Source organism: Pan troglodytes, chromosome 11 (assembly GCF_028858775.2).
Source record: "Pan troglodytes isolate AG18354 chromosome 11, NHGRI_mPanTro3-v2.0_pri, whole genome shotgun sequence".
Lineage (NCBI taxonomy): Eukaryota > Metazoa > Chordata > Mammalia > Primates > Hominidae > Pan > Pan troglodytes.
Genome location: NC_072409.2, coordinates 73,424,986 through 74,578,418, shown reverse-complemented (window position 1 = coordinate 74,578,418; position 1,153,433 = coordinate 73,424,986). Strand labels below are relative to the sequence as shown.

The following is a 1,153,433-nucleotide window of genomic DNA, read 5'->3' as shown; positions in this document are numbered from 1 at the left end:
GGGATGAAAAAAGATATTCTATGTGAATGGAAACCAAAAATGAACAGGAGTAGCCATTCTTATACAAAACAAAATAGATTTCAAGACAAAATCTGCAAGAAGAAACAAAGAAGGTCATTATTTAATGACAAAGGGGTCAATTCAGTAAGAGGCTATAACAATTATAAATATATATGCACCCAACACTGGAGCACACAGATATATAAACTGAGTATTATTAGAGCTAAAGAGAGAGATAGACTCCTATACAATAACAGCTGGAGACTTCAACGCTCCACTTGCAGCATTGGACAGATAATCCAAACAGAAAATTAACAAAGAAACATCAGGCTTAATCTGCATTTAATCTGACCAAATGGAGCTAATACATATTTACAGAACATTTTATCCAGTGGCTGCAGAATACATATTTTCAGCACATGGATCATTCTCAAGGATAGACCATACGTTAGGCCATAAAACAAGTCTTTAAAATTTCAAAAAAAAAATTGAAATCATATCAAGTATCTTATCTAACCACAATAAAACTAGAAATCAATAATAAGAGGAACTTTGGAAACTGTACAAACACATGGAAATTAAATACTATGCTCCTGAATGACCAGTGGGTCAATTAAGAAATTAAGAAGGAAATTGAAAATTTTCTTGAAACAAATGAAAAGGGAAACCTATCAAAATCCACGGGATGCAGTAAATGCAGTACTAAGAGGAAAGTCTATAGTAATAAGCACCTACATCAAAGAAGTAAAAAAACTGAAAATAAACAACCTAACAATGTATCTTTAAAAACTAAAAAGCAAGAGCAAATCAAATCCAAAATCAGAAGAAAAGAAATAAAGATCAGAATAGAAATAAATGAAGTTGAAACTACAACAAATATAAAAGATCAATGAAACAAAAAGTTGTTTTTTTGAAAAGATAAACAAAACCAACAAACCTTTAGCCAGACTAAGAAAAAAAGAGAAGAGCCAAATAAAATCAGAGATGAAAAAGGAGACATTACAACCAATACTGCAGAAATCCAAAGGATCATTAGAGAATATTATGAGAAACTATATGCCAGTAAGTTGGAAAACCTACATAGAAGAAATCGATAAATTCCTAGACACATACAACCTGCCAAGATTGAACTATGAAGAAAACCAAAACCTGAACAGAGCTATAACAAGTAATGATTTAAAACAATCAAGCAGAATTTAAAACAACATAAGCCATAATAAAAAGTCTTCCAGCAAAGAAGAGCCCAGGACTCAATTACTTCATTGCTGAATTTTACCAAACATTTAAAAAACTAATACCAATCCTACTCAATCTATCCTAAAAAATAGAGGAGAGGGGAATATTTCTAAACTCATTCTATGAGGCCAGTATTACCCTAGACAATGACACATCAAAAAAAGAAAGCTACAAATCAATATCCCTGATGAACACTGATGAAAAAACCCTCAACAAAGTATTACCAAACTGAATTCACCAATACATTAAAAAAATCATTCATCATGATTATGTGGAATTTATCCTAGGGATGCAAGGATGATTCCACATATGCAAATTAATAAACATGATACATTATATCAACAGAATGAAAGACAAAAACAATATGATCATTTCAGTTGATGCTGAGAAAGCATTTGATAAAATTCAACATCCCTTTATGATAAAATCCCTCAAAACACTGGGTATAGAAGTAACATACCTTAACAAAAGAAAAGCCATATAAAGCAGACCCATAGCTTGTATTACTGAATGGGAAAAACTGAAAGCCTTTCCTCTGAGGTCTGGAGCAAGACAAAGATGCCCACTTTCACCACTGTTAATTCTACATAGTAACTGGAGGTCTTAGCTGGAGCAATTAGACAAGAGAAAGAAATAAAGGTGATTCAAAACGGAAAGGAAGAAGTCAAATTACCTTTGTTTGCAGATGATATAAATCTTATATTTGGAAAAACCTAAAGACTTCACCAAAAAAATATTAGAACTGATAAACAAAGTAAAGTTACAGGGTGCAAAATCAAATGCAAAAATCAGTACCACTTCTATATGTCAACAGTGAACAATCTGGAAAAGAAATCAAGAAAATAACTTTATTTACAATAGGTACAAATTAAATACCTAGCAGTAAACTTAACCAAATAAATAAAAGATCTCTACAATGAAAAGTAGAAAACATTGATGAAAGAAATTGAAGAGGACACCAAAAACTGGAAAGATATTTTCTGTTCATGGATTAGAAGAATCAATATTGTTAAAATGTTCATACTACCCAAAGCAATCTACAGATTCAATGCAATCCCTATCAAAAATACCAATCACATTCTTCACAGAAATGGAAAAAAAAACATAAAATGTATATGGTACCACAAAAGACCTGGAATAGCCAAAGCTATCTTGAGCAAAAAGAATAAAACTGAAAGAATCACATTACCTGACTTCAAATTATACTACAAAGCTACGGTAACCAAAACAGCATGATACTACATAAAAACAGACACATAGACCCATGGAACAGAATAGAGAACCCAGAAACAAATCCATACTTCTACAGTGAACTCAATTTCAACAAAAGTGGCAAGAACATACATTAGAGAAAGGACAGCCTCTTCAATAAATGATGCTGGGAAAACTGGATATCCATAGGCAGAAGGAGGACCTCTATCTAGGCTTCTATCTCTCTCCATATACAAAAATTAAAATGGATTAAAGGCTTAAATCTAAGACCTGAAACTACTAAAAGAAAACATTGGGGAAACTCTTCAGGACATCAGACTGGGCAAAGATTTCTTGAGTAATACCCACAAGCACAGGCAACCAAAACAAAAATTGACAAATGAGATCACATCAAGTTAAAAAGCTTCTGCACAACAATGGAAACAATCAACAATGTGAAGAGATAACCTGCAGAATGGAAGAAAATATTTGACGACTATTCATTTGACTAGGGATTAATAACCAGACTATCCATTTGACAAGGGAATAATAACCAGGAGCTCAAACAACTCTATAGAAAAAAAAAATCTAATAACCCAATTAAAAATGGGCAAAAGATCTGAATAGACATTTCTCTAAAGAAGACATAAAATGGTAAAGTGTATTTGAAAAGGTGCTCAACATCATTGATCATCAGAGAAATGCAAATCAAAACCATAATGAGATATAATCTCACTCCAGTTAAGTGGCTTTTATCCAAGACAGGCAATAACACATGCTGGAGAGGATGTGGAGTAAAGGGAACCCTCATATGCTGTTGGTGAGAATGTAAATTAGTACGATCAATATGGAAAACGGCCTGGAGGTTCCTCAAAAAAACTAAAAATAGAGCTGCAATATGATCCAGCAATCCCACTGCTAGTTATATACCCAAAAGAAAGTAAATCAGTATATCAAAGGGATATCTGCATTCTCATGTTTATTACAGCACTTATGTTTATTATAGTCACAATAGCCAAGATTTGGAAGCAACCTAAGTGTCCATCAACAGATGAATGGATAAAGAAAATGTGGTACATATACACAATGGAGTACTATTCAGCCATAAAAAAGAATGAGATCCTGCTCATTTGCAATGACATGGATGGATCTAGAGGTCATTATGTTAAGAGAAATAAGCCAGGCACAGAAAGACAAACTTATTTGTGGGTGCTAAAATATTTAAAACAATTGAAGTCATGGAGATGGAGAGTAGAAAGATGTTTACCAGAGGCTGGGAAGGGTAGTGGGCAGGGGGAGGGAAACCAGTGGGGATGGTTAATTGGTATGAAAATATAGGTAGATAGAATGACACTACCTAGTTGATAACACAACAGGGTGACTACAGTTCAACAATAATTTATTGTACCTTTAAAAATAACTAAAAGAGTATAATTGGATTGTTTGTAACACAAAGAAGGAATAAATGCTTGAGGTAATGAATACCCCCATTTACCTGTTATGTGATTATTATGCATTATATGCCTGTATCCAAATATCTCATGTACCTCATAAACATATACACCTACTATGCGCCCACAAAAATTAAAAAGAGACTATGAATGAAAAGCAGGAACACATGGGTTGTATTGCTGTGGACAGAAAAAGTCATGTTTTGTATGATGCTGACAAGTCATGAGTCACTGGGTACACCCAGGAAGATAATAAGTTTCCAGAGGCAAGAAAGCACTTGGGGAGAGAAAACTGCTTCTGCCTTAGCCTGGCTAATTAGTTTGCTAGAAAGGCAGGCACATTATCCCGCCTGGGAGTCCAACAGCTGTGCATGTCTCACTCTACCTTCTGAGCGGGCGGTAATGACCACAAGGCTGGCTGACATCAGGGACTGGTCAAGAAAACAAGTTCTGGGGCCTCTGGGACCAGCGCTCCATTGTCTTCATTCCCCAAAGCTCATGTCTGGCATGCACAACACAGCCAGAAACTAAGTTAAGCTCTGGAGAAGGCCCCAAGGTTGAAATTGTGGGAAGAATTTGGATTGACCTGCAGAAAACAATGAATGAACAAAAGGTACAATGGGAGTCTAATATCTCTGTCTATAGAAGAACAAGTTTACATATTTGTAAAAATATATATATTATTATTATTATTTAATCAACTCCCCCTATAACATGTTTGTGGTTGATTGGTTGGTTGGTTGGTTGGTTGGTTGGTTAGTTGGTTTGTCGGTTTGGGTTTGGTTTTTACTTCTTTGGACCTAACCAAGGATGTGTCATATTCACATCATTAACAGTGAATATGACAAATGGACAGGAAAGACAGACAAGCAGAATGTGAAAGAGTCCTGCCCTCCCCTCGAGCCTGCCCATTCAGCCCCTCACCACCACTGAGATTCACAGCTGCAAACCAAGCAGCATGGAACCTTTCAGAAGGAGCGTGTCTACCCAATGGCGTCAGACTCTAGCAGTTATACACATTTAATTTTACGCATTTAAGAGAGGCTTGACATGGGCTGAAGAGAGGAGCTCTGGGGATGTGAGAAAATCTCCTGGGGGTCCCGGAGAGAGGGATATAGAGGAAGCTCAGAGTTTGAAAGAGGGGCAAGAGAGAAGGAGGCTTTCCAAAGCTCAGAGAGGCTGGAATAAACTCCTCATCATCACAACACTTTAGAAAGCCAGGAGGACCAAGTAGAAGAGACTAAGAAGGACATGGTCAGAGTTAGTCAGGAACTGAGAAAATGTACTGCTTCGAGTAGAGGGCACCCCAAGAAGAGCCAGGAACAGCTTCATCATGATGTTTGAGAATTTTTTTAAATTAATTTCATTTTTTTCTTCAGCCTACTTCAGTTTAATGAGAATTTTTTTAAAAAAAACAGAAATGTATTCTCTCATAATTCTGGAGACCAGAATTTTTTTAACAGTTTTCAGTTTGAGAATTTTTCACAGTTAAAATTAAGAGTTGGCAGAATGCAATATGGTATCCTACTATATCCTGGAGCAGAAAAAGAACATTAATGGAAAAACTGGTGAAATCCAAATAAAGTCTAGCATTTAGTTAATAGTAAGGTGCCAATGTTAGTTTCTTAGTTTGGACACATGTACTAAGGTAATAAGATGTTAACATTGGAGGAGGCTGGGTAAAAGATATTGGGGACTCTATACTATGCTTGCAACTTTTCCGTAAATCTAAAATTATTCCAAAATTAAGTTATTTTAAAAATTAATCTTTGGCATTTTTAATGGTTAAACACCAAAGTTATCTGATAAACATTCCAAGAAAAATTTATTCATAGCCTCTTAAGTCTTACTTTCAACACATCAAAGGGTTCTGGAATATTTGTACTGACATACAAAACCAATCATCTTGTTACAGAAACTCAAATACTTTTCTGGTAAACTTCTCACCTCTACTACTCCAACTAAAATTCTAACATCCTGTGGTAGACTGCAAAAATGGCCATAATTCTTCACCCCTCCCTATATCCACACCCTTTGCAATGTGACTTAGAAATTATAGAGATTGGTTGCACAATGATGTGAATGTGCTTAACACCAGTGGATTGTACACTTAGAAATGGTTAGGGTGGTACTTTCTTTTTTTTTTTTTTTTTTTTTTGCGGCAGAGTCTCACTCTATTATCCAGGCTGGAATGCAGTGGCGCAATCTCGACTCACTGCAACCTCCTCCTCCTGGGTTCAAGCGATTCTCCTGCCTCAGCCTCCCAGAGCGTTACATCTTATGTTATATGTATTTTATGACCAGTTTAGAAAGAAAAAAAGGCTTACTGATACATACATACTCTCTGTTCAGCACTCTCACCCTTTTTCACCCAAACTTAACTTCACAACAGGAAGATTTTGCTCTAAATTCTCAGAAGAAATTTCTGCTGATACCAGCTTCTGGTTTAAAATAGAAAAAAAGGAATACATAAAATTTTCCTCTACCATTGTATACACTACCTTGATCTCAAGAAATTAAAGTTATTCTGGAAGCATCCCCCCTCATTTATTTCACCACTCTCAGGAAACCATGCCTCTACAGAAACGTCTTTACTACAAACTCCTAGATGATGTCTTTTCTCTCTCCTCTTTTGCACAAACACCTCCTTTAAACCTCACCAGTGATCTCACGGTGGAAAGCCAAAAATCATACTGAATTCTAAAAGACTGATTAAATGCAGCCTTTACTAAAGCTCAAATAAAAGTATGCTTGTACAATCCGCCAACACTCCAGCTCTGTGTAGTGGAGTGTGTCATGGAGTCACATTCCCAGAAACACCAACCATTTTTAAAAAAAAAGAAAGCAAATTTTGAAAAAGCACTAAAATCTTCATGAGTTTTTAAACTCAAAGGCTAAAGGATTCACAGGTTCCAGGGATCTATACACACATATACATACATATATACACACACATATATATGTGTATATAGATACACATATATATACACACATGTGTATATGTGTGTTTACATATATGTATAAAGACTAAAGGTCCCAGGAGGAGGAGAGTGAATTTTTTTTTTTTTTTGAGACAGAGTCTCACTCTGTTGCCCAGGCTGGAGTGCAATGGCATGAACTCAGCTCACTGCAAGCTCCACCTCCCAGGTTCACGCCATTCTCCTGCCTCAGCCTCCCGAGTAGCTGGGACTACAGGTGCCCGCCACCACGCCTGGCTAATTTTTTGTATTTTTAGTAGAGACAGGGTTTCACTGTGTTAGCCAGGATGGTCTCGATCTCCTGACCTCAGGCAGCAAAACATCTTTAAAATCTGTTCTCTCCATTTTTGTCTTGTCTTCCCCACAAATGGCAGTTCTCAAATCCCAAACAAAAACTTCTTGGATATTCCCAAGCAGCATTTCATCTCCAACTCTATCCATTTCCAGATATGTTCTTTTTTCTTTTTCCAATAGTTGGGGCTTTTGTTTGTATGTTTGCTTTTACCTTTTCCAGTATGAATCTTATGGTCTTACCTGTTGCTTCTGCTCTTTCTGCTCAGATTGTAAAATAAGGCCCAGGAGGGAAAGACAGGCAGAGGAAATTGTCCAAGGGCCAAAGCTCCAGTTTTCTTTTTTGAGGAGATGGAGGCTGTGCTTCCATGTGCACAAATAACTTTAGTCCCTGTATGCCCTGACTAAAAATTGATTCTAAGAAAGTAGACATATAGAGGAAAATGGATAAACAACTTAAGCTTCATGGTTCATGTGAAAAAACTTTTAGATAAGAGTTACATTTAAACTGTACCAAATCTATTTCCCAGAAAGTGTGGTTGTTAAGAAAAAAGCCCAAATGAGCATAATTAAAGGTGTTTTCAATGGAGCAGGGCTTGACATTTCTCATCCCACACAGAAGAAAATGAATAGTGGTGCTGTCACCATTCAAAAACAACGATTTCTGGCACTTGTTCAATCAGATTCTCACCTTCTGATTGCAACAACACACAACCTCCTTTCTGCACCCAAGGTGGCAGGAAAACCTCTTTCCTTGACACACCCAAAGGGGCAAGACACACCCAAAGGCCCTTCTAGAGAAGAGGCCAGCTGTTTTACAATACTTTGTAGGCTATACTGGCTGCATAAACTTTTTTCATTTGATTGGAAATGGCAGTTGATCTCATTTTATACATTAAAATAATTCCTCAGGAGATGATGTCTGCCACCTATGCCACTCTCCAAACCACATTTTTAGCCTCTTCCTGTATGCTGCAGTTATTGAGAGCAACTAATGCTTCCCTAAACCAGAGTACACCAACCTGTGTCCCACCAAATGGATTGAAGCCTCAAAAACTATTGAGCTGCCTCCAACTCAATGGCCTGGGCTGCCTCCGGCTTTGAAAAGCTGTCCACTTATCCCAGGGTACCTCATAAATCCTACCTTTTTTTCAAGTGCCATCACTTTCCAAAAGTTTATAAGCACTGCCCTTTACATACTGTTTTTGGGCTCAGCTGCCCCTTCTGTCTGGAAAACCTTTTTATCTCTGTGATTTACACCCATCTGATTTCCTCCTCCAGGAACTCTTCCCTCATTTGACCTAACCCACTATTTGGTACGTCTCCTCTATGCTCTGAAATACCCCCTACCTCCTACGCCTAGATTCCACATACATGCGTAGAATTATCTGTAGCCACTAATAAGTAATTCCCCTACTGGATATTGCTTTGAGGACAAAGTCATCATAACTGTTGCTACTCTACTCTTAAACGAAGTGAGGCTGAGTTTTTCAATAAGCTTCTGTTGACCATCTTCTCCATCTAGGGAAAACCTGTATTCTTCAAGGCACCACTTAGGTCTCACCTTGCTGACAGCCTTTCTGGCTTGATCTCAGCTCCAGTGAGAGCCAAGCTGTGGTGCTTTGTGCATGCTCCATCATGGCACTGCATGCACTGTGTTCTAGTTTGATGTGCCTATCTTTCCCTCTCATTAGACTGCAGCCTCATTGGCACCAGCACTATGTCTTATTTATAGTTGAATATCCAACACCTAGCAGTGCCTGGAATAGAGAAGCCTCTAAATGAACACTCTCTTTCCCAAGAAGATCAACCATAATTCTAGATAAATCACCAGGAAGTGAAGACATGTCAACATTTTTGCTGCTTTTATAAACCCTTAAAACAAATTTCTCGCTCCATGCTCTAAACCAGTGGTTCTCAACTGCAGAGTACATCAATATCACCTACAGAGCTTGTTTAAACAGGTTGCTGGACCCCATGCCCAGAGATTCTGATTTATTGATCTGAGGTGGGGTCCAGGAATTTGCCTTTCTAACAAGCTTCCAGATGATCCCGAGGCTGCAAGTCCAAGAATTACATTTTGAGTAGCTCTGCACATAGCAAGCCATTGGATAATGCAAACAGATCTCTCCTGTGTCTTATCAAATGCATACATCTGATACTGGACTGAATGAATAATCTCAAAGAGAAACTTACCATATAGTGATTACATATTCTAGGTCAGAAGGAAAATACTCTGTTTTCCACCCAGTATTCTTATCAGTTTTTGTTGCTGTTGTTTTTATCACATGGTCCAAAGGGAATTAACAATCAACTGGTACCTACTATGAAAGAGAGCTGGGTACAGAGTTGAAGAATGCAACCCTGAGGTCAGACTCCCTGATACCAAATCCTGGCTCAGCTTAATCTCTGTGCTCCAGCCTTCTCTTCTGTAAATTGGGACTTCTCTTACATGGATGCTGTGAAGCTTCAATAAGTTTATACATGCAAAGTTTATACAATGTCTGGCACATAGTGCTAAAAAAGCATTAGCTTTCAGCATCACTCATACTCTTAAACATTACTGTTTTTATGCACATTATCTAATTTAATCTTCACCACAACTCTATAAACAGCTTGCCTATGGTCATACAATTAAAAAGAGCTAAAAATGGAATAGAAATCAAGGTTTTGATTCCAAAATTCATGGAATTGTTTTCTAACTCCTTCATATGTGTGACGGCTTCTTAAAAGGCAGCTTCTTGGGTCCCATCTGACTGCCCAGATTCTAATCCTAGTACACGGGGGATGCAGAAGTCAGCATTTTAAATCGGCACACCAAGGAATTCTGCATCTGATGCTGGTGGTCTAGGGATATTTTCCATACACTGCCTGCCTTGCAAGATGAATGTTAGAATTAGCAAGAACAAGTGCAGGACAGAGCTTTAGAAACTAAATACTGAAAAAATGTCTATTATTATTATGGAATTAAATTGTTTTTCCTCAAATGTTAGAGCTATATAAAAATAAAGAAGAAATCAGGTTAGAATACAGTTGTATGGCCAGGTGCAGTGGCTCACGCCTGTAATCCCAGCAGTTTGGGAGGCCAAGGCAGGTGGATCACCTGAGGTCAGGAGTTCGAGATCAGCCTGGCCAACATGGTGAAACCCCATCTCTACTAAAAATACAAAAAATTAGCTGGGAATGGTGGTGGGCACCTGTAATCCCAGCTACTTGGAAGACTGAGGCAGGAGAATAGCTTGAACCCAGGAGGTGGATGTTGCAGTGAGCTGAGATCGCACCATTGCCCTCCAGCCTGGGCGACAACAGTAAGACTCCATCTCAAGAAAAAAAAAAAAAATACAGTTGTATTAGTCTGTTCTCACACTGCTATAGAGAACTGCCAGAGACTGAGTAATTTATAAAGGGAAGAGGTTTAATTGACCCAGTTCCGCATGGCTAGGGAGGCCTTAGGAAACTTACAATCATGGCGGAAGTAGAAGCAAACACATCCTTCTTCACATGGCAGCAGGAGAGAGAAATGCTGAGCAAAGGTGAGGGAAAGCCCCTTATAAAATTATCAGGTCTTGTGAGAACTCACTCACTATCACACGAACAACATGAGGGTAATCACCCCCATGATTCAATTACCTCCCATGAGGTCCTTCCCACGACAGACACATGGGGATTATGAGAACTACAGTTCAAGATGAGATTTGGGTGGGGACACAGCCAAGCCATATCAACAGTGGAGAACTAAAAGCTATTGCTTAATTTGACCAGATAAATGAAAACTAAAATTCTGTGGAATCAAATGATTTCACAAAGATTAAGAACTCGGTTTCGAAGGCCAGGCGCGGTGGCTCACGCCTGTAATCCCAGCACTTTGGGAGGCTGAGGAGGGCAGATCATGAGGTCAGGAGATCGAGACCATCCTGGCTAACACGCTGAAACTCCGTCTCTATTAAAAATGCAAAAAATTAGCCGGGCATGGTGGCGGGCGCCTGTAATCCCAGCTACTCAGGAGGCTGAGGCAGGAGAATGGCGTGAACCTGGGAGGCGGCACTTGTAGTGAGCCGAGATTGTGCCACTGCACTCCAGCCTGGGCGACAGAGCGAGACTCCATCTCAAAAAAAAAAAAAAAAGAACTCAGTTTCTAGAGTAAGATAGACTTAAATGTCACCCTCAATTCTGTTTCTTACTACTGTGTGATATTGGGCAACTTATTTTACCTCTCTGAGCCTCAGTTTGCTCATTCGTAAAACAGAATATCTACCTCAGAGGATTGTAGTTAATACTAAGTGAAATAATGCCTGTGAAGTACCTAACCCTGGGTCTGGAACAGAATAGATTCTCAATAAGCTGTGCCTTTGTTATTCCTATAAACACCCATAGCCAGTTAACAGGAGTTGCACAGGAAAGGGAGGATGTTGTATTTGAAAACAGAACAGCTTTATCCACTGATATTAAAAGGTAAAGAAAATGACAGTATTTTAAAATGTAACCCTACTTAGGAATGTTTAGTGTTTACCATTTTCCCTCGCATGTGTGTAAATCTCTGCAGCACCACATCTGTGTAAGACCTGAGAAACATGATTAGTGTGTGCCCTAAGAGGCTCTTCCCAAAAGAGCTCTTCATGGTCCCCAGAGTCTAAAGCAGAAATGGACATTGGCACTTGCTCAGCAACTGCAGAGAAATGAGAAACCTTCTGAGAAAGTGTTTTCACTCACTGTGGCTTTCTCCTCAGTAAATAGCCCCTTCCCACAACCATTACAAACCCATACATTCTAAAATGTCTCATAAATCACTAGAAAGATCCTGACTCCAGTGTCTCCTTTCTATGGACACAGGGAAATAACAGGAATGAAAGAACCGTTAAACAAGAGCACTCACTTGCCCCTGTTTGGTTAACACTGTCCATAAGCAAATTCTGAATCCAGGATTCGTGTATGTGTTTCTTTGGAAAACAGAAATGCAGAAGTAAAAATTAATTCTAAATGCTTAAAAAGCATGAGTTGAAATTGCCTAAACATTATATGCTTCTGGCGTGTCATGAAAGTGATCTGGCGTGACATAATTCTTAGAAAACACTCCAATGCAGACAGAACAGAAATGCACTACTTGAAAAGAAGACAAAGAATTGTATTGTGAGATCAGCTCTTCTGTCAAGTGAGTAGGTGGGGCTGTTCATTGGGTACAAAGTATTCAGTTAGCCCTAATATTCTAGAATTCTAAGATTATTTACTCATATATATCTATGTATGTGTGTACACAGATACACATGTACATATATAAATATTACCTGGTTCCAGGTGTATGATAGAATGGTGTGATACTACTTTAAACACACCAGAATTATTTTTTTTATTTTTATAATTTCAACTTTTATTTTAGATTCGGAAGTACATGTGCAGGTCTGTTACCTGGGTATATTGTGTGATGCTGAGGTTTGGGATACAATTGACCCCGTCACCCAGGTACTGAGCATAGCACCTGATACTTTTTCACCCCTGCCTCCCTCCCCCTCCCCAGTGTCTATCGTTGCCATCTTTATGTCCATAAGTACCTACTCTTTAGTTCCCACTTATAAGTGAGAACATGAGCACACCAGAATTCTCTTTCCTTAGCATTAAGTTTATTCATAAACACCAAGATGTTTCTTACCAAATGGAAAAAGGAAATTATTTAAAAATAAAACTACCTCCAAGAAGTATCATAGTATTTTGTTAGGTTAAAGGTTAGGCTAAAATCCTGAAAATGCTGTCATTGTGGAACTCGGAAAATGTTACCAGGTTTTTAAAATTACATTTAATATGTCACGCAATTTATACAAAGTCTTGCCTTGGAAACAGGGGGGAATAGGTTCTAGGACCTACCCCCAATACCAAAAAGTGATGCTCAAGTTCCTTATGTAAAATGAGAAAGTATGCGCATGCTCCCGTATACTTGAAATCATCTTTAGATTACTTATATACACAATACAGTGTAATGCTATGCGCATAGTTGTTATACTATATTAGTTTTTATTTACATTATTTTTACTTTTGCATTGTCAGCTCTCCCCACTGCCCCCCGGAATATTTTCCATCAGCTGTTGGTTAAGCAAGAGATGGAGACCCACCCATGCAGAGAGCTGATTTGTACTTATATTTTGTGTGTGGAATTTGTTGTGCTTTTTTATTTTTAAAGGAGATATCCCTCTTGTAAAACTACACAAAGAAGTCCAAAATTGGAAGTGTAAACGGAACAAAAAGGGGAAGAGAGCTCGGAATCCGCCTTCCAAAAAGGCACACAGACCGTTTATCCATTAAATCTCAGGTTGTCGCAGCTTCCTAAACAAGCCCTTTCTTCTTCCTCACAGCCCCCTAACCCCAACCCCACCCTCTGTCATCGTTCAATAAATAAAAGCTTTTTTTTTTTTTTTTAACCTATGAAAGGGGACTGGCACCGCTGTCCAGGCGCCCGACTCTTCCACCTGCTCCCACGGAACTGCGCTCAGGCCTGGCCTCTCGCAGATCGCCCTCCCGCGGCCACGAGCCCCGGGGGAAGGTGACACTTCTCCCTCCTTCTTCCCCTCCTCACTGTCTGCAACATTAAAAGAAGAAAAAACAAAGGGGGTCGGGGGGGAAGCACAAGGGATCCCCTCGTGAATGGCGTCCCGGTGGCAGGTCTCTTTCTGAGCTGCGGTAAACATCCCAGTGGAAAGCGCCAGCCCCGGGGGTCTCCCACAGAAACCTGCACTCATTCCCAGGCAGAACAGGCAGCTGGACTTGGAAATGACAGGAAAACAGAAGCTGTAACTAGGCGAGTCAAGAAGTCATCTTTTCCTGCGAACTGGAAACTGCACAGCACAATCCCAGTGGTTCCCAGGGACAATGGGACGCTCACAGAACGTCCTTCTCATCCTGCACGGCTGACAGAGCCCCTGCCTGGTGCCCGGCACAGGGGCGGGGGGGAACTAAAGTGAATATCACCAGTTTTCCAGTTAAAAGCGCCTCCTATTTAGGTTTACAGATTTACTAGCCAAAAGACACTTTCAATTTGTCCTGTGCACTTTTGTGCTCTGTGGTCAACCTTAATGTTGAATCGACTGCCTGCCCCTGTCTCCCCACCTAGCTTCATTCCGATGAGATGAGTGTACAAAGAGGAGCTAGACAATAATTTTAATATCTATTTTAATGTTTGTATTAACCCAAGAGAAACACAAAATAAACCTTTAATAGGGGGCGGGGGAGAGAGTTCATTCCCAAGGCAAATATCGTGCCAAAGTTCTGACCTGTACAGGTGCCTAAGCATTTGCTGCCAGAGGTACTTTCTGGAAAAAAAAAAAGAAGAAGAAGAAAGAAGAAAGAAAGAGGAGGAGGAAAAAGAGGAGGAGAAGGAAGAGGAGGAGGAGAAACCTACAAAACAAATACAAGTTAGCTGTAGTCTCTCTTAGAAGATAAATGGCACAAAATCTTCATTTTATATTTTGCACATTTCCCCCTGAATCCTTCTATAATCCCAAACTTCTCAGCAAACCAAACATTTGAACAAGAATATGATAATGAACCATCATTTCTTAATGTGGGAAGCTGGTTTTGTTTATGAATATGCACAGAACATCCTTGCCCTGGGAGATGCTTGTGTCTGAAATGTTTAGTGAGAGCTAACCAGGTCTTTGGGCCGGCCTGACTTGGTGCAAATAAAATTTGAACTCCATGTGTACACAGGCTTAAGAAGAGAATTTAAAAAAAAAAATGTACTGTTGTGTTCCAGATGGATTTGGAACCTTCTTTACATTCCTGATTATCCAAACTTTATGTTTTCTGGAATATGCCTGATACATGAATGGCGAAGGTTTGCAAGATGATTTCAAATGTTAGGACTGGAAGGAACCTGAGAAAATTATCCATTAAGCCAACATTCTCACCTTTGCAATCAGGGAACCAACATCCTGAGAGTCTGCGACTTGAAACTAAATGCGTAATATATAAACAACCCTTAAAGACAGGGAAAGCCTGGAAGCCACCATTCAGGTCTAACTAGACAGTAGCAGCACAACCACGTAAAAATCCTCTCGGCAGTCCTCCTTCCACATTGACAGGGAGGAGGCTACCCGAGAGCCCTATGTCTATATAAAGCATCGCACTGCAGAGTCCCTCCCTGATCCTTGCTCTCTTCTTGAATACTTGCCCTTCAGTCTTCTAATGAGGCCCTTCTAGGTGGGAGCAGAGGACTAAAGCACTAGGATGCTGTGGTTCAGGCAGTCTCATATGCACCATATACACAATGTGCACTTAACCCTCTTAACCTGCAAGAGGTAGGAAGCTTTGTTTGAGTGTTAGTAATATATTTGGCACCAGTAATGAGAGGAGAACTGAGAATGGGTAATGAAGAGTAAACTCGAATCAAAGCAAAAGCAAGCTGTCTCTTCCTCTCTTGCAGGCATAAGCTTGCTCATGAGCAACATGAAGGGGAAGGGGGAGAGAGAGACCACAAAAGGGGAGGCTTCTCCAGTGGAGTTCCATTTATTTTTTTTTACAAAGGTTAAAAGGGCTTCTTTTGAAACGGAGGCCTAGAATTTAAACCTCTACACCAAAAAAGACATGACATTATCTGAAGATATTGCCTAGTAACCCATTGTGCAATCAATATTCACCTAAAAGAGGTGAGTTTTCTCTCCAAAATAAGTATTTTTATTTTTGTTTTTGAGACGGAGTCTAGCTCTGTCACCAGGCTGGAGTGCAGTGGCCCAATCTTGTCTCACTGCAACCTCCGCCTCCCACGTTCAAGCAATTCTCCTGCCTCAGCCTCCTAAGTAGCTGGGATTACAGGCATGTGCCACCACACCCAGCCAATTTTTATATTTTTAGTAGAGACGGGGTTTCACCATGTTAGCCAGGATGATCTTGATCTCCTGACCTCATGATCTATCCACCTCAGCCTCCCAAAGTGCTGGGATTACAGGCGTGAGCCACCGTGCCCGGCCAGAACTAAGTATTTTTAATGTAGATTATTTTGGTTTAGCTAATGAGAAGAATTAGAACTCATCAAAAAATGTTGGTTTCAACAGACTTTTTGTTGATCTCTACTAAGATTCTTTGTTCAGAAATTTGGACTCCTGTTGCACCAGGAAATCTTTGGTTTCTGAGAAGCAGAACAATATTTACCTGGTTTGAAGCTGTGGGTGAGGTTTCTTTTCCTCAAATGAGGCCAGTGTTTCTTAGCCTGTAACACCCTAAATCTCATAAGAACTTGCCACCAGACCCCTCCTCTACTCATCCTTTCTCTTCTCTTCTTCTGGGCGGACCTGGCTGCTGGTCCTGGTTGTTTTCCTAATGAAGCCAGCTGTATTAAGGCACAGCTTAAAGGAGTCTACTTTTGTAATTTGCACTGTCTCAAACTAATTATTATACTTAAATCATCTAGAAGTGTGATTTATTCATTCACTTTTTAAAGCCATTGACTGTGCTGATGAGCAAAGTGGAAATTAGTAAAATTTCCCTGTACGTCACATCAGTTCTCTGTTAATCCATGTTCTGAGAAAATTAAGAATAATAAACTTTTATCTAAGCACCTCAAATGTTACATCCTAGGGCAGTTACAAAGCAGAGGGATTGATCAACCATATGAATCAAAGGCAAAGACTGTGAAAAGTTCAAAATTAATAATGTGTTCTCTTTGAGCGGAAAATCTATCTCTTTTCGAGCATTAGTCATTAAATTGTACATTTCTGATTTTGCTAATAAGAGTTCAATTATATTTGAAATATAGATTAATTATCCTAAAAGCATTAATCAATTTGGCAAGGACACCTCAACAATGATGCAGTCTCTTTATTCCTTCAATATTCCATCATAGTATGATGTAATCTCTTTATTGCTTCCCCCATAATCGTAATCAAGTTATTGATACAAACGATTCTTCCCTTCAGTTAATTCGAATAGAACATTTCTCTAGTACTTTCAGTTGATAGGATGGTAAATAATTTTTAGACTGAAAGTTGAAGTGGATTGATTAGAAGCAATTTTTTCTGTTTTGCACAATAAAAAGATGAACTACATGGTTCGCCAAGCCAATTTGCAGAGCAACCTCTTCTCTCTAATTGCTGCCAGACTAATGTAGTAGAAGCCGAGTCCTAGGAAGTAGAGAAATCCATTTACCCAGCCATGACATTTAAGTAGCAAACACAAGTAGTGGATTTTTCCATTATCCTTCATTTCAACCCTGCTACATTCCACCTGTGACCCTTATGCGCTGAGGGCAATGTGCTTTCATACAATTTGGTAACTCTAATAAGGGTCCACTTCAAAATGTTTGAAAGCAGGCTAAAAACATTTTTTAGAAAAGCATAATTAAGTTCATAACCAATCTCACTAATTTCTGATAATGTATTGAAAAGCCAAATTATTTGATAAATGCTCTAATAAATGTACATCTTACCAGAGGAAAAATACCATGTTTTCTCTATCACAAATAGCTCCCTGTTCACCAGTAGTCCCAGCACAGTTCTTTTACTTTGTGTCAGACTTTCAACAGCAAGAAGCAGGCAAGTTTTCTGAAAACCACAGGGGCTCCATTGCTGTATGCCCTTCCCAAAAGAAACAGGAAGGCCTCTTTAAATAAAATCCATATTGAAATTCATATCAAGAAAAAAAAATTCTGTACTTTTATTTTTTACAAATCTCCTAAGACATGTGAGTCTCAGCCAGAGTTTCCTCAGGTAAATTATTATCAAACTGAAATACAGAAACTCCCAGGGATATGTCTTTTCTGTGGTATGTTCACCATCCTTCCTACTGCAAGTACTTGGAATGGAGTAGATGGCCCATAATGTTTGCTGAATGCATCATTAGGGTAAGCCTGGTAAAAGTTAAAACCTTAAAAAATGCTTGTTTCGAAATAAAAACAGAGTAGTAGGAATGTTATAACATGCTACAGAGTACACATTATATTACAGGTAAAATAATAATCAAAGGTGTAGAAAGTAAAATCCATTGTTAATCTTTTTTTTTTTTTTTCCAAAATAAGGAATGGAGCGGTCTGGTAGTACATGAAGGGAAAAGTACACCTCCCACTGGGAGAAGTCAAATTTACCCCTCAGCAATGTGGCAGTAAATGGTTTTTTGTGTGCTGTTGTTTTTGTTTGTTTGTTTTTAGATAGGGTTTCACTCTCTTGTCCATCTGGAGTGCAGTGGTACAATTTCAGCTCACTGCAATGTTGGCCTCCCAGGTTCAGGTGATCCTCCCACCTCAGCCTCCAGAGTAGCAGGACTACAGGCCTGTGCCACCACATCCAGCTAGTCTTTGTATTTTTTGTGGAGACAGGGTTTCGCCATATTGCCCAGGCTGGTCTCTAACTCCTGAACTCAAGTGATCCTCCGACTTTGGCCTCCCAAAGTGCTAGGATTACAGGTGTGAGCCATCACACCCAGCTGCAATGGTTCCTTTCAGGCTAAATAATTCCCTTTAGGTCAAATTCATTTGCCTCATTCAAGTGTATTGAGACTGTACTTATGAAACCTGGTGCCTATCATAATCCCAAAAAACAAAACCCTAAATATAAAGATTGAAATCCTGAAAGCCGAATTCTGGGGAAGGGATTACTGCATTTTCAGTTGTATGCAGGATAGTTGCTTCATGTTAGTTTCATCACATTAGGTGAAATTATTACTTTATGTGTTAGTCTGTTCTTGCATTGCAATAAATACCTAAGCCTGGGTAATTTATAAAGAAAAGATATTTTAAAAAAAACATGTTTGCTGAATGAAGGATGCATGTTTACAGGGTGCTTCCACTTTAAGGGTGGGGAGAAGACCAAAACAGTATTTTTTTTTCCTTTGAGACGGAGTGCAGTGGCACGATCTCGGGTCACTGCAACCTCTGCCTCCCAGGTTCAAGTGATCCTGCTGGCTCAGCCTCCCAAGTAGCTGAAATTACAGGCAACACGCTACCACACCCAGCTGATTTTTATATTTTTTAGTAGAGACAGCATTTCACCATGTTGGCCAGGCTGGTCTCAAACTTCTGACCTCAGGTGATCTGCCCACCTCAGCCTCCCAAAGTGCTGAGATTACAAGCATGAGCCACCACACTGGGCCCCAAAACAGTATTTTTAAATGAAGCAAAGTCAGTTTTATTTCACTTCCCCCCACAAAAAAGGAGTTACTCTTGACCTCTAAAAAAAATAAAGCAACTAAAAGAATTTAAGATTTGTACCTCTGATTGAAATTTCTTCAGTAATTCATCACCACCACACTTGAAACCAATGCAACACATTCACTTCAGAGTTGAATTCAGAAGCCGATGCCACAAAAAGCCTGAAGTATAGCATCTTCAGTTTCAAACAACCCTGTGCAATACCACAAAAACAGAGGACAGTCCTTGCAGAATATGTTTTCTGAAAACTAAATGTTTTACCCCTTTATTTTGTTGCTTGCTTAAATTGCTTTGATAAGAGATTTATCTGCTAGAGAACTTTCTGATATATATTTAATCGCCTGGATATTAAAAGTATCAAGTTGAAAGTTACAGAGAAAAATGCTAACCTTACTTCTTAATGGACAGCAGTCCACCTAGTCAACAATATCCTTTAAATACAAGTATATTTAAAATTAGGTATGCCAGTCTCAGGCTGAAAACAAGTTTAAAATCATGTAACACAAGCATTAAGCTTCTTCTTGACAAAGTAGTGATGTGAACTGACAACATTTAGATACTGCGATTGTTTCTGCAAAGTAATTTCTACAAGGAGGGGAACTGTCTTGGTAAGATGAATACAACTATTTTCTCAGATGAGATAATTTGACATTAACAAGGCCTGGTTCTTTCACATTCATCTTAGTGCTTCAGGTTCTGAAAACTACTTTAAAGATGCCCAGATGTTTTTCCTAGAGATCAGACACAGCTGCATAACTTTTCATCATCAACAAAATCAGAGGCAGTAGGAGGAAAGTGTTAGGAACACAGGCATCAGAGCCACACAAGCTGGGTTCAAGGAATACTTCTGCCATGGACTAGCTGTGTCACTTAGGGCACGATAATTAAACTCTCTGAGCCTCATCTGTAAATAGGCAGAGCAGGGAATCTGAGGATTAAGTGGGATAAAACATGTCAAATATTTAGCATAGTGGACATATCATGAATGATTACTGTTGTTATTATCACACAGCAAAACCCTGCATGGGACGAAGAGCTAGAATCTTACATTTAGGCCTCAAAAGGCATAATGCTCCCAGTTGGAACCACAGCTATTTTTCCTCCTCAAAATCTTTTTCAGAATATGGCAAGATTTAAATAAATAACTAATTAAACAGTCACCTGTTTCTGAAATTTTTTCATTGTCCTTTGGCTTCTGCCCTTGTCTCAATTATTTCTAGATTGCCTCTTTTTCGAAGAAGTTTGTTGCATACTCTAGAGAAACATTTATTTTAAGTCCAAACCAAATGTAATTAGTAAAATAATCTTCACATCATATCACACATTCCAAGTCAAATGTTCAAATTATTCTATTTGGCCTATGCCTCTTTGGCAGATAATTGAGAAATGACTGCTATAGCAGTACAGACATTCAGGATTAAAATGTGTGTACTATCCATTCAAATGAGACAATACCTACCTCTTTAAGACAAAGTCACGCCGGGCACGGTGGCTCACGCCTGTAATCCCAACACTTTGGGAGGCCAAGGCGGGCGGATCACGAGGTCAGGACATCGAGACCACAGTGAAACCCCGTCTCCACTAAAAATACAAAAAATTAGCCGGGCGCAGTGGCGGGCGCCTTGTAGTCCCAGCTACTCGGGAGGCTCAGGCAGGAGAATGGCGTGAACCCGGGAGGCGGAGCTTGCAGTGAGCCGAGATTGCGCCACTGCACTTCAGCCTGGGCGACGGAGCGAGACTCCGTCTCGAAAACAAAAAAAAAAGTCACATCACCAGAAATACTCATAACTACTTTAAACTGGGTCATTCCCACTAGTAAGTTAACATACCTATAAAAAGCTGCTTCTATTAAAATGTGGGGTTGTGAGGGGTTTTTTCCCAGTTTAAGATGCTATGCAACTGGAACCTTAGAGAAAAGGTGAATTTTGTATAAGAAAATAAAAACAGAGAGAAAGAAGATGAAAAGTATAGAGAAAAGGAACCACTGAAGATGAAACAGAGAGAAAAGAAGGCTAGCTTATGCCTAGGCCTGACGGTGACCATAAATTCAAGGCATCTCAGGTGGGAGGAGTAGCAGGCATCCTTCAACAAACTGTACCTGGCTGCTGAACAATGCTGAGTAATATCCAGGAGCTGTACATCAAAGTAAAATAAGTCCCAGAAGTCCAGGTCCCAGAAGGGTTGTTTCTTTCTTTCTTTCTTCCTTTTTTTTTTTTTTTTTTTGGAGACGGAGTCTTCCTCTGTCAACCCAGGCTGGAGTGCGGCGGCACGATCTCGGTTCACTGCAACTTCCGCCTCCTGGATTCAAGCGATTCTCCTGCCTCAGCCTCCCCAGTAGCTGGGATTATAGGTTCCTGCCACCACGCCCCGCCATGTTGGCGAGGCTGGTCTCAAATTCTAGGCCTCAGTTGATCCACCCGCCTCGGCCTCCCAAAGTGCTGGGATTACAGGTGTGAGCCACTGCACACGGTCAAAAAGCATTCTTGATTATAAATTGTGCCAAGAGAATTTAAATATATTCAGTGACTATAGTCTAGGGATTTACAATAAAAGACTTACTTTACAATTGAAGCTATATAATGTAAATTAAATAATAACTGTGAAGGTTCTGTGTGAAGTGCAGCCACACAAGTGTATTGTTCTTTTTTGGCATGCATTACAATGTAAAAAATGTAGAAAGTGACATAGAGGATGAATGGGCTGTTCGGGTTGGGGAAGATGGACTGAACTATTTTTTCCTAATGAACATAATCAGCTTTCAGCTGGGTAAAAAAGCCCCACAAGTGTTCAGGCTATTAAATGATTCTCACCAACCACCTGGTCATGATACAGCTAATGAGTGAGCGGTAAAGACTCAAGGAACTGTGAGTCAAATTACAAAGTTTCATTAAAATGTTTCTCCACGTGTCTTCAATTATTTAGATCCAATCTAATCTTCCTTCAAAATTAAAGTCTGGGGTTCAAGCTAATTTATGTTACTGAACTTTTAAAAATAGATGTTCTTTCTACCTGTATGTACCATCATGAGAAAGGGCATGGTATGTTTCCACGGCACTGTTGTTGAAACACAACCATTTTTCTAAACTTATTACAATAACATGCAATGGAAAGAGCATTACTGGAGCATTGTCCCTGAAAAGTGACATTTAGAAACCCTCGAAATTACCTTCTTCCCCACTGTCCTGCCTCTCCGCTTCTGTAACTGCATCTTCAGCAGCTGTAGCCAAGCTCCCTTTCATTTCTCCTAAACCCCATGGCAAGTTGGACACAGACAAAGTGAAGACTCTAGGTCAAAGTTGGAGAGAATGACAATAGATATTCAGCTTCTTGGATAATTATTACAGAACTGTCCCTAAATCTGGAATGTCAGGGGCCATTCAAGAAATAACCCATCTATGACATAAAAACTATCTATCGGGTACTATGCTTATTACCTGGGTGACAAAATAATCTGTATACTAAACCCTGTGACACACAATTTACCTATGTAACAAACCTGCACCTGTACCCCTGAACCTAAAATACAAGTTAAAAACAAAAAGAGGCTGGGCACGGTGTATTATTATAATAATAATACTTTTTGACATTATGATTTTTTTAATGATGAAGCTGTTTTTAAAAAACATACCAAAAGCAAAGTCCTGGCTCACAATATAAACTTAAAAGACAATGACTCTTATAGTCACATAGGAAATAATGGTTAAGTTTAATGAACGAAATAAAGCAAGGTAGTTGAGACTGTTCAATATATGCAATTCTATACATTTGTTAACAAATTTAATTATTTTGATGAATAAGTGAGCTGTGAAAGAGCTGCCTTGTAATGATTGCGATATTTAATTGATCCAGCTTGAACTAAGAGGACAAGGCTGAAACACTGCATCAAAACAGAAGCTTCACTGAGGTAACTTAATGTGCACTGAGCTTTGTCGCCTGAAAAGAAGAATAAAAGAACTTTAATCTTAACTGTCTACTCCAGAAAAGCATTCTGAATGACGTGGGACCAACTAGGGAAATTCATGTCTAATGCTGCTGCTGCTGTTGCTAAAAAGCTTCTGTACAGCAAAGAAAACAATTGACAAAGTGAAGAGATGCCCTACAGAATGGGAGAAAATATTTGCAAACTATGTATCTGACAAAGCATTAATAACAAGAATATAAGAGGAATTCAATTTGACAGCAAAAAAAAAAAGAATTTGATTATAAAACAATGGGCAAGACATCTGAATAGATATTTCTCAAAAGAAGACATATAGTCAACAAGTAGATGAAAAAATGTTAATCGTCAGGGAAATGCAAATCAAAACCACAATGAAATATTATCTTACCTGAGTTTAAATGGCTATTACCAAAAAAACAGAAAATAACAAATGCTGGCAACAATGTGGAGAAAAGGAACTCGTATACACTGTTGATGGGAATGTCAATTAGTACAGCAACTATGAAAACAGTTTGGAGATTCCTCAAAAAACCTAAAAAGAGAATGCAATCCCATTGCTGGATATATATGCAAAAGAGAGGAAATTAGTATATCAAAGAGATATCTTCACTCCCATAGTTATTACAGCACTATTTACAATAGCCAAGATAATGGAATCAACCTACATATCCATCAACGAATGTATAAAGTAAATTAGGTATAGATACACAATGGAATATTATTCAGCCATAAAAGAAATGAAATGCTGTCATTTGCAGCAAGATGAATGGAATTGGAGGATATTATGTTAAGTGAAATAAGCCAGCATAGAAGAATAAATATTGCATGTTCTCACTCATATGTGAGAGCTTAAAAAAGTCAATCTCATGGTGGTGGAGATTAGAATGGTGGGTACTGGAGGCTGGAAAGGAAGGAGGAGGAAGATGAAGAGATGTTGGTAAATGGGTAAGAAAATATAGTTAGATAAAAGGAGTAAGTTCTAGTATTCAAGAGCACAGTAGGGTGACTATTATTAACTATAATTTACTATATATTTCTTCTATATTTCAAATAGCTAGAGGAGAAAATTAGGAATATTCCCAACAGAAAGAAATTATAAATGTTTGAGGTGATGGAGATTTCAATTACCCTTTGATCATTACACATTGTATGCATGTATCAAAATATTACATATATTCCATAAGTGTATACGACCATTATGTATGAATTTTTAAAAAATACAAACAATATACAAAAACATAAAGTGAAAAGTGGCATACTCAACCCGTTCCCATCACCACTCCCACAGGTAATCATTCTTATTACTTTCTTATAATCCTTCTGAAGTTTCTTTATGCATTTAGAAACAAATGTGAATATATATGTTTATTTACTTCTCTTTTCCCACAAAAGGTTGCATAATATATAGTCTTCTGCACTTTTTTTGCTGAAGAATGCAATTACTTGTGTACAAGTTTTATTTTGCCTGTTTATAGTCATACTTCCAATTGAGAAACCTCCATATTAGGATGTTCATTCTCCAAAAAATTAATCTATATAAATTCAGGCAATTCTACTCAAAATCTCAACAATAGTTTTTGTAGACTATGACCAACTGATTTTAAAGTTCATCTTGCTCTCCCTGGTGTGAAAATATACTATAAAACTACAGTAATTAAAACAGTATGCTACTGATAAAGAGACAGACTGATGGGTAAGAATATAAAGTCCTCCCAGCCTGGGCAACGTGTTGAAACCCCATCTCTACAAAAAATACACAAAAAAATTAGCCAGGCATGGTGATGCGTGCCTATAGTCCCAGCTACTCAAGAGGCTGAGATAGCAGAATGGCTTAAACCTGGGAGGCAGAGGTTGCAGTGAGCTGGGCTCACGCCACTGCACTCCAGAGCGAGACTGTGTCAAAAAATAAATAAATAAATAAATAAAAAGAAGAAAAATTAGGCTGTTATCTAATATCAAACATAAAGATAAGTTATTTTATCAATTGTATTAAAGATGTCAGTATTGTAAACATATATACAGGTATACCTCTTTTTGTTTGTTTGTTTGTTTTTGAGACAGGTTCTCACTCTGTTACCCAGGCTGGTGTGCAGTGTTGCAATCATGGCTCAGTGCAGCCTCAACTTCCCAGGTTCAAGCAATCCTCCTCCTGAGTAGCTGGGACCACAGGTGTGTGCCACTGTGCCCTGCTAATTTTTTTATTTTTTTGTAGAGACGGGGTCTGACTATGTTGCCGAGATTGCTCTCAAACTCCTAGGATCAAGTGATCCTCTTGTACCCACCCCATACCTCATTTTATTGTGTTTCACTTTATTGCACTTTGCAGATACTGCATTTTTTTTTATAAATTAAAGGTTTGTAACAACCCTTCATTAAACAAATCTGTTGGTGCCATTTTTCCAACAGCATGTGCTCACTTCATGTCTCTGTGTCACATTTTGGTAATTCTCACAATATTTCAAAGTTTTTTATTATTATATCTGTTATAGTGATCTGTGGTCCATGATCTTTGGTGTTACTATTGTAATTGGTTTGGGGCACCATAAATGACACCCATATAAGACTACAAACTGTCTGTTCAGACTGCTCCACCAACCAGCCATCTTCTCATCTCTCTCCCTCTCTCCTTGAGCCTCCCTTTCCTCGAGACACAATAATATTGAAATAGGCCAATTTGTAATCCTGCAATTGTCTCTAAGTTCAAGTGAAAAGAAGAGTTGCATGTCTCTCACTTGAAATCAAAAGCTAAAAATGATTAAGCTGACTGAGGTTAGCATGTCAAAAACCAAAAGAAATTGAAAGCTAGGTCTCTTGTACCAAACAGTTGCCCAAGTTGTGAATGCAAAAGAAAAGTTATTGAAGGAAATTAAAAGTGCTGTTTCAGTGATAGCACACAAATGATAGGAAAGCAAAACAGCCTTATTTCTGATATGGAGAAAGCTGTAGTGATTTCTATAGAAAATCAAACCAGCCACAATATTTCCTTAAGCCAAAGCCTAATGCAGAGAAACGCCCTAACTCTCTTCAATAATATGAATGCTGAGAAAGGTGAGGAAGCTGCAGTAGAAAAGTAGGAATTCAGCAGATGTTGGGTTCATGAGGTTTAAGGAAAGAAGCCATTTCCATAACATAAAAGTCAAGGTGGGGAGTGGGTGTAAAAAACAAAAAAGTGCAAGGTGAGGCAGCAACTGCTGATGGAGAAGCTGCAGCAAGTTATCCAGAAGATCTAGCTAGGATCACTGATGAAGGTGGCTACACTAAACAACAGATTTTCAAAGTAGACAAAAGTCTTCTATTGGAAGATGCAATCTAGGACTTTCATAACTAGAGAGGGGAAGTCAAGGACTGGCTTCAAAGCTTCAAAGGACAGGCTGACCCTCTTGTTAGAGAATCATGCCACCAGTGAATTTAAGTTGAATCCAATGCTCATTTACCATCCCAAAATCCTAGGACCCTTAAGAATTATGCTAAATTGGCCAGGCGCAGTGGCTCACGCCTGTAATCCCAGCACTTTGGGAGGCCAAGGCGGGTGGATCACCTGGGGTTAGGAGTTCAAGACCAGCCTGGCCAACATGGTGAAACCCCATCTCTACTAAAAATACAAAAATTAGCTGGGCATGGTGGCAGCCACCTGTAATCCCAGCTACTCGGGAAGCTGGGGCAGGAGAATCGCTTGAACCCAGGAGGTGGAGGTTGCAGTGAGCTGTGATGGTGCCATTGTACTCCAGCCTTGGCAACAAGCGAAACTCTGTCTCAAAAAATAAATAAGTAAATAAAAATAAAAGAGTTATGCTAAATCTACTCTGCCTGTGCTCTATAAATGGAATAACAAAGCCCAGATGACAGCACATCTGTTGGCATCACAGTTTACTAAATATTTTAAGTCCACTGTTGGGACCTGCTCCTCAGAAAAAAAAAAAAAAGATTATTTTCAAAATATTTCGGCTTATTGGCAATGCACCTGGTCACCCAAGAGCTCTGATACAGATGTATAAGGAGATTAATGTTGTCATGCCTGCTAATACCACATCTACTCTGTAGCCCATGGATCAAGGAGTGATTTTTACTTTCAAGTCTTATTATTTAAGAAATATATTTCATAAGGCTCTAGTGGACTTAGATAGTGATTCCTCTGATGGATCTGAGCAAAGTAAATTGAAAACTTTCTGGAAACGATTCACCATTCTCAATGCCATTAAGAACATTCGTGATTCATGGGAGGAGGTCAAAATATGAATATTAACAGGAGTTTGGAGAAAGTTCATTCCAACTCTTATGGATGACCTTGAGGGATTCAAGGCCTCAGTGTAGGAAGGAACTGCATATGTAGTAAAAATAGCAAGAGAACTAGAATTAGAAGAGAAGCCTGAAGATGTAACTAAATTGCTGAAACCTTATGATAAAACTTGAAAGGATGAAGACTCACTTCTTTGGATGAGCAAAGAAAGTACTTTCTTGAGGTGGAATGATGAAGGTGCTGTGAACATTGTTGAAATGACAACAAATAATTTAGAATATTACATCAACTTAGTTGATAAAGCAGCAGCAGGGTTTGAGAGGATTGACTCCAATTTTGAAAGAATTTCTACTGTGAGTGAAATGTTATCAAACAGAATTGCATGCTAGAGAAATCTTTCTTGAAAGGAAGAGCAGACTGATGCAGCAAACTTCATTGTTATTTTAAGAAGTTGCCACAGCCACCCCAACCTTCAGCAACCACTACCCTGATCTGTCAGCCGCCATCAACACTGAGGCAAGATCCTCCACCAGCAAAAAGATTACAGTCCACTAAAGGCTCAGATGATTGTTAGCCTCATGCATGCATTTTTATGCAGAAGGAAACTAGGAGAATATATTTGTAAGCTTGTGGCAAGGAAGATTTTCTTAAGCCAAATGTGAAAAAAATGAAAGATTGGTAGACTTGCTTCCAAAAACAGAAAAACTTAACCACAAAAGACATAAACCAAGTTTTTAGGACAAGTGAGAAACAGGGAGAAAACATTTATAACATGATGGCCTCCCTCATCACTTCTATTCAAGTCCTAGCTAGAGCAATCAGGCAAGAGAAAGTAATAAAATGCATCCAAATAGGAAGAGAGGACGTCAAACTATCTCTGTTCACAGACAACATGATTCTATACCTAGAAAACCCCCATAGTCTCTGCCCAAAAGCTCCTTCAGCTGATAAACAACTTCAGCAAAGTTGCAGGATATAAAATCAATGTATAAAAATCACTGGCATTCCTGTACACCAACAAGCCAAACCAAGAGCCAAATCAGGAAGGCAATCCCATTCACAATTGCCACATACACACACGCCTGCAAAACAAACAAACAAAAATAAACCTAGGAATACAGCTAACCATAGAGGTGAAAGAGCTCTACCATGAGAATTACAAAACACTGACCAAAGAAATCAGAGAAGACACAAAAAATGAAAAATCCCATGCTCATGGATATGAAGAATCAGTATTATTAAAATGGCTATACTGCCCAAAGCAATTTATAGATTCCGTACTTTCCTATCAGACAAGTCCATTCTTCACAGAACTATTTTAAAGAAAGGCTATTTTAAAACTTATATGGAACCAAAAAAGAGCCCAAATAGCCAAAGCAATCCTAAGCAAAAAGAACAAAGCTGGAGGCATCACATTACCTGACTTCAAACTACGCTACTAGGCTATGGTAACCAAAACAACATGTTACTAGTACAAAAACAGGCACATAGACTAATGGAACAGAATAGAGAGCCCAGAAATAAGCCTCACATCTACAACCATCTGATCTTCGACAAAGCTGACAAAAACAAGCAATGGGGAAAAGACTCTCTATTCAAGTGGGATCTCATTAAACTTAAGAGCTTCTGCACAGCAAAAGAAACTAACAACAAAGTAAACAGACAACCTAAAGAGTGGAAGAAAATATATGCAAACTATGCATCTGATGAAGGTCTAATACCCAGCATCTATAAGGAACTTAAATAAATTTACAAGAGAAAAACAATCCCATTAAAAAGTGGGCAAAGGACATGAACAGACACTTCTCAAAAGAAGACATGCATGCAGCCAAGAAGGATATGAAAAAAGCTCAATATCACTAATTATTAGAGAAATGCAAATCAAAACAATGAGATATCATCTCACACCAGTCAGAATGGCTATTAAAAAGCCAAAAATAACAGATGCTGGAAAGGTTCCAGAGAAAAGGGAACACTTATACACTGTTGGTGGGAGTGTAAATTAGTTCAACCATTGTGGAAAGCAGTATGGTGATTCCTCAAAGAGCTAAAAGCAGCTGATCCAGCAATCCTATTACTGGGTGTATCCCCCGGAATATAAAGCATTCTACCATAAAGGCACATGCATGCAAATGTTCATTGCAGCACTATTAACAAAAGCAAAGACATGGAATCAACCTAAATGCCCATCAGTGACAGATTGGATAAAGAAAATATGGTACATATACATCATGGAATATTATGCATCAATAAAAAACAACAAGATCATGTCTTTTGTGGAAACATGGATGGAGTTGGAGGCTACCATCCTTTGCAAACTAACGCAGGAACAGAAAACCAAATATTGCATATTCTCACTTATAAGTGGGACTTAGTGATAAGAACACATGCACACAAAGAAGGAAACAACAGACACTGGGGTCTACTTGATGGGGGAGGGTGGGAAGGTAGAAGAGGAGCAGAAAAGATAACTATTGGGTACTTGGCTTAACACCGGGGTGATGAAATAGTATATACAACAAACCCCTGTGACACATTTACCTATGTAACAAACCTTCATATGTACCCCCGAACCTAAAATAAACGTTTATTTAAAATAACATGTATAGGTAATCACTGTACAAAGGTCAGAATCACTACCTGAGGCCCGAATATCAGCACAAGATAGTGCCTGAAACAGTCATAAGAAGAGGCCCCATTCCCCCATTCTTTCCGCCCAAGTGGAGGTTTCCAGTTTAGGTAAATAAAGGGATTGTGGCAGGTGGGGGGGAACATGTATAGCAAAAGATTATTATTCCAAAAGTAAGTTAATATTCCAGAATATAAAAGATACAAATGGCTTAGTAAATATATGAAAAATGCTCACTCTTACTCGGAATCAGTGAAACGTACATTGAGAGATCAAATGAATAGCACTTTCTTTACCCATTAGATTATGAAAATTTTTTAGAGGTTTAAAATAGCTGGTAATTTTGAAAATGCTTCCACAAATGTTCAAAGTGGAATGAAGAATTTTGTTGCAGTATTATTTGTAATAATAAAAAGTCAAACAATATGTATGTCTGTAAAGAAAGGAATAGTTAAATAAACTTCAAATATCAACATAACGGAATCTCAAATAGCAATTTTTAGGTAGATTTAGACCCTGCTAAACATGGAAAGTTCTCCAAATGTACACTTAAGTGAAAAAAGTAACTTACAGAATACTATATACAGCATGATAATTTGTGCATATATATATATATGATTCTACATGAGCATTCAAACGTAAATGTGTAGAAAATTAAATATCTCAAAGGATACACACCAAACCAATAGATACAGTGTTTCTTTCTTTTTTTTTTTTTTTTTTTTTTTTTTGCCAAAGAGAGAAGTGAAATGACCTCACAGGAGGAAAGGTTAAAAAGGAGATATCTTCTTTATATAATTTATACCCCTTGACTTTTTATAAGAATGTATAAGGTATTACATGTACAAATAAAAAGTATACGTTGACATTTTTTAGGAAGTGCAAAGGAATATAACTTGCATGCATATTTTCAAAAGACAAAAGGCAGATTGGGAAAAATATTTGTAACATAAATTAAAAATGGGATTAATACTGTTCATACGCAAATAATACCTATACATCAATTTTAAAAAGAAGCCCAATAAAAACATTTAAAAAAAGAAGAAAAAGAAATCAGTAGGCTGGGTGCGGTGGCTCATGCCTATAATCCCAGCACTTTGGGAGGCTGAAGCAGGTGGAACACCTGAGGTCAGGAGTTCAAGACCAGCCTGACCAACATGGTGAAACCCTGTCTCTACTAAGAATACAAAAAATTAGCTGGGCATGGTAGCAGGTGCCTGTAATCCCAGCTACGCAGGAGGATGACACAGGAGAATCGCTTGAACCCAGGAGGCAAACATTGCAGTGAGCTGAGATCGCACCACTGCACTCTAGCCTGGACAACAAGAGTGAAACTCCGTCTCGAAAAAAAGGAAGGAAGGAAGAGAGTGAGGGAGGGTGGGAGGGAGGGAGAATTAGTAATAGAGTGGCACAGAAAAACTCACAAGAGAATAACTATAACCAAAAAGGGGCAGGGAAATGGGAAAAAAAAGAATCACTGTAAATGGCAAATAAGTGTAGTATATTTAAAAAAAAAAAGTCTTATGAGTGATAAGAAAAAAGACTTATAGGGTTAAATTTCCCCAGACCAAATTACCCAAAGGTAATGAAGTTTAAAATGATGAGAAGCCACCAAGCATCCCATAGGAGCAGATGACAAATCAGGACCATCAGGAAATGTTTAAAAAAATGATCTTCCAAGAAATTAGGATTTATGGAGAAGAGGTGAGAAGCAGCAGCCAGGAGCAGCTTCAGAAAGAAGATGTCAGAGAGAGTAGGGGTAAACGAGATAAACTCTTCTGTGTGTTAGCTATATTCTTGGCTCCATTTTGTTGATTCTATTCTTGTTTTCCTTTCTTATTTCACTCCGGTTTTCATAGGCCATTTTGTTGTATTTTATTCATCTTGTAAACTGCCTTTCATGTCTGGAACATTTTTGAGAACAGATCATCAAATGAATGGATGATTTATTCATCAAATGGTCAAATGAATGAATGGTTGAATATATTGTGACTGTTTTCAAGAAAAGAAAGGTCCTTGAAGTAATCTAGAAGGATGAGAATACCAGACATTCTGAGTAAAATCTACTTTAGAATCACTGCACAATAACCTAGGCCTCAGATTCCCAGAGAAGGGGATGTATGAGGATTAAGTGTTATACCAAGCACTTAAAGGAGTGCTGGTCCTATGTCAGCAGAACTCATAGCACTGTTAAAATACATAGTATACCAAAATATTATTATAAGGGAGGTTTTATTATTTATTTTATAAGGATAGGCTACCTGCTATAGCAAATGAAAAAAAATGTATAATGGCCCAGATTCAATAGAAGTTTATTTCTTGCTCATGGAAACAGTACTGAGCAAGTGAATAACTTGGCAGAATAGTGATTCAGGGAACTCAAGCTCATAGAGTCATAACATCCTCAACAAGTGGCTTCCAAGGTTGCCCTGGGAATCGCAACATTCCAACCAGCCATTAGGAGAAAAAAGCAAGGTACATGTGGGAGGTTTTTATGAACCAAGCTGGAAGTAGTATGTATCAATTTTGAATAAAACTCAGGCATGTGACCAAACCTAACTGTACAAAGGGCACATAGTCTAGCCCAGAATGAAGAGGAGAACAAGGACTCGGGTGAGTCCCTAGTCTTTCCTGCCATACACCTAAAGTGAGACTTAAATAAGGGACCTCAATAAATTCTAAGCTCCATCCTGTGATTCTCCTTCTCAGGAACCTGGGAAAATGTACCAAACACCTCTTCAAGAATTACTTCGGTGGTTGGGCACAGTGACTCACGCCTGTAATCCCAGCACTTTGGGAGGCTGAGATGGGTGGATCACCTGAGGTTGGGAGTTTGAGACCAGCCTGACCAATATGGTGAAACCTCGTCTCTACTAAAAATACAAAAAAAATTAGCCGGGTGTGGTGGCATGTGTCTGTAATCCCAGCTACCTGGGAGGCTGAGGCAGGAGAATCGTTTGAACCAGGGAGGTGGAGGTTGCAGTGAGCCAAGATCATGCCACTGCACTCCAGCTTGGGCAACAGAGTGAGACTCTGTCTCACCAAAAAAATAAATAATAATAAAATAAAATAAAATTCCTTTGGTAATAAATTCCAGATGAGAATTCCATCTCCCAAAACTCCACTATTAGAGGCTTTTTCAGAGAAGTCTCCTATTCCAATATAGAAGAAGGAAAGGGAGGAAAAAAAGCTTACCCCTGCAGTATATTTTAAGAGAGTCACTGCGGTCTTCAGGGGAAATCAGAGATGAAAGGTTGACTGTGCTTGTAAATAGGGAAGATTTTTCTGTGTGGCCTTGTGCATTGTTGGAGAGAATGTCATGCTGATGTCAATCTTTGTTAAGCCACTGATCAATCCTTTGCAGAGGCACATTTTTTAAAAATATTACTTCTATTGTTCACTGTGCCTTGCTCTGGTAAGGCTATTTCCACTCTGAGTAGGAGATAAAAGAACAGCTGCACCACATCTCTTAACCATGAAACTTACCAGGCACCCATTTTGCTAAAAAGAAAAAATCAATTTTTAGTTTTACAAGGGAGAAATAAAGCCCATTTAAAAGAAAATGTTTAGAATGTCTATTTGAATGCAAATTGAACTACAGCATTTACATGTGTCAATTAAAGTCCCTCCAAGAATTTTCTTAAAATATTACCATTTGCTCATGTGAACTTTTTATTTTAAAGAAAGAGACTCACAATTAAAAATTGTTCTGAATATCATGGCAGTTGCTATAAAAAGGTAGCTCATTATTAGCTCTGGTAACGTTTGACTTGAGGGACTAATTTATTTTCAGCATGAAAAACATGATGGCTCCTTTACCCATCCAAGAAAGGTCAAGACTTTCAACTCAATGTGACCTCCCGTGATTTTATCCTGCTTCCACCCACCCCAGACAGAAGAGCCAAGTTGAGCAGTGATTGCCTGCCACCCACAACACAATCTAAGAATATTAAAGAACTAACATTTGCTGAGGACCTACAGTGATGCCAATCATTTTCTTCTTCGGCTTATGTCTGTCAGCTTCCACAGTTACCCTACAGAGAGGGAAATGGGTAAACATTATTGTTCGATTCTACAGATGAGGAAACAGGCTCAAAAGAATACCAATTTACCCTCAGCCTTACAATGAGTAAATTGTTAAGTTCACAATTCAAAGCCAAGTGGATGTTATTCCAAAACCCACAGCCCTCATTGCTCTTCCAAGCTAGCTCACATATGTCCAGGTCAGCTAGGCTCTTCCTAGTCAGATGCTCTTTCCTGCCTTCATGGAGGCCAAGTGCTCTTGGGGTTGTACTGCAAGTAGTGGGTCCTTTTCAGTGGAGTGACTTTTGTAGGAAAGAAAAAACAGCAACAACTGACCCTGCAAAGAAACTCTACCTAAAAACCGACATCATGTAATTTGCCTGGCCAGCCCTTTAAGGCTGTCCATCCCCTCTTCCAATCAGGAAAAGTTCCCGTGTTATTTTATTATACCCAGATGGATATGATTGGCCTTACTAGATGTACAAGACAGTATGAGAGGATTCAAGGAAAGTCTGCCTACTCACACCCACCACTTACCTCTCCCCAAAAGCTTCCTACATCTGCTCACTGATCCCAGAAATTACTTTAACAGACGATCAAGCCTTTAGTTCACAATTAGAGAGAATGATAGTAGAAGGGATATGAGGTAAGGGAGGCCAGTTACCTTAAATTCACACAAAAACTGCACCAGACAATAGCAAATCTTTTTGTATACAATTCTGACATAAGAAGAGGAACATTGACAAATAACACAACAGCATGCTGCTGCCGTTGATTTTTATCTAGACCATGACAGACATCACTAATGGAACCCAGCCCAATTTCCCTCTGAGCTTAGACACAACAATCACCTCAACATAGCACTCTAATCATAGTTGATACATATGATTAGACCCAATATACCCATTCCAGGAATAAAGGGATGCAGGAATCCTTCTGCATGAGGAAGTGCATAAAGTGTCATGAGGTTGGCAAAGGCTGTGGAAGGAAAAGGGTGTGTTCTCCATGGTGCATTTAACCAACTTCCCAATTTTGTTTGGGATCAGTAACCCAAGATTCACAACACTGCTCACAGAAGGCATCATTGGCAGGTAAATTGTAAGAGTGCAAATGCTGGTGGGGAAGGGTAAGTGTTGCCTCCTTCCTGAGCTGCTTCTGTAACAGCCCAGCTACCATTACCATTGGAATAAAACCAATAGGTCACAAGTATTCATATGTTTACCACAAAGACTGCTGTGATCGTAAATTACCTACCTTGGAACCTCAAAGACAAAACTAAAGAGTTACATATAAGACTGCCAGTTCCAGCCCAGCGTGGTGGCTCATGCCTATAATCCTAGCACTTTGGGAGGCTGAGGCGGGTGGATCACAAGGTCAGGAGATCGAGACCATCCTGGCTAACATAGTGAAACCCCGTCTCTACTAAAAATACAAAAAAAATTAGCCAGGCTTGGTGGTGGGCGCCTCCCAGCTACTCGGGAGGCTAAGGCAGGAGAATGGCGTGAACCTGGGAGGCGGAGCTTGCAGTGAGCTGAGATCACGCCACTGCACTCCAGCCTGGGCGACAGAGCAAAACTCCATCTCAAAAAAAAAAAAAAAGTGCCAGTTCCAGGTAAAATTGAATAAGCCCACTCTACTCTGTCTCACCCACTCGATAAAAATATAAAACCTGGAAATAATGCCTGGAGAAGCTATTTGAGGAATCAGAAAAGTAAATAGTAGACCAGTGGGAGGACGGGTAGATGAGTTCCTGTTTTTCCACGAGTATCACTCAGCCTTGACACAAGGCAAGCCAAAACCCAGAAGTAGGTACCAGGAAATAAACGCAGACAACTCCAGGAGAAGCCTTCAAATTTTGGATAAGAATGGTACAGGAGACTCCTAATACTCAGACAAAGTGGGAGAAAGCTCCCATTTTACTTTCTTTTTTAAAAATTTTTTTTCCAAGCCAAACTGTATCCAGCTTTATTAAAGATACTTTTCATAAATAATCATGGTATTTCAGGCAGGATGGGAGCAGACAATCATTAACAATATACAACAATTTTCAAACTCCCTTCTTCCATGGACTACCAAAAGTTGGAAACCCACTATAAAACCCAATGAATTAGCGGGGCAGTAGTAGTGTGCACCTGTAATCCCAGCTACCCAGGAGGCTGAGGCAGGAGGATCACTCGAGCCTGGGAGGCAGAGGTCAAGATCGCACCACTGCACTCCAGTCTGGGTGACAGAGTGAGACCCTCAAAAAAAAACAAAAAAAACAATGAAGTCTTCATCTGATGCTCTGAACAGAGAAACTTTAGAGGTTTAGAGTGAGGATTGACATTTCACATTTAGCATGTTGTTTAAAAACTTTTCACAAGCCAATCCTGGCTTTCAGGAAGTGAAATGAAAACGGCAGAATTTATCCGAAGATCCAGTCTAGAAATGGAACCCCTGCTCTTTTGAGGGGTGCCATCTCAGTGGCATCACTGGAAAGTCCAGATTGCCTGACACACTGGTAACCAATTATTTGGGGTCAGGTCCCAACAGATGTCTGGGTTTGAGGGAGTTAAGTCTATGCTGAAAGGTGGAAAGGGAGAAGAGGACATAAAAACGAATTTGTTTTTCATACCACTAGGCTTTTGTGCCAAGGTGGCCATGTGTGTCAAAGTCAGGAAATCCCTCCCTTGGGAGCCAAGAGGAAGTCTCTCAAAGCAGGCGCCTGTAGTCCCAGCTACCCGGGAGGCTGAGGCAGGAGAATGGCGTGAACCCAGGAGGCAGAGCTTGCAGTGAGCTGAGATCACGCCACTGCACTTCAGCCTGGGCGACAGAGAAAGACTCTGTCTCAAAAAAAAAAACAAAACAAAAAAAAAAATACAAAAAAACAGAACGGAAAAGTGTTCTCCCCCCATCAATCCAGCTTCAGAGACATTCCATGAGTGACACATGCCCCATCCCCCAAAAACAACAAGGAAATGTTCTGTGTGCTAACAACATAGCTTAAGAAAAAAAAAAGTAAAACAAAATTCTGCGCTTTTATAAAACTTGATTTTAAAAAATAGTATTTCAAACTGTACAGTCACCAGAAGTACACAGTAATCAAAAATGCAGACACTTCACTTGGCATCTCCAGTGCCTTCAGCTTTCTGGGCCTGCTCTGTTTGGCATCTCCATTTTCTGCAGGCTTATTCCCCTCCTTGCCAGCATCAGCTTTTCCTTTTTTCCCTTTGGGTATCTTTTCTCCCTTTTTTGCAGGGGCCTTTTTAGGCTTGGGCTCTGGCTTTGGAGGAGCAGGTTTAGCAGAGACAACCTCACAGATCTTCTCTGTGGTTTGTCCTTCACCTTGGCTTTGTCTCCTTTAGCACCCCCTTCAGCCTTCCTCTTGGGCATGGTGGTGGTGGGACATAGGCGGTATGCCGGCTTTGGTCAGTCTGGGGATTGTTGCCGCCTCTTCTTCTTCTTCCTTTTTTTTTTTAATTTTTATTTTTGTTGGCACATACTAGGTGTACATATTTATGGGGTACATCAGATATTTTGCTACAGGCATATAATGCATAATAATCACATCATGGAAAACGGGGTATCCATTTCCTCAAGGATTTATCCTTTGTGTTAAAGACAATCCAATTATACTCTTTTCGTTATTTTTAAATGTGCAATTGAATTATTTCGACGATAGTCATCTTGTGCTACAAAATACTAGGTATTATTCATTCATTCTTTCAGAGTACTTTTTCTATCCATTAGCCATCCCCACTTGCCCCCAATCCCTCACTACCCTTCCCAGCCTCTGGTCACCATCCTTCTACTCTCCATCTCCATATGTTCAATTGTTTGGTTTTTAGATCCCACAAATAAGTGAGAACATGCAATGTTTGTCTTTCTATACCTGGCTTATTTCACTTAGCATAACGACCTCCAGTTGCATCCATGTGGTTGCAAATGACAGAATCTCATTCTTTTTAATGGCTGAATAGTACTCCATTGTGTATATGTACCACATTTTCTTTATCCATTCATCTGTTGATGGAAACTTAGGTTGCTTTCAAATCTTGGCTATTGTGAACAGTGCTGCAACAAACATGGAATTGCAGATATATCTTTGATATACTGATTTCCTTTCTTTTGGGTATACACTTCTGGTATACACCCAGCAGTGGGATTGCTGGATTATATCGTAGCTCAACTTTTAGTTTTTTGAGGAACCTCCAACTTTTCCACAGAGACTATACTAGTTTACATTCCCACCAACAGTGTATGAGGGTTCCCTTTTCTCCACATCCTCTCTAGCATTTGTTATCGCCTGTATTTTGGCTATAAGCCATCTTAACAGAGATAAGATGATATCTCATTGTGGCTTGATTTGCGTTTTTTGATGATCAGTGATGTTGAGCACCTTTTCATATATCTATTTGTCATTTGTATGTCCTCTTTTGAGAAATGTCTATTGAGATCCTTTGCCCATTTTTTAAATGGGTATTAGATTTTTTCCTATAGAGTTGTTTGAGCTTCTTATATATTCTGGTTATTAACCCCCTGTCAGATGAGTAATTTGCAAATATATTCTCCCATTCTGTGGGTTGTCTCTTCATTTTGTTGATTGTTTCCTTCACTGTGCAGAAGCTGGGATCTCATTTGTCCATTTCTATTTTGGTTGCCTGTGCTTGTGGGATATTTCTCATGAAATCTTTATCCAGACCGATGTCTTGGAGAGTTTCCCCAGTGTTTTCTTTTAGCAGTTTCAGTTTCAGGTTTAACTCTTTAATCCATTTTGATAAGCCTTTAATCCATTTTGATTTGATTATTTGATTGGAATCAAAAACCTTAGAAATTTGCCTGATGTTCTATTCTACTGCAGCCAAGCTGGCACTTAAACCATAATATAAAGTCCTCCCAATCTCCCTCCTCTTTTCCATAGCAGAGGAGCCTCTCCCTGTAGCCACCACCATCAAGTTTCATTCTGCCAGGCCACCGCCGATGTTCACTTAAAACCCAAGGATTCTGCAGTCAGCTTGTGGTGAATGCTGCCAGGCCTGGGACTCACCCTTCAGGGAAGTGGGTTCCCCTCTGCTCCAGGGCAGGTCCAGAAATGCTGTCCAAGAGCCTAGGCCTGGATTCGGGGACCCCAAGAGCCCACTTGGTGCTCTACCTCACTGTGGCTGGTACCTAAGGTGTAAGACAAAGTCCCTTCACTTTTCCCTCTGCTTTTCTCAAACCAAAGGGGTCTTTCATCATAGCCACTACAGCTAGGAATGTGCTGGGTCACACCTGAAGTCAGCACATCTAGAGCCCAAGGCCCACAGCGTACTACCTGGGTATCACTGCTGGTTATTCAGGGCCCAGTTGCTCTTTGGTCAGGAGGTAATAAATCCTGCTAGGACTGGGTCCTTCCTTCAAGGCAACAGGTTCCCTTTTGGCCCAGGGTGTGTCTAGAAATGTAATCCAGGAGCTAGGGCCTGGAACAGGGCCCTCATAGCTCTGCCCAGTGCCCTCTCCTACTATGGCTGAACTGCTATCCAAGATGCAAGACAAAGTCCTCTTTATTCTTCACTCTCCACCCCTTAAGCAGAAGGAAGGAGACAATGTCATTGCTACAAGCTGCACTGCCTGGTGTTAGGGGAGGGACAGTGCAAGCGCTCCTTTAGCTGCCCTGACTGGTGTCTTCCTAGGTCACGTGCCACTTTAGTCCTGTGGCTCTGAGCCCAACCCAGCACTAGGAGTTGCCTAGGATTTGCAGTTCTTGTGTCCTAGATTGTCTTTCAAGTTTACCTATGACCCCAGAGCACTTTGGGCCCCAGTGGCAAAGCGTGCCAAGAAATTTTAGGTCCAACCAATGGGATGAGTGGTTCCCCTCTGGCTAGGTCTGATCCAAGTTCTCCCTCGGTGCACCGGCACTGGCTGAGCGCAGCACGGCTTTACTCTCTGCTATGACAAGACAGTACTGAGTTCAATGTAAAGTCCCCCAGTCACTGCTGTCCCTCCTCCAATGGCACAGACTCTCCACACTACAAGGCTGCTGCCAGGGGATGGGAGAGGCGTGGCATCAGCATTTCAAGATTTTCTCTCCTGCCCTCCTCAATGTCTCTTTCAATGATATGAAGTTAAAGACAGGTACTATGATTGCTCACCTGATTTTTGGTTCTTATGATGGTGCTTTTCTGTGTGCAGATAGTTTTTAAAATTTGGGTTCCTGTGGGTAGTAGGAAGGATGTAGGCTTGTAGTCCACCATTTTTCTCCACCCGCCTATTTTTTTTTTTCTTTTACAATCTCCACGCTATCATGTCCTGGCCACCAGGAAATCCTCCACTGGTGGCAGTAGTGGCGTTAATGGCAGCAACAGCAGCAGCAGCAGGGTCCACAGGCACCTAAAACTTTGTAGAATGGAAACTTTCTTCTCTCCTCAGAGAAGCTGTGGTCCCAAGAGGATGGATCAACTCAAACAGGAGTTGATTTTTTTCTTCTATTTCCTCCTACTGCTTAGCCCCAGATGCGGGTGCAATTATGAGACTTCTGTGGCAAACTATGATCACAAAATTCCAGCTTTCTGCCTAAAAAGACAAAAATAGGGCCAGTGAACTGGAAAGGACCACAAAGATCATAGAAAGGAAGGAGATCAGGAAAGTGACCACATGACATTGTTTATGAGCTCATGGACTCACTCTCAAACTACACATGTGGGATATCATAGACTTGAGAACTAAACTATAGGATAGACCACTGCTCAGGTCCCAGATTGACCAATGGATGGTGCACACATGAGACAGATTCAAATAGCACTTCAAAACCTTTGAAAGCAGAACTGACATTGAAACCATAACCCACAGAAGAAAGGTCAGAACTTACAGCCTGTATCCAAATGAGTGAATTGCCTACTAAAGCAAGAAGACCAACATTATCCATAGGATTTAAACAAGACCTGGAGTCTCATAACATATTATCATATTATTCAAAATTTCCAGGATATAATCCAAAAGTAATAAGCATATAAAGAATCAGGAAAATCTCAACTTAAGTAACAAAACATGATTAACAGACACAAACATCAAGATTACACACATATTGCAAGTATCTGAGAGAGATTATAATGCAGCTAATGCAAAAGTGCTCCAAGAAGTATGGCAAACACTCTTAAAGCAAACAGAAAGATAGAAAATCTCAGCAAAAAAAAATAGAAAATAGAAAGAAGAACCAAATAGAAATTTTGGGGCTAATAAATACAATAGCCAAAATTTTAAAACTCACTGAAAGAGCTTAATAGCAAATAAAGATGACAGATGAATGCATCAGTGAACTTGAAGATAGATCAATAGAAATTGTTCAACAATAGAAAGAAAAAAAATTAAAAATATAATTGAGTGGAGCCTCTGTGACCTAAGGTGCTATACCAAAAAGCCTAACATCTGTGTTATAGGAATCTCATCAGGAAAGGAAAAAGGGTGTGGGGCTAAAAAAATATTTAAAGAAATAACAGCTAAAAATTTACTACCTTTGGTGAAAGACGTAAAACATAAAACTTACAGATTTGAGAACCAGTAAGCCCCAGCCCCAAAAGAAATACATGCCCAAATACATCATAATCGAATTGCTGAAAACAAAACACTAGGCCAGGCGGGATGGCTCACACCTATAATGCCAGCACTTTGGGAGGCTGAGGCGGGTGGATCACCTGAGGTCAGGAGTTCGAGACCAGCCTGGCCAACATGGCAAAACTCTATCTCTACTAAAAATACAAAAATTAGCTGGGCGTGGTGGCATGCACCTGTAGTCCCAGCTTCTTGGGAGGCTGAAGCAGGAGAATCACTTGAACCCGAACCCGGGAGGCAGAGGTTGCATTGAGCCAAGATTGCACCACTGCACTCCAGCCGTCAAAAAAAAAAAAAAAAAAAACCTAAAGACAAGGACAACAGTGCATTACTTATAGGTGAATAATGATTCAAATAATTCCAGATTTCTCACTGGAAACCATGGAGGCCAGAAGTAAAATGACATTTTTTTTTTTTTGAGAGGGAGTCTCCCTCTGTTGCCCAGGCTGGAGTGCAGTGGTGCAATCTCAGCTCACTGCAAGCTCCGCCTCCTGGGTTCACGCCATTCTCCTGCCTTAGCCTCCCAAGTAGCTGGGACTACAGGCGCCCGCCACCACGCCCGGCTAATTTTTTTTGTGTGTATTTTTAGTAAAGACGGGGTTTCACCGTGTCAGCCAGGATGGTCTCGATCTCCTGACCTCGTGATCCACCCACCTCGGCCTCCCAAAGTGCTGGGATTATAGGCGTGAGCCACCGCACCCGGCCCAGTAAAATGACATTTTTTACAGTGCTGAAAGAAAATAGTTGTCAACACAGAGTGAAATATCCAGTGAAAATATCCTTCAGAAATGACAGGTTTTTTAAAAAATAAATAAATAAATAAAGGACATCTCAGGCAAGAAAAACCATGAGAATTTACTGTCAACAGACCTACTCTAAAAGAAGTGCTAAAAGAAATTCTTTAGACAGAAGGAAAATGATACCACAAGGAAATGTGGAAGATTAAGAATGAAGAAAGAGCAACAGAAATGTTAAATATCTGGTTAAGTATAATAGACAAATCTCCTCTTGAGGTCTTTAAAATATGTGTGACAACCAAAAGCAAAAGTTACAACAATATCTGATGAGGTTTTTATTGTATGTAAATGTATTAGATAAGACAACTATGACATAGATTGTGGAAAATAAAGAGATGCATATGGTGGCAAGATTCTACATTTCACTTTGTGCCGGGGTCCCTACAACCACACTCAGGTTCACTGATTTGCTAGAAAGATTCACAGAACTCAGAAAAGCTGTTAATGATCATGGTTACGGCTTATTACAGCAAAAGGATACAGATAAAATCAGCAAAGGTAAAAAATGCATGGGGCAGAGTTCAGGAGAAACCAAGAGCAAGCTTCCAGTTGTCTTCTTAATTTTCCCCACAATGATGTGTGAAAACACATATGGCTGACTGCCAACCAGTGCCAGGATTTGGTGTCCAGGATTTGTTTTGGGGGTTGGCCACATAGGCATGAAACATCCATATGACAAACCTTACTCAGTCTCCAGCTTCTACAGAGGTCAAACGGATACAACATGGACAAGGCCCCAGTCATAAATCACATTGTTGGCATAAACTATCTGGCAAGGCCCAAGGCCCAGGTATACAAAGATACTTCTATCAAACAGGATATTCAAAGGGCTTAGAGATTACCTCCCAGAAGCTGGTCAAAGGCCAGTCCTTTTTTGGGAATGTTCAGGCCTTGAACATTCCAAGCCTGCTGAATTAATCCTTTACTGAACATACTTGAAGAGGTATAATATTGATTCTAAGTAGAATGTAATGAGTTACGTTATTATATATTATTATGATGTTATTATAATCCCTAGATCAACTACTAAAAAGAAATACCAAAAAACGGTCAAAGACAAAATGAACAAATTAAATAGAATACTAAAATTTGTTCAACTATCCCCAGAAAAGAAGCTGAAAGGGAAATAGAGAAATAAAAATCAGAGGAAAAACAGAACACATATAATAAAATGGTAGGTTCAAATTTAGATATTTCAATAATTACATGTAAATGCTAAATTAAGTGTAAATGTTCTAACTATATCAATTAAAAGACAGAGATCAGAATGGATATAAATGGATTTAGAAGTCAATAAAAACATGAGATCACATGTTGCCTACAAGAAATGCACCACAAATATAAAGATATAGGTATGTTAAGTAAAATAATGGAAAGAATATACCATTCAAACACGAATTAAAAGAAAGCTGGCATGGCGTTATTAGTAACAGACAAAGTAAATGTTAGAGCCAGGGATAAAGAGACATTATACAATGATAAAAGGGTCAGTTCATCAAAAACACATAACAATCCTAAATGTGTATGCACCTAACAACAAAGCAGGCTGGACGCAGTGGCTCACACCTATAATCCTAGCACTTTGGGAAGCCAAGGTGGGCAGATCACCTGAGCTCAGGAGTTTGAGACAACCCTGGGCAACGTGACAAAACCCCATCTCCATGAAAAATACAAAAATTAGCCAGGCGTGGTGGTGCACACCTGTAGTCTCAGCTACTTGGGGGGCTAAGGGCAGGAGGATCACTTGAGCCTGGGAAGTTGAGGCTGCAGTGAGCTGTGTTCACACCACTGCACTCCAGCCTGGGTGACAAAGTGAGACCTTGTCACAAAACAAACAAACGAACAAGTAAAAAACATAAAGCTTCATGAACTAAAAAGTGAGAGAACTAAAAGAAGAAATAGATACATCCAAAATTATAATTGGAGACTTCTATACTTCTCTCTCGCTAAACAACAGAACTAGTAGATATAAAATTAGCAAGGATATAGAACAGAACAATACTATCAACCAACTAAATCTAATTTCATTATAGGACATTTCATTCGACAGGTAGATTGTACATTTTTTTCAGATACTTATGAAACATTCACCAAGACAGAGTGTATCCTATAGATTTCAAAGAGTTGAATCATGCAAAGTATGTTCCCTGACTGTAATGGAATTAAACTAGAAATCAATAATAGGAAGATAACAGGAAAATCTACAAAACACTTGGAAATTAAACAATATACTTCTAAATAATCCATGGGTCAAAGCGGAGTTATCAAGGGAAATTAGAAAATATTTTTAACTGAATAAAATAAAACTACAATATATCAAAAATTATGGAATGAAATTAAAGGAGAGCTTAGAGGGAAATTTAAAGCATTAAATGCTCACATTAAGAAAGAAGGTCTCAAATTAGTTCATTTAAGCTTCTACCTGGAACAAAATAAATCCAATGCAAGCACAAGGAAGAGGATAAAAAACTTAAAAGCAACAATCAATGAAACGGAAAAAAGAAAAACAGTAGAGAATATTAGTGAAACAAAGAGGTAGTTCCCTTTAAGAGATCAATACGATTGATAAGTTTCCATCAAGACTAAAAAAGAAGATCAATAAAACGGATAAACCTGATATGGTCTGGATTTGTGTCCCTGACTAAATCTCACGTAAAATTGTAATCCCCCTGTGTTGGAGGAGGAGCCTGGTGGGAGGTGATTGGATCCAGAGGGTGGATTTCCTCCTTGCTGTTCTCGGGTTAGTGAGTGAGTTCTCAGGAGATCTGGTTGTTCTAAAGTGTGTAGCACCCCCACTCTCGCTCTCTCCTCCTCCTGCTCCAGCCATGTAAGGCATGCCTCCTTCCTCTTCACCTTCCACCATGATTGAAAGTTTCTTGAGGCCTCCTCAGCCATGCGTCGTGTATAGCCTACAAAACTGTGTGAGCCAATTAAACCTTTTTTCTTTATAAATTACCCAGTCTCAGGTAGTTCTTAATAGCAATTAGAGAACAGACTAATACAAACTTCTAGCAACACTGACAAAGGAAAAAACAGAGAAGTCACAAACTACCAACTTCAGGAATAAAAAGGGTGACATACCGTAGAAATTAAAAGAATAATAAGAGGATGTTGCAAACGATTCTACACACATAAATTCAATAACAGATAAAATGGAGCACTTCTGCAAACCACAAACTAACAACTCACTAAAGATGAAATAGAAAACCTGGGGAAAATTGAATTAGGAGTTAAAAATCACCTGAAAAAGAAATCTTCAGGCTCCAGGTACTTAATTGATGAATTCTACCAAAACCATTAAAGACGAAATGGCCAGGCATGGTGTCTCACCTCTGTAATCCTAGCACTTTTGGGAGGCCGAGGCTGGCAGATCACTTGAGGTCAGGAGTTTGAGACCAGCCTGGCCAACATGGTAAAACCCTGTCTCTACTAAAAATACAAAAATTAGCTGGGAGTGGTGGCACGCACCTGTAGTCCTAGCTACTAGGGAGGCTGAGGCAGGAAGATCACTTGTAACCCAGCAGGCAGAGGTTACAGTGAGCCAAGATCGCGCCACTGCACTCCAGCCTGGGAGACAGAGCAAGACTCCATCTCAAAAAAAAAAAAAAAAAAATTAAGAAATAACACAGATTCTTTTCTCTTTTTTTTTTTCTGATGGCATCTCACTCTGTCACCCAGGTTGGAGTGCAGTGGCGCAATCTTGGCTCTCTGCAAGCTCCGCCTCCCGGGTTCACGCCACTCTCCTGCCTCAGCCTCCCAAGTAGCTGGGACTACAGGCACCCGCCACCACACCCGGCTAATTTTTTTGTATTTCTAGTAGAGACGGGGTTTCACCATGTTAGCCAGGATGGTCTGGATCTCCTGACCTTGTGATCCGCCCGCCTCGGCCTCCCAAAGTGCTGGGATTACCGGCATGAGCCACCGCGCCCGGCAAAATAATACAGATTCTAAACAAACTTTCCCAGAAAATAAAAGAGAAGGGAACACTTCCCAACTTATTTTATCAGGCCAGCATTACTCTGATACTAAGTCCAGACAAAGATATTACAAGAAAATAAAATGATATGCCTTATGAATATTTTTGCAAAAACACTCAATAAAATATTAGCAAATTTAATCCAACAAGATATAAAAAAGAATAACATACTGGTTCAATGTGCAAACATCAATCAATGTAACCCATCATTATGACATTCTAAAGAAAACCACATGATCCTATCAATGTGTGCAAAAATATCACTTGGCAAAATTCAATATTCATTCGTGATTTTAAAAACTCTCAGCAAACCGAAATAGGGTGGAACTTCCTTAACCTAATAAAAGGTATTGTCAGTGGGCTAAATTGTGTTACCCAAAAATTTATGTAATGCCCTAATCCCCAGTACCTCAGAATGTGACTGTGTTTGGAGACAGAACCTTTAAAGAGGTAACTAAATCAAAATGAGGCCGTTAGGGTGGACCCTAATCCAATCTGACTGTCGTCTCTATGAGAAGAGGAAATTTGGACAAACAGAGAAGTACCAGGGATAAGCCCGCACAGAGGAAAGACCATATAAGGATATAGCGAGAAGGAGGCCGTCCACAAGCCAGGAAGAGAAGCTCCAAAGAAAATGAACCTGCCTACACCTGGTTCTTGGACTTCTAGGCTCCAGAAATTTGAGAAACAAACTTCTGTTATTTAAGCCACTCAGTTGATGGTACTTTGTTATGGAAACCTTAGCAAACTAATACAAGTACCTACAAAATATCTACAGCTAACATTATATTTAGGGATGAAAGGCTGAATGATTTTTCTCCCAAGATCAGGAATAAAGCAAGAATGACTGCTGTCATTGCTCTAGTGCATACGAAGAGGAGAGTTCAGGTGATTTATCAAGGTAGCCCATTCCAGAGATGTTATCTCCTCAGGTCAATACCCCCCAAGACCAACTACACACACACACACACACACACACACACATACACATACACCTGTTATCTGGATGTCTTAGTTAAAACTAATTTTCACCCACAATATCAAAATAGTTGCCTCAATTCACTTTAAGTGTCCAGAAGCAGCTTGGGCATAATGAGGAAAACGGACAGGGAATCAAATTAGCAGCAGGATTATGAGGTCTGCATAAAAGAAAACTTAAAAAGGAAAGAAGAATTTCAGGGCACTCATATATGAAAATTACAGCCTGCACATCCCTGCAGTGTTATAAAGGGTCAGGGTGCATTTGATGGAGCTTTCTAACCATTATGTTCTCTGGTCATAATATAATATCTGTATTCTAATTAAAAAGGAGAAAAGGATGATTATTTAAAAAGCATAAAGCTTCTTAGAAACCTCAGTTTCTGGCATTTATTTGAAGGTTTCTACTCTCCCCACATATAATGTATCTGAGCAATTTAGAACTATATCTAACAGGCTCCACTTCACATCTACTCTTGCAAGAAAAGGGTTTCATGCAAAATGTGAAAATTGCAGCCGGAGCCATTATGTAAGCTACTTAACCTATAGTAGGGGAGGTCTACATGCTATATGTTGCTCTGGATTGTCATGGAAAAAAAAGGTTCAAAAGAAAATAAGGATTATGTTCTGAGGCTGTTTTTCCCTGAGGCTCTTTAAACAATGCCTCTATCTGTTCCCCATTTTCCAATTGTCTTTTCCAGAGATGTGGCAATAATTTAGTTGTATTATGTGCTGTCACTTCTGCATTAGTAAACACCAGGACCTGCTGAGTAATTACAGAATAACCTCATAATAAAATGCAGTGAAGAGCTCTAATTAAATGTTAATGTTGCTTAAAACTATCCTACTTTAAAATGAAAATTTTCCATCCATGTATCCTAATGAGTTATCAGAATGCATTACTCCCAAATAAAATGTACAAACGAGAAGGTAAACATAAAATATTACCACCAGTAGGCATGTGTGTGGAAACATTTATAATCAAAATTAATATACTACATTAAAATTACTGAAATATAAATGCATACCAAAATGCTGTAACAACAATGGGGGAAGATTTTTATGAAAGCTCATGCTTCACTTTGAAAGGGAAAAATGCCAAATTATTCTTCAGTCACGTAGTAGGCAATAGAGGTTAAAGCTACTTCTGAACATGCGACTAACACAAGTTAAACTAAGAACATCTACAACTTCTACAAAATAATAGAGCTAAAAGAAAACTCACTGTCTAATTGAGGAAACAAGGAATTCCATTTACTTTATTCTTTAAAATCTGCCAAGAAGGGGTTCCCCTCCCACATTATGTTGCTCTGCTTCTTCACCCACACATCATCCTTCTGGGCATTTAGTGTGCTGACCTAGGTAGACATGGTGAAAATCTATTACTCATAGGTATCTATACAAACCCATTACTCTTTTTGTTTTTTGTTTTTTTGAGATGGAGTCTCACTCTGTCACCCAGGCTGGAGTGCAGTGGCACAATCTTGGTTCACTGCAACCTCCACCTCCCATGTTCCAGCGATTCTCCTGCCTCAACCTCCCAAGTAGCTGGGATTACAGACGCCCACCACCACACCCAGCTAATTTTTTATAGTTTTGGTAGAGATGGGGTTTCACCACATTGGCCAGGCTGGTCTCAAACTCCTGACCCCAAGTGATCCACCCACCTCGGCCTCCCAAAGTGCTAGGATTACAGGCGTGAGCCACTGTGCCCCGCCCAACCCATTTCAATTTTCATATCACAGGAAGAAAGTCACAATCATTCCTCCTTCCTTTACATTGCCGGAATAAGCAAGCCAATCCATTTAGTCTTTGGAAAAGACCTATCCCCCAACTCTTCTGCCATTATCTGCTGAAATCTGCTATACATTCATCTCACATTTCTGTCAAACCACTTATACTGCTACTTCTCATAGGCCTAATTAATATTCTTTCATGTAATCAGTCTTAAAATACAATCACAAACCTAGTATAGTATTGCCTAAAGAATTCTGCAATATGTATTCCTGTTTTGTACTTCCTGTTAGCTTACTCTTTTTCTCCAAGATGAAAAACTAAGAAAAGTTTTATCATTGACAAATTTGAAATCTTTGTTTCCATTACCAGGCTCTTGCGTTATTAGGGATATGTGCCCACTTCAGTGACCTGAGTCCTGGATATCTCCCACACTTGACCTTCCAAGCAGTGGAATCCCTCACACCCACTTATAATACAAGCTGTTGATGCTGCTATTGATAAAGATATTTGTTTACTGCTGACTGTGATGAGATATGTTGGGACCTTTTCTTCCCAGTTTACACCAAATACATAGAAGAGGTGACTTTTCCTAGCGTTCCTCAGATTCTCTTTGGCCATGGCTATGTCTCTTTGGAACAAGACTAGATGCTCTAAGAACTTCTGCTGAACAGCTTGTACAGCCCGAGAGGAGAAGGAGGGAAGGCAAGGAGACATCCAGGGCCTGGCTGAGACATCTCATGTTCACTCCCATCACTGGGAACTTCCCATCTGTGTGCAGGGGATTGTCTGTGTCATGAAGAACCAACATGGCACTGACCACCAATCAGTCACCAGACACCACAAAGAGTTGTCGGCAAATGGCGAGACCTCCCCTGCTGCCCGTTGGAGAACAGGAAATAGATTCACTCGGCAGTTTTCAGGAGGATAATACTTCAGGACACAAGCTTTGGAGTCAGACAGACTTGAGTTTGCATCTCAGTTCTGATGCTTGCTAGTTGTGCCCCCTTGAGCAGTTTGCTTAATCTCTCTGAGCCTCCATTTCATCATCTATGCATTGAGAATAATGCTCACCTCACAAGATTATTATGAGACATAGGTGAGCAATATATGACAAGCACTTGGCATGCTGAGTGATTCAAGTATTTAATTAGTGGAAGCTGCTATTATTACTACTACCGCCTCTATTAATGGTGTCTTTCCCCGCAAGTAGCAACACCTCCTGGCTTCTATAGTAACAATGATGGTCTTACCTTGAAAAACTTTCAAGTCATCTTGGCCTCTCCCTCAGTCCCCACATCCAAAGTCACCAGGTCTTATCAATCCATCCTCTCCTTTGCATCTCCATTGCCACTCCTCTAGTTTATAGCTTCACTAACTCTCACCTTGACCTTCACTCAGTAAATGTCTATTAAAGCACCTACTGTGTGCTGGGCATGGTGTAAAATACACACATGTAAAATATCTCAAAATATGTATAATCTGGTGGTATGGCAAGGAAATACAGACATTTAGACAGGTAACCAGAATGCAAGGCCAAATGAAACAGCATGGAATATTTAGAAAGGTTTCACATACATATGATTCAACAACAACAAAAAAGATGTACAGGAAGGTTTCACAGAGGCATTGCCCCTTGAGGGGAAACTTGAACAATGAATAAAAAGAAGAAAAAAAAAGGCATTACAGTCTGAGAAAACAGCATGAGCAAACACAAGACCTCAAGAATTATGTCATGTGGAGAAAATGCTGAGTTATACAGTGGGACCAGAGTGGGTAGGGAGGACAGAGCCACAGCTGAAGTCAGAAGCAGTCCGTCAGGGGAGTGGAGCGCTTCCAATTCCCCTTCAATGTGGATTCCTCCTGCCTCAAGGTGGATTCCCCTTAAAAGTCTGCCTCCACCCCTAAAGGCTGTACAGCTATAGACAAAGTACTTACCTTCCCTGAGACTCATTTGTAAAATGCAGACAACAAAATACCTACTTCATGCTGTTCTTGAGGGGATTAAATGAAATAATGTAGGTAAAGAACTTTACACAATGCCTAGACTATAGTAGGCACTTCACAGATGGTAGTTACTGTTTTCCTAGGAAGCTGTCATGGACTGAATGTTTGTGTTTCACAAAAATGTGTATGTCAAAGCACTAACCCACAGTCTGGCTCTATTTGCAGATGGGGCCTCTATGGAACTAAGGTTAAATGAGGTCATAGGGTGTGACCCTGGAGTCTTGATTCAAAAGGATTAGCCTTTATAGAAAGAAACACCAGAGAGCTTGCTCTCTCCCTCCATGAGCACCACCAAGTAAAGGCCACATAAGCACACAGTAAGAAGGTGGCCATTTGCAAGCCATCTGCCCTCACCAGAAACTGAACTGGCCAGAACCTTGAACTTCTAGCCTCCATAACTGTGAGAAAATAAATTTCTGTTGTTTAAGCCCCAAGTCTATGGTATTTTATTATGGCAGCTCAAGCTGACTAGTACGGAGGCCTTGAATGGCATTTTAAGGGATTTATTCTTTATTTTGTGGACAATGGAGATGCCTTAAACATTTCTGAGAAGGCAAGAATTGACATTTATATCTGACTATCTGAGAGTTGAAGAGTAATGGGGATGTCCTCTTTACTGACCTCCTGCACCCTGCCCCTGCCTCTTCCCATCCATTCATGACAACCAGTCTATGATTAATATCTCCAATATGGCTCAGATGAGCTGCTCAAAATGTTGGCCTATAGAATACAGCCTGGATCCCTTAGTTTGGCATTCAAGCTGGGAAGATCAGACCCTGGCTTTTGCCACATTTGTGTCTTTGCTCAAACTGTTCCTTCCACCAATAATATTCTTTCCTACTGTTTTCAGACAGAATCCAATTTATCCTTTAAGACCAATGCCCATGCCACTTGTCTTATGATGTCTCCTCTCCACTGAACCCCTACCATTTATGCCTCTAGCATGTCATGGTGGTCAACCTCTCTATTCTAAATAATGTTGTTTATAGCTCCTCTAGTAGACTGTAATGACCTGAGGTCAATTTTTGTGGCTTTCACATTACATGGCACAGAAAAGAATTTGAAGGAGGTATGAGGGAAAATCTATAAAGCAGGAGAGAAAAACATTAGGCTTACATAGGAGAGAGACAGTCTGGAAGAGAAGAGGGTTTTTGAGAGCAAAAATTCTTATTGAAAGGAGAATTAGAGTCACTTGATGTGGGTGTGCATTGTGAAACAGATGAATTTCCCCGCACCCCAATTCCCTACAGAGTCTCCATCTCCATTATACTCCCATACATGTGAATTCTCTGAAATTCCCATGAGATACTAGATGGGAAAGATGGTTATTGGGTGACAATAATCATAATCATAGTTAACATCTGTTGAAGATATACCTGGTGCCTGGCGCTGGGCTACAGTACAGGTTTTCAGTATTCCATATGTTATGTTCTTTTTTAGTCCTGAAATGCCTGTCTTTCTGTTGGTATAATGTGGCCATTTAAGTGTTCTTTTCATCTGAAATTTTATTCAGAGATTTATCCAGAGGATTATATGCTGCATTAAAACAATGAGTTCAGTCAGGGAGCATTCATTTAGAAAGTTTCTAACCCTATCCCTCCTCTGTTTAAGACTAATATTAAGACCCTTACTTAAGACTCAGGCACTTACATCACTGTAGTTTTAATTCCAACTTTCTGGCTTACTAATGAGGAAAAACAACTTTTATTTTGATTTTGAAAACATCTATTAAATCCCTATAAAATATCTTGGTTTTTTAAAAAATACATCTGAGATAATCTTTCCCTACACATATTTTAAAAACCTTAAAACCTTTTCCTTTTTTTTAAATGTTTTATTTCCATAGGTTTTGGGGGGAATGGGTGATGTTTGGATACATAAGTTCTTTGCTGGTGATTTGTGAGATTCTGGTGCACTTATCTCCAGAGCAGTATACACTGAACCCACTTTGTAGTCTTTTATCCCTCACTCCCTTTCCACCCTTTCCCCTGAGTCACCAAAGTCCATTGTATCATTCTTATGCCTTTGCATCCTCATAGCTTAGCTCCCACTTATGAGTGAGAACATACGATGGACAAACAACTTTTTTACGTCATTAGTCATTTCTATTTGCACCCCAGTCTATCAGAGTCACTGGTGAAAACTGGCAAAGGGTGAAGGAGAACTCAGAGAGGAAGAGGCTAGGTGCCCAGGATTAACCCCAGCCCTTGGCATGGAGCCTGCCTGCCTCCCTTTTCCCAGGACCCAGTTCTGTCTCCTTCCCTCCCCTCTATTCCTCCAAGGCCAGCCCCAACCTTTCCTAAGATTTTTATTTTATCTAAAAACTTCCCAGTAATTCTACTTGGAGATACTTAAGCCAGGAGGACAAAGGATCCACAGTCACAAGCCCGGCGTACTCGCAAGTGAAACAACACCCAGAGACAAAATTTATTTTTAAATAAAATATGGAGATTTCTGGTTACATGAAATAAATATACAAATTACCAGTATTCTCAATGGGCTTCGATGTGTGCAGTTAGTAGCCATGCCCTTTGCTGAGAACTCTACTTGCATTATCTATGTCAGTCCTCATGGAGCGGGGTGCTGAATAATTACTATCTATCTCATTTAGCAATGGGAAGGGTAGGAAGTTACCCTGGGTAGATGGCACAGGACACTGAGAGTCCTGTTTTAATTTTGACACAAGGAAAAGAGATTTTGCTATATGCCCTCAGCTAGCTTAGGTAGGAAAGGGAGAATCTCCCTTCTTATTTTAATCAATATGTGACTGATTTAAAGGAGCCTCAGAGGCCTTTAGCACTAACAAGGCCCAATCTCTAGGAATTTAAGAATGACAGTGAGTCTGGCACTGTGAGGAGCCTGATGCATGATACCACTGGGGCGCTGAAAGAACACGGCTTATATCACATCTCACACCCTGCCTAGAGAAAGCCACTTTTATTCTAGGCCAAATTCCAAAGTGAACCTGGCAATGGATTTGTTATAATGTTAAAGTTAAATAAAATTGTTCCCAGTAATACAATCACTTTCCTGCTTTTGAAATCTTTATTGTTTGTTATTACAAAAGCAAATAAAACACACAGAGACTGTTGCTGTGCACACCTGCAGTTCTTATTGCAAGCTCCCCCAACCCTCCCTGAGGGCTTTCTCTAGCAGCAGAAATTAGCTCACTACTGTGCAGGGCAGGCAGGTGCTGCCAGGCTGTAAGCCAATCCCTGTTCCCCCCATAACGAATGGGAGATGGAGGGTAAATTGCCCCTCGGGTGGGACAACCTGAGGTGTGTTCTACACAGTTTTCAGAGGCCCCCAGTGGGATGCAGATCCAGTTGCCCCCAGCAGTGACCTGCTCTGAAGTAGTTTCCTTCCTTTCCCTCTCCCTTCACCTCTGTCATCAGGGCTTCCTGGGATCACCTCCCAAATAAACTACTTCTGCATAAATCACTATATACATCTGAGAAAGCCCAACTCAAGACAATTGCTGTAGTTTGAATATATATATATACATATATATGTGTGTGTATATATATATATAGTTTGTTTGTTTGTTTGTTTGTTTGTTTTGGAGATGAAGTCTCACTCTGTCACCCAGGCTGGAGTGCAGTGGTGCGATCTCGGCTCACTGCAACCTCCACCTCCTGGGTTCAAGCTATTCTCCTCCCTCAGCCTCCCGAGTAGCTGGGACTACAGGCATGTGCCACCCCACCAGGCTAGTTTTTTTTTATTTTTAGCAGAGAAGGGGTTTCACCCTATTGGCCAGGCTGGTCTCAAACTCCTGACCTTGTGATCCGCCCAACTCGGCCTCCCAAAGTGCTGGGATTACAGGCATGAGCCACTGCGCCTGGCCCAGTAGTTTGAATATTTATCCCCTCCAAAAGTCATGTTGAAACTTAATCCCCAATGTGGCAGTATTGAGATAGGGCCTTTAAGAGGTGATTGGATCATAAGGGCTCTGCCCTCATAAGTGGATTAATCCATTCATGGATGAATGGGTTAAAGGGTCAATGAATATATGGGTTACCATGGGAGTGGAATGGGTTGCTTTATAAGAAGAGGAAGAGGGACCTGAGCTCACACATTCACACGCTCATCCCTCTTGCTGTGTGATACCCTGCCCTGCCTCAGTTCAGAGTCCCCATCAGCAAGAAGTTTCTTACCAGATGTGGCCCCTCGCCCTGGGACTTCATAGCCTCCGTAACTGGAAGAAATAAATTTCTTTTCTTTATAAATTACCCAGTCCGTTTTCCATTGTTATAAGCAACATAACAATGCCCATATATGAGTTTGCTGAGGCTGCAATACCAGAGTACCACAGACTGGGTGGCTTAAACAACAGAAATTTATTTTCTCACAATTCCAGAGGCTGGAAGTCCAAGATCAAAGTGGCAGCAGGGTTATTTCTTCTGAGGCCTCACTCCTTGGCTTATAGATGGCCATCTTCTCCCCTTGTGTTTACACAGCCTTTCCTCTATTGTGTCTTTGTCCTCATCTACTCCTCTTATAAGGACACCAGTCATATTGCATTAGGGTCCACCTATATGACCTTATTTTACCTTAATTATGTGTAAAGACTCTTTCTCCAAATACAATCACATTCTGAGGTACTGGGATTAGAACTTCAGCATAGGAATTTGGGTGGGAACACAGTGCTGCCCCTAAGAGCCCAGTATAATCAAAACAAAGTTATATCAAATATTTATTGAAAACACATGCTTGTGTTGACTTCACCCAGCCAGTGAATGAGTCAAGCCTGGTAGGCTGTGGTGGGATGTTTGCTCTGAATCTGCATAGGCTTGTCTTCCAGAGACACATTTATATTCTGGTACTATAAAGCAACCATCAGCATTAAGGGAATTGCCCAGTTAGGAATTTAGCATAGATTAATCCAGGCTCCTTCATTCTAACTATTTCTACTGCCCTCTAGGGTGACCAACTCATCTTGGTTTGTCTGGGACTGTCCTGATTTTAGCAATGAAAGTCCTGCATTTCAGTACTTTTTCCGGGGCACACCAGGATGGTTGATTATCCTTAGTCTCTCATATTTGAGAAATGTGGGGATTTGGGGGAATCAGGAGTAGATAGAAAGAGAGAGAACAGATGACCATTTTGTTTGTCAGGCTGGGTTGGATTGGATGACTTCTGAAATTGTTTCCCGTTTCATTAGTATGAAGAAACAAAGATGTTATCAACTCCTTGGATATTTACCTCTGAAATTCAGTAGTTGGTGAGAAGGTGAGACCAAACATGATAAAAATAATAACTCTAGCAATATTCCAAGAGAAGCTGAAAGGAAGGTGAGAGAGCAGATAACTCCTTGGGAAAAGGTGTCCTCACACTTCCAGACAGAAGAGATCCTCTCTTCTTCTCCTGCCTCACTCACACACTCATGCTCCTCTCTGATTTCAGGTTATACTGGAAATCATCTGTTAGACTTGTCTACATGCTTCTTTTTCCTACTAGATACCAAGTTCCTTGAGAGACTGGGTCTTATTCATCATTGAAGACCCTGGCACCAAACAGGTATAAATAATTACCTTTTTTCTTCATATATTTTATTCACAATACATTGTGCTCCCAAAACCAGCATTACCTCCAGTGGGTATCAGGAGTGCCTGGAAAAGAACATTATTGAATGGGTGATCTCTTCCATAATAATCAAACTAATCCTATTACTGATAGAATTACTGATTAACAGTGCCCTTTCACCCCTTGAAGCTTAGTATTTGTGATAGATCTACACTGTGTCTTTCCATTTGATTCATGCAAGATCTACATTATTAGATTGTAGCCATTTCTCAGCCAAGAGTAATTCTGTTGCTTCAAGCTATACATCTATTCTAATAGATAGAGGTGTTTTTTGTTTTTGTTTTTTACCCAATCTTGTCTGAGGTTTTCCATTGTTTTTGCTAGATAAGTCCAACATTTATTAAGTACCCACTGAATATTTTGCATGAATACCATTGATTTATTCAAAAAAATTGTGTTGGATATTTTAGGACTAATTACAGTGGCAGTGTGGTATTATACAGAATCTCTGCCTTCAAGCAATGTCTGATCTATTGAAGGAAATGAGACATATATACATGAAAAAATAACTGATTGTGGATCTTATGTAAAGCAGTATATTTAATGTGCCAAATGAGTAACATAGAAAATAAATTCCCTGAATTATAATTATTTTGTTTGTGTTGCCAATTATACTGTGAGTATATTGAGAATATATTATTTTATAACCTCAATACCTGCTTTTAAGAAGACATCTGATTTTTAACAAGCTTCCAAGGTGATTCTTCTTTTTGTTTTTAGACAGAGTCTCCCTTTGTCACCCAGCCTGGAGTGCAGCAGTTTGATCTTGGCTCACTGCAACCTCCGCCTCCCAGTCTCAAGCAATCCACCCCCTCAGCAGCCTCCTGAGTAGCTAGGACTACAGGTGCATGCCACCATGCCCGGCTAATTTTTGTATTTTTTGTAGAGACAGGGTTCACCATGTTGCCCAAGCTGGTCTCAAAGCCCTGAGCTAAAACAATCCACCCACCTTGGCCTTCCAAAGTGTTGGGATTACAGGCGTGAACCACCACACCCAGCCTTCCCATGTGATTCTAATTATGCTGAAGTTTAAGAATCACTACTGTGGACAATAGGAAGAGATTAAAGAATTTGGGCAATAACATGGCATGATAGAGATATTTGATGAAGATTCATCTGGTGGAGTGCAAGATAGAGCAGGGTATGGAGAAACTGAAGATAGAAGAGACAGAAAGAAAGCTGACTGCATTTTTCCATGCATGAGATAATAACACCGGAACATTAGGAATAGTATGAAGGAAAGATCGGGTAGGCATGGAAAACATTGAGAAGGAGGAATCACTGAACTTGGTGACTGAGTGTTAAAGAAGAAGAGGGGGAATGAAAAATAATTTCAACATCTTTAACTTTAAAAACTGGAATAATAATAACAGTAACAGCTAACATATATTAATCACTGTGGCAGTCACTGTGGCCTGGCTGCCTCTACAACCATGCCCAACTCTCTTCTCTTATTACAGAAGCTGGAAAACTAGATCGTCACTTTCTTAGCCTCCTTCAAAGTCACGGGAGGACATGTGACTTAGTCCTGGCAATAAGATGTAGGGAGAAATCTTTTGGAAGGCTCCTGGGAACTGGGAAAGCTTTTGCTTTCCTGATGCAAGAGACAGTCGATGCCACCCCTGCCTTTCCCTCTTCTTTTTGCCTTGATCCCTGGAGCTGCAGCAGCCTGGTGACCTGTGATAGCCATGAAGATGAAAAGCTGACATGGGAAAGATGGCAGAAGGGAAACAGAAAAAGACATGCAGTCTTTGGTGGCACCACTGAACTGCTGCAGCAAGGCTGGAACTTCCCACCTCCAGAATTCTACTTATATAAGATAATTATGAGCCAGATGTGGTGGCTCATGCCTGTAATCCCAGCACTTTGGGAGGCCAAGGCAGGTGGATCACCTAAGGTCAGGAGTTTGAGACGAGCCTGACCAATATGGTGAAACCCCATCTCTACTATGTTGTGGCATGAGCCTGTAGTCCCAGCTACTCGGGAAGGCTGAGACAGAAGAATTGCTTGAACTAGGGAGACGGAGGTTGCAGTGAGCCAAGATCGCACCACTGCACTCCAGCCTGGGCGACACAGGGAGATTCCGTCTCAAAAAAAAAAAAAAAAAAAAAAAGATAATTAAATGTATTTATTGCCTAAGCTATTATTAATTGGTGTTCTGTTACTTGCAGCCTAATACAACCAAACTGATACAAGCACTGACTACATTCCAGGCATTGGCCTAAACATTTAATTCAATGCTTACAACAACTTGATGAGGGATGTGTTATTATTACAAAGAGGAGGTAAGGAGGCACCAAGAAGTCAAATAACTTATCCAAGTCCACACACCTAGTAAATAGCACAGCAGGGATTTAAAACCCAGCAGTCAGCCTCCAAAGCCCTCAATTGTAATCACTATATATACAGTTTCTCAATAATCGTGATAGCACAGATAGAAAATAAGGAAGTTGGGAACAGGTGTTAATGGCTGGAAATCCGAGTAGAAATATTCATCAAGGAGTTAGAAATGCCAAGTCTGAGGCAAAAGAATATAAAGGATATTATTTAGAATAAGGAGCCATCTGCATTAAAATAAGAGTTTATTTAGAGCCTACAGCGGTTCCAAATCCTCCTTATCTACAAGGTGAGATGAATAGAACCATAAATATATAGCATGGCCTGAATACTCTTTTGTTGACAAAATGCCTTTGACTATCCAAAAACTGGCTCCCTTGTTACTGCAAACGTTTAAATTCTGGCCTGTGAATACAGTAACATCATTTAAAGGAATGCTGTGAAGTGGGGTCCAAGGCTGCTCTCCACTCCTGGCTGCCAGGGAAGATTTTTGGCTACGCATAGCAATTCTCCATTGTAAGCCAATGCCAAACATAGCATCAATCTTCCAGCCAGCTGCCAGTTTGCAAGGCCGTGGTGACCCAACAAAGCTACCCAGAATCTGAAGTGGGCTTCCAGGGCTGTTGACCATTCTATCACCTTCAACATCAGGGCAGCCTGTCCTCAGAAATGAGAACGGATGCTGTTTACCTTTATTCCACTACTATTCCGAGTAAAAAGTGAGGCCCAAAAAGGGAGAGGGAGGGGGAAACAGATAACATTAATTCCAAATAATAAAAATAATGGTAATAAGAGCTTGCCGTTTTTGAGCACTGACCCTGTGCCAGGCTCTGTGTGGAGTGAATGCCTTTCACGGATTATCTCACTTGAAGCAAATTAATCTTGTGTCTGCTTCTATTTTAACAGACTCACAAGGTCTGTCGCCCAGGCTGGAGTACAGTGGCGCGATCTGGGCTCACTGCAAGCTCCGCCTCCCGGGTTCACGCCATTCTCCTGCCTCAGCCTCCAGAGTAGCTGGGACTACAGGCGCCCGCCACCACGCCTGGCTAATTTTTTTGTATTTTTTTAGTAGAGATGGGTTTTCACCATATTAGCCAGGATGGTCTCGATCTCCTGACCTCGTGATCCGCCCGCCTCAGCCTCCCAAAGTGCTGGGATTACAGGCGTGAGCCACCACGCCCGGCCCAGACTCACAAGGTTTCTAAAGAAAATCGTTGTTAATCACTGAAGATACTTTGGCATTTGCCAATTATTTTTGTCGTTGTTGGCTTGCTTGGGGTTTTGTTTGTTTTGCCTTCTTTATTCAAAGGCCTAACAAAGGTCAGCTGGAATATTCCACTGATGCCCATGGACACTGCAATAATTTTCAAACAAGGCTGACAACCAGAGCAATAGATCAGTCCTGTGGAAAACAGATTGGCCTACCTGGCAGAACTGAGAGGGCGATATATGAAAAAGAAACATCTATGAACTTCCTATCACCAACTTTGTCAGGTTGGTATTTACATAGTTCTAGAAATGGGGCCAGTGTAATCCTTATTAATCCAATACAAGGATATAAATGCTCAGTGGCATTGGAAAAGAACTTAAAAAGGGAAAGATGTCTACACTACAGTCTTGGTATTGGTTAGAATGTTTTGTACTTTCCTTGGTGATGAGCTGCAATTAACCCAGTTCTGATCTGGACGTGCTGATCTTCATCACAAATCACTGATGACACTGGAACAATTTCACTGTCATTAAATGCTTAAATGATGTTACAATCACCTAAACAACTAAAGTACACAAATTAAAGCTTTAATTTATAATCCTTTTGCAAAAGCACTCCTGTTAGAATTTAATTTAAGATTTCTGTAGACTCACACTCTAAGTCCAATCATTACAATTAATCCAATCTCTCTAATCAAGGATGCATGTCTTTACTTACTCTCCCTAAAAGTAATGGAGATTATAAATGAATGAATTTCATTACTGTTCATGATTTTGGTCAATTGTTCTCAGTTTCTCAGTCTGAGGTCATTTCTCTCTGGGAGGCTATTTGAAAGATAAACAACTCTATATTTAGATACTACCAACAACAATAACAACAACAACAAAAGACAAAAAATACACATCAAGCTTATTGTAGAGATAAGAATGAGACAAGCTGAGTCATCATTGAAGTGGTCAGCAGTCCAAGGCCACACATCTTTCATAATCAGCAGCTGTGAAGGGCTTTGCCAAGCCCACTGGCCAAAGGGCAAGGGGTAAGAATCGCTCACGGCCTCAGAGAAGTGGTTCCCTTGCATTAGTGGCTAAATCCAGACAGACCAGAATAAAACCTGCCAGTGAATCTGATCCAGTATTTAAAAGTGCACAAGCAGGAAAGTAGTTAGCAAGTCCCTTCATAATTCTGCAAAAGTTTATTCTTTGTCCCAAAAGAAAATGAGGAAGTGTATTCCCCCCTCCTAGACTTTAAACTCAGGATAAAGAGATACTCCTAGTGGAGTATCTGGCTCATGATGGGAGATTAGTAAATGTTTGTTGAAACTAAAATTAACTAGCATGTCCTATCATTGAATCTGCATAACAGCTTGACAGAGTAGGTATTGTTGTCCTATTCTGTAATAAAATTGAGGAATTAAGAAAGATCAGTTTGGTAACTTGTTAACAAGGAATGAAGCCAGGACTCAAACTCAGGTCTTTCTGGCTCCAAAGTTAGTGTTCTTTTCATTATGTCATGCTGCTGCAAAACACCTGCTTTGCTAACTTAAGACCCTTTCTGTTTCTTTTCTAATTATACAATGCACAACACTCTTCTATAAATGTAAAGCCCCCTTCTATTCCAATTTCCTTATTCTCTGCAGATGATCTCACTGTTCCTTTATTGAAAATGTGGTGGTGCTTCTTCTACATTAACATCACTTCCTGTCTCTTCCCTATCTTTGCTTCCTTCACTGCTGTCCCAGATTAAAAAGTGACCTTCCTCTATTTCAAGGTGAAAGCCCCTCTTTATGGCTCTTAATCTCCCCAGTCTGACCACATTTTAATACTTCTTCATTCTTTCTTCTGTGACTTCTTCCTGCCAGTGTATAAATGGTTTGATGTGCTTCCCATCTTAAAATACACACACACACACACACACACACACACACACCCCCCACCTCCACTCACCAGGCTATCCCTTGAACTACATTCCTGTCCTTCCCTCCTTCCCTTCACTACCAAGTTTCTTTTTCACAGCCTTCATCTTCTAACCATCTCATCATGTACAGAAAATACTCTCTTGATAACAATTGAAAAATCAGATCTACAGATTTTCTTAGTTTTCATTCTCCTCAGATTCTCTGCAGCAAGCCGCTACCACCAATTCTCATTTCTTCACGTGATCTTCTCCCATGATTTGTATAAAGCTGTTCACTCTCAGATCTGCCTCTCATTCTCTGACTCCTCTTTCCTCTTCTGACCCCAGAGGTAATTGATGCCTTTGGTTATGCCCAGAGCCCATTTCTCCTCTCCACATTCTCTCCTTTGGGTATTTTACTCAGTCTTTTATAACAATCTTCAGTTTTGACTAGCGCTCCAGTCCACATTTCCAACTCCTGTTAGATATTTCCATCTGCCTGTTTCCTACTGACACCCCAAACTCACTATGCTCAAAATATAGTCATAATCTTTTTTCATACATATTTATTACATTGTAAATACTATTATCTCAGTCATTATGGACAAAAATTACCATGTTAAGGTTGCAGTGTTCAATGCTACAAAGGCCAAATATTAATCATAGGAGGTCTAATAGTCAAATAGAACTCATTTTTTCTTTTGTTTAAAGATTATTTTCCAAAATTAATGCATTTTTCCAAAAGTAATGCATATGCTAAAAAGAATAATTCAAAAAATACAAAATAGTATATTACATACGTAAAAAGTAGGTTGTCTTCATCCCTGAACACCTTAAATCGAATTCTCTTCCTCAGAAGCAGTATTATTGGTTTTATCAGTGTTATCAGTTTGCTATAGAAAATGTGCCAGAAATATTCCGTGTATTTTCAAGTATATATGTATAGATGCCTGTCTTAGTTCATTTTCTGTTGCTTATAACAGAATACCTAAACCTCGGTAATTTAAAAAGAAAAGAAATATATTCCTGGCCAGGCACAGTGGCTCATGCCTGTAATCCCAACACTTTGGGAGGCCCAGGTGGGCGGATCACCTGAGGTCAGGAGTTCGAGACCAGTCTAGCCAACACGGTGAAACCCCATGTCTACTAAAAATACAAAAATTAGCCAGACATGGTGGCGGGCGCCTGTAATCCCAGCTACTTGGGAGGATGAGGCAAGAGAATCACTTGAACCTGGGAGGCAGAGGTTGCAGTGAGCCGAGATCATGCCACTGCACTCCAGCCTGGGTGACAGAGCAAGATTCTGTCAAAAGAAAGAAAGAGAGAGAGAAAGAGAGAAAGATAAAGGATTGGATTCCTTCCAGTTATGGAGGATGAGAAGTCCAAGGTAGTGTGGCTGCATCTGATGAGGGACTTCTTGCTGGTAAGGACTCTCTGTAGAGTTCCAAGGTGGTACAGGGCATCCCATGGCAAGGGGACCAAACATGCTAGCTCAGGTCTCTCTTCCTCTTATAAAGCCACCAGTCCTACTCTCATGATAACCCATAAATCCATTAATTATTTGACTTTCTCATTAGGGGGATAAGGGAGTCAGGGGAAATGTAGTGGGAGGACAAGCAGGAGTGGAACAGTCTTGGATTTTGCTAATGAGGGCTACCTGGAATAGTGTGAAGACCTCTGCAGAAAGATGCTAAAGATGTACGAACATATGTCCAAGGGATACTGAGATACTGAGGTCATCATAAGTGACCAGCCAAAGGAAGTCATTCAACCCTGTCAAGGCACCTGCAGGTGGAGATCCCCAGCAATGGATCTCTGAAGAAACCACTAAGGTGCCCCAAGGAAGTCTGATCACTACTAAATTCAGACAGACTCAGCCTAATACCTTCAAAGTCCAGGGAATAACAGTTGAGACCTTTCCTATTCCTTGCCTCTTTAACCTTGAATGTGTCAGATATCATAACTACTGGGAGCAGGGAGTAAGAGGAGGTACAGCCCAAACTAAACTAATCTTACCTGATGCATAAGCATAAACCCTCAACAAATTATTGCACGTGTGCCCCAAGACTTGTACAAGGAGGTCCATAGCAACAACATTTGTAAAAGCAAAATATGGAAACAATCTATCTGCATGTCCACGGATACATGGATCCAGAAGATATGATCTTTTCCTATAATGAAATATTATGCAGCAAAACAAATCAAGTATAGCTACATACATCAACATGGATGAATCTCAAGAATATAATGTTTAGGAGGAAGGAAAGAAGGAAACAGACGCAAACTGTACAATTCCATTTATATAAAGTTCAAAAACATGCAGCACTGAACAACATATTCTTTAAGAACATATACAGACTGGGCCGGGCGCATTGGCTCACGCCTGTAATCCCAGCACTTTGGGAGGCCGAGACAAGTGGATCACTTGAGGTCAGGAGTTTGAAACCAGCCTGGCCAACATGGCGAAACCCCATCTCTACTAAAAATACAAAAATTAGCCAGGCACGATGGTGGGCGCCTATAATCCCAGGTACTCAGGAGGCTGAAGCAGGAGAATCGCTTGAACCCGGGAGGCGGAGGCTGCAGTGGGGTGAGATCACACCATTGCTCTCCAGCCTGGGTGACAGGGCGAGACTCCATCTCAAAAAAAAAATAAATAAAAATAAAACATATACAGACTGCTACAATTAATTAAACAAGAAAGCAAGAAAATATTAAACATAAAATTCAGGGGGCTCCTTCTGAAAGAGGGAAGTGGGGTGAGGAAGGACAATGGGAATTCTAAAATGCAGGGAATGATTCTAACTCTCAAACTGTGGGGTGGGTGGAGATGCTTGTTTTTGTTTTACCATCATTCTTTAAACCTTAATAATTTTCCTCATTTGCATATAAGATGTTACCATTCACTAAAGACCTTTAATAAAAAAATCAATTTTCTACAAGATCCTGGTTTTTTCCTTTACAAATGTTTTTAACCTGTTCATTATTTAAACAAATTTTAGAAAAATATAACTATATATTTTAATTAATCTGAACATATCTTAGTTTTCTTTCATTTTCATAATCATGTGGAATATCCATAAAGTACCTAGCACAATGCCCAGCAAATGGGATCTATTTTTATTTGCCTTCAACTCACCACTTACTTGTCTTTGGGGGATTTAAAATATCCAATCCAAGAGTAGCGAGGGAATTTATTTGCTAAGTATAAGTGATTCTAGTAATACTGAGCAGCCGCAAGCCGTCTTAGGCCGTGTCAGCACAACACCCAACTGAAGCAGGAAGGCCAGAATTATCACACTACCCTTACAATGCCAGAAGTCCAGTGGGAATTATCTTCTCATCAAAGTGAGTAAGTCTGTCCTTCCTGCTTGCAGCATTTGTGTTCACCTTGACAACCTATCACTGCCTGCCTGCAACCTCCCCACTCCAGAACCCTCAGTCATTACCTTCAGCGTACTGGGTCAATGGCCATAGGTCCATTAACTGAGCACTACTCTGTGCCAGGCACTGCTGTCTCTTTTACTCACCAACATCCCACAGGGATAGTGTGTGTTAATTCTATTTTACAGAAGAAAACAGGCTCAGAAGAGATAATCTGTCCAAAACCACTGTCCGCAGCAAGTACTAGAGGCAGAATTCAAGCCCAGATCTCTCTGACTCCAAGTGCAAACTTCCCACCTGGCACCCAGCAATCTTCACCACAGGCTTCCCTTGACTATCTAATTTCCCAACCAACCCTCTTCTTTGTTAAGTAGGCAACTCTCCTTAATGCCTCCTGAATAAGTCAGCTCAATTTGTGTCTATGCTTTTCCTTATGCTATTTTCCTGCTGCAAACATCCTCTCCTCCTTTCCTCTACTCACCTAAACACAACACTTCTTTCACCTTCATTTGGAACTGCTCTCCTTGGGAAGCCTTCCTGAACCAACTCAACTCCCAAGTGGTCTCATTTTCTCAGAATCCTTTCTATCATCTAGTTGTTTTATTAACTAGACTATAGGTTCCACATGAGTCAAAATGGTACCTTCCTTTACAGCATTTTGTTTCACTTTGTTTGGGGTTCTCCAGATAGACACACCCAGTGACTGCTAAATAAATGAAGAAACCAGTGATTTGGGTACTCTACAGACACAAATATAATCCCTGGGGCAGTAGTTCCAAGAAGACTCCAAGTCTCCCTTGAGGCTTTTTAAATGTACAGATGCCAAGCTCCATTCCAACAACCTCACAAGGCAGAATCTCCCAGGACAGGGGCTGGGGAGAACTGAGTATCTATATTATTTACAGACAATTTTTACGTGCACCCTCAGATGAGAATCTTAAGCGTTGTTGCAGTTCAGGACCATGTCCATCCAGATAAACACACAAGGAATAGCCATATGAAGACAAGTGTACCAAAATGCTAAGAAATGTGTGTCTATAAGACAATCAAGAAATCTATTTTCTGATAGGCATGACTGTTCTAACAGAAAAATAAGGAAAAGGAGGAAAGGAAGAAGAGATGCAGAGAAAGGAAGGAAGGAGGGAAGGAGAGAGAAAAGAGGGGGAAAAAGAAGGGAAGGGAAGGAGAAGGGTCATAGTCTGCTTGGGCTGACACAATAAAATGCCATAGGCTGGGTGGCTTAAACAACAGAAATTTATTTTCTCACAGTTCTGGTGGCCAGAAGGTTGGGATTGGGGTGCCAGCATGATCAGTTGCTGGTAAGGGCTCTCTTCCTGGCCTGAAGATGGCTGCCTTCTTGCTATGCCCTCACATGGCAGAGGGTGTATCTCTCTCTTCCTCTTCTTATAAAGCCATCAATCCTATTGGATTTGTACCCTCACCCTTACGACCACATTTAACCTTAATTACCGCTTAAAAACCCTATATCTAATACAATCGCAATGGGGATTAGGGCTTCAACACATGAATTTTGAAGGGACATAATTCAGTCCATAGCAGAAGGGAAGAGAAGGGAAGAGAGAGAAAGGATGTGGGCTGTGACATTATGAAATTTCATAGAATCTCAAGGCAGCCCATTCTGCATTTGAGCAGTCCTGCTTGATAGGACTGCTATTTTGTGCCAAAATCCATCCCTATTACTTTAATCTCCGTGGTCCAAGCTCCTCCCTGACAGGTCTTACATGGCTAGCCTGCCCAGGGATTGCAAAGGCAAATACCTACAAGGCCAACAAGGATACCTAAATGAGTGAAGGCAGCAAGGTGTTAGACAGCAGGAAGTGGTAGGAACTCAGCTGAATTATAGAAGGGGCACCCTACCTAAAAGAGGTAGCAGATAATCATCTCCATGCAGCTTAAGCGACCATTGACAGATCCTCCCATTTATCAATAGAATTGGGATGTCTCACAATTTTTAAGTATTGACCATTGTTGTTTGTTTTGGTTTTTTGTTTTTGGTGGGGGGGTTTTAGTGCTAGTCAAGCCTAGCTTCCACAGATTAAAATCCTCAGCTCTTCGACCACTTCCTCCTTAATACAGCACCAGGCCTCTTCTGCCTATAACAAAACACCGCTTTTCTAGTGCCATTTAATTAACAACAGAAAAGTGCTTCTATTTTTTTTATTTTTTATTTTTATTTTTTCTTTTTTTCTTTTCTATTTTCTTTTTTTAATTTTATTATTATTATACTTTAAGTTTTAGGGTACATGTGCACAATGTGCAGGTTTGTTACATATGTATACATGTGCCATGTTGGTGTGCTGCACCCATTAACTCGTCATTTAGCATTAGGTACATCTCCTAGTGCTATCCCTCCCCCCTCCCCCCAGAAAAGTGCTTCTAAATGCTGCCTTCTAGTAAGAAAATCTGAGACTACCATCAGATTTCATAGTGGCTACATCACATTGTGCACACTAGGTATTTTTAATACATGCCATGGCTAAGCCATGTTTCCCCCCATCATAAACTTCTACAGTTGTATTTCTTGGACCTAAATGTAAGACTTTTAAGTTATTACCATTAAATTTACCTTAACGGTTTCTGTTGCCCTAGGCTGTCAAACACATTTTTCGGATTCTGATTCTGTCATCCAGTATATTTCCTATCTCTTCCATATTTGGTGGGAGGGAGTCCTTTCTCTACTCATTCAAACCATTGATTTAAAAAAAACTGTGGAACAAGAACGGATCACAGGGAAAGCTCTCTGACACACTACTGAACTAAAAACCACAATCTCATTAACCCATTCGATACAATCAGTCAACAAGAAATGAATCTTAATTGTTCTTGATTCTAGACTATATTATTAGCAAAGATTCTGTGAGAGAATGTGTCAAATGCCTTGCTGAACCCTAAATACAGTAAATGCATATTCCTGTTTTCTCTAGTAATCTATAACATTTCATTCGTTCATTCGACATACCTCTCAACACTTAGGATATTCACAACATTGAGCTAAACCCTGAGAATGCAGCAGTGAAGAAGACACTCAAATCCCTGAGTCCATGGAATTTACAATGTGGCAACAGAGATAGTCATTGAACAACAGTGTTCACAATTAATTATTAAATTATAATTATGATACCAAAATATTGGTGATTAAATTGTATAATGTCTAGGGGTATAGTTAAAATAAGGTTGACCGTGAGTTGATAATTATTTAAACAAAGTGACAAAAATGCAAGGACTTATTATACTATTCTCTCTACTTTTTTCTGTGTTTAAAATTTTCCATTAAAATTTTTAAATTATAGTTATAATAAGTAATATAAAAATGTATGGAGTTTTAGGAGAATACATAACAGTGAAGAGCTAAACTAACCTGATGAGGCAGAGAAGTTTTCTCTGAGGAATTGACTTTTAAGTGTAAATCGGAAGAATAAGTATGAATTATCTAAATTGAAAGGGAAATGGAAGAGAAGAAATCTTTCCAGGAAGACAGAACGGCATGTAAAAAAATTACTTTAAAGCAGGAAAGAACTGTATATGTTCAAGGAAGAAGCCCACTGTGGCTGCAGTACAGAAGGTAAAAAAGAGTTGCTTGGTTTAAGAAGTGATCAAGTAGACAGATGCCAGATTATGGGGACCATTTGAACAATGTTTTTATCCTAAGAATAATAAATATTTGCCAAACATTTCTAGTTACATGATCAGATTGGCACTTTTAGAACAGCACTGTATGTGTATATATGCTCCTATAACCAATAGTTGAACCTAGAAATCATTCATGTATATCTATGAGTGAATATATGTATATACACACACACACACATACATATTATGTCACTATACATATTATTTTGAAATTAAGTTGTATAATATATATTTATTTTTTAATGGGAAGGTAAACTTTTTAAAAAATGGTTACCTATATGGGGAGGGAGAGAAGGGGGTGATAGAGGGGAAAGAGCTAGAAACCAGACTTTTTAAATATATCTTTTTTATTCATTTGGCCTTGAAATTATGTCAGTGTATTTCATAATTATAAAATAAGTTAATTTTAAAAAATAAATCTCTAAAAGTTAAAGATAAAGTAAAATTATCTGTGTATTGCATTTGTAGCATGACCACAGAAAAGAATGTTTTCGAGTGTTTTAAAACATAATACTTTGTGAGAATTTTATGTAAATCAAAAAAAATACAAAATACATAATCCTTTAGAGGAGAGGCTTCGAGATGACTGACTAGAAGCACCTAGTACTTGCCACTTCCATGAAGAGGAAGCAAACCAGCAAGTAGATAATCACACTTCAAATAGCTTATCCAAGAGAGAGCACTGTAACTCAACTGAGAAGAGATGGGAAGCACTGGAAGCAAGGAAGGACAAAGTGAGGCAGCTTCTTTGGCCAGGATTGGCTGAGAGTCTGGAGAGGCTCCCAATGTGGGGAAAGAGTAAATGAGAGACCCCCAGAAGTCTGCATTCGTGCCACAGATGCTTATAATCCCAGCCACAGGAGATCCTCTTGGCTCTAATGGGTCCTGAGACTAACATAGGGAGCTGCCTGGAGCCCTTGCAAAGGCATGGCTCCAGAAAGAGAGCTCACGCTGAGTTCCATAAACCCCTGAGTCCTCAGCAGCTGCAGCACCCTGCCATTTTGAGAGCCCAGGACCCAGCAGACTGTGTCCTGCCCTGCTACCAGGGGTCAAGGCAGTAGCCACAGGCAGCGACTCCACCCCCACCCCCAGCAGAGGGGCAGTCACACATTTTCATGTGCCCTGAAGACAAATTCCACTGCCTGCAACCACTGCTACAGGCTGCTATGGGGCCAAAGTACCAGCAAAGTCCACACCTGCACCCCCCCACCCAGGCTGCCAGCATATAGGCTGCTTCCAGGGTAAACAACCCCGCCCTCCCCCACAGCACCACCACTGCCATCCCCTAACTGAGCATTCCAACAGCCTGGGGATCACCCTGCCCCTGCCTACCACAGCCAGCACCCTGCAGTCATCACCTGGGGGACTGAGGGCAGGTTCACCCAGTCTGGTTTGAGTTCGATTCCCTCCTCCCAGTAATCAAGTATACCATCCAGGGACCTGGGGATCACCCATCCACACTGTCTAGGGGCCTGGGATCACCCAGCCTAGTCCACCACTGGTGGCACCTGAGCACTCCACCTGGGGTCTGAGGTCCGGTCCATTCAATCTGCTGCTACCACCACAGCTGGCACCCACCTGCATATGCCACCTGCAGGTATGGGGACCAGTCAGCCGAAGCTGCCACACTCACTACCAACACCAGTGCAAACTGCTTCGGTCCCAAAGAGTTGTCTCACCACTGCTACTGCAATTGCCCACTGTTCCTGCTGCCCAGGAAGTCAACGACCTGCCCACCAACCTGACCCACTACTGCCATTTTTGGCACCCAAACAAGCCACCTCAAGGCCCAATAATTGGCTTACCTAGACCCACTAAAAATGGTGCCAGCATATACAACCCTGGGGCCCAAGGACAGGCCTGCTCAGCCCATCACTACCACCACTGAGGCCCAAAGACTGGCCCGCTTGGCATCCCAGTCCCCAGAAAATCTTCTCCATAGCCTCCACTAACCACCACGACCTAAGCCACCAAGGAAACCACAGTATCCACTGATGCTGTTGACAGCTGAAAAAATCATAGAGACTAAACGAAGTCACAGACTCAGAATCAAAGCCAAAGTGCTCTAGCCAACGAACACCATAGATATATCTTCAGGAAAAAGTGCTCCCCTGTGAAAGCAAATTTTAAACATTGGAATAAGTGACTATTATACCAGATATGCAGATAACAACATAAGAACACAGGAAACATGAAAAAGCAAGGAAACATGACACCTCCAGAGGAACACAATAATTCTCCAGCACCAGAGTATAATCCAAACAAAATTTCTGAAATCTCAAATAAAGAATTCAAAATATTGCTACTAAAGAAGCTCAGTGAAGGATTCCTGGGCAAGATGGCTGAATAAGAACAGCTCCGGTCTGCAGCTTCCACCAAGACCAATGCAGAAGGCAGGTGATTTCTTCATTTCCAACTGAGATACCTGGCTCATCTCACTGGGACTGGTTAGACAGTGGGTGCAGCCCACGGAGGGCAAGCCAAAGCAGAGTGGGGCATCACCTTACCCGGGAAGCACAAGGGGTCAGGGAACTCCCTCCCCTAGCCAAGGGAAGCCGTGAAGGACTGTGCCATGAGGGATGGTGCTATCCAGCCCAGATACTATGCTTTTCCCACGGTCTCCACAACCCACAGACCAGGAGATTCCCTGGGGTGCCTATGCCACCAGGGCCCTGGGTTTCAAGCACAAAACTGGGCCGCCATTTGGGCAAACACTGAGCTAGCTGCAGGAGTTTTTTTTTTCATACCCCAGTGGCACCTGGAATGCCAGTGAGACAGAACCATTCACTCCTCTGGAAAGGAGGCTGAAGTCAGGCAGCCAAGTGGTCTTGCTCAGCAGATCCCACCCCCACGGAGCCCAGAAAGCTAAGATCCACTGGCTTGAAATTCTCACTGCCAACATAGCAGTCTGAAGTCAACCTGGGATGCTCGAAGATGGTAGGGGGAGGGGTGTCCACCATTACTGAGGCTTGAGTAGGTGGTTTTCCCCTCACAGTATAAACAAAGCTGCCAGGAAGTTTGAACTGGGCAGCAAAGCCACTGTAGCCACACTACCTCTCTAGATTCCTCCTGTCTGGGCAGGGCATCCCTGAAAGAAAGGCAGAAGCCCCAGTCAAGGGCTTATAGCTTGAACTCCCATCTCCCTGGGACAGAGAACCTGGGGAAAGGGGTGGCCAAGGACGCAGCTTCAGCCAACTTAAACGTTCCTGCCTCCAGGCTCTGAAGACAGCAGCGGATCTCCCAGCACACCACTCGAGCTCTGCTAAGGGACAGACTGCCCCCTCAAATGGGTCCCTGACACCTGTGCCTTCTGACAGAGAGACACCTCCCAGCAGGGGTTGATAGACACCTCATACAGAAGAGCTCTGGCTGGCATCTGGTGGGTGCCTCTCTGGGATGAAGCTTCCAGAGGAAGGAGCAGGCAGCAATCTTTGCAGTTCTGCAGCCTCTGCTGGTGATACCCAGGCAAAGAGAGTCTGGAGTGGACCTCCAGCAAACTCCAGCAGACCTGCAGAAGAGGGTCCTGACTGTTAGAAGGAAAACTAACAAACAGAAAGCAATAGCATCAACATCAACAGAAAAAATGACCATGCAAAAACTCCACCTGAAGGTCACCAACAGCAAAGATCAAAGGTAGAGAAATCCACGAAGATAAGCAAAAACAGAGCAAAAAGCCTGAAAATTCCAAAAACCAGAATGCCTCTTCTCCTCCAAAGGATCACAACTTCTCGCCAGCAAGGGAACAAAACTGGAGAGAGAATGAGTTTGACGAACTGACAGAAGTAGGCTTCAGAAGGTGGGTAATAATAAACTCCTCTGAGCTAAAGGAGCGTGTTGTAACCCAATGCAAGGAAGCTAAGAACCTTGAAAAAGGTTAGAGGAATTGCTAACTAGAATAACCAGTTTAAAGAAGAATATAAATGACCTGATGGAGCTGAAAAACACAGCATGAGAACTTTGTGAAGCATATCCAAGTATCAATAGCCGAATCGATCATGCAGAAGAAAGGATACCAGAGATTGAAGATCAACTTAATGAATAAAGCGTGAAGACAAGATTAGAGAAAAAAAGAATGAAAAGGACTGAACAAAGCCTCCAAGAAATATGGGACTATGAGAAAAGACCAAACCTACGTTTGAATGGTGTACCTGAAAGTGACAGGGAGAATGGAACCAAGTTGGAAAGCACACTTCAGGATATTATCCAGGAGAAATTCCCCAACCTAGCAAGACAGGCCAACATTCAAATTTGGGAAATACAGAGAACACCACAAAGATACTCTTTGAGAAGAGCAACCCCAAGACACGTAATCATCAGATTCACCAAGGTTGAAATGTATCGGGGTACCACCCCCGATAATTCAACATTTTCTATTTTCCTAAGTGTTAGCTGGTCTGAGAAATAAAGGGAAAGAGTACAAAAGAGAAACTTTAAAGCTGGGTGTCTGGGGGAGACATTACATGTTGGCAGGTTCTGTGATGCTCCCTGAGCTGCAAAACCAGCAAGTTTTTATTACGGATTTCAAAAGGGGAGGGGTGTATGAATAGGGTGTGGGTCACAGAGATCACATGCTTTAAGGGCAATAAAATATCACAAGGCAAATGAGGGCAGAGCAAGATCACAGGACCAGGGCGAAATTAAAATTGCTAATGAAGTTTCAGGCACACATTATCATTGATAACATCTTATCAGGAGAGAGGGTTTGAGAGTAGACAACTGGTCTGTCTAAAATTTACTAGGCAGGAATTTCCTCGTCCTAATAGGCCTGGGAGCGCTACAGGAGACTGGGGCTTATATCATCCCTTAACAGCAACTGTATAAGACAGACATTCCCAGCCATTTCAGAGACCTCCCCCTAGGAACGCATTCTCTTTCTCAGGGCTGTTCCTTGCTGAGAAAAAGAATTCAGTGATATTTCTATTTGCTTTGGTAAGAAGAGAAATATGGTTCTGTTCCACCCGGCCCTCAGGCAGTCAGACCTGATGGTTATCTCCCTTGTTCCCTGAACATCGCTGTTATCCTGTTCTTTTTAATTTTTTCTTTTTTTTTTTTTTTTTTTTTTTGAGATGGAGTCTCTGTCTGTCGCCCAGGCTGGAGTGCAGTGGCACTATCTCGGCTCACTGCAAGCTCCGCCTCCCACGTTCACACAATTCTCCTGCTACAGCCTCCCTGTAGCTGGGACTACAGGCGCCTGCCACCACACCTGGCTAATTTTTTGTATTTTTAGTAGAGACAGGGTTTCACCATGTTAGCCAGGATGGTCTCGATCTCCTGATCTCGTGATCCGCCCGCTTCGGCATCCCAAAGTGCTGGGATTACAGGCGTTGAGCCACCGCACCCGGCCTCCTGTTCTTTTTTCAAGGTGCCCAAATTTCATATTGTTTAAACACACATGCTTTATGAACAATTTGTGCAGTTAACGCAATCATCACAGGGTCCTGAGGCGACATACATCCTCAGCTTACAAAGATGGCGGGATTAAGAGATTAAAGTAAAGACAGGCGTAGGAAATCACAAGAGTATTGATTGGGGAAGTGATGTCCATGAAATCTTCACAATTTATGTTTTTCTGCCATGGCTTCAGCCGGTCCCTCCGTTCAGGATCCCTGACTTCCCGCAACAGAAATGAAGGAAAAAATGTTGGCCAGGTGTGGTGGCTCAGGCCTGTAATCCCAGGACCTTGGGAGGCCAAGGCAGGTGGATCACAAGGTCAGGAGATCGAGACCATCCTGGTTAACACAGTGAAACCCTGTCTCTACTAAAAATGCAAAAAATTAGCTGGGTGTGGTGGCAGGCGCCTGTAGTCCCAGCTGCTCGGGAGGCTGAGGCAGGAGAATGGCATGAACCCAGGAGGTGGAGGTTGCAGTGAGCCGAGATCATGCCACTGCACTCCAGCCTGGGCAACAGAGCAAGACTCCATCTCAAAAAAAAAAAAAAGAAAGAAAGAAAAAAGAAAAAATGTTAAGGGCAGCCAGAGAGGAAGGTCGGGTTATCCACAAAGGAAAGCCCATCAAACTAACAGCAGATCTCTCTGCAGAAAACCTACAAGCCAGAAGAGAGCAGGGGCCAATATTCAACATTCTTAAAGAAAAGAATTTTCAACCTAGATTCTCATATCCAGCTAAATAAAACTTCATAAGGGAAGGAGAAATAAAATCCTTTACAGACAAGCAAAGGCTGAGAGATTTTGTCACCACCAGACCTGCCTTACAAGAGCTCCTGAAGGAAGCACTAAATATGGGAAGGAAAAACCAGTATCAGCTACTGCAAAAACAAACCAAAATGTAAAGACCATCAACACTATGAAAAAAACTGCATCAACTAATGGGCAAAATAACCAGCTAGCATCATAATGAAAGGATTAAATTCACACATAACAATATTAAACTTAAATGTAAATGAGCTAAATGCCCCAACTAAAAGGCACAGACTGGCAAATTGGATAAAAAGGCAAGACCCATCAGTGTGCTGTATTCAGGAGACCTATCTCATATGCAAAGACACACATAGGCTCAAAATAAAGGGATGGAGGAAGATTTACCAACCAAATGGATAGCAAAAAAAAAAAAAAAAAAAACAGGGTTGCTATCCTAGTCTCTGATAAAACAGACTTTAAACCAACAAAGATCAAAAAAGACAAAGGGCATTACATAATGGTAAAGGGATCAATGCAACAAGTAGAGCTAACTATCCTAAATATATATGCACCCAATACAGGAGCACCCAGATTCATAAAGCAAGTTCTTAAGAGACCTATAAAGAGACTTAGACTCCCACACAGTAATAGTAGGAGACTTTAACACTCCACTGTCAATATTAGACAGATTAACAAGACAGAAAATTAACAAGGATATTCAGGACTTGAACTCAGCTCTGGACCAAGTGGACATAATAGACATCTACAGAATTCTCCACCCCAGATCAACAGAATATACATTCTTCTCAGCACCACATAGTGCTTATTCTAAAATCGACCACATAATTGGAAGTAAAACACTCCTCAGCAAATGCAAAAGACAGAAATCATAAAAAAACAGTCTCTCAGACAACAGTGCAATCAAATTAGAACTCAGGATTAAGAAAATCACTCAAAACCACACAACTGCATGGAAATTGAACAACCTGCTCCTGAATGACTACTGGGTAAATAATGAAATTAAGGGAGAAATAAATAAGTTATTTGAAACCAATGAGAACAAAGACACAACGTACCAGAATCTCTGGGACACAACTAAAGCAGTGTTTAGGGGGAAATATATAGGACTAAATGCCCACAGGAGAAAGCGGGAAAGATCTAAAATCGACACGCTAATATCACGATTAAAAGAACTAGAGAAGCAAGAGCAAACAAATTCAAAAGCTAGCAGAAGACAAGAAATAACTAAGATCAGAGCAAAACTGAAGGAGATACAGATACAAAAAACCCTTCAAAAAAATCAATGAATCCAGGACCTAGTTGTTTGAAAACATTAACAAAATAGATAGACTGCTAGCCAGACTAATAAAGAAGAAAAGAGAGAGGTATCAAATAGATACAATAAAAAATGATAAAGGGGAGATCACCACTGATCCCACAGAAATACACTACCGTCAGAGAATACTATAAACACCCCTGCACATATAAACTAGAAAATCTAGAAGAAATGGATAAATTCCTGGACACATACACCCTCCCAAGAGTAAACCAGGAACAAGTCGAATCCCTGAATAAACCAATAACAAGTTCTGAAATAGAGGCAATAATTAATAGCCTACCAACCAAAAAAGCCCAGGACGAGATGGATTCACAGCCAGATTCTACCAGAGGTACAAAGAGGAGCTGGTACCATTCCTTCTGAAAGTATTTCAAACAACAGAAAAAGAGGGACCCCTCTCTAACTTATTTTATGAGGCCAGCATCATCCTGATACCAAAACCTGGCAGAGACAGAACAAAAAAAGAAAATTTCAGGTCAATATCCCTGATGAACATTGATGAGAATATCCTCAATAAAATACTGGCAAACTGAATCCAGAGGCACATTGAAAAGCTTATCCACTATGATCAAGTCGGCTTCATCCCTAGGATGCAAGGCTGGTTTAACATATGCAAATCAATAAACATAATCCATCACATAAACAGAACCAATGACAAAAACAACATGATTATCTCAATAGATGCAGAAAAGGCCTTCAATAAAACTCAACACCTCTTCATGCTAAAAACACTGAATAAACTAGGTATTGATGGAACGTATCTCAAAATATTAAGAGCTATTTATGACAAACCCACAGCCAATATCATACTGAATGGACAAAAGCTGAAAGCATTCCCTTTGAAAACCAGCACAAGAAAAGGATGCCCTGTCTCACCACTCCTATTCAACATACTGTTGGAAGTTCTGGCCAGGGCAATCAGGCAAGAGATAGAAAGGGTATTCAACTAGGAAGAGAGGAAGTCAAATTGTCTCTATTTGCAAATGACATGATTGTATATTTAGAAAACCCCATGTCTCAGCCCAAAAACTCCATAAGCTGATAAGCAACTTCAGCAAAGTCTCAGCATACAAAATCAATGTGCAAAAATCACAAGCATTCCTATACACCAATAATAGACAAACAGAGAGCCAAATCCTGAGCAAGCCAAATCCTGTAGCAATTTGCAATTGCTACAAAGAGAATAAAATACCTAGGAATGCAACTTACAATGGATGTGAAGGACCTCTTCAAGGAGAACTACAAACCACTGCTCAAGGAATTTAGAGAGGACAGAAACAAATGGAAAAACATTCCATGCTCATGGATAGGAAGAATCAATATCATGAAAATGCCCATACTGCACAAAGTAATTTATAGATTCAATGCTATTCCCATCAAGCTACCATTAACTTTCTTCACAGAATTAGAAAAAACTGCTTTAAATTTCATATGGAACCAAAAAAGAGCCCATATAGCCAAGACAATCCTAAGCAAAAAGAACAAAGCTGGAGGCATCACACTATCTAACTTCAAACTATACTATAAGTTTACAGTAACCAAAACAGCATGGTACTGGTACCAAAACAGACATATAGACCAATGGATCAGAACAGAGGCCACAGAAATAACACTACACATCTACAACCATATGATCTTTGACAAACCTGACAAAAACAAGCAATGTGGAAAGGATTCCCTGAAACTGGACCCCTTCCTTAAATCTTATAAAAAATTAATTCAAGATAGATTAAAAATTTAAACGTAAGACCTAAAACCATAAAAACCCTAGAAGAAAACCTAGGCAATACCATTCAGGACATAGGCATGGGCAAAGACTTTATGACTAAAACACCAAAAGCAATGGTAACAAAAGTCAAAATTGGCAAATGAGACTAAAGAGGTTCTGCACAGCAAAAGAAACTATCATCAGAGTGAACAGGCAACCTACAGAATGAGAAAAAAATTTTGCAATCTATCCATATGACAAAGAGCTAATATCCAGAATCTACAAGGAACTTAAACAAATTTACAAGAAAAAAACACACAACCCCATCAAAAAGTGGGCAAAGGATATGAACAGACACTTCTCAAAAGAAGACGTTTATGCGGCCAACAAACATATGAAAAAAAGCTTATCATCACTGGTCACTAGAGAAATGCAAATCAAAACCACAATGAGATACCATCTCACGTCAGTTAGAGTGGCAATCACTAAAAAGTCAGGAAACAGAGACCGGGCGCAGTGGCTCACGCCTGTAATCCCAGCACTCTGGGAGTCTGAGGCAGGTGGATCACGAGGTCAGGAGATCAAAACCATCCTGGCTAACACGGTGAAACCCCGTCTCTACTAAAAATACAAAAAATTAGCCAGGCATGGTGGCGGGTGCCTGTAGTCCCAGTTACTCGGAGGCTGAGGCAGGAGAATGTCATGAACCCTGGAAGTGGAGCTGGCAGTGAGCCGAGACCGCGCCACTGCACTCCAGCCTGGGTGACAGAGCGAGACTCCATCTCAAAAAAAAATAAAGTTAAAAAAAAAAAAAGTCAGGAAACAACAGATGCTAGAGAGGATGTGAAGAAATAGGAACACTTTTACACTGTTGGCGGGAGTGTAAGTTAGTTCAACCATTGTGGAAGACAGTGTGGCGATTCCTTAAGGATGTAGAACTAGAAGTACCATTTGACCCATCAATCCCGTTACTGGGTATATACCCAAAGGATTATAAGTCATTCTGCTATGAAGACACATGCACATGTATGTTTATTGCAGCACTATTCACAATAGCAAAGACTTGGGACCAACCCAAATGCCCATCAATGTTAGACTGAATAAAGAAAATGTGGCACATATACACCATGGAATACTATGCAGCCATAAAAAAGGATGAGTTCATGTCCTTTGCAGGGACATGGATGAAGCTGGAAACCATCATTCTCAGCAAACTAACACAGGAACAGAAAACCAAACACCACATGTTCTCACTCATAAGTGGGAGTTGAACAATGAGAATGCATGGATTCGGGGGGTGGGTGTGGCAAGCATCACACACCAGGGCCTGTCAGGGGGTGGGGGCCTGGGGGAGGGATAGCATTAGAAGAAATACCTAATGTAGATGATGGGTTGATGGGTGCAGCAAACCACCATGGCACATGTATACCTATGTAACAAACCTGCACATTCTGCACATGTACCCCAGAACTTAAAGTATAATAATAAAAAAAAGTCTCCCAACAAAGAAAAGTCCAGGACCAGATGGCTGCACTGCCAAATTCTACTAAGATTTCAAAAAAGAATTAACACCAATTTTCTTCAAACTACTTCAAAGAGTTTAAGAGGAAGAAGTTCTCGGCCAGGCGCGGTGGCTCACACCTGTAATCCCAGCATTTTGGGAGGCCCAGGAGGGCAGAGCACGAGGTCAGGAATTTGAGACCAGACTAGCCAACATTGTGAAACTCTGTCTCTCCTAAAAATACAAAAATTAGCCAGGCTTGGTGGCACACGCCTGTAGTCCCAGCTACTTGGGAGGCTGAGGCACGAGAATCGCTTGAACCTAGGAGGTGGAGGTTGTGGTGAGCCGAGATTGAGCCACTGCACTCCAGCCTGGGCAACAGAGCAAGACTCCATCTCAAAAAAAAAAAAAAAAGGGGAAGAAGTTCTCCTTAAATCATTCTATGAGGCAAGCATTACGCTGACACCGAAACCAAACAACAACAAGGACGCCAACAAAAAAACTAAAGGCCAATATCCCTGATGAACAGAAATGCAAAAATTCTCCACAAAATACTAACAAACAAAAATCAAACAGCACATTGAAAAAAAAATGCCCAAGTGGGATTTATCTTAGATATGCAAGGGTGGTTCAACACACAAAAATCAATAAATATGATACATCACATCCACAGAATAAAGGACAGCACCATATGTTTATCTCAACAGATGCAGAAAAACAATTTATAAAATTCAACGTCTTTTCATGATAAAAACTCTCAAAAACTACACATGGAAGGTGAGAGATGAGGTAGATCTATTTAAGAAAACTACACATAGAAGGAATATACCTCAACATAATAAAAGCCATGTATGACAGACCCACAGCTAGTATCATTCTGAAGAGGGGAAAACTGAAAGCCTTTCCTGTGATCTGGAACACGACAAGGATGTCCACTTTCACCAATGTTATTCAGCATAGTACTGGAAGTCATAGCTAGAGCAATCACACAAGAGAAAGAAATTAAGGTCATTCAAATTGGAAAGGAAGAAGCCAAATTATCCTTGTTTACAGATGATATGATCTTATATTTGGAAAAACCTAAAGACTCTACCAAAATACTGTTAGAACTGATAAATTCAATAAAGTTGCAGGATACAAAAGTAACACACAAAAATCAGTAGCACTTTTATATGCCAACAGTGAACAATTTGAAAAAGAAATTAAAAAGTAATCCCATTGACAATCGCCACAATAAAATTAAATACCTAGGAATTAACTGAAGAAGTGAAAGACCTCTACAAGGGAAACTATAAAACACTGATGAAAGAAATTGAAGAGTACACAAAAAATCGAAAGATTCTACATTCATGAATCAAAAGAATCAATAATGTTAAAATGTCCATACTACCCAAAGCACTCTACAGATTCAATGCAATTCCTGTCAAAGTATCAATGACATTCTTCACAGAAATAGAAGAAACAATCCTAAAATTTATATGGAATCACAAAAGACCCAGAATAGCCAAAGCTATTGCATAAAAACAGACACATAGACCAATGGAACAGAATAGAGAACCAATAAACAAATCCACACATCTACAGTGAACTCATTTTTGACAAAGGTGCCAAGAACATACATTGGAGAAAGGATAGTCTCTTCAATAAATAGTGCTGAAAAAACTGGATATCCTTATGCAGAAGAATAAAACTAGATACCTCTCTCTCACTGTATACAAAAACCAAATTAATATGGATTAAAAACTTAAATCTAAGACATCAAACTATGAAACTACTATAAGAAAATATTGGGGAAACCTTCCAGGACATTATCTAGGCAACAATTTCTTGAGTAACACCCCATAAGCACAGGCAACCAAAGACAAAATGGACAAATGAGATGGTTAAAACGCTTCTGCACAGCAAGGAAAACAAACAACAAAGTGAAGAGACAACATACAGAATGGGAGAAAATATTTGCAAACTACCCATCTAACAAGGGATTAATAACCAGAATATATAAGGAGTTCAAACTCTATAGGGAAAAATCTAATAATCCAATCGGAAGATGGGCAAAAGATTTGAATAGACATATTTTAAAAGAATGCATACAAATGGCAAACAAAAGACATATGAAACAGTGCTCAACATCAATGATCATCAAAGAAATGCAAATCAAAACTATAATGAGATATCATCTCACCCCAGTTAAAATGCCTTATACCCAAAGGACAGGCAAGAACAAATGCTGGAGAGGATGTAAAGAAAAGGGAACCCTTGTACATTGTTGATGGGAATGTAAATTAGTACAGCCACTATGGACAACCGTTTGGAGGTTCCTCACAAAACTAAAAATTGAGCTACCATGTGATCCAGCAATCCCACTGCTGGGTATACACCCAAAAGAAAGGAAATCAGTATATCGAAGAGATAGCCACACTCGTGTGTTAGTTGCAGGACTGTTTACAATAGCTAAGATTTGGAGCCAACATAAGTGTCCATCAACAGATGAATGGATAAAGAAAATGAGGTAATTACACACAATGGAGTACTATTCAACCTTAAAAAAGAATGAGATCCAGTCATTTGCAATGACTTTGATGGAACTGCATGTCTTTATGTTAAGTGAAATAAGCCAGGCACAGAAAGACAAACATCACATGTTCTCACTTACTCGTGGGATCTAAAAGTCAAAACAATTGAACTCATGGACATAGAGGGTACAGGGATGGTTATCAGAGTCTGGGAAGGGTAGTGGGGAGAGGTAGGGGAGGTGAGGATGGTTAATGGGTACAAAAAAATAGCTAGAACTAGTAAATAAGACCTACTATTTGATAGCACAACAAGGTGACTATAGTCAATAACTTAACTCTACATTTTTAAATAACTTAAGAAGGTAATTGCACTATTTGCAACTCAATGGATAAATGCTTGAGGGAATGGATACCCCATTCTTCATGATGTGCTTATTTCACATTGCACGCCTGTATCTAAACAACTCATGTACCCATAAATATATACACCTACTAGTGCCCACAAAAAATAAAAATTAAAAAATTGAAAAAATACTAAAAACAGAGCTACTATATGATCCAGCAATCCCATTGCTAGCTATATACCCAAAAGAAAAAAGATCAATATATTGAAGAGATATCTACACTCCTATGTTTGTTGCAGCACTATTCACAATAGCCAAGATTAGGATGCAAACTAAGTGTCTATCAACAGATGAATGGATAAAGAAAATGTGGTAATTATATACAATGGAGTCCTACTCAGCCATAAAAAAATGAGATCCAGTCATTTGCAACAACACAGATGGAAGTGAAGGTTATTACGTTAAGTGAAATAAGTCAGACACAGAAAAACAAATTTCGCGTGTTTTCACTTATTTCTGAGTGCTAAAAACTCAAAACAGTTGAACTCATGGAGATGGAGAGTAGAAGAATGGTTACCAGAGGCTGGGAAAGGTAATGGGGAGGCTGGGGATAAGTAGGAATAGTTAATGGGTACAAAAAAATAGTTAGAAATAATGAATAAGATTTACTATTTGACAGCACAACAGGGTGACTATAGTCATCAATAATTTAATTGTACATCGAAAAATAACTTAAAGATATAATTGGATTGTTTGTAATACAAAGAATAAATGCTTGAGGGGATGAATACTCCATTTTCCATGATGTGGTTACTGCTTATTGCATGCCTGTATCAAAGTATCTCATGTAGCTGGGTGTGATGGCGTGTGCCTGTAGTACCAGCAACTCGAGAGGCGGAGGTGGGAGTGCCACTTCAGCAGAGGAGATCAAGGCTGCAGTGAGCTGTGATTGCACCACTCCACTCCCTCCTGGGCAACAGAGCGAGACTCTTTCTCAAATAAAATAAAATAAAATAAAATAAAGGAAACTATCAGTACATTCTCATGGTATATTTTATCTTTAACAAAATTAAAGTGATTAAAACTTTCCTGCCCTTCACCCTGAAAACATCTGTAAAAACAACAATTCCTGTAGCAATGAATGTCCTCAGTGCCCATATGATATGCTCTGCATATCACTTTCCACTAAAAGAAGTAAGGGTCCCTGATAGTAATGGTCGATTCGAGGTCTGGGGCAGTAAATGTTCAAGATGAGCTTGGAGGCCAGGCGCAGTGGCTCACACCTGTAATCTCAGCACTTTGGGAGGCCAAGGCAGGTGGATCACCTGAGGTCGGGAGTTTGAGACCAGCCTGGCCAACATGGTGAAACCCCGTCTCTACTTTACTTCCACCCTCTGAGAAGGTGATTTATTACTTATGTGGGAGAACGCTCAAAATCTGGTGCTAGAATGGTAACAGTGATTTTTAAGTGTTCAAGGCATTTGCATACTGCATCTCACTTGAGACTCTCAAGACTCACCCCAACTTTACCAGTGAGAAAACTAAGGCTCAAAGAAATTAGGCAATTGTTAAGAACAAATGCCCTAAAAACCATACCCTAACAGCCCAAAACTCCCTGTGACACTGGAGCAGACCTGCCTTCTTCCAACTGACCACTTCCTCCAATATTAGCTCTGGGTCACCAGTCAGCAAAAATCCTTATTAAAAAGTTGAAAGTTGAATGTCTAATTATAGTACTGCAATTCACATTAAGGTGTGGATTTTAATAGATTGATTTTAAAAGGCATTTTAATAAACTAATTTCTTAAATCTCTGGAGTGGTAGGAAAAGGGAAAGGATTGTTTTTGTTTTGCTTCATTTTTGTTTTGTTTTTGTATTGGCATACTCAGGATGATTTCGGAGAGAAGATCTGGTCAGGATGTTCCTTCTCCATACACCTTAGCTACATTTTTACACCATTACAGAAAGGCAGGAGTCAGGAACTTGTTCCCCCTTCTGAAAGTTAGCTAACTCCAACTAAAAGCTAAAAAATACTTGATAGACTTCTTTTCCATTCCTCTTCCATTTTCTAGCTCTACTTCCCCTACCTCCACTCACAGTTAAATGTTAAAAAATTTAAAACCTCTTGAATAAATAGCTTAATAATATTTAGTGGCCAGGTGCAGTGGCTCACGCCTGTAATCCCAACACTTTGGGAGGCTGAGGCAGGCAGATCACGAGGTCAGTAGATCAAGACCATCCTGGCTAATACAGTGAAACCCTGTCTCTACTAAAAATACAAAAAATTAGCCGAGCGTGGTGGCACACACCTGTAGTCCCAGCTACTCGGGAGGCTGAGGCAGGAGAATCGCTTGAACCCGGGAGGCAGAGGTTGCAGTGAGCCGAGATCGCTCGCTCCACTGCACTCCAGCCTGGGCAACAGAGCTAGACTCCATCTAAAAAAAAAAAAAGATTAAATAAATTTGGGCTTAGAGAACTCTGTTTCATTTTATTAGCATCGAGGTCCCATAAAATTGACATAAAGAATCAGGTAATCACAGAAAACCAATAACATCAAATACATAGTTAGAGTTGATTTATATTGGGTCCTAAATGCGTTATAGATCTGCTGTCCCAAATCCCAAAGCTGCAATGAATACCAACAGCATGAATTTACAAAGACATAAACAGAGTAGTACCAAATTTACTGGATTTATTTATGGGATAGTCACCTGTCTCTCACTCCTAATTATCAGAGACAGTTCCAAAAACTTAGTATCCTGTTGTTCATTCCAACATTTGAGAAATATTTAAAATCATCATCAAGGAATATTTATAAATAATTCACAGAAGAAATACAAATGATCAGATTGACAAAGGTATTTCTTAAATGATAATATTTTGTATAAGTATTTGAGAGGTTTAGAAGTCCTGAACTCTTAAATACTACAGGTAATAATATTAACTGTAATAATTTTTTAAAGTAGTAATAGCTGCCACTGAGTACTTACTATGTGTGAGACACTATGCCAAATATTTTAAAACAATGTATTCTTCTATTATCTCCATTTTATGGATGAGGAAACTGATGCTCAAAAACATTAGGTAACATACCCAAGGTCACAAAACTAGTAGAAAAAGAAAACAGAGCAAGAAGGCAATTAGGCATGAGGTATCAAAAGCCTTCAAAATTTGTGTATATTTGGAGCCAGCAATCCTCCTTGGAGTTTATCATAAAGAAAGAATTATAGGCCAGGCACGGTGGCTCACGCCTGTAGTCCCAGCACTTTGGGAAGCCGAGGCAGGCGGATCACAAGGTCAGGAGATCAAGACCATCCTGGCTAACATGGTGAAACCCCGTCTCTACTAAAAATACAAAAAATTAGTCGGGCGTGGTGGTGGGCGCCTGCGGTCCCAGCTACTCGGGAGGCTGAGGCAGGAGAATTGCGTGAACCCAGGAGGCGGAGCTTGCAGTGAGCCGAGATCTCACTGCACTGCAGTCTGGGTGACAGAGCAAGACTCTGTCTCAAAAAAAAAGAAAGAAAGAAAGAAAGAAAGAATTATAGAAATATAATACAATTTTGGCCAGGTGCGGTAGCTCACACCTGTAATTGCAGCACTTGGGGAGGTTGGGAGTTCGAGACCAGCCTGACCAACATGGTGAAACCCTGTCTCTACTAAAAATAAAAAAAATTAGCCAGGCGTGGTGGCAAGCACTTGTAATCCCAGCTACTCAGGAGGCTGAGGCAGAATTGTTTAAACCCAGGAGGTGGAGGTTGCAGTGAGCTGAGATCGTGCCACTGTACTTTAGCCTGGGCGCAAGACAGGGAGACTCCGTCCCAAAAAAAAAAAAAAAAAACAGAAAAGAAATATACAGTTTTATTTTTACAACAATGTCCATTGTAATATTATTTATAAAAATGAGAAGTGCAAACAACCTAAAGGTCCAACAAAAACCAAATGGCTAGTTTCTGTATATCCTGCATTGATGTAACAGAACACTATGCAGCTATTTTAAATGATGGTTTAAATGTATATTTATTGGAACAGAAAATCTATTCCCACGTTACACGGAAAAAGCAAAATACAGAGAAGTACATACAGTATAAGGTTTTACTTTAAATAGCATAGGTAGAAAAAAGTTAAGAATAATATACTCCACAATGCTACATCTTGTGGTAAGATTTTAAGTGATGTATTTCTTTACTCTTATATACTTTTTAATATTTCTACAACAAAAATTAACTACCTATATAAACATTTGTTTAAAAGGTCCTAAGAAAACTCTATATACTGCCCGTGGGAATGCAAAACAATGTTATCATTTTGGAAAACTGGCATTCCTTATCAAATTAAGCACAACTGTGATATAATCCTACCATTCTACCCTTCAGTATGTACCTAAGAGAAATGAAAGTCTATGCCCACACAAATGTTTAAAGTAGCTTTATTAACAAGAGCCAAAAACTGAAAATAATTCAAATATCCATCAACAGGTGAATGGATAAACAAAATGTGGTACATCCGTACAATGGAATACTACTTAACAACAAAAAGGAATGAAATATTGATATATGCCTGGATATACAACATGCTTAACCCTCAAAATCATTATGCTAAGTGAAAGAAACCAGACACAAAAGAGTACACATTACAGACATATCTTGGAGATACTGCAGGTTCAGTTCCAGAGCACTGCAATAAAGCAAACATCACAATAAAGCAAGTCACACAAATTTGTTTCCCAGTGCTTATAAAAATTATGCTTACAGCCTGGTGCAGTGGTTTATGCCTATAATCCCAGCACTTTGAGAGACTGAGGCAGGTGGATCACTTGAGCCTAGGAGTTCGAGACCAGCCAGGGCAACATCGTGAAACCCTATCTCTACAAAAAATACAAACAATTAGCCGGGCGTGGTGATGCATGCCTGTAGTCCCAGCTACTCGGGAGGCTGAGGTGGGAGGATCACTTGAGCCTGGGAGGCAGAGGTTGCAGTGAGCCAAGATCATGCCACTGCACTCCAGCCCAGGTGACAGAGCGAGACCCTGTTCCCCAAACCCAAAAAAAACTATGTTTACATGATACTGTAGTCTATTAAGTATACAACAGCATTTGTCTTAAAAAAAATGATACCTTAATTTTTAAATACCGTATTGCTAAAAAACGCTACTGATCATCTGAGCCTTCAGCAAGCAAGTAATAATAGTTTTGCTGGTAGAGGGTCTTGCCTTGATTTTTTTTTTTTTTTTAATTTTAGAGACAGGGTTTTGCTCTGTCACCCAGGCTGGAGTGCAGTGGTATGATCATAGCTCACTGCAAGCCTCAAACTTCTGGGGCTCAAGTGATCCTCCCACATCAGGCTCCTGAGTAGCTGAGACCACAGGTGTGCACCACCATGCCCAGCTAAATTTTTATTTATTTATTTATTTGTAAAGGCAAGGTCTCCCTTTGTTGCCCACGCTGGTCTCAAACTCCAGGCCTCAAGTGATCCTCCTACGTTGGCCTGAAAAAGTGCTGGGACTACACACATGAACCACCACGCCCAGCCGTGCCTGGATGTTGATGGCTGCTGACTAATCAGGGTGGTGGCTAAGGCAATTTCTAAAATAAGACAACAATGAAGTCTGCCATATTGATTGACTCTTCCTTTCATGACAGATTTCTCTGTAGCATGCAATGCTGTTTGATAGCATTTTACTTACTGTAGAAATTCTTTCAGAATTGAAGTCAATCTTCTTAATCCCTGCCACTGCTTTATCATCTAAGTTTATGTACTGTTCTAAATCTTGTGTTATCATCTCAACCACGTTTGTAGCATCCTCACCAGAAGTAGAGTCCATCTCAAAAAATCACTTTCTTTTCTCATCCATAAAAAGTAACTCCTCACCCTTTCAAGTTTTATTATGAAATTGCAGCAATTCAGTCACGTCTTCAGTCTCCACTTCTAATTCTAGTTCTCTTGATATTTCCACCACCTCTGTAGTTCCTTCCTCCAGTGAAGTTTTGAGCCCTGCAAAGTCATCCATGAGAGTTGGAATCAACTTCTTCCAAACTCCTGTTAATGTTGATATTTTCACCTCCTCCTATGAACCATAAATGTTCTTAATGGCATCTAGAATGGTGAATCCTTTCCAGAAAATTTTCAATTTACTTTGCTCAGATCCATCAGAGGAATCACTATGTAAGGCAGCTGTAGCCTTATGAGATGTAGTTCTTAAATAATAAGACATGGCCAGGTGCGGTGGCTCATGCCTGTAATCCCAGCACTTTAAGAGGTCTAGGTGTGTGGATCACTTGAGGTCAGGAGTTCAAGACCAGCCCGGCCAACTTGGTGAAACTCTGTCTCTACTAAAAATACAAAAATTAGCCAGGTGTGGTGGCGCACGCTTATAATCCCAGCTACTCAGGGGGCTGAGGCATGAGAATCGCTTGAATCCGGGAGTCAGAGGTTGCAGTGAACCAAGATCATCCCACTGCACTCCAGCCTGGGTGACAAAGAGAGACTCTCAAATAAAAAAGATGAAGAAGAAGAAAGAAGGAAGAAGAAGGAAGAAGGAAGAAGAAGGAGAAGAAGAAGAAGGAGAAGAACAACAACAACAACAACAACAACAAAAACAACAACTTGAAAAATTAAGATCAAGGAAAAATTATTCCTTAATCCATGAGCTACAGAATGGATATTGTTTTAGCAGGCATGAAAATATTAATCTCATACATCTCCATTAGAGCTTTTGGGTGACCAGGTGCACTGTCAATGAACAGTGATATTTTGAAAAGAATATTTTTTTCTGAGGAATAGGTCTCAACAGTGGGCTTAAATTGTTTAGTAAATTATGCTGTCAATAGATGTGCTGTCATTTGGGCTTTGTTGTTCCATGTATAGAACACAGGTAGAGTAGACTTAAAATAATTCTCCTTCTTTGAGATAGAGTCTCACTGTTGCCCAGGCTGGAATGGCACAATCATGGCTCACTGCAGCCTTGGTCTCCCCAGGCTCAGGTGATCCTCCCACCTCAGTCTCCCAAGTAGCTTGGACCACAGGCACACCCACACCTGGCTAATTGTATATTTTGTAGAGACTGGTTTTCGCCATGGTACCCAGGCTGGTCTTGAACTCCTAGACTCAAGTAATCCACCCACCTCAGCCTCCCAAAATGCTGGGATTACAGGTGCGAGCCCTCACACTTGGCCAATGTAATTCTTAAGGGCTCCAGGATTTTAAACATGGTAAATGAGCATCAGCTTCAACCACATGTCACCAGTTGCATTGGCCCCTAACAATAACGTCAGCCTGTCTTTTGAAGCTTTAAAGCTAGGTGTTGACTTCTCCTCTCTAGCTTTATAAATTCTAGATAGCATCTACTTCAATTTAAGGCTGTTTTGTCTACATTGAAATTTTCTCCAGTGTAGCCACCTTTATCAGTGACCTTAGCTAGACCTTCTGGGTAATTTGCTGCAGCTTCTACATCAGCACTTGCTACTTTAGGTAGTACTTTTTAAGTTATGTCAGTATTCCATTTTATGGATATACCATATGTCGTTTATTCATTCATTCATCAGTTGATAGACACTTGAGTTACCTCCACTTTTTGGCTACTATGAATAATGCTGCTATGAACATTCATGTGCTTTGATATATAAATCATACATACTGTTTTGTCGCATTTATATGAAATTCAAGAATAGGCAAAACTAATCTACAGTGGTAGATGTCAGAAGAGTAGTTACCCAGGGGCAGGCAACTAGTGTTTACTGAAGAAAGGTACCAAAGAAATTTTCAGGAGGAATAGAAACATCACATATTTTCATGTAGGTGGAGGTCACAAAGAGGTAGGTAACTTAAAAGTCATGGAATAATGAGATACCACTTCACATCTATTAGAATAGCTATAATCAAAAAGATAATATTAATTAATTTTAATGCTTAGTAATAATTGGCCGGGTGCAGTGGCTCACGTCTGTAATCCCAGCATTTTGGGAGGCCATGGCGGGCAGATCACTTGAGGTCAGAAGTTCAACAATGGCCTGGCCAACATGGCGAAACTCTGTCTCTACTAAAAATACAAAAATTAGCTGGGCATGGTGGTGCGTGCCTGTAATCCTAGCTACTTGGGAGGCTGTAGCAGGAGGACCCCTTGTACCTGGAAGGCAGAGGTTGCAGTGAGCCAAGATCATGCCATTGCACTCCAGCCTGGGCAAAAAGAGTAAAACTCCATCTCAAAACAACAACAACAAAAAACAAAACAACAACAACAACAAAACTTAGTAATAATTGTTAGCAAAGATGTGGAGAAATGGAAATCCTTGTACATGTTAATGGGAATGTAAAATGGTGCAACCGCTCTGGAAAACAGTTTGACAGTGCCTCAAAATATTAAAAGTAGAGAACCATATGACCCAGCAATTCTCCTGGTATGTAGCGAAGAGAAATAGAAACACATGTCCACAGGAACACAATTGTTCATAGCAACATTATTCATAATAACCAAAAGTAGAAACAGTCTAAATTTTCATCAACTGATGAATGGATAAATAAAATGTGGTACATGCACAAAATGAACACTATTTGGCAACAAAAAGGAATGAAGTGTTGATACTTGCTGCAACGTGGATGAATCTCGAAAACATTACGCCAAATGAAAGAAGTCAGTCACAAAAGATGACACATTGTAAGATTTCATTCCTATGAAAGGGCCAGAATACTGTAGTGAGCCATGATGTCACCACTGCACTCTAGCCTGGGTGACCAAGCAAGACCTAGACTCAACAACAACAACAACAAAAAACAAGGGCCAAAATAGACAAATATTAAATATATGGAAAGAGCAAGTAGACCAGTGGTTCCCAAGAACTGGCAGGGTAAAGAGAAAGGGAGGACAGGAGCGACTGCTAATAGGTACCAGGTTTCTTTTAGGGTGATAAAAATTTTCTAAAATTAGACTGTGATGATAGGTATAAAAATCTTTAAATACAGGCCACACGCGGTGACTCACGCCTGTAATCCCGGCACTTTGGGAGGCCAAGGCAGGCGGATCACCTGAGGTCAGGAGTTAGAAACCAGCCTGACCAACATGGAGAAACCCCATCTCTACTAAAAATACAGAATTAGCAGGGCCTGGTGGCGCATGTCTGTAATCCCAGCTATTCGGGAGGCTGAGGCAGGAGAATTGCTTTAACCCAGGAGGCGGAGCTTGCGGTGAGCCGAGATTGCGCCATTGCACTCCAGCGTGGGCAATAAGAGGGAAACTCTGTCTCAAAAAAAAAAAAAAAATCTTTAAATATACTAAAAACCATTGAACTGTACACATTAAACAGGTGAATTTCGTGGCACGTTAATTATATCCCAATAAAGCTATTTTTATTAAGCCATTGAGCAATACATTTAAAATTTGTATATTTAAACATATGTAAATTATACTCTAAGGTATTGATCAAAAGACATATTATGAACCACTAAAAATAAAGTAAGAAGATCTAAGTAATAGAATCATGGAATTTTATGGAAGGATGAGGTCTTGGAGGTCATCTGGTCCAGTATTTTGACTGGATAAATAAGAAAACTGAAGTTTGGGGAAACATGACTTGTCTATTCTCGATGGCACAATTGAAAAGAAAGTCAAAGAGTAAATTTGATGATGGGTTGCCAGGATATATACTGAATATCCAAAAACAGGTTTCTAGTATAACATGTATAGATTGCTATATTCAAACACAGAAGTTCCAGAAAATACCCGCGCTCGCGTATATAAAGCAATATTTGTTGGAAAGTATTAACTGGTCTTCTTAGCATGGCCTGTCTGACACATTCTCTTTTATGCAAGTCCCTTAAGAATAAGACTTCAAGACTGGGCGCGGTGGCTCACGTCTGTAATCCCAGCACTTCGGGAGGCTGAGGTGGGCAGATCATGAGGTCAGGAGATCGAGACCATCCTGGCTAACACAGTGAAACCCCGTCTCTACTAAAAATACAAAAAAATTGCCAGGTGTGGTGGCGGGCGCCTGTGGTCCCAGCTACTCAGGAGGCTGAGGCAGGAGAATGGTGTGAACCCAGGAGGAAGAGCTTGCAGTGAGCCAAGATTGCACCACTACACTCCAGCCTGGGCAACAGAGCGAGACTCTGTCTCAAAAAAGAAAAGAATAAGACTTCAGTGGAAAAGGATGTAAGAACAAACATCTTTTATGTGTGCCACTTTAAACCATTCCACTTTCCCTTTCCAGTTGTTATCCATTTCTCTGGATATTGTTCTTTTCCATTGCTTCTGATTGAAAACATTTAAAAATAGTTAGAAAGAGTTCCAAAGAAGTCAAATAATATGTAGCAATTAATGACTAAATATAAGGAATGCAAAGTTGGATAATCCAGAGCAAAGATAACTTGATTCATTTTAGAATCATCTTTCAAACATAGTTAATTAGGTATATACTTAACTAAGTATTTCCTGGGTCTCTTAAAATGAAATTCTTCAGGATGCAATATTTCTGTCACCTCCTAGGATATCTGTAAATATGGCCTTAGAATTTTATACCAATAAATTTAGAGAAAAAACAAGACCATGAAGCTGTAGAGTGGATTTCCTGGGATTTATTCCCTGCTCCATCACTGAATAACTTATTTGGTTTAGAGATATCTATTAATATTTGGTCTCCTTGGGCCAATGTTCCCAACTCCGTAAAATAACATGATATAGGATTGTTCTAAAAATTAAATGAGATTTGTTTCTGTTTAAGACGATGGAAGAGCTATAAGCTTTTTGTTAGTCCCTCTGAAACTTTATTAAAATGACAGTAAAAGTTATTTTCAGGGTATAAAAGTGCAATATTGAAGAGAAAGAAAGGAAAGCCATCAGCAAACATGTGATTTTATCAAGCTTTTGGAAAACACTGAGTTTGGAGAACTGATCACTGATAAAGGAGGAACCACTACTTAGAAAATGAGTGCATAGCCAGGAGCAATGCCTATAATCCCAGCTATTTGGAAGGCTAAAGAGGGAGGATCACTTAAGGCCAGAATTCAAGACCAGCCTGGACAACATGGCAAAAGCCCGTCTCTACTAAAAATACAAAAAAATTAGCTGGGTGTGGTGTCGCATGCCTGTAAACCCAGCTACTCAGGTGGCTAAGACAGGAGAATTGCTTGAACCCTTGAGACGGAGGTTGCAGTGAACTGAGATCGCGCCACTGCACTCCAGCCTGGGCAATGGAGCCAGACTTTGTCTCAAAAAGAAAAAAAAAAATTAATAAAAATTAGCCGGGCATGGTACCCAGGAGACTGGGACAGGAGGACCCCTTGAGCCCAGGAGTTAGAGGCTGCAGTGAGCTACGATCAAACCACCACACTCCAGCCTGCGTGACTGTGTGAGTATGAGTGTGTATAAGTGGAAAAGACTCCCCAGTGGAAGAGTACACCAATCTTACCTGGAGAAACTTCAAATGCTTAGATTCAGAAAATTCAGTTAGGATGAAAAAGAGGAATGAGACCTGGGAATGAAAGCAGAGTTATTATTTAAAGCATGTGCTATGGTTTGAATGTCCCCGCAAAACTCTTGTTGAAATTTAATTGCCTGGCTGGGCACGGTGGCTCACGCATGCCTATTATCCCAGCACTTTGGGAGGCTGAGGCTGTTGACCAGCCTGGTCAACATGGTGAAACTCTGTCTTTACTAAAAATACAAACATTAGCTGGGCATGGTGGTACACGCCCGTAATCTCAACTTCTCGGGAGGCTGTGGCAGGAGAATTGCTTGAACGCAGGAGGCGGAGGTTGCAGTGAGCCAAGATCATGCCACCACACTCCAGCTCCAGCCTGGGTGATGGAGCAAGACTGTCTAAAAATAAATAAATAAAATAAAATAAATTTAAAAAAAAGAAAAAAGAAAGAAAGAAATTCAATTGTCCATGTAACAGTATTAAGAGGTGAGACTTTAACAGATGATTAGGTCATGAGGGCTCCACCTTCATGAATGAACTACTACTATTATCATGGGAGTGAATTTGTTCTCTCAGGAGTAGATTCGTAATTAGAAGGAGGGGGTTTGGCCAGATTTCCTTTCTCTGTCTTGCGTGCTCACTTCTGCTTTCCATGTTTCTGCCCTGGGATGGCCCTCACCAGATGCCAGAGCCATGCTCTTAGACTCCCTAGCCTCCAGAATTGTGAGATGAATAAACTTCTTTTCTTTACAAATTACCCAGTCTCTGGTATTCTGTTATATCAATAGAAAATGGACTAAAACAGCCTGTATAATATAGAGTATATAAAAAGCGCCCACTCCACTCCCACAAACCAGTAAGCAAAACAACCATCAAGCAGGTGATTGTTCTCCAGGCAGAAAATAATAGTAATAGGCCAGGTGCTGTGGCTGACGCCTGTAATCCCAGCACTTTGGGAGGCCGAGGCGGGCAGATCACGAGGTCAGGAGATCCAGACCATCCTGGCTAACATGGTGAAATCCCGTCTCTACTAAAAATACAAAAAATTAGCCGGGCGTGGTGGCGGACGCCTGTAGTCCCAGCTACTCTGGAGGCTGAGGCAGGAGAATGGCGGGAACTCGGGAGGCGGAGCTTGCAGTCAGCCGAGATCGCGCCACTGCACTCCAGCCTGGGCGACACAGCGGACTCCGTCTTCAAAAAAAAAAAAAAAAAAAAAAAGAAAGAGAATAATAGTAATAATAAACGTAAACACAGTTTTCTATAAAGAAGTTTATTGAACCATCTAGGAAGAATTAGGGCAGCTAAACGGGGCACTGTTGGCCAAGAAGCCCATTCAAGTATGAAAAGTTCAAAGTCAATCTTTCTATTGCTTCATTCTTTTTTTTTTTTTTTTCCCCCGAGACGGAGTCTCACTCTGTGGTGTGATCTCGACTCACTGCAACCTCCACCTCCCGGATTCAAGAGATTCTCCTGCCTCAGCCTCCCAAGTAGCTGGGACTACAGACACCTGCCACCACGCCCAGCTAATTTTTGTATTTTTAGTAGAGACAGGGTTTCACCCTGTTGGCCAGGATGGTCTCGATTTCTTGACCTCGTGATCTGCCGCCTCGGCCTCCCAAAGTGCTGGGATTACAGGCGTGAGCCACCGCACCCAGCCTATTGCCTCATTCTTACAAGTGGACAGATTATCAAAGATTGCCAGACTTTTAAGGAAAATCTGTAATGTGAATGAGAAACACAAAAGAAAAGAGAGGAATGTATTAAGAGAACTAAAGATAAATTCATAAGACAATTCATAAAACATAAAAAACTTTTTTAAAAAAAGATTAGGCTGGGCACGGTGGCTCACGCCTGTAATCCCAGCACTTTGGGAGGCCGAGGTGGGCGGATCACCTAAGGTAATCAAGAGTTCAAGACCACCCTGGTCAACATGGCGAAACCCCGTCTCTACTAAAAAAAATACAAAAATTAGCCAGGCGTGGTGGTGTGCACCTGTAATCCCAACTACTCGGGAGGCTGAGGCAGGAGAATCGCTTGAACCCGGGAGGCAGAGGTTGCAGTGAGCCAAGATCTCACCACTGAACTCCAGCCTGGTGACAGTGCAAGACTCCATAAAAAAAAAAAAAAAAAAAAAAAAAAGATTACTATGTATCCTCAAAAATATACAGAAGATACTACATTTATGAAACAAGAACCAGCTGCTATTAAATTTTTAAATATAATAATTCAATTAAATAACAAAGAGTTTTGGGAGATTAACAATTTGATGGCTGAAAAAAATAGAGGTTAGAAGGTAAGGTCAAGAAAGTCTTTCAGAAAGAAGAAACAAGACAAAAAAGTACACCAAGAAGAAAGTTAAGGCCAAGCACAGTGGCTCACACCTGTAATACCAGCACTTTGGGAGGCCAAAGTGGGAGGATCACTTGAGTCCCGGAGTTAGACCAGCCTGAGCAACATAGGGAGACCTCTATCTCTACAAATAATTTAAAAATTAGCTAAGCTTGGTGGCACATGCCCATAGTCCCAGCTACTTGGGATGCTGAGGTGGGAGGGTCACTTGAGCCCTGGATGTTGAAGCTGCAGCAAGCTGTGACTGTGCCTCTGCATTCTATCCTAGGCAACAGAGTGAGACCCAGTCTCAAAAAAAAAAGATGAAAGTTAATACACATGAAGACCAATCCAGAAGCCCAATATTTAACTAAAATGATAATTCAAGAAAAAGAAAATGAAAGGATTTTAAAATTAATAATACCAGAAAAACTCCCAGAATGATAGACTGGACTCGGGAAGCTGAGGCAGAAGAATTAATTGAACCTGGGAGGCAGAGGTTGCAGCGAGCTGATATCACGCCACTGGACTCCATCCTGGGCAACAGAGTGAGACTCCATCTCAAATAAATAAATAAATAAAAACACACAAAAATGGAAACATATTCCATTTTCATGGATTTGAAGATTTAATATTGTTAAAATGATAATACTACCCAAAGTAATTTACAGGTTCAATACAATCCCTATCAAAATTATAGTAACTGTTCTTCAAAGAAACAAAAAAAGCAATCCTAAAATTTACGTAGAACCATGAAAGACCCCCAAATAGCCAAAGCAATCCTGAGCAAAAAGAACAAAGCTGGAGGCATCACACTACCTGTCTTCAAAATATACTACTACAAAGCTACAGTAACCAAATCAGCATTGTACTGGCATACAAACAGACACACAAACAAAAGAAACAGAATAGAGAACCCAGCTATAAATTCACATATTTAGTCATTTTCAACAAAGGTGCTAAAAACATATATTGGGGAAATGATATGTTCTTCAATAAATGGTGCTGGGAAAACTGGATATTCATAAGCAGAAGAATGAAAACAGATCCCTATTTCTCACCATACACAAAAATCAAATCAAAATGGATTAAAGACTTAAATCTAAGCCAGGCGCGGTGGCTCACGCCTGTAATCTCAGCAGTTTGGGAGGTCGAGGCGGGCGGATCACAAGGTCAGGAGATCGAGACCATCCTGGCTAACACGGTGAAACCCCGTCTCTACTAAAAATACAAAAAATTAGCCAGGCAAAAGGGAAAAGGAAGGCAAGGCAAGGCAGGGCAGGGCAGGGCAAGGCAGGAAAGGGAAAGGGAAAGCAAGGCAGGACCGGGCAGGGCAGGGCAGGGCAGGAAAGGGAAAGGGAAAGCAAGGCAGGACAGGGCAGGGCAGGGCAGGGCAGGGCAGGGCAGGAAATCCCAGAAACAGTGGATCCAAGTTAAAAGAAAAATGGAAGATAGTCAAGATGAGAGTTGAGCAGCAGGCTAGAAAATACTGAGAATAGATTAAACAAATTGACTCCAAAAAAGTTATTTAATACCCAGTATCCAGATGTCCAGACATTTTTTTCTACTACCATTCTCCAATAAAAGAAGACATTACTGATTCTAGGTCTGGAGAAGGAAATATAAAAGATAAGTCTTGAGCATCTTGTAATACCAGAAAGTAAAGTACTTTAAAAAATGATAGGAGTGGCTGGGTGTGGTGGCTCACACCTGTAATCCCAGCACTTTGGGAGGCCGAGGCGGGTGGATCACTTGAGGTCAGAAGTTCTAAACCAGCCTGGTCAACATGCCAAAACCCTTCTCTACTAAAAATACAAAAATTAGCCAGGCGTGGTGGCAGGCGCCTGTAATCCCAGATACTCGGGAGGCTGAAAAACGAGAATCGCTTGAACCCAGGGGTAGAGGGGGTGGAAGTTGCAGTGAGCTGAGATTGTGCCACTGCACTCCAGCCTGGGCAACAGAGCAAGGCTCTGTCTCAGAAAAAATAAAATAAAAAATAAATGATGGGAGTATGTCAAAGGGACACAAGAACCAAGGGAAAGAAGATCCCAATTGCCAAAGCTGGAAGAATTTGAACAACAAAATTTAAAAAGTACTACTGAATTATAACCCAAATTATAAAATATATATCCATGAGTCTATATTCATATAAATGATTGAATAAATTAATTTATGAGGGAAAAGAAACAAATCTCTGTTTCAGAACAATTTCAAATAATTTATGTAGATACTCTGTCCTCAAGGAAGGAGGAACATAAATGGAACACAAACCTTCACTCCTTAAGTATAGATTACACGCAGTTACTTCCTTCCAAAGCGTTCAGTGTGGAAAGGTTGGGGGAGAGTGGAAGAATAACTTTACCGTAGAAAAACGACAAACACTATCTCATCCAGGTGATCAAGGTCAACATGAACAGTGATTAAATATGCTGATAGTATGTACCCTTGATATGATATAGTAAAAATGACACTTTACCTGTGTGGTCTTCCTCGCAGAAACCAATTAGCCAGTATCATAATGAGAAAAACATCACACAAATTCCAATAGAGGGGCATCCTACAAAGTACTTGACCAATATGCCTCAAAGCTGTCAAGGTCATCAAAAACAAGGAGAGTCTGAGAAACTGTCACAACCAAGAGGAGAGTAAGGAGACATGACAACTAAAGGTAATATAGTATCCTGGATGGGATCCTGGAAGAGAAAGACATTAGGTAAAACCTACATACACTATAGACTTTGGTTAATAATGTAGCAATATTGGATCATCAGTTGTAACAAATGTACCATACTAATGCAAGATGTTAATAATAGAGCAAACTGGGAGTAGAGTATATAAGAACTCTCTACTATCATCTCAAATTTTCTGCAAATCTAAAAAGGCTTTTTTTTTTACAGGAGGTATCTAGAAAAGTAAGAGATGCAAGAGATTTGATATTGTCCTTAAGAAGTTGGAAGAACTTAAGGATGAGAAAAAGGTGGGAATACCCCCAAAATGGACAGCAAATAACCCCCCCATCGCCCAAAAAAATCTCTACAAAAAGACTGGTAATGCCAATATACTACACATAACAACCTGTGCAATCACCAATATTTAAATAGTTGTAATAATGTGATCACTGCTTGACGTTTAACCTTTAGAATAAGCTTATAGAGGAAACAGATGTCATAAATCAGATTAATTAACAGAATGCAAACTTATTCAGTCTGATAATGTTGAAGTATGAGGAGACATTAAGCATAAAGAAAAGTTAGGAGTACTAATTAGACTATTTTGTAATATGAGTAGTCAGGAGAAATGGCCTATAGTTGTAATAAGAAATCAAAGTGTAAGTTCATCATTTCATGGTTTTGTTTGTTTGTTTGTTTGTTTTTGAGACAGAGTCTCGCTCTGTCGGCCAGGCTAGAGTGCAGTGGCACGATCTCGGCTCACTGCAACCTGTTTCCTGGGCTCAAGCAATTCTGTCTCAGCCTCCCAAGTAGCTGGGATTACAGGCGTGTGCCACCACACCCGGCTAATTTTGTATTTTTAGTAGAGACGGGGTTTCACCATGTTGGCCAGGCTGCTCTCAAACTCCTGACCCCAGGTAATCCGCCTGCCACGGCCTCCCAAAGTGTTGGGATTACAGGCACGAGCCACTGCACCCGGCCCATCATTTCATGTTTTAATAATAGACAATAAAGAAAACCAAAAAGAGTTTTGTAATGGATGGAAAAAAGAGATGCAGGAATCAAGTGAGTTAAAGCTTTATCAGAGCTAACTTGACAGGTAGAAGTCTAAATAATGGAAATTCCCGTATTATTTAAAGAATGAGGACAATCAATAGATACACTAAAAACAGACCTTAGTAGGCAACATCGGTCTCCCTGGGGAGCAGAATAGGAGTGGGACGTGGGAAACAGTGAAAAAGAGGATTGCTACTTTTTATCATGGTCTTTCTATACTATGTAATTTTGCGATTACGTTTATGTATTGCTTTGATAAAAGGATTTTAACTTTCTAAAGAAACATTCTTTGTAAAGCATTTAGCACAGTGTCTAACACTCAGCAAGGAGCTCACAACCTTGGCAAAAATTCTTGGATCCATGCATGGCACAAAAGCTTCAAATCCTACTTTGGTAGAAAACAGTAAACAGAAAACAAAGAACGCCATTTCTCTACTCACATCCCATTTCTAGCACCAATTCTAGAGTGTTTTTCCAACACCAACAACCAATTCTCTGATTCTCTGGACACAAACTGGGTGTCCAATAATTCAACTCAATACTGAATTCAATTCAATTCAATACTAACTACCTGGAGTTAAAGCAGACCCCACAGGTTAAGAGCTCAGTCTCACAGGACTGCTCCCCACATCCAAGTCCAGGCCACCTGTACTTATGACCAACTGGGTATAAATCAGGGGATCCCACAAGCCACTCCTTGGGTTCAATAATTTATTAGAACATCTCATAAAACTCAGAAAAACAATACTTAAATTTACAAGTTTATTATAAAGCAAACAATTCAGTGAAGGAGGGGTCAGAGCTTCCATGCCCTCTCCAGCTGTGCCACCCTCCCAGCACTTTGATGTATTCACCTGGAGGCTCATCAAATCTAATTATTCAAGTTTGTATACAGAGGTGATTGGGTGGGGCAGAAAGCTTCCACCTTCTAATTACTTGGACTTTCTGGTAACCAACTTGATCCTGAGGCCTTTTTGGGGCCCCACCCTAAGTCGCTTCATTAGCATAAACTCAGATGTATTCAAGAGAGGCTCCTTGTGAATAAAAAGGACACTTATGTGAGTTATTTTACAACTCTATTAATTGTAGATAACTGATAGCAATACAAAACAACTCTTGCCTTGTTCATAGTTTTTTAAAACTTTTGTAGAAATGGGGTCTCCCTATGTTGCCCAGGCTGCTCTCCAACTCCTGGCTTCAAGCAATTCTCCTGCCTTGGCATCTTAAAGTGCTGGGATTACCCATTTGAGCCACTGCACCCGGCCTTCTCTTTGGCTCATGTCTGTAATCCCAATACTTTGGGAGGCCAAGGTGAGAGGATTGCTTTATGACCAGCTTGGCACAGGGAGACCCCATCTCTACAAAAAGTAAAAATAAATTAGCCAGGTGTGGAGGTGTGTGCCTGTAGTCCCAGCTGCTCAGGAAGCTGAGGTGGGAGGATTGCTTGAGCCCAGGAATTGGAGGCCGCAGTGAGTTATGATTATGAGTTATGATTGTAACACTGCACTCCAGCCTGGGCAACAGAGTGAAATCCCATCTTCAAAAAATATATTAAATACATAAATTTAATTAATTAAAGAAAGAAGAGAAATAATCCCATATTAGGCCTTTTATCAGCCAGTGTGATGGTACCAAGTAGGATGGAAGTAATAGTAGGAGAGACAGACACAGAATTTCTAAATGGTTTGTTTTGGCTCTGCTTCATCAGTCAATTCAGAATTGTTGGTATAAACTTGTCCTTACATAACACATAAAAGTATTTGCCTTTGGTGCTGAGTAGTGCATTTCAATTAGCTAGTGACTATGAATTATAATATTAATTCTGTGGAACAGTTTATGTAAAGTAGTGTTATTCTTAATACTTTGGAAGAATTCAGTGGGGAAGTCATGAAAGCTGGGAATTTGTGGGAAGTCTTTAAATCATAGATTCTATTTTTAATTCTTAAATTTTAGAAATATATTAAATCACACACCATAAAAATCACCGCTTTAAAGTAAACAATTGAGTGGTTTTTTTTGAACACTCACAAAGTTATGCAACCATCACCACTATCTAACTCTAGAACACTTAAATCATCCCAAAAAGGAACTCTGTATCCATATCCATATCCATTTGCACAGGAGTCCTCAACCCCCAGGCCACAGACCGGTAGTGGGCCATGGCCCTTTAGGAACCCAGCAGCACAGCAGGAGGTGAAAGGTGGGAGAGCAAGCATTACCACCTGAGCTCCACCTCCTGTCAGATCGGCAGGGGCATTAAATTCTCATAGGAACTCAAACCCTATTGTGAACTGTGCATGCAAGGGATCTAGGTTGCATGCTCCTTATGATAATCTAATTAAAGCCTGATGATCTGGGTGAAACAATTTCATCCCAAAACCATCTGCCCTTCACCCCCAATCAGTGGAAAAATTGTCTTCCATAAAACCGGTTCCTGGTGGCATAAGGGTTGAGGACCACTCACCATTCATCCCCATGCCTCTGCTCCCCAGTCCCTGGCAACCACTAATCTGCTTTCTGTCTCAATGAATTTAACTGTTGTGGATATTTCGAGTTAATCTTATACTAGTGATTAACACGGTGATTAACTATTATGGATGTTATGGATATTATGTGTACGAACATTCACGTACAAGTTATTCTGTGAGCATACCCTTTCAATTCTTTTTTTTTTTTTTGAGATGCAGTCTCGCTCTGTCGTCCAGGCTGGAGTGCAGTGGCGCGATCTCGGCTCACTGCAAGCTCCACTCCCAGGTTCATGCTATTCTCCTGCCTCAGGCTCCCGAGTAGCTGGGACTACAGGCACCTGCCACCATGCCCGGCTAATTTTTTGTATTTTTAGCAGAGACGGGGTTTCACTGTGTTAGCCAGGATGGTCTCGATCTCCTGACCTCGTAATCCCAAAGTGCTGGGATTACAGGCGTTAGCCACTGAGCCCGGCCCCTTTCAATTCTTTTAGGTAAGAATGAAATTGCTGGATCACATGGTAACTCTGTTTAACTTTTTGAGGAACTGCCACACTATTTTCCAAAGTGGCTGTACCATTTCACATTCCCATCAGCATTACATGAAGGTCCCAATTTTTCCACATCCTCATCCTAATTGTCATTGTCTTCTTTTCAATTATAGCCATCCTAGTGGATATGAAGTAGTATCCCATTACAGCTTTTATTTGCATTTCCCTAATGACCAATAATCCTGAGCATCTATTCATGTGTTTACCAGCCATTTGTGTACCTTTGAAGATATAGCTATTCAAATACTTTGCCCATTTTTTAATTGAGCTATTTGTCTTTTTATTCCTGAGGTGTAGAATTTTTTCTATTCTGGATACAAGTCCCTTATCAGATAACATGATTTGCAAATATATTCTTCCATTCTGAGAGAGTTGTCATTTCATTTTCGTGATAGTGTCCTTTGATCACAATTTTTAAAAATTTTGAGGATCTCCAATCTGTTTTTCTTTGATTGCTTGTGCTATACACGTTATATCTAAGAAACCATTGCATCATCCATGGTCACAGATTTACATCTATTTTCTTGTAAAGAGTTTTATAGTTATAGTTCTTACATTTAGGTCTTTATTCCATTTTTAGCTTATTTTTGTATATAGTATGAGGTATAAATTCAACTTCATTCCTCTGCATGTGGTTACCCAGCTGTCCCAAATAACTTCAGCTCTTTATGTTTTCCTTCCTTCTTTGTGCTTAATTTGCAGTTTTTGTAACTTACTGGGATAAATGCTCAGCTTATTGATGTTTGCCCTTTATTCTTTTCTAATAAATTAAGATACGAAGTTCCCTCTAAGGACAGCTTCAGCAATATTCCATAAATTTTGATGTTTTATTATTATAATTAAAATATTTTCTAATTTTCATTGTTTTTTTTCCTTAACCCAAAGTTCCTTTAGAGTATGTTTTATAGTTTCTAATCATGTGGTGCAAAAATAATTATGGTTTCTGCATTGTTGGAATTTGCCATTTGATACTGGAATAGATCTTAAATAAATGTGGTTATGTTATACATCATTTTAATGGACATTTTTTGCTTTATTGTTTTTGCTAATGACTTATTACTTGCTGTTTATGTTGATTTTAAACTATGGAAATGATGTTAGACAAAAAGCAAATTTGAGTGATTTTCTTATCTGAGTTCAAAATGCATAGTGCCCGGCCATGGGAAGTTGACAACAACCAATTGAGAGCAATCATGGAAGCCGATCCTCCTATAACTGCCCATTTCTCCATTGGGTTGTGATGTACCACAAAAAGTGGATTTTATACAACAACCGGCGATGGCCAGCTCAGTGGTTGGACAGAGAAGAAGCTCCAAAGTACTTCCCAAAGCCAAAGTTGCACTAGAAAATGGTGATGGACACTGTTAGATGTCCTGCTGCCACTCTGATTCACTACAGGTTTCTAAACCCCAGCAAAACCCTTCCATCTGAGAAGTATGCTCAGCAAGTCAATGAGATGCACTGAAAACTGCAATGCCTGCAGCCAGCATTGGTCAACAGGAAGGGCCCAATTCTTCTCCACAACAACGCCCAGCCATACATTGCACAACCAATGCTTCAAAAATTGGACAAATTGGGCTACAAACTTTTGCCTCATCTGCCATATTCACCTGATCTCTTGCCAACCGACTACCACCTCTTCAAGCATCTCGACAACTTTTTGCAGGGAAAACTCTTCCACTCTTCCAGCAGGATGCAGAAAATTCTTTCCAAGAGTTTGTTGAATCCTGAAGCACAGATTTTTATGCTACAGGAATAAACAAACTTATTTCTCATTGGCAAAAATGTGTTGATTGTAATGGTTCCTATTTTGATCAATAAAGATGTGTTTGAGCCTAGTTATAATGATTTAAAATTGTCTGAAACCACATTACTTTTGCACCAACCTATTAAATATATGAAATGTCTAACCATTTTTTCTAGCTTACTTTAATTATGATCAGAGAATATACTCTGGATCGTTATAATCTTTTGAATCTTATTTAGACTTGTATTATGGTATAGCAGATGGTCAGTTTTTGTAAATGTTCCACATGTACAGTAAAAATGTGTACTATAGGGCCGGGTGCAGTGGCTCACACCTGTAATCCCAGCACTTTGGGAGGCCGAGGCGGGTGGATCACCTGGGGCAGGAATTCGAGACCAGCCTGACCAACATGGTGAAACCCCGTCCCTACTAAAAATACAAAAATTAGCTGGATGTGGTGGCAGGCACCTGTAATCCCAGCTACTCAGGAGGCTGAGGCAGGACAATCGCTTGAACCTGGGAGGCAGAGGTTGCAGTGAGCCAAGAATGTGCCATTGCACTCCGGCCTGGGCAACAGTGAGACTCCATCTCAAAAAAAAAAAAAAAAAAGAAGGTACCAGGCATTTGTTTTCTATAAATGTTGACTAGGTCGTTTAATTGTATTTTCTGTATCTCTGCCAACATTTTTGATTGAGTGTGTAATCTTCCTTTATGGTTGTGGATTTTCTATTTCTCCTTATAATTCTCTGATAAATTTAGAAGCTATTATTGAATTATATGTCTAGCATTGTTAAACCTTCCTTGTGAATTAGCCCTTTTATCATTAGCAACTGTTTCTCTTTACTAAGTCTTTTGACTGAAATTCTACTGTTTGATATTATTATAGCCACAGCAACTTGCTTTTGGTGTTTAGACATCTTTTTATAACCTTTCCTTTTTATCTTTCTCTATCTTTGCATTTTATGCATCTTATAAATTGGCTGTATTATTATCTTGTTTCTCTTTTATTAGAGGATTTAGCCTATTTACATTTAATGCAATTTCTAATAGATTTGCCTTTAAATTTACCACCTCACCAACCGCTTTTCCCCATATGCCACTCTTTCTTTGTTATTTCCTCTTTCCTACCTTCCTCTGGGTTGAGTGCAATTTGTTCTGTATTATCAAATTTTTGTCCCATTGGCTTGGTGGCAATACTTTTAAGATCTTAAAAATCTTTTAGAGTGGTTACTCTGAGTATTATAAAAGCATTGAATATTCGAGCTTAATATATCTGTAGGCCAGGGTTGGAAAGGAAAAATAAAAACTTTAAAAAAGAAAAAAAGTTTAATGTAAAACTACAGCTTAATCTTTTCTCAGAAAATAAGGCCATTAAAACATTTTAACTTGATTTATCCCTCTCCCAATTTATATGCTTTTTTTTCTTTTTAAAATTCAGATTCTCACTCTGTCACCCAGGCTGGGCTGCAGCGGCGTGATCTTGGCTCACTGCAACCTCCACCTCCTGAGTTCAAGCAATCCTCAAGCCTCAAGCCTCCCAAGTAGCTGGGATTACTGGCATGCACCACCATACCCAGATGATTTTTGTATTTTTAGTAGAGACAGGGTTTCACCATGTTGGCCAGGGTGGTCTGGAACTCCTGGCCTCAAGCAATCCGCCCACCTTGGTTTCCCAAAGTGCTAGGATTACAGGTGTGAGCCACTGAGCCTGGCCTGTTTTAAAATCACTATTCATTTATGCTGGGTGCAGTGGCTCATGCCTGTAATTCCAGCAACTTGGGAGGCTGAGGCAGAAGGTTCGCTCGAGGCCAGAAGCTCAATATCAGCCTGGACAACATAGTGAGACCTTGTCTCTATAAATTTTTTTTTAAACTTAGCTAGGTATGGTGTTATGCACCTGTAGTCCCAGCTACTAAGGAGGCTGAAGCGGGAAGAGCCCAAGAGTTCAAAGCTGCAGTGAGACATGATCACATCACTGTACTCCAGTCTGAGTGACAGAGTAAAACCCTGATTCCCAAAAAAAAAGAAAGAAAAACAATCACTATGCATTTAATCCATATATTTACCCTTTTAATTCATATTCCTTCTTGCATCTCCAACCTTCTATCTGGTAATGTTCTCCCTCTGCTTAAAGGCAATTTTTGTGTGTGTGCAGGATTTGTTAGGGGGAAATTCTCATTTTTCGTGTGAAATGTTTTAGTATTTTTGCTTTTTGTTTTTTGAGACAGAGTCTCACTCTGTTGCCCAGGCTGAGTGCAGTGACACAATCTCAGCCAACTGTAACTTCTGCCTCCCAGGTTCAAGCATTTCTCCTGCCTCAGCTTCCTGAGTATCCCAAGTAGCTGGGATTACAAGTGCACACCACCACATCCGACTAATTTTTGTATCTTTAGTAGAGACAGGGTTTCACCATGTTGGCCAGGTTGGTCACAAACTCCTGACCTCAAGTGATCCATGGGCCTCAGCCTCCCAAAGTGTTGGGATTACAGGTGTTAGCCACCATGTCTGGCTGAAACGTTAATTTTTCCCATTGCACCCTATTTTTAAGGACAGTTTTGCTTATTATAGACTCTAGGTTAGCAGTTATGTCATCACTTTGAAAATGTCAGTCCATTATCTTCTGATTCCCATTGTTTGTATTGAGAAGTCAGTTGTCACATTTTGGTCCTTAGAAGGTAACATACCTTATTTTTGTCACTGCTCTACAATTTTTCTTTACTTTTCAACTGTATTAGTAATATTTGTATGCGTATTTTTAAAATTTATTTTGCTTGAGGTTTGCAGAGCTTTTGAAATCTATAGCTTGATGATCTTCATGAGTTTTATGAAATTCTTAAGCATTAACTCCAAATATTCTCTACTTTGCTCTTTCTAGAACTCCAGTTGCTTAATGTTAGCCCTTCTGTTACATTGCTTTCCGGTTCTTTTCCATCCTTTTGTCTCTGTATGTATCATTCAGAATTTTTTTCTTCTGACCAAACTAATTTCACTATCCTCAGCTTTGTTTCATCTGGTTTGAAACTCATTCATCAAAAAAAAAAATTTTTTTTTTTGAGACAGAGTTCTGCTCTTGTTGCCCAGGCTGGAGTGCAATGGCACGATCTCGGCTCACCACAGCCTCCGCCTCCCAGGTTCAACTGATTCTCCTGCCTCAGCCTCCCGAGTAGCTGGGATTACAGGCATGCACCACCACCCCTGGCTAATTTTGTATTTTTAGTAGAGATGGGATTTCTCCTTGAACTCCCGACTTCAGGTGATCCGCCCGCCTTGGCCTCCCAAAGTGCTGGGATTACAGGTGTGAGCCACAGCACCCGGCCTCATCAAATTCTTAATTTTAGCTCTTGCTTTTTTGCTGTTGTTGTTGTTGTTAGAATTTCCACTTAGGCTAGGCACTGTGGCTCACACCTGCAATCCCACTACTTTGGAGGCCAAGGCAGGTAGATTGCTTGAGCTCAGGAGTTTGCGACCAGCCTAGGTAGAAATGGCAAAACCCCATTTCTACTGAAAACACGAAAAAATTATCTGGGCCTGGTGGCGCATACCTGTAGTCCCAGCTACCCAGAGACTGTGGTAGGAGGTTCGCTTGAGCCCAGGAGGTCGAGGCTGCAGTGAGCCATGATTGCACCCCTGCACTCCAGCCTGGGTGAAAAAGTAAGACCCTGTATTGAAAAAAAAAAAAAAAAATCTATTCAGTTTTTCAGTTCCCAGTTAACTAAAACTTTCAATCTTGTCTTTTTTCAAGCATACTACATTGTTATTTTTAAGTCTAAAAATAACTGAATGTCTGAGAGCTTCATGTGGTGCCTACTAACTCCAGAATTAGGTAGACTAACCCTCCAAGTCACAAGCAGTACTGGACCCAGGACAAGGGCCAACCAATTAAGACTTAAGAATGAACAAGCGAAGAACATATATGGTCAACCCTCACACCCATGGATTCAACCAACCATGGATCAGAAATATTCAAAATTAAAATGCATCTGTACTGAACATGTACAGACATTTTTTCCTTGTCATTATTCTCTAAACAATACAATATAACAACTATTTACATAGCAGTTACATTGTATTAAGCACTTTAGGAGGCAGAAGCAGGACAATTGCTTGAGGACAGGAGTTGGAGACCAGCCTGGCCAACATGGTGAGACACTATCTCTACAAAAAAAGTTTAATTAGCTGGGCATGGTGGCATACACCTGTGGTCCCAGCTACTCAGCAGGCTGACACATGAGGATCACTTGAACCCAGGAGGTCAAGGCTGAAGTAAGCTGTAATTGTGTCACTGCACTCTAGCCAGGGTGACAGAACAAGACCCTGTCTCAAAAAAAAAAAAAAAAGAATTATAAGTAAACTAGAAATTAAATTATTTAAAGTATATGGGAGTATGTGCATAGGTTATATGCAAATACTGTGCCATTTTATATCAGAAACTTGAGCATCTGGATGTTGGTGTCCGTGGAAGGTTCGAAACCAGTCCCTCAGGGATATCAAAGGACTACTGTACTCTGAAAGCAGAGTCACTCCCAAGAGAAAGAGAAAGCTCATCTGATTATGCTTTTTTCTTCCCATTTGCTACTCCCAGGAACTCTTAGGATCGTTCTGTGTTAAATTATTAGGCCGGAGATTACCGTGCAGGTAACTTTTAAGTGTCTGGTTAGCCCCACATAAGCACAGACCTATGGCTACAAATTCTCAGGGAAAAGAAGACATTTTCCCCCACCCAACCAGAATCTAAACCAAGTCATCCAAGTTTTCTGTCACTCTTTAGGCCAGATTTTTCTAATCTATTCTTTTTTTTTTTGAGATGGAGTCTCACTCTGTCACCAGGCTGGAGTGCAGTGGCACGATCTTGGCTCACTGCAGTCTCCGCCTCCCAGGTTCAAGCAATTCTCCTGCCTCAGCCTCCCGAGTAGCTGGGACTACGGTGCGCACCGCCATGCTGAGCTAATTTTTTTGTATTTTTAGTAGAGACAGGGTTTCATCATGTTGGCCAGGATGGTCTTGATCTCCTGACCTTGTGATCCGCCTGCCTCAGCCTCCCAAAGTGCTGGGATTACAGGCTTGAGCCACCACGCCCAGCCCTAATCTATTCTTTCACTAAAGAGAGCAGCTCTTTGAGATGCTGTGTATGCATAGATGTCAGGGCTTTAAGTACCATGCTATTGGAATGGATGACGGGAAATCACAAAAGATATTAGGCAACAGAAGATGATCAGATTTGATGAAATACTTACTGGAGCTACAAGTTAAACCCCTCAACCATACTGTCAAGCAGCTTATATTCCAACAGAACAATGGTTCTCAACTGGGGGCATCTCCAGCTCCAGGGACTATCTGGCAATGCCTGGAGAGATTTTTGGTTGTCACAGCTGGAAGGATGCTGCTCACATCCAGTGGGCAGAGGCCAAAGATGTTGCTAAATATTCTACAATGCACACAGGACAGCCCCATAAGACTTATCCTACCAAAAATGTAGCAGCAGAATAACAGAGAAACAAGCACAGTAAAAACACACATAATATTAGTCTGTACAACGTACAGGAGAGCATGCAAGTGGGCAGGGGAATTCATGAAACACTGTAACAGGCACCTAAAGCTTAAACTGAATTGGAAATGATTTAGGAAGGTAGGGGGATCAGGCACTATAAGCATGAGTATGAAAGTAAGAGGTATATTCTTCCACATGTTTAGTGCACTACAAATAACTCGGTACCCCTAAAACTCAGAGGCAAAGAGTAATGGGGCAAGATAAGGCTAAAAAAGAAGTCAGGGGCCAGATCACGAAAGTCCTTACTTACTCAATGAGGAGTTTGGACTTCACCCTATAAGTAATGGGGTGGGAGGAGGTTGGTATTAAAGGTTAATGAAGAGAAAACAAGAAGAAACTTATTTTCGAAAGATCACTCTGCTAACATTATGGAGTACGGTTTGAGGGCAAAATAAGATAAAAGACCAATTAGTAAACCACTGCAGTAATCCAGGCCAGAGAAGACTAGAAACAGGATGTACCAAGAACCAATATAGTAGCATAGATTGATAAAAAGTACGATAGCCAGTCTTTAATGACAATATGAAAAGAAGTTCTAATCCCAATTTTCAAGCCCCATTCACAGAGATAAGAGTATAGAAGGAGAAAATTTAATGAAAAGATAATGAAAGATAAAGCTATCCCATTCAGATCACTTATTAAAAAGCTATGCAAGTATATAGACAAGATTATTACTAGGGCATATATTAGCAATATCTGTGTCCTGGTGCTTTGAACCCTGATACAACAATGAAAATATTTTAAAATCTTTCTCTTCTACTTCTATTATCATACATCATACATGTATTTATCTTACTTCCTGATATTTCGTTACATTATTTTCAATAAAATAAAACACCAATGTATTTTGTTATTTAAGGATTTGTTTAATGTTTTAAAATTCAAAGCACTTTAAATTATTTTAAGACAAAAGATTAATAAAAACAACATTACCTTTCAAATACAACTTTATAACAGCACAGTGGAAGAATTGTAAACAGTCCCTCTTTTTTTAAAAAAAAATCAGTACTTAAAACCAAAGGAAGGCTTATATGTACAGCTAATTCAGAAAGGGAACAATGACACCTAAAGACATAGATAAATGCTTCATTTTAATCCAATAAATGTCCTACCTACTGGATCTTAATAATGATGTTTTCAATATGCCATTTAAAATAAACTATCCTTGAAAATAGTTTTAAATCATTCAATATAATCTATGAAATAGCATCTAGTTAACTAGATTACCTTAAATATACCAAATATTATAATCAGCAAAATAAAAACCAGTAAATCAATTTGTATCTGAAAGCCTGATGTTCTGATCTACTGGATTTTAATTTTTTTTCCCTAAGATTAACAATATAAACAAATCTTTTGGGTACTCAACATATTATGACAAGCTCAGGCATGTTCAGGGTGGTATGGCCATAGACAGTACCAACATATTAGAAGGAAATTACCTATTTATAATTATTAACTTTCAAAAATATGACTCACCACCGAACACCAGTACAATATTTTAGCAATCATCTTATGTGACGTGACAAGTGGAAAACAAATTTCTCAACAATAGTGGGTCACCATATTCCTCCATCTAACAGTTACTTTTAAAAAAATTAAACTTTGGAGGCCATGACGGCAGGAGTGAGAGGCCAGGAGTTTGAGACCAATCTGGGCAACATAGCAAAACTCTGTCCCTACAAAACAATAGTAGTAATAATAAATTAGCTGGGCATGGTGGTACATGCCTATAGTCCCAGCAACTCAAGAGGCTAAGGCAGGAGGATCGCTTGAGCTCAAGAGGTTGATGCAATAACCTATGATCATGCCACTGCACTCTAGCCTGGGCAACAGAGCAATACCCTGACATTAAAAAAAAAAAAAAAAGATTAACTTATTTTCAAAAGCTCCACATATAACAAACATGATTAAACACTTTAAAATTAAACTGAAATAAGCTATGAAATTTCATTTTTCCTTTTTACACAAAGTATCATAAGTAAAATTGTGAACAAATTCTAAATATTTCCTTGTTGTTTTTAATTGTTCCTAATACTATTTTAGTTTAATTATTTATTTAACCGCTTCTTTAGATTCTCAAGGTGTTCCATATTAACATCTTGTAACGCCAGTACCATTGCTTTAGACAAGGAAGGATTAAATGAAATAGTCATTAGACAGCACAAATCTATTAGATCTCTTTGACATTTCTGCAACCCTTCCAGGAACTTTTGGTATTGAAGAGGATCCTTTTTTGACTGTTTCATTTCTGGTACTGAGAACCCTATCAAGCTAGTAAGTATTTCATCCACAAAGTCTACATCTAGATATGCAGTACCATCAGACACCTTTGCAGTTATACTCCAAATACCACCAGAACCTGAGAGATTTCCAGTTAAGGTTACAATAAATGCTTTCACTTTCACTGTTGTAACTTCCTTTGGTTTGCTGGCCATTAGAACAGACAAATAGACAAAGGGTGGAGAATACAAATCCATGGCAATAGAAAGATTAATGCTATTCTCTGATGATCTTAAAGAACAACTCTGTAAATTACAATCATTTTCATTAGAAATTTGTGAACTCCTTTTCTGTACATAGTTGACCACCTCTCTATTTAATGTTTTATTATTTAAGGAATGCCCATCTGAACTGCTGGTTTGTTTTATTTTATTATCTGTCTCTAAGTTCTTTTCTTTATTTGTAAAATCATGGGCTAAGGGTACATTACAATGAACTGAAAAAATACTCCTGTTTTGGTCTCTAACAGATGGATAACCAAATGATTTGTCTTCATTAGTCATTTGTTCAGATACATTTTTTTCACTCCAATTATTGTTTCCATTTTTGCAAGTCAAAGAAAAGTTATTCGTAGTATTAGGATTATGTGAAAATCTCTCTATACTTCGATCGGCATTTCTGTTAAAAGTCAATGGTTGCAATTCCTTAGTTTCCATCTGTTCTTTCTGGACAGTTTCTTCTAAAAGCAAGGCCTCCTCCAGTGAAAAGTCATCTAATTCTCCATCCATTACATGCATAGATAGGTTTGATGGTTCCTCTTTTGGTCGTGGAGAAATAACAAATTCTGGCTCAAAATTTGACTGTCTTGTGGGAATGGTATTTGAGGAATTACCTGTGGTGAAACATCGTTCTGAGGAAGTGTCATTATTTGCTGTAAGCTCATCATTTTCATCAAGACTTGCCAAGAGTTCTTCATCAGAAGGACCTAATGCAGGATCTAGAACATCTGTAACTCTGGGAATGTTTTCGTTAGAATTGTTTGGTATGACTGAAACTACAAGATCAGGTTCCCCTATTAATCTTGCAAGTACTTTTTCTTGGGCATATTCTTCTAAAAGAGCATCTACTTCACCTCCTAACACTTTCACATTTTCTGGTTTCAATAAGAGAACACCAAGACGGAAAGATATATTTCCATAAATCAAAATTTTTGTACCTGGAGGAAGATCACTATGAAGAATTGGAATAGGCTGATATTCCATTCCCTGTATTTGTACGATTCCATCAGTTAGCTGCAGCATCAACATTCGTGAAGGCTTTGCTTCCCAAGGTTTTGGGGTTACTTGTGCTTCAGCTGTAACTAGATCATTTGTTGTATTCTTTCCTCTCAACTTCTGTATCTGGGAGTATGCAGGCTGACTTACATCAACCAAGGAATTAATCTGCAGAGCATAAAATCCATTTAATTCTCCTTTTGGAATTTCTAAAATGCCATCGGGTAAAAGAGGATGCTCCAAATCCCTCAGATCAGTAAGGAGCCACTGCTCAAACACTTGTTTATTCATTTGGGCCTGACTCAAGTTAACATTATTATTTTCTTCTTGAATCCAGTTAATACAAGCTTCCAGCCACATCGGAGGTACTTTAACATGCCATGTAGCTAAAAGCCAAGTTTCAGCCCTTAATGCAATACTAGTCACATTCATTTCTTTTAAATAAAAGAAATAATATGCATCTATTACCTGAAAACAAAAAACAAAAAAATTAGATAATTCAGTATATTTGAATACAGCTTCTGTAATTCTCTACAATGCACAGACAGGCACACCCTTTAGATTTTTCACTCTTCAGCATCTTACATGGTCGAAATTGAAACACTACACATAATCAGATGGTATAATGAGAAAATCAAAAGGTTTGAGACAGCTATACCTAGGTTTGAAAGCTGGCTCTGTCAAGTTACAAGCTATGTGACCTAATATAAAATTCTCAACTTCTATAACCAGTTTTTTCATCTATAAAATGTCAACACTACCATCTATCTTATAGGATTGTTAACAGGATCACATGAATTATATTTGTAAAGCATAATGTCAGACCTATAAAGGATATTCAGTAAACAGTAGTTACAGTAGCCTCCCTTATCTATGGGGAATATGCTCCAGTGCCCCCAGTGGATGTCTGAAACTCTAAATATTATCAAACTTAATATATACTATTTTTTTAAATCCGATAACCAACCAGCTACTAAGTGACTAAAGGGTGGGTAGCATAAACAGCATAGATATGCTGGACAAAGGGATGATTCAAGTCCAGGGTATGATTTCATCACACTATTCGGAACAGCACTAAATTTAAAACTTATGAATTATTTCTGGAATTTTCTGCTAAATATTTTCAGACCTTGGTTGACTGCAGATAACTGAAACCACAGAAAGCAAAACCACAGAGAAAGGGAGACTACTGTATAATATATTATAACTGATCTAATAATCACATTCTAATCATTTAAAATTTAGTTAAGAAACAATGTTCACTAATGTTCTTTATGTATGTGCAATAGTTCTAATTTAACTCTATTAAAACATACCACTGTGTCTGTCCATTTAGTACTTGAATATGTGGTCTAAAGATAAAATTATAACAAATAACAGCAGACTCTGAGCTGATAGATGTAAAGCATCTTATTTGTTGGGCTAAATATTTTCAAAAGTCTGGCCAGGCAAATATATAAATATTTAACTTCTGATTTTCTCAGTATGATAAAGCAGTAGAAAACAGTAAAGCCCAATCAATCATGTGTTCACAAAAGTATACTTTGTTCCTTCTACAGATGAAGATATTTATGAAGTAGAATATATTAAAGTTTTACTATGTCCATAAGAAAACTTACCACGAGGAACAGCAGCACAGGATTTGATGACAGAATTTGGAACTGGTTGTTAGTGGATTACTTGAAACCTCCACTGCTCAGAAATGGCCCTGGGAGATAAGACAAAAAGCAGTAAGAGTTATAAGATGAAGTTGTAGAAAGACTGGACTATTTTCTTAAGTGCAAGAGTTTGATGGTATGGTTCATGGGGATCAGAAACAAGCGACCATGAGAAAGTTACACATTCTCTCTAAGCCTGTTTCCTTTTCTATATACTTACCTCATAGGCTTACTGTGAAAATTAAAGAAGATAGGAGGTATAGTATTTGATGTTAAGAGTACATCTCTGGTGCTAGACTTATAAACTCTTACTTATAAACTCTGACTCTAAACAAGTTACTCAACTTCATGATATCCTACTTATCCTTATCTGATTTGTAAAACAAGAATAACAGGATTTTCCTCAGGCTTGTTATGAAGATTAGATTAATATGAAAAAAGCAGCACCTGGCACACAGCGAGAACTCAGTAAATGTATACTATTATTAGACTTACAGTGCCTACTACAGCAACTGGCAAAAAGCAGCCACTCAAAAACTATACTTATTGTTATTTTATTTATTTTATTTTATTCTATTCTATTTTATTCTATTTTATTTTACTTTTTTGAGACAGAGTCTTGCTCTGTCGCCCAGGGTGGACTGCAGTGGCGCAATCTCAGCTCACTGCAACCTCTGCCTCCCAGGTTCAATCGATTCTCCTGCCTCAGCATCCCCAGTAGCTGGGACTACAGGTGTGTGCCACCACACCTGGCTACTTTTTGTATTTTTAGTAGAGACAGGGTTTTGCCACGTTGGCCAGGCTGGTCTCAAATTCCTGACCTCAAGTGATCTGCCCACCTCAGCCTCCCAAAGTCCTGGGATTACAGGTGTGAGCAATCGCGCCCAGCCATTATTTTAGACTGAATGACCAATTCCTACACTGGATAAGTTCTACACTGCTCTGAAATTACTGAAATGAGACTTTTTTGTAGGTTCTCAAGAAAATAATATATACCTACCTGAGATTTTAGGGGTTTAAACCCTGAAAATGCTAATACAGCTCACCTTAAGCTACTGCTATAACAAAACTATTTTACATTGCATCCCCAAAAACAGCTGAAAGAAATGCAGCACATGCCTGAGAAATGGAAGGAACTAAAACTTCAGTTTATTGCTGATTCTAATGCTAGCAGTTGAACATCTTTTCATATTTCTCAGTGACATGGATTCCTTATCACTGCCTCTAAACAATTTCTCCTCTTTTGTTCTGTACTTCTGTCCTAGCACATAGTAAATGTATGTAAGTGCTTGCTACCATTAAAAATTTTTAAATGTCCCATAAAAGAAGACATAGAAGCATATAGTTCTCAGGAACCTATAAACAGTGGGTACATTATTAATTTAATTTAATGGATGATTAGAATTTAAAGGACACGGGGAAGTTAAGGTCATAATTATAGAACTGATTAATCTTTATATTAAAGAAAATGAGAGTATAAACATTTTTAAAACTATATGTAAAAAACAATGTAAAAATTCAAAAGTACAAAAAGTCTTTACTTGTTGTGAAGATAAACTATGCAGGTCAAATGAGCAGGTCTCTTTAACAAAGAAACCAAATCTCCACACCAGCTCTCTGATTTACCAAATGGAAATACTTCCTATCTTGGCTGGGCGTGGTAGCTCACGCCTGTAAACCCAGCACTCTGGGAGGCCAAGGTGGGAGGATCACTTGAGCCCAGGAGTTCAAGACCAGCCTGGGCAACAAAGCAAGATCCCATCTTTAAATTTTTTTTTTAATTAGCCTGAGCATGGTGGTGCATGCCCGTAGTCCCAGCTACTAGGGAGACTGAGGTGGGAGGATTGCTTGAGCCCAGAGGTCGAAGCTACCGTGAGCTATGACTGCACCACTGTACTCCACCTGGGCGACAGAGCAAGACCCTGTCTCTCAGAAAAAAAAAAAAATACTCCCTATCTTATTAAGAAAAGCAAAGTATAGGTGATATGGTTTGGGTCTGTGGCCCCACCCAAATCCCCAGTGTTGGAGGTAAGACCTGGTAGGAGGTGACTGAATCATGGTGATGGATTTCCCCCTCAGTGCTGCTCTCATGATAGTAAGTGCTCCTGAGATCTGGTTGTTTAAAAATGTGTGTGGCACAGACGAGGAGAAGAAGCCCCTATGCCAGTTTTCCATGTGACACCCTCCTCCCAGTGGGTGCGGAGCCCTCCTCACTCCTCTCTGACCCGCCCTATTACACAGCCCACCAGGGTCCAGGGAGGCATTTGTTCTTGCTTTGAGTCAGGAGTAACAAATAATTTCTTTCTTTTTTTTTTTTCAATTAAGGGAAAAAAAGGGCCAGGCACAGTAGTTCGTACCTGTAATCCCAGCACTTTGGGAGGCCAAGGTGGAAGGATCACCTGAGGTCGAGAGTTCGAGACCAGCCTGACCAACATGGAGAAACCCCATCTCTACTAAAAATACAAAATTAGCTGGGCGTGGTGGCGCATGCCTGTAATCCCAGCTACTCAGGAGGCTGAGGCAGGAGAATTGCCTGAACTTGGGAGGCAGAGGTTGTGGTGAGCTGAGGTTGCGCCATTGCACTCCAGCCTGGGCAACAAGAGCGAAACTCTATCTCAAAAAAAAAAAAAAAAAAAAGGAGGTGTTGGACTCACCTCTACCTTTAAAACCACCCAGAGCCCTGCCAAAAAAAAAAGGGGGGGAATCCACCTCTATCTTTAAAACCACCCAGAGCCCTGCATCCCGCCCCATGTCCTATGTTGTTGCTAATGACAATATGATGTTTACTCTGTTATTCAAAAACTATTTTTATGTAATTAATGTATGCTTTGTTTATAAATGCCTGATTTAAAAAAAAAGTGTGTGGCACCTTCTCCCTCTCTGCCTTCCCCCTGCTCTGGCCACATAAGATGCACCTGCTTTGCCTTCACTTTCACCATGATTTTAAGTTTCCTGAGGCCTCCCCAGCCTGTTCCTGTACAGCCTGCAGAACCATAAGCCAATTTAAACCTCTTTTCTTTATAAATTACCCAGTCTCAGGTATTTCTTTACAGCAGAACAAGAACGAACTAATATAATAGGATATATAGTATGCTAACTTTTGTATACAAAACAAAGGAAAATAAGCACATTATTACTTAATAAACATAAAGTACCTCTAGATGGATATACAAGAAACTAGACAAAAATTTAAATATTTAGCTACACTCAATAACAAGAGTAAGATCTTCGTGGGTCAGGAACAGATGACAAACTTAAGAGTGGTTAAGTGGGCACTAAAGCCGTGCAGCCCCCAGGAAAAGGGCACTTAGCTAAAAACAGTGTAGCTAAAGATACAAAGCTCCAGAAATCCAGCATGCCATGGATGGGACAGAAGACCAGAAACAGACTCCTTGCTGGAACTGGGCCAAAAAAAGTTCCACCCAACACCTACATGTGGCGGGAACAGAGTTACCCTGAGAATAGACAATGGGCCTGCATAACACATATAACACACGTAGTGTGGTCCAGAACTGGGCTATTCACTAAGTAAAAACCCAAATTCCTAATGAAACAGCTGACCTAGAGCTATGTCAGCCAGAGGAACAGGTGGAGTAAACTCTAAAGCCACACAAAAAGGGTAAAACACACACAGGAAAAAACAATCCAACATGAGCCTGCAAGCCAAAATTATAATATACTTTAGGAAAATTACTACCAATCAGCAGACAGAGCAAATAGAATTTACACCTGAAGACAGTTTTTTAAATGAAAAATCTTAATTTTTTTTTTATCTCTTTGAGCATACTAAATATACTTAAGTGGGACTAACATCCTAAAAGAAGAATAGAAGATAATTAAATGATCACGGGCATTTATAAAAAGAATCTACTGTAAATCTTGGAAACAGAAAATGGTCTCTAAAATTAAAATCAATAGATGGGATAAACATCCAGCTAACAACAAATGAGGAGATAACTTACGCATTAGAAATTACCTAGAACACAGTATAAAGAAAGATTAAGATATTACACGCTGGGCGCAGTGGCTCACGCCTGTAATCCCAGCACTCTGGGAGGCCGAGGTGGGTGGATCACCTGAGGTCAGGAGTTCAAGAACAGCCTGACCAATATGGTGAAACCCCGTCTCTACCAAAGATACAAAAATTAGCCGGGCGTGGTGGCATGTGCCTGTAGTCCCAGCTACTTGGGAGGCTGAGACAGAAGAATTGCTTAAAGCCGGGAGGCGGAGGTTGCAGTGATCTGAGATCGTGCTATTGCACTCTAGCCTGCGCAACAGAGTGAGACTCTTGTCTCAATTAAAAAAAAAAAAAAAAAAGATATTACACAATGAGGAAAAAAGAACTAAGAAGTAGGGAACATAGTACCAACAGTGAAATAATTGCAATTTCAGAAAGAAAAAATAGAAGAGGTGAAGGAAATGTTTTTTAAAAAGTAATGGTTGAGGCCAGGGGCAGTGGCTCATGCCTGTAATGCCAGCATTTTGGGAGGCCAAGGCAGGTGGATCATGAGGTCAGGAGTTCAAGACCACCCTGGCCAACAATGGTGAAACCCCATCTCTACTCGAAATACAAAAATCAGCTGGGCATGGTTGCACGCACCTGTAATCCCAGCTACTCGGGAGGCTTAGGCAGGAGAATGGCTTGAATCTGGGAGGCGGAGGTTGTGGTGAGCCGAGATCTCGCCACTGCACTCCAGCCTGGGTGATAGAGTGAGACTTCATCTCAAAATAAATAAATAAATAATGGTTGAAATTTTTCCAAGATATTATTTTCTAGGTTGAAAAAACTCTCTACTGCTAATCAGTATTTTTTAAATCTACACTTATACACAGTAACATGGCAAAATACAAAACATTAAGGATAAAGAAAAGTATCAGAAGACCTAACAAGCTGGATGTAAAATATAAGATAACAAAAATGTGGGAGCTAGACGTGGTGGTTCATGTCTGTAATCACAACACTTGGGAGGCCGAGATGGGCAGAACGCTTGAGCTCAGGAGTTCAAGACCAGCTTGGGCAACATGACAAAACCCCATCTCTACAAAACATACAAAAATCAGCCAGGTGTGGTGTCACCTTCTGGTGGTCCCAGCTACTTGGGAGGCTGAGGTGGTGGGAGGATCACTTGATCCCAGGAAGTATCTGGTCAATCTTTGACAATGGTGCCAAGACTCCACAATGGAAAAACGATACTCTCTTCAGCAAATGGTGTTGAGAAAACTGGACATGTCCATGTAAAAGATTAAAGATGGACGTTATCTCACACCATATACAAAAATTAACTCAAAATGGATTACAGGTCTAAAGGTAGCACCTGAAACTACAGAATTCCTAGAAGTAAACATAGGGAAAAAGCTTCATGACATTGAAATGGGCTATGATTTCTTGGATATGACACCAAAAGTACAGGTAACAAAAGCAAAAATAGACAAATGGGACTACATCAAACTGAAAAACTTCTGTGCACCAAAGGACACAATCAACAGAGTAAAAAGACAATTTATGGAATGGGAGAAAATATTTGCAAACCACATATCAGATAAGGTGTTATTACCCAGAATATGTAAAGAACTTCTCAACTTGATAATTAACAACAAAAAATAATCCAATTTGAAAATGGGCAAAGAGCTTAAATAGACATTTCTCCAAAGATATACAAGGAGCTGATAACAGTGGCTCACACTTGTAATCCCAGCACTTTGGGAGGTGGAGGCAGGTGGATCACTTGAGCCCAAGAGTTCAAGACCAGCCTGAACAACATGGTGAAACCCCATCTCTACAAAAAAAATACAAAAATTAGCCGGGCATGGTGGCGCACGCCTGTAGTCCCAGCTACTCATGAGGCTGAGGTGAGAGGACTGCTTGAAGTCAAGGCTGCAGCAAGCCATAAGTGTGCGACTGCACTCCAGTCTGGGCGACAAAGCAAGACCCTATCTTAAAAATAATAATAATAATAATAAAAAGATATACAATGGTCAACAAGCATATGAAAAGATGCTCAACATCACTAATCATAAAAGAAATACAAATCAAAACCACAATGAGATCTCATCCTCATACCTGTTAGAATTGCCAATATCAAAAAACCAGAAAATAACAAGTATTGGAGAGGATGTGGGAAAATTGAAACCCCTGTGCACTGTTAATATTATTATAAAATGGTGAAGCTACTATGGAAAACAGTATAGAGCGTCCTCAAAAAATTAAAACTAGAACTACCACATTATCCCACTTCTAGGTGTATATCCAAATGAACTGAAAACAGGATCTTGAAGAGATATCTCACAATCCACGTTTGTTGCAGCATTGCTCACATTAACGATATAGAAACAACCGAAATGTCCACTGATAGAAGGATACACAAAACATAACATATACATACCATGGAATGTTCAGTATTATAAAAGAAGTAAATCCTATTATATGCCACAACATAAATTAACCTTGAGGACATTATGCTAAGTAAAATAAGCCAATCACGAAAGGACAAATACTGCATGATTCCACTTACGTGAGGTACCTAATATAATCAAGCACATAGAAATGGAAAGTAGAATGGTGTTTGTCAAGTGTTGTGGGGAGGGAGAAATGGGTAGTTTCAGTAATGCAAGATGAAAAAGTTATAGATAACTGTTGCACAACAGTATGCACATAATTAACAATGCCATAAATTGTATTCAAAATTTGTTAAGAGTGTAATTTTTTTTTTTTTAGGCTACTCAAGTAAAGCACTGGAAATGGAGAAGGAATAAAGAAATCTATAATTGGTTGTGATCAATTAGTTGTAAACATCACTGCAATCAGACCAGTAGGTAAACTTATTTGATGTGCTTTTCACTACAATTTTAAAAAGAGAAAAAGATGGAAGAGAGAAAAAAGGAATAATAAAAGTACCCCTATTTGCCAATGACATGAATATTGATGAAGAAAATGCCAAAGAATCTACAAAAAAGCTCTATCACCTGAGTTAGCAAGATATAAGGCCAATATATAGCACAAAAGTCAATTTTACTTTTATATAATTGATCTTCATTCACAGATTCCTTATTTGCCTACTCACTAAAATTTATTTGTAATCCCAAAATCAATATTTACTGCACTCTCGTGGTCATTCATGAACATGTGCAGAGCAGTGAAAAACCTGAGTCACCCAACATGCACATTCCCAGCTGAGGTCAAAGTGATACTGTGCCTTTTTGGTTCAGGTCTCATACAATAAACAAGTCTCCTTTTAGTGCTCTACTTAGTGCCATGTTTTTATGCTTTTTTTTTTTTTTCCAGTAGTTTTGATGTTTAAAATGGTTCCCTGGCACAGTGCTCAAGTGCTACCTAGTGTACCTAAGCACAAGAAAGCTGTGATCTGTCTTGTGGAGAAAATATGTATTTTAGATAAGCTTATGCAGGCATGAGTTACAGCACTGTTGGCTGTGTAAGTTCAATGTTAATGATTCAATGATATATATTAAATGAGGTGTCTTTAAACCTTCAAATAAGGTTGCCAACTGCACAAGCAACGGACAAAACAGTGTATTTTATAATAGCACCTAAAAGGCAAACACTATGCTGAAAACTATAAATTACAGATTAAAGAAATTAAAAACAACCTAAGCAAATGGAGAGATATGGATGTGTTCATGGATTAGAAGAGTTTACCTGGTTAAGGTTTTAGTTCTCCCCAAATTCATCTATAGATTCAATGCAATTCCATTCAAATCCCCAGCAATCTTTTTATAAAAAATAACAAACTGATTCTAAAATTTATATGGAAAGGCAAAGGAACTAGAACTGCCAAGACAATTTTGAAAAAGAAAAACAAAGTTGGAGGATTCACACTATCTAACATCGACACTTCATATAAAGCTACAATAATCAACAGTGAGATGCTGACAAAAGGATTAACATACTGGAAAATAGGAAGAAAGGACAGTCTACAAATAGACACACATATATATGATCAATTGATTTTCCACAAAGTTGTAGAAGTAATTCAACAAATAAGAATTACCTCAAAATGGATCACAGAGCCAAGTGTAAACACTAAAACTACAAAATATGTATAAGAAAAGTTTGCAGAAAAAATCTTTGTGACCTTGGTTTCCTAGAAGTTTTCCTAGAAAAATGACACCAGGCTGGACGTGGTGGCTCATGCCTATAATCCTAGCACTTTGGGAGGCCAAGGTGGGAGCATCACTTGAGGACAGAAGTTCAGGAGCAACCTGGGCAACATAGCAAGACCCCATTTCTACAAAAAATTTTTAAAACAAACTCGGGTACGGTGGCATACATTTGTAGTCCCAGCAACTTGGGAGGCTAAAATGGGAGGATTCCTTGAGCCCAGGAGGTTGAGGCTATAGTCAGCCATGTTTGTGCCACTGCACCCTACCCTGGACACAAAGTGAGAACCTGTCTCTAAAAAATATTAGTTAAAAAAAAAAAAAAGAAAAATGACATCAAAAGCATGATCCATGATGCATAAAAGAAAGAAATTTAAAACGTCTGTTCTATGAAAGACACTGTTAGGAATATAAAAAGACAAGACACACACACATGCATACTAGTCTAAAAGAAACATCTAATTGACAAGAGAAATATCCTGAATATCCAAAGAATTTTTAAAATTCAGTAAGAAAACAAATATCGTCCAGGCGCAGTAGCTCAGGCCTATATTCCCAGCACTTTGGGAGGCTGAGGCAGGTGGATCACCTGAGGTCGGGAGTTCGAGACCAGCCTGACCAACGTGGTGAAACCCCGTCTCTACTAAAAATACAAAATCAGTTGGGCATGGTGGGACACGCCTGTAATCCCAGCTACTCTGGAGGTTGAGGCAAGATAATTTCTTGAACCCAGGAGGCGGGGGTTGTGGTGAGCCAAGATCGTACCATTGCACTCCAGCCTGGGCAAGAAGAGCAAAACTCCGTCTCAAAAAAATAAATAAATAAATAAATAGAAAGAAAGAAAACAAATATTAAAATGAGCAAAATACTTTTTATTGATACATAATAACCTACATATATATGGAGTACACGTGATATTCCGATACATACATACAGTGTGTAATGATCAAATCAGGGTAATTAGGATATCTATCACTTCACACATTTATCATTTCTTTCTGTAGAGAACATTCCAAACCTTCTCTTCTATTTTGAAATAATAAATTATTGTTAACTATAGCCACAATGCAGTGCTATCAAACACTAGAACTTATTCCAATTGTATTTTTTTTTTTTTAAGACAGCATTCTAGCTCTGTCGCCCAGGCTGGAGTGCAGCGGCGCTATCTCGGCTCACGGCAACCTCCGCCTCCTGACTTCAAGCGATTCTCCTGCCTCAACCTCCCAAGTAGCTGGGACTAGTCACGTACCACCACGCATGGCTAATTTTTGTATTTTTAGTAGAGACAGGGTTTCACTATGTTGGCCAGGCTGGTCTCGAACTCCTGACCTCGTGATCCGCCCACCTCAGCCTCCCATGCTGGGATTACAGGCATGAGCCACTGCGCCCGGCCTCTAACTGTATTTTTACACCCATTGACCAATCTGTCTTCCTACCCTTTGCCCCCCTACCCTTCCCAGCCTCTGGTAACCATTGTTCTACTCTCTACCTTCCCGAGATCAACTTTTTAAAAATCCCACGAGTGAGAACATGCAACATGTCCGTGCTTGGCTTATTTCACTGAACATAATGTTCTCCAGTTACATCCATGTTGCTGCAAATGACAGGATATCATTCTTTTTTATGGCTGAATAATATTCCGTGTATATATACCACATTTTCTTTATCCATTCGTCTGCTGATGGATTCAGGTTTTTCCATATCTTGGAAACTGTAAATAGTACTGTAATAAACACTGGAATGCAGATATCTCTTCAATACATTGATTTCCTTTCTTTTAGTTTATACTTTGTGGTGAAATTGCTGGATCATATGGCAGATCTATTTTTATTTTTTTGAGGAACCTCCATACTGTTTTTTACAGAGGCTACACTAATTTATATTCCCAATAAAACTGTCCTACCATTCCCCTTTCTCTTTATCCTCACAAGAATCTTTTTTATTTTTGGTTTTTTTTTTTTTTTTTGTCTTTTTGATAGCCATTTTAGCTGGGGTGAGACGATATCTCATTGTGGTTTTGATTTGCATTTCCCTGATTCACGATGTCGAATATTTTTTCATGTACCTGTTGGCCACCTGTACATCTTCTTTTGTGAAATGTCTATTCAGATCATTTGCCCATTTTAAAAATCAGATTATTTGGCTTTTTGCCATTGTTTCAGCTCCTTATATATTGTTATTAATCCCTCGTCAGATGGATATTTTGCAAATGTTTTCTCTGATTCAATAAGTTGTCTCTTTACTCTGTTGGTTATTTCCTTTGCTGTACAGAAGCTTTTTAGCTTAATATAATACCATCTATTTTTGCTTTTATTGCCTGTGCTTTTAAGTTTTTACCTCAAAAAAATCTTTGCCCAGAACAATGTCCTGAAGCATTTCCACAGTGTTTTTGCCTAGTAGTTTCACAGTTTCAGGTCTTACATTTAAGTATTTAATCCACAAAATAAGAAAGAGATTTGAAAGGATACTTCAGTCCAGGCATAGTGGCTCACACCTATAAGCCTGGCACTTTGGGAGACCAAGGCAGGAGGATCACTTGAGCCCAGGAATTAAAGACCAGCCTGGACAACATACTGAGATCTTGTCTCTACAAAAATATAAACAAAATTAGGTGGGCATGGTGGCATGTGCCTGTGGTCTCAACTACTCAGGAGGTTGAGATGGGAGGATCACTTGAGCCTGGGAGGTCAAGGCTGCAGTAAGCCAAGGTCACACCACTGCATTCAGCCTGGGTAACAGAGCAAGACCCTGTCTCAACAAAAAAACAAACAGAAGGCTAAAAGAAAAACGATATGGAAACTTCACCAAAGAAAATATGCAGATGGCAAATAAACACAGGAAAACAGTTCAATATTATTAGACATCAGGGAAATGCAAAATTAAAATCAAAGGTGATATCACTACACATATAAAATAAAAAATAACTGACAATACCAAGTACTAGAATTCTCATTGCTAGTGAGAATGCAAAATGGCACAGCCACCGTGGAAAAGAATTTGGCAGGTTTCTACAAAGGAAAACAGTTGGGCAAGGTGCAGTGGCTCATGCCTGTAATCCCAGCACTTTGAGAGGCTGAGGAGGGCAGATTGTTCGAGCCTGAGAGTTCAATACCTGCCTGAGCAACACAGCAAAACTCTGTCTCTACCAAAAATGCAAAAATTAGCTAGACATTGTGGTGCATGCCTGTAGTCCCAGCTACTCAGAAGCCTGAGGGAGGAGGATCACCTGAGCCTAGGAGGACAAGGCTGCAGTGAGATGTGATCATGCCTCTGCTCTCCAGCTTGGGCGATAGAGCAAGACCCTGTTTCAAAACAAAACAAAAGGAAAACAGTTTAGCATTTTCTTAGAAATCAAAACATACACTTACCATACAACCCAGCAATGCAACTGCAAGGTATTTACTCAAGAGAGTAAATAATTTTGACATCCATTAAAATCCTGTATGTGGCCAGGTGTGGTGGCACACACCTGTAATCCCAGCACTTGGGGAAACTGAGGTGGGAGGGTCACTTGAGGCCAGGAGTTCAAAACCAGCCTGGGCAATATCTCTATCTCTCTATCTGTTACAAAAAATTAAAAAACTGAGTGTGGTGGCACATGCCTGTAGTCCTACCTACCCAGGAGGCAGAGGTAGGAGGATCACTTGAGCCCAGGAGGTTGAGGCTGCAGTGAGCCGTGTTTGCACTACTGCACTCCAGCCTGAGTGACAGACTGAGACTCTGTCTCAAAAAAAAAACCCACCCACATGTCCTTCATTTGGTCAACGGATAAACAAACTGTGATAATATCCATACAATGGAATACTATTTAATAATAAAAATAAATTATGGACACAAGGAATAACATGCATGAATGTCAAATTCAGTATGGTAAGTAAAGGAATAATTCCATTTATATGACATTCTGGAAAAATGCAACACTATACAAACAGAAAACAGTTCAGTGGTTGCCAAAGGCTGGAAATGTGGAAAGAGGTTGACTACAAGGGGCAAAAGAAAATTTTGGGGGTGATGGAATTGTTCTATAACATGACGATGGTGGTGGTTGGTGGTTACATGACTGTTATCTGTTTATCAAAACTCAGAACTATACTCCAAAAAATATGAATTTTACTGAAGGTAAATTATACTCCAATTAAAAAACTGAAGGTAAACACCAAAAGAATAGAAATGTAACAACTAACTTTCAAACTAGCTGAGGAAAATATAAAGAAAACAATCTAAAAGAAGGCACAAAAGGAGCAGAAAAGTGATAAAAATAGAAACAATAAGAAGGCAAGCCGGACGCGGTGGCTCACGCCTGTAACCCTAGCACTTTGGGAGGCCGAGGCGGGTGGATCATCTGAGGTCAGGAGTGTGAGTCAACATGGTGAAACCCCATCTCTACTAAACATACAAAAATTAGCTGGGCGTGGTGGCACGTGCTTGTAATTCCAGCTACTCAGGAGGCTGAGGCAGAAAATCGCTTGAATCCAGGAGGCAGAGGTTGCAGTGAGCCAAGAGTTTCCCACTGCACTCCAGCATGGGTGACAGAGTGAGACTCCATCGGAAAGGGAAGGGAAGGGGAGGGGAGGGGAGGGAAGGAACCCAGCCCTGGCTCTTAGTTGCACCAATTCAATAAGGTTCCTATTTCCTCCAGTAAAATTTAAATAACACAGTGCTGGCAAATGGACCTAGTATAATTTTCAAAGGTGTTGTAAAAATGTGATGACAGACATTAGATTAAGTAAACTGAAATGAGGACAAAGTGTACTTTCAGTTGACTTTGAAACTTCAAAAGAAATGAATCAGTAAGAAAAGAAGAAAGACTGATTGGTTATGAACTGAAAAGGTCAAGGCTGGACAGAAAATAAACAAGAATGAATTTCAGAGATATTAATCCTATATTTCCCAGCAGGTACAGATGTATAAACAGAGAAATGAAGACTTTGCTGAAAATAAATTAAAACCTATTTTGTAAGACTTAAAAATTTTTTAAAGATATCAATTAAAAATGTACTTCTACATCTACAATGTTATCTAAACCTCAAAACAGTAATTTTTTGATAGAAAGAGTATTCTCATCTATTTTTGACAATGATGAAACTGAGGCATGAAGATTAAGGCATACATATCATACCCAACAGCAGACCCAGAACTAGAACATAAATTCTGCTAATCTCCATTCTTTTACCTTTTTCTGTCAACTTAAGTGGAAAGAGGAAGTAAAACCAGTCCCTTAATTCATCTATAAAACCCACTTACGTATAAAATCCACATATAAACGGCCATTCTATAAGAGTGGTTTGCTGCTACTATAATGAACAGAATTCTCAGATCTCACGTAAATAACAAGCCCATCTAATGCATTCTAAATTGTTTCATTTACAAAATCAAATGAAAGAAAAACTTAAAAATATCACCTACACCTACTATATTTATCTTTGTGATAGCTTCGACATAGTGCTGCGGTTAAGTACTACTTTTCCTTTTGCTATAACTCTACTAACATAGCACATAAAATAATTTTTACATTTTTTGAATATTACAAACTGATATTCTAAGGCTTATGTATCAGTTTATTTTTTAATTTTTTTTTAATTCCAAACTTGCTCTTCCTGGTATATGCTATTGTTTTGGTGGTTTTTTTTTGGAGTCTTGCTCTGTCGCCCAGGCTGGAGTGCAGTGGTGCAATCTCGCCTCACTGCAAACTCAGCCTGCCGGGTTCCTGCCATTCTCCTGCCTCAGCCTCCCAAGTAGCTGGGACTACAGGCTCCTGCCACTCTCCTGCCTCAGCCTCCCAAGTAGCTGGGACTACAGGCTCCTGCCACCACGCCCGGCTAATTTTTTTGTATTTTTAGTAGAGACGGGTTTCCCCGTGTTAGCCAGGATGGTCTCGATCTCCTGACCTCGTGATCCACCCGCCTCGGCCTCCCAAAGTGCTGGGATTACAGGCGTGAGCCACCGCGCCCGGCCGTATGTGCTACTGAACACCGCAAGTGGCAAAACTCCTTTCAGCCAAGAGTTGGGATGAATTCTGAAAAACACTGCTCAGTGAACCCCAACAACTAAACTGTTCCATTAAATGTGTCAGTCCTAATTAATAACTCTAAGAACCACCCTCAACTTCTGAAGCTGACATACTATAAATTTACAGTAATGTTATCATAACTGGGCAAAGAAAAAAATTCCATTGACTAAACACCCAAAAGATAACCAAGACACCTGTAAAACACAAGCAAATGTGATCAGATACTTAACACTGTACAAGCATTCCAATACAACTATTCTCAAATATTTTACCAAAAAGTCAAGAACTTTAGGGGAAATAAAATAACTGCTAACATACATCTGTTACACAGATTTCATCACTTAACAATAAAGTAGAAAGTAGGATTGATCTAGGATACGGATATAATTCCTACAACTGCATGTCTTAATTATAATAAAAAGATGATGTGTAATAGGTTATTTTTCCTACAGATTAGAAAGAGAAGCTTATTAAAATGTTTAATCAAATGGAAAAATATTATGTAAGATCTATATTATAAAGTTTAGACTGGATATTAATAATTGAGACCTTTAATAATTTGGTAAATTATATTAATGGCATCTAGTCCTTCAGATAATTCCTAAGGTTTTCATCCCTTCTTTGCTTAGGAAATTGGGTAACCATAGTCACAAGCAGGTAGAAGCAGCTCAGAGGCAGAGGTTAGCAAGGGCAGCACAAATTCCCATGTGCAAAGAACAGCTCCTGATCCTAAAGAACTCCACTGTCCAAGAAAATAATAATAAATTTGGAAAACTGTCTTTTAAATTATACATTAAGATATGTTCGGGCTGGGTGCGGTGGCTCACACCTGTAATTCCAGCACTTTGGGAGGCTGAGGCAGGTGGATCACCTGAGGTCAGGAGTTCAAGACCAGCCTGACCAACATGGAGAAGCCCGTCTCTACTAAAAATACAAAAAAATTAGCTGAGCCTGGTGGCGCATGCCTGTAATCCCAGCTACTAGGGAGGCTGAGACAGAAGAATCGTTTGAACCAAGGAGGCAGAGGTTGCAGTGAGCCGAGATTGTGCCATTGCACTACAGCCTGGGCAACAAGAACGAAACTTTGTCTCAAAAGAAAAGAAAAAAAGATGTTCAAAACTGGTAATCCCAGCACTTTGGTAGGCCAAGGCGGGTGGATCACCTGAGGTCAGGAGATCCAGACCAGCCTGACCAACATGGAGAAACCCCATCTCTACTAAAAATACAAAAAAATTAGCCGAGCTTGGTAGCACATGCCTGTAATCCCAGCTACTCGGGAGGCTGAGGCAGGAGAATCGTTTGAACCCAGGAAGCAGAGGTTGCAGTGAGCCGAGATTGCGCCACTGCACTCCAGCATAGGCAACAAGAACGAAACTCAGTCTCAAAAAAAAAAAAAAAAAAGGTATGTTCATACCATATTATCCACTTCTTTTACTTTCCAGAATTAAGGACATAATCATAAATAAGGACAAAAAAAAGCCATATATTTAAGGAGATAATATCCCCGGTACTGTGATTTGATCTTTACAAATTAAGTGAATATATTAAATTATCACATATACCCCAAAACTATGTACATCTTTTATGCATCAATAAGTAACAAAATAAATAAAGACAAAGATTTATGTGGCAGAGAGTTTACCATTGAGTTTTTATATTTTGTAAAAAACAAAATGTTCAAAATGGGAAAAAAAGTTAAATACATAGCACTACCACCATGAAATGAAAAGCTATGAAATCTTTAAAGAAACCATTTTTAAGAATTATTTAATGACAAAGAAATACATTCACATTTTGTTGGGAAAAAGAACACATATAAAATTACATACAGCTTAATCCCCATTAATTTTATAATCAGGAAAAAACATTTTTAAGAAAGCTGATTAGCATTGTATGAATGATAAACTTGGCTGACCACATTAATCTGCATTCTAGATCTGAACTGCCAGGAACTGAACAAAAGAAAATAAAGTGGGAAAATTTTATCACCTACCACGAAGGTCTAGGCATATTTGATTTACAGATTAATTTTCAGTCAGCCTCATATATTCCAATTTTTTTTTAATAAAAAGCGAGGCAGGAGTGTCATCCTTTTGGACCTTACGTGTGTCATTCTGACAATAGCTGAGACTTAAAAGCACTAACGAATATTTAAATCTACTCCACATTTCCATTATCTTCATCTAAACAATAAAGGTAAGTCTACATTTTAATTCATTGAGGATGAGTTCAAGGTAATCCTGGAATTTTTGAGAAGATACTCCGAAAATTAGGGAGGAAAAATTTATACCGTATATGACTGAAATTAGAAGAAGTAATCAGAGGAGATTTTTGTGGATCCTCCATAACCTAAAGTAAGGAAAAGACAGAAAGAGAATCTGGAACCCCATTTTGCTATGTGACCTTGGATATGTTCCTTAGCTTCTCTTAGTGCTAGTTCATTCGTTCACAAAACAAAGATAACTAACAACTTGCTCAAAGAACTCTAAAAAGTATTAAACTGCCAGCACAACGTTTAGCACACAGTGGGGAACTCAGGAAATAGTAGTTATAAATACTATTTTAAACAATAATGCAGCTGGATAGTGTACATTCTCAATTATATTAGCCCATCTAAAGTAAATCCCCCATCTAAGTAATATTGGGTCTAAATGCACTGAGTCCAAGGTGATCACTACACCATTACACCATTGTACCAATTACACAAGACTGGAGTCAATGAATGTATTGTTAAGTTCTTGAATGAACACAGGTATAAAATTATTGGGTTGAAAAGTCTTAATTTCAAACAGAGAATAAAAGGATGGAGAAAAAAGACTTTCCTGTTATTTAAAGAGCAAACCTAAAAATTAAAAAGACGTAAAGAAGAAATCAAATGGGGGAAAAATAGCAACCATCCCACAATGGCATCTAGAGGGGATGAATAATTTACACCAGTCGGGGTCCAGTCTGGACAATGAAACTGGGAGGAAGAGGCTCTTTTTTTTTTTTTTTTTTTTTTTTTTTTTTTTTTTTTTTTTTGAGACAGGGTCTCGCTCTGTCGCCCAGGCTGGAGTGCAGTGGCGCGATCTCGGCTCACTGCAAGCTCAGCCTTCCGGGTTCACGCCATTCTCCTGCCTCGGCCTCCTGAGTAGCTGGGACTACAGGCTCCTGCAACCACACCCGGCTAATTTTTTGTGTGTGTGTCTTTTTAGTAGAGACGGGGTTTCACAATGTTAGCCAGGATGGTCTCGATCTCCTGACCTTGTGGTCCGCCCGCCTCGGCCTCCCAAAGTGCTGGGATTACAGGCGTGAGCCACCGTGCCCGGCCGGAAGAGGTTCTTATATAGGGCTGCTTACTTGTGATTCCCACTCATCATTCCTTATCAAGAAAATGATGACTGCAACATAAATACTAACTTGAAAGAAAGCAGAGCATCATCATTACCGTACCGCTATTTGTGCATATTAGTGTCAGTGACATGTCTCAGGTTTTAAATGACAAACTCAATTAAATGTTGCAAATACTAACTGGCGGATTAAATCTCTATAATCCAAGTATCCTAAGCCCCTACATAAACTCATCAGTTTTGAATATTTAATAAAATTCTGAACTTTGTGTTTTAGAACTGAAATGCGAGTTAAGTTTTACCTACCCAACAAGACTATACACTCTTCATGGTGGGGACCATTTAAAAAATTATATCATCACTTAAAGAGAACTTTTATAAACTCCACAATCCCGGACATTATGTTCTAACAGCATGTATTAACGTATCCTCCCAGAATGTAAATACTGGTGTTTGTCATGAAATCCTCAGTGCGCCCTAACAAGAGTTTTCCTCTAATCAGTCAAGTAAAAGATGCTGGGTGGATGCAATCATGGCCATTTAAAAGAATGCTGGTATATATGTTTTGCAAATTACCCAAGAAGGAAACATTATAACAGGAATGAATCAGCACAAATTCATCAACACTAAAATATATGCATGTATTCGGCCAATGGTGGATTTCGCTTTATGTGCAGATTATGACATCTTTATGCTTCAAAATGAGTTTGGGATTGTGGGCGGAGGCTGGAAGGTTGACGAGTAAGGATGTGGAAAGCGGGTACTACCAGGGCTGGAGATTTCCCAGGGCTGTCACCGATTGAAAGTGACCTTATGTGCCTTAACAAAGGAAGTCATGAAAACTTGGCACAGGAGCCTTAGAAGTAAGGAACCGAATACAATGCAAGTGTGCGCTGAACCCGCTAGAACAGGAGCACGTTTGAGGGCAAGGGTTTTTGTCTGTTTTCATCACTGCCACAAGGCAGGCGCTTTGAATGGAACGTGGAGGTCTGCAACGTATTCAGCGATACGCATTCATTTTAGGAGACAAGGGCAATATATATTGCCTAAAAATTTTATCGGAATAAACTATAGCGACGACACTACAAAATACTTCCATCTCAGGTCCCATTACCCAAGAGGAAAGTCTCAGAACCGAGAGCCCTGTGAAACCGCCTGTGCCCTCTCGGCGAGAAGTTCTCCAGTACTCCCAGGCTCGCCCCGCGTTTCCCCGGCTCCCGCTCCGGCGCAAGGCAGGCCGAGAACCGCCAGCTGCGCCCCCGGGCCCGGCCTTGACTGACGGGCGCCCCGGACCATTACAAACAGCGGATTTCCGAAGCGTGGGCCCGGCCCAGCGGACGCAGACGGCCCACACTTACCGCGCCGCAGCTCGTCCCGCAGCCCACAGACCACAGCCCGGGGCGGGGTAAGGGGCTTCGGGCACGAGTGTGGGCTGTGAAAACAAGGGCATAAGTCTGGGCCGAGCACCGACCTGGGCGTCCCGCATTTTCCTCGCGCAACATCGGTCCCTGGGCAGCGCAACTGTAAGGACAGGAACCGCCGCGGCGCGCTCCCAGATCCCTTTTTGCCTCTTCCCGCCTGATTTGCCGCGCGCTCGCGCCCCTCCTCCAACCCCAAAAGACTCCTTCGGGGCTGGAAAACGCCCCTTCCCCGCCCCCTCCCTGTGCGCGTGAACTAGGCAGTTGTTAGATCTCGCGAGAGGTTCGCCCCCTAGCCGCCCCTCCCCCCAGCTAGTGAGTGCGCGAACGAGAAAGGAGGAGGGCGCTCCAGGCGACAGCACTGCAGACGCCATTATCCTCTGTTTCTCTGCTGCACCGACCTCGACGTCTTGCCTGTGTCCCACTTGTTCGCGGCCTATAGGTAATTGGAGTTATTGGAGCTTGGGTATTGCTGATTCGGGTAAGGGTTGGGGCTCCCTGAAAGGCTGCGTTGACTTTTCCCAAGCCCGGGTTTTCTCGAGCCCTTAGTGGCCTCCCAGCCCGAAGGGAGGCGCTGGCGGGAGGCGGGGTTGCCGCCTCCTCCGTCGCCTTGATTGACGTGGCCTCGGGCCAATCGCTTCGCCCTCGCACCATCGCTGAAGCCCTGGCAGCCAATAGGGCGCGACGGCGGGGAGGACGCGAGAAGGCGGGGGAGGGGAGCCTGCGCTCGTTTTCTGTCTAGCTCCGACCGGCTGAGGCGGCGCGGCAGCGGAGGGACGGCAGTCTCGCGCGGTGAGGAGCCGGGTTGGGGGAGCGGCTCGCGGAGGTGAGGGTCGGAGCCCAGTTTTTCCGCTTGAGGGAGGCGTCCTGGGAGCCGCTTTGGTGTTTGGCCGCTTCTCCGAGTGGGAACGTTGCCCGGTGTCTGTCCCCTCCCCCACCTCCGCCATTTCCCTGAGCGTGTATCCGCAGTCCGCGTTGTGGTCCTAGAGACTTGGGGATTCGTGAGGCATGTGCCTCTAGGATGAGCTGGAGCTATGTGGCACTGGGAACTAGGAACCTCGTGGAGGAAAGGAGGCCGGTGCGGGGAGAAGGTTGCGCCGCCGCTCTCTTTGTGTGAGCCCCGCCTCACCTTGGGTCTCCCGGCCCGGGGTCGGAGCTGGAGCGGCGGGGATGGAAAGGTCAGGGCTGCCTCGATGGCTTTGTCTCGGGCAGTGGGGGGAGGATGCGGGGGATGAGACCTCGGGACCGCGTGGTGGGTGGGGGAGGGGGTCGGCGCTCGGCTCCGCCTAGTAGCACGTAGTCGCCATTACGCGGGCCGCCATTTCCTGTCGGATCCGGGTGAGGAGAGGTGCGGTGCTTCTGCTGTCGACTTTCGCTTTTTCCCGTCCTGTTACCCGGCTGTTTCTGATCTCGGTACCGGGAGGCGGGGAGGGGAGGGCGCGTTGGCGCTCGGCCAGTCGAGCACATACTTAGCGGATTTTTGAGGCCTGGGGACTAGTGACTGCAGGACCCGAAGGGTGAACGGCAGGCGGCAACGTTATTCTTACAGATAAGCCCTGCTGTTTTTGCTTAAACTTTCTTATCCACATCTTCTCCCACCACACCTCAGAAATTGCGTGCTGGGCCGGAAGGATGTCGTTTCAGTTGTCGTTAGGAGAGCAATAAGTCGACCGACGGTATGGGAGAATGGGAGGCATAAATGTGCCTCGCTTGTTGGCTCTTTGCTGTCTAGCCAACCTTCTAGTAGAGGCCGCTTGTCAACTCCTAGTCCCGACAAGAGGGAAGCTTAAAAAGGCTGTTTGTAGTCCTATCGACCGTTTTGGCACGTAGACACTTTAGTTTTCGTGTTACAAGCATGATTGTTGTGTTGTACTCCCTTAAGCCTAATTTAAAATAATCCGCTAGTGACTGTTAGTTTTCAAGGGCTCCATTTGTTTCGCTGATTAATAATAGACTGGTATTATGGTAGTTTGGGTCTGGTCCTATATTAGATTTTTGGATTTATCCCTCCGGTAGATTGTTGTGGTTGTTGGATGTGTTCGCAATTGCCGTTGTATTTGTAAACTTTAGAGATGTCACATAGGATCGCTTCAAGCATGAGTCGAAAGAAATAGGAAAGCAATTGGAAGTTATAATATAAAATTAGTTTTTCCAGTGAATAAGATGCATTGTAACTTTTCATAAATGTATGCTTTGTGGATGACATTTATCTTTTCAGGCTTTTGGGAATGTGCCTTATTAAAACAATTCATTGCTGTGGTGGGACTTAATCCAGTGGCTAAAAGTTATTGTTCTAACTTAGCAAAAAATGAAACCGGGCTCCCTTGAATTTTGTATTTTTTAGGCAGTCATTTGAATTGTGAAACCCTAAAATGAAGAATCAAGTTTTAGAAACAGCTGGTTTTTTGGGTTCAAATCAGTGTTCACTGTGATCGGAAACAAATATTCAGTAATAAGAATAAACAAAAGCAAAACTGATTTGTGTTGGTTCTTATAGGCTACTGCAGCACTGGGGTGTCAGTTGTTGGTCCGACCCAGAACGCTTCAGTTCTGCTCTGCAAGGATATATAATAACTGGTACGTTCTAGAAGCAATGTCTTTTTTTTTTTTTTTTTAAACAGCTTGCTTTCCAATAAGCCAAATGTACTAGCTGCTTTATTTTTCCACAGATTGGTGTGCCCGTTTAATAAAAGAATATGGAAACTGAACAGCCAGAAGAAACCTTCCCTAACACTGAAACCAATGGTGAATTTGGTGAGAAGAAATTTTAGTTTTAACAGTATTTTTTTATCCTGTTAATAAATTGCCTTTTTCTGTTAATTATTGCCTTAGGAGTGTGTGGTGAATTTTTGGTATTACTGTTTATGTAATTCTGCGATTATCAGTAGTTACATCTTAGCTTTTATTTATGAAGTAGAAGTAACTGATTTGCATATAAAGAATTTTTCTTGCATTTTGGGATTTCAAACCCTTTGAAGTATTTTGTCGCAGTATTTTGTGTTTGGTGCATTTTACTAGATGGAAGCATAACGTTCAAGTCTGTAGCAATGCCTTTGGTCTTTTCAAAACATGCCTAAGATTAGCAACAAGTCTCTTGAAACAGAATGGAGTTACTTTGGAGACTTCGCTGCTTTCTTTGAAATCTGAACTGTTAATTTTTAGGTAAACGCCCTGCAGAAGATATGGAAGAGGAACAAGCATTTAAAAGATCTAGAAACACTGATGAGATGGTTGAATTACGCATTCTGCTTCAGAGCAAGGTATAAATTTTATTCTTGAAAATTTGAAGGTGGTTCATACTCAGGTAGAAATTAAGGTCTGGTTTGGCTTTCTAGAAAGTCAGAGTTTTAGAGATTGAAGAATATAAAACATTTGGTTCTTTCTAAACAGACTCGAAGGCTCTGGTGGTTTCCTTATTCCACTAATAGTTAAGATTAAAGCCCTTGCTGTAGTGAACCGCCACTACAGGTCAAACTAGGAGGAGAGTGTGATTCTTAAAGTGTTAATAGATTAAATCTTAATTATGTGTGGACTCCTTAGGAAACTGCTTGGTTGGCAGTTTATTGTTTGATCACAGGTCACAATATGAAGGTACCTACTAATACTAAATTAATTGACTTACTTTACCAAAGGGTGCTATAAAATCTGTGCTTAGTTTTATTTTATACTTGGTGTTATTTCTGACATTGAGTACTCCAAACTATCTAGTCCTCACAGCACTTAGAATTATATTTTGATTTTTGGTTTGGTTTTGACCTGGTCGTTTTTACAACCCCAAACAGATTTTTATTCTTATAACAAACAGGTTAGAGGATTTTTTAGCAAAATCTAAGAGCGTAGGTAGCTATTAATTTTAGGGAAAGGCAAAATAATTTTTTGTCTTTGTATCCTCTCCAGAATGCTGGGGCAGTGATTGGAAAAGGAGGCAAGAATATTAAGGCTCTCCGTACAGACGTAAGTATTAAGAGTTTAAAACTACTACACGAGCAGCTTCAGTTTATATGTCTATAGAAATTTAAAGATTTACATCCTAGAAATCATTTCATAGTTTAGCTACAAAGACATTTGTAATAATTTATTATTACAGAATTGATTTCGAAGTTATCCATTCCTGTTTTAACAAAAGCCCAGATTGAGCAGGGTGGGGGGGTGGTTTCTTTTAAACCTCTTCACATTTTAATAAGAGTCCACCAAATTATTCACTTCATCAAGCAAGATAACATCTTAATTAGAAATAGCGACAAAGTGTAAAAATCCTTGATTGCACCATTTCCTGTGTGTGAATCAATTACAGTATTACTGAAAACCATTGCAGGTGGCTGGTTAAATCCAGAAAAATTTTTTTGTTTTCTTTGGGAAGAAAAATGTCCATCTGTTCTTTAACAGCTTGCACATGGAGCACAAAGAATTTAATGTTGAGGTTGCATGATTTAAATATGGGTAAAGAATAGAGTAGGCACTTAATCTTATAATTGGGAAACTGTTCGTCAATGCCTATGATTTGTTTGAGTCTTCATTTTACAGTGGGTTGACTCTTGTGATTAGACACATTAAATGTTGGCAGTGCCAGAAGTGAGCACATTTATAGGACTTGGCTACACCAAAATTTCTAAATTTTTTTTCTCATAGTGTACACATTTCTTAATGTTTTTCTTGCTAAAAATGAGGCAAATAACTTTGTGTCGAGTACTTATTTGACAGTATTTCATTTCTCTCTTGGTCGCAGATCTTTGTATGTTCCTCTTGATTACTGTAAACTGAACTTGAAAATTTGTTTAAAATTTTACAAACTTGCCTGTTAGGATCTAGGAATGCGTTTCAAAACCTCCAGAAAACCAAACCAGTCTTATTAGTTAGGGTTTTTGGTGGTGTGGGAATTTTTGTTTTGTCTTTTATAAACCTCTCTCCTCTTAATCCAGATGTTCTGTATAATTATCTGGGTTATTAATTTCCCCATTTCCTCAAGAATTTCAGTAAACTTTGAGTCAGGTTTTGTGTCTACCCTCATGAGCCAGCCTGCTACTGAAACATCGTTTGTTTTTCTTAAAAAATAAAAAAGGCTAGAACCATCATTTGAGGTCCTTAATGTTAAGCCACAGTCAGATTTAGAGAAGTCCATTATTGTGTTAGTCTTCAGAACAACTTAAGCTTGTTTCATTGAGAGTATGAGTATAGTTTGTATTAAATTAAAATTTATTGCTTTTCCCCCTTTTCCCTCTCCTTGTTTTTTTGGCCATATATCTCCGTTGCCCATGTACTGGATCGACTTACCCCTGCGTTGCCCACCATGACGTTGGCCCATCCGCCCCTGAACGCCCATGTGAAAACCCTGGTTGGCTATGCCCAAAAATGTGCTCGTTGCCAAACGGGTACCATACTTGACAACTTCTGATTGAATGCCCATGCCCAATGCCAACATCCACGAACGCCAATGACCAATGCAGTACAATGCCAGTGTTTCAGTCCCAGACAGCAGTGGCCCCGAGCGGTATGTCCCAACAGTTTATGCCTCACTGCCTGATTAGAAAGAGAGAAATGTATTTTATTACCTGCCTTTTATATAATTAAATAGTATCCCCTTTAGACGGTGTATTGTTTTTCAAGTTTCTGTCTTATTTTCCCCATTAAGTCTTTTTGTCACTGAACTTTTACCGTGAGTTGCCCACCCAAACGATCCACTAATTTTATTTCGATGGAAGGAGCACAGCTTCAAGTGTTGCATATTTGCCGCATTGTAAATCAAATTGTTACCAAAATAGTCTCTCGCTCTGTCTTTGTGGCCCACCTTGCTTCCCAACATTGCCTGTTCATAATTTTTTCTGATGAAATGCTAACTCTGGTTCACTTTCCTTCACTTCTCATTTGTGTTGTCTTTGTTTTGTCTTGCATTTGTATTTGTTTTCTTGCAGAGCCCATTAGTGATCTAATTTCTAACTGGTATTCATAACCTTACTCCAGATACAATGTTCACCACTTGCATATTCCCCCACTTTGCCTAAGAGAAGGTGTGCCAGTTTTACCAATGTAACAGCGAGGGTATCCTTAACTCAGTGGTGGCGGGGAACATAAATATTCAACTCTGCTTCAGTTCTGGTCAGTTTATTGCCCACTTAATCTGAGCCCTTCCAAAAGCCCATTCTCTCTGTCTCTCTGCAAGTCTCCTAATATTGTTATCATGTCTGTATTGGGTATAAAACAAAATGCATGTGAGAAATCTATAAATAGGCTACTTTAAATGGGGAATATTAAATAATCATGTGTTACATCTCTGTAAAAGTTTGTATGATTTGGTGACAAACACAAAACTCATTTTTCTTTTCCGCCTTTTTTGTACTATCTGGTATTTGTGGTGTTTGACAGCATATTGAGTATCAGTGCTGATATTGAAACAATTGGAGAAATTCTGAAGAAAATCATCCCTACCTTGGAAGAGGTAGGCTCATTTTTTTTTAAATGTATTTGACAATATGAGGGGGGAATGTTTAAAGTATGTTGTATTGGGGTATGATGGGGGAGGTGGAGAGACAATGGATATGACAGTTTGTAGCAGTATCTTAACCTGCTACATAATTTTGTACATGCGTAATTTGTTTTTTTTAAAAAAAAAAAAAAACAGGCTGGCCACTCCTGGAGTAAATGTGAACTTACCTGTGGTCATGTGCTTTCATGGGTTTAGTATGTATTTTATGGGCTTTAGTTATCAGAAAGATTTTTAAAATTAGAGTATTTGTGGGAATATGTTGAAAAGGAGAATTAGTTAGATTTAGTTAGGATTTTAAGACTCTACATAATTTACTAGGTGTATATAGAGAAAAGTATTTTATGTTTTGAATCATCTTAATGTTGAATAAAGTAGTTTCTCATTATTTAATAATATAGATTTAAAATATGTTGTAGTAGCTTTACCAATATATGCGACAATAGCCTGATCACGCTAGACACTTAACCTATTACTCTTATTTTTCTACTTTCAGGGCCTGCAGTTGCCATCACCCACTGCAACCAGCCAGCTCCCGCTCGAATCTGATGCTGTGGAATGCTTAAATGTATGTCATAGTGCCATTGAACCCCACTGAAGTATGGAGCCTGGCCCATAGGATCGATTATATTTTTAACATAGTGTGCTTTTCCCATCTCTATAGAAAAAGGCTTAAAAACATGATACATGAATGGTCTTACAACTCACTGTTGACCCTGCTCCATGCTGCAGTGGGAATTAACTACATTTGCAAAGTGCTTTGCAGTCATTTTTATTATGGTGTTATTTGAATGTTAATAATAATTTTGTGGTAACAGCGACATGCTAAATGGCTGCAGTGTGGGTATGGTGTTGCAGGACCTGAAAATAAAATAGTTTTTTAAGGTGGTGCAGAATGTCCTTTTTGGGCCTGGCTATTGAGGATAATAAGCACATAACTGGTAAAGTTATTGAAATATAAATTCAGGTTGCTCACTGCAACAGTATATTATGGTTATGCTTATAGCAGATAAGTGTGTATTGGGGAATTGTTGATTTGAGACTAAAATTTTATAATTCTCCCTCTACAGTACCAACACTATAAAGGAAGTGACTTTGACTGCGAGTTGAGGCTGTTGATTCATCAGAGTCTAGCAGGAGGAATTATTGGGGTCAAAGGTGCTAAAATCAAAGAACTTCGAGAGGTAAAAAAAAAAAAAAATTCTGCCGTATTCTTTGCTGGAAAGTAAATTTTCATATAGACTTGTTTCTGTGAGCTTCTCTCGCTTCCCCTCTCAGTTCCCTCCAAAGATTGCTTATCGCAAATGACAAAAAATGTCTGGCACTGCTAGACATGTTATTTTGTCAAAATTTTTATACCATTGCAAAGCCCTGTGATAATGAAGTTTTTATATTGTGGGGGGTTAATTGTTGAATTCAAATGCAGTTTTCACTGAACCTAGGAAAGCTAATTTTCTTCTAATTATTTTTTTTTTTTTTATGATCTTACTACAGAACACTCAAACCACCATCAAGCTTTTCCAGGAATGCTGTCCTCATTCCACTGACAGAGTTGTTCTTATTGGAGGAAAACCCGATAGGGTTGTAGAGTGCATAAAGATCATCCTTGATCTTATATCTGAGGTACTTCAGAACACTTTTTGTTTACATTTGATTTTATGAAACAAAGTGATAACCTTCTGCAAAAGTAGCTTCAGAGCATTTAGTCTAATAGTCTTTATTTGCCCTTTCCCTAGCAATTTTCTATCACCTGGCTTCAGCCATCACTTTAATTTAAAAATGGTTTTGAAAAAGTGGAGAGTGGTAATTTGTTGGTGGTATTTCTATAGCCTTTGAGCCTTTGAATGAATTTCCTATAGTGTTGCTTGTGTCTTTGTAACTACGCTGCAGGGCTTCCTATCTCAGGTGCCTCAGTATGGATTACAGGCTTGCCAAGACTGATCTCTTCAGCCCTTGTTGTGAAATGTGCATTGTAGTTTGTCATGTGTAAAATGGGAGGGCTTTGTGGTTTCTTACGATCTAAGTGTAAGAGCAAGCTGTTACTTCTCCCTGTACAGGCAATAGAACTCACTTTTGTTTAGCATTTGCCAAAAGTATTGGATTTCTTTGGAATCTTTACTTTGCTACTTTTAGCATTGACATAATTCCTGTTTCTGTCTCTAGTACCTCCTGATGGGGGAATGACTTATATTTTGTTTGATGATGATGATAGAAGGATTGGTATGAAGCAGGACTCTTTTTCTTCAGTCTGTAAGTTTGTTCCATCTCTGTTTTTAGTCTCCCATCAAAGGACGTGCACAGCCTTATGATCCCAATTTTTACGATGAAACCTATGATTATGGTGGTTTTACAATGATGTTTGATGACCGTCGCGGACGCCCAGTGGGATTTCCCATGCGGGGAAGAGGTGGTTTTGACAGAATGCCTCCTGGTCGGGGTGGGCGTCCCATGCCTCCATCTAGAAGAGATTATGATGATATGAGTCCTCGTCGAGGACCACCTCCCCCTCCTCCCGGACGAGGTGGCCGGGGTGGTAGCAGAGCTCGGAATCTTCCTCTTCCTCCACCACCACCACCTAGAGGGGGGTAAGTTGTTTTTTTTTCTTCCCCCATCTATGAATTATTAACCTGCAAGAGGCTGCACTTAGTGGTAGACAAGGTAGACTTTGATTTGATATGTGTGGCATGTAAACACGTTTAGATTACAACAAGTACTATGCTTGCAGAGACCTCATGGCCTATGACAGAAGAGGGAGACCTGGAGACCGTTACGACGGCATGGTAAGAACTTTGGTTTATTACCAGTGTTGGGTATGTGAGGGTTGTCACAATGTAGTTCACGTTTTGTTGAAGGTTATAGTGATTAAAAAGTTTTTCTTACAAGTAAATTTTGTTTGGATTACTAGTTAAATCTGTTATTTGCTGCTGGAGGATTATGACTTTATTGAGCTTTGTTCCCCTCGATTACATAATTGCTGCCTATATATGTACCCTCTTGTTTTAATGTAACATGCAAATTAGGCATATTAAAAACAGCTCTATAACAAAATACAATGCGGGTTCATGTTAATGTTTTTATCTCTAACAGGTTGGTTTCAGTGCTGATGAAACTTGGGACTCTGCAATAGATACATGGAGCCCATCAGAATGGCAGATGGCTTATGAACCACAGGTTGAGTATCATAGTTGTTCGTGTGTATATCAGTGATAATTTAAGATGCTTACCTGCTCTCCAGTAAGTTTTTTATTCCCCTGAGGATACTTATTGAAAATAGGATACAGGAGGACTTTGGTTTCCTGAAGAGGGATTTTATGAGTATTAAAATACTTGAATAGTGAAGCTGGGTGCAGTGGTGCTCACTCATAATCCCAACTACAAAAGAGTCTGAGGCAGGAGGATCACTTGAGCCCGAGAGTTTGAGACCAGCCTGGGCAACATAGCAAGACTCCATTTTATTAAATGAATTTTTTTAAAGTATCGGTAGTAATTACAACGGCAAAGTAATTTTCTATTTTTTTCTTTCCGTTTTTAGGGTGGCTCCGGATATGGTAAGTTCTCTCCTTTGTGAAGTCAAACATTAATTTCATACTTTTTAAATGAACTTACTGCTCATTATTTAAATCAGATTATTCCTATGCAGGGGGTCGTGGCTCATATGGTGATCTTGGTGGACCTATTATTACTACACAAGTAACTATTCCCAAAGATGTAAGTATCTTTAATACTACCAGGAACATTTTATCACTTTTATGATTATTCCTCCTTTCTGTATATTTTTTAATTCAGAAGGTTTTAACAAAAATACACATTTAGGATTGAGGTTATGTTAATGGGCTTTAGTGAGCTGGGTTTTCAGCTGTTTGAGTCTTGTCAAGTGATCAGTGCTATTAATAAAAGTAGTTAAGTAGGTTTTGAGCCCTTAACTAACTAAGGGAAACATTAGTAAGTGTGACATAAATACATTATAACTCAAACCTTGACAGGTTTAGGGAGCATTAGATAATCAGTTAAGATTCTGAATGAATAAAATTAATAACTTCATGCTCCTTGAAAATACAGGTAGTAAATGTTAAAAGTATATCGTAAACACATACTTTTAAAAAATCTTTTCAGTTGGCTGGATCTATTATTGGCAAAGGTGGTCAGCGGATTAAACAAATCCGTCATGAGTCGGGAGCTTCGATCAAAATCGATGAGCCTTTAGAAGGATCCGAAGATCGGATCATTACCATTACAGGAACACAGGACCAGATACAGAATGCACAGTATTTGCTGCAGAACAGGTCAGTTTAAGTTTAGCTTTGTGTTAGCTTATACATACTAAAACCTTTAAAAAGCTTTTCTTCTCAATTGATTTTTTTCTTTTAGAAGCCATGGTGTCTCAACCTTTTGGGGACCTAACTTCTAAACATTCTAATAGTTTGCCTTAATTTTCTTCTGCTTTCTTACTAAAAACGAAGACATTCCATACTAATCTTGCTGGAAGAAGCCTTAACCAAGCAAACTTCTCATTTCTCTGGTGAAAACTGCTGCCAAAACCACTTGTTACAAAATTGTACAGAGCCTGTAGAAAATATAGAAGATTCATTGGATGTTGGCCTAGTTCTGTGTGGAAGACTAGTGATTTTGTTGTTTTTAGATAACTAAATCGACAACAAATCACAGTCTGCCATATGGCACAGGCCATGCCTCTACAGGACAAATGATTGGTGCTGTAAAATGCAGCATTTCACACCTTACTAGCATTCTTTGTCTTTTCTACCAAATATTAACAACTTTCAATTCCGTTTTCTTAATTCTGTTCTACTAATGTCTGATTTACTACTCATCATTTTTCTTGACACTTAACATTGCTTTAATTTGTAATTGCTAATGGTTTTTGAACTCTTCTAATTGTAATGGACATGTTTATCATTTTAATTTAGCATTGAAATTGTCTTGATGTTGATTAAGATGTTACGAGCAAAAATTCTAATTCGCGCTTTTTTTTCTTTTCTTTTATAGTGTGAAGCAGTATGCAGATGTTGAAGGATTCTAATGCAAGATATTTTTTCTTTTTTATAGTGTGAAGCAGTATTCTGGAAAGTTTTTCTAAGACTAGTGAAGAACTGAAGGAGTCCTGCATCTTTTTTTTTTTATCTGCTTCTGTTTAAAAAGCCAACATTCCTCTGCTTCATAGGTGTTCTGCATTTGAGGTGTAGTGAAATCTTTGCTGTTCACCAGATGTAATGTTTTAGTTCCTTACAAACAGGGTTGGGGGGGGGAAGGGCGTGCAAAAACTAACATTGAAATTTTGAAACAGCAGCAGAGTGAGTGGATTTTATTTTTCGTTATTGTTGGTGGTTTAAAAAATTCCCCCCATGTAATTATTGTGAACACCTTGCTTTGTGGTCACTGTAACATTTGGGGGGTGGGACAGGGAGGAAAAGTAACAATAGTCCACATGTCCCTGGCATCTGTTCAGAGCAGTGTGCAGAATGTAATGCTCTTTTGTAAGAAACGTTTTATGATTTTTAAAATAAATTTAGTGAACCTATTTTTGGTGGTCATTTTTTTTTTAAGACAGTCATTTTAAAATGGTGGCTGAATTTCCCAACCCACCCCCAAACTAAACACTAAGTTTAATTTTCAGCTCCTCTGTTGGACATATAAGTGCATCTCTTGTTGGACATAGGCAAAATAACTTGGCAAACTTAGTTCTGGTGATTTCTTGATGGTTTGGAAGTCTATTGCTGGGAAGAAATTCCATCATACATATTCATGCTTATAATAAGCTGGGGATTTTTTGTTTGTTTTTGCAAATGCTTGCCCCTACTTTTCAACAATTTTCTATGTTAGTTGTGAAGAACTAAGGTGGGGAGCAGTACTACAAGTTGAGTAATGGTATGAGTATATACCAGAATTGTGATTGGCAGCAAGTTTTATTAATCAGAATAACACTTGGTTATGGAAGTGACTAATGCTGAAAAAATTGATTATTTTTATTAGATAATTTCTCACCTATAGACTTAAACTGTCAATTTGCTCTAGTGTCTTATTAGTTAAACTTTGTAAAATATATATATACTTGTTTTTCCATTGTATGCAAATTGAAAGAAAAAGATGTACCATTTCTCTGTTGTATGTTGGATTATGTAGGAAATGTTTGTGTACAATTCAAAAAAAAAAGATGAAAAAAGTTCCTGTGGATGTTTTGTGTAGTATCTTGGCATTTGTATTGATAGTTAAAATTCACTTCCAAATAAATAAAACACCCATGATGCTAGATTTGATGTGTGCCCAATTTGAACAAGGGTTGATTGACACCTGTAAAATTTGTTGAAACGTTCCTCTTAAAAGGAAATATAGTAATCTTATATATTTTTTTGTGTGAAGTGTTTTTCTAGCATTTATAAGTGAAAGCTGGCAGGGGTGGTAGTTGGGCTCATAATTTATTAAAGTGGTAATTTAGCAAAATGAGAGCCTAGTCATCCAATTTTTTTTTTCTTATAGTCAGCCAGAGCTTTCCTCATTACCTATGAGAAATTTTGAGTGAGTTACTTGGTTCCTTTCTCTAAAATAGCTTTAGTTTGATGTTTGAGAATATCGGAGATAATGTAAAATAACTGCAGAGTATGGTTCCCGGCTCATATTCCTGAAATACTACTTATTAACCTCCAGCTGTCCAGAAAGCTTGAAAACTCTTTTTGTTTTGTTTTGTTTTTTGAGACAGTGTCTTGCTGTTTTTCCCAGGCTGGAGTGCAGTGGCATAATCTTGGCTCACTGCAACCTCCATCTTCTGGGCACAAGCAATCTTCCTGCCTCAAAACAGATGAACAACTATATAGGAAAGGAGTCATGAATGTAATTATTGAATTTAGGTCAGAGGCTTGTGTATAATAAAAGTAACAGTTGGGCAGTTCTAGAATTCATGTAAGTATTAATAGTATGAACAGAATAATGTCTTTTAAGGGAAGTAGAGTTGAGGGACATTTAGTTTGGGGAGGGGTGTAGAGTGATCTTTTGATTAACGAAGAACATGAAGTAAATGTCAAAATATTACTTAAAACTAGTGAATGCTACCTGTGGTATGGTTTCCCCAGTGTGGTTGAGTTGGGGTTGCTCAGGGTGAAATGAGCCCTTACCCCTAAAGAAAAATGACAAGGACACTTTAGTCAAATTGTTAATCCTACTGGAGGAAAGCATCCCTGGAGAGAACACTGGCTTCCAAAGCTTTTATCTGTTACCTGTAAATGAGTTATGTAACACATGGACCATTAGCTGCAAATGTTTTCATTTTTGCATTTTACAATAATTTCAGACCTTAAACACATCATTCTACTGAAGACAATGGATTGAAGAATATCTAGTATTGATATCTTTGATGTACAGCTTTGGGAGGGAGAGGGGCCTTTTGCATTGCCACTGCTATTGATTGGTAAATGGTATTTAAAATTTGGGTGAGAATTGGGACATGTTGGGAGAATTCACAAAGGGTGGGAGAAGTGAACATAAGCTCTTTAATTAAATGGAATATTGAGACAATTTTGTAAGAAGTTACTGGTGTATAATGCTGACTTAGTTTCAAAAATTTAGCCTAACTTTTTGTAAGTTAATTACCAAAATGCCAACAGACAGAAACCAAGTTGTACTAGTTATCTCAAGAATTTAAAACCTTTCCCTACTATTCAAATTTTGTTTGCCTTTGTTTTATTGTACTGAGACATATAATGTAAAATACTAAATCTGATCTAATAGCAAAGAAAATCAAACCAAACAGCAAAATTTCCTTTTAAAAAACCCTTTCATTAGTTTTAAGGTTTTTTAGTACTCAATTACTAGCGTTCCACGTGAATTAGGTAATGAATTGCTTCAGATTGCTGTGATTCGAAGTAAATTTAATTAGCCTCGGGGCAGTGGCTCACACTTGTAACCCCAGCATTTTGGGGGCCAAGGTGGACAGATGGCTTGAGCCCAAGAGTTTGAGACAGCCTGGGCAATATGGTGAAACCCCATCTCTACAAAAAATTAGCCAAGCATGGTGGCGCGTACCTGTAGTCCCAGTTAGGAGGCTTGAGGTGGGAGGATCGCCTGAGCCCGGGAAGTGGAGGCTGCAGTGAACCTTGATGGCACTACTGCACTACAGCCTGGGTGACAGACCCTGTCTCAATCCAGTAAGTTTTTTTGTTAAAGAGAACCAAAAAAAGAAGAACTTTTTTTTTTTTTAAAGATGGTCTGGCTGTGTCACCCAGGCTGGAGTGTGCAGTGGTGCTATCTCGGCTCCTGGCTCAGGCCATCCCCAGAGACCTTCCTATATTTCAGCCTGGGGCAAGAGCAGTGGGAGATGATTAATGAGAGAGCAGAAACTCCAGATGGGTTGAAAAGGACGCCAAAAGCACAAAAACAAGGCACTAGCCTCACTTCTAATTTGAAACCCTGCAAAGTGTTCCTATGACCACATGGGATAGAAAGCACAGAATTTGGCACAGAGATTATCTGAGATTACAGACACAAACACCCCACAGAATTTTCCTTTGATTCCCAGATGTCGTAAGAGGGACATCACTTGAGAACCAATGGGACTTGTGATGGGGTCATTATGGTGAAAGATAGGGTTACTGCATAGTAGCAGCTGTAAGATAAAGAGCCCAGCTAGTGGCTGGATACAGATGGCAGAATAGCAAAAGATTTGCAGTACCAGTGAAAGCCAAGGTGAGATAGTCAAGGAGAGACCACTGAATTGGGTGCCAGTTATATTAGCTTTGGCGCACACCTGTAATCCCAGCTGCTCAGGAGGCTGAGGCAGGAGAATTGCTTGAATCTGGGAGGTGGAGGTTGCAGTGAGCCAAGATCGTGCCACTGCACTCTAGCCTGGGCAACAAGAGAAAAACTCCGTCTCAAATAAAGAAAGGAAGACCAGTTTTTTCTGCTATCAGTGGGAATGGGAATTTATGAGAAAACTCACAAGGCATATCTAGGAATTTACAGACCCTGGAATTACCAAGAAACAGGAGAGTTAAGACTAATGCTATCAAACCATAAATTCTAGGTGGAGGTGATCTCACTTGGAATGGGCCTTCAGATCATTTATTCATACTTTGTGTCTCAAATTGGTACCAATTCTGCGTATAGTTCAGACTCTGGAACTCGGGATCAGGCTGACACTGCTGAGACTGCATCATGGTTTGACCAATTTTCCCTGCCCTGTGCTCCTTTCCTCATTCTGCTTCAACTGAGAGCACTCTCGAAGTGAATCAATTGCACAAAAATCCCTGGCTTAGGCTCTGCTTCTAGGACTTGATCTAACACAGTTAAGCTGAAGCTAAAGCAGAAATGTACATCACCCACATATCCTGGACTTCATTGTGATGCAGCAAATAATGAGACTGGGTTGTCTCCCTCAGAAGAGGGGGTGAGAAACTTAAGAATAACAACTGCATTATACTAGTATTTCTGAAAGTACATGAGAAAAAAATTCTTGAATGCTGAACAGCTAAAGGGTGAATTATAATGGACATCTTGTTAATACCACATCAGTTTCCCCTTTCTAATTGCACACAGTTTTCCTTGAGTTTTTCTCCATTGTACATAGGCTTGAGGAGAAAGAAATCCTGGTCCTTAACGGGTTATTTTGTCACCCCAGAGGGTGGACATTTGATTTAGGCTTGGCCAACCAGACTCTTTCTCCTGGGATTTTCAATCTTGAGGAGAATGATGCAAGCAAGCTGTAATGCTTATAGGTTTTTTTGGGTTTTTTGTTTGTTTTTTGAGACAGTCTCCCTCTGTCACCCAGGCTGCAGTACAGTGGCATCTCGGCTCACTGCAACCTCCGCCTGCCAGGTTCAAGTGATTTGCCTGCCTCAGCCTCCGGAGTAGCTGGGACTACAGAACTACAGCCGCCACACCGAGCTAATTTTTTTTTTTTTTTTTTTTTTTTTTTTTTGAGACAGAGTCTCGCTCTGTCACCCAGGCTGGAGTGCAGTGGTGTGATCTCTGCTCACTGCAAGCTCCGCCTCCCGGGTTCTCGCCATTCTCCTGCCTCAGCCTCCTGAGTAGCTGGGACTATAGGTGTCCGCCACCACGCCCGGCTAATTTTTTTGTATTTTTAGTAGAGACAGGGTTTCACCGTGTAAGCCAGGATGGTCTCCATCTCCTGACCTTGTGATCTGCCCGCCTCGGCTTCCCAAAGTGCTGGGGATTACAGGCGTGAGCCAGCGCGCCCCGCCTTTTTTTTTTTTTTTTTTTTTTTTTTTTCAGTAGAGACACGGTTTCACCATGTTGGCCAGGCTGGTCTTTTTTTTTTTTTTTCTGAGATGGAGTTTCGCTCTTGTTGCCCAGGCTGGAGTGCAATGGCGCAATCTTGGTTCACTGCAACCTCTGCCTCTGGGATTCAAGCAATTCTCCTGCCTCAGCCTCCCAAGTAGCTGGGATTACAGGCAGGCGCCACCACACCCGGCTAATTTTTGTATTTTTAGTACAGACGGGGTTTCACCATGTTGGCCAGGCTGGTCTCAAACTCCTGCCCACCTCGGCCTCCCAAAGTGCTGGGATTACAGGCGTGAGCCACCACACCCAGCACAGACTGGTCTTGAACTCCTAAACTCAGTTAATCTGCCTGCCTTGGCCTCCCAAAGTGCTAGGATTACAGGCATGAGCCACCATGCCCAGCCTATAGTTCATTTTTTAAATAGCACTAATTAGAAGACAACTTTGGGCAGTTTCTGCTCTCAAAACTCTAAAGCTGCCGGTTTTCTGTTTATGAGTCTGGTTACCCAGCCTTCTCTTCCATCGTGTGAGCTTTCTCATAACCTTTCAAAACATTCCTCTCACCGCAAAAATAATAACTGTGAGGTAATGCATTTACTAATTAGCTAGATTTAAACATTCCACAATGCAAATATACTTCAAAACATCATGTTGTACATAAGTACATATAATTTTATTTGCCAATTTTTTTTTTTTTTTTTTTTTTGGAGACAGTCTTGCTCTGTCGTCCAGGCTGGAGTGCAGTGGCGCGATACCAGCTCACTGCAACCTCCGTCTCCCAGGTTCAAGCGATTCTCCTGCCTCCGCCTCCTGAGTAGCTGGGACTACAGGCTCGTGCCACCACGCCCGGCTAATTTTTTGTATTTTTAGTAGAGACAGGGTTTCACTGTGTTAGCCAGGATGGTCTCACATCTCCTGACCTCGTGATCCGCCCACCTCAGACTCCCAAAGTGCTGAGATTACAGGCGTGAGCTACCGCACCCGGCCTTAAAAATTTTTTTTTAATTTTGCTTAGCCATTCAGTGGCTATTACATGCAGCCCTTCAATTAAAGAGGTTTATCTTATACAGGCAGCATTGCTAATTTAAGGGAGGACAGCAACAAAATAATGGATGACAGCTCTTGCTCCACCTCAGCTGCCACTGCTGCCAACCAGTTTCACTAGACCATAGTTACGCCATGTCTGGGGCTGATCAGTCATTTCCTAGAAAGTGCCAGGCTCTACCTCAAGGTTGAACAGGCAGGACAATGAGTAACATACCTGGGCTCTTTTTTTTTTTTTTTTTTTGAGATAGGATCTCACTTTGTTGCCCAGGCTGGAGTACAGTGGCAGGATCTCTCCTCACTGCAACCTTTGCCTCCCAGGTTCAAGCCATCCTCCTGCCTCAGCCTCCTGAGTAGCAGGGACTAGAGGCGCGTGCCACCATGCCCAGCTAACTTTTTTAAATTTTTTGTAGAGATGGGGTTTCACCATGTTGCCCAGGCTGGTGTTGAACTGATGGACTCAAGACAATTTGCCAGCCTCGGCCTCCTATAGTGCTGGGATTACAGGTGTTAGCCACCATGCCCAGCCCATACCTAGGGTTTCTGGCTTTTCCTTCACTTTCAGACTTGGATAAAATGCCACACCTCACAGGGATATGACTTCCTGAGTAACCACCAAAGGAGCTGGATGATGCAACCTGGAATTATGGAGGAGTTAACTCCCTGTGGGGCAAACTGTAACCAATGGGAATTTGTTTTCCTTCCTCCCAAAAACTGCCCTGAGGCAGTTTGTCCAGAAAGTTTGTCGAGAGACTTCCCCAAAGACTGTGCCAGCACTCCTACTGAGTGACTAGCTGTGTCTCTCTGAGCTCACCATGAAGCAGTGGCAGGACAATACAGTGTCCCCGTCAATGTCCACGCCCAAAGATTGCACCTCATAGATTAAATATCAGCACTTAACCCCTGCCCCAGATTCTGTTTTCAAGGGAATCCAAGTTAAATAATCCTTTGTACCTGTTTATTTTTGTACTGTTTTAAAATAATACTTAGCTCTTCCTCCTAAGTAGGAAATATTAACTTCACTAATTAAAAGCAAAATATGGGCCGGGCACAATGGCTCACGCCTGTAATACCAGCACTTTGGGAGGCCAAGGCGGGCAGATCACGAGTTCAGGAGTTCAAGACCAGTCTGGCCAACATGGTGAAACCCCATCTCTACTAAAAATACAAAAATTAGCTAGGCATGGTGGCACACGTGTGTCATCCCAAGCTACTCAGGAGGCTGAGGCAGGAGAATTGCTTGAACCCAGGAGGTGGAGGTTGCAGTGAGCTGAGATCATGCCACTGCACTGCACTCCAGCCTAGGCGACAGAGTGAGACTCTTTCTCAAAAAAAAAAAAAAAAGCAAAATATGGTTCAAAAAACTCTAACTGGTTTTGAACTGTAGCAACAATGTTAATGATATATAATGGGAAACAATAGATTTATTCCATTATAATTTAATATTTTAAATCAGAAATTGAAGTAATTAATAGGCATGGTTTTCACAGAAAGATTCCATTCTATCCCTAAGTCATATCCTATAAATAGGAAACATTCCAAACTCAGTAAGGAGAGAGTAGGAAGAGCTTTCAATGACACTAAGAAAACCAGGATAATATAAATGCCCTGCAAGCCAACGGAGAATTTCAAGGAAGTGCTCAATCTTAAATGCTAAATATGGATAAATCAAGAAGAAAAGGAACAGAAAAATTACACTGTAGTGAGCCATATCTCTTTTCTGCTATGGCTTCATGGGGATTCAGTCTGTCATTTTGTGTATATTAGAAGAAATAAAAATAAGAGATGTCTTACCTCCACAAAATCCATTTCACTTCTATGCATAACTCTTTGAGCATATATGGGAAACTATGTCCTCCCCACTAGCGATGTCTATTGTCCATCCACTGCTCTAGGCAACTTTTGCAACTTCCTCTGTTGCCCAGGCTGGAGTGCAGTGGCACGAACACAGCTCACTGCAGCCTCGACCTCTTGGGCTCAAGCGATCCTCTTGCCTCAGGCGCCTAAGAAACTGAGACTATAGGCACATGCCACCACACCTAGATAATTTTTTTAATTGTTTTTTGTACAGACAGGGTCTCACTATGTTGTTGAGGTTGGTCTCAAACTCCTGAGCTCAAATGATCAGCCCGCCTCGGCCTCCCAAAGTGCTGGGATTACAGGCATGAGCCACCACACCTGGCCGACCCTCCATTTCTTTAATGCTATAGCCTATCATAGAAAATAGAAGATATAGCAATAATCATTCCCAAGAGCTTGACATGTAATTTAGCTAATCAAAAATGATGACTCTCTTGATGACTGGAATAATCTAACTTGGATACTGTTCAAGGGGGGGAAGTTATATGGACACATCATTGATCATGTCTTCCTCCTTTGTTAACCTTTAAAATGCAAGCTTAGAGGTTATTTAGAGGTCATCACTATCTCTTCAAAAGCCTACCCCTGCAAGGCATAGTAGCTCACGCCTGTAATCCCAGCACTTTGTGAGGCCGAGGCAGGCGGATTGCTTGAGCCCAGGAGTTCGAAGCCAACCTGGGCAACACAGCAGACCCCATCTCTACAAAAAAATTAAAAATTAGCTGGGTGCAATGGTACATGCCTGTAGTCCCAGCTACTCAGGAGGATCACTTGAGCTGGGGAGGTCAAGGCTGCAGTGAGCTATGACTCCACCACTGCACTCCAGTCTGTGTGACAGAGTAAGACCCTGTTTCAAATAAATAAATAAAGCCTATGCCTACGGGGTACAGCTTCTGCCAAAGATTTATCTATCTCTATCAGGAGATAGATACCATCCTGGCTAACATCGTGAAACCCCCATCTCTACTAAAAAAATACAAAATATTAGCCGGGCATGGTGGCGGGAACCTGTAATCCCAGCTACTCGGGAGGCTGAGGCAGGAGAGAATGGCCTGAACCCGGGAGGCGGAGGTTGCAGTGAGTGGAGATCGCGCCATTGCACTCCAGCCTAGGCGACAGAGCGAGACTCCGTCTCAAAAAAAAAAAAAAACAAACAAAGCCGGGCGCGGTGGCTCATGCCTGTAATCCCAGCACTTTGGGAGGCCGAGGTGGGCAGATCACGAGGTCAGGAGATCGAGACCATCCTGGCTAACCGGGCATGGTGGCGGCTGATAGAACCGGGGCGGGGGGGGTGGGGGCTGAGGCAGGAGAATGGCGTGAACCCGGGAGGCGGAACTTGCAGTGAGCCGAGATCGGGCCACTGCACTCTAGCCTGGGCGACAGAGCGAGACTCCATCTCAAACAAAACAAAACAAAAAAACAAACTCAGGTTGCCATCAAAAGGACTGCAGCAATTCCAGGCCTTACATTCAAGGTCAATCAGGTCCAGAGGGAGCCTGAATCACTTCTGAAAATTCTCCTGGAAGAGTGAGGAAAAGCTTTTCTGCAAGCATTCTGCAAATCTTGCAACTCACTGAGGTGAACTGGGAAATATGCATAAACCTAATCCAGTTGCTGGCAAGAGGGTGATATTACCAGTCCTGACTATCCTTGAGTCTGAGGATGCTAAACTAAGCTACAAGGGAGTGCGGTTGAGAGATGGATTCCTAAACAGTATCACAGTATCTATTGGGAAGGAAAAAGCAGGAAAACCATGTTCAGTAGGTGAAGAACTCACTTTTTTTTTTTTTTTTTTTTTTGAGACAGTGGGTTGCCCAGATTGGAGTGCGGTGGTGCCATTTCAGCTCACTGCAACCTCCGCCTCCCAGGCTCAAGGGATCCTCCCACCTCAGCCTCTGGGAGTAGCTGGGACTACAGGCTCCAGCCACCTGGCTAATGTTTTCTTTTTCTTTTTCTTTTTTTTTTTTTGTAGAGACAGGGTTTTGTCATGTTGCCCAGGATGGTCTCAAATTCCTGGGCTCAAGTGATCCTTGGCCTGCTAAAGTGCTGGGATTACAGGCCTGAGTCACCACGGCCAGCCCAACTCACTTTTTGTATTCTCAGCATCTTGTAGACACACTTAAAAAAACAAAAACAAAAATCCCAGACACACACAGTTTTGATTTATCTCAACGTTGAGTGAAGGAGGCATGTTTTATTCTTGTGTATACTACTTTTAGTGCTTAAATACCTTGAACATAGGCAGGAATTTGACTTTTTGGGTGGGAGGGGGAACGGGGGGGGTCTCACTTTTTCTCACAGTCTGGAGTGCAGTGGCACAATCTCACCTCACTGGAATCTCTCTGCCTCCTGGGCTCAGATGATCCTCCCACCTCAGCCTCCCTAGTAGCTGGGACCACTGGCGCATGCCACCACACCCACCTAATTTTTTGTGTTTTGGGTAGAGACAGGGTTTCCCCATGTTGCTCAGGCTGGCCTCGAACTCATGCACTCAACTGATCCACCCACCTTGGCCTCCCAAAAAGCTGGGATTACAGGCGTGAGTCACCACATCTGGCCGGCATTTGACTTTTTTCTGTCAATAAACCTCAGTGAGAGAAAAGGGTCTAAGTTATTTACCCTTCTGGATTATTTTGCAGATTGCTAGATTTCCTTGCTAAATCAATTTGTCTCCCAAGACTTAGGTGCTGTGGTAGAAAGGAAAAATCCCAAGCCAACAGACTTACATTTCCTTAACAACTGTATTAATGTACTAGTGACTTTTTCTGGAAAAAGTATCATAGTGGAGTCCTTAAAGTTCCTTTTTCTTACCAAAATGAAGAAACTGGAGTGAAGATCTGCTTTTCTAGGGTAACAGCTGTCAAATTTAAAAGCTCCATTTGGGGCCAGGTGTGGTGGCTCATGCCTGTAATCCCAGCATTTTGGGAGGCCAAGACGGGCGGATCACCTGAGGTCAGGAGTTCGAGATCAGCCTGGCCAACATGGTGAAAACCTGTCCCTACTAAAAATACAAAACTTAGCCGGGCGTGGTGGCGGGCACCTATAATCCCAGCTACTCGGGAGGCTAAGCCAGGAGAATTGCTTGAACCCAGGAGGCAGAGGTTGCAGTGAGCCGAGACTGTGCCACTGCATTCCAGCCTGGACGACAGAGTGAGACTCCGTCTCAAAAAAAAAGCTCCATTTGGGAGGCCGAGGAGGGTGGATTACCTGAGGTCAGGAGTTTGAGACCAGCCTGGCCCACATAGGGAAACCCCATCTCTACTAAAAATACAAAAATTAGTCAGGTGTGGTGGCTGACACCTATAATCCCAGCTACTTGGGAAGCTGAGGCAGGAGAATCACTTGAACCGGGGAGGTGGAGGTTGCAGTGAGCTGAGATCATGCCACTGCACTCCAGCCTGGGCGACAGGGTGAGATTCTGTCTCAAACAAACAAATTTAAAAGCTCCGAATCCTCCAAAAATACCAAGATTTTCCTGTCGGTAACTAGAGATGGGTACTGATGATTATTTTTAATAGGTGATTTTCAAAGATGTGAACGTTATCCATGGAGATTTAAGTCTCCAAAAGGAAAAAAAATGCATACCTTTATACTAAAACTTCATCACCAGTCAAATTTGGATCATCACTAAATTGGCTTCTACACCTCTCTCCTAATATAAGGTACTTGTATAAGTTTGCAGTTGTGAGACACTTATTTCCTCATTTTTAATGTCTTCTCAGTAGGGCCACTGATATAGTTACTATTTGACTGACCAGAATGGTTGGCACTGGTGATTGGCTCATAAAGTGCCCTCGATTTAGGGGGCTCAATTATCAAAGGTTTAAATCCTAGCCCAAACCATTGCTGTGATGGGGGTTAATCAATGAACCACTCAGCTTCACTTGCAAAAGCGGGATCACAATAGCCGCTTTCGTCATGACCCAGCCTAGGTGAGATTTAGTACTTAAGTACACTGCCAGGCACACAAGGTTAATTTAACAATTTAACACATTTGTTTCCTCATCCATTTCTCCAAACCTTCCAACTAATCCTAACGTTCGTTCGGCCAAATGGGCCAGGAATTCACTTAAACAAAAACAAAAAACAAAACAAACAAAAAAACACTCCCTGGGGCTTGGGGAAGGAGGCACCGCCGCCCATGTCGCAGTCTGGGGGTGGCTCAGTCCTCAGCACCCAGATCTACGGCCATAATGCTCTTCGAGGCCAAGGAGCCCGGATGCGGGGCGTTGCCGAGGGCGTCTTGCTCAGGCTGCGGGAAAGGAGAGGGGTGGGAGCGGGGTGGGGGCATCGCGACCCAGGGCAAGGCGGCGAGTCGCCGTCTTCGAGTCCCACCTGTCCGAAGCGGGGTGAGAAAAGGCACAACATGGCAAAGCCATGCACCTCCCAGGGTGGGCAACTCACGGCCGGTGAACGCCGGACCCTTAGCAGTTTCCAGACCTTTGGAACCGGAAGCGGAGCCTGAGAGCGCGCCCGAGAGGGCGTGAACGGGACCGCTTTCCCGGAAGTGCTTGCGGCCTCTGCCCAGCGAGCTGCCCCGGGGTCTCTCCGGTTTCCTAATCAGGGCAACGCCGCGGGAGAGAACCTTTACCTTGGCTGCACTAAGTTCTCGGTGCCACTCCCTGGCAGGGCGGGACCTTGTTTAGGCCCTGTGATCGCGCGGTTCGTAGTAGCGCAAGGCGCAGAGTGGACCTTGACCCGCCTAGGGCGGGAAGAGTTTGGCCCGCCGGGTCCCAAAGGGCAGAATGGACGGGCTCCTAAATCCCAGGGAATCCTCTAAATTCATTGCAGAAAACAGTCGGGATGTGTTTATTGACAGCGGAGGCGTACGGAGGGTGGCAGAGCTGCTGCTGGCCAAGGCGGCGGGGCCAGAGCTGCGCGTGGAGGGGTGGAAAGCCCTTCATGAGCTGAACCCCAGGGCGGCCGACGAGGCCGCGATCAACTGGGTGTTCGTGACAGACACGCTCAACTTCTCCTTTTGGTCGGAGCAGGACGAGCACAAGTGTGTGGTGAGGTACAGAGGGAAAACATACAGTGGGTACTGGTCCCTGTGCGCCGCCGTCAACAGAGCCCTCGACGAAGGTTGGTGCCATACTTGCCGTCGGACCTAACGGCCTTTGAGGTTTCCATTTACTTGGGGTGTGTGTAGGGGAGTTCCAAGGAGCGGGTTGGGAGATGGAATAATGGAAAGCGAACCTGAAGTTCGTTGCAAGTCCTTATGCTTAAAATAGAAGTATGAAAAGGGGCATATTTTAGTGGAAAATGATGTTAATATTTATCATTGCAGCATAAAAGTTACAGTAGCATAAAAGTCAGTTTTATAAAGAATGCCATTTGAATGACACCTGAAGAACAAAAGGACCGATGTTATAAAGCAATTTACTCAGAATACATCTGATGTAATATTGCAATAGTTAGAAATGGGTGAATAAGTACAGATGAACAAGTAGAAAATGAGAGTTTTGCTTTAGATTTTTTATTCTTCCACTTTTGGTGCATTCCTATAACACTCATTTGGTTTCATATTAATTCCATGTTGTAAAAGCAAGGGTTTAATGCATATGGAAGTATGACATTGGTCCTCTGAATTTTATTTTTTCACTAAAGGGATACCAATAACTAGTGCCTCGTACTACGCGACAGTGACCCTGGATCAGGTTCGGAATATACTTCGTTCTGACACAGACGTTTCCATGCCTTTAGTAGAAGAGAGGCATCGGATTCTCAATGAAACCGGGAAAATTCTGCTGGAGAAGTTTGGAGGCTCTTTTCTCAACTGCGTCCGAGAAAGTGAGAATAGTGCGCAGAAGTTAATGCACCTGGTGGTTGAAAGTTTTCCTTCTTACAGAGATGTGACTCTGTTTGAGGTGAGTTGCTTCTGTTGGGGATTTTAGAAGTCTTAATCATCTCAGAGTTAACTCTTTTACTTCCAGAACTCATTTTAAGAATAAAAACTTAAATTTTTAAGTGTATTCCTTGTGGAAGAAACTAACAAAATCAAGTAGTGTTTCAAAGTCATTTCTTATGTTTTCTTTTGTTTGTTTGTTTGAGACAGAGTTTTGCTCTTGTTGCGCAGGCTGGAGTGCAATGGCGTGATCTTGGCTCACCGCAACCTCTGCCTCCCGGGTTCAAGCGATTCTCCTGCCTCAGCCTCCCGAGTAGCTTGGATTACAGGGATGCGCCACCACGCCCGGCTAATTTTATGTATTTTTAGTAGAGACGGGGTCTCACTATGTTGGCCAGGCTGGTCTCAAACTCCCGACCTCAGGTAATCCGGTCGCCTCAGCCTCCCAAAGTGTTGTGATTACAGGCGTGAACCACCACGCTGGCGTCATTTCTTTCCTTTTTTTTTTTTTTTTTTTTTTGAGACGGAGTCTCACTCTGTCACCCAGGCTAGAGTGCAGTGGCGCGATCTTGGCTCACTGCAAACTCCGCCTCCCAGGTTCAGGTGATTCACCTGCCTCAGTTTCCCGACTAGCTGGGATTACTGGTGCCCGCCACCGCGCTAGGCTAATTTTTGTATTTTTAGTAGAGACGGGGTTTCACCATGTTGGCCAGGCTGGTCTTGAATTCCTGACCTCGTGATCCACCCGCCTCGGTCTCCCAAAGTGCTGGGATTACAGGCGTGAGCCACTGTGCCGGGCCTTTTTTTTTTCTTTCCCTGAGATGGAGTCTTGCTCTGACTCCCAGGCTGGAGTGCAGTGGCACTATCTCAGCTCACTGCAACCTCCGCCTCCCGGGTTCAAGCGATTCTCCTGCCTCTGCCTCCTGAGTAGCTGGGACTACAGGCGCATGCCACCACACCTGGCTAAGTTTTTTTGTATTTTTAGTAGAGATGGAGTTTCATCTCATTTCTTATGTTTTCTAATCAATATTTCATTCTTTACTTCCTTTTTTTTTCCTTTTAAAATGTTTCAAACCTAAAAAACATGGAACCCTCCATGTAATGTTCTCCTTATGGAAAATTAAGTATTTTTAGTACTTCAAGAAGGTTACTTTATTGGTTGAAGATCAGAATGTATACTAACCTCTCCCTAATAAAAAGTATTTCTGGCCAGACTCGGTGGCTCACTCCTGTAATCCCAGCACTTTGGGAGGCCTAGGTGGGTGGATCAACTGAGGTCAGGAGCTCAAGACCAGCCTAGCAACATGGTGAAACCCCATCTCTACTAAAAATACAAAAATAAGCTGGGTATGGTTGCATGCACCTGTAGTCCCAGCTACTTAGGAGGCTGAGGCAGGAGAATCGCTTGAACCCGAGAGGTGGAGGCTGCAGTGAGCCGAGATTGCACCACTGCACTCCAGCCTAGGCGAGACAGAATTAGACTCTATCTCAAAAAAGTATTTCTTGAAAAGTTCAGTGTACTGTATATATATTTTGTGTTTTCTTTTTCATACACAGTGTACTTGAACAAATGATGATCATTTTGTTGGACCCTCACAGGCTGCACCCGGATTTTGTTTTTGTAAAATTCTTTTGGAATCTTTTGAACCTGGGAGGGGGAGGTTGCAGTGAGCCGAGATTACGCCACCGCACTCCAGCCTGGGTGACAGAGCTGGACTCCATCTCAAAAAAATAAAAGAAAAAGTAAAAGAAATTGGCTTGGTGTGGTGGCTCACACCTGTAATCCCAGCACTTTGGGGGGCCGAGGCAGGTAGATCACAAGGTCAGGAGTTCAAGACCAGCCTGGCCAACGTGATGAGACCCCTGTCTCTACTAAAAATATAAAAATTAGCCGGGTGTGGTGGTGGGTGCCTGTAATCCCAGCTACTCAGGAGGCTGAGGCAGGAGAACCACTTGAACCCAGGAGCTGGAGGTTGCAGTGAGCTGAGATCATGCCACTGCACTCCAGCCTGGACGACAAGAGCAAGACTCTATCTCAAGAAAAAAAAAAAAAAAGAATTCAATTGTATTAGTCTGTTCTCACACTGCTATAAAGAACTGCATTTCATTTATAGCACAGTGCTTTGGTTTTGCTTTGCTGAAAAGTTCAATTTTTAAAAAATGTACCAGAAAGTGGCAGTATCTTGGCTCACTACAACCTCCACCTCCTGGGTTCAAATGATTCTCCTGCCTCAGTCTCCCAAGTAGCTGGGATTACAGGCATCCGCCACCATGCCCAGCTAATTTTGTATTTTTAGTAGAAACAGGGTTTCACCATGTTGGCCAGGCTGGTCTTGAACTCCTGACCTCAAGTGATCTGCCTGCCTCAGCTTCCCAAAGTGCTGGGATTACAGGCTTGAGCCACCATGCCCAGCCAATCTGATACTTTTTTTTTTTTTTTTGAGACAGAGTCTCACTCTGTCACCCAGGCTGTAGTGCGGTGACACCATCTCTGCTCACTGCAACCTCCGCCTCCCAGGTTCAAGCGGTTCTCTGCCTCCGAGTAGCTGGGATTCCAGGCACCCACTACCACGCACAGCTAATTTTTGTATTTTTTTTTTTTTTCAGACGGAGTCTTGCTCTGTCACCCAGGCTGGAGTGCAGTGGCGCGATCTCAGCTTACTGCAAGCTCCGCCTCCTGGGTTGACGCCATTCTCCTGCCTCAGCCTCCCTCGTAGCTGGGACTACAGGCGCCCGCCACCACGCGCGGCTAATTTTTTTGTATTTTTAGTAGAGACAGGGTTTCACCGTGTTAGCCAGGATGGTCTTGATCTCCTGACCTGGTGATCCGCCCGCCTCGGCCTCAAAAGTGCTGGGATTACAGGCGTGAGCCACCGCACCTGGCCTAATTTTTGTATTTTTAGTAGAGACAGGGTTTCACCATATTGGCCAGGCTGATCTTGAACTCCTGACCCTGTGATCCACCCACCTTGGCCTCCCAAAGTTCTGGGATTACAGGCATGAGCCACAGCGCCTGACCTAATCTGATACATTTTTAAATGAAAATTGGTACAGAAACCATTTCTCATGAGTACTTGTTTCTAACATACAGTTTTACAGAAAAATCCCCAAAATGGGCTAGGCATGGTGGCTCAAGCCCATAATCCCAACACATTGGGTGGCTGAGGTAAAGGATTGCTTGAGCCCAGGAGGTCGAGACCAGCCTGGACAACACGTGAGACTCCATTTCTACAAAAAATTAAAAAACTAGCCAGGCGTGGTGGCATGCCTGTGGTTCTAGCTACTCAGCAGGCTGAGGCAGGAGGATCGCTTGAGCCCAGGAGGTGGAGGCTGCAGTGAGCTGTGATAGTTCCACTTTACTCCAGCCTGGAAGAGCAAGACCTTGTCCCCCCCAAAAAAATAAATAAAAATAAACAATTTGCACAAACTAGTCATGTGTTTTTAATGTATACCTATTTACTGAGATTATCATTCATTTTTAGACATGAACAGATTAATAAAGTTAACAATTTTTAATTTAGATAGATTTAGATCAGTGATTTCCCAACCTGGCTGTGCCCCAGAATCACTTAGGAGGCTTAAAATTCAGATATATTTCCAAAACACCACCCTCAAAGAGCCTGATGAATAGGTGAAAGAAGAGCTATTTTTTAAGCTCTTCAAGTTACTCTGATTTAGAGTAATGCAGTAACTTTGTAAAAGTTCTAATTAGCAAATTGGCTTTCTTATGACTATTACTGTTACTGTGACATACTGATAAATATAAAAAACATAAGCTTTTTGATATTTCAATAGATAACATTTTATTTTTTATTTTTAGTTTTTTTTTTGTTGTTTTTTGAGACAGAGTCTCGCTGTCACCCAGGCTGGAGTGCAATGGCGCAATCTCGGCTCACTGCAACCTCTGCCTCCCAGGTTCTAGCGATTCTCCTGCCTCAGCCTCCTGAGTTAGCTGGGATTAGAGGCGCGCACCACCACGCCAGGCTAATTTTTGTATATTAGTAGAGATGGGGTTTTACCATGTTGGCCAGGCTGGTCTCGAACTCCTGACCTCAGGTGATCCACCCGCCTTGGCCTCCCAAAGTGTTGGGATTACAGGCGTGAGCCACCATGCCAGCCTTTGTTTTTTGTTTTTTGTTTTTTGAGATGGAGTCTTGCTGGCGTGCAATGGCACAATCTCGGTTCACTGCAACCTTCGCCTCCCAAGTTGAAGCGATTCTCCCACCTCAGCTCCCGAGTAGCTGGGATTACAGGCACCCGCCATCATGCCTGGTCAATTTTTATATTTTTGTAGAGGCAGGGTTTCACCATGTTGGCCAGGCTGGTCTTGAACTCCTGACTTCAGGTGATCTGCCCACCTCGGCCTCCCTCCCAAAGTGCTGGGATTACAAGCATGAGCCACCGCACTTGGCCTATGTTGTTCTTAACTTTTGTAATCCTTGAACTTTATTCATGATAAAATTATGGAATAATTTTTTCAAAAAACTTAACTGTCCAGGTGCGATGGCTCTTTCCTGTAATCCTAGAACCTTGGGAGGCCAAGGTGGGTGGATCACTTGAGCCCAGGAGTTCAAGACCAGCCTGGGCAACATGGGGAAACCTCATCTCTGCAAAATAACAAGAAAATTAACTGGCCTTGGTGGTGAACACCTATAGTCCCAGCTATTCAGGAGGCTGAGGTGGGAGGATTGCTTGAGCACAAGGAGTTCAAGACCAGCCTGGGCAACATGGGGAAACCTCATCTCTGCAAAATAACAAGAAAATTAACTGGCCTTGGTGGTGAACACCTATAGTCCCAGCTATTCAGGAGGCTGAGGTGGGAGGATTGCTTGAGCCCAAGGAGGTCAAGGCAGCAGTGAGCCGTGATTGAGCCACTGAATTGAGCCACAGCCTAGGCGGCAGTGAGGCCCTGTCTCAAAAAAAAAAAAAAGAAAAGAAAAGAAAAGAAATTAACTCATGGTCATAGAGCTTTTTATTGACAATTATTTTATAAAGGTACGATTTAGAAAATATTTAAATCACAAAACAATATCATGAAACATGTAAGCAATTGTTATTTGGAGATCTACTAGTAGTTTTAGTGATACCAGTTAATATTTTAGAGATCCAGAATTTGATTACAAAAATCATTTGATTTCTAAAACCATAATGAGCTTACCAAGAAAATGTTTTATAGATGGCCGGGCGTGGTGGCTCATACCTGTAATCCTTGCACTTTGGGAGGCTGAGGCGGGTGGATCACAAGGTCAGGAGTTCGAGACCAGCCTGGCACACGTGGTGAAACCCTGTCTCTACTAAAAATACAAAAATTAGCCAGGCGTGGTGGCACCCGTCTGTAATCCCAGCTACTCGGGAGGCTAAGGCAGGAGAATGGCCTGAACCCGGGAGGCAGAGGTTGCAGTGAGCCGAGATTGCACCATTGCACTCCAGCCTGGGCAACAGAGCAAGACTCCGTCTCCAAAAAAAAAAAAAAAAAAAAAGGAAAATGTTTTACAGATTACTTGAATTTATTTTTGATTCCTCCCTTAAATCTTTTTGTCCTTTTTTATATTAATATATTATTATATCTATTATAATCTATTCTTTATATATACTAGTCTGCTACCATGGAAACAGCAGTGACATGATAATTTACATGTTTTCTTAGATGCTAGCACTGATTTTATTTTTATTTTTTGTTTTTTTCCATGTGGGTTGCTATGTAAGTTTGATTTCTAGTTTTTTCCATTTTGCTCTATGAATCTTGTTAAAAATAGCAGATAATGGCTTCTATCTATTATAATAAACTTGATGGTGTAGTAATTGTGTTTAATAGACATTTTTATAAGTTCAGTCTTATGTCTTGCTGGGTTTTTTTTGTTTGTTTGTTTTTGTTTTTCCCTTGAGACAGAGTTTCATTCTTGTTGCCGAGGCTGGAGTGCAATGGCGTGATCTCGGCTCATCACAACTTCCACCTCCTGGGTTCAAGTGATTCTCCTGCCTCAGCCTCCCGAGTAGCTGGGATTACAGGCATATGCCACCATGCCTGTCTAATTTTGTATTTTTTTTAGTAGAGACGGGGTTTCTCTATGTTGGTCAGGCTGGTTTCAAACTCCCAACCTCAGGTGATCCACCCGCCTCGGCCTCCCAAAGTGCTGGGATTACAGGCATGAGCCACTGCACCCAGCCATGTCTTGTGTTGTTTTATAAACTAGACTTGAACTAGAAACCTGGTTGCCATATATAAATCCAGTTTATATAGAGGAACAATTGCCAAGTTGTCATATTTAGATAGGTTTAGGAATATCGGGTGATAGCATAATGTAGGAATGTTTTAAATTGTGATTTGTTCCTTCAGCCCCTTAATTTAATTTAGAGACATTACACCATTTTCTCAGAAAATGAAAATGTATACTTGCTCTGGAAAACAAATTCTGACTTTTTTTTTTTTTTTTAGTATATATTGATCATTCTTGGGTGTGTCTCGGAGAGGGGGATTTGGCAGGGTCATAGGACAATAGTGAAGGGAAGGTCAGCAGATAAACATGTGAACAAGGGTCTCTGGTTTTCCTAGGCAGAGGACCCTGCGGCCTTCCGCAGTGTTTGTGTCCCTGGGTACTTGAGATTAGGGAGTGGTGATGACTCTTAAGGAGCATGCTGCCTTCAAGCATCTGTTTAACAAAGCACATCTTGCACCGCCCTTAATCCGTTTAACCCTGAGTGGACCCAGCACATGTTTCAGAGAGCACAGGGTTGGGGGTAAGGTTATAGATTAACAGCATCCCAAGGCAGAAGAATTTTTCTTAGTACAGAACAAAATGGAGTCTCCTATGTCTACTTCTTTCTACACGGACACAGTAACAATCCGATCCCTCTTTCCTTTCCCCACATTTCCCCCCTTTCTATTAGACAAAACCGCCATCGTCATCATGGCCCGCTCTCAATGAGCTGTTGGGCATGCCTCCCAGACGGGGTGGCGGCCGGGCAGAAGGGCTCCTCACTTCCCAGACGGGGCGGCCAGGCAGAGGCGCCCCCCACCTCCCGGACGGGGCGGTGGCCGGGCGGAGGCGCCCCCCACCTCCCTCCCCGACGGGGCGGCTGGCCGGGCGGGGGGCTGCCCCCCACCTCCCTCCCGGACGGGGCGGCCGGCCAGAGACGCTCCTCACCTCCCAGACGGGGTGGCGGTCGGGCAGAGACACTCCTCAGTTCCCAGACGGGGTTGCGGCCAGACAGAGGCGCTCCTCACATCCCAGACGGGGCGGCGGGGCAGAGGCGCTCCCCACATCTCAGATGATGGGCAGCCGGGCAGAGACGCTCCTCACTTCTTAGATGGGATGGCAGCCGGGAAGAGGCGCTCCTCACTTCCCAGACTGGGTGGCCGGGCAGAGGGGCTCCTCACATCCCAGACGATGGGCGGCCAGGCAGAGACGCTCCTCACTTCCCATACGGGGTGGCGGCTGGGCAGAGGCTGCAATCTCGGCACTTTGGGAGGCCAAGGCAGGCGGCTGGGAGGTGGAGGTTGTAGCGAGCCGAGATCATGCCACTGCACTCTAGCCTGGGCAACATTGAGCACTGAGTGAGCGAGCCTCTGTCTGCAATTCCGGCACCTCGGGAGGCCCAGGCGGGCAGATCACTCGCAGTCAGGAGCTGGAGACCAGCCTGGCCAACACGGCGAAACCCCATCTCCACCAAAAAATACAAAAACCAGTCAGGCGTGGCAGCGCGCGCCTGCAATCCCAGGCACTTGGCAGTCTGAGGCAGGAGAATCAGGCAGGGAGGTTGCAGTGAGCCGAGATGGCGGCAGTACGGTCCAGCCTCCGCTCTGCATCAGAGGGAGACCCTGGAAAGTGGGAGACGAGGGAGAGGGAGATGCAAATTCTGACTTTCTTAAATGTAGCTTTAGAAGTTTTAATTTATTTAGTATAATAAAAATAGGTCTGGATCTGTCACAATAGGCATATCTTAAGGTTAAGCAATATTAGGTTATTTCTTGTTATGACAGGGTATCATTGGCATTTTCTTAGTAAATAAAAGAATCTGTAGTGTCATCTTAAGGAATTTTTATATAGAGCCTTTCCTTAAACTTTTAATCTCGTATTTATTTGTTTATGTCATTTACAAGTTAAAATATTCTCCTCCAAGGTGGTCAGGATATATTTTGGGAGCTAGTAATATTGATAAACATTTATAAAACATTATTTAAGGTTATTACTATTGGTATTAGGACTAGTAGTTGATTGTAATTATCTATGTTTTTCCATAATCTAGGCTGATTTGCATTTGTAGATTTACAGAGTGTTTTTGGGGTGTTGTTTTTTGAGATAGAGTCTCAGTCAGTTGCCCAGGATGGAGTTTAGTGATGTGATCACAGCTCACTGCAGCCTCTACCTCAAGCAAACCCCCTGCCTCAGCCTGGTGAGTAGCTGAGACTACAGGCACGTGCCACCACGCCTGGCTAATTTAAAAAATATATATATATTTGTAGGCCAGGCATGGTGGCTCATGCCTGTAATCCCAGCACTTTGAGAGGCCAAGGCACGCGGATCGCCTGAGGTCAGGAGTTTGAGACCAGTCTGGCCAACATGGTGAAACCCCATCTCTACTGAAATATGAAAATTAGCCAGGTGTGGTGGTTGTAGAGACGGGGTTTCGCCGTGTTTTGTAGAGATGGAGTTTCATCGTTTTCCAGGCTGGTCTTGAACTTCTGGCTTCAAACAATCCTCTGGCTTTGGCCTCCCAAATTGATGGGATTACAAGTGTAAGCCACCACACTTAGCTAGAATTTTTTAGTTAAATTATAACCCACTAATGCTTGGTTAAATTTGTCTTTTCTATGTATAAATATAATTGGCTATTTTATTTTCATATTTGGACTTACATATCAACTTTGAGCATTTCCAAAATTGGTAAATATGATCATTTTCTAGCTGTTGATCAATTAATGTCTTTATAAAATAAGTTAATCATATTATCTGAAAGGAAACAGTTAAAAATGAATGTTGTGGTTCTCTTCAGACCTGAGCTTATGGATGATTATTCTTTATATGTTGCTGTATTTATTATTATTATTATTATTATTATTATTATTATTGACAGAGCCTTGCTCTGTTGCCCAGGCTGGAGTGCAGTGGTGCGATCTCGGCTCACTGCAACCTCTGCCACTCAAGTTCAAGCAATTCTTCTACCTCAGCCTCCTGAGTAGCTGAGACTACAGGTGATCGCCACCACACCCAGCTAATTTTTGTATTTTTAGTACAGACGGGGTATTACCATATTGGCCAGGCTGGTCTCGAACTCCTGACCTCGTGATCCTCCTGTCTGTCTCCCAAAGTGCTGGGATTACAGGCGTGAGCCACCATGCCTGGCCTATACTTGGCTGTATATTATACAATTAATTTGAATTATATTGCAATCAGAAAAACAGACATGTGTTTTAATTTAAGAAACTTTCAAAAGGAATGCTATCTACACATTTAACATAATAAGCCCTTGGGCCAGGCACGGTGGCTTACACCTGTAATCTCGGCACTTTGGGAGGCCGAAGCGGGCAGATCACAAGGTCAGGAGATCGAGACCATCCCGGCTAACACAGTGAAACCCCGTCTCTTCTAAAAAAATTCAAAAAATTAGCCGGGCGTGGTGACGGCGCCCGTAGTCCCAGCTACTCGGGAGGCTGAGGCAGGAGAATGGCGTGAACCCGGGAGGCGGAGCTTGCAGTGAGCCGAGATTGCACCACTGCACTCCAGCCTGGGCGACAGAGCAAGACTCCGTCTCAAAAAATAATAATAATAATAAGCCCTAGGATTATATTGCAGAAATCTGTATATCAAGTAATAGTAATGCCATTGAAAAAGAATAGTAAGTAGTATCAAGATTACATAAATTGTATTTTATGTGCCTTGAAAAATGGGAAGTGAGTTTGGAGTGATAGAAAATTTAATGTTCATTAAATCCTTTTGTTTCCTGTAAAAGATCTATGAATTTTTTTTTTTTTTTTTTTTTTTTTTTTGAGACAGGGTCTCCCTCTGTAACCCAGGCTGGAGTGCAGTGGTGTGATCACGGTTCACTGCAGGCTTGACCTCCCAGGCTCATGCGATTCTCCCACCTCACCTCCTGAGTATCTGGGACCATAGATGTGTGCCACCACGCCCGGCTAATTTTTTTTTTTTTTGTAGAGTTGGAGTTATGCCATGTTTCACAGGCTGGTCTTGAACTCCTGGGCTCAAGCAATCTGCCCACCTCAGCCTCCCAAAGTGCTGGGATTACAGGCGGGAGCCATGGTGCCCGGCCAATCTATAAATTCTTACCAACAAAGTAAGATTATTCTGCCTTTTAGAAAATGTTTCAACTGCACCTTTAAAAAATAGCATATATAAAGCTTTCAGATACTCAAATAACGTTTATATTCTCTTCATTCATCAGGGGAAAAGAGTTTCTTTTTACAAACGAGCCCAAATCCTTGTAGCAGATACGTGGAGTGTATTGGAAGGAAAAGGAGATGGCTGCTTCAAGGACATCTCCAGTATCACCATGTTTGCTGATTATAGATTACCTCAGGTTCTTGCTCATCTTGGAGCCCTGAAATACTCTGATGACCTACTGAAGAAGCTTCTCAAAGGTTTGCAACTTTAAGTCATTCTTTGTTATACTATGAATTGTTGGATCTCGGTTTAGTTTCTTTTACAAAAGGTCTCCTTTGCTTTAAAAAAAAAAGTACTATTTATTGTTCATAGTATATGTAAAAGAAAATGCAAAGACAAAATATAGAGAAAATGATTTTTCTTTTTGTTTACACTGTGAAATGTGGATATTGTAGAAAATTGTGCTATTTGAACATTATAATTTCATAGCCTAATGAAACCTAAATTTATGTTACATGAAAGCATGTAACACTGATAGTTCATCAGTTATAGTATTTGAAGAGTGTTAAGCTGAAGAGCACACTACATGGTTATATGAAGGTAGGTTGAAAGATAGGTAATATGAATTGGCTTTTGAGTGAAGAGACTCCAAGGTCTGCACTGGGATATCTTGCACAAGTCACTCACTTCCTTAGGCTTATTCGCCATTATTGGATATGATTATTGATATCAAGACTAGGAGCCTTATGATATATAAGCTTAGGTAAATTGGGTTGAAAAGTTTGTGTGAAAATTAGCTTATAACATTTCCTTGTATGAGGAAAATAATTATATGATTTTTATGTTAATTTCTCTTTTAGGTGCAAAATTTTCTGCTACTTTTTTCTTTATTTTATTTTATTTAAAAAATATGTTGCCCAGGTTGGTCTTGAATTCCTGGGCTTAAGCAGTCTTCTCACTTCAGCCTTCCAAAGTGCTGGGATTACAGGCGTGAGCCACTGCACCTGGCCTCTTTATGTTTTTTTGTTTGTTTGTTTGTTTGTTTGAGACGGAGTCTCACTCTGTTGCCCAGGCTAGAGTGCAGTGGTGCGATATTGGCTTACTGCAAGCTCCGCCTCCCAGGTTCAGGCCATTCTCCTGCCTCAGCCTCCCGAGTAGCTGGGACTACAGGCGCCCGCCACCACACCTAGCTAATTTTTTGTATTTTTAGCAGAAACGGGGTTTCACCGTGTTAGCCAGGATGGTCTCGATCTCCTGACCTTGTGATCCACCCACCTCGGCCTCCCAAAGTGCTGGGATTACAGGTGTGAGCCACCACCCCGGCCTTATGTATTTTTTAAAAGAAGTAGATTCTATGATTGAATAATTTCCTCTTGTGAAATAGATTTGAATCCCCCAGATCAGAATAACACAGAATATAAAGGTACCATTATTCCTATGGTTGGCTCTACTAGGTTTTTATGCTGCCATGGGCAATCTGTTTTGTCTTCCATTTCCTCATTTGAAAAAGAACATGCTATTTTTTGTCATCATGCCCATGTCAAGGGTCACTAATTGTTGGATACCTTTAAAAGGGACAACATTTAGCAATCAGGGCTTATTTTTCATATGGCCATATTAAGCTGCTTTTTTTTTGTTTTGTACACACTGTTCCTTCCTGTCTCTGAGTATTCTCTTACATGGTTTCCATCGTCCAGTGTTCTTTCTTTCTTTTTTTTCTTTTTTTTTGAGACGCTCTGTTGCCCAAGCTGGAGTGTGGTGGCATGATCTCGGCTCACCAGAACCTCCGCCTCCCAGGTTCAAGCCATTCTCCTGCCTCAGCCTCCTGAGTAGTTGGGATTACAGGCGCATGCCACGATGCCTGGCTAATTTTTGTATTTTGAGTAGAGACGGGGTTTCACCACACTGGTCATGCTGGTCTTGAACTCCTGACCTGATGATCCACCCTCCTCAGCCTCCCAAAGTGCTGGGATTACAGGCGTGAGCCACCACGCCCAGCTTCTTTTTTTCAATTCAAATCCTATACATCACAGAGGCTTCACTCAAATGCTGTCCTCACTTATAGTGATTTGTCTATCTCCTTCTCAGTTTTTATGGCACTTAATTGTCTCTGCTACTATGAGAAAAACCCTAGTGAGAAGGGATCATCCAGCATAGTTGTACAGAGATGTCAGAATTTTCTTCTCCCATCCATTTCAACTCCAGAGGCTCTTTTCCAATATCCACTGGCACTCATTACTGCCTCCATTTATGCCTTGCTTCTAAAAGGGTACTCTCCTATCCGTAGCTAGTTTGATACAGGGTGGACAAATTCTTTTGCCACTTAGTGCATTTAAGTAAAATTTGGATTTTGTTTTCCAAAAGGTATGTTACTGCAAAACTAGACCAAAAATAAACAAACTGTAAATGTAATGTAACAAACATAAGTATAGTGTACTCATTTTTAAAAACTACCTTAAGTGAAATCTAGGACCAGCTTAGTTTGACCAGGTGAGGTAGGACCTTCCTTAACTGGCTTCCAATGGTACTTCCAAACTTGAGGATTTGCTACATTTATATTCCTTCCCTTCTCCCCTCATCTGGGTATCTCAGGGACAACCCTTGGAAGTGCCACTTAGATTTCTGTCCACTGTCTTTAACCCATCTCTTCACCAAAGACATAGTACTTGGCCAATTATAAAGACTAACAATGCAATTTAACTAAAGTTAGCTTTTCACTGTGATTCCAGGGCCAGTTTTTAGACCAAATACCTGGGCCATATTACCTTCCCTGACTCTAATCTATGTCAGTCCACTTAAATGTCTTTTTCTGTCTGAAGTCCATGTTCTATCCCATACTGTAAGTTGCTGCATTAGTTATTACATTAGTTTCCTAGGGCTGACATAACAAATTACCACAAACTAGATGGCTTCAAGGAACAGAAATGTATTGTGTCACAGTTCTGGAGACTGGAAGTCTGAAATCAAGATGTTGGCAGGACCATCCTTCCTCTAAAGGCTCTTGGGAATAATTCTACCTTGCCTCTTTCCAGTACCTTGTGGCTCCAGCAGTCCTTGGCATTCCTTGGTTTGTAGCTGCATCACACCAATCATGGCCTTCTTATCCTTGTGTCTCCTGTCTCTTTGTATCCTCTTTTCTTCTTTTTTTTTTTTGAGACGGAGTTTTGTTCTTGTCGCCCAGTGCAATGGCGCCATCTCAGCTCACTGCAACCTCCTTCTCCTGGGTTCAAATGATTCTCCTGCCTCAGCCTCCTGGATAGCTGGGATTACAGGTGCCCACCACCATGCCTGGCTAATTTTTGTATTTTTAGTAGAGACAAGGTTTTACCATGTTGGCCAGGCTGCTCTCGAATTCCTAACCTCAGGTGATCCACCCGCCTTGGCCTCCCAAAGTGCTGGGATTACAGGCATGAGCCACCGCACCCGACCTGTATCCTCTTCTTTTCTTGCTTGCTTTCTTTTTTGTTTAGAAACAGGGTCTTACTCTGTCACCAAGGCTGGAGTGCAGTGGCATGATCATAACTCACTGCAGCTTCAAACTCCTGGGCTCAAGCGATCCTCCCTTCTCAGCCCCAGCCTCCTGAGTAGCTGGGGCTACTAGAGGTGCATACCACCATGCCTGGCTACTTTTTCCATTTTTTGTAGAGAAGGGGTCTCGCCTTTCCTTCATTGGATTTAAGGTTGATCCTAATCCAGTATGACCTCATCTTCACCTGATTACATCTGCAAAGTCCCTATTTCCAAACAAAGTCAAAGTCACAGGTACCAGGTGTTATGACTTGAATGTATCTTTTTATGAGCCACAGTTCAACCCACTACTATTATCTATTGCTGTGTAACAAATTACGCTAAAATTTAGTGGTTAAAACAACAGACATTTATGATCCTGGGTCAGGAACCTGAGTGCTGCTTAACTTTGTACCTCTGCCTCAAGGTTACAGTCCAGCCGCCAAGTGGAGCAGTGTCTTACCTGATAGCTCTACTCGGGTGGGAGCGTCTGCCTCCGTGGCCACTCTGTTGGTTGATTTGGCAGTTTTAGCAAGTTGATAGTCAAATTTGGAGGAAGTGATTAACAGCAAAACTGAAGAGGAAGGTATGGGCTTCTATGCTAGCCCCTGGGGCAAAGTAAGGAAATGGAGGAACCTGGTTAATCACTGTTTCCCCACCTGTTCCACTGACCAGTGCCTAAGCCCATGGGAGAGTTGGATGGAGGGGGCATAAGTAACACTACTTAAGGTCACAAGATATCCTGGGTACTGTGAGACTTTGTGCATGGGTGCAGTTTGGTGGCCAGAGGCCAAATACAGCTTGCAGTTGTGTTAGGTTTGGCCTGAAAAATGGCCTAGCAATTTTTAATTAGTTTCCAACACTTGAAAATTAGGAGATTTCACATAAAAATCAAACTTCCTGACTTCTCTCATAAGAAAAATATGGAAACACACAGTACCTTTGCATAGCACTATGTATACTACCTAGCTCACTACAGTTTGCATCTGGCTGCTGCATATAGACATGGGTCCATGAGTCCTACTCTAGTCTCAGTGGTAAGACACAGCCAGTGCCTACCTTGCAGGATCAGATATTCCCAAAATAAATATTTATTTATTTTGGAGATACGGTTGGTTCTGTTGCCTAGACTGGAGTGCAATGGCGTGATCTCGGCTCACTGCAACCTCTGTCTTCTGGACTCAAGCGACCCTCCCACCTCAACCTCCCGAGTAGCTAGGACTACAGGCAATACTACCATGCTGGGACTACTACTCCTGAGTAGTTGGGACTACAGGCACATACCACCATGCCTGGCTAATTTTTGTATTTTTTGTAGAGACAGGGTTTTGTCATGTTGCCCAGGCTGGTCTTGAACTCCTGAGCTCAAGTAATCCTCCCACCTCAGCCTCCCAAATTGCTAGCATTACAGAGGTGAGGCACTGCACCCAGCCTACAATAATTTTATTTCTGGTATCAAACCCAATTTTAAATTCCATCTTTTTAATAACTAGCAGTCATGGTTTTAAATTTATGGTTACCACTTACTCATTTATCAAATATTTATTGGGGAGCTAGTATGTGCAACGTGCTATGCTAGCTCCTGAGAATATTGAGACAAGCCAGATATGGCCCCTGTCTTTGTGGAATTTAACTTGTAATTTAAAATCAGTGCAAAAGTTTTGAAATGATTTAAATTACCAAAAATAAAGTCTGAGATTTACAGTTTTAAAATGAGTACCATTTAAATACTCTGTTTTGTTCTACAGGAAAGTTCAAGTAGATTATGTATCACTGACTATTAATTTTTCTTACTGCTTTTCCCCCTTGCAGGAGAAATGCTCTCGTATGGAGACAGGCAAGAGGTGGAAATCAGAGGGTGCTCGCTTTGGTGTGTTGAGCTGATCCGGGATTGTCTTCTGGAGCTTATTGAACAAAAGGGTGAAAAACCTAATGGAGAGATCAATTCCATTCTTCTGGATTATTACTTATGGGACTATGCCCATGACCATAGGGAAGATATGAAAGGAATTCCGTTTCATCGCATACGTTGCATATATTATTGACCTCAAGTGTAAACTGATCCAAAGAAAACCCCCTGCGTTTTATATCATATCATCTGTACAGTTTTGCTTTGATATTTAGAGAACATGATCGAGGTGATAGGAAATTGATTGCCCATTCTTACTTGAAAAATACTTCCTAGGCCGGGCACAGTGGCTTATGCCTGTAATCCCAGCACTGTGGGAGGCTGAGGCGGGTGGATCATCTGAGGTCAGGAGTTTGAGACCACCTGGCCAACATGGTGAAACCCCATCTCTACTAAAAATACAAAATTAGCTGGGCGTGGTGGCACGTGCCTGTAATCCCAGTTACTTGGGAGGCTGAGGCAAGAGAATCGCTTGAACTCAGAAGGTGGAGGTTGCAGTGAGGCGAGATTAGGCCATTGCACTCCAGCCTCAGCAACAAGAGTGAAACTTTGTCTCAAAAAACAACAACAACAAAACTTCCTAGGCCAGATGTGGTGGCTCATATGTATAATCTTAGCACTTTGGGAGGCCAAGGCAGGAGGATTGCTTGAGGCGAGGAGTTCAAGACCAGCCTAGGCAACATAGGGAGACCCCCATCTCTACAAAAATTTAAAAATTAGCCTAGCATGGTGGCACGCTCTGTAATCCCAAATACGCGGTAGGCTGAGGCTGAGGAGGGTGGATTGCTTGAGCCCAGGGGTTTGAGGCTGCAGTGAGCCACAGTCACGCCACTGCATTCTACCCTGGGCAACAGATGGAGACCTTGTCTCAAAAAAAAACAAATTCCTGACATCGCTATGTATTCCCAACTTTATCATTTGTCTGCCTGTTTAGTTTTGACTTATGTTTTTTTTTTTTTTCCCCCCTGTGGACATGTAGTTGACAGAAATCATGAAGGAACTTTAATATTTTATTTAAATTTCCTAAAACTAATCATGCCTTATGTGACTAATCTTCAGTGATAATATTTCATCTATTGATATATTTTCTTGAGGTGTGTAATTTTCAGTATACCTTAATCATTTGGTATAAAAAAGAGAGAGGTTTTTGATATATGAATGCTGTTCTTGTAAAAATCAATCTTGACACTTTATTTTAAACTTTTTATTGGTAATGACAGTGGGTTTTGTACATCATGATTTTCAGTTTAGGATATCTGTCTAATTTGTTTTTTCAGAGTAACTATATTGGAATTCAATAAAAATATTCAACATTTTTCTTAAACCTGGAATGGATTATTTCATTAAAATAGAATTTACCATATATAATTTTAAAAGGTTTACTGTAAGTTAGATTATTTACCTTCTGCTGCAGAACTCTCATTACCTGTCAAGTACTCATTTCCCACCACCCCCGCCACATTCCTTCTAACAGAATCTTGATTTTGTTAGGTATCTACCTTGTCTGCTTGCTGTGACTTCAGAAAAGTCAGAAAAAGATGCCCTTTTCCCAAGCACTTTACTGCCATCTGCTGGAAATTTGTCATAATAACCTTACAAATGACTGTGAGTGAGGCCTCCTGGAGTTGTGCAGTACACAACTTGCACAACCATAGTAGTGGTCCTGTGTCTATCCCTGTCCTGTGTGACTCAGGGGATGGTGATCCCATCCCCAGTTCTGGAGGTAGATCTTGTATGAATGGTTTACTATTCCTGGTCACTTTACTCTCCTTGCCTGTGATTGCTTTGATAATGGGTATATAATCTAGTTCTGGACAGTGACACTGGATGACAAGTCTGCTGGGAAGCTTCTAGAAAAGGATTCTTCACTTTTAAGAAAGAGATATAGGACAAAGTTCCCTTTTCTTCCTCTGAGCAATGCTTTTAGCATGATACCTGCTATCATGCAGGTAGCCATTTTGTGGAGCTAGAGCCCAGCTATACTTTCCATGCCTGAGCCCATCCTATCCATGGACTTCATACTTGAGATAATAAACACATTACCTTATTATTTCCAGCATCTTGAATTAGTTTTCTGTAACTTGTACCAGAAAGCATCATAACAGTTTCCAGTGTAATCTCTGGGCCTCTGCTCCTGTCACCCTTCCGGCACTTCCTGTCTTCCCTTCCCCCTTTCCCTCTTCTCCTCCCCTTTGCTTCTCTGCCCTCCTCCTTCTTCTTCCCTTCTTTCCCCTCCCCCCTCTTTTTCCTCTCCTTCTCCACTCTCTTTTTTTTTATTTTTTATTTTTTATTTTTTTAGAGATGGTCTCACTGTCACCCAGGCTGGAGCACAGTCGTGAGATCATAGCTCACTGTAACCTTGAACTCCTGGGCTCAAGCAATCCTCCCAAAGTGCTGGGACCACAGGCGCATGCCACTATATCTGGCTAATTTAAATTTTTTGTAGAGATGGGGTCTCACTATGTTGCTCAGGTTGGTCTCGAACTCCTAGGCTCAAGCAATCCTCCTGCCACTGGCCTTCCAAAGCACCGCGTTTACAGCTGTGAGCCATGGTTTCCCAGACCCAGCTGCCTTTTCTCTTCTGCCACTGAGCATAACCTGGAATCAATCCTGGATGCCTGCATTCTAATCTAGGCAGCAGGATTGAAGCAATAAAGAAGAGTAGAAAGAAAGGGTTGAAGCCAGGTGCAGTGGCTCTCTCCTATGGTCCCAGCCACTGCGTGGTGGGGAGGAACTGAGGTAGGAGGATCCCTTGAACGTAGGAGTTCATGTCCAGCCTGGGCAATGTAGCGAGATCCAGTCTCTTAAAAAAAAATAAGGAAAAAACAAAAAGAGTTGACAAGAAAGGCTCTAGTAGCCACCACATTCCATTTTAGTTTCATCTTACTAGAATTTAGTCACGTGACCACAACTAACTGCCAAGAAGGCTAGGAAAGTGGCATGTATTATGGGCATTGGATACCAGCTAAACTGTGTAGAGAGTATGGATGGGCCTGGGCACAATGGCTCATTCCTATAATCCCAGCACTTTGGGAAGCCAAAGGCGGGATGATCGCTTGAGCCCAGGAGGTCGAGGCTGCAGTGAGCAATGATCACCACTGCACTTCAACCTGGGCAACAGAGTGAGACCCAGTCTCGAGAAAAAAAAAAAGTATGGGTGGATACTGGGAAACAGCAAGAAGTTTTTGCCACCCATTACATGGATTTTATAGTTTTCTTACCTGATACAGACTAAGAGCATTAAAATAACATTTTGCCTAATGGCTTTAACAGCCATTGATGATTATTTTTCAGATCTATTATTTCATTAGGGATTGCAAAATGGTAGTGTTCTAGTTCTAACATTTTTGGTTTTTGGGGATTTGTGTGGAGATAACATCCCCCTTGGATTTCAGGGTAGTATGGGGGAACATAATTAACATGGGGCTAGCTCCTGACGTTCCAGAAGAGAATGGAATGCAGAATTAAGTTCTGAAAGTGTTTTCAGTTGTGTTGATTCATTCTGCACACCCTTTTAAAGGTAATGAAAATGTGCACAGCCTCCTGAAACTCCCTGGCACAGTCCTCCATTCAGAGAAGTCTTTTCTAATTCTTTGGTGACTCAGTTTCCTTTAGTAGCCTTTGATTTGCCATCAGTTATAAAATATTTTGTTTTGTAAACAAATTTCAATTATTTTTCTTCAGAGGCCTCCTAATGATTTGCCTCACTCTACGAACTCAAGTTGTTTAGCCAAGGCACCTTGTCAATGCTTTCCAACCAAAGTAAACAGGTTAGATTTATTACTTGTAGCATGGGGTGACTCAGTAGGAGGATTATTTGGGGCAGGGTCTAAGGAAACTGTTCTGTTGAGATTGGATACTCTCAGAAAGCAGGATCAGTTATACTATTGGCTGCTCTACCATTGACTGCTCTACGATTGACTGCCTCAAATTTTTTCTATAGGGAGGGCAGACAAGAGTAAGGATAAAGCTGTCATTGGTAAAGAAGTCAGCAGTCACTCATTTTAGTGGAGATAGGATGTTTGGGTACTTTGTACGGCACGATGCCCTTGTATTTTTCTGTGGTTAGGCAAAATTCTGAAGTGGCCTTATTTAGTCTTACTTTATCATGGTCTCTGAGTAACCTTTCTGATACAGTCTCTAAAAAAAAAAAGAAAGAAAGAAAAAAACAAAGGGTTGACAAGAAAGGCTTTGGTAGCCACCACATTCCATTTTGGTTTCATCTTACTAGGATTTAGTCACGTGACCACAACTAACTGCCAAGAAAGCTAGGAAAGTGATTATGTCCAACAGAAGACTAACTGGTATAGCTGTGGGTGCCAGGCCAGCTTTTTATCAGGGGCTGCTTTTTTTCCTTTATCAACCTTAAACTTCTCCCTAATTAGCACCAAAGCAAATTAATAGATTTCGTTTCATTCAATTCAGAAATCATGTATTGAGCTTCCTCACAGTGTCCCCTGCCCTGAAGCTGAATGGATAATGGCTTAGTCGGGCTGGCACCCCAGTCTGCCCCAGATGCGGATTTAATGACTGTATATGACTTAGGGGATCAGCTTTGAGGCAACTAGACCTTCCTTTTCCTTGCAACTCTGTGACCCGTCTTTCTTGAGGTGTGCTTGAATTTTTTTTTTTTTTTTTTTTTTTTTGCTTTAGTTTAAAATTTCCAGCTTTTTGGTGGGTGCTATAGTCAAATACAAAACCTAAACAAGTAAGGGAATTGATCTATTTGGATTTGGAAAAGCACTCCAAATCCAAAGATCAGAGTCTCTTGGCAGGGTGGTTTTACCTTAGACTTTTATAGAGAGGAGTATACAAGTTACAGGTGGAGGACTTACACGTGGGATTGTTTTGCAATCAGAAGTCTCAGTCAGTTGCCAAACAGGAAATATTTATCTCTGTGTCATGCTGGTTTTAGGTGGACAAAGAGTTCTAATAGAGAGACAAAGAATGAGGAATTGGGCTGAGCATGGTGATGCACATCTGTAATCCCACCACTTTGAGAGGCCCACACAGGAGGATCACTTGAGCCCAGGTGTTCAAGACCAGCCTAGGCAACATAGCAAGACCCCATCTCTACGAAAAAAAAAAAATTGTAAAAAAGAATGAGGAATTGAAGGGTCTGTGTCTGGTCTTGTCCCACTGGGATGGCATAATCTCCTGGGATACCATATACTATGGTGTATGCAGTTCATGGGTGACCAAATCATTGTTATGTGATGCATGCCTGTAATTTGTAAAATTCCTTGCAGGTATACAATTTATTGATTAAACAATTGGAAGTTTGGAGAAATATATTATTGTGCCATTCATCTAAATTTCTCTTTTTTCCATACACTGTGTATCTTTTCCTTTCTTTTATCCCTTTGGGTTAAGGGTGTTTTAGTTTTAAATGAAATAAATCAAACTAAAACTAGCATAGTGAAAAAGCAATTGTAGTGATCAACAAAATAAGCCCAGGGATAGAGCTGGCTTTAGCCATGATCATGTAACTAGTTACAGTCTAGGGATTAAAATGCACAAAGACCATACCTCATATTTCTTTTCTTTTCTTTCTTTCTTTTTTGAGATGGAATGTCACTCTTGTTGCCCAAGCTGGAGTGCAATGGTACGGTCTTGGCTGAGATCAGGAGAATCACTTGAACCTAGGAGACAGAGGTTGCAGCAAGCTGAGATTGCATCATTGCACTCCAGCACTCCAGCCTGCGCAATAGAGCCAGACTATGTCTCAAAAAAAAAAAAAAAAAAAAAAAAGGAAAAGAAAAAGAAAGCACTAATCCAACTTCCTGTCTGGAGACAGGACAAACCTAGGAATTCTCTCCCTTTCTTCGCCATTCCCATTTCGCCACTCTCAAGATAGACTAAGAGTCAGTTGATATAGAATACCAACCTGTATTTGGTTGCAGGAGTAGAATGCAATTATTAAGGCTCAATAGCTTTGTTCCTTTTTTAAAAAAACATAAACATGTTGCTTTGGCCGGGCGTGGTGGCTCACGCCTGTAATCCCAGCACTTTGGGAGGCCGAGGCGGGCGGATCACAAGGTCAGGAGATCAAGACCATCCTGGCTAACACGGTGAAACCCTGTCTCTACTAAAAATACAAAAAATTAGCTGGGCGTGGTGGCGGGCACCTGTAGTCCCAGCTACTTGTGAGGTTGAGGCAGGAGAATGGCGTGAACCTGGGAGGCAGAGCTTGCAGTGAGCCGAGATTGCGCCACTGCACTCCAGACTGGGTGACAAAGCGAGACTCCATCTCAAAAAAAAAAAAAAAAAAAGTGTTGCTTTGTTTTTTAGAGGCAGCGTCTCACTCTGTCACCTAAGCTGGAGTGCAGTGGTGTGATCACTGCTCACTGCAGCCTCAACCTCCTGGGCTCAAGCAATTCCCCCACCTCAATCTCCCAAGTAGCTGGGATTACAGGCGTGCACCACCATGCCTGGCTAATTTTTATTTTTTGTAGAGATAGAGTCTCACTAGGTTGCCCAGGCTGATCTCGAACTCCTGACCTCAAGTAATCCTCCTGCCTCAGCCTCCCAAAGCATGAGCCATTGTGCCCAGCCAAGGCTCAATAACTTTGACGAAGCCTGAGTCAAAGTGAGAAGAAACAAATAGGTCACAATGGTATTTAGAGAGAAGCCTAGAAATACTTTGAGAACCAAAAATAGTATTTTGAAAGCAAGTAAAAAAATATAAAAAAAACTATGAGTTCATAGTTACCCTCCTTCTACCACACACGTGCTCCAAAAAAAGAAACCGTATTGTTTGATTTTGAAGGTTGGTAGGGACCAATTTGTAATTCTGAAAATTGGTAAATAAAAAGGAAAAAAGCATTTATTCTGTTATTCCTGTACTAACTGCATTTCAGGATAACCTGATAGAGGAAAAGCTCTTCTTTATAGAACAATACCAGCTAATAAATGCAAAAAGGAATATTAGAACATTACCATTGTGCAATCCCTAACGAAATAATAGATATGGGAAATGATCCTCAATGGCTTCTAGGTAAAATGTTAATGAGGAACTTTTTTTTTTTTTTTTCCCAGACAGAGTCTCCTGTTGCCTAGGCTGGAAGTGCAGTGTGGTGCCATCTCGGCTCACTGCAACCTCCGCCTCCCAGGTTTAAGCAATTCTCTTGTCTCAGTCTCCTGAGTAGCTGGGACTACAGACATGTGCCACCACACCTGGCTAATTTTTGTATTTTTAGTAGAGATGGGGTTTCACCATGTTGGCCAGGCTGGTTTCAAACTCCTGACCTCAAGTGATCCACCCGCCTTGGCCTCCCAAGGTGCTGGGATTACAGGCATGAGCCACCATGCCCAGCCGATGAGGAACTTTTTAATGGATGGATTATACCGAAAAATATCTGTACTCATCTATAATCTTAACATCACCAAAAGCAGGATATGCAGACATTACATGCCTCCTGGTGTGTTGCAACAGGAAGTACATATGCCCATCTATGAATTATTCTTGCCAGAAGAATTGAACCTGAATCTAATCAAGAATCTAGATCTAACTTACTGGTTAACAGGAAATGTAGGAAACAGAGGAACAAGTTAAATGAAAATACAGTATATGATCAGCCAATTCTAAAGTGTGAGAAATCCTATAGGACAAATAGCAGCTAGCTTGCTTGCTTGCTTGCTTTCTTTCTTTCTTTCTTTCTTTCTTTCTTTCTTTCTTTCTTTCTTTCTTTCTCTTTCTCTCCTTCTTTCTCTTCTTTCTTTCTTTCCTTCTCTCTCTGTCTGTCTCTTTCTTCTTTTAAGACTGGGTCTCGCTCTGTCACCCAGGCTGGAATACAGTGGCATGGTCACAGTTCACTGTGGCCTCAACCTTCTGGGCTCAATTGATCCTCTCACCCTCAGCCTCCCAAGTAGCTAGGACTACAGGCACATGCTACCACAACCAGCCAGTTTGTAAATAGTTTGTAAAGACAGGGTCTCCCCTTGTTGCCCAGGCTTGTCTCAAACTCTTGGCCTCAAGCCATCTTCCCGCGTCAGCCTCCCAAAGTGCTGGGATTACAGGCAAGAGCCACCACACCCGGCCTCTTCCACTTCTTAAAAGGACACTAATTCCATCATGGGGTTCAACCCTCATGACCTCATCTAAATCTAATTACCTCCTAAAGGCCCTACCTGTAAATACTATCACATTGTGATTTAGAGTTTCAACACGAATTCTGGGGAACACAAGCATTCAATCCATAGCAATAATCCCCAAAACTGAAAGTTTCTCAAAGAGATATTTATGCATACATGTTCACAGCAGCATAATTAACAATAGCCAAAAGGTGGAAGCAACCCAAGGGACCAACAGTGGATGAATGGATAAACAATTTGTGATACATACATACAATGGAATATTAATTCAGCCTCAAAAAGAAAGGAAATTCTGATATATGTAACAACATGGATGAAACTTGAGGACATCATACTATGTGAAATAGTCACAAAAGGACTAATACTCTATGATTCCACTTCTATAACCTAGAATAGTCAAATCCATAGAGACAGAAAGTAGCATGGTGGCTGCCAGGGGTCAGGGAAAGAAGGAAATAGTGAGTTATTGTTTAACGGGTGTAGAGTTTCAGTTCTCCAAGATGAAATGAGTTCTGGATATTGGCTGTACAACAATGTGAAGGTACTTAACCATTTTATGTATGTATGTATGTATGCATGTATGTATGTATGTATTTTTGAGATGGAATCTTGCTCTGTCGCCCAGGCCGGAGTGCGGTGGCATGATCTCGGCTCACTGCAACCTCCGTCTCCCAGGTTCAAGTGATTCTCCTGCCTTCAGCCTCCTGAGTAGCTGGGATTACAGACATGCGCCACCATGTCCAGCTAATTTTGTATTTTTAGTAGAGATGGGGTTTCGCCATTTTGGCCACGTAGTCTTGAACTCCTGACCTCAGGTGATCCACCCGCCTCGGCCTCCCAAAGTGCTGGGATTACAGTGTGAGCCACCACACCCAGCCAGTACTTAACAATTTTAAAGTGTACAGCTCAGTAGTGTTAAGATAGTCAATTTTATGTTATGTACATTTTACCACAATTTTTTTAAAGGTGAGGGTAATTGTTATTGATTAAAAGAGAATTAAGGTACATATCAATCAAATGCCATATATGGTCCATGTTTGGATCCTGATTGGAGCCAATCAGCTGTAACACAAACAACAAAACTTGAGATTCATTATATAGAATACTGCAGCTCTGCTCAGCTCAGCCTCTGGGGAGGTGTGTTGACTTTGTCATCTGACAGATGGAAGCTTCAGTCTTGCCTTTGCCACTTAACCATGTAGGCTTGAGCAAGTTACTTGTTTTCTGTTTTTAAATTTTTTTATTTCCATAAACATTCATTGACTCTCTGGGATGTGCTTATTATCTATTATGTATTAGACATTGACTGTGCTCAACAATAGAGACATAAGGCCGGGCGCAGTGGCTCACGCCTGTAATACCAGCACTTTGGGAGGCCGAGGTGGGCAGATCACGAGGTCAGGAGATCGAGACCATCCTGGCTAACACGGTGAAACCCCATCTCTACTAAAAATACAAAAACATTAGCTGGGCGTGGTAGCGGGTGCCTGTAGTCCCAGCTACTTGGGAGGCTGAGGCAGGAGAATGGCATGAACCCGGGAGGCGGAGCTTGCAGCGAGCTGAGATTGTGCCACTGCACTCCAGCCTGGGCAACACAGCAAGACTCCGTCTCAAACAAACAAACAAACAAACAAACAATAGAGATATAAAGATAAATAACAGGTTGGGCACAGTGAATCACACCTCTAATCCCAGCACTCTGGGAGGCCAAGGTGGGAAGGAAGGCTTGAGACCAGGAGTTCAACACCAGCCCAGGCAACATAGAGTGACCCTATCTCTACAAAAAATTAAATTAGACCGGGCGCAGTGGCTCACGCCTGCAATCCCAGAACTTTGGGAGGCCGAGGCAGGTGTATCCTGAGGTCAGGAGTTTGAGACCAGCCTGGCCAACATGCCAAAACCCCATCTCTACTAAAAATACTGGGCATGGTGGCGGGGGCCTATAACCCCAGCTACTCAGGAGGCTGAGGCAGGAGAATCACTTGAACCCAGGAGGTGGAGGTTGCAGTGAGCTGAGATCATGCCATTGCATTCCAGCCTGGGTGACAAGAGTGAAACTCCGTCTCAGAAAAACAAAAACAAACAAACAAAAAACAAATACAAAAAAAAATAAAATATTAGCCAGGCATGGTGGTGTGCACCTGTGTCCTAGCTACTCTGGAGGCTGAAGTGGGAGGACCATTTGAGTCCAGGAGTTCAAGGTTACAATGACCTGTGATCAAACCACTACACTCCAGCCTGGACAACAGAGCAAGACCTTGTCTTTTAAAAAAGTCATAACATTTAACTCCACCATCCAGAGATGATGGTGGTTATCATTTTAGTGAATTTTGTTGAACATTTTTACATCTTATGATTTTTTATTTTAGTCTTAAAAATTATTTTATTTTACAGACAGAGTCTTGCTCTGTCACTCAGGCTGGAGTACAGTGGCTCAATCATACCTCACAGCAGCCTCCCACTCTTGGGCTCAAGCAATTCTTCTGCCTTAGCGTCCTAGGTAGCTGGCACTACAGGTGCAAGCCACTATGCCCAACTAATTGTTTTTTTCTTTCTTTCTTTCTTTCTTTTTCTTTTTTTTTTTTTTTTTTTGAGAAGGGATTCACACTGTGTTGCCCAGGCTGGTCTTGAACTCCTGTCCTCAACTGATCCTACTGCCTCGGCCTCCCAAAGTGCTGGGATTGCAGAAATGACCCACTACACCTTTGGCTTTCTTCTAATCTTCTGCCTTCTAGGTCCACATGGTCAACCTATGGTTTTGTCCAGCACCAGACTGGACAAATGTGTAAGTTAGCAATGCAGACATCATTGAAGATTTTGCAGGGGAGACAGAGGAAGGGGTTTGAATTGCACACTTCACAGCAGGAACATAAAGGCCACCACTGGGTGGGCGCGGTGGTTCACGCCTGGAATCCCAGCATTTTGGGAGGCCGAGGCAGGCAGATCATGAGGTCAGGAGTTCGAGACTAGCCTGACCAACATGGTGATACCCCGTCTCTATTAAAAATACAAAAATTAGCCAGGAGTGGAGGCGCTTGCCTGTAATCCCAGCTACTCAGGAGGCTGAGGTGGCAGAATCGCTTGAAACCGGGAGGCAGAGGTTGCAGTGAGCTGAGATTGTGCCATTGCACTCCAGCCTGGGTGACAGAGCGAGACTCTGTCTCAGTCAATCAATCAATAAATGCCTCCGTTAGCCATTCCCAGTGTCCCTGGGATTCCCTTATCAGTTATTCTCTGCCTCCTCTCTGCTTCAGCTTCTCCCAACACCACCCCCTTCCCCCATCTTCCTCATTCCTTCTCAAGAGCAGTCAAATAATTCTTCCCCTTGTCTCATATGAGCAACACCACCCTCCTCTCTGAAGCTTGGGTACCAACCAATCAGGCTTCCAAGGCTTATCTTCCACCTAGGGGCAGGCTAGCAAAGCATCTTCTCAGCAAAACTTTGTCTGTCCACATATAGATTTCCCATTCCAGCTGTTAAGGAATAGTATTCTCCATGCCATCACAGGAAGGCTTTAGGCAAAGGACAGACAGTGAGATTCATGTCCTAGATAGATCAGTGTAGAAGGTGTGGAGGGTGGATTTGTAAGTGCAAGACTGGAGACAGGGGGACTAGTTGGTAGGCTGTTGCAGTAGTCTAGGTGAGTGATTGTGAAATCTTGAACTAGAGTAGAAAGGATTTGAAATATTCAGATGTAAAACAAGCAGAATTTGGTGATTAGAATAGGGAATGGGGTGGAGGCGGGGAGGAAATAAAGGTAGCCTCCAATGAGTCCTGCCTCCTAGTATTCATACTTTCATGCAACCTGTCTCCTGAATGTGGGATAGACCCAGTGACTTGCTTCTAATGAACAGAATGTGGCAAAGGTGACGGGATATCCTGTCTACAATCAAGTTATAAGTGACTCTGACTTCTCTTTTGCTGGTTTTCTTTCCATGGCTCATCTTACATGCTCAATGTGATGCAGAGGGCCACCTGTTCAAGGAACTAAGGGGAAGGAACTGAGGGCAGCCTCTGGCTAATAGCCAGCAGGAATGTGTCCCTCAGTCCAACAACACTCAAGAACTACCACCAAACACTATAGAAGCTTGGAAACAGATTCTGCCCCAGTTGACCCTGAAATGTTCGTGGCCCTGACTGACACCTCGATTGCAACCTTGTGACAGCCCTGAAGCAGAGGATCTAGCTAACCCATGCTCAGATTTCTGACCTATAGAAGCTACGACATAAGAATTTTTTTTTTTTTTTTTTTTTTTTTTTTTTGAGACGGAGTCCTGCTCTGTTGCCAGGCTGGAGTGCAGTGGTGCAACCTTGGCTCACTGCAACCTCCGCCTCTGGGGTTCAAGCAATTATCTGCCTCAGCCTCCCAAGTAGCTGGGATTACAGGCATCTGCCACCATGCCCAGCTAATTTTTGTATTTGTAGTAGAGACGGGGTTTCACCATGTTGGCCAGGCTGGTCTTGAACTCCTGACCTCGTGATCCGCCCACCTCGGCCTCCCAAAGTGCTCAGATTACAGGTATGAGCCACTGAGCCCGGCCAAGAAATTTGTTTTAAGCCACTAAGATCTGAAGAAATAGTTCAGCAATAGATAAATAAGGTAATAGGTGTATAATAGTGTTTAGTAGATGAAAATGTCATTTTTCATCCATTTTCAGCCAGATTGTTACCTTAGACCAGAATATTTCAAATTGCAGGCTGCAATCCATTAGTAGGTCATGAAATCAATTTAAAGGGTTGTAATCAACATTAAGAAAAATTGGGCTGGGTATGGTTGCTCATGCTTGTAATCCCAGCATTTTGGGAGGCCAGGGCAGCAGGATCACTTGAGGCTAGGAGTTCAAGACCAGCCTGGGCAACACAGCAAGAATCCATCTCTACAAAAAAATAAAAAATTAGCTGAGCATGGTGGCCGGTGCCTGTATTCCCAGATACTTGGGAGGCTGAGGTGGGAGGATTGCTTGAGCCTGGAAGGTTGAGGCTGCAGTGAGTCATGATTGCACCACTGTATTCAGCCTGGGTGACAGAGTGAGACCTTGTCTCAAAAAAAAAAAAAAAAATTGAAGTAGAATAGGGCCAGGCATGGTGGCTCACTCCTGTAATTCCAGCACTTTGGGAGGCTGAGATGGGAGGATCACTTGAGGCCAGGAGTTCGAGACCAGTCTGGTCAACATAGCAAGATCCTGTCTCTAAAAAAAAGAAAAGTAGAATAGAATAAAATAAAATACATAGAACATCGCACTTAGTAAAGGTAAGTATTGTTTCCCAAAACTTTTGTTTTCATTCATTTATTATTTATTTATTTATTTATTTATTGAGATGGAGTCTCGCTCTGTCGCCAGGCTGGAGTACAGTGGTGCAATCTCGGCTCACTGCAACCTCTGCCTCCAGGATTCAAGTGATTCTCCTGCCTCAGCCTCCCGAGTAGCTGGGATTACAGGCTCGTGCCACCACACCCAGCTAATTTTTGTATTTTTATTTTTATTATTTTATTTATTTTTTTTTGAGACGGACTCTCACTCTGTTGCCCAGGCTGGAGTGCAGTGGCGTGATTTTGGCTCACTGCAACCTCTGCCTCCCGGTTTCAAGTGATTCTTCTGCCTCAGCCTCCCAAGTAGCTGGGACTACAGGCACGCACCACCACACCCAGCTAATTTTTGTATTTTTAGTAGAGAGGAGTTTCACCATGTTGGCCAGGCTGGTCTCGAACTCCTGACCTCAAGTGATCCACCTGCCTTGGCCTCCCAAAGTGCTGGGATTACAGGCATGAGCCACTGTGCCTGGCCTTGTTTTCATTTATACACATATCTGTGTATTGAGTCATGATGTCAAGGGAATTTCTGATAGTGGCTCAGTATCAATCAAATTCGAAAGCCACTGTCCTGGGCTTGCTTTTCAGATTGGGGTGATGGATTATTTCCTAGTCTTCCAAGGTTCCCCTCATGATTGGTGGAGATTGTGGTTGCCCAATTTGACCATAGGGCCAAGCAAATCCACCTGGCACCAGTTGACAGGACCCAAGCAGTATGTTTCCTTAGGAAAGCTAACATTCTCTACACTAAGTTAAGGAGCCAAAGGCAAAATGATGGCACAGAAACCACCCCCCCCCCTTTTTTTTCTCAGACGGAGTCTCACTCTGTCACCCAGGCTGGAGTGCAATGGCATGGTCTCGGGTCACTGCAATCTCCACCTCCTGGGTTCAAGCGATTCTCCCACCTCAGCCTCCTGAGTAGCTGGGACTACAGGGCCATGCCACCACGCCCGGCTAATTTTTGCATTTTTAGCAGAGACGGGGTTTCACTATGTTGGCCAGGCTGGTCTCGAACTCCTGACCTCATGATCCGCCTGCCTCAGCCTCCCAAAGTGCTGGGATTACAGGCGTGCACCACCGCCCACCCCCGTTTTTAAAGAAACCCCATTTTTAAAGTATAAAGCTTCTTTTCTCCCCGCCAGAGAAATTAAGGGAATTCATCAAACACTATAGCAACATTGAAATAATTTAAAGTGGGAGAAGAGGTATGATCTGTGGTTTCCTTAATACTTCCTTTAATACTTCCTTTCTTTCCTGGATCCAGCTTTTCTCAAAATGTGGGTGAGGGAAGATGATTTAGGGGAAAGGGGCACATATTTCTTTATTTAATTTGGTCTAGCTGTAATCTTCTGTTTGTTACTGCTTTTCTGGTAAAGTGGACTGGGCATGGATGTTTTTCTCTGTAGGACAAGCAGCCCAAAGCTGGTCTCCCATGGGACGTATGCAGAGTTCTTCAGTGGACCTGAAAGATACAGTTCCCTTAAGGAGAAGACCTAGTTCCCTTAAGAAGATCCAGCACTGGCTCAATTACTTCTGCTAATCCCAAGCCCAGCTCCTCCCACTGCCTCTTACTGATGGGGACTTATCTGCAGGAGACAGTCCTCAAGACAATCTTCATGGGGCTCAAGCTTGGGTGCCCTCCAAAGGATCCCCTGGACCATGAGCAAATCACAGCTTCTCCCCCTGCTAAACTGCAGGAACACAGGCTGCTCTACTACAGCAACATCTCAGTTGCTTCGCTCCATTCTTGAGAAGAAGATCAGCTTACTTCTTCCCCTAGTTGCTCCCACCAGAAGGCCAGGTTTCCTCTTCTAGCACATCACACAGGGTTTGCCCGTCACTCTTAGAGCCTCCTTTGACTTAGGTGGGAGGCCTCTTACTCTCCAACCCACAAGGCCCAAGACCCCTTGACTGCACTGCCGAGTCTTTCTTACAGAGACTTAAAAAAGAGATAGGATTGGAATTTGAATGGAATTAGCTTAGTCCTGCTATAAATCCTAGGGAGGAGGGGTTGGCAATGACTGGCATTCACTTTACAGTGTGGGGAACTTAAGTAACTCCTTTTCTCTAACTCTGGACTCAAGACATCAATTTGGGGACAATGGAAAATGCCCCATTCTAATGCTGTTGGGCATTTGCTGACCTCCTCTCTGCAATTGTGTGGCCTCTTGAGAACTTCTGTTGAGACTTCTGGGTATTCCTAGACTTAAATTGTTACGTACTATTAATTATTGAAGTTTTGTCAGCAGACCAGTCTGACTTACCAATTCACAGTCATGATGTGAGTTTTTGTTTGTTTTCAAAGAGTTCTAAAAATGCAACTTGGCCCTATAGTCAAATTGGGCAACCACAATCTCCACCAATCATGAGGGGAACCTTGGAAGACTAGGAAATAATCCATCACCCCAATCTGAAAAGCAAGCCCAGGACAGTGGCTTTCGAATTTGATTGATACTGAGCCACTATCAGAAATTCCCTTGACATCATGACTCAATACACAGGTATGTGTATAAATGAAATCTTAGAATTTTAAAAATTATGTATTATTTATTATTTTTTTGAGGTAGAGTCTCATTCTGTCACCCAGGCTGCAATGCCATGGTGCAACAACAGCTCACTGCAGCCTTGACCTCCCAGGCTCAAACCATTCTCCCACCTCCGCCTCCAGAGTAACTGGAACTGCAGGCATACTCAGCCACACCTGGCTAAGTTTTGATTTTTTGTAGGGATGGGGGTCTCATTATGTTGCCCAGGCTGGTCTCAAACTCCTGGGCTCAAGTGATCCTCCCAGTTCAGCCTCCCAAAGTGCTGAGATTACAGGTGTGAGCCACTGTGCCCAGACTGAATTTTTAAAATTTTAAATAATTCAGTTAAAAGAAAAAAAATAAAAACTGTAAATAAAATAGTCGGCTTTTTCCCCCCACCTTCATTCCTATATTTCATGAGAGAAGGAAGGGTTTTTGAAGATGCTTAGATTGTGCTACTAAAAACAGGAGGCATTAAAGCATTTAAAACTAAATTGGTAAAGTTAAATATTACCATACGACCCAGCAATTCCACTCTTACGTCCATACCTAAAAGACCTGAAAACAGGCTCGGCGCGGTGGCTCACGCCTATAATCCCAGCACTTTGGGAGGCCAAGGTGGGCGGATCACCTGAGGTCGGGAGTTCGAGCCCAGCCTGACCAACATGGTGAAACCCCGTCTCTACTAAAAATACAGAAAACTTAGCCAGGCGTGGTGGTGGCACATGCCTGCAATCCCAGCTACTCCAGAGGCTGAGGCAGGAGAATTGCTTGAACCCATGAGGCGGAGCTTACAGTGAGTTGAGATAGCGCCACTGCACTCCAGCCTGGGCAACAGAGCGAGACTCCATCTCAAAAAAAAAAAAAAGGAACTGAAAACAGACATCCAAATATTGTATGTGAATGTCCATAGCAGCATGGAAACAGCCCAAATGTCCACCACCAGCTGAAGAATGGATAAACAAAATGTGGTATGTCTATATCCATACAATGGAATTTTTTCAGCCCTAAAAAGTCCTGATAGGGCCGGGCAGGGTGGCTCATGCCTGTAATCCGGCAGGAGAATCGCTTGAACCCATGAGGTGGAGGTTGCGTTGAGCCTAGATGGCGCCATTGCATTCCAGCCTGGGCAATAAGAGTGAAACTCCATCTAAAGGGCCGGGCGTGGTGGCTCACGCCTGTAATGCCAGCACTTTGGAAGGCCGAGGCGGGCAGATCACGAGTTCAGGAGATCAAGACCATCCTGGCTAACACAGTGAAACAAACCCTGTCTCTACTAAAAATACAAAAAATTAGCCGGGCGTGGTGGCACGCGCCTGTAATCCCAGCTACTCGGGAGGCTGAGGCAGGAGAATCGCTTGAACCCGGGAGGTGGAGGTTGCAGAGAGCCGAGATCACGCCACTGCACTCCAGCTTGGGCGACAGAGTGCGACTCCGTCTCAAAAAAAAAAAAAAAAGAAAAAAAAAAGTGAAAGAAAAGAAGTCCTGATAGATGTTAAAACATGACTGCATCTTGAAAACATTAAGCAAAAGAAGCTAGACACAAAAGGTCATATACTGAATGATTCCATCAATAAAGAAATGCCCAGAATAGGTAAAGCTATCACAGAGTCAGAAAGTAGATTAGTGGCTGGCTGGGGTTGTGGGGAGAGGGGAACCAGAAGGAATGACTGCTAACTGGTTTGGGGATTTTCTTTTGGGGTTATGAAAATGTTTCTGAAGTATATACAGAGGTGATGGTTGCACAACACTGTGAATGCATTAAACGCCACTGAATTGTGAGTTTTAAGATGGTTTCTGTTAGGCAAGTTTTACTCAATAAAAATAAAAATAAACTGAATTGGTAGCTAAGATATTGAAACACGGTGTGGAATCGTTCTCACTCATTTCACGAACCCGTAGAAAGATGCTTGCGCTCAGGCCTCACAGACCGGTCCCAGCGCGTTGGTGGGACACAACTCGGATTTGCAGGCAAGCCCAGGGGCCGGCCCTTTACGGACTTCCTGGGGACGCAGGACTCCTGCGCGGCGGGCTTGGGGGCGTGGCCAGGATGGGGGCGGGGCCAGGACGCGGCATCCAGGAGAGGACGGGGCGGGAGGCGGGCTTCGCCGGTTGCCAGGAGAACTCGCGACAACAAAAGACGCGGACGGCGGCTGCGCGGTGTGGCAGAGCGAAGCTAAGGAGTCCGGCGCTCGCCGCCAGGGGCCTGGGCTGTCCCGAGCTGGTCAGTGCTCGGCGGGCCTGGCCGGGCGGTGCGGGGAAGTGGGGCGCCCTCCCTTCGCGGTGCCCGCCCTCCAGCCCGCCGCGCCCGCCGCGCCCGCCGCTCCCGCCGCTCCCGCGCCCCCAGCCCGCCGTTGGGACTAGTAGGCGCCGGCTTGGGGTCGGGGCTGCCGCGGGGGGGTAGCGGAGGGTGGGCGGTTGGGGCGCCAGCTAGGCCTATGGGGGCGTCCGAGGGGTCTGGGGTCGGGGCTGGGAGCCCGGCGAGCGACTAGAGGCAGAGCGCCCCTTCCGGAGGAAGTTGGGTCAGCCCTGAGGAGCGGGTCCCGGGGAACACCGATCGACCGGAACGCGGGACCCGGCCCCTCAGAGCGCACCCTGTGTTCGTCTCGTGTCGCTGCACGGCGTGAGGTGCGACGCGAGGGCCACCACCACCGAGCGCTTTGTTTTATCGCAGGCGTCTTTTTCCCATGTAGAGGTTGAAACTTGGGCGCATTTCCCACCGTAGAGGTTGAAACTTGGGCGCATTTCCTACCGTAGAGGTTGAACCTTGGGCACATTCAAGCTCGAGAGCTCCCTCCCTCGGAGGCAGGTGACTATAAAGAGCAAAGCGCCCGGATTCTTTCTTTGAAACACCTTTTAAGTAACACCTTTTAAGTTTCCAGTGTTGAAAATCCTTGTTGTTTGCCCTTCTTTACTCTTTTGTCGTCTTTACGTATTTGGGGCCTTTTCTGAGCTCCGTATGCGATTTACTGTCCATCTACTGGGAAGTTTTTTATGAAAATAATTAACAAACCACACATTTAAGACAACCACTGCTTTCTGGGAAATCAAGGGTACGGGATGGCAACGGTTTTTGGAGACACTCATTCCTGACCAGTGACATGACATGAGGGATTCAATATTTCTCTTGCCTTTGCTCAGATTTCAAAAACCCGTTGAGTATACTTAAATACGACCAGTCAATCAGATTTTGCTTTTTTAAAATCATTTATTGGCGACATAATACGTATGTTTCTGATGACTATAATTGATCAGAATCTGAAGTATAAGTGCTATGGATTGTGTAAAAACTTTATTTCTTGTATATTGATGTTTTACAAGCCCTATGTTTGTGGACCATTGTTATTGTTTGTTTGTTTTGTTTTGAGACAGGGTCTCGCTCTGTTACTCAGGCTGGAGTGCAGTGGCACACTGCAGCCTCAACCTCCCGGGCTCAAGCGATCCTCCAATCTCAGCCTCCCAAGTAGCTGGGACTACAGGTGCGTCACCACAGCCTGGCACATTCTTGTATTTTTAGTAGAGACAGGGTTTCACCATGTTGCCCAGGCTGGTCTGGAACTCGTGGGCTGAAGCAATCCACCTGCCTTGGCCTCCCAAAGTGCTGGGATTACAGGCGTGAACCGCTGTGCCCGGCCCCATTATTATTTTTTTTAATGCTTAGAATAAGTTTCAGTTGCCTTTATAACCAAATTCTTTATAGATATTACCATTAAAAACCCCAAGAAATGAGGCTGGGCATCGTGGCTCACATTTATTTTGTTTTGTTTTCAGGATCAAGGGATCCTCTCGCTTCAGCCTTCTGAGCAGCTGGGATTACAGGCGCACGCCACCAGGCCTGCCTAATTTTTGTATTTTTAGTAGAGACAGGGTTTCTCCATGTTGCCTAGGCTGGTCTCGAACTCCTGGGCTCAAGTGATCCACCCGCCCTGGCCTCCCAAAGTGCTGGGATTACAGATGTGAACCACCGTGCTGGGCCATGGTTTTTTTTTTTTTCAAGGGTAGTGAATATTATCAATTTATTGTTATTAGTGTTATTAATAAAATATTATTTCAGTCTAGTTGTCTGTGTTACTTAATGGTAATCTTCAAGACTCAGCAGCTTTTCCAAAGAACCTAACCTCACCTCAAATTCATTACTTTTCATCATCTGCACTTAAACATTGTCATAGATTACTTGTTAAATTTAGTATAAGCTTTATCCTTCCAAAACTGAACATTTGTATATAAGTTTTTATGCGAACACAATGTTTTCATTTCTCTTGGGAGTGGAATTGCTGGATCAAGTGATGGAGTGGAATTGCTGGGTCAAGAGATAACTGTATGTTTAACTTTTTGCAGAAATGTCAATCTGTTTTCCAAAGTGGCTGTACCATTTTACCTTCCCACCAATAGTGTATGAGGGTTCTAATTTCTTTATACCCTGCCAACACTTATGATCTTTTTTATTATAGCAGTGCTAGTGGATGTGGATTGGTATCTCATTTTGGTTGTTGTTTGTTTGTTTGTTTGTTTGAGACAGTCTTGGTGTATCGCCCAGGCTGGAGTGCAGTGGTTCGATCTCAGCTCACTGCAACCTCTGCCTCCTGGGTTCAAGCGATTCTCCTGCCTCAGCTTCCCTAGTAGCTGGGATTATAGGCGCCCACCACCATGCCCGTCTAATTTTTGTATTTTTAGTAGAGACGGGGTTTCACCATGTTGTTCAGGCTGGTCTCGAACTCCTGACCTCAGGTGATCCTCCCACCTCAGCCTCCCAAAATGCTGGGATTACAGGTTTGAGCCACTGCACCTGGCTAATTTTTGTATTTTAGGTAGCGATGGGGTTACACCATGTTGTCCAGGCTGGTCTTGAACTCCTGACCTCAGGTCATCCTCCCACCTCAGTCTCCTAAAATTCTGGGATTACAGGCATGAACCACTGTGCACCTGGCCTCTCATTGTGGTTTTGATTGCATTTTCCTGATAGCTAATGATGGTGAGCATCTTTTCATGTGCTCATTATTCATTTGTATATCTTCTTTAAAGAACTGCCTTTTCAGATGCTTTGCCTATTTAAAATTTTTAAAAAACTTTTTGAGTTATAATATTTATATATTCTAGTTGCAAGTTCCTTGTTAGATATATGTCTTGCAAATATTTTCTCCCATTCAGTGAGTTGTCTTTTCACTTTCTTGGTAGTTTCCTTCGAGGCACAAAGTTTTTAATTTTGATGTCGTTTTTCCTTCCCTCCCTCCCTCCTCTCCCTCCCCATCCTGGCCCCCCCCCATTTCTCTCGTTCTCTCTTTCTCTCTCTCTTTGAGACAAGTTCTTGCTCTGCTGTCCATGTTATAGTGTTGTCCACGTTATAGTGCAGTGGTGCAGATACAGCTCACTGTAACCTCCGGCTGCTGGGTTCAAGCCAATCTCCCGCCTTAGCTTCCCGAGTAGCTGAGACCACAGGTGCGTGCTACCATGCTGAGCTGATTGAAAAAAAAAATTTCTTTGTAGACATGGCGTCTCACTATGTTGCCCAGGCTGGGTCTTACTTATTTTTTAATCTATACTTCATCCTTATTTTTTGCTTTTATTATTATTTTTGTTTGACAGAATCATTGTACATGTTTATGGGGTACAGTGTGGTTTTTCAGTACATGTATACAATGTGTAATGTTCAAATTGGTATTTTTTATTTTATTGCTTTTGGTGTCATATCTGAGAAATTATTGCCAAATCCAAGGTCATAAAGAGTTACTCCTGTCTTTTAAGAGTTTTGTAGTTTTACTTCTTATGTTTAGGTCTATGGTCCATTTTTGGTTAACTTTTGTATATGATATGAGGTAGGGAGTCCAACTTCATTATTTTATCCATTGTCCCATTGCCATTTGTTGAAAAGAGTATTCTTATACTTCAGTTGAATTGTCTTGGCACCTTTGTTGAAAATTACTTGCCCATGAATGTGAGGGTTTATTTCTGGATTCTCAATTCTATTCTGTTGATCTATATGTCTGTCTTTATGCCAGTACCACACTATCATGATTACTGTTGTTTGGTTTTGAAATTAGGAAAGTGTGAGTCCTCTTACTTTGTTCTTTTTCAATATTGTTTTGGTTATTCTGTGTCTCTTGAGTTTTTCTGTGATTTTAGGATCATCTTGTCAATTTCTGCAACTAAGTCAGCTGAGATTTTGATAGGTATTGCATTGAGTCTGTAGATAATTTGGGGAATACTGACATATTAATATATCTTTCAATTCATAAACATGAGATGTTTTTTCATTTACAACTTGTGCTTTCTTCTAACAGTATTTTATAGTTTTCAGACTATATGTTTTACACATCTTTTGTTAAATTTATTTCTAAGTATTTTATTCTTTTTGATGCTATTGTAAATGGAATTGTTTTTTACATTTATTTTCAAGAGTGTTCTGCCACAGGAAGGGGAACATCACACATTGGGGCCTGTTGTGGGGTGGGGGAAGGGGGGAGGGATAGCATTAGGAGATATACCTAATGTAAATGACAAGTTAATGGGTGCAGCACACCAACATGGCACATGTATACATATGTAACAAACCTGCACGTTGTGCACATGTACCCTAGAACTTAAAGAATAATAAAATATATATATTAAAAAAAAAAAAAGTGTTCTGCCGTGCGCGGTGGCTCACGCCTGTAATCCCAGCCCTTTGGGAGGCCAAGACAGGCGCATCGCGAGGTCAGGAGATCGAGACCGTCCTGGCTAACACGGTGAAACCCCATGTCTACTAAAAATAGAAAAAATTAGCCAGGCATAGTGGCGGGTGCCTGTAGTCCCAGCTACTCCGGAGGCTGAGGCAGGAGAATGGTGTGAACCTGGGAGGTGGAGCTTGCAATGAGCCCAGATCGCACCACTGCACTCCAGCCTGAGCGACAGAGCGAGACTCCGTCTCAAAAAAAAAAAAAAAAAAAAAAAAAAAGTGTTCATTGTAAATGTAGTTACCAATTATTTGTTTATATATATTTTTAGCCAGGAAACTACAGCCAACAATTTAATTTTTAATGTATTAATTCTAGCAGAGATCTTCAGAAAAAAGTACAACATAATATTTAGAAGTAGAAAAAGTAGTTTTTCTGTTAGTTTTGATTATTTTTGAATAAAAATTTAGTTTTAAATTTATGTTGACTTACTGAAATTCTTAAAACTATTTTCATGGATTTATTTCTAATAATTGTGGCAAAGAGGAGATGCTATTTTTCAATGCATAGCTATAAAATCTAGTACTAATGTTTGTTTTTAACACATGTACAGGCTGGGCACGGTGGCTCACGCCTGTAATCCCGGCACTTGGGAGGCCGAGGCGGGCGGGTCACCTGAGGTTCGGAGTTTGAGACCAGCCTGGCCAATATGGTGAAACCCTGTCTCTACTAAAAATACAAAAATTAGCTGGGTGTGGTGTTGGGCGCCTGTAACCCCAGCTACTCGAGAGGCCTGAGGCAGGAGAATAACTTGAACCTGGTAGGCAGAGGTTGCAGAGAGCCGAGATCTCACCACTGCGTTCCAGCCTAGACTCCATCTCAAAAAACAAACAAAAAAAGTGTGTACAGTTCCTTACTTATCTCCTTGCCTTAATTTTGTAACTCCCTGGTTATTTAATATTTAAATTAATGAACTGGGAAACATTATTACTGTAGAAATAAAGGCCCAATGGAATCCCATGTACTTATCACCTAGCTTCATCATTTATCAACTCATGGACCCCACAACTAGATTATTTTGAAGCAAACCCAAGACATACTATTTTGTCTACAAATTTACGATGTATTTTACAAGACAGGTTTACTCTTTGTAACTATGTTGTATTGGAACAAAACCTGTTCTAATTGACTTTGCTTTAGAAGGTGGTTAGTTTATTGGGATACAAGGAATCAGTAATTAAATTTGCTTTTTATTTTTGTTACACAGGAATCCAGATCTTACATAAGATGGAAGTCTCTCACACTAGATACTGAACGTTAAATAGAAAATCTATTTAGTAAAATCTAAGTTGCCATGGAAGAAATACCAGTAAAAGTTGCTGTAAGAATTAGACCTCTGCTTTGCAAAGAAGCTCTTCATAATCATCAAGTTTGTGTGAGAGTTATTCCAAACAGCCAGCAAGTTATCATTGGGAGAGATAGAGTCTTCACTTTTGATTTTGTTTTTGGCAAAAATTCCACTCAAGATGAAGTTTATAACACATGTATAAAGCCCCTAGTGTTGTCACTCATTGAGGGCTATAATGCAACTGTTTTTGCCTATGGACAAACTGGATCTGGGAAGACATACACCATTGGAGGGGGCCATATTGGTAAGATTCTCATACTCTTTGACTTTTATTTGTGATGCTAGAAAGAAGCTAAAATATGACCAATACCTGACACATGGTAGGTGTTTAGCATATTGATTGAATAGTGAAGGAATGAATCATGTAATCAAATGTGATCATAAGATCATCATCTTTGAAAGATTCGTTTTTAAATATTGAAGTTTCATTAAGCAATCTAACTTAGGATTATATTTGCTTGAGGAAAGAAGTTTAAAATAGTTTTCAGTGGTCAGCCCTTGTTATTTTGAACAGAATTTAAAATAGAGATAAATGAGTTAACATGATTAGATTTTGCATTCTTTAACAAGCCAGTTGTAAATATTAAAAGTCCCGCAATCAGGACTTAGGGACCGTAGGAAAAATTTATTATGTAAAGTATCTTTTCTTTTTCATATTCTAGCCAGATTTCTTTTTTAAATTCTGAATATTTTAGGACATAATTTCTCCTGCTTATAATTATAGTTTGGAAAAGATGGAATCATAGGATCTCATACAGAGCTGAAGGGAACCTTGGAAATCATTTTAGTTAAGTGTCTGGTAATAGAGTGGGGGAATTGACAGCCAAGTCCTCTGTTAAGATTGTTTACTGTATTTATATTTTTCCACTAAAAACAAACTTTTGAGTAGTGCACATATGCATCATTGTCTAAAGTTTTAGTTAGTATTCTCTGTATGAATAGTGGCTCTCAATATTTTTCTATTTTCATATTTCACAAATGTAAAATATATGGCTTTCAGAAACTTTTTTCTCTAGCTGTTCACATATGAGCTGAAACAATAAAAAAATAAAAAGTTTTAAAAAAGAAACTTCTCTCATTAAATGCATGGATGGGAGGTGGCTCAGAGGGTGGTTGTGTAGTTTCAGGAAATCTTTATTCCAAAGATTAAAATGGAGGAGCCTTAAGAAGCCAATACTCTCCAACTAAAAGAAAAAAATCTGTATATTCTGCAGGATTAGGAGATCACAGATACTAGATTGTTTCAGCGTCTTACAATAAAAAGAATTCAGTTTTTCTAGTATAAATTGTGGCTTTTCTTTAGGATTGTAGGGTTTTTTTTTTTTGATTGGCAAATGTTTTATAATCCTAATGATCCATTATGTGCTTTATACCAATAGGAGTTATAAATGTTCAGAAGCTAGTGACTTAATTATAGCTGTCTTTTTTTTTTATTATTAAGAGACCATGAGTACTATTTTAATTTTGTAAGGGAAAAAGTTATTGAAGTTATCTATTGTCCTAACATATTTTAATTGCTCTAAAGTTCCCTCTATCAGAAGAAATAGAGGACCATTAAGAACATTTTGGATGGTGTTTTCTTTCTACTTTTTTTAAATTAAAGAAATATTTATTATAAGAAGGATTGCAAGTGATGCATAAGAAATTAAACAAGTGACAGCTCCTCTCACCCCAAAGAAATAAGTTTGATGCATATTACTCACTTGTGTAGTTTTTTGGGTTTTTGTTTGTTTAATGAGATATTATACCTGTGATTCTATAACTTTCTTTTTGCATTTAACAATGTAAAATATCATTTCAGACCAGGCGTGGTGGCTCACGCCTGTAATCCCAGCACTTTGGGAGGCCGAGGCAGGCAGATCACTTGAGGCCCGGAGTTTGAGACCAGCCTGGTCAACATGATGAAACCCTGTCTCTACTAAAAATACAAAAATTAGCTGGGCGTCGTGGCACATGCCTCTAATCCCAGCTACTTGGGAGGCTGAGGCAGAGAATCGCTTGAACCTGGGAGGCGGAGGCTGCAGTGAGCCAAGATCGTGCCACTGCACTCCAGCCTGGGCAACAGACCAAACTCTGTCTCAAAAAAAAAAAAGTTGGATTTATTTTTTGATGTTTTAGTGAGCATTTTCTGTTTCCCAGAATGTCTCTATAGGACACCAATTCTGGGTCAGCTTTTTGGTTATAGACCATGCAAATAATGTTTTCTTTTTCCCCCTCCAGTGAATATTTATTGAGCATCTGCAGTGTCTAGGTTACCGTGCTGGGCACTAGGGCAGAATGAAACTCTCTTATTTTAAAATGTATTTTACTTTATTTTAAAAACCTTTTTGTAGAGACAGTCTCACTTTGTTTTTTGTTTTTGATTTTGCTTTCAGATAGGGCCTTGCTCTGTCGCCCTGGCTGGAGTGCAGTGGCACGATCACAGCTCACTGCAGCCTCAACCTTCTGGGCTTACGAGATTCTTCCACCTTGGCCTCCTAAGTATCTGGAACTACAGGGACATATCACCACTCCCGACTAATTTTTTTTTTTTAATTTTTTGCAGAGACAGGGTTTTGCCATGTTGTCCAGGCTGGTCTTGAACACCTGAGATCAAGTGATCCGCCCTGCCTCAGTCTCCCAAAGTGCTGGGATTACAGGCGTGAACCACCACACCTGGCTTTATTTTTAAATATGATGCTTATTTAGCTAATATTCATTTTCCTGCTTTTCAGAACGTTAGAATTACCTTTACAAGGTATAGCCTTTTCCAAAAACTTTTGTGTACTCTTTAAATACCATATAATAGCTAAATGAGAGTTGTTGAGGTATAAAACTTTGCAGGTTTTCTTTTGGAAATGGTTTATTTCAGGAATATAAGACTAACATTGCAAATTTTATATTTAAATTATCAAAATACATATTGGAGCTTTATTATAAATATTTGAAATTAAGCTTTTTGATACGTCTTTTAAATTGTGCTTTGTTATCTATAGATGTGGGGAATAACTGAACTATTTCTGGTCAATTATTTATTCTGGATAATCAAGATTGCTTATGTATACTACAGTTTGAAAGGTTTAGATATTTCCTACAGGCTAGTTCCTATAAGCTCTTAAAAGGGAATCTTCCTTTGTACTGTATTAGAAGAAAACCCACAACTTAACTTTACTTGCCACATGATGGCAGTCTTGCCTCTTAAATTAGGGGAAAGGCAGCCTTCAAAGTTGATGGAAACTCGGATTTTCAGAACGATTGTTGCCAAAAACCAGAACTTTGGTAATCTTCGACTTGGAAGCAAGTTGTTTTTAAGTTTCATTTGTAAGTCAACTCTTTGTTGCTTGGAATACATTTTCCATGGAACAATGCTAAAAATGATGGGCAGTTTTCTAAATTAGCCTACAGAAACTTTTAAAGTCTCAGCTTTTCCCTCCACTTATTTTAAGTTTATCTCATACACTTTTTTTTTTTACTATTTTTACAATTGTAATAAAGTACATATAAATATAAAGATCACCAAACTTACCATTTTAACTACTTTCAAGTGTAGGTTCTGCAGCATCAAATATACTAATTGTTAATGCAATAATAACCAGTATTTCCAAGTTTTCATCACCGAAACAGAAGCTATGTACCCATTAAGCAACAGCTCTCCCCGCATTCTCTGATAATCCGTGATTTACTTTCTGTCTCTTTTAGTTTGCCTATTCTAGGTATTTCATGTAAGTGGAGGCCAGGCGTGGTGGCTCACTTCTGTAATCCCAGTACTTTGGGAGGATCACCTGAGCTCAGGAGTTTGAGATCAGCCTGGGCAACATGGTGAAACCCCATCTCTACTATAAATACAAAAAAATCAGTCAGACGTGGTGGTGTGCGCCTGTAATCCCAGCTACTGGAGGCTGAGGCGGGAGAATCACTTGAACCTGGGAGGCAGAGGCTGCAGTGAGCTGAGATCGTGCCACTGCACTCCAGTGTGGGCAACAGAGCAAGACTCTGTCTCAGAGAACGAAACAAAACCAAACACATAAAAGTGGGCCGGGTGTGGTGGCTCACGCCTGTAAGCTCAGCACTTTGGGAGGTCGAGGCGGGTGGATCATGAGGTCAGAAAATCGAGATCATCCTAGCCAACATGGTGAAACCCCATCTCTACTAAAAATACAAAAATTAGCCGTGTGTGGTGGTGGGCGCCTGTAGTGCCAGCTACTCAGGAGGCTGAGGCAGGAGAATCGCTTGAACCCAGGAGGTGGAGGTTGCAGTGAGCCAAGATGGCACCACTGCACTCCTGGGCAACATAGTGAGAGCTTGTCTCTACAAAAGCAACAAAAAAATTAGCTTGATGTGGTGGCACATGCCTGTAGTCCCAGCTACTTCAGAGGCTGAGGTGGGAGGATCGCCTGAGCCCGGGAGGTCAAGGCTGTAGTGAGCCATGATTGTGCCACTGCACTCCAGCCTGGGTGACACAGTGAGACCCTGTCTCAAAAAAGAAAAAGAAAAGAAAAAAAGAAGTGGAATCATACAGTATTTTTCCTTCTGTGTCTAGCTTCTCTCTCTTAGCATGTTATGTCACCTATCAGAACTTCATTCCTTTTTCCAAGAACATTCCATTGTATGTATATACTGTGTTTTATTTATCCATTCTTCTTTTGATGGACATTTGGTTTGCTTCCCCCTTGTAGCTCCTGTAAATAATGTTGCTGTGAACACTGATGTAGAAGTATCTGTTTGAGTCCCTCCTACGCCTATTTGTAAAGCTGCTCTAACTCCTTTTTGAAACAAGTGGGAGCAGAAATAAGTGTTTACTCATGATGTTATGGTACCGGTCTGTGTTCTGGTTTGTAGAAGCTGTGGGCTTAGATAGTGCTGGAGGAGAAGAGGTGTAGAGATGTTTCTTTCCTCATTCTTGAACTGAGGGTCTAGGCCTGGGCATAACTGGCCTTTCTGCACCTGTCTTCTGCACACATTCTCTGTTGCCATCAACTCTGGCTTACGTCCCTGTCTTTTCTTGTTGTCCCTTTCTACTCTCAAGCTCCTTGCACCTTTTCACCCCATCCAGAAATCTCAGAACAGATACACTTGGTGACGTGAAGAAATATGATACAAGAATTTTTTTTAAAAACCATTCTTGCCAACGTAAATGAATTGTGCTCCAGTGATTGGGATTCCACCCAGACCATAATAAATGATCTAAAGAGAAAGATATTTTAGTGCAAAGGACTGTGAAATAGATTGGTCTTACCTAGGGTCAGTTTCCTGCTTTTTACAGCTCTTTTCTGCTTTAGAAATTATATATCATCTAAAAGCACCAACATTTTTATAACGTGGCTCCCACTAGTAGTAGTGAATATCCAAGAGGTGGAGTGGCTTTGGGCAGGGGAAGCCCTTTGTGTAGAATGATGTTTTATGAGCCAAGGGCCACCTCTCTGGATCTGGTATTTAATGAACAGTGAATTGGGAAAGATTATGTATGTACGTACGTACGTATGTGTGTATGTATGTATGTATGTATTTAGAGAAAGGGTCTTGCTCTGTCACCTAGGCTCTGTCTCCTGGCTCACTGCAACCTCTGTCTCCCAGGCTCAAGTAATCCTCCCTTCTCAGCCTCCTAAGCAGCTGAGACCATAGGCATGCAACACGATGCCCAGCTAATTTTTTGTATTTTTTGTAGACAAGGGGTCTTGCCGTGTTGCCCAGGCTTATCTCAAACTTCTTAGCTCAAGCGATCCACCCACCTCGGCCTCCCCATGTGCTGGGATTACAGGTGTGAGCCACCACAGTATGGCCTATTTATGGAATAAAATGCCACCCCATATAGTTTTATCATTTATATTAAAATATACATTTCTACCATATCTACGTGCTTTGAAATTCACCTGTGCCACTTAATGTCTGTTTCATTCCTGGGACTTTTCAAATATATTTTCTTATTAAATCTTTTTTTTTTTTTTTTTTTTTTTTTGAGACAGTTTCCCTCTGTCGCTCAGGCTGGAGTACAGTGGCACTGTCTCAGCTCACTGCAACCTCCACCTCCCAGCTTCAAGTGATTCTCTTGCCTTAGCCACCCAAATATTTGGGATTACAGGCATGGGCCACCACACCTAGCTAGCTAATTTTTGTATTTTTAGTAGGGACAGGGTTTCACCATGTTTCCCAAGCTGGTCTTGAACTCCTGGGCTCAAGTGATCTGCCTGCCTTAGCCTCCCAAAGTCTGGGATTACAGGCATGAGCCACTGCGCTTGGCCTCTTTCAAGTCTTTTCTCAGATGTCACCTTCTGAATGATGCCCACCATGACCTTCCTATTTAAAGTTGCAAGCATCTCTCGGCTGGTAGTTACACTTCTAGTCCCCCTACCCTGCCGTATTTTTTTTCCTCCAGGTACAATTAACACTTTTTAATATGCCATATAATTCACTTATCAGTTATTCTTTTTTGCTATTGTCTGTCTTTAGCAGAATCTCACCAAGGAAGGGATTTCTTTTCTCCCTGTTTTGTTTATTGGTGGATTGCAGAGTCCTAGAAAAGTGCCTGGCACATAGTAGATACTAAATAAATATTTGTTCAATGAATACATGAATGAATTCTTGGTAAGGGGATACATGTGAAAACTTTTACTTGTTAATTTTATAGTTGTGGTTTAAAAGAGTTATAATAGCCTGGTGGTGGGCATCTGTAATCCCAGCTACTCAGGAGGCTGAGGCAGGAGAATTGCTTGAATTTGATAGTCGGAGGTTGCAGTGAGCTGAGATTGCACCACTGCGCTCCAGCCTGGGCAACAGAGCAAGACTCCGTCCCCCCGCCAAAAAAAAAAGTTATAATATATAGAAATGTAGTAAAATAAATTAACTATAAATTTGGGGTTGTAGCTTTTCTTTTGTTTTAAGTTCCAGATGTGCTTTCTTTTTCTAAATTTTCAGCTTCAGTTGTGGAGGGCCAAAAGGGTATCATTCCTCGAGCTATTCAAGAAATATTTCAAAGCATCTCTGAACATCCTAGCATTGACTTTAATGTAAAAGTATCTTATATAGAAGTGTACAAGGAAGACCTAAGAGATCTTCTAGAATTGGAGACATCCATGAAGGATCTTCACATCCGAGAAGATGAAAAAGGAAACACAGGTAAAGTAGCCCACTTAATCAGTTGCCTTCATTAGCAAACAGACATGCTTTAATGCTTTAATTAAGTTTCTGGATATATTCCAAGGAATCTTTAAAAACAGATGCAGAAGCAAAATGAATTTATTTTTACTTTTAAATTGAACAGCTTTATTATTAATCCCTCTCTCTCTTTTTTTTTTTTTTTTTTTTGAGATGGAGTCTCGCTCCATCACCCAGGCTAGAGTGTAGTGGTGCGATCGTGGCTCACTGCAACCTCTACCTCCTGGGTTCAAGTGATTCTCCTGCCTTAGCCTCCCGAGTAGCTGGTATGACAGGTGTGCACCACCATGCCTGGCTAATTTTTGTATTTTTAGTAGAGACGGGATTTCACCATGTTGGTCAGGCTGGTCTCGAACTCCTGACCTCGTGATCCGCCTGCCTCAGCCTCCCAAAGTGCTGGGATTACAGGCGTGAGCCACTGCTCCCAGCCTATTAATCTCTCTTAAATCACTCAGATGAAAAAGTAGTTCAGACTGGTTGGTAAGGTGAAGTTATTAATTTGTAATGCAAGATACTGATTTCCTATCATTGTTTCCCTCTAGACTGACTTCAGATGAGACTGTGATATAGGCTAAATTTGTTTTTGTATCTTTCTTCCTCTCAGCTCTACCATGAGATTGGAGGTGGCTTTTGCTTTAAGTGTTTATCAAAGTTGACCCAGAACTTGCCTTTCTTTTCTTTGATTTTTGTCCCAGCACACATACTTCTTCCTCTTTTTTTAAAGTTGAGAGTTTATATTTTTGTTTTTTGATATTGACATTTACCTGTTTTTTTTGTTGTGTTCCTCAAGGTCTGACTTTCTGCATTAGTAGCCTGTTAATTTCATTAACCAATACCCATTTGTTGGAAATGGGAGAAGGTTAGAATGGGAGGCTCAAACTGCAAATATTTTAAAGAATAACAATTTATGCTTTTCTGGTTTAAAAGCTAACATGTTCATCATAGAGTATTTTGAAAACAGGAAAGTATAAGGAAGAAAGTTAAAAGATTATCTTTAATCCTAGCGCCTAGAAATACCAACTTCTCTTTTTGGTGGGTTTCCTTCCAGAATTATTTTTCTATGTACATATTATTTATTTATTTATTTATTTTTGAGATGGAGTCTTGCTCTGTCACCCAGGCTGGAGTGCAGTGGCGCGATCTGGGCTCACTGCAAGCTCCGCCTCCCGGGTTCACGCCATTCTCCTGCCTCAGCCTCCCGAGTAGCTGGGACTACAGGCGCCCGCCACCATGTCCAGCTAATTTTTTGTATTTTTAGTAGAGACAGGGTTTCACCGTGTTAGCCAGGATTGTCTTGATCTCCTGACCTCGTGATCCTCCCACCTCGGCCTCCCAAAGTGCTGGGATTACAGGCATGAGCCACCGTGCCTGGCCCATATAATTTTTAAAAAATGTATACTTGCAACCCTACACACAGTTTTGCATTTTATATTTCACTTAATATTTATATTTTGAATATTTTCACATATGATTAAATATTTTTCATACTTATGACTCTTCATGTTTATATGGTAATTTGTCTTATGAATGTGTTTATAGTTATTTAATATTCCATTGTTGGACGTTTAGGCTGTTTCTAGGTTTTAACTATTATTAACAATATTGAAGTGACTATTCTTTTTTTTTTTTTTTTTTTGGAGACAGGGTCTTACCTCTGTCAGCCAGGCTGGAGTGCAGTGGCATAATCACAGCTCACTGCAGCCTAAACCTCATGAGCTCAAGTGATCCTCCTACCTCAGCCTCCCGAGTAGCTGGGACTAACAGGCGCCTGCCACCACGCCTGGCTAATTTTTGTATATTTTTGTAGAGACGGGGTTTCACCATGTTGCCCAGGCTGGTCTTGAACTCTTGGGCTCAAGAGATCTGCCTGCTTTGGCCTCCCAAAGTGCTAGAATTACAGGGGTGAGCCACCATGCCTGGCCTATTCTTGGATGTCTTCTTCCCCTAAAAACCATATTTAGTAGAATCTTCCTGGAGATCCTGCCAGAGGAGGGAATTTCCTAGCAGTTAGGAAAGTTAGGAAAGTAAGATGGCTTTAGTCATTCAAATACAGCCTACAGGAGGCAGCAAATCTTGCATCTTTATAGCCCTGTCCTGGCATTCCTGCATGGTTGAGGAAATTGTATTTGTTTTTGTTTTTTAAGAAGAAACTATATATGGTAGCTTATGGTCTTATTAGATAATTCAGTACAGTTTATCTCTTCTGGATAGAATTCAGACTGATGTTTTGAGCTCCTTTATCTTATGGAATACAATTATTGAATGTTTTCATCTTTTATTAAAGAGTTACAAAAATAATACATGCTTCTTTGTAAAATATCAAGCAGGATAGAAGTATATACACTTCACTATCACTCTTGATAAACTTGATCAAAATACTTCATATCTGATATCAATGCTGAAAAAATTTTGGAAGGATGTTACAAATGATCTTAAATTACAGTATGTCTTACATAATGTCCCACTCACAAGTAAAGTGCATTTGTTTGACATATTTCTTTAGAATCTCTGTGTGAAGCAGTGATGTCCATGCTGGCTGCCACACAATTAGTACACGTGGGAAGCTTTTTAAAAATACTGATTTCTGGGTCCTACTTCACAGGGATTCTGATTTAATTGGTCTGAGATGGTACCTGGGCATTGGCACTTTCTTTTTATAAAGCTACCAGGTGATTTGCATCTGGATTCGAGAACCATAGTGCTAACTTATAGCCTAACACTGGAAAAATTTAATGAAAGTTTTACTATGACTTACAGGACTTTAAATGAACTGGGTTGTTTAAAAAGTGTCATGATGGAAATAATGAAACTGAAATGATTATTTTTTAAAGAAATAGTGATGTGACAGTATCTGAGTAAAGAGGAATTATGGCAATATAATTTGAGCATGAAATCAGGAGCTTTTCTTCTCTGATTCAATTCCTAAGTCCACCTACTTCTCTTTGAAATATTTTTGGATATAGGCCGGGTGCGGTGGCTCACGCCTGTAATCCCAGCACTTTGGGAGGCCGAGGCAGGTGGATCACGAGGTCAGGAGATCGAGACCATCCTAGCTAACACAGTGAAACCCCATCTCTACTAAAAATACAAAAAATTAGCCAGGCGTGGTGGTGGGCGCCTGTAATCCCAGCTACTCAGGAGGCTGAGGCAGGAGAATGGTGTGAACCCGGGAGGTGGAGCTTGCAGTGAGCTGAGATTGCGCCACTGCACTCCAGCCTGGGGACAGAGCGAGACTCCATCTGAAGAAAAAAAAAAAAAAGAAATATTTTTGGATATAAACAAATAATGCGGGTAGTAAATGTAGGTTATTTTTAGTTCATTCTGCGATTGAAATAAAAACTTTTTTTTTCTTTTTTGAGTATGGTACATTATGGTGTTCAAAGTGTTTTCTTTTAATTGCCATCTCACCTGTTTACCTTGCACTCTGATGCAAGGTAAACAGATACCTGTTTTTAAAATGAATAACCAACTTTATTTGTATTGAATTTTTTACTCTTCATTGGTTATGACCTCACGATACCAAAAAACATAAAAGCTAAGGATGGCTTGATTATTAACAAAACTGAAAAAAAAAATGAATGCCTTTTAATTGATACTAATTAATTCTTCTAATCTACTGATTAACTTTTTTGAATTATATATTTGATTAATTTATAAAAGATTAATTTAGGCCAGGTGCAGTGGCTCACACCTGTTATCCCAGCACTTTGGGAGGCCAAGGCAGGTGGATCACCTGAGGTCAGGAGTTCAAGACCAGCCTGGCCAACGTGGTGAAACCCCATCTCTACTAAAAATACAAAAAAATTAGCCAGGTGTGGTAGCGCATGCCTGTAATCCCAACTACTCGGGAGGCTAAGGCAGGAGAATCACTTGAACCCGAGGTAGAGGTTGCAGTGAGCCAAGATTGTGACACTGCACTCTAGCCTGGGCAACAGGCCGAGACTCCGTCTCAAGAAAAAAAAAAAGGATTAATCTGTTAGGCTTTACAAATCAGAAGACTGGAATGAAGGGTTTTTCTTTTGTCAGTCATTTTAAGGAATTGAGTGTGACTCATGACTCAAGATAAACTAGATTGTTTTTTCAAAAAATTGTAGCTTTTAGAATATAAACATCAAAATAAGTGCTGTCTGTTAAAATAGTTTCTTTGGGAGATTATCTAAAATTATTTGATGATGTTGCTGATGTTATTGTTATTATCTGAAATGCTGTTGACTTTTTAAAAAAGGGACTATCTTGGCCAGGCTGTTTAGCAAATGGTAACTGTTAACTATACTAGGTTTTGATGAAAACTTGGCTTAAAAGCATGTTATTACTATTTTAAGTGATTGTTGGGGCCAAGGAATGCCATGTGGAGAGTGCAGGTGAAGTGATGAGTCTTTTGGAGATGGGGAATGCAGCCAGACATACAGGTACCACTCAAATGAATGAGCACTCCAGCAGATCACATGCAATTTTTACAATCAGCATTTGTCAAGTTCATAAAAATATGGAGGCAGCTGAAGATGGATCATGGTATTCCCCTCGGCATATTGTCTCAAAGTTCCACTTTGTGGATTTGGCAGGATCAGAAAGAGTAACCAAAACGGGGAATACTGGTGAACGGTTCAAAGAATCCATTCAAATCAATAGTGGATTGCTGGCTTTAGGAAATGTAATAAGCGCTCTTGGGGACCCACGCAGGAAGAGTTCACATATTCCATATAGGGATGCTAAAATTACCCGGCTTCTGAAAGATTCTCTGGGAGGCAGTGCTAAGACTGTCATGATCACATGTGTCAGCCCCTCCTCCTCGAATTTTGATGAGTCCTTAAATTCTCTCAAATATGCCAACAGAGCACGGAACATTAGAAACAAACCCACTGTAAACTTCAGCCCCGAGTCAGACCGTATAGATGAAATGGAATTTGAGATTAAATTGCTTCGAGAAGCTTTGCAAAGCCAGCAGGCTGGTGTCAGCCAAACTACCCAGATCAATCGAGAAGGGAGTCCTGATACAAATAGGATTCATTCTCTTGAGGAGCAAGTAGCTCAGCTTCAAGGAGAATGTCTGGGTTACCAGTGTTGTGTAGAAGAAGCCTTTACCTTCCTGGTTGACCTAAAAGATACTGTCAGACTAAACGAAAAGCAGCAACACAAACTGCAGGAGTGGTTTAACATGATCCAAGAGGTCAGGAAGGCTGTCCTCACCTCATTTCGAGGAATCGGAGGCACTGCAAGTCTGGAAGAAGGACCACAGCATGTTACAGTTCTCCAGCTGAAGAGAGAGCTTAAGAAATGCCAGGTACTTAGACATCACTTATTTATTTATTTATTTTATTGATACATAATAGATGTACATATTTTGGGGGTACATGTGTTAACATATTTAGACATTGTTATGGATAACTCTTTTAAGGACTAAATTTATTTGGGCAAGTAAATTCTAAGAGTGATTTTGGAATTTTAGGTTTTTTTAAAAAATGATTTATATATGGAATCCCACTTGCCTCTCTTACTTTGTTCTTTCTACCCTCCCCTTTCCTATTGCTTCCTCCTCACAATTCATACCCTTCTTGGCTCCTCCTCCTTTCTCCTTTGGTTAAAGTGTATTTTAATTTGTTATATTTATTAAATAGAACTTTGTGGACCTGGTTGTCAATTTAGAGACTGAAAATAAACTTGTTTCGGAAATAAAACTTAAGTTATCTTTTACTGAGTTTTTCTCCCTCTCTCGGTCAGTAGTTCTTGAAAGAAAAAAATACTTCATCTCTTGTGTTTGGAGTATAGGTTTTAAAAAAAACCAACAAATTAGCATATTTATTAATGTTTAAGGAATGTAGGTATATACATGTATACATGTTACATGTACGTGTATTGAGTTCAGATTTACATTTCCCCACTTTTCATTCAGAAACTGTTTATTGTGTGAAGATTGTATGTCGTGGGAATAGTGGAGGACAGGACACACCTAGTTACTGCTTGCTTGGGTGGAGTTTGCAAGCTAGTGAGCAAATGAATGGTCCTTCAGTTGTTCCTGAGACAACATGGTTCCCAGCTTCCATGGTTCTGTCCATTTTTCAAAATAGGAAAACTTAAAAAGATAGCTTTTTAGTTAAAAAGGAAATATAGTTAAGTATATTTCCTTTTTTTTAAGCTCTAAGCTTATTTCTCTATCTAGCTAGACATATTTCCTCAAAGCCTTTTTACATGTAATATTATAAAGAAGGCATTTGTATTATCCTCTGTTACAGCAGTGCTCAAGTTCTCAAACTTTTTGATCACAGGACGACTTCTTTACACTTTTAAAGCGAGATCCCTCGAAGAGCTTTTGTTTATGTGGATTATATCTATTGATATTTACTGTGTTAGAATTAAAACTGAAAAAATCTAAGCTATTTATTCATTCAAAACTAACAGTAACCCAATTCCATGTTAATATAAAGGGCATTTTTAATAAAAAATATTCTCTAACAATTTTTTTTTTTTTTGAGATGGAATCTTGCTCTCTCGCCAGGCTGGAGTGTGGTGGTGTGATCTCGGCTCACTGCAACCTCCGCCTCCCAGGTTGAAGCAATTCTCCTGCCTCAGCCTCCCGAGTATCTGGGACTATAGGCACATGCCACCATGCCCAGCTAATTTTTGTATTTTTAGTAGAGACGGGGTTTCACCATGTTGGCCAGGATGGTCTCCATCTCTTGACCTCATGATCCGCCCGCCTCGGCCTCCCAAAGTGCTGGGATTATAGGCATGAGCCACCGCACCCGGCCAACACACAAAAAAATTTTAGTAAGAGTAGAATTCCTTTACATTTTTGCAAATCTCTTTAACATCTGACCTAATAACAGGCAGTTGGATTTTCTTATCTGCTTCAGTATTCAGTTTGTTGCAATATGTTTTGGTTGAAGTTTGTAAAGAAAATTCAGCCTCATAATTGTATAGTTTGAAGGGAGAAGTATTTCACTGATTTTTTCAGATAATTGTGGATGTTCTTCTTTCCTATTATACCAAACTCAACAAGCAGAAATTTCTAGTTACTTGAAATATGAGATTTGAAACTATCTTGTTACATTAAGATCTATACATTAAAATGTACTAGTCTCAGCCAGCACAGTGGCTCATGTCTGTAATCACAGCACTTTGGGAGGCTGAGGCTGGAGGATCGTTTTGAGCCCAGGAGTTTGAAACCAGTCTGGGAAACAAAATGAGATCCCTGTTTCTACAAAAAATCAAAAAACTAGCCAGGCATGGTGGCATACGCCTGTGGTCCCACCTACTCGGGAGGCTTAGGTGGGCGGATTACTTGAGCCCAGGAGTTCAAGGCTGCAGTGAGCTATGATTGCACCACTGCACTCCAGCCTGGGTGGCAGAGTGAGACCCTGTCTCTAAAAATAAATGAATAAATAAATAATAGCATAAAGACAGGTAAGGTAATACTTTTTAAATCTTTTTTTTAGTTCTTTTTTTTTTTCTGAAAGGTAATAACTGTCTAGGTAGAGCAGGCCCTTCCTCATTAGTATAAGAAACAGGTGGAACAGGAAGTACTGGTAATTGGAAGCTTGAATGTTGGGACACATATAGGAGTTGGTTTATATAGGAGTTGTGATTATATATATATATATATATATCACAGTTTCTTTATCCATTCGTTGATTGATGGGCATTTGGTTTGGTTCCACAATTTTGCAGTTGCGAATTGTGCTGCTGTAAACATGCGTGTGCAAGTATCTTTTTTGTATAATGACTTCTTTTCTTCTGGGTAGATACCCAGTAGTGTGGGATTGCTGGATCAAATGGTAGTTCTACTTTTAGTCCTTCAAGGAATCTCCACACTGTTTTTCATAGTGGCTGTACTAGTTTACATTCCCACTAGCAGTGTAGAAGTGTTCCCTGATCACCGCATCCACACCAACATCTTATTTAGTGAGATTTTTAAAATGCCAAGCCAATATGTGGAATGAGGCTCTCGACAAATAATTTTCTGTTTGTTTCATTTAAAAACTACTTTATTATTTACATATCCCAAATGTACTTAAAAATCGGCAAATTTACTAGAAACCCAAAAGTAAAACTGTTTAATCATTTTTAGACATCTTCAAAATATATCTCTTCATAATGAAAGTGTACAAAATCAGCAAATCTGCTTCATTCAAATGCCCTAATGTATTCTTATAACCCTATATGTCAATTTGGAAAATGTGAGCTCTTTGAGTGATCCACATTAAAATCTCATAGCAGTTCTAGCAAACTTGTAAAAATCTTAGTGAAGGTACTCTAGAACCAAAACAACTAGTTTTTATATACAGGAAGTAAAAATCAGGAAAATCTTCTGTCTTCATGGTAATGAATTCCTGTGTTATAGCAATGGTAGGTTCTCTCAACTCTTTCTGCCTTTCTTAGAAAGAAATCAGAAAAAGTTGAAAATGAAAAAAAATTTATGAGATCATCAAGCTATAATCAAATCACCATTTTTGTGTTATCATATGGGGTTTCTTGATTATTTTCCGTGGTGAATGTCACTTGTGCTTTCTTTCCCCACTAGTGTGTGCTTGCTGCTGATGAAGTAGTATTTAATCAGAAGGAACTGGAGGTGAAGGAACTGAAGAATCAAGTGCAGACGATGGTACAGGAAAACAAAGGGCATGCTGTATCTTTGAAAGAAGCGCAAAAAGTGAATAGACTGCAGGTAGTTTCTTAATGCATCTAGCTCTGTAGATTTTCTTGAAATAGTACCTAACTAATCACAGTAGCATTTTAAATGATAAATGGGAACTTAAAAAAAGGATGTTCATTTGAAGAGTTCTGAACATAGGCACCTGAAAGAATTATTAGTTTTTCCTTTAAATCTGCTTAAATGGAAACATTTTTATTGTTAGCCTGACTTTGGTTTTAGAAATATAAAGATAATACCCAGGAAATTAATTTATAAATCATATCATAGTTATTTTTCCATACTTTTCTTTCCTGTTGTTTGCCAAGGTATTAGGAAATGCAATATTGTTAGGAGTTGGATGGTAAATACATAATTTAAACTTTAAAATGTATTAAATTATCCTCTTACACCTCGTGAGTGATTTGCTTTTTAACTTTGCTTACATCTTTCAAATTTTCTATCTTAGCTTTCCTATTATATTAACATGGATATGTCTACAGTATAACATAGTATGCCTCTACATATTAAACTCCCTGGCTGTGGCTTCTCCCATCACCCCAAATAGTTAATATCATTTAAAGCCTTTAGCTTCCTATCAGGGAATAACTAATGCCCCGAGAAATAATCTGATCCAGCACACATCAGATTTTGATTTTTACGTTGTTTGATTTTTGTTTTCTTTTTTAACCCTTCTAATTGTATTTTGTTGTTGTTTGTTGTTGTTGTTTTGTTTGTTTTGAGACAGGATCTCATTCTGTTGCTCAGGCTGGTGTGCACTGGCACAATCACAGCTCACTGCAGCCTCGACCTCCCAGGCTCAAGTGATCCTCCCGCCTCAGCCTCATGAGTAGCTGTGACCACAGGTGCATGCCACTGTGCCCAGCTAATTTTCTGATTTTTTTGTGGAGACAGGGTCTCACTGTGTTGCTCAAGCTGGTCTCGAACTCCTGGGCTCAGTGATCCTACCACCTCAGCTTCCCAAAGTGCTGAGATTGATTACAGGTATGAGCCACCATGCCTGGCCCTAATTGTATAATAATTTAAAAACATAAAACTAAAGTATATACAAAACAATACATATTAATCAGTGATTTATCACAGAGAGAACAGCTGGGTAACCACCACCAGGTCAAGAAATTGCTAACTGCCAGCGCCTCAAAATTTTTAGTGCCTCCTTACAATTATTATTCCTCCCTCTTCCTCAGAGAGCCACTCTCTTGACTTACATGGTAATCATTTCTTTGCTTTTCTTATGGTTTTACTATCTAAATATGTATCCTTCAACACTACAGTTTAGTTTTTGGAATTTTTATTAATTTATTCAGTATAGCTTATTCAGTATCTGGCTGCTTTTGTTGAACATTGTTATGATTCATCCACTTTTTAAGCGTAATATTTTTTTCTGTAAATTCTAATATTTTATCTGTAATGTGTGACTGTGGTTTGTTTAGTTTTATAGCTACATAGGATTTTATTGTTATGACTATACCACAATTTATTTTCTGTTCTACTGTTTGATGGACATTTGTGGCTTTCTGTGAAATTTTCTCGTGAATTTTCAGTGTCTCTCGGTGCACATGCACATATATTTCTTTCAGATTTGTGCCTAAGAGTTGAATTGCTAGGCCATAGGGTAGATATATCTTTAACTTTTGTAGGTGATACCAGATTGTTTTCCACTTTATACTCCCACCCAGCATTCTCACTATTCCATGTGAGCATTCTCACTGTTCCATATGCTTCTCAACATTTGTTATTAATTTTTAAATCTTAGCCAATCTGGTAGGCATGTAGTATCATTTTATTGTGGCTTTAGTTTGCATTTCCCTGATGACTAGTGAGGTTGAGCATTTTTTTCATATGTTTTTGGCTATTTGGATATCCTCCTTTGTGAAGTACTCATTCAAGTCTCTTGTTTGTTTTTCTATTGAGTTACCTGTCTTCTAGATTAATTTGTAGAAGTTTGTTGTATATTCTGGGTGTGAGCGCTTTGTCACTTACATGATTGCAAATAATTTTTCTGTGGCTTGCTTTTTACTCTCAGTGGTATCTTTGATGAAGAGTTCTTATTGTAATCAAATTCGTCAATCTTTTCCTTTATGGTTAATGGTATTTGTTCTCTATTTAATAAGTTTTTCCTTTCCCCAATTGTTTCCTCTGAGGATACTTTCTATATTATCTTCCAGAAGCTTTATTGTTTTGCCTTCCACATTTAGCTGTATAGTCCTCCAGGAATTGATTTCTGTGTATGGAGTAAAGTAAAGATCAAATTTCATTTTTTAAACATATAGATATTCATTTGTTCTAGCATCATTTATTGGAAACCATCTTCTCACAATTGTTTTGAGTGCTATCTTTATCATAAATCTATCTTTATCATAAATCAAGGTCCATTTGTGCATGAATCTCTTGTCTATTTCTTGGCCTTCTATTCTGTTGGTTGATTTGTATCTCCTTGAGCCAAGATCACATTTCTTGTTTATTGTAGGTTTATAGTAAGTCTAGATATTTTGTAGAGCAAGGCCTTCTGCTTTTCTTCTTCCCTCCCCACTCCCCAGATGTCTTGGTTGTTCCATATAAATCTTATTTTAATTTTTAAATTTTTAAAATAATTACTTTATTGAGATATAATTCACATACTATAGAATGCAGCCCTTCAAATATACAATTCAATGATTTTTTTATGTATTTACAGAATTGTTTAACCATCACACCATCTAATTTTAGAATATTTTTATCACCCCAAAATGAAAATGAAAATATTGTATCCACTAGCAGTCACTCCTCATTTTCCTCTTTTCCTCAGCCCCTGGCAAAAACCACTTTACTTTCTACTTCTGTGGATTTGCCTATTCTAAACATTTCAGACAACTGGAATCATACAGTAAGTGGCCTTTGTGTGTGACTTCTTTCACTTAGTATGCTATTTTCATTTATTTATTTTTCGTGGTCAAATAATTTTGTATGTTTCTGGGATACAGTGTAATGTTTTGATGTATGTATACATTATAGAAAGATTCAATCAAGTTGGTTAACATTAATTAACTAACATTGAATTACATTTATATATGTTTAGAATTAATGAACATATTTTGATTGAGTCTCCTAATCCATAAGCATGGTATTGTTCTCTATTTACTTAGATTTCCTTTATTTTTTCTCAGTAATGGCCTACATTTTTTTGTGCAGAAATATTGCAAATAATTTATAGATTTCTTTTTAGGTACTTGATTTTTTTTCTGTCACTATAAATGGAATCTTTAAAAAATTTTATTTTTCAAATTCCCTAATTGTTGGTATGTGGAACTGTACTAATTTTTAGATATTAATACATTATATATCCAGCAACCTGACTAAACTCAGTTTTTGATCAGGAGTGTCTATAGTTACCATCAGGTGGGGAGCCTTCAAAATTCCCAAGATAAATGGAAAAGATCCAAACTTTTTGGAAGTAATTTCTTTTTTTTGTTGTTTTTGAGACAGAGTCTCACTGTGTCACCCAAGATAAGAGCGCAGTGGCACAATCTCCGCTCACTGCAACCTCTGCCTCCCGGGCTCAAGCGATTCTCCTGCCTCAGTCTCCTGTATAGCTGGGATTACAGGCACCCGCTGCCACGCCTGGCTATAAACTTGTGTGTGTGTGTGTTTTTTTTTTTTTTGAGACAGAGTCTCACTCTGTCATCCAGGCTGGGGTGCAATGGCATGATCTCGGCTCACTATAACCTCTGCCTCCTAGGTTCAAGTGCTTCTCCTGCCTCCGCCTCCCTAGTAGCTGGGACTACAGGCATGCACAACCATGCCTGGCTAATTTTTTTTGTATTTTTAGTAGAGACAGGGTTTCAACATGTCAGTCAATCACTCCTGACCTCAAATGATCTACCTGCCTTGGCCTCCCAAAGTACTGGGATTACAGGCGTTAGCCACCGTGCCCAGTCTATACTTGCTTTTTAATTCTAATATTTTATCTGTAAATTCTTTTGGATTTTCATTTATAATTATGTCATCTGCAAATAGTAACAGTTTCATTTCTTCCTTTATAATCCTTTCACCTTCTGTATCTTTTTCTTCTTCTATATCTTCTATATTGTATACTTTAAATAGTTGGATTCTATAGTATGTGAATTTTGTCTCAATACAGTTACTATAAAAATACCTTCTTGTATTTGCTGGGATCTCCAATGCAGTGTTGAATACAAGTGGTGATAGAAAGCATCCTTGTCTTGTTTCCAATCATAGAGGAAAAGCTTTCAAAATTTCACTCTGAAGTATTATATTTTCTATAGGTATTTTTAATTTACCCTTTCCCAAACTAAGGAAATAACTGAGAATTTTTGTTATGAATGGATATTGATTTTTATCAAATGATTTTTCTTTATCATATGATTTTTCTTCCTTATTCTGCTAATATGGTGAGTTACACTGATTGACCTGATTTTTTTTTTTTTTTTTTCGAGGCAGAGTCTCACTGTGTCACCCAGGCTGGAGTGCAGTGGTGTGATCTCGGCTCACTGCAAGCTCTGCCTCCTGGGTTCATGCCATTCTCCTGCCTCAGCCTCCCAAGTAGCTGGGACTACAGGCGCCCGCCACCACGCCTGGCTAATTTTTTTTTTTTTTGCATTTTTAGTGGAGACGGGGTTTCACTGTGTTAGCCAGGATGGTCTTGGTCTCAATCTCCTGACCTTATGATCTGCCCACCTCAGCCTCCCAAAGTGCTGGGATTACAGGCGTGAGCCACAGTGCCCGGCCGATTGATCTGATTTTTAACCAATCTTTTATTCCTGGAATAAACCCTTTTTGTTGTTGATGTTGTGATGTACTGTTGTATTGGGGGTTCCCCAAAACCACCCTCAGATTGGATGACGTACTATGAGAACTCAATATATATTCATTCTCCTGGCTAGGATTTATTACAGTGAAAGGATGCAGAGCAAGATCAGCAAGGAAAAAGACACATGGAACAAAGTCTGGAGGAAACCAGGCACAAGCTTCCAAGACTTGTCTCTCAGCAGAGTCACAGAGGATGTGCTTAATCCCCCAGCAATGAGTTGTGACAACACCTATAAAATGTTATCTGGCGGGGAAACTAAGTAGACTCAGTGCCTATGGGTTATATTGAGGATGCGTGGGTCATGAAGGCACCCTTTGCCTAGCATGAACCAAAGTCCCAGACTACAAGGAAAGCAGGTGTACAGCATAAACCACATTGATTGTGCAAACAGTTGAGCACAGTGAGTCAGTATTATCAGAGTGTTTAAGAACACTCCCAAAATCCAAGTTCTCAGACATCTGACAACCTCATAGCAGATCTTCTAAAAGATAGCAGTCAGGTCTGCTATGTTAACTCTTCTGCACAATTGACCTAGATTTGGTTTGCTAGTGTGATGTTTATATTTGTCAGTAAGCTTGTCCTATATTTTTCTTTCTCATAGTATTCTTGTCAGATATTGTAACAAGTTATGCTGGCCTCATAATGTAGATTATTTAATTCCCCCTATACCTGGAAAGGTGTGTGAAAATTGGTATTATTTCTTTCTTAAATGTTTGGTTGAATTAGCCTGTTAAGCATTTGGGACTGGAAATTTTCTTTGGGGGTATGTTTTATGAATTAAATCATATTAGTATTTTCTTTTCCTCCAGTTTTGATAAGGTTTATTTTTCTAGGAATTTGACCATTGTATATAATTTTCAAATGTATTGGCATAAGTTTGTTTATGATAGTCTTTTATTCATTAATATCTTTATTAATGAATAAAGGGGACTGTGTAGTCACATGTCCCCTTTTTCATTCCTGATTATTTGTGCCTTCTCTCACTTTTTTTTCTTGCAGTTTCACTAGCTAGTAAAATTACCAATTCATTAGTCTCTTCAAAGAGACAATTTTTGACTTTGTTAATCCTCACTAGTGTATGTTTGTTCATTATTTCATTAGTTTGTTCACTATTTCACTAATTTCTGCCCTTTATTATTTAATTCCTTCTACTTTTGGGGTAACCTCCTGCTATCTTTTTAACATCTTTAGATGAATATTTAGTATATTGATTTTTAGCTTCTCTTCTTTGTGAGTGCAAGTCAAGATAAGCTTACATATTTCTAAGCTTATCTTGACTTGCACTCCACATTGAGCTCAGAATGTTTCCTAATTTTCATTGTGACTTTTTTTTTGACTTGTGAATAACATAGTTATTTTATTTACAGGACATGGGGGATTTATTTTTGTTTAATCAATTTTTATTGCATTGTGATCAGATAACATACTATCTCTGATTTCAGTCCTTTGAATGTATTGAAACTTGCTTTTTGGCTCAGAATAAGGCAAATGTTTGTAAATGTTACAGAGGTACTTGAGAAGAATATGCATTCTGCAGTCATTGGGCACTGTTAATCCTATTATTCAAATCTACATTTTTTACTCACCTTTGAAGTCTTTTTGTTATATCAGTAATTTATAAAGTGATGTTAAAATCTCCCACTATGACAGACCTCAACTCTGTCACCCAGGCTGGGGCACAGTGGCACGATCATGAGTCACTGCAGCCTCGACCTCCTGGGCTCAAGCAGTCCTCCCACTTCAGCCTCCTGAGTAGCTGGGGCCACAGGTGCACACTACAATGCCCTGCTAATTCTTGTATTTTTTGTAGAGAAGGGGTTCTTCACCATGTTGTCCAGGCTGCTCTCAAACTCTTGGGCTCAAGTGATCTACTGGCCTTGGCTTCCCAGCGTGCTGGGATTACAGGTGTGAGCCACTGTGCCCAGCCCTACTATAATTTTGGATTTGTCTTATTTCTCCCTGAAGTGCTGATAGTTTTTGCACTACAAATATTGAAGCTGTGTTATTAAGTGGACACAAATGTAGAATTGTTATACCATCCTGGCGAATTGCTCTTTTAATCATTTTTACCTCTTCTTATCTAATGAGTTTTGCCTTAAAGTTTACCTTGACATTACTATAGCTACACCAGCTTTCTTTTGATTAATATTTACATGGTATCTCTTTTTCTATCTTATTTTTAATCTTTCTGTGTCTATTTTAGATATGTTTCTTATAAGCAGCATATGGTTAGATAATCTTAAAATCCTTTCTGATAGTCTTTATCTTTTAATTTCATTATTCATTTATTAATTTAACATAATTACTGTTTTGGTAAAAATCCACCATTGTGCCTTTTATTTATCCTTCCTCCTCTGTGTTCCTTTTTCCCTCTTTTGGATCATTGGTTATTTTTTCTTTTTCTGTTGTTTTCTCCACTAACTTAGAAGTTATAGTTTTACTCTTTTTTTAGTGGTTATCCTAGAGAGTATACCATGCACCCTAATATTAATTGATACTTTTATCCTTTTCCCAGGCAATGTAAGAACTCCATTGAATCCTTTGATGTTGTATATTTTAATTATCTGAATACATGATTTTAAAGTAAAGTTGCATTTTTATTGCTCAGCATTTATACAATGAAAATGTAAGGTTTTTTTTCCTATTTCAACATTGTAGTACATGTGAAGTATTAAGATGAATGACTGTTTCTTATTTACATAAATTTGTGCTTGTAAAACAAAGATTGACATTAGAGCTTTCTAGATTTGATACACTTCAAAAATTTTCTTTAGAGGATACACAAAAAAAACTAAACCACATATACACAAGCACACACACATTCCTGATATACAATTTGTTCTGCCTTTGATTTCCAAGTTCTCCTTCCTCTCAGGACTATCAGTTGGCTATCTTCTATCTGTCTGCTTTTGGCTTCCTTTTTCACTAAGGCTTTCACTTCCCTGCACTTGTTACCTCCTTCTGCCTCCTTTGCTGCAAACTCTGCTGCCTACAATTCTTTCTCCACTTTTTGAACTTTCTTGTTTCTTTTTACTTCTTGGATTTCACTCAGAAAGTCCATACTTTAATAAGGATAGCTAATCAAAGTGCTTCAGGTTGGCAAAGCAACCAGTCACAGTGGATGGCGTGTTGTCTTTGAGTATTTGACTTTTGACTTTTTTGGCTGTGTTTGTTGCTCCTTACTATTAAAAAGGTTTTACCACTCAGAACAATGTTAGTTACTTGTGAACACCAGAAGGCTAGTCTCTGGATAAATGAGAATTGACTGTATTATTAAAGTAGTTATGATTTTGGTCAATGTAAAATTCATTTTTAATCATAATCTAAATGTACTGAAGTGCTCTATTTTAAAAATTTTCATCTCTCTTCTACAAAGAATGAAAAAATAATAGAACAACAACTTCTTGTGGATCAACTGAGTGAAGAACTAACAAAACTTAACCTGTCAGTGACTTCTTCAGCTAAAGAAAATTGTGGAGACGGGCCAGATGCCAGGATCCCTGAAAGGAGACCATATACTGTACCATTTGATACTCATTTGGGGCATTATATTTATATCCCATCAAGACAAGATTCCAGGAAGGTAAAGTCCAAACAATCTTTTCCTTATTTTGAGATTAAAAAAATTTTAGCCATGTGTAATATCACAGTGTATTTATACAGTCTCAGCAGATTTTTTTTGTTTGATTTTATGGAATTTTGTGTATACCTTTTCTTCTAAGCATACTTCTTTCTAATAAAAAAACTAATAAACAAGAGAATACACAGTTACATTTGGAGGGAATAGTTGGATGGAGATAATGTCCATACTTCTTCAATGTGAAAAAGGTATCCTTTGCCATATTTTCAGACATGACCAAGTTTAATATCTACATGAATTTATTTCTTCCTTTAACCACACAAAGTTGAGATGTTAGAGGATATTTATTTCAACTTGTTTGGTCTGTCATTATTTTTGAAATAATATTTATATGCTATTCAGTCTTACCAAGTAGACATAATCAAGACAATATAAATATCAATATAAATTTTAGTTTGCGTGTGGTTGGTAAATATATACACACACAGTTTTAAGAATTATCAAAGAATCTCTATTATGGAAAAGACTTAATTAGCAGATTCATGAGTTTTGGTTTAGCAGGTTCATGAATTCTGGTTTCTGTTTCCTCATTTTATGAAGGGAAATGATTTGTTCACGTGAGATCCATCTGGTTGTTACAGTCAAAGGGATAAGAAATGAAAGGCAAGTGATACATGAGCAGTGCCATGGACTTTGCATCAGGCAGCCTTGGGTGGTATGAATACTATAATAGCTCTGGACATTTGGTTTTCTTTGTAAAAAGAAATTTTAAAAGGAAATTACAATCCCAGAGAATGAAGTTGGACTCTGAACAAAGATTTTATTATTTGCTCCTTAAATAATTCCCAAACTCTCACAAGAGAAAACTAGATGCCTGCCAGTTATGGGATAAAATAGCCATGTCTAGTACGTTGTATTTGTTAGATCAGTACTTTTTGAGTTGGTTCTTCCTTAAAGAATTCCCCTCCCTCATACCCCATTGGGAGGCCACCTAAAAAACTTTATGCCCATCTATCATGATGCTGATGTGACAGATGATCTAATGAGGTGACTGACAGCAGAAGCACAAAAATCAGATATAAGATGATTTTCAGAATCAGGTAGGATTTTTTAGGAGAGAATACATGACGGGGGCCTATTGTCAAGTGATTAAATCATAAACACTGTGTGATACTCATATTCCACTATATGTTATAATTTTAACAGCTTATAATAATTTATATTGATAAATGGACTGTCTCCTCTAAGATTTTATTGCCTTTTGTGAGAAGTCATCTTGAGATTTGGTTACAGAGATGGTGCAGAGGAAATATTTTGTAATAGAAACCAGAACAAAGGTATAAAGGCAATTTCTAATTTATTGTTGTTGTTTTCCAAGGTCATTTTTTTTTTTTGAGAATTTAAAGTGCATTTCCAATAGAAGAATGTTGTACTGTAGAAAATTCCCAGGCTAGCCATACAATTTTATTTGTCCTATGACATATATTAAATATTTTTCCTAGAGCCTTAATTCAGCTATACCTAACTACCATGTATAAAGAATAAGTATATACATTGTGGTATTCAAATTAGGAATATTGCCCTGGCAGAGGGAGTGGAGACAGCTCTGGGTTTCTTCCTGTGGTAGGATTTGGATTGGAGGGGATGCAGACCTTTGGCGGCAGCACCACAGTTCTCCAGGTGTTCTGAACTGGGAAGATGGGGAAGAGGGCACATTTGTTGGGGTGTGTCTGTGCTGTGTTTAAGAGCTAGGATGTTTTCCATGCGTTCTTTTGATTTCATTTTTGAATACTGTTTTCTGTAAGTGAAGATAGAAGAGTTGTCCAGAAGAGAAGGAGCTGTGTGGATTCTGAAATAAGTATTTGTCTGTGAGGCACAACAGTATTGTTAAATTAATTTTGACCTTTGTTTGAGGGGAGCATTTTCCAGTGATTGGCTATTTTAAGAGTGCCAATCTAATAACCCCTTTAAAAGCACTTAGAGTAATAGGATAAAATTAGACTTTTAAAATATCACTTTTTTTGTTGTTGGGTGGGGGAATCACTTGCAAGGTCCACACAAGTCCACCTATGTACTCTCTGGATCGAATATTTGCTGGATTTCGAACACGAAGTCAGATGCTGTTGGGTCACATAGAAGAACAAGATGAGGTCCTCCACTGCCAATTTTCTGATAACAGTGATGATGAAGAATCAGAAGGCCAAGAGAAATCTGGAACTAGGTATGTTAAATATACACTGATTTAATAAATATTTAGAATTATATGCTGCAATAAATATAGAAGTGTAGGTTTTTTCCATTGGAGTATATCTTTTATGTTTAATAGAAGAGTAGGTAACTTTTGCTAAATGTACTATCATCTAATGTGTTATGAAAATAGTATTTGAACACAAGTCATCAGTCTTATAACTGAAAAATAATTTTGCTTTTAGAGCTTTTATAGTAATGAGATTCTAATTTTCAGAGGTTTTTTTTTTTTTTTTGATTTTCTTATTCTGCTGCCATGTTGGCAACAAACATGACTTTTCTACTGGATTCAACATGGATGGGGGGGCATCCTTTTATTTTGAGCAATATTAGTAACATTCTGTTTTTATATGTAACTAATAATTTTTTTAACATTACTTTCACTTTTCGGGGAAACTAATTTGAGGGCAGATTAGAAAACACTAACAAATAAGTTAACTTTCTGATTTTTTTTAAGATGTAGAAGTCGTTCATGGATTCAGAAGCCAGACTCTGTTTGTTCCCTTGTTGAATTGAGTGATACTCAGGATGAAACACAAAAGTCAGATTCGGAGAATGAAGGTACATAGATTTTCTTAAATAATGTAGACCTAATGGTTACAGGACACTTATCTTTTTCCTCAGTTGATAATTTAAGAAACATCCAGGAATTCTCAAAGACCAGAATTTGGTACAAATGCTTTCCTAGTTGGTAGAACTTCTTTTATGTTCTCTGTTTTACCTCTTTTACTCTTTTACTCCTTAATAAAAAAAGATTTTCTATCAATTAATTATAGCGAGAGATATAGGCTAACTCCCTCAGAATAAGGATTTTTATATTCAGACCTGAATTGATATGCTTTGTATTCCTGATGATGTTAAAATACAGCATAAATAATTGTACTAGGTGTCTACTCCTTCACTGGGACTTGTGCCTAACATCAATGATGTATTTGGCATTAGAGCCCAATTAGTGTACTGGGTGTTGGTAATGTTTTAGTACACAACTGCTAAGAATTTTTATGCATCAATAACAACATCAAAAACATTTATGAGCCATGCATAGTAGCTCATGCCTGTAATCCCAGTGCTTTGAGAGGCTGAAACGGGAGAATTGCTTGAGGCCAGGAGTTTGAGGCCAGCCTGAGCAACATAGTGAGATTGTCTCTCTACAGAAAATTAGCCGAGCATGGTGGTGTGTACCTACTCAGGAGGAAGGCTGAGGTGGGAGAATCGCTTGAGCCCAGGAGTTCGAGGCTGTATTGAGCCGAGATCACACCACTGCACTCTAGTCTAGGCGACAGAGCAAGACCCTGCCTCAAAAAAAAAAAAAAAAAAAAAAATCTACTACTACCCTATAGTTTTCACAACTTTTTTTTTTTTTTTTAGACGAAGTCTCTCCCTGTCACCCAGGCTGGAGTGCAGTGGTGCAGTGTCGGCTCATTGCAGCCTCCGCCTCCTAGGTTCAAGTGATTCTCCTGCCTCAGCCTCCCAAGTAGCTGGGACTACAGATGTGTGCCACCATACCCGGCTAATTTTTGTGTTTTTAGTAGAGATGGGGTCTCACTGTGTTGGCCAGGCTGGTCTCGAACTTCTGACCTTGTGATCCGCACACCTTAGCCTCCCAAAGTGCTGGGATTACAGGCATGAGCCACTGTGCCCAGCCGGTAGTAGGAGATTTTGTTAACTCATCTCTCTTGGTCAATGCGTGGTTGACCCACAAAAAATAAGGGAATAGGGAATATAAATAATACAAGTGCTACACTTTGAAAATATAGAGCATCTCTTTAAGAACCTATACGTGGCTTTATGAGCCAAAAATTTAAGTATAACTAAAATAAATTTCAAAATGTGGAAATAATAAAGGTAAATGCTACTCAAGCAGCCATGCTTGAGCTGTTTGTTACTGCTCTGCAACCAGGAAAAAAAACTTACGTCGGAATGTAAATGAGCTTACACTAGTTCCTTCCTTGAGAAAGTCTGGCTATGAAAAAAATGTCACCTGAACTAAAGCAGTGTGCTTAGTGACATAGTTGATTTACATTCTGGTGCAGGACAGTAACAAACAGTGCTAGACCACACTCTAAGTAGCCTGGTATAGTCTGCATTCTCCAATTACAATAAAAGTAGAAGTTGATAGGAAACAAATTCACCCCTCTCTCCATCTGGAAATTTTACACCTATCTCAAATAACTCATGTTAAAGGCAATGAAAAACTGTGTGTCTGAACCTATGGGATATTAAGAAAGAATATATACATACATGTATTAATTTGTAAGAAAATAAAAACTCTTACTGTAAGCTGGAATGCTAGAGTCCCAATTGCTGTGTATTTTTTCCCCTTTTTCCTCCCCTTCCTTTTTGTCTCTTCCACTGCCACCTCTAAATTGCTTTTGAGTCTGCTTTTCTTTTTTTAACTCTACTTCTGTTGAATATTTTACCAGCAGATAGTTTTATTTCTCCATTTTTTAAAAAAGATTTAAAGATTGATTGTCTCCAGGAGAGTCAAGAATTGAATTTGCAAAAATTAAAGAATTCAGAACGCATACTTACTGAAGCTAAACAAAAAATGAGAGAACTTACAATTAACATCAAGATGAAGGAAGATCTGATTAAAGAATTAATAAAAACAGGTAATAGTATCTTGTGAACCAGCTTAAATGAGAAAGAAAACTTCTAAAATTGCTTCTGATGTGGTAACAGTTACTTTAGTTTTTGAAGCTCAGGTCTATCCACTTAGCTTGGATTGGTGTAACAAGGTGAGTTTTTAGGCCAATATGTGGAGGTTAGTTATCAGAAGAATTTTGTTCTTTTGGGATTTCACCTCTGAATTGTTCTAACTGGTGTGAACTCTGCATTGTGCTGAAATTCTGTGGCACTTAATGTACCAGTTACAACATGTTTATTTTATTTTTTTGAAACAGGGTCTCACTCCGTCACCTAGGCTGGAGTGCAGTGGTGCAGTCATGACTCACTGCAGCCTTGACCTCTGGGGCTCAACCAATCCTCCTACCTCAGCCTCCCAAGTAGCTGGGACTACAGGCGTGTGCCACCATGCCCAGTACGCATCAGTAGTTTTTATAAATTTTTTTGGCAGTGTATTAGAATTGATAAAATATAGTATAGATATTTTATCTATAAAATAGATAAAATATAGTCCTGTTATTATTAGTTGGCAGAAGCAGCTGCTATTCAAGAGAAGTCTTCAGTGAGAGGGCATTGAAAAGTAAGCACTCACTGACAACTTTTGTTAGTCACCATCTCTGAGGATTTTTAGGAAAGCTCCAAATTGCCCTTGGTTCTAATGAGCAAGAAAAGGGTCTTTTCTGTATAAGCTCTGGTATCCTCTATTTTAAAACAACCACGTTGGGTATAACAGGCTACAAACACATGCTTGTTTAATGAGATCCATAGTAAGATAACCTTTCTGAAAGAAAGTCATTGATTCTAGTGGGTAAATATCCTCAACTTCCACAGGCAGTACCCTGAAATCTTGGGAATGGAGAAACCATTCTAGATCAGCTCCTAGATACTCCTAAGAGGGGTCAACTGGTGTTTGATCCTGCCTGTGGGGAAGCAGCATGGCCAAACTCATTTAAACATCTGGGTAACTGGAGCTAGGATGATGCATAGCACATATGTCACTAGGAATGAGAAAGGAAAAAGCTTTGGGAAAGTAGCTAAGCAGAGGATGCTTCTTAAAAAATGTCAAAAAAAAAAAAAAAACCACAAAAACTTAATGCCCTTAATGCTCTCTCACTGAAGACTTTTCTTGAATAGCAGCTACTTCTGCCAACTAATAATAACAGGACATCTATACTATATTTTATCAATTCTAATACACTGCAAAAAAAATTTATAAAAACTACTGATGCGTACTGGGCATGGTGACACACGCCTGTAGTCCCAGCTACTTGGAAGGCTGAGGTAGGAGGATTGATTCAGCCCCAGAGGTCAAGGCTGCAGTGAGTCATGATTGCACCACTGCATTCCAGCCTAGGTGACAGAGCAAGACCGTCTCAAAAAAATAAAATAAACATGTTGTAATTGGCACTGTATATTTTTTTAGTGGTTCATAAAATATTAGTGTGTTGAACAATTAATGAATAGTCCAAAATGATTTGTTAAAATATAGTAGTTGTATGTATTTTAAAGTTAGTCAAGTAATCATAGAGTCAGAGGACAGTTCACACTGCATTTAGTTAAATAACTTTTATAAAAAAATGATGAGTATTTTTGGATAGCAGTATAACCAGCTATATAAATAGTATAATAGGCTGGGCGCGGTGGCTCACGCCTGTAATCCCAGCACTTTGGGAGGCCGAGGTGGGCAGATCATTTGAGGTCAGGAGTTCGAGACCAGCCTGGCCAACATGGTGAAACCCTGTCTCTACTAAAAATACAAAAATTAGCTGGGCATGGTGGCGTGTGCCTGTAATCCCAGCTACTCAGGAGGCTGTGGCAGGAGAATTGCTGGAACCCAGGAGGCGGAGGTGGCAGTGAGCTGACATTGTACCACTGCACTCTAGCCTGGGTGACAGAGCGAGACTCTGTCTAAATAAATAAATATTATAATAAACTGTCTCTGGTGATTATTCATCCCCTGAGCTTTAGACTCCTGTTTTCTACTGCCATGAGTTTGCCAGTCTAGTTCAGGGACGGTTGCCTATTCAGAGCAAATCAAAACCAAGCTTTTAGGGTCACTGGCTGGATTTAGAATCAAAAGAGATATAGAAATATCTTTATTCTATTTTTTCTGTTCTATATATTAATAAGAAAAGAATTTAAAAGGAATTAATCTTGAATAAGTTCAGGTTAGTGAAAAAGGAGAGAGTTAGCTTTGGATGAAAAGATTCTTAAGAGACATAACAAATCAAATGTATTGTGGACCTTGTTTAGATCCTGATTTAAATAAACCAATTGTGAGACACATTTTGAGGCAATTGGGGAAGTCTGAATATGGACTGATTGGTGTTAATATTGTTAATGTGATAATGACTTTTTGGTTATGTCCATATTTTGTGTGAATGCCAATTGCAGTATGTATAAGTAAAAAGAGGAATTTAACAAAATGAAGTATGTATAGGTGAGATGAATGACATTTGGGATTGCTTTATAATATTTAAGCAAAGTAAAACAATAGGCATATTTGAAGCAGCTGTGACAAAATCTTGATAACTTTTAAATCTGGGTGATGGGGGTTCATTTTATTATTTCTTTTGTTGTATTTAAAATTTTTCATAATAATTTAAAAAAGGAATTCAAGCAGACAGATTATTGGTAGCAGGAGGCTGGAGTATACTAAGCAAGAGGACAAACAGTCACTCCAAATATCCTTCTTAACTGAGTTTGATGCCAGCAAAGCTCAACTACAAATTGAGAGGACCAGAGATGTCACTCTAAAACGCCAAACATTGAATCAGTGAGACTGACTGGCAGCAGATGGGAACAGTCATTAAGGAACTAATCATTAAGAGGCCTGATGGCAAGCTGTGTTTGATGGGGGTGGGTGGGGACAACTGGGTTTTTAATGCTATGCCTTAAATAGTATCACTGCCTGGATGGATTTTAGAGTAGAGTATTTTTATGTTTTGGATGTTTAACTTCTTTTTACATAATTTATACTAATAATTATTATTATTACGGTTAAGGTAATGATGCCAAGTCTGTAAGCAAGCAGTATTCTTTGAAAGTAACAAAGCTAGAGCATGATGCAGAACAGGCAAAAGTCGAACTAATTGAAACACAAAAGCAGCTACAGGAGCTGGAAAACAAAGATCTTTCTGATGTTGCAATGAAGGTAAAATTACAGAAAGAGTTTCGTAAAAAGATGGATGCTGCAAAGCTGAGAGTTCAGGTAATTTAAAAAATGTAATTGAGAAAACTTATTTAAGCTTTCTTGCTTCTGAGGATTCTTGTACTGAGTTAGGAAAGAAGTGGGATTCAGTTTATACCAGCAAGAGAAACTGGGTATCAACTTTTCTTTTGTAGTGTGCTGGTCGATTTACATATTTTACAATCTGGGTAGTATATTTCTTAATTCAAGAAGTATCTTCTTTCAATCATCATATCAAAAAACCACATGGTAAGAAATAAACATAACCACGAAACAGTGTTTATTTCTGAAGGACAGAGGATTAAATAATGATTAAATAATACAAATAAAACAGCTGGTACATATATGACACTTTGTAGACACTCAACAAATGGGAACTATTTCGAGATATGGTTTTCCCAAACCATAACTGATTGTCTTAAGAAAGGTTAATAACTTTGTGTACTGCAACTCATCCTTAACTTCCTAATGCCTGGTTTTAGCTTTAACTTTAGAAATAGCTACAGTTAAAAATTCTATTCTATGAGAAATATTCCATCACATGGAGATTTTGTGTGATGAAGCCATTTCCAGGTGCTTTGGAGATAGTCACAGTGCTTTGTTAGTCTGATCATAATGAACTTTCTAGGATGTGTCCTCTATTTCTTTATCTCTCATGGTCTACTGCTTTCTTTCATGTTATAGAAACATTTTTATATTTTTCCATTTTAGGTAGAGTTGTAATTAACCTATTCACAGCATTATTGTTATTATTGAACTATGCCACAGTTATTTGCTTTAAACAAAATAGATGTTTACAATATACCTCTGGTGTGCCCGGTATATTGTAATATACCAGTATATTCTGGTGTGACAGGCCAGAAAAGTCCCTCCTGGGGTTTCTAATGCCACCTCAAACATCTGGATATTTCCACTAAAAGTTGTTGCCTAAATAGTTTCTCAAGTCAACATCAAGTTAAAATAATATGACTTGAATGTTTGAACTGCTTAAAGGAGGACATAGGGTGGTTATCTATGTCACACCTTCCATTTTCCTTCAGCATAGTTATTTCCACTTTGGAATTCACCTTTCCATGCTTTGCTTCCTGCTGTATATCCTTTTCTGCTAAGAGTACTGATAAGGAAAGAAAATGAAAGGTGTAGAACTTTACCTCAAAAGAAACATCTGATACAGCAGAGGACAGAAACAAGACATAGTTTTAGAAATTTTGTACCTTTGACATATCCATGCGCTACTCATGGAGATAAGGATGATAAGGAGGATGAGGAGGACAGTAGTTACCATTTGTTGAGGGCCTATACATACCAAATGGTTTATACTGATTATTTAATCCTTTGAAGTGGGCATTTTTAGCCATTTTACAAATGTGGAAAGAAAGGTTTAGAAAGGTAAAATAACTCAGTCAGAGTCCCATAGTGGTGATGACAATACCGGTTTTCAGTTCTCTAACATATCATACTTTTTTTTTGAGGTGAAGTCTTGCTCTGTTGCCCAGGCTGGAGTGCAGTGGCATGATCTCAGCCCACTGCAGTTGCCGCCTCCCAGGCTCAAATGATCCTCTTGCCTCAGGCTCTCAAATAGCTGGGATTACAGGTGCCTGCCACCACACCCGCAAATTTTTGTATTTTTGGTAGAGACGCAGTTTCACCACATTGGCCAGGCTGGTCTCAAACTCCTGACCTCAAGTGATCCACCCGTCTCGGCCTCAGAAAGTGCTGGGATTACAGGTGTGAGTCACCACACCCAGCCATATCATGCTGTTTTAAAATTTTGAAATACTAGTATTTTTATTGGTATAAAACAGTTATTTCAATTTTTGAAACAAAACATTTTTAAATTAAAAACTTCTAAAACCTATATTTTTAATGTCTTTAGGTATATGTAGGGCATTACATCCTGCATTAATAGTTTAATGCTGACAGATGCACTTTTGAGCAACTATGAAATAAGTGCAAAAGACAATGGCAACAGTATCTCACTCTTAAGTAAGACTTTCAGGATGTACACTGATATTTTTAATATTATGTGAAAAAGACACTAAAATGCTGGTATTATCATTTTTGCTGCAGTATTGTAATTACTGTCAATTGTAAGTGGCAAAGCCAGTGTCCAAATTTAGGTACTGGAAATGGCAAAGGCCTGTGGCCTCCAAGCCAGTGGTACCCAAAGTAGTCCATCTGCCGATTGTTCTTGTTCTGTGATGAGATAAAGGTCAGTCATTGCACAGCTTCCTTGATCAAAAAAGTCTCACATGAAAACGTCAACCGAATCTAACAGTATGCTGAGGAGTGCAAATTGACAACAATGTCTGTAAACTAGCACTGGTCCACAGATCACATTTTGAGTAGCACTGCTCTAAGCAGCAGTGCCTCTTGGATACTTAGTTTAATTAAAACAAAACTTGCCTATGCTAACACTTTATTGCCAAAATAAAGGAAATAATTAATTGTGGTCTGCATAATTTATGAATGACATCCCTTTACCTTTTTTATGCCACCTAATTGGTATTTAGTGCAATGCTAATCACATTATACAAGTTTAATATATGTTTGTTTGGTCAGGACTAAATTGTAACACAAGTATTTTATATTAGTGGTGTGAACACTTTGAAAGTCTAATGCTATCTGTACGTAATTTTAGTTAGATGAGAAGGAATTTAAGATAAATGTTAAAATAGTAATTATAATGGTTGGTCACTCTCGGGGAAGATGTTATCAGCTCTGATCATCCTAACTCAGGGATTAACGATTTAGGCTATAGCTGTAGCTATAAAAACAAGAGCACAGTAGAATGCTGTGCAGCCACCTGGAACAAATCTATATGAAAAGACCTCTGAGATAAGTAGGAAAAAAGGGAGACAGTAGTCTATATAGAATACATATGCAGCTATTTGCATGCATATGCATACATTTTTTTCTGGAAGAATATTTAAGAAATTGATAATTTTGTGTTGGGAAGCAGGACAGGTAGATTAGGGGTATATGATAAGAGTGACTCTTAAAATATAAATTCAGTTTTATACTGTTTTAACTATTTTTTAAATTAAAATACTTATTAATGAAAAGCAAATCATCTGTTTCATTTTGTTTGTTGTCCACATCAGGAAGTCTCATGATTCTTTATACTTTTACATATGTGATGCAAATTATGATCGTTTCCCTAATTGCAAAAATGGAAATGTATGATAGTAAGCAATTGTTTGTGAACCTGTCAAAAATAAATGAAAATCTAGGGAAAATTTCTTCCTTTACCATAAAATGAAAAGATTAAGTTTAGTTGAGGATTGTGAGAGATTCAGTTTTTCATTTTGAAATATTCCATATGATCTCAGGTCTTGCAGAAGAAGCAACAAGATAGTAAGAAACTGGCATCACTGTCAATCCAAAATGAGAAACGTGCTAATGAACTAGAGCAGAGTGTAGATCACATGAAATATCAAAAGATAGAGCTACAAAGAAAACTACGAGAAGAAAATGAAAAAAGGAAGCAACTGGATGCAGTAATTAAGCGGGACCAGCAAAAAATCAAAGTAATATTGTCATACATTCCTGCTAAGTATAATATGAAATGTTAAACGGCTCAGAGCTAACGAATCCATGGTCTTCATTCAGTTGGCTTGTGAAGTATCTATCCTTGACCTGCCCTTCACTGCTGTCCTTATTCACTTTAAAGCTTTGTTCATCTACATAGTAAAACCTACTTATTGAATTTTGAGTACTGTCTTGAAGGCTTTGACTTCACAAAAGAAGGTACAATGATAATTTCTCTTAGTAGGATCCTAACTTTAATTGAAGCTGTCAAAAACATACATTTATAAAGCCAACTTTCTAAATAATACCTATCATTTGAATAGGATTTTCTGTTTTCAAAGTGCTTTGACATGCATTGTCCATGTGGCTACACAGAAAAAGTACCAGGTAAAGTGGTACCATTTCATTCACAGTGAGCAGAAAAATGATCAGACCTGTATGCACAGCAGTTCTAGAATAGATTGGGCTGGGGAAGAACTTAGTGGTGTCAGCCTAGGCTCTTTGACCAGGCTATCATAGGTTCAAATCCTAGCTCACTCAGTTGCTGGCTGAGAGATTTATTGAGAAAATAAATTTTCTCAAATTTCTCAAAAATTTTACCCTCTCTGAGTCTGTTTATTCTCATCTAAAATGGCCTTAATCCTACTTGTCCCACAGGGCTTTTTTGAAAAAGATGATGATGATCATAATAACAGACGCTTATCTAGTACTATGTGCCAAGCTCTGTTCCGCTGAAATGTTAAGCTGAACCCAAGGCGTGGGACATAATTGGAGATTTCCTAGATATTTTAAAAATTAAGATTTTATTTTTTTAGAGCCGTTTTAGGTTCACAGCAAAATTGAAAGGAAGGTGCAGAGATACGCCATATACTCCCTGTCCCTGCACATGTTTAGCCTCTCCTGTTATCAGTATGCCCCAGATTTCCTAGATTTTCAACAATGGATATAACCTATTTTCCGACCTTAAAAAAAAAATCACAGAATTCAGCAATGGAAGGGAACTTAAAGAGCATTTAAACCAAGTTACTCATTATTTATTATTAATTTTTAAGTTGTGGTAAAATATATATAACATAAAATTTACCATTTTAACTTTTTTTCCTTTTTTTTTTTTTGAGATGGAGTTTCACTCTTGTTGCCCAGGCTGGAGTGCAATGGTGTGATCTTGGCTCAACGCAACCTCCGCCTCCTGGGTTCAAGTGATTCTCCTGCCTCAGCCTCCTGAGTAGCTGGGATTACAGGTGTGCACCACCACGCCCGGCTAATTTTGTATTTTTAGTAGAGATGGGGTTTCTCCATGTTGGTCAGGCTGGTCTTGAACTCCCGACCTCAGGTGATCTGCCCGCCTCAGCCTCCCAAAGTGCTGGGATTACAGGTGTGAGCCACTGTGCCCAACCCATTTTAACTGTTTTTTAAGTGTATAATTCAGTGGCGTTAATTACATTCACAATCTTGTGCAACCATCACCACTATCTATTTCCAAAACATTTTCATCACTCCAGACAGACACTCTGTAATATTATGGAATAGCTCCTCATTTTCCCCTTCCCCCACCTCTTGGTAATCTCTAATCTACTTTCTCTATGAATTTGCTTATTCTAGATACTTCATATAAGTAGAATTATATAATATTTTACCTTCTGTGTCAGCCTTATTTCATTTAGCATAATATTTTCAAGGTTTGTCTACATTGCAGCATGTACAAGAACTTCATTGCCTTTTATTGCCAAGTAATATTCCATTGTATGGATATGCCACAGTTCTTTATCCATTCATCCATCAATGGACACTTGAGTTGTTTCTACCATTTGGCTATTGTGAATAATGCTGCAGTGAACACTGGCATACAAATAAGTCTCTGTTTTCAATTCCTTTGGGTATGTACCTAGGAGTAGAATTTCTGGGTTATATGGTAAATCTGTGCTTAGCTTTCTGAGAAACCACTGTTCTCCATAGCAGCAGCATCATTTTACATTTCCACCAGCAATGTGTGAATGTTCTAATTTCTCCACACTTTTGTCAACACCTGTTTCTTTCCTTTTTTTAATTATAGTCATCTGAGTAGGTATGAAGTTGTATCTCTTTTTTTTTTTGAGACAGAGTCTCTCTCTGTTGCCCAGGCTGGAGTGCAGTGGCGTGATCTCGGCTCACTGCAAGCTCCGCCTCCTGAGTTCACGCCATTCTCCTGCCTCAGCCTCCTGAGTAGCTGGGACTACAGGCACCCGCCACCACGCCCGGCTAATTTTTTGTATTTTTAGTAGAGACGGGTTTTCACTGTGTTAGCCAGGATGGATGAAGTTGTATCTCATTGTGGTTTTGGTTTGCATTTCCCTAATGACTAATGATGTTGAGCATCTTTTCATGTGCTTATTGGCTGTTCATAAATCTTCTTTGGAGAAATGTCTATTCAAGTTCTTTGTCCACATTTTAATTTGGTTCTTTGTCTTTGTTGTTGAGTTGTATGAGTTCTTTACAGATTCTGACATTAAATTCTATCAGATACGTGATTTCCAAATATTTTTTCCTATTCTGTAGGTTTTCTTTATACTTTGATAATATCCTTTGATATGCAAAAATTTTTAGTTTTGTTGAAGTCCAATTTATCTTTTTTCTTTTGTTGCTTGTGCTTTTTGGTGTCATGTCTAAGAATCCATTGCCTAAATCCAAGGTCATGAAGATTTATGTTTTCTGCTAAGAGTTTTATGGTTTTTGCTTTTATATTTAGGTCATTGGTCCATTTGGGGTCAGTTTTTGTATATGGTGTGAAGTAGTGGTCCACATTTATTCTTTTGCATGTGGAACTCCAGTTGTACCAGTACCATCTGTTGAAGAGACTGTTCTTTCCTCCATTGAATGGACTTGGCACCCTTATCAAAAATCAGCTGGAGTGGGAAATAGGGAAATGCTGATAGGGGAAACGGGGAGATGTTGGTCAAATGGTACAAAGTTGCAGTTATGTAGAATAAATAAGTCTAGAGACTTAGTGTACAGCATGATGACTATTGTATACTGGAAATTTGCTAAGAGAATGGATTTCAGGTACTCTTACCACACAAAAAAGCCAAAATGCTAACTATGTGAAGAGATAAATATGTTAGCTTGACTATAGTAATCATTTCACTGTGTATATCAAAACATCATGTTGTATACCTTACATATGTACAATTTTGTTTTTTTGAGACAGGGTCTCACTCTGTCACCCAGGCTGAAGTGCGGTGGCATGATCATAGCCCACTGCAGCCTCCAATTCCTGGGCTCAAGTGATCCACCTGCCTTAGCCTCCTAAGCAGTGGGACTACAGACGCACACCACCACACCTGGCTAATTTTTTTTTCCCTACTTTTTATAGACAGTGTCTTGCTATATTTCCCAGGCTGGTTTTGAACTCCTGGCTTCAAGTGATCCTCTGGTCTTGGCCTCCCAAAGTATTGGGATTACAGACCTGAGCCACCATGCTTGGCCCCAATTTTTATTTTTAAAAAATCAACTGGCCATAGATATATGGTTACTAAACTCTCAGTTCTATTCCATAGGTCTATATGTCTATCCTCATGCTAGTATCACACTATTTTGATTACTGTAGGTTTGTATTAAGTCTTGAAATTGGGAAGTAAGTCCTCCCACCTTGCTCTTCTTTTTCAAGATGATTTTGGCTATTCAGGGCCCCTACAGTTTTCCATGTGAATTTGAGGATGGGCCTTTCCATTTCTGCAAAAAAGGCCATTGGAATTTTGATAAGGATTGTTGAATCTCTAGATTGCTCTGAGTAGTATTGACATCTTGACAATATTAAATTTTCTTATCCACGAGCATGGGAAGTCTTTCCATTTGTTTAGGTCTTCATTAATTTCTTTCAGCAATGTCGTAATTTTTAGTGTACCAGTAGTATTTTACCTCTTTACTTAAACTTGTTCCTAGATATTCTTTTAGATGCTATTATAAATGGAATTGCTTTTTAAATTTCCTTGACACTATAAGATAACCCAGTGAAGAGTATGAGTTTAATTGCAGCTATGGAAAAGTATTCTATACTCACCTGGGATGGAGTATAGAAGTTAAGAGGGCAAAAATCAGAGCCATGAGGAACTCCCATATTTAAAAGAACTGGTAATAATAATAATGATATTCATAATAATGGTAATAATAATTATAGCAATCGTTAACATTTATTGAGATTTATATTCAGGCAATACTTTGCTAAGCATGTACGTGTCATCTTTTGTCCTTTTTTCTTATTTTCAACTTTTTTTTTCTTCTGGATTTGTCTTTAAATATCTTAGTTTTTTTCATCCTAAAAGTATCCTCCTTCAACCTTTTTCCCCTCCCTTTCTTACCTCCCCTTTGTAACCATACTTCTTGGAAAAGTTGACTGCATTTGTTTCTGTTACTTCTACTTTCATTCATTCTCTTATCCTCTCCAGCTGGCTTCTGGCTCTATCACCCACTTCACAGCTCTTGAGAAGTTCACTAGTGCTCTCTCTGTCACTAAAGTCCTTATCTTAATACTGTGCATCTAGCACAGTTCAGCACTCCCTCCGTCTTGAAGTATTTTCCCCTTGCCTTTGTGACGTTATACTTTCCTTGTTTTTTTTCTTCTCTTCCTGATTGCTTGTTCTCTGTCTTGGCTAGCTCATCCTACTCCACCAGTCCTTTTAAATATGGGAGTTCCTCATGGCTCTGGTCTCTGCCCTCTTCTATACTCCATCCTAGGTGAGTATAGGATACTTTTCCATGGCTGCAATTAAACTGAAAATTTCCAAATTTAATGCTTAATCCCAAGTCTGTTCTTTGAGCTCCAACCTCTTCCCTAGGTTGTCTTATAGATGAATTAATGATCTTCCTTACTTACCTTTCCATGATTCCCCACTCCCTGCTCCCTTCACGGGGGAAAAATGTAGTTCTCCAATGTGCCTTACATGATATATCAGTTGGGTGTGCTAGAAGTTTAGGCATCATCATTGGCTCTTGCGTCTTTCTTATGCATATCCAATGAACCATTAAAGCCTTCAGAGTATATCTTTAAAACACCATGAATCTGTCCAATTTTCATTTCTGCTGCCAACAACTTAGTCTGTTTTGTTTTAGCTCTTCTTCCAATGTGAAGATCAGGCCAGGCTGTTCAGTGTTGTGGTCTTTGGGTTTTAACTCCTCATCTCTCATAGGCCATGGCTTAAACCAGCAAGACATAGCACTCTCTAAATCCATGCTTAGGGAAAAGAAGACACTGTCTTCTTCAAAGAGTAGAAGTCTGCTGAAATGCAACTCTGCTTGTAACTCAAACTTTTACCTTCTTATCTAGTGCACTTTTTTTTTTTTTTTGAGACAAGGTCTTGCTCTGTCATCCAGGCTTGAGTGCAGTGATGTGATCATGGCTCACTGTAGCCTTGGCCTCCTGGGCTCAAGGAATCCTCCCACCTCAGCCTCCCAAGTAGCTAGGACTGCAGGCACATGCCAGCGTACCTCACACATTTTTTAATTTTTTGTAGAGATAGGGTCTTACTATGTTGCCCAGGCTGATCTCGAACTCCTGGGCTCAAGTGATCCTCCTGCCTCAGCCTCCCAAAATGCTGGGATTACAGGCATAAGCCACCACACCTTGCCACCTAGGGCACTTTTATTCCATCTTGCCACATCTCTAATTTTAGTGAAATGACCCATTTATGGGGGATATCAGGTATTCCAGAAAAAGGAACAGACTTTCCCAAAGATACATTGATGTATCCTCTACTTAATGCAAAAACAGAAAACCTGCTTACAGTTCTAAAGGATAAAATTTGCTGTCTGTTTGGAGCTAACTCTCTGAGACTCCTGTCTCTTTTCTACTTGACTAAACCATTTCCAAAGAATAGTACAACTTCTGCGTAGGTTCTCTTCAGAGCAGTAGTTCTTAACTGAGGTCCATGGATAGGCTTTGAAGAAAAGATATGAGAACTCCTGAAATTGTGGGTGGTGGTGTGATCTTAAGCTTTTTAACCACCCATTTCCTCATCTATAAAATGGATTTTATAATAGTCCCTATATCATAGGATTGTTGTGAGGGCTAAATGGGATAATTAAATAGATATAAAAAGCCTAGCACAGTGCCTGGTACACAGTTATTTCAATATGTATAACAAAGATTACAATGTAAGGAAAAAGGCACTGTCTGGAGCAACATGTGGAAGAGGGAATTAGAAGTACTCCTGTGTCCTTTTTTTTTTTTTTTTTTTGACACGGAGTCTCTCTTTGTTGCCCAGGCTGGAGTGCAGTGGCGTGATCTTGTCTCACTGCAAGCTCCGCCTCCCGGGTTCATGCCATTCTCCTGCCTCAGCCTCCCAAGTAGCTGGGACTACAGGCACTTGCCACCACACCCGGCTAATTTTTTTGTCTTTTTAATAGAGACACAGGGTTTCACGGTGTTAGCTAGGATAGTCTCGATCTCCTGACCTTGTGATCTACCCGCCTTGGCCTCCCAAAGTGCTGGGATTACAAGTGCAGTATACTTTTAAAGTGTATGTGGACAAACAGAAATAGTAGAGAGTCAACTCCAAGTATAAGGTCTCTTTATTTAAGGTAGCTTTATTTCATCATCCTGAAATGTCTAGGACTATCACAGGGGCTAAATTATAGCTATGAACTAGAACTAGGGAAGCATCAAGAACTATGGGTGGTAAACATAGAGTCCAAATTCACTCATAACTCAGATGGGTGTAACATTTTTCTTTATTTAGTCTATAGCACCTGTCTTCTTTGTGAGTGCACTTCTCTTATATCCATGTCATGATTATTGCTGGAAATATGGTGGAAACTAATCAAATGTTCTCTCTGTTCAAACCTTGTTCTAAAAATCTAAACACTTCCTTTAAATACTTCTCAGGTCTTTTGAATAAGAATGCTCAGTCTCTTAGCCTCCTCTTCCCTATGCTTCTCTCCCTAAGATGACAGCCAGTGTATGTTGTAGTTGGGTGTATAGCCTTCTTTTGTCCTATGCCTTGGAGTTGAGGATTGTGACCAGCTGGAAATTGTGCTCCCTTGTCCACCTTACCCTGCCTAATCTGCTGGCCCCTGATGATGAAACCCCTGGCTGGTATAACTCGCAGTTTGATCTTGCTTCTGGTTTAGAGCATGGGGGTGCTTTCCCTTCATCTCATCTCCCACTAGCATTATAAGCCCCTACTGAGGCTACTAGGCATTCTGTCTAGCTTGCTAGCCCAGTGGCCTGTCCTTATACCTAGTTTGGGAGCCAGTTCCCCACAGTGACTACCTACATTAGCTCTCAACTCAGGATCCATGCCACTTGAGACCAAGGAGTCCAACTGGGGTCTCTTTCCTAATTGTACCTCTCTGCTTTTTCAGCAAGGCTGGGCAATTGTATATGGGTGTGGGGCTTCTGCACTGCAGTCTGCATTTTCTCTCCTGAATAGTTTAGGAGCCCGTCTCTCCCCATTGATACCTTTACTTATCATCCCCCTTTCTGGACCAAAACTCAGACAGAGGACAATTGGGAAACAAGTCTTCCTTACTGTCTCTTTTCTCCTTTCTGCCGTTCCCAGGGCTGGAGAGCACTAGGCTTTTCTTTTACTTCCTATCAGTGCTTCTGAAATTACTTGTGGAGAAGGTATAGTTTTTATTTTGTTATAAATTTGTCACAGCCTAACACTTTTATAAAACATGAATTAGTAGAAAAGTGAAATTTAAAATATACAAATAAAAGTCCATTTAAAAAATTGTTAGAGTCATCAGACATAAAATTATTCTGTCAAATTGCTATAAAAGTATCTCAGCACTTTCGATTGTGTACTTATCCATCACAGACCAGTAACAGAGAGTATGTGAACTGGCCAGCTTTGACTCATGGCCTCCTTCCTGTCCTGCTAAGCTTTAGTGATGGACAACATCATTTCTAAACCCCTAGAAGGCACCATGAACATTGCGCCTTTTGTTTTGTTTTGTTTTGTTTTGAGACGGAGTCTCACTCTGTCACCTAGGCTAGAGTGCAGTGGCGGGATCTCAGCTCACCGTAATCTCTGCCTCTCAAGTTCAAGCGATTCTCGTGCCTCAGCCTCCTGAGTAGCTGGGAATACAGGCACACGCCCGGCTAATTTTTGTATTTTTAGTAGAGACGGGGTTTCCCCATGTTGGCCAGACTGGTCTTGAACTCCTGACCTCAGGTGATCAGCCTGCCTCGGCCTCCCAAAGTGCTGGATTACAGGCATGAGCCACCACTCCTGGCCAACATCGCACCTCTTGACTTGACCCTTAAGATGTGGATGGAGGCTGGGCGTGGTGGCTCATGCTTGTAATTCCAGCACTTTGGGAGGCTGAGGCAGGTGGATCACCTGAGGTCAGGAGTTCGAGACCAGCCTGGCCAACATGGTAAAACCCTATCTCTCCTAAAAAATAAAAAAGAAAATACAAAAATTAGCTAGGTGCGGTGGCACATGCCTATAATACCAGCTACTCAGGAGGCTGAGGCATGAGAATTACTTGAAACCTGGGAGGCGGAGGCTGCAGTGGGCCAAGATTATGCCATTGCATCCAGCCTGGGTGACAGAGTGAGACTTTATCTCGAAAAAAAAAAAAAGATGTGGATGGAAACTAAAGAAATTTGGAAAATGCACTTCATAAGACCATGATATGTCTTCCAAGTCTATTCTCATATTGCACACTCCCATTTTTGAACACTAGAAATTGAACATTACTTTTCTTTTTGCATTTCTACATAATAAATTTTAATATACTCACAGCAGATGGATGTCTTGGGTGGAGTAACTATGAAAGTAATAAGCTCAGAAAGGCAGAAGAGAATAACCCACTTATAAATTTCAGACTCATCCTTGTTATGCTAATGTGTAACACTCACGAAGAATGAAAAAAACGCTCAGTTTTGTTAGTAAATCCTAATTTTTGCAGTTGTATTGTATTGCCTCAGTAAGAGCTAACATTCCTTTCTTCTTAGATATGCTAATTATCCTGGTCTGATCACTATACGTTATATGTATTGAAATAATCACTGTGTACCTCACGAAAATGTACAATTATTATTTGTCAATTAAAAATTAAGGCTGAGCATGGTGACTTATGCCTATAATCCCAGAACTTTAGGAAGTTGAGGCTGGAGGATCACTGGAGGCCAGGAAGATCACTGGAGACTGGCCTGGGCAACATAACAAGACCCCATCTCTACAAAAAATTTAAAAAAAAAATTAGCTGGATGTGGTGGTACACACCTGTAGTCCTAGCTACTTGGGAGGCTGAGGTGAGAGGATTACTTGAGCCCAGGAGCTTGAGCTTACAGTGAGCTATGATCACGCCATTGCACTCTAGTCTAGATACAGAGTGAGACCCTATCTCTAAAAAATTTTTTTAAACAAAAAAATCCGCACATTATTTTCTTCTCAAATAGAGCCCCAACTGTCATCTACTCATTTTCTCTTTCTGTGACTAAGGAAGTAAATGTTAAGAAAATGTGGCTGGATGGCTTGAGCCCAGGAGTTTGAGGCTGTGATTGTGCCACTGCACTCCAGCCTGGATGACAGAGCGAGAGCTTGTCTCCAAAAAAAAAAAAAAAAGAAAGAAAATAATTGTCATCAGCATACTTAATGGTCAGGTGTAAAAGCAATAAGGTGTTTTCAATTTCTTTTTCTATAGGAAATACAATTAAAAACACGACAGGAAGAAGGTCTAAAACTGAAAGCTGAGGACCTTGATGCATGTAACTTGAAAAGGAGAAAATGTTCGTTTGGAAGTATAGACCATCTCCAGGTTTGTCAATTCTATTTAGTGTTTCCTGGTTTCTCTTCAATCTGATGGTTGTCTAAATAGAGGTAAACTCACACCTGTAATCCTAGCACTTTGGGATGCCGAGGTGGGTGGATCACCTGCTGTCAGGAGTTCAAGACCAGCCTGGTCAACATGGTAAAACCCCATCTCTACTAAAAGTATAAAAATTAGCCGGGCTTGGTGGCAGGCGCTTGTAATCCCAGCTACTTGGGAGGCTGAGGCAGGAGAATCGCTTGAACCCTGGAGGTGGAGGCTGCAGTGAGCCAAGACCATGCCACTGCACTCCAGACTGGGCAACAAGAGCAAAACTCCCTCTCAATAAATAGATAGGTAGATAGATAGATAGATAGAGAGATAGATAGATGTAAAAACTGGTGGACTCTGAATAAAACCTTCAAACACTAGATGCCGCCCAAATGCAAAATTTCTAGTATTTGTTTTGAAACTTTATTATTTTTCTTTTCTTAAATTTTAGATTCAGGGATACACATGCAGGTTTGTTACATGGGTATATTGTGTGATGCTAAGATTTGGGCTTCTAATAATCCTGTTGCCCAAGTAGTGAAACTTTTATTATTACAAAATTATGTTCTCATCCAGAAATGTGCTGTATTTTTTGTTTTTTCTTGCTCTCAGCAGAATCAATATATTCTTATTTCGGTAGAAATGAGTTGATTTGAATGTTGTAGAATATAAACATGAAATCCATGTTCACTGGACTGTATTTATTCCCATCTCATGAAGACGAGTATATTTTATTTTTTTTGAGACGGAGTCTCGCTCTGTCACCCAGGCTGGAGTGCTGTGGCACGATCTCAGCTCACTGCAAGCTCCGCCTCCCGGGTTCACACCATTCTCTTGCCTCAGCTTCCCAAGTAGCTGGGACCACAGGTGCCCACCACCATGCCTGGCTAATTTTTTGTATTTTTAGTAGAGACGAGGTTTCACCATGTTAGCCAGGATGGTTTCGATTTCATGATCTGCCCGCCTCGGCCTCCCAAAGTGCTGGGATTACAGGTGTGAGCCACCGCGCCCAGCTGAAGACAAGTATATTTCTAAAAATCAGAACTCTACATTCAAAGAAAACCAAATTGTATATGTACTTTATATATTAAAAAGCCATTATTTTAGTGCCACCTTTTAAAAAGAAAGTCATAATCCACAAACTAATTTTGAAGTTCAAAGAAATTGAAATTTTAAATTTTATGTAAGCAAAAAATACTGTATTTAAAATACCTAGAATGCAATTATCTCTACCTTACTTTAGAAAGATTTATTCTCTCTTCATAAATTTTACATTACATTTTCTTAGTGACATTTAATAGTGACATGGGTACATTCCCATACACACCCATTCCACCCAGAAATGTCATCACCAGTTGTAATTTTTTAGGTTTTTTCCTTTTAAGTGGAGCTTAAAAAGAATCTCTTATTCATCTTTCAAACCCCACTCACAGTTTAAGAATGTTTGTAGAATATGTTTAAGTTACTTGCTAGACTTCCTAGGATCTCCTACTGGAGTATTTAAGGATATGACAAAATTAACATTTTTATAGTTGCTCTTTCTCTTCCTAATAATTGTAGAGCTACTATAATATTTTAGGCTCCAGTGTTATCTGGACATGATAGTGCTTATAAGATTATACTATTAATATCCTGGTATTATTGGAAGACCGAATAACTATGCATCTTCTTTGTCTTGGCCATTTTGCTCTCTTTTTCTCATATATATTCACTGTCTCATTGTATGATAGATTTCCAGAAACCCTTTCTATAAGGTTCATGAAGGACTAGGAAATAATACTATATGGATTTCTTTTCCTATTTATTTGTTGTTTTGGTGGCAGTGCTTCATTACCATGTCCACTTGGTAGAGTTCCTTTTAAACAGTCATATTCCATCTATATTTATGTTTGTATTTGTTTCCGCATATCCTTAATTCAAGAGAGTACTCAGATGTTTGTTTTGGAGATCTTTTCAGCAATTTTTTATTTTTGTTTTTTTTCTTTTTTAAAAATAATTATTTGAGGTTGACAAGCTACAATGCAAATTGGCTTTCCTTCCATCCTCCATCATCTGTGTCTTCCACTGTGTGTATTCATTTATTCACTTCATTGACTGACTGAATCAGGCATTCATTCACTCATTCATTTAACATTTTATTGAATGCCTACTGTGGCCCAGGCAATATACCAGCCATGTGGATAGACGGGTAAAAACTACAGCCCCTGCAATCAATCAAGGAGCTGAAGTTGGGGAGATAGATACGTAGGGCAGCCACCAGTGTAAGTGCTGTGATGGAACTGTGCACCACTACAACAGAGTAAAAGACTCCAGCATGTTCTTAATATAGGCATAGGAAATTATCAGCCCTTTCTTCGTCAGGCTAAAAAATCCTAGACTGTTTAACATATCTGGGGAGTAAATTTTAATTCTTTATAAAACAACATAGCTACATCTTGACTAGAACTACTGATGTCTTTAGGATCTCAGATGGCTACCTGAGTTACTCTGAGTGATAGTTTTTAAATGTTCATTTAAGAGATTTCAGCCAATCTGAAATTCTATTATTACCATATAATTTTTATGGCAGAAGGAAAAACAAGTAACTTTTTTTTTAATTTTAATGTAGAAATTGGATGAGCAAAAGAAATGGTTAGATGAAGAAGTAGAGAAAGTTCTGAACCAACGCCAAGAATTAGAGGAGCTGGAAGCAGACTTAAAGAAACGGGAGGCCATAGTTTCTAAGAAGGAGGCTCTGTTACAGGAGAAGAGTCACCTGGAAAATAAGAAATTGAGATCTAGTCAGGTATTCTGTTTAATACACTACTTGATTCTGGTTGTAAACCACTCCCCACTCCCCACTAGGATGGCTATAATCAGAAAAACATAATAAGAAATGTGTGGGAGGAGGTGGAGAAATTGGGACCTTCATACACTGCTGGTGAAATTGGAAAATGGTGCAATTGCTTCGGATAACCATTTTGTAGTTCCTCAAAAGGCTAAACTTACGGATACTATGTGACCCAGTAATCTCACTCCTAGGGATGGGTGGGAGGGTGGGTGGGTGGATTAATGGATGGATGGATGGATAGATAGATAGATAGATAGATAGATAGATCTATCTCTGTATGTATTTCTCCATGAGAAATGAAAGCATGTATCCACACAAAAACTTGAACATGAACATTCATAGTAACATTATTCATAATAGCTAAAAACTGAAAACAACACAAATGTTCATCAAGTGATGAATGGATAAACTGTGATTATCCATACAATAGCGTATTATTTGACAATAGAAGGGAATGAAGTACTGATACATGCTACAACATGGATGAACCTTGAAAACCTATGTTAAGTGAAAGAAACCAGTCACAAAAGACCACCTTTGTATAATACCATTTGTATCAAGTCTCCAGAATGGGCAATTCCATTTCTGTCCAGAGACAAAAACTAGAATAGTGGTTACCTAGGGTTGGTGGGGGATTGCGGGGGAAATAGAATGCCTACTAATAGGTGTGGGGTTTCTTTTTTTTGGGGGGGGTGAATAAAATATAAAATTGATTGTGGTGATGGTTACATAACTATGAATATATGAAAAACCATTGAATTATATACTTCTTTTTTTTTTTTATTTTTTGAGACTGGAGTGCAGTGGCGCGATCTGTGCTCACTGCAACCTCTGCCTCCTGGGTTCAAGCGATTCTCCTGTATCAGCCTCCCGAGTAGCTCGGACTACAGGCGCACACCACCATGCCCAGCTAATTTTTGTATTTTTAGTAGAGACTGGGTTTCACCATATTGGTCAGACTGGTCTCGAACTTCTGACCTTGTGATCCGCCCATCTTGGCCTCCCAAAGTGCTGGAATTACAGGCATGAGCCACCATGCCCGGCCTTGAGTTATATACTTTAAATTGGTGAACTGCATGGTATGTAGATTATATCTCATTAAAGCTATTATGTTTTTTGAAAAGCCATAAAAGGGAAAAGACAGTAGAGGAGATAACAGAGGACAAAAGATTACAAAAAAAGAAAAGATGGAAAGCAAATAGATGAGAGCTTATTAACTTAGCAGAACAGAAGATGCTGCATTCCAAGTACCTAGAGAGACACAAATGAGAGCCAGGCTAAGACCCTACATATATGCTATCACCACACATCTTACCAGCTTTTTAATACCTGACTCTGAAATGTGATGGGCATTTTAGGAATGCTTTAGATGTTTTCCTTTTTTAAAAATAACAGTTTTAGAGAGATAAAATTCACATAGAACATCAAAAAGACTCAGAAATGAAGGGACCAAGATTTTCAGAAGGCAGGAGTAGCATAAAGATGAAAACAGGGCATAGTCATGAAACTATTTTTTCTCACTCTGGGACCGATTTATTTTCTGAAGATTGAACCAGGCACAGCAAAGGTTGTGATAAGTCAAAAAAACTCCAAATAGGGAATGAATGCAAGTCTGCATATGAATCGTGAAACATCTATTTCCTAATCTCTACTTGGATCTAAGAATGCTGGCAGCCAGATTTATACTTCCTAGCCGGAGATTGGCATATTTTCTGAAACATCTAAAAAGATATGAAAACTCTTAAATTTGGAAGCCCCCACTTAAATAAGTGGCCCACATATATGCTGTTACCACAAATCTTATCTGCTTTTCGATACCTGACTCTGAAATATGATCGACATTTCAGGAATGCCACTATTAAAGACAGAAAACAAAACAAAAGGAAAAAATAAACTCAGAGACATTAGAGATAGAGCAAGAAGCTGAAAAAAACTTCACAGAAATCTTAATATCCTCAATGTGGTAAAAGATGACTATCTATAAATAACTACAAGTTATTAAAAACATGAAAGAACTCTTGGAAATTAAAAGGGTTGGAGGATAGGCAGAGTGCGGTGGCTCACACCTGTAATCCCAGCACTTTGGGAGGCCAAGGCGGGCAGATCACTGGAGGTCAGGAGTTCGACACCAGCCTGACCAACATGGTGAAACCCTGTCTCTTCTAAAAATACAAAAATTAGCCAGGCGTGGTTGTGGGCACCTGTAATCCCAGGTACTTGGGAGCTGAGGCAGGAGAATCACTTGAACCTGAGAGGCAGAGGTTGCAGTGAGCCGAGACCATGCCATTGCACTCTAGTCTGGGTGACAAGAGCAAAACTCCATCTCAACAAAAAGGGTCAGAGGATAAAGTTGAGGAAATATTCCAAAAAGTAAGTAAAAATATAAGTTAATAGAAAGTAGGAGCAAAACATTTTTAATTGGCAGATAAATCCAGAAAGCCCAAGATCCAAGTAATGGGAATTCCAGAAAGATACAACAGAGAAAACAGAAAAGAGGAGAGTATCAAAGACATCATATAAAAAATTTTGTCAACACCAGTAATGTGAGGCTCTAGGCCTCTCACGTGCAGAGACACACATAGGCTCAAAATAAAGGGATGGAGGAAGATATACCAAGCAAATGGAAAACAAAAAAAGGCAGGGGTTGCAATCCTAGTCTCTGATAAAACAGACTTTAAACTAACAAAGATCAAAAGAGACAAAGAAGGCCATTACATAATGGTAAAGGGATCAATTCAACAAGAAGAGCTAACTATCCTAAATGTATATGCACCCAATACAGGGGCACCCAGATTCATAAAGCAAGTCCTTAGAGACCTACAAAGAGACTTAGACTCCCACACAATAATAATGGGAGACTTTTAACACCTCACTGTCAACATTAAGACTGATCCATGAGACAGAAAGTTAACAAGGATATCCAGGAATTGAACTCAGCTCTGCACCAAGCAGACCTAATAGACATCTACAGAACTTTCCACCCCAAATCAACACAATATACATTCTTCTCAGCACCACATCACACTTATTCCAAAATTGACCACATAGTTGGAAGTAAAGCACTCCTCAGCAAATGTAAAAGAACAGAAATTATAACAAACTGTGTCTCAGACTACAGTGCAATCAAACTAGAACTCAGGATTAAGAAACTCACTCAAAACCGCTCAACTACATGGAAACTGAACAACCTGCTCCTGAATGACTACTGGGTACCTAATGAAATGAAGGCAGAAATAAAGATGTTCTTTGAAACCAACAAGAACAAAGACACAACATACCAGAATCTCTGGGACACATTTAAAGCAGTGTGTAGAGGGAAATTTATAGCACTAAATGCCGACAAGAGAAAGCAGGAAAGATCTAAAATTAACAGCCTAACATCACAATTAAAAGAATTAGAGAAGCAAGAGCAAACACATTCAAAAGCTAGCAGAAGGCAAGAAATAACTAAGATCAGAGCAGAACTGAAGGAGATAAAGACACAGAAAACCCTTCAAAAAATCAGTGAATCAAGGAGCTGGTTTTTTGAGATCAAGAAAATTGATGGACTGCTAGTAAGACTAATAAAGAAGAAAAGAGAGAAGAATCAAATAGACGCAATAAAAAATGATAAAGGGGATATCACCACTGATCCCACAGAAATACAAACTACCATCAGAGAATACTATAAAAACCTCTATGCAAATAAACTAGAAAATCTAGAAGAAATGGATAAATTCCTGGACACATACACCCTCCCAAGACTAAACCAGGAGGAAGTTGAATCTCTGAATAGACCAATGACAGGCTCTGAAATTGAGGCAATAATTAATAGCTTACCAACCGAAAAAAGTCCAGGATCAGATGGATTCACGGCCGAATTCTACCAGAGGTACAAGGAGGAACTGGTACCATTCCTTCTGAACCTATTCCAATCAATAGAAAAAGAGGGAATCCTCCCTAACTCATTTTATGAGGCCAGCATCATCCTGATACCAAAGCCTGGCAGAGACACAACAAAAAAAGAGAATTTTAGACCAATATCCCTGATGAACATTGATGCAAAAATCCTCAATAAAATACTGGCAAACCGAATCCAGCAGCACATCAAAAAGCTTATCCACCATGAACAAGTGGGCTTCATCCCTAGGATGCAAGGCTGGTTCAACATACGCAAATCAATAAATGTAATCCAGCATATAAACAGAACCAAAGACAAAAACCACATGATTATCTCAATAGATGCAGAAAAGGCCTTTGACAAAATTCAACAGCCCTTCATGGTAAAAACTCTCAATAAATTAGGTATTGAGGGGACATATCTAAAAATAATAAGGGCTATTTATGACAAACCTACAGCCAATATCGTACTGAATGGGCAAAAACTGGAAGCATTCCCTTTGAAAACTGGCACAAGACAGGGATGCCCTCTCTCACCACTCCTATTCAACATAGTGTTGGAAGTTCTGGCCAGGGCAATCAGGCAGGAGAAAGAAATAAAGGGTATTCAGTTAGGAAAAGAGGAAGTCAAATTGTCCCTGTTTGCAAATGACATGATTGTATATCTAGAAAACCCCATCGTCTCAGCCCAAAATCTCCTTAAGCTAATAAGCAACTTCAGCAAAGTCTCAGGATACAAAATCAGTGTGCAAAAATCACAAGCATTTTTATACACCAATAACAGACAGAGAGCCCAGTCATGAGTGAACTCCCATTCACAATTGCTTCAAAGAGAATAAAATACCTAGGAATCCAACTTACAAGGGATGTGAAGGATCTCTTCAAGGAGAACTACAAACCACTGCTCAATGAAATAAAAGAGGATACAAACAAATGGAAGAACATTCCATGCTCATGGGTAGGAAGAATCAATATCGTGAAAATGGCCATACTGCCCAAGGTAATTTATAGATTCAATGCCATCCCCATCAAGCTACCAATGACTTTCTTCACAGAACTGGAAAAAACTACTTTAAAGTTCATATGGAACCAAAAAAGAGCCCGCATTGCCTAGACAATCCTAAGCCAAAAGAACAAAGCTGGAGGCATCAAGCTACCTGACTTCAAACTATGCTACAAGGCTACAGTAACCAAAACAGCATGGTACTGGTACCAAAACAGAGATATAGACCAGTGGAACAGAACAGAGCCCTCAGAAATAATACCACACATCTACAACTCTCTGATCTTTGACAAACCTGACAAAAACAAGAAATGAGGAAAGGATTCCCTATTTAACAAATGGTGCTGGGAAAACTGGCTAGCCATATGTAGAAAGCTGAAACTGGATCCCTTCCTTACATCTTATACAAAAATTAATTCAAGATGGATTAAAGACTTAAATGTTAGACCTAAAACCATAAAAACCCTAGAAGAAAACCTAGGCAATACCATTCAGGACATAGGCATGGGCAAGGACTTCATGTCTAAAACACCAAAAGCAATGGCAACAAAAGCCAAAATTGACAAATGGGATCTAATTAAACTAAAGAGCTTCTGCACAGCAAAAGAAACTACCGTCAGAGTGAACAGGCAACCTACAGAATGGGAGAAAATTTTTGCAATCTACTCATCTGACAAAGGGCTAATATCCAGAATCTACAATGAACTCAAATTTACAAGAAAAAAACAACCCCATCAACAAGTGGGCGAAGGATATGAACAGACGCTTCTCGAAAGAAGACATTTATGCAGCCAAGAGACACATGAAAAAATGCTCATCATCACTGGCCATCAGAGAAATGCAAATCAAAACCACAATGAGATACCATCTCACACCAGTTAGAATGGCAATCATTAAAAAGTCAGGAAACAACAGGTGCTGGAGAGGATGTGGAGAAATAGGAACACTTTTACACTGTTGGTGGGACTGTAAACTAGTTCAACCATTGTGGAAGACAGTGTGGTGATTCCTCAAGGATCTAGAACTAGAAATACCATTTGACCCAGCCATCCCATTACTGGGTATATACCCAAAGGATTATAAATCATGCTGCTATAAAGACACATGCACACATATGTTTATTGCGGCACTATTCACAATAGCAAGACTTGGAACCAACCCAAATGTCCAATAATGATAGACTGGATTAAGAAAATGTGGCACATACACACCGTGGAGTACTATGAAGCCATAAAAAGTGATGAGTTCATGTCCTTTGTAGGGACATGGATGAAGCTGGAAACCATCATTCTCAGCAAACTATTGCAAGGACAAAAATCCAAACACCGCATGTTCTCACTCATAGGTGGGAATTGAACAATGAGAACACTTGGACACAGGAAGGGGAACATCACACACTGGGGCCTGTTGTGGGGTGGGGGAAGGGGGGAGGGATAGCATTAGGAGATATACCTAATGTAAATGATGAGTTAATGGGTGCAGCACACCAACATGGCACATGTATACATATGTAACAAACCTGCACGTTGTGCACATGTACCCTAGAACTTAAAGTTATATATATATATATATATATATATATATATATATATATATATATATATAAAGAAATAGCCCATCAAGGGGCCAGCAAAATGAGTACCCAAAAGATATCACTGTGAAGGTTTGGATACACTGACTGAGGAAAAAAGAAGGTCCTGAAAGCGTCTAGACAAAAAAGACTACTTGTAAGTTGCAAGAATCAGAATGGCATTGGACTTCTCAGCTTTCCTCATTAGAAGTTTAAGATCTGAAGCAATCTTTAAACTCGTGAGGAAAATTAAGTCTAATAAATAATTTTCTTCTTAGCCAAACAATCAAATGTGAAGCTAGAATAAGCATTTTCAGGTAAAAAAAAAAAAAAAATCTCCCATCAAGCCTATCCAGGGAAACTACTAGAGAATGTGCTCCACAAAAATAAGGGCACAAACTATGAAAAAGGAAGACTCAGGATTCTGAAAATGTGCTCCAACATGGAAATTCTCAGGAAATACCAAAGGGAAGACCCAGGACAACTGGTCCAGTGTGGAGCAGGAGGATGGATGCTCCAGGCAAAATGTTTCCAGAAAAGAATAGATTGAAAAGATTTCCTGATAAGTTTGATCAAATGAAAAAGTGTTGAGGAATTTTATAGTTCTGTTGGAGAAGAATTAGCTATAAGGTGCAATAAAAAGTTGTATCAAAACAGAGGCATGATCATTTCACACTAGATAGTTCACCTATGAATAACAAAGTTATAATAATGAAAATGAATATTGATTTAACTAAAAACTATAATGTAACTTATATTGGGAGAATGGAGGAGGTTGGGAAGTAGAGTAGGTATAAGAGTGCTAAATCCTTATCTCCCATGATACACAGTCAGTAGACAATGTCTAAAATTGATAATGCCATTTAGAAACACGGACATAAACACCAGAAGAACCAACTGAAAAGGTTGAAGGTGGCCGTCTTGGAGTAGGATTCAATTAAAAGCATGGGGGAGGGGAATGCTTTTTTAAAATTATAAACCTCATGATAGTATGTGTCTCTATAATAAACCTTATGGTAGTATATACAAATAATTACTGTGAACAGTAATTTACAAATTACCTGAAATTTGACCATAGTGAACATCTCCATAAATCTGACCATATTTTCTGATCAGAATGAAATACGAGTAAAAACAAATTATATGTTTAAGCCAACCAATCATATGTTTAAACACACCACATCTCAACCCCTAGTAAATTGTAACATAATTCTACAATGTAGAATGTAAGCCAAGAAAGAAAAGTTCAATTTAGAAAATAAGGAAAAAGAAAAATACTGCCTCTGAAAACCTAGTCAAGGCAGTTCTTGGTAGTAAACTCAGAGTTTAAATAGACTTTTTTTTTAAAAAAGGCATTCAACTTAAGATTTTAGAAAATGAACACCCTGGTCGGGTGCAGTGTCTCACGTCTGTAATCTCAGAACTTTGGGGGGCTGAGGCGGGTGGATCACCTGAGGTCAGGAGTTCGAGACCAGCCTGGGCAACATAGTAAAACCCTGTCTCTACTAAAAATACAAAAAATTAGCTGCACATGGTGATGAGCGCCTGTAATCCCAGCAACCAGGGAGGCTGAAGCAGGAGAATCGCTTGAACCTGGGAAGCGGAGGTTGCAGTGAGCTGAGGTTGCACCACTGCACTCTAGCCTGGGGAACAAGAGCAAACCTCCATGTCAAAAACAAAAAAAGAAAATGAATACCCCCTCCCTCAAAAAAATCCATGGGAGAAAACAATAATATAAAAACTAAAAATATATTCATTTAGCAATTTTCTCTATGTTTTTCCTAATTTTTATGGATTTCTAGTAACTGTTTTTGGGGTGGCTGGTGGGTTGTATCTTTTAGGCCTTAAACACAGATAGTTTGAAAATATCAACTCGCCTGAACTTACTGGAACAAGAGTTGTCTGAAAAGAATGTGCAGCTCCAGACCAGTACAGCTGAGGAGAAAACAAAGATTTCAGAACAAGTTGAAGTCCTCCAGAAAGAAAAGGATCAGCTCCAGAAACGAAGACACAGTGTGGATGAAAAACTTAAAAATGGTAGAGTGTTATCACCTGAAGTAAGTCAGTATTCTTTGGAACTGGAGGTGCTGTATGATGGATCACTTGAGTGATTTCCTCAGTCTTTTTCACATAATCATAAATATTATCTGGTAAACTTGGTTCCTTGAGATTTTGTCAGATGTAGTGAGTTCACCTGGCACTTATTTGGCACCATAAACCACGCTGGACTAGAGACTGAGATATCCTTACATAGTGGTCCATGGACATGGCCCCTTCCTGGCACTGCCAGGCATTTGGAAACTATTACTTTCCTTGAGTATATTTGCCTCCTCAGCTGGGGTTTCACCTCTGAAATCACAGAACATAGAAAATGATTTGAGGGACTCTTCTGGAGGGCACCTGACTTTTCTCTATACATATTTCTTGAAGGATACTAGGTAATTTATTACATACAAGAGATGCCTAAGGAATTAGGGGTTTAGAAGACCCAGTGTCCATACTATGTCCAGCCAAATAGATGCACAAAATTCCAATCCCAGTAAAAGACCTTTTAGTTATAGTTACAGTTTTTTTAAAACTATAGTTTTAGTTATAGTTTTTTAAAACTATGTAGAAGATGATTCATTTATGGGCTGTCAAATTGCCCCAGACTTTGTCTTTTTTCAAAATTTTCAGTCAGTTGGCAGTGGTACCTTTACCTTACTTCATCAGAGAAAGATGAATTTTTGAATCTGAACTTCCTCTGCAAATATTTATTGTTGGTGTCTCATCATTACCAAACCAAGGGAAAATTGCTAAGAGAAGGTGAATAGCTGAGAATCACACACAGTGGTGAATCTTGTAATGTTTTAGTTTGGAGCAAGTGACAGGAAGTTATAGGGGCTAGTTAAGAAATAGGAGCAAGGATAACATTAGATTGTTGCTCACTGAGAATTGATGAAAGGATTGACTTACAAATCAATCCTTGATTGGGGGCTAAGTGGCAGTTGAAAGGAACATTATAGACCTCTGTTGCCCTGTTTTATAACTTAAGCTGGGTAGCTGTGCAGAGGAACAGAGAGCCAGGCTGTCCTCCCAAGGTATTAAATTGGAGCCCAAGGGTTATAGATTTGAAGACATGAGAGCCTAAGATACAGCAGAATTCAAATATTTAAGGAATTCTGCCTGCCTGTGACTATTACTAAGCTCTATAGAAGATAGAAGAAGCAAAAAAACAAAAACAAAAACAAAAACCCAAAGTATTATGTTTCCCTTGAGAAATTAATACTCTATTTGGGAAAACAGATAGAAATATAAGAAAACTCTAAACTCTGAAGGACATTGAAAATCAAGTTGTGGATAACGTATTACAGCTATACCTCTTACATTATTTATTCAAAGCAATGAAGTGATCATTTGGGGGAAGATTCATCAAGGCAGCCTCAGTAGATCAGAATCTTGAGCTAGATTATGAAAAACATGATATGCACTGGCAGATACAAGAAAGAAGTCCGTTTTAGACAGAACATCTTTGAAGAAGGCACAGAGATGAGAATTAACAAATTATGTTTGCAGTAGGGTAGAGTTCCATTAATATCAAGAAACATTTAGGTTTCTATTTCATGTGGGATCCTGTAACAAAAAACATTATTTACAGATTTGTGGTGAAAATATAGTATGGTGCATGATACCTATTTTGCGGCTATTCTGGACTGGGGTTTGACGGAATGATGAGCCTCCTACAACTGGTAGAGTTCTACTTACTCACATGAGCTTCTATGTACCTTTCTTCCACATGGTTGGTTCTTCTTAGTGTAGCTCTCAAGTGAGGCTCTGCTCTTATCACGATTTTAAAGCCAAGGTTAATATTCCAAATAGATCTGTCACTAGCAGATGATCGAGAACATGAGATTCTGATGTGACGACACAAGGTATCAATAAAATCTAGTTGGAATGGTTTGCTATCTTAATGTCTTTAAGCTTGTTTTGGATAATTTTCTCTTTCCACAGTAAATTAAAATATTTTTCCTAATTTTATTACTTTATGGAAATGGATAGAAAGATTTTAGATCGTTACACTAATAGAAGATTACCCAACAATTTACTACAGACAAGTCACACCGCTTTTTTTTTTTTTTTTGGTAAAATCCAGAAACTAAAATTAAAGAATACCTGAACTTTAGATTTCTAATAATACAGAGTAGTTGCTTAATAAGTAGGGAGGAAAATATAAGAACTATTATGTTTATCTTATCTTTTAAACTTTTAATTTCTCATTTTATGATGAGAACATACTTTTTTTTTTTTTTCTTTGAGATGGAGTCTCACTCTGTCACTCAGGCTGGAGTGCAGTGGTGCGATCTCGGCTCACTGCCTCCATCTCCTGGGTTCAAGCAATTCTCCTGCCTCAGCCTCCCCAGTAGCTGGGATTACAGATGTGCGCTACCATGCCCAGCTAATTTTTTTTTTTTTTTTTTTTTTTTTGAGACTGAGTCTTGCTCAGTCACCAGGCTGGAGTGCAGTGGCGCGATCTCAGCTCACTACAACCCCCGCCTGCCTGGTTCAAGCGATTCCCCTGCCTCAGCCACCTGAGTAGCTGGCACTGCAGGCACGCGCCATCATGCTTGGCTAGTTTTTTGTATTTTAGTAGAGATGGGGTTTCACCATGTTGGCCAAGATGGTCTCGATCTCCTGACCTCATGATCCACCCACCTCGGCTTCCCAAAGTGCTGGGATTACAGGTGTGAGCCACTGCGCCTGGCCTAATTTTTGTATTTTTAGTAGAGATGAGGTTTCGCCATGTTGGTCAGGCTGGTCTCGAACTCCTGACCTCAAGTGATCCACCCGCCTCAGCCTCCCAAAATGCTGGGTTTACAGGCCTTGAGCCACCACACCCTGCCGAGAACATAAAATTTACAGGGAAATCTCTGCAGTGCTTGCTCAAAAGTTGTTGTTAGTTTTTTGTTTCATTTTACTTGGTCTCTGGACCAGCAGCAACAGCATCACTTGGAGGCTTGTTAGAAATGCAGATCCTCAGGCCCCAAGTGGACCTGCTGGATCAGAATCTGAATTCTAGTGAGCTCCTGGGTACACATTAAAGTTGAAAAGCAGTGCTCTATCATAAAGCAGAGTCAACTCTTGATAACCTGTGGTTTGTATTGTGGCAAATTTTTCATCCCAGGATAGTTACTTCCCCATTGCTACGTATCTTGTCAGCCTACACCTATTGCTGAGTTAGAGGGAACTGCAAACACTGATATGCTGCAGCCTCACTGGAGCGGGCTGTCCTTGGGTTTCTATATTCACACTACCTTATATTATCTCAGTACTTCCTTAACTTAGATCCAAAACCATAGAAACTGAATTTATACGAAATTGTCCTCAGCCATGTATAAAGGCAAACTCTTCACATTTGTTTTTGATAAAATATAGTCACAGTATAAATTCAAAAGTCAAGTACAGTAAAGTCCTCACTGAACATTGTGGATAGGTTCTTGGAAATTGTGACTTTAAGAGACACCATGTACATCAGGTCCTCAAATTACATTGTTTTCCTTCAACATAGTTGCTTTTGTTACAAAGTTAATAAGAAAAAAAATTTGTTTCGTTATGTATTGTTTCTCTTAAAGTCACAGTTTCCAAGAACCTATTGATGATAAGGACTTACTCTATATTGGATAATTCACTTTTATTTGTGGCTCCTCTTATTCGTTCACCTAAGTACATTTTGGTATTTAAGGGGTTTTTTTCTTGAAAAGGTGAATATTATTTTATTCCTTATGGAGCAATTATCAAACCATCAAATTCCATATGGTTAGTGATTGCACAGAGAAATAGAATGGCTGGTGAACATTTTTCTTTAGGTAGATCAGAAATATTCACACTATTGGCCAGGCATGGTGGCTCACACCTGTAATCCCATCACTTTGGGAGGCTGAGGCAGGGAGATCACCTGAAGTCAGGAGTTCCAAGACCAGCCTGGCCAATGTGGCAAAACCCCTTCTCAACTAAAAATACAAAAATTAGCTAGGCGTGGTGGCATGCACCTGTAATCCCAGTTACTTGGGAGGCTGAGGCAGGAGAATTGCTTAAACCCAAGAGGTGGAGGTTGCAGTGAGCTGAGATCCCACCACTGCACTCCAGCCTGGATGACAAAGTGAGTGAGACCCTGTCAAAAAAAAAAAAAAAAAAAAGAAAAAGAAAGAAATATTCACATTATTTTCCTTTGGGATGTTAGGGGGAGGAGTGGAGAGAAATAACATGGGTCCTGTAACCAAGGACACATGAAACTTTTTTCTCTTCTCTCTTCATTAAGTCAACAGATATTGAGTTCAAACTATGTGATAGGTACTGTGCTAGGCAATAAGGGTGTGCAGATGGACAAGATAGTCTGCCACAGGAACTTATCGAGGTGGCCTCCACAATAGGTATGGGTATATGGAAACATATATCCAAATCTCACCAATCTGAAGTAATTCCTTACCACAGATTTGTATCACCAACATAACATGTATTTGGATAGTTCAAAGAACTGGAAGAGCTGGGCATGGTGGCGTGTACCTGTAGTCCCAGCTACTCAGGAGGGCAAGGTAGGAGGTTCGCTTGGGCCCAAGACTTTTGAGTTCAGCCTGGGCAACATAGCAAGACCCTGTGTCCAAAAAAAAAAAAAGAAAAGGAAAAAGAGAACTTGTAGGTTTTCCTACAGGGATTCATCGATCTTCTCTAGTATGTGAAAAAATACTACGTTGCCCTATTTTTAACACCTACATTTTCCTTCTAATAACATTTCATAGGAATCTTATGAAATATTTCAGATACTTAAATCCTCACTACTTTTTTATGCCATATTGTGCTTTTTTATTACTAGTTCTTAATAACTTATTCTAACATTTAGAATAAGTTATTCCCTCTAGGCAGTATATTGTTTTGATAGATCACTGAAGGGACAACAGTGAGTCTCTAGATCTCACTAGTGGAAATATTGACACACAATATGCACTTTAGGGGTTATGGAGGAGATATATGACAATACTGCTAATCCTGTGTGCTTAGGCTTTGTTCAAGTATATTCCTTGGATTAGATGATCAGCATTTGTTGTATAACCTTGGAACATTTCAGAACTCCCCTAAACTTCTGTCTTTTCCATTTTACTCCATCAGGTTTATTGTGACGGCTTAATGATTATGTTAATATGTTGTGTGTGTGTGTGTGTGTGTATGTGTGTGTATACACACATGTATACACACACTGCATTATGTGGCATAGCAAGCGCTCAAAAAACATTTTCTTAAAATCTAGTACAAGAGTGGTAATATCCATTAGACTCAAATAGTTTAGTAGGATCTGAGTATATGACAAAGTCAAAGTTATACTATTTCATTTAAAATGAGTGATTTCTGTTATATCTAGGAAGAACATGTTCTTTTCCAACTTGAAGAAGGGATTGAAGCTTTGGAAGCTGCAATTGAATACAAGAATGAAAGTATCCAGAATCGCCAGAAGTCACTTAGAGCATCATTCCATAACCTCTCTCGTGGTGAAGCAAATGTCTTGGAAAAGCTAGCTTGCCTGAGTCCTGTTGAGATTAGAGCTATTCTTTTCAGATATTTCAATAAGGTTTGTTTTTGAGGGTCAGAATATTTTTCTTATAAAGATGGGTCAAGATGCTTACATCCTATATTTATTTTGAATTTTTAAAGAAATTGAAAGGCTTAAAGATTTGATGATGTAACTACAAATTTAAGCATGATTTCTCTTTATAGAACTAAATGTTGTCATCTGAAAGCTTTGTGATTATCCAAATATGTAGGCCTAACTTTGTGAGGTTCTTAAAGTTGGAGGGCCTTTCAAAAGAAGTCCTTTTTGAAAGTTTTTAAAACCAAAGAATTTAAGTTATATTCCTTGCTCATTATTTCTTGGATGTTTTCTAGATTTGGATGTTCTACCTGGCACTCATGAAAAATCAAGGGCCCTCCAAGTTTTGATTCCCTTTCCTTCATTGCTGCAGGATAGGGGAATCTGTACTTTCTCATCATGTATGAGTTGAAATGAAGATGAAGTGGTGTATCAGTGGCAAAGATAATAGTAGATTTTATTAACTTGAATGTGCTTAAATCAATTAAAATGTATTTTTTACAGATTAGACAATTTACTGATCCAGAGATGTTTCATAGCATTGAGAACTATATCCGTCTTTTCTCTAATGTCTTTTCCACTTAAGTTATATATTACGAAGTGTTAAACAATGAGATAACTCTTCTCTGAAAAGTACATTCAATTTATGGGAATATCAGACAATTAATGAAAAATAAAACACTGATATTTTAAAATAAAGTCCTAAGGCCAGGTGCAGTGGCTCATGCCTGTAATCCCAGCACTTTGGGAGGCTGAGTCAAGAGAATCACTTGAGCCCAGAATTTGAGATCCTTTCTCTACAAAAAATACCAAAATAAGCCAGGTATGGTAGCATACACCTGTAGTCCCAGATACTTGGGAGGCTGAGGCAGGAGGATCACATGAGCCCAGGAATTTGAGTTTGTAGTGAGCTATGATCACTACTGCACTTCAGTCTGGGGCAACAGAACAACAGCCTGTCTCAAAAAAATTAAATAAAATTATAATTCTGTGAAATAAGATAAATGAAAATGTTATGCACAGCCTCCTCTTGGATAATCATCATCAGTAGTAAGCTACTGTTATTGTTATTGATGAGAGTGCATCCTATTGCTGCATGTTTGGAGGGTAGAAAGATAGTGGAGTGCTTTGACATAGATAACTTTTCTTTTTTTTTTTGAGACAGAGTCTCGCTCTATCGCCCAGGCTGGAGTGCAGTGGCGTGATCTCGGCTCAGTGCAAGCTCTGCCTCCCAGGTACACACCATTCTCCTGCCTCAGCCTCCTGAGTAGCTGGGACTACAAGTGCCCGCCACCACACCTGGCTAATTTTTTTGTATTTTTTTTTTAGTAGAGACGGGGTTTTACCGTGTTAGACAGGGATGGTCTCGATCTCCTGACCTCATGATCCGCCTGCCTCGGCCTCCCAAAGTGCTGGGATTACAGGCGTGAGCCACCGCGCCCAGCCTGATAGAGATAACTCTTTATGCTGTTCTTTTATTTTTTTTTCCCTGAGATGGAGTCTCACTCTGTTGTCCAGACTGGTGTGATCTCAGCTCACTGCAACCTCCGCCCCCCGGGTTCAAGCAATTCTCCTGCCTCAGCCTCCTGAGTAGCTAGGATCACAGGCGTGTGCTGCCATGCCCAGCTCATTTTTGTATTTTTAGTAGAGATGGGGTTTCACCATGTTGGCCAGGCTGGTCTCGAACTCCTGACCTCGTGATCCTCCCGCCTCGGCCTCCCAAAGTGCTGGGATTACAGGTGTGAGCCACGGTGCCTGGCCCTTGTGCTACTCTTAAAGCAAGGCAACCTGGCTAAGGTCAGTGGATTTTCTGATCCTGGGAACCCTTGTATTAATGATTATTTTTCTGGAGAGGTCATTAGATTATTAACAAGTTCTGTGATATAGACATTGTCTGAAGTATTTTTACTTCACATCAGCAGGGAAGAATCTAGTAGACAAAATGCATAACATGGCTGGGTGTGGTGGCTCACGCCTATAATCCCAGTGCTTTGGGACCCAAGGCAGGAGGATCACTTGAGGCCAGGAATTCAAGACCAGCTTGGGCAACATAGTGAGACCCTGTCTCTACGAAAAAATTTTTTTAAAAACTTAGCCAGGCATGATGGCATGTACCTGTGGTCCCAGCTATGTGGGAGGCTGAGGTGGGAGGATCACTTGATCTCAGGAGTTGGAAGCTGCAGTGAACTATGATTGCACCACTGCACTCCAACCTGAGGTGACAGAGTGAGACTCCATCTTAACAATAACAACAACAACAACAAAACACCCAAACTGTCACTTATTTATAACATCCATTCTGGAGTTAAAACTTGGAATTGTCTAGATGTTTCAAGAATCTTTGCCCTCTCACTATCCACTTAGACTACAGAAATAAAGTTACAGAATTATTAAATGTAAACTGCATAGATTACATTTAAGAAATTATGGAAGGGTGATTATTAGAGCAACAGTATATTAAAAATGAAAGTGTCGGCTGGGCGCGGTGGCTCACGCCTGTAATCCCAGCACTTTGGGAGGCTGAGGCAGGAAGATCACGAGGTCAGGAGATTGAGACCATCCTAGCTAACACGGTGAAACCCCATCTGTACTAAAATACAAAAAATTAGCTGGGCGTGGTGGTGGGCGCCTGTAGTCCCAGCTACTCGGGAGGCTGAGGCAGGAGAATGGCATGAACCCAGGAGGCGGAGCTTGCAGTGAGCCGAGATTGCACCACTGCACTCCAGCTTGGATGACAGAGCGAGACTCCTTCTCAAAAAAAAAAAAGAAAGAAAATGTCATCAATTCAGAATTCCAACAAATTCTTTTTTTTTGAGACGGAGTTTTGCTCTTGCACCCAGGCTGGAGTGCAATGGGGCGATCTTGGTTCCACTGCAGCCTCCGCCTCCCAGGTTCAAGCCATTCTCCTGCTTCAGCCTCCCAAGTAGCTGGGATTACAGGTGTGCACCACCACACCCAGCTAATTTTATATATTTTTTAGTAGAGACGGGGTTTTACTATGTTGGTCAGGTTGGTCTCGAACTCCTCACCTCAAGCGATCCCCCCCACCTCAGCCTCCCAAACTGCTGGGACTACAGGCGTGAGCCACTGTGCCCGGCCTGAATTCCAACAAATTCAAAAGGCTGTTAGGTTGTTTTGTGAATATGTTACAAAGCATTTGCCTAAGGACCCAATACCTGGCAGGAATCATTTACACTATGGAGATTAAGGAAATTCATCTTGAAGTAGCCTAAGAAAAGTAGATTATTATATTAGCTTATCTAAGACACACTTAACAGGTCAAAATATGTATTTGTTAGGTGGTGAATTTGCGAGAAGCTGAACGGAAACAACAGTTACATAATGAAGAAATGAAAATGAAAGTTCTGGAACGGGATAATATGGTTCGTGAATTAGAATCTGCACTGGACCATCTAAAATTGCAGTGTGACCGGAGACTGACCCTCCAGCAAAAGGAACACGAACAAAAGATGCAGTTGCTGTTACATCATTTCAAAGGTAACTTCCCCTTTTGACAGTTATGTAAGGTTGATGTGTAGGTGTGGGTACTGAAGGAAGATAGGACAGAATTTGATCACTTAAAAGCTCAACATGTTTAAATAGTTGCTACTTAGACAAGTTTTTGGGCTTTACATGTTTTGGTTGCCGCATTTTGGGACAGTTGACTTTGTTGCAGGGCTATTTGTGCTTGGAATGCCATCCCTTCTGCCTGCCTCCAGTATGCACATAAGAACTGCTACAATCCTGTCAGCTTGTTGTTGGTCTAGTTTTTATGTAGAAATGTGGGATTGATTCAGGCTTTTTGGTATACAGTTGAATTTTTTTTTATTTCCCAGGGATATAATACTATCATATTTAAGTTATTTTCCACTCACAAAATTAAAGTGATAGGTTCTGTCATATTCCTAGTTATATTTCTGGTTATAATTGTCAGTTGATTATAAAATTTTATGCATTAAAGTAATATCTTGGGTCAAAATTATACTGCCATTGATGGGCACATACCATTATCAGTGAGCAGTAGTTCGCCACCAACTCTGATAGAAAACTCTGAGAGTGATCTGGCCTCATTTTACCTAGGCATATGGCCAGTATACAAACAGCTACTATGGCAGCAAAATCATTGTTAGGTGATACTGTTACTCCTTCAATTCAGGCTGCTTAGTCTTGATTCTCATGAATCCATAGCTGAAAATAGATCAAAAGGGATCTGGAAGAAGCAACCTGAGTAAGCAGAAAATTGGAAAAATCTGTGAATTTGAGTGTTGAGGCAATTTGCTTCTAAGTTAATTCTGTCACTGGTTAATTAGCAACCAGTTGCCTAATGACAATTTCCTGGCAAGATCTCACACATCATTACATTCAAACATGCTCTCCTTACCTTAGTTTAGTTCCGAAACTGATATTTTAATATTTTTTAAAGTGACTGGGATTATACCACAAAAGTTCATGCTATAGCCAAATAAGAATATATAAAAACTTGGCCAAACATGGTGGCTCATCCCTGTAATCCCAGCACTTTGGGAGGCTGAGTCAAGAGGATTGCTTGAGCCCAGAAGTTCAAGACCAGCCTGGATAACATGGCGAAACCCCATCTCTACAAAAAATACAAAAAACTAGCCAAGCGTGGTGGCACACGCCTGTAGTCCCAGCTACTTGGGAGGCTGAGATGGGAGGATCACCTGAGTCCCAGAGGTTGAGCCTGCAGTGGCTGTGGTCACACCACTGCACTCCAGCCTGGGTGACAGAGTTAAGACCCTGTCTCAAAAAAAAAAAAAAGTAAAAAAGTCATTCATTTCTATAGATGTACAAATTGTTCATAACAAAGTTGTGGCTGGGTGCAGTGGCTCATGCCTATAATCCCAGCATTTTGGAAGGTTGTGGTGGGAGGCTTACTTGAAAGCAGCCTGGGCAGCATAGTGGGACCCCATCTGTATTAATCAAGGATCTCTAAAGGGACAGAATAGCATATATATATCATATATGCATATATGCATATATTCATATAGCATATATGATATATATATAGATAGATATATATACATATAGATATATGTATATACATATAGATATATATGTGTATATGCATATAGATATATATAGATATATACATATCTATATGTATATATACATATAGATATAGATATATACATATATAACATATATGCATATATATAGCATATATGATATATAGATATATGTAGATATATATAGATATATAGATATATATAGATATAGATATATAGATATATAGATATATATAGACATATATAGATAGATATATAGATATATAGATATATGATATATGATATATATATCATATATGATATATAGATATATCATATATATCTATATATCATATATGATATATAGATATATGTAGATATATGTAGATATATAGATATGGCATAGATGATATATAGATATATAAAATATATAGGATATATAAAATATACAGGATTTATATTATATAAATATATATATATAAATATAAAGGGGAGTTTATTAAGTATTGACTTACATGATCACAAGGTCCCACAATAGGCTGTCTGCAAGCTTGAGGAGCAAGGAAGCCAGTCCGAGTCTCAAAACTAAAGAACTTGGAGTCCGATGTTCGAGGACAGGAAGCATTCAGCATGGGAGAAAGATGTAGGCTGGGAGGCTAGGCCAGTCTCACCTTCTTATGTTTTTCTGCCTGCTTTATATTCATTGGCAGCTTATTAGATGGCGCACCAGATTGAGGTTGGATCTGCCTTCCCCAGCCCACTGACTCAAATGTTAACCTCCTTTGGCAACACCCTCACAGACACACCCAGGATCAATACTTTGCATCCTTCAATCCAGTCAAGTTAACACTCGGTATTTACTGTCACAAGTCCATCCCTTGTCAACTTGAACTCATACACATCTCCTGAGATCATACATAATCTTCAAATAAAGACAATAATAAGGTTATAATTACACCTCACATAATACAACTATCCTTCGTACAACCGGAAATGCACCAGTCCCCAACCCAAATGCTATTACATAAAGTTAACAGTACTTAAATGCTGATGTGAAGTCAATAAATCTTATGTCACATGATAAAGGAAAAAGGAAATAAAATGAAGATATTTTCTTAGTACAAGTGTATATGTGCACAAACATGTTTTTAACAAAATAAGGAGGAACTATGACAGTTACAGTCCTCGTTTCTGCGGCTGGTCACATGGTCGTAGCTGGTATTGATGACCACCTTCTTCTGCTATCCATTCTGTATTCCCTTTGCCTTTAGCAAGCAGCTCAGCAGGTTGTGGGTTTTCTTCCTAGGAGAGTGACCCAACCCTTCATTCCTGAAGGGTCTGGACCATTTTTAGTCGTGACTGGATTGGGCTGTTGTAGTTTCCAGTTGACCTTAATCACAGAGCATGGTAATACTAAGCGGCGCCCTAATGGATCTCCTGTATTTCTTGCATACTCTTCCTTACCTCTGTTATGGAGTAGTAGTCTGATTTCATCTTGATAGTCCAGGTCAGTCACCCCAGCCAACACTGTAACTCCCTTCGTAGCCTGCTGACTTAACGGTAGGTGGAGCCCAGAGTGTCCAGGTGGCAATCTTAACTTTCAGTTTAATGGAATCATTGTTGTGTCTCCTGGTGGCAGTGTTTCTTCCTCTGAAACAAAGACCTCTAGGCCAGCAGAACGTAATGTTGCGGGAACAGGAAGCAAAAATGTTGCTAATGGATCACTAGGGGTGATGGTGGGTGGTGCCACTTCCACTTCCACCCCTTGGTCCCTTGACTCGTGAATCCTGGCTATGGAAGAAACAGTACCATATACTGGATGCTGATGCAGAGCATACACAGTCTTCTGGAGAACTTTGTCCCAGCCCTGCAAAGTATTGTCATGTAATTGGCATTGTAATCGTGACTTCAAAAGGCCATTCCACCGTTCCATCAATCTAGCTGCTTCAGGATGATGGGGACCTTCATCCCGTGAATGACCAGTGAATCCCATGAGCATGAGCCCACTGCCACACTTCTTTAGCCATAAAGTGAGTAACTTGGTCAGAGGCGATGCTGTGTGGAATACCATGACAGTGGATAAGGCACTCTGTGAGTCCATGGATGGTAATCTTGGCAGAAGCATTGCGTGCAGGATAGGCAAACCCACATCCGGAGTAAGTGTCTATTCCAGTGAGGACAAACCTCTGCCCTTTCTGTCATGGAAGAGGTCCAATATAATCAACCTGCCACCAGGTAGCTCGCTGATCACCCTGAGGAATGGTGCCATATTGAGGGCTCAGTGTTGGTCTCTGCTGCTGGCAAATTGGGCACTCAGCAGTGGCCGTAGCCAGGTCAGCCTTGGTGAGTGGAAGTCCATGTTGCTGAGCCCACATCCCTGCCACCATGGCCACTTTGTTCATGGGCCCATTGGGCAATGACAGGGGTGGCTGGGGAAAGAGGCTGAGTGGTATCCACAGACTGGGTTATCGTTTCCACTTGATTATTAAAATCCTCCTCTGCTGAGGTCATCCGTTGGTGAGCACTCACTTGGGATACAAATATCTTCACAGTTTTTGACTACTCAGAGAGGTCCATCCACATACCTCTTCCCCAAAATTCTTTGTCGCCAGTTTTCCAATCATGCTTCTTCCAAGTCCCTGACCATCCAGCCAAACCACTGGCTACAGCCCATGAATTGGTATATAACCGCATATCTGGCCATTTCTCCTTCCATGCAAAGTGCACAACCAGGTGCACTGTTCAAAGTTCTGCCCACTGGGAAGATTTTCCTTCACTGGTATCCTTCAGGGATGTCCTAGAAAGGGGCTGTAGTGCCGCAGCTGTCCACTTTCAGGTGGTGCCTGCATATCATGGAGAACCGTCTGTGAACCAGGCCCTAGTCTTCTCTTCCCCAGTCAACTGATCATAGGGAACTCCCCATGAGGCCATCGGTGCAGGCTGGAGGAGAGAAGGCAGGGTGGCGAGTGGAGACCATGGGCATTTGTGCCACTTCCTCATGTAACTTATGCCTTCAGGACCTGCTTGAGCCTGATCACATATATAGCATTTCCATTTGATGATGGAATGCTGCTGTGCATGACCCACTTTATAGCTAGATAGGTCAGAAAGCACCCAGTTCATGATAGGCAGTTCAGGTCGCATGGTGACTTGATGACCCATAGTCAAACATTCAGTTTCCACCAAAGCCCAGTAACAGGCCAAGAGCTGTCTCTCAAAAGGAGAGTAGTTATCTGCAGAAGATGGCGGGGCCTTGCTCCAAAATTCTAGAGGCCTCCACTGTGATTCACTTATGGGGGCCTGGGAGAGGCTCCAAACAGCATCCCTATCTGCCACTGACACCTCAAGCACCATTCGATCTGCTGGGTCATATGTCCCAAGTGGCAGAGCAGCTTGCACAGCATCCTGGACCTATTGCAGAGCTTTCTCCTGTTGTGGACCCCATTCAAAACTGGCAGCCTTTCAGGTCACTCAATAAATGGGCCAGAGTAACACACCCAAATGAGGAATATGCTGCCTTCAAAATCCAGATAGGCCCACTAGGCATTGTGCCTCTTTCTTGGTTGTAGGAAGGGCCGAATGCAGCAACTTATCCTTCACCTTGGAAGGAATATTTCGACAGGCCCCACACCACTGGACCCCTAGAAATTTTACTGAGGTAGAAGAGTTCATCATTTTCTTTCATCACTTTGTCCACTGAACTTAGGAGCAACCAACCAGCTTCATTATGTTCCTTGGTTCTCCACATATGGTCAAATTTATTACACAGAGTCACTAAACTCCTTGCCTCTCATGAGCAGTGAATCAGGAGTGTCAAATGCATTTATTTTGCATAATTCTGTAAACAGTTCATGTCAAGGACTATCAGTGTTCTCTATACTATTAAGAGTAGAGTCCTTAGCATTTTTGGGTCTAATCAGATTAAGCAGCCAACTCCAGAAACCCCAAAACCAACAAAAGAACTCCATCCTTAATATTCTGTTCCTTTAGAGCCACTCCTGGTACCAAAACCTGTATTAGGGTTCTCTAGAGGGATAGAACTAATAGGAGATATATAGATATAGATATAGATATCTATATAAATATATATAGCTATCTATATAAATATATATAGCTATCTATATAAATATATATAGCTATCTATATAAATATCTATATGTCTCTCTCTATATATAAAGGGGAGTTTATTATTAACTTACACAATCACAAGTTCCCACAGTAGGCTGTCTACAAGCTTGAGGCACAAGGAGAGCCAGTCTGAGTCTCGAAACTGAAGAACTTGGAGTCTGATGTTTGAGGACAGGAAGCATCCAGCATGGGAGAAAGATGTAGGCTGGGAGGCTAGGTCAGTCTCGCCTTTTTCTGCCTGCTTCATATTCGCTGGCAGCTGATGAGATGGTTCCCACCAGATTAAGGGTGAGTGTGCCTTCCCCAGCCCACTGACTCAAATGTTAACCTCCTTTGGCAACACTCTCACAGACACACTCAATACTTGGCATCAATACTTGGCATCTTTCAGTCCAATCAAGTTGACGCTCAGTAGTAACCATCACACCATCTCTACCAAAAATTTAAAAAATTAAGCCAGGCATGGTGGCATGTGCCTGTGGTCCCAGCTACCCTGGAGGCTGAGGTGGGAAGATTATTTGAACCCAGGAGGTTGAAGCTGTAATGAGCCATGATTGCACCACTACACACTCTACCCTGGGCAACAGGGTGAGATGCTGTCTCAAAAATAATAGTAATAGAAAATCAAATAAAAACAAAGTTATAACTGACAATGTAAACAATTCATGAATTTTCTAATTTCAACTGAATATCAGACATAAAATTAAGTTGATTTATATGACATACTTTATGGGGATTCTGATTTATGATCTCATTAATTTTAAGTATTTTTTAAAACAAGATGATGGACTAATTTAAAATATACAAATATACTTAAACAAAATTCTACAAAACAGCCAATTGTAACCAAAGAAAATCACAAACCAGTAGGATCATTTTATAAATATGCCAGTAGGGGAGAGTAGGTCTGAAATTATGTTTTTTCTGAAGGTTAGTAAACTGGATTTCACTGGTTCAAGAGCATAACCCAATGGAGACAATGTTAGACATTCATAAATATTAATGAGAGTATTAATAAAGTTTCTAAACTTTATTACCTGTAAACTTAAAGTTTAGAAACTTTAAGTTATATTGTGGCATAAACTAGAACTTTATGCTGGATTATATTCCCTCTTCTTTTTCTGTGGTGTTTTCCTTTGTGATTTAGTCTTTATGGCCTCTTTTAACAGGTTTTGGTTTTTGTGGGGGTTTTGGCTGTATATTTCTTGGGCCTATAAATCCTAGTCATGTGACTTTTTATATAACCACAGTTCCTGATATAAACTTTACAGAAGATACTAAAGCAGCCAATGAACAGAGTTCCAAACTTGAACTTTTTATAGAAAACACCTTACTTCTGGTGTTCTAAGGATAGGTCTAGTTGGTAGCTACTGCAAAAAAATTCTTATGAAAGTGTGAGGGTTGGTAGGGGGTAGGATGGAGGTGACTAAGGGCTCTCAATCCTACTTTGGGAAATTTTACAGGCAGAAAAATCCAAATCATAGCTGAAAACAAACCCATTCAGGTAACAGATATGTGTAACATGCTTCTTATCCTTTAAATATAGTCCAGGGCCTATGTTAAAACATAATTTTGCAGCCGGACACGGTGGCTCATGTCTGTAATCCCAGCACTTTGGGAGGCCGAGGCGGGCGGATCACGAGGTCAGGAGATCAAGACCATCCTGGCTAACATGATGAAACCCCGTCTCTACTAAAAATACAAAAAAATTAGCTGGGCGTGGTGCCAGGCACCTGTAGTCCCTGCTGCTTGGGAGGCGGAGGCAGGAGAATGGTGTGAACCTGGGAGGCGGAGCTTACAGTGAGCCGAGCATATCACGCCACTGCACTCTAGCCTGGGCGACAGTGCGAGACTCCGTCTCAAAAAAAACAAACAAAAACATAATTTTGCATCATTTATTTAAAACTGATTTTAAATGCAAATTTTTGTTGTATAGAACAAGATGGAGAAGGCATTATGGAAACTTTCAAAACATATGAAGATAAAATCCAGCAGTTGGAAAAAGATCTTTATTTCTATAAGAAAACCAGCCGGGATCATAAGAAGAAACTTAAGGAACTGGTAGGGGAAGCAATTCGGCGGCAACTAGCACCATCAGAGTGTAAGACTTTTAGTGTTGTCACTCTTAACACTGTTTCTCTAGCATTTGGTGAAGTCATGCCAGCTTTGTAGTGTAGCCTTTACCAATTGACTGGGTTATTTAGGATTAGATACTTCTATTTGTCTCTGTAAACAAAAATCGTTGTCTAAGGTAGAACCACATGAGAAGTGAATGAACAAATTTATAGATGCAAAGGAAATGATCAATTATTGATTGTCTGCCATGTGCCAGGGGCTTGTAGACCTTAACTCATTTAATCCCTAAATTAACTATGTTATCTAACATAGCTGTTGTTTTCCTATTTTATAGTAAATTAAGCCTTCTGATTATCACAAAAAAAGATGTATGGTAGGTAAGAGTAAAAGTATGTATTTTTAAGATAAATCAGGTATTTTTATATATCATGAACCCTGGAAATTAAAAAATGTAATAGAACCTATTTTTGAGACAAAGATGTTTCCTTGTATAATTATATGTAGATATGTAGATTTAGTGCATTCCTAAATGAAATAACATGACAAAATATACTTTGCAAAAATAAAAAATACTATGAAGGTAATATATTGCGATGATTAAAATATACCCTCTTTAAGATAGCTGAATAGAGAGGAATCAATATTTCTAAAATAATAAAGTCTACATTTCATAAAAGAATTAGCTAATAATTTCTAATAATTCTAATAACTTCGATAATTTAAGTATGGTTTATGAAAAGTTGACTTTAAAATCTTTTAGGCACACATGTATTTTTTACCTGGAAAGAAAACTACTTAAAGATGGGCACACAAGATGTAAGAAGACCAGTGAAAAATAATATGGAGGAGCAATGAAGTGATATATGCTGAATATGTAATAGAAGTAGAATTGGCTAGGTGCGGTGGCTCATGCCTGTAATCCCAGCACTTTGGGAGGCCAAGGCAGGTGGATCACCGGAGGTTAGGAGTTCGAGACCAACCTGACCAACATGGTGAAACCCTGTCTCTATTAAAAAATACAAAATTAGCTGGGTGTGGTGGTGCATGCCTGTAATCCCAGCTACTCAGGAGGCTGAGGCAGGAGAATCGCTTGAACCCGGGAGGCGGAGGTTGCAGTGAGCTGAGATCGCAACATTGCACCCCGACCTGGGCAACAAGAGCGAAACTCTGTCTCAAAAAAAAAATGCTAACTTATATTTGTGACATTTATCATGTATAGACATTTTCAAAAATAATTCCCTTTAGCCCTCAAACTCAGGATAGGCTGGGGTCTGCTAACTCCATTTTCAGATGAGGCAATTGACGCTTAGAGAAGGCAAGTGACTTATGGACAGAACAGTAACTATAACATAGTCTAATGTCCCTCATCTTCTGACTGCTGGTTCAGTATTCCAAGATAAAAGTTGTCTGAGGATAAAGACGTGCTACAAACATACAAATCCTGCCAAAGAGATTACACTTTCTGATTCTCAGTATAGTAATACAGAGGTGTTTACTGATGTAACTCATTTACTTGAAATACTGTCTGCTATATATAGCTAAAACTTTAACTTGAAACATTACTTGCCAAAAATTAAAAAGTACACAAGTATCAAGTAAGAAACAAAATAGTCAACATAAGACCACTTTAGCTTTGAAAAAAAGTCTACTGTCAAATTTGAGGTATCTGATATTAGACATCTAGTTTGTAAATGGCCCATGTTTATGCCACCGAGTCTACTAGACATTTCTTTAAAATGACAATGTAGTATGGTGGTATACAGGTTTAAGAAATCTGGATCTTCATCCTGCTCTTTAACCAAACAAACAGACAAATCTAAAACATAGTTAATTTTGGAGAGGTGTAAAATGAGAACAACACTGTTCTGACCAATTTACCCAAGGAGTCTAGTCTTGATAATAACGTTGGAGATACTATTTCAGCTAATTTGCTATTCTATCTAGAAACATTTAAAATGCTTCTATTTTTGGCTATAAAAATAATGTATAGTCATTATAGAAAAATCTGAAAATGAAGAAAACAAATCAGTTATAATCCTACCCACATTTGAGCATAATTCTTTTCATATTTTGCCCATGCTTTAAAATATACAGTTGCAATTATATTGGGGATATAGTTTACACTATATCCTGTCTCATAATGCTACTATAATATAATGACATGAAACAAGGTTTGTTTGAATTATAAAATATAGCAATTTATATCAAACTCTGAGTTCCATAAAATGTTTTACATGCTTAATAATCAGTATCCTAGTTAATAACTATCTTGGTATTTGCTGCAGTGTTTTTTCTGTTTGTTTGTTTTTTGTTTTTGAATGGAGTTTCACTCTTGTTACCCAGGCTGGAGTGCAATGGTGCTATCTCAGCTCACTGCAGCTTCCACCTCCCAGGTTCAAACGATTCTCCTACCTCAGCCTACTCAGTAGCTGGGATTACAGGCGCCACCATCAGGCCCGGCTAATTTTTTGTATTTTTAGTAGAGACCATGTTGGCCAGGCTGGTCTCAAACTCCTGACCTCAGGTGATCCACCAACCTTGGCCTCCCAAAGTGCTGGAATTACAGGCATGAGCCACCGTGCCCGGCGATTCAGTGGGTTTTGATAGAAGACTGCCTACAAGACTTATATTTTCTTTGAATATTTTTGGCATTTTCAAATTACAGAAAAATTCATCTTTTGACTAAAATATCTTGGTCACTTGATGTTCCTCCCTCTGTTACAGTGTATATGTTTTCTAACATGAGGATAAAATCAGTTTTATATGAACCTACATTCTCTCTACTTGTATTTAAACCTATCCTTGTATCAATTTAAATCACTATAAAACTATATGTAAGGATAATAGAGTCAAAAGATCTGGGTTGGAATCCTTACTTCTTTTACTAGTTGTTTGACCTTGGGCAAATTAATCTTTCCCTAGTCGGTTCCCTCAATTATAAAATTCTGGAAGAGGGAAACTTTCTTGTGAAGAATCCAAGTGGGCTTTGGAGTGAGCCTCAACAATGAGCCTCTTTCCTTAAGATCTTTTGAAAATAAGATGCCTTACTCCTTCCCCCAGATACTGTCACCTGGGGAGCAGGATTTTTTTTTTAGAGTTGGGGTCTTGCTGTGTTGCCCAGGCTGGAGCTACCGGTAGTGGTACATTCATGGCTCACTGTAGCCTCAAACTCCTGTGCTTGAGCAATCCTCCCACCTCAGCCTCTCAAGTAGCTGGGGCTACAGGCATAAACCACCGCACCCAGCTAGGGAGCAGGATTTTTTAAAGCTTCCCAGTGACTCTGATGTACTGCAGAGTTTGGGAGCCACTGTCTGTGGTCAACTTAGTATGAGTTCCATGTACGAGGATCTAGATCATTTGCTAGTTCAGGTTATTTGATTTTGAGAGAATTTTAAAAACTAGAGAGTCAGTTGTGTTTTAAACCAGGGGTTACAAACTAGAATGCCTACCTGAACCAGAGTGAGCAGTGGGGACTGCAGCAGTCATCTAAATGGTCAGTGGCAACGGTGTTCCAGCTGCTGTTGCAATTCAGAAACTGTTAACTCTTATAGTTTTTCTAGAAAAGCTGTAAATCTATATTTTTATATGAAACTTTTCAAATTTTAAATCTTGGGTCAAGTATTACTAACATTATAGGCCAAGCAAAACATGTCTATGGGCCAGATTTGGCTTGAGAGCTGCCAATGTGCAACCTGTGTTTTAAAACTTTGTCTTGGCAGGACTGGGCCAGGTGCGGTGGCTCATGCCTGTAATCCCAGCACTTTGGGAGGCCAAGGCAGGCAGATCACCTGGGGTCAGGAGATCGAGACCATCCTGGCTAACACGGTGAAACCCCATCTCTACTAAAAATACAAAAAATTAGCCGGGCGTGGTGGCGGGCGCCTGTAGTCCCAGCTACTAGGGAGGCTGAGGCAGGAGAATGGCGTGAACCCAGGAAGCGGAGCTTGCAGTGAGCCGAGATCACGCCACTGCACTCCAACCTGGGCGACAGAGCGAGACTCCGTCTCAAAAAAAAAAAACAAAAAAAAAACTTTGTCTTTGCAGGACTGAAAGTATACTAAGCATGCATCAATATATTGAAGTTGGCATTTTTCATCGTATTAGGTCTAGTACTTGTATGCATTTCCCTTAAGCAAGTTTTTGTCTTTGCTATTAGATATTCTTTGATTTAAGAACCTCTAGCTTTGATCTCTTCACTCTAATTCCAGTGGGGTGTCCCCACCAAGGGCATATTCTCTCATCTCCATTTCGATGACAGAAATTGTGGCGCACACCCCAGAGTACATTCAGACAGGAGAACCCCACTATCATGCTGGGAGTGCCAACCAAGGCCAGATTCCCACACATATAATGCCAAGTCCCAGAGTTTTCCCTCGAGATATGGGGCAGAGCCAATATTATCCAGTGCTGGCATCACTTGGCCATGATTTAGAATTCACTAGTAGCAAGAACAGCAGAGAAAGCAGGCATGGAAAGGTACCAGAGGTGCCCAAAGCACTCTTATGTTTCCAGGGAGTACCAAACCCCCAAAAGACTATTTCTCAATTCGTTCCATGAATTAAAGTTGTGAGTTATTCACATGCAAGATGCCTATAAGTGAAATAAAAATATTCATATTCACACATCTGTTCATCTAAAATAAGTCATTTAACAAAAAAGTTGAAAAACATTATGCATATTGGGTGACAATAATGTATTTATGTTAAGATGTTTTGATTAAAATACCTAATTTTGAGGAAATAGTATCTAATTTTTTGGTTTGGGGATTACTTTTAGATCAAGAGGCTGGAGATGGAGTCCTGAAGCCAGAAGGAGGAGGCATGCTTTCAGAAGAATTAAAATGGGCATCCAGACCTGAAAGTATGAAATTAAGTGGAAGAGAAAGAGAAATGGACAGTTCAGCAAACAGCTTAAGAACACAGCCAAATCCTCAAAAGCTCTGGGAAGATATCCCAGAATTACCTTCAATTCATAGTTCTTTAGCACCCCCCAGTGGGCATATGTTAGGTAATGAGAATAAAACAGAAACAGATGATAATCAGTTTACAAAATCTCACAGTCGACTGTCATCCCAAATTCAGGTTGTGGGAAATGTGGGACGACTTCATGGTGTCACACCTGTAAAACTGTGTCGAAAAGAATTACGTCAAATTTCCGCCTTGGAACTATCATTGCGACGTTCCAGTCTTGGAGTTGGCATTGGATCAATGGCTGCTGATTCCATCGAAGTATCTAGGAAACCAAGGGACTTAAAAACTTAGACATTGAATAATAGAACTTTTAGTAGATATGTAAAAAGATTCCTTTTTCTAACCTGTTAAAAACTAAAGCTTAAGTTCACTACCTCTTTCCTCAGAATAAAGGAAGAAGGGGAGGAAGGAATCCCTAATTCTTTTATATGCTATAGATGTGTACATCTTCTATATATACTCGGGGAGTTTTAGTTTATATTCCCATAGTAATCAAACATGTTTTCCAATACTTGATAACATTTAAATATTTACATTTATAAATACGCTTAAATGTTTTTCCAGGCATATTTGAAGAATAAAACTAGTAATAGACTAAAATATCTATCAAGTATGTATTATTATATAATATAAATGTACATCATAAAAGTATGTTACAATATAACTATATTATTGTTATTCTCAAATACAAGTATATTGTTTTTTTTTTAAAAGATCCAGCTAAATCTTGCTTTTGTCAGAGGGAGTCACCTGCTGCATATGTGGGCTAAGACAACCTCTCAGCTTTATGGATTGAGGCTCATTTACAGTCCTCAGAACTCACAGAAACGGTCAGTCCTGACTTTTTAAACATGCTCACTGTTCTATTTCTGGAATTTTTTTTGGATTTTTAAAAATTTATAATGCTATCTTTTTTGTTTGCTAATATTATGCAATATAAGTTTTCATGTCTTTCCTGCTCTTACACTCAATATATCTCTCATTATGTTACTAAAATTGGGAGAAATGAATGCTGTTCCATGGAACACGGAAATTATAGAATAAAACTAAAGCATTCTAACATTTCAAGAGAAAGAACACTGGTTATGACATCTCTGGTCACATGGAGTATGTCTGTAAAGCTTGAAGTCTTGCCAAAGCATCTTTAATGATTTGATGGGCTTAAGTCTGATATTTTTTTCTATAACCTCCTTACTCAGGCTTTGCACACCGGCCAAACTACACTGGGGCTGTAAATATGTCAATGAAATTTTTACTAAAATCTCCAAGTTTTTCTGGTCAAAATTTTACTATATAATGTACAATTTAGTTTGGAATTAAGAATTAAACAGTTTGCACACCAAATGTAGTTTGTACTTTTTAACCATATTTTTCAGTTATAGGAAACATCCATTGTAATGACCTGAGGAATTATTTTGTTACTTATGTTGTTCTTTGTTACTTTTCCAAAACACTTGTAAACCGAAGTTGAGTTTCTTAAACTAATTAATGTTTTGTTGGGGGCTGTAGCAAAACCATCCTGACATGGATGCTTACTCAGAGTCACCCACTTCCTTGCTGAATCCATTTTTTCTGATGTAGTGCTGCTACAGACCTTTTCCTTTTGTCCTTTCCTCTGTTGCTGTGGATTTGATCATCTCACATAGGACCCAAACTGTCACCCTGTGCTCAAAGACTTAAGGCTTCCTTTCTCTCATTGCTAGCCCCTAGGGAGTAGAGTTTCTTGGTCTCCTTGCTAAAAACCAGTTCCTTTAGGAAACAAACCAAAACAAAACAAACTTATAAAAAGGAAAATATCTCTTAATCATGGTACTAAAATTTATTTAAATTAAATAGATTTCTGTGGACTTACCTGGGAATGAAACAATTTATAAATATTGGTCCAATGAGATACTATTTTCTAAATTTCAAAAAACTAATTTACAAACTTAACTGGGAAATTTTATTTTTACCAGGGACTGTTTGAAGTCAGATTCTGGTTTCCAGCTAATCTTCCATTTTTATAAATTTATGTATATTTATATATAAATATAAATCATACAAACCAAAGGTAAAACATACACATTATAAATATGTATAAATGCACTGACCTTTTGCCATTATTATATATATTTCATATATATATGTATATATCCTTGTACATATACAAGTATATAAGGAAATGTATTTGTATTTCCATAGGTAAAACAAGTATGTGTAAACTAATTATTTCTAACTAAGGCATAGCACATAATCTTACAAGGAACTTATAATTAGGATCTTTGTTAATAAATACATATTTATTTAAATATATTATTGCTGTGCTTTGTTGAAGGCACTGACCTTTTACCATTATATACACTTGTATATAAACACTTGTATATATATATAGTATTATATATATACTTGTATATAGATATAGGTTATACATTATACATTATTTCACTTTATATTATTTAATATCATATTTTATATCATGATATATCATTATATAGCTATAATGTATATATAGATACACTTGTATATATACATAGATATAGATATATATAATGGCCAAAGGTCAGTGCCCTTAGCAAGCACAGCAATATTTATAAATAAATATTAATGAAGATCTTAATAATAAGTTCCTTATAAGATTAAGTAATGTGCTATGCGTTATTTAGGAATAATTCATTTAAGAGTGTATTCTGATACTGGAATCCTACTTGCTCAAGAAATTAACACATACTTGTTTTACCTGTGGAAATACACATTTCCTCAAAGCCAACTCACTAATAAAGCAAGAAAATTTATATCAAAACAACAATGATTAGGTTTGACTATGCAATTGTGAGTTGATTTCTAAATAACAAAGGTATGGTGTTTTTCTCCCTTTTGGTTAAACATATATCCTTTATATATATGACATTTCATGCCACATATGCAAACACACATATAAATAACGTCGTGAATAATATATTCTGGAAATGAACCTCTGGTCATTCTAGTTTAGTCGGTGTTCTCACAAAGGAAAGAAAAAAATTAGACACCTACCCAAGGCAAGTAAAATTATTTTTTTACATATACTAATAATGATTTTACTTTTTCACATGCTTTTTCTAAACATTTTGTCACTTTATTGCCCTTTTGCATGTATATAAAATGTTTGTGGTTTTCTTTTTTTTGTTCATTATGTTCTTTTTTCCTCTTAACTGTAATAAAGCATTTGAAAGGAAAAATATTTGTAAAGTACTAGTTACTTTCCTAACTCTAGAGTGTTATAGCTAACAGACATGGAAAATTCTTTACGTTGGGAACCACAGGTGGTGAGAACATTGATGAAGGTGCTTTTGTGCTTTAATGTTTGCTTTCTTTTTGTTAATGTATTTTTTTGTCGTTGCCTCAATTCTTCATATCTTCATGAACCCAGGGTCCAAGGAGTCAGCAAAAATATGATCTTCATTAATTGTGGACTAGATTGCCACTAGCCATTGCCTTGTTCAGTCTAGGCCAGTAAAGTGAGGAATGCTTATTTGAGACTAAATTCCTTATATAGAAAAAAATAAAAGTCTTATACTAAGTTTTGGAATGACTATCAGGGAGTGAAATCCTTAGTGGGAGTTCGGTTCTGTGGTCAAAACAAATTCTCATACATTAAATGCAAGTATGACATATTTTGATCTTTCACTTATTTCCTTAGGCACCTACTCGTGACTTTAAAGCACTGGGGTATCAGTATTTGAAAGTTCAGGTAGAAAGTTACTTATGTCCACAATTCCTCTCTCAACTTCACTGGACTTTTTAAAAAAAATCATTATGTATATTTTAAACATTTAAAGTTGTAACAGATTATAGGCTGCCTTGATTAACACTGGTAATATATTCTTCTACATTTATATTTTCAAAAATTGAAAATAAAGGCGAGAATGAGATCCATTTGCAATAAGCATCTCAAAAGCATTGGGCATGTAGTACTTTTGAGCTTATGTTGGCAGAAGTACACCAAGGGTAGGGTACTGGGGAGCCTCTGCCCGATAAGGAGAAGTATTTTATCATTGTCATTGCTGCTGATAAAAGCAGGCTGACTTTTCATAGGTTTTGTTGTTTTTAAATTATCTGTAAACAATGCACCCCTTATTGCCTACACCAAGGTTGACTGCTGCGATTCCTTCCATTCCTTGGAATGTACTGCATACAAAGAGAAAGCATCAAACACTGGAATAGTGTTTGATTTTTATAATGGCTTTCATGTTGACCCCAACATGACTCCAACATGGAGGTAATTAGAACAAAGGAAATTATGAAAAGAAATCCCAGAAAAAGTTGATGTTATAATGATGGCTTTTGATATTTTGCATAGTTCTCATTTGTCTGTTTTTATATTTCCTTCTAGGAATTTCTGCAGTGAGTCAACAGAATTGGCACTATTTGAAATGCTAACAGTGTAATTTGAACCCAAATATATTGAATAAGACTTAGATATTATGTTCTACTGGTTAATTATAACACACAGCTCTATTGAGTTATCTACAGTACTTTAAGAGAAAAATACAACAATCTCATAGTCTGTTATAATGAGCAGGATCCCTATATGCCCAAGGAACAAAACCATTCACAACAGAAAAGAATAGAAAATTAAATATTTTTTAAAAATGTATACTTAATGATTCTTGGAAATTTAAAACTATCTATTAATAATTATATAACTAAAGTAGAAAAGGAATTATTTTAAAACCTTATTTGTATACTGTATTATTGTGTTTTCAAGCTTACTACAGTACTTATATAAAGCAAGGTATAATTTTTCAAGTCCAATGTGGCAAATATTGTTAGAAGTTATGTGAGCGCATGCACACGTATGTTTATTGTGGCACTATTCACAATAGCAAAGACTTGGAACCAACCCAAATGTCCAACAATGATAGACTGGATTAAGAAAATGTGGCACATATACACCATGGAATACTATGCAGCCATAAAAAATGATGAGTTCATGTCCTTTGTAGGGACATGGATGAAATTGGAAATCATCATTCTCAGTAAACTATCGCAAGGACAAAAACCAAACACCGCATGTTCTCACTCATAGGTGGGAATTAAACAATGAGAACACATGGACACAGGAAGGGGAACATCACACTCTGGGGACTGTTGTGGGGTGGGGGGATGGGGGAGGGATAGCATTAGGAGATATACCTAATGCTAAATGACGAGTTAATGGGTGCAGCACACCAGCATGGCACATGTATACATATGTAACTAACCTGCACATTGTGCACATGTACCCTAAAACTTAAAGTATAATAATAATAAAATTAAATTAAATTAAAAAAAAAAGAAGTTATGTGATCGGCCAGCCACGGTGGCTCATGCCTGTAATCCCAGCACTTTGGGAGGCTGAGGCAGGTGGATCACGAGGTCAGGAGTTCAAGACCAGCCTGGCCATGATGAAACCCCATCTCTACTAAAAATACAAAATTAACCGAGTGTGGTGGCACACACCTATAGTTCCAGCTACTCGGAAGGCTGAGGCAGGAGAACTGCTTGTACTCGTGAGGCAGAGGTTGCAGTGAGCCGAGATCACGCCATTGCATTCCAGCCTGGGCAACAGAGGGAGACTCTGTCTCAAAAAAAAAAAAAAAGTTATGTGGTCTGTCTTATTTTTAAACGAACCATTCCTTGGACCCCACGCCACACTTACCAACAACAAATCATAGGCATGTACTTACTTACCTTTCATTTCCCACAGTGATCCAGGATTCCAATAGGTCTAAGACAGATGACTGGAGTGGGAGGGAGACGGGGGAAAGAGGTTTATTTGAAAGCATTCCATAGACAAGCAAAGGATTTTCAAAAAATATTTTGAGAGAATATATTTCTCTGGCATAAGGACTGAAACTTAAATTCAACCTTTGGCTATCTCTAAACACTAAAGAATACTCTTGGTTAGTACTGACTTTGCCATTAAAAAATAACTTTTTTATACTGGTTTTTATTTTTCATACTGGTATATTTTTATACTGGTTCCTTTTCCTATGTTTACTATTCACTCAGGATATTATGAAAAGAAGCCATCCTAGATCGAATTTGAATAGAAATTGTGGAGCCATTCGATAGAGAATTACAAGAAATAGCAGTTTGTGGTAAATTCCAATGGCCTAACAACATACACTGAAGGAAAGCAGTTAGGACTTAAGTGATTTTACCTTTGAAGAACCATGAATGATATGCCAAAACAAAGAAAAAAATTGCTCTAGGCAAAATGGGATTTATTTTTGTAAAACAATGATATCTCGACTATTTTGCTTATTTTTTTTCCTCTGCTAAAATGTCCCTGAATTTGTCTACCGAAAAACCTGTGTATAAAAAAAACTTTAATTCAAGATTACAAACCAGCAGCTACTCGCCTGCCTTGAGGGGCTGGATTAATATTATTCATTTTCATTTGCGGGCTGTAGTTGCACTTCACTGTCTATCCTCTAGGAATGAAAAGGAGTGAGGAGTTATCCGAGTTCAACTAACTGATAATTTTCATAATTTATAACTATTAAAGTCAAAGTTTTGTTGTTACTTTCTAGCATGCTTTTTCTAGATGGGAATAATGGGAACAGGGCAAGGCATTTTAATACTGAGGAGTTAATCTCCTTTTGAAATTCCCATCACCTGAGAGGGTTGGATAGCATCTGAATTGTTCCATTCAAGGCCTGGGGCTAAGCCCATCTGTTTCACTAGACATTTTCCTGGCTAGCTCCAGGTGTCACCAGCTGTTAGACATGACTAGAATGACACAGGCTGTAATTTTATTAAGAGTACATTAAATGACATTTTCTAAACCAAACATCCTTTAAAAAACTATTTATGAATCACTACCCTGCATTTAATATCAAAATCATATTTTTCAAATGAAACACAAATTAGGGAAATTACTATTTTTGTTACATAGTGAATATTTTTGTTACATACCCTTGCTTTATCAAATAAATGCTTTATCAAATGAAAGCACTTTGAAAATTGAAGCATCATATATGTTTAAGATTAAATTATAAGTAAGTTTTCCATACAGTTGGATGTCAAAATGGGATAACTGTTTGGAACACATGGTTGTTTATTTTACATATATGCAAATCATAAGACATCTTCTAAACAAATTCTCAGTTTTAGTTATATATATCTTCTAAACAAATTCCCAATTTTAGTTATGTATGTTTCAACAGTATAAATAAGAGTATTCTCTGGGAAGATTAATGTGAATTCTAGCAAAAATATTTTAAAGACTTGCTGAATCTATTTTTATAGGCATAGAAGTGCTTCATGACTATTTCGTTGATTTATGAGTGAAAGAGGATGTTTTTTACTGGATCTTTGGCCACGAGTTTTTGGCTATTTATTACTTATTTTTTTAGTAACAGTTACATTTGTGAGCTATGGAACTATGGCTGGAAAATAACTTTTCTTAAAACTGATAAGAATTTTAAACTATTTTTCCCCAAAGAAACTATAAAACAAGAAGTTAATTTTTTTTGTACATGTATAGGTATATGATCAAATAAAAAGCAAATCAGTCCTCATTTAGCATCTGAGACTTTTAGCTCCTAAATACAACAAGTGTATTAAATTTAACATTACCACAGTGGCCTCTCCTTCATAAACATTCAGAAGGAAGCTCATTCCCCTTAGTTTGCAAGTATCTGCCAGTGTAAGGAACATTTTGTCTCTAGATCACAGCACCTATGACCTGAGCAGCCAAGGAAAGAGAAAGTCAAGACTTTAAGGGTAATGGAACCTGCAATCATAAGTATTCTAGTGGATTGTGAACAAATCAGAAAAGAAGAATACTAACATACAGTTTTCCTGAGTTACCTTAAGTGGTATGAGGTATTCTTAGTAAGGTTTATTACAAAATTCAGTATCTCCCATGAGAAAGGAAGCTAGGTTTAAGCATTTGATTATGTGAGTTTAGTTGGCCCTTCACCCTTCAAGACATGGGCCAGTACCGTGGGGTTTAGTTCTTATATGGGAAATAATCTGTACCTCTTCCAAAGGGTGGGCTGGTAGCTAAAGTTATTTATTTCCTGAAAATATAAAAAAATGGCATCTATATGTAAATGCTAAAATGTAAAGATGGAAATTTCTACAGGCTTTTAATTTATAGGCATTTTCCTGCTTTATATTTTCTATCAACCTTTATATTTTTGCTGATAGAGTTGAAAACTAAAAGCCCTATCCCTCAAGGAACTTATAGTCCAGTGACATTACTTATGGAGAGAGTAAAGCAGGGTAAGGAGACAGAAAATTAGGGGTGCTTTTTCAGATGGAAATATGTTTCTGAGCTCACATATATATAAAGCTGTAAGAACTACATGTAAACATACTGATCAAAAAATGCTCTTCTAATGTATGCATGCTCAAAAGAAGCAAGTATCATAAATTGTATCTGAACACAGAAATCACATCCAACCAGCTTTGATGGAAGGAGAAGAGCACTTTACAGTTTTAAGTCTTGATTTGGGTCTCTGATCAATTTTGAATTAGTTTTTGTACATGGTATGAGTTAAGGGTCCAACTTCATTATTTTGCATGCAGATATCCAGTTGTGTCAATACAATTTGTTGAAAAAAACTATTCTTTCCTCATTAAATTGTCTTCACACATTTGTTGAAAACCAATTGACCACACAGGTTTATTTCTGGACTCAATTTTATTCCACTGGTCTATATGTCTGTCCTATGACAGACCATACCACACTGTCTTGATTATGTAGTAAATTTTGAAGTCAAAGTGTGAACCCATGAACTTTGTTCTTCTTTTCCAACATTTGTTCATTATTTGGGGTCCCTTAAGTTTCCATATGAATTTTAGGACCAGTTGTCCATTTCTACAAAGAGGAAGATGGAATTTTGATAGGAATTGCATTGAATCTGTAGATCAATTTGGGGAGTACTGCCATCTTAGCAATATTCAGTCTTCCAATCCATGAACATAGGCTATCTTTCCATTCTTTTAACTGTGTTTTTTAGTTTTCAGTGTACATGTCTTACACTTCTTTGGTTTAATTTATTTCTAAATATTTTATTCTTTTTGATGCTACTGTAAGTGGAATTGTGTTCTTCATTTCATTTTCAGATGGTTCATTGCTAGTGTCAAGAAATACAACTGCTTTTTATATATTGATCACCATTTATTTTTAGTGGATAGTAAATTGGTTTAAGAACACATGCCATGAATCAAGAAACTTAGGTGGTGCTTACCCATACAAACTAATTTAATGAGCAGAAACCCCAACTACTTTTTTGTTGTTGTTGATAAAATTTTAGCTGGTTATTTTTAAGACTGTCTCTTTAGGAATTGTTTCTATTTTATTTCTAGGTTAAGGGTGGTATGAGCACAGTAGGTCATTTGGCATTTGTAGTCTGTAGTATGAGATCTTTCCTATATGTGAAACACAAAGGAATAATCCTGAGCAACCCATGTCTCTCTGTATCTTGAGAATACTTTCTATATATTCTTCAATGCTATATACTGTATTTTAAAGATTAATTATTAATCCTGACAAATTTAATTTATTGAATAAACTTCTGTGTGCTAGGTCTTCATGCTGAGTGCTAAATGCTAAAAGAAACAAAGCTTAATAAACCACAGATCCATCCACCAAGGAACATACCGCCTGTCGAGGAAAGACAGACAAGTAAATAGGCAGTTACATTTGAGTTTGTTCATTCAACAACCATCTGAATGCAAACAATGAGCCTGGCACTGTAGTGACATACCAGTGAGTAAAACAGACCCGGTCTCTGCTTTTAAGGGGCTCACAAAGTAAAGAGGAATATAATGACTCTGGTAAAAATATAGAGGGTACCGTGGGAGTATGGAGGAAGGGCATCTAACTTTTAGGGGTAAGGTAAGTGAGAACACATGGTATTTGGTATTCTGGTTCCTGCACTGATTCGTTTAGGATAATTGGCCTCCAGCTGCATCCATGTTGCTGCAAAGGACATGATTTCGTCGTTTTTTAGGGCTGTGACTATTTTTCCTGGAGGTTTTTATTCCCTTTCTTCTTCTTCTTAGTTGTTTTTTTGTTTTTGTTTTTGTTTTTTTTTGAGATGAAGTCTGGTGTTTAGTTACTATATGCAATGACCTTGGAACGATAAGAGATGGTTGGAGAGTGGAGACTTGAATTAAATTAGAGGAGGAGCTGTAGTTACCAGTAATATTACAGTGTAAGGAATGCATATGAGAATGGATAATTGAGGTACCAGAGGGTACGAGATCCTTTGAAGGGAGGTCAAGGAATTGAGACACAGTAAGGATTTTGAAATGAACATCCACATAGTTATATATATCTGTTATACATACATACATACATATATACACATACCCCTCACAAAGAATTACCGCAAGAGTGATTCCACAATAGTGTTGTAGTAGTGAGTAGTTTTGGAGAGAGTGATAGTAGCCCTAGTACTAAAATCTTTAATCTATGAGTGAGGGGTTGAATTCTTCAAATTAGGCTGCACAGGGACATCAGTGGTTTAATATGTTAAACTCTTGCAAATATCACATTTCATTAAACAGATGCTTTTACTTTTTATGTTGCTAAAGTGAGATTTCTAATTGCTTCTCTCTGACCTCTCAAATTACGATGGTAACTGCCTTCTTTTACAGGAAATGCCCATCTGTCTGTATTAAACACCAGACACATGCCAGGTTTTCCAATTTAAATGACAGTGCTTTAAAACTTGTCATAGACTACTCTGTCCTACCTCCAACGTGTATTTCAAGTAGATACATCTACAGATGCTAGCTCTGCCACATCAAACAATGCACAGTGAATGTTCAAAATCTACATTAAAAACCTCGGTTATAAAGAGCTAGATACTCTGTTTTACATGATGTGATTATTACACATTGCATGCTTGTATCAGAACATCTCATATACCCCATAAATATATACATCTACTGTGTATGCACAAAAATTAAAATTATTATTTTTGAGATGGAGTCTTGCCCGGTCAACCAGACCAGAGTGCAGTGGCACAATTTTGGCTCACTGCAACTTCTGCCTCCCTGGTTCAAGCAATTCTCCTGCCTCAGCCTCCCGAGTAGCTGGGACTACAGGTGCCCACCACCACACCTGGCTAATTTTTTGTATTTTTAGTAGAGACAGGTTTCACCGTGTTAGCCAGGATGGTCTCGATCTCCCGAGCTCGTGCTCCGCCTGCCTCGGCCTCCCAAAGTGCTGAGATTACAGGCATGAGCCACTGCGCCCGGCTCTTCCTTCTTTCTTAAGTTGCTTAGTTTTATCTCTCTCTCTCTCATTTTTCTGAGACTGGATCTCATTCTTTCACTAAGGCTGGAGTGCAGTGACGCGATGATAGCCCACTGCAGCCTCAATCTCCCAGGCTCCCACCTCAGCCTCCTGAGTAGCTGGGACTACAGATGTGCACCAGTACTCCTGGCTAATTTTTTTTTTTCTTAAGGTAGAGACACAGTCTTACAATGTTGCCTGGCCTGGTCTCAAAACTCCTGAGCTCAAGCCATCCCCCTGCCTCAGTTCCCAAAATGTTGGGATTACAGATGTGAGCCACCACACCTGGTGGTTGCTTAGTTTTCTCTATATCTATCACCATTACATCTCCGTATTTTCCACCAGAGTTGTGAAATTTTGTTCAAAAGGTTCAGACATATTAGGTAATCCATCATTTCCATTTTCTTTTCTTGGAGACATCCCTTCTAGAGCCTTCCATCCTCTAGTGTGCTCTCCAGGCCTGCTACACAGCTGACTTCCTGGAACCTCCCATCACCTTCATCTAGGGCAGGAGTGTCCAATCTTTTGGCTTTCCTGGGCCACACTGGAAGAAGAATTGTCTTGGACCACAATAAAATACACTAACAATAGCTGATGAGCTAAAAAAAAATCACAAAAAAGTATGTTTTAAGAAAGTTTACAAATTTGTGTTGGGCCACATTCAAAGTCATCCTGGGCCACACACTACGGGTTGGAAAAGCTTGTCTAGAGAATTCTCTTTGTTTTCTGCTTTGTTGGAGTTCTGGTTTACCAGATCCCATGTTTTTCTGTTTCTCTTTTTCTCTTTTGTGAGACGGACTCTCACTCTGTCACCCAGGCTGGAGTACAGAGGCATAATCTCAGCTCACTGCAGCCTCCGCCTCTCAGGTTCAAGTGATTCTCCTGCCTCCACCTCTCAAGTAGTTGGGATTACAGGCATGTGCCACCATATCGGCTATTTTTTTTTTTTTTTTTGTATTTTTGGTAAACATGAGGTTTCACCATATTGGCCAGGCTGGTCTCAAACTTCTGGCCTAAAGTGATCCACCTGCCTCAGCCTCCCAAAGTTCTGAGATTACAGGTGTGAGCCACTGTGCCCAGCCACATGTTTTTCTGTTTCTTGATATACGCCTTTACTCGGATGCAGTGCTCCTTCCAGCAGTTTCCTGAGTGAGAAGAGTATATGGAAGTTAAAATTTTTGTGAATTTCTTGATTTTGACATGTTTTCTGGCTTTCTGCACTGCTTTTATTTCCTCCAAGTTCTTTTTTTTTCTTTTTAGAGATGGAGTTTCACTCTTGTTTCCCAGGCTGGAGTGTAGTGGCATGACCTCAGCTCACTGCAACCTCTGCCTCCTGGGTTCAAGCAATTCTCCGGCTTCAGCCTCCCAAGTAGCTGGGATTACAAGTGTGTGCCACCACGCGCAGCTACTTTTTTGTATTTTTAGTAGAGATGGGGTTTCACCGTGTTGGCCAGGCTGGTCTCGAACTCCTGACCTCTGGTGACCCACCCAACTTGGCCTCCCAAAGTGCAGGGATTACACCACACCTGGCCTCTAAAGCTCTTTTTTTTCTTTTCTTGTTTGTTCATTGTAGATTCTTTTATGTAAGGAGGTTTCTTCAAATAAATGGAGATCATCAACTGTTCACCACATTTAAGAATGAGGTGATACCTGGGCATCGTGGCTCATGCCTGTAGTCCCAGCTACTTGGGAGGCTGAGGCAGGAGGATCTTTATTATTATTATTATTATTATTATTATTATACTTTAAGTTTAGGGTACATGTGCACAATGTGCAGGTTTGATACATAGGTATACATGTGCCATGTTGGTTTGCTGCACCCATCAACTCGTCATTTACATTAGGTATACCTCCGAATGCTATCCCTCCCCACAGGCGCCGGTGTGTGATGTTCCTCGCCCTGTGTCCAAATGTTCTCATTGTTCAATTCCCATCTATGAGTGAGAACATGCAGTGTTTGGTTTTCTGTCCTTGTGATAGTTTGCTGAGAATGATGGTTTCCAGCTTCATTCATGTCCCTGCAAAGGACATGAACTCATCCTTTTTATGGCTGCATAGTATTCCATGGTGTATATGTGCCACATTTTCTTAATCCAGTCTATCACTGATAGACATTTGGGTTGGTTCTAAGTCTTTGCTATCGTGAATAATGCCACAATAAACATACATGTTTGTGTGTCTTTATAGTAGCATGATTTATAATCCTTTGGGTATATACCCAATAATGGGATTGCTGGGTCAAATGGTATATCTAGTTCTAGATCCTTGAGGAATTGCCACATTGTCCTCCACAATGGTTGAACTAATTTACACAGGCAGGAGGATCATTTGAGGCCAGGAGTTTGAGGTCAGCCTGTGCAACACAGAGATACCCCATCTATGAAAAACTTGTTAAATTTGTATTATTTTTAGAGAGGGTCTCACTCTGTTAACCAGACTGGAAAGTGGTGCAATCACAGTTCACTGCAGCCTCAAACTCCTGGCTCAAATTATCCTCCAGCCTCAGCCTCCCAAGTAGCTAGGACTACAGGTGTGTACCACCAGGCCCAGCTAATTTTTTATTCTTTTTTGTAGAGATGGGATCTCACTATGTTGCCCAGGCTGGTCTTGAACTCCTGGGCTCAAGTGATCCTCTCACCTCAGCCTCCTAAACTGTTGGGATTACAGGTGTTAGCCAGTGCGCCCAGCCAAAATTTTTCAAATAAAAGAATGAGGCAATAAGATGTTGATGAGAGCCTCTGTAGGAACAATCAGGGATTACTGACTATTGGGCTGACTGTAAAAGACAGTCAACAAGCCACACTCTTCACCATGGGATCCCCAAACCTCAATATTTGGAGACCTCTTCTCTTGGAGCAGCTGGTTTTCCCCTAAGAAGCTTCCAGTCTCTTGACAGCATTCTAGGATCTGAATTTGTGAATGAAGCTGGGGGAAAGGGGTCTGCCTTATAATTTAATATGCACAACTTCACTTAATTCTGCTTTTCTGTGTAGTGAGTCATCCCTGTCTTCAGCTCTGCCTGGTGCCTAGGAGAGCTCTGAGTGAACCTCTCCAGAAAGTAAACCATCTATCTTCCGGTGAATTTGGGCAGCATGGAATGGAGTAGGGAATCTAGGGGAGGCAGGATCATTCTCTTTAGAAAACATTCACAGTGAATTCTCCTTTTTAGCCTTGTTCTCCTTCTGCTTTCGGAGAGAAAGCAGCTCTAGTTTTAGAGCCTTTCCAGGGTGCTGTGACATGGATAGGCTCACTTCTGGGTGGTTCTGCCTTCTCCCAAAAGCTGAAGTAGTCACTTTGGCGGCTTTGGTAAGTCAGTGATCACTCATCCATCTGCTTTCCATGCTTCTAAGTTTTGTTGGCATTTTATTCAGCTGGGATCTCTTTCCCTGTTTGCTTTTTCTTTATAGATTTATATCTTTTTTATTCCTTTACTGTCATTTTAATGAGATCTCTGGAGTAAGTGGAGACAAATGTGTGTTCAATGCACTATGCTTAACCAGATGTCCCCTTGCCACTGGGTCTTAACGTGTACAGATGTAATGAACATTTTCTAAGTAGGAAAAGTCCATGTATAGTTAAAGCAATTCCATAATAATTAGAAATAAGTATGATAATAGAATAACCATACCTAACTTAATGCTTATATGTACTTGCAGTCTTTAGAATGGTTGTGTGTGTGTGTGTGTGTGTGTGTAACATGTCTTATCCTCACAATAACCTCATAATTCTACCCCTAGCAGTCTGAGCCCAAAGCCCCTATCTTACATAACATGGTACATCATTTCCCAAGCTACAGGTAATCTTATTTTCAATTTATCAGGTCTTTAGCCAGTCCCTACTTACTGTTAACTTAAGCTATAACTGAAGTTTTAATTTTTTAATTTTTAATTTTAATTTTTGGCCCGGGTACTATAGCTCATGCCTGTAATCCCAGCACTTTGGGAGGCTGAGGTGGGTGGATGACTTGAGGTCAGGAGTTCGTAACTAGCCTGGCCATCATGGTGAAATCCCGGCTCTACTAAAAATACAAAAAATAGTCAGGTGTGGTGGCATGCACCTGTAGTCCCAGCTACTCGGGAGGCTGAGGCAGGAGAATCGCTTGAACCAGGGAGGTGGAAGTTGCAGTGAGCTGAGACTGCACCACTGCATTCTGGCCTGGTTGACAGAGCAAGACTCCATCTCAAAAATAATAATAATATTAATTTTTGTGCGTACACAGTAGATGTATATATTTATGGGGTATATGAGATGTTCTGATACAAGCATGCAATGTGTAATAATCACATCATGTAAAACAGAGTATCTAGCTCTTTATAACCGAGGTTTTTAATGTAGATTTTGAACATTCACTGTGCATTGTTTGATGTGGCAGAGCTAGCATCTGTAGATGTATCTACTTGAAATTCACATTGGAGGTAGGACAGAGTAGTCTATGACAAGTTTTAAAGCACTGTCATTTAAATTGGAAAACCTGGCATGTGTCTGGTGTTTAATACAGACAGATGGGCATTTCCTGTAAAAGAAGGCAGTTACCATCGTAATTTGAGAGGTCAGAGAGAAGCAATTAGAAATCTCACTTTAGCAACATAAAAAGTAAAAGCATCTGTTTAATGAAATGTGATATTTGCAAGAGTTTAACATATTAAACCACTGATGTCCCTGTGCAGCCTAATTTGAAGAATTCAACCCCTCACTCATAGATTAAAGATTTTAGTACTAGGGCTACTATCACTCTCTCCAAAACTACTCACTACTACAACACTATTGTGGAATCACTCTTGCGGTAATTCTTTGTGAGGGGTATGTGTATATATGTATGTATGTATGTATAACAGATATATATAACTATGTGGATGTTCATTTCAAAATCCTTACTGTGTCTCAATTCCTTGACCTCCCTTCAAAGGATCTCGTATCCTCTGGTACCTCAATTATCCATTCTCATATGCATTCCTTACACTGTAATATTACTGGTAACTACAGCTCCTCCTCTAATTTAATTCAAGCCTCCACTCTCCAACCATCTCTTATCGTTCCAAGGTCATTGCATATAGTAACTAAACCTCAACAATTCTTCAACCTCATCAAAAACACCAATTCAGTCACTCTACCATCTTTCCACCATTCTTCACTCCTCTCATAGCTTTACTTCTTACCACTTCTGAAATTATAAGGCCTCCTTTGCCTCTATCACCACCAACTCTGCCCTTATCTTCCCCTTATACTTGCCTGGTCAAATCTCAGTCCTGGTTGCTGCCAAAACTGCCTACTCAGTGCCTGCACATGAGCAACTGAATATGGCTAGAGAAAATTGCATAACCAAGTGGCTAGCCTCACTATAAATTCATGACCACTTATTCAATGGGGCTCTTAGTAATGCCTGGAAACTTTACCATGTTCTTTAGTCAGTTCACTCTCCCTCACTCATAAACTCTGATTTCACCTCCCTTCTCTCTTCTTTTCTCAATACTTTCCGTTAAGGACTACATTACCTAGAGTAGGCTAAACTGCTATAAAAAATAGACTGCAAAATGTTATGGCTCCAACTCAATAGAAATATATCTTGCTCACATAATTGGGTGTCCAGGTCAGTGGGTAGCTCTCCTTCATCCAGGCACCTTCTTTCTTGTGGCTCTGCCAACCCCAGAGGCTTGTGGTCATCTGCATAATTGAATCAGAGTCACCGTGTCCAGGGTCCAGCTGGCAGAAAGGAAAATGCATGAAAGAGGCACAAGTACTCTCAAAGTAAATGCCTTGGCCTGACAGTGGCAGACATAACATCTGCTCACGTTCTATAACTTAATACTTGACCATATGCAACTGAAAGAGAGGCTGAGAAAAGCAGTCTGTGTTTTCAGGGAGAAAGGGAGACTAAATTGTGATGGACAATTAGCAGTCTGCCAAAATGATCTTGCTCCTCACTTTGCTGAGAAAATAGAAGCAACTGGAAGAGAACTACTTTCTCCCACTGTCAAATCTATCTACTTATCTCGACATGTCCCATACACGTGGGAACTGGGGAAGATGGGATGGATCCCTAGACTAAACTTGACCAGAAAGGGGATCTTTCTTCCCAGGCTTTCAATGAGAACAATGTGGTCTCAAAGACCCTACTACCTAATCACAAAGTGCAAACATACCTTCTTTCCTTGTGCTTTTCAACCTCTGTGGTTTTGGATATTGTTGATCAACACTCCTTCCAGCCCTGTTTTTGTGAAACTCCAATTTACCTTGTCTTGATGATTCTGCATTACCCTATTCTCCTCCCATTTTCTTCTCCACCCCCTTTCTTTGCTGGCTTGGCTCACCTAGATCAGAGCTTCTCAAACTTTTTGATGTGACACAAATCTCTTCGGGTTCTTGTTAAGTTGAAGATGCTGGTTCAGCAGGTCTGGGGTGGAGCCTGAGATTCTGAGTTTCTAACTAACATCCTCATGTCAGTGCTGCTGGGCCACCGACCACGTTTTGAGTAGCGAGACTCTAAAGAGGGTGTTTTCCAAGATTCTGACCTTTGTTTTCTTCTTTTATCTCACAGCAATATCACTCCTAGGCTGATTATTTATGAGTCTATTTTCTAGTTCAGTCCTCTTTCCCATATTACAAAACCTTTATTTCTAACTTATTAGTGTCCATGTCTCTCTGGCTGTCTTGACAACCCTTTGAATTCTTAAAATGTCCAAATCTAAACTGATCTTCTCCCAAGAAGTAGCTCCCTCTCCTTTCCTTTGTAATTGTCTCTTTTCTCTCTTGCAATTATCTACAAACTCAAAACCTCCATTTTCTTTGATTTCTCTCTTCCTACCCACAATTAATCAATCAGTTGCCAAATTCTATAGATTCTGCATGCACATCATCTCTCAACTATGCTCTTTTAAATTCCCCTAGCTGTCCCTTTAGGTCAGACTCATCATTTTTACCTGGCCTACAGTAGATCTGTCAGTTTTTCCACCTCTAATTTCTGCTTCCCCTCACAGATAAATCACTAGCACAAAGAAAAAAAAAAACCTTCCTTTTCTTCCCCCAAACTTCTGAACCATAAAAACTCAAAATACTGAATTAAATATAAATTCATCCATTTGGTATCTTAGGCCCCATACTCCTTTGTCTTTTCTACCTCTCAACATACCCTGGAGTCTTTGGTCTTTCCCCAACACAACTTTCACTGATTCGCCTTCATATATATTCTCATGCTATCCCTTCTTGCTGTAAAACTCTCCCTGTCTCCTTCAAGGTCAATCCCAAATGCCTACTCCTTCATGCTGCCTTTCTTTCCTTATCCCCAAGACAGATATACACGGTTCTTTGATTCCCGGCAGTACTCTGTCACTTTTCACGTGGCACCTATCATGGTTTGTCTTTTATTGTCTGTTTTATCTGTTTTATTCCTTACTTCTTTGAAGGCAAAGGTATCTTCAACTCGCCTCTAACTCTGAAGCATCTTACCTGTGGGGCGTCTAATATTAGTTGAATCAGGGGGATTTATGGAGATAATGTGATGCGCTGGTAAGCTCACAGAATTGGAAGCCAGTACTGCTGGGTGCCGGCTCTGCCGTTTATTAGCTGTGAGGTTTTGGGTAAGTCACTTAACTTCGCCTGTAAAATTAGTCCACTACGACCTGATGGAGAACCAAGGGAGATAACGTTAAAGCGCCCTGCAACTCTACAGGGAACTGAGCAATGTTAGTTATTTTCCTTACAGAGATCTGATGTACTCTTGCTACTGGAATCTTGACTTGCAGGACCATCCCTACTTCATTGCCTGGAGGTCGAACCCCAAGTTGCAGGGAACCCAAGCTACCAGGTCCCACTGCCCTTTTCCACTCCAGGGCCCTCTAACCGCTCTCCGCGTCGCAGGTGATCCTGCCTTGCTGCGGGGGAGTGGCCTAGAGTCTCACTCCCTCGGGAGGCCTCCCTCCTTCCACCCGCTTGAGGAGAGCCCTTCTCTTCCCTGTGACCCCGAAGACCGTGGCGCCGCCGCCTACGTGAGGCGTTTGGACCCTGCCCGGCCCCCGTAGCTCCCCTTCTCCAGCAGGTGGTTCTGGTCCTCTCCCCCAACTCGGGCGCTCACGTCACCGGCGAACCTCTAACCAGCGCCAGCGCCGCTACCAACCGAGAAAATAAACAAACCCCCGCGCTCGGCGGACGCGCCAGGCCCCGCCCCCGCCCCCGCCCCGAGGCTCTCACGCCGCCTCCTCCGCCCGGGCTTCCCTCCACCCTCCGCCCGCCCGCCTGCTCGCAGCCGCGCTCTCCCCGCCCCTCACCGCAGCCTGCAGCCGCGCTCACCGCCGCGGTCCGCCCCGGCGCCCCGGGACCCGTTAGTGCCCAGCCTGGGGGCCGACCGCGACCCCCGCCCGGCGCGAGCCTGCCCCCAGCTCTGCCGACACTTGACCCAGACCAGTCCCAACGCCCAGTGCGGCCGCCCGGGGAGCCGCGGGAGAGGCGGCGGCGGGGGGAGGAGGGAGAGGAGGGCCGAGCCGGCGGCACGGGAGGCCCGGTGAGTACGCGGAGGCGGGCCCGCCTCGCGGGTGTCCGCTCCGGCACCCCGGAGGCGTAGGCAGCGGCTCGACAGCGCTCCCCTCGGCGCCCCGGCCTCGGGTGGCGGGGACTCGGCCTGAGGCGACGGGCCCCACTGGCCGGAGCCGCTGGGCAGAGGGCACGGGAGGGCCGCGGCCCGACGCTCGGCGCAAGGCTCGGGGCGGCGGGGAGGGACTCGCACCCGACTCCCAGGCCGGCGACCGCTGAGCCTCCCGAGACCCCGTGGGGGCCGCTCGAGTGACAGGTGCCACCGTCCCCTCCCCGCCGCTGGCGCCCGCGCTCCCTCCCGGGGAGCCGGGAGCTCGGAAATTTCTGGAGCAACGACCTGACTCGTTTTCTCCCTTTCAGGTTTTGAAGCCGCTTCTCTGCCCGAGTTAGGTTTCGCCCAGCGCAATTTCTTTCTCTATGTACTTTGCGAATAAGTTTCGGAGCATCGGTTAACAGCCTATGGGTGAAATTTGGCTTTCATTCATGAATGAGGTATAGTGAATTACTTTTTGAATATAGTGCTCCTCCTCCTCCGCCGCCAGCTATTGAAAAGTGATTTTTTTTTCCTGTTATTGTTTGGAACAGCCTTACCGAATTTTTGTCAGATCTCTAGCATTAAGGTGCTTCATAAATATTGAACAGTAACGACAAAAATAGTTTATCAAATTGGCTGATTGCCTTTTCTCTTCCTCCTCTTTTTCACTCTTTACCTTCGCCAGATTTTTCAGAGTAGATGCTAGTGCTTTCATTAGAAGAACTAATGAAAGATCGTCTGTCTTATACTAAAAAGCTGGAGACACTTTTCTTCACCATTTAGCATTGTCTGTTGTGTAGTAAATGTGCTTGGGATTGTAACTGGAATCATTTAATAAATGTGACTTGTAGCTATAAAAATATTTGAGAAGCTTTTTGGCAAATTAAAATATTAAAGATCTTCATAGAAGTCTAGATTTCTTTTCTCAACAGATTTATAACACTATAGTAGCTTCAATTCTGGAGTAAGAGCAAAACCCAGAAGTTGACCAAAAGAACCTTGTGTGAAAATAGATGTATTTTACTCGTGGGAGAATCCCTCAGGTCCTCACTGAGTACCTGCTTGTATTTTTTGTTTAACTTTTTTGGCCTGCAGAAAGTGGGAGCTGCAGATTGGAGAGGGATCTCAGTACTTAACTATGAGAAAAAAATGGAGTTTGGGGCATACCCATTGGGTTTACATCACTTACAGTAAGTGTGTTTGGAGCAGAGTTTTAGTATGCACTTCACACTTGCTGATTGTGAACCCTATTTTTTTTTTTTTTTCTTGAGGCGGAATTTTGCTCTTGTTGCCCAGGCTGGAGTATAATGGCGCGATCTCGGCTCACAGCACCTTCTGCCTTCCAGGTTCAAGCAGCTCTCCTGCCTCAGCCTCCTGAGTAGCTGGGATTACAGGCGCCTGGCTAATTTTTTTTTTTTTTTTTTTTTTTGTATTTTTAATACAGACGATGTTTCGCCTTGTTGGCCAGGCTGGTCTGGAACTCCTGACCTCATGATCTGCCCGCCTCTGCCTCCCAAAGTGCTGGGATTACAAGTGTGAGCCACCACACCTGGCCTGTGAACCCTAATTTTTAAGAAGCCAAAGTGAAAGATACTGTTTGGTTATCTGAAGAACAGAACATGAAATAACACAATTTTTTATTTCACCAGGTGTTAAATCAGTGATACTTGGTGCCATTTCATATTACGCTCAGTTAATTTCGATCTAAGTTATATTTCAGTGAGGCCACACTAATTGGCATCTACATTAATACCTTTTTTTGGTCAGGCTAATTGGTAGTGTTAATAGAAGATGGCTATCATTCATCTCATAAAAAGTAATATATTTGGTTGTTCTTGATTTAAGGATTTTATATATATATAATTGTGTGTGTGTGTGTGTGTGTGTGTGTTTGTGTGTTTTCTGAAGTTCCCTAATTGTGGTCTTCTGGACTGAGATATGGCTGCTGCTGTCTTGATTCTAGTGAGGTCATAGTGTAGAGGGATAAGGTCATAATGGCAATGTGCCTCCAAACCTTGATAGAGGCCAAGACTACCAGCCACTTAGGAATTCTTCTGCTTGGGTCGGGCTTGGTGGTGCATGCCTGTAATCCCAGCCCTTTGGGAGGCCAAGGCTGGAGTATTGCTTGAGCTCAGGAGTTTGAGATCAGCCTGGGCAACATAGTGAGACCCCATGTATACACAAAGAGAAAAAAAAAATTCTCCTGCTTGTAGCTTAGGCTATTCATTTTTAGAAGCAGTTTACTTAAGCAGCCAATGCATCCTAGTTCTCTTAAATTAACACTTTTGTTTTTCATTTTTTTGAGACAGTCTCTTGCTCTGTTGCCAGGCTGGAATGTGGTGGCGCGATCTTGGCTCACTGCAACCTCTACCTCCCTGGTTCAAGCGATTCTCCTGCCTCAGCCTCCCTAGTAGCTGGGACTACAGGCGTGCGCCACCATGCCCAGCTAGTTTTTGTATTTTTAGTAGAGATGGGGTTTCACTACGTTGGCCAGGATGGTCTCGATCTCTTGACCTTGTGATCCACCCGCCTTGGCCTCCCAAAGTGCTGGGATTACAGGCGTGAGCCACCATGCCCGGCTGGCTTAAATCAACACTTTAAAACCAGATATGCTTCCTAGACAAAATTGGTTGTGGCAATTAGTTTGTTAGAATAGTACTTACCGTAATGAAACAACTTTGAACTGCTAATAATTGCTCATGCACATCTGCGTTATGGGAATTGAGGATTGTCTATTGTGCACTTCACATATTTCTTTTTCTACTTGTAGAGCACATTTTTCACTGCATAGACAGCTGTGTACTTGAAGAATGTAAACATGAAGAAAACACTAAGTTCAATAAATGTGTCTTCTATGTGCCAGATCCTGTGGTATTTGTAAGGGATAGAAACTCTTGTCTTTCAGGATCTTGAAATCAGGATCATAGGGGCTAGGCACAACAATAAAGAGAATTTTTTTGGAGTCCATTCAATAATAGTAAGTTTAAAGTATGGAAATATTACAGAGGAGGGAATGTTTAACTTCAGGAACAGGTCAGAGAACGCTTCATAGATATGCTAGCACCTGAGCAGGATTTTGAGGAATAAATGGAAGTTTTCAGTGGAAGAGATAGATGGCATTGTAGACAAAAGAGAACAGCATAGTTAAAGATATGAACAAGTAAACTAATCGTGTGTTCAAGAAATTTCAAGTTGTTTTTTCTTGGAGTACATGCAAAATCTGAAGAAAGAGGGTTGCTAGAGAAAGCCCTACCGTATGCTATTACATTTAATAAGTCAAATAATTGGCTTTTTGGGTATGAAGTATATGTAAAATAAAGACTTTGTTATATTTTTGACATTGCTGCCATCTTTTTTTTTTCTTTTTCTTTTTTGACAAAGGGTCTCAGGCTGTAACCCAAGGTGTAGTGCAGTGGCACAATCACTGCTCACTACAGCCTCGACCCCCAGGCTCAGGTGATCCTACCACCTTAGCCTCCCAAGTAGCTGGGACCACAGTCATGCACCACTATGCCTGCTAACTGTTGTACATTTTGTAGAGAAGGGGTTTTGCCATGTTTCCCTGGCTGATCTTGAACTCCTGGACTCAAGCAATCTGCCCACCTCAGCCCTTCCAAAGTACCAGGATTACAGGTGTGAACCACCATGTGTGGCCTGCTGCCATCTTAAGTATAAATTAATAGTTTTTACTAGTGGTAGTCATTACATTATGGAAGATAGTAGAAGATATATTTATTTATGGTGAACTGCCTGCATATTGAGAATGTGTGTTTATTTCACATTTTGCCCTGAAACATTTCTGTTTTTAAAATTATCTTGTGAATTTATTTTGTCTTCCTTCAACTATACATTATCCTTGAAATTAGTTTTATGATTTATTTTATGAGATACGGTTTTGCTATGTTGCCTGGGCTGGTCCCAAACTCCTGGACTTAAGTGATCTCCTGCTTCAGTCTCCCAAGTTGCTGTAATTACAGGTGTGCACCACTGAGCCCAGATATCCTTGAAATTATTTTTAAAAGGAACTCAAAGGGAGGAGGGGAAAAATATAAATATAATAATCATTAGATTTCTGCACCAAAAACCTGATTTGTGTAGTATTTTAATAATATGTAAATGTTTAATATACAGTATTAGCCACCATATTCATAGACTAATGTATGTAACTTAATTGGCAGTCCATTGTATTTTCATTTGCATTGTATGGCTTAATTATATTTTGTGTATATAAATGTCTAAGCATAGAAGCATCTAAATTTTAAAGACCAAGTGTATTTGAAGGAGAAAAAGTATAGAGAGGGAGGGAGAAGAGCTGTGTTTGAATCTATTTATCCTAACATCTCTTAGATGTGACTGTATGTGGAGATGCAGAAGTTTAGGACACAAGACTGAAGGAATACTAACCCTAGCCATGACCTGAAGTATTGTATCTTTTAAAAGCCTAATGTTTTCCTAGTCTCCCTATTTGTTTCTTCTTATCAAGATTAAAAAAAAAGTTACAGAGGAATTCCTGGATTGCATAACATGACTATCTTTTTGAAAATTCTGAAAAATTAGTTAATGAGGGTAGTGTTCTCTTAAAAGTATGCAACATATTAGTCTTCGATAGTTGCTCTCTGTCATTTGACTTGTCTGTCACTGATGTGAATGGCCAAAGGCGTCTCATTGTCAATTCTGACCTGTAGTTGCCCTTTCTAAATTTTGACACAGGGCAAAAAAATCAATATTGTATTGATTACATTATGCTTAACTTTTTCAACTTGAGTATAGATAACCATTTTTTCTTTTTGAGGTTTTTTTTTTTTTTTTAGAACTAATATCATTGTAGAGCCGGGCATGGTGGCTCATTCCTCTAATCCCAGCACTTTGGGAGGCTGAGGTAGGAGGATTGCTTGAGCCTAGGGGTTCAAGACCAGCCTGGGCAACATGGCAAAACCCTGTCTCTGCAAAAAATTAGCCAGGCATGGTGTCACGTGCCTGTAGTCCCAGCTACTCTGGAGGCTGAGGTGGGAGAATCACCTGAGACCAGGAAGTTGAGGCTGCAGTGAGCCGTGATCCCACCACTGTTCCAGCCTTGGTGTGCGAGTAAGACCCTGTCAAAAAAAAAATACATATATATATGTGTGTATATATATATGTGTGTGTATATATATATGTGTGTGTGTATATATATGTGTATATATATGTGTGTATATATATGTGTATATATGTATATATATGTGTGTGTATGTATGTGTATATATATATGTGTATATATGTATTTATATAGTCATTGTAGAATATTTGGGGAAATAGTAAAAACTATAGAAAGGAAAATAAGCATAGTGAGTAATCCCATGCATTTCTTTCTTCATTTTGGTATGTGTATGAATAATAGACATATTTACAAATTGGGGATTATTTTCATATTAAGTTTTATTCCCTTCTTTCATTTAAAATTACATTTCCTTCTCTTCTACTTCTGAAGTACTGGTCATTGTACCTTTTGACATAGTATGTAGATTTCTGTCAAGGCTGTTGCAGTAGATGATGTGTTGATATGTTGGCTGTTTTTTTTTTTAAGTATAGCATAGCACAGATGATTGAACCCTTCCAGTTGTTTCATCTCCTATCCCCTTAGCTGCAGATTAAGTAGTGCTATTTTTTGTCTTTAATATTTACTGTTATGTAAAGTCTAATATAATGGGAAGTGGCTGCCACTGTCTTACTCTTTTTGCACTTTACCCTGATCAAACAAGGGGTCATTAAAGGGGCTTTTCCCCCTTTCCATTTTAGCTTTTCAGAAGTAACCTTCTGACAGAAGTACCCTTTCAGACATGTTAACACATAGGTTGCTGATGTGACATAGCACAGGTAGCTGCTTTACCAGAAAAATAATTTTGTCTTTTGAGTGTTTGTCATTGGTTCTTTTCTTGATTAACAGTATTTGTCATAATACTTTCTGTTTGCTTTGTGTTTGTTTTGTTACTTCTTTTCATTCATTCAAGAAACGTTTAGTATCTATTGTATGCCCACTATTTAAGATATAGTCTCAACTGTGACTCTTGGGTTTCTGGTAGATAGGTATTTTCCTTCCGTAGTATGTTATGTGTAATCTTTAGGTCTTTGACTCTTTTCAGTGGCTGACCACTCACCTACTACTCAATGCCTAAAAACTTTTTTATTTCAAAGATTAAAGCCTTAGCTTGTATAGGGGCCAGATGTTGATAAAGTTTCAAAACACTTTTCAATGGAGTCAGGCATGCTTAGTCAAATTTTTAGATAGTTTGTACCAATTCTCCTATGCCTTATAGCGCCTCATGGCACATTTCAGTCTAATAATAATAGTAAGAACACCCATAAATGCTTATATAGTCATGTGCTGCAATAACTATGTTTTGTTTTGGTCAATGATGGACATATATAAAGCGGTATTTTTATTGTACCTTTTCTTTAGATATACAAATACTTACCATTGTGTTACAGTTGCCTCCAGTACAGTCACAGGTTGTACAGATTTGTAGCCTAGAAGCAATAGGCCATACCATGTAGCCTAGGTGGATAGTAGGCTGTACCAGTTAGGCTTGTGTAAGTACCCTGTGTGATACTCATACAATGATGAAATCACCTAATGATGCATTTCTCACAACGTATCCCCATCATTAAGTGATGCTTGAGTGTATTGAATGCTTCTGGCTACTGTTCTAAGTACTTTATGTATATTAACTTATTCAGTCTTTACAGCAACTCAAGAGAGATCAAGTAGGTTGCTCAAGTACTTACGTTAAGTAGCAAGTTGGGTGTGATGGGCATTCTGGCTCCAGGTCAGTGGTCTTGTGCTGGTGCTCCCTGCCATTTGCCTTTTGCATTACTGACATAAAGAACCAGAGGCATCTCATTCTCCCAAAACTGGAAAGAGATTTAAAGGTGTCTGTACTGAACTAGATGGAAAAAAATGTGAAAAACGTTTTCGTTATAGTATAGGATAAGTAAAACATAATATAAATTTATAGGAAAGATACTAAATGTTGAATTTCTATAAAACTTCAGACTTTTCAGGGTTTCTAATGAGAGAATTGTACTTGCTTCTGTGAACATTAACTTTTCATTTTAAAATCAGTTTATCCATGAAATAAGAATATTCAGTTCCTGATCTAGACTTTTAAATAATGATTTCTTAGAATTGAGTATCCATTAAAATTTCATTTGTATGAGTAGGTAATAAAAACAAACAATTTTTATCTAAGCATTCAATAATTTACAACAGTTGGAATTATTTTTAAATAATCTAACAGCTCTTTTCATCAAAAATGTAATAGAAAATTTCTTGTGATAAAAATGAAAGGATTTGGGGCAGTTGCGGTGGCTCATGCCTGTAATCCCAGCACTTTGGGAGGCTAAGGCGGTAGGATCACTTGAGCCCAGGAGTTGGAGACCAGCTTAGGCAACATAGGGAGACCCCCATCTCTATAAAAAAATAGAAAAAATTAGCCAGGCATGGTGGCACACACCTTTAGTCCCAGCTACTCAGGAGGCTGATCTGGGAGAATCATTTTAGCCCAGGAAGTCGAGGCTGCAGTGAGCCATAATCATGTTACTGCAATCCAGCCTGGGCGACAGAGCGAGACCCTGTCTCAAAAATAAACAAATGAATAAATAAGTGAATGACAGGATTTCAAATTCAATTGACCTTTCTAATTTCAAGTGTTTAATGACAAAGCTCTAGGTGACAGAAAGCATATGCATTGTTTGAGCAGTCACCTTGCAGCTAGATTTGATGCTGCTGAAAATGCATGTCACTGGCAAATGGTTAAAAATATAATCAATATAGAGATTTAAGGCTGTTGCTTTAAGGAAACCTTGCTCACTAGATTTTGGGCTCCCCCATTCTTGACTTGCTGCTTATTCTACTGTGTGCCTTGCTGTTTAGGCACCTTGAACATAATCTTCCAACAGTTTCACAAGCCTGTCTATGATAATGGGTAGCAGTGCATTCTGCAGTTGTCTGATGAGGTAGATTACTAGGACTTGGAGCACTTCCCTTTTCATAGTTGACATAACTCCAGAGCAGCATGTGCAGGAGCTACCCACTGAGGAGCACCGGATGAGGTTTCTTGTATCTGGAAGTGACTGGAACAGAGGCTTTTACTTTTTCAGGGGTTTCCTGGCTGCCCCAAGGCCTAAGGGAAACTTTATCTAAGGATACCCTGGTAAGATAGCTCTGCCTTATGCTACAGAAAGAAAATTTCTATGAGCCTTGGAGAGATGTTTCAGAATAGACATTTATGAACATTTAATGCATGCAAATAATCCATATATGAAATTCACAGTTTTCATATCAGTCCTAGAATGGGAAGAAATTTTTTTGTGTAAGATGTAAGTCTTGATAAGGCTTCAGTAGCAATCTGAAAATCTCAGCAGCTGAAAGCAGCAAAGTTACTTTCTTGCTCAAGCTACCATGTCCACCACAGGTTAGTAAGGGGGCTTTGTTCATTGTGGTTGCAGACTTTATTAGATCTGGCTGATAGAAATTCCATCTCACTATATGCTTCTGCAATCGCAGAAGCAGGGAAAAGAGAACATGTTGAACCACACACTGACTTGTAAAGCTTTTTAAAGTTTATATTTCGCTGGCCAAAGTAAGTTACCTGGTTATGCCTGCCTTCAACAGAGAAGTGATGTATAGTATAATTCCCCTTCAGGGAGAGACAGTGAATATTTGTGAACAGTAATACAGCTGCCACTTGCAATTAATAGTCCCAACATTTAAAATTGAATATTAATGATAGTTGAACAACTATGTAGGATAATTGTACCTTGAGTGCTCAAGAAAGTAAAATTTTATATAGGATTATTATTTTTTTTTGAGAGAGAGTCTGACTCCGTTGCTCAGGCTGGAGTCAGTCGTGCAACCTCGGTTTGCTGCAATCTCTACTTCCTGGATTCAAGAGATTCTCATGCCTCAGCCTCTGGAGTAGCTGGGATTACAGGCATGCATCACTATGCCCGGCTAATTTTTTGTATTTTTAGTAGAGACAGGGTCTCACTATGTTGCCCAGGCTGGTTTCGAACTCCTGGCCTCCAGTGACCTGCCCACCTCGGCCTCCCAAAGTACTGGGATTACAGGTGTGAGCCACTGCACCCGGCCTGTAAGGTTATTTTAATAAGATATGTTGAGGTTGAAGCAGAATTCATCTTTTCCATAATATTTCTGGAATTTCTTTTCCATTTTGAAACATTTTCTCGTTTGTAGTAACTTATGAAGCATTCATTCTCATGCTTGTAGGAAAGATTGGAGCCAAAAATCTGTCACGGTTTATCAATGTGGTATCATCTCTGTACATTGTGATATTTTATCTTGATTTGCATATTTCTAGCAATTTGTCTTAACATGATACTGTAATAAAATGCTATGACTTAATGACGACTAGATGGCATCTTCAGACATCAGTTCTTACTGTGATTTTTCTTCATTGTATACCAAAAACTTGAAAGATTTCCAAATATTTTTCTGGTTACTTAAGGTGGAAGATTGAATACATACTTCTCATTTTTCTTCCCTCCTGAAAACATACAAACGATAATGTGTGGTTAGCTTTCAGAATGGATCTTAATGATCCTTACTTCTTAGTATTCACCTTTACATAGCCCTTTCCCGCAATGAATAGGGTGGACCTGTGTGATAATGTGAATATAGTAAGAAATATATATGTAACCAGTGGGATATTATGGAAATGACAGCAGTTCATTCAAATATGATCACTGTGAATCAAGGCATAGAATAGAACTATAAAGAAAAGCAAAGGAGTAAGTTATACAAAAATCAGGATACTTGTTATGTCTGGCTGGTGCAGTGGGGGAATGCAATTGGAGAGAAGCATAGGAGTCAGTTAACGTTTTGTTAACCTTTGTGCTGGCTACTTGGAGTGTTATCTTAATTTTTTCAAATTGAATACTTTATTCAGTTTTTACCTGAAACATTTCAAAATACAAATTTCTGAGTTGCCATTCTGTTAAGACAGTCTTTGTCTTTTTTAATTAGAAGAGCACTTAGTCTTCTGGTTGTTACAGGGCTTCTTAATTTGGACTTTCAGAATAAGGTTCAACAAATCTAGGTCCAGGTGGAGACTCAGCCGCTAACTTCCCAGAAAGAACTGAGGGAAGTCACATAACCAACTTAAACTCCACTTACCTTAGCTGTATAACTAAAGGATTTGGATTAGGAACTACTAGGGGACTTTTAAGATCCCTTCTAAGTCTAAATGGTTGTGGAAAAGCTGACAGCACATGGAATGAAGCTACACTGACCTATGCTTGCATGGAAACTAGTGAACTAAACATAATGTGGAAGGCATTTTGAAAAGTTTCCTTTGGTTGAGAAAATTTAAGCTCTTTATTTTTGCTGTCAGTTCTAAATCACAGTCTCTAGAATCAAACCTATGGTAGTATTTTATATATGATAAGAGTGGTATTCCGTCTTTACTCCTTTTTTTCTTGTATTGGAAGTTGGGAGTTAACATGTAGTTGGACTAAAGGTCTTTTTTTTTGTGTATCATGAAAAAATGATATTCTTTTCCACTGTAAACCATATTGATTTGGGATATTCTCTGTAACTATGTATATATTTCAGAATGATTGAGAGAGGAAGACTGTGAATTTTTAAAGTATACATGGAAAAATGAGTACATTATATCTGTGAAATCTCATATCATTTTTCTATTGTAAAATGTTATATCGTTTACTTAAATATAAAAGTATGTTATTGCTAATAGTGCTGTGGGTATTAATCCAAATTTACTAAATCCAGTGTCAGAAGAAATTTATTTTATCTACATATGGTTGTTTTAGAATCTACAACAGATTTTACTCTGTTTGTTTACCCATCTGCCTACTCTTCTGCCTCCCCACAGAAATTATTCTTGACAGAAGTATTTTAAAAGAAAAATCTTTACGATGGCCTCAGCAGTACTTAGTTCTGTTCCCACCACCGCTTCTCGTTTTGCCCTGTTACAAGTGGATAGTGGCAGTGGCTCTGATTCTGAACCTGGAAAAGGTAAAGGTCGAAATACTGGAAAGTCTCAAACTTTAGGAAGCAAGTCAACTACAAATGAGAAAAAAAGAGAGAAAAGAAGAAAAAAGAAGGAACAGCAACAGAGTGAAGCAAATGAGGTAACACAATTATTTGTGTTGTCTGCTTTCCCAGTAGATGGTAATCATCCTGAGAACAGATACTATCTTGTTCCCCTGTGTATCCATAGTACCTGTTCCACAGGTACTCTGAAAATATTACTTCAATGAATGGATGTGAATTTGTGTATATTTAAAATCAAATGTAATGATCTTTTTTTTTTTGAGACAGGGTCTCACTCTGTCACCTAGGCTGGAGTGCAGTGGGACGATCACAGTTCACTGTAGCCTCAACCTCCTAGGCTCAAGGTAGCCTCACACCTTAGCCTCCCAAGTAGCTGGGACCACAGGCACACACTGCCATGCCTGGCTAATTTTTGCATTTTTTGTAGAGATGGAGTTTTGCCATGTTGCATAGGCTGGTCTTGAACACCTGGGCTCAAGCAATCTGTTTGCCTCAGCCTCCCAAAGGGTTGGGATTACAGGCGTGAGCCACCACACCCACCCTGAACATTTTTAAAGTACGTTTTTTCTGACTGTGGAAGTTTGTGTGTTCATTGCATAAAGTTTAAAATAGGAAAGTCTTAAAAGGAAACAGGTCGCAGCCATAAAAAATGATGAGTTCATGTCCTTTGTAGGGACATGGATGAAATTGGAAACCATCATTCTCAGTAAACTATCGCAAGAACAAAAAACCAAACACCGCATATTCTCACTCATAGGTGGGAATTGAACAATGAGATCACATGGACACAGGAAGGGGAATATCACACTATGGGGACTGTGGTGGAGTGGGGGGAGGGGGGAGGGATAGCATTGGGAGATATACCTAATGCTAGATGACGAGTTAGTGGGTGCAGCGCCCCAGCATGGCACATGTATACATAGGTAACTAACCTGCACAATGTGCACATGTACCCTAAAACTTAAAAGTATAAAAAAAAAAAAAGAATGATTCAGTGTAGTTGTAGTGCTAGATATATTATATGGAATTATCAGCAGTTTACCAGTTGGTTCTTTATTAGTACTCCTGATGTCTTAAACAAAAATGAATAATTGTTTATCTTTTCTCAAAGTGTCTCATCTGTTCAGTAACAATCACAGTTTTCTCCGACAGTCTTGCATATTACTTTTTTTTAAAGTGCTTTGGTTTGATATTTCTTTCATTCATTTCTCAGAATAGAACTTAATTCTTCCCTCTTCCAAACATACACTTTTTAAATATTGAATTTCCTCAAAATATTCCATAGTTAACGCAGCCAATATCTTAGCCATCTTCCCCAATAAATCAAAAACCTCTACCAAAAGTTACATAAAATTATTCATTGTCATTTCAGCATTAGGCCATCTTTTAACCTTGGGTAATTAATATCAAATTTCTACTTGGTCAGTAATATCTCCCTTTTTTCTTCCCCATTCTCAACCGCTTTCTTGAACCTCATTCGATAACTGCTGAATTTCTTTTCTTTCTAGGATTATACTTGAAAGGAAATTGTGATTTATTCCCATTAAACTTTAAAAACATTTTGGCTTTATTTAAGCCAACATGATTCTATTTGGATTTGCTTTCTTTTTCACTACAGATCTTAATCACTTCTGTTTCTTTTATGCCCTGTGTTTCTACATTTATTTATTTTTTCTTTATTAATGCTTAAATTCTTTCCCTCCTCAGCTCCAGCACCCATTTCCCTTCCTTTTCTTGCTTCACAACCCTTCTCCTTTGGGGAAGTTATAAGATTAGAGTGAGATGACCCTCAGCTCCACTCACTAGGTTACAGGATTCATTTCTAATCCTACAGATTAGTTTTAGTCATGTGAGCCATGGTGATTTTGGTCTCTTTTTCTTTTTTGGAGGGTAGGTGGAAGAAAAGACTTTTGTGTTGCTCTGAATTGTGTGGTGTGTGCCTGTAAGAGCTAGAATTAGTATAGTCGTTTTTCTACTCTGATACAAGCTAGTCTGATGACAGTGCCACACACAGACGAGGAGAAAGTTGAGGAGATCTCAGAGAAATGAAGCAGGAGCCTTGATTAACCTGTTTATGAAGCTCATTCTACTTCCAGACTTTACAATGATGTGATCTCTGAGCTGATAAATTCTTCTACTGGAGTACAGTACAGTAGTTTCTATTACTTCCAGTATATCCTAACTGGTATATACAAATTGTAACATTTTTTTAAAAATCTAAAGTACAGTAAGCATATTGTTGGTCAGCCTAAATAACAGAGAGAGGCTCTCTTAACAGAAATGATATTTAGGAATAGGGCATTGCCATGGGAATACATGTGCCATGATAAACTATGTATGTTTAAGGAAGTACAGGAAAACAAAGGTTTTTAATAGAAAAAAATGAGAAGGATTACATAATTGTTTTGAGATAATTATCCTTGGCTACAAGGATCACACTGGTCTGAGGTTGGACAGACAGTTGCTGGGCAGATGTCTTTCCAGAAGTATTTTTTGTGTAAGGTTGTGACAGCCTTTGTGTAAGGTTGTAGTTTTTGAAGAATGTTTTGTGATAGTTTTTGTCAGGCATTTATTCATGAGAACCCTATTTTCATGGCCTTTCCTGACTCTGTTTGTTAGGATTTTTTTGTTTTTGTTTTTAACACGAGTGACTCTTGATTTCAACAGCTTTAATTTTCTCCCTTTTGATCAAGATCTTTCTCTGAAGGCATTGATGATCAGTCTTCCTGTAATTAGGTTTTGATTGTCCCTTGGTGCTGGGATGGACTGGTTTGGTCCCACATTGGAGAGGGTGATTGGTGACCAGGAATCAGTGTTAAAATTCTTCTAGCCACATTTGAGCAACAAGGGAGATTGAAGATACGGAAACAAGTGAAAAAATCCAAGCAACTGGAATACTTCAGCTGTTTGCAAGTCTGTTGACTCCACAGTCTTCCTGCAAAGCCAAAGTAGCTAACATCGTAGCAGAAGTAGCCAAAAATGAGTTTATGCGAATTTCATGTGTGGATGCTGGATTGATTCACCACTGGTGCAGCTGCTAAATAGCAAAGACCAGGAAGTGCTGCTTCAAACGGGCAGGGCTCTAGGAAACATATGTTACGATAGCCATGAGGGCAGAAGTGCAGTTGACCAAGCAGGTGGTGCACAGATTGTAATTGACCATTTAAGGTCACTGCAGTATAACAGATCCCGCCAATGAGAAGCTCTTGACTGTCTTTTGTGGCATGCTGATGAACTATAGCAATGAGAATGGTAAACAAAACTGAAAACTTGCTTTATCTCTGGGGGAAAAATTAAAAATTATCTTTACTATAGTGCAAAACAAAAATATTTGAAAAATGATGAACAAAGAATTCGTAAGTGGCATATAAAATTAATAATTAGCCAACATTAAATTTCAATGTTTCAAAAATGTAAAATGGTTAATTTACTAAATGGGACTAATTTTTGAAGGGCTGCCAGTTTTGATCAGTATCAAAAACAAAAACTCCACAGCCCTATAGTATGATTTAAGCATTCTTACTGTGAACATTTAAAAAATAAACAATATTAAAAAAAAAAAAAAAGAAACAGGTCATTTATAGATATAACCAGAGATATAACCAATTAATATTTTGGTATGTGTTTTCTGTACACATATATAAATTTATATGAATATATACATGTATGTATATATCCTTCTAATACTTAAATGAAAATGGGGTTATATAATAGACTGTTTTATAACTGGCTTTTAAAAAAAAATTAACCATGAGCGGTTTTCCATATTGGTAAATACAGATCTCTGTTATTTTAAATGAATCCACAGTTTACAATATTTAATTACATGGTTATTTCATACTTAATTTAATTGAACTCATGATAAGCATTTGGGTTGTTTCCTATTTTTTACTGTTATAGGCAAAAATCATATGACTAGTTGTTTTTGTTTTTTTGAGACGGGGTCTCACTCTTGTTACCCAGATTGGAATGCAGTAGTATGATCTCGGCTCACTACAACCTCTGCCTCCCAGGCTCAAGTGATCCTCCCACCTCAGCCTCCCAAGCAACTGGGACCACAGGCACACACCACTACGCCAGGCTAATTTTTTGTATTTTTGGTAGAGACAGGGTTTCATCATGTTGCTCAAGTGATCCACCCACCTTGGCCTCCCAAAGTGCTGGGATTATAGGTGTGAGCCACCGTGCTGGCCTCTTTTATTTTATTTTTTTTAAAGAGAAGACAGAATCTCTCTCTCTTGTCCAGGCTGGAGTTCAGTGGCATGATATAGCTCACTGTAGCCTCAAACTCCTGGGTTCAAGCAGTCCTGTTGCCTCAGCCTCCCAAGTAGCTAGGACTACAGGCAAGCACCACCACACCCAGCTAATTTTGTTTTTTTGTAGAGACAGGGTCACAGTACATTGCCCAGGCTGTTCTCAAACTCCTGGCCTCAAGCGATCCACCTGCCTCAGCTTCCCAAAGTGCTGAGATTACAGGTGTGCAACACTATTCCTGACCCTCTGTAACTCGCATTGAATGTACATTTTTATGCATTCGATGGTCTTTTTTTTTTTTTTTTTTCTTTCTGAGATGGAGTCTTCCTCTGTTGCCCGAGCTGGGTTTTAGTGCCGTGATCTCAGCTCACTGCAACCTCCTCTGCTTCCCAGGTTCAAGCAGTTCTTCTGCCTCAGCCTCTCGAGTAGCTGGGACTACAGGCACGTGCCACCACACCTGGCTAATTTTTATATTTTTAGTAGAGATGGGGTTTCACAGTGTTGGCCAGGCTGGTCTGGAACTCCTGACCTCGTGATCCGCCTGCCTCGGCCTCCCAAAGTACTGGGATTGCAGGTGTGAGCCACTGCGCCTGGCCCATTTCTTTTCTTTAGAGTAAAAACTGTATGGAAGGCCCTTTTTTCCTAGACATCCTTAGCTTTACTTATATGACCAACATTTAATATGCCCATTGTTTTTAAAAGAAATTCTGAGCTACAACTCTAGTATGTGTTTTGTTTAATAGAAGGAGCCGTTGGGTATATAAGGACCTTTCTTTTTATTATTTAATGAAAGAATAGTGTTTTATTCTCATAGTAATGTCCCAAGACTTAGAAAAAAGCCTTTTCAGTTTATTTTTTCTATTACATTTCCATCTCCATTGCTTTCTAAATATTCTTTAAAATGCTATCCACACAGTAACTTTAAAGGAAAGATACTTTCCTCACTGGATGATAACCTTTCAGAAGTCAGATCTTTCAGAACTTTTGATTGCCCACTATTTTCTTTTAGGAATTAAGATGATTTGAGGGAAACAGAAAATAAGGCAATAATGGAGTTTATATTAGAGAATAAGAAAATATAAAACAGAATGAGTGTGAAGGATCCACCCTTTCCACTTCAGCCATTTGCAGTTCTATAAGCCTTTACTTTCTGTAAAGCAAACAGTAGCCGACCTACCAGTGCTTCATTTCCAGCAGCATCTCCTTCTGAATGTCCTTTCCAAATCAGAAACCAGCTACTTACAGTGGTGTTTCTATCTTACTCCCTTTTGCAGAACAATATATTTGGTAAAAACCACAATTACTTTGCACCAACCTAATATTAACAGTTAAAATTGTTGATCCTCAGTTGAAATCCTCTTTATTAGTTTCTCAGGGCTGCCTTAAAAAAAAAAACCACAAACTTGGTGGCTTAAAACAACGGAAATTTATTTTTTCACAGTTCTGGAGTCTAGTAGAGGTTCAAATCCACAGATCAAAAGGGCCATTCTTTCTCTGAGACTCTGAGTAGAATCTTTCCATGCCTCTTCTAGCTTCTGGGTGTCAGCTGTCAATCCATGGCATTCCTTTGGCTTGCTGTGTCCTCACCCCAATCTCTGCCTATGTTGTTATGTGGCATTCTCTGTGTATCTGTGTCTTCACCTCTTTGTATAAGGATACCAGTCATATTGGATTAGGGCCCAACCTAATTCAGCATGACTTTATCTTAACTTGATTACATCTGTAAAGACCCAATTTCCAAATAAGGTCACATTCAGGGACACTTGGAGGTTAGGGCTTCAAGGTATCTTTAGGGAGGATACAATTTGTTAAAAACTTAAGACAAATTAAATTGAACACTTCAAATGTGCAAAGACCGATTCACAATTCAGCAGCCCCCAGAACCAGAATAGATTCAGAGCTACTCCTGGGCTGTCAGTTGGTCAGATAGTATTTGTGGACAGAAAACGGAAGTGAGGTACAGAAACAGCTGGACTGGTTACAGCTCCACCTTTGCCTTATTTGAACATGGTTTGACAGTTGACCACCTGTGATTGGCTAAAACTGGGCGATTGGTACAAAAGTAGGTTATAGTTTGTTTATACATTGTTAGGTTACAGTTCACTATGTATGGAGAAACTTTCAAGTTGAACTTAAAATATGTAAGGAGGCAGTGGGGGCCGGGCGCGGTGGCTCACGCCTGTAATCCCAACACTTTTGGGAGGCTGAGGTGGGCGGGATCACCTGAGGTCAGGAGTTCAAGACCAGCCTGGCCAACATGGTGAAAACCCATCTGTACTAAAAATAGAAAAAGTATCTGGGCGTGGTGGCATGTGACTGTAATCCCAGCTATTTGGGAGGCTGAGGCAGGAGAATTGCTTGAACCTGGGAGGCGGAGGTTACAGTGAGCGAGATTGCGCCACTGCATTCCAGCTGGCGACAGAGTGAGACTCTGCCAAAAAAAAAAAAACAAAAAAAAAAAACGTAAGGAGGCAGCTTTAGGCTAAACTTTTTTTTTTTTTAAACTGCTCCTTGCAGAACAGGGCTAACTCATAGGCAGTATGCTCAGTGTCTGCTGGCTAAACTTAATTTAACAAATTCAGTTCATAACAGCCTCTCAGTATTTTTCTCTCATTTCAACTACTTTGTCTCAGATTATTTTTATTGTTGGGAGTGGCTTGGCCCATACTGTTTTAGTTGATTATGTTACTTTGTGGACTAGGCCCTGTATTTTTCAGGACTAGCAAAGTAGTTGTCAGAGTTGCTTAGGCGATCTCTCACTATTTAAACTTTTAAATGTGTAAGCTTTCTGAACTGTATTGTTTTGCATTTTATTTTATTTTTATTTTTGAGACAGGGTCTCACTCTGTTGCCCAGGCTGGAGTGCAGTGGCATGATCACTGCTCACTGCAGCCTCAACCCCCCGGGCTCAGGTGATCCTCCCACCTCAGCCTCCTGGGTAGCTGGGACCACAGGTGTGTGTCACCACACCCGGCTAGTTTTTTTGTTGTTGTTGTATTTTTTGTGAAGACTGGGTTTTGCCACATTTCTGAGGCTGATCTCAATCTCCTGGGCTCAAGCAGTCCACCTGCTTCACCCTTCCAATGGGCTAAGATTAGAGGGGTGAGCCACTGAGCCCAGCTGTGTTTTGCATTTTAAAAGCACACTTGTTTTACTGTTTTCTACTCCTATAAACTTCTTTTTAGTAAAGAAGAATGATTGAAATGGTGGTATAATAGAGTATAATACATTTTTCACTTAATCATTTTATATATAGATCTACCAACATTATCTCAAATGCTGGCAAAATTAACATTCTACAAAGATTATAGAAAACACAAATAATAACTTTAGCTGTGTGAGTTAGCAAAACGAGTGGTTAGAGTAGAAGTATAAAAATATCATTGGTTTTTTTTTAATTAAAAAAATCATTAGTATCCCAGGATTGGTAAACTGAATTTAATATATTTTTTGTTTGTTTTATAGCTCAGGAATCTTGCTTTTAAGAAAATTCCCCAGAAATCCTCCCATGCTGTTTGTAACGCTCAACATGATCTTCCATTGTCAAACCCAGTACAGAAGGATTCACGAGAAGAAAATTGGCAAGAGTGGAGACAAAGAGATGAGCAGGTACAACTAAGTAAATAAAATTGCTTTTTCATTGAATTTATGGATTTTTCAGATGGCAGTGCCTCTGAATTCATGTCACCACTGTTCTGAGAAGCAATTTGTATTGGATTAATTCATATTTGTTGCTTTTAATAAGAGGTTCTGTTTTTGATCTACTGAAAAACAAAAGTGATACATTTGTTGTTTATGTTAGTTTTGACAATACGAAGCAGTTATTTTGTGGTTTTAAAAATCATCTGCCTTTTACAAATCAGGGAGAGACAGGGAAGGTAGGGGAACAGTATTAAATTATTCCAAGTAAGAAAATCACATTTGTAGGGCAGAAATCTCTTGTTAAAAATACACAGTGACTAGGCTGGGAGTGTACAGCCTACAGGTGGCTCACACCTGTAATCCCAGCAATTTGGGAGTCTGAGGCGGGTGGATGGCTTGAGCCTAGGAGTTTGAGACCACCCTGGGCCACAGAGCAAAACCCTTTGTCTACAAAAAAATAGAAAAATTAGCCGGGCATGGAGGCGCACACTTGTGGTCCCAGCTACTCAGGTGGCTGAGGTGGGAAGATCACCAGAGCTCAGGAGGTCGAGGCTGCAGTGAGCCATGATTTTGTCACTGCACTCCGGCCTGGGCAGCAGAGTGAGACCCTGTCTCATAACAAAAAACAAATAATACCCAGTGACAGTTTTGCTTAAAAAAGAAATCCTTTGGGAAACTTTACTGTTGTTTGTTTCTTTAACCTGTTTACATGATATTTTGTTCTTCTATGTCTCTATTAAATGTCATTAACAACCAAATAAAATAGATAACTCATTAAGATGAATACATATCTTTTTTGTGTGTGGAGTCCAGGAAAATAACATACTAAGCCTGGAATGTACTCTAGGAGATGCTATATGTATAGTAAGTGATGAATTATTTATTTGCCTGTCAAACTATCATTTGATGCATTCAGAATGAGTATCATTCTAGCAGATGTTAGGTCTAGTAGAGTGGCTATTTCTATCATTCTTGGGTTACCAGTTTTAAAATAAATAGACTATACTGAGTTATTCTCTTAACATAAACTATGCTAATTATAACATTTTCTTTAGGATTTTGCAGTGCCTCAGGCTCATGATTATGAGCATTAATTATTACTATAGAGCCATGCAGTAGTGCTGTTCAAATGGCAGTTCCAGGTACTGGTATACTGGATAAATCATCTTGTACTGTTTCTAGGGGTTGATTCTTTTTTTCTTATAAAATATTCATTATGACCGATTCTTGTTTACAAATATAAATGTTTTGATGATCTACTTGTTTAGCCAGTAATAGAATTTACCAGTGTCTTCATTGGAGAGAATTTCTCCCAGTGGCCTAAAGTTTACTGGAGAACTAATGAAGGAAAACTACTCAAATTTGCACCAAAATAAATTCCATGCAACATGGGAACTTGATCACAGATATCTGATTGCGTTTTCTTCTGCTCCCACTGATTGCTGCTGAAATGAGCAGGTAATGATGAAAAGGAAATAGTGTGACTTGGCCCTGATCCTATATAAGGATGCCGTTGAAGGCCCAGGAACTTTGACGAATTTCTGCTGAGTATACTACTGATGGGTCACTTAGGAAGACCTGGAACCTTATGTGGGAGACTCACTTGGAAGAAAATAATGTGTGGAAGTAGAGTAGATCTTGGGATAATTACACTGAGAGGTGAGGAAGAGATAAGGGCAAGCCTTGCAACTGATGGACAATATACTATCTGGAATCTATCTTATTATTATTAGTAGAGTAATAATAGATTTCAAAAGTAGCTACATTTACAGGGATCAGGCAATGACTATATACTAGGCAGAAAGCATACAATGTAGGGGGTGTTCTTCCTGACACAGTATAAGAAATTTCAGGGATGGAGGGCTGAGCCAGACAGAAAGCTGGACATGGAAAACTTAGCTGTTATTTGGCTGCTTATGTCAAACACGAAAGAGAAATTATGCTAAGAACAAAGTTTCCTACTCCTAAATCACCATATTGATAATGCAAATTTACATCAACTAAGCCTTAGCATACAATCTGAGAGCTAGAATTAAACACCTAACCAGATGGACAGTAGGAAAGCACTCAGTTCGCCTGTTTATGAGCAAACACTGGATCTCAGTTGATCTTGTATCAATGGAAGAAAAGTTTCTGCTACATGAAGGAAAAGAACATTGTACTTAGTGTCTGGAGTGAAAGCACACCTCGAAAAAGATTTGCTGCAGGAAATGGAAGTTTATTTTAGATAGCACCTATGTTTTGCTTTAATAAAAATCAAGAGGCTAGAACGTTTTGTAAAAGTCAAGGGGATAGTAATGTTATATAAGAAAGTAAGATAAAATAATGCACTAAAATGAAAAAGTGACAGAGAAATTAAAAGGGAGATGGGTGAATTAAAACTGACTCGGGGCCGGGTGCGGTGGCTCACACCTGTAATCCCAGCACTTTGGGAGGCCTAGGTGGGCGGATCACCTGAGGTCGGGAGTTCGAGACCAGCCTGACCAATGTGGAGAAGTCCTGTCTACTAAAAATACAAAATTAGCCAGGCGTGATGGTGCATGCCTATAATCCCAGGTACTCGGGAGACTGAGGCAGGAGAATATCTTGAGCCCAGGAGGCAGAGGTTGTGAGCCAAGATTGTGCCATTGCACTCCAGCCTGGGCAACAAGAGTGAAACTGCATCTCAAAAAAACAAAAAAAAGTGAGATGGGTGAATTTTAAAATTTAGGAAGTAAAATCATAGCAGATTAAAAACTTAATTAGAAGGACCAGAGTATCTACTAAAGAAAGCTGAGCCAATTGTGTGAAGGAAAATTTGAGATAAGTTTTGCTGATAAAATTGACATGATAGATTGGAACACTGAATTTAAATCCAACAGAGGCATAATTAATGTCCCTGAAACAAATAGAAGAGACACAGGTATTAGAGATTATGTTGATAGGCCAAGTGCAGTGGCTCATGCCTGTAATCCCAGCACTTTGGGAGGTTGAGGCAGGAATATTGCTTGAGGCCAGGAGTTTGAGACTGGCCTGGGCAACATAGTGAGACCCTAGCTCTAAAAAAAGAAAAAAGATTATTTTGATAAAATCTAAGCTTGAAAAGAACACCAAATTTAAGTCTTTTAAGAATTAGATTCTAATTTTAAGAATGAGGAATAAGGAAATAGTAGTATAAATATATACACAGGAGAAAACTGGTTGCCTACACAGGATGAAGAATCAGGCTGGCTACTTTAATCACCAGAACCAAAATGTTAGGACCAAGAATTTCACATCTAGCCTAGAAGTCATTTGTGTGATTGTGAAAGAAACACACTCAGGCCCAGTGCAGCAGGTCATTCCTGTAATCCCAGCACTTTAGGAGGCCAAGGTAGGCAGATCACTTGAGCCCAGGAGTTCGCGAGACCAGCCTAGGCAATATGGCAAATCCCCATCTCTACAAAAAAATGCAAAAATTCACTGGATGTGGTAGCGCATGCCTGTAGTCCCAGCTACTCAGGCTGCAGTGAGCCGTGATCATGCCAGTGCACTTCAGCCTGGGTGACAGAGCGAGACCCTATCTCAAAAAAAAAAAAAAAAAAAAAAAAAAAAAAGACACTCTCAGACATAACAATAACTGAGAGAGTATACCACCATTATCCTTTCTGCAAATTTTTCTGAGATGTGCTCCTGTCAATTAAAAAGAAAATCTAAATAAAGAGCACAAACAATAAAAAAACACTAGTGGTGAGTATTTAAGCTAGTTCAATAAAGAATTAACTCTAAGTAGCAGCTAACTTGTATCTATCCCAGCACACTTCATTGTGGAAAAGTGGTCTTATATTCCCTTTATTTGCTTAGATGTATATATCAAAAGATGTGTATGTTTCTTAATTGAAATGAGTGTCATGTGATACATGATGTATAAAATGATATGTAAATTATATCCCAGTAAAGCTGTTTTTAAAAAAATATGTAGGGCATGGCTTTGACTTGGTTGTATGCATAATCTTCACTTTTTTTTTTTTTTTTTTTTTTGAGATGGAGTCTCGCTCTTGTCGCCCAGACTGGAGTGCAGTGGCACAATCTCGGCTCACTGTGACCTCTGCCTCCCGGATTCAAGCGATTCTCCTACCTCAGCCTCCTGAGTAGCTGGGATTACAGGCATGTGCCACCACGCCCGGCTAGTTTTTTGTATTGTTTTTTAGTGGAGGTGGGATTTTACAGGCCAGGCTGGTCTCGAACTCCTGACCTCAGATGATCCTCTCCTCCCCACCTCCACCTACCAAAGTGCTGGGATTACAGGCGCGAGCCACCATACCCAGCCACTGTTTTTTAAAACGATTAAATCAAGATCAAGAAACATATTGTTCACCAACAGCTGTTGCCTATGAATAAATCTCTGTGTAGATGTTTTTCAGGTATAATCTGCTTTATGCATGATGCACTGATATTATTGATTCCAGTGTACCTTTTTTTAAAAGTCATGACTCAAAAAATAAGTAGAAAAATCTCTTCTTAAGGGTTTCAGTGATTAAAAGACCAAATTTTATTGTGTATTTCTTCTGTTACTGTATTGATTCAAACTCTACACATCACTGGTATTTTTCTCACTCTGAAGTGACATGTCTGTTAGTATGTGCACAATAGCAAGTTCTCTCTTACGTGACATCCTTCAGTTCATTTGATAAAGGTTTTTTTCCAATAGCTTGTTCTGGTTTTGTTTGTTTGTGAGTGTAATATTTATCATTAACTGTGTGGCTGGTATAATAAATCCCTTGGCAGTAGTTTGACTACCTGGTTTCCTTATAAGGAGTGTAAATTCAAATAAATCCATTGTATTTTTGGCTCTTTAGCAACAAAATTAATCACTTTTATGCTGGAAAGCATTACTTAGTAGTTGTTCTGGAAAGACTCCTACAGGTCCCTTGGCTTTGTTTGAAAGTGAAACAAAAACTGTGATATCTTCAGGCCACTGGTCTCACCAAGTTTCTTTCTCTCTTTTTTTTAATTTTCATATATTTTTTGAGATGGGGTCTTACTCCCATCGCCCAAGCTGGAATGCAGTGGTGTGATCATGGCTAACTGCAGCCTTGACTCCCAGGCTCAGATGATTCTCCCGCCTCAGCCTCCCAAGTAGCTGGGACTACAGGCACACTCCACCATGGCTGGCTAATTTTTTGTATTTTTAGTGGAGATGGGGTTTTGCCATGTTGTCCAGGCTGGTCTTGAACTCCTGGTCTCAAGCAGTCCACATACCTCAGCTTCCCAAAGTGCTGGGATTGTAGGCATGAGCCAACACACCCAGTCTTCTGACCAGATTTCATGACAGGTAGCTAGGAGCAAATAGATGGATGACTCAAATGAAAATTTTAAATATTCATTATCTTAATTTTCTGTTTATAACTTTCCTTTTCTGCTCCTTTTGTGACATCACTCTCATCCTAACACATACACGTTTATATTCTATATTCACTGTATTGGAGTCCTGTTAATTTCAAAATTTATTGTGTTTTTATAAGTTGCATTATTTACGGTTCTATTTTCATTACTACTTTTAATTCTTTTGTGACTCATGAACCATTTTTATTGCTTGGAGGTGTGATAAAGCATACAACAAAAATACAGACTTAGTAAATGCAAACAGCACTCAGAAGACATAAAAATACATTAGCTGAGATGAACTGAATGTGGTAATGAATGTGAATTATATATGTCATTTTTGTAGAACTCTGACAACCTTTAGAATAATTATGTTCAATAAGACTACTGTAAGATTTCTGGGAAAATAATCTTGCTTTCCAAATTACTGAAAGATATGTAGTCTACACTTTGAAAATCTAATGGGTTAGAGGACCACTATGCACTACTGCTATTAAGTCCAATCAGTTGGCTGCAAGTGTTAGATGTCTTCAGAATGGTGATCTCTTTTGTTTTATAGTAACTATATTTCCATGTTGCCTATGAGAATTGAAGACTAACTCTTCATTTGGAATTTATTTTGTTTGGATTTAAATGAGTAAAATTGTAATGGTACTTAGACTTACAAATTAATTTTTAAAAAATGTTAGTACCAAAATATTTACTGTCCTTTAGGTTTTTCATTGGTTCTTCATACTCTTTAACTGATTGAGCTATAGGTTTGCTTAAATAGAAGAAAAAATGTTTTACTACTAGATGGGGAGTAGGAGGCAATGAGGAAGTCAAGAGGAAGGGGATCTGAAGTACTCCATCTTGGACACATGTAAGTATCTTCTTGAATTCTGTAGGCATTTTAGTGCCTGCTATTTCCTCTTTTTCTTCCTTTCCTCCTACTCCCATAAATAAAAAGAAAATAATAAGGAACTTCCCATTCGCAAACTTAAACAAGGTACTTTTTTAAAAGTATGCTTTTATTGCCTGGAGCCTGTCTTATAGGCCCAGTCTCTGTCTCTGTCTCCCTCTCTCTTTTACCTATACATTTACTGATTAAGTAGATTGTCGGCTATAGTTGTAGCAGTCTTTGACAGAGAATAAAGATATGTTTAGAGAATTTTGAATCACATTTTCTTTCTCTTTTCTGATATGTGTTAGTCTTGTGCTACCATTCTCCCCGTTATCTAAGGTCAAAAACCTTATCTTTGATTCTTTCACACTTCATATTGTCAGTGTTCCAAAACTTGATCAGTCTCTTCTTTATTTTCTGCACTGCTACATTTTGGTCCAGGTACCCATATGCTGTCTGAGATTACAATGGCTTAGTCAGACACATTGATTCTAGGTTCTCATTCTTCTAATATTCCAGTTTATATCTTAAAAATTACTTTTATTTAATATTAGCATTCCTCTTTTTTCTGCCCTATAGCCTTAAATTTTAGGAAGTGTCTGGAACCTTATGCTGCCCTAACTAAGCAATCTTATTTTCTACTATTCTCCAACATGGGAGAGTAATTCTAATTCATTTGGTACTGCTCTTATGCCAGGAACTGTGCTAGGTACTTCATACATATTACAACTTTAAATCCTTAAAACTACCTTGTACAGTTGATATTCCAATGTCCTTTTTAAATGTTCTGAGATTCACAGGAGTTAATATAACTTGTTCAAAGTCACAGCTAGCATGGGTGGAATAGGAATTTAAATTATCCATTTCTGTGATCTCCCAAAGCCTGTGTTTTTTCCACATCTTTCTCTTGTAATGTTTAAAATTCACTTTTTGTCAGAATGACTTTCCTTAGTATCCCATAGTATATCTATTCTTAATATTATAACATTAACATAATGTGGCTCTTCCTGCAGTTCTATTTCTGCCTATCCAAATTGTATCTATATTTAAATACCAACTTAAAAGGATTTTTTTTCTGTATTCCTGAATCACATTTGTTGTTGATCTTCTTTTTCTCAACTTTTGTAGCTCTTTTAATGTCTTATTCTATTTCCTGTAGTTCATACACGTTAATCTTAACATCCTCAACTGGGTAGGAATTCTTCAAGGGCAAAAGCCAAATTTATGCTGCTGCTTTAAATTAAGCCCCACAGGCAGGGAGGGCACAGCCCCTAGAAGACTCTAAATGAATCCTTAGTGGCTGATTGGTCATACAATGAAATTTTTGGAAGATTTGTTCTAGTTTTCAAAAATTTAAATTTAAATCATTTTTGTCTACCTGCATTTTCTTGTATACTAGTTTGTGTTAACAATTAAAAGGTAAATTTAAAGTCTGAGCTACAATCAGAATCAGTTGCTGGGAGGGCCATATGTTTTTACTTTAAAATTTCTATTTCTATTTTCCTTTTTTTTTTGAGACGGAGTCTCGCTCTGTCGCCCAGGCTAGGGTGCAGTGGCGTGATGTTGGCTCACTGCAAGCTCCGCCTCCTGGGTTCACACCATTCTCGTGCCTCAGCCTCCCGAGTAGCTGGGACTACAGGCACCCGACACCACGTCTGGCTAATTTTTTTGTATTTTTAGTAGAGACGGGGTTTCACCGTGTTAGCCAGGATGGTCTTGATCTCCTGACCTTGTGATCTGCCTGTCTCGGCCTCCCAAAGTGCTGGGATTACAGGCATGAGCCACCACGCCTGGCCTAAAATTTCTATTTCATTCAGTTTTTATCATGCAATTAGAATGAACTGCCTTAACATTTAAATTCTGTAAGTTAATATGAAAAATAAAAATGACATCTAACAAGACTTCCAACTTCCTAACCTGTTCTGCCCACTAACTTATTTCTGGAATATCATCAGACTATGTGACATATTAGAAATAATCTCAAATGCCCTTTCTATAATTAAATGTCATCAATAGGGATTAACATTTTAGTGGCAAATTGAAAAGCTTTGTTCAGAATAAACAAGTAGTTTTGTTACTTTTTCTTTTTTTCTTTTTCTTTTTTTGAGACGGAGTCCCACTCTGTCATCTAGTCTGGAGTGCAGTGGTGCAATCTCAGCTCACTGCAACCTCCGCCTCTGGGTTCAAGCAATACTCCTGCCTCAGCCTCCCGAGTAGCTGGAACTACAGGCATGCACCACCATGCCAGGCTGTTTTTTTTTTGTTTGTTTGTTTTGTTTTGTTTTGTTTTGTTTTGTTTGTATTTTTAGTAGAGATGGGGTTTCACCATGTTGGCCAGGCTGGTCTCAAACTCCTGACCTCAGGTGATCCGCCCACCTCGTCCTCCTAAAGTGCTGGGATTATAGGCGTGAGCCACTGTGCCGGCCTAGTTTTGTTAATTTTTCTGTTGGGATGATTACTGTCCTTTAAGTTTAGTGAAACATTTTATTATCAGTTTGCCATGAGGTTAGGTGGAGAAATTGATGGAAATTTCCTTTTACCTTATAACCGTTGAATACCCATGTACATAAGTGTATATAGTAAGACTAAAAGATTAATTTATTACTTTTTCTTGCTAATTACTAGTTTAGAGTAATTCTTCAATTCTTTTCAGTTATTCCATAAAGTATGTATAATTTACACTGGGCTTAATCTGATTTTCTAGTTCTATATAGCCTTACTTACCATTTTAATTCTAATCGTATTTTTCTGCGTTCGATTGTTTTTCTGTGTAAGCTTAATCTTTTTTTCCTCTCTTTTTATTGTATCAGCATAGGATTAGATGCTTTCAAAGGGATGACTTTGCTTAGAAATGTTTAGTTCATAGTGTCTATTAAGATTTTTCTAGTTTTTAAGGTTTCTCTTTGAAACAGATCACTTCTTTTTGGAGTTGGTTTCTAGTTTAGTTTAGATTTTTAAAAATCATTAAGTAATAGAAACAATTATGATTAACTTAGACAAAAAAACTTTTTTGAAGGATACTGAGGGATTCACAGATTTGAATTAAAAACTAAATAATTAGGTCTTGAAAAAGCTGGAAACCAAGGAATTTGGGAGTGCTCAGAGGCATGAGCTAGTAGATGTCATTTTTCGAGTGTTATCATCAGATAATTAAACCCCACCTGCTTTTTCTTTGTTCTCAAAATTTAATTCCTGGGAGGAAAAAAAAGGAATTGGATCACTTGCCCCCACCTTTTGTCATTGGTGATGATAGCTTGGGTGTTTGTGTGGTATGGTAGTGCTTAGTGTACAGAATTATGCGACTGGCTGTTCTGCTGAAACCATGGGACTTTGGAATGAAGTGCACTTATTTAAAGGAATCGAGGAAGGGATTCTGGACAGATAAAAACAAGAGATGCCCACTAAATTTATGCTTTTGTTATCCTGTACACATAGACACATACATGTACACAAATCCAGGATGTTTACCCATGTCATGTTGCAGCTATCTTATATACAGCTGCAAACCCACTCACCTTATGGCCAGTAGTGGACAACTCAAAGTCGCATCCAACTACTGCAACATTCTGTTTGGCAATTAGGAAAAGTAAGTCTTGTAGAGATTAATTGGATTGGAGGGTGGTGAAAACTGGATTTTAAAAAGTTAGGTGAGATTGATTAGTGAAAAAGAGAAACAAATATATATCACAAAGAATCATTATTAGATGACTTAAAGCAACCATATAGTTTATCATTTTGAGAGTAAAAAGATGCACTATGAACAATTATTCTGTAACACCTGGCATATGCCAGGACATTTGGCAAACTTATTTTGTACCTGTGGTTTTTTCTATATTCATGAAATGGTATATTGTGTTTAATAATGCTTATTGAGTTATTTTTTAGTATTCTTATATTTTTGAGTAATAATCACTCATAATTTTTAGTGTCCTGAACTGAATGTTGCCTTTGACATCTATTATAGTGCCAATTATTTGGTAAGTTTTTTATTAAGGTAAAAAGTAAGATTATATCATATACAATAGATAATTAACAATGAAGAGGAGAAATGGAAATCTCAAAATTGGAAGTTTGTATTTTGATGTCTTCTATAGAATATAGGCTTCCTAGTTTGGCATGGTTAGATAACTTTGGAGAATCCATATTGTTTTTTAACATATTTGCTTTCTTTTCCTCTGTATATAGTAATATGTATGGTTATTTTGCTCATGTGATGTAATGATACTGTCTGTTTATTGTGAAACTTTTTTTTTGTAGCTGACATCTGAAATGTTTGAAGCAGATCTTGAGAAGGCATTGTTACTAAGTAAACTAGAATATGAAGAGCACAAAAAGGTATTTACATACTTACTGATTTAGATATTTTAGAAGTTTAAGTGGTGAGAGGTTAAAATCAACCTACTTGAATTTTACATAAAATTTTTCTATAAAAGTTTGTCCAAAAATTCATTACCATAATAAAATATTACCAAGAAGTGTTTATAATAGGATTCCTTCTCAAGTTTTGAGATAGAACAGAAACAGTTGGAATTAAGCTTTGTCTGGTGACTTGAAATGTTAAGGAATTTCCCCACCCAAGATGAAGGGAAGAGAGAGAATAAAATTCACAACAGATGATTTTAATTTTATTTTATTTATTTTTATTATTATTTTTTCTTGGGACCGAGTCTCACTCTCTTGCCCAGGCTGGAGTGCAGTGGCATGATCTCACCTCACTGCAACCTCCGCCTCCCAGGTTCAAGCGATTCTCACGCCTCAGCCTCCTGAGTAGCTGGGACTACAGGCGTGAGCCACCACACCCAGCTAAATTTTGTTTTTTTAGTAGAGATGGGATTTCGCCATGTTGGCCAGGCTGGTCTTGAACTCCTGAGCTCTGCTGATCCACCCACCTTGGCCTCCCAAAGTGCTGGGATTACAGGTGTGAGCCACTGTGCCCTGCCGATTATTTTAATTTTAAATGAACATAAAAAATAAGTGGATTTAAAATTTTAATATGGGCTATTACAGTACAGGGGCATTTATTGAGAGACCCTCTGCCAGAGTTGCACTACAAATCAAATAAAGTAGAAGGCCATTTCTGAAATTTTGGCCTTGAAAACTCAGCATTTGTTACTGAGCTTTGATATTAGGTTGTGTGTTGAAATGCATTCTATAGCTTGTTATTGAAGGAGGATTTAAGTAAAAAGAAGTGTTGGTTTCCAGTTTCCGTATTTAAATTGTGTGAGTATTCATTACGTTAATATCATTTAACATTTTATTCCGTAACATTTATTGCGATTCTTTTTTGGTTTATAACATTTGTTCAAGCTGTGATTACTCAGTGGTTGATCATAAATGGCCTCTGGTCATCCTTAAGACTTTTTGGCCATGTCCTTGTGCATTAGTGTCTTTATCCAAAATGAAAAGAAGTGAATAATTAAAATTCACAGCAGCTACTCAGGAGGCTGAGACAGGAGGATTGCTTGAGGCCAGGAGTTTGAGACTAGCTTGGGTTAACACAGCAAGACACTGTCTCTAAATATATATTTTTTTAATTAGCTGGGCATGGTGGTGTGAGCCTGTATTCCCAGCTACTTGGGAGGCTGAGGTGGGAGAACCCCTTGAACCCAGCAGTCAGAGGATGCAGTAAGCTATGATCATCCCACTGCACTCCTCCTGCCTGGGCAAGAAAGGGAGATCCCATCTTAACAAAAAAATTCACAGCATTGATTTTGCTAGTTATTTATAGTTCAAGGGAAAAGGAAAAAAGTTGCTAATAAAGTGGGCTGTATATATTATATGTGTTTCATTTCCATATCCCTTTCTGTTACCCCAAATAACGAAGAATGAACTGTAACCATTATTGTTACATACCCATTTAGACACAAAGCAGGAAAATTACAAAAATTGATACAGCTAGTTTTACTATGATTTAATCATTTAAATGGACTGTCAGGTTACACTGGAAAAGTAATCCTGTCTTGCTCAATTAGGAGATAAAATTTATCAAATAGAATATTATACAAAGGTGACTTCTTGCTGTTAGACTTATGGATATATGTCTAGATTCTAAAGCTAGAAGGATTACCTGTATCCTTAGAGGAGAAATAGAGTAAATAGTGTTGATAAAATGTCGTACTCCCAGCCAGTGTTCTTTGCACAGTCATAGGTGTAGTACTCAAAATCATTGATTTTAGCCGACAATAATGACTAAGAGAAGGGAGGAACTTCTTTTGTATGCAATGGGTAGTTTGATGTGATTACATTGATGGGTAGTCATTGAGATAAAAGTCAATATTCAATAAAACAACTTTTAATACAATTGTTTTAGCCTAAGGATTTTTATAACAGATAACTAAAGTTTGGGATGGCATTTTCTTTTTCTTTTCTTTTCTTTTTTTTTCTTTTTTTTTTTTGAGACAGAGTTTCGCTGTTGTTGCCCAGGCTGTAGTGTAATGGCGCAATCTCGGTTCACCACAACCCCCGCCTCCCGGGTTCAAGTGATTCTCCTGCCTCAGCCTCCCGAGTAGCTGGGATTACAGGCATGTGCCACCACCCCGGCTAATTTTGTACTTTTAGTAGAGACTGGGTTTCTCCATGTTGGTCAGGCTAGTCTTGAACTCCCGACCTCAGGTGATCCGCCTGCCTCAGCCTCCCAAAGTGCTGGGATTACAGGCGTGAGCCACCGCGCCTGGCTGGGATAGCATTTTCTGTTCTATTCTGTCAGTTATTCACCAAATAATTATTGAATAGCCAAAGTGTGCCCCTTGAGTGTAGTGGAGGGAGACATAGTGTATAGTATTGAGAGATGTATGTTCTCAGTGCAGTGGAAATTCAGAATAATAGAAGGCTTTTCAGTGCCTTTGTTGGGGATGGGTTTTAGGAAAGGATTCTTTAAAGAGTCTTATTACATGTGTTAGAAGTTCATGAGGTAGACAAGAGGAAAGTAGGCATTCTGAAGGAAGGAGTGGCAAGTATATAAGATGTGTACATGTGAAAGAATATAGCATATTTGAAAAACTGTCATTTAAGGACCTAGAACTTCTGGAGATACAGCCAGAAGGATAGGACATAAATTTCTTCATGTACTAGGCAAGGAGATTGGGTTTTATACATCAATTGGCAGAAAGCTGTTTAATCATTTTAACTTTTAGATTGATTTTGGGTTTTCATTTTAGAAACTCGTGTAGCAGCGTAGAAGATGGATTGAGGAGCTAAAATTGGAGACTGTTGCAGTATCCAAGCAAAAGGGAGATGGGGGAATGACAGAATGTACAAAGAACAGAGAATGAATTTAAGATATCTTCAGGAGATAAGTTAAACAAGACCTAGTAGTTAATTGGCTGTAAGGTGTGTAGGAGAGTAGGCAAGGATACTCTGAGGTTTCCAACTTAGACAGATGTGCAGATGGTGGTGGCATAACAAGGTACTTCATAAAGGATTGAGTGGGGAAGGCAGGGTAGTGAGATGGAAAGATAGAATACATTTCGTGTGGAGATGCTTATTGAACATTCCAGTTCAGTTGTCTGTCTATACAGAAATAATTAGTTTATTGGTAGAACTTTAAACTTTGAGATTGAAGAGCAGTGGGTATAAAGCATTAAAAAAATAGGTTAAGAGTGGGATAATGTGAACAACCGCTACGCTTTTGAGAAGGTTGAGAAAAGAAGCCAGCAAAGGAAACTTAGCAGTAGTCAGAAATGTATTAAGAAAACCAAGAGATGCTTGAAAAAAATAATGTGTTTTGGATATGGCAATAAAGAGGAGATTGACCTTAATTTTAGTATCAGAGACCAGCAGAAGCCAGATTTCAGTGGGATGAGGCAGGAAATTGCTGATTATTGTCTTAAATTTGGTCTTGAAAGGTAGAAGGTAGCAATGAGGAGGGGGTTATAGGCCAAGGTATGACTTTTTTTGTTTTCATTTTAATGTTTAAGATGTAAGGGATTGAGTAAATGAATAAAGAGGTATCTCTTTATACAATTTGGCTACCCTAAATTTTGGTTTTTTATTTGCCTTTTATCTTTAAAAAATAAACTTTAAGAAACATATTACCTATTGGTGAGTTTATTTTACAGTTTGTAAACTGAACTTAATTGTTGTTGGTAATTCTTTTTAGGAGTATGAAGATGCTGAAAATACTTCAACTCAGTCCAAAGTTATGAATAAAAAAGATAAAAGAAAGAATCATCAGGGAAAAGACAGACCTCTCACAGTATCACTAAAAGATTTTCATTCGGAAGGTAATGTATATACAGTGCTATTATGCTAAAAGAACTATTCTACATCTGTTTTATACTTCAGTTGTAAATGTCTTTCTAATTTTTAAACAATAAGTAAAAGTTATTCATGTATCATGTAGAATGTAAAAAATGTAAACCTTTGTCTTAGTTCGTTTTGTACTGCTGTAACAGAGTACCTGAGAATGGGTCATTTATAATGAATGGAAGTTTATTGGCTCACAGTTCTGGAAGCTGGGAAGTCCAATATCAAGATGCCAGCATCTGGTGAGGGCCTTCTTGACGAGTCATCACATGGCAAGAGTGAGAGCAAAAGGGGGCCAAATTTGCCCTTTTATAACCAATCCCACCTGTGAGGGTGGAGCTCTGATAGCCTAATTACCTGTTGAAGATCCTACCTCTTAATATTGTTACAATGGCAGTTAAATTCTTCTTTTTTTTTTCTTTTTTTAGATGGAGTCTCACTCTGTAGCCCAAGCTGGAGTGCAGTGGTGCAGTCATGGCTCACTGTAACCTCCGCCTCCATGACTCAAGCAATTCTTATGCCTCAGTCTCCCGAGTAGCTAGGACTACAGGCCTATGCCACCATGCCCAACTAGTCTTTTGTATTTTTTAGTAGAGACAGGGTTTCACCATCTTGCCCAGGGTGGTCTCAAATTCCTGAGCTCAGGAGATCTGCCCGCCTTGGCCTCCCAAACTGCTGGGATTACAGGTGTGAGCCACCACACCTGGTGGTGATTAAATTTCAACATGAGTTTTGGAAGGGACAAAACTGTTTGGAAATAAACTAAAACCATTTGGGGTTTTAAAGTAATTTAAAATCAGTCATTAAAACCCCATAAAACTTTAGTAAGAATTTATCTTTTTGTATTTTTGAGTTTGTCTCTTTCCTAAAACTTACTGAAAATAAAAACTGACATTTGTAGTTTGAGTCATCTTTGAAACATATTATTTTCCTTATACATAAACTGATTTGGCTTACAGTAGACCAGGAATAGTATTTTCATATTTCAGCCATTGTTGGTCAACCTCTTCAAGTTATCTGGAACTGCATCTTAGAAAATTAAAATACAAATTTTAGAATGAGACTTATTACCAGAAAAGTGTTTATAGTATCATTTGTATTTTTTATCAAATGGAGAAGACAGAAGGAATTTTACTATCCACTAAACTTTTGAAGATAAACTGCAAAGCACATTATATTTAATGTGGGAAATGTTAAACCATACTTAGCCTGTGCTGTACAGTATGGTAGCTACTATTCATGTGTGGCAATTTAATAAAAATTAAAATGAAAATGTAGTTTCTTAATTGCATTAGCCATATTTCAGGTGCTCAGTCACATATGACTAGTGGCTTCCATGTTAGTCCAGCTATAGAACATTACTAGCATCACAGAAAATTTTATTGAACAGCGCTGTGTCTATACCCGTCAGAATAGTTGCTCACCGTATGAACAGCTATTTGTTCATTGACAGAGCATTTTATTTGACTCATATGAATTCAGCCTTAGTACATTGGGCATTGTTCTGTGAGGATAAATATTACCATAGCAATAATTTCAAAAAGAAAAAAACCCAAATACTGCTTTCAGAAATAAGCCTTTCTTTGAAAATCAGAGAATATATTTAGAAGATTATATTGTTTTCCTTTGAGGATCAAGGAAGTTTTTCCCTGTAGGCTGCCAGTGATTAAGTTGCTTTGTTTTGGGGTTAAAAGAACAAATACATATTAAAATTTCCAAGTTTTGGTCGGGCGTGGTGGCTCACGCCTGTAATCCTAGCACTTTGCAGGGACAAGGCAGGTGGATCCATTTCAGGTCAGGAGTTCGAGCCCAGCCTGGCCAACATGGTGAAACCCTGTCTCTACTAAAAATACAGAGAGTAGGTGGGCGTGTGGTGGCGTGTGCCTGTAATCCCAGCTACTCCAGAGGCTGAGGCAGGAGAATCTATTGAACCGGGGAGGTGGAGGTTGTAGTGAGCCAAGGTTGTGCCACTGGACTCCAGCCTGGGACAACAGAGTGAGACTTCATCGTTTAAAAAAAAAAAAAAAAAAAAAAAAGGCTGGGCGCGTTGGCTCACGCCTGCAATTCCAGCACTTTGGGAGGCTGAGGCAGGTGGATCACCTAAGGTCAGGAGTTTGAGACCAGCCTGGCCAACATGGTGAAACCCCATCTCTACTAAATACAAAAAATTAGCTGGGCGTAGTGGTGCATGCCTGTAATCCCAGCTACTCAGGAGGCTGAGGCAGGAGAATTGCTTGAACCCAAAAGGTGGAGGTTGCAGTGAGCCAAGATTGCGCCATTGCACTCCAGCCTGGGCAACAAGAGCGAAACTCCATCTATCTCAAAAAAAAAAAAAAAATCCAAGTTTAGTAAAAAAGATTTCACCTAAGAAATCTATTTTGGGCTGGATGCAGTGGACCATACCTTTAATCCCAGTGCTTTGGGAGGCCAAGGCAGGAGATCACTTGAGGCTAGGAGCCAGAGGCTAGCTATAGTGAACTATGATCATGCCAGTGTACTCTAGCCTAGGCAACAGAGTGAGATCTTGTCTCTTAAAAAAAAAAGAAAGAAGTGGCTGGGCACAGTGGCTCACGCCTGTAATCCCAGCACTTTGGGAGGCCGAGGTGGGCGGATCACGAGGTTAGGAGATCAAGACCACCCTGGCTAACACAGTGAAACCGATCTTTACTAAAAATACAAAAAATTAGCTGGGCATGGTGGCACGCACCTGTAGTCCCAACTACTCGGGAGGCTGAGGCAGGAGAATCGTTTGAACCCGGGAGGCAGAGGTTGCAGTGAGCTGAGATCGTACCGCTGCACTCCAGCCTGGGCGACAGGGTGAGACTCCATCTCAAAAAAAAAAAAAGAAGAAGAAATACATTTTATTAAAAACTAGGCAGAAACATGGAAAGAATGCTTTCTAAAACTCCTGTTTTCCACATTTGATTTCTTAAATGGTATGTAAATTTGAGAAAAACATCAGTATGTTATTAAAGAGAACCTACACAGCTTTTGCAAGTCATGATTAACACAGTTGAGGTTCTTCCTTAGGTTCTGGCATCACTGTATGCTAAATAGAACATGCTAGAAGAGTGACTGTCTAATTTACCAAGATTTGGTAGTTTGATCTAAAGTTGGTGATTTTGGCATTTACTGTGTTTATGGACACTATTCTGATCAAGAAATTCTTTAGAGAACTGGACCAGCTTTTAGATTCTCAGTCATAAGAAAGTTATATTATTTTTAGTCCTTGAGAATAGAAAATTTCTGCTGTACACAAGAAGCATTGTTAAGTATTAGATATCCTGATCATCTCTACTTTAAATAAGAATACTTGCTCACTATTTGTACTTTATTTAGAGACAGAGTTTTGCTCTGTCGCCCAGGTTGGAGTGCAGTAGCATGATCCTGGCTCTCTGCAGCTTCCGCCTCCTGGATTCAAGCAATTTTCATGCCTCAGCCTCCCAAGTAATTGGGATTACAAGTGTGTACCACCATGCCTGGCTAGTTTTTTTATTTTTAGTAGAGATGGGGTTTCACCATGTTGGCCAGTCTAGTCTCAAACTCCTGGCCTCAGGTGATCTGCCCGCCTGGCCTCCCAAAGTGCTGGGATTACAGGTGTGAGCCATAGCCCCTGGCCTTATTTGTACTTTAGATTCCCTTATGCTTTCCTCATTCTGCTCTTGATAATTCCTTTCCAGAAATGCTGTGTTGTTTCTAGGCCAATAATTTGTTTCATCTAGATGTATTTGTTATGGGTTATTTTTTGTGTTAATTCTATAAATATATATCAATTTTTAGGTTTTTTAATAGTGCTATTAAATCACCTTGATATATGCTTTTAAAATAAAATAGCTAGTAGTTTTAAAGGACATAAATTACTATTCTACCTTTTCATTACACAAAAGCAGTAATCTGAACATTTTTTGTAGTTATAGTAACCTGTGATTTGATTTTGGACATATTTGTGTCCCCTTGACTTGCTCCCCCCACCTCCCAAATTATGTGGAACCAAAAAACTAGATCATGTGGAACTCATATGCTTAAAATGCAATAATATCCCTTGATATGGGTGGGATTTACTAGGATAAGACGTTCCTTAAGCTGAGTAAATTAGTAATTATATACTGAATTTTAACATCTTAAACCTAGAAAAGTAAGTAAATCAGATGAGAATCCTAGAAAACTCTTAAATGATTTCTATAACTCATAGGAGATAATTTTGAAATTCTTTCAGTTTCTTTTTTTTTTTTTTTTACATTTTTGTATGTTAAATTCCTTCAATAAAGTTTCATCTTTGTTTCTTTTTCATTTACAGATCACATTAGTAAAAAGACTGAGGTAAGTCTTATTGTAGCCATCTTGTAGAAAACACTGATGATTTTAAGAATAATACTTAAATACTTAGCAGTAAGTCTTTTTTGAGACATAATCATTTAAAGGACAACCCATAGGTTTGTCTTGAGTGAACCCAGTCATGTTTCTGCCATTAGATAAGGATGTAAAATGCATTGTTGTAGAATAAAAATAAGATTATTTGCATGAAGCATAATATCATTTGGCTTTATCATCCTAATTTGTATATATATGTGTATGAGCCAAAGGTTACTTTGTGTGTGCCAAGCTTAAAATCTCAGAGAAAAGTGGTTTAATCTCTCACTCTATATTTTAATCTTTATTAAAAACTTATCCTGAGAAGATGTCTCATATTATTTTGGAATTATGGAAGTTTGAAATAAACTGTGATTCTTTAGATATACTCATGGGTAAAAGTAACCTGATTATATACTTCTCTTACCATTCACTGTTAGTGTAGCCTACACTTCCTGGTGTTGGGGATTTGGGGTTTTTTGTTTCTGTTATTTAAATACTATAGTATAGCCTCTCCAAATCTTTTAGTTGGGAGATTGTGCTATTAAAAAAATGCTCTAACATTGAGGAAGATACTAATGAAATTTTAAAATTATTTTTATCTTTTAAGGTAATAATTTCAAAGTTTTATTCTTCTATTATATATGTGTTCTTATTAGGCATTCCGTTGTTTAATTTTTTATGGTCAGATGGTCCTCGATTTCACTTTAGAATATATATGTGTGTGTGTGTATATATATATGTGTATATATATACACATATACACGTGTATATGTGTATATATGTATATATATGTGTATGTATATGTGCGTGTGTGTGTGTATATATATATGGCTTCTGACCATTTTTTTGTTTGTTTCAAACATTTGCTTGACAGGCTAGGAAAACGAAATCTATCTCTTAAAAAAAATCACATCTAAATAATTTTGTGATTATATTAATAATTTAGTTCCTAACTATGCATGCAAACACAGAATTGATTTGTTGTTGAAACAGATGGTCAATTTTTTTTAAAGTTATTTGCAAACCATTGTCATCATTTTTTAGATTAAAATTTAAATGACTACATATATAGACTGAATATTAATTCCATGTTTGAAAGTGGAAAACATACTTTTGAACTGATTCCAATTTATTTTTGTCCATTGATTTATTTGGGGGATAGTGTTATACAAATAAGAAAGCAGATACACATGGTGTACCTGCTCCTAAGACAACTCTATAAACTGATGCTTGCGTTTTCTTCTTTCCTGATTTGAAAGAAGACAAAAAATGCAAACTGACAAGATCCTACCTATTTAATATATTAAAGATGAGTTGTATTTAAACAAGCTTCTGTATGTAGAATAATATATCTTGTCTTTCGTTATAATTTTAGAGCTGTGTTCTGTCTTGTTAAATAATCTGATATATAATAAAATTCATTTTGAAGATTTCTAATGATTAAGTTCCACATTTGTAAATACAGTCTAATTATGATTTATTTCCCTTACAACTATATTAAGAATTTGGTTATAAGAATATGTAATTCACGTTATCTTTATTTTTGTTTTTGTTTTTTAACTTTTAAAGTTCAGGGGTACATGTGTAGGTTTATTATATAGGTAAATTTTGGTCACGGTGGTTTGTTATACAGATTATTTTATCACCCAGGTATTAAGCCTAGTACCCATTAGTTATTTTTCTTGATCCTCTCCCTCCTTCCACCCTTCACCCTCTGGTAAGCCCCAGTGTGTCTTGTTCCCCTCTGTGTGTCCATGTGTTCTCATTATTTAGTTCCCACTTAAAGTGAGAACATGCAGTATTTGGTTTTTGTTTCTGCATTAGTTTGTTAAGGATAATGGCATCCAGCTCTATCCATGTCCCTGCAGAGGACACAGTCTCATTCTTTTTTATGGCTGCATAGTATTCCATGCTGCATATGTACCACGTTTTCTTTATCCAGTCTACCATTGATGGGCATTTAGGTTGATTCCATGTCTGCTATTGTGAACAGTGCTTCAGTGAACATATGTGTGCATGTGTATTTATAATAGAACCATTTATATTCCTCTGGGTATATACCCAGTAATGGGATTGCTGGATCAAATGGTATTTCTGTTTTTAGTTCTTTGAGGAATCGCCACACTGCTTTCCACAGTGGTTGAACTAATTTACATTCCCACCAACAGTGGATAAGCATTTCTTTCTCTCTGTGACCCTGCCAGTATCTGTTATTTTTTGACTTTTTAGTAATAGCCATTCTGACTGGTGTACCTTTTGATACTTGTTAAAAGTATGCCGAAATTATGTTCCATTTCCATTAGAGGCATTACTTTCTGGGACTTAAATATTTAAATGTTACAACGGTTATACCACTGATCTAGAAATTTAGAAGATCTTTTTTTCCACAGAGAATCCAAAAAAGCCTAAAGAAAATTCCAATTTGAACTCTCAAACAAAATGTTATTTGCTCCTACAAATGTACTAGTTTTGTTAACATCGTATGCTGAATGATTAACTTAATTCATTCCATCTTTAATATATTACTTAGGCCAAGGGATTTTTTTTTCATGGCTACTCTTAAGTTCCTAACATCTGTGGCAAATAATATTCTTCTTACCTACCTCCCCTTAAATCAGATATTTATTGGATAACATTCAGAAGGGAAAATATTTTACTTTATTGATGGGTGATGAGGTGTACTTGAACTGCATATATATTCTTGATGCTAGCTAAACTTGTTCTCAGGTTAATTTCATTATTTCTTTTTTCTTCTGTCTAGAGTAGGTGCTTGTACATACCTCTTTATAAAATCTCAACAAATCATGCCTTTTCAGGAGTTTTATTTGATTCTTAGTCTTTTTTCTTCTGTTGGACTGAAGTTGTTTTGTTTTTTAATATGTTGCTTTTTAAATGCCAGAACTGTTAGGAAGGGTATCTCATAGATACTCATTTCTCTCTAGTCCCAATTTTATCTGGCCTTCCAAACTCCAGTCCTTCTAGTATGGTTTTAGTTTTAAAAATCTTAGTGATCATCATATGTCTTGAAGTCTAAATGATCCAGTCTTCAATATGCTTGAATGCACTATCATTGGAGGAGTACCCAAGAAACTGTAACAGTGGTTGTCAAAGGTGGCAGTGGGGGAGATATCGGACAGAGGGATAGGAGAAATAGCCTGCCTGCTTTTTACAGTATGAGCTTCTGAATTTTCTATCATGTCCATGTACTACTTATGTAAAAATTATATTAAAAATAAAAAGGACTGTGTGAAGAAAGGAACCAGGGAACAAACCCAGTCCTATCTGTCTCTACAACCTACTTCCTTCTTATAGCACTGTGCTTTAGCACTATGCTCCACATGTCTACCTTTAGCTGATTATGAGCGTGGACAAATAATTTATTCACTTTAGGCCCTAGTTATATTATGAAAAGTAATGTTGGATCTGTTGATTTCTAAAATTATGATAAATGATCAGAGTGCAATTGAAATAAAGAACAAAGAAAAATACGCTAAAAAAATGAACCCTATTGTTAATGCTACCAACACACAGGAGTGTACCAGTAATCAAATTAGACTATTAATTTTATTTTTCTTTCTGAGATGGAGTCTCGCTATCTTGCCAAGCTGGAATGCAGTGGTGCAACCTCCACCTCCCGGGTTCAAGCGATTCTCGTGCCTCAGTCTCCTGAGTAGCTGGGGTCTACAGATGTGCACCACCATGCCCAGCTAATTTTTGTATTTTTAATAGAGGTGGGGTTTCACCATGTTGGCCAGGATGGTCTCTATCTCTTGACCTCGTGATCCACCTGCCTCGGCCTCCCAAAGTGGGATTAGAGGTGTGAGCCACTGCACCTGGCCTAAATTTTTTATTTTGTTTCTTTTCTTTTTTTTAGGTTATTAAATTTTAAAAGCAAATAAATTTAATCTAGCTTTAAATAAATCTCACCTAGAATCTGGTTTTACCTAAAGATTCAACCTATTTTCTATTCTTCTCAGTGTGTTGAGCTCATTCTTGTTACTAAGCCTTTCCTTGTTTGTATGTGTTACATTTGTTAGCTCTCTTTAGTTGTAAGCAACAGGAGCCCAACTCAATCCAGCATAAACAAAACAGAGACAGTTATTTGGTTAATGTAACCACATCATGGAAGAATAGGGGGAGAGTTGACCTCATAGTTGACTGGATCCAGGCATTTAGACAGCTTTAGGACTCTCCATTTCACTCCCTACTCTCAGCTGCTATCTGTTCCTTCACTTCAGGCGAGATCACATGATGACTTGGGGATCTCGGGGTTATAGCTTTACAGAATTTCTTATAAACTGTTAATTAGCTTTTGAGATTTGATAGATTCATTTCTTTTTTTTTTCTTTTCTTTTCTCTCTCTTTTTTTTTTTTTTTTTTTTTGAGACAGAGTCTCTCTGTGTTCTCCTGGCTGGAGTGCAGTGGCGCGATCTTGGCTCACTGCAACCTCTGCTTCCTGGGTTCAAGCGATTCTTGTGCCTCAGCTCCCCGAGTAGCTGGGATTACAGGCGCCCACCACCACGCCCAGTTAATTTTTTATTTTTATTAGAGACGGGGTTTCACTGGGTTGCTCAGGCTGGTCTCAAACTCCTGGCCTCAAGTGATCTACCGGCCTTGGCCTCCCATAGTGTTGGGATTTCAGGAGTGAGCCACTGTGCCCAACTCAAGTTGTTTTCTTTCAAAAAAAATTTTTTTTTCCTTTTTAACATCTGCCAAGGCTCTGTCATCCATCAAGTTGTTTTCTTGAGGAGTTGAGGGAGGCAAGAATATTTCCTAGATGGTGTGATATATTTCCTATCATATCACATCGGGGTCATAGAATATGAGGTTATTTTTATGATGTTAAATTGATTACTGTTTCTAAAACCATTCTCCAATAAAAGGAACCAGGACTCGTTGGAGAAATGGCTGTATCTAGGGCGATGACAGGGAATATACAAGACGAGCCCAGAGCCAGGCATGGTGGCTGGCGCCTGTAATGCCAGCTACTTCAGAGGCTGAGGTGAGAGGAATGCTTGAGGCCAGGAGATCCAGACCAGCCTAGGCAACATAGTGTGATCCCATCTCTAAAAATTTTCATAAACAAAATTAGCAGGCTCGGTGGTGCACACCTGTAGTCCCAGCTACTCTGGATGCTGAGGCAGGAAGATCATTTGAGCTCAGGAATTCCAGGATGAGCTATGATAGCACCACTGCACTCTAGCATGGGCGACAGAGTGAGACTTCGTCTCTTAAAAAAAAAAAAAAAGAAGGGGCCGGGCGCGGTGGGTCACCCCTGTAATCCCAGCACTTTGGGAAGCTGAGGTGGGCGGATCACGAGGTCAAGAGATCGAGACCGTCCTGGCCAACATGGTGAAATCCTGTCTCTACTAAAAATACAAAAATTATCTGGGTGTGGTGGCATGCACCTGTAGTCCCAGCTACTCAGGAGCTGAGGCAGGAGAATTGCCTGAACCCGGGAGGTGGAGGTTGCAGTGAGTCGAGATCGCACTGCTGCACTCCAACCTGGCAACAGAGCCAGCCTCTGTCTCAAAAAAAAAAAAAAAAAAAAGGTTTTCTGTTTACTCTGTTGATAGTTTCTTTTGCTGTGCCGAAGCTTTTTAGTTTAACTAGGTCCCGTTTGTCAGTTTTTGTTTTTGCTACAATTGGCTTTTTTTTTTTTTTTTGAGACAGGGTCTTGCTCTGTCACCCAGGCTGGAGTGCAATGGCACGGTCTCAGCTTACTGCAACCTCTGCCTCCCAGGCTCAAGCAATCCTCCCACCACAGCAGCTGGGACTACAGGCACATGCCACCACTCCCAGCTAGTTTTTTGTATTTTTGGTAGAGACAAGGTTTTGCCATGTTGTCCAGGCTGGTCTTGAACTCCGGGGCTCAAGTGATCCACCTACCTTGACCTCCCAAAGTGCTGGGACTACAGGCGTGAGCCACCGTGCCTGACCTGCAATTGCTTTTGAGGAGTTGGTCATAAACTCTTTCCCAAGGCCAGTGTCCCCATTGGTATTTCCTAGGTTTTATTCTAGGATTCTTGTAGTTTTAGGTCTTACATTTAAGTCTTAAATCCATCTTGAGTTAATGTAAAGTAGGTATAGACCAGGCACAGTGGCTCATGCCTGTAATCCCAGCACTTTGGGAGGCCGAGGCGGGTGGATCACTTGAGGCCAGGAGGTCAGAGACCAGCCTGGCCAATGTGGTAAAACCCCGTCTCTACTAAAGATAGAAAAATTAGCCGGGTGTGATGGCACGTGCCTAGAGCAAAACTGTCTACAAAATAATAATAGTAATAATAAAGTAGGAATAAGGTGATGTTAACAAATATGATTTTTGTTAGGTATGATGATGATAATATGGTTAAATTGGACAATTTTTTATAGCTGCATGTGAAAGAATTTCGAGATGAACTATCATAATAACTGTACTTTATTATAAAATACCTAGGCCCAAAAAGGAGGGCTAAATGTAGAAAATCCTTAAATCTAAATGTAGAGTATATGGATGAAAATTTTCATAATAAAAAGATAAGAAACCAAACAAAATGAAATTATATTATTTAGTGATGCATCTGTAAAACAACAAAAACATGGAAATGATCAACACTAAGTTGAGGTAATGGTTACCTTGTCGAGGCACGAAGATGAGACTAAGGGAAGAGTATATAGATGGGCCATAAGGTCTGTAGGTAATATTCTAGTTTTTAAGTGGAATGGTGTGGGATCAAGTGTGTTTTTTTTTTAAACAGCTGTATTGAGTTATAATTTAAATACTATAAAATTCACCCATTGCAAGTATATAATTCACTCATAGTTGTGCAGCCATAAACACAGTCTAGTTTTGGAACATTTCCATAATCTCAGAAAATTCCCTCATAGCCATTTGTAGTCAATCCCTACTCCCACCTTCAGCCCCTGGCAACCACTGATCTACTTTCTGTCTCTAGAGATTTGCAGTTTCTTGTAACCTATAATGGACTCATAGAATGTATAGTCTTTGTGTTTGGCTTCTTTCACTTAGCATAATGTTTTTGAGGTATATCCGTGTTGTAGCATGTGGCAGTAGTTAATTCAGCTGTATCACTGAATAGTATTTCATTGTATAAATGTTGTTTATTCACCAGGTTATAGGCTTGCTATGCACATTTGACGTATGTCTTTGTGTGGATATGTTTTAATTTCACTTAGGTGGTTACTTAGGAGTGAAATTGCTGGGTTGTATGGTGAATTTATGTCTAACTTTTAAAGAGTCTGTCAAATTGTTTTTCAAAATGACTACCATTTTTCACTCCCACCAGCAATATATGAGAGTTCTAGCTCCTATGCATCCTTGCCAACGCTTGATATTATCTCTTGTTTTGATTATAGCCATTCTAGTGGGTATGTAATGTATTTCATTGTAGTTTTAATTTGCATGTTCCTAATAACTGGTGATTTCAGACATCTTTTCATATGCTTATCAGCCATTCTTATATCTTCTGGAAATATCTATTCAAATTTTTTGCTCATTTTTGTGTATTTTCTTATTGATTTGTATGATTTCTTTATATGTCTGAAAACAAGTCCTCTATCAGATACATGATTTGCAAATACTTTCTTCCAGGCTATGCCTTGCCTTTTCTTTTTAATTTTTTATTGATACAAAATAGATGTACATATTTTGGGGATGTCTTTTTGGTTTTTTAATTGTGTCTTTTGAAGCACAAAAGTTTTAAATTGTTATCAAGTCTAGTTTGTGACTTTATGGATTGTACTTTTGGTGTTCATTAAATAAATCTTTGCCTAACACAAGTCATGATGATTTATTCTAGAGGCTTTATAGTTTTAGTTCTTCCTTTAAGAGTCTGTGATCCATATTTTGAGTTAATTTTTGTGAATTGTGGCATATGCATAGACACTTCTCCCAGCACAACACTCTTATATCCTTAATAAAATACCTTGACACCTTTTTAAAAAGTAAATTTGATCATAAATATGAAGGCTCATATCTAGATTCTCAATTCTGTTCCATTGATCTGTATGTCTATACTTACATAAGCACCATACTGTCTTATTCATTGTGTGCTTGGTACCAAATAGGTGTGCAGAATTTGAATTAAACTGAAATTGAATTGGCTAGACTTATTATGTTAAATATTTTATGTTCTTACATTTGCCATATTTTAATCTTTTTTTCTGGTGTGTGTGGGATGTAGTAGTTGATTTATTTTTGCTTTTCTCCCCCCTATAGTTTGTTATCAGTATCTTTTGAAAAAAATCCCATCTCTAGATCAAGAAGAAACTTTGTGCCTCACTCAAAAATACTTAAGGGACAGAATGCCCTTTGTGATAGGCATGATGTGATGGTAATGGGAGCAACTATCAACAAGCAGCGACATTGGCTAGAATTATAATTATAATTATGATCTCTAGTGATATGAAATCCAGAGGCTGATTAGTTGCTAGCAGTATGTTATTCTTTCCACAGAAGCTCAGCAGTGGTTTTTAGCATTTCTGTATTTATTGCTGTAAAATAAAATCTTACAAGAATATACTGGAACTATTTTATGAAGCAGTAATTTTAGAGTTATGCCTGTATCCCTTAGCAATCGCACATGGATTCTTAAGGCCATAATTACTTGGGGGGGAAATAATACTTGCTCATCAACTTCTCATGATGTTTATGAAATTCAAATAAGGTAATGTTTGTTTAAGTGCTTTGCAAGATATAAAGTGTTGCACAACCATTTTTAATGTCATTCATATAGTAAGCACTGGTATACAAATAAATTTTTTTCAAACACTTTACTTTCTAAGATAATGTGAAGTGAAAAGTATGAGTAATTATTGAACCTTGGGGTCGTTTGCCCACAGATACAATTGTGAATAGCTGTAGTTCAAGAATGTGGGGACAGGCATGGTGGCTCACACCTATAATCCTAGCACTTTGGGAGGCTGAGGCGGGTGGATCACCTGAGGTCAGGAGTTTGAGACCCACTGGCCAACATGGTGAAACCCCATCTCTGCTAAACAGACAAACAAACAAACAAACAAAAAATTAGCCAGGAGTGGTGGCATGTGCCTGTAATCCCAGCTATTTGGGAGGCTGAGGCACAAGAATCGCTTGAACCTAAAGGGGTGAGGGTTGTAGTGAGCCGAGATCGGGCCACTGCACTCCAGCCTGGGTGAGAGTGAGACTGTCTCAAAAAAAAGAGAATGTGGGACATAGGTGAAACCAATGAGTGAGAGGAATGTTTTCTTCAGTCTCTGTCTTCATAACAGGATGTTGAAGAGGAAATGCTCCTTTTCTTGGAGAATGTAAAATTTCTAATATATAATTGGATAGACAGTGATAAAAATCTTATCTTTTAAAAATCTTCTGTTGGCCTGTGGAATTTATATAAAAATTATTTTAAAATGTAATGTAACGCCGGACGCAGTGTCTCATCCCTGTAATCCCAGCACTTTGGGAGGCTGAGGCGGACAGATCACCTGAGGTCAGCAGTTCGAGACGAGCCTGGCCAGCATGGTGAAACCCCGTCTCTACTAAAATACTAAATTACCCGGGCGTGGTGGCACATGCCTTTAATCCCAGCTACTCAGGAGGCTGAGGTGGGAGAATTGCTTGAACCTGGCCTGGGAGGAAGAGGTTGCAGTGAGCCGAGATCTTGCCATTGCACTCCGCCTGGGCAACAAGAGTGAAACTCCGTCTCAAAAAAAAAAAGCAGTGTAAACGATTGAGCAACATAAAACTATAATAATCAAGACAATCTGGTACTGGCATAAGAGTAGACATTTACAGATTGATAGAATAGGATTAAGAGTTCAGAAACAAACTATGGATTTTGGACAAGAGTCCCAACGCAGTTAAAAGGGCAAAAGAATAATCTTCTCAACACGTGATGCTGGATATTGTCATGCAGAAGAGTGAATTTCGACCCTTCACACCGTGTACAAAAATTAACTCAAAATGGATTACAGAACTAAACACATGAGCTAAATCTGTAAAACTTTTAGAAGAAAATATAGGAGTAAATTTTTGAGTTAAGCAGTAGTTTCTTGGATAAAATTGGACTTCATCAAATTTAAAAACTTCTGTGATACAAAGAATACCATCAAGAATATGCCAAGACAAGCCATGAAATGGTAGTAAATGTTTGTAAATCATATTCAATAAGATATAGACATTTAGAATATATAAAGAACTGTTACAACTCAAAAAAACAAGTAACCCAGTTAAAAAATGGGCAAAGGATCTGAGAAGACATTTCTCCAAAAAGATATACAAATCTTCAATAAGCACACAAAAGGGATGTTCAGCACCATTCGCTGTCAGGGAAATGCGACTGAAAACCGCAATGAGATAGCACTTCACACCCGGTGGCTATCATGAAAAAGGCAGATAACAACAAGTGTTGATGAGAATGTGGAGAAATTGCAACCCACTTGACTGCTGATGGAATTGTAAAATGATGGGCTGCTTTGGAAAATTATCTAGCGATACCTCAAAAGGTTAAACATAGAGTCACCAGCAGTTCTACTCTTAGGTATATACCCAAGAGAATTGAAAATACGTCCACACAAAATCTTGTGCATGAATATTATAGAAGCACAATTCATAATAGCCAAAAAGTAGCAACAACCCGAATGTCTATCAACCAACAAATGGAGAAATAAAATGTAGAATGGGATATTTGGCAATAAAAAGGAATGAAGTGCTGATACAAGCCATATATGGATGAATCTTGAAAATATTTTGCTAAGTCAGAGAAGCCAGTCAAAAGTTCACATATTGGATTATTCTGTATATACAAAATGTCCATAATAGGCAAATCTATAGAGACAGTAAATAGATTAGTGTTGCCTGGGGCGGGTGGCAGGTATTAGGAGGAAATGGGGAGTGACGGCTAATGGGTACAGTTTCTTTTTGGGGTGATGGAATTGTTATATAGTTGATTGGGGTGATGGTTGTACAACTCTGTGAATATATTAAAAAACCAGTGTCTTGTACACATTAAATTGGAGAGTTGTTCAGTATGTAAATAACAGAAATTTAAAAAGCAATATCTAAGTCCAAAAAATATGAAGTATGAAAGGAAATTTCCAAATGTGTCTCTACTGTTTTATCTTCTGGAGATGGAGAAGGATCAAGTCGTTGATTGTCTCTTACCTGTCATTTTTCTTTCTTTTTTTATCCTTCTAGTGGTTGACTAGGTGTACTAAATGCATATCCCTTCTTGTGGTTGACTAGGTGTATTAAATGCATATCAGTGCATGTTGAATGATAGTAAATCGTAATTCATTTTTGACAGGAATTGAGTTCTTCTCAGACTTTATCACATGATGGAGGATTCTTCAATAGACTGGAAGATGATGTTCATAAAATTCTTATTAGAGAAAAACGAAGAGAACAGCTTACAGAATATAATGGAACAGATAATTGTACAGCTCATGAACACAACCAGGCATGTAAAGTAGAAAATTCTCTTAAAATCACAGTGAAATTGAAATGTAACTTTTATTTTTTAAACAAGTAAGCAGTAGAATCAAATTATGATTGTATAAAGTAGTAGTTTAGGATATGATCTTAGTAATTATCACGCAAAGGTATTCATATTAAAAAGTATGAAGTATACTCATACTGTATGACTAGTTCATTCATTGATGACTATTTGCTGAGCATGTGCCATAAGCTATGTACTGTTAGGCACTCGTATGAGGGAGTGGAAACACGAAGATGGATAAGACCTTTCTTCCCTTAGACACTCAGAGTTGTGGGGATATGGAGAGGTAGACCTGTAAAAGGATCATCATTCAGCACAAATGAAAACTTTAAGGGAGATATGAACAATAAAAAAGAGGTTTTGAATAGCAAAGGTAATTGATCACTGCTTGGGTGAATTGTGGTGGGTATATAAAAAGTGACATTTGGGATGCAGTATGAATAGTGAGGAACTGTATAAGCTGAGAAATAGAGAAAGACTTTGGGTCTAAGGGAACTGAGAGAACAGACGTCCTGAAATATAAAAGGCCCTAGACCAAATGTTTAGGAAACTGAAAAATTCTGCAACTAAGAAGTTTACAGTTAAGCAAGTGTGGGATGACATGACTGGAGACATAGATTAGATTTATGTCATAAATGTCTTTTCTGTGAAACTAAGAAGTTAGAATTTTATCCTTTACAACAGGGCAAGCTATAGCCCATGAATCAAATCTGGTCAGTGGTCTGTTATTATAAGGACTGTAAGCTAAGAATGGCATTCATATTTTCAAAATACTACTTAAAAAGAGAAAAGAGCCTGGCACGGTAGCTCACGTCTGTAATCCCAGGAACTTGGGAGGCTGAAGCGGGCAGATCACTTGAGGCCAGGAGTTCAAGACCAACCTGGCCAACATGGCAAAACCTCATCTCTACTAAAAATACAAAAATTAGCCAAGCATGGTGGCACATGCCTATAATCTCAGCTACGTGGTAGGCTGAGACACGAGAATTGCTTGAACCCAGGAGGTGGGGTTGCAGTGAGCCAAGATGGTGCCACTGCACTCCAGTCTGGGTGACAGAGCAAGACTGTGTTTCAAAATTAAATAAATAATTTTAAAAATTAGAAAAGAGAGAATATGGCTGGGTGCTGTGGCTTATGCCTGTAATCCCAGCACTTTTGGGAGACTGAGGCTGGCGAATCACTTGAGGTCAGGAGTTCGAGACCAGCCTGGCCAACATGGTGAAACCCTGTCTCCACTAAAAATAACTGAGCGTTGTGGAGGGAGCCTGTAGTCCCAGCTACTCGGAAGGCTGAGGAGGAGAATCACTTGAACCCAGGAGTCAGAGACTGCAGTGAGCCAAGATCACACCACTGCACTCTAGCCTGGATGACAGAGCAAGACTCCGTCTCAAAAAAAAAAAAAAAAATGTGACAGAGACTGTATAAAACCCATAAAGTCTAAGATGTTTGTTGTTGGACCCTTTGCAGCAAAAGTTTGCCAGCCTCTGCTACAAACCAGTGTTACCCAAGATATATTATCTGAGGGAGAAAAAGATGCTTTCTCTCCTCATACCCCAGTCCTGGATATATGGGACCAGGAAGAGGTGAGACCTACTCCAAGATCCTCACTGCCACATCTTAAATTCCATCATACAGAGAAAGTGTGTTACCTCTCAGACCTCTATGTCTGCATTTATTTTTATCACCAAAACCACTAGTCTCTTACTTCGTCTTAACTATGAACCTGTTCTTGACCCTATATTGACCTCCAATCCATCAATTCTCCTAGCTTGAAACTTGTAGTAATTTCACTAATGTCCCCATGAACACTTTACCCTTACTTCCTTAATTTTCTGTGATTCCTTTCTTGCCAGTATGTAGCACTGGCTCGCACAATATTGTCTGCCTTGCCTGTTTTAATTCTCCAGCCACCAGCTATTTAAAAAGTATTTTTAAAAACACTGCTAATGTTCTCATCTGAAAATCAGTACTATGTAACTTTTGCCATAGTCTCATTTCTACTTAACAGTCCTTTGATTGATCTCTTTCTAAATTTGACAAATTCCTACAATAGCCATTCCAAATTCGAATAATCTGGTTCCCATCTGTTTCCATCTTTTCCTCTCTTCAATGGATGTTATCGCTTTGTTTACTACAAAGACTGGTAAATTCAGTCTTACAGTAAATTAACACCATCTATTAACATTTGTGTTATATGGTATACAGGAGAAGCTTTAAGAACTTTTTACTCTAATGCAGCAATAAGGTTTGTCTATAAATAACACTGTTTCTTATGGAAAATCTATTTTCGACTCAGTAGTGGGGAATCCTTGCCTACCCTGACGTACTCGTGAGGTTCTTTCTGGCATTGAATTAAATTTAATGTTTTCCTGTCTTTCCTCAACTTCCAAATTTTATGTATAATCCAAGCGTATTAGTCCATTCTCATGCTGCTATGAAGAAATACCCAAGACTGGGTAATTTATCAAGGAAAGAGGTGTAATTGACTCACAGTTCCACTTGGCAGGGGAGGCCTCAGGAAACTTACAATCATGGTAGAAAGCACCTCTTCACAGGGTGGCAGGAGAGAGAATGAGTGCCAAGTGAAGGGGGAAGCCCCTTATAGACCATTAGATCTCATGAGTATTCACTCACTATCACAAGACCAGTATGGGGGAAGCCACCCCCATAATTCAATTATCTCCCACCTGATCCCACCCTGGACTCATGGGAATTATTATAATTCAAGATGACATTCAGGTGGGGACACAGCCCAACTATATCATTCTGCCCCTGGCCCCTCCCAAATCTCATGTCCTCACATTTCAAAACACAATCATGCCTTCCCAACAGTCTTCCGAAGTCTTAACTCATTCCACGATTAACCCAGAAGTCCAAGTCTAAAGTTTCATCTGAGATAAGGCAAGTCCCTTCTGCCTCTGAGCCTATAAAGTCAAAAGCAAGTTAGTTACTTCCTAGATACAATGGGAGTACAGGCATTGGGTAAATACGCCCATTCCAAATGGGAGAAATTGGCCAAAACAGAGGGGCTACAGGCCCCATGCAAGTCTGAAATCCAAAAGGGCAGTCATTAAACCTTAAAGTTCCGAAATGATCTCCTTTGACTCCACATCTCGCATCCAGGTCTTGCTGATTAAAGAGATGGGCTCCCACGGTGTTGGGCAACTCTGCCTCTGTGGCTTTGCAGGGTACAGCCTCCACTTACTGGCTGCTTTCACGGCTGGCATTGAGTGTCTGCAGCTTTTCCGGTGCAAACCGTGGGTGGATCTACCATTCTGGGGTCTGGAGGACAGTGGTCCCTTCTCATAGCTCTGCTAGGCAGTGCCCCAATAGGGACTCTGTGTGGGGGCTCTTGACCCCACATTTCCCTTCCACACTGCCCTAGCAGAGGTTCTCCATGAGGGCTCTGCCCCTGTAGCACACCTCTCTACCTGGACATCCAGGAGTTTCCATACGTCCTCTGAAATCTAGGCAGAGGTTCCCAAATCTCAGTCCTTCTCTTCTGTGCACCCACAGGACCAACATCATGTAGAAGCTGCCAAGGCTTGGGGCTTGCACCCTCTGAAGCAAAAGTCTGAGCTGTACCTTGGCCCCATTTTTAGCCATGGCTGGAGCAGCTGGGACACAGGGCACCAAGTCCCTAGGCTGCACACAGCAGAGGGGCCCTGGACCCAGCCCAGAAAACCAATTTTCCCTTCTAGGCTTCCAGACCTATGATGGGAGGGGCTTCTGTGAAGGTCTCTGACATGCCTTGGAGACATTTTCCCCATTGTCTTGGTGATTAGCATTTGGCTGCTTCTCACTTGTGTGGTAGACTTGAATTTCTACCCAGAAAATGGGTTTTTCTTTTCTACTGCATTGTCAGGCTGCAAATTTTCTGAACTTTTATGCTCTGTCACCTCTTGAATGCTTTGCTGCTTAGAAATTTCTTTCACCAGATACCCTAAGTCACCTCTCTGAAGCTCAAAATTCCACAGATCTCTAGGGCAGGGGCAAAAAGCCACCAGTTTCTTTGCTAAAGCATAGCAAGAATGACCTTTCCAGTTCCCAACAAGTTCCTCATCTCCATCTGAGACCACCTCAGCCTGGACTTCATTGTCATTCAACAAGTCTCTAGGAAGTTCCAGATTTTCCCACATTTTCCTGTCTTCTGAATCCTCCAAAGTGTTCCAGCCTCTGCCTGTTACCCAGTTCCAAAGTCATATCCACATTTTCAGGTATCTTTATAGCAGCCCCTGACTCTCTGTGGTACCAATTTAACAGTAAATTCACACACTGCTATGAAGAAATACCCGAGATTGGGTAATTTATAAAGAAAAGAGGTTTGACTCACAGTTGTGCATGGCTAGCGAGGCCTCAGGAGGCTTACAATCATGGTGGAAGGCACCTTTTCACAGGGTGGCAGAAGACAGAATGAGTGCTGAGCAAAGAGTGGAAGCCCCTTAGGAAACCATCAGATCTTGTGAGAACTCACTCACTAACCGGAGAGCGGTATGGGGGAAACTGCCCTCTCCACCTAGTTTCACCTTGACACTTGGGGATTATTACAATTCAAGATGAGATTTGGGTGGGGACAGAGCCAAACCATATCACCAAGCAACCATGTTAATTAACATTTATGGTTAGCATATTCACTTCTTCCTTTTTCATTGATTATGATTTTCCTTTTTCATTATGATTTTCCCCTTTGTAGTATCTTTTTTAAAGCCACCTGAGATCATTTTTGGATAGAAGGAATGATATTTGTATATTTCAGGACATACTTAGGTTCCTCAAGGCCTTTATAGAACAAAGTTGGGTATATAACTTTATATTAACAAGTTTAAATAATTAAGTAGCAGTATGATTTAAACCGAAGTGATAGTTTGACATAGTGGAAAGAGAACAGACTTTGAAATCAAACAGTTTTATCGATTATTACATTGGGATGAAATTACCTGCCTTTCTTACACTATTAGGAAAGTTATAGATTATTATTTAAAATGTTTAGCAGAACATGTTTTCCACAGTATGCACTCAATAGATAATTATTTTTGTACAAGCAAAAAATGGTGAGCCCCAGAAAAGATACACTGTTAAAATGCTATAGTAATTCACAGGAAAGGGGATCAGAGATGGCTTTGTGAGGAGAAAATAGCATTTGAATTAGGAACTTAGAGTAGAATTTGGGTTTTCTTTGCTCTTTTTAAAGAAATTTTAATTTTTGTGGCTACATAGTAGGTGTATATATTTATGGGTTCCAAGAGATGTTTTGATACAGGCATGCAATGCTTACATAATCACATCTTGTAAGCATTTATCCTTTGTGTTACAAACAATCCAATGATACTATTTTAGTTATTTTTAAATGTACAATTAAATTATTGACTAATAGTCACCCTGTTGTGCTATCAAATACTAGGTCTTATTCATTCTTTCTAACTTTTTTGTACCAATTAACTATCCTAACCACCTGCCTACTCCCTCACTGCGTTTCCCAGCCTCTAGTAACCATCCTTCTACTTTGTAACTCCATTAGTTCAGTTGTTTTGAATTTTAGATCTCACAAATAAGTGAGAACATGTGATGTTTGCCTTTCTGTGCCTGGCTTATTTCACTTAGCATATGACCTCCAGTTCCACCCATGTTGTTGCAAATAACAAGATCTTTTTTTATGGATGAAGAGTACTCCATTGTGTATAAGTACCACATTTTCTTTATTCATTCATCTGTTGATGTACACTTAGGTAGCTTCCAAATCTTGGCTGTTAGAAACAGTGCTGTGATAAACATGGGAGTGCAGATAGCTCTTCAGTATACTGATTTCCTTTCTTTTGGGTATATACCCAGCAGGATTGTTGGATCATGTGGTAGCTCCAGTTTTATTTGATTTTTGTGTATGGCAAGAGATAGGTGTCTAGTTTCATTCTTCTGCAGATGGATATTCAGTTTTCCCAGTGCCATTTATCGAAGAGACTGTCTTTTCCCCAGTGTATGTTCTTGACACCTTTGCCAAAAGTGAGTTCACCTCAGGTGTGTGGATTTGTTTCTGGGTTCTGTGTTCTGTTCCATTGGTCTATGTGTGTGTGTTTATGCCAGTACCTTGTTATTTGGTTACTATAGCTCTGTAGTATAATTTGAAGTCAGGTAACATGATTCCTTCAGTTTTCTTTGTTTTGCTTAAGATATCTTTGGCTAGTGTATCTTTTGTGGTTTCATATATATTTTAGGATTGTTTTTCTATTTCTGTGAAGAATGTCATTGGTATTTTAATAGGGATTGCATTGAATCTGTAGATTGCTTTGGGTGGTATCAACATTTTAACAATATTCATTCTTCTAACCCATGAACATGGAATATCTTTCCATTTTGTCATCTCTTCTTCAGTTTTGTTCATCAGTGTTTTATAGTTTTCATTATGGAGATCTTGTTTGGTTAATTCCTAGGTATTTATTTTTATTTATGGCTATTGTAAATGGGAGTAAATGGGATTACTTTTGTTGATTTTTTTTTCAGGTTGTTCTCTGTTGGCCTATAGAAATGCTACTGATTTTTCAAGATTGATTTTGTATCCTGCAACTTTACTGAATTTATCAGTTCTAATAGTTTTTTTGTGGAACCTTTAGGTTTTTCCAAATATAAAGTGATACCATCTGCAGACAAGGATAATTTGACTTCTTCCTTTCCAATTTAGATGCCCTTTATTTCTTTCTCTTGTCTGATTACTCTAGCTAGGACTTCCAGTACTACATTGAATAACAGGGTGAAAGTGGGCATCCTTGTCTTGTTCCAGATCTTAGAGGAAAGGCTTTCAGTTTTTCCCCACCCAGTATATTACTTGCTGTGGGTTTCTTGTGTATGGCTTTTATTATGTTGAGGTATATTCCTTCTATACCCAGTTTTTTGAAGGTTTTTATCAAGAAGGGATGTTGAATTTTATCAAATGCTTTTTCAGCATCAATTGAAATGATCATGTGGTTTTTGTCCTTCATTCTGTTGATATGATGTATCACATTGATTGATTTGCATATGTTGAACCAGCCTTGCATTCCTGGGATAAATCCCACTTGGTCATAATGAATGATCTTTTTAATGTGTTGTTGAATTCAGTATTTTTTGAGGATTTTTTGCATCAATATTCATCAGAGATATTGGCCCCTAGTTTTCTTTTTTCGATGTTTCTTTGTCCGATTTTGGTATCAGGGTAATACTGGCCTTGTAGAAGGAATTTGGAAATAGTCCCTCCTCCTCTTTTGTCAGAATAGTTTGAGTAGGATTGGTATTAATTCCTTAAGTGTTTGGTAGAATTCAGCAGTGAAGCCATTGGATCCTGGGCTTTTCTTTACTGGAAGACTTTTTATTATGGCTTCAATCTTATTATTGGTCTGTTCGATTTTGGATTTCTTCATGGTTCAATCTTGGTAGGTTGTATGTGTCTAGGAATTTGTCCATTTTCTCTAGATTTTCCAATTTTTTGGCATATAGTTGCTCATAGTAGCCACTAATGATCCTTTGAATTTCAGTAGTATTAGTCATAATGTCTCTTTTTTTATCTGTGTTTTATTTGGATCTTCTCTTTTTCTTGATGTGGTTAAAGGTTTGTCAATTTTAATTTTTCTTTTTTTGATGTTTTTTGTTTTAATTTTTTAATTTTTAGGTTTTTTTTCAAGTTTAATTTTTCAAAAAATCAACTTTTGGATTCTTCATTTCAATTTCATTTATTTCTTTTGTATTGCTTTCTTCATTTTAGTTTCATTTATTTCTGCTCTGATGTTTATTATTTCTTTTCTTCTAATTTTGTGTTTGGTTTGCTCTTGCTTTTCTAGTTCTTTAACATTAATTGTTAGGTTGTTTATTTGAAGTTTTTCTTCTTTTTGGATGTAGGCACTTATAGCTATAAATTTCCCTCTTAGTACTGCATTTATTGTATTCCATAGCTTTTGGTGTGTTATTTCCATTATCATTTGTTTCAAGAAATTTTTCAGTTTCCTTCTTAATTTCTTCATTGACCCACTGATCATTCAGGAGGATATTGTTTAATTTCCATGTATTTGTATAGTTTCTAAAATTCCTTTTGTCCTTGATTTGTAGCTTTATTTCATTGTGGTCAGAAAAGATGCTTGATATTATTTCAATTTTGTTAATGTTTTAGGACTTGTTTTGTGACCTAACACAGGGTCTATCCTTGAGAATGATCTGTGTGCTGAAGAAAAGAATGTGTATTCTGCAGCTGTCGGATGAAAAGTTCTGTCAATATCTATTAGGTCCATTTGGTTTATAGTGCAGATTAAGTCCAGTGTTTCTTTGTTGATTTTCTTACTAGAAGATCTGTCCAATGCTGAAAGTGGAGTGTTGAAGTCACCAGCTATTATTGTATTGGGGCCCATCTCTCTCTTTAGCTCTAATAATATTTGCTTTATATATCTGGGTGCTCCAGTGTTGGGTGCATATGTATTTAAAATTGTTATATCTAATTGCTGAACTGACTCCTTTATCATTTTATAGTGACCTTCTTTGTTTCTTATAGTTCTTGTCTTGAAATCTATTTTGTCTGATATTAATATAGCTACTCCTGCTCTTTTTTGGTTTCCCTTGGCATAGAATATCTCTTTTACGTCTTCATGGGTGAAATGTGTTTCTTGTAGGCAACAGATCATTGGGTCTTATTTTTTAATCCATTCAGCCATTCTATAAAGACAATAGAATTTGAACATGCAGAGATGAAGAAGAAGAAACTGGGATGCCTTGAGTAAAAGTATGGAGGTAATGAAGTATAAACCAGTTTAATTAAAATAGAAGGTTTATAGAGGAATGTAATATAAATTTGAAAAGTTGGAAAAGACTGTGGCAAATTTAAAGGCTGGTTTATAATTTAGTCAGCAGACATTAAAGACTTTTTGAAGGTTTTTGAGCAGAAAGCAAAGTTTATTACAGTAATATTAATTTCACTGCAGTGCCTAGGAAAAAACCGAAGGAAGGTAAAGACTACTAATTATTAGGAAGGATATAGAACAGCATTAACATACCACTAGTGGGAATGTAAATTGGTATAACCATTTTGAAAAACAATTTGGCATTCACTTTTAAAGTTGAAGATAATGGGCATGACCTTATGTTCTAGAAATTCTACCCCTAGATTAAACCCTGAAGACATGTCCAAAAAAAATGTTCAAAACTCAGTTGTTTGTAATAGCAAAAGAATAAGAGAAGTGAATAAGTTGTAGTTATACATAGCAACGTGGATGCATATCAAGAGCATAGCATTTAATGAAAAACACAAGTCACCAAATAATAATTTGATGACATTCATATAAATTTTTTTTAATAACCCTGTCTCTACAAAAAAAAAAATTATCCAGGTGAGTTGGCATGCATCTGTAGTCTCAGCTACTCAGAAGGCTGAGGTGGGAGGATTGATTGAACCTGAGAAGTCAAGGCTGCATAGAGCTGTGATCATGCCACTCCCTTCCAGCCTGGGCATTGAAGCAAGACCCTGTCTCAAAAAAATAAATAAAAATTAAAAATAGAAATTTAATACATTATTTAGGGCTTCATATACATGTAGTAAAAAACTTTAACAAAGGAAAAGAACGACAAACAAAATCTGTAATCATGGATATCCTCAGAAGAGGAGGGAAAAGGGGTATGATTGGGGAGGGGCTGCCAAGGTATTGGTAATGTTCAAATTCTTAATCCGCTTTTTGGTTTATTTTTCTTTTTACCTAATGTGTCATACATAAAATTCTTTTGCGCATGTGAAGTTTTTCATAAATGAAAAAATGTGAAGTTTTTCATAAATGAAAAAATGTGAAGTTTTTCATAGCTTTCATTAAGTGTAAAGGAGAGAAAAGAGGATTCATGCAGTTTTAAAAATTCTCCACTTCTCTTTCTGTATATACTTCTTTCCTCTATCCAGTGTGCTCCTTTCTCAGAGAAAGAAAGCTCTTCTGCTTTCCAAGGTTAAAATCCTTTTTAACTGTGCATACATTAATATATTAGGCATTTTTAAAGGTGAAAAGTAAATCAACCCTAAGTCTGTCTGTCATTCAGTTTTTTTTTTTTGGAGATGGAGTCTCTGTCACCTGGCTGGAGTTCTGTAGTGCTATCTTGGCTCACTACAACCTTCACCTCCTGGGTTCAAGCAATGCCCCTGCCTCAGCCTCCCAAGTAGCTGGGATTACTGGCATGCACCACCACGCCCAGTTAATTTATTATGTATTATTTATTTATTTATTTAGTAGAGACAGGGTTTTGCCATGTTGGCCAGGCTGGTCTCAAACTCCTGACCTCAAGTGATCCGCCTGCCTCAGCCTCCCAAATTGCTGAGATCATAGGCATGAGCCACCGTGTCCAGCCTAGTTTCATTTTTGAATAGTGTTTTTCTAGGAAAATGCCTAGATGCATAGGTATTTTAAAATAATTACAACAATAATGAATCTAGTTTTCTAACCCCTTTTGTAAACCAGGTGTTATATCCTGCCAAATCAACATGCTGTAAGTTGCTTGGTATTTGCCCTATTATTGAACATTGTTTAGAATTGATGGCTTGATATTCACTGATCATACATTTAATTTTTTGTTGAATCATTTCCTTGGAATCGATTTTTTAAGATAATAATTGAATCAAAGGATATAAGCCTCTGTGTTGCTCTTGGTGCATTCAGCATATTGTCTTCTAGCAGCAGGATGTGAGATTACTAATTTCTCCACAACTGCACCAACGCTAGGTAGATCAGTCATCCCTGATCCTGTCCCCTCTTGTGGCCTTCGGGGCTCTGTTTTATTAATTACCCTTGCGGCATATTCCATCCTGTTGTTTGATGGATACCTTAGTCTCACTGTGTTCAAACCCAGGCTCATCATCTTCCTCTCCATACCAAGCATTTGGCTTGACTTCTGTCATTTCAGTTTTTGGTTTCCTCATTTTATCTAGATATCCAGATTCTACACTTTTTTTTTTCACTTTTCTGTTTTTCAAGATTTTTAGAGTTTTAAATATTTGAAATATTTTTCAGATCTATCTTTGTTTCCATTCTTACCAACATTTCTCTAATTTAGGCTCTCATTATCTCTTACTGGCATTATTTCAGTAATCTAACCAATCTTTCTGCTTCTTGCCTTTAATGCCATATAATGTGTTACACCCTGCTAACTAATGCCTTTTTATAAATCATTACTGCCATCATGCCATGCTGTGCCCTTAAACTTCAGTGTCTGTTGAATTAAGTACAGTGTCCTTGACCTGACACCCAAAGTCCTTAGGCTATGCTTTTCAAACTGAGTTTCCCAACCCATTCAATAGGCCCTAAAATCAGTTTAGTAGATTGCTACCAAAAAAATGGGACAGGAGAAAATGTCAGAGTATGTGACACCTATTTATATTTTGTGAAATTTGTTTCTATGTGTGCATGTGTTTGTATAAAACCTATCATACGTCACTGTCAAATAAGTTTGAAAACATTGTTATACAGGATATCCTTAACTTAATTAACTTTAGCTGTTTGTACTCTTCCAATTTTTCTTCTAGCTGGAGCAGACCACTCCTGTCACAGAATGCTGAGTGGGTCCCAGCTTTATTCAAGGTTCATTTCATTCATTTCACATGCCATCTCCTCCCAGAAGCTCTCTCTCACTGCCCCAGCCAAACCCCAAACCCGAGACACGGAAAACCTGGATATAATTTTCCTTTTTCTATACCCCATAGCATTTTGTTTTTCTTATTGCACATTTCACACTGCACATTTTCCCTGTCATTTTTAATAGATTACAGATCCCTTGTCAGCATAGGCTTTATCTTGTACATCTTTTCATCCTCATTTTAGTATAATATTTTCTACTTAGAAGATACTTTTTAAAAGGTATTTATTGAAATATAGGACTTCATTGAAAATGAGTATACATTAAAACAATATGACTTTGTTTTAAGAAGTAGTATCTCTTGCAGAAATTTTGGGAACTACTGATAAGTAAAATGAAGAAATGATAATGGCAAAAATAAGTATTTGAGGTTTGCTATGTATATGCCAGGCACTGTGTTAAGTACTTAAAATGCATGATCTCATTTGATTATTAACAACTAACTATGAAGTTGGTGGGTATCATTATCATCCCCAGTTTTCAGATGTAGTGGGAGAAAAATGACCCTAATCTCATTCACCTAGAGAAAACTACTACAGTACTGATAATTTGGTGTGGTCTTACTATGGATATATTCTTTTTACCTCATTAATGTAGAAACTGTTAGATGGACCACTTTTTCAGTTAAATACAAATGATGAGCATTCAGGACATTAATTCTTTTTGTTTTGTTTTCTTTTCTTTTTTTTTTTTTTTGAGATGGAGTCTCACTGTGTCACCCAGGGTGGAGTGCAGTAGCGCAATCTCAGCTCACTGCAACCTTCGTCCTCCAGGTTCAAGCCATCCTTGTGCCTCAGCTTCTCCAGTATCTGGGATTGAAGGCATGTGCCACCACACCCAGCTAATTTTTGTATTTTTAGTAGAGAATCACCATGTTGGCCAGGCTGGTCTCAAACTCCCGACCTCTGGTGATCTGCTCACCTCGGCCTCCCAAAGTGCTGAGATTACAGGCATGAGCCACTGTGCCTGGGACATTAATTCTTATACATGAAATAATTCAGTTTATAGGTAAATTGCCTCTAATTACACTAAGAAAAAAAAATTTTTTTAATGTACCAGTTTGGCTGGGTGTGGTGGGTCACGCTTGTAATCCCAGCACTTTGGGAGGCCGAGGCAGGTGGATCGCCTGAGATCTAGAGTTCAAGACCAGCCTGGCCAACATGGTGAAACCCTGTCTCTAGTAAAAATACAAAAATTAGCCAGCAGTAGTGGCAGGCGCCTGTAATCCCAGCTACTTGGGAGACTTACGCAGGAGAATCGCTTGAACCTGGGAGACAGAGGTTGCAGTGAGCTGAGATCACACCACCGTACTCTAGCCTGGGAGATAAGATCGAGACTTCGTCTCAAAAAAAAAAAAAAAAAGTACCAGTTTGATAAAACCTGGATTTGCTTACTAGTGAGATTGTACTTTTTTTAATGTTTGTTGGTCATATGTCTGTCATATTGGTTGCAATTTATTTCGTTTTTCCTTTACCTTTTTATTTTGTTACAGTGGTTTTTTTTTTTGAGATCTTTCATCAAATCACATCTATCAATCTTTTCCATTTTTCCTCTTTTTTTTTGATGTCAATTTCAGAAGGGCTTCTTATTCAAAGATAATAATCATATTCATCAAGATTTCTAAAAATACATATATGGTTTTATTTTTATTCAAAAGTAAAACAGTATTATTCCATGATTATTTACTCAGTATAAAATAATTTTGATAAAAGGAAATTTTAAACAATAAAGCAAAATCTTTGATAATCCCATGTTCAGGACAGTTAAAGTTTTGGTGTATGTTCTTCCAGAATTTTTTCTTTGCACACATTACAACTTTGGAATCATGCAAATATTATTTTATAGCTATATATCACCATTTTTAGTGACTTAGTTTTCAGTTTTTGAATTTACTATATATTTAACCTATATCCTATTGTTTGGCATTTAAATTGATGTCCAGTTTTTTGTTGTGATAAATCTACAATGAACACTTTTCATAGATACTTCCCTACCTCATTTATCTATTGGAGATAAATTCCTAGAAGTGAGATTCCAGAACTTAATAGTAGTATATTTCTAATTTTGACCTACTCACCTCATTGCTTAAACTAGAAACTTAGATTGTAGTGTTCATCTTCCTCACCTGCCACATTCTTTAAACCTTTCATCAAATGCTACCTCCAAATTATTTCTCAAATATACTTCTCTCTATTTATACTGCTTTCACCCTAATCCAAAGCATAATCTTATTTGACCCAGGGTTAGAGTAGTAATTAAAGGATCTTTCTACCTGTCTTACCTCACTCCATTTCATTTCCACACAGCATGAAAAGGGATCCTTTGCAAACATAAGTCTCACACAGTCAAATCTAACCTAGCAGTCCTGTTCAAAATCCTTCACTGCTTTCTGTTTTACTCAGAATAATGTGCAGACTGTTCTTATGGCTTACAAGGCCCTCCAGGATCAGTTCTCTACTGGCTTTTCCAAAGTCATCTTGTACCATCTTCCCCCTCACTATCTTACCATACTGGTTTATTTTTTTCTTCAAATTCTCCAGGCCCTTCCTGCATGGCCTTCAAACATACTGTTCTTTCTACCTGGAAAGCTCTCACTTCCCCTTTTTACTTAGCCAGTTCCTACCCATCACACAAGGTTCAATTTAAGTGTCACCACTTTAGAGAGCTTTACTAATCTAGAAAAGAAACACAGAATCTTTTCAGTTCTGTTCACCATGGTGTACCCAACTCCTAGAAGTTAGATGCTCAGTGAGTATTTGTAGAGTACTACATTGACGTTGCCACATTACTCCTTAGATAAATAGAACCATTTATATTCTCATCAAAAGTATGACTTTGGGGTGATTTTTTGTTTACACTAAATTTGTTTATTTTGGTATATGGTGCAAGATGACAGGGATTTAACCTGATTTTTCCCAGTTAGCCATTTGTCCTGTAACCTACCATTATTCTGTAATTCAGCATTTTCTCACTTTTTAAAAGTATCATCCTTACATTACAATAAATTATTATATCTGAAGTCTCTTTCTGGATTTCTTTTCTGGTACATTGTTCTGTCAACCTAGGTTCCATGATTTTATTTATTTTGCCTTATATAATTGACAGACAAATCTTTCTTCATCAAATTAACTTTTTGTTTGCATCCATCCTGAATTTTCCAGATGAAGTCTTTACTATCTTTTTAAGTTCCAAAGAACAACATCCTATTGGGATTTCTATTGAAATGTTATTGAACTTACAAAGTAACCTGTAGCCTTCCTATTTACAAACATACTTTGTTCTGTGTCATTTTTGAGATTTTATAAATTTCTTAGTGTTGGTCCTGATCACTTCCTAGTTTTATTGTTCTGGTGAGCTTTTCTTGCTGTTGTGAGGAAATTATTTTTCTAGTTCTGTCTTCTACCTGTTAATTGCTAATATAGTGAAAAGCTATTTATTTTAGTTTTCATATTTTTTATTAATTTTGTATTTGTAGTCATTTTTTGAATTTTTGAATTTTTACGATAGACTAATAACAACAACTTGTCACAGAGCACTTTTAATATGTTTGTTCCAGGATAGAAATATCCTTTGAAAGCCCTGATATTGTTTGTCAGTATGTTTGGGTTAATTATAAATACTTCCTTGCTTGCATTGTGTGTATTAGGATTATATAATTGAGTGAAAGTAGAAATGTAGTCAACAGCATAAGGTGGCCTCAGAAAATTAAGGTCAGAATTTTTCCTCTTAAACTTTTCACAAAGGAATACTATAAACCAGAATTAGCGGAATAATCAAAGTCCTAAAGTGTTGTTTCTCTCTTTTCAGGAAGTGGTTCTGAAAGATGGAAGAATTGAAAGACTAAAGTTAGAGCTTGAAAGGAAAGATGCTGAAATCCAGAAGCTGAAAAATGTAATCACTCAATGGGAGGTTTGTGTCCATTTACTGTTGTTAAAGAAAATAATTCTATAAATTTTCACGTTTTCTGTTTTTCTTACATGTAAATATGTTTAATATGCAATTCATGGGAATAGTCATTCTGTTTTTTATGTTCTTAAACTCTTTGATTAATGGTTTAAAGTCTGAATGATTATTTATTTATTTATTTATTTATTTATGTTGTTGTTGTTGTTTGAGATGGAGTCTCATTCTGTTGCCCAGGCTGGAGTGCAATGGAGTGATCTCAGCTCGGTGCAACCTCCGCCTGGGTTCAAGCGATTCTCCTGCCCTGAGTAGCTGGGATTACAAGCATGAGCCACCACGCCCGGCTAATTTTTGTATTTTTAGTAGAGACAGAGTTTCACCATGTTGGCCAGGCTGGTCACGAACTCCTGGCCTCAAGAGATCTGCCCACCCCAGCCTCCCAAAGTGCTGGGATTACAGGCATGAGCCACCATGCCTGGTTGTATTTTGTTTTTTAAAAATCCACTTTATTGTGGTATAGTTTACACATAGTATAATTTATTTTTGTTGTTGTAAAATACATATAACATAACCATTTAAAGTGTAAAATTCAGTGGGGCATTAAGTACCTTTATACACAGTATTGTGTAACCATCACCACTGTCTATTTCCAGAACTTTTTCATCATCCCAGGCAGAAACTCTTAACCCACAAAGAACTCCCCATTCTCATTTTCCACACCCCGTAACCTCTAATTTCTATGAATTTGCCCATTCTAGGTACCTCATGTAAGTGGAATCATACAGTGTTTATCCTCTTATGTGTGGCGTATTCACTTAGCATAATGTGGTTTTTTTGTTTGTTTGTTTTTGTGAGACAGAGTCTCGCTCTGCTGCCCAGGCTGGAGTGCAGTGGCACAGTCTTGGCTCACCACAACCTCCACCTCCTGGGTTCAAGCACTTCTCCTGCCTCAGCCTCCCAAGTAGCTGGGACTACAGGCACGTGCCACCATGCCCGGCTAATTTTTGCATTTTTAGTAGAGACGGGGTTTCACTATGTTGACCAGGCTGGTCTCGAACTCCTGACCTTGTGATCTGCTCGCCTTGGCCTCTCAGGGTGTTGGGGTTACAGGCGTGAGCCACTGTGCGTGGCCTAGCATAATGTTTTTAAGGTTCATCCACGTTGTAGCATGTGTCAGAATTTCATCACATATTATAGCTGAATAATTTTTCATTGTGTGTATATATTTTGTTTACTGGTGCATAAGTATCTGAGTCCTTGCTTTCAGTTCTTTTGGGTATGTACATACCTAAGAGTGAAATTGCTGGATTATATAATTCCACATTTAACTTTTCGAGGAACTGCCAAACTTCCATGGCACCTGTGTCATTTTACATTCCCACCAGGAGTGAACAAAGGTTCCAGTTTCTCCACATCCTTTCCAGCACTTGTGATGTATACAATGTATTTTTAACTACAAATCTTACCTCTCCCCTTAGGTTTTTTTTTTTAATCTATTTTTTAAATCTGTTATTCATATCAAGTATCATTCCTTTTTGACTAATATGAATTCACTCAACAATTATTTATTGAGTGCCTATAATGTGCCAGATACTTTTTGCGCCCTGTGTATGTGGTAGTGAAAAAAAATAAATCAAGTTCCAGCCCTGATGGTTCTTACATTTCCCTTCTTCTTCTACTCATGCCTTTAAGAATCATCCCTACTAAAACTTTTTTTGACTGCACCCACTCATTTACCTTAGCTTTTCATTTACATTTCCCTTCGCTTTTTTTTGTACTAGACACAGAGAATACAAAGATGAGTTAGCAAGAAACTTGTAGATTAATGGGGAAGATAAACATGGAAATAGTTGCAGTACAATGTAGGATATGACAGAATGCTCCAGAAGAACAGACAAAGGAATGAATGAGTTGCTGCTATCAAAAATTGGTAAAGATCTCATAGAAAAGATGATTTTTCCAGGTAGAGAGAATTGTATGTACAAAGGCATGGGAATATGATGGAAGGTACATTGTGGCTGACATTCAGAGAAATGGGAAACTAGAAGTTGAAATTGCAGATATGAGTTGGGTTCAGAATTTGAAGGCATTTGGATTTTAGAGAGGTCTTTAGGCTGGGCATGGTGGCTCACACCTGTTAATTCCAGCACTTTGGGAGGCCGGGGCAGGCAGATCACGAGGTCAGGAGATCAAGACCATCCTGGCTAACATGGTGAAACCCTGTCTCTACTAAAAATATGAAAAATTAGCCGGGCTTGGTGGCACGCACCTGTAGTCCCAGCTACTTGGAATGCTGAGGCAGGAGAATCGCTTGAACCTGGAAGGTGGAGGTTGCAGTGAGCTAAGATCGTGCCATGCACTCCAGCCTGGGTGACAGAGTGAGACTCCATCTCGAAAAAATAAATAAAATAAAATAGAGAGGGCATTAAAAATCTTTAGAAGGTAAGTGACATGATAATTATTAAGTAGCTGGCATGTTACAAGCATTGAATAAATAATTTTTACATGAATTAATATTAGTCAAAGAAGAATACTTGAGATGAATAATAGATTAAAAAATAGAATTTTTAAAAAGCCTAAGGGAGGAGGTAAGATTTGTGGTTTAAAATAAAATGTATACATAACAAGTGCTGGCAAGGATGTCGAGAAATTGGAACATGTTCACTGCTGGTAGGAATGTAAAATGACGCAGCTGCTGTGGGATGATATTGAGAAGATATTTGCGATGATGATGCATGTTGCTGAGGCTTGGAGTGAAGACAGTCTGCTAAAACAATGGATAAGTATAGAGTGTAAGAGGAAGAGCACGTCTTTAACTGATTTGGGGAATGAGAACTAATAGATTTCATTTTGGATATGTTGCGCTTTAAATGGCTACTTTTTTAGACAGTGCAGTAACAACACGTGTATTTAATTTTATCAACTTTGTATGCTGTCTGTCATGAAATTAAATATGCTAGCAAGAATGTTATGTATTTCATATGTGCTCTTTATTAGCTAATATGTTACTGGTATTTTATACATTTATATTTTTATATATGCAGTTTTTAAGCAATGCAAATAATTGTCACAGGTAATCATGCTCATTTGCAATTTTTGCTTTATGAGCTATTTTAGACCGTAAACCTTGAATAAGAGGTACCTCCATGAAGACTGATCTGGACCTTGAACAAAGGCTTGAGCCAGAGATAGAGTTTGGTGAAATACTAACATAGGTTGGAGCCCAGAGGGTGGGAATTTCATAGTGAGTGTAGTTTCATATTCACAATGAATATTTCTATATTCATAGTGAATATAGTTGTAGTTGAGTGTATGTGTTTTCCCCCATTATATTTTTATGTTTCCATTTGACTGGTCTCCCTTGTTCATTTCTGAGCTTCTCAGCAGTCTTCCTACGTTTATATTCAGTATGGTGCTTTACTTCAGTTTATTGTATTCACTGCAGTATTACTCAGTAAACATTATTTACTTATCATCAACAATTTAATGGACAGAGTACTATTTAGTAAAAGCCATCTTTATTGGACTTAAAACACATTTTAATTTGTTTTTAAAAAAAGATTTGAATCTGGTAACTTCTATACATATCTATGTATATGTTGAGAGGAAAAAAATGATTTTTCTTATATTAATGTTTTCTTTAGGGTTTTGTTTTTCTATACTGTGTTAAATGCTTTGTTTTCTCTAATGTATTAATGTATTAAATCTTTATAAATGATTCAGGCCTGGGCGCAGTGGCTCACGCCTGTAATCCCAGCACTTTGGGGAGGCCAAGGCGGGTTGATCACTTGAGGTCAAGAGTTCAAGACCAGCCTGGCCAACATGGTAAAACCCCATCTGTACTGAAAATACAAAAATTAGCCAGTCATGGTGGCACACACCTGTAGTACCAGCTGCTAGGGAGGCTGAGGCAGGAAAATCACTTGAACCCAGGAGGCGAAGGTTGCAGTGAGCCGAGATCGTGCTACTGCACTTCAGCCTGGGCGACAGAGTGAGACTCCATCTCAAAAAAAAAAAAAAAAAAAAGTAAATAAATAAGTGATACAGAGAGTGTTATAAGACATGTTTAATAAGGGTAGCATGGGGTAAAATTGCCTAAAATATGGATGTTAATGTGGGAACACAATCCTTTTTGTTCATAAATGTATACTTGTATCATTTTTGTAATGTGAGAAGAAGCTAAGCCATCTGGAAAAAGAAATTGAAAGAGTTGAAAGATATTTGGGTAAAGTACTAATTCATGCCAGCCAAAAATTATAACAGTGATTATTTAGTTAGTGAAATAACAAACGATTAGTGAATCTTCAACTGAGAAGGTATAGAACTGCCCTATAAAATTCAATATCCACTACAAGTCTATCACATTTTAAATTTAAAATTAAAGTTTAAAATTAAAAATTCATTTTTCTCAGTCACACTAGCCACATTGCTAGTGTTCTTTCAGTAGTCGCATATTGGACAGTGACAAATACAGAGCAGATGTAGAAAGTCCTAGTATATTGCCGGACAGTACTGCTTTAGAACTGTGGCTCATTTTTCTTTTGGTTTTCATTTAAATTATTTTGATTTGTATAAGGGTTTTATCTGAGGAAGAAAAGAAGATTATTTAGGAAAATTTAGTATTATCTTGAGTTTTCTCCACTTTTATCCCTCTCTCCTTTAATTTTCAATCACATATAATATTGATATGTATTATTGTGCCAGGGACTTAATTTAAGTTGTAGATAGTTCCGAATACATTTTCCTCCATCCTGTTTGTTTCTACAGTAATTATATCTTTGAGCAAGCCAAGAATTCAGAGCTCTGTAAGTTGACAGTAAATCATTAATTATATCACTTACTTTTAAAAAAACTGAATCTTTTTTCTTTGACTATTAGGCAAAGTATAAGGAAGTAAAGGCAAGAAATGCACAATTATTGAAAATGCTTCAGGAAGGTGAAAGTAAGTGGATTTTATGTTTTTGTAATTAAAAGTTTATCTTAAATAATATCTGAAGGTACTTTTTCAAATGTGTGATTTACCAACTCAACAAAAGTGTTTGATAGCACGATAGGGTGACTATAGTTAACAATAATTTGTATATTTCAAAATACCTAGAAGAAAAGATTTGAAGTGCCTTCAACACAAAGAAATGATAAATGTTTGAGTTCCTGGATATCTTAAATACCTATTTGATCAGTACACTTTGCCTGTATCAAAATATCACATGCACCTCATAAATATATATGATTATTATGTGCCAATAAAAAAATTGAAAAAAAGACTCAACAAAGTAGAAAGGTTTCCCAGAGTGATATAAGCTACATAGTTGGCCAAGCATGGTGGCTCACCTGTAATCCTAGCACTTTGGGAGGCCAAGGTGGGCAGATCACTTGAGGCCAGGAGTTTGAGACCAGCCTGGCCAACATGGTGAAACCACATCTCTACTAAAAATACGAAAAGTAGCCAGGTGTGGTAGTGCACACCTGTAATCCCAGCTGCTCGGGAAACTGAGGCATGAGAATTGTTTGAACTCGGGAGGCAGAGGTTGCAGTGAGCCGAGATTGCACCACTGTACTTGCAGCCTGGGGAACAGAGCAAGACTGTCTCAAAAAAAAAAAAAAAAAAAATGCTGGATAGTTGCTGATAAAGTTATTATTACAGGTCACTCTTACAGCACCTTAGTTTTATACCAGTTTATAACTATTCAGGTAAAAGAAACTCTTAAAATTTCAATTCTTATAACTTACTGAACTATATTTAGAGGGAAAACAAGCCTAACATTTGCTTAGGATTCTGCTTTTTCAGTTATTGAAGGAGGCAGCCTGTCATCACTTTAGGTTTTCCTTTTTGTTTCCTTATTTCCTTCTCCCCTCCCCACTGCTCTTCATACTTTTGCTGCTACTCTGTAAACTTTTGACAAGAGGTTAACAGCAGGAAGCCAAGGAAATCAATAGAAAAAAATGATTGCAGATGATAAGATTAGTAAAGCTGATATACAAAAGCCTGCCAAATCAGTTGCATTTCTCACTGTGTATATACCTAGTGACATTTATCTTGAAAGTTTTATGAAAATTTTCCATTCATAATAGAAAAAGAAATATATGTTAATTTTTTAGTATGAGACTTAGGCAAAGGAAATTATAAACCACAAAAGAAACACAGATTAAGACATAAAGGAGAAAATCTTTCTCTGAATAGACAAAATTAAATGTAATCAACAGTTTTCCTGTTAATAAATGCTAATGAAACTCCAAAGATAGCTCCTGTGAATATTGTATAGCTCTTAAGAAATTGTGAAATTCACCTTGAAAAATGAAAAAACAAAATACCAAAAATGGTTTTCAGATGTGAAGGTATAGTCAGCCCTCCATATCCATGGGTTCCCCATCTGTGGATCAATCAATTGTGGATCACAAATATATTTGTTGAAATTGTACATGTGCAGACTTTTTTCTTGTCATTACTCCCTAAACAATAACAGTGTAACAACTATTTACATAGCATTTATGCCATATTAGATATTATAGGTAATCTAGAGACGATTTTTTAAAATTGTTATTTATTTATTTATTTATTTTTTGAGAAGGAGTCTTTCTCTGTTGCCCAGGCTGGAGTGCGGTGGCGCTCACTGCAAGCTCCGCCTCCCAGGTTCACACTGTTCTCCTGCCTCAGCCTCCCAAGTAGCTGGGACTACAGGCGCCTGCTACCACGTCTGGCTAATTTTTTTGTATTTTTACTAGAGACGGGGTTTCACCATGTTGGCCAGGATGGTCTTTATCTCCTGACCTCGTGATCCACCCGCCTCGGCCTCCCAAAGTGTTGGGATTACAGGCATGAGCCACCACGCCCAGCTAGTAATCTAGAGATGATTTAAAGCATATAGAATGATATGCATAGGTTTTATGCAAATATACACCATTTTATAGTAGGGACTTAAGCATCTTCAGATTTTGGTGTCCTCGGGATGTCCTGCAAGCAATTGTATACCAAGGGATGACTATACTTGGAATATAACTGTCCAAACAAAATTTAAACTACATTACAAAATAGTTGTCAAACAATGAGTAAAAATCAGAAATCATGTCCAGTTGAACAGAAAATGAATACTCTTGAAGTAGGTTCAACCTTATATTTTTTATAACTTAACTATTACACAAATAGAAGTTAAAGAATTATGGGGGGAGGCCAGGCGCAGTGGCTCATGCCTATAATCCCAGCACTTTGGGAGGCCGAGGCAGGTGGATCACTTGAGGTTAGGAGTTCGAGACCACCCTGGACAACATGGTGAAACCCTCTCTCTACTAAAAATACAAAAATTAGCCAGGTGTGGTGGTGCTTGCCTATAATCCCAGCTACTTGGGAGGCTGAAGTGCAAGAATCACTTGAACACAGGAGGCAGAGGTTGCAATGAGCCAAGATCATGCCACTGCACTCCATCCTGGCTGATAGAGTGAGACTTTGTCTCAAAAAAAAAAAAAAATACGGGGAAAAACATTATTTGGACATTTAGATGTCTACATCCTGAGATTAGTTTAGACCTGTGCATGTTATTGATCTCCATGTGGGTCTTTTAATGAACAAAATTATGAAAATAAAAAATTAAGTTATTTAGAAGATATATTTCTAAGTGCAGAAATGAAGAGTATCATTGCGTATTGGATGTATAAATTCTAAATATGTAAAAATAAAATAATATTTCCTCCCCATAAAACACTGTGGAAATTGAGAAAGTTAACTGATAAAAGCTTGCTCTCAAAAATAGATTAAAAATCGCTATCAGTAACAACAGTGTCCATAGCATAAGTAATCCAAGTAGAATTTTATATAGGATCATTACATGAAAATACTTGTAACACTTATAATGTAAATGTAAATATGGTCAGTTCTGTAATAATGCAGCGTGTGTTCCTAAAAATCACTAGTCTCTGCAAAATCACACAAGATGGCCAGGCACAGTGGCTCACACCTGTAATCCTAGCTTTGGGAGGTTGAGACAGGTGGATCGCTTGAGCCCAGGAGTTTGGGACCAGCCTGGGCAACATGGCAAAACCTTGTCTCAAAAATTATATGTACAAAAATTATCCTGGCATGGTGGTGCACGCCTATGGTCCCAGCTGCTTGGAAGGCTAAGGTGGGAGGATTGCATGAGCCAAGGAGGCTGAGACTGCTGTAATCCTGCCACTGCACTCCAGCCTGGGCAACAGAGTGAGACCCTGTTGATATGGTTTGGCTCTGTGTCTCCACCCAAATCTCACCTTGAATTGTAATAATCCCCAGTTGTCAAGGGTGGGACCAGATGGAGATAATTGAATCATGGGTGTGCTTTCCCCCATGCTATTCTCATGTTAGTGAGTTCTCATGAGATCTGATGGTGTTGTAAGAGGCTTCCCCCTTTGCTCAGCACTTATTCTCTCTCCTGCCACCTTGTGAAGCGGTGCCTTCTACTATGATTGTAAGTTTCCTGAGGCCTCCCAGCCATATGGAACTATTAGTCAATTAAAACTCTTTTCTTTATAAATTACCCATTCTCAGGCAGTTCTTTATAGTAGTGTGAGAATGAACTAATACACCTGTCTCAAAGAAACAAAAAATCCCCACAATACTTACAAGAAAAAGGAAGGTTAGAAGCACAGCACTTAAAATCGTTGTCAGTGACACATGAAAAAAAGATGGGAAACTAATAAAAACAGTAATGCAGTTTTACACATGTTAAAATGGTTAAATACATAAATATTACATAAATATGGCACTTTACCTTGAAGAAAACCTGAAGTTTGCTTGTGGGGAAGTAGGTCTCAGAAGGGTTATAGCTTGTGTGTTACTGCTGCATGGTGGAAGGATGGAAAGTTGTCAGACCAGATGGGTGTGTTTCCTCACACACAGTGAACCAAGGTAGCTGGTAGATATTCAAGGAGTACATGTGGGTGTGGTTTTCTCTGTTCATAAAATTGTACATAAGTGTATTGAAAATGTGTGTTGTGTTCAAGTTGTTACCTAATACATCAACCTCATTGAAACAAATTTGTGTTTTCAAAACAAGCATTATAGGAGAACTGATTGTAATTGAAATATTACATAACTCTTTAAAATCACTAGTTTTCAGCAAGTGTTTATAATCCTGGGGATGGAGGAGTAGAAAGCATAATTTGTAAAAGTTCCCAGGTTGATTCTTGAGAGACTGAATTGATTCTTTTATTTATTTATTTATTTATTTATTTATTTATTTATTTATTATACTTTAAGTTTTAGGGTACATGTGCACATTGTGCTGGTTAGTTACATATGTATACATGTGCCATGCTGGTGCGCTGCACCCACTAACTCGTCATCTCGCATTAGGTATATCTCCCAATGCTATCCCTCCCCCCTCCCCCCTCCCCACCACAGTCCCCAGAGTATGATATTCCCCTTCCTGTGTCCATGTGATCTCATTGTTCAGTTCCCACCTATGAGTGAGAATATGCGGTGTTTGGTTTTTTGTTCTTGCGATAGTTTACTGAGAATGATGGTTTCCAATTTCATCCATGTGCCTACAAAGGATATGAACTCATCATTTTTTATGGCTGCATAGTATTCCATGGTGTATATGTGCCACATTTTCTTAATCCAGTCTATCATTGTTGGACATTTGGGTTGGTTCCAAGTCTTTGCTATTGTGAATAATGCCGCAATAAACATACGTGTGCATGCGTCTTTATAGCAGCATGATTTATAGTCATTTGGGTATATACCCAGTAATGGGATGGCTGGGTCAAATGGTATTTCTAGTTCTAGATCCCTGAGGAATCGCCACACTGACTTCCACAATGGTTGAACTAGTTTACAGTCCCACCAACAGTGTAAAAGTGTTCCTATTTCTCCACATCCTCTCCAGCACCTGTTGTTTCCTGACTTTTGAATGATTGCCATTCTAACTGGTGTGAGATGATATCTCATAGTGGTTTTGATTTGCATTTCTCTGATGGCCAGTGATGATGAGCATTTTTTCATGTGTTTTTTGGCTGCATAAATGTCTTCTTTTGAGAAGTGTCTGTTCATGTCCTTCGCCCACTTTTTGATGGGGTTGTTTGTTTTTTTCTTGTAAATTTGTTTGAGTTCACTGTAGATTCTGGATATTAGCCCTTTGTCAGATGAGTAGGTTGCGAAAATTTTCTCCCATGTTGTAGGTTGCCTATTCACTCTGATGGTAGTTTCTTTTGCTGTGCAGAAGCTCTTTAGTTTAATTAGATCCCATTTGTCAATTTTGTCTTTTGTTGCCATTGCTTTTGGTGTTTTGGACATGAAGTCCTTGCCCACGCCTATGTCCTGAATGGTAATGCCTAGGTTTTCTTCTAGGGTTTTTATGGTTTTAGGTCTAACGTTTAAATCTTTAATCCATCTTGAATTGATTTTTGTATAAGGTGTAAGGAAGGGATCCAGTTTCAGCTTTCTACATATGGCTAGCCAGTTTTCCCAGCACCATTTATTAAATAGGGAATCCTTTCCCCATTGCTTGTTTTTCTCAGGTTTGTCAAAGATCAGATAGTTGTAGGTAAGCGGCGTTATTTCTGAGGGCTCTGTTCTGTTCCATTGATCTATATTTCTGTTTTGGTACCAGTACCATGCTGTTTTGGTTACTGTAGCCTTATAGTATAGTTTGAAGTCAGGTAGTGTGATGCCTCCAGCTTTGTTCTTTTGGCTTAGGATTGACTTGGCGATGCGGGCTCTCTTTTGGTTCCATATGAACTTTAAAGTAGTTTTTTCCAATTCTGTGAAGAAAGTCATTGGTAGCTTGATGGGGATGGCATTCCAAAAAAGAGAATTTTAGACCAATATCCTTGATGAACATTGATGCAAAAATCCTCAATAAAATACTGGCAAACCGAATCCAGCAGCACATCAAAAAGCTTATCCACCATGATCAAGTGGGCTTCATCCCTGGGATGCAAGGCTGGTTCAACATACGCAAATCAATAAATGTAATCCAGCATATAAACAGAGCCAAAGACAAAAACCACATGATTATCTCAATAGATGCAGAAAAAGCCTTTGACAAAATTCAACAACCCTTCATGCTAAAAACTCTCAATAAATTAGGTATTGATGGGACATATTTCAAAATAAGAAGAGCTATCTACGACAAACCCACAGCCAATATCATATTGAATGGGCAAAAACTGGAAGCATTCCCTTTGAAAACTGGCACAAGACAGGGATGCCCTCTCTCACCGCTCCTATTCAACATAGTGTTGGAAGTTCTGGCCAGGGCAATCAGGCAGGAGAAGGAAATAAAGGGTATTCAATTAGGAAAAGAGGAAGTCAAATTGTCCCTGTTTGCAGACGACATGATTGTTTATCTAGAAAACCCCATTGTCTCAGCCCAAAATCTCCTTAAGCTGATAAGCAACTTCAGCAAAGTCTCAGGATACAAAATCAATGTACAAAAATCACAAGCATTCTTATACACCAACAACAGACAAACAGAGAGCCAAATCATGAGTGAACTCCCATTCACAATTGCTTCAAAGAGAATAAAATACCTAGGAATCCAACTTACAAGGGATGTGAAGCACCTCTTCAAGGAGAACTACAAACCACTGCTCAAGGAAATAAAAGAGGATACAAACAAATGGAAGAACATTCCTTGCTCATGGGTAGGAAGAATCAATATCGTGAAAATGGCCATACTGCCCAAGGTAATTTACAGATTCAATGCCATCCCCATCAAGCTACCAATGAATTGATTCTTGATAGGGTGTTTCATCTTATCATATTAAACTATGAAAATGAATTTGAACTACAATCTTACATTGGCAGAGCTGTGGTGATATCAGTAGTCATTTTCCTCCTTTGCTAATTTTATTACAATTTTACCTCTCTAGTCTCTCCTAGTTTGTTTTCAAAGTGAGGAGTTAGTTTTTCATACATTAGCCGTTACCATGAGTTAAGGAAGTTCTCAGCCATGTGAAAATTTCTGAAGCTTAGGAAACATAGGGCCAAAGTATAGATACCTCACTTCTCCCAAGAGAGAGAAGCCTCTAGAAAAAATGAATAGTTCTAAGAGACCACACATGTCATATGATCATTTGTGATCATATGAGCTACATTTAGTTGACATTGCCTTATTGGTATGAAAATTTATTCAGAGAAATATAATTTTGTTGGCATTATAGTATGCTCACCACCCCCAACAATTCAACAAAAAAGCAGTCTACATTGTTTTTATTTATTTATTTTGAGACAAATCTCACTCTGTCACCCAGGCTGGAGTCCAGTGGCGTGAGCTTGGCTTACTGCAGCCTCCGCCTCATGGGTTGAAGTGATTCTCCTGCCTCAGCCTCCCGAGTAGCTGGGATTACAAGAATGTGCCACCATACCTGGCTAATTTTTGTGTTTTTACTAGAGACAGGATTTTGCCATGTTGGCCAGGCTGATTTTGAACCCGTGACCTCAGGTGATCTGCCTGCCTCAGCCTCCCAAAGTGCTAGGATTACAGGTGTGAGCTACCATAATTGTTTTTAAAATCATGCCTTAAGATTAGTCAAGGTATTTATAGTTTTTTCCATATGTGAAATTTTGTTTTCTTGTATCCTTGTCCTATTTAGAGTAGATATAAAAATTAATCTTGCACCATATTTGTGCAATTAAAAAATATGTATTTTTTTATTGACAGAGTCTCTCTCTGTCGCCCAGGCTGGAGTGCAGTGGCACCATCTTGGCTCACAGCAACCACCACCTCCCCAGTTGAAGGGATCCTTATGCCTCAGCCTTCCAAGTAGCTGGGATTACAGGCATGCGCCACCACACCTGGATAATTTTTGTATAATATTTTTTAGTAGAGACAGGGTTTTGCCATGTTGGCCAGGCTGGTCTCCAACTTCTGGCTTCAAGTGATCTGCCCACCTTGGCCTCCCAAAGTGCTGGGATTATAGGTGTGAGCCACCATGCCCAGCAATAAATATTTTAACACCACAGAAAATGTAAAATTTCTAAGAAAAAAATGCTGTGGTGATGATGATCAGAATTTACTGGTGAAAATGTAAAACAAACAAACAAAAAAGAATTTACCAGTGAAAAGTAAGAGCTATGCAAGGTCAAGAAGTAGATTCTTTAAGTATGACAAGAAATCATTGTTCTAATTGCACTGCTATGTCTTAGTTCCCTGAAGTATTGTTGAAGTATTTGGGTGACTGGAAAATCTATACTGCTGTTTTTCCTTTTTTGTCAGTGAAAGATAAGGCAGAAATACTTCTGCAAGTTGATGAATCACAAAGTATCAAGAATGAGCTCACTATTCAGGTAAGGAACTGTGGAGCATACATGACTGGTTTTCTTAAGCTGTTTTTAGTCTTGAATTATTAAACTTAAATACAGCTCATCAACACTGTAAGGAAGTAGTATAAATTATACTTTATTATTATGTAATAGCCCATGAATGAACATTCTGTTTACAGCACTAAAAGAGGTAGGTATGTCCTTCCCCCTGAAGAATGGGGGATGATAAGGCTGTATTTTAATGAACCATGAATTTAGAGACAGAAAGGGCAGATAGAACTTACCCTGTATCTGGGCTTGATTTTTCTCCCCTTCACATCCTTATTGTCTTCTTCTCTCAGGACAGTTTGCCCCATCTTTAACATAGAGCTGTGTACAATACCAAATGGAAATTATGGGGGGAGCTTCTCTGTTACTCATCCATTTAGTTGTCAAAAACCTATCATTGTGAATATGTTAAGAATTGAGTATTTGCCAAAAACCCCAAAAATTCTTTTTCTTATTGAATATTTGGTTATAGGTGACTTCACTTCATGCTGCATTAGAACAAGAAAGATCTAAAGTGAAAGTATTACAAGCAGAGTTAGCCAAATACCAGGTATGCTTTTATAATTTATAAGTGTTTTTATCACAAATAATACATTTGGAGTAGATACTGTGTGAGAATAAATGCAGTATTTTATTCTTAGGCCAAAATTTATTCACTAAATATATTGATAATTTTATTATCGGTCATATAATTTACAATGTAGAAGATGTTATTCTAGACATTGGTATATACAGCAATAACTAGCATAATTCAGGAAAATTCTTAGTACTACATAGATGATACAGCATACATGCCATTGAATCATATTGGGGAAAGGCACAAAAGGACAACTGTCCTCTTTATAAGGTTGATCACTTGGATACAGTGATATCTCCTAGATATCTCCATTGCAAATATATATTTTCCCTTTTATAATTAATATGTGAGGTGATACTTTGAGATTGTATGAATACCCTTTTCATCTAGTGACTTTAGCATCCATTGATATTTGTGCCTTTTTTTGTGATTGCAAAATAGTGATTTTCTAACTCTATCATTTCTTCTGCATTTACAAGCTAGCATTGAGCAGTTTGTTCCAGGATGAAGCAATTAAAAATACCAGTGCTTTTGTGTGTGTGTGTGTGTGTGTGTGTGTGAGATATATTTATGTGTGTGTATATATATGTGTTTCTAAATCATAATATAAAATACATTAACTGGAATCATAGCCAAAAAATCTCAAAAGCCACTCATGGTGTGGAGAACATAGCAGTTGATTAGCCGTGGCTTTAAAATTGCATCAGTCCTAGAAAGAGAATTCCCTTTACCTGGGATACCTTGAAAAGATACTTGTGTGTTTGTTGTTTTGGATTTTTAAGAAATCTCATCGAGAAGCATGGTAGGAGTTTTATGTATAGTGGGTGGGTATCTATTTCAAAAAATATTTTTGCTAAGTTTATTTTTATTTTTCTGCTAACTGGAAATAAATCTTGTTTTTAATACATGTCATTACACATCTCCTGTTCCAAAAAACCTATTCATACTGTTTTTCTGTGAATAAATCTTGGCAAAATTGTTATATGGTCAGGAGTGAATGACAGCATTCTTATGCTCGAGTATTGTTTCATTTTGTTTTATAATGTTGATGTTGAAATGGTTATTATAGTCAGAAAAAGAATGAAAGAAACAAAGAGAAACTGCCATCATTATCAAATGAGTCTGAGCTCCATATGCCCCTGATACAACCACCTCTCTTTAAGAGATGCACTTCCACAGAAAAGGTAGTTCCCAAACTTGGCTGATCATTGGAATCACTTGGAAACTTTGAATTAAAGATTGTTAGCCAATTAAATAGGTGTGGGACAAAGCCTAGATGTCAGAATTCTAAAAATATTACTGCTTAGGTAATTCTGATGATCAACTAAATTTGGACACCATTGCCATAGTTTTATAAAAATGGGAAAAACTATACATACAACTATTATAAAGTAAATACATTAAACCATTATTTATGGTTAAATTGAAGGGGGTAGAGTAGCTATTGATGATTTTAATTTTATTCTTTGCATGTTTGTACTTTCCATATTTCTATAATGAGTGTTTTTTAAATCAGAATAAAACAGAAAACGTTATGTTATGTTATGTTAAAATATTTATGTAAAACCCTTCTTGTCCTTTATGCTGCCTTTCCTTTGCTTTGGCTCAAGTCAAATACCACAAATGATGTTTCATATGGAGCAAATTAAATACAAATTTATATATGCAACTAAGCAATATGAAAAGCATAACCTAGTTTTCAATCCACTAATGAACAAAATCAAATTTCTAATGCTAATGTGAGCAAAATGCGACAGAACTTGAATTATAAATTGAATTACCCAAAAGGTAATGAACTGAATTACTAAATTTGCTGATCATATGGAACAAATTTAAGTGTACTGTTTATTTTAGTATTGATCAAAAACTTTATTTTTAATTCTGGAACAGTCAAAATGAGTTCTAAAAAAATAAGATATCGGTGAGCTTACTAAGGCAAGACTCTTATTCAAATAGAAGTAACTTTTCTAAAACCAACCTTAACCATTTATAAAAAATAACCATATTAAAATAATGTAGCAGTATGTAGACTCAAATTTACAACAAAATCAAAAAAGAAATTGCTTCCTTCTCATACCCCAAGATGCCTTTGGTCTATATTTTTTAAATGAAGTGGTCCCAAAATGGTATGTTGTAAATAATTTTCCCTATTTTTTTTTTTTTTACAGGGTGGCAGAAAAGGGAAAAGAAACTCTGAATCCGACCAGTGTAGGTGATTACATTAGCCTTTGAAGTCAACACAAAGTTTAAAACTTCCAGGATTTTGCAAAGTTGTATATATTTAATGCTGTGCAACTGCTAAACTATGCAGTTTTTGTTGAAGGAACTAAAAGCAACTAGCTCCCTAATGGTCTATAATTTTATTTCTTTTGGCTTAAAGTGAAAAAGAAGAAATAGAGAATTCCAGCAGAATTCAGTGGTTGTCTACTATCCATACTTCTTATCACTTTAGTTTTTCATCAGTCAATAAAATTAATTTACTCTTCCACTAATATGTTTGATTTGTTAAGTTTCAGAAACATGAAATGAAAGTATTTTTGCTTACAGCACAGCCAATCAGTTGGGTCCTTTCAATTCAGTGAAAATTTTCTCAGCACTTTCTGCACACTAAACCCTGCAGGACATGCAAGATGAAATATGGCTGATACCCTCAAATAGCTTATGCTTGGGGGAAGTAGAAGGTGGGAGTGGTTAGGCCGGGTGTGGTGGCTAACACCTGTAACCCCAGCACTTTGGGAGGCCAAGGTGGGCAGATCACTTGAGGCCAGGAGTTTGAGAGCAGCCTGGCCAACATGGTGAAACCCCGTCTCTACTAAAAATATAACAATTAGCCAGGCATGGTGGTGTGCGCCTGTAATCCCAGCTACTCGGGAGGCTGAGGCAGGAGAATCGCTTGAACCTGGGAGGCAGAGGTTGTAGTGAGCTGGGTGACACAGAGACTCTGTCTCAAAAAAAAAAAAAAAAAAAAAAAGGTGGGGGTGGGTAAAACAAGAGCAAAAAATAATTACCATAGATAGTAGAGTGTGAAATCACATTGTTTGGAGATGGAGAAAACTTGCATGAAATAGCTTTTAAAGGGTAGATATTTTTTCTGTAAATTTATTGACAGGCGGTCCAGGCAGGCAGAATGAAAAACAGTCTGTGGGCTGGGAATGATGGCTCATGCCTGTAATCCCAGCACTTTAGGAGGCAGCGGTAGGAGAGTCACTTGAGCCCAGGAGTTCAAGACCATCCTGGGCAACATGGTGAGATCCTGTCTCTAAAAAAAAAATTAGCCAGGTGTGGTGGCATGTGCCTGTAGCCCCAGCTACGCAGGAGGCTGAGGTGAGAGGATCACTTGAGTCTGGGAGGTCAAGGATGCAGTAAGCTGTGATCTTAACACTGAACGGATGACAAAGAAAGAAAAGAATTAGGGCTGGGTGCAGTAACTCACACCTGTAATCCCAGCACTTTGGGAGGCTGAGGCGGATGGATTGTTTGAGCCCAGGAGTTCGTAACCAGCCTGGGCAACATGACGAAACCCTGTCTGTATAAAACTAATAATAATAATGTCTGTGAATGCTTTCACCATAAGATAAGGGCTAAGCCAAGGTTTTCTAATCTCCACACTTCCCCCATGTCAATACTGTATAGATGATCCTACCTCATGCAGTAAAACAAGAAAAAAAAGTGTACAGATTGCAAACAAACAAAAACAATTTGGCTTGAGAATAATAACATGACTCACTGGGAATAGAAAGAGTACTTGTAGCTGGGTTTGGTGGCTCTTGCCTGTAATCCCAACACTTTAGGAAGCTGAGGTGGAAGGATCACTTGAGTCCAGAAGTTCAAGACCAGTCTGGGCAACATAGTGAGAACCCATTCCTACGAGGAATTCTTAAATAATCAGCCAGTTGTGGTGGCATGTGCCTGTAGTCCTAGCTACTTTGGAGGCCGAGGTGGGAGGATTGCTTCAGCCTGGGAGGTTGAGACTGCAGTGAGCCGTGATTGCAACACTGCACTTCAGCCTGGACAACAAAGTAAGACACTGTCTCAAAAAAAAAAAAAAGTCGGCGGGGGCTTTGGTGTGTAGAAGGAATAAATGAGAGATTTTTCACTAGTCTAATCAATTGCTATAATAATTAGTAGTTTATGGGATTCAACTGTTTTTAGTAGAGGCAGTAAAATACAATTATGATTCATTAAAATACAGGATTTTAGGCCAGGCACAGTGGCTCATACCTGTAATCCCAGCACTTTGGGAGGCTGAGGCAAGTGGATCACTTGAGGCCAGGAGTTCCAGACCAGCCTGGTCAACATGGTGAAATCCTGTCTCCTAAAAATACAAAAATTAGCCAGTTGTGGTGATGTATGCCTATAGTCCCAGCTACTGGGGAGGCTGAAGCACAAGAATCGGTTGAACCCCGGAGGTGGAGGTTGCAGTGACCTGAGATCACACTGCTGCATGCCAGTCTGGGCAGCAGAGCAAGACGCTGTCTCAAAAAAATAAAAGTAAAATACAATTTTGTGTGTGTGATAACAAAGATGAACACATAAATGCTGGTCTTCAATTGAACAGAATAGGTAACCCAGAAATAAGGCCTCACACCTGCAACTGTCTGATATTTAACAAACCTGACAAAAATAAGCAATGGGGGAAGGATTCCCTATTTAATAAATAGTGCTGGGATAACTGGCTAACCATATGCAGAAAACAGAAACTGGACCCCTTCCTTACACCATATGCAAAAATTAAGATGGATTAAAGACTTAAATGTAAAACTCCAAACTGTAAAGACTCTGGAAGACAACCTAAGCAGTCCTATTCTGGACATAGAAACAGGCAGAGATTTCATGATAAAGACACCAAGAGCAATTGCAACAAAAGCAAAATTTAACAAACAGGATCTAATTAAAGAGCTTCTGCACAGCAAAGGAAACTATCAACAGAGTGAACAGACAGCCTACAGAATGGGAGAAAATTTTTGCAAACTATGCATCCGACAAAGGTCTAATATCCAGCATCTATAAGGAACTTAAATTTACAAGAAAAAAAAACATTAAAGAGTGGGCAAAAGACATGAACAGACACTTTTCAAAAGAAGACATACAGCCAACAATCATGAAAAAAAAGCTCAACATCACTGATCATTAGAGAGAGGCAGATTGAAATCACAGTGAGATACCACATCACACCAGTAAGAATGGCTGCTGTTAGTCAAAAAATAACAGATGGCTGGCGAAGTTGTGGACAAAAAGGAATGCTTATACACTCTTGGTGGGAGTGTGAAATAGTTCAATCATTGAGGATGATAGTGTGGCGATTTCTCAAATAACTAAAAACAGAAATACAATTTGACCCAGCAGTCCCATTACTGGGTATATATCCAGAGGAATATAGATCGTTCTGTCATAAAGACACATGCACACATGTGTTCATTGCAGCACTGTTCACAATAGCAAAAATGTGGAATCCACCTAAATGGCCATCAATGGCAGACTGGATAAAGAAAATGTGGTGCAAATACACGATAAATACTATGCAGCCATTAAAAAAAAAAAAAACAGCAAAATTGTGTCATTTGCAGGAACATGGATGGAGCTGGAGGCCAGTATCCTTAGCTAACACAGGGACAGGAAACCAAATACCTCATGTTCTCACTTAGCAAGTGAGGGCTAAATGAAAACACATGAATGCATAGGGGGAGCGACGTACACTGGGGCCTACCAGAGGGTGGAGAGTGGAAGGAGTGAGAGGATCAGGAAAAATAACCGGTGGGTACTAGGCTTAGTACCTGGGTGATTTAATAATTTGTACAACCCCTGTGACACAAGCTTACCTATGTAACAAACCTGCAATGTACCCCTGAACTTAAAATTTTTTAAAATGCTGGTCTTGGCCTCCAAAACCAGCCTTATATGAAAAATTCCACTTCATGACAGTCTTTGAAAAAAAAAACGCAAAGGTAATGAAATTGTCATCATTGCTTATATATGTCTGGCCTCTCCCATGAGGTTATATGAACATTGCAAAGGAATATAGTTATAAGGCGAATAGAAAACAGCAAAATGACAGAAGTCTTATCAGTAATTACTTTAAATGTAATGGACTGCATAATCCAGTCAAAAGACAGAGACTGGCAAAATGGATGTAGATAAAAACCATTATCCAACTAAATGCTCTCCACTAGACGCTTGCTTTAGATCCAAAGACACCTGCAACTAAATGCTCTCCACAAGACACTTGATTTAGATCCAAAGACACAAATAGGTTGAAAGTAAAAGGATAGAAATGGATATTCCACACAAATAGTAACCTAAAGAGAATAGAAGTGGCTACATAATATCAGACAAAATAGACTTTAAGTCTAAAAAGGTTGCAAGAGACAAGACATTATGTATTAAAATGTCCAATACAGCAAGTAGATATAATAAACATTCATCTAATAACAAACAAACAAAATATACAAAGCAAAAACTAATAGAATTGGAGAAATAGCTCAACAATGATGGTTGGAGATTTCAATATCCACTCTCAATAATAAATAGAACAACCACACCGAAGATAAGGAAAATAGAGGACTTGAACCACAGAATAAACCAATTGAATCAAACAGACATATACAGAACACTCTACCCAACAACAGAATACCTATTTTTTCTCCAGTGCATATGGAACATTTTCCAGGACAGACCATATATTAGGCCACAAGCTAAGTCTCAAAAGACTTTCCATTTTTTTTTTTTTTTTGGTCTCATCTGACTCATCTTCCATCAATAGACTTCAAAAGATAGATGTCAAAGTATCTTGTCCAGCCACAAAGATAGGAAGTTAGATATCAGTAACAAAAGAAAAATGGAAAAATTTACAAACTTGTGGAAATGAACACACTCTTAACCAATGGAACAAAGATGAAATTACAAAAGAAGTTGCAAAATACTTAGAGACAAATGAAAACAAAAACACAAAATACCGAAACCTATGGGACACAGTGAAAGCAGTGCTAAGGGGGAAATTACTATAAGTGTTTATACTAAAAAATAAGAAATCTCAAATCAACAACGTAACTTTGCAAAGTAAGGAATTAGAAAAAGAAGAACAAACTAAACCTAAAGCTAGTAGAAGGAAGGAATCCAAAGACTAAAGCAGAGATAAATTAAATAAAAAGAGAGAAAAATAATAGAGAAGATTAACAAAACCAAAAGTTGGTTTTTCAACAAGATTAACAAAATCGACTTCAGCTAGATTAAGAAAAAAAGGAAGAAGACTCAAATTACTAAAATGAGAAATCAAAGTGGGAACATTACTACAAATTCTACAGAAATAAAAAAGGATAAGAGTACTATGAGCAATTGTACACCAACAAATTCGATAACCTAGATGAAATAGAAAAATCACTAGAAACAGAAAATTCACCGATTAAACCACAAATAAATAGAAATTTTTAATAGACCTATACCTAGTAAGAAGATTGAATCAATAATCAAACTTCTGTTTTAAGAAAGAAAAGCCCTGGACCTGATGGGAGACGGATGGTGGTGATAATTGTACAATATGAATATACTTTATGTCACTAAACTGTACACCTAAAAATGATGAAGATTTTAAATTTTATGCTATGTGTATTTATGTTATATGTATTCCCTACCATAAAAAAGTAGAGAAAAAACAATATTAGGCTCTTCACATAAAGAAAAATCTAAATGGCCTGCAATCCTAGGTACTTGGGAGGCTAAGGCAGAACAATCACTTGAACCCAGGAGGTGGAGGTTGCAGTGAGCTGAGATTGTGCCATTGCACTCCAGCCTGGGCAACAAGAGCGAAATTCCGCCTCAAAAAACAAAAACAAAAACATAAACAAAACAAAAAAAAAAAACAGAACATACACAGAAAGAATTTAAATGACAGTAATGCAGGAAATGAGAAATCAAAATGCTATAAGGCATATAGAAAATAAACAGCAAAATGACAGCAGTTTTTTCTTATTAGTAATTACTTTAAATGTAAATGGACTAAATAATCCAATCAAAAGAGACTGGCAAAATGGATGTAGATAAAAACCATGATCCAACTAAATGCTCTCCACAAGACACTTGCTTTAGACCCAAAGACACAAATAGGTTGAAAGCGAAAGGATAGAAATGGATATTCCACGCAAATAGTAACCTAAAGAGAATAGAAATGGCTACGTAATATCAGACAAAATAGACTTTAAGTCAAAAAAGGTTGCAAGAGACAAAGAAGATTTTATATATTAATAAAATGTTCAATACAGCAAGTAGATATAATAAACATTTATGCATCTAGTAAACTATCAAAATTTATGAAGCAAAAACTAATAGAATTGAATGGAGAAATTGTTCTACAATGATAGTTGGAGACTTCAATATCCCACTCTCAACATTAAATAGAACAACCACACCGAAGATAAGGAAAATAGAACCACAGAATAAACCAATTGGATCAAACAGACATATACAGAACACTCTACCCAACAAAGAATTCCTCTACCAACATGGCAAAAATTTAAAAGTCTGATAATAACCAGGATTGGTGAAATTTGGGACCAACCAAAATTCTCTTACAGAACTGGCGGTAGTGTAAATTGTTACAACCATTTTGGAACATATTTTGGCATTACCTTGCAAAGCTGAAGATTCATGGATCTCATAACCCAGCAATTCCACCCTTAAGTATGTATACCCTGAAGAATCTTATGTACATATTCATAGAAGCATCATTTGTTATAGTAAAAAACTGGGGAAAAGAAATCCATCTGAAATAGATTAACAAGCCTCCCCTATATAGTAACAATATGGATGGATCTCAAACAATACTATGTGAAAGAAGAAAGAATACAAATAGTATGATTTTAGACATACGAAATTTGAAAATAGGCAAAATTAATTACATATTGGTATTTTACAGATGATAACCTACAAAATCAAATACATGATTATCATGAAAATCATTTTATTGTTTATCTCTAGGGGCTGGGAGAGGATTATGATAGGAAGAGACACACCAGGGTAATCTTTTGGGCTGCTGGTTCTATTCCTTGACCTTGGATACAATTATATATTTATGCATATCTTAATATATATCTAAATTATATATATGATGTGCTTTATGTACCACATAATATATATCACAAAATTAATTCTTAAAAGGGGGACTGTTTGCAAGCATCTCTTCTCTTAAATACTCTCCATAAGGCAGTTACATGTTATGTTAGAAAACTAAAATAATCCTAGACCCTAGACCCTTAAATAAAATAAACTATTTAAATATTTCTAGGAAGAAACAATTAGGCTTTTTCCTCCCTCTTAAAAACGTATGGATGTGTCTGGGGCCCTGGAAGACTCTAAATGTTCATTTTGCCTTTTTTGTGATTTTAAAAATATTCTCGATTTTGCCCTTTTGATAAATAATGAGCAAAAGGGGGAATTTTTGAACACCATGTAAATTTTAAATGTGTACTTTAAAAAATATACATGACTACAATTGGGAATACTATATGCTGAGTAGTAATCTGTGATTTAAGATCACAGTAATGCATTGGCCATAGCTCTTACTTGCTTTAGAGCGTTGATTGTGTGCATCTTTTCCCAGGTTCATACTGAGTAATGTCGTATCATATTGATATCTTGAAATTGAATATGGTGGAATATTTACAGCATGGAAATTGGCAAATGATACAAGCTACAAATGCACCCCCTTCCCCACCCCAGCCATTTGTTAAACATTTATCAGCACACCACTGCTTAAGGACTAAGAGTTCTGAATGTAAGTTTAAACTTTTTTTTCATTAGTTTTCGTATCTTTGGAGAAGCTTAATCTGCTTGACAAACAGCTCTGTCAAGGCAGTCAAGTATTTCTTAGGACTAAAACAAATATGCATCTCTAACAAGATAATTGGTGTAAAACTCGGAAAAGAATAAATTGAAATGTAGAAAAAAATGGAAGAATAAACACAATTTGGCCTGCCTTAGACCATGCCCCTCCCATTTTGTTGCTAATATGAAAAAGAAAAATTACTGAAATAGTCTCCTTTTTAGGCAGTTTGCTCAGCAGTTGAGTTCTACTTCCAACTGCTCCATTTAGGAGAAAATAAAACTGTCCTCTGTTCTTTGGAGGTGAAAACATGGAGGCAGTTTCTCTATTTGGAATATCATGAAATTTGGGGTGAATGTGTTTAGTATTTGATGTAAAGTTTTTTTCTCTTTGTCCCAGCTCCCTGAAGCTATTTAATAAAGGCCTTTACATGGGCGCGGTGGCTCACGCCTGTAATCCCAGCACTTTGGGAGGCAGAGGCGGACGGATCACGAGGTCAGGGGATCGAGACCATCCTGGCTAACACAATGAAACCCCGTCTCTACTAAAAATACAAAAAATTAGCTGGGCATGGTGGCGGGCGCCTGTAGTCCCAGCTACTCGGGAGGCTGAGGCAGGAGAATGGCGTGAACCCGGGAGGCAGAGCTTGCAGTGAGCTGAGATTGCGCCACTGCACTCCAGCCTGGGCGATAGAGCGAGACTCTGTCTCAAAATAAATAAATAAATAATTAAAGACGTTTACAGTTTTATTGCTCTTGTATTAATCAGGGATACAGAAGTATTATTTATCCAGCTTTTCCATCAAATGGAAAACTTTATAATAGCCCTTCTAAAGTGAGATGTAGATACTACATGCTTGTGAGATGCAGTGGCCTTTAGTGAGTTAATGTCTAATGAAGGAAAATGGGATGGAAATCCAGAAAACCCAGACTATGTTTTGGCTGTGTTGACCATTTACCCGATGATAGCAATTTAGTTGTCCTTTGCCTCAGTCTCTTCATTCTAAGACTTAGACTTACAATACTGGTCATATAATTCATAAAGATTTGCACTTATCTTTTGGAGCATGTTGGGATAGAGGCAGTGTTGAAGTATGAAGTGGTAAAATAGATTTAATGGTCCAACACCAAACAAGACAAAAATAACTTCTGCATTTCAATAAAGGCTATGTTTTCTTCCTCCTCTTCCTTTTTCTTCCCCTTCTCCTCCTCTTTCTCCTTTTTCTCCTCCTTGTTTCTTCTTCTTTTTTGTAGAGGTGGCGGTCTTGTTTTGTTGATCAGGCTGGTCTCAAACTCCCGGGCTCAAGTAATCCCGCCTTGGCCTCCTGAAGTACTGGGATTACAGGTGTAAGCCACTTCACCCAGCCTCACCCACTTTTACTTTTGTGCCTTGTGATCTATTTCTTTCATTCTTTTTTTTAACTTTTATTTTAGGGTCAGGGGTACATGTACAGGTTTGTTATATATGTAAATTGCATATCACGGGTGTTTAGTGTACAGATTGTTTCTCCACCCGGGTAATAAGCATAGTAACTGATAGGTAGTTGTTTGATCTTCACCCTTCTCCCTCCCTCCACCTTCAAGTAGGCATTGGTGTCTGTTATTCCATTCTTTGTGTCCGTATGTACTCAAAAGTTTAGCTCTCACTTGTAAGTGAGAACATGTGGTATTTGCTTTTCTGTTCCCGTGTTAGTTCACTAGGATACTGGCCTCTGGCTCCATCTATGTAGCTATAAAGGATGTGATCTTGTTCTTTTTTTGGCTGCACAGTATTCCATGGTGTTTGTGTACAACATTTTCTTTATCCAGTCTACCGTTGATGGGCATTTTGGTTGATTCCATGTCTTTGTTGTTGTGAATAGTGCTGTGATGCTGTGATGAACATACACATGCATGTGTCTTTATGGTAGAATGATTTATTTTCCTTTGGGTATATGCCCAATAATGGAATCGCTGGGTTGAGAGGTAATTCTGCTTTGAGTTCCTTGAGAAATCGCCAAATTGCTTTTCACAATGGCTGAACGTGTGTGTTTAGTACACTGAACCTAAGAGATTTGGCTTCTACTTTGCAGAAAAGCTACTCCTTTTGAAAGCATACTCTCCCTCCTGCTCCTCCTCCTCTTTCTCTTCCTTTTTCCTCTTCTTTCCTCTCTCCCTTCCTCCCTTGCATTGTACTGGCTTGCTTAGCAGTGAATTTTAAGATACAGCCTTCTAAAAAAAAAATGGCTAGTTGTTGTGTAAGATATTTTACAGAGTCTAAACTCCTATAAAAATAGGTCTAAGCCCAGTCCAGCCTGCCTGTAAAGTTTTCATTTAATTATCAAATTCAGCCTATATTTAGAATAACATTCTAATTACACTGTTCACTTAGATGTATTTTTGTACTGATTTTTTTTAAATTCACAGTTTCATAGGGGAAACAGCCTCTTTTGAGGTTGAAAAAACAATATTTGTGCTGAAAAATTTTAGTTGCTTTTTTCTCCACCAGATTTTAAAGTGAGAACTATGTTGGAGGTTGCCAGGCCCTCCTAGGCTCAGTCAATACAAGAATCCTTCTGTAGCATCATGTAATATACCCATGTAACAAACCTGCACGTGTACCCCTGAATCTAAAATAAAAGTTGAAATTATTTTAAGAAAAAGAATATATACATTCATAGATACATTTCCATCTATAATTATATCTATACTGAAAACCATGAGTTCAACTGATTCTAATCCAGTATTGTAAATTTCATTCTAGTTTTCTCGCTTACCATATTTGTAATTCCCTTCTCAGACAGTAAGAGACCTGGCTCCCATTATCCTTAATATCCTTACAATTGAGTCTTATTACTCACAGTAGTTACACTCTATAAAGTCCCTGGGAACACCGAATTACTAAATACTGAACAACTGGTCAGAGAAGAAGCACAGAGTTTGGTTCCTCCAAGTCTCTGGTCACAGCATTTCTATCCACTGATCAATACGTAACCTTCTTTTATGTGTGTTTCTATTTAAGGACCCTTATTTAATATATATTGTTCATTCATTAAAATTAAACTCATGGCCACAGCACTATAACTCATGCCTAACAAAGCTTATCTACATATGTGTTGTCTCCATAAGGCACATCACAGCCTTCTTGTGCTTAAGAACGCTAGTCTGCACTTCAGCCCTATGCTTGGGGCCATTTTAAACAGTGAAATCACCACAAAAAGCAAAAAATGCCTTTTTAAAAAATTTGGCACTAAATAAACTGTGGAAAAGATACTTGTTTACAGTATGAGAGCTGAAATGAAACAAGAAGGCCTCAGCTGGGAATGTGTATATCCAGCAACTTAAGTTTTTTGTTGCTATGTGCATGTCCATGAATGGTCATGAAAGCATCACAAGTATTGATTTTGAGGTTACAAATACATTTTACCAAGTAGGCAAATTCTCAAATATGGAATCCACAAACAATGAGGATCAATTGTATTTATTTCATGAATGTCCTCATTTGTAACCCATCTCCTATCGGTGCTGCCTCCCCACTCCACTGTGGGAATGCCCTTCTCACCCTGCTCAGTCTCTGACACTCAGCTCTGGCTATAGTGCCTGCCACCATGCCCCCCTACCTTCTTCTCTTGCACTCTTGAACCCACCTGTTGACTTTAGGACTGAATTAGGAAGAGAAAGGAGAAGGATACTACTTCACTTTGAAAGTTTTTAAAAAGAATCTGTCTAAATCAATGAGGCATTTCAGAGGTAGGGAAGAAATAAAACATGTATGTCTCACTGAGCTTAAGGAATAAAGTAATATGGATACAATTGAGGCACATCTTTCCATGTATTCTTCCCCAATTCCATTCCCTTTCTCTCAAAGGTGGTTACTATCTTCATTTATTCGTTTTTATTCCTATGCATGTTTTTATACCATAATATATTGTTTTGCATATTTTAAAACTTGATATAAATGATATACTATATGTAGTGATATACGACTTGCATTTGTTTCTGCTGAATGTTTTTTAGATTTTGCTAAATTGATACCTATATCTCTGGTTTGCTGATTTTGCTTGCTGTATCATATTCTGCTATATGAATATGATACATAAATATGTTATTTCCCACTTTAATTATTACAAACAGTGTTGCAATAAATATTCTTGTACATGTCTCTTGTGGTACTATAAGGGAGTTTTCTAAGGCCTATACTTAGAAGTAGAATTGCTGGATTGTTGGATGTGAGTATCATCAACTTTATTGGATAATGTCAGTATTATTTTCCAAAGTGGCTATACCAATTTACACTCCCAGTAGCAGTATGTGAAACTTCCCTTTTCTTTACATCCTTAACAACACTTACTATTGTCAGATTTGTTTTTGCCTATAAGTATAATGGGTATGAAATAATACCTTGTTTAAATTTGTATTTTTCCATATAAACTAATGAGATTGAGCATTTCTTAGGCGTTTACATTTGAGTGAAATGCTCATTTTTCTTTTAGGTATTTTTTTCTTATTTATATGCAGGTATTCTTGATACATTCTGGATACTAATTGTTGTTTATGTGTTTCCCACATACACTTTGCAGCATATGGCTTGTCTTTTCATTTTGTTTATAAAGTTTTTGATGTACAGAAGTTTTTTATTTTATTTATTTATTTATTTTGAGACAAGGTCTCACTCTGTCACCCAGGCTGGAGTGCAGTGGTGTGATCATGGCTCCCTGTAGCCTTGAAGACCTCTTGGGCTCAAGTGGTCCTCCTGCCTCAGCCTCCTGAGTAGCTGGGACTACAAGGCATGCACCACCACACCTGGCTAATGTTTTTTCTTTTTTCTTTTCGTAGAGATTAAGTCTCACTATGTTGCCCAGGCTGGTCTCAAACTCCTGAGCTCAAGTGATCCTCTTGCCTTAGTCTCCCTGAGTGTTGGGATTATAGCTGTGAGCCATTGCACCCAGCCAGAAGGTTTTTTGTTTTGTTTTGTTTTTTGAGACGGACTCTCGGTCTGTGGCCCAGGCTGGAGTGCAGTGGCACAGTCTCGGCACACTGCAACTGCCTCCTGGGTTCAAGCGATTCTCCTGCCTCAGCCTCCCGAGTAGCTGGGATTACAGGTGCGGGTCACTGCGCTTGGCTAATTTTTGTATTTTTAGTAGAGACAGGTTTTTTAAAATTTTAATGTAGTTATTTAAGTGTTTTTGTTATGATTTGTGCTTTTTGCATCTTTTTAAAGAAATCCTTTGCTAGCTTCTAAAAGTTACTAAGTTTTGCTTTCCACATTTAGGTTACCAATCCCATACATAAACTTCTTGCTTACCCCACTCAAGCTATGACACCATCTTCCAATGATGGTTTGGATGTGGTTTGTCCCCACCAAAAGTCATGTTGAAATTTGATTCCCGATGTGGCAGTGTTGGGAGGTGGGGGTCTAGTGAGAGGTGTCTGGGTTATGGGTGGCAGATTTCTCATGAATAGATTAATGCCAAGTGAGTTCTTACTGTTAAGGAGTGGATTAGTTCTCTCAAAAGTGGGTTGTTACAAGGTGAGGTTCCTCCTGTTTGGCCCCCCTTTGTACATGTCCACTGCCCCCTGTGACCTTCTGCCATGTTATGACATAACCAGAAAACCCTCACCAGAAGCCAGTGCCATTCCCTTGAACTTCCCAGTCTGCAGAACTATGAGTGAAATAAACCTCTATTCTTTAAACATGACCCAGGCCTAGCTATTCTGTTATAGCAACACAAAACAGACTAAGATAGTCAATATGTATATCAATACAGTCATACTCTTCAGGGATTGCACCTTGATTATACACAATTGAAACAGAGTGCTTAATCTTTCATGAAACTTAAGAGTTTGTCTTATAAACAGTTGAGCACTTCACCCTAAACTTAATTGAAGACTATTAGGAGGCCAGGCGCAGTGGTTCATGCCTGTAAACTCAGCACTTTGGGAAGCCAAAGCAGGTGGATCACCTGAGGTCAGGAGTTCGAGACCAGCCTGGCCAACATGGTGAAACCCCATCTCTACAAAAAATATAAAAATTAGCTGGGCATGGTGGTGCTTGCCTGAGTCCCAGCTACTCAGGAGGCTAAGGTAGGAGAATTGCTTGAACCCAGGAGGCAGAGGTGGTTGCAGTGAGCCAAGATCACACCACTGCACTGCAGCCTGGGTAACAGACCGAGACTCCATCTCAAAAAAAAAAAAAAAAAAAAAAAGAAAAGAAAAGACTATTAGGGAGTTCTTACAATTAGCATTTTTGTAAACCTTAGTAATTAAGTGATTTTTCTTTTTTCTGTAACTCTAAATTCTCCCAATGTGGGGAATGTACTTATAAATAATAAATTAATTAAAGTGTTGCCATTTCTTAACTGGAATTATGCTAGTTTGAGGATCTTATTCTATAGAGTAGCATGGGCCAAATCAGATCTGCTGCCTGTTTGCCTACAGCCTGTGAGTAATAATGGTTTTTACATTTTTTTATGGTTGAAAAAAAAGAAAAATATTTCATAACATATGAAAAGCAGAAGAAATCCCAATTTCAGTATCCACAAGTGAAGTTTTATTGTAACATTGATTCCTACACTGATTCATTTACATATTGTCTATGGCTGCTTTAGTGCTTACAACAGCTGAGTAATTGCAACAGAGACTGTATAGTATGCAAAGCTCAAAATAGTTACAGTCTCACAAGATAGTGTTCCCTGTGAGAGCAAAGGGCAGGAAGGTTTACTGCCTATTATAAAAGATTTGGGTTCCCTAAGCTCAGAGTTCCTCTCTTGTAATGCAGTCTACTACATGTACTGATGACATTTGGCCCTCTTTGAGTTGCCACAACTCTGGCAACTAGGCCTTGGGGAACTGGCACACTAAAATACTGATATTTTGCCTACCGTATTGCTGTCAGTAATAAAGTCCTTTGTTTCAGGAGTCTTATGTCTTCTATCCACATCCATAAAATTGTGGCAGACTAACTTGTTTTTTGTTTTTGTGTTTTTTTGAGATGGAGTCTCACTCTGTCACCCAGGCTGGAGTGCAATGGCATGACCTGGGCTCACTGCAACCTCTGCCTCCCAGGTTCAAGTGATTTTCCTGCCTCAGCCTCCCCAGTAGCTGGGATTACAGGCATGTGCCACCGCACCCAGCTAAGTTTTGTATTTTTAGCAGAAACGGGGTTTCACCATGTTGGCCAGGCTGGTCTTGAACTCCTGACCTCAGGTGATCTACCTGCCTTGGCCCCCCAAAGTGCTGGAATTACAGGCATGAGCCACCATGCCTGGCCTCAGACTAACTTGTTAGTTGGCATGTAGAGTAAAACCTCAGATGCTTCACAGTTCTTGAAAGTTTTGATACCCAGGATGGGATGCTGTCAGAGACGTGGCTTTTTGGAAGAGGAAAGATAGGGGTCTTGTGGCCTCATTAATGGGATTTTAGGGAATCATCAGGAAGTCCAAAGGAACGTATTGATTAAATTGTATTCTCAATCAGGCTACACATCGTTCTCCATTTTACTGCCTGTTAATGAGGAAGAATTGGAAAGGTGGTCGCAGGCCAACTACTGGGAAATAGGTTTAATGACAGCTACCCAAATGGTGGCCTGGTTGTTGCTGACTCTCCTCTGGGTGAGAGAACTTCTTTGTCAATCTGCAAGTTACTCCATTGTAACTACAGCTAAATTTTGCCTTCTTTCAAACAATGAAGAGTATGCACTTACATTGAACATAAAAGGGAAATATGCAACTGCTATGGGCAGAAACCAAGTAAATTTTTAGAACTTTGACTGGTTTACTTGGGAGATGAGGGTGTAGGTGTGTAATGTTTGATAAGAAAGGCAACAGCTAGGTTATTTTACAGCTCAGGTCTTCCTTTAGTCTATCATGCTAATCTTAGATCCATCTGGAGATGACAGTAAAAAGTCTTGGAATTTTTTGCAGTGCACATGGACTGCTACAAAAAGCTTTGGTCCTCTGAGAGAGATTTTCCTGAGACACATAACTCCTGTGGGAAATGATAAATGAGGCATTCAGATTACTATTAAGGCTCTAACAAACTGCCTCAGACTGAGATTACAATGTTGATGAGGTAACCAACTGAAGAATGAGAAACCCAAAGAAATCTAGATAACTTCTTGTAATTAGCCCTGCCGTCATGGAAGACTCCACCTATCACTTATGTTGAATTTAAGAGATGTTATTTTGATAATGGGGCAGCAGATATCCCAGATTAAGGTGGACTCCTCAAAAAGGTCACGTTTTGTGAGCCAAGCCCTAAGGGCACAAACCCCAGACATACTTGGAAAATGTGGTTCTGGCTGCCACAGTTCCCAAGGCTGAAACACTATGAGCAAATTAAGACTTTGCAACCTTATATATGGCTTTCAGTGGATGGAAAACATTGGAAGTTTGTTTGGTTAAGCTGTGGTCAGCCACTGCATAGCTTAAAATGCACCTTGCTTACTGTGCATAGTTACTCTCTCCTGTGCCTCTCAATCCGTCCCTCCCCCACTACCCCAGCCTGATTTAAGGAATAGATGATTAGGAGTTTCCTGGTCACCAAGGGGGACTGAAGATCTATGCACCTGTCAAGTGTGCTGGGGAACTTTGGGGAGGGGAGGAACTCCAATTCTTATGGTTTTGCTGGATATAGGCATCTGAGTCACTATTCTACCCATTTCCATGGGAGGCACTAGCATGTGGATTCAGCTAATGGAATCTGGGCAGAGTTCACCTGGTGAAGGAGAGCTAATAGGTCGGTGGGACCCGTGGTTCAATCAGTGTATTGTGTATTGCTTTTACATATGAATGTATAATAGGAATTGATGTGTTTTATACTTGTGGTCCCTCATCCTGTAAGTGCTATAGGAGAGTCTCCTGATTGGGAAAAGCTGCAGGTAGAAAAGTGCTAGTGCCTGAGGCACCATAGTCCTAATGACCCCTCTAAGTTACAAGTTTATGTGACTGATGATTTTGCTGATTGAAGCCTCTGACAAAGGGGGGCAGCTTCTATCTGGAGGTGCCCTTGGGGTTTGGGACTCATAGCCTCCCTGACATGGCAACCATATATATCCATTTTGAAAAGCACCTGGTAGTTTGCTACTGGGCTCTTGTTGAAACACAATGCCTGACTGATAAAGGCCTTTTGACTTCTAGCCTGATATTCCCATTTTGGGGAGCATCAACTTGAACAGAATGACTAACAAGGTGGGAAGGGCTCAACAAGCCTTGTTTGTCAAATGGAAACAATATATTCAAGAATGCCACTGTTCTGGCCCTAGAAGCATCTTGGCTTTATAGGAGAAAGTGGCACCTATCTCTCTGGGAGAAACCTTATCTTTCCCCTTTCCTCCTGACTTTTCTGTCTGAACGAAAGCCACCAGCTCAGTGATGCCTTCAATTCACAATTCATCATCCTAAATGCCTGTGCCTAATTCACTCATGGTTTGGCCAAACTGAAACCTGATGGGAGTTCTCTGAGCAACTGTTGTAGCTGTTCAGCCCCAGTGTTGACTATGTAGAACCAAAAATGGATGTGGTTACTGTATTAGTAGGCAGAATTCAAGGCCAGTCTCTTATCTGTGACCAGATAAGAGAACCTTGTTGAACCTTGTTATATTAATACTAACTCTTGGGCTGTTGCACTGGCCTGGCTCTTTGGTCTGCACTTGGAAACTACAAACTAGCAGACTGAAAACTCTCCTCTTTGGGGCCATGAACTGTGGAAACAAATCACAGCTGCTGACTCAACTATGTGGGTGCCTCAAGTAGATGTCCATGGTAAAAGCCCAATCTCTGATGAGGCTGATTGGAGTCAAGCACTGATCAAGCTTGGACTGCCCTGACACCATTGTTGCCTTTGTGCATCATTGTACTAGACATGGTACACACTCATCATCATAGACAGGGCAGAGTAATCTATATACCTGATGCAAAGGCTACCATTGCATGCCAAACCTGTGACTCCTGACAAAAGTTGACACATTTGTCTCACAGTGAATGATACCATGCTCCTGACATATTAATTTCACTGGACTTTTGACCCCCTCTCATGGATATTGGTGGTGCCTAACTGTTGTTGACACTTTTTCACGTTATTATGTAACTGGTTCAGTCCAATCAGCTGACTTTAGCCACACTGTTGTGGTCCTTGAAACTAATTTGCATCATGCCTTTGAGTTTCTGGACCATTTGCAATCTAGTGCTGCTGTGCCTTTTATGGCAAAAGCCACTCAGTGGGCTAACAATCAAGATACTTAATGGACCTTCCATGCTCCCACTATCCACAGACATTTGGTATTGGTGAGCATTGGAACAATTACCTCAAAAATTAACTCAAAAAGATGTCACTCTATCTCTCACATTTCTTCTTAGTCCACACATTTTGGTACTAGGTATTTTGGTCACTGAATGGGGCTGTCCCCATAAAGGGATCATCTTTTCTTGGCCACTTCCTAGATAATGATCAGGACGAAAGGGATGGGATTGGGTGGGGCATGTGTTGCTTATAAATCTGCCTTGCTGGGCGCAGTGGCTCACGCCTGTAATCCCAGCACTTTGGGAGGCAGAGGCGGGCGGATCACGAGGTCAGGAGATCGAGACCATCCTGGCTAACATGGTGAAACCCCGTCTCTACTAAAAATACAAAAAATTAGCCGGGCGTAGCGGCAGGTGCCTGTAGTCCCAGCTACTCAGGAGGCTGAGGCAGGAGAATGGCGTGAACCCCGGGAGGCAGAGCTTGCAGTGAGCCGAGATTGCACCACTGCACTCCAGCCTGGGTGACAGAGCGAGACTCCATCTCAAAAAATAAATAAATAAATAAATAAAAAATAAATAAATCTGCCTTGAAAATTCAGAATTCCACCCTGGGAATTTCTGGGCATGAAGCTTCTCTCTTTACCCTAATGGCAATCACAGGCTGACCCAGTTGGTACATCCTCTGGGTGGCGGCCAGCCAAAAGGGGGCCTAAGGGATTTAATTCTGGTTCAGCTACTTAGCTCTTGTTTAACAAGGTCCCAGGTCATAAGGATAATGACCACGTGGTTGGGAACATTGCTCCCTATAGTAGCCCATGTGGACCAAAATGGGGGACACAATGGGTCTCTATATGTTTTAGAAAAATATCCTTTTGTTGTTGTTGTTACACCTTACCTTTCTGGATACAAGATCTGGGTGTGAGAAGGAAATTATTTGACAAAAAGGTGAAGTTACAGCTACTGGATTGAGACACATTGATTTTTTTTTTTTTTTTTTTTTTTTTGAGACGGTGTCTTGCTCTGTCACCCAGGCTGGAGTGCAGTGGTGCAATCTTGGCTCACTGCAAGCTCCACCTCCCAGATTCAAGCGATTCTTCTGCCTCAGCCTCCTGAGTAGCTGGAATTACAGGCATGTGCCACCATACCTGGCTAATGTTGTGTGTGTGTGTGTGTGTGTGTGTGTGTGTGTGTGTTGTGTGTTTTAATAGAGACAGAGTTTCACCATGTTGGTCAGGCTGGTCTCAAACTTCTGACCTCAAATGATCCGCCTGCCTTGGCCTCCCGAAGTGTTGGGATTACAGGCATGAGCCACTGCACCCGGCGTGGTGGTGGTGGAGGTAGATTAAACAACCCCAGCACTAGGAGAAGGAACATCTTAGAGCTTGGGAGGCATAGGAAAGGTAGAAATATCAATGATCTTCTATCTTTCAGAGCCATCACTGGATCTTTACTCATGAAGGAAAATAATCTGGTGAGGCTCTCCTGAACTAGCAAACACTTCGAATATGATGGACTACTGCGTCTGCCACATCCTGCCAGACAGCTCTGACTGCAGTTGATTGCCATACTCCTTCACCTTAATAAGAAAACTACTGAAAAGAGCAGAAAATGGCCCAGCTCCTGCATCTCTCATGCAAAACATCTGTCAGCACCTCTGGGTATCTTTCCCACTCCTGCTCCTGTAAATTTTGCTAGTCATTCTATAGAGTAGATGAATACCACCTGGCTGGTAGCAAGGACAAATAGAATGGTATGGACTGAAGGCCCTCAGGCAGTCCCTCCGTAAATAAAAACTAGGCTCAGTTATTCAAACTGCACTGGGAATCCTAAGGCCTACCAACCATCTGGGAGGCCCTAATGCGAATCATATGTTGGGGGCTCCAATAATTATAAACAATGTTTTCTTTCCAGGTGCACCACATATACTCCCAGGATTTAATTAATTAATTAATTAATTTTTTGAGGCAGTTTCACTTTGTCACCCAGGCCGGAGTGCAGTGGTGCTATCTTGGCTCACTGCAACCTCTGCCTCCTGGGTTCAAGTGATTCTCATGCCTCAGCCTCCAGAGTAGCTGGGACTACAGGCACACACCACCACACCCAGCTAATTTTTTTTATTTTTAGTAGAGACAAGGTTTCACTATGTTGGCCAGGCTGGTCTTGAACTCCCAACCTCAAGTGATCCATCTGCCTCATGAATTTCTTATGTAGAAGTCAGCCAGTAACTTGCCTTATCTTAAAAACACCTTATAGGCTGGGCGCGGTGGCTCACGCCTGTAATCCCAGCACTTTGGGAGGCTGAGGCAGACAGATCACTTGAGGTCGGGAGTTCCAGACCAGCCTGGCCAACATGGTGAAACCCAATCTCTACTAAAAATACAAAAATTCACAGGGCGTGATGGCATGCACCTGTAGCACCAGCTACTCAGGAGGCTGAGGCAGGAGAATCACTTGAACCTAAGAGGTGGAGGTTGCAGTGAGCTGAGATTGCATTGCTGCACTCCAGCCTGGGTGACAGATTAAGACTCAGTCTCAAAACCAAACCAAACCCCAAAACACCTTACAGTGACTTACACTGTAGGGGTGGTCATAAGAAATCTTCAAGTGTTTAAGGAAACACCATCAGTAGATAACTGGGAGAACTATGCAAATGAGGCTACTCTAGATTACTCAGAGGATTTTCTCAGAGGGATAGCTGACTTGTTATGTATATATGCACCTGCGCCAGTTATTCCTACAATGTGAGCCCGCCAATTAAAAGAATGAAACAAAATTTTTCCTAACTTTAGCTGAAATGATCAGTGATATCATATTGGCTCTGGAAGGGATTCAAATCCACCTCACTTCACTGCTTAGGGTTGTTGATTGATATAACTGCCCTAGATTTCCTTCTTGCAGGCCATGATGAAATATGTGCAAATGCTAATACATCTTGCTGTACTTGGATATATTCCTTGGGCCAAGTGGAAAAAATCAATTCATAAACAATGCCAAGGAGGCAGCCGAAGTAGACCCTAAAGCTTTATAAGATTTGTTCAGCCGATTGTGCCTGGAACCCTGGAAAACATGGTTATTAATATTGCAGGTTGGCCTTATCTTGCTACCAGTAGTCTTGTTGACAATAGCCTTATTAATGCTGTATGAAACAAATTGAACAGATTTGGTCTCAGCCTCTGGTGAAGATTCATCAGAGTGACTTAACAGTGTGGCATACTCATGGGAAAGTTTGCCAGAAGTCAAGAAAGTACAGAAACAAGGGGTGGATGTTGAGAGACAATTCTCTATAGGTCTTCCATGATTCTGCACATCTGGTGAATAGAGGCACTGCCTGGCTATAGTGGATAGAACAATGGCTGCCCAAAAATGTCCACATTTTAATCTGCAGAATCTTTGAGACTGGGCACAGTGGCACAGGCCTATTATCCTAGCACTTTAGAAGGCTGAGGTGGGAGGATCACTTGAGCCCAGGATTTTGAGACCATCCTGTGAAACACAGGGAGAACGCATCTCTACAAAAAAAAAAAAAAAAAAAAAAAAAAATTAGCTAGGCATGGTGGTGTGTACCTGTAATCCCAGCTGCTGGGGAGGCTGAGGTGGGAGGACTGCTTGAGCCCAGGAGGTTAGGCTGCAGTGAGCTGTGATCGTGCCATTGCACTCCAGCCTGGGTGACTGAGTGAGATCTTATCTCTTAAAAAAAAAAAAAGAAAAGAAAAAGAAAAAAATAACCTGGCTGGGCGCGGTGGCTCACGCCTGTAATCCTAGCACTTTGGGAGGCCAAGGCAGGCACATCACGAGGTCAGGAGATCGAGACCATCCTGGCTAATATGGTGAAACCCCGTCTCTACTAAAAATACAAAAATTAGCCAGGCGTGGTGGTGGGCACCTATACTCCCAGCTACTCGGGAGGCTGAGGCAGGAGAATGGCGTGAACCCGGGAGGCGGAGCTTGCAGTGAGCCGAGATCGCGCCACTGCACTCCAGCCTGGGTGACAGAGTGAGACTCCGTCTCAAAAAAAAAAAAAAAAAAAAAAAGAAAATAAAATAAAAAAAGAAAAAAAGAACCTTTGAAAATATGTTACCTTACATGCAAAAGTGACTCTGCAGGATGCAATTAAGAATATTAAGATGGGGAGAGAATCTTGGATTATCTGAGTGGGTCCAACATCATCACAAAGATCCTTATGAAGGAAAGAGGGAGGCAGAGAGTCAGAAGAGATATGACAATGAAAGTAGAGGTTGGAGTGATGTGGCCACAAGTCAAGGAATGTGGGCAGCCTCTAGAAACTGGAAAAGGCAATCGATTCTCCCTTACAGCTTCCAGAAGAAACACAGACTTTGATTTTAGCCTTTTCAGATCAATTTTGGACTCCGGATCCCCAGAACTATAAGTTAATAAATATCTGTTGTTTTAAGCCACTAAGTTCATGGTAATTTGTTACAACAGCAGCAATAGCAAACTAATATATTGTGTTTCTTCTGGATAATTGTCTTTTTTTTTTTTTTTTTTTTTGAGATAGGGTCTTGTCTGTGGCCCAGGCTGGAGTGTAGTGGCACAATCACAGCTCACTGCAGCCTCAACCTCTGGGTGCAAACAATCCTCCCATCTCAGCCTCCTGAGTAGCTGGGACAACAGGTGGGTGCCACCATGCCTGGCTAACTTTTGCATTTTATGTAGAGATGGGGTTTTGCCACATTGCCCAGGCTAGTCTTGGTCTCCTGAGCTCAAGCAGTCTGCCCGCTTCCGCCTCCCAAAGTGCTGGGATTATAGGTGTGAGCCACAAACCTGGCCTGGACTATTTTTCCAAGGGTATTTCTATAGTGAACAGTCTTAGAAGATAAAGTATCTTCCTACAAAGCAAAGGGAAGTCATGCTTACTGCCCATTATAAAAGATTTGGGTTCCCCATGTTTAGATTTCCTCTCTTATCATGCAAACCACTGTGTGTACAGGTGTCACCTAGCTCTCTTTGTATCACCTTGTGGAAATTAGGGCTTGGGTAACTGGTGCAAGAAAATGCTGACACGGCAGCCACTGATATTGCTGTAACAAAGACCTTTGTTTCTCATGTAGGAGTCTTGTGTTTACAGTTTGAAACTGATAGCTTGTAAGTGGGGACTCAGATCCTTCACAGTTATTTGACATATTATAGAACTTGGATAAGCCACAGGTTCTGCCTTGACCTTTCAACTCATTGACCATTCTCAAATGGGAAAAAAGGCTGTAAGAATTATTCAAGTGCAATGAATGACGGGAAGACAATACTTTCTTCTTTAAACACCTCTCAGCTTCCAGAAGCGTTATATTTTTCCCCCCAGAAGCATTAGTATCCTCTGGAATTCTTGGATGATTGGCATCATACTACAGATTTTGAAAATTCCTAACCTTCTTTTCTGTGTCCTCAGTAATCACCTAAAATTTCCCCATGGCTCATTTGCTTAGTTTATACATGACGGCAGACTCTTCACATAAGCTAACCTCCTAAGGTCAAGAAACACATTCCAAGTATGTTTGTTTTGAATACATTTGTCCACTGAAATCACCAGGCTTTGAGTTTTACACACAAAATAAGACCAAACCTGAGTCTACTTATCAAAATATATATCCTTCTATTCATATGTTTCCAGGAGAACCAGTCTTAACACTTCTGCAAGATATTCAATGCTTGCCTTAGGGACTGTGTCTTAGGTTATCAGCAGTAACCTGTTTGTAAGAGAGGTCAAAGGAGAATAGTCTTCAAATATTTTCAGGCATTTTCATAAGACCTGAGTAAATTCCAGACTCTTGATAAGGGACGAGTGGGTGAGATGCAGTAACTGAGATTAAGTTTATAATGGAATCCTGGCAAGACTTACCATCTACTGGGAAAAATTCCCTGTGAAGTTTATCTTGAGTATTCTAATAGACTCAGAATTAAAAAGACTTTGAAGTGAAATATCATTTTTGATACTTGATAACATTTGCTACTCCACTTTGTAAGAGGGGAAATAAGAGGAAAGATGCAGATGGTAAAGAGGATTCCACTAGCTCTCTGTACAGCAGTGGTTCTCAACCAGGAGCAATTTTGCCTCCTATGTGACATCTGGCACAGTCTAGAGACATTTTCTATTGTCATGACAGGGGTAGGGTGGGACTGCTACTGACATCTAGTGAGTAAGGATTCTGCTAAACATCCTACAATGCACAGAAAAGCCCCCCACAAGATAAAATGATCTGACCCCAAATGTCAACAGTATCAAGGTTGAAAAACCCTGTAATACAGGAAGGATTAAAAATAGACTGGTGATAGAATAATTCTGTATCTCGACTGCAGTGATGGTAACATAAATTTATGTATGGAATTTTGCATACAGCTACATGCATACAGACACACACATGCAAATGAATGCAGGTTAAAAATATGATACAACCAGTAAGGTCTGTAGTCTAGTTAACGTGTCAATTTCCTAATTTTGATATTATGCAACAATATCAAATGCCACCACTGGGGGAAGCAAGGGTACACAGGACTCTGTTCTATTTTTGCAACTTCCTATAATTACTTCAAAATAAAAAGCGAAAAAACGAATAGAGCCCCAGCCATGTTCTCCAAAGAGGCTGCTATGTCTCCTTACCTTGTGCCGCTGCCAGCCCCCTTTGCTTCTGTGTGTTATGCAGTGCTTGGTACAGCACCAAGAAAACTATGGGATCCTACTTAGCAACTTTTATCCAAAGTTTGTAGTGGCTGTACATATATTAGGTTGGTACAAAAGTAACTGCAGTTTTGTCATTAAAATATGGCAAAAACTGCAGTTACTTTTGCACCAACCTAATAGTTGCTCCTTCTACCCAGTGTCTAAAGTTTTAGTTGGCAAATTAATAAGCACCCATCTTCACCACCACCTCTTCTCCAGCCCGAAGACTCAGAAACAACTGGAACACTTCATTCCCTTTGATTTTGAAGTAGCCCTAGAGATATTTATGAAGTGTTCCAATTGTTCCTAGGCTATGGACCCAATTTGAGACTGGTGTTCTAGGAGAGTTTCTATTCCCCATTATGAACTCTTTCTCAAGACATCGTCCCTCTCAACATGCTTAAAATCATATCCATTCCTTAAGGGCTGGCTCAAAATCATTTCTTTCAAAAGCCTCTGACTTTTCCACCTTCCCCTGCCCCAATGTTTTATTTCTTTGAACTTCTATTGTAAAGCAAATAAGTTCTAAGGCATGTATGTATACATCTATCTTTCTTTGAATTAATCAATCATCTATCTATGTCACTATACTATAAACTTCGGGAAAGACAAAGGAGTATAAAATATGATCTACTGCTCTAAAGGAGTTTCCTCTCTGGTGGAAAACAGGATGGTTCAATAATTCATTTCAACAATAAATGCTCTCATGCCAAGAAATCACACTGGGCACTGTGTGGTATTAGCTTGGTGCAAAAGTAATTGTGGTTTTGGACTGTGAATTTTAAATCATTATAACTAGGCTCAAACACATCTTATTAATCAAAATAGGAACCATTACAACCAACACATTTTTGCCAACGAGAAATAACTTTGTTTATTCCTGTAGCATAAAAATCCATGCTTTGGGATTCAACGAACTATTGGAAAGCATGTTCTGCATCCTGCTGGTTGTGGAAGCGTTTTCCCTGCAAAAAGTTGTCAAGATGCTTGAAGAAGTGGTAGTCGGTTGGCGAGAGGTCAGGTGAATATGGAGGATGAGGCAAAACTTCGTAGCCCAATTCGTTCAATTTCCCAAGTGCTGGTTGTGCAATGTGTGGTTGGGCACTGTCGTGGAGAAGAATTGGGCCCTTTCTGTTGACCAATGCCAGCGGCAGGTGTTGTAGTTTTTGGTGCATCTCATCGATTTACTGAGCATATTTCTCAGATGTAAGGGTTTCGCCAGGATTCAGAAAGTTGTAGTGGATCAGACCAGCAGCAGACCACCAAACAGTGACCATGACCTTATTCTGGTGCAAGTTTGGCTTTGGGAAATGCTTTGGAGCTTCCTGGTCCAACCACCGAGCTGGCTGTCACTGGCTGTCATATAAAATCCACTTTTCGTGGCACATCACAATCCGATCGAGAAATGGTTCACTGTTGTTGCGTAGAATAAGAGAAGATGACACTTCAAAACGACAATTTTTTTGTTTTTCGCTTAGTTCACAAGGCACCCACTTACCAAACTTTTTCACCTTTCCAATTTGCTTCAAATGCCGAACGACTATAGAATGGTCAATGTTGAGTTCTTCAGCAACTTCAGGTGTAGTTCTAAGAGGATCAGCTTTGATGATTGCTCTCAATTGGTCACTGTCAACTTCCGATGGCTGGCCACTATGCTCCTCATCTTCAAGGCTCTCCTCTCCTTTGTGAAACTTCTTGAACCACCACTGCACTGTGTGTTCATTAGCAGTTCCTGGGCCAAATGTGTTGCTGATGTTGTGAGTTGTCTCCGCTGCTTTATGACCCATTTTGAACTTGAATAAGAAAATTGCTCGAATTTGCTTTTTGTCTAACATAATTTCCATAGTCTAAAATAAATATAAAACAAACAGCAATGTCATTAGCAAAAAAAAAAAGAAATGCACATTAAAATGATGTATAACATAACCACATTTATTTAAGAATGTATTCCAATATCAAATGACAAATTCCAACAGTGCAAAAACCACAATTACTTTTGTACCGACCAGCAGTTCCCCAACCTTTTTGGCACCAGGGACCGGTTTTGTGGAAGACAATTTTTCCATGGACTGGGGGTCAGGGGGAGATGGTTTTGGGATGAAACTCTTCCATCTCAGATCATCAGGCATTAGATACTCTTAAGGAGCACACAACCTAGATCCCTCACATGCCCAGTTCACAATAGTGATCACGCTCCTATCAGAATCTAATGCCGCTGCTGCTGCTGATCTGATGGGAGGTGGAGCTCAGGCAGTAATGCTTGCTTGCCTGTCACTCACCACCTCCTGCTGTGTAGCCCAGTTCCTAACAGGCCACAGACTGGTACTGGTCCATGGCCCAGGGGTTGGGGACCTCTGGTATAAATGATGATTAAGACTTGATCCCTGTTTTCAAGGCCTTTATCTAATAAATGAGATATGCACAGACGTATGATACAAGACAGAATGTGGTGACATCAAAAAGTAATAAAGCTATATGGGAATACAGAGGATTTAAAGACTATTTCGGATCCAAAAAGGGTTATTAGGGAATGTCACATTTGAGTCTTGCAGGATGGGTAAAATGATGGGGTCAATATAAGGGGGAAGAATTTCTACTTGCAGTTGAAGCTGGAAAGTGCAAGACATGCTTGGAGAGCTTAGCTGACCAGTTTGGTTGAGGATAAGATATGAGTGAAGAGCAAGGTCTTTGGTTTACAGAAGACCCTGGACACCATGCCACAACGTTTAGACATTACTCTTAACACTTTGGTGACAGTGACTGGAAATTTTCAAGCAGGTGTCATAATCAAAGCTTTGTTCTAGGATAACATATGGCATCACTGGAAAATAAGAGTTGAGGATGGAGACTTTAGATTGAGGCAGAGGAATCTGTAGGAGGTTATTGCTGTAATCCAGGCCAGAGTTAATGAGGGTGTAAACTAGACTGGTAGCAGGAGAAAGTTTCAGATAATAGAAGCTGTGCTACAAGTGATGAATGGTCAAGTGAAATGTGCAGGTAATTATGACGGAAGGTCAGATTCTGTAAGCTTGGGTATTCAAGGAGTTTCAGAAAGCAGGTAGCAATAATGGGTACAAGGAGGTGGGTGTAATGACTTGAAGGAATGATCAGAAGTAAGAAAAGTATAATGTATAAGTGCTTCTAGGGATGGTCATAAAGGTATTTGACTGGAATGGAGCATATATATTGAGAGCAACAGGAGTCAACACTAGGAGTTACCTGTGGAAGGCCTAGTTAGGAAGCTCTGGGCTGGGCGCAGTGGCTCACACCTGTAATCCCAGCACTTTGGGAGGCTGAGGTGGGTGGATCACCTGAGGTCAGGAGTTTGAGACCAGCCTGGCCAACATGGTCAAACTCTGTTTCTACTAAAAATACAAAAATTAGCTGGGCGTGGTGGTGCATGCCTGTAATCCCAGCTACTCAGGAGGCTGAGGCAGGAGAATCGCTTGAACCCAGGAGGCGGAGGTTGCAGTAGGCCGAGATCATGCCATTACCCTCCAGCCTGGGCGACAGAAAAAAACTGTCTCCAAAAAAATAAAAAGCTTTGGCTTTATTTTCTAGGCAGTGGGAAACTTATGATAGATTTTTCAGTAGCCTAGTAACATGATGAAGTCATGTTATTTATAGCACTTACATGACATATGTACTACCTCGTATTAAAGGTATGCTCCTGGACACAAGATTAGAGGATTAAAGTTTGTCAGAGATACTCAATGAATTCTTATTGAGTTGACTGAATCATTTTGTCAAAAAAGAATTATTCTATCATGTGAATAATAACCTTCTATCAATATACTTGAACTCTGAATAATGGATTTTCTCAAAATGGGACTTCTTCAGTTGGAGCTGGCTCATACTGGCTTGTGAGGGCTTACTGGTAAAATTTCACGTGTTTTGTGAGGCAGAGGATCTCAAGTTGGTAACCATTTGCAAGTATTTACATCAAGGAAATTGGCAAATGTAATAAAGTTTATTTTCAGGAGGACTGGTTATTAGTCATTTACCAGGACATCACTGCCAGTCTCCCTCCTATCCCTCACCCCCATCATCCAACTATCACTTCAAGTTTTTTGACGGCAGAAACTGAGTCTTATTATTCTTGTATGCTCAATATAGTATTATACAGTATTAGGATACTGTGATAAAATATGTTCTTAAAATTTTCTCCAGACAGACCATTTAACAAATAAAAACCATTCGGAAGAAAATGCCACAAATAAACATCTAGACCTGGGGTTGGCAAACTATCTTCTGTAGGCCAAATCAGATCCTATGTCTGTTTTTGTTTTGCAAGTAGAGTTTTTAGTAAACATAGCTATGATTATTCATGTATGTATTGTCTATGGTTACTCTGTGATACAAGGGCATAGCTTAGTGTTTTAGACTGAGATCCTGTGGCTCACAAAGCCTAAAATATTAGGTTGATGCATAAATAATTGCGGTTTTTGCAAATTTTTTTTTTGGCACCAACCTAATATTTACTATCTAGCCCTCCCAGAAAGTTCACTAATCTCTGATTTACACCATAGTGCCCCTACCTCCGATTCTCATGCAGGTCAGGATTATATCTAAAAAGTGCCATAACAATGGATAACTATATGGTATCTTCTTACAGGTAAATCTTATTACCTTATAGTGTCACACACATCAAACATTTTTAGACAATAATGTAGACACAGATAATTGCAAAGTCCATAAATGCAGGGAGACAGACAGACACACACACACACACACACACACACACACACGGTATTTGTTGGAGAATCAAGGGAAAAACCGTATCTCTAAATGGTAGGGAGTGAAGTCTTCCTGGGGCATGTGATACAGGATGAGTAGAAGTTAGACAGGTGAAGGCAAGGGGAAAGTCATTCTAGGTAGAGGAAGGCAGCCTAGGCAAAGCATGCAGGTAAGACACAGCATGACAGGGAAAAACAGGTAATGAGGAGCTAATGAAGTTGAGGAGAAATTTTATTTAGACATATGGAAGAAATTCCAAATGATTGGTTATCCAGTTGTGGCACTTTCTAGCTTTAGAAGCAGTGATTATCTCACACCTGGACATAACCAAGTAGTCATCCTTCATTAAGCAGAAGGCCTTGTTATTGAGCCATGCTGCCAGAAATTTAGGTGATATTAAATGATGTCTATACTGAAATCGATACCCTCAGAATTCTCTTAGACCCAGAGTCCATAGAGCTCTGCTAAAAAGTCGTGTTTATGTAACAGTATTTATTCTCAGAACAGGGTTGGACGGCTTAGGAGCAGAAACGCAGAATGTATCTTTGCGGATTTGGGTCACAGTGGGCTGTCAGGATTTAAATTGTGCAACATTGATTAATAATGGGCTGGTTTGTACATTCCTTGCAAGTCATCTTTAAAAGCCAATGACGTCATTTCAAATTAGGATTCTCAGAGATAACTTCTCTCTGTATTACACTGAAAATAATTTTGGAACTATCCTTAATGCCACTTAAAGCCTGAAATTGACCAGTAACTTAATTTGATAGAATATAAGGCGAACACCTCAACTATATTAAATTGTCCCATTTGGGTGGACACTCCTCGGGCACCCTGTTCCGCCCTACACACAGATAATCTGGGGGCGCTCGCGCACAGCTGTCATCGTAGCAGCAGAGGCCACTGTCAATACAGGTCGCCTGACTGATCGTCTGACCAAACCGGGCTAACCCGAGGGCGGTAAATAAGCTCTGGCCATGAAGCAATGACTCCGCAGGATTGCGCAGGGCAGTCACGGGCGTTTACTCCATTTTCTGTTCGTTGTGCTGAGGCCTTTCCACCATTAACTTACCCCAACTCCCCCGCATAGGGCAATACGACCCCTCCAAATATCAAACGCTAAGCATATTAAAATAACAAAATACCTCGCCGCTATTTTATCACGAGACCCTCCTCCCAGCGGGGAACGCAGAGTAGACAGAGAGGCAAGGGAGGGCAAGGCGATTGTGACAGCGCGGAGGGGTGAACACGGCCCAGCTGGGCATGAGGTAAGGTGGGGAGACTACCTGGACAGCAAGCGCGCAGGCGCAGCCGCGGCCGCAGGGCCCACTGGTCCCTTTCTAGTAATTTCGCTAACCGTGACGTCATCTCGGTGCGCCGTTACAGCGCTTAACTGGAACCTGCGATTTAGTTTTTGGTGAAAGGAGTGGGAAAAAACCATGAACTGACCTACCCCGCCCCATTTTGCTTTTAGTCCTTCACACTGGCTTCGCCTGCACTTTGGGCAATGGAGCGGGAAAGGAAAAGGCACGCAGGCTGAGCTCAAAGTCGCGCCAGCCGGGGATGACTCGGCGACGCCGCCAGGCGCGTTACCCGGCGTGCTCCGCGCGGCGCCGGCGAAGGGACGTGGGGGAAGGGGCAGGGAGGAGGAAGCGGTGGCTGCTGCGGATGTCGGTGTGAGCGAGCGGCGCCTGAACACACGGCGGCTGCCGAGCGCCTGACCCGGGCCTGCGCCAGAGCCTGCACCGAGCTCCGGGGCCCCACACCCGCTACGGTGGCCCTGCGCCCGTTGCTACTGAGGCGGCGTGCTCTGCATTCTTCGCTGTCCAGGCCTGCCGGCTCTGGTGTCTGCTGGCTCCTCCTTGCTCGCCTGCTCCCTCCTGCTTGCCTGAGTCACCGCCGCCGCCGCCGCCGCCGCCACAGCCATGGCCGAGAGTGGTGAAAGCGGCGGTCCTCCGGGCTCCCAGGATAGTGCCGCCGGAGCCGAAGGTGCTGGCGCCCCCGCGGCCGCTGCCTCCGCGGAGCCCAAAATCATGAAAGTCACCGTGAAGACCCCGAAGGAAAAGGAGGAATTCGCCGTGCCCGAGAATAGCTCCGTCCAGCAGGTGAGGCCGCCTGGGGCTCGGGCCGGGATGGGGGTGGCGGCAGGACCTCCGCCCGCCGCCCCAGGAGACCTTTTGGAAGAGCCTGGGAGAGGGGTCGTCCTCGGCCATTCTCCCGGGCGTCGTCCCAAATTAGATCACACCCAAGTTCGTGGGTTTGCGCCTTGGGACACCGCAATGGTTTGTGGCGTGGCGGCGCGGCCTGTTTGTGGGACGGGCCGATGCCGCTTTTCTCGGAGCCTGCCTTCTCTGGTATCCGCCGACCCTCAGCCTCCTCCCCCAGTTCCCCGCCCTCCGTCGCCTCCCCTCCAACTCCTCACAAAGGAAAGGGACCCACCGCCAGGCTCCGGGCGGGGTGGAGGCTGGGCGGGGGCGAGGGTTCGCTTTAGCTCAGGCTGCGGTTTTGTTTCATGAATTAAAAAGGGGTAGGTGGGATCCTCGTTGTTTTACGTGCCTGCTTGTTAAGGTGGGTTTTGGGGTGAGGTGCACGTGTATATTTAGTTCTGCATTTTAACTCCTGAAATCTTTCCCACCTTGCAACCTTTAAAAAAAAATTATGACGTAGAAACTGTTTTTAGCTCCATCTTAAGTAATAGTGATAGTACTAGGTTTAAGGAGAAAAGTGAATGACTTTCTTTCACTGATGACTTGCTCTTTCCCTTTTAGTATGTTTATCATCTCTTAGATGCCAATCATTGGGTAGGTTTTTGTTTGATTTTAGAGGGGCGATAGCGATGTTGATATTAGCGGTTGCAATCAAATAAAAGAAAATCGGAGTTAATGCAGAATATTACTTAAACTTGGTTCAGGAATACAAACCTTGCAGTTAATTAAGATTCTTGGTGGAATTTAACAAATAATTTTAGTGTATTGTTGAATACGTCGTGTTTTCCATAATTACTGACTTAATCTCTGAAGATCGCAAACAACGTGAACAGTTTGTGACAGGAAACAACAATTCCTGAAATGTACCTATCAGTTTCCCCAGGGACAGTAGGTGATTGGGGTATTGGTTTAACGAGTTCCAAAGGTAGTGTATTTTGTGAAGCAGTGAGGTGTGTAACATCAAATGAGAGAAACTTTTACCACCAACAGAATTATCACTTTTGTTTTTGTCTCCCAGTGCTTGTAAAAATTTTCCTTACCATTTTTGTATTTTCAAGCATGCGGAAAGTTGAAAGAATTGGGAAGTGGATACACATATGTCCATCATCTACAATTAGCATTTTACGGTATTATAATCGATTATCAAGTTCATTTAATTTTGGGGAGCAATTCAGAGTAAGTTGCACGTATCAGTAGATGACACCAGTACATGTCACTTCAGCATTGTGAATTTATTTGCCTAAGTTCAACTTCATTTTTTACGTTTTTTGACGTAATTTTGGCAGCAGTGAAATGGATATGGTTGCCATTCCGTGAGTTTTCACAAATGCTTACACCTGTGTAGCCCAAGCTCTTATCAAGATATAGAACATTATAATTGACTAGAAAGTTTTTTCTTGCCTTTTCCCAGTCATTTCAGTCACTTGGCCTTTCCATCAACCACCCAGTTTTTTTTTTTTTTTTTTTTTTATGCCCTAAGTTACAGAGTTGCCTGTTTTAGAACTTAACATTAAATGGGATCCCATAGAGTCTATAGTACTGTGTGTATTTTTCTGGGTAAGGCTTTTTTTCCCACTCAGCATAATGTTTTTGAGTTTCGTCTTTGTTGCGTGTATCAGTAGTTCCTTTCTTTTTATTAGTGTGTAGTTTTCCACTGTATGTGTATACCATAATTAATCTATTCACTGTTGAAGGTCACCTGGGCTGTTTGCAGTTAGTTACTATGAACAGTCTTATACAAGTTTTTTTGTGGTCTTACTCTTTTATCTTTCATGGTTATATACTTAGACTTGGTTTGAGTAGGTCATAGGGCAATTGTATGTTTCAGTTTTGTGAGAAACTATGTTTTAAAAAATGCTTCTGGGCCGGATGCGGTGGCTCACACCTGTAATCCCAGCACTTTGTGAGGCCGAGGCGGGTGGATTGCCTGAGGTTCGAGACCAGCCTGGCCAACGTGGTGAAACCCCGTCTCTACTAAAAATACAAAAATTAGCTGGGCGTGGTGGCAGGCACCTGTAATCCCAGCTACTGGGGAGGCTGAGGCTGAGGCAGGAGAATCATTGCTTGAACCTGGGAGAGGGAGGTTACAGTGAGCCGAGATTGCGCCATTGCAGTCCAGCCTGGGCAACAAGAGCGAAACTCAGTTTCAAAAAAAAAAAAAAAAAAAAAAAAAAAAAAGTAGTGCTGGCTTCAGCAGCGCATATACTGAAAAATGCTTGTATCATTTTACCATCCCGCCAACGAAGATACATGGGAGTTCCTGTTGCTCCATATCCCTGCTAACATTTTGATATTGTCAGTCTCTGTAATTTTAGCTATTTTAGCGGGTGTGTAGCCATATTAAGTTTTAAAGCTCTCGGATCTCTTTTCTAGGATTCCTAATTCATGCCTCCACCATCCTGGGTGCTTTCAGCATTTTACTGCAAAAGATTAGAAATAATCAGTATTTTATAAATAGAAAAATTCCTTTCAGTCAATATATGATGTTATAGCTGTGAGGGTGTTTTTGCTTTTTGTGATGTTAAAATTATAAATTCTGTGAACGCTTTTATTTTACTCCGCTGTAACCAAAGTGAGATTTTTTTTTTTTTTTGAGATGGAGTCTCTGTCACCCCCCAGGCTGGAGTGCAATGGCATGGTGTCGGCTCACTGCAACCTCCCCTTCCCGGGTTCAAGGATTCTCCCGCCCCAGCTTCCCTAGTAGCTGAGACTACAGGCGCATGCCACACCACACCCGGCTAATTTTCCTATTTGTAGTAGAGACAGGGTTTCACCATGTTGGCCAGGCTGGTCTCGAACTCCTGATCTTGTGATCCGCCTGCCTCGGCCTCCCAAAGTGCTAGGATTACAGGCGTGAACCACCGGGCACCCGGCCCAGTACGAATTGTTAATAGATAAAATTAAAGTCTTTCTGAAGTAGCCTTTTCTGATGGTAGTTTATTTTTAAATTCTTGATCATTGTTTTATGTTGAAGCAGAAAATGTGATAAAAATTGACGCTTGCCACCACACCAGAGAACCTGTAGACAAGTTGGGCTTTGTATATGCAAGGGAAACAGATACAGGAAAATGTGGAAGAAAAAGAAAAGCAGTTTTCAAATGACCTATTTGTAAAATCTACTTGAAGCACAAAAGATATGCCATTTTATAATTTAAAAAATTTAAAGGGTTTGATTGAAACTGTTTGTTACAAATGAAAATTTGTCATTAAAAATACTTAATGACATTAAAATTCCACTGAAAGTGTCCAGTTAGAAATTGGGAAATATTTAGTCTTTAAAATTTGTACCTAATTTTGGAGGGTCAGAGGGTAAGCCGAAGACCTCCAGAGGATAATATTGAAGGCTTATGCTCTACATCAGACAAATTCCGTTTTCTATAAGTTAAAATTTCTTTCAATAAGTATTTCTATGTAATGTAGATTCCTTAACACATTATACCAAAATGCTGTTTATATGAACATGCTGTAATAAGTGATTAGATGAAATTACGTTAAACTTCTTGGGTAACTTGTAAGGTGGTAATTTATTTTCCTATTTTTCCATTGGTTTCTCGTCGTGAGTACCAACAGGCAGAAACAGGTTGCCTTAATTTTTTACAGTGCTATATACATTTGGTATTTAATAATGTTACTTGTTCAAGGTTACTAATAAAGCTTAAGCTTTTTTCCAATTTAGAGTGAAATTTATTATTCACGGAGCACTCAGAATCAACTGAGTAACATAAATTTTTACTTACAGGTTGCTAGAATAGGTAGTGAGAATATAAACTGCACTGTGTACATTCCAAGGTACTGTCATTAATAGAGATTTTTGTAATACAGGTTTTGAGTATCCCTTATGGGAAATGCTTGGGACCAGAAGTGTTTGGGACTTTGGATTTTCTTTTTTTTTGGATTTTGGAATATTTGTATATACATAATGAGATATCTTGGGGATGGCACCTAAATATAAACATGAAATTCAGTTATATTTCATGTACATTTTATGCACAGACCCTAAAGGTAATTTTATACAATATTTTAAATAATTTTGCGAGTGAAACAAACTGTATACATTGAAGCAAAGGTGTTACATATGGGATTTTTCCACATGTGATGTCATGGTGTTAAAAAATTTCAGATTTTGGAGCATTTCAGATTTCATATTTTTGGATTGGGGATGCTCAACCTGTATGTAAGTAAATAGATACAAAAGCATAAATGTGTAGTGGCACAAAGTCCCTGTGTATGAGATTTTTTTTTTTTTGGTTAATTATTCATCATCAGCTATTGAAAAGAGCTTTGAGGATTTCCAAGTATCCACGAGCAAGATAACATCTAGAAGAATGGAGAGTTATATATGTGAGACATTAGTGCAGATAATGGAGGGGAGTTTCTGTGTAACTTCTAATTAGCTTATTTTGGGATTTCATAGACTGTTAGGTTATGTGTAAAATTTTGAAGTACATTTACTTGAAATGTTCAGGCAGTATATACTCTGGTTTTAGAAAGTGCCTTCTGTCAGTGCAAACTTCTGGGAAAATATTAATATACTTAGACATAATTTAAACTTATTGAGTCAAATTGAGCCTTTCTTTGATAAGGGAACTTGCGTTAGGGTCATCATCACACACATGATTTAACGTTATACTGTGTAGTGTGGATCTAGAACTATAGTGTCCACTTTGATACCATCACCCACATGTGGTTAAGTACTTAAAATGTGGTTGGACTGAAGTGAGATGTGTTAAGTGTAAAATTTATACCAGATTTTGAAAATTTGGTATGAACAAAATAAATACCTTAATACTTTTGATATATTATGTATTGAAATAGTATTTTGCAGATCGTGAGTTAAGTAAAATATCAAAATTAATTTGACCTTTTATTAAAAACTTTTTTTCAGTATGGCTGATTAAAATTTTTAAATTACTTGTGGCTTATATAATTTCTGCTGGACAACATCTTATCCAGAAGGTTGGATTGAATCAGTATAGCAAGATATCTGAGAAAAAAAATGTCTGTGAGATCATTGTTTTCTTATTTGCTTTGTTCTAATACTGGACAGCTGAAAAACTCGTTATTTAATGATTCTGATTAACAGAGATTGCTTAGCTTTTTTTAAGAAAGAGCGTAATTGAAGTATAATTTGCCTACCATACAGTTCACCATTTTAAAGTCTGTAATTGATGTAATACATTCACAGGGTCGTGTAGTCAATTTTAGAACGTTTAGAACCCTCAAAAAGAAACGCTGTACCCTTTAGCAGTTGCCCTTCGTTTCTCCCTGGGCCCCCCAGCCTTAGGCAACTACTGATCTATTTTTTGTCTATAGATTTGCTTGTTCTGGGCGTTTGTTGTAAGTGGAATCATGTGGTCTTTTGTGATTGGCTTTCACTTAGCATAGTGTTTTCAAGGTTCATCCCTGTTGAAGCATGTGCCGGTACTTCCTTCCTTTTTATTGCCGAATAACATTCCATTGTGTTGCCAACAGCATTCCACATTTTATTTTTCTATCACGTGGTGGACGTTGGGTTGTTTCTACTTTCTGGCTATTGTGACTAATGCCTCTGAACACTCATGTATAAGTTTTTGTGGGGACATAACGTTTTCATTTTTCTTGGGTGTAGATCTTGGAGTGGAAATTGCTGGGTCAAAGCTCTATGTTGAGCTTTATGAGGAGCTGCCAAATTATTTTCTAAGGTGTCTGTACCATTTTACATTTCCACTAGCAATGCATGAGGATTCCGATAACCACATTCTCGGTAATACTTATTACTGTCTTTGTGATTATAGCCATCTTACTGGCTGTGAAATGGTATCTTACTGTGATTATTTTGCTTTTTATTTTCATTATTATTTTTGTTGGGGGCACTCTGAGGAAAACTGGAAAGCCTGCTAGACAAATTTGCTTTTTGTTATCTGAGCAGTAGTTCTCATTATGGTTTGGGTTGTCCCCATACCCTGTTAAGGGGACCATGAGATGAAACTATTTTCATAGTAATTCTGAGATGTTATTTTTATTTTTCAGTCTAATTTTCTCAAAACTGGGCAGTGCACTTGGCTAGAGTCTTTAAGGTGTGGGATATGACAACAGATGTGAAAATCCAGCTGTCTTCTATTACAAGACTAAAGTGATTTCCAAAAATTTAAAATAATGCCACTCTTATCACTGAGAAAATAGTTATTTTTCATAAGGATGTTATTTTTATTAATATATAATGTATTATTTTTAAATGAATTTATTTTTAAAGATTATTCAGTTTTAATTTCTAATATTATAAATATCAACAGCTATAACCTAAACAAGCAAAACTCTTTGGAGTTCTGAAGTTGTAAAATGGTGTCCTGAGAGCAAAAATTTCTGTGGTGGCGTATTTTATAGATTACGTACTTAAAATATCGGGTAGTGGCTCCAATAAGTTGCCATTACCTCTTGCCTAGAAACTGCAGTAGCCTACTGGTCAGTTGCCTGACTTTTCTATAACTCTCCCACCAGCCGTTCCAAGAGTGATCTCTGAAAAACGTTAATCAGAGCATGCCACCCTCTGTGTAAAGCTAATGGCTCCCTATTGGTCTTAGAATATATAATGGAGTAGCGAGGCCCTGTGTAATACGGTTCCATGCCCTCTCCATTTTTTGCAGATGCCTTCTTTCTTTGCTTGCTTGGCTGACTACATTGACCTTCTAGTTCCCTGACCTGTTAATACTTTTTTTCCTGCCTGAGGACTTCTGTAAAGTTTGTTCTTGCTACCTAGAATGCAAGAACACTCTTTGCCCATTCCTTTTCCATCTTTAAATCTTAATGCAAAGGTCAGTTTCTCCAGGTAGTATCTATTTCTGATTGTCCAGACTGGATTGGGATCCCCTGTTGGATTTCTCACAGTAGCCTGTTTTTAATAAGAATTCATCACAACTTAAAATTGTATATTTATGTGATTACTTCTCTTTAGAGAGGGGCTGTGATTGTTCACCATTGTGTTACCAGAGCCTAGGGCTCAATAAATTATTTACAGATGAATCTAGTCCATTATGTACAATAATACATATTCAGTAATAACTACTTATTGTTGAACCTTTACTGAGTGTAGTATGTACATAATCTGGTAGCTCCCAGTCCTTTTGTGGAAGCTTCCTCTTAAGCTGTTCCCCCCAGGTCACCACTCTCCAGGCACAACTCTTGACTGCTTCATGATGTTCACTCTTGCTTCTCTGCCTGGAACATTACTCTTCTAGAACCACCTTTCTTAGCTGGAGATTCTCATCTGAACCACAGAGCACAGAAAGTGATATGAATAGCTATCCATTTCTTTCAAAGATGGTTCATAATGAATATAATTTTAGATGTATAGGAGAGAAGTTAATTCATTACATAGTGAGTGGTTTGCTGGTAAATGCTGGCTTATCAACCCGTTCTTCAGGAAAAACACTGATTTGTAGTGTTTGCTGGATTTCCATGATGTAAATATTCTCACTGTGGCAGATTTCAAGATACCGTTATTAAACTGGCTCACAAAATTTATGAAAATTTAAGAGCCATTGCTTATAATGGGTGCCTTAGGGCAGAGGCCAGCAAACTGGTAGTCGAAATCTACTGTGCCCATTTGCTTATGTGTTATCTATAGCTCCTTTCAGAATAGACCGTGTGGCTGGTAGAGCCAAAAATATTTACTGTCTAGCCCGTAACAGAAAGTTTGCTTACCCTTGTATTAGGGCTTCCTGTTACTATATCTTGTTCATCAAAACACTTCTCATTGGAAATTTTTACCATGACTTATTTTTTATAGAAATACAATGTGAGCTGGGCTCAGTGGTTCATGCTTGTAATCCCGACACTTTGCGGGGCCAAGGTGGCAGGATTGCTTAAGCACCATGGCTCAGTGATCATGGCTCACTGCAGCCCCCACCTCCTGGAGTTCGAGACCAGCCTGTCTACAAAAATATAAAAATTTAGCTAGGTGTGGTGGCACACACCTGTAGTCCCAGCTAGTCCAGCAAGGTTGAGCCCAGGAGTTTGGAGGTTACACTGAGCTATGATTGCACCGCAGCATTCCAGCTGTGGTGACAGAATGAGACTTGGTCTCTTAAAAACAAAAAACAGTATGAGCCACATATGTAATTTTCCTATTAGCCACTTTAATCAAAAGGAAGGACTGAAGTCAATTTTTCGATAGTGGTGACTCACACATAACAAAATTTATCATGTTAACCATTTTTAAGGGTTCACTTCAGTGACATTAAGTACATTCACATTGTTGTACAATTGTTACCACCATCCCTTTCCAGAACTCATCTTGCAAAACTGAAACCCTGGACCGTTTAAACAGTAACTCCCCATTTTCCCCATTCCCCCACCTCTAGCAATCACCATTCTTCTTTCTGTCTCTGAATTTGACTACTCTAGGTATTTCATATAAGTGGAATAAGACAGTGTTTGGCCTTTTGTGATTAACTTATTTCCCTTAGTATAACGTCCACAAGGTTCATTTATGTTGTAGCATGTGTCAGAATTTACTTTTTTTTTTTTGAGACAGGTCTCACTTTGTCACCCAGGCTGGAGTGCAGTGGCACAATCATGGCTTGCTGCAGCCTCCACCTCCTGAAGTTCAAGTGATCCTCCTGCCTTAGCCCCCCAAGTAGCTGGGACTGCAAGCTCACATCACCATGCTTGGCTACTTTGTATTTTTTTGTAGAGACAGGGTTTCACCATGTTGCCCAGGTTGGTCTCAAACTCCTGAGCTCAAGCGATCTGCCCCCTTGGTCTCCCAAAGTGCTAGGATTATACAAGTGTGAGCCACCGCACCCAGCCAGAATTTACTGTGTATGACTAAATAATATTCCATTATATGTATGTACCACATTTTAAAAATCCATTGATCTGTTGCTGGTCGCTTGGGTTGCTTCCACCTTTTGGCTATTGTAATTTTAATATGCTTTATTTAACCCAGTATGTCTAAAATATTTTAAGGTGCAATTGATATAAAGACTATAAAATATCTTGCATTTTGAAATACTAAGTCTTTGAAATATATTTTGTAATTTACACTTAGGCATACCTCAGTTTGAAGTAGCCACATTTCAAGTGCTTAATAGCCATATGTAGCTAGTGACTGCTGAATTAGCACAGCTAATAAAGCTTTCAGGATGTGCTTCCACCTGCCTTTTCTCCTGTTTTCATTGCATTTCAGCCAGTTTGTATTGTCTCTTCCCCTACCCTCAAATATCACTGGCTCTTTCTTCCCCTTTTTGAACCTTTGCAAATGCTGTTAATGACAATGACATAATGGCCAGTATTTATTGCAGGCATGATTTATAAGGCATGATGCATTATATTTTTTTAAAATGTCACATAACTTTATGCTGAAAGCACTATTATTATCCTTTTTTTAAAAAATGAAGATGCTGGCCAGGCATGGTGGCTCATGCTGCTAATCCCAGCACTCTGGGAGGCCGAGGCGGGTGGATCACATGAGGTCAAGAGTTTGAGACCAGCCTGACCAACATGGAGAAACCCCATCTCTACTAAAAATACAAGATTTGCCAGGTGTGGTGGTGCATGCCTGTAATCCCCAGCTACTCGGAAGGCTGAGGCGGGAGAATCACTTGAACCTGGGAGGTGGAGGTTGCAGTGAGCCGAATCGTGCCATCGCACTCCAGCCTGTGGGATAAGAGTGAGACTTCGTCTCAAAAAAAAAAAAAGGTACAAAAAATAGCCGCGTGTGGTGGTGCATGCCTATAGTCCCAGCTACTTGGGAAGCTGAGGTGGAAGAATTGCTTGAATCTGCGAGGCAGAGGTTGCAGTGAGCTGAGATCTTGCCACTGCAGTCCAGCCTGGGCGACAGAGGGAAACTGTCTTTTTTTTTTTTTTTTTTTTTGAGACAGTGTCTTGCACTGTCGCCCCGGCTGGAGTGCAGTGGTGCAATCTCAGCTCACTGCAACCTCCGCCCCCTGGGTTCACACAATTCTCTTGCCTCAGCCTCCTGAGTAGCTGGGATTACAGGTGCACACCACCACACCCGGCTAATTTTTTGTATTTTTAGTAGAGACGGGGTTTCATTATGTTGGCCAGACTGGTCTTGGACTCCTGACCTCATGATTCACCTGCCTTTGCCTCCCAAAGTGCTGGAATTACAGGCGTGAGCCACCGCGCCTGGCCTATGTCTTAAAAAAAAAAAAAAAAAAAACAAGATACTGAGACTCATATTAATAATGTAATCAAATTCATACACATATTAAGTAGTAGACTGTAGATTCAAACCCAGTACAAACTTGGGAGGCCTCACCGATCCACTGCCCCAAACTGCCTTGACTTTCCTTTGACTGGCTTTTCAGTCTTTAAAGTTCATTGAAGAGCTAGGTGTGGTGGTGCAAGCCTGTAGTCCCAGCTAATTGGGAGGCTGAGGTGGGAGAATTACTTGAGCCCAAGAGTTCCACGCCAGCCTGGGCAACATAGCAATACTCTGTATCTTTTTTAAAAAAGTTTATTTAAATATTAGTTCATCAGAGGGTAATTGGACTCATCAGTCTATGTCAGATCATTGAATATAATCTCTGATAACATTTTGTGATTATATGGATTGTCTCCTTCACCCAGCCCCCCTGCCCCTGAGTACTGTAAGAACTTCAGGGGCAGGGACTGTTTTGCTTACTTTCTAATCCCATGTTGCCTAGCATTGTGTCCTGGGCACACACTGAGTAGACAAGTATTTATTGAATGACCAAATAGTGTTTTAAATATTTATCTGCAATATTTTGTACCTAGTTGGGATTTTTTTTTTTCCCTTTTTTAGACAGAATCTTGTTCTATCACCCAACCTGAAGTGCAGTAGTGCGACCACAGCTCACTGCAACCTTGATCTCCTGGGCTCAAGCGATTCTCCCACTTCAGCTTCTGGAGAAACTGGGACTGCAGGCGTGCACCACCTTGCCCAGCTATTTTTCGTACTGGGTTTTAAAAAAATTTTTTTTGTTTGTTTTTATAGAGACAGGATTTTGCCATGTTGCCCAGACAGGCTGGTCTTAGGAATATTTTAACAATGTGATTTTGAAAAAGTGTGTTTATTCTTAGTCAACTTAAGTGTCTGATGGCATTATTACAGTTACTTTCCTGTACCAGCAGCTGCAACTACAAAAAAGATAAGAGAGGTGATGGATATATTAGCTTGATTTAGTCACTCCACATTGTTTACATATATCAAAACATCATGTTGTACTTTATAAGTGTATACAATCATGATGGCAGGCGGATTATGAGGTCAAGAGTTTGAGACCGTCCTGGCCAACATGGCGAAACCCTGTCTCTACTAAGAATACAAAAATTAGCTGGGCGTGGTGGTGTGCACCTGTAGTCCCAGCTACTGGAGAGGCTGAGGCAGGAGAATCGCTTGAATCCGGGAGGTGGAGGTTGCAGTGAGCTGAGATCGTGCGACTGCACTCTATCCTGGCAACAGAATGAGACTCCGACTCAAAAAAAAAAAAAATTAATTTGAAAAGTGAAGTGAAACTATACAAATACCATTAAATTGAGATTAGGAGCTTTTTTTAGAGACTGAAGTTGATACTTAAATCTGTTTGCAGAGACTGTTGGATTAGCATACTTCACAGATTCTATTTATTATAGGCATGAAAATATATGTGTGTATTTGCAGAATATTGTTGCTAGACCTGAACTCTGATTTTTCCAGGTAAATTTATACAACTATGAGTTAGTTTGATGTCCTATAGATATGGCAACAGTCTGCCTGGTTTACTGGTTAAGCAGCTGCCATATAGATGTCTAAAACTTGGGGGTAATTTTTTTTTTTAACTCTTTAAAGCTCTCTCCAGTTTTCTTAAAGGATATAACTTTTACATTTAAAAAATACCTTATACATATTTTTACTTTAAAATTAAGAAATTCAAATGATGTTGAAAAGTATAAAAAAGGGGACTTGGCACGGCGCCTCACGCCTTTAAGTCCAGCACTTCGGGAGGCTGAGGTGGGCGGATCACAAGGTCAGGAGTTCAAGACCAGCCTGGCCAATATAGTGAAACCCCATCTCTACTAAAAAAATAAAAAAATTAGCCAGTGTGGTGGGGAGCACCTGTAGTCCCAGCCACTTGGGAGGCTGAGGCAGGAGAATCACTTGAACCCGGGAGGTGGAGGTTGCAGTGAGCCAAGATGGCACCACTGTACTCCAGCCTGGGCGACAGAGTGAGATTTAGTCTCAAAAAAAAAAAAAAAGGTGGGAGGGCCCATTCAGGATAAAAGGTAAAGTTAACTTTTTTTTTTTTTGGGTGATTCTGTCCAGAAAGGTATTTATATGTTCCTATATAATTTTTACCTTTTGTTAAGCAAATGGGGTCAACCACCCACAATTTTCTTTATCTTACTCTTTCTACTTGTATTACCTTGGTAGTCTTTCCATGTAGAACTAGCTCATTAGACTATTACTTATTATTTTTATGATTTATTGTTTTGGTTTGCTTATTAATATTTTGAGAAAGGAGAGCATGAACCTTAGAATTGGAGAAATCTGATGATGGGTAAGGAGCTTTAATCATCTCAGCCTCACTGGCTACATTTTTAACATATCGTGTAATACCTGCTTCAGTACATTGTTTGGAGGATTTTGTGACATCGTATGCATAAAGTACCTGACTCAGAGTTTATATGATTTACTTATATTGGTTTCTTTCCCCACAGCCTTTTGTTCACCGGTGAATTGAGTTTTAAGTTTTTGCAATAGAAGGAAGTATATCTATCCTAGCATGTGAATAGTGAAACATTTAGTTTGTTATTCTTGTCAGATTTAAATTAGAGAGAATCTAAAAAATAAATTTTCTGAACGATACACTAACATTTGTGGCTGTGTACAGTTTTATGAGAGAGTGCCCCTTTCTCATACGTGTTACATATTCAGTGTAGTGGTTTCTCATACTTGGCATCCTTGTATAAAGGGTTATGCAGTGTTTTAAATAAGACTACTGTAAGGTTAAACATCAGACTCTTGGAGAATGATAACTGACAGAACCATGTATATGGATGATTTATGGACATTTTTTCAAATACTATTAGCAATATTGAGTAAGGAGCTAATTCAAAAATAGACTCTTGAAGGATCTCTGCCTTAAAATACTGAAATAGCAAAGATTTGAATACAGTATTCAGATAACTATTTAGAGAATCCTTGCTAAATGCTGTTAATATGTGATTCTGCGGGAAATGAAATTGTGTATGTTTTATCTTCAGAGCTGAAGTAAATTTTACTTTTGGATAGGTTGATTCCCAACTCCCCGGATGTTTAATAGGTGGTGAGATAGAGAATGGTTGTTTAAAAGCAAGTTTGGATGTTTGGATTTTGAAATGTTTGTAAAGGGTGACAATGTTGCTTTTAAAGTCAGATTAACTCAATTTTCAGAGTGTTTACAGTTTAGAGTTTATCCTTGCATAATTAGATTAGCAATATTTGAATGTCTTAGTGAATGAATTGTGCCCAGGAAATTTCCGTATGTCTCTTAATTCTCCCATCAGCCCTGCAGAATAAGTATCTCTATTCCTGATGAAGAAACCAAGGCTCAGAGACAGATAACATCCTCCAGGTCACACAACTAGTATGTAGCAAAACCAAGATTTGAATTCAGGCCTACATGTTTCAAAAATACTCTTTCCTAACCTTGATTCTCCTCTCTTTCCTCCATATGTGTGTCTTATTTTCTTCTCGAAAACAATTGAGAACAGGGAGTAAGCAAAGTCAGCCCTCAGCAGCTGAGATTGGCACCATAAAAGTTGATACACTAAATCTTGATACATTTTCATTTCAAGACAGCATTTCACATTCTTTGCGTACTCTTATTTGATACGGTTTTCTAACTTCTCTTAATTATTTGCTGCTTCTTCCTCAGATTAAAAATAGAAAATTTAGGGGAGAAAGAAGGTATGCTTTCAAGACAAGAACTTGACAGTCTGGTTAAAAAAAAATAAGAAAAAGAAAAAGGCAGATACAAGATACCTTGAGAGTCTGGACAGTTATCACTATATTGCAGAACAGCAGTTGATATTCACACCAGTAACTCAGCATTATCAAAAGTTAAAATTACATTCAGTAGAATGGAAAACAATTTTGGTGCTCAAACAGAGGTAACCTTCAGTTAGCTGGAGAATCCACTCATGTGCAACACCTGGCTTTTGGATGATGTTGAAAAAAATGAGGGGTTGCTGAAAGTTGTTTTGTCTGTGCTGGGTTCATTTTGAAATCATTAAATTGCTTATTCAAGGTGCATTAGAATTTTGATTCTTATGGTTGTTGAGAAAGAGTTTAGTAATTCTCAGCTTTCAGTTCTCTGGCCTGTAGTTATTGTAGGTTATCAGTGCAAGACCAGAGTTGGATGTACATTTGTAGGAAATATGGATACTTTGAGGCCCATTCTATCATGTATCTTTCATTTTGAGTTAATAGTGACCACATAGGCTTAAGGATAAAAATAAGTTAATCTAGGTAATCTTTTTAATGGAAATTACAAAAATTCTTCCTTTATGGTTCTGGCTATTCCCTAGATGAAAATATTTTTTTATTATTGTTGTTATTATTATTTTTAAAACGGAGTTCCGCTCTTGTTGCCCAGGCTGGAGTGCAATGGCATGATCTCAGCTCACCACAACCTCCACCTCCCGGATTCAAGCGATTCTCCTGCCCCAGCCTCCCGAGTAGCTGGGATTACAGGCATGTGCCACCATGCCCGGATAATTTTGTATTTTTAGTAGAGACGGGGTTTCTCCATGTTGGTCAGGCTGGTCTCAAACTGCCGACCTCAGGTGATCCGCCTGCCTCGGCCTCCCAAAGTGCTGGGATTACAGATGTGAGCCACTGCGCCTGGCCGAAAATATTTTGTATAATTGTAATAAGTTTTATTTTTCTGCAGAGGAATAGTGTCAGTGAGCTACCTCTGTCTAAACAGCTTTGAGATTTTCTAAGATGGCTAATTAAGTTTTTCCATATCAATACTATTTAGTTTCTGATTTCTGCTGTTGTATGATAAAAGTGTAGATTAAACAGACAAGGAAGTTACGTTCAAATGTTAGAGATAAAATTTCTAGAAATTTTGAAGACAGTGTAATCTGAAAACTTTCTCTTTATTCTGTAGGAAGCAGAATAGAAGTAAAAGATATTTGAAGTACATGCAGAATTTTTAGCTGTAGGACAAATTCCATTTAGATAAAAACACTACATTATTTAACTTGATTTAATTTTCTAAAATATGGTTTATTCGGAAAAGTGTACCATATCTGGCACGGTACAATTAAACTTAAGATTCGTTTACCTTTGTTTCAAATAGAGTGGCAGACAGCTAAACTTACAAAGTTGCTTATTTCTTGGTTTTTGCTTGCTTGTTCCAAGTTTTGTATATTTTTTACTCAGAACAAATCAATTTAACAGTAGCCTTCTACTTGGAAGTGGTTCTAATATCTAAATTAGGTGACATTGGTGGTTTGAAATTTAAAATAAGAACTGAATTATGAATGGTAGTCATATGCAGTTGTCTGTAGTTCCCTAGAACTGTACTGTATGCTATCACCATTTTTAACATGTTTTCCAACTTTTAGCATGAAGTGCCATAAATTCATACTTCAAGACTAAGATACCCCTCACGAACCAAGAGTTCCATGAGGTTGGAGGATCCCAGTATCTATGACATTAATTGTCAACAGCTCTGTAATTTTGTGAGTGAACGTGATTTCTCACATGTCTGTCAGGACTTTGGTTTGGTTTCTTGAGGTTTTGTTGTAAGGAGTGAATGTGAAAATGTGTGTGTGGTGCCAGGTACAGCATAGCTGTGTAATAATGATTAATGGAGGTAATTTTCGAATGTGTGGTGTAGTGTCCTACTCTACTGCATCTAGGACATTGTAGAGAAGCCCTTAGTCTGTCCAGAAAGCCCTGATTATCCTTCAGGTACTGATACTGACAACTCATGGTTAGGAGACTCCTGTCTTTAAATGTTACCAGAGGTTCAAGTGAGCTATATTCATTGCTGTTCTATTAGATTTTGAGATTACAGCTGTTTTGGATATCAGGTTTTAATTGTCTCTGCCACATACGATGTTAATGGATCATCTTTTAGCCTTTGGTGATTATCTCTGTTGTCATTTTCATGTCTTATATCCAGTCTGGTCTGCTACCTAAAACTAAGTTCTCTTCATTCCATTTCCTTTCAGTTGACCTGCCCAAGATGAGGCATATATATATGTATTACATGTATATATATATGTATATATTGTGTTTGTTTTTTATTTTTTTTATTTTTTTGAGACGAGTGCCTCTCTGTCACCCAGGCTGGAGTGCAGTGGCGCGATTTTGGCTCACTGCAATCTCTGCCTCCTGGGTTCAAGTGATTCTCGTGCCTTAGCCTCCCGAGTAGCTGGGATTGCAGGTGTGTGCCATGATGCCTGGCTGATTTTTGTATTTTTTAGCAGAGACAGGGTTTCGCCATGTTGGCTAGGCTAGTCTCGAATTCCTGACCTCAGGTGATCCACCCGCCTTGGCCTCCCAAAGTGTTGGGATTACAAGCGTGAGCCACTGCGCCCGCTCCCATTGAGGCATATTTTAGCTTTGGGGAAGGGAATAATTTGAAATTGAAATACTCAGGAGAGCTGGCTGTGTTTCGACTTCTTGATGTTTCTGTTCTTGTTTTTTTTTTTGAGACAGAGTCTGGTTCCATTGACCAAGCTGTTGACCAAGCTGGAGTGCAGTGGCACGATCATAGCTCACTGCAGCCTCCAACTCCTGGGCTCAAGCAGTCCTCCCATGTTGGCCTCCCAAAGTGCTGAAGTTACAGTCATGAACCACCACGCCCAGCCCCTGCTGCAGCTTAAAAGTTCACAGCCAACTTTTAAAACTATTTTTATTAAAGTACAGTATAGAAGAATACGTGTGTCATAAATGTACAGGTTCGTGTTTTAGCCTAAAGGTCGAGAAAGTAGAACATGATACCAACTTCCAAGAAGTCACTTGCAAACTTAAGGTAACCACTATTCTCACTTTGGGCACCATGGATTTTGTCCCCAACCCTTAAAAAAACAAAAAAACTCATATAAATGAAATCATACAATTTATATTCATTTGTGACTGGCTTTTTCGCTCGTGTTGAGGTATGCGTGATGATATGTGGCAGTAGTTCATTTGTTGTCATTGGGGGTAATCTATCAAATGACTATACTATAGTTTATTTTACAGTTGAGGGACATTTGGATTGTTTGCAGTTTTTGGCTAATACAAGTAATATTGGTTCGAATGTTGATTGTATTTTTTGTGGACATGTAGTTTGTTAAATAGTGGAATTGTTGGGTCATAGGGTAAGCATATGTTCAACTTCTGTTGCAAAATGTTATTCCAAAATGTACTGATTTATACTTGTACCCACAGTGTGTGTGGTTTCCAGTTGCTCTGCATCCTCTGTAACACTCTTTAACAGTCTTAAACTGAACCATTCAGTGCATTTGTTACTGGTTTTAATTTAAAGTTACCTGTGTTGTTTGCCATTTAAATGAAAAGGATTTCATTTTTGTGAAATTCCTGTTGCAATTTCTTGGCCGTTTTTCAATTGGGTTGTGTTTCTTGGTGATTTGTAGACATTATGAAATCTGGATTTGAGCTGTGCTGGTTGTGTTGCAAATTGTCTCTTTAAGGGCTTATCTTTTTACTCTGCTAATGATAGTCCAGTATATGGTGCCCCTTTAAAACAATGGTTAGGTCTTTTTGTATCCCACTTAGGTCATCTTTTCCAATTGATCAACACTTGATTTCTTGTCATCTTTTTGGTAGTTTAATTGCATGTGGTCACAGAGTACAACTTGGTCAGATTTTAATTTTTTGAAATATGTTGACTTTCTTTATGGCCCAGCATATGTAGTCTAATTTAGTAAAGGCACTTAAAAAGAATGCTTATTCTGTAGTTGTTGGGTTTGGTGATCTGTGTATGCCCAATTAGGTCATATGTTAATTGTTCATATCTTTTCTATTTTTACTAATTCATTTTTGCCCATTTAGTCTGTCAGTTTCTCTGAGATAAATGTATCACATTGTTTATAATAGCCAAAAGGCAGAAACAACCCAAATGCTCATCACCTGATGAGTGGATAAGCAAAATAGGTGGTATATTCATACAATGGCATACTATTTGGCCATAGAAAGGGATGAAGTATTGACACATGCTGTGACATGGGTGAATCTTGAAAACATGCCAAGTATAAGAAGCTAGTCACAAAGACCATGTGTTATAATATTGCGTTTATATGAAATACTCGTATGGAAACAGAAAGTAGAAATTACTGGTTTCTTGTGGTTGGAAGTGATGAGCCATAGGTGGGTGATAGCTGTAGGGTATAGATTTTTTTTGAGGTAATGAAAATGTTCTGAAATGGATTGTAACACATGTCTGTGAATACTCCAGAAACCATTGAATCGTATACTTTAAATGAGTGAATTACGTGGTATGAGTTATGTCTCCATAAAGCTTAAAAAATACTATTTTTTGGTAGGTATTTGAAAGGATGTAAGAATAGATGCATGTCTTTTTTTTTTGAAGCGGAGTTTCGCTCTCATCGCCCAGGCTGGAGTGCAATGGTGCAATCTCGGCTCACTGCAACTTCTGCCTCCCAGGTTCAAGCGATTCTCCTGCCTCAGCCTCCTGAGTAGCTGGGATTACAGACATGCACCACAATGCCCAGCTAAGTTTTGTATTTTTAGTAGAGACGGGGTTTCACCATGTTGGCCAAGATGTTCTCTATCTCCTGACCTGTGATCTGCCCGCCTCGGCCTCCCAGAGTGCTGGGATTACAGGTGTGAGCCACTGCACCCCGCCCGATGCATGTGTTTAATCTAGTATCTTACCTTCAAATCCTAAAATACGATAAAATGCTATATAACTGTATGTTCAATAATTAAGTCGCTTATTTCAGAATAACGAGGGATATCAAAGATTTTGGAAAGGATTTCTGAGTTTAAGGTTAAGAAACACAAATCTAGTTTTACCCTCTCATTTTGCATATGAAAAATAGTTAATCTGGATAGGTTTGTCTTTGAAGTCAAATCTAGGTTTGAATCCTAACTACCAGTTTATTAGCTGTATCAGTGTGAGGGGAAGGGAGACATCTGTAACCTCTTTTTCTGTGTCTGAAATAGAATTAAAAACTCTCTTCCTCACAAAATTGTTGAGTATTAAGAGAACTGGCATAGTAGTAGCTACCACTTATTGACTACTGCCTATATACCTGATGTTTGCATTTATATACATTCTCGTTTAATTCTTACAAACCATGTGTTCTGCCATTCATTATATTACTATTTCGGATAGGTACTAAAGGGAAAAATGAGATGTCTAATAATGGGAGTATAGTTAAATTATGACCTGTTTCTAGATATAGAATATCATGCAAATGGTGTTCTGTGAAGATTTTCTGTTAGTTACTTGGAAATTGCTTATCTTAGATAAAAGGATTATGTATCATAGGATTTCAAATAAAGGAAAGAAAATGCAGATGGAAAAGCTTCAAAATATTTACTGAAGTATAGTTTTGTGTTATCTTTATGCTTTTTTGGTTATTTTTCAAAATGTTAGCAATGTGTATGGGAGTTGACAAAGGTAAAACAGATTTTTAAAAAATCAGTTGTTTATATTGGCTGTTGTAAATTGATTATGGAAAATTTTATTCATACACAAATGTAGAGTGTTAGGAACTTTCATGCACCTATCTCTGATTTTCAACAATGATATATAGCTTATCATGTTTTTTATATATGCCTTCCCTTCCTTGTCCCCACAAGATTTTTTAAATCTCAGACATTCTGTCATTTAATGTCTTTCCGTTTATCGTGACAACCAGAAGAATGCCCCTATATATTTCCAAAACACCTTCTTGGCAGCAGTTTCCTCATCTATTGAGATCCACTGCTGTGGGACAGTGAGGTAGAGTGGTTTGAAGATGTGATTCTTTTCTGAATTTGGACTGATTTCTTGAACCAGTCTTTTAATGTAGATTCCTGGGCCCACTCTGAAGCTTTCCTATTTGGACAGTCTGGTAAAGCCTAAGCATACTGGTGATTTTGGTAAAGATCTGAGAATAGTATAAGTAAGTTTTTCTTTATATAGCATGATGCTCTTTTCTCTTGTCTGGTTTTATGTGTCTGGTCCCTGGAAAGCCTTTCTTCAGGTTTTATTGGCTACTTTCTTTAGTAGTCTTTCTTTAGTTTTCACTTATGGAAAGCTTTCCCTGACTTCCCTTTATGCTTCCTTTGGACTTCATGGTTTTACTTGACTCTCATTGGACTGTTCACCTTCAGGGAGAGTTGTGTCTTTTATCTTTGATTTTCCATAGTACTGCTTGTTAATAAATATTGAATAAAGTAAGTGGGAAGGATGGTCAGTATAATACAGATTAAGTATACTTTATCCAAAAACTTTTTTTTTTTTTTAAACAGACAGACTTGGGACCAGAAGTGTCTCAGATTTCAGATTTTTTTTCTTTTTTTGTTTTTTTGGATTTTGGGATATTTGCCTTATGTACTTACTGGTTCAGCATTCCTAATTTGAAAATCCAAAGTTTGAAAATGCTCCAATGAGCATTTCCTTTGAGTGTCATGGATACTCAAAAGTTTTGGATGTTTGTGCATTTCAGATTTGGGGTATTTGCATTAGAGATACTCCACTCCTAGGCCAAGAATATGAGATCGGCTGTGTATACTGTATTCAACTAGAAAGAAAGGAACAGGACTGAAGATAGAAGTCTGAGGAATGGATTATTTTGGACGTGGTAAGGCTAACTGTGGCTCGAACTAAGTTTGGTCTCATTAACATAAAAAGAATAAGGATATTGGGAAGCAATGCATTGTTAGGCCTTAGCAGAGGATCGAATATAGGATATGTGCACCTATAGTAGGACCTTTGTGTTAGAGATGAAGTAATAATCATTTCTTACTAACATCAAGATACTGACATAAAAAGGATGCATCTCTGTATTGTTTTGAATTGGGGATTTTTTGTTTTGTTTTGTTTTTAGAGGCGGGATATCACTCTGTCACCCAGGCTGGAGTGCAGTGGTGTGATAATAGCTCACTGCAGCCTCGAACTCCTGGACTCAAGCAGTTCTCCTGCCTCAGCCTCCTGGAACATTGGGATTACGGTGTTTGAATTGTAGCGTCTGTAGTAGGGGCCTCTATGAGGTACCTGTAGAAACTAGACTGTATGGTGCTGTGCAAACAACTGTAATACATACTTATTTTATTTTTATTTAGTTTAAGGAAGAAATCTCTAAACGTTTTAAATCACATACTGACCAACTTGTGTTGATATTTGCTGGAAAAATTTTGAAAGATCAAGATACCTTGAGTCAGCATGGAATTCATGATGGACTTACTGTTCACCTTGTCATTAAAACACAAAACAGGTATGGTTTTGGAAGATGTACAGCTTTAAAATCGTGGATAAATGTTCGTACTTCTAAAAGTAACTAGTGTTGGCTGTAAATTACTTTCCCTGTCATTAATATTTAAATAGTTAAAATTCTTTCCTTGCTGTCGATAACAATTTTTTTAAAAAGTGTGATTCCATGTTAATGCTTACATGATTGTCAGATAACCATTTCATATTTTACAAGGTTCATTGGTATTTAGTTATTATATCTAAATTATTTGCATTAGAACAGGCAAGTTTTTAGCTTTTCTTTTAGTAAGGAAATTTTTAGACAAAGATCATGAGTAGCTTATCTCCTTAGCAAACCACGAATTGATAATCATATTTCATCTTTTTTAAGAGACAGAGTCATGCCATGTTGCCCAGGCTGGGCTCAAGTGATGCTCCCATGTCAGCCTGGGACTGTAGGTGCGTGCCACAGTGTCCAGCTGGCACCACCAGTTTTAAAGAGATACCTTTGTGTATCACTAAGAAAGAATACTGCTAACTGAATTGATGTTTTCTTGTCACTTAAAATGTTTATTTTATACTTAGTGAAAGAGCTCCTTTAGACTTACATGGGTATGGAATTTTATCATATCACTCTTGCATAACATACAAAGACTTAGTTGTCAGTGTCCATATTTTTTCATACAGTATCAAACTCTGTTCTGTCAAGAGTGTTGGTGGTGTAGCATTGCTTAAAAGAGCTCTCCAGTATTTTCTCCAGGATTTTGTTCCAAGCCATTAACACTCCTGTAAGTTTTTATGCTGGTATTTACCAACAGCAAATACTTGCTTTACTCATTCAACATATTCCTTCTATTTTGGTGCTATTCTGAATACATGGTAACTTCTGTCAGTGCCAATTAATAGTGTAATTATTTTGAAGACACTTAATGTGGTAATTAAGCCCGTTACGTATGATACAACAGTGTACCCAGACGTTCAGTTGAAGTCATGTAGACTACATGTGCAGGCATGTAGTTGATGCCTGGCTGTCAGCAATTGTAAGACAGATCCTGATTTCGGAGATGTTAAAATAGAAAAATGTGTGCCTTAGCTAAATTCAGGGAAAGAAGCAATGAGTGGCATTCAAAACTCTCATCTGGTATCATCTGGAAGGGTTTTTTTATTTCCTTACTTTTTTTTTTTTTTTGAGACGGAATTTCACTCTTGTTGTCCAGGCTGGAGTGCAACGGTGCGATCTCAGCTCACTGCAATGTCTGCCTCTGGGTTCAAGCGATTCTCCCGCCTCAGCCTCCCAAGTAGCTGGAATTACAGGCATGCGCCACCACGCCCGGCTAATTTTGTATTTTTGATAGAGACGGGGTTTCCTCATGTTGGCCAGGCTGGTCACGAACTCCTGAACTCAGGTGATCCGCCAGCCTTGGCCTCCCAAAGTGCTGGGATTACAGGTGTGAGCCACCTTGTCTGGCTTATTTCCTTTTAGAGATAATACTAAGTAATAATCAGGCCAGGTGCGGTGGCTCACGCCTGAAATCTGAGCACTTTGGGAGGGTGAGGTGGGCAGATCACCTGAGGTCAGGAGTTCCAGAGCAGCGTGGTAAACATGGTGAAACCCTGTCTCTACTAAAAATACAAAAAATCGCCCAGCACAGTGGTGTGCACCTGTAGTCCCAGCTACTCGGGAGGCTGAGGCAGGAGAATCGCTTGAACCTGGGAGGCGGAGGTTACAGTGAGCCGAGATCATGCCACTGCACCTCCAGCCTGGGTGACAGAGCAAGACTCTGTCTTTAAAAAAATAAATAAATAAAGTAATAATTATTAATCATATTGATTTGTTGGCTTTCTTTTGGTGAAGTCTCTCGCTTTTTATTGTTTTCAAGAATTTCAAGGGCCAGAGTAAAACTGGCTCATAACCGTCAAGAACTAGAAGGGGATAGATAAAAAAGTTGTGGGTTTTTTTGTTTGTTTGTTTGTTTTTCAAGAGTCTCTCTCTGTCACCCAGGCTGGAGTGCAGTGGCGCAATCTTGGCTCACTACAACCTCCGCCTCCTGGGTTCAAGCAGTCTTCCTGCCTCAGCCTCCTGAGTACCTGTGATTAACAGGCATGTGCCACCATGCCCGGCTAATTTTTGTATTTTTAGTAGAGATAGGGTTTTACCATGTTGGCCAGACTGGTCTTGAACTCCTGACCTCAGTTGATCGCCTGCCTCGGCCTCGCAAAGTGCTGGGATTACAGGCGTGAGCCACCGCACCTGGCCAAGATAAAAAAGTTTTTTATATAGTCAAGCTTTGTGGGTGTAACTGGTCATTGGCTTCCCTCTTATGAGATAACCTACCTCCATCTCTTACATAAGCAATATGATTGAAACTAATGAAATATTTGTGTACATTATACTCAAAGAGGAGGGGCAATTGCAGCATATTTTGTATTTTGTAGGGTTTTATTTTATTTTGTATTTTTTGTTCCTAATGCTTAGTTTTCTCAGGCTTTTTACTAAATGATAATTTGATTTGGTCTGAGAGTTTACCCTTTATTTCTAGATGTCAGGATTTCAGTGGTTCTTTTTTTTTTTTTTTTTTTTTTTTTTTTGAGACGGAGTCTCACTCTGTTGCCCAGGCTGGACGGAGTGCAGTGGCGCGATCTCACTCACTGCAAGCTCCGCCTCCCGGGTTCACGCCATTCTCCTGCCTCAGCCTCCCGAGTAGCTGGGACTACAGGCACTCGCCATCACGCCCGGCTAATTTTTTGTATGTTTAGTAGAGATGGGGTTTCACTGTGTTAGCCAGGATGGTCTCGATCTCTTGATCTCGTGATCGGCCAGCTTTGGCCTCCCAAAGTGCTGGGATTACAGGCGTGAGCCACTGTGCCTGGCCTTCGGTGGTTCTTTTAAAAATAATCAGCTCTACTGCTTACTCTGTGATTAATTATTTTCCCTAGGCCTCAGGATCATTCAGCTCAGCAAACAAATACAGCTGGAAGCAATGTTACTACATCATCAACTCCTAATAGTAACTCTACATCTGGTTCTGCTACTAGCAACCCTTTTGGTTTAGGTAAGTGTCTTTAGTCATTCCAGTAGGGATGGGAAAAAATACTCCTTTCCCTTCCTGGGTAGTTTCAGATAAAATGAGAAAATAAAACATTATGTCACTTTAACAACAAAAATTAAAAAAAATAACATATATTCCTATAATTGTAGATATTAAGGAAGTAGTTGGGGATATGGATATTCTTACATATCAGTTGGTGCCTTTCTTTTTAATGACGAAAGAGATGTAGTTTGTGTATACCTGATCTGACTACCACATAATTTAGTATGAGTAAGATTAGCTGGTTGTTAATCGTAAGCCAGCGTCCCTGAATAATAATTTTTTCATTTGTAAAAGGAAGGGATCAGACTGCATTAGTTATTTTGTAACTGTCCTGAACACATGGAAGGGGGTCTGGAAGCCAGCCTCGCCTAAAACTGCTTTTGTTTTTCTTATATTAGCTTTTGTTTGTTTGTTTGTTTGTTTTTTTAAGAGAGGCAGGATCTTGTTCAGTCACGGAGGCTAGAGTGCAGTGATGCCATCCATAGCTCACTGCAGCCTCAAACTCCTGGCTTACGGTGTCCTGCTGGTGTCCCAAAATGCTGGGTTACAGATGAGAGCCACTGTGCCTGGCCTGTATTAGATTCATATATTGAGGTTCTGTGGAATATATATATATATATTTTTTGAGACAGAGTCTTGCTCTGTCACCCAGGCTGGAGTGCAGTGGCGCGATCTCGGCTCACCGCAACCTCTGCCTCCTGGGTTCAAGCGATTCTTCTGCCTCAGCCTCCCGAGTAGCTGGGATTATAGGAGTGTGCCACTACGCCCGGCTAATTTTTTTGTATTTTTAGTAGAGACTGGGTTTCACCATATTAGCCAGGATGGTCTAGATCTCCTGAATTTGTGATCTGCCAAAGTGCTGTTATCCATTTTCTTTTGATAATAGATAGCCAAACTCAGTGGCTTATTACAACAAAGCTTCATTTCTTGCTGCATTTTTCTGCATGCTATGCTTTTTACCGGTTTGTAAGGTGCCCATCCATATAGTCCCTCAGAGACTCAAGCTAATGAAAGTCATTTTTCATTCTGCTGTATTATAGCTCTACCATTTGGAACACGGCAGAAGAGACAGCTACAGGGTTTTAAGTTGAACCTGCTATACTTTGGCCAGAAGTGGCATATATCATTTCTTGTAGTCCTTTGGCATTTCACATAGGCCTGTCCAAGTGCAAAAGAAATAATAAGGCTGCAAAATGAAATGTTTGGTGAGCACTGCTATCTGCTACTGTAGTTAGTCATACTGAAGTTTTTGTGGTTTCAAGAATGCATTAATACATTTATTTTTGTGCTTTTTGTATATGGTGTTCATTGTGCCTAGTATTCAGTCCCCCTCCTAACCTTCTTCACGTTTCCTTGCCAAAGTATTTATGCTCCAGACTCATTAAGTGTTATCTCTTCTTCTGAAAGTAGCCATTCCACTTGGGTTATATTACCATAATATCCTGTGAATATTCTTTACTGAAGTACTTAGCATCTGTATAGACATTTATTTTCTTGTCTGTCTTTCCCACTAGATTGAGTTCTGAGGATGTCTTTCTTGTTGCCTTATTCTCAATACATATGTAACACAGTCTCTGGCATATATAAAAAGTGCTCAGTAAGTGAGAACTGAATGCATTTAGTTGGTTATGTAATTTTACGAAGTAAACACTTTGTGGTAAGCACTTGGTCATCCTGTTGCTCTGTTAGGTTTCTCCTTGATTGAAGTCCTCCAAAGAGAAAGCTATTTCCAGGTATTCCCTGGCTCTCTGTCTCCTTGACTGGCAGTATCAGCCCTCTTGTACCCAGTGTTTATAGGTGAATTCTGCTTCCTGTTAATAAAACTTAAACTAGTCTTTTGGAAAGATTATTAGAAGCATAGTCTGGCGTGTGTATTTATTATTTCTTCCTTTAGCTGGCATAATCTGGAGTGTTTTTTCTGACACCAGCCAATTGTCCAATACCAGCTCTGTGTCCAAGATTCAGCTTCATTTCTGATACTACCTACTTACAGTTAGTGTCCGATCTCACAAGTTAGCAGACTCAGTCCTGCAAGACTGCCCCTACTTCAGATACTGGTCACAAGTTCTAGGCCATCTGTACTTCTGACTGACCAGCTCTGAGTTGGGGGGTTCCCCTGACCTCCTCCTCAGGTTCAATAATTGCTAGAATGGCACCTAGAACTCAAGGAAACACTTATGTTTACCTGTTTATTATAAAGGATACAACTCAGAAACAGACAAATGCTTGGAAGATAATTATTAGGGCACAAGGTATGGGTATGTGGGGGATGGAAGTTGGGCTCAAAGGTTCCATCCAGGTTTCCTCAGCGCACAACCCTCCTAACACTCAGATGTGCTTTTCATTTTGAGTTTTCTTAATTTTATTGTTGAAGAATTTGCATAGAGCTCTATCTCCACCTCCCTACCCTTACTTTCTTGGTGGGTGGGGCTGAAAGTTTTAGGCCCCACTTTGTCTTTCTGGTGACCAGCTCCTTTCTGAGGCTATCCAGGGGCCTAAGTCACTTCATTAGCATAATGATCAAAAGGGCTTGTAATGAATAATAAAAGATACTCCTGTCACTCAGAAAATTCCAAAGTTTTAGTAACTCAGGATCAAGGAGAAAGACCAAATATATTTATTATTATACTACATACATGAAAATATATTTTGTTGATTTTATTACTTTAATTACTAAAGTGTAAATTTTTGGCTAATTTCAATGATAGGAATTAAATATTAGTAATAGGTATTCGATTTGTTTTTAAATGATTTCTTGTAATAGACTATTGGGTCAGCTAATACTTTTTTGCATCTTCATATTTTATGTCATGTTAATGATAAATTTTCTGACTTTGATTTGTATGTTTTTGCCCTTTATCCTCTTAGGTGGCCTTGGGGGACTTGCAGGTCTGAGTAGCTTGGGTTTGAATACTACCAACTTCTCTGAACTACAGAGTCAGATGCAGCGACAACTTTTGTCTAACCCTGAAATGATGGTCCAGATCATGGAAAATCCCTTTGTTCAGAGCATGCTCTCAAATCCTGACCTGATGAGACAGTTAATTATGGCCAATCCACAAATGCAGCAGTTGATACAGAGAAATCCAGAAATTAGTCATATGTTGAATAATCCAGATATAATGAGACAAGTATGTGGAAAGTTCTTTCAGTTCGTTTAGCTAAAAAATGATATATTTGTTATTTAATTTTCTATGGTTAACGAGATTGTCCTCTATGTATGGTTAAGCTAAAGAGAGAAATCCTTATCTTGGTTTAAGAAAACTCAACAAAGCACTAATTTGGCTATTTGAACTCTGAATTTTCTGTTAAATTGAAGGATCTTTGTAAATAGTTTATTTTGAAGGCTTAAGAATCAAAGAGTCCAATGCTGGAGATGGGAAATTCACTCATAACAAAGTGCTTCCTTCTTTATGTTATTTGAATGCTAAGTTGCTTTTTTGAGGTGAAATACACCAGGGATTATTTAAAATAATCTCCTGCCTTATATGTTGAATACAAAATTGCAACAACTTTAAAGCTTTAATTGGTTTTTATTTGTGATTCTAGAATCAGACAACACCTCATTTTATAACATAGAGTGTTCTCATGAGCTGAGCAGAAGAGGTTGGCTTTATAGGCATAAAAGGGCTGAAGAAAGCAAAAATGAACAAAAAGCAGATGGGTCATTTCGAAGTTACTTTCCTAATAGGGTTAAAATGGAGGGAACTCTTTCTTGTTACAGTGACTCACATTGACTGCAGCTTACTATGGTTTTGCGGGGGAAACTGGCCCCTTTCATAGTTCACTTTGATTACATGGCAGTTGGCACAAGTGGCTCTATTTTGGTTTGTTGTGGTCTGCTGGGGCATAGTGCAGGAGGCTGGTCCAAAACAGTGGCCTCCTGGCCGGGCGCGGTGGCTCACGCCTGTAATCCCAGCACTTTGGGAAGCTGAGGCGGGCGGATCACGAGGTCAGGAGATCAAGACCATCCTGGCTAACACGGTGAAACCCCGTCTCTACTAAAAAATACAAAAAAAATTAGCTGGGCGTGGTGGCGGGCGCCTGTAGTCCCAGCTACTCGGGAGGCTGAGGCAGGAGAATGGGTGTGAACCCGGGAGGCGGAGCTTGCAGTGAACCAAGATCATGCCACTGCACTCCAGCCTGGGTGACAAAGCAAGACTCCGTCTCAAAAAAATTAAAAAAACAAAACAAAACAAAACAGTGGCCTCCCATAAACTTTGTTTAATGGCAGTTAATAAAGTAATTAATGTAATTCATGTGTATTTCAATGCCTTTTTTTTCTTTTTTTGGAAATATTTTTCTTAGACGTTGGAACTTGCCAGGAATCCAGCAATGATGCAGGAGATGATGAGGAACCAGGACCGAGCTTTGAGCAACCTAGAAAGCATCCCAGGGGGATATAATGCTTTAAGGCGCATGTACACAGATATTCAGGAACCAATGCTGAGTGCTGCACAAGAGCAGGTGATCCACTGGCTCCAAGATTCAGGCCAAGGAGTAGCTTCTGTTTTAACACAAATATGTGTATGATTGAGGGTAGCTTTTATATGAGGAATGTGGTTTTCAATTTTTAAAAAGTTCAGTGGCCGGGTGCAGTGGCTCACGCCTGCAATCCCAGCACTTTGGGAGGCCGAGGCGGGTGGATCCCGAGGTCAGGAGATCAAGACCATCCTGGCTAATACGGTGAAATCCCGTCTCTACTAAAAATACAAAAAATTAGCTGGGCGTGGTGGTGGGCGCCTGTAGTCCCAGCTACTCGGGAGGCTGAGGCAGGAGAATGGTGTGAACACAGGAGGCGGAGCTTGCAGTGAGCCGAGATCGCGCCACTGCACTCCAGCCTGGGTCACAGAGTGAGACTCCATCTCAAAAAAAAAAAAAAAAAGTTTCATATCTTATTTAAAACAAAAGCTTATTCTTTGTGATTTTTATGTCTTTTATTACAGTTTGGTGGTAATCCATTTGCTTCCTTGGTGAGCAATACATCCTCTGGTGAAGGTAGTCAACCTTCCCGTACAGAAAATAGAGATCCACTACCCAATCCATGGGCTCCACAGACTTCCCAGAGTTCATCAACTTCCAGCGGCACTGCCAGCACTGTGGGTGGCACTACTGGTAGTACTGCCAGTGGCACTTCTGGGCAGAGTACTACTGCACCAAATTTGGTGCCTGGAGTAGGAGGTATGCTTTTAACAACTCAGGCTTTTTTCTTTGTTGTCCTCATTTACATAATTAAAACATTGTTTATACTCTTATTCTTTGTGCTTTTGTGTGTATGTATAGTGAGTATCTTTTATAAACTATCTTTTTCATGTTGCTTTTGTTTTGTTTCGTTTTTTTGAGATAGAGCTTCGCTCTTGTTGCACAGGCTGGAGTACAATGGCACAATCTCAGCTCACCGCAACCTCTTCCTCCTGGGTTCAAGTGATTCTTCTGCCTCAGCCTCCCGAGTAGCTGGGATTACAGGCACCTGCCACCATGCCCGGCTAATTTTGTATTTTTAGTAGAGACAGGGTTTCTCCATCTTGGTCAGGCTGGTCTTGAACTCCTGACCTCAGGTGATCCACCTGCCTTGGCCTCCCAAATTGCTGGGATTATAGGTGTGAGCCGCTGCACCTGGTCACATTTTGTTTTTTAAAGGAAGCTTTAAATGTAGAGAGAACACTTATTTACTTGTGTAGTTGTTACTAGTTACCTGTGTAGTTGTTACTAGAGCACATGTTTGCTGTCTTTAGCCTGGTTTTGTATTTTAGATCAGTAGATTGTCAAGCACCCGTCTTGAGGTCAGGGCTATACTGGCTGCATCAGAGCACCTGCCAGGTTTATTAAAAATCAGATTCCCAGATCTTACCCTCAGACTTTGTGGAGCCAAATCTTTCATAGTGGGGTTAAGATCTGTGTTTGTGTGAAGCAGATTCTCATGTGTGAACAGGTTAGAAATTTACTTTTGTCCACTTTTCTGTAGACTGGACTCAGATGTCTTCCTTTCAGCTATTCAGATACTACATGCGGGTGTTTTGTCCATGAATTAGGTCCAAGATCATTAGCCATAGTGACAATTTTAGTCCTAATACTTGGCGTATAAGTAGGAAGAAATGGAGACATGGGAGCACTTCTCTAAGATGAGACAGACTGGGCATGTTTTAAAAGATGCCTGTACTTTGGCAGAGGAAGTGGAAAGATGAGGTGCTGGATGAAGAATTTTTAAAAATTCATTGCTGAAAGAAGAATCAGAATGAGAAGAGTAATTAATGATCACAGTTGATATATATTCTTTTATACAATACAGTGGATATCTTGAGATTTATGTTTATAATATAGGTTTTGTAAAACCTGAAGTAATACCATTTTTAAATCAATAAAAATATTCTGTTCTATATTCTACTTAATCCTTACTTTGATACTAACAATCTTTTGAGAGGGTTGCAATGTTCTTACTTTAAAGGGTATAGAGCAGGCAAAGATTTAATCATATTTCCTTACTGGTTAAGCTGTTGTTTTCTTTCCCTTTACCATGATTGTCTACAGTAATAACTTTTGTCTAAAAAACCAAAAACCGAAAATCAGTTTTGCATCCTTTTACTCAGATACTTAATGGTTTGATACTTTAACATTTCATGTTAATATCTCCATCAAGGGAAAACAAGAAATAGCAAGAATGAACTTACTCTGCTGGCCTATCAGATTGTCAGCATATTTGTACAGTATTATGATTCTTACTCAACTGTGACATTTGATGCATACATATATGCACACATACACGTGTAAAGATGAAATTCTTGACTCTTCTTTGGTCCTGTAAGCACCTACTCTAGAATGTAAGGAAGTGTTAGAGCAGGAGTTGACCGATTTTTCATGTGAAGGGTCAGATAATACTTCAGGTATTGCTGGCCAAGAGGCAAAATGGAGAATGTATTACATCAAGAGACAAAACAAATTCCCACAAATTTTTTAATTGAAAAAATAAAAAAATTGGTAATATTTAGTTACAATATTTTCCTTGTATCTACTGATAAGAGGAATGGGACTTCTTTGGGGGAATAACATTTTGCATAATTGGGGTTCAGTGTTCTGTTTACCAAAATTGCAAAGTTCATCTGTTAATACTGATATGTAGTGAGACTTGACTGACTTTATTCAAAATACGTACTCATTCCAAAAGCATTTGATTTTAATAGCATATTTATCAGTGTGGAAGGCATTTATAGAATTCCATTAGATAATGTTGTTTTTAACATGCCATTACATTCAGATTAATCACTTCAAAGTGAAAGGTAGTAGCTCCTCAATTGCACAGTTAAGTGAACTTTGAAATGTCAGTTGCCTTTGCATTTGCATTGAGGTCTGAAAAATGTTGCTGGTGGTATGAGCTCAAAATTAAATCTGCAAATTTGTGAGAATGGAGGTCTTGCTTCTTGTGATTTTTTTTTTTTTTTTTTGACGGCATAGGAAGTCTGTAAAGCACCTTGACATTGCTTGTGATTCAAACAATTTTAGTTGTCAAAATGACTTAGTATGATCACACATAAATGCTGCTTTGCTTTGTAGTTTTAGGTTGAATTCATGCATAAGCATTACCAAGTCTCTAACAAAAACGAATTCATATAGTAATTCAATGTTTGGTTGTTGGAGGGTTGGCAGGGTAGTGGTTCTCATTTACTAAAATTTTAATCTTTGACATGAGCTAATAAAATAATGCAATGAAACTTTACCTCTGCTAAGCCACCATCAACCTTCTGTGTGGTTAGGCATGTCAGAATATTGAGTTATTGTTAATAAAAATTCATGAAGTTGACTGGTTAAGTTTACAGGAGTTAACAGTGCTCCTCATTGATACTCCTGGTTCAGTAACATGATAGATCCAAATATTTTCCAGAGTACCTACTGATGAATAAGACAGTCAATAACTATAGTCTTTAAATACCTTACATTTTTATATGCTTTGAAAATATGTCCAACTAAGTCGTTTTAATTCTGCACGTTTTTGCTGCCATGAGATGTAGCACATCTTAGCAGATTCTACTTCAAGTTGTACCAAATTCTTATTTCTCAACTTTTTAAAAAATGGTCTTACCCTGGTTGTTCCATTCAGACTATTTATAGAGGGTAATTTTCCGGCCACTTCAGACTTACCATTGACTCCCCATACAATTGAGCAGTATCAGTAACATCTGTCAGCTTATCAAGAACTTAGAAATAGCACTCAGAATCATTTGCGTTGTTTTCAATTTGAGTATTGACATCCTTAACTCTGAGAAAAACTGTTCTTCCTGAGAGCCGAGTAGACTTCAGTGAGTTTTATTTTTTCTGGACACATTTGGTTACTGCAATCAAGATTTAATTAACTGTTAAATTAGTCATCACTAGTACTTGGCTTTCTTTGGCTAACAAGCCACTTGGAAACTTAACTTTGGTTGCAGTCTTATTTTCATTTTTATTTTTTGTGAAAAAGTGGCTATGATGAGATATTTCATTCTAAAGTTTATATTTCTTCTGACCATTGCTTTTCTGTGAGTGGGGAGTATTGTGATGAGTGGTTGGTCCGGCAGTGCTTATATATGTTGTATTCTTTTAGTGTCATTGCATAAGAAACACAAGTTTTGCCATCTCATTTAGTAAAATATATTCCACTGTGCCTTAAAAACCTGACATTTGTAACTCTCCTTCTTCCTTTTTTCTTGTTCTGGCATGATTGGTATATACTGGTTATTTTTTTTTTTTTTAATGCTGCAGTGATTTTGTGCTGCATGAGTATAACTGATTCACTGTGTTTTGTAGTAGTATACTGAACAACAGTACGAAGGAGGCCAGGTGTGGCATGGTGGCTCATACTTGTTATCCCAGGACTTTGGGAGGCCAAGGTGGGTGGATTGCTTGAGCCCAGGAGTTTGAGACCAGCCTAGCCAACATGGTGAAACCTCACCTGTACAAAGAAGACAAAAAGTAACCGGGCATGGTGTGCAGCTGTAGTACAGCTACTTGGGAGGCTGAGGTGGGAGGATTACCTGTGCTTAGGGAGGTTAAGGCTGCAGTGAGCTGTGATGGCATCACCGCACTCCAGCCTGGGAGACAGAGCAAGACCCTGTCTCAAAACAAAACAAATAACAGTATGAAGGAGTGACAGTACCATAGACAGTTTCTGTTGCAAGTACTCACTGCTTTTGTAAAAGTGCAAAACACCCATAGACAATAAGTGAGAATGACTGTTCCAATAAAATGGTATTCATGGGCGTTGAAATTTGAATTTCATATAGTTTTCACATTTCACAAAATATTTATCTTGGATTTTTTTTCCCTTAACTATTTAAAAATAAAAACGTAAAAGCAGGTTTTTTTTTTTTTTTTTTTTTTTTAAAAGACCGAGTCTCGACCTGTCACCCAGGCTGGAGTGCAGTAGCATGATCACGGCTCACTGCAACCTCTGCCTCCCAGGTTCTAGAGATTCTCGTGCCTCAGCCTCCTGAGTAGCTGGGATTATAGGCACCCACCACCACACCTGGCTAATTTCTTTGTTTTTTTTCTTAGTAGAGACAGTGTTTCACCATGTTGGCCAGGCTGGTCTCAAACTCCCGACCTTGGGTGATCTGTCTGCCTCGGCCTCCCAAAGTGCTAGGATTACAGGTGTAAGTCACTGCACCCGACCAAAAATTGTTTTGGTTTTTTGGTTTGTTTTGTTTGAGACAGAGTCGTCGCCCAGGCTGGAGTGCAGTGGTATAATCTTGAGTCACTGCAACCTTCCTCTCCTGGGTTCAAACGATTCTCCCTTCTCAGCCTCCCCAGTAGCTGGGATTACAGGTGTGTACCACCACACTCAGCTGATTTTTGTATCTTTAGTGGAGACGGGGTTTCGCCATGTTGGCCAGGCTGCTTGAACTCCTGACCTCAAATGATCCACCCGCCTCAGCATCCCAAAGTGCTGGAATTACAGGTGTGAACCACCATGCCTGGCCTTGAAACATAAAAGCAATTTTTAACTTATTAGCTTAGCAGAAACATGTTGTAGGCCAGATTTGTCCTGCAGGCTGTTATTTGCCAGCCTGTCTTAGAATACAGATATACCTCATTTTGTTGTGCTTCACAGATAGTGTGATTTTCACAGTTTGAAGGTTTGCAGTGACCCTGCATTGAGCAAGTCTGTTAGTACCATTTTTCCAACAGCATGTGCCCACTTCATGTCTCTGTGTCACATTTTGATAATTCTCACAATATTTCAGGCTTTTTCGTTATTCTGTTGTGGTGATTCTGTAATCAGTGATCTTTGATGTTACTTTAGTAATTGTTTTGGGGTACCAGGAACCACCTTGTACCTGGCAAACTTAATCAGTAAATGTATGTGTTCTGACTGTTCAACTGACTGGCTGTTCCACTTGTCTCTCTTCCTCTTCTTGGGTCTCCCTATTCTCTGAGACACAACATTGAAATTGGGTCAGTTAATAACTCTACAGTGGCCTCTAAGTATTCAAGTATAAAAAAAGACTCCTGCATCTCTTACTTTAAATCAAAAGCTAGAAATAATCTTGTTTAGTGAGGGAGGCATATCAGAAGCTAAGATAGGCCAAAAGCTAGGCCTCTTGCACCAAACAGCCAAGTTGTGAATGCGAAGGAAAAGTTCTTGAAGAAAATTATAAGTGCTACTCCAGTGAAGACATGAATGACAAGAAAGCAAAACAACTTCATTGCTGATGTGGAGAAAATTGTAGTGATCTGGATAGACGATCACACCAGCCACACTATTGCCTTAAGCCAAAGCCTAAGCCAGAGCAAGGCCCTAACTCTCTTTAATTCTATGAAAGCTGAGAGGTAAGGAATCTGCAGAAGAAAAGTTGGAAAGTAGCTGAGGTTGACTGGCTTATGTTTAAGGAAAGAAGCCAACTCCATAACGTAAAGGTACAAGGTGAGGTAGCAGGTGCTGTTGTAGAAGCTGCAGTAAGTTATCCAGAAGATCTCCTAAGATCATCAAGGAACGTGGCCACATGAAACAACCAGTTTTTAATGTAGGTGAAAAACAACCTTCTATTGGAAGAAGATATCATCTAGAATTTTCATTTCTGGAGAGAAGTGAATTCTTAGCTTCAGTTCTTCAAAGGAAAGGCTGACTGTTGGGGCTAATGTGTCTGGTGACTGAGTTGAAGCCAGTGCTCATTTATTATTCCAGTAATCCTAGGGCCTTAAAAATTATGCTAGATCTATTCTGCCTATGCTCTGTAAACAGGAAAAAAAAAAAAAAAGAAAAAGAAAAAAAGCCTGGATGACAGCACACCTGTTTACAGCATGGTTTACTTAATATTTTAAGTCTACTGGTGAGACGTTGCTAAGGAAAAGATTCCTTTCAAAATATTAGTGCTCATTGACAGTGCATGTAGTCACCCAAGAGCTTTGATGGAGATGTGCAAGGAGATTAATGTTGTTTTTATGCCTGTTAACTAACACAGCATTCATTCTGCATGCAGCCCATGGATCAAGGAGCACTTTCAACTTACAAGTCTTATTTAAGAAATACATTTAATTAGACTATAGCTGCCTTAGTGAGTCCTCTAATGGATTTGGGCAAAGTAAATTGAAAACCTTCTGGAAAGGATTCATTCACCATTCTCAATGTCATTAAGAACATTCCTAATTCATGGAGAGGTTGTCAAAATATCAACATGAACAGGAGTTTGGAAGAAGTTTATTCTGTCCCTCATGGATGCCTTTGAGGGGTTCAAGACTTCTGTGGAGGAGGGGACTGTAGAAGTAGTGGAAATAGCAAGAGGACTAGAATGTGAAGTGGAGCCTGCCAGGTGTGTTGGCTCATACCTGTAATCACGGCACTTTGGAAGGTTCGGGCAGGAGGATCCCTTGAGCCTAGGAATTGCAGGCAGCAGTGAGCTATGTTCGTGCCACTCCCCTCACTCCAGCCTGGGTGACAAAAGCGAGACTCCATCTCAATTTAAAAAGAAAAAAAGAGGTGGAGCATGAACACTGACTGCGTTGCTACAATGCCATGAAAAAACTTGAACAGATGAGGAGTTGCTTTTTGTAGATGAGCAAAGAGTGGTTGCTTGAGATAGAGTCTGCTGTAAGTGAAGATGCCGTGAACATTGTTGAAATGACAACGAATTCAGAATGTTTCATAAACTTTGTTGATAAAGCAGTGGCAGGGTTTGAGAGGATTGGCTCCAATTTTGAAAGTTCTGCTGTGGTAAGTGCTGTCAAACAGCATAGAGTGCAACAAAGTTTTCCTGATGTGGCAAACTTCATCGTTGTCTTATTTTAAGAAATTGCCACAGCCACCCCAACCTTTAGCGACCACCAGCTGACTCACTGTTAGCAGCTTTCAGCAATAAAGTATTTTTATATTTAAGTGCAGAGTTTTTTTTAGACCGAAGGCTGTGGCATACTTAATAGACTACAGTATCATGCAAACAACTTTTGTATGCGCTGGGAAACCAAAAAATGTGTGTGACTTGCTTTATTGCACAGCAGTCTGGAACCAAACCCACAGTATCTCCAAGGTTGGACTCTAGGATGTGAAAAAAAAAACTAAGTTAAAATTTACAACGTGAGAAAATAGGAAAAACAAGAACTATTAAAAACAGAATTATAATAAACTAGAAAGATAAGTGAGAAGAGTCAGATGTCTTAAGCCTGATATAACTGGATGGAATAGCAGAAAGGAGATGAAAAACCTAATGAGTTGACTTGGCATAGTAAGTTTGAGAATATATTTGAGTTTGAGTGTGTCTAGTTGGCAGTTGAAAATCTAGGTGTAAGTCAAGCAAATTAACTTAGTTTTCAAAGAAAATTTGCCTAAATATACAGTTGTCATCACATATGGAATTCACATAAATTCAGCTGTAGCCCTTGGCAATAAAAGGAAAAACAATAATCATAACAAGTGCTTTGTACATTAATTTTCTTACAACCACCCTATGAAGTAGATACTGCTTTCTCCATTTTACAGATGGGGAACCTGAAGTATGAAGACGCTAGATAACTTGCCCAAGATCACATGGGTTAGATTAGATTTGAACCCAGGTAATCAGGCTCCTGATACTGCTTGGAGTCACTGTGCTCTATGGTTTCAAATGTTAAATGTGCCTACCATTTTACTCAGTGAGTGGCAGTACACAGTGAAAATGGGTGGAGGCATTACATCTTTTGTTGCCTTGGGCATGAAGGCTTCCTTCTTTCATAAGGGTGGGCAATATTAAGTGCCGAATATGATTCTAATTAATTCTTTGCAGTCTTGGAGGAAAAGTTGGCTCAGTCCTTTTCACTTTATGGAATTTTTCAGCAGTAATTTTGACCATACGTAATTTTTGCCTTAAGTTGACTTCAGAAGCTAGCTCTTCATTAGACAAGATTTTACTGTAAATGCAGAATGTTTAAACTCATCAGTCCTCTTTTCCTGGTATATGTTGGGCATGTACTTTTAGAGATGTTTTAGTTTTAAAGTTCTTTCGTAGTTCAGTTGATAGATAATATGTATAATGATTTGTACTTGGTGAAATTAAACACAGTGCATATTATATTTTAAAGCTTTAACTTTTGTTTAAGTATTTTTCCTTAATATGTCTTTTTTAAAAACAAACTTTCAGCTAGTATGTTCAACACACCAGGAATGCAGAGCTTGTTGCAACAAATAACTGAAAACCCACAACTTATGCAAAACATGTTGTCTGCCCCCTACATGAGAAGCATGATGCAGTCACTAAGCCAGAATCCTGACCTTGCTGCACAGGTGAGTTTGTAATTGTATTGAAAAAGACTGTGCAGTGTGAATTAAAATAACCTAATCTAGTAATTGTGATTTTGGCACATTTGTGTTGTGTATGATATCTTAATATACTAGAAAAATAAGTAAACTGTGTCTCCAATTTTTTAGACCGTGTGTTTCTTTGCAGTAAATTAATACTTCATATGTAATTAAAACAACTTTATCTCTGCCATTCATTGACTAGAAAGAAGTGCAGGTTTAGTTTGTTTCTACGTATGTTGAGTTAGGAGACAAGTACAGAGTTCTGGAATGCCCACTCTTTTGAAGATAAACTACTTAATGAAATGTAAATCTTGAAAGCAATTAAGAGCAATGTTAATACATTTGAAATACTTTTATTTAGTAGATCACTCAGATTATAATAGTCATGCTTAGAATGGCAGTTGTAAAATAGCATTTATTAAAGACGGAAATTTGTCAGAACAATGTTCTCCTTTCAACTATTGATTCCCCTGCTGAAGATCGTATACAGGTCCCTTATTAATGTATTCCTTTTTCTAATTTGTTTCTAAAGAGACCACAGCTAAGAAAATTGGGGATCTTAATGCTGGCTGAACACTCAGGATCACTTGGGAAGCTTTATAGACAGTACCGATGGTTGGGGCCTCATCCTTAGAGATTTTGAGATAATTGCGTCTGATAACCCTTTCTCCCTCAAGTTGCCTAGGTACTATCTAGGTTCCATACCACAGGGCTTGAAAAACCACGGAGAATGTGAAATAAACCTTGATAATCTGTAGTTTATATTTGCTGTTCGTTAAAAACGGCTTCTGTAGTGTGTCAGGAATTTGGAAGACTTTATAGTTAATCTCATCCCTTAAATTTTAAAAGCTTTAAGTCAAATGAATGGTTTTTATTTTCTAAATTCTAAAACTATATTGATTCAAGTATCTTTGATGTATAATTCTCAGTAATAACTTATGCCCTCACCAAATTTGTGGAATTGGAAATAACAAATTTTAAGAAGAATTTTTGTGTCTGTGATTCTGTATATTGGAGGTACATTTTATGGAAGATTGATTTATGCATATGAAACTTATCAGACTGAGTTGTTAGTATTAAATGCTTCAATTTACCATAATAAGCCATTTTAAGTGTGTATTTGGCTAATACTGAATGTGCATCTTGCTTTTAAAATTTGACTTTAACAAGCACATGCGTAGCAATTTTGTAATAATCTTACTTTAGTAAAGTGACTTGAGCACTCACAATTTTTTTACTCTAAAACAAAATGTTGCTAGTACTAGATTAGCATGTCTTTTATTACAGATAATTTAGAAACTATTACAATGTTCTTGTTATCTGCAGATTAAAATTTGTGGTTTTTCTATTCTTTTGATTTTTAAATATTTAAAAAGACTCTTGAGTGTAAAAACTTGTGGTATAAGCACTCAGGTAAGTTATAAGAAATATCTAATAAGATGATTATCTGTGAAAGGATACGTTTAAGATGACATGCTTTTTTAAGATGAAATGAAGTGAATTCCAAAAGATATGTGTGATAACCTCGTTAATATGTTAATGATAAGTATTTGGAACAATGAAGAAGCAGGTTTGTTGACCTTAAGCCGGTATGAGTTTACTTACTGTGAACTTACTGGTCACTTTGAAATAAATACTGTATGTTCCTGAAAGGTTGTCTGACATCTGCTTTTGTTATTGTATTGAAATTAACTAAAAGATGACTTTGCAAGAATTGGGGCGAATTTTCTCTACCAGCATTTACATTGCTCTTAAATACGGTTAACTTCTTGAGGGCAAGGATCATTTCCTCCCCAGACTTTGGATAGATAAATAGGCTATCAGTAAATCCTTGTTAGTTGACTTTTTACTCCGCCTGGGGAAAATGATATAAAATGTGTCTTTTGAAGCTACAAGAATTTATTAGCTCTGGTTATGCTCCTTGTGTATTTTAATCTTATTTTCAGGTATATGACATCATACTAATAATGATCCTGATTTTTAAATTCTTAACGTTTATTTGAAGTTTAGGAGATGCCACTTTTCTCATCTCTGGTGGTAGTGAGGTGAAATCCAGATGCTAATCTTGGTGTTCTCAAATGGATTTACATCTTTTAGGTCTTAAATCATTTTAATACTTTTCCCAGAGGACTGTTGGTGCTAGGCCTGACTGATTTTCACCTAGCAGCTCCATTTCTCTGGCAAGTTGGTTGCTGTTTTGCGGTGTTATTTTTTTGGACCTAATATTAGCTGTTTTGTAGTAGGCAGGTAGATGTAGTGGTCCTTTTCAGATCTAGATTTTCTCTGTGCCTGCCACTTGTGTGTTGAGGTTTCTAAGCAAGCCATGTTACATAGTTCATGTATTGATGTTTATGTTTATTCTGCCAGTGTAGTAGAAAATATATCTTCATGAATGCCAGTTACTCCCATTTTTCTTTCAATGGCATATATTCACGTTTGTTCAAGGAAAAGCCTAAGAAAATGATTGCTTTTATTTTTTAGGATATTGCATGTCATTATCATAACCACCATTCTCATTGAGAGAGAATATGCCTCATTTTTTTGTTTTTGTTCTTCTGGAGATCCCTCTTGTGGACAGTATCTTCCCTTTTCCTTTTTTTATTTATGTTCTACCTTCCTCCCTTTTAAGTGCCAGCTGAGGCACTTGGGGGAAGATAGAATAAAACAAGGTACATTACTTGTTTCAGATATTTCCAGTTAAAATTGTTTGAACACTTGCCCCATAGATGATGCTGAATAATCCCCTATTTGCTGGAAATCCTCAGCTTCAAGAACAAATGAGACAACAGCTCCCAACTTTCCTCCAACAAGTGAGTAAGACAAGATGTTAGCTATCTTGGGTAATGATTTGCTTGAAAAAATTTGATGATAAACATTTTTCCTTGCTCTTCTCTGGCTGATAGCAAAACATAGAATAGAGACCAATAATGCTGTCAATTCGTAGAGAATTCAGCTTGATCTTCACTGAGTCCCATTTCACTGCTGACCTTTTGCTTATGTTTCTTAAACATACATTCTGAGGAAAGAACATTTTGTTTTTGCTTTTGAGGACCTAGGATTTTGAATGCTTTGTTAATACCATAAACCATTTCCTTTCATTGTATTAACTTTGAAGTGCTTCCTTGTGTCATGTTACGCTTTATGGTTTAACTAATTTTGAGTAACAGGAAAGAGCTACCCTATTCTATTTTATAGGTTGTTTTCTTCCAAATTAGTAGAATGCTTTTTTTTCCCAAGGGGTAGATCTCATTTCCTCAAACTCGGGATTAGTAAGATTAAAATAGTCAGTGTTGTCATATAAGGAAGTAAGGAAGGTTATAGTATAAATGAGTACTTGAGATTGCCATGGTATTTTATTATTTAAAACGACAAAAGAGAAGTCAGTCTTGGTGTTTTGAAACTGGTAGTTCTAGGGCCTCATGTATTATGCAAATGACTCTCAGACCTGTAAACCATTTTCCAAGGTTGGTGTCCTTGATCTATTGTAATGATGTAAGCCTATCTTTGGTTAGTCAGGTGGTGTATATTTGGAAGTAGTAAAGCTAAACTCAGGATACATGTATTAACGTCAAATTTGGAACTGTTGTTTTAGAGTGTACCTTACTGGTAAAATTGTTATATCAGTAACAGATAACACTTGGTTAGGTGGAATATGTGGCTTTTTACCATATCCACGTCGTAAGAATTGTGCCTTTGGAGGTTGTGTCTTAGAAGTAATACTTTATCTTCTGTCGGAGAAGGGGAATAGTGGTGGCTTCCAAAGTAGCTCCTGATTTTCTTCTATTATGGAAATGGCTTTCATGATGGACTTAGGAGGAGGTCAAGTAATAATTTGCACACTAGGTTTGCTGTCAAAGAGGAGATACTTGCGTTTATTTTGGGAAAGAAATTATGGATTACCAGTGTCCAGGAGTAAGGTTTTAGATTTTCTCCAGAAGCATAACAGAGAAAAGATTTAAAAATTTACGTTCACTGATTTTAATTCCTTTGTAACCACTAGTTTTCTTTCTTCCTTAGATGCAGAATCCTGATACACTATCAGCAATGTCAAACCCTAGAGCAATGCAGGCCTTGTTACAGATTCAGCAGGGTTTACAGACATTAGCAACGGAAGCCCCGGGCCTCATCCCAGGGTAGGCTTATTTGGGGAAGATAATGAAAGTGTATAATGGTTACTTTCTCTGAGAATTTCAGATTTAGTATTATTCTGCCTGCCTTTTTTTTTTTTTTTTTGGTGGGATACAGGGTCTTGCCCTTCGCCTAGGCTATGAGTGTGGTGGCACAGTTGTGGCTCACTGCAGCCTCGACCTCTCGGGCTCAAGGGATTCTCTCACCTCAGCCTCCCAAGTAGCTGGGACTACAGGTGTGCACCACCACACCTAGCTAATTTATATATATAATTTGTTGTTGTTATTGTTTTTAGAGATGGGGTTTTGCCATGTTATCCAGGCTGGTCTCAAACTTCTGGGCTCAAGAGATTTGGCCTCCCAAAGTGGGATCAGAGACATGAGCCATAGCACCTGGTTCTCCCCCACCGTTTTTATTTATTTATTTACTTATTTATTTATTAAGAGATCGGTTTTTGCTCTTTTACCCTGGCTGAACTTGAACTTCTAAGCTCAGGTGATCCTCCCACCTCAGCCTCCCCAGTAGCTGGGACACAGTGCCTGGCTATGATTGTTTTTAAGTCAGGGTTTTCAAAGTTAAAAATGATTATTATTATTTTTTAAATTCCTTTTAGAGATAGTCTCACTCCATCGAGCAGACTGGAGTGCAGTGGCGCAATCTCAGCTCACTTCAGCCTCTACCTCCTGGGCTAAAGCAATCCTCTTACCTCAGCCTGCCAAGTAACTGATACTACAGGTGTGCACCAGCACACCCAGCTAATTTTGTTTTTATTTTTTGTAGAGATGAAGTCTCAACAATGTTGCCTAGGCTGATCTCAAATTCCTGGGCTGCTGGGATCATCGGTCTCCCAAAATGAGCCACTGCACCAGGCCAAAAGGGCTTATTTTAAGAAGATGGCTTAGCTTATATTATATTAAAATGTAACTGATTTATGGACTGGCTTCTGGTTTTGCAGGACCTTAGGATATTTCCTATTTGTGCTTTCTGTAGGTTTACTCCTGGCTTGGGGGCATTAGGAAGCACTGGAGGCTCTTCGGGAACTAATGGATCTAACGCCACACCTAGTGAAAACACAAGTCCCACAGCAGGAACCACTGAACCTGGACATCAGCAGTTTATTCAGCAGATGCTGCAGGCTCTTGCTGGAGTAAATCCTCAGGTATCAGTTCTTTTCCATTCAAGTTTTGTATTCCTTAATGTTGGAAATTTAGAAATTTCCAAAAAGAAGGAAAAAGGGGGAAAAAAGGAAAGCAGTAGTTCTTAGGTGTTTAGATTAATGAAAAATACAGTCTTAAGGATATTGAGTAAGAAAACAGGCATTACAAAAATTGTTGACTTTGGTGCTGAGACACTAAAGGAAACGTTATTACGGTTGTAGAGAAGACATGCTACAACCTAAAGTCTTATTTTTTAGAAATTGCCTTTAAAAATGCATTTTTTTTTGTTCCTATTTGAAAATCATTTGAAATAGATTTTGCTTTAAAAAAGTTCTTAGGAGGAATGGAAACTTGATTATCCCAAGTACCTCCAGGGCAGCTGTATTCTAGTCTGTCTTTTGACTGGAAAAAAGTCCTAACTACCTTAACTCCACCCATGACACCACCTCCTGCGGTAGCTTGTGTTACATATATATATATCTCGTAAATATGGCTAAAGAATATGGACCCCCTAATAATGTGGTTGCATCTACAAACATACATTGGTTTTACTAATAATGTGCCATTATATAAAGATGATCGCCAGTTTAAACCTGTTTTATTAGGTTGTCCCCAAACTTCTTAATGTCTCAAGGTCTGTTAGGTGCTTTCTGTTTTCTTTTCTGGGTTTCTTTTTTCTTTCCCTTTCTCCTTTCCCCTTTCCTTTTCCTCCTTCCTCTTCCCCTTTCCCTTTTCCCTTTCCTCTTCCCCTTCCCCATTTCCCCTTTTTCCTCTTTCCCCTCTTTGCCTTTCCCTTTTTTTTTTTTCTTTCCCTTTCCCTTTTGACAAAGTGCCCAGGCTGGATGCAATCACAGCTCACTGCGACCTGCACCTCCTGGGCTGCAGCAATCCTCCCACCTTAGCCTCTGGAGTAGCTGGGATTACAGGCGCAGACCACCACACCTGGCTAATTTTTGTATTTTTTGTAGAGCTGGGGTTTCACCATGTTGCCCAGGTTGGTCTCAAACTCCTGAGCTCAAGCGATCTCACCCGCCTTGGCCTCCCAAAGTGCTGGGATTACAGGCGTGAGCCTGGCCTGCTTTCTGTTTTCAAGCTTTACTAAATATAATAAATAGGGCAGGGTTCTGTCTCATACATATCTGTATTCCTGATAAGCTAGCGTAGCATAGTTTCTGGCTCTTGGTAGGTACTCAGTAAATATTCATGGAATAAATAAGAAAGAAGGATTTGGAGTATTAGAATTAATTGTGACATAAGTTAACTTACAAGCCTCCAAATTATCAGGTAGGCCTAGGATTGATTGGTCATTTATATGGAGATTTTTTTTTTAAACTTCATTTCTGAAGAAAAGATTTGATGCTGCTGAAATGTCAGAATTAAGAGTATAATTTTGGGCCTGAAACTGAAGCTCTTTTCTAAGAATTGACTGTCCAGTGCAAAAATTAAACTCACAGTCATTCGAAGAATCATTGAAGCTTTAGAATTTTATACATGAGGATACCAGCTTTTATAGTTACTCAATTGGTCAGTAGCTACACAGATCATCTAATTCTGAACTATCTGTGTGTGTGTGTGTGTGTGTATATATATGTATATACACACACACATACAGGTTTTTCTGCATGTACGTGATCCTCTAAAATAATGGTTGATGTTTATTAAGCTTTTCTCCCCCTCCCCTAAAGTAGAGTCGTGATCTATTTGACATGATTATTTAGGTACAAACTAGACTATTTAAAATAAACTGCTAATGGACTTTTAAATATGTTGGATAAGTTTCAAGAGGTGGGCAGTGTTTTTAAAGCTCAGTAGATCAGCATATGTTATAAAAAAGCAATTAAAAATTTTTAAAAGTCATGTGTGGCAGGGACTGGCTTCCTTTAGAGTTGGATTAATTTTTTTTTTCTTTAATAGCTACAGAATCCAGAAGTCAGATTTCAGCAACAACTGGAACAACTCAGTGCAATGGGATTTTTGAACCGTGAAGCAAACTTGCAAGCTCTAATAGCAACAGGAGGTGATATCAATGCAGCTATTGAAAGGTTACTGGGCTCCCAGCCATCATAGCAGCATTTCTGTATCTTGAAAAAATGTAATTTATTTTTGATAACGGCTCTTAAACTTTAAAATACCTGCTTTATTTCATTTTGACTCTTGGAATTCTGTGCTGTTATAAACAAACCCAATATGATGCATTTTAAGGTGGAGTACAGTAAGATGTGTGGGTTTTTCTGTATTTTTCTTTTCTGGAACAGTGGGAATCAGTGCTTTTCATTTAAGGCTACTGCATGCATCACTTCTGCATTTATTGTAATTTTTTAAAAACATCACCTTTTATAGTTGGGTGACCAGATTTTGTCCTGCATCTGTCCAGTTTATTTGCTTTTTAAACATTAGCCTATGGTAGTAATTTATGTAGAATAAAAGCATTAAAAAGAAGCAAATCATTTGCACTCTATAATTTGTGGTACAGTATTGCTTATTGTGACTTTGGCATGCATTTTTGCAAACAATGCTGTAAGATTTATACTACTGATAATTTTGTTTTATTTGTATACAATATAGAGTATGCACATTTGGGACTGCATTTCTGGAAACATACTGCAATAGGCTATCTGAGCAAAACACCTGTAACTAAAAAAGTGAAGATAAGAAAATACTCTTAAAGCTGAGTATTTCCGAATTGTATAGAATCTTACAGCATCTTTGACAAACATCTCCCAGCAAAAGTGCCGGTTAGTCAGGTTTGTTGAAAATACAGTAGAAAAGCTGATTCTGGTTATCTCTTTAAGGACAATTAATTGTACAGACACATAATGTAACATTGTCTCAACATTCATTCACAGATTGACTGTAAATTACCTTAATCTTTGTGCAGACTGAAGGAACACTGTAGTATACCCCAAAGTGCATTTGCCTAGGACTTCTCAGCTTCTCCCATAGGTAGTTTAACAGGCATTAAAATTTGTAATTGAAATGTTGCTTTCACTGAAAAAGTGTCTTGATGTTTCAGTTATTTTTAATCGCCATAAAAAAATAGAACTATCTTTTGGGTTTATCTGTTTTCTCATGCACAGGCAATACACAAATTTAAAATGAGTTGTGAGCCAATTGTTTCTGAAGTGTTTCGGTAGTTCTATTAAGAAATAGTTAAATATTGTGCTTTTCAGAGCCTCAGAGAAAGGGGGACGGGGTGGGGGGGTGGGGCAGCGGAATCTGTCCTGGATGGGGCCAGCTTAAATAATACTGGCAACCAAGATTCTGTTAGGATTTCTGTGCATATAGTGTAGTAAAGAAGTATCATTCAGGGGTGAAAAACAAAGAGCCGTTTTAATGATGTTGAGTACATTTGGCTGTTTTATAGCCTTTTTCTTCCCTCCCCAAAGAATTCTGTTTGCCTAACTCCCAAACTGTTGGGGTGGTACATTCCTTTAGGACCAATTAAAACATAATTGAGGGTCAGTGATACATTTGGCTGACTCTAGTTCAGTATTCTCTTAGGTGATTATATTCTCTCATGTACAGTTACAGGAAATTAAAATGTTAAAGTAACCTAAAATGAATTCAGACCAATAAAATCAAGGGAAATACAAGTTGATTGCATTACTTCTGTATGTTGCTTGCTATTAAAAAGGTTAAGAGGCCAGGTTACCCACCAGTCCTTGCACTGTTCTGACACTTTCCCCAGGAGGAAAACAAGTACAAAGGTTACGGTGGAGGCATAAGTAGAAGAGATTGTTAAGAAGGGTATTCATGTGTCTTTGCTCTTTCTGCTTTATGCCTCAGTTTGGTTTAAAAACTTCTGTACTGGCAAATGGTGGTATTCAGTGTGGGATAGTGTCATAACTAATTTGACAATTTATTAATCACAAAATAACAATAAATCTCTAGCTTTTACACTTGATTTGTCTTGCCTCTTTTGTAGAAAGAAAAAAAGTCTTTAACTTTTGCTAACCATGTGTTTTAAAGGCTATTGGAGTTGATTTACCCCAGATTTTGTCACATTTTACATTCTTTATTTTTCAGGTTTTCCAATTAAAACGTCACAGTCTTTTGTGGTGTGATAAAAAGATAGCACACTGGGAAGGTAGGTGACTTGAGCTCCACTTTTGATCTTGGTACTTGACTAGTTATGTGACATTGAGGCGTCATGGTTTCTTTATTATACATGTGGTGGTGAGGCTTATAGGTGTGCTGGACTGGGCGATAAGCTCTGAAGTACCTTTAAGCTACTACAGTGGTATGGTTTTTGTTTTTAATATGTTTAATATGTTTATTTAGGTCTAAGTCTAAAGATAAATATCTACATCTTAAGGGGTTCAAAATACTTAAAATTCTTATCAGCACTTAAAGGATGTTTAAAATACTGTAGGCTTAAATTGTTCTCATATTGAGTGATAATATTTAGTACAAATTGAATAAAGAATGGGGTAGTGAAAATAGCATTTCAGGATTTTATTTCCCAGTTATAATATTTGCGATATCCTAAACAAAGTCTAGCAAATATTGAAAAATCAGATAAATGACACCTGGCCTCTGTGTGTATTTAGAATCTTGAGTTTCAGACTTGGTTTAAATATAATAATGAAAAGAGTCTTTTATTCTTACTATGTTAATTTAATAGGCATATATCACAACAAAACATAACAATGGATAACAATATGCTAGTGACAAAAGTGAAGCTAAGCCGTGTGTGCAATGACATACACATGATTAACAAAAAAAAATGACTGTGATTAATGCAGGGAAATACTGCATATTGTACTTCTTCTCATAGAGATTAATGTTAAACATATTACAATCAACAGGAAGTCTTACATGAAAGAAGTCTATTTAAAGTTTTATCAGCTTTTTCCAGTCTCACTAGACCATCTTTTAACTATTCTTTAAGGTGATGCTGTATACAATGAACACCCTTCCTATACTTCGTGTATCTACCCTTCTCTGGTGTTGCACATGGTATTTATCTACTTTGGCTCCTATAAACCCTACCATTCTTTCTGGGCTCAGTTCTGAAGGCGTCCTAAACTTTGCTGATCCAGTGTTTGGTAAACTCTTAACTGTTCATACTTAGTCTTTACTGTCAATTGCTGCATTTTGCTCCTCCCATTCACCTTGTAGCATTTTGTTTTGTTTTTTATTTTTCTGCTCTAAAATTGTCTTGGCAATTACCTAAGTAACATCAGTTGTTCCTCTTCAACTTCTTTGTATCTTTTCTCATAGGCAACTATTATGTCAGAAAGTCAAATTATTGAACATCTACTGAGTGCCAGGTTCTTTTCCAATTGCTCAGAGTATAGCAGCAAATAAAACAAGATTCTGTCCACATGGGGCTTACATAGTAGAATGTAGGGAGATAGGAAAACATACAGATTGCCTGCCAGGTAATCAGTGCTTTGGTGAAAAATGCTGCATAGTGGGGAGACCAGGTCAGGAAGGTGGCGTTCTTATTTTATATAAGGTTGTCAGAGAAAGCCTCAGCTCATTGAGGAGGTGACATTTGAACAGAGACTTGAGTATCTGGAGGGGTGAACAACTTTTCCAGGAAGAAGGACAACTAATGAAAAGGCCCTGAAATAGTGTCCTTGAGTGTATGTCAACCTAAAGGGAAGAAGCTGAGGCACAAAATATAATTTCGAAAGAGTTTACTTGAGCCAAAGTGAGAACAGCTGCCAGGGACCCATTTCAGGTTGCCTTGGGGAGTACTCTGTTTGGTACAAGCAGGTTTTTAAAGGCAAAGGGGAACAAGGAGTGGGCTGATAAAAGTTTTGACAGGTATTCTCATTGGTTTCCAGAGATAATATTGATTAGCCATTGGCTGTACGCTGTTGAACATAGGGTAAAAGTTATGATGTCTGCTGTAGGACATCTTAATGGCTACTTGGTGTCAGTCCAGAGCCCACATAGTCAGTTGCTTCAAGAGGTAATTATTTAGCTCAAGAGGGAATGAGACGTGACTGATGTCACATTTTAAATGCCTCTCTGAGCCTGATAATTTAAAGGGGTTTGCATTCCTCAGATAAAAACTTCTGTTTCTTTCTCAGTATGTTTGTAGAACACAGGGAATCCAGTGTGGGTGGGCAAGATGAACAAGGGGGGAAAGCAGGGTAGGAAATAGGAGAGAGATGGGGTGGTTCAGGTGTTTGACATGGAGGACTTGGTAATACAAAAATCTTTATGACCCACCCCCAGAGTTTGTGATTAATAGTTATGGAGTTGGGGAAGAATTTGCATGTCTAACAAGTTCCTAGGTTGAACAACTAATGAAACAACTAATGAAAACCACTGCACTACAGGAACCAGGGTGAAAACAGGAAGACTTTTCGGAGGTTATAATCTAGTGAGAGATCACAAGGACTTGGACTGGGCTGGTGGCAGTGGAGGTGGTAAGAAGTTGGATTTGGGGTATGTTTTGAAGGTAGAGCCAATAGGATTGACTGATAATAGAGGTGTGAAGTTTAGAGCAAGAGAGGAGTCAAGCAAGGCAAACAAGGTAGAAAGACAGGAGAAGGAGTGGAAATCAGGATTTTGGTGTTGACATATTAAGTTGAATGTACTTGATGGAACATTTAAGTGAAGACGTTGAGGCAAGTGGAGGAGCTCCAAAGGAGAGGAACAGATAACTCATATGGTGAGAGTTAAGAGAGGTCCTGAAAGCGGATGATGAAACTTATTAAGAAGGCGAGCGGTTCAATACACTGCTGCCTCAGGTTCTCATCATGGATTGAGTGTTAACCCTTTGCCGTTAGTAAAGAAAGGACCCTCATGACTATGACTATAGCGGTTTAGAGTGTTGGGGTAAAATTGTGGTTAGAGTGGACTGGCAGGAGGCACAGTTTGGAAGAGAGAGAAACGGGGCAGTAGCGGTGGGGAGGGTGCTGTGGTGGTGGTGGTGTAGAAGTATGCCTTTTTTTTTAAGATGGGAAATACTACAGCATGTTTTTATTTTAATTGTAATGACCAGTGTGTGGGGCATGGGGGAGGGGACTTGCCCTGGTAATTGTTTTCTACCAAAAGAGAGAAATGTACAGAGAGAAACGAGTTACTGTCAGCTTTTGATTCCCGGAAGAGGTTTTAAAAAATAAAATCGGCACCTTTGTTACATGGGCTGAGATGTGAGAGAGAGGGTTTCTTTGTCTTTCCAGCCATCATTTGCCTCAGCTGGGTCTGCCTTTTCTTGCCAGTAGAAGTGGCACCTGCCCAGCCCATCTGAACTACACTTCATGGTCAGCCCTTTCTGAAGTGTAGGAAAAGCACCCCTCCCAGCTTTTTTGCTTGGGTAAGATCTCATTGAACAAAATTGAGATTTCCTCTAAGCTCGGACAGTGGTGAAGCACACCCTCAGTTTGTAATTCCAGCCTGTGCCTGATAACATGAGTATTTCTGACTTCCAGTCAGCTGTCTTGCTTACCACTTTATGCTTAGACAAGGCTAGACACATATAGGAGCTCTCATTAGTTTCCCTCAAAGACCAAAGCTGAGTGTGGGAGCCTAATTCTTTAATGGGATATATACTAGACACTTGGGTATTCAAGCCAGATTTTTTAAAAAAGGTATTTCAGACACATTTTCAATTCCTTATATTTTACAGAGAGGGGAGGGAATTTCCACTGTGTTGTGGTTATCTAATGCTTTATAACAAAACTACACCACAGCTTGGTGGCTTAGAACAAAATCATTCATTTTGTTCATGAGTGAGCAATTTTGGCAGGGCTTGGTGAATACAGCTGGACCAACTTGACTGAGTCTGGAGAATTTACTTTCAAGAGGGCTTATTATGCACATGGATGTTAAATTAGTGCCTGCTTTTATCTGGGAGTGCACTCAGGGTCTCAGTTCCTTTCCACATGGGCCTTCCAATAGGGCTGCTGTGCTTCCTTACAACATGACTGGTGGGTTTCAAAAATAAGTATTTTAAGAAAAATGAAAAGTGCTGTTTTTTTTTAAGTTCTGGGCTCCTAACTGGCCCAGTGTCATATCTCCAGTATTCTATTGTCCAAGCAGTCTTAGCTTGCCCAAATTTAAGAGGAGGGTTCGAAGACCCCACTGCTTGTTGGGAAGGATGTCAAATAATTTGTGAGCATCTTTATCACACACTGCAATCCCAGAAGGAGGAAAATGTTGGAGGGGTACACATTTCTTCTCCACTGTTCCTCCCTTTCTAAGGGAAGTAGTGACATGGCTGCTTGTTGAATAGTGTAGAAGGAACTAAGCATAACTATGAACCCGTTTGGGAAACTGTCCAAAGGGAAGCATGCATGCTAGTCTACTTCCTGCCCCAAGGTTAGGGAGATAGGCTTGACCCCTACGAGTTTTTTTTTTTTTTAAACTGTGGTAAAGTATACATATCATAAAATTTACCATTGTAACCATTTTAAAGGGTACAATTCAGTGCCATTAAGTATATTCATAATGTTGTATAACTACATCACCATCCTTCAGAACTTTCTTATCACCCCAAAAGGAAACCTTGTAGCCAGTAAGCATTCAATCCCTATTCCCTCCTCACCCAACCCCTGGCAACTGCAAAGTCTTGTTTTCTGTCTCTCTGGATTTACCTATTCTGGACATTTTATATAACTGGAATCATTTAATATGTGGCCTTTTGTGTCTGGCTTCTTTGACTTATGTTTTCAAGGTCCATCCATTTTGTACTGTGTAATCTCATTCCTTTTTATGGCTGAATAATGTTCCACTGTATATTTATGCCACATTTTATTCATTCATCTGTTGATGGACCCTTTTCACCATTTTCCTATTGTGAACAATGTTGCAATGAATATTGGCCTACAAGTTTGAGTTTCCGTTTTCAGTTTGTGCACCTGAAAAATCTAAGACAGATCTCAGTTCATTTAGAAAGTTTATTCTGCCAAGGTTGGGGATGCACGCCCGTGACGCAGCCTCAGGAGGTCCTGACAGCATGTGCCCAAGGTGGTTGAGGCATAGTTTCATTTTATACATTTTAGGGAGACATGAGACATCAATCAATATATGTAAGATGTACATTGGTTCCGTCTAGAAAGATGGGACAACTCAAATGGGGAGGGGGCTTTCAGGTCACTGGTAGGTGAGAGACAAATGGTTACATTCTTTTGAGTTTCTGATTAGCCTCTCCAAAGGAGGCAATCAGATATGCATTTATCTCAGTGAGCAGAGGGGTGACTTTAAATAGAATGGGAGGCAGGTTTGCCCTAAGCAGTTCCCCTCTTGACTTTCTCTTTAGCTTAGTAGTTTTGGGGCTGTAAGATTTATTTTCCTTTCACAATTTCCTTTGGGGATATATGTAGGAGTGGAATTGCTGGGTCATAATGGTAATTCCATTGTTAACTTTTTGTGGAACTACTGAATGGTTTCCATAGTGGCTGCACCATTTTACATTCCCACGGGCGTTGTTTGGGTTCCAGTTTACATCTTGCCAACACTTCATTCCTCCTCCACTTCCCTTCCCTGTTTTTTTAATTACTGCCATCGTGGTAGGTGTGAAGTGGGATCTCATTGTGAGTTTTTTTTTGTTTTCTTGTTGTTTTTGAGACAAGAGCCTTGCTCTGTTGCCCAGGCTAGAGTGCAGTGGTGTGATCTCAGCTCACTGCAGCCTCCGCCTCCCAGGTTCAAATGATTCTTCTACCTCAGCCTCCTGAGTAGCTGGGACTACAGGCATGTGCCACCACGCCTAGCTAATTTTTTGTATTTTTTGTAGAGACGGGGTTTCACCATGTTGGCCAGGCTGGTTTCGAACTCCTAACCTCAGGTGATCTGCCTGCCTTGGCCTCCGAAAGTGCTGGGATTATAGGTATGAGCAGCACCAGGCCTAATTGTGGTTTTGATTTGCATTCCCATAATGACTTAATGATGATGAGCATCTTTCATATGTTGTTGGCCATTTGCATACCTTTGGAGAAATGAAGTCTTTTTCTATTTTTCTTTTGTTGCTTGTGCTTTTGGTGTTGCAGCGAAGAATACATTGCTAGGCTGGGCGCTGTGGCTCACACCTGTAATCCCAGCACTTTGGGAGGCTGAGGTGGGTGGATCACCTGAGGTCAGAGTTTGAGACCAGCCTGGCCCACATAGTGAAACCCTGTTTCTACTAAAAATACAAAATTGGAGGCTGAGGCGGGTGGATCACCTGAGGTCAGAGTTTGAGACCAGCCTGGCTAACATAGTGAAATCCTGTTTCTACTAAAAATACAAAATTAGCTGGGCCTGGTGGTGCATGCCTGTAATCCCAGCTACTTGGGAGGCTGAGGCAGGAGAACTGTTTGAACCCGGGAGGCAGAGGTTGCAGTGAGTCAAGATCGCACCACTGCACTCCAGCCTGGGTGACAATAGCGAAACTCTGTCCCCCGCTCCCCCCCAAAAAAAAACAAAGAATACATTGCTTCCCCCTATATTTTCTTCTAAGAGTTTTTTGGTTTTAGCTCTTCTATTTAGGTCACTGATAAATTGGAGTTATTTTTGTTTATAGCAAGAGTCGCAATTTGTAATTGGTTTTGTGGTTCTAGATTTGCAAAAGGAAGACCAGAATGTTTTACCCATTCCCACCCTTCTCCTTCAAGAAAATAATAAAAACAAAACCTAGAAAGACCAAGGACAAATTATGGCTTAAAGATAACATGATACTAGATACTAAAATGTTGCTGATTGTAGAGCGTGCTCTTGACCAACTGAGATCTTTGGTTTTCCCAGGAAATTGTTGAAGTTCTTTACTTCCTCTTCTCATTTCTATGTCTTCTCCACCCTCATACACTATCACCCAGTATGACTTCCATTCTCTAGTCTTAATGAAGGTGTGATTTGTATCATATCCGCAGACACTAAGCCTACTTCATACTCTTGTACCGTGTGCACTGTGAACGCTGATCCCAATTTTAATGTAGCACTGTTAGAAGTCTCAGTATCACATATAAGCAGTGGGTACAAACCAGCCTAATAAAAGCATGTGGGTGAAATCCATATGGAAAGAATGTATAAATGATGTTAAAGACATCATTTGTTAAATAAGTTAAAGATGGAAAATACTGATTAGACAGTGAGGCAAGTGATAACTTTGTGTACATCCTCATGAAATTGAAGAATTAGTTGAGGGCTACAAAAAATGTTAATCAGCAAAGAGGTGGTAGTTCTCAACCCTTGCTTCACATTAGAATCAGCTAAAACGATTAAAAAATAAGGCCACCTCAGACTAAGTGGAATTGTATCCGGGTGAGGCTCATGCATACATTTTAAAAGCTCTTAAAGTGATTGTAATGTGCTGCCAGGGTGTGACTTAGGCAGTGGTTTTCAGCTTCAGTTGTGCATACAGATCACCTGGGACCTTGTTAAAATGCATATTCTTATTCGAAAAGTAACTCAGAATGGAGCCAAGACATGAGTTAAAGCAAAAAACTCTTAGAAGAAAACATAGGTGTAAATCTTTGTGACCTTGGGTAAGGCAGTGGTTTTTTAGGTAGGACACCAAAAGCACAACCAACCAATGAGAAATAGGTAAATTGGACTTCATCAAACTTTAGTGTTTTTTGCCTCAAAGGAAATGATGAAGAAAGTACAAAGACAATCCAATTCACAGAACGTAAGATAACATTTGCAAGTAATATATCTGATAAAGAACTTTTACAACTCAACAGTGAAGAGACACTTTTAAAAATACAAAGAATTTGAATAGACATGTCTCCAAGGAAGATGAACAGATCACCAGTAAGCATGTGAAAAGATGCTCTTCATCACTAGGGAAATGCAAATCAAAATCTTAAGAAGATACCACTTCACACTCACTGGGATGGCTGTAATCATGAAGACAGACCAATAACAAGTGTTGGTGAATGTGGAGAAATTGGAAGCTTCTTACATTGCTGGTGGGAATGTAAAATGGGGCAGCTACTTGGAAAACAATTCAGCAGTTTCTCAAAAGATTTAACTGCATAGTTAGCATTTGACCCAGCAATTTCACTGGTATGTATATACCCAAGAAAAATGAAAACAATATGTCCCCACAAAAAACGTGTACACGAATGAATGTTCCTGGCAGCATTATTCTTAGTATCAAAAATGTGGAAACAACCCAAATATCCATGAACTGGTGAATCCATTTCTTAAAATGTGGTATATCCATGCAGTGGAATATTATTCAGCAACAAAAAGGAATGAAGTACTAATACACCCTAAAGCAGGGACAGACATTTTTACATAGGCCCTGGGTACTTCTTGGACAAATATGTTGGCTGGAGTTGGGTGAGATGGGATAACTTCTCAAGGTCTTCAGTTCCACATAGGTTAACCACAAGAGGCCAAGTGATGGAAGGGGAAGTGGTATATGTACTGGGACATTAGTCCACTAGTCCATGTCACTCAACCATCTGGCCTCGGGGTAGAGGTCAGCTACTACAACCTGGCCCTTGGGTGGGAAACCTACCAAATTCTAATTTTTTTGGGAAGGGAAGTTAAATCCTCCCATCTGAACTCCTGGTGATTCTAAAGATAATGTGTCCCAAACTTTCAAATTGAGGCCTAAAAGATCTTAGTGGCAGTGACAATGATATCTGACAGTGAGAAAAAAGTAGTTCCTGTCATCCAGATGCTGGCCTGGTATTAAAAGCTAGGCCTTCATGTCCTGCTAAGCATACACAATTTCACAGGACACCTACATCAGAACAAGACTGCTTTTCAGCCGTGGTGGGTCAAGACAAAGGAACATTTCTTTAGTCATGTCAACACCGAAAAACGTGAGCATTTTCCAAGATGCAAAAATGACCAGACATCTCCTTGTCCTGGTTAATGTGCTTCTTAACCAGTTATAGCTTTAGCTTCACTTCCTTCTTCACACTTTACTTTTTTTTTTTTTTTTTTTTTTTTTGAGACGGAGTCTCTCTCTGTCACCAGGCTGGAGTGCAGTGGCACAATCTTGGCTCGCTGCAACCTCCGCCTCCCAGGTTCAAGCAATTCTCCTGCCTCAGCCTCGCGAGCACCTGGGATTACAGGCACCCGTCACCATGCCCAGCTAATTTTTGTATTTTTAGTAGAGATGGGGTTTCAGCATGTTGGCCAGGATGGTCTCTATCTCTCAACCTTGTGATCCGCCCGCCTTGGCCTCCCAAAGTGCTGGGATTACAGGCGTGAACCACTGCGCCCGGCATATTTTCTTAAGATAACCAGTTATCCCCCACTTTCTGACAGCATCCATTTAGAGAGCCCTGCTTCCTTGAACCCTACTCAGGACTACCTATCATGCAACCAAACCTTAAATCCTTTCTGACATCTTACTGAGTCTTTCGCGCAGTTTTTGGAGGTGTGTGTTCTTCCTTATACAGTGAGCAGTCAACCCAACTTTTTCAGGGCAGATTGTGTTCCTGTGTTATCTGGTCTGGAGCTGCATAGTTGTTGCCCTATTCAGATAGTGTGTGCATTTTTAATTTTGTCACAGTCTTCAGTCTCCCATATCCCACTAGTGTTGGTCACATTCTTTGGCCATCAAATTTGCAAGTCTTGCCATGGACTGTCATGGGTTGAGGGCATTTCCTTAGGCACCATCTGATTGGGTCCCTGATTAAGGTATGTGTTAGATATTCAACATCAGGTCTGGGGTCCTCCTAAGTGATGACCAGTGACTTCAACCTCCCACAAAGTGGACTTCAATTTGCACAGCATCCAGGGTAGGTTGCTGGGGGGAAACTCTGCTGGAGGGAATGATGATCATCAGGAAATCAGCACCAGCTCACATTTCACACATGAGATTCTGTGAAACTGGGCTGAAACAGCTCCACACACTGATGCTCAACACAGCTTATTGGCTGAATGCCTAATCAGATCCTAATTCCTTGGTAATTGCTGGCCCATGATACAGTTAATACCCTGATCTTGAATATATCTTTGATCAGATATATTCTGAACAGATGTGCTGTTCAGTGAAGGGATAATAAACTTGCATATTACAGTTTCAGAAAATTAAAATCCCTGGTGGATGGTGTCTTTGATTAAAGTCAGCTTGTTATAGTTTCCTCCTGGTTCTTGTACTCTGTCCACTGAAAAATAGTTTGCTTATCAGAGCAGACTCTAGAGAGGCACAGGATGTGAGCACTGGACCTTGGCAGCATCTAGTGACATCCCCTAGGGCTGCCTTATCTGTGTCACCCAGCTAGTTTACGCCAGTGCTATGCCTTGAGCCCATGTTTTTCTGGGTCCTGATTCCAGAGCCGGCTGCTCAGCTGATTGCTGGGTCATCCCATGCTTCAGGGACCTCATCCTAGGCTCTGCCTGATGTAACCTGCCCAAGGGCTGGGGAAAGGGGTGTGGAAAGACAGAGACTCGGTGGGGAGCTAAGCTATCAGAGCCAAAAGACTTCATTCTTACGAGGCAGGTGATACCCTCATTTTACAGGAGAGAAAAATGTTTAATCTGAAATTTTTCTGGTGGTGGGAATGGAGACTTGGGCGGGGGGGGGGGGCGGGTGGAGAATCCTCCCAGAGGAGAAGGTGAATCTTTTATCTCCATCCATTTTGAGCCACTGCAAACCATCTGGCCCTTCTTCCCTGGGTTCTTTGTGCTTGCTGGGTCTCTCCCACCCCGGCCACCAGAGGGCAGTACCGGTCCACACCTCGGTCTCCCTGGGACCATGTTTGGGAAGATTAGAACAGTGCTCTCAACCCACCAGACTCCTTTTCAACACCTGCTTTTTAACAACTATTTTCCAATGCCCCTTTACTATCACAAAATGAGATTGCTAACAAAACGTACCTAAGCAATTAATAAACATAATGCCTTAGCTCTAATGTAAAGGACACATGAAAGTACGAATAAGGGCCGGGCCTGGTGGCTCACGCTTGTAATCCCAGCACTTTGGGAGGCCGAGGCGGGCGGATCACGAGGTCAGGAGATCGAGACCACGGTGAAACCCCGTCTCTACTAAAAATACAAAAAATTAGCCGGGCATGGTGGCGGGCGCCTGTAGTCCCAGCTACTCGGAGAGGCTGAGGCAGGAGAATGGCGTGAACCCGGGAGGCGGAGCTTGCAGTGAGCCGAGATCGCGCCACTGCACTCCAGCCTGGGTGACAGAGCGAGACTCTGTCTCAAAAAAAGAAAAAAAGTACGAATAAACTTTCAGTGTGTACTGCTTGAGCACGACTACACTAAATGAACACGATGGAGTCATTATATGCTTGTGCCCATTGTGGGGTCACCCCTGAAAGAATGCAAGTGCATGTGGGTATGTTGTGTCGGTGACAAACACATCGTGATTTTCTAAAATGGTAAACAATTCTTGGTAAAGTTAAAAAATAAAATGGGGGCCAGGCACAATGGCTCATGCCTGTAATCCCAGCACTTTGGGAGGCTGAGGCGGGCAGATCACTTGAGGTCGGGAGTTTGAGACCAGCCTGGCCAACATGGGGAAACCCCATTGCTACTAAAAATACAAAAACTAGCCGGGCGTGGCGGCATGCACCAGCTACTCGGGAGGCTGAGGCAGGAGAATCGCTTGAACCTGGGAGGCGGAGGTTGCAGTGAGCTGAGATTGGGCCACTGTACTCCAGCCTGGGCAACAGAGTGAGACTCTGTCTCAAAAAAGGAAAAAAGAAAACTCTCTTCAAACCCAGTACTCATTGTTAGGTGTCAAGTGCATGGGAGCTGGACGCAGGCCTACTCTCCAGCTCATAGACTTTCTCCAAGTGTGATGGTGGGGAGGCGCCTGTGCTGGGGTTGCGGCCCTCCTCACAGTGGTGCATTCACTGCATTGATTTTTTTTTATTGAGATAAAAAATTGCCAGTATCAAAAAATGGCAGATAAAAATTTATACACCATAAAATTCATTTGAAAGTGGGCATCAGTGGATTTAGTGTATTTTACTGTGCTGTGCAAACATCACTACTATTGTGTAACTCCAGAATATGTCCATCACCCGCAAAAGAAACTGTGTACCTGTTAGCCAGTCCCAAGTCCCGCCTTCCCCATCCCAGGCAACCCATCCGTCTGTCTCTGTGGATTCTTCTATTCTGGACACCTTTTCCCTTATCTCTCTGTGTGTTCACTTCATCTGAATGCCTCATTGACTATTCCCTGCTGTTACACCAAGAGAAACAATTGAGAGGCACACCCATCTCTTTGGTCCCTTCTACCTGCTACCTGCGATCCCTGCCAAATCAGCCGCTTTACACAGTTGGGGTTAGGTGCTCCCCAGCCTATCACCAGCCCAAAGCACCACTTTAGAGACTGCACTTCATCCCTGGCCTTTCGTGAGTTGTCCAGTGGGTCTTTGGCGAGAACTAATCCAGTCCTAAACTTCACCTTCATCAAGATTCCCCCAGCTGCTGCCATCTAAGTGGGCTCAGCATGAGCAGGGGATCCAAATGGGGTCCTGGTTGTCAGACCTTACCCTGAGGCTCCCACCCCTGGCTGCTCACCAGAGTCAGTTGTGGAGCTTTCAGAGGTGAGACCAGGGCCCCTCATGACAGACGCTGCTTCAGTGGGCTTGGAGGAAGCAGGAACAGGTCTGTGCTTTTCAGTTCCTCAGGTGACTCTTAACAAGCAGTCGAGGTTGAGAATCACTGCCTTCCTCAATTTTTCCTGTTTCCTGTCACCATGACAAAGGGGAGGCCAAAGGCTAGTCCAGCTGTGGAGCAGCTGTGGGGGTCTTTAGTCAAGGAATGTGCTTTGGCATTCATTATGGGGAGAGAGCTGGGACAGGGGCACGATCCAGCCAGAATGGATGCTTTTCAGCAGTTCTAAGTCCCCATGGTCAAGGGCCTTGTTGCGTCCTTTCTGTCCCAGGACTCTAACTGGTGCCAGATAATACGCGATGCCTTATCTTTCACCCCAACTGGAACCACCTGATGGCCAGGGCTTTGTGTCACAAGCCTCAAACCCTCCATGGTGCCTGTCACATACAGTCTGGACTCACTACTAAGTACAATGGATTGGTTGATTTCTCCCTTCACATGGCAGGGGGACTTACCCAGCTGGGATGTGTTAATTTGACAACTTCAAGTGCCTGGCCCCCAAATATGAGGGTTGATGTAAACCAAAGCCAGCCAGAAGCTACTCCAAATATCTTGGCAAAGAGAAAAATCAAGGGCTCCACGTTTTCTTAGGCAAGGACCATCCACCAATACAGCCCTTTTATTCCACTGGCATGTGATTTCCTTCCTTCCTTCCTTCCTTCCTTCCTTCCTTCCTTCCTTCCTTCCTTCCTTCCCTCCCTCCCTCCCTCCCTCTTCCTTTCCCTTTCCTTTTCCCCCTTCCCTCTCCCCTCCCCTCTTCTTTCCCTTCTTCCCCCTTCCTTCCCCCCTCCCCTCCCCTCTTCCTTTCCCTCTTCCCCCTTCCCTTCCCTTCTTTCTTTTCTTTCTTGATGGGATCTCTCCATTGCCCACGCAGGAGTACAGTGATGCAATCATAGCAAACTTCCTGGCTCAAGCAATCCTCCAACCTCAGTGCCCCCTGAGTAGCTGGGACTACATGTGCATTCCACCATGCCTGGCTAATTTATTTTTTTCACAGACGGGATCTCGCTATGTTGCCCAATCTGGCCTCAAACTCCTGGGCTCAAGTGATCCTCTCTCTTGGCCTCCAGGGTCACTGGGGTTACAGGCACAAGCCACTGCACCTGGCTGTAGTTCTTGAGTCAAGTATGACATATGCTGGTGAATAGAAACAGGTAAATTGGTTCTAAAACTCAATCTCTGGCCAGAGCTAACCAGTGGGCCCACAGGGTGGCCAGGTCCTGTGGCCCTGGTTGGGACAGAAGGATAAAGCATCTTCCTGGAGTACGGGGAAGGGCTCAAACCTGGCCCATGTTGGTCAGATTTTGGCCTGCACAGCTGGTGCCCAGGTAAGCTGCATGCCAGGAGGGCACTGGCACTTCTCCCCTCCTGCTCTGCATCCCCCAGCGCTGCTGCCGCGGTGCTAGTGACACATCACTGCCCACTGGAAAGTTTCATTTCATGTCTTGGCCATAGCAGCTCTAGTGCTTTTTCTTCACCTGCCTAGGGTCCATTGCTGATGACTTTTACACAGGACAGCAAGCAGGTGGACATCAGCCTAGGCTCACGGAGGTGTTTTAGAGACCTCTGGTTCCTCTTTGTAGAATGAGGGATATACTGGGTCAGCGAGTCTCTCACTTCATTCGCCTGAGTTCCACCTTGGCAATTTTGTAATGGATCATGTACTTTTTATTTATCTTGAAATGACCCAATTTATATAAAAATGTTCTGCTTTCAAAAACTGTAATGTCACTACTTTCAATGGAAAATGGATGCTTACCTTACACAGAAGGAAAGTAAAAACAGAAACAAGAACCAGATAAAAGTGATTAAATTGTGGGGAGACCGTGTGTCTGCCAGGGGTCTGAGCCTGCGGCTGCTCTCTTTGTTGAAAAGGAAGCTTGACAAGTGCTGGAAAGGGGTGAAGATACTCATACGAAACAGACACTCCCCATGTCACAGACAGGCAGAGCGACAGAGAAATATAAGAGGGATCCCTTCTGATCACATGTGTCATATTATTTAAAGCCACACCTGAAATCACTGACATCTGAAATCACATGCCTTGTATATTCCCAGCAGCGCTGCCACACACTTAGGACTAACTGCTGAGATCTGTCTCCAGTTCTGATATCTGCAAATTCACAGGGTGGAGTAGGGCCTTCTCAAATGATCTATGAGGACAGCTCCCCTACTTGAAAAGCAATGTTTTTTTTCCCGCTAAAATAATTGTTTTCAATCTTTATTCCACCAAAATGATGCTTTTTGTTATCGTATCAAATTTTGTTGAGCTGGGCACTGTGTCTCATGCTTCAAATCACAGCAACTTGGGAGGCTGAGGTGGGAGGATCACTTGAGGTCAGGAGTTTGAGACCAGCCTAGGCAACATAGCAACACACTATATCTTAAATTTTTTTTTTTTAATTAGCTGGGCGTGGTGGTACATGCCTGTAGTCCTAGCTACTTGGGAGGCCGAGGTGGTAGGATCACTTGAGCCCAGGAGTTCAAAGCTGCAGTGGGCTATGATCATGCCACTGCACTCCAGCCTGGGTGACAGAGCAAGACCTCGTCTCTAAAAAAGAAAAAAAAAAAATCAAATTTTGTCGACCAAACTCTAATTTTAAAAAAATTGAAACGGAGTCTCACTGTGTCACCCAGGCTGGAGTGCAGTGGCACAATCTTGGCTCACTGCAACCTCTGCCTCCTGAGTTCAAGCAATTTTCCTACCTCAGCCTCTGGAGTAAATGGGATTACAGGAATTTGCTGCCACGCCCGGCTAATTTTTTTTTTTTAATTTTTAGTAGAGAGGGGGTTTCGCAATGTTGGGCAGGCTGGTCTTGAACTACTGACCTCAAGTGATCCACCCGCCTCAGCCTCCCAAAGTGCTGGGATTACAGGCGTGAGCTACCACGCTGGGCCCAAACTCTGCTTTTTAAGTAGCAGTTAAGTTTCTACGTTTAAATTACACACAGATACATAACACACAACCACTCAGCACAGAGCTGGTGATCAGCAGAGACAGTTTGAGTTGACATAATTTTAGGCAAAAGGCAAGAAACTTGGTATTGCTACTGGTAAGTATGTTTGCATTATGCCATTTAAGGAACTGAACAGAGTTTGCTTGTTCTGCAATGACTACCTTTTGAGACCTTAGCTTAAGAGCCACTATTCTGAACCACAGCTCCAGGACAGAGAGAGGATTAGGAGGTGTGTGGTGTGCTGGGTGGTGGGTAGATTATGTACATGTTTATACTCCCAACATCAATTTCCAGGGAATGCCAAGGACAGCCAAGTTTCATTTATTTGTGCAAATACGGGCATGAGCAAGAATGTTCTAAACAATGTAACGATTTCCAGCATTGATTACAGAATTTCCTCTGATCATTTGATTTGGTTACAGATGAATTTAAACTTCAATTTAAGCTTGACTTTTACAACTCCCCCTCTGCTTCCTGATGAACCAGCGTAATTCCTAAAATTATACCTAAACAAGTCTGTCTTGACACATTGGGGTTTGCCTTTAGAAACATTTAGAATCTAGTATGGGCAAGGCGGCTGGAACGAGGTTTGGGATGGCACAATGATTTATGCTTAGTTCTGTTTGGACCACTGATACAAAATCATTGTCATTTCATTTTTAGGGTTTCCATAATTGTAGCAATTATCTCTGAAACATTTTTGTCCACACTTATTTGGATAAAGTTTTCTGGAGCTGCTGGGGGCTCCAGAGTCTCAAACTGGGACTGCAATAATTCAGGGGGCATAAAATGTCCCTCTCTTTTGAGTAAGCGTCCAGAGATGACCTCAAACGACCCGCTCAGATGGACCACCAGGAGCTGCATCTCAGCCTGCTTTGCTTCCTTTCCCGACTCCTCACACTTCAGAGCTACACCATCTTTTCCTTGTGTTAATATGTCTCTGTACGTTTTCTTCAGGGCTGAACAGGCTAGAACCACACGCTGTCCCGAGGCTACATCTCTGTTTAGAAAAAGAAAAAAAAAAAAAGAGGGAGGCTAAAGAAGGAGGACATTTAAAGTAACCTCTGTCAATTCTAGGTGCAGGACTCTAGTCCTACTTCCTGCCAGTGGAAGGCATTAGAAAATGGTGTTTAAGCATCAGGCAGTCCTAGCATCGAGTTAAATATCTTCTGCTAGTAAAGTGAACAATCTTGGGCGAAGGCATTTACCTCTCTGAGCATCAGTTCATCATCTGTTAAGTGGGGCTACCTAGGGTACTTGCCCATAGATCTGTCAAAAGGAAAACACTGTTCGAGATCTCTGATACACAGATATGCTCAGTAAGTGTTAGTTCTGCTTTGATGGATGTCAGACGTTGCTCTGTCTCAGCGTGTGGACACAGGGCTGCCGGCATGCCCCTGTGCCATGCAAACAGCCAAGCTCAGGTCCTCTGCAGGATGTTCAGGGATCTGCGTTCTACAACTGGATTCTCCCCATTCCTACTCTACAGTGTCTGGGGAAGTTGCCAGGTGCAATGCAGAGCTGGAGAAAGCGGGAGAGAAGGGAGCATCAGCCTCTCTGTGGGCAAGGTGAGCAGCATATGAGAGGTTCCTAGGGATGCACTAAGGAAAAAACTCCAGCCAGAAACAGAGGCAGACACAGCAGCAATAAGGGGAAACCAGTGCGGCCAGAGACCATACAGGAGAGTGAGCCACAGCTTCCACTTGGCTGCTGAGTGTGGGAGGCAGTCATCCTGGGGTCAGGACAGGATTCTAGAGTTAAGAGGTGGTGCATAAATTCTGGCTTGGGGCTGGCTTGGGGATCCAGTATAAAGTTCTCTTCAGAATGAAAGTTCTGAAGGAAGGGGCCTCCCCTGCTTTTTTTTTTTTTTTTTTTTGCAGCCAATACATGGCTAGCAAATATAAAAATGAAGCCATACTCCTTTTTATGACTATGAAATGATAGTACTGTAAAAATAGACTCTCATGAGTGTATTATGTTAGAAACCCAGGTAGGCAAAAATTTTCAAACCTTGAAACCCAGAACCATAAACCCCTAAATCAAAACTCAGCCCATGCAAAGACAGGGCTGCCAGCCATGTCAACGGGTGTGAAAAAAGCAAACTGAATTTATGTTCATTTAAGTATATTATAACTTCGTATGGCCTAGATGGTTTTAGATGGATAAAATATGACTTCATCTTAGAAAGCAAGATCCGTAACCCACTCCCTGCCTTTTCCTCATCCTTCTCCACGTCCCGACCAGGATTTCCACTGGGGTCATGTGTGCTGTTGGGGGGGACCCTGTTCGCTCAGGGGCATGCTGCAGAGCTGGGCAATGTGGACTCTAATCCTGGTGGCTAATTACCTGTTCACTCACAAATGACCTCAGGCCTTCCTGGTAGTCACAGCTTGAAGTAAAGGGAAGAAAAATTGACTGAGATAGGCAATAACAGAAGTGGCATCAGTGGACACTTTTTGAGCACTTACTACGTATCAGATACTGTTCTGTTGCCCACTCACCAACTCACTTATTCCTTACAAAAATCTGTGAGTAGGAACTATATTAATTCCCATTTTACTGATGAAGAAACAGACTTATGGAAACCAAGTAGCTGATCAAGACTGCTAGCTAGTAACTGTGTGGAGCTGTCTAGAAGGTTTGTCTCCAGAGCCCGACTAGACTCCATGCTGCCTGTGGCTGGTTGAAATCATTGTGGTTACTTGATAGAAGTGCAGCCAGTTTCTAGAATCCTTTACCATCAGTCAGTTGTGATTTCAGGAGTGTATTTTTTTTCCCTGTCTTTTCTGAGGGTTTTCTTTACCTGCTGGCTTTGGCTTATGCCAAGGCCTGGTGGTCTCTTACCTTAGTAAAATGTCATGCAAGTTACAGAGCCATGGAATCCGGTCCTGAAAAAAACAAAAACCAAAACCCAGACACAACGTGACTTCTCTAGGTATTGTTTGTTTGTAGAGAAACAGTTATATCATGTTCACAAATGTTAAGGTCCAGCGAGAGCTCAGTGGTGTGAGGAGTGGGCCATGCACAAGGCTGAGGGGCCAGCTGCTGGGCAGAAACGTTTTCTTTCAGCTGGTGTCAGTGGCTCTTTTCATAATAATAAAAATTGCCCTAAAGTACCAGTATGTATCTCCCCATATTAATCTCCCCATTTTACATGTGTCCTCCCTGGTTCTGATATGTTTACAAATCTTTTATTGTACTGCCTGTATTCTTTAGGTATCTCTGATCTCAAATGCAGAGAGATATTCACATAAACCCTTACGTCAGCTGTCCCCTGGTCCTATTCTTCAAACCCTCCAAAGAACAAAATTCCCCTCAGATAAAATTATTTTAACAAATTTATATTTTTGCCAAAGAGAAGACAGATGAAATTTACGTAGCACGTGCTACAGTGTTTCACAAAGAAATCCTCCTGAGACAAGTAAATTCTCTCCTTCCTGGCGCAAATCCTGATTATTGGCCATAATGCATTGGAAAACAAAACAAAAAAAACTTTCTATTATTGAAAAATTTAAACACACTGAAAAGCAGACAAAACAGTACAAAGCAAACCTCTGTATACCAATACCCAGCTTCAGCAATTTTCTTTTGAGATGGAGTTTCACTCTTGTTGCCCAGGCTGGAGTGCAATGGCACGATCTCGGCTCACCGCAACCTCTGCCTTCTGGGTTCAAGCGATTCTCCTGCCTCAGCCTCCTGAGTAGCTGGGATTACAGGCATGCACCACCATGCCCGACTAATTAATTTTGTATTTTTAGTAGAGATGGGGTTTCTCCATGTTGGTCAGGCTGGTCTCGAACTCCTGACCTCAGGTGATCCGCCTGCCTTGGCCTCCCAAAGTTCTGGGATTACAGGTGTGAGCCACCGCACCCGGCTGGCTTCAGCTATTTTCAACCCACTATTAGTCTTGTTATACGTATGCCCCCAACCACATCCCACATCCCAAATAATCCCATCCTAGGTTATTTTGAAGCTGATTCCAGAAACATGATGTGTTTTTAAAAGTCCTTGCTTTTAGGCATTTGATTACTACCGTTTTATTTAGAATTTTTGATTTTATATACTTGAGATGGGCCTATATTTTAAAAATATGGTCCATATTAAATGTCGGTATCAGGGCTTTACTAGCTTTATAAAATGAGTAGGATAGTTTTCCCTTTTGTCCTGTTCTTTCAAACAGCTTGTATATAATATATTATGTTTGATAAAACTCATCTGAAAAACCCTCTGGGCTTGGGGCCTTTTTTGAGGGGAGATCTTTCATTACAGATTCAATTTCTTTAATGAGCATTGTATTGTATTCAGGTTTTCTATTCCTGATTCACTTTTGGTAGCTACAACATTTATGATGGCAGGAAGAGACCACACTTAGACAGGTGAGCCACCATCCCTGCCCTTCCCATCTCTTACTGCATCCTCTTACTTGGCTAAAGAATCAGGAACTTGGTGGAAGCCAGGCAGCCACACAGCAGGAGCAGATTCAGCTCATTTCAGCCCAGCTTCCAGGCCTCCAGAACCTTGAACACAGTTCGTATCTGTAGGTTACACTTGCTGTACAAGATAGTCACTTTTTATCACCTTTGTCATTACTTCAAAGGAGTAACATAAACAATCCATGCCCTTACTATAAATTATACAGCTCTCTGGACCTTCTGCTGCTTAAGCCAAATGCAGCACCAGAATGGTCACAATTTCACTGGGGAAAAAGCAGGTGTCCCTAAGCAGTATCTGCCACTAGATCACTGCCATCCAACCCCATTTTCCCCAGTCTTGATATTTTTCACTGAAATTATCCAATTTTGTCTAAGTCTTCAAATTTACTGGCATCAGGTTTTCCACCTCCCTCATTTCACTATTCATCTCAATTGTGCTTCTTTCTTGTTGATGAGTCTTACCAGAGATCTATTTTTATTTTGTCAAACAACTAGCTTTTGTTCATAGTTTATTTTTTCCCATGACACAGCCCTCAGGAGATCCTGAGAACATGTGCCCAGTTTGTTTTCACTAGCATTCATTTCTGTTATTTCCTGCATTTATTTTTTTCTACTTGAACTGAGCAACTAGCTCGTTACTTTTCATTCTTGTTATTTCCCAAAAATGTATTTAGAGGCCAGTTTCCCTCTAAGAAATGTTGTAACTGCATCCCACAAATTTTAATTGATAGTACTTTTGTTGTATATTACTTAATATTCTATAATTTCCATTGTGACTTTTAACATAAATTATTTATATGAATGTTAATTTTTTTAAAAATTTGCTTATTTATTTTTAGAGTTCCCAACCATTTTGGTGATGTGTGTGCATTTTTATTGCTGATTTACAGTTCATTATAGTAAAAAATGTGAGTGGTATGATACTGATTCTTTGAAATTTGTGGCAATACTCTTTGTGGTCTAGTACATGTCAATTTTTATAAATGTCCCACATGTACTTAAAAATAATATTATTTTTCATTAATGCCTATGTCAGGCTTGATGCATTTATTCAAATCTTCTATATTCTAATAATTTCTTTTGTCTACTTTATGTATCAATTTTTCAAGTTATTTGAAATTCCATTAGACTGAGAAGTTGACAGTCCACCCTTCTGTCTTTGTGTATGTTAGAAAATGTCTTTATTTTGTGCTTACTTGTGAATAAGATTTTGTTAGTTGGTGAAGAATTCTTGGTTGACCATTATTTTTCAATAGTTTGAATAATTATTTCATTTTGTTTGGGCCTTTATTGTTGAGAAGTCTCTTTTAGTGTATTAGGCAATCCTTTAGAAAATATATCTTATCTCTGGTAGCTTTATGTAGGAAAAAGCCTCTTTGTCTTTGAGCAGCTTTGCAGTTTTATTCTTGCCCTGCTCAGGACTTATTTTGCATATTCAGTGTGAGTACTCATACCCTGGAAAAGTTGTTACTACCTATTTGAATATAGCCTTTCTCCTATACTATTTACTTGGGTTCCTTGTAGCTATCCAGGAAGTTTGACATTTTATCATACACATCTATTCATTTTTCTTGAATATTTTCTGTTTAGCTCTCCTCTTCATCCTGGGTAATATCCTCCAATCTGCTTTTCTTCTAATTCACTAGTTCTCTCTTCAGCTGTACTAGTTTGTTTAATCCATCTATTGATTATGTTTTATTTCTAATATTTTTATTTCATTCTTTTTCAAATTTTCCTATTCTTGTCTTCCATTTGATTCTATTATGTCTAGTTCTTGGAGAACAACATCTTACCATTAGTGTTTTTGCTGATTCTCTCTCATAGTGGTCCATTTTCCCATATAGTTTATAGTTTCTGTTGTAGTTTCATCTTCAGCAAAGGATTTTTTTTTTTCCTTTGTGGGAGTCCTAAGTTTTGGAAACACTTTCACGGGCAGTTTCACCAATTCTAGAACAGTTTTATGTCAGTTTATAAGCTTGGTGCCTCTTTGTCATATAGTGTGAATTTGGGTGTAGCCGGAGCTCAGGTTTCTCAAGGATGATTGTTTTTTCCCACCTGTGGCCCAGGGAGGCAGCTAGATTTTTTGCTCCTTTTGAGTTCAGTGGGTGGCAATATTTTTAGTCCTCATTCAAAGACAGCCCTTATATGAGGACTTTATATTCTACAACTTGACATCAATGCTAACAACAACAACAAGACTTTATGTAAGATACTCAGGTCCAGCTCCATGCTTCATAGAGGCTTACAATCTTATCTCCCATCTCTATAGGCTCATCAAAACCTCAGCCTCCTGCTCTCCTGGCTTTTATACAGTCAAAAAATGTGGGGGAGTGGGTTATTCTGGTTTAGTTCAGCCTTGCCACACTTTGATTTTGGCACATGAGATGTTCTCGTTTTGCTTTGGACTTTGGCCATTTTTATTTTCCTTTGATCTTTTCCATGAGGAGCCTTTTAAGCTCTCCAGCTCTGGGTAACCACCTTTAGCTCCTGGGTATCTCCCCTGGGCTCAGGTCATTTCTTATTCACAGTAATTTATCTTCAGTAAGTGCAAGGTCATTCTACCAAGGCTATCACTTTGTGCTCAGCAAGTCAAAAACCCTCTAGTTACCTGGATCCACCCTCCATAGAAGGAAGAGGAGAATTAGAAATAATATTTCTTTTTCTTCATATCAAATACAAGATTATTTTTAAAGCACTGCGTGCTAATGTAGGATTGAGGGTCCCGTAAGTTTACTAATCATAGAACTCTTAAGACTTTAGTTCCATGCACACACTATTTAACCAGAGATCACTTAGGAGTTCAAATGTAATAGCTACAAAAATCACAAAATGTACAGATCAAATGATGACAGTCACACAGTTTACACAAATTATAATCTAAATGTCAATAGCTACATAATTAACATAAATCATTACTCAAATCACAACAGTTACTGTCATGTATGTACTTAGAGCTGAAATGTACTTAACAAATGAAACATCTGTTTATGTTAGCACTTGTCTGGGAGGTGTATTTAGTGAAACAAGTGTGGTTTTTTGTAAATGCAGTAATAAGATGATGAGGCTTACCAGCTCCATATTTGCAGACCACATGGTCAATTTTTATAAATGTCCCACATATACTTGAAAATAATATGGTTATTTACTTTTCATTAATGCCTATGTCAGACTTAATGCATTTATTCAAATCTTCTGTATCCTTACTCGTAATTTCTTTTGTCTGCTTGCTGTATAAATTTTCAAGAAAGGTTTTTGAAATTTCTCCATTAGACTGAGAAGTTGACAGTCTGCCCTTCTGTCTTTGTGTATGTCAGAAAATGTCTTTCTTTTGTGGTTAATAAAGCACAAAATAAAGTTATTAATGTTAGAATATATGAGGAGACTTTATGTGCTCTTGGAGAAGAGTGTATATATTTAATGCTTATTATTGGCAAGGTTTTCTAGGACATCCTACTAAAAAACTAGATGTTCTGGACACTGTGAAGAGAAAAAAAGTTGGGCAGTCTACATTTATGCAACTTGAAACTACCATTGCAATTCAGTGTTTTCTGGGCTTATGGTGGGGAATGGGGAAGAAGGATGTCAAGGATTATAGGCTACAGGGACAATTAGCTGGATTGACTGACCTCTGAAGTATTTTTTGATGGAAAATTGCCCCTGGGGAGAAGCTGCCCTTTCAAGCACAAATTTGGATTTCCACTTTCCTTTATCCATTTATAAGTGCTTATTGTGTGTGTAGGGAGACCCAGCCACTGTTCTAGGTGCTTTTGGTCCAATACCCTAGATATGATCATTCTAAGTTTGAGTAATTCCTAAGGTACCATTTGAACTCATCTTTCTAAATTCCTTTCTTTCTCTTATTCCCCTTGTAATTAGCCAAGCTTTTCTACTACATTCACAGGCTAATGGAGATGAAAAAGATAATACTGCTATATGTCAGCTTTTTATTAAAAAACCTCTTGGATATATTTTCTAAAACAGCTCCTCTAACAGACAGTTGTAATGAAAGAAGGCACTGGGCCTTGAAGCCTCCCACATTAGCAGGAGGTTCTACTTCCCACTCTGGGATTCAGTCCTATAAAAATGTGGCATGTACTGGCCCGCGTAGAATAAGCATTTAGGGGACTGATTTCTAACCCCAGAGTATGTTTTACATGAAAATGGAGGCATCTGCCTTCAAATCATAGAAATCATGTCAACTTCTACAAAGCTATGAGTCAAAGGATTTATCTTTGAGAAAATGAGGACCACAGCGAGGTGCTTTCCTAAGGACTTGGAAAAGAAGGAAATAAGATTGTTCTCTAAGGGTTAAATTTAAAGATCAACAGTTAAAAGGAAGGGGCAGCGATGTGTAAGGTCATGCGAAGGAGTTAGAATGACTCCCAGGCTAGCAAGACATCACTGTGATCCATCTTAATATTTTCACATACCTAGAGGAAGCATGCCTGTCCCAGGCAGGCTGGGTAGGCAAGAAGGCCAGAGCAGGGCACTGTAGATTGAAATGTGAAGCACTGTCCAGCGGACATGGTGCCTTGGCCATTGGCCTTTGAACATCGTATTCTCATTAGCAAGCCTTTTCCTACTAGTGCATGGTCTCGCGCCACCAGATTCTTTGGTCCTAACTCTCCCATGTTCACTAAGAAACCTCTGTATGTTGGTTTCTGAAAATGTGGGTACTAATGTGATTGTTACAGGCCACGTGACAGTTGTATTTCTTTTGGTACATTGATCAACTGGCATTTTGGTTTATGCAGGAACTTGTAAACCTGATTGGTAGGGGTCTCACATGACAGATGAATCCATGTTCAGTGTGTTGACAATATCAAGGGGGCTGGGCCTGCAAGACAGAGAGCCAGCCCTGGAGTCCCAGCTGGGTAGTCAACCAGCCTTTTCCAAGGTGCACCCCTTGTCACTGTAGAAGTCTCTGGATGGGACTTGTAAGACTTTATTTAAGACTAGTGCCGTGGGCTGCGAATCTCCATTCAGCAAGAAGAATGCTTTAGAAGAGGAAGTGATTGGAAAGTTCTGAGGGCTGAATGCTAATTTACATGATCACATATCTACTTAGAGTTAAGGGGCAATTCGAACTATGAATTAGGACTGACTCAGAGATGAAATACACAGAAAAAAATTAATTTCTTTTTGGCACGAGTAAATGTTCATAATGAGTTTGGGGTGAACCAAAGAGAGAGGACAATTTGTTTAAATACCAGAATTTCTTTCTTATTAGCAGAGGCACAAACTTGCATTTTGCTATTTTGCTCAGATTGTACATTCCGCCATTCCATCTGCACAAATATTTCTATTTGCTTGTGCTGTGGAAATGGAGATCAATCTCTGTATTATTTTATGGCTTAGGAAACAAATATACTTTTCATTAAGCTGAGTGTTGACTATCTTATTCATTATACTTTCTATGTGCCTGAAATATTTCATAAGAATGAAACAAACAAAAATTACAGAAAACATATTTGGGTAATAAGTTTTCTATCTTGTGTACAAAGAAATAGAGCTTTACTTTGAATACATGTTTTTTCATTGTTTTAATAGTGCCTTAATGGATGCTTTAGTTAATAATAAAGCACATTGCTTCATCTAGTCATAATAAAGTTTTTCAGAATCTCAACTATGAAAGCCATAATAAACATAAATATAAAACTATTTAAACAAAAATAGGTGCTTTTAGACATCCACCTTATCGGAATTTATGGCAGACCAGACTAATGACCATGCACCAGTAAGGACTGTGTCCATCAGTCATAAAAACAATAGAGAGGGTTGGAAATAAAAGAGCAGCACTTTGAACATTATTCCTGAAATTTCCAAATAGTGAATCATAATTAAATGATTATGAACTTTCTTTGGAGATTCCCATAAAGCCACAAGGAGAAAGGTTTTTTCCAAGGCAGCGCCAGTGTAGAAATTCAAGTTCTAGTGCCTGACCTGCTTTAAGCCAGGCCACCATGTCAGTGCCGTCATGACCACCCTTTAAGTCAGTGCCTCAGACATCTTTAAGGCCTAACCCCTACCATGGATGTGCTTGTGGGGAACTGCCCCTCTCATTCCTGCTGTCATTCTCACCCTCTGTCTAACCCTTTTCTCTCAATTTAACCAACCTTGATTCACTTCTTATGAATCATTTGTTTAATGGTTGGATGATCAGGGCCTTTAACACAGTAGGAGAAGTATGATCTTTGAAGTTAGAAAGACTCCCTTTGCTGTGTGGCTTTGCTCAAGTTACTTAATTTCTCTGCACCTCTCTTTGTTCATTTGTAAAGTGGGGATCGTATATAATTCATTGAGCTGCTCTGGGATTTAAATAAGAAAAGGAATAAACTATTTTTTGGTTGATTTAACAGTTGAAATAAACAGTACTTATTTCCAACTCTGAATTTTTGAAAGAGTTTAAATTCATGAATTTGGTAGGCACTGGGCCTTAATTCCACAAACATTAAATGTGGTGCAAAGCACCATACTGAGTGAGCACTGGGGATAAATATGAATGGTGTGGTTCCTGTCCTCAAAGAGAAGAGGCAAATGAGTAATCTATTAAGTCACCTGCAGGGCAGTGATGAGGGCTGTGGGAGATATACTAAGAAGGGCTATGATAACACAGCAGGAGGACAGGCCAATCTTCTTTTATTTTTTTATTTTTGAGATGTAGTCTTGCTCTGTCACCCAGGCTGGAGTGCAGTGGTGTGATCTTGGCTCACTGCAAGCTCCACCCCCTGGGTTCACGCCATTCTCCCGCCTCAGCCTCCCGAGTAGCTGGGACTACAGGCACCCGCCACCACGCCCGGCTAATTTTGTGTATTTTTAGTAGAGACGGGATTTCACTGTGTTAGCCAGGATGGTCTCGATCTCCTGACCTTGTGATCTGCCCGCCTCGGCCTCCCAAAGTGCTGGGATTACAGGCGTGAGCCACTGCGCCTGGAGGACAGGCCAATCTTGATCAGGCCTTGGAAAGAGTAAATCTTAAAAGATAAAGATAATTTCAAGACCTTGACTGGCCTGCTAAGGAGTGTGGACCTTATTGTAAAGGTGCTAGGAAGGACCTAGACACATGAGCTCCAAATTTTATGTTCATAATGAAGAAAGGGGGGAATTGAGATCTCTCTACAGTGAAGAAATTGGAAGAAGGAGATATTAGAGCAAATTCACTGAGCTCTGTGCCTTCCAGACAGTTACTGTGGACAATATAATAAGTTATGAAAATCAAACACACAGAAGTTTTAGAGGAAAGAAATGAGACAATCCAAATTAGCATCTCTGCCTATGACTCTGATGTTCAAGGTTTTCACACTCCAGATCAAGCTTGTACAACACACAGCCCGCAAACCCTACTGCGGCTTTGAATGTGGCCCAACATAAATTCGTAAACTTCCTTAAAACATGAGATTTTTTTTGTGATTTTTTTTTTTTTTTTGCTCATCAGCTATCGTTAATGTTAGTGTATTTTATGTGTGGCCCAAGACAATTCTTCTTCCAGTGTGGCCCAGGGAAGCCAAACGACTGGACACCCCTGCTCTAGATAGTCCCTACACGCAAAGATGGGGAAGGCAGTGCACTCCCGACTCCCAGCCCAGTGCTCGGAGGTGAGCACAATGAATGCTCTACGAAGAGTGAAATCAGAATGTCATGAGGCTAGAGAAAGCTTTCTTGGCCTATGGAAACATCTTGAGAAATTAAATGTCTTTTGGAAGGGGATGATGGGTAAAGAGAGAACAGATGATGGTAGAATATGGGTGGAGAGAGACGGGAAGGAAGATGGGGAGTGGGAATGGCGGGGAGATGGGTGTGTTTTACCTGATGCAAAAGTTAAGTATATAGAATGTTATATACTGACCCCCTCCATGAAAAAGAAGAATTCCAAAATTCAATTCATAGATATTTTTGGAAGATGAGACCAAGGGTGATGTATTTTGTGAAAAATTTTTTTAGTACTTTCCAAATTTTCTATACAGGGCAAATATTACAATTATAATCAGGAGATTTTTTTCAGGATTTTTTTTTTCCCCAAAAAAAGCCCTCTTTTTAAAATAGACTTTGAAGTTGAAGACTATTCAGGTGCCCCTGCAGGCTCAGATAGGACACTGTGGGCTGGGCACCTAGGGGAGACTCACTGACTGGTGGCTTTGAAATTCTTTATTATTAATTTCATCATAATGCTAATAATTTATCACAGCTTGGGTAGAATGTTTCTAGACTGGCACTGTCCAACACAGCTTTCTGCAATGATGTTCTATAGCTGTGCTGTCCAGTAAGGTAGCCAGTAGCCACTCATGGCTACTGAGCTTTTGACATGTGGCTGGTATAACCCAGGGACTAGATTTTACATTTTATCTATTTTAATTAATTTGTATATATTTTTTTCAGACAGGGTCTCACTCTGTCCCCCAGGCTAGAGTGCAGTGGTGCAATCACAGCTCACTGTACCCTCGAACTCCTGGGCTTAGGCCATCCTCCCACCTTAGCCTCCCGAGTAGCTGGGACTACAGGCATGCACCACCAGCCTTTTTTTTTTTTTTTTTTTCAGTTTTTGTAGAGACAGGGACTTGCTATGTTGCCCAGGCAGGTCTCAAGCTCCTGGCCTTCAGCCTCTGCCTCCTGGGGCGCTGGGATTATAGGCTTGAGCCACTGAGCCTGGCCTAACTAATTTACATTTAAATAGCCTTAGGGAGCCCTTAACATGTTCTACACAGACTGCAGCTCTGAGCCCTCCGAACACAAAACTCTCCCCACGTCCTCCCTAGACTCTTCCTCAAGGGAGAACCAGGGCCTCTGACTTGGACACGGACACGCTTTAATCCATTCACAGGGGGCTTTCCTCAGCTCTGTAGCATGGGGGCAGTGCGGGGAGGGTGGGGACTGGTTACCGGGGCAACCAGGAGCTGTATTGGTGCCAGCCCAGCTGTGACCCATATCTTCAGTCTTAGACTCGTTGGATTCTTATCAAGAATGAAAATCATCTGTCGTTCTACCTCTTGAGAATGTAAACCATCTGTCGTTCTACCTCCTTATCTCTCTGTTTTGGTTATCTCGAAGGTCTGCCTAGCTTGTAGTTTTTTTTTCTGAAAAAATTTAGTAAGTAACTTGTGTCTCTTCCAGTAATCTTTTCTCCTGTACATAAATTTCTCTTCTGAATTCTACCCCCCAATCCATAGAGTCCACTTAACAAGCATCACTTGTGAAGAAGAGGAAGACTACAGAAATTCCATTTTAAAATCTATCAATTTTGGTTGCTTTATTTTGTTATTTAACTTACCTTTTATTTGCAGTCACCAAAGAGAAACCTAAAATAACACTGGCACAGTCACATTTTATACACTCCCTTAGAAATGGTTATTGGCGTGTATATATGATTTATGTTGTATGCGTATGGTTAGCAATAATTTTAAAACGTGATATTTATTGAATGCTACAGGCACTTTTCTGTGCATATTTTTTGTATTATCTCATTTAATACTCCCAAGAATCCAATCAAATAGATCCTGTTACCATTCCTACCCCACAGGAGAAAAATAGGGCACAGAGAGACTAAGCCCTTTGTCAAGCTCATACAAGCCTGGTGGTGGAACCAGGTTGCCTATGTTTATTATCTCTAGTTTACTATCAACATTATTACTACTCTTTTTTATTACTACTCTATTATACTATCATTACTCTCATTATTATTACTCTCTTTTATAGTTCTATTGCCCTATCCTCTAAAATCAAATGTTGCAAACCTGTGATGATTCAAGGCCTGAAGCACTGCAAACTCAAGCTGTACCCCCAATAACAAAGAGAAGTGCACTCTTGGGGTGCTCTAGAATAGACCTAATAATGGTTTAATGGCTCAAGGCACAAAAAAGAAAAAGACAGTGAGCTAGGGAAAGGACACCTGGGGGTGAGCCCAGCCCCACTGAAAGTGAAAACAACAGTGTTGGTCTGCGGCCAGTTCCATTCGTTCTTGCCCTTTGGACACACTTAGTGCGTGGCCCCAGCCTTTGACCTGCCCTCATCTCTCCTGAACTATGGCCAGTTATGCCAGCGAGGACAGTTTGTAACTCTGGTGTGAGACACTCTAGGGGATGGCCTCACGGCCTGCACACAGGAGAGTGCTATTCATCCATTCATTCACTCGAAAACATGCCACAACTATTTTCTGATGTTTACTGTGTGTCAGGCCTGGGGGGTACAATGGTTAACAGAAACAGCCACAGTCCCTGCCCTTTTAGGGGTAAAGTCTAGTTGCAGAGACAAACATTAATCAAATTCTCAGACCATCAGTTGTTGAGCTGCCACAGGGACAAGTGCAACAGTGAAATGGCACCATGAGAGTCCATCATGGAGGTTTCACTTCCCTGAGGAAGCAGCATGGGTGCTGAGATCAAAGGATGAGAAGGGCTAGCTCAGGGAAGAAGGGAACAGGGATACAAAGGCCCCATGGGAGAAGCATTGCAGTGGGAGGGGCTGGAAGAGGCCAGGGAGCTCCTGTGGAGATATGGAGGCGCATGGCTCCTAAAGAGGCTGGAGCCATGTGGAGGCCATGCCATGCATGCTTAGCAGTGTAAGTGTTTGGTCTTGATCCTGAGGTTGGTGGGAAGCCTCTAAAGGGTCACAGGCAGAAGAAACATGGCCAGCTTTGAGTTCTCAAAGATCACTCTGGCTTTGGGGTGAATGCTAGAGTACGGTGATAGTGGTAGGCTGACAGCACCTGGGAAGAGAAGATGAGGACTTCCCCATGCATGAGGCACAGGGAGCCTCTGACCTCTCAGGAATTACATTCTTCAGGTTAAAATCCCACAACAAGGTGTTTTGGCAGAGCCTGTTCAGGCTGGGGCAGAGGGTGGCATTGTTCCTGGGGCCATGTTCAGACAGTTGTTCAGGACTGGAGCTAACATATGTAGAGGATCTACTGGGCACCTGGCTCTTTGTAGCCCCTGTACAGTGACCTTAGGACTCACGAACTCTACTACAGCAAGTGCTGTAGAGAGCTCATCCTGTCACCCAGGTGGAATATGTGTGATGGACACAGACAGCAATTGTTACCTGGTCATTGAGCGGTATGCCTTTTCCCATCTTCCTTCGATTTTCCTCCGGGTGATAATCATCAGCATCATAGAATTTCCATCCCAGCTTTAAGAACAAAGTGAAAGGGTGTATGTGGCAGGCAGATGGGCCAATGTGATAGTCATTATGGGATTACTAACAGGCAGGTGTAGAAACAATACCACCCGCCTGGTTCCCATCAACCCCAAGGACAACCCCCAGGAGGGAAGCACCTTGTCATGCCATTTCACAACCCCCATGACTGGGCTACCACAGCCTCCTTTAATTCAGTACTTTTTTTTTTTTTTTGAAATGTAGTCTCACTCTGTCACCAGGCTGGAGTACAGTGGCGCAATCTTGTCTCACTGCAACCTCCACCTCCCAGGTTCAAGTGATTCCCCTGCCTCAGCCTCCTGAGTAGCTGGGACTACAGTAGGCGCGTGCAACCATGCCCGGCTAATTTTTGTATTTTTAGTAGAGATGGGGTTTCACTATATTGGCCAGGATGGTCTTGAACTCTTAACCTCATGATCTGCCCACCTCCCAAAGTGTGGGGATTACAGGCATGAGCCACCGCACCCTGCCTATTCATCACTATTTGTAATCACCAAGGAGAAAAACAAAATTGTTCCAGTGGGGTTCAAAGCCATGTGGAAGTGTCTGTACGAAGCAGAAAAAAGGCAGAGATGCAAGGAGACCAGAACACAATGGGACAAGCACTCGGAAGGCATTAGGACAGGTTACTAACCTCAGATGCCAGCAGGGCGCCCACGGTGGATCTGTGGAGAGGACACAGATGTTCCCGTTACTGCCCTGCCCAATGTGTGGAGCTTCCTTCTGTGCAAGGATGTCTGGGAAAGGGACGGCTGCCTTAGCAGGAATTTAAACACCAATCACTGTGTAATCCTAAAGCAGTGATGCCCGTGACCGTGGAGTCTGGAGACTGGCCTTAGCTGATCCCCACGAATGTCAGTGAAGAAATAATTAGTTAACACTATTTCTTTCTCTAAAGGCAATATATAACATCTCATTAAACCCAAGTTTTTTCTTCAGTAATCAGTTTTTGGTCCCTGTTGTGTAATTTTTTTTTTTTTTTTTTTTTTTTTTTTGTGGTGGGGATGTTGAATTCATAGTGATAAAATTCTGCTGAAAATATTGAATGGAGGGGTCTGATGGAGGATTTAATCTCCAGCAGCACCCATGTAAAGTTCAGGACACTCATAAAAGCATAAAAACATTTTTGCAGTTTAAAAGAGACACACTCGTAAAATAAAGGACATGGGTCAATATCTCACGAATCACCGGCACTTGTTAAGACTGGGGGTTAAATGTTCTCTGTGTAGAGCATTTGGTAACTATCTGTTCATACTCTACCAGGCAGCATGTGCTAGTGAAAGGGGCTCGGGACTCAGTACTGGAGATGGGGCCACAGTTGCCTACTGCCACTAAATGACTGAGTGCTCCCAGCCAAGTCACCTGTTCCTTTAAACCTCAGTTTTCTCACCTGCAAAACAAGGGATCTGAGCCACATGATGTATCCATCCACCTACATTTCATTTCTTTATTGAGCACCTACCAGTTCCCAGGATGTAATGGTAAGCTTACTGACACATGGCCTCAGCCATCCTAAACAGTCTAGTACATAGGGTAGGTAGGGGTGGAGGCCAGCAGACAATGACCCATAAAGTGCTTTCTCGCTTTCAGTGTTTAAAGTGTTGCCCAAATGCCAATTATTTAAGCACCATCTTCCTAATTTTTACCTATCCCCATACTATTTTATCATGCCCTCTTAAATTTTACATATCACCTCAACATTTTGATGTTTTTATTTAATTGCTTCACTTTTAAAAATTAAATAAGTGTGTTAAAGAAGGAAACTTTCTTTCATTCCCTTACACAAGAAGCTATCATCACTTGCCTTGAATAGAAGGTACCTGAAAAGCTGTATCTAATGAAAACAGAACAATGTGATTAAATTCTAGCTGGATACTGTTGCCTAACAAAGGTCCTCTTTCTTTCACTAAAAAGCTATCAGAGAGGTGTTAGACACAGTTGTACCAAACTGAGATCTGCTCCTGGATGTAACCAAAGGTTGCGAGAGCAGTGAAACCTTTCCCATTAGTTCATTCTATTGAAGGCTGCGCAGGGAGACATGCAGCCTACGGATGAATAGACCATCCCGGCCAAACTCCATGGCTGGTGAAGCCAGAAGTGTGCATAGCAGAAATCACACTTAAGACCAAGTTAGGTTGGGCCCTGTGGCTCACGCCTATAATCCCAGCACTTTGGGAGGCTGAGGCAGGCGGATCACTTGAGGCCAGGAGTTCGGGACTAGCTCGGCCAACATGGCAAAACCCCGTCTCAACTAAAAATACAAAACTTAGCTGGGTGTGGTGGTGCACGCCTGTAACCCCAGTTACTCCGGAGGCTGAGGCATGACAATCGCTTGAACTCAGGAGGCCGAGGTTGCAGTGAGCCGAGATCACGCCACTGTACTCCAGCCTGGGCGACAGAGTGAGAGTCTGTCTCAAAAAAAAACAAACAAAAAAAAAAAACAAAAAAACAAGTTAGATTAGCCATGAATGAACATGCCAGCCAGCACTCATAATTTGAAAGCAGAGGTAAAGAGATGTGGGTGTAGACTGTCAGGAAGAAGATGGGAAAAGAAAAACCACTGTCTGTCTAAACCAGAGAACACCTGGACTCTTGAATATGCACCAAAGATCCTGGCAGAAATAAGGCACAGTGCTGGGCCCAAAAATACTGGTCAGACCCAGGATTACAAATCAAGATTTGGGGTCCATATGTCTCCCAGTGGGTTGGTCTAAATCAGGGGCAAGGGACTTAAAAAGACAACACAGACCAATGGGGGAGAAGGAAGGGATGCAGAATCAATGAGAAAGATATTCAAAAGGTCTGAGCTTGTTTCATCAGCAAAGAGAAGGAAACCTGGAAGGAGATGTTAAGGGTGGCTTCACTAAGATTGTGAAAATATAAAGAAAATTAACTCTGCCACCCACTCAGATGCCTGCCGTCTTCCATCCATCCATCCATTCATTAAGTCAACAAGTATTTAGTATCTACGAAATGCCAGGAACTGTTCTAGACACATGTATCAGTAAATAAAAAGGAAAATAATCCTTTACATTCAGGTGGGGGAAGACAGTAACAAACTTAGTGCTTGAGGTCACTGTGTTTTAACAGTGTTCTAAATGGAGCCTTTCTGTTTTGAGACTATTGTTCTCTTCAGCCATTAGGCTGTGATAAATATTTTTCTAAATGCTATGGAGTATAATTAAAAAATCCTGTAGGGCTCCAATAGGGGTTCACAAAGTCACTAAAGAACTTGATGTTGCTACATCCAATGATGAATATAATCAAGTCCCAGTCTTTTTATTACTCAGCTAGTCAATAACATTGGACACATCTCCCTGACCCTGTGCCACTGAAAGTCCCCAGGGTTCAGTTCTTGGCCAGCTTCTTTATCTACATGCACTCCTTTGGTGATCTCAACACCTTAGATCTTTAAGTACACCCACACAACAGTGATTCCCACAGTTAGATCTAAAGTCCCTCTCCTCTGAACTTCAGACTTGGACATCCAACCACCATCCACTGGACGACTAATTGGCTCGTCCAAGTCACCATATCCCACACTGAGCTTCTGAGGTTGTCTTCCAAATCTGCTCTATCTACTGCTTCCCCAAATCAGTTTGTGGCAACTCCCTCCTTCCAATTACTCAGGCCTAAAATCTTGAATCATCCTTGACTTCTCTCTTGTCTTCTTACACCCAACATCCAGTCCACAAACACATCTTTCTGACTCTACCTTCAAAATATTGCCAGCATATGACCACATTCTCTTTACCTGCATTGTTTCTGACTTCGTCTCCCATCATGCTTCCCCTCACTCAGCCACAATGGGTTCCTTCCTGCTCCTTAAAGAAGCCAAGCCTTAGCTGGGCGCGGTGGCTCACGCCTGTAATCCCTGCACTTTGGGAGGCTGAGACGCATGGATCACCTGAGGTCAGGAGTTTGAGACCAGCCTCGCCAACATGATGAAACCCCGTCTCTACTAAAAATGCAAAAAATTAGCTGTGCATGGTGGTGGGCGCCTATAATCCCAGCTACTTAGGAGCCTGAGGCAGGAGAATTGCTTGAACCCGGGAGGAGGAGGTTGCAGTGAGCCAAGATTGCACCACTGCACTCCAGCCTGGGCAACAGGAGTGAAGCTCCGCCTCAAACAAAACAAAACAAAACAAAAAAAACAAAAGAAGCTAAGCCTCAGAACCATTGCACCTGCCATTCCCTCTGCCTCTCCTGCCCTTTCCTCAGCTATCCACATGGCAGGTTCCTCAAGTCTTGCAGGTCTTTGCTGAAACGCCACTCCCCCAGAGGAGCCTTCCCTGACCACTCTGCCTGGCACTCTTTGTTCCCCTTCCTCCAGAGCATCTATCACCAACTCACACATTACATATATTCATTTACTCTGTCTCCCATACCAGAATGTAAATCCTTTGAGGGCAGGGATTTTATCTGTCCTGTTCGCTATATGACAATGACATAGAGTAAGGATTGAACTCAATAATTATTGAGTACATGAATATCACAAGCTATACATCATAGGGATTAGGCCTCCCTCATCTGATTCAAGACTCAGAGGGGGTACATGAACTGCCCAGGCTCACACAGCCAGACAGCAACAGAACCAAGACCTAGGGCTCTTCACTCCTGTTACATCACACCATGGCAATGATTTTACATTCTCCAACTGATTCAAATCATATGGCAGCTAGGGATTTGGGGGCTCCATGTTTTATTTCAATTGCAGTTCAAGATTTCTTTTTATCTTTGTGGCTGAGAACCCTACAATAATTTTGGAAAGCAAAACCCATCTACCTGGAGTAAATCTTTAATATACACCTGACTACACAGGCCACAACATGGGCCGTTCCTGATTCAGAAAATTCTAGAAGGGTCCTATAGGCCCTTGAAGGTTATGATGTTTTAGCTGATCAAGTTCTGTCCTTTGCTGCCTGTGGTCGAATGGTACAGCAGCTGTCTTTTCTGATAAAGGGCACAGTTAGACTTTGGTTTAAACAGGAAGCCAAATGTTAACTCCTCAGTCTCCAGGTTAGCACACTGGGCTGGCTACCTGTGTGGTTTCCACAATTCTCTTCTTTCTTTCCAAACCCTCAGGAGCCACCCTCCATATTAACGCTGTCTCCTTCCAGGTTAAGCTGATGAAAGGAAGGGGAAAACGATTCACTTTCCAAAATCGAATCGGAGAAGTCCAGGGCCTCATAGGAGGAGGCCGCTGTGTGTCCAGATGGCCAAAGGTCTGTGAGAGCCCGGGCCGTGGTTTGCGTCCTCTCGCTAGAGGCCGTGCGCCCTCCCGCCTGGCCCCGACAAGGCGCCCCGAAACCTAGCCCCGCGCCGCTCGCTAGGCCTCCACCTGCGCGGCCCCGCAGCCGCCTGTTCAGGAGCGGCTTCCTCCCTGAGCCTGCGGTCGCCGCAGCCTCCCCGTCTTAGAGCGGGAACCCGGAGCTCGGATGCGGTCCCAGGATGGGCGCCCCGCAAGCAGGCTGGAGGGCGGGGAGAGGGCGCGGCAGCCGCGGGCCTCGGTTTCTTCATCTGCAAAGGGAAGGGTGGGGGGTCCCCAAGACCCCAGTCCACCGGCAGGGACGGCGACGCGTCCGGCCTCCGCCGCGCCCGCAACACCTGTCCCGGGCGCCCCCCGCCCTCTCCCGGACCTACTTCCCCGAGCCGCTCACGCCCATCACCAGCAGCGCGCCCGGCGCCGCCATGACCCAAGCTCGGCTCCTTCCCGTCGCCTTCCGGGCCCCGCCGGCCCCGGCCTACCCGGCGCTCGAGGGGCGGAGCCGCTCTCGCCCCGGCCGGGGCAGTGAGGGCCGTGTCCCTCTGCGCCCTCCCCGTTTTCCCGCGCCCCTTTTCCATGCTTTCCGCCTCCCTTTCCCAACCTCCCGGCCTCTCTCTCCTGCCCCTTCTTTTCCTCTCCCCTCCCCTCCCTCGTTCCTCTTCCCGGAAGTGAAGCGCGCGCCCGGCCTGGCCCTCGCGTCTCCCTGGGCTGGAGGGAGCCGCCCAAAGCCCCGCCACCTGTCGTTCTACTGCCCCGGCCCCTCTTGGTTCCAGAGGAGCCTCAACCTGGCAGGCCGGATCCTCATCCACCCATGGAAAGCATTCATTCATTCATTTATAAAAATGTTCTTGTAAAAAGAATAAACAGAAAATAAGACTCATAATTTCCCACACCAGGCAGCAATAAGCAGCACTTCCTAAAACGACTCCCCTTTCCCCGCGCCCCGTCGTAGATAGATGGGTATGAGTATTTTGTAAAACTGGGATCAGGCCGTACACAGCGTTTTGTAATCTGGCCTTTTGTCACAATAATAAATGGCGGCCATCTTTTGGTGTCAAACTTAGGGTTGAGTGTTGACCGTAGCAGCATATGTCATGGCTGTATGGCTCTGCTGTTAAATCCAGCACTGGTTGGGGCTTTAAGAGGAAGGAGCACCACTTTAAAGTGTCCGTTTGCTTTAAAACAATGTTAATTATGTGTCGTTTGAACTATTTGATTAAAAGCACTTCTAACCGCATTTGGCATCACCTCCTTTGGTCTTTTGTTAACCAAGGTAGGTATTACTCTGTGTCCTAGAAAACAATAAAAGTGACATTATAGCATTTATCTAATGAATAGTTCAATTACCCCTGCACTGCCTTTGTTTTTCATATACTTAGCCTGAGTAGGTGAGATTTCAATCCGGATGGGGGCTGTACAGGTGAAGAAATTGAGGCTTGGAGAGAGGTCTTACAATTCAGTTATGGTCAATACACATTTCTTGAACATCTACCATGTGCTGGTTAATATAATATTAATATTCATTTAAAAGATTACCCTCTAGGCATTCTCAAGCGTGATAAGAGGAATAGATGTGTATGCAAATACTCTAACTCGTGCCCTGCTTCGCTAGCTCAGTATGAAAAAAAAAAAGCTCATATTTCTTTCAATGTTCAAATCAGAATGATTAGCAGAAAATCTGATTCTTCTCCTTGGATTTCTTTCCCCAGACATGTCCAAGGATCTTAAACTTGCTGTGCTGCTCAGGGTGGTGGCAGGAAACAGCATGCTCAAATTGGGGCAGGTGAACAGGATTTAACAAAGGGACTGTTTGTACAGGTGTGGGTAGGGTCAGAAAAAGCAACTAGGGGCAGAGTCCACATCTGAGTAACCGAGAAGTGTTTTCACTCTTAAATAGAAAGGGGCTGATGAGAGGGAGCCTTTATATGGGAAGGGAAGAGAATGGAAGGAGAGAGACAGAGAGAATAGACCATATAGAAAGAAGTGTCTGACAGGACTGTAGCCTTAGGAAGAGAGAGAGAGACATTCCTTGTTGACCCAGCAGAAAAATAATCAGGAGAATAAATAACCTCCCCTCCCCTCCTCTTGCCCTGTGATCTCCTGCTCGTGGCCAAACCCCACCAACCAAACCCAATTGGAAGGTGGAGAGCTAGGGAGTCCAGCGGTGCCCATGCATGCCAATTTCCTGGGCTCAGAGCAGGGAAGAGAAGGGTGGAGATTGTATCTGGAGGTACCAATGAAAGATACCCAGCATGCCAGTGTCAGTGAAACTCTGTGCCTGCTTCCAGGACAGCGGAACTTCAAAGGTGCCCCTAAGAGCTGAATTCCACGTTTTTTTTTTGCTTTCCAAAGAGTGCCACCTGCTGGTCCTGGTTGTCTCGGTGCTTCCCAGCTGTTACTATGTGGCAACCCAGATGCTGAATATTGGTCTGGTTTTAGGTCCTGTCTACTGCAAGAACTGTTGTACTGAGGCACATGGTACTCTGGAAACCCCGAGTCCCTAGCGAGGCACAGCTTCTTGCATGCGTTTCTATAGTCACTCAAGTCCAGATCACCCCCAGATTCTGGACAGCATGTACTGTAAGTCTCAAACAGAAATGGCAGTGCTCCTGTATGAAGCTGACCATTTCCACAGCGGTTAAACAGAGCTCAGTGACGAGCACCTTAATGCGCACAGGCACTTCCCTGGGAGGCAAATCATCCACAAAGATGGCTGGGTTGGGACAGATATTCACATACCAGGAGCCTCACAGCTCTGATATGTCTAATTGAGAAGAGTTTGGATCTTCCCCCTTTCCCTTCCAGGAGAGTCCTTGATCCCAGTTTAATTCTGAGAGTTCAAATAGATGCATGAAAGAGCTTAAAGGTCAAATCCCAGGTCTTAGCCAAGTAGCTTGTTACACTTTCTTCTGGAAGTAATGGCTGTATACTTGCTTCACATCTTCATAATTAAAAGTGGCCACTTGAAAGATCCAGAACAAAGTTTGCAGAAAGGCAAAATGGTATCTGTTATCTCAATAGATGTAAAACAAAAGCACTTCACAAAATTCAACTTCCCTTTGTGATCAAAATACTCAACAAACCAGGAATACAAAATTCCCAACTAGATAAAAAGTATCTGTGAAACCCCAGGTAACATCATACTTAATGGTGAAAAGACTGAATGTTTCTCCCTATGATCAGGAACAAGGCAAGAATGTCTTCTCTCACCACTTCTATTCTACATTCTGCTAGAGGTTCTAGCCAGGGCAATTGGATAAGAAAAAGAAATAAAAGGCATCCAGATTGGAAAAGAATATGTAAAACTATCTCTATTTCCAGATCACATGATCTTGTTTATAGAAAACCTAAGGAATCCACAATAAACCTACTAGAGTTAATAAGTGAGATTAGGAAAGTGACAGGTTACAAGATCAGTGTATAAAATCAATTGTAATTCTAAACAATCTGCAAGGAAAAAATTAAAAAAAATTTCATTTACAAGAGCATCAAAGAGAACAAAATAATTAGAAATTTAACAGAAGTATAAAATGGTAGTCTGAAAACGACAAAACATTTTTGAAAGAAATTAAAGGAGGCCTAAATAAATGGAAAGACAGCCTGTTTTCATGATTTGGAAGACAATATTTTTGAGATGGCAACACCCTCCAAATTGTACAGATTCAACACAATCCTCATGAAAATCCCAGCTGGCTCCTTTGCAGAAACTGAGAAGCTGATTCTGAAGTTCATATGGAAATTTGAAGGAGATAGAAAAATCTTGAAAAAGGGAAAAGTTGGAGTATTCACATCTCCCATTTAAAAAACTTACTTCACTTATATACTCATAAAGTCAATTTGGTACTGACATAAGGATAGATGTACAGACCAATGGAATATAACTGGGAGTCCAGGAATAAATCCATAAGTATGGGAAATTGATTTTCAACAAGGGTGACAAGACAACTCAATGAGGAAAGAACTGTCTTTTCAACAAATGGTGCTACAACAACTGGATTTACACATGTATAAAAATAAATTTTATTTATTTATTAAATTATTATCATTATTTTTCTGAGGCAGACAGGGTCTCACTCTGTCACCCACGCCAGAGTGAGTGGCACAATCTCTTCACTGCAACCTCCGCCTCCCAGGTTCAAGTGATCCTGCCACCTCAGCCTCCTGAGTAGCTGCGATTACAGGCATGCGCCACCACGCCTGGCTAATTTTTGTATTTTCAGTAGAGATGGGGTTTCACCATGTTGGCCAGGCTGGTCTCAAACTCCTGACCTCAAGTGATCTGCCCACCTCGGCCTCCCAAAGTGCTGGGATTACAGGCATGAGCCACTGTGCCTGGACTTGATTCACTTCTTGTCAATCATTTGTTTAATGGATTATCAGGGCCTTTAACAGAGTAGGAAAAGTATGATCTTTGAAGTTAGATTAATTGATGAATTAATTGATGGAGAAAAGCTGTAGAGATAGAAGGAGGATGTGGGAATGAGACTAGAAATGAAGGGATATGGGGGTTGCGTAGCCTCTGACAAAATAACTAAAAGCCTCTTTCTGATTCAAGATCTCTGCCTGTAACATGAAGGAAGACAGGAGAGAATTACCTCAACAATACCTTTCATAGGTCTGAACACTAAATAATTTCATCCTAATTTCTCTAGATTGTTCATATGAATAATTTTTGACAACTAAAACACACCTTCCTCAATCAAAAGACTTAACACAATATCTTTTTGGAAAATAAGGGCAGGAAACATTTAAAACAAAACTAACAGTGAATGCGAACCTATGTCAAGCCATGCCATACCTTAAATGCCTCTAACATACATTTGGCATGGCACAACTGAATTAATCTTATGGAAGAGATAAAAGGCATGATCATTGATATGTAAAAACTGTGCATAAATATGCCATTTCAGGGTGCTATACTAGTCATACAAGAATCAAAAGAAGCATTAAGCCATTTATCTATCTACTTCAACTTCTGTTAAGCTTCAGAGTACTTTCATCCTCAACAAAATCTTCCACAGAACCTCAATATATAAATCTAATATAGGCCAAGCGCAGTGGCTCACATCTGTAACCTCAGCATCATAGATGCTATAGGTTGGGACGCCAAGGCAACAGGATCCCATAAGTCAGGAGTTTGAGGTTGCAGTGAGCTATCATGGCACCACTGCATTCTGGCCTCAGTGACTGAGCAAGATCCTGCCTCTCTTAAAGAAAACCAAAAAACTAAAAAACAAAAACCAAACCAAACCAAAACAAAACAAAAAAACGACTATAAGAAAAGTAAAAGCAGTTTTAGGCTGGGCTGGCTTCCCAGGCCCCAGCCCTTCCATGTATTCAGGACAGTTACAAAAATAACTAATGCAGTCCCATCCCTTCATTTTACAAATGAGAAAATTATTACTCAGAGGTGCTGGCTTATGATGAACAACAATTAACTAATCTTACTCATGCTAAATTATGTGGTAGTCAGATCAGGTATACATACACTGCATCTTTTTCATTATTAAAAAGAAATGTGCCAATTATTGACCACTTATTAAATGTAAGGTAACCCAGGACATCCATATGCCCAACCACTTCCTTAATATCTACAATTGTAGGACTATATAAATTAGTTTTTAAGATTTTTGTTGTTAAAGTGACATAATGTTTTATTTTCTCATTTTATCTGAAACTACCCAGAAACAGAAAGGGGTATTTTTTTGCATTTCTATTGGAATGACTAAAGACACCTAAACCAAAAGGGTTGCCAGTAGCAGAACCAGATATGGAGTTACTATCAGGAGTTGATGATGTAGTAACATTGCTTCCAGCGGTATTTGTTTGCTGAGCTGAATGATCCTGAGGCCTAGGGAAAATAATTAATCAGAGTAAGCAGTAGAGCTGATTATTTTTAAAAGAACCACTGAAATCCTGACATCTAGAAATAAAGAGTAAACTCTTAGATCAACTCAAATTATCATTTAGTAAAAAGCTTGAGAAAACTAAGCATTAGGAACAAAAAATACAAAATAAAATAAAAGCCTACAAAATACAAAATATGCTGCAACTGCTCCTCCTCTTTGAATATAATGTACACAAATATTTCATCAGTTTTAATCATATTGCTTATGTAAGAGAGGGAGATAGGTTGGTTACCTCATAAGAGGAGAGTGAGTGACCAGTAACATTCACAAAGCTTGACTATATAAAAAACTTTTTTATCTATCCCCATCTAGTTCTTGAGGGTTAGGGGCCAGTTTTACTCAGACCCTTGAAATTCTTGAAAATAAAAAGCGAGAGACTTCACCAAAAGAAGGCTGACAAATCAGTATGAATGATAACTGATTATTACTTCTTTTTTTTTTTTTTTGAGACAGTCTCTGTCACTCAGGCTGGAGTGCAGTGGTGCGATCTCAGCTCACTGCAGCCTCCACTTCCCACATTCAAGCGATTCTCCTGCTTCAGCCTCCTTAGTACCTGGGATTCCAGGCGTGTACCACCATGCCAGGCTAAGTTTTTATATTTTTAGTAGAGATGGGGTTTCACCATGTTGGCCAGGCAGATCTTAAACTCTTGGCCTCCAGTGATCCACTCTCCTTGGCCTCCCAAAGTGCTGGGATTACAGGCATGAGCCACCACGCCCAGCCAGCATCATATATTCTATGATCCCATTTAACTGATATGTCCAGAATAGCCAAATCTGTAGAGATAGAAGTAGATTAGTAGTTGTCAGGAAAGAAAGGGTGGCTGTTGGGAGAAAATGGGGAGGAAATGACAATGGATATGAAGTTTCTTTTTGGAGTGATGAAAACTTCCAAAATTGGTTATGGTAATGATTGCATAACTCTGTGAAAATACTAAAATCATTATATTGTATATTTTGGGTAAATGTTATGGTCTGTGAATTTTAAAGTTGTTAAAAGATAATAGCAGGTCTGTAGGGCAACAGCAATGAAAGTGAAATTTATAAAAAGATACTATTTACAATATTACTGAAAATGAATTAGAAATAAGTCTAGCAAAGGTATGCAAGATCTTGATGAAGAAAATTCTAGAAATTTTAGAGGCATCAAAGACCAAATAAATGGTATGCCATGTTCTTTAATAGTAGATTCAATATTGTAAAGATGTCGGTTTTCTCAAAATTGATTTAACAATTCAATGCATTTTCAATCAAAATTCCAATAAGATATTTCATGAATATTCAGAAGCTTAATTCAAAATTTATATAAAAATGCAAAGGGATAGGAAGAGATAACTATTGAGGAAGAAGAACAAGATGGAAGGAATGTTTCTACCAGATATTAAATTTTATTATAAGCCAGGCATGGTGGCTCATGCCTGTAATCCCAGCACTTTGAGATGCTGAGGCTGAAGGATCTCTCGAGTCCAGGAGTTCGAGACCAGCTTGTGCAACATAGTGAGACTCCATCTCTATAAAATAAGAAAAAAAAAAATAGGTGGAGGTGGTGGTGCGTGCCCGTAGTCCTAGTTACTTGGGAGGTTGAGGTGGAAGGATCTCTTGAGCCCAGGATCAAGGTTACAGTCATCTATGATCATGCCACAGTGCTCCAGTCTGGGTGACAGAGTGAGACCCTGTCTTTAAAAAAAGAATAAATAAATACATTTTATTATAAAAGTATAGTAAACCACACAGTGTAGTGTTGGCCTAAGTATAGACTTACAAACCAATGGAACAGAAGAGAAAGCCCACAGACCCTTCCACATATTGATATTTGCTATTTGAGAGAAGTGGCATTGCAGATTAATGAGGAAGGATGGATTCATAAATAAATGATACAGGCACAGGTGATTATCCATGTGGAAAAATATGAAATGGATTTCTACCTATATCTGTTAGCATTTTGATGCATAACAAATCTCTCCAAAAGGCAGAGATTTAAAACAACGAGCATTTATTTAGGTCTTCTTTCTATGGGTCAACAATTTTGGTTGAGCTCCTGGCTGGTTCTTCTGGCCCTGGCTGGGTTCATTCATGCATCTGTGGTCAGCTGTTGGGTCAGCTAGGGGCTGACTAGCCTGAGATGGCTTCATCCAGGACGTCTTGTTTCGGCTTCACATGGTTTCTCATCTTCCTGCAGGTTAGTCTGGGCTTATTCTCGTGGTGGAGGAAGGGTTCTAAGACATCAGGAGTAATTGTATAGGCCTTTTGAGGTCCAGACTTGAAACTAGCACAGCAGCACTTTCAAGAGTTGGGAAAGTAGGCTCTGTCTCTTGATGGTAAAAACTGAAAAGTAACATTACAAAGGGACATGGATACAGCGAAGGAAATAATTGCAGACATCTGTGCACTCTGTCAATCACACTGCCCATATCTTACACAAGTCCAGGTAGATTAAAGTCTTAGCTATGAAAGAAAAATTAAAACATTAGACCTTAGACCTTATAGGTGAGTATAGGATAGTGAAGATTTTTTTTTTTTTTTTTTTTTTGAGACGGAGTCTTACTTTTGTCGCCCAGGCTGGAGTGCAATGGTGTGATCTCAGCTCACTGCAACCTCCGCCCCCCAGGTTCAAGCTATTCTCCTGCCTCAGCCTCCTGAGTAGCTGGGATTACAGGGGTGTACCACCATGCCTGGCTAATTTTTGTACTTTTAGTAGAGACAGGGTTTTGCTATGTTTGCTAGGCTGGTCTCGAACTCCTGACCTCAGGTGATCCACCCACCTCTGCCTCCCAAAGTGCTGGGATTACAGGCATGAGCCAGCACGCCTGGCCTAAGAATTTTTTAAACAAGATGCAGAAGGCAAAATCCATAAAGAAAAGATGGATACACATTTTTTAAGACCTTGCCATGTATAGCATGAAATGAAAAGTCACAGAATGAGCCTAGAGCTTTTTTTTTTTTTTCCCTGTGCAGGATTGGTATCGAGACTATTAGGAGGTCTCCTAAAATCAATATTAAAGAGACAGAAAACCCAATAGAAAAAAAAAGAAAATACACAAACAAGAATTTAATAGGAGAGGAAACACAAGTGGTCCATAAACATAGGAAAAAATGTTTAATCTTAACCTTATTAGTAATTAGAGAAATGCAATTAAAATTGTAAAGGCCAGGCATGGTGGCTTGCGCCTGTAGTCCCAGCTACTGGATGGGGGTGGGGAGGTGCTGAGGTTGTAGGGAGTGCTTGAGCCCAGGAAGTCGACGCTGCAGTGAGCTGTGATCCTACCACTGCACTCCAGCCTGGGCTACAGAGTGAGACCCTGTCTCAAAAACAAAAAACAAAAAACAAACCACCAAAATAAAATTATGAGGTACCATGTACATACGAAGCAAACTGGAAAAATACAAAGTGGAACAGTACCAAATGCTGGCTGGGGTGTGAAGCTTGAAGACACTCGTCCTCTGCTGAAGGAAATGTAAACTGTTATCACTGCTCTGGAAAAAACAGTTTCGCCTGATAGAGTAAAACTGAATATGCACATATCCTATTAGGTTAGTGCCATTACTTTTTTTTAAAATTAATTACTTTTTAAAATTTTACTTTAAGTTCTGGAATAGAGGTACTGAATGCGCAGGTTTGTTACATAGGTATACATGTGCCATGGTGGTTTGTTGCACCTATCAACCGGTCATCTAGGTTTTAAGCCTCGCATGCATTAGGTATTTGTCTTAATGCTCTCCCTCTGCTTGCCCCCCACTCCGCCCAACAGGCCCCAGTGTGTGATGTTCCCTTCCCTGTGTCCATGTGTTCTCACTGTTCAACTTCCACTTGTGAGTGGGAACATACAGTGTTTGGTTTTCTGTTCTTGTGTTAGTTTGCTGAGGATGATGGTTTCCAGCTTCATCCATGTCCCTGCAAAGACATGAACTCATTCTTTTTTATGGCTGCATAGTATTCCATGGTGTATATGTGCCACATTTTCTTAATCCCATCTATCATTGATGGGCGTTTGGGTTGGTTCCAAGTCTTTGCTATTGTAAATAGTGCTGCAATAAAGATACGTGTGCATGTGTCTTTATAGTGGCATAATTTATAATCCTTTGGGTATATACCCAGTAATGGGATTGCTGGGTCAAATGGTATTTCTAGTTCTAGATCCTTGAGGAATCGCCACACTGTCTTCCACAATGGTTGAACTAATTTACACTCCCACCAACAGTGTAAAAGCGTTCCTATTTCTCCACATCCTCTCCAGCATCTGTTGTTTCCTAACTTTTTAATGATCGCCATTCTAACTGGCATGAGATGGTATTGCATTGTGGCTTTGATTTGCATTTCTCTGATGACCAGTGATGATGAGCATTTTTTCATATGTCTGTTGGCTGCATAAATGTCTTCTTTGGAGAAGCGTCTGTTCATATCCTTTGCCCACTTTTTGATGAGATTGTTTGTTTTTCTCTTGTAAATTTGTTTACGTTCCTTGTAGATTCTGGATATCAGCCCTTTGTCAGATGGATAGATTGCAAACATTTTCTCCCATTCTGTAGGTTGCCTGTTCACTCTGATGATAGTTTCTTTTGCTATGCAGAAGCGCTTTAGTTTAACTAGATCCCATTTGTCAATTTTGGCTTTTGTTGCCATTGCTTTTGGTGTTTTAGTCATGAAGTCTTTGTCCATGCCTATGTCCTGAATGGTAATGCCTAGGTTTTCTTCTAGGGTTTTTATGGTTTTAGGTCTTACATTTAAGTCTTTAAGCCATCTTGAGTTAATTTTTGTATAAGTTGTAAGGAAGGGGTCCAGTTTCAGTTTTCTGCATATGGGCTAGCCAGTTTTCCCAGCCATTTATTAAATAGGAAATCCTTTCCCTGTTGCTTGCTTTTGTCAGGTCTGTTGAAGATTAGATGGTTGTAGATGTGTGGTGTTATTTCTGAGTTCTCTGGTTTGTTCCTTTGGTCTATATATCTAAAAACTGCAATCAAATACAATTCTGCAATTCCCTTCCTAGGTCTATATATCTAAAAACTGCAATCAAATACAATTCTGCAATTCCCTTCCTAGGTTTAGACACCAGGAAACATGTACGCAAATGTGCAAGAAGTCTTGTTCACAATACTCTCGAATTGGAAATAATCTGAATATTTATCAGTGGTGAAGTGGTTTTATAAGTCATGTCATATTCAAACAAGGGAGCCCTGTACAACAAATAAAATGAGTAAACTACAGCTACAAAAGCATATCAAAGCCATATTGCTGATTGTAAGAATACAATCCATATGATCCTCAATTACAGAAAATTTAAAAACAAGAAAATTAAGCAATACATTTGTAGTTAAAAGACACACACACACACACACACACACACTAAAACTATGCAGAGAAGAAAAGAATGATTAACCTAAAATTCAAAACGAAAGCTCTTGGAAGAGGCACCAAATGTCCTCTAGTGAACTGGTAATGTTCTATTTCTTAGCCTAGATATTGATTACACAGATGTTTATCTATTCTTTTATTTCTAGCTGTACATGTAGATTTTATATACTTCTTTGTGTGTAAGGTATCACACACACACTTAACTGGGATCTTCCCTGCCTAATTTACGGGTGCCGGCAGCAGTGAGCGACCCAGGAAAGTGTCCCCTGCAGGCAAAGCAGGAATGAATAATGTCTGGTATGCTAGAAATCTAAATTGATCTCGACCTTCCTCTCCTCCAGCTTGATTTATTCCCTAACTGGCCGCTAGTGTTTCTGCTGACATTGCACTTGCTGGTAACTATCTCGGACAGCAATGACATTGCATAATACTCCTTCACAGGTGTTAGTATGTGAATACTTGCCACTAAATAAGAGTTACATTTTATTAAAAAAAATTAAGTCCACTTTAAAACAAAACAAAATAAAAATGCCCTTTAGTATATCTTTGACAGAGTATGTCCTTATCTCCTCTAACAGTGGCCAGTTGATTCAGGCAACACTTTAAATGATGACATGCATTACCTATTATCTTCTTTTCTAATGTGCTTCAAGTACATTTTCTCTCATTCTTTCATCTATACAGTAATGATGATAATTTTTACAAGTACAAATTCCCCAGATAATTAAGCTTCTCAAAATTTTCTTTGAGTGGAAGACACAGTTATGCTGCATTACTCTTATAAAAATAGCTTCCTCTTTATTCTTTATTCTCTTGAAGAAAAATTAGTTGGCTATTCTTGGGTCAATCCAACTATGCCAGCCTTTCAAAACTTTTGCTCATGTGATATACATTTTTAAAATTTCTTTTAAGGTCAATTTCTTAAATAAAGGAAAATGGCTAAGTTGCTTATTATTTGGCCTTGATCTCACACTCTTTTTTTTCTTCTCTGTAATAAATTCTTAGTTAGCTTGAAGGGTAGGGGGATGTGGATTTCAACTCAATCAAATTTCCTTGTAGACTTAGCCTGAAGCATAGGGGGATGTGGATTTCAACTCAATCAAATTTCCTTGTAGACTGAGAGTCACACCTATTGTCACACCGGGAATTTGAGTATACTAAGTCTTCAGTGATATTAGAAAACTTTCTGTAGTTGCATCTTTTATTGAAGATTCAGAAAACATGTCAGACCCGGGCACAGAGCTCATGCCTGTAATCACAGCACTTTGGGAGGACAAGGCAGAAGGACTGCTTGAGGCTAGGATTTCAAGACCAATCCAGGCAACACAGAAAAACCTTGTCTTTCTCTCTTTCTCTATATATAAAAAGAAAATATGTCAGAATATTTAAGTGCCCTGGGTCATTATAAATATCAATGATCATCACATAGGGTTGTAGTTACCTATTGCCACATTACAAATTACCCCAAAACGTAGCAGCTTAAAACAGCAAACATTTATTATAGTACAGTTTCTGAGGGCCAGGAATCTGGACTGGCAGTGAAGCTGTCAGTAGGGCTGCAGACTCATCTGGAAGCTCAGCTGGGGAAGGTGCTGCTTCTATGCTCACTCACATATTGTTGGAGGCCTCAGTTTCTTGCTGGCTGTTGGCTGGAGACCTCAGCTGCTCGCTACATCTGTTTCTCCATTGGTTGCCTGAGTGGCTTCACAACATGGTAGTTGGCTTCCTCCAGAGTGAGTTATGAGAGACAGACAGAGACAGAGATAGAGAACCAAGATGAAAGCCACAACCTTTTATAACCTAATCTTGTGTCACAGTCACTTCTGGAACAATATGGGAGGGAATTATACAAGGGTGTGAATGTCAGGAAGTAGGAATTATTGGGGGTGTTGTCTTGGAGGCTGGCTACCACAGACAGAATTTATAATGGAGTAAATCCTCCTTTTAAAAAACATTATTAGTTGTAGTAAAAAAAAAAAAGCCCCAGAAAACTGTCAAATACCATATGTTCTTACTTATAAGTGGGAGCTAACTAATGTGTAGATATGGACATAAAGTGTGGAATAATAGACATTGAAGACTCAGAAGGGTGGGAGAGTGGGAGGGGCTGAGGGATGAGAAATTACTTATTGGGTATAATACACTATTCAGGTGATGGTTATACTAAAAGTCCAGACCTCACCACTGTGCAATATTTCATGTAACAAAATGGCACTTGTACCCCCTAAATTTATACAAAAAACCCCCACAAAACAAAATTTACCACCTTAACCATTTTTGAGTGGACAGTTGAGTAGTGTTAAGTGTATTCACATTGTTATGCAACAGAGCTCAGAGCTCTAGAACTTTTTCATCTTGAAAAATGGGGTACTTTCTTCCCCCCAGCTGCCAGGTGTGTGTGTGTGTGTTTTAAATTTCAGTAGGTTTTTGGGGAAACAGTTTGTGTTTGGTTACACGGATAAATTCTTTAGTGGTGATTTCTGAGATTCTGGTGCACCCATCACCTGAGCAGTGTACACTGTACCCAATGTGTAGTCTTTTTATCCTTCACCCCCCTCCCACCCTTTCCCCAGAGTCCCCAAAGTCCATTGTATCATTCTTTTTTTTTTTTTTGGGATGGAATTTCACTCTTGTCACCCAGGCTGGAGTGCAATGTTGTAATCTCAGGTCACTGCAACCTCTGCCCCCCGGGTTCAAGTGATTCTCCTATCTCAGCCTCCCGAGTAGCTGGGATTAAAAGTGGCCACCACCAAGCCTGGCTAATTTTTGTATTTTTAGTAGAGACGGAGTTTCACCATGTTGGCAAGGCTGGTCTCAAACTCCTGACTACAAGGGATCCACCCACCTTGGCCTCCCAAAGTGCTGGGATTACAGGCGTGAGCCACTGTGCCTGGCCGATTGTATCATTCTTATGCCTTTGCATCCTCATAGCTTATAGCTGAGCTCCCACTTATGAGTGAGAACATACAGTGTTTGGTTTTCCATTCCTGAATTACTTCACTGTACTTTGGCCTCTTTCAGCCATGGTTGGAGCGGCCTGGGACACGCAAGTCTCTAGGCTGCACACAGCATGGGGACCCTGGGCCCAGCCCACAAAACCACCTTTACCTCCTGGGCCTTTGGGCCTGTTATGGGAGGGGCTGCCGTGAAGTTCTCGGACATGGCCTGGAGACATTTTCCCAGTGGTCTTGGGGATTAACATTAGGCTCCTTGCTACTTATGCAAATTTCTGCTGCTGTCTTGAATTTCTCCTCAAAAAATGGGGTTTTCTTTCTACTGCATCATCAGGCTGCAAATTTTCCTAACTTTTATGATCTGTTTCCTTTTTAAAATGGAGTGTTTTTTCTTTTTGAGACGGAGTCTCACTCTGTTACCCAGGCTGGAGTGCAGTGGCACGCAGTCTCTGCTCACTGCAAACTCCGCTGCCTCCCAGGTTCAAGCAATTCTCCTACCTCAGCCTCCCGAGTAGCTGGGACCACAGGTGTGTGCCACCATGCCTGGCTAATTTTTGTATTTTTAGTAGAGACGAGGTTTCACTATGTTGGCCAGGCTGGTCTCGAACTCCTGACCTCATGATCCGCCCGCCTTGGCCTCCCAAAGTGCTGGGATTACAGGCATGAGCCACCGCGCCTGGCCCGGAATGCTTTTTAACAGTACCCAAGTCACCTCTTGAATGCTTTTCTGCTTAGAAATTTCTTCTGCCAGATACCCTAAATCATCTCTCTCAAGTTCAAAGTTCCACAGATCTTTAGGGCAGGGGCAAAATGCCGCCAGTCTCTTTGCTAAAACATAACAGGAGTCACCTTTGCTCCATTTCCCAACAAGTTCCTCATCTCCATCTGAGACTACTTCAGCCTGGACTTTATTGTTCATACCACTATCAGCAGTTTTGTCAAAGCCATTTAACAAGTCTCTAGGAGGTTTCAAACTTTTCCACATTTTCCTGTCTTCTGAGCCCTCCAAACTGTTTCAACCTCTGCCTGTTACCCAGTTCCAAAGTCGCTTCCACATTTTCAAGTATCTTCTCAGCAATGCCCCACTCTACTGGTAGCAATTCATTGTATTAGTCTGTATCCACACTGCTGATAAAGACATACCTAAGACTGGGAAGAAAAAGAGGTTTAATTGGACGTACAGTTCCACATGGCTGGGGAGGCCTCAGAATCATGGCAGGAGGCAAAAGGCCCTTCTTACATGGCAGCAGCAAGAGAAAAAGAGGAAGAAGCAAAAGGGGAAACCCCTGATAAACCCATCAGATTTCGTGAGACTTATTCACTATCACGAGAATAGCATGAGAAAGATTGGCCCCCATGATTCAATTACCTCCCTCTGGGTCCCTCCTGCAACACGTGGGAATTCTGGGAGATACAATTCAAGATGAGATTTGAGTGGGGAGACAGCCAAACCATAACAAAGTCTTTGCCTAAGTCAATGTCTAGAAGCGTTTTTTTCCAATGTTATCTTCTAGAATCTTTATAGTTTCAGGTCTTAGATTTAAGTCTTTTATCCATCTTGAGTGGATTTTTGTATAAGATGAGAGATAAGGATCCAGTTTAATTCTTCTACATGTGGTTTGCCAATTATCCCAGCACCATTTGTGGATTAGGATGTCCTTTCCCCACTTCATGTTTTTGTCTGCTTTGTAGAGGATCACTTGACTGTAAGTATGTGGCTTTATTTCTGGGTTCTCTATTCTGTTCCATTGGTCTGTATGCCTGTTTTTATACCAGTACCATGCTGTTTTGGTGACTATGGCCTTATAGTATAGTCTGAAGTAGGGGAATATGGTACCTCCAGATTTGTTCTTTTGGCTTAGTCTTGCTTTGGCTATTCAGGCTCTTTTTTGGTTCCATATGAATTTTGGGATTTTTTTTTCTAGTCCTGTGAAGAATGATGGTGGTATTTTGATGGGAATTGCATTGAATTTATAGATTGCTTTTGGCAGTATGGTCATTTTTTGTAATTGATTCTCCTCATCGAGGAACATGGGATGTGTTTCCATTTGTTTGTGTCATCTATGATTTCTTTCAGCAGTGTTTTGTAGTTTTCCCTGCAGAGGTCTTTCACTTTCTTGGTTAAGTATATTTCTAAGTATTTTATTTTATTTTTTTGCAGCTATTGTAAAAGGGGTTGAGTTCTTGATTTGATTCTCAGCTTGGTCACTGTTGGTGTATATCAGGGCTACTAATTTGTGTACATTAATTTTGTATCCTGAAACTTTGCTGAATTCATGTACCCAGGGGCTTTTTGGATGAGTCTTTAGGGTTTTCTAGGTATGTGATCATGTCATCAGCAAACAGTGACAGTGTGACTTCCACTTTACCAATTTGGATGCCCTTTATTTCTTCCTCTTGTCTGATTGCTCTGGCTAGGACGGATACTTTCTTATACCTGTATTTCTTGTTGATCAGACACTGGTAGACGGCATTACCCTGATTTTGTGCTCTGTTTGGTTTAGATACTTCTTTCTGCCCCTGTCTGTGGTCTACTGACTTAGTGGCCCCTTTTTTCACTCCGCTCTGTACCAACATCCCTTGCCCTTACCATGTGACTCTGCAGTCCTCTGTGTGAAGCACTGTGCCCCTTGTCTTTGGGCTTGGCCATCTGACTTACTCTGGCTGACGGAATGAAGGTGAAGGTGACAGTGTGCCAGTTTTGAGCCTAGGCCTTAAGAAATGTCACCTTTTCTGCTTGACTGCTTATGCTTCTGCCATCACCTTGAGAAGAGTTTGCTGCTGCCTACGAGACTGTTATCCCCTGCCCCCCAGAATTGACACACATAGAGCAGATGTAAGCCCAACCTGCTATGAGTAGCCCCAACCAGTTAGACCTTTACCTTAAAGCCAAGCTGCCCAGCTGAGGCAACTGCCAATCAATCTGTAGATACCTGGGTGGGCTCAGCTGAGAGGGCAGAACCCATAGCCGTGTGAGAAGTAAATGCTGAATGTTGGGTGTTGCTGATATTTGTGGTTGTTTGATAGAAACTGATGTTCTGCCCTTTTCCACTCTGACTTCTGCCCCACGGGTTCCCAGACACACTCACATATCATCACTGTTTTTTCTTCTGCACTGTCATGACACCTGTCTACTGTTTGAGTTGACTGCAGCAGGTTCCAGAAGTAGTCTATTCACTGAGGATGAGCAGGAAAAGAATAACAGTCCCTCAGAATTACAGACATGAAAAGTACCTCAAGAGTTTCTGCACACGGGGTTTCTGGAAAGCAGCTGGTACTGCTGTGAATGTTCCTTTTCCTCCGGGGGAGCAGAGTCACATTCTGCAGAACATCCACTGAATATGCTGAGGCAAAGCATTTGCCATGGTGATGTTTTGTGCAAGATGGTGCTTATTGATTAACAATGGCCTGGTTCATGATAGATAGTGATGGATTCAATATGGATGAATTTATCACGATTAGCAATAATGTTGACTTGATACAATATGCTGATGATTAGTTTATTTTTTCTATCTTAAAGGATCATTCATAACCTTTTCCATAGTCTTCTTCTGATCCTCTGCACCTCCTTCCCAACTTCCTCTAGGATTCTTTTTTTTTTTTGCTTTTTTTTTTTTGAGGCAGTCTTGCTCTGTTGCCCAGGCTGGAGTGTAATGGTGTGATCTCTGCTCACTGCAACCTCCACCTCCCAGGTTCAAGCAATTCTCCTGCCTCAGCCTCCTGAGTAGCTGGGACTACAGGTGCCTGTCACCATGCCTGGCTAATTTTTTGTATTTTTAGTAGAGATGGGGTTTCACCATGTTAGCCAGGCTGGTCTCGATCTCCTGACTACGTGATCCACCCGCCTCCAAAAGTGCTCGGATTACAGGTGTGAGCCACCGTGCGCGGCCAGGACTGGGGTTTTGAGAGGACTGGCATGTCTCTAAGTATATTTCATCCTTGATATGGTTCATGTTTATAGCACCTAGCACACTGCTGCATTCAAAATTAGTACTTGAATGCCAGTGACCTAACACAGTGCATTTCATGGCAACTGCTCAACAAATAAATAAACTTATTGGTTAAATAAGGTAAAAAAGGAAATCAGTTCTGTTGGCTTCAATTTTCTAATCTGTTAGATCAAGGGGAGAGGGTCAGTGAAGTAGATGATTCCTAAGGCCCCTCTTTGGCTTGAGCCTTTATTACACTTCTGAGACACAGTAGCTGGGGTTCTGGGACACCTGGCTCTGCCTCTAGCTGTTGGTCTGACCCCTGAAATCCCACCACCTGGTGAGTGGGAGAGGGAAAAGAGAGGCTTACAGTGATTCAGATGCAGGGCACGGCACTTAAATACAGCGTCTCATTTACTTTTCACAGTGACCTTGTAAGATTGGGATTTAGCAGATGAGAAAACAGGCGCCGTGAGGTTGAAGAACTACTTAATAAGTGGTGAACTGGGGGCTTGAAAAAATTCTTGTCTGACACTAAAATCCAAAATCCTTTCAGTTTTAACCATAACATCACATGATTCAAGGTGATTTATACAAGGACCTTGGTTTTAATGGTGTCCTATTACAAATTTGGGATGGATAATTCCAAGCCCATTTGTTTTTACAATATATACCTTATTTAAAAATATATATGACTAAATGCAATTGAAGGGAGAAATATGCATGTAAGTACAAGATTATGTTAAAAAAGATTTTACATTTAACACAAAGAGCCAAAGTTATGAAGGTAAAAGAACATGCTGAACAATTCAGGAGAGACACACTCCTATGGTGTGCCATTTCATTATTTATGTGACATTGTGTTTCAGTATGTCATGCATATAGAATAGCCACAAAATCTTGCGCACGTTGGTCATCTCTTGGGGGAGGATGTGGGTCTCAACAGTAACTTACTTGGCTGTTGGCCACATCTGAGATTGGATTAAGAAATCAGGACTCCAGCTACAGAGGTTTCTTTTAGTGCAGGCTGAGCTAACTGGTGATAGTTGGGAGGTTAGGGTGGGGAACACCCCTTTCCTTCCCATCCCTCTACAAAGGGATGCAGGTTGAGCTCTTTACACTCTGGTACTCAGGTTCCTGGGCCTTTCACTTTATGTTACTAGAAGAACCCCTATTTTTCCATTCATGGGCAGTTTTTCTCATTATCTTCAACTCTGTACTTTTTATTGCTTTTTAGCCACAATAAAAAATTCTATCTATAATGATTGTCATTAAAGAACAGCTAGCTGGTGTGGATTTTGTCTGAAATATATATTCTTTCTCTCCGTAAACACTTTACATCTCTCTCTTTTCACATGTTCAGGGCAATTTCAACCATGGACAGAATATTGAATTGTTATCAGCAGAATTCCAGACATTTGTGCTAGAGGAGCTTTGTAAATCATCTCATCCAAAAACCTCATTTTTGAATGAGGAAACTTGTTATTCAACTGAGTGAAGTGACTTATCCAGAGCTGGGACCCAAACCCCATCCCCTGCTGCCTTGTCCAGAGCCTCTCGTGCTATACCAGGGTCCTCCCTGACACAAATTTAAGGCATCCAGGAAAGTTAGAACAGGCCCATGTGGGCCACAGGCTGAACGTGTCAGGCTGTATCTTGAGAAAGCAGTCTCCGGAAAATCGAGAATGTTGAAAATGTGATATGTTTGTTCTGGTTCACTCAATCAACACATATTTATTGAGCACAAACTGTGTGCTAGACATTAGGTTCAAAGCTTGGCAGGTAGAGTGGGGGGAAGCCCAAGTGTGGTTCTTGCCATCCAGGAGGTTACAGACTGGTGGAGGAGGCAGGCCTAAACATGAAATAAGGCGCACCAGAAATATTTTCCTTCATGTGAAGGAAGAGGATGAGAAGCTGTAACAGAGGGACCTAATTTGGATTGAGAGTGGGGTAGGAAAGGCATCCCTGAAAAAGTGACAATTTTAGCAAGATCAGAAGGCTAAGAGGAGCTACTCAGGCAAGGAATAGTGGGGAGAGGACCCAGAGAGAGGGAGGAGCATGTTTAAAGGCCCTGGGGTGTGTGTGCAGAGTCTCGCTGCTACCACCCCGTTAGTTGTTAGCAGTGGTCACTCTGTTAGTTGTCAGCAGTGGACCTTCGGTGGTAGTGGGGAGCCCAGCAGCAATCCTGCCCCCTAGACCATAGCCAATTGGTCCAGGGAAGGACATGAGACCCAGACTGAGCCAATCAGATTATTATCTCTTGGGAATTTGGAATGTGGAGCTGACCCTGGGAGATCCCCAAGCCAAGGCAGGTGAAGGGCAGTGCTCTAGAGCCCAAGGCCTCCTGTTGAGGCACCCAAGCTGTCCTGGTGCTGGCCCATCTCTAAACCTGAAGGCTTACCTCTTCTGTGGATTCCATGAGATATCTCGACATGTTTCCCTATTGGTTTAGACTTGGTGCAGCTACTTGTAACAGGCTGGAAACAGCAGTGCCTGAAATAAGGCAGAGGTTTGTATTTTTTCATGTCAAAGACTTTTGGAGTTAGCCAGTGCAGGCTGGCGTGGAAGGTCCCATGGTCATTGGGTACCAAGCCTCTGTCATAGGGTCATAGAATATTCAACGTGATAATATGTGTAAAAATTTAGCCTAGAGTTTGGCACAGGGCAAGTGCTCAGTATTGTTGTGGACTATGTCATGGTTACCAGCTTTACCTTGTGACAGCCTGACTCTTGTCACTCAGTGTTGGGGCTCCTGAACACTCAGTGCTGGGTGGTTTTCTCTTCTCTTTCTGTTCTTCCTCTAGTTCCATGCCTTTCTGTGCATATGGAGAAACATATTCCCCAAATGTCCATTTTCCCTCATCTCCACACCACTCTTCTAGTCCAAGCCACCTGGTCCCTCTGAACTGCTGCAATTGCCTCGTTTTGTTGTCCTGCATCTACTCTTGGTGTACCCTGTGTCTCCTCACTCTAGTGATCTATTTTACATGTGGCGTCCAGAGGATCTTTTAGAAATAGACCATCGCTGTTGCGCTGCAGATGCTGGATGGGGAATCATCACACTTAGAGTTAAATTCAAGTGGTTAACATTACCTGCAATTTTCCATGTGATCTGGCCCTTACCTACCTCTCGAGCCCTGTCTTTTACTGTCACTATTCACTGGCCTTAGTTCAAGCCCTTTAATTTTTCAGGTGTGTTCTCTCCTGGGCCCTTGCACTTGCTGCTCTCTCTGACCCACCACTAACTCCTCTTAACTCGGGTGTACACTTCAGGTCCTAGCTCACAGGGGACTTCTGTCACTTCCTCAGACAGGACTTCCCTGACTGCCCCTCTCCCATCTCTCCTGATCATAGAATCTGCTCTTTTCCTTCATAGCACGTGTCATGATTTATACTTAGGCATTTATTTTGTGTGTTTGGTTTAATGCCTGTCCCATACTAGACTGCCAGCTCCATGTGGATCCTGATATACCTGTTTTCCTTACAATTGTGTCCCAATCATCGGTACAATGCCTGGCACAGGGAAGGTGCTCTGGGAACAAGTGTTCACTGAATAGATGACACCACTGTAGCTGCATGACTGCATGACAGATGAGAATTACTCCTGTGCCCCTGCCCCACCCTCCCAGGCTCTGATAAAAAACCAGAAAGAGAGGATTCTGGGAGCATAAAGAGGTCTGAGGGCACTGCCCAGGAGAAAAAGCTGTAGTATAGGCAAGGAGAACATTCCTCGGCCTGTGGGCAGGAGAGATCCAGATTAAGCCCAAATTGAAATCAGAGTCCGGCTGTTTATGCAGAACTGCTGGATTGTGAGCCCTCTCTCGAGGCTGCCATCTGCAAGAGCTGATATGCATAGGAAGAACAAGGCTGTACCAGGAGGAGGAGCTCTGCTTGGCGTCTCAGGTAATAGACAAAGGAGGTGGTGGGAAGCACAGCATGTGTGCCCCACCAGGGCTTCCAGGATTGGGCCTGAGTCCTCGTACAGAGGTGAGCTGGGTCTCAGGTGGGAGACCCTCATCCTCTCAGCCTGAATCTCCGCCTGCCTCCGGGACAGTGAAGACAGCATGAGGGCCAGTGGTTTTAGGTCACGTGGGCATTGGCATGAGAAAGGATGTCCACGAGGAAGCCTAGAGGAGCCTGGAGAGCACCATCCCCTTCTCTTTCCAGCACTTTTCCAGTTTTCTATAGAAACCATCTCACACTTTCTCACCTTTTCTCAAGTCTCAGGTGACCCTCCACCCACAGCCTCCTTCAGTCTCCACAGATGACTTCCTTCAGTCCCCCATGGGCAGAGAAAAAACAACCTCGGCTTCTTTCCACCAAACCTGTGTGCATCACACCCTCCCTGCTCTGCTTCTCCTGTCTAGGGCCAAGCCATCCACTTCTCTCCTCTCTCCAGTGTTTCTTTTGAATTGCTCCTTCTCACTGGAATTTAAACTTGCCCAAACTTCTCCCATCTTTTTTGTTTTTAGAGGCAAGGCTTTGCTCTATCAGCCAGGCTAGAGTGCAGTGGTGTGATCGTAGCTTACTGGAGCCTCGAACTCCTGGGCTCAGGTGATTCTCTTGCCTCCTGAGTAGCTGGGACTACAGGCGTGAGCCACCACACCTGACAAACCTCTCCCATCTTGAATGAAACCTTCATTTGACTTTATTCACTCTCTTGTCCTTCATAGCCCAACGTCCTGAAATAGTGGACTATACTTGGGGTCTCCACTTGCTCACTTTTCAGTTTTCCACTCTCTGTAGCCTGGTTTGTCCTGTCCCATTACTACCTTGAGAACATTTTCACCAAGGCCATGATGGTGGGCTGAATAGTGGCCCTCTGAAGATATCCAAGTCCTAATCCCTGGAACCGTGAAGGTTACCTTATTTAACAAGACAAGATACCTTACTACTGGTTTTGACTATGGAGGAATGGGACCATGAGCCAAGGGATGAAAATAATGCATCTCTAAGCCCCAGCCTCCTTTCCCATGGAAATCTCTTACCTCTCTCGGCTCTTGCCTGACTTATCCTGTGGGTCTGCCGTGGGGAAGGAGGGCCTGGTTCATTTGTCTTTCTCTTTACCTCCTCTCTGAAGGAGATGGGGCATTCGAGAAAAAAGTCCAGGTATTAACAGGCTGTTGCGCTTTAATCTGATGTCAGAGGTCTCTGGGTACATTGGAGGTTCTCTGCTGGGGCTGTTTCATGGGTGGTGGGTGTTAGAGTTTGTATTTCTTGCTCCATTTGCTGGTTGCGAAGACTCCAGCCACTCATTCCTCAGCTTCCAGCATTCAGGAGCTTAGCTCTCAGGGTTTGTTCCCCAGGAAAGTTTCTTGGTCTAGTTCATTCTAAGATGACCATCTGTCTCCCATAAGGTCTAAGTCTGGCCCATGGGCAGCAGTGGGGCACCCTCATTCTGCCAGGCTCTGGAGAGGCTGCCATTCACCCATCCTAGCCTCTGAGCCTGGCTGAAACTGCTCACCATCAGACTTTCACACTAGATGCTAGATCTTGCATACCCCACCTCCCAGGAAACACATGTCAAACTCTCCATGTAGTTTTTTTCAAGCCTCTCTGGCTTGGTTAAGGTGAGAGTGTTGGAAATAAGAGTCATAAAGAAAATGAGCACTCAGCAAGGCAAATTTACTTCTTCAGAAGGGTGCTGCTTGTTCTTCTGGTCACTGCGAGAGCACACCAAACAAAGGAGGGAAGTGGGTTTTAACCCTAATGCAGTCAGTCCCTGCTACTATGTTCAGTCCCCTTTGGCTGGGGTCGGACCACACAATCTAAGCTGATCCGGATTAGCTACTTCAAATGGAGCAGGGGTGGGGGCTACAGCAGCAGGAAGAGCAGTTTCGGAACTAAGCGTGCCAAATAAGGAACAGATGTGGGTTGTTACAAATTGGGAACAGATGTGGGTTACAAATTGGGAACAGATGTGGGTTACAGATTGGGAATTGATGTGGGTTACAGATTGGGAATAGATGTGGATTACAGATTGGGAATGTCTGGAAGGTTGTTTGCCGTAACTAGGGGCAAGGAGGCAAGGAAGTTAGGCTTTGAAAATAGAAGACAGGAACCTTTGAAGAGGAACTCACTGTTTCCAACATATCCCTCTCCTCCCTCCATGGAGCAGGCGAGGTGGGGGAAACGACCACACAGAGATGAGTCTCTGGAATGCTGATATGAGAGCAAGCCTCATAGATATTTCCATGGCCTCTTCTATGAAGGATTCCTTCAGTGGAGAAGGTTCTTTCAACGCTGAAGCCTGAGGAAGTTGAATGCTCACATCAGAACCTTTGAACTATGTTACATCAAGACTGTTAATTCTATTAAGTGTAGAAGAAATAAAAGCCACAATTATCTGGCTACTCCTATACTTCAATATGTGAAGACAGAAAGGAGAAAGCAGGGAAACTGTGTCAGTGCTGTGTGAACCTTGTTTGTGAAATTGCTTGGTAAGTTGTGTAATGCAGAAGCCAGAGGCCTCCTGCTCTGTGAGATTGCTCAATCCCTGTCCTCACTCTAGACTGTAGACTCTTCAGAGCTTCTCTTCTCAGTGTCATCTCTGACCCTGGCTCTTCCTTTCCCATGGCCCTGACCCCTTCACTACCTTGCCCAGATGAGGGATTCTGCCCCTCTGCAATTTTCCAGGAACACATTCACCTTATAAGGCTTTGTGGTGGTAGCACACTAAGAAACTTGGCACAGAGGCCCATGCAAACAACACAAAGCGGAGTATTAGACATCTTTTTTACTAACAGCCCTTGGCCTACCCCATGACTGGGATATTTCTTTGACTGTCTCACACTATATAATATTCCACATGGCTGTCATTTTGAAGGCTCAGATATCTAATTTGGCTCAAAATTCTAGTTCCTTTCCCATGTAGAGAAATTTAGTCTTTGGTTGCCTTGACTCCTGATCCATGTCTTTATGTTCTCTTCCCCAAAAAGCTTCTTAATAGGTATTTTCTTCCAAAATAGAATTTTTTTTTTTTTTTTTTTTTTTTGAGACAGAGTCTCACTCTGTTGCCAGGCTGGAGTGCAGTGGTACGATCTTGGCTCACTGCAATCTCCGCCTCCCAGGTTCAAGCAATTCTCCTGCCTCAGCCTCCTGAGTAGCTGGGATTACAGGCACCTGTCACCACATCCAGATAATTTTTTTGTATTTTTAGTAGAGATGGGGTTTCACCGTGTTGGCCAGGATGGTCTTGATCTTCTGACCTCGTGATCCGCCTGCCTCAGCCTCCCAAAGTGCTGGAATTACAGGCGTGAGCAGATTTTTTTTTTTTTCTCAGATGGAGTCTCGCTCTGTTGCCCAGGCTGGAGTGCAATGGCGCAATCTTGGCTCACTGCAATCTCCGCCTCCCGGGTTCAAGTGATGCTCCTGCCTCAGCCTCCCAAGTAGCTGGGATTACAGGTACGCACCAGCACACCTGGCTAATTTTTGTATTTTTAGTAGAGACGCGGTTTCGCCATGGTGGCCATGCTGGTTTCGAACTCTTGACCTCAGGTGATCCACCCACCTTGGCCTCCCAAAGTGCTGGGATTACAGGCGTGAGCCACCGCGCCTGGCCCAAAATAGATTTTTATTTGGTGGTTGTTGTTATCTGTTCAGATTGTAACATTTTCAGTACATGCCACCTGGAGTGGGTTTTTTTTCTTTCCTGTTTTGTTCTCCAGCATCCAGAACAGTGCCTGGCACACAGTAGGCACGTTATTAATAGGTATCAGATGAATGTGGAATGAATTAATTTTCCCCATATAAAACATTTGCAGTCTCCTGCAAAAGTGCCCCACAAGGATTTCCCATGAAGTATGTGAATAGAAGACAAACAGCAGATTTAGCTATGGCACCTCTTTGAATCCTACTTGGGGTGTTGTTGTCCAGGTCCACCCAGTGAGGTCTAGATCTGTGGTAAGTTCCTCATCTCTCCTCTGGGATGCCAGCTTTCTGCACTAGGCCGCTTCCACGTTGGACAGGTGCTCTTGGGCCTGGGGGATGCACGGCTGGCAGAATTGCCCCTGCCTCAGTAAATGTCCCTAGAGATTCTGGGTGACTTGGTTTACTTCCAGCAGTGTCTTCTTGGGCATAAATTTGTCCTGTAGGGGGCGCCAAATTCCAACCTTTCCCTGGCTAGCCCTCTTCACTCAGGTTCCTGAGAATCCCCCCAGGTCTCTGAGTCCCTGGTACTTGGAAGATGTGCCTCTGGGTAGGCACCTGCCTCTGCAGCCCCTCCCTCCAGAGCTTTGGCTTCCTGGAAGGAGAAAGGTTGGGAAAGTCCGTGGAGTCCATTCTTTCTTGGAGACAACATGGCTCACCCCTTTGGCTTCTTTATCTCCCCTTGGCTTCACCTTCATTGTCCAACACCTCCCAGACAAGTTGTAGCTCCTATATAAGCAGGATTGGACTATTGGCATCTCACGAGAAATTTACCCCTGCTAAACCATACACTAACATACACAAAGGAGGCATTTCTCTTCACAGTCTCAAGGTTTTCCCAGCAGAACATCACTATATAATTATGATTAGTTTCTTAATCTCCAAAACTTTCTACATTAGTGAATGCGCACATGAAACTTACTAGGCAAACTTTGTGCAGTGGCAGTATCATAGCCAATGAGGTTTGTCTGAGGCACGATGATTGATCATTGAAAACTATTCCCAATACCTCACCAGGATGATTTGGCATATAGTTGGCACTGGCAATTTTTGACTTGGCAAAATAGTCTTTGGTTGCCTTGACTCCTGATTCATGTCTTTACGTTCTCTTCCTCAACAAGCTTCTTAATAGGTATTTTCTTCCAAAATAGGTTTTTTTTTTGTTTTGTTTTGTTTTTTTCTGAGACAGCGTCTCACTCTCTTGCCCAGGCTGGAGTGTAGTAGTGTGATCTTGGCTCATTGCAACCTCCACCTCTGTGGAAACTGAGCAAAAAAAAATTACTAGGTAAATGATTATGGACAATATAACTCCTTATTCCAGGTGTTCAAAGTTTTTAAAAACTAAAAATTTCTTTTATTGAGGTATAAATTATATAAACACACATCTAAAGGGTACAACTCAATGAAAATCTATATGTGGATGTAGCCCTAACCACTACTCAGATCATCACATAGCACCTTTCTAGGCCTCCAATGGCTGCCTATGCCCCCTCTCCAAGCTGATACCTCCCAAAAGATTGCCACTATTTTGCCCTATAGCAGATTAATTTTTGCCTGTTTTGGGGGAAATATACAAATGAAATCTTTAGAGATTACTGTCTTTTGATCAACATTACATCGTCCTTGTTGCTGTGAGTTGCAATGGTTTCTTTTTCTTTTTTTTTTTTTTTGAGATGGAGTCTTGTTCTGTCACCCAGGCTGGAGTGTAGTGGCACGATCTCAGCTCACTGCAACTTCCGCCTCCTGGGTTCAAGAAATTCTCTTGCCTCAGCCTTCCAAGTAGCTGGGATTAAAAGCATGCACCACCATGCCTGGTTAATTTTTGTATTTTTAGTGGAGACGGGGTTTCACCATGTTGGCCAGGCTGGTCTCGAACTTCTGACTTCAAGTGATCCACCCACCTCAGCCTCCCAAAATGCTGGGATTACAGATGTGAGCCACCATACTTGGCCAATGGCTTCTTTTTCGTTGTTGTGTAGTATTTCATTGTATGAGTATGCCTCAATTTATCCATTTTACTTTTTTTTTTTTTGAGACAGGGCCTTGCCCTGTTGTGCAAGCTGGAGTGCAGTGGCACAATCATAGCTCGCTTCAGCCTCCAACTTCTGTTCTCAAGTGATTCTCCTGCCTCAGCCTCCTGAGTAGCTGGGACTATAGGCATGGGCCACCATGCCAGGCTAATTTTTAAAATTTTTAATAGAGGTGAGGTTTGGCTGTGTTTCCCAGGCTGGTCTTGAACTCTTGAGCTCAAGTGATCCTCCCGCCTCAGCCTCCCAAAGTGTTGGAATTACAGGGGTGAGCCACCCTGCCTGGCACCACTTTACTCTTGATGGACATTTCAGATGCTTCTAGTTTGGGGTTTTAATGAAAACAATGCTGCTATAAACATTCTCGTATGTGTCTTGTACATATAATTGCAATGAAGTCCAATTTATCAGTCATTTTTTAATGGTTAGTGGTTTTTATATATTTGTAGTCAGCATGTAAAAGTTTTGATTCTTGGCTTTGCAAGTCTATAAACTTGATTTCTATCAGCCTATCTAGTGTTGTTCAGGCCTAGAGAAGTGATTCAAAACCAGACTCACAATAGATAAAAGTATTTTGTTGTCTAAAAATATCTATACAGTGTTATTTTATTTTAATATAAGATTGATGTATAAGTCTCAGAGATAATTTATGCATTTGTGATTTACAATCCAACCCATCTCATTTCAGGCTCCAAAAACCTGAGAAAACAATTTATCAATCAGATAAATTGTTAATCAAATTGATTAACAAATTTAACAATTTATCAATCAGAAGATTGCTTGGTGGACATGGATTTAGAGTGAGAAGGAATTGAATGGGCTCAGTAGGTATTTACCATAAGCCATGAAAGACTCTAAGGAGCCATCACTATTGCTCTGTGGAGTTCACTGTTTTCTGTTACAGGAATCACCGAAGACTTGTGTATTTGTAGCTGGGTAATAATACCTATTCATGTCCTTCTCCATTTTTTTCTCACTGAATTATAGAAACCTCGGCCGGGCGCGGTGGCTCACGCCTGTAATCCCAGCACTCTGGGAGGCCGAGGCGGGCAGATCACGAGGTCAGGAGAAAGAGACAATCCTGGCTAACACAGTGAAACCCCGTCTCTACTAAAAATACAAAAAATTAGCCGGGCGCGGTGGCGGGCGCCTGTAGTCCCAGCTACTCGGGAGGCTGAGGCAGGAGAATGGCGTGAACCCGGGAGGCGGAGCTTGCAGTGAGCAGAAATAGCGCCACTGCACTCCAGCCTGGGCGAAAGAGCAAGACTCCGTCTCAAAAAACAAAACAAAACAAAAAAAACCTCTTTGTATATTTGTTTGTGATTTCCCCCCAATTTATCCTTTATTACTTTATTTATAATATTTTCTTTTTGCCCAGGAAAGGGTTAAGATTTTTACCTAACATAATTTCTAGAATAATTTTTTAAAATGAAACTATAAGCCATGGCATTTTTATAGAATATACTGAAATATATTGACATTTATTTTGTCATGTTAACTAGGAATAATTTTACCAGAGAAAAATGTTTTATATCTGGCTGGGCACGGTGGTTCACGCCTGTAATCCCAGCACTTTGGGAGGTCGAGGAGGGCGAATTACGAGGTCAGGAGTTCAAGATCAGCCTGGCCAATATGGTGAAACCCCATCTCTAATAAAAATACAAAAATTAGCTGGGCATGATGGCATGCACCTGTAGTCCCAGCTACTCAGGAGGCTGAGGCAGGAGAATTGCTTGAACCCGGGAGGCGGAGGTTGCAGTGAGCCGATATTGCGCCACTGTACTCCAACCTGGGCAGCAGAGCGAGACTCCCATCTCAAAAAAAAAAAAAAGTTTTAAACCTGTACATAATTGAGAAAATACATTATTAAAATATTCAGGAAATATTATTTTGTTATCAGCTTATTGTTTTAATCATTTACTGGTGATGCTCATTTGCAGACAAGATTGGTAGGTATCAAAAAACTTAGAAAATGTATGGAAGAAAAACATCTTGAGAAAATTCTGTCTAGAAACATATTTATTCTGTGGATTCGTAAAATATGAATTGCCGTTGTAGTATTTTAGTGCAAAACATGTTGGTCCATCTCATGGAAAAATGAGTGTTCCCTATGACCCAGTTTGCAAACCCCTATATAGTATTTCTCAGTTTTGTTCCCACTGTAGGCCCTTCATACAAAAGTTTGAAGAAACATGTGGATAAAAATCTTTCAGTTGCCCGGGCGTGGTGGCTTACACCTGTAATCCAAGCAGTTTGGGAGGCTGAGGCAGGCGTATCACTTGAGGCCAGGAGATTGAGACCAGCCTGGCCAACATGGCAAAACCCTATCTCTACTAAAAATACAAAAATTAGCTGGTCGTGGTGGTGCACTCCTGTAATTCCAGCTACTCAGGAGGCTGAGGCAGGAGAATTACTTGAACCAACCAGGAGGCAGAAGTTACAGTGAGCCGAGGTTGTGCCACTGCACTCCAGCCTGGGTGGCAGAGTGAGACTGTCTCAAAAAAAAAAATTCAGTTAATTACAAAATATGTCACAAATATTAAAATAATAACAATAAAGCAGAATTAAAAAATTGACCATAAAAATGATAATGGTTTCATATTAGTGGGAGGGTTGATATTGTTTGGAATCATTCACAGAGTGTCTATGTATAGCTTGAAAAAAGCTTAAATTACAGGTTAACACCTCATTGTTTTATTTCCTTTGGCTTTACTTCTACTAATTTATTTATTTATTTATTGAGATGGAGTTTTGCTCTTGTTGCCCAGGCTGGAGTGCAATGGTGCCATCTTGGCTCACTGCAACCTCTGCCTCCCGGGTTCAAGCGATTCTCCTGCCTCAGCCTCCTGAGTAGCTGGGATTACAGGCACATGCTACCATGACTGGCTAATTTTTGTATTTTTAGTAGAGATGGGGTTTCACCATGTTGGCTAGGCTGGTCTCGAACTCCTGACCTCAGGTGATCTGCCCGCCTCGGCCTCCCAAAGTGCTGGGATTACAGGCGTAAGCCTCCACGCCCGGCCTACTTCTACTAATTTTGAGAATACCAAATCACAATGTTAAGTCATGAGGAACTGCAGCAAGCACTGAGGAGCTCCGTCAGATGGTGCTGGCATTTACAGAAATGATGGGCATAGCTCACTGGTGAGTGTGTTCAGTGCTCCATCAGATGCTAAATCAGCCAGCATCACACAGATGTTGTGAAGGAGAAGGATTCCTACTACAGTCTGGCTTCATTCAGCCCTGGAAAGTCATTCTTAACATTTCCAGCATTTGCGTATGACGTAAAAATATGCCCAACAACACGTGTTGATTTTATTCTTGAAACAATGAAGAAAACCATCAACTTTTAAGAAAGAGCCAACCCACGACCTGATGTTTGCACAACAGGCCACTCTTCTTTTTTTTTTTTTTTTTTTCTTTTTTTTTATTATACTTTAAGTTTTAGGGTACATGTGCACATTGTGCAGGTTAGTTACATATGTATACATGTGCCATGCTGGTGCGCTGCACCCACCAACTCGTCATCCAGCATTAGGTATATCTCCCAATGCTATCCCTCCCCCCTCCCCCCTCCCCACCACAGTCCCCAGAGTATGATATTCCCCTTCCTGTGTCCATGTGATCTCATTGTTCAATTCCCACCTATGAGTGAGAATATGCGGTGTTTGGTTTTTTGTTCTTGCGATAGTTTACTGAGAATGATGGTTTCCAATTTCATCCATGTCCCTACAAAGGATATGAACTCATCATTTTTTATGGCTGCATAGTATTCCATGGTGTATATGTGCCACATTTTCTTAATCCAGTCTATCATTGTTGGACATTTGGGTTGGTTCCAAGTCTTTGCTATTGTGAATAATGCCGCAATAAACATACGTGTGCATGTGTCTTTATAGCAGCATGATTTCCTGATATCCTTTTTTCATACTACAACTTGACAAATTTTGGCTCTGAATGAATATGTAAGACAATTCATTTGAGATCCATGGAGCAGGCCCAACTGAAATAAGAAAAACTATCTTTACTCTGAACTATTGGTATCATGGAATGATACTTTTTTTGAAAATAAATAGAAGTTTTTATGCTTGAAATAATTCAGAAACAGAATGTTCTGAATTATTAACAGAATGTTAATAAAACAAAAAACATTTTTTGATATCTGCTTAATGAATTCAGTACCTCATCATCAGTACAAAATAAAAACACTTAAAAACAAATTTCTCTTGATCATGGATTTTTGCAAAAAAGAATTAAAGCTTCTCTGTCTCTCCTGAAATTACATTCCAAATTTTAATAGAGTTACTATTAATACGTCAGAAGCTATCTCTTCTTGGGAAACATATCACTTAAACTTTTAGAGCTTAGTTGCTTCTTAATAATTGGAGAATACTTGCTCTGTCTCTCTCATGGTTTGCTTAAAATGAAGGTGAAAGCAATTGTAAACTGCAAAAAGCTACAGAAGTGCTGGTGGTATTAGATGATAATTATTTAATCTTAAAGTCTATTCCCATCCTAGCCACCATTTTAGATATTACCATATTCCATTAATAGTAATGTGCTGGTGAGGTAAAAATACTCCAAGATAAATTAAACAACAAAATCTTTGCAGTGTATGTAAAACCCTTTTTTTTTTTTTTTTTTGAGACAGAGTCTCGCTCTGTCACCCAAGCTGGAGTGCAGTGGTGCGATCTCGGCTCGCTGCAAACTCCACCTCCCGGGTTCAAGTGATTCTCCTGCCTCAGCCTTCTGAGTAGCTGGGACTACAGGCACTCACCACCACGCCCGGCTGATCTTTGTATTTTTAGTAGAGACTGGGTTTCACCATTTTGGCTGGGTTGGTCTCATTTCTGACCTCAAGTGATCCACCCACCTTGGCTTCCCAAAGTACTGGGATTACAGATGTGAGCCACCACGCCTGGCCCGTAGAACTTTTATAAATGTAGAAAAAGTCATCCTTAATGACTTTTTATGATGTCTGTGAAAATTAAGAGAATTTAATATTCCATTTCAAATTTCTAAGATCTATGTAAACAAAATTATTTGATCACATTTGCCCCTGAAATAGCTGAGCTATCAAACACTGCTTGATAGACCTTTGGAGACCACCTGTGTATGTGGACCATTTGTGGGAACACAGCCCCACATGAATGGAATGGAATCTTTCCCCACCATGGGCCAAAATGGAGAAGACCTCTTGACTGCCATGGTTGTAGAACTGCTTAATGAGGTTCTTCCCAGCCTGCCAGTCTATTGCATGGCTACTTCAAGGCTTTTGAGAATTCCTGGTGCATCTGTCCTTTAAACAGCAATGGATGTCTTGAATCAGAAGTACATCTTATTTAGGCTGGGTGCGGTGGCTCACGCCTGTAATCCCAGCATTTTGGGATGCTGAGGTGGATGGATTACCTGATGTCAGAAGTTCGAAACCAGCCTGGTCAACATGGTGAAACCTTGTCTTTACTAAAAACACAAAAAATTAGCTGGGCGTGGTGGCGGGTGCCTGTAATCCCAGCTACTCAGCAGGCTGAGGCAGGAGAATCACTTGAACCTGGGAGGTGGAGTTTGTAGTGAGCCAAGATGGCACCATTGCACTCCAGCCTGGGCAACAAAAGTGAAATTCTGTCTCAAAAAAAAAGTATGTCTGGTTTATAATAATTTTATGGGTGGGAAAAATAAGATGGAAGTCAGAGGGTTTCCCAGGGTCATAGGGCAAGTCATTAAGTGATCACCATTTAAATTTAACTCAGTTCTTACACTTGGGTGTGAGGTGATGTATGCTGGGTGTAGCAAGCCATTCTTCACTTTTTAATTTGACAGAAAACTCACTTTATACATTTATCCTCGATTTTGTTTCTTGATTTGACTCCAGATTTTATCATATGACATTAAAAGCAGACATCCGAATGAAACTTATCTTTGTTTTAACTTCATACGCTACCTGACTTCAAACTATACTACAAGGCTACAGTAACCAAAACAGCATGGTACTGGTACCAAAACAGAGATACAGATCAATGGAACAGAACAGAGCCCTCAGAAATAACGCCGCATATCTACAACTATCTGATCTTTGACAAACCTGAGAAAAGCAAGCAATGGGGAAAGGATACCCTATTTAATAAATGGTGCTGGGAAAACTGGCGAGCCATATGTAGAAAGCTGAAACTGGATCCATTCCTTACACCTTATACAAAAATTAATTCAAGATGGATTAAAGACTTAAACGTTAGACCTAAAACCATAAAAACCCTAGAAGAAAACCTAGACATTACCATTCAGGACATAGGCATGGGCAAGGGCTTCATGTCTAAAACGCCAAAAGCAATGGCAACAAAAGCCAAAATTGACAAATGAGATCTAATTAAACTAAAGAGCTTCTGCACAGCAAAAGAAACTACCATCAGAGTGAACAGGCAACCTACAAAATGGGAGAAGATTTTCGCAACCTACTCATCTGACAAAGGGCTAATATCCAGAATCTACAATGAACTCAAACAAATTTCCAAGAAGAAAACAAACAACCCCATCAAAAAGTGGGTGAAGGATGTGAACAGACACTTCGCAAAAGAAGACATTTATGCAGCCAAAAAACACATGAAAAAATGCTCACCATCACTGGCCATCAGAGAAATGCAAATCAAAACCACAATGAGATACCGTCTCACACCAGTTAGAATGGCAATCATTAAAAAGTCAGGAAACAACAGCTGCTGGAGAGGATGTGGAGAAATAGGAACACTTTTACACTGTTGGTGGGACTGTAAACTAGTTCAACCCTTGTGGAAGTCAGTGTGGCAATTCCTCAGGGATCTAGAACTAGAAATACCATTTGACCCAGCCATCCCATTACTGGCTATATACCCAAAGGACTGTAAATCATGCTGCTATAAAGACACATGCACACGTATGTTTATTGCGACACTATTCACAATAGCAAAGACTTGGAACCAATCCAAATGTCCAACAATGATAGACTGGATTAAGAAAATGTGACACATATACACCATGGAATACTACGCAGCCATAAAAAGTGATGAGTTCATGTCCTTTGTAGGGACATGGATGAAATTGGAAATCATCATTCTCAGTAAACTATCGCAAGAACAAAAAACCAAACACCGCATATTCTCACTCATAGGTGGGAATTGAACAATGAGAACATATGGACACAGGAAGGGGAACATCATACTCTGGGGACTGTTGTGGGGTGGGGGGAGGGGGGAGGGATAGCTTTAGGAGATATACCTAATGCTAAATGACGAGTTAATGGGTGCAGCACACCAGCATGGCACATGTATACATATGTAACTAACCTGCACGTTGTGCACATGTACCCTAAAACTTAAAGTATAATAATAAAAAAAAAAACCACGGCATGGGAACCTCTCATTAGCATGGCCTTTAGGTTGGAAGGGAAAGGAAGAATCACTTAGCCAAGACTGAACAAAACATCAATCATTTGAAAAGATTGCTTGGCCTCTGATGAACTAGAAAAGAGTTGACTCACTAACCTATATTTCCCTCTGCTTACACTATTAACATGCTTTAGTGACACAGTCTGTTCAGTAATCTGGATCCTTAACATAAAACACTTCACTTGACATTTTTGCTTTTTTAGTTGCGTGTGGGAGGTACATTGTCATAAGCAGATTAGAACAAGGGAGTAGATGTTGAGAGAGAAGTTGAAAGAAAAAAAATTCTGTCTCACAAATGTGGTGCTGATTACATATTCAAGATGAACAATTACAGTTTTGGGGCAATCCTACTTAGGAAAAAGAACACCTAAGAATACTTATCCAAGTGAAAGTATTCTTTGTTCAAATCCTGAATATTTGTTTACCTCCAAGCTAGGTGATTATTTTTACTCTCACCGGTTGGATGTAAAATACTCCCTACTTCTCCTGAAAGGCTGGGGTGGGGATGGGACAGATTCCAAATGAAACCACCAGCTCCTTTCAACTTGACATCAGGATGTACGCTGGGCAAAAATTGTGAAAAAATTAGCTTGTCTTTCTTGCCTTTACTTTAAGAAAATTGTGATTAAATATAACATGAAATTTATCATCTTAACCATTTTGAGTGTACAGTTCAGTAGTGTTAAGTACATTCACATTGTTGTACAATCAATCTCCAGACTCTTTCATCTTGTAAAACTGAAACCCATTAAACAATTCTCCATTTCTCCATCCTTCCAACTACTGGCAACCACCCTTCTAGTTTCTGTGTCTATAAATTTGACAACTTTAGATACTTCATATAAGTGGTGTCTTACAGTGTTTGTCTTTTTGTGACTGGCTCATTTCATTTAGCAGAATGTCCTCAGTGTTCATCCATGTTGTCACATGTGTTAGAATTTCTTCCCTTTTTAAGGCTAATAATATTCTCTCATATTATGTACCACATTTTGTTTATCCATTCATCTGTTGATGGACACTTGGGTTGCTTCCAGCTCTTGATGTGGGTGTGCAAACATCTGTTTTTTGGTTTGTTTGTTTTTTTTTTTTTTGAGATGGAGTCTTGCTCTGTCACCCAGGCTGGAGTGCAGTGGCGCGATCTAGGCTCACTGGAACCTCCACTTCCCAGGTTCAAATGATTCTCCTGCCTCAGCCTCCTTAGTAGCTGGGACTACAGGCGCACACTACCATGCCCGGCCAATTTTTTGTATTTTTAGTAGAGACGGGGTTTCACCATGTTGGTCAGGCTGGTCTCCAACTTCTGACCTTATGTGATCCACCTGCCTTGGCCTCCCAAAGTGTTGGGATTACAGGCGTGAGCCACTGCACCCAGCTGCAAATATCTCTTTGTGACCCTGCTTTTGATTATTTTGAGTATATACCTAGATGAGGGATTGCTAGATGATATGGTAATTTTATCTTTAGTGTTTTGAAGAACTGCCATATTGTTTTCCATAACAATGACACAATTTTACATACTCACCAGCAGAGCACAAGGGTTCCAGTTTCTCCATATCCTCACCAACACTTGTTATTTTTTTCTGTTTTTTATAGTAGACATGCCAATGGGTGTAGGGTGATGTTGTGGTTTTGTTTTGCATTTTTCCATTGATTAGTGATATTGAACATCTTGTCATATGCTTGTTGGCTACTTGTATATAATCTTTGGAGTAATGCCTATTTAGCCTTTATTTTTTTGCACTCTTTATCTCATTGGGCTGCCTCCCTCATCCATATCCCTTCTTAATTATTTATGCCTTATATAGATCCTAAAAGAGGACTTGCGGCAGCTTCCAGGGATATGTATAAGAAGTCAAAATAGTTGAGAAAATGGGATAAAAAGAAAGCACAATGAGGAAAATAAGATGAAGCCCAGGGGTAGGGTTAGGGCACAGAGCACATTTCAATAGCCCTCTTAAGTTGCTGTGGCTGCAGGCTCCCTAGCAGCTAGGGCAGAAGGGAAAGCATAATAATTTGTTGTAAGGTAAACCCAAAAAGGCTTCTCAGGAGAGCACATCCCTTCCTGCCTCTGTGGCCTGAGAAGTTTTCCCCGCGGGACTGGGTGGCGGTTAGGACTTCAACAGATGAATTTTGGTAGGGGGGCACAATTCAGCCCATAACAGTTATTATACTAAGAGAGGAGAGGTTGTTAAAATCTCCAACTTTTTTTTTTTTTTTTGGACAGGTTAGAGTCCAGTGGCATGATCTTGGCTCACCGCAACCTCTGCCTCCCAGGTGCAAGTGATTCTCCTGCCTCAGGCTCCTGAGTAGCTGGGATTACAGGTACACACATACCACCACACCCGGCTAATTTTTGTATATTTAGTAGAGATTGGGTTTCACTCTGTTGGCCAGGCTGGTCTCAAACTTCTGACCTCAAGCGATCCACCCACCTTGGCCTCCCAAAGTGTTGGGATTACAGGCGTGAGCCACCGCACCCAGCCAAAATCTCCAACTTTGATTGTGGATTTGTTTCTCTTTCTTTTCAGTTTGGTTGCTTTTGCTTTACATAATTTGAAGCTGTCGTATTAAGTGCATACAAATTTAAGATTAAAAAAATCTTCCTGTGGACATTATTCTTTTATCATTAGGTAAGGTTCCTATTTATCTCTTACTTTCCACTTGGGATATTCACTAGCCCTTTCTAAGGAGCCAACATGAAGTATTTAGTTTCCCTGATTATGCTGTGCACTCATAAACTTAAAAAAATCTAATTAGATAATACTTGTGTGGAATTTCTGTATTGTTTGGGATTACATTTGTGTGCATGTATCAGAAAACCAAAAAATAACAATAGCTTAGATAAGTTGGAAGTTTATTTCTAACTTGCATAAAGAGCTCTGAAAGTAGAAAGTTCTGTGGATGGTAGTTGCACATAATCATAGGAGACTCACGCTCCTGTCTCTCTGCCTCTCTACATAGCGTTTCTTGGCCCAAGATGGCTGCTTGGAGCTCCAGCCATCAAGTCTGTATTCCAGGCAGCAGGAAGGAAGAAGAGAGGTGAGTATAAGCTCAATGCTGCTTACACTCCATTGGTCAAAATTTAGATGCATAGCCACAGCCAACTCCAAAGGATCCTGGGAAATGCACTCTTTGTAGGTAGCAATGTGCCCAGGTAAAAAGCGGGATTCTGTGAATAGAGAGGAAGAAACAATGAATGTCAGATTAGGCAAATAAGAGTTTCTATTACTGCATTATATTTAGAGTTTCTTCCAAGACTGCCCCCTTACTGGTTGGGTTCTTTGGATTCTTAAGCCTTTGGTCCTGGCTGCTCGCTTTGCTGCAGGAAGCACCTTGTTCCTCCTGGCTGAGTGGGCTCCATTTCACATGGAATGAGGCTGAGCTCTGGCGGTGGTATCCTGCAGGGCTGCCCTGGAGGTTTCCTGGCTCCCTCACAATCCTGCTGTGTCTTCCAGGCTGCTGCCACCGCCCACAAAGTTTACAACCCAGACATAGCAAGACTCAGGGTTTGCCAGTCTCCCCGAGAGGCTCCAAATGAGAGAAGTGATGTTCCTAGGGTTTTAATGAGGCTCTGGTTTAAGAAACCTCAGACTTAAACGAAAGGTGAATTGAAATGCTTTATTCTTGTTCCCTGCCTCTGTCTTTCATGTCTTTCAAGCCCCTGTGAGGCTTTATTTACTTAATTCAATAATAGAAGTCTATTATAATGAATAGAGCTAACACTGCGTGACACCTCATTTGTCCTATTATCGATCCATTTCGCGGATCAGACAGCTGTTGCACAGAGAGATCAAGTCCCACAGCAATGAGTGCAGAATCTGGACTAGAACCCAGGCATTTGGGCTCCTGAGCCTGCCTTATTCCCTGAGAGGAGTGCTGGCTCTCCCTCTTATTGTTTCTCAAGGAGAATTACAAGAGGTGTGGCACAATTTTAAAAGCAAAGTGAAATTTGCTTGAAATCTCATAAGACACAGGTTTCAAGAAACAAAACTTTCTGTCCGTGACAAAGTTCTTTATGGAAGAAGATGAGTGGCTGAAAGGAGAGGTGAGAGATGGAGTGACAATACCGACACCCCCTTCGCTGGACTTCCTCACTCTACAATTAACGGGGATGAAAGAGTGAAGGCTAGGAAGGAGGCTGATTGGATGTGGAGGGAATATAAGAAGTTAAAATACTCCTGACTGAGACAGGGAAAAGAGGAGTAAGACAAGGAGGAGGAGGAGGAGGAGGAGGAAGAGATAATCGGGGGAGGTTAAGAGACTCATTTTACCTTATTTATTTTATTTTTTTGAGATGGAGTCTTGCTCTGTCACCAGACTGGAGTGCAGTGGTGCGATCTTAGCTCACTGCAGCCTCCATCTCCCAGGTCCCGAGTAGCTGGGACTACAGGTGTGCGCCACCATGCCCAGCTAATTTTTTTGTATTTTTAGTGGAGATGGGGTTTCACCATGTTGGCCAAGATGGTCTCGATCTCTTGACCTCGTGATCCACCCGCCTTGGCCTTCCAAAATGCTGGGATTACAGGCATGAGCCACCACACCCGGCCAAGAGACTTATTTTAAACAGAGCCTGTGGAGCCAAACACTTGGAAGTCAGGCAGAAGAGGAATCGCTATCGAAGGAGGCTGAAGAGGCAAGGCCAGAGAGGCAGGAGGAAAACCAGGATCAGGTGGGTTCAGGGAAGACAAGAAAGAGTTTCCACTGGCTGCAGTGGCTCATGTTTGTAATTTCAGCACTTCAGAGGCAGGAAGATTACCTCAGCCCAGGAGTTTGAGAGTAGCCTGGGCAACATAGTGAGACCCCATCTCTACAAAAAATACAAAAATCAGCTGGCCGTGGTGGCATGCACCTGTAGTCCCAGCTACTTGGGAGGCTGAGGTGGGAGGATTGCTTGAGCCTGGGATGTCGAGGCTGCAGTGAGCCATGATTGGGCCACCACACTCCAGCCTGGGCTACAGAGTGAGACCCTGTCTCAAAAAATTTTTTTTCAACAAGGGATTATATCTAATGCAAGGGATTATATCTAATTTAGATTATATCTAAAGCAAGATGTAAATTGAAGTGTGTCTGATGGATCTGGTAATGTAATTTTAATTATACTTTGAGTAAAATGGTAAACATGTACTTTCCTTTGGAAAAAATATAATAGAAATGTGGCCAGTACGGTATTGTGAGAAAATGGGGTTGGCAGGGGGAAGGCTTTTGCATTACAAATTGCTGATGGTATTGCTAGAAAGGGCTTCTACCCCTCCCTCTGCTGGCAGGAATGGGACATGTCTGGTTCTATGTTGAGGGGAATCAAGTGTGAGTAGCGAGATGTTCTTAACACTGAAGTTTTCCAAAATGAAATGTAGTCAGCATGTTATTTTTTTGAAGCAACCTAAATTTTTACCAGGACAAATTTTTGTGCAGAAAAGCCAGTAAAAATAGGAAATAATAGTTTCTCTAAAGCGAATTCTCAAAAATAGAAGAGATTGGAAAGCTATGGAATAATTTGGGATGGAAAATATGACTCTTGGCTCTGGAAATGAGTTGTAAGTCATGGTTAGTGAAGATCTTAAATATCATCTGGAGAGGACTTGTGTTTAGTGGAATAAGTTCATTTTTTAAAACATTGATTCATTATGAGTGAGACGTGCTCCATGTTCAAGAGGCTATAGGCTTATCGATCCCAAATTGCAACGTCTCTTACAACCTGAAACTGATTATCTGGATCAGTTTGAAAAATTTCCCCAGGTGCTTCATTAATTGTACCTGATCTCAAATCTAGGTCAAAAATGGTACTTCAATTTGAGAACAGAGTCACTGACACCATAAATAATGTTTGGGAACCTCTCCAAATGCTAATTCCAGGGCTTTGAAGTAAAAATATAGCATCTCACCAATATTTCATTTTTCTTCTAAATTTGCATTAAACTTATTACCAAGGACATACAAAGTGAGTAACTTTTTGTTATATTTTTGCTTGTTTAGGTTAACAGATTCTGCTATGGAGAGTTTTATACCTCATCCAAGATTGTAGTTAGAGCATACTGTTGTATGTGCAAGTTGGTGATTTGAAATTATTCCAATATAATGGGAGTTACTACCTTTTCTTACCCCAAGAATTAAAAATAAAAAGACCACTCTTTATTAAATTATCCACAGTAAAACAGATACTAGGTTCCCTAATAAATCAAGTTTAAGAGCAAATATACTCTAAATCCTTTTAAACTAAATAGTATCACTTTAATGAACTAAATTTAAGAATTGGAAGTTCTCTTGAAAATCCACTGAATATCTTTTCACTAAACCTGGAATTCTTCCAATTGCAACATTTTCTGATCTGGGTATTTCTCAAGACTTGATTAAGATATTGCTTTTCGGCTGGATGCAGTGACTCATACCTGCAATCCCAGGGCTTTGGGAGGTTGAGGTGGGAGGATCACTTGAGCCCAGGAGTTCCAGTCTTTATGGGCTATGATTGTGCCACTGTACTCCAGCTGGGGTCACAGAGTGAGATCCTGTCTCTAAAGAAAAAAAAAGAGATTACTTTTTATTTCTTATGCAACCTATTGAGATATAATTCTTATATCATACAGTTAACAGTGTATAATTCAATGGTTTTAGTATATTCACAGAGTTACGCAACCATTGCTGCCATCAAGTTTAGAACATTTTCATCATTCTAAAATGAAACCATGTACCCATCACTCCCCATTTCTCCCCAACCACTCTGCCAGCTATTTTGGACATTTCACATAAAAGAATTCATACACTATGTGGTCTTTTGGGATTAATTTCTTTCACTTAGCGTAACTACACACTTCATTTTTTTATTGCAAAATAATATGCTATTGTATGAATATGCCACATTTTATTTATTCATTAATCCGTTGACGAACATTTGGGTTGTTTCCACTTTTTTGTGTGTGGCTATTTTGAATGCTTCTATGAACATTTGTGTACAAATTTTTGTGTGGACATACATTTTTGCTTTTGTTGGACATATACCTAGGAATGGAATTATTGAATCATATGGTAAGTCTGTGTTTAACCTTTTGGGGAAGTGCCAAACATTTTCTCAAAGCAGCCACACCATTTTACATTCCCATCAACGGTGTATTAGGGTTCCAATCACTCCACATCCTTGACAATACTTGTTATTATCTGCATGATTATAGCCTTCCCAGTGGATGTGAAGTGGATCTTGTTGTGGTTTTGATTTGCATTTCCTCAATGATTACGGAAGTTGAGCATCTCTTCATGTGCTTATTGGTCATTTGTGTATCTTTGGAGGACTGTCTATTCAAATCCTTTGCCTGTTTTAAAACTGGGTTGCCCTTTTATTATTGAGTTGTAAGAGTTCTTTATATACTTGGTATACAATTTCCTTAACGGGGTGTAATTTGCAAATATTTTCTCCCATTCTGTGGGTTTTTTCACTTTTTGGATGGTGTTCACTGAAGCACAAAAGTTAAATTGTTTTAGCATTTTAAAATTTATTTTATTTATTTAATATTTCATCTTTAAAAAGTAAACCTTTAATATGAAAATTTTCAAACAAACATGAGACAATATAATGAATCTCCTTGTTTTTAGCACCCAGCCTCAACAATTTGCTGTTCTTGTTTGATCTAGCCTCCCTCTCCACAACACTTTTATTTTCCATTATGCTTTGTTTTCTTCTGAAGTTTTTTTCATTTAAAAAAATTATTATTATTTTTAATTGACAAATCATAACTGTATACATTCATGGGGTACATTGTGGTATTTTGATATATGTATATAATGTGAAATGATTAAATCAAACTAGTTAACATAACCATCACCTTACTTGATATTTTTTGTGGCAATACATTTGAAATTTCTTCCCTTGGTTATTTTGAAGTATACGTTATTGACTGTAGTCACTGTTCTGTGTAGTAGATCTCAAAACTTATTGTTCCTGTCTAGCTGAAACTTTGTACCCTTTGGCCAATAATTCCCCGTTCATTCCCTTGATCCCCATACTCCCAGGTTCTGGTGCCATCATTCTACTTTCTACTGCTATGAATTCAACTTTTTAAAGATTCCATATATAAGTGAGATCACGAGGTACGTGTTTTTCTGTGCCTGGCTTATTTCACTTAGTATAATGTCCTCCAGATTTATCCATGTTGTTTCAAGTGACAGAATTGCCTTCTTTTTACAGACTGAATAGTATTCCATTGTCTGTACATACATTATCTTTATTCATTTATCTGTTAGTGAACACAGGTTGATTCCTTATCTTGGCTATTGGGAGTATGGGAGTACAGATATCCCTTTGATACAATGATTTCAATTCCTTTGAATATGTTCCCAGAAATGAGAGTACCGGATTGTACAGAGTTCTACTTTTACTTTTTTGAGCAACCTACACACAATTTTTTCATGATGGCTGTACCAATTTACATTTCCACCAACAGCATACATGGGTTCCCTTTTCTCAGCATCCTCACCAACACTTGTTATCTTTTCTCTTTTTGATAAAAGCCATTCTAACAAGGGTGGCATGATATCTCATTATGGTTTTAATTTTTATTTCCCTGATAATTAGTGACATTGGGCATTTTCTTCATGGTCCTGTTGGCCAATCGTATGTCTTCTTTTGAGAAGGGCCTATTCAGATTCTTTACCTATTTTTAAATTGGGTTATTTGTTTTTCTTACTATTGAGAAATTCACTATTTGAGTTTCTTATATATTTTAAATATTAACCTTTATCAGGCGTATAGTTGCATATTTGCAAAGATGTCTCTTCACCTTGTTAATTGTTTCTTTTGCTGTGTCAAAGCTTTTTAGTTTGATACAATTACATTTGCCTATTTTTGCCTTTGTGGCCTGAGCTTTCAGGGCCATATCCAAAAAACCATTGCGCCCAGGCTAATGTTGTAGAGATTTCTGCCTATGCTTTTGTCTAGTAGTTTTACAGTTCCAGGTTTTATGTTGAAGTCTTTAATTCATTTTGAGTTGTTTTTGGTTCATGGTGTCAGATAAGTTTCTAATTTTATTCTTTTGCATGTGGATATCTAGTTTTCCCAGCACCATTTGTTGAAGAGGTCATCCTTTCTCCATTGTGTGTTCTTGGAACCTTTGTCAAAAATCAATTGACTGTATATGTGTGGGTTTATTTACAGTCTTTCTATTCTCTTCCGTTGGTTGATGTGTCCGTTTTTATGCCATTACCATGCTGTTTTGATTACAATAGCTTTATGACATACTATGAAATCAGAGAGTGTGATGTCTCCAGCTTTGTTCTTTTGTAGTTCCACATGAATTTAAGGATTTTTTTTTTTACATTTCTCTGAAAGCTGACATTGGAATTTTCATAGAGATTACATTGAATCTATAGACAATTTTGGGTAGTATAGGCATTTTAAAGAATATTAATTCTTTAGCTTCATGAACATGGAATATCTTTCATTTGTTTGTGTTTCCTCCTATTATTTCATCAGTGATTTATAGTTTCCAGTACAGAGGTCTTTCATCTCCTTGGTTAAATTTACCCCTAAGGTTTAAATTTTTTTCTTGTTACTATTGTAAATGTAATTGTTTCCTTTTTGAATAGTTTGTTATTAGTGTTTAGAAATGCTACTAATTTTCATATGTTGTTTTTGTATCCTGCAACTTTACTAAATCCGTTTATCAGGTCTAGCAGTTTTTTGGTGGAATCTTTGGGATTTTCTATATATATGATCATGTCATCAGCAAACAGAGAAAATTTTAACTTTTTCTTTTCTATTTGGATGCCTTTTATTTCTTTCTCTTGCCTAAGCTCTGGCTAGGACTTCCAGTATTATGTTGAAAAGAAATGATGAGAGTGGGCATCCCTGTGTTGTCCCTGAACTCAGAGGAAAATCTTTCAATTTTTTACTGTTGAGTATTATGTTAGCTATGTGACCTTTATTGTGTTGAAGTCCATTTCTTCTGTACCTAATCTGTTAAGAGTTCTGTTTTTTTTACCATGAAAGAGTGTTGAATTTTATCAAATGATTTTTCTGCATTTATTGAGATGATCAGATGATTTTTATATTTCATTTTGTAAATGTGGTATATCACATTTATAGATTTGTGTATATTGAACCATCCTTGCATCCCTGGGATAAATCTCACTTGGTCATGGTGAATGATTGTTTTGATATGTGATTGAATTTGCTAGTATTTTGTTGAGGATTTTTCCATCTATGTTCATCAGGGATATTGACCTATAGTTTTTTTCTCTTGTAGTATCCTTGTCTGATGTTGGTATCTGGGTAATGCTGGCCTCATAAAATGAATTTTGAAGTGTTCCCTCCAGTTCAATTTTATAGAAGCATTTGAGGAGGATTAGTATTAGTTCTTCTTTAAATGTTTGGTAGAATTTAGCTGTGAAGCCATTTGGTCCTGGGCTTTTCTTTGATGAGGTAATTTTTTATTACGGATTCAGCTCCTTACTCATTATTGGTCTGTTCAGATTTTTTTTTTATTTCTTCATAGTTCAATGTTGGCAGGCCATTTGTATCTAGAAATTTATCTATTTCTTCTAGATTATCCAATTTGTTGGCATATGAGTGTTCACAGTAATTTTCTTTGATCCTTTGCATTTCTTTGCTATCTGTTGTAATGTTTCCTCTTTCATTTCTAATTTTATTTATTTTAATCTTCTCTCTTTTTTTTCCTAGTTAGCCTATCTAAGAGTTTGTCAATTTTATCTTTTAAAAATGCAACTCTTATTGTCATTAATTTTTTTGTCTATTATTTTCTGGTCTCCATTTATTTCTGCTCTGATCTTTGTTATTTCCTTCCTTCAGCCCAATTTGGACTCAGTTTGTTCTTCTTTTTCTAGTTGCTTGAAGATTGTTTATTTGAGATCTCTCTTCTTGTTTGGTATAGGTGTTTGTTGCTATAAAAACAATAAAGTCCAGTTCTTTTTCCCCCATTGTTGCTTGTGCTTTTTGTGTCGTATCCAAGAAGGCTTTGTCTAACCCGAGATCACAGAGATTTATACCTATCTTTTCTCCGAAGAGTTTTATAGTTTTAACTTTTGCATTTAGGTCTATGATCCACTTGGAGTGTTTGTATATATGGTGAGGAATGGGTCCAACTTTATTTTTGTGTAGATAGATATCCAATGGTCACAGCACTGTTAGTTAAAAAGACCATTCTTTCCCTCATCGAATTGTCTTGATGTTCTGTTGAAATCAATTGACCATAAATGTGAAGGTTTATATGTGAACTTTGATTCTATTCTATGGATCTACATGTCTATTCTTATGCCAGTACCACACTGTCTTATTTACTATTGCTTTTATGAAATTGGAAAGTGTGCGTCCTACAACTTTATTTGTAAGATGATTTTGGCTGCTCTGGGTCCTTTATATTTCCATATGTATTTTAGAATTTTGCCAGTTTCTGAAAAAAAAGTCAGCTGGGCTTTTGATAGGGATTGTACTCAATCTATAGATCAATTTGAGGGTATTACCACCTTAATAATATTCTTCCAATATATCAACATGGGATAATATGTCTTTCTATTTATTTAGGCTTTTAATTTCTTTTAGCAATGTTTTTTACTTTTAAGAATTTGTAGTTGTTTTAAAAATAAGTATTTTATTTTTTGATACTATTGTGAATGAAACTGTGTTCTTAAATGTTTAGATTTTCATTCCTAGCCTAGAGAAATACAATCGATAGTGCATATTTTGTATATTAAGCTGGCAACCTTGCTGAACTTGTTCATTAGTTCTAATAGATTTTTTAGTGGATTCATTAGGATTTTCTGTATATAAAATCATGTCAAAATAGAGATAGTTTTATTTCCTTATTTCCAATCTGGGTGCCCTTTATTTTTTTTTTCTTGCCCAATTACCTTGGCTATAAACTCCTGTACAATGTTAAATAGAAGTGGTAAGAATGGACATCCTTATCTTATTATTGATCATGGGGGAGAGTATTTAATCTTTTACTATTAAGATGGACACATAGAGGGGAATAACATACACTTGGGCCTGTTGGAGGGTAAAGGGTTGGAGGAGGGAGAGGATCAGGAAAAATAACTCATGGGTAGTAAGCTTAATACCTGGGTGATGAATTAATATGTACAACAAACACCATGACACAAGTTTACCTGTATAACATACCTGCACATGTACACTTGAACTTAAATAAAAGTTAACAAAAAGTATGATGTTAGCTGTGGGCTTTCTTGTAGATACTTTTTATGAGGTGAAGGAAGTTCCCTTTTGTTCCTGGTTTCCTGAGTAGTTTTACCATGGTAAAATGTAGAGTTCGACAATTTTTTTTTTTGCAACTATTGAGATGATCATATGGTTTTGTCTTTTATTATGTTGATGTGGTATATTACATTAACTGATTTTTGGCTACAAAACCAATCTTGCCCTCCTGGGATTAATTCTACTTGGCCATGGTGATTAATCCTTGTGTATGTTGTTGGATTTGTTTGCTAGTATTTTGTTCAGGATTTTTGTGTCTATAACTGTAAGAGGTATGGATCTGTAATTTTCTTTTCTTATGATGTCTTTGTCTGGCTTTTAGAAAATTTTTTATTTTTATTTTTGTAGAGATGAGGTCTTGCTATATTGCCCAAACTCCTGGCTTCGAGTGATCCTCTCTCCTTGGCCTTCCAAAGCACTGAGATTATAGGCATGAGCCAACGTGCCTGGCTGTCTGGCTTTGATATCAGGGTAATGCTGGCCCAATAGAATTAGTTGAAAAGAATTCCCTACTTTTCTATTTTCTAGAAGAGTATGTGAAAAATTGGTGTTAATTCTTCCTTAAACATTTGAAGGAATTCATCAACGAAGCTATCTGAGCCTGTACTTTTCCTCATCGGAAGTTTAAAAACTACTAATTCAATCTCTTTATTTGTTATAGGTTTATTCAGATTTGTCTATTTCTTCTTTAGTCAGTTTCAGTAGTTCACATCTTTTTAGGAATTTATTTGACCTAAGTTATCCAATTCACTGGCATACAGTTTTGTGTGTTTATTGAACAAGTGTATCCCCTCTTAATATGAGAACTCTCCCACCTCCATTCTCCATAGTTTATAGTGGCAGAATTCCCTAGCCACATTTATAAGGAGTGAGCTGGGCTTCCTAACTACCGTTGATTGATCCATCTGACCAACTGGGGGTTGAGAAAGAGCTGCTTTTCCTCCAGTCACATGGGCCAGTAACCCATTAACTCAGAAGCTCTCAGAAGCCACATTTGACATCATGTTGCCTGAAAAACAGAGAAAACCATTCTGCAGCAAGAGGTATCAGTGAAGCTGACTGGAAGAGTACATATGGGAGGCAGAGGTTTGATTAGGACTAAACCCCTCATTCTAGTTCATTATCGAAATTGGGTTTCATTCCTGCTAATTGTTTCACTCTCTCACAGCCTTCTTTTTTTTCCCTTAAGTTCTTTGAGAGGATGTCTTTCAAATCCAACTAACAGAATCTTGACTAATAGAGAGCTTGGTCCTAGGGAGCAGGCATTGTGAGTAACAGAACTTAAGGGATGATTTCAACTTGAGGCAGCAAGTCTGCATTCTGTGTTTTCAGGGTGATGTTGCAGTCAGTGGCGAGCTTCAGTCCCAGGAGCCTGGATGAAAGTAGACACAGAACGAGAGATCAAGGATGCAACAAGGAAGAAACATCTTCCCTGTTAGTACCCAGTGAACTGAGACTGGGCTAGAAAATCACATCTGGTAAATAATAACAGCTGGACTCTCTGTTATTCCCCATCTCTAAAACTAAGATTGAGGTTTTTATGGGGAAGTTGGAGAATCAAAAATTAGAAAGGAAAATCGTAGAGGACCTGGGTTTCCTGATACCCCTTTTTCTAGGTCCTCTGTTGGACTAAGGGATGCAGCTTCCTGGACCAAAATAGAGCCTTAGGTACAGAGACAATCAGCCAGTGTAATCTGAGAGAAAGCCACCTTGCTAACCTACCCCACATTCTATTAATAGTTTCCCACATGTGGCCCCAAACCAAGGTCCTTAAATAGATACAAAGAAGGTGAGAAAATTCCTCAGTGTTTCTGCTAAGAAACAAGCTGCATGGTCATGGCCTTGTCCCTGGAGTACCATTTAGCAGACCTAGGACTTTAAAGGTGATGAAAAGATTTGTGTCATGGAGTACTATTAAATGGAGTTCTTCTCAAATGGAACTTATCAGTGACCCATGAAATACACCAGTAATTTAATGTAGTTTATTATCTCTAATAAAAAGAGTAAAATATGTATTTTTGGCTAGTGCCCATTTGGATTTTTTTTGGTAGTTATTTTGTTTTTCCTCCACATTTGTATATAGGGTAGAAGTTGGTTACATTGATCACACTTATCATTTTGTTTGCCAGTTGTAAAATCAGAAAGGGTCATACCTGGAGCAGATGGAAATTACACTAAAGAAATAATGGACATCACCTGAAGATCCTGAATGAAGAGCAGTGGTTCTGTGAAATCTCCTTTGGGTGCAGTAGCTGGGTGTGGCTTTGCCACTAGGGAGAAGATGGTTGTGTTACATAAAGTAAGGTCATATTTGGAATTTCATGTGCAGCGGAAGAGGGTGTATATATGTTGAGCAGAAAAGAGAAGGAATGTATACTTATTGGGGTAATAGCCTTGCTATTTTTTAGAATAGCCTCCTTGTTTTTTAATCACACGCTTACAGTGGTGGAACTCTCAGCAGCCATGTTTTGAAAACAACACAGCCCTTTTGTCACTTTTGATTGGTTTAGAGGTGGCCATCTGACCCAAACTTGACCAAAATCCCTTTCTTGGACGCTTTTACTATTTCATCAGTTTAGTAATGGATGTCTGACTCAAGCTGGGAATGCTATGGGTGGCAAGGTGGGGGGTCAGGGGGAGGAGAGAGAGAGAATCGTTCTTTTCCTAATTACTGGACCAGTAACAAGTAAAGGTATTCAAGGTCATCATTTCTTGCCATATGGACTGAGGAGGAGAGGAAGCTGTATGCAGCAAGAGAGAGTAATGAAGGCAACACTCACAGAAGAGTAGAGATGAGAGGCAGAGAGACTAGTTGTGTTCAGGTCTCTGCTTCCAGCTTGCTCCTGGGGTCCCACTATTTCTTGCCATTAGGTTTTTGCGATCCAGTCCTTATAATCAGGTGTCCTGCTTTGCTTAACTTAATTTTAGTAAGATTCTTACTTATAACCAAAAGAATATAACTAATGTAGTCTGTTAAAGAGACTAAAATCCTATTTGCCACATTTATGGTAAAATTTTTAGTATAATGATTTGTTATATAAACAAAAACATGGCAATATCATTCTTAGCCTATAAGCTTTTTAAGTGAAAAAGAAAACTATAATTTCTCCTCCTTCTCCACCATCTTCTTCCCATCTTCCTCTTTCTTCTTTTCTGAATCTTCTTCCTTTTTTTGGTGCTCTTGGAGCCTAGAACAATGATGGGCATTAATAGATGCTCAATTAATGTTTATTGACCTAAACTGAACATAAATAAATAGGAAAATAAGAAAGAAATTCCTCCACAATCTCGCCACTACATGAATAAAACTGTTTTCAGTCATCCCTGTACTTACCATTGTCCACATTCTTCCGTCATTTTTATTTTTCTGCAATCCCAGGATAGACCCAGTTTTGTATCCTACCTTTGTTCAATAACACTGTATTATAAATACATTTCCATGATGGTCACAGCCTTCAAAATTGCAATTATTATTGTTGCTTCAATAACAGGAAAAGATAAATGTAGAAAGTATTTTTTATTGAATATTTCATAAGGCCAAACAGAAATGGAAAGTGTTTTCATTATAGTCAACAAGCCAAATCGCTGGCTTTTCTCTTGCTTCATTGCCTTTCCCTGAGAAACCACATCCTGCGCAAATCCAACTCTGCTCTTACTCCACGCCTGTTCCTGTGCTGCTGAACCAGGCTGGAAGAAAAACACAGCCACACATGCCTGTCTCACTTTCACTTCCTGACCACTCACCCCAAGAAGGCTCATAATGCTGCATAGCAATCATTCTGTATTTCTCTAATCTATTTACTCTCCCTTCTCTTGGGCGATTCTTTGCATTCTTTAACCTCCAAACTCTGACGCTGCCTCCTCCAGCCTCTCTCTCAGGGGGTAACTACATATTCTTTCATTGAGAAATGAGAGGCAATGAAAAGAGACTTCACAAGGCCCCAGTGCCACCTCTCATCTACCTCCATTTGTTCTGATATACTCTGCTTTCCCTCTAGTTATTAAGAATGAATTGAACATGCTGCTCTTTCAGGCCTGTCCTTTCTCGGCACTGATTCTATCCTCTCACCAGCTCAAGGATTTTCCTCCAGCAATTCCCTACCATTTCCACTATCCCCATCTCTTGAAACAGTATTCTTTTCCTTTTTACTGGACTCTTCTCATTAGACTACAAATGTGCTGTTACCACTTGCCTACACACACACACCCCAAAAAACTTCACCATCTATCTATTGCTCCATTTCTTGTCTTCCTTGTCAAGCAAAATTCTGTGAGTCCAGTGGTTCTCAAAGTGTGGTATAAGGACCAGCAGCATTAGCATCATCTGGGAGCTTGTAAGAAATACAGATTCTTGGACCTTACTCCAAATTTACTGAATCAAAAATTCTGGGTGTGGGCCCAGCAATCTGTGCTTTAACAAGCCTGCAGGTGATTGTGATCAATACTGAATGTTGGGAACCACTGTTTACATATAGTTGTTGACTCCAATTTCTCTTCTCTCATTCTCTTTGAAACACACTCCAGCCAAGCTTTAGGTTCCCCTGTTTCACAGAAATTCCTCTGTCAAGGTCAAGAATGATCTTCATTGGTGGGACCAGGTTTCTCATTGTCAGAGAGTAAAGTTACAGATGAGCAAGACAGGAAGGCTAGAATGAACTCTGTGGTACTGAGTTAAGGTCAGAGATGTCAGTATGGACTTATGTTTAGCTGAATATATAATTTCTGTCTTAGCTAGATATCTCCCTTGACCCCAGCCTTGTGTACCCAACCGTCTACTTGAAATCTCAATTCAGATGTCAACACGCAACTAAAATGTAACCTGACTAAAACAAAGCTACTGGTATCTCCTTCACAGGCTTGCTCTTCCTGCAGTCGTCACTATTTTCATGAATGGCAATTGCATCCTTTTGGTTGCTCAAGTCAAAAACCTTGGAAGTCTATCTTAGTCTGTTTTGTGTTGCTAAAACAGAATACCGGAGACTCCGTAATTTATAAAGAAAAGATGCTAATTTGGCTTATGACTCTGGTGGCTGGGTGGTTCAAGATTGGGCAGCTGCCTCTGGTGAAGGCCTCTTGTTGCTTCTACTCATGGTGGAAAGTAGAAGGGGAGTGAAAAAGAGTGAAGTTTGCAAGGAGATCACATTGGGAGAGGGGAAGCAAGAGAAACCAAGGAAGCCAGACTCTTTTTAAGAACATTTTTTTGCAGGAATGAATCCATTCCTGAGAGAGCAAGTGCTCACCTCCATGGGAGACCATTAATCTATCCATGAAGGAATCCCCCCCAGCCTCAATGACTCAAAGACTTCCCACTAGTCCATATGACTTACACTGCCACATTGGGAATCAAATTTCAGCATGAGTTTGTGCAGGGACAGACTAAATCCAAAACATAGCAGAGTCATTTTTGACTTTTCTTTTACCTTATGTGCAGTCTTTTCAGTCCTACTTTCAAAATATACTCCGAACCCAGTCACTCCTCACCACCTCCTTTGCTACCCAGGTCCAAACCGCCGTCATTTCTTGCCTGGATTACAGAAGCCGATTCCTAATTGGTCTCCCTGCTTCTGCCCTTTCCTCTCTTCATGTGTTCTCAACACAGCAGCAAGTGTTCCTGTCAGTTTGTAAGTCAGATCATGCCAAAATCTGCTCAAAATTCTTTATTGAGTTCTCAACACTCTCAGAGTTAAAGTCAAATCCTTTCCATTGCTTACTGGTCTCTGTGTGATCTATTCACTTTGCAATGCTGTCTGACTTGAAATCCTGCTACTTTCCGTCTCCAGTCCAGCTGCTAAGACCTCATGGCTGTTCTTCAACAATCCAAGCATATGACTGCCTGAGGATCTTTGTACTCATTGCATTATTTGCTGAGAACACTAAGTGTGTGATAATTTGTTATGCAAAGTAGAAAACCAATGCAGATTAAATCACATGAAATTGCCAGTAGTTCAAAAGTAATATATGACCTCCAAGATGGCAATTTCTTGTGATTCTATGTAATGAATTGCAACAGTCATCTTTACTCCCAACACCCCCATTTCCTTTCCCTGCTTATTTCCCCTCAGATAATTGGATCACCATCTAGTTTACTATTTTTCTTATGTATTCTGGTTATAAGTTGTTTCTTCCCACAGCAAGGTAATCAGATACCTCTATGTGCTTTGTTCATGCTGTTGTCCCAGTGCCTAGAGGAGTGCCTGACATACAGTAGATACTTAGTAAATGTTTGTCAAATGTTGCATGAGTGAATGAAGGTAAGCGGAGGAGATGGGAATTTGAGCAACATGAACCACTTTGTTGGACAAAAACTCAAACTGAAAATCTGATGTGAACTTGAAAAAGCCAGGAGCTCTGTATTTATCCTTAAACTTTGGAGTTTCCAGAATCCGACATTCTGGAGAATTTCAGTTTCTGTGCTGAAATGCCTTCAATTCAACACAAAACAACTAAAATAGAAAAATACAAAGTTCTCAGAGTAGGAATTCTGGGAAATACAATTGAAGTTGAGGTTTGGGTGGGGACACAGCCAAACCATGTCAAGGAGTATGTAGAAATATGCTGAAGTATATATTAAATTAAGTGGCAAAATCAAAATAATACCCATATTAAAATTGTAGCCGTTTTGAAAACACGTATCAAGTACTACTTGGCTTTCAAAAGAGACAAATCTTATCATTTGCAACAGCATGGATGAAACTGGAAGATATTATGCCTGGCCTCAGAAGGCCAGGTCAAAAAGTCTAGCAGCTAAATTTAGAGAGCTAGAAATGGAAACAGCAGCAATCAAATGGCTACTTTCCTTCCTCAATTTGAGGTCAATGGCAGGATGGAGGAAGGAAGCTGCAGCTTCTGAGAACAGGCTGAGCACTGGGTGGCAAGTCCCCGTTTCTGTGGGCAGCATGCTCTCAGCCTCAGCTCCTGGGCCAGGCAGACGCCTGTGGGTGGGCTAGGACACTTTAGATTGGGTTGGGGAGAGTCTATTTATCAAAAATGAGATCCATCTGCAAGAGGAGGGATCTCTTCCAATGTTATTGAAGTTTTCCAGTCCATCTAAGGTAAATGTTCTTCCTTAAGTAGATGGTATGCATTTTTAAAACATGGCATTAAGTATCTACATGTTTTCTTTAGCAGAGTATCGTACCTGAGCACAGATATCGTCTTAGTCTACCTTCAGAAAGTCTCTGGAGCATTCAGGCTAGAATTTAATATCCTTCGTGCCCATATTCTCCTTTTTTAAATAGCTTATTATCTTTGCAAAGAAAAGTTTATCTAGACTACTGCAGGAAATTGAAGGGTTAATCCTATCCCTTACTCATATTGGCTATTGAAATCATTTTCCAATATTGTGTCCAATTATTACATCTATCTATCTATCTATCTATCTATCTATCTATCTATCTATCTTTTCTAACAAGTTGTAGTTATTCACATTTATGGAGTATAATGTGATATTTTGATATAGATCAATGTGGCATGATCTATTTAAGCTAATTAACTTATCCATCATCTGACTTACCTATCATTTTTTACACTGAGACATCTGAAATTTACTCTTACTTATTATTAAATATATAGTACATTATTTTGACTATAGTAATCTTAATTGCAGTAAACCTAGTCCTCCTGTCTATCTGAAACTTTATACCTTTTGATCAATAATTCTCCATTCCCTTCTTCTCCACCCCACAGCGTCTGGTGACCATTGTTCTACTCTCTAATTCTTTGAGTTCACCTTCTTTTAGATTCCACACATGAGTAAGATCAGGCAGTATTTGTCTTTCTGTGCCTGGCATATTTCAGTCAGCATAATATCTTCCAGATTCATCCATGTTGTTGCAAATGACAAGATTTCTCTCTTTTTAAAGGCGAAGTAGTACTTGATATGTGTTTTAAAAACATCTACAATTTTAATATAGATATTATTTTGATCTCCCCAATTAATTTAATACATAATTTGTCATATTTCTACATACTCCTTGAAATGGTTTGTCTGTGTCCCCACCTAAATCTCTACTTGAATTGTATCTCCCAGAATTCCCACGTGTTGTGGGAGGGACCCAGGGGGAGGTAATTGAATCATGGGTGCCAATCTTTCCCATGCTGTTCTCGTGGTAGTGAGTAAGTCTCATGAGATCTGATGGGTTTATCAGGGGTTTCTGCTTTTGCTTCATCCCCATTTTCACTTGCTGCTGCCATGTAAGAAATGCCTTTCGCCTCCCACCATGATTCTGAGGCCTCCCTAGCCATGTGGAACTGTAAGTCCAATTAAATCTCTTATTCTTCTCAGTCTCAGATATGTCTTTATCAGCAGTGTGAATTTGGACTAATACAGTGAATTGGTGCCAGTAGAGTGGGGCATTACTGAAAAGATACCTGAAAATGTGGAAGTGACTTTGGAACTGGGTAACAGGCAGAGGTTGAAACAGTTTGGAGGGCTCAGAAGAAGACAGGAAAATGTGGGAAAGTTTGGAACCTCCTAGAGATTTGTTGAATGGCTTTGACAAAAATGCTGGTAGTGATATGAACAATAAGGTCCAGGCTGAGGTGGTCTCATATAGAGATGAGGAACTTGTTGGGAATTGGAGCAAAAGTGACTCTTGTTATGTTTTAGCAAAGAGACTGGCTGCATTTTGCCCCTGCCCTAGAGATTTTGGGAGTTTGATCTTGAGAGAGATGATTTAGGGTATCTGGCAGAAGAAATTTCTAAGCAACAAAGCATTCAAAAGGTGACTTGGGTGATGTTAAAAGCATACCATTTTAAAAGAGAAACAGAGCATAAAAGTTGGAAAATTTGTAGCCCGATGATGCCGTAGAAAAGAAAAACCCATTTTTTGAGGAGAAATTCAAACCAGTTGCAGAAATTTGCATAAGTAGCAAGCAGCCTAATGTTAATCCCCAAGACCATGGGGAAAATGTCTTTGGGCCATGTCAGAGAACTTCACGGCAGTCCCTCCCAGCACAGGCCCAGAGGCCTAGGAGGAAAAACTGGTTTTGTAGGCCAGGCCCAGAGTCCCAGCCTAGGGACTTGGTGCAGCCTAGGGACTTGGTGCCCTGTGTCCCAGCTGCTCCAGCTGTGGCTGAAAGGGGCCAACATTTAGCTCTGACCGTGGCTTCAGAGGGTGGAAGCCCCAAGCCTTGGCAGCTTCCACATGGTGTTGAGCCTGTGGGTGCACAGAAGTCAGGAACTGAGGTTTGGGAACCTCTGCCTAGATTTCAGAAGATGTATGGAAATGTCTGGATGCCCAGGCAAAAGTTTGCTGCAGGGGCAGGGCCCTCATGGAGAACCTCTGCTAGGGCAGTGTGGAAGAGGAATGTGGGGTTGGAGCCCTCACACAGAGTCCCTACTGGGGCACTGCCTAGTGAAACTGTGAAAAGAGGGCCACCGTCCTCCAGACCCCAGAATGGTAGATCCACCAACAGCTTGCACTGTGTGCCTGGAAAAGCCTCAGACACTCAATGCCAGCCCGTGAGAGCAGCCGGGTGGGAGGCTGTACCCTGCAAAGCCACAGGGGCGGAGCTGCCCAAGACCATGGGAACCCACTTCTTGCATCAGTGTGACCTGTATTTGAGACCTGGAGTCAAAGGAGATCATTTTGGAGCTTTAAAATTTGACCACCCCACTGGATTTTGGACTTGCTTGGGCCCTGTAGCCCTTTTGTTTTGGCCAATTTCTCTTATTTGGAATGGCTGTATTTACCCAATACTGTACCCCCATTGTATCTAGGAAGTAACTATGTTGCTTTTGATTTTACAGGCTCATAGGTGGAAGGGTCTTGCTTTGTCTCAGATGAGACTTTGGACTGTGGACTTCTGGGTTAATGCTGAAATGAGTTAAGACTTTGGGGGACTGTTGGGAAGGCATGACTGGTTTTGAAATATGAGGACATGAGATTTGCAGGGGCCAGGGGTGGAATGATATGGTGTGGCTGTGTCCCCACTCAAATCTCAACTTGAATTTTATCTCCCAGAATTCCCACATGTTGTGGGAGGGACCCAGGAGAAGGTAATTGAACCATGGGCATTGGTCTTTCCCATGCTATTCTCCTGAGAGTGGGGAAGTCTCACGAGATCTGATGGTTTTACAGGGGTTTCTGCTTTTGTTTCTTCCTCATTTTCTCTTGCTGCCACCATGTAAGAAGGGCCTTTCACCTCCTGCCATGATTCTGAGGCCTCCCCAGCCATGTGGAACTATAAGACCAATTAAACTTCTTTTTCTTCTCAGTCTCGGGTATGTCTCTATCAGCAGCATGAAAACAGATTAATACACTCCGCATAATAATGTCAGTAACTGTGCAAGATTCCCCAAGATTAACATGTGGCCATTTCAATTTTTTTGGCCTTTTTATTGTAAATCATACTTTAGCACCCAACTTAATAGACTCTCCTCCTTTCCCAGATGGGAGTATGCAGAGCCAGCTCTAAGTGTTAGCAGAATAACTAGTGGCTTATTTGATGCAAAAGGAGACCAATTTCCTAACTCCTTTCCCAAATTTCTCCACTGGCCTGCCATATTGCCTAAAATTCCCGTAATTGGAAAATTCAGGTTAAGACTTAAACTTCAGCTGAATCCATATTATTATTTTTATTTGGAAGGACAACACATAAGTAATTATCATCCATTAATTCTCTATTACTAATCAGTGTATTTGATTGACTTCTCAGTCACCAGGCAGACATTGAAGAAATGGGACTGGGACAGTCAGATTTTGACAGGGCGCTACGGGCAGTATCTTTGCAGGTGTAAATGTGTCTCAGGAGAGGGAACCCTGGGTGACTGGGTCCATCTGAGTAGCCCAAGATTCGTGGCTAACAATGAGGCTCTAAGAAGAAGAGTCTTGTTCTGAGGGTGGATGCCCCACCCTTGAAATTGGCTTCCTTATGTTTCAGCTCTGGATAAACAACTTCCTCTAGATCCCGTCATTCTTCACAGTCTTATTCTGAAACGATAGCATGCGCCTTTAGTAAACCAAAGTGGCGTCCACATCAATAGAAACTCTCTGACCTTAAGTCTTATGTGCTTGAGATGACCTGGTTTGGCAGGGTCCAGAGAACACTTTAAGGACAGGAGTGGCTCCCTATGTGATTGGCTCAGTGGACTCTGCCCCTTACTTCCAGATCAAAAATAGCATCAGTGGTCTCTGGAATACTTCAGCGAATAATGAAGTAAGGGAGGCAACTGGAACAATTGTGTACCTGGTAAAATCTCATTATTATTATTATTCCCAGGAAATGGGCTCTCTGGATTAATGAGTCCCCACAGTGTTTTCATGGGAAAAATTAAATTAAATATCACTGGCGTTGACAGCCTGACTGCCAGTTAGCTCCCACCAGGCAGCCAAAAAGCATTAAATAGAATGTGTTTCTGACATCTGCTGCCTCTGCCTTTTGAGGTGATTATTTTTGAACTTTTGCCTGCTCAGTGGCCCCAAGTTGGTCAGCCTATGCCATCTTATGGCCTCCTGGGGTTAAAAAGCAAATGGTGGGCTCTGCATGTTCCCTGGGTGCACGTCGTACAGGTTCCTCACCTCCTGCCTTGGCAAGAGAAGCAGAGGTTCTTTAAGAAACACTTGTATTTTGTGCCAGCAATCAGGGATATCTTATGACTGAAGGGCTAGCTCTTGAGTATGGACAATGGACATGTGGGCATATGTCTCCCTCTACAAACCAATATCTGGCAGTTCGACATGGACCACATCACAACAAGATTTGGATCATTGAAGCAGACCAGAAATACTCTTTCCCTAAGATGTGAGAATAATGGACTCAGTTTTTTGCTTTGCTTTATTTAGGAAAACATGCACATATTGTTCTCAGTTGGGCTTTCCATATTCAGGTGTCAGGTTGAGACAGTGTGGTTGTAATCAGAATTTAATATTCACGTAAATATGCAAACAACAAGGAGAGATTGAGGCTGCTGGCCTTGACATTGGTGACTTCCCTAGAGCTTGGCATATATTAGGGACTTAGAAAATTCTCCTCCCTCTCTTTCCCCTTCTTCCTAGTTAGGTGGACTACAATTGGAGAGGAATGCTTAGGCAGTAAGTGGAGATAGTTGGAGGTGTATACAGCAGTGGGGATTATTATTATTATTATTATTTTAAATTGGCTGAATTGCCAATATTCTCAGAAAGTCAGTCAACAAACTTTTCCCAATGGTCTCCACTTTGATATGGCCACTATACTTACCAGATGCTTGAGGATTGGCCTAGAGAGAGGCCAGCCTCTGGGACTCCTGGAGGGAGAAGATGGGGTTGAAATCTGAACATTCCTTTAAATATCATGGCAACAAACTTTACACTGATACAGATGAAGGAAGGGCCCATGGTGATGAGGCGGGCACACTGACTTGGCACTGTAAGGTAAGAATACTGCCAGGAGACGAATTTTAAGGGAACATGTCTGAATTTATACAAGCAAATCGTTTGAAGTCACCTTCTAAAGACATATTCTTATGCCTGTAAAGTAATGCAGGTGAGAGTACTCTGCAAATCCCCAGGCATCTGTGGTAGGATAATGTTTTGAGGTATTGACCAGTCTTCCCCAGCCCCATCATTATTTTTTTCCTCTTTAGTAGAAAGCAGCAGAAAGACGTCTTCTTCCTGGCTTTAGATTTCAAAAGCATGTCCTACGTGAGCTGGAGAGGACTCAAGGAGTAGTTAAAATGTTTGAGAGGGCGAGGAGGGATTCCTGCTCTTAGATTAGCTGGAGGAGGGAGTGGGAGGTGTTAAGAGAACAGATGGTAATGGAACCAGAGGAAGGATGGTTGCCTGTGAGGGCCAATTGGAGGGCACTGTGGGCTGGATCTGAGCACCCACAAGCCAGCTGGGAGCCCAGCTAGCATCCACACACTCCAGAGAGCATCATTTATCATTGGAGCCCAGGGACTAGGCTAACCCAGCTTTTTGTTGGGGTCTAGTCAAGCCCTCACTTCCATTGCCACCAACCCTTTACTCAGAGGCTGCTTAGCAGGGCTGTCACACTGGGAGAACAGTCCTCCACTCTGCACTCACCCAGGACACCTGCATGCCTGAAGGAAGTGGTGTGGAGTCTTAGACATGCAGTAGGTGAGGGTGGAGTGAAGGGAAAGTCCCCAGACATATCCTGGGAGGTGTAGGGGTAGGGGGCTGAAAGAAAACAACTTGGGAAGCCCCTGAACTGGGAAGGTGCTTAATTCTCCATTTGTCATAAAAGACTCTATCCTAGATGCCAGAGGACCTGGCTTTTAATTGCAGCTCTAAGTCATTGTGTAATTTTGGGCATAATACTGCATATCTTTGCGTCTCAGTTTCCACATTGCATTCATTCATTCGGCCTCTCATTCTTTTTTTTTTTTTCATTTAATCACTATTACTTACTTTTCAGCTCTTCTCTCATTCAATAACATTTATTGAACACCATTTATTGGTGAAACTCTGTGCTGGGGGCATTGGCCATACAATCAGACATGGTTTCTGTCCTCAAGGAACTTAGAATCCAGAGCTCCGAAATGAAAGGATCTAAGCCTTTGGCTTTTAAGTTTCTGCCAATTCTGACATTCCATAATTCTATTAGTATTGCAAGTTTAACATTGATATCTTGTCATAAAAAAGGGTAAAACCCTTCTTTCACAGAGCCTGTGGCTCGGTGACAGCAAATTCTTGCCCTGAGAGATTGGCTTCAATATCTGGAAATGGCTAAAGGTGGTTTGGAGCCACGTGTGGTGAACAGGACAGCTAAGGTGTAGAACAGAACTAAGTCCCAGGTGGCCTGGCCGAGAAACGTATGTTCCTGCATTTATTTCTGGTTGAAGTCACCTTGGGCATAGCTTTTGAATGACCTGTGGTAGTCTGCCTAGGAGTTCCATTTTTGTTAAGCTTTCAGATCATCTCCCAGTGGTAAGCTTGCTGACTGCATGTTCAAGGGAGAGTCCTTCCAGCTGCTATAGCCACCTTGGTCAGTTGGGGTTTGTAGTCAGCTTCTCGCATCTCCATCTTTGCACAGTTAGTGCGATTTCACTTTCCCTCTCCCTTACCTTCTTTCAAAGATTGGCAACAAATTTCAAGTAGTCAAGGATACCACGTCTAAGGAACTACTTGTTATAAACAATCTAATCCCAATTCGTGCGAGATCTTCTATCTTCTGGGTGAAGGAACCTAACTAAGTTGTCATTCTTCCATTATTACTCCCTAAATATCCCGCTAGCCCGTTCTGTGAGTGTTCACTTTCCTATCTCATACCCTCCCAAGACCAGGAGCAATTTGATCCCATCCACTCATTATTCCTTTATTCTCCAAATATACAATAGAATAAATTATATACCCTGTACCAGGCATTGTGCTGGGCTGGATGATGCATAAGATATGTTCCCTGCCTCATGGAGCTTCTGGCACTGGAGGAGGTATGGACACATACACAGTGAATTTTGGTGCAGCTTAGAGAGTGCAGATAGAGAAGTATCTAGGAGATGTGTGGTGGCATAGAGGAACAGAGGGCAGGCTGGGCTCTTCCTTGTGGCAGACTCTGTTCTTGTTTGCAAATATACATGCTCTTCTCTATTTCCCTACCCTATTCATGTCAGGGTTTTCCATGAGACTTTCCTTGGCTCATTAAGTGATGTGAATCATTTTGAGTCAGCAGCTTTAAAAGCCAGCATATGGTTTGCCATATTCTTTCATTTTGCCCTTTGCCATGATGACTGGCAAGTATTCCAGGTTGTTCTGTCAGCCTGGTTCCTGAATGGAAGCTGACATGTGATCATCATGTAGAATAAGCAATAAATAAATTGTTTAGTATTTGCAGATTTCAGGGCTATTTAGGATTTATGGAAATTTAAGGGCTATTTGTTACTGCAGCATACCTAGTAACTTCTGACCAATACACTTTCATTTGTCTTTATACCCCAGTGTCTGGTGCATAGCAGCCGCCCTGTAAATGATTGTTGAATGAAGAGCTGAAGGGATTAGATCAGCTTGAATGAGAGAGAGAGGATGAGGAAGGGAGGCTCAGTGGTGTCTGGAAAGCCTTATGTAAAAAAAATTCAGCAAGAGCTTGGCCATCACACATGTTAGAAGCTTTTAAAGCTGAATTTGACAGGAAAGGCTCACAGTGCTTCTGTCTTTCCTTATATCTTCTGTTTGCTTGTTATGTCACCAGAACCTGACTAGCAGAAAAGAAGTAACATTAAAAAGACATGGTGTAGCTCACAAAATCACTGGGCAGGGGGAGTCATTGCCAGAAAAGCAAACTTGGGGTTAAATTTCCAAGAATAATACCATGGAACTTCTCAGAGAAGGCAGTGTTTCCTAACTTCATTCTTAAGGATAAAAATAAGTGGCTGTAAGAGACATTCAAAATATAGTGGCTCAAAGAATATAGAAACTTACTTTTCTTTCATCTCAGTTCTAAGGTGAGCAGTTAGGTCTGCAGTCATCTAGGGAGCAAGAATCTTTCAAAGTCATTGTTCTATCATCCCTAAGGGCATTGTCATCATATAGGTTATCAAAGCTGGGTGGCTTCCATATCTTGGTCCTAGCCAATGGGAAGACAGAAGAGGCACATTAATGGTCTTGCCTGAATCTGAAAGTGACATGTAACACTTCTGCTTATATTTCATTGGTAAGAAGTTAGTCACATGTCAACACCTAACTGTGAGGCACATGTAGTCTGATAAGGCAGCCATGTATCCAACAACAGCTTAATTGGTGTGTGTGTAATTCAGCTGTCATTGCACTAATGCTGTGTAACAAACCACTTACAAACCTGGAGGCTTTTAAACAACACGCATTTATTCTCACTCTCACAAATGTGCACATTGGCTGTTGTTCAGCTGATCTAACCTAAGCTGAACTGGAAGGCTCCGATTAAGGCTACAGGTTGGTTGGGCATGATGCCAGGGTGTTAGTTTGGCTCCATGTACATTTGTTCTGGGGCCCCGGCTGAAAGGGCAGTGTCTCTTTGGGGCATGTTCTTCTTATAATAGAAGTGCACAAGAATGAGCAGAGATGCTTGATGCCTCTGGAGACTCAGCCCAGAAAGTGACAGCACACTGTCACTTTCACTTAAATTCCGGTGGCCAAAGCAAGTCACATTACCAAGTCCAACATCAATAGGGCAGGGAAGATACGCTGCCTGTTCTACTGGGAGATGCTGCAAACTCGCACTGCCAAGGTATGGATGTGTAATTTTAATACAGCTAGAGAATGAATAATCCAGAACCATAATTCAATTCACATTTTATGAATGAAGGGGATAATGTATTTTGGTGGACAGCTAGAAATCTCTGCCACATCCAACCTTTTCATTTCTTGTCATTTATAGAATGTGTAAAGCACACGGGGATGCATTGGAAGGAATTTGTGGCCATCAGCATGGGACTTAGTGATAAAACTCTGTATATACTTATAATAAGATTATAATAAGATAGATAAATATAAGATATTAGGAAATAAATATTGAACAAGTATTAAACTTCTAAATAAAATATTTTTAATTTTTAATGAGAAACAATTTCACTTCTATGATCTGAATTATTTTATTGAGGTATAATTTATATATAGAAATATCATTTAAAGTGTATAATTTTATGACTTTTGACAAATTTATGTATAACTTCTTTTAGATATCAAGATTTATACTTGAAATGGCTACTTTCAACTCCTGCGGAAGTTTCTCACGTATAGTGATAGATTTTAAATGATAGGTTGAAACATATGGAACTGCCAATATTAGGGCACCCTTCACCTAGAAAATGGCAATTACATATGGGTCAACTTAACACAATTACATTTTGTCTAGTCAAGTGCAGGCATACATTGGAGATATTGTGGGTTTGGTTCCAGACCACCACAATAAAGCAAATATTGCAATAAGGCGAGCTGCACACATTTTTTGATTTCCCAGTGCATATGAAAGTTATGTTTACAGAATACTGTAGTCTATTAAATGTACAATAACATTATGTTTAAAAAACAATGTACATACCTTAATTGAAAATACTTCATTGCTAAAAAATGCTAATGATTATTTGAGCCTTCAGTGAGTCATAATCTTTTTGCTGGTGGTTGCTACAGCTTGGGGTGGCTGTGGCAATTTCTTAAAATAAGACAACTATAAAGTTTGCCGCATCAATGGACTCTTCCTTTCTTGATAGATTTCTCTGTAGGACTTGATGCTGTTTGATAGCCTTTAATCCACAATAGAACTTCTTTCAAAACTGGAGTCAATCCTCTCAAACCCTGCTACTGCTTTATCAGCTAACTTTATATAACATTCTAAATTTTTTGTTGCCATTTCAACAGCGGTCACAGCATCCTCACCTGAAGTAAAGTCCATATCAAGCAACAACTTTCTTGTTGTTGTTGCTCATCTGTAAGAAGCAACTCCTCATCTAATGAAGTTTTCTCATGAGATTGTAGTAATTCAGTCAATGTCCAGGCTCCACTTCTGATTCTAGTTCTCTTGCTATTTCCTCCACACATGCAGTTACTTCCTCCACTGAAGTCTTGAACTCCTCAAAGTCATCCATGTGGATTGAAATCAACCTCTTTGAAATTCCTATTAATGTTTCTATTTTGACCTCCTCCCATGCATCACAAATATTCTTAATGGCATCTAGAATGGTGAATCCTTTCCAGAAAGTTTTCAGTTTATTATTCCAGATCCATCAGAGGAATCACTATCTATGGCAGCAATAGCCTTACAAAATGGATTTCTTAAATAATAAGACTTGAAAGTCTAAATTACTCCTTGATCCATGGGTGGCACAATGGATGTTGTCTAAGGAGGCATGAAAACAACATTCATCTCCACATATATCTCCATTAGAGCAATAAAGTGAAGTATGCCTGTATTTACAAATAAAGTCAAAGCTTTTTTTCTTCAGCACTTACAGATGTCAGCATACTAATCTTAACAATTCACTAATAAAATTGACTAATCATCACATGTGAACCATTTTCACTTTACTTCTCCAAATTTGGCATTTTGCTTTCAATCCCTAATAAAGGATTGTTAATTCACACACACAGGCACACACACGCACACGTCCATGCGTTTTACACATTTTTAAATTCAAAAAATTTTTAATTTTCAATTTAAATGCAGATGCACAAAAATGTTAGTTAAGCTACTGTATTTAAGCCAAGACTATCCTTCAACAAATCTGCAAGGTGAGATTTGTTTGCAAAAAGTTCTTATTTTGGTGCATGTATTTTTGACAGCTCTCTTGCCTTGAATGCCAATATATTCTGATATAAAAAACAGAGTGATACTCTGATCTCATGCTTCACTGAAAACTGAAACCAGATGGACCCTAAGAGCTTGTATTTTGTTAGATTCACCATTTTAGTTTCATCATTCAATGTGCAATTTAGAGCCATAGGCAAACATTTACATATGAGAGCTTCTCTATGAATAAACAACATGTGTTACTTGAATCTCAGGGTTTCAGATAAAATCCATGTTGTATAGGGCCTTCACATCTTCCTGACATTGCAAACAAACCCTGAGTGCACAACCCCCTGCAGTGTTTCCATCATATTTCTTTTCGTTTTTCCCCCCAGATCTTCATTTCTTACCTCAAATAATTCATCTGCAATAGTTTGATTTAGCACTTTGGTTCTGGAACAAATAATTTCTCTTTGGGCCTTCTAATTAGTACTCTAAATTGATAGAGTTACTCATATCTGTACTTATAGCAATCAATTGATAATCTTCTGAATCTTCTGAGTTAGTGTGATTTCTACATTATACGAAATGTCATCCATGTGTCTGCTCATCCTGTTATCTGATGGGGGGCATCTTTCTTTCTTTTGCTTCCAGTGGTCCCAATTAGGCTGTTGACAATTTCCATGCAGGCAGATAAAAAGCACAATTCTGCATTTGTGTGGCATTTTAGCTTCAGCAATTTTTTTTCATAACTTTGTAACCAGTGCTCTGGTATTGTTGTTACCAATGTCATAAAATAAGTTTATTTCTTATTTTGTGCATGTAGATGCATAAAAATAATTTTTTTCGTTTAATGTGTAGAAGTAGGGCTGAGGTGGTGGTGTAGTTTGCATGGCGCCATTGCTTCATTTGATAACTGCAAATATGATGCCTTGGAAGAGAAGACTTATCAGCAGATAAATCAAAATTTGAGACAGCCCTTATAAATTACCTAATTGATAATTCAAACTCTTTTTTTATTGCTTTGTCTGTCTCATGAATCTGATAGCTCTTAACATTTAATTTAAAAGCTTTTCATAAATATGCATAAAAAGTAAATATTTAAATATAAAATATTCCTTGGGACTAGAGACCTTCATAGCTTCAGAATATCTTTTGGTCAATATATTTTTAAGTCATTTTCATTCTTAAGAATGTTTTAAAATAAACTATTTCAAAAATTAAAGAATAAAATATTCAGAGACAAGATAAAAATTATTGAAACTTTAATTTTTACTTAATTAAATAAGGAAAAAATCTCAAAAAGTTATACAAAATATAAATATCACAATCCTCATATATCCTAAAATATTTTGAAAAACGAATCTCCTGATGTTGTAAGGGCCTCAAATATCTCTTAATAAGTTGAATTAAGTAATGTTTATTATTATTATTTTTAGAAATACAAATAAATTCTAACAAGAATCTAAAATTGGCTAATTGAAAATTCCAAAAGCAAATTAAAAACTGAGGAACAACAATGGAGAGAATTCATAAAAAATCAGTCATTTAATAGCAAATAATATCCAGAATGAAAGACCAAAATATCTTTTACATTAGTAAAAAATGTGAAAAGAGCAAATTAATTAGGAAAGAAAACGAAATATTTTATATTCATCTGAAAGACAAATATAATTTCTCTGACAATAACCAAATTATAGCTAAATTAGCCATCAGATGAATTGGGATGATCTAATGGGCAAGCCAAAGACATGTACTATGTGTACAGCTATTGTCAAGAGCTTGCTGGCTGCAGGTCAATAATGCATGGAGTTATATGACCCAAAACAATATTTGCTGAATTCAGGAATTTCACAGAAGGTGGCCATGTAAATCACGTTCAAAATATTTCCAATGGTTTTGTTTTAATAAACCATTTTTCTTTCTTTTTTTATTTAAAAGGCTAGTGAAGCAGTGAAGAGTGGAGAGGGAACAAAGAAATCTGTAGGGGAGTGGCCAAGCTGGCTGACTAGGGGTAGATAGTGTGTGTGTGGCTGTCATGGAAAGGAACAGAAGGGGCAAGTAAATACAAAACCTTCAATGGAAACGTCCATTGGGCATTGGGACTAATCAAGGAAACAGTTTGACTCACAGAGAATGAAGAAAAGCAAGACAAGACAACAGCTCACCTGGGAGCAACATGGAGCCAGGGGATCCTCCCTAGACCAAGAAGTGAATGACCGATCCCGGGAAACCACGCTTCTCCCACAGATCTTTGCAACCCTTGGGTTAGGAGATCTCCCTGTGAACCCACTCCATCAGGGCCTTCAGTCCTCAGTCTGACAGACAGAGCTATGTGGAGTCTTGGCAGAGCAGCTGCTCAAGCATGCCTGGAGACCCTGGAGCCTTAGATACTTGGGCTTTCCTGCAAAAGTAGCTGCAGCTCCAGCAAAGTGGGAGGTTAGATTCCTGTACGTACCCATAGGAAAGAGGCTGAATCCAGGGGGCTGAGCAGTAATAGCCTGCAGGCCCTAATTCCATGACACTTCACAAGATAAGACCCACTAGTTTGGAACTCCAGCTGGCTACCAGTAGTGGCATTGCACCTCCCTGAGAAGGATCTCTTAGGGGGAGGGGCAGGCTGCCATCTTTGCTGTTTGGGTACCTTAGCCATTCCAGCCTTGGGGCTTTGGAGAGTCTGAGCCAACCCAGGTTGAAGGGGTCCCCCAGCACAGCACAGGTGCTCTACCAAATTTGGCCAGACTGCTGCTTTAAGTGGGTGCCTGATCCCATTCCCCCTCACTGGGTAGGACCTCCCAACTGAGGCCTCCAGCCACTCCCACCCAAGCTCTCCAGCCAACAGCGATCTTAATTCCCCCTGGGACAGCACTCCCAGAGAGAGGGGTGGGCCGCCATCTTTGCTGTTTGAGTGACTTAGCCATTCCAGCCTTTGGGCTTTGGAGTGTCTGAGGTGACTGGGGGCCAAAGTGGACCCCCAGCACAGCACAGGTGCTCTACCAAAACGTGGCCAGATTGTTTTTTTAAGTGGGTCCTAATCTCATTCCTCCTCACTGGATGGGACCTCTTAACTGGGGTCTGCAGCCATTTCTTATAGGTGGCTTTGGGCCAGCAAAAGGTTTGTACCTCCCTGGGACAAAGCCCCCAGAGGGAGGGACAGGCTGCCTGCTATCTTTGTCATTTTGCAGCATTCACTTGTGATACCTCGAGGTTCTAGAAAATCCCAGGTGCCTGGGGACTGGAGTGGGCCCCAAACATACCACAGTAGCTCCACAGAAAAGTGACCAGACTGTGACGTGGGTGCCTGATCCCATATCTCCTCACCAGGCAGGTCCTCCAGGCCTGGGCCTCCAGCCACCCACCACCAGAGCTACCAAGCCAGTACCAGTTCAGCAACTCCTTGGACACAGCCTCCGGAGGCAACCAAAAGCCTCTCTTCCACTGCTTCTGCAGTGGAACTGCCCTTGCCCTCAGACTAACAAAGGAGCAAAGACTTTAAGTGTCTTATCCACATCTCCATTAAGCTGCAATCAACCCAAGAAGAGGAGGCCAGTCTGTCTCCCATGGGTCCCACACACCCTCCATGGCTTGTCACCAGACAAGGAAACATTGGCTTGGGCCCACAGCACAAACCGTTCATTTTGTGCTGACTGCATTGAGCAATTGCTGACCAGCATCTCTCTGGGGTGGAGCCCCAGGAGTCAAGCAAATGACCCTTGGCCACAACCACTACTAAGATCTCTTCCTCTGCTGCCTCTTAGCTGGGAAAGGAACATAAACACTGAGATCACACCAGAGCTGCAGTGAGCAGCCGATGAATGCTAAGTTGTGATTACAGCCAGCACTCAAGGTGGAGAGGAACCCACACTTTCAGAGCACTGAGAGGGAACACAGTTGCAACTGTGAGGAAACATAGGGGAGCCACACAATTAAGCAAGAGTCTACAAACTGACCGATGAGCCTAAGTGTTATTTGCTGGATCACACCCCAAAGCTTCAAAACCAAAAATACCTCACAAATATACCCCCCTATGAAACTAGAGATAAGAAGTCAGCTTCAAATAAAGCCACTACACAAAACCTTGGCCCAGGGAAAACATTCAGAAAAGAAGTCTATTGACTGTACTTAATCTCCACTGCAGTTAAAGGAACACCCACATGCAGAGATGAGAAAGAACCGATGCAAGAACTCCAGTAACTCAAATGGCCAGAATGTTGTATGTACTCCAGATGACCATACCAGTTCTCCAACAGGAGTTCTTAACCAGGCTGAACTGGTTGTAATGACAGAAATAGAACTCAGAGTATGGATAGGAACAAATATCACTGAGATTCAGGAAGATGACAAAACCCAACCCAAGGAAAACAGAAATCACAATAAAGTGGTACAGGAGCTGAAGGACAAAATAGCTGGTATAAAGAGATCCTAACGGGTCTGACAGACCTGAATAACACAAAAATTTCACAATGCCATCACAAGTATTAGTAGCAGAATAAACCAAGCTGGGGAAAGAATCTCAGAACTTGAAGACTGGTTCTCTGAAATAAGACAATCAGACACAAATAAAGGGAAAAAAGAGATGAATGAACAAAACCTCAAAGAGGTATGGGATTATGTAAAGAGGCCAAATTTATGAATCATAGGCACCCCTGAAAGGGCACCTTCTTCTACACAAGAAGATCATCCCCAAGACACATAATCTTCAGATTTTCCAAGGTTGAAATGAAAGAAAGAATGTTAAAGGCAGCTAGAGAGAAAGTGTAGGTCCCCTACAAAGGGAACCCCATGAGGTTAACAGCTGATCTTTCAGCTGAAACCCTACAAGCCAGAAGAGATTGGGGATCTATATTCAACATTCTTAAAGAAAAATATCTTCAACTAAGAATTTCATATTCAGCCAAACTAAGCTTCTTATGTGAAGGAAAAATAAGATCGTTTTCAGATAAGCAAATGTTGAGGGAATTCATTATCACCAGACCTGCCTTACAAGAGATCTTGAAAGGAGCACTAAATATAGAAAGGAAAAACTGCTGCTAGCTAATACAAAAACATACAGACCAGAGTAACTGTAAAGCAGCCACACTAACAAGCCAACATGACAGCCAGCTAACAGCATAATGGCAGGATCAAATGCACTCATGTCAAGGCTAACCTTGAATGTAAATGGGTTAATTGTCTCTCTTAAAAACTAGAGTGACAAGCTGAATAATAATAATAAAAAAGCAAGATCCAATGGTATGCTGTCTTCAAGAGACCCATCTCACCCAAAATGACACTAATAGGCTCAAAATAAAGGGATGGAGGAAAATCTACGGAGCAAATGGAAAACAGAAAAAAGCAGAAGTTGCAATCCTTATTTCAGAAAAATAGTTTTCAAACTAATAAAGATAAAAAAGACAAAGAAAGGCATTACATAATGGCAAAAGGTTCAATACAACAAGAAGACCTAACTATCCTAAATATATGTGATATATATATGTACCCAACACAGGAGCACCCAGATTCCTAAAGCAAGTTCATAGAAACCTACAAAGATACGGAGACTCCCGCAAAATAATAGTGGGAGACTTCAACACTCCACTGACAGTATTAGAGTGAGGCAGAAAAGTAACAAATATATTCAGGACCTAAAGTGAACATTGGACCAAATGGATCTGATAGACCTTTATAGAAGTCTTCACCCCAAAACAACAGAATATATATTCTTCACGTTGCCACATGACACATACTCTTAAATTGACCACATAATTGGACATAAAACAATCCTCAACAAATGTAAAAGACCAAAATTATACCAAACACACTGTCAGACCACAGTACAATAAAAATAAAGATCAACACAATGAAAATTTCTCAAAACCATACAATTACATGGAAATTAAACAACAAGCCCCTGAATGACTTTTGGGTAAATAATGAAATTAAGGCAGAAATCAAGAAGTTCTTTGAAGATAATGAGAACAAAGATATAACATACCAGAGTCTGTGGGACACAGCTAAGGCAGTGTTAACAGTAAAATTCATAGCACTAAATGTCCAAAATCAAAAAATTAGAAAGATCTCAAAGTAATAACCTAACCTCACAACTGAAAGAATTGAAGAAGCAAGAACAAATCAATTTCAAAGCTAGCAGAAGACAAGAAATAACAAAAATCAGAGCTTAGCTGAAGGAAATTGAGACATGAAAAACCATTCAAAAGATCAATGAATCCAGGAGTTTTTTTTTTTTTGAAAAAAATCAATGAAATAGGCCACTAGCTAGACTAATTAAGAAGAAAAGAGAGAAGATCCAAATAAACACAATTAGAAATGACAAAGGGACTGTTACTACTGACCCCACAGAAATAAAAACGACCCTCAGAAACTACTATAAACACCTCTATGCACACAAACTAGAAAATCTAGAAGAGAAGGATAAATTCCTGGACACATACACCTTCCCAAGACTGAGCCAGGAAGAAATTGATTCCCTGAATAGACCAATAACAAGCTCCAAAATGGAATCAGTGATAATAGCCTATCAAGCAAAAAAAGCTTGGGACCTGATGGATTCACAGCTGAATTCTACTAGATATACAAAGAAGAGGTGGTACCATTCCTACAGAAACTATTCCAAAAAATTGAGGAGGAGGGACTTCTCCCCAACTCATTGTGTGAGGCCAGTGTCATTTTGATATCAAAGCCTGGCAGAGACACAACAAAAAAAGAAAACTTCAGGCCAATATCCTTGGTGTACATTGATACAAAAATCCTCAAGAAAATACTTGCAAACCAAATCCAGCTGCACATCAAAAAGCTAATCCACCATGATCAAGTAGGCTTCATCCCCAGGATGCAAAGTTGGCTCAACATACAACAATCAATAAATGTGATTCATCACATAAACAGAACTAAAGCAAAAACCATATAATTATCTTAATAGATGCAGAAAAGGCTTTTGATAAAATTCAGCATTGCTTCATGTTAAAAACTCTCAATAAACTAAGTATTGAAAGAACATACCCCAAAGTAATAGATCCATCTATAACAAACACTCAGCCAACATTATATGGAATGGGCAAAAGCTGGAAGCATTCCCCTTGAAAACCAGCACAAGAGAAGGATGCCCTCTCTCACCACTTCTATTCAACATAGTATTGGAAGTTCTAGCCAGAGCAATCAGGCAAGAGAAAGAAATAAAGGGTGTACAAATAGGAAGAGAGGAAGTCAAACTATCTCCTTTTGCAGACAATATGATTCTATATCTAGAAAACCCCATAGTCTTGTCCCAAAATCTCCTTCAGCTGACAAACAACTTCAGCAAAATTCCAGGATACAAAATCAATGTACAAAAATCACTAGCATTCCTATACACCACTAATAACCAAACTGAGAGCCAAATCAGAAAGGCAATTACATTCACAATTCACACATGAATGCACACACACACACACACACTACCTAGGACTACAGCTAACTAGGGAGGTGAAAGATCTCTACAATGAGAATTACAAAACACTGCTCGAAGTAATCAGAGAAGATGCAAACAAGTGGAAAAACATCCGATGTTCGTGGATAGGAAGAATCAACATCATTAAAATGGCTATACTGCCCAAAGCAATTTACAGATTTAATACTATTTCTATCAAACTACCAATGACATTCTTCACAGAACTAGAAAAATTACTTAAAAATTTATATGGAATCAAAAAAGAGCCCAAATAGCCAAGGCAATCCTAAGCAGAAAGAACAAAGGTGGGGGAATCATGTTACCTGATTTCAAAGTATACTACAAGTCTACAGTGACCAAAACAGCATAGTACAGGTATAAAAACAGGGACATAGACCAATGGAACAGAATAGAGAGCCCAGAAATAAGGCCACACATCTATGACCATCTGATCTTTGACAAAGCTGACAAAAACAATGGGGAAAAGACTTCCTATTCAATAAATGGTTCTGGGATAACTGGCTAGCCATATGCAGAAGATTGAAGCTGGACCCATTCCTTACATCTTATCTAAACATCAACTCAAGATAAAGTAAAGACTTAAATGTAAAACCCAAAACTATAAAAATCCTGGAAGACAACCTAGGCAATACTATTCCGGACATAGGAATGGGCAAAGATTTAATGATGAAGATGCCAAAAGCAATTGCAACAAAAGTAAAAATTGACAAATGAGACCTAATTAAACTTTAGAGCTTCTGCACAGCAAAACAAACTATCAACAGAAAAAAACAGACAACTTACAGAATGGGAGAAAATATTTGCAAACTATGCATCTGACAAAGGTCTAATATCCAGCATCTATAAGGAACTTAAATTTACAAAAAAAAACCCAACCCTATTAAAAAGTGGGCAAAAGACATGAACAGACACTTCTTGAAAGAAGACATATATGTGGCCAACAAGCGTATGAAAAAAATGCTCAATATCACTGATCATTTGACAAATGCAAATCAAAAGCACGATGAGATACCATCCTCACACCAGTCAAAATGGCTATTATTAAAAAGTCAAAAAATAACTGATGCTGGCAAGGTTGCAAAGAAAAGGAAACTTTTATACACTGTTGGTGGGAGTGTAAATTAGTTTAACCATTGTGAGAAGCAGTATAGTGATCCCTCAAAGAGCTAAAAGCTACCATTCAACACAGCAATCCTATTACTGGGTGTATACCCAGAGGAATATAAAGCATTCTACCATAAAGACACATGTACACAAATATTCGTGGCAGTACTATTCACAATAGCAAAGACATGGAATCAACCTAAATGTCCATCAGTGACAAACTGGATAAACAAAATGTGGAACATACATACCATGGAATATTATGCAGTCATAAAAAAGAACAATATCATATATTTTACAAGAATATGGATGGAGTTGGAGGCTATCATCCTTTGCAAACTAATGCAGGAACAGAAAACCAAATACCACATGGTCTCACTTACAAGTGGGAGCTAAATGATAAGAACTTATGAACACAAAGAGGGAAACAAAAGACACTGGGGTCTTCTTGAGGGGGCAGGTTACAAGGAGGGAGAAGGGCAGAAAACACAACTCTTGGGTACTGGGTTTAGTACTTGGGCGATCTAGTAATATGTACAACAAACCCTCATGACACATGATTATCTATGTAACAAACTTTCACGTGTACCCTCAAGCTTAAAATAAAAAAAAGAAATCTGTTACAGATTGTGATCAATTAGTTGTAAATACTACTGTACTCAGACCAGACAATAGACTATTTTTTAGAGCACTTTTAGGTTTACAGAAAAATTGTGCAGAATGTAGAAAGAGTTTCCAGATAGCCTACCCATTTCCTCAGTTTCCCCTATTTTAACACCTTGCATTAGTGTGGTATGCTTGTTACAATGGATGAAAAAATATAGACACATTATTATTAACAGAAGCCTATAGTTTATATTAGGGTTCGCTATGTATGTTGCACAGTTCTATGGGTTTTGACAAATGCATAATGTTAGGTATTCACCACTGGAGTATTATACAGAATAATAGTTTCACTATTCTGAAAATGTACTCCACCTATTCATCTCACCCACTCTCCTGAACTCATGGTAATTACTAATCTTTTTACTGCTGTTTGCATAGTTTTGCCTTTCCTAGTATGTTATACAGTTGGAATAATACATTCTGTAGCCTTTTCATATTGGCTTCTTTCACTTAATGATATGCATTTAATATTCTTCCATGTCTCTTCATGACTTGATAGCTCATTTCTTTTAATCATTGAGTATTATCCCATTGTATGGAGATACCACAGTTCATGTATCCATTCACCTATTAAAGGACATATTGGTTGCTTCTAATTTTTGGCAATCATGAATAAAGCTGCTATAAATGTCTGAGTGCAGGTTTTTGTATGGACAAAAATGTTTTCAGCTCATTTGCATGAATACCTAGTTGCATAGGTGCTACATTATATGCTAAGCTTATGTTTAGTTTCGTAAGAAACTACTAAACTGTCTTTCAAAGTGGCTGTACCATTTTACATTTCCACCAGTGATCAATGAGAATTCCTCTGCTCCACGTTCTCACTAGCATTTGGTATTGTCAGTGTCAGTTTTGGGTCTTATCCATCTAACTGGTGTGTCACAGTATCTCATTGTTGTTTTAATTTGTAATTCTGTAATGAGATATGATGTTGAGTATTGTTTCATATACTTATTTGCCATCAGCATATCTGCTTTGGTATTGATTTCTAGTTTTATTCCACTGTGGTCTGAGAAGATATTTGATAAAATTTCGATTTTTACACTTGATCTTAGCCAAAAGACTGAGAAGTGATATAATTTTGATTTTTAAAAATTTATTGTGACTTGTTTTGTGGCTTAAAGTATGGTCTATTTTGAAGAATTGTTCATGTGCAGATGAGAAAAAAATGTATGTTTGGCAGTTGTTGGGTAGAATGTTGTATAAATGTCTGTTAGGTCCATTTAATCTAGAGTCTGATTTAAGTCCAGAGTTTCTTTGTTGATTTTCTGCCTCAATAATCTGTCTAGTGATGTCAGTGGATTGTTGAAGTCTCTCACTATTATTGCATTGCTGTGTACTTCTTTTCTTAGATCTAGTAATAGTTGTTTTTATGAATCTGAGAATTCCATTGTTGGGGGCATATATATTTAGAATTGTTATATCTTCTTGATGAATTGATCACTTTATTTTATAATGATAGGGACAAACAGTAAAAGAAGACAACTTTAAATCAATACTTTCAGACACTTTAAATCAACAACAGTAAAAAAAGACAAAGAAGGTAATTAGATAATGATTATATAATAATTATATATAATATTATATAATCATAATGACCTTTTTTGGTTATATTATATTATATAATGACAAAGAAGGTCATTATATAATACTAATTATATGATCATTATATATAACTATATAATGATTACATAATAATAATGACCTTCTTTGTCTTTTTTTAACTGTTGATTTAAAGTGACTTAAAATATTGATTTAAAGTTGTCCTAACATCTTGATTCTATAATAATGAACTTGTTTTATTGTTGTTGATTTAAAGTGTGTTTTATCTAATATAAGTATAGCTATCCCAGTCTGCTTTTGATTTCCATTTGCACAGAATGTCTTTTTCCATGCCTTTACCTTGAGTCTTTAAATTTGTTTAGCAGTTAGATGGGTTTCTTGTGAGCAACATATTGTTGGATCTTTTTTTTCAAAAATCCATTTCACCAATCTATACTCTTTTTTTTTTTGAGACAGAGTCTCACTCTGTCGCTAGGCTGGAGTGCAGTGGCACAATCTCAGCTCAGTGCAACCTCCGCCTCCTGGGTTCAAGTGATTCCCATGCTTAAGCCTCCCAAGTAGCTGGGATACAGGTATGCACCACCACACCCAGCTAATTTTTGTATTTTTAGTAGAGACGGGGTTCCACCATGTTGGCCAGGAGTGGAACATTTATTTTCTTTACATTCAAGGTTAATATTGATGTTTGAAGCTTTATTCCTGTCATAATGTTAATTGTTACCTAGTTGCTTTGTAGTCTCAACTGTGTAATTGTTTTATACAACTTGTGAGTTTTATACTTTTTATGTGTTTTTATGATGAAGACATTTTGTCTCTATGTTTAGAACTTCTTTGACATTTCTTATAGAGCCAGTCTAGTGGCATCAAATTCCCTTAGTGTTTGCTTGTCTGGGAAATAGTTTATTTCTCCTTCATTTATGAAGCTTAATTTTGCAGGATATAGAATTGTTGGCAGACAGTTTTTTTGTTTTGTTTTGTTTTTTGAGACACAATCTTGCTCTGTCACCCAGGGTGGAGTGCAGTAGCACAATCTTGGCTCACTGCAACCTCTGCCTCCTGGATTCAAGTGATTTTCATGCCTCAGCCTCCTATGTAACTGGGATTATAGGGGCTCACTGCCATGCCTGGCTAATTTTTGTATTTTTGGTAGAGATGGCGTTTCATAATGTTGTCCAGGCTGGTCTCAAACTCCTGATCTCAAGTGATCCACCCACCTCGGCCTCCCAAACTGCTGGGATTACAGGTGTGAACCACCATGCCTGGCTTTTTTTTTTTTTTTTTTTTTTGAAGACTGAAAATAGGACCCTTATCTCTTCTGTCTGGTAAGTTTTCTGATGAGAAGTCTGCTGTTAGTGTGATGGGATTTCCTTTACAGGTGATTAGACAGTTTTCTCTTGCTGCTATTAGGATTCTTTTTCTTCATGTTGACTTTGGGTAGTCTGGTGACTATACACCTTGGTGATGTTTGTCTTGCAATATATCTCCTAGGAGTTCTCTGAGTTTCTTGTATCTGGATGTGTAAATCTCTAGCAAGAAAAGTAAAGTTTTCCTCAATTATTCCCTCAAATAAGTTTTCCAAACTTTTAAATTTTTCTTCTTCTCCCTGAGGGATACCTATGACTTACAGGTTTGGATGGTTTATAATACCATATTTCTCAAAGGCTTTGTTCGTTTAACAAATTATTTTCTCGGCCGGGTGTGGTGGCTCACTCCTGTAATCCTAGCACTTTGGGAGGCCGAGGCGGGCGGATCACGAGGTCAGGAGATCAAGACCATCCTGGCTAACATGGTGAAACCCCATCTCTACTAAAAATACAAAAAATTAGCCGGGCGTGGTGGTGGGCACTTGTAGTCCTAGCTACTTGGGAGGCTGAGGCAGGAGAATGGCATGAACCCAGGAGGCGGAGCTTGCAGTGAGCTGAGATCGCACCACTGCACTCCAGCCTGGGCGAAAGAGCAAGACTCCATCTCAAAAAAAACAAAAAACAAAAAACACTTTTCTCTGTATTTTTGTCAGGTTGGGTTACTTCCAAAGACCTGTCATCGAGCTCTGAAATTCTTTCTTCCTCTTGGTCTAATCTATTGTTAAAGCTTTCAACTGTATTTTGTAATTGCTTCAATGACTGTTTCATTTCCAGATGTTCTTTTATTTTTTAAATCTTTTTCCTTAGTAAATTTTTCATTCATACCTTGAATTGTTTTCTGATTTCCTTGTGTTGTTTTTCAGTTTTCTCTTGGATCTCATTGAGCTTCCTTGCAATCTATATTTTTAATTCTTTATCTGGCGTTTTGGAATTTTCATTTTGGTTAGGATCCATTGTTAGATATTTAGTGTGATCCTTTGAGGTTATCATAACACACTCTTTTTTTCATGCTGCTGGAATTGTTGTGTTGGTACTTTCTTATTCTGAGGTGTCACTTCTTATTTTTGAATTTACTTTTGTTTGGACAAGACTTTTTATTTCTTCTTTGAGGATGACTGTAATGTATGTTGAATAGGATTGTTTGGCTTTGCTTCTTGGTGCTTTCAGGGGGCCAAGGCTCTGTATGAATTCCTTGGTTATAGATAACGTTAGTATGGTTGTTTTCTCAAATGCTGGTTGTAGTAGTGGTGTACTGGGCATGTGAGTAGGCTCTCAGTCTCCTGTAAAGACGGAGATAGAAGCCTTCAGAAACTTATCTCGGTCCCTAGTGCTGTACACTGAGTCAGCCAAATTTGTATTAGGTTGTGCAGTTTGACTTCCAGACCAGTAGGTGGCACTTGAAGGTAAGAGCTTCTATGGCAGACGCAGATGGGTATATACTTGATCTTTTTTTTCAACTGGGAGAAGCTCTGTTGTCACAGGCAATTATCTGGCCTGTGGAATACACCGTTCTCTGAGTTTCCTGCTCAGCCCTGGGTTGGGGAGTGGACAAAGCTGAGTCAAGCTGGACCGCCAGGCTTGTTCTTGGATAACCCAATGCCAAGCACAAGCACAAGCCCTGATGGGGTGCTTAGGGGAGCTTCTGGTGAAATGCACAAAGGTCTCCTCAGGGGGTCAGGGGGCTGCACCAGCTCCATGGTGCAGAAACGCAGTCTTCTTCCCTATCATGCCTCTGTCCCAGGGCTCATGACTCAGTTCAGACAGACACTTCTATCTTTAGGCCACAATGTAGCTGAGAGACATGGACAATGCCTTTCCTGTGGCTCTCTGCTGAAATGGCTTTGGTGTGGAGCCTCTTCCCTCAGCCCAAAATAGACAGCTTTATGGCTCACCTGTTCTTGCTGCAGGAATGCTGCCACTGTCTGTACAGAGGCGGAGGGGCCCTGTCTTTTGTACAATCTAGGGCCCAGGGGGGACATTGCCAGTAAGGATGCAATCATCCTTAATAGCCCTGGAATGGCTGTCTACAGGTATGCTTAAGCCAAACCCTGGCAGCAGCAGCTATGCGGGGAGTAGGAGGCTTCATCTCCATTACCAGGCCCGAGCACTGGGGCCACTTGGCTGCTATGGCAGAACCACACTCTTCACCCACAGAGCCAAGCACAGTGCCCATGTCGCTGTTGAAAGGAGTGCAGTCACTTTCAGCACAGAAGTGGGGAGCTCTCAGGAATAGGAGAGCACACTCTATGGTTTCTTTTGTCCTAACAGGTGTTCCCTTGGCATGCTGCACTCTGCCTTTTCCTTGGAACAGCATGCCCTGAGGGTCAGACCCTCAGCTCTCCTGGGTCCAGCTGGCCCCATGTGGGTGCCACAATCTCAGTGGGTGCTGAGGGATATCTGCAGGGGATTTGGTGATGTGGAGACACAAGAACTGAGATTCCCTGGGCAGGATAGAGTCCCACAATGGGTGCACACCCAGTGTGGTGCCCGCTACCATAGCTCAAATTTGGGGGTTGCTGACAGCCCAGTGCAATGCCCTCAAGAAATTCCCAAATTGCCGCCCACACCAATGCATGAGCTTGTGAGGGCAGAGGAGCTCTTCAACAGTTTGGAAACCAGCAATCTGTCACAGGGGTGAGGGGAACCCAAAACATCCCCACTTACCCTTTCCATGGGACCCCAAGTCCTTCAGGATTCAATTTCTGCCAAATTCTTGCCTCCTCCTTTTTTCTGTGCCCTAGCTTCTGCTTGTGAATTTTCCAATAGGCCTTGGCACTCGTCTCTTAATCTTTTGAGTTATGATTATTCACCTCTAACTTTGGTTCTTCTTTTTTGGGGAGATTGGGTGATCAGTGTCTCCAGTCAGCCATCTTGAAGCTGCCCTAAAAGTTTTACATTTTAACTGAGTCCAACTTATGCTTTTGATGTGTTGATATTTGTTGATTTTTATCACCAAACTGAAGATTACCTGAATTTTCCCTCATGTTATCTCCTAGAAGTTTTATTGTTTACATGTGAGTCAATGATTTATTTTGACTTAAAATTTGTGAACAGTGTGTGGTCTATGTCTATACTCATTTTTTTGCATGTGCATGTCTAGTTTTTCCAGCACCATTTGTCAAAAAGATTATCCTTTCTCCATTGGACTGACTTTGCTTCTTTGTCAAATATCAATTGACTGTATTTGTGTGGGTTTCTTTCTGGTCCCTCTATTTTGTTCCACTGATCAATTTGTTTATTCTTTTGCCAGTACCATACTGCCTTGATCACTTTGGTTTTATATTAAGTCTTAAAGTCAGGTAATATCAGCCATCTGAGTTTGTTTTTCTTCAGTATTGTGTTAGCTACTCTGGGTTTTTGCCTTTCCATATAAACTTTAAAAAAAGTTTGCTGATATCCACAAAATAACTAGCTCAGGTTTTGACTTGGGTTGCACTTAACCTATAGATCAATTTGGGAAGACCTGACATCTTAACAGTATTGAGTCTTCCTATCCATGAACATGGAATAGCTCTCCATTTATTTAGTTCTTTGATTTCTTTCACCAGAGTCTTGTAGTTTTCCTCATAAAGATCTTGTGCATATTTTGTTAGATTTATACCTAAATATTTCTTTTTAAGTTATCAATTTTAATGGCTGTAAAAGTGCTTAAAATGAAAAAATTCAAGATGCAATATTTACAACCATCAATCTTTTGTGGCCAGGCCACCTGTTATCTATTTGTGGCTTACCAAAGTGTTATAACCCATTGGTTAGGCATATTTTTTGGTAAACAATATCAGTTACTATCACTGAGCATGAGACACTAATTAATCTCACCCATTGCCACTTCTTTAGTAAGAACTGGACTTGCAGCCACTGCTATGGCTGACATTCTAATGCCTCAAGTGGAGCCACCTTTCCTATACTCAAATGTCCTCTGTTTGTTGCCTGTCATCCCAGCTACTTGGGAGGCTCAAGCAGGAGGATTGATTGGGGCCAGAAGTTCGAGACCAGCCTGAGCAACATAGTGGGACCCAATCTGTAAAAAAAAATAATAATAATAATAAAAAATAAAAAAATGTTTCTGGTTGTTTTTGGGGGACAGGTTCAGATTTGGGAATATTTGTAGGGGGATTTTAGCCTGGCCTTTGTTCACCTGGTGTAGAAATCTTGTTTGTCCTATAGATCAAATTGAGTCCTAGTTGGATGCTTGGCCACCAGCAAAATCCCTATGAGTCACACCATTCGGAAGTCTACTTGGGTACCACTGCTTATGATTGTACCAAGCCCTCCCTGGCACTGAGGGTTAAGTCATGCACCACTATTTGTCTTCTGCCAGCCCAGGCTCTCATCCTTCCCATTTAAGTCAGGGAGCTCCTTTTGACTGCAGTGTCTTTCACAACCATCTCTTGCCACAAAGAACAGCCACTTTGGTGCTTTTCAAAGATGGCAGTCCTTCCTTTGCCAATGATTCTTTGAAAATCTTGGTGGATGCCCCCTCAGGGGACACAGTTAAAGAGAGGTAAGCTGGCCACATGTGGAAATACACTGCAATATTTCCATCTCCTTGATTCTTTGGATCTTTTCCTGTACATGTACCAGGGAATTTCCTTTTTCTCATCTTCATTTAGCTGAGTCCAGAAGTCAGTTAGTCAATTTAGATAGTACATTGAAACCAGAGTCATTGGGAAGTGAATTCAAATGAACAGATTCAGGTTTATTCACACATATACTCTTCAATGTAAATTAGCAGAATCTTGCAATTCTTTCTCTTCTTGGGGTTGACTTTATAGTTGGTCTCCTAGGGTGTGACTGAATCTGGTTCAAGTACTAAGAGTGAGAGTAGTCAGAGGTGGTGGGAGAGGGGTGGGAGGAGATCGGCTTCCCTTTCCAAGGTAACTGCCTTAAGTGAGTTCCGAAGAGGATCTTCAAACAAAGCAGGAACAGCCTCGTTACATAAGGAAGAGGGCGTGCTTCTGCTGCCAAGGGAGTTTGGGGGCTTGAGTGACTAGGAATCATTCAAGTTTTCTTTTATAGTCCTATTCTTATTCCCAGATTCCCACTCTTTCCTGCTGATAATTATAAAATCTTGTCAGGCCGATAATTCAATTGACTTTGTAATTTGGCAATTTGTAGATGAAATTGTGAATTTGGTTTTTCAGTTTTGGCCTTGTGGCTCAATTAACAAGATATTCTTTGAGCTCTGTTGTTTGTAAAAATACAGTTGTTTAAAACTTGTAAGCTGAGAATTTAGGACTTAGTGCATCACTACTTTTCTTTAAGTGGTCCAGTTTTAAACTCATCCCTTGAGTTCATTCTTTGAGTTCTTCCTAATCTTCATATTATTATTATTATTGTTGACAATGGCCACTTGGTTTCCCAGAGCCTTGTCTTCAGTGGGTAGTTCAATCCAGGTGACCATACTTGGTAATTTACCTAGCTGTCATGCCAAGTGCTTCCAGAGCCTGTATTTTCATACTAGTTGAATCTCAGCCTTTATTCCTAATCAGGCCAGACAACCAATCTCAGGTTCTTCTCATTTCTTCAAAATTCTGTTTCTTACAGTCCCACATTGGGTTATCTTTATTCTGTCTTTTTCACTACTGTCCTTGTTGGTCTTATTTTGCTTCCTTGGAATTTGGGGTAACATTTTTTGGGTATTGATATGACTCTTTTGGAGCCTAACGGTCACTATAATAGGATGGACAAGTGTGTGTGTGGTCTTAAAAGAAGAGCATGGACTGTTTGGCTGGTGACTTTTCTTTGATCTCTGGGCTGTCTGCTCTTTTGGCTAGCAGAGATGATCCAGTTTTCAACTTGGGGCAGGTCCCATCCCTGCCACCTCATATGTGCATATGGGGATTTACAGATTACAGCTGTAAGATGTCCTCCACTGACCCAGTGTCATACCAGCTTCCCAGCCACCTGTGGGATGAACAGGTGTTCTCTCCTTTGAAATGAGAAAAGAAATGGAGAGACTTTTCAAAGATCCCCAGGATTAGCCAGTAGCTGGGCCAAGAATGAAATCCACATCTTCCCATACCCTCAATACTGACCTCTCCATCAGGATCTGCCCTAACATTTGAAGGGCCCATCTCAAGAGCCTACATGAATGCCCCATACTATCATCTAAATATTCATAAGCAATAGTCAGCTATTGAGTGCTACATAAAACATTCTCTATCCTCCTATCTTGACAAATTGTTGCAATTTGGAATTTCCAGGAGCAGATACTGAGACTGAGTTTGTCCTGTGTGGTATTTATTAGTGATCAACAGGGAGAGGAGGCAGGAGCAGGCAGAGAGAGAAGTCCAAATGCAATGCGGACTCCCCCAAACCTCAGCCAACCCCACTAGGTGTCCTAGAGAATATATGGCCCACCAGACTGTCCAGGGCAGGTAAAATTTGTGTGCCACTCTTCCTCGACTCCCAGGACAGGGCATATCTTTGGATGAGGGGACTCTATGCAGGCACAAACCTTGAAAAAGCTGACAGCTGGTCAACACCTCCTCTTCTAACAAATGTTCCTTCCTAATGACGTGTTCTGCTCCGGCAAGAGCAGCAGGGTGAGAGGACTTCCATCTCTCCCAGCTCCTGGACATTCTAGTACTCACATTCAAGCTCCATACCCCTGACTCAACAGCCGCCCCTGGCCACTCTCGGGCCTACGGTACCTGACACAGTGGCTCTAGCCACCTTGGGGACAACAGAGAGGCAGGATACCTCCTACCTTCAACACCCTGGAGGCGCGTGGGGAATTCCAGAGTCCTCAATACCCACAGATTGGACTAAAACGGGATGGGGCACATCCGCTTTGCCATTAGACCTCTTAATTCCTGAGCAACCGGGAGCTGGAGGAGGTCTGTAAAGCAGGGGAGTAGGATAGGAACCTATCCCTCTTGCTCGGGTCAAAGGTATGCTACCAAAGATCACACTAAGATGCTGGGAGATTTAAAGGAGGATTTGCACATGGAAGGCTCTTTTTTGGAGAAAGAGACTGAGTCCTAGCTAGCATTAAACAAAACAATGGCTTAAACAATCTCCATGAGTACCAGAGATTTTTACTATTAGCGATATTCCTGGTGTAGCCGTGTCAGGGCTGTCACTCTCTCTGTCACTCGCCCTGGGCCCAGGAATCCTTTCCCGAGGCAGAATCCCCCTGGCGGTGTGGGTCAGGATCGCTCTCCGTCCCCTACCCGCGCCAGGTCCCTGGAGCTGAGCAGAGCAGGGCGCTGTCGAGAGCGTTGGGGAGCCGGGGCCGGGACGAGCACGACCGGGAGCCCGAGCGACAGCGGCCAGGGGAGGGAGGAGGCGGTGAGGCTGAGGAAGGCAGTCGGGCCCAGCTTGACGCAGCGGCGGCTGCGACTGAGCAGGCCACCACCAGGGCACCCGGGCCAGCCGCGCCAGCCATCCCTCCGCCTCCTCCTTCAGCTGCTCGGCGCGCGTGGGAGTGAGTGCGTCGCGAGCCTGCCGGGGGTCTCAGGCTCTGGGCATCCTCAGCGAGCGAGCCCGGGCAGAGGGAGGCGCACGAGCGCGCGCGACAGAAGGAGGCGGGGAAAGGAGGGGGCGAGGCGGAGGCGAGCGAACAGAGGGAGGGACCCGCCCGCCGCGCCCCGGCCGCTGGGCATGTGTGTCCGCAGGCGCCCGACGCTGCCGATGTCCCGGGGCTGAGCCGCGCCCAGGTGTCCCGGACAGTGCGTGCGAGCGTGTGTGTCCGCGCAGGCGAGCACCGCGCCGGCCCTGAGCCTCCCGCTCGCTTCCCCCGGCCGCGGTGCATGTTCGCCTCCTGCCACTGTGTGCCGAGAGGCAGGAGGACCATGAAAATGATCCACTTTCGGAGCTCCAGCGTCAAATCGCTCAGCCAGGAGATGAGATGCACCATCCGGCTGCTGGACGACTCGGAGATCTCCTGCCACATCCAGGTGCGCGTGGAACCGGGCGAGGGCGCGGGGCACACGCCGGGAGCAGGGCGGGGGGCCTTTGCGGTGGGCATGCGAGAACAAGGAACCCACTCCCGGAGGGGATTGGGGGACTGCTAGAAAGCCAGATTTCGATTCCTCAGGCCTCTGAGGCTGGGGGGCCTTATCCTGGCGTGGAAGGGCATGGTGCCCTGCAAGCGCCAGGCACGCGTTTTCCGCGCCCAGTCTCCTTCCCCTCGCGTGCACCCTGCGCGCGCGTCTCACTGCGCCCAGGCTAGGGGCGCGGGGCAGCTGCCTCCGGAGGGACTCTGGCCCCTCTGGGCCCTACTCCGCCAGGAGATGGGAGCTCCGAGGGCTGAGAGGGGCACCTGCATGTCGCCCACTGGTATTTCCTCCCTTCTTCCACGTGGAGAAGGCATGCATCAGCTGGGTTCACTCATTTCTGTCTCCCGCGCCCAGGCTCCGGAGACGCCCTCAGTCCCGGAACCTGCTTTCCGCTCCGTGTCGGTCTCCGCCGGTGGTCTTTAGTTCTCCGCGTGGGGCGGTGGCGAAGTTTCCCCAGAGTGAGAGAGGCCGGGCTGCCCTGGGCGCCAGCCTTGAGGGATGGAGCGCGCGCTGCGTCGGACTGGAGCTACCTCGAAAGGAATGTGTGAAGTCTGAGTGTTTCGGAGAAAGGAAAAGGGATTGTGAGGCCAGCAAGTGGGGAGCCCTGCAGGAACCTGGGTCCTGGGTAAAAGAGCCCCGTGGAATCTTGGTGGACATTCACTGTCGCCCAAGTTGGAGGAGAAGGCGAGTTGTTTGGGAGAAGGCAGCTTTGCTGGCAGCCCTGTCCTCGGGTAGTAAGTGCCTCTGGGCTGTCAGGAGAGCTAGTGTGAGATGCAAAGGTGTGCGTGTGCGTGTGGGTGCGCGTGCGTGTGCATATTTGCGGTGGGTGAATATGTAGGCAGGTGGGAGCCCCTCTTCCAGGACCCCAAAGATGCCCCACTCGGTGCGCACACAATCAGGAAAGGTTGTGTCAGGGCTCAGCACAATTAACTTCTGACTTCTAAATCTATTTAACTGTTTATCTCTGGGATTTCCTTTCTCACCTACCCTAGTCGAGTCTTGAGGCTCTGGGACTGAGCTTTTTTTTTTTTTTTTTTTTTTAGTGTAATACAGGGTACACCACCCATGTCAGTGGGAGGTGAGTGGGGCAGCATCTCCCAGAGTAGGAATCAGCCTCTAGGCTGTGCAAACCATGAAGGAATGAAAGGACTTTCCCTGTTTTATTTTTATTTAATTTTTGTTAGTGGGAGTGTGTGACATGTTGGGGGCAGTTGCAATTTATTTGTAACCTGACAGCCGGACAAGTGTCAAGGTAGGAATGTGATGCCCCATGATCTCCCAGGAAAGTAGGCTCCCATTGAATTTTCTGGAGGAGCTTGAATTTCATTCTGAGCTAAGCAGCACTGCTAAACTTAATAATAAAAGGATTAGCAGGATAGGCAGCGTTTCTACTGCCACAAGGGTTGCACAGAAGCATCTGGCATGTACTAATAGTCTTGTGATCCAGAGAGTGTGGACTGTGCACTTTGCTTTAAGTCCTAAAGTGGGTGTACAGGTCCTTTAACCCATAATGAATGTGTAGATGATGGAGGGGCCGTCAGGGAGAGAGGCTGTTGAGTTCTCCTCTGTCTCTCAGCCCTCTTCTGCCCTGTACCACTTGGTGTTGACATTTTTTCCCCCTCCCTCAGGATGAAGTCTTCCTTAGAATAATAAATATTTCCCAAAGGACATGTATTTGTTGTCTTGTGTTTTGAGAAACAATAAATTGTAGCCAGTCTAACAACAGTTTGAAAAACTCCAGTGCTTATGACCCAACTAGTGCCAAAGAGGTTAAAATGTTATGTTTCAAAATGTTGGCTTGGGCACTGATTTTTAAAAAATTATGATGTTTCATTTTGTGATTTGTCTTTTTCTGCCCTTTTTGCCCCCAAATTACAATTATTATTTAACCAATTAAAATAAATTAAAATATTTTATTTGGATAACTTTGGACCTCACACTTTCCTAGAGTACTCCAGACCAGGAATTGAAATTGCCCTTCCGGGTATCAGGTTACAAAGACTTCCCATTTGCTTAGAGTGAGAACAAAAGGATTAAAAAACAATGCGAAACAAAACCATTTGGAATCACTGGCACTTGTTCTGGGTGAATCCATCTGTGTTTGCTTCCTTCCTTCTATAGAACTACAAAGTTAAAGGATTGTATATATTGTCACAGAATGTCACCCTCTCTCCATAGCCCACATCTGCCTGTCTGCGTTAGGAGCTCTCATCCCTGGTGTCTGCCTGGCTCCAGAGCAGGGGTGTCCAATTTTCTGGCTTCCCTGGGCCACATTGGAAGAAGAAGAATTGTCTTGGGCCACACATAAAATACACTAATACTAACGATAGCTGATGAGCTAAAAAAAAAAAAAAATCACAAAAAGTCTCATAATATTTTAAGAAAGTTTATGAATTTCTATTGGGCCGCATCCAAAGCTGTCCTGGGCCATGGGTTGGATGAGCTTGATCTAGAGGCTCTGTAGGAGGAGCAGGAGCTCTTGGAGATGTGTTAGTTGTTCACTCCTGTTCACTACAGGAGTGCTGCCTATGGAGCCCCAAAATAAGTAGGGGAAACTCAAGCCACACATCCTTGGGAGCTCATTAGTCTGTGTTCTCTAGTGGGTAAGCATTCCAGATTCAAAGAAAAATGAGCCACTCAAACAGGTTTCTCTAGCAAGGTGCTGGAGAGTGGCCACACATGGTAGATGCAAGGGATGATAGAAACCTTCAGGACTATTGCTTGAGACAATGTGAATAGCTCTAGGTGCCATTTCTTGAGCATCTCTCATGAGCCAGCCTTTTCCACTCATTATGTCTGATCTCTACCACCAACCTTTGAGTAGGTATTATTCCCTTCTTTTGGGTAAGAAAACTGAGAAGCTAATAACTTAAGTGACTTGTTCAAGGCCACATCTCTAAAAAGAGAATGAGCAGCTGGAATTCAAATCCGGAATTGTCTGGATCCAAAGCTTATGTATGTCTTTGACATATTACCCCATAGTTAAAATAGCTGAAGTTTCAATGAAATTTCCAGACATGGAAAGAGGTAAATCCAAGGTAGGGGAATTTAAACCAGTTACTGAAGGCCAGTTGGGATTCATGATCTGAATGGACAAAGCGACCCTATTTGCCAGTTTGCAAACTTAATGTGTCCTGAGTCTTCCAGGGAGGCTGGCATCCCAGAGCTGATTGGAATCCCACAATCCAAATGTCATTGGGGGCCATTTCCACCCCCCAGAAACATGGTATTTGCCTTTAAAGAAACTATATGCATAAATGCCTTGTTAGGTTTGATACACTGTGTCCTTATATTTCAGACAGTAGTAGCCCCAAATTATGCCTATGCATCAAAAGATGAACCAAGCCAGAAACTAAGGGAGAATTGCCTAGTTGTGCTCTGATTAGAGGGTGTGATGGTGAAAGGGCGTGTGTTTTGTGCCTCTTCAGTGTGCCTCCCACAAGGGGAGAAGGCAGAGTATTCTCCTTGTTACCTCCCCACCCCCTAGGATCTTTGCATTTACCACTGCATAGAGGATAGGAAAGAGCTTTTGCAAAATAACAGCTTTTAAATAATCCTTTTCCAAATCATATAATTTTGGTAGTATTTGGCCAACGAAAACTTTCAAACACACAACCTAGTGGTCCAGTCTCAGCAGACTGGTGGTCAGTTCCAATAAGAGATGTGGAAGTCACTGGCTCTGTCTCTTTTCACAGGGTCTGGGATGCTGTCCCATCATATCATTTGCTTGTGAATGTTCAGGTAGGATGGAAGATAGAGGAATTCCAAATAGACAGGGAGTAAAGGGGAGTTTGGGTTACAAGACAGAGGCCTGGGGAAGGGAAGGAGTTGCTGAATGCTCCTTATTGGGCTTTTCCAATTGAGCCAACCCTTGAAGTCTGGATTTTGTAGGAGGATGAGATTTGACTCTAATTCTTCATTCAGCCTTGCTACTTCAATTAGAGTGGAGTCCTAGCCATCTTCTATCTACTTTTTTTCTTTAGACACCGGCATTGTTATTCACAACCCTTACTAATGAACTTGCCATTTTTAATACTGACTTTTTTGGGTTACATAGCTTTTTGACATTATTCATACTTTGGCAAAGCCTGGTAAACATGGCTGACATAGTTGGAATTGGCTGAAAATTTGTATTTGTATTTGACTAAAAATCTTAGCATAGTGCTTTGCATACAGTAGGAACACAATAAATATCGATGTAGATTGAATAATTTTCTTTCTAGACTGTTAAATTCACAAGAGTAGGAACATTTTGATGTTCACCGCAGAGTCCCTGATATTTAGAATAGTGCCTACTATTCTATATAGTATAATATGTGCACATTAAACATCAGTTGAATGGATGAGTGCTAACCTTCCCAATATTTAATCTAACTCATTACCTGTCAACATGAAGGTAGCATGCCAGCATTGGATCGGGAATCAGATGTGTGGTTTAGTTATGTTACCAACCAGCTGTGTGATCTTGAGTGAGTCATTTGACATTTGGAGTCAATTTTCTTTTCTTTTGTAAAACAAAAGAATTTGGTTAGATGGATGCTACAGTTTAAAAAGTCTGTGGTTTTATTACTGACTGGATAAATTACATTTGAATGAAGCATTTCTGTTGACAAAGTGGTAGTGTACATATTATCTCATATGAATTTCATAACTATCCATTATCTCCATTTTATGGATGTTATTGTGTTACTGAGTATTATCTCAATATTGTATTACTAGATATGGAAAATGAGATTCAAAGAGGTTAGCAAGTTGGGTAACCAAGCAAATAAGTGGATCAGAACCCAGGTCCTTTGACTCAAAATCCAGAGCTCTTTCATCTCTGGAGCACTGCCTCTTGGGACTGAATGATTAGGCTGCTTTTGGCTGAGAGTAAAAGAGTAGACAAGTTAAAGTGGCCTAAATAATAAGGACACTTATTATCTTAGCTGGCAAAAAGTCCAGAGGGAGGGCAACTTCAGGGCTGTTCCAAAGCTCTGCCTGGACTCAGTTGCTGCTTCCCATCTTTTCACTCTGGCATCTTCAGTGCATTAACTATGTCTCTATAGTCTCCATGATTATGAGGTGGTTGCAGTAATTTTAGATGTCAGTCAGTCACTACCACATCCACTGTCCAAGAAGAGGTATTTCCTCATGTATTGCCTTTTTATCACAGAGGAACACTTTCCCAGAGTCCCCATCAGTCTTCCCATCAGATTTCATTGGCCTTGATTGGATCATATGCCCATGCCCTAGCTGCAAAAGTGTCTAGGAATATATGCATCTGGCACTTTTCCTCTCTATAATGGGAGGTGGCTTTGCCATTATGGAAGGAATGGAATTATGTGTGTGTGTGTGCATGCACATGTGTGTGGTGGGGAGGAACAGCTGTCGGCTAATCATGCAGGAGCGTCTTTCAGAATACGTCAAATTAGGTTGCAATTATTGTTACAATAAACCTTTCATGAGAGTTTAGTAAGATGTCATCTCAGCCTTGGCTTTTTTTAGGCAATCTTTGTATGATCAAATTCTAGAACAAGAAAAATTATGAGAGAGTCCTTTGTAGTGTGTGTTGTTAAATATCATTTCTGCCCTTATGGAATGGGTGGGTTCTGGGCAGCTAAAAGGCATCTTGTTCAGAGCAGGCACAGCTCTCTATAGCAGACAAACTTTATGCTTGTTCAAGTGGCACGGTGGCACGAAGTGGTTGACAGCATATGTTCTGGAGCACTGCTTGCTTGGGTTTGAACCCTGGATCTGCCATTGACTAGCCAGGTGACTTTGGGGAAGTCACTTTTCCTCATTGGGCCTCAGTTTCCTCAGCTATAAAGTGGAAATAATAATAACATAGCCCTCATGGACTTTTTGTAAGGATTAAATAAGGATTATATGTCAAGTGCTTAGCTTAGTACCTGGCACATAGTGAGAGCTGAAAAAATAGTGACTGTTATCTTAATGTTTTGTGAAACTATATTAGAGGTAATCCTAAGTAGTGGGAAGGCTTTGACTTAGAATCAAATGACTTTAAGCCTAAACTCCATCACTTTCTGATGGTGCAAGACCTTAAGCCAGTCACTGGGCCTCCTGTTCTTCAGCTGAAAAATGAGAGTAATAATTCCTCAACTGCCAGTCTCCACTGTGTTGTTGAGATGGCTTATGTAAAAGCATGTTGTAAATGTTAAAATATCACCCAAATACAGAGTACTATTCTAATCAATTTAGTTGAAAAAAAGGATAGCTTCTTATCTGTTGAAATGGGAATGATATTATCATGTGCAAACCTATATCTGTGCTAAATATCAGGCCCCATGATGATCCTGCTGGTGAAATCCAAGCTAGGTCCAGCTGGCAGCCACAGTTTTCTGCTAGTAAGGACAATTCAACACTTTTCTCTACCAAGCTCTTCTGGAATGCCATTCAGAGTCTACTGAAAATCAGACACAAAAGGAATAGAGGAGAGAGGCAGTTTGTTAAATACTGTGGCACAGCTCTGACGTTTTTAGACCTATATTATATGGGCCAGCTCTTTATATTAAGTATATCCTAAAAAAATGTAATGTTATTCCAATGGTCTGCTAAGATCTTATCTCTTGATATTTTCAAAGCAAAGGCAAAGTGTATTGACTTCAGGGAGAATACAATAATATTAGCTGCACATTGTCGGTGTATCAGCTAGAATTCTTTTAACTACATGCAACAAATTCTAATTCAAACTGGCTTTAACATTAAGGACCTTTACTGACTCATATATTCAGAAGTCTTGAATTATATATTTAATTCAAGGACTGTGGCTCTGTTTCTCTGGGGTTCCTTTGCCTCTTCTTGCCATTTGGGATGGCTCTATCCTCAGACTGGTAGTGAAATGGTTATAGTAGTGCCAGTTCTCACATTTTCATAGGATACCCTCCAGAGGAAGAGAGAAGCCACTTCCAATTCAGCATCCCAAACAGAAGTGTGCAGTCATTCTGATTGGACCTCCCAGGTCACATGCTTACCCCTGAAGCAGTGACCCTGACCAGGGGAAGATAAGGTGCTGATTAGCTTAAGGTGCAGAGCTCGACCCTGGGACTCAGGGTGGGATCAACTTCCCCTGTGGTGATGTTCTGCCTGGGGAAGAGCAAATACCTAAAATCAGATAGGAGGAAGGGGGAAATGGCTCCTAAAAAGATAACCCACAATACCTACTGTAGATGCTTTGTCTAGGGTAGGTGGTTCTCAAAGTGTCGTCTGGGGAATCCTGGAAGTCCCTGTGATCATTTCATGGAGTCCATGCTATTAAAAAAAACTATTTTCAAAATAATACTAAGATATTGTTTGCCTTTTTGGATAACAGTTTTATTGAGATGTAGTTCACATTCCTTGTAGTACGCCCACTTAAGGTATACAATTTTTAATATATTCAGAGAGTAGTGCAGTCATCACCACAATTAATTTTAGAATATTTTCATCATCCCCAAAATGAACCTTTGCCCTTTAGCAGTCATACCTCCATTTCCCTCCAGACCTCCCAGTCCTAGGCAACCACTAATCTACTTCCTGTCTGTATAGATTTGTCTATTCTGGACATTTGATAAAAATGGAATCATAAAATATGTGAATTTTGTGTCTGGCTTCTTTCACTTAGCACAATGTTTTCAAGGTTTATCCATATTGTAGCATGGGTCAGTACCTCCTTCCTTTTTCTTATTGAATAGTAGTTCAGTCCATTGCATAGATATATCACATTTTGTTGATCCATTCATTAGTTGATGAACATTTGGGTTGATGGACATTTTGGCTATTATGAATAATGTTGCTATGAACATTCCTGAAAAAGTTGCTCTCTAGACATGTTTCATTTCTCTTGGGTGTATACCTAGAAGTGAAATTACTAGTCATATGGTAACTCTGTGTTTAATCTTTTGAATAACTGTCAAACAGTTTTTCAAAGTGGCTGCACCATTTTACATTCCCACCAGCAGTGTAGCAGGGTTTCAATTTCTTCACATCCTCTCCAATACTTGTTATTATCTATCTGTTTGATTATAACCATCCTAAGTGGGTGTGGAGTGGGATCTCATTGTGGTTTTGATTTGCATTTCTCTGATGGCTAAAGTTGAGCATCTTTTCATGTGTCTATTAGCCATTTGTATATCTTCTTCAGACAGCTGCCCATTTAGATCCTTTGCCCATTTTAAAATTGGGTTGTCTTTTATTATTAAGTTGTAAGAGTTCTTCATATATTTTGGACACAAACCCTTTATATAATAAGTGATTTGCAAATTTTTTTCCCATTCTGTGGGATATCTTTTGCTTTTGTGATGGGGTCAAAAAAGCTTTTAATTTTGATAAAGTCCAATTTATATATAATTTTTGTTGCTTGTATTTGTGATGTCATAGCTAAGAACTATTGCCCAATTCAAGGTAATAAGGACTTATGCCTATGTTTTCATTAAACAGTTTTATAGTTTTAGCTCTTATATTTAGGACTTTGATCCATTTTTAAAATTGATACATAGTTTGCATACCATAAAATTCATCATTTTAAAGTGTACAATTCAGCTGATTTTCATTTATTCATAAGACTTTGCAACTACAATCACTCCCTAATTCCAGAACATTTTCATCACCCCAGAATAAATCTGTACCTATTAACAGCTACTCCCATCTTTGATCCATTTTGAGTCAATTTTTGTATATGGTGTGAGGTAGGGGTCTAACTTTATCCTTTTGCATGTGGATATCCAGTTGTCCCAGCACCATTTGTTAAAAAAAGGAACTCTTTTCCCTGTTGAATTGTCTTGTCACTCTGATGAGGTGTTGTTTACCTTTTCCACTTTCAGTCTTTCAGAAATGTACAGTGGAATTTTCTAGAGGCTACAAGATGTGTGATATTGCAACACATTGAATGAAGAAGCATATGTGAGAATACACCTCTTTGTTGAGTCAGACATTAAAGATATTTGCAAAACAATGCTGCTTTTATCACTACTTTATTTTGTACAATATAGCTATTTTTAAACAAAAATATGTTTTTTACATTAATGTACAGTGGGTTTATTGTTATTTTTAAATGAATCAATAATCGAATATTTTAAATAATTCTGTCTATATATAATATAAACAAAGGTTTTACAGATACTCAGTAGGTAAAGGAGTTTTGAGGCCAACATGCTGAAGAATTGCTGGGTGCAGTGGCTCATGCCTGTAATCCCAGCACTTTGGGAGGCCGAGTTGAGCAGATTGCATGAGCCCAGGAGCTTGAGACCAGCCTGGGCAACATGGTGAAACCCTGTGTTTACAAAAAAATACAAAAATTAGCTGGGCTTGGTGCGTGCCTGTAGTCCCAGCTACTTGGGAGGCTGAGGTGGGAGGGTTGCTTAAGCTAGGGAGATGGAGGCTGCAGTGAGCTGTGACTGTGCCACTGCACTCCAGCCTGGGTGACAGTGAGGCCCTGTCTCAAAAAAAAAAATTGCTGGTTTAGGTGACTGTCCATTTACTGAACTTCCTGAAAAATTAAAAAAAAAAAAAACCCAAACCTAAATAAAACAAAATAGAACTTATATGCTTCTTCTTTGCCTCCAAGATCATAAGTTACAAGTACCCCAAGTGATGTCAATTAAATAAAAAACACTGCATGTTCACAGTAAATATGTATATTATATTTGGAATTCTTAGTAGTAACTATGCACGTGTGTGTGTGTGTGTGTGTTTGTGTGTGTGTGTGTCTGCGTTTATATTCAAAATATTAAGAGTAGAAGGACAAGGCTAGGCTCTAGTGTAATAAGCATTTTCTAATTTCACTTGCTCTCTAACTGAATCCTAACTTTTTAAACTCTAATAATTGCATAAAGCTGTGTCTTGTTTTGAGACCCTTCTTTTGATCATGGAAAATATACAGCTAAACATGAAGTGTTTAAATTGTAAACCATTTGAATCAGGCCCATTAGTCACTTGAATTATTAAGTTGTTACTTCTTTTTCTGAGTAGGCATTTTGGGAAAACAGAAACATATTGTAGGAATGGAAATATCAGAATTTATCCCATAAGAATCTGAGATTCACATGGCATAAGTGTTAGGCATTGGGAGGATAACATGGCCCTCTTTTAGTTCTCACTCTGTGATGGAGAATTTCAAGTTGCTCTTCTCATGAAGTAGCAGAGAGCCAGATGTGGAGTCCAGAGGCAGGAAAAATAATGGGACTAGGGTCAGGAGCCAGTTGGGCAGATTTTGCAGCTGAGGTTTGAACTTGACTCAGGCTCAGAAGAGTTAAGTTCAGCATTGAGCCCTGGGAGAGGTGTGTAAGTGCTTCTCGGTTGGATGTTTCTGTGGATTTTCTGTGCTCTTGTTCAAATGCAGACTCGGATTCAGGAAGTCTTGGGAAGGGCCCTGAAATTTGACATTATTAGCACGCTTCCAGGTGGTGCTTGTGTGGCTGGTCTGTGGACCACATCTGGAATAGTCAGACATCAGTGGAATTTACCTTTCTTCTAATAATATTGTTAAGTTCCTCGAGTGGAAGAGTCTGTTCCTTTTGTTCCTCCCTCGATTGTGCCTCACTGGGCGCATTTCTTTGAGTAGATGTTCAGTGAGTGTGGGTAAATGAGTGAATAAATAAAGAAATCCATCCTGGTGTGTCTATCACAGGTATAATGAAGTGCTGATTAGACACTGTTGCTGGGTGTGGAATGATTCTGTTTGACTGTTTGTTCCAACCAAATTGAGAGATTGTTTTTTCAAACAGGATTTCCCATGGCAAATCTGATGAAGTGTTCCATGTCCATGAGAGCACACAGGACTAGGCTTAGTGACTGCCTTCTTGTCCCTCTGGGCCAGGCTTCCCAGTCTTGCTTTCCTGTACCCTGGACTCCTGGTGGTATTTCTGAAAAGCTCTGGCAATATCTCGGCACAAACAAGTCATTGTGTATAAGCCAGCAGTGCCTGGAAGCCCCTGGAGGCATAGGGGCCCCAGCTGTTCTTACTTGGAGAAGTGACTCTGAGGGACAATGACCCTGGAGGGCCATGCAAAATGCATTCCAGTTGTAACTTAAGCTCTGGAGCTGAGCTGTTTGCTTTGTTGATTCTCCCCGAAGGTGCAGGATGGAAAGGAGGGGACCACTTTAGCAAAAAGAAAAAAAAAAAAAAAGAAGCTTATTCTAAAAAGGAAGAGCATTTGTTTTGATCAAGAAGTTAGGTTTTCAAAAGTAAATTAAAGTTGGTTTGAAACAACATCAATCTTATTCAATAAACATTTGTTAAATATCTCCTATATTCCTAGCACAGAGCTGGAAGTAGAGATACAAAAGAAAATAAAATCAGCCGTCATCAAGGAGCTCGCAGTCAGTTGGGGGAAGATAGAAAAGATAGTGATGCGAGGATGAAATGATGGATGTAGAGACAGGTAAATGCAGGTGGAGGACTAAGAGGAGGCACCAAGAGCAGGCTGGGGCATCAGTAAGTATCTCTGATATAGATGAATCTTGATTAATAATTAAAGGACAAGTGGAAGTAAACTCTTTCAGAAGGAGAAAAAGGGCATTACAAGTAAAGTGATCTCTTGCTTGCTTGGTGTAAAACCCTAGGCATGAAACAGGGTGACTGAATCTGGGAGTTAAGGAAAGGAGAATCTGGGATGAGTTCCACATGGTTAGTTTCAATGACTGGGTAATGGCGATGCCATTCCAGGAGAGACAGTCCTGGTCACATAACTTGTATGGTCCTGTGCAAAATGAAAATGCAGAGCTCCTTGTTAAAAAATTATTAAGAATTTCAAAGTGATGATAGCAGACCATTACGCCAAGTACAGGGTCCTTTTAGGCACGGGTCCCTAAGCAAATGTGCAAGTCACACACCTGTGTAGCTGACACTGAGGAGATAGACTAGAGGAGAAGCAGGTTGGGGGAAGAGAGAATGAGTTCCATTTTGGGTACGTTGATTTTGAAGTGCCTGTAGGGCGTCTGAGTGGAGAATTCTCAATAGACAGTTGGATATAAGGAGTGAAAGTTACCAGAGACACAGGTCTGACATAGAGACAGAAGTAAGGGAGTTGTTAATGTTCTTGCAAGTGGTGGCAGAAACCACGTGGTATGAATAAAACTTCCATGACAGGTCTTCCTTTTTTGTCTGTATTTCTGGTTGGGGCAGGCTTGTAGATCAATGAATTGTGAGCTCTGGAATTCTTTCCAATAGTACTTGATCGTTTTTCCTTTGTTAGGCAACTCTCACCTGAACCAGAGCTGGTCTCTATTTTCTTCTACAAATGGGGCAGCCAAACCAGGGTTGTCAGTGGAAAAGCACTTTTCTGTCCTTAATCTTCATGTCCTAGCTTGGACTTGCAAATGAAAAAGACCTCTTTCAGTTTTCAAGTTCTGAGTGTCAAAGCATACGATTTTCTTTCTAGGGAAGTTGCCCTTTGAGACAGTGTCAGGAGCATTAAGTAGATAATACATTTTAAAATCCTATCAACATGCTACAAAATTAAACATGTTATATGAGGAGCAGCTTTGCAAGTTATGCTGCAATAATTTATCTTTATTTAGTATTTATTTATATCTCAGATATCTCTTGTGGCAAATTTTGTTTTGTATATAGTTTTCAGGGGGTTATTGTGAAAATTAAAATAATTCAAGTTCTACAAAATTGCACAAACAACAATAATCTAATATTAATAATGCAATGACCTGAATCTTAAATGTACAATAGAGTTTTATCTGAATATATCTATGTTTTATGCTAACGTGTGAAATATGATTATTCTGTAGCAGGGGAAAGCAATTAACGTGTTAACAGATCAGGGTATGGCTTATAATCTCTCACCTCAGAAGTATAATTTATTGCTTTAAAACTCTAGTCCGTGATGCTAAACGTTAATCTGGAAAGTCAAGATTAACCAATCCAAGGTCTTTACACGTAAACTGAGAATTCAAACACAATATTATTTACTAATGAATATAATGATAAAAATCAAGCAGTCTTAAAAAAATCAGTAACTAATTAGCCTTATTAATAGAAGAGAGGACAAACACCTAATTAACTAGTTGGCTAATAATTCTTCCTTGATGTTTCTAGCTAATGTTATTTTTTGGCCAGTCTACACACATATTACTGTCCATTGTTCTGAAAATAATAATGCTAGTCTTTGTCATCTGTACCTTGTGTAGGTATTGTCTACAATGTTATGATATGTGGAGTATTTATTGGTTCTTTGTTTAGCAGCAAGCTTTCTATATACTTATAGTCCTCTTGATATCCTCGAGTATAATAATGATAATATGTATTAATTGATTAAATTGAGGTTGATTTAAACAGAGATGTTATAGGATTGGTCCAATGTCTCATATTTAGCAAGATTAGGATGGGGTATTGTGTCTTGTATTTTAGGTTTGCTCTTATTACACTAAATACCACCATTATTTTGTTTTTGAATGTTCTCAGTAGTTTAAATGATATAATTTCTTTCCACTGACAACTTTTTTAATAGCTCAAGAGAAAAGCCATACACAGATCACACCTCTGGGTAGAAAAAGCACATTGATGTCTTGGAACTGTCATCCAAGGACACAGTCTAAATTCTTTCCATGTCTACTTTCTTTTTGTAACCTGTGGCTGAATGTACATCCAAATAAAATTGCAATCAACTTACCATGGTTATATGAGTATTTTGTCATCTAACATAAGTAGACAATTGAAAACTACCTCCCCTTTCCTTTTACATGTTTGGCATGGTACAAATATTGCTTGTAGTTTGAAATTTCAAATTAGCTCCCCAGAAGTTGTAAAAAGAGAAAAAGGAAGGGTGATTCTAATGAAATTTTCTATCTGCCCTTTAAGGTAATTTACCTTGTAGTTTTGAGATTGACTCTGAAAGTCAAAATCTAGCAATGCAGAGCATGGTATTTAGAGGACTTTTAGAAAAATAGGAAAACAATGTATTACTATTATTTTTGCTTAGGCACTAGCCACTGCCATGTCAGGCTCTCTCTGTTTTGAAGGCTTAGGCAGAAGAGTAATAAACTCTGTGGAGTAGGGATGGAAAATGAACTTCAGGTTATTTTATGCCACCTGGAACCTTATCAAGGATATCTTCACCTCCTGTGTTCCCAAACCTCAGGGGAGAAGTATTTCTGCTGAGGGTCATCCTGACACAAGGGGGCACCTTGAGTGACACCTTTTGCCTCCAAGTTTGAAGACATAGTTTTTCCACCATGTATAGATGGCACTTTCTTGGTTCAGTGCTGATTAAAAGGAAAAAAAAGAAGAAAAGTTATACAGTAATTCAAAGGCAGCTGTGAAGCCTGAGTTTGCAGTGCCAGCAGCAGTGTGGTAATTTGAGAATAGTAAATTAGACAGACAAAGCAGATTTTAATCATATGCCACAGAGAGGAAGGTGGTTTAGGTTTATCTCCAAATTGTACCTCCATTAGAGAAAGGGAAGCTTTTAATGCTATTATCCAACATATATTGTTAAAGATTACTTTTTTCCTTTCCCCAACCTTTCTTTAGTGTGTTTACTGGGTTAGAAATGGCAGCCTTTTTTCCTCTCTTAGTGTATTGAGCAGTTGTTAAATATAAAATATAAAACATTTTCTTGGTGTTATGGGAAATGCAGAGAGAGATAGAGAGGGAGAGATTGTGAGCTTCTAGTCTGAAGACAGAGCTGAAGACTTAAGAAAATATTTTCATCCATCCATCTATCTGTTCTATCTGTCTATCTATCTATCTATTCATCCATCCAACTATCCATTAATTCATTCATCATTTATCCACTCTTCCACTCACCCACCAACCCACCCATCCACTCATCCACTCTTTTATCCACTCATCCGTAAATCTATCCATCCATCCATCCATCCATCCATCCTCCATCCATTCACCAAACAAACATTTACTGAATGCCTCTGTTGGGGACTGCTGTGAGTAGCAGAGATACAAAAAGACAAATAATAATTAATCCTTGCCAATCTAGTAGAAAAGACAGACAGACACATAAACAGATTCAGCATAGCACTATTGTGATAGAAAAATACTAGGATGTTATTGGAGCTCATAAAGGGGCCAATAGTAGAGCCAGAGTGTCGCTTGGGGGAAGGCATAACCTTTCTTTAACCTCTAGTGGCTCTCCTCCAATGTTACTACTTTACAAAATATATCGGGCTGGGCGCGGTGGCTCACGCCTGTAATCCCAGCGCTTTGGGAGGCCGAGGCGGGCAGATTAAGAGGTCAGGAGATCGAGATCATCCTGGCTAGCACCGTGAAACCCCGTCTCTACTAAAAATACAAAAAATTAGCCGGGCGTGGTAGCGGGCGCCTGTAGTCCCAGCTACTCGGGAGGCTGAGGCAGGAGAATGGGGTGAACCTGGGAGGCGGAGCTTGCAGTGAGCCGAGATCGCTGCACTGCACTCCAGCCTAGGCGACAGAGCAAGACTCCGTCTCAAAAAAAAAAAAAAATTATATATATATATATATAAAATTTGTGGTTTATTTCTTTCTCCTTATTTATTTTTATTGCAGTAAAAAATGTATGTAACAGAATTTACCATGTTAGCCATTAAAAAAAATCTTTTTCTTTTGCGGTGCCTGTGCCTCGCACAGCTCTGGGACAGGCACAGCTGCCTGCCCCCCCAGCCGCTGAAGGCTTCTCTACGCCCCTGTTCTGGCCTCCGCGAGCAGAGGAGCTTGAGGCGGGCAGAGCTTAAGGCGACACCATGTTAGCCATTTTTAAGTGTGCAGTTTAGTGGCATTAAGTAAATCACATTGTTTTGCAACCGTAATCACCTTCCAAAGTTACTACTTATAAAAGAGATATTCTTTGAAATGGATTACTGATATTTTGTCACTCACATTTCAAGTGTGAATAAGAGAATCTTTAAAAACTTTGTTCTTTTTCTTGCAAATGTCTCAGCCAAAATTGTATCTTGCTATAAAATGTGATTTCAAGAGACGTCCCACACCCCCTTCCTTGGTTCCTACTAGACGTTCACCCTCAGCGTGTCTCCTGTATAGATATGCTGGAGCAGCCACTGAGGGGCCCTAATCCAGCCTGGGAAGGGCCAAGAAGATTTTCTGGAGTAGATGATACCTGAGATGAGCTTTAAGAAAAATGTAGACATTGTCTGGCTAATAAATGGGGAAGTGTGTTGAGAAAAGGTGCAGTTAGGGAAAGAAGGACATTCTAGAAAAGGTTGAGCATAGAGGAAGACATAACATTTATGAGGAACTGAAAGAAATGCATTATACTTTTCTAAATCAAGAAAGAGTTCCTTACTGTGCAGTGGGAAGTTGGCATTACCTGCTCAGACTGTGCAGACAGTGGAGTGGGGGTCAGAGTCTGGAAAACAATGATGGCCACTGTTTATTAGGGAATAATTAAGACAACTCCTCCATTGAGTCATGGTTTGTGACTAGCTTGGCTCACACTTGGGCAAGATTCGTTGGGTGTTTTGTTTCAGACTTTGAATACCTCAGTGCTTTTTGAAAAGCCCCACCCTGAGGCAAATTGGTGTTTGCCAGTTCTTTTTTTCTGGAGAGGTGGTGACAGGGTCTCATTTTTTCACCCAGGCTAGAAGGCAGTGGTGCCATCATAGCTCACTGCGGCCTTGAATTCCTGATCCTCCTGCTCCAGCCTCATGAGTAGTTGGGACTACAAGTGGTGCCACTATGCCAGGCTAATTTTCTTTTTAACTTTTATTTGTAGAGAAGGGGTTTTGCTATGTTGCCCAGGCTGAGTTTGCCAGTTCTTTAGTTAAGGTTTTAAATTTCTGTGTGCTGTTGTGATGGTGATAGTTTCACAACTTGTGACCTTCAGTGATGAAGCAAGTCTTTCTTAATATAGGCCAGGAAATTAGAAGACCTTTTCCTTTTTTTTTTTGAGATGGAGTCTTGCGCTTGTCACCCAGACTAGAGTGCAGTGGTGTGATCTCGGCTCACTGCAACCTCCATCTCCCAGGTTCAAGTGATTCTCCTGCCTCAGCCTCCTGAGTAGCTGGGATTACAGGTGCCAACAACCATGCCCGGCTTTTTTTTTTTTTTTTTTTTTTATTTTTAGTAGACACAGGGTTTCACCATGTTGGCCAGGCTGGTCTCAAACTCCTGATCTCAGGTGGTCCACCCACCTCAGCTTCCCAAAGTTTTGGGATTACAGGCGTGAGCCACCGTGCCAGCCGGAGACCTTTTCAAAGCAACTTACCCCATTAAGCTGTTAGAGTAGTCATGAGCCCAGCTAGAGAGGGTCTGATGTAAGCAATTGCAGAAATTCCAGGAAATAAGTATCGAACAGTACTGAAAAGCCTCCTTATGCATAGTAGACCAGTGCTGTCTGGTAGAACTTTTGCAGTGGTAACACTGTTCTGTATCTGTGCTGTCCAGTTTGGTAGCCACTAGCCTCAGATGGCTATCGAGCCCTTGCAATGTGACTGGTATGACTGAGGAACTGAATTTTCATAGCTATTTAATTTCAACTCATTAGAATTTGTTTACATCGTTACACATGCTAGTGGCTACCACACTGGACAGTGCAGCAATAGTCTCTTAATGGTAGCTGACTCTGGAAGCAGAGAGGAATTGAGTAAAGATGGGAGCAATGCAGGAAAGCTTTGCATTACTTACATCTGTGTCATCTGAGCCTTTGGTAAGCATGTGTTACTTTCATAATTTCAAAACTATAAGAAACTTTTCAGCAAATACATATGCCTTTATTTTCAGAGAGAACTTAGAAAGTTGGAAGGGATTTTAGAGTTTTAATCCAATGCCTCCATGTTTCTCAGGGAGCATCTGAAGTCCAGTGGGGGAAGGGATTAGCCTAGTGAGTGACACACAGATTGGGACCCAGGCATCTGGACCCCATTTTCATATTTCCTTTTTTAAATTATACTTTAAGTTCTGGGATACATGTGCAGAACGTGCAGGTTTGTTACATAGGTATACATGTGCCATGGTGGTTTGCTGCACCCATCAACTCGTCATCTACATTAGATATTTCTCCTAATGCTATCCTTCCCCTTTTCCCCCATCCCCCAACAGGCCCCAGTGCATGATGTTCCCCTCCCTGTGCCCATATGTTCTCATTGTTCAACTCCCACTTATGAGTGAGAACATGCAGTGTTTGGTTTTCTGTTCGTGTGTTAATTTGCTAAGAATTACGGTTTCCAGCTTCATCCATGTCCCTGAAAAGGACATGAACTCATTCTTTTTTATGGCTGCATAGTATTCCATCGTGTATAAGTGCCACATTTTCTTTATCCAGTCTAACATTGATGGGTATTTGGGTTGGTTCCAAGTCTTTGCTATTGTGAATAGTGCTACAATAAACATATGTGTGCATGTGTCTTTATAGTAGAATGATTTATAATCCTTTGGGTATATACCCAGTAATGGGATTGCTGGGTCAAATTATATATTCTAGTTCTAGATCCTTGAGGAATCATCACACTGTCTTCCACAATGGTTGAACTAATTTACACTCACACCAACAGTGCAAAAGCGTTCCTATTTCTCCACATCCTCTCCAGCATATGTTGTTTCATGAGTTTTTAATAATCACCATTCTAACTGGCATGAGATGGTATCTCATTGTGGTTTTGATTTGCATTTCTCTAATGACCAGTGATGATGAGCTTTTTTTCATGTGTTTGGCAGCCGCATAAATGTCTTCTTTTGAGAAGTGTCTGTTCATATCCCTTGCCCACTTTTTGATGGGGTTGTTTGTTTTTTTCTTGTTATTTGTTTAAGTTCCTTGTAGATTCTGGATATCAGCCCTTTGTCAGATGGATAGATTGCAAACATTTTCTCCCATTCTGTAGGTTGCCTGTTCACTCTGATGATAGTTTCTTTTGCTATGCAGAAGCGCTTTAGTTTAACTAGATCCCATTTGTCAATTTTGGCTTTTGTTGCCATTGCTTTTGGTGTTTTAGTCATGAAGTCTTTGTCCATGCCTATGTCCTGAATGGTATTGCCTAGGTTTTCTTCTAGGGTTTTTATGGTTTTAGGGCTTACATTTAAATCTTTAATCCATCTTGAGTTAATTTTTGTATAAGGTGTAAGGAAGGGGTCCAGTTTCAGGTTTCTGCATATGGCTAGCCAGTTTTCCCAACATCATTTATTAAATAGGGAATCCTTTCCCCGTTGCTTGTTTTTGTCAGATTTGTCAAAGATCAGATGGTTGTAGATGTGTGGTGTTATTTCTGAGGCCTCTGTTCTGTTCCATTGGTCTATATGTCTGTTTTGGTACCAGTACCATGCTGTTTTGGTTACTGTAGGCTGGTAGTATAGTTTGAAGTCAGGTAGCGTGATGCCTCCAGCTTTGTTTTTTTTTGCTTAGAATTGTCTTAACTATGCAGGCTCTTTTTTTGGTTCCACATGAAATTTAAAGTAGTTTTTTCTAATTCTGTGAAGAAAGTCAATGGTAGCTTGATGGGAGTAGCATTGAATCTATAAATTACTTTGGGCAGTATAGCCATTTTTACAATATTGATTCTTCCTATCCATGAGCATGGAATGTTTTTCCATTTGTTTGTGTCCTCTCTTATTTCCTTGAGTAGTGGTTTGTAGTTCTCCTTCAAGAGGTCCTTCACATCCCTTGTAAGTTGTATTCCTAGGTATGTTATTTTCTTTGTAGCAATTGTGAATGGGAGTTTGCTCATGATTTGGCTCTCAGTTTGTCTATTATTGGTGTATAGGAATGCTTGTGATCTTTGCACACTGATTTTGTATGCTGAGACTTTGTTGAAGTTGCTTATCAGCTTAAGGAGTTTTTGGGCTGAGATGATGGGGTTTTCTAAATATACAATCATGTCATCTGCAAACAGAGATAATTTCACTTCCTCTCTTCCAATTTGAACATGCTTTATTTCTTTCTCTTGCCTGATTGCCCTGGCCAGAACTTCCAATACTGTCAAACAGGAGTGGTGAAAGAGGGCATCCTTGTCTTGGACAGGTTTTCAAAGGGAATGCTTCCAGCTTTTGCCCATTCAGTATGATATTGGCTGTGTGTTTGTCATAAATAATAGCTCTTATTATTTTGAGATATGTTCCATCAATACCTAGTTTATTGAGTGTTTTTAGCATGGAGGAGTGTTGAATTTTATCAAAGACCTTTTCTGCATCTATTGAGAGAATCATGTAGTTTTTGTCATTGGTTCTGTTTATGTGATGGATTATGTTTATTGATTTGCATATGTTGAATCAGCGTTGCATCCCAAGGATGAAGCTGACTTGATCGTGGTAGATAAGCTTTTCGATGTGCTGCTGGATTCGGTTTGCCAGTATTTTATTGAGGATTTTCACATCAATGTTCATAAGGGATATTGGCCTGAAATTTTCTTTCTTTGTTGTGTCTCTGCCAGGTTTTAGTGTAAGGATGATGCTGGCCTCATATATTGAGTTAGGGATGAGTCCCTCTTTTTCTATTGCTTGTAACAGTTTTAGGAGGAATGGTACCGGGTACTTTTTGTACCTCTGGTAGAATTCGGCTGTGAATCCATCGGTCCTAGGTTTTTTTTTTTTTTTTTTGATTGGTAGGCTATTAGTTACTGCCTCAATTTCAGAACTTGTTATTGGCCTATTCAGGGATTCGACTTCTTCCTGGTTTAGTCTTGGAAGGGTGTATGTGTCCAGGAATTTGTCCATTTCTTCTAGGTTTTCTAGTTTATTTGCATAGAGGTGTTTATAGTATTCTCTGATGGTAGTTTGTATTTCTGTGGGATCCGTGGTGATCTCCCCTATATCACTTTTTATTGTGTCTATTTGACTCTTCTCTCTTTTCTTCTTTATTAGCCTGGCTAGTGGTCTATCTATTTTGTTGATCTTTCCAAAAAACCAGCTCCTGGTTTCATTGATTTTTTTGAAGGGTTTTTCATGTCTCTGTCTCCTTCGGTTCTGCTCTGATTTTAGTTATGTCTTGTCTTCTGCTAGCTTTTGAATTTGTTTGCCCTTGCTTCTCTAGTTCTTTTAATTGTGATGTTAGGGTGTCAATTGTAGATCTTTCCCACTTTCTCCTGTGGGCATCTAGTGCTCTAAATTTCCCTCTAAACAGTGCTTTAGCTGTATCCCAGAGATTCTGGTACATTGTGTCTGTTCTCACTGGTTTCAAATAACTTATTTATTTCTACCTTAATTTCATTATTTACCCAGTAGAAATTCAGGAGCAGGTTGTTCAGTTCCCATGTAGTTGTGCAGTTTTGATTGAGTTTCTTAATCCTGAGTTCTAATTTGATTGCACTGTGGTCTGAGAAACTGTTTGTTATGATTTCCATTCTTTTTCATTTGCTGAGGAGTGTTTTGCTTCCAATTATGTGGTTGATTTTAGAATAAGTGCTATGTGGTGCTGAGAAGAATGTATATTCTGTTGTTTTGGGGTGGAGAGTTCTGAAGATGTCTATTAGGTTCGCTTGGTCCAAAGCTGAGTTCAAGTCCTGAATATCCTTGTTAATTTTCTGTCTCGTTGATCTGTTGAATATTGACAGTGTGGTGTTAAAGTCTCCCACTATTATTGTGTGGGAGTCTAAGTCTCTTTGTAGTTCTCTAAGAACTTGCTTTATGAATCTGGGTGCTCCTGTATTGGGTGCATATATATTTAGCATAGTTAACTCTTCTTGTTGCATTGATCCCTTTACCATTATGTAATGCCCTTCTTTGTCTTTTTTGATCTTTGTTGGTTTAAAGTCTGTTTTATTAGAGACTAGGATTGCAACCCCTGCTTTTTTTTTTTCTTTCTATTTGCTTGGTAAATCTTCCTCCATCCCTTTATTTTGAGCCTATGTGTGTCTTTGCACATGAGATGGGTCTCCTGAATACAACACACTGATGGGTCGTGACTCTATCCAAATTTGCCAGTCTGTGTCTTTTAATTGGGGCATTTAGCTCGTTTACATTTAAGGTTTATATTGTTATGTGTGAATTTGATCCTGTCATTATGATGCTAGCTGGTTATTTTGCCCATTAGTTGTTGCAGTTTCTTCATAGTATCAATGGTCTTTACATTTTGGTTTGTTTTTGTAGTGGCTGGTATCGGTTTTTCCTTCCCATAGTTAGTGCTTCCTTCAGGAGCTCTTGTAAGGCAGGCCTGGGAGTGACAAAATCCTTCAGCATTTGTTTGCCTGTAAAGGATATTTCTCCTTCACTTAATGAAGCTTAGTTTGGCTGGATATGAAATTCTGGGTTGAAAATTCTTTTCTTTAAGAATGTTGAATATTGGCCCCCACTCTCTTCTGGCTTGTGGGGTTTCTGCCAAGAAATCCACTGTTAGTCTGATGGGCTTCCCTTTGTGGGTAACCCGACTTTTCTCTCTGGCTGCCCTTAACATTTTTTCCTTTATTTCAACCTTGGTGAATCTGAAGATTATGTGTCTTGGGGTTGCTCTTATTGAGGAGTATCTTTGTGGCATTCTCTGTATTTCCTGAATTTGAATGTTGGCCCGTCTTGCTAGGTTGGGGAAGTTCTCCTGGATAATATCCTGAAGAGTATTTTCTAATTTGGTTCCATTCTCCCATCACTTTCAGGTACATCAATCAAACGTAGGTTGGTCTTTTCACATAGTCCCAGATTTCTTGGAGGCTTTGTTCATTCCTTTTCATTCTTTTTTCTCTAATCTTGTCTTCATGCTTTATTTCATTAAATTGATCTTCAATCTCTGATATCCTTTTTTCCGCTTGATTGATTCACCTGTTGATTCTCGTGTATGCTTCACGAAGCTTTCATGCTGTGTTTTTTCAGCTCCATCAGGTCATTTATGTTATTCTCTAAACTTGTTATTCTAGTTAGCGATTCTTCTAACCTTTTATTAATGTTCTTAGCTTCCTTGCATTGGGTTAGAACATGCTCTTTTAGCTCAGAGGAGTTTGTTATTACTCACCACCTTCTGAAGCCTACTTCTGTCAATTTGTCAAACTCATTCTCCGTCCAGTTTTTTGCCCTTGCTGGTGAGGAGTTGTGATCTTTTTTGAGGAGAAGAGATATTCTGGTTTTCGGAACTTTCAGCCTTTTTGCGCTGTTTTTTCCTCTTCTTCGTGGATTTATCTACCTTTGGTCTTGCTTTTGGTGACCTTCGGATGGAGTTTTTGCGTGGTCAGCCTTTTTGTTGATGTTGATGGTATTGCTTTCTGTTTGTTAGTTTTCCTTCTAACAGTCATGCCTCTCTTCTTCAGGTCTGCTGGAGTTTGTTGGGGGTCCACTCCAGACCCCGTTTGCCTGGGTATCACCAGTGGTGGCTGCAGAACAGCAAAGATTGCTGCTTGCTCCTTCCTCTGGAAGCTTTGTCTTAGAGGGGCATCTGCCAGATGCCAGCCAGAGCGCTCCTGTATGGGGTGTCTGTCAACCCTTGCTGGGGGGAGTCTCCCCATCAGTAGGCATAGGGGTCAGGGACCTACTTGAGGAGGCAGTCTGTCCCTTAGCAGAGCTCGAGCACTGTGCTAGGAGATCCCTGCTCTCTTCAGAGCTGGCAGGCTGGAACGTTTAAGTCTGCTGAAGCTGCGCCCACAACCGCCCCTTCCCCAGGGTGCTCTGTCCCAGGGAGATGGGAGTTTTAGATATAAATCCCTGACTGGAGCTGCTGCCTTTCTTTCAGAGATGGCCTGCCCAGAGACGAGGAGTCTAGAGAGTCAGTCTGGCTACAGCAGCTTTGCTGAGCTTCGGTGGGCTCTGTCCAGTTCAAACTTCCTAGCGGCTTTGTTTACACTGTGAGGGGAAAACCGCCTAGTCAAGCCTCAGTAATGGTGGACGTCCCTCTCCCCACCAAGCTCGAGCATTCCAGGTCAACTTCAGACTGCTGTGCTGGCAGTGAGAATTTTAAGCCAGTAGATCTTAGCTTGTTGGGCTCCATGGGGGTGGGATCTGCTGAGCAAGACCTGTTGGCTCCCTGGCTTCAGCCCCCTTTCCAGGGGAGTGAATGGTTCTGTCTTGTTGGTGCTCCAGGTGCCACTGGGGTATGAAAAAAACTCCTGCAGCTAGCTCGATGTCTGCCCAAATGGCTGCCCAGCTATGTGCTTGAAACCCAGGGCCCTTGTGGTGTAGGCACCCAAGGGAATCTCCTGGTCTGCAGGTTGTGAAGACCACGGGAAAAGTGTAGTATCTGGGCCAGAATGCACCATTCTTCAAGGCACAGTCCCTCAGGGCTTCCCTTGGCTAGGGGAGGGAGTTCCCCGACCCCTTGGGTTTTCTGGGTGAGGTGACGCCTCACCCTGCTTCTGCTCACCTTCCGTGGGCTGCACCCACTGTCTAACGAGTTCCAATGAGATGAACTGGGTACCTCAGTTGGAAATGTAGAAATCACCCACCCTCTGTGTTGGTCTCACTGGGAGCTGCAGACCGGAGCTGTTCCTATTTGGCCCTCTTGCCTGGGAATTCCATTTTCATATTTCTTTCTACTTCATGATAATGCATTATTATATGACTTTGGTTAATGTTGTAATGTTTTCTCTTTGTATGAAGAAATAAAGGACATATAATGATTAAGCAAAAGGAAGTTAACTCTTCAAACTTGTAATTATTGATAAGTTAACCACACCTTTTAATCAGCAGTTTCTCTTTTTCATTTATTTTGAAGATAAAATCTCTTCTTTGATAATAATTATAAACATAATAAAAATCAAATAATACAAAAGGTAATCCAGTGAAAAGTAAATCATCTTCCTACATCTGACCCTAGACGTGCTCCTCAGAGTTTAGTACTCTCTGCAGATATTTTGGGTGGAACCTTCCAGAATTTCCTTTTTCCTTCCAGAAAACAATATTGGCCATCAGTTAGTAGGAAGTAATACTAACTCCACTGAGGTGTAGTTTTGTGTGGCCAAATGACCTGGAGAAATGCTTTGTAGGGCTAGGTTGGCTCATACTTCCAGATCTAGAGGTAAGATCTGTTGGGTTTTTGTCTCAGGCTCTGAATGCCTCTATGAATGTGGGAGCCCACTTGATATTTATGTTTCTCTAAGCACCCTTATTCTCTCTGGTGGGCTTGTATTTGCGACAGATGGTTGATAGTCACTCCTGGTTTTTGGGGAGTGTCTTTACCGCTTCTTTCATCGTGTCATTTCATTTCCCTGCTTCACAGTGTGACTGGGATCCATGAAGAATCATCTGTGTGCTCCCCTTTCTCTGCTCACTTCCATGTCTTGCAGACTTAGGATGTCTTCAAAGTGGACCTTTCCTCCCAAAGGCCCTGTTTAAAATTCCACTGTCTCAGTGATGTGTGAAGAACAGTCAGAGATGCTGAAAGACACCTGAAGTGTAAGATTCCTCCCAGGAAATAGTGACTTTCTCAGAACCCAGGGGACTCCAGAGAGTAGGGATAAGGGGAAGGGAGTGCTGGCCTTCAAGAAGAGGTGAGCAGAAGGGAAGGGCTGGAGATTTGTTTGCTCAGGTGGTACATGAGCGTGACATGCAGCCAAGTGGGCTATGGGTATATGCTACCACAGTAGTCCCTACGGTCATTTCCGCAGATGGGTTTAGAAAGGTTCTGCGATCAGTGGATGGATCAGCCAGTAACCATTAACTAAATCAACAAAGTTTTAATGCCCCAAGACACACACTATGTGAGTCTTCTCTCTAAAGTGATATTCCCAGCCACTCTCCATCACATTAACCATCTGTCACTTTTTATGGTTGTTCATTAACTTGTTCATCCCTTGTGTGCCTGTTTGTTTTCTGTCTTCCCCATAGACTGGCAGCTCCATGAAGGCAGGGATGTTCCCGCACCCCAGTGTCTAGAACATCCCCAGTGCCTGGAACACTGTGGGGGCTTAATAAAAATATTGGTTAGCTGAAAGAATAAATAAATGAGCACACTTTACCAAATAATAATAATAGCAGCAATCTGTTGAGCACTTAGTATGTGCCAATCCCTGTGCTTTCATCTCATTTAATCCTCAAAAGCAGTTCTAGGAAGTGGGAATTGATGTCCCTATTTTACAGGTGTGGAAAATGAGTCCCAGAGCTGTTGGGTACCCTGTCTTCGGTCACATAGCCAGTAAGCAGTAGACTGAGATTTGAACCTGAGTCTGTCCAAGATCTTGAAGTTTAACATATTAAGGTGTAATTTCTAGAGATGTCAATCTAAGCAGTCACTTCAGAAAGGGGCCCTGCAAAAGAAGCAGGTTTCTGCATTCCAGGTGAGTGCTGGACAGTCGGGAGCAGACTAGGCACCACCTGCTCCTCAGGATTTTAGCTGGAGACACCCCCACAACCCTGTCAACGTGGTCCTGGGAGTGGGTTCATCCCTGACATGCGTCCCTGGTATTTTGAGCAGTTGTGAATTATTTAGGTATTGTGGCAGACGTGCTTCCCTGCATTGAATTCTAACTGAAAACTGTGCTGAAATGAAAGCCAAGAGGTACAGCAGCTACTTCTTTATTTATTTATTTTCTGTTAATGAATGGGGGAGAAAAAACAACTCTGAAGCCATCAGCCAGATACTTCACCTTCTTGGCGCTCTTTCCTGGCTCTCCAAATGGCACCTTGGTGCTTGTGAGTATTTTTATTTTTATGGTATCATATTTTGCAAAATACCTGAGAGCCATTTTCAACACTCTGGCTACCCAGAGAGCACTTCGTTTGATCCATTTTCCTACCAGGAGGGCTTAAGTGGAAAGAAAGGAGAGGCCTAACAAGCACCCTGGGCTCAGCTAACTCCCTCCTTCTCAGCCTCCCCCCTTCTCTGGGCCCTCTCTGAGCTTCACTGCTTTCTCTCTGGCTGTTATGCTACTGGGGAAATCAACAGAACCTATTATTGTGAGTGTGTACAGTGCATTATATTTTGTAAAATGACTCAGGTTCTGTTTATTAGTCATTTCCTAAGTAAGTCACTAAATAGGGAAGGAGAACCTGGTAACATCCACCAGGCATAGATTAATGAGTTAGCCCTGGCCAGGGAAAAACTTCTAAAAGGGATCAAGTGCCTCTTCTTAAGGAAGGTTGGTGCTGTTGGGAGTCTGTGAGTGGGATCCTCCCACATCTCTTTTTTGAACAGCTTTATTGGGATCTAATACACGTAACATGCAATTCACCTGAAGTGTATAATTCTACTGTGGTTAGTATATTCACAGAATTGTGTATCCATCAACACAGTCAATTTTAGGACTTTTCATCCTTCCAGAAGAAAACCCATATGGGTTTTCTTAATTGTCACTCCCTCCACCCTCTTCATTTCCCCCAGTCCTAGGGGGAATTTACCTTATGTTACTGTAGATTTGTTTTTCTTGGACATTTCATGGAAACGGAATGATACAGTATGTGGTCTTTGGGATTGGCTTCTTCCATTTAGCATAGGATTTTCAAGGTTCACTCATGTTTAGTGTTTATCAGTATTTCCTTTCTTTTTATTGCCAAATACTATTTCGTTATATGGACGTACCGCAGTTAGTTGATCCATTCACTGGTTGATGGACATTTGAGTTGTTTCTACTTTTTGACTACTAGGAATAGTGCTGCTATGAGTATTTGTGTATGGGTTTTTGTGTGGACATATGCTTTCATTTTTCTAGGAGTGGAATTGCTGGGGCATGTGGTAACTCTATATTTAACCTCTCGAGGAACTGCCAGACTGCTTTCTAAAGCAGCTGCACCATGTTACCTTACCTGCCAGCCATGCATAGGGATCCTGACATCTCCACATCCCCATCAGTAACACTGGTTATTATCTGACTTTTTGAGTGTAGTCATCCTAGTGGATTTGAAGTGGTAAAGTGGATTGGCATTGTGGTTTGGATTTGGCTTTCCCTGATAACTTCCATCTGCATCTTGACTATACATTTTTTCGTTAGGTAGCTGGGAGGTCTTTTAGGGGTTAACATTTGAACCAGTGAGAAGACTCTCTCTGGAGCCCTCCTCTTCCCAGGCTGCCTCAAGACTATGGGGCATCTTCATGCTCAAACCTCTTTCATCTGCGGGGCTGGGGGACACTGTGACCCAACCACTGCCCCGAACTTCACACCTTCAAGGTTGGCTTCCTGCTTTCCAGTGGCCATTTTTAATTATTACACAATCTGTATGAAAAATGAAGATTTAAAGCAAATTGCTTTCAAAAGTCAGTTACAGGTGTCTTCCTCTGTTATATTTACAACCTAAGTCATGAAAGTTTCTAAGGTCATGAGCTTATTTTTTTAAGACACTGTACACCAAGCCCACCACACAGAGAATGTGCGTTTTCCATCTTTGCTAGGCTCTCAAAGAATGATTACAGCCCAATCTTTGGAACTGTGTGTGTGTGTGTGTGTGTGTGTGTGTGCGCGTGCGTGTGTGTATTTTAATTAAACTCTATTTTGAGGTAATTGTAGATTCACATGCAGTAGTAAGAAGCAATGCCAAGAGATCCCATCCTTGGAACTGTTTCGTTGTGGGAGAAATGAAGACTTACTGAAGACTGCAAAATAACTCTGGAAGTGTGCCAGGAATCCAAACTATTTCTGTTGCCATCAGCTCCCTGCTTTTTCCCAGGATAAGGACCACAGGACCAAACAATTAAACGAGCTGCTCCTGGGGAGTGGTTTCTTTTTGACAGCAGCTATTCAGCTTTGTGATTTATTTCAGCTGAAAGTGGACAAACCTAATAATGTTACCCATTCTCTTTCCTCCCCTTTTTGCTAATATTGCATCTTTTTGGCTGTGGCTACTGCTGCTGCTGCCATACCATTGAACTTTTGAAAGAAATTGAGCCTGCCAGAGATCTCGTTTGAATTTAAACCTAACCCATATTGAAAAAGTCTTCTAGATGAGGGAAAGAATGTAAATGAGCTAAAGATTGTAAAATAGGTCAGTGTAGCACCTGGTATAACATCTGAGTTTGCTGTGCTCATCAATTCAACACATAAGTGACTGAGTATCTGCTCTGTGTTAGGCACTGCTTGAGGTGCTAGGGATACAGCTACGGAACAAAACACACAGAAATTCTGGTCCTCATGGAGCTTACATTCTCCTGAAGGGAGGCAAAAAATAAGTAAAATATTAAGTATGTCTGTTGTTGGTAAATGCTTTGAATAAAAGTTGGGGAGGAGGCAAGGAGGTGGGGGGGAAGGAAAGGCATTGGGGGTGATTCCAGTTTTAAATGAGGTGGTCAAGGAAGACTTCCCTGGGAATGGGATATTAGAGCAGGGGTTGGCAAGCTTTTTCTGTAACAGACCAGATAGTACACATTTTAGACTTGGCCAGCCAGCTACTCAACAACTCATGTGGTGCAAAAGCAGCTGTAGACAGTGCACAAAGGAACAAGTGTGGCCGTATGCCTGTAAAACTTGATTTACAGAAATAGGTGAAGGCTGGGATTGGGCATGTGCTGCAGTTTGTCACTCCCTGCATTAGAATAAAATTGCAAGGGAGGTGAGAAAGCAGGCACTGTGGTGTCTCCTGGGGTGGGGGCAGGGAGAGCATTCCAAGCAGAAGAGACAGCCAGTGCAAAGGCCCTGAGCTGGCTTTGTGGCTGGCTTAAGAACAGGAAGAGAGTCAAGCATTAAACAGAGTAGAAGGACACAAGGTCAGAGAGATGATTAGGGCCAATTCTATGGGATTTTGTAGGCCAGTGTGCACTCACACAAACCGTTTGTTAACAATAGTCAAAAGAATAATCTATAAACTACTTTTTTTCTAAACAGTTGAAGTAGGATGTGCATACAGTAAAGTATGCAAAGTTATATGTGTGCATACAGTATGATGTTTTTATAAAGTGCATATTCTTGATGACAGCACCTAGATCCAGAAACACAGCATGGCTAACACCCAGGCAGCCCCTGTTATGCCTCCTCACAGGCACTACTTCCTGAGAGTAACCACTGTCTTGGCTTCTGACATCATAGGTTAGTGCTTCCTGTTGTTGAACTTCATGTAATTTTATGTAAAAAGCATTGGGCAGTATATGCCCTTCTGTCTTCTCACATTTGGCTTCTTGCGCTCAGCATTATATTGGTGAGATTCATCCTTGTTGCTTATAGTTGTAATTCTTTAATTCTCACTGGTGTATGGGAGTAGATTCTATAAATGCAGTCAGGCACCAGACTGCATATAGGACACTGTACCATTGTAGCTCAATGTGTTACTCACCTGGTGTTAAACCTATTGCACTGCCAGTCATACAAAATATAGCACATATAATTATGTACAGTACGTAGTACTTGATAATGATAATAAATGACTATGTTACTGGTTTATGTATTTAATATAAATACATATACTATAATATACTATACTTTTTCTTGTTATTTTGGAGTGTACTCCTTCTACTTATATACAAAATGTTAACTGTAAAACAGCCCCTGGGATGTCCTTCAGGAAATATTCCAGAAGATATATATATATATTTATATATATATATTTATATTTATATATATATTTATATTTATATATATATATTTATATATATATATATTTTTTTTTTTTTGAGACGGAGTTTCACTCTGTTGCCCAGGCTGGAGTGCAGTGGCACGATCATGGCTCACTGCAAGCTCTGCCTCCTGGGTTCATGCCATTCTCCTGCCTCAGCCTCCCAAGTAGCTGGGACTACAGGCGCCGGCCACCATGCCTGGCTAATTTTTTTTTTTTATTTTTTAGTAGAGACGGGGTTTCACCTTGTTAGCCAGGATGGTCTCGATCTCCTGACCTCGTGATCCACCCGCCTCGGCCTCCCAAAGTGCTGGGATTACAGGCGTAAGCCACCGCACCCAGCCTTTTTTTTTTTTTTTTTTTGAGACGGAGTCTTGCTCTGTTGCCCAGGCTGGAGTGCAGTGGCACAATCTTGGCTCACTGAAACCCCTGCCTCCCAGGTTCAAGCAATTCTCCTGTCTCAGCCTCCTGAGTAGCTGGGATTACAGGCATGTGCCACGACACCCAGCTAATTTTTGTATTTTTAGTAGAGACGGGATTTCAGTTTCACCATGTTGGCCAGGCTGGTCTCAAACTCCTGACGTCCAGTGATCCACCTGCCTTGGCCTCCCAAAGTGCTGGGATTACAGGTGTGAGCCACTGCACCTGGTCGATATATTGTTATCATAGGAGATGACAGCTTCATGCGTGTTATTGCCTCTGAAGGCCTTTCAGTGGGATAAAATATGGGGGTGGAAGACTAGTGATATTGATACTCTTGACCCTGTGTAGGCCTAGGCTAATGTGTCTGTGTCTTAGATTTTAATAAAAAAGTTTAAAAAGAAAAAAAGTTAAAAAATATAAAAATAGAACAAAGCTTATAGAATAAGGATATTAAGAAAATATTATGTGCAGCTGTACAATGTTTTTGTTTTAAGCTAAGTATTATTACAAAAGTCAAAAAGTTAAAAAGTTAAAAAGCTTATAAAGTAAAAATGTCACAGTAAGCTAAGGTTAATTTACTTTTGAAGAAAGAAAATTAAAAAATTAATTGAGTGTAGCCTAAGTGTACAGTGTTTATAAAGTCTACAGTGGTGTAGAGTAATGTCCTAGGCCTTCACACCCAGTCACCATGCACTCACCCAGTGCAACTTCCAGTCCTGCAAGCTCCATTCATGGTAAGTGCCCTAGATAGGGGAGCCATTTTAAGTCGATTTTTACTGTACCTTTTCTATGTTTAGATACACAAATGCTTCCCATTGTGTTACGGTTGCCTACAGTATTCAGTACAGTCACATGCTATACAGATCTGTAGCCCAGGAGCAATAGGCTCTACCACATAGCACATAGCCTGGGTGCATAGTAGGCTGTACAGCTAGGTTTGTACAGTGAAATTGCCTAACAACATATTTCTCAGAATGTAACCCCCTTGATAAATAACACATGACTGTATTCCATTATTTGGTTTCTTTAAAACATTATTGATAGACATTTAGGTTGCTTCTAGTTTTGGCTATTACAAACTACTTTGCTAGCTTTAACTTTAAAAAAAATCATAAACTCTTAAATGTACAGTGCCAGCCATATTTAGAGGCTTTGGGAATTTTTGAAAAATAACTGCAAATGTGTGAGAACAACCGACTCATCCAGGGATGAAGTTATCTACTCTTCCTACTGCAGCTCAAGAGTTCAGAGCTGACCAGCGCAGCTGACCAGCTGCGTGGTGGGTGTTCATGGGGCGTTGGTGCAGTTTGCACAAGTTCTTGTTGGGGGACTCCATCTTCCCTTTTGCATTTCTCTAGCAGATGATTGTCTGTCTGTTCCAGAATGAAGCTCCTAGGTGGAGGGGCCTCTGGACTCTCAAGAGCTCTTCTGCAGCCATGATCTCCGGGATCATGGAGGACCTTCATTCTCCAAATCTGTAAACATGCGATGCAGGAAAATTATGCTAAGGCCACAACACTTTCTTCCCTCATCCTAGGAGGGAACTTAATTATTTAGGCAGCTCAGGATGGAATCTACCTATAGAAGGGAAAACTGTGCTTGTGAATGTTCTTCATGAAGTGCTCAGGCAGCACCATGAGCAGGTCACTTTTTGATGAGTTTGAAACTGACCTTTTTGGAAACACAGTTGTTGTGCTGAACCTGCAGGCCAGGTGCACTTTGCAGCTGTAGAGTCAGGAGGTGGAAATCTGATCACTTTGTTAGGAGGACCTTGGTGGCTCTCCCCTTCCTCCCAGCTCTCTCAGGCCACCTGTCCTATCGCCTCTCTACTCAGCACCCCCATCTGTAAGTAATCCTCTTAGTAAACAAAACGGCCCCAGCTGCCAATCTGGTGGCCTCAGCACTTGGCTGATCTTAGAGGACTTGCCAACTGGGGCTTATGTAGCCTTCAGTGTCCTTCTCGAGCACTTTCAAGTAGATAAATACAGAAAATTAGTAGACTGGAAAAAATAAGAGAGAAGTCAGCCTTTTGAGTAGCAGTTCTGAGCTCTCTCACCTGTTTATAGATTTATATTGTATTTTACAAGATTTCATATTAGAATGGATATTTCTAGACTGTTCCATTGCTTCTATGTGAATCATTGTAAAACACCCATTGATATTTTACCTGATGCATTATTGTAGGAGGGGGACTTTCCTGCTGTGTGGAAGAAAATCTCATGACAAGCATAGACACATGGCACAAAGTAAATGCATGAAATTTTTTTTTGCCATAAGAATGAATCAAGAAAGTAGCAACTCTAATACCTCACTATTTTGGGATCTTGAACCCAATATTGCGTGTTGTTTGATGTAAGCTGACCCAATCTGAGGACCCAACATCTCCCAGAAGATCTCCTGCCATTAATTCATTCATTTATCAATATTTACTGTGCAAGGTACCGTGAGAGGATGTTGAAATACAGATGTAAACAACACACATGCATGGAGCTTATATTCTAGTAGGGAGAGGCTGACAATAAGCAAACACTCATACAAATAAAAATTATCACAGGTGATGTGATGAGTTCTATGTAGAAAAATAAAGTTGAGTAAGGGGGATTAGAGGATGAAGAGGTAGGGAGGAGGTACTGTTCTTTATATAGTGGTCAGGGAAGGTGTCCCTGATAAGGTGGTATCTGAGGAGAGGCCTGAAAGAAGTGGTGGGGGGGAAGTCAAATGAATACCTGGGAGAAGAACATTTCAGAAAGAGAACAGATGTAAAGGTCTTGAGGCAGAAGGGAGCTTGGCGAGTGTGAGGAATGTGAGGGAGGAGGAGGGGACTGGGAAAGAAGCCAAGAGAGGGGGTGGCAGACAACCTGAGGGTCTTATAGGTCACTTGAAGAGCTTTGGAAGCCATTGGAAGGTTTTGGTAGAGAATGGCGTGGTCTGTCTTGTGTTTTTAAAGAGGATCACGCACTTGCTCTGTTGAGAATAGGCCCTAGGGAGAGAAGAGCAAACACAGGCAGACCCATTAGGAGGTGAAAACTGTACCCTTGGATAGTGAGAAGTTTTAGGAAGCCCAAGACCACTTGAATGTCTACAGTCATTGGTGGTGCTTTCCGTTTATGTGAAAGTCAAGCTCAGGAGATGATAAGCACTGGCCTGGCCTTGAAGGGGAAGCTGGCAAGGGCCATCACCACAGAGCAGTACAAACCCGAAGGCCATGTAGCATCTGGCTTCAGCAGCACTCAGTGCACACCCCAAACTGCAGCAGGATGCGGAGTGTATTCTCTTCCGTTACCACCTCCCCACTCCCGCCCTTGTCACCAGCTACAGAGCAGCTGGTTCCCCTGAGTTGCAGGAGAGTTCCAGCTAGTGTTAATCACACAGGACCGTCTCAAGCTATATCTTCCTTTTCCTTCTTGCACAAATGAGTTGTGCCTTTTCTGTCCACGATTTCAACTGTGGTGCTGCTTTCCTCAGGCTTCTCTGAATCTGGACTCATCTGGCCCACTTGGCTGGTGGAGATGTGGCCCTGGAGCGTTGGCCCTTCTGATCCAATGTCTAATTTACAGTGCTTCATGATCACTCTTTGGATTCTGCCTTGGTTATCTATTGCTGTGTAAGAAATGTCTGCACACTCAGTGGCTTAAACCAACACCCATTTAGTTAGCTTTGTAGACCTAGACTGGTGTCTGGACCAGGATTCTGGGCAGGCTTGGCTGGGTTCTATACTCAGGGTATCACAAATCTGTACTCAAGGTGTCAGCAGAGCTGGGCTTTTCACTGAAAGCTGGGAGGCAGAATCTATTTCCAGGGTTGTTCAGGTTGGTGGTAGAATTCAGTTCTTTGCAGTTGTAGAACTGATGTTTCCATTTTCTTACTGGTTGTCAGCTTCTAGAGGTCGCCACAGTCCTTATCACATGCCCCTCTCTAACATCAAGCCAGCAGCGATGCATGAAATCCTTCTTGTGCTTTGAATCTCTCTGAATTCTCTTCTGTCATCAGCTGGAGAAAGCTCTCTGCTTTTAAGAACTATGGGGTATATGACCCACCAGGATAATGCAGATAATTTCCCTATCTGATGGCCAATTGTGCCATGTAACATAGCATAGTAACTATGCCATGCAACATAGCACAATCATAGGATAGGTTCTGTCGTCATGTTGATAGGTTCTGGGGGTTAGGGCAGGACATCATTAAGGGGCCATTTTAGAAATTCTGCCCTTCCTGATAGTCTTTTGCAGCCATTATCAGTAGTATTAGCAGTACTACTGCTAATTACACTGTAGTAATTACCAAAGTAAATCAGTCATGAGGGCCTATCTTTGCCCTTATAGTAATTACTACAGTGTGCTTTTATTTCCAGAACCCCAGTTTCTCCTTTTCCAGAGAGGCAATTGGCATTTTGAAGCCACATGGTGCACTGGAACCCAGCATAACCATCAGAAATCAGTGTTTAGTGTTTCTTTCTGACTCTGAATGGCAGAGGACAAAGGAAATGATGGCCTTTTATATCAATATATGATCATTAAAGCTTCTCATTAAAGCTAAAATTATGGGGGCTGAGATTTTCAAAGCATTTCTGTGGTTTGATTTGGAGTCCCCTGAATCATGAAATTGGAGGTAACCTCTGCTGCCCTTTGCCTCTGCTTCTTCCCCTCACAGCAAGCTTCCGGGTACCATCCTGATTTGTCCGCCCACCTCTTCTGGAACACCTCACTTGACCTCTTCCATTCTTTAACAGGCCCATTTATTAAGAAATTCTTTCTTCTATTGGGCCCACGTAAGTTTCCTTCTGACTTTCGCACAGTGTACCTATTTATGGCTTATAGCTGTACCAAATAACTCATTTCTTTTCATAAAATATGGTGATTCAGATATTTAGAGGCAGATATCAAGTCTCAGAACATCTCTTCTACAAACTAAACTTTAGCTTTAGCAGGCACCTGGCACGTCACCTCTACTTCTGGTACTGGGAACATGCCTTTAGAATGTACCCTCCATCAAAAAGGCAGGAACCTTCTCTGTTGCACTCACCACTGTATCCTTAGCTCCTAGCACACTACCTGGTACACAGCAGGGACCAGTGCATATTTATTAACTGGGATGCAATTGCCCTTTGGAACTGAATTCGAAGTGGCCCATGCTTAGGTATTTGCATGTTCTCCCTAATTGGCACTGCCCAGTCTTGTGATGCACCCCAGGTCCATACCTAAAAACAGTTAATATTTTCTGTCTCACATTTGTTCCAGAACAAGACACATACCTAGATAAATAAAACAAGTTAATGATTCATGCACTTAAAGGAGTTGCTTCCATAAGTAACAAATTTTGGTGCTTGACTTAAATTGTACTTCATTTAGAGTTGCAGCAGAAAGGAGGAGGTAAATGCATTGCAGAGAAAAGAGGATATTAAACGTAGAGTTGGCTTTCCTTTTCCCTCACTACTCAAATGCATGGAGTCACTTAATCAGATGCATCTCTTCATGTGAGCACTGGCTGCAGGGATGAAAATGAAGCCCTGCTAGCAATAAGAAATTCCTCTCAAGAACAAACAGGAGATGTGGTTGCCTTGCCGCTTGTTACATACCAATCATCTTGTTACCTAGAGGCAGCAAATACAGGTTTTCATAGTGTGCATTCGCTGTAATATTCTAATGTTCTGGCTCAGTTTAAAATGCATAGTTTTGTATAATGTAATTATCAACACATTTGTATCATTTTTGTGTGGGAAAAATGTAGGTAATTATATCTGTAAGAAATTACAAATTATATCCCCTGGTTCTGTAGCTCAGCTCTATAGCCTGAATGTATTATAGTGCTCTCATGGAAGAACACTCCGTGTTTATAAAAATTTCAGGATGTAGTCTGCTGTCTGAAAAATTAATGGGGTACCTTATATGTATATAAGGAGTCTTGCCCTGTCTTCTTGACATTTATCTTTCCTCCTTTCAACACATACTTACTGATTCCTGCTATATGCAAAGAAGTGTAGTTTTTTTTTTTTGAGATGGAGTCTCGCTCTGTCACCCAGGCTGGAGTGCAGTGGCACCATCTCGGCTCACTGCAAGCTCCGCCTCCCGGGTTCATGCCATTCTCTTGCCTCAGCCTCCCGAGTAGCTGGGACTACAGAAGGAAGTATAGTTGTTAAGTAGGATTTTCAAAGAAAAATCTCTAGTTGTACCATGTAAGATCTATAGAAAAGCAATTACAGAAAACAATTGTTTATTGACTTTTAACATTGATAAACATCAGAATAACTAAATTTCTTTGTTTTTGGCAACTTTGATTTGGACATAATGTATTTCGCATATATTATGCAAATTAATTTTTAAAGTAGAGCCAGCCCTTCTAGGCAGGGAATTTCAGTTAATTCTTTCTTTGTTACCTCTCGCAAGAGTGTGCCTAATAATTAACTGGCAGATGATTATATAAAGCATTAAACTGTAAGTTAGAAAATGCTGCAGAGAAGCTAACCCCTATTCTCCACTCTTTTCCTCGCCTCCAAACTCATATTTTGCTGTCTCTAGATATTTGCATCTTGTTAGAGTCCACAGGATGTATTAATTTGGCAACTTTTTTTGCATTGACTAATTAATTGAATCTGTCATTCAGCAGATATGCATTGGGGCTCCCTGGTGTCTAGACTGGAGTGCTAGAGATGAAGAGAAGATAAAGCTCTAAAAGAGATAGAGGAGCCTTACCCTTAATGATCCTATAGACTGATGGTTCTCAAAGTGTGGCCACTCCTCAATATTGACATTGTGTGTGTGTGCGTGTGTGTGTGTGTGTGCATACACGCCAAGCACTCTATGCAGGCTTATAGCCCTGAAATATGTTAGAGTAGGAAATGGATATTCAAGATGATTAAAAAAATTAATACCATATGTTTAAGAGCAGTTGTAGGCATATAGAAAAATTAGGTATATAAGTATACGGAGAGTACAGAGGGTTCCCATCTACCCTCTCTCCTATTACTACCATCTTGTGTTAGTGTGATACATTTGTTGTAATTGACAAACTTTTATAAATACATGATTATTAACTAAAGTTCATAGCTTACATTAGGGTTCACTCTTGGTGGTGTACATTTCTGTGGGTTTTGACAAATGTAATATGTCCTGTATCCACCATTACAGGATTATACAGGATAGTTTCTCTGCCCTAAAAATTCTTAGTGCTCTACCTATTCATCCCTCCGTTCTTCTCCACTGACCCCTGGAAACCACTGATCTCTTTACTGTCACCATATTTTTCTATAATATATTGCTAGAATCAAAAGTTAGTCTTCTCAGACTAGTTTCTTTTATTTAGCAACACACATTTAAGGTTCCTCCAGGTCTTTTTGTGGCTTGATAACTCATTTCTTTTTATTGCTGAACAATATTCCATTGTCTGGATGTACCACAGTTTGTGTAACTATTCACCTATTAAAGGACAGCTTCATTGCTTCCAAGTTTTGACAATTATGAATAAGGCTTCTATAAACATTCATGTGTAGGTTTAAAAACCTTATGTGGACATACATTTTAATTCATTGCTGGATCATATGGTAAGACAATTTTTAGCTTGTAAGAAACAGCCAAACCATTTTACATTCCCACCAACAGTGAATGAAGCTCCTGCTGCTCCAGATCCTCACCAGAATTGGGTGGCGTCAGCATTCTGGGTTTTAGACAAAATGGTGTAAAATGGTAACTCATTGTAGGATGAATTTTTTTGTACTGTAGGATAATTTTGCAAGTCAACTGAGGCACTTGAGCATCATAAATGCACTGCACAGGTAGGCAGGAGTGGAAAGTGATGGCATACTAATGCGTTCTGTTTCTGGGTCCCACACGTTTCAGAAAATACTTTTCATCATCATTTTTACTCATTAAGTTAGATGTTTTCAGTCAAGAGTCAGACAGCTGATGAGGCCCCCTCATCAGCTGTCCTGTTCATATGGAGTTCTTTTTTCTACAGCCTCTCCTTCACAGCTCCTCCGTTTGAAAGCACTGGCCCTGTTGGAATTTTCATCTTCTTGTCAGTGTGGTGAGATTGCAGCTGATCTGCCCTCAGGGGAAAAACATCTGTCAGGTGTATCCTAGTGTCATTTTGGACAGTACTGCACCCAGAATTTTTGTCTACATAGACACTCCCGTGCCATTCTCTCAGTTGGGTTTGCTTGGGTGCCCTGGCCAGTCAGTGTCAGCAACAGTTATGATCATCAGCTTCACCAGCTTTTCCTGTTTCAGGAAGATTTTTGCATCTTGGTGACAAAACCCAAGGACCCAATACAAGGATGTTGCCACGTTAGAGGTAACATGCTCATTTTGCAATCATGCCTCATCTCGAAAGCCTGAAGAGCTATTATCATATGGTAGATCTTACAGTAAAGCCTTTCTTTATCTAGTAGATATTTCTCTCAAGTGTTGCTTTACTCAGTTTTAGCTCATTAATATTAATGATAATATTAGTTGGGAAAGAGGATGGAAGGTCTTGTCTAAGAGCTGTTTTGAGTGGAAAATACACTGTTTTTTCTTTGATTATATGTTTTCTTTTCTTTTTTTTTAAAGGGGTGATAGCTTTGAGGGTAGATATTGAAAGGGTATTCTAAACTAGAGCTGTTCAGTAGAAATGTTCATGATGATGGAACTATTTTGCCCTGTTCAAGATGGTAGTCACCAGTCACACTTGTCTCTTGAACATATGAAATACAGCTAGTATGACTGAGGAAGTATTTTTTCATTTTATTTAGTTTAAATTAATTTCGATAGCCCCAGGTAGCCAGTGGCTGAGAAGTGTAGGGGAGCACATGAACTACTTGTTGACTGCGCATTATTTCCTTCGGCAGAATGATAGAGATTTTATGGAAGGTGCTAAATTAAAGTGGATAAACCTTTGGCCTATTATCTTCTATCATGGAATTTGAGATGGTTCTTTAAAAATGTTTCTTGATTCGATTTTCTGTGTCAAGTTTGGTCTCTACATGAGTGGATGTTATCTGGGCAAAGTCATTGAAGTAATTCCCTCTGCTCTGGAGAGACTTCTGAGTTGGAAACCAGAGAAGTCAAGTGATTGACAAGTGTACTAGTCAGGATTGCTTAGGTTATGCTGTGACAACAAATTCTTTTTTTTTTTTTTTTTTTTTTTGGAGACGGAGTCTTGCTCTGTCTTCCAGGCGAGAGTGCAGTGGCACACTCTCAGCTTACTGCAGCCTCTGCCTCTGCTCACTGCAACCTCCACCTCCTGGGTTCAAGCGATTCTCCTGTCTCAGCCTCCCAAGGAGCTGGGATTACAGGTGCCCACCACCACGCCTGGCTAATTTTTGTATTTTTAGTAGAGACGAAGTTTCACCATGTTGACCAGGCTGGTCTCAAACTCCTGACCTCAGGTGATCCACCAGCCTTGGCCTCCCAAAGTGCTAGGATTACAGGCATGAGCTATCACTCCCGGCCAAAAAATTCATCCTAAAATCTCAGCGTCTTAACACCCCAAAGTCTCATCTGATGCAACCGGGCAACTGTGAAGAGCAGTTGTTCTCCAGGCAGTCACTCAGCTATCCTGGCTGTTTCCATCTTGTGTCTTCATGGAAGCCACCAAAATCCCTACAAAAGAGAAACAGAGAGTGGAAGGTTGCACACCAGCTCATAAATGTTTAGATCCAGAAATGACACAGTCCCTTCTGCTCACACCCCATTGGTTTTACATGACAGATGGCCCTGCCAACTGCAAGAAGGCTGGGCAATGTGGAGGAGCCCACGGGTATTTGGTAAGTAGTAAATGTCTTTTCCATACCCAATCCTTACACTCAAAAAATTTAAATACATTGGAATAATTTTGAAATTGTAAGCTATTTCCATTACGCCACTTAGAAGTAATTTGGGAGGGTTTGCAAAATATTTTATTTCTAGCTTTTAGTCTTACTTTGAAATTTAACCAGATACCCTATTTCTCAGTAATTTTCACTTCCATTTCATTTTGAACGTTGGGTGGTACAATGCTAATTTACCTTGAGATCTTTTGGGCACAGGTGCTCATAAATAAAAAAGTTATGGTAATAATTTCATTATCTAGCTGAACAATTTTTAGTTCACATCTTTTGGGATGTGAACTGAAATACAAATGGAAAGAGTATTGTGCATAATTCCCTTCAGCATGTACTGAATTTGGGTATTACTCTGACATTTTATTTATTTATTTACTTTCGAGACTCAGTTTCACTCTTGTTGCCCAGGCTGGAGTGCAATGGTACAATCTTGGCTCACTGCAACCTCCACCTCCCAGGTTCGAGTGATTCTCCTGCCTCAGCCTCCTGAGTAGCTGAGTAGCTGAGTAGCGGGTGTGCCCGCCACCACACCCGGCTAATTTTTGTATTTTTAGTAGAGATGGGGTTTCACCATGTTGGTCAGGCTGGTCTCGAACTTCTGACCTCAGGTAATCCGCCTGCCTCGGCCTCCCAAAGTGCTAGGATTACAGGTGTGAGCCACCGCACCCAGTCTACACTGACATTTTATAAGTACACTCATTTGTTTTGTTTGTTTTTAGTTTTGTAAAACCCTTGCGCTGCAGACCCTGGGGAAACAACAGTGTTCATTCATAAGAACCAGATTTAAAGTGGCAAACATGGAGAAACTACCTATGTTTTCCTAAATCTCCTCTCTCATCAGCTATCATTTTTTTAAAATCTGCTTTCAAGGGGAACTTACATGGATGTACTTTCTGTCATTATATCCCTGATTTCTCTAGTCCTAGAAATCACCAGGGCATTTATCAAAAGTGCAGATTTCTTGTTGCCAGCGGATCTGAGATAGGGTCTAAGACGTACTTTCTGTCATTATATCCCTGATTTCTCTAGTCCTAGAAATCACCAGGGCATTTATCAAAAGTGCAGATTTCTTGTTGCCAGCGGATCTGAGATAGGGTCTAAGAGTGTTTATTTTAACAAATGCTCCTTGGTGATTTTTTAAAACATTGGGGTAGTTTGGGAACTTCATCTTATTTTAAGGTAATCAAGTTGGTTGAGTGGTGGGGAGTAGGATTCTTGTCACATATGCAGGTTAATGATGAAACACCAGCTAGTGTCCTTGATGAAGAACAGTTGATGAACGAGGTTGTATTTCATCAGCTTCCCAAACTTCAGTTTTTACTCTTCCATTTTCACAATTTTTGCAATAGTCTCATACTATTTATACAGTTATTTATTTAGTATTTTTTCATTCACATAAATCAACTTATTTGAATTTGAAATATCATGTGAAATCATGCCTTTACCATTAAAAAATTTGTGTGTCACTTATAATAATTTTAGATACTTCTTGTGGAGCAGGCACCAGATTTGAGGCACATGGTGTAAAATAATTCATTATGCTAGTGTAAGAAGGTCTCTTACTTCTAAAGTGCTAGCTTATGGATTTGTTGACTGAACTGTGTGTGCCATGTAAGCTCGAGACAGGCAAACATGCTTGCCCAGATTCAAGAATTTACTTTCAATTTTCAGCCATTGGTAGTTTTAAATCAGAATGTTTTTGGTAATGGTAATAAATACTCAGACTTGATAATAAATTGTCATTCCAACCATAATTTGTGAATTTACTCATGTGTTAGTCCTGCCTTGAGCTGCATGCATCCATCTCTGTGTTTATGGTGACCACACAGAAAAAAATACTGTTTCAAATAGCCATGTTGTTTTGGTCCTTTTTCATGAGTACTATGTCCATTCACCATGACTTTTGTCACAGAAAAGATGCTTACTATACCTATCATTAAGTACATGCAGGTACTATGTCCAGACAGGGAACATTTTCTGTGTTTTGTGGAAGCTTCAGTGAGGTAAATTTAAATGTATGCACTGTTGACATTTTTGTTAATTTGAAATAATACGTAATAACTCCAGCTTAGCTGACAGCTACCCCTTTTCTATTTTCTTGTATTTGCCGTTATTCTAACACCCTCCCTTGACCTTACTTTCCCCTCAGTTACTTCCAATTATAACAAAATTCCTTGACAGACGATTTCTCTTCTCCTACATTTTATTAACCTGCTCCAGTCTGGCTCTGTCCCCTTACCAAGGGCACCAGCGACTTCCACTTTCTTCAATGCAGTGGTCAGTTCTTGGATCTCATCTTACTGACCCATGGCAGTTTTGGACACAGATGGCCACTTGCTCCTCCTGGAAACTTGTCCTCTTCTTGCTTCCAGGACCCTCCCCATTGCCTGAATTTCCTCCTCCCCTCTTTGTCCCCCAACTCTGCTTCCCAGCCTCTTTGTCTCTTCAGCTCCTTTTTGGGCTGGACTCAGAAAAAGAGAGTGCAATCATGACAAAGATAAATGTAGAGGGAGTTTTGTAGCCTAATTTATATAACTAAACAATTGGAAACAGTAGGAGAACGGTTAAGTAAATCATAAAAATGTTCATATGGTAGAATATTGTGCAACTGGTGAAATATATTTTCTAAGAAAAATTGATGACATTGGAAATATTTATGATCTTTTGTTTTATTAAAGTAGGGTATACAACTGTGTATACAATGATATGATTTTGTAAAATATCATATATATACACACGCACATGCACACACACACACACACACACATAAATGCACAGACAAAACACCAGTATAAATGTAGCTGGGACTACAGGCACATGCCACTATGCCCAGCTAGTTAAAACATTTTTTTTGTTGTTGTTGAGACAGGGGTCTCACTATGTTGCCCAGGCTTGTCTTGAACTCCTGGGGTCAAGCAATCCTCCCCACCTTGGGTTCCCAAAGTGTTGGGATTACCAGTGTGAGCCATTGTGTCCAGCCAGATGTTAACTATTTTAAAACATTCTAAAAGGAACATGTGTCACTATTGTAAAGAAAATAATTTTTAAAAAGAATGAAAGCAAAACCTGCAAAAATCTGAGAAAGACCTCAGATGGGGTGGGTTTCCAGGGAAGAGTATGGCAGGGGGCCAGTGGGGGAAACATCCCAGATTTTTCTGAATCACATCTTTTAATTTAAAAAACAATCGAATTGGCATGAACTTCAAGCATATTATGCACATTTTCATTCTAATGTGAGAAGAAAAATCCATGTGGAAAAACTTCATTTTTCTGAGTATTCACTATCTTGGAATATTTTGCTCCATTTCATTAATGCAAGTAACTGTAAAGTACTATACCACCTCCACACACTGTGGAGAACAGAGAATGATGAAATGCATTCATCTCATCCGTTCTCCCACGTTTATGTGTTACTAGTGAGGCAGGAAGAATAGGGGTTGGCTTAGCCTTTCCCAGTTGCCCCCAGCTGACTGTCACACCCATTTCATTGTTGGCACTGCTACACCCATGGATTCTTCTACGGAGGAGGCTAGGATAGTGGCTATTTGGTTTTTCCAGCCTCCATAGTGGAAATGACAAGGGAAGAGTTGGAAGTGGCTTTTGGGTCAGCGGGTGATAAGTGTAGCGCATGAGATCTATGCAGCTGTACCTATGAGTTCACTAAGGCTGGTGGGAGGCGCCATCACAGCATGTGCTCCACAAAGGAGAGCATGACTGTGGCCTGGCCAGGAGGGGATGGGGAGGCTGGGTGCAAGGGTTCCTGAAGATTCCCTGAAGGGAGGGACTTGAGCTGCGTGTGAAGGGATTAATAGGACTGGGTAAGAGCTGCCTTTCCCAAGTCTGATCTATGTGATCTGATCCTTGAGATGTTTATGGGGGTTCTGTGAGCAATAAGTTTGAGAACTGCTGCCTGTCATATCCCTGTCTTGGAAACTCACAAGTCACGTTTACATCTTAAAGGCTCTGAGAAGTCCTGAAGTTAAAACAAACAAACAAAACCACCTATTTAGCTATCAACTGCTTAACTATGTTTTTAACTCGGAGCTTCCCCAAAGTATCTGGCCACTGGGGCCCTCTTCATAGGTATCAACTGTAAGGTTTCAGTGGAGCCAGTGTTTCATGGAAGACATTTTGGGAAGCGCCAGGTTAGCTGGAGAGTAAAGGATGGCAGGGACTACAGGAATGCACAGATCACCTATTTCTCTGTATGACAATTTGCAAGTGAGATTCTGCCTTGTTTTCCTGCACCTGAATCTGGAGAACAAAGCTGAGGATAAAAGATATTGAGCTCCTCATTTCCTAAGCTTGAGGAAGTTCTGGTGGAGGGGGCCAGCCACCTCCCTGCAGGTCTTACTGAAAAGTGTCAGTTTAGAAAAGGGGCCCTGCCACCAACATAGCCCCCAGTGCTCCCTCCTCCCCTCCAACTCCTGGGACTGTAAGGAGATGATGGAAAGAAGGTATGTGTGTGGGTTTTGTGTGTGAGGTCAGCGGCTTTTTGGGGAGGGGAGTGTTCACAGGCAGAGGGAGAGGCAGTGGGTGCTTCTCCTCCCCAAAATCAAGGGAGGGATTCTAGAAGGATCATTTGTAAAGCTGGAGGCATCTGCAAGAGTGGCGACTGGTATTTCATTTTCCTGGAGAATGTCTCGGCCCCTGGACTTGCTGCCCCACTTCTCTGCTCCCTGAGTAGAGGAGAAGGGAATGGGAGAGGGTGAAGAGGGGAGAGCTATGAGGACGAGCTTGACGAATTTTCCATCAACCCATACAGTGACTCTGAAGGTTGCTGAACTTGAGTGCTTTGTTGCCACCTCACCAGAAGGCTGCTGGTGAGGCCAGGAGACCCATGCAAATTGTGAGTGGTGGAGGCTGAGGAACTGGGTCGAGGTGGACACAGCTGGGACTGAGTGGAGAGGAGACTCTGGCAGAACCCTTCAAGGATTGCATTAATGCTGAGAGTTGGGGCACCTGCCCCCCAGAGGCCCCAGTGGCCAGACAGGGTTAGGTGGATGAACAGTAGCCACTAAGAGAAAGGGGGCTGCAGTCCTGCTCCCCTGTTCCTCCTGCCTGCCCCGGCCCCAGGGGAGCACGGGCGGAAAGGAGGCGCAGGTGGGAAGGAAGCCTTCCATTCTGTGCTGCGACCATCCTGGGTGGTGGTGATGCAGTACATTTGGGGCCAGTTTTGGGGTAAAAAAAATTCCCCAAACTCGTGCCGCATTTTTAGCCCAATAAGACAAGATTTCTTTTTAAAAATAGCTCATAATGTTTTTGTTATGAATGAGATTTCTTAATGGATGTGCCTTATTGTCATCTCCATGCAGCACTTCTGCATCAGCCAGGCCTCGTGGTGTAGTTTAATCTTAACGCTGTCAACTCTATCAGTTTTAGGTTCTAGTGGAAAGAGGCTTTCATCAAATCATCCTCTGTTAGGACATTAATGAATGTAGGGCTGAAGTGTCCTGGAATGACCTATGGCATGACAGAAGGTCCTGATTCACTCTTAGTGTCTATGGGACTTTTTCCCTTGGGGGCCCAGGGTGTGGTGCACACACATTTTTACATTCAAAATTAGATTGTATATTTTACAAATACATACAAGAGTAGATAATAACAAACACCATGAACTGCCATCTGGCTTGGGAAGGAGTCCATTAACAAACACCATCAACAGCCCCCTGTGGACGCCTGTCTCTTCTCATTTCTTGTTTTCTCCTCCCCAGGGTTACTTGCTATCCTGACTTTGGTGCTGCAAATGCATATCACTGTAATACGCTTTGAGTAGGACAACTTTTCCAGGCAACTATGCCCAGTTAAATAGAAGAGAGCTCAAAATACCATTTCCTGACTGAGTGTAACATAATCCCTTTCCTACCAGAGGTCAGGGCAGGAGGCATCCGAGGTGGTTTTCCTGGCTAACCTTCCCTTTTTCCATCATGCTGGCCCTGTGAGGATTTTTGTGGAAGGACAGGGTCACTAAAACCTGTGGAGTTGCTGATGTGGCAGAATCTTCCAGACAAGTGACTCTGGATGGCTCATCACAGACTTGAAGTGCCCTATGCTGACCCCTGGGCATGTGGCATCTCTCTCCCAGGTGGTCGAAAGGCTTGTGGCCTGCCTGTGTCCTGAGGATTCATTACTCAGGTAGGGCACAGCAAGGCCCAGGTATGTGCTGGAGGAGGCTCTCCAGTGTGCTCTGTGTCCCGAGGTCCCTGACAGAGAACATTAAGCACCCACGGAGTAAGAAAACTCAGCAAGCACTGTTTTTATATTGTCTCAAACACATTTATGATCTTTTCTTGATCAGGGCTCAATTTATTATTGCAACCCTTCCTTCTTACACACCCATAGTGGAACAGAAAACGAATTACTGAGTTTTCCTTTTATCTCAAGTTCTGATACTCAAATGTCGTAGTTGAGGTAGCTAAGAGGAGGCAGAGTGGGTGAAATTGCATTTCTGGAAGTGTTCTAGGTATTACACAGAAAAAGAGATTTTTATGGGAGACTCAGGGTTAAATAAACTCATTAACCACAACAACTGCAGGACTTCATAGAGACTTCAATAGGCTAATATTTATTGTGATTATCCTAGAGTGAAATATAAATGTGGTGGTTGTCAAAGTCATTTGACCATAGAAGTTTAAAAAATGAAGCATCTTATGAAACCATGAGCTCAGGACATATTTTGGGATTGGCTGGATTAAAATATTTGATTTTCCTTACATTTTCACTTGTTATGTTAGCTTTCTAAATGGCTGCTATTGGCACTGACAAGGAATTGTGTGTGTGTGTGTGTGTGAGAGAGAGAGAGAGAGAGAGAGAGAGAGAAGAGAGTAAAAAACTGCATTTTTTATAAGCTATTTAATCTATCAGTCTGTATATTATAGAAAGCTCATTAAAGGCCATTTTCCCCCTAAAGTATTCTGTTTTTCTAGTATCCAAGTTTCCTACAAATCTTTTTTGTGCCAAATAGATTAAAAGTTAATTCCATTAAAGAATGTAGAACTACAGGCTGGGCACCATGGCTCATGTCTGTAATCCCAGCACTTTGGGAGGCCGAGGTGGGCAGATCACTTGAAGTCATGAGTTCAAAACCATCCTTGGCGAAATCCTGTCTCTACTAAAAATACAAAAAATTAGCCGGGTGTGGTGGTGGGCGCCTGTAATCCCAACTACTCAGGAGGCTAAGGCATGAGAATCACTTGAACCAGGAAGGCAGAGGTTTCAATGAGCTGAAAGTGCCATTGCACTCCACCCTGGGTAATAAAGCAAGACTCTGTCCCCAAAAATAAAAAATTTTTAAAAAGAAAGAACGTAGGACTACAAAAGGAAATTAGAAAAATGCCTGTTTGTTTTTCCATTGCAACCGTCCCCAGGGGTGTCCATCTTTGAATGGACTCTTTTGCTAATGGTCTAGGGCTTTTGACAGATTTGTAGTTCTGTTTCTGAGATGAGCAAGCCATGGGAAAGTGCCTGTAATGACTGGGGGAAGGCACAACTAGCAGATAAAAAGCAAGGTGATAGAACAGAAAAGAGGGGCTGGGCGCCAGTGTATATTAAAGTTGGGGGAATTGAAGTTCTCTAGGGCAGGAAACACACATCACATTTATTAGGATTAGAATAAAACTTGGTTGCCCTCTTGTGTTTGAAATCTCAGTGACCTGGCCTACTGAGTGTGTGTGACCTTCGAGGCTGAACAAAAGTCATAGGTCCTTCATTTCTCTGTGTTTATCGTACTGGTTGCCATATTGATTGAGATTTTGCTTAGTGAATTACCTACTCTGATGATAATGGCAGGGAATAACAGCTATTAAACGTGATTTTTTCTACAGATATTTGAGGTTTGATTCAAAAAGAATAATCTTAAACGTTTTAAGTTCTTTGAGAAATCTTCGAACTGCTTTCCACAATGGCTGAACTAATTTGGATTCCCACCAGCAGTGTATAAGCATTCCCTTTACTCTACAGCCTTGCTAGCATCTGTTATTTTTTGATTTTTTAATAATAGCCATCTGACTGGTGTGAGATGGTATCCTCATTGTGGTTTTTATTTGCATTTCTCTGATAATTAGTGATGTTGAGCATTTTTTCACATGTTTGTCGGTTGCTTCTATGTTGTGTTTTGAAAAGTGTCAGTTCATGTCCTTCATTCATTTTTTAACGGGGTTGTTTGTTTTTTGCTTGTTGAATTGTTTAAGTTCCTTATAGATTCCAGATATTAGGTCTTTGTCAGATGCATAGTTTGAGAATATTTTCTTCCACTCTGTAGGTTGTCTGTTTACTCTGTTGATAGTTTCTTTTGCTGTGAAAAAGCTCTTTAGTTTAATTAGGTCCCACTTGTCAATTTTGCTTGTGTTGCAATTGCTTTTAAAGATGTAGCCATAAATCTTTGATCTTTACCAAGACTGATGTCAAGAAATGTATTTCCTAGATTTTCTTCTAGGATTTTTATAGTTTGAGGTCTTACATTGAAATATTTAATCCATATTGAATTCACTTTTGTATATGGTAAAAAGATACCTCCTGTCATTTAAAACACACACATACACACGTGTGTAGGTGCGCACGCATGAGTGCACGCACACGCACACACACACACACACACACACACACACAAAGGTATAGGGGGCTAAGCTCCAGCTGAGGGGAAAATGGGAGACATTCTGATGACTTGACAATCAACTCAGCCTCTGGTAGCCTACTTAATTTATTTCCCCCATTTTCCTTGTCGTGTTTTCTTCATTATTTAATGTGGACAATGTCTAAAGTCATTTATCATTCATGCTCTTTAATTAATCAGTCAACATTTAATGGGGTGGTGTTGATGGTCCCAGTTAGGCCTGGGAACTTGGAAGGAGATTTGTCAATGAATGAGACAAGGTCCCTGCCCTTAAAAACCTCACCATTGAGTGGGTAAACTTGTGATTAGCCACGGAGGTCTTTGTGGAGAAAGTGAATTTTGAGTGTGAAATAAAGTGAGGAGAATAATTCAAATATTAGGAAAGTGGAAGTATTGGCATCTGATTTTTTAAAACGAGGTCCCCTTTTCTATATTGTAGGCATTCTGTTTATGACTTCATCTTTTGTAATCCCACCTGTCCTAATCCATAGTTTTAAGTAGTTGGGTGCTTCCTTTCACTGTTGATCAATTTTCACTCGAGTTTCATGACTAAATTTGCATTTAAAGATGGCTAAATCAATGGAACTGTGTGAGATTCACATGTTATCTCAGGACAAAATGCAGAGTGCAATGTTATAAAGGGGCTTTGAGTAAAATGCTTATATTTTTGTCCTTCCTTTTTGTGCATTAGCGCATTACCTCTGAGGAACCAAGTTTGAAAGGAAGCATATCACTCAGATGTTGTGCATCCTCCATGACAACTATTTAGTTGTATATAAATTACATAGCCGTAATAGGATTGCAGACAAGCATTACTGGTTAAGTAATTTTTTTTTGAAAAGGAGGCCAAAGGAATATATATGTTGATGTATCCAGATGTGATCCATAATAGGTGCAAATAGGAAAAACTGTAGGAGTTAAAAGCTTGGGGGGTCTATTTCTATTGTAGCCGTAACCCAAAATTGGTAAACGTGTAGTCTTTATTGTTCTTGCTTGGAAATTGAATGAAAATTTATTTTGAGCCAGGCTTAACATCACTGTGATGAACAGTTAACTTATGATAAGGTTCTGATTAAAGATATTTTGGAAAATTTTTATTATTTTGGGTTGTTGGATCCTTGAGTCTACCCCTTGTACCAAAATCCCAAGCCTATTCATCTTCTAAAGCCTTCTGATATGTAGTTAACCCTGGGACATCTTCTCAAATTTTCCTAAGCCTCTTCATTGTTCTCTCCTCTGTGCTAGTTCACATTTTCATTGTTGCATGTTCCACAGGGTAATATTTGGTTAAATCTCTTTCTTCCTCTCCAGGCTTATAAGGGCTCTCCTAGCATGTCTGCATCCCCAGGAACTGGCTAGGGCTGGCACTTTTTCAGTACTTAGTTAACATTTGTTATATTAAATCTGTTACTACTGTAGCATTTGAAGTTCACTAACTCTAGCAGTATCTTGGAGATCTGTTATTTCATCCCACCTATGGCTTCAGAAGACTTTTTAGCAGATATCTAAGATGAGGAAAAAGTGGTTCATATTAAAATAAAATTTCCCACAAGTAGAGAGAAATGTAATAAGAAAGTCTTAAGCTCTTTCTTATTCTGTGAGATAGGCTGTTTTTTGGGGGAGGGAAGAGAGGTGGTAAACTCTTGGTTTTTAGGAACAGGAGAAATATGAGAAATGCTTTTAACAAAGCCTGCCTGATTCACTTTGGAAGGTGGCTTTTCAGTGGCCTTTTATAATCTATTGCTAGTGGTATTTTTCCCACACAGGTTTGTGACTACTGGCATAAATTTTACTTGTTGATAATGATAACTTGGGTGACACCATTAATATTCTCTTCCTTGCTCTGCTGAAAACAAATAGCATGTCAAGTGAGATGAATGGCGGGGATTACATGGGAAATAATGCTATTTGCCATACAAGCAGTATTACAAGAATCCTTGCTAACCAAATGCTTAGACAAAACATGCTTACAGCAGTTCATGGGAGAATATTCATAATCAGTTTATGGCTTCATGTTGATTCCAGATGTCACTGTTAATGCAGGAGTTTAATTTTTCATGTTATTAAACTGAGGTGTAGAGTTGAATATTCAGTCATTGCTATCAAAGGACTTAGTGGGGTATATGTGTGTGTGTGTGCACATTTGAATTGAAACATTAACTAATGTTTCCTTATGGAAAGGAACAGAATAAGCCCCATTATGTTACACATTTTCATGGCTTAGAAATAAAGTTATGGGCCAGTGGAACCAGGCCCATAGTTTCTTTCGTAATGAAAAAGCTGTTTAATTTAATTAGGTCCCCCTTGTCAATTTTTGTTTTTGTTACAATTGCTTGTGAGGACTTAGCCATAAATCTTGGCCCAGGCTTATGTTGAGAAATGTATTTCCTAAGTTTTCTTCTAGGATTTTTATAGTTTGTGGTCTTACATTGAAATCTTTGATCTATCTTAAGTTCATTTTTGTTTATGGTGACCTCCTGTCATTTTAAAGATATAAACTGAATACATAAACTGATGTGATGGGCTGGGGAAGAGTTTGGCTATTTGAATGACAGGCCACCTAGAGTGCCATCTCTGGGAAAGTACATCTTACTTTGCTGCCTGCTGGCTACCAAATGTATCTTCCAAGGGCCTATGGAGGCCCTGGTGGTCAAGTCCTACGTGGTTGTAATGTGGACAGCTTGGAAGAGATGCTTGGTGACAGTCATCCTTGGTGACGTCTCAGCATCATGAGTAGGCAAAGTAGGTTTTTATAGCTCCATTGATCTCAAATTTCAAAATTGTGCCTCTGGGTGGAATTCAGTGAATATATTCATAGGCTATTATTCAGTGTTGATCAACATAAATAAATATGTTCTTGAGCAAGGAGGTATTAATTCTCTGCTGCAGGATTGTTCATTAATATATTATATTATATATTAATGATATATCATAGTAGATGTATTATATATACATAGTATATGTATATAGATACATAATGTATATGATGTATGATATACAACATATACATTAATATATTAGAATCCTGTAAAATAGCTCTTTTTTTCCTTAAATTTTTTTTGAAGGTTTTTAAGAATCATTGACCTGGAAGAGAATTTCGAATTCTCTTCGTTAGGTTCACCTAATTTTTACAGATAAGCAATCTTCATGTGTGTGCATATATGTATGTGAATGACACAGTACATTAGTGACTGAATGGAGTTGGAAGTTGGGTCTTCAGATGTTTTGCCTAACATTCTTTCTACTGCTTCATACTAACCTGTTCCTTCTTTGCCCTTCTCTGGTTGACCTGAGTCATATCTGGGTCATGGGAATCCTGGAAACAAACACTTAGTGATTCCAGACGGTAATTTCTCTCTGTCCCTGAAGTGGGGAATCAGTGCAGGTTGTACCAGAAACCCAAGGGGCTTGACAGGAAAGCCAGCTTTAGATGTGAGACATGATGTGTCTCTTGTTCAGAATTTAATGACCAGAAGAACTTAAATACTTGCAAATTATTTTTCTCAGTTTTAATGAAATCATTTAATTTAATTAAGTGCTAAGCAGCAGGAAAGAACGATGCACTGTTTATAGATCTCTCATCTCCTTAAGATCAAAAAGGGACTGGAAAATCAGTCATGTGCTTGCTAAATTATTTATGAATTACTCTGAGGTCTAATGAGATGGATGCTGGTGTTGAAGGCAAACCAGCTGATTTTCCACATCAAATTACTGAAGGGCATTTCAACATCAGAATTATTAACTATAAGTACACGGAATTCTACACACCAGGGAGCCAATGAAATGAGCGTAACTCAGGTTTGTTGTCTGTATGGCCTTTCCCAGCCCCTCTGGTGTGGAATTTTGATTTGGGTTCATCTGTCTGGTGTTGTCTCTAAGAGAATTTATTAGCGAAAGGCCCAAATAGAGCTATCATCAGTATTTGTTGCTCTGGCCGAGGCCTTTGGGACAGAATTACGATAGACCTCCAGTACACATGGAAGCTAAGGCATTGACATGTTTTTATTTAATATCCACAGAAGTGGACTTTCTATTATGTTTTCCTTTTTGACTATCACACTGTGTGTCTCTCTAGACTGATATGTCTATAAGATGGAGTGTTTCTCTATATTGTTTCCTTTTACAACTTCTTTGATTTTACTAGGATGTGGATAATATTGCCTAAGCTGGCATCATTTCTCTTTTGCTAGATTTGATACTCTTACATGTCTAATCATTGGTATTTCATTCCTCCTTAAAATTGGCAACACAGGCTGGGCACAGTGGCTCACACCTGTAATCCCAGCACTTTGAGAGACCAAGGTGGGCGGATCACTTGAGGCCGGGAGCTCGAGACCAGTCTGTCCAACATGGTGACACCCTGTCTCTACTAAAAATAAAAAATTTAGCCAGGTGTGATGGCGTGGGCCTGTAATCCCAGCTACTTGAGAGGCTGAGGCACGAGAATGGCTTGAACCTGAGGAGTGGAGGTTGCAGTGAGCCAAGATCATGCCACTGCACTCCAGCCTGGGTGACAGAGTGAGACCCTGCCACACACACAAAAAGAAAAAAATTGACAGTATATTTGTAAAGTACCCATGTCTATGTAGGACTCACAATCTGTCTTCCCTGGCTCTTGCCACATTTCCCCTTAATTAATGGGGGAATTTGATAACTTAGAAAAAATTCCAGTACATATGTTATATTCTATATATTGGCAAGGAATATTATTTAGAAACATGCTGAAATGTGTGCCCCAGACTTCCATAAGATCCCCTTATGGCTAGTGTGGAAACACATAATGAACACTTGATCTGAATAAACTCTTTAAAGAGACTGATAAAGGATGTCAGAGGAAAGATTTGCACTGATTATTAAGTTGGCCTTTAAATGTATTCTTTTAAGGAATAAACACCTATCCTTAAGCTCTGAAATTTTTATCAGAAATTTCCTCTCTCAGTGAGAAGAATTGAGCAAATTCTCTTTAGTGACTCAGAAGGCCTATTATGTATATATCCTTAGAATCAGAAGCTTTTCTTGAAACACTTTTCTCATGGCCCTTGAGGAAGAGTACAGGCTCAGAACATGCCCTTGGATTCCTTATAGCCAACACATTTTTATTTTTATTTTTGAGATAAGATCTTGCTCTGTCACCCAGGCTGGACTGCAGTGATATGATCACAGCACACTGCAGTCTCAACTTCTTGGGCTCAAGTGATCCTCCCACCTCAGCCTCTTGGGTAGCTAGGACTACAGGTGCATACCACCATGCCCAGCTAATTTTTTGTAGTGATGGGGTCCCAGTATGTTGCGCAGGCTGGTCTCAAACTCCTGGTCTCAAGCGATAACTCCCATCTTGGTCTCTCAAAGTGCCATGTCCTCTCACTGTCCATGGTGCCACAAGTTACATTTGTATCAGATAAGGTTTTAGTTTCAGACGTTATAATCCACAATAGCTCATTTAAGCACACAAGGATTTAATCAGTGGTGTAGATAGCTGGCCATCTCACTGGCGGGGTGGAAAATGTAGATCCTGAGCTGAGCTCTAGGAATGACTCTGTTTTAGTTCATTCTCACACTGCTATAAAGAACTACCTGAGACTGAGTAATTTATGAAGAGAAGAGGGTGAATTGACTCACAATTCTGCAGGCTCTACAGGAAGCCTGGTTGGGAAGGCCTCAGGAAACTTACAGTCATGGCAGAAGGGCAAAGGGGAAGCAAATACCTTCACATGGCAGAGTAGGAGGAAAAGAGCAAAGGGGGAAGCGCTACACAATTTAAAAACAACCAGATCTTGTGAGAACTCATTCACTGTCACGAGAACAGCAAGGGGAAAGTCTGCCCCCATGATTCAATCACCTTTCACCACACCCCTCCTCCAACACGTGGGGATTACAATTCAAATCACATTTGTGTGGGGACATAGAGCCAAACCATATCAGACTCCAAACCCACACCCCAGAACCAGATTACCCAAAGTGCTGCCACATCTGCCATCAAGGAGGTGGCTGCCATGCCAGGATGCCCCTGCAACAGCTCCTGGTCTGGAATCATACCTTCCTGCCACATTCTAAACTTCCACTTCTTATATGGCTCCTGGGGGAGAGTGTAGGCTCAGTGTTCATGCCCGGATTCTTTGACTCAGATTGGTTGTCTGGTGCCATCTGTATTCCTTCCTGCCTGTATGTTTGTCATCCCTTCTAGCTAACTGGAGCACCTTTATTTCTTCTCTTCTGGTTGAATTGCCATCATCTCTCCCTTGGCACATAGCCTAGGATGTCTTACTTCTTTCAAGAGTCTATCCTCAGCAGCTTCTGGCTTCAGGAACTTTCCTATTCTATAATGTCCTACCATCTTTATTGTGTATACCAATCATCGTCTTGTAATAATTTTAAAAATTCGCATTTCTTATCTTACTGACTAACTTGTAATCCCACATTGTACACCTGTCTCCATCCCCTAAACCTAGCAGAATTTACTAGTAATGACTGACAGATATATTTGCTGTTAGTGATACAGAAATATAATGGCTAAAAGTGCAGAGTCTGATTTTTCTTGGAATATCCTAACAGCCCTCTCAGGCATTCTAAATAAATGTTTAATGGATGCTGTTGACCACCTGACAGACAGACTAGAGTACCAATCAATGTCTTCAAGAAAGAAAAACTCTTTTCCCGTTATTATTTTGTGAATTATACACAGTTTTTTGTCGAAATCATCTGGTAGGGAATTGAGCAAATAAATATTCTTCAAAGTTTTCAAACAGATGGGGTGCTACTTCCAAAAATGTACCCGGTAGGAGTTCGCTGTAAACGAACGCCTTCCTTGTGCACAAGCCTTGTTGGTGATGGCTGAGGACCAAGTAATCGTGGAGACAGCAAAGAGCCATAAAAGAAGATTTCCTGGCAAAGTAATTTGCTGTCTTTTGTTTTCTTTTGTTTTATGTCTAATTTGTTAGGCTTCCCTTTATTGGTCTTGTAAACTTACTTTGTTGTTGTTGCTGTTTTGTTTTTTTTTGTTATGAAACAGCACTTTCTATGTATACTTTGTAGGTAGGATGTTGGTTTTCTAGATGCTCAGTAAAAAAAGAGTTATGTGGTCAAGTACCTTTGGGAAACACTACAGTCCCCCTCTTGGTGATCACAGTGCACATTAGCATATGAGGAGCTCAGAGAAGCCCTGCTGGAAAGAAGAAACTAAAATAATTTTATTCAGCCTTCAGAGTTTCCCTTCCTTATTAGTTTGGTTACCCCTCTTTTCCATGTTACATTTGAATGTCCCATAGAATTATTCTTAAATTGAATACCCTGGAGATTTTGGGCAAATTAAAGTTTTACACGTGCAATTTGGGTTTAAATAAACTATGGTACCATTTAGAAAATTTAAAATTGGACTCTTTCGAATGTGAGTAGTACCCTCTTCCATATTTTTTAAAATGTAGTTTATATGATCATATGTTAATCGTTCTTTCATGGTGCTATTGTAGTATTTGGTTTGCCTTTATGTGGATGATAGCCTTCTAAAAATCTTTGTAATCATCATTCTAAAAAGTTGGAAGCAGAATTTCTTTTATAGAGATATCTGTACTTTTGAAACAATCTACCTGGAGAAGTCATGTTCCTTCTTTATTTATTTTTCCCTAAAATCCCTCTAGCTACAAAACTGGATTAATCATAATCCTCAGTTCACGACACACTTGCATCATTGGAATATGCAAGGCCTCCCTTTTACTTATTTGTTTATAATAATGTAATAAACATCTAGAAACCTGCTGTCTAATATAAAAGCTGGGACCTTAACAGTAAAGTGACATCTAACTATATGTGCCCTTCACAATCCCATCTTCTTGCTTCCTTCTACCAGGGTACCATCAACCTGGATTCAGATAATTCAGAGTTCATCATTCCTTTGCTTTTCTTTCTATTTAATTTTCTTGCATCTATGTGTTTTCATGTAAAGCATTTAAAATATTTAGTTGTTTTTCAGTTTACAAAATGGCTATATCCTGCTCTATGTAATCTTTTGGAACTTAACTTTTTTTCACTTAATATTACAGTTGTCCTTCAGCATCTGTGGCAGATTCGTTTCAGGACCTCTGAAGATACAAAATCCCAGGATGCTCAAGTCCCTTATATAAAATAGGTTGTATCTGCATATAACCTATGCACATTCTCCTGTATACTTTAAATCATCTCGTGGCTCATGCCTGTAATCCCAGCACTTTGTGAGGCCGAGGCAGGTGGATCACCTGAGGTTGGGAGCTTGAGACCAGCCTGACCAACATGGAGAAACCCTGTCTCTACTAAAAAGACAGAATTAGCTGGGTGTGGTGGCAGGTGCCTATAATCCCAACTACCTGGGAGTCTGAGGCAGGAGAATCACTTGAACCCGGGAGATGGAGGTTGTGGTGAGCTGAGATCATGCCATTGCACTCCAGCCTGGGCAACAAGAGCCAAACTCCATCTCAAAAAAAAAAAAAAAATCTCTAGTTTACTTATAAAACCTAATACAATGGAAATGCTATATAAATAGCTGTTACACTGTATTTTTTATTTATATATTTTTATTGTTATATTGTTATTTTTTGCTTTCCAGAATATCTTTGATTAGAGGTTGGTTGAATTCATGGATATGGAAACCAGGGATATGGAGGGCTGACTGTACAATATATTGTTACAATTCAGTCACATTGCTGCAGGTTGTTTTAGTTCATTTGTTTTGACTGCTGAATAATACTCTGTTATATGAATAGACTACAGTTTATTCATTTGCTGCCCTATTTATGGGCATCATGATTGTTTCTAGGATTTTACTGTATGAAAGTGATGCTATGAACATTTTTGTACATGTCTCCTATTGTATTTCAACAATAATTTCTTATGGCATATATCTAAGAATGGAATGGCATTGCTAAGAGTGAAAATATTCTACTTTAGGAGATAATATCAAACCATTTGCTCAAAGGTTGCACTAATTTATATGCTTACCAGAAGCATGTAAAAGATCCTGTGGATCGACATCTCTCCAACACTTAGTATTGTGAGACTTTTGATATTTTTGCCTATTGAATCATTTAAAGTGATATCTCACTGTGGCCTTGACTTACATTTTCCTATTCACTACTGATTGCGATTAGCTTTTCATTTTCCCTTCCTTCCTTCCTTCCTTCCTTCCCTCCCTCCCTCCCTTCTTCTTTTCTTTTCTTTCTTTCTTTTCCTTTCTTTCTTTCTTTCTTTCTTTTCTTTCTTTCTTTCTCTTTCTTTCTCTCTTTGTTTGTTTGTTTGTTTGTTTGTTTCTTTCTTTCTTTCTTTTCTTTCTTCAGGGTCTTGCTATCCCTCAGGCTGGAGTACAGTGGCACAATCATAGCTATTTGCAGCCTCGAACCCCCAGGCTCAAGGATCCTCCTGCCTCAACCTCCCAAGTTATCTGGGACTACAGGCATGTACCACCATGGATGGCTAACTTTTACTTCCTTCCTTCCTCCCTCCCTCCCTCCCTTCCTTCCTTCTTTCCCTCCTTCCCTCCTTTCATCCTTCCCTCCCTCCCTCCTTTCTTCCTTTTTCTCCTCCTCCTCCTCTTCTTCCTCCTCCTCCTCCTCCTCCCTCTTCCTCTTCTTCTCCTTCTTCTCCTCCTTCTCCTTCTCCTTCTTCTTCTTCTTCTTCTTCTTTTAGAGACACAGTCTCACTTTGTTGCCCAGGCTGGTCTTAAACTCCTGGTTTCAAGAGATCCTCTCACCTCATTCTCCTAAAGTGCTCAGATTACAGGTGTGAGCCACTGCAACTGGCTAGCTTTTCTTTTTGCATTGGCCATATTTGTTTCCTCTCCTGTGATGTGCCTGTTTGTGCCTAGTTCCTACTTTGGTACTGTGTTGTTTGTATTTTTCTTATTGATGTATAGTTTTTTATATAATTTTAAAATAATCTTAGTTTATTCATTCTTTTATTCAATTATTCATTTAATGACCATTGATTAAGCCATGTTCTAGGGACCCGTAGTGCATAGGTACAGTCTCTGTATTCCAGGGTTCACTTTCTAGTACAGACAAATAAATAATTACAACATAATATGCAGAAGCTCTGTCCAAGGGACTCTGGGAAACTGAGGGAGATGCCTTACTCTGCTTGAAGGCAATCCTGTTTAAAGCTGAATTATATTGCATTGTATGTGTATACCACATTTTGAAATTTATTTGCCAGTGGATATTTGTGTTGTTTCCACTTACTGGCTTTTCTGAATAATGTGGCTGTGAACACTCCTGTACACATATCTTTTCTAGTTCCACTACTTAATTCTTTTGGGCATATACCCAGAAGTGGGATTGCTGGATCCTATGGTAATTCTGTGTTTAATTTTTTGAGGAAGTGCCATACTGTTATCCACAGTGGCTGCACCATTTTACATTCCCATCAGCAATACACAATTTCTCCACACCCTCTCCAACACTTGTAGTTTTTGGCTGTTGTTGTTTTCGTAATAGCTATCCTAATGGGGTGAAGTGGTATCTCATTATGGTTTTGATTTGCATTTTTCCAATTGATTAGTGATGTCGAGCATCATTTTATGTGTCTCAAGACTCTTGAAAATTATGGGTTTCTGGATAGAAAAGTATGCATATGTTCACCACATTTTGCATAACAACTAAGGGGAAGGTGTCACAAACCCTTGAAGCCCATAGGAAAACAACTGAGCTAGGTTTAGAGCCCTTCTTATGGGAGGAACACTGTGGTTAGGTGGCTGTCTCCAAGCCATTGCTATAAAGAGAATGAACTGCATGGTTTTAACTTTTGTTAAGATGTGTGAGAAACTGACCGTTCTAAATTGAAATGCAAGTCTTTTGACACAGGAGCTTTTGTTCTTCATGATGTAGTTTTTGGGGTGAGAGACAAGAGACAGAAGGGAAGCCAGTCCTGGGAAAATGAGTAGGGCTCTAGTTCAATGGAAGTTTGTCTAAACAACAGAGAAGGGCAAATGTTTCGTATTTTAGGATGAACTCCTGTAAGGAGGTGAGAGTCTGCTGCCTTTTTTCAAACCAAGAGCTCAAGCCATACCGGGAAAGGACAAGTAATATGTGAATTCTTCTAAGGAAAGGTCCAAGCAAGGTCTAAGACTTGGAATGTCTAAGCTGAGTGAGGAAAGTGTGGGTAGCCTGAAAACAGAGATGGGAAGCCCAGGCAAAGAAGACTGGAGATTCAGTCAATTAGTCAATTAGTCAAGCAGCTAAGTGAGTCATGGAGGAGATCTGGAAGCACTGGAGCAAGACAGAATACTCTTCCTCTCCAGGATCAATCAAATAATCCTAGGGGATGAGACCAAAAACCTTTTCTTCAGTAGTAATAGAACCTTGATTTGGGACGGCCTTGGTGATTGCAGGAGCTGGTTATCTGGGGAGGTGGTTCTCAACCTTGGGCGTACATTATAATTACCTGGGGAGCTTTGCAAATCCCAGTGGCCCAGACAGGCTGCAGACTCATTAAATCAGAATCTCTGTGGAGGGGAGGTGGGAACCAGGCATTAGTATTTTCTAAAGCTCTCCAGGTGACTCTGAAATGCAGCCAAAGTGAGAACCTCTGATTTAGGGGCAGACAGTCAGACAGTCATTATGCCATCCTGATTGGTTCTCAAATAATTCTGAATGTGGTTGAAACCAGGCTACTCAGTCGAATCATTTCTTGCATCTCTCTCCACTCATTCAGGGGAAGGCTTTCTTGGCCTAGTTGTCAAAAGCTCCTACACTGAGCCGGTGCTTTTCAAACTTTTATGTGCAGACAAAACATCTGTGGGTTGTAATGTAGTAGGTCCAGCCTGATAATTGGCATTTCTCACAAGCACTCAGGTGATGCTGTTGCTGCTGCACCATACTGTGAGTAGCAGCATTCTAGACTCATAACCATTGAGTTGATTTTACTTATTGTTTTATTCATCAGATTATTGAAAGGTGCTTACTACCTGCAAGATACTGTGCTAGTTAGGTACTGGGGATGTGGTTATGGACACAAAAGAGACACCACCTGCCCTCAAGGATCATAAAATCTAGGAGAAAAGGCAATGAACCTATTATTTCACCAAAAAATTACCTAAATACAATTAGAGTAAGGGCCACAAAGGAAAAGTGTAGGCTGCTATGAAATCCTGTGATAAGGAGCCTTGATCTAGTTAGTAGGACATGATTATGACTCAAGGGATAAAGAAAGCCCCAGGAGACCCATGTTATGTTCTGATGCTCACTCTGGCTGTGGGAACCCATTGACTTCTTCCAGTTGCACTGGCTATATTTAGTTTATTGACCCTTCTTTCCTGCGGTACATTTTCCCATGGTGGCCTCAGCCATTCCTTGGCTTTCTTTATCTACCCGATCTCAACTTCTGCCTCTCCTCTGGGCTCTAGCTTTGGGTTTCTAATTATTAAGGCACATCTCCAACTAGTGGACATGCTAGCATCTAAAACCCAAACTATTCTGGGACAAACTCTTCACCTTCTTCACTAAACCAGCACTTCTTCAATATTTCTGACAGTGTCACCACCATTCTTTAAGCCAGTGAGGCAAAATTCAACATATTCTTTTTTTTTTTTTTTTGAGAGAGAGTCTTGCTCTGTCTCCTAGGCTGGAGTGTAATGGAGTGATCTTGGCTCACTGCAACCTCTGCTTCCCAGGTTCAAGCAATTCTCCTGCCTCAGCCTCCTGATTAGCTGGGATTACAGGTGTGCACCACCATGCTCGGCTAATTTTTGTATTTTTAGTAGAGACGGGGTTTTGCCATGTTGGCCAGGCTGGTCTCAAACTCCTGACCTCAGATGACCCGCCTGCCTTGGCCTCCCAAAGTGCTGGGATTACAGGTGTGAGCCATGATGCCTGGCCAACATATTCTTTTAACTATATACTTTACTATTGTCGGCCCAAGGATACAGCACTTATTTTTGATATGGGACCTGAAATAGATGTATATTGCATTTGCTTGATTCATAGGTGACTAAGTTGAATAAATAGCCCACTGTAGACACTCAGCAAATGTTATTTACGTAAGTGAGGCCTGGGGGGAGGAGGAAAGGGACCTAACACTCATTTTTTCCATGTATTCTTGCTAGATATTTTATGTATCTTAGCTCATTTATTCCTCCCAGTAGCTTTCTAGAACTTTATTAAGTGAGGCTTGTAGAGTGTCCAGAGAGTGCGTGATAGCAGCATGTAAACGTAGTTTTTTTCAGTTTCAGAGAACATCATGTTCTTTTGCTAGGCTTCATACCTCGTACATGGTAAAGTGATCTCTAAACTCTTATTATTATAAATATGTTTTGAAAAATAAAAGCTCTTTCAAATATTAGCTATGATTTTTTTTCCTCAAATTTGGAAAATGTATTAATAAACTGTATCTGATGAAATGAAGCTTAGTTACTTTAAAACAGCTGTGTCTAGCCTGCTTCATGTACTCAATACATATGAGTTCCCTTTCATAGATTCAAATACTCTGTTTTGGTTTTCTTTGTATTTTTCTGTCTTTTTCCTTTTCGTGTTTTACCCTGGGCATTTTCTATTGAACTATTATCTTCTAGATCACCAATTCTCTCTTCAGCTGGGTCTTTTTGCTGTAACCCATCTATAGCATTCTTAATTTCTTCTATTACATTGTATTTTTCAGTTCTAGAATTTCCATCTGACTCATATATATGAATATATATGTATTATATATATTCTAGTTCTTTGGTGAAATTGTCACCCATTTTAACATGTTAATTATTTTAAAGTCTATGCCTGATAATCCCAATATCTAGATCACCTGTGAATCTGTTTCTGTTGTCTGCTTTTTTTTCCTATTGGTTCTATCTCTTGGTATGCCCGGTAATTTTTAATTGAATGTTGGGCACTGTAAATAAAAAATGATGGAGGCTCTTGATGGTGTATTCTTCAACCAAGGAGTGTTCTTTTTGAGCTTCTGGTAGGCAGTTAAAATTTTTATAATCTCAATTCAATCTCCCTACCCAGGTGTAGCCTTTTAGGAGTCCCAAATGAAAGCCCAGATTAGATACCCAGGTCTCTCCACTTTGGTAGGCCCTGAACTCCAATTATTGTCTCTTCATCAGTGGGGACAGCTGTGCTTAGTTTATCATCCCTCTAGCAGCTGTTTTCTCCTTTGCTTCCCTTTCTGCTTGTGAAATTTACACATCAGTAAATACCTCAGTGGTGGTGGTGGGGAGAGAGTGTTGGGTGGCTTCTGTGTGTCCTTACTCTGGGAGTTTGGACTTTCAGGTTATGGTTGTCTTGGTAACACCTAGATGCCCTCAAAGAGATGTTAATGTTTAAATTTTATCCAGTTTTTAAAATATGCTTATCTATTATTGCTGGAATGAGACATGTATTCTCTGTTTTTTAGGCTTTAAAATTTAAGTAAGGAGACTTGCTTTTGATTCATCACAGTGCCCCAGAAACAGGTGTCATTTAAACGTGCAGGTGAGAGATCATTGTTTGCCTTGCAGTCTAGTCTGCTCCCTGCTCATCCCACAAGAACCTTTGATTTTTCATAACTTTTTGCTTTGCATTCTGAGGAGGAAACTTGAAAATTAGTGAATTGAATATTATTTATGTTATCAGATGTAGAATGGTTGCTTTATTTAGCAGGGAACAGGGTTAAATAAATGATAGAGACAATAACTCAGGAGGCTCAGATCCCTATTTTCATCTTCCAGATAGTAAGAAAGAACAGTAATTCTTCCACAAAGGAAGTGAAGGCCATGATGATTTCTAGTGGCTTTGTCATGCTGATGTTTTTGCTATACTCTGTACTTTTGAGGGGTTGCAAATTTGAAGGATGTGGTAGTGATTTTTTGAAGTGTTTTTCATGTTACTTTTCTGCATTTATATATATGCATAGATAATGTGTATGTATATAAATGCACATACTGTACACAGCTCCTTGTTTTGTGTCCCCTTTTCTCAAAAAAGCGTTGAATGCAAAAACATAAGTTCTCCTCAGTCACAACCTCTAAGAAAGGAAAGAAAATTTAAAGCCAGAAGTTGTTAACCTCAGCAGGAGTTTATGACTGTAAGATTTCATCACCTTACTGTCTTATCTGGTATAGTTACATCTGCCTCAATTTATTTATTTTCCTGCTTCCTTCTCTGCCAGTAATGAGCCTGGAACTTGAAGGAGGGCAAGGTACATTCCTTGTGGTATTTATGAGGGAGGAGACCCATGTCTTTGGAAAGTGGACGTTGGCATAAATGCTTTCCTTCATGGGGGGTGAATTTTCCTACTTAAGTTCACTAGCTAGCCCGTGCATTCGCCCTCTTCCTCCTCTCCGTGTTATTCTTGTTGGCGAAAGTGTATGATGTACTTTCTGTTTCTAAGATAGAAAATATGATGTACTTTCTGTTTCTAAGATAGAAAGTGTATGATGTACTTTCTGTTTCTACGAAACTTGGAGTTTACTTGTGGGGAAAGTCAAAGACACATGAACGTTGAAATATTAGTAGAAACAATTAAATAGCAACAGAAGTTAATAAAAGGCGAAGGGCTAAATGGAATGCACAGAACCTGCTGTGGAAGGTAGATGAGGGGAGGACTGGACCGGAGTCATGTGGAATGATTCTGTGGACCTAAGTATTGGGAGTTCTTGTGGATTTAGAGTTGGCAAGAGTGGGTGGACAAACTTGGCAGGGAGACTGGTGTGCACAGAGGCAGGGGGTTGGGAAGAGGCAAGGTGGGCCAGGGGCTTGAGATGTCAGTGTAAGAGTCTAGGGGCTGGAGTCCTGTGGGAGAGAAAGCTCAAATGCCAGTAGCCAGGTTGAGTTTGGGTATTCCATATACAAAGGGGGAACATCTAAGTCTTTGAGGAATATAATAATGATTGATTTTGGAGGTTAAACTGGCAGGATGCAGAAAGCGTTGGAAGGGGAAATATTGTAAGCATGGAGCCTGGGAGGTTTCGCCACAATCCTGGTGAGTGTGGCAGGGTTGGTGACTGTAGAAGGGAAATGAAGAGGCAGATTAGAGAATAGTTTTGAAAGAACACTCGTGACTTGACTGCCTATGAAGAAAGCCTATTGGCATTTTATGCAAGTATAAATTATGTGCATTTGAGGTAGTCCAGCATAAAACTATTGAAAAAGATATTTTATATGAGAAATTTAGAAATAACCCCAAATCCTTTCTTCTCATCAGTGGCAGAGTCAACTCTCATGGCACAGGTTTTCACACTTTGAAAAATTGATCCATTCACACAAAAAGTGATTCTTTCAGTAAGAAAATCTGACTTTTCTGTTGACAGTATGCTTTATAAAGGTAGAGATATGTTCTCATGAAATAAAAGTCACCGAATGGATATTGTGCTGGCCCCTAGTGAGGAGGAGCTGGGCTGGGCTGGTGTGGCATTCCTTTGGGTGGTGTTCTACTTTCCTGGTAGCATTATCATTGTTTCTGGCTCCAGAATGTCTCCTCTGTCACCTAGGTAAATGCCAGTCAGGAAATGTCAGATCCCATGGGGTGACTGGGTGAGCCACTCACTCCCATGTATTACTAACCTTTGTTCCTGATGAGCATTTCCTGAACTCTTTGGGGGCATGTTTCACGTGTGTGTCATAACAGATGTTCCTTGAAGAATTATGCTTGAGAAATGCTGCAGGTTTTATTTCCCTCACCCTGATCTTCTCTGCAGCTCATAGCACACATCAGCTTATTTATGGCTCTTGGGCAAGTGAGCAAACTAGTTTGACGTTGTTGACTCCAGCTTTTCCTATACTTATTTGACCATGGACCACTATTTTTGCACTATGCTTACTAAGATCTGAGCGGTGAGTTCTGGGGAAAATAGGGCTGGGAAATGGAGTTTTTCCCAGTGGCATCTCTGGTAGCACCCTAGTCCCTTCAATGAATGAGCAAATGAATGTTCACAAGGCCCTTGCTCTGTGTTGTCACTATACAAGGTGATTTGCTTGTATTCTCACATTCAAACCTCAACAAGCCTCTTAGGTGGATTTAAGGATACAAGGCTCACATGAGTTAGGACACTTGCCCAAAGTTACATAGTTAGGAAATGACAGGCCCAGAGCTGGAGTCCAGATCAACTCCAAGTCCAGTGTGGGATGCCATTGCTAGCTCCCTGGTGAGAATTTTGGGTTCAGTCAGTAAAACAGCAGCCATTTCAACACAGAGGTTTCATACTTCACCACTTAAACAAATACAAATGTTTCTGTTGGTAAAATAAACCTCCCAGGTCTTCTCAGAGACCATCTAGCCCATTGTGGTCAGAAAAGAAGCTTTGAACAAGGTGAATTTGCAATGATTGGTTTTTAGCCCTTTTCTAGGGAGAGGATGAGTCTCTGTTCTTCCTGATGCTCTCTCTTCCTTTGTGTGGAGCAGTACGGGCTTTCCTGGACCTGCTCATCCAGCCTTGCCTCCCTGCATTCAGTTTCCCAAGCCGGTGTCCCACCCACCCTCACTGACCTGCAACTGTGTCCTCATGCCCTTCCCTTGTGAATGATAGCTCAAAATGGTGAAAGAGGAACTCAGTCATCTGCTGAGCATTATTGTGTAACGCTAGGTATTGATATGAGAAAATGGAGCAGAGCCGTGAAGATAGTTGCCTGTTTTTCCAGTTGCCTAATGGGTTGTTAGACTCCCTGATAGACCTAGGAATTTACAAGTTGCCCAGAATGTTTCAATTTCTTTTTCCTGCTTCATCTTTTCAGTATTTGTGCCAGTTTGACCAGCAGAGCAGAAGGCCAGAGCCGTTCTCTGTGCTGTCAAATCTGTTCTGAGTGTATCATCTTGAGGGAGTACGTGTTGGTCCATCTTTTATTGTCAATTTCCTCTCACCTGTCTAGAGGCAGAGGGATGTCACCTTCTCCCCCCTAAAAATGGAGCTTTATGAGACAGAGTTAGCTGTGAGCAGTTTTCCTCTAGTACTGAGGCAGGACCATTAAATTGTTCTCTACTGCTGTTTGCTTCTATGTTTTGTTAGTAACCATTAATTAGTTTTAAAGATTTAGAAACTAAACAGATGGGGGAAAATGCTCCAGCTTGTGTAAGATCACATTCTTCAGTCACTTTTATTGCATGTGAAGAAAAAGGAGAATCACCCTAAAGTGAAATTCACAGGTTAACTCCAAGTCTTCTTTGAATAATCCAGCCTGCAAATATTCATTTATTATTCATCTGCAATGTGCAAGGCACCATGAAACATCTTTGACATCAAAAATCATTGTACCACATCCTACCAGATTAGCTTGTGTATTCTATTCATGAATGCAGACCTTCTGATCGGGACCCTTCTGGGACATCAAAGGTCAGCCTCAGGGTTAGGCACACATTGGTGTGCAGAGGATTGGAGAGCTATCACAAGGCAAGGGGATTTTTGAGGCTGACAATTCAAATCCAGTCTCTGGCAGCAGCATAGTCCCTTAAACAAATGAACAAATAAACGTTTACTAGGCCCCCTGCCCTGTGTGCCACTCTGCAAGCTGATTTACATGTCTTCTCTCTCAAATCTCAAAACAACCCTCTGAGAGAGATCTGAGGTAACTGAGGCTCAGATAAGTTAGGGAACTTGTCTAAGCTTATATAGAAAATGGCAGGGTGAGGACTGCAGCCCAGATCAACACTAAGTTCAGCATGTAAGCCATCGCTCTCTCTCTAATGGGAAGTTTGGGTTCAGTTCAGTAAGTGCAGTGGGGTGAGGTCCAGAACCTTCTCTGGGCTTTTCTAAATGTGCTCCAGTGGAGAGGGAACTATAGATGGAACTTCAGAGCAGCTGGAATCTGGGGCTGTGGTGCTTAGGTGTTCCCTGAGTGGTAGAACCTCTCCTTATTTAAAAAAAATTCTTTTAAATTTGCTACATCAGTTTCTTCTGGAAAACTGGGAATGGTTATGAGTTCATAGCTCCTCTCAGCCAGATATAATGGTTTCAACACACCGGATCAACTGTACTTTAAAAAGTACAAATGCCTGGGTCCTATCCCCAGAGCTCTTCAGCCTGGGAATCTCTACTTTTATACAGCTCTAGGGAATTCAAACGTGCATAAGAGTTTGAGAACTAGTGGGCCAGCAGCTGCTCCTGCGGGCTTTCTCCCCGCCCCCCATCTTAGTTTTCTGAGATCTCTCATTGGTGAGAAGACACTGGCTGCATGAGTTTTAATTATGTATGACCACGGAGCCTTTACCTGACAATAGCCGGTTTCTAATTCCCATCTGAGCTTTGAATTCAGGCATTTCCCTCTCCTCCAGTTTAATGTGTTTTTTTTTCCTCTTTGTCTCACATAAAAAAGGACGTTGTTGCTCTTATTTAATTCCATGTTTTCCATGAGGTGGTTCATACATCCTTATCAATGACTTTGAAAAGGTGCAGTTATTTGGTTTTAAGTTTCTCCTCCACAAGTGAGTGATAGCCTCATGAATAAGAGATGACTCCTTTTTCTCACCAGGCACTTCCCTGCTGCCCCTGTACTCTCTCATTTGACTTTGACATTTTGACAATTCGAATTCTCCCTGGCAGGTGTGAAATCATGAAGTTCCTTGACCTGTAGGTATACCATCTAATGATTGTCTACGAAGCATCTGACTTTCTTAGAAGTGGCTTTGTCAGGTTTTGAGTGGATCCCTACTGGATTGCTTTTGGCATAGTTGAGCTCTGTCAGAGTGACCTGAATAGCAGACCCTCAGCAGTGAACTGCTACTTACCACTCTGGGGATAAGATTTAATTTTTGTTTGCCTCTGTCTTTGATTTGGGTGGCTTTATTTGCTTGGCGATGGACTGTCTCCAGCCAGTGTAAGTCTTCATCCCTGCTCTCGTCTGTATCTTGCCTCATTTTAGTTTAACCTCATTTGAATGCTTTACTGTGTAGTTGGGCATTTGTAGAACATATTGGGGCAGCATGCCTGGATTAGCTTTCATGGTAGCTGCCTCCCAGCTCTGAGCATTCCAGTACTGATCCCTTTTATCTGACTGGAGTGTTTGGATACATTCATTTGGTCATGATACTGTCTGGGTTTCAAGGTGGAGCTGGAAGTCAAAGCCACGGCCATTATATGGCTAGCTGGCTGCTCTCATGGGCTTGGCCCCAAAGAGGAGCTTCCCTGATCTTCTCCACCCTCCTCCCAGATCCCATGTTGCCAGGGCTGTCTAGTCCTCCCCTTCTCCAATAGCTGAGCAAAGGTCTATGGTGATAAATTGCTGTAGTTTTCCTTTCTGTTAATTGCCATAAAGTTTCCACGGACACATTTACTAATCCTGCTATTGGGAAGGATGGGAGCAACTTACCAAGCCTCAAATATTCTGAGGAATCTGGGACAGTAGGGATTTACATAGCCAGTGACAGAGCTGAGAATTAAATCTAGCAGTACTTGACTTGTCTGGGCCATAAGCCTAATTAATTCCTTATGGTTAATAAAGAGAAGAAATGAACCGTTTAGGAACCTGAAGTTCTGTCCGACTCAATTGACCTCACTGTACTGCTCTTTGTGGTACTGCTCTCATGTGCTTCCAGAATCATTTGCTTCTGAAATCTGCCCACCTGAAATTCCTGGCTTGGTTACTTCTCTCCATATAGCAGGGATTCATTTAACATAATTTGAGAATGCAGCTTCAGGTGGTTGTTTTGGTTTTTGTGGGTGATATACCTAGAAAAGACATATAAATAGAATGACTTAAGTCACATCTATTTTCTTATACAGATAAAGTTTGTAAGAAAGGACTGGTTTCTGACCTTGAATCTATCTTTCAATTTCTTACAGAAATGATTTCAAATGAATATAAAACCTGTAATTTAATTTCTTATAGAATTGATTCAATCAACTTATATATCCATATTTAATCAATTGGGCTTAGCTCTATGCAGTGCCACTGTAGCCTGTTGTCTAACAAGATATGTTATGAACAATGAACTCATTTTTTGGCTGATGTCTTTATTCCCACTGATTTTTTTTTTTAGAATTTTCCTAAGGATAGCTGGGAGTGAGGCCTAAGTATGAGCCATCCCTGTCTGATGTTGTCTGATAGAGAAACAGAAAAGCTTGCATCTTAATATCCAGCAGGTTCTTGAACAATTAAAAGCATCTCATGTTTGTAACTTTTTTAAAAAACCATCAACCTATTTACTGTGACAGAAATTAGGAAATAGGATCTTGGTGGCAGCAAGATCTCTATAGGTAAACAATGCAGTATTCAAACTGCAGCGAGCTTAGATTGGAGCCCTAGAGCTCCCAGAGACAGAAGACGAGATGGCAGTATTTTAAGGCACTAGCAGATCACGGCACTGCAAATCCTTTTTGTCTTGGCAAGGCACAAGGAGACCTGCTTATACAGCTTTCAAAGGTATGTGTCAGTCAGCTAAAATGTAATCAACTCAGGTACGCTTTTATTTAACATAATGCATGTCATGAGTTACTATGCAATGTTTTGAATTATTTTCACTGAAACAAATTAGAAGGGGATGTGAAATTCAGGAGGGTCTCTTTTGTAGAGCTTCTGACCAGTATCTTAGAGGAGGCTTTTAGTTCCACTTAATGGCCTTTCAAGAAACCAAACCAGAGCTCTCTGTTTTATTATCTTTCCCCTTAGAGGAACATTTCTCCAAATCCCTTTGGTAATAATGGCTCTGAAGGTGGTTCCTTTCCTGACCAAAGCACAGACAACAGCCCTCAACTCCTGGGCTTCCTGCTGAGGTCAAGATCAAGATGTAATTATTTAAAATTGGCCAGACAATGTATTTTGGTTTGGATAACACCTGCCATTTTCTCCATAATTTGTAAGAGAAATCTTTTTACCATGAATGTTTTCTGTTATCTGCATAGCAAATAGTTTGGTGGTTTTCCAAAGGATTAACAACTTTGAAATTCTTTTGATTGTTTAAGAGCCTGCTCAATATTAAGATGCAAGGCTGACAGTTCCTCTGTCAGACCTAGGTCTGGGTGTCTGTTACTTATTTGCAGTGAGGGAAAAGGTAGGTGGAGCCTTGCCTGTCGATGTGCAATGTGATATTTCTAGCTCCTCTTGTTTATTTCGGCAGAACCAGCATCTTTTTGGGTGGTGCAGATTGTACTATTTTAAACATTCTCCCAAACATTCACCATCCTTGCCTTACTTACCGAGCAACTGGACCTTTTGTAGTTAACCTCCCGCACATGACCTATACACAGGTGCAAGAAGGTAGAAAGATGTTGGAATTGCCGAATTCTAAACTGCTCACAGGGAATCACAGTTAAAGTTCAACATGGCAGAGGTCTGTTTTGAAATGATACACCTCCAGGCACTGTTTCCAGCTCTCATTATTTGCCTGCACCAGCTGGTACACATTTCCTTCACAGTCTTTTCTAGGGTACCTAGAAAGGTTGGCTCTGAGAGAGTGACTTGGTGGAATGCAGCATCTGTTAGGCAAACGCTCAGCACATGGCGTTTAAACTTGCTATTTTTCCTGATGAACATACTGAGATTCCTTTCTTAGAAATGTGTAGCAAAAAAGGTGCAACTGAAACCCGGGACTTTGGGCTCAGCGAGATTGTGGAACTCAGCTTCCTAGCCTTTCTGTTTACAGCAGAAATTTGAAACAAAACAGTTTTCCCACCCTGGTAGGCAGTCTTTGTTGCCAGAAGAAGAGCATCATGTCTTTTTGATGTATTTGCCCTAAACCAAAATGCAAATTCTTAAAGAAGTAAAATGCAGAAAAACCTAACCCACCTCTACTGATCATGGTAATTTCCTAGACAGGAGTTCTGCTTCCCTCGGGGATCCCTTGGTAGTTACAGGGAAGGCTACTAAGGGCCAGACTGAATTCCAGAGTCCTGATAGCAATGCTTGTCTTCTCTTATTTTGTTCCTTTTTGTTCTCCCCTTGGACTGGATGCTCATGGTGCTCATGTTGTTATGGGGTATTGATGAACCCAGGTGCTGCAGGAAGCCCAGCTGTTGGTGGATGTGAAAGGAGATGAGGAAATTCCAAGTGGTAACTACTTCTTGTTGAAAGTCCCAGAACAGTCTAAGTAGATGGGTCCTTGCAGGCACTTCTTGATTTATCTAAAGAGCCTAATTGTGAGTTTTGTTGTTGATCAGTTTAAAGCTCATGATTAAGACTTTCTCAAATTAAATTTTTTTTAATGAGTTGAATACAGCTCCAATTGATTCAATGGAAAATAAACAATAGTTTCTAGTACTTTCTTCCCTATTATCTACTGACTTTAAAGCTGAGAGATTTAATTTCAGTGCAGCGGACGTAGCTGGCTGGCAGGGTATAGCATGTATACAGGTCCCACTGTTAGGTTCTTATATGATTTTTATATCACCTTTATTTCTGTGAGTTATGTGCAGATTTGCCCTCTCCAAGAAATTCAGGCATATAGAGAATGCAAATTGTACAGAAATCTGGAAAAATGAAAAACAAAGGAAAATCAAAAGGCCTGGTGTTTTTCTGTACTTTGGAGAAGGATTTGTGTGGAATCTGTGCTGGAGAAGGAAGACAGAGGAAGGAAAGAAGGGGGACTGGAGTTTTGTTATTTATTTATTTATTAACAAGATACAGGGTCTCTCTGTGTTGCCCCAAGCTGGTCTCAAACTCCTGGGCTCAAGTGATCCTCCTGCCTCGGCCTCCCAAAATTCTGAGTTTACAGGCATGAGCCACTGCACCTGCCTGGGACTAGAGTTCTGGGAAGAGCACTGGGACCAGAGTCAGGACACGGCTGTCGTGGACTTGCTGCGCACTCCTGGGGTCATGACAGTTTCCTCATCTGTAAAATATGGTTCATCTCTGTGTTGCCCTGTGAACCTCACATGTTGTTGGTGAGATTGAATGGATGATGTGTGTAAAATACAGAATGAAGGGCCAGTTCAGCTTAAAAGATTCCCTAGGAGCTGCTAGTTCCATCTCAAAGACACCTCATAAGCTTCTTCTTCTTCTTTTTTTTTTTTTCTTTTTGAGACAGAGTTTCTCTCTGTTACCCAGGCTGGAGTGCAGTGGTGCAATATTGGCTCACTGCAACCTCAATCTCCTGGGTTCAAACAATTCTCCTGCCTCAGCCTCCCGAGTCGCTGGGATTACGGGTGCACACCACCAAGCCTGGCTAATTTTTTTATTTTTTAGTAGAGATCGGGTTTCGCTATGTTCGCCAGGCTGGTCTTGAATTCCTGACCTCAAGTGGTCCGCCCACCTTGGCCTCCCAAAGTGCTGGGATTACATGTGCAAGCCACTGTGCCTGGCCAGGAACCTCAATTATCTTTGACCAGTTTAAATGTCCAAGTGGGAGAGACCCTCTCACAGTGAATGAAAACCCACAACCCAGGAACGAGGTGTCCACCAGAAAGAGTTGTAGGTCATTAAATTGCCTCTCTGACACTGATCATGGGTTTCGATCAGATTGAGGTGTGTTTGGGGAGCTTGCTTCAACTTTTTGCATCTTCCCTCCTCAGGAAGTGCTAAGCACTGTGATTCGGGACCTTTTGGGAGAGTGAGAGGATTTGCTGTTAGAGCAAAGAGGGGTGATGGTGACCCTTACCATCGTCCACCATCTAATGGGACAGCGCATGAGCCAGAACCTAGCTGGCCCCCTTGGGATAGATTACTGGTTCCTGAACCAGCAGCTGTGACCATGGATTTGGGCTTATATCTGGAGGCGACTGCTGGTACCCATAGAGAATTTGGAAGGCAGTGGGTGAATGAGTCCTGTTTGATCAGGACACTACAGCCTCTGATCAGAACACACCGTTCTTTGCCAGCCCAGATAAAGAAGCTGTTAAATAATTCATGAGGCTTACCGTCAGCATTAACAATGGGAATGCTCCAATATGAAGTTCAAAGAGTGGTGGCTGCTCCTGGCAAGGTGATGGCAGGAAGTCTGATGGCCTTTGTTGCCAGTGAATAATGATCATTCATGCAGGGGGTGTGTACAGTTAGAGTTGGGTACTTGGACAGATATGCCAAGTGTCAGGGAAAAGCTCAGGAATCCTGAAACAAGAGGGATGGCAGCAGGGCTGGGAGGAACAGGAGGAAAAGGCTGAATCAATTCTTATGAGATGTAGTGACCAGGAAGAGGTGTCTACATGTCAGATGACATGTTCTCTCCTTGCCCTGCCTGGCAGAAGGTAAAAATTCAGATGACACACTGGCCATCAATGGGCAAGGGCCCAATTTCTTTATGGGGTGGGCAGCAGGTAAGCATTCTACCAGAGATGAGCTGCTTTGTCAATAATGTTGCACTGATTCTGAATGTGGGGTGGGCAGAGCACTTTCTTTCTAGGCTGGAATAGATCTTCTTGGCAAGAGTGAAATGGTTATTATTATTACTGATATGGTTTGGCTGTGTCCCACCCAAATCTCTTCTTGAATTGTAGTCCCCATAATCCCCATGTGTTGTGGGAGGGACCTGGTGGGAGGTAATTGAATCATGGGGGCGTTTACCCCTATGCTACTGTTCTCATGATAGTGAGTGAGTTCTCGTGAGATCTGATGGCTTTGTGAGGGGCTTTCCACCCTTTTACTCATTCTTTTTTCTGCCACTATGTGAAGAAGGATGTGTTTGCTTCCTCTTCTGCCATGATTATAAGTTTCCTGAGGCCTTCCCAGTCCTGTGGAACTGTGAGTCAATTAAACCTCTTTCCTTTATAAATTACCCAGTCTCACATATGTCTTCATTAGTAGCATGAGAATAGACTAATACAATCATTATTATCATTATTATTTTGAGAGACAGGGAGAAACTATTGTTTTACCAACAAGGAATCCTGAATATTTCAGTGTGTAATGTTAACAACATCTTGAGCAAGATAGAAAAATCCTCAGAACAAAATGCTTGCTGATTGTCTCTGAGTCCCCCCATTCTAGTATTCTTATTTCCTTTCCTTCTCTTTGCTATCAGAGAATCCCCAGAACATCATGGTGCAATTTTTGCATCCTTCTTATGCAATCTACAAGATTAGGGTATTTCTGTGGCTTGTCAACCACCAAGGAGACATGACCATGTGTTTGGTTTATATGATACTGAGAGATTATTATTATTTTGGGGATAATATTTTTTAATGAAGTCAATTTTATGGCCATAAATGCTGAAGTGGTGTTGTTCCCTATTGAGGGAAAACAAAAAATTATCATCCCTGTTTCTGAAACATAGGTGTGCCAGGACAGTTCATTGAGATATTAATGAATAAACATGTGGTCTTCTTCTATTCCCTATTTTCCTCTCTGATCTGATTAGGGAGGCAGCCGAAATTGCTGGAAGATGGCAGCTCTTCCTTTCTTCTGTGAAAGGTGAAACTCTAGAAAGAGATATCTCCAAGTGTTCCTGGTGGATGGAAATAAGAGCCTTTGAGATGCAGAGGGGAGTAAGAGGAGGGAGATTCCAGGAACCTGGAAAGCGGTTACCATGGAAACAATGTACTAGGGATGTGGTGGTACCACGGAGGAGATGGCACCATAGTAATTCCACTGAGGATGGATCTAGGAATATGGACTCCCAGCCTTGCCACAGAGCATGGGACCCTAAAGGTATCAGAACCACTGGACCTGAGATGCCAGCTGGGAAAATGGGCATCTTAGCTGTAATCATTGAGGACTAGAGGATAAGACCCCCAGGGGCCTCCTTGATGCTTAGATGCTTCAGAGACCGTAGGACCTTGGCATAACCTTGGCCAAGGTACAGGGCATGTATATGCATCAGTAATAACTGAGATCAAATTTCCTTCCAGCCCAGTGGTATGGGGGACCAGAGCCAGATTTATATGGCAAAAATGAGAACTGTTGTATTTCTTGCACACCTGAGTTTATCTGCTAAGTAGTCATGGATAGGCTTATGGTTCACCTAATCTAACTTCCTTATTTCACAAATGAAGACAGACAAACCCAGGACTGTGTAACTTTTGCAGGTTTTTCAACTTCTCCAGGTCTTTTATTCAGGCTCTGTAAAATGAAGTGAGTTGGCTAATAGCATTCCTAAGAGAATCTTTGAGAAATTGCTGCCAGGCATTGGTGGCTTTCTCCTGTAATTCCAGCACTTTGGGAGTCTGAGGTGGTTGGATAACTTGAAGTCAGGAGTTTGAGACCAGACTGTCCAACATGGCGAAACCCATCTCTACTAAAAATACAAAAATTAGCTGGGTGTGGTGGCAGGTGCCTGTAATCCCAGTTACTTGGGAGGCTGAGGCAGGAGAATTGCTTGAACCCTGAGGCAGAGGTTGCAATGAGCTGAGATCGTGCCACTGCGCTCCAGCATGGATGACAGAGTGAGACTCCATCTCAAAAAAAAAAAAAAAAAAAAAGGGAAATTCCTGAAGGAATTAAGATTTTTGCTGCTTTTAAATGCCTTGAAATTCCCTGAATACCACAAGGCCTTTTCATATGCTGCTTTTTCTTGGACCTCCCACCCCACAAACCCAGTTCATCCTTTAGGACTCAGCCAAAGGTCATCTTCCCTGGGAAGCCTTCCCTGATACCCTGTGTTCCCTCAAGACTGGCATCCTGGGTTTATCCCATGTGTTAGTTTTATACTGATGCTGTAGCAAATTGCCATAAACTTAGTGGCTTGAAACTTAGTGGGTCTCAGTGGGCTAAAAATCACAGTGTCAATAGGGCTGTGTTCCTTCTGGAAGCTCTAGGGGAGAACCTCTTATCTTTTCCAGCTTCTAGAGGTTACTTGCATTCCTTGGCTTGTGGCCCCTTCCTCCATCTTCAAAGCCAGCATCTTCAAATTTTCTCTCTGACTGTGAACTCCTCTGCTCCCTTCTTCAACGTCTAAGGACCCTGTGATTACTTTGGGCCTATGTGTATGATCCATGGTAATTGGGTTAGTAACTTTAATCCCAGCTGCAACTTTCCTTCTCCTTTGGGCATTCATGAGTTGCAGGGATAAGGATATGGCCATCTTTAGGGCCATTGCTCTTCCTCTGACCCTATTGGTGCACTTGTCACACTGTGTGGTAAGTGCCTCTCACCCTGGCTATCCCCACCTCTACACTCCAAGAGCTCAGGGGCTGTGTTTTTTTCCTGCTGCCTCCTCAGAAATGTGTACAGATGTGTCAAACTAGAAGCTCTAAGATGATGGTGTGATCTGTATTGTATAATAAATAGATTTAAATTAGTTAGTAACATTTAAAAATTGGGATACTTTGCTTATATATTTTTAAGTGGAAGAATAAACAAAAAAATCTAATAAAGTTACCCATGAAGGGCAAGGGAAAAACAGATGGAAAGGATGGAAATTAGTCTTTTCTGAATGTACCTTTTTGGTATATTTGACTTTGAAACCATGTACATGTTTTACATCATTATAAAACAAAGTTAAGTTAAAATGAGACAAAATGAAAACGGATCCCTTTTTCAATGAAAATAAGAAGTTCCCATTTTTAAATGAAAATTATGGAACTGGACACAGGACACAAGGGATCTTGCTCCGCTTGGCCCTGTACCCCCGACACATTAACTGCTTGAGACCTATGGGCATTTGCACTAGGATCTGGGCTTGTAATAGGAACCCAGTAAATGTATGTGTTGAATAACTTGATGGTGAACTTAAAGTATAGTTGATAGGTGGGTTAAATTGGGAGAGGGTTGAGAACAGAAGATGAGCTTGGGGAGAGGGATTAGTATTAGATTGGCAGAGAACATCTGGCCAGGTGGCATCAGAGTACAATGTCAGGAGATGTGCTGTTTTAGCTGGGATCTTGAAAGCAGGGCCCGAGAAGAAGCCTTATGTGCAGGTTATTTATTTGGGAGGTGATTCCAGGAAGTGAGAGTGAGGGAGTGGGGAGACTGAGGCAGGGAAAGAGTAGAACTGAGGCAGGGAAGGAGTAAGGATGCTGTTATGGACTAGATGTTTGTGTCCCCAGCAAACTGATATGTTGAGTCATAACTCCTCAATGTGGAGCCTCTAAGGAAGTAATTAAGGTTAAATGAGGTCCTGAGGGTGGGGCCCTGCCCGATGGAATTAATGTACGCATAAGAAGAGACACCAGAGAGCTTGTCCTCTTTCTCTTCTCCAGTGCGCATGCACTGAGGCAAGGCTATGTGAGGACAGAATGAGAAGGCAGCTGTCTGCAAGATAACCGAGGGCCCTGGCCAGGCCCCTATCCTGCTGGCTCCTTGACCCTGGACTCCTAGTCTCCAGAACTGTGAGAAAATAAATTTCTGCTGTTTGAGCCACCCAGTCTGTCATATTTTGTTATGGCAGCCTGAGCCGACTAAGACAGATGCATGGTTGAGGTCACTGCTGTGGGCCATGGCAGTTCAACCCAGCTGACTTCTGAGGAGGCTTCAGAATTGTCAGCCCTGAGGCCAGGAGGCCAGGGCAGCGTTTGCCATCAGTTTCTCTCCCCTGTTGGTTGAGTGTGGGCCCTGAGAGTGTTCGTTCTCCTGCACTTGTGAACTGTACATGTGCACAGGCCTAGGCATCTCTCAGTAGCCTCTGTGGTCTTGGGGACGCCCCTGGGGAGAACCGAGGCTGCGAGGTACATGTAAGATACTATCATCTTGAAGTGAGCTGAAACCTCCACACAATGGTCCACCCAGACATGGCTGAAATTAGGGGTGAGGCTGAGAGCATGTGAGTCATGGTAGCAGACGTGTCTGCTTGTGGATACCTGCTCCAGGTGGGGAGTCAGAATTCAGGAGGCCAGGGTAGGAAGTTGGAAGTGAACAAGCCAGATGCTTGGTGGGACGTTAAGGCCAGGTCAAATGGCCAGAGTTCTAGGGAGTGTCAGTGGAGTTAACAGCCACACAGTCTCTTAAGTGATGGACAAATGGAATCTTTTGATTCTCTACAAGACTCAATTTCAGTTTTTCCTCTTCCTGCCTCTTGCATGATGTCACACAGCCTTTTACTGTTGTTACTTACATGAGTAAGATCAACTTCCAGGAGTTTTAATTTTTCTCTCTGTTTACTCTATTGGGTGGGTCCAGTTAATGAACAATAAAATAACTTGATGAACAGGTGGCAGAAAGGTAGCTGAGTATAACAAAATGTCTAGAATAATAAACATATATTAAGCAAATGAGTAATTAATTCATAAGTAGAAAATGGTGCTTGGCCAACTGACTACCTTCTTATTTTAGGTCTTCAGTTTTGTTTCTTTAATTTTTTTTCTGCACCAAGTCCCTTTTTTCATTTAGTGTCTGTTTTTTGGCTGATGGAATTTCTGTATTTGATAAAAATGACCATTATGCCTGTATCTTGATTTGGATATTTTCTGATGACTTGCATTTTGCTGGCTTTTGAGTTTGTAGATGTACTCTTCTTGTTTTCTGAATCTCCTTGCTTTTCATTTCTGTGGATGTACACCTCTGCAGGGCATCCTTAGGACCAGTCTGCCTGTCACAGGCTTTGTAGCTGATGATGTGGAAGGAAGCTCATTTAGTGGAGGTTTTCTCTTCGGCTTTATGGTAGGTGTGATTAGACGTGCAATACCCAGTACCATTGCAAGGGTCTTGAGCTGAGTAAATTTCTTGTCCCACTGATTTTAATCCTCATCGGCCTTATTGATACCAGATTTCAGATTGTTTTGTCTCATCCCTCTCAATCATGGTATGTGATCCAACAGATATGCCTGTCAACGGACTCTTTGGCCAGATCCTGGGGTTACAGTACCTTTACTTAATGCTTGTAGAAATCTCTGTTCTTTGGCTTCAGTGGTTACTGACCTTGTGTCCAGCTATAGCCTTGTGTCCAGCAAATGCATGTTAGAATGAAGGTGAGCGAAGCCCCTGTCCATTTTCATTCTTGGAAAAGCCACTTATCATCTATTAATCAGTAGTACCAGTGGTGTCTTTCATCTGGGAAGGACCTTAAAAATCCACTTCAATCTTTTCATTTTAATAGACAAGGAGCCAGTGGCCAAGGGGCTCAAGCAACTTGACAGGATTCACTTGAGCCAAGCCCTGGTTCAGAATCTAGGTGACCCAGCTCCTGTTTTTTTTTTTTTTGAGAGGTAATATGCTCATTTTATTTTTTTCATGGTTACTTATTTTATTTACTTTTTCAGCTTTATTGAGGTATACTTGAGGAATAACAATTATGTATGTTTGAAGTGTACAATGTGATGTTTTGATATATGTATACATGGTGAAGTGATTACCACAATAAAGATAACATACTCATCACCTCACATAGTTACAATTTTTTGTGGTGAGAACACTCAAGATCAGGTCTTAGGAAATTTCAAGAATACAGTTAGCCCTCCATACCCATGGGTTCTGCATCTGTGGAGCCAACCAACCACGGATAAAAAATACTCAGAAAAAAATTGCCTTTGTGGTGAACAGTACAGACTTTTTTCTTGTCATTATTTCCTAAACAATGCTGTATAACAACTATTTACATAGCATTTACATTATATTAAGCACTATAAGGAATCTAGAGATGTTTTAAAGTCTGTGTGAGGATGTCCACAAATTATATGAAAATACTATGCCATCCTATGTCAGGTACATGAACAGTCATGGATCTTGGTATCCACAGGATCCACCCCCACTGTTGATCTGAAGGACAGGACAATCATGGGGTCAATGAGGGTGTGTGTGACATTGAGAAGAGCCACTTTCTTTTACCCTTAATTTGCCCTTCATCTTCCTTTCTTCATCTTTTTCACCAGTTAAGTCCAGGAATGCTATACAGCCTAAATCAGCCACTTATCTATAGTATTGATATTTCTGAGTAGTTGAACTTCAGACCAGTGCTAGATGGTTCTCTCTGTATGTGAGAACACATCCTGAGTTTTTATAAAGTGTGTTTGCGTGTCAACAATCTGAATTAGTTTATATAAGAGGTTGGGCAATATTGTAAGTAGATATTTGTCTTTATTGCCCAGATGAAGCTAATAAACCTCTTTATGGTATAGTGTCATGCCTTGAGTTTTATAGCACCTTTCTTTTAACAAACTCGGTGTTTCATTCTTTAAGCTTATTATATCTCTTAGCTTGCATTGTTTTTATTAATTTTTTTTTGAGACAGGATCTTACTGTGATGCCCAGGCTGGAGTGTGGTGGCATGATCACAGCCCACTGCAGCCTCGACCTTCTGGGTCCAAGCAATCCTCCCACCTCAGCCTCTCGAGTAGCTGGGACTACAGGTATATGCCACCATGCCCAGCTAATTTTTCTATTTTTTGTAGAGACAGGGTCTTGCCATTTTGCCCAGGTTGGTCTCAAACTTCTGAGCTCAGGCGATCTGCCCACCTTGGCCTCCCAAAGTGCTGGGATTACAGGTGTGAGCCACTGTGCCCGGCCTGTATTGTTTTAAGTTACGCTTATTCCTTTTAAAATTCAGAATTTGTTAAGCATTTAAAACAAATTCATAAATTAAAACCTCGTTGAGATACCATTTACCACGTAGTTTGATGAACATAACACATGGTGCATTACGTTGGCAAAAGCAGTGGGGAAAAAGATGCTTTTATAAATGTCTGGTGGGAGTTAAATTGTGTAACTTCTATTACACTTTTGTAATAGCTACCAAAATATGTTATTTCTATCTACCTCTCTCTCTCTGACTCAACAGTTCCATTTCTAGGTTTTGTGTTATGGATATTCTTGAACATTGTGAAATGTATACAGGGAGTCTTCACAGCAGCACTGTTTGTTTCAAATGATTTGAAAACAACCTCTCCATAAACGAGATAGGCTAAATCAAGCATGGCACACCTATACAATGGATGCGGCCATTAAAAAGAACAAGGCAGCTCATATGCATCAATATAAAAAGGTCTATAAACTATACTATCAAATGAAGATAGCAAAATGCTACCATTTCTATTAAAAAGAGGACAAAAATATTAATATATTCATGGTTGCTTGTCTATGTGGAATATTTCTGGATATATACATAAGAAGTTACATTGGTTACCTATGGGCAGGTTACTACTGGGTGGCTTGTGGGTGAGGGCAGGAGGAGGCTTACTTTCCATGGTAAACCTTTTTGTATATTTTGCAGCATTCAAAAATTCTAATTTAAAGTTTATTTTAGAAAAATGCCCCCATGTATACAAGTGATTTCCAAGTTCCTCCTTCAATATTTTTAATGATTATGGAACACACTGAACTTATTTTTTATTATTCTAGCTGTGAACTCTGTCTGCTGTATACATGCACATATATAATCATATGCAATATTTAAATTTATACTCATTTATATGTCAGTTGGGTGGTGAGTAAAAGAAAAATATATTTTTATCAGCAAACTTGGTAAGTTGTTGAGGTTTCTGATATAGTCAGAGGTAGTTGCTTATCACAACATTAGGTAAGTTTTTAAAAACACCTATTTAAAACACACTGATGTATATATATATTAGTCTGTTTTCATGCTGCTGATAAAGACATATCCAAGACTGGGAAGAAAAAGAGGTTTAATTGGGCTTATAGTTCCACATGGCTGGGGAGGCCTCAGAATCATCGCGGGAGGCAAAAGGCACTTCTTACATGGCAGTGGCAAGAGAAAAAATGAGGAAGAAGCAAAAGTGGCAACCCCTGATAAGCCCATCAGAGCATGTGAGACTTAATTCACTATCATGAGAATAGCACGGGAAAGACCAGCCCCCATGATTCAATTACCTCCCCCTGGGTACCTCCCACAACATGTGGGAATTCTGGGAGATACAATTCAAGTTGAGATTTGGGAGGGGACACAGCCAAACCATATCAATATACAATTTAAAAACATGTCAAGCCACATATTGCTTAGGGATATGTGGCTATGTAGTAAAAGTATAAAGAAGTGCACAGACCTAATACACATTAATTCAGTGGGGTCAAGGTGGGAAGAAATAGGATATGGAATTCAAGAGGGATGGGTACATGATTGTTACATTTTTCTTTATATCTTCTTGCATATTTCAAACATCGCATAATTAAAAAGTAAGTGTTACTAACTTGTCAGATATAGGCAGAGTTCTTTTAACAAACTCGGTGTTTCATTCTTTAGGCTTCTTATATCTCTTAGCTTGTATTGTTTTTATTAATTTTTTTTTGAGACAGGATCTTACTGTGATGCCTAAGCCTGAGTATGGTGGCATGATAAAAAGATGCAGAAACAATATAGGCATCAATGATCTGTATTTTCCTTGTTCTCTGTCACATTACACTAGTACCTAAAACAGAGCCTGACAGAGGGTGGGCCTTAAAAAATGTTTGCAAAGATGAATAGACAGGCATAAAAGCCCTGCAAGCTACTGAAGTGGTGGCTAGTGGGTTGTGTGATGTTCCAGTGTGCCATCTTGTATAATGGAACCCCAGGAGAAGAAGGGGACATACCTGATGATGTCTACAACCTTTCTGGTGGGTAAGAAAAAAGAACTTGGGAATTTCTCAACAACCAGAAATAAACATGAAATATAGAGATGTGATTGGGTCTATAATAAAATTCAGATGCTACCTGTACTCCAGAATACATCGTTTGCAAAAGGCCTTTTCATGGCTCTCAGTAAGGCTGGTATTTTGTCTTCATACGTCACACTCAATGGCCCCCTTTGTGAATATATTTGGTTAAGATGGCAAATGTGGGTGTAACTCTTGATTCCCCTTAGCATTGCTGTTGCTGCCTTTCATGTATCTGTGCCCAGCCAAGAGCCAGGTTGTATGAGAGTGATTGGAATGACTGGCATTTACTGCTGCCCACTGGCAGTGGTAGAATAAATCACCTTTGTTTCTTAGGATAGCCATCAGCCATTTGGTTTCTATATTTGTTTAATATTTAGACATAGAATGAAAGGAGTGTGGGAAAATAATTAACATTGTAATCCTACAATAGCTACAAAAGATGTACTAATATGTAATGACAATAAATGAATAACATGCTATTATTGTTAGTTACCCCACCATATTTAGCAAGCTAGAGCAGTGCTGTTGAATAAAATTATAACATAAGCCACATACATAATTTAACATTTTCTTGTAGCTACATTAAGACATTAAAAGAGCCGGGTGCAGTGGCTCACGCCTGTAATCCCAGCACTTTAGGAGGCCGAGGCAGATGGATCACGAGGTCAGGAGATCGAGACCATCCTGGCTAACACGGCGAAACCCCGTCTCTACTAAAAATACAAAAAATTAGCCAGGCGTGGTGGCAGACGCCTGTTGTCCCAGCTACTTAGGAGGCTGAGGCAAGAGAGTGGCGTGAACCTGGGAGGCAGAGCTTGCAGTGAGCCAAGATCATGCCACTGCACTCTAGCCTGCGTGACAAAGTGAGACTCCATCTCAAAAAAAAAAAAAAAATTAAAACAAACAGGAAACAGATGGAAATTAATTTGAATTAACCCAATCTAAAAAATTTTCATTTTAATACATAACCAATGTTAAAAAATTATGAATGAGATTTTATATTCTTTTTATCTGGACTAAGTCTTTGAAATTCTGTGCATACTTTATATCTTAAGTAGGATGCTAAATTTTCATTAGAAATACTTGATCTGTATCTAGATTTTACAAAATTTACAGTTGAAAAAGTAGGTTAACATATCCCGTATCCAAACTATTCCATCATATGTGATAGTGGCTACCCTATTGGACAGGGCAGAGTTAGAACTTATTCATAAATTTCTATGTTAGATTTTTTTAAAATGATTCTGAGCATCTGTTTGTCAGTATGCTTTTGAGGAGATATAATAAAGCGTAGACATAGTCTTGCACTTGAGAACCTTATAAATTAATATAACAAATATATATCTTGCACTGTGTGAAGTTAGTTTTTTGAATGAGTGTTTCAGCCCTTTTGATGGACTTAATTTTGAGAACTCAAATTAAGATCTGAGATTTAAGGTAATAAAATTTTAGGCCAGGTGCAGTGGCTTAACGCCTGTAATCCCAGCACTTTGGGAGGTTGAGGCAGGCAGATCACTTGAGGCCAGGAGTTTGAGACCAGCCTGACCAACATGGCAAAACCCCATGTCTACTAAACAATACAAAAATTTACCAGGTGTGGTGGTGCATGACTGTAATCCCAGCTACTCAAGAGGCTGAGGCACAAGAATCGCTTGAACCTGAGAGGTGGAGGCTGCAGTGAGCCGAGATTGCACCACTGCACTCCAGCCTGGGTGACAGGGTGAGACTCTGTCTCAAAAAAAAAAAAAAAAAAAAAAAAGGCAATAAAAATTTGGATAATTCTTTCACAAGTATTCTTAAGCTCTGGTTAAAAGATCTAAGAAGTAGGCCGGGCGTGGTGGCTCACGCCTGTAATCCTAGCACTCTGGGAGGCCGAGACAGGCGGACCATGAGGTCAGGAGATGGAGAACATCCTGGCTAACACGGTGAAACCCCGTCTCTACTAAAAATACAAAAAAATTAGCTGGGCGCCGTGGTGGGCACCTGTAGTCCCAGCTACTTGGGAGGCTGAGGCAGGAGAATGGCGTGAACCCCGGAGGCGGAGTTTGCAGTGAGCCGAGATCGCACCACTGCACTCCAGCCTGGGCGACGGAGCGAGACTCTGTCTCAAAAAAAAAAAAAAAATCTCAAGCATTAGTTCATACGGGGATGAGTAATTTAATTACTGAACATAAACCAGGAGGATTTGAAATTAGGCCAACTAATTTTTTTTCTTTTTTACGTCAGGTGATGCTGTGCCTACGTTGTAACAAGGTTTGAGGGAGGCACACCTCACACATGGGCTTGAGCACCCAATCACCATGCTTGTGAACTACAAAGAGATCGGGCCAACTCATTCTGAGTATAGATTTGGTTCCAGATTTTTGACAGCTCCCATATCACACAGGAGGATATCAATAGTGTGTACATACGGAGCGTCTACCGCATCAAAGATTGAGTTAGCTAGAAGAGAACTGTTGGGGGGAAGGCCACAGTTATTTGTTCCCCCATCAGCATGGCTGCTGGAAAGTTCTAAGAGCCCAGAAAAGGGGGCAAGGATTGATAGCCTGCCGGTCTCCCTCTGTTGACATCTTGTTAAGAGGAATCAAGTCCTCGGACTTGGGGTTTATATAGGAAATGGAATTAGTTCTTCCTCTTAAACTCACAAACCACCAAGTATCTACTGGGGATCCTTGACAGTTATGAATAATTTACAAATGTCTATTATGAACTATTAAATTATTAAATAGTTATTAGTTATAATAGTTATAAATTGTTAAATTGTTAGATTATTAATAGTTGTTAATAATTCATAAGCAGTTTTATCTATTAAGGTGAGAGGCAGAGAAGCGACCAAGTTCTGATTTGAGTGCTCTTGGCTGGGACTGGTCCTCTGGCCAGCTCATTTTGGGTGAGTGAGGGGATAACACTCTTCTCACCTCTCCCCTGACAGCTCCCACTTCACTTTCTTGCCTGGTCATACCTTCACCCTGATGTCACAGCACATCCTGTAACAAGCTAGCCACGGGTATTCTGTGAAAAATTCATGCCAGCATCCCTGTCAGGCTATTTGGCCCCAGGCTAAACTGCAGTGTGGCAGTGTCACCTGCACAATGTTTTGCAGACAATCGCCTGGGTAGGTAATCATTGCTGCCCATTAAAATAAAGACGGAATGGGAGGGACTAGTCAGTACTTCCGTGTGTGTGTGTGTGTGTGTGTGTATGTATGTATTTGTGTGCTTGTGTGTGTGTGTGTGTGTGTGTGGAGTGGGGCAGTTTAACATTTCTATCTATTGCTCTTTTTCTTTTTTTAAATTTACCTGCTCCCAGCACTGATATCTATTGCTCTGAAAAGAAGTTAAAAGCTACCTTTTCTAATAAGTACATGTGTATTATGGAAAATACAATCTAACCTCGCTTAATCCCGCACCTCAGCATAATCACTGAAGTAGTATATTTCCCTTCAGTGTTTAAAAACTCTTTATGAAAAACTCTTTATGAAAAATTCCACTGACTTGGCTAAAAAAAGGTGTATTTTGTTTTTGTCATAAAAACAAATTGCTCGTGATTTAGGGAACTCGTGTTCGTTGCTCTCGGGTTGAAGGTAATTTTGCGGTGGATTGCTGATGCCTCAGAGCACCTATACATACTTCACATTTGGGGACTTATTGAACAGATATTCATTAAAGCCTCATTTCCTACATTTTATCCATTCAGAAAGCTCACCCTTCCTCCAATTTGGAATAGTGTGTTTCTCACACTGCTCCGACTTCGAGTTACTCCATGAGTGCAGGCCCTCGGTGTCCCCGCTGCTGCTCTGGCACTTGGCTTGCAGCATGGTATTTTTCTAGAGAGTTTAATGGTTTTGTTTTCCCTGCCCAGCCTTTGTGGTTGCACATCAATACCTGGTGCGAGTGGCATGGAGACTCCAGCCCTGCCATCTTCCTGGAGTCAGAGCCTTCCCTTTCCAGGGAGCTGAGGGTCTTTGTTCCAGGCTGCCACGTGGGGACTCTGCTATTCCAAAGAGGAGGAGGAAGAAGGCTGATAATATGCATTTTGCCTTTCACTGCCTTTTGGGCAACAGTCTTGGAATGAAAACACTAAAAACAGATGTAAAAACTGAGGGTGACAGTTGGGATCTCATTAACTTAGTGGCTGTCACAATATATCCAGGAAAGAGGCTTGTGTGCATGCGGCTGTGTCTGAGAAGCTGGAACTGCATGTGTGTGTGTGTGTGTGTGCGCGCGCGCACGGGTGCACACACACACACATGCCTGTGCTCCTGGAGGTGGGGCAGGCATTCCAGGCTTTGCCGTATAATTTTCTTGCTTAAGCTTTAAAAAACTGTCAGTTGGGTGGCAGCAGGCTTGGTTATTTTTCTTTATGGGTGCTTCTGTAAATATCTTTAAATTTCAGCTTAGGCTTTTTAGAGGGGCATTCAATATGAAGAATAAACAGATTATGGCTTTGCCTTTTAAAAAAAAAAGTTATTGAGGCACGAAATGCACCCAGTTAAGTGCTTCAAGTGCACTCTCTTAATTGAACAGCTGGATCAACATGAGAGTATTTCCATACATTACAGGGTACAGTGCCTCAATTTGATCATTTTGAAAATACATGAGTTTCCAATCTTAACATATTGCCCTTCCTTACCCTCAGTCCAACTTTCAATTCCTGAATCTTCATAGGAGCTTCTGAGATCAAGTCCATCACTTGGTTATAATGTCCAATCAACAAACATGAGTCTAGAGCTGAGATGCCTCTGCATCTGTTTTCACCTCTGGCAAAGCTGAGCTTGGCAAACTGTGCAATGCCACAGACATCAGAAGGGCCTGAGCAGGGGTGCATCTGTGGCCTGAAGGTTCTCAGAGTGGGAGCCAGAGGCCTGGGTTCTGGACCCAGCTCTGTCACTAGCCTGCAGAAACCTCACTGTGATTTCTGAAGTCCTGTCCTCCAATTTGATGGCATTATGATTCTGGTGAAAATATGGCTCTTCATGTAAATACAATAAACCCCATGACCTCAGAGTTCAACCAGGAAGCTTATGTGATCCCAGGACCAGACCAGATGTCCTTCTTCTAAAAGATATTTTACAGCTGTTCACTGGCCTCATTCTGTCTTCCCGGAGGCAGTGGGCAGGCCTCTCAGCAGACCAGATGGAAGCTTGTAGAGCTGTTCATGAGTTCTGTGTTAGGTTTTCAAAATTGTAAAATGTGGATAATAACATTACTTTCTCCATGGGCTGTTGGTGCGACATACCGGAGTCCAGACTGGTGGGGCAATCATTTTGATTTGGTGGTCCTCTCTTGCCTTCCTTTGTTGTTAAATATTTTGAATATCATCCCTGGCCCCTGAGAGCTTCCAGTGAGACCCCTAGGACATCCCCTCCATGAATGCTGTTTTGCTTCCTGATCTCCTTGCCCTCTGCAATGGCTCAGCAAGCTGTCCACTCTCAAACACAGCATGTTTCATACAGATAAGACCCCCAAGGCCCATTTTGCTACATCACAGAGAGCTGAGCAAGGCCACAGGCTGGAGGCCTGGGAATTTGCAATGAGGTTGCTGTCTAGGTGTGCTCTGACTTGACTTCTTCCAACCGTAACAATAAAGCTGAAAAGCATTCGAAGAGGTAACTGTTGGTCACTGCTCTCCCCACTGCTGCCAAGGTAACGTGAAATTTGTGGAGGCTAGAGGCTTTGAAGGTTTGGCTAGCTTAAATCATCTTAGCGAAAGCAGAGTGGAAGCTTGAAAATCAGATCTGCTTTCAAGCATTTTTTTTTCCCGCTCTGTGGTCTTAGGGAGGGGAATGGAGAGTGGCTCACAGGCCTTGATTTTCCTGAGTAATTGTTTCTCTTCTGAGATACAGTGGAGCTTTGGAAACCGAGCTGGTGCTGACTTGCTACCTGTATTGGCCACCCCTGGAAGACTGCAGATGCACCTCTATTTTCCCTCCCTACCTTGCCAAGGCTACCACTTGCCCGGTGCCACCTGAGGCCTTACCACAGCTCTGCTGGGTTAGGCTCTGCTGCCACGGAACTATATTCAACCTCAGCAGTAGGGTAGTCCTCATGGAATCATAGCTGTATGATGCCATGATAGGGTTGGGATGGGCCATATGTGCTGTTGCTCTTCACCTCTGTTTAGATAGGGCCAGGAGTGAGACAATAGGGAGCGGTGGGGACAGTGGCAGAGGTGGGTATGCCCCTCATCAAATATTATAATATTTTGAAGTAGGTAATATACTGTTTCTTAGAGAAGTGTATTTAAGAATGCCTATAGGAAGATTAGAAAGGCATGAAGGATGCAGCAGGGGAAGTAATGTTGAAATTGGACTCTCACACACTGAAGCACCAACTTTAGGTACTCAAACTAACAAAGAAAAGAAGAGAAGCAAAACAGATCTACATCTGGCATTTTATTTAGTCTGGGGCATGGAGCACTTGTGACTTCCAGTAGAGTCTTAAGAGAAAAAGACACATTTATGGAGCACCTGTTATGTGCCAGATAATGCATTGGCATTTTAATAAATAATATCTCATTTAATTCTCACAGCAATCCTGTGAACTGGGTCTCTTACTCTTGTTTTTTAAATTAAGAAACTTGGGCACAATGAGGACAAATATTTTATTTGAGGTGACTCGGCCAGAACATGGTGGTGTTAGGATTTGACATCCTGACTTCTGTCTTTTAGTTCAGGAGCTCCTACCCTGTGCTGGAAAATCTATTGCTGGATTTTCTGTCCTCTGTGCCCTCTCTGGTCTCCTCCATTGCCGATGGTAACAAGTGCCCTCCCTGGGCCTGTCTGCCTGCTCTGGGCTGACCCTTGACCTCCTGTGCTTCAGGCTGTCATCGGTGGCCGGGTTGCTGCCAATTCTGACTGCAGGTCCCCTCACTGCCCCCATGACAGAAGTCACCTGAGCCATCACAGTGCCTTGGGCCTACGGCTGGCCCGCATCCAGCCTGGCTCCTCTGAAAGGTCTGATTGCCTATTGTGTCTCATCGAGGTTTGGATTTATCTCTGGTTGGTGCTCGCTAGGGCCCCTGTCCCCCACAGGGCCACACTGGATGGGAGGGCAGTTTCCCTGCTGTCATTGCAGGAGCTCCTCGAACATGGGGACTTAGAAACCCTGATCTGGCCGGGCGCGGTGGCTCACGCCTGTAATCCCAGCACTTTGGGAGGCCGAGGTGGGCAGATCACAAGGTCAGGAGTGTGAGACCAGCCTAGCCAACATGATGAAACCCTGTCTCTACTAAAAATACAAAAAATTAGCTGTGCATGGTGGCGCATGCCTGTAATCCCAGCTACTCGGGAGGCTGAGGCAGGAGAATCGCTTGAACCAGGGAGGCAGAGCTTGCAGTGAGCCGAGATGGCGCCACTGCAGCCCAGCCTGGGTGACAAGGCAAGACTCTGTCTCAAACAAAACAAAACAAAACAAAACAAAACAAAACAAAACAAAACAAAAACCCTGATCTGCTGTCTGTGAGGAGGAGGGCTTTGAGGTTGATGAGTGGTGTGGGAGGAAGGTGTAATTCGTTGTTGAGAGTTGCATTTTCTTCTCATTTCACATATACTCGATTATAAATAAATTAGAACATTTAGAATCCGTAAATTTAGCACCCCATACTCAAGTGCCCCAGAAACACTTTCATATATGCAGAATAAAGGAAGAACAATTGGTGTAAAGTACAAGAAAAAGACTTTCCTACTTGGCAAATCTTTTCTTTTCTACTTGGCAAATCTCATCTTTTCTTCCGTGTGGACGTTGCAGCAGACAGAGGTTTCCTTTTTTTTTTTTTTTTTTGAGACCGAGTCTTGCTCTGTCGCCCAGGCTGGAGTGCAGTGGCGCGATCTCGGCTCACTGCAAGCTCTGCCTCCCCGGTTCACGCCATTCTCCTGCCTCAGCCTCCCGAGTAGCTGGGACTACAGGCGCCCACCACTGCGCCCGGCTAATTTTTTGTATTTTTAGTAGAGACGGGGTTTCACCGTGTTAGCCAGGACGGTCTTGATCTCCTGACCTTGTGATCCGCCCGCCTCGGCCTCCAAAAGTGCTGGGATTACATGCATGAGCCAATGCGCCCCGCCAACAGAGGTTTTCATTTTCGAGTGTCAGTTATAGTTTTGTCTGGAGACCTGTTAGGGTTACCCAAAGGCAGACTGTGTGGTATGAAGGCCGCTGGGCTCTGGCAGAAGGGCTGCTGGAATCAGATCTCACACACTTCATCTCCCGGCAAGCTCGAGGCCGGGGGCTGCCCGGCTGTTCTTTCTTGCTGTTGTGCTGCATACACACGATATGGATACGGCTCAGATTGGCCCTAGTGACCATGTTCTAATAGAAGGGATCTGTGTTTTTGTCTTCCCTCTGCCGCTGAATAGTTGTGTACTCTTGGGACAAGTGACTAACCTCTCTGAGCCACAGTTCTCATATTTATGGAACAAGGAGAATAACAGAAACATACAGGGTCATTTTGAAGGTTAAATGAGATAATATCTGAAGAGAGCTCCTTGTGAACTCTGAAATGCTGTGAAGTGCTGGCTACTATACACAGCAAGCCCTCACCACAGACTCTTAGGCTTTGGTTTGGGTGTTTATTCCAAACTGTGAAGTAGGTAGAGTGAATTCTGTTCTCACCCCTTTTCTTGTATCAAGTAGCCTTTTCACTTACAAGCTTGCTTGTCTCAGAAAAGCAATTCCTCAAAGTGCAAACATTCCTAATCCTCAAACATTCCTTAAATCTTTCATCAAACTCAATTGTCCTTTCTCTTAGTGTCTATTTTCCTAAATCCACACCTGTACTTAGCTATGTATGATTAAACAAGATCATAATAAACTTATTTGCAAGGATAAATAAGGAGGCATCCTTCCTAAGTATATTTACTTTACTCCTAAGAATAGGAGAAAGCCAGTTTTGCTAGATGAATGAATTTAAAATGTGAGCTGTCATGCAGCTGAGACTAGAGTGTGGTGGGAAAAAGAGAGGCCCCTTCCGGTGCCCTTTGGAGCATATCTTCTGGATGGCATGCCTCTGGTGTGGCTGCTGTCAGCCAGCAGTATCTTATCTATCTATCTATCTATCTATCTATCTATCTATCTATCTATCTATTTATTTATTTTTGAGATAGGGTCTAGCTCTGTCACCCAGGCTGGAGTGCAGTGGTGTGATCTCGGCTCACTGCAACCTCCGCCTCCTGGGTTCAAGCACCTGCCACCACACCCAGCTAATTTTTGTATTTTTAGTAGAGACGGGGTTTCACCATGTTGGCTAGGCTAGTCTTGAACTCCTGACTTCAAGTAATCTGACCTCTTTGGCCTCCGAAAGCATTGGGATTACAGGCGTGAGCCACTGTGCTCAGCCTTATTAATTTATATATAATAGATTTTACACAGGATTTGAGTTGGCTAATAGGTGGTGCCGAGTAAAGTCTTAAGAAATAATATAAAGTAAGAATAAGGGTAAATATAAAGTAAACGAAATGTTGAGACTACGGGAAAGAGCCAACTGCAGGTATTGAGGCTGTATGACTTGGCATAGTTGTTGCAGGATCATGCATTTGGCTTTGAACTTCCTGGAAGCAACTTGAAAAGGGAAATGTAATTTATCCATGAGAGAGAAAATCCATCAGTTCCCATGGAAGACAAGGATTTCTCAGTCTTAACTCCAACTCGGGGCTGCACAAGAAAATAGGTGATGGAAACAACAGCACCCTCAAGAGCATCTTACAGCAAAGGCAGAAGCAAATTTTTAGCCTGTTGTTGCTTTTCAGGTTCTTGCTTAAAGCTGAGGGCATAGGACCTCTAGAACCTGGTGTTAGTGGTAGCCTGGTAGGTGATCACTTTGGGTCAGTGTGATTCAAGTACACAGCATTCTGTGGCCATTTTGGTCCTGTTTTGGGACAGGGAGAACTAACTTCACTTCTGCAGAGCCAAAGGAAACATGAAATTTGAAGGAAACTCCGAAGATAGCACACATGCTTTCTATTTTGCCTGGAAAGATTTGAAGAGGAGGAGACTTAGCTTATTCCTGGCATGAATTTTCCAAGGCAATCTGGGCAGTCCCGACTGTCTGAGATAATCACCAGCCATTACTAGGGATGTGGGAACCAAGCCAGACCTAAGCTTGGTTTTATGTGTAAAAATGGCCACTTTGGGAAAGGGCGGAGTCAGGGAGGTCATTGGCTGGTCAGGAGGAGCTTGGCTGGGCCTGGCGCTGAGCCCAGGTCTAGCCCGCATCTCCCATGTGAACAGGTCTAATGGCCCTGCTTCTGGGTCTCCCTGTCTTGTGCTGGAGTCATGCTTGTCATCACAGGCCCACTGTGGCTACAGTTGCCTGTTCACAATGTTGAAGGAACATCATCAGCACTAAGTGTGAAGTAGATTTTTTTTCTGTGCATTAATTGTAGCATTTGAACATGTTAAAAAGGAAGCAAAAATAAAAGAAATATAATTGTAGTGACTGAATGACCCTTGTATATTCTGGAAGCAATACATGCAAATATTGAAAAAAATTAAAAAGAGCACAGTGGTCTCCTTCCATGATTTTGAAAAATATCTAGTGTTTCCTGCTTGCCAAAGAAACATACTCTCACCACAATGAGATGCCATCTCACACCAGTTGGAATGGCGATCATTAAAAAGTCAGGAAACAACAGGTGCTGGAGAGGATGTGGAGAAATAGGAACGCTTTTACACTGTTGGTGGGAGTGTAGACTACTTCAACGATTGTGGGGGACAGTGTGGCGATTCCTCGAGGATCTGGAACTAGAAATACCATCTGACCCAGCGATCCCATTACTGGGTATATACCCAAAGGATTATAAATCATGCTACTATAAAGACACATGCACACGTATGTTTATTGCGGCAGTATTCACATTAGCAAAGACTTGGAACCAACCCAAATGTCCATCAATGACAGACTGGATTAAGAAAATATGGCACATATGCACCATGGAATGCTATGCAGCCATAAAAAAGGATGAGTTCATGTCCTTTGTGGCGACATGGGTGAAGCTGGAAACCATCATTCTGAGCAAACTATCGCAAGGATGGAAAACCAAACACCGCATGTTCTCACTCATAGGTGGGAATTGAACAATGAGAACACTTCAATACAGGGCGGGGAACATCACATACTGAGGCCTGTTGTGGAGTGGGGGCGTAGGGGAGGGATAGCATTAGGAGAAATACCTAATGTAAATGACAAGTTAATGGGTGCTGCAAACCAACATGGCACATGTATGCATATGTAACAAACCTGCACATGTGCACATGTATAGAACTTAAAGTATAATAAAAGAAAGAAACATACTCTCACCAGACGCAATACAAAAAAAGTGAAAGATAGTAAGAATCATTTATGATTCCCCATACAGTGATATTCACTGCTAACATTTCCTTCCACTATTTCTATATTTATATCTACACATACACATCTAAGGCCATATGTATTTTTATGTTGACATTCATATCTCCATAGATTAATGAAAAGTTTAGTATGAACATAAGACATAAGTATAGATTAGTATGAACATAAGACATGTTGCAGAAGTCTTTTTATGACTACTGAAGACTTTTGGTTTAGAAGGAATATCAAAGCATTTGGAAAAATGTAGAAATGTGAAAGGAACAGAATGAGATGGGGAGGAGGGGGGAGATGAAAGGGAGGTAACTCACACAGGATGTATGTGGACTCTGTGTGAGGGACTGTGCTGTTGTTTCACCCTGCACGCTGTGATTACTATTACCCCGAGAGGTGGTCCGGGGTTGGGGGTGGGGTGGTCGTGGAGGGGGAATGTACCCCCCCTCCACTGAGGATTCAGTGCTCAGGCTCAGGAGTCAGACAGATCCAATTTTATACGTTGGCTTTCCTCCCTATTAGTTTAGAACCTTATTTTTCTCCTGTGTAAGTTCCATGTGTAATCCCAGCACTTTGGGAGGCCGAGGTGGGTGGATCACTTGAGGTCAGGAGTTGGAGACCAGCCTGGCCAACATGGTGAAACCCCGTCTCTACTAAAAATACAAAAATTAGCCGGGTGTGCTGGTGTACACCTGTAGTCCCAGTTACTTGGGAGGCTGAGGCAGGAGAATTGTTTGAACCCAGGAGGTGGAGGCTGCAGTGAGCTGAGATCGCACCACTGCACTCCAGCCCGGGCAACAGAACAAGACTCTGTCTCAAAAAAAAAAAAAAAAAAAAGATCTGTATAAACCACCCTTTATGTGGTTTTTGTAAGGACTTAAAGATTGAATGTACACAAAGCTCTTACATCTGGCACTAGTAGACTCTCACCAATGGTAGCTGTTATTGTCACTGTTATTCCAAATCTGAGCAAACTGAGTCTCAGAGAGGGTGACGCATCTAAGATCACTCGGCTAATAAGTGGTAAAGACAGGATTTGAATTCTATCAATTTGAAAGATGTGTCGGGCTTTAGTGCGCACGTTCTTTATGCTGTACTAGGTCAATGCCAAAGGAAACAGATTATATTTATTCAGTAGTCCGACATATTTCATTTTCTACCTAAAATATCTATAAAGAAATGGATGCTGGTGCTTTGGAGTTCATACTGGCCTTTTTTTTTGGCAGTTTCAAGGAAAGCAAAGGATTCTGTTCTCTGTTTGTATGTAAAGCCAGGAAGAAAACATACCTCCCTTTCTGTCATGGCATCTAAAGCTGGTGGCATCCGCAGATAACAACCGAGGGAGGGTTAATGTGTGTGTTTGTTTTTGCCCAGGAAAATGGCAATGAATTTCATGCTTGGGGGTGCTGCCTACTATTTAGCAATGAGGCTTTTTTCCACTAGATTAGGAAACAGATGTTTTCTAGTCCATTGAGGAGTTTTAAATGCTGGAAATACTTAAGAGTAATTTTCCAGGGCTGTTGACCTCGATTCTTGGATTATGATCATTCTGGCTGGGGTCCAGTGCCCTCGAGCTTTTAATCTGTAGAGACTCTTTTGTGTATTTATCTACTTGGCTCAATGTGACTTTTTAAATCCTTAATTCATGGAGGCATCGTTTAGATCCAGGAGCTGAGATTATTTATTTTTTCTCATTTTAAGTCTAAATAACTAATGTGTCAGGATCCTCGACTGGTGAATTGCCTTGGGATCAACCTTGGGATCCGTTCAGTCGGAATCTGACTTCTCAGGCATTCCCACGTTCTTTTCAAAGGTGATATTTTGAAATAACAAAAACAACATTCACATTATCTAGACTTCACTGGGTACTTAGTCTCTCGGTCAGCAGGGGATAGGTGATGCTGCAGTGACCAGAACCCCTCACAGCTCAGTAGCCGCATAGAACATTGATTTTCTTGTTCGGGCTGTAATGTTCCATGAGGGTCTGTTGGGGCATTCTTCTGATCGTGGTCACACAGTGACCCTGAATGATGGAGGCTTTATCTTGCATGCTACCATGACCACCACAGTAGAGGGAAGGGTGTGTGGTGGGTCTCTCACTGGCTCTTTAAGCTTCATTGGCCGAAGCAAGTCTCATGGCCAAGACCTACTGCAAATGGAGCTGGAAAGCACAATTCCGTCCTGTGCCTGAAGGAGAGGAGAACCAGAATGCAGCCCTAATGGCCCCCACACCTCCTGGCGTCAGACTCTGCGTTACATGCCTCACATATACCATCTGTAATCTTTACCTCAATTATGCAAGGCACAGGCCCCTATTCCTATCTGATAGATAAGAAAACGGATTCAGAGAGGTCAGGCAAATTGCCCATGGAAACACAAGGCTCAGATTGGAATCCAGTCTGTCTGCTAACAAAATGAATGTGCTTCCCTCTCTGTTACACTGCCTTTGATAGCGTAGGTGTTCCCTTTCTTCCCCAACTGAGCAAATGAAGAATTGGATAGTAATGTTGCCCCTCATCCTGTGATCATTTTTTATGCAGTGTTGTATATTGCCCTGGAGGCTGGGGGTGACAATTGCTGATGGCCCTGTGGGAGTGGTCCAGCTGGGAGCTGATCTATTGAGTCATGTCTTTAGGGATATGATATGGACAGTCCAGAGCCCAGAAGGGACAGAAGAAGAATTAGGGATCCACTGGACCAGTCAGAAACTGGACCATTACTCTCTTTGGACATTGGATTATAGGGACTACCACATGACTATTACACTGATCACTGATGTATTGATTACATTTGTATTTACAAGGGGAGCTTTGTGTTCTATTAATCTAAATGACAGTTTGGTCCAATAAGTGCCTCGAACATGACTTGGATTTCAGAATTAGAGTATAGGTGAAGTGCTCTTCCGACCTTAGAAATGACCCAGGCATAGGACCACTGGCTACAAAGAAATTGGGTCTGGTTTCCTCTGCTGGTAGAAACCAGAGAATCCTCTTGGGCAGCAGTCTGCACCAACAAACTTACCGATGCCCAAGACTTCTTCTGGTTTTTGTAATGGCTATTGTCAGGGAGGTAGTGCCACCAAGCTGGAAGTGTGTGTTTTGAGACCTTGAGATGGATCTTGGAAAGCAGTTCCCTGCTTGAAAAATTCCTGAATATAATGAAATATATTTAATATAGATTAGTATTATATCTAGTCTTTCTACCAGTTTCTCCTTATTTTATTTTATAACTGCTAGCATTATCTTTGTTTACTTACTGCTTACTGCTAACTTACTGTCACTCACTGGCTAAATATCTTCTGATGGCTTGTCATTGCCCACAGGGAAAGTTTAAACACTTTGGGCAAGGCACATAGCTCTTTGTGATCTTGTCTGTATCTACTAATAAAATAATCATAATATGTATCTAATGATGTGTTCAGGATGTTTCTGCAAACAGAGAACCCATTTTCAACTGCCTGCCAAATAGAAAGTGAGAATTTCTGCTAAAATGGGGTTTCGTCTTTCCTCTCCACTCAGCAATGTGCTGCTGCTGCATAAAGAAGCCAACTACAAGAAAGATGGCGGACATAGAAGGGTCACATTAGGAGGATAGGTGCTTTGGTGTTCTGTAACCATCCAGTTGGCTGTAACCAGTGAAGACTGAATGCTTTCCCTGGCCCATTGCAAGCCATCAGTAGGCTCCTCAGAGCAAACCAGTTGTGAAGAAGAAATGTTCCATGTGGTAACTGAGAGAAAAGGCTCCAGACTCAGTCATTATAGGGAGCTTCCCTTGGCCATTGGTCATGGGTTGTTACCATGTCCTCAAGGATGAAGAATTAGAAACCAATGTCCTAACTCTCTCTGGAGCCTGTATGGACCCTATCCATTTATGGACATTAAATGTTTTATGGCTTTCATGGCCCAAACAATATTTAACCATGTTCATCAAGTGTTAAGCGAAAGATAAATTATTATATGTAGTTTCCTGGGCTGGGTGTGGCCCCCATTTGGTAATGAGTGTCAAGACTCTGGGACTCAGAATAGGCATGTCCAGGTGAGCAGTGTCCCCTCACAGATGCCTTTTTAAAGGAACTTCACATGTGTATGGAGGTGCAGCTCCTGCAAAAGAGGTGAGGGTTTTCAGGCCTCTCCTTCCTTCCTCCAGAAGCGTTTTCTTTCTCTGGAGAGAGACCTACGGCAGCCATTTGTTTTGTGGGAGGAAGCTATGCTGAGGTACAGCACAGAGGCGGGAACAACTTCTCATGGCCCTCTCAGCTGTAGGACGCACAGAACACACACAGCAGGGAAGACTATTTCTACCTATTGCACCCAGCGAGGTTGTTTGGCCTAATTTAGGGGCTCTGCCCTGGGTCAGATCTGATCGTACATCTGTGTGGAGAAAATATTCTCTTTGCTGGATGTGGTGGCTCACGCCTGTAATCTCAGCACTTTGGGAGGCAGAGGCGGGTGGATCACCTGAGGTTAGGAGTTCGAGAACAGCCTGGCCAATATGGTGAAACCCTGTCTCTACTAAAAATACAAAAATTAGCTGGGCATGGTGACAGGCACCTGTAATCCCAGCTACTCGGGAGGCTGAGGCAAGAAAATGGCTTGTGGTGAGCCAAGATTGTGCCATTGCACTCCAGCCTGGGCGAGAGAGTAAGACTCCATCTCAAAACAAAACAAAACAAAACAAACAAAAAAAAACTCTCTTCTGAGACAGGTAGAGTGGGTAGAAAGAAAGAGTTTGTGACTCTCCCTAAATACCATGTCAAGAGCTATTTAGGACATCATCCGTAAGTGACAAGTATGATTTTCTCCAAATAGTTGGTGTTTATTTCAGCAATTTAAAAGCTGGAATTTCTGGGTTCTGTTTCTTTGGAGTAATGTTATATTCACTTCACTACCCCATATTTTTGTGGCTTGCTTCAGAAAATACATTTTCTTTTCTTTTTTGGGGGAAAATCCAATAAGGTATTTCCTTGAGTTAGATCCCTTCTTGGTATGCTTAATAGTAATTTAGCAGAAATTTTTAGCCTTTTACTGGCACTTCCAGCCTCCCTGGGAGTCTGCTTATAGCACCAGAACAGCCGGTGTGTGGGAGGGGAGGCTGATTCTGCAAAACTGAGTGTGTTTCCCGCACGTGCCCTCACATGCCCCCTTCTCTCTTTTTATCCTGCACTCTCTTTTGTACTCTTGAGGATCCCCCTGCTTCACTCGCGTAGCTTTGCACTGTCACTGCCAGTGACACGCATGTTCTTCTAAAATGACAAGTCTCATACAAACTTCATGTCCTGGAGCAAAAGAGAAATCAAGTACTGGGATCAGGAAGGTGCACATGTGTCCCATCTCTCTTTTCTTTGTATTTTGTTCTACTTCCATGGAAGACCCACATCTGTGTGCCTGGTTTATAGGCTCAATCTCAGCTGGGTCAGAATGGTGGAATCTGCTTGGTATTGGTTGGAGGAAGAAGCACTGTGATTGTGGTCAGTAATGATGGATTAATGACAACTATATGAGCCAAATGGAACCTTCCTTGGCTTCGTGATATTTTGGAACTAATTTTAAAGCTCAGACTTCAGTGGCAAGACAGGGAGATAGGTGGACTAAACGATAAAGAAAATCTCAAGGTGTAATTTTCAATAAATTAAAAGTATGACTCTCATACAAATATAGAATGAGCACGAGTCAAAAATTTATTTAACTCATCAATGAGGGAACTAGCAGGATGGCAAAGCTGGTTTATGGTAAGTCTATATAGTCAATGAAACTAAACAATGCTGAGGTAAAATTTGCTGAGACACAGCTGAGGTATATAATGGACATAAGGTGATAAAACCATAAATGTTGAGTTGCCTCCTCTATAGGACAGAAATTATTTGCAACTTACCAATCTTTTACAAGTTAGCATCTAATTTTACAGTCTAGACCTTTAAGATTAGCAAATATTAAGTCAAGCCAAGTTTACCTCCCTAAAGCATCTGGTGACCCTTATGTGACTTTGATAGACAAGACTCTGTGTCACCTTGGAAGAGCACCTCATCGTCTTTTTGCCTTATTTCCAAATTTTGGATTTTACATGGTGGAACCATTGCAGATGAGGTTGCTGTGGTCAACATCTGAACAGTTTTCTGTTGTCTTGGCTGATGTTTACTCTGAAGGGTTATATATTTCAGGGGCATCTGTAGCTTGGGCACTGCCTCCATTTTGCTCTCACCTCTTTCTTTCCAGGGGGTATGCTGTGACTGTTTTCAGGGATATGGCTTCTAGGTAAACCATCTGGATTGGTATTCTTTTCCTGTCTAGCTGTCTTGTTTTTTTTTTTTTTTTCCCCCTTGGTCCAGGTTGGAAAACTTCAGCCACAGAGTAAAAATGTATATCTTTAAATGGAATGGTTATTTTTGGGATGGCATAATTTAAAAGCAAAATTGTATTTTTGTCTAGGTCCAGGACACAGTGTTAAATGAATCCAGTGAAGTAACTGATTTCAATATAAGAAATGACTCTTTTATGTTTAAGTTTATAAGCAACATTTTTTTTGAATTACAATATTTCAAATGATCTCTTTATTGCTTCCTGAAGCAAGATTTTCTTTGCTAGTTGATCTCTTGTGCATGCAGACACACACACACACACACACACACACACACACACATCTTATTAATTAAAATTTGGCAAAGGAAAAATGTGTGATTAATTTGGACACACTAGATTCTTATTTAGTAAAAAGCTAAAAAGAGCAAAGCCCTTTGAGCCCTTTGTAAAGCCTGCCGTGCAGACAGTTTTATGTGTCAATGACTTTATTTAATTATGTTTCAGGAGCAATGATTTGACCCTTAGTGTGAGAGAACAACAAGTGGTTTTAATGGATTTCCACGGACATTTCTTTCTTTTGGAGCTGCTTTATCTCAAGGTGGATGCTGCAAAGTCAGAGTCCAAGATCAGAATCTCAGGAGAGGGATTGCCGGGATGAGGACAGGGTGAGCTGGAGTTAAGAGTGAAGGTAGGACTGTGGGTAGAGAGAATCAGTGTTGTGTGGGGCTGCTAGGGAGGCTTTGATGCACCAGAATTTTCCTGCTTCTGATTCCTGAACATGTGCATATTCTGGGTTCTCTTTTTTAAATAATTAGTTTGTGGGGATTTAACTTTTGTCTCAAGCCAAATTAAGGTTCTGGGGATTTTTGGGTGGCATATCCTGATCCAATTTCTCTCTATTGTGGTCTTAGGACCATGTTAAAGTCACTAGGGCAGAGGGTTGATAGAAAAAGGTATATTCTTGGTTTCCACCTCATATTTACTGAATCAGAATCTGGGGATGGGTTAGGGAATCTCCATTTGAAACAAACCCCTAAAAACATCTCAATTTTAAACAAAGTCACTCTCAAATCACCAAAATGGATTTGTCTTAATTCTAACGCCCCTTGCCCCTCAAACCCAAATAAAACTGGAACAAGACAAAAGGTTCTTTCATTGCAATCAACATGGCTTCTTGTTAAGCTATCCATGTTAAAATAATTCATACCAAGAAGTAACTGGCTAAAAGACAGCCTTCTCGGCGGTGGCTGTGGTTTAGGGAAGGACTCTGTGCCTTCTCAATGATGGCTGTGGTTTAGGGTAGGACTCTGCCACTCCAGATGATGCCCCAGTGAGGCCAGTGGTCAGGGAGTTCTTGATCTGGAACCTTGAGCACTCCTTGCTGGCTTTCTGGTTTGTGGTGGCTTTAGAGCTCACTTTTGAAAGGCACAAACTTTCTCTTAAGCAGGATACCTGATTTCATGAGATCCTCCCTTTTCCAAACTAGGATGGACCAAAGGATCTGCCAGGTGGGCCTGGATATTTGAATTCAGAAGCACACTGCACACTGTGTGTTGACTAAGAGGAAATCAAATGGAAGTCCATGTGTGTAGCAGAGTGGTTCCAGTTTCCATAAGGGTGGCTGCAGAGCTGGAGAAACACTGAGCAAGGAACACTAAATAAGGGGTTCCGGCCTGGTGCGGTGGGTCACGCCTGTAATCCCAGCACTTTGGGAGGCCGAGGCAGGTGGATTGCTTGAGCTCAGGAGTTCGAGACCAGCCTGACCAACATGGTGAAACCGCATCTCTACAGAAAAAACCCGCAAAAATTAGCCTGCTGTGGTGGTGTGTGCTTGTGGTCAGCTACTCAGGAGGCTGAGGCAGGAGAATCACTTGAACCCAGGAGGCAGAGGCTGCAGTGAGCCGAGATCGTGCCACTGCACTCCAGCCTGGGTGACAGAGCCAGACCCTGTCTCAAAAAAAAGCAAAAAAACAAAAGCAGAGTGGTGGGGGAGGGGAGAGATTCAGATGTTGGCATCTTCTGTTAATTATAGTTTCCTCTTTAAAGGGGAGGCCATACATTTCTGATCATGTTACAACACTTCTTTTCTCCTTGACCTCCACTGGAAACCATGAGAATCCTGAGGCTTTAAGACGCTGGGAGAGGACTGTTGATAAGCGTGGGCTGTGTCTCCTTTGGTTTGAGCTAGTTTGCTTTTAAAAGCTTGTTAAAATGACTTAATGATTCAGAAAACCCATTGTTCTACTGCTGGGTAAGCAGGAAGGGATGGGTGAGTTTAGGTTTATTGGGCTTGTGAGTGCCATGGGCCAGGTGGGCTGCTGGGAGCTTTGTGTGCGTCCTCTTGTTTAGTGTTGGACATTTGTCTCCATTCACAGTCAAGGAAACCAAGGTTCAGAGAGCCAAGTGGCCTTTCCCAGGTGACACAACCAGGAAGGGCCAGGGCCAGGATGTGAACTGAAGTCCCCCTGTGTCTAACTCCACTGCCTTGCAGAACAGGCCACATTCTTTTTCTTCTGCCTGTGGAGACCATGGCACAATCTCCTAAAAGTGACCTCAAACTCCATCAGAGGCTCAGAGGACTGAGAGTCCAGTGGTCAAGGTACACCTAGCCAGGAGCAATCTTTATTTTTTAGTTTGGGGAGAATTTGATATTTACTAAGCAAACTGCCAAGCCTGTGAGCTTGAGGAAGGAAGTTTATGAAGAAACACTGTGCCTCCCTGCAGATGTCTTTCAGGCTTGGAGCTCCAGACAGGAAGCCCTCTGCTGCCCTAAAGAGGAGGTGGTCAAGAGGGAATTTGCAGAATAGAGCAAGATGGTGACTTTTGACACAAGTCCTTTAAGGCAGGAGTCCCCAGCCCCTGGGCCACAGACCAGTAGGAACCGGGCTGCACAGCAGGAGGTGAGTGGTGGGTGATCAAGTGAAGCTTCATCTGTATTTACAGCCACTCCCCATAGCTGGCATTACCACCTGAGCTCTGCCACCTGTCAGATCAGTGGTGACATTAGATTCTCATAGGGGTGCAGACCCTATTGTGGACTGTGCATACAAGGGATCTAGGTTACACACTCCCTATGAGAAACTAATGCCTGATGATCTGTCACTGTCTCCCATCACCCTCAGATTGGACTGTTTAGTTGCAGGAAAACAAGCTCAGGGCTCCCACTGATTCTACATTGTGGTAAGTTGTATAATTATTTCATTATGTATTACAATGTAATAATAATAGAAATAAAGTGCACAATAAATGTGATGTGCTTGAGTCATCCTGAAACCACCCCACTTCCACCTTGATCCGTGGAAAAGTTGTCTTCCATTAAACTGGTCCCTGGTGCCAAAAAGGTTGGGGACTGCTGCTTTGAAGAGTTTGCCTGTGAGGAAAACATGAGAGGGACAAGGCACAGTTCTGTGGGAAGGCCTAATTCCCCTTCTCTTTTTCTTATGGTGTCCTAACCTCCTGCTTCCGTTATGATCCCTGAGCATGCAGAATTTTATGATGTGGTGAAGTTTCACTTCCACCAATGTTCTTTATTAATATCATGAACTAAGCATGCATTAATTGCCTTCCTAGCCTCTTGAGATTTTTTTATAACAAGGAAACATTTTAAGAATGAAAAGCAATAGCAAAGATATGGAATCAACCTAATGCCCATCAACTGATGAATGCATTGATAAAGAAAATGTGGTATATATACACCAAGGAATACTACTCAGCCACTAAAAAGAAAAACATGATGTCTTTTTTGGCAACTTGGATGGAACTAGAAGCCATAATTCTAAGTGAAGTAACTCAGGAATGGAAAACCAAAAACCTAGTTCTCACTTATAAGTGGAAACTAAGCTATAGGTATGCAAAGGCATGCAGAGTTGTATAATGGACATTGGAGACTCAGAAGGAGGGTAAAGGATGAAAAACTACTTACTGGGTACAATGTACACTACTTGGGTGACAGGTGCAGTAAAATCCTACTTCAGCACTATATAATTTGTCCACATAACCAAAAATGCTTGTACCTCTAAAGCTATTGAAATTAAAATTTTTTAAAAAATCTATTAAATCTATTTAAGAAAAAAAGGATAATGGAAGAATTCCTTTCATATTAAACTTATATTCCTTTTATATTGAACTTACAAACAGATATTTATTCAGGCATTGGATGAGTGATCTATGACCTTTGTTTTATAAGTTTAACCTGCTGGGCTCAAAGCTTTAAAAATCCCAGAGGGCCTGAGGCAGTGGTGACATTTTCTGTGGTGGGGTGCTGGGCTTCATTGAAATGCACACATAAAACCTTGGAATGTGCGTGGACTGCTGGGGAGCAGAGGCTGGCCAGGCTGAGGGAGGGGGCCACACCACACAAAGGACACACAGTCACATTCCTCCTGGGCCACCCAGCAGCCTTGGTGGCTGCTTGCCATCTGGCAGTGCTCTCGGTATTTTCCTGGATTCCTTGGGGCAAAGGAAACATAGTGACCTGGCAGACTTGGCTCCTGGCTCAGTGGCAAGGCCAGAGCTGTAGAAGTGGTTTATGGAGGAGATTGCACTTAAAATATCACTCTAGCCCATCCTTCCCTGTCATCATACAAGTTAACCAGCATCCTGAGACGAGGCTAGGCATCCAGAGGGCCGGATGTGGGGAAGACTCTTGCAATGCCGTGTTTTAAGTCCGTTGCTTCCAGGTGTGTGGCAGTGTCCTTTCCAGCCACTAGACTGGGAATGCAATGAGGGAAGGGAGTTGGGTGAAGAGTTTAGTTAATAAATATTGAGTACCTAATGAGGATTGTCTATGCCTCGAGCTGCCACGGGTTCCTTCTGAAGAGTGCTAGGGTTTCTCTGAAGAAGCCCAAGTCCCACATTGAACTAAGTGTCCTCTCTCTGCAGAGTGCTGTGCCAGCAGCTGGCAAGCAAGCATGTTTATGAGTTAGTGATCTTTTGATAAGAGCTCATTCCTGAAAGGCAAATGGAAACTTCCACCTAGAACTCAGGCCAGGTCAGGAGGTGAGAGTATGGAAAAATAACACCAAGTGCAGGCACAAAACTGGAGAAGACAAAATAGTAAGGGAGCTGCAATTGGGGAAGTTAAAAAGGGCCTCATGGTCAACAAATCAGAGACAAGAGAAGGACAAGTGACACTTTTGACACCTTTATACCTTCAGCAAAAGCTGATACTCTCAGAACCTAAAATAGCAGAGAAGTCAAATGTTTCATCTCATTAAAAAAAAAAACGCTAAACTTAACCACAAAACTGTTTAAGATTATACCTTGTGAAATACAAAGTAAAAAGTTAGAATAGGGAAAAAAATCAGAATAGAATAAGGAAGGAAAGGCTAGAGTATTAATTAAGATAAATTTAAATTTTTAGATTTTAATTCAGTTTGTCCTAGCATTTTTAAGAAAGCAAAGATGATTTTGGAGGGCATAACAAGTCATTCTAACTCATATCCCTGAAAATGTAGGAGAATAAGTTATCCACATGGGAATAATGAGCATTTGGAAGCACATGTGGTGCTAGTTTCATTGTGCAAAACACGAAATACATTATACCAATGCCATATTCATTTATGGCAGGGAGACTAGTTAGATGAGGGAAGGCGTACATCTGAAGTGGCTGATGTTCTCAAACATCCACGCTATTGGACATTCCCAAGAAGCTGGAAATGCACAATCTGAAACGAACGTGCTCCTTCCATGAGTTCAATAAAGGGCCAATGGATGTCACCTAAAAGGATGTTTTGCTCAGAATGAACTTGCTGGACATGCTTTGCCTATCACAGGGCTCTAATACCACGGAATTACAATAAGACCTCGTTGTTTATATGAGGGGCCAAAGCGTCAAATTCCTAGAGGGGTCAGATAGGTGATCTAAAGGAACTAAGTGGTGCAGGCATGAACGTGGCCAGAGAGCAGGGTGGGTGGCCTGGCCACAGGGACAGCTGTTTGTTACTCCTCTCCAGCCAGCTCCCTGCACAGGGCTGATGCCATGCTGAGCCAGTGCCAAGTGGTCAGCTGAGTTTTCAGGAGAGGCCAGCTTTTCAGATTTTAGGGAAATCTGTAATTTTTAAACATCTGTTTTTAAACATCGAAGGTATGGAAGTGGGGCTACCAACGGCTTTAAACTTTAGAGTGAAAAAGATAGGTGAATGTTTGCTGGCTCGTTGGTGTGAAATGAAAGACATTTCTTTAAAAAAAGCAAGCCATTTTATGAAAATAAAAAGTTTTTCTTTTATCATGGTCATTGTTTTATAATTTTAACAAGTTAAGGAACAAATATGTGGAGAGACTTATGACCTGCCAGCTTACTAATTACTCTTTTCTACTCTGAGCATTAGTCCGCATTAGGTCTTTGTCATCTGCACGTGTCTAAACCCACATGATATACATTTACATGTACTTATACACATGTACAGGGATAAAAATTTCTCAATATGGTGGCTGGTACAGATCACTCAGCTTCCACCAAAAATGAGCTTCTACCAAATGGAGCCGATCTTGGGGTTTTATTTGGAGGTTACAGGGGGCTGCAGAAGGTGGGGCCGGCGTGGGACAAGGGTTGTGTTTTAGGAAGGTCTCTCTGCACTGGCTTGTAGGACAAAGAGGAGGGAAGAGATACAGGAGCAGGGAGAGGGTTAGGCAGGCGTCTCTTGAAGTTGTTTCAACTAGAGGTGTTGAGACCAAGGCTAGGGATAAGGTATGATCAGAAAGGCCTTGATTCAAGCATTATGTATAATATAGAATAAGACAGCCTTTAGTAAGTGATTAGTGATGGGGGAACAAAGGAGTTCATGATGGTTACGATATCCGAATTCTAAGAAACTGGCAATGGTGGTGGTGAGGAGAAGCAGTTGGTGAATAGTGGGTTCTCTGTGATCTGGGGTTGGCTTGGGACCTGCTGACTTATGCATGAAGGGTTAAGTCTGGATATTGAGTTTGAGAATCATTCGCATCTCTGCATAGAGGTCAGAGTTGGAGCCAGGGGGCTGAATGACATCCCTGAACAAATGACAGAGACAAGAGACGAAGACCCAGGACCAGGATAAAGAATAAGGGGCAAAATGGAATCCAAGAGAGAGAGAAAAATTGTTAAGAAGGAGAAGACTAATAATCTCCCACTCAGCACCTGGCATCATGCACACATTCTCACAGAAGCCTCACGAAGGCCCAGGAAGAAGCATGATTGTCTCAATTTTGTAGATGAGGAAACAGGGTTAAATGATGAGAGGGTGGCAAGGACGTGGGACCTTGGGACAGGCTGGGCTCCTTCTACAAGGTGGGCAGAGAAGGGAGTGGGAGAGAGAGCTTAGTGCATAAGAGCATATCAGAGTGAAAGCAAAGGGCATTTTTAAGGATGTCCTGGGGAGAATGTTTGTAAGCTGAGGAAAAAGATCAAAGGGAGAGGGAGAAACGGGCGATGAAAGCTGGAGATGGATTAATAATTGATAGGGCTGAATTGCCAAGCAGGGGACTGGAGCCAGGATCAAGATGGATCTTCCAAGTGACAGGAACCTGAAAGGAAGCTCTCATTGTACAGAGTACCTGAGCCCCAAGCAATGGTGAGACATCACAGTAGGAGAGCTTCAGATGTGACGGGAGGCATCGGCTCTGGAAGCTGATGGCCACTTGCTATGGCGTGACTACGAAGAGAAGTATTAACTGCTTATTTCCTCTTTATGTGAATATCTTCTATGGATCATTCACGTTAATTCTCATGAATTATAGAACCTCAACACAAATAAATTTAGCCTACATTCAATAGAGATTATTTTAATTAGCTTTCATTTTTTCCTAAGGAGGCCATGCCGTCCATTGTTTGTTGCTATTACATATGAGTTGTGTGTGTGTGCGTGTGTGTTTTAGCTTCAATGAAGAGTAGATCTACATATCAAGGGCAAGGTTAGGAGGAATTAACTTGCTTTCATGCTTACATCATTATCAAGATAATGAGTAAACATACACTATTGGCTTAAAGATCTTTCTGGAAAGAACTTCCTGTGATATGGTAGGAAGAACTTGGGCTTTGGAGTTAATGGGTGCAAATCTGAGCTTCAGTATTTCCAAGTGGTGTGATTTTAGGCTAAAGGCATCACCCAAGTTTATCTTCTCCAACTGCGACGGAATGATTATACCTTACAAGGTTTTAATGATGATTAGAGATATGTAAAGAACACCCAGCACATGCCTTAATACATGGTATAAATAATGAAAATTATTATAATTACTAAATGAACTGAGGACTAAATATTTATAAAATACATCAGACCAACATGAGCACACATGTATATATATGTGTGTGTGTGTGTGGTTTATATGTGTGGATATGTATATATGTATATATGGAAGTATCCTTCCATTCTTTTGTCAATGGATGTGTGAATTGTTTCCAGTTTTATTCAATTACAAAGTATGCTACTATAAACATCCTTTTTTTTTTTTTTGAGACCGAGTCTCGCTCTGTTGCCCAGGCTGGAATACAATGGTGTGATCTCGGCTCACTGCAACCTCTGCCTCCCGGGTTCAAGCAATTCTTCTGCCTCAGCCTCCCAAGTAGCTGGGATTACAGGTGTGTACCACCATACCCAGCTAATTTTTTGTATTTTTAGTACAGATGGGGGTTCACTATGTTGGCCAGGCTGGTCTTGAACTCCTGACCTCAGGTGATCCACCTGCCATGGCCTCCCAAAGCGCTGGGATTACAGGTGTGAGCCACCTCACCTGGCCTATAAACATTCTTATACATATTTTCTAGTCATGTTTGCTACTTCTCTGGGGTTTCCATCTAGAAGCAGAAGTACTTACTATGTCCATCATCACCTCTGCTAGGTAATGACAAATTGTTTTCTAAACTGGTCACGCTTACTTAGGCTCCTATTAGCAGTGTAGGACGCTGTCCGGTTTCTCTGCATCCCACCAAACCTTGGAAATGTCAGACTTTAAAAAGTTGGCCAAGCTCATGAATAGGAAATGTTTTTTAATTATTGTTTTCCCAATTACTGATCAGTTGAACATCTTTTCATATGCTTGCTGGCCTTTTAAGTTTTATCTTCTGTGAAATGCTTATTCATGCTTTTTGCTCATTTTTTTTTCTAGATTTATCTTTTTAAAAGGTATAAAGACACTGAGTTAGATATATACATATATTCATATATATATAAATACTTATATTTGTCAAAGTTCAAGAGTCAGTTCATACTAACATTAACTAAGACTTTCATCTGTCAGAGAACTCAAGTTTTCTTGCTTGTACCTATTAGGTGCCTGTACCTAACAGGTACTGAATGATGAGTATTGAATGAATCAAATATGGAGAGAGGAACAAGTCTACCATTAAATATGTAAGACTAGCACATCAAGAATGACACCTTTCTAGGTCAGGTACCGAGCAAGACTGTTTTTCATGTTCTGTCCCCTAAGGGATGTGTGACCTGAACAACCTCTATAAAGAGCACATGGAGTGGAGTCAGCACCTTCCAACCTCTTGGGTTATTGTGACAGGGCCAGAGGGGAACCTATGACTTGCTGACCACCTACAGTGTTAGGAGTCAGGTGCTCTCCATCCCTCACCCACAGACCCCAGGTTTCCTGATGTGTGGAATCACCCTGGCTGCTTCCCAAGCCTATACTCCTCAGGCCATTCTCATGGGTTTCTGATTCCACAGATTACACTGCAGTCTGGGAACCTGAATTTTGAACAAATGCTCCAGGTAATTCCTATACTTAGGTGACTTTAAGAAACCCTGCCCAAGCCCTGTGCCTGGACTGAGATCGAGTAGTGAAGGTTCTTTGAGTGCTTTTCTTTTTACTCTTTGGCACAGATCTAGCTGGGAAGCAATGCCATTAAGGGGAAATAAGTTTGTTTGGTTTCACAAAACCAGCTAAGTTCCCTTCTCCAAGTTCTCAAGCCTGTGCCAGACAACTCTTGGCTCCCTCCAAACCGAAGCTTGTCTGGACCACCTGATCTCCTTGGTGTCCCTTCTGCCAAGTACAGTGATGTGTCTCAGGCCTGTAACCCAGAAGGTTCTACCTGGTCTTCCTCTCCACCCCTTCAAAGCTTCTCTGTTTACCACCTTGTGCCTGTTAGTCTGTGCTTCAGGCATGTTGATCTCTGCAAGCTGGGAATGTGCAACCATCCCTCTCACACCGGTCATTTTGCTTCTGCCATTTCCTGTCTTTTAAATGCCTCCTCCCACTTATCCTCCTTTGGCTAACTCATCTGAGGTGGGCCTGAGATTCTGCATTTCCAGCAAGCTTCCAGGTGATACAGGATGTTGCTAAGTCTGGAAACCACACTTTGTGCCAAAAGACACGATGACACAGAGCGTGCATCACCTGCTCCTCTTTTGTGCTCTTAGCACCGGGGCCGGCCTCTGCCATGCCTCTCACACTGTATCAGAATAACTGCCTTGTCTCTCCATATGTTTCTTGAGAGCAGGAATTGTGCCTCGGTTATCTTTACATTTGCAGTGCCAACATGTAGGAGATGCTCAACAAATGACTGGAACAATCCAGACAGATTTTTGTCTGGCTGCATTTTGCTGTTGGTAACTGTTTCCCTATTGAGGACAATGGCTTGTTGCTTTTCCAGGTGGTGCCCTCTGGCCTGAAGGGCTGGTTCCACTTTCTATAATACCATGCAGTAGACCTTGCCAGGGGAGGAGCATGAGAGTTGGGGGTTAGTTTTGGCATAGGAAGAATTCAACTTGTTTTGTGTCTAATTTAGGTCAACATTAGTGGGTTTAAAATTAGCCCCAGATTCTGAATTTTCTTAGGATGGTTTGCTCACGCTTGTGAGCACATGTGCACACATTTCTTATGGACTAAGCCTGTGAGGTTTAATAATCTCTTCCTCTTCTAGCCCTGTTCTCCACGCAAGGGCCAGGAAGGTTGTTTTTTTTTTTTTTGAGACGGAGTTTTGCTCTTCTTGCCCAGGCTAGAGTGCAGTGGCATGATCTCCGCTCACTGCAACCTCTGCCTCCTGGGTTCAGGCAATTCTCCTGCCTCAGCCTCTCGAGTAGCTGGGATTACAGGCATGTGCCACCACGCCTGGCTAATTTTTGTATTTTTAGTAGAGATGGGGTTTCATCATGTTGGCCAGGCTGGTCTCGAACTCCTGACCTCAAGTGATCCTCCCGCCTCGGCCTCCCAAAGTGCGAAGGTCTTTCTAAAATGCAAAGTTGGATTATGCCACTCATTTGGTGGCTTCCTCTCCTTTCAGAGAAAAATCCAACTCCCTAACATCAAGGCTTCTGAATAAGGTGCCTGCTGGACAGGTTTCCCCGGGCCAGTTCATGCATACTCCTGTTGTCTGTGAGTGCCCCCATTCACTCTCACAAGCGAGGATGATGAATGCTCTGATGGCCCCCACCTCTCCCCACAACCTCATGCCTCACTTTTCAGCCAGGTTGCTTGGTTGTGAGAACATGCTCATACCAGTTGTCACGTCCCAGGTTGTACTCTGGCTGCTAATTCTCGTGCAGGGGACCTTGTTACAAGCTCACTCTTGGATTTTTCTCTGGATGGTTATTCTGTAATCTAGGATATATATCTACATTAACCCATAATTACTGTAAATCCTGTAAAACCCAGCAAGATTAAATAATGAACATATTGGTTTATGTTTTCCCTCAGTGCTTTTGGCAGAAATCTCTTAATGATAAGATTAATCTTTTAATGGACAGATGGGTGAGCCATTCCACTTGCAGGTGAGTAAACTGTAGCTAGCTGGGAGAAGAGGCTGCCAGTCTGCAATAGCTATTCTGCTTACAGGGTGTCATTGCCCTCTTCTCATCTACTTGTAAACTAGTTTTTCATACTAGTTGGAGCAGTAGCGCAGGACAATAAAACCAGTATGAGTTGCAAAGCCAGATAGAACTGGGTGAACCCCAGGCAGTTTCTTACTTCGTCTGAGAGTTGGTATTCACACCTGTAAAAATGAAAACAGTAAGACCTACTTTGTGTGGATAGTTATATGATTAATTGGGATCATTTGGAAATGTTGGGTTATGTACACCACAGATATATCTGTCTTCTTGTTTTTAAAGATGAAACCGTGTGAGTTATTTCTGTTTGGAAACTGTGGCAATGCTACAGATAGATTATTTGGTATATTTATTTGTGGCATTTTTTCTATTGTGATGCAGTTTTCTGTTTTTAAGCTTGGAGAGCTTCTTTCTTCTTTTTCATTACTCTAAATATGTTGTACTAATGCAGCCACATTGAATTTTTGCACATGCCTGTTTCTCTTTAAGATACCATTGTGTCTGAATGTACAAGGGCTGCTCCTATCTTCTAGAAACACAGCTGCTTAAATTATACCGGGCAGGCTTTCTCTTAAGGAGATCTCCATTGCAGATAGTGTAGCGAAGATAGAGATTCAGTGGTCTGTATATTTTTGCTTCGAACCCTGGAATTTTTGAAAACCACATAGTGTAAGGGTGGAAGGGTAGACAAGGGAAAGTGATTCTGTATCGTCTAACATTCACTGTTTTATAGAACTGCAATTTGAATGTACAAGGTGCTCTTTGTGTAAGAGCAGGAGAAATGTTTACCATTCAGCTCAAGGCCAGCGTTGAACAGGGTCATTGTGCCTCCTCCCTAGCCTCTCAGCAAGGGCCATGGCCACGACCATCTGCATCCACCTGGAGCTTGTTAGAAATGCAGAGACTCAGGCCCCTCCCCAGACTACTCCATAAGAAGCTACATTTTAATAAGATCTTCAAGTGATTTAAAGGCACATTAACGTTCAAGAAGATTTACTCTTGACTGGCATGGTCCGATAGAACTTTCTGTGATGATAGAGATGTTCTGTATTTGCAACATCTGATAAGGTAGGCGCTAGCCATATGTGGCTGGGAACTTGAAACGGGGCTAGCAGAGCTCGGGGCCGCGGCTCATGCCTGTAATCCCAGCACTTTTGGAGGCAGCGGCAAGTGGATCACCTGAGGTCAGGAGTTTGAGACCAGCCTGGCCAACATGGTGAAACCCCAACTCTGCAAAAATACAAAAATTAGTTGGGCATGGTGATGCAAGCCTGTAATTCCAGCTACGCAGGAGGCTGAGGCAGGAGAATCGCTTGAACCTGGCAGGTGGAGGTTGCGGTGAGCTGAGATCACGCCACTGCACTCCAGCCTGAGCGATGCGAGCGAAACTCCATCTCAAAAAAAAAAAAAAAAAAAAAAAAAGAAAGAAACAGGGCTAGTGCAACTAGGGAACTAAAGTTTAAATTAAAATTTAAATAGCTACATGTGGTTCATGGCTACCAAATTGGGGCAGCACCATGTGAGACTCTAGGAGGCTTTGCTTATAGGATTTCTCCTGATGGCAATGTTGGTGCCCCATCCCTGCCTGGAGGTAATCAGTCCTCCTTGCATGGCCCAGGGTTACCACCGCATGTTCTGGGGTCCTCATCTATGACTGTGGCTCTGTGCACAGTCCCTGGGATGAGTGCAAGAGCCTCAGCATTCCTGACACTCTTGCTTTCCTCTCTGGAGAATTTCAGCTGGTTGGCCTCAAAATTAGACAGGAAAATAAACTTAACAATGAAACACCTGCATTAAACAAATGCAAGACATTCAAAACTATCCTTGTGTAATTGTGTTATTATTCCACAACTTTCTGAAGATCAGAGTACAAACTGCTCTACCTTGCTCCATCTATAATGTATATGTCTTAAAAATATCGAAATTGGTGCTTTTTATTGGCTTTACTCTTCTTTATATTACTCTGTCCCCATGGAGAACTCGAGTTCAAATAATTTTAGTTGCTGTTCCCTGAAGAGGCCTTGAGAAACTTTGGCTTCTAGGTCTTTGCTTAAGCATTCGTTCCCTGGCCTGGTGGCCTAAGCAATCCTCCATCGGAGGCTTCTGCTACCTAAACATCACCTTTGTTACTGTGATGGTTTAAGCAAGTTCTGTAACTTTAAGACTCCTTTATTTTTTGCCTCTTCATGCTGATCATCTCTAATCATTGTTCCAAACTTAAAATTCTTTTGATCAAATTTGGCAACACACAACACTTCCCAGCTGTTCCCTGGTGATACACGGCTAAGTGATGATGCAAACATCTGTTCTGGCTGGAGTCACTCTCATATTTTACCAAGCAGAGTTCTGTGATCATTTGTCCCTCCCTCCCACCATCTGATCCTGGGGTTCTGCTGAAGTGAGGGAGATTGAAGAGCCATTTGGTGAAGGAAAATGAAGCTTGCTATGAGAGGAAAGAACGTTTATTCTAACATTAAACTGTTTACTGACAAATGTCCATTTGCTTACACTTCAGAAATGTGTTTTCGTCAGGTATAGTGGAGCTTGTCATCGCCTTATGTTTATTTTTGTCCTTAAATATTGCTGCTGATCAAGAGGCATCCACACTTAGACATAACCTAAGAGTGGGAAGGGGCTAGAGTAATCATTTCATCGTATGGAGGAATGAAGAGCTTTCTGGGAATTGGTGGAAGAGTCAGGTTAGGAACTTGGATCTTTTGACTTATAGGTCTCTTGAGGGTCTTCAGGAGGCCCATGGGCCCCTGCGATTTTTTTGTTTTGTTTTTTTGAGACAGAGTCTCACTCTGCTGCCCAGGCTGGAGTGCAGTGGCACAATCTTGGCTCACTGCAGCCTCTGCCTCCCAGGATCCAGCGATTCTCCTGCCTCAGCCTCCCGAGTAGCTGGGATTACAGGCATGCACCACCACACCCAGCTAAATTTTGTATTTTTAGTCGAGACGGGGTTTCACCACGTTGGCCAGGCTGGTCTTGAACACCTGACCTCCGGTGATCCACTTGCCTCTGCCTCCCAAAGTGCTGGGATTACAGGCGTGAGCCACTGCACCTGGCTGGCCCCTAAAATTGCAGCAGTTTTGTGTGTATGTTCAGTGTAGAGAGAGTCCATTAGCATGTGTGAATTGCATGCTATCTATTCTTTTGAATTCCCCTGACTTTAGTGGTTAGTTTGACCTCCAACTCCTTACATTTAAGATAAGGCCTACAGAACATTTGCTGCATAATTATGCTACTCAGAAAAGTTAGATTTCCTGGGAAATAACTTTGTATCAAACCATTCTGCCATTGGCAACTGCTGGCTCCAGGGAGGAGAGGGCAAGAATGTTTACCTGTCTGCCATCAGTTATTATAAGGGAAAATAACCCTCAGCTGCCGTCTTATGAATCAGGGGATGGAAGGGCCATCTTCTTACTTGAAGTATGGCTCATTGCATGGTTTCTATGGGTTTTGGAGCCTGACGACCTATTCTGGGAGCTGTGCTCTGCTACCCCCTTTCTGTGTGACTGCTAGCAAATAATTTTTTCTGCATCTCAGTTTCTGCATATAAAAATATAAGGATAATAATGCCTGTTTGCAAGGCCATGATGAGGATTCAATGCAAAAATGTGAATTGCAAGGCCATGATGAGGATTCAAGGCAAAAATGTGAATAGAGTGCAGGGCATACAGCAGACCCTGTATACACGATTGCCTTAGTCTGGTTCCTGTTGCTATAAAGGAATACCTGAGGCTGGGTAATTTATGAAGAAAAGATGGCTCATGGTCTGTAGGCTGTACAGGAAGCATGGGACCAGTATTTGCTTCTGGTGAGGGCCTCAGGCTGCTTCCACTGACGGTGGAAAGTGAGAGGGAGCTGACATCACATGGTGAGACGGGAGGTGTGAGAGAGAGTGAAGGAGGTGCCGGGCTCTTTTTAACAATCAGATTTCACTGAAACTAACAGAGCAAGAACTCACTCATTATTGTTTACAAGGGATCTATCCCCATGACTCAAACATCTTCCACCAGGGCCCACCTCCAACATTGGGACTCATATTTCAACATGAGATCGGGAGGGTGAAATATCCAAACCATATCAATGATAATAAAAATTTTCATCACTCTCTGCCAACCATTTTAGAGCTGCTGAGGACCTGTGTCTTTCTAGATCCAAAGGTATCTTTTAGGTTTGCTGTTGCCATTAGGAGAGGGGTGGGAATCACCATTCCTAGGAAAGCCTAGCACTGAGCTGATTTGGGAATGATCATGGGATATGTATATTTGTTAATCTGAATAATGTAGGAGGTATGAGTATAACTGTGTTTGTTTATAGTGTCTGATTCCTTGAAGTGTAAATCCTCTGACACCCACGTCCCTGAAGCCAACTGGTCCCCTTTTTGCTGTTCAGCCTTTTGAGGGAGTTCAGGATGATGTGGGGGATTATTCTCTTCTTCACTCACTTTCCCACTTTCTATCATCATCCATGAGGCTCTCCCATCTGCCTGCTAGAATCCCGTTTCTGCAGTAGAGTTTACAGGGTAACAGAGCACACGCTATTATAGGAAACTAAGTGCCAGCTGGACATATCATTTTGGGAACAGAGCCATGAAGGAACCATGTTTTTGGCAACTGTTGTCTGTTTTATAAAGAAAAATTGGAGATGTACATTTCCATCTTAGGCTACTGAGGAATCTTTACTTCCAGGCAACATGCAAGGTTTCTAGTCCGTGGTCTACTTGAGGTTGTTTTGTGGCATAGTTCAGCTCACTCTCCCACATCTCTGAAAGAGAATTGCCTCCAAGAGCTGTTGTAAAAGATGAATCTTTGCTTTAAAAGAATAATAATGACAATAATAACAACAACAATTGTAAAACAAACTCAGGTATAGAGTTAGGGTTGTTGATTTGGTTTTTGTTAGAATTAGGTGAACACAGAATAGAAGGTGTGCTTCCCAGCTCTTTCTTGTTCTGTACCCCGGTACATAGCACACACACACATCACACACACTCAACACACATAAACACACACACTCAATACACATGAACACATATCACACACATTCAACGCACATGAACACACACATATCACACACTCAGCACACGTGAACACATATCACACACATTCAACACACGTGAACACACACATATCACACACACTCAACACACATGAACACACACACTCTCAACACATGAACACACACACACACACACACACACACTCTCTCTCTCTCTCACAGCAGCCCCTCAAGATCATGATGCCTATAATGACTTCTCCCCACCTAACTTGCTTTAGAGATTGGGGAACCATCATAATGCCTGATAAAACTGCTCCTAACAAATATTTTCTTTTTTTTATCGTTAATCTTATTTGGGCAAACCTTTAAAAAATTTTTTAATAGTTTTTGGGGTACAAGTGATTTTTGGTTATACAGATGAATTACATAGTGGTGAATTCTGAGATTTTAGTGCCCTGTAACTAGAGTAGTGTACATTGTACCAATATGTAGTTTTTAACCCCTGGCCCCCTCCTACCCTTCCCCTTCCGAGTCTCTAAAGTCCATTATATCACTCTGTATGCCTTTGTGTACTCATAGCTTAGCTCCCACTTACAAGTGAGAACATATGGTTTTTGATTTTCTACTCCTGTGTTACTTCACTTAGAATAATGGCCTCCAGCTCCATCCAAGTTGCTGCAAAAGACACTGTTTTCTTCCTTTTAATGGCTGAGTAGAATTCCATGGTGTATATATAAGAAAAACACATTTTATTTCTCCACTCATTAGTTGATGGGCACTTAGGTTGGTTCACAAAGGCTTCGCAATTGTGAACTGTGCAGCTATAAACATACATGTGCATGTCTTTTTCATATAATGACTTCTTTTCCTCTGGGTAGATACCCAGTAGTGGGATTGCTGGATCGAATGGTAGTTCTACTTTTAGTTCTTTAGGGAATTGTCACACTGTTTTTCATAGTGGTTGTACTAGTTTACATTCCCACCAGCAGTGTAACAGTGTTCCCTTTTCCCCATATTCACACCAAGATCTATTATTTTTTGACTTTTTAATAATGGCCATTCTTGCAGGAGTAAGGTGGTGGTATCTGATTGTGGTTTTAATCTGCATTCCCTGATGATTAGTGATGTTGAGCATTTTTTTCATACGTTTACTGGCTGTTTGCATATCTTCTTTTGAACAATGTCTATTCATAATATTTGCCCACTTTTTAATGGGATTATTTGTTTTTTTCTTGGTGATCTATTTGAGTTCCTTAGAGATTCTGGACACTAGTCCTTCACTGGATACATAGTTTGCAATTTTCTCCCTTTCTGTGGGTTGTCTGTTTACTCTGCTGATTATTTCTTTTTCTGTGCAGAAGCTTTTTAGTTTAACTAGGTCCCATTTATTTATTTTTATTTTTGTTGCATTTGCTTTTGGGGTCTTAGTCATGAATTCTTTGCCTGGGTTGATGTCTAGAAGGGTTTTTCCAACATTGTCTGGCTTTTATCCCTTAGCTTCGTGAATATGTCCCCTTCTTTCTAATTTGAAATATCCTCCCCACCCCAGTGTCTCTCCCCCTTCTCCAGCGATTTTACTGGCTGCTCACTCCTTCCTTTCCCTGGCAAGCTCTTCAAAAGCACGGTGTTCACTTAATATCTCCCATTCATTTCTCAGTCATCTTCAACCTAGTTTCTCCCCATGTCAAATTATTAATGTAACTTCTCTAGGAAGCAGTGGTCACCAGATGTCCCTAACTGCCAGATCTAATGCATGCTTGCTGGCCTTATTTTTATTTACCTCTTTGTAATGTGAACACTATGACCCTTCTTGGAACTTCCTTCACTCCTCTCTTCCTTGGTTTTCTATATGTCTTGGTCTTCTTCCCCTGAACATTCCTTAAATGTTGGTGTTCCCCTGGGCATCCCACAGAAGATTCTTAAAATAATTTATACACTTTCTTTGCAACATTTTATTCAGTCCATGGCTTCAGCTTGCTGACTCCCAGATTTGTGTTTCCATTCTAAACGTCTTCCTGGAGCTTCACATCTGTATAATTAAATGTCTGCTAGACACCTCCTCTTGGATATCTGCAGGCACTTCCAGGTAAGGGGTGCAAAGTCAGACTCACTGTTTTCACTCTCTATAGAACTGTTTCCATATAGGAAACATAGGAAAATATAGGACTAGCTTAGTAATTTTCAAGCTATGAGTCATCACTCATTAGTGAGTCTGGAAATAATTTAGAGGGTTGTGATAGCATTAAAATAAACAAGCAAATAAACAAAAAATAACACACACATAGACACACACATACAGGTGAGTTTACATTAGAATATAAGCTCCCTGAGAGCAGGCATGGTTTACTCTTTTATTTTGTTTACTGTTTTATTTTTAGCACCTAGAACAGTGCTTGGCACATATACTGGCTCAACATATATTTGCTGAAAGAATGAATGTGTACTCATTTGGGAGGTAAAATGTATATCCTACTGTGGGTTGTGGTCAAGAAAGCTGTTGGACCAAAAGCTAATGATATTTTCAACTCAAAAAATTATAAATATATGATTGTGTTATATTTTTCAATGCTCTATTGTTCAAGTTTACTGGTGGTTAAGGTCTACGGCAGGACTCTTGATATTTTTGCTTGCGTGGTGAACATTGGAGAGGCCTGGGTGAAAGGAGAAAGGAGTGGAATTTGGTGAATGTGGTTGGGAATAAGCAGTGGGCTAGATGAAACAGTGTGCTCAGATGGATGCATGTGGACTCACTGTTGAGATGACTGGCTTAGCACAATATTGAGTTTGTGATGTGAAGCAACATAGTGAACACTATTCCTGCTGCTGGCCAGCCAGCTTTCAGAGAGAGTGAAAGAGTAAGAGAGAGAGAGAGAGTGAGAGAGAGAGAGAGTGAGAGAGAGAGAGAGAGAGAGAGAGAGAAATGTTTTAGGGACATCCTGTAGTCTCTTTGTATCACAAGTGGACTTACTATAAAGCTGGCTGTGAATTAGAGAGGATGGCAGACTTAAGGCCAGGTGGTCCCAATGGAGAAGTCAAAGAAAGGAAGTCACATGAAGTTGCTTATTTATTTAGCATACATTTAGCCTATTAGGTGCCAAGCCCCTTTGCTGAGTTGTAAGGATATTTGCTGAACAAGACAGATAAGATCCCTGTTCACATGAGTCTTTGTTCTAGTGGGAGAGACAATAGGCAAATAAACTGATAAATATACGAGGTTATTATTTCAGATGCAGAGAAGGCCACTGCATAGAACAGCTTGGTTTTGATTTGTGCCATAATACAGAGAGGTTTGTAATAGGAAGCAAGTGAGTATTCAGTGTCCCAGCTCACCTTGTAGATGGAGGCTTGTGAAACGCAAGAATCCATAAGTGTGCTTCTTGATTGACACTTTTAAAACCTTTTAAGAAAATCAATGTAGACAACATCTTGGATCCTGCACTAATGGAAACCGTGGTTGAAAACTGAGTAAGGGTGAGTGACAAAGTGGAGAGAGCTGGCTCATGGCAATGGGCAGGGCAGCTCTGGAAGTGTGCTGTGCTGGAGGAGAAAGGAGAGGAGAGGCTGAAGGTCCCTTACAGGCTGTTCAGACCAAGAAGTACCTGTTGAAGAGGAGATTTACTTGCTATTTCTAGGGGAACATAACCTTTCCCAAGTGCCCAGATGCCGGTTCTGAAGGGAGTTTGTGGAGCAAGAAGAAGCCATATCATTTACTACTAAGGATGTCTAATTCACTTTTGGACAGGAGTCAGCACCGTGTCCAATCAATAGAAAACAAATTATGCAGGGCATTATCTTGGTTGGATATAGGATAATGAACCACTACCTTTTCCTGTCTTCCTTCTGCTTCACAAATTACATTTAAAAAGCTAATATAATGTCTCTGAAGAATTTCCTTTTTCGGCTGGGCGCAGTGGCTCACGCCTGTAATCCCAGCAATTTGGGAGGCCGAGGCAGGTGGATCACAAGGTCAGGAGACCGAGACCATCCTGGCTAACACAGTGAAACTCTGTCTCTAGTAAAAATCCAAAAAAAAAAAAAAAAAAAAAAAAAGAAAATTAGTCAGTCGTGGTGGCGGGCACCTGTAGTCCCAGCTACTCTGGAGGCTGAAGCAGGAGAATGGTGTGAACCCAGGAGGTGGAACTTGGAGTGAGCCGAGATCGCGCCACTGCACTCCAGCCTGGGTGACAGAGTGAGACTCTGTCTCAAAAAAAAAAAAAAAAAAAAAAAAAGAATTTCCTTTCTCGGTCTCAGGAACATAGTTTTACTGGTTGTGGTACTTGTTCACTTATCTATTTCCTGTGTATTTTAAAAGGGATTCCAGGCAGCTTGCAATGGTGTTCCAGATCTCCTCCATTTGCTCCTCCAGAGCCACTCTCTGCCTTCTCTGCCCCAGATGGCTGACCTGATGGATGGCATTGAATAAGAGCTACCTTGTCCTTTGGCTTTCAGTCAGGTTCAACAATGGAAGCCCCAGCAAGGAGATCACAGGGAAGAGAGAGTGAGGCCTGAGTATTTCTCCCCTGGCTCCCCTGACCTGTGAGGTTGCCTCAGGCTGATTTTATTCCTGGCCCAGTGATCACTCCTCCAGAGGTAGCTTCTCTGCCTGACCCTCTCCAATGGGTTCCAGTACTGCCCCCATCCCATTGCACCTGGCTATTGAGGGGACTGACATTTCTGCTGCTTCTCATCTGGTTCTTGATCACCTTTGGTGGTTCCCCTCCATTTAACTCAGACCTTTATAAACAGTCCCTTTGGAAAGAAAACTTTCTAGTTGCACACACTGTCTTCCTTCTGTTGGGACTCTGGCAGATACAAATATCAAAACATACAACAAGGAGATAAAAACCATTAAACAAATCAGGAGGCATGAAGATACAGAACTAGAAATTGAGAGAGCTGTGACCATGATATTTGTGTAGTAAAAGGTACACACATTTATCAGCCAATTGGATAGCTATCTTTTGTGAACTACCTGTTCAAGTCTTTTGCTCATTTTTAAATTGGGTTGTTTGTCTTTCTGCTTATGTGTAGGAGTTTAAAAAAATATATATCCTGGACATGAGTCTTTTGTCAGATAAAAGTATTGCAAATATCTCTCCCCAGCTTGTAGCTTGGTTCTTCACTACCTTAATGATATTCTTTGTTTAACAGACATGATAATTTTAATTAAGTCCATTTTATCATTTTTTTTCTTATATAGTTAGTGCTTTCTGTGTTCCGTTTAAGGAATCCCTGTCTACTCCAAGCTCATGATGATGTACTTTTATATTTTCTTCCAGTTTAATTGTTTTACCTTTCACATTGATGTCGATGATCTATCTTGGATTGATTTTTTAAAAACAGCTTGATTGAAGTTTAATTTACATACCATTAAATTTACTCATGTAAGAATACAATTCAGTGATTTCCCAGTAAATTTACAGAGTTGTGCAACCATCTTGCCAATCTAATTTTAGAACATTTCCATCACCCAGGGAAAATAAACCTTGTGCCCATTTGCAGTCATTCCCCCTTTCTTCGCCCAGCCCCAGGCAACCACTAATCTACTTTCTGTCTCTATAGATTTGCCTCTCGAATTCGTGTGTGTGTGTGTGTGTGTGTTGCGTGAATTTTATTTGAACACAAGTGTTAACTCTAAGCTTTCTGGAAGCTGAAGCAAAAGGGGAATTTCAACACTTTGTATGGTCTCCCGGCTGGTTCCTGCTAGGACTACAATTCTATCATTTCTTGGAATAATTATTTGTATTCTTATAACATTGGGTAATATAATGGACAATGCCTGGCTACATTCTGGCAAGAGATATATAAATCTCTAATAGTTTTCTTTCTGTTGCTTCTTGCTGAGAGTTAAGAAATTATTTGTCATCTAGTTGAGTCTGTCATCTAGTTGAGATTAGTGAAGGCAGTTTTGTAAAAAGCTACAATATTAAGATTTATGCCCATGGATTTCTGATGATCTAAATTAATACAGTGGAAGAACATAAGAAAGCTACAGAATGGGCAGGCAGCATGGTTCTGTTAAATACCATGAATCTCAAGTGGGCTTTTGGCGAGGCCAGATTACAGTAATTTTCACAGTTGGATTCTCTGATGGGTGAGTGCCCAAAGTGCTGAAAAGCGATTATCATTTACTAAAAGTAGGATCCATGTGCTGTGTCTAGCCACCAGCCATACAGGTGAAAGAACTGACATATTGTTGTGACATTCAGGGGCCCGGGTGCATCCTTGTATTTCTGCCCATCTATGGCTGGCACATGACTCCCTCGTGTATGGATGCTGGGGGACAGTGAGAAGAGCCAACATGCCCCACTGACAGGACCTTCCATTCTGCTCAGGCACTTGGAAAAATAGACGGCTGATGGTTCTTTAGATTCTACACCATAAAGTTTGAGAGAAAATGATTTGGTGAGCCTACCTGATTTTGAGAGAGTGGTTACCACTTGGCCATCTCAAAAGATGAATTTAAACTTTGATGTACTTACAGGATCAGTTAACTTCAAAATATAGTTCAACATAGCAGAACGAATTGACTTGCTGGATAGAGTTACCTGTAGCCCACTAAATAGTGAAGAATATCTTCCAAATGCAATTATTTTATTAGAACCATATTTTTTTCTTTTTCTTATCTTTCTTTTCTGTTTTCTTTCTTTCTCTCCTTTTTTTATTTTTTTTGACAGAGTCTCACTCTGTTGCCCAGGCTAAATGCAGTGGCATGATCTCGGCTCACTGCAACCTCCATCTCCTGGGTTCGAGCGATTCTCCTGTCTCAGCCTCCTGAGTAGCTGGGATTACAGGTGTGTGCCACCATGCCCGGCTAATTTTTGTATTTTTGGTAGAGATGAGGTTTCACCATGTTGGCCAGACTGGTCTCGAACTCCTGACCTCAGGTTATCCACCCGCCTCTGCCTCCCAAAATGCTGGGATTACAGGCGTGAGCCACCGTGCCCGGCCAGGACCATATTTTGATGCAGAATTTTTAAAGCATCCTTTAGTCAACAATTTCAGCTGCTCACAAAGGCTACTCCTCTGGTTGGTTGCGGCAAAAGCCGTATCACTGGCATAAGGAAAGTTGCCTTTCTGTTTGTCTTAATAGTATTATAGTGGAATAGTATCCAGTTTATCCAAAAGTTATGTTAATTAAATGTTTTAAAAAGACTTTGATGCATTACTAGTGGAAGTGTAAATTTGTACAGCCACTATAGAAAATTATCTGGCAATATCTTCTGTAAAGAAACTCATACTATATATCTTAAAAATTCCACTTCTAGGCATATACCTAGTAGAAATACTTATATATGTTCACCAAAGGTATGTACAAATATGTTGTTAGCAGCTTTATTTGCAGTTACTAAAAACTGGAAACTACCCCACAGTAGAATGGACAAATGGACTGTATATTTATACAATGGTAATGCTACACAGCAATAATGTGACTAAATGACTGTTCACACAACAACACGTATGAATAGCAGAAATTATTTTAAACTAAAGAAGCAGGACACAAAGAGAACAACACTGTTGTTGATATTTAAGTGAAGGATTCCATTCAGTTAAATATCAGAAACAGGCAAAACTGATGACAAAAATCACAGTATGGGTACCTTCTGGGGAGGTAATCACTGAAAGGGATGGATGGTTTGTCTACTTTGCTGCCTGAATAATATAATTCCTTAAAAACAAGATGGGCAGCTAGAACATTTCTGCCTTATGTGTTGAGAATTATCTGATAAAAGTCCAATTCTATGCAGACTGATCCCAGAAATGGTGCACATTTCGAAGAATCGTGAATAACCAGAAATAAACTGTGAATGGATAGTTTGGCTCACTGGGACTTTCTGTGTATAAACTCAAAATTTAACACAGATGAATGAATGAGGTGAAAAATTGCATACTTCAAAAATTTTCAGTCCTTTTCGATGAGATGAAATAATATATAATAGTGAACAGTAGCGAAATAGTTCTATCACTGCTTACTTCTCATCGAAGTTATTAGATGAAGAGACTCGGGTTTGTAGCCCCCACCCCACTACCACTGACAAGCAAGGGGGAATCCCCACTCCACTCACCTAGACAATTAGACACTCTAGTTTTACAAAGGAGTATCCAGCAGAGTCATGGTCCATGCTTTTGAGGACCTCCTCCCTTCTTTCTTCTCCCAAGGGATGGGTAGATAATACTTCAAACCATTGTTAGGGTGAGCCAAGAGTTGGGACAGACCTTCTTTAGAGTGAATCAGTTGGTGTGGATTGAGCTAAAACAATAGAATCTCCCCTCCTTTTCTCTCTAGCTATTGTCTCTCCACATCAGTAAGGACTGACTTACACATTAAGATATTTCAGAAGTTAGTTCAAGATGAGGATGAATACATTTTCATAGGGAAAATAGGCTAGCACCAAGAAGGTGAACTTCTAATATATTAACTGAAATTATATAGTTAGCCCCAACTTATCTACTCCCAAATGACTTTATGAAATGCCTGGGACAGGAAATGGCCTGCAGCCTTAGGCACAGAAGGAAATGGTCTGTTTAATACGCCAGGTCTCTAAGGGGCAGGTGATGTTCCAGCCCTAGAGAAAGGTGAGAGATGAGGATCTTCGCTCTTGCCCCAAACATTCTGCGGCACTCTGGGAAGGAACTCTGTCATTCAGAGTCATGTCCCAAAACACCCTGAGGGACAGCAAAATGTACCATTTGCCTCTGAGGTACAGGGATGAGTGATTTCAGTTACTAAGCAACTCACCCTTCTGAGCTGGCCTGGCCTCATTCTGGTCTGTAGTTGAGGTGAGCCGGGACGAGTCAGAGCAAATATGTTGCTTTTAGAAAGAGAATTTAGGAGGTCAAAAACAACAGATGCTGGTGAGGCTGCAGAGAAAAGGGAACACTTATACACTGTTTCATGAGAATGTAAATTAGTTCAGCTGCGGTAGAAAGCAGTTTGGCGATTTCTTAAAGAACTTAAAACAGAACTACCATTCAACCCAGCAATCCCATTACTGGGTATGTATCCAAAAGAAAATAAATTATTCTACCAAAAAGACCCATAGACTTGTATGTTCATCACAGCACTATTCTCACAATAGCAAAGACATGGAATCAACCCAGGTGACCATCAGTGGTGGAGCGGATAAAGAAAATGTGGTACCTATACACAGTGGAATACTATTCAGCCATAAAAAATGAAATCATGTTCCTTGCGGCAACATGGGTGCAACTGGAGGCCATTATCTTAATAGAATTAATGCAGGAACAGAAAACCAAATTCTGCATGTTCGCATGTATAAGTGGCAGGTAAACATTGAGTACTTATGGACAGAATGATGGCAACAATGAAACTGGGGACTAATGTGGGGGAGGGAGGGAGAAGGGCAAGGGTTGAAAAACTACTTATTGGGTACTATACTCAGTACCTGGGTGATGGGATCAGTCATACCCCAAACCTCAGCATCATGCGGTATTCCCGGGTAACAAACCCAGAATCTAAAATAAATGTGGAAATCATTTTTAAAAGTAAATTAATTAATTTAAAAAAGAGAGAATTTAGGGTTTCCTGGTTCTTCCATGTGTGAAAGGAAGGATATTGCTAAAAAGCAGTAAGACACAGGGATGATTTTGCCCCTTGTCTGATGAAAGCAAGATTAGGAGTCGTCTGACCTGGAGGAAAGGCTGCTGGTAGAAATGGCACTGAGGGCTGGGCATGCATGTATCTGTCCATCAGTTTCACACTTGATCCAGGGAATGCTCAGGAAAACTGTGACAGACCAGTTGGTTGGGAGACGGAAGAGCTTATTGAAAAAGAAGTGTTCTCAGAGTATGCACACCAATGTTTGAGGACCAGTGACTTGGTGGAAAAGAGCAGAAGCTTTAAAGAGGCACAGAAGAGAGTTCATGTCCTGGGTCCAGCTCTTATTTGTTGCTTGAGCATACATTTTCCCATCTGCAAAGTGGGAATAATAATCTTACTATCTACCAGAGAGACTGTATTAACGAGCTAATATATGTAAATGGCTCAGCACAGTGTCTGGCACATGATATGTGCTAAAAATGTTTGCTCTTATTAAGAAATTTGGGTGGTTGTAATCATACACAAGCATGTGCTGTGGCCAATTTCCTCTGAAGAGTCTCACATTCTTTTTCAAAAGTTTTTGTCCATCCTCTGAACTAACATGGGGAAAAGCTAGTCAAGGTTTCCCTGTGCTGATGGAGTGGTTTTTTGTTTGTTTGTTTTTGATGGAAGGCAGAAGTTGGGTTACAAGGCAGAGAGCCTTATCTGGAGAGCAATTAGGAGCTTAATAAATAAAAGACCAGTTTGATAAATGCTAGAAGGGAACTTGAAAGTTAAGGACAGGAAGAGTGGGGAGCTGATCCCATTTTTGAACAGTAACATGCAATATTGAGAGCGAGCATTCAGTTCAATGTGCCTGGCTTCCTTCTTGTCCTGAGTTTGATACTGTGTGCTTTTAACATCTTCACGAGCCTTCTGCATCACATCCCACCTCAAATGGGGCTGCATTCTGGGAACCTGGTGGAGAAAAGGTTGACCTCCATGCCTGGGGATGGACAACCTTTGCTTTCCCGAGTATGCTGCTGACCTGCATGGAACTGATTCTTTGGTGGCAATAGAGAGGTGTATGTAATTTATCGCAGCATTCTTTGAGCTGCCTGGGTAGACTTTCAGGACAATGGATTGCACACTATGTTGGCTCTGGCAGGGTTGCTGCTCTCTTCCTTCTCGCCTCTTTCTCAGGAGGGAATGGGAAATCCATTTCCAAATTGAGCTGTGTGTGGTCTCCCCACCATCTTCCCTGCACCTGAATGGTTAATCTTCCAGTTCACGTGTTTCTGCATGGATTGTGTCCGAGGGTGCCTGTGGTAGCAGCTTAACTCTGCTCTGGTAATTAGTGATGAAAGGAGAGGATGCAGAAGGCTCAACCTGAGAGGCAGAATGACTTCACTGAAGAGTCAAGTCAGAAGAAATAAAATTGAGGGGTTGACACCAAGGTCAATTCCCAAACCCAGGCTGGAAGAGATACAGTAATCTATTTTCCATAAATCAACCTAATTTTCATATCAAGCCCCTTTCCCCCTGGGGTAGCTGGAAACATTTTCATGTGTCTTTTCTGAACTTTCCCCCACCTGGGGGTTGTGCCTAGTTTCTGGAGTCTCATTGGGTGCCAAGAAATGGGAGGGAGGCATGATCATTATTGGCTAGATGTCCACATCAGCCTGTCCCTTGGGCCCAGTGGGGGTTCTTAGGACATGACAACCTGGTGAGGGCAGAAAGCCCCATGTTTGTGATATTTTTTTTTTTCCTAGATAGACCATATTTTTCCTCCCGAATATCCTTGTGCCAACACAGAGCACATCCAGGGAGCAAGCTTGGTTCATACAGCTTGTTCCTTTCTTCATTTTAATCTGAAAGAAGAATCTTTTATTCCCCTGTGGCACATTAAATAAAGATAGCCATACATTCTTTGCTTTCATCTCGTTGAGAGGACATGTTTAATTCCCTTTCCCTTGAATCCAGGTTGGCCATAGTGACTCACTTGTAATCAGTAGAATGCAGTGGAAGTGACAATGTGTGAAAAGCAACCTCTGCCTGGACCCTTTGGGAATGCTCATCTTGCAGGAGGCTGGCTGCTGATGGAGAAGTCTGGCTTCCCGGAGACTGCCATGGTGTAAGGAAGCCCAAGCTAGCTACACACATGGAGAGCTGCATGGAGAGAAAGAGAAAGAGAAAGGGGAGGGAGAGAGAAAGATGAGAGAGAGAGAGAGAGAGACTCAACAACCCCCCTCCTCTGCTGGCCAGACCAGTCTAGGCACCAGACATGTGAGTGAAGAAATCTTCAGTTGCTTCCACATCAGACTCCAATAATATAGAGGAACCCAGACAAGATCCATCCAGTTGAGCTCAGTCAATACAAAGAACGGTAAGAGAATACTTGTTGGTTTTTGCTCCTGTGTTTTAGAGTGGCTTGTTACACAGGAACAGGTAACTAGAACACTTCTCATATTCTATTCTCAGTGGATTTAGACATATGAAAACAAAATCCAAGAGGTCTCACCAGCTACTAATTTTCATTCTGCTACATATAGCCTCCAAGGAGGGTAGGGATTGTGGAGCCGAATGCCTTTTTAACGTGGGAGTGGAGGCTGGGGGAAATACAGCGATTAAAAATTCCCTAAGTTATATCTACACAATTTTCTCCCATAATTTAGACTTCTAGTAGTATGCAATTCCACCATTATATCCTTGTTGGGGTTGGCCATTTTTAGAATTTTTGGATTTGGGAAGTGGATAGGTAAAAATGGTGCTTCGTTATGATTTAATGAATATTTGTACCAAGTATTTACTGTGTGTACAAATTATCCTGTAAAGTACAATGAAAAACTTGATGAAAAATAAGTTCACTTGAGAAAAGGAAGCTTAAGATAAGTGATGAAACTGGAATTACACCATCATGAGAAATGACCGTGACAGTATTTCATCCATTTCCAAATGAGGTCAGAGGACAGAAAGGTCAGCGAGGGTGTGGGGAGTCTGTGAGGCCTCTCATGCAGAAGCAGGATCTGCAGTGAACTCTCTGCCAGGATCAGGTGAACACATCAGTGACAAAATTTTGATAGGTGGTGAGAAGGGCTTTATTCACACAGGGGAATGGCAAGAGTGAAACCAACCATGGTGGTGGGGCATTTTGCGGAGTATTTGGAGTGATAAAATAAGCTGGAGGAAAATATGGAAAATAAACAGAAAACAACAACAGGAACAACAACAAAATAAAACCCAGCAACTTGAAGAAGAGATACATACACTTTACATTTCTGGATTTCTCTGCTCTCTTCTATGGGCTGTGTCCTCACCGATGCTGGCTAACATTTACTGACCACCAAATAAGGACCCGTTGACAACATGTTAATTGCCCAATGGCAAGGAACCAACTCTCTGAGATGACGCATATAACTTGGGGGAGCAGCACTCGTGGGTTGAAAGTTACGTTCTGATCTGGGAGGGTTATCATCAGGACCTTGTCTTGACTCACAAGAGAAAAAGCCATCCTTCCTTCCTTTCCTGAGCTCTTTAAAATTAACCAGTGAGTTACCTGTGGGAACTTTCCTCCATCCTAAGAGCCCTAGCTGGAATCTTTGGGCTGCTGTTTTTCTTTGTGTGCACAAAGCATATATGTATAAGTTCTGCAGTGGAGACCTGGAGTAAGGCTACCCAACTGGTCCTCCAGACACTGCAGTTCGTTGTGAGGAATTCCTTGGCTCTAGTAGCCTTTGACTTTTCTCCTTCTCATCTTCTAACTTGTGGCCATGATGATGGGAAGGAAAGATTGGGAGGCCCTTCACAGAAGGAGATGGGAACTAGGAGGTGTGGGTGGACGGAGGGAGGGGGAAGCAGGGAAGATTGGTGTTAGGGACTGGAGGCAGAAGACTCAGAGGACTACTTTCTGTGCTCTGTGAGATCTGAAGACTCCTGCAGCTCCTTAGCAATGCTGTTTATCTGCTTTCTGATTTCCAACCCCAGCTGCCTTGCATTAGTGGCACAGCCAAATTCTCAGTATGTATGCTAGGGGGCAGTAGGAAGGGAGAATGGAATGTGATAGAATTGCTGGAAAAAAAAAAGAAATTGCCTATGTGAAATGAAACATAAGTTACTGTTTGCTTTAATCTGTGACCGAGTAAAATTGGCAGAATTTTCGTCAGGACGGAAAGTAAGAACCAATTATGCAGCTCAGCCCTACTCCAACAAACTGTCAAACTAAAAACCTCTGCCAGCTCTGGTCCCACCCTCACTGCAGGCATGGGCTTGGAGGGAGATGATGGACACTTTCTTTTTTTTTTTTTTTTTTTGACTGAGTTTCGCTCTTGTTGCCGAGGCTGGAGTGCAGTGGCGCGATCTTGGCTCACCACAACCTCTGCCTCCCAGGTTCAAGCAATTCTCCTGCCTCAGCCTCCCAAGTAGCTGAGATTACAGGCATGCGCCACCATGCCCGGCTAATTTTTTTTTTTTTTTTTTGCATTTTTAGTGGAGATGGGGTTTCTTCATGTTGGTCAGGCTGGTCTCGAACTCCCAACCTCAGGTGATCTACCTGCCTTGGCCTCCCAAAGTGCTGGGATTACAGGTGTGAGCCACTGTGCCCGGCCCTATGGATACTTTCAATCCTTCTCTCCGTATCCCAGAACCGCTCCTTCCTCATCCCATGATGCAACTTTTAGGGGACCCAGCTGATTGGGTTCAGATGTAAGTGGATCACTGTAAGCCCTGGGACAAAGCCAGGGTGGCGCTCTGCTAACATGGCATTGTGGAAACCCAGAACTGCCTCAGCTTGGGTCTGAGGCGGAGCTTCACCATTATCCAGTGCAGCCCACTGTTGCACACCTGGGCACTGGGAGGCCCAGAGAGGTTAATAAATTGCCAAGGGCTATCAGTTGGCAGAGGCAGGGGACTCTACCATGCACTTGTGCTTAAAACTACTGGGGTAATGTTTTAAAGGGGCCTCTACAAGGGGTCCCCGAAATGGAACTTTAAGATCAGAGATGGTCTGTCTTCACTCAGCCCATCGTCTCTTCCTTCTCTGCTCTCCAAAATGAAAAGGAAGCAGTACTTCTAGATAACATGAGAACTGGAATTCTGGTTTGTGAGTCTTAAGGATACCTCTAGTCCATCAACCCTTGGGAATATAGGCTGTGTCCCTTCAGAGAGTAAACCAGTGTCCTGTGCCGTGAAAAAGAAACACATTACCTTTACACTGATAAGCAACCCAATGCTTGTTGTTTGTAGGAAAGCTAGAAAATGCAAATAAAAAGGCACAAAGCAAAAACTAAAAATAACTTAACTCTCACAAATATCCCCATCAACATTTAGCTTTTTAGCCTTCAAATCTTTACTTTTTGTCTACATGTATATGTATGTATGTGTGTGTACATATAAATATACACACAAACATAAAACGTCTGAGTTTTACAAAAATGGTTTATTCTGTCTATTTTTTTCATTTTATATTTGTCTAGATTGTATGTAACTTCTTACGAGTGCATCCCTGAGAGGGGCTCTCATTTTACACCCATTTTTAGCATGCATTTCTGCACATTCTTGTGGGTTTATGCAGTTCCATCAGGCTCTGCCATGATGCATTTCTAAACAATGGGTGAAAATGTTCTTTAGAAATAAAGAGCTGGTAGATTGGATGTGATATTTTCCTTCCTTCAGGAAGCTGCTGTCTGCCTCAAAGAGTTAAAAAAAAGGCAGAGGAGGCTTAAAGAAGAAAGCTGGCTTGTAATAGCTGATAATGGCGATTAAAATTCACATCAATCTTCCTCTACATTTTTAGTTTCATAAAAATGAAACACCCTCAGCTTGAGTTGCTGTGTAGTCAGAAGAGATGTAAATATAACCAAGATGTTTTTCCTCCTTAGTGACTAATCGCTTGAAGAAAGGGGTAGGTGTGATAGCCGGGGAGCCCAGCCTACATCTTCCAGTCTTTAAATATTTGTGACAAATCGTTCTTGTGTGCGTGCCTGCTTGTGTGTGTGTGTCTGTGTATGCAGGAATTCCCGCTGCACACAGAGCAGTTGTTTTAGGAATTCCAGGAGCTGTGTGGGTCACAGGCCTGCTAATTGCCTGACTACTGGGAACCTTCGGGTATGACACTATTGAAATGAGACATTAGACCTTCACAGGGTGGAGCTGTGGGCCATGCTGGGCTGGAAATAAGGAGTAGGGTTTGAGAGGGGAAAAAAAGTAGCTTGGAGGAATTAGCAATAAAGGTGGGTGGAAGTCATACATTTCTAGAAGGTCATTCGACAAAATAAGGCTGGTGCTAGGGTTGTTGGAAGGGTAAATGACATAATCTCTGTGCAGCACTTAGCACAGGCCCTCATTTATAGTTAGTGCTCAGTAATTTGCAGCTGTTATTCCTATTATTGTTATGGCCTCTGTCATATTACTTATGTGAAGTACACTAGACTGTAATTTCCTGTGGTGTGGCTGTGTCGAGCCACATGTATACCAATGAAGTGGAAGACATTCTGGAGCTAACTCCATCTTCTCGTGGGGTCTCCTCTCTTCCTGCTCAGCCCGTTATACTCCCAGCCTCTCAACCTTCTCAGGATGCTACCTAGGCAAGCTACACCAAGTATAACTGAGATATGCTTTGAAGCACTGCAGAAGCCCCTTTAAAACATTATCCTAGCAGTTTCAAGCACACATGCGTGTTCAAGCCACCTTCTGCCTGTCTCCCATTTCTCTTTCCTCCCGTTTCTCTCTCCTAGAGAGGAAAGATGATTTCTTATTGCAAAAAATGCTACCATTAGGGAAGTTAGGGATGTGGAGAGAAAAGATAGTGCCTTGTGGATTTGGCCTGGGGGAGGGAACTTGGAGTTTTTGACAATTGAGAGTCTTGCTGAGCGTGGTGGCTCACGCCTGTAATTCCAGCACTTTGGGAGGCTGAGGCAGGCGAATCACTTGAGGTCAGGAGTTCGAGACCAGCCTGACCAATATGATGAAACCCCGTCTCTACTAAAAATACAAAAATTATCCAGGCATGGTAGCGGGCGCCTGTAATCCCAGCTACTCAGGAGGCTAAGACAGGAGAATTGCTTGAACCCGGGAGGCGGAGGTTGCAGTGAGCCAAGATCGTGCCATTGTACTCCAGCCTGGGCAACAGAGTGAAACGCCATCTCAAAAAAAAAAAGAAAGAAAGAAAGAAAGAAAATTGAGAGTCTCTGTAGAATCTCAAGGCTATGAGAAAATTTGAATTGGCTAAAGAGCTTTTGGGGAGTGTTACTGTGGTTTAGACCGTAGGCTCTCTTTAATGTTTCTTGAAAACTAATAATGAAGATTTGAATTTCTTTTCAAGTATTTTTGCTACTGACCTGTTTCTCTTTAAAAATGTGTCTGAGCCCTGCTGAGGCTGATACATGTGGACTTCCATGGTTATTTTAAGGCTGCATGTATATAATCTCCTTCTCTTATCTTCATTTCTCTGCCCTTTTTTAGTTTTACTTTCTTATTAGCCTTGCATGAGGACATTTCCCCCCTACCCCAGCAAAGCCTAGCTAACTGTGTAAATGGTAATGCATTTCTAAATTTCTCCATAAACTATTCATCCATCCACTCTTGGTTAGGCTGCTTGGCCCCATCATCCTAGTGGGGCCAAGAGCTGTATTGTCAGATGATTCTCAGAAACTGGAGAATCGCTCAGCCCAAGGCTCTTGACAGACAGAGTGTGCGGAGGTTCTATGCTTAATTGTATCCACAGGTTGGTTAGTTTGTTTTCCTTGACTGTTGAGTTCAGGGTAGCCATCTGGTATGCAATTTCAGGAGGAATTCTGTCTTCCTTGTTAGGCTCCTGGGGCATTAAGAATTCCACAAGCAGAAACCATCTCTTTGCTCTCCGGGTGTGAATGTCAGCTCCTAATTGACTGTTGCTATATTTTTCTTAGAGCTGTATACTCACAAATCATTTAAAAAATATGAGCCACAAGCAATTCCAATTAGACCATGAACTCTAAACTCATGGAATGCCTTAAAATGCACATAGTAGTTTAGGATTTATTATAGAAATGCCTGAGGCATATTTGTATTGATTTTAAAATGGGTGACAATATTATTTTGGGTGCATATTTAAAAAACAGTCTTGTGGAGGGCCACTCCAGCATGCTATGCTAATTAAACCCAGTGTTGGACTGAGCCCTAGTGTGATCGGTATTAGGATTATTTGTAAGCATTCTTTATTTCATCCTTTTAGGCACATGATGAAATTTTACTTTCTTACCTCTCTGTAGTTAGGCAAGATATGTATCTTATTTTGGCCAATAAACTGAAGTGATGCATGTCACTTCCAGGCAGAATGTTTAGAAGCCGGTGTGGGACTCACCACATTCCTTTCCTGCTGCTGTGTTGACTGTTGAAACAGCTGTTAAGAGGAATCCTTAATCCCTTCACATCTCAAAGAGATTAGGAGCAGAATTCTCCCCTGCTAATATTCATTGGCTCTGCATACTAAGTGAGAAATAAACCTCTGTGGTGTTAACTCACTGACCTTTTGGAATTCTTTGTTACTGCAGCTTAATCTAGTCTATCCTGACTGATATATCTTGGCTCCAGCTCTTGATTTGAAATCTTAATTCCAGCACTAATTTGTATTATTTCATCTAAAATTCTCTGGGTCTCAGTTTCCCCATTTCTGAGATGAAGAGTTGGATAAGATTATCTCTATAGTACCTTCCAACTCCAACATTCTGTGATTCTACTTTTAAAAATCTGAACATTATACTGCTCGCTAACGGTTAATAATTCTAGTCTTTTCTTTCTGGACTCTGAGAGACCTGAGTTCAAACCTGGCATTTTGCCATTTGCTTGCCATGTGACCTTGGTCAAGTTATTCAACCACCCTAAGTTTTATCTTCCTCTTCTTGAAAATGGGAACGCAATTAGCTCCTGGGGCTTACGTGGATGAAATCCAATGAATAGTTGAGGTAATCTAAATATAGTACATAGAACCAGGCACTAAGGAAGTTCTAAGTGAATGCTTGTTAATTAGGAATCTGAGAAGAAGAGGAGGTGATGCTAGCATCTCCTGATGTGGCTCAAGGAGATGGTGAATCCCAGAGAGTTTGGCCTTTCTGTTTCACAAGGCTTGTTAGAGAAGCAAATATTCCAGATCACAGACTAGACTAAGAAAAAGAGGCAGATATTAAATGAAGTTGTACTTAAGTTCAGGAAGCATTGATTAATAAAGATAGCTCATTTCTGAAAGCACTTTGCTTAAAATCTTGTCTCAGGTACTGTGGTCAGGATAACTTAAAAATATATATTTTATCCTTTGGGGACGTTTTGTCATAAATCAGTTGACTATATTTGTGTGAGTCTATTTCTGGGTTCTCTATTGTGTTTCATTGTTCTATTTGCCTATTGTTTTGCTAATACCACATTGCCTTCATCACTGTAACTTTATAGTAAGTCTTGAAGCTGGGTAGCGTCAGTCCTCTGACATTGTTTGTCATCAATACTGTGGTGGCCACTCTAAATCTTTTGCCTTTTCACAGAACATCAGAATCTGACTGTCAATATCCCACTGGGATTTTGATGGAGCTTGCATTGAATCTATAGAATAAGTTGAAAAGAACTGACATCTTGACAATATTGAGTTTTTCTATTCTGTTCATGGGTACTAGAATATCCATTTATTTAGATCTTTTATTTCTTTCATCCAAATTTTGGTAGTTTTCCTGATATAGATTTTGTACATATTTTGTTAGAGTTATCCCTAAGTATTTCATTTTTTGGGGTGCTAATATAAATGGTCTTTTGTTTTTAATTTCAACTTTTAATTGTTCATTGCTGGTCTATAGGAAAACAATTTATTTTTGTATGTTAGCTTTATGTCCTGCAACATTGCACTTATTAGTTTATTAATTCCAGGAGTGGGTTTTTTTGGTAGATTCTTTGATATCTACGTAGACATAGACAATGAGAACATCTGATGTCATCTGCAGACAAAGAAATTTTTATTTCTTCCTTCCCAATCTGCATACCTTTTTCTTTTCTTTTCTCTCTTCTCCTTTCCTGTCTTTTCTTTTCTCTTCTTTTTTCTTTCTTGTCTTGTGTTATTGCATTAGCTAGGACTTCCAGTATGGTGTTGGAAAGAAGTGGTAAGAGAGGACATCTTTGCCTTGTTCCCTGTTTTAAGGGAAACACATCTAGTTTCTCACTATTAAGTATGATGTTAGCTGTATAGTTTTAATAGACATTCTTTATCAAGTTGAGGAAGTTATTCATTTCTTTTTAACAATTTTAAAATGTGGTAGACGTTCTTTATCAAGTTGAGGAACTTATTTATTTCTTTTTAACAATTTAAAAATGTGGTTATAATAACCAAATATAGCCGTCCCAGGTTTAAATATTTACTCTGCCAGTTTCTAGCTCTGTTGACTTTGGGTAAGTTAATTAGCTTCTTTGCGCCTTAGCCTTAGCATGAAGAAAAAAACTCACTTTGTTAAAATCATAGAAAAGATTCAACTTGTAAAACTTCTAGATTATTCTGATGTGAGTGCTTTGAAGAGCTGGACCTGGCACGAAAATCTGAAACAAGAAGAAGAAGAAAAAGATGGAGAAGAAAGAACCTTTTGAGCACAGGCTGTGGCAAAAACTGCTAAGAAGAGCTGACAAATCAAATATGATTCCCTAAGCATTGGGATGGACCTGTGTGCCAGTCAGAACAGAAATGACCGAATGACTAGCAACAGATACACAAGGCATCTTTTAGAATGAAAGCCACAGAACGCAGTAGAGGTAATGGAGGCAGAAAACACCCAGAAGAGAAACAAAAAGAGGCGAACGTTACTAACTCCAAGCTACCTTGACTGATTATTCAACTGTGACTCTCCTTCAGAAGACACTGTTTAGGATTCAGATGAAAAACTGACCAATGTATTCTGGCTGGCTTCATCTTCTCCTGGATGCACTATTTCTTTGTCTTTCTTCCTTAGGACCCTTTTGACTTCTCTAGCTTTAATACTATTAGGCCTCTTGCTGTGATGTTGACTGTATGTCTGTCTTCTCATAGTGTGTAGGGGCTACCATGGGCATTAGATAAGCAGTTGGGTTTTCATTCTCTACCATTGGGCCTGGCTGGGTAAGGTGGCTGTTTGTGTCTTGCCTTTATTTTTGTATCCAGTGCTCACTTTCAGGCAACTATTGATTTTGTTTCCCTCATTGGTAGCTGGCCCTGGTGTTGTTTTTGTTGTTATTTTCTGTTTTTTAGGTCACTACTATAGTCATAATCCTCCACCAACTTATGAATACTTACTGGGCACAAAAACGCCTTTAATAAAATTTGCCTGTATTTGCAATTATCTTAGCTATAGCTACTAATTATTACTCTAAAACAGATATGTATTCAGAATTACATATTTCTTTCTCTTTTTTAAAAATTTTATTATTATTATACTTTAAGTTTTAGGGTACATGTGCACAACGTGCAGGTTTGTTACGTATGTATACATGTGCCATGTTGGTGTGCTGCACCCATTAACTCGTCATTTAGCATTAGGTATATTTCATTTTTCCCAAATCTTGGGTTTGTCTTCCATACATTTGAAAATATTTGGATAACACAAATCAAAGAAACTTTTAATTTCTGTGTGAGAACCACAGATTCAACCATGAGAGTTTCCTCTATTCTTGTTTTTCTTTACATTTATCTCCCATTTAAATAGCTTTAATATTTCTCTCATATTCTTGGGATGATGTAATTTTCTGAATATATGTCACAGCTTAATATCTAATACTAGTTACTGTTTGCAATACGAAGAATGCCAGTTACTGTTTGTAACAGTACCAGTTACTGTTAACAAAGCAATATATTACTTGCTGTTTAATAAAGGTTTTCTTATTAAAGAGATGCAGTTTTTGTTAAAGCTGTGGTCCCTAACATAACAAAATGTGTGAATTTACACAAATAGGCTTGAGTTTTTTTATAGCAGAATATTAACAGAGCACTTTTATGTTGTTCAATCAAGCTACAATCTTTCTTATATTAATAAATGCTTGTCCTTGACAATAAAAGCAGAACTATTTAGTTCACCAGTTTCTCATTACTATTCTTTATTCATCTGCCTATGAAGGTAAATGAATCAAGGCCCTTAATTCACCAGAGAAATGTATCCATCTGTCCCTAGAAGACATAATCCTAGCAGCAAACTGAGCATTTAGTTGCTGTTAAGGGCCTTGTAATTGGTTAGAAGCTCCTCATGGAGTTTCTGGGCATTCAGATGATTGGATTCTTCCTTCCAGGTAGAAGAATCACCAGAGACAATTCTGTTCTTTCCCAGATGTACATTTATGAAGGCTGTCCCTTCTCAAAAGCAACTTCTGCAGGCATAAGGTGCCAAGCAACAGAGCCCTTTGAACAAGAACCTCACAACCCTCATAATTAGGAAATGAGGCCTCACAGCTCCCACTTCTGTTTATCATAGAGGGGTCCTGGAGGAACAGTGCCAACCCCAGAGCAAACTGTTCCCACCATCCTGGGGCTGTGCTTCCAACTCCTCTGGCCCTTGCCTGCTTCCCTCATTCCAGCGAGCCTCTCCCATGTCTCTGTTCTGTATTAGGTCTTTCTTCCTCCATTGGGTCCTAGGACCCCAGTTGTTGGGCAGCTTTAGAGGGCAGCCCAAAGCTGTGTCCGCTGAGGATGTTTCCTGGCTCTGAGGATGTACTTCCAAGGAAAGCTCTTTCAAGGATCGCTTTCTGATACCTCTGTTATTGCCTCAGATTAGGGATTGTGAACTCAAATACCTCAAGTGATCAGGGAATTGAGGGAAATGGAAGAAGCAGAAGACAACAGGGAAGGCGGAAATGTGGTGGACTGCAGAGTTCATTTTTCAGGGAAAAGAGAAAGAAGCCAACCAGACCTTTACGGTCCAGCTTCCAAACCCTCCAGCTTTTCAAGGGCAGCTAGCATCCAGATTTTATGTGCAGTCTCCCCATTCAAAAACACCAAAACGCTATGCTGACTGACAGAACACAGCAGTCAATGGACTCTGCTCCTGGGCTCATCAGTCAGCCATGATCAGCTCAGTTAACACTATGCTGACTGAATAGAACACAGCAGAACAAAGAGTAGAGTCAATGGACTGCTCCCGGGCTCATCAGTCAGCCATCTCTGCAACTGTTTCACACCAGCATTATTGTTCTCTCTTAGCTCTTCTTGGCCTGAGGCATTGATTTACCTTCTCTCCGGAGTGAAAATGTTGGGTGCAACAAACAGAAAAGCCAATCTGTACTTGCTGAAATAATAAGGAATTTCATGGGCATCTCCAAGGAAATTCACATTAACTGATTGACAGTCTGCAGACACAGGCTCCATTTCTCTGTGAATATTTCGGCTTCATCCTCAATCCCACTGCACCTCTGTGTATGGTCCAGAGGGAAGGGCAAGTCTCTTCTCGAAGCTCTTTCAGAAGAGTAAATAAGAATTATCCCAGAAACCCTCGTAAAGTATTCCTCATGTCTCATTGGCCTAAGCTGGGTCATGCGTCCTTTCCTGAACCAATCAGACAAGAGAGGTGGGGTTACCCTCATACCAACCAAGCTAGAGCCCTCAGATGCGATTGGGTCATAGTTCCTGGAGGCTTATGCCTGTACCATGTGTGTGCGTGCATGTGTGTACACACATGTGCATACCTGAGGAAAATCTGGGTTCCTTTAAGAAAGATAAAGGGATGTATGGTTGCTAAGCAGTTAACCAATGAAGTCTATTATAATGTGCTTTGTATTTTATAAAACTGCCTTTTCCCAGCCTGGTGTTGTTGTGGGTAACCCAGTGCTCCTTCCTGCCGGTGTCCAAATTCTAGTAATTGGAGAACTTGACATTGCTTCCAAATCCTCATATTGTTGTTTTCCTCTCTCTCCACATAGAGAATGGGGGCACATAGGCCAACTGAGTTCTTAGAACAGATTCAGCATAGGTGTCAGACCTCGGTTTGACAGCCCTGTAAACAAACATAGAATTTCTGAATTCATTTTTCCTCATCTGTAACATGAGGAGAATATTAACTACCCCAATGGGTTGTCAAGAGATCAAATGCAAAATATGTAGCAAAGTTCTTGGTATACAGTAAGTGTTAAATGAATAGTAGTTCTTATTACTATGTTCATACCTTCATCCCTAAAGTTAGCTATTCAAACTCTAAACTTGTTTAGCAATATATTCAGTATTTTGGGGTTGGTACTGTTTTTTCCACTTAACCAATGTCTAAAACGCTGAACAAAACCTCGCTTGGAGTTTTTGCACTTGGGGACTGAAATCTGCCAGACTTTTTTTTTTTTTTTTTTTAATTGAAGAAAAGCTATTGCTGACTTGGGCAATTGATTTCTTTGCTCTTTTTCTTTAAGCACAAATTTATTGTTGTTTTAATTTTACTGCTGAACTTGGGAGTTGAAGTAAATGCATCATCAGCAGTTGGCTGCAGAGAATCAAGGAAAGTTATCCTTAGCAAACTAAAGCAGGAACAGAGAACCAAATACCACCTGTTCTCACTTATAAGTGGGAGCTAAATGATGAGAACACATGGACACAAAGAGGGGAACAACAGACATGGAAACTTGTAGGGGGTGGAGAGTGGGAGGAGGGAGAGGATCAGAAAAAATTACTAATGGGTACTAGGCTTAATACCAGGGTGATGAGATAATCTGTACAACAGACCCCCATGACACAAGTTTACCTGTGTAACGAACCTGCACATGTACCCATGAACGTAAAATAAATTCAAATGAATAGAAAAAAGAATTGAGTTCTTTGTCTTTTTGTTCCCTTTTTTTTTAATCTAAAGAGGACAGTTCTGGGAGGCAAATACTATTCCACTTAACTTCCTTATATCTAAAAGGATCTGTAAAATTGAGACAAAGATTTAAGATTAAGATTATTCTTAATATTATTAATAATGACATCTAACATTGGTATAATACTTTGCAGTTTACAAAATTCATTCACATTTTACAAAGGGCAGGGTTTTAAGATCTGCGAGATGATAAATTTCTAGGTTTCATTCATTGTTTATTTATAATCCCTATCTCAATGCCTGGTGCATAATAGGTGTTTAATAGATACATGAATGAGCCTTAGAATATCTAATTGGGGATACATCTGGAAGTTACCATCATTATTCTCCCATTATAGAAGGAGAAACAGTCTCAGAGGAATTTGGTGACTTTCTTAAGGCCACTTAGCTGATGAGTGGTGAAAACAAGATTAGAACACAGTGGCGTCTTCTGTTTTCCTAGTACATACTTTGGGGTGGGGAGGAGAGGTGGACTTTTCTGACAAGTAGGCTAGTTTGTGATTGTAAAAATTAGGTTCCATAGGGTGTAAAGGGGTAAATCCAACCCATTCTGTGAGAGAATGATAAGCTCTCCCGACATCTGTGTTTGGTGGGACTTACTACTGACTCTGGTCCACTCAGCAGCCTTTGAAGAGAAGGTACTGTGGGCATCAGAAGAAACAAAATCATCATATTACAAACAACAACAGTATATAGCTATCATTTATTGAGCAGCTACTATGTGTCCAACAAGATATTTACAAACATTGTCTTTAATACTCAGGTTACCCATCAAAGACTGCATTATTTAGAGTTTACAGACCAGGAGATAGAGATTCAGAGTAACTAAATACTTTTTTTCCCTCTCTCAAAAGGGTTAGCCCACTCTTACCTAGCCATCCCTAATCAGACATGTGATTGTTTCACACAAATTCTTTTGAAATGGATCTTAGTTTGCCACATCAGTGAGTCTGTAGCCCAGTGAGAGAATTTGCCTTTTGAGATGCCCAGAATTATGCCAAGTATCCTGCCATACCCAGGAGACTAACACTTTCCACCCTGAGGGAAGATGAGATTATTGCAGGGGGTTCAGCAATCCAACACACACTAAAAATTGTCTGAAAGATGGGCAGAGAAGGTGAGAGAGAGGACACAACCCCCATTACACTTTGGGGCTTGTGGACTAAAGAAATTGCAAACAGAACCCCCAAGCCTGGTGGCACAGTTTAGATCAGAGAGTCTCAAACTCTCAAATTCTCTGTGGGGAGACACAAGTACTAGATTTTTATTCCTCCAGTCTGCTTTGGACCAATATTTGTAAAAAAAAAAAAAAAAAAAAAAAAAAAAAAAAAAAAGCAAAAAACAAACAACCACACACACACAATAGAATTAAATTGATCTTAATTTCTGCACTTGTTTTTTGGAGTAGGGGATCCCAATCCCTGGGCCTCAGAACTGAGCTGCATAGCAGTAGGTGAGCTGCGGGCAAGCAAGAAGCTTCATCTGTATTTACAGCTGCTCCCCATCACTCGCAGTACTACCTGAGCTCCACCTCCTGTCAGATCAGGGGCGGCATTAGATTCTCATGGGAGTGCAAACCTATTGTGAGCTGTGCAGGTGAGGGATCTAGGCTGCACACTCCTTATGAGAATCTAATGCCTGATGATCTGTCACTATCTCCCATCACCCCCAGTTAGTTGCAGGAAAACAAGCTCAGGGCTCCCACTGAGTCTACATTATGGTAAATTGTATAATTATTTCCTTATATATTACAATATAATAATAATAGAAATAAAGTGCACAATAAATGTTAGGTGCCTGAATCATCCTGAAACCATCCCGCCACCCTGTCTTTGGAAAAATTGTCTTCCGTGAAACTGGTCCCTGGTTCCAAAAAGGATGGTGACTGCTGTCTTGGAGGACCAGTCATGCACTGTTCATGTTCTGGCATAGTCCATGGGTCACATCTTGGCTAGCATTGGCTTATAGATTTTAACACATTAAAAATATTGCAATAGTCTTCACATTATTTTAGTACAGTATTTACAAAAGAATCAAGTCACAGTGTACTATAGATAATAAGGACCAGTATTGAGACACAAGTTAAGTTGTGTAGTTGAACAAATTCTTTCAACCCTGTCAGTGCATTTCTGAGACCATACAACCTCATTTAGAGACAGCATCAAAAGTCTATACTTACGCACATAAGGATTTTAAGCACAGATTATCAGATCCTACTGATCTTTGTATTAGACCCTGCTCACGCATTTATATCTTACTACTTTTCACATGTATTAAATGCTGTTGTGATTAATAAAACATAATTTAGGTAACAGCTGTGAAGAATTTAAATTAGCTGCTTGATTTTTTTTTCTCTACTCAATGAGTACCGCACGTAGAGCTGCTATCCTGTGGGAGAATCAACAAAAGTCTGACATTAAAAAGAAATCCTTTTACTTGAAATCTTTGATAACCACTTCTGCACACAGACCTTGAGAGAGATGCATGAAAGTTGGCCAATTCCACTACATTTGTGGAATTGCCAATACCAGGATGCTATTGTCTCGCCCGGGGCTCTCTGTTAGTGCTGTGCGGGCTTGTGGAAAGTGCTTCCTTCTGTTCCCAGACCTCATGTTTTCCATGAGAAAAAAGGAAAGACTTCTTATTCATCTGGTAACATCCAGCATGCCAGGCACTGGTTTAGGCCGCAGGGAAGGAACCTCTATCTTCAGGAGGTTCAGGAGGAAGCATGTGAAAGGTTCAGGTCATAACCACTGTTTACTCCCCAGTCTCTCTTCTGATGTGAGGTATATGGGCAGTAGCTGGACTTCTGCCCCTCATGCACCTGACTCCTGAACCAGCTCTTCCAACCTTTGGTACTGGGCCTATGCAGGCTTTTGTTTAGTGCAAGAACTGAGCTTAAGGGACAAAAATGACAACAGTAGGAACTTAAATGGCTTACAGACTTTGGATTTCCAGGCGAAGAATGTGGGACTATAAGCTGACTTCCTTGGTACCAAGCAGTGAGACATGGAGGGTCTCAGGGTGGTGAGGCTGGCTGGGCAACGTGCAGAGGCCGGGGCAGAACTGCAAAGGGCTATCGATGTCTCCTGACAATGGCAGAGGCAGCTTGTGTACCCAAGGCAGGAAAGGACTGATTTTTCTGAGTTAAGGAAGAGACAATTCTCAAGGAAAAGGGGCTTTTTTTTTTTTTTTTTTCTTTGTGGTGGTCCCTGGAGAAAGGTAAAATTTTGTGCTTTTCCCATGTTGTAGAAATCCTCCTGGACCAGTGCTTCTCAAACTTCAATGTGCATGCGAATAAACTGGGGATTTTGCCAAAATGCAGACCAGGTGCAGCAGGGCTAGAGCAGTGCCTGAGATTCTGTCTCCAACAGGCTCCCTCCTGGGTGAGACTGAGGCTGCTGCTCTGTGATAGTGTTGATCTGTAGGCTATACCTTCAGTAGCAAAGCCCTAGAACCCACCTGGTGGTCTGGAACCATGGGAATTGGCCTGACCTGGTTTTTGGAAGGCATTGGCCCCTGTTTCAGCCACGCTTGCCTGCTCTAATCACTGCGTTGTCTGCAGCAGCATTTTCTTCTCTCAAGGGTCTTCAGTAGTCAATGGAGATCTTGCTGGAGGGTGTATATTGGTTGCTGTGTTTAATCCTTTAAAAAAATCTTTGTTGTGCTGTTGAGTACATCTTCTTTAGGGCAAAATGACAGCAGTATCTGTCATGAACAATCAAGGCCTACTCAATCCCATATTATTACAATGCACTGCCTTGACCCACATATCTGGAATATGGTAGGGAATACTTCCCTATAGTAAATCCTAATGAAGAGGGCTTTGCCATTCAATCATAAAATGATGAGCTCCTATGTTATGTTTGGTGAGGGGATAATGCTGCAACCTTTTAAAGACGATTGGATTACAGAGTATATGTGTAAAAGTAACTAAAGCTAATGATTATTTTCTGGGCATTGAATTCAGCTGTTAGGTATAGCTTTGTCATTTGAGCCTCCTGGATTAAAAAACAATTACAGACATTTAAAAACAAATTCCATTTTTATGTTTTGTCTCTTTTGAGCTATATCAGATGGTTTCTCGGGAAGGAAGTTAAAAACTTGAAGCTTATTCAAAATCAAACTCAAAAGTGATTTCAGGAAAATGGAGGTTTCATATCACACTGTGTGCTTATAAGCCCCCGTCCTTCGCTCAGTGCAGCGCATCCCAGGCTTTTTGGAAGGCACTGACTCCTGTTTCAGCCACGCTTGCATTGTCTAATCACTGCCTTGTCTGCAGCAGCATTTTTTTCTCTCAAGGGTCTTGAGTAGTCAATGGAGATCTTGCTGGAGGGTGTGGCTTTCCCATCCAACTTCCTGAGTTAATGGTAGTGGTCTTTAATGAAAAGTTCATTATGTAACATAGACCAAACTGATCTTTCAAAATTATTTTTAGTGGATTGAAAAAGTAGCTCACTTAATGCCTCTAATTTCTTCATATATTTTAATAGGTCACATCTCTAAAACATTTCATGGGTCTGTCAGCGACTTTGATTGAAGCAGAAATTAATCTTATCAGATATCCTGATGAGGGCTTAGAAGGGTCTTTGCTATGAAGAGATTTTTGTTGTAGTGGTATTTATGTTAATCAGATTTGGCTGTTACATCTTTCACTTGTAGAATTTTAGAAGGAAAAATAACGTAACTAACTTAGAAATAATCTAGTCCAACCACCTTATTTTACCGAAGTAGAAACAGCTAGGGGTTTACCCAAGGTCACACAGGCCTGTCTTTGGATCTTAGTCCTGGGCTCCCCTGAATCTCCCACACTGCCTTTGTGTGTTGGTTTATGGAAGGGATGCAGTGGCTCTGAGGACCAAGGAAGCAGGTTCCCCACCATTCCCGCTGAGAGCCAGGGAATTTAGTTACCACTCACAGCATTGCCACTCTCACCAGACCCTGCCTCCTGGCAGAGCTGCAGTGGACTCCTGATTGCTCCAGGGGGTCAAAGTGGCTTGGAAGGAGCCCACATACTGCAGCCAGTTGGCCTGGCTCAAATCCTGTCCTGCTCCATTCAAGTTGTGTGACTTTGGGCAAGTCACTGAACCTCTTTGTGGCTCAGTTTCCTCCGATATAAAATGAGAACCTTCCTGGTAGGATCATTGTGAGAACTGGATGAATGAATATGTACCGAGGAATTAGAAAAAGCAGTTAGGCCATTGTATGTGTTACATGAGAGTTTCCAAATTGTGGACCTCCACAAGTTACTGTGTTGTGAAATTAGTACTCTGAGTCATAAATAGCATTAGACAAATTAAATGGCATATGGATTATTTTGACTGCTCTTTTTGGGGTCCTTTTGGTTCCGTGTATGTGTGTGCGTGTGTTTGCGTGTGTGTAATGGCTCATAATGTAAAATGTATTTATCATTGAGGATTTGTGGTTAAAAGAGTTTGGAAGCCCCTTCTTCAGGGACTGGAGTGAGCACATTTATTTTTCAGAGCATAGACCCATGGTGGTGAACAAGGCTCCCTGAGGACGTGAATGCACAAGGTGAGCTCTGGCTGAGACTTAAATGTGCTTCCTTTGCAGAGGGAAACCAAAGGGCAGTTTCTCATTGACCACATCTGCAACTACTACAGCCTGCTGGAGAAGGACTACTTTGGCATTCGCTATGTGGACCCAGAGAAGCAAAGGGTAAGAGCTGATTTCTATCTGGAGCCATTTTTAGGGAGTGACCCAGACTGTGGTGCACTGTGGGGGTTCCTCTCAAAGCCCTAGTGATGCCCTTGTTCTCACAGATTATTGGGCACATGAAACCCTGGGTGAGCAGAAGAGGCTGGCATTGTCCTCACTGGACTGGGTGGAGCAAGAAAGAGAAGGGAAAAGTTACCCTAGGCCTTTCCAGAAGGCTGCTCCCATCTGCTTAGAAGAGAGAATGTCCCTGTGCCATTTGAACCCAGGGTTTCCCAAAATCCCTCAAACAATGGCTACCTAAAATTTCACTATGGAGAATATCACCCCTGCCCAACCCCACTCACTGTAAAAAGCTATTGAGGCTGGGCTCTGTGGCTCACATCTGTAATCCCAGCACTTTGGGAGGCCTAGATGAACGGACCACTTGAACCCAGGAGTTCAAGACCAGCGCTGGCAACATGGCAAAACTCCACCTCTACAAAAAATACAAAAATTAGCTGGGCATGGTGGCATGTGCCTGTCGTCACAGCTACTTGGGAGGCTGAGTTGGGGAAGAATAGCTTGAGCCTGGGAGGTCAAGGCTGCAGTGATCTGTGATGGGGCCACTACACTCCAGCCTGGGTTACAGAGCAAGATCCTGTCTCAAAAAAAAAAAAAAAAAAAAAAAAAAGCTATTGGTAGGAAGAGTAATTGAGAAATAACTGCTTAATGGGTATAGGGTTTTCTTTTCAAGGGATGAACATGTTTGAAACTTCATATTGATGGTGGTTGCCACCAAAATGTGCATTTTAAAGTGGTTAATTTTGTTATGTGAATTTCACCTCAGTTTTTTTCAACAAAGTTTTGACAGATGAAAGGTTTAAGTCACTTCAGAAGCAGCTCCTTGGGCACAACTAAACTTGAAAGCCCCTGTTTTATTCTTGCTCCTGGAGACACCTACCCTTTTTGATATCTGTTGGTGGGGAAGAGTGAGCAGGAGTCTTACCTTTTGAGCTGGTGTAGCAGCCTAGGTGTGTTCAGTGTAGCATATGCCAGAACCACGTGATGTGTGCCCTTCACATCCAAATGACCCCTGGCTCCTGGGGCGGGTCCCAGCCATGGGCTCAGAGTTCCCAGCCATATGCTCAGAGGCTCAGTACACACTTGGGTCTCTGCTTCTTACTAGCAGGATAGTGTGTGAAGGGGTCACCTGGAGGTAGCCTGGAAGTGGGGATAGGACCCCTCTGCCTTCTTTAATTTGCTCTCCTCCTCCTCAGTGTCCCTGATCTTCTTCCTGTCTCCTCTTTCCACCCCCACACCTCACTTGGCTCTTAGTTTAGTGTTTACTGACCCAATACCATGAGGAGAGGCTCACAGAGTGTATTTCTGTAAATAAGAGGATATTTAAGGAATAGATTAGATTTGCATCTGATACATAGAGAATCTTATTTTGCTCTTGGAGTCCTAGGGGCCCAAGTTTATATGAAGGGATGCAATGAAGTATTACAGCTCAGAAGGATTTTGGTTTCCTGTAGTACTCCCAGTAACCTTTGGATGGTCCAGGCATTTACCTGAGTGAGACGAAGGTGGCAGGGCAGTGGTGGGGATGTGGGGCTGATATGACGTCAGGGATGGGCGTGTGTGCTGTTTACTGAGTAACACTGGTTCCCAGACCTGGCCCTGCAAGAAAATCACCTTAGGTGTTTGCATAGTGTGGACCCTATTCCAGACCTCTTAAATCAGAATCCATGGGATTAGGGCCAGCAACATGCACTTAGCCTATTCCTAATCTAATTTTGATGCAGCCAAGCCAGCTTTGGTCTAGGGACCGTGATATAAAGACATTCATAGCCATAACTTTTTATAGCCTGTGAAGATATTACACTTGTATAAGAGGAAAAGAAGCTCAAAGAAGTTGTTACTTGTCCCAGGTTTCACAGTTAATAAGTGGTAGAGTGAGTGTTTGAGTTTAGGATTATAGATCAAAGTGCCTGTGGACCAAATAAACTCTGGACTCTATTAGTCCTCTAGTCACCACTGCAAACAGGTTATTTTGTGCAAAATTCAATTCTAAATGATAAATGGCCAACCTGCAGAAGTAATTCTAGCTACTATTTAGTTGAGCATCTATCATGTACCATGAATGTTCTTCATTATAGCCTCGTCTTGCTGAAAAGCCTTTAAGGAAGGGGGAAACTAAGGCCCAGAGAGGGTCAGTGGCTTCCATAAGGCAAGACATTAAGGAACAATTGGTGTCACAAAATAACAATAGTATTGGATTATAACCCATAGAATGAAATAAATATCCATGAGTCCATCCTAATATAAATAATTAATTAAACAAAAAATAAAGGGAAAACTTGGGTCAGCTCTTCCATACAGAAGAATTTTAATTAATAAATGTAGAAGGAATGAGGGAAATAGAAAATCACCATACACAATAATAATTATTGCAGGCAAGAGCTAAAATTAGTGTGCAAAAGTTTAAGGAGAAACAGGAAATTTGCAAAGTAACCCCTCCTTCCCAAGGCATTTTTTTGATTACAAAGGGAAAAATAATAACTCTATAGTGGAGAAACATGACAGATAGCACTTTAACCAGGAGACCAAGATTAACATCACCAGTAAAAACACATGTTAACATCAGGTACCTCCTGATACCATGCACTGAGAAGTACACATCATCTCTGTGGCATTCTTCCCAATAATGCATAACCTTAATCAAATATTGAGAAAACATCAGGCAAATTCAATGTGAGGGACATTCTCCAAAATAACTGACCTTCAAAAGTGTGAGGTCATGAAAGACAAGGACAGACTGGATTCACAGTCAGAGATTGGAGAGACACGTCAACTCAAGGCAATGTGGGATCCTGAAACATAGACAACCATAGTAGTGGGAAAACTGGGTGAACACAGAAAGTCTGTAGTTTAGTTAATGCTATGGTAAAATAGCATTAACTAAATTGGCTAATATTGGCTTCTCATTTTGATAGTTGTACTGTGATTACACAGGATGCTAACATTAGGGGAAGATGAGTGAAGGTTATACTTTATCATTTTTGCAGCTTTTTTCATATGTCTAAAATTATTAAAATTTTAAAGTTATAAAAGAGAAGTCTTTAGGTTGTTTATTGTTCTTTATATTTTGACTCTATTTAACGTAATTTTTAATGCCCAGACTTGGGTAGTAGAGTAAAGGAAAGGATGGGGGCCACCCTCAAAACAAAACTGTCTTATCTCATGTAGCCACTAAATTGCTCAGAGGTGTTTCTGAATACATCTCTCTGCATTATACAGCTGTTATAGCCTTTTGATTTTGAGGATACGATGTGAGTGTAGCTTTCACTTGGGTTGCAGGGTAGTTGCTGCGCACAACTGCAAGGACTTTGGACTCAGAAAGATATGAATTAAAAATCCCATCTCTCCTGATTAGTAAGCTGTGTGATCTTGACCAAGCTATGCAGCCTCTCTGAGTCTCTGTCCTGATGGATAAAGCAAATAACAATACCAACCTGTAGGGTTGATATGAGAATGAAAGATAAGGTATATCAATGCTTAGCACATGGTACACCTTGAGTATCTGGTATGTGTTATTTTCACTCTTGGGTGTTATTATTATTCTTACAATTATTATGCATTGGCTAGGTCCAGGTGAGACGTGAGGAAACACACTCATGATTAGTACCTCTAAAACCTAGAAATGTTTATAAGAACACTTTTAAAGGCAGGGGGCACTACTATTAAGATCATTGGAGAGAGAAGGTGGAAAATGGGCCTTGGATAGTTAGAAAAATGGACTCAAAGACATAAACAGAAATATGCTGGTATGGACATTTTAAACAGATATTAATTGACCAACATTTTTTTTTCACCAGCTCCTGTATTTTTCTTAATGGAAAGTAAAACTGATGAATTATTTGGATAGAAAGCTAATTAAATGAGAAAATCAAGTGAGTTAGAGAAGTTGAAGTGAAAGTTACCTTAGCCTTGGGGGCTGGTGGTTTGCCTACAGCTTGATTTACAGTAAACCATTGTTGAATATTAAATATTTAGCACGATTGCATTTGGAACACCATATGTTTGGCAAGATGTCTCATGCCCCAGATGCTCTGGAAATGGGAAACACTGAGTCAGGAAATGATGACTATCTTTTGCTATTTTGATGTCCAGTGCCCAGCATTTCCATCATTATTTTTTAATTTGATATAGGGAAGGATAGGTTGAATACTGACCAGTAAAAAATCTCCTCAGTTTCTACAACATTCATCTTCTAAGAAACTTGTATAATCTTAGTTGCCTAAGATTAGGGAAAAAGTGGGTGGTATTCTCTCCATTTTACTGATAGAGAAAACTGGGACAGTAAGTCTAGAAGTAATTCTAGAAGAAGGTAATACTTGGCTTAAGTTTAGATTTTTTTTTTTTTTTTTTTTTTTTTTTTTTTACTCCAGTATATTCTTTTTACCACTTCTGCTCAGGTATTTGGGTAACTTCCCTTTGGAAAGATGAAGTTTTGAAATAATTAGCTGGATTTCATAGCTCTAGTTTCCATAGCTATGGTTTTAAATGTCCATTGTCCTGGGTTTTCCCCTTATGTTCTTCTACCCTTTTTATTTCCCCAAATCCAGCTAAGGAAGTCACCCCTCACCCCATGCCTTAGAGCTGAGTGCCCCAGCTCCCAGCCCAGCCAGAGGAAGAATGACACTAGGACTGGGTTGTAGGATGCTGCTTTATGGTCTGGAGGGAGGTTGTACTCAATGCTTTTGGTTTTAACTTTGGAATTGCTAATTATCTGTTTAACCCATTTCCATCAGTGTTGTTGACTTTTCTGATTTTGACTCACACCCAAAGACATGGGATTCACTTTGGAAATCCACACTTTTGGGGTACACTCCTCAAGTGCCCAATGATAGGCCATTGTGTCTTAATGTCTACCAGACACTAGAGGATTTAATAGGTTTTCTGATAGGAGGATGAGCTGGAAATCATGGATGCAAGGTCACGTTCAGTCCTGATCCCCCACCGTCACAACCCTAATGTAATTACAGCCCCAAGGCTTTTATGTTGGTAGCCAGAAGGAACTAGAGAGCCTATCAGTAAGTTTTATTAATAACAGGAAAAGACCTTGTCTATGTTAGAGCAATTTGCTTTTTCTAGAGGCACCTTGGGGAGGACGTGGAATGGAAAAAAAGCTGGCCCAGTGATTGGAGGTTTCACTCTGGGGATGGTGCCAGGAAGCCAGACAGCATTATGTCCCACCAGCTGCTCCTGCCATTGAGAGGCTGCTTCCTGCTTCTCGGGATAATTACTTCACAGCTGCTCGTCACTAGGAGCAAAAGTGATACCTAAGATTTAGGGCAGCCCTGCCCTAAAGAAAAGGGTTGTGCTGCTGCCTCAAGTCACTGATCACAAATTTGTCAGCTCAATGAGTCCTCTTTTGTTTACGTTTCAAAAGGTATTAAAGATCAAGGCTTCTTGGGTGTCTGTGTGTGTGTTAGGGGCAGACAGGTACAAGTAACTTGGCTTTGTGGGAAAGGACTTTGACACTCAGGTTAAAACGAAGACAGTACTATCGTGACAACTTGAAAATGGAATATATTGTCAGTGGCTCAATTGTGGCTCAAGGTATGAACACTGATGCATTTGGGGAAATTGTCAGATTCCTTCAGCAGAAAGCAGTACTTGGTCTTTAACTAAAAGGGCGGCTCATAATTGACTCTGTTTACATCTGATATCCTCTCCTGAGGAGGGAAATGGATGCTTGATAAAATATTGCCATCTAGAAGTCACTTAGCCAACGGAGATGTCCACATTATAGTGGAAAGGGAGGGGCAAACACATGACCTGGTTATCTCATTTGAGCCAGAAGGTAGGGGCTGGGAAAATGCCATCTTATCCTTGTTTGAGTCAGGAAAAATCAGGAAGCTATCCAAGGTAAGAAGTTTTTCCTCTGTTGGTGGTGGGACAGCCTGGGTAGAAATCAGTTAGGGTAACAGGTTTAAATGTGATGGTTGAAGAGTAAAGTACTCACTGGAGGCTTCCAGCAGGCAAGAACAGCAGGGCTGACTAGAGACCAGCAGGTTTGGAAGTTTCAAATTAGTCTTAAAAATATCTTTAAGTCTAACTGGGAAGACTAGAATGTGGCTATGACGTATGACTTGGAGAAATAAAAATAGTATAGGTGAGAAAATGACTATTTTATTTCCTTCAAGGTTCAGTAGTAGTTGTCTGTTACATGTGTGGAGGTTAATGATGAGGATCTAGTAGTTCTCATTATCTATTGCTGTTTAACGAGCCTTCCCAAAAGTTTGTGCCTCAAAACAACATAATTTTATTATATCACAGCATTTTGTGGCTCAGGGATTTGAGCAGGGTTCAGCTGGGAGATTCTTCTGCCCCACATGGTGTTGACTGGATCACTCAGTGGTGTTTAGCTAGCGGCTAGTCCGATCTGGAGGATCCAAGACATCTTCATCCATATGCCTGGTGCCTTGATGCAGAGGGCTGGAAGGTAGGGCTCAGGGGTCCTCTCCCTCTGATGTAGTTTCAGGCCCTTTCCAGATGACCTCTCCAGCAGGGTGTTTGCACTTCTTACATGGCCGCTTAGAGCTCCAAGTATAGGTGGAGCCACTTACCAAATAAGTTGTACAGGAAAGAGAACAGGTTTTGGGGGAAAAGTGATAAGTTCTGAACGTTTTGAGTTGGGATGCATGAGAGAAGTTGAGGTGGAGATGTTTAGTGTATAGATGACAATATAGGTCTGAAGATTAAAGAAGAGGTTTGGGCCACAGATGGGGATTTGGGAGCCAGTGAAGTCTTTTATGACTTCAAAGCCCTGGGAAGAGATTCAAAACCAGCAAAGGAGATGGACAAAGATCAGACAGAGCAGAAAGAAAAGAATGTGCAGAGAGAAACATTCTGGGAGCAAGGATAGGTATAGACTCAATAAGAGGGAGTGAGCTGCAGTTTCAAGCAGGGAGGCAGGATCAAAGGACTGAGTCAGGAAATAATGACTATCTTTTGCTATTTTAGGAAATTGTTCAGGTGCTAAAAGCTTTGGCATCATGAAGACCAGGGCAAATCCTATCTCTGCCACCTGCTGGTTGTACCACTTTGAGCAGGTTCCTTACACCCTCTGTGTCTCAATTTCTTCATCTATTAAATAAGGATACTAATACTACTTATGCGATATAATTTTTTTAATGAATTAACCGTACTGTCAATTTATGTAACTGGTCTTTTTACTATTCCATGCTTTAAAGATGTTTAAAAGACCTAAGTCACTTGATTACCTATGTAACAATCCTGCACATTCTGCACATGTACCCTTGAACTTAAAATAAAAGTTGGAAATTTTTAAAAAGGCCCATGAATCTAGAGGCTAGCTGATCTTTGACTTTAGAACAATTTGGTGGCAGTGTTGTTAAATTTATGTGGCATGACAGCAAATGCTACATGGTGGTAAATTCCACTGCAACAAGCTTGAAAAAAATTCCATAATTTCATTTCATAAATGATTGCATTTTAGTTACTAGCATACTTTAAAATAAATAGTAATACATGTTTTTTTTTTTACATCCTATTGCATTTTCAAACTATGACTCTTTTTTTTTTGAGTGTCTATTAAAGATTTCTTGGGAGTAGGGACTGGCATGCAAGGGTCAGGATGGCCTTCCAACTGTTTTTGTAAATAAGGTTTTATTGGAACTCAGCTAATTCTGTTCATTTACATATTGTCTGCAGCTGCTTTCATGCTCCAATAGCAGGGTTGAGTAGTTGTGAAAGAGATCCATGTAGATCACAAAGCTTAAAATATTTACTATCTGGTCCTTTACAAAAAATAAAAATTGCCAAAATAGGGAAGGGAATGGAGGTTGCTTAATGGATGAAGGGACACAAATGCTTTTTTTTTAGACTTCCTGGCCCGTCCCCTGATTTGTACAGTGTTTCTTCTTCTGGCTGTTATCTCTCTTTTGCCCATCCCTGAGACCCTAGGATACAAAAGCATCATGGCTAAAGGAGTGAAAAACACGACAGTGAAACAATGAAGATTTTCATTTTTCTTTCTTTCTTTTCTTTTTTTTTTGCACTCTGCCGCCCAGACTGGAGTGCAGTGGCACGATCTAGGCTCACTGCAACCTCTGCCTCCCAGGTTCAAGCAATTCTCCTGCCTCAGCCTCCTGAGTAGCTGGGAATACAGGCGTGTGCCACCACACCCGGCTAATTTTTTGTATCTTTAGTAGAGACAGGGTTTCACCCTGTTAGCCAGGACAGTCTCGATCTCTTGACCTCAGGTGATCTGCCTGCCTTGGCCTCCCAGAGTGCTAGGATTATAGGCATGAACCACTGTGCCCAGCAGATTTTCTTACATAGATTGATTTCCAAATGGAAAAACATTTTTGAGCATTCGTGATCTACAGGTTTGTTGATGTTGTTGTTGCTGTTGTGTCATAGATCTTCTTGAAACTGGAATGGAAACCATGATTATTGGCAACTAAATAACTAGGCCTCGCTATAGCCTTATAGTCTGGAACACTGATAAGGCTACATTCATCAGATGGCATTGTTTTTTCCCCAGAAGAGGCCAGAGGGGCTAGGAATGACATAAATTGGCTGCATGATAATGCAGAGACTAAGTTACTCTGGGGCTTTGTCCAGGTGGATGCGAGAATCAGGCCATCTTTTTAGGGTCATCATGGGAATTGCTCAAATTTTGGATCTGGTTACTATTGAGGTGAAAAACAATCTCTTGTCTGGGGAAGTGCATTCATTCTTTTTAAAAGCCCCCTGGGTTATTTAACATATTTCTCTGGGCTACAAATTACTCTGGCTTAGGGTACCAAGGGCTTTGAGAAAGTAAACGGAGAAGTGCGTAATTTATTCTGTAATCATACGCTGAATCGATTTCAACAGAAGCCAAACATTTGAAGATAACTAAGTGCTTTATTTTTTACTTTTAGATGCAACTTTTTTTTGTCTTAGCAGTGGCCAAATTAAAAATCAATCTTCTTAGTCACAAAGTACTACCCCATACCCACCTTCTTTTTCCCCAACCATGCCAAAATGAGAATATATGAAAGATATGCACCATTTGTATGATAAGGTAGAGGAAAATGATCTCTCAGGGCTAAGTGCAGTTGTGCCTCGCAAAATTAAAAAGAAAGAAACATTCATTGGGAATATCCTCATCCTTCAGGTTCATAGACTGTGGACTGTTAGAACAAGGAATCTCAGGAGTTCTGGAATCGGCCTCCCACCATCTCCACCAAGATTACAGATAAGGAAACCAAAACATAGGGTTAGGAATCTCTCTGCTTTTTCACCCCCTTTGTGTAGCTCATCTTCTTTCTCTTGAAACTGCTCTCAACCAAAATAAATTTGTTCTAAGAAAAGTCTTGAAATGTGGTCAGGTAGATTTCAATAATTCTGCAAACTGGGATCTTTCACAGGGGCTTTGCAAGTTTCCAGGGTTTAAGCTTAAGGCAAAGGGAATAAATACCCAGGGAAATGATTTTAAACACCATGGAAGACAGCTTTTAGTGGAGAGTTAGGGAGGCTGTTTTAGGTCTGGTTTGAAGAAGCAGACCTTGAGATAAAAATTTCCGTATAAGTGATTTGTTAGGAAGTGTTTCCAGGAAAAGACTTGTAGGGGAGTAGAGGATTACAGGAGGGAGGCAAAGGAGGCCAAGCAAGTGTGTAATGCTGGGCAAAGTCATGTAGAGGGTATTTTGGGCTCAATCTCATAGGGGAGTTCTGAAATCATTGCAGGCCATGCCTTAGAGTTGTGCCATCCAAGGGGTGAGGGAGCAGAGGTATTTATACTACCGCATCTGATAGTCATTAGTTAAGAGCTACCCTGGTTTGTGGAGGGTGAGGTGGGGTAGGAAGTTTCAATTCTCTACCCTGTGGTGGACTCCAGTAAACTGAGGGCATCCTTCCTAAAAAGCGTCAGGCTGCTGGGGCTTGACAGTATCTGCTGCAGATGCCTTCCTGGTACCTTCAAATCATACTAAGGGGTGAATCCACTGGTTCATCTTACTCCCCTGGTTCATTTTGTAGAATCAATGATGGGGTCTTAGCTTCCTTATAGCCTTTGGAAATTTTATTCTAAATGAGAGTTGAGGAAAAGAAGATTTCAGCTACAGTAAATTAGCCACAAATTCAGATATTTGGTTACCAGGTTCTCCTTTTTGCCTCTCTTAGGGAAACTCAGTTTCCAGTAAGGAAAAAGACTTAAAAATATCAGAACAGCATATATTCCAAGTAGCAATCAAAAGGAAAATAGCAATGCAATAAATGTTCTAAGACTTATATCTAATTACCAAGCATGCCACATCATGGTGGTTATTTTTTCCCTCAAGTGTAATCCATCTGTACCTCGAATAATAACAGGAGTTATTGGTGTAGTCCAGACTCCACTTCACTGGCCAACTCATAACTCTAATTGGAAGAATGAGAAAAGAGAGGAGAGAGAGGAAGGGGATGAGGAGAGAGGCAAAGGGCTAACAGCTGGTATTGCAATTGTATAGATAATTAATCTCCTCATGTTGAACAGAAGGGAGAGTGAGATGAGGAGTCAGGGAGAAAGAGAAGGACAAAGTCAGGCTGGGTGTGGTGGCTCACACAGTTAATCACAGCACTTTGGGAGGCTGAGGCAGGTGGATCACTTGAGGTCAGGAGTTTGAGACCAGCCTGGCCTACATGGTGAAACCCCATCTCTACTAAAAAATATATATATTTATATAAAATTTATATATAGTATATATAAATTATACATATATTATATATTATATATAATATACAAATTATATATAATATATAATTTATATATTATATATAAATTATATGTAATATATAATTTATATATTATATATAAATTATATATTATATATAAATTATGTATATTATATATATTATATATAAATTATGTATATTATATATATTATATATAAATTATGTATATTATATAATATATAAATTATGTATTATATATAAATTTTATATGTATATTGTATATATAAATTTTATATGTATATTTTATATATATAAATTTTATATGTATATTTTATATATATAAATTTTATATGTATATTTTATATATGTAAATTTTATATGTATATTTTATACATATATATAAATTAGCCGGGCATGGTGGCTTGCACCTGTAGTCCCAGATACTCTGGAGGCTGAGGCGGGAGAATTGCTTGAACCCAGGAGGCGGAGGCTGCAGTGAGCTGAAGGCTGCTGTGAGCTGAGATTGTGCCACTGCACTCCAGCCTGGGTGACAGAGCAAGACTCTGTCTCAAAAAAAAAACAAACAAAAAAGAAGGACACAGTTAGACTCATGGAAACTGCCATGGTACCAAGTGAGAAGTCTCTTTCATGGTGCCTAAAGATGGTAACAGCCAGTGCTTATTGAGCCTTCACGATGCACCAAGCTCTGTTTTAAGGCCTTCTTCATGAATTAACCCATTTAAACTTCTCCATGATGCTGTAAGTGAGGAAACCAGGGAACTCGCTCTAAGTCCACAGCTTGTCAGTGTTAGGGCTGGGATTTGAATCTAGGCCTGCTGGCTCCTAGGTCTGACCACAATGTCAACCCTGTATGCTCAGCTGGCTTTGATATCTGCCTATCATATATGAACTCATTCAGGCTAATTTATCTGAAATCTACTTTCATCCTCTGAGTAGACATTAGCCGTGTTTTTTTAAAAAATAGATTTTTAATTATTTGTGTAATGTACTGTGTTAGGCTGTTCCTGCATTGCTATGAAGAAATACCTGAGACTGGGTAATTTATAAGAAAACAGGTTTAGTTGGCTCATGGTTCTGAAGGCTGTACAGGAACCATGGTGCCAGCCTCTGCTTCTGGGGAGGCATCAGGGAGCTTACAGTCATGGTGGACAGCAAAGGGCAAGCAGACATCTCACACAGTGGGAGCAGGAGCAGGAGAGAGGAGGAAGGTGCCACACACTTTTACATGACCAGATCTTGCAAGAACTCACTATCACAAGGACAGCACCAAGAGGAAGGTGCTAAACCATTAATGAGAAATCTGCTCCCGTGATCCAATCACTCCCCATCAGGCCCCACCTCCAACATTGGGGATTACGGTTCAACATGAGATTTGGTTGGGGACACACATCCAAACTGTATCTTGCACCAGTACATGTAAAAAATTAAAGTTAAAACATCACGGAAAATACTGAAGTCATGGTTTTCTTTGGTTAACACTCCTAAATGTGTGTTTCCCTCTCCTATTATCCTTCCATTAGTCTCATTTTACTGTGTATCACTTCGGATCTTTACAAATATATTTAGATGCTTACATATGTATTTTTTGAATATATTTTTTGAAAGCCTCCCAAACTTTCTCAATTTCTGGCTGTCTCTTAGTATCTTAGTGATTATTTCATGGCCTCCATAGGCCAGGAGAATACCTAACAGTTTCATCTAATAAGAGTTAGATCCAAACAAGTAGTTATGTCCTAAAATTTTAGTAGTTATGTAAGACATTATACATATAAATTGCAGAAAAAATAGTATTTTCATTTCATTCTTAACCACAATTTCTTAATAACGGGTGCCTGTTGGGCACCCCTAGGATCATATTGGACACACTACCATGCTCATTGCTTGTTGCACACCTATTTCTGTGTGGTACTTGCCTATTATCACAGCAACTGCTAGAAACCAAGCTTTGCAAAATATATGTATATATTTTATCAAATATACATATTTGATACCATATATACATATAATATCAAAAGGAATATAGCACAGCCAGGTGTGGTGGCTCATGCCTGTAATCCTAGCACTTTGGGAGACCAAGGTGGGAGGATTGCTTGAGCCCAGGCTTTTGAGGCCAGCCTGGGCAACATAGAAAGCCCTGCCAAAAAAAAAAAAAAAAAAAGGAATATAGCACAATCTTATGTTGGAACTGTGTACTCCTTCGAGTTCATAATTCACGTGGCGCTGACTGATGTCTACTGTGGCTGTGTTTCTCTGGGGTGATTTAGTGCACAGTTTGAGAACTGACTGCAGGTATAATGATAAATTTTTCAGTTCACTTTTTGTATCCCACAATATGCCTTAGAGATCTGTCCATGTTACACATAAAGATCTCCCTCATAGAAAACACTGCTGCAGAATCATCCAGAATATGAACAGATCACAGTCTATTTACCCATTTTCCTGATGATGGCCATTAATGTTATTTCTAATATTTTATAATTTTATATAATATTGCAGTGAAGATTCTTGTTGGGTACCTCTTTGTCCACATGGGTAAGTTGGAGAATAAAGAAATTACTGGGCCATGGACCTGTCAGGTGGGTTTTTTTTTTAACTTTTTTTTTTTTAAATGGAATCTTGCTCTTGTGGCCCAGGCTGGAGTGCAATGGCGCCATCTTGGCTCACTGCAACCTTTGCCTCCTGGGTTCAAGCGATTCTCCTGTCTCAGCCTCCTGAGAAGCTGGGATTACAGGCACCTGCCACCACGCCAGGCTAATTTTTGTATTTTTAGTAGAGATGGGGTTTCACCATGTTGGCCAGGCTGGTCTCGAACTCCTGACCTCAGGCGGTCCACCTACCTTGGCCTCCCAAAATGTTGGGATTACAGGTGTGAGCCACTGCGCCCGGTCTTTTTTAACTTTTAAGTTAGGGGTACATGTGCAGGTTTGTTATATAGGTAAACTTTTGTCATAGGGGTTTGTTGTACAGATTATTTCATCACACAGGTATTAAGCCTAGTTCCCATTAGTTATTTTGCCTGATCCTGTCCCTCCTCCCACCCTCCACCCTCTGATAGGCCCCAGTGTGTGTTGTTCCCCTCTATGTGCCCATGTATTCTCATCATTAGCTCCCATTTATAAGTGAGAACATGTGGTATTGGTGTTTGGTTTTCTGTTTCTGTGTTAGCAGTTTAATGAATACTAACAAGTTGAACTTGGCCCTCTTTGAAGAAATGATTTCCTGTAATTCCTTGAAACATTATTGCTGGCTTATTTTTCCTAGGACTGCATACCTCATGACTCTCCCTTTGGGGAAGAATAGCTGTTCTGGAAAAGTGTGTAGAGATCACCTTGTAGAAGTGGGTAACTGAGATACACCAGGCCTGAAAGGCAAATGTAGGGTGTGGTTAGGCTAAGAGGAAAAGGATGATAGAAACTGATCTGAAACTGCAAGGTGTATTTCTTAGGACAATAAGGAGGCCAGTTTATTTACAGTAAATAACTTATTTAGGACACAGATGGCAAATACCTTTCAGGCATGCCTTACATGTTCCCTGTCTCCTCCGTGGCAGAAATCGCCAATCTATAGTGGCATGGCAGACATAGCCAATCCATCATGGCACTTATTCTCTCAGAGCCTGCACCTGGTTTTGGAATCCTCCTCACAGCCCTGGTGTGGGCACACAAAATGAAACTGACTTGTCACCCCTGGAGTCAGAGACAAGTTGGAGAAGCAGGATCAAGTTAGGCAAGAAAGGGCCGAGGAGTTGAAAGAATGCCAAACAAGGAGAATTTGGAAAACATATTTATATTTCAGACTTTATTAGCAAAATAACTGGTGATTCTCCTCTGCAAAACAATTGCAGTAAGTATTGATATTTTGCTGCTATTTGTTTTCTTACCTTAGTTCTAAATGATCCTATTTATTTATTTCTAGAAAAGTAATTTAACCACCAGGGGCCTCTTTTATTATTCTTCTCCATGAAGCACATATATTGAAAGATGTGGTCTACCAATTAAACTGTACCTATTAAATAATAAGAACTGCATCGGCCAACAATCATTTTATTGAGTATTTTCACATTTCATGCACTGTGTATATTACATTTGTTAACTTTTTAAATCCTCGCAACGGCCCTAAGAGGTGGGTGTGATTACTGTTCCCATTTTATAGTCGAGGAAACTGAGACACAGAGAGATTAAGCATCTTGTACAAGGTTTATAACTGGTAAGTGGTATAATCAATGTGTCTTCCACTGTTCAGTTATAGCTATATAACTTCTAATTAGAAGGCAATAACGAGGGTCCTCAAATGAGTTGATATAATTTTAGCCAGAAGCAAAAAGACTTGTTTTTTCAGTTTGTCTGTGCAACCTGGTCAGGGGTAAATATATGTTTTTTTGTGTGTGTGACTTTCCATAATGTTGAAACTCTTATAAGACTCCCATTATTGTTTTTGAAGACTGCAGAGATTTGACACCCTCAGTGGTTTCTAGATTAGAAACCACTAATTTGACGATTCAGTTTTTCAGCTCCTGAGAAAGTAGGGAGTGCTCACCGAGAAGAATATGCATTTTAGAGCAAATGATCAGCCAGGAGGCCATACAGTTGAGAGGTTAAGGGCCCATGCACCAGAATTCTGCTGCATGGTTGGCTTCACTGTTTATCAGCAGAGTGACCTTAGTCAAGCTGTTTAACATCCTGAGCCCCAGGCTTCTTATTTATAAGTGGAGTGGTAGGGAGGACTACATAAGATAGCACATGGAAATGTTTGAATGGCACTTGGCGTTTAGTAAGCGCTCAACAAATGCCAGCTCTTATTATGGTTATGCATTTACATCAAAGAATATGGATAATACAGGACCTGAGGCTTACTGGATAACACAAAGGAGATAGAGTGAGGTGCAAGAGCTCAATGGACGGTAAATTTGCTCTTCTGACTTCCTCTCCGGCATCAAGCAGGCGGGATGCCTCCAGAAGGAGAGCTCCCTGACCTCAGGATGGGTACCCCAGGACACCCCCTGTATCATCTCTAAACTACAGGTGTATAAAGTGACTCTAAGTGACATTCCCTGAGCAGCTTCAGGGACCTCATGGTTAGTAATCTCAAAAGCTGCCCAGCTCTCAGCATGTCGAAGTGATCTTTGTATGTGCTGTAGAGAGGGCCAGCCACTGGGACCAGCGTGGTGCCTACTTCAAATGCCTGTCAGTAACGTGGTTCTGAACTCCCCCAGTCTTTTGGCTTCTTTATTTTGTGATAGAGCTGATTTTTCTTCTTGATGACCTCAGGCCTCTGAAAATGAGATATTTAAGATCATTTACTCCTCCCTACTGTAAAGGAAGAATTGCCTCTGCATATGATAGGGCTAATGCTGGCTTGGCCCAATATTCCTCTTAAGGGAATTTGTCCCGGAAGCAGGACTGGATGCTGATGCTGCCTTGGACTGTGATTCTTTGAGGTCGTGGATGTCAAATGCTAAAAGTCTTTAGCCATATGCGGCTTTCACAGAACCATGCAGCTCAAAGAATCACCTAGGAGTCAATTAGCGGTACTAGAACATCCCATTTGAGAGCATATTCTCTCTCTTGTCCTTCTCTCCTAGCAACTGTCTGACTCACATATGACTTGGAAAATGTTAACTCTGTAATTTATATCCTTGTCTGCGCTATGATTATTGCCAAGTTGTTTATGTTGGTCTTCAGAGTGTGGAATTCTGGAGAGTATCTATGGAAACCGAGGCTGTACTTTGGAATTCCTTTTAGTTATTAGGTATTCATTGTATGGTCCAGCAATTTGACCCCTGATCTCTGCTTTTTTTTTTTTCCTCCCTAGCACTGGCTTGAACCTAACAAGTCCATCTTCAAGCAAATGAAAAGTAAGTGTCAATCTGTGACTTTACTTTTGCTACAATGTGTCCAAAGATAGATACTGTTCCCTGACAAACTTTCTCCTGCCAGGGGAATAATAGAGTTGAAGAGGTGTTGGGGGGTGTGGGGGCTTCTCTCTCCCCAGGAGAGCTCTGTATTTTCTCCCCTCTTTTTCTATGACCCTCGTCTGCACCAGCATCCTATAGTCTCCTGGGCCTCTCTCCCTCCCCCCGATCTTGCCCTCATATTTGATATCTGAGCAGGGGCTTTGGAATTGGATGGTTAAATACCTCTTAAACACAGCCACCAGGTACCTGGTTCCTTTTGATTATGCGGGTTGCTGGTTAGTCATTAAGTGTGGGAGGGGGTGCAGTATTAAGGAAGATGGGAGAAGCAGATGTGTTTGGAAACTAAAATTTTACCAATGACTTTGCTGAAGACTGTATCATTATTTTCCATTCCTTGAACTCCCCAAAATGAAAAACAATTTTTTCTTCTAGGCAATTGTTTTAAATCTCCGATGTTCTGAACTTCTTCTTTTTTTTTTTTTTTTCCTCTCTCTCTCTTTTTAACCAGTGAGCTCTTGGGGAAGTTGGCTTGGATAACAACATCTCTCTAGCACCCCCTGGTCATCCACCTGGGACCCTGTGAGGAGGGTGTTCACTGGTAGTCCTGGGTGACATGATGTTTTGTTCTGGTCACTCATGCCAGGCTGTAGCCAACCTGCTTTTATTTATGATTTGGAGGAGAACTTCTGAAATGCACCTCAGAAACTTACTGCCTGCCCCCAAATCCACTTATCCCTCCACATCCACTTTCCCAGGGCTCTAAAATGCAGGTGATGAATCAGTTTCTCGTCAGAGATTAGGTTAATGCATATTATGTCACTTGTCATCATTCAAGGGATTCTTTCATTTTTTGAATATGAAGAAATTATTCTGGGCAGGGTTTTCAGGTGAAAGAAGGAAGAAACTGAACATGGACTACAAACTAGCAGGCAGCGTATCTCTTCTTTAACTTTCTTCTTTTTCCCTGCCTCCCTGTCCCTTTCTCCCTCTCTTCCTCCCTTCCCATTCCTCCTCCCTTGGTCCTTTTCTTTTCCTTCCCCTCCCTCTTCCATCCTTCAAGGGCAAACTCTGTCTGGCTAGTGAGGAAGGATGGTTCAGATTGCACAAGTGCAGCAGTGGGTGTGGAAAGTCCAGGGAGGCCAGGCTGCTGGGGCAAGGCTGGAACAGAGTTGGGGTGGGGCTGGAGCAGAATTGGGGCAAGACCGGAAGAGAGTTGGGATGTGCATCCAAATAGAAATAATAGGACAGGCCAGGCTCATGCCTGTAATCCCAGCACTTTAGGAGGCGTGAGGCGGGCGGATCAGGAGGTCAAGAGATTGAGACCATCCTGGCCAACATGGTAAAACCCCGTCTTTACTAAAAATACAAAAATTAGCTGGGTGTGGTGGTGGTTGCCTGTAGTCCCAGCTACTCAGGAGGCTGAGGCAGGAGAATCGCTTGAACTCAGGAGGTAGAGGTTGCAGTGAGCAGAGAGCATGCCACTGCATTCCAGCCTGGGCCACAGAGCAGGACTCCGTTTAAAAAAAAAAAAGTAATAAGACAGGGTTCCCAGGAGGCTACATATAGTATGATATGCAGGATAATGAGAATGAGCTAAAATGCCTGAGAAAAAAATTGCTGATTCCTAGCTTTTATTCCTTAACTACAAAATATTGATATTTTTGTTTATATATTTGAAAATATTTAGACTATTTTTCAGTATAGTAAATGGTTCTTTGACTTTGGTTCTTATTAAATAAATGCCATGCAATATTTTCCTTTTGTCCTTAAGCCATACCCAGTTTTGAAATAGAAATTTATCTTTGAAGGCATTTCAATACTTAATAGAAGCAAAAAATTAAACTTTGTGAGAAGTTTAAAACTTGTGAGAAATTTAGTGTTTAAGAGCATTTTCTCTATAATACAGCAAATCTGAACAACCAACTAAAATGCATAATTTTTTTTTAAAACAGGGTCTCATTCTGTCACCAGGCTTTAGTGCAGTGGTGCAATCTTGGCTCACTGCAATCTCACCTCCCAGGTTCAAGCGATTCTTGTGCCTCAGCCTCCCAGATAGCTAGAACTACGGGCGTGCACTACTGTGCCTGGCTAATTTTTGTATTTTTAGTAGAGACCGGGTTTCACCATGTTGGCCAGGCTGGTCTTGAACTTCTGATCTTAGGTGATCTGCCTGCCTCTGCCTCCCAAAGTGTTGGGATTACAGGCGTGAGCCACTGCACCCACCCTAAAACACATAATGTTTTATTAGAATGGTGTAAAGATTGGCATTTGACTACTGGCCAGTCTTAATCTAATGACAAATGAAATCTGAATCTGGAAAATAGAATTGTATAAAATTCAGTGTCTGAACCAGACAGGGAAACTCACTGATTCTAGGACTGCAAGAGTCTTACCCACCACCCAATCCCTGTTGTATTGCTAAAGACATTACCGAACAAAAAAATTATGTAATTTTCTCAGGATCACAAACCTAGTGTGATTGTTGTTGTTGATGATGTCTTTCAGTATGAAGAATTTCTTTGTTCTTGTACATATGCCCTAGAAATATTAACTTTACTGTAAATTAGAAAATTTTTAAACTATGGCTTTTATATTGTTAATCCAGAGAAACCAAGTCCAACCCTGGGGACTTGTCCATGAATTTATCGAAAGAGTCTGGTCACAGGGCCCCAGTGGCTTCATCCTTTTATGCTCGTATCACCTTTCAGTAGGCAATGGCTGCAGAATTCCTTGGAGGAACTGTTTCTTACTCACAGAGGATGATAGGCCTTCAGGTTCTTCTCTCTGACCCTATTAAGATCTTTCTGACTATGGATGTTCCCAGGAATGATGTTTCCCAGGGTTGGCTGAAGGTCAGCTATCCTGATTAACAAACATGGCGTTATTATTTTTCACTAGTTAAAAAAAAAATCATGTTTGTGTTTTCTCAGTTTAGAAAGATTTAAAATGAAGACAAAAACTATTTCCTTGCTCCTCCCTCTATATCAAGCTCACCCCAAAGAAATAACGATTGCAAACAATATTTTGTATATCCTTCCAAGAATTTTTATGAATGTATATAATCCCCCAACATATATAAGTCCTTTGATAAACAGCAATGAGATCAATCTCTATATATTTTTCTTCATCTTGTTATTTTTTTCTTGATTAATTTTAGAAATTTAAAAATATCCATAATTGATGATTGGCCTGATTTAAAAAGTGGTTTTCTGAGTTAATTGTATGTGTGTATTTTATTTATTTATTTATTTATTTATTTATTTATTTATTTATTTATTTTGAGACAGAGTCTCACTCTATCACCCAGGCTACAGTGCCATCTTGTGACCTTGGCTCACTGCAACCTCTGCCTCCCTGGTTCAATCTCTTCTCCTGCCTCAGCCTCCCTGAGTAGCTGGGATTACAGGCACGTGCCACCACACCCAGCTAATTTTTGTATTTTTAGTAGAGACAGGGTTTTGCCATATTGGCCAGGCTGGTCTTGAACTCCTGACCTCAGGTGATCCACCCATTTTGGCCTCCCAAAGAACTGGGATTACAGGTGTGAGCCACTGTGCCCGGCCTATAATGTATTTATTAAGGGAGATCAAGGTGGTTTGGGTGGCTTCTGGTATTTTGCTATTGTAAAGTGTACTGCAATAAACATGCTGTATACAGTACTGCATCTTGTGAAAGTACATCTGTGCTAAAAATTCCTAGAAATGGGCCAGATGTCATGGCTCATGCCTGTAATCCCAGCACTTTGGGTGGCCGAAGTGGGTGCATTACGAGGTCAGGAGATCGAGACCATCCTGGCCAACATGGTGAAACCCTGTCTCTACTAATAGTACAAAAATTAGCTGGGTGTGGTGGAACGTGCCTGTAATCCCAGCTCCTCGGGAGGCTGAGGCAGGAGAATCGCTTGAACCAGGGAGTCGGAGGTTGCAGTGAGCCAAGTTGGTGCCACTGCACTCCAGTCTGGGCAACAAAAACGAACTCTGTTTAAAAAAAAAAAATTCCTAGAAATAGAATAAGTAGATCTAAAGATATATACATTTTAAATTTCCTTGGTGATAAATATCTAGTCAAGGAGCTTTTAGCCATTTAAATCTAATGACACAAAATGTTACAAAAAATCTAATGACACAAATGACACAATCTGACTCCCTCAAATGTTACCTGAGAATGCTTCTTTCCCCAAAACTTGTTGAAAATAGGGATAATTAAATTTATTTTTCAAGTTTATGAAGGAAGAGAAATGTCTGTTTAATTGAAAAGCTAATTAATTACACAGTTACTTAATTTGGTATACATTTTTACATTAAGATGTTTCTTAAATCAAAGTCTTATTTCTCCTCTGAACTTAGAAGAGATGCTAATGTTTTAATTTTTAAATTAACATAGCCTGTAGTCCCAGCTACTCGGGAGGCTGAGGCAGGAGAATGGCGTGAACCCGGGAGGCGGAGCTTGCAGTGAGCCAAGATGGCGCCACTGCAGTCCAGCCTGGGTGACACAGCGAGACTCTGTCTCAGAAAAATAATTATAATAAAATAAAATAAAAAATAAATTAACATATGGTAAAATTGACTTTATTTTTGTGTGCAGTTCTGTGAGCCTTTACTCATATAGATTTTCATGACCACAAACATAGACAGGATGCTGAACAGTGTCCTGGTTTTCATCACCCCAAAAACCTGCCTGTGCTGTGCCTTTGTGGTGACATCACTGCCTTCCAACAACTCGCAACCACTGGTCTGTTTCATGCCAGTATAGTTTTCTTTTTTGAATATCATACAGGATGTAATTTTTGAGATCAGCTTTTACTCAGGATAATAACTCTGAGATTCATCCAAATTGCTGTGTTTATCAATATATAATAGAAGAACACAATGGAAGTAGAAGCTAGTCTTTGAAAATATCAAGAAAATTGATGAATTTTTAGCAAAATGGAGGAGAGGAAAAAAAGAGGGAGAAGACACAAATTACCAATATCAGGAGCAAATGAAGGGACATTACTACAGATCCTGCAGAACAACTCTAGGCACAGAAATTTGATTGCTTAGATGAAATAGATCTCTTCCTCAAAAGCCATGACTTACCAAAACTCACCCAAAATAAAATATATAACTTGAGTAGTATTATAACTATTAAATAAATTAGGCTTGAGATTTTCCAGAAAAGAAATCTCCAGCACATTTGCTGTTCCTACTGTTGCAGCCAGCACTTCCTTTTCTATTCCTCAAGCCTTAATTAGGAGTATCTTCTGGAGTATTCTCTTTAGGAGCTGATGCTCACTTCCAGATGTCTCCTGGGTTCTGTCCAGAGGATACTGGAGGGAAAATCGTGGTGAATTTACCACTAGTTTAGCGGGGTCCTTTGCATTCTCATCTTCTTTTCCCATCTGCTTGCTACTATTTACTTTTCAGAGTCCTTAAATAGTTGCTGCATGTGTTCTGCCAGGTTTTATAGCTGCATTCAGTGAAAGAGATGGGGTGGGTTGCAATGAACCCACTCTACCTGGAATTAGAACCTTAAAATCAAACTTTTAATTATTGCTTTTCTATTAGGTGAAAATGCAGGTGGGCTTCATGATTGGGCAGTGCTGAGGGAATACCCTTCTCATTTTCCTATGCCATTGCCATGTCCATAGGTACAAATGTGGACTGAGATGTTGATCCATTTTTTGTTTCTTTAAGAGTACTCGGATAACAGATTGCCTTCAAACAAAGTGTTAACTGAATTGCATATTTTTGAATGTTTGGTTTTGCAGAGTCCTTGCTTTTCATGAAGGAATGTTGCTATGCAACATAACAGTGACTTCTCACTTATAATTTTTTTTTTTTTTGTTTTTTGAGACAGAGCTTCATTCTGTCAACCAGGCTGGAGTGCAGTGGCATGATCTTGGCTCACTGTAACCTCCGCCTCATGAGTTCAAGCGATTCTTGTGCCTCAGCCTCCTGAATAGCTGGGATTACAGGCACATGCTACCACACCCTGCTATCACTTAGAGTTTTTAGCCTTGACTACATAACTGTGGAATGTGGCCCAATGTGTATACATGAAGTGGCACACATCAAGGGGACAAATATTGTATGTTCTACAGGATTTTTGTAGCTGCTCAAATTATATTAGCATGAAAAAAATTTTAAAGTTACACACTATGACTCAGATGTGCAGAAATGCAATATTATTTTCCTATGACTGAATTCAACTTGCTTGTGATTTTCTTCTTTCTTTGAGAGCAAAGCATTTAATCTTGTCACTTCAGGGTAACTCAGGATCTGCTAGTTTATTTTTTGTTTTTGTTTTTTGAGACAGATTTGCTCTTGTCGCCCAGGCTGGAGTACAATGGTACAATCTCAGCTCACTGCAACCTCCGCCTCCTGGGTTCAAGCAATTCTCCTGCCTCAGCTTCCTGAGTAGCTGGGATTACAGGCACCTGCCACCATGCCTGGATAACTTTTTTGTATTTTTAGTAGAGATGGGGTTTCATCATGTTGGTCAGGCTAGCCTTGAACTTCTGAACTCAGGTGATCCTCCCACCTCAGCCTCCCAAAGTGCTGGGATTACAGGCGAGAGCCACAGCACCTGGCCTAGGATCTCCTAGTGTAGAATTTGATCACTTTCAGAAAATCGCTCAGTCAATACATAATTTAAATGTAATTGCTTGAAAACCCATACTCCATACTGGTTTTTTTTCTTCCATATGAAGAGCTTTTCCCTTTCTCTCCACCCCAGAATGGCATCATAAGGCCAGAGAAACTTATGTACTGTCTCGGTAGTGAGGGTGACCTCTCTCTCATGTACATTCCTCGAGTCTTCCTCGGTGTGTCTCAGGTTGTTGGCATCTTTCCCCACTGCATCCTCTCTGGATGAAACTGGTCCCACCTGACCTTTGAGTGGGGTTGGTGTGTGCTGCTGAGGCCAGTGGTTCCTGCCATGGCCTTAGGATGCAAGTCTCTAGACACTGTCCTCTTGTGGCCCCCACTCCAAGTGTCTTTCTCATTGGCACTCAGCACATCTGTATTCACCTCTGGGACAGGCAGGAACTGCTCAGCCTCAGGGAAACTTGTGTACGCTATCTAAGGCTTCCTCTCTGCCTAAACACACCATGCCACCATTTCTTCAGTACAAAAATGTCAGTAAAATTTTCAGAGTTCCACACAGAAGAGTTTCCTGCAACTACCCTGGGGTTCCTTTTATCTTGCCCCCTACACCTCACTGTGTTCAGCCAAGCCGGTAGTGTTGAGGGATGCTGGATCCTTCTCAGAGATCCAAATGGTGTCCTAAACTTGCTTTTGTCCTCTGTAAATCTCTCCAGGCTCTCCACTTGCCTTCCCTAGCCATGCCCTATGCACAACGAATGCCTTTTCTCTTTGGATACGAGATTAATATCCTAAAACAATAGCTGCCTTATACACAAGTACTAACTGTTTTTCAAATGTAATGGGGAAAAAGTACTATTATTTACAGTAACAATAAAGTAAAAATAAATGTCTTATAAATAAATGTTAACAGATTCATGCAAGATCGGTAGGATGAAAATGTGAAATCCTACTGTAGCATTGTTGTAGAGTAGATTAAAAAGAGCTCAAAAAGTGAAGACATCTCGTATTTTGGTTAATATTCTTAATAAAGTCAGTTCTTCGGAAATTAATATATACATTCAATAATTCTCAAATTAAAAATTCAATGAGATTCTTTATGGCATTTAACAATGTTCTGAAGACTCATTTGCAAAAGAAACATGCTCGATGCTATCCAGTACATATATAAAAAGACCACTGGTGGGTCCTTGTTCTGTTGAATAGTATACCAAGGCCTGTGAGCTATAACAATTAAAGGAGACATAGTAAGAGACACATATAGTAATTAAGATATAGAGCCAGAAATGCGAAAATAATCAGTGGAACAGAAAAAAGCAGTTCCCAGTCCCCACGCCAATCCATTATTTATAGAATATGGGCTATGGTAAAGATTGTATTTCATACATACAAGGGGCAGATGCATTTTTATTCAAGGCATTCTTTTAAGGCATGATTTTTGGATTGTTTTCTTTCCACTTGTTGGGGGATGGGAAAAAGGACATTGCTCACACAATTCACAGGATTAATTCTAGATGTACTCAAAAGCCAAATATGTTTAACAATTTATAAAAGTTTTAGGTAAAAATTTAAGAATATGTTTTATAATCATGGGGTAGCCCAGGGCTTCCTGAGGAAAATATAAAACCCAGAAACAATGAAGCAAAATCCTGACAAATTTGTGCAAAAGCTAAACTTTTGAACTAGAATGCTTTGTTTGTTTGCACAGAGTTGATTTTTTTTTTTTTTTTTTTTTTTTTTTTGGAGATGGGGTCTTGCTCTGTCGCCAGGCTGGAGTGCAGTGGTGTGATCTTGGCTCACTGCAACCTCCGCCTCCCGGGTTCAAGCAATTCTCCTGCCTCAGCCTCCTGAGTAGCTGGGACTACAGGCGCGTGTACTGTGCCCAGCTAATTTTTGTATTTTTAGAAGATATGGGGTTTTGCCATGTAGGCCAGGATGGTCTTGATCTCTTGACCTTGTGACGCCCCCGCCTCAGTCTCCCGGAGTGCTGGGATTACAGGCGTGAGCCACCGTGCCCAGCCAGAGTAGATTCTTAGTAAATGTTTGTTGAATGAATGACTGTAAAGCAAATTAAAGCACAGGGAAAATAATGGGAAGAACATTTGCCAAACATATAACGAGTAGTAATATGCAGAATGTATTATGTATGATGCTACAAACCAACAGATGAACGGCTCAACATAAAAATATGCAAAAGACTCAGAGAAGGAATAAAAATAAATGACCAAGAAGCTCACAAACAGATGCTCAATATCATTAGCTACAAAGGAAATGCAAATTAGAATAAGATATTTTTATTTACTATACTGAGAAAATTGTAATTATTGATAACATCCAGTTGATGAGGATGAGGATAACACTTCTGGTGAGAGTGTGTAAACTGATAAAGCCACTTTGGAGAGTAATCTGGTTATATCTTTCAAGATTAAAAATGCCTGTGTCTCAGCCGGGTGCAGTGACTCACGCCTGTAATCCCAGCACTTTGGGAGGCCAAGGCGGGCGGATCACGAGGTCAGGAGATCGAGACCATCCTGGCTAACATGGTGAAACCCCGTCTCTACTAAAAATACAAAAAATTAGCCGGGCGAGGTGGCGGGTGCCTGTAGTCCCAGCTACTCGGGAGGCTGAGGCAGGAGAATGGCGTGAACCCCGGGGGGCGGAGCCTGCAGTGAGCCAAGATCACGCCACTGCACTCCAGCCTGGGCGACAGCGAGACTCCGTCTCCAAAAAAAAAAAAAAAAAAAAAAGGCCTATGTCTCTTGGTCCAGCAAATCAATTTCTACAAATCTATCTAGAGCAAAATTTATTCACGCACAGGTATATATTATGCAAGGGTGTTTATTACAGCATTGCTTATAACACTGAGAAAGCAATAAAAAGGCCAGTAATTTTTGCAAGGATAAATTATGTGTGTATACATAGTCATTAAAAAAACAGGCAGACATGTATTATTGACATGGAAAGACTTATAGACATATAAACATATAGAGTTTAAAAATCAGATTAAAAGACCACGTAAATAATGATACTTTTATATAAAAATAGAATTTTTTCGTGTGACTATATAGTGCGTAGAAGAAGAACTGGAAAGATGTATACTTAACTGTGGTTACCTCTGGGGAAGAGAGCATAATATAGGGACATGAGGCTTTCGCATTTTTTATATGTAGTTATGTTACACTCATATCTTTTACCATGAGAATATATTCTTATATGGCTTGGTAATAAAAATAAAATAAGCAAAAGGAGAGAAATCTTTATGCAAAACAAGGAAGGAAGGGAGGAAGGAGGGAAGGAAGTAGAGAAGGAAGGAGGAAAGGAAGGAAGGAAGAAAGAAAGCAAGGAAGGAGGGAGGAAAGGAAGGAAGGAGGAAAGAAAGGGAGGAAGGAGGGAAGGAAGGAGGGAGGGAAGGAAGGAGGGAGAGAAGGAAGGAGGGAGGGAAGGAAGGAGGGAGGGAAGGAAGGAGGGAGGGAAGGAAGGAGGGAGGGAAGGAAGGAGGGAGGGAAGGAAGGAGGGAGGGAAGGAAGGAGGGAGGGAAGGAAGGAGGGAGGGAAGGAAGAAGCGAAGGAAGGAAGGAAAAAGGAAGGAAGGAAGGAGGGAAGTAAGGAAGGAAGGAGAGAAGGAAGGAAGGAAGCAGGATGCATATGCATTAAGCATGTTCTATAGAAACAGACTGAGATGAAAGAAAGCTCACTTACTCTTCTAAACAAGCTCTCCACTTAATCCTGGCTGGTGCCTGTCTGAGGCCTGATTAGCACAGCAAGGTAGTTAAGATCCTATTCTTGCCCTATTTACCAGAGACTGTGCTGCTCCCAAGCACCCTGAAGGGGCAGGGGTGCTTGGAAATGGCTTCTGCATGCAAATCAGGGTAGGCAGGAACCCCCAGCCTCTGCATAACACATGCATACAACTCAGCCATAATAGCAGTACTGAGTCAAGTTGTTGCTGGCTGATGACAGTGGTGCTCAGAAGTTGTGATGGCACTCCCTGGAAACCTGGGATGGCGTGGAATTCCTGACTTTGATGGTGATAGTCTTGGTACTTCATGTTTATGTCTCATTCATTAGCTTTCCAACATCCCCCTTGGGGCTAATCTAACAAATAGCTCTCTTGCTAATGAATGATTTTTTGTCAATAGGAAATTGAGATTGAGATTGAGAGAGAGAGAGAGAGAGAGAGAGAACCAACAGCATCGATTTTGCTCTGGTGTAAAGCCACAGGTCTCATACTCATGAGGCCAGCTTGGATGATTGACTCTCAACTCTACTTGTTCTTCCAGTTTTCCCCTTGCTGAGTGTGTTAGTTTCTTTGGGCATCCATAATAAATTATCACATACTGGGTGGCTTAAAACAATAGAAATCTACTTGCTCACAGTTCTGGAGGCCAGAAGTCTGAAACCAAGTTGTCAGCAGGGCCATGCTCCCTCCGAAGGCTCTAGGGAAGAATGCTTCCTGCCTCTTCTGGCTTCTGCTGGTTTCCTGCAGTCCTTGGCCTTCCTTGGCTTGTAGCTGCCTCACTCCACACTCTGCCTCCATCTTCACATGGTGCCTCCCTATGTTTCTCTGTGCCCTGTGTCAAAGTCTCACTCTCCTTTCTCTTATAAAGATATCAGTCAATGGATTTAGGGACCACCCTAACCTAATATGAATGCATTGTAATTAATTAATCAATTACATCTACAAAGACCCTATTTCCAAATAGGGTTCCATTCTGAGGTTCTAGGTGGACATGGGTTTTTTAGATCTCCTGTACTCTCAGCATTTTTCTTTAGCCTCTTTCTTTAGCTTACTACCTCTAGCCCCCTTTGTGTATGTTGTTCTTTTTTGCCGACCTTGGTCACATGCTTTTGACAGTAAAGCTTTGCACAATTCATTTCTTCCAATCCCTGTTGTGGCTGTAACCCTGCCTCCAGAGCGAGGGGCAGCCTATGCTGTCATCCTCATTCGTATAACCTACTTGTCTAATCATAATCTCCAGCACTGGGTTTGGAAAATTTCTTCACCTGTTCCATGGCTTTGTATAAAACGTTATGCATGTTATTGATTCATAATAAATGCTTTCTGACTAGGATTAAAATGCTCTTTTTACAGCACAGGTGGAAGTTCAAATGCTGTTTTTTTTACAAAAAAAAGCAAAACATACAACTGAACACAGCTCATTACATAAATCAAAAAGTACAAAGTCCCCAAGTACTATGGTTTAGTTTTGGATGCCTTTGTTCTTCCCAGTTTTCTTCTTCCAAAGCTTCTTTCCAAGAAGAGCAACTATGATTTTTCTTTCAGCCATGGAGTGTCCCCAGCATTGGACTCCTGTTTGCTTACCTTGTTCTAGAGACAGCTCATTAGGTTGGGCCAGGTATCTGTTATTCTACCAAGTTCAACTGTTCATCAAAATTTTTATATTTGATCCTTCTCCCAGAAAGTTAATGCAATTTGAGCCTATAAATGGTTTCCATGTTGTGCTCTTTCTTTGTTTCCCAATATGGAAGGAGAGGACAGTAACAATAGTAATGACAAAAACCCTTAATTTTATAGCATGCAGTTCTAAATGATGTGCACACTTGACAAGCCATAGATTTCTAATTTTTAACTTCATGCTTATGCAATGGTTGGTGGCAACACTGACATCATTTTGATTGGGTGCAGTAGTGTGTGCAGGGGTTTCAGGGAGTACCTAGCACTCCTCATGGGAAGCGAGGTAGTGTGACAGGGGTAGTGGAGGAAGCAGAAGGAATAGGAGCCTCTCCTGGGGGAAGTCCTTATATCTCTGGGGCAGTACTTTCAGGGGTTTTCTTCTTCCTTCAGGAATGCCCGCATTCTTTCTTAGGGGCCCACACGACTCAAAACTACACATGTTGGCAGCATGAGTGTCTGAATGATAACCATGATGGGCAGGAGGTTCCATGCTTGGTATGTGAGTACTAGAGGTGGTTCAAGTGTGGGCCAAGTGGGTAGGAAGGCTATGTTCATGTCTCCCTTTGGTGGGAGAGCCTTTTTAATGCCTGATTTTTGGATGCAACTTTATAGTATCAAATCTCAATACCAAGTTATGTAAGTAGTTGAATTTTTCTGTTACAGTTGTTATTTCTACATATTGATTTACACCTATCAACATGACTCCAACGGTCTGGCTAGTTATACAACATCAGCAGCAAACAGGTTCCTGGGTCTCTTGCCTTTGGTTTCATGTGTTCTTGCTAACCTTTTGGCTAAAATGTTTAGGTCATCGTACCCCCGGCTCAGGCAGCAAAGCTGTCCTTTAGATGCCAGGGCTGCCAAATATCTCTTCGTATACACACCTGTCTCATGCCCACTTCTTCCTCACTCCTCCCTGAGAGATGACAGTGCCCCCTCACTCTTTCAACCCAGGTAAAAGGCAAGGTAACATTGAAGGACTTGACTTTAACCATGTTGGTTTCTTCCCTGCACTTTAGAGTAACAATAACTCCTATGCATTCAGTCCACAGGTCTCAGCAGGCTGCGAAGTGCTTTGCAGTCATGAACTCATGTCATCCTCATTGTGGTCTCTACAACGGGTCGCAGGCCACACCTAGTCACCACCTATGTTCATATGGCCTTTGGTCTAGGAATAGGTTTCACATTTTTAAATGGTTGAAAAAAACCAAAAGATATATAAGATTTTTGTGGCATACAAAAATGATACAAATTCAAACTTCAGTGTTTTATTGGAGCACAGCTATACACACTTGTTTATGTATTGGTGGTGGCTGCTTCTCTACTACAACAACTGGGTGGAGTCGTTGAGACAGAAAACTCGAGCCTTCCAAAGTTGAAAATATTTATTCTCTAGCCCTTTACAGAGAAAGTTTGATGCCCTACTCTCTGTGGTTGGTTCCATTATTATTCTCGTTTTACAGATGAGGAAATGGAGGCAGGGAGTTTTAAGTTTGGACGCAGCAATTTGTTCAAATGACAAACTTGAGGTTAGAAGTATGGGACCCCAAAGTCTCTTTTCAAGCTTCTCCTGAGCAGGCATAGGCAGGAAGAGAATTCAGAGACTAAGGATTTGTGAGGCAACCACTCAGCATTCCAATCTCCCCTAAGAGAGTTCTCTGAGTGACTCTAGTCAGTGCCTACGTGTGTGGGTGGGCATGCCTGTGTGTGATAAAAGCATAGGAGGGAACTGTAACGAGAGGAAGATGAATTAAACATGATTTTAAAAACCTGTCTCTGCTTTGGAAGCTGGGGAAACACAGTGATTATCATTTCAGTAAGAGTGGGGGAAGGATCATCACTGTTGCTGATGATGCTGATAGTAACAGTTGTTGTTTAATGATTATAATCATTTCCATGTAGAAGAGAGCAGTCATGAATGCAGCCTGCACTCTCTGTGGCTGGCTTATTTACACATATTTCTAGAGTCACAGTTGGAGAATGAGTGAGCAATGTTCTCCCCTTTAGGTGCTCAAGCGTCATTTTGCATATGTGCAGAGGTAGTTTGTGCTTTCGAACCATATCATTATTGAATGCAGCACAGTTGAATCCATTAGCATCACTGTGCGTGGCATGTGCACAACAGGAATATAGGCAACAGTGACCAAGCTGAGAATAAAATCAAGAACTCAATCCCTTTCACAATAGCTACAAATAAATAAATAAATAAATAAATAAATAAATAAATACTTAAGAATATACCTAACCAAGGAGGTGAAAGACCTCTACAAGGGAAACTACAAAACACTGCTGAAAGAAATCATAGACAACACAAACAAACGGAAACACATCCCATGCTCGTGGATGGATGGAATCAATATTGTGAAAATGACCATACTGCCGAAGGCAATTTACAAATTCAGTGTAATTCCCGTCAAAATACCACCATCATTCTTCACATAACTAGAAAAAACAATTCTAAAAACCATATGGAACCAAAAAAGAGCCCACATAGACAAAGCAAGACTATGCAAAAAGAAAAAATTTGGAGGCATCACATTACCCGACTTCAAACTATATACTATAAGGTCATAGTCACCAAACAGCATGGTACTGGTATAAAAATAGGCACATAGACCAATGGAACAGAATAGAAAACCAAGAAATAAAGCCAAATACTTACAGCCAACTGATCAACAAAGCAAACAAAAACGTAAAGTGGGGAAAGGACACCCTGTTCAACAAATGGTTCTGGGATAATTGGCAAGCCACATATAGAAGAATGAAACTGGATCCTCATCTCTCACCTTATACAAAAATCAACTCAAGATGGATCAAAGACTTAAATCTAAGACCTGAAACCATTAAGATTCTAGAAGGTAGCATTGGATAACATTGGATAAACCCTTCTAGACATTGGGTTAGGCAAAGACTCCATGACCAAAAACCCAAAAGCAAGTGCAACAAAAACAAACATAAATATATGGGACTTAGTTAAGCTGAAAAACTCCTGCACAAAAAATAAATAATCAGCAGAGTTAACAGACAACCCACAGAGTGGGAGGCAATCTTCACAATCTATACATTTGACAAAGGACTAATATCTAGAATCTACAAAGAACTCCAACAAATCAGCAAGAAAAAAACAAGCAATCCCATCAAAAAGTGGGCTAAGGACATGAATAGACCATTCTCAAAAGAAGAGATACAAATGGGCAACAAACATGTGAGAAAATGCTCAACATCACTAATGATCAGAGAAATGCAAATAAAAACCACAATGTGATACGTTACTACTGCAAGAATGGCCATAATTAAAAATAAAAAAATAATAAATGTTGGCATGGGTGTGGTGAAAAGGGAACACTTTTACACTATTGGTGGGGTTGTAAACTAGTACAACCACTATGGAAAACAGTGTGGATATTCCTTAAAGTACTAAAAGTAGATCTACCATTTGATCCAGCAATTTCACTACTGGGTATCCAGTACCCAGAGAAAAAGAAGTCATTATACGAAAGAGATACTTGCACACGCATGTTTATAGCAGCACAATTTGCAATTGCAAAAATATGGAACCAGCCCAAATGCCCATCAGTCAATGAGTGGATAAAGAAAATGTTATATATATATATATATATATATATATATATTCCATGTATGTTATATATATACATAATATATATAATGTAATATATATATTCCATGTATGTTATATATATACATAATATATATAATGTAATATATATATTCCATGTATGTTATATATATACATAATATATATAATGTAATATATATATTACCATGATATATATATATATATATATATATATATATATACACACATACACACACACATACACCATGGAATACTACTCAGCCATAAAAAGGAATGAATTAATGGCATTTGCAGGAATTGAAGACTCTAATTGAGTATTTCAGGAATGGAAAACCAAACATCGCATGTTATCACTCATATGTGGGAGCTAAGCTATGAGCTAAGCTACAAGGCATATAAATGATATGACGGACTTTGGGGACTCGGGACAAAGGGTTGGGGGTGGTGAGGGATAACAGACTACACATTGGGTACAGTATATACCACTTGGGTGATGGGTGCACCCAAATCCCAGAAATCACCACTAAAGAACTTATTCATGTAACCAACACCACCTGTTTTCCCAAAAACCTATCGAAATAAAAAAAATTGTTAAAAAGGAAATTGGGGAGATTTTTCCTAGCTGTAAATCAGAATGTATATGAGAAACATTGTGAGTTTGTATGTATAGTCCTGAAATTACGCTTCTGATTTCCCCATGATTCTTTATGATGACTGGAGGAAAACGTTTGGTTTTAAGAAAAAAAAAAGCTGCTGGCCGGGCGCGGTGGCTCACGCCTGTGATCCCAGCACTTTGGGAGGCCGAGGTGGGCGGATCACGAAGTCAGGAGATCGAGACCATCCTGGCTAACACGGTGAAACCCCGTCTCTACTAAAAATACAAAAAAATTAGCCAGAAGTGGTGGCGGGTGCCTGTAGTCCCAGCTACTTGGGAGGCGGAAGCAGGAGAATGGCGTGAACCCGGGAGGCGGAGCTTGCAGTGAGCCGAGATCGCGCCACTGCACTCCAGCCTGGGCGACAGAGCAAGACTCTGTCAAAAAAAAAAAAAAAAAAAAAAAAAAAAAAAATGCTGCTGAGTGATGCTTCTCTCTCAAAAAATCCTATCTGATCTTTAAAAGATTTGACTGAGGTTGTTGGTCAGAAATAGAAAGAAAGTCCCTTTTTCCCTTTCACCCAGGATCCTGCTCAATTTAATCGTTTCCTATCAACTCCATTTCTGGGCAATGGCTCAATGTGGAGATGAGAAATTCTGTCTCTGTTTTATAAACAGCTGTACCTCTCTCCATGTTCTCAGTGTTATCAAATCAGCAAAATGATGCTGCCCTGGGATTTGCTGACACAAAAGGGGCCACTGAGCTGCCCCGAGGAGACACTTGGCTCCCCAGCCCTTGTCTGGCAGGTATCAGTTGGCTGTGAGAGAGGAGCCCTGCTGTTCTCAGTGCAATTACAAGCTCTTGGCATTTCAAAGTGGATTTCACTTTTTCCCCCTTCTCTGCTACTCTGGTGGTATGCTCTGTTTTTAGCACTTACATGGCTGAGTTAATGCTTTTCAGCTGTTGAGTTGAATTCAATTCAGTCTTCCCCATCCCCTCCCTCCTATTCCCACCTCCCATTTTCCTTCTCTTCTTCTGGTAGGAGTGTTTATCTCAACAAAACACAATCTCACATTTAGATAATGCCCTGTGTACACGTTCCAGGAGCCATTTGGATCCACCCAAACACATCTGGAAGGTAGACATGATGGCTGGCACTGGCACTGTGACCTCTGCAGAGCAGGAAAGAGAAATTAGGTGGCTTTCTCAAGATCACTGTTGGGACATCCTCTTCAAAACTCAGGGGCTCATCCTCTGGGGGATTTGGGGTTTTCACCACCCTGTGTACCCCTGTCAAGGGTGCTGAAGCCTGAGCACCACATTAGACAGGGCCAGGATGTCTTCTCCCATGGGGTGACCATGCTGCCCAGTCTAGTAAAGATGCACAGTGGCTGTTCATGATGATACCGTTGGGAGAGGGCTCCAATACAGGCTGTGGGTTTGCGCAGATAGCTCCTTCATCAGACATTTCCTCTACTGATTCTGCACCAAATGTTTGGCACAGAGAAGGATCTTTCTTTACGTCATTCCCCTTTCCCTGTAATTTAAGAATAAGAACACATGGAAGCTGGATTGCGTAGACACTTAGCAGCTTGGAGAAGGGGTTAGTCATCGCTGCACAAGGGGATTCAGGACCTTGGACTTGTCCCAGGGAGTAAGTGGGGGCTTCCATGTTGCATCTGAGAAGGCTCCTTTTCCAGCAGTCATACAGCTGGTGTGGGTGCACCACAGTGCTCAAATGCTGGACTTCTGACCCCAAACCATTGCCACCACACTTGGGGTTAAAGATGACCCCCAACCTCCTTGTTCAATGACTTACAATTTTAAATGATTTGATTTTTGAGTGTTTTATTTTTTTTCAAGGTAGTAAAAAGAATTGCACGTACTTCATGGGTTTGATTGGAGTGGGGATGGGAAAAGGGAGCAGAGGTGGCAGTCTTCTCTCATCTGTTACATCTTCTTGGCTTTATTCTTTCCCATAGCACATATGACCTTCTACTGTCCTGGTATTTCACATATTTATTTTGATTTTTATACCTGTTTATCCCTACTGAATGTGTCCTCCATGAAGACAGAATTTCTTTTTAACTTTTATTTTAGATTCAGGGTTTACATGCACAGGTTTATTAGCTGGATATTTTTCATGATGCTGAGGTTTGGGGTATGAATGATCCTGTTACCCAGGTACTAAGCATAGTACCCAATAGTTAGTTTTTCAACACTTGCCCCCTTTACTTTCGTCTTCTAGTAGTCCCCAGCGTCTGTTGTTCCCATCTTTATGTCCATGAGTACCCAATGTTTCGCTCCCACTTCTAAGTGAGAACATGCAGTGTTTGTTTTTCTGCTCCTGTGTTAATTTGCCTAGGATAATGGCTTCCAGCTACATTCATGTTGCTGCAAAGGATGTGATTTTGTTCTTTTTTATGGCTGCATAGTATTCCATGGTGTATACGTACCACATTTTCTTTATTCAGTCCACCATTGATGGGCACTTAGGTTGATTCCATAAGACAGAATTTTTGGCCAGGCACAGTGGCTCACACCTGCAATCCCAGCACTTTGGGAGGCCAAGGCAGGTGGATCACCTGAGGTCAGGAGTTCGAGACCAGCCTGGCCAACATGGTGAAACCCTGTCTCTACTAAAAATACAAAAAATTAGCCGGGCATTGTGGTGGGTACCTGTATTCTCAGCTACTTGGGAGGCTGAGCCAGGAGAATTGCTTAAACCCAAGAGGCGGAGGTTGCAGTGAGCTGAGATCACGCCATTTCACTCTCAGACTGGGCAACAAGAGCCAAACTCTGTCTCAAGAAAAAAAAAAAAGACAAAATTTCTGTCTGTTCACAGCTGCTAACATTTGTGCAATGAATGTACAACATCTAAAACTGTGTCTGTTACCTATAACAATAGATAATTGCTGATTGAACTAATCAATCCTGCCTCTAGAAGTAGCTATCGTAACCAACTCCAGAGTCCCTGAATTTTATTCCAGATATTGAGTGGGAAGAACAGAAGCTGAGAAAAGAGGCTTTCAAAATGTAAATCGCAGGAATTGCTGTAGTGATCCAGATGACAAACTTTTCTAGATCTGTATTTTGATTCTGTCAGAGGGACCAAGGAATGAATGTGATGGCAGGGCCTCAGTGTTCCTCTAGACATCTGCCTCAGAGCCTGGGGTTTATCATTCACAAATTCATTTATCCACACACTCAGAAAATCAACCTTTTATCAATAATCAGCTCTGGGGATAAAAAGCTGAACAAGACATATTATTCTATACCCTCATGCATCTTGTCATCCATAACTAGATCAGAATTTTGGGGGAAATTATTTATCTTTTCAGCTTGTTCCAGCCCTGTGAAGGAACATTCTTTAGCAGTACTACTTTATAAAATAATAATATAATTTTTGCATCTATTAATAGAACCTTAAGTAAGTTTCTTAAAGAAAAAGTGCCCCCCCCCACCCCACTGCAGTGGCCTCGTCAGGCCTGGATGAAGACATTGACCTTCTCATCAGTTCAGGTCTCTGGCACTACTCCTGGATCACTGTGACAGAACTGAGTGGTTCTTCCAACTTACAGGGAAACTCTTCTTTTATTGGTGACATGGGGTCAATGATGTTGGCTAGATATGAGAGAAAAACACAGTAGGGCATATATGATGGTAGAAAAAAAAATAGAAAATGTTAAACTTGAAAAGTGCCTCCTCTTGTTTTTCCTGCCGCCAGCTCTCATCCCTTCTCTGCCAAGGGGTTCAATAGGGAGCCTATCTTGAGCACCTTGTATTGATTTCTTCTGTGATCATATCCCAGCAAATGGAGGGAGATGTCAGGAACATAGTGGCTTGTTCTGTGTGACTCAGCAACAGCAGATATGAAAAGAATTAAGACTGTGGGCCTATTGTAAACTCAGGGTAAATCAACACTGAGAGGAGACCATTGACAGGAGACGACAATTATGTCCAGAATGAAGCTGGCAATCCTAGGGCCCCTGGCTTGAGGAAGCATAGAGCAGACAAGAATCTGCTTAGGGTGGAGGGGCCGGCTGGTGAAGGCCACTCAGAACTGCTTCAAATGAAGAGGACCAGGATGTTTATTTTAGGGAAGACTCTGAAGGCCCACAAGTGTCATCTTCAGATGATGGAAGGACTCTTCATGTACGTGGGAGAAGCACTAGACCTTCCTGGAGCCTCAGAGCTTGAAGTGAGGAGAACTGGGTGGGAAGGCTTCCTACACTCAGACATAGTCAAGGAGAGCACTGGGGAGCAGTTGTGGGCCTCATTGCCTGATCCTTTGGAACAAGTGTGAGTCACTATTTGTATCTGAGGAGCTCCGATGCTTATTGAAGCCAACTTACGACACTAAGAAGTTAATGCTTCAGGAAGGAGAGAAAGGACAGCTCTCGTTTGGGGCCATTTTCTGTGATCTTCCTTTTTATAAATTGCTGATAGTCAGGGGACTTAATTTTTCTGCTCTCTTTAAAACATTTTCCCATACCTATTGATCCAACAATTCAACTTTTGAGAGTCTATATTATAGAAATAAAAATACAAGCATATAGCGATCTGTGCACAAGGATGGATATGGTTTGATGTAGAATAGTTTGAATTGCAAAAGTGTGAAAACAACCTAAATGACAATTAAAAGGGAATAATTGAGTACACTCTGGTGTATTCATAATATGAACTATTCTGTAGTTATTATAGACATTAAGTGAGATCTCTATCTACTATCCTGGAGGGATGGGCAGGATATAGCGTTAAGTGAGGAAAGTGAGAGAAACATGTACAGTATTATCTTATTTTGTTAGAATAAATTAAAAATCTCTCCACATATATAATATAATCATGTTGGCATATATTTGTGTGAGGATGGCAAAAGGAGGGGAAGAATGTAGATGAAAGTTGTTAATATGGGTTGGAGAATTTGGGGTGTAATGAAGTTGGATAGGAACGAACCAGAGACAGATAGGGCAGGATTAGAGACAAAGTGAATAATGAAGCAGGATGGCATGTCTATCTATCTATCTATCTATCTATCTATCTATCTATCTATCTATCTATCATGTATCTATCAATCATCTATCTACCTATCTCTATCTATCTCTATTAAAGATGGTACTTTAAACAAACTTAAAAGAAAGCTGGGAAATGTTTAAAGATAAATTATTTTGTATTAGAACTGAATTTCTAGATATCATTAAAGATGAATGATGTATTTTTCTAAGCTTTTTCTTTGCTATGTAGAAGGTATCTATTTTCTCCTAGTGCTTCAGGAAAAAAGAGGTTCTTTTCTTAAATCTTGGGAACATAGGATCAGGTTAGGAGCACTCATCTCAGTTAAGAATTTTGCTAGTTGTTGGTAGGGAAGTAGGGCGTTGAATGAAAAGAGTTCTAGTGTGTGTGTGTGTGTGTGTGTGTGTGTGTGTGTGTGTATGATCAGTTTTTCTCTGCTGAGATCATCAGCAAGATGCTGCTCTTTTTTTTGTAATTTAGATGCTATCAAATCCTTTTTAATAATTGTTTTTCATATTAAATTATTCTTATTATACATTCATATTCAAGAACCCTGTGGCTCTTCTTATGTAAAGGATTCGTCTACATCTGGAGTAGTCCAGACAGTGTAGAATTGGATGGCAGTTTAACCCCTGCGTATCTTGAAATATGAATTTGGGTAAAATAGGATGTTGTTTCATATTCACATTTGGATGTAGACTGAGAACTGATCCCAAGTAGCTTTACTGATACAGAAGCAAATGAGTGGTATGTCCAATCCATGGAAATAGTAATGCTAACTATTTTATTTCCTTGATTTAAGATGTTCATTTTATATGTTAACTGAAATCTGAATGCATCTCACTACACTGGTATGCATTTATCAGTGTAATATTACAAGTCGGTAGTGATCTTATAATGGAAGATCTTGGAAGTCCTGTAGAATCCCCATTAGTTGGGTGAGTTCTGGATATTTGAGGCAAATCAGAACACTCCAGAATCATGAACCTCAACCAGAATTGCAGCCTACATAGGATTTTCCCTTCAGGGAAACCAGAAAGTTATAAAATTGTTTTCTTTTCTTTTTTTTCTTTTTCTTCTTTCTTTTTCTTTCTTTTTTTTTTTTTTTTTTTTTTTTTGAGATGGAGTTTCACTCTTATTGCCCAGGCTGGAGTGCAATGGTGCAATGTCAGCTCACTGCAACCTCCGCCTCCTGGGTTCAAGCAATTCTTCTGCCTCAGCCTCCTGAGTAGTTGGGATTACAGGCATGTGCCACCACACCCAGCTAATTTTTTTTTTTTTTTTTTGTATTTTTAGTAGAGATGGGGTTTCTCCATGTTGGTCAGGCTGGTCTGACCTCAGGTGATCTGCCTGCCTTGGCCTCCCAAAGTGCTGGGATTACAGGCGTAAGCCACCACGACCAGCCGGCCAACAGTGTTTATTTTCATACAGGTGACTGCCTTTATAGATAGATAATACTAAAAATCTGCAAAGTAGGATCTCTGCATGGCTGACTCCATCTTTTAAACCTTAATTTTAATTCAGAGGCACCATCATTTTGGGAAAACTAGTCATGTGCAGTGACATTTTTTTTTTCCACCTCACAGGCTAAAAAAATCTTTTGTGAGCCCAGCAACTTGAATGGTGCTTATGGGCAATTTGTTTGTCACAAGGGGTGGGAAGAATCAGAAGAGAAGTGTTCTCTGGAGCTGTGTGCTGGAGAGAATGAAGGAATGAAGGCGAGATGTGATGTGGAAAAATGAGCTCACTGACTGGGTTGCTGGTATTCTACATTTGCTCTGGGAGTCCTGTCAAGCATTTTCTTTGAGTTTTGTTGTTGCTGTCGCTTTGTTTTCTTGGGCATCATATCTGCTTCTTCCAAAACAATCACCCCCTCCTGGCCCCCACTCCCCAGGCTAGTCTGTCAGGCTGCACGGCTGCCTTTCCCGTGTGTGTTTGAGGCCATGGTCTTTTGCTGCTTTTCTCATGCCTTTTCTTTATGATGTTTCAGCTCATCCACCATACACCATGTGCTTTAGAGTGAAATTCTACCCACATGAACCCTTGAAGATTAAAGAAGAGCTCACAAGGTATTTTTTGTTTGTTTGTATGTTTAACGTGCGCCTTTAACCAGCCAGAATCTCTTTGGTCTTGCAGGCTAGATGGGCCTCCTGTCTAGAGCTGACCGTCTCAGTGTTGCAAGCTTGGAATTCAGCGTTTTTGCTTGGAATGCTTCTCTTACACTGAATTGTTTTGGGATTTTTTAAAAAAACAATTGTCATTGAGAGTGTAATTAACTGCAGAAAAAAGCACTGGCTATGATGGGGGAGGTGTTCTCTGAAAACATCTGACAGTGGGGTGCTAAAAATAAACAGGAGGCGTCTGTCTTAGAGACATGGGCAAATTCATACCCAGTACAGTCCCTAATCTATCTTTTGGATCTCAGCTTTTCTGGGAGGGAAAAGATCGCCTGGCAGAATGCATTGTCTGTCATCCTGCCTTCCGCTTGCGGAATGACCGACTGGGAGGCAGGCTTCCCTCCACTCAGACTCTTCTCAGCCCAACTCTCCGAATTTTTGAGTCCTTGGACCTCCTCCCTTCTCACCTCCCTCTGTTGGGGCTACAGCTTCAGCGTACCTTCTGGGGGTTTGGCTTCCTTGAATAACCTGGGCACATGTTGTGAGCAGGATTCTAGGAGGATGGGAGAGAGCGCTGCTGTGCGCTTTGCTCTAGATGAGGCTCTGGCTTGGTGACCACAAAAATCACTTGCTATAATCATCTCTCAAAATAAGCTGCTTAGGTACAGATAGATGCAACAGAAAAGCAAGTGTAATCTGCTCTGATCATTGGCAGGGGGAGGTTTTGGGTTCTTGGATATTTTGCTTCCTTGTTATTATCCAGGGTCTCTGGTAAGCTTGACCATTAGTGGCATGGAGGTGACTTTGGGAGGGAGCAGATGGTTCTGCTCTCTATTATTAATTTCCTCACAGTCATTTAGTAAGGTTTGTGCTGGGCATGGGAGATGGGGAGAGAGGGTGTGTGTGTGTGGAAACGAGGGTAATAGATAATGGACGTTATAAGCAGTGGTTGGGATTTTGCAATCTGGCCTGGTTTTTTCTTTTCATTGAGGTAAAATTCACATGACATAAATGTATCTCACCACTTTACAGTGTATAATGCAGTGGCATTCAGTACATTCACAGTGTTGGACAACCCTCCCCACCATCTAGTTCTAGAAGTTTTCATCACCCTCAAAAGAAACCATGTACCCCATAGAAGTCACTCCCTATTCTCCACCCTAGTCCCCATCCAAGCCCCTGGCAACCACTAATCTACTTTTGGTTTCTATGGATTTACCCATTCTGGACATCTCATGTAAATGGAATGGTATAGTATGTAGCCTTGGTCTGATTTTGGATTGAAAATTTTAATTATTTATTTGATAAATTTGTTCTCACTTGCTGTTACTACCCAGGGGGCAGTGACTGAATTAGCTGCCAAAAAGAGAGAGAGAGAGAAGAGAGAGAGAGAGGAGAGAGCGAGCAAGCTGTTTTTCCTGCCCTCAGGGTGCTAACAGTGTAATCAGGAAGATCACATCAAATCCTAATGCCTCACTTTTGTCATTTGTTCTCTTTATAATTTTGTCTGGAGGATAAAAATTGAGTATGTGTCACAATATAAATTAAGGATGGACATTTTGTTGTTGAAAAAAGTCCTATTTGAAAGTAAAAGAGTACAGCATTTCAGTTAATAACCCTAGTTTCTCGCCCCTCTCAGTTGTATTTGCTAACATTTTCCTTCCTTTGACTAAATAGCTCAGGTATGAATAGTGGAATATTGTGACCCTTTCAGTTTCCAAAGGCAATTAAGATGTTCCACTGCCCTTATACAAGTAGAAATGGACTTTTCTTAGTCAACACAGTCCTTAGAATTCTAAACGAATTGAGAAACTGTGGAATGCCCCAGGTACTTATGGTTTGAATTCTTATCTTGAAGATATTTAGTTTTTCTTGTATGATAAATTGTTATTTTATTATAAGATTAATCTAAAGTTTGAGAAGAATTTAATATGTGAGAAGTTAAGATCATATTCATGACCATGCTTAAGAGTAAAGAAATGTTAAGAAAAAGGCAAATTTAAAAACACAAAATAATAAAAATAACCACAAAAATGATATTTGAAATCATTTTTTATCCTTTATCTCTCCATTTAAGCAATCATCTTACAATCGTTTAGATTTCTGGGGCTTTTGTAAATGCTCTATACAATTGAATGTTACCAAAAGAATGTTGATTTTAATTTTTTTTAGAAGAACCATCTTCCAATCCATGTAGAGATGCAATTTTATTAATGGCAGCACAATAATTTATGACTCAGACCCTCATGGGTTTTTGTTGCTTAATCTTTTTATGCAGGAATGACACTAAAGGGAGATGCATTATTTTTTGGTAGCTATTATATAAAAAAAATGAGCATCCTTAATGTGAAACCATTTACAAGACTCAGTGGATTATGTTGAATCCACAGTAATTCTTGATTATCTCCTGAGATCACTGATATGGGCACAGCCCCAAACTCTGACGTGAAAGCTGCTTTTCTTTTCTCAGGAAGCTCTTGCCAAATTGATTTCTGAGTTATGGGATTAGAACCCAAGCCTCTCATTTATCAATAAATAGTTATTTGAAACTATTTTTCATGGCCAAACTCATCAAAAAGTAGAAAGAAATGCTTTTATGTTTGATGCATACATTGAATATACAGAAAAGAAACTTCATGGTATTTGGCCTGGTAGTTTACAGTCCTTAAAAAGGGCTAAGATTTAATCATTTAAAGCATTTGTGTGACCTTGCTATTCTGAATAGTCTAGGGCCGGTCCTCAAAGTGAGGTCCCTGGGCCAGCAGTGTCAGCATCCCCTGGGAACTTGTTATAAATGCAGATTCTTGGTGTCTGTCCAAGACCTACTGAATCAGAAACCTCCGGGAGTTGGGTCCAGCAATCTATTTTCATAAGCCCTCCAGGTAATTCTGAAGCATGCCAAATTTTAAGAACCACCACTCTAAGACAATTTGGATTTTCAAAATAGTTTATTTTGACAGATATTGAAGTATACAGTTTAGTATGTGCACAGATTTGTGCCACTAACACCATGATCTGATTCCAAAACATTTTTCTCACCCCAGTAGGAAATTTTGCACCCAAGTGGTCATCCAGTATTCTCTTTTCTCCCAAGTTCCTGGCAACCACTTATCTGTTTTCTGTCTCTATAGATTTGTCCATTCTGGTTGTTTCATATAAATCAAAGCATGCGATGTGTAGCCTTTTGGGTCTGGCGTCTTTTCACTTAGCATAATGCTTTCAAAGTTCATCCCTGTTGTAGCATCTTCAGCATTTCATTTTTGTTATGGTTGGATGATATTCCAGTGTATGGAAATACCACGTTTCTTTTATGTATTCGTCAGCTGGGGGACATTTGGCTTGTTTGCACTTTTTTTTTTTTTGAGATGGAGTCTTGCTCTGTCGCTCAGGCTGGAGTGCAGTGGTGTGATCTCTGCATATTGCAGCTTCTGCCTCCTGGGTTCAAGCAATTTTCCTGCCTCAACCTCCTAAGTAGCTAGGATTACAGGCACGAGCCAGCATGCCTGGCTAATTTTTGTATTTTTAGTAGAGACTGGGTTTTGCCATGTTGGCCAGGCTGTTCTGGAACTCCTGACCTCAGGCTATCCGCCTGCCTCGGCCTCCCAAACGCTGGGAGTACAGACGTGAGCCTCTGTGCCCTGCCCTGTTTTCACTTTCTAGCTATAATGAATAGTGTTATTATGAACATTCACGTACAAGTTTTGGTGAGGGCCTAGATTCTGATTTCATTGGGTCTGGGGTAGGATCCAGAAGCCCACTTGTTTAGAACCTTATTACTCAAAGTGTGGCTGATGGAGCTGCACCACAGCATCCCCTGGAACTTAATTAATTAATTAATTAATTTTTATTTATTTTTTGAGATGGAGTCTTGCTCTGTCACCCAGGCTGGAGTGCAGTGGTGCGATCTTGGCTCACTCTAACTTCTGCCTCCCGGGTTCAAGTGATTCTCCTGCCTCAGCCTCCCGAGTAGCTGGGATTATAGGCACCCACTACCACGCCCGACTAATTTTTTGTATTTTTAGTAGAGACGAGGTTTCACCATGTTAGCCAGGATGGTCTCCATCTGTTGACCTCGTGATCCGCCCAACTCGGCCTCCCAAATTGCTGGGATTACAGGCGTGAGCCACTATGCCCGGCCCCCCTGGAGCTTATTAGAAATACAGAATCTCAAGCCCACCCAAGACCCTTTGAATCAGAATCAATTTTAACACACTCTTCAAGTAATTCATGTGCACGTTAAAGTGTGAGAGGCACTAGATTAGGCAGCTAGTCTGAGTCCTTACCCAATGAGTATAATATTGTTCCTTTGACAGAATGCATAGCAAACTCCAAATTAGAAATTTATTAGGGACTGCCTTTATCCTCTCCACACAATTTAATACTAAACTGGGTACAAAGATTGTCATTTGAGCCTCCACCATGCCCCCAGTGCCCACACAGCACAGTGCACAGCATAAAGCAGATGTTAGACAAAGATACAGTGAAGGAAAACATCAGTGAGCCACTGATTCCTTCAATGGATCCAGTGTGCTTTCAGTGAACCAATGGCCCAGAAACAGTAAGCTCCAGTGCTCTGGGGTTGACAGCGTCCCTGTGACCTTAGCACACTAATCACTCTCTCTGATTCTCTATTTCTTTGCCTTTAAAATGGGGATTACGCATGTCGCTCTTCCTGTGGCTGAGTAAAGATTAAATTACTTGGGCGCTAGAGATGTTTATTAGTTGAGGTTCTCCAGAGAAATAGAACCAATAGGCTACACACACACACACACACACACACATGCACACACACCCTTTCATACATAATGAGATTTATTATAAGGAATTGGCCCACGTGATTATGAAGGCTGAGGTATTCCATGATCTGCTGTCTGTAACCTGGAGACCCAGGAAAGCCAGTGGTGTAGTTCAAAGGCCTGAGAGCCAGAGGGTCAATGGTGTAGATTCCAATCCAAGTCTGAAGGTCTGAGAACCAGGAACACTGAGGATAGAAGATTGATGTCCCAGCTCAAGCAGTCAGGCAGAGTGAATTCAGCTTCCTCTGCCTTTGTGTGCTATTCAGTCTCTCAATGGATTGCATGAGGTCCACTCACACTAGGGAGGGTCATCTGCTTTACTCAGTCCACCAAGTCAAATGCTAATCTCTTCCAGAAACACCCTCGTCCAGAAAAAATGTTGAACCAGATATCTGGGTATCCCATGGCTCAATCCAGTTGACACATAAAATTAACCTCACAAGGTGATAACTGGGACTGATTGAGAGATGCTCCCCACAAACCCCCAAGAAGATGAGAAGGAGAAAAAACATTGGTTTCTGAGAGTTAAACTCTAAAGGAAGCACGGAAAGAATCTGCACACATCTGTAAAGTTACTCTGCTCAGAAACAACAGATCCCAGGCCTGAGCCTGGAATGAAAGAACCTTGAGAAGATGAGGAAATTGGAAGAGAGCTTGATCAGTGTGGAGTAACAGAAAGGACAGGGACAAAATGAGCCTGAGCCAGGGGTTGCAAGCTGGCACCCTGCTCTGCTGCCTGCCTCCCACCTTGCTATTTTTCTGGAAAAACTGGACAAAGTGCTTTTCTAGTGGCAGCACTGGGCTGGAGCTGTGCGGTGGCTGCCCCCTTTCTAGGGAGCTGCTGTGTCCCATCCTGCTTCCAGCACTTCTTGCACCAGCAAAGGTGACTTGCCCGTGTCACAGGCCACTGTGTGCCTGGCCTCAGTAGGCATCTGAGTGTGCCATCCCTGGAGTGGGGAGACTCTACACAGATGACAGCTCTAGTTGTGAATCAGTTAGTTGCCTTTCTGGCTTCATAATAACTGCATCTGTCTGAGGTTGATTAATGTGTCTCTCTGCCCCTAAGAAATGATGAGGCTGGCCTTATGTACGGATTGAGTCCGTTTCCTGGCTCTCCATTTGAAACAGAGCTTGGGCAGCATGTGCCTGAGATGCAGCTAGTGATGACGGTGGCCATGGCTGTCCTCGTGCGGGAGCTGCTGCCAGGAGCTCTGGCCACTGGGTCCTGTGGCTTTCCTCATTTCTTCTCGTGCCTCTTTGAAAAGGCCGAGCCTGCTCAGCTTTGGAGGCTGATAAGATCTGCTCGGCAGACACTTCTGATTTTCTGAATTCAGAGGGCCCCTCTCAGCTTTCCTCTGCTTGTTCTACAAAGGGCTGGGCATGTCTAAGCCAGTCTCTAGAGCTGGGAAAAGCTCTGGTCACCATGGGAGCTAAGCATGAACAATCCTACTTCTTCCAGACTTCAGCCAAAAGTTAGGGTGACCATTTCTCCTTTTGTATTGCAGATACCTTTTATACCTTCAGATTAAAAGGGACATTTTTCATGGCCGCCTGCTGTGCTCCTTTTCTGATGCTGCCTACCTGGGTGCCTGTATTGTTCAAGGTAAGTCTGGCCACAGCTCACCCATGCCACCATTGCACTGTGGAGCTCCGGCTGTTTCAAGCCTCCCTTCTCTCCCACCCGTGGCCATCCTGCCTGTGTCTGTGGCTGGAGACCATGTAGGGCTGGGTACATAGCAACAGAACCCCAACTCACCTTCCCTTCCAAGCCAGTGGGGTCCCGGTGAAAGGCTGGGCAGAGATGTTCACAGGAGTCTCTGCAAAAACAGAGTTGCTCAAGATCCCATGAGTCAGAGTCAGAAGCTCTCTTTCAAAGGGGCTGGAATGTGGAATGGGTGGGTTTATAAGAAGCTCTGAAGGGATGTGGGTATTGTATGTTCTCAGTTCCAAATGCTAGGTGAGAGGCCTAATGGACATATTGAGGGGGGAATTTGCATCTAGGAAGATAGGTGTTAAACAAAGGGGTCATCCCTGGAAGCATTTTTGTGTCTGTCTATCTATCTATCTATCTATCTATCTATCTATCTATCTATCATCTATCTATCTACCTATCTATCTATCTAGCATTTTTGTGTATATCTATCTATCTATCTATCTATCTATCTATCTATCTATCTATCTATTATCTATCTATCTATCTATCTATCTATCTATCTATCTATCTATCTAATCTATCTATCCATCCATCCATCCTATCTATTCGTGTGTGTATGTGTATACATACGTACATGTCTATCATGTCTAATTCCTCAGCTCTTCTAGCTGTGGGCGTGGTGAGGAGAGCACAAGTCTCATACACTGTCACACCACCATTTGAATCTTTCTTCCCATTTCCTGGATGGTTCACCATGGATAAGTTACCAAGTTACCTAAGCTCTTCAGGGTTCAGTTTCTTCATCTATTAAATGGAATAGTCATCCTCCCTTCCTGGCCATGTGATTTCAGAGACCACTCTGCACCAGGCCAGGGGTAGCGCAGGCCCATTAGAAGTGACTACTGTTCTTTTTCCAGTTGAACAAACCCTAGGGGAAATAGCTAATGTGTTGATGTTGGTTGGGTTCTGAATGTTTCCACCTAGTAAGGAAAGTGGTTTGAGGGAAGGAGGCCTCCAGGGCCTGAGGCACCATATGGCCACGGATGGGCCCAACACCCAAGTGAAAATGGCTCAGGTGTTCTGTTCCCCTGGGCCAGTTGAGAGGCAGCTGGAGGGACTCAGATGATCCAGCTGTTGGTAGCATGAACATTAATGACATGTTTATGAGAGAGAAGGCAGGGCTGGGGGAAAGAGAGAGAGAGAGAGAGAGATGACTATGTCAATCTTCCAGTGGATCTGGAATAACACAGGAGCTTCTGATGGGCCATTAGCTGGTCATCGGTGATGAACATCTGCCTACCACAACACTGAGCTTGTCACTGATTGAGAAACCTGTCATTCTCCTGGGGATTCCCCTGTGGCCCACCGCCCTCCCTGTGGGATGCTCTGTGCTGTGAAATAGTTCCTTTGATCCTCTTCTCAGGTGTGTTTGGTCTCTCTGAGAATTCCGAAATGGGTGTGTGTGTTGTTCTTCACCCCCTTCCCTGGGAACAGCTTCATCCTGGATAGCAGATTTTGGCAGAGGTGTTAAAACCCTTGGGTATTTTCCCATTTAAAGCACTACGGTTGATACTGTGATGGGAAACAGCCCTTTCACCGACATTGAGGTAGAGAATGTGTTTCTGAAAGCTGCTTCTCTTACCTCGGAGTGAAAGGACTATAAATCCCATAGTTCCCTTCCTCCATGATGAAGGCTGCACATCTTGAGTTAGGGTGCACTGTCTTAGGTAAGAGACAAGGGAATCGATACTAATCCAAGCAACAGACCAGCATATGAGGATTTCAGAATGCATTTAGGCATTAGTGAATTACCATCAATTCTCCAAGGACACGCTCAATATGGATCTATAATGGAAAGCTCGCCATCCTGTTTTCTGTTTGAAATAAAGCCACGGAGCCTCCATCCAGACGATCAGGGCCCTATTTTATCCCTCATTGCTATTATTACTGACCACACTCACACAGACACTGTGGAGAAAGTAGAGTGGGAAATGGACTGGCAGACCTCAAAAAGACCTTTTGGCTCTCAAATGCAGTGCTGTCTGTGGTCATTTATAGCAAATTGAGTAAAAGTGGTTCATAAAGGTCTGATTCTCGGGTGAGTACTTCGGCAGCACTGCAGGTCATTCACAAATACAGATATAGATGGGCATTTCAGAACTGCTTATTCTTACAGAGTAATAGGGAAGATGGAGTAAGTGATTAGCAATCAGGAGGCACTGTCGCCCCTCATCGTCTTGTTTGCTAACGCTCTTTCAAGGAGTATGTTTTAAGCTTCAGTATATTCTGAGTTTATAAAAAACAGTCAATCAAGTTGGATGTGGTGGTGCACACCTGTAATTCCAGCTACTTGGGAGGCTGAGGCAGGAGGATTTCTTGAGGCCAGGAGTTTGAGACTAGCCTGGGCAACATAGACAAGACCTTGTCTCCACAAGGAATACAAAACCAGTCAATCACCTGGAGTTTTGCTGCCTGTACATACTGAATCCAACGAGCATATTTAAGACATGCAATGCATTTTCTTTCATGATACAAATTGCAAAACAAACACAGAATCCTTGGGATCTATTTATATTCTTCCTTGGTAAAAATATCTTTCCTGTTCCTTTTACAAAACAGCACCACAGAGGAATTCAACTTATCTCCTCTGCCTGGTATGTTCAACCCCTGTAGAAATCTTGACTCCTGCTGGATATTCAGAACTCAGTCCTGAAGTCACTTCCTCTGATAAGTCTACCTGGACCACTCGAGCTAAAGCAGCTCCCTCCTGCACGTCATTCTTTCTCAGAGCCCTGTTGTGTTTTCTTGCAAACACTTAGATCTTGAGTTGTTTTTGGGCTTATTGTGCGTTTCCTCCTATATAGAATCTAATTCCATGGGAGTAGGATCTGGGTGCTTTTTCACAGCACTCTTCCTGTGTCTGGCACACAGCAGATTCTCCACTAAATATGTTAAATGAATCGGGGCACTTGCCTGAAATGAATTGGGGCACTTGCCTAAACTCCAGGTGATTGACAGGTTTTGTATTTTTTTGTAGGCAGGATCTCACTATGTTACCCAGGGTGGTCTCAAACTCTGACCTCAAGCAATCCTCCTACCTCAGCCTTCCAAGTAACTGGGATTACAGGTGTGCACCACCACACCTGGCTTGATTGACTGTTTTTAATAAACTCAGAATATACTGAAGCTTCAAACATGCCCTGATTAACCATGGTTAATTGAATTAGTCACAACCATTTAACGTTTAGTTAAATTTAACATTTCGTTAAATGACTGTGCCTGATTCATTTAACGTTTAGTTAAATGATTGTGCCTGATTCATTTAACTATGGGGAAGATTGGTTGGACGCCTGCTGGGATGGTATCACTACCTCATTCATTCATTTGTTCATGTGTTCTCCAAATACTTCCTGAGCAGTTGCTAGGGGGCCACATGGCAATACAAAGTTCCTGTGGGAAGATGGATAAGGAAACAGGCCATTGTGACCCTGCGTTGATGGCTAGATGGAGGAACACACAGGCCCGGTCCCTGCTATGAGTGTCCCAGGAGGGCTCCTGACTTAGCAAGCGTGGGTCAGGGAAAGCTCCTGAAGGAGTTGGCCCTGGAGCTAAAGGTACTGCATCTCAAATTCTTTTGGAATGAGTCCTTTCCAAACCAGGGGAAAGCCTGTTGCTTTTTAGACTTACTGTTTCTGACCTTACTCACCCATTCACTTCAAACTCATTGGATTTTTCTCTTAGAATTGAATCCTTTTAGAAAAGTGCTAGAGCTGGTTTCAAACCGCAGGGCCTCCAGTTGTATGTCATTTGTCACGACTTCAACTTCCAAGTCATGAGCAGGAGGGAGAACCGTGGCTGCTTACCCAACTCCTCTTGGTATGAATAGCTAGAAATCTTTATTCATTTTAAAAAACCTGCCTTCTGCTTAAGGAGAGGTCAGAGTTAAAGACAAGTTTTAGGGAATCAGAGAGCAGGGCCTGTGATGGGGACAGTGTTAATCTTGTCAGCAATCCAGTGCAGTCTTCACAGCATTTCTTCTCTAACCTTTCTAACATTTGCAGTGTGTAGCATTGCAAGTCTATAATATCTCACAAGATTTCCTGGAAAGAAAAGGGCACCCTGAAAAACGACACCCTCCCTCACCAACCACTCTGCAAGCTGACATTTGCATTGAAGATGACCCAGTTTCATATTGGTGGTCCATTGTCCCATCACCTATGGAAATTACCTATGGAAAATGGAAGCACTGGGATCGTCCATCTCCTAAATATTAATGCCTGTAGCTAGCTCACAGGGGCACAAGCGTGTATGTGTGTACAGGTGGACACGTTACGTGTATTTCTTTTGGAACATAGGTTGAGTTAATCATCAGTTTATGGCCCACCTCTCATCATTGGTCCCTTTAGGCCCATGGATTGATTGATTGATTTCCCTTTTTCCATTATTCTCCATTTCCACTCCTAAGGGCAACGCTGGGTTCATATACATATCTTTGTCTTTGTATCCATCCTTATAAAATGATTAATTTTGTTTTTTGTGTCTATACTTCTAAATTTCATAAATTAAATGATGCTATAGGACTCCTTGTATTTCCTCCTTCTTACGCTCAGAACACTGCTTTTGGGATCTGTCCATATTGCATACGTACATCTTATTTTGTTGATTTTAACTGTGACAGAGTGTCCCAAAGGGTGCGTCTTCCATGTTTTACTTATCTATCTGTCCCACTAACAATAAACACCCAAGTTGCCTCCAACTTCTGACTATTATGATTAATGCTGTCATAAAAAAAAACCTTGAACATATCCTTTTTTTGCACCTAGAGTTTTTCTAGGAAAAATGCCCAGAAATGGGATTGCTAGGTCATAATATTTGACTAAATACTCCCACCTTGCTCTCTGGAGGAGCAACATGCATCTAGCACCCTTCAGCAGTGCACAAGTATTTTTGTTTTCTTGTATCTCTGCCAACTTCCTAGTTTTATTGCCAATGTTATAGGTATAAAGTAACATCTTGTTTTGGTTTGCATATCTCTAATTATTCATGAGTTTGAGCATCTGTCCCTACACTGGCCCTTAGGGTTTCCCCTTCTTTGAATTGTCTGTTCATTATCCTTTGACCATTTCTCTATTGGTTTTCCTGTCCATTAAAAAATGATATGTAGGGATTTCTTCTTTATTCTAGATATTAGTCCTTGTCAGCTTTAGATTGTGAAAATATGTTCTTTCAAGTTGTCATCTCTCTATTACTTTGACTCTGATGTCCTTTATTAAACAGAAATAAATTTTAATTTTGGTATGATCAAATTAATCAATTTTCCCTTTGTGACTGAAAGTATTTTAGGTCTTATTTTAGAAGTCTTCCCTCGCTGTGGTTTATGTTCTAGGTTGTTTTAAGAACTCTGTAATTTGAATTTTGTCCAGAAGCTTTAAAGAGCTTTGATTTCCTCCTGGTTATATACTTTTCCAGTCATTGGATGATGTGACAATGAAGGGACAGTGGATACAAATTACAGAGTTGGATGTAATTTTTCAGATGCACTCAAGGCATACTAATTTTTTTTCTACTTCAAAGTCATATTGGTCATCAGGTTCTTCTAATACAATTTTCCCACTATCTTTAGTCTACTCTCCTGGGCCATATCTTTTGTTTCTTCCAGAGACACTTGCTTCTTCTGGCTCATTTTCCTTAGCATGCTTGTGGAACCAATAGAAAGTATTCTTGATGCCAGACATCACCTTTGCCCCTCCATGCTGTGGTTCACACACCCATCTCTGCTTGGCCTTCTGGGTGCTCAGAGATGTGTAGGCATTTCTCTTTTTACCCTTGAAGATCCTCTGGAGGTGCCCTTTGTTAGTGTCAGCTGAAGAATCATGAAGTACATAAATTTGGAAAGAAGAGCTTTATTTCTCACAAAGGGTTGCAGCTTGCAGGGTGGCCATTCTGACAGGTGGGGAAACGTAGACTCTGGCCAGAAGCTGGAAACAAGCACTTCAAGGGTGGGAAGAATAAGACAAAGATTTATGCTGAATGGGGTGGCCAAGTATACATATTCAACAGGTTATTGTAGGAGCTATGAATATTCACAAAAGGAAGGCACAGGCATGCATAGTAGGCTAGCACATAAGCAACATGCATCCCATGTTCACTTTTGGGTGGAGACTTAACATGTAAATGTATTATCATTAAGGCCTATACAACAAAAGGTGAAGCAGAGGACACAAAGGGCCCTCTGTGCACAGCCTCCATAGACTGGCCAGAACCACTTTGTAGTCAGTGGTCTCTTACCAGGAAGGAATGCTGATCAGTTACTGTGTCAAAACGACAAAAGGGAGGGGCAGCATGGCAATTGGTTGATATCAGTGGTGCAGTCTTTCAGAAGGGCTAGTTTCTGTTTAACCCTTGGTGTAGGAAACCTAATAGCAATTAATGAGGGAGGGGGTATAATGAGGTCTGACCTCATCATGTCTGGGAACTCAGTTTTTGAGGGTTCTCTGGGGCCTCTTGGCCAAGTGGGGGCAATGTTCAGTCTGTTGGGGGGCTTAGGATTTTATTTTTATTTCTCATTAGAATCCAGCAACAACTTTAATCTAGTATGCTCTTCTGTTTTAGATGTATACTCCTTAATTTCAAGAGCAATCAATTTGTTTTTAAGTGCGATCCCGCTGGGTTCCTTCTAGTGATTTTTCAATGAATAAGCCACACCTGCATAAGCCTCAGAGCAGGCAGCTCCAGTCAGGGAATTCCTGACCCAGAGAATATTAGCTGTGAATGGAACCCTGAGGAATGTCCACTGGTTTCCATCTAAAGGTGGTACCACCTCCTATCCTAGGGAGCATTTGGAAATACTGGGGCAGGGGCATTAAATTTTTAAAAAATGTAAAACGTTTTAAATCAATAAACATTATATATATTTATGGTATACAACCTGATGTTTTGAAATATGTATGCATTGTGGAATGGCTAAACCGAGCTTTACATATACATTACCTCATATACTTATCATTTGTTTTGGTGGTGAGAACAATTAAAAGCTACCCTCTCAGGGATTTTTAAGTATACAATACGTTGTTTCTAATTATAGTCTCCATGTTGTACAATGCTCTCTTGAATGTATTCCTTCTATCTAATTGAAATCCTGTATTCTTTGACTAACTTCTGGGAGAGAGCAGTTTTGATGGTCACAGTGCCTGGGTATGCTGCTAGCATCTAGTACCTGAAGGGTAGAGCTACTAAATGTCCTACAGTTCCTTAGAAAATCTGAAATAATAAAATTGTTCAGCCCTCAAAATGCCAATGGTGTCCCCACTGAAAAACAGTAATTTAAATCCTTTATTATACTGATAAAGAAGGCGAGACCCAGAGAAGATTCTCAAGATCCCAAGCTCACACAGCTCGATCTGAACTGGAATATGAGCCTCTAGACACTCAGGCTTTCTCTGGGTACAGATACATATTTTTGGGTGAGTTTATTCCAGCCTCTTCTTTTGGATGGCAGGAGGCATTCCATATGCACCCTGCTCATGTTATTGTTTTTAATCTTTCTCTGTCTCTTTATTTTTTCACTCATTACAGCTGAGCTTGGTGATTACGATCCTGATGAGCATCCTGAGAATTACATCAGTGAGTTTGAGATTTTCCCCAAGCAGTCACAGAAGCTGGAAAGAAAAATAGTGGAAATTCATAAAAATGAACTCAGGTAATTACTGAGTAGACATTTGTGAAAATGATAAAGGGGAGAAAATATTCTTACTGCAGGGAATGTGGAAATCACATCGTGAAGGAGGAATATTTGTAATGTATGGGTAGGCTGTTTTGCGTGGCAGCGCAATTTTTCTGGGCACTGTCAAGGACACCCTGGTGTCCTCCGTCAATAACAATCTCAACAGTGTGGAGTCCCATGAGTGGCTGTTTATGATCCATCAGTAGTTATTAGATCCATGTATTTTCTTACACATATGGATTTCTAAACACCCTGAGCTTCTGAAAGTCGAATCTAAGGTAAATAAGTAAACCTTTCTGATTTGAATTTTGTGTTGTCTTTTTCCCACCGGTGGCCATAACTGGAAGCATTGACTCCAAGTAGAATAGAATCCATTGGGAAGATTCCCTTTGCTGAGCTACTTTCAAGATGACAGATTTAGTGTCTGATCCTCTTTTTCTCACCTGCGATGCTTCAATGATAGCTGCACAGTAGCAGTGGTAGAAGCAAAATTGCATACAGCATTCACCACGTTCCTAACACTGTTCTAAGCACTTTGCACATATTAACTCGTTTAATCTTCACAACAACCTAGGAGATAGGTTATTGTTATTCTCATATTACAGATGAGGGAACCGAGGCACAGAGAGGTTAAACAACCTACCCAAGGTCACGCAGCTAGTAAGTATCAGAGCTGGGATTTGAATTCTGGCAGTCTTGGTCTAGAGTCTGTGCCTTTATGCCCTGTGTGATGGTTACACTCTACATGGGCTGCTGGGAATCAAATGAAGTGTGTGTAGGGATCATTGCCAACTTGGAATTTAGGTAATTCAAGTAGTCTAGTCTGTAACTAGAATTTAGATACTGTGCAAACTACAGAAAAAAAAATCATTTTGGTAATAGCAAGCATGGGCAGTGTTATGACAAGTGTTGATGACAAACTGCAAGAACTGAGATGCTTCTATGTTCTAGGCCTCTGGTAAGTATAAAGAAAATTGCATCACTGGATTATGCATTCTGGAACAGACAACTGTCCCGGTGTGAGGAAATTGTTCTAGCTCCCTCCTTTATGCAGGCGCGCCCCCTACTGGTGAGTCTGGGAAGAGTATATGTGAGGGCATTCAAGGTGGCAGCTTAGTTCAGCTAGGAAAATATGATGCTTGGTCTTAGAGATAAAGATGATTAGACATCAAAACATTGTACGACTTTCAGAAAGCAACATGCCATCTATGTGGATAATTTTAGAGTATTGTCTCCTAATGAAAAGCCTTGTTGAAGATACATGAAATTCTCACTACTCTTTTGCTATTTTGGAGACAAATGTACTAGAGGTAGAAATAAAGTTCGATATTTTTGTGGAGGGGTTTGTGGCAGAGCAGTGTTCCGGGGAGCACAGGGTGAGAATCCCTGGATGAAGGAGTTGCACCCACTGTTTGAATTGATAGGAGATGGGAATGGAAAGGTTTTCTATGCCCTGAATTTGCAGGGCCTCTAATGCTCAGAACATATGATAATAATATACACTTATTGAGCATTTACTTACTAGATGCCAAAACATTGTGCTAAGAGCTTTAAATGCATTATCCCACTCAGTTCTCCCAAACTCTCTTAGATGGGCACTATTGTTCTTTCTAGTGTGGGATGAGGAAAGTACAAGCTGAAGTGGTTAAAGGACTTGTGCTGAGTAAATAGTGGAGTCAGGACTTGAACCTTGGGTTACCTGGTTCAAGGTATGCCCATGCTCTTCTCCCTTTGTTGAGCGTTTAAAGGGAATCAGGTAGTCGGGTAGGTGTTTCACGGTGATCACCATGTCAGTGATGCCTGAGGGTGGAGAACCAGGGCAGGAGGGCCAGTTAGTAATTTCTGGTATTCAGACAAGAAACGTGAAGGACCTGAAAAAGAATAGGAGTAAAGGAAATTGAAAGAAGAGAGTCATGAGAGGCGTTGCAGCCAGACTTAGTGATCCACAATTTCGTGAGAAAATGAGTGAATCACAGAAGATTCCAAGTTGTTTTATTAACATTCAGAAAGCTGTAGCTTGGACCCTGGGCCAGCACCTGGGCTTGTGGAGATCACTGGAAGTGGTCATGATGCACTCAGGGAAGACGGGGGTCATCAGTCAGTCGCACTTTATAAATCTTGGAAGTAAGTTCTGTGGTTTGATCAAAGCTGCCATTCTATGGCACATGTGGTCCTGCACATTTGAAACATCCATTAAGCCTTTGTGAAGAGGTCGGAGTTGTATGCCTGAAGGATGAACCTGTCAGGAATCATATCACCTTGCAAGGACAGCTTCAGGGGCTATTTCCCTGTGTATTTTTGCTCATTCTAAGTAGTTCTGTATTTCATTCAGCATCAGTGCAGCAGAGAGATACTTTTGGTTTGGAGGGTAAGACAAGAAGAGCAGAAGAGGCTGAGAGTGCAGAGGGAGAGGAGCTTTCTTGCGTCTGATGGGAAACCTGCTACAGGGACTGAAGGTGCTCTGGGGGTGCCACCACCCCTTCATACACAGGTCAAGAAAGTGTTATCTGTCTTGTGTAAGGAATTGGGCCTTGGTTGAATTACTCTGCAAACCTGACCAAGCCAGGAAGGAGTCATGGATGGAGAAGACCTGTGCTTGGCTGCACCAAGCCATGGCCATCCTGCTGTCCAGAGTCACCACAACACCCGTGACCCTCCCACTTAGCTAGGGATGGTGTGTGGCCATCGAACTGCTGTTCTGAAGACTTCCTGAGAGGATTCCAGTTGGCTTTTGTTGGGGTTTGAGGGACCCAATAAATAACCTCCTTCTTCCTTCCTGCTTTCTGAATCAGCTGAGAAATAAAACACAACAGGTGCTCAAATATTAGCAGAAATGATGATTTACAGGGAGATCAACATGTTTACCTCAGGAGGGGGTGGTTTCACAACTTTCTCCCAGCCTTTTTATTGATTAGGATTATTCTGCTTCTGTGATCTCTGAGAGAGGAAAAAAAGCTGCCATTCTTGGAAGAAAATTAATGAGAGAGAAAAAAGAAATTTCCTCTCTGGGAGGCTACAGACTGCTTGAAGGTGGGACCAAGATGGCCTGATAGATAGGCATGAATAACAGAGTTCTTTGGGGAATGGTGGGGGGGGGAGAGAGAGAGAGAGAGAGAGAGAGAGAGAAAGAGAGAGAGAGACTGACTCTTCCTTGGAGTTTTAAGAAGACCAAGATTTTAAGAAGAATTTTCATGAACTAAATTAGATTGATGACTGAAGGTAAAAGTTCATGCTTGGATCAATGTTTCTTCTTCTGAGTCCTTCAGTGTATTGGAGGATAGGGAGAAGCCACAGTCTTGCAAATATAGTAGCATATTATAGTTATCGATCATCTCTATATCAGTCAAGATCAGTTAGATTTTTCTGAGGAAACAAACACCCAATGCTCAGTGGCTTACAGCAAGAAAGCCTTCTTCTTTACTCTGCTCTGTGCCCACCAGAGGCCAGCTGGGGGGCTCTGCCCACCATTGTCACTCAGGGAAGTCAGAAACTTGGATTTGCCAGATGTTGAGCCACAAGGAAAAGAGCCCTGGAAGGTCATGCTTCATTTTGGAAGTGATTCATATCACTTCTACTTACAACTCTCTGATCAGGACTCATCCCAAGATCTTACCCAGGATCAAGGAAATGCAATTCTATGGTGTTCAGAAGGTAATAGGAGCTGGAAACAGTGGGCACCCAGCCCTTAATGGCCCTCACAACTCATTGACTAATAGAGTTGTTTTTCTTTTTTTAATAGACTTTATTTTTTAAAAGAGATGTTTAGGTTTACAGCAAAATTGAAAGGAAGGCACAGAGATTTCCTCTATACCCCTTTCCCACACATGCATAGCCTCCCTCATTATCAGTATCCCTCCTAGAGTGGTACATGTATTACAACCGATGAGCCTACATTGATACATTATAATCACTCATAGTTGATAGTTTACATTAGAGTTCACTCTTGGTGTACACTCTATGGGTTTGATGAATGTATAGTATCATTCCATTGCAATACCAATACCATTATAGTATCATACAGAGTAGTTTCCCTGTCCTAAAAATCATCCCTCCTTCTCCCCTAACCCCTGGCAACCACTGATCTTTTTACTGTCTCTATAGCTTTTGCCTTACCCAGAATGTCATAGTTGGAATCATACAATGTGTAGCCTTTTCAGATTGGCTTCTTTCACTCAGTAATATGCATTTAAGTTTCCTCCATGTCTTTTCTTGGTTTGAGAGCTCATTTCCTTTTGGCATAAAATAATATTCCATTGTCTGTATGTATCATAATTTATCCATTTACCTGCTGAAAGACATCTTGGTTGCTTCCAAGTTTGAGCAATTATGAATAAGGCTGCTATAAATCACTGTGTGTAGGTTTTTGTGTAGACACAAGTTTTCAACTCATTTGGGTAAATACCAAACACCATGATTGCTCTATCATATGGTAAGAGTATGTTTAGTTTTATAAGAAACCACCACACTATTTTCCAAAGTGGCTGTAGCATTTTGCATTCCCACCAGCAGTGAATGAGAGTTCCTGTTGCTCCACATCCTTGCCAACATTTGGTGTTGTTAGTGTTCTGGATTTTGGTCATCCTAATAGATGTGTAGCTAATAGAGTTGCATTTAGAAAGATTTTTATACAGGCATCTTTGGGCCTTTTAATGTCATGTGAACTAGATGATATGGAGATGTGTCACTTACGTAACCCACTGAGCTGAATGATTCTTCTAGGTAAGGGCTAGTTAAATATTTTTGGCTTTCTGGGTCATACGGTCTCTAGTGCAGTGACTCAGCTCTGTTTTGGTAAAGCAAAAGCAGATATAGACAATTCTTAAATGAGTGGGCCATGATTCAATAAAACTTTATTGACAACACAGGTGGCAGGCCACATTTGGCCTATGGGTCCTAGCTTGCTGACTCCTGTTCTAAACACATGGCAGAGCAGGTATGAAATCAATTTCTACTTCACTGTCCTGCCTCTGTAGATAATTTTAAGTTATCAGGAGCCATATTTGTTTGTAAAACTATGTGTGAAAAATAATCTCTTGTAATTTTCAGACTTTAAGCTTGGTGTGCAGAGATGAGGTCCTACCTGGGACTGATTTAGAAATAGGTTATTCCTCCCTCTAGAGCCCTCTGGTGACTGGAGGAAGCCATTGCTGCAACCCCTGAGGACCTGATGGTCCTCTGTTTTTTTTGCTTTTTTTTGTTTTTTTTTTTGAGATGGAGTTTTGTGCACCGCAATCTCCGCCTCCTGGGTTCAAGCAATTCTCCTGCCTCAGCCTCCGGAGTAGCTGGGACTACAGGCATGCGCCACCATGCCGGGCTAATTTTGTATTTTTGGTAAAGACGGGGTTGCTCCATGTTGGTCAGGCTGGTCTCAAACTCCCAACCTCAGGTGATCCACCTGCCTCTGCCTCCCAAAGTGCTGGGATTATAGGTGTGAGCCACCATGCCTCGCCAGTCCTCTGTTCTTTTTGTCCCTCTTGGTTTCTGTTTTCCACAGCTTTAATCGAAGCCACCTGGGGTAAGAGGAAATACCCATTCCGTTAGTCCTGAGGGTGCTCCGAGGGGGTTTAAGATCAAGAATAAGATTGCTTTTACCGTAAAGAACCCTGATAGACTTTGCTGGAGGTATTTCCTAGAGTTTCTACTCAGCTAGTCTTTTCTTCCTCTCATCACCAGTTCATCAGGTTTGTCATTAGAGACAGAGACATTTGCATTAACTTCAGTCATAGGTCATCAGCTTTTAAATATTCAAAAGGCTCAATTGGCAGTAAAGCAGTTTTGATGAAGTATATTCCTTGCCCTTAAAGAGCAGGAAAATCATCCAACTAGCCACACTATAATGATCCAGGGCAGTGAGGTTTGTGCTAGAAGCAAGAATGACACAGTGTGTTTTTTGAACAGAGTAATTATCTCTATTTCTTAAAGGTTATAGTCTCTGTAAATCATGCGCCATGGCTATAGTTTAAAAAAATGGAGTTATCATTTTAAAAACGTCTAGCTTTCTAGAAACAAATACCCTGACATGAAAAATATCCTCTACCTTTGCTTCTGATGAATAGATCACAAGGGCCCTCTTAAGAAATGTTTTTGTCAGTTTTGAGAAGTGTGTTTATTGTGTAAAAAGAAGACAAGACATAAATGTCTAGTTATTTTACAACCCCAATCTTTCTTAAGATGCGTTTTCTCTTTGTCATCGATCTCTCTCCCTGTATCATTTCCCTTCCCAAGTCCCTTCCAAACTCATAAAATCTCTCTCCCTGGTAGATTATCAAATCAATTTGCATTTTTTTGTTGCTATTTGGTATAGCACCTTTCTTAGGAAGGGGGAAGATGGGATGATTTGTGATCAAATGCGTTCACTGTAAAAATGAAGTCCTTGCATTTTGTGGCCTAGGGTAAAAGACATTTCTAGGAAGGGATGGGCTGGGGCAAGTGGTGTGCACGTCCAAGCCATTCATGTTTTTTATACAGGTGAAATCTAGCTACGATGACCTTAAGGGGGAAAAAGCAATGTCACCAAAGTGCAATGTGGCCATGAAGAAGGAGAGAGGGTTATATTATTGAAAGTAGGAGTCAGCCATTACTTAATACATTGTCTGATTATATCTCACATGCGATTCTAACTTATGTGAAGAGCTAAAGATTCTTTGAACTTTCAATGAGACTAGAACAGTGAATTTATCCAGAGGATATTTATCCATCCTTCTATCCATTTATATTTCATCCATACATCCATGCATCTTTCCATCCATCCATTCATACCACTAATACTTATTGAAGAGCAGCCTTTTGTGGGACACTGTAGTAGTGTGGGATGGCCTAGCCCAGATTTTCAGCCATTTCATCCCCAAGCTGGGGTCTCCTTCATCATCCACACTCCCCTATGACCTCATGGTTTGAAAGATTTTATCTACAAAATAATTCATGAAGCAACAATTAATTTGCCTCCTAATTTTTATTAGTCAAAGACAGTTTTGACTATCATTTAGCGCCTTCGACTATCAAGAGGTCACTAGCCAACAGCAAAGAAATTTGACAGCCAATTTCTATGCTTAAAAGATCCTTGGAGTCCAAAGCAGTAGTTATAAAATGACAGTCCTTGGACTATACTGTGACCCAGATGTATGTAGTTTGAGCCAAATAATAGCTGTAAAAAATGGAACCAATTGCCATAAAGTTCTGGCTTCAGTTGCGACTGGGGTTTTGGTCACATGGCTCCCTGACTTCTGTGTGGCAACACTCAGCAGCAGTGCCTCTTTAAAAGAATCCTTTGTCTCTGAATTGCCACCATCCCTGCTCTGCCAACTTACCTTCTTCTTCCATTGAGTTTGCAGCCACCATTTTTTTTTTTTTTTTTACAGATAAGGAAACAGAGTTCTGAGAAATTAACTTATCCAAGGCTACACAATTATGAAGCAATAGAACTTGACCTGAAATTTGAGTTTCCGTGCATTGTGCGCTAATATCTTTCTAAGTTGCTGCTCTCCTATAAGCCTTGTCCCTGCATGGCCCCAGGGTGTTACCACTGTCTCCTTCATAGCGTGGCAGCTATCCAAATTTGCAGCATTTTATCTAATGCTCTGCATAAAGATGGCTCCTAAAAGGATTTGCAAGAGATAATGTCCCTCTCTAAGTGAAAGATTGGAAATGACAGACTGGGAACTCTCATTTCCTTTCCATTTAGGATGTAGAAAGGCATGAGATATTGATCTCTCCTAACACCAAAATAACACCAACAAGCTGGCTAAATTACAAAATCATATTTTTTGAACCCATCTGAGAGCTGAAGATGCAAATCGACCTGAATGTATTAAAATCCAGAATGTCTTTCTTAGGAGAGTAGAGACGCATAGCTGCTTTCACTTCTGGTGGAGTGACAGGAAGAGAAGGATTACACCCTAGGTCAGGGCTAAGGGCAACTAGGCAAACTTTTAACCAGCACGAGAGCTGAGTGAAATCCCCTAGAGGCACTCCAGACCTTCAGCCTGGGTGGGGAAGCCCTTGCTGATGGCAGGAGGCAGGATGACAGGGAGGAGAAAAGTCTTCTAAAGTCCAGAGAGCCAGGGATGACACTGAAGAGCAAAGGAATCTCTCTCCAGCCCACATTCCACAGGAATGCTCTAAAGCATAGACAGCTCCCTGCAGTCGCTGAGTGTAAAGTCCCAAGCCCTGCTGAAGGGCAAGTCTTGAGAGCACTCCCAAACATTTGAAGCCAGTGGTGTGGAAAATCTTTTATTCCAACAAAGCTAAATCTAAGTAAAGTTGCAACCAAGTTGCAGCAAAATGTAATCTAAGCCAAATTGAGAATTCTGTTTTTCAGAAGTAGAAGACCATTGTATTGGTCTTCTACACCATTACATTGCTCTTCTGCCCATAGGTTTCATTCTAGAGCTCCTAGGCTCAGATGGGTCAGAGGGAACCAGAACCACCCCCTTCCCTGCCAACTGTGTTCCAAGCAGTCCAGCTCATTGCTGGCAAGATCCACATCTTATTCCACAATTAATGTCCACTAATAATTCACATTTATTCCTGGGATGCTATCTGGTTTTGTACTGTATGTAATGGTATGCTAAAGGAGGATCAGTAAAAGGGAGACTGTTCCTTTTTGTCTAAAAGTACTCAAAACTGGCAGAAGGGAGACATACAGCTAACTACACAATTACTTGACCTCATCTAATATATTAGAAAAGCCTATCTTTGGAGAATTGTTAGCTCTTTGAAAAGAAGTCAACTAATCACTGGTCTTTACCTTTAAATGTCTCATTAGAGACACTATTAATCTGAGTGGAACATTTCCTGATGCAATATTTGACGGACAGAAAATCATTATTTTCCATTACCAGAATTTTTGCCAGAAACAGATGCCCAGTGGGAGATTCAAGGAAAAAATCCCAACCTTTCTATTTAATTGATCTTAGTATCTTCCTGAAAAAATGGATCATTAAATGGTTTCTTCCTTGGTGAGTCTGGGCCTCAGGAGTCTCCAGTCCTATCAGGGTCCCTGCCTTTTCTCCTTTGGTTTTGATCTTTTTGCCTTCTCTGAGCATTTGCAGTTAGTTTTTCCCTGTGTGTGACATTTTCAATTAAGTCTTTTAAATGCTTAGCCAGTGGAGATCTGAGGTTAAGCCCAAAGCAAATGATGCTTACTTGAGAATTATTTTAAAGATGGGCCTTTGGTTTGTGGTAAATATCTCGACATCCTGCTTGACATTCCCCTCAGCACAGTATTTCTGACTTCAGCCATATGTAGGGCTAGCAAGGGAGCACATGGTAGTCTGAGGGCAAGGACAGAACATACTGTGTGTTAAGCACTAGTCTAACAGATTCGCATCTGTTACCTGCTTAATCTTTGCATCAAATCTTGGAGGTAGGTACTCTTTTTACAGAAACACCTTCATTTTTTAGAATCAAATAGACATGGCTTCCTGTGGTTTCACGTTCCTGTGTTCTGGACCCAGATCAGGGTTCAGAAAACCATTTTTTATACCGGGTCAACTAGCAAATATTTTAGGCTTTGTAGAACATACAGTCTTCATTGCAACTACTACTGTTGCAGCATGACAGCATGTGTAGACAATATGCAGATGAGTGGGTGTGATGATGTTCCAATAAAACTTTATTTATAGACACTGAAATTTGGATGTCATGTAATTGTCATGAGTCATGAAATATTATTCTTTTGATTTATTTAAACTATGTAAGAATGTAAAACCCATTCTTAGTTTGAGGGCTGTACAAAATCAGGCGGCAGGCAGTCCAGATTTGGCCTGCAGGTTTTAGTTTCAGATTAAAATGGAGATATCACTATTCTCTAATCAGATCTGAGTATCAGTTACCTGGAATGAATTGCCTTATCATTGATAAATGGCAATGTTTATCATTTGAAAAAGTTGCAATTTAAATGAATTTTTTAGGTGGGTTGCAGTGGCTTACCCCTGTAATCTTTGCACTTTGGGAGGCTGAGGTGGGAGGATCACTTGAGCCCAGGAGTTCGGGACCAGCGTGGGCAACATGGTGAAATCTCGTCTCTACAAAAAATACAAAAATTAGCCAGATGTAGTGGCATGCTCCTGTAGTCCTAGCTATAGGAGGCTGAGGTGGGAGGATCACTTGAGTCTGGGAGGTCGAGGCTGCAGTGAACTGAGATCGCATCACTGCACGCCAGTCTGGGCGATAGAGTGAGACCCTGCCTCAAATAAATGAATTAAATAAATAAATAAATTTAAAAATAGATTTATCAAGTATAAGTGCCATTTTGTTACATAGATATATTGCATAGTGGTGAAGTGTGGGCTTTTAGCGTAACCATCACTGGAATAGTGTACATTGTACCCATGAAGTAATTTCTCATCCCTCACCCCCTCCCACTCTGTCACCCTCTGAGTCTCCAGTGTCTATTATTCCACACTCTATGTCCATGTGACACATTATTTAGCTTCCACTTATCAATGAGAAGATGTAGTATTTGACTTTGTTTCTGTGTTATTAATGGCCTCCAGTTCCATCTGCCTTGCTTTTTTAAAACATAAAAGGTGGATAGAAATCATGTCATTTTGAAATGCTGTGCCATGGCACGCAGGAGAGCAGGCAGATGGCTCTTGACCATAAGATATTGGTGATGATGTTGGTACCAGCCCTGACAAGCACTTTAAAACCAGGTCAGCTTGCATTTGCATCCTGCGTTTGCCCATACATGACTAGTGAGGGCAAATGTCAATTGACCTTGAGCAATAATCTTGAGCAAGTTATTTTTCTCTTTGAATGTCAGAACTCTCATCCACAAAAGGGAAGATAAAGATTCCAAGTTTCTGAATAAGGGAAAAAATATATATATGCTTGGCAATATAAAAAATGTTATGCTGCTTGGAATTGTGGAGTTTAGTACAAGATAGCTCTGCATACATGTATCTATGATCCTCTTGATCAATAAATACCCTTTAGTTTGGGGGTCCTTGTGGACTGCATAATATTTCATCCCATGATTTCTTTATTAAAAAGGCAGAAATTGTGTGTCTTTTCATCATTACAAAATGTATAATATGTAAAAGAGCATTTTCAGAGTATATACAATATGTGTGGGATTTAAAGAATAATTGAAAAAACATCCGTGATCCCCTAACATTGCTTGTGAATGAGAACATCACCAGCTGTTCTGAAGTCTCCTATGTGCCCCTCCCAGACCACCTCCCTCTCTCCTCCCATAGGTACACTTTTCTGAATTTTGGGTTGCTTATTCTCTTGTTTTGCTTTTATAAATTTACTTTATACATATGTATTAGTCAATGATGTATTGCTTCAGTTTTGCCTATTTTCACTTTCATATAAATGGACTCATACTATATTCTCGTGTCTCATTTCTTCCCTAGCAACATTGTATTTATGAGATTCTTCCACAGTGATACATACAGCCATAGGTCTTTATTTTCACTTCTGTGTAATTAATTTTCTATCATATGAACTTCCCATGTTTTATGTATCCATTCTCCTGTTGATGAACATTTGGGTTGCTTCCAGGTTTTTGCTATTGCTGACAGAGTTACAATGGCTTCTTAAATAATTCTCCTAAGGTACATGTACAGGACTCCCTAGTGTAAGTACAAGCCTAAGTGTGGAACTTGCCAGAGTTTGCACTTTAACTTTTCTAGGAAATGGCAGTTAGGTTGCTCTACCTTATGTTCACACCAACAATAGGTGAGAGTTCCCAGGGCTTCCAGTGACTTTTAACACATTAGTTTTGCTTTGCTCATTTTTGAAAGCCATAGAAATAGAATCATACAGTGTATATCCATTTATATCTGGTATTTTAGCCTGTTTTTTCTTGCTATAACTGAATACCAGAGGCTAGGTAATTTATAAAGAAAAGAAATTTATTTTTTAGAGTTCTGGAGGCTTGGAAGTTTAAGGCCTGGGGACTGCATCTGGTGAGGGCCTTCATGCTGGTGGGGACTCTCTGCAGAGTCCTGAAGTGGTGCAAGGCAGCACATGAAGAGGGCATGAGCACGGCAAACTGAATATATTCATGAAGGCAAAACACTCACGAAATCAGTCACCTCTTAAAAGCCTCACCTCTTAATACTGTGACTTTGGGGATTAAGTTTCAACATGAGTTTTGGAGGGGACAAATATTTGAACTGTAGCATTTGGCTTCTTTTGTTCAATGTTATTTTTGTGATATTCATTCATCTCGTAGTGTGTAGCTTTAAGTCAGCAATTTTCATGCCTGTATAGTATTCCATTGCCTATTCATTCTACTCTTGATAGACATTTGAGTTGTTTTCTAGTTTTTGCTATTACAAATAACACTACTATGAAAATTCTATCTATTTCTTGGTGCAACATGCACTAATTTCTGTTGCATATATAACTATGAGTGGAATTGCTGTATTATAGGGTAAACATGTTCAACTTTAGTAGATAATGCCAAAGAGTTTTCCAGATTAGTTCCACCAAATTTCCACCAGAAGTATATGAGGGTTTCTTGTGCTGTACATTCTCACCAGTGCTTGCTTTTGTTAGTCTTTTTAACTGTAGCTACCAGATGGAGACGTTAGTGGTTTCTCAGAGTTTTAATTTGCATTTACTGACAGCATAGAACATAGCTGACTAGATATAGGAGTATGTGCCTCCTTCACAGAGAGGAACCAGAATAATAAGTAGATATATTTCAAACAGCTAGTCTAGGAGAGACTTCTGGGATTCACCAGAGAGGAGATGGGAAGCACTTGAAGTAAGGAGAGGGTTCGAGGCAGCTTGCCCAGCTAGGAACTGACTAATATTCAGGAGAGGTTCCTGGGCATGGAGAAACGGTAAGAGAGAAACCTCCAGGGATCAGCTTTTATGATCTTGTGTATGAGAGAAACTCTTGACCCATTAGGGCCTAGGGCCTGACATGTGGAACTGCCTAAAGATTGCACATTCCTCTAGAAAGAGAACCCACATGGAATCCCACAGGCATCCAAGCCTACAGTGGCCTCTGCTGGGCAACATTTTGAGAGCCTAGATACTGGGGAGCTACAGACATGGTTGCTGCTGCAGAGCTGCTGCAAGGAGGGGAGAGGAGAATGGGTGCTCCTACATACCCCTAGGAGGATCCCTACTGCCTTGTTGTGAGCTGCTGTTGAGACTGAGATGTGAGTGGGCTGCACTCTCCACAGCTTCTTGTCCACACTGCTTGCTTGGGAGAGATCCCACCCTCCCTGTTCCTAGGCCCAAGGCATCATTTTGAGAGTTTAATGATGGACTGCCATTTGACCTTGGACTGTTTGGGTTGGTGTGGTTGCAGATGCCACCTGGCCAAGGAGGGACAGGGAAGCCAGGCTGTCCTATCATATATAGGACAATGCCCACTGCCCTGCAATGGGCTGCTGTGAGACTGAGATGTGAGTGGACATCCACATCTTCTTGTCCATACTTCCTGCCTGGGAAGGGCCCTGGTCTCCCTGGTCATAAGTCTTAGGTGTCATTTTAGAGAGTTTAACACTAGGCTGCACTCCACCGTGGGCCGAGTTCAAGTTGTCATGGCTGCAACCACGTCCAGTTGAAGAGGGACAAGGAAACTAGGCTCTCTTTTGCATACCCAGGACCATACCCACTGCTCTTCTAGGGGCTGCTGTGAGATAAAGACTCAAGTGGACTGACACTCAAGAGGATATAACAATTCTAGATATATATGCACCCAAAATCAGTGCACCCCCATTCAAAAAACAGATATTACTAGACCTAAAGAAAGAGACAGACAGAAATACAACAATAGTGGGAAGTTCAACACCCCACTCACAGTACTAGACAGATCATCAAGACAGAATATTAACAAAGAAACTTTGAACTGAAGTTGGACTTTAGACCATGTAGACTTAGACATTTACAGAACGTTCTACCCAATAGCTACAGAAAATACATTCTTTTCATTAGTACATGGAAAAAATCTCCAAGATAGACCATATAGTAGGCCACAGAAAATGTCTTAACAAATTTTTTAAAAATTGAAATTGTATTAAATATCTTCCCAGACCACAGCAGAATAAAGCTAGAAATCACTACCAAGAGGAATGCTTGAAACTGTACAATATATATAAATTAAATGGCATGCTCCTGAATGATCACTGGATGAATAAGGAAATTAAGACAAATTTAAAAATTTTTTGAAATTAATGAAAACGAAAACACAATATAACAAAACCTGTGGAATACAGCAAAAGCATTGCTAAGAGAGAAATTTATAGCATTAAACGCCTACATCAAAAAAGTAGAAAGATCACAAAATAACCTAACATTGTACCTGAAGTAACTAGAAAAACAAGAACAAACTAAACACACACTTAGCAGAAGAAAAGAAATAACAAAGATCAGAGCAGAACGAAATGGAGATAAAAAATTACAAAAGATCAACCAAACAAAAAGTTGGTTCTTTTGTTTTGAAAAAAGATAAACAGAATTGATAAACCATTGTCTAGACTAACCAAGAAAAGGAGAAGATCCAAATAACACAATCAGAAGTGAAAAAGGAGACATTACAACTGAAACCACAGAAATACAAAAGATCATCAGAGACTATTATGAACAGCTATATACTCACAAACCAGAAAACCTAGAGGAAATGTATAAATTCCAGCCTCACAAGATTGAACCAGGAAGAAATAAAACTTCTGAACTGACCAATAATGAGTAGTGAGACTGAGTCAGTAATAAAAAAATCTCTCAGCAACAACAACAACAACAAAACAAAAAAACAACATCCATCCAGGATCAGATGGATTCACAGCTGAATTCTAGAGAACATGCAAGGAAGAACTAATACCAATCTTCCTGAAACTGTTCTAAAAAATAGAAGATGAGAGAGTTCTCCTTAACTCATTCTGCAAGGCCAGTATCACCCTGATACCCAAAACAGAGAAAGACACAACAAAAAAGAAAATTACAGATCAATATCCCTGATGAACATAAATGCAAAAGTCTTCAACAAAATACTAGCAAATCAGATCCAACAACACATAAAAAGAAAATACACCATGATCAGGTGGGATTTATCCCAGGGATGCAATGATTGTTCAATATACATAAATCCATAAATGTGATACATCACATACAGAATTAAGGACAAAAACCACATGATCACCTCAATAGATGAAGAAAAAGTGTTTGATAAACTTCAGCATCTCTTCATGAGAAAATCCTCAACAACCCAGACATAGAAGGAACATATCTTAATATAATCAAGGCAATATATGACAAACCCACAGCCAACATCATATTTAACCGGATAAAGTTCAAAGCATTCCCTCTGAGAACTGGAACAAGACAAAGATGCCCACTTTCATCACTCTTTTTCAACATAGTACTGGAAGTCCTTGCTAGAGCAATCAGACTAGAGAAAAAAAAAGACATCCAAGTTGGAAAAAAGGAAGTCAAATTATCCCTGTTTGCTGATGGTATGGTTTCTATCTAGAAAACCCTAAAATCGCTACCAAAAGATTCTTAGATTTGATAAATGAATTCAGTAAAGTTTTGGAATACAAAATATATATGCAGAATCTGTAGTATTATTATACATTGTATTAGTCAATTTTCACACTGCTGATAAAGACATATCCAAGACTGGGCAATTTACAAAAGAAAGAAGTTTATTGGACTTACAGTTCTACATGGCTTGGGAGGCCTCACAATTATGGTGGAAGGCAAGGAGGAGCAAGTCACATCTTACATGGATGGCAGCAGGCAAACAGAGAGCTTGTGCAGAGAAACTCCCATTTTTAAAACCACTGGATCTCATCTGACCCATTCACTATCACGAGAACAGCAAGGGAAAGACCCACCCCATGATTCAATCATCTCCCACTGGGTTGCTCCCACAACACATGGTCACTTGAGGTCAGGAGTTCAAGACCAGCATGGCCAACATGGTGAAACCCCGTCTCTACTAAAAGTACAAAAATTAGCCGGACCTGGTGGCACATGCCTGTAATTCCAGCTACTCAGGAGGCTGAGGCAGGAGAATCCCCTGAACCTGGGAGGCGGAGGTTGCAGTGAGCCAAGATCATGCCACTGCACTTCAGCCTGGGTGACAGAGCAAGACTCCATCTAAATAAATAAATAAATAATCCTGGGAAAATTGATAGCTGCATGCAGAAGAGTGAAACTGGACCCATACGTCTCACCATAAACAAAAATTAACTCAAGGTGGATTAAAGACCTAAACATAAGACCTTGAACTATAAAAATCCTAGAAGAAAACCTAGGAAAAACTCTTCTGGACATTCACCAAAGAATTTGTGACCAATTCCTCAAATTAAAATGCAACAAAACAAAAATAGGCAAATGGGACTTAATTAAACTAAAATGCAGCAAAACAAAAATAGGCAAATGAGACATAATTAAACTAAAAAGCTTCTGCACAGCAAAAGAAATAATTAACAGAGTAAACAGACAACCTACAGAATGGGAAAAAATACTTGCAAACTATGGGTCTGACAAAGGGCTAATATCTGGAATTTACATGGAACTCAAACAACTCAACAAGAAAAAAAACAACCCCCCTTAAAAAATGAGCAAAGAACATTGAAGGCCATTTTTCAGAAGAAGACATCCAAGTGGCCAAGAAACCTGAAAAAAATGTTCAACATCACTAAACATCAGAGAAATGCAAATTAAAACCACAATGAGAGACCGTCTTACACCAGTCAGAAAGACTATTACTAAAAAGTCAAAAAACAACAGATGTTGTCAAGGATGCAGAGAAAAGAAAACACTTATAACCTGTTGGTAGGGATGTAAATTAAAACAACTTTTTGGGGGAACAGTGTGGAGATTTCTTAAAGAACTAAAAATAGAACTACTATTTGATCCAGCAATCTCACTGTTTTCCCTTTGTGTATATGTATCTACCCAAAGGAAAAGAAATCATCATATCAAAGAGATACTGGCACTCATATGTTTATTACAGCACTATTCACAATGGCAAATATATGGAATCAGCTAAGTGTCCATCAATGGAGAACTGGACAAGGAAAATGTGATATACACACACACACACACACACACACACACACACACATTATATATAATATATATAGCATGGAATACTATTGAGCCGTAAAAAGAATGAGATCACGTCTTTTGCAGTAACTTGGATAGAACCAGAGGCTATTATCCTTAGTGAAATAACTCAGAAACAGAAAAGGCAAATACTGCATGTTCTCACTTATAAGTTGGAACTAAACAATGAAGACACATGGGCATACAGAGGAGAGTAATAGACATTGGAAACTACAAGATATGGGATGGTGGGAGGAGGTGAGGGTTACAATGTTCACTGTTTGCGTGACAGTTGCACTAAAAGCCCAGACTTTAACACTATGGAATATATGCACATAGGAAATCTGCACTTGTACCTCCTAAATATATAGAAAATAGACATTAAAAAATAAATAAAATAATTTACATTTTCTTGATCATAAGAAGCTAAGCACATTTTCATGTAGTTATTGGCTAGTTAGACGTCCTATTTGGTAAGTGCCTATGAAGTCTTTTGCTTATTGTGCAGAGGTTGGGGTCGTGGTTACTGGTTTTGAAACATATTTTGTTGCTGATTATTGATTTACAGGAGTTTAAAAAATATTCCAGATTGGTGTCCTTTTTTGGTTGTACGTGTTGCTGACAGCTTTTCCCATACTGTAGCTTGCCTTTTTCCACCCTGGCTGGTATCTCCTGATGAACAGATGTCCTTGAGTTTAAGGGTGTGTCCTCAGGGGCTGTGTAGCACTGGTACCCTGCTGCCATCTGGGATTGGCTGTGATTGGAAGTTAGATGCTCATCAGATTTAGGAAGGACAAGGAAGTGGTCAGAAAGAGACCACCTAGGCAAGGAAAAATTATTCGCTTTTCAAAGTGAACATCCAAATGATAACATTTCACAATTATCTTGCTCCTATATTGAAGAGGGTATGCTTTGAAAACAAACTTGAGTTTTATGAATAAATGACATGTAGCTTTTAAAAAGGTGGTGACAGTTCAATGAATAATGAGAATGGCTAGCTCTGTAGATCAGAGGAGTACTTATTAGTGGGTGGTAGAATGAGGGCCTTTCAAGTAAACTGGGAGGATCACCCCGAGCAAAGCTGATTGCCCAACGCTATGGGAGGCACAGGGCTGCTTTGGCTCTGGTCCTGGTTCACTTTAGTCTTGGTCTGGGTCGTTAGGGTGAAGTTTTGCATTGAGGGCCAGAAGAGTGGGTTGCTGCTTAGTGACATGCTGGGTATTTTGACTGCTTTGTCCCTAGTTGGGAAGGTGAGATGAGTATACAAATGAGTGTGTGTGTGTGTGTGTGTGTGTGTGTGTGTGTATGCATGAGAGACGGCTCAATAATATGTGAATTCAATATTCACATATTGAATTTGTTTTCTGTATTTTTTTTTTTAAGGCAGGATCTTTCTTGCTCTGCCACCCAGGCTGAAGGACAGTGGCATGATCATAGTGCACAATATCTGGCTAATTTAAAAAAAAATTTTTTTAGAAGTGACCTTGCTACGTTGCCAGGCTTGTTTTGAACTTCTGGGCTCAAGTGATCCTCCCACCTTAGCCTCCCAAAGTGTTGGGATAACAGGCATGAGCCACTGCACCAAGCCTGACTTCAATAATTTTCTGTATGGTTTATTTGTTGGTGGAGAGTAAGATATTACTTCAAGAACTTAAGAGAGAGATGGAGAGAGAAATACCATATGGATTAAGAAAACCTTTCAGAAATCTCTTTTCCCATCCCTGTCAATATAGTTGTTAATTTTCCTGAGTCCATTGTTACTTTATCAAAAGGAAAAAAATTATAATGACTATGTCTTGAAAAGAAAAGAATCAAAGAAATGGCCCAAGATAGTAATTGCTGGATCGAAAGTGCCCACAAGTACTGATTGGGATGAATACATAAAGATATTCTCTATATACATATATCACAGTGAAATTTCAGAACACTAAAATGAATAAGGAAATCTTGAAAAGCTTTAGACTTTATTTTTCTGAAGCACAAATTTGACTTAATCCCTCAGGAGTATTCTGTAGATGGCTTTAAAAATGATCTTTTCCATTAAAAGAAAAAGGTCGCCAGGTGAATGATCTTTTCTATTAAAAGAAAAAGGTGGCCATGACTCATGCCTGCAATCCTAGCACTCTGGGAGACTGAGGCAGGTGGATTGCTTGAGATCAGGACTTCAAGACCAGCCTGGCTAACATGGCGAAACCCCATCTGTACTAAAAACAAAAATTAGCTGGGCATGGTGGTGGGCACCAGTAATCCCAGCTACTCCGGAGGTTGAGGCAGGAGAATCATTTGAACCTGGGAGGCAGAGGTTGCAGTGAGCTGAGATCGCACCACTGCACTCCAACCTGGGCAATAGAGTGAGACTCTGTCTCAAAAAAAAAAAAAAAAAGAAAAAAAAGGAGAAAAAAGAATAAGGTGGCATATATGTCAATCTTCCCTTCCTTCACCGAGTCCTTATGGATAACAGGAAAAGCATTAGAAAAGGAATAGGAGAAAATATCTTTGGATCAGAAATCCTGCAACATCTGTGGAAGATAGGAAACAGAAGGGATCCAGGCCAGACACAGACTTAGAATAGCAGTGGTTCTGGGTTTCTGGGTGCCTCCAGGAATACACACAACAGCCATCACAGTGAGTGGGCAACTACATTTGAAGCAAGTGGACAACTTTGACCCCTCCCTCTGGTTGCTTTGTGCTGAGTCATGGGCAGCAGCAGGCTTGAGCAGAAGGTACCCTGTGTGCGTGCCTAGAACTAGAACCTTCGGCCCCCAGTCAAGTTACTGATACATGTTGTATTAGTCGTTCTTGCATTGCTATAAAGAACTACACGAGACGGGGTAATTAAGAGGTTTAATTGTCTCACAGTACCACAGGCTGAACAGGAAGCATGGCTGGAGAGTCCTCAGGAAACTTACAAACGTGGTGGAAGGCAAAGAGGAAGGAGGCACATCTTATGTGGCTGGAGCCTGAGGAAGAGAGAGCAGGGGGAGGTGCTACACACTTGTAAACAACCAGATCTTGTGAGGACTCACTATCCCGAGAATAGCAAGGGAGAAATCTGCCCCCATGATCCAATCACCTCCCGCCAGGCCCCTCCTCCAACACTGGGGATTACAATTCGACATGAAATTTGGGTGGGGACACAAATCCAAATCATATCACATGCTCTTCCACACTGCACATCCCACTCTTCCCTCAACCTCTGGAGGCTGATACATCAAATATAAAAATGAGAGTCCAACAGGAATCACCAAACACTTAAGGAAACATCAGCTCCACGAATTACAGACTCTGAGTCAGCATACAAAATGACCTTCACCAAGAAAGCAGCATTAATGCAGCCAACAAGATTGGACCTTAATAGAAATGAAGTGGTACCCTCAGAGGGATAAGAGGAATTCATGATCATGAGCTGAGAACAGGCTGCTATTTGAAGATCCACATAGATATTACATTGGAAATGAAATATTTCATTGATATTTTTAAAAAAACCATATCAATGAGAGAAGCAGCAGAATGTGCACAGCTGAAGAATAAATTAGCAGGCTGGACATTTGAATTAAGAAATAATTCAGAGCATAGTACCAAAAGACAGAGATATAAAGAATGAAACAAAGATTAAAAGACCTAGGACCTAGGAGTTTCAAGACCCATTTATTAGGGCCTCTCAAAGGAGCTAAGAGAGAGAGTGGGAGAGAGAGAGAGTGGTGGAGGAAGTGGGGAAGGGAAGAAAAGAATCAAGAAATAGTCAAAGAAAGATATGCATTGTTGGATTAAAAGGATCTACACTGTGCGGATCATGATGAATAAATAAAGATGCTCCCTAGACATACCACAGTGACTTCAGACGTATCAGTGTAACTCCAGTGCACTAAAGGTAAAGAGATTGTGAAGGGCTCTAGGAATAAAGTAGATGGGATACTGTTTTGATTTAGAGGTATGATGACTCTGCTATCTTGAGGGGGTGGGGGGACAATCCATCTTTGGGAAGGAAGTTAAGTGGAGATAGATTTAATGTTGCAATATAATTTTACATTTTGAAAATAAAATGAATTCCTGTTGTTTTCTTTAGCAAACTCTGCTTGGTTGCTAGAATTACATAAATATCCTTGGGGAATGATTGAGATTCTCTAAAATACATGTAGGATATTAATATTAGTCAAAGTGGGGTCTTTGAAATGTTGCATAGTCTTTCTTTAGATGTTAGCCCTGAAAGGGCTTCGCGGTCATCTATATTTGCAGCCCTTTTCTCCCTGAGGCCAAGACCTTGTTTACCACCTCGCAGGACAGTGCTAGGACTAGTGGTTGAGATTTCCTTTTGAAGTCCAGGGCTCTCTGTGGGATGGTTGACAATTCTTTTGGCCCTGATGGCTCTGTTTAGGCTTGTTGATGGGGTAACAGGATTGTGCATTTTTTTCCCTGAGCAAGAAGGCATGCCATTTAACCTGGATAATGTTTTTAAATTAGCAGAAAGAACAGATGATTAGTTTTATTTCGTATTAAGATTGAATTTGCAAGGGCCTGCTTATTGGTAACTTGATAACCTTGATTAACTGTACGGATCACTGGAGCACTCAGAGTGCGTGTGGGTTTGTTATGGAACAATTAACTACAGAACACAAGCTCGGGTTCCTTAGCAAAGGACTCCTTGTGGTGAGAAATAATGATCAGTCTTACTGATTACTGTTTATGTACGGGTTTTTCTCTTTATTTAGCTTAGAACACCATACTTTATTGAATGAAGGGATTCCGAGTTTCTATCCTTTTCCATTTTAACTGCCTCAACTTTTCTTGTGTGATTTTAGGGGGCAGAGCCCACCAGTTGCTGAATTTAACTTGCTCCTGAAAGCTCACACTTTGGAAACCTACGGGGTGGATCCTCACCCATGCAAGGTAACTGCCCCTCACAGCAGGTCACCATATAATGGTTGTTTTGCCCAAAAGAGAGTTTATCTGTGCGCAGGCCTGGCAGAGCCTTGTTAAATCTTTCCCACAGCCTGGCCCACGGTCCCTCATTGGAAGGGACAACAGTGGGCTGCTGTTACATGTTTTGGCAGCTGATTTTCTCCATTGGAGTCTTCCAGTTGTTCATTGATTGCCATGTAGTAGCCATATTTTCCTAAATTAACATCCATGGATTCACTCATCAAATGGATGGTTTGGCCCCTGAGGAGTTACAGGCTCCTGACACATTTACTTTCAAGGCCATTGCCAGCAAGAATGCAGTCTTTAAAAAATGGGAAAGTGGAAGGAAAAAAAAGAAAGATTTCAAGTTGCATTTTGGCATTATCATTGGTGAAGGTCTAATGGGCAGTGAAAAGCCTCGAGTGAATTATACAGCAATTCTCTTCCCAAGAGAGGATCCGCACAGAGCTCAGAATTATTTATTTTTTCCTTTACTCATATTTGACAGTGTTTCTCTCAAGGATGAAACACAGACTACTTATATCAGAATCTCCTGGACCTCACCCCAGAGCTACTAAATCAGAATTCTGGGGGTACAACTGGGGAATCTGCCTTTTTAATCAAGCTCCCAAGGTGTGATACTTATAGATACATTTTCCAGAAATGTTTCACTGAAGCAATGTTCTTCTTTCCATATATTAGACTATGCATCAGCCAGACACTAGTCCTAATCCTAAACTAAGCATTTTATCAGTTAGGCTCTTAAATATAAGTTTTGGAGTTTTAGTGGCAAATTTCTTTACCCAGATTGGACTGCCTAATCTTATTTGGTAAAGCATTAGTCCTATAGGTCTCAGCTTGGGCTGCTCATTAGAAACACCTGGAGAGCTTCATTAGCACCTGCTGACCAGAACACATCCCACACCAATTTCGTCAGGATCTGCTGGGGAGGGGGGCGGGGCGGGGCGGGGCGGAGGGCGGCGGAGGGGGGTGGTGGGTGCGGCGACCAGGCTACCCAGGTGTTTCCAATGTGCAGCCAAGGCGGAGAGCCAGGGGTACTTGTCCATACTAGCATTTACATCCTCTTGTTCTGCCTACGCAAATGTTGGAATATTTACCAGCGGCTCTTTCCTAGAATGGTACTAATCAGTTTATTCATTTTAGTGAATTTTATGCAGAAATTTGAACTGTATTTTATTTATTTCTTGGAGACTGACTTGATCTTTGTGTTGTTATTCCTTTGCCTTCACTTATCTACAAGATGCTTAGTTTTCCTGGTCTAGGCTGGAAGCACAGTAAGCTTTTCTGGAGATATTTTTATACTGAAATTTCCAGAAATCCTGTGAGAGATTGAATCAAAATTAGATGCTCAGGGCTTTGGTTTCATCACGTTAGAGTGCTAATGGCAAGCAAGAACGGTTTTCTCACATTACAAAGCAGACCTAGAACACAGGCAGCCCCGGAAGACACTGGGAAGTAGACATAGTGATTTGGGACTAATTCATATTTTTCCAGGAGGTTCCTAGAGGGCAGAAGGTCCGCTCCTCAAAGGGAAAAGCTACATATTCCTGAACTTCACCCAGACTTTGAAAGGCCTGCTCTTAGAAGTTCCATCTCAGAAACTTAGTTTATTGCTACAATCATTGGAATTAGTCTAAAATTAACCTAGGGTGAGGATGAATAAATATATTGGTTATCATTTATTTTATTTTTCTCAATCTAAACAGATTTTTCTTTTTTTTTCTTTTTTTTCAGGATTCAACAGGCACAACAACATTTTTAGGATTCACAGCTGCAGGCTTTGTGGTCTTTCAGGGAAATAAGAGAATCCATTTGATAAAATGGTAAGTGCCTCTTTGGAAAACTGGCTTTCCATTTTTCTTAATCTTGATTCCTCCGTCCCCTCCTTGGCTTCTCGGGCAAGTGTCAGGTAGAATGCCTGGTATCCATTTCCTTGCCTTGGAGCTTCATCATAAAGGGATGTAACATCTAGGTTGCCTTTGGTGGGGACTTGGATTTGCCAAGCTGAGGAGTCAACTTAGGAGGCGTGGGCTCAGGGGCTCTGCCTTCAAAGAGAAGGTATCCAGTGTTTCCTCACCAGTAGCTTCTACTGCTGTGGCCAAGGGGGGCACACGGATGGGTCAGGGCAGGGTAAAGGTGTGAGTTCCCATGAACGACTCAGGATCCACTCTCCCCAACTCACTTCTTTCCACTCTCCTCCTCTGTTGAGTCCTGGGTGCAAACTCACCCTTTGTTATCCAGTGTATCCGTGAAGATGCTTTTGGCAAAAGGTAGTAGGAATGTCTACTCATGATGGCTTACAAATAAGAGGACTAATCAGCTCACAGAGCAAACGTGGAGCAGTTCCCTGGTCTGTTAACTTAACTGCCTATTAACTTAAATGCCGGGAAGGATTTAGGTCTCTGTTTTTTTTTTTTTTTCTCTGCCATTCTCAGGCAGGCGCATTGGTCCTGAGGCTCCTGCTCCTGAGATGGGCATGTGCGGGACTGGCCTGCACATCTCCCCATGGCAATGCCCGGAGCCTGGAGGAGAGCAGCCCCTTCCATGTGTCTCCTTTTCAAACAAGGATAATTTTTTAGAAGCCCTGTAGGAGACTTCCTGTATACCTAATTGGACAGAATTGTGTCACATGTTTCTATTTAAACCGGTCCTTGCTGAAAAGAATGGGAACTCCAATATATAAGAACACAATTCTTTTGTAAACAGGGAAAACAGGAGTGAACATTTTGCAGTGCAGTGGATTTGCTTCTTGGAAATGGATGCAGAAGGAGGAGAAAGTCAGATACTGTGAATCCGCATCATTTCATTTACTGAATCTGAAATCACCACGTTCTTCCCACCTTGCTAAGTGGGCTGGGCAATTAATATTGTTCTGATCATTAATGTTCACGAACACTAGAGCTTCTTGGAAGAACGATGCAGCCTGACTGTAAATAATAGAATAAATAATTCTGAGCTCTGTGCGGATCCTCTCTTGGGAAGAGAATTGCTGTATAATTCACTCGAGGCTTTTCACTGCCCATTAGACCTTCACCAATGATAAGATAATACCTTGTTTCACTGCAATCTGCCTGGCATTTTTGAGTCAGATTCCTATGGGAAACTCAGGTACCTTGGTTAGCTGCCACTTTTTTTCTTCTTACCCAGAGATTTTCTTTTCTTAGGCCAGATGTCTGCAAATTGAAGTTTGAAGGGAAGACATTTTATGTGATTGGCACCCAGAAGGAGGTCAGATACTGCTCTTTTTTAACTGCCTGTTATTGTGTGTGCATGAGAGAGATTCAGGAGTAAAATATGCCTTTAGTATTGTAGTCGCCAAAGACCATGACTTCGAAGTGTACGATGATAATGAAAGCTATATGCTAAAAATATTTTAGAGGCAAACAAATGAGTACTGGGTTTGTACATTGAACAATAAAGTCAGTAAGCAATGCTGATTGTACACCCCCATGTACAAAACAGACTGGGATAGACTTTGGAAATAAAAGATGGAACCTCTCCCTACCTCTTTTTGCCAAGATACAGACATGTGAAACAAATAAAGAATACTTACAAAGCTAAATATTCAACAACCAGTGCTCATTAGAGTGTTATAAACAGAGCCTATAAGTCCAGAGAGTCTTAAAACAAGGGAGTTACTAGATATAGATTGTGGATTCACCAGGGAATGCATTTGTGCGGAGACCATTAACAAAATATTAAGCCTCAGAGGTAGCTCTAGAAATTTGCGGGTTTTCTTGTCATGAGTTTTCAGCCCAAGTACTAGTTCCTCAAGGATGGCAAATATGTTTTTAGGCTAATTCCAGTGTGACAGGTAGATGATGCCTGGAGTGTTGAGAAGCATTGTGAGGCTGATTTTGATCAGAAACAGGTCCTAGATACATTAGTGATATCTGCAAAGGGTGAGGGAGGGGTGAATACCATGTTAATAACACTGTAAATAACATAGCAATATGTTAAGTTACTTCAAGTCTGTGTGATAGGAGATAGGATACAAAGAGGTAAACACCTGAAAAAAAAAAAACCCATGGAAAATGTAAATGGTATTTTACGTGCCTTTTCTTGTTTTGTTATTTTTTAATTAGAAAAAAGCCATGTTGGCATTCCATACTTCAACACCAGCTGCCTGCAAACATCTTTGGAAGTGTGGAGTGGAAAACCAGGCCTTTTATAAGTAAGTGGCTTTTATTCATTTAATTATAGCTTTTAAAAGCACCCATGGAATTCTTTATGTTTTGCAAATGGCTGCATATTTATTTCTCTTAATACAGTTTTAAAAGTTATATTTAAGTAAATTAAAATTTTGTGCATTGTTCAGGGTGACTCCCGGTGATTGTTGGCTTGTTGGCCTGACCGAGTTCTGAGCTCTATGTTGGATGTTTCCTGTGGAATGACTGTGGGCCACTGTGTGTGTGTGTGTGTGTGTGTATTTCAAATAGCTATTTCCACAAAATATGTCACAGGATCAACTTTTGGTTGCCCTCCTCCCCCCACCCCCAGAAAGCAGACCTTGAGATAGAGTTTGGTACAAGTAGCTTATTTGGGATGTAATCAATGGACATACCAGTAGGGGAGTGGTGGGGGGTGGTGAGATGGGGAAGCAATGTAAGATGCATTATTGAGCAGGTCACTACTGTGGACAACTGGGCTCAGATCTTCTTAGGAACTCTGGGACATGGTATAATATGCCTCACAGTTCTCCTGCTGATGGGCAAAGAGGTGGGGCTGTTTATCTACCAATTCGCCATTTATTTTGGTTGAAGCCTGCTTTGGGGGCCAGAATTAATACTCTCTGATATTTCTGGCTTACTCTGAGTATGGGTTGGATGTGCTTTCACAACCAGAAAAAGAGACCTCTGGCAGAGAGTCACCTGTGTTCATAGTAAGAAGGCTTCAGTGTATTGAAAATAGAGCCAAAGGTTTATGGGTGGAATGCTGTCAGAGCCTAGGATCATAGAAAGTAGGTGCTGGACAAGACTTCAGAAACCATCTGTAAAGCTCTCAGGTTTCAAAAGAAGTTCAAACTGAGATCTGTGCATGGAGTTACACCTTCTTCTCTGAGAGACGCTTGCTGACTGGAAAGGCAGTGGTAGTGGATGCAACTAAGAACCTAGTCCAGCCCTGCTCAGGCCATCAGCACTGTACACCCCTGGACCTCATCCAGGTGGCTTTTGATCAGTCCCCCTGCCCCTTACAGTGAGATTCTGTCTTCCTGATTAGACTCATCTCCCTGAAAATGCTGTCTCTGAACCTCCTGGGCTTTGGCTGATGAGAACCATCAGGAGAATGATGGCTTGGATAATGATTTTGAAACCAGTTTCGGCCACAGAATACTTTTCCTTAATCTGAAGTATAGGCAAAGTCCAGCATGTAAAGGAGATAAAAAGAGAAGTTGTGGTGGTAGATGGGGCCTTGGTTGGGATTGGAGATTGAAGGGTCTTTGCCCATTGTTCATTGCTTTTCAGGAGCTTGGGTGACCAGTTGTCCAGGTTGCCTATGCCTTTCCTAGGTTTAGCACTGACAAGCCCATGTCCCAGGAAACCCATCAGCCCTGGGAAAACCCAGGAGCATAATTTGAACACCACTGGGTGAGATGACGCACAAAATGCTGTGCGAGGAATGATTGGAGAAGGTGATGTGTACCAGTAGACCTTCCCGTGACCACCACCACCTCAAGGTCTTTGTGTGCCTCCTGCATGTTTGGGGACTGATAAGGAAGGAGACCAGTTGGCCCTCGGAAAATCTACATGTCTAGAAGCCTTCACCTACATGAGAGTTCGGAGAGGGAAACACAGAGGGTTTGATGCTCTCAGTCTTTAGTTGGAGCCTTAGTGATTTTTTATTTTGTTTTAAAAAAAATTTTTTTAAATGGAAATCTAATTTACATGCCGTAAAATTTACCCTTTTAAAGTATACAGTTTTGTGGTTTTTAGTGTAATTCACAAAGTGATATAGCCATTATCACTATCTAATTCCAGAATATTTTTATCCTTCCCAAAATAAACCTTATGCCAGTTAGCAGTCATTTCCCATTTCCTCCTCCCCCCAATCTCTGGCAACCACTAATCTACTTTCTGTTTTTATGGATTTACCTATTATAAGTTGTATATAAGTGGAATCATAAACGATGTGGCCATTTGTGCCTGTTGTCACAAAATGTGTCCAAAGTTCACCCATATTATAACATGTCTCAGTACTTTATTCCTTTTTATGATTGAATGACACTGCATTGTTTCAATAGACCACATTTGGTTTATCCATTCATCAGTTGATGCTCACTTGGGTTGTTACCTCTTTTTAGCTACTATGAGTAATGCTGCTACGAGCATTGGATACAAGTTTTTGTGTGGACAGTTCTCTTGGGCATATACCTAGGATGGAACTGCTGGGTCATAGGGTAACTCTATATTTAGCTTTTTGAGGACCTGACACATTGTTTTCAGTGCCTAAGCTTTTGGAACTCTTCTGTTCTTTCTTGAATGAAACCATCTGTTTCCTGTCAAAGGATAACTTACAGATGTTCAGTTAGTTATTTTCAGTGAATATTTTCTTGCATATGAGGGAATTAATAAATGGAGTGAAGAAACAAGGCAAAAACAAGATCTACCATGACATGATTTTATTACAGAATTTTATATATCTGTACTATGTATCTGTACTAGATCTGATTTCTATTTTTTTAACCTGTATTCATGATTTGTATTTAGGTTAAAGTCATGTAACATAAAATTAATTATTTTAAAGTGTACAATTCAGTGGCAGAGTATGTTTAAAATGTTGTCCAACCATCATTTCTATCTATTTCCGAACATTTTCATCAATCCCAGAAGGAAACTATCTACTCACTGAGGAGTTACTCTCCCTTGTTCCATTCTCCAAGACTTCTTTTGGATTGTAGATTTTTCCATACCAACATGTCAGATCTGTAATCAATTTGAACTCTCTGAGGGCAGGAACTTTTTCTGCTTTTCTTTTTATTTCCTGAAGATCTCAGGCATTGAAAACATGTTTACTAGCTCAGATTGATAAGGCATGATTCCTGTCCTCAGGAGATTGTTATTTCATGTAAGAGACCAAGGGGGAAATGAAAAAAAAGAGAAAAGCTAGAGAGGAATCCAGAGGAGAGGGTGAATCTTGCTGCCAGGGGAGCTAGGAGGTAGAAGACCCTTTTAGGTGGAGGAAGGACATCCAAGCTCCCGTAGGGTACCACGGCAGGAATGTGGAGGATGCATTTTGTGGGACATGAGTGGCTACAAGGTTGGAGCAGAGGGTAGATGAGGTAGAAAAAGAGGTGATAAGGGACCAGGAGGTCTTGAGGCCAGACACGGATGGCTTGACCAGTGTGAAAGAGGCAACAGAGGTGCAGTAGGTGTGGTTGATCATTCTTTACGTGCAGACAGACCTATGGGAGGGGGTGATACAGGAGAACACCTAGCAGACAGGCCTTCCTTTAGAGCCACACAGCAAGTTTTGCTTGGAAGGACTTTGGCACAGCCTTGAAGATACTTTAGTGAAATCACTGGGTCTGTATCAAAGAATAACTTGGAGACATTCATTTGCTATTTCACGCACGTTATTGTATCATATATGAGGAAGTCAGTTGGGAGACAGAGTTAAATAAAGGCAAAAACAAAATTGAGAGGAGAAAGGGAGAGAAAAAACCTGCAATCTGGAGAATGTGTTTTACACATTTTGGGTAAGCAGATTAGCTGGCAGCTAGTAAGGAAGGTATTCTGGTAATTTTATCATGAACTAGGTAGGTCAACTTGGCATGTCAGAGAAGTCCCTTCCAGTCACTTGTGGATGCTTCGGAAAACTTGGAGGGTTTAGCTGTGAGCACAAGTGACAAACTGTATACGGTTGACCAGTCTTTGCATTGGCACTTTGGCTATAGTTAACCAAGCTACCCTCATCCATTCGACTTCTAAACCTGAATATTTATAGCCGTCTGAGATTTGCCTGAAGATTTTGTTCCTCCATTATCCCATAACCATCCTTGTTCCTGAGGAAGGAGGGGAAGTATCACTTGTTCTGGCCCAGCTGTGGGACCTTGGCCAGGTCACTTTAGTGCTGTCTGGCCTTAGCCTCCTCACCTGTAGAATGAATGGGCATGGGACTGACCTGGTTGCATTTGCTTGTACCACTGGGGCATAGTGTAATGAGTGTGAACTTTGGAAGTCAGTGGGCTTGGTTCTAAGTCTTGACTCTGTCATTTATAGCCATGTGGCCTGGAACAAAGCTGTTAATCTCTTGGAGCCTCATCTTTATTTTTCATCTGTGAAATGTGATTGAATTACCTGCCTTGCTGTGCTCAGTTCTGCCAGGCATATGAACCATTGATGAGCAGAAGCTGCTGCTGTATTACTGCCCCCTCTGCTAATGATGAGAGTATTTTGAGCAGCAGTTGGATGAAGAGCCCACTCCTTTTCATTTGGAAGACTCTGATTATGGTAACCTCAGGGGTATGCCTGCTTCCTTCACTGTGACCACCCTTCCCTAGGCAGAGGTCCTGGCCCTGCTTCTAGCTCTGTCGTGCTGGCCCTGCATTTTAATGGTTTCAGCTGGCAGAGCAAGGCCCTAATCTTGTTTCCTAGATGGTTTGTTCCTTCCATTTTTACTTCACCTGCATGGGAGCGGGGAGGCCCCGGGGCCTCTGCTTGCGAATTCCCCAGTGTGCTTTTAGGACGCAAATGCGCTGCTGGTTGTCAGCTGGCCCAGGGCCACAGATCTGTTTTGAAAGCCCTGGCTCTGAGATCTGCCTGGGAATGGAGCCCAGACGCAGAAACTCTGATTTTTCCCGCCTACTCCAGACCCCAGGGGATCTCCAACACAGACTTATTCACCATTTAAGAGCTTCCTTTATACCATGTGTGGTCTGTCATGGTGCTGCCAACCCCAGAGCTCACTGTTTCTGGGTGCTGGTTCACTGAAAGCACACTGGACGCATTGAGGGATTCAGTGGCTCACTGATGTTTTCATTAACAGCATCTTTATCTCACAGTTTTTGCTGTGTACTGGATACATGGTTGAGGCTGTATGACACTGTGTTCCCAATTTGTTTTGGAATTGTGTGCAAGGGATAAAAGCAGTTCCTAATACATTTCTTATTCAGAGTTTGGTGTACATTTTGTCAAAGGAACAGTGTTATGCTTGGTAGGTAAGAACCCAGAGTAGCTCCCTAAACAAGTGCCTCTCACACTTGAATGCACACATGAATGAGCTGGGGAGCTGGTTAAAATGTGCATTCTAATTCAAAAGGTCTGGGGTGGGCATGAGAGTCCATATTTTTAATAAATTCCAGGGGATACTGTGCGGTGGGTCCGTAGACCACACTCCACCAAGTAATAAGGTTCTAAATCAGCAGTTCTCAATCCTGACTACATTAACATCACCTGGAGGAGCTTTTAAAAACTATTAATACCAGTGCTACGGGTCCCTGCATCCTACCCCAGACCCAATTAAAGTGGAATCTGGGTCTTCATTAAAACTTGTGCACAAGCGTTCATAGCAGCATTAGTCGTAATAGCCAAAAAGTGGAAACAATCCAATGTCCATCAAATGATGAATGGATAAACAAAATGTGGTATATCCATACAATGGTATATCATTCAGCCATAGAAAGGAATGGAGAACTGATACTACAACTTGGATGAGCCTTGGAAACAGTATGCTAAGTGAAAGAAACCATTTACAAAGCACCACATATTGCATGAGTCCATTGAAATGAAATATCTAAAATGGCAAATATATAAACTAGATGAGTGGTTGCTTAGGGCTGGGAGTGGTGAGATGAGGAGGGGAATCAGGGAGTGACTGCCAATACCCATTGCAGTGACAGGTGGTTTCTTTTGGAGGTGATGAAAATGTTTTCGTATTAGATAGTGGTGATTGATTTTCGTAATTTCTTTTTTTAACTTCATGAATTATACTAAAACCCACCAAAGTGTACAATCTAAAAGGGTGAAATTTAAGGTATGTAAATTATATCTCGACAAAGCTGTTATTTTGAGAAATCTGAATCTGGGATGAGGAACCTAGGTGTTGGCAGTGCTAAAAGTTTCCCAGTTATTGCTAACATGCCATTGAGGGGTTAAGACATTGCTTTAGTTCAGTGATTCTCCCATCAGGTCCCTGGACCAGCATCATCACTCCCGGGATTTTTTGGAAATGCAGATTCTTGGGCTCTTCCCCAGATCTACTGAATCAGAGACAGGTGTTTTAAAAAGCCTTCCAGGTGATTTGTTGCTCACTAAAATTTGAGAGCCAGTACGACTAGAGCATGATTTTTTAAATACTGAAATCAGACAGACTAGGATTTATAGCCTGGTTCCTGCAGCTTCTATCATGGAACCATGGTAAAGTGATTAAACCTCTCTGTGCCTTATTTTCCTTATGTGAAAATGCGGATCCCTTCCTCCTGGTAGAGAGCCGTGAGGATAAAACGAATTGTATATTAAAGGTGCTTTGGATGGGGCATTGCCCATATTAAAGGCTCAGTAGTAAATGCTGTTATTGTTATGGTTACTCCAGGAACTCTAAATTGTGACTTCAATGGGAAATTGTGTTGTTAATTCTAGAGGTGGCCTCTTGGAGCACCACCCAATGTCCCCCCAGTACCTATCCTGATCTTCATCCAAGCCCCTGGAATAGCAGGGTTCAGAGGAGAAATTGCAGGTTGGGGAGAGGGGAGGTGTGCTCCTGCAGAGACGATCTGGATTTCTTTGTGAGGTCAGATGTTTGGGCATAGTCATACTTCTTGTGTTGGGACTTTGATGGGGAGTTGGAAGTTGAAGTGGGAGACGGCAGGTGGAAAGGAAGGCAGAAGGCTGTAGGAGAGCGAATTGCTGTTCCAATGAGGCTGTGAACTCATTGCTTTCTGTGGGAAGAATACTCTTCCCTGGGCTTGCTGTTGATGGGAGAGTCTGGTAAACAGAGTGCTCAGAACATTTTGGCTGGAGTTAGAGCTCTTTTATTTGCTTTCAGAGTGTTTAACGTGGTTTTCTGGAACCTCCATAATTTAGAGGATTGGCTTTGGTAGCTTCATAGTGAGAAGGCGATGAAGAGGTTTGAGACTGATATTAGGGAGGGAGGAAGGTGGGAAGGAAGGGAGGAAACTATTATATAATGAGCAGGTATGATGCTAGGTGCTTTCAAATCATTTACTCTTGTGTAACCCTCCTGAGAGTACTAGGAAATATTATGACACCCTCCCCCTTTAATAATATGTAGAGAAACTGAGGCTCAGCAAAGCCACGTGGCATGACCAAGGTCACAGAACCAGACGTGAATAGGAATCTGGACCACTGTTCTTTCAGGTGAAATGTCACCTCTTGGGTCATCCTAGGAGAATTTGGGGGCACAGAGTTTCTCAAATGTAAGTGGACTTCTTGGAATCCCATTAGGGTGCTTGATTAAAGTCAAGCCCCTCTTCAGACCCACTGAATCAGAATCTCTCATGATCAAGCCTGAGAACCTGTGTTTTTTATACCTACTCCAGGTGTCTGATGCCCGGCCAGGTTTGGGAAGTGGTACTCTGGATTCATGTACTTTAACCCGGCCACCATTCTCTCTCCTCTCTCCATTCCCCTCCCCTCTACAGTCTTGTTTCCCAATTCCCAGTGCATGGGTGTCATTTGAGCTCTCAGAATAAACTGCCTGTTAACGTTCCATTAAAAATCTCAGCTGAAACATTCTGGGAGTTCACCTGGACATTTGGGAGGGCAGGGGATTCGTGGGAATGCTCTGAGGCAACTGTCTCTGAGCAAATCAGATCACCTGCAGATACTCCTCCGGGGGAACCCGCAGCCAGAAAGACGCACAGTCTTTTCTCTCTGCTCATCCTGAGCAGAGAGCTACTGGCCATCTTTGTGAAATGTATCTTTTGACCTGCTTCTTTTGAGTCACTTTGAGGGTTTTTGGGAAGCAGTACCGAGACTGAGACTTCCCTCTAAGAGGCCATTCTGGGTTCAAGCCGATGATAGTGGCTTCCTCCTGGGGCCTGGAAGGGCCAGAGCTAAGGCCAAACTAGTGAAAAAGAGCCACCTGAGTGGCCAGGAGGTTGACTCACGCCTGCGCCGGCTTCACCAGCTTCACGTGTCGCTTCTGTAGAATGGGCAAAGTGTTGAGTTTGAATTTTAAAAACCCAATTAAGAAACTCAATCTTTTTTTTTTTTTTTTTTTAAGCCAACCACTTTGTCCCAAGGATCTTTAGGAACTTGGAATTTAAAAAAAACACACACACAATAAAAAATAAAAGCTTCTTTAAAGCTTTCTCTTCTCCCAATCTCTGAGGACTTGGGAGCAACCCTGCCAAGAAGATGGGGAGAGGGCAGAGGTGATTGTCCTTTTCTCAGGCTTCAGTAGACAAAGTGTCAGGCCACAGCTCTGTAGGGCTAGTGGGGAGTTTTAGGGGGTGCAGATGGACCCAGAGCAGGCATGTCCTCATAGGAGGTGGAGGGCACAGCTGGGACCATCTCAATGCAGCTTGCTGGGGGTTTCTAGCCTCGTGAGTGGGTGTGGTCTGGAAGGAAGCTCCAGCCAGCACACTGCAGGGCCCCCCCAGGGCCATGGCTCTCACGTGCCTCTGTGTGTCCTCAGGGGTCCTGTACCATTTTCTCTGGGCCCTGCCCTGACAGGATCCCCCTGCCAAGGCCTGTGCCCTCCCTTGCCCATCTTACTCTCCCTGCTTAATATTTGTGTCCAGTGCCCTTCTGTGTCATCTTTGGCTGTTTACACAGGTGGTGGGAAGGGGCTTCTTTGCAAAAGATTGTTCCTATGGCTTTCCATTGTTCTCTCGATAAAGACCAAGATCCTTAACAAGGACCACTTAAGGTCTGGTCCTGGGAAACTGGATTCTGGCTCTCTGTCCAAGTTTGCCTTATTCTCCTTCGTACATCTGTACATTGACTTATCTTTATTAGGAAAAAAAATATATATGTGTGTGTAGTAATAATAACATGGGAAAATGCACATTGAGTCTTTTAAAAATGTATTTTATATATTTTTAAAAAATTTCAATACCTTTTGGGGTACAAATGGTTTTCAATTACATGGATGAATTATATTGTGGTGAATTCTGAGATTTTGGAGCACCTGTCAATTAGTGTATATTGCACCTAATGTGTAGTTTTTATCCCTGGCCCCTACTACCCTCCCCTTCTGAGTCTATAAAGTCCATTATATCACTCTGTATGCCTTTGCATACGCATAGCTTAGCTCCCACTTAGAAGTGAGAACATAGAATTTTTGGTTTTCCATTCCTGAGTTGCTTAACTTAGAATAATTGAGTCTTTTTAGTTCTCTAGATGTTTAGGCTGATGGCTTTGCGCCTGCTGGCCGTCTGCTGGGTATATCCACCACCACTTCCACCGTGCCCTGGTTAACACCTTCCAGCCCCTGGATCTCAACTCAGATGTCCCTTCCTCAGGGCATCTTCTCTGGCCCCCAGGCTAGATCAGCCATGTGTCTTTCTTGTACTTACCTTGGTGTGTAGAGCAGGGATGGCACTCAGTTAATGATTGCTGAGTGAATAAAGGAAGCTTCAAGAGGCTCAAGGGTGGGGATCACTGCGCTGAAACTTCCCTGGCTCCGTGCATGTCTTTGCTCAGGATGCTACAGTACAGATCATATTGATTTTGTCTGTGTGTGTTTAAGATTTTGTGACTATCAATATTTTAAACGATGCTGAACTCTCTGAGACCTGTTCTTTCTAACCTGTTGGATTTAATTGTACAAGGCTTAACATGACTGCTGTAGAGCCATCCTCAGCTGTCACAGTAATTTAGTGCCCTGTGCAGCCTCCCGGCAGCCCAGCCTCTAGGCTGCTTTTCAGAGTGTTGTTGTTTTGCTCTTATTTACGAGTAGGGCTCAGAGGTGCTGAATCAGTTCTTGTCTGGGCAGCTTCTGCCTCGTGTATCTTAGTCATCTACCACTGTGGGTTCTTTTAAAGGGCACTGGGTCATGGTGACGCAGAAGCCAGTGACCATTCCTGTGGTAATGCGGGACCCTTGTTCCCTCACTTGGGCAATGCACAGTGAGTTCTTCGTGGCATAGTCAGTGACCTCTGTTGCCAGGAAGCTGTTTTCTGCCTCACTGTGGATACAGGAATAGGCAGCAAAGTGCCCTAACAACCACGAACTTCCTGATGCCATGTCACAAAATTCCCTCTTCTCCATATCTTCAGATAGAAATTAGGGGAGAATTCCTTCTGATCATCACTGCCCAGTCCTCTTTGCAGGTTGTGACCCACTAATGAATTATGAAACCCAGTATGTAGGTCATGAATTTAAAAAGAATGAAAGGAAATAGCGTAGAAAATATTAGAATGCAATACACATAGTGAAAGTAACTATTCTTTTGTGAAGCTTTTCTTATATTTTGTGTGCACAATGCAGGCTGAGTCACAAGGTAAATTACGTTTCTTTCTTGCAGTAAAAATACCCCATCACCACACCTCTATAGCATGTTGTAAGTGGACTTTCCAATGTCCTAACCACCTGTGCTTTGCTTTTTCTTAAAGGTATGCAAAATCCAGTCAGATCAAGACTGTATCAAGCAGCAAGATATTTTTTAAAGGAAGTAGATTTCGATATAGGTGGGTACCAATGGTTCCATTTCAGTGAGGGGGTGGGGATGGGCAGCCACTTAAATTTCAAGATTCTGCTTGCAAATAAGTGGCCTTTGGCTTGGGCCTCTGTTTGAGTCTTCCATTTCTACTCCATTGCTGTCTTATGCTCACAGGGCACCCTCAAACTCTACCGTAATTTTCCCCCTCATGATTTCTATAGCTGGGTCAGACACCTGCAAAGTTAACAAAAGGACACTTGTGCATGTCCCTCCCATTCTTCTCTGAGTATGTGTGCATACACATGTGTTTCTGTCTTTTGCAGTGGGAAAGTTGCCAAAGAGGTGGTGGAGGCCAGTTCCAAGATCCAGAGGGAGCCTCCTGAGGTGCACAGGTGAGTGGATGATCACTGTGGGTTCCAGGTGGCTTTAAAAGCTGGCTTTTCCAAATCCCCTATAACATCCCTTTGTGTAGTGACATACAGCATTAAAAAAGGACATTCTTACTTCCTTAGACATCTCACTCAGACAGATTTGGCTGGGCCATGGCATGAGCACAGCTGGGCTCCACTTTGAGTTATGTGCTCTCAGGAGAGTCATTGATTAGGTCTGGAGCGTCACCTTAACAAGCAGGATGCTGTGCCATTGCCTGGGCAAACTCTGTCATCTCATCCTCTTAATCACCTGGCCAAACTCTGTCATTTCATCCTCTTACAAGTTCTCTGTTCCTGCCTGTATTCATCATATTTGGCCCGTTCCCGTTGGCCTGACTCTGGGTTGACCTTTCCTGGGGCCATTACTCTCTAGGGCCACACAGAGGAATGAAGGACTTAGTCATTGTTGGCTCAAGAGTACACACCTCCATTAAGGTGACGATATGCAGTCATTCTTAAGAATTAAATATTCTCTTGCCATGTTGGACTTCACACTACCACAATTTACACAAATCATTGCCCATCCTAAACCTCAAATATGCTGCATATCTAAAGCTCAGCATTCTCAACGTGTTGCCTCCCACTTTTTAAGGAAAGATCACCATGAGCTAAATTATTTAGGAAGTCCCCCATACACTGGTTTGCACCTGCCCTTTCTTTCCCATCTTTGAAACCCAGAGGTATTTCCTTTATGCTTGGATTTTCCAGTTTCCTCCATTTCCAGGGTGACTAAATGAGCTGGGTGCCTCTCCACCCTGTCCCTTGGGGTTGTTGGGCAGGAGGAGGCTGTGGTCCCACAGAAGTGTGGCTAAGCCAGCCTGGAGAAGCATCCAGATGGCACTTCTCTCCCACACCGGGGAGCAGAAGTGCAGTTGGCATGATATCCCATGTAGATGTGTACAGAAGAAAATTTGTTCCTGCTTTGGGGTGACTTGGTGAGGAGCTGTAATGTGAAAGTCTGCAAAACCAGGCTATCACACTGTAAGAAGCAGAAGACTACAGGATGAGAGAAGCTGGAGAACCTTGGCTCCAGGCATGTCGGTGCAGATCCTGAAAGTGCAGCCTGCCCACCAATGAGAAAAGTCTTTATGGTTCCCTCCTCTTCCCCAAATTGTACTTATTCAATGCAGCAGAAATGAAGAGGAAATGATAAAACATATCATTCATCCCTTTCAGAATCTTTGAACTGGAAATGACCTCAGGGATCGCCTAGTTTGATGCTTCTGTTTTGTAGACAAAGAAACTTGAGTCTCACACAAGTTAAGTCATTTATCCAAGGTCCTGACTTTTTTTGATGGCAGACCTAAGCCTAGAACTCCAGTGTCCTGCTTCTGTGTTCTCAGCTCTTTTCTCTGTAGCACCCTGAGAGCACCTGGCATTTTCTTAGAAGCTGGTAGTGGAGGTGGAACTACCCCAAGTGGCTCAGCATGCATTTTATTCTTCCAGGTTGAAGCTCAAATATTTGATCTTAAATACTTGATGCTGAGGGAGTTCTCCTGGTAGCACAAACACAAAGCAGGACACTTTTTTTGCAATATACTTTCAGAGATACATATTCCAAAAAATAAGGCTTTTTGAGTCTCAAAGTTACCATCTTTGGACGGTTAATGAGGTCAATAAAGAATTTTTTTTTAAATGCTTCTCTTGTAAATTTTGGTTTGAATAATTTATGGAAACCAAGGCTTTCTAGCTCAGGGTTTCTCAAATTGTAACTTGCACAGGGATCACCTCGGGATTCTGCTAAAATCAGATTCTGATTCAAGAAGCCTGGAGTGATGCTTGAGAGTCTGTGTTTCTAACATTTTCTCAGATGATGGTCACGTGGCTGGTCCATGGGCCACACTTTGAGTAGCCAGGCTCTTGGTAACAGGTGGTGGAAGGGTGAAGGGAGCAGGCTTGCTGGAGTGAAGCACTTTTCTTGGAGTAGACTGAACCCCAGAGTGCGAGGAAAGTGGATACATACTGAGGCATCCACCAAATCATAGTTTCCCTTTTCTGGAATCTTCTAAAATCTCCCAGGATATTACTGCAAACAAGGACCTGGGGGCCCTTGAGACCTGCTTTGAATGCTCTTTCTGTTCCACCTCCCCCTGGGTATATGAAAGACTGTTGAGTTCACATCCTTAGGATGCCTCCGTGGTTCTTTGCGGCATCTCTCAAATCTCTGACAACACCAGAAAGAATTTGATTAATGTAATGCTACAAAGCAACCTCTTGGAGGAAAGGACCGTGTCTATCTTGGTCATCTCCATGTCCCCCAGCACCTAACACAGTGCTTGGCACATAGTAGAGGTCAATATATAGCTGTTGAATGAATGCATGAGCTAGGAGTATGGGATGACAGCAGCACGTGTCATTTTCTTTGATGTGAGATCTGTCCAAGGTGCTGCCCCGGGGACCTCAATCTCCCCAGAGACAGCATTGTGGTCAAAGCCATAGTGATGTGTGAAACCTTCATTCAGGCAACTCCTCCTTCCATCCCAGTAGCTGGTTGTGTGGTAGAAAATTGTTCCTCTTGGACAATTGTTTGGTTTTCAAAGTATTTCAGCTTCTTTGAAGCTGCTGTCAAAAGTGAGAATGTAGTAATAAGCTCTCCTCTTGTGGTGGGCGTTCAGAGGTGATAGTCTACAATGGTGGTGATAAGACTTTAATTAGTGAATTTTCTTCACATTCTGAGATTCTACTCTTCAAATAATGCCAAGTTCACAGACTCCTACATCTGCTGAGGTGTGTGTGTTTATGTAGAGAAACAGAAGCAGACTGAGGACACTTTCTTGGGATTTTTCTTCTTCAAAAAGAGGAGCAGAAGCTAACTCTGATGTTTTCTTGCTGATCATCATTGATGACAAGATACCCAAGCCAAACCCTCCTGAACTGGCCACTGGGTGACAATCATCTGCCTGTTCCAGAGGCCCAGTGGGGCAGAGGGCTGTAGCTTGGTGAGCCGAGGGCTGGTTGTGTGAGCCACCTGGGCATAGCAGCCACCACAGCAGACACTCTGAGGCAGCATTTGTACCGAACACAAGCACCTGTGTAGGGGTCACGAGTGGGTTCTAATCTTAGCTGTGTTGTTTGCCAACTGTATGGCCTTGGGTAAATCACTTCTCAGATCATCAGCTTACTCATCTATAAAATGAGATTTACAACATCACTTTGCCCAACTTCTAGGCTTTGTTATGAGTCTTAAAATAAAGTGCTTTAAAAATTCTAAAGTGCCATACAAATATGAGGTGTTGATAATATTACTACCATCTCTTATCCAAAAATGAAAAACTGGAATATGACAGATACATTCACATTAAAATCCCTCCAGGTGGAGTTTTTAGAGGCTGGCACTACTTCTTTTAATTTCAAGGAGGGATATAGGAACTCCAGGAGTCACTATTTTATGCTACCATTTTTGAGTCCTGAGTCTGCCTATATAAGCATCTTTTAGTTGAGTTACATAATGTCAGTTTCCTCACCTGTAAATATGGTATTTTTCTTGCCCATCTTACATGCACAATGAGAAAAACAAATGGGATAAATATATTCAAACCACATTTGCCCCAGTATTAGAATATAATTGTAGTTCCCAAAGGAAACCTTTCTATTTCAATAGAATTCTTAATGACAACTTCATTTGGAGACCATTCTATGCTGGGAGTACATGCATGAGTGGCCTGCAAAGCGGGCCAGATATTTTTGCAGAGTCATCTGATGGATTCTGAGAGTGGAGAAACATGGCACGTATCCTAGCCTGGCCTGGGGGGACCTCAGGCATAAACACAGTTACCTCAGGAGTTCAGGTGGAAAGGCAGAGTGGAAGCTGACTGGGACATCTGCACATACTTAAGAAAGTGCCTGACACAGTGGGACCTCATGTAGCCAGAAACAGGAGGACAGTAGGGGTAGCAAGCAGAGTCTCCTTTGGGACATTGCAGGCCAAATCATGCAGAAAGGCAGTGTGCAGCATAGCAAAAGCCTTGGACCAGGAATCAGATTATCTGGCTTTGAGCTTTGAGTCCTAAGTTTGCCCATATAAGCGTCTTTAGTCACATTACATAAGCTCCCTGAGTCTCAGTTTTCTCATCTGCAAATATGACATTTACCTTGCCTGTCTTATAGGCAAGACGCACTAAGAGAAAAAGATGAGGTAAAGTTTATACAAACAACTTTGCAAATGAAAAGAAGATGGCCATTCAAATTTGCATATTATATTTGTCATTAGTTCAGTTGGGCTGGCGGGCTCTTGCTTTAAATGAAGCCAGGATCAGTTGGCACCTTTAAAAAGTTTAAAGAGAGAATTAGGTAAGAAGGTGTAATCTTTAGTTTAAAGGAGTTGGTAGATTTATTAGTCCAGTTGGGTTGCTATAACAAAATACCATAGACCAGGGTGGCTTATAGACAACAGAAATTTATTTCTCACAGTTTTAGAAGCTGGGAAGTCCAAGATCAAGACACCAGCAGATTCAGCATCTGGCAAACACCTGCTTCCTCATAGATGGTGCCTTCTTGCTGTGTCCTCACATGGCAGAAGGGGGAAACAAGCTCTCTCAGACCTCTTTTATAAGGATACGAATTCTATTCACGTGATCATGACCTAATCACCTCCCGAAGGCCCCACCTCTTAATACCATTACATTGGAGTTTAGGTTTCAACAAATGAATTTTAAGGAAACACAGACATTCAGGCCACCACAATAGCGAAAGGTGGGAGACTTGGCCTGTTGTTTTTTAATGTTGCTGACTCTGTCCCCCAGGCTGTCAAAGTGCCTCACGTTGGGCTGGGAGCCCTGGATTCTTTGTGCTTCAGGGAAATCCCTAGTTGTATCCACCTTTGGGTTTATCTGAGTCTTATACTTATCAGGGAAGAAATGTTCTTCTCTGACTCATATTATTGGAGAGTCTCAGGGTTGTAATCCACTGCAGGAGTCACCTGGTCTAATACAAGGCACGTCCTATATGCCCCTGTCCCTGGCCATGGGCCTCTGCTACAACAGAGCAACAGGAGCCTGTGAATGTAGGGGCCGAGCTGGCATCCTCCTGGCCATCTAATGCCAAGGCAGGCTCATACCTGGGATATCAGCCTGGTGAACCCAGCCTGTCTTAGAGCTATGCAATTGTCTGGACATTGCAATGTTGTGGGTTGGGGGCAGCAGGATGCTTGGTATCTCCAGCTAAAGAATGTTGGAAGGAGGTCTGATGGGGAGCAAAATAAGCTCGTAAAGGCTCACCGAGGGCCCATCGTTGTAGCATAAGCAGTGATTCCTGGGGATAGGAACAGCAGCCAGTCCAGCTGGCATGGACGGTCAGAGGTGGAGTAGAGCAATTCAGAACTGCATGTGCAAGAATGGATGGATGGGCTTTTCAGAGGTCAGAAAGCTACACAGACCACACAGGAATGACAGTATGTTGTACTTTGCAGAGCTAGAATCATAGTCATGAGTGGCCATGGCCAGAAGAAATCCCAGGAGAGCTCAAAAACTGAGAACCCTTCACAATAAAAGAAGAAACTGCTCATGGCGAATTTTTATCCCTCCCTTCCTCCCTCCCTCCCCTCCTTCCTTTTGTAAAGATTTCTCTATCTACGGTTCTTTCCCTGTAGAAAGCACTGTGCTCACCAGAACAGCTGCAGGCCTCGCCTCCCTTGGGAGATCACTCCTGGCTCTCTCCTCACTCACACAGGATTAGGTGCCCCTCCTTGGTGCTCCCATGGGACCCTGGCCATCAGTCACCTTCATGAGAGGCACGGTGTTCCAGCTGTGGCTACAGCACATAAAGGAGTCATGTGGCTGGGCGTGGTGGCTCACGCCTGTAATCCCAGCACTTTGGGAGGCTAAGGTGGGTGATCACCTTAGGTCAGGAGTTTGAGACCAGCCTGGCCAACATGGTGAAACAGTCTCTACTAAAAATACAAAAATTAGCTGGACATGGTGGCAGATGCCTGTAATCCCAGCTACTTGGGAGGCTGAGGCAGGAGAATCACTTGAACCCAGGAGGCGGAGGTTGTGGTGAGCCGAGATCGCACCACTGCACTCCAGCCTAGGTGACAGAGTGAGACTCCGTCTCAAAAAAAAAAAAACAAAAAACAAAAAAACAAAGTTGGGGGTAGTTATGAAATAAAGTAGTGATCAAGACCAGGACTTAAAATGAAGTAGAATTTTAAAATAGTGGATTATACATAGATATGTAACTATTGTTCCATAAGACATTAATTTCAGTTGTGCTTCTTCCTGTGTGTGTTTGGGTACAGGGAGATTATATAAAATGTGTTTCTTGGGGCTGGGTGTAGTGGTTCAAGCCTGTAATCCCAGCATTTTGGGAGGCCGAGATGGGCAGATCACGAGGTCAGAAGATGAAGACCATCATCCTGGTTAACACAGTGAACCCCGTCTCTACTAAAAATACAAAAATTTAGCTGGGTGTGGTGGCACACACCTGTAGTCCCAGCTACTCGCGAGGCTGAGGCAGGAGAATCGCTTGAACCCAGGAGGCAGAGATTGCAGTGAGCCGAGATTGCACCACTCCACTCCAGCCTAGGTGACAGAGCGAGACTCTGTCTCAAAAAAAAAAAAAGTATTTATTAATGTAGGTCTCAGACCAGAAAGCTTAAAAATTATGGTTCTAGACAGTGAGTTACTTAAGGTGAGGACTACAGTTCTCTGGAGCAAAGCAGAATGTCCAATTTGTATATATCAGCTGCAGAGTAAATGGCTGTAAAATGAAATAATGAAGAAAAGGACTCCATGGCTAAGCAAGTCCTCATAAATTTCCTTTCTAGCCCATGCCAGCCATGGGAGCTTTTAATTCAAGATGCTCGCAGGCATCTTGCTGTTCCCCACTCCTGTTGCCCAACAGAAACACTCAGGCTAGAAGGTAGTCCTGCAGCCGGTCTAGGGAACACTCTGACCAGGCTGAAATGGCAACATATGTCAAGCCAGGATTGCATTTGGTGCACTTTAGTTTCAAACCTGAACACATTTTCGCAAGATGCCAAGTGAGATGCACGAGTATGGCTGGCTCAGTCTCTGCCCTTAAGGTGCTTATCTAGGTGGGGATGATCAGTACACCAATAACTAGACAGAGACAGAGGTGAAAATGCAGTGAGTTATGAAAGAAGAGAAAGTAGTCAAAGAGAGGGAGAGGAAGGGAGAGAAAGAGAGAGACTGTGTGCATTGGGAGGAGCAATCTGGGAAGGCTTCCAGGGGAAGGAAACATTTGACTCCTTTTTAAAGTATGCACTGGTTTTGGTTTTGACAGGAAGCATGGGGAGTGAGGAAGGGTGCACAAACATCCACCTGCAGGCAGACTAGGGCAAGCAGCTAGTATCTCTGCAGCAGGTAGGGCAAGCGGGCTCCCCAGCTGCCAACCAATAGGTTTAACGAGATACCTGCACAGTTTCCTTGCCATCGGTTGCTGGTCTCAGCCAGACACACCTGCATGCTCCTTTCCAGAGGAGAAAACAGAGCCATGGCCAGTTAGTGAGTAGGGTGTAACTTTGAGAATATTAAACACTGATATTAAACATTGGACATCCAGCAACACAAAGATAGCTTATAGCTGTAGAACATCTGCATCATCTGTCTGGCAGGGGTTTTTGTTTTTGTTTGTTGGTGGTGGTTAAATTTCTCTGAGCCATGCCCTTCATTCACCTTTCTGCATATCTAGTTCAGTGCTAGCTACCTCCCATGTCTTTTTGTTTCTTCTTTCTTTTTTTTAAAAAACGCCCAGGCTGTCACCTAGCATGCTCAGGGCTGGTGACATATTGGGAACTGTATTTTCTTTCGGTGGGTTGCAGTAGAACATAGGGACATTTGGTCAGGACCTTAAGAGCAGAAAGGGCCATTTATCTTGAATGTTATGTCATCTTTACTACTGGCTCAATTCACTCTGTGTCTGGAGGTAGTTCCCTCTAGACACAAAATGGTAGCTTGGGCAGCCCGCTGAGATGGAGGGGGCCAGCATTTGTGATGGAAACCAACTCTGTCTGGCTTGTGTCTGTTTTCAGAGCCAACATTACTCAGAGCCGCAGTTCCCACTCCTTGAACAAACAGCTCATCATTAACATGGAACCCCTGCAGCCCCTGCTTCCTTCCCCCAGCGAGCAAGAAGAAGAACTTCCTCTGGGTGAGGGTAAGTCTGTCTCTTCATCCCAAATGCTGGTGCTGCAGGCTCCCTCTGGAAAAAACAAGGGAGGCGCCAATTCTGCATATGATGGGTAATTGATTAGTGTATGGGGTGGAGTGAGCCATAAACTATGTTTTTAGTAAATAAGCTTTTTGCAGCTGGAAGGCTGTATTATACTGGGAAACTATTAGTTTCTCTTGGAGAGACTTCACTGGTACAAAGTATTTCTAAAATTATATATGAAAAGACTAATGGTGTTAGACCTACACCAGTCCAGTACACTAACCATTAGCCATGTGTGGCTGTATTAAACTAAGTTTAAATTCATTGTAATTAAAAATCCATTTCCTCAGTCACACTAGCCAGATTCCCAGTGCTCAATAGCCACATGTGGCTGGTGGCTGCCATATTGGACACTGAGACTGAGATAATTTCCTCTATCACTGAAAGTTCTATTGGATGGTGATGTCTGCCACTGTCATCACAATTAAATTGGTGGCAATAAAGAGTTCTCCACAAGTATCTCTACACTCGTCATCCCATTTATTCCCCCCAGGCTTCTTGTTCTTGATCCTTCATTTACATTGTCCAGCAGTTTTGATACAAGCTAAAAAAAAGTGAAGTGTCCACTGCAACCCCCACATTTGTTATATTTTTAAAGATAATAATAATATGTGTGTTTCTAGGCGTCTTTGTTTTTAAGGACTTTCCTTACTTCAGGGAAGAATCTCACCACAATGCTTGCCGCAAACACCTGCAGACATCTCACATCTTATTAATTTCAAAGATTTGTTTAAATTAAGTTGATGAAATTAATTAAATTGAAAACAAATGCACACAAAATAAACTTATTGGAACCTTTGAATACAAACATGCTTTTTCTTAACTTTGTGATTCTGGTTTCATCGTTGAAAATCTGGATACTGGGCAGTTTCAAGAGGGCAGATCACTCTGTCCCCAAAAGATCACCTTCACCTCCAGCTTCAAGTCAAGAATTTATTTCACAGGAGAAAACTTTTTAGTCTATAATAAGGATATGGCTTGGAATGCAGATACCCTTGAGATAGGTAGCAGCAACCAATTTGCAGTGACATATAAAAAATTCTAGTAAATCTTTTCCTGAAAGGCAGCTTTGATGGTTAGAAGGAGAACTAGGCAACTGGATGCCCAAAATTCCATGGGTGGAGGAAAAGTGTGCAAAGTATGAAAGATGGGATCTTAGAAGACACTACTTGTCTTCAACTGGGCTACAAGAGATGATGATAATGAGAACACTCTTGTTATAAATGGCTTTTGTTATCTGTCTTAACAATGAACTCTGTAAGTTCCATGCTAAATTAATTTCCTTAGCCTAAGGGCCTCTGGGTCCATGTTGCTTGTCTGTGTTTTTCAGGAGATTATCTGTTTTTGTGTGTTTTGCAAATGAAAGAAAAGCAGTTTTAATTTCTGGTCACTAAGGGTTTTCTGAGTTTCTTCCTATATGCTTGGAATATTGCTTTGAGTGAAAATCATTTTTTCTGAAGGTCATGATTATCCCAAGTTTAAATGAAGGAGGGTGTGGCTAATAGAGAAGAAAAGAGAAGGGACATCTCACAACTGGAATTGTGACTGTACCTTGTCTGCAAAGATGGAAGCTTAGATGGGAATGTAATTTGGAGGCCCAGATGGGTTGATTGATTATTATGGGGAATATGGAAGCCTAGGCCTGCTGCCTTATGATCCCCCAAGATGTGAAAGGGAACCTGGTCAAACTTTCTTCCATACTCTTCATCCCATTCAGTTAGGGACATCTGTTTTGCCCCATTTTCTATAATGAGGTTCCACTGCTAAATACTAGGTGTGTTTTTGACATAGCAACTCTATGGACAATAGACAAACCATTGTAATTAACTGCAAAAGAATTTAAAGAATTTCATGACAGGATAGGAATGCATAAGCTACCTTTTCAATTTTCCCAGTTGTTTTAAAGAACCATCTTCAATTATTTTACCAGCTGTAAAGCCAAACTGATAGATCTCTCTCTTCAGAAGTCCACAATAGCTCTATCGATATCTAATAAAATTATTTTCTCCAGGAGATTTGTCCCCTGATAGAACATCTTTGTGGGTTTTAAAGTTCAGACAAGTCATGACAACTTTCAGGATATAGACTCAATTAAAAAGCAAGAGAAGTAGACACAACACTATTGTTAATTTTTCAATAAATACACTGATTCTCTCAATTTAGAGTAAGAGCAAAATTTTCTTAGGTACCATAAAATTCAAAGTATGATATCCACTGGAGACATAGCTCTGTGTTCTGGATACCATTGTACCTCTGTTACTAGTCAAATTCTGCTCCATGGCTCTTGTCTTTGAATGTCAAGCAATGGGATTCAGGCATTTCATTAGATAGATACCTATTATATAGATTTACACTTCTCAGATTTATAAAGAGAAGAGAGACAGATTAGAGCTCTACACAAAGAAGATGTTTTCATCTTTGTGAATGGGCCTTGTTTCTGGGCTTTTGAGTGCATGCACTATGAAGAATTTTGTTTCATCTCTATATTTTAATATTTCATTTCTTTTTATTTCTGTGCTAGAGCCAAACTTAAAGAGGCTGGGAATTCATTCATTCCTTAATGCAACAATTGTGACAAATACAAGTTGTACACCCTGTAGACCACACTTACCATGTCCAAGTTCCTGTGGACTATAAAGATGAAGACATGAAGATGCTCTCTCTTCTGGAGGCTCACAGCCCACTGGGGAGATGGCAGTGGGATCACAGAGGTGATGACAAAGTTCTGCCTCTGCTGATTGAATTGTGTGCCCACTTTTCTGTGTGCCCCACTGGATATCAGTGCCTTGAGCTGCCTTGAGGGCATTTGTTCCTTTTTAGTCCCATTGGAGTGTCTGACATAAAATCAGTGGGCCAAGGAATAAATGGGAGAGATGGACAGGAAGAGTTGGTAATGGAGTGGTCTGTTTCACCTGCATGAGGTGTGAGTGTGGTTTCAGGGAAGAGGGTTCTGGGGGATGGTGAAGGTGAGGTAGAAAGGTAGGAGAGGGCCAGATTATGGGCCTCGTGTGATTTGCAGGAGAATTTAGACTTTAACCTGAGAGCAGCTAGGAGGCATTGAGGGATTTCAGGTATGGGAATGATATCAATGGCATGGGAGTTGTATTTTGTATCACTCTGGTGATGTGTAGAGAATGGATTAGAGGCAGATATGGCTGGAGCAGAGTTTTTCAACCTCAGAGCCACTGACCTCTTGAGCTAGACAGTTCTTTTTGTGGGATTCCTGTGCATTGTAGGATGTTTAGTAGCTTCCATGGCTTCTATCCAGTAGATGCCAGAAGGACCCCACTGGTCTTGACAACCAAAAATGTCTCCAGATACTGCCGAATTTCCCCTGGGGAGCAAAATAGTTCTCTGGTTAGAAACCACTGGGTTGGAGGCACAGACTACACAGGAACCACTGGAGGAGCCCAGGGAATAGATATGCAAGGGCTGAAGCAGGCAGAGAGAATGCAACTAGAGAGGAGGCAGTGCATACAGGCATAGTAAAAGGCAGACTTGTGGAGACAGGGTCGCTGGTTACATGGTAGGGACACAGCCTGTGGACTCCTACTGTCCGGGTCCTGCTCTTATCTCAGAGACATTGAGTTGAAAACACTTCAACCTCTTTATGTTAAAGATGAGACTATAGAGACCCAGGAATGTTTCAGTGGTGTGTCAGCATCACACAGGGAGTCCATGGCCAGCATGATTTCGTTGAGTTGTTGGAGCCATTGAGAGAGTTACATAATACTGTTGCTTCTCAGAGCTTCAAACGCAGAGTGGTGGAGACTCAGCATCACCACTTACCTTTGTTATCACTGTTCCCCATCTGGATATACTGGTTCAGATTCTTGTCTGGGGGTTTCAAATCACATATTTTGGAACTAGATTTGTAAACGGTTCAAGATCAGCAGCTTGAGCCCTGTTAAAAGTGTTGTCTAATGGCTGGGCGCAGTGGCTCACACCTGTAACCCCAGCACTTTCAGAGGCTGAGGCGGGTGGATCACCTGAGGTCAGGAGTTCGAGACTAGCCTGACCAACATGGTGAAACCCCGTCTCTACTAAAAATACAAAATTAGCTGGGTGTGGTGGCATATGCCTGTAATCCCAGCTACTTGGGAGGCTGAAGCAGGAAAATTGCCTGAACCTGGGAGGTGGAAGTTGCAGTGAGCTGAGATCATGCCATTGCACTCCAGCCTGGGCAACAAGAGCGAAACTTTGTCTCAAAAAAAAAAAAGTGTTCTCTAATTAAAAATTTTTAAAAAATCATATTGGGAGAAGAAAGTCTTAACTTATGGAATCTCTATTTCTGTGAGGTCATGGGAATGTCCTGTCACCTTGTCTTAAATGGTGTGATTAGTGGGGACATCTCTGCCACTGCCATGGCCCTCTGGGGTCATGACCACCCATTTATCAGACAAGCTTTTTCCATTCTTTTCAAGTTTCTCAAAGACAGCTGGGCAGAGTATTATTGCCCAGATTAATGCAGTGGTGTTCTGGGAAAACGTGTGACCCCATTCAGCCATATGACAGCTGGAGGATTAGGTCTCAAGTTGGCTGTGTCAGGGTGGAGAAAAAACAAAATCAGTTCCTAGGCACCACTGGGCAACGGGAATGTTTTCAAAGCCCACCCAAAAGTTGCTTGGTTACAGGATCTGAGAGAACTAGTGCTGTGGAAAACTTCAGATGAGAATGGCAAACCATTTGAAGAGTGCCACTTAGAGCTTATGAGAATTTCTGGAGAAGAAAAAAATTACAGTGGGAATTGTTCTAGGTGAAAATGACATTTTAAGGAGTCATTAATCTGAATAAATTCACAAGCAAAATGGAGCAGGTTCCCCATAGTGGAGATAGCACCGTCTTTCTGCGTTTTATCGGTAGAGTATATGTTCTCATTATGGAAGAATGCTGGATTGTAGTAGAGAAGGGGAGTGAAATTAATCATGTGAGACTTGGTAACTGGCAATTACAGACACACAATGAAGATCACTGGTGTCTGCCATAGCAGTGGTGCAGGCTGGCATAAACATGGTAGAAAAGCCATGCTTGGTAGGTACAACTATAATAAATAAGAGTTGAAAATATTTGTTTTCCCCTTACTGGTAAAATGAAAGCACAATGGAGACATTTTTATAAAGGAGGGTCTTGGGGGTGGCAATGGGTGTTAGATTAAAGGGTCATGTGAAGCTGCTTTTGCATATGATCGAGAGAGTATCTTTATTGAAGAATAGCTGGAAATTAAGAGAATGGTAAAACGAACTCTCACAAGCCACCCTTTAGCACCATCCCTGTAACTGTTTGTGTATGTGTTTGTGCGTGTTTGTGCCGAGTGTATATGTGAATGCATGTATGTGTTGTGCATGTGATGGCAAGTGTGTGTGGAAGGCAGAGGCGGGGTGTTTAAAGGGTTGCTTACAGTGTCTTGCCCTAACCATAGATGGCTTAAGGTGGTTTCACTGAAATTCTAGAAAGTCTGTGTGTGAACATGCAAAGGCATTTCGTGCATGTAAAAAGAGTATTGTCCTCATCCATCAGGCATGCCATACTCTTGGTCCCACTCACCCTCCACCCGAACACATAACAGGTGACTGGTGGGGCTGCTGCATTGTCTATGCATATGTCTTTCATGCACTACACAGTTGCTCTGATCTGTCACTGGTGAAGTCTCTGACAGCCCAAGGCTGCTGTGGTTATACCATGGTGAGTTCCTTATCTTACCCTCTACCAGGTTTGGTCTTCCTCCCTGCCTGTCTGACGTGAACATTCTCCTCCCTCTTTTCTCCCTTTCTGTAGTTCCATGGTCATGGTTCAGACAAATTTACCCTTTTCTTACGGCTTCGGTGTCTTTCTTCCCACCATTTTCCCCCAGATGCTAAGCCATTTCTTCCCTTTGGCTCAGATGTGTCAGGACATATGCATTAGCAGTGATGCACTGGGTTGTGTTTGTTTGTTTGTTTTGAGATGGAGTCTTGCTCTGTTGCCAGGCTGGAGTGCAGTGGCACGATCTCAGCTCACTGCAACCTCTGCCTCCTGGGTTCAAGCAATTCTCCTGCCTCAGCCTCCCAAGTAGCTGGGTCTACAGGCACACGCCACCATGCCCAGCTAATTTTTGTATTTTTGGTAGAGACGGGGTTTCACCACGTTGGCCAGGGTGGTCTTGATCTCTTCCCCTTGTGATCTGCCCGCCTCGGCCTCCCAAAGTGCTGGGATTACAGGAGTGAACCACCGTGCCTGGGCTGCAGTGGTGTTTTTGAAATTTCTTTTGTGTTACGTCCCATGAAACAGCAGAAGCTGTTTACGAATCCTGTGGAATCACCTTTCCCCTTATGGTTCCTGCTACCTGGTGATGACCAACCCCAGTTCTAATTAGACTTGTCCCTACCACAGGGTTTTGTGATTGCTGTTTGCTTTATTTTTCATTATAAAGCTAGTACATCAACTTCTACAAAATTCAGAAATCACAAAAAAGCATAAATGAGCAAAAAAAATAAAAAAAAATAACAAAAAATAACATCCTAGCTTGCCCCCTCATAGAGGAAATCAGTGTTAATGCATTAGCAATTTCTTCCCTATGCATTTTAATGCAGTTGCAGTTATCCAGTATACTAAATTCTTAAAATTCCTGCTTTGTTTGTTTAATGTGGAAAACACTGGTGCATGAAAACACATCAGAAGTTGAACTGGAGATCAAACAATGAATTGGGAACATATTTAACACAAATACAGACAAATGGGTTAAATGTCCTAAATTAGAAGGAACTCATAAAAAGTGCTGTTTTAAGCATCATTTTTGCATTGCACACGCTTGGACTATCCTGAACATTCTTATTTAATGGCATCTATAGTCTCCAGCTGCTGATAAGCACATAGTAGCTGGAGTTGCTTCTGCAGGAGCTAGGATGCCTCCACAGAACAGAAGGCAGCTCCTGTTTTTGTTTATAATTGCAGTATTGGATTAGCAAAATAAAAATTCAGAATTATCACAACTATTGGATGATGATGATGATGATGATGATTATTATTATTATTTTTTGAGTTGGATTCTCGCTCTGTCGCCCAGGCTGGAGTGCAGTGGTGCGATCTCGGCTCACTGCAAGCTCCACCTCCTGGGTTCACGCCATTCTCCTGCCTCAGCCTCCTGAGTAGCTGGGATTACGGTCACCCGCCACCACGCCTGGCTAATTTTTTTGTATTTTTTGTAGAGACAGGGTTTCACCATGTTAGCCAGGATGGTCTCGATCTCCTGACCTCATGATCCACCCGCCTTGGCCTCCCAAAGTGCTGGGATTACAGGCGTGAACCACCGCGCCCGGCCAACACCTATTGGATTCTTGAAGACAGCATCACAGTTTGGGTCGGCAACTCCTCTAGGGTAGGAGATGCCAAGAACAGCTTGAGAACATAAAGGCCTGAGCACGCTCTGCAGATTCCTATTTTGCAGTCTTTTCAAAAGCTTTTTACCTTTTCTTTCGTGTTTTTCTTTGGAGCTATTCTCCTCTTTAGAACTCTGGGTTTTTTCTTTTTCTTTTTTTTTTTTTTTTGTATTTACTGACAACTTAAGTACTCATGAGAAGTTTTTATCACTTGAAAGGGGACTTTGAAATTTTGAGTGTTTACTGTGTTGTAAGGAAGCTCAATGCCTTGTTCCTGATGCAAACTCAGTGCACCTTATCTTGCAAACATTTTGTATTTTACATCTTAAGACACCAATAGTGTGCATCATTTCAATTTTGTAGTTGGCTAATTCTCCACAAATAGTTCATTTTATGAAATACAGCATTCCGCAGTGGAAGCATAGCAGTGGTTCAGGTGGCTGCTGTCTTTCTGCATTAATGTCTCAGATGAAACCTGGTGTTGGCTCCTCTGCCAAGCAGCCAGGTGACCACAGACAAGACTATCCACCTTTCAGAGCTTCGTTTTCCTCATCCACAAAACAAGAAGATTGGATTTGAGCACCACTCAAATGCTTTCTAGCTCTTAACTCTGATTCTTTTGCTGAATGTCAAGGTAAAAAAAAAAAAAAAATCCAAGACTGTGGCTTGAGGTCTTTTTACTATGAGAATGGGAACTTGGGGACAGGAATATTTTTCATAGCTTTTGAGAGTTAAAGGGAATGTTGAGGAAGGTCTTGCACAAGGGTTAGCAATATATAGCCTGTGGCGGGCCCAGCACCACTTATTTCTGGCCTTCAAGTGAACAGTTACGTTTTAGATGATGATAAAAGTACCTATATAATATCCTCCATTTTGCCTCTTTTGAACCACCTTCAACTTTTAAGTTTTAAAATTTTGCCAGCAAAGCTTAAAACTTACAATCTAAGCCTTCGTAGAAAATGTTTGCTGGCCTCTGATCTAGCACATACCCTCAGGATTCTTCTACAAATGGGAAAGCCTGGAGAGATGAGAAAATTTGCCCAGTGTTACATGGTTGGGTAAGTATTCTGGAAAGCTGGGATTACATCCTTATACTCACATTCCTGGCCCAGCTATCTTAGATGACATTGAACACAGCTAAAATGACTCAACTCCTTCTTGCTGAAACAGAATGGGTAACTAAGGAACTACATCTATTTTTCAATTATAGCAAATGAATGATCAAAAGAGACAACATATTTTATTTAAGTATGGGTGACCTCTGTGGTTCAATGAGAAGAGCTCGTGTGTATACACGGTGCAAGGCTCTGGTTTTCCAGCACAGCATGCCAGGACCTGCTGACTCCTCAGAGACTTCCATCACCCTAGAAGGAGTGGTGAGAAGGCTGGGGACCGAGTGTGTTGCAGCAAACCGAATTCTTAGTAGAGCCAGGCTGCAGGGGAAACAGACTTCCCACAGGAAGCTCGCTCCCTTCTGGGAATCATGTTCTGGTTTTAAAGTTGAATTCATTAAATAAGGAATGACTCATTCCAGGGCTAGTTCTAATTACTCATTTACTTACAGTCTGTGTTAAGAGTGGCTGTCTTCGTGGAAGCAATTCAGTAGCAGAGCTTCCCAAATCATTCCTCCTGTTCAGGTGAGCATTTTGCTGCCCCACTTAATAAAAATTAACTGCTTCAAAGGACGTGGCTAGGGTGAAAAAATAAGTCAGTCAAGTGTCCTAGGAAGTAGTCTAGTCATAGTCCTTGAGGGCTGGGATTTGAGCCAGAGGAGAGTGTTGTGTGACCAGCTGTGACAGCCAGAGTGTGGTCGGCGGAGGGGAAGACATTTTGCTTGGCACTTAGATAGATAGACACTCTCACTACTTCCCTAAGAAACCACAGGAGAGGAAAGGTGAAAATATTACTAAACCTATTGTTGCTAGAAAGCAGAAGCTAGAATTTTCTGAGTTTTAGATGCATGGGGTTCTATTTTCTTGCATTTTTGTCAGTGGGTTGGTAGTGAGTGTTAAGTAGATGTTCTTTGCAATCCCCAAGCTTAAATTGAGACAGGATCTCAGAGCCTCTCCCTCCGTCTCCTCCCTTCTCTTAAGATCCAGTGCCACTTAAATAAGAGAAAGTGTTGGGCAGTGTGTGCTAGTTACCATTCTTTTAGGTGGGCTCTTTATAATAGATCTGAGGCAATGCAGGCAAGGTTCAGAGAAGAGGCTCTGGTCAGCTGGCTCAAGGCTGAGTCTTGGGAGTGTACGCTCAATGCTGTAAACAGAGGAGTGCAGTCTCCTTCCTGGTTTGGCAGATGGTGAATTGGAGGTCCTAGAGCTCTGGCTTCCAGAGCAGGGTACATACAATGATCCACTGGGGTGGAGGAAGAAATTATTCAGACTTCTACTGATATTTTATTTTTATCACCTCTTCATAAAATTTCTGTTGTATAGGATTATAATGTGCATATATACAATGACAGATACACACGTATCTAATTTATAAATAAATATGCAGTTATTTGTATGCACAAACATTTTTTCCCCAAAAGAAGATTTGGAAACAGCTGCTCTAGATCTTGAAGATGAGTCTACCGAAACGAAAAGGGGTGGGGGTGATATGTTTTGGAAACTCTGAAATCTCTGTTCATGCCAAAGCCCTAGATTCCAAAACAGATGTGAGAACTGTCTGCTCTAGTTACGGTGGTGACATGCCATTTTACATGCTTTTGGTCTATCACTCCGGTAAACCAGGGTGAGTCACCCAAACACAGTCAGGGCTTTTGCCAAGCTATTGGGTAGGTGCTGTGTCACTCTCATTTAAGCATCGTATGGTGACCCCTAAGTCCCCAATATACACAGGTGCTGGACTGCCCTTGAGTGGACACCGAATACAATATTAATGGGGATTCTCTGGTGGCGGGAAGAGCACTGGACAGAGAATGAGAGGGCCAAGCTTTGTTCATTCATTTGTTCACTTGATTAACATTTACTTCTTATCTGGCACGTGCTGGACATTGATACGACCTAGATCTTCTTTTCTCCTCTGTAACACATGATGAGATTATTTCTGAGTTTCTTCTCCACTCTGATTGTTCTTTAATAATTTTCTCCAGATTGCTACTGCTCTTATTTACATGGTTTTAGATCATTGGTCATTGCTTTTGAAAGCAAAAGGTATAGCCATCTTCTTTCTTGCTTTTTATTCTATGAAAGACAGTTTTATTTTACTTTTTTAGAAAATTTTAATTTAAAGTTCCAGGATACATGTACAGAACGTGCATGTTTGTTACATAGGTAGACGTGTGCCATGGTGGTTTGCTGCACCTATCACCTTATTACCTCACCTAGGTATTAAGCCCTACATACTTTAGCTATTTATCCTGACGCTCTCCCTCCCCCGACCCCCTGCTGACAGGCCCCAGTGTGTGTTGTTCCCCTCTCTGTGTCCATGTGTTCTCATTGTTCAACTCCCACTTACAAGTGAGAACATTTGGTGTGTGGTTTTCTGTTCCCATGTTAGTTTTCTGAAGCTAATGGCTTCCAGCTCCCTCCATGTCCCTCCAAAGGACATGATCTTGTTCTTTTTTATGGCTGCATAGTATTCCATGGTATATATGTACCACTTTTTTTTTTATCCAGTCTCTCATTGATGGGGATTTGGGTTGATTTTTTGCTATTGTGAATAGTGCCGCAATGAACCCACACTTGCTTGTATCTTTATAATAGAATGATTTATATTCCTTTGGGTATATACCCAGTAATGAGATTCCTTGGACAAATGGTGCCATCTTCTTTTTAAATGTGGTAACTGAGACATGAAAAATGGGGAACAATGATATTTAAAAGCAGGGTTTAACTTTTTTCCTTTCTTTTTGTGAGTTGCAAATTTCTAGCATAAAATTGAAAATTAATAACAGCTAGCTTAAAAGGTAATATAAAATAAGTGTTCCTTACTTGAAAGAGCCCTCACTTCCTTTAGAGGCATCCAATTGGGAACTTTCAAAATCCTCATATCTCCACTTCAACATTAGAAATCTGATAATGGGCAGATGCTTTGGGTGAAAGAGAAATAAACAGGGTTTTCAGAATGACTCACTTGATAATCGGAACATAGGCTGGAAATTTTGTTATTAAGGAAAGGGTTATCCATATTTAAAAAATAGAGCATCCCTTGTGATCTGTGGTCTTCTCAGTACCTGCCTAGCACCTTGGCCTAGCTGAACAAATTGGCCCCTAAATACAGGCTTGGCCCCACCCCAGCTCTAGGACCAATTGTACCCTTACTGGGGAGGGAACTGAGAAGCCCAAGCCCAGCCCTTTGGATGGGCCCTTAGTTTGCTCTCTCTGTTGCTCTGTCCTGCTCTCTGGCTCTCATGCCCACCTTCTTCCCTTTCCTGAGTCCCTGCCCTGGTCCCCGCCCCAACCCCCAGCACTCTGCTCCCCCAGGACCTTGACAGCCCTTGTCTCTGGGGCTAGACCGGGCTTCTGACTCTGACCCTGTGGCTGGGGACATGCCCCTGCTTGCTGATTGACAGTCCGCATGAGTCATCCTTCATGTCTTATGTCCCCTGGGGCCATGTTCTCTTTCCAGAACAGGCTCTTAGTAGAGTCAGACTTGTAAATGCTTGCCTTTCCCGTCAAACTTCTCCCATTGCCCAGTGGTCATAACATATTGAATTGTCAAATTCATCTGTAAAATCCTAACCTTTTCAGTATAACCCAAATGTATTTCCATGGCCACCCAAGCCATGTGCAGCCCCTCATCTCTGTCTACTGGATGTGCAGTTATCACCTGAGGGGTTCTCTGCTTCCACTCCTATCCCCCTCCTCTCATCCATATTTTCCATACAGTAGCCAGGGGATTATTTTGGTAAGTGGAGCTCAGATCTACTTATGTTAAAATCTCAGCTCCTTCCTCTGGCCTATGAAGCCCTGCTTGCTTTGCCTCCTGCCCACCCCTCAGACTGTTTCCCGTTCTCCCTTGAATAGGCTGAGCTCATGGCAATCTCAAGGACCTTTGCAAGAGCTGTTTCCCCCACCCAGGAGGGTCTCTCTGTTTGTTCTCTCTGTTGCTCTGTCCTGCTCTCTGGCTCTCATGCCCACCTTCTTCCCTTTCCTGAGTCCCTGCTATTTGTATGGCTTTGTATGGCTATTTCTTTTCTTTAAGTTTTAGCTCAAATTTCAGCTCCTTGGAAGGTCTTCCCTCAGTGCCTAATTCTGAGTAATTCCTCCAATCTACCTGTTTGTTCCCTCTCATGCTATCACCCTGTTTTATTTTCTTCAGAGCACCTGACACTATCAAACACTGTCTCACTTGTTTGTCTTCCTGTTTGTTGACTGCCTTCCCTAACTAAAACACCAACTCCAAAAGAGCAAGGACTTTACCTTGTTTCCCTCACTATTCCCAGCATTTAGGGATGTTCCGGTACAAAGTAAGAGCTAAACTAATATTTGCTGAATTAATGAACAAATGAATGAATGAATGTATGGATTCTAAATGCAACCAGGACAGCATTTATTTATATAAAAGAAAGCATACAAGTAGAATATTCTCCTGGGATTAGGGTTTGCCAGAAGTCAAGCATGCTCTCTTGTTATGTTTTTTAGTGTGAAATCAAAAGCAATACTAGACCAAGTGTGGTGGCTCATGCCTATACTCCTAGCACTTTGGGAGGCCAAGGCAGGAGTATCACTTGAGCTCAGGAGTTTGAGACCAGCCTGGGCAACACGGCAAAACTCTGTCTCTACCAAAAATAAAATTGCCAAGGGTAATGGCATGTGCCTGTAGGCCCAGCTACTCAAGAGGCTGAGGTGGAAGGATCACTTGAGCCTGGGAATTTGAGGTGACAGTAAGCCATGATCATACCATTACACTTCAGCCTGGGCATCAGAGTGAGACTCCATCTCTTAAAAAAAAAAACCATAGTCATTGTAGAAAATTTGGAAAATACAAAAACACAAATAAAATTTAAAAACCACCTGATACTAAAACTGTTATAAATGTGTAGAATCCATCTATATATTACTGACAATTTTTATAATTTTAACAAAAATATACTAGAGATGCTATTTTATAATCTGCTTTTTCATTTCACAACATAACATGAATATTTCCCATTACATTAAATATTCTTCTATAATTTTATATTCAATGGACATACAATATTCTACCACATAAATATGCAAAAATATTTCTTACCATCTTTCCTCCACACATCCCACCAAACTGTATATGAGAATATCTCTCATTGTAGCCCTGCAAAAACTGGATATAACACTTTTAAAAAATATTTGATAATTTGGCCGGGTGCGATGGCTCACGCCTGTAATCCCAGCACTTTTGGGTGGATCACCTGAAGTCAGGAGTTTGAGACCAGCTTGACTAACATGGTGAAACCCCATCTCTACTGAAAATGCAAAAATTAGCCATGCATGGTGGCGGGCGCCTGTAATCCCAGCTACTCGGGAGGCTGAGTCATGAGAATCGCTTGAACCTGGGAGCTGGAGGTTGCAGTGAGCTGAAATCGCACCATCGCACCGTAGCCTGGGCAACAAGAGCGAAACTCTGTCTCAGTATGTATACATATATTTGATAATTTGCAAGACAAAACCTATGGTGGTTGGCAACTTGTTTTGCATGTAGTGACCATTTGCTCTTCTCTTTTTGAGTCATAGCTAGATGCAAGAGAGAAAGATGCCCTTGGCTAGTGTTTTGGGTGTAAGGATTGGGTTCTGCTACCTCTAGCTTCTTGATTACATGACAGCAACACAAGGAGCCCACAGTTCCAGAAGAGCCTGGGTTTTTCCACAGGGAGACACAGATGCCCTGTTTCTTAATACCATCTGCAAAGCTGTTGAGAAATATGGAGAACAAAATTAAAGCTTCATTTATTTATGTAATATAATGTAATTTCCTTTACTCAGAGAAAAATGCATTATCTTTAATTGTGACTTATGTCTGGAGGGAGTGAAATAATAAAGCAGAAGTGATGGAGAAACAAATTCATCCTGTATGGGGACAAAGGAAGTAGACTCTTTCTTGAGAGTATTACACAGGAACCAAAATAGGCTGTTCTAATTGGAGTCAGTAAGTTCAGTGTTGTTGTCCATTTCCCCTCCAGGAAATCTTGGGAGACTACATTGGCATCTGATAAAAGTTTACCATCAATAGATTGCCTTGATGTATCCAAGTCATGGAACATCAAGGAATTCTTAAGCCCTAGGTTCAACCAAGATAAAGGAAAAACACTTTGTTTATATGAGTTATAGGTAGCCTTGGTCAGTGAGATAGTTTAATTAGCCAATAATTGTGCCTCGGATAAACCTCACTGGCTACAATACTGCCACTGTGCAAAGCTGAGGTAATTTAAATTATACTACATGAGAATTCCTCATGCATGTTTCTGAAGAATGCATTATAGTTGTGAAATTCCCTGTCTGGTCTCTATGGGAGCTTTTCAGCTGGTTTCATCCATGGACAGCTATGGAAGGTTTCCCTTCATGTTACTCCCACCCCTATAATTGGAGTAAACGATAGGTATTCAGGCCCTATTTTTATTCATGAGGGTTTAGTGTACCATGGGCTGTTGAGTGTAAGGGTGTTTCTTATAGTAGGTAAATCAGAGAGGAGATGGACGATTATCTTACTGCACAATTTATGGGTGGCTTGTTGTGTAATGATGTTCACAGTATATGGTGCTTGATCCTTAGAGGTTGGGGGTCCCTTACCTCACCATCTCCTCTACTTGTGGCTTCTTCACTTTTCCCTTCAGATTATTTTGTCCCATCTGCAGGTCGGGGAGGAGGTCTTTCTGCCTTGGAGCAATGACTTGTGAAATTAGTGATCAGCTATTCATGGTCATTGTTTTATTTTTGGGTGGGCTAGTTTTGCTGCCTAGGCTGGGGATCATTAGAAGGCCTTCAGGAATTTTGTAAGCACAGGTGGAAGGAGAAGCTCATTGATCAGTATTTCAAAATACTGTTTTTGTTCTTCATTGGTATTTGGAGAGAGACAAGGCAGAGAAGTGGAGAGAAGGAAGTCGGAATCCCAGGCATAGTGTTTTCACAGAGTAAAGTGATCCTGACCTCCTCTCCGTGATCCTGACCTCCATGCCGACGGCTCGGTCCCATGCTACTGCTCTGTGCTTTCGGCTGCTTATTGGACACCTCCACCTGGAGGGCACATAACAGCTCACGTTTAACGCATCAAGCTTAATATGTTTACAGCTCCACTCATGACTTCTTCTTTCTCCAAAACCCAGTCTCAAACCTGCTCCTGCTGACTTGGTTGATGACATCACTATGTACACAGCTGTCCCAGCAAGAGGCCTGGAAGCCACCCTTGCCTTGTCACCCTTCCCCACACTCCATGTCTACTGAGACACCAGAGTCCTATGAATTCTATCTCAGAAGAAGTCCTAACCACCTGTTCCCTGCTATCTCCTCTTCTTCTCTTTCTTGGAACATTGCAACATCCTTCTTATGATCTCCCTGTAGCCCCATCCCCTGAACTCCTGCTACAGTCTTTGCTGGAAGTAGTTTCTAGAACCTGGCCATTGACTGCATGGAGAGTCCAATCCCATACAGTGGGGCCAATGGTTCCTCACACACTGGCCTCCACCCTCCTCTCCAGCCTTAGTTCATTGCAAGGCCTTTTGTCCCGCCTGCACCCTCTTATCCTTCTCTCTCAGACAAAGCTTCTCCTTCCAGCACCACCTGTCTGTGCCAATTCCTTCCTTCTCGTGCTGGTTCCCTTGCTCTGGCTGTTCTTTTTTCTTTTCCTTGCTGCACCAGGTAAATTGATACTGATTTCTTAAGTGGCTCCTCCTCTATGACATATTTCTTGGCTCTTGACATGACATGGCATTAATAGTTTTCTCCTCTGTTTATTTCTTCCTCAGGGTACTTAAAACACCTCTTTCTAACTGTCAGTTTAAATGTGCAGCCTAAGTGGTGCCCTGCCCTTGGGGACTGCTCAATAAGGGATAGATGACTGAAGGGAGAGGACTCAATCTAGCTGACTCTTCTGGTCCTGACCTGAAGCCCTAAGATTAAATATAAGTCCTGTGTTGTAGAGTAAAACACAAAATCCAGAGTTCTAATTTGCTTCCACTGAGAACTCATAATAAGTGCTGTGCATATTTATAATGCATCAGGCTTTTTATATCATTTAAAAAGAACAAATGGGCCAGGCATGATGGCTCATGCCTGTAATCCTTAGTGCTTTTGGAGGCTGAGGTGGGAAGATCCCTGAGGCTAGGAGTTCAAGACCAGCCTGAGAAACCTAGTGAGATGCCGTCTCTATAAAAAAATGTAAAAAAATTATCCAAATTTGATGGCGTGTACTTACAGTCCTAGCTGCTTGGCAGGCTGAGGCAGGAGGATCACTTTGAAGCCCAGGAGGTCGAGGCTGCAGTGAGCTATGGATGGGCCACTGAACTCCAGCCTGGGTGACAGAGCAAGACCCTGTCTCAAAAAAAAGAAAAGAAAACACCAAGTGACTTTTTTTGTATTTTTATTCGAATTTTATTTTAAAGTGCATTTAAATGTTATCCTATTGGAGCAGAATATGATAATTTTAGACACTTTGTGCATAAATCTTAGTCAATTTCTTGGAGGGGGTGAGGAACTGTATGCATTCTTTGTAACAATAGGAGCAGTGACTTTTTTTTTTTTCCCCAGGTTTTTTTTTTTTTTTTTTTTTTTTTAGTATTTATTGATCATTCTTGGGTGTTTCTCGCAGAGGGGGATTTGGCAGGGTCATAGGACAATAGTGGAGGGAAGGTCAGCAGATAAACAAGTGAACAAGGGTCTCTGGTTTTCCTAGGCAGAGGACCCTGCGGCCTTCCGCAGTGTTTGTGTCCCTGGGTACTTGAGATTAGGGAGTGGTGATGACTCTTAACGAGTATGCTGCCTTCAAGCATCTGTTTAACAAAGCACATCTTGCACCGCCCTTAATCCATTTAACCCTGAGTGGACACAGCACATGTTTCAGAGAGCACGGGGCTGGGGGTAAGGTTATAGATTAACAGCATCCCAAGGCAGGAGAATTTTTCTTAGTACAGAACAAAATGGAGTCTCCCATGTCTACTTCCTTCTACACAGACACAGCAACAATCTGATTTCTCTATCTTTTCCCCACATTTCCCCCTTTTCTATTCAACAAAACCGCCATCGTCATCATGGCCCGTTCTCAATGAGCTGTTGGGTACACCTCCCAGACGGGGTGGCGGCCGGGCAGAGGGCCTCCTCACTTCCCAGAAGGGGCGGCCGGGCAGAGGCGCCCCCCCACCTGCCGGACGGGGTGGCTGGCCGGGCGGGGGCTGCCCCCCACCTCCCTCCTGGACGGGGCGGCTGGCCGGGCAGGGGCTGCCCGCCACCTTCCGGACGGGGCGGCTGCCGGGCGGAGACGCTCCTCACTTCCCAGACGGGGTGGCTGCTGGGCGGAGGGGCTCCTCACTTCTCAGACAGGGCGGCCGGGCAGAGGCGCTCCTCACTTCCCAGACTGGGCGGCCGGGCAGAGGGGCTCCTGACATCCCAGACGATGGGCGGCCAGGCAGAGACGCTCCTCACTTCCCAGAGGGGGTGGTGGCCGGGCAGAGGCTGCAATCTCGGCACTTTGGGAGGCCAAGGCAGGCGGCTGGGAGGTGGAAGTTGTAGCGAGCCGAGATCACGCCACTGCACTCCAGCCTGGGCAGCATTGAGCACTGAGTGAACGAGACTCCGTCTGCAATCCCGGCACCTCGGGAGGCCAAGGCTGGCAGATCACTTGGGGTTAGGAGCTGGAGACCAGCCCGGCCAACAGAGCGAAACCCCGTCTCCACCAAAAAAAAAAAACGAAAACCAGTCAGGCGTGGCGGCGCGCGCCTGCAATCCCAGGCACTCGGCAGGCTGAGGCAGGAGAATCAGGCAGGGAGGTTGCAGTGAGCCGAGATGGCGGCAGTACAGTCCAGCTTCGGCTCGGCATCAGAGGGAGACCGTGGAGAGAGAGGGAGACGGAGATGGAGGGAGAGGGGGAGGGGGAGGGGGAGGGAGAGGGAGAGCAGGAGCAGTGACTTAACAAGAGCAACTATCTTGAGTCACAGTCATGCTTGTTGGCTTTCCTTACCTAAGTTAACCGACTGCTTTGAATGATGTGCTCTTTTCCGTTTATAAATAAGTTGGAGAGTCAGGAAAATACAAGGAAGTAAGTCATGATAAGGAGGTCTTAGAGCTACTGAGAACAGTGGTGTTGAAGAGTGCCCAGCTGTGCTTCTTGAACTATACTTTGTCTGCAACTGTATTCTCCAGAGGATTTTTATTGACTTTTCCCCAGACTCTACAAGGTGATGCTGGGCCCCAGAGAGCAGTGATCTCAGCTTACAGGCAGGAAACATTCAGTCTGATAGGGGAAATCATAAGAGGAACAGTGTCTAATATGCCAAAGCATCTTATGCATTTCCAGGGTTTTGTTCATGTAAGTTATCATAATTTGACACTCATGACCATTTCTTTGAATTGGATAGAACAGATACTGTTGTCTCACTTTCCAAACAAGGAAATTAAATTATACAAATGGTTGATTACCTGGCCATATGGTCCTTTCTCTCAGTCTCTCAGTGATGTTGGGAACAGCTTCCCTTTCTTTTTACTGTATACCCAAGAATATACCCCTCCTATCATAAATATATTATTAAAGTTATTGTTTATATATTTTATTAATACAATCTTTAAAAAGTCCTCTGAAGTATATGTTAGTCCCAAGGACTCTTTATAATGGATACTTAATGTCTAACCTGATTACAAAGAACATTTAATGAATGTAATAATAATTTATTATCTTTCCACTTGGAGCTAGCAGTTAGCTAAAATTTCAGTGAATCTCTCAAACTATTTTAACTAATGGCTGACTCCACTATACTTGTCAAGTCTGTTGGTTACTAATGTAGATAAATTGCATGATACTGATGATGATATAATTATAGTTAGTATTTATTAAATGCCTATTCCATGTCAGGAACCCAGTCATGTAAACACCCAGTATCCTCACCATTTTGCAGATAGAAAATTGCATTCAGCAGGCTTCTGTAAGTTTCCCAAGGTAATAGGCATGGCCGGGTTAACTCCTCACAACCAGCAATACTGCTACTATTGGGGAGGAGTAACTCGTAATAGTATGTTAAGACATATGGTTGACAGAAGGAAGGGAATCCAGGCTATTTAAAATCCTCACGGTCTTCCTCTTGAGCAGTTAAAAGAGACCAAAAAAAAAAAAAAAAAATGACCACGTATTAAAAAAAAATCGCTAACATTTATTGAGTAAATTGCCGTGCAAGGCACTGATCTGAGAATGCCACGTGTATTAACTTGATTAATCCTCACAACCACCCTTGGAGGTACACACTGCTTTTACATCTGTAAAATGAAAGCTCTTGTTACAGATGTGGAAACTGAGGCTCAGAGATGATAAACGATGCAGCCAGGATTGGAACCCAAGGACTGCTCCAAAGTCTGTGCTTTAAATCTTGCCTTCTACAATTGCTTAATAAGTTCTGGTTCATAGGAACCAGCTCTACGTTAGGCACTTGATATGTATCTCTCATTTCCTTGTCATAACAACCATGAGAGGAGTTGTTGTCTCCATTTTACAGTCAAGGCACCAGGGCTCCAAGATGTCCAATAACTTCTAGCCACTCACAAAGTAGAGGCAACTTTGTCGCCTTTCCCCGGATCTATGTCCAGTGGTTTGTGCAGGAGCAGCCATGGAATTCAGGCCCATGAACACTTCTTATCACTGAATGCCATTCTTCTTCTTTGGTTTCAGGCTGACTTAGCAAGCAGTGTTTCTGACATCTCATTATGGAAAATCGATTCTCCTCTTCACACATCTTCTGCTTTCTTTGGCCTCTTGTCACTGCCCAGACATGCATTCCCAATTCTCAGACAAACAAATGAATTGAAACAGGAACAGTATTCAAGGGCATCCAAATGTTGTGCTACTGATACTGTTCAGTTGAGCACAGTGGCCTGAACCAGAACAATACTCACTGTGCAGGATCCTGCAGAATCTTTGGCTTGGTTCCATATTCCCACCTCTCTTTTCTTGTTCCTCTTGAAAGGTAGCCACCCCTGTGGGCAGAGTCAGACAAGGTAGAGAGAAATGGCTGAGGCAATATAGAATGCTTGTCTTGCTAGCTTATCTTTCTCTATGAAAGGAGAAGATCCATAAAAAGCAAGAGTAAAGGAATCTACTTACGATCTCTGAAAAGTAGCGTAAAGAGTGAGAGCAGGTTTAAGAGAGGGAAAAGTGAAAAACATGTGAAATGCTAAATATTATGACTGGCTATAGTTAAAATAATAATAATACTTTTGTTTGTTTATAGTAAAATAATAATAATACTTTTGTTTTTTGAGACAGAGTCTCACTCTGTCTCCCAGGCTAGAGTGCGGCGGTGAGATCTTGGCTTGCTGCAACCTCCGCCTCCCGGGTTTATGCGATTCTCCTGCCTCAGCCTCCCGAGTACCTGGGATTAGAGGTGCCCACCACCACGCCTGGCTAATTTTTTTGTATTTTTAATAGAGATGGGGTTTCACCATGTTGGCCAGGCTTGTTTTGAACTCCTGATCTCAAGTGATCTGCCAGCCTCGGCCTCCCAAAGATAATAATACTTTTAAAATGAAAGGTAGGAAGGAGGCATTTGAAACAATGGTGAGATGTTAAGCTTGAGAATTATGGAGAATAACTATCCTGGTAGAAAAAAACAGAAATAAAATATGGTGATAGTTTTGTTTCAGGTTTTTCACTTGTTTTCTCTTTTGTTTTTGGAAGGTCTGTTTGTTTCAAGTGAGCTGTCAGGTCATATGTTGTTTTAACATGATGATAAACATAAAGATTTATCTATATTCCCTTCAGACAGGCCAAAGGGAGATTTCCTCAGTATTGAGCCATGGCCTACTGCCATGCAAATGAGCCCCCGTTAATCTATGAAATTCATCATGTGTTACTGCAAAGTAGTGATTTATCGTGAACAGTGATTTTCAGATTTGTTCTTCAGTGTCCTAAAGATTTTTAGTAGTTCTTCAAGAACCATTGTTGGTGACTAGTGAGGGAGGTGTAGTAGGTACTAGTCCTGGGCCCCACCTTTGCGTCAGTCTATCTGTTTTATACCTGGGGATTCTGCTCAGAATTATATCATCAGGGGGAATTGCAAAGGGTTGAAGATTTTGATAACTTTTAGGGATATTTTCCTTTCAAGCTTCAGGGTTGAAAATTAACTAACTCCTGTGAGAGTAGGAACTCCTGTGAGAGTAGGAACTCCTGTGCCACACTGGAGGCTGCTCACCCAGGAGAGGGGAGTGGGGGGCCCATTGAGGTCCCTGGAAATGGCCTGCCCCACCTCAGCCGCAGTGCATGGCTGGCAACACCCTTTTTCCCTTCTGGGATTTACTGTCTGGCCTTACATTTATCCTGTGTGCAGTTTTACATAGTCGATGCCACACCATTTATATAAAGATGCTTTTTTCAGTTAGTAGTATATCGCAAGCATTTTCTCACACCATTAAATTCTTCTAAACATGAATTTTAATGTCTGTGCAATATTTCATCACATGTATTTAACCATTTTCCCACTGGAAATATAAGTTGACTTAAAAAACATTTTTGGCTATAATAAATGATACTCTGATGAACATCTTTGTCTTAAGATTTTTGTCAGCATTTCTGATTATTTTCTCAGGGTTAATTCTTAAAAGTGGAATTTCTGGTTCAAAGAATACCACAGCTATAAAACTCCATGTATTTTGCTAATTTTCTTTCCAGAAATGCTAAATCAATTTTATATTGATGCATAACAACATGGAATTTCAATTCCTGCTCTGAATAAACCTTTGTTTCATAGAGGATTATTAGAAAATCATCTTTTGGTGACAGATATTTAAAGTAGAAGAACGTATGCAGGCGTGTTGAAATTGTGTGAGGAAAATTTTTTCTTCTCATCCTTTTCATGAAAAGTCAGAATGTGGTGGTTGCGCGGCACCTGCATTTAAAACACTAACTTTAGTCAGCCGATATTAATTGGAAGCCTAGGTTCAAATCATGGCTTTGCCACTTACTAACTTCGTGATTGTGGTCAGGTCAGTTACTCTCTCTAAGTTGTTGTTTCCTTATCTGTAAAGTGAAGAAAATCTTAGCATTGTTGTGAGATGGAGATAAGGCATGTGAGGAATCCAGCACTTTGAAAAGAGCTGAGCTTACCATGACAGCAACCATATGTAGCTACTAAACACTTGAAATGGGGCTGGTTCGAATTGAGATGTGCTATACATGTGCAGTGTGCAACACACACTAATTCCAAAGGCTTAGTCCCAAAAAAGAATGCAAACTCTTTATTAAGAGTTGATTAATTATTAATAAATTTTGATATCATTACCTGTTGAGATACTATTTGAATATCTCAATTTCAAATAAAACACATTATTAAAATTAATTGTAATACATTTATTTTGCTTTTTAAATGCTTTTTTTCCCTCTTTGAAGTGGCTTGTGTTATAATCTTACTGGACAGTACTGCTGTAGAATATAATAGAGGCTGGAGGCGCAATTTTTAGAAGAAAAAGTGGGTTATTTCTCCATTATGGAATTATCCAGTTGTCATCTTATCTTTTGGGGACATTTGATTCTTAGGAAATGATGAGGCATTTGGACAGGGTCCTCTGTTTTGGTCCGGAACATTTAGAAAGGCTAGAGTAGGGATGATGCATAATCTTTCATTGTTTGTTAGAGGGGTGAGTGGAGAGTTTAAAAATAGCGTCCCCTCCCTCCTCCCCTCCCAATGCTGATCCCTCATGAGTTATTTCTGTTGGCCGCATTAGGAACCTGACATTTGATTCATTCAGTGGGTCCTGCCTGGGTCCTGCCTAGGTCCTTTAAAACAGAATGGACTGTTAGGAAAAGGCTGCCCTGGGCCATGACAGGCCGAGGAGACCAAGGGGATTGGAATAACCAGTATGGCAAAATGCTTGGTCAAGATCCAGACTCGACGAAGCCTCCAATTGCACATGGTGAACCACTGCAACAGTAATGTGTTTGTTCGTCTGCTGAGACTCGGCTCCAAGGTCACAGCTCGTAACACTGGTATGTGTGGTGCCCTGGGCTGTCATCCTGTTCCTGAAGTGTGCGGGCTTCCAGCTTCCTGCTCACTGCTGGTGGAGAGAGGCCCAGGGTGAATTTGGTGTCAGAGGTTTTTGATAAGGATGAAAAGAGAGAGAGGAAGGGAGAAAAGCAGAGACGAGTGGGAAGGAGGGTGAGCAAGCCAGTGCAAAGGGGAAACAGGAGGGTGTGTTCCAAATGATATAAAGTTGTCATAAATACAAATTACACCCTAGTCAGCAGTGAGTCAGGAGGGAGAGGGAGGCAGTGGTGGTGTGTACCTCCAGATTGTTCCATAACGTGAGAAGATTAGGGAGAAGGCAGAATGGATGATCACAACACGCTCCCCCTCCTTTCATTGTTGAAAGGGTCAGAGCTCAGATCTGCTTGCTTGCTGGGGTGAGGCAGAGCACCACTTTATCCTCAAGGCAGAGCTTTACTCAAAATATCGGCCAAAGAATTGGAACTGACCTTCTGCCAATTTCCTTTTCATTGTAAATATATTTTGTTATTTTATGGTCCTTGAGGGAAATAGGAATTGAAATAGGAACTTAAAAAGTTAGAGCTTACAGCAAGAAAGAAGCTGTGGCTATATGTGTAAATGTGGTTTTTACCAATTGATTAACACAAAATACAACCTGGGAAATGTCTGCAATTGGCTATATCTCATGCACATGTGTGAAACTGACTTCTAAGTGAATTGAGATGAAATTGATTATATTTGTATAATGACATAAGTAATACATGATGTGTTCTTGTATAAAAGATTTTTTAAAAGAACAAATATATAGATGCTTTCCATTAATACTCCCAATAGTTGATCTATGAATACTGCCACATGGGATATAGGATTTTTTTTTTTTTATAAATGGGATTGTTCAAGATATAGTATTGCAGAATTAGTTTTCTTACTTTGTCATATGACTTGAAGGACTTTCCATATCCATACATATTAATATACATCCTTTTTAGAAATGGCTGGATAATATTAGGTAATATAAAGATATAACTCAGTTATTTAATTACCAAATTATTGTTGGAAATGGTTATGGCTCGTTTTTTGGCTGTAACAGATGGTACTACAATGCATATGTATACAGAGGCATTTCTCTTTAATAGATGCTTCAAAGTATAATTGTTGGGTTGAAGGATATACAAATTGTAACTTTTAATGGAAATGGGCAAATTATCCTCCAAAAGCAAATACTAACAAGGTGAGTATGAGCTTGTCTATTCCCCCACATAATCACTCACCCTGATATGGCCAGTTTCTTAAAAGTTTTGCAAAATGGTTGAAAGGAAAATGAGATTTCATTGTTTTAATTTGCATATCCCTTTTTATCAGTGAAGATGAGGATCTTTTCGAATCTTTTCATTTCTTCTTTGCAGAACTGCCTATTTGTTTACTTAGTACATTTCTGTTGTGTTTTTGTCCTTTCCTTATAGATTGTAGTATTTCTTTTATAATGTGAATATTAGTCCTTTATATTTTACAAATGTTAGTGTTTTCTCTCCTAATTGGTTCTTGGCTTTCAACTTTTATTTAACCTTAACTTTATGACACAGGCACTTTTTTTTTTTTTAAGACAGAGTCTTGCTCTGTTGCCCAGGCTGGAGTGCAGTGGCACCATCTCGGCTCACTGCAAGCTCCACCTCCCGGGTTCACACCATTCTCCTGCCTCAGCCTTCCGAGTAGCTGAGATTACAGGCGCCTGCCACCACGCCCGGCTAATTTTTTGTATTTTTAGTAGAGACGGGGTTTCACCGTGTTAGCCAGGATGATCCCGATCTCCTGACCTGGTGATCCGCCCGTCTTGGCCTCCCATAGTGCTGGGATTACAGGCATGAGCCACCGCGCCTGGCCGACACAGGCACTTTTTATATGCACAGAGAACTTCTGTATGTGCAAACTATTTGCTTTTTGTATATTTTAGGTTTCATTTCTTTTTTTATGTTAGTTTTCCCCATGCCAAGATTATAAAAGTGTTTCCTGTTTTTATTCTTCATAATTAATGCATTTACTTGAACTCTATGAAATTGCTGATAATAACTGCTTATGACCTTCAAAATTGGCAATTTCACATGGTATCTAATTTTTTTTTTAGTTTAACCCTTTATCTTCTTAGGAATTTTTACACATGCATGACATGGTATAGGGATATACCTTCTCCACTCCCACCACAATTGGTTAGCAACTTTTTGCAAAACTTTTTCATAAACAAATTTTCCATTATATTAAAGGGTATATTTCTGAATTATATCTTTTATTATTCCTGCTCCATTACTATACAGTATAGTTTTAATATCAGGTAGGTCAGGTTTCCCCTGCATTGCTTTTTTTTAAAGGAAGTTATACGTTTAGAGTGATTTTTAGGTTCACAGTAAAATTAAAAGGAAGGCATAGAAGTTTTCCACATATGGGGAATTTCCCTCACACATGCTCAGCCTCCCCCATCATCAACATCCCACACAAGATAAGTACATTTGTTACACTTGATGAGCCTGCATTGAGACATCATGACTATCCAAAGTTGATAGTTTGCGTTAGGGTTCACCTTGGTGGTGTACATTCTGTGGGTTTGGACAAATGTTTAATGGCATGTATCTGCCCCTGTTGTATCATACATAATAGTTTGACTGCCCTAAAAGTTCTGTGTTCCACCTATTTCTCTCTCTCTTCCCCTAATTCCTGGCAACCACTGGTCTTTTTATGATATTCATAATTTTGCCTTTTTCAGAATGTCAATTAGTTGGAATCATACAATATGCAGTCTTTTCAGACTGGCTTCTTTCACTTAATAATATGCATATAAGCTTCCTCTATAGCTTTTCATGGCATTTCTTAGCACTGAATAATATTCCATTGTCTGGATGTGCTCACTGATTTATTTTCCAGAAGTTTTTGATTATTAATGTGTACATTTACCATTTGTCTTTTTTGAAAGGGTGTTGGGATTTCTATTGAAATTGCATCAAATTTTACATTAATGAGAGGAGAGCTGGATTTTCAATGTATCAAGGCCACTATTCAGGAACAATATTATGTTTTTCTATTTATTGAGATTTTCTTTTATGCTACTTTGTTATATTTTAACATTGTCCTCATGCAAGTTTTTCAGGCTTCTTGTTATGGATATTCCTGGATATATATGGATGTTTTAATTTGTGCATTTGGCTATTTTGAATGATACTTTCCATTATCATTTTTTATATTTGTCTCTTCTGTATGCAGTAAACCACCTGCTTTAATATGTTGATCTTGCATTCCAACACCTTTTTAAACTCTTATTAATTGTCCTGTTTCATTTTCATCTCTTTTCTATGTAGATAATTCTATTATCTGGAACTAGAGTTTTGTGCCTTACTTTCCAATATTTACACTTCTTATTTTTTGTCTTCATCATATTGCATTATCTAGGGCCAATACTGATGTGTGGTGATAATTCTTTGTAATGTTCCTGACTTTGGTGGGAATTCGTCCAACATTTTGGTATTATATAATGTTTGCCATGACATGTAGTGATTTCTACAATTCTCTGGGAGATATTTCAAGTCCCTGCCTTTCAGGAGATAAAATTTTAGTGGAAAAACCCATAATAAATCTGCAGCACAGTGTAATGACTGACTGTGAAGATAAAGAGATCCACAAGATGGTATGACAGCTGCATCACTTAGGATGCCATCATCAGCAAGTAATGAGGAATTCTAATTAGCACTGGTTTAAATAATAAGGTGATTTATTATCCAAGACAAGTCCAGAGTCAGAGAGGATTCCAGGGTTGAGAACCAGTTTCATTTTATCTCTACATCACTCTTCTCAGTCAGCCAAGCTTCCCCTCATGCCGTTGCTGTCAGCACCATAGGACGGCTGCCAGTTTCTGCTGTTTCTTTCAGCTACAACAATGTCAACAGATGAGGAGTCTGTACCGTTCCAGGATGATCTTCTTAGAAGTAAAAACCTTTCTCAAAAATCCATCCCCTCAGGCCCCCTCCCCTCTTCCCCTTTGATTTTTATTTTCAGGGTTGGCCCATATGCCCGTTTTAAAATCAAATGTGACCAAGAGACTGGAATTACCATGACTGGCTTAGACTAATCATTTGGAGAGAAATGGGCCATAAGGAGTCAACCATGAAAAGTACCAGATAAGTAGCATATATCTCAGTCTGGGAGTGGGGGATAGGAGAGCCTTCCCAGAGGACATAACACATAGGGTCTTAGAGGATGAGTAAGAGCTATCTGGGTGCAGAGGGCATTCCAGGAAGAGGTAGCAGTATGTGCAAAGACACAGAGGCATGACATAGCATGACACATATGGGAACCCCTCAATACATGGGCAGGGAGGAAGCGTATGTGGTAGAGTAATGCTTTTTGTACCAGGCTAAAGAGTTTAATTTAATATTTAACCTGAAAGGCTGAGAAACCTTTTAAGAAGAGGACTGATATAAATAATTAGGCATTTAAAAATGATTATTCTGGAAACAACTTACAAGAAGCTGGACTGAAATCAAGGAAACCAGTTAGGAAGCCATTGCTATCATCCAGTTAAGAAGTGATAAGAATGGAGAGGCAGGGATAACTTTGAAAATGAAGAAGGTGGCAGAGTTTGCAGAAGGTAATGACAGATGTGAGCAGTGCGTGGGAAGAAGTAATTTTGGCCAATCCTTGGATTGCTGATATAAGAAACTGAAGAAAAGATGGTGCCATTTACTACATAGTGTGTGTTATTGGAGGTAAAGAGTTGGGAGGGAGATGATGCATTTGGGTTTGGATGTATTGAAGTTGATGTTCCTATGTACAGTTGCCTGGTAAATCTCATTGGAGGGTTCTGAGTTGAGATAGACCAGAGATTCAGCAACATGGATTTTCCAAACTAAGTTATGTTCTATGTTCTCTGGGAGAATTAATTTGAGAAATATTGAGTTACATGAAACTGATTTCTTCTATTCAGGACCTTGCAGACATTTGTATATACTAGTAGTAATATTATTGAGTGCTTACCAGTGTCAGGCACTTTACATGTATTAACTCAGGTATTCCTCTCCACACAATATCCGCATGCAGTATGTGCTGAAATTTTCCCCATTTTACAGATGAGGAAACTGGGAATAGCACAATTAGGTAATTAAGAAACTGTCGGTGGCAACTAGTACAAAGCCAGGATTCAAACCCAGAAAGGTGACTTCAGAGTTTGGATTTTTAACCTTGATGGTAATATCCAAAAGAGTGATAGAGTGTGCAGTTTTCCAGCTGACCATGGAACACTCTTTTCAAGGGACAGCTGGCAGAACCTTAAGGGACACTGGTGACCTGTAGTACCAGGTTGAACAATACTGTAGTAGCATACTGGAGCCATAAATATGGTTGAAACACCAAGAAAGAGGGTACAGAGCAAGAAGAGCAGAGAGTTTAGGCCCTCACAAGTAGTGAAGAGACTGTGAAGACAGAGGTAGCTTAGAATCATTGGATGGAAACCAAGAGAGTATGGAACCTCAGAGGTCGAGTGATCTGTAGGAGGACAGAAGAAAACACTCATTGGCTTTAGCAATATGGTGATCATTGGAGACTTTGTGAGAGCCATTTCAGCAGGTGGGGAGAGCAACTGACCATGGTGTCAAGATGGTCAGCAAAAGTAGAGGCATAACCAAGAGGCTGGCAAATGATGGCTACTTGGAGAAGAGAGAGTTTAGTCTGCAAGGATGAAGCCTAAGGATGGGGAAAGAAGAACAAGAAGAATGCCAGCCTATGCTGGCAGCCCTGAGTCCCAGGAGAAGATGTTTACATGAGAGGCAGTGTTCCAGATTTCAGCTGGGGAGCAGCGATGGGAGAGTATTAGGATCTGCTGTGTGTGTGTGAGTGTGTGTGTGTGTGTGTGTGTGTGTGTGTGTGTGTGTGTCTAAGTTTCCTTTTGTGGATACTTTCCTGAGTCACTGGAATGGCTCTTCATAGGTTTTTAATAGAATGAATTGGTGACTCCCAAAGATATTCAGAGGCACCAGGAACATTTGTAGTATTGGATCTTCTGCAGTGTCCATTGCTGAAAGTAAAAACTCTCATCTGGAAAAGTAAATGTCATTCTTAGGATTTTTCTTTAAACCCATGGGACAGGAGTTTCGCTTGAAGTATTAAACTTTATCCTCCAAAAAGGAGCGATAAAGGAGTCACATGTGAGGTTAATGGTATACTATCTTACTAAATTTTAGAAGTCTGCATGCTGCTTATTGTGAATAGAAAACATTTGAGGGACTGATAGAACATGTAGAGAGTATAGTATAAAGTTTATTTTATTTCCAACCTAAGTCATTAAGTCCCGCAACAGCCAGTGGTTTTTGTGTATGTGTGTGGCTTCTATCGTGGCTATGATACCATCACAGGAGAGCTTACTTATAATTAAGTGATCATAAAGTTTATTTGAGAGTGAAAAGGGAATTTTAACAATACTGCCATACTGACACTATGACAGACATACAGTGGGACTGTTCCAGGCAAATGGGGATGAATGGGCACCCTACATGTAAGGACACCATGGGTTCAGCAGATGAAATGGGGCCAGTAACAGAGAAGCTTCTTCCCCCTTAGTTAAGAAGTGGGAGTCTCTCTGGGCTTCTCAGATCTCCTTCTCTTCAGCCAGCATGGTAAGTTTGGAGAAAGCATGGGCTTTGGAATCAGACAGGCATGGATACAAACCTCCGCTCTGTTGCTTCCTAGCTTTGTGACCTTAACTTGCCTATGCCTCATTTTTCTCATGACTTATGAATATCACATGCTCATATATTTAAAGTATCCAGCCGAGTAGACATTTATTAAAAATCTTAGTGCCCTTGTCTCCTTTTCTTTTTCTACATATAACTTTAAGTAGGACAGTTTATGGACAGACATAGTCTAAGATGGAGCCACAGAATGCTGGACTGGGGAGGGTCTAGTCCATTTTGCAGGTAAAAAGTCCGAGACTATAGAACTGAAGTGGCGTGCCTAATGTTGTTCAGATAGCTGTGGCTTAGCTGGGAACCTGAGTCCAGGTGTCTTAGGCCACTGCTCTTTTCACTCCATCATATTTTCCAGAAGTGGAGTGGTGATCTGCTCTTTTTTCCTCTCCCACTCTTCCTTCACCTTTCTCCTTCTTACCCTGAATTCAAGAGTACAGCATGCCTCCCAGAGCAAGTATTGCCAAGATGATCAACATTAGATCATTCAGTTTAGCCCACCTCAGGAGGAATGGGTCTGGTTAGTAACAACTATGAGACATCCATAGAGACCTGACAATTTCACATGTGCTTGAGCTGTGGTTGTCACACTTTCAGGTCCAGTGTCCCCCTAAAAAACAAAAACCTTGTAATGTTCTCGCTACCATCCTGAGGTGTAACTTTGAGAAAACACAGTCTACCTACACTTAACTAAGTCAAAATAATGCTCTAACTGTAATATAAGGATAAATTAGGAGAAAATTATTTATAATAAGAATTTCCAAAGGTTTTTCTCAAGCATGACTCACTAGAAGGCAGAATCAAAGTGTGAGATACTTTGAATAAGGGGAAAATGGGCATCAAGGGAACCACCCAACAGACGCAGGGTGGTGACATGTGCCATGAGGTAGGCAACTCAACTCCTTAGCATCCCTGATGATGATGTGATATTCTGAACTGCTAAATCCTCAGCAAAGATCTTCCCTGAATTTACCCAGAGGTTGTATTCCTGAAAAACTTATGTTAAAATCCACCCCAAATGCTTTTTGTTTAAATGTAAAACAGAGGTAGATTCTAGATTCAGATCATTATAAATAGGTGTTCCATCTGTATGGATAATATCTGATATTTGACATTTGAAAGTTGTGTGGTATACAAAATAATTCTTCATTTTGTGAAATTCTCCTACACATTTCAGCATGTCTGGCATCCCCGACCCCTACCCATCAAATGACACTAGCCCCTCCAATCATTGTGGCATCTATAAAAGCCTCTATCATCTAAAACACCTTCCTCCCAGCTGAATGGTGGTGCTTTCTTTATACCACTGCTCTGGAGGTTTAATGGGCATTCCATAGTTGGTTTAATGGGCATTCCATAGTTGGATGCCAGCATGGGCTGTCTCAGGGTGCCTCCAAGGGAACTAGTATGGTGGTTCCTAATGATGCCACCCACCAAAGCCTCCTAGCCTGAAGACAGGCTTCATGCTCACGGGGGAGAGAGCAGGAGGTAAGGCTGAAGAAATGTCTGCTGCAGAGTGAACCAGTTTGTTTTCAGCCAGATGACAGCAATGACAGTGGCAGATTTCACATAGGAAAGACATTGCCATGTGGGTTTAGAGTTACTCCAAGGCACCCAGACTCCAGTCTTTACTTAGGAGGTTAGCAAAGTTAAGTGCAAATTGCAGATGATTCATTATATTCTGATGTCACCATATTGTCCCCAAAGTGCTTTCTCTCACTTCGATCCTTTCCACAGCCTTGTGAGATAGTTAAGTGTCATTAGTATCCTCATTTTAAGGCATTTATTCTGCTGACACCCAATATTGCATTGCTTCCATCATAGAGATCATCACCCACAGGCAAACTAGACAAGGGCTGTTAGCCAGGCTCTTTAGCTGTTTTGTGCACGTACAAGCTGCTGGAAACCTCAGCTGTAGCATTTGGATTCTGTTGCAAATATGCTCAGAGTTAACAGAGAGGCTGGTTTCTGAATGTGAATGTGAGCACTGCTCCTTCCATTTTCAGTTACAATTAATTTTACTGTGCACTGAAAAGGTCTCTATATTTTGCTTCAGTAATGAGATGAAGAACAGCTTTTCTAGTAATAGCATCTATCAGTAGCTGCTGAGTAGGTTGTGTTGTGATGCCTGACATATCTTTAGGGCATGCTGTTGTATTGGGGTTTTCAGGAGTGGTGCAGATGGGAATGAGCAGTGTCCAACCTGCTTGACTGTACATGGCAGGCACTCTGTCATCAACGGGCAGTCTTTTCCATCAGTATCTTTTGATTATTGTAATTTCATTTTATACAGTATTTCTTCAAATTAAATAATGCCAACAATGGTATAAAAACATGGTTATATTGCTACACTAAAAGGTAATATTAGTTAACATTATTGAGTGTTTTCTATGGGTGAGAAACTTTATAGCTATTATCTATTTTAATTGGGCTGTGTAATTATATAAATTTGAAAGCAATTTCCTTTTTCTAAATCATTGTCATTTCACTTCTAAAACAAAAAATTATTAAACTTATTAACTGAGCTTTCTGAATATATTCAGGAGGCTTCTCGGATATGGATGAAGTAAATTAGTGAAGCAGTGTAGACAATCTTACTAATTTAGTATTTTGGTGTCTTTGGAAATTCCTTTTTTTTTTTTTTAGAGAAAGAGAGAAGTTTGGCTTTAATTAATTTATCCAGAATTAGCAACCAGAAAATATAAAAAGAAGACATTTTAATTTCAAAATACTTGCAAGGCTTGTGTTTTACAGTTTACACTCAAGATTTTTCCCCCCTCAACTTTTAATTTCAAGGGTACGTGTGCAGGATGTGCAGGTTTGTTACATAGGTAAACGTGTGCCATGGTGGTTTGCTACACAGGTCATCCCATCACCTAGGGCTCAGCATCCATTCCTCCTGATGTTCTTCCTCCCCCAACCCCCTGGCGACAGGCCCCAGTGTGTGTTGTTCCTCCCAATATGTCCATGTGTTCTCATCATTCAGCTCCAACTTTTAAGTGAGAACATGCGGTGTTTGGTTTTCTGTTTCTGCATTAGTTTGCTGAGGATAATGACTTCCATCTCCATCCATGTCCCTGCAAAGGACATGATCTCATTCCTTTTTATGGCTGCATAGTATTCCATGGTATATATGTACCACATTTTCTTTATCCAGCCTATCAGGGATGGGCATTTAGTTTGATTCCACGTCTTTGCTATTGTGAATGGTGCTGCAGTGAACATATGCATGCATGTATCTTTATAATAGAATGATTTATATTCCTTTGGGTATAAACCCAGTAATGGGATTGCTGGGTCAAACAGTATTTCTGCCTCCAGGTCTTTGAGGAATCGCCACACTGTCTTCCACAATAGTTGAACCAATTTACCTTCCCACCAACAGTGTAAAAGTGCTCCTTTTTCTCTGCAACCTTGACAGCATCTGTCATTTTTTGACATTTTAATGATAACCATTCTGGCTGGTGTGAGATGATATCTCATATCTCATTGTGGTTTTGATTTGCATTTCTCTAATGATCATGGATGTTGAGCTTTTTTTTTTTCATATGTTTGTTGGCCACATGCATGTCTTCTTTTGAGAAGTGTCTGTTTATATCCTTTGCTCACTTTTTTATGGGGTTTTTTTTCCCCTGATAAATTTGTTTAAGTTCCTTGTAGACTGTGGACATTAGACCTTTGTCAGATGGGTAGATTGCAAAAATTTTCTCCCATTTTTTAGGTTATCTGTTTGCTCTGATGATGGTTTCTTTTGCTGTGCTCTTTAGTTTAATTAGATCCCATTTGTCAATTTTTGCTTTTGTTGCAATAGCTTTTGGCATTTTCGTCATGAAATCTTTGCCCATGCCTATGTCCTGAATGGTGTTGCCTAGATTTTCTTCTAGGGTTTTTATAGTTTCGGGTTTTACATTTAAGTCTTTAATCCATCTTAAGTTAATTTTTGTACATGGTGTAAGGAAGGGGTCCAATTCCAATTTTCTGCATATGTCTAGCCAGCACTTCCAGCACCATTTATCAAATAGGAAGTCCTTTCCTCATTGCTTGTTTTTGTCAAGTTTTTTGAAGATCAAGTGGTTGTTGGTGTGCAGTCTTATTTCTGAGTTCTCTATTCTGTTCCATTGGTCTACGTGTCTGTTTTTATACCATTACTATGCTGTTTTGGTTATTGTAGCCTTGTAGTATAGTTTGAAGTCAGGTAGCATGATGCCTCCAGCTTTGTTCTTTTTGCTTAGGATTGTCTTGGTTATTTGGGCTCTTTTTGGTTCCATATGAATTTTAAAATATTTTTGTTTAATTCTGTGAAGAATCTCAATGGTAGTTCAATGGGAATAGCATTGAATCTCTAAATTACTTTGGGCAGTATGGCCATTTTCACAATATTGAGTCATCCTATCCGTGAGCATGGAATGTTTTTCCATTTGTGTCATCTCTGATTTCTTTGAGCACTGGTTTGTAGTTCTCCTTGAAGAGGTCCTTCACTTCCCTTGTTAGCTGTATTTCAAGGTATTTTATTCTTTTTGCAGCAATTTTGAATGGGAGGTTATTCACGATTTGGTTCTCTGCTTGCCTGTTGTTGGTGTATAGGAATGCTAGCTATTTTTGCACATTGATTTTATATCCTGAGACTTTGCTGAAGTTGCTTATCAGCTTAAGGAGATTTGGGGATGAGACGATGGGGTTTTCTAGATATAGAATCATGTCAAATAAAGATAATTTGACTTCCTCTCTTCATATTTGAATACGCTTTATTTCCTTCTCTTGCCTGATTGTGCTGGCCAGAACTTCCAATACTATGTCAAATAGGAGTGGTGAAAGAGGGCATCCTTGTCTTGTGCTGGTTTTCAGGGGGAATGCTTCCAGCTTTTGCCCATTTAGTATGATATTGGCTGTGGGTTTATCACATATGGCTCTTATCATTTTGAGGTATGTTCCTTCATTACTTAGTTTATTGAGAGTTTTTAACATGAAGGGAAGTTGAATTTTATTGGAGGCCTTTACTGCATATATTGAGATAATCATGTGTCTTTTGTCTGTAGCTCTGTTTATGTGATGAATTACAATTATTGATTTGTGTATGTTGAACCAACCTTGCATCCTGGGAATGAAACCAACTTGACTGTGGTGGATAAGCCTTTCGATATGCTGCTGGATTCAGTTTGCCAGTATTTTATTGAGGATTTTTCCATCAATGTTCATCAAGGATATTGGCCCGAAGTTTACTTTTTTCGTTGTATCTCTGCCAGGTTTCAGTATAGGATGATGCTGGCCTCATAAAATGAGTTAGGTAAAAGTCCTTCCTTTTCATCTTTTAGGAATACTTTCAGTATAAATGGTACCAGCTTTTCTTTGTACCTCTGGTAGAATTCAGTTTTAGTTCTGAATCCGTCTTGTCCTGGGCTTTTTTTAATTGGTAGGCTATTTATTACAGCCTCAATTTCAGAACCATTATTGATCTATTCAGATATTCAGTTTCTCCCTGGTTCTGTCTTGGGAAGGTGTATGTGTCCAGGAATTTATCCATTTCTTCTAGATTTTCTAGTTCATGTGCATAGAGGTATTTGTAGTATTTTCTGATGGATGGTTGTATTTCTGTGGGGTCAGTGGTGATATCCCCCTTACCATTTCAGATTGTGTTTATTTGACTCTTCTATTTTTTCTTCTTTATTAGTCTAGCTAGTCTATCTAGTTTATTTTTTTCTAGAATTCAGCGTCTAGATTCATTGACTTTTTGATTTTTTTTTTTTTTTGGTGCCTCTATCTCCTTCACTTCTCTCTGATCTTGGTTATTTCTTGTCTTCTGCTAGCTTTGGGGTTTGTTTGCTCTTGGTTCTCTAGTTCTTTTAGTTGAGATGTTACCTTGTTAACTTGAGATCTTTCTAGCTTTTTGTTTTTTGTTTTTGTAAGTGAAAGGTATTTGGAATTTTATCGTGCAATTCTTACAACTTTATTATAAATTTGAAATATTTTTAAAATATTAAAAATATATAAAAAACCAGTGATTCCTCTCAGTTGTTTTTGAAAGTTTCTTTTATTATTATTTTTTTATTATCATACTTTAAGTTCTAGGGTACATGTGCACAACATGCAGGTTTGTTACATATGTATATATGTGCCATGTTGGTGTACTGCACCCATTAACTTGTCATTTACATTAGGTATATCTCCTAATGCTATCCCTCCCCCTTCCCCCCACCCCATGACAGGCCCCAGTGTGTGATGTTCCCCTTCCTGTGTTCAAGTGTTCTCATTGTTCAATTCCCACCTATGAGTGAGAACATGCGGTGTTTGGTTTTCTGTCCTTGTGATAGTTTGCTGAGAATGATGGTTTCCAGCTTCATCCATGTCCCTACAAAGGACATGAACTCATCATTCTTTATGGCTGCATAGTATTCCATGGTGTATATGTGCCACATTTTCTTAATCCAGTCTATCATTGATGGACATTTGGGTTGGTTCCAAGTCTTTGCCAGTGTGAATAGTGCCGCAGTCAACACATGTATGCATGTGTCTTTATAGCAGCATGATTTATAATCCTTTGGGTATATACCCAATAATGGGATGGCTGGGTCAAATGGTATTTCTAGTTCTAGATCCTTGAGGAATTGCCACACTGTCTTCCACAATGGTTGAATTAGCTTACAGTCCCACCAACAGTGTAAAAGTGTTCCTATTTCTCCACATCCTCTCCAGCACCTGTTGTTTCCTGACTTTTTAATGATCACCATTCTAACTGGTGTGAGATGGTATCTCATTGTGGTTTTGATTTGCATTTCTCTGATGGCCAGTGACGATGAGCATTTTTTCATGTGTCTGTTGGCTGCATTAATGTCTTCTTTTGAGAAGTGTCTGTTCATATCTTTCGCCCACTTTTTGATGGGGTTGTTTGTTTTTGAGATCTTTCTAGCTTTTTGATGTGGGCGTTATAAATTTCCCGCTTAATGCTGTTTTAGCTGTATCCCAGAGATTCTGGTACATTGTCTCTTTGTTCTCATTAGTTTTAAAGAACTTCTTGATTTCTGCCTTAATTTCATTATTTACCCAAGAGTCATTCAGTAACAGGTTGTTCAATTTCCATGTAGTTGTGTGGTTTTGAATGAATTTCTTAATCTTGAGTTTTAATTTGATTGCACTGTGGGCTGACAGACTGTTACGATTTCAGTTCTTTTGCATTTCTTGGAGAGTGTTTTACTTCCAATTATGTGATCAATTTTAGAGTAAGTCTCATGTGGCAATGAGAATATATCTTCTTTTTAATTTAGGTGGAGAGTTCTGTAGATATCTACCATGTCCACTTGATCTGGAGCTGAGTTCAGGTCCTGAATATCTTTGTTAATTTTCTGTCTCCATGATCTATCTAATATTGTCAATGGAGTGTTAAAGTCTCCCACTATTATTGTGTAGAGTCTAAGTCTCTAAGCACTTGCTTTTGTAGGTCTGTAAGCACTTGCTTTATGAATCTGGGTGCTCCTGTATTGGGTGCATATATATTTGGGATAGTTAGCTCTTCCTGTTGAACTCTATCATTATGTAATGACCTCCTTTGTCTTTTTTGATCTTTGTTGGTTTAAAGTCTTTTTTGTCAGAATCTAGGATTGCAACCCCTGCTTTTTTTCTGTTTTCCATTTACTTGGTACATTTTCCTTCATCCCTTTATTTTGAGCCTATGTGTGTCTTTGCACATGAGATGGGTCTCTTGAAGACAGCATATTGATGGGTCTTGGCTCTTTACCCAGTTTGCCATTCAGTTTCTTTTACTTGGGGCATTTAGCCCATTTACATTTAAGGTTAGTATTGTTATGTGTGAATTTGATCCTGTCATGATGCTAGTTGGTTATTTTGCAGACTTGTTTATATGGTTGGTTCATAGTGTCACCAGTCTGTGTAGTTCAGTGTGTTTTTGTAGTGGCTGGAAATGGTTTTTCCTTTCCATATTTAGTACTTCCTTCAGGAGCTCTTGCAAGGCTGGTACAGTGGTGGCAAATTCCCTCAGCATTTGCTTTTCTAAAAAGAATCTTGTATTTCCTTCACTTATGAAGCTTTGTTTGGCCAAAGATGAAATTCTGGGTTGGAAGTTCTTTTCTTTAAGAATGTTGAATATTGGCCCCCAATCTCTTCTTGCTTGTAGGGTTTCTGCTGAGCTGCTGTTAGTCTGATGAGTTTCCCTTTGTAGGTGACCTGGCCTTTCTCTCTGGTTGCCCTTAACATTTCTTCTTTCATTTCGAACTTGGAGAATCTGATGATTATATGTCTTGGGGATGATCTTGTGGAGTAATGTACTGGGGTTCTCTGCATTTCCTGAGTTTGAATGGTGGCAGGTCTTGCTAGGTTGGGGAGGTTCTCCTGGATGATATCCTGAAGTATATTTTCTAACTTGGTTCCATTCTTCGTGTATCTTTCAGTTACCTCAGTCGGAATCAGGGATAGGTTCAGGCTCTTTACATAATCGCATATTTCTCAGAGGTTTTGTTCATTATTTTTTATTCCTTTTACTCTATTCTTGTCTGCCTGTCTTATTTCAGAAAGATAGTCTTCAAGCTCTAAGATTCTTTGCTCAACTTGGTCTATTCTGCTATTGATACTTGTGATTTCATTGTGAAGTTCTTGTGTTGTGTTTTTCAGCTCCATCAGGTCCATTATGTTCCTCTCTAACCTGGCTATTCTGGCTATCAGCCCCTGTATTGTATCATCGTGAGTCTTACCTTCTTTGCACTGGGTTAGAACATACTCCTTTAGCTCAGTGATGTTCGTTATTACCCACCTTCTGAAGCCTACTTCTGTCAATTCATCCATCTCAGCCTTAGCCCAGTTCTGTGCCCTTGCTAGAGAGGTATTGTGGTCATTTGGATGAGAAGAGGCATTATGGTTTTTTCCGTTTTCAGTGTTTTTGCATTGATTCTTTTCATCTTTGTGGGCTTATCTATCTTCGATCTTTGTGGTTGCTGACCTTTGAATGAAGTTTTTGTGGGGTCTTTTTTGTTGATGTTGTTGTTTTCTGTTTGTTTGTTTTTCTTTTAACAGTCAGGCCACTCTACTCTAGGGCTGCTGCAGTTTGCTGGGGCTCTGCTTCAGACTCCAGTTGCCTTAGTTTCTTCTATCCCTGTAGGTATCACCAGTGAAGGCCATGAAACAGCAAAGATGGCAGCCAGCTTCTTCCACTGGAAGCTCCATCCCAGGGGTGTACTGACTTGTTGCTGGCCTGCATGCACCTGTAGGAGGTGGCTGGAGACCACCTGTTGTGAGGAGTTCCCACTCAGTCAGTAGGACTGGGCTCACAGACCCACCCAAAGAAGCAGTCTGACCTCTTTTTGGTAGAGCATGTGTGCTGCATTGGCCAGGATCCTTTCTCATTCAGACTGCCTCTGTTTCCAAAGCAGGCAGACTGGAACAGCTGAGTGGACCAAACCACAGAAATGGTGGCTGCCCCTTCCCCTGGGAGCTCCATCTCAGGGAGAGATCAAAGCTCTGTCTGTAGGACCCTGGCTGGAATGGGTGAAGCCCCCACAAGGAAGTCCTATCCATTGAGGAGAAATGGATTGGGGTCCCACTTAAGAAAGCTGTCCAGCCACAATCTGGCAAGACAGCTGTGCTGCATTGTGGGGTACCCTTCCTCTTCTGGTCTATCTCTGTTCTCCACAGCCAGCAGGCTGGAGCAACTGAGTCAACTAAGCTGCATAGATGGTAGCCATCCCTTTCCCCAGGAACTTGGACCCATCTCAAGCAGACTCCAACCTACTGCCATTAGCTGGCTGGGATTCCAAGCCAGTGGGTCTTAACTTGTGAGGTGCCATGGAAGTGGGGCCCACAGAATGAGGCTACCCGGGTCCCTGGATTCAACCACCTTCCTAGGGATATGTACAGATAGATTTCCTGCCTTGCCAGGGATCCTGGGGCCAGAGTATGTAAAACTCCTGGGTCACTGTGTGTGCCTGAGTGGCTGCTCTGCCGAGACTCCACACAGCTCTGTGTATCAGACCCAAGGCCCTGGTGGCCTGGGCTCATAAGGGCATCTCCTGATCCGCAGGTTGCAAAGATCCAAAGGAGAACTGTGGTTTCCTGGGTGGGGTCACACAATCACTCAACACTGCAGTTGGCTGGGGGTGGGGGTGGGGTCTCCTTTGCTTCTGTGCATCTTCCAGGTGGGCCATCACCCCTTCTTCTGCTTTTCTTTATTCTCTGTGGGTTGAGTTGTTTGCCCAGTCAGTCCCAATGCGAGAACCTGGGTATCTCAGTTGAAGGTGCTGCATTTACTAGCCCCTTTTTATTCATCTCCATGAGTGCTGCAGACCACAGCTGCCTCTAATTGGCCAGCTTGGGTTCCAGCATTCTGAGTACCTGTTTTCAAGTCTTTGGAGTATGTACCTGGGCGTGGTATTGCTGGGTCATCTGATAACTTTATGTTTGATTTTTTGAGGAACTGTCAATTTTTTTCTCACAATGGCCAGAACCATTTATAGTTTCACTGGCAATATGCAGGGTTCTAATGTCTTCACATCCTCACCAACACTTGTTATCTTCAGTTTTTAAAAAAGCTGTTGCCATCTGAGTAGGCATAACGTAGCATCTTATTGTGGTTTTGACTTGCATTTCCCTAATGATTAATGATGTTCAGCATACTTTCATGTGCTTGTTGACCTTTTGTATATTTCTTGTATTTTTATGGTATTTTTCATTTGGACTTCTCAGTGCTATCAGACTAGAGCTATCATGAAATATCTGTTGATTTTTGAATGATAAAACCAGTAAGTTATGCCTCTACACCTTGAAGAGAGAAAAATCACATAATTTCATTAAAAGCTGGTTTATGGTTCCCGAAATGCACCTGGCTGCCATTTTGATTGTATGGTAGATCCATCCTGGAGGACACTTCTTTGATGCTAACTTTATTTCCCACTATGGATCCAAGACTCAAAATTAGCAGAGTTAGCCCTAGGTCTGACCATAGGTAACTCGATTTCCCATCAGTAAAATGAGGCATTGAGAAACACCTCTCTCTCAATAAACATTAGAAAAAGTTCTTACCCTTTGATTAAGCAATTTCCCTTCTAGCATCTATCTATAGCAAATGAACTAAAACAAGAGGGGAAAAAAAGCTTTATATGTAAAGATGTCTCTTATAGCATTTTCTCCTTACAACTGCAAAGCAATCTAAATGTTTGACAATAGGCAACTAATTTATTGCATAACTAAATAAAAAATTCGGCAGCTTTTATAAATAATACCAATGGGAATTTGTTTAAACATAGAAAACATTTACATTAAAATTTCAAATGCAAGGAGCATGATTTAAGCTTGGGTATATAATATGATTGCAAATATATAAAACTAGAACACAAAATTGTGTCTAGAATGAAGACTAGAAAGCAATACATCAGAATAATAAAGAGATTGTCATTGAATGACAGATTCTGTAGTTTTACTATAATATATTGGGTGATATTGTTGACCTCTAAAAAAACAGTGCTCATAATTATAATAGTGAATTTATTGTCATTTTATTCAAGCACACATGGCCAAGGTTCAAGGTTTGCAGATCAAAATTGCACACCTAAATGTTGTAAATATTGCCAACCATTTGAGAAGTGTTGGTTAGTTTGAGTTTAGCATGTTGACCTTTGAACTTATGGTACAGGGTCTTTTACTATAATACGACTTTGTTACAACTAGGGGATACCACAGAATAATTTCATAGATTGCTTGAATCCCATTAGTTTTTTGTTTTTCTGTTTCTTCCTGCAGATTTTTGTGGGAAAATCTGAAATTTTAAATTTAGAAAAAAAAATGTCTCTTTACAGGTGTTCCATTGCCTAAAGAGGAGAACATTTCTGCTCCCTTGATCTCCAGCTCCCCAGTGAAGGCAGCCCGGGAGTATGAAGATCCCCCTAGTGAAGAGGAAGATAAAATAAAAGAAGAACCTTTAACCATCTCTGAACTAGTGTACAACCCAAGTGCCAGCCTGCTCCCCACCCCTGTGGACGAGGATGAGATTGACATGCTCTTTGACTGTCCTTCTAGGCTTGAGTTGGAAAGAGAAGACACAGATTCATTTGAGGATCTGGAAGCAGATGAAAACGCCTTTTTGATTGCTGAAGAAGAGGAGCTGAAGGAGGCTCGCCGTGCTTTGTCGTGGAGCTATGACATTCTGACTGGCCATATTCGGGTGAACCCACTGGTCAAGAGTTTTTCCAGGCTCCTTGTGGTGGGCCTGGGACTGCTGCTCTTTGTATTTCCCCTGCTCCTCCTCCTTTTGGAGTCAGGTATTGATCTCTCCTTCTTATGCGAAATCCGCCAGACACCAGAGTTTGAGCAGTTTCACTATGAATACTACTGTCCCCTCAAGGAGTGGGTGGCTGGGAAAGTCCACCTCATCCTCTACATGCTGGGTTGCTCATGAAGTTAATCTCTCACATGACTAAGGGCTATATTCAATGCTAGTGATTTTTTTTTTTTCAGCAAATGCCTGGTTCTGAAGGGTCATGGGGCTGTCAACAGGTGTTCCTTACTCATAATGGATTATTCAAACCTTTAAGTTAGCTTTCCATAATTCACTGCACTTAAATAAGTTTAAATCAAATACAGTTATTTTAGTTACAGGTTAGGAAGATGGTCTTTAAATAACCAAAAATATGTTTATTTTTTATTATAGTGTAGACATACCCTTCATCTATTATATCATAATACATGATACATTGGACTGAATTAGATTTTCCCATTTCTAATAGTTGGCACCATTATAAGCTATAAGGTTCAGAATCAGAATTTTAGTAACAACTCAAGAGAAAGTTGTTGAATATAATCCTTAGTGAAAACAGTGTCCTCTAACCAATGCCTATACAACTAAATTTATGCTGGGTTTTTGGTTCTGTTTTTTTAAAAATATTTTTATGTGTTCAAACTATTTTGGTAAATTTTTAGCAAAAAAAAAAAAAAAAAAAGAAGCCTCCTGGAGTTATTTACATGTACAGATTGTAAGACTAATGCACAAAAGGTATATCAGAATTTTTTTAATGTTTTGGCGCTACTTTGTTTTTAAAAATATTTTTGGCTGAACAATACCATAATTTGTTATGATCTGCATAGGAGATAGAAAATGGGTAGAAAGACACTATAGTAAGTAAGCTGCTAAAACAGAGGATGGAACTGGAGGATGTAGAAACTGAGAGCATCAAGTGGACTCAGGGTGGTCCATTTTTCAAAGTATTTGGACAAGAGGACTTGTTATTTTCATTTGTATTCTGTCCGTATATTTTGGCTGGAGAAGCAGATGTTTTAAAAAGAAAGTGAGAGTTTAAAGGAAAAAAGGTAACAGATGTACTAGTCAGTTGCATCTCAGTGTACATTAACCCAAGAGTGAAGGCAGATAGGAACTGGAGAAATGGAAAGTGGCAAAAATGAGTTCTGGTGAGGCTGGCAGGCAAATGGTGACAGGCGAATGGTCTATTTTATGAAAGTGATGGTGATGCCAGCGTTCGATGATGTGAAGAGCAGTGCAGTCGCTGTCCGAGTTAACATGAACATGTTTAAGTGGATCTAAATAAAAGTGGAGAAACTTTAAGGTAAATATTTTGATCCCTCATGCCATTTGTTGTGATTCTGTAGAAGAAACTTCAAAAGTGTGTTTGTATGTGAGTGTGCGTGTGTGTGTGTGTGTGTGTGTGTGAGAGAGAGAGAATATGAATGGCTTTTTGATACATGTCCATGATCATGTTTTGCCATGGTCATTATACTCCTTTCCTTTCCCAGTTGTTTTAAAATTTGACTTCCATAGAGAAACTGGAGAGGCCTCATGAGATGACATACCAGTTCAGCCTGGGTAAAGTAGTGACATGACCCTAACCAGACTGTAGAGGGGACCAGTGCTCTAGTACCTTCCTTGATACCATTAAATCCATGATGGAAAGGATTTAATCCAACAATTTAATGGTATCAAGGAAGGTACTAGAGCATTGTACCATCAGCAACGTACTGATGGCTTCCCATGCAGACTACCTGCTGATACTGTGTTATGTGGGAGAAAGATAAGAATCTAGAGCTTATGCCATGGAGCATAGAGCTTCTCCGTGGATTGAAAACATTCCACTGCCCTAATGTACAAAGAAAGATACAGGGCCCACTTGGAATCGTTCTCTCTAGCTAATGACATTCCAACCCTATCATTAGCATGATTTCTAAATTGGGCATTCCATTTCCACTCACTCAGTGGAGCTCTGAGTGCTTCACTGGACATTTAATTTTGGAAATGAGTTTTGAAACTCAGTTCGTGAAGCCTGCAGTCGAGCAAATGACTACATATTTGCCATTAAGTTTGAGGGGTTTCCTTTCCTACATGCTTTCAGTGATTTATTTTGCTCTTTAAATAAAGATTGTTTGTTTACTACCTGAAAAGTTGATACTGATTTAGAAATATATTTTCTGTGATTGGAATCCTCAACAATTTATTTTGGAAGCTTGCAGATGGCTAGCTTTGAAATTGAAATTTGTGTTTTTCTCCTTTTCTCATACGACTTCTAAGTCATCCTTTCTGACATAAGGCAACTTCAGTGTAGTCTGCACAAAATTAGTCCCCTTCTGATCATGTGTCATATAATTTTCTCTAAAGTTCTGACTATGACAAATCATCTGGCCCTCAGTCTTTCAAAATAATATTATATAATATTTTTTAAATTATGGAAATAACATATTTTCCATTGTAAAATACTTAAAAAATATGATAGTATAAATATCACATGTAATCCAACCATGCAGATTTATCTTAAGGAGTAATAAATATATTATTTTAACATTTCCAGCTAACATCTCTTTTCTCTTAGGTGGAAACTTCATTGTTGAATAGAAATGTTTTTAAGTGAAGAAGTTGACAGAATAGGGTCTGCTGAATTTAAACAGCCATCAAAAGTTAAACTGGAATCTTGAAATGCCATTTGCTCGGCATAGAATCAGAGCCTTTTAGAAACATCCATTTACGTTTTGTTAGAAGATAGTCACCAGTTGCCTGAATCGAATGAGGAAAAGCCTGCTTCCAGAGATGGACAGTATATTATAGAGTGAGATACAGAGTTTAAAGCAAGTGTGTGAGTATATGTATAGTCCATATTATTGGTATATGACTCTGTATATATGTGTGTCTTTGAATAGACACAACATATATGCCCCTCATGCATAATTGTGCTTATTTTGCCCTAATTGAGGAATTTGAGACGTATTATTGGTTCTTCTCCCTCTCAGATACTATGGTGGGTAAAACCCACAGCCTGAAAGGGTTAAATTTTCCATAAATGCCACTGAGTGTACATTTGTGGATATAAATATATATAATACACACACACATATGGCAAATACATATACACACACAATATTGCCTTTAGTGCTAATGCAAGTTGGATCATGAAAACAATGTAGGTAAAGTATGTATTTGTCTGTGCTTGAAAAATATTGTAAAATGTTATGTATTTGGAATATATTTTGTGGTTTGTCTAATATTTATAAACACAACTCGGGGTGAATTCACAGTGAGTTTATTTCATTGAAATACTAGAGCTATGGGGGCCATGTTACTGTGATTGGAGCCTTACCTTTGTATAGTGAAATTTGCATTTCTATGTCAACATCCAGATTGTTTTATATGTTAATATGGTGGCAGGAATCCCTAATAAAAATACTCTGGGGTAAAATTTTTTGCAATCATTCAGTTTTATTTAAAGTAAAGTTGTATAGTCAGGTTGTTGGAAACTATAAAAGGATTCCCTCTAGGACCATGAAATGAGGTCAACATATAATGGTGATAGTATTAAAAAAAATGTCCCAGGTAATAGATTAGATTAACCCTTTGCAGAAGGCATCCAGGCCCAAAGCAGGAATACTAGCACTGAAAATGTGCTCAAACATAAAATAAACCTTGATCTAATTCATGATATTAAGTTAACCAGAGAACTAGAAAAGCACAGAAAAAATAGAAGAGGGGTATTCTGACTGACAGATAGGAGCATGGATTTCAGAGTGCTAGAAATTAATATGTTATCATCACTGGCCAGAAAAGGGTGCCTTCCTGCGCCAGAGAGAGCTGCATGAGACTCAACTCTGTGACACTTGCCATTAAACTTCTCTATCTGTCTGTTCATGCACCCTGGAAGAATCTCACGATTCCGCTTCTTTTTTTTTTTTTTTGAGATGATGGAGTTTTGCTCTTGTTGCCCAGGCTGGAGTGCAATGGTATGATCACGGCTCACCGCAACCTCCTCCTCCTGGGTTCAAGCAATTCTCCTGCCTCAGCTTCCTGAGTAGCTGGAATTACAGGCATGCACCACCATGTCCAGCTAATTTTTTGTATTTTCAGTAGAGGTTGGGTTCCTCTGTGTCAGTCAGGCTGGTCATGATTCCACTTCTATCCTCCCCTCTGCCCAGCATAGCCTTGACAGGTCTTCTGCTTAGGTTTGGCGCAAAGCTAACAACTCCATACCTAACAGTTAAACCAAAAGGTGTTACTTGGAATGAAACAAAAGGGGTAGGGGAGTTCTCTTAATTGCAGGAATACAATAGAAGTCAAGCAGAATTGGCCCTTAGCTATGGTGGCCTCATGCCTTATTCAGCAGTCCTTAGAAGTACAGGCTCTAGACTACAGGCAAGAAAAGGAATTCAGTGATTAGCATTCAGATGTGAGGAAGCTTATGGACCTATAGTTCTGACTCCAGCATCTCAAGCCAGCGCCTTTGGGTTAGTGTCTGCTGACCCAAAAGGCTCACACAAAATGGCGCTTGGCCACTTACTCATTGAGCAGTTCATTGAACTCCTGACCCAATGACACTGCCTGGAGGAAACTCCTCTTGCTTTATTCATACATTTTCTCCTTAGCCAAATAGAGGAAGACTCTCCCACCAACATTCCCACCCTGGAGAAAAAGTACTGGGGAGAGTCTTCCACCCCTGGGGTGACTTCTGGGATGGTTGTAGTTGACGGGGCTTGAGTCCCTCTGGGCCATTCTCTACAGGGTGGAGACAATGTGCTGAAGGTCGCTGCTTACTTGTCCTCCTGCTTCTTTTCTCTCTCCCTCTCTCCTTTTCTCTTGGACCTGCATTTGGGCTTCCAGTCTCCATGCAGTAAACAGACCCAGCAGAACCTGCCCGTGGGGAGCTCAGCCAAGACTCGGCTCTCCATGTTCCAGCCTCCGTCTGTGACTGGGTGGGTAAGTTCGGTGGGCCCCACCCAGTGGGCTCGGCAGCCGTCACTTCACAGAAGAAGAAAGGAACCTTGCTTAGGCCTCTGATCCCAGCTGTGCTCTCCAATCCATTAATAAAGCTGCTTTTAACCCTCTCCTGGCCATTGTATCTATTATCTACTGGGAACTGGGGTGGCGGCAGGGATGGTGGTGAATATTTTGGATCTCGGCAACCTCCAATGTTACAAGCAAGGAGAGAGTGGAGAAGGATGCTCCTGGCTGAACCTCAGGCATCAGAGGATGGTCTGCCACTGACATCAGCCCTGAGAGTTCTTGCCAATGGGTGAGAGAGATTATCCGTTATTATTAGTAAAGAACAGAAGGTTGGTTGGAATCACACATCCCTATTCTTTACCTTTAGTTGATGCTTATTCCAAATTTCTCTCTGGAAAGGGAAATGAGGCCATTTTCAATGTTATAAAGGAAAACTCTTAGTAGGACAAAAGTATGCTTTCTTTGGGTGCCAAGTACTGAAACATGGCTTGCAAATTCCAGCAGCTTCTCCAGAAAAAACACCCATTGCCTGATTCCTCTCACCCACAGACTTATGATTATGATCATTGTCTTTCCACGGAGACCACCCTTCAAGGGTGAGAACACACAAACTAACATTAGTTTCTACTTCCCTTGGCAGCTACATTCCTCATAAGTTAGGAAGTTAGTGTTCTGATTTAAGCATCCGTCTCTTGGAATTTCCTTGGTTTGAATCAACTCCCATCCTCTCCTCAATCAGCCTGAGTTTCCTAACACCCTGATTTTCTGGTTCTGCAAGGTTGTGAACCAGACCCTGAAGAGGGGTGGCCACACAAAGGCACTGCTCCCAGCTCATAGGGTTACCATATAATTTATCATTCAAACCTGAACTCTTTTGGGAGTAAAAGGGGATGTTTTTAATGATGATGTCATAGCAACAGGTGTTACTAGGACTGTTCCAGGCACTCGACCTGTAGGACTTTGCCTGATTAACTAGATGCCTTCTCTCAAAAACTCCTGCAGTATGTTTCTCTATAGTGTTGACAAAATAAAATAGGGAAGAATTGTTGCTCTATAGTTGTTCTACTTCCCATCAAGAGTCAGATTAAAATTCACCAAAATTCATTACATCGTGTTTTGATGTGAGAGTATAAATTACAGAGATGATTATTTTATGTGACCTTCTGGCATTAATGCTACATACTCAATTTGTTTGTTTGTTTGTTGTTGTTTGTTTGTTTTTTGAGACAGTGTCTCATTCTGTTCTCCAGGCTGGAGTGCATTGGTGTGATCTTGGCTCACTGCAACCTCCGCCTCCCCAGTTCAAGCGATTCTCATGCCTCAGCCTCCCCAGTAGCTAGGATTACAGGTGTGCGCCACCATGCCCAGGTAATTTTAGTATTTTTAGTAGACGGGGATTTCACCATGCTGGCCAGGCTGGTCTTGAACTCCTGACCTCAAGTGAGCCGCCCACCTCGGCCTCTCAAAGTGCTGGGATTATAGGCATGAGCCACCGTGCCCGGACTCAATTTGTTTACCATTAATAATATTTAATTTCTTGTTTAATGTGAGGTAGGAAGACAGAATAATCTCAATGCTGTTTTTACGTTCATACTGCTCAATTTAACATTTATGATCTGCACATACAGAACACTAACGATCAGTTTAACTGTGAGCAACTGACTCACACTAAATACACTGAAGACTTAGTTTCACAGAAAGCCAACTTGATCATTTATAATGAGAAGTGTCAGGTTTCTGGGCATTTGTTTGAAGCCAAATGTTCCATACACACTCTTCCCAGAACATAAGCTGTAATGTAAACCAAACACTATCAATGAGTACAAGGAATCACACCTAAAAATCTGCCTTTCAGAAAGTCTGCCCCAACAGGCCAGATGTTCCCACATCTCTGCCTGTCTCAAGAGGCCCGGAGATACATTGTACACATTTTACTCCAAATCCCCCACTTTTGCAAATTTCTTACGGCAGAGGCTGGCAGCTAATCATCAAAACCATTTCTTCTTCTTCCTGCCATAAGATTAGACTACATTTCCTAGTTCTCCCCTACCCTGTTTAGTTCAATGTGGCTATATCCCTGAGTTTTGGCCAATAGAATTTGAATAAGTAATTATATTGCTTCCAAGCCTTTGGCTAGTTGTCAGCCTCCATCTGTCACTAAATGTCAACACTTAAAGTGACCTTTAAGCTCCCAGTCGAGGATGTCAGAGCTGCCAGAAACTTAGAACCTTGAATGACTTTGTGGAGCAGAGCACTTACTTGTCTTAGTCCATTTTGCATTGCTATAACAGAATACCTGAGACTGGGTAATGTATAAAGAACAGAAATTTATTGGCTCATGGTTCCAGAGGCTGAACTCAGCAAACTGAATCCAGAAACACATGGGAAGGATTATATACTGTGATCAAGTGGGAAGTTCAATATTGAGGGGACACATCTGTTGAGGGCCTTCTTGCTGCATCATAGCATGGTTGAAGGCATCACACAGATGAGAGACAGAGAAGGGAACAGGGCCAAAATCATCCTTTTATCAGGAAACCACTCCTTTGATAACAACATGATTATATTCCTGAGAACAGAGCCCTCAGGACCAAATCACATTTTAAAGGTTCCACCTCTCAATTTTGTTACACTGGGGATTAAGAGAATAGAAAAACAATAGGTAAAATCTATAAAACCAAAAGTTCGTTCTTTAAAATGAAAAATGTCAATAAAATGAACAAGCCTTTAGCTAGATTAACCAAGGTAAAAAGAGAGTATTAAAATTACTAAGACCAGGAACGAAATAGAGGATGTCATTATGGACCTTCCAGAAATAAAAAGGAATATAAGGAAACACTATGAAAAGTTGTGTATTAACAATTTATCTAACCTAGACAAAACAGAAAAACTTCTTGAGGGACACAAACTAAACTAACTTACAAAGAGATGGAAAATTGCAATAGATCTATAACAAGTAAAAGATTGAATTAGTAATAAAAAATTATTTCTTCAATGAAAAGTGCAGGTGATGATAGCTACACTGGTCAATCATACCAAACTCTTAAAAAACAAACAGCACTTCACAAACTGCCAAAAAACAGAAGGGAGGGGGCAATTCCCCATGCTCTGAGGTCAGTATCATTCTGATGCCAAAACCAAAGACATTACAAGAAAACAAAAGTGCTGACAAATGTATCCTATGACTATAGATGAAAAAAATCCCTAACAAAAAAAAATTACAATTGAACTGAATCCAGCAACATATGGGAAGGATTATATACCTTGATCAAGTGGGATTTATCCCAGGAATGCAAGGTTGTTTAACACATGAAAGTCAATCAGTGAAATATACCATGTTAGTAGAATAAAGGACAGAAATTGCATGATCCTCTCAACAGACGCAGAGAATGCACTTGACAAAATCCAATACTCTTTCACAATTAAAAAAAAATAAACAATGAATAGAAAAAAATATCCTCAATCTAGTAAAGACTCTGAAAACTCCACAGCTATCATACTTGAATTCAACTGAGGGGCGTGAGACAGAGTGCGAGACTGAGCAAGATTTAGAGCAGGAGTGACAGTTTATTTAAAAGCTTTACAGCAGGAATGACAGGAAGTAAAGTACACTTGGAAGAGGGCCAAGCAGGGGACTTGAGAAATCAAGTGCACTGTTTGACCTTTTAACTTGGGGTTTTATACATTGGCATGCTTCCAGGGTCTTGCATTACTTCTCCCCTGGGTCTTCCCTTGGGCTGAGCTATCTGCATGCACAATGTGGCTGCATGTGCAATATGTTCACTGAAATTGCACACATGCTCACTTGAGGCATTCCCTTACCAGTTTGTAGAGGAAGGTCATGTACCAGTTAAACTCCACCATTTTGTCTCTTATTGTGCATGATTGAGCCCATTTGTCCAACTCCTGAGATCTTTTTGGGAAGCTGCTGATAGCCAGTTTCAGGTTTTTTCTCTCTATTGGGAGATTGTCTCTCCCTGGTGCTGGCTGTGACCGATTATTTTCGAAAGACAGTTAAGAACCGCCTGACCATCACCTGATGTTCGCCTGACATTCCTGGTGTTTCCTGCCCTGTTCATGCCTGACTAGCTACTGACTGTAACAAGACTTGTACATTGTGATCAACAAAACTTCACTGAAAAAAAGAAGACCCAAACAAATGAAAAGGCATCACATGTTCGTGGATGGAAAACTTAATATTGTTAAGATAGCAATACTCCTGAAATTGATTTTCAGATTCAAGGCAATCCCTAGCAGATGTCAGCTTCCTGTTTTGTGGAAATTGACAAATTGGTCCTAAAATTTTATATGGAAATGTAAAAGGTACAGACTAACCAAAATAATATTGAAAAAGAACAAAGTTGAAGGACTCGCACTTCCCAATTTCAGAACCTAATGCAAAGCTGCAGTAATCATGACAGTGTGGTACCAACATCAGGATAGACATATACATCCGTAAAATAGAACCGAGAGTCCAGAAACAAAACTATGCATTTGTGAAAAATTGATTGTGAACAAGATGACAAGACAATTCTAAGGGGAAAGAATAGTCTTTTCAACAACTGATATCTAACAGCAAAATCATAAAATTGGACCAATTTCTCACACTGTATACACAAATTAGCACAAAATAAATCAGAGACCTTGTGTTTAATAAAATTTACAAAACTTTTAGAAGAAACATAAGATCAGATCTTTGTAACCTTTGATTAGAGAGGATGGTTTCTAAGGACAGCAAAAGCACTAGAGACAAAATAAAAAATAGGTAAATTAGATAGTAATAGATAAATTTAAAAACTTTTGTGCTTTAAAAGACACTGTCAAGAAAAGTGAAAAGACAAAACACTGAAGGGATGAAAATATTGTTAAATCATACATCCGATAACGAACTTGTACCCATAATACATAAAGAATACTTACAACTCAGTAATAAAAAACATAACCAATTTTTAAAATAGGAAATGTTATCACAATAGACATTTTGGTAAAGGAAATATGCAAATGGATAGTAAGCACACGAAAAGATGTCCAATATCATTAGTCATTAAAGAAATGCAAATCAGTGCCACAATGAGATTCTACTTTACACCCACAAGAATGGCTATAATAAAAAAGACAGGCCACGAAGTGTTGGTGATGATGTGGATAAATTGAAACCCTCATATATTCCTGGTAAAAATGTAAAATTGTGCGGCTACTAGGCTGGGTGCGGTGGCTCACGCCTGTAATTCTAGCACTTTGGGAGGCCGAGGCGGGCAGATCACGAGGTCAGGAGATCGAGATCATCCTGGCTAACACGGTGAAACCCCGTGTCTACTAAAAATACAAAAAATTAGCCGGGCGCGGTGGCGTGCGCCTGTAGTCCCAGCTACTCCGGAGGCTGAGGCAGGAGAATGGCGTGAACCCGGGAGGCAGAGCTTGCAGTAAGCCGAGATCGCGCCACTGCACTCCAACCTGGGCGAAAGAGCGAGACTCCGTCTAAAAAAAAAAAAATTGTGCAGCTACTTTGGAAAACAGTTTCTTCAAAAAGTTAAGCATAAGGTTACCATACAAGCCAGCAATTCCACTCTTAGGTATATACTCAAGAGAACAGAAAACATATATTTACACACAAAAAAATGGGTAATTTTCATAGCAGCACTTTGCATAATAGCACAGAAGTGGAAACAACCCGTATGTCCATCGGTTCGTAAATTGCATAAACAAATGTGGTGTATCCATTCCATGAAAATGAATGAAGTATTGGTACGTGCTACACCATGGATGAACTTTGAAAACATTATGCTAAGTAAAAGAAGCCAAAAGCAAAAGGCCATCTATTGCATGATTTGATTTATATAAAATGTCCAGAATAGGCAAATCGATAGAGACAGAAAGTAGATTAGTGATTTCCACGGGTAGGGAGAATGAAGAATGACTGCTAATAGGTACAGAGTTTCTTTTTTGGGTGATAAAATTTTTCTTTGAATTATGTAGTTGCGATGGTCGCATGACTCTGTGAACAAAGACCAACGAATTTTATGCATTATTTATGGTATGTTAATTATAGCTCAACAAAGCTGTTAGCAAAAATTATATTTGTTGTGGTTCACTATGTTATTTTTTAACATATTTTATGAGGAGTACGAGTTGAGTAGCTTTATTATAACCAAGAACCTTTCCATTTCTATTTGTCAGCAAGTTTTGTCAGTACTTAATTCTATCAAAATGAAAAATAGATAATGCTGAACCCAGTTTCATTTTAGCAATAAGTAATATTTGTCCATAAAGATTAAATAATTTGATTTATACCATTGATATTTACTTCTAATAAATTTTTAACTTTTGTTCAATAGTTACTTAAGCTATTATGAAATAACTATTAATATTTTCTTATGAAATATTAATATTAATATTTTAATAGATTCTACAAAAACTATTAAAAACAAAAATTTTAATTTTTTTACACAAAATAATTTTGTGCATCATTATTAGTGCTTCTGTAAAAATGACAAAAGGCCAGAGTATAAAATTGCTGCCTAGGAGATACTGATATAAAGATAGAAGTAGCTGGCATATCTGGAACAGAAAGTCGGTGTAATATGATGGCTAAGAGCTCAGGCTCTCCAGCCAGATGGCCTCGGCTCTGGTCTCAGCTTTCCTGCTCTTCTTAGGTGTAACTTTAGGTAACTCATTTGATCTCTTGAATTCTTGGCATCCTCATCTTTAAAATTATGTTTAACTACAGCACTTATCTCAGAGCTGTTATGGAATTTAAAAATAAGTTAGAATTTGCAAATCCCTTAGCAGAGTCTTGGACATGTAGTAACTACTTGAGAAATGCTAGGAGTTAAGGCCCATAATCTGGCACCTCCAGGTCATTCTAGACTCATCGTAACCATTTCACTCTTTGAGGACATCCTGTTCTACTGAAGTAATAGCATCATGGTGGCAATGCATAACAAAATTGGATTTGGAAGTTTCAGAAGATATAACAAGAACCAGAATTTGCTTCTAAAAAACATCTATTTTTCTTCTACATTTATTTATAAACAAAACATCTCGTTGCCTATAACGTGCATACACATCCAAAATAGTAAGACATCAGAAAATAGAATACATCAAAATTCCTTTCAGGAGGAAACTGTGTTTGTAAGAAAGAAATGTTTTTTTCTAAGTTGTTCAAAGTAGGGAGTATATTGCAAATGTATTGTCAAGTTACAAATGCAAGGTCTCCTGATTTCTTTCTCTGCGTGACTTTCTTTTTTCTGGTCCTCTGTCCTGTGCTATTTACCTTTTGATAAATGTTCGATGTGGAAGTTGATTCTCAGAACCCTTGGCACAATAGCCTTGGTTACCCACATCCATTTCAAGAGCTCCTAACAGTTTGGAAACACTGGATCTTGCTTTGGGTGCAGTTGAGTCTTCAACCCCTGTGGTGAGACCTATTTCTATGTAGATTAGAAAGAAACAATGATAGCACAGTGATTGCAAAGATGAAGAAACAGGATTTGAATTCATTTAATTTCACCATTCAGTGTGACTCAATCACAATTTAAAAATTTTTTAATTTAAAATTTAAAATGTTTGCCAACTATGAAGTGTAATATTTTTGTTTTATAAGTGCAAATTTTATTTCATACATATTTTCTGAATATGATAACATTTTAAAATTGCAATGTATTCTTTTTAATTGTTAATTATTTGTCTTCAAACAAAAGAACAAATAAGAAAACAAAATCTCACATTAGTAATTGCCTAAATTAGGTCGGGCGCAGTGGCTCATGCCTGTAATCCCAGCACTTTTGGAGGCCGAGGTGGGAGCATGGCTTGAGCTCAGGAGTTTGAGATCAGCCTGCGCATCATAGCAAGAGTCCATCTCATTTAAAAAAATTTAAAAAGTAATTGCCTAAACTATACTTCCGCAGACATTTTAGTTTTATTTAAACCTAGTTATTGGACTGTCATTTACGTAAATATTAATATATCAGATTGTAACCAAAGGATCAAAGTTCAGCCATTTAGGTGGATATAAAAATTAATAAAAAATAGTTGTAGGCATTTCCTTTTATTTTAGAAACTTATATGATTATATATAAGATTATACATAGTTTAATAGAACATTTTCACTGCTTTATTTTTCTGAGCATTATTTGTGTATACATATAATCCATAATTATGTATGATGTTGTCAATTACACTTATTATAAAGACATAATTATCATCATACTCATGGCCATTATTGAAAATAATTTTGTTGTATAGAGAAGGGAGGTGTTAAAAAATGACTCCTCCGGGTGTCACATATATTAGATATTCCACAGGACACAGTCTTGATATCAGCATGGTTCCTGAGAAGATTGGAAAGCTTGGAGTAGGGTCAAACAGTGACTCAGCGACTGATAGAATTGGCATAGAGTCAGAGTGGGGGAGTCAAGTTTGATTTTTAAATGCCTAGTTTGGGTGAGTGGGAAAAGACAATGTCATTAGCCAGGCTCAGTTCCAATAGAGCCAGTGTTTTTTATTTATAATTATTTTTTAAAAAATTTTAATTAAAAAAATACTGTTTTGGTGCAAAGATAATGAGTTAGATTTGGATCTAGTGAGCCTGAAGTACCTGTGGGATGTTTAGTTGGTCTAGAAACTCAGGTGTGAAGTTAGGGCTGGATTCTGGATTATATGCATTTGAATTATAGGTGCTACTAAAAAAACACTGGCTGGATAGCATCAGTTGCAGGGAAAATGTTTTAGGGCATAACGAAGAGAGATATTCAAGGATACCTTAAGGAAAAGAGATTTTAAAAGTGAGAGAGATGGTCCTTTTATCTTTTTCTGTTTCCTCTCTTTTTGCCACACTCTACACAGACGCAAAGCAACAGCTATTTTATCTTTAAAATAGAGAATCAAGATGGAAATCAAGAAAATACAGAGGGATTTCTTTGCACTAAGACTCAGTTTCCAGAAGCAGAAGAGACTCAGTTTCAGAAAGCATTATGACTCGTTTTTAGGGAGTCAAGAAACTTCTCTTTCTTACGTTTAGGTTCATAGTCAAAGAAAGGCTGGATCCCTAAAGAGAATAAGTCAAAAGTTGAGAACAACAGTAAAGGCTGGATCCCTAAAGGGAGTAAGTCAAAAGTTAAGAACAACAGTAAAGGCTGGATCCCTAAAGGGAGTAAGTCAAAAGTTAAGAACAACAGTAACATAAAAAGGCTGTCCTGAGCTTTTGCTATCGTGCATATCCTTACAGGGCTCATCTGGAAGGCCCATTTGAGTATAACAGGGATGCTTTCTGGAGATCAGGTTGTTCCAGGTCAGCTGGCACCGGATTCCTGCTGCAGGGCTCCTCCTCTTAGCAACAGGCACATCTTTTAGCCTGCAGAGATGGTCCAGAGTTGCAGAGACTCAAAGCACAAATGTCCTGAGAGACAGTTACCTGGCAATCAGTGTCACTGTGTGAAAATGAGTGAAAAGTACAAACAAAACAGATCAGAAGCTGGGCTACTGATCTCTCTCTCTTTCTCTCTCTCTCTCTCCATATATATATATATATTCCCCATTGGGTGTAAAACATGTAACAGTGAATAAGCAGATAAAAATCCTAGCTATCATGGAGCTTAAATTCTAGTGGGAGGATACAGACAGTAACTAAATAAGAAATTCCTAAGAAAAGCATTACATAAAAAATACACAAGAAAAGTATCAGATAGTGATAAACGCAAAAGAGAAATAATAAGTGAGGATGGGGAAAAGAAGTGCTGGGGCATGTGACTGGGGAGGCCTCACTTTTTCAGTGAGGTAGAGACCATGATTCTAAGTAAAATAACTCAGAAACAGAAAATCAATTAGTGTATGTTCTCATTTGTAAATGGGAGCTAAACAATGGGTACACATGGACATAAAGTTTTAAACAATAGACACTGGGGATTCCAAAATGGGGGATGCCAGAAGTCAGGGGTGAGGGTTGAAAAATAACTTTGGGGGTGCAGGAGTTAACTGTGTGGGCATGTGGAGGATTGGCATCCAGGGTTGAGGGGGAGCATGATGGAATGCCTGAAGAACAGAAAGGGGCCATTGTGGACCGAACGCACAGGACAGCCCTCCTGGGCACAGAGTATGGAACAGCAGGAGGGAGCCCTAACAGAGGCAGAATGGACATCGGTGGTACTGGGGAAGCTGCAATAGCCAGATAGGCCTTCTGTCCACAGAGTAAGGGTCAATTAGGTAGTGGATTATGTGGGTAGGGGGGCAGAGAAGCCTTGTGCCCTCCAGTTTTCAGATCTATCCACTGGGACGCTGCTGCAGACCTTACCTGCTCTGGCCTTTAAATTGAGCTGCAGAGGAGAGGGGGAGTGGGGGTGGCAGAGCTATCTGAGGGAGAGGAGGAAGGCCCAAGCTAGGGCAATAGTGGGGCAGGGACATTCCAGTGATTCCTATTCCAGTGGCCGCCATGCTGCTGAGCATGTGGTCAGGATTGTTGGTAGAAGGCTAACCTGGGTCTCAGAGATTCAGTCAACTATGGGGCCTATGAAAGATATTCTATAAAGGTGTCCCTGCCTTGAACAAGGAGCTTGGTAAACATATTCTTTGGTGGAGGAAGTGATTTTAAGCAGAAGGAATTATAGGGAAAGTTTTGGAAAAGGGAATGTACCAAAGGAGGGAATTTAGGGGGATAGAGAGCATAGTCAAATTTAGCTTCTGTGTCTTCCAGTGTGAGTTGGTTCCCATGAGTTGGAGAAGTGATATAGAAGACCATAGAATAGAAAACATAGCCAAGGCCATCTTCAAATATTTTTCCCTATTGGCACTTTTTCGGAGGGTTCAATCAGCCCTGAAACTTCCTTCCTCTTCCATGGGATAGTTTCTCCGGACTGTGCTAAGTCTTCCTGAAGTGGAATGTTCTTTGCCTTTCTGTTTTTCTCTCTTTCTATGTATGTGTGTACAGATACACACACACACACACACACACACACACAAAAGGCCAGACATTTCTATAACTTATTCTCTAAAATTCACTTCATTTGGGTCTTTCATTACAAAAAAAGGCTCTGCCTTCTTTCCAATTAAAACAATTGATGATGAAAAGAATCCAGATCCATGGCAGTAGGCTTGATAAAGAATTGGTAAAGAAAGTTACAAAGAGCAAAATAAAAACCGCCCATAATCTTACTCCCAAGGAATAACCAATGCTAACTTTGGATTTTAATTTTTCAGAATTGGAATAATGCTAAGTCCTTCAATGTGGGGCAGAAGGACTAAGCAGAGGGTCTCTCAGAGTGTTCTGCTTTATAGTTTTTCACAATGAAAATACACCTATCTGTCTTGATCCCAGGCTTTCTGCTGCTACCAAATGCCTACCTCTAACCTCCCCTATGGCAGGAGAGGCTCTCATTTTAGGAAGACCCTATTTACTCTGGCACATGACTTCTCCATTCTACTATTTTATGTATCCTAGTTGGCTGCCAGCATCCAATTCTTCTGACACACAGCCTCAGAATCTTGTCCCTGGGACCCAGCTGTTGGCCATCCCATGGGCCTCTTGGTGTGGCCCATTGCTTTAGTTCCAACCGCAACAAAAGTCAGTTTCTCTTTTCAACTGCTGATTTTTGGCTTCTCTAAACAGCATGCCCATCATGTCTTGGGCCCCTAGCCCACAGGTCCTGCCAAAGGATTAAGTTTCCAAAAGTTTGGCTTGTTGTGTGCAGATCAAATTTAAGTTGGGTGCAAACTGCTCCCTTCATGGGAGTCCACATGGACTGCTCTACTCCTCCACCAGCAGCAGATCATCTAAATCCTTTTGCAGACATGCTAATTCTAGCTTGAAGGAAAGAGTCTACGTTCCTCCAGGGGGAGCTCCATAAATAGCTCCAAGGACAAGAGAAAGGCATGTGCCCTATCTTCTTCTTAGACATTACTTTCTATTTAAGTAGGACTGGCTCCCTTTGATCTCTGCCTCTTTGCTTGCATACAGGTTTCCTTTACAGACATGCTTCATTCCACTGTGCTCTGCTTTACTGTGCTTTGCAGATATTGTTGTTTTTTACTTTGAAGGCACACCCTGCGTCAATAAGTCTGTCAGCGCCATTTTTCCAATAGCATGTGCTCACTTGGTGTCTTTGTGTCACATTTTGGTAATTCTCACAATATTTCAAATTTTCTCATTAGTATTGTATCTGTTATGGTTGTCTGTGATCGATGATCTTCGATGTTCCATTGTAGTTGTTTTGGGGAACCACGAACCAAACCCCCAGAAGACAGTGAACTTAATTAGTAAATGTTGTATGTGTCTTGACTGCCTCACTGACCAGCTGCCAGCTGTTCCCCCATCTTTCTCCTTTGCCCCAGGCCTCCCTATTCCCTGAGATACAGCAATATTGAAATTAGGCCAAGTAATTACCCTACAATGGCCTCTCTAAGTGTTCAAGTGTAAGGAAGAGTTACACATCTCTCACTTTAAAACAAAAGCTAGAAATGATTAGGCCTAGTGGTGAAGACATGTTGAAAACTGAGATAGGCCAATAGCTAGGCCTCTTGCACCAGTTAGCCAAGTTGTGAATGCAAAGAAAAAGTTCTTAAAGAAAATTGCAAGTGCTACTCCAGTGAACATACTAATGATAAGAAAGCAAAACAGCCTTACTGCTGAGATGGAAAAAGTTTTAGTGTTTTGGATAGAAGGCCAAACCAGCCACAACATTCCCTTAAGCCAAAACCTGATCCAGAGCAAGGACCTAGATCTTCAAGTCTATGAAGGCTGAGAGGGGCGCAGAAGCTGAAGAAGAAAAGTTGAAAACTAACAATGGTTTGATTCATGAAGTTGAAGAAGCCGCCTCCATAACATAAATGTGCAAGGTGAAGCAGCAAGTGTTATTGATCTCTAGCTAAGGTCATTGATGAAGGTGGCTACACTAAACAACCAATTTTCAATGTAGACAAAACAGTCATCTATTGGAAGAAGATACCATCTAGAACTTTCACAGGTAGAGAGGAGAAATCAATACCTGATTTCAAACCTTCAGAGGACAGGTTAACTCTCTTGTTAGGGGCTAATGCAGCTGGTGACCTTAAGTTGAATCCAATGTCTGTTTACCATTTAGAAAATCCTTAGAGCCCTTAAGAATTATGCTAAATTTGCTCTGCCTGTGCTTTATAAATGGAACAACAAAGCCTGGATGAGAGCACATCTGTTTTCATCATGTCTTACTGAATATTTTAAGCACACCGTTGAGACCTACTGCTCAGAAAAGAAGATTTCTTTAAAAAATATTACTGTTAATTGACAATGCACTTGGTCGCCCAAGAGCTCTGACGGAGATGTACAAGGAGATCAGTGTTGTTTTCTTGCCTGCTAACATCACATCCATTCTGTAGCCCATTGATTAAGGAGTAATTTTGAATTCCAAGTCTTATTATTTAATAAATAAACTTTGGAAGGGTATAGTTTCCATGGATAGTGATTCCACTGATGGATCTGGATAAATGGAAAACCTTCTGGAAAGGATTTACCATTCTAGATGCCATTGAGAATATTTATGTTCATCAATAGCAAAGTCATGGAATCAACCTAAGTGTCCGTCAATGTTTGATTGGATAAAGAAAATGTGGTATATAGAAACCATGGAATACTATAGAGCTTTCTAAAAGAATGAACTTATGCCCTTTGCAGCAACATGGACGGAGCTGGAGGCCATTATCCTAGGTGAAATAACTCAGAAACAGAAAATCAAATACTGTGTCTTCTCACTTACAAGTGGGAGCTAAACAATGGGTACACATGCACATAAATTTGGAAACAACAAACACTAGGGATTCCAAAATGGGGGAGGGTGGAAGAGGGGTTGGTAAGAGTTGATTTCATGGGTTATACCTATTGAGTAGAATGTTCAATATTTGGGTGATTTGTTCACTTGAAGCCCAAACTTCACCATTATGCAATATATCCATGTAACAAACCTACACATGTACCCCTGAATCTAAAATAAAAATAATAACAAAAGTGAACATTGTGATGCATGAAAGGAGATCAAATTGTCAACATTAACATAAATTTGGAAGACGTGGATTCCAATCATCCTGAATGACTTTGGGTTCAAGACTTCAGCGGGGACAAGCACTGCAGATGCGTTAGAAATAGCGAGGAAACGAAGATGGCCGAATAGGAACAGCTCCGGTCTACAGCTCCCAGCGTGAGCGACGCAGAAGACGGGTGATTTCTGCATTTCCATCTGAGGTACCGGGTTCATCTCACTAGGGAGTGCCAGACAGTGGGCGCAGGTCAGTGGGTGCGCGCACCGTGCGTGAGCCGAAGCAGGGTGAGGCATTGCCTCACTTGGGAAGCGCAAGGGGTCAGGGAGTTCCCTTTCCGAGTCAAAGAAAGGGGTGACGGACGCACCTGGAAAATCGGGTCGCTCCCACCCGAATACTGCGCTTTTCCGACCAGCTTAAAAAACAGCGCACCATGAGATTATATCCGGCACCTGGTTCGGAGGGTCCTATGCCCACGGAGTCTCGCTGATCGCTAGCACAGCAGCCTGAGATCAAACTGCAAGGCGGCAGCGAGGCTGGGGGAGGGGCGCCCGCCATTGCCCAGGCTTGCTTAGGTAAACAAAGCAGCCCGGAAGCTCGAACTGGGTGGAGCCCACCACAGCTCAAGGAGGCCTGCCTGCCTCTGTAGGCTCCACCTCTGGGGGCAGGGCACAGACAAACAAAAAGACAGCAGTAACCTCTGCAGACTTAAATGTCCCTGTCTGACAGCTTTGAAGAGAGCAGTGGTTCTCCCAGCACACAGCTGGAGATCTGAGAACGGGCAGACTGCCTCCTCAAGTGGGTCCCTGACCCCTGAGCAGCCTAACTGGGAGGCACCCTCCAGCAGGGGCACAGTGACACCTCACAGGGCAGGGTATTCCAACAGACCTGCAGCTGAGGGTCCTGTCTGTTAGAAGGAAAACTAACAAACAGAAAGGACATCCACACCAAAAACCCATCTGTACATCACCATCATCAAAGACCAAAAGTAGATAAAACCACAAAGATGGGGAAAAAACAGAACAGAAAAACTGGAAACTCTAAAAAGCAGAGCGCCTCTCCTCCTCCAAAGGAACGCAGTTCCTCACCAGCAACGGAACAAAGCTGGATGGAGAATGACTTTGACGAGCTGAGAGAAGAAGGCTTCAGATGATCAAATTACTCTGAGCTATGGGAGGACATTCAGACCAAAGGCAAAGAACTTGACAACTTTGAAAAAAATCTAGAAGAATGTATAACTAGAATAACCAATACAGAGAAGTGCTTAAAGGAGCTGATGGAGTTGAAAACCCAGGCTCGAGAACTATGTGAAGAATGCAGAAGCCTCAGGAGCCAATGCGATCAACTGGAAGAAAGGGTATCAGCAATGGAAGATGAAATGAATGAAATGAAGCGAGAAGGGAAGTTTAGAGAAAAAAGAATAAAAAGAAATTAGCAAAGCCTCCAAGAAATATGGGACTATGTGAAAAGACCAAATTTACATCTGATTGGTGTACCTGAAAGTGATGGGGAGAAAGGAACCAAGTTGGAAAACACTCTGCAGGATATTATCCAGGAGAACTTCCCCAATCTAGCAAGGCAGGCCAATGTTCAGATTCAGGAAATACAGAGAACGCCACAAAGATACTCCTCGAGAAGAGCAACTCCAAGACACATAATTGTCAGATTCACCAAAGTAGAAATGAAGGAAAAAATGTTAAGGGCAGCCAGAGAGAAAGGTCGGATTACCCTCAAAGGGAAGCCCATCAGACTAACAGCGGATGTCTCAGCAGAAACCCTACAAGCCAGAAGAGAGTGGGGGCCAATATTCAACATTCTTAAAGACAAGAATTTTCAATCCAGAATTTCATATCCAGCCAAACTAAGCTTCATAAGTGAAGGAGAAATAAAATACTTTACAGACAAGCAAATGCTGACCGATTTTGTCACCACCAGGCCTGCCCTAAAAGAGCTGCTGAAGGAAGCTCTAAACATGGAAAGGAACAACCAGTACCAGCCACTGCAAAATCATGCCAAAATGTAAAGACCATCGAGACTAGGAAGAAACTGCATCAACTAACGAGCAAAATCACCAGCTAACATCATAATGACAGGATCAGATTCACACATAACAATATTAACTTTAAATGGAAATGGACTAAATGCTCCAATTAAAAGACACAGACTGGCAAATTGGATAAAGAGTCAAGACCCATCAGTGTGCTGTATTCAGGAAACCCATCTCACGTGCAGAGACACACATAGGCTCAAAATAAAAGGATGGAGGAAGATCTACCAAGCCAATGGAAAACAAAAAAAGGCAGGGGTTGCAATCCTAGTCTCTGATAAAACAGACTTTAAACCAACAAAGATCAGAAGAGACAAAGAAGGCCATTACATAATGGTAAAGGGATGAATTCAACAACAAGAGCTAACTATCCTAAATATATATGCACCCAACACAGGAGCACCCAGATTTATAAAGCAAGTCCTGAGTGACCTACAAAGAGACTTAGACTCCCACACATTAATAATGGGAGACTTTAACACCCCACTGTCAACATTAGACAGATCAACGAGACAGAAAGTCAATAAGGATACCCAGGAATTGAACTCAGCTCTGCACCAAGCAGACCTAATAGACATCTACAGAACTCTCCACCCCAAATCAACAGAATATACATTTTTTTCAGCACCACACCACACCTATTCCAAAATTGACCACATACTTGGAAGTAAAGCTCTCCTCAGCAAATGTAAAAGAACAGAAATTATAACAAACTATCTCTCAGACCACACTGCAATCAAACTAGAACTCAGGATTAAGAATCTCACGCAAAACTGCTCAACTACATGGAAACTGAACAACCTGCTCTTGAATGACTACTGGGTACATAACGAAATGAAGGCAGAAATAAAGATGTTCTTTGAAACCAACAAGAACAAAGACACAACATACCAGAATCTCTGGGACGCATTCAAAGCAGTGTGTAGAGGGAAATTTATAGCACTAAATGCCCACAAGAGAAAGCAGGAAAGATCCAAAATTGACACCCTAACATCACCATTAAAAGAACTAGAAAAGCAAGAGCAAACACATTCAAAAGCTAGCAGAAGGCAAGAAATAACTAAAATCAGAGCAGAACTGAAGGAAATAGAGACATAAAAAACCCTTCAAAAAATTAATGAATCCAGGAGCTGGTTTTTTGAAAGGATCAACAAAATTGATAGACCGCTAGCAAGACTAATAAAGAAAAAAAGAGAGAAGAATCAAATAGACACAATAAAAAATGATAAAGGGGATATCACCACCGATCCCACAGAAATACAAACTACCATCAGAGAATACTACAAACACCTCTACGCAAATAAGCTAGAAAATCTAGCAGAAATGGATAAATTCCTTGACACATACACTCTCCCAAGACTAAACCAGGAAGAAGTTGAATCTCTGAATAGACCAATAACAGGAGCTGAAATTGTGGCAATAATCAATAGTTTACCAACCAAAAAGAGTCCAGGACCAGATGGATTCACAGCCGAATTCTACCAGAGGTACAAGGAGGAACTGGTACCATTCCTTCTGAAACTATTCCAATCAATAGAAAAAGAAGGAATCCTCCCTAACTCATTTTATGAGGCTAGCATCATTCTGATACCAAAGCCGGGCAGAGACACAAGCAAAAAAGAGAATTTTAGACCAATATCCTTGATGAACATTGATGCAAAAATCCTCAATAAAATACTGGCAAAACGAATCCAGCAGCACACCAAAAAGCTTATCCACCATGATCAAGTGGGCTTCATCCCTGGGATGCAAGGCTGGTTCAATATACGCAAATCAATAAATGTACCAGCATATAAACAGAGCCAAAGACAAAAACCACATGATTATCTCAATAGATGCAGAAAAAGCCTTTGACAAAATTCAACAACGCTTCATGCTAAAAACTCTCAATAAATTAGGTATTGATGGGACGTATTTCAAAGTAATAAGAGCTATCTATGACAAACCCACAGCCAATATCATACTGAATGGGCAAAAACTGGAAGCATTCCCTTTGAAAACTGGCACAAGACAGTGATGCCCTCTCTCACCACTCCTATTCAACATAGTGTTGGAAGTTCTGGCCAGGGCAATTAGGCAGGAAAAGGAAATAAAGGGTATTCAATTAGGAAAAGAGGAAGTCAAATTGTCCCTGTTTGCAGACGACATGATTGTATATCTAGAAAACCCCATTGTCTCAGCCCAAAATCTCCTTAAGCTGATAAGCAACTTCAGCAAAGTCTCAGGACACAAAATCAATGTACAAAAATCACAAGCATTCTTATACACCAACAACAGACAAACAGAGAGCCAAATCATGAGTGAACTCCCATTCACAATTGCTTCAAAGAGAATAAAATACCTAGGAATCCAACTTACAAGGGATGTGAAGGACCTCTTCAAGGAGAACTACAAACCACTGCTCAAGGAAATAAAAGAGGATACAAACAAATGGAAGAACATTCCATGCTCATGGGTAGGAAGAGTCAATATCATGAAAATGGCCATACTGCCCAAGGTAATTTACAGATTCAATGCCATCCCCATCAAGCTACCAATGCCTTTCTTCACAGAATTGGAAACAACTATTTTAAAGTTCATATGGAACCAAAAAAGAGCCCGCATCGCCAAGTCAATCCTAAGCCAAAAGAACAAAGCTGGAGGCATCACACTACCTGACTTCAAACTATACTACAAGGCTACAGTAACCAAAACAGCATGGTACTGGTACCAAAACAGAGATATAGATCAATGGAACAGAACAGAGCCCTCAGAAATAACGCCACATATCTACAACTATCTGATCTTTGACAAACCTGAGAAAAACAAGCAATGGGGAAAGGATTCCCTATTTAATAAATGGTGCTGGGAAAACTGGCTAGCCATATGTAGAAAGCTGAAACTGGATCCCTTCCTTACACCTTATACAAAAATCAATTCAAGATGGATTAAAGACTTAAACGTTAGACCTAAAACCATAAAAACCCTAGAAGAAAACCTAGGCATTACCATTCAGGACATAGGCATGGGCAAGGACTTCATGTCTAAAATACCAAAAGCAATGGCAAGAAAAGCCGAAATTGACAAATGGGATCTAATTAAACTAAAGAGCTTCTGCACAGCAAAAGAAACTACCATCAGAGTGAACAGGCAACCTACAAAGTGGGAGAAAATTTTCGCAACCTACTCATCTGACAAAGGGCTAATATCCAGAATCTACAATGAACTCAAAGAGATTTACAAGAAAAAAACAAACAACCCCATCAAAAAATGGGCGAAGGACATGAACAGATACTTCTCAAAAGAAGACATTTATGCAGCCAAAAAACACATGAAAAAATGCTCATCATCACTGGCCATCAGAGAAATGCAAATCAAAACCACAATGAGATACCATCTCACACCAGTTAGAATGGCAATCATTAAAAAGTCAGGAAACAACAGGTGCTGGAGAGGATGTGGAGAAATAGGAACACTTTGACACTGTTGGTGGGACTGTAAACTAGTTCAACCCTTGTGGAAGACAGTGTGGCGATTCCTCAGGGATCTAGAACTAGAAATACCATTTGACCCAGCCATCCCATTACTGGGTATATACCCAAAGAACTGTAAATCATGCTGTTATAAAGACACATGCACACGTATGTTTATTGCGGCATTATTCACAATAGCAAAGACTTGGAACCAACCCAAATGCCCAACAATGATAGACTGGATTAAGAAAATGTGGCACATACACACCATGGAATACTATGCAGCCATAAAACATGATGAGTTTATGTCCTTTGCAGGGACATGGATGAAATTGGAAAGCATCATTCTCAGTAAACTATCGCAAGAACAAAAAACCAAACACCGCGTATTTTCACTCATAGGTGGGAATTGAACAATGAGATCACATGGACACAGGAAGGGGAATATCACACTCTGGGGACTGTTGTGGGGTGGGGGGAGGGGGGAGGGATAGCATTGGGAGATATACCTAATGCTAGATGATGAGTTAGTGGGTGCAGCGCACCAGCATGGCACATGTATACATATGTGACTAACCTGCACAATGTGCACATGTACCTTAAAACTTAAAGTATAATAAAAATAAATAAATAAATAAAAAAGAAAATTAACATCTCAAAATAAAATATTCAATTTTGCGACTAGAAAAAAGAAAAAAAGAAATAGCGAGGAAACTAGAATGACAAGCGGAACCTGAAGGTGCCACTGCATTGTGGCTATCTCATGATAAAACTTGAACAGATGAGGAGTTGCTTCTTATGTAGAAGCAAAGGAAATTGTTTGTTGAGATGGAATCCTGGTGAAGGTGCTGTGAACATTGTTGAAATGACAACAAACCTAATTGATCCGTCAGTGGCACGATTTGGGAGGACCGACTCCAATTTTAAAGAAGTTATACTGTGGGCAAAATGCTATCAAACAGAGAAATCTTTCATAAAAGGAAGAGTCAATAGCTGAAACAAACTTCATTGTTGTCTTATTTTAAGAAATTGCCACAGCTGCTCCAACTTCTAGCAACCACCACTCTGATAATTAGTTAGCCATCAATATTGAGGCAAGACCCTCCACCAGCAAAAAGATTATGACTCACTGAAAGCTCAGATGATCATTAGCATTTTTTAGCAAGAAATTACCTTTAAATTAAAGTATGTACTTTTTTAAAGACATAATGCTATTGCACACTTAAAAAAACTACAGTATCATGTAAATGTAACTTTTATATGCACTGGGGAACCATAACATTTGTGTGACTTGCTTTATTGTGACGGTCACTTTATTGCAATGGTCTGGAACCTGAACCCACAACATCTTTGAGATATGTCTATATTTGCAACTGAGCTTCTAGCAAAACGAGTTTCACAATTTTTCCTGACCATATATCTTTCAAAGAAGGATTATCCCCTGCCCATCATCAAAAGACAATACTGGGGACTTTCTTCTGCTCACTATTTGAGAGCAGACTACCCACTACTCTCACTCTTCATGAATTACTCAAGTGACCATGAAAACAAAATCAGTTCTTCCAGAGCCCCTGCTGGCTGCCCTGCTACTGGGCTTGGGTTCTTCACTGTACTATACTAAAGATTTGGCTCCAAATACCAGTGCTATCACTTCCTGGCTATGTGAGCTTGGAGGTGGCATTTGACTAATTCATGAATGTCAGTTTTGTTGCTTGTAAAGTGGGGATAACCGTATCCATTTGAGACAGCAATTTTGAGAATTAAATAATGTTGAGCATCTGAAACATAATGTAAGTTTGTCCTCCCTGCCAAATTAATTCTTTATCTACTCTGTTTCAAAAGGCTTCTCCCATCCCCCTCTTGAGGAAGACAGCCCAAAACTATTTTGCCACTTTGAAAAACCAGACGTGTCCAACAGCTGTCTACCATTCTACCTTACGGAGACCTCTTGGGGAGGTCATTGGTATTGCAGTTTAGTGTTTTCCAAAGTATGTTCTGTGGAATAGTTGCTCTGCAAGTCATTGTACAAAAAAGGTTTCACAGGAAATAAATGTGAGAAATGCTGTAAGTATACCTTTAACTTGAAGAGTCACAATATATATTTGCTTTCTAAAATTTCTGAAAAAAAGTCCTGCAGTAAAGAAATACATTTAATCAAGTATTTTACACACTTATTTGACCATGGGTCTCTTTCTTATGTAAAATGACATTTATTATCCCAAAGGATATACTGTGGTCTGCTCACTTGGCCCTAACCTTCTCAGCCCTTTCACTTCCTTTTAGCAATAATTCATGATTTGGAAGTTTGAATTGGAGGAAGTGCATTCTACGTGATGTAGAAAAAGCTGCTTTTATTTTATGTTGCTAAAATAGACATCATAAGCTGACAGAATGGACCCTTTGTGGTAATAAGATACCAAATTATAAACAAGACCTAAGGTGGTAGTAGGCAAGGGTTAAGTCCTACAGCCCCTACAGTTAAAGAATAAACTATTTTCTAACTGCCTCAAGGTTTTTCTTTTTCTCTATCAGCAAAACAAGCACTGGTCTCCAGATAAGCAATATTGAAACAATTGCAGCTCACTAACCACCAAACACTGACTAGCTGACCTCGTGCTCCACAAGGCATAACTACAGCTCTGACTGGACAAGAGACTGATTTCAGTAACTTTCTTCTAAGAGACCACAGACCGGTTCTGGCTGATGCATAGAGGCTGAGCGTTGATTACTTTCACGTCCCTGCTTCACCTTTTGATGTGTGTGGCCTAAATTTGACTGTATCTTAATGTTGTCTCCACCCCAAAGTGAACCTGTGTTGTATGTTACACACATGTTCATTCTGTGCATATGTATTGACTCATAAATATTCGTAAGATTCTCCTATAACCTACTGAATATGTATGTATAGCTAATTTCCTTGGGCATAAATCTCAACCTCTCCCTTTTTTCCTCTGAAGTGCCTGCTATTGGTCTCTGCCAGAAGCTAGCTTCTACCTGTCAGGATGGCCACCCTGCAAGTTGCAACTCGTTATAAGAAATAAAGTCTCCTCTCCAAATTTAAGATCTCATGATTTTAAGCTGACAATGCCTATACATGAAATAACAGAAGTCAGACCTATAAGCAGGTTATCAAAATAAGGTACAGTAAATGCATGAGGTACTAAAGACCCATAGATTATCCCACTCTATTGAGCTGAGCGTCCCGTAAACCTCTAAGAGAGGCTATGCAGATACGACAGGTCCTGATATTATAGTCATTGAAGCTATGGCGATCTCCATTAGCGCAGAAGCGAGTCCTCTCTCACCATCACGCTGCCTCCTGAAGGTGGTCAGGTGAGGCTCATAGTTACTCAGGGTGCAGCCAAAGCTAACGCTTGGCTCCATCAATCCTGAAGTCCCACCTGATTGCCCAATGAAAGATAAAGCTCGTGGGGGCTGAGAAATAATACACGTGAACTGAAGGGCAGTGTAATGTTCCCCTCAAGGTGAACATTATTGCTTTACAAGCGTGGATTCTTTGTTCTGAACCCTAATTGTAAACTAGGAATTGGGGCTGAGAGCTTTTCTTCCATTTACAGCCCTAGGCTCTGCTCTGCATCCAAGCTCCGCTTCCTAGAAGTGCTGCTTATATTATTAACCAGGCTGCAGCCGGAATTAGCTAGAAACCACTCTGCTCTGCTTTGCGGAAGGAATAGGAGCGAAGGACGAGGCTGCCCCCCAGTGGGAAACCCACAAGAAGCAGCGACGCTTCCAATCAGCTCACAACTTTCAGTATTGCAAGGAGAGGAATGGGCTCCGCATTTCCAGCTCCAAGCACTCCATTTCAGAGCCGCTGGGGAGGATATTGGGGTGCAAATTCTTTTACCATTACGGGGTAGTGGTATGGCGTTGAGAAATAAGAATAGGCGAACCTCGTATCTACCAATCTCCCGACTCTATAAACGGCCCCTGGTTAAATCCAGATTCCGGGTCCTGGCTGGGAGATTTTGATTTAGCAGGGCAGGAGTGGGAAACTAGGGAGGGTTTGGGTTTTAAATCAGCGTAATTCTGATCATCTGGCAAATTTGAATATTCTGCGCTGGGAGGCGACTTTCTGCTTCACTTTCCCAGACCCCGGGCAGGGGTCAAGCCCTTGCGAGTCAAGGGAACCCAGGAGTTGCTCTCTTACCTTTGTATTCCCGCAGCCTCCAACTGCAACTCCGGCGTCGCCCGGGCAGCCCGACCCAGCCAACCTGCCCAGGATCCGCCCACCCGCCGCGATTTCCATGGCGACCGATGGCGCCGCCTTCCGCAGCCTTAGGGCGGGGTAAGCGGGGGACCTAACTCTCCGTCCAGGCACTCAGTGCCCGACCTGCAAGTGGGGACGGAATTCTCGTCCAGGACAGTCAGGCTAAGAAGTAACTTTTATTATTATTATTATTTATTACTTTGAGTACTTCTTGCGCCCATTATTAAAAATAAACTTTAAGTGTTTCTTTTTTGTTTTTGTTTGGTTCGGTGGGGAGAATATATGTGACATGTTTTTCTAGGATTTTCTTCTTAACATTTTATCTTCAGATTCAAATGCTTTGGACAGACTCACCGACTGCCCGGCTGAGAGAATCTGTGAGGTCTACCTGCCTAGCAATTTGCCTTTGCACGGTCCTCCTGTGAGGAGTGAGGACACACAGGTATGTGGCTTCTGTAAATGTCCACGCTGGGATAGTTCCCAGACCGTCGACTTTCTGTCCCTTTCTTGACTGTCCAGTCTCACCTTTCTCTCAAACACTGCTGCTTCAGCCGAATCCAGATGTGGGAGGCCAGGTTCTCAGGTGGCCTGGTGGGAATGCAAGGGCGGTGCTCTCAGAAACATCTGGGGGCGAGCTTGCCACTCAGAAGCAGGGAAAACTGTTTCAGCTTTCTTTATGAGAGAGACACACCTGGCTGGAGGTGCTGGTTTTTCTGCTTGACAACCCTGAGGCCTGGGCATACCTCAGAGGTGCTTCAGGTAGCTTGGTCAGCGTGCTTCAGGTAGCTTGGTCAGCATGTTTCAGCTAGTCAGGTCCTACCCCCACGGTCTGTGGGCTTTTAGTTTTGGAGTGGGTATGATGGAGTCCTAGGACCCTGGATGACCTCACATTCAGGGTGCTTTCTTGGGGGCAGTTTGGCTGTTCAAGCTGACTGGAGGCCAAATGGAAATCTAGACATCTCAGAAAACTGGTTGATATGCTGGGTTAGTGAGGATGAGGGAGGGCAGTGTTGCTTTACTTTTCACAGTAACCCAAAAGAGTTACCATCTATTACTATCTCCATTTTGTAGAAGAGGAAAGGGAGGCGCAGAGAATTTCAGAAACTCCCAGGATCTGGCTTCCACGCGCACACTCGGTACTTTGAATTTAGCTTAATTTTCTTTTTCCCTAATGGAGTGTTTATTCATGCTACCTTTCACCCACTCCTATTAATCTAGCCAAATTCATTCACTCATTTATCAGTAAGCTGTTTCATTTCTGCCCCCTCCCCTGTCACTGTAGTTCCACGGGACCAGAGACAACCACATGTGTTTTATGAAGTTATGTATCTGGCATGCAATTAGGCTCCAAGGAAAGTTTGATGAATGGATAAAGAGCAAAAGACAGTGAGTGCCTCAGAGTTTTTGCATCTATTGGATAAATTAGGAGGAGAAGGAAACATAAGTAACATTTATAATTACCTTTTCTGGACCAGACACCTAAGATATTTTATCCCCCTTTATTCCTGTACCGTGAGATAGGAAAAGTTTAAGACCCACTTCCCCACCCCCCAACTCTATTTTTATGAATGAGGAAACTGAATGTATTAGTCTGTTCTCACATTGCTGATAAAGACATACCTGAGACTGGGTCATTTATAAAGAAAAAGAGGTTTAATGGACTCACAGTTCCACATGGCTGGGGAGGCCTCACAATCATGGCGGAAGGCGAAGGAGGAGCAAAGGCATGTCTTACATGGCAGCAGGCAAGAGAGTGTGTGCAAGGGAACTGGCCTTTATAAAACCATCAGATCTTGAGAAACTTATTCACTACCACGAGAATAGTATGGGGGAAACTGCCCCCATGATTCAGTTACCTCCCACTGGGTCCCTCCCATGACATGTGGGGATTATGGGAGCTATAATTCAAAATGATATTTGGGTGGGGACAAAGCCAAACCATATCATTCTGCCCCTGGCTTCTCCCAAGTCTCGTGTCCTCACATTCTGAAACCAATCATGCCTTCCCAACAGTCTCCCAAAGTCTTAATTCATTTCAGCATTAACTCAAAAGTCCAAAGTCCAAAGTCTCATCTGAGACAAGGCAAATCCCTTCCACCAATGAGCCTGTAAAATCACAAGCAAGTTCGTTAATTTCTAGATACAATGGGGGGTAAAAGCATCGGATAAATACCCCCTTTCCAAATGGGAGGAACTGGCCAAAACAAAGGGGCTATAGGCACCATGTAAGTCTGAAACCCAATAGGGCAGTCATTAAACCTTAAAGGTCCAAAATGATCTTCTTTGACTTTATGCCTCACATCCAGGTCATGCTGATGCAAGAGGTGGGCTCCCACAACCTTGGACAACTCTGCCTGTGTGGCTTTGTAGGGTACAGACCGCCTCCCAGCTGCTTTCACAGCTGGTGTTGAGTGTTTGCAGCATTTCCAGGTGCATGGTGTAAGCTGTTAGTGGATCTACCATTCTGGGGTCTGGAGAATGACTACCGTATTGGATTTCAGACTTACATGGGGCCTATAGCCACTTTGTTTTGGCCAATTTCTCCCATTTGGAAAGGGTATATTTATCCAATGCCTTTACTCCCATTGTATCTAGAAATTAACTAACTTGCTTGTGATTTTACAGGCCCTCTTCTCATAGCTCCACTAGGCAGTGCCCCAGTGGGGACTCTGTGTGGGGGCTTCAGTGGCTTCAACCCCACATTTCCCTTTCACACTGCCCTAGCAGAGGTTCTCCATGAGGGCCCTGCTCCTCCAGCAAACTTCTGCCTGGACGTTCAGGTGTTTCCATACATCCTCTGAAATACAGGCAGTGGTTTCCAAACCTCGGTTCTTGGCTTTTGTGTATCCGCAGGCTCAACACCACGTAGAAGCTGCCAAGGATTGTGGCCTGCATCCTCTGAAGCCACAGCCTGAGCTGTACCTTGGGCCCTTTTAGCCATGGCTGGAGCAGCTGGGACACAGGGCACCAAGTCCCTAGGCTACACACAGCAAGGGGGCCTGGGACCTGGCTCAGGAAACCATTTTTTCCTCCTAGGTCTCTGGGCCTGTGATGGAAGGGGCTTCCACAAAGCTGTCTGACATGCCCTGGAGACATTTTCCCCATTGTCTTGGTGATTAACATTTAGCTCCTCGTTACTTATGCAAATTTCTGCAGCCAGCTTGAATTTCTCCCCAGAAAATGGGGTTTTCTTTTCCATCACATTGTCAGGCTGCAAATTTTCTGAACTTTTATGCTCTGCTTCTTCTTGAACACTTTGTTGCTTAGAAATTTCTTCCACCAGATACCCCAAATCATCTCTCTCAAGTTCAAAGTTCCACAGATCTCTGGGGCAGGGGCAAAATGCTGCCAGTCTCTTTGCATAGCAAGAGTGACCTTTATTCTAGTTTCCAACAAGTTCCTTATCTCTCTCTGAGACCACGTTAGCCTGGACATTATTGTCTATATCACTATCAACATTTTGGTCAAAACCATTCAATAAGTCTCTAGGAAGTTCCAAAGTTTCCCATATCTTCCTGTCTTCTGAGCCCTAGAAGTCTCTAGGAAGTTCCAAACTTTCCCATATTTTCCTGTCTTCTTCTGAGCTCCTCAAACCATTCCAACCTCTGCCTGTTACCAAGTTCCAAATTTGCTTCCACATTTTCAGGTACCTTTGCAGCAGCACCCTACTCTCTGCAGTATCAATTTACTGTATTAGTCCTTTCTCACACTGCTAGTAAAGACATACCTGAGACTGGGTAATTTATAAAGAAAAAGAGGTTTAATGGACTCACAGTTTTGAAATGAGAGAGTTCCCTGATCCCCTTAGCAGGATGTGTGACAGGAGTGTGGCTTGCCCCTGACAAGGGGGAGCACACAGACAGGCAGGAGCCAGGGGAGCACTATAGGCTCCAGCCCTGTGGTAGTGTCTACTGTCTAGGGGTGGGTGTCTGTGGCCCCAGTGTTACAAAGCTCTCTTACCCTTGCCATCCACAGATGGCTTGAGTGTTAACCAGCTCAATGGACCCTCTGCCTTTTTGCAAGGGTAGAGGGCCAGTGTGATAGCTTTTAATACCCTGAGCTCTTGCCCAGCATCCCAGAAGAATCGGGTCACACATGGGCTTGAAGGATGAATGTGAAGTTTTATTGAGTGGTGGAGGTGGCTCTCATCAGGATGGATGGGGAGCTGGTAGGAGGGGATGGAGTGGGAAGATGATCTTCCCCTGGAGTTGGGCTGTCCAGTGGCCTAACTCCTCTCCAACCACCCCCAGTCCAACTCCTCTTGGTGTTCAGATGTTCCTCTTCTCTCTTTCTCTGCCACATCATTTGCTGTCTTTCTGCTTGTCTCATCTCTTCGTCTGCTGGTCTGCTCTGGAGCCTGGGGTTCAGGGTTTATATGGGTACAGGATAGGGAGCGTGGTAGTCCAAAAAGCAACTTTTTGGGTGCAAAACCAGGAATGCCTATCCTTGTTTAGGGCTGTGGGTCTTTAGGCTTGAGAGTGGGGTCTTTGCCAGGGAACCACCCTCTTCTACCCAGTGTTTCCCTGTTTACGTCTGTATCAGTTCCACATGGCTGGGGAGGCCTCACAATCATGGTGGAAGGCGAAGGAGGAACAAAGCCGTGTCTTACATGGCAGCAGGCAAGAGAATATGTGCAGGGGAACTGCGCTTTGTAAAACCATCAGATCTTTGAGACTTATTCACTATCAGGAGAACAGCATGGGAAAACCCACCACCATGATTCAGTTACCTCCCACAGGGTCTCTCCCATGACACATGGGGATTATTGGAGCTACAATTCAAGATGAGATTTGGGTGGGGACCTAGCCAAACCATATAACCAAGGTTGAGTCATTTACCTAAAGGGACATTGATAGCTCATGGTAGACCTGGGATTTAAACCCAAAATTATTTGCCTGACTCTAGAATCCACACATATTCTTTAAATATTTTTAAAAATTAATTAATATTTATTTATTTATTTTTTGAGACAGAGTCTTGCTCTGTCGCCCAGGCTGGAATGCAGTGGCATGATCTTGACTCATTCCAACCTCTGCCTCCAGGGTTTTAAGCAATTCTCACGCCTCAGTCTCTTGAGTAGCTGAGATTACAGATGCACACCAACATGCCTGGCTAATTTTTGTATTTTTAGTAGAGATGGGGTTTCCCCACGTTGGCCAGGCTGGCCTCGAACTCAGGTGATCAGCCCACCTCGGCCTCCCAGAGTGCTGGGTTACAGGTGTGAGCCACTGTGCCCGACTTAATTAATTAATATTTAAGGATGAGGTCTCACTGTGTTGCTCAGACTATAGTGCAGAGGCTTTTCACAGGTGCAGTCATGGCTCACTACAGTCTTGAACTCCTGGGCTCAAGTGATCCTCCCACCTCAGCCTCTCAAATAGCTGGGATTACAGGCATGTTCCACGGTGCCTGGCAGAATCCATGTATTTTTAATGTGCTGTACCACCTGCTGGAGCTTCCAAAATGATGAAGTAGTGGCCAAGGGGAAAGTAGAATATTTTTTTCCTGAGTGAAAAGTTAAAAATGAAAATTTGATTGTTTAGATCAAATTAGATTGATTCTTTAGCTAGTTAACAAGAGTGTGTTGAGGTTCTACCATATACTCGGCATGAGAGGAGAGATAAATATATGTAAAATAACAAAGTACTGAGGCTGGGGAGAGAGTTCTTCATTTAGAGGAGACTGTTCTGTCACCTGGGTCCTGGCTTAGAGAATCCTGAAGCTTTAGCCTTAAAGTAGGGGTGGAGAAAATGAGGAGAGTTTTATCCATCAGCTACTTCCGTTATAGACTTGTCTGAGATGGAATTGCAGGTTATTTTAAATGAGACAGATATTGTATAAGCACCAGAAATAGAACAACGGTGTCTGTTAGATTTGAGGAGGGAAAGTCTTCTTTTAGAATATGTAGTGTTATTTTGTTTTACTTTTTATTTTTATCTTTTTTTTTTTTTCAGATGAAGTCTCACTCTGTTGCCCAGGCTGGAGGGCAGTGGTACAATCTCAGCTCACTGCAACCTCCGCCTCTTGGGTTCAAGTGATTCTCCAGCTTCAGCCTCCCAAGTAGCTGGGACTACAGGCACATGCCACCATGCCCGTCTAATTTTTGGATTTTTAGTAGAGATGGGGTTTCACCATGTTGGCCAGGCTGGTCTCGAACTCCTGACCTCAAGTGATCTACCTGCCTTGGCCTCCCAAAGTGCTGAGATTACAGATGTGAGCCACTGTGCCTAGTTGTTTTCTTTCTTTTTCTTTTTTTAAACGTGTGCATTGTGCATTGTTTCCCGGTTTATCGTACTAAAAGAAGAAACTATTTTGTGTTCTAATAATATATCACTGTGCAGGTAGTTTGGCTTTTGGTAAAAGACAACCTCTGTTTCCAGTTTGTAACTGATGTATCATTCTCCTTGTTTTTCCTGCCCTTAATTTAATGTGGTTACGCTTCTGTTTTCTTTCCTTAAATTCACTTGCAGCTTTTCTCCCCACTCTCTCTCTTAATGTCACCAGTTTTGCGTGAACCATTCCCTTTGCCTCTCCCTTGACTTCTGCTCTGCCTGCTACAATCTTTGGGGTTTACAGCCCACTAAGCAGTCCCACTGGCTATGCTGGAGAAAGCAAGCATCTTTTTCATGCCTGTAGATGGTATGTACAGACTGCACCCTGCAGAGGAGCTGGGAGGCAAAGCTTATTTCTTGGAAGTTTTCAGTCACTTGCAAGGAGCAGCTATGGACACAGTGAAGCGCAGAGGTCCAAAGAGAAATTCTGTCATTCAAGAAGGAATGAAATAAAGGCTTATTAAGCAACTATCTGTTTATCTATATATACTGACACTGTCAGTTCTATACAATGCTCTTAAGTAATTGCAAACCATAATTGTAAAACTTTTTCTTTTTTCTGTTTGGCTTCAGATATTTTCTTTTCCATGGGCAGACCAGTTTATTTGTGTTTGAATTAATGGCTTATGAATTTGGGTTCTAAAAATACAACTTGAGCTATACATTGGTTATGACAATGCAGAGCCAGCTAAGTAATTAAAAGCGAGAGGTAATATATCCAAGAGTTAAGAAAAGCAAGACCTCTGAAACCAGTAGACTTGGGCTGAAATTCTGGCTTTCCCATCTACAGCTATGTGACCTTGGGCAAGTTACTTAACCTATCTGTCTTCTGTTTTCAAAGCATTAAGTGCTATGTGTTAACAGCTACTGTTATTATTGTTGTTGCTATTGTTATTACACATTTTTCATATCTCTCACTGGACCCTGATTTTATATACATATATACATACATATAAATATATGTACACACACACACACGCATACACCCACACACTAAGGGTTTATTTTTTTCAATTTAAGTACTCGTTTCTGGGTTTCTGAGGTCCTAAGTATACAGTGATACTAATTATACATGAGTACAATTTCCTGACAATGGGTCTTCATGCTGTTATTGTTTACAGTGAGAAAGAGCGCTGGGCTTCCAAAAGCCACGGGTTCCTTTATAAGTTGGCCACTTACTTCTTGTGGGCATAGCTGTGGTCCTACTCTCTGGATCTGAGTGTCCATCTCTAATAAGTGACAGGCACAAGTGGCCTAGACAATAGCCAAGTCATCTTTACTCCACTGTGGCCCTAATGACACCCTTATATGCATCATGATAAAAAATAAGGTTAGTGCAAGGCAATGTGCAATGTAATGAGAAAAGGGTAAAAAGCTGAAACCATATGGTCTTCAGACTAGTTTCCACAGTCCCAGTATCTCACTCCTTGATGAGCTAGTCCAGTCTGCTGAGATTATTGATTGGGGCCAGCCTAGATGAAATGTTCTTGGTTTCAAAGAAGAGCTGAAGAGTAAAGAGTCTTCTCATTCTTTGACTTTGCTAGAGTGTGAAAACCAGACCCTTTAGGAGTTCAAGTTGTTGCTGAGAACAACCAGTTCAATATCCCAGCGGAATCATGGCTACCTTCAGTTATGGAGTCTGGCTGACTTCATGCTTGTTGATCAGTTATTTATGAAGCACATTCTACGTGGTTAAAAAATGTTATTGGTGCTCTAAAAATATAAAAGAAAAAAACCCATAACCTACTATATGTGCCCTAAATCAGAGAGACTAGATGTGGCTACCTTAAAAATTAGATACATCATTAAGTCAAGGAAAGACTGAGGATCTGTCCAGATTGAAGGAGACTAAAGAGGCATGGCAACTAAATGCAATGCATGAATTTGAATTGAATCCTTTGCTAGAAAGGACATTACTGGAACAACTGGTGAATATTGAATGGAGTATGAGGATAAGATGGTCATAATGTATCAATGTTACTTTCCTGTTTTTGCTGGCTATATTGTAAAGTATGAAAGATAATGTCCTTGTTTGTAGAAAATCTACACTAAATTATTCAGGGATGATGGACTATTAGGTTGGCAACTTACTCTCAAGGGGATAAAATGACTTTTTACTTGGGGTGACTGACCAGCTTCGTTTGTCTGGGATAGTCTCAGTTTTAGCATTGATGGCCATGTGTCGGGGAAACCCCTCAGTTCCAGGCAAACAGGGATGGTTGGTTACCCTATTTATAATATACCTACAACATTTTGTAAATTTGAGTTGTTTCAAAATAAATGTTTTTGTAAAACATTAGATAACTCAAGAAACAAAAATTAAAATGACCAATATAATAAGCATGAGTAAAGAAGCAATACATGATAGTTTCTAAGCAATGTGCAGACACTAAGTGGTATCGTTTGTAGAAGGTGTCATTCATGGTGAGCTGGAATGGTCAGATATGGTAGATGATACTACATGAGAGATTGCAGGCGTGCTGCAGTCTGAGGATGTCCCACTACTGTGGTGCAATGGAGACAGGGCCCTTATCATGCATGACCTTGCTGTTCTCAACCAGGCTGACCTTGAAGAAGTCACTTCATCATTCTAAGCCTCGGTCCCCTATTCTGCAAAGTAAGAATATTGTACAGAAGATTTCAAATGATTTTTCATGGCAGTTGAATCCTTTCCTTAAAGGAAGTCTTGCCATTTAAAATGTACTAGAATTGCTCTAGTTGAAGTGCATGAAGGGTTTCAAATCCTGCAGTCCCCTTGGCCCCCTCCAAACCCCTTCTGTCATGATCTCTGATTTTCCTTGCAAATGTGGAGCTCTGCAGAATGCATTGCAAAAGCCACTGGGCTAGAAAGGGTTTTTCATGTATAATCACTCCTTTGCCTTCTAAGATAGATGGCTCCTTTTTCTCGTGGAAAATTCCATGACGCAAATATCTGTTACTTCCAGAACAGACATGATGTCTTCAGAAATTATTTGTCAAAGTGCATAAATACATATTTCAAAGTGTCTATTTAGTGTTATTTAGTATCAACATTATGTGTATAAGATTATAACTTCTTGTCACTTAGCAACACCTAAACATGCATTTATTTATGAGATTGATTTCCTATTGGGCATGGAGTCAAATGCAGCCCGAGAACACTAAACAGGGGTCAGGGAAGCGGGAGGGCACAGGCTAAGTCTAGGCCAACATGGACCATGACTTTTTAAATATAAAGTCATGGTTTCATCCTGAAATTTTTTCTCCAAAAGTGACATGACAGTCATTGTACTTTTCGTCATTATACTTTTAGTATAAGGATTAAGAAAATACACAATGTCAAAAGGCTTCTCTGAGTTCAGAAGTCATTTGCATATGAATATGTATTTCATGAATTGCAGTGTTATTTGTTTATTATTCAGGCATTTTTTTAACTCACATATGGATTCTCCAATGACTTGCAGCAACTGTGACTCGCTCCACCCCAGGGGTCTGCAGCCCTTGGCCTGGGCCAGTTTCTTCTGGCCAAATTCGCTCATCTGGAAGCCTTCACACATGCTGTTGCTTCTGCCTGAAACAGCATGTATTTAAAAAAATGTCTCTTTTTAAAAAATTTGCAGATGAATCCATTACCTCTCATACAGACTGCACATTCTCCACAGAATGAAGCAGACATTCCTCAATCCCATGGCCTAAAGCTCTCACGAGCCAAGTGTGTAACTTACTGTGAAAGCATTGGGATCCTCAAGGGTGATTCTTCCAGAAATGGCAGCCAATCAGTGTTGATGGCTTCCCAAGACATCCAAGTGAACCCCACAGAACATCAGACCTTCAGGCTGAGGGGCCTTCAGGCGTTACCTCATTAGTTAGCAAATGGAAAGAAACCTCTGCTCCTTGAAGTGTCCAAAGTGACTTCCGGAGAAGCAGAGCAATACTGGGACCAGAGAGCGCAGTGGGGGCCCAAGAGAAATTGCTGCCCGACTGAATGGCATCTCCATATGGTGGCTGATGCCTTTGTCCCTGAGGCACAGAAGCTGAGTCATGTTATAAATTGGGCCCAGAAGTTCTTGTGCAGCTCTCCCAAAAAGCACAAGTTGAAAAGTCCCCAAACTTCTGTAGGACTCCCTTGGTCTAACCTTTGCCAAAGTTCAAATGCTCTAGGAAATAAGAAAAAGGGTTATCTGAGATCATCTGATCCTCCCCCTCTGCTCAGAGACCAGTCTGGTACCCAAATGGATATTCATAGCTTCCCTTTAAGCTCCTAGAACAACTTGTCAGAAATGGCCTTGTCTTTGGAATTTTCAAATTCCTTCCTGGAGAATTTTCCTGGCTATCAGTCTTGTGGGCGGCAAGAAACTACAGTTAGGAATGAGAGGGAGGGAGGAGCTGCCATGCCCCCTGCTAAAAGTCTTAAGCAGGAGGAGTCTGCTGAACAACAATATGACAGAGCAGGAAATAGACATATTCAGAACTCCAGTGAGGATGAGATGTTTCCTGAGAGGTTGGGGTTCAGCCACAACTCAGACACACCTATGTAGATAGTAAGGTTTTAGAGGAGACTGGGCAGAGCCCACCCAGAAATGGTTACTTCTGGAGTCCACTGACAGACAGCTCAGAGGAGGAACTTTTAGATGAACCTGGGGGAGGGAAGGGAACTCTCAGAAGGGGTGTTCTAGGCAGGAAATGCAGAGAGTTTCCAGGAATTTTCTTATCTCCCACAAGGGGTAGCACACTGGTGCCAGAAATCACTGTGCTGGAAAGTAGTGTTTCCTCTCCTGGAGACACGCCCCTGGGAGAGGATGTCAGGGCAGAGTTCAGAGTAAAGCCTGCAGGGACGCCCAAGGGTGCCATAGCAGGATGTCTGGTTGACAATTGCAGAGGTGACGACCCCATCCAGAGGCTGCCTGCAGGTCAACGTACAGCCCCCTGCGACAGCGACAGCTCCAATGGATGGAGAAAGGAATCAGACAATACAGCGTTCGCTTTAAGGTCCCCCCAGATTGATATTAACAATAAAAATGAATGGAGACATGCCACTACAAGAACAGAAGGAGAGACTGATGGGGAGCGTACCAAGAGGCGGTCAGAACAGTTGTGTGCAGAGTTCTGTTAAAAGCAGCCGTTGGCCAGGCGCGGTGGTTCATGCCTATAATCCCAACACTTTGGGAGGCGGAGACGGGTGGATCATGAGGTCAGAAGTTCAAGACCAGCCTTGCCAACATGGCGAAATCCCATCTCTACTAAAAATATAAAAATTAGCCGAGTGTGGGAGCACATGCCTGTAATCCTAGCTACCTGGGAGGCTGAGACAGGAGAATTGCTTGAAGCTGAGAGGCAGAGGTTGCAGTGAGCTGAGATTGCGCCACTGCGCTCCACCCTGGGCTACAGAGCAAGACTCCGTCTCAAAAAAAAAAAAAAAAAAAAAAGCAGCCCTCCTGAGATAACTCTGAGGCAGTTTGATCTAGCACATCCTGAAAGTTATCGGGCCCCTCAAGTTGCCACCCTCTTGCTGAATATGTTAGAGGGCCCCCTGGAGAATGTGGCCTTTCACATACATTCAGGCTTTGGTAACTTCCATGAACCCACTGCAGATGCACATGGTATATGCAGGGCAGCACTTGGTTTCACCAGTTGCCACCACCTGGGGTGGACTGAAGATTAGTGCAGATACCCTGAGCAGAGACCCAAGGAAATAACTTGAGAGCAAAAGGAAAAGCCCCTGCCTTCAATTTATTCCACTTCCAGTGACTTTTTCACAACCGGTGTGAAGGCATCCTTCCCATTCCAGGATGTCTGTGATAGCCTCTCTTGGAGCAGAATATCCGTGATAGACTCTCTTGGAGTAATGACCCGTCCCGTAAACCAGAGCATGGGGCCAGTGTACTGGAGACATATTTCTGCTACTTGCATGTGCGGAGCAAGATCAGGGGTCTCTTTTCAGAAGAGGGAAACTCCTCTTTACCTTTCCAGGGTCCTAGACTATCTGAATCAGAGTCAGGTATCATGTCTCCAGGAGGGAAAGGCAGGTCTGATGGGACCGGCCTAGACGGGAAGACGCAGCAGTGGAGAGATGGGAGCAGGAGTAAGGCAGCCATGGAAGGTGGGGGGAGCGCCCATCCCCAAGGAGAAGGCTGGGCCAAAGAGGCAGCTCTGGAGGTGAACAGCTTCTGGAAGCCTGAAGGCAACTATGGTATGAAATGAGAGCTGGGCAAAAAAGTCTCATGAGCAGCAATTTGTTGGCACTTGTATAACCTGTCACGTGGCCACTGGGGATGAGACACAGGCCTCCGGGCCTCTGGCTTCATCACGTACTCGCTGTTATTAAGACCTCTAGGCTTCATTTTCCATAAACACCAAATGGGGATAATTATCAGCATATAGTGTATACTGTAAGATGCTACGCCAATATTTGTTGTATTTTGTCAGACCAAAAGCCATTAGCTGGTTAGAAGTAATCTTAGTAAATCGTTATTCTGAAAGGTAAAAGTTACAGCATTTTTCTGATTGGATCTCCCTCTCTCTGAGGTGCTGGCATTTTCCATGAGCATGATGATTCTATTCATTTTGCTGTCTTGTCGTTTGTATGGAAATAAGTATTTTATGCCTGTCATCTGAAATACATTTTAATAACCCAGCATTAGAAAATAGAAATTTGCCTTTCCAGTTTGAATGCTGTGTAGATTAAAAACAAAGATTAATTCCTTTTTCTTTCATAGAATAAACCCAGATTAGGAATATAAAACACTTAGCTAGATCTTAATGAAAAAATATTCTTATTTGAATTCACCTTCCTTGTTTTTTGAACTAGGTTACATGATTTGTTATGAACAGTAGTAAAATATAACATTTCAAAGCTATTTTGAGAAATGGCTGAAATGGTAGAAGGTACAAATTATTAAAATATGCTTATAATATTTTTTATAAGATTTATGAGGTGGAAGGACATGCCTCTTTTAGTGCAATTAACAGAGGATATCTGCAAAATAAAATCTATGTGCTTAATATGAAAAGTGAAGGATTTTCAACTTCTTATTTCATATTTTTAGGGTAGTTATATTCTACTGCCCCCAAAATGATATTCAGAATGACTAGCTATAGGAGGTCCTAGGAAATGTCTATACGGTGTGTTCATCTAGTAAATGTGGAGAGGAAAAGCCGAGGTTTGACCATTCTTTTGTTTTGTCACATAATATTAACATTTTAAACATTTAAACATTTAAACATTGGCAATCTTCTGAGAAATTAGTTAGTATTCCAGTTTATACAGTGTGGTAAAATTGAATACGTATTGAAGGTCTACCATGTGTAAGATACTGTACCAAGGGAAGAAGAGATGCCTACTCCAGAGGATGAAGTTCTGTAAGAGAAGTGCAAATAAAGTGCCTGGGGAGCAAAAGAGGGAGAAGTGATTATCTTGGTGGAGTCAGTAAAGGTTTCATTTTGCAGATCATAGTGAGGGGGTATTTGAAGGATGGCTAGGAGTTCAACAGGTGAGAAAAGGAATACCAGTTGGTAGAAATAGCATGAGCATAGTCATAGAGGAAGGTTGTATGGATTTTGTTGAGAAAGTAGTGAGATGTCCAATGTCATTGCATTTATTGGTCAGTATTATTTTGATTGCAAGTGATAGAAGTGCTACTCAAACTAGTGGGACAACAGAAAAATGTATGGCTTGCTTATCTGAAAATCTGTTTGTGCTTCATCTAGCAACTCTGCACAGTGATATCAATTCAGTACTCAACTTTTCTCCATTTCTTCGCTTTGCTCTCCTTCCAAGATGGCAAAAACCTTCATATCTTTCATACTGTATTTGTCCTCAGGCAATCTTCCATAGATGTATTTCTTAAAGCAAACTCCTCCAAAGATTTCATCAACTTTGTTTTGTGTTTCTTCTGGGATCCTTTTAACCAGTGTTGGCACACAGAAGATGAAGTCAAAGATTTGGATGAATCATGGCCCTGCCACTTGTTAACTGAGTATCTTTGGCTGACTTTCTTAAGCTCTTTGAGATTTAGTTTTGACATCTGTAAAATGGATATAATATTTGTCTAACCTGCCTTAAAGGATGATTTTGAAGATTATAAAAATACAGTATATGGAAGAGTTTTGAGAATTATAATTGGCAAAACTAGTATTAACAATATGGCTATTTGATACATAGCAACTTATCCTAGAACTAAATGATCTTTTTGGCATATGTTTATATCCATTTTGTAAAACAGTCCCATGTCATCATTGTTATCAGTATCAGCATCATCAAATCAGTGAATGTTTATTATGTACTTAGTCCATGTGTGCCAAGCATGCTAATTTTTTCTCATATTAAATTACAGTCATCATGTACTATTAGATGACATGTTTGTATGGTGTTTTTGAGCTTTATGACATGGAATCCATTTTTCTTATTTCGTCCAATGTCTTTGGAAAGTGTAAGTGGTCCAATTCTCTGAAACAAAATTTATCAAAAGCACTTTTCCCTGGGAACCTTTTTTGTCCCCTCCAGTGATGAGTTTAGCAATAGAAATCTTTTGTCCTTATAGGTTCTTAGGACCCATAGCCAGTGTAAGTGAAGGGCTTGAACCTTATATCTTGAACCCAGATGTGGCCTGTGAACTTCAGATACATACATACACCTTTATTGACATACCCATTTGAATGTTTCACAGGACTCCAGACTTTGCAAATTGAAACAACATTGATCAGTCCCTGCCTCACCCCACATGGTATCCCTGTGCCTGTGTCGTGTCCTCCATCTAGTGGCCAGCCCTGTGGTGCTCCCAACTGCCCAGGCCAGAACACCAAGGCCTCTTACTCCTTCCTCTTCCTCACCATCCATACTTGGTCCATCTCTAAATCCTGTCCACTGTTACCTCCTAAATGTTTTTGAATACAGCTATTCATCTTCATCCTCACCTTCTTACCATCTGCTCTCCCTGGAGGACTGCGACACTGCCTGCCTTGTCCCCCTTAAGCAATCAGATGCTCACTCAGGCTCTCACTTCGATCTGTTCTCCACACTGCCATCAAAATGAGTTTTTCAAACATCTTCGAACGGTACTCTGCAGTGAATTGCCACTGCCCGTAGAATAAAGGTTATCTACATCAGCGTGTGTTTTGCGTTCTGAGTGTTTCCACCCCTGCCTCTCATCCTCTTGCTCCAGCCATAGGACCTCCCTTAGTTCCGCTAGCACCATGCACTCCCTCTCACCCCATGGCCTTTGCATTTGCTGTTCCTCCTGACTGGAGCGCCCACCCATAGCCAGCTCCTCACTTACTTAAGTGATACTCACCCTTCAGATCTGAAATTTAGGACCCAAGAGAGACCCCCACCCTACCACCTTCAGAACAGACCTGGTCTACTTACCTATTTTCTCTCAAGGCACCCTAATTTTCGCTTTCAAGGAACTTACCTAAAATGTAATGGAATAGGCCAGGTGTGGGGGCTCATGCCTGTAATCCCAGCACTTTGGGTGGCTGACATTGATGAATCACTTGAGGTCAAGAGTTTGAGACCAGCCTGGCCAACATGATGAAACCCCGTCTCTACTAAAAATACAAAAATTAGCCAGGTATTGTGGTGAGTGCCTGGAATCCCAGCTGCTTGGGAGGCTGAGGCAGGAGAATTGCTTGAACCTGGGAGGCGTAGGTAGCAGTGAGCCGAGATGGCGCCACTGCACTGCAGCCTGGGTGACAGAATGAGAGTCCATCTCAAAAAACAAATGAAAAAAAAGGACTGAAATAGAACATAAGGAGGGTCTACAAGGGCAGGACCAAGTCTGTCTAACTCACTAAGAACTAGAAGTGCTCAATATTTATTTAATAAATAAATGTAAAAATAAATGTAAATTTTGTAGGAAACCACACTAATTTTTAATGGATTACTGTCTATCGTCCATTGATTATATATATGGGGCATATAATATCCATACATATAGATTCCATATATACAATAACTTCCATTTTGCTAGCTTTAAGAATTAAGAGTTGGGTCCATATAAGAGAATAATCTAAATATGTACATCTTTTTCTTTTAAGTACTGCTGTCCATTTACTTAATTGACAAGTAAAAATTATATATATTATGGTGTACAACATGACGTTTTGATGTATGTATACTAGTAGAATGGCCAAATCAAGCTATTTAACATATGTAGTGCCTCACATACTTATCTTTTCTGTGGTGAGAACACTTAAAATCTAATTTCTTGGCTGGGTGTGGTGGCTCAAGCCTGTAATCCCAGCACTTTGCAAGGTGGGATGATCACCTGAGGTGAGGAGTTTGAGACCAGCCTGGCCAACATGGCAAAACCCCATCTCTACTAAAAATTAAAACAAACAAACAAACAAACAAGCCAAGCATAGTGGCGGGCACAAGTAATCCTAGCTGCTGGGTAGGCCGAGGCAGAATTGCTTGAATCTGAGAGGCTGAATTTGCAGTGAGCTGAGATCAAGCCATTGCACTCCAGCCTGGGCAACGGAGTGAGACTCCACCTCAAAAAAAAAAAAAAAAATACTGCTTTCTTTTAATGCCATTTCTGGTTAAATTCATTTTAAAGTGCATTGGAAAGCTTTCTATCATTACAATGTGTGTTAGTTGTAGTTAAATATTAGCTTGACAATTGTTTTTCATTATGAATATTCATTATTTATAGTTCTGTTTGCTCTTTTGTTATCATTGTCTATTACATCTCTGAGTCATTGCAGCTGCTTGACTCATGTCTTTTAGCCAATTCTCCTTTTAAGCTGCACAGATATAGAAATTAATTAAACATACTTATTAAGCTTATGTGTTAAATAATGGTTAATAAGGCTTTGAATGAGAACTTAAGGAGCAAAGTGCATGTTGCTATGATGGGTGGTTTTTCTTTTTTTTTTTGGACAGGAAGTAGGATTTATTGGTGGGCATTAGGAGGGAGCAGCACATGGGGAGCCCTCATGAGTGCAGGGCCTGCCACTTGTCCAGAGGGCCATAACTGGAGATGTACTTGACCCCACAGCCATCTGGGATGAGCCACTTCTCAGTCACCATGTTTTCAAATCATCTGCATGATACAGTGTTATGTTAGCATTTTCATCTGTGTCCTGATCTGGCTTCTGGGTGCTTGAAGGAGTCAGACTTAGGAGTCTGGTCATCTGGGAAGGGAGATATTATTGTATATATTCATGCCCTTAGGAGCTAAAACATTTAAAACAAAATGCTAAACTACTTGAGAATAGAACTGAAGAGACAACAAACCAAGCATGAAATCCTGCTGAGCATTTTTCCTTACCTACATATTCCAAGCGTGAAATCATGCCAAGCACTATTCCTTACCTACATATTAAGTAAAATTAGATCCCAGGCAAGTAACTAATTTGTAGTGAGGAGTAGAGAAATAGAAAAAAGTGCCATTAATATTTACATTGAGTCCAACTGCTATATTGGTCCACGTCATAATACATGTTTCACTCCAAAAACATTTCTCACAATTATATTTTTTAAAAATTCTGAAATAGCACTAGATTGGTTAAGTAGTTGCCCCCAGAATCCACTTACTATTTGCGAGTGTCTCCTCCATTACCAAGGCCTCTGCAAAGAGAATATCCGAACTCTGACATCCTCTACGTCCAAGGCATAATTCAAAATTATTTCAGCAAAACATGATGATAGGAATATGCTTTCCCCACTGCTAAGAACCCTGGATGGGCTTTTGCTTGTCATTCTCCAGCACCTTTTTGGTTCAAGGCCGAATGCGGTGGGCTGTGCGGAGGAGAACTGCGTTCCAGACAGGGACACATGGACAGTCTGGCTGTGACTTCTGTTCTGCCGTCAACAGCCAGGGTACAGCAGCCTGGTCTGACTTGCTAGGCAGGTGTCCTTCTTCCCCAGCTTCTCCAGGATTCTCCCAAACCTGTATCATTGGGTGGGGTGGATGGCCTTTCTAGGAGGAGGAAAGCCCTCTTGCCTTCACAGGTCTACATTAGCTGCATTTCTCTGTTAGATCCTTTGATCAAACTGACTCCAGATATTGAAAGTCTTTATGTACAAAATCCTGGTCTATGGGTCTATGACCCTTTAAGAGAAGGGAGATGCTCTGGAGTGGTTGGACTCATCTTTGGAGCAAAGTCAGCTGGAGGTCATGTCCAGACTGGCAGCCTCAATGCAGCATCGTTTCCTTGGTAATCTGAGTAACTCCTAGCTCTTTTCTCACTTCAGGGAACCACAACATAGGCTATGACTTAATTAATTCATGTAGCAAGCTCACTGAGGCCCTGCTATGAGCTGACATTGCTTTAGAACCTGTGAATACAGCAGTGAACACAACAGACAAAATCGCCTCTTCCTTCATGGAGCTTACATTCCGGTGGAGTGAGACAAAAATGATGATGACAGGTGTTTTGAGGAAAATAAGGCAGCAAAGGGAGACAATAGCACTGGAAGGACTGATTTTTAAATACAGTGGCCGGAGTGTCTCGCTGAGATGGTAAATGAGTAAAAAACTCAGTGGGAGTTGATCTGGGAAAGGACCTTTCTGAACAGGGCTAGCTACAAGTTCAAGGCCTCTAATTGGGAGGCTTCTTGTTTTTGTTTGTGCATCTTTTTAGAAGGATTTTTTGTTTTTTGAGATGGAGTCTTGCTCTGTCGCCCAGGCTGGAGTGCAATGGCACGATCTTGGCTCACTGCACCCTCTGCCTCCTGGGTTCAAGCAATTCTTCTGCCTCAGTCTCCCAAGTAGCTGGGATTACAGGCAACCGCCACTACACCTGGCTAATTTTTGTGTTTTTAGTAGAGATGGGGTTTTACCATGTTAGTCAGGCTGGCCTCGAACTCCTGACCTCAGGAGGGGAACTGGTTAAAAATACACCCGCCTCGGCCTCCCAAAGTGCTGGAATTACAGACATGAGCCACCGCGCCTGGCCTTTAGAAGGATTTTATGTATATGTGTGTGCATATGCATCCTTAACAAATTCACACAGATGTCATCGTTACAGAGCATAGTGTCTACCACTTTCTTACTTAAGCATGTCTTAGAGGTCTTTTGTCTACCACTTTCTTACTGAAGCATGTCTTAGAGGTCTTTCCATACCAACAGACAGGCCTACCTCAGTTGCTAGGTGGCGGCATCATGCTCCATGGTGTGCCTGTGCTGTGTGTTTTTAACCAGTTCCCGACTGATGCACAAGGCTGCAACTAGCTCCTAGTACAGTTCCAGGTCCAGGAACTCCAGAGGCATTTTCCCTGCCCATTTCTCTGCTCTCCTCTCCTGCCTCCTATATCAGATACACATTTGTGTCCTTGGCCTCTCTCTCACCAGCACCCATGCCCTGCCTCCTCTTTTCCTTCCTTCTCAACTTCAGTTCAGGAAAGAATGGTCCATTTTTGTTCCAGTTTCTGAGTCTTCAATACAGTGTCAGCCTCTTGCTGACAGATGTTGTCCTTTAGTGCCTCATTTACCCACTGATTTGGATGTGGAAAGAAACTGCGTAAGAGGATTTAGAAGTGCATTTTGCTGGCACGTCACCTGCAGTATTGGTGTCACTCCCTGATGCTCTGGTGCTTCCTGAGTCTGTATTTGATTTGCCTGTACATGACAGTCTCATTCTGGCCTCTAGTGGATGATGCTGTCTCAACATGCAGGCTGGCTGTGTTAGTTAGCAATCCCTGCTACAGACAGGCTGTGATGGTGCGAGCAACTCCATAGCTACAGATGCACATTCTTTTGTAAAAAATACTTAACTCTTTATAGCAGATCTCTAACAGAAAATAAAGCTGACTTTGTCTTATGAGCTTTTCAAAGGTCAGGTGCTTTTTTTTTTTTTTTAAATTAGGGCTGTCCAGATGCCTCCAAAATATGTGAGAAAAAAATGTAACCTTCTTGACTTCCAACTTCCGAATGTGCAAACCAGTTTGTTTCCTGACATAAAACTCATGCCAAACTTTGAAAAAGCATTGCATCTTTTTTCTCTTGTGGAAGGTCTTGGAAACATTTGTGAAATCGCAATTAATAGCAAAAGTAATTGGGGATGAAGGCATTTCATTGCTTAGCATAGTTATTTGACAGTTGTCATGTCTCATATGAGCCTGTATGCAGAGTGGCTTTTGTGGCAGTTCTTTTTGCTTCTTTCATTGTCTAAATATTTAAGATTTGTATTTCTTTCTATAGTAAATGTTTTCTCTACATTTATCCCTCCCCTACATTTATCCCTCCCCCTCATCTATTTATAACTTTCAAAATTGCCTGGGAACAGAAAGCTGCTCCTTCTGCCTTTTCTCATCTCTTTGGGCTTTGTCTCCTGCATCTCTGCTTGCTCAGGGACTGCAGTGTGCTCTGTGGAGTGGTCGCTGAGAGCGGAACAAGTTCTGTTTTTCAGGCTCATGAAGCAGGAGTCAGACTGCCTGAAATGTTGCAGGGCTGAGATGAACAGCCTGTGTTAAGTGCTAGGAGGAAACCTGAGTTTGTTTGTCCTCTCATTGATTGGCTTCTGTATCTCCCTGTGGTGCTGCCTTAGTCAGTCCAGTGAGTTAACAAAATGGGGCCGCTCCCTGGGGTCTGCCATCCAGACAGCTGGCCAGGCGGTCTATCCATGTGTAAGGACATGCAGAGAGTGGAGGTGAAAGGCACTGAATTATGTATAAGGAAAGAGGTTTCCTTATGCATGTTAAAGGGGACAATACTGTTGCCATTGCAGTTTTTAGACAGTAAAGAGAAAGAGAAAGGGGTAAATTCTATTGAGTAGTCTTTACCTAAATTGTATGGTAGGTTGTCTGTTTCCTCTGAGCATAAACTGGTATAAATGTTATGTAGTCATAGTTTTCAGGTGCCTTCTTATTTCTAAATTATATTTTTTGGGGTAATTTTGCAAGGAAAACATTATTTGGGGAGTCCTGATATTGTAGATCTGTATTAAAGGACTAATGAGCTGAGGTCTCTTAACTGAAGTGAATAAAATCATCCAATAAGTTATTTTGTTCTAGGCATATTTCTCAGACCAGAGTGATGAGATTTTGTGAGTTTGTCATGGCATCGAGGAGATGTACACATTAATTTCCAAAAGATGATTCTCTCTGATAAGTAAGTGCAAAGCCGTGCTACCATTGAGCAATTAAATTGTTTCCTTGTGCTTTTACTGCTGTAGATATCAAAGCATTTCAAGACCAAGCTCAGCGGAAGCAGAGGAGAGACCCTCCACTGGGATTTATCTCGGTGCTTATGCTGTTGGTAGGTGGCCAAGTCGTTAATAAACCAACTGGCCTAATCTGTCAGACTAACGGAAGCAAAAAGGGAACAGTTGCATGTGCCAGCCCCAATTAAAATGTAAAATCCAGGAGGAGCTGATAAGGAGGAGTGAACAAGTGGAGCTGAGAGCCATGATTCTCCAAGTGCCCAAATGTTAGCATCACTCTTGGAAGAGTACTCATGGCATCTGTGGTCTCAGGGGGAATTTTTAAAACTTGACTTCCAAGATTTCTTATTACAGAATCATGGTTGAATGGCACCAGCCATTCAAAATAATTTTTTTTTTTTAAATCATCATCTTTTTTGTCTCACTCCACTGGAATGTAAGCTCCATCAAGGAAGAGGTGATTTTGTCTGTTGTGTTCACTGCCGTATCCCCAGGGTCTAAAGCAATGTCAGCTCATAGCAGGGCCTCAGTGAGCTTGGTACCTGAATTAGTTAAGTCATAGCCTATGTTGTTGTTCCCTGAAGTAAGAGCATTATAATATCCTCTTACTCCTCTTCTTCTTACTGACACTTGAGGAAGGAGGGAGTGTCTGGCTCAACTCTAATAGCTCTGTGTGATGAGGGATCAACATGCCCATAAGAACCTCTGCAAAATCTCTCTGCAGATCAGTCTTTCCGTGGTTTCCATGGCCTGTGCTGATGTGATAATAGAGGTGATTCACACAGTGGTGAATTGACTCCTGTGATCAAGGACTGTTCTGCTCCTGGTGAGAGCATAGCCTTCCAAGGAGAGGGTGGGACCATTGTCTGCATGGTCTGTCTTGGCCTTTGCCATGGGCTGTTTTGTTCAGTGTTTTTGGTGGCCACCAGTACAGAAGAAGAGCTCTTTCTTTCTGTTTAGGGAACCATATGTTCGTCATTAAAGGAGCAGCACTAGAGACATTTTGTGGTTCCAAGTGTTGGGTAAAGATTTAATGGTTCTGACAGTGTTGGATTTTCATGTCTGCAGTTAGCTTCTTGCCTTCTGAGTTACTCTAAAGATTAATTTGCACAAATCACAGCCTGAAGGAAACTCCTACCAAGATGGGGAAATTTAGGGGGTCAATAATTAATACCATCCTCTTCCCTCCCCAGTTTTAGAATTAAAGGAGTCAGACAGTCAGACAAGGAGAGATTAAAATAGCTGCTTTATTATGCAGCAGCACAGCTGTGGTTATGGGTTCAAGTCAGCATCAGACTCATGGGACACAAATAGGTTTTAATATTATGTTTAGATGGCTTTATAGCAAGACACACAGCAGGAGATTCAGCAAGCATAGCATCCTCATCTTATCAAGGGGCCCGGTAGTGACCCACATACGAGACCTTTTTGCCCTGTCTCCCGCTTGGGGTGTACAAGGCTGCTGTGGATGAGAGTCAGGGTTTATGGGGTCACCTTGACACAGAGAAGTCATAGTTCCTTTTTCTTATAAATGTTTTATATTATTCAAGTCATTTGCAGTTCTAAGACCTACATGACAGCCCACAGCTCCCCCATCCCAGGTGCAGAGCCAGTCAACAAAGGGTGGAAGAGATATTCCCCATTTATCTTAACTCTGCTGTTTCTTAAGAAACATTTCCAGGGAGACCAGGTTTTCGCAGCCCTGACATTAACCCTTTCCTCTCCATTGCTCACTTAACATGTTTCAAATTGAATATGTTCAATTCCACTCGATCCAATTGATCCTTTCCACTTCAACCTGCCCCTCTTGTAGTTCTCCCATCTTGGTGAAGTCCAACTCCACCTGCCAGTCACTCAGGTGAAACACCTTGAAGTAATCTGAGGTTTCTTCTCTTTCGTGTGCCGTGTCCACTGCCACCCCCGGGTCCAAGCTGCCATTCTCTCTGGCCTAGATTATCCCAGGAGCCTCCCAGCTGGGCTTGTGCTTGCACCCTTGTTTTTTGCTGTCCCACTTCCCACTACTCCTATCAGTAGGCTGTTTTGAACATGCCTGACAATCAAAGTGATTCCTAAAAAGCAAGAAAGGAGAAGAAATATATTATTCCTCTGTTAAAAGTCATCTAATGGCTTCCAGTGTCCCTCAGAGTCAGTAGCTGTCAGAATTCAGCCCTTACCACCTCTGTCCTCCCAGGCACTCTCCCGAGCCAACCTGCCCTGCCTCTTTATATCACTCATATATACATGAAAATAGATGTGTATCACTTACATATCTATGTTTCTTTATTATCTGTATTCCCTGCTGGTATGTAAGCTCCATGAGGGCAGAAAATCTGTTTCTTTCTTGTCTGTTTTTCCACTGCTGTATCGCTAGTGCCTGGAAGAGTGCCTGGCATGTGTAGGAGGTAAATAAGCATTTGTTGAATAAGGAACACACAAATGAGTGAATGATGGGTTGACTTAGCAGCATGGCCACAGTGGGCCTCCTAGGTCTCCACCCATAAATGAGATTGACTTTCCCACCCGATTGTGAGCTTATTAGATACCCCAGACCCTTTGGACTGTCAGACAACTAATCATTGCCCCTGCTCTTCTGTCAGGCATATTGGAGAGAGAGAACTCTGGAGGATTTGGGCAAACTCAGTTTCCTCTTTCAAAATCCCCAAGCAGGTAATTCACACTACCTCCCGTGGGTGAGTGATGGGTATGAGAGAGGGCACCAAAATTACACAAACTGAAATCCCGCCACATAGCTGCATGAAGCCAGAGGCATAAAGGTTGCCTGTGACATATGACGATCTCAATTCAGAAAGAAGATGCGGGCAGCCCAAGGGCATGCTCCGGAGGAAGGCCAAGCCTGTCACAGACAGTTGTAGTGTGATCTCTGAGCGCAGAAAGTGAGGGGCAGCACTCAGTGCACAGGTCTTGTTTTCTAATACTATTCTCTGATAAAGAAACCAGGTCTCCTTGGAGAGATGGCCATTCTAGGGCTGGGGCAAGGAATATGCGAAATGACCTATAACCTTCTGTAGTATCAGAAAATAAGTAATTGCTCAAAGAGCAAAAGAATGGGGCATATCAAAGGGGCACAGGAGTAATCCTGAAAAGAGCTGATCAAAGCTGGAGCAATTTGAGCAGCAAAATAAATAATGTAGTACTAGGTTATAACTGAAAGTATAAAATAAATGTCCCTGAGGCCATGCTGATACAAATGACTGAATGAGTGATTAAATAAATGGGGGAGAAGAGATAAATCTTCCCTACAGAAGAATCCCAAATATTTTATGTATTAATTGTTAATGTATGCAATAAAGAGGTAGAACTTAGTCCTTCTTTCTGATTTGAGTGTGGTCTATAGTTAGTGTCTTATTGGAGTATATAAGGGGGAAAAAGTGATTTTCCAGGGGAGAAGCCTAGCAAACACTATGGCGGCCAGGTGGTCAAGGCTAACATCATCTGTGACGAGTCATGTTGAAAGCTTCTACCCCTCATGTAGGGAAGGGTGCAGCACCTGTGTAGTGTTCTCCCTCCCACACCTGACCCTAGTGTAACCATGCAGAAAGCATTAGACAAACCCAAATTGAGGAGCAGTCTACAGAATACCTGATTATTACTCCTCAAAGTGTCAAGGTCATGAAAAACAAGAAAAGCATGAGAGGCTGTCCCTGATGAGAGGAGCCTAAGAAGACACGAAGACTAAAGGTAATGTTATATCTTGGATGGAATCCTAAAACAGGAAAAGGACATTAGGAAAGACACTAACAAAAGCTGAATACAGTATGGAGTTTATTCAATAGTAATTTGCCAATGCTGGTTTCTTAGTCGTGACAAATATCCCATGGTAGTGTAAGATGGTAACAGGAAAAACAAAGGGAGGGGTATATAGGAACTCTCTGTATTACCTTTTCTGCTTTCCTGTACATCCAAATTATTCTGTAAGAAAAAGTTTATTACAAAAAGAGAATAATTAGTAAGCTCTTTCACTTGCAGTCCACCTAAGCTCATTTACCCTCGAACTTCATAGGCTGACTCCTTGATCATTGGGGGAGCTTTATTGAATGTGGCTGAATAGATCTAATATAAAAATGCCTTTGATTTCATCAGGCTTTATTCTAGATGTTTCACCTGTATATGCAAATGCTATATCCCTCGGTCCCTGCCCATTTGTCTTCAGTCATTTATTGCCTGATTTACATTCTCTGTCCTTATTTTCAAAGATATATATGATTCTCCTAGTCTCAGTTACCACATTCAATACCACAAACAAGCATGTATTTAGATATTAATATGTATCTCCATATTTATGAGGCCACTTAGAGGAAGAAAACTACCATTTATTAGATGCCTGTTGTGTACCAAGAACTGTGCTAGGCACTGTTCGATTTGATCCAGATTATGGAGAGGATTTGAATTCTGCTTACTCCAGTAATGGATTTTCTCTCTAAAACTTGTTGAAGTACTCAGAGTTACTGGCATTCTAATTTTCTGCATAAAATTCCATTTGTCATAGTGATACTGGGGAAAAGATACTCATAGGGTGAGTGTCCACAGTACTTAAATTTTCTTCTTTCTCTGATTCTACATAGCTGTAGGTAGTTATACTTTAGACAAAGATGTGAACCTACTCTTCATTTTTCTCATCTTTCACTGCAGGGAAGGATTTCTTTATTGCCCTAATGTAGGTCTATGTGAGGAGTGTGATGGTTAAGGTATATTGGGAAAGGTGGGGCAGGGACCTGGCACTACAGCTGCCTGCCAGGAAGGCATGTGGGAGCTCAGTCTGATGGTGCTCTATCCCATTTTCTGTTGTTGGCCACTAGTCTTGTTGCGCTTCATTCGCAGAGGCAAAGTATCCCAACAATTCTGCATGAAAACATATCCATTCTATACTTCAAACCTCTAAGAGGTCTAGCATAGAAGTGGATGTGTTCATTTAACTGCTGGAGCTTGTAACCTGTTTCTCGCTAGAATCCTGGGCACATTGGCCAACACACATTCTCATGGTTTTTCAACAGTAAAGTCATTTTTGTAAGAAATAGTAGTAAAACATCAGTTTACATATTAGCATGAAATTGCTCTCTTCACTGTTTCAGTCAATCTAGAGCAATTAGCTTTCCTCGCTTGTGATGTAGTGAGCAATCTTTATCACTGTTGTCATTATCTTTTTTTTTTTTCTGGTGAAGGTAGCATTTTAATGGAATTTTTTTTTTTTTTACTATTATTTTAGGTTCAGGGGTACCTGTGCAGGTTTGTTATACAGGTAAACTTGTGTCATGGGGGTTTGTTGTACAGATTATTTTATCACCCAGGTACTAAGTCTAGTTATCATTAGTTATTTTTTCTGCTCCCCTCTCTCCTTCCACCCTTCACTGTCTGGTAGGCCACAGTGTCTGTTGTACACCTTTCTGTGTCCACATGTTCTCATCATTTAGCTTCCACTTGTAAGTGAGAACATGTGGTATTTGATTTTCTGTTACTGCGTTAATTTGCTAAGGATAATGGCCTATGGCTGCATCCATGTTCTTGCAAAGGGCATAGTCTTATTCCTTTTTATGGCTACATAGTATTCCACGGTGTATATGTACCATGTTTTCTTTATCCAGTCTACCATTGATGGGCATTTAGATTGATTCCATATCTTTGCTATTGTGAATAGTGCTGCAGTGAACATACACATGCATGTGTCTTTGTGATAGAATGATTTATATCCCTTTGGGTATATGCCCAGTGGTGGGATTGCTGGGTTGAACAGTAGTTCTGTTTTTAGGTCTTTGAGGAACCACAACACTGCTTTCCACAATGACTGAACTAATTTACACTCCCACCAACAGTGTATAAGCATCCCCTTTTCTCCACAATCTCGCCAGCATCTGTTATTTTTTGACTTTTCAATAATGGCCATTCTGACTGGTGTGAGATGGTATCTTATTGTGGTTTTGATTTGCATTTCTCTAATGATCATCTAAAGCTCTCTACTGAGCTTTTAAAAATATGCTTCTTGGCCACATATCTAGCTTTTAAAAAACTATTGTGAAATAATTTTATATTTACAGAAAAGTTGCAAAAATACTACAGAAAGTTCCTGTATACCATTCATCCAACTTTCCCTAACGTTAATATCTCCAAATAATGTTTTCATTCAAGTCACTGTAAACAAAACATTTTTTGACAGGGGTGAGGGAGGTGAGAGGAAGTGAACAGCAGTTTGATACTTTGAAGTTGGTAATCCCTCAAACCAAAAAAATGGTCAAGGTAAAGGCTTTTAAGCATCATGAGCTTCCATTTTCTCCAAGGGTTAGTGTGGAAGGGGCTTGTAGCTTTGATATAACTAATCACAGACCATGTGGATCTTTTCCATAGACTCTAAATGTTTAAAAAATGATGCCTGAATATTCTGACCAAGATATACCTTACAATTGTCAGATGAAATGACGGAATCCATCCAGTGGCTTTCTCCTTTTCATCGCCTGGTATTCTTTTATTCTTAGTCTGTCAAGAAATAATAAAGGGGTAGCTATGAAGTGGAAGAGGCTGTTCCTTAGGGCATTGTAATTGGTGGCTGCCAGTTCATCACTCTGTAATAGGAAAACATAATCAAACTAAGATGTCTTCTGTTTGCTGAAAGGCCATGATCTTTTCTGGAGTCTTTGTTAGCAAATTGGTTTTCTCAGTGATTGAAAGTTCGAAATCTGCAGACTTGTCACAGCTTCCCCGGATAGGTTTTCCTTTCTTTGAATTGAATGTGGTTACTTACAGCTTCTTTGAGGTAGCAGGGATAGTCTCTCATTAGACTACAGGGATGTATCACTGTTTGGTTTCCTCTGTTTGGCCTTAAGTGCTAAATTTCTTTTCTTCTTCTAGGATCTGTTGAAAAATTCCTTTGTAAGAATGTCTCTAAAGATGTGGAGACAGAAAATAAGGTACCCAGGCCATGCACTGAGTGAATAATCAACATCCTGATCTCATTATTATTTAATTTTGAATAATCCTAGCGTTTCCAAAAGGGAAAGACCTTGCTTGAGAAGGAAAGTCACTTGGTAATTTCCTGGGCATGGGACATGGTAGATGGGAGAGGCTGAGTCTGTGAATTGTGTCTTTTTTTCCAAAACCAGGTGAGGATTTTAGAGTTTTTCTTCACCAGTCATTGCTTCAGCAGAGTCATGGCAATTGGATTGAAAATGATTTTAAAGTACATCATCGGCAATTATGTATATTAACAAGTGATTTAATGCAGGTGGGAACCTTGGCAAACAGCCATGCCTTTTCCAGGTGTTCCTGCTCTTATTTAGATACCCTTTAAAAAATTCTAATATGCAATGTTGGCATCATTAAGCACAAGATAAAAAGCACAGCTTTCATAAAGTAAAAATATTGAGTGTTGTGAAATCCATAATCATAAGTAAAATAAAAAGCTAAGAGTGTAAACCTGAATCCTCAAAGACTCGAGATAGCACATAAATGAGAGGCAAGCTCATCAAAGAACAGATGTTTTCTTGTTTGTCTCTGTGTGTGTTACAAATGCCCATTGATCCACTAGAACGAAATAGATAACTCATAGGTCTCTTTTATGATTTACAAATATATTTTAAAATGGTTTAGTTTAAAAAAAAATCATATAGTGTACTTTCCCTGCTATTTTAAAGAGCATGTTTTCCATCCGGCTTATATTGTACATATAGTTTAGATGCTTCGTGTAACAGGGATAACAAATTTTAAATACAGGAGTACATACAGCGTTTCTGGCTTCTTGAATCCTAGAAATTTGTGTTGCTAATTACAGTATTGTGGGGAAAGTGCTGCAGAATTCAAGAAAGTACAGGCCACTGAGATTTTATACTAGAAAGGAATAAAGCTAGTACAAGGAAATAATTAATCCAGACTGCAGGGGGAGGGAAGCGAAGTGGGCGAGCAGAATATTTGGGGCAGCTTAGAGAGAACAGCAAGAGCCTAGGCCACTCCAGAGTGAGAGAAGAAAGAGGGAGAAACAGCAAAGCAGAAGTTTTAAACATTGTATTGGAATTGGGTTCCCTTTGATATTTTTTGAAAGACTGCACTAAATATTTGAATTGCCTCTTATTTTTGATGGTTGAATTGATGTTTATTTAAATGAGAAACAAAGGGACAGGCTGTAGAAAAGATGTAATTACATTTTTGCTACATTAACATACAGGATCCTGGATTGGAAGTGAGCATTTCAGATTTATTCCAGAATTGAGACAAGAGCACAGGTTTATCACATCTGCCTTATTTATGTAATATATAAGATTATAGACTGGCCAACAATAAAACATGAAATATAATCAATTTTTGTTAGTTACTCTGAAACCCAGAAGGGCACCATGTTGAATTGGGATTACAGCTTTTCAAAGAATACATGGTTTAGAGCTAGATGTCCCCAGTGGAGACCCAGTTCTGTGTGATATTATGAGAGATCTCTAAAATGAGAAAGTCTGAAAAACTTCCTGATGTCTGATCTGGGAGGGGCAAGAAAGCTGGTGTATTAGTCTGTTCTTATACTGCTAATAAAGACATACCCAAGACTGGGTAATTTATACAGGAAAGAGGTTTAATTGACTCACAGTGCAGCATGGCTGGGGAGACCTCAGGAAACTTAGAATCATTGCAGAAGTGGAAGCAAATACATCCTTCTTCACATGGCAGCAGCAAGAAGTGCCGAGCAAAAGTGGGGAAAGCCCCTTATAAAACCCTCAGATGTCATTAGAACTCACTCACTGTCATGAGAACAGCATGGGGGTAACTGCCCCCATGATTCAATTACCTGCCACTGGGCCCCTCCCACGACATGTGGGGATTATGGGAACTACAATTCAAGATGAGATTTGGTTGGGGACGCAGCCAAACCATATCAGCTGGTGACAAAGATGCTTTGACCAATTCAAAGTTCTTGTCCAGCACCAGTAGCTGAGGCTGCCTCCCCTCATGTGGGCTGGGCTATGGCTGGGGGACATAGTCAAACAGGGAGCCACAGAACTGTGGCTGGGGTTTCTCCTTGCCAGACATAGTAATATTTGTGGACAGTACCACACCACAGACAGATATGGAAGACCTTGAGCTGTGGTTGACTAATACCAATAAGATGGCACAGAGTAGTGAACCCAAGGGGTTTAAAAATCTTAAGTTAGGCTTCTCTATTGATGTTTTTCATTTTGGTTTCCAAACGCTGGGATGTGGACTCTGTGTTGTGGGTGAGCTGGGCTGCGGTAGGTGGAAGGGAGGAAAAGAGATCCTGGTCTCTGTCCGGTATGTGTGTTTTGTGCAAATGCAGTGCATTTCATTTCTTTTCTTTTGGAGATGTGTGATCTTTCCCTGCTGCACTAGCCTTTTAATGGTACATTGTCTCTTGTTCCATTCCAAGCACACAATAGAGATGCCAATTTCTCACAGTGGCTACTACTGCCTGATGAAATATGGATTTGCATACTTTCCCTTCTGTTGCACAAGGAGCTTGCTCAGGTTGCACAAGTGTGTTATCACTTCCACCAACTTGCAAGTGACAAAAGCCTCTGTAAGCAGACAAAACAATATTTGAAATGAACGAACTATTATTGGGAATATGTTCATATATTGTTGTCAAGTTTGCCTTCTAATTTTTCTTTTGTCTAAAGAAAGTCCTTGGGCAAGTCCGTTACACCTTCCTGGCCATTATTATATTAGTTAATACAATCCTGCTATTTATTCATTTGTTCATCAATCCACCTAACCTATAAATTAGATGCTAGGGGAATATGAGGAGGATGAGTCATTGTCATGTACTTTTATGCTATCAGGGAGACAGACCTAAAATCAATGAATGGAGGCACAAGTATAATGGCAATAATAATAATATTAATAACCATTAGGGGCATTTATTGAGTACTTAGTTATGTGTCAGGCATTACACTCTTTCATGTACTATATCTCATTTATTTATCTCAATAATAATATGAATCAGAACTTTCTTCACCCCCATCTTGCAGATGAAGGAAGTCAGCCTTGGAGAAGTTAATGATGTGCTTACAGTCTCACGGCTGGTGGATTGTAGAGCTCTCGTGTTGCTGTTACACAGGGGAAAAGCAAAGTATCAAGTAGCTGTGGAAGGAGGAAATAATTCAGGAGGAGGTGGCATTGGTGCCACATTTTGAAGACTGAGTAGCATTTTGAAAAGTGGAGAAATGGAAGGTAGAGGGAAGAAGGGCACCCTCAAGAGATTGAATAGCATGAGGAAAACACAGGGCCATTGTATCAGCTGGAGATTACATTTGGCTAACGGTTACAGAGACCTGAAATAACAGTCAATTAAACTAGGAAGGATTTTATTTTTCTCTCACATGACATGAAATTCAGATGTAGGTTGTCCAGGACTGATTTAATTGACTTAATATCATCATGGAGCCAGTTTCTTCTTTGTTTTTGTTTTGCCATCCTTAGGTCATGACTTTTATCATCAAGGTCACTGTAAAGCTACAAGGTGGCCCCAGTAGCCCCAACCATCATGTCATAGTTCCAGAAAGAAGATTTAAAAAACAAAAGAAAGAAAAAAGCAGGGAAGAGCAAAAGGGCAACTACCATCTGAGTAAACCCCATATTTTTAATTTTTTTTATGTGATGGCAGACAGAAGTGGCCAAAAGAGAAGACAGGAAAATAAAAGTATATTATACTCACTTGCCCTTAGAGACAAGAGGTGGGGCACGCCAGACAGGACTACATGGGAAAGATACCAGATAGTCAGGAAGCAGAAGACAAGAGAGAGAAGTCTTAGACCAGAGCATTTATTGGGGTTTACATAGGAGGAGCAAGGCAAAACTGGGTGAACAGTTTAGGGTTTGCTAGTTTGAGTAATCTGAGGGGCTCTAAGCTGTGGGCATGGTCTCTAGTTACCTGGTGCCTGGCCCTGGGATGATTTAGGCAGAGGAATATCTTCTCCTGGGGTGTACAGGCCAGATGGAGCAGGCGGGGCTCTGGGTTGGTTAGTTTGCAGATCGTGGGCATGCTGGGGCTGAACCCTTTGCTGTCTCTAAGAATTGGCCAAGATGTTGGTGGGAGGCAGTCTCTTCCCAGCTAGAAATGTTTTTTTTTTTTTAAAGATGTCAAAACATCATAATATATTGAAAATAAAAATATATACATATATTCTATTTAAAGATTATTTTTCTTTAAATTTTAGAGAAAAAATTTTCTTTAAAAAATAAGTCATTTCCCATCCAATGACTTTCTATATCCCATTGGCCACCACTATTTACAAGGTAGGCTAGGAAATACTGGCTTTTTTGTGTGTGAGTCTATTGTCTTCCCCAACATTATGGGGATTCTGTTAGGAAGAAGAGTAGCAGGATACTGGGCACAGCAGTGTTAGCAGCAGGCAGAAGGAGTACTTGGAGGAGTGAGCATGCTGTGTGTGCAAAGTAGTGCAGGAACAGCGTGCAGGAGGAGGCTGGGGGCTTGCTGTGGAGGGAGTCCCTTAAATGTCATACTAAGAAGCTTAGATTTTAGATAACGCAGAACGGGGAATATTTAAATAACAGAGAGCATTTAAAGGATTTTGAGCAGGGAGTGGCTGTTTGGAAAGATCAATCTGGAAGCAACATGAAATGTAGGGATGCATTTCTAACAAGGGACTGGGTGATGAGTGAAGGATTTTCCTAATTTAGATTACTTTGCTTTTTTAAATAGCTTACTCCTGGGTGTTTGTTGTAAGGTTTTCCCCTAGGCAGCAGGAAAATTACAGGACTCCTCAAACCAGGGGTTCTTAAACTTAGATCATGAGCCAAATTTAGAAGCTACCTGTTTTTGTAAATAAAATTTTACAGAAACACAGCCACTCCCGTTAGTTTCAGCAGATCTTTCTTATGCAAATAGTTGCTCAGGCAGCCCCTATACTTATCACTGTAGCTTCACACTCAACTCAGTTGAAAGGGAAAACGATGCAGGGATAAATCAGGAATTAACACCCCCCCCTGTCCCCCCGCCACCCATTCCTCAATGCATGTGGCTACGTGACTGTGCTGGGCAATCTCCCGTGGTGGCTGCACCCCAGCATTTAACTGGGTGGAATCTCGGGGTTGCTGCAGTTTTGTGTCAGAAGTTCGGCTGAGAGAAAGTGTGCTTATGGAGGAGTGGTTGAGGCTTTGCAGTTCATCTGTTCCTCTGGGCACCTGAGATTATGTCCCTGGATTGAGTTCAGATCTTCAGGAGCTGCTTATCTCCCTGCCTTAGAGAGTCCCCTCAGAGGCATTGCATCTGGCCTGCATCAATCATCAGCTTATATTGAGAAACAGCCTTGGGAGACTCATTGTGTTTTGGGGAACATTCATGTGTGTTTTGTTGTTGGGAACATCAGACTGTAGGTTACACAGCCATCTCTCTATAAGGACGCTCCAGGAAGTCTCACTACCAGAAATCGTGCTTCAAAGTGACTTTTCTTCTGAAGGCACAGAATTGATAATTGACTGTGCTTCTTTAGCGAGCACAGAGTCCAATCCCAGGACTTTGGAAGGCTAAGGCAGGAAGATCACTTGAGCCCAGGAGTTTGAGACCAGCCTGAGCACTGTAGGGTCTCCACAAAAAAATAAAAAAAAAAAAAAAGAAAGAAAGAAAAAGAAAGCACAGGGGCCCTTTAATGGTCCACCTCTGACATGTATAAAGGATTTTGGAGGTATTTATTTTGCACTAGGCACAGTATTGGCTCTATTAAGTTTTCCTATTCTTGCTTTGTCTTTGAAGCATTTTTATTCCTATTTAAATTATTTTTATCATTAAAAATAATGATAAAAATGATCACTGTGCTATCTACAGACCCTTATAAGCTGTGTGAACTTGTTTTGGGATTCAGGCTTTGTAGAAAGCAGTGGTTTGTAAGCTTGACCACGTACCAGAATCACCTGAGAGGCTTGTTTTAAAACAGATTTCTGGCCCCACCCCACAGTTTGGGATTCCCTGGGTCTGGGGCAGAACCTGGGTCTGGGCCTTTCTAACACATTCCCAGGGGATGCTGATGCTGCACGTTCCGGAACTGCCTGTGTGCCACTCTAATAAATAAAACCTCAACAACAGTTGCTGATTATATATTAGTAACCTGCCAATCAACCAGTGAAGAATTTTTTTTTTTCAATTCTTATTATGCAGCTGGCACCAAACTGGACATTACAGGGTGACATGGTCCTTATCCTAAGATAATTTTCTGATAGGTTGCAGAGATGTCAAATACATGTAACTTAGAGAAAAGGGCAATGCCTAGCAAGGTGTAGATCGGGGTGGGACAGTTCAAAGTGAATTTGGTCTTTAGAGAGAAACACAGGATGAAATAGGGCTTGAACTTGTCTTTGAAGTGAAGATTGAGTTTGAGTGACAGAGTGAAGGATGGTGAGAAGGTCCTTTTCATTAGAGGACTAGCATGGGCAATGGTCCAGCAATGGAAAGAAAAAGCCCCCATAAAACCACGGAGGGCTGTGTGATGCAGAAGATGGAACTTCTCACTCCACAGAGCAGCGCGCCCTCCACAGCCGTGGAGAGGGGCATTCCCCACAAGCTAACACCACCCTCCCATCTCATTTACCCCTGCTTTCCCTTTGATCAGATCCTCCGTTATTCCCTGACAACATTCTATACTTCCCAAGGCTGTTCCTTTGCCCCTGGTGTCTCCTTCACCAATGTACATGTTTCCCCTATCTTTACCAGTCTCATAAGGTACAGCTCAAATGCTACCCACCACTTAGTAAAAATGCTTCCTTGTCCCTCCCAAGCCCTACCTTAGTGATTGGCCAATAGCTTGCATTGACAAGAATGTCATTCCTTCCCCCATTGACTTGTGGCCAAGCTTTACTCATCCTCTGTCAATTCTAGTTTCTTCTTTGCTCTTCCTCTGTGGCAACTCCTGTTCTCCAAGTGTGGTCCATAGACCAGCAGTATTGGCTTTCTTGGGAACTTGTTGAAGTGCAAATACGCCCCACCCCAGACCTGAATGGAAAACTCTGGGCATGGGGCCTGGCCATCTGAGTTTTAACAAACCCTCCAGGTGATTCTAATACATGCTGCTATATGAGGAAAGCTAATTATTGGCAAATGGCCACCAAAGCCCTCCCAGAGGGCCTGCTTTCTGTTCTCTAATTGCTAACAGTCCATTTTAAGAGCTGAGATTTTGCATTTCTTATGAGATGAACAGTTTTAATTTCCTCAGCAGTTTGCTTTAAAAATAAAATGAGAATGTTTTCTCCATAAGTTTAACATTTCACTGACTTTATTAGTAGTACAAATGCCCTGACCGCTTTTTAAAATGATTATAATTCAAACATAGATAATGAATGCTTTGGACTACTGTAACAAATTGGATAATAATGATGATTTAATGGAAGTCAAGCTATCTAACAGTAGGAAGAAAAACCCTGCTGATTAATTTCGTTTTTCTAAAACTCATGTTCATTTATAGTATATTCATACCAAAAGTATTCCAGTGCCTTGCTTACTCCATGTCTAGTTTATATACTTTCTTATAGGAAGAATTGGAAAAATTACAAGGAACTCTTATCTAAAAATACTACATTGTTCAAAGATGTGAAATATATTGCTTATTTTCTAGTAAAATTGTAACTGCTTGGCCATATACAGAGTATGTAGGAATTTTGTTTTCCACAAAAACACAAATTTGTATATATATATATACACACACAAATCTGTGTATCTGTGAGATCCAGTTTATATTCCTTTTATGATTTTTTTCTTTTTAAACTTTATTGAAGTACAATTAACAAAAGAAAAATGCATCTGTTTAAAGGATCCATTGGATATAGAATATAATTTGATTAGCTTTGATAGCTACACTCATGGAACCGCCGTCACAATTAAAATATAGAACATTTCTGTTACTGTCCCAAGTTTCCTTGTTTACCTTTGCAGTCTATCCCACCCTTCACCCCGGTCTTAGGCAATAAAGATGGAGTAACAGCTATGTGTACTCTTTTGTGTCTGTCTTCTTTCGCTTGGCGTGATGATTTTGACATTCATCCTTTTGTTGGATATATTGCATATATTAGTAGTTCATTCCTTTTCATTGCTAAGGTATGGCACATTCCATGAGATGGATATATCATGTTTTGTTTATCCAAAAATAAAAATTTAAGTTTCTTTCCAAAGTTAGAGAATCTAACTTTTTTCACCAAACGTAAATCACCCAAATACTTGCACATATTTATTTTTTACTAGATTTTTATATTCTATTTTACTAGTCTGTTTGACCATTCTGCTAGTGATAATGTAGTTGATTAATTGAAACCAAAATTTGGATATATTTGTCTAAGTGTTTACACTAATTCTGATGATGTAATTCTTTACTAGACAATTACTTTTGAATTAAATAGCCTTATTGAAGATGTTTTAATGAAATTATACTTAAATCGCAATTTTGTTAATTAATCACAGATTTCCTCTGATTTACAGTGTAATTTTTGGTTGTTGAATGACAGTGCTGATATGTGTGTGGGAAACTACCAATTTTGATGATCTAGTCAAAGGAAGATTTATGACCATAAACAAAACACTTCTGATGTGGTGCCAATGTCGGTGGATTGGTCTGAACTTCACCTGATACTTGTCAAAGATTCCAGTTTTTGTGACAGTGTCAGGGTGGAATTTGAAGCTAATAATTAACTCCCTGAGTTAACAAGACTGAATGGCTGGAAGCAGCACACTTGTGTCTCAGACCCGATGCAGCAGTGTTTGAGACACTGGGCATGGCGTTTTTTATAGTGAGAGGGACTCCTGTGCTTGCATCCTGCAGATGAGGCCAAATGTTTAGAGCTACCGCATGGTTACAGGATGGTCAAGGAGAATGTGTGGTCATCTTTGCGCCACCCCAGAGACTCCTTCATCTGAAGTGCAATTCAAGTAGCCACAAATAAGAAGGGACTCTGACTCCAGGGAGTGTTCTGAGCAGGGGATGCTGGAAAGAGGGAACTTGTGCTTTCCTGTTTCCAAAAGTGGATCAATGCAGAAAAGCAGTCTGCAGGGGATATTACCATAGAATTTTCATTTTGTTTACCAAAGTGTGTAAGAAAGTAGGTTTATAAACACTTAAAACCATTTTTATTTTGTTACTTTCTACTTATTTACTCCCTACTTTTTCCTAAACCAATTTGAGGTGTTTATAAATACATACAAATCAAAGAAATCTTATTTTATAAGATTATGATATCAGGACAAAAGGAAAGTAAGAGTGAGATAGAAAGATAAAGGCAAAGGGGAAATAAACACATAGAAATACCTGCTCTTTTTATCCTTTAATAACTGTAGAGTTGCTTCACAATTGACTGAATTTTCTTGGGCCTGGAAAAAGAGGTGAGAATGATGAATCTTCTTTTAAAAATCTGTTTCTTGATTTCCTACTGCTTTATCCTAATCCCTGCTTTAGGTCTACCCTGCCTACTCTTGAAGATCTGTCTAATGGGAATCGCATCCCATGACTCTTAGCAAAACCTTTCAAAATCCAAAGATCTCTTCCATTTTGGTCCTTCCTCAATATGATTGAACAAGTCCAGCTGATGCTGATAAATTTCATTCCCATATAGAGATGAAATCTGCTCCTTGTAACTCTACCCATGATACTGGTTTATCTCCTGAAATCACACAAAACAATTCTATCCCCGCCCTTCTCTTTAAGTGACTCTTATGCCTCTCAAGCCTCACGTTAGCTTTCTCTTGGATAAACATCTCTAGTTTTCCCAGCAAATTTTTTTTTTTTTTAAGATCAGGCTTTCCCCATTCTGGACATATACCTCCTGATGTTCTCTTGTTTGCCAAGATCTAGTATTGCCTTATAATTTACTTCTCAAAATTAGAACACATTTGAGAGTAAAAGGGGTGCCTAATAATTAAAATGAGACAAAAAGTATAAACAGGAACCATCCCAGGGCAAACCAATGCATAAGCTCTCCTGGCCAAAATATCACTTGAATGTGTCAGAAAATGAGGCAGACAAATTCTGACCAGCAGAACTGCACATATACTCTTACTTTCTGAGATCTGCATACTTTAATTTTTTTTAACGTAGCTAAAGCTAAATGTTGTAGGTGAGTGTTCCTCTTACATGTCTAGTCTCATTTCCAATTTGGTAACTGCATCCCAATTTTTGTTTGGAGAAGCATTTCTCCCTCAGTTGAGTATACCCTGATTTCCAAGGGTGGATACATGACCCAGGTGTGGCCAATCAAAGCAACATTTCCCCTTACCTGACAATGACTGTTTAGAATTGAACAGAACATTAAACCTCCACCACAGTGCCTGGCACAGTAATACAATAAATGCTAGCTCCTTTCCTTTTCTTAGCTTTAATGATTAGTGCACTTATTAATGTGCTCTAGAAATTTTTCTGTGATTCATGCCATACTTGTTGACTAAATATTTATGAAAGATTTCCCCTTTTGTCATGTTTTGAAAAAAAAAAGTAATGTTTACGCATTTCTAGTTCTCTAGGAGCTTCCCCATTTACTATGGCAAGATACTGACTTGAATAAAACTGCTGTGATTTTTCTGAACCTAGAGACCTGGTTGAATTTAAAATAGTTGGTTACTCTTTTACCATATGCTTGCTTCTCACAGCCTGAAATTTCCTCCTTAGACATACTTGCCTTTAATTTTTTGTTTGATTCCAAGATGCAGGGTAATATTATTTTTAACTATCCTAATATGCAGGTACAGGTTATGTGACCTTTTAAAACCAGAATTATTTCCTCTCAGTTATGGACTCCTAAATTTTGTACTTGGCTTAAACCATTTTCTTAAAGTAATACAATTGCATATGGTATATTAACATATGCATTATAGAAATTTAAGTTATATAAACAGGCATATAGTGAAAAGGGGTTTTCATCCTCTCTAGAATGAATGCACTCTCTAAGGGTGTATGTGCAGTTCTGTTGCTCAGAATTTATCTGCCTCATTTTCTGATACATTCAAGTAGTATTTTGGCCAGAAGAGCTTACGTGTTGGTTTGCCCTGGGACGGCTCCTGTTTACACTTTTTGTCTCGTTGTAAGTATTAAGCCCTCTTTTACTGTCATTTTTAGGTAGTCTTCACTTTTACTCTGTATTTTTAGGTAGTCACTGTTACGTGTGTGTGTGTATGTGTGTGTGTTTTACACAAATGGTGGCATATTATACACACTAGGCCTTGCTTTTTTATTTAGCAAAATATCTGGGTACTTTTAAATATAAAATATTTATCAGAGAAGCTTATTTGCAATTACAGTATATCTTCTTTTTAGACACATTTATTCAGCAAATATTATGCACCTAATACACTATAGGCACTGTGGTTGATAGGATATGTGGTGGTGAATGAAAGACACATGGTCCTTGCCTTGATGCAGTTTGATCTCTGTTGGTTATCCTTTCCCATTGGACTTGTTTGATGCTATAGATACTAAAGGCTTTCCTTTTTAAAAAGAAATAAATGACGATACTCATTCCTTGATATAAATAAATAGTGTGTAAAAGGGTACACAGGAAGGAAACAGCCTGATGCTTGAACCATAAAATGTACTTTAGTGGGACTAGAGGGTAGGGTGTATGCAGTGGGAGATAAAGTTTGAGAGTCCTTGCTTTATATATAATTCCTATGACTTTTCTCTGGGCCTGTGTGTTCTCAAGTATGGTAGGTGTACTAATGCTGTGATGCAAGAAGCTTTTAGTGGTATACAGATAAACATTTTTTGTTTCAATAGCTATGAATTTATTTTTATGCTTTTCCTATGACAACTGACACTGATTTTTCAAATTCAAAGATCACATATCCTTTTGTTATAAATCTAAGTATGTAAATAATGGTATAAGTACTATGAAAATAAACATGATCATGGTTGTTATGTCAAAAGTCATGAGGGTAGTAATCAAATGACTGCAGTTGGGGAACATAGTTGTAGACAATGCTGGTGCTAATGCAATAGTTTTGGAGAGGGGTAAAATAATCAGATTTGTGGTTTAGAAAGATCACTTTGTTTGCCCTGGTGAGACTGGATTGGCAGTAGCGGAATATGGAAGGTTATGCTAGCCTGGTTGGCAAACAGTAGAAGCTTCAACTAGGCAGGGGCATTGTGGAAGGAAACCCATTTCTAAAAACAATATAATGTGAGTTGAGATGGGAGGCGGACCTAAGGAAAGCTCCTCAATTCCTAGTTTAGGTGGCTGGACACTTGGATGTAATCAACCAGAATATGAAATGTAAGAGAAACTAATGAACTTTGGAGAATAAAAGGAGTTCAATCTTAGATGTGTTTATTAAATTCAAGGTGTCTGTAAGCACTTCAACAGAAATGTCTAGTATGCAGTTGGATTCGTGGTGCTGGAGCTTAAGGGGAGCTTTGGAGATATGCACTGGTAGTTAGAAGACACACATAGCAGTGAAAGCAATGGATGTGGATGAGGCTTCCAGGGCATCTTGAGTACCAAGAGAAGAGAGACAGTGAAAGGGCCTTTTTCTGAGTGCACCAGTACTTAAGAGTAGGTAGAAAGAAAGACAGCCATTTTATGGCTGGGAGTGGCTGGAATAGTGAAACTATGGGAAGGGAGAATTTCAAATATTAATGAATGTGAGCCATAGTGCCAGAAGAGAGAAGCAAGAACTATCTACAAGATTTGTCAATTAGCAGGTGTCTGCAGAGTACCTTGGGGTAAGATATGTGGTGTTTTTGCTAGTCAAATGGGCTAAAGAAGAGAAGAGATTTTACCCCTGAAGAGGTAAACAATAAAAAGCAGAGAGGGGAAGTCCACTTCTAAAATGACAGCATGAACAACTCGAAGAACTCACTCCCTATTGAAAAATAATTGCCGGTGAGAATGATAAAAAACAAAACAAACAAACAAAAAACAACCATTTAAAGTCTTTAGAAATTATCAGTATAGGGGCCTAACAGTAAATTTTTACTGGCAAAAGAAAGAATTAGTAAGCTTGAATAAATATTGTGGAGATTATGCAATCCAAAGAGCAGAGAAAAAGGAAAGAATGAAGAAAACCGGTAAGCATGCCAGCAACCATGTAATGGGAGTGCTAGAAAAGAGGAGAGAAAGAACTAGAAAAAAGACTAGAAAAAATATTAGACGAAATAATGGCTAGAAGAAATAATAACTTCCCAAATTTCATGAGAAAATGTTCATCTCATATCCAAGAAGCTCAACAAACTCTAATGGGATAAATACGAAAAGACCCACACACAGACACATCATAGTAAAATTGCTGAAAGCCAAAGATAAACAGAAAATCTTAAAATCAGGAAGAGAAAACTAAATGACACATCACTTACAAAAAAAAAAAAAAACAACTAAATGACACATCACATAATCCAATAAGATTAGCATCTTACCAGAAACTTTTTAGCAGAAACAATGGAGGCCAGAAGACAATGGAATTACATATTTGGAGTTCTAAAAATGAAAACAAACAACACCTGTCAACCAAGAACCTTATATCCAGGAGACAATCTTCCAAAAATGAAGATGATATACAGACACTCTCAGATAAACAAAAATGAGGAATTTGTTGCTAGCATAGCAAATCCACCTTGTAAGAAATACTAAAGGGAATTCTTCAGGTAAGTGACTCTAGACAGTTTTAGGTTGGTACAAGAGTAATTGCATTTTTTTCTGTTCCTTTTAATTGCGAAAAACCACAGTTACTTTTGTACCAACCTAGTAATTTGAACCCATTCACACATGCACAGATAAAGAACACTGGTAAAGGTAATTATGTAATTATAAAAGACAATGGGAATGCACATTTATTCCCCTTTTATTAACTGATTTAAAAAGCAACTTTACAAAACAATATGTATATACTTGTATTGTGGAATCTATGACATATAGAAATACAATGTTTACTAATAAAAGCACAGAGAAGGTGATGGGAATAAAGCCATATTGGAGTAAGAAAATGACAAGAGATGGTAATACAAATCAGTAAGAATAAATGAAGAGAACCAGAAATAATAAGAAGGTTACTATAATAAATACTATGAATACGTATTTGCTTTGTGCTCTTCTCTTGGCTTCTTTACAAGACATACAAGTATATAAAGTAATAAATATTACAATTTGATGTTGGGTTTGTACCATATATAGATTAATAGGTTAATATGTATAATGATAATAGCACAAAAAAGGGAAAAGGGTGATAGAGCTATAAAGGAGTAACATTTATAGGTCTCACTTGAATTAATTTAGTATAAATCTTAAGTCGATTTTGATAAGTTAAGATTTATATGGCAAACACTAAAATAACCACCAAAAATAACTTTAAAATATAGTGAAAAAATAATGGAAGGAATTAAATATTGTGAAAAAGTCATTGAAGGAATTAAAATGTTACTTTAGAAAATAAATATTCACTTAATGCTGAAAAAAGCAATAAAGTAGTAATAGAGGAACAAAAGAGAAATGAGATACATAGAAAACAAAACGTGGATAAATTAAATAATCCTATCAAAATGCAGAGATTTTCAGATAGGATAGAAAAGGAGACTCAACTATGTGCTATCTATAGGAAACACACTATACATAAAGAAACATAGATTGAAATAAAAAGGTGAAAAAGTTATTTCATGTAAACCATAATCACAAGAAAGCTAGAGTGGCTAGACTAATATGAGACAAACAGATATTAAAACAGAAACATTAGTAGACAGCAAGATTTCATAATGATAAATGGGCCAATCTATGAGGAAGATGTAACAATTATAAACATATATGCACAGCAGAGCCCCAAATGCATAAAGGAGAATCCAGCAGATCTGAAGTGAGAAGTAAACAATTTCACAATAGTTCAAGACTTAAAAACTCCACTTTCAAAAATGGGTAGAATGACTAGGCAGAATATCAACAAGGAAATGGAATAATTGAACAATACACAAACTAGACCTAACATACATCTATAGAACATTCTGCCTAGCATAACAAAAGCAGAATACACATTCTTCTCAAGTGCAGATATAAAAATTTCCAGGATACACCATATATTAGGGTATAAACCAAGCTGCACAAGCTTCAGTACATTTGAAATAGGCCGGGTGCGGTGGCTCACGCCTGTATGCCAGCACTTTGGGAGGCTGAGGCAGGCGGATCACAAGGTCAGGAGATCAAGACCATCCTGGCTAACACAGTGAAACCCCATCTCTACTAAAAATACAAAAAATTAGCCGGGCATGGCAGTGTGCGCCTGTAGTCCTGGCTACTCGGGAGGCTGAGGCAGGAGAATGGCGTGAACCCAGAAGGTGGAGCTTGCAGTGAGCCAAGATCACACCACTGCACTCCAGCCTGGGCAACAGAGTGAGACTCCATCTTAAAAAAAAAAAAAAAAGGATTGAAATAATACTAAGGATGTTTTAGCCACAGTGAAATGAAATTAATATACACAAAATATCTGCAACAAAATACTAGTAAAACAAATCCAGCATCATATATAAAGGATTATACACTACTACTACTAGGGTTTATCACAGGAACGCAAGGTTGGTTAACATCAGAAAAAAAATTAGTTAAAGTCATATGCTGTATCAATAGAATAAAGACAAAAGGCAAATGATCATCTCTATAGATGCAGAAAAACAACTGATAAAGTCCAATGACATTTATGATAAAAATATTAAACAAACTGGGAATAGAAGAGAACCTCCTCAGCTTGCGTAAAGATGTCTATGAAAAGTTCATAATTATTATAGTAGTCAAAAGTGTTAGACTGCAGTGTTTCCCCTAGGAAAGAAGCAAGACAAGGATGTCTGATCTCACTGTTTCTGTTATAATAGCTAGAACAATTAGGACAGAAAAAAAGAAATAATAGGCATTCAGATTGAAAAGGAAGAATTAAAACTATCTCTATTCATGGATCACATGCTCTGTTTTTTTGGTAGAAATTCTAAGGAATTTACTATTAAACACCCCAGTAGAACTAATAAATGAGTTTTCCAAGGTGATAGGATACAAGATCAATATAAAATTTAGTTGTATTTCTATAAACTCGCATTGAACAACCTAAAAATGAAATTAAGAAAACAATTATATTTTTAAAAGCATCTAAATAATAAAATACTTAGAAATAAAGTTAACAAAATAAATGCAAAGTAGACTGTTACAACCAGAAAACATTGTTGAAAGAAATTAAAGAAGATCTAAATAAGTGGAAAGACATCTCATGTTCATAAATCGGAAGAGTTAACATTGTTAAGATGGCAAGTGGAATCAATGCTCAACAAAATGTCATTTGGCTTCTTTATTGAAATTGACAAGCTGATACTTAAATTCACACAGAAAGTTAAGGGACCCAAATAGTCAAAACAATGTTCAAAAAGAATAACAAAGTTGGAGAACTCACACTTCTCAGTTTAAAAACTTACTACAAAGCTATAATAAACAAGACAGTGTGATACGGACTTAAAGATAGACATATAGATCAATGGAGTAGAACAGAGAGACCAGAAATAAGCCATTATATTTATATTAGTTGATGCTTTACAAGAGTATTAATTCAATGAAGAAAGAATAGTCTTTTAAATAAATGACACTATGACAACTGGCTATCCACAGGCAAAATAATGAAGTTGGGCTCCATCATATCATATATAAAAATTAACTCAAAATGGATTGAAAATATGAACATAAGAACTAAAACTCTCAGAATAAAACAGTGACAAATCTTCATGACCTTGTACTAAACAAAGATTACTAAGATATGTCACTAAAAGCATAAGCAACAAAAGAAAAAATAGATTAATTGGACTTAATCAAATTTAAAAATTTTTGTGCTTCCAAGGACACCATTAAGGAAGTGATAAGACAATCTACTGAATGACGGAAAATATTTTCAAATTATGTATCTAGTATTGGATTTGTGTATAGAATATAAAAAGAACCCATACCACTTAATAATTTCAAGATGGGAGAGAGGCAGAACAACATGGCCAAATAGAACCTTCCTGCAAGCAAACTTCCTGCAGGAACATCAAATTGAACAACTATCTACATAAATAAACACCATATCAAGAACGAAAAATCAGCCCTCTAAAGAATTGGTACAAACAAGGCTAGGCTGTGAAGACTAAAATAAATACCTAACTTTTCTATGCCAGAAATGGACAAAAGTCCACAAGCATCAAGAACTTTCAGGAAAATATGACATCACCAAACAGACTAAATAAGGCACCAGTAACAAATCCTGCAGTGACAGAGATAGGTGTCCTCTCAGGGAATTCAAAATTGCTATCTTGAGGAAGCTCAGTGAACTTCAAGATAACACAGAGAAGGAATTCAGAATGCTATCAAAGAAATTTAACAAAGAGATTGAAACAATAATAAGGAAATCAAACAGATATCCTGGAGCTGAAAAATCAAATTGAAAAACAGAAAAATGCAGCAGAATGTCTCAGCAGCAAAACTGATCAAACAGAAGAAAGGAATTAGCTGAAAGATAGACTACTTGAAAATACACAGTCAGAGGAGAAAAAACAATGAAAAAGAATAAAGTACATTTACAAAATCTAGAAAATAGACTCAAAAGGGAAAAATCTTGAGTCGGTGGCCATAAAGAGGATGTAGTGAGAAAAAGAAGTTGGGATAGAAAGTTTTTTTCAAAGAAATACCAACTTTCCAAACCCAGAGAAAGGTATCAATATCCAGGTGCAACAAGACACCAATCAGATCCAACCCAAATAAAACTACTCTGAGACATAAAATAACCAAACTCTCAAAGGTTAAGGAAAATGGCAGGACTCTAAAAACAGCAATTGAAAAGAAGCAAATAACATATAAAGGGGCTTTGATATACCTGGCAGCAGACTTCTCAGTGGAAACCTTACAGGCCAGAAGAAATTAGGATGACAGATTCAAAACGCTGAAGGAAATAAAACATTCAACCAAGTATACTATATCCAGCAAAGCTCTACTTCAAACATGCAGGAGAGATAAAGACTTTCCCAGACAAACAAAAGCTGAGGGAATTTATCTTACAAGAAATGCTAAAGAGAGTTCTTCAATCTGGAAGAAAAGGATGCTAATGTGCAACAATAAATCACCTTAAGGGATAAAAGTGACTAGTAAAAGTCAATCTGCAGACAAATTCATAAAACTGTAATGCCATAATAGTGATGTATCAACTACTGCTATCTTTAGCATGAAAACTAAAAGAGAAATCTATCAAAAATAATAACTACAATTTCTTAAGAGATAGACAATATAAAAAGATATAAAAAACAAAAAGTCAGAAAATGGGGGAATGAAGTTAGTGTACATTTTTAAAGTTTTTTTCATTATTTGTTTCTTTTCATTGTGTCATCAGTTAAAATAATTTGCTATAGCTATAATGTGTTTTTAGTAAGCTTCATGGTAAGCACAAAGCAAAAACCCATTAATAGATATACTGAAAGAAAAAGAAAACATACCACCAGTGAAAATCACTTGTCCACAAAAGAAGACAGTAGGAAAGGAAGAAAGGAAGAGAAGACATACAAAACAACCAGAAAAAAAAAAATAACAAAATGACAGTAGTAAGTCCTTACCATCAATAATAATGTTAAATGGAAATGGACTAAATTATCCAATTAAAAGATGTAGAGTAGTCCAATTCTTAAGGCCACAAAACAATTTCAACAAGTTCAAAGAAATAGAAACTGTATCAAGCATCTTTTCTGACAAGAAGGGAATAAAACTAGAAATTGATAAGAAGATGAACCTTAGAAACTGTACAAACAACTAGAAAGTAACATGCTCCTGAATGAGTAACGGGTCATGAAGAAATTAAAAAAGAAATAAAAATATCTTAAAACAAGTGAAAATGGAAACACAACATACCATACCTATAGGATGACACAAAGCAGTGCTAACAGGCAAGTTTATAGCAATAAATGCCTACATCAAAAAAGTAGAAAGACTTCAAATAAACAACCTAACGATACACCTCAAGAAACTAGAAAATCAGGAACACACCAAATCCAAAATTAGTAGAAGAAAAGAATACAGATCAGAGCAGAACTAAACAAAATAGAAACTAAGAAAAGGACAAAGGATTCAATGAAACAAAAAGTTGGCATTTTGAAAACATACAAAATTGATAAACCACTAACTAGACTAACAAAGAAAAAAGAAGACCCAAATTAAATAAAACCAGAGACAACAAAGGAGATACTATAAAGGAGAAATTCAAAGTATCATTAGAGATTATTATGAGCAACTATATGCCAATACATTTCAAAACCTAAAAGAGATGGATATGTTCCTAGACATACAACTTACCAAGATTAAAATATGAAGAAACAGAACACTTGAACATAACAGTAACGAATAAAAAGAAACAGTAATAAAAATTTTCCCATCATAGAAAAGTCCAGGACCTGATGCCTTCACTGCTAGAATTCTACTAAACATTTCAAGAAGAACTAATGCCAATTCTACTGGAACTCAGAAAAATGAGGAAGAAGAAATACTTCCAAACTCATTTTTGTGAGGTGAGCATCATTCTGATACCAAAACCAGACAAAGACACAACAACAACAGAAAAGAAAACTACAGGCCAATATCATTGATGAACATAGTTGCAAAAATCTTCAATAAAATACCAGCAAATTGAATTCAACCACACATGAAAAAGATTATTCATTATTATCAAGTGGGGTTCATCCCAGGAATGCAAGGATAGGTCAACATACACAAATCAACAAATGTGGTACATCACATTAATAGAATCAAGGGCAAAATATATTTAAATCATTTCAATAAATACCATAAATCACTCAATGAAATTTAATATCTCTTCATGATAATATCTCTTCATGATAAAAACTAGGTATGGAAGGAACATATTCAAAACAATAAAGGTCACATATGACAAACTCACATCTAGCACCACACTGAATGGGGAAAAATTGAAAGCTTTTCATCTAAGATCTGGAACAAGACAAAGATGCTCACTTTCACTACTCCTATTGAGCATAGTACCAGAAGTCATGGCCAGAGCAATCAAACAAAAGAAAGACAGAAAAGGCAACCAAATTGGAAAGGAAAAAGTCAAATTATTATTGTTTGCAGGTAATATGATCTAATATTTAGAAAAATCCTAAAGACTTCACCAAAAAAACCTGTTAGACTTGGTAAAGGAATCCAGTAAAGTTGGAGGCTACAAAATTAACGTACAGATATCAGTAGTGTTTCTATACTAGCTAATAGTGAACTATCCAAAAAAGAAATCAAGAAAGCAATCTTATTTATTGTACAATAGCTACCAAAAATTACCCAGGAATAAAATTAACCAAATAAATAAAAAATCTCTATAATGAAAGCTATAAAACACTGATGAAAGAAATTGAAGAGGACACAAAAAAGAAAAAATATCCCAGGTTCATGGAGTGGAAGAATTAATATTTTTAGCATCCGTACTACACAAAGAGATATATAGATTCAATGAAATCTTTTCCAAAATACCAATGACATACATAAATATATATATATATTTTTAAATCTGAAGTTTGTATTTAACTTCAAAAGACCCAAATGGTCAAAGCAATCTTGAATATAAAAACAAAGCTGGAGGCATCACATTACCTGCCTTCAAATATACTACAAAGCTGTAGTAACCAAAACAGCATGGCACTGGCACAGAATCAGACACATAGACCAATGCAACAGAATAGAAATCCCAGAAATAAATCCTTACATGTATAGCCAACTCATTTTGACAAAGGTGCCAATAACATACATTGGGGAAAGCACAGTCTCTTCAATAATAGGTGCTGTGAAAACTGATAGCCATGTTCAGAACAATGAAACTAGACCTCTATCTCTCACCACAACCAAAAATCAAATCAAAATAAATTAAAGACTTAAATGTAAGACCTGAAGCTAAGAAACTACTTGAAGAAAATATTGGGGAACCATTTCAGGACATTGGTCTGGGCAAAGATTTCTTGAGTTAGACCTTAGAAGCACAGGCAACAAAAGAAAAAAAATGACAAATGGGATTATATCAAGCTAAAAAGCTTATGTCCAACAAAGGAAACAATCAACAAAGTGAAGATACAATCTACAAATAAAAAGAAATCTGACAATGGACTAGTAACCAGAATATATAAGAAACTCAAACAACTCAATAGCAAAATGATAAATAATCTAATTAAAAATGAGCAAAGGATCTGAATAGATATTTCCCAAAAGAAGACATACAAATGACCATTAGGTATATGAAAAAATGCTCAACATCACTAATCATTAAGGAGATGCAAATCAAAACCACAGTGAGATATCATCTTCCCACAGTTAAAATGGCTATTATTCAAAAGCCAAAAACAAAACAACAAAACAAAACAAACAAACAAACAAAACAAACAAAAAAACCAACCAAACAAAAACCCAAATGCTGTCGAGGATATGGAGAAAAGGAAATGCTCATACACTACACTGTTGGTGGCAATGTAAATTAGCACAGCCACTATGGAAAACAGTATGGAAGTTCCTAAAAAAGCTAAAAATAGAGCTACTGTATAAGATCAAACAATCCCACTCCTGTGTGTGTGTGTGTGTGTGTGTGTGTGTGTGTGTATGGAAATCAGTATATCAGAGATATTATTTGCACTGTCATGTTTATTGCAGTGCTATTCACAATAGTCAAGATATAAAATCAACCTAAGTGTCTATCAGTGAATGAATGGATAAAGAAAATTTGGTTTATACGCACAATGGAAAATTTTTCAGCCATAAAAAAATGAAGCCCTGTCATTTGCAGCAGCATGGATTGAACTGGAGGACATTATGTTAAGTGAAAGACAAATATTGCTTGTTCTCACTCACATAGGAGCTAAAAAAAAAAAGATCTCTCACTCACATAGGAGCTAAAAAAAAAAATGATCTCTTGGAGGTAGCAAATAGAATGGTGGTTGCCAGAGGCTAGGAAGGGTAGCAGGGAGGGATGAGATAAAAAGGGGCTGGTTAACGAGCACAAGAAAACAGGCAGATAGAAGGAATAAAATCCAGTGTTCACTAGGAAAGTAAGGTGACTATAGTTAACAATAATTTATTGCATATTTCAAAATAGCTAGAAGATAAGGCTTGAAATGTCCCCAGTACAAATAAATGATAAATGTTTGTCACTTTTGTCTTTTTAATAATAGCCATTTTAACTGGGGTGAGGTGATATCTCATTGTGATTTTGATTTGCATTTCCCTGATGATTAATGATGTTAAGCACTTTTTCATATACCTGATAGCATGTGTATGCCTTCTCTTGAGAAATATCTATTCAGATCTTCTGCCCATTTTTAAATTGGAGTATTTGCTTTTTTGCTATTGAGTTGTTAGAGTTCCTTATATATTCTGGTTATTAATCCCTCATCAGATGGATGATTTGCAAATATTTCCTTTTATTCCATAGGTTGTCTCTTCACTTTGTTGATTGTTTCCTTTGCTGTGCCGAATGATAAATGAGGTGATGGATATCCCAATAACTCAGTTTTGATCATTACACATTGTATGGTTGTATCACAATATCACATGTACCTCATAAATATGTACAATTATTCTGTATCCATAAAAATAAAAAAACCACAAATAACTCAATTTAAAGTAGTCAAATAACCTGGATAGACATTGCTCCACAGAAGACACACAAATGGCCAATAAGCACAGGAAAAGATGCTCATATCATTAACCATCAAGGTAATGTAAATCAAAACCATAGTGAAATACCATTTCATACTCACTATACTGGCTACAATAAAAAATAAATCATAACAAGTGTTGATAGGGGTGTGCAGAAATTGGGACCCTCATTCACTGCTAGTAGGAATTCTGGTGCCCCTTCTTTCAAAAATATTTTGGCAGTTCCTCAACTTTAAACAGAATTAACCATCGACCAACCCAGCAGTTCCACTTCTAGGTATACACTCAAGAGAACTGAAAACATATGCCACACAAAAACTTGTACATGAATGTCCATTGAGGCATTATTCTTGTTAGCCAAAAAGTAGAAGTGATTCAAATATCATCAACTGGTGGGTGCATAATAAAATGTGGTATATGACTCCATATAATGGAATATCTTTCAGCAGTAAAAGGGGTAAGTACTGATACATGATGAATCTTGAAAACATTATGCTGTCAGAGAGCCCAGTCACAAAAGATCATGCATTGTATGATTCCATCTATATGAAATGTCCAGAATAGGCAAATTTGTATAGACAGAAAGTAGATGAATGGTTACTGGATTCTCAGGGGAATGTGAGGAATGGGATTACTGCTGAAGAATATGGGTTTTCTTCTGGAGGATGATAAAAATGTTCCAAAATTGATATGGTAATGGTTGCACAACTCTGTGAAAATACCAAAAACCTCTGATTGTATGCATTTAATGAGTGAGTTATATGTGTGTGAGTTATATGTCAATAAAACTGTTACAAAAGAAAAGAAATAAGAAGGCTTATAGTCAACCTCTGTAGAACACCAGTTTACAACGTGCTGGTGTCTCCATCTCATGGGCTTTTATAGCACTCCTGTAGAGATTGCTATTGCTAGATCAAGTTGAAAAAAAAAAAAAGGCCTAAAGACTTCAAGTGATTTACTCAAGACATTGGCTAACTTGTGGTAGAGCCAGGAAATGCCAGTCTCCACCCACTCAGGTCAAGCCTCGTCTTCTTTCTAATATACCAGATTTTTTTTTTTCTGAGGTTATCTACTCATTCCTTATTTACTTTGCCTAAATTGCCTGATTTTGAGACTCAAAAGTCTGATTTTGTGTCAGGCACTGTTCTAAGCCCTTCAAGTATATTCACTAATTAAATCCTTACAAAAGCTCTGAAAAAAAAAGTGCTACTTTGATCCCATTTGCAGATGAGAAAATGGAAGTAGGGAGATTAATTTTCCCAGATCACATAGCTAGCAAACGGCAAACCTAGGATTTGCACCTCAAAGAGTCTGGAACCAGGCCCTATTGCTTTTAAACCCATACCCTTAAAGAGAGATTCTCTTTCTTTAAGTCTCATATCTTAGATCTCAGTTTCCACTGTAAAACAAGATAAAGAGATCTGCTCTGTTTAGTGGTGCTGAGGTTTGATACTGGGGCTCTACCTGAGTGTGCCAGTGGCCTTGGGTTCCTCTGCACTACAGCCGAAGGTGAATGGTGGTCACTGAGTGAGTTCTCTGCCTAAGAGCTCAGCCAGGAGAAGTGTTTGCTTTGCACTAGCTAAATAAATCATTCCTCTGTCAGTCTGTCAGGTGACCAGGCTGGGGTGGGGGTGCAGTAGGTGGTAAGGAGAAGGAGCTGCACAGTTTCTATATACTCAGAGGTTGTATGTATTCCGTCCAATGAAACCATACCGCCACATGTTATTTTACACCCCGGCTGTCTGGGTTCTACGTCAGCGTGGGAGTGAGTCCTCAGCTAGTCCCTGAACTTGTCTTTCTGGTTGGTTGTTTAGAGAAGACTTAAAGGTGTAATAGTGCTTTTCTTGTGACTTTCAGTCTCTATCGACAACCCTGTGTGTCAAGTGTAATTAAGAGTTCTTGCCAGGAGACACAGGCTTCTTTCTCCTAGTGTGTCTGTACCTGGATTTCCCAGCCTTGCATACCTAGAAAAATTCCACTTGGTTGTAGTGTATAATTTTTTAAATACATTGCTGTATCCAGTTTGGTGATATTTTGTCGGGTACTTTCGCAGCTGTGTTCATTAGAACTATTGGTCTGTAGTTTTCATTTCTTGTAATGTCTTTGTCTAGTTTTGCTATTAGGACAATGCTGGCCTTATAGAATGAATTAAGAAGAATTTCCTCTGCTTCTATCTTCTGAAACAGATTATAGAGGATTTGTATATTTTCTCAGTTAAATGTTTGGTAGAATTCACAGATAAACCCATCTTGACCTGATGTTTTCTCTTTCAGAAGATTATAAACTATTGATTATATTTCTTTAATAAGTATAGGACTATTCAGATTACCCAATTTTTCCTGTGTGAGTTTTGACAGATTGTGTCTTTCAAGGAATTGGCCCATTTCATCTAGGTTATCAAATTTGTGGCCGTAGGGTTTTTTAAAAAATGTATTTATTGATTATCCTTTTAATGTCTATGCAACCTGTAGTGATGTCCCCTCTTTCATTTCATTTCTGATATTAGTATTTTGTGTCATCTCACTTTTTTCTTAGTTATTTTGGGTAGAGGCTTATCTATTGTACTGAAGTTTTCACAGAACCAGCTTTTAGTTTCATTGATTCTCTGTGTTGATTTCCCATTGTTAATTTCATTGATTCTTGCTCTAATTTTTATGATTTCATGTGTTTTCCTTACTTTGGCTTTAATTTCCTCCTCTTTGTCTGGTTTCCTAACATGGGAGCTTAGATAATTGATTTTAGATTTCTTCATTTCTAATATAAGCCTACAATGCTATTAATATAAATTTCCTTCTACTGCTTTATTTGTGGCTAACAAAATTTGATAAGTTGTCTTTTCATTTTCATTCAGTTTCAAATATTTTAGAGCATCTCTTGAGATTTCTTCTTAGACCAGTGGATATTTATAAATGTGTTATGCAATCTCTGAGACTTGGGATTTCCTGGCTGTCTTTCTGTTATTAATTTCTGGTTTAATTCCTTTGTGGCCTGAAAGCAAACATTGTATGATTTCTATTCTCTTAAATGTATTAAGGTATGTTCTATGGCCCAGAATATGATCTGTTTTTGGTGAATGTCCCACATGTGCTTGAGAAGAATGTGTATTCTGCTGTTGTTAAGTGAAGTAGTTAACAAATGTCCATTATATCCAGTCGATTGATGGTGGTGTTGTTGAGTTTATGTCCATACTGATTTTCCATTTGATGGATCTGTTAAATAGTAATAGAGGGGTGTTGAAGTCTCCAACTATAATAATGGATTCATTTATTTTTTTTCCTTGTAGCTCTGTCAGTTTTTGCCTTATGTATTTTGATTCTCTGATGTTAGGCACATATACATTAAAGATTGTTATGTCTTCCTGTTATCGACCCATTTATCATTATGCAATGTCCTTTTATATTCATGATAACTTTTATTGCTCTGTCATCTACTCTGTCCAAAATTCATATAGCTACTCCAACTTCCTTTGATTAGTATGAACATGGTATATTTTTCTCCATTTGTTTAGTTTTAATCAATTTGCATCTTTATATTTAAAGTGTGTTTCTTGATATTTCTGACAATCTCTTTTAATTGGTACATTTAGATCATTGATGTTTAAAGTTACTGATATTATTGTATTTCCCATATGTGTTACCATTGTCTGTTACCATTTTTGTTTGTTCCTGTTTTGCCTTCTTTTTTTTTTCCCTTGGTGGTTCTAATTTGATTTTTTCTCCTGTCTTAGTAAACCAATTATGCTTCATTTCTTTAACTTGTAAAATTAGTTGCTCTAGACATTGCAATATACATTTACAACTAATCCATGTCCACCTTCAAAAAACACTACAAACCTTACAAGTAGTGTGAGTACCTTATAATAAAATGATACTAATTTCTCCCTCCCATCCCTTATATCATTGCTGTCATTAATTTCACATATATATATATATATATATACACACATATACAAATATATATATTTGAATACGTTGTCGCTATTATTTTTTTGAACGGACTATTATCTGTTAGGTCAATTAAGAATAAGAAAAATAAAATTTTATTTTATCTTCATTTTTTCCTCCTCTGATGCTCATCCTTTCTTTATGTAGATAGATATAGGTTTCTGACATATACAATTTTCCTTCTCTCTATTCTACGTGACTTCTTTTACATTTCTTAAAAGGCAGCTCTACTGAAAACAAATCCACTCAATTTTTGTTTGTCTGAGAAAGTCTTTATTTCTCCTTCATTTTTGAAGGATAGTTTTGTAGGTTACGGAATTCTAGGTTGGTAGGGTTTTTTTTTTCCTCTCAAGTAAGATTTGTTTTCTCTGTTTTTTTAAAATAGTGTTTTCTTTTTCTTTGATTCTCTGTAGTTTAAAAATGATATATCTAGGTGTAATTTTTTCAGCATTTATTTTCTTGGTGTTCTCTGAGCTTCCTGAATCTGTAATTTGTTATGACATTACTTTGGGGAAATTCTCAGTCATTATTGTTTAAAATATTTCTTCTACTCCTTTCTCTTTTTCTTCTCCTTCTGGTATTCCCTTTACAAGACATTCCACACTTTGTAGTTGTTCCACAGTTCTTGAATACTCTGTTGTCTTTGTTTTTGGTATGTTTTCTCTTTGATGTTCAGTTTTGGAAGCATTGATTGAGATATTCTCAGAGATTTTCCCTTCAGCAGTTTCCAGTCTATTCATACCCATCAAAGGCATTCTTCATTTCTGTTTCAGTGTTTTTGATCTCTAGCATTTCTCTTTGGTTGTCTTAGAATTTTCATCTCCTTGCTTATGTTGCCCATTGGTTCTTGCATGCTGTCTACTTTATCCAGTAGAGCCTTTATCATATTAATCATTGTTGTTTTATATTACCAATCTGATAATTCCTACATCCCTGCCATTTCTGAGTCTAGTTCTGTCTCTTCAAACTATGTGTGATGTCTTTTTGTAAGTCTTGTCGTTTTTTCTTGATACCTGGACATGAGTTACTGGGTAAAAGGAACTACTGTAGACATGCCTTTAGTAATGTGGTGATTAGGTGTATGCGTGTTGGGGGATAAGTGCTTTATTGTCCTACTATTAGGTTTCAGTCTTTTATGAGGCCATGCCTATGGACTGTGGATTGTACAAGTGTTCATAAGTATTTTTCCTTCTCCTTAGGTGGAATAGGATGGAAACAGTGGGCTGGAGTTGGGTATTTCTTTTCTCCCAGGTCACTTAGGCTCTGGTAAAACAATATTAGTTTAGGTTCTGGTTAAATAGTTTCTCCTGTGGGCAGACCTTGCTAAGAACAGAGTACACTGGCATATTTCAAAATGGTTACATTTCCCCTTCTTCTAATTGAAGCACAAGGGTATTTTTCTTTGATATTTACTGTGAGAACCTTGTCAAGTTCCTGGAGGTAAAGTTCAACCATGTGTGGGGGCTCCCCTTTGACTGGGTCCCCTGGAGTTATTTTTAACCCTCAGCCTTGTCTACACTGAGCTGCCAGCAATTTGCCAATTACAGTTCAGATTTTCCTGCCTGGCAGTGGTTCCTGCTGTGGTTTCTGCTCACGAGTGTCTACTGGAAGAAGCTGGGACTCTCTATACTTGCCTCTCTCTTCAGTCTTTGGGGCAGCAGTGTTCCCTGTGTCCTCACCTCTCATACAGACCTAAGAAGAATTGTTGGTTTTTCAGTCTTTCAGCTTTCTACTTATTGTTTGGATGGAGTAGTGACTTTCAAACTTTCTACATACTGGACTGGAAGCCAGAAGTCCTATAGCTACAAATTAATTTTTATATTTGTAGACCTGCAAAATATTTTTATTCAAAAACGATTTCCCAACAAGATTTTTGGTAAATACTAATTTATATCTGTATTTACCAAATAAAGGACAAAAATTATAGTCTTGGCTACACAGTCACATTCTTTAATTATTTTGTGTCTTTCTGTAATACCATCTCCAGCAGTTTTCTGAAGAATGTAATTTTTTTATGTGACCTTCTTTTTAAATAAAAGTTTCTGTTATCTTCTTCAAAGCTTCATTTTATGGCTACAAAATTGAAAATTATTGACACGTTTAATTGATTTTCCTTTGTAAATCATATTTTTATTGAATATATTATACTATGTTCTCTAAACCTGGAGACCTAGTGCCTAGATACCTAGTAAATCCAGAGTAAATTCTGCTAAAGGAAAGATAATCTCAATCTATTTTTTTCTGTATTAAAATTTGTATGTATAGCAGCCATAATATTTTCACAAATTTTGTGCCGGTATTAGTCCATTTCCATGCTGTTGATAAAGACATTCCTGAGACTGGGAAATTTACAGAAGAAAGAGGTTTATTGGACTTACAGTTCCATGTGGCTGGGGAGGCCTCACAATCATGGTGGAAGGTGAAGTCACATCTCACTTGGTGGCAGACAAGAGAGGAGAGCTTGTGCAGAGAAACTCCTGTTTTTAAAACTATCAGATCTCCTAAGACTCACTATTATGAGAACAGGATAGGAAAGACCCGCCCCCATAATTCAATCACCTCCCACTGGATTCCTCTCACAACACGTGGGAATTGTCAGAGTTATAGTTTAACATGAGATTTGGGTGGGGACACAGCCAAACTATCATTTGGCCCCTGTCCCCTCCGAAATCTCATGTCCTCACATTTCAAAACCAGTCATGCCTTCCCAACAGTCCCCCAAATTCTTAACTCGTTTCAGCATTAACTCAAAAGTCCACAGTCCAATGTCTCATTGGAGACAAGGAAAGTCCCTTCTACCTATGAGCATGTAAAATAAAAAGCAAGTTAGTTATTTCCTAGATACAATGCAGGTACAGGCATTAGGTAAATGCAGCCATTCCAAATGGGAGAAATATGCCCAAACAAAGGGGCTACAGGCCCCATGCAAGTCTGAAACCCAGCAGGGCAATTAAAGCTCCAAAATGATCTCCTTTGATTCCATGTCTCACATCCAGATCATGCTGATCCGAGAGGTGGGTTCCCATGGTCTCGGGCAGCTTTTACCCTGTGGATTTGCAGGGTACAGCCCCCACTCCAGGCTGCTTTCATGGGCTGGCATTCAGCGTCTGTAGCTTTTCCAGAAAAATAGTGCAAATTGTCAGTGGATCTACCATTCTGGGGTCTGGAGGACAGTAGCCCTCTTCTCACAGTTCCACTAGTTGGTGCCCCAGTAGGGACTCTGTGGCAGGGCTCAGACCCCACATTTCCCTTCTGCACTCCCCTGACAGAGGTTCTCTATGAGGGCCCCACCCCTACAGCAAACTTCTGCCTGTGCATTCAGGCAAGTCCATATATCTTCCGAAATCTAGGTGGAGGTTCTGAAACCTCGGTTCTTGACTTCTGTGCACCTACAGGCTCAACACCCCATGGAGGATGCCAAGGCTTGGGGCTTGCACCCTGTGAAGCCACGACCCAAGCTGTATGTGGGCCCCTTCGAGTCACAGCTGGAGCAGCTGGGACACAGGGCACCAAATCTCTAGGCTGCACACAGCACAGGGACCCTGGGCCTGGCTCATGAAACAATTTTTTCCTAGGCCCCTGGGCCTGTGGTGGTAGGGGCTGCTGTGAAGACCTCTGACATACCCTGGAGACATTTTCCCCATTGTCTTGGGGACTAACATTTGGCTCCTCATTACTTTTGCAAATTTCTGCAGCCATCTTGAATTTTTCCTCAGAACATGAGATTTTCTTTTCCATTGCATTGTCAGGCTGCAAATTTTCCAAACTTTTACGTTCTGCCTCTCTTATAAAACTTGAATGCCTTTATCGGTGCCCAAGCCACCTCTTGAATGCTTTGGTGCTTAGAAATTTTTTCCACCAACCCTAAATCATCTCTCTCAAGTTCAAAGGTCCACAGATCTCTAGGGCAGGGGCAAAATGCTACCAGTCTCTCTGCTAAAACATAACTAGAATCACCTTTTCTCCAGTTCCCAACAAGTTGCTTATCTCCATCTGAGACCATCTCAGCCTGGATTTCACTGTCCATATCATTATAAGGATTTTGGTCAAAGTCATTCAACAAGTCTCTAGGGAGTTCCAAACTTTCCCCCATTTTTCTGTCTTCTGAGCCCGCCAAACTGTTCCAACCTCAGCCTCTTACCCAGTTCCAAAGTCTCTTCCACATTTTGGGATATCTTTTCAGCAGTGCCCCACCCTACTGTTACCAATTTATTGTATTAGTTTGTTCTCAAGCTACTGATAAAGACATACCCAAGACTGGGAAATTTACAAAAGAAAGAGGTTTATTGGACTTACAGTTCCACATGGCTGGGGAGGCCTCACAATCACGGCAGAAGGTGAAAGGCACATCTCACTTGGCAGCAAACAAGAGAAGAGAGCTTGTGCAGGGAAACTCCTGTTTTTACAACCATCAGACCTTGTAAGACTCACTATCATGAGAACAGTGCATGAAAGACTTGCCTCCATAATTCAATCACCTCCCACTGGGTTTCTCCCACAATACATGGGAACTGAGGGAGTTACAATTCAAGATGAGATTTGGGTGAGGACACAGCTAAACCGTATCAGTGCCATTCAGCAAATATTTTTACAAGACAAAACTCATATAATAAATTGTGATTATTTTGAAAATTTTTTCAAATATAAATGGTGCAAATTTGTAGGTTTTCTCAACTGTATTTCATTTCAACATAGAATATAAAATTATGCAATTAAAAGATAGGAGCTCCATAAAATGTCTTACAATAAGTTGACATTTCAAACACAATTAGAAAATTTCAAAGCTAAATATTGTTTACCTTGAGAATTCTGATCATTTAATTTTTTAAGGTTCTCCCTTGCTTTTATAGGAAATTCATAAGCCTTGTTTTTATAATTGGAGCTTTTCAAAGCAAATTGTAAAAGCTGAAATTTTTAATACTTCATTCATTGCATACTTGACTGAAATATTTCAAATGATGCTGAACAAACCAAAACTTAGGGGACTTGTTCATAAAATTTTCAGTGTCCATGTAGAACATTTAAGGTTAATTTACAAAGTAGCTGTTAAAGGCTCAAGCTTTCCTAAAATTTGATTAATTGGATGTATCAAATAGAGCAAGTATATTCTGCCTTGCATATAAATTTCTTTTTTTTTTTTTTGAGATGGAGTCTCGCTCTGTTGCCCAGGCTGGAGTGCAGTGGCGTGATCTTGGCTCACTGCAAGCTCCGCCTCCTGGGTTCACACCATTCTCCTGCTTCAGCCTCCCAAGTAGCTGGGACTACAGGCACCTGCCACCATGCCTGGCTAATTTTTTGTGTTTTTAGTAGAGACTGGGTTTCACCGTGTTAGCCAGGATGGTCTCGATCTCCTGACCTCGTGATCTACCCACCTCGGCCTCCCAAAGTGCTGGGATTACAGGCGTGAGCCACTGTGCCCTCACATATAAATTTCAACATCAGCTTCAAGCATAACTTTGTAATTTATTTACCTACCCCAGGTGAGTGTGTGTGTGTGTATGTCTGTGTGTGTGTATATATATATTTATATGCATATGTGTGTATATATATTTATATGTGTGTATATATACATATATGCATATATGTATATGTACGTACATATATGCATATATGTATATGTACGTACATATATACATATATGTATATATGTACGTACATATACATATATGTATATATGTACGTACATATATACATATATGTATATGTACGTACATATATACATATATGTATATATGTACATAAATATATGTGTGTATATGTACATATATACATATATGTATATATTTGGAAATATATACATATAAACATATGTGTATATATACATATAAACATATGTGTATATATACATATAAACATATGTGTATATATACATATATGTATATATTTGGATATATATACATATAAACATATATACATATATGTATATATGTGTGTGTGTATATATGTGTGTGTGTAGAAAGCTTGACAATGTGAATGTCTATTCTGATTAGCGGATGTCACAGCTTATCTGGTTCTAAATATACACTATGTTTGTACTACAACCAATTTCTAGTACATTTCTGTACAATTCTTAATTTAGTAAGAAAACTGAATTTTTACTATGACAGTTTACTTTGCCAAAATTTGTATTTGTACTATTATTTCAGAAATAATTTTTTCTTCAATACTATCCTTTTAAATTAATTAACAGTGCGTTCACAATAATGCCAGATGTTTCAATTTTAGGAGAATAGTCTTCTAAAAGCTTTACTTTAATTCAATTAATTGGATGAAGAAAATAATCCTTATTGAAATAACCTTGCATGATTGTCCATTTTTAGTGTTTGACCATGTTGAGATAAAACTGGCATCATTTAACTATTATCATGTTGGTTTTCTTACATGTACAGAAAAACGTGGAATAAAAAATGAACTAAATTAATTTTTAAGAGCAGTGATTTAGTTTAGATGAAAATTCATGCTTTCCAGATGATATTTAAATCTACCTTTTGTAGTTCCATGTGTTGAATCATCTCTAGGTATAGTGTTCTTGCAATAACTATTATATGAAACTTGAATTAAGTGCTGATATTTCTTCAGCAGATTTGCATCTTCTGGTTTTCAAGTAGTCACTGTTATTGCAGCTCCATGGTGGATAGTAAATGTCAACATTTTGTAAAAGTTACACTTTGATTATCAAATATTTTTTAGATTGGTAAATGCAGTGCTCAAGTTTTTATCAAATATGTGCTTTCATTTGTTAGCTCATTGTAGTTGAAAAGATTTATTGCAGAAATTAAAACTATATTATCAAATAATAAAATAAATAATTGTAGATTTATATTATGCAGCAAAATGAGAAAACTTCTTTATCTTAGTCTGTCTTCTGTTGTGATAACATAATACTACAGACTAGGTAATTAATAAAGGAAAGAAGTTTATTTAGCTCACAGTTCTAGAGGCTGGGAAGTCCAAAAGTGTGGTGGTGACATCTAGTTGAGGCCCTTCTCAGTGCGTTATTATAACATGACAAAGGGCATCACCTGGCAAGAAGTCAAGAACAAGAGAGACAGAAAGAGCTTACTCTTATAATAAAGTCACCCCTACAGTAACAAACCAACTCCTGTGATAGTGGCATTATTTCATTCATGAAGGCAGAGCCCTAGAGCAGAGGGATTAAGTTTCCAACACATGAATTTTGAGGGGACACATTCAAACCATAGTACTCTGTCACAAGAATATGTAGACTAATCTACTTGTAGAACTGCTAAGTCCCTATTTTATGCATACTTTCATGCACACTAACCTATCACTTACGTTTCCCACAGATCTTAGTTTTGGCTACCTGCATCTTTGTGTGTCTTGTGGGCCATTTTGGCATTACACAGTACAACTGGCTGACTGTAGAAGTAGCTTCCAGTAGTTTTCCTAGAATTAGCTCTCACCAGAAAGAGTTAGCCATCTCCTGTATCTAGGACTTTAAAAAATAAACTAGCAAGTATCCTCCATGCTGTCCTTGAGAAAGAAGCACTGGTTATATTTCATCTGGAAAGTGTTGGGGAAAGAGAGATGAATTATTTAAAATGTATCCATGTGTTACAGTAAAAACTGTTTATCACCATGCATCTTACACATTACTAGACAAAATCATGACAGAACCATGAAGTACAAAGTGGAGGTCTCACTAACCCATCCCAACTTAGCATAATTAAACTAAAAATGACAATGCTTTATTAAAGATGAGCAATCCAGGACTGTCAGATGGGTTGCTGCTGAGACCATAGGCACAACCCAGAATTGTTCTGTGCAAGCCAGGAAGGTTCTGGATAAACTGGGATGGATGATTATCCCACTGTTAGTTAAGTGAAGGTAGTCAAAGAGTCAGTTATATAAATGAGTGTGGAATCCCCCGGAGGTGCCTGTTCCAGATCTACAAATTTTGGAGTCATCAGTAAGTTGATCATATTTAAAGTCATAAGATTGGATGGGGCCACTAAAGGGAGTGAGTGTAATTAGGAAAGAAGAGGGGTTGAAGAGCTATGCCCTGGGCATTCCACCACTGGTAGGGTAAAGAACATGAGGAAGCAGCAACAGAGACTGAAAGCTGGAACTGGAACTCCAATTACACAGTGTCCCTTTATCAGGTTGCAAACAGTGCTCAGACTTCAGAGAACCAGAATATTCATTGAGTGCTTGTTATCTGCTAGGAGCTTTCACGTTTTTGTGGAATTCCTGAAGAAGAGGTTGAAATTAAATGACCATGGGCTTGAGGAGGGAACACAAACTCCAGATGCAGGTCAATATAAGATCAGAGAGAAGAGTATGTGTGTGCCAGATGGAAGAAGGCAGGCCTCTTCTAAAGAAATTTTTTAGAATAATTTTTGTAATTGTGTGAGACAAGGAAATTATCTCTTTGGACCAGATATGATGCATGGGCCATAAGTTTGTGACATCTGCTGTCTATAAAGTCTTCAAAAGATATATTATTCTTATGTTTTCAGGCAGGGTAAAGGAATCCCAGGGCCATATAACTATTAAGTGACAGATCCTGGGATGGAAACTTGAGTCTGCTGACTGAGAGCTGGTGTTCTTTTTATCGCACCAAACTGCTGTCCTGGAATTTCTGAAACCAAATCATGCTGGCAGTTGACTGCTGAATCTAAGCACCACTTTGGCTCTGTCTTGTATGACTGTTGCAGTGAACAGATAAAATGGAGAAAATTATGTTTTGTTTGTTCCAGAATATTCTCATTAGTACTTTTATAGTTCCACCTCAACCCATTCAAGCTCTAAATGGAAAATGAGGAAGCTCTGTGTATTTTTCACCAGAAATCCCTTGTCTTTGAAGTCTGAAGGAAGTGTAGGGAACCCAATGATATGGTTTAGCTGTGTCCTAACCCAAATCTCATCTTGAACTGTAGCTCTCATAATTCCCATGTGTTGTGGGAGGGACCCGGTGGGAGATAATTAAATCATGGGGGCGGTTTCCCCCATACTGTTCTCATGGTAGTGAATACATCTCACAACATCTGATGGTTTTATAGGGGGAAATCCCTTTTGCTTGGTTCTCATTCTCTCTTGTCTGCTGCCATGTAGTGCATGCCTTTCACCTTCTGCCATGATTGTGAGGCCTCCCCGGCCTCATGGAACTGTGAGTCCATTAAACCTCTTTTTCTTTATAGATTACCCAGTCTTGGGTATGTCTTCATCAGCAGCATGAAAATGGACTAATACACCCAAACACAGATAGAAGAAAGGTCACAGAGCATCCAGGTATTCTAAAGGCCTTAAAATGTATTTATGGCCCTGTAACCTGACTTGGGAATTGAATGGCTCCAAAATGCTGCCCATTGTTCTTGGACTCAGCTGCCTTTGCCTTTTATTCCTTTCTGGTTTACCTCTGGATTCAGGCTGCCTGTTTGTACTGGGTGACATAAGTGTTCTCCCTTGGCTGTGCCTCTTGTTTTTCTTACTAACCCACAAGAGGTGGTGGGAAGAAGGTTAGCTCTGACTCAGCAGGCTGGTAGATGAGGCTAGACTTTGCTACCTCCTTTCTGTGTGATCTTGGGGCAAGCCACACAGAATTTCTGGGCCTCTTTTTTTCATTCTAAAGTAGGAGTGAAAATACCTTCCTCCATTATTTCCTTAGATAGTTGTGAACCCACAGTAAAGTGTTAGTTATTTCACCTACATGAGAACACTTTATTAATGCAATGAGGCAAGGATTCTTATTTTAAAAGCAAGCAGGAAGAAAATAGTATGCCAATGTAAAGACAGAAAAAGGCAGGCTTTAGAAAAATTGGATTGTGAGCAAGGATATCACCATGGGGTAGAAAGAGAGATGGCCAACCTAGGTAGAGAACTTGTGGAAATCATGCTCTGACTCTTTGTGCTTTAGAAGTTCCTGACTTTTGAGTGTTTCAAAGGCCATCAAGTGCACTCAGGAAGTGGGAACACAGGGTCAGGGCAGAGAAGGGGAGGAGACTAGCTTCTTGCCCAGCTGTGAGTTTTCTCACTGTGACTCATGCAGAGAGAAATCTAGTATTCAGAAGTGCCTGGCCTGTCTGAAATTACATGACTGAAAATAAGGACTGCGGATGGTACTTTCAGTGCTGGGAAGAAAGGGTTCTAGAAAGGTTTGAACTTTCAAATGAGACCTTACGGTCAAATAGATAAAGCAAAGAGGCCAAAGGAGGGTGCCAGCCAGTCAATTTGCAGAAGACTGTGTAGTTCACAGGGCTTTCCACATCGCTTCTGTCCTTTCCTCCTGACAGTGACACTATACAAACCAGGCAGGTATTGTCCTCATTTTTAAACTAAGGAATCTGGACCCCATTGATGCAAAGACCTGGTAAGTGGCAGAATGTACACTAGAACTTGGGTCTGCTGTCTTAATTTACTCTTTACTTTCCAGCTATCTGGAGTCTGTATTTGCCAACGCCCAGACAAGTTAAGCAACTTCTGAAAGGTCACACAACAGTAAGTAGCAGAACCAGGGCTCAACCAGATGTTGAGACGCTATACCCTATGCATTCTCCACTATTCCATGCAGCCTGTCAAGTGGGTGGTGGAAATGTTGTTTGACAACTGTCAGGTACTCAGCGTGGCTGGGAGAAATATCCTGACCTCAGTGAGATGACATTCCATGGCAGTAGGTGACACACTTGAGCCTATCATACCTGCCAGGGAACGTGCCACACAGTCCTCACTATATGGCTAGGCGAAGCTTCTGGAGTTTTATCTTTTTATTTCCCTTCTTAAGGCTCCCCTGGTACTGAGGACTAGAAAAGAACATCCAAAGAAGAGAGGCGTTCAACAGCCTTGTGCAACAGGTCTGGTATGAGAACTCTACTGGCGGGGGGTGGCATTTGTAAGTCTTTGACAAGTAGCTGAATTACTGGGTTGGAGAAGAAATGCTGTAACTTCCAGGAAGGAAAGAAGGCAGCTCAGGGTCCCCATGATGGAGAAACAAAAGAAAAGGGGCTCAGATAACTTTCTATTGATGTAGATCTTTTCTGAAGTTGTGATAGCATTAGAGAAGGACTTCTTAAACTCAGTGACAATTTTGTAGGGTTTTGGGCAATATAAATGGTGGGCTCCTTTGAATGTGCAAGGAACAAGAAATTTCATATAAGCAGTAACATATTAAAATGAAAAAGTGTGTTTAATCAGATATATACCATTTAATAAGTGCCTTGTGGAGAGAGCAATATGTCCTAAACTAAGAGAGGGAGAGTGAAACTGAGAGTGAGAACAAGAGAGAGAAAGAGAAAATATGAATATACATGGTGTATAAGGGAAGTGGTGATGTTAATAATGTATCTTTTAAGAGAAAGAATCGATGGGACCAGCTAAACTATGTCTTAACTAAAATCATTATGGTTGAGTTGAAATTTATCAAGCATTTCTAATTCCTAGTATATTTTGTATTATATAGAAATATATGCAAAAACAAGTTTTCTGAAGTGGTCCTTCATGACAAAATTAAGCAGCACAGAGTATTTTATTAAGGCAGAGTAGAAGACATTGCCATACAAAGTTCTCCAATGATATGCTTTATTTTGGTCTGAGTGCAGTCACTAACTGCCATAGAAGGGGTGTCTGTGGCTAGCAAGGATTAGTCTTGTCAACAGTGCCTAAAGTTTTCCTAGTTATCTCTCGGTTACTGTTGGCACTATCGATACTGAAGACCAATGGAAAATAAATAAGTAGGTTATGAGTTGGGTTTCAGTTATAGTTTCCTGAGTGTGTGTGTGTGTGTGTGTGTCTGTGCGCACATGCGCATATATATTCAGATAATCAAGTAGCCTTCATTGATCATTTTCAGTATGTTAGAACATAATGTGAAATTCCAAGGAAGGAACCACGTGGTATTTTTAAAGAGAGAAGCCTGGAAAACCCCCATACAACATTTTCATTTTAGTTCCATGCATGAAGAAAGGCAGTGGATTAAGGCAATGGATTTTTAGGCTTAAGCAGAGGCCTGGGAGGGAGAAGCTGTGTATCAAATCCTAACTCACCTTCACCAAGATGTGGTCTCTTTCTCAACCTGGGGTTCCTTAGAATGAGGGGCTAGAAGAAGAGAGATGGTGTATAAGGGCCCTTCCAGCTCTTTATCTTTGAATCTGTGATTCATTGTCATGAATGAAGAGCAAAATACTAATTATTCAGGAATTGGTCATCCTTTCTGTAAAATTTTAGAACTAAAAGAAGCCATTTGGACCAAGCTTAGAATAGTTAAACTATTTGATTAAGGCCACAAATTTAGTTTTTCCTAGAGTAGGGTCAAGATTTAGGTAATTGATTCCAAGCCTAGTGTCCCATCTGATTTTATCCTCTTACAATTACTGGGCACCTACCATGAGTGACACTCTGTTGTTAGGCACTGGGAATGTCAGAAGGCATAAAATTCAGTCCTGTTCTCAAGGAGATCATAGTCTTACTGGGGGAGGGAAGATAACTGTCTGGGGAGATATTGACAAACACCAGCACAAACAGCCTCTGGTCCTTGAAGTATCTTCCCCTCTTGGTTTTGCGACGCCGTGTTTTTGGGCTTTCTCTTACATCTCTGGCAGCCTTCTGGGACTTCCTGGAAAAAAATAATCTATATCTAGAGGAAAAAAAAGTCTCTATTGTTCCTTCACACCACCTGCTTTTCAGGTCTGAATTCCAGCTGTCAGAGACTGATGTCTGTAGGAAGTTTTTCCCTGGTGCAGCAGAGCCATAAGCCTTTGTGTTACTTTTTGGTATCTCCAGAGGTTTTAGGAAGGATGGTGTCTTCTTAAAATGCATTTAAATTAAATAACTGGGTACCCAGAATGAGGCCAAAAATTAATCCTGGCTCTTCTGCTCACTTGCTTTGGGAAAGTGACTTAACTACTCAGTCTCTTGGTCTTCCAGTTGCAAAATGGAGATAATATTTGCCAATGTATCCTCTTTTCAATGTTGGAGTTCATTAAGATTTAGAACTATTATGTAACACTGTTTCCCCAGGCAATGGCATCCATTCCTCTGGCTTCAGTCCTTACCTACATACTAAGAAGTCTACCTCCTACCTGCTGGCCCATCTAGAAAGCTGGGGGCTAAAAGCCCGTTTCTGGTCCCACCTGCATATTCAATCAGTCACCAAGTCCCACCACCTAAATTCCCTAACAGGCCTCCTGGAAATTCCTTGCTCTCTTTCAATTCATTCTCCACATCAGTGGTGTCCCAAGGGCTGGGTTGGAAGAGAGGTCTGTCCAGGATATAGCCAGGAAGGGGTACATTTACTGTAAATAATTTAAAAGCAATAATAAAACCTATTAAAAGTCAGTCTGTTTTTATTATCATTATGCGCTGGCAATTCTCAACAATTTCAGCAGTAAAATACTAATCCCTGAAAAAAAAAAACCAACTTTTGATGGTCTAAGTTCTATATAATTACTGCAGTTGCTATTGAGTATTAATAATATACCAGCTTCAAATTAGTTCATTTTTAATACTTACCTTTTAATACACGTGGTATTCTACATGGAAATTAACTCAGAGAGCTCCCAGTTACATAGTGGCTGACATGTGTGAATTTGGATATACACATTCATACGGAGAGTTAAGTTCATGATGATTTTGGGATCAGAGGAGCTCACTTTGGTTGCAGTTTTTGTCTTCAATTCTTCTGGAACTACACAGTCTAGCATTTCATCAGTAGATCCAAAATAAACAATGAGAATACAGTGACTATAAAGATGAATAAACAGAACTTAAATTTATTTCACATAACCACAGAGACTTTATATGTTTAACATTTATTATGGTGAAACTATGAGGTTTAATATCTTTGGTGTGTGCTCGTTTTAGTTCATACATGAAGTGATTTACTAAAGTTAAATAATGCTTTTAAAGTTGAGAGTATTGTTTTTAAAAGTATTATTTTAAAACCAAATAATTCAAGAGAATAATGATTATTACTGAAAATAATTTGCCCTTGTGGTATAATAAGAAATATGTATCTGGTCTTTGTCTCCTGTTCCTGACACAGAGCTGCTCCTGAAATCCCTTGGAATTCCCTGAGTGATAGGAGTGTCCTTTGTTCTAATGAGAATAGTCTTGGTGGGCCCATAGATAGCTTAATTATGGGGGTGGTTGTCAGAAAGACCAAACTTTGATTAGAAGTCTGAAACTTTCAGTACCACACTTCAACCTCCAGGTAATCAATCTCACCTACATGATGAAACCATCATAAAAACCCCTAAACGATGGGTTTCAGAACTTCTGGATTTGGAGGGTGGCACCTGGAGAGCAAGGCAGCTCCACACTCCCTCTTCACACCTTGTCCTGTGCATCTCTTCCATTTGGCTGCTCCCGAGCTATGTCCTTTATAATAAAGCTGGAATAGTGAGTACAGTGCTGCACAACTTCTGTGAGTTGTAGCAAGCTGTCAAGGTTGGGGGAAGGGATGTGGGAACTCCCCATTTGTAGCCAAGTTGGACAGAAGTGTGGGTAACCTGGGGACTTGGTACTCACTAATCGTGTCTGAAATAAGGGTATTCTTGTGGGATAGCCCTTAAACCTATGCAGTCTGAAGTGACGTCCTGGTAGTTAGTGTTAGAATTGAATTGAATTCTAGATGACTTGTTGGTGTTAAAGAATTCAGGAATTGGTCATTGGTATAGAATCCCCCATCCCTAACATTTGGTGTTAGAAGTGCTGTGAGTAAAAACAGCTCACTGCCCTGTAGAAGAGGGGGTGTTAAAAACAATCTGCTGCGGTTGGCTGTTGAGTACCTGACATGGTTGTCGAGTACCATGGTGCAGTGTTGCAGCTTCATGGGGTGGCCAGAGTTGAGATTTTTTAAAGCTCGGGTCTGATCCTTACTCAAAGCCACTGGGTTCAAGCCCTCATTGTGGCCTTTCAGGCCATGCACAGTCTGCCCCTGCCTACCTTGCTGCCTCATCTTGGGTCACTCCTCCCTCACTCTCTAAGCCATGCCTTCCTGCCTCAATGCCTTCTTCCACACCATTTCCTTTGCCTGGGGCAGTCTCCATGGGTGCCATGCTCCCCTTTATCTTGTAATATCCAACCTCCTTCCTACTTCAGTGTAATGTCTCTTCCTGGGGAAAGCCTTCTCCAGCTCCCTAATGTAGCCTCCCTATGATCTCCCCACATGCTGTATTTCTTTAGCATTAATCAAGGGCCACTAAACATGGGACCATTTGATTGCTGAAAGTCTTCTACAGATAGATTCTAAGTAGCCTGAGGACAGGCACAATATCTGTATGGTGACATTTCCACTGGGACTTCAATGTCTGTCCCACTGGTGCGCCATAATCTTTGTGGCCAATAAGAGGACACCTGGGAGCAGGCTCTTTCCTGGAGGAGATGACAAAGGGAGCTCTTTAAGGTCCTTGTGTTTTTGTTTTTCCAGTCTCTAGGGTGGCAGATCCCTATCACCGACTGCCTTGTCTTGGAAGATGATGGGGTGGTTGCTGTGGCTTGTCATCAGCCCCGCTCTCTCACTCTGCATTGCTGCCGTGGGGCCAGCCAAGCTGTGACAGAGCGTGGGCTGAAGAGGCTTTTCTAGCAATGCAGGGATGTTCTTCAGGCACTCAGCATTACCACTTTATAGAACATCTCTGCCCTCCCTGCCAGAGGAATCATGTGGACTGGATTTGAATGGTTTTCTCGCTGTCTTCTCCCCAGCTCCCCATGAAACAGTATCTCATTAGCATGGGATTGTATAAAAAATATACTATGTTGAATGGGTACTACATTCACTTGGCTTAAAAAATTAACACGATATAAAAAGATATCCTTTGAGAAGTCTCACTCTAATCCACATCGTATCAGTTTCCAAGGGCTGTTGTAACAAAGAACCACAAACTGAGTGGCATAAATATCAGAGATGTATTGTCACACAATTCCAGGGGCTAAATCTGAGATCAAGGTCCTGGCAGGGTTGGTTCCTTCTGAGGGCTGTGAGAGGGAATCTGTTCCATGCCTCTCTCCCATCCTGTGGTTTGTTAGCAATCTCTGGCGTTTCTTGGCTTGTAAAGCATCACCTCAGACTCTGCCTTCATCTTCACATGGTGTTCTCCCTGTGAGTGTTCCTGTATCCAAATTTTCCCTTTGTATAAGGATACCAGTTATATTGGATTAAGGGCTCACCCTACTCTAACATTCTCCCATCTTACATGCTGGGGCACTGGGAATTAGAACTTCAAAATATGAATTTGGGGGATCACAGTTCAGCCCATAACACATATCTCACATGATATTTTAATATCTGATTAGACATTTATGCAGGTAAAAAACATTTTATGATTTTCTGAACATAGAAAGTAACACTGATACAGATAGGAGGCAAGGAAATACTGGGTAGAAGAGGGCACTTCCCCAGCAAAGGCATTACCCTCAAGACTGGAAACCCTCAGACCTAGATGGAAACGGGCATTCCTCTTTTCACACCCAATTGTTAGCTTTTGGCCTGCCATAGCCTCCTATCCTCTACCCATATACACCTCAAACCCCAGGCTCCACAAGCAGATGAGCAGAAGAGCGGAGGAACAGAAGAGCAGCACAGCAGAGAAGGAGTGTCTGAGTGTTGAGAGGAATTTGGCTGGGGATGGTCGGAGAGGAGTTCGGCCGCGGGATGACCAAACTCCAGGGGAAGATCATCTTCCCACTCCATCCCCTTTCCAGCTCCCCCTCCATCCTGCTGAGAGCCACCTCCACCACTCAATAAAACCTCCTGAATTAACCGTCCTTCAAGTCTGTGTGTAACCTGATTCTTCCTGGATGCCAGACAAGGACCTGGGTACCAAAGGGCACTGAGCTGGTTAACATTTAAGCTGTCTGTAGATGGCAGAGCTAAAGGAACACTGTAACACTAGCTTACCAGGGCTTTAGGAGTCACAGGCACCCACCCCTAAACACTACCATGGGGCCAGAGCCCAAAAGTGCTTACCCTGGCTTGTATACCATCCCATCTGCATGCTGCCCCTCCCATAAGGGGTTTGAGTGCCTGACAGCTGAACATATGCACCACACCCCAGTAGCATGTTCTGTAAGGGGGTCAGGGAACTCTCCTATTTCAACACTATTTTACATATAGATTCAAAGTAATTTTTGCACAGTTTTAATATGCGCCAACCTTCTCAGAAATGTAGCCACAAGATTTATTGCAGAAATGATGTGCTTTCGTTTGTTTGGAAATTTACCAAGAGTTGTTTGTGTCTTTAGAAAGTCATGTCATTAGCAGCACTGTGCATAGTGTTTTTGTCACCAAGAGAACTTACCTAAAGCACTCTAAAAATATCAGGCTCCTGCTACTGTAAAAATGATCTGAAAATGCTTTCTGTTACATAATTGTTCTTTCTGAGGTGGAAAGAATGTGATTGCAAAATGTTCCAATCCGGGTTTACCAATATTTTCTCCAAAAATATTATGAGATGTACATATGTATATATATATATATATACATATATATACACATATATATATACACACACACACATATACACACGCACACACATACATTTGATATATGTTACATGTTTGTGGCTCCTGGGAGGTACAGAGCATAGTCATATTGTAAAATGCTCTGAAGATTCTACTATCACCTTTTATAATTTATACTAAGATTGTTAATTTTTGTTAGCTTCACGTCCATCACTCTCATCCAGTTGCTGGGGGCTCTGTCTGCTCTGCCTAATTTTGTTCCTGAGGTTTCAGAAGCCCAACATAATACTTGTGCCTTCAGTTAAGGATTTGTAATGGTGGGAAATGTTCCTGAGATTTTAGATACAATGACTGTTTAAAACAGAAGGGTGTTAAGTTCCTTGTTTAGCATATGCACCCATACAATTTAGTTTGAAAATTTCGGTCAGACAGAAGCTGTCAAAAAGAGATTTGAATATTCGATAAGAGTTTTCAACTTTCACCCAAGTTCACAGATGAACAATTTAGGAGGGCAGAGGCTGTGTGCTCTCTGTTGACATTCATGGATCAATTGGTGTGCAAATATTGGATTCTTTCTTGCTGTAATAACAAGCAAGTAGCAGCAATTCTACTCTACAAAATAGCGAAATTATGAAACACTCAAAGGGACATATGTGTGTATGTATGGGTTTAGAAATCTTTTTTATTCGGAGAAACATAGCACATAGTAGGGGATTAGTAAAAGTTTAATTAAGAATCACACTTTTTTAGTTCTAGAAGGACCCTTAGGGATGATCTAGCCTATTCCACCTGTTTATATTTCCCTTTTTCAAGTGATGATACTGAGGCCCACAGAAGTTAACTGAATTGCTGGTGATTGTTTTTATCGTTGCCCTGTTTTGAGACATCTTATGAAAAACAAACTTCTTGCTTTTTTATATGGATGTCTTTTGAGGACTTACCTCTTGGGCTACTAGATGGGTCTCCGAGGAGTATCCCCATAAGAAGTCTATTTTTGGCTTCTTTAGCACTTCATTTGTTTGCTTCAAATATCACAGATTATGAAACTTTAAGGCAGATACTTCTTTATAACTACATTTTAAATTATCTTGTTTATGAGGACCCATAAAATAAATTTCTCAGAAAACTCAGACCTAGGGATATTTGTTATTCTTCTGAGTTACTTGTTTGATATTACTTAATGGAAAGTAGGATTCTACTTTTTTCTTTGCCTTGGCCACTAGGGAATCCAGACTCAAATTTGTGAAATTAAACATCTTAATAGCCCATAGGATGTTATAATTTTTATTTGGTAAACTAACCTAACTTGTGGCCTTATTTTATTTTTTTACCCATTTTCCCCTCTTTATTTCTATTTTCTCTCTTCTTTATTTTTATCTTACTGAATTGTAGGTATTTTAAAGTTATATGAGATCCTTTTTAATATTAAGCTTAACAATCTTCCTTGGAACTATTATTTATTTAACACCAAAACATGCTAGGCTCTGTCAATAGACCAACCTTAGAAGTTGTGGTAAGACAGGTTAAAATGATAGAGAATCTACATAGCTGTCTTTTTAGTATTGAAATAAATTTTAGGGCCCTACTGGGTAGAAAAAATAGAAACGAACTCAGGGTTATTTTGAGCTCTAAGGTCTCTTGAGCTAAATGGGAAAATATAATATTTAATACCTATTAAAATACGATATTCCTTAAAAATATAAGAGTGAAATTAATTCAAAATTCTCTTAAGTGGTATAGTAACCCTGGATGGGGGATCTGGGCTCAAATCTGACTTGGAAATTCTGTCATGGTACAACTCCACTCCAGAGACATGGACGTTTGATTATCTTCTTCTATATGTTTTATAGTCCTTGTTATAGCTATAAATAGGGTTCTGTCCTGTCTGTATTTTAAACAAGAATTCAGTCTGCCTTCAAACTAATAATTATCTTGTTAAGAAATTTTTTGTGTAGCAAATTAAAGAGGCAACTCCAAAGATTCCTTGAAAAGGTAGCTGCAAAATTGTTTGTGATAATTAAAAAACTTTTTAAACAAGTTAATAGACTAATCCTAGAAACATTCAGAATTAAGACCAGAGATGTTTATGAGAATAAAAATCCATGATATTAATATTTTGTGTAAAAATCTATACAAATTTGTTTTGGCTATTTGCGCTATTTTACAGTATTTGGCTTATTAAAGTAACAGATTATCCTTGTTATTCTGATTTAAAATGTATAACTGATTAAGTGTTTTATAGTTGTAAGCCAACATTTTAGTTCATGCCACTCTGAGCCCTGGTTTATCTCTTCTTCCATGCTGAATACTGTAGGGAGTGACTGTTAGTGTAACTCAGTTACCAGTAAGCAAGTGAATGTTTAATTTCTGGGTGCTGTTTCCTTTTGTGCACCAGCTGTCTAATTTTCCCTGGATGTACTGTGCTCTTTCACACCTGTGTGTGGTTTTTCAACCTACACATTTGTTGCAGATACCCACGACCAGTCCTATCTCTGCTTGGAAAAATCCAACCCATCCTTTAAAGCACAGTGGAAATGTAACCTTGCCTGAAATCTTCCGCTTGTTCCTCCTCAAGCAGGATTTTCTTTTCTTTTCTCTTTTCTTTTCTTTTTTCTTTTCCTTTCTTTCTTTTCTTTCTTTCCTTCTTTCCTTTCTTTCTTTCTTTCTTTCCTTCCTTCCTTCCTTCCTTCCTTCCTTCCTTTCTTTCTTTCCTTCTTTCTTTCTTTTAGCGTCAGCTTTTATTTTAGATATAGGGGATATATGTGCAGATTTGTTACATGGGTATATTGCACCAGGCAGTGAGCGTGGTACCCAATAGATAATTTTTCAAGCTACAACCCTGTGCCTCCCTTCCCCTGTCCCCATCCTTACTCCCCTTTCTCCCTTCTAGTAATCCACAGTGTCTATTGTTGCCATGTTTATGTCCATGTATGCTTAGTGTTTAGCTCCCACTTGTAAGTGAGAACATGTGGTATTTGCTTTTCTGTTCCTGAGTTAATTTGCTTAGGATAATGGCCTCCACCTCCAGCCATGTTGCTGCAAAGGACAGGATTTCATTCTTTTTTATGGTTGCATACTATTCCATGGTGTGTATGTACATTTTCTTTATCCAGTCTACCATTGATGGGCACCTGGGTCAATTCTATGTCTTTGCTATGGTGAATATGGCTATGAACATATGAGCATATGTATCTTTTCAGTATAATGATCTACTTTCCTTTGGTTATATACCCAGTAATGGGATTGCTGGGTTGAATGGTAGCTCTGTTTTAAATTATTTGAGAAATCTTCAACCTGCTTTCCACAGTGGCTTAACTAATTTACATTCTCATCAACAGTGTCTAAGGGTTCCCTTTTTTCCACAGCCTTGCCAGCATCTGTTGTTTTTTTGACTTTTTAATAACAGCCATTCTGATTGGTGTGGGATGATATCTCACAAAATGGCTATTGTTAAACATTATTACTTAACAATAATATTAACAATATTAGCAATAAGTTAAATATTATTATTATTAAATTGTGGTCTTGATTTGTATTTCCCACATTGTTAGTGATGACGAGCATTTTTCCATGTGTTTGTTGGCTGTTTTATGTCTTCTTTTGAGACGTGTCTATTCATGACCTTTGCCTGTTTTTTAATGGGGTTATTTGTTTTTCCTTGTTGCTTTAAGTTCCTTATAGATTCTGGATATTAGACCTTTGTCAGATGCATAGTTTACAGATATATTCTGCCATTCTGTAGGTTGTCTGTTTACTGTTGATAATTTCTTCTGCTGTGCAGAAGCTCTTCAGTTTAATTAGGTACCACTTGGCAATTTTTGTTTCTGTTGCAATTGTGCAAGCAGGGTTTGCTTCAGCCTCTGTGCTGCTCTTTACTCCTGCCTGAATAAATATCTTTGACTGTCAACTGTGGGATCATGAATCCTTCAAGGACAGATCATGACTTCAGCCCAGAATCTAGTCCATAACAGTCACTTAATACCTGTTAAATTGAACTAAACTGATGAGTTTAATCAGCATAAATTAAAGATACAGACCATTAATTACTGCACCAACTTTTACTCGGGATCCCATAACATCATAGAGAACTCTGAGAGATGTAAAAGATAATCTAGTTCTGTCTGTTTTATAATTTTTGTGTTCTATGGAGAATTCTATTTGAAGAAAGACTTCTATATCCTAAAACAGCATGAAAGCCACTGATTCTTGATAAACTCCTTTATTTTTAGATGAGTAAGCTGAAGTTTTTTAAATGTAAAAATAGAGATACCTGATTTCTCTTAAAAAATGAAAGGATCTACCAACACAGGTTCCCATCCTTGAAAGGTGTTAAGCTCCTGGAATCCTCTCCAGTTTGCTGCAGTCCTCACCACTCCCTGTAGTTTCTCTGTTGCAAAAGCTGAATATCAAGAGCAGCACTCAAACCCAGAAATGCTGACTCTGGCATATCACGGTTGTACACCTGGCCTTCTCACTTCATTGATGTTACTTGCCTGTCACTGAAGATAGTTAAACTTCAGGCTCTAACTTTTGCAATAGATGTATTTCTTTGAAGTATTATGGGAAAAATATTGTTTACAAATCAAACTATCTAAAATGCATGTAGTTTGTTATTCAGAGGAATCAATTGTAAACTCTTGTACATCAAATAAGCACACCTGCTTATATTTCTATTGCTTTGACAAGAGCTGCAACTTAACGTGGCATATAATTCTGAGAGCTCAACTTGTTCTGTTAAAATTCTCCAAAAATTTCTTCCTTTGATGAGCATAACATTTACTTTTCCACAGGGGAAGCTTGATTTCAGTGTGACTGTTTTTTCTTCGCAAGTAATCTGTTTGTATGGCTTTCTTTTCCTGCATGAATAAGATCATATCACTTATAAAATGTTTATCACGAAAATAAAACTATTGCCAAGACAGGTTTAAGACTGAGCAGCATTAGTTTTTGCCAGGGACATGGTGAGCTCATTAGAGCTGTAGACTCCAACTCTCTTTCATACTAGAAAGTTTTCCCTTTTGTACATAGTTTTATAAAAACAGTTGTATTGGCATATAAATGTCATATAAAATGTACCCATGGTAAGTGTACACTTCAATGATTTTTGGTTTCATAAATTTTCCATCATCCCAAAAAGTTCCTTTGTGCTTATTTAAAGTTATTCCCTACTCCCAACCCCTAGCTCTATGCAAGCCCAAGCCAGGAATGTACTTTTTCCAGTCGTGACCTCAACTGTGGGCAAGCCTAATTATTGACCCTCCCTCTCCCTAATCACCAAGACCATCACCTTCACCAATGCCATTGGGCACATGTATCTCTACCACTCCAAATCAAATATCTTCACAAATATCTGTCCCCTGCCTGGGCAGACCCTGGTGAGTACCGAGCTGGAGGAGCCTGGGGAAAGAACTGGAGCAGCCCCGGACAAGAACGCCTCAGACTCCCATAGTTTTTACTTGAAGTTCAGTTGTTTTTAAAGCATAAATCCTTCAAGATTCTTGTTTACAGCTGTTTTCGGGAAGGGGCTTTGCAGACCTCACTCAGCCATAGCCAGAAGTCTCACCTTTTCATGTATGTTAGATCTTTTCTTCCTTAATTTTTTCTTCTTTTTTCTCAAGGATGTCAATGACCAACTGATGAGATCTTTGTGCTCTGTAGTCTGTTGCTATCTCTTTTTATCTTGTAATCTTCATCTGTTTTCTCATGGAGCTTTTCTAGTTGGTCTCTGATCTCACCAATTCTGCTTTCTGGGAGGCATCTTCTGCCCTGCACTGTCTTGGAGGAGGATTTTCATTAGCTATTGCAGTATTAGTTTCTTTACACTTGTTTAGTTCTTTACACTTGTGTTTTGTCCTGGCTATTTACCTTTTTTTTTTTTTTTTGAGAAGGAATTTTGCTCTTATTGCCCAGACTGAAGTGCAATGGTGTGATCTCGGCTCACTGCAGCCTCCGCCTCCCAGGTTCAAGCGATTCTCCTGCCTCAGCCTCCCAAGTAGCTGGAATTACAGGTGTGCACCACCACACCCAGCTAAGTTTTGTATTTTTAATACAGACAGGGTTTCGCCATGTTGACAAGGCTGGTCTCGAACTCCTGACCTAAGGTTATCTGCCTGCCTTGGCCTCCCAAAGTGCTGGGACTATAGCCATGAGCCCTTATCTACTTTTTTATAACAGCCTTGCACCTCAGTTATTTCTATTTCTATCAATTTTTTCTTAATTTTGTAAAGTTATTTTCTTCTATGCTTTTGAAAATAAAAGTGCTTTCTAAATTATTTTTCTGATTCCTTAGTATTTACAAGAATAATTTTTCTCTGCATCTTTAGAGCAATAATTTCTTTCTTTGATGTTCAAATGTTGTATTTATATAATTTTCCTGATTACTCAACCTTGAATAAAGTGTGACTCTGTTCTGGTGTTTGCCAGCTGATAGGACCCACATATTCTATTTGGATTCTCTCACTGTCCACTAAGGTACCATCAGAGTTTGTTTTTCAAAATATAAGCTGGAAGTCAAGCAGATACCCAAGCCCCTAGCTTACGTTGTTCATGTCTGGAAGACTTTTATCCCATTCAACGCTACTCCAAAGAGGCAGGACTACTTTTCTTCCCATTACCTAGTTTTCTATCTATGAGCCAGTGTAGTTATGACTAAAAACTTTGAATCAGCATTAGAGGTCTTGCTGCATTAGAGGTAAAATGTGGGGAACTTCAGTCTCTAAAGTGGATTGCTTCCTGTTTCTGTCCCCACCTGTATATGGCTTGACCTCACAGCATACAGTACACTCACAGGATGACCAAGTTTAATGACTCGGTATTATAGGCTTCAACATCAGTCTAGTAATGAAGCACTGAGGAATTCCCGGGGAGAATTCCTTCAGAAAAGAAGGTCCCCTTCAAGGAAATAGGTCTCTAGCTTCATCATGGTTAAGTCTTCCTGGCTGTGTTGCTCTCTTTCAGAGAACCATATATGAGCTCACTGAAGACATTACTTAGTATAGTCCATCTACATTACAGTTAGCACTAATTCCTCCCAGTCATTAAGAACATCATTGATTTATAGCCTTAGTTTCCACCGCTATTGTGATTTTTCCTCCATGTTGATATTTTAAAGTGGGAGGAGAAATTAGTAACCAATATAGTATTTGCTAACCAATTTAGTATTTGCTAAAATACTAAAAATGTCCAAATACTGATTAAACTGATGAGATACTTTCATATTCAGAGAGAAGTTGTTTTCCATGACCCTTAAGATTTTTAGCATAAATTTCAGAAAAATACATTTTCTGCTCTAGTTTATACAGTCGACCCTTGGACAACACAGATTTGAACTGTGTGAGTCCACTTATATATGGATTTTCTTCCACCTCTGCCACCCCTGAGACAGCAAGACTAACCCCTCCTGTTCCTCCTCCTCCTCAGCCTACTCATTGTGAAGATGACAAGTGTGAAGACCTTTTTAATGGTTCACTTCTACTTAATGAATAGTAAATATATTTTCTCTTCCTTATGATTTTATTAATAACATTTTTCCTCAGTTTATTGTAAGAATACAATAGATAATACCTATAACATACAAAATATGTGTTAATAAACTGTTTATGTTATCAGTAAGGCTTCTGCTCAATAGTAGGCTATTAATAGTTAAGTTTTTAGGGAGTTAAAAGTTATATGTGGATTTGTGACTATGCTGGGACCGGGGTCGGAGCCCAAGCCCCCATGTTGTTCAAGGGTCAAATGTATAGAGAGTAATATTTTGGAAGAATGTGTGCTGGAACAGTGAATCTCAAATTTTTATGTACAGTGCTTCTCAAACATGAATGTGCACATGCATCCTCTGGGATCCTGTTAAGAGGCATATCCTGCTTGTCTAACAAGCTCCCTACTCTTACGATAAGGAAGGTGGCAGAAGATCTGGGGTGCTGTGTCCAATCATTCTTGTTCTGATTGCCATTCAGGAAGACACAAACTGGAAAAATTCTGCAATGTTGCCATTTCCAGACTTACAGAGAGCCTGATGTTTTGTGACCCCTGCTCCCAAAGCAGAAACTGTCACCAAATGGTTGCTCTGTCAATAATTGTGTGTCATTTCATGTTCAAATACTCGTGGCTTTTTTTTTTTAATCTGGGAGGAGACTGTTAGAGTAAGGAGGTGGCAACCACAGATAAGTCTTATCATTTTCATGACACTAATCATAAGTTTTTATTTTTTATAAAGCTTCTAAGGGTTTGAAGTGGGGTTTGTTTATAGCAGGTGACATCTTAAAAATTCACAGACAGTCCTATGAGGCCTTGGTTAGAGCAAGAGGTCTCAAAGCTCCACGAGGGGATTTATGAAACAAATACAGCTGTCTTTCAAATAGGAAAATAGCCAATTGTGTGTTTGGAGCTATGGGCCAAGACAGTGAGTGATCTGCTTTTAAGGAAGTGGCTCTGCTCTAGAACAGCTGACTTGATGCTTTCGCATTCAATAAAAATGCTCCTATTGATTTGCGAGATATGCTGTGTTTTCTACACCTCAAAATAGATTCCATTATAATTCTTTGTTTGCAAATTAGGGCATTTTTATGGTGTCAAGTTTAAATCAGAATTAATTTTCAGAATAAGATTGCTTTTGTCCTCTTGTCTGCTTGACAGCATGATTACTTCCTTATTCTAATACTTTCTTTAGAGAACTGTTTTCATTGTTGACAATTTCAGTTTATGGGTTATGTTGTGGCTAAGAATTGCAAAGCATTTAGTTGGAAATATCTAAAAAGTAAACTTGGGACCTCATGTAAAAGAAAGATAATAGTGGTATTTTCAGTAACAGTGCCATCTGAAACTAGCCTGCTGGGATTATTTGGACAACAGATTCAGGCAGAAAAGCAACATACCAAGGACGTTTTAGACCTTAGATGCTTGGAAGAGCAGATTAACGTGAAGTACCACTGATGTCAATTCTGTAGACTTGGACAAATCATTGCTGTTGTTATTTAATTTCTCTTAGTATCTAGTATTCGTAAAGGATCTAAAAATTAAATTGTATCTATATCTTAAAATAGATTAGCTCCTTCTGAGGGTAAAGTTCAAGTTTGTATATCCTCTACCAAGGAAGTCAATCCTTTAAGAACCTTTTATCTTTCTCTTTAAGAAACATAATTTGTTGAGAGCTTAACCCACATCCATCTCTCCCTTCCTTTTACCTCCCTCCTGCCTCTGAGCATTTACTGCTTTCTATTCATTTTTTTTTAAATCACTTCATGTATAAAAATCCCTTGCGGCTGATCTACCACTCCCTACTGCATGTCCAGTCTCCCATCTCTGCCTAATCCCAGACTCTGCCTAAATAACCTTTTCATGCGTTTCCATATAATTCTGATAAAAAGACTTTCAGTGGCTCCCTGCCCCAGCTGACCTAGCTTCTGACTTCGTTCAGCACACCTTTTGATAATTATTTTTAGCACTCTATTTTTCTTATTCCCAGCATGAACCCATCTATTATTGTCTTGCTGCCTTTAGCTCTTTCTCTTTCTTTGTCAGCATTTACCATTGTCCTGCTTTCTGTATGCTAAATGATGTCCCATGTTTTTCAAGATTAACTTTGAATACAGATATTTCACAACTTCTAACTCTCTTCTCCAAATTAACCAGTTGTTATGATTATTATCTTTTTATTACATACTTACTATCTTACTTATTCATTTTGCATCCAGTGACTATGTTCTTTTTTAATATCTACTATCAGGTTCAGTCCATAAACCAACAATCCCCAAAGAGTATTTTGCTACATAAAAGTAGGAATACTAATTAATACCACAGACTGGAGAATACCAATATAAGGCAATTATATGTAGGCAAAACTGTATGTGTTTAAAGAGATGAAAGAAGGAAGAATTGTTTAATATAGGCTATTACAGACATAAGATAACATTTCAGTAAAACAACCAAGGTGAATTCCTACTTTATCATGTTTCATAATTAATCTATATGAAATAAAGAAGTACATATAAAAATCTCACCCAATTATAACAAAAACTGACAAAGGATAGAACGTTTGCTCAATATGTGGAAGAAGAATAACTTTTTCATTTTTGAAGAAGTAAAAAAAATTGTTAAAGGATGATTGACAGCTTCAAAAATAGACATGTTTAAACAGTTTATATAATTAAAAAACCCAAGGTACTGACATAGTTAATATTTTGTAAATATTATACCCATAAAGAAGACACCTAAAATTTAAAGGATAAATAAAGTGTAAACTATGCAAGGAAAAAACATTTTCTTGTATTTCATACATAATAGATATGTAATACAAATGATTAAATGAGTAAGGGGGAACAAATAGAAAGCACACTTTTAAAAGCTTGTCATTGCAAGAATAAATATGTGAAATAAACTCTGGACAGCTCAAATATGCCAAATGAAATCATTGTTAATTTATACCATACAATACCAGTGAGGTTGTAGTAGAATTGGTACATATTTCTTGCAGTGGGTCTTTAAATTGGTTTGTACCTTTTGGAAGGTAATATGGTAATTTGTAATAAGAGCTAATAATCCCCCATGCATAAATTTATCTTAATGAAGTAGTCAAGGTTAAATAGGTCATATGTACACATTAAATGGTATAAATATTTAACATTTCCATATTCAATATCTATTTCTACATTAAAGGTGTTCAATCTAACTTTATTTGCAATACTATTAGGGGAATGTTTATATGCATTTTCACTCTGTGCAAAGGTATGCTATGAAACCATGCAAATAAAATAAATTCTAAAGACGTGTGAAGACTGTTTCTTAAGTAAAAGCAGAATGCAAATTATTATATGATTGTAACTATAAAGAATTCTATAAGTTCATAGAAGACGATATGCATACGTGCAGAAATAAAAGCAGGTTTATGAGGGTGGTAGACTTATGGTCTTACTGTTATTGTTTTTATATATTTTTAATATTATAGCTTTAATTAAAATATACAAAGCAGTCCTGCTACTATATATCATATATATGTATATACATATACACATATATGCAAATTTTATTTACATTCTCATAAGCCTAGTGAAGCTGTTGTTCTCCCAGGGAAACCGTAATAATTACTTATTGACTACTAGATTTTCACTAACAGCATTGATATACTTGCTACTGAATATTTACAAGAGAATGGGAAGGCAGTTTTAACTAAGGGTTAAGGGGAGCAATTCTTTTGAAGAAATCCTTGGAAGAAATTATTTTGAAGCCTATTCTCCTCTAACATACTTGTGAAGCACAAAGCAGGTATTGGTTCCTGCATACAGAGCATGGGGCTTAGAGACATTCAGGTTGTGTTTGCATCAACAACAGATGGGACCATTTTCAAGTGGATTGACTGGTGATTATCCATCAGTAGACAATTTTCAACATTGAAAATATTAACTGTACTTATTTTTATGTCTTGGATTTATGGGTGGCTTTAAAAATAGCTGGTTTATTGAGATGTAAATTACATACTATAAAACTCACCCTTTTAAAGTGTGCAATTCAGCATTTTTATTTATTTATTTATTTTTTTAATTATACTTTAAGTTCTAGGGTATATGTGCACAACGTGCAGGTTTGTTACATTTGTATACATGTGCCATGTTGGTGTGCTGCACCCATTAACTCGTCATTTACATTAGGTATATCTCCTAATGCTATCCCTCCCTCTTCCCCCCACCCCATGACAGGCCCCAGTGTGTGATGTTCCCCATCCTGTGTCCAGGTGTTCTCATTGTTCAATTCACACCTATGAGTGAGAACATGCAGTGTTTGGTTTTCTGTCCTTGAGATAGTTTGCTCAGAATGATGGTTTCCAGCTTCATCCATGCATTTTTAGTATATTCATAGAGTTGTGCAACCATCACCACTATCTAATTTTAGAATATTTTCACTACCCCAAAGAAACCCTGTACCCCCTAGCAGTTACTCCCCATTACCCCTCTCCCCAGTTCCTAACAATCATCAATCTACTTTCTGTCTGTATGAATTTCCTTAATCAGGATGTTTCATGTAAGTGAAATCATACAGTATGTGGCCTTCTGTGTCTGTCTTCTTTCACCTAGCCTAAGGTTTTCAAAGTTCATCCATACTGTAGCATGCATCAGTACTTCATTTCTTTTTATGGCTGAATATTTTCATGATATAGAGATACCACTGGTGGATGGACATTTGGGTGTTTCTACATTTTGGCTGTTGTGAAAATGCTGCTACGAGCATTTATGTGCAAGTTTTTGTGTAGACATGTGTTTATTTTCAATTCTCTTGGGTGTACCCTTAGAAGTGGAATTGTTGGGTCATATGATAACTCCGTGTTTAATATTTTGAGGAACTGCTAGACTGTTTTCTAAAGCAGCTGGCACTAGTTTATGACCCCATTGTAGGTAGCTCTTACTTTCTTCTTTTGTTTATTTCTTCTTCTGTAATGGACATATATTATATTAATAATTAGAAAGAAGTAATTTTTTAAAATCTATGAGCTCCAATCTGTGGGTAACAAGCCTGGTGTAATGAGGTTTTATTTCATTTGGTACCAACTTTGTATTTAAACTGAACAAAGGCCCTATCTTATCTGATATATATATATATATATATATATATATATATATATATATATATGTGCTATTGTCATCAAAGAGGAACAAATTCTTTGTTGGGGGAAAGAATCTGTTCGCAATCAGTGTGGTCAAATGAGAAAGCTCTTTGGTAAAAGGTGTGGACTAAATGTTCTTCACAGGATTTTCTGGACAAGACATGAGTTTCTATCCCATGTATTCTCTGTTACACTTCTCTGTGAAAGTACAGTAAAACCACCTCTGCTAGTCAGGTGGCTGAGAGTAGGGAGGGAGAGAAGAGGGATCAGAAAGTCTGGATGTAAGTGGGAAAATTCCACTTCAGTACATTTGGTGTATACCTATGTATGTTAGTATTGATATCTGTACAGATATCTACATGTATGTCTATGTGTATACCCATACCTATATTGCTAATGTTGACTATCATAATTTGGACTAGTGCAGAATCCTGAAGTGATTTGCTTCGATAAATAGATAAGTGTGATCTCTATGTAAGAGAATACCTGTGAATTGCATGGGGGAACTAAAATAAGCATTGGTTTCTTATTTGTCTTAATTACTGTGTATATGATGAATTGGTGGAACTCAATTTGTGTGAGTTTTAGAGCTCAGTAAGAGCACCATTCTGAGCCATATTGGAACCTCAGGGAAAGGGGAAAATCAGTATTATTGATAAATTTTTATTGAAAGTTTTGACCTTTTGTTAATCATAGATTTTGTTTGCATTATTTTGATTTTTAAAAACAATTGCACTAAATATTATTTAACTTGGTTACTGAGATTTTTGGTGTCCTTTTAAATTTTGCACTGATGGGGAGTGCCTCATTGTCTTCATCCCAGTCCTAGCTCTAACTTTGACTAGACTTTAGGTAAAGGGGCTAGAAAAGAGAGTGGCATTTTATTTGTGGAGAAACTGAGTCATAGGTTAGATCATTCAGTGTATTCATATAGTGACTAATTGGGAATCAGATGAGTAACTCCTCACTCCTGTTCTTTTATCAAATCAGTAAGTGATACTCCCTTGTTATATATTTACTAAGGTTTGACTCCTTTAGCTTAATTACCATTTCACATATTTGATTTAGAAAATGAACTATTTCTAAATTTTTCAATGTTGTCTCTTGTTTTTAAACAATTAAAAAGTGAGCAAAATTTTCCTAATCACTAGTGGTGGAGTCCTTTTCCTTGGTCTTCCAGGAGTTTCTGGACAGGAGAAGTACTCTATTTTAAAGCCAGGTAAGGAACTGATGTTACACTGGGGTGGAGTTTTCTGCATAATTCTTTCATTCCTCTCAAAGAGGTTAGGAACAAAATCTCTCTCTCTTTCTTTTTTCTTAGAGCTTTTCAGTTTGAAAGTAAGATAGTCAGAAGAGCCAGAGGATTATGAAATTTCAGTGCATCGAAATGTTTGTTAAGCCCATTGGAAGAACAGTACATCCTGGAACTATTATTGGCAAAGCAAATAGTGAGTGACATTCAGAGTTTATGCTGTTTGCTCTGTGATACTGCTGGTATGAGTTTATGTCACACACAGGAGTTACCAAGAGGTGGCTCTTTCTGGGCTGGGCAATAGCTGTTTGTTCTTCAATTTATTACCATGGTAAAGTAAAATCTTCATTATCTTTAGCTCAGATCACTGGAAAGAGAGAAATCTACAAATGAGAAGAGAGCATTAATTTAGCCCAGCATTTTCCAAAGTTATCCTTTGATAATAGCTATAGAAATAGTTGCTTGGGGAAATAAATTGGGAAATACTGCATACTAATGTCAGTCTTGAAGATGAACATGCTCATTAGTATATGAAAGGCTCTGAAAAAATCCTGAAGGGGAAAGCAAAAATCTATAGACTTTGGTTTAACCTAGTTTTGCCCAAATTTTGTTATGAGACCTCTTAGTATTGCTGTGAAACTAATTGCCCTAAAACTTAGAGGCATAAGACAATAATCACTTAATATCACCTAGAGTGTCCATGGGTCAAGAATCTGGGAAGGATTCACCTGGGTGCTTCTTCTGGCTTAGGATGTTTCAAGCATTGTAGTTAGGAGATTAGGAGGTGGCTGTCCAAAATAACAAGTGGCAAGAGCCACTGGAGACTTGCTGGTCATCTGTCTTCCTGCCATGTTAGAGCTTTTCCTTGTGGCTTCTCTATGTAGGCTAGATTGGGTTTCCTCACAGCATGGCTTTCTCCAGGTAAGACTATTACATGGTAGCTCCGAGTTCTGATGCCAGTATGGCAACTCACCAAGTAGAAGATGCCATGACTCTTATGACATAATCTTGGAAGTTATGCAGTGCTGCTTTCATTGTATTTTTTTTATTACAAGTGGTCACAAGCCCACCCAGGTTTAAGAACAGGGGAATTCAATTCTACATCTTGTTGAGGAAGTAGTAAAGTTCTAGAAGAACATGTAGGATGGGAAATAGTGTTGTTATTAATACCATCTTTGGAAAATGTGTTCTATCACCAAACCCTCTTTTTAAATTTAATATTGGTTCTATGAAACATACTTTGGGAATGTTGTTTTAGACCATTATTACCAGAGTTGTCTCCAGGTAGAAAGATGAACTGATCAAAAAAGATTTGTCTTTACAAATTCTGTAGACATCCATATATGCAAGCCACAAAGGGATGATTTGGGTTGACTATATTAAAAGGTACCATTATTTTAAATCTTATGTAGCTTAGAGTATACCCATTTAGATGTTTAGTTTTCATGGATCAGAGGGAGTTAATGCTGTAACTCCTACATCAGTGCCAATGACTGCGTGGAGTCTCTTGGCATTTATATAGCTAGACTGGAAGAGATTTAGAAGTGATCCACTGCAATCCAGAATGGCCCTGGAAAATCTTTGCCGAGCGAGATGAGTCCTTATCAAATTGAATGGCTTTTTGGTAGTATAGCCACGTTTTGAGAGACTTATCAATAAGCTTTCTATTTTTGAGATTATGTTTCAGTGTGATGAGCTGTCTTCTAACCCTCTAGCTTTCATATGTTGAAAATCCAGTATACAGTGTTAGAGGATACCTCCTGCTGGGTGACACTGTCCTCAAGTCTGCCTTTTGGATAAATTGTTTCCTTTCAATCCAGCAATACCCCTCCTCTTCTCTAACAACCTATCTCATAATTTTTTTGCCCTCAGATGCAAAATAGTTTATTTTCTCTGTTATTGGCATTTATGTAATGCCATGTACAGTATTTGTTTCCTGTAACTTTTCTATAATTGCTTATTGGCCACATGACTTTTTTGTTCATTTAAAATATTTTATACATAGATGATCCTGTCATTTGTGAACAAATCCTGTTGTTTGAACAAACGCCCTAGGGTCAGAGTTAGAAAGGACCCAGGAGATCACGTTGTCTGACTGTTTCACTTTTTTTTCACATGAGGAACTAGGAGCTAGAAGTAGAGTGTTATAGAAACATCACACTGCTAGCTAGTGTTAGAGCTAAAACCAGAACCTGAAGCTAAGGATGCCAGTCCAGGACACTTGTTCAGTGCCTTGCACATGGTAAGCCTTCAACAAATATTAGGTGACAAGATAATTTAGTCCCTTTTATTCTCGAATTGTCCTGCCAGCTTTGGAGGAACTAGGACAACCTGGGTATTTGCTCCTTTGTCAGTGTTTTGTAGCACTTATACACATTGCTCATCACCCTGTGTGTTTGTAAGCTGTCTGGGTTGGGTATTGGTTTCCTTTCATGAGGCTGTGAGTCACTGAAGACAAGAACATTATACTTGTTTCCTTGTATGCTGACTGCTTGGCTCAGTGCTTAACACGCAGCAGGTACTCAATAAGTATTGAACAAATGATTGATTGATTGAATGAATGAATAAAAGCTAGTGTGTTGCTCCCATGTGAGTCAGATGGTTTCAATACTGTGTCAGTGTGATATTTAACAATTGATTCTCAGGAGAAAATGTGCTTTTATTCTGCTGAATAGAAAATTACACAAGATTTGTCCAAACCCATAGAATGTACAGCACCAAGAGTGAACCCTAATGTGAACTATGGACTTTGGTGATAATGATGTGTCCATGTAGGTTCATTGCTTTTAACATATGTGCAGTTCTGGTGTGGGATGTTGATAACTGGGGAGGCTATGAACATGTGGGGGCTAAAGGTTTATGTAAAGTCTCTAGACCTTCCACCCACTCAATTTTGCTGTGAAACTAAAACAGCTCTAAAAAGATAAAGTCTTAAAAAAATTACACAAGGATAGAGTACAAAGTATTTTAAAAGATGAGATTATCCAGAAAAGCCATTTAGGTATCTGAGATTCAGGGGTAAAATGGAAAATAGAAAGACCGACTTCAAGAATGTGGGCTCTAAAGAATGTCATCTCTGAGCATGGAACTCATATTGCCTTTCTTCACTTTGTATTACTGAGGCAACTAACTTTTCTGAGCCAAAATATACCAAGGCATTTGGTGACATTAAAGCATTTGGTCACACCATGCCTTGCAACCTCATGGATACAGCAGACATATACTGCAGAACTTCCAGTCATTCCTGTAACAAAATAAAATCTATTATGTACCTTAGGACGTATTGTTTCCTTGTGTTGCATGTTTCTTTTAAGTCAACGTGTTTTGATGGTTGTATGGTACTTAACTCAGAAATTAAAACCAGTGCTGTAGCCTTTGGCTCTCATCTGCAACCCTACTTGGAGAGTTCAGAGTGTGAGCAAATATCCAGGATTTGAGGAGGAAGGTATTGAACTGGGTAGAATTTTTCAGTGACTTCAGTGGCTACCTGGATATTTTTCCTCATCCCATATGTTCTCCATAAATGCTTATTTTCAGGTTAAGCCTAGCCTAAGGAGGAGACACATTCTAAAACTAATGATCAAGCTTCTATTTAATATCACACTCCTGTATAAAGTTTTGGCTTAAACAGGAAGAGTGCAATTCTGTTAGAAATAAATACTCTCTATTTATAACAAAAACTTAAAGCAGTAATTGGTTAATTTTAATTGACTTTAAATAAAGCTACTTAGATTCTTTCTCACACTAGTGATGGACTTTGTTTTTTTTTTTTTTGAGGTGGAGTCTTGTTCTGTCACCCAGGCTGGAGTGCAGTGGTGCAATCTCAGCTCACTGCAAGCTCCGCCTCCCGGGCTCATGCCATTCTCCTGCCTCAGCCTCCCAAGTGGCTGGGACCACAGGTGCCCGCCACCATGCCCAGATAATTTTTTTGTATTTTTAGTAGAGACAGGGTTTCACCATGTTAGACAGGATGATCTCGATCTCCTGACCCTGTGATCTGCCCACCTCAGCCTCCCAAAGTTAGTGATGGACTTTTATTGTGGAACCATTTTGGCCCCAAAGGCACTATTTGAAAGTCATCTGACAAAGGAGTATATAGTTTATGTCAGAAGATAAATGGAATTTTTAATCTTTGTTTTTGTTTAAAGATAACTGACCTATATGGGGATAAAATTAATTGATTTGAACACTTTTCTCTGAATATCTATATGCATCATGCTCTTTGGTGAAATATTGATTAACAAATTACTAGTGTATTAATGCAGAATTTTTCTTGATCACTTTGTCAGCTGGAAACCTCCACTGACTATGTCTCTGCCTGGGCCTCACTCGGCCATGCTACCTGCTACAGGAGGTGGCCCACCCACTCAGCCTGCCTGGGCTGTGCCTGACTTGTGCACTGGCTCAGCCGGTGGCTGGGCTGGTTGTGCCCCAGCCCACTTGTGTTATAGCTCATACCCACGTTTGGTGGTTCCTGAGTTCTTGTCCTGTGTCCAAGAAGAATGAGGATATGCTGACAATTGAAGGGTGAAGAGGACAGAGAAGAATTTTACTGAGTGATGGAACAGTTCTCAGTGGAGAGGGGACACAGGGGTGGCCCCTCCACCCAAAATTGGGTGGTTTATTTCCCAGTGTGTCTGGGTCCAGGGTTTTTATGGGCTCAGAATTGGGGACTGCATGCCGAATGGTTTGTGAGTATGCAAAAAAAAAAAAAAAAAAAAAGGCTAAAACAAAGGTACCACTCAAAATTGGGCACGACAGTGTAGAAATCCAGTTAGGAAAGGGTAGATATATATGAAATAGGTGAAGGGTGGGGACCAATCAGAGGAAAGCCACCAAATGGGAAGAGAGTTCTCAATCCAGTCTGAGGATTTACCCAGGACTGTCTTCAGCTTGAAGATCGGGTTTCACCAGGGATCTGCCCCACCTGCCTAGGCATTTGACTGCCTCCTGCCGTTGTCACTATGTGGTTCAAGGAACAAAGTAACATGGAATAAAAACTATAATATTGAAGCCATCATTATTATTTTTAAAGAAGAGTTGCTAAGAATTGCTAAGATGCCTCATAATTCAAGCAGTATGTCCTCCCATAAGTTATAGAGTAGAAGTGGAAGTTGGATATCATTCAAATAGCTTTTGCAAAACAAAAAAAAAAAAAAAAAAAGAAAAGAAAAATAAAAAAGAAAAAGCCCTTTATAGTAGCAGGTGTTTCCTGGCTCTATTTCTTGAGTTTTAGATCAAAGAATAGGAATAAATATCATCTCATCTAAGAAATATCAGGGGAAATATTGTCCATCACTAGCAGGTTTGATTGTTGTTGAAATGCATGAAGAATTAGGAAAATCATCCCTAATTTGTTTTGGCATCAATGGCTACTGCAGGTTCTGGGGTATGCATCTTGGTAGACTTGCCAGGTTTCCCATATCCTTGTGGTTAATATCCTGTTTCAGAGCTCCTAGCAGACAAAGGATTGCCTGTCCCACCCAAGGACCCAGGACTAGGGTTGTAACTAACCCCATCTGTGGCGCTTTGGAAATAAAGCTCTCTTTCTTGCTCCCAGTCTCTTGTTTTGTTTTTGTTCCCGCCATTTCTTTTTCCACTCTTACTGGCAGCGCCTACATGACACTTTCATTTGCATTACTGGAATTTTTCTACTTGGGATCTCAGTTTCTCAATCTCATTCTCTCTCTTTGAGCCCTTTTCTTTTTTTCTCTCTCTTCAACTTTCCTTTCCCAGCTTATCCTAACAGAAGGGTAGCTAAAGTTTCAACTATGGGCGCCTGGGGACCCTAAATGAAATTCAAGAGATCTGCAAACATGGATAGGAAAAAAACACATTTATTTTTACTTCTGTCCTACAGAAAAAAGCATCTCCTTCTACTATGACTATAGGCAACCAATCATCTTGTATTAGCAAAACTTGTGACTTGGCCACCAATAGAAATCATAGTTATTTTAATTTGACATTATAGTTGTTGCAGAGTCTCAAAATGAAATTTATGCTTATCAGTACTTCAAAACTATGGTGGTCACTGGATTAGTGGCTAGCTCATATTTTTTACTGCATTAAAGATGCCCATATATTACTATATCACAGATTATTTTTTCAACTTCTGGTAATGGTAGATGAAGATAGTTGGTTTTCTTTACAATTTATGTATTATATTTTATTCACTTACAAATATTATTCTGATATAGGTCCATAGGCACTACCAATCTGCTAAAGCAGTCCAGAGCATAAAAAGATCTAAAACTTTTCTGCAAAACAAGCAGGGCTGGGAATCCATTGTCTGTTTCTGTGTCTTTCTGGCCCATAATAGCCCTAGTAACTTAAAAAAAGTAATATGATATGTTAAAAGAAAATTATGTTTTTGATAATAAAATTGTGTTTTTAATAAAATTATGTTTAATTAAAATATATTGCACATGATGCTTTGGTGCTGATAGTCAAAAGAGAATGTCTGACAATGTTGGTTATTTGAATGCCAGAAAGTTGCAAGCTGCCATCCAGGGCAGTAGGTAGCTACTGAGAGTCCTCCCAGGGAAAGTGCAAAGCTGTAGATAATGCACCAACTTTAATCTTTACTGCCTGAAGCAGTAATAGGAATGAAAATCAAGATCTATATCTGAGGCATGGGAAGCTATACTCACAATTGTCTGTCCTCTTAATAATCACCTTCAAGGGAAAACCTGTAAGGTAGATTTCTGAGTCTGCTTGGGCTACTGTAATAAAATACTGTAGACTAGGTAGCTTGAAAAGCAAAAACTTATTTCTAATAATTCTGGAGGCTGGGAAGTCCAAGATCAAAGTGAAAGCTGATAGGGTTCCAGATGAGGGCTCTCTTTTGGGCTTGCAAACAGCTGCCTTCTTGCTGCATTCTCACATGATAAAGACAGAGAGAGCTCTGGTACCTCTTCTTACAAGAGCACTAATCCTATCATGAGGACTTCACCTCTTTATGACCTAATTACCTCCTAAAGACTCTACCTCCTAGTACCATCACATTGGGGTTAGGGTTCAACATAAGAATTTTGGGGTACAGAAACTTTTACTCCATAGCAATAGGTTACATATTATTCTCCTTTTATATGTAAGGAAACAAGGGATATGAATGCTAAGTAATGTGCCTAGGCCACATCGCTCTTCAGTGGGAGGCCCAGGATAAATCCAGTTCCACAGGCATCCAGATTCCAGCTTCCTCCCTGCTAAACCAGCATTTCTGAGCTATGCCTTCATAGCACTGGTTCATGGATCTCAACACATGCTATGTGAAAAATTAAATCAGAGGTCACAGAACCTTGAGAAACTTTGGGTTGAGCAAAACTAAATGTTTTCTTTCACCACAGGACTTCTCAGAGACTTTAATATGTCAACGGACACAGTGACTCTCTAGTGGAAAATGTACCGTCTGCAACTTTTCCAAACCTTATCTGTGTGTGCAGCTACTGCTCCTGGACCATCTGTTTATAGAGCCTGGGGTCCTACTGTTAGTCTTTCTTATAAGGGGCTAAAGAATAAAAAACGACTTCATTAACAATGTTTGCTTACCTATTCCCCACACTGTTGCAAAAGGGGAGTGGTGGATTTCAGAATGATATATGACAAAATAAGAATTTTAAGGAAGAAATTTGAGAATAGTGATAAAATAAATTCAGAAAAAATTAGCAAATTGTGAGATCCCTGTGCAGTTATTAGATGTGGGAAGCCAGTGATATCAGTTTCTTACTGGTGCTATAACTAATTGCCATATTCCGAATGGCTTAAAACAACACAAATTTATTATATTAAGGTTCTGGAGCTCTAAGTCCAAAATCCATGTCAGTGGGCTAAAATCAAGGTGCTGACAGGGCTGTGATCTTTCTGGAAGCACTAGAGGAGAATCTGTTTTCATGCCTTGTCCAGCTTCTAGACAGTCCTGCCTCTGTGGGTGAGATGTTCCTTGTCCACTGTTTCTGTAACCTGGCTGGTGATGTGCGGAGGAGAGCCCAGCTGAAGTAGTGCACAATCTGGTATACCAGTATACCAGGAAACTGGCTCTCTCCACCACTGCCCTGCCCCTCCATCAAAAAAGCAAAACAAAAATCCAACAAAACAAAACACCTTATTTGTAGAATTTGCCAATTTGCTGAAGTGTAAATACTTCTATCCTTGCTGATTTCACACTCGTAGTGTGACATCATTGAGCAGGCAGCAAGGAAGAGAAGCAATTGGCGACGCTATCACACGACTGTTTGTAATCTTTTCATAACACCTCGGCTTGGCTTTTGGTTCCAGGTTTTGCTAATGGCCTGTTGTGGGGTTTTTTTCTAACTACCCCTGGGTTTGGAATGCATCCTAGAGTTCAGCATGGATCTCTGCCACCTTTGCTTTTTGTCTGAGACTGTTAGATCTGTTGTTCCCTTTCTCTCTTCCACTTTTCCCCATCTATGTTTTCCAAAGCTGACCAGAGAAAAGAAAAAGATAATCATTCAGTTTGTTTCTCTCCAGTTTTGCGTAACAACTGATAAGTTTCAGGATTTTACTGACTCACAATAGGGCTTGAGGAGGGAGAGGGTAGTTTGGAGTCCCCAGATACCAAGTTGCTCCTCTCTGAGCCAGAATCTTCAGTTTGTACATAGTATTGTATCTTCAAGGAGGGAGAAACTGCGGCAGCTTTATGTACCATCTTAACCCTGAAATCTCGCCAGTAAGCATTTCTGACTAATTTATAGAACAGCTATAGCCTTCACAGATATTCTCATTTATATTGAGGTAACATCCCAGAGGAAGGTTTGGCCCATTTAATATGACATAGAATAGTATTAAATTTGGTCAAATGACTGAATTCTCCTAAGAAAATTTAAACAGAATTACCATATGATCCAGCATTTCTACTTCTGGGTGTAATACCCCAAAGAATTGAAGGCAGGAACTTGAACAGATATTCATACACCCATGTTCATAGCAGCATTATTCACAATAGCCAAAAGATAGAAGCAACTTAAGGGTCCATCAACAGATGAATGGAGAAATGAAATGTGGTATATACCTACAATGGAATATTATTCAGCCTTAAAAAGTACGGAAATTCGAACACATGCTACAACATGAATGAACCTTGAAGACATTATGCAAATGAAATAAGCCAGTCACAAAAGGACAAATACTCTATGATCCCACTGACATGAGGTACCTAGAGTAGTCAAATTCATAAGACAAAAAGTAGAAAGGTGTTTGCCAAGGCTAAGGGAGAGTTAGTGTTTCATGGGTTCAGAGTTTCAGTTTGGAATTATGAAAACTTCTGGAGATGGATGGTGGTGATAGCTGCACAACAGTGTGATTGCACTTAATGCCACCAAACTGTACACTTAAAAACAGTAAAAATGATAAATTCTATGTTACATACATGTTACTGCAATAAACAAAAAAGGATTCTGTTCTTGCTGTTACGTTAATAGTGTGGAAGCCTGATCAGTTAAAGAGGACCAGGATCCAGCCTGTAGTCTGAGGAAGTCAGATTTATTGACCTGAAATAGCAGAGGGTGGGGTAAGGGCGCTCCAGAAGACTCGAAGAGCACAGCTCAGTGGGAAGGAGGAGGGAAGCATCTGTTGGAGGGTTTGGGCTCCTTGCGAATGATTCTGAGGATGGGCTGAGGAAGCAGGATCAATTCTGTATCTTTTGCTGTTTCTGAAGTGAGATTAGGAGAAGTGAGGATTAACCAGGGAAGGGTGCTATATGAGGCATGGGCAATTCAACTCCTGGGTATGTATCCCCAGTGTTAGATGGGAACAGCAAGGCAGGTCTCCCCAGCGTTAGAAGGGAACAGCAAAGTGGGTCTGGGACATCACTGGTAAGAAAGCAGTAGTCACCTACAGAGGGAGTCTTTAGGACAGCATATAGATAGGCATGCCCTTGGGAGGGAGAATGCTATTCCTGTTATGGTCTCTTGGCTGCTTTTTCTTTTTTTTTTTTTTTTTTTTGATGGAGTCTCGCTCTGTAGCCCAGGCCAGAGTGCAGAGGCACAATCTGGGCCCACTGCAACCTCTGCCTCCCGGATTCAAGTGATTCTCCTGCCTCAGCCTCCCGAGTAGCTGCAATTACAGGCACACGCCACCACACCCAGCTAATTTTTTGTATTTTTAGTAGAGATGAGGTTTCACCATGTTGGCCAGGCTGATCTCAAACTCCTGACCTCAGGTGATTCACCTGCCTCGGCCTGCCAAAGTGTTGGGATTACAGGCGTGAGCCACTGCGCCCAGCCCCTTTGTTGAGTTTTGACAAGTGCATATACCTCACCCCATTCAGATAGAGAATATTGCCACTACCTAGATAGCTGCCACTCATCTCTTCGCACTCAGTCCCCCAGAAGAAATCACTGCTGTGTTTGTGCACTATAAGTTGGTTTTGTGTTGTTGGTGAATAACATTATTTAGGCTATAAAATTAATACATATTTATTAAAGAGCTCTTTAAAATAACGTTTAAGAAACATAATGGAGATGATAAAATATATAAAACATTTTGTAGTCATTATTTTTACTTGTTTTCTCAATTAAAAGCTCTTTATAAATATAATTTTTAATGGCTACATAATGGCTGTCTGTCTGGACAAGCTCCTATAGCGCCATAATGGCTCCTGAGGTACCTCCCACTCTCTAACGCAATCTGAGGCCCTCACAAGGAGTGGGGGAGCCAGTGCACAGGAGTGGAGGGAGACTGGCTGGCCTACAGAGAAATATACTAGCTTAATTGCTCCAGTCATTTTCTCCCTCCTCCTTTGGCTGAGCTGCTTACACCTCAGCTGTTGGCTTCTATGGTGATTTCTCTCACTGCCTCACCCATTATGTTATTAGTTACTAAATCGCCTTTTGATTATGCCCTGATCAAAGAGATCCTGAAAGAGTTTTAATGAATGCTCGCTTGGTATTTTAACCACACAGGAGCTGAACGTGAAAAGCTGCAGGGGTCCTGGGCTCATGGGGGACAAGGTCCTGTTCCATGCTGGGACCCTTTGCAGCTGACTGTCAGTAGTGGACGTGAGCTGGTCCAGGGCCACGGATGTGGGTGTGCTGGCTCTTGTACAAGGAGCCACAAGGCATCTCACCAAAACTTGCCCTTCCCTTCCCCCAATTCATTAATTGATAATAAGTTTTTAAAAATAATAACACTTCTTATTATGTACATGGCACTTCCTAAATACTGTATCTGCATTAATTAACCCCCAGAACAACTCTACAATGTAAGTGTGTATTCTTATTATTTTCCTCATTTTGCAATGAGAAAACTTGGGCACAGTAATGTCAAGTGACCTGCTTAACTTCATACCTATGGTAAGTGGGATAATTTGTGGGAACCTAGATAATGGGATTTCAGAGTCTTATTGCTCTCTGCATTAGTTCTGTTTCCTGCAGAAACAAAATAGTGAGGTCTTTTCTTTTTGACTTGATGTTTGGCTCTAATAGAGTCATCGTTTTTGTAGCGTCAGCTCTCTTAGTCTCAGTTCACAACCAAGAGTGCCAGGTTTCTAAATGGCGCATGAGCCAGAGCAGGGATCAGAGTGTTTTATCAGTAAAGGGCCAGGGGAATAATTCAGGCTGCAGGGGCCACACAGTCTGTCATAACTACTCAACTCTGCCTTTGTAGCAGCCATAGACAATATGTAAATAAAGAAACATAATTACGTTTTAGTAAATTTTTGAATCAGATGGAAGGCTGCATATCTCAAGGGCCATGGTTTGCTAACCCCTGGTCTGGAGAAGTGCTTCTTAAAATGTAATGAGCAGCAATGTTTTTGAGAATCAGATGAAAGCAATAGATTCCCTCCCTATAATGAGCCAACTAAACATATACCTAAAACCTTTCATATTGATATCTGTGTCATAGATATCAATACATAGAAACATATCTAGATATATATTATATATATGCACACCATCTATATATGTCAACTGATATACTTACGTGTATATTATTAATGTGAAATATTTACATATGTTGATATATTGCCTTGAACATTTTTTTCTTCAGAAAAAACAATATAAATCAATCTTTACAAATAATTTATCTTGAAGTTTTCATACAAGATTTAATTGCACTCCTTGACAAACTGAAATAACTACAAATTATATAATTAAAATAGAAAGCAAAAATTAAATCTGCTCCAAAGCAACTGTAATATGAAGGCAGATTTTGAATGCAAACATCATCTTTAACTACTTAATGGTTGTGACCATTTTGTTCTAATGGTAACAAAACCTGAGAGCTGAGCCCTGGCCTATAGAGGTGCATAAATGGAATCAGAAATCTAGTAGGTCTGCGTATCAGATGGTGGTTGATATGTATCAAGGACTTCCGGGTTTCTCAAAGGCTCTTACATTGAATTGTTGCTGTATCACCTTCCTTTGTTCTTAAAGGAATGAGGTCATCCTGGCAGGGTTTTTATCACTGTTACTGTCCATGGCATCAACAAAATGATTACCAATCTACATTTTTATTTTAAGGGTCATCTGAGTTGAAAGACTTCTGATTATCTTCAGACTTCTACTTGAAGAAACACTTCCTCTAGTAAGGAAAATTTGGCATCATCTTTGTGTCAGTCAGGAAAAGCTGGATTATGTTGTGATAATGAACAACCTCCAATTCTTAGTAGCCTGAAAGAACAAAGGTTTATTTCTTGCTCATGTCCATCTTGGATGGGTTAGAGGCTTCATTCCACAGCATTGTTAAGCTTACTCCCAGGTCCATGGCTGGCAAATTCTAGGGCTAGGCAAATTCCATGACTGACACCTGTCTTGGAAGAAGGGAAATAGAATGTGGTGAGGCAGGCACTAGATCACAAAGCAACCGACTATATTTCTTGGCCAAAGCAATGAGCTCCATGGGATGAGGAGTTACAATCCCACCACATTTTTGGAAAGAGAGAGAAAAACCAAACATTTGTGGAACAGCACTCTCAATATCACAATTGACCTTCTCTAGCCACTTTTTCCTGGAGTAGGATTGTGGCCAAAGTAGTTTTAGTTTTCCATCTTCCTCTCTGACTGCCCAACCCCTAGGTCTGATGAAGTTGATGGCAGATAGTTCCTCGAGCAGTTGGCAAGGCTTCTTTCAGATTTGTTAACAGAATCTTAAATGTCAATATATGTCAAATGCAGAAAACAATGAGTCACTGTGGATTTTCCCTTCAAAGCAGCAAAATCAGATGTGTTGTGAAATATTACAAGCACGCGTTCTTCTTTCAAAAGAACTTTGTCCACAGGGTCCATAAGAACTGTGTAGGAAATACATTTAATATTGTTTTGAATATTCAATGGTTTTAATCACATTTTTAAAAGGTGAAGTTTGTCTTTGAAGGTGTCTACATCTACAAAACAGATGAAAACCAGGAAATAGCTACCATCAGATCTCATGAGACCCATTCACTATCATAAGAACAGCACGGGAAAGATTGGCCCCCATGATTCAATCATCTCCCACTGGGTCCCTCCCATAGCACTTGGGAATTATGGGAGCTACAAAGTGAGATTTGGGCGGGGACACAGAGCCAAACCATATCATGGCTGCACTGAGAGATATCAATAATTTTGTCCTGTTGTCTGTGTAAGGAGAGTGGTGCAGCTGCCAACTCCTCCGTGGCATGCTTCAAAATTGCCAGTGGTGTACTTGATGTGGAGGGGAAGTCTTCAGACCAGAGCTGTTGCTTCAGCTTTCTTCCCCTGCACCAAGCCATCATGTAGGATAACCATTGGTAAAGCACATTACTTTATTAAGGGTCCTCTGATAAAGCTTTTCAATGTGAAAAGTTTCCTTATAGGATGTTTTAAAGCAAGGACTTTGTATTGAAACAAATCCAATTTTTAGTAAAGTTTCAGCCTTTTAAAATAGAGCTTTCTTGGGCCAGGTGTGGTGGCTCATGCCTGTAATCCCAGCATTTTGGGAGGCCGAGGCAAGTGGATCGCTTGAGGTCAGGAGTTTGAGACCAGCCTGGCCAACATGCTGAAACCCCGTCTCTACCAAAAATACAAAAAAAAAAAAAAAAAAAAAAAAAAAAAATAGCCCGCATGGTGGCATGTGCCTGTAATCCCAGCTACTCAGGAGGCTGAGGCAGGAGAATCACTTGAACCTGGGAGGTGGAGATTGCAGTGGGCGGAGATCACACCACCGCACTCCAGATTGGGTAACAGAGCAAGACTCCATCTTTAAAAAAAAAAAAAAAAAAAAAGAAAAGAAAAAGAAAAAATTGAGTGTCTTCTTTTTACAAAGATTTTTTACTGCTGATATAATTTTGTAAGACGTAGGATGCTATTTCAGCTTTTCTGATTTTGTGCATCCAATGGGATCCAATGTGTCATAGCAAAAGCACTGTGGCTTTTATGTCCTATTATATTTGGTGATAAATCTAAAATCAAATGTTATGTAAAACTCATATTTCATTTGTCAAGTTTTAGCTGGAGCTTGGCTTAGTGATAAGCAAAGGTAATCTCTATAATGATCCTAATGTCATTGTATGCTTTTCTTATTTTATCTCCCATAAGAAACTGTATGGCTTAATAACTTGGTGGTGATGATGGAAACTATACTTTAAATGACCACACCCAGGAATATTCCATATCCCTCATGCAGCCATATCCCTGCATATCTCATATGGACACAACCATATGGATACAACTAAAACCTTGATAAAATAATTTGAAATGAAAATACGTTTTCTATGCAAGCAAAAAAATCAAAGCAACAGGAAAGAAATACGAGAAATAAAAAATATGTATTTATGCCTGACTTATTGACCCCCTCATCTGAAAGTTGATCCATAAACCGAAATTAAACTGGATTATTTACCAAAACAAAATCCCTCTTTAATTATTTTTGAGGCTATTTGAATAACTAATGAACTGCAAGTTTTGGGTATAAAGTCCTTCTTTTTAAAGGAAAACATTACTGTGATATAACTTTTTTTTTTTAAACTTTCAGCCTTCAAGGACTCTCCATTAATGGATGCCAGACTATAGACAAAGCCATTAAAGCTTTAGTTAAAAAGCATGGAACCAGGTAATAATGTTAAACTTCTCATTTACATGTTACTTTACATTTATGCATCACCTATCAGCCTATAGAATGGATTCTTATATCTTATTTGTATTACATTATTTGGTATTTTATTAAGCACCCTTTGGAGTAGGCGTCATCCACATTTGTCAGTTGAGTAAACTGAGGCCCAGATACATTAAGTGATCTACTAACAAGCAGAAAATTACAGAAGTTAGACCTTCCAGTTTCAAGAATAGCCAAACTTGAAGCAAACATATTGAAAACATTTCTGCCACCTCCTCCAGTTCTGCAGCACATTTATCATAGAGAAAAGCAAATCACAAATAACTGCAGACTTTCCCCAACATGATTTGATTTCCACTGTCTTGGGCTGAAAAAGTTAATACCATGCATTTACTGCACCATTATGGAAAGATCATTAAATGACTGTATCTTCAGGAGTTATCATTCTCCCACATTTTGGGGAAAAATGTATTCACCCACTAAGGTAGAATGATCACTAGCAGATGGCACCTTCATGAAGTCACTCTACACATACAGGATTCACAAATGACTGATGAGATTTGACTTCTTAACCTGAAGGCTTATCAGGCTGGGGTTTGAGAAATCTTCAGATAAGGTGGCATTAGAGACCCATGTCTGGTGCCAGAGCAGCAGCTATTGTTCCCACGCTCCGCAGGAAACATCTAGAAAGAACCTTAATGGAAAGCAATGTGGGGTTCTTTTGTATTTCTGAGGTGGAATGATCCTGAGGTTGAAAGATTTTCATTCATCTAATTTGAGTCAGCTTCTAATTTGTGGACAATCCAAAAGGAGTCATTTCGGCCATGGTGGAGACCAACGTATAGGCTCTATGCATAAACAATCCCTGGACAAACAGAACTTTGTCCCCGTTGTACCTCAATAACTAACTCCCTGTAGAGAGAGGCTGCCATCTTCTCTTCCACTTTTTGTTTGTTTTAAAATACATTTCCCCAAGGCTATCAGTCTGGGAAAATCTAATTGAATAATATACTACTTGTGATGATACTTTAAAAACAAAGCAAATGATGGCCCCAACATGAGTTGAAAGTTGATTTATTCTCAAGAATTAGTTTGAATTGTCCTTACTTCAATCAACTCTCTTCCTTATAATTTTTATGTCATAAGGCATAGAAGTAAGTTGATACTGTGTTGCTGAGGAGTAGCTTGGGATACCCTAGATACTTGCTTAAGACTGGTTAGTTTGATGCCTTAGACTTTCTACTTTATAAGACGAAAAATATTCTGCTAGATGAACCAAAGTAATTGGTCAACTTGTTACAAGGAAGAGGTGTTGAATAGATTATAATTTGCTTACAGAATGCCTATTCTTTACCTATTATGACATATTAATGATTTTTTTCCCCAAATCCTTATCTTTGAAGCCATGTTTGAGTTACAGAAAAAAAAGTGGGAATCACGTAAACCTGTTCATTATTTGAATTTGAGAAATTTGTGTATTTTCTGAGCCTCAGATAACTTATTTATAAAGTGTGGGCCATGATGATCAGGGAGAGCTGTTGTGAAAATTCAAAGAGAGAATGTATATAAAACCTCTAGTGACTAGTACTGAGCATGTGCTCGATAAATGCTACTTTGTTTTCTTCCAGCCTACTTTGATTATACCATTCTCTGAATCCCTGTAGCACATACTGTTCATTCCCAGTATTTCTATAAAGATAACCCTGTCTCCTATACCAAGGTATAAAGCAAGAATACCTTATATGTTTGCAGGATTTGGCACAATGCAAGAAATAATTTGGGGAAACACCATGAATCCTCCCAAAGTCAATAGCCTGTGAATTGCATAATAGCTTATTCGGTAGAAAAAAAATCGCCAAGGAGTGTGGCCCACGTCATAAAAATGATGCAGCTGGCCAATAAAGACCTCATCAAATTGAATTCTGACTGGCAAAGTATACAAGTAAATGAAGAAAGCCAACATTTCTTAAATAAATTGGCAGCCAAGTTGTGGTTTCTCCAAATTATCTTGAATCTTTTGAATCCTGGTTCTTGAAGAATTTTGACATAAGTCAACATTAAATGGAATGATAAAACTGGAAATGAAGCCTTGGCAGGGAGTTCCAAGAATCCCTGTAGCCATGGTTTCAAATCTCCACTACACTAACTTTGGAATATTAATGCCAATGCTTTGGTTCAAAAAAGGCATGGTATACTTTTTCTATTTCTTTGTTAAAACTGTTACTATTTAGATAGACATGGTTTTAATTATTTTTAATGCATAGGTTTTAAAAAATAGATGTAGCTTTTTTTTTAGCAATTTAGCAAATATTTTCATTATTGAAAACTCAGCATAATTTTAATATTAGCAGTATTTATAGCTAGCTCTTAAATTTTGAACATTTAGTTATTTCCAATATTTTAAAGTAAATGCTGTCTCAGTAATACTTTTTGCTTCTTTGTTTGTTTTTGCACAGAGATTTGCATCTCCCTTTTTATGACTATGTATTTAGGCTAGATTTCCAAAGTAGATTTCTAGTTCTAATGGGGAGTGGTTGGTGGGGAAGAGGGGGCAAATTAAAATCTTGATTCACATATTCAAGTGTTCTCAAAGACTGAATTAATTTGTATTTCATCATGAATGGAAGAGAAGAAAATGCCCATTTATCACACCCTTGCCAGTGGCTGCTCTTTTGTTGTTGGATGGGAAATTGACCAGTGGGGACAAAGTGAACTTCAATGATTTGAGTAGGAAAAAATGTTGTGTTGTTGCATGATTGCTTTGATACTCTTATCTTTGATTATTTGGTTTTATATTTATCCATATGTTAGCTTTTGTATTTTTTCAAGTAAATTTTGTGTTCAAGTTCCCTTGAAGATATATTGGTTTTTGTAACAAATTTTTTTCATTAACTTTAGGATAACATTCTTTACTATCTAGATATCAGGTTTATTGGGGGAACCAACCCCCAATATTTCAACATAGGTTCTTTTCTATTTTTCCTAATATCAGGGGAAATTCAGCTAGATATCGGGTGAAATTCACCCCCGATATTTCACGTAGATTCTTTTCTATTTTCCCTAAGTGTTGGCCGGTTTGAGAAATAAAAGGACAGAGTACAAAGAGAGAAATTTTAAAGCTGGGTGTCTGGGGGAGACATCACATGTCGGCAGGTTCCGTGATGTCCCCCAAGCCATAAAACCAGCAAGTTTTTATTAGTGATTTTCAAAAGGGGAGGGAGTGTATGAATAGGATGTGGGTCACAGAGATCACATTCTTCACAAGGTAATAAGATATCACAAGGTAAATGGAGGCAGGGCGAGATCACAGGACCACAAGACCGCGGTGAAATTTAAATTGCTAATGAAGTTTCAGGCACACATTGTCACTGATAACATCTTATTAGGAGACAGGGTTTGAGAACAGACAACCGGTCTGACCAAAATTTATTAGGCGGGAATTTCTTTGTCCTAATAAGCCTGGGAGTGCTACAGGAGACTGGGGCTTATTTCATCCCACCGCTGTGACCATAAAAGACAGCCACCCCCAAAGTGGCCATTTCAGAGGCCTACCCTCAGGGATGCATTCTGTTTCTCAGGGATGTTCCTTGTTGAGAAAAAGAATTCAGCGATATTTTTCCCATTTGCTTTTGAAAGAAGAGAAATATGGCTCTGTTCCGCCCAGCTCACCAGCAGTCAGAGTTTAAGGTTCTCTCTCTTGTTCCCTGAACATTGCTGTTATCCTGTTCTTTTTTCAAGGTGCCCAGATTTCATATTGTTCAAACACACATGCTCCACAAACACTTGTGCAGTTAATGCAATCATCACAGGGTCCTGAGGTGACATACATCCTCCTCTGCTTACGAAGTTGACGGGATTAAGATTAGAGCAAAGACAGGCATAGGAAATCACAAGGGTATTGATTGGGGAAGTGATAAGTGTCCATGAAATCTTCACAATTTATGTTCAGAGATTGCAGTAAAGACAGGCATAAGAAATTATAAAAGTATTAATTTGGGGAACTAATAAATGTCCATGAAATCTTCACAATTTATGTTGTTCTGCCATGGCTTCAGCTGGTCCCTCCATTCGGGGTCCTTGACTTCCCACAACACCCTAAGTGTTGGCCGGTCTAAGAAATAAAGAGTACAAAGAGAGAAATTTTACAGCTGGGTCTCTAGGGGTGATGTCATGTATTGGTAGGACTGTGATGACGACCCTGAGCCACAAAACCAGCAAGTTTTTATTAGGGATTTTAAAAGGAGAGGGGGTGTACAAACAGGGAGTAGGTAACAAGGATCACATGCTTCAAAGGGCAATAAAGATCACAAGGTGAAGGCAAAGTTAGAATTACCGATGAGGGTCTATGTCCCACTGTGCACGTACTGTCTTGATAAACATCTTAACAGGAAACAGGGTTCAAGAGCAGAGAACCGGTCTGACTAGAATTTACCAGGTTTGAATTTCCCAATCCTAGTAAGCCTGAGGGTACTGCAGGAGACCAGGGTGTATTTCAGTCCTTATCTCAACCGCATAAGACAGACACTCCCAGAGCGGCCATCTATAGACCTCCCCCAAGGAATGCATTCCTTTCCCAGGGTTATTCCTTGCTGGGAAAAGAATTCAGCAATATCTCTGCTACTCACACATCCATTTATAAGCTTTCTGCAAGAAGAAAAGTATGGCTCTATTCTGCCAGACCCTGAAGACAGGCAGACCTTATGGTTATCTTCCCTTGTTCCCTGAAAATCACTGTTATTCTGTTCTTTTTTAAGGTGCACTGATTTCATATTGTTCAAACACACATGTTTTACAATCAATTTGTGCAATAGTGGTCCTGAGGTGACGTACATTCTCACCTTATGAAGATAACGTGATTAAGAGATTAAAGTAAAGACAGGCATAAGAAATTATAAGAGTATTATTAGGGAAGTGATAAATGTCCATGAAATCTTCACAATTTATGTTCAGAGATTGCAGTAAAGACAGGCATAAGAAATTATAAAAGTATTAATTTTGGGAACTGATAACTGTCCATGAAATGGTCACAATTTATGTTCTTCTGCCTCAGCTCCAGTCGGTCCCTCCGTTCAGGGTCCCTGACTTCCTGCAACACAGGTTATGATATCAATATTTTATCTTATTTTATTTCTTATATGTGTGTTGAAAATTGACTTTTAAAACAATAGAAATTTTAAATATAGTGTTTTTTAAACTATAAAAACAATTTTTTAAATTAGAATCTACAGAATTACAGAAAAAAGGTTTTAAATTGCCCATAATTCTACCACCTAGTGATAAATACAGTTTACATCTTTGTATCTCCATTGTCTTTTCTCTATGTGTGGAAATTAAAAAAACAAAAAACAAAAAAACCCAAAATTAGCATCCCAAGTATAGAGTTTTGTATCTTTTTTTTCATTAACTGCATTGACAGCATATTCACAATTGATCACTTCTGATTTATTCTCAGCTAAATATCCTTTTAAAACATACTTTTTTTTTTTTTTTTGAGACCGAGTTTCACTCTTGTTGCCCAGGCTGGAGTGCAATGGTGCGATCTTGGCTCACCACAACCTCCACCTCCTGGGTTCAAGTGATTCTCCTCCCTCAGGCTCCCAAGTAGCTGAGATTACAGGCATGAGCCACCATGCCCAGCTAATTTTTTTGTATTTTTAGTAGAGACGGGGTTTCTCCATGTTGGTCAGGCTGATCTCGAACTCCCAACCTCAGGTGATTCACCCGCCTCGGCCTCCCAAAGTGCTGGGATTACAGGCGTGAGCCGCCGCGCTCGGCCCTTAAAACATGCTTTTTAAAGGTTACATGAAATGAATGTGCCAATTCACTAACGGATATTTGTATGGTTTCTAAATGTTTACTTTTATATGTAATAGGATGAAAAATCTTAAGATAGAGTCTTAGAGGTATAATTACTGGATTAACAGACATGAACATATATATTGTAAAATAGCTTTCTAGAAAGTAGTAAAACATTTACTTCACCAGAATGTGAAAGTGTCAATATGATCTCATTTGCTAGCATTATTACATTATTATATATAATTTTAAATAAGAATCTGCTTATTTGATAGATTTAATTATATATTATGTTTGCTTTGCTGCTGCTCTTTAATAGCAAAGTTGAACATTTATTAATACATTTATTTATCATAAGTTCGATTATTTGCCTCTACTCTTCGAATACATGTTCATATTCTTTTCATATTTAAATATCTGTTTTATTTAAGAGCTCTTAGTATAGAGAATATTAGCCTCTATTACAGCTATTACAAGTATTATTTAATTTTGTCATTTATAGTTAAGAAATTTATGTTCAGAATTACAAAATTTGTTATTTATTAATCTCCTTTATGCTTTCTTCCATTGTTTTTAGTTTAAAAGGCTTTGATACCCTAAAATTATTTACATATTCATCCATTTTTTTCTGTTTTTCAATGTTATTTTCTCAACTAACTCTTAAGATATTATATTCGGAAACCAGAAATGCACAAAAAAATGACAATTGTATGTATTCTTTTTTCCTAACTTTATTGAGGTATAATTGACAAATAAAAATTGTATATATTTAAGGTGAACAATGTTATGTTTTGATATATGAATATATTATGAAATAATTACCACAATCAAGCTCATAAACATGTTCATCACCTAACAGTTACTTGTTTTATTGTGATGAGAATACTGAAAATCTACTTTCTTAGAAAATTTCAGGTGTACAGTATATTATTATTAAACTATAGTACCATGCTATATTTTAGGCCTCCGAAACTTACTCACCTAAAACTGAAAGTTTATACCCTTTGAAGAACATCTCTCCATTTTTTCCACTCTCTCAAACCCTGGTAACCACCCTTCTACTCTCTTGTATTTATTTTTGGAAGAATTGATGTCTTGTCAGCATCTGAATCCTGCACATTGTCTTCAGATTTATTTTTGTTTCATTAAGTATTTCATTGCATGCAATTTGCTGTTTAATCTATCAATTGAGTTTTAAATGTTATTACACTGTTTTCTTAGAAGTTTTCTTTTTGCCCCCTAAATCTGCCTAACCAAGTTTGATTGTTTCTTATTATTTGCTCGTACTTCAATACTGTTATTTCTTTAGTGACATTGTGCATTCTTATCTTATATTCTGCATCTAAAAATTCCAGCATCTGCAGGCTTTGTGCATCTGAATCTGCTGCTGGTTGTTTCTCACAGTTCTTTCTTATGGTGTCATGTGGTTTGTGATTTTTTTTTCATGTAAATTCATGTTTGATGTTTCTTTTGGGAATGCCTGGAGAACTGGGTGAATGTACATTTCTCTAGTGGGGATTTGTTTTTTCTTTTTCCTGATTCCTGGAACACAACTAACCCAGAATTACTGTGAAAGAAATTCTTGGGGCTTTTCAGAACAAACAGGTGGTATAAATTTAGGCCACCAACAGCATGAGAGCCAGCTACTGATTGTGAGTAATCAGGTCAGGGAAGACAGGCAATTTCTACTCTGCCTCCCTTTTTGGGGTGAACATGGTTTATTCTTTCGCTGAAGAATCTGTTTAAGGCCTTGGCTCTATCTCTTCTGACTCTCCTCTTTGTGCATACTCTGGGCCTCATAGCTTGTCTTCTGTGGTGCCCTTCAAATATAAAGTTTGAAACAAGTCCCCACCTTTTCATTCTAAGTTAAGGTGCTAGACCATCCAAATAGGCCATGCCAAGAGATTATAATATTAGGTTTGCCAGCTCTTGGCAAACATCTATTCTCAGCCCATATGACAGGATGTGGAGGTTGAAGAATTGGGAGAAGGGGTTTTTTAAAAAATAAATTATTGGTATACTCTGAAGGGAGAGGGAAGTGCCTGCTTGACCTCAAGCCAATTGGGAAGGGGTGATAAGAACAACTAGGAAAGTTTGTTCCATGTCCCCTGTGGTTTAGGGACGACAGGAACTAATGTCTGCCTCATATTATTTTGAGTTTCTTTGGTTCCAAAATGTGGTCGCTTTGCTGGTCATCATTTCATTTGAAAGGGCCGCTTTGCATAGGCTGAAGCATGCTAATTGCTCTGAGGCTTTAATAATGCTAACTACTAAAAATGAATACAACAGGAGTTTTGGTCATTTAATTTTCTTCAAAAATATGATTGTTTAAGTAATAAAATGTTTTTTTGATAAACTTATAAGAGTTGAGTATCAGCATGGATCTGTACATTCTTAGCACACAAATTGATACAAAAATTGGAAAATGGGAACTGAAGTGATATGTTTCTTCCACTTCAGAAGTTGATTCATTGGAATTAGAGAGATTCAGCCTCTTATGAATCCATAAAACCTTTTAACTGTTAGGAAAAATAATTCAGTCTTATTGAGGGGGGAATTTATAACGTGTCTGGGAGGAAATGTACATGGCTTTTATAAAATGGGCTAAAGCTTGCACAGTGGTAAAAATGACAATTTTTGATTAACAAATTGTCAGCATGGGGCACATTCCTTCAATTTTCAGCAATTTAAATCCCAGCATTAATCAGCTTTTGTAGATGCCACCCACTGTTCATACAGCAGCTATGAAGGCAGTAATGAAGAACTGTAAAATTAGCATTAGATCAGTGATCATGCTGACTGGAGTATTCTCATTTTGTGTGAAGATAGGTTTTTCTTATTATTCAGGAATTGGTCAAAACATGCCATGTCCTCATTAAATGACTTCTGCGAGTGCTTTCTTTCAGGACAATAAATGGTGCTAATAAGTTGGCAGGCCTCCCACCAAGTAGACCTTTGATATATGTTTTGTGAGCACATTAATATGAAATCAGAGTTACAGAAACACAGGGAGTATTCTCTACAAATAATTGTCTTTTTCTGGAGTGGAACATAAACTATCACGTTGCTCCCAGGAAGCCTAAACCATTTATAAAATAATGACTTTTGTTTTTATAAACTGGCTTAATTCATCCATTTCTTTATTACTCATTAGGTTCCTACAATGTGAAAGGCACCACAGGAGCTAAATAGATGCATAGGCATAGCCCTGCTGTAAAAGTGCTTACAATGTCCACATACACTCCATTGTTTGGTACACATGTTTTTACTTCTTCTATATTGAGACTGAGGAATTGAATAGATGTGCCAATATTCTTCCAGCATGCAACACTGCTGATGAACTCCTTTGTCTGTAAGCTATTGCCTTATGGTTTTTTCAATGTTGATGCTAGAGACTGCCAGTTCCTCACTTCTGGTGCTCTTGGTTTATCTTGGTACTAGACTATATACATTTTCAGAAAGGCTTCTCAGAGTTGGGTTGTGTGTAGATTGTTCCCTTGAGGGAGAACAAATGAACTGATAGATACAGGATGAGATATTGTGATCAGGATAACTGTTATTGGCTGTCACCATGAGTAGTTCTGTGGAGAAAGCAAGGGTGTGAAATAGAAGTTCAATCAGATGTAGTTCAAAGAAAAGAGAGCCTACCTGTGGATGGTTCTCAGTAGAGTAATTTAGTAATTAGTGACAAAAACTGTGAACAGAAGGTCTTAAGTGGAAGTTCGATGACTGTGCTTCAGAGAGTACATGAACTTCCTAAAATTATATCACGTTTTTTACTTAAGAAGCTGTGTTTTCTTGGGGAGATAATCTCTTAGCCTTCATTGGATTCTCTCAGAGATCCATGAACCCCCACAAAAAAATTCTGAACCACTGGCTTAGGTCAGGAGTAGGTGAACTTTTTCTGAAAAGAGCCAGATAGTAAATATTGGAGGCTTTGAAGAAGATACAGTTTCTGTCAACAAATGAGTGTGGCTGTATTCCAATACAACTTTATTTACAAAAACAGGGTTGTCCAGGGGGCCATAGTTCTCTGACTTCTGGCTTAAGTGCTCAAGTAAGTACATCCAAGTTTTCCGTTTTATATAGATTGTATCTGACATGAGGCATGTTTATTTAATTTTGTTGTTTCTTTCTTATTGAGGTATAATTCACATGGGGTAAAATGAACACATCTGCTTGTACTTGACAATTTTTTACACATACATACACCCATGTAAACACTACCCAGATCAAGGTATAGAACATTTCCATCACCCCAGAGAGCTCCCTCATGTTCCTCTCCAGTTGTAATCTGCCCTCCACCCCTGGAAGTAACCACTTTTCTCTTTTATATCACCATGACTTAATTTTGCCTTTCCTTGAACTTGATTTAAATGGGATTATAGACCAGTGTGTACGTTTTATGTCTGGCTTTTTTCACTCAACATGTTTTTGAGATTCATCTGTATTTTTCAACAGACAGATTTTTAAAACAGGTTTCCTGGGTCACTCATATTGTTGTTTCCAAAGACACTGCTCGTTTAAACAACAAGAGTTTATTGGTCCTTTTGGTGTTTGGAGTGCTAGACTAGGGGCCACAAGAAGAGGCAGGAATATTTCTTTCTCCACCCTCCCACTACATGGAGTTAAACCATAAACACACATTTAAACATGTGAGTTTAAATACAAAGAGGAGAATGGTTTAAGAAATGAACAACAGTAACAGTGTCCAGGACTGCCTAAAGTATATAAAACAAAGCGTTAAATATGTCTGTTGATTTAGCTTCTATCAATAATTAGTGATCTTCATGAGAATTGTTTTAGGAGAGCAACACGTCAAAAACCGGCTTGGCATGAATTGATGAAAATGGGAAATAAGAAAATGGAAATAGAAAACAGAGGTTTTGTCCAGAGGGCAAAAATGAGAGAGGAGGTGATGACTGCATAGAAATGTGAAGTCGAAGGAGCCTTTTGATTTCTAATTGATGAGACTTGAACATGCTCTAATTCCAGTGGGAAAGATTCATAGATTCATTTGAGATGGAACAATTGGATAAGAAAAATAGATGATAGTAGTGTATGTTTCTGGAAAATGCTAGAATAGATGGGATCCAAGGATTAGGAACTGGCTCTGGAAAGGAAGAGAATTGTTCAACCAATGTAAGAGAAGTGGAGAAAGATGAAAAATTGCACAGAAGAATGTGGTGGTAGGTATGGAGGGCTTTAACATTCTCCATGAAGTAGGAGGTCATTGGCTTTGAGGAAAGAGGAAGCTGGCACTCTATGGACATGTCTAGGGAGAGATGCCATAGATTTGGAGTAGACATTCTAGAGAGGGCAGTATGTTGACCAGATGAGTGTAACAAGTTGCTGCTCATTTGTTTAAAATGTCAGTATGTTGTGTGACTTGCTGCAGTGCAAGGCCAGAGAACATGGATAATGTTCATGTGGATTCTGATTATGCCAGACACGTGTGACAGGACCTTGGGATACTGGCCAGATTATCGCTGAAATTGTGGATCTGGAATTTAAGCAGGAAGAGAATGAAAATGAAGAAATTAGAAGGCTGATGGTAGAAGTGACAGTAAAGCAGATAATTATTTGGAGGCCCTGAAAAGGAGAAGGATGGTCACAATGGGAATATTTAATAAAATGGTTTATAACTAGGAAGGAAAAGGAGACAGAGTCTAAATGTCAGATGTCCCGGTTAGTAATTTCAGGGTATGACAAAGTCTAAAGCCATCCTAGTGGAGCAGGTGGCTGATGGGACACAAAGGAGAAGATCAAGTCATGAGTGATAAGGACGTCAAGAGCCCAGGGTCAAGCTGTTACATGGGTCATCCACTTGGTTATTGAAGTCACCCAGGATGGTGGGAGGACTTGAGGTGGAGAGGAAGGGTATGAGCATGTGCTGAAGTCTCCCAGGAATGGTGGTGACTGAGGGAAAAGGAAAGTGATGAGTCACTGGAAGGATGGCAGATGGCAACTGTCACACATGACATAGGGGTAGATGATCATTGCTGGCAAGGGGTGATGGGAAGCACATAGGACAAAAACTCCACCTCCTGATTTTCAGCTACTTTGACAGTGAAAGAATAAACAGTGTTCTTTTGACAGTGAAAGAATAAACAGAGGGATACGGGCAAGTATTTGCATCAGGGATCTCTCTTAAAACAAGGTGGAGGGATTAAGCAAAGAAACAGATACATTCATAGAAAATTAGTGTATGGAGCAGCATTTCCGGAGAGCTAGCTCAAGGATTTAGATGGGTGGGGGAGGAATAGGCTGGATCTAGGGCCCAAAAGTACCAGGTAAGAGAGATGAAGGTGGAGGAAACAATAACTGGCCAGAGACTTATACTTTGGGTATTCCTGATGAAAACACATGGTTGTTTGCAGTTAATCTCTTTGAGGGGAGTGGTCACTGGGCCTCATGTTTAGAGGACTTTGGGCTTAGATAATGATGATCTCAGCAGCTGCTATTTCTGTAGCCACTTGGCCTTGGGTGGTGTTCTTCTAGGCTGCAGTCCTGCAGCCGGCACATGGGATGGTGTAAAAGTCCTATTATTATTGAGTCTTATAACCAAAATTCCTGGCTATGATTATTTTCAGCTTTTATGTCTTAGCATCATGCCCACTTGGCATTAGTTGGCTTGGATTTGTAATAATGCAAGCACACATTTTCGTAGCATTTACAGGCTTTAGAACAGTTTGCAATGTATTTTCAAGCACATGATCCCATATTATACCATGCGTTTTCCTTTTATAAATGCAACAATTTTGTCTTAGTGTATTTGCTATTCTGGGAAAATTCAGGTCAAGAAAAGAAAATTTTATTTTCAGTTAATCACTTCTGTTAGATTAATTGGTTTGTCAAGTGAAAACACAAATACACTGAGAGGAATTTAGATTTGATAAATAAACTTGGGGAGTGACAGGCAAGGTACATTGTGTCGATTCTCAGTGACCCCAAATGAGTGTAGTTGAAACTAATCTTATCAAGTAGGACTTCCTGTCATTTTCTAGACTTGATAATGGCTGCTGTCTATCTTTTTATTTATTCATTCGTTATTTTTTTCACTTTTAACATAGTGCTGCTCAGTATAGGATTCTATACTATCTCATTTGACTTTGTGACTCTTTGAGGTAGGAAGAGGTAGCAGATATTTCAAACATTCCACTGCTAATGTAAGCCTCAGTTTGGCTTCAGAAGCAGCAAAAGGAGGTGGAAAGAGCATGAATTGTTGAAATTTAGCCTCTTGTAGATGCCCAGGCTTGAGTAGGCTACATAGCAACTCCTAAACCTCATTTTCCTCCCAGTTAACAATGAAAATTATGAATACTTATTTAGCTTGTGCCATCAATATGGACACTCAATAAATATGAAGCTTTGCTTTCCTCCTCCTAGCTCATCTATATTTCTTTATTCTTGTCACCAAAGTGAGGTGTGGAAGTGTAGAAGGGATGTAAAATGGTCTTTTGTTTAAAGCACACTGGTCCTTGTATTGGGCAAGTGCTAAATAATGTGACCCGTATTTCACACTTTTGGATATTCTATAAGATTCCCAGCAGTTTCAGCAGTTAAATGTTTTTAGAGAACTAATAATGTTTTAATATAATTGTAGGCTATATTGAAGTACACAAAGTTAAATGAGGGGTTTGAAAATTGATACATCCTACCAAGAATGTAATGACTTGGGAAATGCAGAATAATTTGGTCAGATGAGGCAAAGATTTTTCAGGATTTGTCACTGAGATTTTCTTTTTATGGGAAGAAAAAGGAAATCATTCTTTGTAGTTCAGATGGACGGATACCACCACGTATATTTATGTAGATTCATCTCCTGTCCTTTTCTGTGGCAGACACATTGGTTATTGAGTGCTCTGTGGTTGCATACAACATTTTGATTGAAGGGGCTCTTATATTGTCCATCTCTTTATTGCATGGACTGACTCAATGTTTCTCGCAAGCTCTCTCAGTTTCTTAACCATGAAGACATTATGAAGAGGTGAATCTCAGAGAATTGCTGATTTTTAAATTTTCTCTGTTGATTGACTTACAATTATGGTTCATGGATTTTTTTTAAGGATTCTTATTTGTTCAAACAAGAATAATGAATTCAGAGAAAAAGTTTTCTCAAGCAAAAAGCTGGTCATTTTATGGAAAGCTTAAGGAAATTCTTATGTAAAGCCAAAATCTAGTATATATCTAAAGAAAAATTCATTGATATTAAGATCAATATATTTTCCTTTATCTTCTGTCAATAAGTCTTACAGAAATTTTCACACCAAGATTTCTGAGGGCTGTGTTTGGAGGATTCTTTCATCGCTTGGCACCGATAGAAATGTCATCTTGACCTTGTTTCTGAAAGATGTTTTAACCTCACTAATTAAGCAGCCTCCACTTGCTATTCAGTGAAGCTCTCTTGAGAGTGAAGGGCCTTTGATTGGGGAAATTCCCTAATTGAATGGGACTTCTCATCATGAAGCAGTCATAACATGTTGATTATAGTTTTACCATTAGGAATTCTATTGCTTAATACAAATGTATTATAACAAGAATTTGATTAACCTAAGTCAATATTAGCCTATAGATATTTGGAACTAGTGAAAAGATCAAGGCATCTTAGCAATCCAGGGGTCTAAGGAAGAGGATGGGCTTTTGATTCACAATCATAAAAATAATTCTTATACAATAGTGTTTGGGTTTTTATATAATAGTAATTCTCCAATGATTGCTAATATCTAATACCTCCTTTTTTCTGTGTCTTTCACCCTGCATTAAGAAATTTTTATTATGCAAATATTCATGAATACTCAAAAGGAGAATTTTAGAATTAATTGCCCTATACCCATCATACACCTTTAATAATAACCAATATTTTTTTCAAATATTGAAAAGTCAGTCCCTTTCACTTTTTTGTCCATTTGCTGGAATAATTTAAAGCAAATCCCAAATATATTATTTCACTCATAAACACTTCAGTTTTCACCTCTGTCAATCTGTTTTACATTGTTAAAATAACTATAAATACTAACACTTACCTACTCCTTTATAGTCTTATAGTGCCTTATCTCATTATTATCATAAAAATTTGGTAGATATTATCATCACTAATAAGCCGATTGTTTAAAAAAACCTCAGAGGTTCTAAGTGGCTAAATGATATTCTCAGGGACTACTGAATGATGACAATGGGTTTCAAGCCTGGGCCTCCTACAAACACTTCACTCAGCTTTACACTCTGCAGTGTATGTGACCATATCAAGCAAAAGGCTGCTGCCTTGGGTATTTGACTTCAAATGCTCAGAGCAGAGGATCCCTTCTTTTGGTTGTGTGATTACTGGGGACCCACTGAAGGAGGAGGAGGGCCAGAGGGAAGTGGCCCGTGTAGATGTACACTAAGCATGGCTTTTTATTCTGATGTTTTGATGTTTGGGGTCATGCTGACTCTGAAGAGACTGTCCCTCCCAGGGCTAGCCAATTCCTAGAGACAGCAAAGGACTCGGCTGCAAATGTGCTTTCCCAACCAATCCAAGGCTTGTACCCCCCAACTACCTCCTTTATCTAGCTCTTACCTTTCCAAGCTACTACCCGTCTGTCCTCATCACCCCAGGGCAGGGTACCAGACAATAAGGGGTGGCCCTTGTGCCCCAGAGCCTGGCAAAATTACTTAAACTAGCCAAGCTTAAGCCTGCTTACCCTGCCTCTCCCATGTCTGTCTTCCAGTGGGAACCACATTGAAGGCTCTTGCCCATGTTTTTCCCTCGTTCCCTCTGCCTCCTGCCTGAACTCATGTGTAGCCCTGGGTGATGCAGCATGCCCTCTCCTCTTAGGAGCTATGAGTATAAGAAACTCTCTTTTCCACACCTGCAAATTTGACTGCTTTCTAAAACATATTTGTAACCCCCATATCAATACACAAGGTCCTTTTGTGGCCATTTGCAGACGTGTATGGCAGCAACAAAGCTGAATCGCTTAAGGTGTGTATTGGCAGCTAAGGTCCAGCAAGATGAGGTTTTGCCTTTTTGTTTCTGCTCTTATACAGTAAAGAAATGTCCTCTGGGAGGCCGAAGTGGGTGGATCACCTGAGGTCAGGAATTTGAGACCAGTCTGGCCAATATGGTGAAAGCCTGTCTCTACTAAAAATACAAAAAATTAGCTGGGCGTGGTGGCGGGCGCCTATAATCCCAGATACTTGGGAGGCTGAGGCAGGAGAATCTCTTGAACCCACAGGCACAGGTTGCAGTGAGCTGAGATCATGCCAATGCACTCCAGCCTGGGCAACAAGAGTGAAACTCTATCAAAAACAAATGTCTCTTTCACCTTTGTGCCATCTTTTTTTTTCACATTTTGTGCTTTTTGTTTGTGATTTCACTGTTTAAAATAGTCCCAAAACATAGTACTGAAGTACTAGGTGTTTCTGAGTGCAAGAAGGCTGTGATGCGCCTTACAGAGAAAATATATGTGTTAGAGAAGCTTCCCTCAGGCGTGAGCTATAGTGCCGTTGGCCATGAGTTCAGTGGTAGTGAATCAACAAGATATGTTGAATAAATGGTCACTAAACAGAAACACAATAAAACAAGGTTATATATTGATTGATTGATGAAAGTGTTGTGACCAGAGATGAAAATGTAGCAAGAACTTAACTGTTTTTCCCATAAGAGCTATGGTTCAGTATTCACTAATTCAGTGTTTACAGCAACGTTATGGAAGGTTAACTACAATGAATAACGAGAATCAACGTGGTGTGTATGTGCTGAAGATAACATGCCTAGAGAATTTTATCCATTCATTGAATCATTTACACACTCTTTTCACCTTATCGGCACTATATATTAACTTCTCAAATGTGACTTTATAATGCAGGCTTTCCACCATGGAAAAATAAAAATATTGTTCAAGTAACTTTAGTGACCTGCTCATGCATAGTGGATCAGGGTGCACAGTACGATATTTCACAATTTGTTTTCTTTATCAGTCTTCACAAAATAGAAGTATTTGGCTGCCTTGTGCTTACCACCAGGAGTGTAGGGTCCTTGGCCCTGCAATGTCCGCACCTGCAGACCCCGAATATCAGGAGTGTCCCCAAGGTTTCTGAGGCCTGCCTAGTCAGGAACCTGGAAAATTTATAAGAGGTAACTGTGCTTAATGTTGCTGTCTTCAAAATGGTGAGAGTTTCTGGACTCAGAATGACTTTTTCAGTGGTCTCCATGTTTCTATATTGCCAGAATATAAGGCTAGTAATGCTTTTGTAGCTTCCTCATGTCATCGTGAAGTAATGAACTGAAACGCACATTTAAAGGGGGACAGAATCTCCTAGTATCTGTGTGATAAGAAGGGTTTGCACATTGGATTATGACTACTCAAAAAAAGAAATATTTGAAACTGGAGGAGCAAATGTAATTCTACTAAGGAAACATTGCTATTTAGTAGGTAATATACCTAATAGTTGACCAATCAACTGAATCTTTTGCCATTTGGGTAACTGAACTAACATTTACAGGAATCAATAAAACTATTAAAAACATAAGAGAAAATAACAATGATAATAGTTATCATTTACTGATCCCATTCTATGTTCCAGGAACTGTACAAGGCACTTGTTATAATATTATTTCATTAACTTCCTCTCTTCCCTGTGTCAGAAGTAGCAGCATCTCCAATTTGCAGGCAGAATGATTGAGGTTCTAGGAGTTGCAATAGGTATGGTACAGGTCACAAAGCTAGCAAGCATGGAACCAGGCTTTCTGATTTGTTATCATGAAATCCCATTGACTTCCTTCTGTATGGAAGGAGAGGGGGTATACTTCTCCTTCCAAATATGATTAGTTAAAAATGATATGACAATGAGATGGGCTGATTTTCATAAATTGAATATTGATTCACATAATATTCTGTGAATTTAGAGTGGAGAATATTTCTGGCTGAGAACAGATGATCACCATGTAACTTTTGTAAGCTTTGTGATACTGGTTGGTGGAAAGCCAGTGAAAAGATGTTCTGATGTAAGCAGCTGAATGAAAAATTTTATGAGTTCAGTTTTATATTTTACTAGCTTCATCTTGGGCTCTGAGCTGTTCTTGCCTTGAATGCTCTCTGAAGAAGCAATGAGAGGACAATACTATATTTCTTTTTCTTTTTAATAGAAATGTCATATACTTGAAAGAAGTTATTCATTAAAAGTTGAAAGTCTGTTCTCAGCTTGCTAGATGATGTATTTAGATATATTTGGGAAAGTCTTTCACAAGCTCAAAGTTCTGGGAAGAAATAAAGTCTCATTCTTAGTCTGTTTTCACTCAAAACTGCAAACACACAGCAACAGTAGCTTAATCTTACTCAATTTCTAGACATTCACTTTTAATGCACGAAAAACTCTTAAATTAACAATATGTACGTAATGTTGGATTGCTTGATACCTTAAATAAGATGATGGATGCTGTGCTACTGCTTAAATTATTTGCATCTGATTTCATAAGTGCTGTATCACCATAATGTTTGGGGTCACTTAGTTACTTTAAGCATAATATGGGATAAGCACTTCCATGACTCTCTGATTTTTATTTTCCAATGGGGATTCTGCAGATTCTGGCACTAATGTATGCAAGCTCACAAATTTAGAGGCTGCCCCCAAAATATCTTTGTGCGTGCTCCAGGTGCTGCTCACCAAGCAAAGCACAGTTCCTGGGACAAGGTCAGTGCTTCATAAATGTGTGCTGAGGACTAGACTGAGACCAGGTCATCAAGACCGTCTCATAGCGAATTATGTATAAATTGAAATTTTGTGAATCAAGTCTCATTTTAACTACTGAGTAAGGGCTTGCTGTATTTTGGAACTATGCCTCAAATTATTTGTAAAATGAATAGCTACTTCTTGATTTGCCTGCTATATAAGTTTGACTTTCTCTTACATAAAATTACCTTAAAGGGTGGATCACCTGAGTATATGAGAAAATAACTTAGCGTAACACGGTATGGTGAACAGGATCTCGCCATAAAAAGATTTTCCATCTTTTTATGCCCTGGAACATCAGACCCTTTCTGTGATGTTCTCTGAATGCCAAGCTTTTCAATAAGTTCTTAAAAGAGTCATCATGGAAGAAAAACATGCTAACTTTGCCCTTGAGATTTTTTCAGCCTTTGGAGTTTAAGGTTTTAAAAGTGGGCTTTTGTAGTCACTTATGTAGAGAGCATAAGTATATATATGTTCACTTAAATCAGACTATAACAGGTACAGGGAATATTACAGCATAATAATGAGACATCATAGATATATGGATAGATAGAACATATAATAAATATAGATACATGGAAAGACAGAGATAGATGTCAGGGTGGATGAAGGATATAGAGGATTTGATTATCCTTTCTCTGTGGGTGTGTACAATAAGCCACTATTCGCAGATCCTGCTCTATTATAAATTATGAGAGGAAAAATCTGGGTCTGTGTTCAGTTCCTAGAACCATCTGATATGGTTTGGCTCTGTGTCCCCACCTGAATCTCACCTTGAATTGTAATAATCCCCATGTGTTAAGGGTGGGGACAGATGGAGATAATGGGATCATGGGGGGTTTTCTCCCTTCCTGTTTTCATGGTAGCGAATAAGACTCACAAGATCTGATAGTTTTATAAATGAGAATTCTCTGCACAAGCTCCCTCTTTGCCTGCTGCCATGTAAGATGTGACTTTGCTCCTCCTTGCCTTCCACCATGATTGTAAAGCCTCCCCAGCCAGGTGACACTGTGAGTCAGTTAAACCTGTTTCTTTTTTAAATTACTCAATCTTGGGTATGCCTTTATCAGCAGTGTGACAATGGACTAATACATCATCTTAGTTGCAATTAGGCACTTAATAATTTTATGATTATAATGATATTAGGGAGATAAATAAAATCTTTCTGTCAACAGAGTAGAAAGTAGTCATAAACATGAGGGTTAAAATTATAAACATAGTAAACAGTAGTTAAACTAAGCAGAAAAATCACATAAAATCGTGGGATTAATCATAGGTTAGATTTGATTTTTCCTGTTTATAATCTTCCAGTTTGGTATATTTTGATCTTTTAATAACACTTCAATTTCTTAGTGTTTTATAACTCATTTTATTCTAATAATAATTGTAAATGAAACCTATTAGACCTAAGCTTGTTTTTAATCTTAGAATCTTACAGCCAACTCCATATAAAATGGACTTGGCTAGTATTATCAAGTCTCTCTTAGTTGCTGATTGTATTAATAGAGAACCTGGTTGCTTGCATAAGATGACTGACTCTTATTAGTTTAGTTCTCAACTGAAAGTTCATTCAGTATGGACTCTGGAGCTATCAGCCCTAGATTTGACTGTAGCTTTGTCGTTTACTTAGGGATAACCTCAATGAGATATTTAACTCCCAGACTCACAATTTTCTTATTTGTAAGAAATAAGAAATAACATCTATTTTATAGGACTATTGTAAGCACTAGAACTAGTGCCTATAAAAGGCCTACCTAGGAATCTGGCATACTTAGGCACTTCTCAACTGGGAACTATAAATATGACGATGACGACGATGACAATGATGATGATGACGATGCTAACTTATCTGAACAAATTCATATCATGCCTCTAGCACACTTGATTTATTGCCCTGTCCTCTGTGTGCAGAAAGACCTGAACTTGAAAACAAGTCCATTCTAACTGGTGTGAGATGGTATCTCATTGTGGTTTTGATTTGCATTTCTCTGATGGCAAGTGATGATGAGCATTTTTTCATGTGTCTTTTGGCTGCATAAATGTCTTCTTTTGAGAAGTGTCTGTTCATATCCTCCGCCCACTTGTTGATGGGGTTGTTTTTTTTCCTTGTAAATTTGTTTGAGTTAATTGTAGATTCTGGATATTAGCCCTTTGTCAGATGAGTAGATTGCAAAAATTTTCTCCCATTCTGTAGGTTGCCTGTTCACTCTGATGGTAGTTTCTTTTGCTGTGCAGAAGCTCTTTAGTTTAATTAGATCCCATTTGTCAATTTTGTCTTTTGTTGCCATTGCTTTTGGTGTTTTAGACATGAAGTCCTTGCCCATGCCACTCCAGTTAGAATGGCGATCATTAAAAAGTCAGGAAACAACAGGTGCTGGAGAGGATGTGGAGAAATAGGAACACTTTTACACTGTTGGTGGGACTGTAAACTAGTTCAACCATTGTGGAAGACAGTGTGGCAATTCCTCAGGGATCTAGAACTAGAAATACCATTTGACCCAGCCATCCCATTACTGGGTATATACCCAAAGGATTATAAACCATGCTGCTATAAAGACACATGTACACATATGTTTATTGCGGCACTATTCACAATAGCAAAGACTTGGAACCAACCCAAATGTCCAACAATGATAGACTGGATTAAGAAAATGTGGCACATATACACCATGGAATACTATGCAGTGATAAAAAATGATGAGTTCATGTCCTTTGTAGGGACATGGATGAAGCTGGAAACCATTATTCTCAGCAAACTATCACAAGGACAAAAAACCAAACACCGCATGTTCTCACTCATAGGTGGGAATTGAACAATAAGAACACATGGACACAGGAAGGGGGAACATCACACACTGGGGCCTGTTGTGGGGTGGGCGGAGGGGGGAGGGATAGCATTAGGAGATATGCCTAATGTTAAATGATGAGTTAATGGGTGCAGCACACCAACATGGCACATGTATACATATGTAACAAACCTGCACGTTGTGCACATGTACCCTAAAACTTAAAGTATAATAAAAGAAAAAAAAAAGAAAACAAGTCCTTGTTTCCTCCTGTAGGTGAGGGATCAGCTCACCCATCTCACTGTGACACAGTGTCCTTAACTGGACAACCTGGTCCTCAGCTCCTGTCCTCAAGTAACAGTCATGAGCTTGGTGGAAATCAGCACTAATCTGCGAGCCCTCAGGTGCTTTTTCATGCATAAGCATCTTAACCAGACCCCAGCAAAGGTGGGTCTGTTCAGTTTTATTTGAACTCTGCCCATAGAAATCTTGTTTATATTATCCTTAATGTCTTTTTTTAGATCATTCTTGTAATCTTAGATCACTGTTAGGATCATAAAATTCTGTGAAAATCTAGGGAAGGCTAAACTTCTCTAGATATTTAGAGCTCATGGTGTTTGACCAAGCAAATGTGGGGAGGATAGAAAACAGAATTCTTTTCTTGCTTAGAAAAGGGAGACTTGGGACAAGGCACAATGTGACTGGAATTGCACTGGTATGTTTCTTCTTTATAACAGCAAACTCCACTGAAGCGTCCTCTCAGCTAGTTGTCCAATTCTTGTTCTACAGATAGGAGAAGGGAAGCTAAGTGTGCCCACTTGTGAAAAGCCTCTATTAAGTCCTTTTTACTTACACTCTAGGTATCTCAATGTGAGTGGTTGCTGACAGATTACCAATGCAGGAATCCATGTACTGGCATGGAGCTGTCACCAGCTCAAGTATGTGGACCTGAGCTCTACAGGGATAAGCAAAAGAGGGTAGGAAACTTACAGATTATATATTTTTAAAAAATCTGGTTGCTCTAAGAAAAGGGATCATGAATTAGTTATTCATTTCATTTTATCATTTTATGGGCACCTGTGAGTCTATAGTGTAGACTATGATAAGATAGGCCAAAGGAACATCTATAGATTCCTAAACAGAGAAAATACATGATAAATGCAAGTATGAAGGAAGGAGATTTATTCACTCAACCGTAAAGAGGGTTAGTTTGTAAGGGGAATATATACAAATTAGGTATTTTGTATAGTCTGGTATGAACTGCTCTATAAACTTCAAATTAAAATATGGTCATATTTCTTTACTTTCATAATTAATTGTTTACTTAAGCAATTTCTGCTTCATTGATAGGAAATCCATTTTCTTCCTCTCTGGTTTACCTTCTCACTAAATTATACTAGATCCCTTGGGGTAACACAGTCTAAGGTGGGAAGGGTCTATCCAGCTTCACCCAAGTGAAGAGACTGAAATCTCAGTAGTCCACTACTGCCATTGCTTCCTGCTGCCATAGGGGTGATGGTAAAGATTCATGATTCACCAGATTCCAGAGTCCCCTGCTTCAGTGATGCTTCACTTGAGCCAACTGGGTTTGTTGAGATTCATCTCACTATCTCAGTTCCAAGCAGTGCGCCCCAAGACTGAGGTATCAAGACTGTAACTACTGGTGTTTTATTCCTTAATTCCCTTATACAGCTACCTTCTAGTATATTAGTTGACTGATTACAACTGGTCTGGCAGTTGTCAACTAGTGGTTCCAGAACTGCCATCTTTCTTCCTCCCCAGGTAGCATCTCCTTTTAAATTCTCAAACCATAAGGGTCCTAATTGCCCTTTCCCGGGATATTGGAACTAATAGGCCTCTCTTCCAATGGAGATTACTGCAGTAATTTCCAGGGACCCTACATTCACCAGTCTGAGGGAGATTCCCACGTATGCTTGGACATGAGGCTACCTTAATTATTACTGAGTAAAGTAAAAACTATAATATGAGAAACAAGAGAAACAAGTAGCCTAAGAATCACTACCAGGGTGTATGTCATTCCTGTAAGTAATGTTAATTAGCCAGGTCCCTTGTTAAAACACCAATATGTAATTAGGTATCATTTTCCCATTTAATAACTGGAAGTGCCAACCCCAGAGCAGGAGTTGTACACTATCCAGACTCTTCTTTTTAAATACCCTCATTGTATTTTGGTCATGTGCTGATTATCAGAATTTTTTTTTAAAAGAAAACTTAACATTAAGGAAATCTAATGAGTTCTCTCTTTGATATTATATACGCCTGACTTTTAAAAGACAAAGAAACAAATCTGTAAATTCCTAGAGTTGATAAATAAAATACAGGTTTTGAACTGGTTTCAGACAATGAGAAGAAATTCCCAGGAAGTCTCTAGAAATGTATTTTCAATAGAAATATAAATCAATCTACATGTATAATTTAAAATTTTCTAGTAGCTACATTAAAAAAGGAATCATGAAAAATAATTTTAATAATATATTTTATTTTAACCTAATTGAAATATTATCATTTTAACATATAATCAACATAAACAATATTAATTAGACCTTTTATATGCTTTTTTTGTACTAAGTGTTCACAATGTTGTGGGTATTTCATATTTATAGCACATCTAAATTCAGGTGGACATATTTCAAGTGATCAAGATCCACATATGGCTAATGGCTATGATATTAGACAGTGCAAGTATAAACTATAGGATCTTGTGGAACAGGAATGGCATCTCATAATAGTATGTTTCCATTTTAATCACTGGAAAACCAGTTCCACAAAGCACCCTGAAGAAAAAAACTAGTTTCATGGTTAAGTAAATTTGAGAAATGTTGCACATTATCTTCTGAATAGAGATTTAGAATAGATGACCCATATATCAAAATTACCGAGAAGTCTTGCAATAAAGAAGTCTGTTAAACATTTTTCAACCCAGTGTTTTATAACTTACTTGATTATGGGACTTTCAACTAACATTTATGAAGCTATCATTCTGTAGAATATACATTTAAAATGCTATCTCATACTGAGAGGTGACAGCATGCTGGCAGTCCTCACACCCCTCGCTCGCTCTCGGCGCCTCCTCTGCCTGGGCTCCCACTTTGGCGGCACTTGAGCCCTTCAGCCCACCGCTGCACTGTGGGAGCCCCTTTCTGGGCTGGCCAAGGCCAGAGCCGGCTCCCTCAGCTTGCAGGGAGGTGTGGAGGGAGAGGCGCGAACGGGAACTGGGGTTGCGCGCGGCCCTTGCGGGCCAGCTGGAGTTCCGGGTGGGCGTGGGCTTTGCGGGCCCCACACTCGGAGCAGCCGGCCGGCCGTGCCGGCCCTGGGCAATGAGGGGCTTAGCACCCGGACCAATGGCTGCGGAGGGTGTACTGGGTCCCCCAGCCATGCCAGCCCATGCGCTTGATTTCTCACCGGGCCTTAGCTGCCTTCCCGCGGAGCAGGGCTTGGGACCTGCAGCCCGCCATGCCTGAGCCTCCCACCCCCTCCATGGGCTTCTGTGCTGCCCGAGCCTCCTCGACAAGTGCCACCCCCTGCTCCGCGGGGCCCAGTCCCATCACCACCCAAGGGCTGAGCAGTGCGAGCACACGGCAAGGGACTGGCAGGCAGCTCCACCTGCAGCCTGGTGCGGGATCCACTGGGTGAAGCCAGCTGGCCTCCTGAGTCTGGTGGGGAGGTGGAGAACCTTTATATCTAGCTCAAGGATTGTAAATACACCAATCGGCCCTCTGTATCTAGCTCAAGGTTTGTAAACACACCAATCAGCACCCTGTGTCTAGCTCAGGGTTTGTGAGCGCACCAATCGACACTCTGTATCTAGCTACTCAGGTGGGGCCTTGGAGAACCTTTATGTCTAGCTCAGGGATTGTAACTACACCAATCGGCACTCTGTATCTAGCTCAAGGTTTGTAAACACACCAATCAGCACCCTGTGTCTAGCTCAGGGTTTGTGAGTGCACCAATCGACACTTTGTATCTAGCTACTCTGGTGGGGCCTTGGAGAACCTTTGTGTCCTTACTCTGTATCTAACTAATCTGATGGGGAGGTGGAGAACTTTTGTGTCTAGCTCAGGGATTGTAAACTCACCAATCAGCACCCGGTCAAAACAGACCACTCGGCTCTACCAATCAGCAGGACGTGGGTGGGGCCAGATAAGAAAATAAAAGCAGGCTGCCCAAGCCAGCAGTGGTAACCCGCTCGGTCCCCTTCCACACTGTGGAAGCTTTGTACTTTCGCTCTTTGCAATAAATCTTGCTACTGCTCACTCTTTGGGTCTACACTGTTTTTAAGAGCTGTGACACTCACCGTGAAAGTCTGCAGCTTCACTCCTGAAGCCAGCGAGACCACAAGCCCACCAGGAGGAACGAACAACTCCAGACACGCCGCTCTAAGAGCTGTAACACTCACCACAAAGGTCTGCAGCTTCGCTCCTGAGCCAGCAAGACCACGAACCCACCAGAAGGAAGAAACTGAACATATCTGAACATCAGAAGGAACAAACTCCAGATGCGCCACCTTAAGAGCTGTAACACTCACCGCGAGGGTCCATGGCTTCATTCTTGAAGTCAGTGAGACCAAGAACCCACCAATTCCAGACACAATACTACAGCACATTTTTATCTGGAATTTGGAGGGACATAATTGGTTCACGTTTGAAGATTTTCATGATAACTGAAGATTTACAAGATGGGTCAGTGAAAATGACAGAGTAAGGTCCTTCACAAATATCCCTCTCCATCATAGCAATTAAAAAACTGGAAAAAATAGCCAGAATCAACTTTTTTCAGAACTCTGACTTGCAGCACTCCTTGGGGCATTTATGCAAAAAACAAGATAAATAGCAAAAAAATAAAAAATAAGAAGAAGAAATGAAAAAGAATATAAAAATGTAACATAGCTGGATCTTAGTAAGAACAGTGAGCTTTGTAGTTATTGTTTTAACTTACCCTAGTCCCATCTCCCTCCCCAGCTCAGTGGCCACTTAAAAATAACATCTCAAAATTTTGGTACTGATAGAAGCAGTAAACAATTCATTCCCAAAGAATTGCCATTGTTTGACTGTCTGGTAATTCCCTGGAAGACCCCATTCAAAAGACTAGTCATTATTTTACCTCACTCAAACTGAGTAGAGCTAAAATCCTCTTCCCAGGGATTGTTTGTTGAATGTTTTAATGTCACAGCTACTTGAGGCAATGGATAACAGCTGGGGCAAACAATACACTGACCAAAAAGCTCAAAAGAAAAGGCTGAGGAATTAGATGTCCAAAAGGAGTTTATTTTTTAAAAAAATATTTTTATTTTTTTCAGTCAGTGTCTCCCTCTGTCATCCAGGCTGGAGTGCAGTGGTGCAATCTTGGCTCACTGCAGTCTCTGCCTCCCAGGTCCCAGTGTTTCTCCTGCCTCAGCTTCCTTAATAGCTGGGACTACATGTGCGCACCACCATGCCTGGCTAATTTTTTGTATTTTTAGTAGAGATAGGGTTTCACCATATTGGACAGGCTGGTCTCAAACTCCTAACCTCAAGTGATCCACCTGCCTCTGCCTTCCAAAGTGCTGGGATCACAGGGGTGAGCCACTGCACCTGCCTAGATGTCCATAAGGACTTTAAAAGCTCCGGTATATCCCTAAAAATATGGAAGGTTGTGTGCAGGTATAGGGCTGTGTGCGTGCACAGCAAATACCTGAGAAAAAACCAAACACTCATGACTGGTTGATCTTGAGACTCTTTGCAAGTAGAAAGTGAAGTTAAAGCAGAGTTGAAAACCACCTGGCTGGATGAATGTTGAAAGCATGTCCCAATACATACACAGAGCCTGTCAGTAAATATTAGGAGACTTAATGGTTCTAGATATTTTAGGCACATTCTGTCCAATTAGTAGCTAACCATAAGCTAACTGAGCAGAGACTTCAGTGGTCATACGTGAGAGATAATATAGATTTTATTATTATTCTCTGGAATAATAATAATAAGATAATAATAATAATTATTATTATTTTTCCAGAGAAGTCACTAAATAAGGAACACAGTAAAAACTAAAAGCAGCAACAACAAAAACTCTGGGGAGGGAAGATAATCTGATTTCCAGAGTTGCCATATTATATACTTTTAAATGTCCAATTTTAAACCCCAAATTACAAGGTATACAAAGAGACAAGAAAGTATGGGCCAGGTGCAGTGACACACCTGTAATCCCAGCACTTTGGGAGGCCGAGGCGGGAGGATCACCTGAGGTTAAGAGTTCAAGACCAGCCTGGCCAACATGGCGAAACCGCATCTCTACTAAAAAGACAAGAATAAGCCAGATGTGGTGGCATATGCCTGTAATCCCAGCTACTCAGGACTCTGAGGCAGGAGAATCACTTGAACCTGGGAGGTGGAGGTTGCTGTGAGCCAAGACTGTACCACTGCACTCCAGCCTGGGCAACAGAGCAAGACTCTGTCTCAAAAAAAAAAAGTTTGGCTCATACACACACAGGGGAAAGAAAGCAGTCAATAAAACAATAAAACTATCCTGGAGGAATCCCAGACATTGGGTTCATTGGATAAAGACTTTAAATCAACTATTTTAAATATGTTAAAAGACCTAAATAAAGCCATGCCTAAAAAACTAAAGAAAAACCTGATAATAATGTCTCATGAAATAGAGAATGTCAATAAAGAAAATTATTTAAAAAAATAGAAATTCTGGAATTGAAAAGTATAACAATTGAAATGCAAGATTCACTAGAGGGGCTCAACAGCATATTTGAGCATGCAGAAGAATGAGTTGATGAACCCGAAGATAGGTTAACTGAGATTATCAAGTTTGAGGAAGACAAAGAAAAAAGAATGAAGAAAAATGAACAAATCCTCAGTCATCTGTGGGACACCATTAAGCAGACCAACATATGCATCTATCTATATCTATATATCTATATCTATATCTATCTATCTATCTATCTATCTATCTATCTATTATCTATCTATCTATCTATCTATCTATCTATCTATCTATCTATCTATCTATCATCTATAAAGTCCCAGAAGGACAGGAGAAAGATCAGGAAGAGTATTTGGAGAAATAGTGGCTGAAATGTCCCAAATTTGATGAAAAACTAATCTGCACATACAAGAAGCTCAATAAACTTTGAGTAGGGTACACTCAGATTCACATATAGAGAAATTGCAATCAACTCTTGATACTCAAAGACAAAGAGTCTTGAAACCAACAAGACAAACAACAAATCACCTACAAAGACTCCTCAATAAGATTAACAAATGATTTCTCATCAAAATATGGAGGCCAGAAGACAGTAAGGTGACATATTCAAAGTGTTGATAGAAAAAGATCGACAGACTTCTCTATCTGGTAAAGCTCTCCTTTAAAAATGAAAGAGAAATTGAAACATTCACAGATAAACAATAGCCAAGAGAGTTTTTTACTAGCAGATCTTCCCTACAAAAACACTAAAGGGGCTTTTTAGGGTGAAATTAAAGGATATTAGATAGTAATGTGAATCAACATAAATAAATAAAGAGCACTAGAACAGGTAACTACATAGGTAAATATAAAAGACAGTATAATTTTTTTTGTTTATAGCTCATTTTTATTTCTATCTTATTTTAAAAACTCTATGTAAAACAATAATTATTAATATATGTCAAGGGAACAAAATCTATAAAGATGTAATTTGTGACAATAAAGCATGAAGTAGCAAGAGAACAAAGCTTTTTAGTGGCAATTTTTTTGTATACTATTAATATTAAATTGGTATTAATTTGAACTTGATTATTTAACAAGAATTGCATTACTTGCAATTTCTAGAGCAATTGCTTAGAAAGTAAAAAATAGTAAAATAAATTACAAGGGATTAAAATGGTAGACTAGAAAATATCTAGCACAGAAGATGACTGTAATGAAGGAATAGAACAAAAATCACTTGGCATAGGAAACAAATAGCAAAATGGCACATATAACATCTATCAGTAATTAACTTAAATGTAAATGGATTAAAATCTCTACTTAAAAGGCTGACATTGGCATAATGGATAAAAATGATACAACTCTATGGTATCTATAAGAGATTCACTTGTGATTCAAAGACAAAAAATGAATTAAAAATAAAAGGATGAAAAAAGATATACCATGCAAACACTAACCAAAAGAGAGTAGGAGTAACTGTAATTAGTAGCTAGTAATATACACAAAATAGACTTTAAGACAAAATTTTTTGCTAGAGACAAAGACATTTTATAATATGAGTCAATCTATCAAAAATATTCAGCACTTAAAAACATATTTGCATCTAACAACAGAGGCCCAAAATACATGAAGCTTATTTGACAGAATTTATGGGAGAAATAGGCCATTCAGCAATATTGATTGGAGACTTCAATACCTCACTATCAATAATGGGTAGAACAACTAAACAGAAGATCAGCAAGGTAACAGAAGATTTGAACAACACTATTAACCAGATAGTTCACATATTATCTGTGTATCTATCTATCTATCTATCTATCTATGTATCTATCTATCTATCTATCTATCTCTGTCTCTGTGTATATAGATAGATAAGAGATATAGATATATCTAACTCTAGATATATAAATATAGAGAGAGATACCTATGTCTATATTTATATATAGAGATATATAGATATCTACATCGATTTAAATATATAGAGAAAACAGTTCACCCAACAATGGCAGAGTACACATTCTTCTCAAATGGATATGGAACATTCTGCAGGAAATACCAGATACTAGGACATACCAGATACTAGGACATAAAACAAATCTCAATAAATATAAAAGAATTCATCACACAAAGTATGTTTTCTGACCACAATGGGTTGAAATTAGAAACTAAAATATGGGAAATTCACAAATATGTGGAAATTAAATAACACATTCCTAAATAACCAATGGGTCAAAGGAGAAATCACAATGGAAATCAGAAAATAACTTGAGATCAATGAAAATAAAAATACAACTTACCAAACCTTATGGTATGCAGTGAAAGCAGTGTGCAGAAGAGAATTTATTCTATATATTAAATAACTCAAATCAGTCCCCTAACCTTACTTTTGAGAATATAGAAAAAGAAGAGCAAACTAAACCCACAGCTAGCAGAGGAAGGAAATAATATTAGTGTGGAAGTAAATGAAACAGAGAATAGAAACACAATAGAAAAAATGAATAAAACCAAAAGTTGGTTATTTGAAAAGATTAACAAAATTGACAAATCTTTAATCTAGACTGGCCAAGAGAAAAATAGACAAGACTCAATAAAATCAGGAATGAAAGAAAGGACATAACCCACCCTACAGAAATACAATGGATTAAAAAAAACTGTAAACAATCACATGCCAAGAAATTAGATAACCTATATGAAATGGAAACATTCCTAGAAAAACATCAACTACCAAAATTGCCTAAAGCTGGAAGCCACCTTCAAGCTGTGTTCTCACATGGCAGTAGGGGAGAGACAGAGAGAGAGAGAGAGAGAGAGAGAGAGAGAGAGAATGAATGAGAACATTTGTATGAGCAAATTCTCTGGTGTCTCTTCTGATAAAGGCATTACTCCCATCATGAAGGCTCCCACTGTCATGACCTCACTAAATCCAAGTACCTCCCAGAGGCTCCAACTCCAAATACCATCACACTATGGGTTAGGGATTCAACATACAAATTTGGGGGACACAATTCAGTCCACAGCAAGGTAACTTTAACAATTTTGTCTTCAATGTCCCTACCATTCCTCCCTATAATCTAGCTTCTATTGCAATCCCCACCCTTTAATAGTCAGACACATCTACTTCTTTCTTATTGGGTATTCAAGTCCCAAGGAAATCAGAAAATGTGATAAAATACTTGTTTTAAGTGGCTCTGTATATTCTATCACAGTTATCCTTTTTCGCAGCCAACTTCCAAGATGGCCCCAATGATCCCCAACTCCTGAGATTCACACCTTTGTGTAGTTCCTTCCAACATTGTATTAGCATTGATCTGTGAGACCAAAGAATACAGCAGAAGTGAAGGTATCTCACTTCTGAGATTAGGTGATAGATGGCTCCATCCTGGGCTGCTTGATTTATCTCTCCCTCTCTTGTTCTCTTCTTTCTCTCTCTCTCATCACTTCCTCTGGGAGAAGCCAGCAGTCTTCTCATGAGGACACTCAGGAAGCCTATAAAGAGGCCCACATGTTGAGGAACTGAGTTCTCCAGCCAACAGCCAGTGAGGAACTGAGGCTTGCTTGCTGCCAACGCTGTGAGGGAGCTTGGAAACAAACTCCCTCAGTTGAGCCTTTAGATAAGACTGCAGCCCCCACAGCAACTTGACCTCAACCTCGTGAAGCACCTTGAGCCAGAGACACCCAGTTAAGCTGAACCCAAACTGCTGATCTAGATAAATTGATATAAAACATAGTTATGGTTTTAAGCTGTAAGGTTTGGGGGTAACTTGTTATGCATCAGATAACTACTAATATACATTGAGAACTGTTCAGTATAAATATTCTGGCTTGCTGAATAGGACCTTGATGACCTCCAGACAGTTTCTGCTTGAGCCCATTTATCAAATCCAGCCCCTTTATGGATATTTATTTTAACAAATATGTTCTTGAGCTCTGAGTTGCTTCCTTATAAAAAAAAATGAATCTACGATCTTTATTTTTCTTCTTCTTTTTTTTATTTTTTTATTTTTTTATTTTTTATTATACTTTAAGTTTTAGGGTACATGTGCGCATTGTGCAGGTTAGTTACATATGTATACATGTGCCATGCTGGTGCGCTGCACCCACTAACTCGTCATCTAGCATTAGGTATATCTCCCAATGCTATCCCTCCCCCCTCCCCCCTCCCCACCACAGTCCCCAGAGTATGGTATTCCCCTTCCTGTGTCCATGTGATCTCATTGTTCAATTCCCACCTATGAGTGAGAATATGCGGTGTTTGGTTTTTTGTTCTTGCGATAGTTTACTGAGAATGATGATTTCCAATTTCATCCATGTCCCTACAAAGGATATGAACTCATCATTTTTTATGGCTGCATAGTATTCCATGGTGTATATGTGCCACATTTTCTTAATCCAGTCTATCATTGTTGGACATTTGGGTTGGTTCCAAGTCTTTGCTATTGTGAATAATGCCGCAATAAACATACGTGTGCATGTGTCTTTATAGCAGCATGATTTATAGTCATTTGGGTATATACCCAGTAATGGGATGGCTGGGTCAAATGGTATTTCTAGTTCTAGATCCCTGAGGAATCGCCACACTGACTTCCACAATGGTTGAACTAGTTTACAGTCCCACCAACAGTGTAAAAGTGTTCCTATTTCTCCACATCCTCTCCAGCACCTGTTGTTTCCTGACTTTTGAATGATTGCCATTCTAACTGGTGTGAGATGATATCTCATTGTGGTTTTGATTTGCATTTCTCTGATGGCCAGTGATGATGAGCATTTTTTCATGTGTTTTTTGGCTGCATAAATGTCTTCTTTTGAGAAGTGCCTGTTCATGTCCTTCGCCCACTTTTTGATGGGGTTGTTTGTTTTTTTCTTGTAAATTTGTTTGAGTTCACTGTAGATTCTGGATATTAGCCCTTTGTCAGATGAGTAGGTTGCGAAAATTTTCTCCCATGTTGTAGGTTGCCTATTCACTCTGATGGTAGTTTCTTTTGCTGTGCAGAAGCTCTTTAGTTTAATTAGATCCCATTTGTCAATTTTGGCTTTTGTTGCCATTGCTTTTGGTGTTTTGGACATGAAGTCCTTGCCCACGCCTATGTCCTGAATGGTAATGCCTAGGTTTTCTTCTAGGGTTTTTATGGTTTTAGGTCTAACGTTTAAATCTTTAATCCATCTTGAATTGATTTTTGTATAAGGTGTAAGGAAGGGATCCAGTTTCAGCTTTCTACATATGGCTAGCCAGTTTTCCCAGCACCATTTATTAAATAGGGAATCCTTTCCCCATTGCTTGTTTTTCTCAGGTTTGTCAAAGATCAGATAGTTGTAGGTAAGCGGCGTTATTTCTGAGGGCTCTGTTCTGTTCCATTGATCTATATTTCTGTTTTGGTACCAGTACCATGCTGTTTTGGTTACTGTAGCCTTGTAGTATAGTTTGAAGTCAGGTAGTGTGATGCCTCCAGCTTTGTTCTTTTGGCTTAGGATTGACTTGGCGATGCGGGCTCTCTTTTGGTTCCATATGAACTTTAAAGTAGTTTTTTCCAATTCTGTGAAGAAAGTCATTGGTAGCTTGATGGGGATGGCATTGAATCTGTAAATTACCTTGGGCAGTATGGCCATTTTTGCGATATTGATTCTTCCTACCCATGAGCAAGGAATGTTCTTCCATTTGTTTGTATCCTCTTTTATTTCCTTGAGCAGTGGTTTGTAGTTCTCCTTGAAGAGGTGCTTCACATCCCTTGTAAGTTGGATTCCTAGGTATTTTATTCTCTTTGAAGCAATTGTGAATGGGAGTTCACTCATGATTTGGCTCTCTGTTTGTCTGTTGTTGGTGTATAAGAATGCTTGTGATTTTTGTACATTGATTTTGTATCCTGAGACTTTGCTGAAGTTGCTTATCAGCTTAAGGAGATTTTTGGCTGAGACAATGGGGTTTTCTAGATAAACAATCATGTCATCTGCAAACAGGGACAATTTGACTTCCTCTTTTCCTAATTGAATACCCTTTAATTCCTTCTCCTGCCTGATTGCCCTGGCCAGAACTTCCAACACTATGTTGAATAGGAGCGGTGAGAGAGGGCATCCCTGTCTTGTGCCAGTTTTCAAAGGGAATGCTTCCAGTTTTTGCCCATTCAGTATGATATTGGCTGTGGGTTTGTCATAGATAGCTCTTATTATTTTGAAATATGTCCCATCAATACCTAATTTATTGAGAGTTTTTAGCATGAAGGGTTGTTGAATTTTGTCAAAGGCTTTTTCTGCATCTATTGAGATAATCATGTGGTTTTTGTCTTTGGCTCTGTTTATATGCTGGATTACATTTATTGATTTGCGTATGTTGAACCAGCCTTGCATCCCAGGGATGAAGCCCACTTGATCATGGTGGATAAGCTTTTTGATGTGCTGCTGGATTCGGTTTGCCAGTATTTTATTGAGGATTTTTGCATCAATGTTCATCAAGGATATTGGTCTAAAATTCTCTTTTTTGGTTGTGTCTCTGCCAGGCTTTGGTATCAGAATGATGCTGGCCTCATAAAATGAGTTAGGGAGGATTCCCTCTTTTTCTATTGATTGGAATAGTTTCAGAAGGAATGGTACCAGTTCCTCCTTGTACCTCTGGTAGAATTCGGCTGTGAATCCATCTGGTCCTGGACTCTTTTTGGTTGGTAAACTATTGATTATTGCCACAATTTCAGCTCCTGTTATTGGTCTATTCAGAGATTCAACTTCTTCCTGGTTTAGTCTTGGGAGAGTGTATGTGTCGAGGAATGTATCCATTTCTTCTAGATTTTCTAGTTTATTTGCGTAGAGGTGTTTGTAGTATTCTCTGATGGTAGTTTGTATTTCTGTGGGATTGGTGGTGATATCCCCTTTATCATTTTTTATTGCGTCTATTTGATTCTTCTCTCTTTTTTTCTTTATTAGTCTTGCTAGTGGTCTATCAATTTTGTTGATCCTTTCAAAAAACCAGCTCCTGGATTCATTAATTTTTTGAAGGGTTTTTTGTGTCTCTATCTCCTTCAGTTCTGCTCTGATTTTAGTTATTTCTTGCCTTCTGCTAGCTTTTGAATGTGTTTGCTCTTGCTTTTCTAGTTCTTTTAATTGTGATGTTAGGGTGTCAATTTTGGATCTTTCCTGCTTTCTCTTGTGGGCATTTAGTGCTATAAATTTCCCTCTGCACACTGCTTTGAATGCGTCCCAGAGATTCTGGTATGTTGTGTCTTTGTTCTCGTTGGTTTCAAAGAACATCTTTATTTCTGCCTTCATTTCGTTATATACCCAGCAGTCATTCAGGAGCAGGTTGTTCAGTTTCCATGTAGTTGAGCGGCTTTGAGTGAGATTCTTAATCCTGAGTTCTAGTTTGATTGCACTGTGGTCTGAGAGATAGTTTGTTATAATTTCTGTTCTTTTACATTTGCTGAGGAGAGCTTTACTTCCAAGTATGTGGTCAATTTTGGAATAGGTGTGGTGTGGTGCTGAAAAAAATGTATATTCTGTTGATTTGGGGTGGAGAGTTCTGTAGATGTCTATTAGGTCCACTTGGTGCAGAGCTGAGTTCAATTCCTGGGTATCCTTGTTGACTTTCTGTCTCGTTGATCTGTCTAATGTTGACAGTGGGGTGTTAAAGTCTCCCATTATTAATGTGTGGGAATCTAAGTCTCTTTGTAGGTCACTCAGGACTTGCTTTATGAATCTGGGTGCTCCTGTATTGGGTGCATAAATATTTAGGATAGTTAGCTCCTCTTGTTGAATTGATCCCTTTACCATTATGTAATGGCCTTCTTTGTCTCTTTTGATCTTTGTTGGTTTAAAGTCTGTTTTATCAGAGACTAGGATTGCAACCCCTGCCTTTTTTTGTTTTCCATTTGCTTGGTAGATCTTCCTCCATCCTTTTATTTTGAGCCTATGTGTGTCTCTGCACGTGAGATGGGTTTCCTGAATACAGCACACTGATGGGTCTTGACTCTTTATCCAACTTGCCAGTCTGTGTCTTTTAATTGGAGAATTTAGTCCATTTACATTTAAAGTTAATATTGTTATGTGTGAATTTGATCCTGTCATTATGATGTTAGCTGGTGATTTTGCTCGTTAGTTGATGCAGTTTCTTCCTAGTCTTGATGGTCTTTACATTTTGGCATGATTTTGCAGCGGCTGGTACCGGTTGTTCCTTTCCATGTTTAGCGCTTCCTTCAGGAGCTCTTTTAGGGCAGGCCTGGTGGTGACAAAATCGGTCAGCATTTGCTTGTCTGTAAAGTATTTTATTTCTCCTTCACTTATGAAGCTTAGTTTGGCTGGATATGAAATTCTGGGTTGAAAATTCTTTTCTTTAAGAATGTTGAATATTGGCCCCCACTCTCTTCTGGCTTGTAGGGTTTCTGCCGAGAGATCCGCTGTTAGTCTGATGGGCTTCCCTTTGAGGGTAACCCGACCTTTCTGTCTGGCTGCCCTTAACATTTTTTCCTTCATTTCAACTTTGGTGAATCTGACAATTATGTGTCTTGGAGTTGCTCTTCTCGAGGAGTATCTTTGTGGCGTTCTCTGTATTTCCTGAATCTGAACGTTGGCCTGCCTTGCTAGATTGGGGAAGTTCTCCTGGATAATATCCTGCAGAGTGTTTTCCAACTTGGTTTCATTCTCCGCATCACTTTCAGGTACACCAATCAGACGTAGATTTGGTCTTTTCACATAGTCCCATATTTCTTGGAGGCTTTGCTCATTTCTTTTTATTCTTTTTTCTCTAGACTTCCCTTCTCGCTTAGTTTCATTCATTTCATCTTCCATTGCTGATACCCTTTCTTCCAGTTGATCGCATCGGCTCCTGAGGCTTCTGCATTCTTCACGTAGTTCTCGAGCCTTGGTTTTCAGCTCCATCAGCTCCTTTAAGCACTTCTCTGTATTGGTTATTCTAGTTAAACATTCTTCTAAATTTTTTTCAAAGTTTTCAACTTCTTTGCCTTTGGTTTGAATGTCCTCCCGTAGCTCAGAGTAATTTGATCGTCTGAAGCCTTCTTCTCTCAGCTCGTCAAAATCATTCTCCATCCAGCTTTGTTCCGTTGCTGGTGAGGAACTGCGTTCCTTTGGAGGAGGAGAGGCGCTCTGCATTTTAGAGTTTCCTGTTTTTCTGTTCTGTTTTTTCCCCATCTTTGTGGTTTTATCTACTTTTGGTCTTTGATGATGGTGATGTACAGATGGGTTTTCGGTGTGGATGTCCTTTCTGTTTGTTAGTTTTCCTTCTAACAGACAGGACCCTCAGCTGCAGGTCTGTTGGAATACCCTGCCGTGTGAGGTGTCAGTGTGCCCCTGCTGGGGGGTGCCTCCCAGTTAGGCTGCTCGGGGGTCAGGGGTCAGGGACCCACTTGAGGAGGCAGTCTGCCCCTTCTCAGATCTCCAGCTGCGTGCTGGGAGAACCACTGCTCTCTTCAAAGCTGTCAGACAGGGACATTTAAGTCTGCAGAGGTTACTGCTGTCTTTTTGTTTGTCTGTGCCCTGCCCCCAGAGGTGGAGCCTAGAGAGGCAGGCAGGCCTCCTTGAGCTGTGGTGGGCTCCACCCAGTTCGAGCTTCCCGGCTGCTTTGTTTACCTAAGCAAGCCTGGGCAATGGCGGGCGCCCCTCCCCCAGCCTCGCTGCCGCCTTGCAGTTTGATCTCAGACTGCTGTGCTAGCAATCAGCGAGATTCCGAGGGCGTAGGACCCTCCGAGCCAGGTGTGGGATATAGTCTCGTGGTGCGCCGTTTTTTAAGCCGGTCTGAAACGCGCAATATTCGGGTGGGAGTGACCCGAGTTTTCCAGGTGCGTCCGTCACCCCTTTCTTTGACTCGGAAAGGGAACTCCCTGACCCCTTGCGCTTCCCAGGTGAGGCAATGCCTCGCCCTGCTTCGGCTCGTGCACGGTGCGCGCACCCACTGGCCTGCGCCCACTGTCTGGCACTCCCTAGTGAGATGAACCCGGTACCTCAGATGGAAATGCAGAAATCACCATCTTCTGCGTCGCTCACGCTGGGAGCTGTAGACCAGAGCTGTTCCTATTTGGCCATCTTGGCTCCTTCCTTCTTCTTATCTTATTCTTGGATCTCTTCCAAATAGTTGAAGCTTCTAAATACATGGTCTCTGATTTTAAGATATTAATTCTACCTCTTCACATACGCATAACACCTAGCACATTTTGTACACCACTAGGTGATAATTCTTAATTGATTGCTTAAAGCATCTTCTTTGCCAAAGCCACCTGAAAGTTTTTTTAAAGATAAAAATAATGAAATGAAGAACACACAGGAGGTCTCAGTTTAGAATGTGTGCAGTGTGAAGGGTCACATACACGTCATTAGTTACTGTTTGAAGATTGTAACTTTTTTTATTTTTATTTTTTATTTTTTTTGGAGATGGAGTCTTGCTCTGTCACCCAGGCTAGAGTGTAGTGGTGCAATCTCGGCTCACTGCAACCTCCACTTCTCGGATTCCAGCGATTCTTCTGTCTTAGCCCACCGAGTAGCTGGGACTACAGGTGCATGCCACCACGCCTCGCTAACATTTGTATTTTTAGTAGAGATGGGATTTCACTATATTGGTCAGGCTGGTCTCGAACTCCTGACCTCAGGTGATTCACCGCCTCGGTCTCCCAAAGTGCTGGGATTATAGGTGTGAGCCACTGCACCCGGCCATATAGTTTTGAGACAGGGTGTCATTCTGTCACTTAAGCTGGAGGGCAGTCACATAATCAGGGCCCACTGCAGCATCAATCTTCAGGTTCAAGTGATCCTCCCATCTCAGCCTCCTAAGCAGCTGGGACTACCAGTGTGCAGCCACCATGCCTGGCTAATTTTTGTATTTTTGGTAGAGATAGGGTTTTGCCATGTTGCCTAGGCTGGTCTTGAACTCCTGAGCTCAAGCAATCCACCTGCCTTGGCCTCCCAAAGTGCTGGGATTACAGGCGTGAGCCACTGTGTCCTGCCAGCAACATCTTTTTTATAATGCTTGAATGATTTCATGTCATGGACATTGAGATTTTATGTCTATAAAATGATAATGGTTTAGAATAACTGAATTTATAGAGAATTAATGTCTGACTGATTATAAGAAGTTGATGGCCTCCTGGCTTCTAGGTATTATTACTATTACTATTTTTAGTTTGAAGTAAAGTGGGTGGGTATGGTGATGGCTGTGGCTTACTGGAAGCAATTTTGTTTTCCTGAGAACATTGAATGATGTTCGTGTACCTACTTGTTCTTACTGGGATATATCTTTTTAAAATTTCAAATAAATAAAGGACCGCTTTGTGGTTAAGTTCATTTCCTGGAATCACAAAGCCGAGTATTCCTGAACTAGGTGTAGCAATGCAGCTCCTGTCATTTAATTTAATGAGCATATTTTAAATGTATAATAAGTTCAAAAAAATTATGATGAGATGTTTGCAGTGAGGGATAGAAAAAATATCCAAGACAAGTTCCTCCCTCAAGATAATGATCCTTTAATTTGAGAAAAAAAATCATATACACATGCAAAATCTAAATGTGATACATACGTGAAGATGAAAGAAATGGATGTAGCTTTAAGAGTGGGGGTGTCTTCCTGGAAAAGAGTTTAACCTCAGATAGTCTTGAAGGACCAGTAGGATACAGACGGGTGGGAAAAAGGAAAAGGAACTCCAGATGAGAGCAAATTGTCCCACATTGTGATATATTTTTTAACAGTTTACAGTTGCCAATAGCTTCCCTATGCATCAAGTCGCCCCCACAATCCTTTGAAGTGCTTAGTGCAGGTATGATTATTCCCACCTACCAAATAGGACATTTTGAGTCAGAAAACTACTTGAGACCTTTCCAAGTTAATTCATGTAAGACATGAGTTGGCAAACGGTAGCCAGCTGCCTGCTTTTTACAACTTGAAGTGGTTATATTTTAAATAATTATATAAGAAGCTATATAACATTTTTGATTGTGCCTCGTGCCCTATAATTAAATATAAATTAAACCCTGCAAAGACTAAAATATTTACTACCTGTAAGAAAGTGTGCTGATTACTAATTTAGGATCTTCATAATGTTTCAAATAAAACATTTTAAACTTATTGTAATAAAATAAATATTTTATAGTAATGAAATAAGATAAAAAGATATGGCACTATTACAATAGACTTAAGTATGGATCATTCTGTAAGTACAATTTTATCTCTGTGTCTTTTACATCTAAACTTATACCATGTTCTTGTTATCCATCATTTTTTCAAAAATATATTGATGCTTGCATAATATTCCCTTATATGAATATAAAATAATTTATTTATGTATTATCCTGTTGTTGAACCTATAGATTCTTTGAATTCTAGTTAGTAAAAATAACATGCTAATAAATATCCTTGTACACAGGTATTTGCATCTTTGATTGTTTCATTGGTATAAAGCCCTAGAAATAGAATTACTAGTTCAAAAGTTATGAACTTACCATTTTTAAGGATTGCAATAAATATTGCTAAGCTTTTTTAAGAAAGGCTGTACCAGTTTATTATTCTAATAATAGTGTATGAAAGTGCCTATCTTGTTACACCAGAAGAAAATCCAGGGTTCCCTTAAATATGTAGCCAGCATTACATAGGGGGTGTCTTATTTTATGGTTTTGCTGATGATTCTTAACATTAAAAAATTTTAGTATTCTTAATGGCATTTTACATTTTTAATTTCTTTTGTATTTCGTGTGTGTCTATATGTGGGTTTTTTGCCTCTTTTGTTGTTGAAATGTACATCTTGTTTCACAGATTCATAAGTAGTCTATACATATAATGATACTGATGCTTGGTTTTTGAAATATTTTGTAGATATTTGTTCAAGTATATCATTTTATGTGAAGTTTTTCACTTGATTCTTGTGTTTTCTTGATATATTGAGTACATTTTATGATAGAATATGGTCGAATGTGTACAAAATATATGCGTTTCAAAATGTGTTATAGTGATACATACATTCTTAAACCTGAAAAATCTCTTCTTAAAGATAATATATAAGACAATCATTTACCAATTTGGATGAGATCAGGTGTGTTCATGGTAGTATGGCCATAGACCATTTACCAATTTGGGAGAGTCACAGACAAACCCCTTTATGGAATTCATCTGCTCTGGGGCAGAATTGTAATGTGTAACCAACTGACGTTCTAGAAAAAATATAACAATTGTTCTTGGTTCCTTGCTGTGGTACTACATATATATTAGATAGAGGATGCAGAAATGGATCTGAATGGAAAAAATAGGGCCATATTGGATAGGTATGAATTCGAACTACCCATGTATTTTTTGCTCGTTTACTACAGGTATGTTTGCTACAGATATGTGTCTCTATACTTACAGATCACTGGGCGCATGATCTTATATTAGATTTATCAGACTGACAACCTTCTACCTTTGTTTTCTACTTCACCAGTGTCATCCCTCTTTCTAATAATAGTTCTATCCATTACCTCCTTCATAATTTATGTAACAGTTGGTAGAGAAAGTAAACTTGTCAGAGTCCAATAAACTTTTATATGAGAAAAACTGTCAAAACAAATAGAAAGGGAGACATAATATGTTTACTCCATTGTAGCCTTGAAGTCTTATTTTAATTTAGGCCTAACTTGTTGTCTGTGTTTAAACCCTGTTACAGTTTGAAGTTTGCCTTTCTGTTTCTCTCTTTCTTTCTGCCTTTGTTCCTTTTTGTCTTGCATGTTGGACTATCTGGATAAAAAATTGTTGTTGTAATCCCTTTGATCAGTCTCCTACAAATGTTTGAATTTCACTTTTAAATCTGACTGAAATATAATGAAGAAAAAAGTGGTATAGGGTGTGCTGGTGCAAACGATAAAACCAGTTAGATTTGTACTACTGATTTCATCTGCTGAGATAAAAGTAGCTCCCATGGGTGATGTAGGGCTAATCAAGCATTGTTATTCAGCTAGAACCATCATTCTCCCTGGGATACCAATGGTAGTGGGCTTCCATGAGTGATAGATAGGTCAGGTTCATTCTCTAATTAGGAAATTATCTTCATTTTAGAAGGAGGCTGTTTCTCTAATTACGTTGATGTGAAGTAGAGGTTGCAGAGAGAAAACTTCCTAAGTATGGATTATTGGCAACCAGCAGAACGAGGATCGTTTTTTCCATCCTGGCCTGGTTCCAAGGGCCAAGATCATACTAATTAAAGTACAGAGAAGAGAATGACCCCAGCCTTAAGAGCTTATTTTGCCACATTTTCAATCTCTTACTGACGCTGGGTGTCTAGGCTACATTTCCTGGTAACTATGGCAACATCCCCATTTTTGTTGGCTCTCCTGGGACTCTTTTATAGGATTATCTGATTTATGCCTCCTCAGTATTTTCCATTTATATTTTACTGCCATGTCTTAAATAAAACATCTAATTGACTGAAATGTGAATTCAAAACCAGTTACATTGCACTGTTTATTGTACCCAAGCCTGTACTTCAGGAGTTTTATTTATGGAGAGGTGATCATGTTGGTAAATACATGACAGGTACTTGGAGATGCTGGTATCTCCTTGTTTTACTAAAACTCTTGGAGCAATGGTACCTCCTGAACCCGGCTGGCCTAGTTTAGCAGGATTTACTCTGTTATGAAGAAAAGAATGTTCTATTCTAAAAGTGATGGGAACTTCCAACAGTGGTTGAATCATTTGAGAGAAATGTATTACAAGATATATAAAACCTTTCCTTATGTGGTCTTCCTCAGATGAGGGAATTTGTTTCCTTGGAAGAAAATGTGGAACATCATTCTTGTGCTCATGAAAATGCTCAATAGAAACCAGTGTCTCCATCTGGTGGTGCCATCACAAGGTTTTTATACTATTTTTCAGGCCAGAAATGAACAGGAACAATTATAAAACAAAACAAAACAAAAACCAGAGTCATGTCTACTCATTTACTAACAGACTATCAAGAATGAGAGGCAGATTACTTTTTTTCTGTACGAAACAATATGTTTTCTAACTAAAATGTTCAGAAAAAGACTGATTTCATGCTTGCACAAGTCCAAATCATCTGTTTCATTTACTTTGAAAAGAAGAATTGCTTTGGAATGTGGACTTTGGAGGCAGAGTCCCTGGTCCAGGTCCCAGCTCTTTAATTGTCGGTGTGACCTTGGATAGGTTAATCAAGCCTCTCTGTGCCTTAGTTTCCTCATCAGTAACATGAGGATGATAGCACCTGCCTGAGGATCATTGTGGGCATGAAGTGAGCTAATACAGGAAAGGTCTTAGTGGCTTGGAACACAGAGAGCACTCTGTTAGGCATTAGTATTTTCCTAATGCTATTGAGTTTTTCTTTATTTCAAAGAATATGCTTTATTTATTGTACATAAACTCATATTGCTAACTTAAGAAAAGGTGGTTATCCCTTCTCTTACTAACATTTTTTAAAAAACACAAACTACTTAGTATTACTCAGTTGAAGTAAACTCATTATGAAGAATTTTGTATTTTCATAATGATTGCAGGGAACATTTATTTCCTAGATTGCACCAATCTAATGACTCACTGGAACCTAATGAGATACCAGAATTTCAGTACTTATAGATAGTACCATGAAATTTTTCTGTTATTAACAGAAGTTAAAGAAAATGTCCATTTTAAAGATGGGGAAAGAAATGTTTTGTGTATGTATAATTTTTTTAACATTGAGAGGCATAGATTTCTTACTAGATACATGTGTTCTATGACTGACACCTGAATAATTCTTTTAGGGAAAGTCCTTGGAAGTTTTCCATGCTCTTGTTAGCTTTATGAAGTACCCTCCTTAGTATGCTATGTGAAATGTTCAAAATCTAACCCAGGCCATCTTTGATAGTGTGTGCGGGCCACATATACTATCTGGCTCTATCACCTGGGGTGGGGCAAAGACCATCATACTTAGGATTTAACCAGGAAAGTTCCTTTGCCTTTGATGTTGGCACAGCCATATCTGTATGGAACTCTCTTACATTTCCATTCTTACCATCTGTGATGCATGACTGTCTCCTTTATGTAACAGGTCTGGGAAGTGGAAATATGTTTGCTACAAATCTACTTCCCCTCATTTCTATCACTTTCCTCCTGTTCTCCACTCTCACCTGTCCTCCTACAGTTCCATAATTTTTGCATTGAAACCTGGTAACTAGCCTAACAGAAGAGTTTTAGATAGACAGAGGAATTCATGCTTTTGGAGGGCACAAATGTGGTACTGAATAGGGATTTTGTTTATTCCGAATTATTTTTAGGAAATCCAACCAGTGGTAAATTAAAAATATTGCTTAATGAGATTTTTAACCTTTCTACCTATACACTTATTTTAAACAATTTGTTGTTTAGACATATAATTTGTTAAGGTTGGTGGGATCTTTGAGGATGATTCTCTGACATGAGTATTTTTTTAATCATCATATCGCAAGGCTGTTAACATAGTTTAGCTATTTGTCCCTGCACAAATCTCCTATTCAATTGTAATCTTTCTACCTGTACACTTTCTACCTATACACTTATTTTAAACAATTTGTTGTTTAGACATACAATTTGTTGTTTAGACATACAATTTGTTGTTTAGATATACAATTTGTTGTTTAGACATATAATTTGTTGTTTAGACATATAATTTGTTAAGGTTGATGGGATCTTTGAGGATGATTCTCTGACATGAGTATTTTTTTAATCATCATATCGCAAGGCTGTTAACATAGTTTAGCTATTTGTCCCTGCCCAAATCTCATATTGAATTGTAATCTCCAATGATGGAGGTGGGACCTGGTGGGAGGTGTTTGGGTCATGGAGGCGGATTCCTCACAAATAGTTTAGTGCTGTCTTCTTGATAGTGGGTGAGTTCTCAGAGTTCTGGTTAAGTGTGTGGTATCACCCGACTTCAAACTATACTACAAGCCTACAGTGACCAAAACGTCATGATACTGGTACAAAAACAGGCACATAGACCAATGGAACAGAATAGAGAGCCCAGAAATAAGGCCCCGCATCTATGATCTTTGACAAAGCCGACAAAAACAAGCAATGGGGAAAAGACTCCCTATTCAATAAATTTTGCTGGGCTAACTGGCTAGTCATATGCAGAAGATTAAAGCTGGACCTCTTCCTTACACTCTATACAAAAATCAACTCAAGACGGATTAAAGACTTAAATGTAAAACCTAAACTATAGGAACCCTGAAAGACAACCTAGGCAAACCATTCTGGACCTAGGAATGGGCAAAGATTTCATGACAAAGACACCAAAAGCAATCGCGACAAAAGCAAAAATTGACAAATAGGATCTAATTAAACTTAAGAGCTGCACAGCAAAAGAAACTAACAACAGAGGAAACAACAGAGGAAACCTACAGAATGGGAGAAAATATTTGCAAACTATACATCTGACAAAGGTCTAATATCTGGCATCTATAAGGAACTTATCAAATTTACAAGAGAAAAACAAACAACTGCATTAAAAAGTGGGCAAAGGATATGAACAGACACTTCTCAAAAGAAGACATATATGTGGCCAACAAGCATATTAAAAGAAGCTGAATATCAATGATCATTAGAGAAATACAAATATAGTTACCTTATCCTGCTGGGAAACTCCTAGTACTATAGCTATAAGTTAATTGGCAGCTTCTGATTGGTTAGCCTGAAGTGTCATTTCTCTCTGTCTCTCTTTTTTTTTTCTTTAGACAGGGTCTAGTTCTGTTGCCCAGGCTGAAGTGCAGTGGTGCAATCTTGGCTTACTGCAACCTCCGTTTCCTGGGTTTAAATGATTCTCCCACCTCAGCTTCCCAGGTAGCTGGGACTAAAGATGCACGCCACCATGCCCGACCAATTTTTATATCTTTTAGAGACAGGTTTCACTATTTTGGCCAGGCTGGTCTTGAACTCCTGAGCTCAGGTGATCCACCCGCCTCGGCCTCCCAAAGTGCTGGGATTACGGGCTTGAGCCACTGTGCCCAGCCTCATTTCTGTTTAATAGAGGTGTTTACAAGAAACAGCTCAAGGTAAGTTTTGCTTATATTTACAAATTAAGGAAGGCTGAGGTCACTTATGAAGCCTAACTGGCTTTGTCTGCTCAGGGGTTCTTCAGGCCTGGCCTCCATTTTAATTTACTTTGACAGCTGCAAACCATTGTATGAGGTCAGTGATTCTCAAGTTTTATCTGCATCAGAATCACCTGGGGGACTTGTTAAACACACACGGTGAGCCACACCCGAGTTACTGATTCAGTGGGTTGAGGGTGAGACCTCAAAGTTTCTAACAATTTCCCAGGTGGTGATGCTGCTGCTGCCCCAGGAACTATCCTTTGAGAACTAGTGATTGAGGTTATACAGAGATCTCTTATCCCAGAAGAGGCCTTTTTGACTCTGAAATAAAGGTAAACATTTGCTTAAGAGGATCAAAATTGTCCATGATTTTAACAAATTCTGGAGTGGACTTAGTTCTCATGTCTCCTTCTCCCCACCGTCTTCCCTTGTTTCCTGGGCTGCTGTTCCCTCCTACCTGGTTAATGTTAATTCAGGCTCTTCTAGTTCATTTGTGAGCAAAATTAACGTGTCATGGTATTATCCAAAACAGATGGTTCCCTCCCATGAGTAATTCTGGTGCTAGAGGTTAAGATAATGATTATTTTCACCTCGTTATTAAATACACATGACGATGATAACACGGTAATAATTCTCTGGATTATTTCTCTAATAATCTCAAAATGAAACTCAGATGTCTTTAGATCTTTCCCTCTTTTTTGCTTGTTTTTTTTCCCCAATGTTTTCATTTTTTGCAGTCTGGACATTATATCAAATGTCTTCAAAATGTGTACTTAAGAAGTTCAATTTGCATTTTCACTCTGATAGGGGAGGGGAGAGTTTGTGGATATGTCAGGGCTAAGGTAAGTTTGAGGGTCAAATTCAAGAAACTATTTGTAAAAAGTATATTTAATGACCGATTCTAATAACTTTTTCATCCTCTTGTTCCTATCCAGAGGTTGTTCAGTGGCTAATTATTGTCATATTAATTTGGCATGTGTAAAATTCAGTTTCTGCAAGAATGTCACCCTGGATGCAGCTGAAAAACTTTGCAAAAATTGTAGATGATAAGAGAATGTTGATTATGCACACTCGTGTCTCTTTTAGTCTTATTTGTCATCATAAAGTGAAGAGGAAGCCTGACATTGGCTGTGTACTGGCTTGTGTTTCTTCATAAGCCCTCATTGTTTCCATTGTATTAACACAGAATTGTAGCAATCATTAAGCATTTCCCAGAAAATAGCTTCTGGTAATTTCATTTAAGGATAAACCAAGTTTTCATGACCTTTCCAATAGCAGAAAATACATTAGTTTCTTTGTACTTTGGAATTCATATAAAAATTCCAAAGTGAAAAATATTTGGAAAAAATTAAAACTAAAAATTTTTCAGTCATGAGTGACTTCTGATTTTGGAATACTGTTTATCAGAATTATATAATAAGCTAATGGGAAAAAAAATCAGGACTTGTCAGACTTGAAGTTAGCATTTCAGGTGTCCCATATTTCAAGAATTATGTGAGTAGTCCTACTTTGCTCTGTGAAATCCAAGCTTTTTGAGTAAAAGCTGAGGTTTTTGTAATGAATTTTTCATAAAATTGGGGAATCCATTGAGCAAACACTTCTATAGGGCACTCTGGGCCTTTTTAGATTTCAAAGCAAACAAAATAATAGAACAATTTGAGAAAATTTGGTTTGCCAATAGTAAATATCACCTAGAAAAATAAATAATTTGTTTATTGCTGGAAAACATTAACTGAGAGCTGAAAGGACATAATAAAATCTACCTTATCTTTAAAAATCTTCTGTAAAGGCATGGCATTCTCAACAAATATGTTGGTGGGGAAAGAATCTGTCTTCTACCTCATTTTGTGGCAAATGTGACCTTTTTTTTTTTTAACTAGACCTTCACTTTATCCACATATCTTCTATGATATTAAAGACTTGCAAAATCAAGGAATTCATGTAATATCATTAGGAATCTTGATTCTGTATTTCTAATTACTACATTAGTGAAAATTAGTGTCCTGGTTCATTGTTAATCTAAGACTCAAAAGTATTGGTAAAGAGAGATTTATTTGAATATCTTATCTTTTAAATACTGAATCATATAATGCTTTCCAGAGGAATAGGAATGGCTTTAGATTTTTTTTTTTTTTTTTTTTTTTTCTGAGACAGTCTCGCTCTGTCACCAGGCTGTAGTACAGTGGCGCGATCTCGGCTCACTGCAACTTCCGACTCCCTGGTTCAAGCAGTTCTCCTGCCTCAGCCTCCGGAGTAGCTGGGATTACAGGCACGTGCCACCATGCCCAGCTAATTTTTGTATTTTTAGTAGAGGCGGGGTTTCACTGTGGTGGCCAGGCTGGTCTCAATCTCCTGACCTTGTGATCTGCCCACCTTGTCCTCCCAAAGTGCTGGGATTACAGGTGTGAGCCACCGTGCCCTGCTGGGTTTAGAATTTTTTAGATCTCTTTCTGACTTATCTAGTTTGTCTTATTTTGTACTTCTGGGAACAGGAGCTTTAATCTTTTTTTTTTCTAAATATAGATGAATATTTTAACATCTCTTCATGTTATAGCATTGGTAACTACTTTCATGTCACACAGAAAATGTATATTTCTCCATTATTTTGGAGGACTATGAATGTATCTATGATCTAACAATGTACTTATTACATCCCCTAGAGCTAAAATAAATTTTTGAGTGTTTTGAGATCAAATTCATAGGCTTCTGTAGGAAGAAATCTATTGTGGTTTCAGAACATAATTTGTCTTTAGTTAGAATATTAGCTTGGGAAAAAGGTGTGTCCTAAGCAGCTGTAAAATAGTAAAATAGGAAATGTTGACATGCCTATCATTCTGATAGTTCTAACATTAAAATGAGCATAACTGCCTAAGAATTGTTTATAATTATTTATAATGTATAAACCCTGTCTACTTTCAAAAAGACTTTGAGGCTTTTTATAAGTAAAAACACATATACGCACACACATACAACTGAGCAATTCAAAATTATATTAAGAAAGAGTTGATTGGAAACCAATTACAGAAAGAATATAAATAGAATTGGGGTTAAGCTGAGAACTGCAGTTTAACAATGGAAGTCTATACAGACTCAATTCAGACTGTAAGTTGGAATTTGCTGGAAGGTAAGGCAACATGGGGAACAAAATAAACATCATGATTCTTTCTGCCATCTAAAAAGAGGCCTACCAATACTTCACAAAGGCAAAATTAATACTCTTTAAGGAGAATTGATCATAGGATCCTTCTGTAATATTAAGAAGACAAAATTGCATAAGGTTATGCAGATGATGGTCAGTTGGTATTTTCTTATTTTTAAAATTTTAAGTAAGTTAATATAATTTCCAGTCTTCCTGCATTCTACCACCATTTCCTTGTGATGACTTCACTTCTTTCCCTACAGGTTGATTACTATGTTTCTAACCAGTTTTAAAAAATTTTAGAGGTGCCGGAGGTAAAAGACTGGTTTGAAAATAAGAAGGTTCCTTAGCAATGCATAAATTTAACTTGTGCTATGAGAATACATGAAATGTGTTCATCCTTCCCTTTTTCCTACAGTGCAGGGTTGACAAACTTTCTGTAAAGGGCCAGAGGGGAACTATTTCAGGCTTTGCAGGCCATATGTGTGTCACAGCTACTCAGCCATTTTCTTGCAGCGTGAAAGCTAATGAGTGAGACCATGTTACAGTAAAGCTTTATGGACACTGAAATTTGAATTTCATATAACTTTCACATGTCCTAAAATATGTTTCTTTTGATTTTTTTTAAACATAAAAACCATTTCAGTGAATGGGCCCTACAATAGTGGGTCATGGGCTGGATATACTGACATCTGATATCTCTCAAAGGGCCAACATCCTTTCCTTTGGAATAGGCTGGTTTTTAACTTAGGTATTCTCAACATCCCCTCACTAAACACAGACAGGTGACAAATTCTAAAAATAGACTTGTAATTCTCAAGTTTGATGCTACCTTTCTCCTTTGAGAAACAATAAGTACTAGTCATAGTCAAGGTTATTTGAAAGATTTTTCATGCATTTATCATGCTTAGAATCCAGGCTCAGCTGTATCCACTCCAGATAATCTGTGATCCTTTGTTTTCATCTTCTTTTTTGTTGTTGTTAGATTGAAGATTCTCCATCTCTATGGCTGCACCATCACTTCTGACCTGAGCAAAATAAAAGGAGCTTACAGAAGTGTCAAAGTATTTCATGACATATCTGCCCTTACCTGCTAACATTTTCAGGAAAATAGTTTCTGCCAACAAAGATATTGAAAATATACATAAATATGCCCAGGAGTTTTCCCCATTAAAGTGAGGTATACATTATTTTTCGGTTTGGAAATAATCAAGAAATAATTGTATGTGAAGCTTCAGCATCATACCAAATAATGTATTTTTCTATGCCAAACACCACCTCCTCCAAATATTGATAAAGTTAAAAAGTACTAAACTTTAAATATTGGTATTTTCTTGCTTGTTTACATTATTGGTTTGTAACGGTTTTAACTCTTGACTAAAATTACTACTAATTGGCATATTGTAATCTACTTTCCTTTAGCCACTCAACATATCATGAGAGAAGAGTAAGTCAGATGCTCTAGAAGGAATATTTTACTCTTTAGTATTTAATTGTATGCACAGTGGCTTTATATGTACACTACAGCAAATATGGTATTGATTTCTGCAGGCCTTGTGCCAGGACATTGCAGTGGCTTCCAGATAGCCCACACATCACATAGGGTTCTTTCTCAACTGCACCCTTAGACATGAATCTCTAGAAAATATTGCATGCCAAGGAAGTGGTTGTACACTGCCTTCACTGGGTTACCATTAAGAGGAGGATTCATATCAGTGTGGAAGGTTGAGGGAAGTAAGAAAGATAAGCAGTAGTGCAACATTGACAATAAGCACCATGGAGGGGTGGGGTAGAAGGTGGGGTGGTGGGGGTGGTGACTTTGTCTCAGTATCATTGCTGAAGATTATGGAGATCAACCTTAAAGGTATTCTGTGTAGAGGGCAAGTGAGTTGGGGTATTTATTCTACCATGCATTGTTTATGGGCTACTTCCAGAGGGGATATAAATTTCCAGGCACCTATGGCTCTCTGAATACACAGGTAAAGCAAACCCTACCAGCAGGAGGGTACTCCTCCAAGAAGTGATGCAGGGGCTGGTTTGTGGAAGTGCATGGGGGACTTATGGGGATGGGGCTGAGCAAAACAGCATCTGCTACATGCGTGATGGAGAGAAACGTGCCACAAATTTGAACTGGGTGATCTGGGCTTGAACCCTACTTCTACTAGCTGTGTGATTTTACTTATATCACTCAACCTGATGCTTAGTGTTCTCCTCTCTAAAACTGAGAAACCTACTTTATGAAAGATGCTTAAAAGAGTAAATAACATAGCTGTGATGGTTAATATTGAGTGCCAACTTGATTGGATTGAAGGATGCAAAGTATTGTTCCTGTATGTGTCTGTGAGGGTATCACCAAAGGAGATTAACATTTGAGTCAGTGGACTGGGAGAGGCAGACCCACCCTCAATCTGGGTGGGCACCATCTAATCAGCTGCCAGTGTGGCTGGGATAAAAGCAGGCAGAAGAAAGTGGAATGAGCAGACTTGCTGAGTCATCTATTTCCCAAGCTAGATGCTTCCTACCTTCAAACATAAGACCCCAAGTTCTTCAGCTTTTGGAATCTTGGATTTACACTAGTGGTTTGCCAGGGGCTCTTGGGCCTTTGGCCACAGACTGAAGGCTGCACTGTTGGCTTCACTGCTTTTGAGGTTTTGGGACTCAGACTGGCTTCCTTGCTCCTCAGCTTGCAGATGGCCTATTGTGGGACTTCACCTTGTGATTGTGTGAGTCAATACTCCTTAATAAACTCCCTTTCATATATACATCTATCCTATTAGTTCTGTCCCTCTAGAGAACCCTGACTAATGCAGTAGCAAAGTGGCAAAGTGGGGAAAGGATACTGGACAGAGGAAACAGCGTGCAGGAAGTATGGAGTCTTAAAAATAGTGCATAATATTTTGGAAACAGTATTGCTGGAGGGCAGGGTACATGGGCAGAAGGTATGAGGATGGTGTTGGGGTCCTGTGGGATACTTAGAAGGGAAGCCTAATCTCTGTATGGAAGGTCAGGCAAATGATACTAAGTTAAGGACTAATAGGGGAGGAAAATACCTGGTCAATAGGGTGGATTGAGCTGATGTGGGAAATACATCATCCTACTTCAAACATACAGAAATGTCGAAAATAATTTAAGAAAAAGATTAAAGATGGTCTCAAATTTTTAACTCCTCCTCCTGCATCGAGAGGTGGAGACTAATGACCTTCCCCTTGAGTCTGGGTTGGCCTTAGTGATGAATAGAAGGTGCCAGACCAATAGAAGGTAGCAGAACTAATGTTCTGGGACTTCCAAGGCTAGATTGTATAAGAAGTCTTGCAGCTTTGGAAGAAGACTCATTGAATATTCATCCTTAAAACCCTGAGACAATAAGACACCCACTTACCAGATGGAGATACCATGTGAAGAAGCCCTGAGGCCACATGGAAAGTGAGGGTTGGATTAGAATGAAATCCATCAGTATAATTCACCACTGTTAACAAAATGAAGGAAGCCGTGTGCAGTGGCTCACACCTGTAATCCCAGCACTTCAGGAGGCCAAGATGGGCAGACTACTTGAAATCAGGAGTTCAAAACCAGCCTGAGCAATGATGAAACCCCCCATCTCTACAAAAATATAAAAAATTAGCTAGGTGTGGTGGTGTGCGTCTGTGGTTCCACCTACTCAAGAGGCTGAGGTGGGAGGATGGCTTGAGACCTGGAGGCAGAGGTTGCCATGAGCTGAGATGGTGCCACTGCACTCATGCCTGGGTGACAGAGCCAGACCCTGTCTCAAAAAACAAAAAAACAGAAACAGAATGAAAGAGCAAAAACAACACAATCATTTAAGTAGATGCCAGAAGCATCTAACAAAATACAAAATCCACTCATGATAAATATTCTCAGCCATGTATGAATAGAGAATTTCCAAACCCAATAAAGGGCATCTACAAAAAGACCCTCTAGTCACCATCGCAATGGTAAAAGATTAAATGATTCCTCCCCATCCCCTGTGACTAGGAATAAAGCAAGGCTATGTTCTTACTATTGCAATTCTACCTTGTATTAGAAGTCCAAATCAGTGCAACAAAGCAAGAAAAAGAAATAAAAGACATACAGATTGAAAATGAAGAAGCAAAACCATCTTTTCTTCCCCATAGATGACATAATTGTGTATGGAGAAAATTCTAAGAATTCTATAAAACAGCCACCACAACTAAAAAGTGAGTTTAGCAAGGCCTCAGAATACAAGTTCATCATTATAAAAATCAACTGAATTTTTATATACTGGTAACAATTGGAGATTGAAATTAAAGTGTTATGTCTTCTACAATAGCATAAAATCAGAATATACTTAGGGATAAATTTAACAAAATATGTGAAAGACCTATAAATCATAACCTATTCAACATTGTTGAGAGAAAATAAAGAAAATTAAACAGAGAGATAGATATAATCTCATTGATGGGCAGATTCAATATTGTTAAGATATCAGTTCTCCCAAAATTGAGCTGTAAGATTCAACACAATCATGATATCTACAGAATGTATTTTTGTGTAAATTGACAAACTGATCTTAAAATTTCTATGGTAATACCTAGGACCAGGAATATCCAAAACAACTTTGAAAAATAATAACAAATTTGGAAGACTGATACTACTTGATTTTGAGACTTATATTCAATTTATTATCAGGCAATGTAATCAAGACCATATGGTGTTGGTGAAAGAACAGATGAAAAGTCAATAGAAAGGAATGTAATGTAGAGCTCAGAAAGAAACCCACACATATGTAGTCATTTGATTTCTAACAAAGGTGATTCAACAGGGAGAGGATAGTGTTTTTAAAAAAATAACACTGGAAGAACTGAATATCCATACAGAGAAAAGTGAACTTCAACTTTTTATTCACTTAATACACAAAAATTAACTTAAAATGTATCATAGAAGCAATGGTAAATAAAACTATAATATTTCTAGTAAGAAAAGGGATATCTTTGCAACTCTGGGTAGACAGATGCTTCTTAGATGGGTCATAAAAATACATACTATAACAGAAAAACTGATAAGTTGAATTTCATCAAAACCAAAACTATCCACTCTTAAAAAGTTACCATTAAAAAAATGTAAAGGCAAAGCACAGATTTTCAAAGTACCTATATATGTGACAGAGGACTTGTTTCCAGAATATGTAAAGAACTCTTACAACTGAATAAAATGACACAATAAAAAGTGGACAAATGATTTGAACAGACATTTCATAAAAGAAGATGCAAGAATGGTTGATAGACATATGAAAAGTTGTGCAACATCATTAGTCAACAGAGAAATGCAAATTAAACCTATAGTCCATATTACATATCCATTAGAATTCTTAAAGAGACTGATGCTACCAAGGGTTGACAAGAATGTGGAGCAACTGGAATTCTCTTACATTTCAGGTAGGAATGTTAAATTGTACAGTCACTTTGGAAAGCACTTAGTTGCTTTTAAAGCTAAATATATACCTACCATATGACCCAGCAATCTTATTGCTAGGAACTTCCTCAAGAGAAAATAAAACGTATGTTCCTTAATACAAAGACTTGTACAGGAATAGTCAAGGCAGTTTTATTCACAATAGCCAAAACCTGGAAATGACCCAAATATCAATCAACAAAGTAATGGATGCACACTCTGTGGTATAATGTATAATGTGATCCTATTCATTACTAGAAAGAAATGAACTACTGAATTAATCTAAACACCTTCTGCTGAGCAAAGAAAGTCAGGCATGGAAGAGTGCATAGTGTACAATTCTATTGACATAAAACTCTAGAAAAGACACATCACATTAAATCTATATTGAGCAAGAGTAGGTTGGTGGTGACCTGGGGTCTGCAGTTGGGTGAAAGAAGGGGAAGGGGGTCAATGGCAATTTTGGCATTGTGGAAATATTCTATATCTTGATTAAGTAGAAGTTAAACAGATATTTACATCTGTGCAAGCTCATTAAACTATACTTTAAAATTGGTGCATTTTATCGTATGTAAATTTTACCTCATTAAAAGTGATTAAGAAATAATTTCATTCTCAGTAACAGTGGTCGAAACGCTCAAGTTTATTTATGCTGAAGAAACTTAAGTAGGATCCTTCTTAGTATCCTCACAGTTTCATAACACATTACTTCTACTCTACAGTAATATTTGCTTTAAAGGTTTTAACAGTTTCTGTTTGCAAAAAGTATTATCAGTTGGACAATATTAAATGGCATGTTTACAAGACCAAAAATGAAAGTCCTCAAAAGCTACTTATTTTAACATAAACTTGCATGACAAATAGTTTCCAGTGCAACAACCTGTCATGTTCTGCAACCAGCCTTTTGTCAGTTTTGATCCTTTAACACTTACCTCCTTTCCCGTTTTTTTCTTCTTTAAGAAAACAAACTTACACTTGTGTATTAGTTTACAATTACTGTAAGCAAATGACCACAAACTTAGCAACTTGAAACACCACTCATTTATCATCTCAGTTCTGTGGTTCTGAAGTCCAGGAACAGCTGAACTGTGTTCTCAGCTCAGTATCTCACAGTGCTAAAATCAATATGTCGATTTGATTTCAAGCTGGGGATGTGTTCTCATCACAAGCTCAGAGTCCTCTGCCAAGTTCATTCAGGTTGTTGGCAGGTTTCAATTCCTTGCAGCTATAGGACTGAGGTACCCATTTCCTTGCTGGCTGTCAGCAGGGTGACATCCTCAGCTCCTTAGAGGCTATCTTCAGGTCCTAGCCACCTGGTGTTCTCATGACATGGCAGCTCACTTCTTCAAAGCCAGGAGGGGAATGGAATCATATAACATAATGTAATCACAGGAGTGATTATCCCATCATATTCACAGGTCCTGCTCACTTCATGCAGAGCATGTACACCAAGGGGTGGGAACCAGCGTGCCATTGTAGAATTCTGCTTTCCACAGTTTGCTTCTTCTGCTGTCCAAAAGTGAACTGAGGTCCATTTATTTTTATTAGATTTGATTTCTCTACTTCTTGCATATATAATATGAAACAGCGACCAGGTATGGTGGCTCACGCCTGTAATCTTAGCACTTCAGAAGGCCGAGTCAGGCGGATTTCCAGCCAAAGTGTTTGAGACCAGTCTGGGCAACGTGGAGAAACTCTACAAAAAATACAAAAAAAATTAACTGGGAGTAGTGGTGCGTGCCTGTAGTCCCAGTGACTCCAGCGACTGAGACGAGAGGATCACCTAAGTCCAGGGAGGTTGAGGCTGCAGTGAGCCATGATCACACCACTGCACTCCAGCCTACGAGAAAGTGACACCCTGTCACAAAAAATAAATACATAAATAATAAATAAAAAACACAAACTTTTGTCTTAACTGAGAGGAGCAAGATGGATGAGACATACAGTTTGCTAATGTGGGAAAATGACATGAGTTTTGCTTAGTCATCACAAAATGGAATCAGAAGTTTGAAATACAATACTTCTTGCTCAGTTCTAATAATGAACGCCAACTCTGCTCTGGTTCAAGACATGTAATGGTATTTGATATTGTTTGAAACATTACAGATACTTAATTTTTTTAAATGAAAGATTTTCCAAAGTCTGATAACTGCCAACACAACACATACACAACAATGCTATACATTAATTATAGAAACAATATGCAGTCAAAGGGGAAGTTCAGCTGGGTCTCTAATGCTTCATTTTAAAAAATAGATCTGAGGCAAATAGGATAGGATGTTCACATTTGCTAATTATGGATAGCAGTATATAAGTGTTATTATTTTCTCTTTTTCATGCTTTACATAAAGGGTCAGTGGATCACTATGATATACGCTGACACATTCCTTTTCGCAAAATCTACCTTTTTCCTGTAGCTTCCTTAGGAATAGTAAGCTCTGAGTATATATTCATGAGAAAACTAAGACTCAGCTCTTACAGGGGTATGTATGTTTCAGAGTGTTCCTGAACCTACTAGTGGGTGCCTCAGTGGTATGCCATTACTAAGATATCTAGTTCCATTTTCAATGGCATTTCGGATCTTTCTGGGGCAAAGTAACTGCAGTGTTAAGTCATGCTCTGAGAAGGAAATCTTACAGGGTGGATTACAATAGGTTTCCACTAAAAGCTTTCCCTACTTACCAATGAAAAGCAGGTTAAAGTGGTATTGCTCATTCCCGTTATGGGAAGTTGGGCCAATTTATGATGTAGGAGCAAAGGATCACTTCTCATGACTCACCACCCTAGTCACTGTCTAACATGAGGTCTCCTCAAGTATGTTTTGAGAGCACTAAGTCTGTGGAAAGCTCACGGAAATTGAAACCAAACCAGACCAAAACCCAAAACTCAAAGTTACCATAGTCAAATACATTTAGGAAATATTCGATCGAACAGCTTTATCTCAAAGGAATATAGTAGGATTCTTTCTAAAATTTATTTGTGTTTTACAAATGTATCTGATCACAAAATTATTTCTTTCCAAAGATGTCTTTTCACTGCTTTGAGAAACATGCTCTAACAAGATTATCTCTGATTTTTAAAATCTTTGAGCAGCCAGAGAGGAAGCTGATCTTTCGAAAAGTCATGCTGACAATCATGGGCAAGCTCTCCTTACCTACTAATTCATTGGCTCTCAAAGCCTGCTCTGTTATCTCCAGTTCCTGGCTAGCTGTTTCTGGATGCTAAAATAAAAAGAAGCACCTCCTATTTCTTTCTTTTCTCTTTGCTGTTTGTTGAAAATAATTAGAGACAGATTATATGACCGTGGCTTTCCCCTGAGTATACTGCTGGGGTTATTCAAAAACATTCCTGCTGCCTGATACCTGAAATGGCATACACACTAAGTGATGTATTTGTGAGTGGCAGGTCACAAGGCAATTGTGTAAACGTTTGTAGAAAAAGCAGGATCCAATTCTTTTACTTAAGCTGGGAAATGGTTTGGTTAGACAGAAGAGAGAAAAGCTAAAAGATCTGCTTGATATTTACATTTTGTCCTGATAGTAAGGAGCTACTAACGTAATCATGTGATGAAGTGTGGCTTATGTGGGGGACAATAAAAGCCATGATACAGACTAAAGGGTGAAATATTTGATCTATGTAGTCAGAGCAAATTACAGAGGGCTGTGGATGCTCGGATTAAGAGTTTACCTTTAGTTCTCTTTTTATTGGAGCACCACTGGGGGTTTATGAGTTAGGGTACAGGCTTCCTCAACCTCAGCACAATTGACATTTTTGGCCAGATAATTCTTTGTAATGGGAAGGAGGGGAGGCTCTGGCCTGTGCGTTACAGGATATTCCGTAGCATCCCTGCAGCCACCTACTAGAGGCCAGGAGCATCTACCCCTTATCAAATTAAGACAGCCAAAAATGTCATCAGACACTGCCAAATGTCCCCTGTGAAACGAAATTGTTGACTGAGAATTAAAGAGTGGAGAATGATAGAATAATTGGTGTTTGAGAAGGACTGTCCAGCTGTGGTTGTGCAGAATAAACAGGATGTTAGGACAAGAGCCTGGGAGAATATATTAGAGGCTGTCCCTTTACCTTAGGTATGGTATATTGTAACAGTAAGAGCCTCCAATGAAGTACATTTCTCTGTATCCCTGTTTTTTTTGTAGTCCCTTCCCACACTGACTTAGGGCTTGGCCATGTGACTTGCCAATGTGACTTGTCAATGGAATATCAGCAAATATGACACAAGCTAAAGCTTGAAGAGCACTTGTACACTGGGGCTTACTCGCTTGGAACATTGCCACCATGTGACAAAACTCATGCTAGCTTCCTGAAGACACATGGCCCAGCCAACAGCCAGCACCAGCTTGCAGAAAAATGAGTGAGACTCTATAACCATCCAGCCCCAGTTGAGTCAACAAGAAAACCACCTAAGAGATCCCAGGCAAGCCAGCAGACAAACCACCTAGCTGAGCCCTGCCCAAATTGATGATAATGGAATTATGAACAAATAAAATGGTAGCACTTTTAAATCACTACTGTTGTTATGCAGTGATAAATAACTGATATCGGAGGTCTGAAGTATATTAATATTGGTAGAAATAAGAATAAGAAAAATGCATGCACAAGACATTTGTAATAATTTGTGTGTTTTTTGTTTTTGTTTTGTGTTTTTTGTTTTGAGACAGTCTTGCTCTGTTGCCCAGGCTGGAGTGCAGTGGCGCGATCTCGGCTCACTGCAACCTCTGCCTCTCAGGTTCGAGTGATTCTCCTGCCTCAGCCATCCGAGTAGCTGGGACTAAAGGTGCCCGCCACCACGCCCAGCTAATTTTTTGTATTTTTAGTAGAGACAGGCTTTCACCATGTTGGTCAGGCTGGTCTCGAACTCCTGACTTCAAGTGATCCACCCACCTCAGCCTCCCAAAGTGCTGGGATTACAGGCATGAGCTACCGTGCCAGGCCAATTCGTGTTTCTTGATGACTCTTCAATGAAGGGGCTTAGGGAAAGGGCAAAGCAGGTCACAGAACATAAGAATTCGGAAATAATGAGCACAAAGGTCAGAGTAAAAATTCAGGAATAAAGTTGTGCAAGCAATCTTCAAAAAAGCACTTCTGCCTAAGCAGTTAAAAACATGAAAGCATCTATTTTTAAAGACATAGATATCCATTAGTTGCTAACAGTATAAATATAATAATAGTTCAAAGATTTAGTTTAATAAGTATATTTGTAAAGCTTTAAAGGCATTACCAAGCCAGCTACTTTTTAATTCATATGGAAAAATCAATCTTTAGAATAAACAGGAAAGCACATAAGCTCAAAATCAATAACAACTTATATTGCACTAATGATAAGATTCATTTTTATTGTATTAGCTGTCCAACTGTATACAACTATATTCACTTAGCAATTAGGTTGCTAAGACCAGGACTTCTAATGGAATGCCTCTCATAATTTACCAGTTAAATTTTCAGATGGGGGTTATCAGTAGTAGTTACAGTTTAATAGAAGCTGTTAGTGTTGACCATGTTTATTGTACAATTCAAGAGGAAATAGTTCCTCAGATGTTTAGCACTTAGCTTTATGTTTAAGAACACTAGCCTGGTAGGAACGTGTCAGTAATATCCCTTACTTAATGATCACATTTTTAAAAAATCAAAGTAATAAACGATAAAGAGAATCCAGAATGAGATAAAAGAAAAATACAGAGTCAGAAAGTCTAAAATGTGGAGGAAATGGATAATGTAAATAAAGTAAAAATGAGCCAAATATATCTTCACAGGCTATGAGAATCGCCTAAAGGCACGGTTACATAAGCCGTATGACAGACTGAGGGTCTCCTGGAAAAGAATGGAAAAAGTGTTTAAAAGGATCAAAATGGGTGGATTTTAAAGATCTCATATCCATTAAGCAGTGTTAAAGAAACAATAGTATTGTTGAAAAAAGTGTTTAAAACCAAAGGGTAACCTACCTTTGGATATATAATTTCCATAAAGTTTGTTTAAATAAAAAAACCTACAAAACGACCTCAGTCTCTGTTTAAACAATGCTGTCTGCCAAACGATTTTGTTTATCAAATTTTTTCTCAGGTTTTGGAGACAAGGATTGAGAAAAAAGGTGGAATTGGAGATCTGGAAGATCTGTGTTTAAGCAGTGGGACCTTAACGTTAGACGCACAAAAATGCGTTAACGAAAGCCAGTAAAATTGAGAATGGGGTCTTCTGGTAAATCTTGTACTTTGGTTTGTAAGAAACTTCTATATAAAGAAGTTTATCAAGTTTCGGGAATAAGATAATAAAATGCACTTAACCCATTCGGAATCCTACCCCTACCTACCTTACCTCTGTCCGGTTAGCTTCTGACTCGCGCGCCAGCACGTTCTGTGGAGAAGCGGAGCGCTGGGCTCTACCTGAGCAGCGCTTACGCCGAAGGGCAATGCTCCCCCCGAATCCCAGTTCCGGCCAGCCAGGTCTCCCCGTCCTGCGCGGAAAGCAGCGGTGGGCTCCGGGGCGTGGGAACTAGAGAAGCGGAGGCGCGCGCTCCTCCTCCCTGGCTGGGCGGAGCCGCACCCGCCAGGAGAGTGGTGAAGGCCACCTCGGCGCGCGGGCGCTCAGTCGCAGGAGGCGCTCCTTGGCGGTGCCTGGAGCCCGGGCGCACCCCACCGCTCCCGGGACCTGTTGGGGGCTGGCCCGAACCGTCGTCGAAGGGAGCCGCTCGGCCACCCCCGACGTTCCTCGCCCCGCCCGACGTTCCCTCAAGTGGCCAAACCAGCCGGACGAGCCAAACTCGCCGGGCCTCCGGGCAGCAGCAGGTGGCCCCGTCCTTCCAGGGAGGGCCCTGCGCCCCGTGGCGTTCCGGAGCCCTCTCGGCCGCCCCCGCCAGGCGGGATGGAGGCGGATGGGGACGGAGAGGAGCTGGCCCGGCTGCGCTCAGTCTTCGCCGCCTGCGACGCGAACCGCTCGGGGCGCCTGGAGCGCGAGGAGTTCCGGGCACTGTGCGCGGAGCTGCGGGTGCGGCCGGCCGACGCCGAGGCAGTATTCCAGCGGCTGGACGCCGACCGTGACGGCGCCATCACCTTCCAGGAGTTCGCGCGTGGCTTCCTCGGGGCCCTCCGCGGGGGGCGGCGCCGGGACTGGGGTCCGCTGGATCCCGCGCCCGCCGTGTCTAAGGCGGGGCCGGAGACACACGACAGCGAGGAGGACGAAGGCGACGAGGACGCGGCGGCGGCGCTGGCAACCTCGTGGGGCCCGGCGAGTCCTGGCCGGGCTTGGCAGGATTTCCAGGCGCGACTTGGGGACGAAGCCAAGTTCATTCCCAGGTGCGAGTGTGAGCTGGGGGCGGGAGGTGATTCTGGCGCTTCCTGCTTTCTTCTTCTCACTTACTTGCAGGTGTGCAGACCCAATGGCCCCCTAGTCTTCTCTGTGAGTTGCTTGTCTTCCTTCACCTACTCGCTTTGACTTTTCCAAGATCCGCTAGAGTTAAGAAAAAGGAGTCAGAGAGTCAGCGTTTGGGGAGAAAGTTTTACGTGCTGAATCCTGAGCCTGCAAAGGGCAGCGTGTTAATTACAGGAGCTCTCCTGAAATCTGCAGCTGCTGGCGCCCCGCGCGAGTTTAGGCGCGCGCCCCACATCTCACCGCGTCCTGGTTACGTCACCTTCTACCCCAGGCCTTAGGCTCTCACCCCAGGGCTGGGGCCCGGGCTGTTTGCCAATTTGGCGTCCTCTGTAATAGTTTTCTGATTTGTCGTTTTCCTAAGACTATAGAAAAGGAAACTTTTTTGGGCTTTTACATTGCTGGACACAAATATTGATTGATGTACCTGCTAGGCATTTTACAGAGTTCACGCATTTAATTTTCATAACATCCCTAGAAGGTAGGCTAGCTTATTTCTGAACTTAGACCTAGAAATTAGACAGACGTTAAGGGACTTGCCCAGTTAAACAGCAGAGATTTGACCCAAATTTTGTGAACTGAAAAACTCACTTTTTATGTGACGGAATAAAATGATAAAATGACACAGTATATTCTCTGCTCTTACTGCTCTGACAGAAATAACGTGTCAAGTCACGGACTTAATTATCAGGAGGTAAGGAGATGCCTGCAGGTGGGATTTCAGGGCCTGGAGGGAGAGAGGCTCAGATTTTCTTTTTGAGTTTCGTTTGCATTTGTCCATGCTTTGGTGTGGTGGGTGTCTCCAGCTGCTATTTTTCACTTCATGCCCCAGGGATACACACATTTCAGTGCTGTAAGTGTTTTTCTGCTTTATGTTTGGATTTTAGCTGAAATTTTGCTGAGCTCTGGCTGTCGTTACTAAGACGCTCTGAAAGGCATCATTTTGGTTGGCAGTTTGCACATCTGAGACAGAACATTGAAAAGGAAGTATCCCTGGAAGGTTGTCAGTGTGCTTGTTCATTGGAAGCCCTCACTTCCTTCTCCTCCCAACTTCTCCCTCCAGCTTGGAAAGTAAGGGGAATATTGGGCATGGAGAGTGACTCACTGCCATAGAAGGGTTGTGTAGAGAAAGTGGGTGTGTAACGATCTTTTCTGTTATTTACAAATGAGTTACTCCCCAACCAGGGAAGTAGCAAAATTTAAACACTGCTACAACCTATACTCTTTATTTGAGTCATCTTTCATCTGTAACTTAGTTTGGGTGCAGCTAGTTAAAAAAAGTAAGAATTTTAGGAATGAGGCAGGGTGAGTCCACATCATGTTGGATATGATGTATGCATACATGTGGATCTGTTTTTCACAGTTGTCTAGTCTCAGCAACAAATATTTCACACACAACCTTAAATGATTGAAATGACCTGGATCAGTGTACAAACCAGGAATTAATATTATTGGTGGAATTGTTATTATCATGTTGCCTTTCCAAATTCTTCAGAGATTACTACATTTAATGGGCACCGGTGTCACCTGGTAGACTTGTGTCCTAAGCCTCACCTCCTGATGTGAGATTAACAAGTACAATATTTGTCTTCCTCTCATGTTCAAGTGGAAGAGATCTAAACTGAGTTGCTGCATCAGATTGTTACCATGGCAGCCATCCGCTGTTTTGGTAAATTGGATTAATTCTACTTCACTTCCTCATACAGCTGTTCACCTTTTCTTCCTTCCATCCAAATGTGATTTAAACACTTTTTTGTTATTGATATTGCTGTCGGCATTATTTCAGCCAAATGTATTCCATAAGCATTACCAATTGCCTGCCATATGCCAAATACTGGCTTAGGTACTGTCCTAGGTTGCTGGGGACAAAGAGAAGGATAGTATGTAGTTCATGCCCTCAAGATGCTCATGGTGTGGATGAAACATTTTTCCAACAACTTCATCGAAGAACATTTAAAGGCAAAGAACATTTGTAGGAAACTCCCTGTATTGTGGACATAGCCCAACAGACGGCTGCAAGCAAGAATTTTCTTTGAAGTCTTGAGCTTTTCTTTAAAAAGTGATTAAGTTGTTCATCTTTGTACACAATATTTTGGGACTTGTTTTCATATAAAATAGAGTTTCTTCTGAAGGGAGAATTGTCTTTCTAGGAAGGTGTGCCATTCCAGCTTGTGGCTTTGTTTCCCACCTGGCACTCAATCTTATCCCTGGGGACCGTCTGCCCCAGGGCTATCCTGGGGAATGTTCACATCCAGTTTGAGAAGAACGGATATTAAATAGGAAAATGTTTGGTTCCTATGAAGGCAAAGCATGACACTGTTGATTTTCATTTAAAGAATCTTTCAAGCAAAATATTAAGCAATTTTGGGTTAAACTCCCCAGTCATCAGTAATCGTGATGTTAGAGGGAAGATAATATTGCATCATGAAGGGATGAAAGTAGCTTTTGGGATGTGTGTCATTGTTGAGTTCATTTTCTCTTAGAAAATTGAGGGACTTTTTGTTTTGAAGGCTGAGGAAGGAGTGTCCAAGGAGTTGTGTGACTGGGTAAGCTGAGCCTGGCAGATATGAAGGGTCTGCAAGGTCAGGATGGGCCTTGACCACTTCCTGGTCAGTTTGATAAGGTCAGCCAACAGGTGAAGGCAACAGGACAGTGTGATTTAGTTACATAAGAGAATTTGGGAGGACAGGTGCTACCAGGCCAAGAAAAGTCCTGGAAGTAGGAAGAAAATGTGTGGGTGTTGAGGGTGGAGGGGCAGGGCAGAGAGCCAACTTATAATGTAGCCTTGCCAGTTTCTGATGCCTGGGTCATTGTCTTGGTGAGAGGGAGTTTCATACTCAGGAGATACTCAGTAAATGTTTGCCAAATGAATAGAATAAATCAGTATTCTTTGATTCTTGTTTCATATATCTGCATTTTGAGAGAGAGTGTAGTTCATGCTGTGAGCATTTTCTCCACTTCTTTTGCAGGTTCTCTCACTTTTTTTTTTTTTTTCAGTTACTGTTGTGAGCCAGTCTTGGTGTTCAAAGATTGCCAAGAGAAGGAAATAGGCTGTGTGTGTGTATGTGTGTGTGTGTGTATTGAGCATTTGATGGATGGCTGAGAGCAGGGATGAAGGCCTCTTCTCTGACCTCTAGTCAGAGCTGAAACTTTTCAGTGTTTTCTCAACTCCCATTTGCAGCAATTTTGAGGGTTATCTGTGAATTGATTCATGCTGATAAATTAACTTAGAAAACCCCACACTCTCACAAACAGGAATGTGAGGGTGCAGCTGGCACTGGAACCACCGAGGGTCTGTGAGTGGGCACAGGTATCCCAAAAGTATCCAAAGGAGGGACAGCCTCAGGTCAGGTACCTGAGGGTGTGGCAGGTATAGTGATGGGTGACCTGCCAGGCAGTGCTAGGCTAGGATTTGTTGAGACGTCAAAATCAGCACCGTTAGCTGTTTCACATGGTTTGCGATGTTTCTACATGCACGATGTCGAAGGGGATTCTTTTATTTGGTAATTTAAAAACAAATTTAATTGAGAGGAACCAAAACTTTCCATATGTGAATTGTATAGAGATTGGCAAAATGGCTTACCTTATTAAACTCAAGAGGAAAGGCTCACCCATTGGACAGCAATCCCATTTAATTGGGAAATTTTTAAAAACAAGTAGCTGCCAGTAGGCAGAGGTGAAGTTTCAGTACTGGTGAGGGTTGCTTCTCCATTTCCCTTTCTTGGGTTCTAGTTTAGCCCTTTTCAGAATGATTGCCTTGTTTTATAATAGTGTAGTTGCTTCACAGCTCCCTTAATTTACATGATACGGTGCTTGACAAGATAGAAAAGGGAGAGGAGAGACAGAGGCAAAGAAAGACATAAATACATCAGGAGTGAGCCGGAGAGCAAGAGAGAAGGCCAGAGATAGAGTGGCAGAGGGGGACATGGTGAGAGGGAGTGAAACACAGAGATCAGATGGAGGGGAAAGGAAGAGAGACTGATGGATTCCATCTTGCCTCAGTTTCTCCTCTTTCCACTTAGTAGAAAGGTGGCCCTGAGTCACCTTGAGATGAGAGAGGTGAATCAGCTCTTTTCTCTTTGATCTCAGCTCTTGAGTATCTTCCACATGTGAGCATCTTGGTGCTTTGGGATGTGTTTGTGGTATTTAAAGACGAATATATATATATATATATGTATATATGAATATATGTATATATGAATATGTATATATGGATATATATATGTATGTATTTTTTCATGCTCATGGCCAGTAATGTCTGGTTCTCATCCAAGAAGAGAAGATGTGTTCTAGCTTTGCAACATGGTGGTGGGCTACACCCAAGTCCTAGATGAGGTTCAAGGGTGCTTTTGACTGTATGGGGTATTTACCTTGAGTACCAGATTTGGGATCTATCATTGTGCTCGGCATAGGTTTTCTGGAAGTTTCTTTACCTTTTCTGGATTCTGAACCGGGATCCTAACATCTGTGTCTCTGTTTATGTCTGTATCTGTATCTCCTTGTTTTCTAACTGTTGCTATTCTGTAGCTTTTTGCTTTTTCTCTTTAATGTGTCCTCTGTCACAATTATGTGTATCATTACTCTGCTGAGTGGGAGAAACCTGTCTCTTGATAACTACAGCTCATTATTGGTGTATACAAATGCTACTGATTTTTGTACATTGATTTTTGTATCCTGAGAATTAACTGAATTCGTTTATCAAAGCTTAGGAGTCTTTTATAGGAGTCTTTAGGGTTTTCTAGATATAAGATTATATTGTCAGCCAACAGAGATAATTTGACTTCCTGTTTTCCAATTTGGCTGGGTTTATTTCTTTCTCTTGCCTGATTGCTCTGGCTAGGACTTCCAGTACTATATTGAGAAGGAGTGGTGAGAGCGGGCATCCTTGCCTTGCTCCAGATTGTAGGGGGAATGAACCTTTGATCCTTCCTCCTGGGCCTTTTGTGAATCTGTGCATGCCTTAGGTTTTATGAGCTCTACTTGCTGGGTGGTGGCCACTTCTGGTTCTGATATTTGAATTTAATCTCAAGGTAGTAATTTCTTTTTGGCTTCCAGATTTTGGAAAGGTATTTTGGACTTCTAGTCCTTAGAAGGCTCTCAGTGTTAGCCATCTGAGCAGTGGCCTGCTGTGACCCTCAGAATTCACTGATTGCTCAGAGCTTTGCTCTCAGAATTTGAAGAAAGATGATTTATTCTGTCCTTCTGGTTTGTGCAAAAAGAAAAAGGCTTAAAAAGAAAAAGTCTTAAAACTTAGTGTTACCAGGGAGACTGTACTCCCAGAACTACAGACTCTTCTCTAGCTTTTCCTCAAACCTGAACTTGTGATTTATTCTTCTCCAAAACTACTGTTAAATTCAGTTACGCTACCCCTATCTCTTTAAGCGTGTACAAATCTTCATCTGTTTCTTATTTTCTGCCCAGGTTATCCAATCTTTTTTCATTTGTACAATGAAAGTAGCCGTATCATATGGGGAAAGGTTAGTGTGCCATGGTGATTCCAAGTGTGTTTTGAATCCTTTTTCTCTCCTAAGAGGGTATACACAGTATGCCTTCTTGCTTCATGTATCACTTATTACAATTTAGGTAGCACTTGAGTGCAGTATGTAGTCAGAAGAGGGAAATGGGAAGAGAATATTTATTCTGAGTGTTCAGGGCTGCCTCACCTGACTGTATTAGTCTCATATGAGGTTGTAAAATGGAAAGTAAACACTTGTCTGTCTCCCAGAGGGAAGTTCTAATGGTGGAATTTATCTATGACACATAGGATTTCTTTAGAATTATTTTGTCAAACAAACAAGTTCATTGCTTCAACTTGTAAATATTCAGGGTCTTCCAAATGATAACTGCTTTTGTCAGAGTAATTATAAGAAGAGTGAATTTTAACCCTTAAGGCCTTAGTCTATATGTCTTATAAAAACAGGATATACAGCTCCAGTAGTGCAAATGTTTCTTTGATTCTTTCTCTAGTTCACCCAATATTGACATTGCCCTTGACATCTCACTAGGCACTATATATATACACCTGACCCTGACCTTGTTTCTCACCTTCTTAAATACTCAGGAGTTTCTAACACCTGAAGGACCTGGGATGTGGAATAATGAATGGGAAAATTCCTCCTGGCTCACCAAAACACCACTCATTCTGGACTATGGATGTTTCACATCGAATGTTTCTCAAATTGGGAGCCATAGACCCTTCGGGGTCCTTACATATATCTTTGGGAATTTTAGGAGACCAAATATTCTTATTTTCATTTTGGCAATAATGTAAAATAAATTGATGTGAGCTCATTCCAAATCACCTGCATTACAGATTTGGATGACTCTTGTATTACAGATTTGGCTACACAATTTCAAAACCTGCATTTGTGTTCGTGAGGCATCTCATAACACTGTGTGCATTGTCATGGGCTAAAAAGGAAGGCAGAAAGGTGGGCTGTGCATTGAGCCATGTGTTCACATAATCTGAAGGTGACTGACAACAGAGTGCTGGATTTTCTGTGGTCTAAATAGAAAAGTGATGGGAGAATGGGCTTTTGACCATAGAAATGTGCTCAAGATAGCCATGTATGAGCCAGTCCCGCACGGACATTGACTGTGGAGATGTAGCTTGGAAAACTGCATCCCCGTCAGGTTAGCTGACTATTGCTAATTCTGATGTCATTGATTTTGTAAATGTGTGTCGGTTTTAGAAATGTACTGATGCTGTTGGTACAAGGAAGTTTATATCTGATTTATGTTTGTTCATAGTTAAGTGTAATGTGTTATAAGCAATGTTTAAGTCAACTCTGGAATTCACAGGATTCTTTTTTTTTTTTTTTTTTTTTGGAGATGGAGTCTCACTCTGTTGCCCTGGCTGGAGTGCAGTGGTGTGATCTCAGCTCACTGCAACCTTTGCCTCCCGGGTTCAAGCGATTCTCCTGCCTCAGCCTCCCGAGTAGCTGGGATTACAGGCATGCATTACCACACCCAGCTAATTTTTGTATTTTTAGTACAGATAGTACTGTGTTGGCCATGCTGGTCTCGAACTCCTGGACTCAGGTGATCCGCCTTCCTCGGCCTCCCAAAGTGTTGGGATGACAGGCGTGAGCCACTGCACACAGCCTCACAGGAGTCTTTAACAAGGTCTACGTGTTAATCAAGTATGAGAAATATTCTAATGGGACTTGAAATCCTCAAGAACTATATAGGATGGAAAACATAAGTGTTTCAATTCTCAATGTGTATTTATCTCCTCTGTCATTTAAATTGAGGGCATAACACTATGGAAAAAGTAAATATTAAATCTCCCAATCCTAAACAAGGAACGTCTGTGTTATTTTCCCACAGAAGAAACTCTTCTCGCCCCTTTTCCTATTTTTCATTCATTCATTCATTCATTCACTCATTCATTCCTTCACTTAAACTTTTTTTTTTGTATCCACTGTATGCCCAGGACTGCACGAGGCACTGAATACTTAGAAATAGTCTCCTGCCAAAAGTCCAAGTTGCTTGGCTGGTTTCTCTCTATTCAAAAGGTGATGACATCAGTGAGGATATAAAGTAGCAAGAATCACGAGGTAGATGGCCTGGGTCCAGATCTCAATGGTGGTCAGAAATCAAACAGACCAGCTACACTCAGGGAGTTTCCACCCCTCTACCACAGAGAAGTGACGCCTTCATGCCTTCTTTTGCAAGGTTGAATTGTGCCAAAACTTTCTTTTGTAGTCCAGCATCAATAGGACTGCAGGTCCCTGTCAGATGACCTCCAAGCTCCTTCCGCTCTTACTACACTGTGGGCTGTGATTGATGGAGGAGGGTTTACAAACGTGGAGGCCTCCAGAGCCAGGCAGGTAATGCTGACCCAGTGATGTGGAGTCTACGGCCAGTAACAGCCTCTGCTTTATATGCTGGGAGGAAAGCCACTTCTCAGCTCAGCCACTTTTCAGCTCTGGACAGCAGCTGCCAAGCAGGATGCAGGTCCAGTGTTGACAGTGATGCTGGATTTTAAGTGCAAATTTCCAATTTTGCATAGCTAAAGAGACAGTATTTCCAGTGTGCAACCTGTGAATGTGCCCTGGTTAATTCAAATGTTAGGTTTGATCTCATTTTGAAGATCCCTGTTGATTCGAGCATGTTGTTCCATGACATCCTAACTTAGAACTTTAATGGTGTTATTTCCCTTCTAAGTCTGTGGGATACCCTTTTGACCCAATGACAGTTTATCTTTACTTTCTTGTTTGCTCTTAGATGTTATTGTACTTTACAGAGTTATCTCACTCAGGCTCAACAGATGTTGTTGTATAATATTTTCTACTTCCAGGTTATGCTGCCCTAATGGGTATGTCCTAGGGGAGGAGGGCTAAGCTGTGAATGCATTGGGATGTCCAGGATACCTATCACTCCGATATTTTTCTTTCTCTTCATCTGAAGCTGGAAGTACTTGGCTGTCACAGTTTTTAAGATGTGTGAAAAGTCAATTGGAATGAAATGATTTGTGATAAAAAAATAAGGGAATTTAGTTATAAGAGGTCATATTTTCTGGTATTGTAGTATTGTTTTCTTTCATTGTTGGAATTCTTTGTCCATTAGGCAAAAGTTGTATTTTAGGGCTAAGAAATTTGAACAGCCACGAAAGCTGTGTGTCTGGGTTACTTTTCCTCTTTTTCTTTTTCGTTTTTTCTTTTTTTGTTTTGTTTTAGAGTAGTCTCATAACAGGTGCAGTCAAGCTTTGTTCCTTAAATGTTCTCACATGTATCTGTCCTTGTCTTCCATTTTTAAGTGACCAGACAGAAACACCCAAGGTAATGGCATGTTCTGAGAGCTCCTTCCCATCACGTGCACACCAAGAGCAGCCACTATCTTCAATTTCAATTTTTAAAATTTTGTTTTGGGGTGTCTTCTGGGAATGTTCAGCCTTGATGCCCTCTGTGATCATTTACAACTGTAAAAGTATGGCACATGCTCAGATGGCCATTTCATCATAATAGTATCTTTGATCAATTATGTATTTTAAATGTCTAAATGGAAAGCAAAAAAGTATGAAAGGAGTTATTTATTCTGAAATCCGAATGCAGTGGTGAAAGTATCACCTATTGTTAGCTCCCTGTAGCTACCTGGTGCAAGGATGAAGGGTTTATGGGAGGTTTAGGCAGCATTTCCTGATTTGTTGCCCATCTGCCTAGCATGGTGATCTCTGCCATTTCATCCCCTGGGATGACATAGTCATCTCATAATTCTTGCTTCTATCAAACAGAATTACAGTCTGCTCTGAGCTGAGGTGGAAGAATTCATGAAGAGCCAACCCACATTTGTTTAGAAAATCCATTTTAGGATACTCCTGTGTCATGTTTTCTGATGGGAATGCTGTAAACTAGTGTTAGTGTTTGTAGTGCAAAATACTTTTTCTTTTCCTCCTTGGGGATCTCTTGGTATCGCATGTACTTCAAACTGGCAGATATGGTTTGCTTGGGGATGCTAGTGAATGAATTACAGTGTAGGCATTTCTGCTTGAACACAGTGTATACATTCCAGAAAAGCCTAGTGTTCTGCAAACATACACAGGGCATATGGAAAAAAAAGTAGGAATGGTGCAGACAACTCGATATCTATACTTCTGTAATGAGAATACTCAAATAAGCAGTAATAATCCTCATAAAATACTAGCACAGTAAAAAAAGTCATGCGAGATTCTTAATAGACATAGAAATACAGTAGTTCAGAATACCTGTGGGTATCTTAAAAATGATAACTATTGGGTACTAGGCTTAGTACCTGGGTGATGATGAAATAATCTGTATAACAGAGCCTCATGACACGAGTTTACCTATGTAACAAACCTGCACATGTACCCCTGAGCCTAAAATAAGAGTTAAAAAATAATCTGAAAAAATGTTTAAACATGAAAATATAGGATTTTGCAGGTTTTTTTTTTTCCGAAGGTGAAGGAAGCTTAATGGAGGTGTAGGGTTGTGGCTGCTTAGTTAGTGGAGCAAGGACAAAATGCACAAGGATCTGAGAGAACCCAGACAACACAGGTGGACAGTCTGTGCTAACAGTACAACCACAGTGCGAAACGGCATCAGGTCCACACTGCATTCCTCTGTAGCCTGCTGCGTGCAGCTGTTAATGGACTTGCATTTCAGTGGCTGTTACTTGGGGGCACACTGGGAAAAGTCATTTCTGCTTTAGCATACTTCATTTACTGACCTAGGGAGTGAGCTAACTGATGGTGCAGGTACCTGCATTATGGCAGAGAAGTCCTAAAAAAACATCTTGAGTCCAGAACTCATGGGAAGCTCCAGCAAGGCACAAAGACAGAAATGAATGTCAGATTGATTCTGTGAACACAGATTCAAGGTTTTGTGTTGGTCTAAAAGGATAATGCATCACCTCTCTCCTAAGAGATTATAGCAAATGAGCTGTCTTCAGGATAATAAAAGTGCTTTAGTCCACAAAAGTTCAGAAATCTATTAGGTTGTTAGAGTCCTAATGACCCTGGCTAAAATGAAAATATGATGGGATAGCTGAGCACTTGGAGCCTTGGGAAGTGACCTGCCCTGTTGAATGATATTTAAAATTAAGGTTCTTATCAGTAACAATTAAAGTTCTTATTCAGCTCTTTTCATCAGTCCTAGCATACATTCACTGTGAAGCTGGTACATTGGTCTACACTGATTAGCCCCAATGAAAGTGCAGTGATTTAAGACACTTGTATTAGTTAGAGTTCTCCAGAGAAACAGAACCAATAAGATGTGTGTATGTGTACATACATGTACATACACACAGACACACATATAAAATGTATGTGTTATATATATACCATATGTACACACATATCTCTTTACATATTATTTAGAAAGAGAGAGATTGAGATATATTAATTTTAGGGAATTGACTCGTGAGACTGTGGAGGCTGGTAAGTCCAAACTCTGCAGGGCAGGATGGCAGGCTGGAGACCCAGGGAGGGGTTGAAGTTGCAGTCCCGGTGAAAAGGTCATCTGCTAGCAGAATTCCCTCTTCCTCCTGGGAGATCAGTCTTTGTTCTGTTAAGGTCTTTACTGAATGGATGAGACTCACCTACCCACATTATGGAGGGTAAACTGCTTTACTCGAAGTCTACTGATTTAAGTGTTAATCTCATGTACAGAGTACCTTCACAGCAACATACTCACATGTTTAAGCAAATATCTGGCTACTGTGGCCTAGACAAGTTGACATAAATAAAATTCACCATCATAGCCACTAAGAAAGTTTTTCAAATATTCTCAGTTTTGAGATCACAGAGCATTTTTGAATGCTTCTAGCTTGTAAGTAACAGAAAATTCAAACTATTTGAATCAGGAAAAATTCCTATACATATATTGTATTCCCCCACCTTCCAAATGCCTAAACACTCCACAACAAAGTACCAAATTTCTAAGTCAACTTTAAAGTTATTAATATTTTTTTTATTTCCCAAGAAAAGGCTTGCCCTACATCTGCTTATGGCTCTGAGATGCCCCTCTGGGAGGTCTTATTATTCAGCCTTGTTCCTACCCCTCTGTCCTCACCCTACAATCCCACTCTTCATCAAAATACTCATAACTTCAAACTGAGCATCTCACAGAAGATACATCTTGGATTTGGGCAGCCATAGCCATCCAGCAAGCCACACAAACATTTTGCTTTGCTGGACTTTCCTGGGCAAATTCACTGCTTTCTGGCTTCCCTTCTTCTCCTTCCTTCTCACTCCTTCCTTCCCTCCTTTCTGCAAATGCTCTGTGAAAGGAAGACATTGTGCCAAGAAGTCCAAAGGCTGACATTTTAATGAGGAACAGGAAGAAATTTTTTCCAGTAGGAATGGGTTCTATCTGCTATGCCCAACTACTAGTTTTTGTCCCCGAGTTGGAAGTTACTAACAGGGATGTAATAGAGAGCACAGGGAAGCCAGAAGTGTTCCATCAGGTATAGGTCCTAAAGCAGCCACAAGAGAGCTGCTAGATTCATTATTCCGTTCCCAGCAGCTCAGCGGGCGCTGGTGTTAAATCACGTCTTCTCTCTGCTAGTCAAGGGCGTTTCTAGAAGTGCAAACTCTTAGGTCCCACCGCAGACTCACTGAAGCATCTGCATTTTAACAGAATCCCTGAATAGTTTGTGTGTGTAATAAACTTTGCTGAGAAAATGAGAAGCGAGAGTGTGGGATGTGGCCACATCTGCTGGGCAGATGCTTTCAAAGAGGCAGAAAAGACCCAGAAAAAAAAATGCTGAACTGAGGTAGAAGAGATAAACTTCGCTGACTTCAAAATTTTGCCTGGGGGTGCTTCTGGTTATTTGATATCTGAATTTTGAGATGTTCATGACTGAGTTTACCTTGAGGATACAGTCATTTATACTCCATCAAGTATTCTGTATATTTTGTGAATGTATTCTTCAAAGACAAAACCACATGCAAAAAAAGCACACAGAACGTTAAGTGTACAGCTTGCTGAGTTTTCAGATGGAATGCTTGAATAACTCAGAATGCAGGTGAAGAAACAGAACATTTTACTACATTGCAGAAGCCCAGGGTCCCCCCTCAATCACTGCAGACCCCTCTTTCCAGAGAAGTTATTGTCCTTTGCTTCTGTTTTGATGTTACATACATAGGTTCATACAATGCATTTGGCTTCTTTCAGTCACCATGATGTTTGTGAGCTTGTAGTTTAAAACTTTTATTTTCACTGATGTAGTCTATTCCACAGTGTGAAAATACCGCAATTGATTTATCCAGTTTACTAAAAATGTCCATTTGGATAATTTCTGTGTCATGGATGTCACACATAGTACTGCAGTGATCATCTGTCACAAGTCTTTTGGTAAGCATATGGACACGGGCAACACATTGGTCAGAAAAATTGTTTGCAAAATCACTGAAGCTTTCCGTGCTAACTCAGGGTCATCATATGAAGTCTAGTTTTATCCCGGGAGGTAGTAGAATGATATCCCCAGGGATTTGTGGAGATGGTGGTTCAGCTTAGCATTTTAAGTTACTGTGTGGAGTGTTTGTCCTTGCCGTCAGGCTGCCAAATGACGTTTTACTATTCTCAGTACTTCCTTCCTTCCTGGGTCTTTTGTCTGTTGAAGTTTTGGAAAACAAATTATCAGATACCTTAGAATTGTGTTTTAAAAGCACTGTTTGAATGTAGATTATTTCTATACCAAGCAGGGGTGTCTCAGAGGCTGTTTTTCTTTTTTTTTTTTCTGACTTTCCAACCTCCTTTTGGATTCTTCTTGGTCAGATACCTGAGTTTCAGATAGCTGGAGTGCTGCCATCATTTTGAAATTATAATATTATTTGTAGTTTTACTCCTGTTCCATTTTTATTCATACATTAACTCCTTTTTCAATTTTGTTTATTTTGGAGATTCCTCAAGTAGATGCTGTAGTTCTAAATTATCTTTTTAGAAATTCAGCCACTTAGAGAGATAAGCACAAAACATGGAGTTATATTATTTTGAATACAAATAAGAAGTAGGTGCCCAGCCAGGAGTGGGCATGGTTCATGCTGAATGAATCCACTGGAGTCTGTCAGTCACCTCATATGTTGGTCACTGAAATTATTTTTAATCCTTTCTCTTTTGAGTTTTAGGGGAATGCTTAAAAAACTACACACCAAGATAAACAAATACTACTGCTTTGTGGATTCTCCTTGTCCACTCAAGCAAATTATTGTAATAACTTTATGACAACTTTCTGTATAGTTCTTGCATTTAAAGCAACAATTAGGACTTTTATTCCTATTTTCTTTAGTAGCTTTTGTATTCGTTTTGCTGCCCAGAGGGTATGTTATTATCCAAGCAGGTGAGAGAGGAGTGCAGCTCAGACCACAGAACTGGAAACCAAGGGAATGTTAAAGGTTTGGGATAAAAAAATATAAACTGAGATAAATGTAAATATACAGCTTACTGAAATTGCTTTTCCTTATCTGATGAACCAGTGAGTTAAGATGATGACTCAATTAAGGGAAGACTGGTTTTTCTTTTCTTGACTTTTCTTGGGGGTTGAGGTCAGCCTCTGTTGGCAGATGGTGTTTGCAGATCTGAAGGCTGTTTGCTCTTTTAGTGAACTGTGGCTTTGGGCACACAAAAGTGGACCAGTGGCAGGACAACTGATCCTTGAATAATGTGCCAAAGTCGGATTTTAATGAGATTTTTGGCTACCTTTTTTTAAAAACACACTTCAGAAAATCACCCTTCCGTTCTGCAGAAAATCAAATGAAAAAATAATTTAACTTTCCAGCAGGTTGCTGGGAAAGCAGTGGAGTGGACAGATGATGGGCAGTGGGGTCTGTCTCAGGAGGCTTCTGCTTTGAGGAAAATGTACCCAAGCACCATGGAGTGAGACCGGGAGCCTCTCAAAGGGTCTTACTTAACTGTTGAAATGTCAAATTAGAGATGTCAGCAACATTTTATTTCAAAGGGGAAATGTGTTTAAGAAATTCATAAGAAAATCTCTACAACTAATTTTACTTGGTTTGATACTTTTGATCTATTTTTGTGTCTTTTCATAAAACAGACTGGGACACTGTTATTGATTTATCTTTGTGTTTGATGGTTAGGTAGCAAGGTAGGTAGGTAAAAATCAGTGATTCTTAAAAGTAGATTATAAAACTCGGTGACATGTCTTTTGGGACACTAAACAAATAATATCACATATATAAATAGTTTTAACATAATTCAAAGATGTCATAGACAATAATTTCATGCTTAATTACATTAACTGTCATAGCAAACTAATGTAACCTTTGAAATAGGCTTTTAAAAAGGCCAGAGCACCGGGCACGGTGGCGCATGCCTGTAATCCCAGCACTTTGGGAGGCCCAGGCAGGTGGATCACCTGAGCTCAGGAGTTCAAGACCAGCCTGAATAACATGTTGAAACTATCTCTACTAAATACAAAAAAATTAGCCAGGCATGGTGGCGCGTGCCTGTAATCCCAGCCACTTGGGAGGCTGAGGCGGGAGAATCGTTTGAACCCAGGAGGCAGAGGTTGCAGTGAGCCGAGATCGTGCCATTGCACTCCAGCCTGGGCAACAAGAGTGAAACTCTGTCTCAAAAAATATATATATAAAATAAAATAAAAAGGCCAAAGCAGGTTGTGTAGAATTCTAACAAATTTTCTTGCCAGTGTTATGTATATTTGAGCATAAGGTTTATTTAACTGTAAACAAAATGTGATGAGGAACCAAACAGTTATCTTTCCATGATACCAATAATAATTCAGAATTAAATGCCAACTATTTAATAATCAGTGGTAGGTATTCAATATATAATCAGTGCTAATTCAGGAAATATATTTACTATTGAATGAACAAGTAGAATGCACTTATATATTCCAGAATGTACTGATTTCGAAAGAGAAATTGTTCTTTACTGGTATTCATGATTCTGTAGTATATTAATAAATCATTTGGAGATTTTAGAATGACAAGCAAATCCTTATCTTTTGTAGAAGCTATGGTGAGTTATCTATGTATGCAATATATTGTCTTTGTTGATCGCCATAGAATCATGTAATTTAATTTATTTTTGGAACTCACATATATGTTATTAACAAATATAAATAATATTTTGTTAAAAATGCCCCCACATTTATTATTGAAGTATATTCAAAATATATTCAAGATTTGATACATTGGTTTAGCCATTCAGCTGATGTTGAGATTGCAGCAACCTCAGCCCACAAAAACACAAACCTGAGGTGGAGTGTATTCATCCATTTTCATACTGCTTTGAAGAAATACCTGAGACTGGGTAATTTATAGAGAAAAAGAGGTTTTAAGGGACTCACAGTTCCACATGGCTGGGAGGCGAGGGAGGAGCAAAGGAACGTCTTACATGGCTGAAGGCAAGAGAGTGTGTGTAGGGGAACTGCCCTTTATAAAACCATCAGATCTCATGAGACTTATTCACTATCACTAGAACAGCACCAAAAAACCTGCCCCCGTGATTCAATTACCTTCCATCAGGTACCTCCCATGACACATGGGAATTATGGGAGCTACAGTTAAGATGAGATTTGGCTGGGGACACAGCCAAACCATATCATGGAACAAGATAAAGGGGACTTTGCATGTCAGAAATAGTTCCAGATACCAGCAAGACAGACAGTTTCTTGAGTTGGACTTATTTTCAGCTTTCTTAGCATCTGTTATATGGTAAATAGTGGGCGCATCCCCATTGAAAACAATGTGAAAGGAGAAAAGGGAAAAAGTAGTGAAGAAGGCAGCAGCATGCTGAAGATTGGTGCATGCTGGTGCGTGTAAAGTTCAGATGGAATCTGCTGTGCTTTCTAGAATCTCCTACTTTCTCTCTGTGTTCAGCAGGAGAGACCCTTTTTATCTTGGCAATCATATTTCCCATAGTTAGTCTTCTCCCTAACCCTGTGCAGGCAAGGCTTAGCTGCTCACTCCTTCACACTGTTGCCTTCTTTATCCTCTCTGAGTCAGAGTTCTGAGCCTGTCGCAGATCCAGTATAAAACTCCACCTTCTCCACATCAGTTCATGTTGAGCCCTTCTTCTGCAGACCTCCTGCCTCCTTCCTTCATTCATTAATGGAGAAGCTGCTGCAGGTCAAACCTATAGGTGCCGGGTGCTATAGGGGATATGAGACTGATAGGGTAACTGGGAAGGTAAAACATCCACAGAAAACTCAATACACAGAACTCAGATAAAGAGTGGCAGGGGATAGGAGGGGAGGGATTTCCCTGTGACTGGAGTATTCAGGGCCGACTTTCAGAGGTGACTTTTGGGAAAGCCTTGACTGATTTGTAGCATTTGGCTTCTAGATAGCATATATGAAAGGCTTAGATTCTGATCAAAGACTGAGATTAAAATATACTTTGAAAAGGGAGGGAAGAATTTGTTTCTCAACTTTTGCAATCTCAAAAATTGAAAAAACAAAACAAAAAAACCAGAACAGTGATGTGAAATCAGTCAAGAAAACATGCTTCATCTGAACTTTGTCTCCTTGTTGAAAAGTTACATATTTTGTATTGAGCCCTCTACAAAATACTTGAGGACACTGAGCACCTAAGGATGGAAAAAGAGTGAAGAAAATGAGACAGAAAACTAGAGTGGCCATAGATTGATTCCCTAAACCAGGACTTGTTTGAGAATAAAATGAGGATAACTAATATACTTTAAATTATATAATTTTATCCAAACACTATTTTATTATCTGACAAATTGTTTTTATTATATAGTGGTCCTATATACTAGTTCTAGTCAAAAATTTTAAAAATAAAGTTATTTGTAAAATATATAAAAGGTTTACGTACATTGAAGCAAAAATTTTCTTATCACTTATGTGAATGTTAAAAAGTGCATGTGCAAAATAGTACTGGAACATATTCATGTATTTTAATGTTAATTCTATATCTATCGCTAATGCCAGAATTAGTGGTACTTTTGTGAAGAATACATCTTCTTTCAATGTGGTCGTATTCTTAATTTTTTCTATAATATTGCTTATAATCTTTAGAGTTATGGTTTCATTTTTTGACTATTAAATCTGAAATTGTTGACATCAGCAGTTGACTCTTCTGTGTAGATCATAATTTTTTAATTAAGAAAACACTCTCAAGTGTTGAACTATAATTGTAGAGTAAATTCTAAGTGGAGGATATCGTAAATTCTTTTTTGTCTTGATATTGACATGTAAATGTTAACATATGTGAATAATTCAGTCCATGATTGTCACAGGTTCTATGTCTTTACCTCCTTTCAAAATACTTTCTTTAACAAATACTTTGACAAATTTATTAACATTTATAAGACAAGACTTACCAAGTTGTGTTCGTTTATGATTCTTTTAAATGTTTTCCAATACTTAGATACATCAAAATTATAGGACTTCTCAATTCCATCCTATTGTTACAGAATATAAATTTCATCAAGATAGGAAGACCCTCAAAAGATCTTTCTCATGAGTTCAGATATTCCAAATAATAATTACAGAATTTCATTTGTACATTTGAACTCTTATCATTGAATTTGTTTAATTCCTTAGTGTCTTCCTGTTTTCAGGCTTACTTTTCAATTAATTTCAGTCTGCAAAAAGCTTCAAAAATAGATGGTAGCTTTTATATGGTTCCTACTGTTGAGTGATTTGATTAAGGTTTTCCAACTGATTTTGAACAAAATGTAATGAAAGCTTAGAAGACTAGTTTACAAAAAAAAAAAAAATAGGACATTTACAATGATTTGCTAAGTAGTTCTTCAAAGGCTCAAAGATTTCCAAAATCTGAATGGTGATAAGCCACAATGAGAGAAAATGACTGTTGCAAAAATGTTGAGATAATGTAATTATGTGTGTCAATATATTCGAAATTTTGACAACATTTCAGTCTACAGAATATTAAAGTGTATTTGGATTCAGTTATATATGCCACCAATTCCAGTGTGTTTCTACTTCACAGATTTCCTAATTTGGTAAAAATATAATTTTTACTACAACGCTTTATTCTTTTATTTTTCATGGAATTTGTAATAGCGTTCATAATAATAAGATTGTATGCTCTATCTTTGACAGAATGAACTTCCTGAACGTTGATTCCATTCAGTGGATGGGGAAGAAACAAACCAGTGCTGGAATTGATGCAACTGTTTATTTTTTTTTGAAGCATCTTATTGCACTGATACAAAACTAGCCTCATTTACCTTTTTGAAGTTCTTCCTCTGCTAGTGCAGGCAATATACACAGCTCTCATTTCACTCTTTGCATTTGTACAAGATAATCTGTAATAAAAATTTGTGCAGAATTAATTTGGAACAAGTCTCTTGACCTAAGAAAAAAGTCATGTTTCACAGGTGATATGTAAGTAAGCCTTCTGCAGCTGCATGAGTAAAATTGTAGACTCTGAAGAATATGGTTGTCTTAAAAGACATAGTTCCTGTTGCTCTTCAGGAGATTTATATTTTCTGGCTTTCATGTGGCTAATGATACCACTGTATGTAGGGCACCATGGTATCACTTTAGGGGCACCATGGTGCCCCATGGTGGAGGATAATACTGAGAAGCTTTTTTAAAAAAAAAAAACAAAAACAAAAAAACGAAGATGGTATAGTGTTCCCGTGTAACCTGTACTCACTTTTCCTTATTTATTAATATCCTGCTTTGGTGCAGTACAATTGTTACAATTAATGAACTAATTATTGATTCACTATTATTAACTAAAGTCCATATTCGGATTTCCTCAGTTTTTCCCTAAAGTCCCTTTTTTGTTGTTGTTCCAGCATCCATTTAGGACACCACGTTCCATTTTGTTGTCATGTCTCCTTATGCTCCTTTTGGCTATGACAGTTAACCATTTGGAGCAGTTATGCATTTATCTACTTTCGAGGTTGTTGCTGCCAGAAGAGTTTACTGCAAAATATAAAAGCATTGCCATACAATAAAATAACTAGATATACACTTAAACCATATAAAAAAGGTCAACTCACTGTAGCAAGAGCATCCGAGGTACTCTCCATTGCTCTGAGGCAGGCCTATCCAACTTCTGTTTTCTGTACATATTTCATGTGCACTATGCTTGTAATTTTCCAATTTCCCACTGACTTGACCACACGGCTGCCTGGCAGCATTTTGCACATCTTGCAGATAGGAGCACAACTGGCTGACTTTCCAGGTGGTTGGCCGAGGCAGCTGCTTCCAATCTTTCTCCACCGCCATCTGAGTCCTGAAGGAGTTTTCTGTCTGCAGCTTCTCTTGTCCAAGCTTAATTTGTTTTATCAGTGAATGTGAGTGTTCTGCTTCCTGCCCCTGAAAGGAAAGTTTTAGTTACATTGTGTCTGGAAAAGGTCAGGAAAGGAGAGATGGGTTTATTCCTGATTATCTTCTGATTTAGCCACATATTATTCTATCTTTTCACTGCATGGATGTCTCACTAACAGGTGAAAGTGGAGATACAACAAATTCACCCTGGATTATTTTAATGCAACTGTTAATAAGTTTAAATGTACAGTTGGTACACAGTTTAATAATAGGTAGTACATGTTAATGCAACTTGTTGATTAAAATGAAAGGGAAATTCTAGTTAGATGCTTCATGTGGACAGGATACAGGACAATGAACATAAACTGGGACTGTCCTAAATATGGGAAGGTGACAGATGTCACCTAAAGAGAAATTTTACATAAAAATTGATATTGTATTCCTTTTTTGCTTCTCAGCTCCTTTTTTTTGCCAAAGTAGAAATATTTTTTCCATGAAAAATAACTATAATATACCGACTTGCACTAACACTACTAGATTATGCCTACATTTAACTTCACTCAGGTTAAGTTGATAGAAGAGAAATACGGGGAGAGCAAATGTGCACTGCAAGGCAAGTGCTCTTAAATAAAGAGCTGCATATTCTTACATATACATGTACACACGTATAGCACATACATACTGTAATGTCAACAGAATGAACTTCTGTATATGAAAAAGTTTGATCTGGACCTGGGGCACGATGTGAATAAAAGCCTGTTCATCTGAGTGTGGAAGGGTGAGGTCTGCATTGCCCCATGCACATTGCTATGCTCAGGGCCTTATGTTAATAGATGGTAACAGGGGTCAGCACAGCAAGGCTCATCTATCCCTCTGCCTGTTAGTGTAAATAAAGTTTTATTGAAACACAGCCAAACTTATTCATTTATGCATTGTCTAGGCTGCTTTCACACTGCAGTGATAGGGCTAAATAGTTGCAGCAGAGATAGTATGTCCTGCAAAGCCAAAAGTATTTTCTACCTGGTGCTTCACAGAAAAGATATTATGTACCCAGGGACTATAACTTTTGCAGACTGACCTTGAACATGACCTAATTTAATTGTCCCTTTTCAGTTCCCAGAGTACTGCCACGCGTAAGACATTTCTGTCCATGGAGCTCCCATACTACAAGATTTTCTTCCTTTGAGCCTTTTTGCAACACCACCCAGACATGGACAGGAGAGAACCATCTACTTCTTTTTAACCCAGTTGGGGAGTGGAGTTAAGAATAATAATGGATGGAAACAATGGCTGGCACTTACTGATTACCAACATTGTACTATGCACTGTACCTCACAGCTACCGTTTGCTACCCTTAGGTGGTAGGTTATACTTTATGGTTGAAGAAGCTGAAGCTGGAGAGGTGAAGTGTTTGGCTCTGAGTCATAAAGCAGATGTGGTGGAGGAAGCATTTAAATCTACCCAGGCCATTCCACTTATCCTGTGCTGTATTCATTTATGACTGCAGAAGCCCCAGTTGTTTTGAGGCTGTGCCTGCAGTAAAGCTTCAGCATGATGCTTCCTGCTGTTTCTATCTTCCTGCCTCCATTGGTGAACTCCCAGTAACTAAATATCAGTGATTGAAAATAGGAAGCAATTTGTAATCTAGATTGTTCCTAGACATTGAATGGATCTAGTTAACTCTCTCATCTTCCAGGGAATTTCCGTTTTAATACCTTTTGGGGAATGTTATAAAAATAGATACTTAGGTAATTAATATTTCTCAAGATGACACAAACCCAGAAAGAATTTTACCTGCAGGAGATGTGTGTGGTTAAGGGGCCCTGGGTGAGGCATTTCTGGTTTAAAATGTAAATTAGAAACTCCTCTGATCAGACAACAGCAAAACTGAAGCCAGAGAAGCCTCAGCCCCTGGACCAGGTTGTCTTTCCAAGTCTGCTGGTTGCTGTGGCCAAGTTGAGGAGACCATTGTTTGTTTTCTCTAGATTGGAGAGCTGGATAGCCATTCTGTATGCAGATTGAGACCACAGCCAGTCGAAAGCAACTCTATTAGTGGGAAGAGGTCATCCTGTCTAGAAAGCAAGACTTAAACTTTAGAAAGGGAATTAATATTTTTCTGTTCTAGTAGCATAGCTGGATTTGGCCCTTAGAATTTATTTTCTAGTTAATTTGGGGTTTATTCTGGAAGCATGCATACTATGTAATAAAAATACGTTTTTAGAAGAGTACTTTTTATTTAACTCATATGGGAGAAAAAGGATAAACCTTTGCACTTACTGACTAGACAAGTGTGATTCGTTCAGGGCATCGAACGAAGTAGGCTAACTGGTATTACATTAGTAAGAACATACTCCTTGTTCTTACCCAAAAAGAGAAATAATTATACTATCAGATTTGAGTTGTCTATAATTTACCTATTCTAGAGTAAAAGCTGGTGACAACTCCTGAAGTTCTACATTTCTGGATTAAATGATAATGGCCTTAGATTTATTTTTATCTCTGCACATTTATTTCAAAATCCTTTGTTTAATTCCTTGCTTCAGCCAAAACTGTGAAAATGCAAACTCGATCGTGTCATCTCTTACTTTAAATCTTGCCATGGCTTCCCATCCTTTCAGGACATCCCCACCGACCCCCTTCAGTGCGCTTTCGGTCCTTGAGGATGTGCTCATCGGGCTCCTGCTAACTTCTCCAGCTCCAGCTCTCCTGCCTGACACTGTGCACAGCCTGTGGCTATTGATGCCTGTAAGAGACCACCCCCTATTGCACCCCCTTTCTGCCTAGTTGACATCTATGCATGCTTCAGGGAATACCCCAAGGACTGGTCATTGTTCACCTGTTCTATGCTGTCAGTGCATCTTGTACTTATTCCTCACAGAACTTTTCAGTCATGTGTGAGCTTTATGCAGGAAGGAATTCGGTTGGCTTCCTAGCATTTTCAAGATCTCTCATGGTGCCCCTTGGATTGCATGCATGTTTTCATGTCTCATGTTCAGATGCTAGGATCTTAGCATCAGTGTTCTTGTGGCATTCCTTAGTATAGAATGATGAAGACATTGGCATTTATTACTGTGTGCTTTTGTTTACAAAAACTGGGTTCTAGATGCATAAAACATACAATTTGAGTAATTTAGCTCCCTATTTTAATGCTTAAATCAGCATGACTTGGGATCTAAAGGCCAGTTTTCCTAAGCACCCTACTGGATCACTGTGTTTCTTAATGTGGAGTGAAGTTGTCTGTACTTAACTGGTTCCCAGAGATGTCCTGAGATCAGTGGTGTCCAAGCATTCTACATACCAGCCCTACTGCATTCCAGATATATAAACATAAATATATATGTGATCTTCTGAGTAAAATGTTAATCTTATGAAAATGCGTGCGTGACCTTTAAAAAGTTTTATACATCTTAGGTATACCTGTTTTCTCTTCAAGTACATATAATTTCCCTCTCAGCTTCAATGGGAATATTTGCTATTTAAGGTTCTTATTTCCCAGGGATCATTTAAAAATTTTAAGTTGTGAAGTTTTCATCAATAATTAGCCATTGCTACTGTCGTTCATACAAATCATCATATAATTTATTGAACAAGAAGATAAATGACATCTAAAACATTGATAATTCAAGGTACATTTTTCTCTAATTGCATTTCACTTGATATCTTCAGACACAGATTAGGTATATTCGTGTTGGTTGCTCTCTCAGCACATACGCAGAGACTTCTTTTGTCTTGACTGACTAATGCTTATGACTTGATCCTTAATCTTTCTTTACCTAGTGTTTGCCAAGTACACCTGTAAACAGATCTGCATGGTATTTGAGAGTGCAAGTGTAATTGCTTTAGATGAGGCCCTGGGTCCTTTATGAATTCAAAATGCTTTCAAGGCTTGTCACTACTTGTCACCCTTCTCAGCACTCACTTGTGCCAACTGGGTCAGGCCCAGAAGAAAACAGAGTTGTGTGTGTGGCCTTTGTATCGTTTCTGCTTGTTTAACCTTTGACGTCAGAAGGTAGGACACGGGAAGAGGCCAGTAACTACTACACTCTTGTGAGGGAACAAAAGATTATCTTGGCACCAAGTAATGGTGCCAAGTTTATTGAGTTGAGAAATCCACAGGTATTTAGCTGCCCAGGCGAGGCACAGAATATAAATCTTATGTAGAGGGACCAGGTACTATCTTTTGCTATGATGAAGTATTTTTTGTTTTGTTGTGTTTTTCCTTTTCCTATCAGGTGTGAGAATTGCCAAGAGTGTTATGTTACAGTCTCTTGGCATACCCCAGAAGGTGCATCATTTCCACAGTATAGACCAAGCGAAGCACACAGGCAGATGGGGGCAGGGATGGAAGGTGGGACTGTGCCCACTGCATGTAATAGTCCTTCCCCCAGATAGCTTTAAGTAAACTAAATTGTAGAAGGTTATCTCATTTTTATCTTATTCATGCTTTCATTCTTTTAAGGAGTCCTCTTATAACGTGGGTAATCCTTGTAGCAATAAAACATGTCCTCTTCCAAAGTAATTTTTAAAAAATCTTGTTATATTACATTTTCCTAAATGGAGGTATGTACTTAAGACCCCTGAAAACTGGCTTAGCACTTACTTTTGGTGTGAAGAGCTAGTTCTTCCCTAGAGAGCCCAACTCTGGAGCCAGGTGGATTGAGTGGGAATCCTAGCTCTGCTAAAGGGACGTACTTGCCTAAGTCTCCTCCTCAGTAAATAGGATACTAGTGATAACATCTTCATAGAGTTGTCATGAGAATTAAATGAATAATATATGTAAAGGCTTAAATCAGCACCTGGACTACATATATAAGGTGATCAATAAATATCTACTTTGGTATCTGAATGCTTCAAGATAGCCTTTTGTTCCCTTCTAAAAAAGAGTGGGTAGTGATTGTTAAGACTTACCCACTCATAAATGTTTTATTACATACTTAATATGTGAAGCTATCAAGTAAGGAGGTAAGGAAGTATGTTAATACGGAAGAAGATGATAAAATACCCAAATAGGAAACCATAATGCCAACTTTCTAAGCTTAAGCTGACTGTAACAAAGAACTGGCTTTGTAACAAAGAACAAGTCTTACTGGCTTCATGCAATGCAAACATTTTTTTCTTATGTATCTGACAGATCAAGGTGGTCAGGTAGCTCTCCTGAGCAGTTTTCCACCATGTGGTGATTCAGGGATCCAAGCACATTCTATCACGAGGCTTAGCCATATTAGAGTTTTTCACTTCGGTGATGAGGATGAGGGAGAAAGTGGGAGAGAGTGAAAAGAGGGAGAAAGGTGGAAAAGGGAGAAAGAAGGAGAAGGTGGAAAGGAGAGAGAGAGAAATTGAGAAAGTGAGAAAGAAAGAAAAAAGAAAGAAAATGTGCTGAAGATTTTGTAAGCGATTTTAGAGGTCAAGCCTAGAGGTGGCAAACACATACCATTTCTGTACCCACTCCGTTTTCTAGAACTAGTCACATGACTCCAACCTACCAGCCAAGGGTTCTGGGGAATCAGATCTCCCTGTGTGCCCTGTAATGCAAAGCAAGATAGTTGAGTTTCCGTGGTGGAGTCCTGGCACAACAGTTAACCATGTGACATAGTTTCTGTTAGTGGCAGACATTTCCTGTAATTATTCTATTTGTATGCTTCACTGTAAACTATTTTTGAAATTCTCTGTAATGAATTCCAGAACCAACACATGACCCAAGAATTTACAAATCATTATGTTACTTTCTCATTTTAGAAATTTGCAGAAAGTGAGGGAATCTACTGAGATGTATACTTCTGAACATTTTGATGTTGTACAGATAGCCAGCAAACAAGGACTCTAGGTGACAGTATCTTTTTTTTTTTTTTTTTTTTTGTGACGGAGTCTCACTCTGTCACCCAGGCTGGAGTGCAGTAACATGATCTTGGCTCACTGCAATCTCTGCCTCCTGGGTTCAAGCAATTCTCCTGTCTCAGCCTCCCGAGTAGCTGGGATTACAGGCGCCCACCACCACGCCTGGCTAATTTCTGTATTTTTAGTAGAGATAGGGTTTCACCATATTGGTCAGGCTGGTCTCGAACTCCTGACCTCAGGTGATCTACCCACCAAAGTGCTGGGATTACAGGCATGAGCCACCACATCCCCCCCCTTGGTGACAGTATCTTAATGACACCCTGACAGGCAGGATTCTATTAAAGAGCAGGTTTTTATGCTTTTTACCTTCCTGGTAGTCAGTAAATGACAAAGGCAAAGAAGTTAATGATCCATTGAAATTACGTCAGACAATCTAAGAGTAGAGATTTTTCTTTCACTGCCCCGTAATAAATATGGCTTACTATTGCAACCAGAATTTGTACTCAGCTCTGATGGGAAAGATAATGGCAGTTTTCTGTGTCTTACACCACCAAATAAAGAGACTTACTACTGCAGGTTTATTAATAATATTTTCCTTGAGCAATTCTTTTGAATCATGATTGGCCTCTGTACAGATCAAGCAGTTTGCCTCTGTACAGATCAAGCAGTTTGTTTATAAGAACAAGCCTGGGGCCAGGCGTGTTGGCACACGCCTGTAATCCCAGCACTTTGGGAGGGCGAGGTGGGTGGATCACCTGAGGTCAGGAGTTTGAGACCAGCATGGTCTCAGAGACATGGTGAAACCCCGTCCCTACTAAAAATACAAAAAAAAAAAAAAAAAAATTAGTTTGGTGTGGTGGTGGGCGCCTGTAATCTCAGCTACTCAGGAGGCTGAGGTAGGAGAATCTCTTGAACCTGGGAGGCGGAGGTTGCAGTGAGCCAAGATCGCGCCACTGCACTCCAGCCTGGGTGACAGAGCGAGACTCAGTTTCAAAAAAAAAAAAAAAGGCAAGTCTGGGAGAGTTTACAGCCACATGGACACACCTTGGGGCCAGGCTTAACTAAGCTTCAGAGTTAATGTGTACCTTACGTTTTTCAGTGTTTCCTTGGTCTGTGGATTGATTTTGAATCCCATTTCTTCTGCCAGAGTTTAGCTATTTAACACATAGGGAAGCAATATGATTTTATGGCTGATCAGGTGGCCCGCAGCGTGAGACTGAGTTTGAATCCCTATTCTGCCACTTAACCACCATGTTACTATGGGCCCTATATGGTATTTGTTTGCTAGGGCTGCCTAGGTATTTGTGGTAACAAGCATCACAAACTGGGTGGCTTAAACAACACAAGTTTATTTTCTCACAGTTCTGGAGGCTAGAAGTCTGAGATGACTGTATCAGCAGGGTTGGTTTCTTCTGGGGCCTGTCTCCTTGACTTGCAGATGGCTGTCTTTTCCTGTGTCTTTACATGATCTTCTCTGTGTGTATGTCTGGGTTCATATCTCTTTTTATAAGGTGACCGGTAAGATTGGATTAGGAGCTACTCTAATGACCGCATTTTAACTTATTTACCTCTTTAAAGACCCATTTCCAAATATAGTCACATTCTGAAGTACTGGGATAATAAAGGTACTTCATGATGTTGTGGTGAGCATTTGAAGAGAGGATGCATGTACATTTCCTCACACATTACCAGGAATATGGTGACTACTCGCTACATATAACTATTTTTACTACAATTATAAATTGTATTCTGACTGTCTTCTTTTCCAGTTGTGAGATGGCTGTCTGCATGGCTTTTCAATTACTGAGGCCTGGGATTATTGTCATCTTTCTTGCGCCCTCATAGCATCTTAAAATGCTGCCTTCAACAGAGTAATAGGGCAAAAGCCCAAGGAATGTTGATCAAGTGGGTGGGTATGAATTTTGTGCTCAGGATTTCTGAGTGGTCTTCTGTGGCTGTTGCTTTGGTGTCACACCATAGATGGCTGTGAAATGCTCTCAGACTTCTTGGTTCCTGGAGTGGCCTGCCCAAAAACTAGACAAGCACCTGGAGAAGAGTAATCTCTCCATTTCAGGGGCAGGAGACAGAAGTTGTTGTGCATTGTCAGGGGAGAAACTGTAAAATCACAGAACCAGATCACCAAACATAAGAATTATCCAAACGTTGGAGGTGATTTTTAAATCAGGCAGTGTGTCAAAGTGATTGGCTTTCCTGCAATTATTAGCTGTCCCCAACATTTCTGGACTTAATGAGAATTGATAGAATTATTTGATGCTGGTATTATGGTAAGTTATCATCTCATGCCCAAAGAATTGACTGTTCTCAAAATTTTTGGTATTTCTTGTTTCAACTGGTATAAATGTTCTTTGCTTTAAAAAGTGTTGCTACTGTCACAACCCGGTCACAGCCTTTGTTAAATACTAGCAAGCAGGGATCCACTAGGATCAGAAGAAGAAGGCCAGATTGCAGTCTCTGATATAAGCTGTCCAAGGAGGCCAATATGCAGCCCATCAATCTGGAGAAGCATGGATACGCTGGGGAATAGTGTGCTTATTAAGTCTACACCTGGCTATAAGCATCCATCCATAGCAGACGAGTTACACAGGCTTCATTAACTAGACACAAAGGGTATATTATTCATACATCATGCTAGATTCCTGTCAGTGAATCAGCTCTTAAACTGTGAGTCACGGACACCACCAGCCTCACCAACTAGCTCCTTTATCCTCTTTCAGATCAGCTACTGAATCTGGTTAATTTTTCTTTTGAAATACCTCTGAAAATGTTTATCTTTTAGTAAAAGATTTTAAATAATAACTATGAGGACTGTCACAAATAAATAGTGTGATACAATAAGAAATATGTAGTTGGTCTTTGTCCCATCTTCCTGGAATACAGCTCCTAAAACCTTTGGAATCTCGAGTGATGAGTGTCTTTTGTGTGGTAGTGAGAAGGCTGGTAGCTGGGGACCCCTAGACCTTCAGGATGGGGGCTGGACATGATTAAGATTAAGAAAGACTGACGTGATTAGAAGGTTGGAACTTTCAGCCCCATCCCTGACCTCTGGGGAGGAGAGAGAAGCTGAAGATTGAGGTAATCACCATTGGCCAGTGATGTAATCTCTCATGTCTGTGCAGTGCAATCACCATAAAACCCCCAAAACAATAGTGTTTGGAGAACTGCTGGGTTGATGAACATACTGAGGAGCTGGGAGGGTGTTGTTCTGTGCACCCACACTCTGCTTCCATACCTTGCCCAAAGCATCTCTTCCATTTGGCCATCCTGAGTTATATTCTTCATGATAAACTGGTAAACCTAAGTCAAGTGTTTTCCTGAGTTCTGTGAGCCGTTTAAGCAAAGTATGGAACTGAAGAGGGGGTCACGGGAACCCCTGACTTATAGGTGATTGGTCAGAAGTGTACGTGGCAACCTGGAACTTGTGACTGGCATCTAAGTGGGGAGCAGTCTTGTGGGACTGATCCCTTAACCTGTGGGGTCTGTGCTAACTCTGGGTAGTGTCAGAATGAAATTGGATTGTTGGACACTCGGTATCTGAAATGTTGGAGAATTGGTTGGTATGAGGAAAAAATCCACACATTTGGTGTCAGGAGAATTGTGACTGACATCAATGCAAATATATATATAAAAATGTGAATTTATATGAAGTTACTTTTAGCTGACCGTAACATAATAGGTATATTCATTGCTGTGGTTTGGCTGTGTCCCCACTCAGATCTCATCTTGAATGGTTATCCCCATAATCCCCATGTGTCTAGGGAGAGAGCTGTTGGGAGGTGCTTGGATCATGTGGGCGGTTTCCCCCGTACTGTTCTCGTGATAGTGAAAGAGTTCTCAGGAGATCTGATGGTTTAAGGAGGAGCTCTTCCTCCTTCACTCCTCACTCTTCTCTCTCCTGTCACCATGTGAAGAAGATCCTTGCTTCCCCTTCTGCCATGTTTGTAAGTTTCCTGAGGCCTCCCAGTCATGTGGAACTGTGAGTCAGTTAAAAGCTCTTTTATGTATAAATTACCCAGTCTTGGGTATTTCTTTATAGCAGTGTGAAAATGGACTAATACACCCACTGTTATGACGATAAAGGCTGAAACATGTCTTATCAGGGGTGGGTGAAACATGGAATTAAGTAACTGATTTAATGTTACCTAATTTTTCTGTAAATTTATATATCTTTCTATTAAAATTAAAAAATACACAGCAGGAACAACAACAAAATCCTTCCTTATTAGTCCCTTGCTGTGCATTTTCACTGTCCTCGCAGGCCCCATCTCCTTTTGTGGGAAAAATCCAACCATATCTCCTGACTGCTGTCTTCCCTTCCTTCCGTTCATTCTGTGGTTGCCGGTTTTTCTTTCCTTAGTTCTTCATTTATGTTTCTCTTTCTTAAAAGCCCCCTGCAGAGTTGCCTTTAAAATTTTATAATTGGTTTAATTTTTATTTATTTATTTGGCAGAGAAGAGCAAGTTAGTACCTTGTACCAAAACATCAACCTTTTGGAGCCAAGATTAATTCAGCCATATGAACATGTTATAAAGAACTTCATCCGTGAGATCAGACTTCAAAGCACAGAAATGGAAAATTTGGCCATTGCGGTGAAGAGGTATTGAAGTCCTTCCTTTATAAGTGGCCTGTGGGTGCTTTAACTTGCTCTCTGACCTGGGTGGCAAATGGACTGAACTGCATTGTCACACTATGATATAGGTGGACTTCCTGAGCCTCAGGAGTCTAGAGCTTTCAAAATTAAGCCAGCAATGGAGAAGTAGGTCAGCTACCAATCAGTAGATCATCATGATCCTATTATATAAACTTTTCAGGGTCAATGATGACTTGATACAGAACAATTAAGAGATTTATCTTACATCCAGCTGCTTAAAACACACAGGAAACTTTTATCTAGAGAAGTAGACGGAACACTATTTGAAGCCTGGCCTTGTTACCTACATGTATGAGACTTTGTGAGCAGGTTACTTAATTTCCCTGAGTCTCAATTCCTGCAACTGCAAAATGAGGATGAATATCTTCACGTCCTCCAGGTGTTAAGACTTAGTGGATGATGTCATGGGTGAGCCCCACACACTGCCCACCACATGGTGGGTGCTCAGCAGTGCTGCTTTGACTCTCTCTACTCTCTAGCCCTCCTCACTTGGCCCTCCCCCTTTGAACTGAAAGCCAAAGAACTATTAAACTCTTACTCTAATACAGTTCATTTAAGCCATAGCTAGCTTACATAGGATATCTTATTGGTGTTAACAGCTATGTCATGCAAAAAAAACAATTTATATGTGTTGCAGTCCAAACGTCAGCCTCTTTGTCCCCTGGAAAAACTGCATTCCTTTAGCATGTATTGGGAAAGAGAGGGCATTGTGCTTGTCACAGTTCTTGTGTGTTGTGCCCCACGGATGCTCCTTGCTGTCGTGTGCTCCACCAGGAGCTCCCAAGACGCTGTGCACCCTGCTGGTTTCTGCCTGGAGCTTATAGATGCAGCCCTTTTAATAGGAGGCTGCCCTGTCTGCATAGGGGCGGGTGACTTGTCTTCCATTCTGCTGTCTCTTTATCCTTCCCATCCTCATGATGCTGAAACTATCTAGTTGAACCTTTGGTTCATTACAATGTAGAAAAGAAAATATTTTAAATTCTTGGTATGAAATAGGACCTTTCTTATAGTCCTGGAGTCAAGCCAAGGTTGATCTATTCACAAGGGATTTCTTATGAACATTTTTAGTACTTGACTGACCATTTTTCTCTCAAATTAGCCTTCTAGGGGCCTTCCAGGAGGATGAAGGGTGGTCCTCAGAACTCCAAAGTCTGTAGAGCATTCTGGAGTGTGGATCAGAGTCCCAGAGTTGGTCTCCTTTGAGATGTGACAGGCAGACACACACATTGATTCTTCAGAGCATCCAATATGTATTAAAACAGACAAACTCATAGGTACACACATAGGTACACATACACAGACCCACACAGAGATATGTGGGTACACATGCATACACATGCCCCCCATCTAAAGATAATACCATGTAAACCTACGAGGGAAAAAAACAGACTGGCATGCTTGATGTTCTCATTACCAGCTAGGCTGCTTTTTCATGGTGGAGTGAGTACATCATATTAATTTGAGCTGTGTTGGTGTCCCCATCCACTCCCTTCTGTGCCGCTGGAGGGATCCAGAGCCAGCCTCTATGCTGAGCTGAAGTCTCCTAAAGCCTCCTTTCTTAGCTACCAAAGACCTCAGGAAGTGTTTAAATGGCTACTTGTAAACCATTCCTTGCATGCTTAGCCATCCATCCTCACTGCTATTTTTAATTGGGGGAGGGTTTTGGCCATTTTGCTCTGCACTGCACCTGAAGAAGGGGTTCCCAGTGTCCTGGTGGGAGCCCTGGACTAGGTCACAGTGGGCAGACATTTCACCAGAAATTACAAATTGCTGGGGCAAGCACTCTGTGATTATGCATCACCCTGATTTGCAAAAGAAGAAAAATGTTGCTCAGAAGTGAAAAGGGCAGAGAGAGTCCATTACGGAGCAGTCCCAGATGCTTGGGATTGGATAGCTAGAAGAAGTAGGTGGGAAATGATCATAACAGAGGGAGAAAGGATATGTGCCTTAGCCATTTACAGTCCCAGAGTTGACCAAAAAACCACCAGACATTGCTATGGAGATACACAATTTCTAGACTTCAAATAGCAGGTATTTATAAGCAGAAATGAACTGACTTCCCAAGCTTGGTTAACATAACCTTGGACAGGCTATAAGATGAGGAAGAAGTAAATAGGAACAGAAGATAATAATGTTACTGAAAATTTTACTTTGGGGTCATTTTCCTCCCATAATACTTCCTTGGAGTTTTATGTGGAAGTTGAACCAATGCATGAATAAATTGTGTTGTGAGGGAGTAAATAAGTCAAAAGCAGGTAAGTTGCTATAGCAGAGACCCATCAAACTAGAAGACAGAAAATCTTATATTTAAGCCCTATCATTTATTAATAGCATGTCATTTGTCCGAATGAATCACCTCTAAAGCTCATGGTTTAGATGCAAATCAATGTGCTCTGTCTCCATAGAGATGTGATTTATAATTGCACTCCTAACAGAAACAGAATTTTTCTAAAAGGTAACCTTATCTACATTCTAGAACTTTAGGGGACAAATAAGAAATAATGATTGAGATCTTTTTTTCCCTTCTCACTTTAACATATAACATTGTGAGTTTTATATAGTGAAATTTCAAAATTATATCTAACCATCACTTTGCCACACAGTTCTTTTTTTAATCCAGGGTTGTAACTCAGTCATGAGAGCAAAAAAAAATTCAGAATTTATTGAGAGCCTCCCAGCACCTAGATATCTTTACTGTTTGCCACAATCTAGTTTAATATCATTTTATCCAATTTATTCATTTATTTAATATAGTCAGGTACCACATCACAATGTTTTGGTCAATAAAGGATTACCTAAATGACAGTGGTCCCATAAGAATATAATCCTATGCTTTTACTGTATCTATTCTGTGTTTAGATACACAAATACCATTGTGTTACAGTTACTTCCAGTATTCAGTACAGTCCCATGCTGTTCAGGTTTCCAGCCTAGGAGCAATACGCTATTCCATATAGCCTAGGTGTGAAGTAGGCTTTACCAGCTGGGTTGGTGTAAATACTCTTTATGATGCTTACACAATGACAAAAATCTCCTAAAGACACATTTCTCAGAATGTATACTAGTTGTTAAGGAATGCATAACTGTATCTAGTTTTAAAATCATTTTACACCAAAATGGTCGAATTGCCAATCTCATTTTATTATGTAGAAGGATTGGGGAATCATTTTGAATGGGGTGTTTCTCTTCATCTGTAATATATAGGGCTTAATGTAGATGAATCTGAAGTTTCTCTTCATGTTTCAAGTTCAAGAGTATAATGAAAAGATGTGCATCCTTTTGAATTTCAGAGCCCAGGACAAGGCAGCTATGCAGTTGAGTGAGTTGGAAGAGGAAATGGATCAGAGGATTCAGGCTGCAGAACATAAGACACGGAAAGACGTGAGTTTCTGGGTTGGCCATTCATTCAGCAGATCTTTATGCGGTGCTTTCTATGGAGAGGGCCCAGGCACTCTTCTGGGTGTCATGCAGGGGTACAGCAAGTCCAGGTTTCTGCAGAGTCTCCCAGCAAAGGAATTTTTACTGGTGGTGGTTTTTGGGGATGGGGTAAGAAGAAGTAGAAATAATAATCAAATAAGCAAAGCAAATAAGTTCTGATAGTGACAAGTGCAGTAAAGAAATAACATGTGCGATAGTGACTGGGAGAGGAGGCTGCTTAGGTTGGGGGTAAGAGGCCTCTTTGAAGGGGTAACATCAGAGATGAGGCCTTGGGAGAAGGCAGAGGCAGCCTTCATAGAGAAGGTGGCTTGACTTTCCATACCTGTGTCTGCCCACACCTGCTGCCCACTTTAAATCTAGATTAGAGTGAAATTAAAATTCTGTCTTCAAACTTTGGTGTTTTATAATGGAATACAGTCATCACTTGGTACCCAAGGGGATTGGTTCCAGGACTCCCCTGCAACCCCGCATACCAAAATCTGCATGCTCAAGTTTTTATGCAAATGGTGTATATTTACATACAACCTATGCATATTCTCTAGTATACTTTAAATCATCTCTGGATTACTTATAATACCTAATATTTAACACAATGTAAATGCTTTGTAAAGAGCTGTTACACTGTATTTTTATCTGCATCACTTTTACTGCTTAAAATATTTTCGGTCTTTAGTGGTTGAATTCGCAGATGCAGAACTTGTGGATATGAAGGGCTGATTGTTTGCCTTTATTCAGCGTTATAGGAACCATTTAAAGTTCAAAGTGATATGTTACCTTCAGTGATTTCCATTGAAGAAATAATTTTTTTATAAAATATTTTTGGGTGATTAATGTTTATTGAAAACAGAAAATAGACAATGCTAGGTTAAAACTTCCACTTTTGTTTATTAATTTGCCCTGTTAACACTGAGTGGCAGCAAAATAATGTACAAGTGGCCTGAACGTTGGCATCTGGGAGACCTTGGTTTGCATCCTGGCCCAGATCATATCTAGGTGGCATTGGGAAAATAACCCAACCTCTGAGCCTTTGTTGTTCCATCTCTAAAATGGGATAATGCAACCTACCTGCCTTCACAGGGGTTAAACATGATGATCTGTATAAAGTGCCTGGCACAGTGCCTGCAATGTAGTGGCTGCACCCTGGTTGTTACTGTCCTGCTCTTTCCTGTGGCTCTGTGTATTCTTGATTCCTTTTAGATTCTTCACCTTAAATGGCTTTACCACATATATGCCCTGGGGTGTCTTTGTTGTCCTATCTTCTTATAAAAAGTTTAATAAGAAGCTGGATGTCATTTTCAACCACATAAATGGTTCAAGGTTCATGGTCCAGCTTCAGAGCAGTGGATAACCCCTTCTTCAGCTAGCACTTTCCTTTTGGTAAAAAGGAAATAGTGAAATCATTTTTCTGCCTTTTTTTCTCTCCATCTGCTCTGTTTACTCTGTGCACACATTCATTCATCAAACACTTATCAAGCACATGTGTTATTCTGTCATCATATCTCATTGCTTCTTCCAGATAAATGCCTCCCAAATTTGTTGCTGGTAATGGGGATATTACCATGGCCCTCACCTTTTAGAACTTCACATTTTGTTAATTACAGCATCTTCTTTAGTTTCCTTGGCTTCAGTCCGGTGGTGGCAAACCCATGCATCCACAGCATCATTTCTCTATTCCACAGCAATGACACATGTGGCCTATCAGTCACCACATACATGTGGTCTCCACACCTCAGCACGCCAGTCCAGGATGTCACTGCCAGCTGAGCAGCTTTGGCACTGTGAGGAAACTTGTTTGCCTGTCCATCCTAGTGTCCGCCTCACACCTTTCTAAACACAGCTTCTCTGGAATAATGTGCCCAGGCCAGTCTAAGATTTTTCCCTCATTTCCTTCCATTCCACACGGCTCCCCTCGGCTCCCCTGGGTTCTTCGCCCCCAGCCCTGGCCCAGTGGCCTCACTGTGCCTGACCCTGCTTTGGCTCCAGCTGTTTTCTTTGCCTTGATGATTATCTCCTCACTCCTTTCCTCCTTCCCAAATTCTGCAAAGCTCAGAGGAACCCTCACTTTCTTCTTGATGCCCTGCCCTGCTCCTGTAACCACATTCACCTCTTCCTGTCCTTGACTCCTATGGCATATATAGCATATATTGCATTACTTCAGTTAGTTTTTTTTTTTAACTGTAACAGCTTTATGAAAGTATAATTGGCATGCAATAAACTGCATATAAAGTACAGTATATGTGAAGTTTGGACATATGTATGCACCATGAAACCATTCCCACAGGCAAGATCGTGGGCATAACTCTCCACCCTTGAAGTTTCTTCATGCCCCTTGAAGGCATAACAAGCCTTCCTTCCTCCTTTCTTTGCCCCTTTTTGCCAGATAATCATTGTTCTATTTTCTGTCGCTGTAGATTAGTTTGAAGTTTTCAGAACTGTATAGAAGTGGAATCATGCAGTATATACTATTTCTTGTCTGGCGTTTTCCACTCAACATAATTGTTTTGAGACTTATCTGTGTAATTAATAGTTTGTTCTTTTTCATTGCCAAGTAGTATTCTATTACATAGGGGTACCACAGTGTTTAGCCATTCATCTGTAGAAGGACATTTGAGTTATTTCCAGTTTTTGGCTATTGCAAATCAAGGTGCTATGAATATGCATGTACAAGTCTTTATAGAGGCATATACTTTTATTCCTCTTGAGTAAATTACTGGAGTGGAATGGGTTGATCATCTATGTAGATGAATGTGTATGTTTGTAAGATACTGCAAACCTGATTTCCAGAGTGGTTGTACAGTTGTATGATTCAATCAGCAGTGTATGAGAGTCCCATTCTTTCAGCATTCTAATTGGTGTGTAGAGGAATCTCACTGTGGTTTTAACTTGCATCTCTCTAATGACTAGTTGTGTGGAGGATCTTTTCGTGGGTTTATCTGCCGTGTATATATATATATTTTTTGCTGAAGTATCTTATTAAAAATCTTTGGCTCATTACAAATACAGTTTTTTTTTAAAAAATTACTATGTTTTGAGAGCTCTTTTATATTCTGAATGCAAGTCTTTTATCAGATACCTGATCTATAAATATTTTCACCCACACCATGACCTGTCTTTTCATTCTCCTAACAGTAAGAGTATAAATTTTTAATTTTTTATGGACCATACTTTTTTTCATGGACCATACTTTTCATGTGATCTTTAAAAATCTTTAACTCAAGATTTTCCCTGTGTTTTCCCCTGTGTTTTCTTCTATAAGCTTTATTGTTTTAGGTTACATTTAGGATCCATTTTGTATTTGGTGCCAAGATATGGATCAATGTTCATATTTTTTTTTCATGTAGATATCCAATTGTTCCCACACCTTTATTAAACAAGACTAACCATTTTCCACTGAATTGCCTCTGCACTTTATCCAAAATCAGTTTATTCTATTTGTGTAGGTTTATTTCTGGGCTCTCTGTTCTGTTCCATTGATTGATTTGTCTATTGTTATGCTAATATTACATTGTCTTGATACCTATTGGTTTATAATGTCTTGATACCTATTGGTTTATAAGTCTTGATACCTATTGGTTTATAGTATGTCTTCATACCTATTGGTTTATAATAAGTCTTGAAATCAACTAGTCTTAGTTCTTCTTCAACTTTGTGCTTTTTTAAAAGTTGTTTTGCCTATTTTAATTGCTTTAGTTTTCAAAGAATCAGCCTTTCAATTTCTTTTAAAAAAAAAAGCAAACAAAAACTAAAAGTCTGCAGGGAGTTTGACTGAACTTCATTGCGTCTATAGATCAATTTGGAGAGAATTGACATCTTAACAGTATTGAAAATATGATTTCTCTCTCTATGTCTTCTTTCAGCAATGTTTTGTGTTATTCACTGTACAGATCTTGTACATCTTAGATATACTCAGTATGTCATAGTTTGATGATACTGTAAATAGTATTTCTAAAAATTTCAATTTCTGATTGTTCATTGTGAATGTATAGAAATACATTTGATTTTTGAGATTGGTCTCGTATTCTGTAGCATTGCTTACATTGTTTGTATGCAGTGCCTTTTTGTTGGTAGATTTTGTCAGATTTTCTAGGATGATGATTATGAAATATATTAATACAAACATTTTATTTTTCTTTCCAATTTGAATGAAGCTTTTTATTTTTCTTGCCTTATTGCACTGGTAAGAAGAATAAAGGAGATGAGAACATTGAATGTGATGTTAGTAGTGTAGTGTTCACAGATGCCTTTATAAATGCAGTAGAGTCCCTTCTGTTCCTAGTTTGCTGAGTATTATTGTTTTTGCTGTTGTTTTAGTCAGGAATGGATGTTGGATTTTCTCAAATACTTTTTCTGTCTCATGATCATGTTTTTTTCTTTTTTAGAATGTTAATGTGGCAAATTACATTGATTGATTTTTGAATATTAAAACAAACTTGCACTTGAGCTAGGCCCTAATTAGTTATGATGTATTATCCTTTCTATAGATTGTTGAATTCAGTTTGCTAAATTTTACTTAATATTTTTGCATTCATATGTGGAAGAGATATTGGTTTGTACTTTTAATGCTTTTGTCTTATTTTGGCGTCAGGCAAATTCTGGTCTCATAGAATGAGTTGGGACATGTTCCCTCCATTCCAGTTTACTGGAAGTTTGTGAAGAGTTGATCTGAACCACTACCATTTCTCACCGGCATTACTGTAACAATCTCTTATCTGATCTCTCAGCATCTACCTGTCGCAGGTTGGGAATGAAATAGGCTAGTGATCATTTCCTTTATTGAACTCTGGATAAAGTACTTCTTTTTTTTTTTTTTGAGACAGAGTCTCGCTGTGTCGCCCAGGCTGGAGTGCTGTGGCGCAATCTCGGCTCACTGCAGGCTCCGCCTCCCGGGTTCACGCCATTCTCCTGCCTCAGCCTCCCGAGTAGCTGGGACAACAGGCGCCCGCCACCACACCCGGCTAATTTCTTTCTTTTTTTTTTTTTTTAGTAGAGACGGGGTTTCACCATGTTAGCCAGGATGGTCTCAATCTCCTGACCTCGTGATCCACCCGCCTCGGCCTCCCAGAGTGTTGGGATTACAGTCATGAGCCACCATGCCTGGCCTGGATAAAGTATTTCTAAACCCTAAAATGTTTATGTTTGGTTTTGTGGCTGTGGATCTAATGAAGGGACTTGCAGTCAAGTCCATTTTGAGGCCAGGAAGGCTGCCTCATTAGCACCTCATTGTGAGGCCTCTGTGTCTTCATCCACATGTGAGGCAGGCAGAAATTGTTGCCTCACCTGTAAAGCTGGATGAAGTCAAGATAGCCCCTTTTAAAAACGTTACCTTAAGGGAAGATGTTGCTTTTCTGCCAAGCATTTCACATGGATTATTTAATTTATATGGATTAATTAATTTAATCCTCACAGTAGTTAAAAAGAAAATGGAGGCATGGATAAGTTTAGCAACTTGCCCAGCTCCACAGCCAATGAGTGGGCAGTAAGACACGCTACCTCTGGCAGGTATTCAGATGTGGGAGCATGCTGCAGAGAGGCCCTACCTTACTCTCTAGCAGACTGACTTCCTGTCACATCTCCCTGTTTTTTCTTTTTTTGTATTATTTCCTGAAATTGCCTTTTTCTGTCTTCTCTGCTAGAAAGCCTGAGAACATCAGTTTTATTGTCCCCCTCTCTGTCCCCATGTCCCCAGTCCCTTAGAACCATTGGTAGGTGATCAGCAAATATTTGTACACTGAATTTTACTGGCTATCAACATAAAACTATTTGAATACTGAAGGTAAAATATAAAATTGTATCATTTATTAAAAGAAAAGTAAATTTAGAGATGTTTCAGCCAGTGGGAGCTTCTGAATGGCAATCCCCTGACCTGGGGTGCCTTATTGCCATTCTCTGCTCCAGAAGAACTTGAAGGGACACCCCCGAGAAGTACCAGGCCACAGGGAGGCACTTTGCATAGCAATTTGCAGTGATGTAATTGGGATTTAGATAAGACATCATCTCTAGGGAAAAGGGTGCACCCAGGATGCCTTCTTGAGTCCTGATGACATGATAGGATTCCGGTCACTGTGCCATGTCTTTTAACTAATTATAGCAATAATTACTTAATTGATTGATGTGCTATGGTCTCTATCACAATGTGAGTAATAGTCTTAGAGGTGTCACTCCCGGGTGAGGTGTGTATGTAGGTTGTGGGATCCTGCTCTTCTTTCAGTTTTGTAGGTTTCAGTTCCAAAATTGTGGTACATCTGAAGTCAATTGGTTTCCTTCTGATATCCTTTCTCACCTTCCCTGTGTAGGAGAACTGAAGTCAGCCTTAATTTGACACAAAATGTTTCTCACCTGTGGGGTTTTGAAGGTTAAGAGGGTGAACTTATTTAAATGAACAACATATTTTTTTTTTCTTTTAGGAAAAACGCAAAGCTGAGGAAGCCCTCAGTGACCTCAGACGTCAGTATGAAACTGAAGTAGGAGATCTGCAGGTGACCATTAAAAAGTTAAGAAAGGTAGGCATGTGGCAGCTGGACTTGTAGGAACAGCCTCAGCATCTCAGGGTATCTAAGCCATTAACAACCAAAAACATTCGGAATCCTATTGAAGTGGCAGATAGATCAGATTTCAGATTTGTTTTGAGACTGAGTCTTGCTCTGTCACCCAGGCTGGAGTGCAGTGGCAAGATCTTGGCTCACTGCAACCTCCGCCTCCTGGATTCAAATGATTCCCCTGTCTCAGCCTCCTGAGTAGCTGGGATTATAGGCATGCACCACCATGCCCAGCTAATTTTTGTGTTTTTAGTAGAGGCGGGTTTCACCATGTCGGCCAGGCTGGTCTCAAACTCCTGACCTCAGGTGATCCACCCACTTCAGCCTCCCAAAGTGTTGGGATTACAGGCGTGAGCCACTGTGCCCAGCCTGAAAGACCTTTTAAGGGCCCCTGAGTTCCTCTTCTGTTTCCAGGGGCCACCTGTCTTTTGCATAGATTTAATAATTATTTTCTGATCCGTTCAACCATTGTCCATAAAACTTCAGTTTGCTTTCCTTGGTCTTCACCAGCTTAGTACTCTCAAGTCCCTTGTGTCTGGTAGACTGCATGCTTCATGACTATTTTTCTTGGTCATGTCAAATATCCCTGTGTCCCTACCCCTAGCTTATTGCAAAGTGCATGGTAAGTATTCAGGGAATATTTATTAAATGAAATGAATATTGCTCTTCTAAGTAGAAAATTTCAGATCTAGGGTACCCTGATCACCAAGAGTCACTAGTTTTTGAAGAAGAGCAGAACTTGTTGAAGTGTGAGCAAAGATGTGATTAGTTTGTTTGTTTGTTTGTTTGTTTAATGTGGTTGGTTTTTGGCTTTTCCTCTATTTGGTTTCTAATGAGCAGGTTCTGTTTTACTCAGTAATACTCTGGCAGTTGTTTAACAGGTGGCTCTATAGTGGGTGGAGGGGAGGGGAAGGATGTGTATCATTTGTTGATTTCCGTGGTATAAATACTCCTGTCATTACTGATTTCATGCTACCAAGTTGATATTACTGAATTTAAGGTTGAGAAGAGATGCTTAAAGCAGATTCTCACCTGCTGGTACAGGCTGGCTCCGGCACTGTACTAGACACATTTCTTGGATCTGTTTTTATTTTTCCCATAACTAATGGGGATGTGTTAGCTAAAATGAAAATGGATAATTAAAAAAGGATCATCCTTGCTGGGCATGGTGGCTCATGTCTGTAATCCTAATACTTTGGAAAGCTGAGGCAGGAGGATTGCTTGTGCTCAGGAGGTCAAGACCAGCCTGGGTGACATAGTTGAGATCCCACCACTGCAAAAATAAATAAATAAATAAATTTTAAAAATTAACTGCATGTGGTAGCACATGCCTGTAGTCCCAGTGACTCAGGAGGCTGGGGTGGAAGGATCACTTGAAGCTGGGAGAAGGAAGGCTGCAGTGAGCCATGATTATGTCACTATCTTAAAAAAAAATAAAAAATCATCTCTGAAAGTGGTGATGAGATTAAGTGGCAATTAGCTATATTTTGTATTTTATACACTATTGCAATTTAAACCTCTGGGATGATTAAGAATTCTCCCCAGTAGCCTCCTTAGAAAATGAATATCAATTTGAACCTTATATCTAATTTTCAAAAGTTATTAGACCATGCATACTATGCTTATATTACAGAATTGAATAGAACAATCTTCTGTTTATGCTAGAGCCACAAATTCACTGAGTCACTGCCCTGACTTATTTCTGTGGCTTCCCAAATCTTTAAAGGAATGTCTACAAGAAGAGATGCAGCGACTGATGAGGCCCAAGTGGTCCGAACAGTAAGAAAGGCCATGTGTCAGGAGACCTGAATCCTTGTCAAAACTGTACCCATTTTTCCCTGAAGCACCTGGAATAGTTCACATCATTTTTCTGATTTTTAGTTTCTGATATATAAAATGCAATTATTAATAAACTGTCTTTCCTAACCATAATGACTGATATTTTATTGACTTTGCAGTTCACTAAGCTCTTTTTCATGATTTAAAAAATCAAATTCTTAAACTTTCTCTGAGGAAGGTATAAATATCCTACTTTTAGAGATGAGGACTGAGTTCCAGGGAGGTTAACTAACTTGTTCAGAGTCACACAGCTAATAACTGATGAAGCCATCTTACTACACAGTTTGTGCTTTCTCACTTATACCAGACTTCCTGCATGCCTGATGTGGTTGTTAGGCAAAACAGCAAGATGTTTATTTCAGAGTACATTAAGGGCTATAGTTTACAAATTTGTTACAATTGCCACTAACTGTGTCCTTGTTTCTGAGAAACTCATTTTTCCCCGATGGTTTTTCTTCCCTGAAGTCAAAATGCGTGTTTAAATCAATGGCTTTTCTCAGTCAGAGTCAGCCTCGTGGCAGTCATGACGTTGTTATGTAAACACTATCCCTTTATAGCATCTGGCAAGGTGAAGAAGGTCCAGAATCAAAGCACTTAGACTTGGTGAAATGTGGGATCCATTTTGATCAGTGCAGAAACATTCCAATAATGAATACCAACAGATCCCCACCATTCCCAGAGGATGCAAGCTGTTGGTAGGAAAGGCATTTTGTTGTTGTTGTTGTTGTTCTCCAGGTTATAAATGTGTGGAACCAATTTAGTCTGGTACTTGTAACGAGTTTGTAATTGCAATAGAAATGAGTCAACCAGCAAGCAAAGCTCATGTAGAAATGAGTTAATCATCAAGCAAAGCTTAAATGTAGGTATATATAATCAAGTGTGTTTGTGTCTCTAGCTTCCTGTTATACTCAGATTTTATTGATTTTAGTTATTTAATAAGCATTTCTTGAACTCACCATGAGGAAAACATAGGTGAATCTGACACTAATTCTGCTCTTAAAAAATCTTGCTCTGTAGCAGGGAAGGTAAGACATTTCTAAATAATTGTAATACAGAATGGAAAGTGTTAAATGCAGATAATACAAAGGAGAATAAAAAGATCCAGATTCTAATGTAGCATAACTGAAAAAAGCAAGAACTGGATTGCTTAATAGTTGAATGATTTCCAAAAAAGGCTTTTCAGCTCTTTCCAAAAAAGTTCATTTCACAACAAAACCCCTTTTTCAAATGTTTAAATTATTTAGAACAAAATTTCAAATCCTTTTGGATTTTATGTAGTTTAATGATTTATAAAGTTGCATAATGTTGAAAATTGGTGACTTCTAGAATTCTCATATGTATATTCAAGGATAGTCCTAAACTTAACCAAAGCAATTCAAAGTGAGTTTGTAAGCACACAACTTTTATTTGGTCTTTCAGCTCGAAGAACAATCAAAACGCGTAAGTCAAAAGGAAGATGTGGCTGCCTTGAAAAAACAAATTTATGATTTATCAATGGTAAGAATTACCTTTTCACTTACAGAAATGCACTTCCTGTTAGACCACATCCTCATGCTCTTATTTCAGTGTTCCAGGAAGAGCAGCTTAAAGAGAAGTTAATACTGTAGTTAGAAAAAGTCCTTAAAATAACTTTGATCAAAGATATTATTTATGCAGGCTTTTCCCTCAATAATATGCCACTTATTGTGAAAGCTTTTACTTATTTTTCATACAAAGTAGTAAAGACATAGTGCTTACATTTTATATAACACAGTTAACCCTGTGTTCTTGCAACATCAGCTCTGGTCTGTATTCCTGGCTTAGTGATGAGGATATTAGTGCCTTGCCCCTTCTTCCAAGTTTTTTTTTTCTGTCGCTTTTCCATCTTACGCCAGCCACATCTACTTTTAGTACTAACAAAATTGGTAACATTTACATATCTTCTGTTATGAGTTTTATTTAGTTTGGTTTTAGATTAACTCTCAAATTTGAAAGCAGATAAAGAGCATTTTCTTTCTTACGATTCTAAATATTTTCACTGCAGAGCTAAGAAATGAGTGAAGCTTGCATTTCTTTCTCTCCATTTATTATCTCTGATCCACTTAGAAGGTTCCCAGCTTCATGGTCAAATGAATTCCTAGTTCCAGATTTTTCCACATCTTAGTAGGCTTTGTATTTGGATAATGACATTCTTGTAGAGTTATTTGTTTTTCTTGGATTTTCTGGTTGATTTTTTGGTTTCTTCTTGCAAAAAGCGTTACCATTTTCATGATATCACTGATACCTTAAGACTTATTTAGTCTTTCCAATGCATGAAATTTGTTTAGTTTTTCTCCTTGAAAATATTAATTTTGGAGTCTATAAAATTTCAGTTTTTTTTTTTTTTTTTTTTTTGAGATGGAGTCTTGCTCTGTCACCAGGCTGGACTACAGTGGCACGATCTTGGCTCACTGCAACCTCCATCTCCTGGGTTCAAGTGATTCTCCTGCCTCAGCCTCCCAAGTAGCTGGAACTATAGATGCACACCACCACGCCCCGCTAAATTTTTGAATTTTAATACAGACAGGGTTTCACCATGTTGGCCAGGATGGTCTCAATCTCTTGACCTCGTGATCACCTGCTTTGGCCTCCCAAAGTGCTGGGATTATAGGCGTGAGCCACCGCACCTGGCAAAATTTCAGTTCTTATTGGACTGATTGTTTTTTAAACTTGCTACCCATATGTTCTGCAATTTCTTTTCACTAGGCCTTTCACTGAATTGCAGCATTTTGCATATTACAATTTTTTGGGAGGAGAGGGTTTCATCCTCATTTCGGCATAGCACATCCTCAAGAAACTTCTTCAGAAAGAACATGTGAGAGAGAAATTTTCTGTTTTTGAATATTTGAGAATGTCTACATTCCCCCTCACAATTTATTAAGTTTGTTTAGATAAATAGGCTTTTTTGGGACTCCTCTGGGATTTATTAATTTAATTATTTCTAGGTACCATTTTTCTTCAACTACCTGGCAGTTGTTGGTGATCTGTTCATATTTTAAAATGAAGGACTAGCTTGGTCACTTAAGGTAGCTGGTGTAGGATCCTGTGGGACGGTGTGAACAGATATGCTCACCTGAAGGCCTTTCTCCCGAGAGAGTGTCTTCCTAGGAGCTCTGTGTGTGAAGCTGGCAGGGGACCCCAGTTACCAGTGTGAGTGGGGCAGGGATATTCAGAGAGAAGCCTTAGCTTTTTTTACAGGAGCCACTTAGTTTTAAAAAGATAATCTCTGCCTTGTCTTCAGAATCCACTCTGGCTCTCTGCTATTACTTGCTAGGGTAAGATAGGGAATGGGCTTGGTGGGAAGGGTGGCTTACTATACAGTTTTAATCTCTCTTTCCAACCCCATATCTGGTTCTGTCTTTCTGGGGTTCGGCCCGGTCACTTGTCTCCTTCTGGATTCTGTGTCAAAACCTTGAACACACTTCCTCTAATCTTCCATTTCCCCACTCTGTTCCCTTTGGCAACACATTTCCATCAATTTCCACTTTCTAGAAGTGCATTTAAGTCACTTGAATGCTCTGGGATGCTCTTCCATTCTTTTAACTGTTATTGGTTCATTTCCTTTGGCATTTCATTTTAGTGAGGTTTTGAAGGGGAAAAAGACAAATTCATGTGCTCCATCCACCATCTTGAACGAATGTCTCCAATATTATTTTAAGAAAATACAGAAATTTTCAAATCACACTGGTTTATTTTTAAGTGTAAAACTTAAAATATTAAGTGATAGAATTTATTTGTAAAAAGTAGCCAGTGTACCTGGTAATGGGTACTGTTGATTCCACAAAATGTTTATCAATAATTTTAAAGCGCTCATTAAATAAAGCAAGCATTCGAATGGTTGGTGTCAGTTAATTTGCCAATAATGTGTTGAAATACATCATGATAAACCCTTGACTGTTGTAGTTTGGTGTCAAATATCAAGCATAAAAAAATGAAGAATGACTTTGAGGGTTTTGATTTTTGACACTTTATTAATTTATATTGATTTCAAATTACCTTGAATTGACAAATAGTTGTTTGAACACTGAGATTTTGAAGAGTTGTGGAAGGGTGAGAGTGGTGTGGGAGGGTGACACGACACTTTACTTCATTTCTCCCAGGCAGAGGAAAATCTGAATCGAATGACCCCCACTTTTCCTTTTATCCAGGAAAACCAGAAAGTTAAGAAAGACCTTTTAGAAGCACAGACAAACATAGCCTTTCTTCAGAGTGAGTTAGATGCTTTGAAAAGTGATTATGCTGATCAGAGTCTGAATACTGAAAGGTATGAACTTTGCATTTTATTTGTTAGTTTGAGTAGAATATTGAGATGATCACTCAGGCAAAAGAAGCTCAGCTATGGAATAATGAAGAGTTAGTAACTTTGCTAATATCTTCTTTACTTTCTAATGATTTTATTTTCAGTATCAGGTTTCCTAGCGTTTTTTATGTTTTTAATTTTTTTAAGCAAATAGAATAATTATTGTCTGTTTTGGCTAGTGCCGGGCTTAATAAATGTTTGAATTAACTGGGAGCTAAAAGAATATACCACAGTGTCAAGGGTTAGTACTTATTAAAGTGTTTTGAAGTCAGGAATCCTGGCCATAAAACATAAGAAAGGGAAAAGTAGGCAAGTCTATTTTCGTGTGTGTTAGTTTTGCAGTATGGTGTTAATACCATAAAACCTAATACACATACATACATTCACAGACACGTATTTATATATAAGGAACATAGACATGTATATTTTTATATGGATGGTAAATATAAAATGCATAGATATGTGTATATATGTGTATCCCCTAGGACATGTACACTTGGGAAAAATATCTTTTTTTGGGTTTGTTTGCAAACTTTAATCAGAATTAAGGTCTTACAAGAGAAAACAGTGAAATATTATCGTTTACTACATACAAGTCTCTGAACTAGATAAGGAGTTATGAGTGGAGAATATATATATATATAAAATCTCAAAACACAGAGCCCACATCATATATATATACACATATATATATATATATGTATATATATATGTGTATATATATATGATGAGAACTTCAAATTTAGTTGGGAAAAAAAGCAAAAAGATTATAGGGTTTAACAACAGAAGAGCTAAAAAATATCAGAAGTAGTGCCACTAACGTAGTCATGGTTTGGGTTAATTGCTGTGTGATCACAGAAAAGGTTTTGTTTTAGTTCAGAAGAGGTGAAGAACTGTATTGAAGAGGTGATGCTGGAGGTGAGTCTAGGTAGAAAGATAGCTCTGTGCTGGGAAAGGGGAGAGAGGCAGCCAGGATGGCAACATCAGCAACTCAGAGCTAGTGGCACTGCTGCCTGCCAGGCACTGTCCTGTTCCTTCACAAGCATTAACTGATCCAGTCCACAGAACATCTGGTGAGACAGGGACCTTCATTGTGTCCATTTTACAGATGGGAAAAGAGAGTCTCAGAGATGTTCCAGGTAAGGCAGTAACCAAAGCAGGGACCAGAACATAGGGAAGGATACGGCTTGGGGAAAGGTGGTCAGACCACAGGGCAGAAAGAGACATTTTGAATAGAAAAGCAAAAGTTTAAAAAAAAATTAAAAAGTTTAAAAGCTAGTTTAAGGTTATCATAGAAGGCCCCCGAATTTTGGTTTAAGGAACTTAAATTCCTATAGACAATTAGGAAATGTGTACTTTTATCATCCAGGGTAGCAGATGGACAGGTTATTGTGAACCAAACTTGATAGCCTGGGCATTTTGGGAAGCTAGTGATGAGGTTTGTATGCTCAGGGGGATAGGGGCTGGAGGAGAGGGCCAGTGTTCTGAGCAGTTTGGGGAAGAAGCCAGAGCTTCCATCATAAAGCAACAGAGGGATTGCCACAGAATGAGTGTCTCACGAGCTTAGCAAGCCTGGTTCTTTGGGGATCTCTGTGGTTTAGGTAAGGAGAGGAGGGAGAGCAGGAGTAGTGTGAGATGGAAAGAGGAAGGAATCACAGGAAAGGAGAAAATAGATGGAGTTGGGATTATAGAAGGCTTTAGATGAGCAGGGAAGGTTCAGAGGATTGAAGGCACAGTTTCTGAGACGCCCTTAGAAGGGACTCAGGAGGTTCAGCCCTCATGGAGAACAGAGCTGGGTCAGTGAGCATGGGGATGGAAGAGCTGGTGGGTGCTGAGATGGGCTGAGGAGGAGAAGCTCTAGGCTTGTGATGTCGGAGGCGGGGCAGAGACTCACAGGAGAAAGCACAGGATGTGAGTGTGTTTGTGGAGTTGCAGAAGGAGAGGAGGCTGCTGAGGCCACAGAGGCCCAGAGCAGGAGCACGGGAAAGGTAGAAAACTGTGGCCAAGGACACTCGTCTTTGAAAAAGGTGGGAAAGGGTCTGGGAGGGTAGGTATACGTGAGGCAGGACTTGACACCTAATTCTCACTCAAACATAAAATACAATTTTACAGGGATCTGGAAATAATCCGAGAATACACAGAAGATCGAAATAGTCTTGAGAGGCAAATTGAAATACTCCAGTAAGTCCTCAGATCAAATGCTCATTACATTTACATTTCACTTATTTTTTTGTTAATAAAAGACATAACACATAGAACGTGAGTTGCCATGTTCTGAACACTGGGTTCGCGGGTCAGTGGGTGTTTCTTCTCAGGGTGTGCACTTGGCATCTCCTCTTAGCTTTCTGATGCTTATAATCCTAAATAAATTATTCAGATGTGGGAATAGAGTATAAATCTCTAAACATCTTGAGAAGTCAGGGGATATGTCCAGTGTGTCTTTATTATGCCTCTATAAAGAAAAATGGCCCTGAGCACTCAGCTTTCTCCGAGTTCTGTACCATGAGTTTTTTTGTTTGTTTGTTTTTGTTTTTTGTTTTTTGTTTTGAGACGGAGTCTTGCTTTGTCGCCCAGGCTGAAGTGCAGTGGTGCAATCTCGGCTCACTGCAAGCTCCGCCTCCTGGGTTCATGCCATTCTTCTGCCTCAGCCTCCCGAGTAGCTGGGACTACAGGCACCCGCCACCAGGCCCAGCTAATTTTTGTATTTTTTTAGTAGAGACGGCGTTTTACCTTGTTAGCCAGGATGGTCTCGATCTCCTGACTTCGTGATCCGCCCGCCTCGGCCTCCCAAAGTGCTGGGATTACAGGCATGAGCCACCGCGCCCGGCCCGTACCACGAGTTTTTGAGGCTTCTCTTGTTAGTGGGGCCACAGGGTTCTGCCTCCACAATTCTTTCTCAGTTTGTTTTGTTTACTTAGAAGTATATTTTTCTTAGGTTTTCTTCCCTCTCCCCAAGTAGAAATATACCCACTCTGTCAGCTTTGTGACTAGGTTATAGCAGTTCCATCCTCTGAGGGTCTTCCCCACAAAACCTACCCCTCTCCTTCCCCTTTCTTTTCCACCCATGCTGCATTGTCTTCTGATTTCAGTTCCCCTCAATGAAGTCAGGTCAGGTTTGACCTTTTTTTTTTTCACCATTTTTGAATGCTTATTAAGTCTCACCTGTGGCAGTTGTAGAGTTCATGTATTTCAGTAATCCTTCAAGTTATTTTATTTATTCATTCATTCAACAGATTTGTCAGCACCTCTTACAGGCCAGGTATGCCAGGAGCAAAGGATAGAGTGGGAAGTGGGTGAAAAATCTCTTTCCCCTTATGGGGCTAGTTTAGGGGAAGAAGACAGAAATGGATCAATAATCATAGAAATAAATATAAAAGGCCAAACAAGAGAGATGCAGCAAAAGAAAGGTACATGTCCCCTAAGGGGAGCTTTGGCCTATCAAAGAAGGTCAAGGAAGTGTTCTGGAGGAAGTGAGGATTGAGCTAAGATGCGAAGGGTGAACCAGCCTTAAGCTGGGGAAGGTTAGCCACTCTGTGGTGTAGGAGCTGTGGAATCATAGCTTTGCTGTACAAGAGGGCGCTGAAGCTCTGACAGCTTGAATGACTTCTGTTAAGTCATATGGAAATAAGAGTTAGGATTTGAACCCAGACCTGACTGAGATCATCACCCAAGTGTTTACCTGCTACACGACGGTACCTGGTGGAACAGTGCCAGGCTGTGCATAGAATGCAGGAGCTGCCAGGAGCATGAAGCCTGATATAACACACTGCGTTCATCCCTGACCTCTGAAATGTGGGAACTGGCTGGCCAGGTTCAGGCATTTAGGGAGCTTTGAAAGACCTGCATGAAATCTGTTCAATCAGCGGGGCTACCTTAAGGAAGAGTGAGTTCCACAGCATAGACAGTTGATTCCTGCAAGGCCCTGAGACCTTTAAAGAGAGAGGAGTAATCGATTTAGTTCTTGTACTTTAAGTAATGAATTATCTCAGTTTTTGAGGTTTGAAGGGAAGTGGTGGAAAGTTGCAGAAGATGATAAGCTATTCCACATTCTGAATGTTAAAGCTAGAAAAGAAAGTGATGACAGTGACCCCCAATGATACTTTCCTTGTCTCTCTTTCTGCTTGTTTCTTTACCCTGCAGAACAGCTAACCGGAAGCTACATGACAGTAATGATGGCCTTCGAAGTGCCCTTGAAAACAGTTATAGCAAGTTCAACAGATCTTTGGTATGCCACATAGTTTTACCATGTATTTCATTCTTTCTAGTGGTGGAGTATTTTGGTGTTGATGAAAATAATGTAATTTCTTAAAGGAGAGCAAGTAAGTCCTTATAATAATGAGAAGATCTTTCCATAAAATAAAACGAGGCAGCATTTTTCCAAATTAAAAAATATGCTACTCCTCTGAAGAAATAAGTGTCTCAATGTTAACCAACTCTTTTTATAGATGTTCTAGGAATCTAGAGATAGGTGTGTAAGATGGGATCTTTGGCCTGAAAGAGTTTAGACTTGTGAGTATTCTTTATGCCAGTGAGATGCTCAGAATGGGAGCCTTGGATTTCAAACCCTCCTACAGAAATCAGCTTAGCTCATTTGGAACTTTAAGGACCTCTCCCAGACTGCATTTGTCATAAGACCTCTTATCCCACTTTTGGAAGTCAGCTTCATGTGTAAGATTCCAGGGTCGTATTGGGATATGGAGGAGTCAGTCACTAAGCCAAATTATGGTTCAAGAAGAGACACATTCAAGGAAGTTGAGTTGCAGGATCCTGGCAAAGTGGGGAACCATAGTACTCCTTTATGGAATATGCAGTAGGGTTTGGACGTAAGATAGGATGAGGAGGAGAGCGTACTATGGCAGTCATCTTCGTTGCAATGTTTCCCTTGATTTTTTGCTCACATTTGCTCAGGTAGTGTAACAAACTTTTAGTTACATTAGAAGTTTGAGTAGTGTGCTACAGTTTTAAAAAATGGGTTTGTGTGTACCTACGTGTATATAAAATGTTTACATGAAAATTACATGAACTAACAAATGATTACTTCTATATTACAGCATATAAATAATATCTCACCAGGGAATACAATTTCTAGAAGCAGTCCCAAATTCCTTGGTCATTCCCCTCAACCTCTAGGCTATGACAGGTATGTTAACTCGTCCTAACTTTCTGTTCAAGTTCAGAATCACAGTTAAAAGGAAAGTAAATTTCCTTGGAGGTGGATTAAAATAATAGAATATACTTTGGTCACTAATTTATATTTTCTATGATGTTAAAAGTTCTGAAACATGAATCGTGTAAAAATTAAAAGTGTTTCAGAGAGGGCAAAGTTATTTCCTGAAGATGTTATGAGTTAGTTTTATATATGCTCATCATTACCTCATCTCTAATCATGTCTTGTTTCTTAGAAGCAGACTCAATAAGAGATGTTTCAGGGAAACCAGCAGAATTATAGTATATGATGCTGCAGTGTTTCTGGTATATAATGTTGAAACTATTGGCATGATCTGTAAATATTTAATAGCTCAGCATAATATTATATGAGCTATGTTGCAGAAAAGGGAAACTCTCAAAGCAAATATAAATATCGCTAGTAGATCCTTGTAAAATAGCTACTGTATTGAAGGAGTCACAGAGGCTTGCCAAAAGTTAGAATTTAGCCTTGTGTTTAATCAAATGAACTGAAATATTAGGCCTTTTATTACTTGAGACCTAGTAATCACTTAGAGATTACATGAGTGTATGTGTATGTTTATACACATATGTCCAGTGTTGCTAGTTAATTTTGTAATATGTCAAAAATTTGAAATTAGAAGTGAAAGCATAAACAAAAAGTTTCCGACTCTCTATTTCTTTGTGACTTTCAGATTCACGTTCATCCCCTTTTCATTTGGGTACTTTTGGTAAAAAGAATAATGTACTTAACATCCTGGTGTTAGAAATGGTCAGGTTGCCATTTAGGAAGACCTGTTACGAAGGCTTATTGGTGATCATTTCTAAGAAAATTCTATCAGGTTTAAGTGGTTTCTACTGTTCACTGATTAGCTCAATAAAAAAATTTAATGGCTTGATTTATAGATGGCTGACTATTCTGTTATTGAGAAATAATCGATTTTTAAAAATGTGTAGGTGTGATGTCATTTTTGACTAATATTTAAAACTGATTCTAAGCAAATTGGGGGGAAAGGTATACAACTGAAAAGTATTTCAGAAATTTCACCATGATTCATTTTGGAAAGATTAGACACCATGAAAGCCTCATAAGAACTGGAGTAGAGCTCATCAACGAAAGATTCCAGGGGACAAAGTCATCACGTCCCCAGCATGTTTGAGTGACGTAGCACTCATGTGCCTACCTCCTTGAGCTGTAATGAGAGGCCACCGTAGCCTCAACACCATGCCCCTTCTGGGTGTGTGTGTGGGGGGGGTGATTATTTTGACATAAGAAGATAACATTTTATTTTCTTTTTGATGCTAATATAAAAATGTAATAAAAGCATGTTGTACATCAGATTAGATGTACAATAAAATTGTATTGTTTTTATAGCTTTATTTGGTTTTAACTTTAAAATTTATTTTGGCTTTGTTCTTTGCAAGAACTCTAACAAAGATTTAATTTGTTTTGTACTTTTACATAGTTAATTATAATGAAATTATTGAGTGTTGGCAAGATGGTTGACTTTGAAAAGGATATGCAGTTCAATTGAGTTTGAGAAAGTTTGACCTGTACCTATGTTTTTATTTTTACTTTTAAAAATTTTCAACTTTTATTTAAGATTCAGGGGGTACATGCACAGATTTGTTACATAAGTATATTGCATAATGCTGAGTGTGCCTATATTTTCAATTTAGAGTCTAGATGTTTATTCAGGTGAATTTTTAATTCAGAACTTCATGTTTTCTTTGCTCCTTGTCAAAATACAAGTAGGCTTAAAATAAATCATAACCAGTAATGAAGACATGGAACTGAAGTAGTTTGTAGTATATTATAATTAGAATGGTTTTCTTATATGCTTTATAGATGGACCTAAAATCAGTTTCAGAAGGAGAGTTTTATAAATAATGCAATAATATATTGGCAATATATTTTCATTGTTATTGTTATTAATAGTATATATTAACAATAAATAAATTAATATTAAAATATATTAACAATATATTTTATTGTTATTGTTATTAACGGTATATTAACACACACACGCACACATGCACACACGTAGCTAGCTATATAGATTGAGTTATGATATAAAATTCTTGGCTCAGAATAAAGACTTTGTAATTGAGCAGTATTGAGAGAGAGAAAGTTAGTTACATCATCTTTTTAATTAATTTTAAACATTTGCTAATGGCATAAAAATACTTTTGACTTCTCAGATTTACATGGCTCATACTTAATTATATTAAGCTTACCTTCTCTCATCTAAGCATATCCACTTCTTGTTTCTCATATCTGAAGACCTATGTATCGTGCCCATTCTCCCTTTCCAATGATTCGTGTAAGCAAATTGGTAGGATGGTGCCCAGGGTGTAGTGGCTGGTAAATAAGTCATAACCATAATTGGTAAACTTAGATTCTTATGGAAATCAAATGGAAAAGCTAAAGTAAACAGGAATGTATACAGTTTCTTATGATTCTCTTATTTGATGTGAATTTCTCCCTCACTTATAAAATCTTCAGAGTTTCACTAATGGTAAGATCTATAGAAGTCAGGAGTTCCAGCCTTTATCTGAGGCACCTCCCTCCCTATGAAACATCTCCCAGAGGGGTGTTTCCAGACGGTGTGTCAACATTTAGTGGCAGAAAACTTACGTGTCAAATCATACATTCCAGTCATGTTTCTAATTGCTTATTTTTATCAGATGTTTCTAATTGCCTATCATTTTTTGCCATGTTGATTAGAAATATGACACCCAGAAAAGCTTATCTTATTTTGTCTTGTGCAACCTGAGAGGATGTGGTCTTCTTCATGTATCAGCTCTTCAAGTATTTGAAGAGAGAAACCATTAAGAGTTAAGTTGAGTACACTGAATCTTATTTTTCAGCTCTGAGGGTCTTGAGTCTGACATTGTGGTTGCCTTTTCTGTTTGGGCTCTCAGCAGCCCTTTTAAGTAGAGATGTTATCCAGAAATGGACACAATGTTCAGAATATGGTCTGACCACCTTAGAGTAAAAAAGCTCATATATTCTGCATACATTTTTATGAATACAACTTGCGATTGTGTTTATGTCTTAGGTACTCTAATTCTTTTTGTATCAGGAAATAAAGAACATGATTTTTTTAATGGCTTTGTTTGTTAAGTGTTTGACGTAAGGTTCTTTATCTTAACTGATTGCTGCATAGAATGAACTGATGGTGCTTTAAGCATTTTATTTCCCCTAATGCCTAATCATGAAATAACACTGCGGCTCTTAGCCACAGTCGGCCTACTTGATTCCATCTAATGGCATGTGGTCTATTGCCTGTATGTTCTTGAGCATTTCCAGCCCTCAGGTAAATTGGTCTTCCTCTGTATTACCAGGTCATCCCGCTCTTCCTATGTGGATGAGGACTGTGACTCCCTGGCCCTCTGTGATCCTCTGCAGAGGACAAATTGTGAAGTTGACAGCCTGCCTGAAAGCTGCTTCGACAGCGGCTTGTCTACCTTGAGAGATCCCAATGAGTATGACTCAGAAGTGGAATACAAGCACCAGAGGGGATTTCAGAGGTCACACGGGGTGCAGGAGAGCTTTGGAGGTGATGCTTCAGACACAGATGTAAGCCCCAGAAACCACTGCTCTCCTAGGCCTTCTACGTGATTGAAATCTGTCACCTTATTTGCCTTCTATCTGTCATGGAAATCTGTTTTAAAGGTCATAGATGTAAAGCATAGTTAGTAAAATGCTTTTTCCTCCACAGAGTTAGGGAGAAATTCTCATAGATTGCCATTCAGTGTCACTCTATTCCCTAATATTAATAGCATTGACTGTTGATTTAGCTGCATAGTTTTCTTCTTTTTAATCCATAATGTATACATTTTAGACTTTGTATTTTAACTGCTGACATTTTTTAATTTAACTGCTGACATTTTTTAAAAAATAGGTTCCTGACATAAGGGATGAAGAGACATTTGGTTTAGAAGATGTGGCTTCCGTCTTAGACTGGAAGCCCCAAGGGTCTGTTAGTGAAGGCAGCATTGTTAGTTCATCAAGAAAGCCCATCTCAGCACTCTCGCCCCAGGTAGGTGGTCTCCGAGACACTCCTATTCATGAACACTGCTTATTTTCTGTGCAGTGTTACTTATTAGGATGAAAACTGGCAATACCGTTATCATTCACTGTGGCTTTTCCCCCCAGACAGACCTGGTAGATGACAACGCTAAATCTTTTAGCTCACAGAAGGCTTACAAGATTGTACTTGCTGGGGATGCTGCAGTGGGGAAGTCTAGTTTCCTCATGAGACTTTGCAAGAATGAATTTCGAGAAAATATAAGCGCCACCCTGGGTATGGCTCGTATTTCGGTTGATAATGGGAAAATGACCTTCCTTAGCTTGATTTTCTCTTCTTCAGGGATTACATACACAGATGCTCAGTTAAACAGTTTTCTCCTTCTCTGTGTATGCACACATATATAAATGTGTGTGTGTGTGTGTGTGTGTGTGTGTGTGTGTGTGTGTGTGTCTCCTAGTCTATGGAAAGGTCCTTCTTGTTTTGGCCAAGGCCTGCTTTTAGGAAAGGAAGATTAAAATGACAGAGATATCTGGCTGGGTGCAGTGATTCATGCCTGTAATCCCAGCACTTTGGGAGGCCGAGCCAGGGAGATCACTTGAGGTCAGGAGTTCAAGACCAGCCTGGCCAACATGGCGAAACCCCATCTCTACCAAAAATACAAAAATTAGTTGGGCATGCTGGTGGGTGCTGGTTGTCCCAGCAACTCGGGAGGCTGAGGCTGGAGAGTCGCTTGAACCTGGGAGGCGGAGGTTGCAGTGAGCCGAGATCACACCACTGCACTTCAGCCTGGGTGATAGAGTGAGACCCTGCCACAAAAAAAAAAAAAAAAAAAAAAAAAAAGAGAGATATCTGCTTAGCCAATCAGATGAATTGAATCAAATTTAGATCCTGAGATATCAGATTCATTTATTCAGCATGTATTTCCTGAGTCCCACTAAAAACAAGATGCTGTTGTAGGTACAAACGATACACCATGAAGAAGGCTGACAATCCCAGCCTCCACTGCACTTACATCCCAGTGGAGGGAAAAGGTACAAAAAAGAAGTTTAGGGAGAGGTGCGGTTTTACACAGGGTGGCCAGGAAAACCCTTTCTGCTGAAGTATTTGATGTTGACAAAGTGACAATATGGATTGCCACTTTGTCATTATGGTCAAAATCATAGCCAGATATATGATCCGTTCCCCACCTTCACAACAGAACAATAGAACAAGTAGTATCCTGATTTCCCAAATTTGCATAATAATCAGTAAAAGGAGTTGAAGATATGCAAATTATCATTTATTTTTCTTCTTCATCTAAAGAGTTCTTATTTTGATCACCCGAAATGTTAGAACAGACTGATTGTCCTCTTCACAGTGAGTGTCTTTGTAAATTTATGGTTCTCTGATACACTCTTCAACATTAACAAAGCTGAAAGTTTACTTCAATTTGATTCATAAAAAGACTACATACAGTATTTGGTTCAGTTGTCAGAGATCATGATGCATGTAAATGTGTGTGTGCACTAACGTGTGTATATATACACACGCATATGTATACATGTTTAGATATACATACATTTATACATATATACCTACATATACATATTACATGCATATACACAAAACACGTATCTGCACCTACACACATACATACACACACGTATACACCTGCACATTCATGCATGCCCACTCATACACACGTGTACACACACCCACACACACACACACAAATATGACTGAGTTCATCCAGTCATCAGGGAAAATAAAACAGATTTTTCCCTTGGCTCATAAATTAAATCATTCCCCAAGTCAGCCAACCTGCAGATGGTGCCTCTGCACACACGTGTGGTCTGACTTGTCATTCCTATTTGAAGGTCACTCTCCTTAAAGGTCATGTTCATTCCTCCCTCCCTGGCTGAGCTGTGTATTATTGGCTTTTGCTTCATCTAAAGAAGGCTTGAAAGTAAAAAGCCAATGGAATTATTTACATCCTGCTCTCCACTCTCACCTTCCTTTTCAGGAGTTGATTTCCAAATGAAAACCCTCATTGTGGATGGAGAACGAACAGTTCTGCAGCTCTGGGATACAGCTGGTCAGGAGAGGCAAGTGCATTCCGCAGCGCTATGGGCTATCCTGGGTTTGCATTAACAAGCCTTGCAGGCCACTTGATGTTCTTCATACTCAAAATTCTATAATTATAACATACTTTATAATTATATGCATAATTACATGTATAATTATAAAGTGTATTATAACTTTAAAATGCTTATATTCTCGCACATCTCCTTCATTTACCTATGACTCCTGTGAGAAGAGGATCTTTAAGCTTCTTTTGAGCCGATGTTCAGTTGAGACAGAGAGTGCCCTTTGCTAACATGAGAGGCAGCATTTTTGAGTGCAGTGACAGCCTGAGGAACTCCCTGGCTGTAGAACAATAAATGATGGAGAAGAGAACCAGTCAGCTCCCCTTGATTAAGGGCAGAGGCACAAACCGCATAGCAGACTTGCATCTGGTGATGGCACCTTACCTTGCATTCATTACCGATAAGCAGAGCATTAAGCACAGATTTTAATCTTGTTTAACTCCTTGGGAACAAAATCCATTCAATTGTTCAACCCATAAGTATGGGGTGCCTGCCTCTGTACCAGGCATTATTCAGCATGCTAAGATTCAGTGGTGAACAGACAGGCACAAATACCTGCCCCCATGGTGCTCATATTCTCTAGCAGATTGGGAATTTCAACATATAAAAAATATTTGTGGTTGACATGACTGTATTTAAAATACTTATAAAATATTGCACTGGGTTTCGAGTTAGGGCATGTGTGTTGAGGTGTTCTCTTCCCACGGTGAATCCCCTGACCCCCATGTATGTAAAGTCCTGGTATGTTACAGCGTTCCACACTGGTAGTTCCTCCACCCACCCACAATACTCCCTAACCACCACCACCACCAAAAATAAGTATTCTCTAGTTCGTATCTCCTTCCAGCCTCCTCTGTGTCCCACCTGTGGGTTCTGGTAGCTTGTTGCTGAGGTTGAAATTTTTGGAAACTGTGCTCTCAACCTTGCCCTGGTTGTGCTCTGGGGATTGTAGACATTCTTGGGGTTGTTTGGTAGAGAGAAGGATTGGATTTTCTAAGTCGGTCACCCAGATTCTCATCATGTTACCTTTCATTGGGTCATTCGAGACCTTTGAAATGCCTATGTCTCAGTCATATATTGCAGTTAGAGTCTTCTCAACTGGTGTTGATTTTAGAAGAGGAGAAAAAAATGAGCATAAAAGAGAAGAAGAATGAGGCAACACAAACTGACTGATGATGTGGTTTTCTCTTTCTCAGATTCAGAAGTATTGCCAAGTCTTACTTCAGAAAGGCAGATGGTGTTTTGCTGCTGTATGATGTTACATGTGAGAAAAGCTTTCTTAACATACGAGAATGGGTAGATATGATTGAGGTAAGAAATCATAATGGAGAAACAGAAAATTACACGAGGAAGTTTTAGGCCATCTTGGAAAATGCTGTCTCTCTTCTTTGTCAGAATGAACTTGATTAGGAACCATTGATCCAAGCCATCAGGAAGAATTGGATGCTACAGGCAGAACTGGCAGCATTCATCTCTTCCTCAGGATTTGGGCACATTTCCCTGAAGCCAAGGACACTAATGAAGGGAGCTTTGGGGAATAAAACTTCTAGGTTTTCTTATAGATAAAATCAGAATCCCATCATAAGCAAGTAAAAATCCAGGTAGCCTAGGAAGAAGCTATTACAAACAAGGAGATAGTGTGGTTGGTTGTGTAGTGTAGTTGGGGGCATGTGGGGGCATCCACGGGCATGGGAAGTACAGGTGAAACACCACCTGGATATGAGTGTGCGTCAAGTTTCAAATTGTATGGGAGCTCTCTTCTCTTCTCAACCTTATTCTGGTAGTGATTTGGGATCTTTAGATGTCTCAAGGTACTACCGAAATACCAGTTGATATTTTAAACATGGGCATAGCTTCTGTGCTTTCTGTGGTTAAATAAGATGATGTCTTTCACCTAAGGAACATTCCTGTCCTCTGGTTTCATGGTAAATAATTTTTAAAAGTAAATGATTTTGACCCCATTTAGCATGCTGCCAACAGTTACTAACATAACACTACAGTTCCAGCTATGGTTCAGCATGCTCTCTTGAAAAATAAACTTTTCAACTAAGTATATTAATACAACTTTTCAACTAAGTATATTACCTGTAATTTAAGAAGGCATTAAATTGCAGTAGTGGCTGAACAGAGGACTGGTTGCTGTCTGATCTCAATTTAGCTTCTGGCATTATTGTTCTCTTTCTAACTAAAGAAGTAGTGTGAGAAATGACTGATTGCAATTGGCAGTAAGACTTTGACAGTGATAAATAAATATGCACTCTGTTCTACCAACTTATCATGGCTTAAAGTGATTGTAAACACAGTGAAAGTGTGTTTACATTTATGTAACATTTTTACTTCACAAAATTTCCCATGTTATAGTCATCTCTAGCATCTGAGAAATGAAATAAGAAACATATTATCCTAAGTTTTTATGAGAAACTTGAGGCATAGAAAGCATAGGTAGCACTTGCTTAGAGTTATTTAGTGGTTAGGAATAGAATAGGGGCTCAAACCGAACCTCCTGATTGAACAGTGGTTGCTGTTTTGATAAAGCACCAGTGTGAACAGAAGATTACTTGAAGAAGCCTCTGATATCAAGAAGGAATCCCAAGGACTATAATTCCAGCGCTTTGGGTAGTCAAGGCAGGCAGATGGTTTGAGCCCAGGAGTTTGAGATCAGTCTGGGCAACATAGTGAGACCCCATCTGTACAAAAAATACAAAAATTACCCAGGCATGTTAGTATGGACCTCTAGTCCCAGCTGCTTGGGAGGCTGAGGTGGGAGGATCACCTGAGCCCTAGGAGGTCGAGGCTGAAGTAAGCCGTGATTGTGCTACTGCACTCCAGCCTGAGTGACAGAGCGAGACCCCCATCTCAAATAAAAAGGAATCCCAAGGTATAATTAGTGCATAGAGGAGCAGTGGCTACTCAAGTGAACAATTGGAGATCCCTGGGATGGAGCAATAAGTCCAGAGAATAACAGATAACCCTAACTCATCCATACTAGTGTTTAAAATCCACAGCAAAACTGTTTTATTGTTGACATTTTGGATTAGTCTTTATTTAAAATCTTTGGGTTATGCTCAAGAAAAGGTGGCACAAAAGGCAAGATCAGCCACAGTGAAATAACCCTTATGTAGAGTGGCCCACTGCCATAATTTGCAAAGCAACTTCACACGTTGTCATCTTTTCCGCCATTGGTATCACGTTTTCATATGGTCTGAAAAGGAAGAAAACTATAGAAGAGATGAATTCTTAAGTTTGTTATGGATGAAAAATTACATACTACTAATGGCATTTGACTTTCACCTTAGAAAAAGAATGAGCACAGTGAAGTTTCTCCATGGCTTACTGTTTCTAATTTGAGGAAATCCTACAGGGACAGTTTATATGGCCACTGTAAATATGGGCGGAAATGAATGGTGTGATCACTGGGGTAAGCCAGAGGATTGAGAAGCTGTAGACTGTCAGCGGTGAACAGACCCTCTGAATTAATAATTGATATACTTCAATGGAAAACTGCTGAGTTAAAAAATCTTGTAATAGAATTATGGATAAAGTAAAATTATAGCCATTTGTTTATCTGTCATGAATAGTTTATTGATCGAATATTTGGGTAAAAGCTGAATGGAGATACTTGAGATGTAATATCTCTTCCCAGTTTTAACACATTCAAAACTATTTTTTGAGTATCTGCCCGGTTCCTGTGTAGTAGTCTAGGTTCTCGGGATATATCTGTTAAGAAAACAGAGCCCTGTCCTTATGGAGCTTGTGTTCCAGTGGGGGAGACAGATGAAAAGCAGCAAACATAGATCAATAAATGAAATGATATGGTAGAAGGTGATAATGTTATAGAAACAAAACGAGAGCAGGTTAAAAGGCCTGACGATAAGGAAGTGGGCTGTGGTTTTCTTCAAGGTAGCCTCGCTGGGAAGGACATATTTAAGTCAAGACTTGAAGGAGGTGCCCTTTACCTCTGTGGCTTTGAGAAGTCATTTAGATGCCTGGATTCTTGGGCTTACTGAAATGAATATTTGACTAATAACTTTCAAGTGATGGCCCTTGCATCCTGAGATCATCAAAGAACACAATTAACGAGCGCATTAATGAGCGAAACAGCTAATTTTGGAGAGGGCCATTCATTCCCTTTCCTTTGATTTTATTACACTCTGGAGCCTTCAGTCCAAGGAAAGTTGCCTGAAGAGAAAGGAAGTCAATGATGATTTCATGTTGAGGCACGTTTTTTGATCCTGTATCAGGAATAGCCCCAAACCCAATGAGTATGCAGGTATCTTTAGTCACTGCAAAGAGTAATTTCCACATGTTTTCATCAGGGCTGCCACTTCTCCTATTTAGGAACCAGAAACTTGTGTTTCTGTGCTAGTCAGGTTGTCTTCTTGTATTCTCATCATAGCCTGCTGAGGTGGGATATGCCTTCATTCAGTCCTTCATTTTACAGACAAGGAGACTGGAGCGGAAAGCTGCAGAGACTTGCCTGACCTCACACAGCCAGTGGGTCCAGCTGGTGGAGGGCTGGGTCTCAGACTTGACTCTGCCACACTCATCTCACATTCTGTGAACTTCACTGTGACTGTGGGACCCTGTGACAATTGCATAGGCTGACATGGGAGGCTTATCTTAGAATCCATTACTTTGAAAGATTGGTACTTGACTCTTTCTTAGAAAAATGTTGACCTTCAGGACTTTTATATTTTGCTTTTGTTGTAAACCAGAGAGCAGTGAGTGTGGAACTTCCAAACTCCCTTTTTGTTTCATTATAGTTGAAAAATTACTGTGTGTTTTATAACTGTAATAATGAACTTGGCTTGTGATCACTATTGTTTAAAATAACAGTTGTAGAAAATTATGTGGGCAGCACAGCCAAATATGATTCTGTGGTCATGCCTTTTGAGTTTATATTGGCTTGTAGTGCTCTGTGTGCTGGAGATAAGAAATTAACAGATACGTGTTTCCTTTGCCATAAAACTGATTAATCCCAGTGCCTTTTAGTCTTTTCATTAACCTAAGGATGGGGCATTATATAGAGGCAAGGGTTATGGAGTTAGTTTGGACCCAGGCCCTGACCCTTATACCTTCTTATTTAACCTCTCTGAATTTCAGTTTTCTCTTCTGTGAATGGGAAAATGTATGGCTGTTTTTAGAGATACTTTGAGGTTTAAAGATATCCTCTATATAGGATTTGGCACTAAGGAGGCAAAGGGAAAATGGTAATTGCTGTTGCTGTTGTTCTGTGGTCATCGTAATGTGTCCAGTGTTTGATGTGTGCCCCATTTTTTTTTTCTTCCTGGTAGGATGCAGCCCATGAGACTGTTCCCATCATGCTGGTAGGAAACAAGGCTGACATTCGTGACACTGCTGCTACAGAGGGACAAAAATGTGTCCCAGGGCACTTTGGAGAGAAACTGGCCATGGTAAGAGTGAGGATGCCTCAGAATTGGAAGAGAACATGGGGTTTAATGGCTTTGAAGTCGGTGGCCTTTCACTTTTGTCTACCTTTGCTTGAGAGGTCCTTTGACAAACCTCCCCCGTCTGAGGCATCTGTCCTTAACACAGGCAAAACTGCCATGACTCCCACCTCTTTTATGCCAAGGATTAAGTCCCTTGGGAAAATAAAACAATCACATAATCATTTTCTCCCATTGAGTATCATTGACAGAAAGGAACCCAAATAATCCCATCATCTTCCTCCTCCCTCTCGCCTAGTTCCTAGAAACCTTCTCTAGTCCTGGAATCCAAGTAAAGGAAGAAAATAGTGTCCTATTTTGAAAAGATGGCATTGGTTTCAGAGGGTTATAATGCCAAAGGCAGAAGAAGGTACAGTGTCTCACCTGTGTGGAAGGGAATTGGATGACTTCTTTTCTTCTCTAAGATTTGTGTTTAGTTGATATAAAAAATCATTCCCATATACAAATGCGTATGCATTTTGGGGTATGCATTTGTATATAGAATAAACTCATTCCTATTCAGATTGTTGTCATGGGCAGTGTTTATTCTCCCATCAGTGTCATCTGTCATCATGTCAGAATGCTACCTGGCTCTGTTACGACCTGTCTTACCCATACAAGTAGTCAGATGCACTTTGGGTCAAATAAATTAATATTGCAGCAGTCTGATTTGATGTTGATAGTGTTGTCTGTCGTCAGCACCAGGAAAGGACTACTCTGTAGCATACGTATGTGAACTTCAAAAAGAAGTTTCAGTTTTAATATTTTAAGCTGGAATAATCGTTCTTGTTTTAAAATTTAGAACTGCAAACCAAATGTGATAAATGTCAAAACTAGGCAATGAAATGCAGAAGAGATTCACTCAACCCATATTTATTGGTATCCACCATGTAACAAACACTTCATTGTGTGCTGGGCCAAGAGCAGAGAACAAAGCAAACAGTCCTTGCCCTCGTATTGTTTACTGTCTGAGGGAGACAGATGTTAAACTCATGAAATCCACATGCTAGACACGGTCTCACACAGATACTTTGAAATCTAGTTATTCTTGGCTGCCTGCCAGCTTTATTCCCTCTCCATGATTTCGCAGAGTTCCCAAAGTTTGCTTCCTTATGCATCTCTTGACCTCCACAGTCCTGCATCCTCAAAGGCAGTCTCTGTTTCACCCCATATCATCCTGGATGTAGAAGTCAACACCAGCACTGATGGTTTCTACCAGAAATGCATTTACTTTATGGTGTTTGCAGATTTTCTGTGGATTTGTGGGCTTACGAGTAAAGGTCCCATTGTGGCATTTTTCCCCATTTCCTGGCTTTTCTCATTCTCCCTGTTCTAGAGCAAGTGTCACCTCCTTCCCTTGTCCCACACAGGACTGTTTAACCCACACCTAGGCCCACAACACTTAGTTCTCCTTTATTAAGAGAAAATGTCTCCAGCTAGTCAGACAGGCACACAAAAATAACTTGAGCAATTATAATTGTGGCAATTGCTGTGCATGAGGATCGCAGAGTGCTATGAAAGTTTATGATGGGAAGTCCTAATACAAACTTTTCAGGGTTAGGAATGACTGAATCTTAACTACAAGGAAGGATTACCTAAAAATCCCAAAAGTAGGTAGGTGGCAGACTGGTGGAGGGTGGAGGGAACCTAGGTGATGAGGAGAGTAGGTGCAAAGGTCCCAAGGTGGGAAGGCTTTGCGGACACTGGAGAATTAGAGGAAGGCCAGGGAAACTGCAGCTCTGTGAGTGAGGGGGGATGAGTGAGGTGGGAGGTGAAGCTCAGAGCTTGCCTGGGGCCATGTGAAGCTGGGCCTCATTGGCCATGGAAAAGCATTTTCACATTACCTAAAGACAAACAGGAGGCATTGAAAGGTTTGAAGCAGGAGAGTGACATGATATCATATGCACTGTGGCTGGGAGGTTGAATAATAGAGAACTAGAACGTGTCCATTGGTTTCAGCAAACGTGGAGGCTGCTGGATCCAGAAAGGAAAAGTTAGCGGGAAGGAGGGTGTGTTAGCTGCTGGCCAAAGGGAAACAGACTCTTGATGGACATTTAATTCCTGAGTGGTTACCTTGAACTCATTTTTATCTGTCTCGGAATATTTGGTAAAGAACATTTGGTAGCATGTGTTTTGACTGTTGGAAATAAAAACCTTAAAACATGAAATATTCTATTTTTTAAATGTAAAGTAAAAGTCCTCCAACTAGGAACTTTTCCTGGAGTAACTATGCTTAAACCATTTTCTTTGTAAGTACTGGAACTCTGAATTCAGTTTCTTAGCTATTAGTTACTCTTAGCATGCTCAGTAGGAACATATTTTTATTTTACTGATTTTAAAGGTAAAATTTCAGGAAACTCAATGAAGGGCTTCATTTAATTGTGTGTATTTCTTTTTTACAGACGTATGGGGCATTATTCTGTGAAACAAGTGCCAAAGATGGTTCTAACATAGTGGAAGCTGTTCTGCACCTTGCTCGGTAAAGTTTGGGAAAATGGATGTAGGATTGAATTTTCGCTTGTTGAATATGTCACATTTCTTGTCCATAATGTGCAGATAGAATATATGCGGGAAAACACTTTCTTATCTGTCAGTCATGGTGGGAGAAATAAATATGTGGATATTATAAAAACTGGCAACGTTGCTGTCAACACTGGCAAAATATCTTTACTACCAAACAGAAGAGGTGCATCTGAGGTGTCATTGACATTTCTGAAAAATGTCACCACAAAGCTAATAGTTGACGTGTATGAATCATTTCCAGGAAGCAGCTTTTATACATAAGGGACTATTATGAATACAACTGTCTATTATGATATTTTCCTGGGCAAAAGGGGAAAAAGAAACAAAGCAAATTGTATGTCATGCCAGTTAGAAACACTTTGTCAGAATTATTACCCAGGTAATTATTAAGCCAGGGCAATAGTGTTAATAATAAATAACATTTTAGATGTACAATAGAATGAAAATGGCATCATTACAGAACTTGGATATAAATGTATGTGTTTTAATCCTTGAAGTAATTCTTAGGAAATAACATTCTACGTTAGATTTTTCCCTCCTACCTGGTTTTCTGCTATAAATGAAAAGATTATTCTTTACTGGCCTAAAGGGATTAAATATCAAAAAAAGGAAAAAAATCAAAATGTGCATTACAAATTTCAGAGCAATCATCTTTAATTGCAGACAAAGTTAAAATACAACTTTAGGCATGTCATTCTTTTTCTGATTATTTGTAAGGTTTTATAAGAATCTTAATTTTAGTATGATAATTGGCCTTTTCTGCTAGTAAACATTGATAGTTAAAATACTTTGCAATATCTTTAATGCTGTTTTTCAATTAATGACTTAGGGCCGGGTGCAGTGGCCCACACCTGTAATTCCAGCAGATCCCATTGGTTTCAGCAACATGGAGGCTGCTGGATCCAGGAAGGAAAAGTTAGCAGGAAGGAGGATGTGTTAGTTGCTGGCCAAGAGGAAACAGATTCTTGATGGACATTAATTCCTGAGTGATTATTTTTATCATTTTTATGAGAGGCAAGGCAGGAGGATCACTTGAACCCAGGAGTTTGAAACTAGCCTGGGCAACATAGACCTTGTATCTATTTAAAAAAAGATATACACACACACACACATATGCACACATACATACACATGTATACATTAATGACTTGGCATTTGTAGTGCTTAATAAAATAGAGTTCTATTAATAGAATGTTTGGACTAGGGCCACAGGATAAACTGTTGCCCTCACTTAAGAGAATCAGGAAATGGACTTTGGGAGTCCTGCTTGGCATTAGTTTGTGGCAGGGTTGGCAGATGCCCTGTATTCAACACTCAAGAGTCTTTGAACATTTCCCTCTTTGACATCAGTCCAGGAGAGAGAGTCACCTCCCCCTACAACACTGGAAATCATTTTTCTTTAAAGCAAAAACAGTGCTAACCTTGAATGTGACCTAGCACATTTTTTCCTTTTGCATTAGGCTGTTTTGTGCATCTCTATAAAGGAATACCCGAGACTGCAATTTATAAAGAAAATAGGTTCAATTGGCTCATGGTTCTGCAGTCTTTACAGGAAACTTAGCACTGGCATCTGCTTGGCCTCTGGTGAGATCTCAGGGAGCGTTTACTCCTGGTGGAAGGTGAAGGGGAGCCAGCGTGTCACATGACGAGGGAGCAAGGAGAGGGGAGGGGCTACTCTCTTTTAAACAACCAGATCTCCTGTGAACTCAGAGCGAGAACTCACTCATCACCAAGGGATGGAGCTATGCCATTCATGAGAGAGCCACCCGCTTGATTCAATACCTCCCACGAGGCCCCACCTCTAACACCGAAGGTCAGATTTCCACATGAGATTTGGAGGGGACAAACATCCAAACCATTTCATCTTTTAAAAGAAAAAAAAAGTGAATATTTGAACACATATACATTCAACTAAATTAGATGGGTTTTTTTTTGTGTTTTTTTGTATGTTTGTTTGTTTTTGGCTGTGAATAGTAGGAGAATCATGGACTAATATCACATTTGTGCAAAAAGAGTCAGAGTAAAACTTTTATCTGTCGGGTTGAATAACAGATTCCACGCACTTATGGGTGCACAGGGAACACCAGCTATTTTGGCTCAACAAGCTACATTCAGTAAAGAGGGGGGAGTTCAGTAAAATGCAGAATTTGACTTCACGAAAGATCAAATAACTGTTGGATTGTCAGGTTTTTACTTTTCAAATGGTTGTGTTGGTGTTTCATTCATAAGTTGCTGGGAACAGCTGGATGGAAGTGATATAGTTGCTGGCACAGATGGCAGTGGGGAAGGATCTGCAGGTCTTTGGAGCATCCCTGGGATGCCTTAGCCTTGGTCAGCGGAACACTGCATTGCTGCTCCCACGCAGCAGTAACAGATGCAGCAGGTCAAGCCTTGCATGTGGTTACTAGCTGCTCCCCAGCATATTGGAGGATTATGGTGTCAGGAGGCTCAAAGTCCATTCTTAAATCTATTTCTAAATAGCTATGAGGTCTTGAACAAGTCCCTGTATTTCTTTTGGCAACTCTAATCTGTAAAATGAGGGAGGGGCCTAAAGGAAATGATCTCAAAGGTCCTTTCTAATTCTAAGAGCCTGTGACTCTGTATATGACAGTCTGTACTCCACTGAATATCTTAATCATTGTTTAATGCTCAGTTGTCTTATGGGGTCATATTAAAGTTAAATGGCTCCAAAGTGCCCCGGTGAAGAGTCGATTCTCTTTATTATGTCATAAAGATGGGAGAGGCTGTAAGTTTCCTGTGCCTTTCTCCCCATCTGCTCCTGTGTGGCATGTTGGGTCAGCCACGTGTTGGCCCTGCTTACAATGAAGCTTCGACACTAGCTTGTGTGTGTTTACTTAAAACACCTGGTTTGCAAAAGCATTTTGATAACTAGGTTATTTCAGCTGCATAATGGATAGGTTATAGTTATTTTAAAAAGCTTTAGACAAGTAAAGAAATAAGATAAGCTTCTTGCGAATCATTTATCATAGAGGTTTTTGTTTTATTGTTATTGCATTATGGCCTGGCTTTGGGCTTCTAGTGATGTTAGTGATGTGTTAAATATAAAAATTATAAATAAAGCAAACATATGAAGACCTTAATTGCTTTATACTTAGCCTTCAGATTGGCTTTTCAAAGTACTCAACCCTTAAATGGAAATGTTATAGTCTCCACAGGTAAAATTACCATTTGTTGAAGTTTTACAACCTTGGGAAATTTATGTATAATGCAAAACATATATGTTCTCAATTTAGATTTCATAGGGTGAGATCATATAATGTCATAAAACTAGGAGAAGGTATGGGTTTGCACTGTCTGAAACAATTTATTTTTAAAGGGAGGCCATAAATATTTGGTTAACAACCTGAACTACTCTGCATTTTCTTAGAAAATCTTTCAATCCCAGGAAGAGTTTCTCCTAGGAATGCAATTTCCATATAGTGCTGATAGGTCATCGTTCATAACCATTGTCCCATTAGTAAGTAAATTTTCCATCACCAGAACCACAGGCTTTAAACATTTTGCAGTAGATTCAAGTTCAAGAGGCATTTAATTATCAACTGCCTGAAATTGGAGAAAAACACAAAAAACTTAGGCTGATGTATCAGTTCAGCATCAGAGCTGAGCCCATTGGGTGTAAATCTGTCCATAAGACTGAGTCATTTAAACTGCAGTTGTTAAGCGTATGGTAGATTTTGGTGAGCCCTAATTTTCCCAGCCTTAAATCTGTTTTAGATGTTTGGAATTGTATCTTTATAATTTCCTTAAAGTGGAGCATGCCTGCATTTTTGGCTGAAGGCCAGATGAAAATGTGGGTATATACTTTCCCCCTTAATATTTGCTTTCAGGTTCAATAATGTCTGCATTATGGGCACTTAACATGTGCATAGCCCCATGCTATGTTCAATAGAGACATCAAGGGATTTAAAGACTGGCCTTGTAATTTAACATTACAGAAAAGAACATGACAATATATGACCAGGCAGCCATATGGTACGTAGCTGATAGAGGCCATTGGATCTACAAGAAGAGAGAGATGTGAATTGTTCAGTGAAGATGCTATGGTTATTGTACCCATTTTACAGAAGAGGAAATTGGAAATTAGAATACTTAATCTGCTTGCTCAGTGACACAGCTAGTAAGTGGCAATGTGAGGACTCTTCACCACCAACCTGGATCACTGGCTTGCTGCTTAAATGTTGGTAATCTCAGGGTCTCTGACTGTCCTCTCTTTCTTTTCACTCTCTGTCTGCCTAACGTCTTCCATCCACACAGCTTCTGGAACCATCTCTACCTGGTAACTTCCAGTTTTTGTGTTTTTAACCCCTCACGTCTTTTTAAAATTCCATAAGCATAGAGTGAACCCCCACCGGAAACGCCATAGCCATGGTGACTCTGCATATCCAAATCCTGGTGTGTTCATGTGGCTTTAAGCTTGTTCCTCAGTCTGTATTCCCTTTCTCTGGAATCTACCAAAATTATAATTAAACAATAGTCACCTGGAGTCAGTCTTGATTCCTTTTCTCTCTTGCTTCACCCCTTGCCTCCAGTGGCTTCTGAAGGTCATCTTTCAGTCTCTTTTGAATCCATGCATTTTTCTCGCTTTCTCCCTTTTTCTGCTTTGGTTCAGGCCTCAAAATTCCCTACCTGGGCTAGTGCAAGAATTTCTGCCTCAGAGTTTCTCCAATATCAGTTCATCCTCTACTGTGGAATCAGGTAATCTTTATAAATAAAGATCCAGTTAATATTTACTTTCTTGCGTTCCAACCCCACATTGGTGTCTTACTGACAACACAGAGTCCCAGCTCCTTAGCATGTGGCTGATAGCCCATCACAGCCTGATATGGTTTGGCTGTGTCCCCACCCAAATCTCAACTTGAATTGTATCTCTCAGAATTCCCATGTGTTGTGGGAAGGACCCCGGGGGAGGTAATTGAATCATGGGGGCTGATCTTTCCTCTGCTATTCTCGTGATAGTGAATAAGTCTCACGAGATCTGATGGGATTATCAGCGGTTTCCACTTTTGCTTCTCTCTCGTTTTTCTCTTGCTGCCACCATGTAAGAAGTGTCTTTTGCCTCCCCCCATGATTCTGAGGCCTCCCCAGCTATGTGGAACTCTAAGTCCAATTAAACCTCTTTTCGTTCCCACTTTTGGGTGTTTTTATCAGCAGCGTGAAAACGAACTAATACACAGCCTGACCTTTCTGGTTGAATTTCTATCTCTTTTTCCCAAATGAATGATAATCTGTAGACACAGCAAACTTCATCCAATCAGGCCAAGCTCTTATGCCTCTGCCTTTCTGCATGCCGTTCCCTGCATCTGGAATCTCCTTTTCTGTTCTTTCAAAAGGTCTCTCCAATGTCAAAAGTCTCTATGAAGCCCCATTTCCGTGAAGCCCACAACACATCTGTGGGCACAGAGTGCATCTGTGGTAGCTGCTGTCTCAGGACCATGAAATTATTTATTTAGACATCTGACTCTCCCTTAAAGCTCACTAGCTGAAGGTCCCAGAGCCTGGCATAAGTTGGGCATTTATTCAATGACAGAACGACCAAGATTTTGCATTTGGAAGTTGTGTTACTCTTCCGTTGTCCTTGTAACGAACTCCCACAGATGTAGAGGCTTAAATAATGCAAATTTATTATCTGACAATTTTGGAGGTCAGAAACCTGAAATGAGTCTTCCCGGGTGTTAGGGTTTGAATTGTGTCTCCTCTTTCTTCTCCTGAGTCTCTGTTGCCTCATCTGTGAGGTGAGGATAGTACTACTCACCTATCTCCTGTCGGGTGTGTGTGTTTGGGGTATATATCAAATATGAAAAACATGTATATTGCATTTACCAGCTGTCCTATAGCTAGAATCAGTTTATTTTTTTCCCTGCTGAGATGTCTTCTTTCCAATTCACAGTGCAGTGGATTTCGAAAGGTAGGATTTATCAGCACCTTCTGCAGCTAAGCTGGCCAGTTTGGTAGCCACTAGCCACTCACAATGTGGCTAATCCAGTTCAGATGTGCTGTATGCATTCAATATAGACTGGATTTTGAAGGCCTTCTACACATTATCTCATTAATAGTGTTTTTATTGACCACATGCCGAAATGACAATATTTTTGCTATACTGGGCTAAATAAAATATATTAATAAAATTAATTTTACCTATTTATTTTTACCTTTTAAAAATCTGGCTACTAAATAATTCAAACTGACATGTATGGATCCCATTGTATTTCTGTTGAGCAGTGTGGCTCTGCTGGAGACACACAGATTCCCACTAGTTTCAGTTAAGTGCTTCATCATAAACCATCCCAAAACTTGGTTGCCCAAAACAACAACCAATTTTTATTTCTCACAATTGGCAGAGGTGGCTGGATGTCAGCCGGAAAGTTTCTTGACTGCTTTTGCATGAGTATCTCCTATGTTTGCAGTCAGATGGCCACCGGGGCTGTGGCTCGGGCTGGATGTCAGCCACCAGGGTGCTTCTCGTGGCTTCACTCCACGTGGCATTTCAGTCCCCAGGGCCACTCTGGTGGCCTCTCTCCATTGAGGAACCCTGGACTCCTTGAACCCTGGACTTCAAAGGGGGTAGAGATTGCTGCAGCCCCGCATTATAAACACTTGGGTTTAGAAGCCACAGAATACCATTTCCTCCATATTCTATTGGTCAAAGCAGGTGGAGAACCAGCTCTGACCAAGAGGGTAGGGAATCAAACCTTCACCTCTTGATGGGAGAGGCATCAGGCACTGACAAGGAAGGGCAGAATTATTTGGGGCCATCTTAGGGAGGCACTCATCTCGCCGGCAGAAATAGCCGTTCAGCTTGTCTAAGGTGAGACTTCTGGTCTTCATATTTCACAAGCATCCCCAGTGGCTACACCTGGAAGGATACTTCCTTAGGGGGTTTTCATAAGATCTTGGAGAGTAAGACATTTTTTCGTGAGTCTTGCCTCTAGCAGTTAATACTGGAAGAAGCTTACGATGACAGAAAGGGATGGTGGTAAATCCATTGTTACCTCCATGATCATGTATAATTAAAGAATGGTTATAAAATCACCATTGCTTTTGTTAAGCTCAGCAACCATTACATGAAGCTGGAAACCTGGTTCCAGAGTGTTAAGGAGCAAGCTGTGTGTATCGCAGGTTCTGCAGCATCCTGAAACCTCAGGAGAGAGTGAGGGGAGAAGGGTGTGTGTGTGTGTGTGTGTGTGTGTGTGTGTGTGTGTGTGTGTGTGGCCTGGTACTCAGAAAACAGGTGCTGGAGCCAGCATGTGTGGTTTTAATCCCACTTCTGTAGTCATGTGACCTAAGGGAACTGTCTTAACCTCTTTTTGCCCTCATTTCCTCACATACAAAATGGGGCACAGCAAATTTATATGGTTCTTATGAAGATTAAGTCAAGACCTATAAAGCATTAAAACAATGTCTATAAGGCCATGCAGACACTCAGCATGGCTATTTTTATTTCTACAGAACCATCTGTGGCTTAGTTTTTATACCTCAGTAATCCTCTCTCTCTCTCTCTCTCTCTCTCTCTCTCTCTCTCTCTCTCTCTCTCTCTCTGTCTCTCTCTATCTCTCTCTCAGAGAAGTGAAAAAGAGAACTGACAAGGATGACAGCAGATCCATTACCAATCTAACCAGGACCAATTCCAAAAAGTCACCACAGATGAAGAATTGTTGCAATGGCTAAATCCCAAACATCCTTGGCCTGTGAAGTCTTCATTTCCAGAATACTGAATTTGTGTGACTTATTTGGCTCTTAACAGAGTGGCACATCCTACTGACACTGTCCTATGGAGAGTTACAGTGCAGGAAACCTGAACCCTGCTCTCAGGTCCCTCTGGAACTTTGGCTCTTCTTTGTTTTGTCTCAGTGAGTGATTTGGGCCCTCTGGCTAAATAGACTAGTCATGTCCTTACAGGTCTTAAAAGATAACATGTAAATGTTTTTAAAATGGTAAAAAAAAAAAAAAAAAAAAGAAAAGAAATCACATGCTCAGATCAAAGCTGTAGAGGAAACTGACATAATTAGATTCATGTGGTAGCTGAATTAGGTTACCCACAAAGTCAGCATTTAAATATTTGATACTAAAGTTCTAGTAAGAAGGGATTCTCATCCTAGATTTGCTGTTAACTGGCCTTGTGACCTTGGACATGTCACAAGCCCATGTCGGATCTGTTTCTTCATCTGTAAAATGTGCAGCTTGCCCTCAAAGGCCTTGCAGCCCTTGGCACCTCAGATTCTGTGGGAAGCAGTAGGACAGAGAGTGTGGTGGTCCACAGTTAATAATAGAACTATGGTTATTCCTGCTTTTTAATATTGGAGTATTGATTTTTCTCACTTCTGAAATAAGGACAGAATTTGATTAAAAAATGGAAACAAATATCTATTTTTTATGTATAAAGAAACATGTTTGAGACAAAAATAGTTGTATATAAAAGGATATTTCATAATCTCAGAATAGTTACAAAGCTCACTGCTTGAATTTGGTGTTAAAAATTCTAATGAAAACATGTAAAGCCACATACTACTGAAAGCACAATGCCCAGGAAAGTTGTCACTCTTCACTTAAGGGAGTGGTTGCCAGGGGCTGAGAAAGGGAGGATGGGGAGTGACTGCTAATAGGTATGTAGTTTCTTTGGGCGATGGTGAGAATGTTCTGGAATTGGAATAGTGGTGATAGTTGTATAACTGTTTGAATATACTAGGAACCACTGAATTGTATACTTTGAAAGGGTGAATTTTATGGTTGTGAATTATCTCACTAAAAAAAATGCTAGTACTTAGAGTGATGTAACATTTTGCAAAATTTTCACTTTCGTATCCCTGCTGATTTCAAACCTTCCCATGGTTTAGAAGCATAACCTGTAATGTAATGCAAGTCCCCTAACTCCCTGGTTGCTAACATTAACTTCCTTAAGTAATAATCAATGAAATAAATTCTATGCATGGTTATGAAATAATGTCCTTAAAAGAGGAATCACCATTAGGAAAGGTGAGTCAGGGTCCTTTGTTTAATGTGACTAGTGGCTCATCATCACCAGTGACCTGGTTGGGCCTACTCTCCTTCCAGAACCTGCATTGCTTCCCAGACCTCCCCACTGAGATGCCTCTAAGAGCCAAAGGAGTCAACACCTGAGCCTAGGGTGGGGCTACAACAAAAGATTCTAATTTACCTTGCTTCATCTAGGTCCAAGTAGCTTGCTGAAGGAACTTAAAAATAGCTGTTATTTATTGTATTATATAAGCTAAAAACATTTATTTTTGTTGAATCGAAACAATTCCACGTAGCAATCTTTTTTCTGTTCACGGTGTTTGTGATAGAACCTTAAATTCCGCAAGCATCAGTTTTTTGAAAAAATGGGAATTGACCGGATAGTTACAGGCAAAGATTATAAATAGCTACAACATCATTTAACTTTTATAAACATGCCTTCTCTCTATTGAAGACATCTGATATTTTTGCTGGAAAGTTGGATCTATCCTCAGTAACTCTGCCATGAATTCCTGTTTCCTGGTTCCAGAAAAAGAAAAGATTACATTTCTGATCATAAAGAATGTCTTGCATATGGGAAATTTTTCAAAATAAGGGGGGTATTATTTATGTGGCATGGCAAAACTTTTGCCATGGCTGTTTGTCTTAGTGGCATCTTTTGATGAGATTGGATCAGATATATGTAGATGCTGATATATGGACACATGTTTAGGTTTTGGTGCAGTTGCACAAAACTGTTAGTTTATATGTTACTGTGTTGCCTTTATTTATTCTCTCCAAAGTGTCTCTTTATATTTGTTTTACAATCTGTAAAAGAGTATACCATAATACAGAAGTATTTTCATAGTCTTTACCTCTGGATTGTCCTGTCAGTATACCCACGTTGATGAGATTACACCAGTGCCTTTGATGGTCAACCAATCATCTTTAAGTATTTGAGCCCTGATAAATATTTTGGTAACATAATCCAAATTAGAGACTTAGAGCTCTGGTTAGCAATCATGTTTAAAGAGAAGCTTCTTAAAGCTCTGTATGCTGCAGTGCTGGGAGATTCATGATTATTACCAACGTTTTGATTTCATGAAGGTGTTCTCAAATTTAAAGCACATTTTCAGTAAGAACAAAAATATTTAATGTTTTTATCTTAGACTTAACTTGATACATTTGCATATTACTATGGAAGTTATTCACCTTGTCCCTGTTTCTCTTTAAGATATTTTAAAATCATAGTTATACTACAGTCCTTTTTTAAATGTATCCTGATACATTGTAAAATATTTTAATTTCATTGTGGAAAATAATGTTGGATAAGGAGATATTTTTCACTGTTAACTTTTAGCCCATGCATTTTCATAATTTATTTTTTTCACTTGCTGCTTTATATGACATATGTGACATTTGATTATTTAATACTTGATGTCATCTGCATAAACCCAAGTTGCACAACCCTCCTGCTGAAGATAAAATTGAGGTTAAAGATAAAGATTTATTTTCATATTTGTACAGTGATCGGCTTCAGTGATGGTTTTTGTGGGCATTTATTGTGTGTGTGTAAGAAATTTCATATGTATATATTAAGTAGGCCTCTGAGTATTGGATAATTGTTTTGTGATTTTGATTTATATGGTTTACATTTTCATTGTGTGGGCCATATTTCATTTATGCTGTTTATTTCTCTTCAAACCTTAATAATTATACCATAAAGTGTAATTTTTATAGCAATGCAAATGTCTAAGGAACTACGAATATTTTCTACATTGTAAATTCAATAAAGCTTGCTTCCTTTGGCCTTTTGAGTGTTTCCTTCAGCTTTACTGCAGATATCCCTGAAGTAATTTTAATTCTAGGATGTGTCTGCCTGAAACCATACCTCTAAAACACTTGTCTTTTCTGGCCATGGCAAGCCAAGTGTTGGGAGAGAAGAATGCACGCCTGGTATTCAGTGCTGTGGCACAGACAAGTCATCCTGGCCAACAGGGCAGCAGGTAGACCAGCTTGGGGCAGGACAGCCAGGAATAGTGAGGCCTCTGTAGAAGAATGTCAGTGTTCTGGCCATCCGCACGTCCTCTGAGGAGTTAGACCTTTTCTCTGATTCTCACCCCTTTCTTTCTACCCCCACATTCCCATGCACCCCAATAGGCTGAGGCTACCCGCCCTCACTCCTGTAGTACCTTTTAAAATGTGTCAGCATCCTTCTTGTCCTTTTACTTATTACGTAGACAGATGCCCCATGCCCTTAGCCACTTTGTCTACTGCCACCTCCCTTCTATTGTATGCAGTGCTTGATACTTTAATTGTCCTAATTGTTGAATGGATGGTCAAGGAATTAACTGGTTAAATAAGGTAGGCTTTGCAAAGAGTGTCTGCCAACACCCGCCACCACCACCACCACACACAGACACACATACATGATGATGGTGGACAATATAAGTACGAGGCAGTATAATGTCAATGGGTATGAGCTCTGAGGCCAGCCTGCCTGGTTTGAACCTGGACTCAGATGTAGTAGGGTAACTATGAACAAGGGACTTAACCTCTGTGTATCCCAGCTTCTTTATTTGTAAAATAAGAATGGTAACAGTACCTTTCTTGTGGAGTTGTTCTGAGAACTAAATGAGTTAATGTATGTAAAGGGCTTGAATCATGCCTGACACTTTGATTGCCCTCAATTAAAAAAACAAAACATTTTGCAACACCATTGGCTGCATCGGTCTTGTTCAAAACCCTGGGTACGGCCACCAATGAATAACAGAACTCCAAGAGTATGCCACGTCACATGGGGGATAGAACATTTTAGAGGATTCTCTTTGACATAAGTTCATTGACTACCTTTCACGTACTTTCTTGGTGTTTCAATGGACACAAAGTTGGGGTATCATATAGGATAGGTTATTGTGTAGGGTGGATTAACAGAGGAGGAAACAATTGAGAGAGAAATAAGGGTCTGAAAGTTAGAATGGAAAAGTGTGAATGGAATCATGATTAGGGTAGGATCTCCATTTACTAATGGCTGCTAGGATCAAGTAGTGGAAGGAATGAGGAATATATTGGAGTCTGACTGGGATTTTGAATCTAAATGATAGCAAAAGTGGTAGTGGGATAATGGAATTCTCTAACTAAATGGAAACCAAACTTTATAATATGACTAATAGCTTGTTGAAAAAGAAAGATTGCCCATAGATACATCCCCAAATCCACACGATGGGAATGAATCCCCAAGAAAGCATATCATTTTGCAAGATTTCAAATAAAAAGAACAACTTTTCTTTCCAGATATCAGCATTAAAATATGTCTCCATAGCTGAAAATGGAGAAAAAGATAAAAATACTTCAACTTGATATTACAGGGTAAGATAAATTTTCATATGCAAAATTCTAGGAATAACCATTTTCTTAATTTTTCTCTGCAATTTTTTTTGCATCCACATGTAAGGTTTATTTGTGAGTTTATACTAATTTTTTGTAGAGGTGGGAATTTAGTTGTAAGGCCCTTTAACTTGTGATCTGTCTGGCTGGTAGTTCATGAGCCACATTTCACAGCATTTGACTTAAGATTTACAGAGTTCCTCATTATCCTTGGGATGTTGGCTTTCTGAATATCTTTAAGTCCAAGTTTTCCTGCACGTTTTCCCATTGCTGGGCAATGGAGTAGAACTTGAGAGCTGGATAATTACCTTTTCAAAGAGAGTCTTATGAGTAGTTCCTGTTTGATTTTAGGGGTAAAATTTATGTTATTTAATTTGCCACAAATCTCTTCTTGCTCATTTTAGAAATGGATGTTTTACCCTTTAGATAAAATCTAAAATCTTCTTAACATGATGTCGAAGGCTCTCTGTGATCTGGTTCCTGCCTGTTCACTCACCAAGTCAGTTAATATTTACGGAGCCCCACTGTGTCCTGAGTGCTATTCTAGACAGTGGGGATACACAGTGGATAAGACAGACTGTCAAAGAGATTACATTCTGTTGGGGGTCGACATCAAACTCGTAAACAAAAGGAAGATCCACATTCTGCCTCCTCCCACATTTCTCCATCCTGAAGTCTACACTGGGGCACAGGAAACTGTTCCTTATACACTCCATGCTCTCTCACCTCCAGCTGTTTACTTAGGCTTTGCTTTCTGCTTGGAATACCATTGTCCCCTCAAGTTTCCCTACCCAACTTCTGTACATCCTGCACACCTCAATTCAGAGATCACTTCCAGCAGCTGTGTCCAACCCCAAAGTCTGAGCCAGATCCTCTCCTCTGTGCATATCTGCCCCAGTGCCCATCACAGCACTTTATTAGACTGGGTTGTCATGATCACTTCCCTTGTGTGCCTGGCATGTCCAGTGATTCCAGCCTCCTTTTACACTTTATTGAGTGGGGGGTAAACTTTCTCCTCCATGGATGCACGCTTCAGCAGGCTCATGACTTTTCTGATTCCTCTAGATCAGGGTTTTAAGATTACTGTGCCACGGACCTCTTTGAAGCCCAGGAACCTCTCAGAATCATGTTTTTGAATGAATAAGTATTTTAAAGAAAACCAATGATATTGAAAAACTGTTTCCAAAATACTTTTTGAAATTTGTGATACTAGCAGGATTACTGCTGCTTTAATGGCACATGAAACTACAAGATCTGGTGATAGGTCTTAAAACCACCATGATTTTGACTTAGGGATGAAGGTAAACAGTATTTCAAGACATCTGCAAGACTTCGGTGAGCTATAAATATCTGTGATTTCTCTTGGTGACACTCACAGGTGCTGATAATACTACCAAAGTTTAGTTGCCAGCCTTTCATATTAAATGAAATGTTAAGTTTAAGTTAGAGTTTAGTGAAAATAAACATGTAATTTTTTTGTATTATTCAAGATTAAAATAGGGATTTCTATCTACAGACCCAATGAGCTGGTTCATGGTCAGGATCCTTGCTCTGGGTTAAAAACATATACTATGTTTAAGTTGCAAACATATATTCAGATGAGAATTCCCATGTAGTAATCAAAATGCCAAGCCCAACTTGGTGGTGCCAAGTCTTCTCCCTCCTCCAGCTCGGGTCTGCTTCAGCCTGGAAGCTCGCTGTGGGAAGGGAGGCTGGGCCTTCCTGCTTTGTCCTCCTCACTCCACCCCAATCTCTGTTTACTGATAGACTTCCCTCGAGGCTCCAAGCAAGGGGAGTATGGTGCTAACACCATGGGAGATAAATGTCACAGAAGAAAAAGAATGCATGTGGCCAAAACTCTTGCCTGCCAGGAGTATTGAAGGTCAAGTAAAATATGGCCCTTGCAGGAGTATGTTTCAGCCCACCTCCTGCCTTGTTACTGCCTTGAAACCACTCTCATTTAATTAGCACTTTTAGAGCCATAGACACTGAGGAAGCAAGAAAAGGTAAAAGCAAAACTAAAACATACAAATCCAACAGCAAAACATCCACAGATTAGCAAACTGTGCATAAGATTGAGGGTAATTTGGTTAAGAATCAGAAATATTGAATGCTTTCTAGGGTGACATAGCATGTCATTTCTCTCCTTCCTAAAATCCCATTAATAATAGAGTCAAAGGGACTTTTAAATCTATCCACAAGAACAGAAGACAATACCATCAAAATTGTGAAGCTGGAAAGCAGATGGATAATTGACTATTGAGATAATTGAGTTCCAAGTTAACACACCTAAGAAAGCTGAATCCTAGGTCAGTCCTGGGGGAAGAGTTGTGAACAATTCAGATATACATCCTGGATTTCTCAGAAGACTCAGGAAGTGATAGAAGTAGGTACCTCAAATGGTGCTGTGAGGCAAAGTGGTGTGAATGCAGTCTGAGAAGCAGCTCTGTCCTGCTGCTTCTCCCATGCTACACCATTCTCCCATGCTACACCATTATTACCCTGTGCAGAGTCTGGTGATGTGTTTTCTTGAGTGAGAAAAACAGAGGGCTTCTAGAGTGAGGAATGCCACTGGGTGCAGTCAAATGTGTTGGTGCTGTTCAAAATTTGGCGGAACTGATGACATCATCTATTCTGAGTGCCGAATGCTAAATGCTAATACTCCTCACTCAGCTTTCGTAACACTGATCCTTTATCCTCCAGAGATTGAGAGACTTTTCTCCGAAGGTCTGACCTAACAAGAGGAAAGCCCTAAAGATACTGACATCAGGTATGTTTACAACAAATGGCTCCCCTGATCACCCTACAGTAAGGTTCAAAGTTGACAAGTTCTTCCCCACATTCAGAACTTTAAATCAGGTTTTTAGCTCCCCTGAGCAATCCAAGGATCACTGGGTATTTGTGGAAAGCCTCTTAACATGGAAAATGCAGACCAAAACAAACAAACAAACAAAACAGAAAAATATCAGCACAGGGAAACAGAACGTATGCAGAGAGGAAAAAAAAATCTATCAATGTATTCAGAGAGATAGATGTAACTATTGCAGCCAGGAAACAAGAACAAGGTATTATCAATAAGGACATTCATAGAACAAAAATAAGCTTTTAGAAATTAAAAACATGAGAGAAGTTACAACAACAACAACTAAAACTTTGGAAGATAAATTTGGGGCGCCTTGCTGAAAGAAGAGCACAAAGAGAAGACAGGAGAGGAAGGATGTCCAATGTCCAAAAACAGTTGTTCCAGAAGGATAAAATGGAGAAAATAGGATGGCATAATCATAAATTATTCAAGACAAAATATCCCGAACTAAAGAGTGTGAGTTGTTACATTGAAACAGCCTACCTAGAACCCAGGAGAATGGATGGAAATAGAGTATACTGTCAGTAGAGCCCTATGTCTGGAGAAAAATATTCTCCAAGTTTCCAGAAAAAAAAGAAAACAAATTAGAAAACAGGAATTAGAACGGTTGTATAGATCTCAACAGAAACACAGAAAGCAAGAAGACAGTGAAGCAATGCCTTCCAATTTCTGAAGGAAAATTGTTTCTAACCTGTAATTCTACACCCGGCCAAAATATTAATAAAATGTGAATAATAATGACATTTTCAAGATATTTAAAGTCTCAAAAAACCTGATCTCTCCTACACTGTATGGGAGAACTTCAAAAAGTTTGTGGAGGCCAGGCGCAGTGGCTCACACCTGTAATCCCAGAACTTGGGAGACCAAAGTGGGCGGATCACCTGAGGTCAGGAGTTCGAGACCAACCTGACCAATATGGTGAAACCCCCGTCTCTACTAAAAATACAAAAATTAGCCAGGCATGATAGCGGGTGCCTGTAACCCCAGCTCCTTGGGAGGCTGAGACAGGAGAATCGCTTGAACCCGGGAGGCGCAGGTTGCAGTGGGCTGAGATCACGCCACTGCTCTCCAGCCTGGGCAACAAAGAGCGAAACTCCATCTCAAAAAAAAAAAGTTTGTGGAAAAATAGAATTGAAAGATAAAAATTAAAAATAGAAACTTTAGTTCTCAACAAAAGTTCCATCAAGTTCAAGACTTTGGTAAGCAGTGATACCAGCCATTAGGCATCCCTAAAGAACCGAGGGTCCTGGGAATTTAAGTATGCCAATGCGATCTTTTTTACATGATGCTGCATTCTGGTTTTATCTGTCCCAAGAGAAAGTGTTTGGCCATGGAGAGAAAGAAAGAGAAAAGAGAATTGGAAGGGAAGGAAGGAAGAGGGAAAGGAGCGAAGGAGGGAAGGGAGGGAGGAAGAAGGGAAGGGAGGAGGAGAAGAAGGGAAAGAAAAGAAAGGAATAAAAGAATCACAAAGTGGCAAACTCTCCCTGCCTATGTTGCTGCTGGATGTCCAGTCCTCAGCTCACACTCATCTTCCCAGGTTGCCCATCTCTGGTGCGCCCTGTTTCCAAAAACGAACCCATCAATTTTCAACTGATACACCCAGAGGGTCTCTTACAAACTCTTAGGCAGCTAAAATCAAGCTTGTTCTCAGGAAATAAAGGAAAAAATGAGGAAAAGAGTGAAAGAAGTAAAGAAGAAAAGAAGGGAGCAAGGAAAGAGGAAGACTAATGTTCTATGGAATGCAATTTGTAAACTTTCTCGGCCGGGCGTGGTGGCTCACACCTGCAATCCCAGCACTTTGGGAGGCAGAGGCAGGTGGATCACCTGAGGTCAGGAGTTCAAGACCAGCCTGGCCAACATGGTGAAACCCTGTCTCTACGAAAAATACAAAAAATTAGCCAGGCATGGTGGTGGATGCCTGTAAACAGCTACTTGGGAGGCTGAGGCAGGAAAATCGCTTGAAGCTTGCAGTGAGTGGAACCTTGCAGTGAGTCAAGATCACACCATTGCACTTCAGACTGGGTGACAGAGTGAGACTCTGTCTCAAAAACAAACAAAAAAAGAAAACTTTCTCTAACATATATTTGCATTTTATTAAAACACTTTTACGTCACTTGCCTGTGTTTTTAATAACTACAAGCAAATGAGTCTTCACCATATTTTAAATTTATTGATTAATAATCAAGAAATTAGATGACTCAGATGATCAGACCCTGTGGTAGACATTTGCCACTTCTTTTTTTTTTTTTTTTTAACTGGCATCTGGACACCCTTTTCTTTAAGGGGAGTCTCTCACTCTGTGCATATTAGTGGGAAGCAGAACTCTACATATCACTAGAGAAGCTGAAAGGAAAGAACATTGCCTCTCCCTATCTCCTGAACCTGGGGTTTAGGTGTGTAACCTAGACTTAGCACAGACCATGCTTGAGCCCAGCACCCAGCTCTAAAGGAGCAATGCAAACTTGAAGGGCAGGTATTAAATCACTCACATCACGGTGCTGTAATGGCAGGCCAGCACAGGGAACATCCTGACTAGACTCCAGACTCTCTGGGGCGTGGTGTTAGCCATACTCCCTGGGATTCTGAAGCTTATTGTCTGTAATCTGCACGGGGTTCTGTCAAAGCTTCCTATCAATTCTGTGAGTTGTCCAATGGCCTTTGGATGAGACCGTTTTGCTAAGGTTCAAAGATATAGGCTGAACGTGGTGGCTCACGCCTGTAATCTCAGCACTTTGGGAGGCCGAGGTGGGCGGATCACCTGAGGTTAGGAGTTCGAGACCAGCCTGGCCAACATGGTGAAACCTCGTCTCTACAAAAAATACAAAAATTAGCCAGACATGGTGGTGGACACCTGCAATTCCACCTACTTGGGAGGCTGAGGTGAGAGAATCTCTTGAACCAGGGAGGCAGAGGTTGCAGTGAGCCCAGATCATACCACAGCACTCCAGCCTGGGTGACAGAGTGAGACTCTGGCTTCAAAATATATATATAGTGTGTATATATATATATAGTGTGTGTGTGTATATATATACACAAAATAGTATATATATACTATATATATAGTGTGTGTATATATACTATATAGTATATATAGTATGCTATATAGTATATATAGTATGCTATATAGTATATATAGTATGCTATATAGTATACTATATAGTATATATAGTATGCTATATAGTATACTATATAGTATACTCTATATAGTATATATAGTATGCTATATAGTATATATAGTATACTCTATATAGTATATATAGTATACTATATAGTATATATAGTATACTCTATATAGTATATATAGTATACTCTATATAGTATATATAGTATGCTATATAGTATATATAGTATGCTATATAGTATATATAGTATACTCTATATAGTATATATAGTATACTCTATATAGTATATATAGTATACTCTATATATGGTATACTCTATAGTATATATGGTATACTATATAGTATATATAGTATATATAGTATACTATATAGTATATATAGTATACTATATATACTATATAGTATATATAGTATACTATATATACTATATAGTATACTATATATACTATATAGTATACTATATAGTATATATAGTATACTATATAGTATATATAGTATATATAGTATACTATATATACTATATAGTATACTATATATTATATAGTATACTATATAGTATACTATATATACTATATAGTATATATAGTATACTATATAGTATATATAGTATATATAGTATACTATATATACTATATAGTATACTATATATTATATAGTATACTATATAGTATACTATATAGTATATATAGTATACTATATAGTATATATAGTATACTATATAGTATACTATATAGTATACTATATAGTATACTATATAGTATACTATATAGTATATATAGTATACTATATAGTATATATAGTATACTATATAGTATATATAGTATACTATATAGTATATATAGTGTGTGTGTGTGTGTGTGTGTGTGTGTATATATATATATATACAATTCATCCATGAATTTATCAAAAAGCCAAAAAATTTGTCTGTTATATAGGTCTTGTTTTTCTACTTGATCTGTATTACTTTCCTATTGTTGCTCTAATGAGTCCTTACAAACTTCATGACCTAAAACAATGCAAGTTCTTAAGGCCAGACATACAAAAATGGTTCTTATGAGCTAAAATCAAGGTGTCAGCAGAATGGCCTTCCTTCTAGAGGCTCTAGGGGAGAATCCCTTCCTTGTCTTTTCCAGCTGCTAGAGGCCACCTGCTATCCTTGGCTTATGGCCCCTTCCAGCCATGGCATCATTCCCGTTTCAGCTTCTGTCCTCACATCTCTTCAGACTCTGACACTCCTGCCTCCTTCTTTCCCTTACAAGGACTTTGTGACTGAATTGAGATTACTTGAATAATCCAGGAGAGTCTTTCCATCTCAAGATCCTAAATTACATTTGCAACATTCCTTTTGACAGTAAGGTAACATATTCAGAGTTTCTGTGGACTTGTACTATGGGGATCCATTATTCTGTTTATTGCAACATCTGTAATAATTATATATGATTATCTTTTTATTTTCACAATTTTCATGTTACTGGGTGACATAAATTTTTTAAAGGAAGAAAGTTTTATTCTTTAATATTTTTCTTTTTAACCGTCTAATGAGGTGTGTTGGTGATTTTTAAAAATTCCTAAATGTCCTTTGAGAGCAGTAAGTGAGCAACTTGTCATTTCAAACATTAAATTTATGTAAATGACCACAACTTGACTTGGCCAACTAAACATTTATACAGCAATGATTAGGAAGAGAAGTCTTTGAACTGCTGGAGAGAAAATAAAACAAAGAAGGTATACTTCTTATTCTTGAAGAACTTATTGGTTAGTTCACAAGATCATAGAAAAGGCTATCTTCTCATCAACTGGAGAAAATGGAAGCAGTAGTAAATTCCAGCTGTTTAGCAGCGGGAGAATGTGGGTTCCCATAGGATTTCCCCACCAGACACTGGTTTGTCTTTGTACTTCTTATTGTTTTAGAAGTGTTCAAATGGCTATAAACATATACGGCCTTTGGAGAAGTTTATAATTCCTGAGATTTTAGACTCAATGAAATGTCAATGGGAGTACTGATCAAGCACACAGAGGAATTATTAACATACATGGAGGCATAATACAACTGACTGTGTGCTGATGGTCTATCGTAAATGATGCTAGAAATCCACCCATAGAGTATCAATCAGACTTGTGCTTAGCTCATATTCTGGAAGGCACAGATAAGATATCCATTTCTTATTGTAGACAGGAAAGCTAGTATTTCCTAAGTGTTGACTGTGTCCTATAAGCTTTTGACATGTTTTCTCATGTTATGCTTGCAATAACTCCTGTTTTAACAGATAAAGAAACAGGCTTAGCCGGGTCGAGTGGCTTAGCAAAGTTAATTAAGGGCCAACATGACAGAGCTGGGACTCAAACCTAGGTCTGGTAGAATCTTTGCACTACAGTACCCTGCCTCAGCCAATGCATGTCTTAAAGATCACCCAGCCATGAAAAAGAATGAGATCATGTCCTTTGCAGGGCCATGGATGAAGCTGGAAGCCATCATCCTCAGCAAACTAACACAAGAACAGAAAACCAAACACTGCATGCTCTCAGTCATAAGTGGGAGCTGAACAATGAGAACACATGGACACAGGGAGGGAAAAAACACACGACCAGGCCTGTTGGGAGGTGGTGGAGTTGCGGGGAGAGCATTAGGATAAATAGCTAATGCATGCAGTGCTTAATACCTAGGTGATGGGTTGATAGTTGCAGCAAACCACCATGGCACACAGTTACCTATGTAACAAACTTGCATATCCTGCACAGTATCCCGGAACTTAAAATAAAATTTAAAAAATAAATAAAAATAAAAGATAAACAAAAAATAGATCACCCAGACTTTTAAGTCATAATGCTCTTGGAGCAGAAAATACCTCATGACTTAATGATTATAATGTGTGTTTTTTAAAAAAACCCGGGAAACATCCTCCCTTTCTACTGTCTGAACTCACCAGGCTGAAGCGCTTGGAAGGAGGGGATGACACTGTAAGGTGGCTAATGTTATGTTTCAAATTCAAGGTGACCGTCTCAATGGTCTTTTCCTTGGGCTGTATCAGGACTCTTGCCGTTCTTGTTTTAGAAAGACTATAGTTTCTATAGGGTCTTTTTCCCCATTAGTCTTGGCTATTGGAAGTTCTGCAGTTCTAAGAACTAATTCTTGATTTCCTAATTTAGTGGGCAGTGGTGGGAGCAGAGACGGGGAGAAACTTTGTCATCTCCATAGATTCAGTCCATGAGCAGACTCTCAGGATAGAGTTATCAAGCACTAGTGCTGAGAATGAGTTTGGAGATTACGCACACACTTGTTTTAATTGGTGAAGTAGCTGGTAATCAGGGGTAGCCTGTGGTTGTCATTGTGGTTTCAGAACTGGACCCAGGACCCAGGCCTCCTGTCTTCAGACTGATAGTTCAAGACGCCACACTTGCTCTTGCTTTGCAGCAACAAGAACCGACAGTGTGGGGTTGCTTTCCTCCACCCTTTCTTTTTTTGTTTTTTTTCCCTCTTTTTCCTTCCTTCCATTCTTCCATCCTTCCTTCTTTGTATTTTTTTCTTTCTTTTTGGTGGGTACAGAGGGACATAGGGCTAAGCTTCAAGTCAGAGAAGGGACGAAGAACTAGATGCATATGACTTGATTACTAGTGATTCTCTTAAGCATAGAAATAAAATTATTTCCCTCATTAACAAACAAGTAAACAAGATCCTAACCTAAGCTCCTAATGGCATTTAATGCACAGCACTGACTATCAGCTAATTTTCTTTTTAAAAAGAACCCTAATATGCATAAAGATAGGAAATTAATCACTAGACTTAGGGGCAAAGACTTGTTCATGTGAGACAGTTTTACAAAGGCATACAAATCACATAATGACTCATCAGAACATAAACTCAGGAAACTTAGCTGAGATGGCTATTTTTTTCTTTATAGAATATTTTAAATATTATGAAAAATTGCCTTCCTTCCTTCCCTCCCTCCCTCCCTCCCTTCTTCCTTCTTTCCCTCCTTCCCTCCCTCCTTCCCTGTTTTCCTCCTTTCTTCTGTGAAGTATGTACTTATTTACTAATTTTTTCATTAAGGCACGTTGCAAATTGAATTATATTTCCTAAAATATATGCCAAAACCTAAATTCCAGTAGCAGTGAATATGACCTAATTTGGAAGCAAGGGTTTTGAAGATGTCCTCAAAATACAATGAGGTCGTATTTGACTAGGGTGGGCCCTAACACTATGTGACTGGTGTCCATACATGAAGAGGGAAAAACATGTAGAGGCACACACAGGGAGGACACCATGTGACAGACTGGAGTGATGTGTCTTCAAGACAAGGAATGCCAAGGGCTGCCAGTAACACCAACAGCCAAGAGAAAGGGATCGAACGGATTCTCCCCTGGAGCCTTCAGGGAAGCCTGGCCCTGCCAACACCTTGATTTTAAACTTCTGATTTACAGAACTGGGAGAGGATCAATTTCTGTTGCTTCAAGTGAGTGTGTGTGTGTGTGTGTGTGTGTGTGTGTAGTAAGGAGGAGAGGACCAAACAGATGAACAAGACACAGCTGCTGCCCTCTAGGATCTCACAGTCTAGCAGTAACGTTAAGAGCCTCTGTGATCGCTCCACTTTACCCACAGGTGTCTCCACTTTCAGAACAGCAGTCAAGGGCAGGTGGCCTCCATGGCTATATACACCTGTTACACTTTCAATGAGGAAACTGATTGCAGGAAAAACTGCAGGGAAAGGAAATGTTAAAAATCTTTAGAGTTTACAGTAGGTAGAAATTGAGATTGGCATCAGAGAACTGAAGGCCACTTTTTTTAATTATTTAAGGAATTACGAAAATATTTAGGGTTCTGTTTTGAGTTGCTTTGGGATCTTTAACCGAGATGAAGAAAACTGAAGAAATCAGGAAAAGGTAAGAAAGTTCTGTCTGAACGTACGTTTAGGGAAAAACGGGATGCAGAGAGCATAAGCTCCTTAGAGCCCTGGATCATAGGCTATTTCTTCAGCATCCACACTTCCCGGCTTCTTTCATGTACTTTACATATTCAGGTTGCTTTGAATTAAGGTGTAGTCATTTCCCCAGATCTTATTTTACACAGGAGAGCTGAGCTGGTGAAGGGAGGTGGGGAACCACAGTGGCCTCACCTTTTGTGCCAGTGAACATACTCAGGTGGATCTCATCCTCTAAATTCAAGGTCAGACCATTTCCTTTATGAACTTTAGAGGAGATGAAAAAGAAGATGGAGTAAGGAGAGTGGAAGTCTGGGGAGAGCGGAAGAGCAAGGAGCAGCAAGAGCAGGATGAGGAGATGGTTGGAACCCAATCAGATGGTGGTGGCCAGCCCGCTTCAGCCTAGTGGACACTTGGAGGTGGGCTCACACCTTGATAGAGCCCAATCTGAATGCTTTCCAACCTCTTCTTTGTAAAATAACTAGGGGTGGCTGCAATATTAAAAGTAGCTGCCCACCGATTGGTAATGTCAAATTTAGCAGTCCTCAATTCTGAAGAGGTTTATATGTCTGATGGAAAGAGACAAGTAGACAAACAGGAGGCAACGTGACACAGCACGAGGCACCCAAGAGCTGCATCAGGGATATGTCTAGATCAGTGTTTCTCAAGTTTTAAAACTTTTTCCCACAAAAAAGCCTTTTTAGGCATATTTTCCTAATTGTCCTCTGCCCAGGAAATGTTAATGCCACAGATATATTACATATATGTTTATGAACTGTGCACATAGCTGTGTTTTATACATTTAAAAAGTAAGGTTCCTCTCACCCTCCCCCCCCGAGAAACAATTCTCCCCTCTTGGGGACAATATCACCCCCCCCCCCCTTGAGAATTCATGTCTAGATGACTTTTAAGACCTAGGAATTGCTGAGTTGGAACAGAGGTCATCGTACCCAATATTGTATACAGATGGGCTTAGGAATCTAACAGACCTGGCCTTGAATTCCACTTCTGCCACTTCCTAATTCTGTGACCCTGGGCAACTTACAAACATATCTTGAGTTTTAGTTTCCATATCTATCTTATCTATATTAAAGACTATTTAGATTAAAAAGTAAAGAAAGTTAAGTGCTTTGCACATTGCTTGACACCTGGCCAATGATCAGAGTGGATGTTCTTTCTAGTTATTTGCCAGGCTGTTTTCCCCATTCTCTGCATAGAACACTAAATGAACACCAAATGAAGTGAAGTATGTGCTAGTTAGGTCAAGGAGTGATACAAATGTGAGCAACAATTTGCAGAGATTTGTTTTTTCTTCTTAAAGAATCTCACCATTAAAGAGCATGACAACTTTATTCTCTAAAGGGATTTGCTCACCTGGGATCCTTGGGCCATTAGGAAGCTCTGTCTCCGCTTCCTCTCACCAACCTGTCCTTACTTTGGAGAGGAGGCTGCAGACCGCTTCAAAATGTTAAAAACAAAGAAACGACACTCAGATGAACTGTAGTCTAGAAGAAAATTAGTTTCTCTTCAGTTGTGTTTCCTTAGCCTAAGGTGACTCTGTACATGGGTAATGGGAAAAAGCAAAAAAAGAGAAAAGAAAAAAGAGTGATTGAGGAACAGTTCTAAAGAGATGAACAAAAGCAGAAAAGCGCTTCCTTCACAGTGCTGGTGGTGTCTAGGAAGGAGCTTAAGGTGGTAGTCATTTTCTAAATGAGGTGTTTAAATATATCAGCTCTCAATTTCTAGGAGATGGGGAGATGATGCATTTGGATAATCCAGGACGCTTGCTTTTCTTTTACCCATTAGACATCAGAATTTTTGCCATATTACAAAGTCTTAAAAGTCTGAGACCTGAAAGGACTTTGAGGTAACAACTACAGTTTTTTTTGATAAATTAGTTGAGAAAACTGAGACCCCACCAAAGAGGTTAAGTTATTTACTCAAGGTCATATGGCCTGTGAGTAGCAGACTGATGTACATACCCAGGTTTTCTGATCCCAGATCTACTGGGCTTTTGGTTCCAAGGTAGCAGTTAGTAAAACTAGGACTCGGAAAAAGCACAGGGTGTGGAGTCCAATTGACTGGGACATGGATATAGCTCTTCCCCTTATCAGAAAGGTAGCTTTAGAAAAATCATTTAATCAGGTTTGTTTCTGATAAATAACAGCATTGTGGAACACCAAATTCTACCTGAGGAGCAAATATATCTGCACATTGTAGGTGCTTCATCAGTGAGACCGTATCTCAAACTTCAAACCCAGGTCTCTTGGTTGGTTCCCAGAATATTGATTGGCCCCTTTGATTGGAGGCCTCTCAAATGGGTCCTAATAAATTTACATCTGTGTCAATTTTTATCATAAGAAGTTTGTCAATATCATACATTATAAGAAAAATGCATATTAAAACCATAATGATATATCACTTTTCCTACTGATTAACTTGGCAATTGCAAAAAGTTTGATAGTAAATTTTGTTGGGAAATATTTGGGGGAAACAGGCACATGCATAGTTTGGAGTATTAACTGATATCACCCATTCAGGGGGTGATTTGGCAATATCTATCACAATTTAAGGTGCACATATTCTGTAACCCAGCAGCTTCACTTTCACAGATATGTCTACACATATCCAAAATGCCTTATCATTGCAGCGTTATTGGAACACACCCTACATATTCATTTAAAAATGAGTTAAATATATTATGGTACATCTATACAATGGAGTATTATAAGGCCTCAGGGAAGAATGAACCAGCTTTACATATACTGCTCTGGAACCATGTCTAAGATGTACTGTCAAGTGAAAAAGAAAGCTACAGACTGATATGTATACTATGATATGGTTTGTGGTATAAAGGATGTGGATACACATATGCTTACTTATGCATGGGCTATCTATAGAAGGATACAGAAGAAATTCAGGAGAGGAGAACTGGGGAATTGGAAGACAAGAGTGACAATGAGATTACTGCTTGGTATCCCTTTTGGAACCTTCTGAGATTGGCTCCATGTATATGTATTACCCATTTAAAAAAATAAACACAAAGCCAAAAGAAAGCCCAGCCATGCAAAATACTTGTGGTCTCCGGTGCTGGCACAGGCTGTCCTCCTGCCCACCTATCTAATCTGCTTGGCTAACCTTCTGTGGCTCTCTAACCTCTTGGATCTTCACCTTGGCTCTTTCTCTTGATTTCCAGTACCTACCACCAACC

At 40.2% G+C, this 1,153,433-nt stretch overlaps 11 protein-coding genes, 5 long non-coding RNA genes, 3 other non-coding genes and 1 pseudogene across 116 annotated transcripts; 11 read left to right on the top strand and 9 right to left on the bottom strand.

Annotated features, from left to right (window-relative positions):
- Positions 1-21,372: 21,372 nt before the first annotated feature.
- LOC104007906 (uncharacterized) lies at positions 21,373-52,641 on the bottom strand. Its single transcript, XR_682276.4, has 9 exons — positions 52,532-52,641; positions 48,640-48,772; positions 40,208-40,628; positions 37,969-38,150; positions 34,037-34,108; positions 33,270-33,575; positions 31,651-32,100; positions 22,435-22,553; positions 21,373-21,728 (listed from the first exon to the last, which is right to left on the bottom strand). It is a non-coding gene; the product is annotated as an uncharacterized LOC104007906 (long non-coding RNA).
- A 58,729-nt stretch (positions 52,642-111,370) lies between these two features.
- RMI1 (RecQ mediated genome instability 1) lies at positions 111,371-134,737 on the bottom strand. 4 transcript variants are annotated; one of them, XM_054658058.2, is made up of 5 exons: positions 134,606-134,717; positions 127,022-127,097; positions 120,281-120,378; positions 115,642-115,730; positions 111,371-114,490 (listed from the first exon to the last, which is right to left on the bottom strand). In XM_054658058.2, the coding sequence occupies exon 5, from the start codon at positions 114,452-114,454 to the stop codon at positions 112,577-112,579; it is 1,878 nt and encodes a 625-aa protein (XP_054514033.1). In that variant the 5' UTR covers positions 114,455-114,490; positions 115,642-115,730; positions 120,281-120,378; positions 127,022-127,097; positions 134,606-134,717; the 3' UTR covers positions 111,371-112,576. The 4 variants fall into 4 exon arrangements, with proteins under 4 accessions (XP_054514033.1, XP_003339218.2, XP_528338.2 ...); XM_003339170.7 differs by lacking the exon at positions 120,281-120,378; XM_528338.8 differs by lacking the exons at positions 120,281-120,378; positions 127,022-127,097 and having other exon boundaries at positions 134,606-134,737.
- A 19-nt stretch (positions 134,738-134,756) lies between these two features.
- On the top strand, positions 134,757-147,297 carry HNRNPK (heterogeneous nuclear ribonucleoprotein K). Of its 28 annotated transcripts, none has more exons than XM_054658060.2 (17): positions 134,815-134,994; positions 137,050-137,129; positions 137,222-137,306; positions 137,715-137,812; positions 138,450-138,506; positions 139,997-140,040; positions 140,913-140,985; positions 141,527-141,598; positions 142,101-142,214; positions 142,525-142,653; positions 143,308-143,615; positions 143,756-143,810; positions 144,118-144,201; positions 144,563-144,578; positions 144,671-144,738; positions 145,144-145,313; positions 146,035-147,297. In XM_054658060.2, exons 3-17 carry the CDS (start codon positions 137,249-137,251, stop codon positions 146,066-146,068), a joined length of 1,380 nt encoding a protein of 459 aa, XP_054514035.1. In that variant the 5' UTR covers positions 134,815-134,994; positions 137,050-137,129; positions 137,222-137,248; the 3' UTR covers positions 146,069-147,297. The 28 variants fall into 28 exon arrangements, with proteins under 28 accessions (XP_063643889.1, XP_063643885.1, XP_063643888.1 ...); XM_001155028.7 differs by having other exon boundaries at positions 144,656-144,738; positions 146,095-147,297; XM_001155079.7 differs by having other exon boundaries at positions 144,656-144,738.
- MIR7-1 (microRNA mir-7-1) lies at positions 145,618-145,726 on the top strand. The gene has a single exon (NR_035983.1). It is a non-coding gene; the product is annotated as a microRNA mir-7-1 (primary transcript).
- Positions 147,298-158,433: 11,136 nt separating the features above from the next.
- Positions 158,434-177,104, top strand: QNG1 (Q-nucleotide N-glycosylase 1). The gene is made up of 4 exons (XM_016961036.3): positions 158,434-159,261; positions 159,787-160,046; positions 170,426-170,621; positions 175,684-177,104. Exons 1-4 carry the CDS (start codon positions 158,925-158,927, stop codon positions 175,914-175,916), a joined length of 1,026 nt encoding a protein of 341 aa, XP_016816525.1. The 5' UTR covers positions 158,434-158,924; the 3' UTR covers positions 175,917-177,104.
- Positions 177,105-193,747: 16,643 nt separating this feature from the next.
- KIF27 (kinesin family member 27) lies at positions 193,748-278,805 on the top strand. Of its 50 annotated transcripts, XM_063787797.1 has the most exons (22): positions 193,781-193,935; positions 194,405-194,520; positions 195,084-195,190; positions 199,629-200,013; positions 202,315-202,506; positions 206,661-206,861; positions 211,223-212,181; positions 215,419-215,562; positions 218,336-218,413; positions 223,734-223,940; positions 225,989-226,158; positions 226,642-226,745; positions 228,608-228,796; positions 231,815-232,020; positions 235,332-235,529; positions 245,161-245,274; positions 247,925-248,101; positions 256,440-256,655; positions 261,989-262,195; positions 265,513-265,711; positions 273,284-273,448; positions 278,200-278,805. In XM_063787797.1, the coding sequence occupies exons 6-22, from the start codon at positions 206,819-206,821 to the stop codon at positions 278,682-278,684; spliced, it is 3,861 nt and encodes a 1,286-aa protein (XP_063643867.1). In that variant the 5' UTR covers positions 193,781-193,935; positions 194,405-194,520; positions 195,084-195,190; positions 199,629-200,013; positions 202,315-202,506; positions 206,661-206,818; the 3' UTR covers positions 278,685-278,805. The 50 variants fall into 50 exon arrangements, with proteins under 50 accessions (XP_024201437.2, XP_054514048.1, XP_054514042.1 ...); XM_054658067.2 differs by lacking the exon at positions 202,315-202,506 and having other exon boundaries at positions 193,759-193,935; positions 194,386-194,520; positions 228,611-228,796; XM_054658062.2 differs by lacking the exon at positions 202,315-202,506 and having other exon boundaries at positions 193,759-193,935; positions 194,386-194,520.
- LOC134807667 (uncharacterized) lies at positions 247,985-256,947 on the bottom strand. Its single transcript, XR_010148707.1, has 3 exons — positions 256,651-256,947; positions 256,476-256,533; positions 247,985-248,071 (listed from the first exon to the last, which is right to left on the bottom strand). It is a non-coding gene; the product is annotated as an uncharacterized LOC134807667 (long non-coding RNA).
- Positions 278,452-298,928, bottom strand: LOC107976694 (collagen, type I, alpha 1a-like). Its single transcript, XM_063787342.1, has 6 exons — positions 298,771-298,928; positions 297,918-298,636; positions 297,100-297,272; positions 295,228-295,356; positions 284,085-284,134; positions 278,452-280,142 (listed from the first exon to the last, which is right to left on the bottom strand). The coding sequence occupies exons 1-3, from the start codon at positions 298,926-298,928 to the stop codon at positions 297,166-297,168; spliced, it is 984 nt and encodes a 327-aa protein (XP_063643412.1). The 3' UTR covers positions 278,452-280,142; positions 284,085-284,134; positions 295,228-295,356; positions 297,100-297,165.
- Positions 298,023-379,343, top strand: GKAP1 (G kinase anchoring protein 1). Of its 3 annotated transcripts, none has more exons than NM_001246567.1 (13): positions 298,066-298,150; positions 298,540-298,671; positions 309,103-309,361; positions 317,004-317,147; positions 327,664-327,741; positions 331,505-331,628; positions 335,948-335,970; positions 347,283-347,435; positions 362,898-362,999; positions 367,872-367,935; positions 376,184-376,254; positions 376,751-376,828; positions 379,024-379,343. In NM_001246567.1, exons 3-13 carry the CDS (start codon positions 309,146-309,148, stop codon positions 379,069-379,071), a joined length of 1,101 nt encoding a protein of 366 aa, NP_001233496.1. In that variant the 5' UTR covers positions 298,066-298,150; positions 298,540-298,671; positions 309,103-309,145; the 3' UTR covers positions 379,072-379,343. The 3 variants fall into 3 exon arrangements, with proteins under 3 accessions (XP_009454956.1, NP_001233496.1, XP_063643201.1); XM_063787131.1 differs by lacking the exon at positions 298,066-298,150 and adding an exon at positions 298,312-298,435; XM_009456681.5 differs by lacking the exon at positions 347,283-347,435 and having other exon boundaries at positions 298,023-298,150.
- Positions 379,344-386,447: 7,104 nt separating this feature from the next.
- LOC134807668 (uncharacterized) lies at positions 386,448-398,691 on the top strand. The gene is made up of 2 exons (XR_010148708.1): positions 386,448-386,621; positions 398,317-398,691. It is a non-coding gene; the product is annotated as an uncharacterized LOC134807668 (long non-coding RNA).
- A 5,557-nt stretch (positions 398,692-404,248) lies between these two features.
- LOC107976692 (histone-lysine N-methyltransferase SETMAR) lies at positions 404,249-410,078 on the bottom strand. The gene is given in 2 exon segments (XM_016961027.4): positions 404,249-405,402; positions 409,746-410,078. A coding segment is annotated over 1 exon segment (1,029 nt). The 5' UTR covers positions 405,400-405,402; positions 409,746-410,078; the 3' UTR covers positions 404,249-404,370.
- On the top strand, positions 409,548-457,895 carry UBQLN1 (ubiquilin 1). 2 transcript variants are annotated; one of them, XM_009456778.4, is made up of 11 exons: positions 409,548-410,397; positions 431,747-431,898; positions 434,811-434,926; positions 437,834-438,096; positions 439,274-439,432; positions 439,912-440,146; positions 448,546-448,688; positions 451,433-451,516; positions 452,724-452,839; positions 453,825-453,993; positions 455,906-457,895. In XM_009456778.4, the coding sequence occupies exons 1-11, from the start codon at positions 410,218-410,220 to the stop codon at positions 456,056-456,058; spliced, it is 1,770 nt and encodes a 589-aa protein (XP_009455053.2). In that variant the 5' UTR covers positions 409,548-410,217; the 3' UTR covers positions 456,059-457,895. The 2 variants fall into 2 exon arrangements, with proteins under 2 accessions (XP_009455053.2, XP_016816515.1); XM_016961026.3 differs by lacking the exon at positions 451,433-451,516 and having other exon boundaries at positions 409,568-410,397.
- A 127-nt stretch (positions 457,896-458,022) lies between these two features.
- On the top strand, positions 458,023-874,487 carry FRMD3 (FERM domain containing 3). Of its 8 annotated transcripts, XR_010148706.1 has the most exons (19): positions 458,023-458,078; positions 531,735-531,832; positions 532,472-532,549; positions 727,655-727,759; positions 744,305-744,347; positions 767,601-767,679; positions 774,029-774,126; positions 781,753-781,876; positions 803,728-803,815; positions 805,583-805,671; positions 807,013-807,076; positions 807,934-808,022; positions 818,367-818,441; positions 818,737-818,805; positions 826,835-826,959; positions 868,976-869,437; positions 870,632-870,736; positions 871,991-872,251; positions 874,264-874,487. XR_010148706.1 is itself a non-coding variant. In XM_063787810.1 (16 exons), the coding sequence occupies exons 5-16, from the start codon at positions 744,341-744,343 to the stop codon at positions 869,572-869,574; spliced, it is 1,506 nt and encodes a 501-aa protein (XP_063643880.1). In that variant the 5' UTR covers positions 458,023-458,078; positions 531,735-531,832; positions 532,472-532,549; positions 727,655-727,759; positions 744,305-744,340; the 3' UTR covers positions 869,575-870,741. The 8 variants fall into 8 exon arrangements, 6 of the variants coding, with proteins under 6 accessions (XP_063643880.1, XP_016816507.1, XP_016816511.1 ...); XR_010148705.1 differs by lacking the exons at positions 458,023-458,078; positions 531,735-531,832; positions 532,472-532,549 and adding an exon at positions 579,542-579,913; XM_063787810.1 differs by lacking the exons at positions 871,991-872,251; positions 874,264-874,487 and having other exon boundaries at positions 868,976-870,741.
- IDNK (IDNK gluconokinase) lies at positions 473,736-495,892 on the bottom strand. 8 transcript variants are annotated; one of them, XM_054658112.2, is made up of 6 exons: positions 494,655-494,752; positions 491,278-491,419; positions 489,646-489,676; positions 488,898-488,984; positions 476,275-476,318; positions 473,736-474,430 (listed from the first exon to the last, which is right to left on the bottom strand). In XM_054658112.2, the coding sequence occupies exons 4-6, from the start codon at positions 488,925-488,927 to the stop codon at positions 474,079-474,081; spliced, it is 426 nt and encodes a 141-aa protein (XP_054514087.1). In that variant the 5' UTR covers positions 488,928-488,984; positions 489,646-489,676; positions 491,278-491,419; positions 494,655-494,752; the 3' UTR covers positions 473,736-474,078. The 8 variants fall into 8 exon arrangements, with proteins under 8 accessions (XP_054514087.1, XP_063643881.1, XP_024201452.2 ...); XM_063787811.1 differs by having other exon boundaries at positions 490,402-491,419; positions 494,655-494,740; XM_024345684.3 differs by lacking the exon at positions 491,278-491,419 and having other exon boundaries at positions 494,655-494,822.
- Positions 520,994-521,134, top strand: LOC112204507 (U4 spliceosomal RNA). The gene has a single exon (XR_002938140.1). It is a non-coding gene; the product is annotated as a U4 spliceosomal RNA (small nuclear RNA).
- On the bottom strand, positions 665,566-665,668 carry LOC112204487 (small nucleolar RNA U13). The gene has a single exon (XR_002938129.1). It is a non-coding gene; the product is annotated as a small nucleolar RNA U13 (small nucleolar RNA).
- LOC112204509 (U4 spliceosomal RNA) lies at positions 841,631-841,713 on the bottom strand (annotated as a pseudogene).
- On the bottom strand, positions 843,705-898,134 carry LOC129135932 (uncharacterized). Its single transcript, XR_008537039.2, has 3 exons — positions 898,052-898,134; positions 847,382-847,462; positions 843,705-843,820 (listed from the first exon to the last, which is right to left on the bottom strand). It is a non-coding gene; the product is annotated as an uncharacterized LOC129135932 (long non-coding RNA).
- A 7-nt stretch (positions 898,135-898,141) lies between these two features.
- On the top strand, positions 898,142-963,894 carry LOC129135933 (uncharacterized). The gene is made up of 4 exons (XR_008537040.2): positions 898,142-898,280; positions 898,441-898,553; positions 963,472-963,536; positions 963,820-963,894. It is a non-coding gene; the product is annotated as an uncharacterized LOC129135933 (long non-coding RNA).
- Positions 963,895-1,060,464: 96,570 nt separating this feature from the next.
- RASEF (RAS and EF-hand domain containing) lies at positions 1,060,465-1,134,947 on the top strand. 2 transcript variants are annotated; one of them, XM_520093.8, is made up of 17 exons: positions 1,060,482-1,061,244; positions 1,091,334-1,091,480; positions 1,094,825-1,094,915; positions 1,101,377-1,101,472; positions 1,104,767-1,104,844; positions 1,107,514-1,107,629; positions 1,109,778-1,109,846; positions 1,111,806-1,111,890; positions 1,112,717-1,112,805; positions 1,116,180-1,116,414; positions 1,116,740-1,116,877; positions 1,116,994-1,117,141; positions 1,118,871-1,118,952; positions 1,120,191-1,120,305; positions 1,124,289-1,124,408; positions 1,126,844-1,126,920; positions 1,134,545-1,134,947. In XM_520093.8, exons 1-17 carry the CDS (start codon positions 1,060,814-1,060,816, stop codon positions 1,134,648-1,134,650), a joined length of 2,223 nt encoding a protein of 740 aa, XP_520093.4. In that variant the 5' UTR covers positions 1,060,482-1,060,813; the 3' UTR covers positions 1,134,651-1,134,947. The 2 variants fall into 2 exon arrangements, with proteins under 2 accessions (XP_016816506.2, XP_520093.4); XM_016961017.3 differs by lacking the exon at positions 1,091,334-1,091,480 and having other exon boundaries at positions 1,060,465-1,061,244.
- Positions 1,134,948-1,153,433: the final 18,486 nt, after the last annotated feature.

Coding starts and splice junctions, on each gene's coding strand:
- RMI1 (XM_528338.8), bottom strand. CDS start 114,454: ATGAATGTGACTAGTATTGCATTAAGGGCTGAAACTTGGCTTTTAGCT.
- HNRNPK (XM_001155079.7), top strand. CDS start 137,249: ATGGAAACTGAACAGCCAGAAGAAACCTTCCCTAACACTGAAACCAAT. Junction 137,813..138,449: donor GCATTCTGCTTCAGAGCAAG/GTATAAATTTTA, acceptor TATCCTCTCCAG/AATGCTGGGGCAGTGATTGG. Junction 142,654..143,307: donor TCCTTGATCTTATATCTGAG/GTACTTCAGAAC, acceptor CTCTGTTTTTAG/TCTCCCATCAAAGGACGTGC.
- QNG1 (XM_016961036.3), top strand. CDS start 158,925: ATGGACGGGCTCCTAAATCCCAGGGAATCCTCTAAATTCATTGCAGAA. Junction 160,047..170,425: donor GAGATGTGACTCTGTTTGAG/GTGAGTTGCTTC, acceptor TTCATTCATCAG/GGGAAAAGAGTTTCTTTTTA. Junction 170,622..175,683: donor ACTGAAGAAGCTTCTCAAAG/GTTTGCAACTTT, acceptor TCCCCCTTGCAG/GAGAAATGCTCTCGTATGGA.
- KIF27 (XM_024345669.3), top strand. CDS start 199,716: ATGGAAGAAATACCAGTAAAAGTTGCTGTAAGAATTAGACCTCTGCTT. Junction 226,159..226,641: donor CAAGAGAAATCTGGAACTAG/GTATGTTAAATA, acceptor ATTTTTTTTAAG/ATGTAGAAGTCGTTCATGGA. Junction 226,746..228,607: donor GTCAGATTCGGAGAATGAAG/GTACATAGATTT, acceptor ATATTTTACCAG/CAGATAGTTTTATTTCTCCA.
- LOC107976694 (XM_063787342.1), bottom strand. CDS start 298,928: ATGAAAGCACTAGCATCTACTCTGAAAAATCTGGCGAAGGTAAAGAGT. Junction 298,637..298,770: donor AGAGATCTGACAAAAATTCG/GTAAGGCTGTTC, acceptor TTTCACCCATAG/GCTGTTAACCGATGCTCCGA. Junction 297,273..297,917: donor GAGCGCGGCTGCAGGCTGCG/GTGAGGGGCGGG, acceptor GTTCTCCATCAG/GTCGTAGTGGACTAATTTTA.
- GKAP1 (NM_001246567.1), top strand. CDS start 309,146: ATGGCCTCAGCAGTACTTAGTTCTGTTCCCACCACCGCTTCTCGTTTT. Junction 317,148..327,663: donor GGAGACAAAGAGATGAGCAG/GTACAACTAAGT, acceptor TTTTTTTTGTAG/CTGACATCTGAAATGTTTGA. Junction 376,255..376,750: donor AGAATGAGCTCACTATTCAG/GTAAGGAACTGT, acceptor ATTTGGTTATAG/GTGACTTCACTTCATGCTGC.
- UBQLN1 (XM_009456778.4), top strand. CDS start 410,218: ATGGCCGAGAGTGGTGAAAGCGGCGGTCCTCCGGGCTCCCAGGATAGT. Junction 434,927..437,833: donor TAGCAACCCTTTTGGTTTAG/GTAAGTGTCTTT, acceptor TTATCCTCTTAG/GTGGCCTTGGGGGACTTGCA. Junction 448,689..451,432: donor ATCCTGACCTTGCTGCACAG/GTGAGTTTGTAA, acceptor CTTGCCCCATAG/ATGATGCTGAATAATCCCCT.
- IDNK (XM_024345681.3), bottom strand. CDS start 495,107: ATGAATGAATGCTTTCCATGGGTGGATGAGGATCCGGCCTGCCAGGTT. Junction 488,985..494,654: donor GGCGTGAGCGGCTCGGGGAA/GTAGGTCCGGGA, acceptor TTGTTCTTAAAG/CTGGGATGGAAATTCTATGA. Junction 476,319..488,897: donor GCATACCGCTCAATGACCAG/GTAACAATTGCT, acceptor TGTTTTTTTCAG/GACCGGATTCCATGGCTCTG.
- FRMD3 (XM_016961018.4), top strand. CDS start 579,767: ATGTTCGCCTCCTGCCACTGTGTGCCGAGAGGCAGGAGGACCATGAAA. Junction 744,348..767,600: donor CATCTTCAAGCAAATGAAAA/GTAAGTGTCAAT, acceptor ATGATGTTTCAG/CTCATCCACCATACACCATG. Junction 781,877..803,727: donor ATTCATAAAAATGAACTCAG/GTAATTACTGAG, acceptor GTGTGATTTTAG/GGGGCAGAGCCCACCAGTTG.
- RASEF (XM_520093.8), top strand. CDS start 1,060,814: ATGGAGGCGGATGGGGACGGAGAGGAGCTGGCCCGGCTGCGCTCAGTC. Junction 1,116,878..1,116,993: donor TCTCAGCACTCTCGCCCCAG/GTAGGTGGTCTC, acceptor TTTTCCCCCCAG/ACAGACCTGGTAGATGACAA. Junction 1,124,409..1,126,843: donor TTGGAGAGAAACTGGCCATG/GTAAGAGTGAGG, acceptor TCTTTTTTACAG/ACGTATGGGGCATTATTCTG.